At 36.9% G+C, this 1153433-nt stretch overlaps 1 protein-coding gene across 1 annotated transcript; it reads right to left on the bottom strand.

The window, feature by feature from the left end:
• Positions 1 to 213334: 213334 nt before the first annotated feature.
• PCDH15 (protocadherin related 15) lies at positions 213335 to 1111848 on the bottom strand. Its single transcript, XM_052660663.1, has 36 exons — positions 1111758 to 1111848; positions 931766 to 931780; positions 931203 to 931268; positions 777392 to 777552; positions 764908 to 765063; positions 740681 to 740800; positions 728759 to 728869; positions 698184 to 698354; positions 629444 to 629552; positions 620062 to 620174; positions 605874 to 606080; positions 598032 to 598052; positions 594244 to 594378; positions 592651 to 592800; positions 576461 to 576654; positions 563778 to 563910; positions 533695 to 533774; positions 523129 to 523222; positions 515574 to 515706; positions 469558 to 469859; positions 465789 to 466013; positions 448160 to 448276; positions 416964 to 417104; positions 414914 to 415026; positions 379043 to 379152; positions 375682 to 375822; positions 328089 to 328216; positions 291517 to 291732; positions 276541 to 276629; positions 261997 to 262173; positions 245994 to 246212; positions 243796 to 243804; positions 242305 to 242457; positions 239725 to 239730; positions 215538 to 215646; positions 213335 to 214189 (listed from the first exon to the last, which is right to left on the bottom strand). Exons 1-36 carry the CDS (start codon positions 1111846 to 1111848, stop codon positions 213335 to 213337), a joined length of 5370 nt encoding a protein of 1789 aa, XP_052516623.1.
• Positions 1111849 to 1153433: the final 41585 nt, after the last annotated feature.

Genomic DNA, 1153433 nt, shown 5'->3' with positions numbered 1-1153433 from the left:
CAACTCTTCGTATCAGGTATCCAAAATATTGGAGTTTCAGCTTTACCATCATTCCTTCCAAAGAACACCCAGGACTGATCTCCTTTAAATGGACTAGTTAGATCTCCTTGCAGTCCAAGGGACTCTCAAGAGTCTTCTCCAACACCACAGTTCAAAACCATCAATTCTTCGGTGCTCAGCTTTTTTCACAGTCCAACTCTCACATCCATACATGACCACAGGAAAAACCATAGCCTTGACTAGACGGATCTTTGTTGGCAAAGTAATGTCTCTGCTTTTGAAAATGTTACCTAAGCTGGTCATAATGTCTCTTCCAAGGAGTAAGGGTCTTTTAATTTCATGGCTGCGATCACCATCTGCAGTGATTTTGGAGTCCTACCAAAAAAAAAAAAAAAAGTCTGACACTGTTTCCATTTTTTCCTCATTTATTTCTCATGAAGTGATGGGACCAGATGCCTTATGTTAGTTTTATGAATGGTGAGCTTTAAGCCAACTTTTTCACTCTCCTCTTTCACGTTCATCAAGGGGTTTATTAGTTCCTCTTCACTTTCTCTCATAAGGGTGGTGTCATCTGCATGTCTGAGGTTATTGATATTTCTCCCAGCTATCTTGATTGCAGCTTCTGCTTCTTCCAGTCCAGCATTTCTCATGATGTACTCTGTATATAAGTTAAATAAGCAGGGTGACAATACACAGCCTTGATGTACTCCTTTTCCTATTCGGAACCAGTCTGTCGTTCCATGTCCAGTTCTAACTGTTGCTTCCTGGCCTGCATATAGGTTTCTCAAGAGGCAGGTCAGGTGGTCTGGTATTCCCATCTCTTTCAGAATTTTCCACAGTTTATTGTGATCCACACAGTCAAAGGCTTTGGCATAGTCAGTAAAGCAGAAATAGATGTTTTTCTGGAACTCTCTTGCTCTTTTGATGATCCAGCGAATGTTGGGAATTTGATCTCCGGTTCCTCTGCCTTTTCTAAAACCAGCTTGAACATCAGGAATTTCACGGTTCACGTATTGCTGAAGCCTGGCTTGGAGAATTTTGAGCATTACTTTACCAGCATGTGAGATGAATTCAATTTGTGGAAGTTTGAGCATTCTTTGTCATTGCTTTTCTTTGGGATTGGAATGAAAACTGACCTTTTCCAGTCCTGTGGCCACTGCTGAGTTTTCCAGATACGCTGGCATACTAGGTGCAGCACTTTCACAGCATCATCTTTCAGGATTTGAAATAGCTCCACTGGAATTCCACCATCTCCACTAGCTTTGTTCGTGTGATGCTTTCTAAGGCCCACTTGACTTCACATTCCAGGGTGTCTGGCTCTAGGTGAGTGATCACACCATCGTGATTATCTGGGTCATGAAGATCTTTTTTGTACAGTTCTTCTGTATATTCTTGCCACCTCTTCTTAATATCTTCTGCTTCTGTTAGGTCCATACCATTTCTGTCCTTTATGGAGCCCATCTTTACATGAAATATTCCCTTGGTATCTCTAATTTTCTTGAAGAGATCTCTAGTCTTTCCCATTCTGTTGTTTTCCTCTATTTCTTTGCATTGATCGCTGAGGAAGGCTTGCTATTCTTTGGAACTCTGCATTCAGATGCTTATATCTTTCTTTTTCTCCTTTGTTTTCTGCTCCTCTCCTTTTCACAGCTTTTTGTAAGGCTTCCCCAGACAGCCATTTTGCTTTTTTGCATTTCTTTTGCATGGGGATGGTCTTGATCCTCGTCTCCTGTACAATGTCACGAACCTCAGTCCATAGTTCTTTAGGCACTCTGTCTATCAGATGTGCTGCTGCTGCTGCTAAGTCGCTTCAATCGTGTCCGACTCTGTGCGACCCCATAGATGGCAGCCCGCCAGACTCCCCTGTCCCTGGGATTCTCCAGCAAGAACACTGAAGTGGGTTGCCATTTTCTTCTCCAATGCCTGAAAGTGAAAACTGAAAGTGAAGTTGCTCAATCATGTCCGACTTAGCGACCCCATGGACTGCAGCCTACCAGGCTCCTCTGTCCATGGGGTTTTCCAGGCAAGAGTACTGGAGTGGGTTGCCATTGCCTTCTCTGATCTATCAGATCTAGTTCCTGAAATCTATTTTTCACTTTCTCTGTATAATCATAAGGGATTTGATTTAGGTCATAACTGAATGGTCTAGCAGTTTTCCCTACTTTCTTCAATTGAGTCTGAATTTGGCAATAAGGAGTTCATGATCTGAGCCACAGTCAGCTCCCAGAATTGTTTTTGCTGACTGTATAGAGCTTCTCCATCTTTGGCTGCAAAGAATATAATTAATCTGATTTCGGTGTTGACCATCTGGTGATGTCCATGTGTAGAGTCTTCTCTTGTGTTGTTGGAAGAGGGTGTTTGCTATGACCAGTGAGTTCTCTTGGCACAACTCTAGCCTTTGCCCTGCCTCATTCTGTATTCCAAGGCCAAATTTTCCTGTTACTCGAGGTGTTTCTTGACTTCCTACTTTTGCATTCCAGTCCCCTATAATGAAAAGGACATCTTTTTTGGGTGTTAGTTCTAAAAGTTGTTGGAAGTCTTCATAGAACCATTCAATTTCCGCCTCTTTCAGCATTACTATTTGTGGCATAGACTTGGATTACTGTGATATTGAATGGTTTGCCTTGGAAACAAACAGAGACCAGTCTGTCATTTTGAGATTACATCCAAGTACTGCATTTCGGACTCTTTTGTTGACCGTGATGGCTACTCCATTTCTTATAAGTGATTCCTGCCTGCAGAAGTAGATATAATGGTCATCTGAGTTAAATTCACCCATTCCAGTCCATTTTAGTTCACTGATTCCTAGAATATTGATGTTCACTCTTGCTATCTCCTGTTTGACCACTTGCAATTTGCCTCGATTTAAGGACTTAACATTCCAGGTTTCTATGCAATATTGTTCTTTACAGCATCAGACCTTGCCTCTATCACCAGTCACATCCATAGCTGTGTATTGTTTTTGCTTTGGCTCCATCCCTTCATTCTTTCTGGACTTATTTCTCCAATGATCTCCAGTAGCATATTGGGCACCTACTGATCTGGGGAGTTCCTCTTTCAGTATCTTATCATTTTGCCTTTTCCTACTGTTCATGGGGTTCTCAAGGCAAGAATACTGAAGTGGTTTGCCATTCCCTTCTCCAGTGGACCACATTCTGTTAGACCACTCCACCATGGCCTGCCCTTATTGGGTGGCGCCACAGGGCATAGCTTAGTTTCATTGAGTTAGACAAGGCTGTGGTCTGTGTGATTAGATTGGTTAGTTTTCTGTGAGTATGGTTTCAGTGTTTCTGCCCTCTGATGCCCTCTCACAACACCTACCATCTTACTTGGGTTTCTCTTACCTTGGACGTGGGGTATCTCTTCCCGGCTGCTCTAGCAAAGTGCAGCTGCTGCTCCTTACCTTGGACAAGGGGTATCTCCTCACAGCCGCCACTCCTGACCTTGAACGTGGAGTAGCTCCTCTCAGCCCTCCTGCACCCACATAGCCACCGCTTCTTGGACATGGGGTTGCTCATCTTGGCCACTACCCCTGGCCTCAGACGTAGGGTAGCTCCTCCTGGCCACTGCTGCTGATCTCGGATGTGGGATAGCTCCTCTTGGCCGCTCATGAGCTGTTGCAGCCTGGCACTCTCATCCGCCGCCCCTGACCTCTGACGTGCGGTAGCTCGTCTTGGCCGTGCTTCTGCACTGTCTGTCGCAGCTGGCGTGCTTCTGTTATTGGGATCATATTAAAATGCAGACTTTGATTCAGTAGTTCTAGATCGACGCTTTTACAATTGAATTTATGCAAACCCTCAGGGGCAGTTACTGCTGCTGCCTCATAGACACACTTTGATATAATAGGAAGATACACCATCTCTAAGCTTGGACCATATAAATATCTTGTGCCCCAAATCTCCACACCCCCTTCTTATTTTTCTCAGCTGAAAATGACCATTGAAGCCACACGTTTTAAGATCAGTTCGGTTCAGTTGCTCAGTAGTATCTGACTCTTTCAGACCCAATGGACGGAAGCATGCCAGGCTTCCCTGCCCATCACCAATTCCTGGAGCTTGCTCAAATTCATGTCCATTGAGTCAGTGATGCCATCCAACCATCTCATCCTCTATCGTTCTCTTCTCCTCCTGCCTTTAATCTTTCCCAGCATCAGGGTCTTTTCCAATGAGTCAGTTATTTGAATCAGGTGGCCAAAGTATTGGAGCTTCAGATTCAGTATCAGTCTTTCCAATGTATATTCAGGACTGATTGACAGGTTTGGTCTCCTTGCCGCAGTATGTCAGGGCCATATGTTGTCATCATGTTTACTTAATTTATATACTGAGTATATCATGAGAAATGTCTGGCTGGATGAATTACAAACTGGAATCAAGATTGCTGGGAGAAATAACAATAACGTTGGATATTCCCCTTATAGCAGAATACAAAGAGGAACTGAAGAGACTCTTGATGAAAATGAAGGAGGAGAGTGAAAAAGCCAGCTTAGAACTCAATATTAAAAAAAATAAGATCATGGCATCTGGTCCCATCACTTCATTGCAAGTGGAAGAGGAAAAGGTGGAAGCAGTGACAAATTTCCTCTTCTTGATGTCTAAAATCACTGTGGATGGCAACTGCAGGATTGAAATTAGGAGACAATTGCTTCTTGACAGAAAAGCTTGACAAACCTAGACAGTGTGTTAAAAATCAAAGACATCACATTTCCAAACAAAGGTCCATATAATTAAGGCTATGATCTTTGCAGTAGTCATGTACAGATGTGACAGCTGGATGATAAACAAGGCAGAACTTTGAAGAATTGTTATTTTTGAACTGTAGTGTTGAAGAAGACTCTTGAGAGTCCTTTGGACTGCAAGGATATCAAACCAGTCAATCCTAAAAGAAATGAACTCTGAATACTCTTTGGAAGGACTAATGCTGGAGTTGAAGCTCCAATCCTTTGGCCACCATATGTGAAGAGCCGACTCATTAGAAAATACCCTGGTGCTGGGAAAGTTTGAAGGCTGAAGAAGAGGGCAACAGAAGTTCAGATGGTTGGATGCCATCATTGACTCAATAGACATGAACTTGGGCAAACTCCAGGAGATGGAGGGGGATGGGGAAGCCTGGCATGCTGCAGTCCATGGGGTCTTGGAGTCAGACATAACTTGGTGACTGAAGAACAACAACAATATTAATGATGCTGAACATATTTTCATGTATTTTTTGCTTTTTGTCCATCTTCTTTGGAGAAATGTCTATTTAGGTCTTAACCCATTCTTTGATTTGTTTTTTTTTTTTTTTTCTTGATATTGAGCTGCTTGAATATCTTGGAGACTAAACCTTTGTCAACAGAAAGATTGCTTTTCTGACAAAGGTTCATATAGTCAAAGATGGGTATGAGACTAGGACCGTAAAGAAGGCTGGACACTGAAGAATTGATGCTTTCAAATTGTGCTGCTGGAGAAGATCCTTGAAAGCCCCTTGAACAGCAAGGAGATCAAACCAGTCAATCCTAAAGGAAATTGACTCTGAATATTCATTGGAAGGACTGATTCTGAAGCTCCAATACTTTGGCCACCTAATGAAAAGAGTTGACTCATTCAAAAAACCCCAATATTGGTAAATATTGAAGGCAAAAGGAGTAAGTACAAAGGCAAAAGGACAGCAGAGGATCAGACAGTTATATGGCATCATGGACTCAATGGGCATGGATTTGAGCAAACTCCAGGAAATAGTAAAGGACAGATGAGCATGGTATGCTGCAGTCCATGGGGTTGCAAAGAGTCAGACATGACTTAGTGACTGAACAACAGCAATCCCTCATTGGTCACTTTGTTTGCAAATATTTTCTCCCAAGTACATTTTAATATTACCTAGAAATTTACCAATCTTTCAAGTAATTTACCTTTTTTATTGCCAATTTTTCTACTGAGTATTTTGTATTGATTATGTATTGAAACAAACTCATTGCTCATCATTGATTTTAGCCCTTTAGGTGTTATATATTTCCTTTAATCATCATTTCTGGCAATATTTTTTCATGTGGTTTCTTTTTTAGAAGACTTATTTATTTTATTATTTGACTGTAGTGGGTTTTCATTACTGCACATAGGCTTTCTCTAGTTGCAGCAAGCAGGGGCTACTTTTCATTGTGGTTTTCTTATTGTAGTGGCTTCTCTTGTAGGGCACAGGCTCTAGGTGCAGGGTTTCAGTCACTGCACCATGTGGACTCAGTAATTTCAGCTCGTGGGCTCTAGAGCTGCATCTCAGTAGTTGTGGAGTATGGACTTAGTTGGTCCACTTCCTGCTGGATCTTCCCGGACCAGGGATAGAACCGGTGTCCCTTGCATTGCAAGGTGGATTCTTAAACACTGGGCAACCAGGGAAGCCCTCTCAAACAGTTTCTAGACAATAGTCTCTTTTGCTTTATATACAGAAGGTAATTTAGGCTCCATTATTTGATTTTCAAATAAGCGCTGAAATTGAACATTACATTACATTGTCAGAGAAATCCGAAGTACTTCTATTCCTTTCCCTAGTATAAAATTGAATAAATAGTAACGCAACAAACATGATTCATTCAAATTTGAACCAATGTAATATATTATAAACAATACTTGGAAAAATTCAGTAGCCCTTTTACTCAGCAACCCACACACATTTTCCTATACACCAATTCTTTTTCATTTGTCATGCCTTGAATGTAGGATTTCATTTGAATAAGGGTTTGCAGCAAAGGATTTTTTTTTTTTTTTCTCTTTCTCTGAAGTTTCAGTGCAGTCATCTCTAAGAATAGCCTGGATGCTTAATGATTTTCTGAGTGTGATTTTTTGAATCCCTCATGTTAGGCTTTAGCTTACTTATCCTTGTTCTGTGCCTAAAGGGAAGAGGGGACATCTGGCCGTCACCTTCCACATAATTAGCCTTCACATTAGATTAGAAGATTGTGCCTTTGCCTTCTGCTTATGTTGAGTCATTAAAATCCAATTCTGTTTCTTCTTAACATGAAATTTAAAAAAATGAGCAAAAAGCCAATTCTTCTTCTTACGGCGGCTTGATATTTATAATAGTGGGAATAAGTTGTTAAGAATTAGGAAAGATCAGATCACAAGGGATTTTTTAAAGCTAAACATAAATTCAAAAGCAATAAATGAATTTTAGCCTCTGCCAAAAGGCTTAGATTTATATATAATTGAAATTACAAATAAAAAGAAATATAAACTAAATTGGATTTGTAATATCTAAATTTTCTATAGTAAATATTGTCTTTCCAAATCTCTAAATTATCAAGAAAACAATTTAGGAATAAAGATTATCTGGAATTTGCAAAAATTAGAAGCAGAAACAGCCTTCAGTGTACCAAGAAGTTAAAGGAGCATTATACTCCTTTAAGTCTAATGCTCTAAGTCATTTAAGCCAGTTTGATATATTTAAAAAAAACTGAAAATCAAAATGAAACAACAAAAATAAAGTATTTCAGTGAAGTACTGCTCCAAATCTATACCACTTAGCTCATGGCCTGTAAAATATTTGATAATAAAACTTGTTTGGTGAAAGGTTTGCTTAGAGAGAATATATACTTTACTAATAAACTTGCTCTAGTCAGCTTGGGATCCCTGGGAAATGAATTCTGAGATGAAGATTAGCGTGCCAAAGATCTATTAGCAATGTCTTATGATTAACATCTGCAGAAAGGAAATGAAGGAAAGAGTGGGAAGAGGATGAAGTAAAGCAGTGAGAAGGCACCTGTGGAAAGTCTGAACTAACGCTATGGATGGATAATTGTTAAGATGGAATAACCCTTCAAAGCTGTCTCAAATTGGGAAAAGACTCAAGAATTTGTATTCCCACATGGATCAATTACTGGATGCAAGCTGACACTCGAAGGGGGAATGAGTTCAGTAAATTCCAAAAGGGGATGACGGCCAAGTTTCTATAAATAAAAAGCAAGTGGTCTCTCTGAGAATAGTAAGTAACCACAGTAGTTCATCATTCAGATACACAACCTAATAATATTTTAATCTGAAAGTTTCTTATTGATGTGTACTTTTGTTTTTCAACAAGATTATCTGGATAATCTGACCTGCATTTTTCAACAAGATTTCCTTTTTTTTTTTAATTTCTTTCAAAATTTATTCTGCTTCTTCACCCCAAGTATTTTGAAGTGATATCACTGAAGATAAATAGAAAAAAGATTTTTTTAACCACTCTAGATTTACGTACAAAATGCAGAGATTCCAGATCAAGAGCCTGGAGGGTCCCTAGCATGAACTGGAACAGGCTTTCTCTGACTTTCCCAGCAGTTCTGGGCTAACTTTTCATTATCTTCAAGCTGAGTCTCAGGTTATCAGTAGCTGATCTTCTGGATAATCTAGACAATTTACAAATTATGCTGAGTTTGTTGAACTGTCCCTTAAAACTCATCTTTAAGGTGATTTAATTTTTTTTAAGTTTTAATGTCCTTATCTAGAAAATGGGAATAATGATTTTCTTACAAGATTGAATTTTAAAGTAAGTAACACATATAGAACATTCAATAGTGTCTACTATTAACATAAATTAAGTAATTACTAGCTATTTTGTAAGGTGAGTTGAGCGAGAAACAATGAGAGCAATAGATAATAATGGCTAGTATTTTTAAGGCCAAATATCAAATATACTTTTGACAGTCTGCATTTGATATATTTCTTTCTTAAGCTCACTTGGATGGGAACCAATCCCATGCCCTTTTTTAAGATAAAAGATGATGATAAACTGCTTTTAAAAAGTGTAAACTTTGTAACAATACCAAGAGGCAGCTATTATCATTCTCATTGAACACATATAAGACACATATAAGTAATTCCCCAACACTTCCACTACTTCCTGATGGCAGACTAAGGGTTCAACGCAAGAAGTCTGGCATCAGAGTGCAAGTGTTTAATCACAATGTCATTTTGTCTCTACAATAGTAAATTCTCATTGTTCAGGAGTTGTGATTGACACTAGTCGCTTGCTTGACACAAAAACTTAAAATTAGGCTAAAAAGTGTTCAAGTAAATGAAAAAGGTACCATTAGTTGACAATTACTTTTTAATTTAATTAATTATTTGGGTAATTTATTCATCTTGGCTGAACTGAATCTTCTTTGCTGCAGCAGGGCTTTCTCTTTTTGCAGCAAGTAGGGACTACTCTCTTGTTGTGGTGCATGAGTTTCATATTGAAGTAGCTTCTCTTGTTGCAGAGCACAGGCTCTAGGGACCTAGAATTGCAGCACACCAGGCCTCCCTGTCCATCACCAACTCCCAGAGTTCACGCAAACTCACGTCCATTGAGTCGGTGATGCCATCCAGCCATCTCATCCTCTGTTGTCCCCTTTTCCTCACATTTTTACATATGTGCATATAGGTAATAGTAGTTATATATTTCTTTATAACAAATTATCCTCCAAAACAGTGGCTTAAAATAAAATAAATGACCCATTCACAGTGAGTCATTCAGTCAGGAGTTTGGGAATGGTTTATGTGGTAGATATAAGCATCTGGAACTCTGGAATGCAGAGTTCCAAAGAATACCACGAAGAGATAAGAAAGCCTCTTCAGTGATCAATGCAAAAAAATACAGGGAAAGAACAGAATGGGAAGGACTAGAGATCTCTTCAAGAAAATTAGAGATACCAAGGGAACATTTCATGCAAAGATGGGCTCGATAAAGGACAGAAATGGTATGGACCTAACAGAAACAGAAGATATTAAGAAGAGGTGGCAAGAATACACAGAAGAACTGCACAAAAAAGATCTTCAGAACTCAGATAATCACGATGGTGTAATCACTCATCTAGAGCCAGACATCCTGGAATGTGAAGTCAAGTGGGCCTTAGAAAGCATCACTACGAACAAAGCTAGTAGAGGTGATGGAATTCCAGTTGAGCTGTTTCAAATCCTGAAAGATGATGCTGTGAAAGTGTTGCACTCAATATGCCAGCAAATTTGGAAAACTCAGCAGTGGCCACAGGATTGGAGAAGGTCAGTTTTCATTCCAATCCCAAAGAAAGGCAATGCCAAAGAATGCTCAAACTACTGCACAATTGCACTCATCTCATATGGTGGTAAAGTAATGCTAAAAATTCTCAAAGCCAGGCTTTAGCAAGACATGAACCATGAACTTCCAGATATTCAAGCTGATTTTAGAAAAGGCAGAGGAACCAGAGATCAAATTGCCAACATCCGCTGGATCATGGAAAAAGCCAGAGAGTTCCAGAAAAACATCTATTTCTGCTTTATTGACTATGCCAAAGCCTTTGACTGTGTGGATCACAATAAACTGTGGAAAATTCTGAAAGAGATGGGAATACCAGATCACCTGATCTGCCTCTTGAGAAATCTGTATGCAGGTCAGGAAGCAACAATTAGAACTGGACATGGAACAACAGACTGGTTCCAAATAGGAAAAGGAATACATCAAGGCTGTATATTGTCACCCTGCTTATTTAACTTCTATGCAGAGTACATCATGAGAAACGCTGGACTGGAAGAAACACAAGTTGGAATCAAGATTGCGGGGAGAAATATCAATAACCTCAGATATGCAGATGACACCACCCTTACGGCAGAAAGTGAAGAGGAGCTAAAAAGCCTCTTGATGAAATTAAAAGAGGATAGTGAAAAAGTTGGCTTAAAGCTCAACATTCAGAAAACGAAGATCATGGCATCTGGTCCCATCACTTCATGGGAAATAGATGGGGAAACAGTAGAAACAGTGTCTAACTTTATTTTGGGGGGCTCCAAAATCACTGAAGATGGTGACTGCAGCCATGAAATGAAAAGACGCATATTCCTTGGAAGAAAAGTTATGACCAACCTAGATAGCATATTCAAAAGCAGAGACATTATTTTGCAGACTAAGGTCCGTCTAGTCAAGGCAATGGTCTTTCCTGTGGTTATTCATGGATGTGAGAGTTGGACTGTGAAGAAGGCTGAGCGCTGAAGAATTGATTCTTTTGAACTATGGTGTTGGAGAAGACTCTTGAGAGTCCCTTGGACTGCAAGGAGTTCCAACCAGTCCATTCTGAAGGAGATCAGCCCTTCGATTTCTTTGGAGGGAATGATGCTAAAGCTGAAACTCCAGTACTTTGGCCACCTCATGCAGAGAGTTGACTCATTGGAAAAGACTCTGATGCTGGGAGGGATTGGGGGCAGGAGGAGAAGGGGACGACCGAGGATGAGATGCCTGGATGGCATCACGGACTCGATGGATGTGAGTCTGAGTGAACTCTGGGAGATGGTGATGGAAAGGGATGCCTGGCGTGCTGTGATTCATGGGGTCGCAAAGAGTCGGACACGACTGAGAGATTGAACTGAACTGAATATGGACTTAAATTAATTTGTTCCATATAGTTACTAGAATATTACCAGTACTATAAATCTTTAAGAAAAACTATCATGGGAGACATGTTGATTTCATTATAATGATGAAGAGTCAATAAAATAAATTCTAACTTTAAGGGTTGAAATGTGAAAACTAATGATGTTTTTCAAGATACATATTCCTTCTATTTTCTTTTTCATCTTACTATGCTTCTTATTGGAGAAGGAAATGGCAATCCACTCCAGTATTCTTGCCTGCAGAATCCCATGGACGGAGAAGCCAAGTAGGTTACAGTTCACAGGGTCACAGAGTCGGACACGACTGAGTGGCTTCACCTTCACCTATGCTTCTTATATTCTTTATATATCTGATTTTATGTCACAAATAAAAAAAAATCTGTTACTGAATTTGAACCTATATTTTACATAGATTCTGATTAAAACAATATCATCCATAGGTAAAGAGCTATTTACTTTTGCTCAGGCCATTGGTAAAATGGTTTGTCATCATATAAACATTTAATGCACTAAAATCTAACTATACTTTATAGTAAGAGATATTAAAATATAAAAAGAGAAAAGCAAGACAATCATAAAGAATTTATATTGTGTGCATTATTCATAATTATGTCTGCTGTTCTCATCAATGAACCAGTAATTTAGCATCTATTAAAGTCTTTATAATGCAGTTTAGATTTCCAGAGTATATAGCAAGTATATATAACTTAACCTTACTCTGTTCCTAGGAAAGATAGATCAGTCTTTAATTGGTACTTGAAATCCTCCAGGAAGAAATCCACATTACTACAGCAGCATCAAAGTGGTCTTCGATCAATAGAATATATGCCAGAAATTATTTTCGTTTGGTGAAATGAGTGATAATCAAGAAGATATGGCTATCTAGAAAGAAAGTATAATCTATAATGCCTTTGCATGGATTGCTTCTTCTTCTTGGAGTGCTCACCATGACTAAATCCATCACTTTATTCAAATCTTGATTCAAAGATTTTCTCAACATGGTCACCTTTGATCACTGTTTTAAATTCTACTACCTGGTCTCCCTGACAGTCTTGGTGCTCCTTACTCAGTTCCATTTTCTTCTCTTTCCCATTTTATTGCCTTTTTTATTATCTGAATTTTCCTGTAAGTGTCAGAAGAGCATAGTACTTTTTTCTTTTTAATGCTGAACACCACTTTCTACAACACTGCCCTCAGTGGGAGGTTAATAATATTTCTTGAATAAATGAATAAATAAGTACTACTTACTTTTGTTCTTCTCCCTTCAGTATTATATCTATTTATATCTAATACATAAGTCGTCTATAATTTGTGGAGTTTATTTTTCCATCTGAAAGTTACCTTGCATTATCATTTTTATTATGAAACCTTATTGATTTTCAAATATGCCTGAATTGATAGAAACCAAATATTCAGTCTTTTATAGAACAGTAATTCTCAACTTCAGTGTGATAAGGAAAGGCATTCTGCTGACAGTGCAGAATTTCAGTACATATCCCACCCATTCTCATTTCATAAGCCTAGGAAGGAGTCAAAAAGTCAGCACAATAATTGAGCAAAGCAGATGCTTTTTGATACAGGTGGTAATCTGACAACAGTTTGAGAAATACTTAGGTCTGCCTATAAATTGAATATGATAAATGCTGCCTTTGAATGATAAGCATCCTGTAGATCTTTAACAAATAAAGTATAATGCATTTGCAGTTTGTTTTATATAGGGTGGATCAAAATAGTAAAAGTTTAAAAAAGTCTTTGTTTTATGGTGGTTTTTTTGATGCTTCAGATTGATTTATGTTAAATGCTATGTGGTAATTAACAAAAGATTTCTAGTTCAGCTAGAAAAATTTCCCTGTCTTGGCTGTTTTTCATCTCTAAGTAAAATTTAAGATCTACTTTTATGAGTAAACCCTGTAGTTACCCCCAAATATTTTGGTTTAGATAGGGTAATTAGAATGAAGTTATTTATTTTCCAGAGAATTCCAACGATCAATACAATTTAAACATATTCCTTTTTAGACTGCTTTAGCTACATTATCAATTCAGACTTCTATCTCAATTTATGTAACTGCTTGCAACGTTATGATGTTTTATTTTAGGCTAAATTCCTCTTTATTTGCAACAATAATTATTATAACCACTCTTGACAGCAAGATACAGATGAACTTTCCTGTTGCAAAAGATAATTTGTCATTCTTAGCAAAAACCAAATCTATACACCTGCCTGAAATTCAACAACCTATACTAAAAATAAACTTCCATGAAAAGATTTAAAAAAATAGCATAACATGCCATAAAAGCAAGTTAGGGTGATAGAAGTAAGATATGAAGCAAACCACTTTCTATTTTTTATACCAAAATCACTCTTAACTTTTTGACTATTTATTGAACAAGGCTTCCCTGGTGGCTCAGACAGTAAAGAGTCTCCCTGCAGTGCAGGAGGCCCAGGTTTCACTCTTGGGTCAGGATGATCCCCTGGAGAAGGAAATGGCAAACCACTACAGTGTTATTGCCTGGAAAATTCCATGGATGGATTAGCTTGGCAGGCTACAGTCCATGGGGTTGCAGAGTAGGGCACTACTGAATGACTTCACTTCCCCTTTCTTTAATACGGCTTCTTAAAAACATGAACACTATTGAATTCAAGGATTTTAAAGTGAAAAACAAAGGATGTATTTCTCAAAATTGCATTAAAAGTGGGTATGAATTGACTCTTCTAGCTATAGGTGTGAAGATATTTTCTTCAAAGTAAAAGAAAAAGCCGAAATAAGCCCTTCTTAAATGAAAGACAGAAAAAAGTTCACTTTGACTGAGATATTGCAAATTGTTGCAAATTATGAATTATTCAGATTATCTAAGAAATATCCCATTTAACTCTGTGTTTAATCCAGCTTTGTATGAGACATTCTGAGGTTTCTGTCATCCGCAGGTTTGATTCCTTTATCTCTCAGTAGAAGGGCCACAACATTAGTGTGTAATTTAATTTTATAAATATTTATTGAGCATATACACAGAAAATATGTACTTATTAATAGCAGGAAAGAATGAAAATGTAGATAAAAGTAAACACCCTACAGTAAAAGTGGCTATCAAACTAAGTGATAGAACTAGAATCAAAAATGATATTTTAAGCTGTTGATTCCACAGTTAATTGTTATTATATAAAGTTTCAGTATACCAAAACTCTTTTATAATGAGAATTAGCTGAGCAGGCGAAAACTCCATTAAAACCCAGTTTATTTTTTTTTTCAAACCATCAGAGAACTGAGGACATAAAGTCACCAGCACACACTACTGTATTTATTCCTCACTATTTGTCAAGTTTTGTGTTGAGAATCTGACACATGTTGCCATGGATGTTCCTCACTGTTTGGTCTCCATCCCTTTCAAAATGTTTCCTGTATTGAAGGGGTTGGATGTCTGGAAACCAAATGCTCTAATGAGAAAAATACTAGTGAGACATTCGGAAGACAAAAGAGAGAAAGAAGTTATCATTCTCTTTCTACAAGCCAAGCCACGGGATATATGGAAGGGTTTGGCAGATACACAGTTTTAGAGTAGTCTCAGTGATGTTTGTGGATTACAGTCACCTCTGACCATTGATATTCCCTCATGTCTAAGGCCAGCCTGAGAGCTGGAGATGACTTTGCCTGAATTTTGTTTCTCCATCTTTTGTAAGAGTTTGTGAGCACTTCATTCTTTGTATAAAATTCCTTTGTTCATGATTCCTAGAAGATACATCTTTTCCATTCCTTACTTTGACACTGAGTCTTATAAGCTTTTTCCTCTGTACTGAGTTTAGGTGTATTTAGGTCATATTCAGATGTAATCGTATATACACAAACATATTTTTCTAGAGATCCACACAGAAGGGTTATCACTAACTCAAAGAAAACATGGTTAAATGGGAATGTTAATAGTAAACATTCAAGTGACCCTTAATTAGATAAAATACCTTCAAAAATTTAGTAAGTCAATATAGAGAATGCTATTCATATTGACATCTTTATATTTAGCAAATAATATAACAAGATTTGGTTTCATTTGCCCAATCTATGGAAAATTTTAGAAAGTAAGAAAGTATTTTTAAAGATAACAAAATAAATAGATTTATCTTTAGGTTAAATAAAAATAATTCTTCTCAATAGTAAGTGTGCAGAATTTTACTGGCCTTTAATTATTATAGTTTTTTCTTTTTTTATTGGTTCTGCCAACAAAATGCTCCAATGGTAATGCTAATTATATCTGAGTAAAGATGATAGAGGATAATTATAGACTATAGCATATGTATGTATCCTACAGCAGAATGTGATCCACTTGCTTTAGAGACCCAAGCTAAACTTAAATACCTACAATGTTCTTCAGATGGGTTTGCTTTTGTTTATTCTAACATGACTATGTACAGCAGATAATATTGTCTATATCCATAAGGAGCTCAAAGATCATTTTCAACATTGCCATTTTGTTATTCTAGGGCCTGACTCAGAAAAACTCAAAGAAGCATATTCCCTTAGATGTTGTAGCAGTTAGGACACAAATTATTTGACAACTTGGTCCTATAGCTTTAATAACATGAATAGGCTCTGTTTCAGCACATACAGGGATGTATAGCTCCATCAAACTAAGAAATTGCAGTAATATAAGAACTTGTTTTGTAAATGGGGCAGTTTAACAAAGCATTTAACAATAATTTTGTTGGAAATTGCAGTAAAAGAAACAAGAAGTCCCCACATCCGGCCTGCAATATTTTTTCTTGTAAACATTTAAAATGAAGGAACTAAAGGATCTGTTGTTCTTTATGTCTACCATTTCACCATATGAAGCTTTGTACACTAAATTTTAGCAGCAAATGATTATGCTTCAGAAGACAACTACCTTTTATTTATTGTAAAGTATTTTTAAGGGAAGAACAGAGGGTGATTTATCTACTGTAAATACAACAATTGAGAGTATTTGTTGACTGGGAAGTCAGGTTAAAGCCACTAATCTGAGGTATGCATAACAAATCAAATATGCATCTTTAATGCAAAAGACTTTTCATCAGGTGTATTGGAACCTATGAATCAGCTTTATTAAATGTTCAAAGAAACAACTTCAGTTTCTGAGTTAAGTATGTCATTCGCAATCATTTTGAAGGCAACAGTACAAAGCATATATGTATAATTATTATACTTTTTAAATAACTTTGTTTATATAAGGTACAGCATACAAATTGTAATAAGTAGCTAAATCTATAAGATTCTAAAATTTAAAGTGATCTTCATGTGTGATGAATGCTTTCTTTTTATTTACAATAATTGCAAACTTTAGAGTTGAAATTCTAAGGTATGTATTTATGTATATGCACTCAAAGATTCTAAGTCAGACCCCTTATTCGAGGTAAAATCTCATAAAGACTATGCCCAGGTGAAGGCAGGTCACTGAAATCAGAGGTGGAGGGAGGGATGGGGATCTAGATTTCCATGGTTGAGTAGAAAGTCCAAACTCATGAAGTGGGGAGTGCCATTCTGTGGACAATTAATAAAAGACATGTTTGCAAAGATCTAGGGTTTGGGCATCATTGTAACACACACTATTTTTTTTGTGTAAAGAGGATGTAATATAGCCTCCCCAATTTCCAAATCCAAGGTAGATGTTCTACTGGGCCTGACACTGACCAATGTTTTGCAACACAGACTCATGTATTTCATTAAGAAGTAAAAAGTATAGAGTAGCACATCCGTGATGGTGGGAAAAAGAACTATACAGTCCCCTTAGCTTAGAGCTCCTTTCTCTGAAAATATGTGGCAAAAATACTTTCTAGGATATTGCCTTTGAAGCAGAACCACATTCCAGTTCACTTATCTCAATATGTCTCTCCAAGTTGGCAACTGGTGTCTCTCTCCAGAAAGAGCTCTTTTAAAATATTAAGAGTAACTAAGCAACCATGGACTATCTTTTTATTTTTTTATTTTTTTTTTTAGTATTAAGTTTTTTATTTTTTTAATTTTAAAATCTTTAATTCTTACATGTGTTCCCAAACATGAACCCCCCTTCCACCTCCCTCCCCATAACATCTCTGTGGGTCATCCCCATGCACCAGCCCCAAGCATGCTGTATCCTGCGTCAGACATAGACTAGCGATTCAATTCTTACATGATAGTATACATGATAGAATGCCATTCTCCCATATCATCCCACCCTCTCCCTCTCCCTCTGAGTCCAAAAGTCCGTTATACACAGCTGCGTCTTTTTTTCCTGTCTTGCATACAGGGTCGTCATTGCCATCTTTCTAAATTCCATATATATGTGTTAGTATACTGTATTGGTGTTTTTCTTTCTGGCTTACTTCACTCTGTATAATCGGCTCCAGTTTCATCCATCTCATCAGAATTGATTCAAATGAATTCTTTTTAACAGCTGAGTAATACTCCATTGTGTATATGTACCACTGCTTTCTTATCCATTCATCTGCTGATGGACATCTAGGTTGTTTCCATGTCCTGGCTATTATAAACAGTGCTGCGATGAACATTGGGGTACATGTGTCTCTTTCAATTCTGGTTTCCTCGGTGTGTATGCCCAGCAGTGGGATTGCTGGGTCATAAGGGAGTTCTATTTGCAATTTTTTAAGGAATCTCCACACTGTTCTCCATAGTGGCTGTACTAGTTTGCATTCCCACCAACAGTGTAGGAGGGTTCCCTTTTCTCCACACCCTCTCCAGCATTTATTGCTTGCAGATTTTTGGATCGCAGCCATTCTGACTGGTGTGAAGTGGTACCTCATTGTGGTTTTGATTTGCATTTCTCTGATAATGAGTGATGTTGAGCATCTTTTCATGTGTTTGTTAGCCATCCGTATGTCTTCTTTGGAGAAATGTCTATTTAGTTCTTTGGCCCATTTTTTGATTGGGTCGTTTATTTTTCTGGAATTGAGCTGCATAAAGAAGAGTTTTATGAAACTTTAACTTTTTTTGTATTTTGTCCTCTAGTTCTTGAATTCTGTACTATATTTTAACTTCTGATATGTTCTGCTTTTTCTCCCCAAGGTATTTTCTGGAAGTTGTTTTTGTAGAACAGCTATGGTTTTCTGAAGGTGGTGGTAGTTAAGCTTCCTACTTATGTTGCAGGGTTGAACAGATGACATTCTTGAGTTTTTCTGTCCTTGGGGTAGTTTCACATAGGACTCTTTTCCCTCTGAAAGTTTAATAATACCCTACATAAAGCTTGTTCTATTCCATTAACTTCCATCTTTCAATTATTTTTACACTATTTTCTTATCCCAAATATTTTCTTTGTTCCCAAGTTGACTTGGGGGATTTGCTCTACAATTTTTTTTCTTCAAGCTCCTCTTGTTGCTGCTAGTGTTTGCTTAAGCTTAGACACTTGTGTTTCAAAAAAAAAAAAAAACAAAGATATCACTTTGCTGCCAAAGATATAGTCAAAGCTATAGTGTTTCCAATAGTCATGTACATATGTGTGAGTTGGACCATTAAGATGATTGAGCACAGAAGAACTGATGCTTTTGAAATGTGGTGCTGGAGAAGACTTGAGAGTCCCTTGGACTGCAAGGACATCAAAGCAGTCAATCCTAAAAGAAATAAATCCTAAGTTCTTTTTGGAAGGACAGACTCTAAAGCCAAAGCTCCAACACTTTGGCCACCTGATGAGAAGAGCTGACTCATTGGAAAAGACCCAGTAGCTAAGAAAGACTGAAGGCAAAAGGAGAAAGGGGTAGCAGAGGATAAGATGGTTCTATAGCATCACTAACTCAATGGACATGACTTTGAGTAAACTCTAGAAGATAGCGAAAGACAGGAACAATGGCATGCTGCAGTCGATTTAGACGCAAAGAGTAGGACCCAGTTTAGCAACTGAACAACAAGACAGCAAGACACTTCCTTAAGAGTGAATGGTTTTGATTTGGCTTCTCCAAAAGCTGCCCTTACTCTTTGATCATCTATTCATAGTCTAAAGTTATACAATAAGTTTCTCTAATTTTTGAGATGTTTTGAAAAAATTTCTCCATTTACTTTCCATGCAGGTGATAAATGCTTATTGCCAGGAGGAATTCCAACAAGAACAACAACAAAATAGTAATAATTACATCTCTGAGGAAATTCTGAAAAAACAGGTTTCTGGTGCTCAGGGTCATATTTTTACTGATCATATATTTTGTTACACATTTTATTGTATACTCTTAATTTAAAAGAATTGCATTTTATCATGTTATAAGTCTTTAATTTGTCATGGGATTGAACCTGTGCCCTATGCAGTGGAAGCACAGAGTCTTAAACACTGGGCCATCAGGGAAGTCCCCTAAAAAAGTATTTTTGAAGAACAGCTTTAATCATGAATATATTTAAGATATATTAACTCGTTTAGTTAGCATGAGATTGTAAGGTGAAATACAGGATACTCAGTTAAATGTGAATTTCTAATTATAAAGTGAACAATTTTTAGGATAAATATATCTCACTATTGACTATGCCAAAGCCTTTGACTGTGTGGATCACAATAAACTGTGGAAAATTCTGAAAGAGATGGGAATACCAGATCACCTAACCTGCCTCCTGAGAAACCTGTATGCAGCTCAGGAAGCAACAGTTAGAACTGGACATGGAACAACAGACTGGTTCCAAATAGGAAAAGGAGTATGTCAAGGCTGTATATTGTCACCCTGCTTATTTAATTTCTATGCAGAGTACATCATGAGAAATGCTGGACTGGGAGAAACACAAGCTGGAATCAAGATTGCTGGGAGAAATATCAATCACCTCAGATATGCAGATGACACCACCCTTATGGCAGAAAGTGAAGAGGAACTAAAAAGCCTCTTAATGAACGTGAAAGAGGAGAGTGAAAAAGTTGGCTTAAAGCTCAACATTCAGAAAACGAAGATCATGGCATCTGGTCCCATCACTTCATGGGAAATAGATGGGGAAACAGTAGAAACAGGGTCAGACTTTATTTTGGGGGGCTCCAAAATCACTGCAGATGGTGACGGCAGCCATGAAATTAAAAGACGCTTACTCCTTGGAAGAAAAGTTATGACCAACCTAGATAGCATATTGAAAAGCAGAGACATTACTTTGCCGACTAAGGTCCGTCTAGTCAAGGCTATGGTTTTTCCTGTGGTCATGTATGGATGTGAGAGTTGGACTGTGAAGAAGGCTGAACACCGAAGAATTGATGCTTTTGAACTGTGGTGTTGGAGAAGACTCTTGAAGGTCCCTTGGACTGCAAGGAAATGCAACCAGTCCATTCTGAAGGAGATCAACCCTGGGATTTCTTTGGAAGGAATGATGCTAAAGCTGAAACTCCAGTACTTTGGACACCTCATGCAAATAGTTGACTCATTGGAAAAGACTTTGATGCTGGGAGAGATTGTGGGAAGGAGGAGAAGGGGACGACCCTGGATGAGATGGCATCGCGGACTCGATGGACGTGAGTCTGAGTGAACTCCGGGAGATGGTGATGAACAGGGAGGCCTGGCATGCTGCGATTCATGGGGGTCATAAAGAGTTGGACACGACTGAGTGACTGAACTGAACTGAACTGGACTGAAATGTTGGAGACATGTAGAAAATAAAAACACAAACACCCACATTAAATACACTAGAGATTGAAGAAAATCCAACAAAGAACAAAGTTTTTCAGGAAATATTTCATTTAGCAATTTCAAGAAGTCCAAAATTTATATATTTCTGGAAAATGTTTTTCTTTAATAGATGAAACAAGATAGAAGAAAAAAATGTGCTTCAAAACACTTATTAGATAATCTTAACATTGATGAGATTACTACCACACATAAATCAAATAATAAAGAATAAATTGATCTCAAAATCTGGAAGAAAGCACTACTAAGTAAGAAAAATCACAAGCAGTCAAAAATTGTTATAAATCATTTTATAGTGTCTAAAAACAAATGCCAATATCTGAAACATATTGGCAGTGTCCCATAGAGCTGGAGATAATAGTCAAGGCAGTCTTTCACATATTGTAATGGATTTATAAAAAGCTCTTCCCATTACTTTTTAGTTCTCTCTATTTCCTAACATCTATGCTACTAAAATGAAAGATTCTGATTATTAATTTGTTCTGAGGAAAAACAGTAAATCCTTAATAGCTTATGTACTCTAATTCTAGTTAGGTGCTGTAGTACCTGGATTAAGTGAGTTCAAGTGTCACTGGCACACTCTATTTCTCTGTAAAACACCTGGGATCCTGTTCCTGCTGTACTCCTTAAATTGAGGCTTTAGCATTCATGGGGGTAAGAGGTAACTTTCCAAGGTATCCAAAAAGCCATAGAACAAATGTGTCGAAACTTATTAAAATACGGAATGAATAAAGGATGGTCAGTTGCACCAAATCTTGATGTGTCCATTTATATGAATATTGAAGAATCTCAGGAACACCTTATGGCAAAATTCAGACCTAAATTGAAGAAAGTAGGGAAAACCACTAGGCTATTCAGGTGTGACCTAAATCAAATCCCTTATGATTATACAATGGAAGTGACAAATATTTTCAAGGGATTAGATTTGATAGAGTGTGTAAAGAGCTATGGATGGAGTTTTGTGACATTGTACAGGAGGCAGTGATCAAGAGCATCCCCAAGGAAAAGAAATGCGAAAAAGTGAAATCGTTGTCTAAGGGCGCCTTACAAATAGCTGTGAAAAGAAGAGAAGTGAAAGGCAAAGGAGAAAAGAAAATATATACCCATTAGAATGCAGAGTTCCAAAGAATAGCAAGGAGAGATAAGAAAGCCTTCCTCAGCAATCACTGCAAAAAAATAGAGGAAAACAATAGAATGGGAAATACTAGACATCACTTCAAGAAAATGAGACACCAAGAGAACATTTCATGCAAAGATGGGCTCAATAAAAGACAGAAGTAGTATGCACATAACAGAAGCTGAAAATATTAAGAAGAGATGGCAAGAATATACAGAAGTGTGTTGTCAAATATGTCATCACTCAGTCATGTCTTACTCTTTGTGACCCCATGGACTGTGGCCTATGAGGTTCCTCCATCCATGGGATTTTCCAAGCAAGAGTACTGGAGTGGGTTGCCATTTCTACAAAAAAGGTCATAATGTCCTGGATAACCATGATGATAACCAAAATTCTTAAAGAGATGGAAATACCAGATTATCATATTTGCCTCCTGAGAAATCTACATGAAGGTCAAGAAGCAACAGTTAGGACCGGATATGGGAAAACAGAGTGATTCTAAATTGGGAAAGGAGTACATCAAGGCTGTACATTGTCACCCTACTTACTTAACCTATATACAGAGTACATCATGAAAAATGCTGAGCTGGATGAAGCACAAGCTAGAATCAAGACTGCTTGGAGAAATATCAATAACCTCAGATATGCAGATGACACCACCCTTATGGCAGAAACTAAAGAGGAACTAAAGAGCCTCTTGATGAAAGTGAAAGAGGAGAACGAAAACCTAGCTACAAACTCAAGATTCAGAAAATGAAGATCATAGCATCTGGTCCCATCAGTTCAGTTCAGTCACTCAGTGATGTCCAGTTCTTTACGATTCCATGGACTGCAACATGCCAGGCCTCCTTGTCCATCACCAACACCTGGAGTTTACTCAAATTCATGTCCATTGATTTAGTGATGCCATCCAACCATCTCATGCTCTGTCATCCCCTTCTCTTCTTGCCTTCAATATTTCCCAGCATCAGGGTCTTTTCAAATGAGTCAGTTCTTCACATCAGGTGGCTAAAGTACTGGAATACTTTAAAAAGTATTGCTTTCTAATACGCTGATCCCATAATTTCATTGCAAATAAATGGGGAAATAATGGAAATCAGTGACAGATTTTATTTTCCCAACCTCCAGAATCACTGCAGATGGTGACCGCAGCCTTGAAATTAAAAGACGCTTGCTCTTTTAATACAAGAAGAAAAGCTATGACCAACCTAGACTGCATATTAAAAAGCAGAGGCATTAGTTTGCCAACAAAGATCCACCTAGTCAAGGCTATGTTTTTTCCGGTAGTCATGTACGGATGTGACAGTTGGGCCATAAAGAAAGCTGAGTACTGAAGAACTGATGCGTTTGAACTGTGCTATTAGAGAGGACTCTTGAAAGTCCCTTGGACTGCAGGGAGATCAAACCAGTCAATCCTAAAGGCAATCAATCCTTTATGTTCACTGGAAGGACTGATGCTAAAGCTGAATCTCCCAGGACTTTGTCCACCTGATGCCAAGAACTGACTCATTGGAAAAGATCCTGATGCTGGGAAATTTTGAAGGCAGGAGGAGAAGGGGATGAGATAGGTGGATGGCATCACCAACTCGATGGACATAAGTTTGAGCAAGCTCCGGGAGTTGGGGATGAATAGGGGAGCCTGATGTGTTGCAATCCATGGGCTCACAAAGAGTCAGACAAGAATGAACGACTAAACAGCAACAAGAGTAGTCTTTATTACTCCATGAAAGTTAGAAAATAATATAATGTAATATTTCCCTTGTGACATTTACTAATAGTTGATTGTTATTGCTTTCTAAATCATATTTCTTTACCAATATCTGAGCAAGAAAACAGAGTCTATCTACCATGACTGACTTATAGTTATCATGCCTTGTTCAATAAATATTTTCTCAAAAAAAATGAACACATGAATAAACATGAAGACTACTGATAGTCTGGTAAAGCAAACAGAATGTTGTTACACTAATGAAAAACAATATCTGATTATTTAACCAATGATGCAGTTAACACACATTATAAAAACATGAACTGGAAGTCACTAGGTTTTTAGTATCATATCTATGTAACTTTAACAGGATGGCCAATAACTGAAATCTTTAATGATTGTTACAAGTCATTGCTAGTACTGTAAGGCTCTCACATACTTTGGTTTATATTTCTAAGTTTTCATCACTCTCTGGGTTTCCTCAAATCAGAAGAATCAATTCTGGAAATGCTTTTTTAAAAAGAGTTCTTATGAACTCTAACGTATTTGAAATTTTATGAACCCTTTTGAGAATTATTTCCTGGATTCTATAAAAATAGGCATTCACATGGCATTTTGCTTTCAGAATATTAATAGATCACCTTATTCTGTATCATGTAATAGACATAGATTGGTTATTTTAAAAAGTGAGATCAATCTTGAACTGTTCAGTTCAGTTCAGTTAAGTCCTTCAGGAGTGTCTGAATCTTTTCGACCCCATGAACCACAGCACGCCAGACCTCCCTGTATATCACCAACTCCTAGAGTTCATTCAGACCCATGTCAATCGAGTTGGTGATGCCATCCAACCATCTCATCCTCTGTCGTCCCCTTCTCCTCCTGCCCTCAATCTTTCCCAGCATCAGGGTCTTTTCCAATGAGTCATCTCTTCACATCAGGTGGCCAAAGTACTGGAGTTTCAGCTTCAACATCAGTCCTTCCAGTGAACACCCAGGACTAATCTCCTTGGGGATGGACTGGTTGGATCTCCTTGCAGTCCAAGGAACTCTTAAGAGTCTTCTCTGACACCACAGTTCAAAAGCATCAATTCTTCGGCACTCAGCTTTCTTTATAGTCCAACTCTCACATCCATACATGACTACTGGAAAAACCATAACCTTAACTAGACAGACATTTGTTGGCCAAGTAATGTCTCTGCTTTTTAGTATGCTGTATAGGTTGGTCATAACTTTCCTTCCAAGGAGTAAGCATCTTTTAATTTCCGGGCCACAGTCACCATCTGCAATGATTTTGGAGCCCCCAAAAATAAGCCACTGTTTCCACTGTTTCCCCATCTATTTGCCATGAAGTGATGGGACTGGATACCATGATTTTAGTTTTCTGAATGTTTGAGCTTTAAGCCAACTTTTTCACTCTCCTCTTTCACTTTCATTAAGAAGCTCTTTAGTTCCTCTTCACTTTCTGCCATAAGGATGGTGGTGTCTGCATATCTGAAGTTATTGATATTTCTCCCAGCAATCTTGATTCCAGCTTGTGCTTCTTCCAGCCCAGCATTTCTCATGATGTACTCTGCATATAAGTTAAACAAGCAGGGTGACAATATACAGCCTTGATGTACTCCTTTTCCTATTTGGAACCAGTCTGTTGTTCCATGTCCAGTTCTAACTGTTGCTTCCTGACCTGCATATAGGTTTCTCGAGAGGCGGCATGTCAGGTGGTCTGGTATTCCCATCACTTTCAGAATTTGCCACAGTTTATTGTGGTACACATGAAGACTCTACACATGGACATCACCCGATGGTGGACACCGAAATCGGATTGATTATAATCTTTGCAGCCAAAGATGGAGAAGGTCTATAGAGTCAGCAAAAACAAGACCGGGAGCTGACTGTGGCTCACATCATGAACTCCTTATTGCCAAATGCAGACTGAAATTGAAGAAAGTGGAGAAAACCACTAGACCATTCAGGTATGACCTAAATCAAATCCCTTATGACTATACAGTGGAAGTGAGAAATAGATTTAAGGGACTAGATTTGATAGACAGAGTGCCGGATGAACTATGGATGGAGGTTTGTGACATTGTACGAGACAGGAATAAAGACCATCTCCGAGAAAAAGAAAAAGGAAAAAGCAAAATGGCTGCCTGAGGAGGCCTTAAAAGTAACTGTGAAAAGAAGGGAAGTGAAAAGCAGAGGAGAAAAGAAAAGATATACCCATTTGAATGCAGAGTTCCAAAGAAAAGCAAGGAGAGATCAGAAAGCCTTCCTCAGTGATCAATGCAAAGAAATAGAGGAAAACAGTAGAATGGGAAAGACTAGAGTTCTCTTCAAGAAAATTAGAGATACCAAGGGAACATTTCATGCAAAGATGGGCTCAATCTTTGACTGAGGGCATTTTAAATAATTATGAAACCAAACACCTTAGCTTTATCCCTTGACCCTATTAGGAAAACCACTGGTCAAAGTAACTCATTTTCCCAGTAACTGACTATCAAAATTATAGAGAAAGAAGCCCTGCACTGTGTCTATAAGGGCATTCTAATAAAAATTATAAATTATGTCTGCATGATTAGAATTAAAATGGTAGTGATGATTATGGTTTAACAGCAAAAACAATCATCTGGCACCAGACAAACCACTGTACTTGATAGCTGGCCTACATTGAAATTCAGATCATAAACCATTATATCTACATTCAGGACAAGCTTTTTGAAACTCTTGAACAAGGCTTCATTTTTATATTTCCTAAAACTATTCCTCTGACTGACAGAAGAATGCTCTTGGGAGACAAATTTTCTATGATTTCAAATTCTTTAACTTATGGAATTACTAATAGATACTTTATAATTATCATATATTTATGAGTTAAACTTGTTATGCTACATTCATATACTGACATGAGACACATGATATGACATGTGAACAATGAATTCTATAAGTTTTTACCATGGTGCAGTATCATTAAACTTCTTAAATTTACTACTTCTCTTTACATTTGCTATTTTTGATTTAATGTGTCAAATAAGTATAGCATGCTGTAAATTAACAAAGCGAGTAACCTATTATAAAGTTACATAGCTGGGAGGGAACATAGTTTTTCTAACTCCTTGACTGAGTGCCTCTAAGGGCAAAAGAGAATAAATTAGTATTTATCCTGAGTTCCTGAAGACAGAGACTAAAACTGCTATGGGTGAAATCTCATTAAATACACATACTTTAACAAATTGTACATATGCAGCATTTACGATAGAATGTGTTGAAAAGCTTCAGACTGATCAAGAAAGACGAAATATCTAGTAAACTAAAAATTTATTTGAAGCACATAATTAATTTTGTATTTTTTAAAACCAACATGTAATAACAGCATTCAGCACATATTTAGAAGAGATACTGAGTTCTTCCTGGGGTAAAAGCGAAGAAGGAAAGACTCTTGTACTAGGATTCAGAATAAGGATTACTTTCTTTTATCCAGATATTTAATTCTATATCCAAAATTTAATATCTTCACTAGGCAAAGCAAAAACTGTGTAAGATCAACAAATGGAGGCTCCCTATACTGGAAGACAATTTAGTTCACATCTCTCCTTAAACAAGCAGGCGTTTAGTTCACCCAGGACTTCATATTTGTGGGTTCTGAATCCATGTATTCAATCCACTGTGAATTAAAAACATTCAGAAAAAAACACACACAAAGTTCAAAAAGATAATTTGAATTTCTGCATGCCAGCAACTATTTACATTGTAATAGGTATTGCAGGTAATCTAGAGATGACAAAATATATAGGACTTTACAGCAACGTGGATGGGCCTAGAGACTGTCATACTAGGTGAAGTGAGTCAGACAGAGAAGGACAAATATTGTATTATATTGCTTATATAGGCAATCTAAAAAATGTTACAAATGACCTTGTTTACAGAAAGAAAAAGACTTACAGATGTACAAAACAACTTTATAGTTATTAGGCAGGTAAAAGGAACAGGATAAACTGGGAGTTTGAAACTAACATATGCACAGTAATACATATAATAAGAGAGTGTTCAGTTCAATTTAGTTCATTGGTCAACCTAGAAATACTCCTTTCCCTATTTGGAACCAGTTTATTGTTCCATGTCCAGTTCTAACTTTTGTTTCCTGACCTTCATACAGATTTATCAAGAGGCAGGTCAGGTGGTTGGTATTCCCATCTCTTTCAGAATTTTCCACAGTATTTTGTGGTCCATGCAGTCAATGACTTTGGCATAGTCAATAAAGCAAAAGTAGATATTTTTTTTCTAGAACCCTCTTGCTGTTTTGATGATCCAACAGATGCTGGCAATTCGATCTCTGTATCTTCTGCCTTTTCTAAATCCTGCTTGAACATCTGGAGGTTCATGGTTCCCATACTATTGAAGCCTGGCTTTAAGAATTTTGAGCATTACTTTACTAGAGTGTGAGATGAGTGCAAACATGTGGTAGTTTGAGCATTCTTTGTCATTGCCTTTCTTTGGGACTGGAATGAAAACTGAACTTTTCCAGTCCTGTGCCCACTGCTGAGTTTTCCAAATTTGCTGACATATTGAGTGCAGCACTTTCACAGCATCATTTTTTTGAATTTTAAATAACTCCACTGAAATTCCGTTACCTCTACTAGCTTTGTTCATGGTGATGCTTCCTAAGGCCCACTCAACTTTGCATTCCAGGATGTCTGGTTCTAGGTGAGTGATCATATCATCGTGATTATCTGGGTCATGAAAATATTTTTTGTACAGTTCTGTATATTCTTGCTGCCTCTTAATATCTTCTGCTTCTGTTAAGTCAGTACCATTTCTATCCTTTATTGTGCCCATCTTTACATGAAATGTTCAGTTGTTATCTCTAATTTTCTTGAAAAGATATCTAGTCTTTCAGAATTCTGTTGTTTTCTTCTGTTTCTTTGCATTGATCACTGAGGCAGGCTTTCTGATCTCTGCTTGCTATTCTTTGGAGCTCTGCATTTAAATGAGTATATCTTTTCTTTTCTGCTTTGATTTTCACTTCTCTTCTTTTCTCAGCTATTTGTAAGGCCTCCTCAGACAACCACTTTGCCTTTATGCATTTCTTTTTCTTAGGGATTTTCTTGATCCCCGTCTCCTGTACAATGTCACAAACCTCTGACTATAGTTCTTCAGGTGCTCTATCAGATCTAATCCCTTGAACCTATTTGTCACTTCTACTGTATAATTGTAAGGGATTTGATTTAAGTCATACCTGACTGGTCTAGTGGTTTTCCCTACTTTCTTCAATTTAAGTCTGAATTTAGCAAAAAGTTGTTCATGATCTGAGCCATAGTCAGCTCCCAGTCTTATTTTTGCTGACTGTATAGAGCTTCTCCATCTTTGGCTATACAGAATAGAATCAATGTGATTTCAGTGTTGTCCACTTGGTGCTGTCCCTGTGTAGAGTCTTCTCTTTTGTTGTTGGGAAAGGGTGTTTGTTATGACCAGTGTGTTCTCTTGACAAAATTCTATTAACCTTTCCCTTGTTTCATTCTGTACTCCAAGGCCAAATTTTCCTGTTACTCCAGGTGTTTCTTGACTTCCTACTTTTGCATTCCAGTCTCCTATAATGAAAAGGACATCTTTTGGGGGTGTTAGTTCTAGAAGGTCTTGTAGGTCTTCATAGAATGGTTAAACTTCAGCTTCTTCAGCATTACTGATCAAGGCATAGACTTGAATTACTCTGGTATTTAATGGTTTGCCTTGAAAAGGAAAAGAGATCATTCTGTCATTTTTGAGATTGCATCCAAGTACTGTATTTTGGACTCTTTTGATGACTATGATGGCTACTCCATTTCTTCTAAGGGATTCTTGCCCACAGTAAGTAGATATAATTGTCATCTGAGTTAAATTCACCCATTCCAGTCCATTTTAATTCGCTGATTCCTAAAATGCCAATGTTCACTCTTGTTCCCTCTTGTTCCTGTTTGAGCACTTCCAATTTGCTTTGATTCATGGGCCTAACATTCCAGGCTCTTATGCAATATTGCTCCTACAGCATGTACTTTACTTCTATCACCAGTCCCATCCACAGCTGGGTGTTGTTTTTGCTTTGGCCTCATTTCTTCATTCTTTCTGAAGTTATTTCTCCACTGATCTCCAGCAGCATATTGGGCACCTACCAACCTGGGGAGTTCCTCTTTCAGTGTCCTATCTTTTTTCCTTTTCATACTGTTCATGGGGTTCTCAAGGCAAGAATGCTGAAGTGGTTTGCCATTCCCTTTTCCAGTGAACCACGTTTTGTCAGAACTCTCCACCATGACCCGTCCATCTTGGATGGCCCTACATGGCATGCATGGTTCATAGTTTCACTGAGTTAGACAAGGCTGTGGTCCATGTAATCACATTGGTTAGTTTTCTGTGATTGTGATTTTCAGTCTGTCTGCCCTCTGATAGAGGACGATAAGAGGCTTATGGATGCTTTCTGACTGGAGAGACTGACTGAGGGTAAAACTGGGTCTTCTTCTGATGGGAGGGGCCATGCTCAGTAAATCTTTAATCCAATTTTCTCTTGATGGGAGGGGCTGTGTTCCTTCCATGTTGTTTGCCCTGAGACCAAACTATGGTGGAGGTAATGAAAGTAATGGCAACTTCCTTCAAAAGGTCCTATGCATGCACTGCTACACTCAGTGCCCCCACCCCTGCAGCAGACTACCACTGACCATGCCTCTGCTGGACACTCCTGGACACTCATGGCCAAGGCTGGGTCAGTCTCTTGTGGTGTCACTGCTCCTTTCTTCTGGGTCCTGATGCACACAAGGTTCTGTGTGTGCCCTCCAAGAGTCTATTTCCCCAGTCCTGTGTAAGTTATGGCAGCTCTATGGTGGGATTTGTGGGAAACTCCTCCAAGAGGGCTTATGCCATACCCAGGTCTACTGCACCCAGAGCCCCTGCCTCTGCAGCAGTCCTCTGTTGACCCATTCCACTACAGGAGACACTCAAGCACAGTTCTTTCTCAGTCTCTGTGGCGTCTCTGGATCCTGGTTCACACAAGGTCTGTTTGAGCCATCTGAGCATCTCTGGAAGGTATGGAATTTGATTCTAAATGTGATTTTGCCCCCCCCCCCCCCTACAATCTTACTGGGGCTTCTGCTTTGCCCTTGGATGTGGGTTATCTCCTCAAAGTCACTCCAATGCCTACCGTCTTGCTGGAGCTTCTCTGTCCTTGGACTGGGGTATCTCCTCACAGCTGCTCCAGCACCATTCCACCGCTACTCCAGTGTTAGCCGCATGAAAGTAGTAGTCAATCCATCTCTCTGTGAGGCCATGGAGTGTACAGCTCACTAGGCCTCTCTGTCCATGAAATTCTCCATGCAAGATTATTAGAGTGGGTAGCCATCCCGTTCTTCAGGTCATCTTCCTGATCTCAGGGATCAAACCTGGGTCTCTTGCATTGTAGGCAGATTTTTCAATTGTTGTTGTTCGGTTGCTCAGTCATGTCTGACTCTTTTTGACCTCGTGGACTGCAGCATGCCAGATTTTTCTGTCTTTTACCATCTCCCAAAGCTTGCTCAAACTTATATTCATCAAGTCAGTGATGCCATCCAACCATCTCATCCTCTGTTGTCCCCTTCTCCTCCTGCCTTCAAAATTTCCCAGCATCAGGATCTTTTCCAATGAGTCAGTTCCTGGCATCAGGTGGCCAAAGTACTGGGAGATTCAGCTTCAGCATCAGTCTTTCCAGTGAAGACCCAGGACTGATCTCCTTTAGGATGGACTTGTTGGATCTCCTTGCAGTCCAAGGGACTCTCAGGAGTCTTCTCCAACACCACAGTTCAAAAGCATCAGTTCTTCAGTACTCAGCTTTCTTTATGGTCTGACTCTCACTTCCAAACATGACTACTGGAAAAACCATAGCCTTGACTAGATGGACCTTTGTTGGTAATGTCTCTGCTTTTTAATATGCTGTCTAGGTTGGTCATAGCTTTTCTTCCAAGGAGCAAGTGTCTTTTAATTTCAAGGCTTCAGTCATCATTTGGAGTGATTCTGGATCCTGGGAAAATAAAATCTGTCAGTGGTTACATGGTTTCCCCATCTATTTGCAGTGAAGTGATACGTCCAGATGCTATGATCTACATTTTTTGAATGTTGAGTTTTAAGCCATCTTTTCATTCTCCTATTTCACTAGGAATATATCAGTCTTTCCAATGAATATTCACAGTTCAAAGCATCAGTTCTTCATCGCTCAGTTTTCTTTAGAATTATGTAAGAGAAATTATATTTTATTTGATACCTAAATGGTGTTGCACCAAGGGATAGGGCTAGAAGAGGAAAATATTTCAGGTTGAGGAATAGAAATATGTCAATAACATCTATTATTTGGTAATTATTTGTTTATGCCAGTTTTATTTTGTACTCAGTAAAGTGCTGCTGCTGCTGCTAAGTCGCTTCAGTCATGTCTGACTCTGTGCGACCCCATAGATGGCAGCCCACCATGCTCCCCTGTCCCTGGGAATCTCCAGGCAAGAACACTGGAGTGAGTTGCCATTTCCTTCTTCAATGCATGAAAGTGAAAAGTGAAAGTGAAGTTGCTCAGTCGTGTCCAACTCTTAGCGACCCCATGGACTTCAGCCCACCAGGTTCCTCCATCCATGGGATTTCCCAGGCAAGAGTACTGGAGTTGGGTACCATTGCCTTCTCCCTCAGTGAAATAGGAGAGGTTTAATTATTTTTCTAATCATCCTTGCAAATATATTTAAGCAATTCCCAGATAATATCAGGACTGTGGGTTAGAAGAGAGGTACTTAATATCTAAAAGAAAACTATCTATATTTTTATCTATCATCTACTGAGAGACAGACAAAAAGAACGAGAGAGGGAAGGGTGGTAAATATTAACTCTAAAATATACAACAGAAAGCAAAATGAAAGAAATATGTCTCTTAGGTGTAAGTTTGCATTAAGGTGAATCAAGGGTGTTCTCTCTCTTATGGAATTTTGATCTGAGAATTCTGAAAAAAGACAGTTCTATAGGAGAAAACAGGACTGTTTCCTAAAAGATGTTCAAAAGTCCTTCAGTGTTTATTATTTTTGTTTGTTTTGAGTAAAGTTTTCTGGTTTATTTTTGTCTATTAATTTTAAACATATATTTAATTAGAACTTATTAAAAAACACGTCAAAATAACACCTGAAAGATGATTTTATGCACTTTTTTAAAAAGATAAAGCAGCCAACCTAGGGAACATTGAGATAAATTTTGCATTTTCTGTAAGATTAATGGAAAAGAAGGATATTACATTTAATTTAATGTGCTTACATATTTTATTCATATGGTTTCTCTGATTCTTTTTCTTCTCTCTGATTAGGGAATAACAAATTCTAAATATTAAATGTTTCTGTTCATCTTTGAATCTTTTAAATCAAATGTATTGCTCTGATTTATTTTATGTATGCAATTTTGGCTAAAGAAAACCGAGAGTCACTTTGGCTCAAATTTGCAATTTATAGATTCAGTAGATGAAATCATTGAAATCAAAATGACTTGGATAATTTTTTTTTTTATTGTAGGGAAAAAGACCACCTAAAACTTCCTTAGGATTTAATTTCCATTTTCAATGCCTCTGGAGATCATGTTCAAAGCAAAAGGAATCTCAAAGTAATTCACATTCAGCTTATTTTTCCTTCCAGCCTCAGTCTTTAGTGATGTATTATTTTCAGTATCAAAATGGCCGATTTGTCATTTATTTTTTTAGCAATTTAAAGAGTGTGGTGTGTATGTTTGCCTTTGCCCATATGTTTACCTGGAATGCAAATGCACAATCTGAATCATATTCACATAATGATAAAACATGGATAAACAGAAAGTAGCTTTGGGGTAGGATTGCATCCTGACAGCAATGAATCAAAGAATCTAAATATTGAAAGGGCCCTTCAGCTATCACCTGGGCCTGTTTCTTAACTTCAAACAGTTGAATACCCCAAACAATTAAAGTAGGTGGCTGTCGATTGCACGTATAATAATGGAGTCATCACAAAAAGTACTTGTTTCCACAACTCTAAGAAATCTGGAATTTTAATCTTCATCACGAATCCTGTTACTGAAGAGAGTAAATTTTTGTGTACCCTGATTTTCAGACAGCATCTCTGCATAATATCAAATACATTCAGCAGGATGTATTTTATTAATGTATTCATTATATTAATTCATTATATTAATATTCATTAAATTAATATTATTTATTAATAACTTTATATCATTGTGTGCTCAGTCACTCAATCATGTCTCACTTTTTGTGACCCCACAGACTGCAGCCTGACAGACTCATCTGTTCATGTAATTTTCCAGGCAAAATAGTAGAATGGGTTACCGTTTCCTCCTCCAGGGGATCTGCCTGACCCAGGGATCAAACCCGCAGTCTCTTGTACCTCCTGCATTGGCAGGATGCTTAAACAGCAGAGCAACCTGGAAAGCCTCTTTATATCATTAGTGTCTGGCAGTGGTGCTAGTGGTAAAGAGGCCGCCTGGCATGGCAACCCACTCCAGTATTCTTGCCTGAAGAATCCCATGGACAGAGGAGCCTGGGTGGACTACAGTCCATAGGATCACATAGTCAGACACGGCTGAAAGTGACTTAGCACTTGCGTGCCTGGCACATAAGCAACACACAGTTTTGTTTTTGTTTTTGTTTTTTAATGTTGACAGCATCCACTTAATTTTAAAAATAATAGCTAGTGATATCACAAATGCATGGGAACGGTGAGGGAATTATCCCTGGTTTTCTATGTGACTTAGAGGTTAACAGATTATCTAGCTCAGAAGTTCTTCTATAAATCAAGGAAAAAAAGAAAAAATCTCACCTTCTAATGGTGTAACAGAGAACAAACCTGACTCCATATTGTATTTATTCCTTTAACTCCACCCATTGTGCTCTGTGCTTAGTCATGCTGGCTCTGCACCTTTGTAAAAGAGTTTTGCTTAGAACCTGAATTATACTTAACAGCCCTTTCTGAAGGCTCGGACCTTTAAAGATATAACTCTTTCCATTCATTCAGACGTAAAAATCTCAGGACAGAGAATAATGTTTATCTTGTTGGAGGTTCCCAGAAATGTCCTGACCAGATATAGTTGGATAGGAGTAAGAACAAAGGATTATCACATCCACTCTGGGGTCTGGTCAGCACCAAGCAGTTTGCAACAGCTAGCTACAACTCCTCTCCATTGAGTATAAAAGAAGTCTGAATTCCACATAACTTGGAGAAAATGGTAGTCTGTTATCTCCATTTGCTGGCTTTCCTAATAAAGGCAGAATCTCTTATCCCAACACCTCTCGATTTATTGGCCCATCATTCAAGGAACAGTAGGAACTTGGATTCTGTAACAATGGCATTAATTTCTTTATGAAATACTTCAGAGCTTTGTTTAGTTTTCATTTTAATGACTGTTTAAAGGATGAAAAACCCACTTGAGAAACTGGCTGCTGAGAAATAAAAGCCTGAACTGCCTGTCTTTGGCCACTTATCAGTTACAATTGGCATTTTCAGTACCCTTTTCTCCTTTGTCTTTGGCTGCTGAGATACCTTGTAAAGGGAAGAATCACAAAGACAATTCAGTGAAAGCACAGAACACAGAAAAGGCCAAAGGCACACAGTTTAGTGTTATCTTTCAGAGGCCATATGAGGCCATAAAATTCTAACACCTAATTCCTGTAAGAAAGCTTGTAAAAAGAAGAGAAATAGTACATCATAAATCCAGCCCTCTGCCACTGACTGCAGCAAAAGAGAATCTGGAACAATTTAATTTGTTTTAGTTACAAGGTTAAGAATGTAATCTTGTGACAAACAGTTCTATAATCAGGATTAAGCTTCAGTGTACTTCAGATAATAAGATTTGTGATAGAAAATTACAGAGGAATTTTCTCAACTAAACTTCATTCCACTATACTTATTTCTTTTAAGCATCTGCCAAGGTTTTTAAAGAATGTCTAATATGCAATGCATTGAAATTTGGAAATTTAACATTTCTAATTATTTGAGAGGCTATTATAGATTTAATAACTATCATTTTATATATAACTATTTATTTATAATAGGGTTTTCCTAGTGGCTCAGACGGTAAAGAATCTGTCTACAATGCAGGAGACCCTGGTTTAACCCCTGGGCCAGGAAAATCCCTGGAAAAAAAATGTATGGCTATCCACTTCAGTGTTCTTGCCTGAAGAATTCCATGGACAGAAGAGCCTGGTGGGTTACAGTCCATGGGGTTGAAAAAGTTGGACATGATTGAGTGACTAACACTTTAAATATATAATATACCTATCAACTTGAAAGTTGTTTTGTTTGTTTTTTTTTTCCCCCTAATCAAGCTCACTTTTTGGGTCTTTGCAATTGCAAATGCTTTGAGAGACAATGTATCAGTATATGCAAATGTTTTGAATTATCTTTATGGTTAAATCAGAATTGGCTGAAGCATTTGCTCTTGTAAATTTGTCTGCTTTCTTATTTTTGCTGCTAGTCTGAAAAGACTTCTAGTAAAATTTTCAGAAAAGTCATTTTTTTTCCCCAGAGTTTTGAAATCCCTTGAGGTTCTTCCCATTTCAATTCATACAACTTACTTTATTTCAAAAGGGAACTTCATTGTAATTTTATCCATTTCTATAACTTTATTTGCCATCTATATCTCTCAAATATTTATCCCCAGCTTACATTACAGGCTTACATTATGAAAAACAAAACAAACCTCATTATCTTCTACCCGCATAATTCAATTTTCATGTATTCCATATCCGTGAAGGGCACTGTCCCCCACTCAGTTGAACCAGGAGGGAAACCTGGAGCCATTCTTCATACATTTCTCTTCCTAACTGATTTCTGTAGCACATACTTTGTAAACATTTGTTGATCAGTGTACTACTTTCCATCACCATCACCTCTACCATCTGTTTAGTCTGCCATTATATTCCTGCAGAAATTACTGCAATGGACTCTTAATTGATCTCCTTGTACAATTCAGTTTCCATGCTTAAATGAAGGACTATTTGTTCAAATACGAAAATGCTCAAATCATCATCATTTGCCATCTTTCAATCTCTCTCTCTTCCTCTCTCTCTTACACACACACACATCAATATTTCAAGAAACAGATCTTCCGTAGGCTTAGAATTTTTCTCCCTGTCGCTTTTATCTTCTTTGCTAATTCCATCTACTATCTCCCCCCGCCCTATGTCTTTCCCTTTTACCCCAATTCTGGGCTTACACCTCTCATTATTCATCTCCTGGCATCTTCTTGATGCTGCTGCTGCTAAGTCGCTTCAGCCGTGGCCAACTCTGTGCGACCCCATAGATGGCAGCCCACCAGGCTCCCCCGTCCCTGGGATTCTCCAGGCAAGAACACTGAAGTGGGTTGCCATTTCCTTCTCCAAAGCATGAAAGTGAAAAGTGAAAGTGAAGTCGCTCAGTCGTGTCCGATTCCTAGCGACCCCATGGACTGCAGCCTATCAGGCTCCTCCATCCACGGGATTTTCCAGGCAAGAGTACCGGAGTGGGGTGCCATTGGCATCTTCTTAGTGCCTTGCTATTTCCCTTCCATAATAGTGAAGTGAAAGTGAAAATGATAGTCGATCAGTCCTGTCCGATTCTTTTCGACCCCATGGACTTTAGCCCCCTAGGCTCTTCGGTCCATGGGATTCTCCTGGCTAGAACACTGGAGTGGGTTGCCATTTCCTTCTCCAGAGGATCTTCCCGACCTAGAGATTGAGTCCCAGTCTCCTGCATCGCAGGCATATTCTTTGCTGTTTAAGCCACCAAGAAAGATTGTGTGATTGCTTGCCTGTATTCCTTAATATAATGCATATGAGGGCAGAGATCATCTCCATCTACTTCAATATACTCAATGACTAGCACACAGTGTTTAATACCTTATCACTTATTAGGTGCTCAATTAATACCATTAGAATACATAAATGAGCAGACAAATGAAAAAGGATTACATTCAAAATGGCATTTGATTTCTGTACAGGATAAAATAGTTTTCCCCTTCACTTTTAGATGTGGGATCTCATTTAAATTAAATTTTTAAGAATATGAGTCAGTCTCTTCTTTATTTATAGAGCAGTTTAAGATTTCCAGAAAAATTGACAGAAGGTACACAGAATTTCCATATACCTTTTCTGCCTCCTCATAATTTCCCCTATTAGGAAAAATATTACATCAATGTAGTACCTTTCTTATAATTAATGAATCAATATTTATACATTATTATTAGCTAAGGTTAATAGCTTACATTAGAGTATACTCTGTGCTGTGCTGCTGCTGCTAAGTCGCTTCAGTCGTGTCCGACTCGGTGTGACCCCATAGACGGCCTCCTACCAGGCTCCTCTGTCCCTGGGATTCTCCAGGCAAGAACACTGGAGTGGGTTGCCATTTCCTTCTCCCATGCATGAAAATGAAAAGTGAAAGTGAAGTCGCTCAGTTGTGTCCAACTCTTTGCAACCCCATGGACTGCAGCCTACCAGGCTCCTTCGTCCAATGGATTTTCCAGGCAAGAGTACTGGAGTGGAATGCCATTGCCTTCTCCGCTGTGCAGTTCTATGCATTTTGACAAGTATATAATGTCAGTATCCCCTATTACATTATCAAACAGTTTCACCTCTCAAAAAAACCTCCTGTGCTTCATTTATTTAGTCTTCCTTCCCTCCCTCTCCCTGAGCCCTTTGGCACCAGTTGTCTTTTTACCATTCCCTTAGTTTTTCCATTTACATAATTTCATTCAAGTCTTTAGTTTAAAAAAACTTTTGTATGCTAAATATTATAGTTTTGAAACACAAAATGTAGCCCATTTCTTCCCTGGAACAATATACTATACAATACATAGCATTTTCAGATTGACCTTGTCCCTTTTCACTATGCATTTACGATCCCGATCCTTGAATGTCTTTTCAAGTCCTGCTAACTTATTGTTTTTAAAGGCTGAATATTATTCTATTGTATGTATGTAGTTCTGTTAGCTTATTCATTTGTATATTGAGGGGCATTTTTGTCGCTTCTAGATTTTAGCAGTAATGAATAATACTGCTATAAACTGCGTGCAGATTTTTCTGTGGACATAAGTTTGCAATCCACCTGATCCAATGCCAGGGAGTACAATTGCTGGATATAAAAGAAGTGTGTTTAATTTTGCAAGGGACTGCCAAACTCTTAAAAAGTTGTACAATTTTGCATTCCTATCTGCAATGAATTATAATTCCTGTTGCTCCACATCTTCTTCAGCATTTGGTGTTGTCAAAGTTCTGTTGTAGATATCCTGGTAGCTCAGCTGGTAAAGAATCCACCTGTGATATAGGACACCCCAGTTCTACTCCTAGGTCAGACAGATCCCCTGGAGAAGGGATAAGCTACCCACTCCACTATTCTTGGGCTTCCCTGGTGGCTCAGATGGTAAAGAATCTGCCCACAATGTAGGAGACCAAGGTTCAATCCCTGGGTTGAAAGATTCCCTGGAGGAGGGTATGGCAACCCACTCCAGCATTCTTGCCTGGAGAATCCCAATGGACAGAGGAGCCTGGTGGACTACAGTCCATGGAGTTGCAAAGAGTTGGAAAGGACTGAGTGACTTTCACTTCATTTTTCTAATAGCTGTAGTATCTTGTTTTTACTATGATTTGAAATTCCTTAATGACATATGATATTAAGCACCTCTTCATATGCTCATTTTTCATCTTCTCTCTTCTTTGGTGAGATGTCTATTAAGATCTTTTGCCAAGTTTTAAATTGAATTTTTTGTTGTTGTTGAACTGTAAGAGTCATTTGTGCACTTTGAATACAAGTCCTTTATCACATTTATGTTTTTTAAAAAAACTTTCTCCCAATATTTGGCTTGTATTATCATCCTCTAAACAGTGCATTTCACAGAACTAAAGTTTTTAATTTTACTGAAATTTGTCTTATTTATTTCTTCTTTCATGGACCATATCTTCAGTGGTATATCTAGAAAGTCATTACCAAACCTAAAGTCACCTAGATTTTTATCCCCTGTTATCTTCTAGGAATTGCAGTTTTGCATTTTACATTTAGACCCATGATCCATTTTGTTCTCATTTTGTGAAAGGTGTAAGATCTGATTCTAGATTTATTGAGTGTGGATGTCGGTTCTTTCAGCACATATTGTTAGAAAGAATATCCTTTCTCTATTGAACTGTTTTTGTTCCTTTGATAAAGATCAGTTGATTATATTTGTGTGAATTTATTTCTGGCTCTTCATTCTGTTCCATTGATATATTTTTTTCCTTTTCTTTCACCAATACCATGTTGTCTTGATTACTGAAACTGCATGGTAAATCTTGAAGTTGGATAGTGTCAGTCTTCTTCAATAATGTGTTGGCCATTCTGGGTCTTTTGCCTCTTCACATAAAGAGTAGAGTCATTTGTTAATATCCACAAAATCACATGCTTGAATTTTGATTAGAATTGTGCTGAATCTATAGATCAAGTTGGAAAGAACTGACATCTTCCCAAGAAGCTGACTGCTATCATGAATTCAATCCCTCAATAGACTCCTGCCTTGCCTTCCCTTTGAGGAATAAAGTCATGTGTGAAGGAACTATAATATCTAGACAGAAGTATTTTTAAAGATTTAATAGATTTGAATCTTTAGAACAATTTTAGGTTTGTAGAGTAATTGGGATATAATACAGAGAGTTTTGAATAGTGAAATATAGATTTTAATATAATGATAAAAGGAATATGCCATTTGCTAAATACATAACATTATTGAGATCAATTGCTCTGTGCTTGATTCAACCATTTTAAAGTGCTTTTTGACCTTTCAAATTGTAATTGTCATATCAATTATACTTAGCAGGGAACTTCATATCCTTTGCCTATATATATTTCTTTAATTAGTAATGTTATTCATTTTAACTTTTAAAAATAAAACTAAAGACAGACATCTAACCAGACTGCATACAAAATACTTTCAATGCTGGTTTGTTGTAGAGCATATGCTGTAAGAGAGAAAAGATCAAATGGGAATGATCTCCGGGGGCCTCAGCCTGTGGCAACTTAAAGTAGGGCTTCAGTCCAGAGATTGAGGTCATTTGTAGCAATGAGAGCACTGAATCCTAACCACTAGACCAGTGGTCAGTGACAAAGCCCTGACTCTTAGGCTTTGTAGAAAAAAAATTCCCACAATGATGGAAAATAGTAAAACAAGAATTTATTAGGAGGACAAATAGTGCAGTACATGTGTAAAGAAATAGTTGGACTCAGAGAGAGAAAGTGTCATGCTCTCATAGTTGTCTGAATTACTTTTATAGGGCATTTCATCTGGGTTTGCCTGGCTCTCAGTCCATATTTGGTATGTCTCAGTCCTCCCATGTGTGCATGCCCATCTTTTAGCCAAGATGGATTCTAGCAAAGAGGCCTATGGGTAGTTACATCACAACTTATAAGGTGATGCTTCATTTTTTGACCCCCTAAGGAGCCTTTCCTCTTATGTGTAGTCAGGGAGGTCTTCTTAACTTCAATAGTGAGGAATATATGGTCTTTTATCTCTTATTTGAGCAGGGCCCAGCCTCCTCCATTATCTGCTATCATGGAGTTTCTTTCCCCAGGGAAGAAACTGTTCAGCCTAGGGCTCATGTATCTCCTACTTTAGGAACATTCTCTTCTAATGAGGAATCTTTACAGTCAAATATTCTTCTTTATAAAAAAGTCTATAAAATTTACAGCCTCTTAGGCATGAAAGTTATGATTTTTCCAGTAGTCATGTGAGGATGTGAAAATTGGACCATAAAGAAGGCTGAGCAATGAAGAATTGATGCTTTCAAATCGTGGCGCTGGAGAAGATTCCTGAGAGTGCCTTCAACAGCAAGGGGTTCAAACTAGTCAATCCTAAAGGAAATCAACCCTGAATTTTCATTAGAAAGACTGATGCTGAAGCTGAAGCTCCAATACTTTGGCCATCTGATGCAAAGAGCCAACTCCTTGGAAAAGATCCTGATGCTGGGAAAGAATGAAGGCCAAAGGAGAAAGGGGCAGCAGAGGATTAGTGGGTTATATAGCATTACCGACTCATTGGGGAGGGGGGGATTTCCCTGATAGCTCAGTTGGTAAAGAATTTTCTTGCAATGCAAGAGACTCCAATTCGATTCCTGAGTCTGGAAGATCCGCTGGAGAAGGGATAGGTTACCAACTCCAATATTCTTGGGCTTCCCTTGTGGCTCAGCTGGCAAAGAATCCACCTGCAATGTGGGAGGCCTGGGTTTGATCCCAGGATTGTGAAGATCCCCTGGAGAAGAGAATGCTAGCCACACCAGTATTCTGATTTGGAGAATTCCATGAATTATATAATCCATGGGGTCACAAAAAGTTGGACATGACTGAACGACTTTCACTTGCACTGACTCAATGGACATGAATTTGAGAAAACTCTGGGAAATAGTGAAGAACAGAGGAGCCTGGTGTGCTACAGTCCATGGGGTCGCAAAAAGTCAGACATGAGCAACTGAACAACACCAACAAGATACAAAAATAATTTTTTTCTAATATAACCATATCTACTTTTTTTTTTTCCTAAAAATAATGCTGCTACTGGCTGTGGCTTACTTTTGCTATAAATCCTTTCCATGTTATATCCTGGTCTAGGATCTCATTTTACCATATTCTAGATTAATGTGACAAAAAAATATTTTAAAATATTAACTGATTTTTTCCTTGCATTGTGTGTGACTTTTGGACCCTCATGGGTTTTTTTTTTGTTTGTTTGTTTGTGTGTTTCTTTTACCCCAATGTGCAGCATGTGGGCTCTTAGAACCCTGACTAGGGCCTGAAGCCCCTGCCTTGGAAGGGTAGTGTCTTAACCACTGGGCCTCCAGGGAAGTTCCAGGACCCTTGGGTTTTGATTCAACACCTCTTCACCAATACCTAATCAGTTGCCAGCATTACCAATCTAAATATTTTACCTCTTGGGAAGGTTGTGAAAAACAGCCCTCCCCCTAAAAAAAATATTTCATGTTCTTTACAGTTTCAAAGCTAGGCTCTACTGCCAAATGTAAAGATTCAGATCAAAGACAACAGATTTGGAAATAGGGGAATGTTGACAGACCATAGTTCTTCTTATTCCTGAGGCTAGAAAAGAGAAAATAATTCCCTGAGGTGCAGGCAGACTGGGGCAGGACCATGAAAAAGAGGAATGCTGCTGGATGATGAGTTCCTTTTCCTTAGGCTAAATTCCAGAGGAAGAGAATAAAAAAATCATTCAAAGAAAGAACCAGGCAGAGTAAAGAATTTTAAGGAAAAAGGGGAGTTGTGGCTGTTTACTAGTGCTGCTTGCACTTGGGAGAGCCCAAAGAAGTGAACAACTGGGGTTTGGAAAGAGACCCTTTGTAGCTTTATTGTCCAAATCACTTATTTATTTCTGGAATAAATCATGAGCTCCTACGATTGACACAGGTTTGGGAAGAGTGGAATAGATTTAAAAGAGACTGTAGAGGGGATATGTGGTGTCAGTCTGAAAAGAACAATGCTTGGAGACTCAGTTCAGATAAGTTCAGTTCAGTTCAGTTGATCAGTCGTGTACGACTCTTTGCAACCCCATGAACCGCAGCACACCAGGCCTCCCTGCCCAACATCAACTCCCGGAGTCCACCCAAACCCATGTCCATTAAGTCGATGATGCCATCTAACCATCTCATCCTCTGTCATCCCCTTCTCCTCCTGCCCCCAATCTTTCCCAGCATCAGGGGCTTTTCCAGGGAGTCAGTTCTTCGCATCATGAGGCCAAAGTATTGGAGTCTCAGCTTCAACATCAGTCCTTCCAATGAACACTCAGGACTGATATCCTTTAGGCTGGATTGGTTGCAACTCCTCGCAGTCCAAGGCACCCTCAAGAGTCTTCTCTGACACCACAGTTCAAAAGCATCCATTCTTCTGCACTCAGCTTTCTTTATAGTCCAACTCTCACATCCTTACATGACCACTGGAAAAACCATAGGCGACTAGTCCAGATAATGTGCATGAAGGTGACAGTATGGACAGATATCATTAAAGACCCTTCAGTTCCCCTCATTCCCTCATGGCATGTATACTGTGAGCCCCCTTTGGACCTTAGTTACAAACCTTGGAAATGGATGAGAAAACAAACTTCAAGTGATGTGTTCATTCATTCATTCATTCATTCTACTTTAGTGAAATAAAAGTGTAAAATAATTACTATGGAAATAAAATGAATTAAATGATTAAACGTATAAGCAGTTACCTTCCAAACACACCCTATTACTTGATTGTATTCTTTTATCAACAGTTTGGCATGACGCTGTTCTTGACATTTTTGTAAACTGCTATGCTCTGTTTCTGTTTTCCCTTCTCAGATACACTGCAACTTGATTACCTTATTCTATGTGTGACTGCCCATGCCTTTCTTTAACCTCGTGCTCATTGACTACCCAATTGTGTAACAAATCAATTGGGCATGATCCTAACTTTTCATTTGGAACACTGATCCAGAGAAATCAACCAACCATATAAAAATAAAAACCTCAGTGAATGCAAGGGCCTAAGTGAACACAGAAAGTATTATTTCATTGCTATTTCAATTATTTCAATGCCATTAATGAGTGCTTTCAGAAACAGACACAAGCATACAAATGCATGTGGTTAAACATAAACATGGAATGCTATCTAGTAGATATAGATTTTGGAGAAGAATATATTATGTTATTATACATATAAATCTAATCATACTCAGGTTGGCATAGTCTTGCATGGTCTGGCCTAGGCTTCCTCTTTAGACCAAAGCAAATATGACTGTACTCTCTGGACCCCAGAAATATTAGCCTCTTTTTCTTTCACCTCAACCATGCAAGTTAGTTTCTGCATTATACATTTTGCACAAATATTTTTTCCTGATACTAATGTTGCTCCCCAGATCTTCAAAAAGATGTCTCCCTCCTATCTTTTGATATGAGCTGTTATGACACTTCCTTAGGGACATTTCACATTTTTTGGTATACTTCACACCAGTTGGGGCTTCCCAGGTGGCACTACTGGTAAAGTACCTGCCTGCTAATAATGCAGGAGATGTAAGAGACGCAGGTTCAATCCCTGGTTTGGGAAGATCCTCTGGAGGAGGGCATGGCAATCCACTCCAGTTTTTTTTGCCTGGAGAATCCTATGGACAGAAGAACCTGGCAGGCTTATAGTCCATGGGGTTGCAAAGAGTCAGACATGACTGAAGCAACTTAGCATGCACACATGCACAGAAATTATCTGTGTGGCCTTTATAATCCTATTTTGATCTGACATATAATCCCTTTACTCTGATCTTTTGGTTTTCATAGCACTTATAAGCTTCTGTAATTTAATCATATGTTATGTAATTATTGCTAGAATGCAAGCTATATAAAATAGAGATTTTTATCTGCTTTGTTCAGTGATCTAACAGGGATTCAAATGTTTCTTGAACTTTAATAAATGACTTGTTATGCTCTGCTATTGTTAATCTATTTATTAGTTTTTTATATGCATCCCACCATTAGAATTTATGGTCTATGAGGAGATCTATATTGCCCACCATAAACTTTAACCCTATGGGACTTTGCCTGCCTTCTTCACCACATAGATCCAATGTTTATTTCACATCTAACACGCAGAGTAAGTGTTCAATAAATATTTGTGAAATAAAGAGCTTCATTTTTGTTGTAGGGTGCAATTATTATTTCAGCTCAATTTCAGAATTTTTGATAAGGCAACCTCATAAATACTCACAATATATCTAAGAAATTAAAAATTCATTTTGTTAGCTGCTTCTCAATTTTATTTATACTTAATAACTAGAGATTTAAATACTTCAGTAGAATATATTCATTAATATAACCACATAAAAATTATCAAAGATTATCAAAATAAAACTCTAAAATAGGATTCATGAATTTTAAGAAAATGTTTTAGAATAACATTAATGCTTAGAAGAAGGATTGGCATTTAAATTGTTACAGTTATCTGTATAGTTCAAATATGTGGAAAAGTGAATTTACTAATGATCCTACTTAATTATTATATTACTGTAAATAACTTCCTGGATTTCTGTGCCCTGTCTTTAAAAAGGCATAGAATAACCTACTTTTACTAAAATTCTTCTGACATTTTAACAATTGACCTAATTTTATGTTTTTATTGAAATAATAATGTTAAAGTAGACATAACTCATATTAACTCATTCCTTTTCTATTTTGTAGTAGTTCAAGAAGTATAGCTTTGTAATGTACCCTTAAAATGTACTCCTGCTGCTTTAAGCAACAACCAATCAGAAAATAGAGAATAAGGCTAACTTCACATTGAAGGAGGATGCTGTTTTCCCAAAAGGAGCCCTGTAAACACTGCCCTCAAAGTGACAGCCGCAAGGACCACAGAATCAAGAAGAATTCTTCCTCTTGCCTCAGGGAAACTTTTCATTTATTTCTTGATATCATAAACTCTGAAAGTTCTCTACTGAGGAAAATGTCCAATTGCAATAGTAATTGAGGGACTTCCCTGCTGGTCCAGTGTTTAAGACTTCACCCTCCATTGCAGGGAGCACAGGTTTGATTCCTAGTCTGGGAACTGAGATCTCACATACCTCGCCACCAAAAAACTAAAATATAAAACATAAGCAATATTCTAAAAAATTCAATAGAAACTTTAAAAATAGTCCACACCAAAAAACTTAAAAAAAAAAAAGAAATGGTAATTGACTTTCATTTATGCTTCTTAAGGACCCATTGTGTGCGTGCCACCCCAATAATGATAAAATTACACTGTTTAATTTCAGAGCAAACTTTTGTAATTAAAGAAATCAAACTTGCCTGTTCTTTACCTTCTGAGACAATATGAACACTGCATTTCATTTTTCTAAATCTACTTACTATAAGTTTCATTGATAAAGCATTTAGCATTCAGTTTAGCAGTTTGTTTTCTGTATGCATTGCATATTACTTTGGCCACCTGATGGGAAGAACCGACTCATTCGAAAAGACCCTGATGCTGGGAAAGACTGAAGGCAAAAGGAGAAGAGGGTGGCAGAGGGTAAGATGGTTAGATAGCATCATTGACTCAATGGACATGAGTTTGAGAAAACTCTAGGAGATAGTGAAGGACAGGAAAGCCTGGCATGCTGCAGCCCACGGGGTCACAAAGAGTCAATTAGTGGCTGAACAACAATGAATGCATGTGCTCAGTGGCTCAGTTGTGTCCAACTCTTTTTGACCCCATGGGCATGGTAGCCCACTAGACTTTGTCCATGGAATTTTCCAGACATGAATACTGGAGTGGTTGCCACTTCATACTCCAGGTGATCTTGTGACCGAGGGATCAAACCTGAGTCTCTTGAGTCTCCTGCATTGGCAGATGGATTCTTCAACACTGGCACCAGCTGGGAAGTCCAATGTGTATGCATATGTACATGTAATCTATATATGTTTTGATAGATATATTCATTAAGTTTTGACTACATCTAAAGTAATTTAACATACGGTCTCTAAGCTCCAGTGATAAAATATCCCTTGCCCGCTAAGCTTATCCATTGAAGCTTTCTAAAGAGTGTATTTTGTGAGCAAGGGTACAGGCCCTGTATCTCATATAAAACCAAAGCCACTTTTTATGGCTTTGCCATGCCTGCTTATGTCCTATTTCGGTTGTTGACATAGAATGTTTTCTTCCTTTTCTCGGATGAGTGTTCATCCCATTGAGGGAGGCCCCATATCAGAGACTCTCTTTGGGAAGCATATTGTGAGTTTTACCTCAAACCTCTCTCTTTCTCTGATAGATATGCAAAACAGGGTCCAAGACACAGTGAGTTCATAAAATTATATCATACTGTCTTAGGACAATTAAATCCCTCTGGTATCTAAGCTTTCAAGCTGAGTTTATTTTGTCATAGATTTTATCAATGATAACTCAGCTGGTAATCTGCCTGCCATTCAGGAGACCTCAGTTGGATTCCTGGCTTGGAAAGATCCCCTGGAGAAGGGAACGGCTACCCACTCCAGTATTCCTGCCTGGAGAATCCCATGGGCAGAGGAGTCACGGAGGCTACAGTCCATGGTGTTGCGAAGAGTCAGACACAACTGAGCAACTTTCACTTTGACTTTCCTGTTTACTGTGGGATTTTATTTCTTTTCTTGAGGCAATATTTTTTCCTCTTCTATATTCTGGATTTCCTTCAGTTCTGATCAGTTCAGTTCAGTCACTCAGTCGTGTCCGACTCCTTCCGACCCCATGAATCACAGCACACCAGGCCTCCCTGTCCCTCACCAACTCCCGGAGTTCACTCAGACTTGTGTCCATCAGGTCAGTGATGCCATTCAGCCATCTCATCCTCTGTCGTCCTCTTCTTCTCCTGCACCCAATCCCTCCCAGCATCAGAGTCTTTTCCGATGAGTCAACTCTTCACATGAGGTGGCCAAAGTACTGGAGTTTCAGCTCTAGCATCATTCCTTCCAAAGAAATCCCAGGGCTGATCTCCTTCACAATGGACTGGTTGGATCTCCTTGCAGTCCAAGGGACTCTCAAGAGTCTTCTCCAACACCACAGTTCAAAAGCATCAATTCTTCGGCACTCAGCCTTCTTCACAGTCCAACTCTCACATCCATACATGACCACAGGGAAAACCATAGCCTTGACTAGACGGACCTTAGTCGGCAAAGTAACGTCTCTGCTTTTGAATATACTATCTAGGTTGCTCATAACTTTTCTTCCAAGGAGTAAGCATCTTTTAATTTCATGGCTGCAGTCACCATCTGCAGTGGTTTTGGATCACCATCTGCAGTGATTTTGGTGCCCCCAAAAATAAAGTCTGACACTGTTTCCACTGTTTCCCCATCTATTTCCCATGAAGTGATGGGACCAGATACCATGATCTTCGTTTTCTGAATGTTGAGCTTTAGGCCAACTTTTTTACTATCCTCTTTCACTTTCATCAAGAGGCTTTTTAGTTCCTCTTCACTTTCTGCCATAAGGGTGGTGTCATCTGCATATATCTGAGGCTATTGATATTTCTCCCAGCAATCTTGATTCCAGCTTGTGTTTCTTCCAGTCCACCGTTTCTCATGATGTACTCTGCATAGAAGTTAAATAAGCAGGGTGACAATATACAGCCTTGACATACTCCTTTCCCTATTTGGAGCTAGTCTGTTGTTCCATGTCCAGTTCTAATTGTTGCTTCCTGACCTGCATACAGATTTCTCAAGAGGCAGGTCAGGTGGTCTGATATTACCATCTCTTTCAGAATTTTCCACAGTTAGACATTGCTAGTTATCAACTGAATAACCTATTTAATACTTTAAAAGGAGATCCTGATTCAAATAGCCCTTGTTCACTCTCTCAAGAGACAGGAGAGGAACTGTTTGGTGCAAAATAAATTACGAAAACAATTTCTTACTCGCATCAAACTAGATTTACATCTAGAATAATTTATACTCCCCTCACCTCATTCTCGCACAGGACTTCTTGCCCAACAAGAACACCCAGTAGAATGGATCTATACCCAGTTTAGGGAAATAAAGTCATTTACACCCTATCTTGATTTAATTGCTCTAATCATTAACAATTTTAAAAAAAGGACTAAAACTCTAATTGGCTCCAATCCTCATAAAATTTTAATACCTATCAATAAATCTCAATTTGAGAATGCTTTACAAACTTCTACCGATTTCCAAATAGCTTTTTGGGAATATTTTGGACAATTTTCATTTCATTATCCTTCTGGTAAGCTGTGAAATTTCTTCAAAAATACTGAATTTATTATTTCTTGCAGTATCAGCTCACAGCCTATACCACAGGCTGAGGTTTTTTATATGACTTCAGTTCAGTTCAGTCGCTCAGTCGTGCCCGACTCTTTGCGACCCCATGAGTTGCAGCACTCCAGGCCTCCCTGTCCATCGTCAACTCCAGGAGTTCACTCAAACTCACGTCGGTTTTTTATATAGATGGGACTAAAAATGCCAAAGCTTCATTTTTGTCTCTTAAGGAATATAAAGTCTTTTATACTAAATTTCACTGTGCTCAACAAAATGAATTATATGCTCTTATTTAAGTTATTTGCCTACCCCCTTACCCCATTAATACAGTCTCTGTCTCTATATATTCTGTTTTTGTATTAAAAAATATAGAAACTTCCACCATAAACTCCAATCAACCTATTATTCAACAACTCTTTTTTGAACTACAATCTGTTGTTAAAAACCACAATTCTCCCATTTATATTACACATATCCGAACACAGTCTTGTCTTCCAGGCCCCATGACTTAGGATAATGAACAAGCTGATAAACTGGTTTCCTTTGCTACTGTAGAGGAACAGCATGCTCTGTTGCATAACAATGGTGGCTCCCTACACCAGCTATGGAAAATCCCATACCACCAGGCTAAAGAGATTATTAGTAATTGCTCTACTTGTAGACCCCTACATCTTTGACCCATCACACAAGGTATTAATCCTCGTGGTTTTACAACCTAATGAACTATGACAAATGGATGTAACTCATTGCCCTGAACTTCCTCCATTTTCTTTCCTACATGTCTGTATAGACAAAAATTCCTCTTTTATCTGGGTCACACGTCTTCGCAGTGAGGCTACACAACATGTTATACCCTGCCTATATTTCTAGACACTTTAAACAATTTTTACAATCTTTTCCTATTATACATATTACAGGTATTCCTTATAATCCACAGACAGAAGACATAGTCAAACAAACACATCACATACAAATAAAAAATTTAAAAAGGGGGAATACACAGGTACACTACTGTCTAAATAGACTTTACTAGATCCAACAGAAGATATTTTCTAAACCTATAACTATTGTTAATACAGCTTTATTTGTTTTAAATTTTTTAACCTCTTCTTAGGATTCAACCCAAGGGGGCCTGCGGCATTCAAAATGGAGATGAAACAACAAGAATCCCAGGAAGAAGAAATTCCGATATGGGTTACGTTGGCTCTAAAGATCTCCAGAAAGCACCTCCCTTGGTGGCATCACCCCTATGATCTACCCACTTGGGGACAAATAAAAACCCTTACTAATCAAGCTGAGAATTTGGTCTCTCAACAGGGATTGCCTCTGAGTTCTGAATACATTCTCCTGGCAATGCTCAGTCTTTTAGCCTATACCTCCCCCCGCTCGAGCTCAGACTAATACCCAACTCCTCTCTGTTACAGGTGGTAGAATGGACAGAGTGAGGACCAATCATTTCAACTAATGACTCTATACATATGCCTTCTCCCTAGTACATGTAAGGGCCCTCACACCCTGGGCAGGAAAGAAAACTAATTAACATTTCTTTAGGCTATGAAGTCCTTCCCTTGTGCATGGCCCCAGCAAAATTGTGCATAAACGTCAGCGACAAACTTGGGCTTTCATCCTGCCTCCAAAAGAAGACTTTCAGACATTGCTTGGATTATTTATTGCCCTTTCTTTGTCTGTAAACCATGTTTATACTGCTGAGACTTTAGGGAAAGAACAAAGAACATTATGCAAAGGATTTACTTATAAAAACTTTACTTATACTCCCATTCATTGGGACAAATGTCAAACCAAATCAAGAAAATAAATGTTTGTGGCTAATCATACAACTGTTGATTGGGGACCCCACGGTATGTGGTTATCTGACTACTCAGATGATATTAACACTGTGTGTGATATGGAAGGTGACTGACACTACGATGGAACATTACTATGACAAAGGACTTCTTGAGTGGCTTGACTCAAGAATGGATTAGCCCCACCTCCTCCTAGGATCATCCTCGATAAACAGAGTGGGCTTGAGCAATGGGACATTTGGAAACTTGCTGGGAGCACCAGATCACGGAATAATTTGGAACTTGGACCGGACATTTCATAGGGACCAGTCGTGGTCATAGTAACTATTTCTTTCGCTATAATCACTCATAATTTATACAGGCCTGTGTCTCACTTCTTTTTGTTATAGGCATAGAAAATTTACAATTTAATAACAATTTTACATTCTGTAACTTGTATTAATTGCAAACTATATATTTGTCTTAACTCCTCTATTTCTTTAAGCTACTCAATTTTGTGTTGCTGCTGCTGCTAAGTCCCTTCAGTCGTGTCCGACTCTGTGCGACCCCATAGGTGGCAGCCAACCAGGCTCCCCTGTCCCTGAGATTCTCCAGGCAAGAACACTGGAGTGGGTTGCCATTTCCTCCTCCAATGCATAAAAGTGAAAAGTGAAAGTGAAGTCGCTCAGTCATGTCTGACTCTTAGCGACCCCATGGACTGTAGCCTACCAGGCTCCTTCATCCATGGGATTTTCCAGGCAAGCGTACTGGAGTGGGGTGCCATCGCCTTTACTCCTGTTCCATTCAATCATAGTGCCTACAACTAAGAACAAATCAAATTTCATGTATAAAATATACATGATAATGCCTCTCTGAATGTACAATTACTGCAAAAAAAAAAAATCTTTAAAACTTTTTCTAAAAATCTGCCCTCTTCCCCTAATTTGGAAACTTTAGCTGAACAAATTATCTGGGCTAGACCGAGGAGGATGGTTTCAAAGTATTACCCACAGTATCGGGCCTGATACTGTAACTTTGGTGATTGTTTTGATAATTATATTTGTTGTTTACTGTCGCCTTTCTATAAAGTTCATTACTACTAACCAAACTCATTTGGTCAAGAGCTTTTTTTACAAATATAATAAAATAGGGGGAATTGTCAGGAAGCATTAAACAGGAGGCTTCCTGTGTGCTGTTTTGGATCTGTCAGGAATTCTCTGTTCCTTATTAATTCCTGAATACTCAGGAATTAAGAGCAGACGCAAGCCTCTCCCAGAGGCTGAGGAATCCAGGCACTTCCTTTGTTACTTTTCCTATACGGTGATAAGTACCCTCTTCCTTCTTGTGAACCATACAGTAAAAGTGATTGTTTACAACTCTCTCTTTAATATGAATCACCTATGTTTTGTAAGTCTGGAATTTTAATCTTTATCTTTGCTGAGAATAACTACCTTGTAAGACAGTATATATGCCCACACCATGTTGATTAAAACACCTTTGCTCCATCAGAGCTTTGGTCCCCGTGTCTTATATCTGGAGATATCTTATATCTTATATCTGAAGATATCTTATATCTTTTTATTAAAAGCATATATCTTATTTTTCCTTAGCAACTATGAAGTTTCTTATATATTAGTGTTTTATAGATTGGTGAATATATTTATTATATCATATTATAATATAAATTTACTATATATTTATATATATCAATATATTATACATTATATAATATATTTATTAATAGTTTAAAATCTCTTTAGTTTTTCTGTAAGAAAAACTTTTTGTAAGAGGAAGTTAATGTTTAGTAATTAATGTTTTAAAATCTTATATTATTTGGAAATGACCTAGCTATTTAATAAACTTTTATTATTTAGTTTAGTACAACTCTAGAAATTGAAGTTATCCCAATCCTAAGAGATTATTTTAGATTATAATAACAAATTATAATAATAGATTATTTTAATAAAAATATAATTATTTTTGATAGAGTTTATCTAAAAGTTTTTATCTCATTTATATATTTATATATATATATAAAGAGTTAAATGAGCAGTGTTACCTTAGCTTGTTACCTTTTTGTTGACAAATTTTATTTACCTTAAATCTAGGCATAATAAAAGTATTATATAATGTTGATGACTTAAGACATGTCTTAATTTGATTAGCGAACAATTATATTTAAATTATATTTATATTTAAATAAACATTATATATATTTAGTATTTTTCAGTTCATGTGAATTTGAATTTAAATAGAGCCCATTAACTTCATATTATCTAAAAACAAAGCTGGTATATCAATGGCAGCACTGCCAGATATTGAGGTTTTCAGGTAAAAGATGGAATTTACCCCAGGTTTTTGTTGAAGGGGACCTTGGTGGGGGTTTCTACTTGGAGTTTTCCTGAATAGGTTTTCTTTCAATGTCAGATTTAGACTTAAAATCTTTGGCCCAATGCATTCCTCTACGGTAGCAAGGGCAGATTTTTGGAGGTTTTTTATTTTTATTTTTTGCCTTTTTTTTTTTTTAAGCTTTCTTAGGGCAGTCTCTTTTTAAATGGTTCTTATTTCCACATGTAAAGTATCCTTCATTTCCCTTTCTTAAGGCAGCAACCATTGTTTCAGCTAGCATTTGCATCTTTTAAGTTTCTAATCCTAGATTGCGACAAGCTTTCAAATAATCAATAATAGTCCCTGTCTCACGAATTGGAGCTATAGCTTTTTGACATTCCTGATTTGCACTTTCAGAAGCAAGTAATTTCTCTAGTTGCCTTTTGGCTTCTTCTCCAATTACAGTATGGGAAATAGTTTCTAATCTAGCTAAAAAATCAGCCTAAGTTTCATTAGACTCCTGAACTTTAAATAAGTGATGAAGTAAAGTAGAAAAGTGATGGGGCTTTCCAGCCTTTTGACCCATGTCTTAATATTTACTGGCTTCAATAGGCCCTCGAGGTCACCCTGTCCGATCTGCCAAGTGTACCAGGCTCCTGTTCAGGCGCCACTTGTTGGGGTCCTTTAATGGACCAGAACCTGGTGATCCGGAGTTGACTGATAAGAAAGCAAAGGAGAGAGAAAGAGGCTGATATTCCTTGGTTTACACAGAAAGCCAATTAAGACCCTGCACGGGGCTTACTCTGTTCATGAAGGCCTCAGATGCTCTCTCGATGGGGTGAAGGTGCAGAATGCCTTCTCAAGAGGGTCTTAGAAGCCCTGGCAGGTAAGTGAACTCAGAGAGCCTCTGCACTCCAGGGGATCAGCCTGAAAAAGAGAGAGAGGGAGAGAGAGAGAGAGAAAGAAAGACATGGGGGCCAGAGCTCTGATGGAGCAAGGGTGTTTTAATCAACATGGTGTGGGCATATATACTGTCTTACAAGGTAGTTATTCTCAGCAAAGATAAAGATTAAAATTCCAGACTTACAAAACACAGGCAATCCATATTAAAGAGAGAGAGCTGTAAACAATCACTTTTACCATATGATTCACAAGAAGAAAGAGGGTACTTATCACCGTATGGAAAAACTAACGAAGGAAGTACCTGGATTCCTCAGCCCCTGGGAGAGGCTTGCCTCTGCTCATAATTCCTGAGTATTCAGGAATTAATAAAGAGCAGAAAATTCCTGACAGATCCAAAACAGCACATAGGAAGCCTCCTGTTAAATGCTTCCTGACATAGAATTTGCATTCAAACCTGGTCTTTGTGATTTTATAATTAACATGGTTTCTCTGAGCACACAGCACCTTCTTCTGTGACAGCATGAGCTTTGGAAGCAGAATTTGTTCCTGTACACCATATGATTTCCATCAGAGATAGGAACTTAGAACTTTGCTTCTCTCTAAGATAGTCAGCATTTACCAAGAACAAACTGTTATACCAAACAATGTAAGTGAACACACTGCATTAGCATTTCAGTTAAGTTTAACTACTTATCGCTTTGAATGCTGGTTGCGTTTATACAACTTCTGAGTGGTTGAACAAGGATTTGAATTCAGGCAGTCTCATTCTAGATTTTTCATCCTTGTCCACTCTGCTTTTGTTTAGAGTATTGTAAGTACTGCATCAAGCAATACTTAACATGTATATGCATGCCTACCTGCTAAGTCACTTCACTCATGTCTGATTCTTTGTGACCCTATGGACCATATCTCACCAGTCTTCTCTGTCCATGAATTCTACAGGCAAGAATATTGGAGTGGGTTGCCATGTCCGACTCCAGAGGCTGTTCCCAACCCAGGGATCAAAGCCATATCTCTTATGTCTCCTGCATCAGCAGGCAGGTTTTATACCACTAGCACCACCTGGCAAGCCCATAAGGAGTTCTCTACGTTAAGATAAACTCTTATCCAAAATAAGTGGCTTGTTAGAAATTCACTGGTAATTTGGCCATCAATATTTCAATATCCTTTTTCTCTTCTAATTTTCTCCCCTTTGTGATTGATAGAAGTGATATATTGACAGTGCCAAGTTTTTAGTCAATTAGACTCTCTAGTAAAAGATATTTAGTTTATCATGATCACTCTTCCTTTTAGAATCTAATTGCCCTTAACCAGATCTTGTCCTAACCCTCAACCTTAAATGATAAACTGCATCTCCCATCTGATGGCCTATCCGCACTCTTTACAGTCCTAACTGGATACTCTTGGTCTTTATAAGATGCATGTGAAAGTGAAAGTCACTCAGTCATGTCCAACTCTGTGACTCCATGGACTGCAGGCTGCCAGGCTCCTCTGTCCACGGAATTCTCCAGACCAGAATACTGGAATGGGTAGCCATTCCCTTCTCCAGGGGATCTTCTCAACCCAGGCAAGGAACCTAGGCCTCCTGCATTTCAGGCAAATTCTTTAACGTCTCAGCAAATAGGAAGTTCAAGATTGATGTGAGATATTTCAAATAGCAGATGTACAAATGTGTAGCTAATTATGTTAAGAGGGTAGAAAAGAATGTTTGTGAGCTTTGCAGAACCATGTCATAATCCGAGGTTCCTCTGTCACTGATACAGATAGATTAAAAATGCTTAAGCTGTTGATTCTGTTGTTGAGTGACTGCCTGCACAATGTTCGAGAAGAGGTCCTTAAAAAATGCATCTTTTGTAAGAAATTTGTTCTTGTTTACTTCTGTTTGTTTCCTAAAGCAGTAAGGGAAAAGCTGAAAAAAAGCCTCCCAAAACTGAAAAAGACATGTATTTATATAGGAAAGAGTGAACACATTCTTCTTATTTATCAGTTAACAGTATTTATTCAACTTCTTTTTTCCCCTTCTGCTTCATAATATGTCATTAGCTTCTTAATCAATTCAGTTAGCATTACGTTTCCCTGAATATACTGGTCATACCCTACAATGTCTAACAGTATGGTGAAAGGATTAGTAATCAGCGTTTATTATATTGCTGCTGCTTCTGCTAAGTCGCTTCAGTCATGTCCGACTCTGTGCTACCCCATAGACGGCAGTCCACCAGGCTCCCCCGTCCCTGGGATTCTCCAGGTAAGAACACTGGAGTGGGTTGCCATTTCCTTCTCCAATGCATGAAAGTGAAAAGTGAAAGTGAAGTCGCTCAGTCATGTCCGACTCTTCACAACCCCGTCGACTGCAGCCTACCAGGCTCCTCTGCCCATGGGATTTTCTAGGCAAGAGTACTGGAGTGGGGTGCCATCGCCTTCTCCAATTTATTATATTACTGAATGTAATTTGAAAGAGAGACAGAAATACACAAGAAATCATAATTTATTTATACACAGAACTTAAAAATTGCTAACTTATACTCTTACAAATGAGAGTAAGAGGCCAGGTTTTCAGTTCCTACTGGTCTCGATCAAATTAATGAGCAGCCTCTAAAAGATTGCTGTGTTTCTTGAAATGTACATGTTTCTTTTTGCTATTTGAAAATAAATTTATAATATTGTGTTATAAATTGTTATCCATCATTGATGAACCATTTAGGCACTCTGAAGTAAAATAGTATAATGTTTTATTTTACCTTGGATGGAGTTGTTTCTCCATTCAAGTAAGCAAACTTATATGCGACATTTTGCAAACTCAGTAAAGATTTAAGGGAGTATTTTGCTAAAATATTTGTTTTGTAGTTTTGATTGTAAACAGAATATTAATACACTAGAATTCACAATCCATCTTGGTAATCATATTAAACTTTTAATTATTTAATAAGTGTATTATTTAATAAGCTTATCCTTGACAGAAAAAAATGTGAAAGGCAACCAGTATTAACTCTCAAAGGCATTTATCAGGCTAAATATGTGACGTGCCTCTGAATATATATTCTTATAGCTGAGAAAGAAATTACTAAAATTTAGGAGGAAAATACTGTACATTTAATGTACACTTCTGCTCAACACAGGACACATCAAAAATTAAGTTCCTCGTGAATCTGATGCTGCAATAATGATAATTTAGATATACACAAAGCACAAAATAAAAGTGAAGTAGTACACTGTTAATACATTTCATCAGATTTTGGCACTGAGGAGCATAAAACTGATAATCAAATTACCTCATACTGGAGAGGAAAAAGACAAGAACAATGCTATCATTCTTTATGGTTGATGAAGCCTAGAGAGTTGTGTTGACATATGCAACATCATATAGCAAGTGGCAGACCCTGGAATAGACCCACACTCACAACTCTAGGTCTCTTGATGCCATTCCAGGCCAGTGGAAATTGGTCAATTAAGCTGACCTCCCTGCATTAACTTTAGGGCACAAGACAATTACAGAGCTCAGACTAGAGTATGTACTTTTTCAACACTTTCTCACAAAAGGCTTTGCTTTAAAACAGATTATTTTTTCCAGTTATAACAAGAATAAAATACTCATTTAATTTTGAACAACACTGATATTTGGCCATGTAACTTATTTGCTGTGGAATTAAAGGGGGTCAAGAAAAATAGTTTCTTGATCAAATATGAGATTATCTTACCATTCACTGATGGAGGCTTCCTTGGTGGCTCAGAGTTTGAAGCGTCTGCCTGCAATGCAGGAGACCCAGGTTCGTTCCTTGGATAGGGAAGATCCCCTGGAGAAGGAAATGGCAACCCACTCCAGTATTCTTGCCTGAAGAATCCCATGGACAGAGGAGCCTGGTAGGCTACAGTCCACGGGGTCGCAAAGAGTCAGACACAACTGACCGACTTCACTTTCACTTTACCATTCACTGATAGACTCAAGCAGAAGTGTTTTTTTTTCTTAGCATAATGTATACATGTGCTATGTTTACTATAATTACCTCTCCTGGAAAAACTATACAATCAGTTTAAAAAATCATTTGTCCATGATGTCAGTGTGGTTGCACGTGTTAAGAATACGGGCAAGGAAGTCAGGCAGACCTGAATATAACCTTAGCATCACCTCTATTTAATGTAACACTTAAAGTTAATTTTTCTCAGATTCGATTCTTCATCATTGAAGTGGGGATCACTAATTCTACTTCCTGACTTGTGAAAAATCAAATGAAAGTCTTTTATATATCACCTTCAAAACACTACCTTAGTAAATGGTAACAATTTTAGCATATTATATTGACACTGTCATTATTACTATTATTACATTTCTAAACCATAAGGTAAGACAGTATGCATGTTCATCCATGCTCCATCGCTTAGTCTTGTCTGACTTTTTGCAACCCTGTGGACTGTGGCCCGCCAACCTCCTCCGTTCATGTGATTTTCCAGTCCAAAATACTGGAGTGGGTTGCCATGTCCTATTCCAAGGGATAGTCCTAATCCAGGGAACAAACCCATGCCTTCAGCATTGCAGATGCATTCTTTATTGCTTGAGCCATTGGGGAAGCTTTTGCTTCCCATTAGGGAATCAAACCCTGGTCTCCCTTATAACAGGCAAGACATCTACCACTATACGAATGATGAATCTTTTTGAATTTATCCCCAAACTCCAGATTGACACAGAGCTGTACAGAATTTTAGGGAATATTTAGATACCTTGATTCTCACCTGATATTTGTTTCCTCTGTCTGGGAATACCACACTACCTTACCTGCATCCTGAGAAACCTGTATGCAGATCAAGAAGCAGTAGTCAGAACCAGACATGAAACAATGAACGGGTTCCAAATAGGGAAAGGAGTACATCAAGGCTGTATTGTCACCCTGCTTATTTAACCGATATGCAGAGTCAGTCAGTCAGTTCAGTTACTCAGTTGTGTTCGACTCTGTAATCCCATTGACTACAGCACACCAGGCCTCCCTGTCTATCACCAACTCCTGGAGTTTACTCAAACACATGTCCATAGAGTTGGTGATGCCATCCAACCATCTCATCCTCTGTTGTCCCCTTCTCCTCTCTCTTTCAATCTTTCCCAGCATCAGGGTCTTTTCAAATGCGTCAGCTCTTCGCATCAGGTGGCCTAAGTTTTGAAGTTTCAGCTTCAACATCAGTCCTTCAAATGAATATTCAGGACTGATTTCCCCTAGGATGGACTGGTTGGATCTCCTTGTAGTCCAAGGGACTCTCAAGAGTCTTCTCCAACACCACAGTTCAAAAGCATCAATTCTTCTGCACTCAGCTTTCTTTATAGTCAAGCTATCACATCCATACATGACCACTGGAAAAACCATAGCCTTGACTAGATGGACTTTTGTTGACAAAGTAATGTCTCTGCTTTTTAATATGCTGTCTAGGTTGGTCATAGCTTTCCTTCTAAGAAGTAAGCATCTTTTAATTTCATGGCTGCAGTCACCATCTGCAGTGATTTTGGAGCCCCAGAAAATAAAATCTGCCACTTGTTCACTGTTTCTCCATCTATTTGCCAGGAAGTGATGGACCATCACTTTGCCATGATCTTTGTTTTCTGAATGTTGAGCTTTAAGCCAACTTTTTACTCTCCTCTTTCACTTTCATCAAGAAGCTCTTTGGTTCTTCTTCACTTTCTGCCATAAGGGTGGTGTCATCTGTATATTTGAGGTTATTTATATTTCTCCTGGCAATCTGGATTCCAGCTTGTGCTTCATCCAGCCCAGTGTTTCTCATGATGTACTCTGCATATAAGTTAAATAAGCAGGGTGACAATATACAGCCTTGATGTACTCCTTTTCCTATTTGGAACCAGTCTGTTGTTCCATGTCCAGTTCTAACTGTTGCTTCCTGACTTGCATACAGGTTTCTCAAGAGGCAGGTCAGGTGGCCTGGTAGTCCCATCTCTTGAAGAATTTTCCACAGTGCAGAGTACATCATGAAAATGCCAGGCTGGATAAAGCTCAAGCTGGAATCAAGATTGCTTGGAGAAATATCAGTAACCTCAGATATGCAGATGACACCACCCTAAAGACATAAAGTGAAGAGAATCTAAAGAGACTTTTGATGAAGGCGAACGAGGAGAGTGAAAAAGCTGAGTTAAAACTCAGTGTTCAAAAAGCTAAGATCATGACATCAGGTCCAATTACTTCATGGCAAATAGATGGGGAAACAATGGAAACAGTGAGAGACTACTTTCTTGGACTCCAAAATCACCTCAGATGGTGACTGCAGCCATGAAATTAAAAGACACTTGCTCCTTGGAAGAAAAGCTATGACTAACCTAGACAGCATATTAAAAAGCAGAGACATTACTTTGCTGACAAACGTCCCTATAGTTAATGCTGTGGTTTTTCCAGTTGGTCATAAACAGTTAAAAGTTGGGACATAAAGAAGGCTGAGTCCTAAAGAAATTGATGCTTTCAAATTGTCTTGCTAGAGAAGGCTCTTGAGACTCCCTGGCCCTGTAAGGAGATCAAACCTGTCAATCCTAAAGGAAATCAACCCTGAATATTCATTGGAAAAACTGATGATGAAGCTGAAGCTCCAATACTTTGGCCATCTAGTGCAAATATCCAACTCATTAGATAAGTCCCTGATGCTGGGAAAGATTGAAGGTAGGAGGAGAAGGGGATGATAGAGGACGAGATGGTTGGATGGCATCGCTGACTCAGTGGACATGAATTTGAGCAAGCTCCAGGAGATGGTGAAGGACTGGGCAGCCTGGCGTGCTGCAGTCCATGCAGTTGCAAAGAGTCTGACATGACTGAGCGACTGAACAACAACAAAATCAAACTAAGATGTCTACTAAAAAAAAAAAAATCCATATCAAAGGCTATTATAACTTCAAAAATAACGGTTTCCTATCATCCTGATTCCAGGGAAAAAAATGTCAGTGAGAAGTGTTTTGCATATGCATTTCTGCAGTTTATTTTTCTAATGTGTACACTGTGAGTTGAAAAACAGAAATGGGGTCAAGCCATGCACATTTCAACTGCTTGCCTGGCATATGATTATTTAGTTATGTTTAAACCTTATTTATATATCTATCTCTTTTCTCATGTATGAGTGTATATATTTGTGTGGCCTTTTACTGATTGAAAGTTTTTGTTTTTTATTCATATATTCATTATTATTTATGCATTTATACTTTATTTCTGTTATGCAAGAATGCTGCACTAAAGAGCTTTATACAATTTTGAGATTTCCTATTATTCAGGGTAAATTCTTAGAACTATATTTTTTATGTCAAATAATTGGGTCCCCTAGTAAATGAAAGCATCTATCTTCCACTTATCACATACTTTCAGAATCTGTGAGAGTTATTGACCGATTTAATCACTGACATTTAGGTAAGGAGATGAAAAATGACATTTAATCATTGCTATACTCTGAATTAGCTTAATTATGAGTGAATTTTGCAAGGGAAACTACTTTTAATTCTAGTAGATTGTGTGTAAGGATCTGTATAACCTAATGCATACAATCCTACCATGATGTCAGTAGAAGAGCATTTCATGCTCATCTGGTACTGCAACTTTTAAAATTGATAATATCATATTTAACTTCCCATTTGTACAAAACTTTTGAGTGACTGGTGCATTTATCAGACTACATTAAAGAAATGCAAAAGTCAACAAATATCCATTGAAAGATCCTGTCAAAATTATTATGATGTCACCGCAACAATTTGAAATCTAATTAAAAATGTTACATCTCTTCTAAAAAAACAAAGGATACAATTGAGTGAGTTGGAAATGAATGCAATCAGTATGAAATGCTATGCTGCTGCTGCTGCTGCTGCTGCTAAGTCACTTCAGTCGTGTCCGACTCTGTGCGACCCCAGAGACGGCAGTCCACCAGGCTCCCCCGTCCCTGGAATTCTCCAGGTAAGAACACTGGAGTGGGTTGCCATTTCCTTCTCCAGTGCATGAAAGGGAAAAGTGAAAGTGAAGTCGCTCAGTCGTGTCTGACTCTTCACGACCCCGTGGACTGCAGCCCACCAGGCTCCTCCGTCCATGGGATTTTCTAGGCAAGAGTCCTGGAGTGGGGTGCCATCGCCTTCTCCGATGAAAAGGTATAAGTATATTAAAATCATAGCACTTGCAGGATGATCAAAGACAACTTGATTAGTACTTGAAGAATGAACTTAAAAATTTTCTCAAGTTCTGGCTAAAAATTCTCCCCTCTTCTGTTCCCAAGACTCATATAGGGATTATATAATTGCAATACAGGGATTATGAAAAGAAGTGTGGAAAAATCAGTTATTTTTTTCACCATATTTTCCTCCCTAAAATTGTGGATGAAAAATTTTGCCTGACTCTTATATGAGATTGTATGTAATGAATACAAATGTCTTCTGGAGAACTACTTACATTCAAAATGATGCTAATATTATAAGTACTATTATAGTCTAAACAGCAGAACTTTATTGGTATCTCTGTACAGGCACAGCAGTTTTATTAAAATGCTGCTGTATCATAACATTCTGTATCTTATCTGATTTTCTCTTTAATAACTAAATCTGGAATTTTGCCAAAGTTAACTTGATGTGAAGAATAAATAAACATATAGAATGGCATGACATGAAAAATAATTTCATTAGTCTGTATTAAAAGAAATTTTAAAGAAAGTGCATGGGTTTGACATGAAATTTTAATAATGCAATAAAAATTTCAAGCAAAAGTATATGAACCATATGACACATTTTAGATTTATCATGGCATGACTAATTATAATAAAAACCCTAGAGTTAATGAAATTTCTCTATGCTTTGCTATGATAAATATTTGTTGTAATAGTCACTAAAGCATTAACTTAAGATTATGTTTTAATTTACTTAGGAAAACATTTTGTTATGAAGAGCATTAGCTTATTGTTTATTTTTTAGATTTGTTTTTGTTTTAGTATCATCTAAATCACAATACACTCTTACAGAAACATTTTTGGTTAATAATTTTAAAACATACAACATAGGATAAACATATTAAATGAATAATGGTCTCCCCAGGAAATAATATTGACTATGTAAACAAAGGCAGCAGTACAGCTGATAAAAATACTTCAGTAAACCCAGCAGTGACTGTTGACATTATACTATAAATAGTTTATAATCTGTTGCTAGGATACTGCAGGAAAAATAATGATACACCCATGTTGACTCAATGTGTTGAAACCATAGATTTCCATCCAACAGAGCCAGAGATGAGAGTCTGAGAGTCGGAAAGAATGAATTAAATAAAATAAGGAATGTTACTCTTAGAAGTGACACAGTCCTGAGCTACCATCAACACTGACACTGACATCCTCCCTGGTAATATCAGAAGGCATCAGAAAGGGTCAGCTTCCTCGATTACAGTCTCAATAAGATGATTTAAAAAGTAAGATTGGAAGATAACAATAATTTACTTTAGAAACAGAAAAACTATATCAATTACAGTGCACAGTAATTATATTCTTTTAGAAGTGAGCCTTATAGGCTTAAAAGTAGTATATTTGAAGTTTAAACATTTTAAGATACTATTCCACAACATTACCACTGCATTTTGCCTTTGTGTACTGACTCATCTTTTCCTGTTGGATCCTTTTATGTGTGTGTGTGTGTGTGTGTGTGCGCGTGTGTGCGTGTGTGTGTGCGTGTGTGTGTGCATGTCTGTGTGTGTGTGAGTGTGTGTGTGTGTGTGCTCTATGTTAAATGCGTGTTAGGTTATAGAAGTTGCTGTTTACTAGATAAATACTTTGAGTCATGCTTTTTCATCCTATGCCATGCTCTCTGAGCGGGACATGAACAGTGAAAACTAAACTGAGGCATATTAAAAAGATTGAGTAGAGACTGATTTGAATAAGGGAAGGCCACATGGCAAGTGGTTAGGAACGCTCCACTGATAGGAGCTGGGGAGACACTTTTATAGAAAAAAGGCAAGAGGAAAGCAAGGAAAATATCAATTGTCTATAGCTTAAGCCAAAGTGGGCTCTTTGTGATTGGTGACCTTTAGGTTTCAATTTCATAAACTTAAAGCAATTACAAACCTAGATTTCGATTTGCTTGCCAAGGCTACCACAGCAACTAGAAAGGATTAGAATTCCAGGCTTTGTCTGTGGGTTCAGTGTGCAGAGACAAGAATCTGTGATCTGAAGAGGTTTGTTTTACAAAAGCTGGTTTCCACAGTGGGATAGACATAATTAGGCAGATGAGCATATCTATTCAAAAATTATCCTCACTTGTAACTTGAAACATCAATATCAAACTAAATTTTAAAAACTTTCTGTGTGTATGTGTTTACATACACACATGTACAGAGTTTTAATGGGATAGATTTTTGTTGTTGTTGTTTTAACCCAGTTTATTTATCTGTAGGGAAATCTACCTGAGGAGAATACATTTGAACTCAGTGCATGAGAAAGTTCACCAAACTGGGGGAAAAAAAACAAACAAACAATGTTTACAATGAATACCTCTAGGGCATGTCACCATTTCATATCCCACTTATTGAGGGAATAAAGATTACCACTAAACTTTACCATCCATCTGTCACTACCCCTTGGAACAGACTGATGAAAGTTTACGCACTGTCATCTATCTGTCTATGAATTTATGTGTGAAGAATTGAAAAAAAAAAAAAGAAAGCTTATTATGGACTATGATGTGGTTGACATGATTTCTAGGGCTGTTTCAGCCATAGATGTAATCATGAAAAAAAGTTAGTTTATATAGCAAGATATAAAAGTTGAAGGAAATAGGAACAAAATGTATAATTGTTTATAAGATAGTTCACAGAGTCTACTATAATATGAAATTTTGATAGGCTTAGATCTTTGAAAAGCTATTGTATTGGCTTAGATCTTTGAAAAGCTATTGTATTGGCTTAGATCTTTGAAAAGCTATTGTATTGGCTTAGATCTTTGAAAAGCTATTGTATTGGCTTAGATCTTTGAAAAGCTATTGTATTGCCTGAATAAACTAAGGTATTTCATTGCCTTTGTTCACCTGCTCAGTCATGTCCCACTCTGCCACTCCAGGGACTGAAGCACACCAGCTTTCCCTGTCCTTGACTGTCACCCAGAGTTTGCTCAAACTCATGCCAACCGAACTGATGATGGTATGCAACCATCTCATCCTCTGTCATCCCCTTCTCCTCCTGCCTTCAATCTTTCCCAGCATCAGGCTGTTTTCCCACTAAGATATATTTGTTGCTACATAGTGCACCTGAGAGGAAAGTTATCACACAGCACCAGAAAAAAATATATTAGGTTTCTCATGTTATAATCAATGTGCTAATAATGTAAAATAGATATCAGTCATTCAGTTCACTCACTCAGTCATGTCCAACTCTTTGTGACGACATGAACTGCAGTACATCAGGCCTCCCTGTTCATCACCAACTCATGGAATTCACTCAATCTCATGTGCATCAAGTCGGTGATGCCATCGAGCCATCTCATCCTCCGTCGTCCCCTTCTCCTCCTACCCCAAACCTTCCCAGCATCAAAGTCTTTTCCAATGAGTCAACTCTATGCATGAGGTGGTCAAAGTATTGAAGTTTCAGCTTTAGAATCAGTCCTTCCAAAGAACACCCAGGACTGATCTCCTTTAGAATGGACTTGTTGGATCTCCTTGCAGTCCAAGGGACTCTCAAGAGTCTTCTCCAACACCACAGTTCAAAGGCATTAATTCTTCAGCGCTCAGCTTTCTTCACAGTCCAACTTTCACATCCGTACATGACCACTGGGAAAACCATAGCCTTGACTAGATGGACCATTGTTGGCAAAGTAATGTCTCTGCTTTTGAATATGCTGTCTAGGTTGGTCATAACTTTTCTTCCAAGGAGTAAGTGTCTTTTAATTTCATGGCTGCACTCACCATCTGCAGTTATTTGGGGCCCCCCAAAATAAAGTCTGACACTGTTTCCACTGTTTCCCCATTTACTTTCCATAATGTGATGGGACTGGATGCCATGATCTTCATTTTCTGAATGTTGAGCTTTAAGCCAACTTTTTCACTCTCCTCTTTTACTTTCATCAAGAGGCTTTTTAGTTCCTCTTCACTTTCTGCCATAAGGGTGGTGTCATCTGCATATCTGAGGTTATTAATATTTCTCCCGGCAATCTTGATTCCAGCTTGTGCTTCTTCCAGCCCAGCGTTTCTCATGATGTACTCTGCATAGAAGTTAAATAAGTCGGGTGACAATATGTAGCCATGACGTGCTCCATTTCCTATTGAGAACCAGTCTGTTGTTCCATGTCCAGTTCTAACTGTTCCTTCCTGAGCTGCATACAGGTTTCTCAAGAGGCAGGTCAGGTGGTCTGGTATTTCCATCTCTTTCAGAATCTTCCACAGTTTATTGAGATCCACACTGTCAAAGGCTTTGAAATAGTCAATAAAGCAGAAGTGGATGCTTTTCTGGAACTCTCTTGCTTTTTCCATGATCCTGCGGATGTTGGCAATTTGATCTCTGGTTCCTCTGCCTTTCCTAAAACCAGCTTGAACATGTGAAATTTCATGGTTCATATATTGCTGAAGCTTGGCTTGGAGAATTTTAAGCATTACTTCACTAGCTTGTGAAATGAGTGTAATTGTGAGGTAGTTTGAGCATTCTTTGGCATTGCCTTTCTTTGGGTTTGGAATGAAAACTGACCTTCTCCAGTCCTGTGTCCACTGCTGAGTTTTCCAAATTTGCTGGCATATTGAGTGCAGCACTTTGACAGCATCATCTTCCAGGATTTAAAATAGCTCCACTGGAATTCCATCACCTCCACTAGCTTTCTAAGTGATTCTTTCTAGGCCCACTTGACTTCACATTCCAGGATGTCGGGCTCTAGGTGAGTGATCACACCGTTGTGATTATCTTGGTCGTGAAGATCATTTTTGTCCAGTTCCTCTGTGTACTCTTGCCACCTCTTCTTAATATCTTCTGCTTCTGTTAGGTCCATACCATTTCTGTCTTTTATTGAGCCCATCTTTTCATGAAATGTTCCCTTGGTATCTCTAATTTTCTTGAAGTGATCTCTAGTCTTTCTCATTCTGTTGTTTTCTTCTATTTCTTTGTATTGATCACTGAGGAAGGCTTTCTTATCTCTCCTTGCTATTCTTTGGAAGTCTGCATTCAGATGCTTATATCTTTCCTTTTCTCCTTAACTTTTTGTTTCTCTTGTTTTCACAGCTATTTGTAAGGCCTTCCCAGACAGCCATTTTGCTTTTTTGCCTTTCTTTTCCATGGGGATGGTCTTGATCCCTGTCTCCTGTACAATGTCATAACCTCATTTCATAGTTCATCAGGCACTCTATCTATCAGGTCTAGGCCCTTAAATCTATTTCTCACTTCCACTGTACAATCATAAGGAATTTGATTTTGGTCATACCTTAAGGTCTGAAGGTCTTTGTAGGTCTTCATAGAGTGGCTCAGATCGTAAAGCATCTGTCTACAATGCTGGAGACCCGGGTTCTATCCCTGGGTTGGGAAGATCCCCTGGAGAAGGAAATGGCAATCCACTCCAGGACTATTGCCTGGAAAATCCCATGGATATAGGAGCCTGGTAGGCTATAGTCCATGGGGTCGCAAAGAGTCGGACACGACTGAGTGACTTCACTTCACTTCTTCACTTAATGGTCTAGGGAGAAGGCAATGGCAACCCATTCCAGTACTCTTGCCTGGAAAATCCCATGGGCATAGTGGTTTCCCTACTTTCTTCAGTTTACATTTGAATTTGGCAATGAGGAGTTCATGATCCGAGCCACAGTCAGCTCCTGGTCTTGTTTTTGCTGACTGTATAGAGCTTCTCCATCTTTGGCTGCAAAGATTATAATCAATCTGATTTCGGTGTTGACCATCTAGTGATGTCTATGCGTAGAATCTTCTCTTGTGTTTTTGGAAGAGGATGTTTGCTATGACCAGTGAATTCTCTTGGCAAAACTCTATTAGCCTTTGCCCTGCTTCATTCCATATTCCAAGGCCAAATTAATCTGTTACCCCAGGTGTTTCTTTACTTCCTACTTTTGCAAATAGATATAGAGAGTATTGAAAGCATGCAAACAAGCAAACAAAACACTCTTAAAACACACACATACAGTTTGTGAAATCTGAATCCAGTCTGAGGCTGAGCACCTTGGATCCCCTCCCAGGTGGAGGAGTAGGACTCCATTCAGACCTCTGACACACCCTGAGAGAAATAGAAAGTTATGGTCTAACCCTCGTGTTTTAAACAAACCTGTCACTCTGGCAAACCTGCCATGCAGAAAACTCTAGGTATACTTTAACCGCCTGTCTTCATTTTCCTGTTTCATTCCTCAAAGCCCTGTTCTGTCTTCTCCTACCTTTTCTAATATCCATTGTAAGTTTCTGATCCTATTCTCTGTTTCTTTCTCTTCCTCTAGATAACTAAATCATTCACTGAAGCTCTCCCTGTTACTGGGTGAGGATTTTGCAAAACCACAAGTGGAACTTCAGGGTAGCTCACAGCCATAATAGTTCCCCTGGAAAGATATGGATGTCTTAATGGAATGACACATGAGTGTAATTTACACCATGAAATACAGTTTTCTTTAGGAAAATTTAAATATTCTTGTCTTTCTAAAACAAATATTTTATAAAATGTTATATACTTGAAATAAATGGTCAAGGTAAACGAAAAATAGATACATCTAGATGAAAATATAATATTGTTTCAAAATATATTTTAAAAAAATTTTACTGAAGTATAGTTGAATTACAATGTTGTGTTAATTTCTGCTCTAAAGCAAAGTGACTCAGTTCAACACACACACACACACACACACACACACATATATATGTATATATATTCCTTTTTATATTCTTTTCCAATATTGTTTATCAGAGGATATTGAATACAGTTCCCAGTGCTATATAGTAGGATCTTGCTGTTTATCCATTCTATCCTTACTAGGTTGCATCTGGTAATCCCAAACTCCCAGTCTTTCCCTCCTTGTCCTGCTACTTCATGGCAACCACAAGTCTCTTCTCTGACCTTGAGTCTGTTTCTGTTTTGCAGATATGTTCCTTTGTTCAAATACAATATTGTTTTTATATGACTGACATGATGAAAATTGTAAAAGGAAAACTATATTAACATAAAGTATTTGTAGGAATTATAATAGAGAAAATATCATTATCTTTTCCTTTTATCTCAAATTAAATAATCAAAATACTAACAAATTGCATAGGCATATGATATAAAATGGGCTTCCCAGGTGGCACAATGGTAAAGGGCATTGGGCATGCATGACATAAAATAATTGTTTCACAACAAAAGACACTATTATCAAATACAGTAAAATATGTTTAACTACCAGAGGTAAAATAAAGCAAAACAAGATAAAAGAAAAATAAAGTTCTGATTAAGCAAATTAAAATGTATAATAATAATAATACTATCTGCTTCCCAGTTTTCACTGAAAATTTTATACTCATATATAACTGTTGGTATATAAATAGTTATGAGTGTTTTGGGGAGTAGTCTGGAAATATGCTTTAAGAACTGGGAAGCTATTCTTTTTGATTATTTGGTTAAATATGTGAACACTTTATAAGGGGAAATCTTATAAAAATGTTTATTGCACTATTATTTAAAATTAGAAAAATGCCTTGATATCTAATAACAAAGAATAGACATTAACATGATGGGATTTCTTGCAGCCTTTCAACTGCTAAATTTGTTAGCAACATAACAAGCCAGCCTTCTCAATTATCTCCTCCTTTCTCCAGTAACTAATGAAATCTTTGAACGTCTGGGAGGCATGAATTTTAATAACAAACAAGACAGCAGAAAATTTTCAAAATGGTTTTCCATTTTATTCACACGTCTACTTTTTCAGTTTTCTCTAATATTCAAAAGGCCTACCTTATTTCACCCTGATCTTCCTTTCTTCTCACAATTTATCACTGTTCTTTTCTTCTGCTCTAGTCCACGGACTTTTTTTTGGAAGATAAATGCTTTACAATGTTAAGTTAGTTTCTGCTGCATAGCAGAGTGAATCAGCTTTATGTATACATATATCCCCCTTTTTATTTTGGAATTTCTTCCTATTTAGATTATCACAGAGCTTTAGTGAAGGTCTCTTAGTCATGTCTGACTCTTTGTGGTCCCATGGACTATACAGTCAATGAAATTTTCCAGGCCAGAATACTGAAGTGGGTAGCCTTTCCCTTCTCCAAGGGATCTTCCCAACCCAGGGATTGAACCCAGGTCTCCAGCATTGCAGACAGATTCTTCACCAGCTGAGCCACAAGGGAAGCCCTGACAGAGCATTAGGGAGATGCTTTAGAGTAGAGGTCCTCGTTAGTTATCTATTTTATACATATAATGTATATATGTCAATCTCAATCTATCCCACCCCACCTTCCCCTCTTGGCATCATATATTTGTTCTTTGTGTCTCTATTTTTTCTTTGCAAATAAGTTCATCTATACCATTTTTTCTAGATTCCCCATATGTATATTAATATAAAATATTGGTTTTTCTCTTTCTGATTACACTTCTTTAACAAATCTAATCTCCTATAAATTATTCAATCATAACCTCAGAAGCCTATCTATGCAGACACAGAAAGGAGTGGGAGTTCTCAGAATTTATCTTTTAATATTTTAATTTTCATCACATAATTGTGAATAAACTTAATTTAAACTTGAAAACCAAGGTAAGAAACTAGAAGTATGCTATAGTCTTATTTAACAAAGAAATAGGTTGAAAGTACTATTTTACATCTAATATTAAAGCTAAACACATTCTTATATGTAAAGGGAAGTAGAGGTTACATGTAACTTTTCATAGATTGCCAGGATGTTTTGGTTTTAAAACATTAACAATAATAAATTGAATATTTTGTGTATTTTACAGTAAAACATCTAAAAATCTAAGCTTATGGAATTAATTTGTTACAAATGATTTTGGAAAATTAGTAGTTTGTAAAAAATATAAATTTGTTTTCTCTTAGTAACATAGAAATAAATTTAAAATATATAAAACAAAAGAACTATTTTAAAACTGGAAGAAAAAGGAGACTTAATGGTTTAGGTAGAGTAAAACTTCCTAAACAAGAAAAGGACTATTACCATTAATGAGTATATTAGGCCAGTAAGATAACAAATATAAGGATAATTATTAAAGCTAATAGCCTGAAATTTTTCTTTGGAACAATATCACTGGTAATGCTTTAATATGCTACATATGTGAAAATTCTCATAGATTAATAAAAAAATCGTAACATCCATGTACATAAAGAGAGTTTTCAGAAAGAAATATAAATTAATTACACAGAATTGTTCATTCTCATATTAAAAAATGGTTAAAGATAATTTTCCAGTTGTCTGTTATAGTTCATGAATATAATAAATAGATGATTGTAATTCAATAATGAATAATGGATTTTTTATATGTTCTTGAGATATTAAAAGTGAGATATTATGCAACAGCTTTAATGACTTGCAGTTTAAACAGTATTCCTAAATATAAAATTTTACAGGAAGGTAGTATTTGAATATACAGTGTTAACTGTTAAGAGAAATATGGATCAAGAACAAAAATACTGTCTTTAGACACTTTTTTCCTAAAATAAGTTCTCATAGACCCACTTGTAGTTTAAATTTTAAGATTTGACTATTTTCTTCTCATATAAACACAATAAATGTTATACTTTAACTCAACTCTATCCAAAGTAAACCACCAATTACATCATATGTAATCATCTTTAACAATCTTTATAAATCCCCTCAATTTGCTGTGTGTAACGTTAGGTTTATCAAGTTATTAAAAATAATCTGCTAGTGAATTTATCTCTTTCTTACCCCATACTATTTTAATTAACACATTACTTGTTTATAATCATATTCACCCTCTAAGCCGATCTCCTCCTGCTGTTCTCTCACATGCCTGCACCTAATTCCTGAAAAAGGAGTCATTTGAAAAGTATTCACAGGGTGAACTGTATTCTGCCTGTCAAAAAAGGAGCTTAGAAATGTATAAAGAACAGCAAAGTCTAGGAAAGGGTCAAGGACTAAGATGCCTCCACAGGATTCTTAACTTATCTCTGTTTTGGTCTGATCATCCTACTCTGTTTACACAGAGATAATATCATGTATTGAAAGTTTTCCCAAATGGTCTAACCAATTTCCCATTCAAAATCAACTACTGAATCAAAAAAGTTTAATTTATATAAGGACAAGAAGGTAAAGGGGAATGAGGACACACTCAGGTGATTTAGATACTTAATAGGAAAGAATCAGAATTATATTAAAATTAATAATGCCTGATATGTAAAAAATATTAGTAGAAAAATGTGAATATCATAATTTTCTCAACACAGGAGAGAAGTAGGTAGGGTTGACTTTGAAGGTAAATAATTCAAACGTTCCTATATAAATACTAATAAGGGGCTCAGGGAGCAAAGTTGCAAGAACAATACCAAAAAGTAGTATACAGTGCACATATTCAATGAAAAACTTAATTAATAACAGATAAAAATAGAACTACTATATGATCCAGCAATTCTAATCCTGGGTATTTATCTGAAAAAAAAAAAAAAATCAAAAGGATACATGCACCCTGATGTTCATAAGAATCTTCTTTCACTTTCATCAAGAGGCTCTTAGGTTCTTCTTCACCTTCTGCCATAAGGGTGGTGACTTCTGCATATTTGAGGTTATGGATATTTCTCCCAGCAATCTTGACCCCAGCTTGTGCTTCTTCCAACCCAGCATTTCTCATGATGTACTCTGCATATAAGTTAAATAAGCACGGTGAAAGTAGAGCAGCATTATTTTATGCAAAGATGGACTCAATAAAGGACACAAATGGGAGGCCCTAACAGAAGCAGAAGACATTAAGAAGAGGTGACAAGAATGCACAGAAGAACTGCACAAAAAAGATCTTCACAACCTGGATAATCATGATGGTGTGATCACTCAACTAGCGCCAGACATCCTGGAATGTGAAGTCAAGTGGGCCTTAGAAAGCATCACTACAAAAAAGACACAGATGTATAGACTCTGTGGGAGAGGGAGAAGGTGGGATGACTTGGGAGAATGGCATTGAAACATGTACAATATCATATACAAAACAAATCACCAGTCCAGGTTCAATGCATGATACTGGATGCTTGGGGTTGGTGCACTGGGATGACCCAGAGGGATGGTACGGGGAGGGAGGAGGGAGCGGGGTTCAGGATGGGAAACACGTGTATACCTGTGGTGGATTCATGTTGATGTATGGCAAAACCAATACAATATTGTAAAGTAATTAACCTCCAATTAAAATAAATAAATTTATATTAAAAAAAAAGAAAGCATCACTACTAACAAGCTAGTGGAGGTGATGGAATTCTAGTTGAGCTTTTCAGACCCTGAAACATGATGCTGAGAAAGTGCTGCACACAATATGTCAGCTAATTTTGAAAACTCAGCAGTGTCCACAGGATTGGAAAAGGTCACTTTTCATTCCAATTCCAAAGAAAGGCAATGCCAAAGAATGCTCAAACTACTGTACAATTGCACTCATCTCACAAGCTAGTAAAGTAATGCTTCAAATTCTCAAAGCCAGGCTTTAGCAATATGTGAACTGTGAACTTGCAGATGTTCAAGCTGGTTTTTAAAAAGGCAGAGGAACCAGAGATCAAATTGCCAACAGCCACTGGATCATCAAAAAAGCAAGAGAGTTCCAGAAAAACATCTAATTCTGATTTATTGACTATACCAAAGCCTTTGACTGTGTGGATCACAATAAACTGTGGAAAATTCTGAAAGAGATGGGAATACCAGACCACCTGACCTGCCTCTTGAGAAACCTGTATGCAGGTCAGGAAGCAAAAGTTAGAACTGGACATGGAACAACAGACTATTTCCAAATAGAAAAAGGAGTACGTCAAGGCTGCATATTGTCACCCTGCTTATTTAACTTTTATGCAGAGTACACTATGAGAAATGCTGGACTGAGAAGAAGCACAAGCTGGAATCAAGATTACCAGGAGAAATATCAATAACCTCAGATATGCAGATGACACCGCCCTTATGGCAGAAAGTGAAGAAGAACTAAAGAGCCTCTTAATGAAAGTGAAAGAGGAGAGTGAAAAAGTTGGCTTAAAGCTCAACATTCAGAAAGCGAAGATCATGGCATCTGGTCCCATCACTTCATAGCAAATAGATGGGGAAACAGTGGAAACAGTGTCAGACTTTATTTTTCTGGGCTCCAAAATCACTGAAGATGGTGACTGCAGCCATGAAATTGAAAGACACTTACTCCTTGGAAAAAAAAGTTGTGACCAACCTAGAAAGCATATTCAAAAGCAGAGACATTACTTTGCCGACTAAGGTCCGTCTAGTCAAGGCTATGGTTTTTCCAGTGGTCATGTATGGATGTGAGAGTTGGACTGTGAAGAAAGCTGAGCGCTGAAGAATTGATGCTTTTGAACTGTGGTGTTGGAGAAGACTCTTGAGAGTCCCTTGGCCTACAAGGAGTTCCAACCAGTCCATTCTGAAGGAGATCAACCCTGGGATTTCTTTGGAAGGAATGATGCTAAAGCTGAAACTCCAGTACTCTGGCCACCTCGTGATAGAGTTGACTCATTGGAGAAGACTCTGATGCTGGGAGGGATTGGGGGCAAGAGGAGAAGGGGACGACAGAGGATGAGATGGCTGGATGGCATCACTGACTCAATGGACGTGAGTCTGAGTGAACTCTGGGAGTTGGTGATGGAAAGGGAGGCCTGGCGTGCTGCAGTTCATGGGGTCGCAAAAAGTCGGACACGACTGAGCAACTGAACTGAACTGAATATTAACCATCATGAGCCTTCAGTTCAGTTCAGTTCAGTCACTCAATCTTGTCTGACTCTTTGCAACCCCAATGAACCATAGCACGCCAGGCATCCCTGTTCATCACCAACTCCTGGAGTTTATGCAAACTTATGTCCATAGAGTCAGTGATGCCATCCAACCATCTCTTCTGCTGTCGTCCCCTTCTCTTCCCACTCTCAATCTTTCCCAGTATCAGGGTCTTTTTCAATGAGTCACCTCTTTGCATCAGGTAGACAAAGTATTGGAGTTTCAACTTCAACATCAGTCCTTCCAATGAACACCCAGGACTGACCTCCTTTAGGCTAAATTTATTGGATCTCCTTGCAGTCCAAGGGTACTCTCAAGAGCCTTCTCCAATACTACAGTTCAAAGCATCAGTACTTTGTTGCTCAGCTTTTTTATAATCCAACTCTCACATCCATACATGACTACTGAGAAAACTGAGGCTTTGACTAGACGGATCTTTGTTTGCAAGGTAATGTTTCTGCTTTTTAATGTGCTGTCTAGGTTGGTCATAACTTTTCTTCCAAGGAGTAAGTGTCTTTTAATTTCCTGGCTGCAGTAACCATCTGTAGTGTTTTTGGAGCCCTAAGAAGTAAAGTCTGTCACTGTTTCCACTGTTTCCCCATCTATTGGCCATGAAGTGGTGGGACTAGATGCCGTGATCTTAGTTTTTGAATGTTGAGTTTTAAGCCAATTTTTCCACTCTGCTCTTTCACTTTGATTAAGAGGCTCTTTAGTTTTTCTTTGCTTTTTGCCATAAAGATTATGTCATCTGCATATTTTAGTTTATTGATATTTCTCCCAGCAATCTTGATTCCAGCTTGTGCTTCATCCAGCCTTGCGTTTCTCATGATGTACTTTGCATATAAGTTTAATAAACAGAGGGACTTCCACAAGCTGTAATCTTTTTGCTGGCGGAATGTCTTGCCTCTATGTTGATAGCTACTAACTGACCATAGTCATGGTTGCTGAAGGCTGGGATGGCTGTAGAAATGTATTACAATAAGAAAGAAATAAAGTTTGCTGTACCAATTGACTCCTTCTTTCAGGAATGATTTTTCTGTATCAGGCAGTGCTGTTTGATAACCTTTTACCCACAGTAAAATGTCTTTGAAAATTAGAGTCAATCCTCTCAAACCCTGCCACTGCTTTATCAACTAATTTTATATAATTTTCTAAATTCTTTGTTGTCATTTCAACAGTATTCACAACATCTTTACCAGAAGTAAATTCTGTCTCAAGAGACCACTTTCTTTGTTCATTCATAATAAGGAGCTCCTCATCCCTTAAAGTTTTAGGATGAGATTTCAGCAAATAAGTCACATCTTCATGCTTCACTTCTGCTTCTGATTCTTTCATTAATTTCCACCACATCTACAGTTACTTTCTCCATTCAAGTCATCCATGAGTGTCAGATCAGGTTCTTCTAAACTTCTCTTAACATTAGTAGTTTGACTTCTTCCATAAATCATGGGTGTTCTTCATGGCATATGGAATGGGAAATTCTTTCCACAAGGTTTTCAATTTACTTTGTTCAGACCCATCAGAGAAATCACTATTGATGGCAACAATAATTTTACAATGCCCTTCTTAAATAATAGATTGAAAAATGGAAACTACTTGATCTGTGGGCTACAAAATGGATGCTGTTTTATCAGGCATGAGACAATAGTAATCTTGTTGTACACCTCCATCAGAACTTGGGTGAACAGGTGTATCGTCAGTGAACAGTAATATTTTGAAAGGGATTTCTTTTCCTTAGCAGTGATTTTAAAGGGGCTTGAAATTTTCAGTCAGTTATGTCGCCAACAGATGGGTTGTCACCAAGATTTCGCTGTTCCATTGACACCTTATAGGCAGAGTAAATTAGCATAATTATTAAGGGCCCTAGGATTTTCCAAATGACAAATGAGCATTGATTTCAATTAAATGTCACCAGCTGTATTAGTCTATAATTAGAGAATTAGCCTGTCCTTTGAAACTTTGAAGCCAGCCATTGACCTCTTTCTAGCTATGCAAGTCTTGGGTGGCATCTTCTTCCAAAATTAAGCTGTTTCATCTGAGTTGAAAATCTGTTGCTTATTGAGGCCACCTTCATTAATTTTCTTTGCTAAATCTTCTGGATAACTTTCTGCAGCTTCTATATCCACTCTTGCTGCCTCCTTTTACACATTTATGTTATGGAGACGGCTTCTTTCCTTGCACTTCATGAACCAGCCTCTGCTAGCTTTTTACCTCTTCTGTGGCTTCCTTGCCTTGCTCAGTCTTTATGGAATTGAATAGAGTGAGGGCCTTGCTCTGGATTAGGTTATGTCTTAAGGGAATATTGTGGCTGAATTGATCTATTACCAAGGTCACTAACCCTTTCTCCACATCAGCAATAAGGCTATTTTGTTTTCTTATTATTCATGTGCTCACTGGAGGAGCACTTTCCATTTCCTTCAAGAACTGTTTCTTTGCATTTGTAACTCAGTAAGCTTAATTATGTCTGGCTTTTGATTGAAATTGAGAGACAGAGACTCTTCCTTTCACTTGAACATTTAGAGATTATTGCAAAGTTATTAATTGGCCTAATTACAGTACTGTTGTGTCTCAGGGAATAGAGATGCCTTGGGGAGGAAGACAGAGACAGGGGAATGGCTGATCAGTAGAGCAGTCAGAAAACACAAATTTGTCAATTAAGTTTGCCATTTGTGTATGGGTTTCGTTTGTGGTGCCCCAAAACAATTACAATAGTAGCATCAAAGATACAGATCACAGATGTCAGTAAGTAATGATACAGTACATATAAAATTTTAAGTTTAATACTATACACTAATGTGTATAAGGAGCAAAGGAGGAAGGAGCAAAAAGGGAAGGAGCAGATTAAACAGTAAGGAACAGGGACAGCTTCAGAGAGAAAGTAATATCTGATAATTGGCATATGGCAAGTAGATGATCACAAACTATTCAGCTCATCTTATCTGTCAACATGATATGAAATTACCTCATTACGAAAATCAGCAAATCACCACTACATTAATGTGGTGCAGTGTGCTTGGTATAGTGAAGGATACACTAAAAACTGAACCAGGAGACCTTGTCTCCCAGTTATGCTTGATTACAACTGTAGAGCTTGAAAAAACTTTTGAATAAAAATGATGGTGTTATCCAGAGGAATTCTGTCTGCTTGACTATCCCTGATTATTCAAAAAGAGAAGAGCTCCTATCTTAACATATGTGAATATATTATAGGGTAAGAAACTGGGCTTACTCATGTTAGCCTTCTGCCTCTATATTTCTCAGATTATCTATTTTCCATAATTTTACCATGTAATTCAGACTTTTTATATTTTCATCTGGAGTTGTAATGGCGTTCATATGATATTAAAGACACATCAGATGCTTTCTCTCTAAAGCACATGTTTCTTGTTCAGCCCTTTTGCTGAAATTGTGAAGCTACCTCCAAGCAATCGAGAGTAATTGTGCATTTAATTTGTCATTTTCTGGAACATTCATTTCAAAACCAAGGCTTTTCCAATTAAATGCAGAGGCATTTTTATCCAAAGAATTTTTCTAAGGGATTGGTTTCCTGCCCTGGATCTGTGTTTTGAACCAGGCAGTTGAAATTTATTATAGATCCAGGACAATTACTTCACATGTAATTCAGGCCTCTCAGGTACTTTCTCCACATAGAGTTGTGATGCTATGTCATTGATCAGTTCACATCATGCCTTCTCTTATAGAGAATGGTAGTCTGAAAAGAATCTCAAAATGTCAGTGTAGTAGGAAGAAAGTACATAATTACATATACATATATAAATAAAACACAAATCAAAAGAAATGGTGACTATCTTTTTAAAAGGTCCTCTTTTAGACCTTTTCTTATCAAATATAAATATCTGTGCATTTTTAAAATTTTGATTATTGACAGGACATAAGCTTGATGATTAGGTTAAAAGCCTAAGTTCTGTTTTGGTAGAGTTTAATTCAATTTTGTATGTGTGTGCTTGGTCGCTCAGTTGTGTCTGACTCTTTGCAACCCTTTGGACTATAGCCCAACAGCCTCCTCTGTCCATGGGATTTTTAGCTTTTGTTTAAATCATTTAATAATGAAGTTCAAATTTAGGACTGCATTTTTCTGGGCATATATAGGACTATTATGGTACCCATTACAAAAGATTTAATTTTAATAAAATATATTTTAATAAATTATAAGATGTATTTATAATATATATTATATAATTATTATATAGATTATAAGGTATATTTGTTGATATGAAGATCTTTCTAGTTGCACAGGGAGTTTTTTCTAATATCCTTTTATAAATTTAAAATGCACTCAGATCTCACCATTCTACACACACATAAACCTCACAATGTCTCAACATTTCACAAGGATGAAAAAATATGTATAGAAAAGATGACAGATAAATATAAGGAGCCTAAGATATAAACTATGAAATATAAAAAAACATAAATGTAAATTGTGAAGCAGAAGTCCCTTCCTCTGTGGAATAATGGGACAAACATTGCATCATTTTTAGTTAAAGGGCATAGTTCATAGAATGGTCTCTTCTACTCTAAACTCCTCTATTACAATACCTTGCCAGCTCTGATATTAAATGAAACAATGAATTATGAAGGGTATGGTGTTATGCTCTAGTTCTCTTACTCCTTTAAACACTTACACAATGGCATTTGAAATAAAATACTTTCCAAATATTTTATGTGATTTGTTTTGTATTTGTTATGTGTTTACCACAGCATTGGTTATATCAGGCAAAGGAGTAAGATCTTAAAGGAACTGGTTGTATTTTTAACAAATGAGAGGTAAATGATTAAAGGTTCCTAAAATATTCTGTAAAGAGAAAATTTGAAAATTAATTTATGATAGAATATTGACACATAATATGAACAGATAATTCACAAGATAAAAGCTAGACACCATTCTGCATATGTACCACATCTTCCTTATCCATCTATTGATGGATGTCTAGGTTGCTTCCACATCCTGGTTATTGCAAACTGTGGAGCAATGAACATTGGGCACAGGTGTCTTTTTGAGTTATGGTTTTCTCAGGGTATATTCCTAGTAGTAGGATTGCTGAGTAAGGCAGAAAGAGAAAAACAAACATTGTTTATTAACATATATATATATATGGAATCCAGAAGAATGGTTCTGATGAACCTATTTGCAGGCCAGGAGTAGAGGCATAGATGTAGAGAATGGAGGACTTGTGGACATACAGGGGGAAGGAGAGGGGTACACATGGATAGAGTAATGCAGACACATGTACCCTACCATATGTGAAATAGCTAGCAGGAAGCTGTTGTACAGCACAGGGAACTCAGCTCACTGCCCTGTGAATAACCTAGATGGATGGGGAACAGGAGGGTGGAAAGGAGGCTCAAGAGGGAGGGGGATACATCCATATGGCTGATTCATGAGGTTGTACAACTGAAACTAATAGAGCATTTAAAGCAATTATATTCCAATAAAAGAGTTACATAAAAATGTGAAAAAATATGAAAGTTCATGAAATAATGCATACATTATGTTGCTGGTGGAATAAAAATTAAATCTTCCAATGGCAATTTTTGGTAATATTCATTGAATTTTTTAATAATAGTCACATATCTTGACCTGGCAATTCTAGTATTAGGAAATAACTTAAAATAACCAGAGAGGCACTCTGATATTTATTTACAAAACTAAACACTACCACATTATTTATAATGGAGAAAGAATTCAAAACAATATTTATACAGTTAAAATACTATTGTGCATTTATCCAGGGGAATAGTATGCTAAAACCGAGACTAATATTTTAAAATATATATCCATCTGTGTCTGTGTCTCCATCTATCTGTCTATCTATCTACATATCTATATTTACAATGGAAGTGAAAGTCACTCTGTCGTGCCTGACTCTTTGCTACCCAAAGGAACATACAGTCCACTGAAATCTCCAGGCCATAACTGGAATGGGATATTCCCGACCCAGGGATTGAACCCAGGTATCCTGAATTACAGGCGGATTTTATACCAGTTGAGCTACCAGGGAAGATATTGAATCTTATTATGTTAAATAAAATGAAAGATAAATAACTGCATATGGAGTAGGAACTCAATTGTATAAACATGGAAAAAAAGTAAATTTAATTGTGTCAGCCAAATTTTCCCAACTCCCCACATAGAAAGTAAATGCTAGAGAGATGTTATGGGGAGGGAGGTGGGAGGGGGGTTCATGTTTGGGAATGCGTGTACACCCCTGGTGGATTCATGTCAATGTATGGCAAAACCAATACAGTATTGTAAAGTAAAATAAAGTAAAAATAAAAATTAAAAAAAAAAGTAAATGCTAGAGAAGGGGCCGTAGATTTGGTTTCCTTTTGATAATTCAGTTCAGTTCAGTACTCAGTCATGTCCAGCTCTTTTCAGCCCCATGGACTGCAGCACACCAGGCTTCCTGGTCCATCATTTCCATGAGTTTACTCAAACTCATGTCCATTGAGTCAGTGATGCCATCCAACCATCTCATCGTCTGTCATCCCCTTCTTCTCCACCCTCAATCTTTCCCAGCATCAAGGTCTTTTCCAATGAGTCAGCTCTTTGCATCTGGTGGCCAAATATGGGAGTTTCAGCTTCAGCATCAGTCCTTCCCATGAATATTCAGTACTGATTTCCTTTAGGATGGAGTGGTTCGAGCTCATGGCAGTCCAAGGGACTCTCAAGAGTCTTCTCCAACACCACAGTTCAAAAGCATCAGTTCTTCAGTGCTCAGATTTCTTCATAGCCCAACTCTCACATTCATACATGACTACTGGAAAACCATAGCTTTGACTAGATGGACCTTTGTTGGCAAAGTAATGTCTCTGCTTTTTAATATGCTGTCTAGGCTGCTCATAACTTTCCTGCTTTTAATTTCCAGGCTACAGTCACCGTCTGCAGTGATTTTGGACCCTCCCAAAAATAAAGTCTGCCACTGTTTCCACTGATTCCCCATGTATTTGCTATGAAGTGATGGGGCCAGATGTCATGATCTTAGTTTCTGAATATTGAGCTTTAAGCCAAAATTTTCACTCTCTTCTTTCACTTTCATCAAGAGGCTCTTTAGTTCTTCTTCATTTCTGCCATAACGATGGTGTCATCTGCATTTCTGAAGTTATCCATATTTCTCCCAGCAACCTTGATTCCAGCTTGTGCTTCATCCAGCCCAGCATTTCTCATGATGTACTCTGTATATAAGTTAAATAAGCAGGGTGACAATATACAGGCTTGACATATTCCTTTTCCTATTTGGAACCAGACTGTTGTTCATGTCCAGTTCTAACTGTGGCTAACTGACCTGCATACAGATTTCTCAAGAGACAAGTCAAGTGGTTTGGTATTCCCATCTTTGAAGAATTTTCCACCGTTTATTGGTTGAGAGTTCTGACAAAATGTGGTCCACTAGAGAAGGGAATGACAAGCCACTTTATTATTCTTGCTTTAAGAACCCCATGAACAGTTGAAAAGGCAAAAAGATAGGACACTGAAAGATGAACTCCCCAGGTCGGGAGGTGCTCAATATGCTACTGTGGATCAGTGGAGAAATAACTCCAAAAGAACGAAGAGATGGAGACAAAGAAAAACAACCCTTGGTTGTGGATGTGACTGGTGATGGATGCAAAGGTCCGATGCTGTAAAGAGCAATATTTCATAGGAACCTGGAATGTTAGGTCCATGAATCAAGGTAAGTGGAAGTGGTCAAATAGGAGATGGCAAAAGTGAACGTCGACATTTGAGGAATCAACGAACTAAAACGGACCGGAATGGGTGAATTTAACTCAGATGACCATTATGTCTCCTATTGTGGGCAAGAATCCCTTAGAAGAAACGGAGTAGCCATCATAGTCAACAGAGTCTGAAATGCGGTACTTGGATGCAATCTCAAAAATGACAGAATGATTTCTGTTGTTTCCAAGGCAAACTATTCAATATCATGGTAATTGAAGTCCATGTCCCGACCAGTAATGGGGAAGAAGCTGAAGTTGAACGGATCTGTGAAGACCTGCAAGACCTTTTAGAACTAACATCCCCAAAAGATGTCATTTTCATTATAGGGGACTGAAATGCAAAAGTAGGAAGTCAAGAAACATCTGGAGTAACAGGCAAATTTGGCCTTGGAATACTGAAGGAAGCAGGGCAAAGGCAAATAGAGTTTTGCCAAGAGAACACACTTGTCATAGCAAACACCCTCTTCAAACAACATAAATGAAGACTCTACACATGGACATCACAAGAGGGTCAACACCAAAATCAGAATGATTCTATTCTTTGCAGCCAAAGATGGAGAAGCTCTATACAGTCAGCAAAAACAACATTGGGAGCTGACTGTGGCTTAGAACATGAGCTCCTTATTGCCAAATTCAGACTTAAATTGAAGAAAGTGGAGAAAACCACTAGACCATTCAGGTATGGCCTAAATCAAATCCCTTATGATTTTACAGTGAAAGTGAGAAATAGATTTAAAGGACTAGATCTGATAGAGTGCCTGATGAACTATAGTTGGAGGTTCATGATATTGTACAAGAGGCAGGGATCAAGATCATCCCCAAGAAAAAGAAATGCAAAAAAGCAAAATGTCTGTCTGAAGAGGCCTTACAAATAGCTGAGAAAAGAAGATAAGTGAAAGTAAAGGAAAAAGGAAAAATATACCCATTTCAATGCAGATTTCCAAAGAATAACAAGGAGAGATAAGAAAGCCTTCCGCAGAGATCAATGCAAAGAAATAGAGGAAAAAAAAATAAAATGGGAAAGATGAGAGATGTCTTCAAGAAAATTAGATATACCAAAGAAACATTTCATGCGAAATGAGCACAATAAAGGACAGAAATGGTATGGACCTAACAGAAGCAGAAGATATTAAGAGGATGTGGCAAGAATACACAGAAGAACTATATAAAAAAATATTCACGACCCAGATAACCACTATAGTATGATCACTCACCTAGAGCCAGACATCCTGGAATGTGAAGTCAAGTGGACCTTAGGAAGCATCCTTACAAACAAAGCTAATGGAGATGATTTGGATTCCAGTTAAGCTATTTCAAATCCTGAAAGATGATTCTGTGAAAGTGCTGCACTCAATATGCCAGCAAATTTGAAAAACTCAGCGGTGGCCACAGGACTGTAAAAGGTCAGTTTTCCTTCCAGTCCCAAAGAAAGGCAATGTGAAAGAATGCTCAAACTACCACAGAATTACTCTCACCTCACACACTTGTAAAGTAATATGCTGTCTAGTTTGGTCATAACTTTTTCCAAGGACCAAGAGTTTTTTAATTTCATGACTGCAGTCACCATCTACAATGATTTTGGAGTCCAAAAAATATAAAATCTGTCACTATTTGCACTGTTTTCTCATCTGTTGGCCATGAATTGCTGGGACCAGATGCCATGATCTTAGTTTTCTGAATGTTGAGGTTTAAGCCAACTTTTTCACTCTCCTGTTTCACTTTCATCAAGAAGTTCTTTAATTCTTATTCACTTTCACCGCCATAAGGGTGGTGTCATCTGCATATCTGAGGTTATTGATATTTCTCCTGGCAATCTTGATTCCAGCTTATGCTTCATCCAGCCCAGTGTTTCTCATGATATACTCTGCTTATAAGTTAAATAAGCAGGATGACAATATGCAGCCTTGATGTACTCCTTTTCCTATTTGGGACCAGTCTTTTTTTCCAGGTCCAGTCCTAACTGTTGCTTCCTTACTTACATGCAAATTTCTTAAGAGGCATGTCAGGTGATCTGATATTCCCATCTCTTTCAGAATTCTCCACAGTTTGCTTGGATCCACACTTTCAAAGGCTTTGGCATAGTCAATAAACAGAAGTAAGTGCTTTTCTGGAACTCTTGCTTTTTCGATGATCCAGTGGATGTTGGCAATTTGATCTCTGATTCCTCTGCTTTTCTAAAACCAGCTTGAACATCTGGAAGTTCACGGTTCGTGTATTGTTGAAGCCTGGCTTGGAGAATTTTGAGTACTACTCTATTGGCATGTCAGATGAGTGCAATCATGTGGCAGTTTGAGCATTCTTTTGCACTGCCTTTCTTAGGGATTGGAATGAAAACTGACCTCTTCCAGTCCTGTAGCCATTGCTGAGTTTTCCAAATTTGCTGGCATACTGAGTGCAGCACTTTCATGGCATCATATTTTAGGATTTGAAATAGCTTAGATGGAATTCCATCACCTTCACTAGCTTTGTCTGTAGTGATGCTTCCTAAAGCTTGACTCCAGAATTCAGGATATCTGGCTCTAGGTGAGTGATCATACCACTCATGAAGATCTCTTTTGTGCAGTTCTTCTGTGTATTTTTGCCTCCTCCTCTTAATATCTTCTGCTTCTGTTAAGTGCATACCATTCCTGTCCTTTATTGAGCCCATCTTTGCATGAAATATTCCCTTGATATCTCTAATTTTCTTGAAGAAATCCCGAGTCTTTCCCATTCTATTGTTTTTCTCTATTTCTTTGCACTGATCACTGAGGAAGGCTTTCTTATCGCTCCTTGTTATCCTTTGGAATTCTGTATTCAAATGGGTATATCTCTCCTTTTCTCCTTTGCTTTTTGCTTCTCTTCTTTTCACAGCTATTTGTAAGGCTTCCCCAGACAGCCATTTTGCTCTTTCGCATTTCTTTTTCTTGAGGATTGTCTTGCTCCCTGTCTCCTGTACAATGTCACGAACCTCCTTCCATAGTTCTTCAGGAACTCTATCAGATCTAATCACCTGAATCTATTTCTCACTTCCACTGTATAATCATAAGTGCTTTAATTTAGGTTATACGTAAATGGTCTAGTGGTTTTCCCTACTTTCTTCAGTTTAAGTCTGAATTTGGCAGTAAGGGGTTCATGTTCTGAGCCAGCGTCAGCTCCCAGTCTTGTTTTTGCTGACTGTGTAGACATTCTCATCTTTGGCTGCAAAAAAAATATCATCAATCTGATTTTGGTATTGACCATCTGGTGATGTCCATATGTAGAGTCTTCTCTTTTATTGTTGTAGGAAGGTGTTTTCTATGACCAGTGCATTCTCTTGGCAAAACATCTGAGCTTTTGCCCTGCTTCATTCTGTACTCCAACACCAAATTTGCCTGTTACTATGTGAAGAAGGCTGAGTGCCAAAGAATTGATGCTTTTGAACTGTGGTGCTGGAGAAGACTCTTGAGAGTCCCTTGGACTGCAAGGAGATCCAACCAGTCCATTCTGAAGGAGATCAGCCCTGGGACTTCTTTGGAAGGAAGGATGCTAAGGCTGAAACTTCAGTATTTTGGCCACCGCATCAGAAGAGTTGACTCATTGGAAAAGACTCTGATGCTGGGAGGGATTGGGGGCAGGAGGAGAAGGGGACGACAGAGGATGAGATGGCTGGATGGCATCATGGACTCGATGGACGTGAGTCTGAGTGAACTACAGGAGTTGGTGATGGACAGGCCTGATGTGCTGCGATTCATGGGTTCACAAAGTGTCGGACACGACTGAGTGACTAAACTGAACTGAACTGATGAATAATTTAAAAATAACTGTATTGGTGTTTTTCTTTTTGACATACTTATCTCACTAACACATATACATATATATAGAATTTAGAAAGATGATAATGATGACCCTATATGCGAGACAGCAAAAGAGACAGATGTATAGAACGGTCTTTTGGACTCTGTGGGAGAAGGTAAGGGTGGGATGATTTGAGAAAATAGCATTGAAACATTCATGTTGTCATATGTGAAACAGATCACCAGTCCTGGTTCGATGCATGAGATAGGGTGCTCAGGGCTGGTGCACTGGGATGACCCTGAGGGACGGGATGGGGAAGGATGTAGGAGGGGCTTCAGGATGGGGAACGCATGTACACCCATGGCTGATTCATGTCAGTGTATGGCAAATCAAACTACAATATTGTAAAGTAATTAACTTCCAATTTAAATAAATTAATTAATTTTAAAAATAAAAATAACAAATTTTCAATTACTACCTTCTCTGCCATTTTTCCTTAGATAGCTGCTTTGCTTTTCTAGCTACCTTTATATTTATTATGTGCTGGAGAGAATGACAAAATTCACAAGAATTTAGGGGACCCACTGTCTGCTAACGTTCAGTGTGTCTCTAAGTAATCTACACAGGCACTCTTTTCTTTTGTTAATAAAATGGAATCAGAACCATCTGACCCAATTCCAACTCAACAGACTTTGAGGACTGCATGAAATAATGGAACTGAAGAGAATGGCTATACAAACACTAATTTATTATTTTTTTTATTGGAGTATAATTATTTTATAATATTTACTTTATTTTTGATGTACAACAAAGTGAATCAGCTATATGGGTACATATATGCCCTCCCTTTTGAGTCCTCTCCCCATCCCAGCTCCATTCCAGTGAAGACCCCATTTATGTCTTCAGAGAGCACTGAGCTGAGCTCCCTCTGCTATCTTGCAAGTTCCCACTAACTGTCTGTCTTACCCATGGTACTGTACATGTGTCAATCATAATCTCCCAATTTGTCCACCCCCTACTTTGCTCACATGAACTTTCCAGGTGGCTCAGTGGTAAATAATCCTCTTGCTAATTCAGGAAATGTGGGTTCAATCCCTGGGCGGGGAATAGCCCCTGGAGAAGGAAATAGAAACCCACTTCAGTATTCTTGCCTGGGAAATCTGATGAATAGAAGAGCCCGGCAGGCTATAGTCCATGCAATCACTAAAGAGTCAGACACAAACTAGTGATTAAACAACACCTGTTGGGAGCTGCGTTAGGCATTACTGACAAAATGGAGGCACGGTCCCCAGCCCCCTCTCCTCATTCCGCAGGCATGGACCCTGGGATGAAGGAGTTAGGCCTTGTAATTCTGACTTGTCTTTTCCTCTCCTTGGCTGAGTTGACTGAAAAGGAATATTAAGGTGCTTATTGCTCTTGAGAGGAGCATGAGAAGGCATGAAGCCTTCTGCAGCCTTGCTCAGAAAATAATTCATAAATTTAACTATTGACATTTATTCAAGAACTTTTACAAAAGAGTGTTCCAGGATGAGAAACTAAGCCGTAGCTTGAGGCCATGGGAGAGATTGCTATCTGAAGCCTATTTGTGAGGAAAATGTTTATGGCAAAGGAGTTTACTGAATTTAGGGCTTAGAAATAATTAAAACAGTTAGAAGTTAAAGATTTAAGGAATGTTGTAAAGTTAGCATATTTTACTATAGCTTATAGAAGTTAGGAATTTTTAGAGACACTGTAGCTAGAAGCCTTTTTAAGAAATAGTGAGCTTAGAATGTTAGGGCAAACAGGATTTAGGAAGATAAGTGGTAAACTGAGGAATGTAGCATGAGTTACAATGTAATCACAAGTTAACTGTAGGACACATTAAAAGAGGTAGATAATAGATGGCAAAGCTGATTCTGAGAGAATCGTTGAAGCAGGAACTCTGAAGAGCAACAATGATTTATGGAGATAATAAATCTGGGAGAGGGGAAGCTGAAAATGTCAAACCTCTGGCCTAATGTTTTTGTAAAAGTATAAAAGAGAATGTTAAACTTGGAATAAACAGGCAGTCCATGGGAAACTGAGAGGCTGTCTCATTCGCTGACACCGCTCACCTCTTTAGGTTGAGTCCCTGGCTGCTAGAGTCAGACTGTGGCAAACACCTTCCCCCATTGTGACCATATGTCCAATCTCTATGTCTGCATCTCTGTTCTTGCTCTCGAAAGAGATTCATCTGTACCGTTTTTCTAGATTTCACATATATCTTTTAATATATGATGTTAACTTTTCTCTTTCTGACTTACTCTTTCTGTACCATAGACTCTAGATTCATTAACATCCCTGCAGATGACCAAATTTTGTTACTTTAATTTATTTTTTATATTATTCATGTCTCGCCTCTTTATATATCATCATTGTTCATTCATAATGCCAAAGTAGTAACCAAGAAAGATTAAAGAAACTAATACTTCCATTTCTCCTCTTCTGGAAAGAAGAGAAAAAATCAAAATTTTCTAACTTACAACCTGCTGGAGACAAAGAAAATCCCTCCTCTTTTCCTCCTTCAATTTCTTACCTAAACTCCAGTATTAAGGAAGTAGATTGGAAGATCATTTATTCAGAATACAACATCTGTCATTGGCCCAGGTGCAAGAGAGGGTTTGTAAACATCTACATATTGATGTGTGTTTCTAACTTTGAAGAAAGTTTATCAAGTGTCAAAACTTATTCAATAAAATAACTATGCTGTATCAAGTACAAGATACATAGCCAGCAGGTAATGGTTATTGGCAAAGTTGGGCTTTGAAGTGCTTCTTCTCTAATATAGTTTTATTTTGTGTTTTCTAAAAAACATACTGAACTGTATTTTCCTAAAACTGAATTGTTCATTCATCTTCTGAGACATGTTTCACAGATCTATAGTTTCACAAACAATTCAGATTGACTTTGCTTCTTTATTTTTTACTACTCTAAAAACTAGAATAATATTTTATCTTGTTACTCTAGAAATGGAGCAAAATAAAGCCTATAAAGATAAACCAATTTATTTATCCCCCCAAATTTGCCATTTTAAAAAGAACTTTTAGAAAAGTCTGTAGATCCCTTTATGAGAAAAATATTTTTCAACAAAAACCAGGGTAATTATTTGGAAGTGAGATAAATGTCTAATATTTATTTTCCTTACCTTCTTTGCCTTGTTATCTATTTTAATTACATTAATAGCTTCTTTCAAGAGTCAAATTTTTCTTTTTCCTTTTTAAGAAAATGTTTGCAGCTAAAATAAATACACTGACCAGGGAGTCTCAAACCAATTAACTGCCCGTCTTAAGGAAATCAGCTTAGTTTTCACAGCTGAAACAACAGTAGAAATGATATGATGATGAAATCAAAAATAAATGGATAGATAGTACTATTTTAATTTTTTTTTCATGATTTCTTGTGAGAATTAAGCACAGCAAGACTATATTTAATTAGACTAAAAGGTAGTATAACCCAGTGGGTTATATATACATTAACTGAATCAAATATTGCTCTTAGCTTTATTTAAATTTGTTTTAATTCTAAGATCTTGCATATGCATCAAACTGTATTGTGTCACAGAAAATATTGCATTCTGGACACTTTGTTATTGACAAGATAAAGCAGACTCTCAGCATATGTTGCAGCATGTCTAAAGAAAAGGCACAAATTAAGCTTAAATTTCAGTTTTAATTATAAAGGTTGGTTACCTACAGCCTGATTCACTATGTAATTGTCACATTCTCAATTCATTCCTCTTATGAGCATCCAATTCAATGTTATTTCTTCTTTCCAGAGTTCTAAAACCATATGATTTTTAACTATCCATATATCTATATTTTATCTGTGGTATATAAATGCGAAAGAACATTTCTCTTTATATTTAAGTATGTATTAAAGGTTTAGCTGAGGTTTTCACATAAACTACATGAGGCATTTGTTTGATTACCCACTGTATATCGAGTGATGAATTCATGGTTCCCATTCTCTATCTAGTAAATTCCTGGGGACATAAGTAAAGCTGGATTATCTAGCTAAGTGATAGCTTAATTCTACCTTTAATTTCCTCAAGTGAAGGCTTTTTACTAAAAGAGATGGTAAAACCTTGGATAATCCTAATCTTTGCATGCAATTCACAAATATTAAGGATCATAATTATAAACAAATGTTCTTGTTTTTTGTCCTTTATTTTTCTTCCTTATTGTTTTAAACCACTGAACCAAGATCCACATACTTTTTGAAGATCACCCTGAAACTCAGGTCTCTTGAGCCTCCTTGAGCATGCCTGCATGCTAATTTGCTGCAGTTGTGGCTGTCTCTGTAAGACCCTATGGAATGTAGCGTGCTAGGTTCCTCTGTCCATGGGATTCTCCAGGCAAAGATACTGGAGTGGGTTGTCATTTCCTCTTCCAGGGGATCTTCCTGACCCAGGGATCCAACAAATATGTCCTATATTGGAAAGTGGGCTCTTCACCACTAGCACCACCTAGGAAGTCCAAGAGCCTCCTTTGAGAACTGTGTGTTATGTCCATAAAAGGGTGGATCGTCTTATCAAATGTCTTAATCAAATTACTTACATTTACAAAGAATTTTTTTCCCCAATAAATTTAATGGAGGATATCTTACCTTGGGAGGTGGACATGGCAACCCACTCCAATATTCTTGCCTGGAGAATCCCATGGACAGAGGAACCTGACAGGGTACAGTTCATAGGGTCACAAAGAGTCAGTCATGACTGAAGTGACTGAGCATCTTACTTTGGTGTATAAACCATTCATTATTTTTATTTAAAAATGTGTCACTTAAAAACTGAGAGGATTGTTGTAAGTCAGAGGCCATACCAGGTAATTTCTTGTGTGCATTAAAGATTCATTTTCTTGAATTTAAAATCTGATGTCAGTTTGGTATATTTTTTAGGATTTTACATATTAAATATTAGATGCACTTAATCGACAAATGGATCAGTGGCAGAGTCAAAATCTACTTTATTCCATGAAAAGAAAGAATCTGTGTAATGTGTACTTTGTTTTGTTTCAATCTATTATAGTCATAATAGCTGCAGTTGTGGTAGCAATGTTTTTTTCATCTAATGGATATTTTATCTCTTTGATGTAACAGTAAATCAGTCAGTTGTCAAAGTCCCTTACAGATTTGATTTTATGCTTTTGCTTCAATTACAATTGCTTTCTGTACTGTAAATAGCAATTTTAACTTAATCATATAGAAAATGGGTGACTGTGCAACATAGGAAAGCCACTGAGAAAAACACACAGTCACAGTGGTGGTGGTTGCAAAAATCTATCCTCTTGAATTGTCTATGCTGGATAATTCTCTTTTAAAGTATTCTCTTAATTCACCTCTTGATAAAGCAAGAGTAGGTTTTTCCTTAGGAAATGGTTGTTCTATGAAAGTATATACACTACTTATTGCTATGGTCAGCAAACACATTGACATGACTTTTGAACCAATAGCTATTTTGTGGTTCTGAGGCTATGGCCTTTGAATATCTGATTTTAGCACACTACAGGACTTATATATATATATATATATATATATATATATATATATATATATATATATAAAACAGAAAGATACTGTGATCTAGCCAGCTACGACATTTTCTCTCCACAATCAGTCACACTTTGTGCCTACACATACAGTCTTGCAATGTCTTTCACAGGATTGTTTTTGTCCAAAATAAAAGGCCATATTGTCACAGACATTTTCTCCTAGTTCTGAACTGCTATATATTTCTAACATAGATGTCATAAAATTAATAGATAAAGGTATACGACATATAAGATCTTCCCATTCAATCTCCTACTTAAATTGAATTATGTATTTTCCTTTCATTTGTAATAACTACTGTGTACTTAGAATGAGTATATTAAGGCTTCTTCTGTGATTTCAGTCTTCTAACATAGAAGATAAAAATCAGAATCCCTGAGATACAGGATTTATAGAAGTCAAGTTGAGTGTATTAAAATAAGATATTATAGGCTTGTAATCCATAGACCTCTAATAAATATGTCTTTACAAGAATCCTCTCAGTGGATTTTCTGTAATGTAGCCTCTCTGAGAAACATTATACCGTTGCACCTTTTTATCAGTTCAGTTCAGTCGCTCAGTCGTGTCCGACTCTTTGTGACCCCATGAATCGCAGCACGCCAGGCCTCCCTGTTCATCACCATTCCTGGAGTTCACTCAGACTCACGTCCATCGAGTCAGTGATGCCATCCAGCCATCTCATCCTCTGTCATCCCCTTCTCCTCCCGCCTCCAATCTCTCCCAGCATCAGAGTCTTTTCCAATGAATCAACCCTTCACATGAGGTGGCCAAAGTACAGAAGTTTCAGCTTTAGCATCATTCCTTCCAAAGAATTCCCAGGGCTGATCTCCTTCAGAACGGACTGGTTGAATCTCCTTGCAGACCAAGGGACTCTCAAGAGTCTTCTCCAGCACCACAGTTCAAAAGCATCAATTCGTTGGCACTCAGCCTTCTTCACAGTCCAACTCTCACATCCATGCATGACTACTGGAAAAACCATTGCCTTGACTAAATGGACCTTTGTTGGCAAAGTAATGTCTCTGCTTTTGAATATGGTATCTAGGTTGGTCATAACTTTCCTTCCAAGGAGTAAGCGTCTTTTAATTTCATGGCTGCACTCACCATCTGCAGTGATTTTGGAGCCCAAAAAAATAAAGTCTGGCACTGTTTCCACTGTTTCCCCATCTATTTCCCATGAAGTGATGAGACCAGATGCCATGATCTTCGTTTTCTGAATGTTGAGATTTAAGCCAAGTTTTTCACTCTCCACATTCACTTTCATCAAGAGGCTTTTTAGTTCCTCTTCACTTTCTGCCATAAGGGTGGTGTCATCTGCATAGCTGATGTTATTGATATTTCTCCTGGCAAACTTGATTCCAGCTTGTGTTTCTTCCAGTCCAGTGTTTCTCATGATGTACACTGCATAGAAGTTAAATAAGCAGGGTGACAATATACAGCCTTGCTGTACTCCTTTTCCTATTTGGAACCAGTCTGTTGTTCCATGTCTGGTTCTAACTGTTGCTTCCTGACCTGCATACAGATTTCTCAAGAAGCAGGTCAGGTGGTCTGGTGTTCCTATCTTTCAGTATTTTCCACAGTTTCTTGTGATCCACACAATCAAAGGCTTTGGCATAGTCAATAAAGCAGAAATAGATGTCTTTCTGGAACTCTCTTGCTTTTTCCATGATCCAGCAGATGTTGGCAATTTGATCTCTGGTTCCTCTGCCTTGTCTAAAACCAGCTTGAACATCTGCAGTTTCATGGTTCATGTATTGCTGAAGCCTGGCTTGGAGAATTTTGAGCATTACTTTACTAGCATGTGAGACGAGTGCCATTGTGCATTAGTTTGAACAATCTTTGGCATTGCCTTTCTTTGGGATTGGATTGAAAACTGAATTTTTCCAATCCTGTGGCCACTGCTGAGTTTTCCACATTTTCTGGCATATTCAGTGCAGCACTTTCACAGCATCATCTTTCCGGATTTGAAATATCTCAACTGGAATTCCATCACCCCCACTAGCTTTGTTCGTAGTGATGCTTTCTAAGGCCCGCTTGACTTCACATTCCAGAACATCTGACTCTAGATGAGTAATCACACCATCATGATTGTCTGGGGCGTGAAGATCTTTTTTGTACAATTCTTCTGTGTGTTCTTGCCACCTCTTCTTAATATCTTCTGCTTCTGTTAGGTCCATACCATTTCTGCCTTTTATTGAGCCCATCTTTGCATGAAATGTTCCCTTGGTATTTCTAATTTTCTTGAAGAGATCTCTAGTCTCTCCCATTTTGCTGTTTTCCTCTATTTCTTTGCATTGATGGCTGAATAATGCTTTCTTATCTCTTCTTGCTATTCTTTGGAACTCTGCATTCAGATGCTTATAGCTTTCCTTTTCTCCTTTGCTTTTCACCTCTCTTCTTTTCTTAGCTATTTGTAAGGCCTCCCCAGACAGCCATTTTGCTTTTTTGCATTTCTTTTCCATGGGGATGATCTTGAACCTTGTCTTCTGTACAATGTCACGAACCTCATTCCATAGTTCATCAGGCACCTTTTTATAAAATTCCATAAACTGCCAACAGTCCAATCCTCAAACATGGAGATCAAGTTGATTCGTCCTTGTATCAAAATTTTATATGAAAAAATAAAACAGATGAATGTATGTAGCAAAAGTGTCTATAAACTTGATGAAGGCATAGAGGTGAGTGAAAAGCATGACCCTATAGTAAATATCTAAGAATATTTTTCAGAAGTATTTCCATTCTGACTCTTACCATGATGCCATAAGATCTGAATTCAATTAAGTATTAACATGATTGTTTAGTTCAAAAGGCAACATCGAATCCAGCTTCCAGCTGGGCAGGCTGAGGCACACTTTCCCAATTACTCTTCCATCCAGCACTTATAAGAGTTAACAGAAGCTAAATAATTTCCTTCAGGAAATATCCATTTGTAGATATATCAAAATATTTTTTTCTGCTGCAGATTTTAAGGCTCAGTTCTTGACAATGTTGTTCATTTGCTCATTTGTATCCGACTCTTTGCAATGCCATGGACTGCAGCATGCAAGTTTTGCACATCTTTCCCTATCTCCCAGAGTTGGTGTCAACTCATGTCCACTGAATCAGGGATGCCAATAAAAAGCCCCTGCAAAATTTATAAACTCAAAGTGAATTCTATATGTAAGGTTGTGAGCATGTTTTTTGAATCTCTAGTTGAAATATTTTATAGAAAACAAAAAATTGCCATAAGCAAGTACATATTTTGTATTCCCTTCAAAATGAAAACGTTTTAAAAGTCTTTTAAACTGTAGTCTGGAAAGAAAGGAAATTAAAAAAAACATTAAGGGCCCTTTTAAAAAAAAGTTGAGTAAACAACATACGCAATTCCTTTGCAAGGAAATATGACTAATTAAAACCCAAACCACTTTCTTAGTATACACTCCTGCAACTTCACCTAAAAGCTTAATTTTGGAAGAAAGCTGAATCCCCAGTTCTTCTCCCTAAAGAATGTCCACTTTAAACCCCTACCTCAGTTTTACAAATATTGATTTCCTGAATAATCATATGGAGCACCAAAGCAAAAAATAAAATTGTTTTAATCACAGGAGTTGTCCCTGTAGATGTTGTTGTATTGAGTGGCAGATAAATAAATGGAAGAGAAATAAAAATCATATTCAAAACTCTGTTATCCTTTATTCATTTATTGCAAAATCCAGACTTGAAGAAAGTAGGGGAAACCACTAGGTCATTCAGGTATGACCTAAATCAAATCCCTAATGATTATACAGTGGAAGTAACAAATAGATTCAAGGGATTAGATCTGCTAGAGTGCCTGAAGACCTATGGATGGAGGTTCCTGGCATTGCACAGGAGGCAGTGTTCAATCATTCCCACGAAAAAGAAATGCAAAAGTAAAAATGCTTATCTGAGGAGGTCTTACAAATAGTTAGAAAGACATGAAAGGCAGAGGAGAAAAGGAAAGATATAACTATTTGAATGAAGAGTTCCAAAGAATAGCAGAGAGATCAGAAAGCCTTCTTCAGTGATCTATGCAAAGAAATAAAGGAAAACAATAGAATGGGAAAGACTAGAGATCTTTTCAAGAAAATTAGAGATACTAAGGGAACATTTCAAGCAAAGATGAGCACAATAAAGGACAGAAATGGTATGAACCTAACAGAAGCAGAAGATTTTAAGAAGAGGTGGCAAGAATACACAGAAGAACTGTACAAAAAAGATCTTCATGACCCAGATAACCACTAAGGTATGATCACTCACCTAGAGCCAGACATCCTGGAATGTGAAATCAAGTGGGCTTTAGGAAGCATCCCTATGAACAAAGCTAGTGGAGTTTTTGGAATTCCAGCTGAGCTATTTCAAATCCTGAAAGATGATGCTATGAAAGTGCTGCACTCAATATGCCAGCAAATTTGAAAAACTCAGCAATGGCCACAGGACTGGAAAAGGTCAATTTTCATTCCTATCCCAAAGAAAGGCAATTTCAAAGAATGTTTAAACACAATTGCACACATTTCACACTCTAGCAAAATAATATTCAAAATTCGGCAAGCCAGGCTTCAACAGTACATGAACTGAGAATTTCCAGATGTTCAAGATGGATTTAGAAAAGGCAGAGGAACCAGAGATCAAATTGTCAACATTTGTTGGATCATAGGAAAAGCAAGAGAGTTCCAGAAAAACATCTATTTTTGCTGCTTTCACTATGCTAAAGCCTTTGACTGTGTGGATCACAACAAACTGGAAAATTTTTAAAGAGATAGGAATACCAGACTCCCTTACCTGTCTCTTGAGAAACATGTATGCAGGTCGAGAAGCATCAGTTAGAACTGGACATGGAACAACAGACTGGTTCCAAATTGGGAAAGGAGTAGGTCAAGGCTGTATATTGTCACTCTGCTTATTTAACTTATATGCAGAGGATATCATGACAAACACTGGGCTCGATGAAGTACAAGCTGGAATCAAGTTTGTCAAGAGAAATATCAATAACCTCAGATATGCAGATGACATCACCCTTATGGCAGAAAGTGAAGAAGAACTAAAGATACTCTTGACGAAAGTGAAAGAGGAGCGTAAAAAAGCAGGCTTAAAAACTCAGCATTCAAAAAGCAAAGATCATGGCATCTGGTCCCATCACTTCATGGCCAATAGGTGGGGAAACAATGGAAACAGTGTCAGACTTTATTTTCTTGGGCTCCAAAAGCACTGCAGTTGTGACTGCAGCCATGAAATTAAAAGGAGCTTGTTGCTTGAAAGAAAAGCTATGACCAACCTAGACAGCATATTAAAAAGCAGGGACATTACTTTGCCAACAAAGGTCCGTCTAGTCAAAGCTATGGTTTTTGCAGTAATCATGCATGGATATGAGACTTGGACTATTAAGAAAGCTGAGTGCCAAAGAATCGATTATTTTGAACTGTGGTGTTGGAGAAGACTCTTTAGAGTCCCTTGGCCTGCAAGGAGATCAAACCAGTCAATCTTAAAGAAATCAGTCCTGAATTTTCATTGGAAGGACTGATGCTGTAGCTGAAGCTTCAATACTTTGGCCACCTGATATGACGAACTGACTCATTGGAAAAGACCCTGAAGTTGGGAAAGACTGAAGGCAAGAGGAAAAGGGGATTACAGAGGATGAGATGGTCGGATAGCATCACCCGTTGGATGGAAATGAGTTTGAGCAAGCTCCAGGAGTTGGTTATGGACAGGAACGACTGGCATGCTGTAGTTAATGGGGTCACAAATAGTCGGACCTTACTGAACAACTGAACTGAACTGTTATCCCCGGTCTCAAGTTACAGAAATTTTCTTAAAGACCTCAAAGCACAGGCTTAGTATTTTAATCAATATAGGGAACAGAAGATGTTCCTACAATGTAGTAACAAAATCTCTTTCTTTTTGTTTGGAAGATTAGTCTCTTGGTATTTTTAAAAATATCTATTTTAAAGTTCACTTCTTTTTTGTAATCATCATGTTAAATGAGGTCATTATCCCACATTTGTTATTTGCTTTAACTACCGATATTAAAAAAATGGATGCTTGCTCTCACTTAGTAACAGCAGTAATAACAACAACACAAACCGCCAAAAAGGTTAAAATCCACAGAACATTTTTTCTATATCAAGCACCATTCAAAATAATTTGTTAATTGTCTGTGTGCATATTTTTTTATTTTTGTCAATATGATCACGTTTGTTTTATTTAATTCATATAAATGTCAAAAACTCACAAAGGCATTTTTCAATTTATAGCCAGTTACTGGCATCTGTGCTATTAATAATCTATTCCCTTTCATGATATATAACTAGGATGCATATTGGATTTTTTATTGTATACTAAACTGCAAATAAAATGAACGTTGCCTATAATTTCACTGTCAATATATCTCTTGTTCACTTAGCCATAATACTGTTTTATATGCTTAAGCATCTCAAACTGAATGAAAAGGTAGAAAATGAAAAGTGAGTGCCTGTCTCCCTGATTCCTTAAGGTAGATAATCAAAATTCTGTTGTTTCTTCCCATACTTAAATATATATATATAATTTTAAGTTTTTAAAATTTGATCATCTCCTTTTTAAATCAGCAAATAAAATATATATGTCATTCATTTAATAACAGAATAGTATTATGTAACTTTCATGGAATATTATTTAAGTAGTTGCCTACTGATGGGTACTTTGTCTCCAGGTTTTACTATCACAATGGTCACATACGTGAATGACCATGTAGTAGGTTCCATTGTAACGCTCAATAAACAGTGAAGGAAAAGAAGGTACAGAACATTTAGGTAGATTGCTTAGGATCACTCGTTGCCTAGTGGAGTGAAAATCCAAATTAAGACAGTCAGACTGCCGATCTGGGCTCTTCCTCCTGCATATATTTCTAATAACCAGAGGCACCTCTTCTAGTTGTTTCAGTGTCAGGTGTTTCAAGATGAGCTCTGAGTTGAAAAAGTTTCATTTTTCTCTAAATAAAAGTATATCTAATAAATGCGTGTTTATAACTCAATTAATAATATATATGTCTATCTACATAGAATGAAAAAATTGGATTTCTGTAATTTTATGCTCAAAGGTGAAATTCCAGAATCAAGGTACATTTTTCAGCAGAGATATTAGTGAGCGTTTGGAAATCCAAATGGTGGTAAAGACCTAAGAATTTACAGTTTAATGGGTCTTTAAAATTGAATAGGAACACTTGAAGGAGGAGAAATTCAAGGGAAGAGGGGGCAAGTAATGTGGAAGGAATCTGGAGTCTATTGAAAAATATAACCAGTGAGATATTCCTAATAGTGCATAGTGTGACAATAGGAAAACTTTGTAAGTGTGAGATGCCTCATGTTCATTTTACATTGTCTTGTTTGGTACTGAGCATGAGCAAGATATCCTGGGAAGGAGGCTGGATGCCATATGCTGGCAGAGTAGAAGTATAGACAGTACAAGAAAAGTAGATGGTACAAGGGAGATGAGGTTCGAAGCTGGAAACGTGCTGCCAGGAGTGGTAATGAAAGTAACTACTCCCCACTCCTACCCCTATATTCCTTTGCTAGAACCTGAAGAATTTTTATTGTCAATGTTAGATTTCCGATAGAACCTGAGAAAGGATAACTCTTGAAAATGTGTATAGTTACCTGTCAGCAAGTTGGAACCTCTTGCTGATAGTGGAATTGCAAAAATGATTTGAGTCTAAGGAAAAGAGGTCTAGAGAAGAGAGTGAGAAATGTAATTAAAAAGGAGGAGCATTTGGAGAAGACAGAACAGGAGGTCCCACTTCAATTTCCCTTATTAATATTTTCAGAACTATGAAAAATTTGTACAAAAAATTACTGGACACCCTTGATCCAGATTCATCAAATGTTAACACTGAATTAAAGCTTCAACTATAAGTGTTTTTTCATTCCACTTTCTCTATCACTCTCATGATATCTAGCTATCTATTGATATATATTTTTTATATTTGATGTTTTTTGTGGAAATATATTTTTCCTGAAGTGTTGAAGAGTAATTTGCAGATGGGATACTCCTTAATCTCCAAAAAAATTCTGTATTTCCTAATAGTAAGGAATTATTTTACATAATTGTAGCACAACTACCAAATCTTGATTCAATAACATTATCTAATTCTGGGGATAACAAATTTATTTTCTTAAAGGTCAGATAATAATTACTTTAAGCCTTGCAGACCATAAACTTTTGTCTCAACTATTCAACTCTGTTCTTGTAGATTAAAAGTAGCTGGAGAAAATAATGTAAATGAAAGGAAGGGCATGACTGTGTTCAGTATAAATTCATTTTCCAAAACTGGTGGTAGGATGTCTTTGCTCATGGGTCATGATTTTCTGATCTCTAATCTAATACACAGGCCATATTCAGGTATGTCTAATTGTCAATAGAGTGGCACTTCCAGGAAAAGAAAATTATTTTATCCTTGCAATCGCTAGAATTGAAATTGGTCATTTCTCTCAAGCATACTTTGTTCCTTTTAAGATATTGGTCTTTAGAAATCAAGATTTGTGAACAGGTTTTGCCATTGCTGCTGGGTTTTCATTGCTTCTAGTCCTTCTCAATGGGCAAATCTGGGAAATTTAACATATATGCATGCATATACTCACATGCGTATATATATATAATTCCCAAGAGTTCACACTGACGCTAATGACAATATAACTTGACAGGTTTTATTCAGTCCTTCCTTCTTCTTTCATACTATATTTCTCTACTAAGTGAAACATAGCTTTCATGATCCATGATATATTTACTTATTTGCTCAATCCCTGAAATATAAAAAACTTGTTTTAGGACTGCTAATACACACTTAATAAGAAAAAAAAAAAAAGAACTACCAGTTAAAGCTTAATATTTGAAGATTGATTTATTTATGGCATGCTGGATCTTTGTTGCTGCACACGGGCCTTCTCCAGATGTGGCAAGTGAGGGCTGCTCTTCACTGCAGCGTGTGTGTTTCACATTACAGTGATTTCTCCTGTTGCAGAGCACAGGCTCTAGGTATATGGACTTCACTCATTGAGGCTTCTGGGCTCAGTAGTTGCAGGCCTCAAACTCTTGAGCATGGGCTCAGTAATTTTGGTTCACAGTTTTGGTTGTCCAGAAGCATGTGAGATCGTCCCAGACCAGGGATCGAACCCGTATTCCCTGCATTGGCAAGCAGATTCCTTACCACTCAGCTCCCAGGGAAGACCTAAAGTTTAATATCTGATTAAAAGTATTTTTGTCTTTAGTCTGTGGGCTTAGTTAAAAAATGAACCTGAAAGTTACCTGGGTTAGATCTTCCCTCACACTGCCAATTTGGTGTATGGTTACCTGAATTTATTTCCATTAATATTCAGTTTTGAATCTCCTACTATATTTGTCAATTTTATTTACTTCTTTTAGTGTATGTGAAACATTAGCATAATTCCCCAAATCAGTACAGTACCAGAAAGTAGAGTCTTCATCTCCTCTCTTCTATCTTTGCTACCATATTCTCATCCATGCTTTGTAGCTGACCAGTCTCATTATTCACTGATTTATTCTTCTTTCATTTATTTTGTTCAAGTGAGCAAACACTCGTATATTTATTTTTATTTTTAATTTCCTTTTTTTACGATAAAGGTAGAACAATTGAGATGATTTATGGTATTTTGATTCCTTCATTTAACAGGATAGCATGGAAATTATTTCACGTAAGTTCATAGCTGTCTACATCATGCATTCTAACTGATGCTTAGGACTTTATTGTGAATGTATCAATTTATTTCCTTAGAAATGAGCACGTAGATAGTTTCTACTATTTGAAAATTACACACAGATCTCAGATGAACAGCCTTCCACACATGTATTTTCATAGTGTCACAAGTTTAGCTTTAGGGGAAATGCCTAGAAGTGGGAGAGTGGGCTCAAAAGACAAACATACATTGCACTTTATTTTTCTAGACAAAGATCTTTTTGTTTTTGTTTTCTTCCTTTTCAGTAGGTATAGTACCAAATCCCCTTCAGCTTAATCTTCAGTACTAAACACATAATAAGACCATCATGCGTATTTGCTAATAAATAAAATTCTGCCAGGTATGGCACATTTGTTGAGAAATAAAACTACTTTGCCTAAAATCTTGTGCCGGGAGCCAGTGTGAGGAATCCCGCCCGTGACAAGGTCATGAGGAAGGAAGCTGACATACGCAAGCCATGCTCAGACTTCAGGGACCCCTCTGGAAATTCCTAAGCATGTACCCCAGCAAAAATCTGCCGGCTTTTGTGCTCTGCTTTTCCACTGTTCTGACATTTTCTGGAAAAAGTCAATTCAGGGCTTTAGTCTTCTGCATTTGAAAGAGTGTTTCAATCCAAAAGCCCCTCTGACGGCTTTCTAGCCTGCCTGCAGGACTCGTACAGCTGCGCGTGTGATTGTTTGAGGCCTCCTGACCGCAGGAGGCACAGGAAGCTGAAAACATCCTGGGAATGTAGGGGCTTCCGAAGAGTCAAAATCTTTAGAATAGGACTGATTAAAAGTTTCATTTGTTGAGTCAATGCTTGCTGCTGAATTTTCATATCCTTTATTTTTAGATATAGTTGGTATATAGAAAAACAAGTAGTAGACCTGGTATTAGCAACATTAGATCTTTGAGTTAAGTACCTTCTTTGTTATAACCCTCTGCACCTTTGTTCTATAGAGATGTAACTTTAATGCTTTAAGGAGATGCAGATTAAAGAAAAACACTTCAGGGGAAACCAAATTAACATTTATTAAGGAAGAGAGCCAAAAAGTGTTAACAAGCCTCTTGGCCAGAAGATAATGCAAATCACCTGAGACCTTTTGTATACAAATTGATGTATAGAAAGAGTCTGGGCTGCTAACGTTACATAATTTTTTCTCCATGTTTTATCAAAAGTATAAAAGGCCTTCTGAACAATAAAGGATGGGACCAGTTTCTCGGACCAGTTTCTGGGACTAGTCTCTCGGCCTGGTTTCTTGGGAATCTGGCTCCCCCCGTGTCTCTGTCTCTCTTCTTCTCTCCCTTTCCCTTCCTCCGCTCTTTACTTTAATTTCAGGCTGAATCTCCACCTGGGGCGCGGAGGCTCGCCAGGTCTACTTACTTGCCCTGGCTGTTAAGACCCGCGCGAAAGGGAGCTTAAGGTGAGGCACCCTTAGATATTCAAGCGGGCGCCGGTGGCCCAACGTAGATGGTGCAAATTCCTTGTCTGGAATTTTATTGGTCTTCCGCGTAAACCCTATTCAGCCCTCTTCCTCCACTTAATCTTCTTACTACACTATAGTTTCTTAATCTAATCTTATATTAATAAATAAACAAGTCTTTCCACGCCAACGCCGTCCACCCTTCGAATTCCCTGGATCCACCGGGGCTGGACCCCGGCAATCTTGGGAAGGTGAATTTAGTTTTGAGAGAAGCTCTAAAGGAGAAATAGGGGGAAGCCATCACAGAAACCTGCCAATAGAGACAGAACTTTGAAAGTGACTGGGCTCAGCTGCCACCTGCAAGAGAGGTGATGAACAGCCTCTGAGTAGGAACTGAAAATGAGGGATGGGGAAATTGTTGCTTTCAGTCCTGTTGGCCTCCTTAGGAGCAGCATCAGCAACATAGGTTTCCAGATACAAGATACTCTACACAAAATCAGGTACTGAACTTAAATTCTCTGCAGAAATTGAACTTGGGCTTCAGAAAACACAATAGTCTGTACCCAGCTTTAAAAAAAAAAATCCATTACATGCTTCCCTCTTTCATCACTTTTCATTGCTTAATCCAGATTCAGAAAAATGTGAATAATGCATAAACTCAGACACTTCCTCCATTATGGTAACACCACAATGCTGAAGCTGCTGCTTATTTCAGCCACTACATTTTGCTAAGAAGTATCTTTCAAACTTTGCACCATTTCTCTTCAATAAGGTGTTTGCTGCCTTTTAAGTCCAAGGTATTTGTTGTGAAATCATTAGTAGTGAAATATTTTTTTTATTTTGAAATATTTAAATTTATTAAACACTCCCTATTAATTCTATGATTTTCCTTAACTTGTTTTTTTTATAAAAAATGTATCACAAGTGCTATTACTTATCCTAACTTTTCATTTATTAACGTTTGTTAGGCACTCATCCTATGCTACCTGCTTAAATTGCAGTATTTAAAATCCTCTTAAAATCCCTGACAAAGTTGTTCTTACCTTCATTTTGCACATATAGAATTTGAGGCTCAGAAATGTTTAGTAGCTACTCACAATGACAGAGCAAAAAGATGACAGGACAGGAGTTTCAATCTGACAGTAGAGCCCACATTTGATTACAGCCTGGGTTTGTCTCACACCGTTGCTTGTCACATGATGCTGTTGAACTCACAGTGAGTTCCACTAAGCCAAACTGTGACAGAATAATATTAGGTTAGAACAACTTTTAAGCGTCATCTCCCTGTGGTCTTTATGGAAATTAAATGACAATTGCATATAAGAGGTTAAAAAACCTCTGCATGCTCTTCGCTATTAGAAGGTAGATTTAGAATATTAACAAATTAATTTCTGCGTATCATTTTTCAAATATTCTCCATTTTATAAAAGCTTACATTTGTTGAGTCATAGCAGATACCAAGTACTGAGCTATGCATTGAAAGCAATTTATGTCACTTAGCCCTGATCAGTCATCAAAGTCCGCATGTATACATTTTGCTGCCTACTTGACAGTAACACTTAGATGCCACATGGTCATTTCCAGCTGTGCTTATCCCTCCTTTTGGACAACCTGCTTGTATCTACTCTTCTCCATCTCAGAACTGGAAACCAGTGTTGCTTGACATCTCAAGTCAGTATCCTAAGGGTTAGATATAAATATATCCTTTTCCCTATCTTCTACATTCAGTTTATTGTTAAGTCCTGTCAATTCAAATCTCCAGATATCTTTTAAATTCAATTACTTTTCTCCATATTCATAGCTATCACTCTAATCCATATAAAATCTCTTACCTTACATACTGCTTTTCATTACCACCAGTTTCTCTGCCTCCAATCTTGCCTCCTTCATCTCAAAGTACTGTGAGCAGTCTTGAAAACATCTATCAGATCATACCCATTTCTTGGTTGGCTGTCTTTCTATTTCTTCTAAATTTAAACCACAGTCTTTAAGAAAACCCCTGCTTAAATTTTTTAATCTTGTTTTTTCCATACTCTTTGCCCTTGCTCAGGTGCCTCTACCCATAATGTCCATCTTTCAATTCCTTAAATTTTCCAAGATTTTTCTCAGCATAAGGACTTTTAATTTGCTGCTCTTTAGACTAGGAAACACTGCCATCCCCATGCAAGTTTTTCACACAGAAGACATTTTCTTGTTCATTTAAATGTCACTTTCTCAGAGGGCCTTTAATGATGACCTTGTATAAAATGACTCCCTTCATTTATAATATGTCAAGTCATAGTACATATAATATACCTAGTACATGTCTATCTATTATTTATTAATTTGCTTATTGGCTATCACTATAAATTAGAATGCAAGCTGTAAGAGAGAGGGGTCATTTTCCTACAAGCATGCCTAATACAGTTCAGGTATTAATAGCTGTTTAGTGAGTGAATAAATGGAAACTCAGAATTATAACATGAGATGTGAGCCATTTGGAGGGGACTAAGAAAAATCAAGGCTCAGAACCTTACAGAAAATTTCTGAAGCTCATTAATCTAATGAGTGACAGTGTTTTGATTCAGACACAGGTCTGGCTGATTCCAGAGTTTCCAGAGTCTAAACTCTAATCATTTTTGTCATATGTTCTGCTTAAAATAATCCTTTCCATATAATAAAGAGAGTGGTATTTTTCATACTCCCTTAAGTTGAGCTTTCACTTGACCTATAACTCGGTTTGGGAAGGAAAGACATTATGCTGACACGGCTCAATAAGCCCTAGTGATTTGAATCTGTTACTTTGAGCAGCAGCAGAGTCTAGAGTGAGATGTGATGTCACCATCTCTCTTCCAGCTGAGTAGAAAGTTCTGGAATGGCCAATTTATTTTTCAGGTCATTACTAGTCTGAGTGTCTGGGCCTGTAGGTAACTCTGATAGATTTGCTTGTCACAATAAAGGGTCACTCTCTTACAGTAGCACATATTAGGAGAGAAATGTTTACCACTAAATCTCTAGGAAAACAATTTTTAGAGGACAACCAATCTATCATTTCAGGTTATAATAAATCTTATAACACCATAAAATATCATAGTATTTCCCTAGTTATAGGACTACATTTCTCCCTACTCCTACAAACGTAGAATTGTTTATCAACAAAGGCTCCATACAGAGTGTCTATTAAAATGGTTGCAACTTCCAGGATCATCAGGACACTTTATAACAAATCCAGAGAAATAATTTTCCTATTGAAAGACATCTGTTTGATTAATTTTTCCATATCTATCTTTAGATATTTATTGGATAGTGTTCTTGGAAATTTCCAGAAGTTTCTGCACATCTGTCTATATAAATATGCAACAAAAGAAAATAAGACATTTAGGTAAATTTTTTCCAGTTCCACTAATATTCACTAGTTCAAAAAGGAGGAATTCACAGAGGCAGCTTAGGAGTCCTGGATTTATTTTCCACTCTGTTGGTACACAGTTTTCTAATCTTGGATAAGCAATGACTAATGTAGGGATCGAATATGTGAGTTATACAGTGGTGGATGAGAACATGACTCTCTTTCATTGTAATATGCATTTAATGTTCTTTTTTTCCAGTTATGGTAATGACTCTTCTGAATTAGAAAAGTTTCCTGACTGTTGTGGTTTCTTTTGTATACATACTTTACTTAAACTTATAGTAAAACATGCTCAGCTGAATGATAATGGCCTTTTTACTGCTATGTGTCATCCAGTAGATGCTTAGTTCATTAAGGAAGAAATGTGTCTTAGTCACTATTTATTTCAGCTGGCTTCACTTGTAATATCTGGCACCAGCTCTGCAATCATTTGTAAATGAAAGGATGAACACTTTCTCACCTCTTCCAATTCTGATGAATATACATTTGGAAATCAGCAGCCATTAACAGATTCAGGTTTTAAGTAACCAAGGAAAAAGAGTTATTGTTTAAAATTAACTGGGCAGACATAATCTCATTGATACTGAATCTAAATTATAGGGATTATTTTATTAGACATATGCTAAGTAGCGGTACATGATAGCCTCCCATTGCCCACTCTCTGCACAACAAGAACAACTATGTACACTGTTGTTGTTGTTTTGTTGCTAAGTCATGTCTGAATCTTTTGTGACCCCAGGCCCCATGGTCTGTAACCTGCCAGGCTTCTCCATCCATGGGATTTCCCAGGCAAGAGTAATGGAATGGGTTGCCATTTCCTTCTCAAGGCGATCTTTCCAACCCAGAGATCAAACCGGCACCTCCTGCTTTGCAGGCTGAGTCTTTACTGCTTAGCCGCCAGGAAGCCAAATATACCATCCTTATGTTAAAGACCGAGTGTAGAATCAAAGGTAACCAATGAAGCGAAGAGATCCAGGTTCTAACTATAGTTGTAATCCTATTTTACCCAGTAAAAGAGAGTGTCAGATCAGATTTTAGTAGGGCAATGCAAGGTATTTTCTCACCATTTACAGTAGAGTTCTCTGAAATACAAATTTTTAAATGAGGAAACTGTGATTACTTCATTAAATCAGCCAGACTTAGAAAAGTATGATATGAAAATAAACATACTGTGTCTTGTGTAGTTAATGGATCTGGCTGGCATTCTGCCGGTTGCTGCCCTGACAGGAAGTTGTTGGGAGGAAGTAAGAAGGGATCTGCTGCTGCTGCTGCTCCTGCTGCTGCTAAGTCGCTTCAGTCGTGTCCGACTCTGTGCAGTCCCATAGACGGCAGCCCACCAGGCTCCCCCATCCCAGGGATTCTCCAGGCTAGAACACTGGAGGGGGCTCTGCATTACTTGCCAACTAGCCTCCTTCTCCAACAGTCATGCTAATGTTGCTGAGTTTAGTTGAATAGGACACAATTCTCCTTCCCAACTCCTTGGTTCACATTTTATGCATATTACCTCATAATAAAGGGAGGTCTTTTATCTTTTCCCATATTCGGATGAAGAAACTACAGTACTGAAATGTCAATTATCCAAAAGGCTAACCAGTGACGGGACCATTATTCCAACTCTGGCCCCAGAGTCTGTGTGTAAAAAAACACAACTCTATGCCACTAAGACTCTTTTTATGGTTATAAAACTCAGTAGAGAAAATCTATCCTGAATCCATCATTGACTTCAGGAGGTTTTTATGCTAACAAAACTCTGTAAGGACATGTAAGAAAATCCAGAGTTCTCATTTTCTATTCACTTGAGCCAAATGAAGGAGCAAAACAAATAGGTAAGCTGTAAGGCATTAGGTGAACAAAAGTGCAGCAGAATAAACACTTCATGCCTTACCTTCCCCCCCGCCCCCCACCTTTTTTTCTTTTCTTACATAAACCAGGGCCTGCCATTAGATAACATCATTTAGGTTCTGTAAGACTTTATCTATCTCTTGGGTGTAGGTTTTTAATTTGAGTAGAGCTATGAATTGAATACACATTGAAAAGAGCTGGGAAAAGTTGTTAATGAAGAAAGTGTTTCTGTCCTGCAGTGTCCAAAATGAAAGTCTTTAAGGATGTTTTAAGCAATATCCAACTCATCCTTAATAAAGACACCTTTTCAAGACTTCCTAGCTCTAAAAATAATTTCCCTTTAGTTACTTTTCTAGAACTACAAGGCACAAAGTTATTGTCACTTTAAATACAATTACATCAACTCTTCTCAGTATTTCTGTCAAGGCTTATTTAAATGCCTCTTCTCTAGTTTTTATTAAATGCCTTTGCCTATTGGTAACAGCGTCATTGTGTTGTTTATTTGAATTACTTTCATTTGAGCTGATTAACACCCCTGATACCACACCACATACACACAAAAACACATATACACACAGGCTTCCCATGTTCAATCCTTTAATTTTTCACATAAGCTTATTCCCAGCTTTTATATTTGTTGAAATTAATGGCTTTTGAGAACATTCATTATCAGTAATATCTTTTTCTGTAATTAGTTTTTTTTACTACCTTAGTTTATCCACTCATTACTCTTCTATTTTAGTGCAAATAAACTAGGCAATTAGGTGCAGAACTAAGTAGTGTACTTTACTGTAAATATTTTTTCTATTCTACATTTGCATTGATGTTTTATTCATTTCATATTTTTTATCTTTGCAGTCTGTGATCCTCTCATTAACCTATTGACTTTTAGGGCAAGGATAACACTGTCTTTCTTTCTGTATTCCATCATGGTTGGAAGCAAAAGCCCTTTCTATATTCTTTCTGAATATATATGAGGCTACGGAAAAACTCTGGCTTTTCTCAGAGCCAGACATATATGAGGCTCTGTCTGATTCTGACAGACTTTATGTTTCAAATTACCATACTCGGTAAATTCTAACTGCAGAATATCACATAATCATGTAATACCTAAATCATTCTGAACCACTCCACAGGATGGAGTCAATGCGTAACTAGTAAAGTAAGTAAATGTCGCTCAGTCGTGTCTGACTCTTTGCAACCCCATGGACTGTAGCCTACCAGGTTTCTCCATCCATGGAATTCTCCAGGCAAGAACACTGGAGTGGGTTGCCATTTCCTTCTCCAGGAGATCTTTCCAACCCAGGGATCGAACCCTGGTCTCCCACATTGTAGGTAGATGCTTTACCATCTGAGCCACCAGGAAAGTCTAGGGCTTAACTTAATTCAGTCATCAATGGATAGTGTCATCACTCTTTAGACTCTGGATTCAGCAACCTACAATTTTTCTACTCTCTCCACACACATACAAACCATAAACATAATCTTCTCAGTCCTGGTTCTATGAGCTTACCTTCACTTCTACTCAATAGTTTATATTAAAGACAAATAAGTAAGAAGGATGATTATGTAGTGTCAGTATTGTAGAATTTCATAGACAAAGGAGCTTTGTGGGGTGTACTACTAGTATCCATGGGGCCATACTACTGAGTGACTAATACTTTCACTTTTCAATATTATAAACTGTTTTAGTCCAAAGGCTTTGAAATTAAACTGCCTGCCTCTGGCGAACTTGTGACCTTAACCTACCTAGGTCTCTTCTTCAATCTGCAAAATAGGCATAATAATGTTATCTAATTAATAGTGTGTCTGTGATGACTACAATGAATACTAAATCTGAAAAATCTTAGTTCAGTGTCAGATAGGAAGTAAATCTTTGTAGATGTTATGCATGGCTTTATAGTTTTCCCTTTTAAAAATGTAATTATATAATATATGTTCTAATATAGTTTTGATTTCTTATATTCTTTCATATACTTACTTTAATAACTCATGATGGAAAAAACACAATCATGAATAGCAGTGGGAAATCTCTGGTTTAGACAGTTTTATACATTTAAAAGGTTATACCTACAGGATAGGAGGTCATTTTATTTATTTAAAGATATATCTTTAATCTTTAAAAATTTGTTAGGCTATTGGAACTGAATTGCAGAAACATTTGATTTATCTCGCTGGGTTTTTTTAAGTTATGTGATTATTTGTCTATTTAAGTATTTACCAGAATTATTTAAATGATCGAATCAATTAATTAAGTCAATCAAACAGTTCACAGTTCCTAAGAGACCTAGAGTCAAGTGTCCTATTCTCAGATTTGGCAATAACTGGCTATGTGACCTTCGGTGAATTGTTTTTTTTCAGTTAATTCTTTATTAGTAACATGAGATCATTTTGTTAGGTGTTCATTAGCTTAAATGACCTGATGGGGACCTGACAGTTTTTATTATCAATTCAGAATAAATAACTCAAAAAATTGCAGATCTGAAGGGATATTAACTTATCTAGTCCAAAGACACTAAATTGGAGTGCCTATAGAGCCATGTAGGTAATTAAGGTGAAGACAGAATAGCAACAGCTCAAACAAGATGATAAAATGTGATTAATAATCAATATTAGAAATGTAGGAGAGAAAGTTTTTATCTTTTGCTTACAAAAGATGGAAACAGAAAGTCTGGCTAAAGTGGATAGTAACTCCTTGCTTCTCAGTTCTTATTGCCACAAATGAAACAGCCCAATTTTGCCAGATTTTCTGATGTTCAAATGTCCAAAGATATTCCAAGAGGGGTCAAAGGTTAAGATTTTCACATGAAACATTCTGAATTTTATATGTAAGCAAACAATTTGTTTCTTTTTAAATAATAGTTATAGCCAAACAAATAGACCATGGGACTGCAGTTTAGCCCAAGAAACACCAAATTGCCACTTTTCCATTCACTGCTTGAATTCCTCCAGAGCATACCAAAGAAGTGATTATTAAGTTTATGTCTATACAGTCGATTTGGTATAATGGTCAAATATTCCTACATTTGGGAAGGGTTTTCTTAATGTATTAAAAAAATAATAATACTTTTTTAGCTATGTCACATGGCATGTGAGATCTTAGTTCACTGACAAGAATTTGAACCATTACTTCCTGTGCAGAGACTTAACTATTGTACTGCCAGTCCAATTTGGGCAGTTCTGAAAGAAAGTTATTTTATTGTGTTACTTTTGAAAAAAAAAAAGTAGCCTCAGTAACTGTCATATTTATCTTTTACTTCTTTTAAAACCATGATGAGAAATCTAATTCTGCTTATTCTTCTATTGAAGAAAATTATCCCATTCCTGCCCCCTGAGTAACACCTAAGTTATTCTGATTGAAACTGCAGAGTTGATAGACTTTCTCTGCCTAACCCCTCTAGTCCAGATATGGTCCATCAGCATAGTATAGGAAGGATATGTTTTTACCATACTGCAAATGAAATGCAAATGAAAATCTCTTTGTTCCTGGAATTACTTTGATATTTAAATTAATTATTACAACTATTAACATTACTCTCATTTATGTTTTCTGAATTTCCTTCTTAACTTATGCTGCATAACCCTAAAATGCGATGTTCTTAGGCGTCTACATTCAGTAAAACTTGTCAGGATTTAGTCCCAAATAATGTTTTCCCCCAAAGTTGGATAGTTGTTTAGTCATTGTTTATATTTTTATGATATCTTACATTTAATTAGTGGTTTTGGTTATAGTTTTAAAAGCTACAATGTTATTTTAAAAATTGAAAACATTTTTTATAAAATTATTTTCTGACTTTCCTTTAAAAATCAAAACCAATCATTGCAACTAGAAGAACTACACTTTTAGCTCATTAGAAGTTTGACATGGTTCCTGTTTATCTTAAGAAGTAGCAATAGAGTTTGTGAAATCCCATGTATGAAATTTAGGGTAATATTGAGTATTGTCACCCTGCTTATTTAAATTATATGCAGAGTATATCATGCAAAATGCCAGGCTGGATGAAGCACAAGTTGGAATCAAGATTGCCAGGAAAAATATAAATAACCTCAGATGTGTAGGTGACACCACCCTTATGGCAGAAAGCAAAGAAGAACTGAAGAGCCTCTTGATGAAGGTGAAAGAGGAGAGTGAAAAAGTTGGCTTGTAACTCAACAGTCAGAAAACTAAGATCATTACATCTGGGTCTATCACTTCATGGCAAATAGACAGGGCAACAATGGAAACAGTGAGAGACTTTATTTTCTTGGGCTCCAAAATCACTGCAGATGGTGACTGCCACCATGAAATTAAAAGACACTTGCCCCTTGAAGAAAATCTATGACCAACCTAGACAGCATATTAAAAAGCAGAGACATTGCTTTACTAACAAAGGATTGTCTAGTCAAAGCTATGGTTTTTCCAATAGTCATGTATGAATGTGAGAGTTGGACGATTAAGAAACCTGAGCACCAAAGAACTGATACTTTTGGACTGTAGTGTTGCAAAAGACTCTTGAGAGTCCTTTGGACTACAAAGAAATCCAACCAGTCAATCCTATAGGAAATCAGCCCTGAATATTCATTGGAAGAATAGATGCTGAAGCTGAAATTCCAATATTTTGGCTGATGTGAAGAACTGACTCCTTGGAAAAGACCCTGATTCTGGGAAAGATTGACGGCAGGAAGAGAAGTGGATGACAGAGGATGAGATGGTTGGATGGCATCAGCAACTTGATGGACATGAGTTTGGGCACGTCCTGGAAGTTGGTGAAGGACAGGGAAGCATGAGGAAGCATGAGGTCCATGGAGTCGCAAAGAGTTGGACACAACTGAGCTACTGAACTGAACTGGAGTGGCATATAGGTGTCAAGTTCTCTTCCTGCTCTAAAGTGATTCCAGTTTATGTATGAGAAAAGTGTTTGATAATTAACTTTTAACAGCTAATTACGTCATTGTCTGGGTTCATCAGTGGTCTCTTCCCAGTGGACTTTTATCTCACTCTAACAGTTTAATGTTTCCTCCTTATGTTCTGTATATTATTCCTTTGGGGGAATAATCTAGGAATCTCTAAGTTCAGTTCTAGGCTTTCATTTTCTGATTTACTAACAAATCATTATATAAGAGACTATCACCCTGCAGAGAACAAAAGGACTCATTAATTGTAGGGTGGTGAGGTAATGTTACTCTGACTGGGTCATACAATGTGGCATTTTGAGCCCATAGCAATGCATTATCTATATCTTCCCAACATTTCTTTCTAGTCTAGTCTAGTGAAAGTCGCTCAGTCGTATCCGACTCTTTGTGACCCCATGGACTATAGGGTCCATGGAATTCTCCAGGCCAGAATACTGGAGTGGGTAACCTTTCCCTTCTCCAGGGGGTCTTCCCAACCCAGGGATCAAATCCAGGTCTCCTGCATTGCAGGTGGATTCTTTACCAGCTGAGCCACAAGGGAAGCCCAAGAATACTGGAATGTGTGGTAAGTGCCTAATGAGGTCATTCAGAGACACGTAGTTTTAGCCACAACTCTGAGAGCTATTTATTACTCTCCAACCTCACATGGAAAAATTTTCCTCATGTGTTTCTGGAAGAAACATGTGGTATGCTGACTGTTATGTGAGTGATTTTTAACAGATTTACTTAAATCCTATCATGTTGGCAGGGGCAGAGGCAATGAGACAGGGACACACATTTGAGGACCCCCTCCTCAGGTTCCCAGATACCTGAGTTTGTACACTTTCCTCTACTATCCCTAAGAAGAACACATTTGTGATGGGAGTGTTCTTCAGTGAATCAGTATCTCAACTCCGTAGCTATTTACTTTTACTTTAGTAAATTTCCATTTGAACTAGTACTGAAATCCAGTTCTTCAGGATCTCTGTATTTTCCTCATCCCTCAGCACCTAAATATCTCAACTCACTGTCTTGTCTTTCTCCCAAATTCTTGCCAAATTGCAGCTTGCAATTAACTTCTTTGTTCCTTTTCTTACTCTTTCTTCTGTCCTAACAAACATTTCAGGAGAAAGTTGCATCTTTTTGCTGACTAGCTTTACTCAAATGTCTGAGGGAAATACGGAGATGTTGGTCAGAGTTGAAGATTTAGATATAAGAATAAAACCCTGGGGATGAATAAGTTCTGGGATCTAATATATAGCATGGGGACTATATCTGTGTTATTGTTGTGATGGCGGGTGTATAGTCGCTCAGTTGTGTCCGACCTTTTGCGACTCCATGGACTGTCTTGCTTTTGTCTTACTGCCTATTTCTGGTATCTGTCTCTCTGACCAGCCCATTGGATATGTGCCTTCTAATGGACTAATATATATTTGGGACATTGTTGTTTGGTAAAGTGGAATGCTAACAGAATGGATGCCAAAGGCATAGAACCTTGTCTTGCAAGCCCAGTTGAACTTGGACAAGGCAAACTCAAACAACTTTTTTGATACCCCTAAAATTAGTTTCCTTATCTGAAAAACTGAAATGCATTAAATATATTAAGGTGTTTTGTTAGTTTTCTAATTTAAGTTAGCAATTTAAAACAACACAAACCCATTATCTCAGAGTTTCTGTTTTCAGAAGTGTGGAAAAAAGTAAATTGCCCACATAATATAGGTGAGCTTATATTCAAAGGCCCACCAGACTAAAATTAAGAAGTTGACCAGGGCTACAGTTTCACCTGAAGCTTGCAGTCCTCTTCTAAGATAAATAGTTGTTAACAGAGTTCTGATTTTTTGTGGTGGTTAAGACTGAGATCCTCACTTTATTGCCTTCTTGCTATTAATCAGGAGTCTGTCTTCACTCCCAAATTCCACCCACCATGCCCTCTACAACATGGCATTTTGTTCCTTCAAGGTCAGCAGAATAATCTATCATGCTTTGAATATCTCTGATTTCATTTAATGTTTCATCTAATTGAGCCAGGTCCACTTTGAATAATCTCCCTTTTGATTAATTTAGAGTTAACTAGCTGGGAATATTAAAGTAATATAACCATGAGAGTCATATGGCATCCTATGAAAAGTCCTGCTCATACTTAAGGGAGGGAATTACTCAGAACATGGATAGACATCAGGGGATGGGGATCTTGGAAACCATCATAAAATTCTGCCTTCTAAATAGACATTTAACTCATGATATTACTGTGAGAGTTAAACTATAATGCATAGAAGTCGTTAATTTCATGCCTGAATTTAAGCTCTCATTATCAGTGTGATATCATCAGCTAATCATCATGAATCTTGATTCTTTTCCCAATATGACCTGTGGGAAATCATTATCCAACTCATTTTCCCAAATGTAGAAAACTCATTCTAGCTTCGTTTAAACATCCTGAGTTTTAGTAGTCAAAAGTATACAAAAACAAATTACTGATTTTTGAATTCTATGGTTTAGATCTTGATAGCATCTAACCTGTTTCATCAAAAACAATTGATCTATACATCTTCCTAAAATTTAAGTAAAGCCAAATTTCTATTATATATTCTATTGAAACAATAACCTGCTGCAAAAATACAGCTTCTTAATATTAATTACCATTTGAGAAACTGAAATCGATATCTGGAAAACAAATCAGAAAGTGTCTAAAAGTGTGGAACTTTAAGTGAGGAGGAGTAGGGTGGACTGGAAGATGGAAGAAGCAGGGAAGAGGCAGATAAAACTGATTTGCTAATGATTACTCTGAATTCTTCCTCTCTTTATTTGCAGAATAATGGCTCCCTTGAATTATTTTTACTTAAAAATTAATGCAAATCTTAGTGGTTTGTGTTCCTCACTTCTATTTGTAGAAATACATGAAAATATTCTGGGTTTTAAGTGAAAATCATCTTGCCTCTTGCTATTCACATCAGGGCAGTGGTAAGTCACAACTGAATGCTTGGTGGGCCAGCTTTTGGGCCCTCTAATGTTTTTTATTGATGAAATATTACTTTAAAAACAATTAATATCATGTTCACTCTTCAAACAGTAAGTCCTGGGATCCAGAGAAAGGCCTGTAGTGGCTTCATTAGTCACACTCTGTCCTTGACAGTCTTCAGAAGGAAGTTCCCAAAGAGGAAACAGGTATCTGTCATGCAATATTTATCCCATGCACCTAGTAACTTACACTTTTCATGGTTGGTGATATAAATGACATGCTGAGCTTAAGCTAATGAATTTCCATTTCAAACAGCACAGTAACATTTTTTTTATTTGTATTAAATTCTGAGCAGGTGGTGTTTTCTAATCATTTATGTTCAGTTCATCTGCTGTCATGAGCAAGAGGGATTGGAGATGTGTGCTGTAGCTTGTGTGGTAAAATAATGATAAATAGAACAAGGTTGTGGATACTTTGATCAGGTGAACATTTAATTTGGGATCCATGGAAACAGAAGTGTATGAGGTGGGGCTGGGCCCTGTCCTTGTCAAAAAGGAGTAATTCAACATCATCTAGCAATCCTCTGGCTTGGTTCCTGTCACTATTGAGAAATGATGAATTAGAGCAGAAAATCAGGAGCAGAAGTGGCAAGACATTGTCCCTGGTTAGTAGAACAAAGTGTTTTTATAGCAATTGGAAATTCAACTTTCAAAACCAGGCTAAATGTTTGTCCTTTATGCTCTCAAAGCATCACATTTCAACCATTATCATAACCTTTATTTCCCATATACTGAGGATCTCTCCAACTATTTGTCTCCCTCATAGACTAGATCATTGAAGGCCATAGTCCTTCCATTTTGTTTTTCAATTGCCTCATCCAATATTTGAGAGCAGATGGGTAGTCAACAAATATGTGTTTTTAAATAGAACACTGAGAGACTTTGAAGATATCTCTCAAATCTTATCATCCAAATCCTTTAACAGTAATATTCTCAAACATTTCAATAACTGTTAATGTCTGACTTTACATTGACCAAGTCAATAAACTTGTAACATGTTCAATTACATCAAACTCCAATTCGATGTACATTAAATTAATAATAGAGCTGAGCAACTTTTCTTGGGACAGGTTTAAAATTTTAGATCTAAATTTGAGATTTGATGTACAACGTTTTAGCAGTTGGAATGAGACATTAAGAGAATTAGGTTTCAACTGGGAAGCCATTCAGGATGCAACAAGGGGGTCATTTGTATAACAGCTGTTTCCTGTAATAAAATTATTATTTACCAGCAACCTGTGGGATGTGTAAGTCACAACAAGAAGAGTAAATTGAAACCATGAGACCATGTTTTATTCATAGTAATTTCTATCCTTTTATTTGTAAAGTGTAAATGAATGGATAGAGAGAAAAATAGACTTGGAAGGGAGAAAAATATAATCTTTTCATAGCTAGATAATAAGATTCTGGTACAAAAACCACCATATAGTTAAGATACAGGCACTCTCTGTGCCTTTTTCCCTTACCTCTCTGCAAAGTAAACATATAACAATCTTAAAGTTTAAGAACTTTAGACTTCTTAAAGTTCAATGATTTGTTCACATGGTTAATGTAAGAGGGCATTAAATGATACTAATATTAACAGGGATATTTAAGGAGGTCATTTTCTAAAAACAATTGTAACATCGAAAAAAAGCACTTTGGGTATAATTCTCTACATGTTATTTTGTAAGAGAAATCATTTAGGTACTTATGTATGTAGCATTCTCTATGTTTTTAATATTTGGAAAAGAGTTTATGGGAGGTTATGAAAGAAAAGATTACTTTTAATGACATGAAAAATTATTTTGTTAACAAAAAGAGATGAAATAAGAAATAATACATGTATACCAATAGGTATAAGTAAATACAGCTCAAAGATTGAGAGGACCTAAAGTTAAAGAACTTGTAATTCAAATGGAATCAGGAATTTCTTGAGAACCAAATTATTTTTAAGAATTTCAGAAAGGCAGAAGCACATAGGAGGGGAAGTGGGGGATCAGGAATAAAGGCATTATGAAAGACAGGGGTACCATGATAAATGGAGGTCAGTGAGACACTGGCTGGCAGAAGCCCAAGGGCCACAGGAAAGAATTACATATAGGGTGATGGTGTGATGACTCACCTAGAGCCAGACATCCTGGAATGTGAAGTCAAGTGGGCCTTAGTAAGCATTACAATGAACAAAGCTAGTGGAGGTTATGGAATTCCAGTTGAGCTCTTTCAAATTCTGAAAGATGATGCTGTGAAAGTGCTGCACTCAATATGCCAGCAAATTTGGAAAACTCAGCAAAGACCACAGGACTGGAAAAGATCATTTTCATTCCAATCCCAAAGAAAGGCAACGACAAAAAATGCTCAAACTACCGCACAATTGCACTCATCTCACACACTAGTAAAGTAATGCTCAAAATTCTCCAAGCCAGGCTTCAGCAATACGTGAACCATGAACTCCCTGATGTTCAAGCTGGTTTTAGATAAGGCAGAGGAACCAGAGATCAAATTCCCAACATCCACTGGATCATGGAAAGAGCAAGAGAGTTCCAGAAAAGCATCTACTTCTGCTTTATTGACTATGAAAAACTTTTGACGGTGTGGACACAATAAACTGTGGAAAATTCTGAAAGATGAGAATGCCAGACCACCTGACCTGCCTCTTGAGAAACTTATATGCAGGTCAGGAAGGAACAGTTAGAACTGGACATGGAACAACAGACTGTTTCCAAAAAGGAAAAGGTGTACGTCAATGCTGTATATTGTCACCCTGCTTATTTAACTTCTATGCAAAGTACATCATGAGAAACGCTTGGCTGGAAGAAGCACAACCTGGAATCAAGATTGCTGGGAGAAATATCAATAACCTCAGATATGCAGATGACACCACCATTATGGCAGAAATTGAAGAGAACTAAAAAGCCTCTTGATGAAAGTGAAAGTCGAGATTGAAAAAGTTGGCTTAAAGCTCAACATTCAGAAAATGAAGATCATGGTATCTGGTCCCATCACTTCATGGGAAATAGATGGGGAAACAGTGGAAACAGTGTCAGACTTTATTCTGGGGGGCTCCAAAATCATTGCAGATGGTGACTGCAGCCATGAAATTAAAAGGCACTTACTCCTTGGAAGAAAAGTTATGACCAACCTAGATAGCATATTGAAAAGCACAGACATTACTTTGCCAAATAGGTCCGTCTAGTCAAGGCTATGGTTTTTCAGTGGTCATGTATGGATGTGAGAGTTGGACTGTGAAGAAAGCTGAGCACTGGAGAACTGAAGCTTTTGAACTGTGTTGTTGGAGAAGACTCTTGAGAATCCCTTGGTCTGCAAGGAGATCCAACCAGTCCATTCTGAAGGAGATAGCCCTGGGATTTCTTTGGAAAGAATGATGCTAAAGCTGAAACTCTAGTACTTTGGCCACCTCATGCGAAGAGTTGACTCATTGGAAAAGACTCTGATGCTGGGAGGGACTGGGGGCAGGAGGAGAAGGGGACAACAGAGGATGAGATGGCTGGATGGCATCACTGACTAGATGGACGTTAGTCTGAGTGAACTCCGGGAGTTGGTGACGGACAGAGAGGCCTGGTGTGCTGTGATTCATGGGGTCACAAAGAGTTCAACATGACTGAGTGACTGAACTGAACTTAGTTCCTTTAGGTAAATATAGTCCTAAGTACTTTATTATTTTCGTTGCAATGGTGAAAGGGATTGTTTCAGTAATTTTTCTTTCTATTTTCTCATTGTTAGTGTATAGGAGTGCAAGGGATTTTTGTGTGTTGATTTTATATCCTGCAACTTTACTAAATTCATTGATTAGCTCTAGTAATTTTCTGGTCAAGTCTTTAGGGTTTTCTATTTAGAGGATCATGTCATCTGCAAACAGTGAGAGCTTTACTTCTTCTTTTCCAGTTTGCATTCCTTTTATTTCTTTTTCTGCTCTGATTGCTGTGGCCAAAACTTCCAAAACTATGTTGAATAATAGTGGTGAAAGTGGGCACCCTTGTCTTGTTCCTGACTTTAGGGGAGATGCTTTCAATTTTTCACCATTGAGGATAATGTTTGCTGTGGGTTTCTCATATATAGCTTGTATTATGTTGAGGTATGTTCCTTCAATTCCTGCTTTCTGGAGAGTTTTTATCATAAACGGATGTTGAATTTTGTCAAATGCTTTCTCTGCATCTACTGAGAGAATCATATGGCTTTTATTTTTTAATTTGTTAATGTGGTGAATTACATTGATTGATTGGTGGATATTGAAGAATCCTTTCATCCCTGGGATAAAGCCCAGTTAGTCATGGTGTATGATCTTTTTAATGTGTTGTTGCATTCTGATTGCTAGAATTTTGTTAAGGATTTTTGCATCTGTGTTCATCAGTGATATTAGCCTGTAGTTTTCTTTTCTTTTTTTTTTTTTTTTTTTGGCGTCTTTGTCAGGTTTTGGTATTAAGGTGATGGTGGCCTCATAGAATGAGTTTGGAAGTTTACCTTCCTCTGCAATTTTCTGGAAGAGTTTGAGTAAGCTAGGTGTTAGCTCTTCACTAAATTTTTGGTAAAATTCAGCTGTGAAGCCATCTGGACCTGGGCTTTTGTTTGCTGGAAAATTTCTGATTACAGTTTCAATTTCCATGCTTGTGATGGGTCTGTTAAGATTTTCTATTTTTTCCTGGTTCAGTTTTGGAAAGTTATACTTTTCTAAGAATTTGTCCATTTCTTCTGCAAGTGAAATGAGATTAATGAACTGTAGCTTCTGAGAAGATCTTCACAGTAGCTATGCTACTCATAGGAAAGATGCTTTCTGTTCTCAGTCAGGTGAGTAAAATACTAAAGGACCACATTTAAGATGTAATAATAATGACTGCTGCTGCTGCAGCTAAGTCGCTTCAGTCGTGTCCAACTCTGTGAGACCCCAGAGACAGCAGGCCACCAGGCTCCCCCGTCCCTGGGATTCTCCAGGCAAGAATACTGAAGTGGGTTGCCATTTCCTTCTCCAATGCATGAACGTGAAAAGTGAAAGTGAAGTTGCTCAGTCGTGTCCGACTCTAGCGACCCCATGGACTGCAGCCCACCAGGCTCCTCCGTCCATGGGATTTTCCAGGTAAGAGTACCCGAGTGGGGTGCCATTGCCTTCTCCGAATAATAACGGCTAACATTTATTAAATGTTTACCATAAAATGCATGTCTTAACTCTTCATCGCATACTTATGAGGCAAGTACTATCATTATTCCATTTTGCAGAAGAAAAAGTATATCAACAAAGAGCAATTCCATAGCTTCTCAAAAGACAGAGATAATAAATGATTCAGTGGAGATTCAAATCCAAACAGCCTCACCTGACACCCCAGAACAATCCCCATGCCACAGAGCTGCTCAAAAGTTATTCTAGAAGCCAGCATAAAATGATAAGAATGGTTCAAACCTCATTACATGAAATCAACTTAAAGTTCAAGGCAAATAATTCTCCCCCTTGAAGGAAGCAGCCTTTGGAGGGAAACAAACGTGTTTTTTGTTTTTTGTTTTTTACCCTGAATGTACCACTATCTTCTCTACTAAATTGCTGCTACTTTTTGTCATGGTGGAGAAATATCCATTCATCCTCAGGAGCTACTAAATTGAAAATAAAATACGGTTCAAGGAAAAATAAATTCAGGGTGTAAGTGCCAGTATAAATTCTTCTCAATATAGTAGCATCAATTCTTTCTTCAGACATAGACATATGTAACCAGAAAGTAGAAGTGGCAATGAAGTATCACCGAGAAACGGTAATCTCTAGAAGAAAACCTGGACATGGGTGCAGAGAGAACAAGAATTTCAATGGGGACAACTTTTCTGAGATGGAAGGTATTTCTTTTTCTTTCTTTCTTCTTTTTTTTTTTTTAAATCTCTAAAGTATAAACTAGAAAATAATAAGGGGTCTTCCCTCATCTGTATTTTTAGGAAGAAGATAAAATTATTTAATCACCAATTTCCTCCTAGGCCACACAAAACATTTAATTTCAAAGGGATAAGCATATCATTTGCCTGGTATATTTAGTCATGAGTCTCTCTTTTTATGAAAAGCAGTAAAGCTTTAAAATGCTATGTTCTTATCTTAATATTTAGAATTTTGCTTTTAGCTTTGATTTTAATGACTTTAAAAATAGTCTGTCACTTGCTGTGTTTTCTTTTGTGATATAACTCCTTGATAAAGGTTCTATTTTCTGCTGATTCTCAAACATTAATGCAATTTTCTCAATTTTTTTTTTTTTCAGAATTAGCACCATCCAACCCTATAAGTATTATTGGTCAAGGGGAATTTATTTGGCCCAGAATCATCTTTACAGTAAATCCCCTTGCCCCCTACCCTCACCAGAAATAATGTCTATCTGAAGAAGGAGCTCCAACTATAAAAGACTGTGTGCTTTATTTCTGATGGGAGCAGAGAGAGGAGAGGTGAAGAGCCAGAGCCAGACATGAATGGACATGGATCCTTATGACAGCATATTGTCCAATGTAAAAGTACCAAAGAGTTATACAAATACCCAATTTAATTACTGTTAGTCAGTTAGCTTTGTTTAACTAAGTCAGTGACAACAAAGAGAAGATTGAGATGGCAGGAAGTTACATAAGAAACTCGTCCTTCAACTGGACTTCAAATGCATTAGAAAACTCTTGAAAAACTTTGGAGAAGAGGTATTCCAGAACTACATCACCCTCCGCCTTAGACAAATATAAGCATCTTCTAAGTTGTGCGTAAGCTTTCTTAAATCTTCTCTTGAGTGAAAGAGGAAAGGAAATTATAAAAAAATCTAGTTCAAATTTCTGTTCTCTTAAAACTTACATTCTAGTACTGAGACATGTAATATAAGTACATAAAATAAGTAAAAATAAATCAATAATATAATCTCAAATAGTTAAATATACAAAGAAGATTGAAATTTACAATAGGGTAAAAACTTGTAAGTATTTAAGAAAGATCTTAATATCTTTATTAAGATCTACTCTATTAGATCTACCCTATGTTTATTAGACCTACTCTATTCTTTATTAGATCTTTTTAAGATCTTTCTTGAAAGATCTTTCTGAAAATGGAACTTTGTGAGTCTGAGTAAGAAAACAGTCATCTTTGCAGAGCCTCTAGAGATCTTCCCACCAAACAGGACTGCAAGGGCAGAAGTCCTGAGGCAGGAATGAGTTTAGCTCATTCAAAGTAGAACCAGAAAGAAGCTAGTATTCTGCTGAGTTAATCAAGGAAGAAAACAATAGGAGATTAAAATAGAAAGGTAAGTTGATGTTATTCTAAGTGCTATGGGAAGACTCTGGGAAAGAAAGAGAAGTATGACTGAGTTGGATTCTTTGGATATCCTCTAAATTCCCAACGTACTTCTGAGTGGCTTGAGTGATTTCTTTGCTCTAGGGATAAGATAGATTTCATGTCCTCTTTGCATGATTTTGTATAAAAGGGAATAGGTAGATTATAGAGAGTCTACACGTAAAAGCAGAAAGATAGGTAGTTACTCTAGGAGCTGATGGCTTGAGTTGGATTAGGATGGAAGATGTGGAGACTGAGAAGTGGGCCAGCTGATGATCTATTTTAGAAGCATTATGTTTACCATAGGGCTTCCCTCACAACTCAGTTGGTAAAGAATCTGCTTGTAATACAGTAGACATGGGTTTCATTCCTGGGTTGGGAAAATCTCCTGGAGAGGGAATGGCAACCCACTCCAGTATTCTTGTCTGGAAAAATCCCATGGGTCACAAGAGTCCGACATGTCTTAGTGACTAAACCACCACCACTACCATGTTTAATATAGATACAGAAGGCTGAAAGAAAGTGTAGAATCAAGGATAATATAATATCTCCTTTTGAGCATCAGGAAGAATGTTGATGCCCTTAAGTAGAACAACAAAGATTGGGGAAGAGAGGGGATGAATATGAGGGGGAACATGGTGGATAGGTATAGTTGGTTCAGTTTGTTATATGTTAGATTTCAGGTAAATATAATGCATTTAAGTACAACAATGCATATTATGGATCATTAAAGCATTGGGAGATCAGTTTTGGGGATGTAACTGGGATTTTTTAGATGAACAGAGTAGAAAATGCAAGATTTTATCACATGTAAGTGAGAATAATTTTGTTTTATGTTTTTGTTCCAATTATGAATTCATATATTTATGTACAACAGATCACAATGTAAAATGTGTTTCCTACCTTGGGTCACAGTCAAAGAGAGCTTGAAAACTCCTGATCTGGGAAGAATTTAAAATAGTGAAGGGAAAAAAAACCAAGCATAAAGTTCTAAGGCCCCTTGTCATGGAAAGTAGAAGTCAGCAGCAAATAAAGCAGGATGAAAACCAAGAGTCTATAGTTCAGTTTCTGACATGCTGCATGTATATGGGCTGAAGCTAAACAAAACCACCTAGTATGAGCAAAAATATCCTCACTTCACAGAGAAAGATAACTTCTCAGATCAGTGAATTTATGCTAAGTCACTTCAGTCATGTCTGAGTCTTTGCGATCCTATGGACTGTAGTCTGCTAGGTTCCTCTGTCCATGGGATTCTCCAGGCAAGAATACTGGAGTGGGTCATCATGCCCTTCTCCAGGGGATCTTCCTGACCCAAGGGTCAAACCCACATCTCTTAGGTCTACCTGTCTACCTCCATTGGCAGGTAAGTTCTTTACATCTAGTGCCACCTGGGAAATGCGTCTCAGATCAGAGTTTCACCCAAAAAAGAAGACTGAAAAAATAGACTGTAATATTAAAATCTTCATTTATGCTTCATGCTTTTCTGTACTATGGCATCACTATGTGACTTTAGACATTCTTGGGGGACACTTATTTACAGTTTAAGAAATAATCCCAAAGATAACTTTTATATAAAATGTAGTGTCAAGGACACATGCATTTATTAAGTGTAAAAATATAGGTTAATTAGTAAAGAAATGTTTATTCTTTGAGCAAATGAAATGTTCCCACAACACAAAAGCACACTGGAGAATTTAGGGGGTACCTAGAAAGTGTCAGAAGGCCGAGAACACATTATCTGCCTACCTATGGAACTTGTACTGCAGTGGTACTCCTAGTTACTGTACAGTTTTTTACAAGTTCCTCTGATTTTGATATTATTATGTGGGTGGAGGATTTGTGTTTGTTATCATATCCTAGCTAATATAGATGACAGAAATTGATCATCTCAGCTTTCACTTTTGCTTTTAAATCAGAGGCAACCATATGCTATTTTTCAATGATGAAGTTTTCCAGTTTTGTGGAAGTGATTCTCTGAACTTGTGTAAACTTCATGATATTTAAAAAGCAAAGAAATATAGTCAGTTTGAACTGTGGTCCATGTTAGAATACAACAAGTGAATAATCAATTTGATTGAAGATTGTCTCCAAACTTCTAAGACATTCCTTAATAAGCTATGGTTATTTCATGAGAACTTTCTATAGTGCTCAGTTGATGATTTAGTGCTAAATAGATAAGTCAGATTCTAAATCAAATCTCTAGAATGAGAAAGTATTCTGGCTAGTTTGCAATCCATCTGAATCATTCACCCAGTTAATGCCCAAATTATCAAATACCGTTCTTGTCGGAACAGGTTAATTCAGCTTTAGCTTCTAGTTTAAACTTAAAAATTGGAACTTTCATCCAAAGACTTCAATTCAGCCACAGTTTTAACCTAATAATTCAACGTTGCAACAGTAAGTAGTCTGAACAAAATATACAAGGAAATCATGGAAGGAATACCAGATATCATGCTATTGCCTTCCCAACCTTTACTCAATCTTTAAACACTTGAAATATGAAGTAAGTAATTCTTCAATTTAAATCTATGTGTGAATTTTTTTATATGTGGTTAGTCCTGTGCCTAGCACAGAAAAAAAAATCATTCAATAAAATATTGCTGAATATGTGAGTAAATGAACAAATGAATGACTAAAAAAGTAAATTCTATGGTATCCATATACAATGATGTACTTCATAGGATTATAAATTTTAAATGAAAACAGTTAATAATCTCTTTGATCCCACTTCTGTAGATCCCAGTTTCTTTAATCTGTAAAATGAGGATAAGACAGGGCATCCTTCACAATGCTTTTGGAATGATAACCACATTAAATGATTTTTATCTTTTATTCTGTGTATCCATATATCCATTTTTATTATTAAGCTTCTCCATGTGAGGAAACTTGCTAGTTATTTTTAAATACTTCATCATGTTCACTTCAGGGTGTCATAGCCTACAGAGACTTGTCCAAAGTCATAGAGCAGGTGAGAAGGGTAGCTGGGACTCAAACTCAGGACTTGGATTCCCATGCCTAGGATTTTCTCAGGTCTACCATGTCACCATCCCACAGAGTTCAGTTAATCATATGGCTTCTTTTATGGCTGCAAAAGGCATATTCAATAGCAATTTGAAAAGAAAGTATGGCAGATTGGGGATGCTTTCATTTATTGAACAAATATTATGTGTGTTACATAAAATGCACTATAGATGCTGAGGATAAAACAGCAAAGAAAATAATATTTCCAGTCTTAAGGATATTTCATTCAAGTAAGAGTAATGTCCCTTTATACCTGTATGCTAGTTTCATATATATTCATGCAGGCTAGTGGGCTCCAAAATCACTGCAGATGGTGACTGCAGCCATAAAATTAAAAGATGCTTACTCCTTGGAAGAAAAGTTATGACCAAACTAGATAGCATATTGAAAAACAGAGACATTACTTTTCCAACAAAGGTCCATCTAGTCAAGGCTATGGTTTTTCCAGGGGTCATGTATGGATGTGAGAGTTGGACTGTGAAGAAGGCTGAGCACCGAAGAATTGATGCTTTTGAACTGTGGTGTTGGAGAAGACTCTTGAGAGTCCCTTGGACTGCAACGAGATCCAACCAGTCCATTCTGAAGGAGATCAGCCCTGGGATTTCTTTGGAAGGAATGATGCTAAAGCTGAAATTCCAGTACTTTGGCCACGTCATGCGAAGAGTTGACTCATTGGAAAAGACTCTGATGCTGAGAGGGATTGGGGGCAGGAGGAGAAGAGGACGACAGAGGATGAGATGGCTGGATGGCATCACTGACTCGATGGACGTGAGTATGAGTGAACTCTGGGTGTTGGTGATGGACAGGGAGGCCTGGCGAGCTGTGATTCATGGGGTCACAAAGAGTCAGACATGACTGAGCGACTGAACTGAACTGAGCTGAATTTCAAAATAGCCATACTAACAATGAAAATAATACTAATTTAATTCTTACTTTTAAATGAGTAAAAACAGGAATAATTTCTCTTCCCATGTCCTTCTAGTTTATCCTATATTCACCTCTTTCTTAAATATAATCTGTGCTTATCAGCTAAATGAAGTAATATTTACAGCACTTATCAGATAATATTATTGACTCTAGGAAGTGTCACAACTTACTTCAAATTTTATCATCCCGGCACAAGTTATTCTATCAATTCCTTGATCAAAGACTTTTGACAGCTCCTCACAGGCTTCCTAGGTAGTTCAGATGGTAAAAATCTGCCTGTGATGCAGGAGACCTGGGTTTGATCCCAGGGTCAGAAAGATCCCCTGGAAAAGGGAATGGCACCCCCACTCCAATATTCTTGCCTGGAGAATCCAATGGACAGAGAAGCCTGGCAGGCTATAGTCCATAGGGTTGTGAAGAGTCAGACACGACTGAGTGACTAACGCACACACGCTACTTTTAAAGTTCAAACTTCTTATATTATATTCACAAGACTAGTTTATGACTCTCCCAAAGATAATCCAGCCTTTTTTCTTGGTGTCCAAATTTTCTACTGCCATATCTTGCAACCAGAACTCACGTTTATAGAAAGATGCTAAATTCTTTAACCAGTCTTAAACTTTGGTGATTTAGTCGCTAAGTTGTGTGCCACTCTTGCGACCCCATGGACTGTATCCTGCAAGGCTCCTCTGTCCATGGGATTTTCCAGGCAAGAATACTGGAGTGGGTTGCCATTCCCTTCTCTAGGGGACCTTCCTGACCTGGGAATTGAGCCCAGATTTCCTAAATTGGAGGCTGATTCTTTACTGACTGAGCTATGAGTAAAGCCCTAGTCTTGCACTTTACATCTAGTTATTTGATTAAGTTGAGTATTGTTTTTTGTTTTTATTTTGGTCATTTACCAAGGTGTAATATTAAAATATTACAATCAAACTGTGATTTAACCCTTTGAAAAAGAATATTATTTCTACTGCATGTGAAAATGAAATATTTCAGAGCAGTAGTCATTCTTTTATATCTATATTGATATCTCTATTTTGATAAAAATGTTGTCTGTATCATATTAAGTACTCAATAAAGATTTTGGTATTTAAAATAACTATTTCATTATTAGTGAAATTTACTTATAATCATAGAGCAAATGCTATTTAATTAATGAGTTCCTAGATCACCTCATCAAATGAGACTATAAGACTCTAGGCTAGAATTGTCTTAACATTATTTAAAAACTTTATATCACTTAATTGCTTTTTAATTTACCCTCAGTTCAGTTCAGTTCAATTGCTCAGTCATGTCCGACTCTTTGTGACCCCATGAATCACAGCATGCCAGGCCTCCCTGTCCATCACCGGAGTTTACTCAAACTCATGTCCATCGAGTTGGTGATACCATCCAGCCATCTCATCCTCTGTTGTTCCCTTCTCCTCCTGCCCCCAATCCCTCCCAGCATCAGGGTCTTTTCCAATGAGTCAACCCTTCTCCTGAGTTGGCCAAAGTAATGGAGTTTCAGCTTCAGCATTAGTCCTTCCAATGAACACCCAAGACTGATCTCCTCTAGGATGGACTGGTTGGATCTCCTTGCAGTCCAACGGACTCTCAAGAGTCTTCTCCAACACCACAGTTCAAAAGCATCAATTCTTTGGTGCTCAGCTTTCTTCACAGTCCAATTCTCACATAACTTTTAAATTTGACCTTCTCCATGATTGTCTTTGATGTATCAGTTTGAAATAATATACTTGGGAAGTCCATTGAATTTTTCTCAATTCATATGGTCAGTGAGTCTGATTCCTACATTAACTTTTTATCCTCTGAGTTTCATACATAAAATTACATATTGGCAGAAGCCATTCTTTAATGACATCTCAAAAAAAGAGAATAAGTGGTGAGAATGAGGGGTCATCAATGTTTACACTACTTCTTTCATTTATTCTTCTTACCTAGTCACAGAATCCATGTAAAATCTTATTGAATCCAGTGTAAGTAAAATGCAAAATAGGTTTTTGAATGGAAGAGTCAACCAACATTTGCGATAATATGTCAATGTCTTTTTATGGAAATAGGAAGAGGAATCTACGAGAACTGAGAAGATACATTAATGAAGTTTGGTTTTGAAATATGTTTCTCTTCTTTTCTTTCATTACATTTATAGCAAATTATAATAATCACAAAGAATGAATTAAATATTCTAATGAAACTGCAGATTCTGTTGTTTAAATAGGCTAATCATGCAGAAATTTAAGGTCATGCAAGTGTAATTATATTTAAATCATATTAGCATCATTAGTATAATTAAATTCAAATTTTTATAGATATTGTAAATACTTGATAATACAACTTCATAGCTGAAATTTTATTATTTATAAGACATATCTATAAATTTGCATTCCAGAAGAATAATTCCATGTGTATTTGAGAACAAATCCATTTTACAAAAGGTAAATAGCAAACTTCATGCTAGTGAATGATTATCTTTAATTTGTTATGATACCTCATGATTAAATCAAAAAGAGATGAGACTTTGGCTCACTTTTGCAATGTATAGGGAAAAGCATCATAGTTATTGCTAAAATATACCATCCATTGTAGTCAGGAAGAATAGCGAGGCCAAATTTTTGTTGATGAAACAAGCTGATAGCTTTTTATGTATTTATGGATACACATTTATCACTTTAGGAAATTTTGAACTTATTGGCATGGGAAAAGTGAACAATATTTATTTCAGGTACAAATAATGAAGAAGATATGCATTGAATATTTACTATCAAGTATGTATTAAAGCCAGAAGATATAACCTTAAAGGGACATTTTAGACTCAGAAGTAATTAGTTACCAGCAACAAACTAACTAAAAATTTATTGTCATGACATAAGATTTTATAGTTGAACTAGGTAGAAACATAGAAATCAGATTGAAATTAACATGATAAACTCAATCAAAGTTTAAGAAGAAAGGAAACTACAGAACAATGTAATACAGAGGAAGATGAGAACCATAAAGTGTTGCAAATACTAATGATATCACTTATTTTCTTCTTCTCAGAAACTTCTCCTTCCCTTTCTTTTTCTGTTCTTTCCTTACTCTCTTTCTCTTTGCCAATGGCAGTTTTTGTTTTTTTTTAAGAAACTTGGTGAAAATTCTCTGTTCAGTCTGAATATTTTCTTAAAATTATTCAGACTTGTGGTTAGCAAGTCAGATAGGTAGATAAATTATTCATGCTTAATTTGTCAAATGGTACACTTCTGCTTTGCGTCTCTTTATATTTACCATTTTTCACTTATTGCATTTGTGTTCTCAGAATGAAATAGTCTATGAAAGTGAAAGTTGGCTTATAATTGAACACAATATTGCTGATAATTTTTAGTTGGAAATATTACTTAAGCAGAACATCTCATGTAAAAATAAGCCTGAGAATGTTTCCTAAAACCTACAATCAATAAATGTTTATATACCCTAGTGGTTTAGAGATTATGTGCCATAATTATTATAAAGTAAATAGTCATGTGAAGTTACACAATCATAGCCATTAAGACTTCACTGTCAACGTCTCTATTGTCAAGTAGTTGCAAGATCTTTTACTAAAGTAATCAAACAGCCAATCAAGCAACCAAAGAAAGAAATTTATTTCAATAAAAACTTTAGCTAATGTACTAGGGTGCTTCAAGGAAATGAAACTAACACATCTACACCTTTTTGTGATAAATACAAAGTTGTGCTGTAACTGAGACTGAAAGAGGAGGGAAGTTTGTATTATTTCCAGATAACCCAAAAGGCAAGTTGCTAGTGGGTACGCTAAATTCCTTTCACTAGTCTCATTGAATTTGTGTTGACCCTAAAGGAAGAGGTTAGAACAAGCACTGATGGAGCCAGTCTCTTGAAAGTTTTCATAGAATTACAGTACCAACATCATTAGTTCCAGGCTCAGAGGACAAAACAGAACATAAGCTTAGGGACAGCACCCATCCCTCAGCAGCTCTGGTTTGAGGGCCTTTGGAATATCAGGAGGCTACACCACTGGCCTGGGTGGTATTGTTCAGTTCTGAAAACCGTCAAGGGCATTGGTTATAGTGAGCCTGTCTTAAGCAGCGCTCAGCCTTAGAAAAGTTACCAGATGGAAGTGAATCTAGAAGAGAAAAACAAACTAAAAATGAGGAAGATGTCTTCTTGAAAAAAAGGAAAAAAAATATGTTTTGCCACTGATTTCGCCATGTAAAACTCATCTCATCACCCTTTTCTGGGTCTGAAGCTGCTCTCTCTAAAAGTGCCATCTCATTGTGCATTGGTTAGTGCTACAGAAATCTTGAAACTTATGTACAAAATTGTTTTTAAATTTTGTGCTATTTGGGGTTGGGGCGCACTGGTTACCCCACTGGCTCTGAGAGGCCATTATGGTCTGTGGGTTGGCAGTGCGCTGATCTTATAAGGTTTCTTCCCTACTCAATTCCCACTTTTTGATGAGGTTTCAGTGAGGTCTGTTATGTCTGCAACTTATAGCTTAATTGGCTTAAAATGTATTCTCTTTGATATGGTCTTTTAGGGGGCGGATTGGGAGAAAGAAAAAGCAACAGTGTAATTGTTTTGATACTGAAAATTGATAAATGTTTTTTTTTTTTGAAATAATGAACCAGTCCCTCCAAAATAAATAAATAAATAAATAAATAAATAAAACAAGGAAGATACTGTATCTTAATAGAAAAGTGAGCATGTAAGAGGTATGCCTGGAGAACTGTGAACAATATTTGGAGTCTTTGAAGGGAAAAGACCACGTGGAAGGGCTGGAGGTCCCTCAAACTTCATTTAAATGTATAGCTCCATGAGGCTGTATACATGCTGGATAAATTTTTGATAACCATTTATGGCACAAAAGCTGTTTAAAATGTGAAAGTGAAAGTCTTTACAACATTTAGCAAAGACAGAGTGTGAATTCCCTTGCAGATGCTAGACCTATCAATTCCTATTTACTGAGTAGTGAGGTTTCAGTAATATAATATGGTTGTTTTTTTCATGTGTTGGCCATAAACTGAATTAGCAAATCCTGGTGGAAAAATCCATCATTGTGAAATTATAATTATTCTTATTAACATAAAACTTGCTTCATATTAAACAATTAAATATTGATCCAGGTTAAAAAATGGACCATATTCTTTTATTAAGAACAAGATACATTTAATATTTCTCTTTCTAAAAAAAATATGTATATAGTCATACCAATTAGTGAAAGGGTAGAAGAGTACAAATTTTTCTTTCTATGCTTTGTTTTGTCTCATTGATTGGCATGAAGCAATAAGTACATTTCTGAAAATAAATGCTCTAGAAAGGCTCTGGCATCTGTGCCAGAATGTTTATGGCAGCACTAATTTTTCTGCCTCCTCCACCTCAAATTAAAAAAGAAACAAACACAAAAAGCAAAACAAAATCACAGGATACAGTTTCAGTATCAACAAGGGAAGAAAGAAAAATTGAATTAATCTTGATACAACCATACTGTGAATCACTATACAGTTGACAAAAAAGGATGTGTAAAATATACAACTCTGAAATTTAAGGGTTTATTTGGTTCCAAAGTAAAAAATAAAATTCCAGAGATATACTAGTTGTATGATGCTTTGTAAATAAAACCCATATGTATATGTATATATAAGATTGGAGAAAGCTGTGGATTATATAGCCCAGGCTAACATTAATTACACTGGAAAGTGAAAGACATAAATGAACTTGCTGCACAAAATTTAAAGTTTAATAGCCATTTTCAAATTTTTATTTTATTAACTTTTTGTCTCTTTCTAGCCAATTTGTCAGAGAAGGCAATGGCACCCCATTCCAGTACTCTTGCCTGGAAAATCCCATGGACGGAGGAGCCTGGTAGGCTGCAGTCCATGGAGTCGCTGAGGGTCGGACATGACTGAGCGACTTCACTTTCACTTTTCTCTTTCACGCATTGGAGAAGGAAATGGCAACCCACTCCAATGTTCTTGCCTGGAGAATCCCAGGGACGGGGGAGCCTGGTGGGCTGCCATCTATGGGGTCGCACAGAGTCGGACACGACTGAAGCGACTAGCAGCAGCAGCAGCCAATTTCTATGATTCATTGCTGGCTATTTTGTTAATCAGGATTCGTAATTTTAAGCAATGTAAGCTGACTCAGGCTGAGTTGAGTAGAAATGGATTTTATAAAATACTGGATTATTCACTGGGTTATTGAGAGAGCTCAAGAATCTCATTTGGAAAAAAAAAAAAAAATGTTACCAGTAATGAAATGTAGGTGATCATAGAATAGAACTAGTTTTTCTGTTTAATTTTCAAGTGTTTGGTGACAAATTTTAATTACCAGAATGTTTAATATGTAGGTGAATCTGATTTTGCTCTTCCTTCTTACAAAGCCCTTGTTTTTTGTATTAATAAAAATGTGTCTTTTCAATTAGTTCCCCACTATCATCAAAGCCTGTTAAAATTCGATTGAAATTTCACTGTGGAAAGTTAATATCTTTATATTCTTAAGTTTTCCACATCAGCAATTTGGCATCTATCCATTTATTGTGCATATCTTCACATATTTATAGAATTTATGAACTATCCCCATAATTATATTTGTGTACTTGATTAAGTTGATTCCTGTGTTTTTGTTGTTCTTGTGAAGTTTTTGTTGCTCTTGTAAAGTGTAATCTTTTCCGTTACATTTTTTGAATTAATTTTGATGGTGTAGAGGAATTTCCTTGATTTATTGATTTTGCTTTTTACAATGTTGTGGAAATTTTCAAAAAGTTCTACTAAATTTTTGGTTTTTGAGGGTACTGTGTCATCTTGGAATAATTATTCCATTATATCCTCCTTTCCAAATGTCAAATATTACCATTTTTTTTCTTAACATTTTTGTTTTGTTTTGACCATCTCTTATATAATTATTAAACGATAGTAGAGAGGATGTGTATTCTTCGTTTGTTCTCTATCTCAAAGTGTTTCTAAATATTCTTTCCATTGAATATGATATGTACTGTTTTTTATTAGCTAATCTTCACATATTATGTAAATGCTCTTAAATTTCTGTTTCTCTAAAACTTTTTGAAAGTAAAAATGAAATTTTAGGCAGTGTCTTTCTCAATTTATTACACTGAATTCAAATTAAGTGTGAAATTTTAAGCAATGCTTTTCTGAATTTATTTCACTTATATTGTTTTACTTCTTTAGTCAAATAATTGAGTGCATCATAATAGTAAACTTTCAGATAAACGTTTTTGCCTTTGAGTGATAATAAAAGCCATATATATGTGTGTGTAAATATATGTATTTAAAATGCATATTTAGAGTTGACTAACTGTGTATAGTTTTATGAGTTTTGTCTACAAAAATAAAATTAACCTGAACAGTTATTTATCCTTCTATATTTATCTGGTTTGATATAAAGGTTATAATAACCTTGAGAAATATATTATTGGAATTTCAGTATTCTCATGTTTTTGCAGAATTTTTGTTCTCCATGATTTTCGAGTTATGGTTTTACATGTGACTGGATGCTTTATAAGTCATGCCAAGAATCTAACACTCAATAGGGAAGCTTGGTTTCTTATTTAATAGCAACAAGTACTTTTTAAAAAAGTTTTAGACCAGTTATTTATTACTGACCTTTTATTTTATTTATTTTTTGGCTGACCACACAGCATGATGGACCTTAGTTCCCCAACCAGGGTTCAAACTCAGGTCCATGGCAATGAGAGTACTGAGTCTAGGGAAGCCCCAACAACAAGTAATTTTAACTTAGGACAGAGACTGAGAATCTCTTCAAAAGTGCAACATAGACTGTAGGGAAGAGAAGCACTTGTGCTTCAAAATGTGATAGGAATTTTAGGCTGCCCAGTCCAATGATGTGTATTTGAAATTTGAAAACCAGACCAAATAAGACAAACATATTTCACTATGTGAGAAGAATTAAAGGGCTATTTTATGATAGTTAACAGTGTTTGTTCCACTTGAGGCGAAAATTTAACTTTGTCATTATCTTGCAATGTTTCTTCCATGGCAGGCAGTGTCATATATGGACAAACATAAACTTCCACATGTTGTTCAGTCAGTCATGTAAGCATCAACATGAGTTTCTGTGATATAGGGTCCTCTTATTACCCAATTGCAATGACAGAAATATCAATAACCTCAGATATGCAGATGACACCACCCTTATGGCAGAAAGTGAAGAGGAACTGAAAAGCCTCTTGATGAAAGTGAAAGAGGAGAGTGAAAAAGTTGACTTAAAGCTCAACATTCAGAAAATGAAGATCATGGCATCCGGTCCCATCGCTTCATGGGAAACAGATGGGGAAACAGTGGAAACAGTCTCAGACTTTATTTTGGGGGGGCTCCAAAATCACTGCAGATGGTATTGAAGCCATGAAATTAAAAGACACTTACTCCTTGGAAGAAAAGTTATAACCAACCTAGATAGCATATTCAAAACCAGAGACATTACTTTGCCAACTAAGGTCCATCTAGTCAAGGCTATGGTTTTTCCAGTAGTCATGTATGGATGTGAGAGTTGGACTGTGAATAAGGCTGAGCGCTGAAGAATTGCTGCTTTTGAACTGTGGTGTTGGAGAAGACTCTTGAGAGTTCCTTGGACTACAAGGAGATCCAACCAGTCCATTCTGAAGGAGATCAGCCCTGGGATTTCTTTGGAAGGAATGATGCTAAAGCTGAAGCTCTAATACTTTGGCCACCTCATGCAAAGTGTTGACTCATTGGAAAAGACTCTGATGCTGGGAGGGATTGGGGGCAGGAGAAGAAGGGGACGACAGAGGATGAGATGGCTGGATGGCATCACTGGCTCAACGTATGTGAATTTGAGTGAACTCTGGGAGTTGGTGATGGACAGGGAGGCCTGGCGTGCTGCGATTCATGGGGTCGCAAAGAGTCAGACAAGACTGAGGGACTGAACTGAACTGAACTGAAAGATGTAAGATACAAGTGAAACTACAATTTAAATACTATGTAACAGGGAAGAAGATTGTTACCTGCTTTTATCAAAATAATTGGATCACTGACAATAAGTGTTTGGAGCTGCATTTTAAGAAATAAAAGACAAAAATATAGCGTCCTTGCTTCTAATTATAGCAATTCTCTTCCTCCTCCTGTTAACATCTTGAAACTATTTTGTTTCAATTATTTTTTCCACTAATTACTAAGGAGGATTAGGTAAGTATTATAACATAAGTAATACTAGGACTTGGAAAGACAAATTTTATTAAGCAACACACCTCAATTTCAATTGAGGTTTTTGACCATTTATCTGCTATTTGAGTATGATGGGTCTCTCTCTGTCTCACAGAGAAGTATTTAATCTAGTGTTCAGAGAATTAGTTCTTTGAATCCAAGTTACATTGTTAAGATCAATGTTATAAAATGTTAAAGAAACAAATAAAAAATGGACAGTTGAAGGTTTTCAGCATCAGCAATGTTATTGAACAAAAAAAGACTCTCAAAGGTAATAATTCTCAAACTTTCATGGTCCAAACTATGTCCGTTAAGTTTTTGGCAAACTAAAATAATCTCAAAGGATTCCCTGGGTTTAAAAATTGTCAAAGTAATGAGAATTTAAATGAGACAGCCCAGTAATTTGCAATTAAACTAGACAACAGTTATAATTTTAAAACTGTAAGCTCCAAAATGCTATCAAGTAGCTTTATGAATTATAGAAAGTAAAAGAGGATAAAATACTACATAGGAGCTGAAGCTGATTATTTCTTATCTTAGTGTCTTTGTTAGACACAGACAGTGTATACTCATTATAATATTTAATGAATGATGCTGAGCTGTCATAATCTCAAATTCTATCTTTTCACAAAGCTATTCATCTTATTACAAATCTAAATTCAATAGGTGTTCAACTGTGGGACTCAAGATGAATCGGTACTGTGTATATTAATTTAAGCTTACAGTGGGAGATTTAGCCTATAGATTTACAAGGAAACTTTTAGGAAAAGAGACTTTTCACCTCTACAGCATACATTAGCACATTTAGGATGGTAACATGCCTTTGGAGGGTTATATAACATAATATTTTATAATTTTTAAAAAAATACATGTGATTGAAAATTCAAGGGTTTCCTATCCCTTACAGAGAAAATGTAAATATGCCACAAGCATGGCATAGACAAAAAAAAAATGAGTATGGACTTTTTAGTTCCTCACATGTGTGTGTGTGTGTGTGTTTAATTGCTAAATTGTGTCCAACTCTTGGGATCCCATGGGCTGTAGCCCATCAGGTTCCTCTGTCTATGGGACTTCCCAGTCAAGATTACTGGAGTGGGTTACCATTTCCTACTCCAGGGGGTCTTCATGGATCAAGGTCTGAACCCATGTCTCCTACATTGCAGGCAGATTCTTCACCACTGAGCCACAAGGGAAGCCCCAATGAGGCATAGTTTCCTTCTTTTACTTTCTTTCTCTCTCTTCTGTGCATATCCTTTCCTTAAGTTTTTTTTTTTTTTTTTTTTTAATTTTTATTTTACCTTTGGCTGTGCTGGGTCTTCGCTGATATGTGCAGGCTTTCTCTAGTTGCAGTGATCAGGGACTGCTCTCTAGTCACAGGACATGGGCTTCTCATTGCAGTGTCTTGCTGTGAAGCATGGGCTCCAGGGCTCACAAATTTCCATAGTTGTTGCATGTGGGCATAGTTGCCCTATGGCATGTGGGGGTCTTCCTGGACTGGGGATGGAACCCATGTATCCTACATTGCAAGGCCTTATTATTAAACACCAGACCAACAGGGAAGCTCTATATTTATTCTGTGGAACCCACAATTAAGTGAGTATTTCTTGAGCATGTCTGTTTGCCAAATTCTAGGTGAGGTATTTGTATTTCCATGCAATAGTTGAAGATCCATGAATAGTTAGATAATTACTCTGGGTCTCTCTTTCTTAAATTAAAAAAAAAAAAAAGAAAAATAGTTACTTAAGTCTGATATACCAAAATGCCATAGCCTGGGTGGTTTATAAATAACAGAAATTTATTTCTCAGAGTTCTGGAGCTACAAAGTCCAAGGTCAAGATGCAGACACATTCATTGCCTCAGTCAGTTCAGTCGCTCAGTCGTGTCTGACTCTTTGCAACCCCATGAATCGCAGCACGCCAGGCCTCCCTGTCCATCACCACTCCTGGAGTTCACTCAGACTCACATCCATCGAGTCTGTGATGCCATCCAGCCATCTCATCCTCTGTCGTCCCCTTCTTCTCCTGCCCCCAATCCCTCCCAGCATCAGAGTCTTTTCCAATGAGTCAACTCTTCGCATGAGGTGGCCAAAGTGCTAGAGTTTCAGCTTTAGCATCATTCCTTCCAAAGAAATCCCAGGGCTGATCTCCTTCAGAATGGACTGGTTGGATCTCCTTGTAGTCCAAGGAACTCTCAAGAGTCTTCTCCAACACCACAGTTCAAAAGCAGCAATTCTTCAGTGCTCAGCCTTCTTCACAGTCCAACTCTCACATCCATACATGACTACTGGAAAAACCAAAGGCTTGACTAGACGGACCTTAGTCGGCCAAGTGATGTCTCTGCTTTTCAACATGCTATCTAGGTTGGTCAAAACTTTTCTTCCAAGGAGTAAGTGTCTTTTAATTTCATGGCTTCAATACCATCTGCAGTGATTTTGGAGCCCCCCAAAATAAAGTCTGAGACTGTTTCCACTGTTTCCCCATCTATTTCCCATGAAATGATGGGACCAGATGCCATGATCTTCCTTTTCTGAATGTTGAGCTTTAAGTCAACTTTTTCACTCTCCTCTTTCACTTTCATCAAGAGGCTTTTCAGTTCCTCTTCACTTTCTGCCATAAGGGTGGTGTCATCTGCATATCTGAGGTTACTGATATTTCTCCCGGCTATCTTGATTCCATCTTGTGTTTCTTCCAGCCCAGCGTTTCTCACGATGTACTCTGCTGCTCCTAAGTCACTTCAGTCGTATCCGACTCTGTGTGACCCCAGAGAGGGCAGCCCACCAGGCTCCCCTGTCCCTGAGATTCTCCAGGCAAGAACACTGGAGTGGGTTGCCATTTCCTTCTCCAATGCAGGAAAGTGAAAATGAAAGTGAACTCGCTCAGTCGTGTCTGACTCTTAGCGACCCCATGGAATGCAGCCTCCCAGGCTCCTCCGTCCACGGGATTTGCCAGGCAAGAGTATTGGAGTGGGGTGCCATTGTCTTCTCCGTTGTACTCTGCATATAAGTTAAATAAGCAGGGTGACAATATACAGCCTTGATGTACTCCTTTTCCTATTTCAAACCAGTCTGTTGTTCCATGTCCAGTTCTAACTGTTGCTTCCTGACCTTCATACAGGTTTCTCAGGAGGCAGGTCAGGTGGTCTTGTATTCTCATTTACCTCCCATATATATGTGTTAATATGTGATATTTGTTTTTCTCTTTCTGACTTACTTCACTCTATGATAGTCTCTAGGTTCGCCTACATCTCTGCAAATGACACAATTTTGTTCCTTTTTATGGCTGAATAATAATTTGTTGTATTATAAGAACCACATCGTCTTTATTCATTCCTCTGTTGATGGACATTTAGGTTGCTTCAGGGTCGCAAAGAGTCGGACACAACTGAGCAACGAACACAACACAACACAATGTCGTGGATAGTGCTGCAGTGAACATTGCCGTGCATGTACCTTTTTGAATTATGGTTTTCTCGGAGTGTATGCCCAGAATTGAGATGGTGGGGTCATATGGTAGTTGATTTTTTTGTTTGTTTTTTGAGAAATTTCCATACTGTTCGCCATAGTGGCTTATCGATTTACATTCCCACCAACAGTGTAAGAGTGTTCCTTTTCTCCACACCCTCTCTAGTGTGTTTGTAGATTTTATGATGATGGCTAATCTAACTTGTGTGAGGTGATACTTCACTGTAGTTTTGATTTGCATTTCTCTAATAATTATTGATGTTGAGTCTCTTTTCATCTGTTTGTTGGCCATCTGTATGTCTTCTTTGAGAAATGTCTATTTAGGTTTCCACCCATTTTTTATTGAGTTTTTCTTTTTTAATATTGAGCTGCATGAGCTCTGTGTATATTTTGGAGATTAATTCCTTGTCAGTTGCTTCATTTGTAACTATCTCCTCCCATTTTGAGGGTTGTCTTTTTGTCTTGCTTATGGTTTCCTTTGCTGCACAAGAGTTTTTAAGTTTAATTCGGCCCGAACTGTTTATTGCTGTTTTTGTTTTCATTATTCTAGGAGGTGGTCAAAAACATCTTGCTGCAGTTTATGTCAGAGAGCGTTCTGCCTATGTTTCCCTAAGAATTACATAGAGCCTGGACTTAGGTTTAGATCATTAATCCAATTGGAGTGTATTTTTGTGTCTGTGCTCTGTGCTGTTCCTTGGTTGCTCAGTCGTGTCCAACTCTTTGCAACCCCATGGACTGTCGCCTGCCAGGTTCCTCTGTCCATGGGAATTCTCCAGGCAAGAATACTGGAGTGGGTTGCCATGCCTTCCTCCAGGGGAATTTTCCTGACCCAGGAATTGAAATGGGGTCTCCAGCATTGCAGGCAAATTCTTTACCAGCTGAACTACCAGGAAAGACTATATTTTTGTGTCTGGTGTTAGCGATTTATTCTGATTTCATTCTTTTACATGCAACTGTCCAGTTTTTCCAGCACCTCTTACTGAAGAGACTGTTTTTCTCTACTGTATATTCTTGCCTTCTTTGTCATAGATTGAGTGACCGTATCTGGGGTCTCTTTTATAGTCTAATCACCTCCTAAAAGCCCCACTAAAAGCCCCACTGCTAATTAATATCCCATAGGGATTAGGGTTACAACATATGAATTTGGTGAGGGGATACATTCAATCTAGCAGATAATATTATCAACTTCTTCAAATGTTTCAAAGAATAAGTGAAATTGTGTCTGTGTTGATATAATATGGTGGCCACTGAATAAATAGTGACCATTACTCTTGTAACTTAAAAATTATAACTTTAAATCGTTTTATTGTAGTATCTCCATTTTTTTTTGGTTCTAATAACTTTATAATTTTACTCAATTTTTTGTCGGTGTTTATGGGGAAAAAAAGTACAACCAAAAAGTTGAGAATTATGTTTTATTCAGCAGACATGCTGAGGACGTAAGCCCCAGATACAGCCTGTCACATATCTCAAAGGAACTATCCCAAAGAGATAAGGGAGGAGAAAGGATATATAGGTGGCTTCTCTGGTGGCTTATTGTTAAAGTAGTGAAAGTGTTAGTCACTCAGTCGTGTCCAGCTCTTTGTGACCCCATGGATTGTAGTCCATCAGGCTCCTCTGTCCATGGATTTCTCCAGGCAAGACTATTGGAGTGGGTTGCTATTTCCTTCTCCAGGAGATCTTCCCAACACAGGAATCAGACCTGGGTCTCCTGAACTGTAGGCAGATTCTTTACCATCTGAGTCAATAGGGAAGCCGCGTGGTAAATAATCCACTTGCCAATTAAGGAGACACAGGACACACAGACTCAATCCCTGGGTCAGGAAGATGCCCTGGAGTGGGAAATGGCAACCCACTCCAGTGTTCTTGCCTGGAAAATTCCATGGACAGAGGAGCTGGCAGGCTACAGTCCATGGGGTCACAGACTCAGACACAACTGAGTGATTACTGAGCATGCACAAGGATATATAGGATTTTTTCTGGAAAAAAAGAAAAGAAAAAATACATAACAAGTAGTAGAACATGAAAAGATTACTGTTAATTATTTGAAAAACCCAGACATCTCAAGTTAATGAATTTAATGATAGTATATTTATGGGAAGCTGCAAGAGTCTGGGCTTATTGAAATTATTCTTTTGATATGCAACATAACTATCTAGGGCCAATATTTTATTTTTCTTCAGTGTGCACATTCCTCAGGGTTAGGGACAGAACTGTAGTGGCTGATGGCTTTATGGCCACAATGTCTTTTATAATTTTTTAACTGAAATGTGACAATCTTTGTCTGCATAGGCATGATTCTTGAAAATAATTGGCTCTTGCTTTTCAAGTTTTAAAGTGCAAACCACCAGTTCCCTAAAAACTTTCTCTATTTTTTTGTTAAAATACCCTTTTTATAAAATTTAGTTATTGCTTTCTAGTCCTAATAGCTCTCTGTGGCTTTTGATATCCATCCATTAACTCAGTCCTTAAATATCCATTCAGTGTATGCTTGTTGACAATTTTTAAGCCTTGTCCTGGGAGTGCAGAGGTGATTACATTATTGTGCATGGACTTCAGAGTGTTGCACTGTTTATCACTCTCTTCTTCTTCGAACTTTTCTTCCTATGAATCTCATGAAAAGTTCTATTTCTTCCTGACTCAACTTCACCTTTCAGTATTTTTTAAACAAGTATTTTTGTTGTTGTTGTTGTACTCTGATCTATTTATTTATTTTTCTTTTTTTAATATAAATTTATTTATTTTAATTGGAGGTTAATTACAATATTGTATTGGTTTTGCCATACATCAACATGAATCCACCACAGGTATACACCTATTCCCCATCCTGAACCTCCCTCCCTCCTCCATCCCCGTACCATCCCTCTGGGTCATCTCCGTGCACCAGCCCCAAGCATCCAGTATCGTGCATCGAACCTGGACTGGTGAGTCATTTCATATACGATATTATACATGTTTCAATGCCATTCTCCCAAATCATCCCACCCTCTCCCTCTCCCACAGAGTCCAAAAGACTGTTCTATACATCTATGTCTTCTTTGCTGTCTCGCATACAGGGTTATCATTACCATCTTTCTAAATTCCATATATATGCGTTAGTATACTGTATTGGTGTTTTTCTTTCTGGCTTACTTCACTCTGTATAATCGGCTCCAGTTTCATTCACCTCATTAGAACTGATTCAAATGTATTATTTTTAATGGCTGAGTAATACTCCATTGTGTATATGTACCACAGCTTTCTCATCCATTCATCTGCTAAACAAGATTTTTAAACAACATATAATTCAGAGAAGTTGGAAATATTACCATACAGTTATATGAAGATTCAAAGTAAACATACGAACATAGCCACAACCCAGAAAAAAATCCCAGAATGTTATAATTATCTCAAAATTCATCCTATTCATACTCTCATTACTACCCTTCTTGTTCTGAAAGCTAACTACTATTATGACTTTAACACTGGATTAATTTGTCTGTTTTTAAGTTTATGTCAGTGTGATTATAGGGTACTGAATATTTTGTAAATTTGACAAAAAAGGAGAGAAGATTAATATGAATGTTTTCTCAGATACCTGATGTAAACAAATTTTAAAATGAGGAAGACTGTACATAAGAAAAGAGTTTGCTTGGCATCTGAGAATTGTAATTTGGGAGACAGAGAGTCAATATAATTGAATGAGTGATGGGGAAGAAAAAGAGTCAGGACGTTCTAAAGACAAAAGCTGTGAGGCTGCACTGTGACACAAGAAACGGAATATTGTTCCTAAGGGAGAGGTTGTCACCAGTTATTTAGAGTAAGGGTCCAATAAGTAGATAGGCTGTCATGAGTAGCTTCAGAGTAAGGGTTACGGTGAGGGTCTGATAAGTACCTTGAATTTCTGGAAGTGGGCAGATGTTATAGGTACCTACATTAATACAGTGAATGGTCAAAAATTTGGATTCTATCTAGGCTGAGATATACATAAGTCACAGTAGCTCAGTGGCCTCCCAGCTCCATTATAGATAGCTCTCTGAGCAATACCAACTCCATTTTTATTTTCCTTTTACACTGAGATGAAACTTTCATCATTTTTTTTTTCTATGTTCTTACCTTAATTCTACCCTTCAAGTTTACAAGTTAGTTATATTAGATTATCAAATTATCTTTTATTGAAATTCCTTGGGAGACCTATTCTTTTAACTTTGTCTTTTTTGTATATAATCTGTTTCTTTTATGTAAAAATGGGAATAAAACCTTAGAGACTTATGTTTTTCTTAAGAAGAGTTGAGTAAGTCAGAAAAAAAAAGTATTATTTACACATATATATCGAATCTAGAAAAATGGTACAGATGATCCTATTTGCAGGGTAGGAATAGAAACACAAATGTAGTGAATGGACTTGCGGACATAGCTGGGGAAGGAGAGGGTGGAACGAATTGAGAGAGTAACATTGACATATACATACTCAGTTCAGTTCAGTCACTCAGTCGTGTTCAACTCTTTGCAACACCTTGAACCACAGCATGCCAGGCCTCCCTGTCCATCACCAACTCCCAGAGTCCACCCAAACCCATTGAGTTGGTGATGATACCATGTATAAAATAGATAGCTAGTGGGAAGTTGCTGTATAACATAGGGAGCCCAGCCTGGTGCTTTGTGATGTCCTAGAAGGCTGGGATGGGAGGTGCATATGTATGTATGTATATATATATACATACACATACACACACACACACACACACACGTATATATCAGTTCAGTTCAATCTCTCAGTTGTGTCTGACTCTTTGTGATGCCGTGGACTACAGTATGCCAGGCTTCCCTGTCCATCACCACTCCCAGAGTTTACTCAAACTCATGTCGATTGAGTCGGTGATACCATCCAACCATCTCATTCTCTGTCCTCCCCTTCTCCTCTTGTCTTCAATCTTTCCCAGCATCAGGGACTTTTCAAATGAGTCAGTTCTTCACATCAGGTGGCCAAAGTATTGCAGTTTCAGCTTCAACATCAGTCCTTCCAATGAATATTCAGGACTGATTTCCCTTAGGATGGACTGGTTGGATCTCCTTGCAGTCCAAGGGACTCTCAAGAGTCTTCTCCAACACTACAGTTCAAAAGCATCAATTCCTCGGCACTCAGCTTTCTTAATAGTCCAAATCTCACATTCATACATGACTACTGGAAAAACCATAGCCTTGACTAGATGGACCTTTGTTAGCAAGGTAATGTCTCTGCTTTTTACTATGCTATCTAGGTTGGACATAACTTTTCATCCAAGGAGTGAGTGTCTTTTAATTTCTTGGCTGCAGTCACCATCTGCAGTGATTTTGGAGTCACCAAAAATAAAGTCTGACACTGTTTCTACTGTTTCCCTGTCTATTTGCCATGAAGTGATGGGACCAGATGCCATGATCTTAGTTTTCTGAATATTGAGCTTTAAGGCAACTTTTTCACTCTCCTCTTTCACTTTATATATGGCTGGCTAGCATTATTTTACAGAGGAAACCAATGCAATATTGTAAAGTAATTATCTTCCAGTTAAAAGTAAAAAGAGGAATTGAGAATGGGCTCAAGAAATATTTTCCATTTTATTATTTTAAGTGGGAAAGAGCTTGGTCTCAATAAATAAATTTAATTTTCTCATGTTAATATCAATATTTAGGTAAACTTAAGTATGTGTATATATTTTAATAATAAAAAACACAGCTACGTTTTATTGACTATAATGAGTAATATATTTGTATTTCTGGGTAGACGGCAGAAACAGCTATATTGACTTTAGTAATCTTGAGTAATGAAGGAGTTGATGTCTAATGTCAGTTAAAAATTTCTAATGAATATGACATGTAATTTAAAAATTTTTCTATCTATTCAAAGGACTTATATATTGTCCATGAAGGATTGAAGTAATATTCCAACTTCAAGCAATGAAATTTAACTTTTAAGAGTCTTTTTGAAGAATTTATTTAAAATACATAAAGAAGAGTTCTCAGCGAAATTTGGAGCTGAGCATCCCAGAGCTCAGCTGATTTGCATCATCACATCATTTCATTCTGGCCATTGACTTCCATTCATGACCTACAGAACAGCTTGTAAACAACTGTTTTGGATTACTAAAATGACAATAGCAATTTGGAAAGGAATCTGCACGTTTTTAGAACTTGCTCTGAAATACGTTTGCGTTGCTGAGATACAAAGCCCATTCACTTACAGCTGATTGGACTGTCAATGGATACCTGTCTCAACTGGAAGCAATCCATTTACAGGGCAATAAACAATAAATAAATGGTTTTTCATTTCATACATGAAAGGGGATTTAACACACGAAGTTCCTGTTGATAATGGGCCCTATACAAGTAAAGTCATTTAGTGTTAGTACTGGTAAAATCACTGGACCATGTCCAAACAGAGGGTGCTAAGAGGATTTAAAGAAGTGTGAAATAAAAACTCTGCCCTAAAATGAGAAAAAAGAAGACACTAGTGTGTAAAACAAAGTCATTTTTTAAATTTAATCAAAATAGTTCTGTATTTGTCTCTGGGTTTGCCTGAAAAACTGGTATTCACCCTGGACCAAAAGAAGAGCGAGAGGGGCTAAGAAGTGACTGTCTTTATTATTATACTATTTAACCTTTAGAAATCTCATGTAAGAATTAAAGATTTTAAAATTAAAAAAAATTAAAAAAAATTAAAAAAAAATGCATGTAAAAAAAAAAAAGTAAAAAAAAAATAAAATAAAATACATACTATGAAACAATAAAAAAAAAAAATCAAAAAAAAAAAAAAAAAAAAAAAAAAGAAATCTCCTAGACGTGCTCAAACTAGCTGGCTACATTACTTAGCAATGTTTAGCTCGATGGCTTTCCTTTCATTCAACTGGCTGTCAAACCTGACTTGAATATGTGACCCATGGGGTATTAAAGGTCCTGCTGGGGAACTTTCGCCTGCTCACTGAAGTCAAAATTCCTTGCACATAACTTGCTGTTTCATGATTCAGAGACAAACTGCATCCTGTGTGACCAAAACCTTAGCAAATCTCTCCTAGAAGGCCCTTGACCACCAAACCCTTGATGTTTGTCTGTCTTTTCTTTGTCCTGCCCTGTCATATAATTTATCTTTATTAAAGTCTCACATGAATATGTTCCATAAAGTCTGCAAATCTTTTTAATTATCTGAACCAAGGTATCCATTGGATTCCTCCTTGGATTACAATAGTTCCCTGGTTCTCAAGACAGCTTCGTTGCCTGTCCTTGTCTTCCATTTCCAAATAAAAAATTCACACTTAACATAATGTGAGTAGATTGCCATTGTTGAAGCCAAAAGCTTTATTAGAGCAAAAATCATAAAAAAGGTGCTATTGAACAGAACCATAATATGCATTGCTCAGTAGAGTTACAAAGATTGGACAGTTACAAATTTTGTATTTACCCTTTGGATGATTTTAAGATCTACAGACAGTACCTGTAGGAGAAATGGAGCTGTGATTATGACATTGGAATCCAACTCAGTGTGAGTTCTACTCAGGTAAAAGGATATTAAATCAGAGCTGAGGGATAGACTGCTGAGTTTTTGACTATAAAGCTAGGGGCAGAAAAAGCATTCATGCTTACCACAGTGCAGAGTCTTTTCTTTCTTTTAAATGAAACCCTGGCTTTGCTAATACTAAGCATGATACTAAAAATATCAGATCTTGTTATGCTTAAATTATCCCATTAAATGAAAGAATACTATTGTTTGTGTACAATCTTCCTGAATGATAATGAAGGTTTTAAGAAAAACCTTGAGGAAGCAAGAGGTATTTCCACAGCTGTTAAGAGACCCCCTGCTCTGACAGTGACATCAGCAGAAGCAAATACAAGAGTTATGCTGTGCTCATGTGTCTGCCTTCTGTGATCATCTTTTATTAAAATATTTTGTATTTTTGACTAATTCAGATAGATTCCTGGAATCTTTGTGAGTGACTAGAAACTGATTTAAAATTCACAAAATTGCTGCAATGGGACAAGTGCTTCAGAAAGTATTATTTGAAAACCCTGTCTCATTAGATACCCTACCTCTTATCCTTCTAGCCCTTCTCTATCCCTGCCCTTATTTCCTGCTGCTGCTGATGCGTGACTTCAGTCGTGTCCAACTCTGTGCAACCCCATAGCCGGCAGCCCATCAGGCTCCCCTGTCCCTGGGCTTCTCCAGGCAAGAACACTGGAGTGGGTTGCCATTTCCTTCTCCAAGGCATGAAAGTGAAACGTGAAAGTGAAGTCGCTCAGTTGTGTCCGACTCTTCTCGAACTCATGGACTGCAGCCTACCAGGCTCCTCCATCCCTGGGATTTTCCAGGCAAGAGTCCTGAAGTGGGTCGCCATTACCTTCTCCGCCCTTATTTCCTACACTGATGTCATTTAAACAGTGGAGGAAGAAAAGGAAACCAAAAGGAACAAGAAAGTTGTTTTAATAAAGTACACATTTGTGTGCCTGTGTGTTTTGTTGTTGTTTTGAAATACCTTTCGTTCAGTTCAGTTCAGTTCATTCGCTCAGTCATGTTCGACTCTTTGTGACCCCATGAACCGCAGCACGGCCATGCCTCCCTGTCCATCACCAACTCCTGGAGTCCACCCAAACCCATGTCCATTGAGTCGGTGATGCCATCTCATCCTCTGTCATCCCCTTCTCCTCCTGCCCTCAATCTTTCCCAGCATCAGGGTCTTTACAAATGAGTCAGCTCTTCGCATCAGGTGGCCAAAGTATTGCAGTTTCAGATTCAAAATCAGTCCTACCAATGAACACCCAGGGCTGATCTCCTTTAGGATGGACTGGTTGGATCTCCTTGTAGTCCAAGGGACTCTCAAGATATGAATACCTTTATTCATCCGTTATTTCCTTGCCTGAAAAGTTTTCTAAATCTCCATGAGGAGACATATTTTGTTTTCTTTTCAAGCTTAATGTCCATAGATTGAATTGTGATGTCTAAGAGGTAGTTTTGGCAGCCATCAAGTGCCATTTTAGGATGGACCACAATGAACCTCTGAGTGCTCTCCACTGCCATTACTGAGATTCCCACAGGTATCTTGGCAGTCAGCCCCCTTGCCTCTCTACATCAGTGCACCAGGCTCCCTCTCTAGAGTTTTTGAGGACAAAATAAACCTCATCTATGGAATCTGTCCTTTTGTGAATGTCATCCAAATGTAGTTGGATGCTCTGTGACTCTCCTGTCAAACATTAGCTGATTTTATAAGCCAATTAACCATAAAACACTCTTGGGAAAGAAAAAAAAAGTATGAGAGTTTTGTACATCCTCCCAGGTAAAATGCATTTTCATATTTGCAACTTTACATGATGTTTCCAGGGTTTAGGTTCAGTCCATTTTATGATTATTGTGGTGAACTATTCAGGGCAGTAAGAAAGAAAATGATGTAGGAATAAAGAATTACCTTTAGGTAATTTCTTTACAAGTGCCTAGATTACTACTGTTTTATAAACTTTAACATTAGAAAAGATCTAGCTTATCTGTTTCCAAAATATTAGAATTAAAAAAAAAAGGATTGTACAAGTAATTTACCCAATGAATGAAAGTGATGAGAACTGAAAAGAAAAAAATGTGTTTAATAATAGGTCTCTATTATTTCTGTTGAAATTCAGTTCTCATTTTTTTGGTTTTTACTGCTTTTCTCCATGAATACTTTTAAGATACCATCTTCGTCTTTGGATTTCAGCAATTTGATTCTGAAATGCCTAGGTTCCATTTCTTTTTGAAGTTATTATATTTAGATTCTATCGTGGTACTTGAGTTAGTAAGTTGATATTTTTAATCAAATTTGAAAAAAAATCGTGATAATTTTGGAGAAGGAGAGAGTAGGATGATTTGGCAGAATGGCATTGAAATATGTATAATATCATATAAGAAAAGAATCGTCAGTCTAGGTTAGATGCAGGATACAGGATGCTTGGGGCTGGTGCACTGGGATGACCCAGAGAGATGGTATGGGAAGGAGGTGGGAGGGGGGGGTTCAGAATTGGGAACACCTGTACACCCGTGGCAGATTCATGTTAATGTATGGCAAAACCAATACAGTATTGTAAAGTAAAATAAAGTTAAAAAAAAAAAATTCTTGGTTAAGTATTTTTTTCCTCATTTTGTGAACACTGAACTTGTATATGTTAGACCATATGATACTTTTCATTTTAAAAAATCTTTGTTGTTTGTAGGTTTCAGTGTGAATATTTTCTATTGTCATGCCTTAAAGTGGACTAATTGTTGTGTGCAGTATAATTTGTTCTTTAGATTATCACATAAGTTTTTATATCATGATTATATTTTTCAGTCTAGTTTTACCATTTCTATTTGTTTTTCTGAGTTTTGCTTTACTTGCTAATGCTTCATATATATTCATTTGTCATATTTATCTTTTCCTACATGCTCTTAAACATATTTTAAAGTTATTATATAGTTAATTTATGCTAACTTCAAAAAGTTTCTGCTTTTTTATTCTTTTATCTCAGTGGTATCACAGACTCGATGGACGTGAGTCTGGGTGAACTCCGGGAGATGGTGATGAACAGGGAGGCCTGGCGTGCTGCGATTCATGGGGTCGCAAAAAGTCGGACATGACTGAGTGACTGAACTGAACTGAACTGAACTGATGGTTCACATTCATGCATATTTAAATGTGTAGTTATTTTTACTGTGTATGTTGAACATTGTAGATGATAAACTCCATAATCTTTTCTTTTTAGGAAACACATTGTGTGTTTTAGTAGTAGGCAGTGAAATTATTGTAGGACAACCAGAAAGCTAGAGGCTTTGTTTCTGGCATTAGGGGGCTAATATTTAAACATATCATTAAATTCTTTGATACTTCTTGCATTTCTAAATGTGATTCATGACTTCTCCCTTTTTGACTTGTTTGTATTGAAAAGATATCAGACTTGATTCTGGTTCACTTCTGAGGCTTGATCAGTAAAAATGATTGAGTTTCTCACTTGTTGTTGGGACACTCTCATTTGCTTCCTCTTTGGAAAATTAGGGTTGGTAGGTCATAAAGAGAAGTCAGCTTTCATCTCTTTCATTAGAATACTTGAAATCTGCAGCCCTCATTTTAGTAATCCAAGAGTCCTGAGGCACTCTAAGCTCTTCGGAAGCCCAGGTCACATCGAAAGGTCACAGTAAATGCTCCAGCCAATGCCCCAGATTAGGTCCAAATGCTAATATCAATCACTAGACATGAGGAATTCCATGAATTCAACTACTTCCAACTCCTAGATTCCAAATCACTTTCTTGTAAATACAGGTCATATCCTATTTTTTTCTGTCAGATCACATCTCTTACTTTAGAATTTTTTTCAGAATCTATTGCTCAAAGTTACTGCTACTGAGAATATCTTTTTTTTTTTTTTTTTTAATTTTTTTACTTTACAATACTGTATTGGTTTTGCCATACATTGACATGAATCCGCCATGGGTGTACATGAGTTCCCAATCCTGAACCCCTAGAATGAAGTTTAGTAAGTCTGATTATTTTGTACCTAAGGCTAGTGTTAGGTTCAGAAAGTAAATGAGGAGGCAATAGCACCGCACTCCAGTACTCTTGCCTGGAAAATCCCATGGGTGGAGGAGCCTGGAAAGCTTCATGGGGTCGCTGAGGTTTGGACACAACTGAGCGACTTTACTTTCACTTTTCACTTTCATGCTTTGGAGAAGAAAATGGCAACCCACTCCAATGTTCTTGCCTGGAGAATCCCAGGGACCGAGGAGCCTGGTGGGCTGCCGGCTATGGGGTCACACAGAGTCGGACACGACTGAAGTGACTTAGCAGCAGCAGCAGTACACCCATGAATCACTGACTCAATGAATGTTAATATTGATAAACTATAGATTGGTTTCTATGTAGTCAGCCTCTGTGTAATGTGACTACATGCTCTCTCATTTGCTTTTCCATTCTAGTTACTGTCTGTCCTGTTACTGGATTTCCTCTAGGAGTACTATATATAAGCCAGAATTAGGAGAAGAATATAGTATCATAAGAGAATTTAAATAATTTAAAATTTAAAGAACACGTATTTAGTAAAGAGTTGCCTTTGCAATAAGAGAAAACACCTGATGGTCATGGGGGCTCATCACCTCTTTTCTGGAGCAGTCAACATGAGCTGGTTTTTCTAGACTAACCAGGTCACAGAAAACAGAAGAGGGAGAGAGGGTTTCTTCAATAACATGACTAAAATTTCTATGAAATACACCTGGTTGAGCAACGAAGCTTCTGCAGTGTTGCTTCCTGGGCTAAGAACTCCCTTTAGTTATTTAGAAAACCTGGTGCTCATATACTCAGATGGTAAATACATGGTAGTGCGGGGATGACTTTCCCTCTGTTAGGGTAAGAGCACTCCAGGCTGTATGTTCAGACTTGAAGCCAAAGGAATAACTATGGAGGCTCAAGAAAAGCTGTGCTTTTAGAAACATCTTTGCTTATACATTGTTTTAATAAATTTATCTTATATCTTAATGCATCTTGTTCCATGTACATTGCACAGCACTGTACTTGAATGATGATCATATTTTATAAAAATCTGGTTTAATGAACAGCTTTCAGACATACTCTGAGAGAAATTTTTGTATTCTTAAAAAAAAACTATAAATAAACTGTATGAAATTGGCTTATAACTGAAATACTTTGCATTTCAGATTATCTTTCCTAAACAAATGTAACTGGAAAATGCCTACAAACTGATGCTAGACTTTACATCACTGGCTCTCAAACCAATTATTGTAAGTACCACCTTGACTATTAAAGCAAATTCATTTCCTCTTATTTAGTTGTGTTATTTTTGCATCTGGGACAGCACTGTTCAGTTCAGGAAGGAAAGTCACTCAATTGAATTAAATTTGAATTAAAACTGAATTAAATTCAATTGAATTAAATTTGAAATGAAAATAATAAACAATGTCATTTTCTGAAATATTTACCATGTCTTCTGACATTTAATGAATAATATATGCTAACAAGACATTTAACTATTTGGGAATCCCTGAAAGACTTGGTTGTGAAATACGAAGCCTGGCTCTGAAACTTGATATGCTGCTTTTTATCTAGATGATTTTTGGCAGCTCACGTAGTAACTTTCAGAGCTTACAGTGTTTTGTTTTGTTTTGTTCATTCTGTTAAATGTGTGTAGGTAAACCCACCCCATGGGTGGTTCTAAGAGGTGTATGAAATTATATGTGATTTACAAGTATCATGATGGGGCTTCCCAGGTGGTGCTAGTGTTAAAGAACCCATCTGCCAAAGCAGGTTAGATGTTAGAGACTTGACTTCGATTCCTGAGTTTAGAAGATCCCCTGGAGGAGAGCATGGCAACCCACTCCAGTATTCTTACCTGGAGAGTGCAAGGGCAGAGGAGCCTGGTGGGCTACAGTCCACGAGGTTGCAAAGAGTCAGATATAACTGGCAAGCTGTAAATGCTCAAAGTTAATTTTTAAATTATCATGGATAACTGCTAGAACAAAATATGATTATGTTTGTGGTCTCAAAAACTGTCTATATAGAAGATACAAACAGTTGTATTTGATGTAAAAAGAATAGTTGGCTAGTCACCAATGAGTATTCAGCTTTCTCTTTTAACCATCTTGATGCTGGCATCTGGGAGGTACCCCACTTTACTGTATAACTCTGCATAACTTAAAAGATCAGTTAAGACTGGCACTCATTCGCTTTGCTGATAGGCTAATGAGAGGGGAAAAAAAAGAAGTAAAAGAACTTCATATGATGCAATTAAACATAATCTTTTTGGCATTCTTCTAACCAAAGCTGTCAGGAAAGAAGCCTTAAAAATAATAGAAGTCACTTGAGATAAATACTTCATAATACTTGTGAAATCCCATGTGAAGGAAACATCCCTAAGATGTAAAATTATCAAAACTTAAATGTCCTTTCACTTTTTAAAACTTTTTCAGATTGTAATTTTTTTGGTACTATTTAACCAGTGACTTATTAAAACATAAATAGAGACTCCCTTGGTGGTCCAGTGATGGGGAATCCACCTGCCAGTGCAGAGGACATGGGTTCAATCCCTGGTCTGGAAAGATCCCACATGCCGTGGGGTACCTAAGCCTGCACACCACAATTACCGAGCCCATGCTCTAGAGCCTGTGGCAAGCCACAAATACTAAAAGGAAAATTTAATGTGATATTTGAACCACAGTAAAAATCAACCCGCAGAAGGCAATGGCACCCCACTCCAGTACTCTTGCCTGGAAAATCCCATGGATGCAGGAGCCTGGTGGGCTGCAGTCCACGGGGTCGCTAAGAGTTGGCCACAACTGAGCAACTTCACTTTCACTTTTCACTTTCATGCATCAGAGAAGGAAATGGCAACCCGTTTCAGTGTTCTTGCCTGGAGAATCCCAGGGATGGTGGAGCCTGATGGGCTGCCATCTATGGGGTCGCACGGAGTCGGACACAACTGAAGCGACTTAGCAGCAGCAGCAAAAATCAAGCAAGCGCAGGGAAGAAAAAGCCTTCTATAAAAGAAAGTCAAGTTGAGCGAGAACATTGAGAAGGTTTCAGAATTCTGCCAAACCCTTGTTTCTTCCCTTTTCCCATGTCAAATCAGTGTTGACTCTAGATCATTATTACATATGCACATGGTCTTACCTGTCATGCTTCTGGGCATCATTATCTGAAACGATCATAGCCTGGGAAGAGGTAGGAGCTCTAACTAACACCCTATGAAGATTAGCCTAAATTCACATCCACCAAAATGACTGTTACTTAGATTACCCTCCTTTTTACTTCAGTTGAAAGAAAGAAGAGTAAAAACAACAAAAATTATAAAAGATGTCATGTTGTTACAGGGCCGCAATCTCTTATTTCAAATTGTTGGACAAAATGTGATTGAAGATCTAATAGTTTCAGATTTTAGAAAAAATATGTAGAATACATTGTTGTTCTTCAGTCAGTAAGTTGTGCCTGACTCTTTGCATCCTCTTGGACTGCAGAACACCGGGCTTCTCCATCTTTCGCTATCTTCTAGAGTTTGCTAAAATTCATGTCCATTGAGTCAGTGATGCTATCTAACCATTTTACAAATGTAATGCATAATACATTGCATTTATTAGATAAGTATAATATATAGCAAGTTTAATGGTGAAGCTAGGCCTGAACTCCATAACTAAATATTTCCATAGAATGTGTAGGGATATTTACAAAATAAATATATGTATATATACATATTTTTCTCAGACACCACCCTACCTAAATGTGTACATATATGTGTGTATACATATACACATAAATGTATATGTATAAATATATATATACATATACATGTATAAATGTATATATACGTATAAATATATATATCTGATTTTGATACTAAACATACCCTTCCAAACTATTAGTTTTCAAAAATTTATGAATTTCACATGTTGAAACAGATATTTTAGTTTCACCATATAATTGTATTAGTATTATAATTATCATCGAATCTTTAAATAACTTGTGAGTTAGTTATTATTATTCCCCTTTTATAGATGTGGGGATAAACCTGAGAGTTTATAAAACTTGCTTGTGGTCTATTGCTAATAAATTTTGTGGGACAAAAACTAAAAATGAGTTGGAAATCATACCAATATAAGTCAAATCTAAACATCAGCATGAAAGTAGCTATTGGCTAAACACATCATTCTGTTATAGGGACATTTCTGAAACCATTTATTGACTTGACTGGATGATTTCAGAACCACTAAGTTTCCACACTTGTTGGATTCCAACACCTTCCTTTTTTGTAAAGGTTGTATTAACTTTTCTAAGATTCACTGCTTATAAATATTATCCTTGAACAACTGCAAGATCCTTCTACCTTAAAGAAACAATGATCTTCACAGTATGTGCACTGCTCAAACCTGAGTAGATCAACAAATATCATTAAAGTGTATCAATATCTCCATTTTCTGCCTTCATATTATAGTCTTATCCTACTTGAACCATTAAACAAAACCTAACTTAACTCCCTCTCATATCACCCTCTTGAAATTGTGATGATCATCCAGGGTTCAGTATTTCAGTAAATGGTACGGCCATTCTTCCTATTTCTCAGTCTAAAAACTCAGGCATCAATCTTTAAAAGGTCATCTTCTAGTAATTTTGTTTAAGACAGTAAGAAATTTGAAGTTTACACTGATTTAAATGGGCCATTGGAGAGTTTTGAAAAAGTAGGTGTTATTACTTCTCTTTTAAACAAAATATCTTAGTGACTTAAAAAAGAGCGGCTAAAAAACAGATAGATATATATATATAAAATATTTAAAACATACGGTGGTGGTTTATATATATATATATATATATATATATTACATATGCTGCTGCTAAGTCGCTTCAGTTGTGTTGAACTCTGTGTAACCCCATAGACAGCAGCCCACCAGGCTCCCCCGTCCCTGGGATTCTCCAGACAAGAACACTGGAGTGGGTTGCCATTTCCTTCTCCAATGCATGAAAGTGAAAAGTGAAAGTGAAGTCGCTTAGTCGTGTCCAACCCTCAGCGACCCCATGGACTGCAGTTTTCCAGGCTCCTCCATCCATGGGATTTTCCAGGCAAGAGTACTGGAGTGGGGTGCCACTGCCTTCTCCATATATTACATATAGTGATGGTTTATATATATATATATATATATATATATATATATATATATATATAAAATATATAATTAATATATAGTTAATAGTATATATTTTACATATATATGGTGGTTGTTTAGTCTCTAAGTCATGTCCAACTCTTTGTGGCCCCATGAACTGTAGCCCACCAGGCTTCTCTGTCCAGTAAATTTTCCAGGCAAGAATACTGGAGTGGATTGCCATTTCCTTCTCCTGGGGATCTTCCCAACCCAAGGATCGAACCCGGGTCTCCTGCACTGCAGGAGGGTTCCTGACTGACTGATCTGCCAGGGAAGCCCAGGTTCTAGTGCTTGATTGTGTCTCAGATCATTAGCATATGGTGATGTTCTGAGACTTGGAAGTTTAGATCCTGTGACGCCTACAAGATTCTGGTGAGTCTCTTTCGATGGTCCTTCTTTGAACCAAACTTCCATATTGTGAGAAAAGACCACGAAATAGGTTATTGGAGGCCACAGTTGGTGGCCAGCCTTAATTGACAGCCATGTGGCTGAACTATCACAGAAGTCTAGCCCAGCCAATTGTTCAGATGACTTTAGCTACAGTAAAAAATCTGACAGTAATTACACTTGTGACCCAAGCAAGATCTACCAAATTAAATTCAGTTAACCCAGAGAATGAGGGGAGATAACAATAAAGTTCTGTTTTTAAATTGTTTAGTGTTTTGTTAAACAACAATAGATAATAAGAAAAATGTCCTTCACAGAGATTGAAATTGCTAGGTATTTTTCTTTCTTCATATTTATCTAGATAGTGTCATTGAATAATTATTTGTATATTTTTCCTTGTGTGCAGACTTTTATAAATTCCATTAGTCACATTGCAAGGAGGGGTGTAGTGTTCTACTGTGCAAATATAGGCTTCTTTTGAAATACCCAGGCTTGCCCTCAACCTTAGTTTTCTTGAACCATGGGCCACCTACCAAGAGAAATTCCATGAGTCAAAGTTAGAGATGACAGGACACAGCATGGCCTGAATCTGAAGATCCTCAAAGACTCTTGCTAAATATGTGGGCTTTTTCAATGTGAAAACACACTTGTTACAAGTATTATGTAACTTTATGTTAAGGTTAAGAAATATGGTCCTAGAGACTGGACCTGAGTCGGATTTCATGTCAGTAAAGTTAGAAAAAGCTAAAATATAAAAGCATTTTTCAGAGACTTGAGACTAAAAGCCATATTGGGACATCAGCAGAAATGGAGGATCAAGAATTTCCAAAATGCTGCTGCTGCATAAAAACAATGAGAACACTGGGGTGGGGGTGGGGGGAGTGTTCGAAATCAGATTTTAAAATACTCAGGAAATAACCAAAAGCTTGTAACAATCAGAGACATCCTTGTTCAAGGGGAAAAAAACCAAACAAACAAACAAACAAACCTGAATCTTGGTAAAAACATTATATTTCCATTCTCTCATCCCATCTCTGAAATAACCTTAAAAGCCAACAAACAGCTGCTCTATCAGGGTGAAAAACGGCAGCCTAGCAGCTACTGGAAATAACAAACAAGTCTGGAGATCCCTAAAAGGCATCATTTTCAGAGAACTGTCATTATTTGGCTTGTCTGGCATTTACCTGAAAATCTTCCTCATGATAGGCTGCTGTCCAAGGGGTTGCAGAGTCAGACACAACTGAAGCGACTTAGCATGCATTGGAGAAGGCAATGGCAACCCACTCCAGTATTCTTGCCTGGAGAATCCCAGGGATGGAGGAGCCTGGTGGGCTGCCATCTATGGGGTTGCACAGAGTTGGACACGACTGAAGCCACTTAGCAGCAGCAGCAGCAGCAACAGCACGCATTTACCTGAAAATCTTCCTCATAAGCCTTGTCTGTATTTGACCTAATTGAGAAATTAGTTACCGCACGCATCTTTGAGTGTATTTGTCTTAAAAGAAAAAAGAGAGAGAGAGAGAGAAGCAGCAGTCTGTTAATATTGCAACTGTCTGTAGCAAAGATAAGGATTGGAGCTAACATAAAACCGCCAGAAGATAAAAAGGAAAACTCTGGGATTCAGATGTCCATTGAGAGTTTTGAAAAGCTCTAGTACATTCCAGCGAATCTAGAAGGCCACACACAAGGATAAGATTGTGCCTGTGTCCAAAGTTGTTTATATTCGCAAGAAAGAAGACATTTCAACCTTTCACTTCTGGTTGACCTTGAGGCTCTATACACGCAGAAAGTGGTGACTGAAACAGAGTTGTAAACTACATGTCTGAACATTGTACATGCGCCAAAACACATGCCCAGCCCCACCGCAAAGAATGGGGGATTTATTGATGTCAGTTATTTAGGGCAAAAGCCTAGGAATTGGACTTTGTCAGGATTCAAATTTTCTGCCATTAGGAGTCTGGAAAATAAGTCACAGGTTAGGAGAAAATATTTGCAAATCACATATATGAGAAAGAATTTGCATCTAGAATATATAAGGAAAATTCAAAACTCAATAAGGAAAAAAAAAACAGACAAAAATTTTGAATGCTTTACCAAAGAAGATATGTGGATGGCAAGTAAGCGACTGGTGAATAAACAAACATTTGTACATTCAAGTAGTGACATACATCTAAGCAAAAAAAGAAATGAATTATCATTGTTACATGCTACAACATGAGTAAAGCTCAAACATGTTGTGCTGTGATGTAGAGTCAGAGTTTATGTATTGTAGAATTACATTTATAGGATGTTCTTGCAAAGGCAAAAAAATAAAATAAAATAAAACAATGTAACAACAGAAAACAGGTTGAGTGGTTGCTGCCCAGGATTGGACATAGAGGGAAATTGATTATAAAAGTCCATGAAGGAGTTTTGAAGGGTGTTGCAACCATTCTGTTTTTTGTTATGCATTTGTCAAAACTCTCTGACCTATAAAATAAAATGGTGTGTTTTTACTGTGTTTAAATTATGCCATAATAAAAAATGGGAGAAGAAAATCCACTGTCATCTGCATTTGAATAATTTCTATACATCTTTGGTATAGTGGAAGGCAGATGGAATATTATTGAATTCAGTGTTTATTCCATAATATTGAAAGATATTATTTTAGTATAGAATATAAATTCAAGAAATTCTTGAATTCTGTTCACTTTTCAGTGAACAGTGGGTGCATCCCACAGACATAGATAACTTTTAACAGGTGGTTTCATGCATTCCATGATGAAACATTTGTTTTTCTGAAAGGCAGTACTTTCCAAAGCCAGTCAAATTAAATAGAATATTACACATTTGAGTTATTATCAGCAGTGAATGAGAATAGCTAACCATGTTTTCCACAGCAGAGGCAATGGTTGTTTATTAGATAATTTTGAAATTTGTCTCTTCTGCTACTTTTTGGCACACTTTATAATGATTTTTTAAGTAGTTTTATATTTTCCTAAGTACTCAGAGCTTAGTGTTTAATGATATTTCAACCCACATAGATCATTCTTCAAGTTCAAGAGTCATAGACATGGATATGAATAATTTTTACACTTGCACTGTTTAGTTCAATGTAAAAACTGTTTCTACTCCTCTTATACTGGAATTACTGAAATGGAAGCCCTTTCATCTCATGATCTTAGCACTAAGGAAAGTTCTGTCCTTCAACTAGAAAGCTGTACACTGACTGCTTCTTGTCATTTGCCTGGAAATAAGACAGTATTGTTTTATGGTGCCTTTTCTTCTGTTTCACTTATCTATTCCTATTCTCCCCCAGTTTAGCTATTTAATTTGTGGCTTGACAATAGCACTAGATTCCTGGATTAGGGCATGGCAACCTACTCCAGTATTCTCACCTGGAGAATCCCATGGACAGAGGAGCCTGGCAGGCTACAGTCTGTGGGGTTGCAACGAGTCGGACGCGACTGAAGCAGCTTGGCATGCACACAATAGCGCTAGATTAAGAGATCACTTGTCTTCCCAGGTGGTGCTAGTGGTAAAAACCATGCTTGCCAATGTAGGAGATGCAAGAAATGCAGGCTTAATTCCTGGGTGAGGAAGATCCCCTGGAGAAGGGCATGGCAAACCACTCCAGTATTCTTACCTGGAGAATCCCATGGACTAAGGAACGTAGCAGCTACATCCATAAGGTCACAAAGAGTCGTACACAACTGAAGCCACTTAGCACATGCACCAGGGAGCACTTGATTGTGTTTGTGTGTGTCACTTCTTGACATTGTGGTCCAGGTCTGTTAGTTTCTTTTGTCTACCCACGGGGTCACGTAAACAAACAAACAAACAAAATCACCTATTTATAGGATTATTTTACTTAATTCTCACAAAACTTCCTTGAAAATGTACTTTTATTGTCCACAATTTAATGATATCGAAAATGAAACAGATATTGAGGACTGTCCAAATTCAGGCAGGTTGCAAATGATTATAGAGGTAAACTTTACATTTTACTTGATTTAAAAGAAATGTAAACAAAAAATTTTATTACTTTCTCTTTAATCAATGAAAATTGGAAATGTCAAGTGAATCTCATATTAAGCATTCTTATCATACAGGCACATTTGCAAGCAAATACACACGGCAGGGGCAGAAGGAGCTTTTGGGTGGGATATAGGCTTCCCTGATCGCTCAGATGGTAAGGAATCCTGCAGTCCAGGAGACCCAGATTTGATCCCTGGGTCGGGAAGATCCCCTGGAGAAGGGAATGGCAACCCACTCCAGTATTCTTACCTGGGAAATCCCATAGACAGAGGAATGTGGCAGGCTACAGTCCATGAGGTTACAAAAGAGTGGAACATGACTTGGACTAAGCAACAACAACAACATACTAACATTGTACACTGGCTGATTTCCACCCTCTGCGTCCCCTGTGTTTAACGTATGGCATTTATGAAAGAGTTGTTCCATTTTGGGGGCTTCAACTTTTCTAAGCTCGTCTAACTATTTTTTTTTTAAATCAGGTATTCTTGAACTTAATAAATATAGAGTAAAATCATAGGGTTTTCAACATGGTTGAAAGTGTCCATAGTGAATTCATATGATTCAGTGCCATGTAAACATGAAGTGCAACTTGGACTGTCAAATTAAACCAATATTTTTATATTTCAAATTCTGCTTTGCAAAACTACTTACAAGTCATCTGAAATTATTGTATCATGAGGTAAAGAAATTCTTTTAATTTCCCCAGAGGTAATTGTGAATTTGTTCCTCCATATCCATTGGTTGAACATCTGGAGATTCAACCAATCCCATGTTACAAACATTTAGAATAAAATTCGAGAAATTTCCAAAAAAGCAAAACTTGAATTTTGCACTTACGTTTTGCGTTTAAATAGATCTGGCATTACAAACATATACACAAAAAAGTTTTTCAGATAGATAATTGAACTCATTTTCTCAAAAAATTTAGAATTTATATTAGAGAATGCATGCATTTTAAGTTATTACTGTTCATTAAATTAGTTGATATTTTTAAATAAAGAGATAGCATTTTTTCAATTATTGAGGGATGGACTTAATCATTTCAAATGTTTCTTTATCTTTGTTAGTTCTTTATAACTAGGGGAATAAATATTTAAGACATGGATTAGCCATTAGAAAACTGGCCACTGGAACACTGGCATAGTATTCAGATATGTCATTATAATATTTTATAAAATTTGTAACAGATTTGATGCAATTTAACTAAATTCTCATTAACTTTTTACTAATAGTTTAATGCTGAGCACTAATACAATAGAAAAACTTATGATAAATATACTAATTAAACTGTCATTTTCAAGAGTAGGTAATTTTTTATTCCACTTAATTTTTTATGCCAGATTTACTTTTTAGTTCCCAACAGTGAAAAACCAAAGGCATAATGGTCAATATCATTGTGTTCATAATCTATTTTTTACCCACATTCCCAAGCTTAATTACTTTTGTCTCAGAATCACATTACCAAAGTACGTAGGTTATGAGAGGAAGCTCTTGGTCCCTGCATCTCGTCTCTGAATCTTCCTGCCATATAAAATTTTTTAATGAAGTGAGCTTGTGGTAAGTTCTTGTATAGGAAAACAATGAAAATATCCCCCAATACTCTGAATTCTAACAAGCCAATTCACTAACAATTATGTTGTCGCTCTAATATTTAAGTAACCAAAAAATTGGTTGTTTGCACCTTAAAAATGGCATACATCTATATTCATTATACAAAGCACATGGCATATTTTCAGGTATGTTTATGTTATAATTCTTCTCTTACTATTTAACTCATAAAAGTCTGGTTGTATGTTGCCACTGTTGACTGCATTCCCATTCACCTACCCAATCAGCCCCACAAGGACATTTTGAATTTTAAATTGCTCGAACACAGGTGGGAAATCAGTTTAAAAGAAGAGATGATATTCTGTTCCAGAAAATCCTGTTAAGCAAATGAATCTGCAGCCGGGATCTTTTTGATTTTCACATCTAAAGCCAACTGTGTGTTTTAAGCCAGTCTTTTAAAATAAGTATACTCTCTCTGCTAATTAATAACCCATTAATGTTAACTACATTTGCCAGGTTAATTTTCATTTAGAACTAAATTGCAGGAAAAGTTCAAATGTGATAAATATTCTGTCATTTGAAGAGTCACTTGTAAAACAAAGAGAGAACTGTAAGAATTTTGCAATGTTAATAACTTTTTCCAAGGCTTGGAGTCAACCTTGAGGATCTGACACTTACTCGAGAAAATTGCTTGCACAGGATTTGGTTCCAGCCTGCTCAATTTATCTTTTCTTTAAAAGGAGTGATTTTATTTACCTGATCTCTACTCCATAAATACAATTATTGGAGTTTAATTGATGTTTTAATATTTAAATTGTACAATTTGCTAAATTTTTATGCACACATGTAAAACTTTTGTAATAATCAGTATAGCTATAGCTATACACCCAAATTTTGCTCCTTTACAGTCTCTGCCTTTCACACTACCATGCTTCATTCCATCCCCGAATACTTGGAGGTTTCATTGTGTTGTTAAAAATTAGGTACTCTTTGGTCTTTTTATTCTCTTAGCATAATCATTTTGAGAACCATAGATATTATGCTGTGTATCAATATTTTATTCTTTGTATTTCTAAGTAGTATTCCATTGTATAGATATAATAATTAATTCATCTATTCACCTGATAGTGAATATTCAAGTTGTTTTTTGGTTTTGGCTACTACAGATACAATTATTATGAATACTGGTGTGAAGACTTTTATGTACACGTGCTTTCAGATATCTGGGTAAACACTTAGAAGTGAAATGGCTGAAACATATGGTAAGTGTATGTTAATTTTTTCAGACAAATGCAAAACTTTCACCCAAAGTGTTCGTGTCATTTTACATTCCCACGAGAACTTGATGACAGTTCCAGTTGCTCCACATCCCGATTAATACCATGTGTAGTAAAACTTAGCCTTTTTTAAATGTGTGGGTATTATGCATTTATGGTTTTAATATATACTTCTCTTAAGACTAGCGGTATCAAGCATCTTGTCGTGGGCTTATTTGTCATCATTATCTCTTCATTGCTAAAGTGTGCTGCTTTTGTGAATATTTTCAAATTTCTATATCTGGTTGTTTGTTGCTAGTATATACAAATAAAACTAGTTTCATAAATTCATATAATATCCCACAGCCTTGCTAAACTCATTAATTCAAGTAGTTTTTCTTTTTTAATTCTCTCCAAAACATCATATTAAGGGAACATACTTTGAATGTGATTTATTACTGTGGATATTGTCTTCATTAATCTCGCTGAAGAAGTGTTTGTCAGACTTTTTTTTTCTTTTTCCTGTAAAGTGATCTTTCTATCCCTATTTCCACTATGTACATTTTTGCTAGTGGTAAAGAGCCTGCCTGCCGATGCAGGAGACATAAGAGACACGGTGCAATCCCTGGGTGGGAAAGATCCCCTGGAGAAGGGCATGGCAACCCACTCCAGTATTCTTGCCTGGAAAATCCCATGAACAGAGAAGCCTGGCTGGCTACAGTCCATAGCGCTGCAAAGAGTCAGACATGACCGAAATGACTGACCACACGTGCCTGTACTCTTGAAAAGAAGTCACAGGCACGTCTTACACTTAAGAAATGGGGATTATGAGCAAGATGACAGAAGTTTTCCATCTCTGTCTCCCCATGCGTGCATGCTAAGTCACTTCAATCATGTTTGGCTCTTTGCGGCCTTATGGACCATAGCCTGCCAGGCTCCTCTGTCCATGGGATTCTCTAGGCAAGAATACTGCAGTGGGTTGCCATGCCCTCCTCTAGGGGATTTTCCTAACCCAGGAATCCAACCACATCTCTTATGTATCCTGCATTGGCAGGTGGGTTCTTGACCACTAGTGCCACTTGGGAAGTCCCTCATCTCCACACAGTAACATCAGTTTTGACAAACACCCACAGACTAGAACACCTTTGTGGGAGTATAGAAGTATAGCAGAGAGGTTCCAGCAAACCACTAGAGAAAAAATAATGTACATGACCTTCAAGAAGGTAAGAACAATTTCACTCTAACTACTCATGGAGAGTAACGACAGAGGCAATACTTGGACAAAGAGCTTCTGGCCTGTGCACCAGGGCTTCCTCTTGGACATTCCCAAGTGTCATTATATCTAAACAAGTACAACTGAATTTTCAGTCATTTTCAATTTCTTGAACTGCTTATTTCAATGTAGCAAAGGTTTAAATAATCAGGAAATTATATATAGTTGACCTGATGATTATATATAGTTGTACTTTCGTTACATGATTAACTTTAATGGAGACTTGTGGTAGAAGAAGGTGTTCTTATTTAGACTGGGCAATTAACTACTCCCTACTAGGAGCTATTATAACAACAACATCAACAACAACTAGCATTATGTTATTTTTATCTGCACATGCTTCATTTCTTCTGGCAAGAGCACCTCTATTTTGCTTTGAGAATCCATCCTTCTGCCCTTACATGCCTTGGCTTGTGAAAATACATAATTGAAACCCATCACTAGGAACATTAGCTAATACAGTTTGTATGGTAAATAGTACTATCATTTTCTTTCTGTTTTGCTGAAGGAAGTTTATAGAGTTGAAACACTTTGCCCTGATATCTTGCTGCTTGTAAGTGGTGGAGCAGATGTGAAACATGGGGAGTCAGAATAAAAATTGTCCCAGACAAGTAAACAGGCAAGGGAGACTTGTTTAAACCATTCCAGTATGAGAGAGAGACTGAACTTAACTTCACTGAAGCAAAAAGCAGGAGGGTTTTAAGCACTGAGTGAGCTAGTGGAAAAGTACTGAAGATGTTGGGAAGACTGGGAAGGGATTGATTTAGGGATGTATTGAGCACATTGTGAGTTTGCAAATTAGGCCATCTGTGCTTGTTAATCGTTACTTATTGATGTTAGGCTCCTACCCTTTATGGAAACTGGAAGATAGGAGTGTTTTCTCCTTCAGTGCTGACATTTCAAAGAAACAACTCCTCACGTTCTTGAGAAAGACATTTCTTAGATTGTAAAACTGAAGAAAAACTGGGAGAACATTTACATATATTCCAAAGAATCTGAGAAAGAACTTACAACTGCAAGCTTTCTAAAGTATTAATGAATGCCCTATAAAAGGGGATGTCAGGGGTCTATAGTCCAAAAAAAAAAAAAAAGTGTGTCTAAAGTGTAGGCACATTGACGAGAATATTAAGGAATGCAGGTCAAGGTTTACTGCACACTGAAACCCATTTTGTTAACCATATCAGGTTTTGGGTTTTGTTTTGTTTTGTTTTGTTTTTACCATTTTCAATGGTCCTCTGTTTGTGTTAGGAAAACAGATCTCTGCTCTGTTTGAAAGTAAGTTAGAAGAAGCTGTGTCCTCAGGACATGTGTGAAGCTGAGTCAGGTAGATTGCTTCTCAAAGGTATGGAACTTTTTTTGCCTCAGATTCAGAGGAGATGACCTCTTTTAACTGCCTTTTATAGAAGAAAGACTTGTTCACATTTATTTTTAAGTAATATATCATCCTATCTTTAAAAAATATTAAAAGTTTTGTGTTAAGTATAAGATGTAAAAATATTTTTTTAAAAAACCAGAATAAAAAAGAAATTTGCAGACAGCATTGAGATCTGTTCTAAAGGATTGTTAACTGAGGGAATCCTCATACTCTTAGAGGACTAGTTTTCAAATTTGGCTGCACATTGGACTCACTGGGGAACTTTAGAAAGTACCAATGCCTTCGTGCCATATGCAGAGATTGTTATTTAATTGATTTAGTGTGAAGCCTGGGAATGGAATTTTAAAATCTCTCTATGTGTTTCTAATGGGCAGCCAAAGTTGAGAACCATAGTCTGAGAGGGATAATATCTAGAATCCAAGAAAAATTGTATCTGGAGCATTTTCTCTTGCATAAAACCATTTGGCAAAGCCAATTTATCCCTGAAAAGTACTGTGAATTGTACTTTTTTCCTATTCCTCTGTGGTCCCAGCACTCATCTAATAAAGCGATTTAGCCAACCAGCAAGCAGTGTGTTTGGCCCAACCTTATAATAATTCAAGTGGGGCTCGTATGACCTAGTTTTAGTCATTACATAACTTTTTATAACTCACATGTAGTTGGACATTTTTCTACCATTTGATCCATCATGATTATTAAAATAAAAATATTTATTTTTCTCTACATAAACAACTGATCTATTATAGACAGAAATAAAATACCATCTGATAATTCAGAAAATTAGGTTGTAACTTTATATCTACTTTTCATGAAATAAAACTTTAGAAGATGATATTTCCCCATCTTAAATTTCTTAAAACCATAGCAAAATGAATATTCTCAAAGACCACTCTGTACTATATTACATTTTGAGAACAAACTAATTTTCAACTAGTTCATGGTTAATTAATATCATTTAATTGGAGACTTTTAAGGCATGCAAATACAGAGGAGTAGATTTCATGACATTAAGTTAAGGCATTTTCCCCAAGGACTCAATTAAATATCAGCCAGTGAAAAAAAGTTAATCGTATTTCATGTTTCTTTTTGTGATTGTATTTTATATACTCAATATTTCAAAATCAATCAACTTTTCTTTTGAAGGTGGCTAGATTTGCATTTTAAATGAGAGTCAAACCAGTTTCCCCAATGGATTGTCCTGTTTTTCAGAACACTTTTTTCAGGGCTCAGCAGAAATCAAACTTGGGTGAAAAACTCTCATTACCAGCTCATCATCAACCTGCAAGTGCTCTTGTTGTTTGCCTTGCCTTTTCAAATGGGATTATAAACTTCAGTTTCTGGATGATGTCTTGATAATTTTATTAACTACACTGCACATAGAAGTAGGCACAGAAAAAAACATTAAAAAAAATCTTTTTTGATGAATTTTGTATATCTCCTTTACCAGACTAATAAATCTACTTCTTATATCATCCTGCATTAAACATTCAGGGTCTAATTCTCACCCATCCTCCCCTTCAGAGTATTATCATTCAAAAAAACTGAAAAGGCATAGGACACATAGTTGCTCAAATCTCAACATAGATTTTTTTTTTTTTTTTTTTCTGAAAAAGAACTGACAAGTAGAACATGGCTTAGGCTTGAGGCCAAATTAAATTTTTTTTCTTCTGAACTTGATGGGAGCGCAACTTGTACACAAACTGCCTTGATTGCTTCCTTTTAGGCAGAGAAGCTGAGAGGGAGTTAGGAAAGTAGGAAGAGTAAGAGAGAGAGAAAGAGAGGGAGAGGGGGAGGCAGAGAAAAATGCCGGACCTCTAGTTGCTGACAAGAACCAGAGGAGAATCTGGACATTGGGCAGATCAAAGACCAAGCCACATTTTTCTGCCACTGAGGTGTGATATCCTAGAGGACCAGTAAAGAAAGCAGTAACAGATGGCAGAATGTTACCAGTCTAATTTGCTCTTCTTTTTGCCTCGTGCTTAAGAAGAAAACTGGAAGTGTTCAGTCGTCTGCTCTCATCCAAAGGACACATGCATGCATGCCCAGTCGTATTTGACTCTTTGGACTAGAGCTCACCAGCTTCCTCTGGCCATGCAATTTTCCCAGCAAGAGTACTGAGTGGGCTGCCGCATCCCACTGCAGGGGATCTTCGAGACCCAGGGATCAAACTGGCATCTCCTGTGTCTCCTGCATTAGCAACCGGATTCTTCTACCACTGAGCTACCTGGGAAGCCCTGAAAGGACATACAGGGGCCCATTAAATAAAACATATTTATCCCTTTGGAATGATTCTATGATAAGAAAAATACAGACGTTTCCAAAGAACCAGTTTGCTAATTGCTTAGGAAAAAGACATATTAAAATAATTATTTGAAATGCAAATAACAAATGCTTATATGTCGAGCTTACAAGGGTAAGATTATACTCAAATATTATGTAGATTGATTGAATTTTCTACAGCTAAATTTTCTACATAGTAAAAGCAAGAAGGTAATTATAAATTAGAAAATGGAAAAATGGAGAAGACTTTATAAACAAACTGATGTAGGGAAATTAAGGTTATTTTTTAAAACTTCAGATCACAGTCTAAAGTGACAGTCTGTTCTCAGTATAATCCTTGAAATAAAATGTTACAAGTTACCAAGAAAGTAATTAAGACAAAGAAAAAAATAAAGAATTAGGGAAACATCATCTCACCAAGACTTCAATATGCCAAGTCTTAAATCTGACAGTGATCTTTCTTAAACCCCCAAGAATTTTAATTCAATGCAATTAAATGCCCAGGTTAATTGTCTTATCTCTGAATATATTAAAAGTTAATAATAAGACATTTGTCATGCTGGTGGTTTTCTAAAAATATTAATTTCATTGGAAGTTTTACCTCTCAGTTTAGAGACCAAGCCTTTTGTGAAATAGTCCTTGAACCACGACCTGTTTCGTTTCTCTTCCTATGCTTCCAATCTTAGTTACTTGATTGAATGCTCCACATTACTAGGCTTCTTCAGGAGTGCCATGCTTATCATTGCATTCTTAATAGCTAGCATAATACCTGTTACAAAATATGTTTTAATCACTAAAATATAAATGGATTGCTCCACATTATAAAGCACAACAGTTGTCATGCTATACATCACATTTTTTCTTTCTTTCACCTAGAAGTAAATAAACAACTCTAAAAACAATGTATTAATCAATATCAAGTTGGATAAAGAAGAAAGTAGGGCCTTTCCCTGTGGCTCTGGGGTTAAGATTCAGTGCAGATGGTGTAGGTTCAGTCCCTGATTAAGGAACTAAGATCCCATATGCCACCACAGTGCAGCCAAAAGAAAAATAAAGCTCTGTTTCTTGATGGAACTGCAAAAAAATTAAAATTTAAAAAGAAATTAGTGAGTAAACATTTAATTAAAGATATAAAACTTTTGTTAACTTGAGTTTCCTAGAACAACTTCTGTCTGAACTAAACTAGATGTATTAATAATAACCTTTTAATTATTGTTTTATTTTTAATAATAATAGCAATTATTATCTCCAGGAACAAAATTAAGCTAGACTAAAACTTCATTATTGAAAAGGTCAGTGTACATGCATTTCAAAAAAAAAAAAACTATTTTCAAAATTTAGGCTTATTTTAATATAAAACATTTTTAAGACAATTGTAATTCATTTTATAAACCAGAGGAAAAGATAATGTTTAGCCTAGGTGTTCCTGAGAAAAAATCCAAGACAAAAGTTTATTCTTGAGAAATTATTAACAATTTGGGAATTTGAGGCTAAGAAGCAAGAGTGAAATTAGGGCAGTGAAATAGCCAATATAAGATTGTGTTTCTAAGTTACCCATAGTGATAGTTAACTTGTTGCTTGATCACCAAGAGCTTCCTAAATGGCTTACAAAATGCACCTCTGAAATAGTTGTTCAAGGAAGAAAGGACATGGGTCTATCAACTGATTCCTCTTCTCCATTGGACAAATGTTGTCCTAGGGGCATTAACTGTCTAACAATTCCAGCTTATTGATGAGTGAAGGCTAAGCACATTTCCAGGATTCAGACTGGCTAGAACATCATAAAAGCCTCTGGTCAAGAAGCAGCTGTACCTGCTCCAGACTAGCCAAGCCTAGTGAGCTAGTTGCCATAGCTACGAGTGGAATAAGAGGTAAAACCATAGGGATTTAAAGTGACACAAAAGGAATAATCAATGCTAGTAGCTAGCTTCTAATTCAAGTCTTATTTTTTACTTTCTTTGTTTTACTTCTCTACTGAATTTTCTGAACTCTGAAAACGATTTTCATTTTCTTTTCTATTTCTTGCTTGCCCCTACATCAAACTATCTTTCCTATCTTGCTTCTTCTGTGACTTTTTATATTTTGCTTTATTATTGTCACAGCTATGATTATATCATTTCCCATTCACAACCCTCTTTCCATACACACACACACACATATACACACACACACACATACACACACACACAGATAGATAGATAGTTGGTTAAAAACCTCTTGAAAGTCTTTGTTGTTTAGTTGCTAAGTCACATCTGACTCTTTTGAGAGTCCATGGACATGGACTATAGCCTGCCAGGCTCCTCCATCCATGGAATTTCCCAAGCAATAATACTGTATTGGGTTGTCATTTCCTTCTCCAAGGGAGCTTCTGCATCCAGGGATCAAACCTGCATCTCCTGCATTCCTGGCTGATATTTTATCACCGAGCCCCTTGGGAAGCCCCTCTTGAAAGTTGCCTTTGTGCAATCAGAAATATATGCATAGTAGCAGAGTTAAAGACATACATGCAAACCAAGACAACAAAATGGAATATAATGTGATCATTTCAAGAGTGTGTCCAAACAAACATGACACAATTTGGAAAGTGCTTTTATGCTAATGTATAGATCATAAATAATTCTAGCCTATTGATGAAAATGATTATTCATCCTATAACCTTCAATGGAAGAGGGTTTTTTTCCTAATCTTTTTGAACAGAAATATTGAAAGGAAATTACTTGAACGTGGTATATCTGTTATTTTAGTATTACCCACTTAATCGTAGTGCATTTAATATCAGCCCTCAAAAAGACATGTCCAAGTCCCACCCTCAGTACCTGCGAATGTAATCTCATATGGAAAGAGAGATTTCAGGTATAATCAAGTTAAGGATCTCAAGAAGAGTTCATTGTGGATTAGTCAGGTGAGTCCTGAATTCCATGTGTCCCTATAAGCAAAGAGGACATATATAGAAGGGGAGAAATACAGGGGAAGGGTATGTGAAGCTGGAGGCAGAGACTGACATGGCTATAAGCCATGGAGCATCAGAGACTGCAGGCTGTCGCCAGAGGCTAGGATGGTAGAGTATGGGGTATTGAGTAACACGGAGTATGGAGTAGGAGTACGGAGCATACACCTCAGGGCCTCTGGGAGGAATGACCTGACTGACACAGTGATTTCAGACTGCCAGTCTCCACAACTGGATGATAATAAATTTCTGTTGTTTTAAGCCACTCAGACTGTAGGGATTTGTCACAGGAATTCAATAGATTAATGGAGAGAAAATGGGTCACAATTGTTCCAAAAATAATTACAATTTGCTATGAAATACATTAACAAATCCCCTTTAAAGTGAATGACTCTAGGTGCATCTTCAAAATAAAATTTGATTTGGCTAGTATAGAAATTTATATGGACTTTAATACAGTCTGATCAATGGCAAAATTGACGCCTGAAATGGTAAAGGGACCACTCATTTATAATGAAATTATTTTAAATTGCAAATGTAGTTATCAGCATGTAATTAATAGACTTAACTGTTTTATACTTGTGTACTTATGAGAATGTGTAGGTTATGTGAGAGTTGAACGCAAGAATGAGTTTGTAGAGTCACTCTATTACCATTTCTTTATCAATGGTAATATCTTTATCTTTCTTTATCAAAGTCTTTGTTGTTTAGTTGCTAAGTCACATCTGACTCTTTTGAGAGTCCCTGGACTTGGACTACAGCCTGCCAGCCTCCTCCGTCCATGGAATTTCCCAAGCAATAATACTGTATTGGGTTGTCATTTCCTTCTCCAAGGGAGCTTCTGCATCCAGGGATCAAACCTGCATCTCCTGCATTCCTGGCTGATACTTTATCACCGAGCCCTTTGGGAAGCCCCTCTTGAAAGTTGCCTTTGTGCAATTAGGAATATATGTATACTAGCAGAGTTAAAGACATACATGCAAACCAAGACAACAAAATGGAATATAATGTGATCATTTCAAGAGTGTGTCCAAACAAACATGACACAATTTGGAAAGTGCTTTTATGCTAATGTATAGATCATAAATAATTCTAGTCTATTGATGAAAATGATTATTCATCCTATAACCTTTGGTTTGGCCTTTGGTTTTTCCAGGATTTGAAAACGTAACAGAATATCTTCATAACTTGTGTGTGTGCATGCGTGCTAGTTCAGTTGCTCAGTCGTGGCTGACTCTTTACGACCTCATGGACTGTAGCCCGCCAGGTTTCTCTATACATGGAATTTCCCAGGCAAGAACACTGGAGTGGGTTGCCATTTCCTACTCCAAGGGATCTTCCTGATCTAGGGATCGAAGACACATCTCCTACATTGACAAGTGGTTTTTATATCACTGTGCCACCTGGAAACGCACATAGAAAATTGTATTTTTCAAGATAATAGTATTATTTTACCCACCTCTCTTATTGATTCTTATTGAATGGCAATCAATAAGACTTCTAAAGTCTTCTAAAGAATGAAGATGAAATATATAGAACATGGTGACTTATGTGCACCGAGTGTGCTTTATTCCTCAGTCATATCCGACTCTTTGTGACTCCATGGACTGTTGCCCTCCAAGCTCCTCTGTCCATGGAATTTTCCAGGCAAGAACACTGGAGCTGGTTGCCATTTCTGACTCCTGGGGATCGTCCCAATCCAGGGGATTGAACTTGTGTCTCTTTCAGCTCCTGCATTGACAAGCAGATTCTTTATCACCATGCTACCTGGGAAGCCTCACTGGTCTAGAAATATGAGTATTAGTTGCTTCAAAGGCAACCAACCAATGTGAGGTGCAGTGCTTTTGGCAAAAGACAGTTCATTTAAGTTTCAATTAACATTTCTAGTTGTTATTGAAAGTCCTCAGAGCTCATGTATTCATTAAACCCATTGAATAGTTGTATAAATCTCTTATCCTAAAATGCATTAACTCTTGAAGCTGAATGATTCATACAGAGAAATTACCCATGGTCAATGTACTTTGAACAATCATATATCACAAGTTAACTTATTTTTTTCTTGGTGTTAGCATTAGGAAAGATAACCAGTATTTGATTTAAAACTTACCACTTATATCAGCTTTATGTAGTTAGCATCTTACATTCAAAAGCTCAAAATTATTTCCATGTTCTCAAATTATCAGCATTTATCTTCCATATTTGGTAGTAGGTTCATACAGAGCTTATTTATCTTCATCTTTGTGTATGTGTGCCTACATTTCTTTTATATGTTTTATTCTGAGAGCTTCTGTACTGTGGCTTGTTTTCCTAAAGGAACCCATAAGCAGACCCTCCTGTTATAAGCTCTGCTAGTTAGGCTCTGGGTGTGCAAGGATGAGATTGAATTCCACCCTCTCTCCAGGATCCATTCTACCCACAAGCAACCACACTGAGAACTCAATTTGTCTCTTGATGACTTGATACCCTCTCTGAAGAAAATGTCTGTAGTCCAGTATAGAGTAATCTAAATACAAGTTCGGGGTATTATTGAACTCAGAAAGGCCAAATTTTAACTTTGAATCTGCTGCATCTTTTCAGTGCCTTATTAAGTTATTAAAGATTTTTACAAAAGTTTGGCAAGAATGGAGATAAACAATATTCTACCTTACTGAATATATAAATTATTTCATTATGATAAATATATTTAGCTCTATTACTTTTGGTGATTAATATGTCTGAGATGAAAATGTGATATTCATCAACAGAAAAGATTTTGGTTTAGTTCTCAAAGTTTGACTTTGGAATCAGGAGTCCAGATTCAAATCTTCTCTTTACTGTTTATCACCCATGTAAGCTTGGAGGAAATTGCCTGAGTTCTTCATCCTCAGAAGGTAGACCTGCTCCCTATGTCACAAGGTATGTCATAAGGATGAATTAGATAAACATTATGCTTATGCTAAAGCCAAATGCATGACACATGCTGAATGAATAGTCAGGATGGAACTGTGGCTTTGGACTTTCTTTTTAGGTACTAGGGAACCAGAAGTAGGAGAAAAGATTATCGTTATTTTATTCAGAAAAAAATAGTTCAGTTCAATTCAGTCAATTCTGTCACTCAATTGTGTCCGAGCAACCCCACTGGACTGCAGCACGCCAGGTTTCCCTACCCATCACCAACTCACGGAGCTTACTCAAACTCATGTCCATCAAGTCGGTGATGCCCTCTAACCATCTCATCCTCTGTCATCCCCTTCTCCTCCTGCCCTCAATCTTTCCCAGGGTCTTTTCAGGGTCTTTTCAAATGAGTCAGTTCTTTGTATCAGGTGGCCAAAGTATTGGAGTTTCAGCTTCAGCATCAGTCCTTCCAATGAACACCCAGGACTAATCTCCTTTAGGACGGACCGGTTGGATCTCCTCACAGTCCAGGGGACTCTCAAGAATCTTCTCCAACACTACATTTCAAAACCATCAATTCTTCGGTGCTCAGCTCTCTTTATAGTCCAACTCTCACATCAATACATGACTACTGGAAAACTCATAGCTTTGACTAGACGGACCTTAGTTGGCAAAGTAATGTCTCCGCTTTTTAATATGCTGTATAGGTTGGACTAGAAAAAGAAAAAGAAACTCAATGTAAAAGAAAAAGAATCAATGTAAAATCAGATCATGCATTCCATCTCATTGTGGTTTTGGTCTGTATTTCTCTAGTGAATTTGAGCATCTTTTCATGTGCTTATTGGTCATTTTTATACCTTCTTTAAATGTCTTTAAATGTCTATTCAAGTCCTTTGCTCATTTTGTTTTGTTTTTGCTGCCATGGAGTTGCATCCACAGATGATTCTGATGGAAGGCAAAGTGGATTGAGAAGATGAGCCCTTCATGGAGTGTTAAGGGCCCTCTGTGAGGTGGCCTTGACCACCTTCTGTCTCAATTTCTGCTTTTCCCAGCAAGAATAATCTAGCTATGTGTTTCCAGGTTCTGGCCTTTGTTTCTACCATTCAAACAACTTGGACAGTTGAAGCAGAAATAATTTTTCATGTCTTCATAAGAACCACTCTCCTCTGTATCCTAAAGAGAGAATTCTGGTGTTTCTGTAAGTCAGAGTGTACCTTCCATTTCTGGCCACACTGGTGGCACGTGACTGATCTTAGTGCTCTTATCGCTTTGGTATCAGGGTTGGCTCATGTGATGGACATAGAATCCAAGCCATTCTGCATGCTCTTAAAGAAGTTCCTCTTTCTGTTTGGCTTGCCTGGCTTCTTTCTTGACAGTGTAGACCATTTGAAGGAAGGAAAAAAAAAAAAAAAGGTCAATACATAAATATAAGACAGGTTAAGACAAGGGAAGTAAAGAGAGAGAGCTAGGAACATAGAGGATGATATTATTGTTTGGGTCTCTGAATCCAGCCACACTTGACACTCAATTCCCCCACTGGATATTCCAGATACTTAAGCTGAAAGACTCTCTTTTGCCAAAACTGGCCAGAATTCCATTTTTATCACAGGAAACAGAGAAATTTCTCACTAATGCAAACTGCCCTTCGCAGTTCTTGTATCTGCCCCTCCATGCATCAGCCCACTCACACCTAAGCCTTTCATCCCATCCAACACAGAAACAACCTCTCTTCTTTCATGCCTGGCCCAAAGGACCCTTTCCTCTAGGGATCTCCAGGAGTCAGGGAGCAAGGAGATGGCTTGCCAAGCGTTTTGATGCCCAACCCGCTGTTTGCCCTGTCCCTTAAGACTGTATTACACTCCTTGTCTGTACCTTGTGTAACAGCATGAGTCTCTATGAGAAAATAATCCTTGTGGTGGCTGGTGTGGGCTTGACAGGGAAACACCCAGGATCTGCACCTCCCCTCCAATACCTTGGGGCAGTGTCCAGGCAGAAACTCAGCCCCAGCTAAGGAACACCAGGCCTGCAGAGACTTACAGAGGCAGGGAGTGAAAAGGTGAAGAATGGCAGAAAATATGACCTGGGGGCTCCTTGTTGTAGGTTTTGAGAGTGTGGCTTTTTCCTTTTGGAGCTGTCCTCTCCATAGAGCATTTCCTAGACCCGCCCCAGGAAATGGAAGCTGCCCACACCTCCCCACTAACCCCCGCAGTGTTAGAAAGAGCCAAGCTATTCCCATAAGGGAGCCACTGGCCTTTGTGTTTCCATCCTGCCTGGTGCCTGGTGCTGGGCTTGTATCTCAAGACGTGCTCAGGTATGACCTGCTCATGGACAATTTTTCTTTAGAAATTTTTATTTGAAAAATAAAGTATTTCTTTACCCTAGGCACAAGCTTTTCTGTGCTACAAATTAATATATCCATCAATCATATGTACCTTGCATTGCTTTTGCTGCTGCCATTTGGAAGTCTTGTTATGCGCTTGCACTGTTGATTCAGGGAAGTTCAGGTCCATTTCTCCGGTAGTGCTTCTACAGTCCTGCTTCCACCTCTTGAAGTACTCTCAGCATCTAGAGTACAGCCTGTGAGAAATGCTCGAAAGGCGTGAAACTGATAATAATGGCTAACATTTACAGAGGGCCTATAGTGTGAATCAGGTACTGGTTTAAGTACTTTACAAGTGTCATTTCATTAAGAGTTGATATTGAGACAGAACCCAATTTTGTCAGCTACAGACATGTGTGGACTGCAGTCTGCTCACCTAATGCTCAGCATTCCGTCAGAAAGTACAGTGACCTGCCTCTAGGAGCCTGTGGGTCTTTTCACAATATTGTTTATGCCAGGTTCACTTGTTATAATAAGGCTGCAATCTAATCAACTATGATACAAGCTGATGGGATATGAAGGAAATAAGAATGATTCATTGTTTCTACAATATGTGAATTGAATGCTTTAGAAACAGCTGATAAAGGTGATGGGGGCTTTCCAGTTGGCACTAGTAGTAAAGAATTCGCCTGTCAATGCATAAGACATTAGAGATGCAGGTTCTATCTCTGGGCCAGGAAGACCCCCTGGAGGAGGGCATGGCAACCCACTCCAGTATTCTTGCCTGGGAAATTCCATGGACAGAGAAGCCTGGCGTGCTACAGTCCATGGGGTCACAAAGAGTTGGAGATGACTGAAGCGACAGCACACACAATGAAGGTGAATCATTTTAATAAACACGGCTGTAGCTTTGTTACATAGTGTGAAGTCAGAGAACTTGATTCCTTCAGCTCCATTTTCTCTTTCTCAAGATCCCTTTGGCTGTATGGGGTCTTTTGTGTTTCCATATAAATTGTACAATTTTTTGTTCTAACTCTGTGAAAAATGTCATTGGTAACTTGATAGGGATTACATTCAATCTAAAAGACGCTTACTCCTTGGAAGGAAAGTTATGACCAACCTAGATAGTATATTCAAAAGCAGAGACATTACTTTGCCGACTAAGGTCCATCTAGTCAAGGCTATGGTTTTTCCTGTGGTCATGTATGCATGTGAGAGTTGGACTGTGAAGAAGGCTGAGCGCCGAACAATTGATGCGTTTGAACTGTGGTGTTGGAGAAGACTCTTGAGGGTCCCTTGGACTGCAAGGAGATCCAACCAGTCCATTCTGAAGGAGATCAACCCTGGGATTTCTTTGGAAGGAATGATGCTAAAGCTGAAGCTCCAGTACTTTGTCCACCTCATGCGAAGTGTTGACTCATTGGAAAAGACTGATGCTGAGAGGGATTGGGGGCAGGAGGAGAAGGGGACGACAGAGGATGAGATGGCTGGATGGCATCACGGACATGATGGATGTGAATCTGAGTGAACTCTGGGAGATGGTGATGGACAGGGAGGCCTGGCGTGCTGCAATTCATGGGGTCGCAAAGAGTCGGACATGACTGAGCGACTGAAATGAACTGAACTGAACTGAACTGAATAGATTGCTTTGGGTACTGGAGTAATTTTCACAATATTGATTAATCTAATCCAAGAACATGGTATATCTCTCCATTTATGTTGTCTTTGACCTCTTTCATAAGTATTTTAGAGTTTTCTGAGTACAGATCTTTTGCCTCTTTAGGTAGGTTTATCCCTAGGTTTTTTATCTTTTTGTTGCAATGGTAAATGGGATGGTTTTGCTAATCTCTCTTTCTAATCTTTAAACCTTGCTTTCAAATTAGATGTGGAGAAAGCAGCTATCAAGGTTAAGAAAAACTTTTAATGGGATTTTGCTGAAAATGTGAGGACAGTTTAGCACTTGAAATTGGCTTCTGGAGTGTTGGCTCTGTTTTGAATTCATTTTTGATTGTCTGCTGCTGCGAAGTCACTTTAGTAGTGTCCAACTCTGTGTGACCCCATAGATGGCAGCCCATCAGGCTCCCCATCCCTGGGATTCTCCAGGCAAGAATACTGAAATGGGTTGCCATTTCCTTCTCCAATGCGTGAAAGTGAAAAGTGAAAGTGAAGTCACTCAGTCTTGTCCAACTCTTAGCAACCCCATGGACTGCAGCCCACCAGGCTCCTCTGTCCCTGGGATTCTCCAGGCAAGAACACTGGAGTGGGTTGCCATTTCCTTCTCCAATGAATGAAAGAGAAAAGTGAAATTGAAGTCGCTCAGTCATGTCTGACTCTTAGCAACCCCATGGATAATTCTTGATGCCAAAGGTCATTTGCAACCCCTCTGGCTTGTGGATATTTAATATGTAGAGGAGATGGTTTTAAAGTCGTTGTTATGAGAAATGGCCACCGGACAGCAGCATTTCTTCATGCCCCACTCTGGTAACTCCCAGAACTACAGCTTTAGAGAAAACTGTGTTTTGGGGTTGTAAATTAGAGCGGAAAATAGCCTGAATAAACACCCAAGTGCTTGTATCTCATTCCCTCTTCCCCCTTACCCTGCACCCCCACCCCTAGAGATCCCAAATCCTACAAAAGTGGACGCTAAATTCAAGGTGTGCCACCATCCTAAATCACAGAGGCCTGGATGCAATAGAACGGCTATTCCTTTCTTTCTTTCCTTTTTAATGTAATTTTTCTAATATAATGTAGCTCGTACACATTGCTGTGTTTGTTTTCATTCTGTAGCAACTTGATTCACTCATACATATACCTGTACTTGTTTCTTTCTTTGGATTCTATTCCCACATAGTTACAGACATACAGTAGAGTTCTCTGTGCTGATCCAGTAGGTTCTCTTTGTCTGTCCAACGAAATTTGTGGTTCTGTGTTAATCCCAACCTTCTAATTTCTTCTCTTCCCATCCTCAACTTTCTTTTTTGGGAGCTAATTTATTTTCGAAGTCTGTGAGTCTGTTTTTGTTTGGCAATTAGTTCATTTGTATGAGTTTTCGAGTCTATGTGTGAGTGATAACACATGACATTTGTCTTTCTCTGTCACTACTTGAATTTAGTGTGGTGTCCACCCATGTTGCTGCAAATGACATCATTTCCTTCTGATTTCTGGCTAAGTCATAGTCCACTGAATATATGTAGCACATCTTTTATCTCTGCTCATCTGTGGGTGGACATTTCGGTTGTTTCCATGCTTTGGCTATTATACACACTGCCCCAGTGACTACTGGGATACAAGTGTCTTTCTGAAGGATAGTTTTTTTCAGATATATACCCAGCCAGAAGTGGGATTGCTAGATCTTGATGTGGGTCTATTTTTCCTTTTTGAAGGAACTTCCCTACTGTTGTCCAGAGTGGATGTTAGCATTCCCACCAGGGTATAGCAGGGTTCTTTTTCCTTCAAGCTCTCTTTATTATTTATTGTATGCACAGTTTTTGATAACTGGTGCCAGGGGATACTTGGTCATCATTGTCATTGTCCTTTTAATTTGCATTTCTCTAATCATTGGGCTTCCCTTGCGGTTCAGTGGTAAAGAATCCACCTGCCAATGCAGAAGATATGGGTTCAATCACTGGTCCAGGAACATCCCCTGGAAATGGAAATGGCAACCCACTCCAGTATTCTTGCCTGGGAAATCTGATGGACAGAGGATCCTGGCAGACTACAGTCCATGGGGTAGCAAAGAGTTGGACTTGACTGAGTGACTAAACAACAATAAGGAAGCTATGAAAATCAATGAAGCCCAGTTGTGGGTTTTCTTGTGGGTACCCTGCCCTTAATTTGCTTGTTTTCCAGGGTCTCCTGGTTTTAGCTTCACTCTAAGGGACACCAAGCTGAAAATCAATGATGTGCATTATGAATATGATCTATGCAGAAACGTTGATACAGAATTTCACCCAGTGGCTCATTCTCAAATGATGGCCTGAAACCTACATCAAAGTGTGTTTACTAAGGGTGCTTTCAGTTAGAAGCTCTAGGGGATTCCCTGGTAGTCCACTGGTTAGGACTCTGTGCTTCCATTTCAAGGGGCATGGGTTTGATCCATAGTTAGGCAGTAAGATCCTACAAGCTGTGAGGCACAGCCAAAAGAAAATATAAGAAGCTATAAATTGTAAGACTTCACTGTTCCCCACATTAACTGCCTCTTTCAATTAAGCTACCCATAGCCGGCCAGAGGGTTTCAGCCATAGATTTGTGTCCGGCAGCCTGTCACTTGCAGGCTCAGGTCACAGGAGAATCCCCCATTCACCTCCATCCTGTCTGCAGATGACTCCAGCTGACCCTTGCCACTCCCTTCCCATTCAGAGCCTCTGCCCACACCCATCTACCCTGCAGGCACTTATTCGAATCTCTGTGCCCTACTCTTGCACCTTATCTGAGACCTTTGTCAACCTAGAGGAGGGAGGGCTCCCAGGAAATGTGAGAAGGGAGAAAGTTCACAGAAAACACTCAGATTAAAAGCCAGGATTTGGGTGGGTGGATAAACAAATGTGGTCTATTCATTGTGAATACTGTCAGTGTGTGACTTGTGTTCATCTCTTTATTGTGACTTGATAACTGTTCATAATGCAATATGGTCTGATGAATTAGTGTTTCCTTTCTGGTTAGTGTTTATTTTATTTGTTTCCTGCTTGAGAAGCCTTCCTATACTGAGGTCTCAATCCCCAATAGACAGTGGTTCAGATACTTAGGTAAATTGGTGTCTGGTTTCCAACCCAGTCCTATCCATCCAATCCCAATGAAAGGCAATTCTAACCACACAACTGCACTCATCTCACACGCTAGGAAAGTAATGCTCAAAATTCTCCAAGCCAGGCTTCAGCAATATGTGAACCGTGAACTTCCAGATGTTCAAGCTGGTTTTAGAAAAGGTAGAGGAACCAGAGACCAAATGGCCAACATCTGCTGGATCATCGAAAAAGCAGGAGAGTTCCACAAAAACATCTATTTCTGCTTTATTGACTATGCCAAAGGAGAAGGAAATGGCAACCCATTCCAATGTTCTTGCCTGGAGAATCCCAGGGACGAGGGAGCCTGTTGGGCTGACGTCTATAGGGTCACACAGAGTCGGACACGACTGGAGCGACTTAGCAGCAGTAGCAGTAGCACCAAAGCCTTTGACTGTGTGGATCACAATAAACTGTGGAAAATTCTTCAAGAGATGGAGACCACCTGACCTGCCTCTTGAGAAACCTATATGCATGTCAGGAAGCAACAGTTAGAACTGGACATGGAACAACAGACTGGTTCCAAATAGGAAAAAGAGTATGTCAAGGCTGTATATTGTCACCCTGCTTATTTAACTTCTGTGAAGAGTACATCATGAAAAATTCTGGGCTGGAAGAAGCACAATCTGGAATCAAGATTGCTGCGAGAAATGTCAATAACCTCAGATATGCAGATGACACCACCCTTATGGCAGAAAGTGAAGAGGAACTAAAAAGCCTCTTGATGAAAGTGAAAGTGGAGAGTGAAAAAGTTGGCTTAAAGATGAAAATTGAGAAAATGAAGATCATGGCATCTGGTCCCATCACTTCATGGGAAATAGATGGGGAAACAGCGGAAACAGTGTCAGACTTTATTTGTGGGGGCTCCAAAATCACTGCAGATGGTGATTGCAGCCATCAAATTAAAAGACGCTTACTCCTTGGAAGGAAAGTTATGACCAACCTAGATAGCATATTCAAAAGCAGAGACATTACTTTGCCAACAAAGGTCCGCCTAAGTCAAGGCTATGGTTTTTCCAGTGGTCATGTATGCATGTGAGAGTTGGACTGTGAAGAAAGCTGAGTGCCAAAGAATTGATGCTTTGAACTGTGGTGTTGGAGAAGACTCTTGAAGGTCCCTTGGACTGCAAGGAGATCCAATCAGTCCATTCTGAAGGAGACCAGCCCTGGGATTTCTTTGGAAGGAATGATGCTAAAGCTGAAACTCCAGTACTTTGGCCACATCATGTGAAGAATTGACTCTTTGGAAAAGACTCTGATGCTGGGAGAGATTGGGGGCAGGAGGAGAAAGGGACGACAGAGGATGAGATGGCTGGATGGCATCACGGACTCGATGGACGTGAGTCTGAGTGAACTCCAGAAGTTGGTGATGGACAGGGAGGCCTGGCGTGCTGCTGCGATTCATGGGGTCGCAAAGAGTCGGACATGACTGAGTGACTGAACTGAACTGCACTGATGCTTCTCCTGATAATTTTTTGTTTGTTTGCTTTGGCTATGCTGCCTGTGGGTTCCTTTTAAAGACATCTTTTAAAATTTTTTCATCATTTATTTTGTTCTGTACTGGGTTTTTGTTGCTGCACAGGCTTTCTCTAGGTACAGCGAGTGGAGGGCTACACTCTAGTCATGGTACAGGCTTCTCATTGCAGTGATTTATCTTGTTGTGGAACATGGGCTCTAGAGTGCTCAGTAGTTGTGGCAATGTGTCCTCGGTAGTTGTGGCTCCTGGGCTCTAGAGCACAGGTTCAATGGTTGTAGCGAAAGAGCCTAGTTTTTCCAGTGCATGTGTGATCTTCTCAGAAGAGGGATGGAACCTGTGTCTTTCGCATCAGCAGTCAGAGTCTTTACCTCTGAGATACCAGGGAAGTCCCCACCAGAGGATTTGTCTACATAAGGCAGGCCTCTCAGGGCTAGAGTGAGCCCAGGCAATGTCGGCCCCTTCCCAATCCAGCCAGGAACAGGCTGGGCTCTGATGGTCCCCTATATCCCCCTGGGCTCTGATTGTTGTGGTTATTCTATAACTAAGTCATGTCTGACTCTTTGTAGTCCCATCAGCTGCATCACACTAGGCTTCTCTGTCCTTTACTATCTCCTGGAGTTTGCTCAAACTCATGTCCATTGAGTCAGTGATGCCATCCAGCCATCTCATCTTCTTTTGTCCCTTTCTCCCTGCCCTCAGTTTTTCCCAGCATCAGGGTTTTGTTTTTGTTTTTCCAGTGAGTCAGTTCTTCCAATCAGGTGGGCATAGTATTGGAGCTTCAGCTTCAGCATCATTCCTTCCAATGAATATTCAGAGTTGATTTCCTATAGGATTGACTGGTTTGATCTTGCAGTCCAAGGGACTCTCAAGAGTCTTCTCCAGCACCATGGTTCAAAAGCATCAATTCTTTGGCACTCAGCCTTCTTTAATGTCCAGCTCTCACGTCTGACCACTGGAAAAACCATAGCTTAGACTATACAGATCTTTGTTGGCAAAGTGATGTCTGCATTTTAACATGCTATTCCATGGTGGCTCAGAGGTTAAAGCGTCTGCCTGGAATGCAGGAGACCTGGGGTTCAATCCCTGGGTCGGGAAGATCTCCTGGAGAAGGAAATGGCAACCCACTCCAGTACTCTTGCCTGGAGAATCCCATGGAGGGAGGAGCCTGGTAGGCTACAGTCCATGGGGACACAAAGAGTTGGACACGACTGAGTGACTTCACTTTCTTTCACTTTCACTAGGTTTGTCAGAGCTTTTCTTCCAAGGAGCAAGTACCTTTTAATTTCATACCTGCAGTCATCATCTGCAGTGATTCTGCAGCCCCTAAAAATGAAGTCTGTCACTCTTTCCACTTTATACACATCTATTAGCCATGAAACGATGGGACTGGATGCCATGATCTTAGTTTTCTGAATGTTTAGCTTTAAGCCAGCTTCTTCAGTCTCCTCTTTAACCCTCATCAAGAGGCTCTTCAATTCCTCTTCCCTTTCTGCCATTAATGTGGTATCATCTGTATAGCTGAGATTGTTACTATCTCTCATGGCAATCTTGGTTCCAGCTTGTGCTTCATCTAGCCTGGCATTTCACATGATGTACTATGCATATAAGTTAAATAAACAAGGCTGACAACATACAGCCTTGACATACTCCTTTTCCAATTTTGAATCACTGTGTTGTTCCATGTCCAGTTCTAACTATTGCTTCTTGACCTATGTACAGGTTTCTCAGGAAGCAGGTGAGGGAGTCTGGTATTCCCATCCCTTGAAGAATTTTCTACAGTTCATTGTGATCCACAGAGTTCGAAGACTTTAGCATAGCCAATGAAGCAGACATAGACTTTTTCGGGGGGAATTCCCTTGCTTTTTCTATGATCCAGTGGGGGTTGGCAATTTGATCTGCAGTTCTTCTGCTTTTTCTAAATCCAGTTTGTACATCTGGAAGTTCTCGGTTCACATACTATACTTCAAATCATCACATACATCACTTCAAATACTCCAAAGCCTAGCTCAGAGAATTTTGAGCATGACCTTGTTAGTGTGTGGAATGAGTTAGTGTGTGGAAGTTCTTGGTTCACATACTATACTTCAAATCATCACATACATCACTTCAAATACTCCGAAGCCTAGCTCGGAGAATTTTGAGCATGACCTTGTTAGTGCATGGAATGAGTGCAATTGTACGGTAGTCTGAACACCCTTTGTCATTGCCCTTCTTTGAGATTGAAATGCAAACTGACTTTTCCAGTCCCATGGTCAATGCTGAATTTTTCAAATGTGCTGGCATATAGAGTGCAACACTTTAACAGCATCATCTTTTAGGATTAGAAATAGCTCAGTTGGAGTTCTATCACCTCCACTAGCTCTATTTGTAGGGATGCTTCCAAAGGTTCACTTGGCTTCACACTCTAAGATGTCTGGCTCTAGTATAGTTCTTCTGTGTCTTCTTGCCGCCTCTTCTTAATCTCTTCTGCTTGGTTTTAGGTCCTTGCCATTTCTGTCCTTCATTGTGCCCATCTTTGCATGATATGTTACCTTACCATCCTTAATTTTCTTGAAGTTATTTCTAGTCTTTCCCATTTAATACTTTCCTTTGTCTTTGCATTGTTCACTTAAGAAGGCTTTTTTATTTCTCCTTGCTATTCTCTGGAACTCTGCATTCTTTTGAGTATATCTTTCTCTCTCTCATTTGCCTTTGGATTCTCTTCTTTTCTCAGCTATTTGTAAGACCTCCTCAGATAATCACGTTGCCTTCTTGCATTTCTTTTTCTTGGGGATGGTTGATAACAACCCTCAAATACAATCATCAGTGCCTTCTTTGGCCTTGGATTTTTATTTTTCTGCCTAACATGATTCCTCATAATAAGACTAGCTGGTCTGACTTGTGCTCTGGGCATTAAGTCTCCAGGACACATCTGTGACATGATTGTTTTGTGGCACCTTCTTGGGAAGATCTTTCTGAAGCTGCAGTTGCTGGCCAGGGTCTTCTGGAAAATGTGGATTCATCAGAGAGGGTATTTAGCATGACTCTAGCTTTGATGACAATGACAATGGTGATGATGATGCTATTTAATCGCTGTTTGGATTCCACTTGGATTGAAAAGAAGAGCAAGAATGTGGATACAATGGGGAAAAATAAGCAGTTGGAGGGCACTTCCTCCTCTTTCCTGAGGTCTCTCTTTCCTGCCTCTTGAGGACAGAGAGTAAACCCAGTGGCTTTGGTTAAAGGACTTGGTTTCCATCCCTGGTTCAGGAAGATCTCCTGGAGAAGGGAATGGCTACCCAGTCCAATATTCTTGCCTGGAGAATTCCATGGACAGAGGAGCCCAGTGGGTAGCAAAAAAGTCAGATATGGCTTAGTGACTAAACAACAATAAAAACACTCAAAATGTGCAAGCCCAAGTGATATTGGCCATGCCAAAGTGTGCCCTGACATAGTGCTAGGGTAGCCCGGCCCTGCGGGATGGACCCCAGGGAAATAACAGGAGGGTTACATATGGAGGCACCTCCGCCCCCAGATATAGCTTTTTCCCCTGGTGGCTGGGCCCTCCCATTGGCAGACACAGACCCATGGCTCAGGGATGAAGGGAATGTGTCCCCACACTGGATGTACCATAGACTCACAGATGACTTCCAACAGAGATGGCTGGCATTTTCACAGGTACCAGTGGCTGAGTCCAGGCCTGTTCTTCTGGTTTCCTCTGAGGGATATCAAGGTCTCAGCAGGGACTTGCCCTGGATGTGACCGTGGGCAGGTTTACTTGCCCTGGGGAGCTAGCTGGGAGGCTCTGTAGGGAGAGAGCTTGAGAGGACCTGGACCTGAACACAAAGAACAAACCTCAGACAAAACCAAAACCACTTTTTGCAGCGGGAGCAGTGCTGGGGTCGTAGGAGTCCTGCTTTCCACCTTCGTGCTTGTCCCCTCTGAGGTAGACTTGTGGGGCTTCAAAGGTTGCCTTCTCCCTTACTGCGTCAGCCATGCAGCTTCCATAGTCTCTCCCACCCACTGTGGCATCATCACCAGCAACAATAACAATAAACGTAACAAAAGGGCTTCTCATGCGCCAGTCACTGTTCTAAGTGCTCCTCTCATTTCTAGAAACTAAATGTGGAAACTAAAGCATAGAGAGGTTAAGAAACTTGTCCTAGGTCACACACCAGCAAGCAGTGGAACTGGGGATCAGACTGAGGCTGCCTGGCTCACCACACTGTTCAGCTCTTCAGTACTATACATGACAAACCCTCACACACCTGCTCTCCTAAAGAAACTCACAAGTACCAGTAGCTGGATCTGGGGGCAGAGCTGTGGCTCCAAACATTGACCTGGGATTGGATCTCAGTACCAGGGCTTTCCAGTCAAGCAACTCTGGCTAATGACTCATTTCTCTTAGCCTCAGTTACTTTATCTGTAAAATGGGGGTATAATCCGTACTGCACAGGTGCCTGTGAAGATTAAAGGAGATCTCATCCATGAACATGCACAGCACTATAGACCTCTGGCTAAGATGGACACCTAGGAAATATGGGCTCCTGGCCCTGGTCCTCTTCCTTTTTGTGTGTCCTCTAACTATCCTGGGTGCAGGGCCAGAATCTCGAGACCAGAGTGTATGCATCCTGCCATACGAGGCTCTTAGGATGCATATAGTGTCTAAGACACTTTTGCTCAAGGCTGGCACTTCACAGATAGCCTCTAAAAGCTGTGAGACTATAGAGGAAAACCATGCTTCCCTAACACTTTCCTGACCACTGGAGCCATCTTTGGTTTAGCTGCCTGATGCCCTGCTCTCAATTCCATTGTTCCATCAGATGGCCCTTGGGGACTAGTCTGTCTGTAAACCCAGGGCACATGTCCCCATTCAGTCATTAAATTCGCCTTCCAGGTTCACCTCTGAATCCCAAAAAGGCTCATCTGGGGACTTACTTATCTTCTTGACCTCCCTATTCAATGGGAAAGTCAGCCAACTGGCCAAAGCAAGAGGGAAATATTTATTAATACTGTAAAAATTTAATGCTGATTTAGATTTCATTTTTATTTTTTGACACCACTTAAATAGATTGGGAGTTGGGAGAAATACAAGTGCATAGCTCATTGCACTGTGAATATCACTGATGGCACTGTTCCTGCTCCAGATAATGGATGGTATTAGAAAATGCTTGGCAAGGCCATTTGCTTCACTGGCTGCCCTCTTCCTTCCCCTTGTCTTCCTTTCTTCTATGTTCCCATAGTGCTGTGTGCACCTCTTCTAGCACTCCATGCCTTGATTCCTTGAGAGTGGGCTCATGGCTGACTTTCTTGCCCAGCTTATTCTGCCACCCATCACCATTTTACATTTCTCCGTTCTCTCCTAGCCTTCAACATCTCTCTGGCTCCCTCACACTAGTAAATGACATCTCTTTACACCACATAGGCACAAGATGGTTGCTGCATCTCCAGTATCACATCTTTTTTTCAGGCAAAAAGAGGGTGAAGGAGGGAGAGGCAAAGGAACACAGGAGGGCTCTCTTTGGCAAAGCTTTGACCTTTTGTTTAGAAAGGGTACCTCACTCCATAACATTTTTTTAATCAGTTCAGGTCCTTGGACTCTTTAATCCCTAGAAATTGCTAAAAGACCAAACAAGGAATTCAGGCAAGCTTTTCTTGGGACATGTGCTGTAGCACCAGGGAACAAAAGCAAGCTCTCTTGTTGTTTGATTAGGGGTGAGTGCAAACTGGTTCATTAAATCCTATGAGTGTGGGGTATATCAGTGGGTTGGGCCAGAGGGGTGGCCTAAGTGGTCTGCTCACTGCCTTGGTGGTGCAATATGTAGGGATCATGAGAGGGACCCTACTTTTGCTCTCAGCACCTCAGAAATGATAGTTGGTTTGTGGCCTATTTGTGTCTTGTTTATAATTGCTCCAGCTGCACATGTGTGGAGCTATTTTTAATCTCTTACAACGTCTTTGTATTTTGTTGTGGGAGTAAAGCCTCCCAAGTTCCAGCCTGTCTCATTTTTGCTTACATTTCATTGGCCAGACCTGGGTCATGTGTCTGAGAAGATGAGCATTTTGGAAGGGCACACATATACCCACTTCCAAACCAGGTCACCTAGACCTGACCTACCTGGAAACCACTCCCATTCCAAAGAGCCTGAGCTGGGTATTTGGGAGTTCACTCCCCACTCTGCCACAGCTGCCTGTGGGAACTGTTGAATCCCCAACCACTCTCTGCTGTCCGATCATTCTTCTGCACAATGAAATGCGCGACCTCTTGACAATACAGTGAGCACAATAGGAGCTAGATTCTGGGTTCTAAATCTTGTTCCCACACAGAGGACTGGAGGCTCTTTGGGAAACAGGTTGGTCCTAGGTCTAGGGCAGGGTCAGCATGGTATGGGTCTGTGGCATCTTGTGCCAGAAAGATGGATGTGCTCAAAGATTTCTTGAGCAATTGAAACATCAAAAACATAATGACTGTAATAGAGCACTGCTGTTGCTGAAGTCGCTTCAGTCGTGTGCAACTCTGTGCGACCCTATAGATGGGAGCTCATCAGGCTCCCCCGTCCCTGGGATTCTCCAGGCAAGAACACGGGAGTGGGTTACCATTTCCTTCTCCAATGCATGAAAGTGAAAAGTGAAAGTGAAGTCACTCAGTCGTGTCCGACTCTGTGCGACCCCATAGACGGCAGCCTACCAGGCTTCTCCGTCCATGGGATTTTCCAGGCAAGAGTACCGGAGTGGGGTGCCATTGCCTTCTCTGGTAATAGAGCACAAAAAACAGTATATGTGGCCCATTTTGATTATCAAAAAAAGAAAATAGAAAGACAAAGAATGAAAGAAAGGAAGGAAGGAAGGAAGAAAATAGACAGAAAGAAAAAAAGAAACAGAGAGAGAAGAACACTTCCCACCATTTGAGGCAAGCATGACACCTTATAGATGTATTTGTTCATTCCAGGGGCTTTCCAGGTGGCACTAGTGGTAAAGAAACAGCCTGCCAATGCAGGAGACTTGAGAGATGCAGTTCAGTCTCTGGGTTGGGAAGATCCCCTGGAAGAGGGCATGGCCACCCACTCCAGTATTTTCGCCTGGAAAATTCCATGGACAGAGGAGCCTGGCGATCTACCATTCATGTGGTCACAAAGATTTGGACATGACTGACACATTCATCCCAGGGGGTAAGGGAAGCTCTTTCTCAGAGATGAACAGCAGAGCAGAAAGAAGGCGAGAATTGGAAGGTTGATGACCTGCACTGGTCAGTGATTGATTCAGGCTAGGATCATTGGTGGAGGCTAACACCATTCAATGGGAGGCTTTTAGGGACAGGGAAGCATCACCCTGCAGATAACATGACAGCTAAAAAAGCACAAAAGCCCTTCAGGGAGAGACCTAGTTCTCTTTGCACCCCAGTCTTCCATACCCCTCCCTTGGTCCTCAGGAATGGAGGACAGTGAGTCTAGTCACCCACCATGCCCGAGGGGAAGGATCAGTCCATGCTGGTCGAGACTGGATCTCTGAGAAATGCCTTCTGACAGAGGTGTTTCCTTCGAGAGCTGTGAGCAGCACCCTAGGTGTCTGTCTCTGCATCTGAAGGGGGACCTTGGCTCAGTCTGGACCTCTTGGTCTCCTCTCCTGGAAAAACATCCCTGTCAACTCTGAACAGCATATGCATGGTTTCCCAGCCCTTCTTTTTCTTGAGTGAGGTCTGAGATAATCCAAACACTGCTCAGCTGCTGATGGTTCTGGGAAATTGGGCACTGCCCACAGAAAGTTTTCTGATCGCCGTTGGGAAAAAGAATGCCCACGTCTTGGTGCTAAGTGACAAAAACAAATTGCATCAATGCATGTACTAAAAAAACATTCACACACACAAGTGCACACACACACACACATACCACTTGGATGCTAAAGCATATGTGTATCAAGCATAGAAGAATAGGAAGGATCTAGCCCACTCTGCTACCACTCCTGGGGAGGTGGCAGGGGCAGGTGATAGTGATATTATCTTTGTGTGCCTGGCTTGGTCTGTCCTCCTATGTGACTTGTCCAGTTAGAAACATAAAAAGGGAAGTCTGGCCTTCTGGTGTGTGTGTTGGGAGGGGAGGCACGTGGAGAGGCCAGGGTGTCTGATGTCTCTGTCCTGATCAGGCCCTATCTCAAGAAGCTGTGCAGGTGTATGGGTGCCATTTCTTCCCTACCACACCAACCATTGCAAATGTAGTGACCTGGTTTATACAACACATCCTGCCCTTGGGTTCTTTGATACCTAGCAATCCTTGGCAGCAGTTGGGCTTGTGATTGTTAGCCTATTTTACAGAGGAGAAAACAGACTGACAGTATTAGGTGCTGGCAAGGACATGGAGGAACTGGAACTCCCATAGATTAGTGGAAGTATAACACAGTAAACCATTTTTGAGAAACTTGACCATTTCTTATCCACACTGCCTGGTGTCAGCCAAGGCATCTCTCTCTGCCTGGGTCCAGCACCGGTGGATCCAGGGTAATTCGAAGTGGGGACAGAGTCAGCATCCTAGGAACTAATTGCTTAATTAAAGGTATGGAGGGAGATTAGAAAGGAATAGTGTAGTAGGAAAATTAGTGGAGAAAAAGAGGCTGAATAACTTGGTTTATGTGGGATACCAATAAACCTTTGAGACAAGAAGCTTGCACCACCTACATAGGCCATGGGCACCCACTTAAATGGTGGAGAGTGCCCCTCCTTGGGCTCCCTCTCACATGGATCTTAAAAGCCAGGGCAAAATTAGCAGGCTTGGCAAGCACCCATGCTCCAGATGGGAATTCAGCCAGAAAAACAGAGAACAAGAGAGAATGACACAGGGGAAGCAGTCTTTCCAGAAACTGATCCTTTTTCTTTATTTTCAGGTTTGCTTATATACCTTTTGTTACACATAGAGACAAATGGAAATTTTAAAGTCACATGGGGGTCAGCAGTCCTGACCTTTATCAAAATCAGGTGCTTCATATAAATGTATACAAAAAGGTCTTAGGGGTTTTCCATCATCTTCTGGTTATGGGGCCTGCTTACATTTTATGATCCTTTCTCTTCTGATAACTTTCAGTCAACCAGAAACTTATTTTCCAGGGGTGATTTTTCTTAAACCAGGCTCTGAAGGTACCAGATAAAGTTGCATTCCTGTAGGGTGAGGGTGTAGTGGGTTACAATTAAAAAAGGAATTTACTTAGCCTAAGATTTAACATGACTAATCTTAAAGGTTAATTCTTATTTCTCCTATATACTAGTTATACATTCATTAACATGTATAAGGGCAGGGGATTTAGCAGTAAACACTGGCCCAATAAATGAAAAACTCTTCACCAACATGATTTTTATCTTTAGAAAAACCCAACGCTAACTAAGACTTTCAAAATACTCCAAACTCTCTGTGCTGTTTATGGTTGAGAGGTTGTAAACAATCATGTACGTGGTAGCAAGAGCGTGGATAATCCTGTCACACAAGCTAGTCTGCCAGCAGAGAGGTTTGACCTGAGACACCCTTGTCATGCCCAGGAATTTTTATTAACTGGAGCTGTAGGTTAACTCCTTCTCCAAGAGAGGTGGTGGGGGACAGCCCCCCGTAAAGTTAGAGGTGTAGGTGAGAGCATAAAGCAGTAAAGTAGGCAGACTCTGGTTTGGGGGGTAGATGCTCGGGAACAGGGGGTTTCCTGAGGCTCGATCCCTCCTTTGAGTATGCCGAAGCCTCCTTCCTCATGACCTTTGCCATGGGCAGAGTTCCTCACGCTGCCTCCTGGCATCTCTCTAAGTGCCCAGGCTTTGGTCTTTGTCCCTACAATCATTGCCCATAGGTAATGTTTGGGAGACCACGGCCCTGGGGCTCAGAAGAATGAGTGACAGTGACCTCCTCCTGAAAGATGCAGTTGGTAGTGATGAGCTGTTTCTAGTAAAGGGACCAGGTCTGCATGCTCTGTGAGTGTGTGAGATGCAGGGATGTTTGGGGCCATTGGAAGAGAAAGGGCAGGTGACAGCGTGGAAAACCTCAGAATCCTGCCAGGGCAGTGGGGACAGTGTCCCGTTGACAGTGGGAAGGAGCTGAATTCCATTTGGCAACCTGGGTGAGGGGGATTGTCTGTGAAACCCAGAAGACCTCATTCCAACCTCATGTTTATCTCTAACAATGGGGGCCTGGACATCAGGTTCCAGACTGAAAAGCATTTTTATCAAATTCTGAAAGACTAGATTATAAGATGGAGAAGGAAATGGCAACCCACTGCAGTGTTCTTGCCTGGAGAATCCCAGGAATGGGGGAGCCTGGTAGGCTGCCGTGTATGGGGTCACACAGAGTCGGACACGACTGAGGCGACTTAATAGCAGCAGCAGCAGACTATAAGAAAGATAATAGTTGATGCTGATTAAAAAAAAAACACAACATTTATTTATTTATTTTATTTGGCTGTGTTGGGTCTCAGTTGTGGCGCACAGAGTTGTGGTTGCGTTCTGTGGGATCTTTTGTTTTGACACACAGACTCTCTGGTTGCAACACAGGGGCTCCAAAATGCACGGCTCAGCAGTTGTGCCACATGAGCCCAGTTACTCCATGACATATTGGATCTTAGTTCCCTGACCAGGGTTCAAACTCATGTCTCCTACACTGCAAGGTGGATTCTCAACCACTGGACTACCAGGGAACTCCCTAATAGTTGATACTTAATGAGCACTTGCTGTTTGCTTGGCATTGACTGAAAGATTTACCTGTATTTCCCAATTCATCTTTACTATTTTACCTGTTCAAAGAATTCTGAATTCTTCCCTTTCTAGGCCCCTGTGTGGTTGCACACCAGAAAGGCAGGTTAGGGGTCATGTCTGGGCTGCAGTCCAAGGCAATCTTTATAGATTCCTTTGACCACTTTTAACCCAAATGGCAGCATAGTATATGTCACGATTTGTACTTTCCTTTATTTTTTTCACTTAACATGTTAATACCATGGAGATTATTTCTTGTGCAGATAGAGCTGCCTCTTTGATTTTCATGGCAACACTGCATTTAACTGTAGCAGTCAGCATTTCTGTTGGACAGTTCCAGGAAGTACCTTCCAGGAAGTACCACAGTATTCCATGTGGCTCTGGATAGACACTCAATAATTTATTTAATCAGTTTAATATTGATGGACGTTTAGCTTGGGTAGTCAGCTCAGGCTGCCATAACAAAATGCCAGATATGGGATGTCTTAAATAACAGGCACGTACATTCTCACAGTTCTGGATGCTAGAAGTTCAAGATCAAGGTGCCCTTGGGTTGGTTTCTTGTGAGAGCTCTCTCCTGATTGCAGACACCTGCCTTCTGGCCAGATTAGTCAAAATTGGGTTTTGGCATTCCAACAACTCTTTTCTTACTGATCAGGAGTTCTAGAGCTCCTTAATCAATAGAAATTTATAAGAGCCCAGACGAAAAGTTCAGGCAAGGCTTTATTGGAACTCATGCTGCAGTGTGAAAAAGCAAAAGCAAGTAACAGTTTCCCTGGCTTGTTCTCTAAAGGGATGATAAATGGCTCCTTATATAGGGTGAGGGTAAGGGCAGGTTCAGGGATCAGGCTGGAGGGATGGCTTAGGTGGTCTGCCCACCCCCTTGGTGGTGCTTTGTGGAGGGTGCGTGCACAGCACCCTGCTTTTGCTCCTGACTCCTCAGAAGTGGAAGTTGGGTTTTTAGTCTTTTTGTAGCTTGTTTCATTTGCCCCAACTGCCTGGGCACGTGCAGAGCTATTTTTAGTCCCTTACAGTTTCTTTGTATTTTGTTGCAGAGGGTCTCAAGTCCCAGATTCTAGCCTGTCTCACTTTCTTTATCTGTTCTTCCATTTGAGGGTGCATTTTCTCACTTTACCTGGAGGAGAGCATGGCAACCCACTCCAATATTCTTGCCTGAAGAGTCCCATGGGCAGAAGAGCCTGGTGGACTACAGTCTATAGGGTTGCAAAGAATGGGACATGGCTGAATTGACCTAGCATACACACACACACCACACACCACATTCTCTCTTTAACTCAAGTAACCATCACTTATGTGCTCAAGCCAACGTGTTTTTGCACTTAGTATTTGATCTTCTTTTACCCTTATCCAAATTCCTACCATACTGTTGGGCATCAGAAGGAAATCGGTTTGATTAAAAAATGAGTACTGAGTTACTGAAAGCTCTACCTTAATGTACTGATGTGCGATTCTAACATGAATAACAGATTACCCAAATGGGATTATATGGCCATACCTGTGAAGATCTTCAGGCATAGAAAATATTTTGAAAACTGTAATGACATTTATTTCTTCAGATCTTTAATCTTGACTGACTATAAGACTTGCTCCCTATCCCAGCTCTTTCCATGCTATTTGTCTCTGAGAACCTCTAGCTCTTCTTCCTGTGCTGAACCCTCTCCAATCCTTTTAGATGGATGGTGGGAAAAAACATGGGTTGCTAAAGTGGGCCACAAGGAAAGCATACAGAAAAAGGTAACTTTCATTTCTCTGCTTCAGATTGTTAAGTGAGTGTTCATTACTTTTTCTTGTGACATCTGAGCAGCACTTAATATTGGAGGACAGACTTTTAGTCCCATCGTACATTTAATAACTCTGCTTAGAGAGGCTTTTTCTTTAAGAATCAAAATGCAGAAATCTTATAAAAATTATTTTAGGTGAAATATATTTTAAAACAAATAGATGGAATAATAGTTAACCACAAAATCACATCTTGAAATAAAGGAGTCTATTTCACCTGTAAAATGATAAAGCTACTTTGTAAACTCATCTCAAGTGAATGAAAATGTTATCTGAAAACTGCAAAAGTCCCTGTCAAAACACTTTCCTAAATTTTGCAGATAATTTCTTATTAGTTCAGTCATTCTTTCTGCAAAATGTTTTCAGGTCTTACTCTGTATACAAGGTGAATAGATTCATTCCCTAAAAGAGCTTTCAGTCTAATAGCAGACAACAGTACATAAAAGAATAATTATAAAATAAGAATATGTAGGGTCTGAAAGGCTCCTTTTAATTTTTATTTTATGTATTTATGTAGTTGGGGCTGCACTGAGTCTTCACTGCTGGGTGCGGACTTTCTCTGGTTGTGGTAAATAGGGGCTTCTCTCTAGTTGGGTGCACGGGCTTCTCGTTGTAGCAGCTTCTCTTGTTGCAGACCTCAGGCTCTAGAGTGTGGGCTCAGAGGTTGTGGTACATGGGCCCAGTTGCCCATGGCATGTGGAGTCTTCTCAGACCAGGGATTGAGCTTGTGTCCCCTGCCTTGGCAGATGAATTCTTAACCTCTGGACCACCAGGGAAGTCCTAAAAGACTCTAAAGGGAGTACAAGTCTGTTTCTCTCAGAAAGCTTTCTATTAGACGTGATGCTGTGAAGAACCAGTAGAAAGTAGCTAAAAAGGACATTTTTGTATATGGTAGAAACAGAATCAAGCACACTCATCAAACTTCCCATACAATACAATACATTACTGAGATGATGAGACCTATATAAAAATGCAAGTAAGGAGAGCATGGTAGGAATGAGACTTGCATCAACACTTGAAACTAGTGAATATAAGAACCTTCCAGAAATTTTGTCTAACATCTTCAAGACTGAATGAGGAAATGTCTCAGGATGGCTGGCTACAGAGAGGTATCTACATAGAAACAACTGTAAACAACAAAAGCATGCTATATAGATGCCTACCAGAGCACAAATGATAAGTTTGTGTTTCCTAAATTCTTCTCTCTACACCAGGGGTTAGCGAAAGACTTTCTTGAAAGAGGGTTAAGGAGGGAACTATAATAATTGTATTGAAGAAAAACTTGTCTTTATATATTGAAAATACCTATATATAATAGAACAATGAATATTTACTGTGAGTCATCTAATTTGCTGATGATTTTAGCCTCATTATCCAATTTGAAACCAAAAAGATTCAAATCAGCTTGTTGTTCAATCCCCAGGAGATACATAAGCTCTAAGCTTGTCAGAGGGTCAGTAACTGTTTCCTTGCCTAAGTTTTGTTCCTGCCAGTTTATGTGTGAATGCGTAATCTAACACTGTGAATCCCAGTTGTCACAGAACAATTTGCGAAACTGTTACATTGAAGATTTGTACGTTGATTTCCTTAATCCTTCCTGACAGTGTGTGAAAAGATACATCTAGCAAATCTCATAATGGGATATAAATGTCTAAATGAAAAAAAGTTAACAGGCAAAAACAGTGCTTATTTACATTTCATGGGGTCAGCCTGAGCATACTTAGCCTCTTTAAAGTAGGCTTCTTTTTCACAGTCAGTCTAGGTGGAGTCAGGGAAATCTTAGGCTTCCCTGGTGGCTCAGATGGTAAACTGTCTGCCTACAATGCAGGAGACCCGGGTTCAATTCCTGGGTCGGGAAGATGCTCTGGAAAGGCAATGGCAACCCATTCCAGTACTCTTGCCTGGAAAATCCCATAGACGGAGGAGCCTGGTAGGCTACAGTCTATGGAGTCGCAAAAAGTCGGACACGACTGAGTGACTTCACTTAACTTTCACTTGACCAGGATATCCATGAGTAAGTAGAGGTACTCTGGCTGACACACATGTTAATTAAATTGCACTGATGTTACAAAGAGTAAGCTTTTATGAGATTTTAATTCCTATAACTATGACAGTGAAAAACATATTAAAGATAATATAAGGATGACGATAAACTAGTCCAAACTGGTATTCATCTAAATGTTCAATACATTGACTAATATTATTTTTACACATTATATTAAATTGTAATGACAATCTAAAATATTTTAGTCTCAAGTGATGAATCAATTAATAGAATCACATGAAGTTTTGAAGTGGGTACCATAAAAATTCTCTTTCATGTAGATTATTTTTATGTATATTCTGAATAAATCGAAAGTAGAATTTGGTATATATCAGTACACATGTCTGATGACCACAGTACTAAGACTGGTTCTATGTGATATGTGATATGGATCCCTAGCTGGAAGCCCATTTCCAGGCTGAAGCTGCATTGGTAATACAGAGTCCCTGAAACACAGCTTCCCCTATGAATTAACATCACACCCTTATAATTTCTCATTCCAAGATCTCCTTTCCTCATATCAGCCCAGGTTAGTTTTCTCTGCTGGTAAATTGGTTAAACCTCAGATTTTGGAATCAGACCACTTGCTTCCAAATGCTTGCTTCACCACTCAGTAGATGTGTACCACTGAGTAAAAACGTAACCTCTGATTCCTCTTTTAACTTACCTTTGTAAAATAGAAATAATAAAGATAGACTTTCCATAGAGTTGAAGTAAAAATTATGTATTTTAATGTGCAGTAACTGGGAGTTCATTTTATGTCCAATAAGTGATAAATATTGTTATTGGTGGTGTTTTGGTTTGCTGAACAATGACCACAACAATTCATGGAACCTAGGGGTCAGACAAAGAGAGAGGTGGGACCTGGGAAGTTCAATGAAGAGTGACCAAAAGGATCGATGAAGGGAAGTACTAATTTAGCATGCCCTGAAAGCTAGGACAGTCTGCGAATATACTTATCATAATGGAGGCAAAGTATTTCTGAGTGGAGAGGAAATGTCCATCCGATGGAGAAGTCCATCAGAAGAGGGGAATCACGGAATAAAGTACTATGAATTTGTTGGTAGGTAAATGATTTATCTAAAGAAATGGGATAATGTGTTTGCAAATGAGCTGCGATACTTCAGAAATTTCCTGGAATCTTTGCCCTTGGATTCTTTTTAAAGGCTATGGTATCAAGGAAGTCAGCTGAAGAGCCACCTCAGCATCGTAAGTGAGGCAGATACAAGTGCCAATTTCAGAGGCCACCTTCTCTCTACCAAATACTATGGGGAATATTTTCAAGGAAATCTGAAGGTTTTAAAGCTATTCTATTTGCTATTACAAGTGAGCTTATCGCCAGCTACGGATTTATGCTTGCCCTGACAATAAAATGTATGGCTCAGAGGTTAGTGTGATTCTCTAAGAGACAGATCATTCAAAAGTCAATTGCTTACTTTTAATAAAAGGTATATTCAATTGAATAGTTCTGAGCCAAGAAAGTCTGGTACTTCATCAAGCAGCCAGCATATTTTTGCCACTTTACCTATAAATCTATCTATCTGTACCACCTAAGTGATGGATCCCAGTTGATAAATAAGCACATTATGCTAGTTGAGTGGATTTTGGAATAAGATTGGGAAGGTGAAAAATACTCTGATTTGTATATATATACATATATCAAAAGGAATATAAATAGAATTAGTTCCTGAAAATGAAACAATTGGATAGAGAAAAAAACAGGACAGAATGTGTTCCCTGTAAAATAAAAAGTGATTTTTTTATTTTACAGGAAAAGCTCTTAGTCACACCAAATCAATATTAAAAAGTTCACATTTTTAAAAGTACAAATTGTAGTGTTGTTTTTTTTTTTTTTGTGGCAAGGCAATTACTGTGGTTATAGGAATATATACCTAAGAATTTTAATTGGAGGAAGTGAGTTCAGGGAGTGACTAGTTATGGGAGATGAAATAATTTATTTGGAAACACAGAGGGATGTAAAAACAAAGATACACAGCAAATCTCAGGCAGATGACCATATTAGAAGACTTCTCAAAGTTAAGCAGAAGCCTTCCTTTGAATATCAAAGTCAAGTTAGAAAAACCTCTTAACATCATCTTTCCTTTCACCTCACTTTAGTGACCATTTTCAGAAACCCTCTAAGGTGTATCAAGCAAATTCATTTTGTGAAATCATAAGCATCACCAACATTTTCTAGTGCAGATTATTCCATTTAGTCCTTTGTAATTCCCTTCTGAGTCCCTATCACAAAGTCACATGTGCCTGATTGCTCTCTAACTGGCAGCATTTTCAAATTTACCAGATCTCTAGCTATCTTGCGGCACCAGCCAGCACATCCAACTGAAAGAAGCTTTCTTCTGAAGAGCAAACCCATAAATGTTTCTTCCTACCACACCGGAAATTATACCCTGAACCCTAACCAGGGACTATGTATAACACTTCACTGTTACAACGTTCAGTTCAATTCAATTCAGTCACTCAGTCCTGTGCAAGCTTGCGACCCCATGGACTGCTGCATGCCAGGCTTCCCTGTCCATCACCAACTTCCGGAACTTGCTCAAACTCATGTCCATCGAATCGGTGATGCCATCCAAATATTTCATCCTGTTGTCCTCTTCTCCTCCTGCCTTCAATCTTTCCCAGCATCAGGTCTTTTCTAATGAGTTAGTTCTTTGCATCAGGTGGCCAAAGTATTGGAGCTTCAGCTTCAGCATCAGTCCTTCCAATGAATATTCAGGATTTATTTCATTTAGGATTGACAGATTTTATCTCCTTGCAGTCCAAGGGATTCTCAAAATTCTTCTCCAACACCACAGTTCAAAAGCATCAATTCTTCGGTCCTCAGCTTTATTTATAGTCCAACTCTCACATCTATACATGACTACTGAAAAAACAAAGCTTTGACTAGACGGACCTCTGTTGGCAAAGTAATATCTCTGCTTTTTAATATGCTGTCTAGGTTGCTCATAGCTTTTCTTCCAAGGAGCAAGTGTCTTTTCATTTCACGGTTACTGTCATCATCTGCAGTGATTCTGGAGCTGCCGGGGGCCAGTGTGAGGAACTCCACCCATGGCAAAGGTCATGAGGAAGGAGGCTTTGGCATACGCAAAGGCGTGATCAAGCCTCAGGAAACTCCCTGTTCCCGAGCATCTAACCCCAAAACCAGAGTCTGTTTTATGCTCTCACCTACACCTCTGACTTTACGGGGGCTCTCCCCCATAACCGTTTCTCTCGGAGAAGGAGTAAATGTGCAGCTCCAAGGCAATAAAAATTCTTGCGCGTGACAAGACTGTTTCAGCTTAGGGACTGCTCTGAAGGTTATCTAGCCTGCCTGTATAGGTTCATCTGGCCACATGTGATTGTTTATAGCCTCCCAATCTGAGAGGCACGAGATGTTTTAGACTTACTAAAGGCAAATTCTTTTGGGGAATTAGAAATTATTAGTATAGTGGGTTGGTTAGGAATTATATTGGTGAAGGGTTTTTCATTTGTTGTGTCAATAATTGCTGCTAATTCCCTGCTCTGGGTGGGACAAGGATGTCTCAGGTCAAACCTCTCTGCTGACAGACTAGCTTGTGTGACAGGATTATCCATACTCCTGTCACATGATTGTTTACTACCTCTCAACCATAAACAGCACAGAGAGTTTTGGAGTATTTTGAGAGTCTTAATTAGCATAGGGCTTTTTCTTCTTCTTGAGTCAATGATTGCCGCCAGGCCTCCATATCCTTAGGCACCTGGGAATATATTAATCAATGTATTTGGAATATAGCAAAGGAAATATAGTAGTTTTTGATGTTAGCAATACTAGACTTTTTGAGTTAATGGATTTTCTCTTTTGTAATAGATCACTGTACTTTGTTATAAATCACTGTGTCCTTGCTATGTAAAAATGTAACTTTATCATATCTTAAGACTAAATAGATCTTAAGGGGAGCATTGGTGAAAGGATTTTCATTTGTTGGGCTGATGTTTGCTGCTAAATCTCCATGTTCCCTACCCTTATAATGAATATAACTAACATATAGGAGAAATAAGTATTAACCTTTAAGCATATAGGAGAAATAAGTATTAACCTTTAAGACTAATCATGTTAACCTTGGGTTAAATAAATTCCTTTCTTGATTGTAACTCACTACACCCTCACCCTATAGGAATGTAACTTTATTTGGAGGGTGGTGCCTGGTTTAAGAAAAAACACCCTTCGAAGAAATAAGTTTTTTGGTTATCAGAAAGAAAGGATCGTAAAATGTCAGCAGGTCTCACTCATGGCCAGAAGATGATGTACCTTTTTTATACATTTATGTGAAGCACCTGATTTTGATAAAGGTCAGGACTGCTGACTCCCACGTGACTCTGTATTCATCCCTATGTGTAACAAAAGGTATATAAGCAAACCCCAAAATAAAGAAATCGGATCAGTTTCCGGAAAGACTGATTCCCCCATGTCGCTTCTTTCTTGCTCCCGTTTTTCTGGCTGAATTCCCATCTGGAGCATGGATGCTATTCCAAGTAATCCAAATTTTTCAGCCTCCTTTTCTCCACTAATCTTCCTACTACACTATCCATTTCTAATCTCTCTATATCTGTGATTAAATATGTATTTTTCCAAAGATGCCGACTCCGTCCCCACCTTCGAATCACCCTGGATCCACCGGGGCTGGACCCCGGCATGGAGCCCAAGAAAATAAAGTCGGTCACTGTTTCCATTGTTTCCCCATCAATTTGCCATGAAGTGATGGGACCGAATGCCATGATCTTTGTTTTCTGAATGTTGAGTTTTAAGCCCGTTTCTTCATTCTTCTCTTTCACTTTCATCAAGAGGCTCTTTAGTTCCTCTTCACTTTCTGCCATTAATGGTGGTGTCATCTGTGTATCTGAGGTTATTGATATTTTTCCTGGCAATCTTGATCCCAGCTTGCGCTTCATCCAGCCCAGCATTTCTCATGATGTACTCTGCATAGAAGTGAAATAAGCAAGGTGACAATATACAGCCTGGCATATTCCTTTCCCAATTTGGAACCAGTCCGTTGTTCCATGTTCAGTTCTAACTTTTGCTTTTTGACCTGCATGCAGGTTTCTCAAGAGGCAGATAAGATGATCTGGCATTTTCATCTCTTGAAGAATTTTCCACAGTTTGTTGTGATCCACACAGTCAAAGGCTTTAGCATAGAAGTAGATATTTTAGAAGTAAATATTTTAGAAGTAGATATTTTTCTGCAATTCTATTCCTTTTAATATGATTCAACGAATGTTGACAATTTGAGCTCTGGTTCTTTTGTCTTTTCTAAATCCAGCTTGAACATATAGAAGTTCTTGGTTTACATACTATTGAAGCCTAGGTTGGAGAATTTGGAGCTTTATTTTGCCAGCGAGTGAGATGAGCGCAATTGTGTGGTAGTTTCAGCCATACTTGCTTGTTAAACTTTTAAGAATTTGCCAAGCTGGCAATTAAGCTGGAGATGTCTGTGGTAGGAGCATTTACATCACAGAAATCTGAGAACACAACAAATCATTCTGATTTGCCTTTTTTTTTTTTTTTCCTAGAGAGCTGGTTTACCAGGACATCACTGAAAATGACATTAACTATGCTCATCTCATGAGAAGAGTTAACTCATTGGAAAAGACTGATGCTGGGAGGGATTGGGGGCAGGAGGAGAAAGGGAAGACAGAGGATGAGATGGCTGGATGGCATCACCGACTCGAGGGACATGAGTTTGGGTGAACTCCGGGAGTTGTGATGGACAGGGAGGCCTGGCGTGCTGCGATTCATGGGGTTGCAAACAGTCGGAAACGACTGAGCGACTGAACTGAACTGAACTGATGCTCATCCTTGTCCAAATATACAAGTATGAAATGCTAATATGCAGGATAATTAGGCTAAATTAGTCAAGCAATTAAGGTGATAGTATGTTCTTCATATTTTTACCTCCCCTAATACAGCTGGATTCATGTTCTAAAACAATGTTCCCTAAATTCAGGCTTAAACTCCAAGGGGCATAAAACCTATATTCTGAAGAAATAAAGAAATAGGTCTGCGTTTACATATGCCATGATCAGTGAGCAGCACAGCTATAGAGCTGTGAAAACCGCAGATCTTTACAACTACGCTTTTGATTAATGATTTAATTAAAGTGGGATTAATATACAGCTGTTTGCAAGAAAGAATGCTAGCGAAAGTAGAAAATATTCTGGCAGTTTACTCTTCCAGACTTCAACATAGCGGTCGTTGATAACCTGGTGACAGTCAGTGAACTAAACACTTTTAAAGATCTCTTAGAAGGAAGGCTGATGTTTGCAAGCTTTGTAAGAGCAAATTGAGAAGCAAAGAAATAAAATATCCTTGGCTACATCTAGGGCAATATATAATATAGTGTACTTTTTCTGAGGACCTTTAGGAAAATTTTGTCTCTGGTCTTGGTAACAGGCAAAGCTGACTTCTCTTCAATAATCGGTTTTTTAACTATATGTGTGCTATGAATCCTGTAACTACTTTCCTTTTTGATCTGACAGCTGGTGAAGATTAGGACTAACTTCGTGGCTGAAATAATTAATCTATAGAACCAAGGCATGCATAAGCCTGAGTGCTAATCTAAGCATTATATTTATTCCCCCTTATCTTGATCTCCCTTTGTCTCATTCTTTCAACCTTATTTCACCTCTTCTATTCTATGCGTTTTTGTAAATCATCACGAGATCTTTTGTTCTGAAATGGGGCATAAGTAAATAACATAGGCAGGAGATGGGCGCAGCAGCTGATTCTGTAAAGTACAGCTTACAGATTGTATGGCTTGCTTCTTTCAAAGTAATATTTTGCTGGTTATTTCAGCTTCTACTCAAAACGGCCCTAGGAATCCTATATCCAAATTCATTTTGTAGTTATGGAAACTGAACCAGAGAGTTCCGGATGTGACCAGTGTAATATAGTAACAAAAAAATGACTGCAGACAAAATGTATTTATCAAGCTCCCCCAAGGGACAAGCATTGGGAAATGACTACATAATGACATGTTGGTAGCTTAGGGCCCAAAATATTTCAGCCCTAAGGTCTTTGGATAAATTTGCCTCTCAGTAGAAAGAGCTTGATATAACTTAAAAATGCTATTTAGGTACTTATTTCAAGCCTATATTTAAATACTTATCAAGCAAGTTATGGGATGCTATCTCAATTTTATGTTAAATAAACCTTTAAAGCTTAATTTTAAAAGGTGTACAGTATAAATGTCTCCCTTTCCGAAGGCATACATTTGTTGCATAAGGAATACACATCCCGAGTTTCCACCTCTCCTCCGCTTATATGTCCCAGGTGGCTCAGTGGTAAAGAATCTGCCTGCCAGTGCAGGGGACACGGCTTTGATCCTGGGTAGAGAATATCCCCTGGAGAAGGAAATGGTAACCCACTCCAGTATTCTTGCTTGGAAAATCCCAAGAACAGAGAAGCTTGGTGGACTACAGACCATGGGGTGGCAAAAGAGCTGGACATAGTGACTAAACAATAGTCACTCTTACCTCCTCCCTGCCAAAGAATGTTTTATTTTTTGAATAGTACTTGTATCTCTGGGAAAAAAAAAACAAAACATTTAATGATTGATACTGATGGTAAATTCAGTAGCATAAATAAAGTTATATGACAAAAATCTATAAAAGCAATATTTTGATATGACTTTATATGAATTAAATGTCTATGTAACTAAAGTAAAAATTTAAATATGTGAATATTGGTTCATACCAATTGAATCAATGCCAATTGGTTCATTGGTATTCAAGCTGGCTAAAATTTCATTTTCTTTCTTCATTGTACAAAGATCAATATTTTTGTAGAGTTAGATAATTCAGTATTCTTCGTAGAAAATGGCAAAGTTAAAGAAATCTACTGAGGAATAGATAGTAAAGAGAGTAAGAACACTGAGTCACAGATACTACATTTCCAAACTATCTTCGGTCAGTACTCTCATTTATGTAATCATGCTGTTAAGATTAAGAAAAAGCCTAAATTTCCTAAGCTAACTTAAGGCTAGGTTTTGATCAACATCTCTTTCACAAGAAATTCAGAAGAGCTGCTACTAATTTAGTGTTTACCACACATGAAATGTATATTTAGGGGAAGTATTTAGAGTAAAACGGGACATCTTATAGACGAAATTGCTCACTTTCATGCACACTGCTGAAGGCTCTCAACAGTCCTCTTGCAGCTCAGGCTTTGCATGATATTCATTAACAATGCTTATTTATTTTCACTTTTTTTTTTGTTATTATACAAAAGCCCAAGTCATAGGGGAAACATTCTATAGATCTCGTTTATTTCTTTTTAAAAATACAAGTATGTTTCACTACTGCAGAGGAAAGATGTATTTTCTAATAACTTAGAATATCTACTAACTGTAATAGGTCAACAAAATTTACACTGGTATTAGCAAATAAAATATCTAGATATATTGTGAAGAGTTAAAAAAATCGTTCTAATCTGCTATTCTCTTTTCCATCTCTGTATTTTATTATAGAGATAGAAAACTATGTTCAGATCAAATATCTGATATTATCTCTTAATTGAGGTGGACGTTATTATTGCCATTTCCTAACGGGGTAAATTGTCAAATGACATGCACAAGGTCACACAGTGACAGAGGTAGGATTGACTCATTCTATTTAATGTGATATTTTTCTGGTGTGAGCATCAGAAACACAGAGATAAATAAAATTCTGTTCCATGTTATGAAGAGCAGAAGGGCAAAAGGCCAAGAATTAACTCCATGTTCAAGATAGTATTTTTAGAAAATTTATTCTTCCCAATCCTGATTGTGTGAGATAAAGACAGTTAAAGTTATTATATCATCAGCTGCATTATGAGTTAAAGTAAGCTGCATGTATATAGGGAAATATGAGCATAGCTAGATAGGTGGGTGAATAGCGAGCTAGCTAGCTAGATAGAGATAAAAATGTATATATTATGAATCTGAAACCTCCAACTCAGTCATGTTAAAGAGACATAATGTAACTTCATGTTGACTATACTTCTTGATATATTTATGTCATTTAGCATTTGTATGAACATGTTGACTGATTACATAAAAATATTAAAATCTAAGTGTTTATATGATTATACAAATTACTTTAAAAATAAATGGATAGGTGGAATGTTAGGAAACACATTCACTCTTCTTGGAACTTGATAACACATATACATGATTGAAATGCATAAGAAAGGATGATAGTTTAAAACACACATCATTTCTCTCCACTGTTCAAAGAGTTTGCAGAGCAGGACTTTGTATTATTAAACTAAAATGCTAACCATGTAAACAGGAAAATTGTTACTGATGTTTAGCCCCACCTGAAAGAATAATGAGAGGTCATTTCTTTTCAAATGGAAAAATTTATTTTTGAAACATTGTGTAGTAGGTAACAATGCATTTTTAACTTAAATTTTCTAATTCATATTCTTCATACGGTAACATAATATTTGTTAAGGAAAAAAAGTAGGCATTTGGATAAAAGAAATTGGGAAAGTAGTGAATGTGCTGATAATTTTCCAAACTATAGACAGTTTTCAAATCTTCCATATTATATCCTTAATTTACCATAAATATAAATTAGTCTGCAATGAAAAAATACCAATCTAAAAAGTAAAGATTGTTATTATAAAGAACAAGGTCAATGAATGCAAAAATAAGAGAGGAAAAAATATAGAATAAAGGAATCCATGTTATCATTTGAGAAGAGAAAGCAACTATCAATAAAAAATAGAGGTTCTCAGTATTATTTGAACTTATCTCTCAGCCTTATCGCTGTGTTATTTGCAGGCACCAGTGGGCATCTGCCCTGAGAACTGATTATTAGAAATTTCTGCCTATTTTCTATTTTACTAATTAATTGAAGTGGTATATAAGTCCCACTCGTGGCTGAAAGTGAAACAGAGCAAGAGAAAAGGCAAGGCTTATGAAGTAAAAGAAAGTAAATGTCTTCCCTCAAGAATTGATATTCAATTTTTTTCTGGCTCTATAATACATAAACTCAATTAAAATATTTTAATAGTGGCTACCATATCTGATTTGGAAGAACCACTTAGCACATATAACATGGTTTAGCATTCCTGTTAACAACATGTTTTAATAACACGAACAACATATCACACACAAAATTCAAGGCAAACATTTTTTCTGTATTTAAAAAGATGCTTTTGGCCAGCCTACAGTTATCATTCAGTGACAACTCTCACAGTTTGTAATTAAGGAAAAAGAGAAGTTGAGAGAGAGAGAGAGAGATTAGCATATGTGATTTGATGATATTCGAGTCACAAATGTCCTGTCACTGTAACTCATTTTTCATTCTTTTCATTTTTTCATTCTTCCTCACCTTGCCCTTCATGCCCACAAGACCTTCTCATGAAATCAACAGGTTTACCATAAAGTCATATTAGTCTGTTCTCATCTTAATCAGCCGTTTCTTCTGCCTGATTGAAAGCTGGTACTGATTAAGAAAAACCACAATAAATTGCTATGTCCATCAAAGAAAAATAACTACCACTTTCTTTATAAACATTTGTATAGAAACACCACTTTCATGAAATATTCTTAAGTTTAAATATGCTTGGGTATCTCCCCTGGTTTCCGCAATTTTAATCCTGAGTTTTAAAGTCCTATCAAAGTTTCTATTCAATCAGTCCAGATTTATGCTGTTAGTTGGTAATGCTTTTGCTGCAATACATACTTTACCTCAATATATACTGACCAAATATTTGATTTGGTTGCTCTATGTACATACTGCTTATTTTTATATATGTCCACTAATTTAGGGACATATTAACTTCATGATTGATTTTACTGAAATGGTCAACTTGAAATGGCTGAAATATGTCTGTTAAGTAGCTTGATTTCCTTGTAAAATCTGAACATTAAACTATAGTGATATCTCATATATCAGAGTATTAGTCTTCTGCCAATTTTAGATTTCAAGAACAATGCTCAGATCCCAACAGTGACCTTGAAAAGCTTCCTGGAATCACAAGACTTTTGCTTGAATTCACATACATTATCCCTATCTTAGGTTAAATGATTATTATTATTTTTTTTAATGACAAGCAAAACAAAGAAAGACACAAACTTTCTCACCAGGAGATTTAAAGTAAGATGGAACATGAATTCTGGAGAGAGGAACAGTGACAAAATTGGTTAAATGTCACAGCCTGAAATTGGAGAAAGAAAAAAAGTATGTATATATAAGGTATATGCAGAGAGAAAATCAGGATGCTAGTTGTGATGACTCTGGAACATCAGGAAATTATTAACTAATTTAGTGACTTCTGATTGAGAAAGCTGGAAAATATGGTATGCTTAATATATCTTCTATCTGAAATATTTTATACTAAAAACAGTCACTTTGGTGTTTTTAAAGAGTAAGCCCTAGAGTTTAGTGGTAGGTACTTACTTCTAAAATTTAATATGCATATAAGCCACCTTGCGATCTTGTGAGAACATGGATTCTTGTTTAGCAGACCTAGGGTTGTGAGCAAGATTCTATATTTTTAATAAACTCTGAGATGATGGTGATATGAGGTGTTACTATATCTGATCTCAAAAGCTTTTTGAAATTAAACCATACTACTCATGTAAGTTGGTAAGTTTATGTTACATACAATTTGCTCCCTTTGGAAATAAGGAAACTGTATTGTAATAAACAAGTTTTAAAATATGAAACATACAGGAGGGAACTAGATAGTAATGCATTATTCAATCTTTCAACCATATAATAAGCATGCATGAGAAACGTTTATTGAAATCTGAACTTGGTCAATACTGTATAAAATTTGAAGTGAACTACAGCTATAAAACACTAAATCATACTCAATAAAATTCTGAATTTTCTTATATGGTTTCATCTTTTTTACATCTAGAAAGAAGGCAGCACCCAAGGCAAGCTTCGGGGGCTTTTTCTGAAAGGATATTTTGTTTTCATTTATGTTAATGGTGAAACACTGTGCTTTGTTCAATGGTGAAAAATCAAGACTGTGTTCTTCGATTAAAAAAAAAGGACCCAGGTGGTCATTTTCTGGTCTGTAATTTATGCACATAAGTATGTGCATTAAAATATTTTTAAAATAAACTGGAGCTGGGAAAAGTGAAATACTATAATACATGTGAAGCTATGGATTTATAGCTTTTATTGACTTTTCACATATTATATAAATTCATGGCCCTGCCAAATTCCTTTACACTGAATTGATAAAACATTCATGTTCAGTAACATTAAGGCAAGACTTCTTTGTTCTTACTACAGCTTCCATACTGAAATTGTGGTTCTAAATGTATAATTGCCTGTTTGACTCTTTCTAACCTCAAGGAATTTTGCTCTGATGCTCCAAATAATTATTTAATATCTCAAAGTCCTACACTAACTTGCCTGTTATGTTTGGTATGGCTAAATGGTTTATAGAGAGTGTGTGTGCTAACCATGGAAAATTATAAATGCTATTTATAAGAAAGATATGACTTCAGGTGTTATTTAAAAGGTCAACATATACATATGTAAAAATTTGAAAACCTTTCCATTGGACAATAAGGAAAATAGATTCATGATTCTATATAATTTATAGACGATTCCCATTAAATATCACTTTGCAATTCAATCTTTCATTTAAAAAGTCAGGATGATATAGACAGCAACTGTATAAACCTGTTACCTGTAAAATCCTCTAATATAAATTTTTCCCATTTTTTTATGAAAAGTACAATTCCATGTACCAAAACAAGTGTTCCATGAAGCTAGAGATGAAAAATGATATATGTTAATCAACAAAATATAAATGATTATTTAGTAAATTATTTATTGTTTATTAAAATGAGGAAAAAAAAGACCCAACAAAACAGCAAAATGTTTAAACGATGTTATACAGTGAATTGAGAATCTATCCAAAAAGATTTTTCTGGGAAGAATAATTAATTGATACAAATGTGAGTGCAAATCTGTCTCTTTTTAAGCTTCAAAGCCTATTGTTCAAAGTTTTAGCTTGTGTGCATGATATAAACCCCATATGTTGTTTTGTCAGTGACAATAAAAAGTACAGTTTATTAAAAACTGAAGAAAAATTAAAATAACTTTTTAAAAAATCAGTCACAGTTTTGTCATTGGTATATGGAGATTGTTCCAAGGACCCATCCAAAGCTCCTCTTCATCTGACTGTGTGTGGTCACTATGGAATTCCAGAGCCTCCTTGATGTTCTTACTATCAACCATGGACTCCTGTTCAACTGTGCTTTTTAGCCTGTTCCCCAAAGACTTCACTGCCGTACTGTCAGTTCCCATGTGGCAAGGAGCAAATGTAACCAGAGTTGGCCTTGTGTTCATTTTCTCAGTAGAAAGTGGCCCCTTTGATAATGTGTTCAGGGGGACGTTCTCCTCATGTGTCACTGCCAACTTGTCTAGTTTCTTAAAGTGTCTCCCCAGTCGAACAGGGGAAGTAACTTTTAGATTATCAGTGAGGCAGGCTCGGCGGGTTCTCACCACAGAACCATTCTGTGCGATGTATATATTGCCATTGACATTACTGTGGATATTAGGATTCTGAAGACGTGTTCTCTGACATTCAGGAGCACTGTCTTCTCCAGTTGAGCTAGTTTCATACTCTCGATCAACAACTAACTTGATCATTCTTTTTCTTGCCCACTGTCAAAAAACAAACAAACAAAAAGAATCATTATCAAAGGAATTAAAAGGGTAAAGATTACAATGCCTGAGAAATTCACAACCTTTGACAGAAAGGTATCAAAGGTAATAACTCAAGAGGTAAAGGGGAGAATCTTATTATCGATTACTTTTCCACAAATTCTTCATTGGTTTGAGAGCTTAAGAATTTCTGAAGAAGATTGCTAGATTAGAAAGCAGACATTTCAGGAAGTACTTTTATCTTTTTAAGTAAAATTACTGATCTATCTTTAAAAATGTATATTGGTTATATTTAAGTATCTGATCCATTGTTTTACAGTTGCTATACTTTTCAAGAAAGTTAAGTTGAAAGCAATACCCCTCTTTATTAGTATATCCTGTTCATATTCATACTTGCATTCCTAAAATTTGAAATATATTTTTAAACTTATAATATTCTAATTCCTAATTAATCCTCCATTATTAGCCAAGCATTTTGTATAATTTAATGCATTTAATCACTTGCATCTTGTTTTTCTGGTTCATCCCATTTAAATATATGTTAAAATATCTTCCCATCCTGTACGATTTATCCTGTAATACACAAAATAGAAAATTAATGATCGTAAATTTGCCTTTAGTAAGCAGCTGGAACACAATGGAAATTTTCACAATTTTATTTTAACAATCCACATTAGAAATTACAAGGTGCAAAGGTTAAAAAGTACTTGGTTATTCTTGAAATAGTATTGCGCTTTGGGGATATGTGAACTACCAACATGTTGCACTGAGTAAGCCATAATTTTGGATTTCCAGATTTGTATTTCAAAATTATTATGTTATCTACCCCCAAAAATGTATAACTATTAAAATTCACTTTTTTCCTAAATCCACTTTAATTCCCATCCACCAGAGAAAGGAAATATTAATAACTTTCATTTTTAATTTATTTCATTTAAAATCTAATATTTGAAAATGCAAGCTACAAATCTAATTGAACATGTTTACGATGTTTTTGATAATATGTTTGCCAGTTGAAATTTACATACACGCAAAAGTAGACTTGCAGAGATCTCATTTGTTATAGCTTGTCCTAAGGATTTATGTTACAAAGATGGTATAAAGACCACTGCATATATTCATAAATTCATTCCAATAGCCAGAGCATCACTGGCAATACCTAATTCCACATTGCATTAACAGAAATCACATTATGAAATATTAAATACTGAGTAACTGATTGTACGTCTTTTGAATTACTAATAGAGAGAAGATCAACCAGATTTACCCTAATATAATATGCAAATCTATTTGGATAGCATATGTAGTTGCTTCTCTGGCATGCTTCTAATCTTAAGTCAGATAAAAATCATAATCAATTTCCTCCCTTCAAATGTCATTTCAGAAAATGCACAGAAGGCACTGCACACAAGAGCACTCATCACTGCAAAACTTCCACCTACTGTGATCTCGTTTACAGTGCTGTGTTGTAACCTTCTGAGTTTGCTCCTGGAGACTTCTTGCTTGCATACTTGCTTGGGTCATACTCTGGCACCTGAAAGCCCCAAGGACCTCCAGACTGACTTTCGCTACTACTGCTAACACTGCTTGATTCTGACTCTTCCTCACTTTCAACACCTCCTTCCACTGAAGCTGATTCTGCACTGCCCTCCTCAGTGACGTCGCGAGATTGGAGGTCTGTTGGTTCTTTCACAGGGGCCAGCTCACTTTTCGGTTCTTCTGCTGGGCATTCCTCCTCTTCTTCCACCTTCAGTTCTTCTGGCTCTTCTGCTGGCTCCTTTTTTCTACCTTTGACTTCCTTGACGTCTTCAACAACAGGCCTCCTTCTTGCAATGAAAATATTTTTCCTTGCCTTTTCCCCTTCTGACTCGGTGGATTCTGACTCTTCTGATTCAGGGGTAGAACTTTCTTCCTCCTCAGAGGGTGTCTCTGACTCAGACTCCTCTTCCGTAGTCTCAGACCCACTGAGCTCGGATTCCTCCTCGCTGTATTCAGTATAGTCACTTGAGGATTCCTCCTCTGATTCTACCGTGCTTTCTGTAGCTTCGTCTTGGTCCAGAGTTAGTTTCAAATAATCTTTATCTTCTTCCTCAAGGCGTTGCTGCCACTCTTCCTCCTCAAGGTCAATGATGCCTCTTCTATCAGCCAGTCCTCTAACTTTCTTAAAAATCATGGGGAGTACCCTGGCCCTCCTCCATGTTGTGTATGTTGGCTCAGCTGGGGCTGGCTTTTCAATAGTGACGACTACTTCTTCCTCCTCACTAGGCTCTCTAATTTCAACTTTTGGTTTGACTTTCTTTGCCTTTTCCTGAAAATCATGAAAATGCAATTGAAGTGTCAGCTGGGGAAAGGTTATGCTATGACCTTGTCCTACATAAGTTAAAGAGAAGTGAATCTACAGGGCAATAGCTTCATGCAAATTATAAAACTGTTTTTAGAGAACAATCATACCATTCCCTACTGTTTACCCAACTGCATATAGACAGAAGATGGTCAAGGACATAACCACTGTAGCTTATACATTATAATACCAAAATTTAAGGTTTTCTTACGTTTTCTTATTCAAAATTTATTTCTCACCTTAGATCAAAAGAGAAAGAAATAAATTAATCATTTCCTCTTCTCTCTCCCATTCTTAGACTTTGAATAAATAGTGTTATGCATTTGCTTTAACAAAATTTTAACCCATCTGGAAATTACGATAGCTTATCTGAATAGCTAATGAAATATTTGACTATTTTTAAAATGTTGACAGACTAAAACTACAGTGACATTAATTTTTTTGTTGTTTTGTTTTAAATATCTGAATCAGTATTCCAAATGAGGGCTTCCCAGGTGGCAGTAGTGGTAAAGAATCTGCCTGTCAATGCAGGAGATGCAAGCAACTCTGGTTTGATCCCTGGGTTGGGAAGATCTCTTGGAGTAGGAAATAGTAACCTGTTTCAGTATTCTTGTCTGGAAAATTTCATGGACAGAGGAGCTTAGCAGGCTACAGTGCATGGGACTGCAAAGAGTCACACACCACTGAGTGAGCACAGCACATTCCAAGTGAATATTTCAGGCAAAGTATATGGATTTGATATAAATGAATTTGTGGCAATTTAGACTTAAATGACATGATTCCATTAAGAATACTGGTGATACTTTATTTTTCTCTTATAATTAAAAGATGGAGATTGTACTTTTAATGATTTTTAGGTTTGCTAGAGTATGTGGGAGCATTTTATTTTGCAAAATATTTTTTACCCTATTTGATTATAATATTACCATTATGGAATAACATTTAGAATTTTTTATTTTGGTTTTACTTCAAATTAATATTTTATATAATAAATTAAGTTTATATATAAATTGATGTCCTTCTATAGACAAGATAATGGAATGGCTAGTGTTATTAAATTTCTATGGAAAACAGGTACTCAATGAATAGGATTTTTGATATCTGAAACATTTTGTAGGCTGCTATTCAAATAGGGCTAAAAATATTCTTCTTGGAAGGTTAAGGTAAAGTCACTCAGTCTTGCCTGACTCTTTGTGACCCCATGGACTATTGCCTACCAGGCTCCTCAGTCCATGGGATTGTCCAGGCAAGAATACTGGAGTGGGTTGCCATTTCCTTGGAATGTTAACATTACATAAAATGTTATAGCAGTTACCTCTTCCTCCTCATATTCCTCTTCAGCTTCACCAACCACCTCACCATATTCCTCTTGTCCAGCCGGTGGTAACAAACGACGACGACTTCCATATTGAGGCATTTCATACCTGTAACAGAAACTTACAACTTTAAACATTTCTTCGTGTGATCTGTATAACTATGATTGATCTCTGTTTCTTTCTTTTTCTTCACCAATAAATCACCAGATATTTATACAGCACCTATTTGGCTTCTGGTACACTAGTTACAAAACCATAGGGAAAGAACTACAACCTGAGGACCAGTGACTTTTGCCATAAGGTACCCTGGAATAACAAGAAAAGGAAATTAATCTTAAAATTTCAGTTTGAAGTTTTAGGAGAGATAAGCGTGAAGAGAAAGGAATATTTTTCCTTGACTAACTGAACAATTTAAGGCACCAAACAGTTTCTTTCTGAAAGGTAGCTTATTCAGAACACAAACTCTAAGTTTAAATTTCTGCTTCAAATATGATATTGGATCATATTTATTTTGCTCTACTGTAGAAAACAGTTAACTTATGTCTGTAGAAGTGACTTTTGAAATGCTCATTTCTGGATTCTAAACTGTGTTTTCTTATGAATTTCTCTTGCGCAAATCTTGAGGCTGACTGGTTAGATAAAATGTTAAATATCTCATATGAAAGAAATGGTGAATTCAGGAATTGAGCAAATATGTTTGACTTCTATTCCTCATTTAAATAATTTGAACAATTTTATTGCATTTTTCAAATTGTAGTCAATATCAATATAAACATCAAAACAGAATTCAATATAGAAAAAATGGTTAAACTTGATTGAAGCTAAAACTAGATACATAACTCATTTTCAAACATGAAATGGATGAAATGACACTCATAAAATGCTAATAATAATAATCCCTTAAAAACACCTTATTATTCATAAAATATTAAGATACTGGATAAAAAATCTGAAGATGTACCCATGCTCATAACTGTAATAATCTTGTCCATATTCCTGGCCAGGATCAATTCCAGACTCCATGGATAACTCCTATTATTCAAAGAGAGAAATCACATTTGAAAATAAATTCTTATCACATTTCAGCTCAAAGTTTGTTTTCCCAACCTAGTGTTCGATGACTCTCAAAATGCTGCTGCCAAAATAACTTTAGTTACAAATGTTAGTTAAACATACTCAAACATAAATATATAGTCTGTAGCTATTTTACACAAAATTAATTTATGTTATTAGAACTGGGGTGGGGGAAAGTAAAGTTTTTTGAATGGTAAATCTGTCAAAGATTACAGAGAAGCATATATCATTCATTTTTAGATATTTTTTAAAACTATCAATAGATAGTTAATAGTTCAACCTATTTAACATATTATTAGTAGACTTTGGCCATGAAGAAAATTATAACATTATCTGTTTCATCACTGTTTCATCATCCTAATAACATTTTTCTACTATCAAGAGCTCTTCGGTTCATCAAAAGCTATTCTTAAGAAAGACTTTGAAAATAATCATTTATATATTAATAAAAATGTGCTAATATGTGACATATCTTCAAGGATGATAATTATGAATTTAATTATTTTTCCTAAAAAAAAAAAAAAGAAAAGAAAGAAATTTGTCAGATCACAGGCCTTTTCAAGGTTTCCAATTCTAAATTCCAGACTCTACTGATTTTTGTCATTCTACTCTTAATGGAAAGATATTTTTTCCTGAGTCATACATATAAAATTAGCTTTAAATAACTATTAAATTCAGTTTCACTAAATTTCTCTTTTCATTTCTATGTTAACATTTGAATAAGTTGAACTGTCAAGGTTTTACCAAATTAATTGTCAATGAAGTAAGAAAAGGGAAGAAGAGTTTAGGTATCCACAGGAAAACCAGTGGAGTATTATTTCTAATATTATACACTATTTATAAGAACTAATTTTGTTGATCCATGTATAATACGTCAGGAAAACAAGTCCTCTGGGGATGCTAATGTATTACTTAAAAGTGTGGATATTCACAGCCTGCATGATTGAAAGGGAGCTGGCCTTCATTTGTGCTTTGTTTGGCAAACATCATTTATAAAAAGTGATTAGTTACCCAATTTATAATCAGAAAATGCTGTTAAAAATCTGGATTTTTGATTTCTTTCCAAAAATATAAAGATAGCAACAGTGGGCTCATATTTTTATATGTCATGAATTTAGTTGGTGGTATTTTTCCCTACAGCAATCATGTTCTTTCCTGGTCACTGCTGTGTTCTCAACCAGACTATTTTACAACTACACTCACAGTCGCAATAGGATGCCCCATTACTCTCTCTTTTACATTGAATAAACTCTATTTACTTACATTACCTCCCTAGATTTTTATGAGCTTGCAACTCCTCTACTAAATGTACTATCTGTTGACTTTGCAGTTAAAATGCTTTGTGAATTAATTGCAAAGGAATCCAGTTTTGATGTTAAAATGGATTCAGTTTACTCACAAGACAAGTTAAAAGTAATGTGTGTGTGTGTGTTTGTGTATATCAGCAATACCATGTTGGGTAAGGGACATGGCACAACTGGAACTCTCATATTCTGGAGATTGTGAATTAGCAAAACCATTTGGGAAAGGTTTGGGAATAATACTGAAGTAAAATATACACGTTTTTTCACAGAAATTCAATTTAACTTAGTCTATGTTCCCAATATAAATATGTAAAACTGTGCATGAAAATACATAATTTATAACAGCCCCAAACTGGAACTGATACCTAAGGCCATGAGATAAACACACGCTACAACACAGAATAGAGATGAATCTTCCTTACAGAATGATGAGCAAAAGAAGTCAGGTACAAAATGAAACATATGATTCGATATTATCCTATTTCTATACACTTCAAAAACAGACAAACCAATTTGGGTGTTGCCAGTTAGGTGAAAATTTTTCTATTAGCAATAATCACACTTTGGATAAACCTCATTTGGCTACTGACAAATGGCTATGTTTAGAAAAAGAACTCCTGCCATTTGTGATGACCACATGAAATGGATCTTGAAGGCATTATACTCAGTGAGACAAGGCAGGCATACAAAACTATGTGGCATTACTTATATTTGGAATCTGAAAACAATAGAAAACAAATTGAAAACTAAATTCACAGGAACAGTAGAAAAATGATTACTGAGTAGAGGAAATGATGAAAGGTTTGTGAAAGTGCACAACTTTTAGCTATAAGGTGTATAAGGTCAAGCATCAAATGTAAAACATGGTGACCACAGTTATAATGCTATACTGTATGACTGACATTTGCGGAGGGGATACAACTTAAATGATCTCACAAAAAAATAATGAGTAAAAATATAAGATAAATATGTGAGGACAGATATGTTAGTCCTTTTACAGTGTATGCATGCATGTGTGCGTGCTCAGTCACGTCCTACTCTTTGAGACCCCATGGACTATAGCCTGCCAGGCTCTTCTGTCCATTGGATTTTTCAGGCAAGAATACTGGAGTGGGTTACCATTTCCTCCTTCAGGGGATCTTCCCAACCCAGGGATCCAACACGCATCTCTTGCAACTCCTGCATTGGCAAGCGGATTGTCTACCACTGAGGCACCTGGGAAGCCCTTTCACAGTGTATACATATATCAAAACACTAGAATGTACACTTGAAATATTTTACAATTTAATTTGTCACTTATACCTTGATAAAGCCAAAATTATCTATACGTATTGAATCCTCCTGCCAATGCAGCAGATGCGGGTTTGGTTTCTGGGTTGCAAAGATCCCCTGGAGAAGAAAATGACATCCAATTCTAGTATTCTTGCCTGGGAAATCCTATGGAAAAAGGAGCCTGGTGGGCTATGGTTCATGGGGTCACAAAGAGTTGGGCACAATTTAGTGACTAAACAACAAAAACAGCTAAACTTGGAAACAAAAGCTAGGTGAGTGTGAGTGAAAGGAGAAACAATATCTAAGTGTTAATGTGGAGGGCTTCTGGAGAGCTACTACAGCATGAGTCCTCTGTAAAAGTTTATTTCGCAGCACAATATAATTTTATGTCTGTATTTTTATTTCAAAAATGTGTATTACAGGAAAAAGTTGTGAAATGAAGTCAATTCAGACCAATAAGAAACTGGGACAAAGTTAAAATGTAAATTTGACTTATTAAAATTAAATACTTAAAAAAAAAAACTGATTAATACTGATCGGCTTAGACTTTTGAGGCATTCAAAATCCAATGTAATTATACTAGTTTAAATGAAGCCAAAAGGTCTCAGAAGTAATACTTAACTTCTTGGCCAATGCACGTTTAATCTAATGCATGGGAAGACTGAGCAAAGACTGCCAAATGGTTCTGAAGTTGAAACCTAAACGTCTATAAATGGAAGAATGTATTGACATGAAGAAAATGTGGCAAAACCAATGCAGTATTGTAAAGTAAAATAAAGTAAAAATAAAAATTACAAAAAAGAAACAACAACAACAACAAAAATAATTTAAAAAAAAAAGAAAGAAAATGTGGTACATACATATAAAGGAGTATTATTCAGCCTTAAAAAAAAAAAAAGTCTTGTCATTTGCTACCACATTAATGAAATAAGCCAGTCACAGAAGGACACATCCAACATGATTCCACTTACACAAGGTATCTAAAATAGCCAGTCTTATAGAAACAGAAAGGAAAATGATGATTGCCAGGGGATGGCAAAAGTGTTAGTGGCTCAGCCGTGTTCTACTCTTTGCAACCCCATGGACTGTAGCCTGCCAGGCTCCTCTGTCCTAGGAATTCTCAAGGCAAGAATGCTGGAGTGGGTTGCCATTTGCCTTCTCCAGGGGATCTTCCCAACTCAGGGATCAAATCCAAGTCTCTGGTATTGCAAGCAGATTCTTTACCATCTGAGTCACCAGGGAAGCCTCAGGCAGGAGATGGGGATGGGGGCAAATGTGAAGTTGCTATTTAGCAGATATTAAGTTTCAGTTAAGCACAATGAAAAAGTTTAGAGATTGCTATACAGCATTGAACTTACGGTTGACAATACTGTATTGTGCACTTAAAAGAGGAAAGATTTCGAAGTATGTGATCTTATGACAATTAAAAACAAAAAAAAGTTTTTAAAGTTGAATTTTAATAGCTTTTCACAATAATGAAAAATATTTATGGAAATATATGCTACTGAAGGGGCTTCCCAGGTAGCACTAGTGGTAAAAGAACCTGCCTGCGAATGCAGGAGCTGCAGGAGATGAGGGTTGGATCACTGGATAAGGAAGATACCCTGGGGAAAGAAATTACAACTTCTGTATTCTTGCCTCGCTAATCTTATATACAGAGGATCCTGGCTACAGTATATGAGGTCACAAAGAGTTGGCCATGATTGAAGCAACTGAGCACAATGTGACTGAGTGGATTTCAAATTTTAAAAGAATCAATTTTTTTTACAGACATGTACTTCTCTTTTTTCTTGACTGGTAAATAAAACTAAGGTCTTGTTAGCTAAATATATATATATCTGGCATCAAATGACTTAAAAAAATAACAGAAGGATGGAAGCAACTGGGGAGGAACCCACATACTCAATCGTCAATTTAATCAATCGCTCTATAGTCTATAGGGAGAGATGGGAGTTGGTGGAAGGGAATGCTCTGAAAGGTCCCACCTGGATACTTATATCACCTATTAAAGCATCATCTCTTCAGAAAAAGAGAAAATGGAGGAAGAACTCCACCATTAAGCCTGCCAGTCTCCTCTGTTCAAGGGGATTCTCCAGGCAAGAATACTCGACTGGATTGTCATGCCTTCCTCAAGGGGATCTTCCCAACCTAGGGATTGAACCCAGGTCTCCCACATTACAGGCAGATTCTTTACCGACTGAGCCACCAGGGAAGCCCTAAGATCCTGAGTCAGACTGAAAAGAAAAGTGGAATGTTGGTCGTTTTTGCTGTTCCATACAGTCCTTCTTGCCATTCCCGTAGCAGGTGAATTATGCCAAGTATCTTACGAAAAGGTGCTTTTATGGGCAGATAAACTGCTTAATGTTATTTTCAAATTTCATTGTTGCTGACCACACAGAGAAGACATATAATCAATCTAGTATCTTATTGACCAAATTGTAAATGTTTGTAATGATGCAGGAAAGTGAGAGTAGGAGTCATTCAGTTGTGTTTGACTCTTTGAGACCCAACGGATATATATTCCATGGAATTCTCCAGGCCAGAATACTGGAGCAGGTAGCCTTTCCCTTCTCTAAAGGATCTTCCCAACACAGGGATCAAACAAAGGTCTCCCACATTACAGGCGGATTTATAACCAGGTGAGCCACCAGGGGAGCCTGCATGGGCACAGGAGGGCCAAGAGAAGCGACTCTATATTCAAGGTCAGGAGGGGTGGGTGCGCTTTGCTGGAGCAGCCATGAAGAGATACCCCACATCCAGGGTAAGAGAAACCCAAGGAAGATGGTAGGTGTTGTGAGAGGGCATCAGAGGGCAGACACACTGCAACCATAATCACAGAAAACTAGCCAATCTGATAACATGGACCACAGACTTATCTAACTCATTGAAACTAAGCCATGCCATGTGGGGCCACCCAGGACTGGTGGATCATGGTGGAGAGGTCTGACAGAATGTGGTCCACTTGAGAAGGGAATGGCAAACCACTTCAGTTTTCTTGCCTTGAGAACCCCAGGAACAGTATGAAAAGGCAAAATGATAGGATCCTGAAAGAAGAACTCCCCAGGTCAGTAGGTGCCCAATATGCTACTGGAGATCAATGGAGAAATAACTCCAGAAAGAATGAAGGGATGGAGCCAAAGCAAAAACGATACCTAGTTGTGGATGTGACTGGTGATAGAAGCAAGGTCCAGTGCTGTAAACAGCAATATTGCATAGGAACCTGGAATGTCAGGTCCATTAATCAAGGCAAATTGGAAGTGGTCAAGCAGGAGACGGCAAGATTGAACGGAAACATTCTAGGAATCAGTGAACTAAAATGGACTGGAATCGGTGAATTTAACTCAGATGACCATTATATCTACTACTGTGGGCAGGAATTCCTTAGAAGAAATGGAGTAGCCATCATGGTCAACAAAAAAGTCTGAAATGCAGTACTTGGATGCAATCTCAAAAATGACAGAATGATTTCTGTTCATTTCCAAGGAAAATCATTAAATATCACGGTAATCCAAGCCTATGCCCCAAACAGTAATGCTGAAGAAGCTGAAGTTGAATGATTCTATGAAGACCTACAAGACCTTTTAGAACTAACACACAAAAAAGATGTTCCATTCATTATAAGAGACTGGAATACAAAAATAATAAGTCAAGAAACACCTGGAGTAACAGGCAAATTTGGCCTTGGAGTACGGAGTGAAGCAGGGCAAAAGTTAATAGAGAGATACACTTTGCCAAGAGAACACACTCATCATAACAAACACCCTCTTCCAACAACACAAGAGAAGACTCTACACATGGGCATTACCAGATGGTCAATACTGAAATCAGATTGATTATATTCTTTGCAGCCAAAAATGGAGAAGCTCTATACAGTCAGCAAAAACAAGACTGAGAGCTGACTGTGGCTCAGATCATGAAGTCCTTATTACCAAATTCAAACTTAAATTGAAGAAAGTAGGGAAAACCAATAGACCATTCAGGTATGACCTAAATCAAGTCCCTTATGATTATACAGTGGAAGTGAGAAATAGATTTAAGGGACTAGATCTGATAGACAGAATGCCTGATGAACTATGGACGGAGGTTCATGACATTGTATAGGAGACAAGGATCAAGACCATCCTCATGGAAAAGAAATGCAAAAAAGCAAAATGGCTGTCTGGGGAGGCCTTACAAATAACTCTGAAAAGAAGAGAAGTGAAAAGCAAAGGAGAAAAGGAAAGATATAAGCATCTGAATGCAGAGTTCCAAAGAATAGCAAGGAGAGATAAGAAAGCCTTCCTCTGTGATAAATGCAAAGAAATAGAGGAAAACAACATAATGGGAAAGAGTAGAGATCTATTCAAGAAAATTAGAGATACCAAGGGAATATTTCATGCAAAGATGGGCTTGATAAAGGACAGAAATGGTATGGGCCTAACAGAAGCAGAAGATATTAATTGATATCTAATTGATATCTATAGGACATTTCACCCCAAAATAATGAATTTCACCTTTTTCTCAAGTGCACATGGAACCTTCTCCAGGATAGATCATATCCTGGGCCATAAATCTAGCTTTGGTAAATTCAAAAAAATTTAAATCATTCCAAGCATCTTTTCTGACCACAATGCAGTAAGATTAGATGTCAATTATAGGAGAAAAAGTATTAAAAATTCCAACATATGGAGGCTGAACAACATGCTGCTGAATAACCAACAAATCACAGAAGAAATCAAAAAGGAAATCAAAATATGCATAGAAACAAATGAAAATGAAAACACAACAACCACAAACCTGTGGGACACTGTAAAAGCAATGCTAAGGGAAAGGTTTATAGCAATACAGGCATACCTCAAGAAACAAGAAAAAAGTCAAATAAAAAGCCTAATAACTCTACACCTAAAGCAACTAGAAAAGGAAGAAATAAAGAACCCCAGGGTTAGTAGAAGGAAAGAAATCTTAAAAACTTGGGCGAAATAAATGCAAAAGAAACAAAAGATATCATAGCAAAAATCAACAAAGCCAAAAGCTGGTTCTCTGAAAGGATAAATAAAATTGGCAAACCATTAGCCAGACTCATCAAGAAACAAAGGGAGAAAAATCAAACCAATAAAATTAGAAATGAAAATGGATCGATCACAACAGACAACACAGAAATACAAAGGATCATGAGACTACTATCAGCAATTATATGCCAATAAAATGGACAACGTGGAAGAAATGGACAAATTCTTAGAAAAGTAAAACTTTCCAAAACTGAGCCAGGAACAAATAGAAAATCTTAAGACTTATCACAAGCACGGAAATTGAAACTATAATCAGAAATCTTCCAGCAAACAAAAGCCCAGGTCCAGATGGCTTCACAACTGAAATCTACCAAAAATTTAGTGAAGAGCTAACACCTATCCTACTCAAACTTTTCTAGAAAATTGCAGAGGAAGGTAAATTTCCAAGCTCATTCTACAAGGCCACCATCAGCCTAATATCAAAACCTGGCAAAGATGCCACAAAAAAAGAAAACTACAGACCAAGATAAGTGATGAACATGGATGCAAAAGTCCTTAACAAAATTCTAGCAAAGAGAATCCAACTACACATTAAAAAGATCATACACCATGACCAAGTGGGCTTTATGCCAGGGATGCAAGGATTCTTCAATATCCACAAATCAATCAATGTAAAATACCACATTAACAAACTGAAAAATAAAAGCCATATGATTATCTCAATAGATGCAGAGAAAGCCTTTGACAAAATTCAACATTCATTTATGATAAAAACTCTCCAGAAAGCAGGAATAGAAGGAACATACCTCAACATAATAAAAGCTATGTATGACAAACCGACAGCAAACATTATCCTCAATGGTGAAAAATTGAAAGCATTTCCCCTAAAGTCAGGAAGAAGACAAGGGCGCCCACTTTCACCACTACTATTCAACATAGTCTTGGAAGTTTTGGCCACAGCAATCAGAGCAGAAAAAGCAAAAAAAAAAAAAAAAAAAAAAAAGGAATCCACTTTGGAAAAGAAGAAGTAAAATGCTCACGGTTTGCAGATGACATGATCCTCTACATAGAAAACCCTAAAGACTCCACCAGAAAATTACTAGAGCTAATCAATGAATATAGTAGGGTTGCAGGATATAAAATCAACATAAAGAAATCCCTTGCATTCCTATACACTAATAATGAGAAAATAGAGAAATTAAGGAAACAATTCCATTCACCATTGCAATGAAAAGAATAAAATACATAGGAATATATCTACCTAAAGAAACTAAAGACCTATATATAGAAAACTGTAAAACACTGGTGAAGAAATCAAGGAGGACACTGATAGATGGAGAAATATACTCTGTTCATGGAAAGGAAGACTCAAAATATTGAAAATTAGTATACTACCCAAAGCAATCTATAGATTCAGTGCAATCCCTATCAAACTACCAACAGTATTTTTCACAGAGCTAGAACAAATACTTTCACAATTTGTGTGGAAATACAAAAAATCCTTGAATAGCCAAAGCAATCTTGAGAAAGAAGAATGGAACTGGAGGAATCAACCTGCCTGACTTCAGGCTCTACTACAAAGCCACAGTCATCAAGACAGTATGGTACTGGCACAAAGACAGAAATATAGATCAATGGAACAAAATAGAAAGCTCAGAGATAAATCCATACACCTATGGACATTTTATCTTTGACAAAGGAGACAAGAATATACAATGGAGAAAAGACAATCTCTTTAACAAGTGGTGCTTGGAAAACTGGTCAACCACTTGTAAAAGAATGAAACTAGATCACTCTCTAATACCACACACAAAAATAAACTCAAAGTGCATTAAAGATCTAAATGTAAGACCAGAAACTATAAAGCTCCTAGAGGAGAACATAGGCAAAATATTCTCCGACATAAACCACAGCAGGATCCTTTATGACCCACTTCCCAGAATATTGGAAATAAAAGCAAAAATAAACAAATGGGACCTAATTAAAATTAAATGCTTCTGCACAACAAAGGAAACTATAAGCAATGTGAAAAGACAGCCTTCAGAATGGGAAAAAATGATAGCAAATGAAGCAACTGACAACTAATCGCAAAAATATACAAGCAACTCCTGCAGCTCAATTCAAGAAAAATAAAAGACTCAATCAAAAAGTAGGCCAAAGAACTAAACAGACATTTCTCCAAGAAGACATACAGATGGCTAACAAACACATGAAAAAATGTTCAACGTCACTCATTATCAGAGAAATGCAAATCAAAACCACAATGAGGTACCATTTCACACCAGTCAGAATGACTGCTATCCAAAAGTCTACAAGCAATAAATGCTGGAAAGGGTATGGAGAAAAGGGAACTCTCTTACACTGTTGATGGGAATGCAAACTAGTACAGTCATTATGGAGAACAGTGTGGAGATTCCTTAAAAAACTTGAAATAAAACTGCCTTATGCAGCCATGAAATTAAAAGATGCCTATTCCTTGAAAGGAAAGTTATGACCAACCTAGAAAGCATATTCAAAAGCAGAGACATTACTTTACCAACAAAGGTCTGTCTAGTCAAGGCTATGGTTTTTCCGGTGGTTATGTATGGATGTGAGAGTTGGACTGTGAAGAAGGCTGAGCACCAAAGAATTGATGCTTTTGAACTGTGGTGTTGGAGAAGACTCTTGAAAGTCCCTTGGACTACAAGGAGATCCAACCAGTTCATTCTAAAGGAGATCGGTCCTGGGTGTTCTTTGGAAGGAATGATGCTAAAGCTGAAACTCCAGTATTTTGGCCACCTCATGCGAAGAGTTGACTCTTTGGAAAAGACCCTGATGCTGGGAGGGATTGGGGGCAGGAGGAGAAGGGGATGCCAGAGGATGAGATGGCTGGATGGCATCACCGACTCAATGGATGTGAGTTTGAGTGAACTCCAGGAGTTGGTGGTGGACAAGGAGGCCAGGCGTGCTGTGATTCATGGGGTCGCAAAGAGTTGGACATGACTGAGCGACTGAACTGATGACCCAGCAATCCCACTGCTGTGCATACACAACCAGGAAACCAGAATTGAAAGAGACATGTGTACCCCAATGTTCATCGCAGCACTGTTTATAATAGCCAGGACATGGAACCAACCTAGATATCCATCAGCACACGAATGGATAAGAAATCTGTGGTACATGTACACAATGGAGTATTATTCAGCCATTAAAAATAAGACATTTGAATCTGTTTTAATGAGGTGGATGAAACTGGAGCCTATTATACAGAGTGAAGTAAGCCAGAAAGAAAAGCACCAATACAGTATAGTAATGCATATATATGGAATTTAGAAAGATGGTAACTATAACCCTGTATGCGAGACAGCAAAAGAGACACAGATGTATAGAACAGTCTTTTGGACTCTGTGGGAGAGGGAGAGGGTGGGATGATTTGGGAGAATGTCATTGAAACATGTATAATGTATTATATGAACTGAATCGCCAGTCCAGATTTGATACACGATACAGGATGTTTGGGGCTGGTGCAATGGGATGGCCCAGAGGGATGGTACAGGGGGTTCAGGATGGGGAACATGTGTATACCCGCAGCAGATTCATGTTGATGTATGGCAAAACCAATACAATATTGTAAAGTAATTTACCTCCAATTAAATAAATTTATATATAAAAAAAGAGTTGACAAGAATACACTGGACAACTGTACAAGAAAGAATTTCATGACCCAGATAATCATGATGGTGTGATCACTCACCTAGAGCCAGACATCCTGGAATGTGAGGTTAAGTGGGCCTTAAAAAGCATCACTATGAACAAAGCTAGTGGAGGTGATGGAATTCCAGTGGAGCTATTTCAAATCCCAAAAGATGATGCTGTGAAAGTATTGCACTCAATATGCCAGGAAATTTGGAAAACGCAGCCGTGGCCACAGGACTGGAAAAGGTCAGTTTCATTCCAATCCCAAAGAAAGGCAATGCCAAAGAATGCTCAAACTACCGCACAATTGCACTCATCTCACATGCTAGTAAAGTAATGCTCAAAATTCTCCAAGCCAGGCTTCAGCAATACATGAACTGTGAACTTCCAGATGTTCAAGCTGGTTTTAGAAAAGGCAGAGAAACCAAAGATCAAATTGCCAGTATCCGCTGGATCATGGAAAAGGAAGAGAATTCCAGAAAAACATCTATTTCTGCTTTATTGACTATGTCAAAGCCTTTGACTGTGTGGAATACAATAAACTGTGGAAAATTCTGAAAGAGATGGCAATACCAGACCACCTGACCTGCCTCTTGAGAAGCCTGTATGAAGGTCAGGAAGCAACAGTTAGAACTGGACATGGAACAACAGACTGGTTCCAAATACGAAAAGGAGTATGTCAAGGCTGTATACTGTCACTCTGCTTATTTAACTTCTATGCAGAGTACATCATGAGAAACGCTGGACTGGAAGAAACACAAGCTGGAATCAAGATTGCTGGCAGAAATATCAATAACCTGAGATATGCAGATGAAACCACCCTTATGGCAGAAAGTGAAGAGGAACTAAAAAGCCTCTTGATGAAAGTGAAAGAGGAGAGTGAAAAAGTTGGCTTAAAGCTCAACATTCAGAAAACGAAGATCATGGCATCCAGTCCCATCACTTCATGAGAAATAGATGTGGAAACAGTGGAAACAGTGTCAGACTTTATTTTTTGGGGCTCCAAAATCACTGCAGATGGTGATTGCAGCCATGAAATTAAAAGACGCTTACTTCTTGAAAGGAAAGTTATGACCAACCTAGACAGTACATTAAAAAGCAGAGACATTACTTTTCCTACAAAAGTTTATGTAGTCAAAGTTATGGTTTCTTCAGTCGTCATGTATGGATGTAGACTTGGAATATAAAGAAAGCTGAGCACTGAAGATTTGATGCTTTTGAACTGTGGTGTTGGAGAAGACTCTTTAGAGTCCCTTCGACTGCAAGAAGATCCAACCAGTCTATCCTAAAGGAGACCAGTCCTGGGTGTTCATTGGAAGGAATGATGCTAAAGCTGAAACTCCAATACTTTGGCCTCCTCACACGAAGAGTTGACTCATTGGAAAAGACCCTGATGCTGGGAGGGATTGAGGGCAGGAGGAGAAGGGGACGACAGAGGATGAGATGGCTAGATGGCATCACTGATTCGATGAACATGAGTCTGAGTGAATTCTGGGAGTCAGTGATGGAAAGGGAGGCCTGTCGTGCAGCGATTCATGGAGTCACAAAGTGTTGGACACGATTGAGTGACTGAACTCTAATGATGCAAAAACAAAAAGTAAAAAACAAAAAAAAGAAAACTACCATTACTGAATTTCTTCCCACTATGCCCCAGTGGCTGAGCTAGAAGTTTATATATTTTATATAACTGCCAACACCCCATAAAAGATGAAATTAATGAGCATAACGAGGATGTGTAATTTTACTAAAGCTTTATATACAGTAACTGGTATTTGGATTTCAACTCTGAGGTATCTGATTCAACAATCTATGGAGAAGTATTCACAGAAATTTTTAATGTATTACTTTTTAAATTTTATGGCATGTGGGATTTTAGTTCCTTGACCAGTGATTTAACCCAAGTCCCCTGCACTGGAAGGTAGATTCTTAACCCCTGGACCACCAGAGAAGTTGTTCCGTGGAATTTTTTTAATAAAATTTATAACATTTGAATATTTCTGCCACCAACCTCTCAATTTGGGGAGTAAATTCTAACCACAAAATGCCTGTCTTTAGCTAAGTTAAGATTCTGTTGTTGAGAAGTAGAAATAAACAGAGTACTTTTTTTAAGTGGCTATTATAAAATTTTACATTTTCCAAAGGAAGAAGGTATTCAAAATTTGCATTACTTTATTTATTTCAATTTAGGAAGTATATAAAATAATAAATAAATAAAAAATGACACTCATTTATTCTATAACTCCAAATATATTTTCTCATTGCAGGAGAAAATGTCATAAGGCATTTTAAAATAGACTGCCTAAAGACAGTCTGCTGAATCACATTTCAAAGATTAAAGTCTGTTTATCACAACCAAGGTTCTACCTTTGTTATTTCAGCATGGATGTCACCATTATTGCTTCAGATTTTCCCTGACCTAAATCTGATCTCAAGAACAGTTCTGATGAACCCAGATTCACTAAGACAAGCAACAGATCAGGTTCATGACTTGTCTCATTTAATGCTTCTTTGCTTTTAATATAAACAAAGGTCTTATTTACCTGATTTCCAGAGAGTGAAGCTAAAAATTTGGAACTTCAGTCATCAGAAAGCAGAAGGGAGGTGAGTTGCTTGCTTATTTGCTTATTTGATCTAATTTAAAACCACCTTTTCTCTGCCTTGTAAAATTATGTCATGCTTGTAGCCACACACTCTGCCCACATGTGAAATAGGCCTCAAAGTCACATTAAGTATGTTGAAGACTCAGTGAAGGTAGAAAAGAAAAAGAAAATTGATACCTCTGGTTTAAGAAGAGAAGGCCTCAGCAGTTGTTGTTGCTGCCAAAGGAAATTAAAATAGAAAAAGGTTTAGGAAATAATTCAGGTGGAAAAAGCAGATTATGACTGAAAAGAGAGAAAAAAAGGTCACAGCTTAAAACTGGTTTCCTTGAGATACTATTTATTAGTCATGTGATAGCTATTAACCTTGATGTAACATAGCACCATAAAGCCCTTACCTCTGATGTATAGCATTAAGTGATATTTTGACTATTTATGTTGAAACATAATTAATGTGCTTTAATTTCATCATTTCAATTAACATCAAACTTAATAATCTTAATAAATAAAAATCTATAAATATTTTTTTGGCTTAAGCTACATAGCAAAAGAGTCATTTATGGTTCTGAAGAACTTTAAGCATTGCACAATTCATTTGAACAAATTTAACCTTGTTTTAAATTGTCCCTCTTTTTCTCCCCAGTCACATTTATATATAATCAGGTTCATTAGGAAGAAGTGTAGGGCACACAAAAAAATAATATGGTTCTAATGAATTTATCATTATATTCAAGACATGCTCTCATTTTTCATTTTTACAAAACTTGGATTGCTTGAAGTCAAGATTTAAGCATGTTTTCAGAAATTCTTCTGTGACTAAGGAAATTGTTCTTCTTTAGTTTTTGGAGACCACTTCTCTTTCCCTCCCCATTTTACCCATGTTTTTTAAAATACACTTTCTACTGATCTGTTTCATAATAATCTGTACTATAACTAGATGAAAACATACACAGATTCAAATTTTGGCTTCTCAATTCTTGAAGGGAATGGTTATACAACTTAAGTCCTAAAGTAAGCATTGGGAATGTAGGCAGAGAGGTTCTAGGAAATAACCCTACCGGTGAGCCAACTGCTTAAAAAGGCCAACAGAACAACTGTTTGACAGAAGCGATAGATATGCCACAGTACAGATACAGATGTTAGTGTGACAGTACAGTTAAGGTGTTCACTTAAAGGGGTAGGAGGTTGAAGTTAGAGATATTCTGATTCAGTCTGTTAGCTGTGACAATTATCCCTGGAAATCATTCTTAAATGCATTCATTTTGATTTCTAAATAATCTAGGACTTATGCATTTTAAACCATTAGCCAATTAGGGCATATGCTTATTTCATTCTCTTTACTGAAGAGCTATATGCTAATTCTTACTAAATTTTCAGTAACTCATTGATAGTACCACTTACAGTGTAGTTCACCAAATACTATTGGTCAGAATATCCAGTATCTTCTCTGCAGACCAAGAGTCAAATTAACACAAAAAGCCATACAATAGTCTGACTTGTTTTTAATTCTAAAAGCTCAAAAGTTGTAGGAGTGAGGCTTGGACTGATTTTTTAAAAGTTTATAAATTAGAAACAGTATTCTAGGTTAGATTTATAGCCTTACAAAAAGGAATTTGGGGGGATGTCACAATATGGAGTGATAATAAATCTAGAAAACAAATTTATCTTTGAAAAGTTAATCACAGCTGATCTGTGTTCACTCATTGACTTAAAACGTAGAACAAAGAAGCAACGCACATACAAGAAAATAAATAGCAAAGCATACTTAAAAGTTTTGTTAAAATAAGGGGAAATATCCTAGTCTTGAAAGAATGTAAATCAGTTCTGCCTGTATCATAAATATTTTTCCAGTAACCTTGATGTAACATAGCACCATAAAGCCCTTACCTCTGATGTATAACCTCTCCTGCAAGGCAGAAATGAAGAAATCAGTATTAAACACCCTGAATTTACAGATAAAATAGAATTATAGATGAAGGTAATTTAAGAAAATCATAGAAAAATTGAGAAGGTGATTTTTTTCTAAAAAATTGTCTCAGGAGAAATATATTTTATGGCAGTATCAAAACAGGAAGATCAAGATTTTATGCCTGCATTATTAAAAACAATTAACACTCCAGACCCTCATGCCATGTGAAAACTAAACAATGCACAATTTGTTTTATCTCAATGGTGCATAATAACACACATTGACTCTGTTATGATCAGTTAGATTAAAAATATTCTACATCATGTCTGTCCTAGACAAGTCTTGATATGTGTGATACTCATTTGGGGAAAAGATATGCTTGAAACATGAAAAACATATTGTTACAGGACAAAAAAATATTACCTCCATGACTAGAACACATTCTCCAAATGTTTGTAAAGTTTTCTGTTTGGTCAAATTATTCTAAAAATAATAAATGCAAAATATTGATGTCTTTAAATATAAATTACTAGACATGATATGAAAAAGTTTTCAGAAATATAACAGCCAAGCATTCAATATTACTTACAGATTTATATAGTTAAATGGACTATAAGTTGCTGAAACATTTGACTGTACTTGAGAGGGAAAAAAGTATGGAATGTTTTCAATGTCATTAATTATGAAGATTTTTTACTTATTATTCATTAAACATTTGAGCTAAAGTATTATACTAATGCTGTTGACCATGCTATATGAAATTAATAAACAACTGCAATGAAAATTTACTATGAACACTCTCTAAATCCAGCAAAAGAATCTGTATAAAATTTATTTAAAATATTCCAAGGACTTTACAAGATAAATCTGCTTATTTGAATGCATCTTAAGTGATTATAAGGCATTGTTGATTGAATAATGGTAATCTGGTTGGTAATAATGGTAGTCGAATGCTTATACACATATACTGCTGTCAGCAATTTATTGCAATAGTCCTGTCTTATCTGTGGTTATCTATCTGCGGTTTCAGTTACCCATGGTCAACCATGGTCCAAAAACATTAAATGGAAAATTCTAGAAAAAAAAAGTTGTGTGTTTTAGATTGCATTGTGAGTAGCATTATGAAGTCTCACTCCATTCTCCTGTATCCCTCCCAGAACATGAGTGGTCTCTTGGGCCAGTATTTGAGATTTCAGGCATCTATTAGGGGTCTTGCAGGATGCTTATGTTGTATGGTTAAATAGGGGGATGATAATCTTAAAGCATTTAAAAGTTGAGACATTTTCAACTTTTACTCAATTTGTATCTTTTAGAGATATGTAAAGTTGAGAGCTCACACTTAGGTTTTAATAATGACTCGAGTCATATCCAATAAAACCTATATTTCATTTTCTAGGATATTTAAATTGCCTCTTTTCATTGTCATTACATTCCATAAACAGAGGAAATAAAATATCAATAGATGAACTATACTATTTCCATTAACCTTTTTGTTGCCTTTTATTTGGTTATTGGCATTGTTTTGTCTTATCTCAAAGGCAAAACATAACTCAGAAAAAGTAAACAACAGAATCAATATGTATAGTTATCTGGTGTTTTCAATTAACATGACTTTCTATTAATCCTTATAAAACCATTCATATGATACTCATGCATTTTTTATGTAGTTTATATCTAATATGTATTAATTTTTCATTTTATACTCTTTGTATGTATTATCATTTATTTTTAACAATAAGGAAAATGTTAACAAGTTATAACTTTTAATAAGGCACCTAATAATTTCTTCTGTACTAATTGAATCATAATAAATGCAGAAGGAAAAATGATATTCTGTTTTTGGAGGTTTGCTGTCAGGTTGTGTGAGCTTAGGGGTTGTGTGAGAAATAATATTTTGAGTGTATACCAGAATATTTTTAGATCTCAAGTAGAAGATGCTTTAATTGACTTTATGATGAAGGAAACTTCTAAATATAATGTGTTAATGAAAGACTAGATTAAATATAAAACATGGGAATGGATGTTTCATTTGCAAAGTATGAAATATTAATAATTTAAAATTATAAAAAGGTTATGTAAAAGGACAAAGTAACAATTTAATAAGGCTATATACCTATATAAAATTGTTATTTGGACTTCTTATATTCTTTGGTAATTATTTAGAGATTTAATTATCAAATAATTCTAAGGAATTAATAAGAAATTGCTTTTACATTTCCAAGAGGCTGATACAAAATAGCATGAAGACACACACACTCACATTAAAGGTTTATGCAATTGTGAATAATACCTTGTCAGAGTCCGCCAAATAGCACAAGTTCTCATGCATATGATCAGCTGCCAACAAAAACTCCAACTGAAGTTTTTCAGTGAAAGAGAGAAAAAAATCATGTTCAAGAACCCCAGGAAAAAAATTGCTGTTGACTTGGATGAAAAGAATCTGAAGCAGAGGATCTAATGAAAATAATTAACTACATAGTCTTTTATTTGATATTGTTAACTGGGGTGCTAGATCAAATTCTTGAAGAAATTTCACATGATATGAGTTAAATAAAACCTATGAAATGATGCATTCATTGTAGGGCTCTGGATATGAATTAATATACTTAAAATGGCAATTATCAAGAGGACTTTGCCTATATTTTGGAGCTGTGTTTTGTCTGTGCAGACATATCTCCTAAAATATTAAAACTGGAGCATATAATAAACAATTACACTTGTATTCAAAGTGAGGATCTCCAGTAAGTAAAATTTATTCCCTGTGTGAGATGGAAAAAACAAAGTAATTATTTGATGATTGAGGATAGCTCTCATTAGGGTAGAAAGATGGTACTTAGCTTAGTTGATGCCTTTAAGAATTTAACAAGTTGAGCTCTAAGATATAAAAACAACTACTGAAATTTTTTAGAGTATAAATTATTTTATTTGCCTAAAATAAAGAGGAAAGACATATATAAAACTGGTGGCAGTTCACCAGATATATTTCTTTTTGATTTCTATTTAAAATTTTTATATTTCATTCATGTTTACAGGCTAAATTTGGATGATTTATCCATAGCAATTAAAAGTAATTAGGAGGGGAATATATGTATATCTACAGCTGATTCACACTGTTGTACAGCAGAAACTAACACAACACTAAAACAACTATACCTTAATAAAAACTAATTTAAAAAAAGCACCTAGGAATAAAACCAATTATGAACTTTAAAAACTTTTAGTAGACAATCATGTTTTACATTATTGATAGACAATGAAAATATAATTTTTAATGATGAAATAGTAACTAAATTCACACTAGATAAACTCTATAGGTATTTACCTAACTTTCTTTTGATGAAACTGATAAGAATTTATTAAACTAGAGATAAAGATTATTTTTGAAGGAGACTCTTATGATAAAATTATAATCAAGGAATGATATAGCAATGTGAACAAGCAAAGCTAAAGAGCAATTTATAAACATTTGTGGAAACAATGAAATGTCTTACAAAAGTCAACAATTCAAGATTTATTTCCATTATAAAGAAAGGAAGAGAAAACACAATGAGAAATAAATAGAATAAGACAGCAATTGAAAAAAGTAAAAGATTTATCAAATGTATAAGCATACTAGTAAGATAAAAGCAAGCCAGAGTAAAGGATGTTCTTATAAGAAAACAGATGTCTACATCTATAGCACCTGAGATTTATTTTGGAATACCATAATGTCTGTCATCTCCTACATTTTTAGATACATAACATTTTATTTTGGTAGTATTTCTTCTTACCAAATACATAGGCTTCAAGGACATAGCAGAACATATGATATCATTTTTTAGCTCATTTGTAACAGTCTTCTGTCTTCCTGGAACACTCATATAAACTATGATCAGAAGTAAATGTAAAACTTGACATGATAAACAAATCATTGGTTTAAACTGGATATCTAACTTTCATGCCCATATATACCAACTGAAAAATAGATTGAAATTACTTACTTTGTAAATAAATGTAGACAAATAATGCTACTTCGTAGTTAAGAAAGTTAAGGGAATTCTATAATATGAATTAGCAATGATGAGATTAATAATCTTTTAAATTAAAAATGAGGAAAAACAAGCATTGCATTGAATTTAGGGTAAAAGAATAGTATCTTCTTTAATGTCCAAATTTGCCTCCACTGGAAGGTTATGGTCAAGAAAAGAGTTGTCCATTTAAAACTGAAAAAGAAACATTACAGTGAAGTAGAATGACTGTGAGACTGGTTTTCAATTCCTTCAACAACATTGTGCAGATTCTCCTGGTTTTGTTCAGATGTCATTTCCGTATTTGTTGTCTCTGAAGGACAACTCATTTGAAGTTTTGAGAGTTGTGCTGGTGGATTATTTTTTTCTATTTGGCTGTACATCTTAGCTACTGACTTTTCCAGTTCTGCTAAGTTTTTTATATGCTTGAGAATGCCTTTTGGTTCCCTTTGAGGATTTGCATTACACAGTGTTGCTGATGTTGACAACTGTATCATAGTGGATTTCACTTCCTGGGCTGGTATCACATTGACAGTATGTTCAATAGCTGGTGTAAGCACACACTTGGTGGATGGAACTGACACTGAAGGAGGCAATAAAGAAGGAAGAGAAGGAGATGCTGGAGGAAGAGAGGGAACTGAAGGTAGAAGAGGTGGAGGAGACGTGGAGGAAGGAGGAGAGGGAAGAGAAAGTAGAAGACGTGGAGAAAGAGGAAGAGGAGGTGGATTCGAAGGAGGAGAAGGAGGAAGGCTAGACACAGAAAAGGGAGTAAGGATATGAGGCATAAGAGGAGGAGAAGGAAGAGGAGGAGGAGGAGGGGGAGGACAAGCAGGAGGAGGGGGAGGACAAGGAGGAGGAGGGGGAGGAGAGGTTTTTGGTGGATGGGGAAGATTTTCAAAAATGTCCTTGTTGGTTTCACAAGTCATCAAACAAGTAGGTGTCTCTCTGCTAAGGAACTCAGAATTTAAAATGCAAGGCATTGAAGGAGAAAGTTCCAAGGAACAGTCAGCAGGAGAAACAACAACATTAGGTTCTGATTTGAGTTCCACAGTTCTTGAAACAGTTGGCAAAGTGGAGAAAGAGCAGTGAGACCAAGGAGAGGAAAGCAAAGAGTCTGAAGATAGAGACTGCAGCTGCTCTGTTCCTGTAATAGTCAATGATCCACTTTCCCTTGTTTCCTCTTTTTCTGTTACATTTGCATCTTCAACTGTAAGCAAGGGATTATTGTTACCTCTTTTGTTTGGATTGGTTCCAGTGCTTTCATTTTCAGCTTTTTGCCTGTTGCTTTGCCACTGCTTTAGAGCTATGGTTTCTGATCTATCAGGAAGTTCCCACATTGGTCTCCTAGGTAAGCAGGTTGGGCGTTTCCATATCCTCTGAATCTTTTCTCTTGGGCCCCTCAGAAACTCATTCTTGGCTTGCGTTTTGGGTAAAAATGACTTAACAAAATCTGTTCTTAGTAAAAAGTCTGAATTTGTTGATCTTTGATCTGTGTATTCCTTGTAAATGGTACTATGGGCATTTAAGGCATCCTCACCAGACATCAGTGTGAATTCTCTTGCAGACTTGGGCCAGCTGTTCTTAAGAGATCCATCTATGTGAGTCTGCTTGTGAGCCTCAACAGTGTTGGAAGAAAAGTGCTGATGTTTCCTGTCTTCTGAGACTGATTTATTTTCCCTGCTTTGTTGGAAATGGTAGAGAAGGAAAAGACTTGAAAGAAAAGAAGATAATGAAATGTAAGGAAACAGGTTGTGAAATAGCTTTCATGAGAAAGATGTTTTTATGGTTCTCATTACTACTTCAAATATATAAAAGGCCAAATAACACTAATCTACTGAAGCAAGCCATTACTTTGATGTTTCTGTTCTCAAAAAGGCAGGCCAGGAAAAGCTAGAGAGCTGGGAGTAGCATGAAAAATTTCATTCAAAAAAGAATGTGTCAATCCATACACTGATTTTCTTTCTCTTTCTTTTTTTTAGTTAGTTTGATACAGTGAAGTTTCCATGACCACACATAAGAGTTCTCTCAAGTATAAATCACATTTCCAAGTTACAGAGCAACATGTTGGGCAGTGGTTTTATATCCTTTGCCTTGGTTAAGGATGATCAGAGTTGACTGTTTTAAGGAAAGGATCCTTAGCTGTATCTGATTCAGTACCTGCCCATTATCTCTCAGCTTAGTAATTCTGTCCTGGAGTTAAAAGTACTCTCCTATGTGAGCTAAAGCTTGCAAGAGAATACAGAAAGATTTTCTGCTCTCTAGATTAACAGAATTAGTCTCTGAGGACAGATGGGATAGTTTCTCTCACAGAGTTCTAAATCACAATCAAAAAATTGTATTTAAGAATCTTGACAGAGATTATTTTCTTCCATTTTAATTTTATGCTTAATGATTCAAAAAGCACTATAAATATTACAAATAAGAAGGGAGACTTTTGGATTTCTTTTGAACATGATACAGATCAAATTTTAGGCCACACTTTAATGAAAATATATACTATTATCGTGATAGTTTTGATATCACTGAAAGACTTGCTCAGACATCGTCACTGAATTACAGTGACTGTGAGTCATAGATAAAATGAATAAGTCAAACAGTACAAATAAGTGCCTCCAATGAAAGCACTGGGACCCTTCTCCCAGAAAGACAGGGAGACTTGGGTTTTTAAATAGTCTTTCATTTGACTTTGCTTCTCAAGCTCAGAGTAACAGATTCATTTTTATTATCATTTAATATTTATGCACAGAGTATAGATGAAATAAAAGGAAATTTTAATTAAAATTTAAAAGCTTCACTGAAAAATCAGGTTTAAAGGTGAGACAATATAATGATATATAATTATTGTGTCATTTGGCAAAAATGCAAACTGCAAGAGAGAATTCTCACAGGTGGTCAGGATCTCCTGAATAATTCAGAAAGTGGAGACAACTTGGATTAAACAAATAAACAGCAACTGCTTTTCAAAATCACAAAAAGTAGTCTTTAAAAATCTGGTTGACATATAGCAGTTGTTTCTGTGTAAATACATCCTTGGATTTATTTTTCTTGGAAAGAACTATTCAACAATATCACATCATTTTTGATGGAAAGATATTCATAAATATTTTTAACAAAAACAGAGAATGTTTAAACTTTTCTTCATAAGCAGATATACTATCACTGAGAATATATTTAAACTCATGCAATTTCAAGCTATAAAGAAGGAATGCAGTATAGAAAACATAACTTTCTTTTTAAAAGTAAATGTACAGTAAAAGATGAAGATTACTGTATATAGAGCAAAACAGCACTTAGTCTATTCTATTGCATCTTTTTTTTTTTTTCTAATGCCCTTGTATTAGAATGATATTATTTACTTACTTATGCCTATGTATCCACAGGTGAGAAAGAGAAAACATGTGATAGAAAAAAAAAGTTTTAACTATAGTTAAATTGAGATGGTTATGAAAATATTAACAAGAATATGCTTTAAATACTTAATACTCATATCAAAAGAGAAAATGTATGTGTCATATTTTTATTTATTTATATGAATAATTTTAATAATGTTTTAGATAAATCATATGACATTTATTTGGTTGTCTTATGACATAAAATTACATCTAGCTATCTATTGGGTTGCTTGAAAAGTTCATTTGTTTTTTTCCACAACATCCTGTAGAAAAATCCAAATGGATTTTTTGCCCAACCCAATATCTCCTACATATAGTTAAATTCACCTCTATTAAACATGGGTGACTTCAACTCTAAAACAGAATTTTTAAAATGAGATTCTAAGAATTGCTTCTATGTCTGAAGTGAACAATTAGTCCACATTAATTTATAAAGAAGACATAAGTCTCGTTTAGAAGGAATATGACTTTTACAGAGTTAATATTGAGTCTCCATTAAGTTGTTAATTATTTGTGAAACTTTTGTTTTCAAAGTACCGTTTGTCTTTTTAAAAAACATTTGATTATAATTCATTTGAAGATAGCTTATTTTATAGTAATTTACTTTTTTTATTTTTATTTTTACTTTATTTTACTTAACAATACTCTATTGGTTTTGCCATACATATGGTAATTTATAAATACTAGAATTTTTGCAAAAAGTTTTCAAATAGATAATTTAAACATTTGTCAAAGATCATTAAACATGTAAAACTTAAAAACTTCAACAAATACAAATAGGAATTGCAAAATCCTCTACTATCTATTACAATTTTTTCAAATAAAAATAGTGCCTAAGCATTGCTATTGAAAATTATCACCATCAAACTACAATGATTTGGGTGATGTTGTAGTATTCCTGATTTTGTTAAATAAAAATTTGTATATGACCCTCACTAATTTCAAATAAAGCACATTCAACTTTACACATAAATCTTTTTTAGTTTTGAACGTGTTTAGAATCAAATCTTATTGGCTCAATTCCAACATTCACCAATAATTGATAAAGAAACCATCATTCCAACTATTACAAAAGGAAAAATATATTTAAAACATTAATCCTATATTATTGCTCCAGAAGTAGCATGTGAGACATTAAGTTCTTTTAAATTCAACTTTAGCATTCAGTTTGAGTATTTTAAAAACTATTTTCAATATAACCTATATAATGGTATTACTACAGTTAATAATATTGATACATAGGTTTGAATACAATTTTCCCATTAAAAGATAAATTTCATAATTTTGGAGGCTTGCTTTATTCCTACTAGTAAATGCTACAAATGTAACACAGTAGAATGTGTTTTAGTCCCTCAATTCCACCATATTTCAGTTAATAATAGTTTTCCTGGATTTAATTTAGTCATATTCAAAATTTTTAATATCCTTAGTTGTTTTGCATTTCATGTTGATATATCTTGAATTTTATTTTTTAATATGGATAAGTTGCTGTTGCTGCTGCTGCTGCTGCTGGTAAGTCGCTTCAGTCATATCTGACTCTGTGCGACCCTATGGACAGCAGCCCTTCAGGCTCCACTGTCCACAGGATTCTCCAGGCAAGAATATTGGAGTAGGTTGCCATTTCCTTCTCCCAATATGGACAAGTTAAATATCTTCAAAAGAAATCAGGTTTGAGGTAGCATCATTAAAGACACTATAAAGCCATAAAATCTTTTAGGAATAATTTAAACTCTTTTTCAAAATGATAATTTAATATTGATTAGCGATTCCAAATAGTCCAGGAGAAATATTGTTATAACAGCATTCTCATTTGAGAGAAATATAATGAAAAGAATATTCCTAAGTGATTATATATGTGATATTATTTCTTTATTTTCATTCAGATTTTAATTCTATTTTATAACATCTTAAAATAGTATCTTAGAAAAGTCTATTATTTTAGACCATAGAGTGGACTTTTGATTACCAAACAGGAGTTGGCTTTTGGTGCCAAACCAGGAATTACTATTTTATGACTGTGCTTTATTTTCCTCATTTTTTATGAGAAAAATATTTTCAGAATTTTTAATTTGGGAGAAAATCCTTGATTCTGAAATTTTAGAAATTAAATATAATACTCAAGCTGCTGCTGCTGCTGCTGCTGCTGCTGCTAAGTCGCTTCAGTCATGTCCAACTCTGTGTGACCCCATAGATGGCAGCCCACCAGGCTCTGCCCTCCCTGGGATTCTCCAGGCAAAAATACTGGAGTGGGGTGCCATTTCCTTCTCAAGCTACTCATCTGCAAATGTCTCCTCAAACTGAAAACTTCTTTCCTGTTACTCAGTTATTATTATTATTATTATTATTAATGTTCCTTTGTTAGTTTTTTGGTTATTACTCTCCAATTGAACTTTCTTAGGTCTTCATCTTAACAGTTTTATGTTTAAAAAAGGTAATAATCAAAATAGGCTGTAAGCAATATTTCCACATCAAGTTGAAATTTAATACTCACCACACAGCATCCATCAAAACCCATTTATTTCTAAAAGGCCCTGAAAGGTCTACTTACATCGTGCTGTCCCCGAGTTCTTCATAGAGATGAGCTCCGGGAGGCGGCGGGGGTGGCGGGGGCATGACCACTGGTGTCGGGGCAGGTGCTGCTGGTTTAGCCGCAGGTAGGGCGGACTGGATTCGAGCTGTCTTGGTACACTCAGCTTGGCGTCTTTGGTAAAGTAAGGAGGTTTTGTAAAACTCATTTTAGAAATCGTATACTTATCAATAAGCTACCTTTCAATAATAAAGTCCAGTTATCAGAGGAACTCAAAATTTTTTACACAAATATTTGAACTTACTAACTAATAAAATTACAAAAGCATTCCCACAGAGTATCATTTACTTAAAACCCCTTCTCCTTAGTTCTTTAAAATGTTTAGTTCTTGAAAAATGGTAAATTCAGTAGAACAATTTGCAAATTAAATTAAATGGTAATATTAAATGGAGAAGGAAAAATATTTATAACGTGATTTACAATTGGTGGTTGTTTAATGGATCTCTTTCATAATAAGGCATGTAAAAGATACATATGCGTGCCAAGTTACTTCAATCGTGTCCAACTCTTTGCGACCCTATGGACAGTAGCCTGCCTGGTTCCTCTGTCCACGGGATTCTCCAGGCAAGAGTACTGGAGTGGGATGCCATGCTCTTCTCTAGGGGATTTTCCTGACCAGGGAGTGAACCCAGGTTTCTTATGTCTCCTTCATTGGCAGGTGGGTTCTTTACCACTAGCTCTACTTGGGAGCCCATAGAAGATACATAATTGGCTTTTATTATTGGTCTTCCATCTATTTAAAGAAAAGTTATTTTGTTTAAAAATGATTTTAAACCCATCTTAGATACTACAGGCACTGTGTAGAGGTGCATGTTTAGGAGATATTTAGTTAGCTTTTATTTTCTTTGGATTCCAAGGAATGCCTATGATTCTTGCACTGGAGCAAGGCTGCTCTTTTTGACTTTCCTGGATACTGATTGTTAATTCTTGCCTCAAAACCGAAATCCCAAAGGGTGGCGGATATCAGGGCAAACTGTCTTTTTCACATTTCTTCCTCTTGTATCCATTTGTCTAAAACTAGTTTAATTCTATATACATAAACCACAAAGGCTTCTTTGGTGGCTCAGACAGTAAAGAATCTGCCTAAATGTGGGAAACCTGGGTTCTACCCCTGGGTTGGGAAGATCCGCTGGAGGAGAGCATGGCAACCAACTCCAGTATTCTTGCCTGGAGAACTCCCATGGACTGAGGAACTTGGCAGGTTATAGTCCATAGGGTCACAGAGAGTCAGACACGACTGAGCAACTAAACACACACACACACACACACACACACACACACACACCCCAAAGGATGTGCAACTAAAAACTAGTTCAAATGCAAAATACAAATATAAAGTAGAGAAATAATACCTGGTTCTGGGCAGGCTGACTACTTTATTAGCATTATCTGTTTTTTTTTTCTTTTCATATCACATAAAATCATATGCAACGTATTAGTAATTATACTTACACTTTAAACCTGTTTGGGAAAGCAAATGAATAGGAACAAATGAATAACAAAAAAAGAGAAAGCTACATGAGAAATACTGCATTCATAATATTTTAACATCTGAATTAATCTACATTATGAATAATTTATGGGTTAAACTCATAATAACACAGACTTAATGACATTGTAGGAGAATTAAGTCTTTCAATTCAGAAAGTGAAAATGGTAAGCACTTTATTATTACTGTCACCGTCCTACAAGCTGTTAAAACATTTATTGCAAGAAAGCAAAGAAATTAACTAGTTAGAATAGGAAACACTGGATTAAAACATGCATATGTGAATTTTCCCTCTGATAGAGAAATGGAATATTAAAGATGCTCTGATCTTTATAACTGGCATCTTGGTTTACTGTGCTTGAAGAGTATTAAAGAAATGGAGTCAGGCAGCAAGCCCCAGTTATACTCATCCTCACTTTGAAGCTGAAGCTAGAATTAGAAGGTAACAATCTTGAATACTAAATTTACGACACTTTCACATTTGCCTCATAGTTTTCCATCCACAGCAAATTTCAAAGAAACATCTTAAAATGAAAGAATAATCATTCATTCCAATCTATTTATAAGCAGGAAATGAAGGTATAAAAGTTAGATTTTAAAATAATAGAATTTTACTTTATAACACATCTACTTTTGTTAACCTACAAAAAAAGAGTAACCAAAATTTACTCTTAGATTGTCAAGCTGATTACTGAATTAAAAAACAATAAAATATCTTTAAAATATTTAAATATTAAGGATTTTAATATTTTGTTAAAATTCAGACTATTTAGCATAACATCCAAGATGCTTCAGTTTTGATCACTGCCTTCTATGCCAAGTAAAAGAAGTTTTCTCACTTATATTAATGCTAGCAGGATATAATAAATCTTCTTTCAGAAATAGTTGGATGAAAAAATAACTGTGATACAGACATATTTAACATGAAAATTAATATTGGATTGATAGCTTAGTAATCTAAAAATGTGTCCATTATTGTTTGTGTATAGCTGTAGATTTGGCATATCAACTTATTTAAGCACACACTGAACTCCAATATGTCAACCTAAATGTTATATTTGCAACTTCTCATTGCTTTTGTGACAGAAAATATTCCTATAGTATGTTTACGCACAGCACATTCTTCAACTTTCAAGTTGGAATTACCTTGCCTTATTTAATTCAATAGAAAATCCTCATTATTAGAGAACAAAGATAGCAGTTTAAGATTATGTAAGGACTTTTTTAGTCCTTTCCCTGTAGGTATTTTAAATGATGAGTAGCCATTCTACCATTATTTGTTATGCCAAGTAATTTATATGATTTATGATTCCAGTCTGTTAATTATTTTCATTTTGTGGCACCCTCAGGGCTACCTCTCTTCTTAACTTATTCCACAGTTTTTTTTTGTTGTTGTTGTTGTTTGTTTTTTAGCACTTATCATCAATAGGGATATACTTAAAAAGCACAACCCTCTATCACAAAGTTCCCCATATCTAGTATCAAATAAAAAAAAAATGCTTGCTAGACTATTTTAAATATAGATCTTTAAATTAGCTAAAATTTACTTGACTACTATAAAGACCCTAAACAAGAAAAATATAGATATTTTAAATGAATGTATTTGCCTATAGGGACTAGAAAAATGTAAGACTTGTACAGCTACAATATCATGTTAGATGTTACAATATAGACTCTATCAAGGCTACCCAAGAAAGAAGAAATCATATGGGAAACTATATATGGTGTTTAAATGACTTTTTCAAACTGTAATATCTGCATAGGAGTAAGTTTGACAGTATGGATAAAGACCTAGCATGGCAGTGCATTGATATTTAGGTTACAGAACTTCCTTTGCAACTGTGGTATCTGTATATGACCTTCCACTACTTTTCTTCCCAAAGCTCTTAACCTGATGAAGAGCATAATTGAAACTATGTAACCTCATATTCCTGGCATATAAGAATATTTTAGCACAGGAACACTGAGAAATCTGTGAAAAATGTATTGAAAGTTTGTAGTTTTCCCTTAAAGGAAGGTTATTTGGCAAAAGAAAAATACCACACTCCCAGAATGTTTGCACCATGAATATTTTACAACTCCAATGCTATTTTACCAGAAGCAAGTTTTTGATATGCCTTCTCGAGGAGCTGTCCGTATTTCGGCAGGTAGCAATACTTACTGTCTGTAGCTGACCAAAACCACCAAGATGGCAGGAATACAGCAGAGGATGATGATGAAGGCCAGAGCCAGCAGGGCCCCTTCGGTATAGCCGAGACTTTCTCCTCGCTTTTTAATGCTGGTCACTGCCTCTGGAGTCCGGATCTCCAGAATGCGTCCTCCTTCCCCATAATATGGCTGAAAGTCTTTATTGATATCAAGCAGTTTGCCATCTAAAAATCTTTATTGTTAGATAAACAGTAAAATCAATATTAACAGAGAAGGCCTTTTAGTAAACAAAATATTTTTGGTAATCTCTTGTAATATTTTGTTTAATTATAACATAAGCTGAGTCAGAAATCTTATAAATATGAAAAGTGTATATAAAAAGCAAGAGCAATAGAGTAACAGTTCTATGTGAACATATCAAACATACTAATAACAATGACCCTTACTATGCTTATAGACGGCAAAAGTAAATAACAATATTATTGAAATTTATATCACTATGTTGAGATTATTTATGGTAAGTTATTCAGGTGGGATAAAATATAAATTCTAAATTATATAGTACAATTTAAAAATATATTCCTGCATTTTATTTCTGTGGTTCTCAAAATAATTCTGTAAAATAGAACCTTAATACTGATTTACTATAGACCACAAAGTTACTAAGTTATGGAACAAATCTGAGATACCAACCCAAGTCTTCATAGTATTTAATTAGGTTTCACCAGACCACCCTAAATGTCAACACTCTCAAATCTCAAACCAAAATATTTTTATGGGAAAGAATGAACAAATTAAAAGGTTTTCTTCTTCCTAGGAACAGAATACTAAATAAATGATGCAGGCAGTAAATCAGTACATTCAGGATGATAAGAATTGGTGGTTGATTTATCTAGTGAGTGCCTGAGAAGTCCTTTCAGTGAAGTCTGACTCTGAGACCCAGGCTCTTCCACCTGTGGGATTCTCCAGGCCAGAATACTGGTGTGGGTTGCCATGCCCTCCTCCAGGGGATCTTCCTGACCCAAGGATAGAACCCTCATCTCTATGTCTCCTACACTGGCAGGCAGGTTCTTTACCCACTAGCGCCACCTGGGGAGCCCAATTTATCTAGTAGTTCTTGTAAACCATTTCTCTAAATAATGCATTTCCAACTATGAGTATTGTGTTAGGGAGAAGAATTAAGGAATAATTGTTACTTAATTTAATTAAACTGAACAATTTTGTCACCTATTTTATGCTGTAATTAGCAGACATTTTTTTTAAAGACTCCTCAGGAACATTTAAATGATCTTTTACATATCCTATAATATTGATATAACAATTATGTTCTTAAAACCACAAAACCACAAATGTCTTAAGTTATTTGTATTTTAATTTCTTAAGACTTCTATCCATAAAAAGTGAAATGTCCTACTGTAGAAAATAGAAAAGCAAAATAGTTCAGAAAGCAAAATTACTCAAATGCCCATAATGCAAAGATAACAGCTGCTAATATTTTGGTGTACTAATCTTTTTTTTGCTATTAATAAGCAGTTTTATATATTTATAATTACATAGCACATACAAAGTGAAAATATCATTTTAGAAACATGTTTTAATATAAAATACTGATGTGAAAAATACAAAGAAATGTGAAAGAAAGATTTAAATGGCTCAAAATCTCACCATCAAACAGTAACTGAAGATTGCTATCCCTGTGCATTTTATAGGCCATTTCTTCTCTTTTGATACTTTTTACTCTAATTTTCCAAGTGACTGTGCTGTCTTTAAATCTAGTTAAACATGCTGTTCATAGCTTCTTTACAGAAAAAAAAAAATAGATGCCTGATATCAGATAGGAATCCTTAGATAGTTTATTAACCTTTCAATTTAGGAAACCTAATGGTTCAGATAACTTGTTTCAGTTTTAAAGCTACACAGGGTCAGGGGGGTTCATGTTTGGGATCGCATGTACACCCGTGCTGGATTCATGTCAATGTATGGCAAAACCAATACAGTATTGTAAAGTAAAATAAAGTAAAAATAAAAATTTACAAATTTAAAAAAATTAAAAAAAAATAAAGCTACACAGGTTTTTATTTGTTAGCATACTATAATACAAGGCAGTTAGGATGTGTGTTTGTTTTTATTTTTTACAAATATGCTTTTGTAGATGAAAAATATACTTTTCATATCAGTTTTTCCTAGGTCATTTTCAGATATGTTTGGGAATACAATAAAGGTTTTTCCATTTTTCCAAGCACTAAATTGGAATGGAATTGCACAACACTTTGTTTGAATGTTTATCAGATAAAATAAGAAATTCCAAATGAAGTACAGATTAAGAGTTACATCACAAGAACTGTATCACTAGACACTGGGAAGGATCAGAAGTAGACAATGAGCATAAATTGCAGGGAGAAATTATTCCTATCATAAGGACAACAGATCACTATTCTATTGGATTTTTACTGGATTCTCATTGATATCCAAATCACATAAAGGGAGATTTATTAGTCTTTTTACACTACAATAATTCCATTATTTAGATATTTATTTTGGTTTATTTCTCAGTTTAAAAAATCATAAGTATTTTTTTTTTTACTAGAAGAGAGCATCACATTTGAATCCAAAACTGATTTAGAACAGTTTTTTGCTCTATATATGAGAAAAAAAAATTTATCTAGGCAAAAATCCTTGAGGCATAAAATTTTCCTTAAAATATAATGAATTCGATTCCGTTGAATTTTGGCATTTTATCATACAGATGGAATTTAAGGCATCAGTTTTTGTTCCTTTATGATTAAGTCATCTTTATTTCTGTTTCAATGGTTTAAAAACATACTCAGTTGCTTTTAAAGGACATCTGACTACATTTTCATTGATTCTGCCTGTGATGTAATGAAATCTTTTAATTATACTTTCAGGTTTTGTTTCTGTGATAACTACTACAATTTTTACCTCAGTTCAGTTCAGTTCAGTTGCTCAGTTGTGTCCAACTCTTTGTGACCCTACTGACTGTAGCACTCCAGGTTTCCCAGTCCATCACCAACTTCCAGAGCTTGCTCAAACTCATGTCCATCAAGCTGGTGATGCCATCCAACCATCTCATCCCCTATCATCCCCTTCTCCTCCTGCCTTCAATCTTTCTCAGCATCAGGGGTTTTTTTCAATGAGTCAATACTCCACATCAGGTGGCCAAAGGATTGGAGTTTCAGCTTCAGCATCAGTCCTTCCAATGAATATTCAGAACTGATTTCCTTTAGGGTTGACTGGTTTGATCTCCTTGCAGTCCAAGGGACTCTCAAGAGTCTTCTCCAACACTACAGTTAAAAAGCATAAATTCTTCAGTGCTCAGCTTTCTTTATAGTCCAATTCTCATATCCTTACCTGAGTAGTGGAAAAACCATAACTTTGACTAGACAGACCTTTGTTGGCAAAATAATGTCTCTGCTTTTTAATATGCTGTCTAGGTTGGCCATAACTTTTCTTCCAAGGAGCAAGCATCTTTTAATTTCATGGCTGCTGTCACCATCTGCAGTGATATTGGAGCCCCCCAAAATAGTCTCACACTGTTTCCAGAGATATATGCAATTATCAAGTTGTATCTTGATTGTCCTCTAAGTTTGCTTTTACATCTTTTATCATTTTTTTCTTTCCCTTAATATGCTGTGAGCTTCTTATATTTATACTTCATTTTGCCAATTTGTTTTTCATATGCCTTTTCATTACAGGCAAGTCCAAATTTGGATAGTCAATGGATTTTAGATTTTCTCTCTAAAGATGGAAAAATGTACCCCAAAGAAAATTCAGGGCTTTTTTTTTTTTTTTTCATATTTTTTTCTGATTTCAGGACTAAGAGCTCTATTGTCTCCCAAGATCCATGTCAATCCTTGAAGTTGAAATCTAACTGACTTTATCTGGAATGTACACTAATCCACATGTAGTCAATATGAGAAGAGGAAAGGCATACTCCAAATGGCCTGAGGGTTCCAGCCTGCTACCATGTAGAAGAAGGTCGACCACACTATTCTTTTGTGGAACATTTTTTACCAGAAAGAGGTAAAGATTCAGGACATGTAAAACACATATACCATTTGTCTTATATGGTCTTGTTTTCTGTTGGGAACATTAAACTGTTTTCCAGTGGTTTCTATAAGAGAATTATTTCCAGAGATATAGTCTACTCTGAGTCATCAGAATGTTATTTCTTTTATTTTGTTTTTCAGCATTTATTACTGATACTGTTTTTCTCCTTGCTTACTTCTTTTAGGAAGGAAATAAAGCTGTCAGATTCAAGATCAATAAAGATGTGATATTTGTTCTTTATTCTCATCCATAGTCTACTTAGCTGCTTGTCAAAATCCTTTTTACATCTAAGGGTGAAGTGAACAGATCCCTTCCTAGCATTTCAGTTCAATTCAGTCACTTAGTTGTACCCGATTCTTTGTGACCCCATGGACTGTAGCATGCCAGGCTTCCTTTTCCATCACCAACTCCTGGAACTTGCTCAAACTCATGTCCATTAAGTCGATGATGCCACCCAACCATCTCATTCCCTATCGTCCCCTTCTCTTCCTGCCTTCAGTCTTTCCCAGCATCAGGGTCTTCCAATGAGTCAGTATTTCACATTAGGTGGCCAAAGTATTGGAGTTTCAGCCTCAGCATCAGTCCTTCCAATGAATATTCAGGACTGATTTCCTCTAGGGTTGACTGAGTTAATCTCCTTGGAATTGAAGGGACTCTCAAGTGTCTTCTCCAACAACACAGTTCAAAAGTATCCATTCTTCGGTGCTCAAGAATTGATATTCTTTATAATCTATATTCTTGATATTTCTTTATAATCCAACTCTCACATCCATATATGATTACTACAAAAACCATAGCTTTGACTAGATGGACTTTTGTTGGCAAAGTAATGTCTCTGCTTTTCAGTATGCTATCTAGGTTGCTTATAGCTTTCCTTCCAAAGAGCAAACTCCTTTTAATTTCATGGCTGCAGTTAACCATATGCAGTGATTTTGGAGCCCCAAAATATAAAGTCTGTCACTGTTTCCCCTTCTATTTGCCATGAAATGATGGGACCAGATGCCATGGCCTTAGTTTTCTGAATGTTAAGTTTTAAGCCAAATTTTTCATTCTTCTGTTTCACTTTCATCAAGAGGCTCTTTAGTTCTTCTTCACTTTCTGGCATAAGGGTGGTGTCATCTGAACATCTGAGGTTATTGATATTTCTCCCAGAAATCTTGATTCCAGCTTGTGCTGGAATACATATATGTATTCTGCCCTACATATATGTTAAATAAGCACAGTGATAGTATACAACCTTTATGTACTCCTTTCCCTATTTGGAACCAGTCTGTTGTTCCAAGTCCAGTTCTAACTGTTGCTTCTTGACCTGAATACAGATTTCTCAGGAGGCAGGTAAGGTGGTCTTGTATTCCCTTCTCTTTAAGAATTTTCCACAGTTTGTTGTGATCCACACAATCAAAGGCTTTGGCATAGTCAGTAAAGCAGAAGAAGGTGTTTTTCTGGAACTCTCTTGCTTTTCCAAGATCCAAAGGATATTGGCAATTTTATCTCTGGTTCCTCTGCCTTTTGTAAATCCAGCTTGAACATCGGGAAGTTCACGGTTCACGTACTGTTGAAGCCTGGCTTGGAGAATTTTGAGCGTTACTTTGCTAGCATGTGAGATGAGTGTAATTGTCCTAGCATTTAGAAGTTAAGTCGCTCAGTCGTGTCCGACTCTTTGTGACCCTGTGGACTGTAGCCCACCAGGCTCCTCCATCCATGGGATTCTCCAGGCAAGAATACTGGAGTGGGTTGCCATTTCCTTCTCCAGGGGATCTTCCTGACCCAGGGATCCAACCCAGGTCTCCCGCATTGCCGGCAGATGCTTTAACCTCTGATCCACCGGGAAGCCCATATACATTATCATGTGTAAAATAGATAACTAGCAGGAATCTACTGTCTAGCACAGGGAGCTAAGCTAGGCTCTCTGTGATGACCTAGAGGAGAAAGGGGATTGGGAGGGATGCTTAAGATGTCGGGGGTATATGTATACATATGGCTGATTCACAATGTTGTAAAGCAAAAAATAACATAACATTGCAAAGTAATTATATTCCAATATTTAAAAAATAATAATAATGAATAACTCAGAAAAAAGTACAGTATGTAACCACAGACCATCCTTCATTTTACCTTGATGATTCAGTGTCGCAGTGTACATAACCAATGTAGAAAAGAGGAGGGTGATCAGGAAAATGTATTTTGTACTTCAAAAGCCCACACCTAAATGGTGGAGGAATGACTGCTTGTTTCCGTGATCAGTAAGCACTGTCGGTCTCTGAAATAGTTTCATGGAGTGGGCAATGGTTAACATATCTGCCCACATCCTTAGCACTTGGATCTGCTTAATAAAGTAAACCAGAAATGAACTACTATTTTCTCTACACCAGTCCACAATTCTTTTAACTAGGTTCTAGTATTTAGTTTTCCAATTATTTGAATTTTCAGTATTTTAACTCTTTTTCCTCGATTTAAGAAGTTGAAAGAAGTTTTGTCAGACCTTGGTAGTTAGATTCATTTAAAATTATGTATTTTTAAACATTGCAATTCTAAATGCATTTTCTAAAATATATCAGCTTTTTCTACTTTCTTTTTCTCTTATTTACTATCTGAACAGGCTAATGTTAAGTAGCCTAGGCATATAAAAAATATGTACAAGCTAAAATTGTATTTGCTTATTTTCAAATTTAATTAAGTTTTGTTTTAAAATAGAATTGTCTGTTTCTGCTCAGGAGGTAGAATGCCACAGGAGAATGTGGCACCCACCCTAATGACTGGAAAGTCTATAAAGTTGAAATTATAAATTTTGCAAGCATAAAGAAAAAACCTGAATTGCAAAGGGTAACAGTTAGAAAAAGTAACCCACAAACACACATGGGGTTTGCACTTATTTGCAAACTTTTCCTTATTGACCACCATAAAGATAGATTGGGTGCAAGTCAGGGAAACAGAGAAAATCCTCTATATAGTGAAGGGATATAGGAAGTAATCAGCTAAGGCTGGGGTGCTCTGCTCTCTGCAATTCCCTGGACCTGTATCTCATACAAAGCAAGAGCTACATAGAGAGAGAGGAAAGAAAGCTTAAGTGAAGGTCCACTGCTTCTGGAAAAGAGTTATGAGCAAAGTTCACCCCATCTGGGAGAGATTAAGGAGATTTCTGTAGCCAAAGACCCTGCAAAGTAGAGGTCTCCTACCTGTGCGGGAGGGTCAGGGACTCTCTTACACACAAGAACCTCCACAATTATGAAGCAGATTATGGATGCCACAAGAAGGAGCAAAAGAAAAGATGAGAAAGCCCTGTCCTCAGTCCTAAGCACACAGACTAGACAATGAAAATAGAACCTCCCAAACCCATCATTGCCCCATCCCCACCTTAAGAGTAGAACCATGCAGCAAGCAAGGGCCATTTACTACATCAGGAGAGTAAGAGAATGGAGAGAAAGCCCTCATCACAGACATTCAGGGACTGCTAAAAGATACAGAAAGCGGGAGAACTAGACAGATAGTTCAGGTATGGGAACCGTCACATAGGGACTCTAACACAACTCTGATTAATATTTTATGAGATCTAGTGTAAGGTGGAAAACATGCCTGAAATGAGAAATTCAGTAAGGTGGTAGAAACTGAAAAGGAAATAGAAAAGGTAGAAATAGAAAAGGAAAAAACATTTTTTGAAAGACATAAAAATAAAGAATTCCTTTAATGTGCTTAATGAAAGGCTAACACAGATGAGTCAGAGAACTTGAAAAAAGGGCAACAGAAATTATCCAAACAAAAATATAAAGAGACAAGAATGTTGGGGGAAAGGAGAACAAGAATAAAACACTCAAAAGTTATGAGGACAAAACAACTTTTAATGGGAGTCTCAGCAAAGGAATAAAGACAGAATAGGGTATAAGATATATTTGAAGATATTTTGTCTGAGAATATTCCAGAAATGAAAACAATAAGAACAAAAACTCCCCAGACAAAAATGCAGATTAAAGATACTCAAAGAACCTCAAGAATAAAAGCAAGATAAAAATGATATGCATAAATTGTAAAAAAATCTAAGCAATTCAGATAACTCAAATTGAGAAAAATCAAAATACTCATAACCTCATGAAATAAAATATGCAATTAAAGAGTATCAATGTCATTCTAGTTTTCTACACATTTATATGCTTATTTGGATTTTTTGATATAGTTAAATCAGTTTTCAAAAATTGAAGTGAACACCTTAGATGAAGTACTTTTTTGTTTTTTTTCTAATGTTTTTCCAGCAAATTTTAACATTGTTAGCTTTTAGGATAAGGGAAAATTGAGAGGATAATCTTATTTCCATTGGTCTGGACACTAGGCAACAATCCTAAGTGAAGTTGCTCAGTCATGTCTGACTCTTTGCGACCCCATGGACTGTAGACTACCAGGCTTCTCTATCCATGGAATTTTCCAGGCAAGAATACTGGAGTGGGTTGCCATTTCCTTCTCCAGGAGATCTTCCCGACTCAGGGATTGAATCTGGGTCTCCCACATTGTAGGCAGACGCTTTACCATCTGAGCCAACAATCCTAATGTCCTAGTGTATTCGTTCAGTGTTAAAAGTAAATATACAAAACGTTTTATAACTTTAGAATAGATAATAATGTCTGATAATATCTTTGCATTATCAGCCTTGCATTATGTAATATACCTATGCAATTTCATTACAAAACATCTCAAGAAACAATTCTAGGGTTTAAATTAGACCAGTGTTTCACAGCTATTAGCTCAAGGTGAAGAGTACTAAGAAAAAATTTTTAGTACTTCACAGATATTCTGTCCTCTCCGCAATATAATTTTTTTTAAGTTTATAGTTACTATATATTTTTTGCTTTCTTCTTGGCTATAATAGTTATTGAATTGAATTTAGAGTTCTATTCTTCACAATATAACATAGGTTTGGGAAAAGTTGTCTAGAATGAACAATGTGTACCTTATACTTCATATTGTCAGTTGAAATCAAATTGGCTTCAGTTTCCAAATCTTTTATCTCTAAAATATTTTTAAGTACAATTCAAATTATAATCAACATTATTTTGCTCTCTAGAGATAGGGTGTCATCCTAAAGAACAGAGATATTTTTAAATTTAAGAAAACAATTTAAATTCAATCTATCATTATATTTTGAAATAAAACCAAAATGTATATAAAAGAATCCAGATGAATTTAAATAATTGTTAATAATGACAATTAATAGAAAGAACATATATAAATTACTTTTAAAATCATGCGAAGAGTTGACTCATTGGAAAAGACTTTGATGCTGGGAGGGATTGAGGGCAGGAGGAGAAGGGGACGACAGAGGATGAGATGGTTAGATGGCATCACTGACTCGATGGACATGAATGTGAGTGAACTCCGGGAGTTGGTGATGGACAGGGAGGCCTGGTGTGCTGCAATTCATGGGGTCACAAGGAGTCGGACGCCACTGAGCGACTGAACTGAACTGAACTGAAAGAACTTTTAAATTAATAAAGTAAGCAAACATTGACTTAGTAGACATGAATGCGGCTTCATTTGGATGATGATTCTAAAGCCTGAGAGGAAGCAATTGCTTCAGTCATTTGTGTTTCCTCACAGTGATTAGTATGTTATTTTGCAAATGGCCCAAATACCTATTATATATAAATTTATTTTATCTTAAATATTAATACTTGACAACTATGTCTTTTAAAAAATTAAGTTGATATTAAATCGTATTTTATTGTTGTTAAAATAAGAATAGTTGAATGTTGATGAACAGATATAAAGTAAAATTAAATTCAGGATTCATGAGTTTTAATAAATAAATGGATAAACATATGCTTACTAAATAAAAACGTGCACCCATATATGGACATACATGTAAATTTATGTATGCATATATTTATTTTTGTGCTGTTTATTATATAGAGAGATAAAGAAAAACTAAATTCTGAAATAATGGGTTTGGGAGATATATATGTAGCTTATACATATACACACACACATCTCTGAATATTTGGAATATACACATTTTATTATATAACAATATGTATTTTTACTTTATGTTTTACTTTGGATAAGAATCACATGTCAAGAATATTTTGAACACTAGGTGTCTCTAAAGTAAAGGAGAAATTAACAACGACAAAAGCTGTTCTAGAATAACTTCCGAAGGAGATTCTATAACAGCATTTTGTTTATGATTCTGGTAGTTTCCTTATTTTTAGGATTTATAACTCATATACTAAAATTCACACCAGGATGAAATGTCACATGAACTTAGGTGGAAGTGACTATATCCTCTACTCTCCACCAGCAAGTCAGGGGAAAAATCAGATACTAATTTTTGCCTATACTGGAAGACCTTGAAGAAATTAGGCTTATTCTTAAAATTCAAGCCTATTAACATCATTGTAGGCAAACTGCCACTTTAAGAATGAATCTGTGGTTTCCCCTCTAAGAGCCAGGTTTGTGGAGTAAGAGTGGAAGAAGATACAAGGTGATCTCATTGAACTGCTCCTTCCTCTTAAGCATAATGGATCTTCTGACATCTCAAGAGAAAGATCCTCCGAGTTCACTTATCTTACACTCAGACATGAAAATTCTAGGCTTGAGTGCCCTAGGCATTGCTGCTTAGATTACTATTTTTTTTTTTTCGCTCACACTTCACTTTGAAGAACAATTTGGTGGGTTTTAAACTTTTAAGTGGGGATTCCCTTGTAGCTCAGTTGGCAAAGAATCTGCCGGCAATGCAGGAGACCATTCAATTCCTAGGACGGGAAGATCCCCTGGAGAAAGAAAGAAACAGCAACCCACTCCAGTATTTTTGCTTGGAGAATCCCATGGACCGAGGAAACTGGAGAGCTACAGGCCATGGGGTCAAAAGAATAGAACGTGACTTAGTGACTAACCATCAATCACCACCAAACTTTAAGTACTTAGCCTCACTGTGGTTTTGATTTGCATTTCTCTGATAATGAGTGATGTTGAGCATCTTTTCATGTTGTTGTTAGCCATCTGTATGTCTTCTGTGGATAAATGTCTGTTTAGTTCTTAGGCCCATTTATTGATTGGGTCATTTATTTTTCTGGAATTGAGCTGCAGGAGTTGCTTGTATATTTTTTAGATTAATTCTTTGTCAGTTGCTTCCTTTGCTATTATTTTCTCCCATTCTGAAGGCTGTCTTTTTATTTTGCTTAAAGTTTCCTTTGCTGTGCTGAAGCTTTTAATTTTAATTCGGTCCCATTTGCTTATTTTTGCTTTCATTTCTAATATTCTGGGAGGTGGGTCATAGAGGATCCTGCTGTGATTTATGTCAGAGAGTGTTTCGCCTATGTTCTCCTCTAGGAGTTATATAGTTCCTGGTCTTATGTTTCAACCTTTAATCCATTTTGAGTTTATTTTTGTGTATGGTGTTAGAAAGTGTTCTAGTTTCATTCTTTTACAAGTGGTTGACCAGTTTTCCCAGTACCACCTATTAAAGAGATTGTCTCACAGGTCAGAATGGCTGCTATCCAAAAGTCTACAAACAATAAGTGCTGGAGAGGGTATGGAGAAAAGAGAACCCTCTTACACTGTTGGTGGGAATCCAAACTAGTTCAGCCATTATGGAGAACAGTGTGGAGATTCCTTAAAAAACTGGAAATACAACTGCCATATGACCCAGCAATCCCACTGCTGGGCATACACAACAAGGAAACCAGAGTTGAAAGATATATGTGTACCCAATGTTCATCACAGCACTGTTTATAATAGCCAAAACATGGAAGCAACCTAGATGTCCATCAGCAGATGAATGGATAAGAAAGCTGTGATAAATATACACAATGGAGTATTCAGTTCAGTTCAATTCACTTGCTCAGTCGTGTCCGACTCTTTGCGACTCCATGAATCGCAGCACGCTAGGCCTCCCTGTCCATCACCAGCTCCTGGAGTTTACCCAAACTCATGTCCATCGAGTCAGTGATGCCATCCAGCCATCTCATCCTGCCCCCAATGCCTCCCAGCATCAGGATCTTTTCCAATGAGTCAACTCTCCGCATGAGGTGGCCAAGGTACTGGAGTTTCAGCTTTAGCATCAGTCCTTCCAATGAACACCCAGGACTGATTTCTTTTAGAATGGACTGGTTGGATCTCCTTGTAGTCCAAGGGACTCTCAAGAGTCTTCTCCAACACCACAGTTCAAAAGCATCAATTCTTTGGCACTCAACCTTCTTCACAGTCCAACTCTCACATCCATACATGACTACTGGAAAAACCATAGCCTTGACTAGATGGACCTTTGTTGGCAAAGTAATGTCTCTACTTTTCAATATGCTATCTAGGTTGGTCATAACTTTTCTTCCAAGGAATAAGCGTCTTTTAATTTCATGGCTGCAGTCACCATCTGTGGTGATTTTGGAGCCCCCCAAAATAAAGTCTGACACTGTTTCTACTGTTTCCCCATCTATTTCCCATGAAGTGATGGGACCAGATGCCATGATCTTCGTTTTCTGAATGTTGAGCTTTAAGCCAACTTTTTCACTCTCCTCTTTCACTTTCATCAAGAGGCTTCTTAGTTCCTCTTCACTTTCTGCCATAAGGGTTGTGTCATCTTCCTATCTCAGGTTATTGATATTTCTCCCTGCAATCTTGATTCCAGCTTGTGCTTCTTCCAGCCCAACATTTCTGATGATGTACTCTGCACATAAGTTAAATAAGCAGGGTGACAATATACAGCCTTGACATACTCCTTTTCATATTTGGAACCAGTCTGTTGTTCCATGTCCAGTTCTAACTGTTTCTTCCTGACCTGCATATAGATTTCACAAGAGGCAGGTCAGGTGGTCTGGTATTACCATCTCTTTCAGAATTTTCTGCAGTTTATTGTGATCCACACAGTCAAAGGCTTTGGCATAATCAAGAAAGCAGAAATAGATGTTCTTCTGTAACTCTCTTGCTTTTTCCATGATCCAGTGGATGTTGGCAATTTGATCTCTGGTTCCTCTGCCTTTTCTAAAACCAGCTTGAACATCAGGAAGTTCATGGTTCACATATTGCTGAAACCTGGCTTGGAGAATTTTGAGCATTACTTTACTACCGTATGAGATGAATGCAATTGTGTGGTAGTTTGAACATTCTTTGGGATTGTGATTGGAATGAAAACTGACCTTTTCCAGTCCTGTGGCCACTTCTGGGTTTTCCAAATTTGCTGGTACTTTGAGTGCAGCACTTTCACACATCATCTTCCAGGATTTGAAATAGCTCAACTGGAATTCCATCACCTCCACTAGCTTTGTTTGTAGTGATGCTTTCTAAGGTCCACTTGACCTCACATCCAGGAAGTCTGGCTCTAGGTGAGTGATCACATCATTGTGATTATCTTGGTCTTGAAGATCTTTTTTGTACAGTTCTGTGTTCTTGCCACCTCTTCTTAATATCTTCTGCTTCTGATGTCCATGTGTAGAGTCTTCTCTCGTGTTGTTGGAATATGGTGTTTGCTACGACCAGTGAGTTCTCTTGGGCAAACTCTATTAGCCTTTGCCCTGCTTCATTCTGTATTCCAAGGCCAAATTTGCCTGTTACTCCAGGTGTTTCTTGACTTCCTAGTTTTGCATTCCAGCCCCCTATAATGAAAAGGACATCTTTTTTGGGTGTTAGTTCTAAAAGGTCTTGTAGGTCTTCATAGAATTGTTCAACTTCAGTTTCTTCAGTGTTACTGGTTGGGGCATAGACTTGGATGTATTACTTAACCATTAAAAAGAATACATTTGAATCAGTTCTAATGAGGTGGATGAAACTGGAGTCTATTATACAGTGTGAAGTAAGCCAGAAAGAAAAACACCAATACAGTATACTAATGTATTTATAGGGAATTTAGAAAAATCATAATGATAGCCCTGTATGTTAGACAGCAAAAGAGACACAGATGTATAGAACAGTCTTATGGACTCTGTGGGAGAGGGAGAGGGTGGGATGATTTGGGAGAATGGCATAGATACATGCATAATGTCATATGTGAAATGAAATGCCAGTCCAGTTTCGATGCATGATACAGGATGCTGGGGGCTGGTGCACTGGGATGACCCAGAGGGATGGTATGGGAAGGGAGGTGGGAGAGGGGTTCAGGATGGGGAACATGTGTACACCCATGGTGGATTCATGTTGATGTATGGCAAAACCAATACAATACTGTAATTAGCCTCCAATTAAAATAAACAAATTTATATTTAAAAAAGAAAATGTAAACCACTTGTAAAAGAATGAAACTAGATCACTTTCTAACACCACACACAAAAATAAACTCAAAATGGGTTAAAGATCTAAATGTAAGACCAGAAACTATAAAACTCCTAGAGGAGAACATAGGCAAAACACTCTCCAACATAAATCACAGCAGGATCCTCTATGATCCATAACCCCCCCCCCCCCAAGAATTCTGGAAATAAAAGCAAAAATAAACAAATGGGATCTAATTAAAATTAAAAGCTTCTGCACAACAAAGGAAACTATAAGCAAGGTGAAAAGACAGCCTTCGGAATGGGAGAAAATAATAGCAAATGAAGCAACTGACAAACAACTAATCTCAAAAATATACAAGCAACTTAGGCAGCTCAATTCCAGAAAAATAAACGACCCAATCAAAAAATGGGCCAAAGAACTAAATAGACATTTCTCCAAAGAAGACATACGGATGGCTAACAAACACATGAAAAGATGCTCAACATCACTCATTATCAGATAAATGCAAATCAAGACCACAATGAGGTACCATTTCACACCAGTCAGAATGGCTGTGATCCAAAAGTCTGCAAGCAATAAATGCTGGAGAGGGTGTGGAGAAAAGGGAACACTCCTACACTGTTGGTGGGAATGCAAACTAGTACAGCCACTATGGAGAACAGTGTGGAGATTCCTTAAAAAATTGCAAATAGAACGACCTTATGACCCAGCAATCCCACTGCTGGGCATATACACTGAGGAAACCAGAAATGAAAGAGACACATGTACCCCAGTGTTCATCGCAGCACTGTTTATAATAACCAGGGCATGGAAACAACCTAGATGTCCATCAGCAGATGAATGGATAAGAAAGCAGTGGTACATATACACAATGGAGTATTACTCAGCCATTAAAAAGAATACATTTGAATCAGTTCTAATGAGATGGATGAAACTGGAGCCGATTATACAGAGTGAAGTAAGCCAGAAAGAAAAACACCAATACAGCATACTAACACATATATATGGAATTTAGAAAGATGGCAATGATGACCCTGTATGCAAGACAGCAAAAAAGACACAGATGTGTAGAGCGGACTTTTGGACTCTGAGGGAGAGGGAGAGGGTGGGATGATTTGGGAGAATGGCACTGAAACACGTATACTATCATGTAAGAAACGAATAGCCAGTCTATGTCCAATGCAGGATACAGCATGCTTGGGGCTGGTGCACAGGGATGACCCAGAGAGATGTTATGGGGAGGGAGGTGGGAGGTGGGTTCATGTTTGGGAGCGCATGTACACCCGTGGTGGATTCATGTCAATGTATGGCAAAACCAATACAGTTTTGTAAAGTAAAATAAAGTAAAAATAAAAATTATAAAAAAAAAATAAAAAAGAAAATGTAAATAAATAAATAAATACTTATAGCATTACATTAGGATTATCTCTGGGGGTAGGCAATGGCACCCCATTCCAGTACTCTTGCCTGAAAAATCCATGGATGGAGGAGCCTGGTGGGCTGCAGTCCATGGGGTCGCTAAGAGTCAGACAGGACTGAGTGGCTTCACTTTCACTTTTCACTTTCATGCATTTTCATGGAGAAGGAAATGGCAACCCACTCCAGTGTTCTTGCCTGGAGAATCCCAGGGAAGGAGGAGTCTGGTGGGCTGCCGTCTGTAGGGTCGCACAGAGTCAGACACGACTAAAGCGGCTTACCAGCAGTAGCAGGATGGGTTATATTGCAACCATAGTGCTGTTACAAACAATAAAAGTACTCACTTAAAAAGCTCATTTCTGTCGATGGCTCTGTTGGTTTGGGGATCGATTGCATAGACAGTCAAGTCACACTTGGTATAATCTTCTAGAGAAAAGGCATCACCATGCCGGCGAGCACCAATGGACTCCACCACAACCTTTGCACCAGGAATTTGCTCCTGAACATAGCGATCCAAAATCCTATAAATCAAACAAAGCACAAACATGACATTCGGACAGATTAACAGGGGGAAAAAATCACCCTCATCTTGAAATGCCATTTAGTAAATGAAAAATGATGACAGCCTGGTTTTTGCTAATGCTTAGTGAATACTATGGAGAAGGCGATAGCAACCCACTCCAGTACTCTTGCCTGGAGAATCCCATGGGCAGAGGAGCCTGGTAGGCTTCAGTCCATGGGGTCGCGAAGAACTGGACACGACTGAGCGACTTCATTTTCACTTTCATGCATTGGAGAAGGAAATGGCAACCCACTCCAGTGTTCTTGCCTGGAGAATCCCAGGGATGAGGGAACCTGGTAGCCTTCCATCTATGGGGTCGCACAGAGTTGGACATAACTGAAGCAACTTAGCAGCAGCAGCAGCAGCAGCAGTGAAAACTAACTCTAAAAAAAAATTCTCCATGTATTTAGAACATTTAACTCCCAATGATGCTAGAAGCTGAATAAGGTAGAAAGAGGTCATCAACCATGTCCTCTTTTAAGCCTAGAATTAAAATTTATGATACCAATTGAACTTCTACATGGCTCATGAGAAATGCCAACTATGTTGTACAAATAAAGCTGTCTGTGCTTTATAGGAGCCATGGGGTCTTAGAACTCTTGAGTTCATATGGTTGGTGTTATAAATTACACCTTTCACCAGATTTTGTGATACATACCATATAGCTATATACCAAGGTGCAAGAGTCGGATACTTGTTTCCCTCAGCGTATAAAGACCCTTAGAAAACTATAGCAGTGGAAGAATGTAGATATTTTGCTTTGCCTGATTGATCAGATTATGATAAAATCCTCAGAGGCTATTTAGGGACCACAAATAACTAAAGTGAAAGTGAAATTTTTAGTTACCAAGTCCTGTCTCATTCTGTGTGACTCCATGGACTATAGCCCACCAGGCTCCTCTGTCCATGGACTTCTCCAGGCAAGAATACTGGAGTGGGTTGCCATTTCCTTCTCCAGGGCATCTTCCCCACCCAGGGATTGAACCTGGGTCTCCTGCATTGCAAGCAGACTACCAGCTGAGCCACCAAATAACTAAAAGATATATCATTTAGTACAGAATTAGCAATATTCAATAGAAAGGAAATAAACAACAGTAATCCATAGGTAATTTTCTGTTAAGTATAATTTTTTTCTAATTGGAAAATGATTTTAATTGAAAGTATAAATTATAGCCAAATAAAGGCAATTTCCTTAATGTTCTTTTTCTTATTAAAAACTTCATATTATTAATTCTTGAAGATTAGCTCTAGAATGCAGATTATTAAATATAGACATTTATATGTAAATTAATTAATTTTAATAACTAAACATGACAAATAGAGTCCAAGCTGTGAAGCATTTGAGGGGAATGAGGAATAATATATTCTAAAGAATTTTGGTGCACCAGGAAATAACTTTTACTTCAGATGCCAAAATTGACCTGCTTTGTCCTCTATTAAAAAAATATATTGCCTTCAGAGTCTGGTATGTGCTTAGTTTGTCCTGTTGAAAGAGAAGCAGGATATGAAACTTTGGAGGAAATGGCTGTACCACTGAGCACAAGTCTATGGTGTGCACACCAGAGGGCATCGCCAATGTAAATGAAGTGTCTTCTTGTTTACTTTTAAACTGGTGTAGAAGAGCACAGTTGATGTTTCTCTTATTGAAGTACTCCTCATTCTTTTCCTTTTCTCTCATCATCAAGATTTTTTTCCTTAAACATTTAGAGGTATTTTGGGATAAAGTTAAATAAGGTCAGATCTGAAGTCTTTTTTTTAAACCTTTTTCTGATAAATATATTAAAACTAAATTTAAGTATTTTAAATATGAACATATTTTTAAAAAATCAATCTTTCTGTTTATCATCTAGGTCCATATACCTAAGCATTTCTACAATATCTGCCTATGCTATATATATATATGTATTACATTAAACATATACATATATACAAATATATATGTGTGATATTCATAATAATGAATTTTTAGACCTTGATCTTCGTATGTACACAGGTAAAGCGTTGCTTCCAATTTTTTAACCTCATTTTTTTAAATATAACTCTCTAAGTACTTACTTTGAATTGGCAAATATAAGTTAAAGCTATTGTTTACATTGCCCTTATTTATTTCACTCCACTTTATTCATTTATTAAGCCAGTTCACACATACATTTTGAAATAAAATGTCATGTGGATTTACAGTTCATAATTTCATCAAGAAATTCTACCAGTATAAGTATTTGCATGCCCTAGGTCACTGTCAATTTATGATATTATGACTTTGAAGGCTTTAATTATTAGACTTATGCTTAAAATGAATGTGGAGTGAAAGTGAAAGTCGTTCAGTTGTGTCCAACTCTTTGCCACCCCATCTGGAGTGGGTAGCCTTTCGCTTCTCCAGAGGATCTTCCCAAGCTAGGGATCAAACCCAGGTCTCCCGGATTGCAGGTGGATTCTTTACCAGCTGAGCCACAAGGGGAGTCCAAGAATACTGGGCAGCCTATCCCTTCTCCAGGAGAACTTCCCAACCCAGGAATTGAACTGAGGTCCCCTTCATTGTCAGAGAAGGCAATGGCACCCTGCTCCGGTACTGTTGCCTGGAAAATCCCTTGGACGGAGGAGCCAGGTAGGCTGCAGTCCATGGGGTCACTAGGTGTCAGACACGACTGAGTGACTTCGCTTTCACTTTTCACTTTCATGCATTGGAGAAGGAAATGGCAACCCACTCCAGTGTTCTTGTCTGGAGAAACCTAGGGACAAGGGAGCCTGGTGGGCTGCCATCTATGGGGTTACACAGAGTTGGACCCTATTGAAGTGATTTAGCAGCAGCCTCTTCATTGTAGGCAGATTCTTTACCAACTGAGCTATCAGGGAAATCTAACTTTAATAAAATAAGTTATATTATATATATATATATATACATATATGTATGCATATGCACATACAGGGAGAGAGAGAGGAGGATCTATAATACTCTTTATCAATCTGTAACATCTGTGTCATACACAAACACTGTATCAAGGGAGATGCCTGTGATGATGCTTACATAATGTTAATTGTGCCCTGAATCTAAATTCTTGGAAGCAATACATCAATTGAAAATATAAGTAGTATAATTGAACATTTGGCAGTATGGTATTTAATTATGGCAACATTTTTCAAAACAACAAACTGTCTGATATGCAAAGAATTAAATACAGTGTGAATGAATTGGTATAATAATTATAATATTTAAAAAATTAAATTTACATTTAGGGTTTATTGTTCTACTTCAGTTTAAAAGATCAGTAGCATACTCACAATATTTAGTAATAGGTTATTATGTGATCTTTAGACAAAGTTTCAAAGTTTCTATAAAGAAATATGTTAATAAAGTTATATGCATTATATGTTCACATATGTTTATATCTAAATATATGTATCAGTCAGTTCAGTTCAGTTCAGTCGCTCAGTCGCGTCCGACTCTTTGTGACTCCAGTGAATCGCAGCACGCCAGGCCTCCCTGTCCATCACCAGGTCCCAAAGTTCACTCAAACTCACGTCGATCGAGTCAGTGATGCCATCCAGCCATCTCATCCTCTGTTGTCCCTTTCTCCTCCTGCGCTCAATCCCTCCCAGCATCAGGGTCTTTTTCAATGAGTCAACACTTCGCATGAGGTGGCCAAAGTACTAGAGTTTCAGCTTCAACATCATTCCTTCCAATGAGCACCCAGGACTGGTCTCCTTTAGGATGGACTGGTTGGATCTCCTTGTAGTCCAAGGGACTAACATTTTACTGTGCTACCACATGACAGCTAATTATTTAAAATTTAAACTAGTTTCTGATTTAAATTAGAAATTGCAATCTATATAGCCTTCTTATAATAAATGTTGAAAGAAAAACTTTTTTTTTATGTGAAACATCTTTTTTTAAATCACAGAGCAAGAGAACTAATAAACAACTGGCTCAGTTAACTGATTTATTATCAAAGGTAGCTATTTTTGGTTGATTCACCTAAATTTTCATTTACAGCATCACTTATCCAATTTCTTATATGTGCCTTTCACCAGAAATTGTGTTATAAAAAAATAAGGGTAGCAGCTTTATGGAAATTGTTTTATAACTAAAACAAATATTTACTTACAGCTAGCTTTTGTTTTTTTACACTAAAACTGTTACACCAATCATCTTTTCAGTTACCCATTTGTGTGAATGAGCCACAGTAAAATTGCCATTTGATAGGTTTTTCTGGGCTTGTGTTAGAGCAGCTCACTCCTCCTCCACACACGCACCCCCCAAAATAGGTTGGGTTTCTAATTAGGTCTACCTTCTAAGAAGCATTGTGCAGAAGGAGTGGTTAGGAACCCAACCTGCTGCTAGCTCATAGATGTAGATTCTAATTAAATTTCCACCACTGGCATCTGTATGTTTGTGAAAATTACTGAGCCTCTCAAAATTTTAGGAAACTCTTCTCTGCAAAGGGGAAAATAATAATTTCTACCTCAAAGGCCTCTATGAGACTTTATTTAGATAACATCCAATTAGGCGCACAAAGCCCAGCAAATAAAAAACATGCCACAAATGTTAGCTATTTGTTGTGGTGGTTGTAAAAACTCTCCAGATTTCATGATTGCAAACCCTAGTTAGCCTTTTGTTGAAGTAAATGTTTTATATTTAACTAGCAACATAGGGAGCTCCACTCCAGGTACCTGTCAATATTTTTTCAAAAGCCTGGCTAAAAGAATCAATAGGCACTGCAGATGGCCAGAGGGATACACAGCATAGCACAGGCTTTCCTAATATTCTCTCTCATACAACAAACTTGTAGAGACTTTACCCAGACCATATCCTCAGCAATATTCCAGGTTCTATAGAACATTTTGTTAATGACATTAGGAGATATCTTCTCTAAGATGTCCCACAGGATAAAATCATTCCTCCAATCCTGCATTTCACTCCGAAATAGTTCTGCATTTCGATGGAAGTGATTTGTTGTTTGTTTGTTAGTTTTTTCTTAATTTTGTAACTTATTTATATTTTTTTTTCCATTTTTTTGTTTGCTTCTTTCAACTTTGGCCTTAAAATGATGAAAACCAAGTTTGTTTCCTACTTTGTAGTGTCTCTGCGGGATGTTTTAGCCTCTTTATTATCAGTCTCATTTTCATTCTTTCCACAATGTTTTTCTATTCTGTTTGCCATATTCAGTTTCTGGCTTATATTAAATGTTTTTTACCTTGTTTCACTGTATGAATCATTATAAACTGCCTTAATTCTCCTTGTATAAAGTTAAACATTAAAAAAAAAAACCTAAATGTAACCTCTATTACAACTTAGATATAAGTGAAATTATTAATAAAATAGTTTGTGTTGCTGCTGATACCAATGGAATTTTCTTATATAAACATGTGGTTGAATTTATTCCACAAGCTAATAAAACAGCAGCACCGAAAGGTAAATTGTATAGAAGTTGGAAAAAGTTAAGAGAAGAACTATAAAAATGATTAAGAGAATAAAGGCACCAATCATTGCTGATCAAGGTATCTGAAATGAGTGGCTGCACAAGAACGCAATATATTTATCTTGTACCATGGCCTGGAAATAATTATGAGATAATAAGCTGTTCTTTTTGGCAAAACGTCTGGATCATAAAACAAAAGAATATGAGAGCTATAAGTATTTTGAAAGGAAAAAAATGCCTACTATGTATCATGGAAATCTTTATAAAGCAGCTGTGATTCATGTTTTAAATGGAATCATAATATCATGATATTATTTTCATCTTGCAACTGCTTTCTAGTTATGTTCTATTTGGTGCAAGCAAAAACTCTGAAAAATAAACTGAATGATATGATATTTGGGAAAAGTAAATAGAGATTATAACACTTTACTTTTTTTCCCCTCTATTGTTTGCTTTAAAATATTTATTCAAATTCTTCTAAAATATATAGCACAAATAATAAGTTAAATAAAAATATTATAGTCAATATTATGGTACCTTCATTAAAATTATCTTTTATGAATTAAATTTATTTTTTATTTCCTACAGTGTAGCTCTGCGTATTCTTTACGCTTGCTCTTTTCTTAAGTAGAATATTTGCTCCAGCACTGCTTTATCTTTTAATGTTTGTATTCCCCTTACAGGGAAAACAAAAACAATGTAAAACCATCTCTATCAGCCCTAAAACTAAAAAACAGGGGTTTTAAAATGAATATTTCAATTCATTTTCAGTTAAAAAGATTCTACTTATCTCTTTTTGCAAACAATAGCAGTTGCTCAAATATATCAAACATTGTTTTTAAATAAAAATGAAATTAAAATGTCCTCAGTGGAATTCTAAAAAAGCACTATGTTTATTTATTTATTTATTTATTTTTTCTTTGTTTTCATTGTTTCTGGGGGAAAAAAAGCAAAACAATACATAGGAGCAAATGTATTGAATCTGACGAAATATGCAGTCTAAATGTAGCAGCTAAGCACCATTCTTTTATATGTGTGTATGTGTCTGTTGCTAAGAAAAATGGAAGAGGGGACACAATTATGTATTTACATTTTTCTATATCATATATATCAGATGGCAAATATAAATTTAGAACATTCATTTATTATCCTTCAATACTTTTTTCTTTCTCCCAAGAGAAACTGGTAGTTTCGACTATAAGCATTCAGAAATGTGTTAATCAATCAATGGTGAGTATGGACATTAAAATATGAATAAACCTATTGAAAGCAAACACATCAACATGCATGAATCTACTGAATCAATATACAGTAGAATCTAAAGAAAAAGTAAAATCTAGTTGAAAAGACTCTTTGTGACTCCATCGACTATAGCCCACCAGGCTCCTTTGTCCATGTAATTCTCCCGTCAAGAATATTAGAGTGGGTTGCCATCCCCTTTTCCAGGGAATCTTCCCTACCCAGAGACTGAACCCTGTCTCCCACATTACAGGCAGATTCTTTACCATCTGAGCTACCAGAGAAGTCCTAAAAGTAATTTGCTTTGGTTATTTCTTCAAAGTACATAAGTAACAGCATCACATACTGTTTTGCACAAGTCAAGTTGTATTCTGGGCTATCTTAATTTTGTAAAATATTATGAGTTCTTGTAACATAATGAGTTGAAAACTGATATTTCTGCTGGAAAGACAGGAAGTTACTTCTTTCTCTGTGAAAATAAAACCCCAAGCTAAGTATTTTAGAAAAATAGTAGGTGAATCCCTTTTGTCTCATAACAATGAATCACCTAGACTGAATAAAACCAAATTACATTTATCATTTTTTAAAGGAATCATGACATATACTTTGAATATTAAAAAAATTTGGATTTCATTTTATATTGAGCTTATGTTTTATTTTTATGACTGGCTTCAATTTATTTTACAGCTATTAGCTGCCTATTACAAAAAACATTATTTTCAAAAGTTGTGCTATTGAAATATCTATGCTTAATAATCTGATAAAATTAGATCATTTATAGTCATACTCTGTTGATAACCTCTTCAACTTCATCTTTGGTTAAGAATACTTGAACAAAATTGGTATGTGATTGGAGATATTTATAGCAATTCAAGGAGATATTTATAGCAATTCAATTTAGAACATAGTAGATAAGAAAAACTATACAACTATAAACTTTCAATACAATAAAATATTTCATACATCCCAGCTGGGCCTATATTTTTTAACATATTTTCATTGGTTTAATTGGATAGCACCATACCTAATATCTATAATGTACTCAGTTCGCATGGAATAAATGAGATAAATTCAAAAAAAATCTTAATGTAGAGCTAAAAATGTGACTGCAAGGAACAGATAATAGAGCTTTAACCCATTACTAAGTTGGGAAATTAGTATCATGATGGTGAGAGAGGAGTGACATCCAGGGCCTTTATTGATATGAATCAAGTATTGCCATATAAAGTCAATCCTTTCCAAGAACACAGCACCATTACTTTTGCATGTATAATTTTTATCAAATTTTTCAGTGTTCAAGTACGGCAAATATTATTTGGCTTCGTTTGCTCAGACCCAACACCTAGGAGTCATTACTGTTTCTTGCTTTTCCTCATATGTCCAATTTATAACAAATTCTGTAGGTTGTATCTTCAAAAGCATATCCTTTATTCCTCCCTGTGTCCATACCTACCATCAGTTCCAAACCACATTGATCCCTCTCTTGGGCTATTGCTCTAGACTCTTAACTGCTCTCCTGATTTCCCACTCAACAACCTTTTAAAACTGAAAGTTACAATGTTATTTCTCTGTGCAAAATATTTAAAGCAAACTTCCCAAAAAAATACAATGCAAGTTACACATATAAATTCAAATTTTCTGTAGCCACATTAAAAAATTAAAGATAAAAATGGTGAGGTGAATTTAATATATTTATTTAGCTGTGTATATCCAAAATGGTCATTTCATATGTAATCCATACAAAAACATTAAGGAGCTATTTTACTTTTTTTGGTATTAAGTCTTTGAAATCTGGTGTGTATTTTATACTTGCAGCACCTCTCATTTGGACTTGTCGCTTTTCATGTCCTTGAAAACCACATGTAATTAGTAGCTACTATGCATGTGTGTATGCTAAGTTTGCTTCAGTTATGTCTGACTCTTGGTGACCTTATGAACCATAGCCCATTGGGTTCCTCTGTCCATAGGATTCTCCAGGCAAGAATACTGGAATGGGTTGCCATCTCCTTCTCCAGGGAATCTTCCAGACCCAGGGATCAAACTCAAATTTCTTACTTCTCCTGAATTGGCAGGCAGGTTCTTTACCACTAGCTCCATCTGGGAAGCTCAGGACTTTCTATTTTACACAAAGTAAAATGTTAAAATCATCCAGGTAGCCTATGAGATCCTTCATAACTCATTTCCTACATTGACATCTATATCTTGATATGACAAATATATTCCTAACTGTGGATTTTCATATATGCAGTGTCCTCTCTCTGGGATAACTTTCTCTATCCTGACTCCCCACATCACCACAGACAAATGACTTTCTCCCTCACTTCTCTTAGGTTTCTGCTAGATTTCTGCTCATTAGAAAGGTTTTCCTCCATCATCCTATATGAAATAATACATGTTTCATAATATATATTGTTAGTTTTACCTGTTTTTATTATAGTTATTACTGCTTGACATCAAATTATGTATTATCTATTATTCTTATCCTATTTGCTGTTTTTCCCCTACAGAATGCAAGTTTCATGGGAACAAGGACTTTGCTTAAGTTCACTGTTAAATCTTCAGCGCTTACAACTAAGAACTACTCTTTATTTAATAACTAAACTGCCAGCTTCAGGACATGGATGCATACTCAGTCACTAACTCATGCCGGACACTTTTGCAACCACATGGACTGTAGCCCTCCAGGCTCCTCTGTCCATGGAATTTCCCAGGCAAGAATACTGAAGTGGGTTGCCATTTTCTTCTCCACAGTATCTTCCCAACACAGGGACTGAACCAGCATCTCCTAAATTGGCAGGCAGATTCTCTACCACTGGGTCACCAGGGAAGCCCCAAGATATGGATACTAGGAATCAAAAAGTTTAATTTCCTGGTCCAAGACTTCCTAACCACTAGTGGAGCAGGGTTTAAGCCTAGATCCTGTGAATTCAAAAGGAAAAGCCTTCCTAGGAAAAACTGCTAATTTATCAGTTGGGAATTTCACACAAGATTTTCTTCCTATAGGAGTTAGAATAGAAAAAACAAGCATTGTAACTTTTTCTCTTTACAAAATATAAAGCTCCAAATTAGGATTCACTAATTTAGAGCCCATTAGCTAAATCAGCCTTTCCTGCTCTTGAAAATAAAGTTTTATTTACAACAGGATTTTGCTATGATGATTACTAATTATTTTTAACATTTAAATATTTTAATAACAAAATTAATTTAACGAAATAGCAAAATTTAAATAATATCACTAAAAGTACAAATATTATTTTTAATTTATTATTAGTAAACTGTTAATATATCCCTTTATAGAAATTTCCCTGAGCTTCCCAACTCTAGAGCAAAATGCAGATAAAAATGATTAACGATAATGTGTTTATTGATTTGCTTTTCAACTCCACCTTTCCTCTCAACACTAAGTCTTATGCAGATTTAAGACAATATAAGTGCTGGCTTTTATTTTTTATTGTTTCCTAGATTTTCTTCCGGAGGGATTTTATAATTCTCACCCCAGAAATACACATTTTGGCTAGATTTCTAAAGTATGTTTTGTAAGCTCTATTCCAGGAGCTATAGATTAATTACACAGACTCATTTCAGATGTTTTGTAAATTTTTCATGGAACTATTAGGCTCCTCCACACCAAAGCAATAACTACATCAATAAAGTCAATAAAGTCCTAATTTCACTGAATTTTCATATTGTATTTAGAAAATAAGAAGCATTTGACCAACTCTGAGACCTAAGTTACCAATTCTGATTTATATTCTAACACAATATTTCTAAATTATTTTATCTATATTTTTGAAAATGCCATTTCCACAGATTCTTACCATTTAAATTTTAGAATCCCAAGCATCTTTTATTTATATGAGCTTCATGGTGAAGTGAAAAGAGCAAGGAGGAAGACACAAAATGCAAACAATTCTTAGCTTCTTTAGACACTATTGCCAATCATTTATATGTTATAATAAGATCTCCTTAACCTTACCCTCACAGCTATTTCTCCTATGCCTTAATCTCAAGAATTTGTAACAGAAAAACAATGCTCATAAAGAGATAAATACTAAGATGCTTCAAAACGCAAACATGTGAGGCCACTCGTAAGGGGCACAAATTCCCATTATGGGAGAATTTGCTGAATATTTTAATATAATTAAAAAGATATGTGTTTCGTAGCAAAAGATCATTTGGTTACTTCTATAAGCATTACAAAGCAAAGTAATAAAAGAAAGAAAAAAAAAAAAGAGCTACTTAAGCCAGTTCCAAGAAAGTGGGAAGTAATTATTATCATTCCTATAGCAGCTAACATTTACTCTTTGAGCATTCTATTTTCCAGGCATCATGCTCTTAGTTATCAGACGACATTGATACCTTATGAAAAATCTTCCCAATTGTGCATGGATTTATTAGATCATTACATTTTTCTTTAATCTACTGTCCCATTTTGTGCTGATTTTGTGCTTATCAGGAACACTTTGGATTATGATCTGGCCACTTCCCTAGTGGTTCAGCAGAAAAGAATCCACCTGCAATGCAGGAGATGCAGGAGAAGTGAGTTTGATCCCTGGGTCAGTAAGATCCTTGGAGGAGGAAATGGCAACCCTCCCGTATTCTTGCCTAGAAAATCCCATGGAGAGGAGGAGCCTGACAGGCTAAAGTCTGGGGTCTCAAGAGTCAGACACAGCTGAGCGACTGAAAGCACATACAAAGGAGAAAAATAAAAGTGAGGATCATATGGAGTTTGTTTTCCCATCTTAAGATAGAGATGTCTCAGGAAATACAGAAGATGCCTTTGAAGGTGAGGCGACTTCTCTAAGAATACCTACAGGAAACATATATATTGGTTAGTCTGATCATTGAAATAATAAAGTCCTATTTTTAAGTACCACGTTGGCACCCCTCCTGTCTACTTCGTCTAGGTGTATGCTTTCATTATGCCCTCCATTCTCTCACCCCCAGCCCTGGGACATGGAGCATCTGGGGCTTCATGGTGCTGAATCAGATCTAACAGTCTTTATCGCTACTTCCATCTTCTATCTACTAACGTTGATTTTGAGAGGAATCGTAATGACTACAAACTATATGATTCCAAGGATATGATCTTCTGGAAAAGATATAACTATGGAGACAGTAAAATGATCACTGATTTCTGGGGGTTAGTGGGAAAGGTTTGAATAGTTGGAACATGGAGGATTTTTTAGAGTAGTGAATCTATTCTGTATGATATTACAATGATAGATTCATTAGTCCAAACCACAGAATATACAACAAAGAGTGAACACTATGTAGACTATGGATTTGAGATGATTACGATATGTCAACATAGGTTTATTTATTGTAACAAATGTACTATGGTGCAAGATATGGATAGTGAGGGAAGCTATGCGTGAGGGGGTGTGGAAGAAGAAGTATATGGGCATTCTCTGTATCTTCTGCTCTATTTTACAATGACATAAAACTTCATGGACAAAGTCTCTTTTTAAAAAGGGATCCAAAATTTTTGTCCTTAAAAATCTTTAAATTAACACATATTGTAGAAAACAAACAAGAAAAGACATCTTGTAAAAGGGAATCTGGCATGCACCTGCTATGCTTACTGCACTGGTAGATTTAGGTTTACTTATGTGGTTAGTCACTCAGTCATGCCTGACTCTTTGCGACCCTTTGGACTGTAGCCTGACAGGCTCCTGTGTCCACGGGATTTTTCAAGCAAGAATTCTGGAGCAGGGTTGCCATTTTCCTCCTCCAGGGTATCTTCCCAGTCCAGGGATCAAAGTGTCTGAGTCATTGTGTCTCCTGCATTGCAGGTGGGTTCTTTACCCACTGAGCCATAAGGGGAGTCCCACAAATTTATGTTTAATTCTATCTAAAGGAACACAAGATCGACACCACACTAGTTTGCTTGAATCCATAATCCATAATCTGACCTCCATTACTAAACTATATTCTTTGAATAGAACATGCCAAAACTCTGAGATCTCTCTGCCTTACCCTACTGACTTTGGGTCACTAACTTCATTTGCATAGAATATCTATTGTTCATTGAATGTTCACAATTTTCATAGTCCTAGAAGAGTCCTAGATGGCTTATATTATTTAGTTCTCACAATATTCAATGAAAGGAGTTTTATCTTGTCAACAAATGGTGAAATTGAGTCTGGGGAAGATTAAACTATTTGCCCAAGCCTTTGTTTCAAAGACAATATTATATGAAGTCAAAACTTCTTTCAAAGATGCCTGATTTTTCTTTTTAAAATCTTCATATCTATTAAGATGAATAAATCATATAATTGCTATGAAATTATACTTTTACATTGCCATTTTCATTTTTTTATAAATTTTGTCTCAGAACATCATGATTTTGCTTGCACAAAACTTTCATTCAGGAAAATGCATCAGATGCTTACTATATAACTGGAATTATAGTAGTGAAAAGTAGATTTCCTATCTTTATAAAGCATATGTTAAGTTGATATATAATATAAATATTAAATATGCTTTGAACAAAAGCAGGTGTTGAAAAGAGTGTCATCTCTTTTGGATGGTGTAATCAGAAAAAGCCTGTTCCAATAGAAGACATTAAAACAGCTAAGAAACGAGCACAATTCTAACTTTTTTCAGGTGTAATCAGCTACTATTTAATAAAAGTTAAGTGTATATAAACCACTTTTACAGAAGTAAACAAGATACTCTCTGATCGCTATTTCATGCTTAAATGTTGATAATCACCTCTTTCATAGGATGTTTTATGTGGCAAAGAAAGGATAAATTTTGTGAAGCACCAGTAAGTAATTCTTGCAAAGCACATATGCCCTTATTATAGGATAGTCACTCATGTCTTAATCCAGTGCCTATTGTATTTTATTTGACACATAGTTAGTAGCAGGTTATCTGACCATCTACAGTTTCTTCTGGCAACACAGAAATATAAAGATGTTTTACTTGAAAGAGGCAAATTGACAGTAATTGACATCAGTCAAGTTGAATTCAATAGAAGACAAGGAATAACTAATAAGTATCACTTTAAAATTATTAAATGATACAAGCTAGGTTAGGGTAGTTAAGGGTGAAATAGTAAAGACATGTTAATATTCCTTGATACTATTTAGAATATTAGGAAATTGTGAATTAATAATCACAGTTTTGAGACAACACTAACATATTCAGCCATGTAGAGTACACACTGTTAAAAGGTAGAGGGACATGACATGCATTTTAGAATGAAAACATGAAAGAATTAACATTCTTTTAAAAATTATAAAAGAATAAGTTTTAGCCATTTAGACAGATCACTCTGAGAAATAGCATTTCCTGGACTAGTTGGATTGCTGAGATAATGAGCTTTTTGAAGACTCTGGAGCCACAAAATAAAGATATGTACTTTAATAGTTATGCTTATTTCTTATGTACAGTATTTTGAGTTTATGTTGACCCATCAGTCAAAACATTCTGAATAATAAGATCTCACATCTAATTTTCATTCTTATTTGAGGAATCTTAGATCATCACAAACTTCAAATGAAGTTACATGTTTCAATAAAAGAATGACCTAAATTTAACTTTGAGAAGGTATTTTAAAAAATGTGCCTTTAGTCTGAACATTGTAATAATCAAAATGACCTAATTCAGTAAAAACCTGTAGCCATATGAAAACAAATATGTAAGTAAAGGAAAACTCTTACCCTGTAAGGTCTTCTATCTTTTTTTCCACTAGAGTAGGGGGCACATTAGAAACAATGACTTGCATATCCAGCTGATTGACCACAGAGACCTGAAAGACAAAAATATAACTCATTTGGCTTTTACTCGTTAACATTTCTATAATCAAATTAACATTTTTCTTTCCTACTATGCAAAGACATAGTGGTTTCCAATTTAAGCATAAATGGTATTTCTAACTACATCATCTCTGTTATATATGTTGGAACAGGTTGGGAATGACAGAATAGTCACTTACTTAGATGTTATAGAAGCCTAAGTGACTTCGACTATTCTTGGTTTTGCATTTGTTTTCTTGACTTTTAAAAGAGCATAAACAAACGTGGTTTTGTACATTTTTAAAAAAACTTGGTTATTTAAGAACTCTCAGGAAAATGGAAAACTAAGCTTTTAGATTTTATAAATCCTAAGAGATACTTTATTCATTGTCATTAAGAATCTGGGACATGGAGAGTTAGAATAATTCATTCCATGAGATCACCAACTAGAGAATCATGTCTGCATTAGCCAACTTGGTGTAGATAAAGAGGTATGCACATATAAACTCGGGCTTCCCTGGTGGCTCACTGGTAAAGGATACACCTGCCAATGCGGGAGACACAGATCTGATCTCTGGGTCTTGAAGATCCTCTGGAGGAGGAAATGGCAACCCACTCCAGTATTCTTGTCTGGGAAATCCCACAGACAGAGAAGCCTGGTGGACTATAGTCCACTAGATCACAAACACTAGATCACACGACTTAGTGACTAAAACAATGACAATACATAAAAACTTCAGATGGGGCTGAAATAAGCTAATTTAACACTGTTTATGAATCCATTCTTTCATGTGATATTTACAGTCCCTTCTATGTTCTTATTTAGAAAAATGGAAGAAAAATAATAGCATTTATTCTCTGCTAACAATACATGTTTTACTGTTTCACTTAAAAGTACAGGAATCAATGGGCTTCCCAGGTAAAGAACCTGCCTGCCAACACAGGAGATTGAAAAGACATGGGTTCGTTCCCTGGGTCAGGAAGATTCCCCTGGAGCAGGGCTTGGCAACTCACTCTAGTATTTTTGCAAGGAGAATCCCATGGACAGAGGAGGCCAGTGGGCTACAGTCTATAGGGTTGCAAAGAGTTGAACAGAACTGAAAGTACTTAACATATGCATACACACAGGAATTGACACTGATTTAATTCTATAAATCATTGTATCTGGTAGTCACAGTATCATTCCATTGTTTAAATATGAAAATTTTTTAAATATTCAGTTTTAAAATATGTCTCTAATAAAACAGAGACATTAATATCTTGGTCCCAATTAAACACAGGCTCCAGAACATGTGCTCTTTTATTACCCAGACATTAAAAAAATGTACCGTCCTACATGTATATTATACACAAGTGCCGTTGGTCAGTTACCCAGTTGTGTCTGACTCTTTGTGACCCCATGGACTGCAGCAGGCCAGGCCTACCTGTTCCTCACCATCTCCCAGAGTTTGCCCAAGTTCATGTTCATTGCATTGGTGATGCTGTTCAGCCATCTCATCCTCTGGTGCCCTCTTCTCCCTTTCTGCCCTCGATCTTTCCAAGCATCAGGGTCTTTCCCAATGAGTTGCCAGTTTGCATCACATGACCAAAATACTGGAGCTTCAGCTTCAGCATCAGTCCTTGCCAGTGAATATTCAGGGTTGATCTTCCTTAAGATTGACTAATTTGATCTCCTTGCTGTCCCAGGGACTTTCAGGAGTCTCTCCAGCACCACAGTTCAAAGACATCAATTATTTGGCATTCTGCCTTCTTTACAGTCCAATTCACACAACCATGCATGACCACTGGGAAGACATAGCCTTGACTATATAAACCTTTATCAGCAGAGTAATGCCTTTGCTTTTCAACATGCTGTCTAGGTTTGTCATTGTTTTCCTGCCAAGAAGCAATTGTCTTCTGATTTCTTGGCTGCAGTCACAGTCTGCAGTGATTTGGAACCCAAGAGGAGGAAATTTGTCACTACTTCCATCTTTACTCCTTCTATTTGCCATGCAGTAATGGCAGTTTGCAATATTAAATTTTAAAATTAAAAATATGTATCTAATATTATACACAATTACAATTTTGTAAATGCATATACCCCAGAACTATTAATTTAGTACTCTGGATTAGGCATATTTAGCACTATATATCTGAATATAATTTTGCTAGGGAATAACCATGTCTTGGGCTTCTCTGATAGCTCAGGTGGTAAAGAATCCACCCTCAATGCAGGAGACCCTGTTTGATTCCTGGGTTGGGAAGATCCATGGAGAAGGGATAGGCTACTCCAGTATTCTTGGGCTTCCCTGGTGGCTCAGCTGGTAAAGAATCTACTTGCAATGAGGGAGAACTGGGTTTGATCCTGGGCTTGGGAAGATCCCCTGGAGTAGGGAAAGGCTACCCACTCCAGTATTCTGGCCTGGAGAATGCCATAGACTATAGAGTCCTTGGGGTCACAAAGAGTCAGACACCACTGAGCGACTTTCACTTTCAACCTCATGTTTACATATATTTTTTATATAAGCCCCAAGTTCTCTGCATATAGTTGCCCATAGATGGCCTATCAGAAGTCATAAGCTCAAACTTCTTCAGGGACAAGGCAGATAACCTAAATGAGGAAAGCTGTCAAAAGTATGAAACAATAGGGAGAAGTGGCAGTCTCTCAAATCAGAGAGCATATTACTCTGAAGAACTCAGCTACTGCTCATCTCTACTGAATATTGTGATGTGGATAAATAGGCCCAGATCTGCTGGAGTTTTCCATCTTTCAAGGAAAGAGATAAGATGTGAAATATTTACAACTAATTTGAAATCTTTCAAGCCATAATGTGGGTCTAATAATTCATGTGTGCAGATAGACTATATTGAGCCAGGAGTCTATCTTATCATCACCTATCAATCAGCGAGTTGCTAACACTGGCAGTTCCAACCTGTATCTCTAACTCATTATAGGTATCTGGGATCAAATGTTTAAATTTTCCTTAAACACGTACATGAATCTTGACTGTGTCCTCACACACACACACACAAATCTAAGTTCATTAGAAAAAGGGGATTATCACAGTTTTTTTGTAACTCTATTTTATCTTTTTGCATCACTCCTGAATAAAAAGGACCAACATTACATATTACATATAACATTTTTTTTGTTATTTGTTTTGCTTTCTGTTTTAGTTTTGAGTAGTAAAAATAGATGATAAAAATCTCTAGAAAAATCTATATGAGTTTTGTGAAATTGTGTTTCCTTTATTCCTTCCTTCCCTCTCTTTCTTCTTTCCTTCCCTCTCTTTCTTCCTTCCTCTCTTCCTCCCTTCCTTTTTCCTCTTTCAATATGGGGTGAGAGAATGTTAAAAAAAAAAAAAAGATCCAAAACAAAAAGCCTGAAACAAATAGTAATCGTGGACTCTTTTCTAAATAAGATCAGATTTCTCAGCTTCTTTTGGAGTTTGATGGAACCATATGATGATGAAGTTCTGACCAATGGAAGTCAGTGCAAAAGAAGAAACAAATACTCTTTAATCTGTCCCATGTGTCAACCTTCCCTTTCTTTGGCAGTATCTGTTTGAATAAAGAAGCCATAAAGCAGGACACAGACACATGATGGAAGGGAACTGAGCCACTGAATCTCAATTTGCAAGAGCTGTCAAGAACATCAGCCGACCATATATGCTCTCATTGTTGGGTCATGCAAAAACAAACCTTGTTAGTTTAAACCACTGAAATTTTGGAGTTTTCTGTTACACAGTCAGCCTATCAAAACAAACACCAGGGATTAATTACACATGGTTGAGCGATTTCCACTAATTGTAGATCAATGAAACACTAGAATGTGTTATTCAGTATGGGGTAAAGGTAAAATTTCCCTTTGCATAAATAAGTTCTAAGTTTTGAAGGTTGTTTTACAAGTAAAGTATTGGAATGCAGTCAATTCATGTGCTGGGTACTCTATTTAGAAGCAATATTTGGCCTTGAAGTTATAAGTAACTCTATCATTTATGTTTAAAAGACTGTCAGTACTTTCTCTTTATTCAGAAGGATAAATTACTTCAAAGATAATTTTTAATTTGTTAAACAAACTGAATCAAGATTTAAAGTCCTCTGGAATATATACATATTAAGCTTATAATTTCTCAAAAAGATTTTTTGAAAATGATTTGAAAACATGATGTTGTACACTTAAAATAAAAAAGTAATGCATTTTTAATTCTGAAAAAATAAAAAGTCAGACTGCATTTAACTCTAGAAGTAACTATCTCAGACATATCTACAAACAGATTTAAAAATTAAAATCTCTGTAAATGTATTGACATACACATATTATTTATGTAGAACATATATACTTTGTGCATATGAAGACAACAAGCTATTATAGTTTAAATTTTGATCTTCCAAAAATTTCCATGTCCTTGAATCATTGGTTTCTTCTATCATCTATAGCAAAGATATTTATGATTATTAGATTTTGTTTATATTACTTTTTCAGTAACGCCTATATGCAAATATTCTTAAAAATGCATTTCAGTTTATTATAGTAAAATTTTTTAAATGTTGCTTTAAAATTGCTTCATTTAATTATTTATGCCTTAATTACTAATGACACTTTTTCTAAACATCTTTTTTTTGGGGGGGGGGTGATTTGAAAAAAAAAAAAAGAAAAAGCTAATATTTGTGCAACACATAATTCCAAAAACAAAGATTCTGAATCTTTTAAATTATTTCTCATAAACTTCTGATAATTCTTTTTTTTTTCTATTCACTTCTCTTTTTTTTCATTTTTTCTTCTGAGCTTTTATTTTTTAATTTTACTTTATTTTACAATACTGTATTGGTTTTGCCATACATCAACATGAATCCACCACAGGTGTACATGAGTTCCCAATCCTGAACCCTTCTCCCACCTCCCTCCCCATACCATCTCTCTGGGTCATCCCAGTGCACCAGCCCCAAGCATCCTGTATTCTGCATCAAACCTAGACTGGTGATTCATTTCTTATAATACATTATACATGTTTCAATGACATTCTCCCAAATCCTCCCACCCTCTCCCTCTCCCTCAGAGTCCAAAAGTCTGTTCTATACATCTGTGTCTCTTTTGCTGTCTCGCATACAGGGTTATCGTTATCATCTTTCTAAATTCCTTATATATGTGTTAGTATACAGTATTGGTGTTTTTCTTTCTGGCTTACTTCACTCTGTATAATAGGCTCCAGTTTCAATACAGTCCAAAATAAACATAACGTGAGACCAAAAAAAAAAAAAAAAAAGCCAGATATGTATAATTTTCAATTTTCTGGTAATCATAATAGAAAGAGAAAAAATAATAAAATTAATTCAATAATACACTTAACCTAATATAATCAATATATCATCATTAGTCTGTCTAGAAAAAGTGAAAATGTTAGTGGGTCATTCCTGACTAACTCTTGTGACCTCATGGACTGTAGCCTGCCAGGCTCGTTTGTCCATGGAATTTTTCAGGCCAGAATACTGGATTTGGTTGCCATTCCCTTTTCCATGTGATCTTTCTGACTCAGGGATTGAACCCATGTCTCCTGTATGGCAGGTAGATTCTTTACCATCTGAGCCACCAGGGAAGCAAAAAAACTTATTAAGGAGAGTTTTTATATGTTTTTCATACTAAGTCTTTGAAGTCCAGTGTGTATTCTACACAGTACGTCTAAATGCAACCTAACCACATTTCAAGTGCTCAGAAGCCACATATAGCAAAGAGTTAACACAATGGACAGCAAAATTCTAGAGATTCACATAGTTTCTTGCTTGGTCTGGTCACTGTTTCTTCCTAACTGGTTTCTGGTGCAATCTTACTTTTCTTGAAAAAGAAGAGGTATCTTAAGTACTTTTTTTTTTTTTTTTTGCTTTCAAATGATTGTGTATGTTGTTTGCAAACTCGAAACTCAAGTGATAGTTTCTTCAAGATTAGTTTCAATGTAAAATCTAAAATCATGTTCAGTTACACTAAAATAACCTTATCTGTCTTGCATTTTGAATGGACCTTTGGCCTATGAATTTTTAAAGTCATCTTGCTTTGGTCATTTGGAAAGTATTGGTTCACTGAATATTGCCAGTTTTTCAAATATTGACACATTACATTACACAATACCAAGAAAAAAATCACATTCTTTAATATTACCACTGATTTCATCAGAAAAATCTCTCAGTAAGTAATGGCAAGCTGTCAGACTCACAGTGGTGAACACATGCTTCCCAGTATACTAATTTGTACTTGAAAGCTTGAATGTCATCATTAACAACAAACACTGTCAGTTGTTTTCCTTGAATTGACAGTCTCACCTCATTTAATTTTTTGTAAATGCCCATCAAAAATTCAAGTCTGAATAACCATAGTTTATCTCTAAGTTACTTTTTTTCAAATAAAACACTATTCCTTGAAAAAAGCAGCAAATTCAACTTGCATAGAGCTTTTCTCTGAGACAGCATGAAACTTTCATACACATCAGAAGTGCTTTATACCTACTTCTTTTTTTATTATAGAAAATATTGAAAATGTTTTAGTCAAGAGTTGATATTTATTAAAAGTAATAAGTTTTACAGCCTAAATAAGGGCATTCTTAGTTGAAACAGGCTTCCTTTTTTTTTTTTTTTTTTTTTTTTTCCTGTTTATGTATGGCTATGAAGCCATAGCCATTTTTGCGGCAGGGCAAATGCAACATGGTAAAAAGGCAAATCATGTCCTAGTATCTTCATGAAAGGAGCTTTGATCTCATGGACCCTGAAATGATTTGGGGTTTCTCTGGTTCTCATGGTGGAGAAGCAAATGGCAACCCATTCTAGTATCCTTGCTTGGAGAATCCCAAGGACAGAGGAGCCTGGCAGACTACAGTCCACAGGGCTGCAAAGAGTCAGACATGACTGAAGTGACTTAGCATGACATACAGGTTTTCATAGACTACCTGTGAGAACTGCTAACTTACACTGCAAGAGACGGGCCATTCATTCACTGAACACATAGGAATTTAGTACTCAATCTATGATAGGAATTATTCTAGGTGCTTGAGATATATTAGGGATTAAATTAATTTCTTAAAATGTCCTTATAGAGCTTTTCTGAGGGAAAAAACACTAATATGATAAGCCCATTATAAAGAAAAAACAGCTAAGTATACAGAGATGCAGTATGTTGCAGTATTAACTAGGATGATGAGAGTATGCTTCATTGTGAAATACATTGTTACAAATATTTAGAAGAGATAAGGGAGCTAGTCCTGAACAATGCAAGGAAAGAATATTGTAGGTAGTGAAAGTGAAAGTCACTCAGTTGTGTCTGATTCTTTGCGACCCTATGGACTATACAGTCTATAGAATTCTCTAGATCAGAATACTGGAGTGGGTAGCTTTTTCCTTCTCCAGGGGATCTTCCCAACCCAAGGATCGAACCTAGATCTCCAGCATTGCAGGTAGATTCTTTACCAGCTGAGCCACCAGGGAAGTGCATTATAAAATTCTCTAAATTGAGAGCATTTTTGACTATTGGAGAAATAGCAAACTGGACAATATTATCAGGTTTGAAGGAGTTACAGGGAGAAGGGTAGAAAATGGATCATTGGAGGTCAGATTACCAAGGGCCTCATGGTCTTCTATAATCTAAGAATTTCTCTGAAAGAATCAGCTGATATTAGAAAGTTCTAAGCAGATAGATAACAGAACCTGAATTACATTTTAAGATATCACTTTACTTGCTATATTAAAGCCAGACTTTAGCAGGGCAAGAAAGAAAGCATACGAGCAAGTTAGTGAGTTTGTGCAATGATAAAAGTGAGTCATGATGCTTGATCAAACAAACTGTAACAGCAGAAGTATTGAAAAATGTGAAGATAACACACATATGAAGTATATGTATGTTACAGTGTATATATACATATATACAACAATATTTACTCAGGAATTAAATGTGTGGTTAAGTAGAGAAAGGAATTAAGAGACTAAGGAAAATACATGGACAGAGGAGCCTGGTGTGATACAGGTCCATAGGGTCACAAAGAGTTGGACATGACCAAGCACATTCACACACACACACACACACACACACACACACACAAGGAATTCAAAGTTCATCTGGTCATAGAGCAAAAATTGTGAAGACTATTGTGTCCTCTAACACAGGAACGCGGGCGATTGCGATGGCGCACAGAGCGTGGCCAAGAGGAGATACCCCACGTCCGAGGTCAGGGGCAGCGGCCAAGAGTGCCAGGCTGCGACGGCGCAGGAACGGCTGAGAGGATCTACCCCACATCTGAAATCAGGGGCGACGTCCCGGAGGAGTACCCCCAGGTCCAAGAAGCAGTGGCTGCTCGGGAACAGGAGGGCCTAGAGGGGCTATTCCACTTTCAAGGTCAGGAGGGGCAGCGGTGAGGAGATACTCCTCATCCGAGGTAAGGAGCAGCGGCTGCGCTTTGCTGGAGCAGCCGTGAAGAGACACCCCACGTCCAAGGTAAGAGAAACCCAAGTAAGATGGTAGATGTTGAAAAAGGACATCAGAGGGCAGAAACACTGAAACCATAATCACAGAAAACTAGTCAATCTAATCACACTAGGACCACAGCCTTTTCTAACTTGATGAAACTAAGCCATGCCCGCGGGGCAACCTAAGACGAGCGGGTCATGGTGGAGAGGTCTGATAGAATGTGGTCCACTGGAGAAGGGAATGGCAAACCACTCTAGTATTCTTGCCTTGAGAATCCCATGAATAGTATGAAAAGGCAAAATGATAGGATACTGAAAGAGGAACTCCCCAGGTCAGTAGGTGCCCAATATGCTACAGGAGATCAGTGGAGAAATAACTCTAGAAAGAATGAAGGGATGGAGCCAAAACAAAAAAAACCCAGTTGTGGATGTGACTGGTGATAGAAGCAAGGTATGACGCTGTAAAGAGCAATATTGCATAGGAACCTGGAATGTCAGGTCCATAAATCAAGGCAAATTGGAAGTGGTCAAGCAGGAGATGGCAAGAGTGAATATCAACATTCTAGGAATCAGCGAACTAAAATGGACTGGAATGGGTGAATTTAACTCAGATGACCATTATATCTACTACTGTGGACAGGAATCCCTCAGAAGAAATGGAGTAGCCATCGTGGTCAACAAAAGAGTCCGAAATGCAGTACTTGGATGCAATCTCAAAAACGACAGAATGATCTCTGTTCATTTCCAAGGCAAACCATTCCATATCACAGTATTCCAAGTCTATGCCCCACCCAGTAATGCTGAAGAAGCTGAAGTTGAATGGTTCTATGAAGACCTACAAGACATTTTAGAACTAACACCCAAAAAAGATATCCTTTTCATTATAGGGGACGGGAATGCAAAAGTAAGAAGTCAAGAAACACCTGGAGTAACAGGCAAATTTGGCCTTGGAATGCAGAATGGGGCAAAGGCTAATAGAGTTTTGCCAAGAAACTGCACTGGTCATAGCAAACAACCGCTTCCAACAACTCAAGAGAAGACTCTACACATGGACATCACCAGATGGTCAACACTGAAATCAGATTGATTGAATTCTTTGCAGCCAAAATGGAGAAGCTCTATACAGTCAACAAAAACAAGACTGGGAGCTGACTGTGGCTCAGATTATGAACTCCTTATTGCCAAATTCAGACTTAAATTGAAGAAAATAGGGAAAACCACTAGACCATTCAGGTATGACCTACATCAAATCCCTTATGATTTTACAGTGGAAATGAGAAATAGATTTAAGGGCCTAGATCTGACAGACAGAGTGCCTGATGAACTACAGAATGAGGTTCGTGACATTGTACAGGAGACAGGGATCAAGACCATCCCCATGGAAAAGAAATGAAAAAAGCAAAATGGCTGTCTGAGGAGGTCTTACAAATAGCTGTGAAAAGAAGAGAAGCAAAAAGCAAAGGTGAAAATGAAAGATAAGCTTCTGAATGCAGAGTTCCAAAGAATAGCAAGAAGAGATAAGAAAGCCTTCCTCAGCGATCAATGCAAAGAAATAGAGGGAAAAAACAGAATGGGAAATACTAGAGATCTCTTCAAGAAAATTAGAGCTATCAAGGGAACATTTCATGCAAAGATGGGCTCGATAAAGGAGAGAAATGGTATGGATGTAACAGAAACAGAAGATATTAAGAAGAGGTGGCAAGAATACACAGAAGAACTGTACAAAAAAGATCTTCATGACCAAGATAGTCACGATGGTGTGATCACTCACCTAGAGCCAGACATCCTGGAACGTGAAGTCAAGTGGGCCTTAGAAAGCATCACCATGAGCAAAGCTGGTGGAGGTGATGGAATTCCAGTTGAGTAATTTCTAATCCTGGAAGATGATGCTGTGAAAGTGCTGCACTCAATATGCCAGCAAATTTGGAAAACTCAGCAGTGGCCACAGGACTGGAAATGGTCAGTTTTCATTTCAATCCCAAAGAAAGGCAATACCAAAGAATGCCCAAACTACTGCACAATTGCACTCATCTCACATGCTAGTAAACTAATGCTCAAAATTCTCCAAGCCAGGCTTCAGCAATACGTGAACCGTGAACTTCAACATGTTCAAGCTGGTTTTAGAAAAGGCAGAGGAACCAGAGATCAAATTGCCAACATCTGCTGGATCATGGAAAAAGCAAGAGAGTTCCAGAAAAACATCTATTTCTGCTTTATTGACTATGCCAAAGCCTTTGACTGTGTGGATCACAATAAAGTGTGGAAAATTCTGAAAGAGATGGGAATACCAGACCACCTGACCTGCCTCTTGAGAAACCTATATGCAGGTCAGAAAGCAACAGTTAGAACTGGACATGGAACAATAGACTGGTTCCAAATAGGAAAAGGAGTATGTCAAGGCTGTATATTGTCACCCTGCTTATTTAACTTATATGCAAAGTACATGATGAGAAACACTGAATTGGAAGAAGCACACACTGGGATCAAGACTGCTGGGAGAAATATCAATAACCTCAGATATGCAGATGACACCATGCTTATTGCAGAAAGTGAAGAGGAACTAAAAAGCCTCTTGTTGAGAGTGAAAGAGGAGAGTGAAAAAGTTGGCTTAAAGCTCAACATGCAGAAAACGAAGATCATGGCATCTGGTCCCATCACTTCATGGAAAATAGATGTGGAAACAGTGTCAGACTTTATTTTTTGGGGCTCCAAAATCACTGCAGTTGGCGATTGCAGCCATGAAAGTAAAAGATGCTTACTCCTTGGAAGAAAAGTTATGACCAACCTCGATAGCATATTTAAAAGCAGAGACATTACTTTGCCAACAAAGGTCCATCTAGTCGAGTCTATGGTTTTCCAGTGGTCATGTATGGATGTGAGTGTTGGACTGTGAAGAAAGCTGAGCACCAAAGAATTGATGCTTTTTAACTGAGGTGTTGGAGAAGACTCTTGAGAGTCCCTTGGACTGCAAGGAGATCCCACCAGTCCATTCTGAAGGAGATCAGTCCTGGTTGTTCTTTGGAAGGAATGATGCGAAAGCTGAAACTCCAGTACTTTGGCCACCTCATGTGAAGAGTTGACTCATTGGAAAAGACTCTGATGCTGGGAGGGATTGGAGGCAGGAGTAGAAGGGGATGCCAGAGGATGAGATGGCTGGATGGTATCACTGATTCGATGGACGTGAGTCTGAGTGAACTCTGCAAGTTGATGATGGACAGGGTGGCATAACATGCTGCGTTTCATGGTGTTGCAAAGAGTTGGACACGACTGAGTGACTGAAGTGAACTGAACTGATAGGCAGAAGAGATGTGATGAGGAAGAGAAGATTAGCAAACATCAATCAGGTCTTTGGTAGACATTCAAGTATAATTCTGTATGTACATGTTGATACATGAATTTTTTATTCAAGAACGAGCTTCAGAGTGAAGATATAAATTTGATTTTTTAAATATATATAGGTAATCTTTTAATGTTGTGGGACTAAATGAGTTTATGAGTCATAGGGTGAAGATAGAAAAGAGAATTAATATCTGAGCCCTAAGAAACACTGACTAAAAGGTCAGGGGAAGAAAATGACAGCAAAAAATGACTGAGAAAGACTGAGCAGTGAAGGAAGAAATAAAGAAAAGTGAATGGCGGCCGGGAAGCCTAGCAAAGGTAATATCAACCAAAGGTAGTTAATGGTTTAAATAAGACGGAGATTCAGATTACCAGTGCTTTTAATAAGAGAAAGTCATTGATGATGTTGGCATAAGCAGTTTTGGATGAGTGTTGGGAGAGAAATTTTGATTTAAAAGGTGTTTAAGAGAGGGTTTCCCTGATGACTCAGCAGTAAAGGATCTCCTACAATGTAGGAGATTATAGATTTGATCCCTGGGTTGGGAAGATTCCCTGGAGAAGGAAATGATGGTCAAAGAGTGGGTGGTTTGGAATGGAGGCTATAAAAGGAGTGTCATAAGTGGCAATGGCAAAAAATAACTCAGGTTTTAAGCGGTTGCAACAGGATGAAAAGTAAAGCCATTGGAGGAAAGGCATTCAAGCAATTGCAAGTTCAGGATATTGGAAGAATCCTCTTTGTGTATAATGAAATTATCAAAATGTAGGAGGATTGTTGGAGAAAGTAATAGTAACTCGGGAGCCAAACTCATTGAGATATATTTGGGATTGACCAAGGCTTTGGAGTCCCAGGAATGAAGTAAGGCAGTTAGTGACAGTCAAATGATGAAAATCAAAGCTGATTCTGAGGAAGGAAGGAGGGCCTAGAGCAGTGGTGTTGCACACTGAGGATCCTAGTCTGCCAGCAGGTAGTATGAAGACTGACAAAAACAGAAAAAAATACAAACAAAATCTTCTGCTTGAGGAGGCAGTAGCAGAAGTAGTGTCCTCAGGGGAGAATCAGATCTGCACTAAACAAGAAAGTTTTATCAAAGTTAAAAACTGTATCTTCATTCACTCTTACTGAATTTTTTTCAATGATTTCCCATAAATTTTAGGTGAAAAGTTCCAATATTTTCAATATGTTCTACACCTTATAGACTTCCATCTCCAGCCCTGTCTCATTCACTTTCCCTCCCTCACTGCCAAGCTGAGTAAATATTCGTCAGTTGTTGAGAACTGTCACGATTTCCCTTCCTTCTTGGTTCTGGCACTAGTTGTTTTCTTTGCATAAGTCATTTCTCTCCATGTCTTCCTTCTCTTTTCTGAAAGGATTTCAAATTTTATCATAAATGCATTGTGACCTGATGTGAAGAGCTGACTCATTGGAAAACACTCCTGATGCTGGGAAAGACTAAGAGGAGAAGGGAGAGACAGAGGATGAGATAGTTAGATGGCATCATTTGCTCAATGGGCATGAATTTGAGCAAACTCTGGGAGACGGTGAAGGACAGGGAAGCCTGGTTCGCTGCAGTCCATGGGGTCATAAAGAGTCAGACATGACTTAGTGACTGAACAATAACATATTTTGCTAGGAAGATTTCCTTGTATAAATATTGTGATTTACAAATATATCACATTATGATTATTTTGAATTGAATCTTTCTAAATATATTTTGGATAATTTTAGAGGTATATCTTAAATTTCCATACTATAGTGTATACAGTCCAATAAGAAACCCACAAACTTAACATTGCTTATGTACATATCATATAGATAACTTATATAGTTATATTTTATTTATGTTTTTACAATATTGTAGTAGCCTTATTATTCAGCCTTAACAGGAAGATAAATGACAATATGACTTTATATAAGGTTTACAGGTCTTATTTTGATTTTAAAGAAATCTATGCCAACCTTAATACTTTGCGTATCAAAAGCTTTTTCATTTACATTGGCCTTTGTTATAAATGAGAATGTTCTGGCCTTCATATCCATCATAATCATGGTGGTTGGTCTTCACCATTATCTAAGAAGAAAAATATTTGATTTATGTTGCATCTGAGTGAGAGAAAGTTGCCCAGTTGTGTCTAACTCTTTGCGACCCCATGGATGATAGTCCATGGAATTCACCAGACCAGAATACTGGAGTGGATAGCCTTTCCTTTCTCCAGGGGATCTTCCCAACCCAGGAGTGGAACCAGGGTCTCCGGCATTGTAGGTGGATTCTTTACCAACTGAGCTATTGCATCTATTTGATGTTTAATCTTGTCCTGATAACTAAATGAGAACAGTGGAAATTGAAGATTTAATAAAGTATAAATAGCAAAAGAAAAATTATACTTTATGTGACAAATATTTCCAGTAACAATGATATTTATAACTTTTACTGGTTTTATCAGAAAAAAAAAAAGTCTAAATAATCTACCCTTCTAAAGCAGCAATTTCATAGGATAGATGCTTTGGTGTTGAGTATTTTGAATAAATGTCAATATCAGACTGTCTTTGTTAATAACCTACCACTGAGCTTATGTAAAGCCCAAGAAACAATAGAAAAGTGATTATTGACTGAAGCCAAATATATTGATAATTTAGTTAAGGGTCGCCAATGTCATTAATGAGGAGTTTGGTAAAAGAAGGAGATCACGTCTGCTGGAACATAAATTTGCTCTAATACATTTTTTGTTTCCTTAATTACAAAAGGCCTAAAAGTAATTTAAATAGTAATGAAAGTTTCATACATTTTAATTTCTACAGCAAAACTCTGTGAATCATTTTAAAATTGTAAGTAGCTCCAGCCAACTTTATATTAAAAATGAGATCTTCAGACCAAACAGAAAACCAGTGCTTAAGACAATGCTGTCACAGTCATATTCAAAAACAACATGATTAATTTCTGAAATGTCAAAAAAATAAACCACCATAAAGCTCTAATTTTTTAATACTCTAAACTATATGTAGTAACAACCTGAATGAAAGTTAATCACATTGATGTTTTAGAAAACCTATTTCCAATATTTAAAAGTTCTAGGTGTTGAAACATTAACCCCTGGCTAGTACTGCACATACCCCCTTTATCTGAAGTTTTATCTACTCACCAGAACATCTGTTTTGCCACTTAGCCCCTTCCCATAGTTGTCAGTTGCGATGACTTGAAACTTAAAGTAAGACCGTCTCATGTTATGGAAGAGCATAGCCGTTTTGATAAGCCCTGTGTATGTTTCCACCACGAATCCTTCCTTTCCCTCTTTAATTGGTGGTATTATGAGTCTGTATGCCACGGCGCTATAATTGCCAGTATCTTTATCAGTCGCCTAGGAGGGAAAAAGAACAGGTTATGAATAAGCTGGAAAGAAAGAACCTTTATGAAAGAGCTTATTTCTGGTTGCAAGACTACTGTTTCTTAGGTAACAATAACACAATAAAGTCCTCCTAAAGTTATATTTTTCTAGGTACCATTATATAGATGTATAGACTTTGTATACACAGGGTTGAACAACTGTTATGAGAAGGATAATGACTACTGAACTGTGAATACAAGGGACAGACACTAACTCAGTCCCACTGATGAACCAAGTGTTTTGATTGGCATGTTTAATGGTATCAGCACTGGGCTGAGATCCAAATTGTTTTAAGGATGGGACTGTTTACCTAACCATTGTCTTGTGTAGTAGGCATAGCATGTAATTGTGTTTTTGATCTATTTCCTAAAAGGAAAAAAAAATAAAGTTATGCACTAAAATATTTCAGATGACACCAGGACAATATTTAGAGCTTTTATAAGTCTAGAATTATATAAAGAGATCCTGATTAGTAAATGCCATATCATAAGAGAGTATTAGAATACTAATTCAGCTTCTTTTTTCATCAGCTTGTATCCTGATTAACCAGATTTGTCCCTGGTTGTAAGTACTTATGATCTACATGTTAAGGTTTCTTCACACTTAGAAATTAAAAAGAAATAGTTGCTTAGAATATATATATATATTTAAAATAAAGTTGGGAGCATAGTAATATTAGCCTGGTTCTTTTGTTTCTACTTCAGGGAAATATTTCAGACTGCCAATTTGTCACAGTGAAACATCTGAAAGAGGAATGGTGGATATGATAATTTTAGTGAATTTATACAAGGCTATATAACTTTATTTGTGATACTAGATATGTAACATTTAAATTTTAATTATATTATTATTATCTGATTATTATTTTTAAATATTATTATTAAATATCAGGTATCAAGCATTTATGATTCATCATTACAATGCTAAGAATTCCATAAAAACAATTTTGTTTAACAAAAGTAAAACTCTGCAAGCAATATATTATTCTAGTACTTATATTAGTGTTGTCCAACAGAACTTTTGACAATAATGGAAATGCTCTAAATGTCCTCTGTCCAATGCAGTAGTCACAAGCCACAGAACATCTGAGATGAGGCTAATGTGACTAAGGAAATGAAATGTGAATTTTGTATTAAATTTGAAAAGCCAAAGGCTACAGAGTAAGTGGCAAAGTTTGGCTAGAAATAGTTACAATAATAGTAAATAATAGAAAATGTGTGTTGAGATTCAGCACAAAATTCAAAAGTTTGAATCTCCAACTTTAAATTCTATATATGTGCTTAACAATTTAAAACATGTCAGGATAACTCTAACCTGAAGTAAAAAAATCCAGATACTTTCCTTTGGGACAAAATATTTCTTGAAATTTGAAAGTTAAAAATCTCAGTTTTAGAATAGGACAAGGTCTAACTATCAATTCATCTTTTTAAATGCCCTGTATGTTTTACATAATGGCAGAGCTTCACTTCTGTATTAGAGGAATAGGAATTAGATTCCAACATAGGTCACATTATCACTATACAAAGAAGAAAAAGAAAGAAAAAATAGTTACCAAAGTGTTTATTTTAAAGCTTTAAACCCAAGTTTTTATTCATTTAACAAAGTATAGAGTGAGGAAAAAAAAGAACATTCCCAATTAAAATTAAAATGAGTTTGGATTAAGTAATCAAAGACATTTCTTTCATATACTAGGAGCAATTTTAAGACATACTGAATCACTCAAAAATATGGTTGAATATTATTCTTTTACTTATGATTAACATAAGCATTCTCTTTGAAATAAACTTTTTACCATTAATGAAACTTTACTGAGGTACAAGAAACTGGCACAAAACATGTACAAATCATAAATATACAGTTCAATAAAAAATTGCAGACTATACACATCCAATGAGCCAGCACATACATCAAAAAATAAAACATTACCAGGATCCCAGAATGTTCATCATATCCTTCCAGCCATACTCTGTTCCCCAGAGAAACCACTACCCTGATTATCAACACCATTGATCAGTTATGCTTATTTTTAAATGTTATCTTAATGGGATCATAATGTATGGTCTATTTTTTGTCTAACTTCTACATAGCTTTTTATTATAAGATTCCAAACCTTAATATTTTAAAACAAACTCTGTAACACCGTAGAAAAGAATAGAAAAGGCAGTTACAGCAAAATCATTTTGATTGTTTTTATTGCTTTGTATATTAAGCTTCTTTGCACTGTTCTTACTGATTACTTCCAATTTCAATAAACATGCAATTTTGGTTTGCTGTATTGCTAATTTACTAAATTACTATAGTGGCATATTTTGCCTTAACAGATTAAGATGTTTTTAAACATAACTTTCCTGAAATAAATAATCATTTAATGCAAAAGTTTGGGTAACTCAGAAGTATCTTTTAAGCATAACTTTCCCTCATACATTAGCAGCAAATTAACGAAAGTGAGATACAGAATTAAAAAAAAAATAATCATGTTTACTGGACTACTTTTTTTAATTGAATGAAAGATTTCTTAAATTCTACAAAAGTTTCACACAGATTATTTTCTATAATCCCATCAGTTCATTTCATTTCATTTCAGTTGCTCAGTCATATCTGACTCTTTGTGACTCCATGGACTACAACACACCAGGCTTCCCTGTTCATCATCAACCTCCAGAGCTTGTTCAAACTCATGTCTGTTGAGTCAGTGATGCTATCCAACCATGTCATCCTCTGTCGTCCCCATCTCCTTCTGCCTTCAGTCTTTCCCAGCATCAGGGTCTTTTCCAATGAGCCAGTTCTTCACATCAGGTGGCCAAAGTATTGGAGTTTCAGCTTTAGCATCGGTTCTTCCAATGAATATTCAGGACTAATTTCCTTTAGGGTTGACTGGTTTGATCTCCTTGCAGTCCAAGAGATTCTCAAGAGTCTTCTCCAACACCACAGTTTAAAATCATCAATTCTTCAGTGCTCAGCTTTCTTTATAGTCCAACTCTCACATCCATACCTGCCTACTGGAAAAACCAAAGCTCTGACTAGATGGACCTTTGTTGGCAAAGTAATGTCTCTGCTTTTTAATATGCTGTCTAATCAAACTGATCACAAGGACCACAGCCTTATCTAGCTCAATGAAACTATGAGCCATGCCATATAGGGCCACCCAGATGGATAGGTCATGGTGGAGAGTTCTGACAAAACATGGTCCACTGGAGAAGGAAATGGCAAACTACTACTTCAATATTTTTGCCTTGAGAAGCTCATGAACAGTATGAAAAAGGCAAAAAAAAAAAAAAAGAGAGAGAGAGAGAGAGAGATAATTCCACAATGATCCATTTTTTTTTCCCTTCTACTCCTACATTGGCCTTCTCTCCTTCCCCCTCCCCACGGGTAACCACTGGATTCTTCTCTATATCTGTGAATCTGCTTCTTTGGTGATTTTTAGTTTTTTTTCAACTGTATAAAACCATGGTCATATGTATGCTATTTGTAATGGCTCCACTTAAAATTTCTGATTCTTTTAATAGATTTGCTCCTCTTTGGAATCTGAGAAGATCTCATTTCAGAATACAGTTATGAGGATAGTTGCCAGGATCATTAGGATTCTTTCAAATCTCTCACCTCTCTCTCACATTCAGTTGAAACTAGCAAGTTAAAATGTGAATGATAAAAATTCCATAAGTACACTACTTGTGACCATTTTAAAGGATTTTCAGTTTTAACTTTGTCTATTTAATTTTCAACAAACACATGGTTTTAGACCAAAACTTATATACAGTTGACCATTGAACAACATGGATTTGAACTACAGATGGTTCAGTTAATGCCAGTGACTGAGGCAGGGTCATACTTAAAATTAGCAACCAGTAAAGTGGCTGACTTAATTTTTCTGGGCTCCAAAATCACTGCAGATGGTGACTGCAGCCATGAAATCAAAAGACACTTACTCCTTGGAAGGAAAGTTATGACCAACCTAGACAGCATAAAAAGCAGGGATATTACTTTGTCAACAAAAGTCCGTCTAGTCAAGGGTATGGTTTTTCCAGTGGTCGTGTATGGATGTGAGAGCTGGACTATAAAGAAAGCTGAGTACCAAAGTATTGATGCTTTTGAACTGTGGTGTTGGAGAAGACTCTTGAGAGTCACTTGGACTGCAAGGAGATCCAACCAGTCCATCCTAAAGGAGATCAGTCCTGGGTGTTCATTGAAGGGACTGATGTTGAAGCTGAAATTGCAATACTTTGGCCACCTGATGCAAAGATCTGACTCATTTGAAAACACCTGATGCTGGGAAAGATTGAAGGCAGGAGGAGAAGGAGATAACAGAGGATGAGATGATTGGATGGCATCACCGACTCAATGGACATGGGTTGGGTGAACTCCGGGAGTTGGTGATGGACAGGGAGGCCGCAAAGAGTTGGACACAACAGAGTGACTGAACTGAACTGAACTGAACTGAAAATGCTCTTTAAAACACAAGGTCTATTTATCTTACTTATATAATGTTATGTTATTGCTGCTTTGGTGAGCTAACATTTATTGACCAATTATGGTTGTTCAGGGGCTATGTAAATGCTTTTCATTCATAACTTCATGTCATCTTTTCTACTGAGCAAGTTTTATTGCTGTTAATTCATAGGTGCAGAGATGGAGGCTCAGAGAGATCAGTGATTGGCTCACAACCATAAAGATGTGTGTTAGTTGCTCAGTCATCTCCAACTCTTTGAGATCCCATGGACTGTAGCCCACCAGGCTCCTCCACCCATGGGATTTTCCAGGTAAAAATACCGGAATGTGTTTCCATTTCTTTCTCCAGGGGATCTTCCTGACCCAGGGATAGAACCCAGATATCTCACATTGCAGGCAAAATGTGAGCCACCAGGGAAGCCCTCACATCATAAAGATAATTGATAGCAAAGTTGGGTATATATTACACTAAAGCCTATATTATAATCACTGCATTAAATATGTCAGACTAAGTATCAGAACTAAAATTCCAGTGAAAGCAACACTGAAAGCTAGATAATAAGGAAAGGAGTACGCCAAGGCTATCTATTGTCACCCTGCTTATTTAACTTATATTCAGAGTACATCATGAGAAACGCTGGGCTGGATGAAGCACAGGCTGAAATCAAGATTGCTGGGAGAAATATCAATAATCTCAGATATGCAGGTGACACCACCCTTATAGCAGAAAGTGAAGAACTAAAGAGCCTCTTGAAGTGAAAGAGGAGAGTGGAAAAGTTGGCTTAAAACTCAACATTCAGAAGACTAAGATCATGGCATCTGGCCCCATCACTTCATGGCAAGTAAATGAGGAAACAGTAGAAATAGTAACAGACTATTTTTTGGTGCTCCAAAATCACTGCAGATGGTGACGGCAGCCATGAAATTAAAAGACATTTGAAAGAAAAGTTATGACCAACTTTGACAGCATATTAAAAAGCAGAGAGATTACTTTGCCAACAAAGGTCCATCTAGTCAAGGTTTTTCCAGTAGTCATATATGGATGTGAGAGCTGGAATATAAAGAAAGTTGAGCACCAAAGAATTGATGCCTTTGAACTGTGGTGTTGGAGAAGACTCTTGAGAATCCCTTGGACTGCAAGGAGATCAAACCAGGCAACCCTAAAGGAAATCAGTCCTGAATATTCATTGGAAGAACTGATGCTGAAGCTAAAACTCCAATACTTTGGCCACCTGATGTGAAGAACTGACTCATGGGAAAAGACCCTGATGTTGGGAAAGACTGAAGGCAGAAGGAGAAAGGGATGACAGAGGATGAGATGGCTGGATGGCATCATTGACTCAATGAACATGAATTTGCAGAAACTCTGGGAGTTGGTGATGGACAGGGAGGCCTGGTGTGCTGCGGTCCATGGGGTTGTGAAGCGTCGAACACGACTGAAATATTGAACTGACTGACTGAACTGAAACGATCTTAATAATTTTTCCTAAACATATCAAGGAGATAAGAAAATAAGTATGAAGGTCAAAAACTAACTGAAAACAAGGATCTAGACAGTTTAGTACTGATAGTAAGTTCACTTACAGGGTTTCTGTTGATCCAAGTGAACTTAAAATTTAATTTAGGAGGTCTTGAGTGGCTCAGAGAATAGGAGGCAAGATCAAGGCCCCCTCATAGATGTACATCTAATAAGACTCCAATCTGAAGAATGCTAAAGGTGGATGAGATGGCTGGATGGCATCATTAACTCAATGAGCATGAATCTGCCTAAACTCTGGGAGTTGATGATGGACAGGGAGGCTTGGCGTGCTGCGGTCCATGGGGTTGTGAATTTTAAAGGTGAATGAGAATTTATCTCCCCTTCCCAGCCACCACTGCCACTGCCACCCAAAAGTAAAAAGAAAACTGCCTTGCTAAACCTTGATGTTGAATGCAGTGGAGAAAAAACAGAAAGCAAAGAAACCCAAACTTTATTGAGACTCAATCTATAACCAACACAAGCCTTTATCAGCATTTGCAACCTTTATTCACACATCACTGATTTCTCCAGCTCACGGATAAGTCATAATGTTATCAGTTTATAAATTCACTAGTCCTGAATTCTACCTGAATAAACAGAAGAACCACAACTGTGAATTTGATTTTTAATGATAACAGTCTAGCTTTCTCACAGGAGCAAACGCTTTTTCAAAAAAGTTATCTACAATCTATGCCTCAAATAATTCTAACAAATAAACTCCAAGAAAGATGAAAAGTTAAAGTCAGATAGTTCTCAAAATGAACAGGAAACCAAGTATCATTAAAAGAGAGTCCATTGAGATAGAAAATCAAAGTCATACCCACAAAGGCTTTAGATATCTGAATTAGGAAAACAGTATAATGTAAATGTTTAATATGTTTCATTAAATAATAGATACTTTAAAAATATAAATAAAATGAGATTAGTTGAACATAAGTAAAATGTATCTCTAGAAGTAAAAAAAAATAATAAATAAAAAAACCTCATAGATGAAGTTGTTAGAAGCTTATGCATATGGCACAAGAGTATTAGTGTACTGAATGACAGAGAGAAAATTAGGTTTCACATATTCTAGAGGAATAAGAACCAGATTGGAAGGAAATCCTTTGCCTAAGATATTGTTAGTGAACTCAAGTATAAATATAGTAAAACGGCCAGAAGGTATTTTTTTAATAAATAAATTATTAGGAATATAATCTGCATTGTATCCATAAAAACTGGAAAATATTCATAGAAATAGCCTATGAAAGGGGAAAAAAAACAAAAATTATAAATCTACTCCATCATTTTTTTACATTGTACTAAGGGGGCATATAACCAATTTGGCTAAACTAATGTCTAAAAGTTAAATCTGATCTATTGTGAAAATTCTAAACGAGTTAAATTTACTAATCAATGCCACGTTATTTATTCCATCAGCTCCTTTATAATAAAAAGTTTATATTGGATTCCTGACACAGGCATTATTATCTGGAAGAGGTGATACTGGAAGATTTGATTCACTGACTTTCGTGAGTTTCTCTTTATGAGCAAAATCAAGAAAGTTATGTCTACAGCTGTTTTTAAAAATGAAAGTCAGAAACGAATATTATAATTATATTTACTGTAGTTATATTTTTAAATGAAAACTAGGACACAGAAAACCACTTAGGCATTTCTAAGACCTCATCTGGAAAGTTTAATGCACACAGGTGGCCAACATTAAGAGAAAATCACCAAATAATTGCTTCTATCATACAGGGGAGTAGGTGAGCACATTAATTTTCTCAAAGCCTAAATAACCGTTCCCCTCTGTTGACTAAATGAATACTATAGATGCAGAAATATTAGTAGAATAATTAGTGATGTCCAGAGAACTTCCAAAGCCCATTAAAGTCCAATGATGCTAACTTTAATTTTTGCTTCTCAATTAGACCCCATTTTAACATTTAACATTGAAGGCTTACTCTCCCTGAAATTAGAGTGTAAATATTTTAGATTGTTGGGATAAAAATACTCAAATCTCACATTACCACCAATGAATGTCAGCATGTCAAGCTGTGTTTGCAAGGGACAAAAAGAACAGAGCTTTGATTTAGATTAGTTGAACTTGGCTTTTGTATTTTTAGGAACTATAAAGAAACCTTCACTTTAAAGCCCTTAAAGGCTATATGCCCAACATATACTAAATAAAAACAAGGAAAGTGTCAGATAGATTGATCTATTTAGAAGGTTATTTAAGACTTCTGTAAAAACAACAGCAAAAAAGAGATGAAAAAATTTTTAAGATTTTAAATAAGAAAGCTTATATTTGATTTTTTATAAGAATGTGAAAGAAAGGACCACAGTCCAATAGAAATAATTCTTAATTTCAATAAGGACATTGCTCCTTTAAGTATAATGTAATTCAGAGACAGTCTAATGAGTAAATCACAACTCAGTGTAGAAACAACTGTCTAAAAATGGTTTGCCATATCATGCAACACAGTATTACAGAATTTTCAGGGTTTGTTATTATTTTATTATGTCAAGAAATTGCCAAAATTTTCACCTAAGTTAAAGAGTGGTGGCAAATAACACACAATAATATCTATTTTGAAAAATTAAATAAACTGAAGATTAGCAAACTATTCCTTTTATATTTTTTAAAGTTATACACTGAAACATTCTGTATTACAGGAAGCATGAGAGCACAAAATAAAAATGTCTTACATTAACATAATAATTGAAGCTTTTTTTTTTCATTTTTAGTTCTATTCCCTTATAAAATATTTTGGAAAATAAATATTATCTCAAAAATAATTTGCTCTTTTCCTCATCATTGCTAATATAATGTGATCATATATTCTTCAATGGTGCCTTGAAATGAACTCTGAAATCATTTTTTCTAACTTCTCATTCATGTGGAAAAGAAAGAAATTGCAGTCTACTCCATAGACATCATATCAAAAGAAAATACATGCACAATTTGAGCCCTCTATTTAAGAGAGGAAACCAACTTTTCAAGTTGATTTTGAACAAAAAAAACTGTGGATTTTTACAGAAAACTAACATATTAAAGTTTTAAGAAATTTGTACTTTTGTAAGAATTCTATATTTGCAAATCCTAAATCCTTCAGTATTCAAAGGAAATTTAATGACATAACCATTACCTCAAGCTTTCTGGTTCTTCCTTAGTTACATTACATTCAATCAATTCAAACCGAATTTAGTATCTTCTCAGCTCTCACCCTCTAGTCCTTCCTCTGGCTACCATACGTGTTCCTCCTCTGTCTTCTCTTTGCATGGTAAGGGCATTAGCTCATATGGATTGACTGAGCTAAAAATCTCAGTAGGGTCTTCAGCTGTCTCATCTAATCCCTTTCCTTTCTGCTCCCAGTCCATCAGCAAGCCCAGGGAGTTCTACTCTGAAATATTTCTCACTTCAGTGACTATCCATCAAGCTGACATCGCCCAATTTCAGGCTCTCCTGTTTCATTTTTAAATTCAACAATAGCTTAAAAATGAATGATAGCTCCTGCCTCCTAGAAGATGAAATTCAAGACAAGTCCATGAAATATTCCCAGTCTAATCCCAGTTTAACATTCCATTTTCTTGCTCTATATTTACTCTGCTTATATTCTCCAAAACCAACCACATTACCTAGTTTGTTTGTTTGTTCATTTTCCTTCTGAACAATTTATGTTTTTTCATGTTTCCAGTCGTTTGCACACATAGCTTCTTATCACTTAAAATGTCTCATGTCTGCTGGGCCATATTCACTCCTGAACTACACTATTGCACATGTGTGTGGGCATGTACATACACACACATATTGAATATATGCAATGTTGAATAAGGTACTAAAACAGCGTAAAAGACTGCTTTTCTGAAGGCTGTCCCCTAGGGAGTGCTGCATGTTTTCAGTAGTATATTTTACATATTTTTAGTACACTTTTTACCTTGGCATATTCTAATATTTAATTATGTCTTCATTACACATGAAATTTTTCTCCATTTATATCTTTTATTTTGGAATAATGTCCAGTAATTGGCCTAATAATATTTGGCTGAAATATCAGTAGAATATCAGAGATTAATATTTAGAAGTGATGGATATGCTTGAGTCTACCACTTAATGGCCATATGAACCTGGGCAAACAACTCTCTAGAGCTTAGTTCCTCATTATAAATGAGTCAAATAGGACATGCTGAATAGGGTGGCTGTGAGTATTCACTGAGATATAAAATGCAGTGCCTGGTATAAACAATCGAGTTTAGTTCATTCTTGCCATCTTTGCTATGAATACTCTGGAGCTTTCCAGCTTATCTCTTCTGTTTCTTATTACCTTTTGTACATTGAAAAACACATTACTCTCTGTCTTTTGTACTTGGCTATATATTCATTGGGAGCAGGGCTATTTTCTCATTCATCTTTGTATTTCATAATCCCCATTGGCCAATGCCACTACTTTAAAAATTTAAATTTAAAGTATGTTTTTGCTCAATCCCTTTGAACATAATTTTTAAAGGTGTTTTTGTTCTCATCATTAGATGGCTTAACACAGTATATCCTTAATTTGTGAATTAATTTGGACCACTTGTTCCACAAAAAGATTTGAGTATCTGTTTGTTTAAACTTCATGACATATATTTTTACAATATTAAGGCAGAATTAACGTTAAAAGTTACACAATAGCACTTTTCATTAATGCAAAAAGGTTTAGTATATGAATAATGTACAAGAAGCCTACTTGTCCTTCAATTACTAACTCTAATATAAAGTTAGGGAATAGCCAAGCATTTGAAAATTAAATCAGAATGTTTAACTCTATTCATTCTATTTGGCAATGTTTTATTGCCTATCTAATAAGAAATTAACAAGCACAAACTAAAAGCTTTACTACGAAAAGAAAAATCTTTATTGTCACTTTACAGGAAAAAACGTATGTCAAGGGAAGATAAAATTCAATTTATAAACCTTTTACCTTGGAAAATAAATTGAGAACTTTCAAAAATATATTGATTTAAAGTGCTGTAATAAACTAATGGACACCAAAAGAAAAGCTTTTGAATTGTTAAAGTAACACTAAAGTAAAGAAGAGTGTATTTACAGATTGCAATGGTGCTATTTGCACATGGCACGACAATAAAACCTGTCTCCTTGAATATATATGTGAAATATTTTAACATGAAAAGCACATTCAACAAAAGAAGTTGGTCTCTGAAATGTTCTTCATTTAATGTTCTTGGTAGTGTTTTAGAACTATTTCTCTCCACACACACACATATATACACAGGTACATATATATGTATATTTTTCTACTTTATAAAATGATGAATTTTATGTCCATATCTCCCGTCTAACAAGTTTGCTAAGGAAAAAAACAAAAAAAACAAAAACAGCTGTAACACCAAACTAAAATTCCTATAAAATAGTCTTTGTTGAACGAAATTCTGAAGTGAATTGGCTCTAAATCAATATGTTATAAAACATAGTGGCCAACATTAAAATTTCTTCTAGAGATTATACAGCGAAAGGTTAGTATTTCCAAAGCTTGTTTCTGTAACAGCTTTATTCTTTGAGAAACATGGGTAGGATGGTGTAAATTTATCAACCTAATTTTATAAAATTATTAAAGTATCTTTATTTTCACTTCTATTTTCCTTCGTTTAATTATGATTTACAATGACCATTTCCCAGGTCTAGAATGTCTTTTGCAATCTTACCAATAATGGTTACAACAAAATACCCTTTAAGATCATTTGACCATTGTTTGACATTAAGAATCACTGGAGTTTGAACAGTCACTTTGCTGTACAGAAGAAATTAACTTAGCATTGTAAATCAAATATACCCCAATAAAGATTATTTTAAAGTAAAAAATAAAATAAAAATTCCTAAGTCATTTCTGTCTAATTATTCTTACTCTGTGTTATTTGTAAATGTAAAAAGTAATAAATGGCCAATAATAATTTTTAATGTGCCTAATATATAAAATATTTTATTACTTCTTGCTTATTAGAGAAATACCAGAAATGCAAATTAATAAAGGCATATTACAAACTACAATGTCATCATTTATTGTTATTATTAATATCTTTGTATATGTCCTTTTGGGCTTCCCTGGTGTCTCAAAAGGTAAAGAATCTGCCTGCAATGTGGGAGACCTGTGTTCGATCCCTGAGTTGGGAAGATCCCCTTGGAGCAGGCAACCCACTCCAGTGTTCTTGCCTGGAGAATCCCCAGGGACAGAGAAGTCTAGTGGGCTTCTAGACACAAGACAAGAAGTCTAGTCTTGTGTCCATGGGGTCACAAAGAGTCAGATGTGACTAAGCACAGCACATTTGTCTTTATATATTTACAATGTATATACAAAGTATGTATATATTTATATACACACATACACACATATACAGGATATATATACACACACACATATATACATGTATGTAGACTGTACATACACTGCATATAGAATGTATATACACAATGTATATAAGATGCATGTGTGTATATATATATATGCACATATATACAGAATGTATATACACCCACATATATATACTTTCTGTAACCAAGGGCATGCCATCTTTGTGACTTTTTATCCTAGTATTCTCAGTCATTAATCAGGCATTCAGAATTTTCTTTATTTCAAACAAAAGAGAGTATATCCAGATAAGCATAATATTAAGAGTAGGATAAAAATTATAATCAAGTAAAATTATTAACAAACAAAAAAAATCTATGAATTGTTTTAAAACCACCTCAGAGAGCATCAAAGTTAAAGTTTGGAAGACATTGAAAGTGAAAGTGTTATTCCCTTAGTCATGTTTAACTCTTTGTGAGCCCATGGACAGTAGCCCACAAGGCTCCTCTGTTCATGGAATTCTCCAGGCAACAATACTGGAATGCATAACCATTCCCTTCTCCAGAGGATCTTCCCTCTGGAATTGAATTCAGGTCTCCTGCATTGCAGGCAGATTCTTTACTGACTGAGCCACCAACAAAAATTAGATAGCATTTATTCGTAATAAAATTGCTAGCCTTGTTTGTGTGGTCCTATATTTGTTTTAGCAAAAAAATAGCACTGGCCAACCTGTCTTTAACCTAATTGCCTTTGACTAGCTTGCTCTAATCTAAATAGTTCTTTAGCCAATGAAGAACTGGCACTGGCAATGACTGAAGTCATTAAATGTAGGTTGATTGTCAGCACTGAAAAAGAGTAATGAATAGAAGATTATACTCAAGAAAAATCTAGGAAAACATGAAAAATAATCTGAAGGTTGCAACCAGTGTCCTTCTTTGGGCTAAGTACTTTATGAATAGAGTATCATTTAATTTTCTTAACCCTGCAAAAGAAATAAATAAATTCATTCTGTAAACGGCATTCCAAACCATGGAGGACCCAGTTGTTGCTGTTTGGTCACAAAGTCCTGTTCAACTCTTTGTGACCCCACAAACTATAGCCCTCCAGGCTCCACTGTCCATGGGATTTCCCAGGCAAGAAAAGTGGAGTGAGTTGCCATTTCCTTCTCCAAGAAATGTCCCTCACCCAGGGATTGAACCCATGTCTCCTGCATTGGCAGATGGATTCTTAACCACTGAGCCATCAGGAAAGCCAGAGGACCTGCTAAACGACCTCAAAACAAACAGATGATGAGCAAAACCTTTCATCTTTGACTCTGTCTCATGTAGGATTTGCCATCAGACTTGTACCTAGAGAAGTATGTGCTGAAGATTATTCCTAGCTGCTTGCTTCAGAGACAGATAGCCCCTGTACTAAACCAATACATTTCATTAAAAATTACACTTAACAGTTTTCATTTTTTTCCCTTCTGTGAAGATACTACCAAGGTTCAGTAGGAATTAAATTAAGACAAGTAGCTTCATCTCTACACCTCTCTTTCAGAACAAGCAGAACACAAACACTGGCAGGGAATGGAGTTGTTTATGCCCTTATCCTGGTCTTGCTGCTCCATTAAATGACAGGTTGAAAGAGAATTCAATATGTTAATTGCATTTGGTGTTAATCAGACCCTTATAAATGTAGGTGAGATTACACATTTTCATTGTGTTCTTTTCCTTTTCTCATTAGTTATCCCTAATTTCCATGATTATTAACATAACATTGATATATTCAGGAGGTGCCAGAAAAGATTATGTGTCATGCTGTAATTCATTAAAGCCAGAAAAACGACTGCTTCATTTTTCAACTTTTTAACAGATAGTTCATTTTATAATATTGAAAGATAAATTTTTGCAGTTCAGACTTTTCTATTAATAGTTTTTCTTTGAAAAATCTTTTTTTTTTTTTTTTTTTAACCACATCTATCTCTAAGGGGGGAATTTAAGGGATTTCTTTAAGACTCTGAAATTGCTAGTCTTTCCGAATTTTGGTGTTTTTTGTTTTTAATTATTTTTAAGGTGACTTTAGTGCCCTCTTACAGAAAAAAAAAAAACCTATTTTAAAAATTTTACATGTGTAGAGTCTACTCTTGTGTTGTTGGAAGAGGGTGTTTGCTATGACCAGTGCGTTTTCTTGGCAAACCTCTATCAGTCTTTGCCCTGCTTCATTCCATATTCCAAGGCCAAATTTGCCTGTTACTCCAGGTGTTTCTTGACTTCCTACTTTTGCATTCCAGTCCCCTATAATGAAAAGGACAACTTTTTTGGGTGTTAGTTCTAAAAGGTCTTGTAGGTCTTCATAGAACTGTTCAACTTCAACTTCTGCAGTGTTACTAGTTGGGGTATAGACTTGGATTACTCTGAGTTTTGCCAAGAAAATGCACTGGTCATAGCAAATACCCTCTTCCAATAACACAAGAGAAGACTCCACACATGGACATCACCAGATAGTCAACACCAAAATCAGACTGATTCTATTCTTTGCAGCCAAAGATGGAGAAGCTCTATACAGTCAGCAAAAACAAGACCAGGAGCTGACTATGGCTCAGATCATGAACTTCTTATTGCCAAATTCAGACTTAAATTGAAGAAAGCAGGGAAAAACACTAGACCATTCAGGTATGACCTACATCAAATCCCTTATGATTATACAGTGGAAGTGAGAAATAGATTTAAGGGACTAGATCTGATAGAGTGCCTGATGAACAATGGACAGAGGTTCGTGTCATCATACAGGAGACAGGGATCAAGACCATCCCCATGGAAAAGAAATGCAAATAAGCAAAATGGCTGTCTGGGGAGGCCTTACAAATAGCTATGAAAAGAAGAGAAGTGAAAAGCAAAGGAGAAAAGGAAAGATATAAGCATCTGAATGCAGAGTTCCAAAGAATAGCAAGAAGAGAGAAGAAAGCCTTCCTCAGTGATCAATGCAAAGAAATAGAGGAACTGCTTTTAACTAAGAGCAATTGTCCCTAAGAGTGGGGCTAAGAAGACCCAGCAGATGCACCTTGCAGATCGGTAAAGCCAGAGGTTCCAGGACCCCAGAGAGACTTTTGGAAGGAAATGGCATTGCTGCCTGGAGCTGAGGACTGTCACTGGGAGCCATAAAAATATGTCATTGGAAGGATGCAGACTGTTGTCATGTTATGATGATTACTCCTCTACATCCCAACACACATCTCCCCACTGCCCTCCTGCTATCATACAGCTTCACATATATGCACAAACACATGCATACACACAGAAGTGAACTCTGTGGGAGCAGGATCTTTGTTGGTCTTGGTCAACATTATCCCTAAGACTCAAAAACTGTGTCTACACAGAGGAAAAGGAGATGGTGGGACAAGTTGAGAGAGTAGGACTGACATACATACGCTGCTGCTGCTGCTGCTGCTAAGTCGCTTCAGTCTGTCCGACTCTGCACGACCCCATAGACGGCAGCCCACCAGGCTCCCCCGTCCCTGGGATTCTCCAGGCAAGAACACTGGAGTGGGTTGCCATTTCCTTCTCCATTGCATGAAAATGAAAAGTGAAAGTGAAGTCGCTCAGTCGTGTCCGACTCTTAGCGACCCCATGGACTGCAGCCTACCAGGCTCCTCCGTCAATGGGATATTCCAGGCAAGAGTACTGGAGTGGGGTGCCATTGCCTTCTCCGATACATACACTACCTACCACATGTAAAATAGATAACTAGTGGGAAGCTGCTATGTTTACAGAGAGCTCAGCTCAGTGTGTTGCAATGAACTAGAGGGGTGGGATGGGCAGTGGAGGGAAGCCCAAGTGGAAAGAATACAGCTGATTCACTTCCTTGTACAGCAGAAACTGACACAACATTGTAAAGTAATTGTGCTCCTATTAAGAAATAAATAAAAAAAACTGTGTCTAGAGCAAAAAAAAATTTTTTTACAGATTTCTTGATTATGCTTCTATTTTTTTCTATGAGAACTTCAAGACTTTTTTCCATTTCTCAGACATATATTAATTGCTGAAGATAAGCTCACCCAATTTTGTGGTTTGCTATCATATGGTATGATAAGGACAAGAACACAAAACAAAAAATAAATATGGCCTTTTAAAAAGGGTAGTTTTTTAAAGGATAATCTAGAATGTATTGAAGTTACTATATTATAACAAAGTCAGATCACTCATTAATTTAAATAAAAATACATGATCCCCATCCTACAAATTGATCATTCTAACTTGAAGGTGAATCTCAGCAACTAAACAGCAGTAGCAACAGCAGTCAATAAGTATCTACTTGGAAACTATATACCTAATATCATATTATACCAAAGGTAAGGTTGTTGACCTCGCAGAATATATGAGGCATTAGTAATCAATCAATAGCTTAGTGATTGTCATAAAATATTGAGGAATACTGGAAAACTAACAAATTTCTGTGCACATTGTTTATCTTGCCCTTCTGAGAGACTTGGAGAACTAGATGAGATTAGTTGGGAAAAGAGGTCTCATTTTGCCCAGAAAATCTTCGGAATCCAACATAGTTCTGGGCTAATCAGAGGCTAAAGGAACTGTATAAGAAGTAGGTTTGGAAATCAAGCAGTCTTATTTTAAATTAGCATATTTTAGTAAAAAGTATGGAATTCATGATTAGCAGTCAGTTAGGAATTCCTGTAATGTCTTCTGATGCCAAATGACCACTAACATCCTATTTATTACTATGATGATTCCTTAAAAAGAGGTAGAAGGCATATAGGTTTTTGAGAGCTATATTATAAATTGTAATCCAATGCCTATGATCTCTAAAAGTAAATCTTTTTTTCTTAAATATAAGAACTCACTGAACCAAATGAAGGCTAATTAAAACAAATGTGGTATACATAAACCTGAGGTAAGGTACCTCTTACAAGGGCTCCCCTTGTGCCTCAGCTGGTAAAGAACCCACCTGCAGTGCAGAAGACCTCAGTTTGATTCCTGGGTTGGGAAGATCCCCTGGAGAAGGAAATGGCAACCCACTCCAGTATTCTTGCCTGAGAAATCCCATGGGCAGAGGAGCCTGGCAGGCGATAGTCCATGGGTTTGCAAGAGCTGGACAAATGTGTTGCTCTTTTTCTCTCTGCGAGACACATGCCAGACTTGTGTCCTAAGGATGCAGATTTGGGTGTGAAATCTTCAGTTGCCTCCTGTTCTCTTACTTTGCCCCTGTATCAGGGGCTCCCAACTGAATAGGCTGAGAATCAGGGCACCCTTTCAGGAGGGATTGCCTCAGTCTCGGCAAAAATTCAAACAGTACCAATTGCAGTCGATACTATCGAGAGGATCCAAAAAGTACATAGAAGCCTTTATGGGACTAACTTTACCTTATGAGCTTACTTGGAGAGATATAATGTATGTCTTGGGACAGACACTGATTCCTGACTCAAAAACTTGAGTTTTGGGGGAGGCTACTACCTTCAGAGATGAATGGTTTGAACGGGAGTCAGGGGAAAGAGGGAACATGAAATAGCCCTTCTTCCTGCTGGGAGCCAAACGGTTCCTATAACAGAGCCACTTTGCCGGATGTATTCTTATAGGGCTCAAGTGAGCACGTGCTAAGAATTTATGTTAAGTTGGCTGGCATAGAACAGGGAGAGAAGGAAATGCCTGATAAACTCCTAGTATAGACTACAGGAGGCTCTCTACAAGTTTACTGACATTGATCTCAAAATTACAGAGTGAGAAATGATCTTAAAAGATAGGTTTCTCTCTTAGTCAACTCCAGATATCTGCCGTAAGTTACAAAAACAGGCGAATGGACCAAATCAGTCTTTAGATAATCTGCTGCAAATGGCTCAGATGGTATATTATGGTAGAGAATATGAGGAGGAAAATAAAAAGAAAAAAGAACCAGATAAAAGACTGAAGCCCCCAAAATGGCTGTTAGACCTGCTCTGAAACAGCTTGAGAAAAATGCCCAGAGGAACCCAGGTGAAAAGGGATGGACTTGTTATTACTGTGGAAACGAGGGGCATCTCAAGCGGGATTGCCCTCAGGCATCTAAGCCACCTCCAGCTCCAGGTCCAGTCTGCAAAGGATCTTACTGGAGAAGAGACTGTCCTCTGAGGTGTAGGCCCCAGGGGTCAGACTCTCAAGACAATCAGGACTGAAGGTGCCGAGGGGTCCCCACGCAAGCTCCTGTCCTAATAACACCTGAGGAACCCCAGGTATTAATAACTGTGGAGGGCTAATCAGTTGATTTCTTTTGGGCACTGGGGCAAATTTCTCCCTGTTCACTAAAGCCCCTGGTCTGCTTTCCTCCCAATCCACTACCATAATGGGACTGTCTGGATGAGCCAAAGATTATTATGTCAGCCATCATTAAGCTACAACTGGGATTCTGTGCTGTTTTCTCATGAGTTTCTAATCGTGCCAGAGTCTCCCTCACCCCTTCTGGGGAGGGATATACTGAACAATGTCCAGGCTTCTATTTTCACGAATATGGAACCCACTTTTTCATGGAACAAACTGTAAATCCTAGAATGTGGACTGATGGAAAAACTTTGGGTTGAGCACAAAATGCTGTTCTTATCTTTATCAAGCTCAATGACCCTCACCCATTTTCACGTCAAAAGCAGTATCCACTAAAGCCGGAGATTAATGAATGGGCAAAATCTTACTGTACTGACTTCTCATGATGTAAGTGAGATCTTAAACTCTATAAAGTTCAGAGCAACAATGTTCCACATTTAAAGCTGCTGTACCTCAAGGGGTGTCAAAGGCTCTAGGAATAGAATATCACTTACACTGTTCCTAGAGATCCCAATCTTCAGAAAAAGTTATTAAAAGACACCTGCTTAAGCTAACTCAGGAAACACAAGACAGTTTGTTTACATTCTACCCATAGCTTTAAAGAGGGCTCAAACTGCCCCTAAGAAGAAGGGACTGTCTCTCTGACAGACTGTTTTTGTGCACAGATATTGTCATAGGTCCTGAAGCATTAAAATTAAGAATGTAACTCAGCTTTTAGCTTTTCAGCAGACATTACCAGGAGATTAACTCCTGATCCAGCCTTTGAGTCAAACAAGCAGGTGTTTGTGCCAGGAACTGAGATGGGCCTGAGAATCTATGTAGGCTTGCTTCTGCTGACTCCATAAGTCCTGAGTCTGCCATTTGACACTCAAGACAATGCCTTCCTGTTCTGGGCTTATTCCTATGCTTCATTCCACAATTGGTCTAATTGCTGGGTCTGGGGAGCACTCCCCTCCTCATCAATTGAAGGCTTCCCATGGTGGGTTTTCCCACTTTAAGGAAAGGACGTTCTTCAACTCTGTGATGACATCTAAGAATCCTAAGATGGATTGATGTAACCATGGACATAATGTGACTTTCAGTTTTGATTTTAACTTGGTTTAATGACTATTTTGCCTTATATCTGTAACTGTTTAATGGGGTTTGTTCTAACCTTCTGAAAGCTTTAAGTTACAAATGGTTGTCCAGGCTCCTACGAGTGCCACAACCTCCTCTAACTATTACTTGGATCAAAGACCCTCTGAGGGTTAAGAGAATGTTTCCTTAACAATTTAGGGACCACACCCCTCAACAACAGGAAGTAGTTATGGAGCAAAATCGACGCCCCTTTCCCTTGGCAACACAATTCTCCTAAAAGAAAAGGAGGAAATGAGAGAGTCAATTCCTAGGCAGGTTGATAAGAAGTCCGGTATCCCTGAGGAGGAGATATGGATCTGGGGCTCTCAAAGCAGAGATATGGGTCTGGAATTCTCAAGGAGGAGGAAAGGACAAACGTCTCTTTTTTCTCTACATTCCTTAGTCTTAGTCACATAAAACGTTTTTTTTTTCTTTAAGCCTTGGACTGATGATTACACAATGAACAACTCAGTCTAAACTCTGTACTAGGGATTATATAACAACAATGTATTCTGCTTGAGGACAGTTTCTCCTTCCTGAAGGTGAAGTCACTCAGTCGTGTCCGACTCTTTGCAACACCATGGGCTGTAGCCTACCAGGCTCCTCCATCCATGGAATTTTCCAGGCGAGAATACTAGAATGTGTTGCCATTTTCTTCTCCAGGGGAATCTTACCGACCCAGGGATTGAACCCAGGTCTCCTGCATTGCAGGCAGATGCTTTACCTTCTGAACCGGCAGGGAAGCTTAGTGAAAACCTTCTGGCTAATCCTGTTATCTTAAAATGTAAACTATGGGAGTGGGTCTAGTAAGATCTTTGCTACCTTGAGACATTCTTTTGATTTATTGTAATAACTAATTAAAGTATATAACTTCCTTGCTAACACTAGCAAGGGGGGCATTCTCCATCCCCTTCTGATGTCTATATCAGAAGTTTTCTCTGTCCCATTTCTTACTTTAATAAAACTCTGCTACACAAAAGCTCTTGAGTGATCAAGCCTGGTCCCTGGTCTCAAAGCTAAATCTTCTTCAGAGATCACAAATCCAACATAGTTCACCATAAGCTATCATCAGCAAGGCTTTTGCCTGTGTTCATGTGTCTTGCAAGGGCCCAGAGTTGGCTGTAATTCCTCTTGTTCTTTTGTGATTATTATCTCTTTTATTGAACTTGTTCCTTACCTGTCTGTAGTGAAAAATATTAGACTGTAAAAAATTAAAATTAAAAAAAATTCAGCATGCGTGTTCTATCATTGGTTGATCTAGAACTAAAAGTAAACACTAAGTTGCTAAAATACACATGCCACAGATAATAATCTTTGAAATGAAAATAATCACTTTTGGATCTTATAGGCTTTAAGCCATTGACACTGCTCACCTTGGCTCACACATGGGACAATATAGCAGATATTCATCGTTGTTTATTACAATGTCATGTAGAAGTATTTTTTTATTTAGGTAGGAAATCACTCCACTAAATTTGCACAGAAAATATTGGTCTTTTGATTATAAAAATTTGTCCAAGGGATTTAAAAAATTTTTAAATGCATACAGTAACTAGTACAGCTATAGAAGGCAAACATATAGGACTATCCATTTTATGTCTAAGGAGACAGAATTTTCATTGAATAAAACATAAAATTTTGAATTTATAATAAGAATATTAGTCTATCCCATAGCTGAACATAGAATTATTTGGGCTGAACAGATACAAACTAAAAGAGGCCATTTAATGACTGAGCATAAATATAAATGTAAATATAAATATAAATCTCTTCACAATAGCAAGAGCTGACTGACCTTTGTGGACACATTAAAAATCATAAGTCCCAAAGACACAGGTCAGATTCTGGAAGAGTCAAGTCATTGTTATTCCCTTAACCCTCCAAAGTTCAGTGTTCAGCAAAAGAAGGAAATAAAAATATATACAATGAAACTTGGGTATTTTATAGGAAATCTACTTCAATATATATTTTAAATGCTATATTTGTTTCTGGCCTATAAATATGATTCACAATTTTAAGGTCCAAATTTTATCTCTCTGTCTTACAATTTTGAATTTTGAAACCAAGAACCAGATAATCTCATATTATCTTTTAAACCAACGTGCATTGTCTTCACCAGTCCCATCTGTGAGACCCAACATACCATGTTTGATTACTGGCATTCCTCAAAGCCACCAATAACATGGTGTCCCATCTTCCCAAAATAAGCTTTCCTGCTAAAAATCATAAGAAAACTACATGGCTTTGTTTCACTAAGAATTAAAGTTAGATAATTCCTTATTATTAACTATAACTACACAGAGAAAAATATGAGCTCCTCCACTTTGGCCAGAATTATTTTGTATCTTACAAGAAAAATAGCTTGAATTACCAGAAAGATGAATAACTTTCTCCTTTTTATGAATTTAGAACTTTTAAAACATTTAAAACTTTATTTTTCAAATTATATCTCTAGATAGAATCAGCATTGAGATCAAGAAATAGAGCATTATCAGCCCCGCATCCCCCTACCTCCTACCCCCCTGCTAAGAATAGTAACTGTTCTGATAAGTTTTTCCTATTTTTGGAGGTTATATAAATGGACTTAAAGAAATTGTGTTTGTTTGTTTTTTTTTGTGTGTGTGTAGGAATTCATTTGCTCACATGTATTAATGTATATACTGTTGCTGGACATAGAAACTGTTTGCAGATTTTTGATATTGCAAATAATTAACATATCTATAAATAGTGGATTTTTTTTTTTTTTTTTACATATCTCTTATGAACATCTGTATGCGGTTTTACTGGGCAAAACCTTAGGAGTAGAAATAATGAATAGAGGATATATTTATGTTCACACTTAGGGAAGTGAAGTTAAAGTCACTCAGTCTTGTCTGACTCTGTGACGCCATGGACTGTAACGTCAGGCTCTTCTATCCATGGAATTCTCCAGGCAAGAATACTGGAGTGGGTTGCCATTTACCTCTCCAGGTGGTCGTCCCAACCCAGGGTTCGAACCTGTGTCTCTTGTGGCTCCTGTATTGCCAGTGAATTCTTTACCATCCGAGCCACCAGGGTAGATGATGTCAAACCATTTCCCAAAATACTGTATTAAATTATATATCATCAGCAATATTTGATAATTCTAGATGTTTTGAAATTTGGTTTTGTCTTTTTTATTTTAGCTATCCTGATGAGCAAGTGTGATTTCATACTGTTTATTCTATAATTCCCTAGTAGTTAACAAAATCGGATGCCTCTTTATACAATTTTTGCCGATTTTTGTGTCCTTATGCAGTGTCTACTCCAGTCTGATTCCTATCTTTTTGTCTTGAGCTCTTTGTTTTGCTTTCACTCATCCATTTGAAATTGACTTGTAGCATTTCTAGCTTCCTTTGTGGTTCAGCGGTAAAGTATCTGCCTACAATGCAGGAGACCCGGGTTTTGATCCCTGGGTTGGGAAGTTCCCCTGGAGAAGGAAATGGAAACCTCCTCCAATATTCTTGCCTGGAAAATCCCAAGGACATGGACGGAGGAACCTGGTAGGCTACCGTCCATGGGGTCCCAAAGAGTTGGAGATGATTGAGCCACTTCACTTCATTTGTATCATATTTTAGGGACTATTAGCTTCTGGTGATAATATAGTCTTTCAAATTATTTTGAATATCATTGATTGGATTACTGGGATTTTAAGAGGCCATGACTGCCAAGGGATGGGGCCAGGGGGGCAGAATACAGGGAAGGAATAAAATGAGGCCACATAAAAAAGAGATATAAACTTAAAAAAATTAATGTAGTAACCACATAGATTTTCAGGGTCTATTTGATGAGAATATCTAGAGTTATATTATTCCTATTTATTAGAATATATTTTTGTTAAGTCAAACATTTTTGTATCTATTTTTGAAAAACATTTTTTGAAAGTCTCTCTGTAATTCTCAGATATACAGTGATTTATATACTAACCAATGTAAACTATATTCTCTTTTATGCACGTAGTCTTGCTCCAGCCCTGCCAGTTTACATTAATGTCAATTCGTCAGAATTATTAGGGAGAGTCATTCATTCTTTGTGACTTATTTGAAAATAAAATTTCTTCATAATGCGTTTTATGGAGATCTAGTACTTTATCAATACGAACAAAGCTAGTGAAGGTGATGGAATTCCAATTGAGCTGTTTCAAATCCTGAAACATGATGCTGTGAAAGTGCTGCACTCAATATGCCAGCAAATTTGGAAAACTCAGCAGTGGCCACAGGACTGGAAAAGGTCAGTTTTCATTTCAATTCCAAAGAAAGGCAATGCCAAAGAATGCTCAAACTACCACACAATTGCACTCATCTCACATGCTAGTAAAGTAATGCTCAAAATTCTCCAAGCCAGGCTTCAGGAATATGTGAACCCTGAACTTCCTGATATTCAAGCTGGTTTTAGAAAAGGCAGAGGAACCAGAGATTAAATTGCCAACATCCACTGGATCATGGAAAAAGCAAGAGAGTTACAGAAAAAAATCTATTTCTGCTTTATTGACTATGCCAAAGCCATTGACTATGGATCACAATAAACTGTGGAAAATTCTGAAAGAGATGGGAATACCAGACCACCTGACCTGCCTCTTGAGAAACCTGTATGCAGGTCAGGAAGCAACAGTTAGAACTGGACATGGAACAACAGACAGGTTCCAAATAGGAAAAGGAGTACGTCAAGGCTGTATATTGTCACCTTGCTTATTTAACTTATATGCAGAGTACATCATGAGAAATGCTGGACTGGAAGAAACACAAGGTGGAATCAAGATTGCTGGGAGAAATATCAATAACCTCAGATAAGCAGATGACACCACCCTTATGGCAGAAAGTGAAGAGGAACTAAAAAGCCTCTTGATGAAAGTGAAAGAGGAGAGTGAAAAAGTTGGCTTAAAGCTCAACATTTTGAAAACGAAGATCATGGCATCTGGTCCCATCACTTCATGGGAAATAGATGGGGAAACAGTGGAAATAGTGTCAGACTTTATTTTTTTGGGCTCCAAAATCACTGCAAATGGTGATTGCAGCCATGAAATTAAAAGATGCTTACTCCTTGGAAGAAAAGTTATGACGAACCTAGATAGCATATTCAAAAGCAGAGAAATTACTTTGCCGACTAAGGTCCATCTAGTCAAGGCTATGGTTTTTCCAGTAGTCATGTAAGGATGTGAGAATTGGACTGTGAAGAAGGCTGAGCACTGAAGAATTGATGCTTTTGAACTGTGGTGTTGGAGAAGACTCTTGAGAGTCCCTTGGACTGCAAGGAGATTCAACCAGTCCGTTCTGAAGGAGATCATCCCTGGGGTTTCTTTGGAAGGAATGATGGAGCTGAAGCTCCAGTACTTTGGCCACCTTATGTGAAGAGCTGACTCATTGGAAAAGACTCTGATGCTGGGAGGGATTGGGGGCAGGAGGAGAAGGGGACGACAGAGGATGAGATGGCTGGATGGCATCATGGACTCAATGGACGTGAGTCTGAGTAAACTCTGGGAGTTGGTGATGGACAGGGAGGCCTGGCGTGCTGTGATTCATGGGGTCGCAAAGAGTTGGACATGACTGAGCAACTGAACTGAACTGAACTGAGTACTTTACCCTTCCTATTGGCAGTGCTGCTGCTAAGTCACTTCAATCGTGTCCGACTCTGTGCGACCCCATAGACGGCAGCCCACCAGGCGCCCCTGTCCCTGGGATTCTCCAGGCAAGAACACTGGAGTGGGTTGACATTTCCTTCTCCACTTATTGGTAGTACTACTAGGTAATTCAAAATTGAAGTGTATTTAGAGAGGTATGAATAAAAACATTTTTTTAAGCTCATTTTTATCTTTTTTTGCTAAGATTGGTGTTACAGGTCAGCTGTATCAGGTCAGTACAACACAAAATCAAATGGAGGTTTAAAAAATTTCAGGACAATATGACAAAAGTAACAGTTACATGTCTGAATTATCACTGCAATTATATTTTCAATGCATTCCTCACTTTCAGGACAGTTGTGATAGAATGTCAGTATTCCTACCAGGTGGTAGAAGATATGGTCCTTGAAACATAATATAGGAATGTATATATAACCATCACTGCTCAACAACATATATAATTTCCTATGAAAAAATGCAAGCTTGATTCAAAAGATAATATTCCACACTCATATTTTGGATTGTTAGACATTTAGTCATCTGAAATACATTTCTAATCTCACTAAAGTGTGATCAGACTTTGAAATAGATGGGCCATCAACTAATTTAGGAAAGGCAAATGGCCTGGCAATTCACCAAATACACTATTTTTCTTCATATACATGCCTTTTACAACACATAAAAAGACCTCAAACATTTTATTTTAAGGAAATTTCCAATTATGAGTGCTATTTTATTCTACTTTAAGGACTCAAACTTTTCTCATTCTTAAAATATTTATAACCTGATAAAAATGGTCCCATTCCTATCTTAAGCAATAAAAAGTAAATTCTTAATTAAGCTAAATTTAAACCAACAAGTGTAAATTGAGTTATTATTAGGTGAATTAGATGATTTTAGATCTTTCTTCTGGACAATAAAAAGACTGATTTTTTTTAATAGAAGGGAAAGAGGAAAATAGTAAAATTTATATATAATTTTTAATACCGAATTATTTTATCTGGATAATCCGTTTGTGGCTACAAAGATCAATGTGGCCTTGTTCGGTTATATTACTAGCAGCAAAACTATAATTTTTTACTTGTTCTGACCAAAGGGCACAAATCTTATACATCAGAAACTGGTGATAGTATTTCATTCATATCTTTCAACTTGTACAGGGGGAAAAAGCAGGTTTCCAATGTGTAGACCCTTAGAAACAGAGTAGTTAGTTAGCATGTACCCCACAGAATTCCAATATAGACATAAGATCTTTCCTAATTATACATAAGATACAATAATATAAAAACAGTTAAAGGGAGAAATGACCAGAAATAAGAGTGAAATCGGAGAAGGCAATGGCAAATAGCTCAAGAAAATCACAGAAAACATTAGTATGCCACATATGTATTATATTTATCTTCTAAAATTGCTAATGATGAACCCAACATTTGACTTTGAGACTGTAGCTGATAAATCAACAGGAAAACATTATTAACTGCAGCGTAATCCATTACCATATAACAAAAATATACCAGTTAGGAAAACAGAAAAAAAATGATTGTCTTGATATTTGGTTTCTCCAAATATTAGCAGTTAAATCAATGAAAAGCTATGACAGACACATAATGTTGATACAGATATGGCTAAAGCTAAGCTCCAATTGTGGCAAGAAGGGGAATTACCAGAGAAAAGGTGTGTTATATCACTCTCAGGACTGTAATCAAGCCCAAGAGAGTTTGATTTAAAGTATATTTTTCTATCTGAAAATTAATAATGCATTCAAGTATTACACAAAAAGCCTTGACTAAACAGGTTAAAAAGCATATATACATGTAAAAATAAATACAATTTCAAACAAGAATTTAAGACGTTATGCACAATGTTCCAATAATGCCATTAAGTTTGTGAGAAAGCATGATACCTAGTTAGATAAAATTTGAATTCTAGGAGAGAAAACAAGCACATAGATATAGGATAACAATATAATGTCTAAATTATATAAATCTATAATTATGTATATTAATATACATAGAGAAATTCAGCTATAGGGTTATATACCAAGAAGGCAATGAGTTTTCAGGAATGTATGTGCATTTACTTTGTTCAAGGGTTAAATCATAGAAGGTTAGATAAAAGGTATGGTAATCATGAAAGAAACCAGTGGTTAGTAAGATCTCCTGAGAAATACCACTCTCTTGAAATAATGAATAGTGTTTGTATATTGCAGGGTTTCCCAGTGCTGACAAACGGGAATCCAAATTCTATTTCATGGGACCTTAATTTGGACTGGTACTTGTTTACATCTCTATTATAGAGAGCAACTAGGGATAAAGTTGTCATAAAACATTCGATCAGCTTCGTAAGATGTAAATGTTTCTTTGGATTTCAGAATTAAGTAATCTAGACTATTTGACATTTAAAATATAGTTCTCAAATATAACAATTATCTTAAGGTATTTGGCTATTTTTTTTTTGTTTCCCCTGTGCCATTATTTTCCTAAGGTAAATAACATACAAAGCATCGAAATCAGTTAAACACGTTTAAGGGCACTGAGCCTGGTAGGCTGCAGTCCATGGGGTCGCTCATGCAATGGAGAAGGAAATGGCAACCCACTCCAATGTTCTTGCCTGGAGGATCCCACAGACGGGGAAGCCTGGTGGGCTGCTGTCTCTGGGGTCGCACAGAGTCGGACACGACTGAAGCGACTTAGCAGCAGCAGCAGTAGCAGCAGTACTAAAGCAGAATTTGCATAAGAGAAGACAATTAAATAAATTTATATTTAAAAGATAAATGAATTAAATTTAATTTTTAAAAAAAAAAGAGAGAGAGAGAGAAGACAACCATGGCCCGCAGTGATAAAGTGCGATGTTCCATAGAGTTAAGGGCAGACCTGGGACTGAATCCAAGTGATTTGAGTCCAGTCCAAATACTTCTACCCAGAAAGTGGCAAAGTACTGTCTCTAGGCCAGACTGGCTTCACTAGCTGCACATGTTGGGCAGGTTACATATTATGTCTGTGGCTCCGTAGTCTTATCTGTGAAATGAAAAGAATAATAGTAGCTACCTCATGAGCTTTCTGAGGGGAATACCTGAATTAATTTCTGACAAGTGTCTAGAGTGCTTAGCATAGGGTAGGCATGGGGTAATGGTTTATTGTTAGTACCATTTTTGATGTAAGCCAGTAAAATATGCTACACTGGGGTAATACCCATGAAACCCTCATGGGGGTGCTGGAATTGTTTTCTGTCATATCCCTATGAGCAAGCAGAGGCCTAGGGACCAGGATCCCTCAGAGACCCTTATCTTTGTCTAGAAGCAAATTATATCGCTCTCTTCATTGCAGATCTTGCATATGTCTAAACTTGTTGCCGTTAAGGAAATGTGCATTCTCTAACCATGGCTGTGGGCTTCCCTGGTCGCTCAGTGGTAAAGAATCTGCCTACCAATGCAGGAGAGACAGGGGTTCAACCCCTGGGTTGTGAAGATCCCCTGGAGAAGGAACCGGTGGATCGGAATTTTCTGGGGCCTTTATAAACATATAAGATAAAGTAGATTCTGACATGCTCTCTTTGAAGACTGAGAAGTAATGGTATAGACCCACAGTGAGCATCCTGCCAAACGGTTGTAGCTGATACTGATGATCACTGATGATGTGTGGGGAATAAAATATTTTTAAAAACACAGTTTATAGTCAAGAAAAATGAATATACTAACACATCTCTTTTTTTCTAAATCTATATTTGAGATTTACATTTAGATCAACATAAGAGGAATGGATATCAATGAAGGGTAGTAGTTTCGAAAATATGTTTTCATATTCTGTTAATATTGGTGATGCACCCTGCCCCAGGTTTAAGAGTTTCTTTTACTGTGATAAAATATACATTACATAAAATTTATGATTTTAAGCATTTTTTAGTGTTTAGTTCAGTTCAGTCACGCAGTCATGTCCGACTCTTTGCGACCCCATGAATCGCAGCATGCCAGGCCTCCCTGTCCATCACCATCTCCCGGAGTTCAATCAGACTCACATTCATCGAGTCCATGATGCCATCCAGCCATCTCATCCTGGGTCGTCCCCTTCTCCTCCTGCCCCCAATCCCTCCCAGCATCAGAGTCTTTTCCAATGAGTTAACTCTTCACATGAGGTGGCCAAAGTACTGGAGCTTCAGCTTTAGCATCATTCCTTCCACAGAAATCCCAGGGCTGATCTCCTTCAGAATGGACTGGTTGGATCTCCTTGCAGTCCAAGGGACTCTGAAGTCTTCTCCAACACCACAGTTCAAAAGCATCAATTCTTCGGCCCTCAGCCTTCTTCACAGTCCAAATCTCACATCCATACATGACCACAGGAAAAACCATAACCTTGACAACACGGACCTTAGTCGGCAAAGTAATGTCTCTGCTTTTGAATATGCTATCAAGGTTGGTCATAACTTTTCTTCCAAGGAGTAAGCATCTTTTAATTTCATGGCTGTAGTCACCATCTTCAGTGATTTTGGAGCCCAAAAAAATAAAGTCTGACACTGTTTCCACTGTTTCCCCATCTATTTCCCATGAAGTGATGGGACCAGATGCCATGATCTTCGTTTTCTGAATGTTGAGCTTTAAGCCAACTATTTTGCTCTCCTCTTTCACTTTCATCAAGAGGCTTTTTAGTTCCTCTTCACTTTCTGCCATAAGGGTGGTGTCATCTGCATATCTGAGGTTATTGATATTTCCCCCAACAATCTTGATTCCAGCTTGTGTTTCTTCCAGTCCAGTGTTTCTCATGATGTACTCTGCATATATGTTAAATAAGCAGGGTGACAATATACAGCCTTGATGTACTCCTTTTCCTATTTGGAACCTGTCTGTTGTTCCATGTCCAGTTCTAACTTTTGCTTCCTGACCTGCATACAGATTTCTCCAGAGGCAGGTCAGGTGGTCTGGTATTCCCATCTCTTTCAGAATCTTCCACAGTTTATTGTGATCCACACAGTCAAAGGCTTGGCATAGTTAATAAAAGAGAAATAGATGTTTTTCTGGAACTCTCTTGTTTTTGCCATGATCCAGCGGATGTTGGCAATTTGATCTCTGGTTCCTCTGTCTTTTCTATAACCAGCTTGACTATCAGGAAGTTCAGGGTCCACATATTGCTGAAGCCTGGCTTGGAGAATTTTGAGCATTACTTCACTAGTGTGTGAGATGAGTGCAATTGTGCGGTAGTTTGAGCATTCTTTGGTATTGCCTTTCTTTGGGATTGGAATGAAAACTGACCTTTTCCAGTCCTGTGGCCACTGCTGAGTTTTCCAAATTTGCTGGCATATTGAGTGCAGCACTTTCATAGCATCATCTTTCAGGATTTGAAATAGCTCTACTGGAATACCATCACCTCCACTAGCTTTGTTCGTAGTGATGCTTTCTAAGGCCCACTTGACTTCACATTCCGAGATGTCTGGCTCTAGATGAGTGATCACACCATCGTGATTATCTGGGTCATGAACATCTTTTTTTGTACAGTTCTTCTGTGTATTCTTGCCACCTCTTCTTAATATCTTCTGCTTCTGCTAGGTCCATACCATTTCTGTCCTTTATCGAGCCCATCTTTGCATGAAATGTTCCTTTGGTATCTCTAATTTTCTTGAACAGATCTCTAGTCTTTCCCATTCTGTTGTTTTCTTCTATTTCTTTGCATTGATCACTGAAGAAGGCTTTCTTATCTCTTCTTGCTATTCTTTGGAACTCTCCATTCAGATGCTTAGATCTTTCCTTTTCTCCTTTGCTTTTCACCTCTCTTCTTTTCACAGCTATTTGTAAGGCCTCCCCAGACAGCCATTTTGCTTTTTTGCATTTCTTTTCCATGGGGATGGTCTTGATCCCTGTCTCCTGTACAGTGTCATGAACCTCATTCCATAGTTCATCAGGCACTCTATTTATCAGATCTAGGCCCTTAAATCTATTTCTCAGACTGTATAATCATAAGGGATTTGATCAATAACATTAAGTACTTTTACATTGTTCTGCTACCATCACCACTACTCATATCTAGAACGTTTTCATCATCCTGAATTGAAACTCTGTAATCACTAAACAATAAGTCTCTAGTATTCCCTTCTCTTAAATTCTGGCAAACACCACTCTATTTTCCTTTTTTATGAACTCCAGGAGCCTGCTGCTCCTGCTGCTAAGTCACTTCAGTCTTGTCCGGCTCTGTGCGACCCCAGAGACGGCAGCCCACCAGGCTCCCCTGTCCCTGGGATTCTCCAGGCAAGAACACTGGAGTGGGTTGCCATTTCCTTCTCCAATGCATGAAACTGAAAAGGGAAAGTGAAGTTGCTGAGTAGTGTCTGACTCCTAGTGACCCCATGGACTGCAGCCTACCAGGCTCCTCCATCCATGGGATTTGCCAGGCAAGAGTACTGGATTGGGTTGCCATTGCCTTCTCCTCCAGGAGCCTAATACAAGTGAAATTATATAGTCTCTTTTCTTCTGTGTTGGGCTTATTTCACTTAACATCTTCAAGGTGTAGCACATGTTATAATTTCCTTCTTTTTTAAGCCAGACAATTTTCCAACATAGCACATTTTGTTTATCCACTTAACCATTAATGGGTATATAGATTGTTTCCACCTTTAAGCTATTGTGAATAATACTGCTACCAACACTGATGTACAAATTCCTGTTTGAGTTTCTGCTTTCAATTCTCTTGGGTATGTGGGGTGATACATTTAATGCACATTAATTCTTATATTAAAGACTGAAGAGAAAAAAAATACAATTTGATTTCCTTCTCTTTCTCCGTCTCCTTGCAATTAAAATTGGTGTGATCAATGAAAATCAATTTGGTAGAATCAGCTGTGATAGAGATACCATCACTCAGTTCAGTTCAGTTCAGTTGCTCAGTCATGTCCTACTCTTTGCGACCTCATGAATCGCAGCATGCCAGGCCTCCCTGTCTATCACCAACTCTCAACATTAAACTACAGTAAATGTAGCAGATAGTCCATAATTGATTCTTTTGCTGTTTCCTTTGACATAATCCAAGAGTTACTTTAACATGCTGTGAACATTTGAATTATTGAGCCAGAATCCAAATGTCTACATGTGTCCATAAATAAAAGCCTTAATAATTACTTGCTTTTTTGGTCTCGTTTATTAGAATCTTAACTTTATAAGGGCAGAGGGACAGTCTGTTTTTCTTGCCTCTGTATTTCCAGCACACACCAGGTACATGATGTATATTTTCTAAAAAGAACTTTAAATAATTTGTCTGTAAGCAAATAAGATATGCCATTTCAGAGCACACATATATCTACATATACAACTTTCTTTCTTATATCACTTATATTTGATAATTAACTTCAATAATGTTCTCACTGCATTGCCTTTCTCTTAACATATTTTTAGTAATGCTTTTAATCCTTTGTCCATATATGAAATTAGTAAGTATAGTTTTAGACTTGATATTTCAGTCATATTTTTTAGTCAATCCATAATATGGTTCCTCTTTCTCTTCCTGTACATAATACAATTTTTAAAATTTATTATTTATCTTTATGCATTTCATTAGCAACTAAAACAAATTAAGTTGTATGTATGGTACATAAATCTAACATTACCGAATATTATACCATAAGTGGTAAAAAGTATTTTTCACAATCATAGGCTACTTCCCTATATCTTTAAATCATCTTTCTGCCAAGATCAGGGCTTGGCTGGCCCTGATCCAGGGTTATTTCTAATAACATTTTTCTGCTGCTCTAAGTATGAATTGAGAACTGCTTAACTTACTTTCATTCCGATTAAATTTGGAAAGGAGAAACTTCCAGTGTTCAAGGCTAAAGGCAGCATCTGTAAATGTTCACCACTGAAGATTTATTACCCTCATCACTTCCTAAGGTCCCGTCCTCCTATCACTGTTCCACTAACACACTCTGTACTTCGCTTCTTCTGGGTTTGGCTTTGTGTTTCTTCGGCTTAGACTATCCTACTCATTTGTTGCACTTTGAGAAAGTCCAATTACTCTGTATTTTGTGTGTGTTTAGTCGTGTCCAACTCTGTGCGACCCCATGGACTGTAGCCCACCGGGCTTCTCTGTCAATGGGGTTTTCCAAGCAAGAATACTGGAATGATTTCTAATTTCCTTCTCTAAAATGTACCCTTGTCCCTAGCCTGAATAATCCACTGATCATTTGAAGAAAGGAATGTCCTACAGAATTCTTGGTAGTCCTAAAGAAACAATCAATCACATCCCTGTTTACATCATCAAAAGATGTCCATGAGTTCTCTCTATTGCTTCTCTCACCACCCAGGTATTTATTCCTATGTAACTCTTCACACAGCATAATGTGACTCAGTTTCTCATTTCACCTTTTCCACCACCAACATTTTACCAGGATTCCATGGAATTGATTGTCCATCATCATCAATATTTTCTAAATATTCAACTTCCTTCTCCATATTACTATTACTTTTTGATTCCTCCCACCCTGTCCATCTCCTCTACATAAGATACTGTTTTCCAAGACTGTCTCAAAAAGTGACTCCCGTTCTGGACATAACACAATGCCTGGAGGTAGATAAGTGGCAGGTAGCCTTCTGTCTCTGAATCATTGCTTTTAGAACTTTATTTCATCTCCTTTGCCATCTTCCAACTCTTCTGAAGTAAATGCCATCATCAGATAATATCACCCACTTGATTATCTTATTGCTGACATCTACAGGTTCCTTGAATAATCCCCTTTATCAATGGACTCTTTTTGCATTTAGCTACTTTTTACTCCACTACTATATACTTCCATTAGCGTAAGTGGTCATGTAAAAATCCACAGGGGCATTCTAGTCATAGCAGCACTTGATAGTTGATCACTCCCTCTTTCATCAGCCTAGTTCTCATGAGGCTCAGGGACTCTACATTTTCCTACTATTCCTGCTACCTCACAGCAGCAATTTCTCAGCATCAGTTGCTGAATCCTCTTCCGGATCTCTAAGTGCTGACTTCCCAAGGTTTAGCCTTTGGACTTTTTTCCACCTACACCCATTTTCTTGATATCGTGATTTCAATCTGGTCTATGGTTTCTTTCCTTACTCTAAATCAATATCTGTAACTGTCCTGCAAGAATCATACTTGCATATAGAAGAAGCCTCAGAAACATACTATTTCCAAAAATGAACTCTTGATTTCTGCACCGCAATACCTGAGGGAGTAATGGGGACCTGTGTAATGGGGACCTGTTCAGAACAAAACCCTCTGAGTCATCCTTGATTTTCTCGAATGCACCACATATTAATATAATACATCAGCAAATCCTTTTGGCTTTCTTTTAATTTTCTTCTTAACATCTTCATAGTCTACCACCGTGGTTTAAGCCACTACTAACTCTTGCCTGGACTAGTGATGCATTGGGCTGTTTCTACTCTTATCTAAAACACTGTGTACCTTTTCCCACTCCTCACCCTGCACAGCATTCAAAATAATCCCTTTGTATTGGATTATGTCACACTTCTAGACAGAACCATTCAAAACCATTTTGTATTTCATTCAAAATACATCAAGGATAAAAACCATATCCTAGTCCTGGGCTGCATTTCCAGTCTCATCCCCAGCCAGGCTTTTTAGTCACATTGAATTCCAAATTTCCTCCATCTTTAGAGACTTTGTATCAGAATGCCCAGAATGCATCTTACCTAGAAATACACAAGTCTTGCTCTTAACATGACATTGGATCTATAATTTGTTTCTGCTACTAGTTTGTTTGCATTGAGGGTGAGGAATTTGGGGGTCTTTTTTTGTTTGATTATTTTTCAATTGCTCTATGTCCAGCTTCTAGAACAATGCAGACTATAAACATTCAAAAATTATTTACCAACTAAATGGATGGACTGAATCAATCCTTTATAAGACTAAACTGTAAAATAATATAAACATCATCAACAAAGGAGTGTTATTTGTTAATCATAATACAAGTTGGATATAATGTGTTGGCTTAAATTTGTAGACCAATTTTAGTTATAACTGGTGATTCAAATCAAGAGTCAGAATTGGCACTGTGAAAGAGATATTTTGCAAGTACACACACATGCTTTATTTGCTTGATTTTTCTTTCTTATTTAAGAATGTAAGATGATAAAAATCACATGTAAGAAGAACTCAATCATGATGATCCTGATAATAGGGAAAGAAAGGCAATTATTTACTCATGTGCCAAACTAGAAACAATCAACAGCTGGATTTTCTTAGAGATATTTTCTTAGCTACACTAATAGCTATTTTAAAATTTGATCATTAAAGTAGTTTCAGAAAAATAACTCTAACAAAGTCTTATAGCCTATAAATTTCCCTTAGTGTAATGAAATATTTGCAAATTTATTTCTTAGTTAAAAAATACTTCAAATTTATGTACTGCTAACTATTGAACACATATTTGGTAATTAAATAAAGAAAAATTTTAAATTAGCAACTTTAATCTTAGATGTTATATTTTTAAACTACCACAAAATGAGCAAAATATTTTTGACCTATCAAGGTTTTTAAAAATCTTCACTAAAGTACTGATGTTAGTAGCTTATTTTCACATTGATTTAACTAATATTTTGAATTTTTAAAAATAATTGATAAAAAAATTTATTTCATTACTTCTTCAATTAGAAAATAGCGATTTTATATTTGCTATAAGACTCCATTCTGGAAATCTTGGGAATTATTTTAAATCAAATCTTAATATAAAAGGCATACAAATCTATTAGGAACACATACATCTTAATATTCTATTCTATGTAAAACATCATAAGAAATTTGTTTCTATTTTTATAGTGAAAATGAAGCACAAAAGTTACTCAGCATTCACCTCATAATTAATCTATATTTAGTTTGACTAATTAAACTCATGTATCTGTAAGCTTCCGATTTTCATTTAAACAATACAAGTATGCATTCAGTTAATATAAATTATATGGCTATAGTTTATTTGCAAAATGTGAGCTATTTGTTTTCACTCTTAATTCTGTATCTTAACAAATGTTCTCATACCTTAACTCTTAACACAGAAGCAAACATCCTTGCATCTTCAGACACACCTCCAATGTAGAATTTTTTCTGAAACACTGGGGGATGATCATTTTCATCTTGAATCTCAATATACACTTTAGCTGTATTGCCTGGAAGATAACAAATAATATATATTTTATTGATGGTTACTCATTGGAAAAAGATGGAGTGGAGTAGACACTTATACTTTTTTTTTTTGAACAATGTAAATAACTTAATTCAGACAGTCATTCCTATTTGGCATACTTAATACCCTATACCCACAGAGGACACTGATAATGATGTTTCTGGAATCATAATGTTAACTTGCTGCTATTTCTTTAATTATAATGTCTTCTTAATTTATTTTACTGGATTTAATAGGCAGTAAAGTAGTATGTTTTATTAATTTTAACAAAACAACTCAACCATTCATACTCACAATTACTTCACACACATTATCGAAATACATCAAAATGACACAAATATATTAACTTATGAAATAATAAAGTCTGCTATAAATTAAAAAAATTATTCTTCAGTATGTAACTAGCAATGATATTTTCTTAGCTTAAAATGCAGCATATAAGGCAGTTCTAGTTGCAATTTTTTAGGGAGTCTCCACACTCTTCTCCATAGTGGCTGTCTAGTTTGCATTCCCACCAACAGTGTAGGAGGGTTCCCTTTTCTCCACACCCTCTCCAGCATTTATTGCTTGCAGACTTTTGGACCGCAGCCATTCTGACTGGTGTGAAGTGGTACCTCATTGTGGTCTTGATTTGCATTTCTCTGATAATGAGTGATGTTGAGCATCTTTTCATGTGTTTGTTAGCCATCTGTATGTCTTCTTTGGAGAAATGTCTATTTAGTTCTTTGGCCCATTTTTTGATTGGGTCGTTTATTTTTCTGGAATTGAGCTGCCTAAGTTGCTTGTATATTTTTGAGATTAGTTGTTTGTCAGTTGCTTCAGTTGCTATTATTTTCTCCCATTCCGAAGGCTGTCTTTTCACCTTGCTTATAGTTTCCTTTGTTGTGCAGAAGCTTTTAATTTTAATTAGATCCCCTTTGTTTATTTTTGCTTTTATTTCCAGTATTCTGGGAGGTGGATCATAGAGGATCCTGCTGTGATTTATATCTGAGAGTGTTTTGCCTATGTTCTCCTCTAGGAGTTTTATAGTTTCTGGTCTTACATTTAGATCTTTAATCCACTTTGAGTTTATTTTTGTGTGTGGTGTTAGAAAGTGATCTAGTTTCATTATTTTACAAGTGGTTAACCAGTTTTCCCAGCACCAGTTGTTAAAGAGATTGTCTTTACTCCATTGTATATTCTTGCCTCCGTTGTCAAAGATAAGGTGTCCATATGTGTGTGGATTTATCTCTGGGCTTTCTACTTTGTTCCATTGATCTATATTTCTGTTTTTGTGCCAGTATCATAATGACCCAGCAATCCCTCTGCTGGGCATACACACTGAGGAAACCAGAATAAAAAGAGACACATGTACCCCAATGTTCATCGCAGCATTGTTTATAATAGCCAGGACATGGAAACAACCTAGATGTCCATCAGCAGATGAATGGATAAGAAAGCTGTGGTACATATACACAATGGAGTATTACTCAGCCATTAAAAAGAATACATTTGAATCAGTCTAATGAGATGGATGAAACTGGGGCCGATTATACAGAGTGAAGTAAGCCGGAAAGGAAAACACCAATACAGTATACTAACACATATTTATGGAATTCAGAAAGACGGTAATGATGACCCTGTATGCAAGACAGCTAAAGAGACACAGATGTGTAGAGTGGACTTTTGGACTCTGAGGGAGAGGGAGAGGGTGGGATGATTTGGGAGAATGGCATTGAAACATGTATACTATTATGTAAGAAATGAATCTCCAGTCTATGTTCGCTGCAGGATGCAGGATGCTTGGGGCTGGTGCACGGGGATGATTCAGAGGGATGATGTGGGGTGGGAGGTGGGGGGGGGGTTCATGTTTGGGATCGCATGTACACCCGTGGTGTATTTATGTCAATGTATGCCAAAACCAATACAGTACTGTAAAGTAAAATAAAGTAAAAATAAAAATAAAAAAAATGCAGCATATATATGTAGTATGTGTGTGCCTGCTCAGCCATATTCCACTCTGCTACCCTATGAACTATAGCCCACCAGCTCCTCTGCCCATGGGATTCTCCAGGCAAGAATGCTGGAGTAGGTTGCCATGCCCTTCTCTGGGGGATCTTCCCGATCCAGGGATCAAACCCATGTCTCCTGTGTCTCCTGCATTGCAGGGTGGATTCCTTACTGCTGAGCCACCCAGGAAGTCTGTATATAGTATATGTACATATATAGTATATACATATGTAACATATATATATATATATATATATATATATATATATATGTATATATCTATCTATCTATCTACATAGTATACAATGGTTAGGTGAGGGACTTATTCCCACCAAGGGAAAACAAGCTTTACTGTGTATCAGAGACTATGCTGCATTTATTGAAAAAGATATAAGTGGAGAGATGAGTATTATATGACTTATAAATACTGGGTTTATAATTTAAACCACATTAAGCATACAGTAAGGGATACATTTCTTCACCACATGTTTAATCTCACTTCTTCAATCATCACACCTTTAAGGAAAAAACTTTTTATTAGTCCACAAATGACCATTTAACAAAAAATCTGATAAAAATAACTTAAAAATTAGTAAAATGAGGAATATATGGTAAACATTTTGTAAAATGCAGATTTAAATCATAAAAAAATATTCTGATGTACCTAAGTAAACTTTTCTCGTGCATTTCATGTAGGATCAAATATAGGGCAAATGATCTACAAACTATTAGGCACACCTGGCTTTTATTACTTTATTGTATCCTCAACCGAGTTAATGGATGTAATAACTAATTTGTGGTATGCATTTCACAGTATATATGTATGTGGTTCAGTGGTAAATAATCCACCTGCCAATGAAGGAGGCTCTGGCTCAATCCCTGGACTGGGAAGATCCCCTGGAGAAGGAGTGACAAACCACTCCAGTATTCTTGCCAGGAAATCCCATGGACAGAGGAGCCTGGTGAGGTCACAAAGAGTTGGACATAATTTGATGACAAAGCAATAGCAATGTATATCAAAACACCACATTTTACAACTTAAATATACACAGTTAAATTTGTCCGTTATATCTGAAGAAAGCAGGGGGGTGGAAATTATGATATATCTAATCAAAGAATATAAGATAATTGGTAACAAGTCCAAAAATAACGAAATGCACCCCTACAATTTAATCACTAGGATAGTATTCACTTAGATTTCCTGATTAACTAGCATGCAATATACATGACACGGTAAATTTACAAAGCTCGCACACTTTGACTGAGTGTGAGAACTAAGGACTGTATCATGATCTTTCATCTAATTTGGTTTTTGATTTATTACTAAGGGAGAAATTTGGAAGCAACTCTAATTTAAATTCATTTAAGTCTACTATTTACCTCTATGAGTATTTCCAGAATGTTTTATTTTCTCCATATTATATATTTTATTTAAGGTAGTTATGAAGCACATAACAAAAAAGAAAGATGCAGAAAGGAGTGCAGATGAAGACAGTAAAGTGGTATTGATAAAATGTATAAGAGAATATTGTGAGAACAACTCAAATGCATAATGACCTGAAACCCTCCTATAGTCTCCCTTCTGGTTGGGTGAGACAATGAGAAACTCCCAATGAGAACCACAGAGGATGAAAAATTATAAGCTGGATGAAAGATTTACTTGGCAAGAGATTTGGTTAAAAGACATTGTAGCCCTTGATGTATTTTGGTGCCCAGTGCCTCATTTCCCCTCCTTCACTTACATTCTTTTTCTCCAGTTGTATGAGAGACTATTTTCTTTAGGCAGTACCTTTGGATTCAGCAAGTCAAGAAGTTCCAGACGTGATCCTTTATGCAAGGAAACATGAGCTACCTTCATGGGACTTATTAGTTTAAAGAAAGAGAAAACAGAGCTACTAAGAAATAAAGCTAAGAAAAAGAAGTATGAGTCAGAGTAGAAAACTCCTTGAATAGATCTTCTGTTCTATTTTAGACATCCTAAATAAGCTGAAACAGGTTCAGAAGAGTAACTGATAGTAAAAATATCACTAATGCTGGGCTTCCCTCGTGGTCCAGTGGTGCAATTCAGAAGACACCCCTTCAATCCCTGGTCCAGGAAAATTCCATATGCCTGAGGGCAACTAAGCCTAAGAGCCACAAGTGCTGAGCCCACACACTATAATTATGAAGCCTCTGTGCCTACAGCCTGTGCTCTGCAACAAGAGAAAGCACTGAAACCAGAAGCCTGTGCACCACAATGAAGAGCAGTCCCCGCTTGCCACAACTAGACTATGTTTTTCAAGACCAAATTTGGTTTGGATTTCCCCCTTTCCTTTTTAATAATTAATTTTGTGCTATTAGCTTTCTCTTGTTGTTATTTAAGTGCTAAGTTGTATCAGACTCTTTTGTGGTCCCATGGGCTGTAACCCACCAGGCTCCTCTGTTTATGGGATTCTCCAGACAAGAATACTAGAGTGGGTTGTTATGTCCTCCTCTTCAGAATTTTCCCGACTCAGCGACTGAACCAAAGTATCCTGAATCTCCTTCATTGGCCAGTTTTTTTTTTTTTTTTTTTTTTTAACCATTACTGCCATCTAGGAAGCCCTTATATCCACATGAGCAACCTATTGCCTATGTTGCACTGGGTTCTCATAAAATACTTTCTAAATAATGATTCAATGAGTAAAAGCAATGGTTCTTAATTATGATTAATTTTGCCCATCCAGAGATGTTTTTGGTAGTGATATCTGCAGAGGGTGAGGCAGTGGGGAGAGTGATACTAGAATTTAGTTGATAATGGCCAAAGATGCTGAGAAATACCCTGTGATGAATAGGACATGCCTCTATGACAGAAAATTATCTAGCCCAAAATGTGAATAATGATGAGACTGAAAAAAACCTTAATTAAAATGAGAGAGTGAAAGAGATTAAAGGAATGAAAATAAAATGGAAAGTTTTCACAAATATATAACAAAATCCTCTCCTGAGGCCATGTACATGCACATGTCTTCAACAAAGGACTCAATTAAAATGGGTAAAATGAGCTGCAATTATTTGATAAAACATTGTTTATCACCATCTTCACTGAGTTCTTTAAAGTCAGAGATTCAATGTTGTTCATCTCCACTCCTATCATTGCTTATTGGTAGTGGCACCTGCTCCTGATATTCTCTCAGTGTGAATGCTCTAGACTTCAACCAAACATCTAATTATTTCTAGCATATATACATCAAAGAGGTATTGATTGTCATACTTGGGAATTAAAGAGTTTAGTTTGAAAGAAAACACGCTAGACTAGACTGAATTCAAAGATGGTACTTTTCTTATTGTTAAATAGTCTACACAATGTAACACATTAAACTGATTTTTTGAACTGTATCATAATGTGATTCTATTGCAGAGAACTTTAAACAATGCTTGGACTGCCATACTTATGTATTTTGTACTTTGTTGGTGCCAAAAGGTCAAAGTTAAATCCTTCTTAAACTGCACACACACACACACACACCCTAACTTTTATGCTATTTTTCCTGTAATGCTATTATTGTACTTTATTTACTGTCAAATAAAATTTTAGAAGCACATAGTAGGTGTTTAATAAATGTGGAATTAACTAAAATTGTTACCAAATCCCTACCTGGTATTTACTTAAATAAAATTAATCACTATATTTCATCCCCATAAATGAGATGATACATATTTAAGCCCTGAAAAATAATAGTGCCAAACAATTGCATATTGTTTTAAGAATGAGTATCTCTCTTAAAGATAACAGTTGTTTTAGGTTTAATATTAGGAAAATGCTAAATCTAAAGTTGGTGATTCGATTAAGCCATCTCTTTCTCTGTTGCCCCTTTATTCTTCGACCCTCAATTTTTCTCAGCATCAGGGTCTTTTCCAATGAATCAACTCTTTGCATCAGGTTGCCAAAGTATTGGAGCTTCAGCATTAGTCCTTCCAAAGAATATTCAGGACTGATTTCCTTTGGAATTGACTGGTTTGAACACCCTGCAGTCCAAGGGACTCTCAAGAGTCTTCTCCAACACCACAGTTCAAAAGTGTCAATCCTTCAGCGCTCAGCTTTCTTTTATGATCCGGCTCTCACATCCATACATGACTACTGGAAAAACCATAGCTTTGACTGTATGGATCTTTGCCAGCAAAGTGATGTCTTTGCTTTTAATATGCTGTCAAGGAAGCACTATTACCAAAAAACCTGCTGGAATGGTGATAGAATTTCAGCTGAGCTATTTCAAATACTAGAAAATTATGTTGTTAAAGGGATGCACTCAATACGTTAGCAAATTTGGAAAACTGAGTAGTGACCACAGGACTGGAAAAAGTCAGTTTTTGTTTCAATCCCAAAGAAAGGCAATGCCAAAGAATGTTTGAACTACAGCACATTTCAGCTTATTTCACATGCTAGCAAGGTAATGTTCAAAATCCTTCAAGGTAGGCTTTCGCAGTACATGAACCAAAAGCCTTGAGATATAGAAGCTGGGCTTTGAAAAGGCAGAGGAACAAGAGGTTAAATTGCCACTCTACATTGGATCATAAAAAAAAGCAAGAGAATTCCAGAGAAACACCTTCTTTTGCTTCATTGACTATGCTAAACCTCTGGCAGTGTGGCTCACAACAAACTATGGAAAATTCTTAGAGACAGAACCATCAGACCACCTTACCTGTCTTCTAAGAAACCTGTATACAGGTCAAGAAGCAACAGTTAGAATCAGCCATGGAAAAACAGACTGATTCCAAACTGGAAAGAGGTACAGGGCTGTATATTATCACCCTGCTTATTAGACGTCTATGGAGCAGCCCCACATCCAAGGAGCAGTGGCTGCGAGGGCACAGGAGGGCCTAGAGGGGCTATTCCACTTTCAAGGTCAGGAGAGGCAGCTGTGAGGATACACCCCTCATCCAAGGTACTGAGCAGGGGCTGCGCTTTGCTGGAGCAGACGTGAAGAGATACCCCAGACCCATGGTAAGAGAAACCCAAGTAAGATGTTAGGTGCTGCAAGAGGACATCAGAGGGCAGACACACTGAAACCATACTCACAGAAAACTCATCAATCTAATCACACTAGGACCACAGCCTTGTCTAACTCAATGAAACTAAGCCATGCCCATGGGGCCACCCAAGATCGGCAGGTCATGGTGGAGAGGTCTGACAGAATGTGGTCCACTGGAGAAGAAAATGGCAAACCACTTCAGTATTCCTGCCTTGAGAACCCCAGGAACAGTATGAAAAGACAAAATGATAGGATACTGAAAGGGGAACTCCCCAGGTCGGTAGGTGCCCAATATGCTACAGGAGATCAGTGGAGAAATAACTCCAGAAAGAATGAAGGGATGGAGCGTAAGCAAAAACAATACCCAGCTGTGGATGTGACTGGTGATAGAAGCAAGGTCCGATGCTGTAAAGAGCAATATTGCACAGGAACCTGGAATGTCAGGTCCATTAATCAAGGCAAATTGGAAGTGGTCAAACAGGAGGTGACAGGAGTGAACGTCGACAGTCTAGGAATCAGAGAACTAAAATGGACAGGAAAGGGTGAATTTAACTCAGAGGACCATTATATCTACTACTGAGGGCAGGAATCTCTCAGAAGAAATGGAGTAGCCATCATGGTCAACAAAAGAGTCCGAAATGCAGTACTTGGATGCAATCTCAAAAATGACAGAATGATCTCTGTTTATTTTCAAGGCAAACCATTCAATATCACAGTAATCAAAGGCTATGGCTCAAACAGTAATGCTGCAGAAGCTGAAGTTGAACAGTTCTATGAAGACCTACAAAACCTTTTAGAACTAACACCCAAAAAAGATGTCCTTTTCATTGTAGGGGACTGGAATGCAAAAGTAGGAAGTCAAGAAACACCTGGAGTAACAGGCAAATTTGACCTTGGAGTACGGAATGAAGCACGGCAAAGGCTAACAGAGTTTTACCAAGAGAACGCACTGGTCATAGCAAACACCTTCTTCCAACAACACAATAGAAGACTCTACACATGGACATCACCAGATGGTCAACACCAAAATCGGATTGATTCTATTCTTTGCAGTCAAAGATGGAGAAGCTCTATACAGTCAGCAAAAACTAGACCAGGAGCTGACTGTGGCTCAGATGATGAACTACTTATTCCAAAATTCAGACTTAAATTGAAGAAAGTAGGGAAAACCGCTAGATCATTAGAGTATGACCTAAATCAAATCCCTTATGATTATACAGTGGAAGTGAGAAATAGATTTAAGGGATTAGATCTGATAGAGTGCCTGATGAACTATGGACTGAGGTTCGTGACATCGTACAGGAGACAGGATCAAGACCATCCCCATGGAGAAGAAATGCAAAAAAGCAAAATGGCTGTCTGAGGAGGCCCTACAAATAGCTGTGAAAGAAGAGAAAGCAAAAAGAATAGGAGAAAAGGAAAAATATAAGCATCTGAATGCAGAGCTCCAAAGAATAGCAAGAAGAGATAAGAAAGCCTTCCTCAGTGATCAATGCAAAGAAATAGATGAAAATAACAGAATGGGAAAGACTAGAGATCTCTTCAAGAAAATTAGAGATACCAAGGGAATATTGCATGCAAAGATGGGCTCGATAAAGGATGGAAATGGTATGGACCTAACAGAAGCAGAAGATATTAAGAAGACGTGGCAAGAATACACAGGAGAACTGTACAAAAATCTTCACAATCCAGATAATCACGATGGTGTGATCACTCACCTAGAGCCAGACATCCTGGAATGTGAAGTCAAGTGCACCTTAGAAAGCATCACTACAAACGAAGCTAGTGGAGGTGATGAAATTCCAGTTGAGCTGTTTCAAATCCTGGAAGATGATGCTGTGAAAGTGCGGCACCTAGTATGCCAGTATATCTGGAAAACTCAGCAGTGGCCACAGGACAGAAAAGGTCAGATTTCATTCCAATCCCAAAGAAAGGCAATGCCAAAGAATGCTCAAACTACCACACAATTGCACTCATCTCACATGCTAGTAATGTTCAAAATTCTCCAAGCCAGGCTTCAGCATGACGTGAACCGTGAACTTCCAGATATTCCAGCTGATTTTACAAAAGGCAGAGGAACTAGAGATCAAATTGCCAGCATCCGCTGGATCATGGAAAAAGCAAGAGAGTTCCAGAAAAACATCTATTTCTGCTTTATTGACTATGTCAAAGCCTTTGACTGTGTGGATCACAATAAACTGTGGAAAATTCTGAAAGAGATGGGAATACCAGACCACCTGTCATCCCTCTTGAGAAACCTATATGCAGGTCAGGAAGCAACAGTTAGAACTGGACATGGAACAACAGACTGGTTCCAAATAGAAAAGGGAGTACGTCAAGGCTGTATATTGTCACCCTGCTTATTTAACTTCTATACAGAGTACATCATGAGAAACGCTGGGCTGAACGAAACACGAGCTGGAATCAAGATTGCTGGGAGAAATATCAATAACCTCAGATATTCAGATGACACCACCCTTATGGCAGAAGATGAAGAGGAACTAAAAAGCCTCTTGATGAAAGTGAACGAGGAGAGTGAAAAAGTTGGCTTGAAGCTCAATATTCAGAAAATGAACATCATGGCATCTGGTCCCATCACTTCATGGGAAATCGATGGGGAAACAGTGGAAACAGTGTCAGACTTTATTTTTTGGGGCTCCAAAATCATTTCAGATGGCAACTGTAGCCATGAAATTAAAAGACACTTACTCCTTGGAAGAAAAGTTATGACCAACCTTGATAGCATATTCAAAAGCATTATTTTGCCAACAAAGGTCCGTCTAGTCAAGACTGTGGTTTTTCCAGTGGTCATGTATGGATGTGAGAGTTGGACTGTGAAGAAAGCTGAGCACCAAAGAATTGATGCTTTTGAATTGTGGTCTTGGAGAAGACTCTTGAATGTCTCTTGGACTGCAGGGAGATCCAACCAGTCCATTCTGAAGGAGATCAGCCCTGGGATTTCTTTGGAAGGAATGATGCTAAGGCTTAATCTCCAGTACTTTAGCCACCTCGTGCTGTGTTGACTCATTGGAAAAGATTCTGATGCTGGGAAGGATTGGGGGCAGGAGGAGTGGTGACAACAGAGGATGAGATGGCGGGATGGCATCACTGACTCGATGGACGTGAGTCTGAGTGAACTCCAGGAGATGGTGATGGACAGGGAGGCCTGGCGTGCTGCAATTAATGGGGTCGCAAGAGTCAGACATGATTGAGTGACTGACTGAACTGAACTGATGCAGAGTACATCATGGGAAATGCTGGGTTGGATGACTCACAAGCTGGAATCAAGAATGATGGGATAAATATCAATAACCTCAGGTATGCAGATTAATACCACTCTAATGGTAGAAAGCGAAGAGGAACTAAAGAAAGTCTTGACGAATGTAATAGAGGAGAGTGAAAAAGTTGGCTGAAAACTCAATGTTCAAGAAAACTAAGATCATGGCATCTGATTCCACTATTTTATGGCATATAAAAGGGGAAAATGTGGAAGCAGTGACAGAATTTTTTCTTGGGCTCCAAAAATCACTTCAGATGTGACTGCAGCCATGAAATTAAAAGACACTTACTCCTTGGATATTCATTGGAAGGACTGAGGCTGAAGCTGAAACTCCAATACTTTGGTCACCAGATGGGAAGAACTGACTCATTGGAAAAGACCCTTCTGCTGGGAAAGATTGAAGGCAGGAGGAGAGAGGGATGACAGAGGATGAGATGGTTAGATGGCATCACTGACTCAAAGGACATGAGTTTGAGCAAGCTCTGGGAGTTGGTGATGGATAGGGAAGTCTGGAGTGCTGCAGTCCATGGGGTTGCAAAGTGTCAGACATGACTGAGTGACCGAACTGAACTGAACTCCTTGGAGGGAAAGCTATGACAAACCTAGACAGCAAATTAAAAAGACATCACTTTGTCAAGAAAGGTCTGTGTAGTCAAAGCTCTGTATTTTTTGTTTTGTTTTGTTTTGTTTTATTTTGTTTTTCAGTAGTCTGTACACATGTAAGAGTTGGAGCATAAAGAAGGCTGAGTGCTTAAGAGTTGATCCTTTTGAATTGTGGTGCTGGAGAAGATTCTTAAGAGACCCTTTGACCACAAGAATATCATACCAATCAACCCTAAAGGAAATCAACTCTGAATATTCATTGGAAATTCTGATGCTGAAACTTAAGCTCCAAAACTTTGGCCATCTGATGGGAACAGGCGACTCATTGGAATAAAAAACCTTGATGCTGGGGAATCGTGAAGGCAGGAAGAAAAGAAGGCAACAGAGGATAAGATGGATGGATGGCATCACTGACTCAATGGGCATGAGTTTGAAAAAAACTCAGGGAGATAGTGCAGGGTAACAAAGTCTGGCATGCTATAGTCCATGGGGTCACAGAGTCGGACACTACTTAGCAACTGAACAACGAACAAGTCTAAAATCACTCAGAATTCCACGGACTATAGTAACTTCCTTTTTGTTCCTCTGCCCTAATTTATATTCCAGATAAATGATTGTTTCTAGAGAAAAAGTAAGATATAAGAACAAAAGGATCATCTAAGATAAGCATTTAATCTGACCCTACTAAGGGGTTTATGGTTATTCACTAGGATAATAGAGTTTGAATAAAAAGTATATAGGAAATATGATATAGTTTGTCTATTATATGGAATTAGGAGGAATATAATATATTTACATGATTTTTTGAAAAATAAATTATTAAGTATGTTAGAATGAGAAAAGTCCCTATTTCTTATTTCTCAGCTTTTTTCTCTGCAGGAATTATTCTTAGTCATACTTATATACACTGTTTATTTTAAATAGCTAGGCAGCAAGAGAAACTGAATATTTTGAGATTCATTTGAATAATATTTTAATTTAGTTTGATGTTAATTCACTTTTGCATGATTTTAATTGCTTGTATCTAAAATATACCTTTTTGTGTATGTGTTTGTGAAAGGTTAATAGCTGAACTAAAGTAATAACAGTATGTAACTACTGGCTTCAAAACCTTGTGCTTGGATTTAACATACACTTGATTTTTAGCTAAGTCTTTTCGTGAAGAAAATGATGACATTGATAATTTCACTATAGTGATGAGATAACAGGAGAGTAATATTCTAAATATTAATTACAGTTTGGCTTTGTGTCCATATTAACATAGTTTTCTCATTAGGAAAATTTAATAAACTTAGTTTCCCTATAAACTGTAACCATCAACATAGAAGCTAAGAATGCAATATTATTTCTTTTCATTGGTTTTGCTTACAATTTTGTGATAATCTCCGAAAGCAAACTGATGCATTTTAAAGCATTTGCAAGGGAATGATGATGACTTTTAGCTCAGTGTTTTTCCATTCAAAATAAAAAAGGCACTATTTTAATTTATTTGTATCTATTAAATTCCAGCTCTCTCCACAAAAGCAGCTTAATAGAGAAGCCATAAGGACCAATAAAACTTCTGTAGTGGTGAACTGGGAAATAAACACACTTAAGCACACGTTGTGGAGCCAGAGCTTGGGTGAGACGCCAGTAATACTCCATGTATACAGTGTGACCTTACATGTGTTACTCACCCTTTATGAGCCAAGTTTCTCAACAATAACAAGGTAGTATATAAAGGCTTCCCTGGTGGCTCAGATGGTAAAGAATCTGCCTGCAATGCAAGAGACCTGAGTTTGGGTCAGGAAGATACTCTGGAGAAGGGAATGGCAATCAACTCTAGTATTCTTGCCTGGAATTCCATGGATGGAGGAAAATTCCATGGATGCAGGAGCCCCAAGGGCTTTACAGTGCATGGGGCGTAAAGAGGCAGACACAACTGACTGACTTTCACTTGCACACATACAATTATATTTAAGTAACTGAATTAAGTAAACAAATATATGTAAAGCATTAAATACATCATGGTCTCACTGTATCAAATATGTCTGAGTTCCCTGACTGTCAAGATAGGAGAGAGAAGGTATTATTATTATCGTTATTTTCTGAATGAGGAAGAATACCAATTTCGTGAAATTGAAAAATAATTCCTAGCATTGAATTACAAAATAAAATTGTTTCATGTGGGATATTATATAAGAAATATCAAATAATGTAGTGGAAAAAATACATATATTTTACTGCAAATAGAAGAAGTTAAATAGTATAAAAACTCTTGGGAGACAGTAAAAGTGCTATATTAATTATACATAGTCTTGTTTATATGGCAAGACTATAGATTTGTGAAAAATTCATTTAAAAATGTCAACAGTCTTTGAGAAAGACATACACTACAATATTTGATGTAAAAATACTCTGTGGATATACAAATTAAAAAGAATTATTTTACCCTGAAATGCAAAGTCACAGCTCAGAAAAAAATAATTGTGCTTGAATAGACCATTAAATGATATTTGTATTTTAGACACGTAGTCAAAAGTATGGTTTAAGCCCAAAGTTATTTCACTTAAATAGAAGCAATAGTTGATGAATTTGGTAAATTATATAAATAAACACAATAGATAAGAAAACATTCTTATATAAATAATATATAAATAAACATTCTTAGATGAACAATGAAAAGAAATAGAGGAAAACAATAGAATGGGAAAGACTAGAGGGCTCTTGAAGAAAATTGGAGATATCAAGGAAACATTTCATGCAAGGATGGCATTATAAAGATAGAAACTGAAGGACCTAATAGAAGCAGAAGAGATTAAGAAGTGACAAGAATATACAGACAAACTATTTAAAAAAAAATCTTAATGATCCAGATAACCATGATGGTGTGTTCATTCACCTAGAGCTAGATATCCTGGAAAATGAAGTTATGTGGGCCTTAGGAAACATTACTATGAACAAAGCTAATGGAGGTGATAGAATTTCCAGCTGAGTTATTTCAAATCCTAAAAGATGATGCTGTTAAAGTCCTGCATTCAATATGTCAACGAATTTGGAAAACTCGGCAGAGGTCACAGGACTGGAAGTCAGTTTTCATTCCAGTCCCAAAGACAAATAATGACAAAGAATGTTCAAATTACCATACAATTGCACTCATTTCACATGCTAACAAGGTAATGCTCAAAATCCTTCAAGTTAGGCTTCAGTACTACATGAACCAAGAATTCCAGATGTACAAGCTGGGTTTAGAAAAGGCAGAAAAACCAGAGATCAAATTGCCAAGGCAGAAAAACCAGAGATCAAATTGCCAATATCCGCTGGATTATAGAAAAAGCAAGGGAATTCCAGAAAAAAAAAAAAAAAAAAAGGATTTACTTCTGCTTCATTGACTACTCTAGAGACTTTGACTATGCGGATCACAAAATAACTGGAAAATTCTTAAGGAGCTGGGAATACCAGACCACCTTACCTGTCTTATGAGAAACCTGTATGCAAATCAAGAAGCAACAGCTAGAACCAGGCATGGAACACCTGACTGGTTCTGAATTTTGAAAGCATTATGATAAAGCTGTATATTGTCACCCTGCTTATTTAACTTGTAAGCAGAGTACATCATGAAAAATGTACTACAAATGACTTAATGTATTAAGTCACTAAATGGACTTAATGAATCTACAAGCTAGGATCAAGATTGCCAGGAGAAATATCAGCGATATTCAGATGTATACCACCCTAAAGGCAAAGAGGAACTAAACAGCCTCTTAATGAAGGTGAAAAAGGAGAGTGAAAAAGCTGACTTGAAACTCACCATTAAAAAAAATAAGATCATGGCATCCAGCCCCTTCATGGCAAATAGAAGAGGAAAAAGTAGAAGCAGCGACATATTTTCAATCACTTGATGATAACTACAGCCGTGAAATAAAGACACTTGCAGAGCCTGGTGGGCTGCTGTCTATGGGTTAGCACAGAGTCGGACATGACTGAGGCGACTTAGCAGCAGCAGCAGCAGCAGCTCCTTGAGAGGAAAGCGTATTAAAAAACAGTGACATCACTTTTCAAAAAATATTCGCATAGTCAAAGCTATGGTTTTTCCAGTAGTCATGTATGGATGTAGAGTTGGATCATAAAGAAGACTGAATGCTGAAAAACTGATGCTTTTGAATTGTGGTGCTGGAGAAGACTCTTGATAGTCCTTTGGACAGCAAGGAGATCAAACCAGTCAATCCTAAGGAAATAAACCCTGAAAATTCACTGGAAAATTTGTTGCTGAGGCTGAACCTCCAATATTTTGGCCACCTGATTTGAATATCCAAATCTTTGGAAAAGACCCTGATTCCAGGAAAGATTGAAGGTGAAAGGAGCAGCAGGAGATGAGAGGTTCAGATAGTGTCACTGACAAAATGGTCATGAATTTGAGCCAACTCTGAGAGATAGGGGAGGACAGAGGAGCCTTGCATGCTGCAATCCATGGATTGGCAAAGAGTCAGGCACAACTTAAAAACTGAACAGCAACAAAAACAAACAAACAAAAGAAACAAGCCAACAAACAAAAAGATTGTATCTTGAAAGTGCAATGTACTAAACACTTGAAAAAGTACATTGACTGTAATGACTAATGTTAAATAGGCGGTCTTGGATCATCGTACATGTCCCTAAATACACTCGATAGCCCCTTCCCATACCCACAAACACTCAACAGAAAGCAACATTACATTATTTTTCCTTGAGACTTTATAGGAGTTTTGTCTAAAAACATAGTATAAAATTCATTAAGAAGAAATTAATAAGTCAACTCTGGCCTACCATATTTTGACAGAAGGAAAGAGAAATGCATTTTTCTTTTTTGAATATTCTCTCTGTATTAGTCCATGTACTGGCTCTTTTGTTTACATGATCTCTTTAAAACCTTTTAAATCATCCATGAAGTAGATTATCATTTCTGCTTTTCAAATAAAGTAAAAGTTAATGGAATTGTTTCCTTAATTTCTTTTTCTACTTTCTCATATTGGTGTATAGGAATGCAAGGGATTTCTGTGTGTTGATTTTATATCCTGCAACTTTACTATATTCATTCACCATTGCAACGAAAAGAATAAAATACTTAGGAATATATCTACCCAAAGAAACTAAAGACCTATATATAGAAAACTATAAAACACTGATGAAAGAAATCAAAGAGGACACTAATAGATGGAGAAATATACCATGTTCATGGATCAGAAGAATCAATATAGTGAAAATGAGTATACTACACAAAGCAATTTACAAATTCAATGCAATCCCTATCAAGCTACCAGCCATATTTTTCACAGAACTAGAACAAATAATTTCAAGATTTGTATGGAAATACAAAAAAACCTCGAATTGCCAAAGCAATCTTGAGAAAGAAGAATGGAACTGGAGGAATCAACTTGCCTGACTTCAGGCTCTACTACAAAGCCACAGTCATCAAGACAGTATGGTACTGGCACAAAGACAGACATATAGATCAATGGAACAAAATAGAAAGCCCAGAGATAAATCCACACACATATGGACACCTTATCTTTGACAAAGGAGGCAAGAATATACAATGGAGTAAAGACAATCTCTTTAACAAGTGGTGCTGGGAAAACTGGTCAACCACTTGTAAAAGAATGAAACTAGATCACTTTCTAACACCGCACACAAAAATAAACTCAAAATGGATTAAAGATCTAAATGTAAGACCAGAAACTATAAAACTCCTAGAGGAGAACATAGGCAAAACACTCTCAGATATAAATCACAGCAGGATCCTCTATGATCCACCTCCCAGAATTCTGGAAATAAAAGCAAAAATAAACAAAGGGGATCTAATTACAATTAAAAGCTTCTGCACAACAAAGGAAAACATAAGCAAGGTGAAAAGACAGCCCTCTGAATGGGAGAAAATAATAGCAAATGAAGCAACTGACAAACAACTAATCTCAAAAATATACAAGCAACTTAGGCAGCTCAATTCCAGAAAAATAAACGACCCAATCAAAAAATGGGCCAAAGAACTAAATAGACATTTCTCCAAAGAAGACATACGGATGGCTAACAAACACATGAAAAGATGCTCAACATCACTCATTATCAGAGAAATGCAAATCAAAACCACAATGAGGTACCACTTCACACCAGTCAGAATGGCTGCGATCCAAAAATCTGCAAGCAATAAATGCTGGAGAGGGTGTGGAGAAAAGGGAACCCTCCTACACTGTTGGTGGGAATGCAAACTAGTACAGCCACTATGGAGAACAGTGTGGAGATTCCTTAAAAAAACTGCAAATAGAACTCCCTTATGACCCAGCAATCCCACTCCTGGGCATACACACCGAGGAAACAAGAATTGAAAGAGACACATGTACCCCAATGTTCATCGCAGCACTGTTTATAATAGCCAGGACATGGAAACAACCTAGATGTCCATCAGCAGATGAATGGATAAGAAAGCTGTGGTACATATACACAATGGAGTATTACTCAGCCGTTAAAAAGAATTCATTTGAATCAGTTCTGATGAGATGGACGAAACTGGAGCCGATTATACAGAGTGAAGTAAGCCAGAAAGAAAAACACCAATACAGTATACTAACACATATATATGGAATTTAGAAAGATGGCAATGACGACCCTGTATGCAAGACAGGAAAAAAGACACAGCTGTCTATAACGGACTTTTGGACTCAGAGGGAGAGGGAGAGGGTGGGATGATATGGGAGAATGGCATTCTATCATGTATACTATCATGTAAGAATTGAATCGCTAATCTATGTCTGACGCAGGATACAGCATGCTTGGGGCTGGTGCATGGGGATGACCCACAGAGATGTTATGGGGAGGGAGGTGGGAGGGGGGTTCATGTTTGGGAACACATGTAAGAATTAAAGTTTTTAAAATTAAAAAAAATAAAATTAAATTAAAAAAAAAAAGTTAATGAAATTAAGTCCCTGTAATAAGAGCCAGACTTCATACCCAGACTTGGCTAAAATTCATACTCCAGTCTCTTTTCATAATAAAAATAAGATTTTTCATAAAAACAAGACAACTGTCCATTAGAGATCAGAGATCATTTCCCACCAGTTTCCAGAATACAGGCAAGCAGATAGTAGAAATCAAATAAAATGTTTCTGAATAAACAGATAATTCTATTTCAAAGAGCAGGCTATCACAGTCAACCCTTCTATGTCAGTCTGAGTAATGAGTCATGATTTGAAGGATTTATAAATGTCTACAGCGCTGCTGAAGAAAAAGAAAAAAAAATAACATTTTGAATAATGTTAAAGCAGCACAGGGAAAAACTTCTTTTTGATGCAAAGAAAGTATGAGCAGCACATTAGTTTCCTATTTCTTCTATAAATTAGTGGCTTAAAACAATACAAATGTATTAGCTTAGAGTTCTACAGGCCAGAGTGATATCACCGGGCTAAAGTTAATATGTGAGCAGGTCTACACTGATTTCTGGAGGCTCCAGGAGTATATCTGTTTTGTTGCCTTTTCTAGCTTCTTAAATCTGCCTGACTGCACTCCTTCGTTCCTGGTCTCCTTCCATCTTCAAAGCTAGTGACGGCTAATTGAGTCCTTCTCATGCTGCATCACTCTGATCCTGACGGTCCTATCTTATGTCAATTATAAGGACTTCTGTATCACATTGGAGTCACCTAGATAACCCAAGATAACTGAACCATCTCAAATCTTTAATCACACCTAGGAAGTCCTTTGGCCTTTAAAGGTATATGATATATGACATATGACATATGGCAGAAAGTGAAGAGGAACTAAAAAGCCTCTTGATGAGAGTGAAAGAGAAGAGTGAAAAGCTGGCTTAAAGCTCAACATTCAGAAAATGAAGACCATGGCATCTGGTCGACCACTTCATGGGAAATAGATGGGGAAACAGTGGAAACAGTGTCAGACTTTACTTTTTGGGCTCCAAAATCACTGCTGATGGTGACTGCAGCCATGAAATTAAAAGATGCTTACTCCCTGGAAGAAAAATTATGACCAACCTAGATAGTATATTAAAAAGCATAGACATTACTTTGCCAACAAAGGTCCATCTAGTCAATGCTATGGATTTTCCAGTGGTCATGTATGGATGTGAGAGTTGGACTGTGCAGAGGGCTGAGCTCTGGAGCATTGATGCTTTTGAACTGTGGTGCTGGAGAAGGCTCTTGAGAGTCTCTTGGACTGCAAGGAGATCCAACCAGTCCATTCTGAAGGAGATCACTCCTGGGATTTCTTTGGAAGGAATGATGCTAAAGCTGAAACTCCAATACTTTGGCCACCTCATGCGAAGAGTTGACTCATTGGAAAAGACCCTGATGCTGGGAGGCATTGAGGGCAGGAGTAGAAGGGGACGACAGAGGATGAGATGGCTCGATGGCATCACCGACTCGATGGACATGAGTTTGAGTGAACTCTGGGAGTTGGTGATGGACAGGGAGGCCTGGCATGCTGCGATTCATGGGGCCACAAAGAGTGGGACACGACTGAGTGACTGAATTGAATTGAACTGAACTGATTCAATTAATTTCAAGGATTAAGATATGGGCATGAAGAAGGGAATGTTTTTTCTGTCTACACCAGTCATATTATTGCTTTTGTTAAAAAATATAAAATTCAGAGACTATGTTTATGAAACAGAAGCGTTTTCGGATGCTTAGAGATGACAAATTTAGGGAAAGCAAAATTCTGTGATATGGCAATAATGAGAGTTTTTTATAATTTTCTTTTATGCACAAACAACATTACTGACTCTGGTAATTAATGGTAGTTACGGACCAAATTGTGTCTTCCCCACATTCCTATGTGGGGACTTAGCTCCTAATATGATTTTGAGACAGGACCATTATGGAAGTAATTCAGGTTAAATGAGGTTGTAAGTGTGGAGCTCTGATCCAAAAGGACTAGTATCCTTTTAAGAGGAAACACCAGAAAGCTAGTGCTGTTTCTTGCTGCCTTCCCCTCTCTCTCTCTATCCCCGTCTTTGTCTCTCTATCTCTATTCAACTCTCCCTGTGAGGACACAGAGAGAAGATGGTCATCCACCATCCAGGAAGAGAGGTGACACCAGAAACCAACCCTGATACACCTTGATCTTGAACTTCCAGCCTCCAGAAATGTGAGGAAAACATTTCCTTTGCTTAAGCCATATAGTTTATGGTATCTCCTTATGGCATTCCAAGCAGACTAGCAGACAATAATAATAGTAGTTACTTAATAATTGAGAACTTCCCGAGCTAAAAGTTTTCAGTGCATCATTTCACCTTATCCCCATAATGCTCAGTTACTTCAGTTGTGTCCAGCTCTTTTCAGTCCCATGGGTTGTAGCCTGCCAGGCTCCTCTGTCCATGGGATTTTCCCTCCAATAATACTGGAATGAGCTGTCATGCCCTCCTCCAGGGGATCTTCCTAGTGCAGCAATCAAAGCCACGTCATCTGCGTTTCTTGCATTGCAGGAGGATTCTTTACTGTTGAGCCACTGGGGAAGCCCTTATCCCAATAATAATCCAGTGTTATTGATTATCCACATTTTATTGGTGAAGAAACAGGGGTTGGAAGGATTAAATGATATGTCTAAGATTATACAACTAGGAAAAGGCAGAAGACTCTCATCCAAAACTTGTCTTCTTACCAGAGACAATACATATTCTTAACTATTGCGCTTTGGGGCCTTCCTTCAGTTTGGCAAAGAGATCACAATATTGTAATTTTCCTCCAATTAAAATAAGTAAATTAATTAAAAATAATTAATTGAAAAATTATGCTGAGCATCTAAAAAATTAGGAAAGAAGCCGTTTGAAAAAAAAAATCCACCATAATCCTGTGCTGTGCTTTGCTACGCTGTCACTTGGTCATGTCCAACTCTTTGTGACCTCATCAACCGTAGCCCATCAGGCTCCTCTGCCCATCAGGATTCTCCAGGCAAGAATACTAGAGTGGGTTGCTATGCCTTCCTCCAGGGGATCTTCCCAACCCGGGAATCGAACCCAGATAACATAATCCTAAGCCTCTCTAAAGTTTGTGATTTGTGGGGAGTGGGTCAGGACAGTTTATGTCAATTAGCATAAAATTTTTCTTTAGGTATTAGGTTTTTAGAAACTTCTATGTGTAAGAACAATGAGAAACTAACATTTTACTAGGAAATTTCTACATTTTAATAAATTCCCTGGAGGCTGAGAATATAGAGTGATAAATGGGAACAGGGTAATCAATCCTACTTTTTAACTACATCAGGAAATTGTTGACAGGCTGTGTAGATAATCTGACTTAGATTAAAACTGCTCAATGAAATGCTTCTATATATATATATCCCTCCTGAAAATATCCTATCTCCTTACTTCATAAGAGCTTGAGGCAAAGTAGAAACACCATGGATTTAAAAGGAGAATTTTTTTTCCCCTATACTTTTGTACTTTTGGACTGATTTTGAACAGGGACAAAGACCTGCCTCCTTATCTATAATCTATAAAAAAATATGATTATTTTGGTGATTAAATGTTATAGTGAATAGATTATGTGCTTTTCATCACCATAAAAATGTAAAGCATTACAGTTGTAAAAATTAAAAAGTGATTTTGCATTCATGCTATTTTCAAAACATTTTCATGGTGAGCAAACTATGTCAAAGTATACACAATAGTACCCATGTATACACTATATGTACATGTTAGGATAAGTATATGTGAGATAATAAGGAAATATAGATATATTGATCAATATCTGTGACTGGTTCTTGATGCAGAGCTCCTAAAACTCCTATAAGCAGAGGTACTAGGAGAATCATTTGTTCTAACATTCGGTGTTTGATTTTGGTAAATGACATACAGTTCCTAAGACCCCTATAATTTTCTGAGTGATAAGAATCTCTGACACTGAATTCCTAAATCCCTTGGAATTTTCTAGGGGATAAGTGATAGGAATCTGCATTGGTTCTAATGAAGTGACCTTGGTGGTCTCCTGGAAGGACACTGGTCACCAGACAGACCAAGCCACGATTAGAAGCTTGGAACCTAAACCATAATGTACACAAAAATTAAAAGAAAAAATGGAAATAAACGTCATTGGTTCCTTTCATCTCTTGTAGCTAAAATGTCTGGAGAGATACCAGGTGAATCTACTTTTTCTGCATTAACAAGCCCTGGATGATGCTTATTAAGTCTATACTTTTCCCCCTAAAATAAAATGAGTTTGCTTACTTGTTTACTTGTTTTTCTATGTATTTCTCTAGATACTATGTGATTTAGTTATGAAGACTTAACCAAAAAGGAATGATCAGAAAGAAAAGTGAACTTGCAAAAGCAGAATCTAATTATTCTTAATCTGTATATCTTTGCTTAGTTTATTAGCCATTTGGTACACAATATATTTAATCATTAGATTTTTTTCAGAAATTGTAGATGAAACAATTTAGCTACAACTACTTAGTGCAATGAACAAGCTAAATTTAGCCCTTAGAAAGTATCTGATAAATATGTGTCAAACAGAGGGTCATAGTTCTTGCAGTATGTCATTAAATTCAAGAATTATAATCTTCTCCCAAACATCTGATAAGAAAAGGTAATTTTTGCTACCATATACATTCATGAACTTTCAAAGTTCAAGTAATTAAACACTTAAATTTTTAAGCAATGTTCATAGTAAAAAGTGAAAATAAATTTTTGTTATGACAGAATATGAAATCTAGCTCTATAAATTACAAATGATGTGCTATTCCTCTATACCTGTCCTCACACTGCCTACCTTAGCATTTCATTTAACCACATTTGGGCCCAAGTTGATTTTTGAAAAGCTTAGTAGAATATTCTTGATTTGTCTGCCTAACAGCCCTTCCACCATTATTTTGGACATTGAACTACTTCTTTTTCCCCTTGGATGACTGTACCTCCATTTTCTATGTGCTTTTAGTGGAGCTGTCAACTACAGTGCTCTGCACCCTAGTCTTGCCCTAGTCTCAATTCAGGCTAGTTAGATTCTCCCCTGTAGACACTCAATCTTTGAGCTTCAAAGTCCATGACCCCAGCTATCTTGATCAGTTCAGTTCAGTTCAGTCTCTCAGTCGTGTCTGACTCTTTGCGACCCCATGCATTGCAGCACGCCAGGCCTCCCTGTCCATCACTGACTCCCGGAGTTCACTGAGACTCACATCCATCGAGTCAGTGATGCCATGGAGCCATCTCATCCTCTGTCATCCCCTTCTCCTTCTGCCCCCAATCCCTCCCAGCATCAGTCTTTTCCAATGAGTCAGCTCTTCACATGAGGTGGCCAAAGTACTGGAGTTTCAGCCTTCGCATCATTTCTTCCAAAGAAATCCCAGGGCTGATCTCCTTCAGAATGGACTAGTTGGATCTCCTTGCAATCCAAGGGACTCTCAAGAGTCTACTCCAACACCACAGTTCAAAAGCATCAATTCTTCGGCTCTCAGCTTTCTTCACAGTCCAACTCTCACATCCATACATGACCACTGGAAAAACCATAGCCTCAATTAGACGGACCTTAGTCGGCAAAGTAATGTCTCTGCTTTTGAATATACTATCTAGGTTGGTCATAACTTTTCTTCCAAGGAGTAAGTGTCTTTTAATTTCATGCCTGCAGTCACCATCTGCAATGATTTTGGAGCCCCAAAAAATAAAGTCTGACACTGTTTCCACTGTTTCCCCATCGATTTCCCATGAAGTGATGGGACCAGATGCCATGATCTTCGTTTTCTGAATGTTGAGCTTTAAGCCAACTTTTTTGCTCTCCTCTTTCACTTTCATCAACAGACTTTTTAGTTCCTCTTCACTTTCTGCCATAAGGGTGGTGTTATCTGCATATCTGAGGTTATTGATATTTCTCCCGGCAATCTTGATTCCAGCTTGTGTTTCTTCCAGTCCAGCGTTTCTCATGACGTATTTTTCATAGAAGTTAAATAAGCAGGGTGACAATATACTGCCTTGACGCACTCCTTTTCCTACTTGGGACCAGTCTGTTGTTCCGTGTCCAGTTCTAGCTGTTGCTTCCTGACCTGCATACAGATTTCTCAAGAGGCAGGTCAGGTGGTCTGATGTTCCCATCTCTTTCAGAATTTTCCACAGTTTATTGTGATCCACCCAGTCAAAGGCTTTGGCATAGTCAATAAAGCAGAAATAGATGTTTTTCTGGAACTCTCTTGCTTTTTCCATGATCCAGTGGATGTTGGCAATTTGATCTCTGGTTCCTCTACCTTTTCTAAAACCAGCTTGAACATCAGGAAGTTCACAGGTCACATATTGCTGAAGCCTGGCTAGGAGAATTTTGAGCATTACTTTACTAGTGTGTGAGATGAGTGCAATTGTTTGGTAGTCTGAGCATTCTTTGGCATTGCCTTTCTTTGGGATTGGAATGCAAACTGACCTTTTCCAGTCCTGTGGCCACTGCTGAGTTTTCCAAATTTGCTGGCATATTGAGTGCAGCACTTTCACAACATCATCTTTCAGGATTTGAAAGAGCTCAACTGGAATTCCATCACCTCCACTAGCTTTGTTCATAGTGATGCTTTCTAAGGCCCACTTGACTTCACAGTCCAGGATGTCTGGCTCTAGGTGCGTGATCACACCATCGTGATTATCTGGATCGTGAAGATCTTTTTTGTACAGTTCTTCTCTGTATTCTTGCCATCTCTTCTCAATATCTTCTGCTTCTGTTAGGTCCATACCATTTCTATCCTTTATCGAGCCCATCTTTGCATGAAATGTTCCCTTGGTATCTCTAATTTTCTTGAAGAGATCTCTAGTCTTTCCCATTTTGTTGTTTTCCTCTATTTCTTTGCATTGATCGCTGAAGATCGCTGTCTTGATGATACTGCTCAAAATGCAGTGTTTTGAGTTGCTAAGACTGCTGAAGCTTTTTTTGTCCTTTCTTAGATTTCATTCAGCTTTTCCTTTGATCGGCACAAGCCATCAAGTATTCTAATGAGAAGTCCTTTTTGGTATAAGTCAGTAAGAGGTTTTTCTGTTGTTTCTAACCAAGTAACCATTCCAAGTAAAAGTGGAAAGACTAATTTAGTCCATATCAGGGGATGGGGACCATACTTCCCTACCTAGAGAAAAAGTTTGGATTTTCCTTCCCAAGGAACCAAAACACATTATAAACTGTAAATTTTCCTTGCTACCTACAGAAACACTGTCAATCAAAATACTGGTACTCAAATCTAGAGTCCAAAATAAGTCATGACTGTAATCCTAACAGTCAGGACTACAACCATTGTTTATACAAAGAGCATAGAAACATATGAACTCTGTGTATACAATAATCTATAGGAGGAAATGAAAGTACTTTTAGTATGTGATTCCTGTATTTTTAAGTGTCACTCAAATATCAGAGCTACTAACAATAAAATAATAATTATATATTTTTCATTAGGTGCTTCTAGTGTTCTCATAAGGTAAGTACTTTGCAGACATCATTTTGCTTAAAATTCTCAAAGAACCTAAGAGGCAGAGATATATTTATCTTCATATAATGTTGAAGATTCTAAAGCTTAGAAAAGTTAGTAAACGTCAAAGATATGTCTGGAACCCAGGCCTGCCTTATACCAAAGTCAGGAATCTTAAGCAATTTATTGTATTAGATTTCTCAGTATCTGCCTTTTTTTCTGCTGTTCTACTAAGGTTATTTTGAGATGTTTAATTGGTAAATATCTGATTTCTAATGTTTTTCTTAATAAATATTTTTTACAGAATTTCCATTTACCTGTCTTTTAACTTCATGTACATCTTACAGTTATGGAGTATCATCTAATAGGAATCTTCCATAAATGAAATTGAGCTGCTGGACTGGTTAGAGTCTCTGTCTTTTGCATTTTAACAGAATATAAACATAGCGATCTCTATCAGGAAATCTTGATGGCAAGCATACAATATAAATTAATAACTGGCAACAGACTTTCAAAATTAAAAGTGACAGCACTTAAAATAATGATTTCCTTTAAATTGTTTGTCTGTAATTATTTTTAAGATGTTACATAAGGGACTAATTAGGTACCATATACCAAGAGGGAGAAAAAACAGGAACCAAGATAGATTAATTGAACTTATAAACATTCCTGGGGATAAAAAATAAATTAGCTTCAGGAGAAGAGTTGACTACTAAACTTGTGTTTTGAACAATGATTAAAAAGAATGACAGGCGAAATTTATATGTCTTACATCTGAAACAAAATTCTCAGTTTCTGCTTTTAAATTTATATTCCATGTAAATTAAACTGAAATGGATACTGCATAAAATATAAATATGAATAAAATTAGGAATAGTTAAGAATTCACTAAATTTTAAAATTATGTTTACTGTGTAGATTTTACCAATAAATCCTTGATTTATTATAGTTTCATTTCATCTATATACAGGTCTCCTCTCTATATTTGACATTAGCTATAGTCACTGTGTATCCCAAGTGAGTGTCATCCAATATATTTTTATTAGTCATAAACTTCCTTTAATATCTGTAACATTCACAGCCTTTGCCATTATTTACTTTTCTTAAAATGCCTTTCACTTGAACAACCATCATTATATAAATTTTACTCCTTTTTCCACAACCTCTCCGAAGGCTCTTCCTTTGTCTCACTCACTAAATGAATGACCTCCCTGAAATTCAGGCTTTTGGTCTTTTCTCTTGCCAGTGTCTCAGAGAGACAAGGACAGATGGCCCTGGAGTATGATTAACTTTCCTTTTTTTGCCAGATTGAAAAACGATGAGGTCATTGGATCTGGATTAACTTGACCTAGGACGGACCAAGCAGGATTGAGAATCCCACAGAACTTGAGACACTGAAAACATCTGATAGTTCAATCTATTTACAATCTTCCTATGTGATACTCTCCTGCCTATTATTTTGTATTATCTAAACATAATTCTAAAATTTACTTCTGTCCAGAAATAACTCCAGAAAGAATGAAGAGATGGAGCCAAAACAAAAACAACACCCAGTTCTGAATGGGACTGGTGATAGAAGCAAGGTCCAATGGGAACCTGGAATGTTAGGTCCATGAATCAAGGCAAATTGGAAGTGATCAAACAGGAGATGGAGTGAACGTCGACCTTCTAAGAATCAGTGAACTAAGATGGACTGGAATGACCAGATGACCATCATATCTACTACTGTGGGCAAGAATCTCTTAGAAGAAATGGAGTAGCCATCACAGTCAACAAAAGAGTCCAAAATACAGTACTTGGATGCAATCTCAAAAACGACAAAATGATCTCTGTTCGTTTCCGAGGCACACCATTCAGTATCACAGTAATCCAAATCTATGCCCCAACCAGTAAATTTGAAGAAGCTGAAGTTGAACAGATCTATGAAAACCTATAAGACCTTTTAGAACTAACACCCCCCAAAAAGATGTCCTTTTCATTATAGGGTAAAGTGAAGTGAAGTCACTCAGTCATGTCTGACTCTTTGTGACCCCATGGACTGTAGCCTACCGGCTCCTCCGTCCATGGGATTTTCTGGGCAAAGGTACTGGAGTGGGTTGCCATTTCCTTCCAGAGGATCTTCCTGACCCAGGGATCAAACCTAGGTCTACCTGCATTGCAGGCAAACACTTTACCCTCTGAGCCACTAGGGAACATTACAGGGTACTAGAATGCAAAAGTAGGAAGTCAAGAAACACCTGGAGTAGCAGGCAAATTTGGCCTTGGATTACAGAATGGAACCAGACAAAGGCTAATAGAATTTTGCCAAGAGAACTCACAGGTCATAGCAAACACCCTCTTCCAACAACACAAGAGAACACTACACATGGACATCACCAGATGGCCAACACTGAAATCAGATTGACGATATTCTTTGCAGCCAAAGATGGAGAAGCTCTATACAGTCAGCAGAAACAAGACCGGGAGCAGACTGTGGCTCAGATCATGAACACCTTATTGCCAAATTCAGACTTAAATTGAAGAAAGTGGGGGAAACCACTAGACCATTCAGGTATGACTTAAATCAAATCCCTTATGATTATACAGTGGAAGTGAGAATTAGATTGAAGGAACTAGATCTGATAGACAGAGTGCCTGATGAACTATGGATGGAGGTTCGTGACATTGTACAGGAGACAGGGATCAAGACCATCCCCAAGAAAAAGAAATGCAAAAAAAGCAAAATGGCCATCTGATGCCTCACAAATAGCTGTGAAAAGAAGAGAAACAAAAAGCAAAGGAGAGAAGGGAAGATATACCCATTTAAATACTGAGTTCCAAAGAATAGTAAGGAGAGATAAGAAAGCCTTCCTCAGCAATCAGTGGAAAGAAATAGAGAAAAATAATAGAATGGGAGAGACTAGAGATCTCTTCAATATGGCATGAGATGGCATTCAAGAGGTGGGAAGAATACACAGAAGAACTGTACAAAAAAAGATCCTCATGACCCAGATAATCACAATAGTGTGATATCTCACCTAGAGTCAGACATCCTGGAATGTGAAGTCAAGTGGGCCATAGAAAGCATCACTATGAATAAAGCTAGTGGAGGTGATGGAATTCCAGTTGAGCTATTTCAAATCCTAAAAGTTGATGCTGTGAAAGTGCTGCACTCAATATGCCAGCAAATTTGGAAAACTCAGCAGTGGCCACAGGACTGGAAAAGGTCAGTTTTCATTCCAACCCCAAAGAAAGTCAATGCCAAAGAATGTTCAAACCACTGCACAATAACACTCATCTCACTAGAAATCTCATCTCATACTAGTCAGTAATGCTCAAATTTCTCCAAACCAGGCTTCGAAAATATGTGAACCATAAACTTCCAGATGTTTGAGGTGGTTTTAGAAAAGGCAGAGGAACCAGAGAACAAACTGCCAACATCCACTGGATCATCAAAAAAGCAACAGCGTTCCAGAAAAAAAATAATCTATTTCTGCTGTATTGACTATGCCAAGGCCTTTGACTGTGTAATCACAATAAACTGTGGAAAATTCTGAAAGAGAGGGGGAATACCAGACTACCTGAGCTGCCTCTTGAAAAATCTGTATGCAGGTCAGGAAACAACAGTTAGAACTGGACATGGAACAAAAGAATGGTTTCAAATAGGAAAAGGAGTATATCAAGGCTGTATATTGTCACCCTGCTTATTTAACTTATATGCAGAGTACATCATCAGAAGTGCTGGGCTGGAGGAAGCCGAAGGTGGAATCAAGATTTCCAGGAGAATTATCAATAACCTCAGATATGCAGATGACACCACCCTTATGGCAGAAAGTGAAGAACTAAAGAGCCTCTTGATGAAAGTGAAAGAGGAGAGTGAAAATGTTTGCTTAAAGTTCAGCATTAGGAAAACTAAGATCATGGCATCCAGTCCCATCACTTCATGGGAAATAGATGGGGAAACAGGGGAAACAGTGGCTGACTTTATTTTGGGGGGGCTCCAAAATCACTGCAGATGGTGACTGTAGTCATGAAATTAAAGATGCTTACTCCTTGGAAGAAAAGTTATGACCAACCTAGATAGCATATTAAAAAGTAGAGACATTACCTTGCCAACAAAGGTCCATCTAGTCAAGGCTACTGTTTTTCCAGTGGTCATGTATGGATGTGAGAGTTGGACTGTGAAGAAGGCTGAGCACTGGAGCATTGATGGTTTTGAACTGTGGCGTTGGAGAAGACGCTTGAGAGTCCCTTGGACAGCAACGAGTTCCAACCAGCCCATCCTTAAGGAGATCAGTCCTGAGTGTTCATTGGAAGGACTAATGTTGAAGCTAAAACTCCAATAATTTGGCCACCTGATGTGAAAAGCTGACTCATTTGAAAAGGCCCTGTTGCTGGGAAAGATTGAGAGCAGGAAAAGAAGGGGACGACAGAGGATGAGATGGTTGGATGGCATCACCGACTCAATGGACATGAGTTTGGGTAAACTCCGGGAGCTGGTGATGGACAGGGAAGCCTGGTGTGCTGTGGTCCACGGGGTCGCAAAAAGTCAGACACAACTAAGCGACTGAAATGAACTGAACTGAACTGAAGGACGGACCAAGCAGTATTGAGAATCCCACAGAACTTGAGACACTGAAAACTTCTGATAATTCAATCTATTTACAATCTTCCTATGTGATACTCTCCTCCCTATTTCTTTCTATTATTTAAACATAATGCTGAAATTTACTTTTGTCTAGTTAATGGATGGGAAGTTTTATTTTTTCCTCTTCAAGATAGTCAACCAATAAGTTTGTTTTTGGTTAAAGCTGCCAAAATAGAACATGTCACGAAGAGAAAAGAACATTTATATTTTATATGAGCTAGAAATAAGTAAAATCAATATAACAGCTAATTAAATCTTTAGCAAAATATTAAAAAGACTGTGCTGACTTAACCTATAGAGAAGACCTGATCTTAACTATATAACAACAGAATGTCAAGGGCCAATAACTGCACTCCAAAACAAAATGAAGACAATGTGTTTAGCTGCAAATTCTGACATTTTCCCACATTTTAAATTTTTATTAAAGTATGGTGTATTTATAATGCTGTGTTATATCTCATATTTTAATTGACTAAAACGGCCTTTATGCTTATGTTATATAGGTAGTGGCTTCTTAAGTTTCCAATTCTGAAAACATTGATATTTGTATGGTATATACACATGACTTGACAGATTTTGCTTCTGTACGTAGTTTCATTTGTATTTTTAAGGCTTAGATTGCCTCTGTTGAAATGTGGGGTGTTTTGAAGCAAAAGACATCGAGTTTCTGTTGCATAGTTTTGGAGCTTCCTTATTAATCAAATGAGAGCTGCTCCATGAAATATAATACAAAGTTGTAAATATAATATAATGTAAAGTTGTAAATATTTGTGTATGATCTCTCACTTTAAATGCAGATCAACCCCAATTAAATTTCAGACTCAAAAAGCAAAAAAAAAAAAAAAAAAAGGGAAGAACTATATTCATTAAACAGACATTCTCATGAAGAAAGGAAATTATATCTCCTGTCTTTAAGTTCTGGAACTCAATCATAGATGTAAGACTCTCAGACTATTAAATTGATAATAAAAGCATTATAAAATGTTTTCCACATGAAACATGGCTTTTTATGCATAACACGTGAATAAATGCATGTAATCTACATTTTAATTTAGAAAGCTTGACCGTCTATCTTTGGTATCATTTCAACAAGTCTCTTTCAGGATCAGTGGAAGAACGTTGCCCCAGTGCACTTAGCTTCAGAAATGTATTAAAATTCTATAACCATTTTAAAATCACATTTCCAAGCAAAGCTATTTTTACAATTCAATATTTTCTTGAACAGTTAAATTTTTGTTTCTTTAAAAATATAATTGTTTCAACTGTGTATTTATATAAAATGCTTACAGTGTTTGAGACAAAATAACATAGAGGATTTATGGCATTAATTTTCATATAGTCGTCTCTAAATTTGAAGTAAGAAAGCATGAATACAGCTTCAAAACTCTGGTAATATATTTATAGTACAGATATAAGGCTTTGAACATACCTGGGGTTTTAGGACTGGAAAAATAACGTGTGACATACTTCAGTGTTGTTACCTAAGTTATATGAGGATTGCTTTTGCAAGTCAGTCAATCATGAGTAAAGAGTCATTAGCATTATTTGTCATAGACCTTCTGTTTGGAACCAGAAAATCCAGGGAAATGAAACATATTACAAGCTTGCACCCTAAAGAAAAATCATAAAATGAAATCAAGAGCATTTGATTGTTTTAATATTAGTTTAAGGTTTATCTTAATTGTCCTGTCATTTGTTCCTGATTAAAAGGCTAGCTATTGCATCAAAACACAATGATATATTTATACAAAGCTACAGTTTTTCTTTCACATTTAAGGATAATTACAATTTTACTATAAAAGAAAAATTGCATTTCAATTGTGGCATTCCATATATCAAACTCAGTTATAATAAAATTGCATTTTATGTATTATTGCTTTCAGTTCAGTTCAGTCTCTCAGAGACGTCAGGCTATATGTGACCCCATGAATCGCAGCATGCCAGGCCTCCCTGTCCATCACCAACTCCCGGAGTTCACTCAGACTCACGTCCATTGAGTCAGTGATGCCATCCAGCCATCTCATCCTCCGTCGTCCCCTTCTCCTCCTGCCCCCAATCCCTCCCAGCATCAGAATCTTTTCCAATGAGTCAACCCTTCACATGAGGTGGCCAAAGTACTGGAGTTTCAGCCTTAGAATCCTTCCTTCCAAAGAAATCCCAGGGCTGATATCCTTCAGAATGGACTGGTTGGATGTCCTTGCAGTCCAAGGGACTCTCAAGAGTCTTCCAACACCACAGTTCAAAAGCATCAATATTTCAGCGCTCAGCCCTCTTCACAGTCCAACTCTCGCATTCATATATGACCACAGGAAAAACCATAGCCTTGACTAGACGGAACTTAGTCGGCAAAGTAATGTCTCTGCTTTTAAATATGCTATCTAGGTTGGTCATAACTTTTCTTCCAAGGTGTAAGCAGCATTTAATTTCATGGCTGCAGTCACCATCTGCAGTGATTTTGGAGCCCAAAAAAATAAAATCTGACACTGTTTCCACTGATTCCCCATCGATTTCTCATGAAGTGATGGGACCAGATGCCATGATCTTCGCTTTCTGAATGTTGAGCTTTAAGCCAACTTTTACAGTCTCTACTTTTACTTTCATCAAGAGGCTTTTTAGTTCCTCTTCACTTTCTGCCATAAGCGTGATGTCATCTGCATATCTGAGGTTATTGATATTTCTCCCAGCAATCTTGATTCCAGCTTGTGTTTCTTCTAGCCCAGCGTTTCTCATGATGTACTCTGCATATAAGTTAAACAAGCAGGGTGACAAAATACAGCCTTGACGTACTCCTTTTCCTATTTGGGACCAGTCTGTTGTTCCACGTCCAGTTCTAACTGTTGCTTCCTGACCTGCATATACATTTCTCAAGAGGCAGGTTAGGTGGTCTGGTATTCCCATCTCTTTCAGAATTTTCACAGTTTATTGTGATCCACACAGTCAAAGGCTTTGGCATAGTCAATAAAGCAGAAATAGATGTTTTTCTGGAACTCACTTGCTTTTTCCATGATCCAGTGGATGTTGGCAATTTGATTTCTGGTTCCTCTGCCTTTTCTAAAACCAGCTTGAACATCAGGAATTTCATGGTTCACGTATTGCTGAAGCCTGGCTTGGAGAATTTTGAGCATTAATTTACTAGCATGTGAGATGAGTGCAATTGTTTGGTAGTTTGAGCATTCTTTGGCATTGGCTTTTTTTGGGATTGGAATGAAAATTGACATTTTCCAGTCCTGTGGCCACTGCTGAGTTTTCAAAATTTGCTGGCATGTTGAGTGCAGCACTTTCACAGCATCATCTTATAGGATTTGAAATAGCTCCACTGGAATTCCATCATCTCACTAGCTTTGTTTGTAGTGATGCTTTCTAAGGCCCACTTGACTTCACATTCCAGGATGTCTGGCTCTAGATGGGTGATCACAGCATCGTGATTATCTGCGTCATGAAGATCTTTTTGTACAGTTCTTCTGTATATTCTTGCCACCTCTTCTTAATACCTTCTGCTTCTGTTAGGTCCATACCATTTCTGTCTTTTATTGAGCCCATCTTTGCATGAAATCTTCCCTTGGTATCTAATTTTCTTGAAGGGATCTCTAGTCTTTCCCATTCTGTTCTTTTCCTCTATTTCTTTGCATTGATCGCTGAAGAAGGCTTTTTTTTTTTTTTTTTAATCTCTTCTTGCTATTCTTTGGAACTCTGCATTCAGATCCTTATATCTTTCCTTTTCTCCTTTGCTTTTCACCTCTCTTCTCTTCACAGCTATTTGTAAGGCCTCCCCAGATAGCCATTTTGCTTTTTTGCTTTTCTTTTCCATGGGGATCGTCTTGATCCCTGGCTCCTGTACAATGTCAGGAACCTCATTCCATAGTTCATCAGGCACTCTATCTATCAGATCTAGGCCCTTAAATCTATTTCTCACTTCCACTGTATAATCATAAGGGATTCGATTTAGGTCATACCTGAATGGTTACTGGTTTTCCCTCCTTTCTTCAATTTAAGTCTGAATTTGGCAATAAGGAGTTCATGATATGAGCCACAGTCAGCTCCTGTTCTTGTTTTTGTTGCCTGTATAGAGCTGCTCCATCTTTGGCTGCAAATAATAGAATCAATCTCATTTCTGTGTTGACCATCTGGTGATGTCCACGTGTAGAGTCTTCTCTTGTGTTGTTGGAAGAGTGTGTTTGCTATAACCAGTGCATTTTCTTGGCAAAGCTCTATTAACCTTTGCCCTGATTCATTGCATTCCTTGGCCAAATTTGCCTGTTACTCCAGGTGTTTCTTGACTTCTAATTTGCATTCCAGTCCCCTATAATGAAAAGGATATCTTTTTTGGGTGTTAGTTCTAAAAGGTCTTGTAGGTCTTCACAGAACCATTCAACTTCAGCTTCTTCAGCATTACGGTTGGGGTATAGACTTGGAATACTGTGATATTGAATGGTTTGCCTTGGAAATAAACAGAGATCATTCTGTCATTCTTGAGATTGCATCCAAGTACTGCATTTCGGACTCTTTTGTTGACCATGATGGCTACTCCATTTCTTCTGAGGGATTCCTGCCCATAGTAGTAGTAGATATAATGGTCATCTGAGTTAAATTCACCCATTCCAGTCCATTATAGCTCACTGATTGCTAGAATGTCGACGTTCACTCTTCCAATCTCTTGTTTGACCACTTCCAATTTGCCTTGATTAATGGACCTGACATTCCAGGTTCCTATGCAATATTGCTCTTTACAGCATCGGACCTTGCTTCTATCACCAGTCACATCCACAGCTGGATATTATTTTTGCTTTGGCTCCATCCCTTCATTCTTTCTGGAGTTATTTCTCCACTATCTCCTGTAGCGTGTTGGGCACCTACTGACCTGGGGAGTTCCTCTTTCAGTATCCTGTCATTTTGCCTTTTCATACTGTTCATGGGGTTCTCAAGGCAAGAATACTGAAGTGGTTTGCCATTCCCTTCTCCAGTGGGCCACATTCTGTCAGACCTCTCCACCATGACCTGCCCATCTTGGGTTGCCCGGCAGGCATAGCTTAGTTTCATTGAGTTAGACAAGGCTGTGGTCCTAGCGTGATTAGATTGAATAGTTTTCTGTGAGTATGGTTTCAGTGCTTTTTTTTTTACATAAGGATAAAAATGGTTATCACTTTGTGTTAGAAATATTGACATAACGTTCTGTTGAAGTTCTCTTGGACATAGACTCCTGGAAATCTTTTTGGAACCAATAACTTTCATCCTGAAGACCCAAGAGAGATTGAGTTGGTTAAGGGAGACAGAGAATTTTTATAGTGCTATATGTCATTATGGGCTTTTCACATGGCACTAGTGGTAAAGATAATGCCTGGCTATGCAGGAGATGCAAGAGATGCAAGTTTGATTCCTGGGTTGGGAAGACCCCTTGTAGTAGGAAATGGTACCCTACTCTAATATTCTTGCCTGGAAAATTCCATGGACAGAGAAGCCTGGTGGGCTACAGTCCATGGGGCCACAAAGAGTCAGACATGACTGAGCGACTGAGCACATGTCAATTATATCTCAATAAATGTAGAAGAAAAGCATTTCTTCAGCTATATTATGCTCTCCAAACTTACCTAAATGGTGAGTTTAACAGGGACATATAGAATTTAGTTATAAAACCCTATTTTTTCTTTTTTGCTCTCCCTTTCATCCTGCTGACTTGAGGTGGTCTTTTTCCTGCTGTTATAAAACCTCAAGAGAGCATAATTTAAAAAAAAAAGACACAAAGTACTATTATCACATTGTTTTTTTTTTTTTTTTTAAAGATTCTCTATTTTAACATGTCAATCAATACTTCAAATGTCCTTTAAAGGTAAAACTTGTTCTTCCTTCCTAGCTAAGATGAGCTCCTAGAAAGTGTCCTGCCTTTGGAGAAGAGATTTATATTTTAATTACCTCTTCACCTATTCTTTTCTCCAGGGGATCTTCACAAATCAGGGATTGAACTCAAGTCTCCTGCATTGCAAGCAGATTCTTTACTATCTGAGGTACCAGGGAAACCCCACCTATTTACTAGCAGTTGTTGTTTTTTTCAACACTGTGAAACATATTGGAATAAATAATCCAAATTAACAGGAAACATTTGTTAAGGAGCAAATTCAACCAACTCTAGACTGTATAGTACTGGAGATTGAGGAGGAAAGATTGGTAAGGTAGGCAGGAAATTTTTTACTTAATTATTATTGAAAAATGGTTTGAACACTTTTGAGTCAGTCCTGTGTTTAAAACAGATTTTGTCAATGGGGCACTTTCAGCATTGGTGTGGTCTCCTGCTGTAACTTTAGTTTAAGAAGTGCTTTTCAATTACAGTTGACCTTTGAACAACATGGGCCAGAACTGCATGTGTCCACTTATTTTTCCATAGATATTTTGTAATCAGAAATATTACAGTACCATACAATCTAGAGTTGGTTGAATTTGCATTTAACAAATGCTTTCTGATAATTTGGATTATTTATTCATCTAGTATTCATTCATTTGATCATATATTTATTATATTGCCCACTGCTTTTAGAGAAGATTAATGAAATGTAAAAGATAAAATTTGGTATGTAAGAGATAGGGGAAAATGTATCTAGAAGCCCTGGATGAAAAATCTGAAATATTTGAGGGAAAATTTAGTCCTAAACTTGGTAAGAGTTATCACAGTGCAAAGACCTGAAAGGGCTGCATTGTACCAATTCTCTTACATTAATTGACTGTGAAAATGATTCCCCCGAGTCAACAAATATTTCAAATATCCCTGGATTAAGATATGCATTTACGGATTTGAGGAAGATTATTAAGGTGACAATGTAATATTTAATTATTTCTGCATCCTACTCATTAATAAAAGACAGAGATTTGCAGAGCCAAATACTGGGAGAAAGTATCCCATGAAATTGGCAATTTTAAAAAGTGACATAATGTCTTGCAGGAAGGTCTCCGTTTTGAGAAAGACTTGCTGTCACTTGTTTATAAAAGTGTCAGGCCTTCTAAGCAAATTCCCCCCTATAATCCACTCATGTGCAGGTTTTACCTGCCCCTACACAGTATAACCTTAAGGCTTGATATTTAGGGAGCTGCATTGCTTTACTGATTGCCATGCTGTTGTTTTTGTTGTTGTTGAGTTACTAAGTCACGTTCAACTATTTGGGACCTCATGAACTTTAGCATGTCAGGATGCTCTGTCCTTCACTTTGTCCTGGAGTTTGCTGAAGTTCATGTCCATTGAGTTGATGATGCTATCTAACCATCTATCCCCTGCTGCCCCCTTCTCCTTCTGTCTTCATTCTTTCCAAGCATCAGGGTCTTTTACAATGAGTTGGGTCTTTTATAATGAGTTGGCTCTTCACATCAGGTGGACAAAGTATTGGAGCTTCAGCTTCAGCATCAGTCCTTTCAGTGCACATTCAGGAAGATTTTGATTGACTGGCTTGATCTCCTTGCAATCTAAGGGACTCTAAAGAGTCTTCTCCAGCACCATAATTTGAAGGCATCAATTTTTCAGCACTCAGTCTTTTTTGTGATCCAAATCTCACAACCGTACATGACTGTTGAAAATATCATAGGTTTGACTTTACAGATTTCTATTGGCAAAGTGATGTCTCTGCTTTTGAATACACTATCTAGGTTCATCATAGCTTTTCTGGCAATGAGCAAGCCTCTTTTAATTTCATGGCTGCAGTGATTTTGGAAACCAAGAATATTAAAATCTGTCACTGCTTGCACTTCTTCCCTTTATATTTGCCTACACTGATACTCCTGCTAATACTTTTGTTGAAGGTAGCAGGGTCCTTGCCTCTGACCCAGAAGTTTGTTTATTATCTTTTATAAACATCCATAGAACTATGAAAGTGAAAGTTGTTCAGTCATATCTGACTCTTTGCAACTCCATGGACTATACAGCCCATGGAATCCTCTAGGCCAGAATACTGGAGTGGGTAGCCTTTCCCTTCTCCAGGATATTTTACCAATGAAGAGGTCAAACCCAGGTCTCTCACATTGCAGGTGTATTCTTTACCAGCTGAGCACAAAAGAAGTCCAAGAATATTGGAGTGGGTATCCTCTGTTCTTCAGGGCATCTTCCCAACCCATGAATGGAACCGGGGTCTCCTGCATTACAGGTGGATTCTTTACCAACTGAGCTATCAGGCAAACCCGATAGAACTATAATGGGCAGAATTATTAACTCCTGTAGTTATTTTTGTGAGTATTCTCCTGCTTTAATATCTTCTTTCTATTACCAAGCTTAAGTAGGGTAATAGAACATCAAATCCAAAGTCCACAGATAATATCTACAACTAAATAAGACAACAAGCTAGCCCTCAGATCACAGAATATGAGCTACTAGGAAAACAACTGACAGAAACTAGAGCTCTGTACTAAGTGTGTGATAAGTGTGCACATTAAGTGTGCAAGTGTGGTTAAAAACTATTTTTAAGGGAGTTCAAAGAAGATTAAGGGTTTCTGTTGGCCCTGAGAGCTGTTGAAACTCAAAATTACCAGTATGCACTAAGTGGAGAAGTTAGTAAGTTCTATGGACACAGTAGCAGTACAAAACTTCACACTAAGGAGAAAGGGACAAATTGGTGAAAGTAGAATAAAAATTGAACAGAACAGGCACTATAGGGGACAAGAAAAGGAAATGCCTTCAAGTTCAATGGGAGTGCAGAAGAAAGCAAACTGACTTCCAAAACTAAAGGATAATTTTTAACATTTATGAAAATGACTGAAACAGATATTTTAGATCTGGAAATTAGGAAAGTTATCCAGAAATTATTCCAAAAGATGAAAAAGATAAAAGACAGAAAGACATAAAATTCAAAAATTAGAAAAAGATCATGGTAACAAAAATAAATAAATAAATACAGAAGAATAAGCAAATTAATGTCTTAAAAGGCATTTTTTTCAGTTCAGTTCAATCTCACAGTCATGTCCAATCCTTTGCAATTCCAGGGATTGAAGATTCCCAGGCCTCCCTGTCCATCACCAACTCCCAGAGTTTACCCAAACTCAGTCCATTGAGTCAGTGATGCCATCCAACCATCTCATCCTCTGTCGTCCCCTTGTCCACCCACCTTCAGTCTTTCCCAGCACGAGGGTCTTTTCAAGAGTCAGTTCTTTTCATCAGGTGACAAAAGTAGTGGAGTTTCAGCTTCAGCATCAGTCCTTCTAGTGAATATTCAGGACTGAATTCTTTTAGAATGGACTGGTTGGATCTCCTTGCTGTCCAAGGGACTCTCAAGAGTCTTCTCCAATGTCACAGTTCAAAAGCATCAATTCTTTGGTGCTCAGCTTTCTTTGGAATCCAACTCTCACATCCATACATTACTACTGGAAAAGCCATAGCTATGACTAGATGGACCCTTGTTGGCAAAATAATGTCTATGCTTTTTAACATGCTGTCCAGGTTTTTCATAACTTTTCTTCCAAGGAGTAAGCATCTTTAAATTTCATGGCTGCAGTCACCATCTGCAGTGATTTTGGAGCCAAAAAACTAAAGTTTGTTACTGTTTCCACTGTTTCCCCATCTACCTGCCATGAAATGATAGGATCAGATGCCATGACCTTAGTTTTTGGAATGTTTAGTTTTAAGCCAACTTTTTCACTCTCCTCTTTCCTTTTCATCAGGATGCTCTTTAGTTCCTTTTCACTTTCTGCCATAAGGGTGGTGTCACCTGCATATCTGAAGTTATTGATATTTCTCCTGGCAATCGTGATTCCAGTTTGTGCTTCTTCCAGGCCAGCATTTCTCCTGATGTACTCTATATAAGTTAAATAAACAGAGTGACAATATACAGCCTTGACGTACTCCTTTTCTGATTGGAAACCAGTCTGTTTTTCATGTACAGTTCTAACTGTTGCTTCTTGACATGCATACAGATTTCTCAGGAGGCAGGTGAGGTGGTCTGGTATTCTCATCTCTTTAAGAATTTCTCACAGTTTGTTGTGATCCACCCAGCCAAAGGCTTTGGCATAATCAATAAAGCAGAGATAGATGTATTTCTCGGTCTTTCTTTTTCGATGAATCAACAGATGTTGGCAATTGGATCTCTGGTTCCTCTGCCTTTTTTAAATCCAGCTTGAACATCTGGAAGTTCATGGTTCATGTATCATTGAAGTATGGCTTGGAGAATTTTGAGTATTATTTTGCTAGCATGTGAGATGAGTGCAATTGTACGGTAGTTTGAGCATTCTTTGGCATTGCCTTTCTTTGGGACTGGAATGAAAACTGAACTTTTCCAGTCCTGTGGCCACTGCTGAGATTTTCAAATTTGCTGGCATATTGAGTGCAGCACTTTCACAGCATCATCTTCCAGGATTTGAAATAGCTCAACTGGAATTTCATGACCTCCAGTAGCTTTGTTTGTAGCAATACTTCCTAAGGCCCACTTGACTTCACATTCCAGGATGTCTGGCTCTAGGTAAGTGATTATCATGATTATTTGGGACATGAAGATCTTTTTTATATAGTTCTTCTGTGTATTCTTGCCACCTCCTCTTAATACCTTCTGCTTCTGTTAAGTCCATACTATTTCTGTCCTTTACTGTGCTCATCTTTGTATGAAATATTCCCTTGGTATCTCTAATTTTCTTGAAGAGAACTCTAGTCTTTCCCATTCTATTGTTTTCCCCTATGTCTTTGCATTGATCACTAAGGAAGTGATCAATCCTTGCTTATCTTGTCTCTCCTTGCTATTCTTTGGAACTCTGCACTCAAATGTGTATATCTTTCCTTTTCTACTTTTCCTTTGGCCTGTCTTCTTTTCACAGCTATTTGTAAGGCCTCCTCAGTCAATCATTTGGCCTTTTTGCATTTCTTTTTCTTGGTGATGGTCTTGATCACTGCCTCCTGTACAATATCAGGAACCTCCATCCATAGTTCCTCAGGAACTCTGTCTATCATATCTAATCCATTTGAATTTATTTGTCATTTCCAGTGTATACTAGTAAGGGATTTGATTTAAGTCATATCTGAATGGTCTAGTGGTTTTCCCTACTTTCTTCAATTTACGTCTGAATTTGGCAATAAGGAGTTCATGATCTGAACCACAGTCAGCTCCTGGTGTTTTTTTTGTTTTGTTTTGTTTTGTTTTGTTTTTGCTAACTGTATAGAGTTTCTCCATCTTTGGCTTCAAAGAATATAATCAGTCTGATATCATTATTGACCATCTGGTGGTGTCCATGTGGAGAGTCTTCTCTTATGTTTTTGGAAGAGGGTGTTTGCTATGACCAGTGTGTTCTCTTGGCAAAACTCTATTAGCCTTTGCCCTGCTTCAATCCATACTCCAAGGCCAAATTTGCCTGTTACTCCAGTTATCTCTGCAGAAGGCACTAGCAACCCACTCTAGTACTCTTGCCTGGAAAATCCCATGGACAAGGAGCCTGGTAGGCTGCAGTCCATGGGGTTGCTGGGAGTCAGACCCGACTGAGCGACTTTACTTTCACTTTTCACTTTCATGCATTGGAGAAGGAAATGGCAACCTATTCCAGTGTCTTGCCTAGAGAATTCCAGAGATAGAGGAGGCTGGTGGGCTGCTGTCTATTGGGTCACACAGAGTTGGACACGACTGATGCGACTTAGAAGCAGCAGTGGCAGCCAGGTATCTCTTGACTTACTATTTTTGCATTCCAGTCCCCTAGAAAGAAAAGGAAATCTATTTTGGGTGTTAGTTATAGAAGGTCTTGTGGGACTTCATAAAACTGTTAAACTTTAGCTCCTTCAGCTTTATTGGTGGGGGCATAGACTTGGATTACCATGATACTGAACGGTGTGCCTTGGAAACGAATAGAGATCATTCTGTCTTTTTTAATATCGCATCCAAGTACCGTGTTTTAGACTCTTTTATTGGCTATGATGGCTACTCCTTTTCATCTAAGGGATTCTTGCCCACAGCACTAGATATAATGTTCATCTGAGATAAATTCACCCATTCCAGTCCATTTTAGTTCGCCGATTCCTGAAATGTTGATGCTCACTCTTGCCATCTCCTGTTTGACCACTTCCTGTTTGCCTTGATTCATGGACCTAACATTCCAAGTTCCTATGCAATATTGCTCTTTACAGCATCGGACTTTACATCCATCACCAGTCACACCCACAACTGGGTGTTGTTTTTACTTTGCCTACGTCTGTTCATTCTTTCAGGAGTTATTTCTCCACTGATCTCCAGTAGCATATTGGGCACCTACCAACCTGGGGAATTCATCTTTCAATGTCCTAACTCTTTGCCTTTTCTTTCTGTTCATGGGGTTCTCAAGGCAAGAATACTGAAGGGGTTTGCCATTCCCATCTCCAGTGGACCATGTTTTGTCAGAACTCTCCACCATGACCCTTCCATCTTGGATGGCTCTATACAGCATGGTTCATACTTTCATTGATAAAGGCATTTTTTAAAAAGATGCAAAAATAGTTCATAAACAAAAAGAGGAGCTATGAAAGTAAAACATATCCAACAGCTCATAAATTAGAGTGTTTTCTTTAAAAAGCCTAAACAAAATGAAGATATTTAGATTAGAGAGAAGGGGATATAGAAATTTTTCACTTTTATAATAAGCAACTCCATATTGAAAAATAAATTATTAAAACAGAAAAAAATAATAAAATAAAGAATTCATAAAAACTTTTCTGAAGACTTGGATGGATATACTACATATATGCAGAAATAAAGTAGAATTGTCAGTATGGAATGTATTCTAATAACAGAACTGGACATTAAAAAATAATAAATTATTTGGAAATTCAGAAATAAGACCAACACCCATTGGAAAAGAAAGAGATTTTCATTATACTTTTTGACATTAGTGCTTCATGTAAGAAGCAAATGCATTGAAATATTTAAGTCAAAGAAAGAAACTGAGTCAAGGGTTTTATATCTAGCTATATTTAGGTTCAATTATTAGGGTCTGTTCTTCCCTGGCAGCTCAGAGAGTAAAGAATCTGCCTACAATGTAGGAGACTTGGGTTCAATTCCCAGGTAGGTAAGATTCCCTGGAGAAGGGAATGATTACCCATTCCAGTATTCTTGCCTACAGAATTCCATTGACAGAGGAGCCTGACAGGTTACAGTCCATGGGTTTGCAAAGAGTCAGACATGACTGAGCCACTCAAACTTTTTTTATTTAGGCCTCAGACAAACTTTGATTAATGCACAAGAACACAGGAAATGGTGTTCTTGGGAGTCTGCTAGAGAACAAGCTATAGATAACAAAATGATTATCTTATTGGTTTTAATAGGGGTAAAACACCATTACTTCAAATTAGATGCGTGGGAAAAGGAAATAAATAAAACAAGCATCGTAGTAAAAAATATTAAAAAAGTAGTATTTTTTTTTTTTAAGGAAACTAAGTATATTATGTTAAGTAGAAGCAAGCATTAGAACAAGACTTGGCTATCTCTTGATATTGAGGAATTTTTTTTTTTTCAATTTGGGGAGAGTAATAAGGGTATTCTGATTAAGTTTTAAGAGTTTTTACCTTAAAGAGATACATATTGAAATATTTACAGAGGAACTATTATGTCTTGTCCTGTTTAAAAATAATGATGTGAGACAATAAATGAAAGATTTCCTAAGACTCAGTGAAGTTGGTTATTTGATATGTTGAAGTTTATTATAATAGTTTGCAATTTTATTTAGGTTTGAAAGTTCCTTACTGAAAAATTAAAATGTTTTAAGAACTACTATCAAACTTTGTAAATGTGTTCTAAAAATGTTTGTACTTTATTAATTTGCATTTAAATACTATATTCTTTTATAGCATAGTTGTAAAGCTTACTTTTTTGGGTGTTAGTTCTAAAAGGTCTTGTAGGTCTTCATAGAACCATTCAACTTCAGCTTCTTCAGCGTTACTGGTTGGGGCACAGACTTGGATTACTGTGATACTGAATGATTTGCCTTGGAAAAAAGTTAGCTTAAAGCTCAACATTCAGAAAACGAAGATCACGGCATCTGGTCCCATCACTCCATGGGAAATAGATGGGGAAACAGTGGAAACAGTGTCAGACTTTATTTTTGGGGGCTCCAAAATCACTGCAGATGGTGATTGCTGCCATGAAATTAAAAGACGCTTGCTCCTTGGAAGAAAAGTTATGACCAACCTAGATAGCATATTCAAAAGCAGAGACGTTACTTTGCCGACTAAGGTCCGTCTAGTCAAAGCTATGGTTTTCTCAGTAGTCATGTATGGATGTGAGAGTTGGACTGTGAAGAAGGCTGGGCGGTGAAGAGTCAATGTTTTTGAAATGTGGGGTTGGAGAAGACTCTTGAGAGTCCCTTGGACTGCAAGGACATCCAACCAGTCCATTCTGAAGGAGATCAACCCTGGGATTTCCTTGGAAAGAATGATGCTAAAGCTGAAGCTCCAGTACTTTGGCCACCTCATGCGAAGAGCTGACTCATTGGAAAAGACTCTGATGCTGGGAGGGATTGGGGGCAGGAGGAGAAGCAGACGACCCAGGATGAGATGGCTGGATGGCATCACTGACTCGAAGGACACGAGTCTGAGTGAACTCCGGGAGTTGGGGATGGACAGGGAGGCCTGGCGTGCTGCGATTGATGGGGTAGTAAAGAGTCGGACATGACTGAGCGACTGAACTGAACTGAACTGAAAGCTTGCTTTGAAAAGTATTTCATTAATAAATTCTTAGTAAAGAAATTACAATAAAATACTTATTTTGAAATTTAATACTTCAAAATTAAATTTATTCTGTTTATTACCTTTATTCATTGTAGAGCTAAAGATAATAGAGCAGTTGATTCTAAAGAAGAGATGAACCTTTAAATGATGAATTAATTAACCTCAATTAACATAATGCTATTATTATTTCCATAGTTAATGAGCAGAGTTTTATTATAGGTCATTAACAGTTATTAATAAGTGAAACTGTGTTAGAAATACTACTTGGGTTTATATTTCAGACTCAAGAAACAAAGTCATGAAACGTTAATGATAATATTCAAAGCATTAGGCATTAAAGTAACATTTAGCTTTCAGGCTTCACACATTTCTGAGAGGATAATTCATGAATTTACTAATTGGTCTCACTCTGCATGAATATAGGGCACGTATATGTATACATGAGTATATAAGCTAAACTTTTATTAGTCTCAGATTTCCATTTAAATTACAGTAATGAGAACTAGTTTATTATACTCATATATAAGATATCAATATGTTTTTATTCCTAGAAATCAGACCTATTTTTTAAAATTTATTTTATTTTACTTTACAATACTGTATTGGTTTTGCCATACATCAATATGAATCCACCATGGGTGTACACGTGTTCCCAATCCTGAACACCCCCCCTCCCACCTCCCTCCCCATAACATCTCTCTGGGTCATCCCAGTACACCAGCCCCAAGCATCCTGTATCCTGCATCGAACGTTGCAAAATGCTGGATTCTACAACTTAAATTCTTTCAAAGAAAGATGATAGATGGTATTCAATTAATTTTTACATTTATTTTTATTTGCAATAGGCAGCTTATGTTATGTAATTTAGAACTGTTCTAACCTTTCAACTCTTGATTTAGTCAATTCAATTACAATTTGAGGCATTCTCTATATTTTCTAAAAATGCATTTGCCTCCAGTTAAAGATTTTAAAAACTCAAATAACTGGACTGCTATTTTTAAACAACTTAGTTATCTAGTGATGAATAATCACTGAAAACCATTTAATGCCTTTAACTTCAAAGACATACTATATATAATCTGATGTTTTCAATGATTTGGTTGTGCTTTTACAAACAACTGTGCAGCCCTCTACATTCGACCAGTGAGTGAGATTTGAGATTAAAAAAAAACAGATAAATGAATTATTTTATGATCATCTGTTCAATTACAAACTGATACAGAACATTCTATAGTACATCTTTTGCTCTTACTCCCACTTTGTTCACTTTTCTCTTACATTGCTGGGGTGCTCTCTCTCTCTCTCTCTCTGGCATTCATATGAGTACTCTTGCCCTGTCTCAGAGTCTCTTCCTCTTTCCACTTTCCTCTTTTAAGATGCTGACTGATGGAATGTTGTGAGAAGATGTCCACAAGTGGGCTCAGAGTAAGATGTGAATATTTTATTACCTGTTTTGTACTTTATACCTTCTCTGGGCATGTATCTGCTCGTGGTTAAATTAAATATGGTTTTCTTGGCTTTTCTGGGGTCTAAAAAATTTTCCCATTCTTTATAATAGTTGACATATAATAATGTTAAGTGACAAAAAGATGGATTGTTTAACTTGCAAAGATGTATAATCTCAATCAATGTAAAAGAACAGTGTTTATCCCATTATCTGGCTTCCCTGGTGGTTCGTATGATAATTGCCTGCAATGCAGGAGACCTGGATTTGATCCCTGGGTCTGGAAGATTCCCTGGAGAAAGAAATGGCAACCCATGCCAGTATTCTTGCCTGGAGAATTCCATGGACAGAGGAGCCTGGCAGGCTACAGCCCATGGGTTCAGAAAGAGTTGGGTATGACTGAGTAACTAACACTCCTTACTTACAGCTCTGGGCACATAGTGAGCACTTAACAAAGGAGTTGTTGCTATAAATAAGTTTAAAATTTGAGAAAAAAGTCCTTTGTCAATGTATTGACATTCTCTCTTCATGTATTCTCTCTTCACCATCCTATTATATTATCAGTAACATCTCTCAGAATCTATGCTGGTCCTCTTCATAAATTGGCTTTTATTCAGTTTTCTGTATACATAAGCTGTATTATACTGAAATGCTGAAGAAAGATTTTGGAGTCAAAAGATAGCTTAAATCTCCTACTTTTCATTTACTGACAGTGACATTTTTTAAAAAATCACTTAACCTTTTCTTGTCTTTGTAGAATGGGAATAATAAATCTCATTTCCTAGAAATGGATGTGAATTAAATATAATGCTATGTATAAATTATAATAAATGTTAGTCATTCTTTTTGAAATGCATTTCCCTCAGCTCTCAGAAAATACAAAGTACCAGAAGCCACGCAATTCAGGGAATGTAATAGTAATCCTGTGCCCATTAAAAATATACACTCCAAGGGGTTAGCCTTCACAGTGTGATTAAGAATAAGCTTTTTTTTTTTCTTTTAATGAAACATATACTGGCAATGATAGCATTTCAATAAAATTGTACAAAAATTTTGAAAATATTGTGTTATTACCTTGACATTTAAGGATTATGAAATCATTGTCTGCATTGCCATACTGTTGTTATTTAGTGGCTAAGTCATATTTGACTCTTTGCAATCCCATAGACTATAGCCCACCACACTCCTCTGTCCATGGGATTTTTCCAGGCAAGAATACTGAAGTGGGTTGCCATTTCCTTCTCCAGGGGATCTCCCCCAACCCAGCGATCAAATCTGTGTTCGCTGCATCAGCAGGTGGATGCTTTACTTCTGAACCAGTGGGGAAGCCTGAATGGTCATGTGTCAATTCTTAAAATGAATGAGCAATCATCTTCAAGTGTTAATGAACAGCCTGCAATCTCCACTGAGGATTTTATTTTAGATATTTGTATTTCGTTGGAAAATAAGTAAAAACACCATAAAACTCTTGTAAAATTCTTAAATAACACAACTTACTTTTTGAAGGAACTCGGAGATTGGCGAGGACCACTTCCAGGGAATCAGCTTGAACTCGAAGTACATAGCTTGTCCTTGTTTCATAATCGAGAGGGGCATTCACGTAGATTACTCCTGTGATGTTATTGATTCCAAACTTATCTAGAATCAAAATACAATTCCTTTGTCACTCTCTTCATACTATAAGGGAAAATAATTCTCTTTAAAAATCACTGTGATTTTAAAAACACATATAATAAGAGTAACACATCAAAGTGACAAAATTAAGGCTTTGGGAAACTCTGTTTCAGCTCTAGAAATTATCAACATCAGTGTTTCCCTAAATGCATGATTTGAAATTCTAGGGGTTGTTTTGTGATTGTCCTGGAAACTGATGTTTCTCTGGTCAATTAAGTCTGTGAAACAATGTATACTGAATTTTTCACCATAGATACACATTATCTTCTACCATAGCAAATGCTTCTAGAAGTCTTGTTTCCCAATGTTCATCACAGCATTGTTTATAATAGCCAGGACATGGAAGCAACCTAGATGTCCATCAGCAGATGAATGGATAAGAAAGCTGTGGTACATATACACAATGAAGTATTACTCAGCCATTAAAAAGAATACATTTGAATCAGTTCTAATGAGGTGGATGAAACTGGAGCCGATGATACAGAGTGAAGTAAGCCAGAAAGAAAAACACCAATACAGTATATAACACATATATATGGAATTTAGAAAGATGGTAACGATAACCCTGTAGCGAGACAGCAAAAGAGACACAGATGTATAGAATAGTCTTTTGAACTCTGTGGGAGAGGGAGGGAGAGGGTGGGATGATTTGCGAGAATGGCATTGAAACATGTATAATATCATGCAAGAAACAAATCGCCAGTCTAGATTCTATGCAGGATATAGGATGCTTGGGGCTGGTGCACTGGGATGACCCACAGAGATGGTATGGGAAGGGAGGTGGGAGGGGGGTTCAGGATTGGGAACACATGTACACCTGTGGTGGATTCATGTTGATGTATGACAAAACCAATACTGTATTGTAAAGTAAAATAAAGTAAAAAAAAAAAAAAAAAAGAAATCCACTAACTTTTGTTTAAATACATATTTTATGATGCTGTTGGATTATTATACTTTTCATGATTTAATATATCTTATTATCCTGCGGATTTAGTGTTCTTCTAAGAACATGAGGGAACTGGCACCCCACTCCAGTACTCTTGCCTGGAAAATCCCATGGACAGAGGAGCCTGGTGGACTGCAGTCCATGGGGTCGCTAAGAGTTGGACATGACTGAGCGACTTCACTTTCACTTTTCACTTTCATACATTGGCAAAGGAAATGGCAACCCACTCCAGTGTTCTTGCCTGGAGAATCCCAGGGTCAGGGGAGCCTGGTGGGCTGCCATCTCTGGGGTCACACAGAGTTGGACACGACTGAAGCAACTTAGCAGCAGTAGCAGCATCAATACAAATATAGTTTAATAGTTATTTTTAAATATTACTTATTATTTTAAATAGCTTAAAATATTTGGCTCTGAAGTTTATTTTTTAGAATAAATTTGATCATACAGATTTGAGTGATGAGCAGAGCACACTGGCAAACTTTATAATATCCTACCTCTTTCACTCTGTCTTTTCCTCACTTTGGTTTTCTCTACAGCATTTCTAACTGCCTAAATACTATATATTCATTAGCTTGATCGTTGTTCTTGTCCAGCACCTTTTATTGGATTGTTAAAGTCTATAATGATGATGATAATGATGTGTCCTCAGTTGTGTCCAACTCTGCAACCCCATGGACTGCAGCTCACCAGGCTCTTCTGTCCATGGAATTTTCCAGGCAAGAGTACTGGAGTGGGTTGCCATTTTCTTCTCCAGGGGATTTTCCCAACCCAGGGATCAAAACTGTGGCTCCTGCTGCATCTCCTGCATTGCAGACAGATTCATTACCACTGAGACACTATTGTGTTCAGTTCTTTCTCCTTAACTGCTGGAAGGTACTGAGTACATGATAAATGCTCAATAGGATTAGTAGACTAAATTGACAAGCAAATGAATTGAATGTAAAAATAATCATTGTGGTGGAGTGAGGATAATAATTAGAACCACCTGTCTATATTGCAGGAAGAGAACAAATTGAATCACAGAGAAAACTCATAAGAACAAATTGAGAAAACCATAAGCTTCAGTCAGATGTAACTTTATGGTAAAAGGAAAGTCAGTAATATTTAGGGAGGAGGCATAATAGCAAAGGTGAAACAAAGTAAGTCAATAAGAAAAGTACAATATTTAGCACTTGCTTTAGGGGCAATAACTTTTAGTAATGATTGAAATACTTTTATTTATAAAAGTTGAAAACAACTTTCATAATTCCTTGCCAACTGCTTTACAATATTAACATCTCCTAATTTAATATTGAAATTCATGTGTTTATGAAACATATATTAGCTTTTTCTTAACCGCCTACAACATTCCAGGCCATTTAACTCATAAAAGGGAAAACCAGAGGACAACTAACTGTGGGTAATAGGGAAAAAAAGAATCAATATGCTAATATAAAACTGAGTCACAAACTTATTCTCATAGGCTAGCAAGCCAATCTGTTCTCTGTGAAAAGTGATTGGTAGAGAAAATGAAACTATTTATTTACTTACAACTGTTGATTATATGTTTGCTTTACTGAGGAATCACACAAAATGCACATGACTTTCATCATGCATGTGGCTCTCTGGTCATCCACAGTTATTTTTGTTCCTAAAATATCTTCCAGATTAGCTATGACATTGGTTATATATGGCACAGAACAATGGTAAAAGACTACTATAGAAAATGATTATGACCAAAAGCTGAAAGTACATATGCATTAATTTTGAATAAATGTCATTAAATATCGCTAAATCAGGGGGAGGTGAAGGCTTTCAGAACTGGATATTGAGTATTCCCTAGTGGAAATTAATAGCCTTTGTAAATATAACTGGATTTTTAATCAGATTTAATGCATAATTATATTTAAGTTAGACACATCTTACTAGAAAGATAAACAGTAATGAAATCTGAGAGATTGTATGGGGACGGAGGTGGGAGGGGGGTTCAGGATTGGGAACACATGTACACCTGTGGCGGATTCATGTTGATGTATGGCAAAGCCAATACAGTATCGTAAAGTAAAATAAACTAAAATTAAAAAAATGAAATTTATTCCAAATCTAAGTATATTGTTTTATGATGAAAAGTGTTAGTCACTCAGTTGTGTCCAACTCTGTGCAACCCCATGGAGTGTAGCTTACCAGTCTTCTTTGTCCATGGAATTCTCTAGGCAAGAATGCTGGAATGGGTTGCCATTTGACTAAACATATACTCACCCTCTTCATTTCCTGCAACAATGGAGTATACAATGCTCTGATTGATGGCCGCAGCAGAAATTACACCCACCATAGTCCCTCTGGTTGCAAGTTCACTTACTGGAGGAGGTCTGCAGGGTGTAAGAGAACATAATTTATTTGTATTGTCCATTTCCTCATGATGGAGCTTTGTATTTAATAATAGAATATGTTAATTTGAGTTTGTTATTATTTGAATAGTACTATTTTTGAACTTTTCAACAAAATACTGCATTCAGACCCTAGGTCTTACAAGCTGTGTTCAAAATTATGCAAATGTTCTTCATTAAGAATGTCTTGTCATCTGTACATTACTGCTTCAGCATCTCCAAAAAACTGTACAAAATTCATTTTGCTTGTCTCTGAAAAAACTTCTGAATAGAATGCAATAGGTAGATACAATGTGCTATCTCAAGTTGCTGAAGAAAAATATTGCTTTTATGTTGGTAATATTAGCATATTTAAGCAAACGACCTTCAGATTCTTTCTAGTCTAGTCCTTATCCTTGCTCTACTATAAAACTTTAACTGTCCTAAAAGTATTTGAATGGATGAAATCATAAAATTAATATTTCTTTTGACTTATTTTACTTAGCTTTAACCATATTATGCTCCCCCATACAGTGATACTTAATTTTATTTATTTAAAACATTTCATTAAACTATAGTTGATTTACAATGTTATATTAACTTCTGCTACATGTAAAAGTAACTCATTATACATATATAGTCTTTTTCTTATTTTTTTTTCCATTACAATTTATTACAGGATATGGAATATAGTTCTCTGTGTTATATAGTAGGACCTTTTCTTTATTCATTCTGTAGTTAGTAATTTTCATGATACTTAATTTTAAAAATATATTTTCAGCAACATATCATCTCATATTCTAACATTCCATTTTATTTTACAATATTGGTCACTGTAAATAGGCTATTACAACTTTATTTTCATAAACCAATGAAAATAATCTCACTTATAATTCACTGATACTTATATCATCCAGCTTCAACATATTTAGAAAATTTTTAAACATAAAGTTCAGAATCTTGTTATAGTCCAATCAATCTAAGCCATCTGATTTCTATAAGATTTAGCCTCTTTTCTCAAACTGATAAGATAAATCCTACTGTCACTCTTTTATGTGGCCTTTTATCTTTCACTACTTACTCTTTCAATATTATCCTTCATTTTTATCACCATCTTCTGAGTTTTTCTAATCTAATCTAGATTATATTATACAATTATATATTGTACTTAATGAAGCCTTTTATAACAAATTCTGAGCTACCAATATAGTATGAAAAATTAATTACTTGCAATCCTTCATAAACATCTTGTCCAAAATATTATGTTCTTTGCCACTGTACTCCATATACTTGACAGACTAAAATTACTTAAATGTAAAATGGCCTATCTTGCAGATAACTGCTATAGCACCTAATGATGGTCCACATCTCCACTGCATCGTCAATAACTATTTCTTGATAAAGTGTAAGAACTAATCTTTATGATTTTAATACAATTAAATTTATACATTTATTTACTTGTTTAATTTTGCTTCTCTGCATATTTTCTGTCTTCTTTTTTAATAGCATCCAGGTATAGTTTTGGATAACCATACTCTTTTATTATTAGTCTAACTGTTTTGGGTAGAACTGACTGACTTGATGGACATGAATTTGAGAAAGCTCTGGGAGCTGGTGATGGACAGGGAAGCCTGGCATCCTACAGTCCATGAAGTCGCAAAGAGTTGGACAGGACTGAGTGACTGAACTAAACTGACCAAATCCCCAGTAGATATGCATAGACACATTACCCAGCTCTGGCTAATGAGGGCATTTTACGTTTATTGCTCATGTTCATCTGTGACAGATGTCTCATGCAAACCCAATGAAAGGCTTGACCAAGAATGTTACTGTAACCAATAAAACACACACAAAAAAGAGTTTTGTTGTTGTTGGCTAGAATGTTAATGTTTGTGCCTATAAGAAATTTCTTGTTAACAATACCAACACAAATGGAATAACTAAAGGTTGAAAATATACCCACTACACTTTGATTAGTATTCTAAATGCTGTTATACTTAAAGCTGGGTAAACTCATCATTTCAGTTACTATTAGTAAAACAAAATTCTCCTGCATTTCTCCTTTTATCTAGTATTTCAGTCCCTTGAAATCAAGAGTTCCAATTTAAAAAAATGTTTAGATTAAAAAAATGTTTAGTTAAAAAAAGATACATTCACCCAAGCAGGCACTTTTAAAGAAAGTTATCTGAGATAATACAATTTTATTTTATAAGCAATTCATCTAGACATTGTCACAGTGTCACTTCAGTGAAATAGGGGTGACTTTTGTATCCTTGAACTAAAATGACAGTTGTCTACCACAAAAAAGTAAGGCCCTTAGAAAAGTGACACTAAGATTATTTTGATGGACTAATTTGATTATGAATAGAAATCTTTTGTGTGATATTTTAGATTATAAGCAAACATTGAAACTAATTGCTATTTGCCACATTGGCTTGTGGTTGACCTCAGTAATTATGAACTCATTAAACCTGGAAAGGATTAAAATTAGTGAGCTATGGAAACACAGCATGATCCTCCGTAATCTTCCACCTTGGTAGCCCTACCCTTGTGTATCCCTTTCTCTTTGTTGGAGGGTCAGACTGTGACTTTTCTCTAATGAACAGAATACAGCAAAGAAGATGGGGTGTCACTTCAGTGATTATGTTACATAAGATTATGACTTTTCATTCTTGCTCGTAGACTCTGATTACCTCCCTTGCTGGATTTAATGAAGTGAGTGGCCATGTGAGATGGTGCTGCTGCTGCTAAGTCACTTCAGTCATGTCCAACTCTGTGTGACCCCATAGACAGCAGTCCACCAGGCTCCCCCATCCCTGGGATTCTCCAGGCAAGAACACTGGAGTGGGTTGCCATTTCCTTCTCCAACGCATGAAAGTCAAAACTGAAAGTAAAGTCGCTCAGTTGTGTCCAACCCTCAGCGATCCCATGGACTGCAGCCCTCCAGGCTCCTCCATCCATGGGATTTTCCAGGCAAGAGTAATGGAGTGGGGTGCCATTGCCTTCTCCGTGTGAGATGGTGAGTTCTGACCAACAATCAGCAAGCAACTGAGACCCTCACTCTAACATCCATGTGGAACTGAACCCAATCAACAAAAGCATGAGCTTGGAGGTAGACTGTTCTCTTGTTAAGCCTCAGTGAGATTCTAGCCCCAGACAACATTCTGACTAAAACCTGTGTGAGAATGTGAAACAGAGGACACAGATAACACCTTCCTAACCTACTGAAACTTAAAGATGCTAAGTGTGTTGTTTTAATTCATTGTTTTTTTTTCAAGAATTGAAAATCTTTTTTTATGTATAACAAAAGCTCCAAATGATACCAACAGTCCACTTTATGGACACACCAGATTAAGAGGAACTCCCCCATATGTGCCCAAGAAGTAAAGATAAAAATATTTGTGCAAAATTCTACTAGCAAAACATTACATAAATATTTACTATCCATCACAAGAAAAATCAATACATTGTGGCATACTCTCACTGTAGAACTTAGAGAGCAGTGGAAATTAAAATGAAGCTACGTACATTAACATGAATAAAGCAAAACAAAAAACTGTGTTGAATATAAAAAAATAAAAGTTCCAGTAGGTTATATACAGTATGGTAACATTTATATAAAAGTTAAAACATGCTAGTAATATTACATATTGCTTAAGGATTTATACATATATTGTAGAAGCATAAAACTGTGATTGAGATTATGAATACCAAATCTAGTGCAGTAATTTTAAAAGGACTAACAGATCACAATAGCAAAATGTTAACAGTCTGCATGGTAGGTAATTACATGGATATTTTTATGTTATAAATTTCAGAATAGAAAAATGTTATTCAACTTAGTGATCTAAACTACATGTGTGTTAAAATGAAGTCACACCTGCAAAAGCTCTGGATGAAAGTAGAAAGTGCTCTGAAATTAAGTTTTCATGATCAGGGGCAAGATGGAAAATTATTTTCTTAATCTACTTGATTCTCTTTGGGATGGAGGCAGGGCCAATTTGAAACTCAGTGCATCAGGGTACAGACATTCTGGATCAACATGATCAATGTCTATCCTTTACTCAACTTCAAAGGTCAGAGAGAAGGAACATAGGAGGATGTATAGAAGGGAGCATGTTCATGATGAAGTCGGGAAAGTAGAGTGAAGGGAGGGGCATCTTGAGTCATCTCTAGTCCTTATAGCTTCTTTCACTTGAGCCCCTTGCACAAGGAGGGAGGCAGTGTATCACAGGGTATATAGGACCTATTAGTTTCCACTACCTGTGGAAGTAAGTGACTATGAAACTGATCACCTATACCACTTTGAAGCCCAGGAGGAAAGCCACAAAGATATAGGCAGGCATCTCTGGACCTGTGCGCCCGGTGGGTTTGTATATGTCCTGCATTGCTGTGGACAATATGAGGCTGGCCTGGATGGGAGGCTGGGTCTCATGCTGCACCTTACAGGTAAATACACATTCAGACTCCTGCACTGCGACATTCAACAAATTCAAGCTTTCCAAGGTGTAGGTCCCCTCACTGTTCTGCTTGGACAGGGGTTACACAGCTCCCTTGAACATATGGCAGTTCTCCAATCAGCTGAGATGCACATTCTGTGGATAGAATCTCTGCACGTGGCAGGTAACTGCTACCCCATCCAAGGAATGTGAAGACGGACACAGTCACTGTAGAGGGGACTGTCACAGCCCAGAGAAAGCAGAAAATTACCATTGGAAGTTGACCATGGGAACCAGCAAGCTCCCTAAGGATAGGGGTCCTCTGCCTAGCGCCTGCCACAGAGGACTTAGGTATTGGTTAACAAATACATGCATAAGTAAGTGCATGAGTGAATGCGTGCTTGGATGGAAGCAAGGAATGATGAAGCCATCTTAATCTTTCCTTTCTTTTCTACTGTGGACATTCAATAGAAATAGATGAACATGAATTTCATGTAAGAACCTTTGAATCAGCTGACTTACTCTATAACTTGATGAAGATTCCTAATCTGTAATCATTTTCTTTTAATTTTTTTAAAATTACAGGATAATTTCTTTAGAGAATTTTGTTATTTTCTGTCAAATCTCAACGTGAATCAGCCATAGTTACCCTCCCTTTTGAACTTCCCTCCCATCTCACTCCCCATCAACCCCTCTCGGTTGATACAGAGCCCCTGTTAGAGCTTCCTGAGCCATATAGCAAATTCCCATTGGCTATCTACTTTACATATGGTAATGTTAGTTTCCATGTTACTCTTTTCATACATCTCACCCTCTCCTCCCCCCTCCCCATGTTCATAAGTCTATTTTCTATGTTTGTTTCTCCACTGATGCCCTGTGAATAAGTTCTTTAGTGCCATTTTTCTAGATTCCATATATGTGGTAAAATATGATATTTATCTTTCTCTTTCTGACTCATTTCACTCTGTATCATAGATTCTAGGTTCAGCCACCTCATTAGAACTGACTCAAATGCATTACTTTTTATGGCTGAATTATACTCCATTGTGTATATGTACCAATGGAGTTGTATGAGCATATGCACAATGAGTTGTATGAACTGCTTGTATATTTTGGAAATTAATCCTTTGTCATTGGAGAAGGCGATGGCACCCCACTCCAGCACTCTTGCCTGGAAAATCCCATGGACGGGGGAGCCTGGTGGGCTGCAGTCCATGGGGTCGCTAAGAGTCGGACACGACTAAGCGACTTCACTTTCACTTTTCACTTTCGTGCATTGGAGAAGGAAATGGCAACCCACTCCAGTGTTCTTGCCTGGAGAATCCCAGGGACAGGGGAGCCTGGTGGGCTGCAGTCTATGGGGTCGCTAAGAGTCGGACACGACTGAAGCGACTTAGCAGCAGCAGCAGCAGCACTTATTTCATACACTATTTTCTCCCATTCTGAGGGTTTTCTTTTCACCTTGCTTATAGTTTCCTTTGCTGTGCAAAAACTTTTAAGTTTAACCAGGTCCCACTTGTTTACTTTTGTTTTTATTTCCTTTACTCTAGGAGGTGGGTCATAGAGGATCTTGCTTTGATTTATGTCATCAAGTGTTCTGCCTATGATTTCCTCTAAGAATTTTATAGTTTCTGGTTTTACATTTAGTTCTTTAATTCATTTTGAGTTTATCTTTGTGTGTGGTGTTAGGAAGTGTTCTAATTTCATTTTTTTACTTGTAGCTGTCCAGTTTTCCCAGCACCATTTATTGAAGAGGCTGCCTTTGTCCCATTGTATATTCTTGCCTTCTTTGTCAACAATAAGTTACCCATAGGTATATGGGATTATTTCAGGGCTTTCTATCTTCTTGGTCTATATTTCTGTTTTTGTGCCAGTACCATACTGTCTTGATGACTGTAGCTTTGTACTATAATCTGAAGCCAGGAAGGTTGATACTTCCAGCTCCATTCTTCTTTCTCAAGACTGCTTTGGCTATTCAGGGTCTTTGTGTTTCCATATGAATTATGATTTTTTTTGTTCTAGTTCTGTGGAAAATGCCATTAGTAATTTAATAGAGATCACATTGAATCCATAGATTGCATTTGGTAGTATAGTAATTTTCACAATATTGATTCTTCCTACTCAGGAACATGGAATATCTCTCCATCTGTCTTAGTTGTCTTTGGTTTATTTCATTAGTGTCTTATAATTTTCTGTGTACAGTTCTTTTGTCTTCTTAGATAGGTTTATTCCTAGATATTTAATTCTTTTTGTTGTAATGGTGAATGGGATTGATTCCTTAATTTCTCTTTCTGATCTTTCATTGTTCATATATAAACATACAAGTGATTTCTGTGTACTGATTTTGTATCCTGCAACTTTGCTAAATTCACTGATTACCTCTAGTAATTTTCTGATACTACCTTTAGGGTTTTCTATGTAAACAGAATAATGTCATCTACAAACAGTGAGAGATTAATTTCTTCTTTTCTGAAGTGGATTCCTTTTATTTCTTTATTTTTTTCTCTGACTGCTGTAGTTAGGACATCCAGAATTATCTTGAATAATAGTGGTCAAAGTGGACACCCTTGTCTTGTTCCTGATCTCAGGGGGAATGCTTTCAGTTTTTCACCATTGAGAGTAATATTTGCTGTAGGTTTATCATATATGGCCTTTACTATGTTGAGGTAGGTCCCTTCTATGCCCATTTTTTGAAGAGTTTCAATCATAAATGGGTGTTGAATTTTGTCAAAGGCTTTTTCTGCATCTGTTGAGATTATCATATGGTTTTATCTTTCAATGTGTTAATATGATGTATCACATGGATTGATTTGAATATACTGAAGGATCCTTGCATGCCTGGAATAAATTCAACTTAATCATGGTGTATGAGCTTTTTGATGTGTTGCTGAATTCTGTTTGCTAACATTTTTTGAGGATTTTTGCATCTATGTTCTTCAGTGATATTGGCTTGTAGGTTTCTTTGCTTGTATTGTCTTTGTCTAGTTTTGGTATCAGGGTGGTGGTGGCCTGGTAGAATAAGTTTGAAAGTGTTCCTTCCTTTGCAATTTTTGGAAAGAATTTTATAAGGATAGGCATTAGCTCTTCTCTCAATGTTTAATAGAATTCTCCTGTGAAGCCACCTGGTCCTGGGGTTTTGTTTTTTGGGAGATTTTTGATCATAGCTTCAATTTCAGTGCTTGTAATTGGGTTGTTCATAATTTCTATTTCTTTCTGCTTCAATCTTGGAAGATTGAACTTTTCTAAGAATCTGTCCATTTCATTCTGGGTTATCCATTTTATTGCCATATTGTTCATAATAGTGTCTTACAATCCTTTATATTTCTGCATTGTCTGTTGCAACCTCTCCTTTTTCCATTTCTAATTTTGTTGATTTGATTCTACTCTCTCTTTTTCTTGATGAGTCTGGCTAAAGGTTCCTCAATTTTGTTTATCTTCTCTAAGAACCAGCTTTTAGTTTTATGAATCTTTACTATTTGTTCTTTCATTTCTTTTTCATTTATTTCTGCTTGGATCTTTATGACTTCTTTCCTTCTACTAATTTTGGGGATTTTGTTTGTTTGTTCTTCTTTTTCCAGTTGCTTTAGGTGTAAAGTTATTTTGTCTATTCAATGTTTTCCTTGTTTCTTGAGGTAGGATTGTATTGCTATAAACTTCCCTCTTAGAACTCCTTTTGCTGCATCCCAGAGGTTTTCAGTTGTTATGCTTTCATTGTCATTTATTTCTAGAATTTTTTTTTTAATTTTCCTTTTGATTTCTTCAGTAACCGGTTGTTTATTTAGAAATGTGTTGTTTAATCTCCAAATGTTTTTGTTTCTTACAGTTTTGTTTTTTTTTTTAATTCTTGTAATTGATATCTGGTCTCATAGCATTGTGGTTGGAAAAGATGCTTGAAATAATTTCCATCTTCTTAAATTTACTGAGGTTTGATTTGTGATCCAAGATGTGCTCTATCCTGGCGAATGTTCCATGTGCACTTGAGGAGTTCTGCATTTGAATGGACTGTCCTGAAGACATTGAGATCCATCTCATCTAATGCGTCATTTAGACTTGTGTTTCCATATTAATTTTCTGTTTTGATCTGTCCATTGGTGTGAGTGGGGTGTTAAGGTCTCCTACTATCATCGTGTTGCTGTCAATTTCTCATTTTATGTCTGTTAATGTTTGTCTTATGTATCAAGGTGCTCCTATGTTGGGTGCATAGACATTTACAACTGTTATGTCTTCCTCTGGGATTTTTCCCTTGACCATTATGTAGTGTCCTTCCTTATCTCTTGTAATCTTCTTTATTTTAAGGTCTATTTTGTCTAATATGAGGATGGCTACTCCAGCTTTCTTTTGTTTCCCATTTGCACAGAATATATTTTTCCATCCTCTCACTTTCAGCCTATATGTGTCTTTAGGTCTGAGTGGGTTTCTTGTAGACAGCATATAAATGGGTCTTGTTTTGTATCCATTCAGCCAGTCTGTGTCTTTTGGTTGGTACATTTAATGTGTTTACATTTAAATTAATTATTGATATATATGCTCCTGTTGCCATTTTCTTAATTGTTTGGGGTTGATTTTGTATATCTTTTTTTCTTCTCTTGTATTTCTTGACTATATAAGTCTGTTTAACATTTGCTGTAAAGCTGGCTTGGTGGTACTGAATTCTTTTAACTTTTGCTTGTCTGAAAAGATTTTTTATTTCTCTATCAATTTTGAATCCTTGCTGGGTACAGTAATCTTGGTTGTAGATTTTTCCCTTTCAGTATTTTAAATATATCCTCCCATTCCCTTCTGGCCTGCAGAGTTTCTGCTGAAAGATCAACTGTTAAGTGTATGGGGTTTCCCTGTATGTTACTTGTTGCTTCTCTGTTGCTGCTTTTAATATTCTTTCTTCGTGTTTAGTCTTTGTTAGTTTGATCAGTATGTGTCTTGTTGTATTTTCCTCCTTAGGTTTATTCTGTATGGTACTCTTTGTATTTCTTGGACTTGATTAATTCCTTTTCTATATTGGGGAAATTTTCAATCATAATATCTTCAAAATTTTCTCATACCCTTTCTTTTTCTCTTCTTCATCTGGTATCCATATAATTAGAATGTTGATGTGTTTTATATTGTCCCAGAGGTCTCTGAGACTATCCTCAGCTGTTTTCATCCTTTTTGCTTTATTCTACACTCAGAAGTTATTTCCACCATTTTATCTTCCAGCTCATTGATTCATTCTTCTGCTTCAGATATTCTGCTATTGATTCCTTCTAGAGTATTTTTAATTTCAGTAATTATGTTATTTGTCTCTGTATGTTTTTTCTTTAATTTTTCTAGGTCTTTGTTAATTGATTCTTGTATTTTCTCCATTTTGTTTTTAAGGTTTTTGATCATCTTTACTATCATTATTCTGAGTTCTTTTTCAGGTAGTTTGCCTATTTCTTCTTCATTTATTTGGACTTTGTTTCTTGTTTGTTTCTTCATTTGTGTAGTATTTTGCTGACTTTTCATTATTTATTTTTTTATTTTAACTTACTGTGTTTGAGGTGTCCTTTTCCCAGGCTTCAATGTTGAATTCTTTCTTTCTTTTGGTTTCTGCCCTCCTAAGGTTGGTCCAGTGGTTTTTGTAAACTTCTTATAGGGTGGGATTTGTGCTAAGTTCTTTTTTGTGGAAATAGACACAGTTTACTTATCTATCTTGTTACTACATGCTGCTAAGTCACTTCAGTCATGTCGACTCTGTGCGACCCCACAGCGGCAGCCCACCATGCTCCCCCGTCCCTGGGAGTCTCCAGGCAAGAACACTGGAGCGGGTTGCCATTTCCTTCTCCAATGCATGAAAGTGAAAAGTGAAAGTGAAGTTGCTCAGTCGTGTCTGACTCCTAGCGACCCCATGGACTGCAGCCTTCCAGGCTCCTCCATCCATGAGATTTTCCAGGTAAGAGTATTGGAGCTGGGTGCCATTGCCTTCTCCGTGTTATTACATGAGGTAAGAACTAAATCTTATACTTTCCATAATTAGTTTATAACTTGATCCTTATAAAGTACAGAAGTATAACAAGTCTACAGTTAATTTTCTCTTAGCGTTCAGTTCAGTTCAGTTGCTCAGTCGTGTCCGACTCTTGGTGACCCCATGAATTGCATCACGCCAGGCCTCCCTGTCCATCACCAACTCCCAGAGTTCATTCAGAGTCGCGTCCATTGAGTCAGTGATGCCATCCAGCCATCTCATCCTCGGTCGTCCCCTTCTCCTGCTGCCCCCAATCCCTCCCAGCATCAAAGTCTTCTCCAATGAGTCAACTCTTCGCATGAGGTGGCCAAAGTACTGGAGTTTCAGGTTTAGCATCATCTCTTAGCATTAATATTATTTAAAAAAAAAAAAAAAAAAAACACTTCTCATTACAAACTCTAAAAATAAAATATTTTATGCTTATTTTTCTACAATCAGAATGAAAATAATTAATACTAGGAAAAAGATATTGGCATAGTTTCAGAAGGAATTTAAATCTTATGTCCACCACTAAAAACATTTAAATTTCTATTTGTTAGTAAATGTTTAAAACAGATTTACTTCTAGATAAAATATCTCATTAACCTTTGTCTTAATTGTGTCAATACACTTCTTTCTATCAGAATCAAAATATACTATTAAAATGCAGTTTTCTCCTGGCTAGGATTAAAAGAACCTTTATAATAATGAGTGTTAGATCACAAAATTTCAGCTCTTCTATTTATTGCCAGACAGAGGCCATTTGTTGTTGTTGTTGTTGTTGTTTTATGCCCTAGAAAGTACCAGTTACATGATGGGGCAAATTATATGTTCCCTTTGGAGTCACATATAACTTAAACATAAAATGTAGTATGTGTGCATGCTTAGTCGCTCAGTCCTGTCTGACCTTTTGTGACCTTGTGGACTGTATCCCACCAAGTTAATACGAAATGTAGAAGTTGGTGTAGATCAGGATGCATAAAATCAGATGTCAGAAAGGAAAAGAAAATAACAATATTGAATGAAATGGACATAAATTAAGGGGAGAAAGATGGGAACCTGAAATTCAAGAATTCTACTTTTTAAAACTAGATTTACTGCCAACATAATTGAGACAGAGCCTTCTAACTATAAAAGACACTTGCAACAGCTAGGGCTCAAAAGTGAAAATATACAGTTTTACTGATGAAGCCTAAGGGTCAAAACAACAACTGGATTCCTGTTCCTCAGAAAATGGTTGCTGAGAGGATGCTAAAGGAAATGGTTATATCTTAGACAGGCATACAAGTTGACCCCGGAGAGATGAATGGTTTTACATTTTTGAAATGTCTTAAGGAAGGGCCTTCAGTAAGTTTTTTTGTTTGTTTGCTATTTCTTTTTTTTTTTTTTTTTTTGACCAAGCTTGAGCTAAATCAGGCTTCATATCCACATGTCCTGACATTTTCCTGTTGAGAACACTGGGTACTATTTTTCCCTCAAGTACAACAGTTTGGCCATAGTTTACATCAGGTTTCTTTCTTTTTTTTTTTTTTTTTCTTTTTGCCACTCTATACAACATGTGGTATCTTAGTTGCCAGACCAGAGACTGAATCCCTGCCAACCATAGTGGAAGCACAGAGTCTTAACCACTGGACCAGACCACCAGGGAAGGGTTTCATTCTTTATGTTGTACAGTTCTGTGGGTTGGACAGAGGTAAAAAGTCATATATCCACCATTATATTTTCATATAGAATAATTTCAATGGCTGAAAATCTGTTCCTCATTGTTGATGCTGATCCCCTTGTTGATGCTGTTCAGTCTGTAAGTCATGTCCTACTCTATGCAACCCCATGGACTGTAGCACATCAGGCTTCCCTGTCCTCTAATATTTCCTGAAGTTTGTTCAAATTCAGTCCATTGAATCAGTGATTCTATCTAACCATCTTATCCTCTGTCACCCTCTTCTCTTTTTGCCTTCAATCTTTCCCGGCATCAAGATCTTTTCCAATGAGCTGGTTCTTTGCATCAGGTAGCCAAAGTATTGGAGCTTCAGTATTGGAACTTCAGGTTTATTTGAGACACAGTGTTTCCAATGAATATTCAGGGTTGATTTCCTTTAGATTTGATGGTTTGATCTTCTGGCAGTTCCAGGGACTCTCACGAGTCTTCTCCAGCACCATAATTCAAAAGCATCAATTCTTAAGCACTCAGCCTTCTTTATGGTCCAACTCTCACATCTGTATAAGACTACTGGAAAAATCATAGTTTTGACTATGTGCACCTTTGTCAGAAAAGTGATTTCTCTGTTTTTTAACGCACTGTCTAATTTCCTTCCAAGGAGCAAGCATCTTTTAATTTCATGGCTGCAGCCACCGTTTGCAGTGATTTTGGAGCCCAAGAAAATAAAATATGCCACTGTTTCCCCTTTTTCCACTTCTACTTGCAGTGAAGTGATGGGACTGGAAGACATGATCTTATTTTTTTTAATGTCGAGTTTTAAGCCAGTTTTTTCACTCTCCTCCTTCATCCTCATAAAGAGGCTCTTTAGTTCCGCTTCAGTTTCTGTCATTAGTGTGGTATCATCTGTACATCTGAGGTTCTTGATATTTCTCCCAACAGTCTTCATTCCAGCTAGTGGTTCATCCAGCCCAGCATTTTACATGATGTGCTCTGCAAATAAGTTAAATAAATGGTAACAATACACATCCTTGACGGACTCCTTTCCCAATTTTAAACTGGTCCATTGTTTCATGTCCAGTTCTAACTGTTGCTTTTTGGTCCATATACAGATTCCTAAGGAGACAGGTAAGGTGATCTGGTATTCTCATCTCTTTAAGAAATTTTCCACACTTAGTTTTGATCTACACAGTCAGAGGCTTTAGTGTAGTCAATGAAGCAGAGTAGATGTTTTTTTGGAACCCCCTTGTTTTTTCCAGAATTCAACAAATGTTGGCTATTTGATCTCTGTTTCTTCTGACTCTTCAAAAACCAGCTTATACATCTGGAAAATCTTGGCTCACAGATCCCTGAAGACTCGCTTGAAAGATTTTGAGCATTACCCTGCTAGCATATGAAATGAGTGCAATCATATGGTAGTTTGAACAGTCTTTGGCATTGCCCTTCTTTGGGATTAGAATGAAAACTGATATTTTCCAGTCCTGAGACCAATGCTATGTATTCCAAACTTGCTCATAGGTTGATTGTAGCACTTTAGTAACATCATCTTTTAAGATTTGAAATAGCTCAGCTGGAATTCCATCACCTCTACTAGCTTTGTTCATAGTAATGCTTCCTAAGGCACACTAGACTTCACACTCCAGAATGCCTGGCTCTAGATGAATAACTGAACCAGGCGGGCTATTGTTCACGGGGCCTTAGAGTCAGACACAACTGAGCACACACGCATCCTTTAAGATAACTGCACCAGAAACTGGCTTAATTTGGAAAATATAGATTATAATAAATCTCTCAATTAAACATATTAAAAATCTGAATAACGACAATACTAAAATAACAGAATGTATACTTTCCAACAGTTCCAAATTTTACAGTAAAAATATAGATAAAACAATTATTCTACAATTTAAAATTTACTTTTATTGTTAGTTTCAAGAAGTGACAATAAAAGTAAATGTTATATGTGTTACATAAAGCTCCTAATTATTTTAAATGCTGTGCAGCTTAGGATATAAAAGTGTTTGTAAATAGATGCTATAAAATTTCACTGAGATTCAATCTGGCTCTATTGCTTTCTTTCTACTGAGAGACAAATTAATTTATTTTGACATGTTTGAATTCAATATATTTGCAAATCAGTACCAATTAAGGAACTGTTTTTATATCTTCTATAAGGGAATTTAATGAAAATGGGAAGGAAAAAAAAATACCCACCAGAACTCCTATTATTTGTAACCTTGGAATAATTGTATCAGGGTAATCTAATTTTACGTATTTAACCAAGAAAAACAGTTTACAAAAGACATGAATCAAGAAAGAGATGCCAGCTTTCCCAGAGTTCTTAGGATGGACTGTAGATAAGAAAATGGGTAAAAGACCAACGATTAGAAGTTATTTTTTAAATCTTTTCTGAAAGGTGCTTTCTATTGTTAGCCATTTTGCTTCTATTCAGACCCACAAAGTGTTCCCATTTGGAAGACAAGAAAACTGAGGTCCTGAATAGTAAATACTTTCATTTATAAAAGGCCCCTAGATGGGATTCAGATAAGAGTGGCTTGAATATCATGTCTTTGGGGGGGAAGGGGACTCTGTCCCTGCGACTTTCCTCTTTCTTTTTCTTCCCACACTCTACTCACCCGGCCTCAGTCTTAGTTCTATAGCAATGAATGTCATTTCATGGACTAGAATTAAGCTGAGAAAACTCTCCTTTGATTCTAATAACTCTGAGTTTAAATTCTGACTCTCATATTTACTAGTTACGTGACCCTGGAAAAACTCTTAGTTTCTCTAATCTTAGTTTTTATCTATGAAATGGGGAAATTAATTAGATCAGAAGATTATTGAGTTTACTAAAGGATATAATATGTACAAAAAGTTTTCCTTACCCTTTGCATATAATAGGTACTTCATAAATTATAGACATTGTTAGTACATTATTTTATAAGCTATGCTTCTGAAAGTTTACTTTCAATATTGTAATGATATATAGCTTTGTCTTATAGACAGTAGAAACAATAAAAATAAAACTAGAATATGTGTAGTTATTAAATCTATCTTGGCTAATATTGTTCACTTCAGTTCAGTCACTCAGTCTTGTTCAACTCTTTGTGAGCCCGTGAACCGCAGCACACCAGGCCCCACTTTCCATCACCAACTGCCAGAATTCACCCAAACCCATGTTCACTGAGTCGGTGATGCCATACAGCCATCTCATCCTCAGTCGTACCCTTCTCCTCCTGCCCTCAATCTTTCCCAGTATCAGGGTCTTTTCAAATGAGTCAGCTCTTCACATCAGGGGGCCAAAGTATTGGAGTCTCATCTTTAACATCAGTCCCTCCAATGAACACCCAGGACTGATCTCCTTTAGGATGGACTGGTTGGATCTCCTTGCAGTCCAAGGGACTCTGAAGAGTCTTCTCCAACACCACAGTTCAAAAGCATCAATTCTTCGGCGCTCAGCCTTCTTTATAGTCCAACTCTCACATCCATACATGACCACTGGAAAAACCATAATCACGACTAGACGGACCTTTGTTGGCAAAGTAATGTCTCTGCTTTTTAATATGCTGTCTAGGTTGGTCGAAACTTTCCTTCCAAGGAGTAAGAGTCTTTTAATTTCATGACTGTAATCACCATCTGCAGTGATTTTGGAGCCCAGAAAAATAAAGTCAGCCACTATTTCCACTGTTTCCCCATTTATTTCCCATGAAGTGATGGGACTGAATGCCATGATCTTAGTTTTCTGAATGTTGAGCTTTAAGCCAACTTTTTCACTCTCCTCTTTCATTTTCATCAAGAGGCTGTTTAGTTCTTCTTCACTTTCTGCCATAACGGTGGTGTCATCTGCATATCTGAGATTATTGATGTTTCTCCTGGCAATCTTGATTCCAGCTTGTGCTTCCTCTAGCCCAGAGTTTCTCATGATGTACTCTGCATATAAGTTAAATAAGTTTAATTACCCCTGGAGGTCCAGGCCCGGGTCCAGAGACACAACCCTGAGAGCGGTGAGGAGGCGGTGGCCCTGATGGAGCATTGGTACCGTAAGGCCCGGGCCATGGAGCAGCAGGTGAGGCAAAGAGCCTGTTCTCCATGGAGCAGGCCTGGGAGGTAGTGGGGCTGCTACCAGGTGGATAATTGCCAAAACCACAGTAGTAAAATTATCATTTGTCTAACTCAATGAAACTAATCCATGCCATGAGGGGCTACCCAAGATGGATGGGTCATGGTGGAGAGGTCTGATAGAATGTGGTCCACTGGAGAAGGGAATGGAAACCACTTCAGAATTCTTGCCTTGAGAACCCCATTAACAATATGAAAAGGCAAAATGCTAGGACACTGAAAGATGAACTCCCCAGGTCAGTAGGTGCCCAATATGCTACTGGAGATCAGTGGAGAAATAACTCCAGAAAGAATGAAGAGATGGATCCAAAGCAAAAACAACACCCAGGTGTGAATGGGACTGGTGATGGAAGCAGGGTTTGATGCTATAAATAGCAATATTGCATAGGAACCTGGAATGTTAGGTCCATGAATCAAGGCAAATTGGAAGTGGTCAAACAGGAGATGCCAAGAGTGAACATTGACATTCTAGGGATCAGCGAACTAAGATGGACTGGAATGGGTAAATTTAACTCAGATGACCATTACATCTACTACTGTAAGCAGGAATCCCTCAGAAGAAATGGAGTAGCCATCATAGTCAACAAACGAATCTGAAGTGCAGTAGTACTTGGATCAATCTCAAAAACGACAGAATGATCTCTGTTCGTTTCCAAGGCAAACCACTCGATATCATGGTAATTCAAGTCTATGTCCTGACTGTAACACTGAAGAAACTGAAGTTGAACAGTTCTATGAAGATCTACAAGACATTCTAGAACTAACACCCAAAAAAGATGTCCTTGTCATTATAGGGGACTGGAATGCAAAAGTAGGAAGTCAAGAAACATCTGGAGTAACAGGCAAATTTGGCCTTGGAATACGGAATGAAGCAGGGCAAAGGCTAATAGAGTTGTGCCAAGAGAATGCACTGGTCATAGCAAACACCCTCTTCCAACAACACAAGAGAAGACTCTACACATGGACATCACCAGATGGTCAACACCAAAATCGGATTGATTCTATTCTTTGCAGTCAAAGATGGAGAAGCTCTATACAGTCAGCAAAAACAACACTGGGAGCTGACTGTGGCTCATGAACTCCTTATTGCCAAATTCAGACTGAAATTGAAAAAAGTGGAGAAAACCACTAGACCATTCAGGTATGACTTAAATCAAATCCCTTATGACTATACAGTGGAAGTGAGAAATAGATTTAAGGGCTAATATTGTAGATGATGTTTTATGCCTTCTGATTTTCCCTTTTAAGTTCTCAGTCACACATCAATTTTACATCTAAAATGGGATAATATTTTTCTTTTTACTATTTTTAGAGCTTTAAATTCATAGACATTTTGGAGTCTTTCAAAACCAAGAGGGAGAGGGTGGGATGATTTGGGAGAATGGCATCAAAACATGTGTACTATCATGTAGAAACGAAGCACCAGTCTATGTTTGATACAGGATAAAAGATGCTTGGGGCTGGTACATGGGGATGATCCAGAGAGATGATATGGGGTGGGAGGTGGGAGGGGGATTCAGGATTGGGAGCTCGTATACACCCCGTGGCAGATCCATGTCAATGTATGGCAAAACCAATACAGTACTGTAAAGTAAAATAAAGTAAAAATAAAATTAAAAAAAACAACCAACTAGTATAGGGTGGGATTGGTATAGACTGTCTATGAAACTTAAAAACAATGACAACAAAATCAATTAACATGTAATGATTGTATGCACAGACGTTTATTCATTTATTCAATAAGTACTTATTGAACAGGTACTATGTGCCTGACACTCACTAGGCAATAGAAGCACAAAGGCAGGTTAGAGGAAGTGAATTGTGCAGTCACTGAGCTTAGAGCTTCACAAACAGACAATTGTTTAAACAGTTATAGCTAAATGTAGTAGACACATTAATATCAGATACCTAGTTAGAAATTTAGGAGAATGCAATGGCACCCCACTCCAGTACTCTTGCCTGGAAAATCCCATGGATGGAGGAGCCTGGTAGGCTGCGGTCCATGGGGTCGCTAAGAGTCAGACATGACTGAGTAACTTCACTTTCACTTTTCACTTCAATGCATTGGAGAAGGAAATGACAACCCACTCCAGTGTTCTTGCCTGGAGAATCCCAGGGATGGGGGAGCCTGGTGGGCTGCCGTCCATTGGGTCGCACAGAGTCGGACACGACTGAAGCGACTTAGCAGCAGCAGCAGTTAGAAATTTAGTGGAAAACAAACATGCACCACTTATATTTTATATTCTCCACATTCCTACAAAGTTACTATAAGTAGAATCAGGGGTCTGTGTGGTTTGATGAAATGGCTAGACCAGGAATATTCATTTCAGGCTAGTTGATTTACTTACTAAAAATAGGTCATAATGTATTTATATACTTAGTAATGACCTCTGAGAAAACAGTTTTGCATTTTGGCTTATTTACCTCCATAAGAATGTTTCCTTTCCCCTTTACAGAGGAAATTATACATTTGGATTTTCATAAGAGTGTGATAGTATAGTCTGAAATTTTAGAAGGGCATGACAGTAAACTTTTGAAGCATTCTCTAATGTTTTTATTTTCTATTGATTCCACTAGACTCTATGCCATTAGGTATATATGAAATTGTCATATAAAGATGAGAAATCACCATAGAATCTTGAAATATATTAGTGTAGTCATGCACATAAAATCAAAAAAGAGGAAAAGTTACTTTCATAGAATATTTAATATTTCAATTCAAATTCTTCATTTAACAGCCTGCAATGCAGAAGACCCCAACTTGATTCCTGGGTTGGAAAGATCCTCTGGAGAAGGGATATGCTACCCTCTCCAGCACCCTTGGGCTTCCCTAGTGGCTCAACAAGAAGCCACCTGCGGTGTGAGAGACCTGGGTTTGATTCCTGGATTGAAAAGATCCCCTGGAGATGGGAAAGGCTACCCACTCTAGTATTCTGGCCTGGAGAATTCCATGGGCTGTATAATCCATGGGGTCCCAAATAGACACGACTGAGTGACTTACTTCTACTTCATTTTCTATGTTTTACAGTTGAGTGAATGTACTATCTCAAGAGTAACAGTAAAAGTAGACATTCAAATTCTGCTAGAATCTCTAAGAAAGAAAGAGATAATAAGTCATTTTTCATTGTGTCAATTATACCCTAGAAAGATAGTAAACATTTATAATCATGCCGTCTAGGTAGGAAGATATATAGTCAGTATTCAGTACCATAAGATATATAAATTCATCGTTATTTTAGGAAGTCAGGATATTTCATTTCCATTTAAAACTTTTGCCAAAGAAGTTGCAATTAATGCATTAATTCTACATTTAGTTTTTAACATGATGCATTTTTATATATGTAAATATGTGTAATATTATTCAGTCATAAAAAAAAAGAGAATCCTGCCATTGTGACAATATGAACAGACCATAAGGGCCTATGTTAACTGAAATAGGTCAGTAAAGGCAAATACTGTATGATCTAACTAATATGTGAAATCTAAATAAAAAAGGAAACTCACAGAAACAGAGAACAAGCTGATGGCTGCCAGAAATAGGAGGAGGGAGTTAGGGGGTGAGGAGACCAGCTAAAGGCAGTCAAAAGGTACAAGCTTCTAGTTATAAGACAAGCAAGTTCTGGGAAAGAATGTACAGTGTGCCAACTATAGTTAAAAATACTATATTGTATGCTTGGTTGCTCAAAGAGTAGATATTAAAAGTCCTCATCATGAGAACAAAATTAACTATATGAGGTGATGAATGTTAACTAAATTTATCTTAGTAATTATTTTGTAATACATATATTTTCAAATTATTGCTTTGCACAGTTTTAAATTAATACAATGTTGCATGTCAATTATATGTCAATAAAGCTGGAAAAATAGTTATAGTTAGGTATCTCCTCGGAGAAGGCAATGGCACCCCACTCCAGCACTCTTGCCTGGAAAATCCCATGGATGGAGGAGCCTGGTGGGCCGCAGTCCACGGGGTCGCTAAGAGTCGGATAGGACTGAGCGACTTCACTTTCACTTTTCACTTTCATGCATTGGAGAAGGAAATGGCAACCCACTCCAGTGTTCTTGCCTGGAGAATCCCAGGGACGGGGGAGCCTCATGGGCTGCCGTCTCTGGGGTCACACAGAGTCGGACACGACTGAAGTGACTTAGCAGCAGCAGCAGCAGATATCTCCTACCCAGCTTTTTAAAATCTATATGGCATCCCTAGTTATTAAATTTTGAAAGAAGTTTAAAAAGGCTGAGAGGTTGTTCTGACAAACCAGACTTAGCATCAACATTTCCCCTTAAATAGGGTAATTTATTATTTAGAATCCATTAGATAAAGATTTCGGAGAAGGCGATGGCACCCCACTCCGGTACACTTGCCTGGAAAATCCCACGGACGGTGGAGGCTGGTGGGCTGCAGTCCATGGGGTCGCTCAGAGTCGGATACGACTGAGCGACTTCCCTTTCACTTTTCACTTTCATGCATTGGAGAAGGAAATGGCAACCCACTCCAGTGTTCTTGCCTGGAGAATCCCAGGGACGGGGGAACCTGGTGGGCTGCCATCTATGGGGTCGCATAGAGTCGGACACGACTGAAGCCACTTAGTAGCAGCAGATAAAGATTTAAATGTCCATTTTCTAGAAACTGATTCACCAGGCTTACTCTGTCTGATTGGCAATTTTATTTTCCTCTCTTTTTTGTATAATGCCATACATTGAGAAATGAAAATATAGAAATAAAATAATCATGTAAACACCTCTTACACCTGGAATATATATATATATATATACACATATGTATATATATATTTAGTTTGAGATGTAAATGTTATAAAATTAGAAATAATGCACAATAGCATTTTTGAAGACATTTATAAAATGTTAATTTTTTAAACTTTATTTTGATGTGGACAATTTTTAAAGTCTTTACTGACTTTGCTTCCATTTTCTATTTTTTGTTTTCTTTGGGATTCAAAGTCCAGCATACACCATAGAAATTACATGCTTACCAGGTTTTCAATGTCTTCCCAATACTCAAAGACAAAACTCAAATCTTTAATATGTCCCAAATTTCTGCCTCATTTTATAGTCGCTTATTTTCATTCTTTCTTCCTCAGCCATACAGACCTTCTTTAAATCTTGGAATGTGTTTTCTTCCTCTTCAATTTAGAAGGTTCATAGAATCAATTTCTTTTTAATTCCTGAACCCACTATATTCCTTTACCTACAAGTCTAATTATTATTTATTTATATCTCAACTCTTGTTGTTGTTTTTTTTTTAATTTGCTCTGATGTCCCCCATTGCTGCGTTGTATATTTGTTTTACGTGCTCATAAAACTATGTTCCTTTCTACAATGTTACTTAGAAATTTGTATTTATAATCTGTTTTTTATGATCATTTCATTAATTTTTGTCTACTACTCATAAAATCTCTGAGGATATGAATCATGTAGACTTTGTTTAGTGTTACTATTTCTACTGCAGTTATGTGTTCAGTCAATATCCACTGATAGAATGAGAAAAGAAAGTAATGCAACTTGAATATGGCAGTCATTTTACATCATTTTAAACATTTTCAATGTTTGTGTTTTCCTATGAATTATACACTTTAGAGAGAGCATGAGTTCCCTACTAACTGTTCTGTTTTATACTCTGTGCATAGCATTGTGCTAACATTTTAAAATATCATTAAATTAGTGGACAACTATATTGGATGAACTAACAAAATTTAAAGTAAATGAGGTTTGATTTTTCTGCTTCATCTTTTTCATCCTACTCTGAACTGAAACTCACAGCTCAAAGAACATTCTGAGAACTTCTGTAAAAAGACAAGTAAAATATACCATCAGTGAGGTAGAAATAGGCTTCACAAACAATTCTGTAAGGGACCTGGACATCTTAAACTTGACTCTAAACTGTGGGAATATATCTCTATATGACAATTGTTGAAGGAGTTATTTCATTTATAAAGATGATTAGAAGATGATAGCAAGAATAACAACTACTTTCTTAAGCGTGTTTTCTGAACCTACTAATGTATAAAGCTCTTTATCTCATATATAAAGTAATTATTGGATCCTCAGGGAGCTTAGGTAACTTGCCCAAATTCAATGAACAGATGATGAGTGTTGCAGCCAGGATTTAAACCTTAGGACCCCATTAATTATGTTATTTTTCTTCTAAAAAATTTACATTTACTATGAATAAAATAAAAGTAGAGTACCGCATTATATGTTGTACTTGAACCAAAATTTCTCATAGGCAGAAATGCAATGAAAGAAGAGAATATATAATAACTCTTTTTATAGAAGAGCTTGCTTTAAACTCTAAACAGTGTATTTAAAATGAACTGTTAGAACTTGAGTCCTTTATCGTTGGAAGACTTGCTTTACTCTGCTCTATGAGCAAATGTCAAACTACACATAACCTTGAAAATGTGAAGGAGAAATTGAATTCCATGTGGATACAGAGAAAGCCTGTGAAACCTGAAATGAAGGATTGTCAGAGTTACTCTTTCAGTAGTTAAAGAGGCAAAATATATTATCTTTGAGGCAAGATATTAGTAGTGCCATAAAAAGTCAGGAAAGGTTATCTTCAAGTAAAGTCAGCCCTTATATCGAATGATAAATCTAAATTAAAAGAGAAAACAATGTTAGTAATTAAATGATGCTCTCTGAATGTCAGTTTACTTTACATTTTTAGTTTTCATGTAGCTTTCTTTTTCATTCTTTGAAGTAAAAAATAATAGTTTTCTCTAAACTACTGTATTTATTGATTAAAAATCTTTTTTCAAAATTCCCAAGTCCGAATTTATATGGTTTATATAAGAATAATGGCAATGTTCCTCAATATATGGTAATTTTAATTTTCTTGAATAATAAAATAACTGAAACTGCTCACTCACCATTTCCTTGACCATTATGATAGCATTGTTTTCATTTTTCATAATATATAAATATGGATTTCTGGAGTTTAAATTATGCTTTTTCTCTATTTTTGTATATCAGGAAGTAGACTTATTTTTTAGAGTTCTTTGTAAAATCTACTCTGTCTTTATTCAGTATAAAACCATTTGAGGAACTTATAGTGGATAAAAATAGTGCAAAATGTTTTGTATTTTATTTACTATAAGATTAATTCACATTAATCTGCAAAGTATCAATTTTTACTTTAATAGGAAAACTAATATGATTATGTTTTTCTTTCAAGGGTATTTTAAATTTTTTAAAAAAAGATAGGATGTTTATATGTATGTTATTCTTATTTTGGATTTGATATATTACATTTGGATAATACTAAAAATTGAAAATGATTTATGATATTTTTTTAAGAGTTAGCAAAATAACAACCTGTTCAAGAGGTTAATAAAAAGACCTTAGGAATATTTGCCCCTTCTGTTTTCTATATAAACAAATATAAATTTTGAGTTTCTATTTTGTGGAAATTACATTTTAATATACATAAATCCCTAAAAATCAATATAATAAATATGACATTAAATCATGCAAAGTTTAATAGTCAATGTTGATACACTTCCATTTTAAATAAATATTAAAATATATCTATATGGGTAACATATTTTTTCAGAAAATCTGTAAACAATTGTCTTTGGTAAAATCGTGATAAGTTGTATAGGATACTGCATTTCCCATTCAAAATCAATATTCACATTTAGACTGTATGATCTATTCCAGACATGTTGACCTTTCCATGATATTTACCTCTAAAACTCATGACAAGTGAATCCCAGTGTGCTTAAGTCTTAGTTCATCATCTTGAGAAGGCCAAATGTCATTCTGCTAAATGCTAACTCACTTGACCTACAGGAGTCAATCTAGTCTCAAGTAATGCTATATGGCTGAACTACTATTGGGATTTTGATATTTCTGTTTGGATTAAATGAAAGATGTATAAAATGTGTTTTCTGACTATGACAGTAAAAGTGTTTTCCAGAAGATCCAAGTAATAATTGGCTGAAAACCTCTTATCAGTTATGGACACATGTGGTAGCAATGAGGGTGCCTCATAGAGCTCTGACGATAGGAAGCACACTTAACCAAGGTTCTAGTCACTGTGCTCTGCTGTATTTGTTGCTGTTCAGTCATTAAGTCATGTCTGACTCTTTGAGACGCCATGGACTGCAGCACATCAGGCTGCCCTGTCCTTCACTATCACCGGAGTAGCTCAAATTCATGACCACTGTGTCGAAGATGCCATCCAACCATCTCATCCTCTGTTCTCCCCTTCTCCTCTTGCCCTCAATCTTTCCCAGCATCAGGGTCTTGTCTAATGAGTCAGCTCTTCGCATCAGATGGCCAAAGTATGGAACTTCAGCAATACTCCTTCCAATTAATATTCAGAGTTGATTTCCTTTGGGATTGACTGGTTTGATCTTCCTGCCCAAGGGACTCTCAAGAGTCTTTTCCAGCACTACAATTGAAAGCATCAATTCTTCAGTGCTCAGAATTTTTTATTGGCTAACTTTCACATCTGTTAATGTTGATGGGAAAAACCAGAGCTTTGACTATGTGGACCTTTGTCAGCAAAGGGATATCTTTGCTTTTTAAATATGCAGCCTATGTTTGCAATATTTTTTATGTTTATAAAAAGATCATTTTCCTAAGATCTGCTTATAGATCTGCTTAAAGAAAAGCAGATGTTAAGGCAATTCCCTTCCTGGGAAACATAAGATATCTCTGCTATGGTTTGACTCCCCAGATATCATGCAGAAACTTGCTAAAATGATACATTAGTCACTCAAATGACACAGTAAGCTAGGATGTTATTTATGAGCTTTTCTCCCTGTTCTTCACTTGAGGTCAGAATGCATGTGCTTTATATGTTCTTCTAGCCTTACTCTGCTTCCTTCTCATTTCTCTCCCACAGATTTTTTCCTCTAATAAAATACTTGCTTGCTAAATCTCATCGTGATGTCTGATTGTTAGAAGACAAACCTGAACTAACACATGACCTTAAGGGGATCAAAATTCCAAGGGAGTATTAGTATTTTGAATATATAAATTAAATTCAAAATATTCATGACCATTTACAGAAAAAGTTCTAGAAACAAAGATGAAAAATTTTAAAGGATATTAATATAGAATTTAATATACACATTAAAGTATTCATATATTGACATATTAAAATGAAGATGAATAAATTGAATGCTTAATATATGTTAATTTATGTGGGGACAAAAAAGAAAAAAGAAAGCCCTGACTGTGATAGTTAACCATTATTAAAAATAACAATGTAGAAGAGCTTGTCATATGATTTATTTAACTAGAATGAGAAACTGGAATTTGTATTTCTTTCAGTGCAGCAACTACATGGTTACTATCATTTTTTTTCTTCCATATTAATGGCAGGCATTACCATGTATGCAGAGTTCTCTTTCCCAATAAGTACAACCCTAATCAAAATACCTGCTCATAATTAAGAGGAGAGTATTATTTGTCACACCTCCCCTTATGGAAGAAGTTTAGCTCAGTTTTATTTCAACTGTAGCAAAACATGCCACCCCAAAATAGACTGCTTTGGTATATTGATTATTTGGGGCAGTAGGTACTTAAAAAATGGCAAATGCAGTGAGAAGCTTTTTTTGAGTTCCCTTATCTATCTAAAGACAGATCTTCCAAAAGGAATTCAATCATCATGAATTCTTTTCAAGGAGTTTCACTGACCAGGAAAGATTGAATCTTTTCACAGGAGAGGAGACTAGAATTGGATAGCACATCCAGGCAAACTCTGCCTGAACTATCATACATTCCGTCTGTTCTAAGGGTCCCATTCACATTTCCTAAAATTATTTACTACCTCCCAAGAGGCCTGCACCTCCCTCCCCATTTCTTATTAAGATTGTATTTAATCCAGAATTCTAAAGCCACCTGTTTGAATTATCCATCTTCCTGTGTATATCTCATGTATGCATGAGATACATGTGTTTATAAACTTGTTCACTTTTCTCTTGTTAATTTGTCTTTTATGACAAGAATCTCAGTTAATAAATTTGAAGGATACAAGAAAATATATTTTTCTTTCCCTACATAGTCACATTATTTGAAATGAATAAACTATAGAATTGATGAAAGTTTGGGAAAAAATGCATAAAAATAATTTAAAGGAGTAAATATGCTGATAATAACCTCAGCATGAAGAATAACTTCCCAATATTCATAACTATACAAAGATTGAAGAGGCAAATTTCGCACAACTGTAAGTTTCTTAGAGGAACCCAGTCGACTTTGTGGCAAGGATATTGGAGGAATCAAAAATTAAATTATTAGCCTGAATAAATGGTCTTTATGGCCTATTTCATTCATTTCATGGTATGACTTCTAGAATAGAATTTTTATGAGTAGGATTAACCTATTTTTCTGTCTTCTAATGAAAATCAAATGGTGAAAAATGGTTTAAATTATATAAGACTGAATATGTTTTAGAGAAACTTAATTGTCTGAATGGTAATAACTCAAAATTTATTATTATTTGTGTAAAGTTATGACCAACCTAGATAGCATATTGAAAAGCAGAGACATGACTTTGCCAACAAAGATCTGTCTAGCCAAGGCTATGATTTTTCCAGTGGTCATGTGTGGATGTGAGAGTTGGACTGTGAAGAAAGCTGAGCGCTGAAGAATTGATGCTTGTTTTTTAAAAAAATGATGATGATGATTATTTTTTACTTTATAATATTGTATTGGTTTTGCCACATATCAACATGAATCTGCCATTGGTGTACACATGTTCCCAATCCTGAACCCCACTCCCACCTCCCTGCACCACACCATCTCAGCACTGTTTATAATAGCCAGGACATGGAAGCAACCTAGATGTCCATCAGCAGATGAATGGATAAGAAAGTTGTGGTACATATACACAATGGAGTATTACTCAGCCATTAAAAAGAATACATTTGAATCAGTTCTAATGAGGTGGATAAAACTGGAGCTGATTATAAAGAGTGAAGTAAGCCAGAAAGAAAAACACCAATACAGTATACTAATGAATTGATGCTTTTGAACTGTGGTGTTGGAGAAGACCCTTGGGAGTCCCTTGGACTGCAAGGACATCCAACCAGTCCATTCTGAAGGAGATCAGTCCTGGGTGTTTATTGGAAGGACTGATGTTGAAGCTGAAACTCCAGTACTTTGGCCACCTCATGCGAAGAGTTGACTCATTGGAAAAGACTCTGATGCTGAGAGGGATTGGGGGCAGGAGGAGAAGGGGATGACCGAGGATGAGATGGCTGGATGGCATCACTGACTTGATGAACCTGAGTCTGAGTGAACTCTGGGAGTTGGTGATGGACAGGGAGGCCTGGCATGCTGCGATTCATGGGGTCGCAAAGAGTGGGACACGACTGAGCGACTGAACTGAACTGAACTGAGCAGTTAATAATCAGACTTATTGGGGGGAAAAAAATTGAAGCCAGCTGCATTATTTTGAGAAGGGAGGGTTGCTTCAACAACCAAAGATAAAGAAATGTCATTAACTATAAGAAATTTATTTCAAGGGAAGGAAAGAGAGGGAGAATAAAGCAGGATGATTTGAAAATCAAATATGATCTAATAAAAAATAAAAACATATACAGGAAAAATGTAGGATGAACAAAAATAGGCAACTGTGGAAAAGTAATTAAACAATGTGATGAGGCTAAAAAGGAGATACACATTATTTTATCAGAGTCTGTTTTTATACAATTATATTAGACTTTATTTGCTATTATTTTTCCCCCCTAGTACAGGGAAGGAAACTCTCACACTCAGAGTTTTTAATTGCCTGTTTTCAGGGGGAAAAGCTGAGATTAGAATGCCCTTCTTGCATCTACTTTTTTTTTTAAGTGCTTTCACCTCCAAATAAACCTATGTCAAGTAGCATATTCTGCCATTCTTTAACTCTAACAAAAAGGATAATTAAGGATTAATCAGATTGCTTAGCATCTCTGGAATTTTTGTGCATTCCGCTGAGACAGTAATTGAACCTGAAAAAAAAAAAAAAAAAACAGAGGGAAGGGGACATATGAAGTTAACACATTTCTGCCTTTATTTCTTTCTGGTTCCCTGTATTTCTCATTCATTTCTCTTTTTCTTTGTCTCTTTGTTTCTCTCTCACTCTCTTCCCCTCTCCCTTCCTCTCCCCCTCTTTTTCTTTCATGAAGTGAAACTGTGTCAGTCTTCACAGCAATTTGAAATATTGTAGGCATTTTAACAAAGATTCTGGTTGACCATATAAAAAGAATATACCATAAATGAATAACACACTTTCTCATAAATAGTAGTTTTAAGATGACAAACTGGAAAATATTGTAACATATAATTTTTAAAAAGCTTCTAAAATGATTAATATATTATGGGATTAGTCATAACTAGCTAATATGACAACAAATCTAAATTTATTGCTCACATAACAGTTCATTGAGGGCTTCCTAAGCAAGCAGCTCTTCTCTAAGCAGAGATTCAGAGACCTAGGTCCCTTTTATCTTGTATTTCTACAACTGTCAACATATGGATCCCAAAGTTCCTCGGGTATTGTTTCCATTTCACTCACCCAAGAGAAAAAGGTTAAGTGAGGCCAAGAAATGGTGTAGACAATATTGTTCCACATTTTATTGGCCAGAACTCAGTCACAGGGATCCACTAGCAAGTGAGACTAGGATAAGTGCTCTAGCTGTATAGCCAGGAGGGAGAGGAAAGGATTTAGGAAGCATCCAGGCATTTCTGCTATTCACTATTCAAAAAATCTTTAAAAGAATGGAGAGATAATTGATGAAGAAAATAGTTTTCACTCTTAGGTTTCTTTTAAAAAATGGTTCATTCCACATTTTACATCAAATTTAAGCCTATGTAAATATTTAAGTACAAAGGAGAAGGGGACCACAGAGGATAAGATGTTTGGATGGTATCATCGACTCATGGACATGAGTCTGAGCAAACGCCAGGATATAGTGAAGGACAGGAAAGCCTGGCATACTGCAGTCTATGGGTTTGCAGAGGGTCAGACATGACTGAGGGATGGAACAACAACAACAAAATTTACATTTATTCATAATGCAGCATTTTCTATCAGTATTTGACATGACTTTTGTATTATCCAGGTTTTCTGGCTGAATGACAGGAAAAAAAAAAATCCTGTTTAGTATCTAAACACTATTAAGTCCATTATGGCAATTATACTGATTCTTGTATAGAATTTTCTTTGTAAACTGTAAGATGCAACAAGATTACGTAAATGCCTTTATGTGCCAGAATAATAAATGAACTTGATAGTCAAGGGCACTATTTGCAATTTTAGAAATGTTCTTCTGGAAGGTCAAAGAATTCTTCCACATATTCTAATGTGACTATTTTAATTTTAGCACCAAATAATTGGCTAGCTTTTCTTCTCAGTTAACAGCTTTATTAATGAAATCTACCTGCAGTTAGTAGTTTTATGCAGAGACGATAAGAAATGGTAAATTATTCATTGAACAAAACATCCGTATTTTTAAAAGTGACATTAAACAAAGACACTTAAAAAAAAGAAATTGTTCGAGCAATGCCCTAATGCAATACATGATCTTGGCCTTAATGTGCAATATTTTAGCTAAAAGCGTTAATGAGCACTATAATGGAGAGATCTGGAGGGAAATATCTATTACTAAGGAAGTGGTTCCAAGGAAAGCACAGGAAAAAAAAAAAGAAAAAAAGGACATCAATTACTGAGTTTATTTAAAGGGAAGGTGTTACACAGGACACTTTTTTCTTCTTTGGGGACTTTCAAAGAAAGATTAGATTTGAGGTGAGAAGCTTTAGAGAACAAGAGTGGGAATTACGTTGAGTTGAAGCTGAGGGATATCTGAACTGGCCTAAAATACTAGGTACAAGTTTTGTAACAATCTGATCTAGGTAAGTGGAGAAATAACTCCAGAAAGAATGAAAGGATGGAGGCAAAGCAAAAACAATACCCAGTTGTGGATGTGACTGGTGATAGAAGAAAGGCCCAATGCTGTAAAGAGCAATATTGCATAGGAACCTGGAATGTTAGGTCCATGAATCAAGGCAAATTGGAAGTGGTCAAACAGGAGATGCTAACAGTAAACTTTAACATTCTAGGAATCAGCAAACTAAGATGGTCTGGAATGGGTGAATTTAACTCAGATGACCATTATATCTACTACTGTAAGCAGGAATCCCTCAGAAGAAATGGAGTAGCAATCATAGTCAACAAAAGAGTCTGAAATGCAGTACTTGGATGCAATCTCAAATATGACAGAATGATCTCTGTTCATTTCCAAGGCAAACCATTTAGTATCACAGTAATCCAAGTCTATGCCCTGACCAGTAATGCTGAAGAAGCTGAAGTTGAACAGTTTTATGAAGACCTTCAAGACATTCTAGAACTAACACCCAAAAAAGATGTCCTTTTCATTATATGGGGCTGGAATGCAAAAGTAGGAAGTCAAGAAACATCTGGAGTAACAGGCAAACTTGGCCTTGGAGTACAGAATGAAGCAGGTCAAAGGCTAACAGAGTTGTGCCAAGAGAACACACCGGTCATAGCAAACATCCTCTTCCAACAACACAAGAGAAGATTCTACACATGGACATCACAAGATGGTTGACACTGACATCAGATTGATTATATTCTTTGCAGCCAAAGATGAAGAAACTCTATACAGTCAGCAAAAACAAGACCTGGAGCTGACTGTGGCTCAGATCATGAACTCCTTATTGCCAAATTCAGACTGAAATTGAAGAAAGTGGAGAAAACTACTAGACCATTCAGATATGACCTAAATCAAATCCCTTATGACTGGGATTTTGATATACAAGTGGAAGCAGGAAACAGATTTAAAGGACTAGGTCTGACAGACAGAGTGCCTGAAGAACTATGGACAGAGGTTTGTGACCTTGTATAGGAAACAGGAATCAAGACCATTTCCAAGAAAAGGAAATGCAAAAGTCAAAATAGTTGTCTGAGGAGGCCATACAAATAGCTGTGAAAAGAAGAGAAGCTAAAGGAAAGGAGAACAGGAAAGATATACCCATTTGAATGCAGAGTTCCAAAGAATAGCAAGAAGAGGTAACAAAGCCTTCCTCAGCAATCAATGCAAAGAAATAGAGGAAAACAATAGAATGGGAAAGACTAGAGATCTCTTCAAGTAAATTAGAGATAAAAGGGAACATTTCATGCAAAGATGGGCTCAATAAAGGACCGAAATGGTAGGTACCTAACAGAAGCAGAAGATGTTAAGAAGAGGTAGCAAGAATACACAGAAGAACTGTACAAAAAAATGTTCACAACCCAGATAATCACGATGGTGTGATCACTCACCTCAGTTCAGTTCAGTTCAGTTGCTCAGTCGTGTCTGACTCTTTGCAACCCCATGAATCGCAGGCCGCCAGGCCGCCTTGTCCATCACCAACTCCCGAAGTTCACTCACACTCAGGTTCATCGAGTCAGTGATGCCATCCAGCCATCTCATCCTCTGCTGTCCCCTTCTCGTCCTGCCCCCAATCCCTCTCAGCCTCAGAGTCTTTTCCAATGAGTCAACTCTTTGCATGAGGTGGCCAGAGAACTGGAATTTCAGCTTTAGCATCATTCCTTCCAAAGAAATCCCAGGGCTGATCTTCAGAATGGACTGGTTGGATGTCCTTGCAGTCCAAGGGACTCTCAAGAGTCTTCTCCAAGACCACAGTTCAAAAGCATCAATTCTTCGGCCCTCAGCCTTCTTCACAGTCCAACTCTCACAGCCATACATGACCACAGGAAAAACCATAGCCTTGACTAGACGGACCTTAGTCGGCAAAGTAATGTCTCTGCTTTTGAATATGCTATCTAGGTTGGTCATAACTTTTCTCCCGAAGAGTAAGTGTCTTTTAATTTCATGGCTGCAGTCACCATCTGCAGTGATTTTGGAGCCCAATAAATAAATTCTGACACTGTTTCCACTGTTTCCCCATCTATTTCCCATAAAGTGATGGGACCAGATGCCATGATCTTCGTTTTCTGAATGTTGAGCTTTAAGCCAACTTTTTCACTCTCTTCTTTGACTTTCATCATGAGGTTTTTTAGTTCCTTTTCACTTTCTGCCATAAGGATGGTGTCATCTGCATGTCTGAGGTTATTGATATTTCTCCCGGCCATCTTGATTCCAGCTTGTGTTTCTTCCACTCCAGCGTTTCTCATGATGTACTCTGCATAGAAGTTAAATAAGCAGGGTGCCAATATACAGCCTTGACGTGCCCCTTTTCCTATTTGGAACCAGTCTGTTGTTCCATGTCCAGTTCTGACTGTTGCTTCCTGGCCTGCATACAGATTTCTCAAGAGGCAGGTCAGGTGGTCGGGTATTCCCATTTCTCACAGAATTTTCCACTGTTTATTGTGACCCACACAGGCAAAGGCTTTGGCATAGTCAATAAAACAGAAATAGATGTTTTCCTGGAACTCTCTTGCTTTTTCCATGGTCCAATCACTCACCTAGAGCCAGACATTCTGGAACATGAAGTCAAGTGGTCCTTAGGAAGCATCACTATGAACAAAGCTAGTGGAGGTGATGGAATTCCAGTTAAGCTATTTCAAATCCTGAAAGATGATGCTGTGAAAGTGCTGTACTCAATTTGTCAGCAAATTTGGAATACTCAGCAGTGGCCACAGGACTGGAAAAGGTCAGTTTTCATTCCAATCTCAAAGAAAGGCAGTGACAAAGAATCCTCATACTACTGCACAATTGCACTCATCTCACCCGCTAGTATAGTAATGCTTAAAATTCTCCAAGCCAGGCTTCAGCAATACATGAACAGTGAACTTCCAGATGTTCATGCTGGTTTTAGAAAAGGCAGAGGAACGAGAAATCAAATTGCCAACATCCACTGGATCATCCAAAAAGCTAGAGAGTTCCAGAAAATATCTATTTCTGCTTTATTGACAATTCAAAGCCTTTGACTGTGTGGATCACAATAAACTGTGGAAAATTCTGAAAGACATGGGAATATCCGACCACCTGACCTGCCTCTTGAGAAACCTGTATGCAGGTCTGGAAGCAACATTTACAATTGGACATGGAACAACAGACTGGTTCCAAATAGGAAAAGGGGCACGTTAAGGCTGTATATTGTCACCCTGCTTATTTAACTTCTATGCAGAGTACCTCATGAGAAAAGCTGGGCTGGAGGAAGCACAAGGTGGAATCAAGATTGCCAGGAGAATTATCAATAACCTCAGACATGCAGATGACACCACCCTTATGGCAGAAAGTGAAGAAGAACTAAAGAGCCTCTTGATGAAAGTGAAAGAGGAGAGTGAATAACTTGGCTTAAAAAGCTCAACTTTCAGAAAACTAAGATCATGGCATCCGGTCCCATCACTTCATGGCAAATAAATGGGGAAACATTGGAAACAGTGTCAGACTTTATTTTTCTGGGCTCTGATATCACTGCTGATGGTGATTGCAGCCATGAAATTAAAAGATGCTTACTCCTTGGAAAGTGAAAGTGAAGTCGCTCAGTCATGTCCAACTCTTTGTGCCACCGTGGACTATAGACCACCAGGCTCCTCTGTCCATGGGATTCTCCAGGCAAGAACACTGGAGTGGGTTGCCATTTCCTTCTCCACTCCTTGGAAGGAAAGTTATAACCAACCTAGACAGCATATTGAAAAGCAGAGACATTACTTTGCCAACAAAGTGAAAAGTGAAAGTGAAGTCGCTCAGTCGTGTCCGACTCTTTGCGACCCCATGGACCGTAGCCCACCAGGCTCCTCTTTCCATGGGATTCTCCAGGCAAGAATATTGGAGTGGGTTGCCATTTCCTTCTCCAGGGGATCTTCCTGACCCAGGGATCGAACCCAGGTCTCCTGCATTGAGGCAGACGCTTTAACCTCTGAGCCACCAGGGAAGTCCCTAAGGTCCGTCTAATCAAGGCTATGGATTTTCCAGTGGTCATGTATGAATGTGAGAGCTGGACTGTGAAGAAAGCTGAGCACCGAAGAATTGATGTTTTTGACCTGTGGTTTTGGAGAAGACTCTTGAGAGTCCCTTGGACTGCAAGGAGATCCAACCAGTCCATCCTAAAAGAGATCAGGCCTGGGTGTTCATTGGAAGGACTGATGTTGAAGCTGAAACTCCAATACTTTGTCCATCTGATGCAAAGAACTGATTCATTGGAAAAGACCCTGATGCTGGAAAAGATTGAAGGTGGGAGAAGAAAGGGATGGCAGAGGATGAGATAGATGGTTGGATGGCATCACCGACTCAATGGACATGAGTGGGATTGCAAAAGTTGGACACAAATGAGCTACTGAACTGAACTGAAAGTCTACTCTTTCTTCAAGAAGCAGCTCAAAACTATGGTGATCATATTCAGACACCATTAAGTGTGTCTCTAACATGCTTCCTTAGTATTTTGACCTTCTATTATTGTGTTTTTACAGTGTATTATGCTTTTCATATAGTCCTTTGCTTCCAACCCATAGTTGTGAGCCTCTGGAGTGTAACGACTTTTAAGTCTTTGTCCAGAAAGAGTAAATAGAGAAATACAGTATATAGTGAGTCTCCATCCAATGTTTTTGAGAAAACTGTCTCCAACGGGTCCTAACACACTAATAAAAGTACGTTAATATTTTAACTTAATTGAATTTTGAAAAATCATGAAAGAAATTATGCTGTATTTACAGGTGAGCTTTACACAATATCCTTTCACTTACATCCAATCATGAAACAACCATGAACATATAGTGATTTTAGTGTCATTATTTTTTCAATAAATTCTCTTTCTAATACACACAGTGAACTGAACTGTGTTCCCCTAAAATTCATATTTGACATCCTATCCTTCAGTGGGATGTTATTTGGAGATGGGGTCTTGGGAGGTATCTAGGTTTAGATGAGATCATGAAGCGGGGACACTTATCTTGGGGTTAGTGCCTTTGTAGGAAAAGATACCAGAGACATGCTTTCTTTCACTTTCCTCTATGTCAGGTTATAGCGACAAGGCAACAGTCTGCAAGCCAGGAAGAGACCTTTCACCAGAACCCAATCATGCTAAATCCCTAATCTTGAACTTCCAGCCTCCACAGCTGTGTGAAAATAATGTCTGTTGTTTAAGGCACAGAATCCTTGAAATTTGTTACGATAGCCTCACCTGACTAAGAATATATATACTGATTCTATAGCTGTAATATATATTATATGTATAAATGTAAACAGACACACACTCTCTCACTCACTGATTGTATAGGTAATATCGTTTCAGATATAACTCAGAATTAAATGATGTAATGTAACTAGCAGCAACAAGAAAGTAAATATCTACTTTTTACCACTGAGATAATTAATCAGTTGCAAATTAAACCCCTAAATATAATACTGCAGTTTTCAAAGCTAACTTTAACTATTTTAAAGAATCCATTATTCATCAAGCATTTCTAAAACTGATATTTATACTAGATTATCATTTAAGTATATTAACTTTAAAAATAAATATTATGTTAATTTAGAAAAGAAACTAAAATTAGTTCTGCTTCACTGATAAATTCACATTACATCAATTTTGAGAGCAAAAAGAAAAGAAAACAAAACAGAATAAAAACATTTGTATATTACAAAACCTGAGAGTAATCAATACCTGTATTCCTCTTGTGTAAAGCGTGGGATTTCTCCTGGATGTAAGACAAGAATCTTCACAGTGGCACTGCTGGACATCACAGGCTCACCATCATCAAAAGCAACAATGACCAACTAAAAAAGTAATAAAAACTCAAGTTAAAGATGATTTAAAAGAAGAAGACAAAAGCATAATTTTTCTATGAATGTTTTAAATTATTGAACTGCCTGGTTCCAAAAGGGGGAGCAATAAACATTTTCTCATTGCCTACCAAGTAGAAGAGACATGCTAGGATATGCACAACAGTCCCACCAGGTAAATGTTATTATTTCCATTTGCCTGGTGAGAAAACTCAAAGAATTTCAGTTAATAGCTTTATGATATAATGAAACAGGGCACTCAAAGACGGTGCACTGGGACAACCCTGAGGGATGGTATGGGAAAGGAGTTGGGAGGAGGGTTCAGGATAGGGGAACACATGTACACCCATGGCTGATTCATGTCAATATATGGCAAAAAACACTACAATATTGTAAAGTAATTAGCCTCCAATTAAAATAAGTAAATATATATTTTTTAAAAAGCTAGCAGTAAAACAGGTATAAGTTACTACATCTCTCAAAACCTCTTCTCTCTTTCACAATTCCAGTGGTGCCTACAGTAAAAACATGAAACTTTTATAAGTTTGAACACATTTTAAAAGTATTAAGTTCAGTTGCATCGATAGCAAAAAGCTAATTAGCTTGCTTATAAAAAGAAATTAATTTTTCCAGTGAATCAATTGTCTGCAAAATTATACAGAAGAAATTCTTCACTTTGGAGGATAAAATTGGAAATCTTCATAGTTTAACACACTTTGATATGCACTCTCTTAAAAACAATTAATTATATAAAACCAAGTTCATACTTCAGAATAAAGAATGTTTAAATGATGTGAACTAAATAAAAAGTTTTAGTCTTAAGATTAATATTATTTATTATTACAATAGCTTTTATAATCATTTTTTTGACTTACTGTATTATGTCAAGAAGAACTTAAGTTTATTTTAAGAAATATTAAAGTTCAAAACTATGTATTTCTCTCGAACGTATATACTTTCGGATGCTGCAGGTGACTAATCTAAACTAAATCAAATTGGATCATGGAACCACAATCAAAGGTCATCCTGAGAGTCACAATTTGCCTTCAGGTTAATACTTACAAACAGAACAATTATTTCAAATGGAGATAAAATTATGTGAGACAGTGCTCATTGATATTTACAAGGTTAACTGGTCAAAGTATCACCCCAATGTATGGTCAAAGGCTTTATTCTCAGAGACAAAATTTTTCTAGTAACTACAGAGAATGGAAACAGTCAATATTTAATATAATAGATTATTTATGATAATAGTGAAGGGTAATATTATTTCAAATTTTCTAAAAGTATAATGTATCAAGAAGACATAAACTTGAACCAGCAATTGCCTCTAGGTACTGATTTGAGGAAAAGAAATATCAAGTGGCAAATTATATCTGAACAAGGAGTTTTGCAACAGTAAATATTGTTGTAACAAAAATTGGAAACAGACTAATTATCCAACAGCAAGTTATTGGACAAAAAAAAAGAAAAAAGCAATACTATATTCATACAATAGAACATTGTACAACCATTTAAATATCATTAACAGTATTTTTAAATATAAATTTACTTATTTTAATTGGAGGTTAATTACTTTATAATATTGTATTGGTTTTGCCATACTTAAATTTTAAAAAGTATTATGAATAATACAATCATACAGTCATGCTATTTTTAAAAGTTGTATATGCTTTCATTTGCAGGGAATTTTATCACAAAGATAGAGATAAAATGGTAAATTTTAACCTCAAGATGAGAAATATCAAGCATTTTTTTCCTTTTTACTTAACTGTAGTTTCTAAGCACCTATGCAGTAAAAATGTACTGTTTTGTAGCTTTAAAATATTAAAAAGGAGAAAAATGGGAAAGTGTATGGTTATTTGTTAAACCAAACTCTAAAATAAAAGTTAAATATCAAATAGACACTATAAAGAAAACACTGAACTGACCTTAAAAATTGTTGTAGGTTCTTCATTAAGATTAACTCGAGTTATTATTCTTCCAGAATCTTCTTCTACATCAAAAATACTTGCAGGATAAGGAAATTGGACATCATCTACCCTATACCTCACACGGCTTGCAGGTAATCCCTAAAATAAAATTATATGTTATTTCTCAAAATGAAAGCAAAATGTAGTGGTAATGCAAAATTGATTTGTAAAATAAATAGCCATTTAGAAATGAAAAATGATATTTTAACTTTTCATATTTTCAGGTTTAAAATGTAGCAGAACTTTTATTTCTTTAGAATAACAATCTGAATCAGAGAAGTATCTTTATTACATGTTATTTAAAATTATTTATGTAAAAGAATAAATCAAAGGTTTCCTTGGATGTCTTCCCTCCATATTTCTTTAACTATATGAATTTCACATTCTTCTTTGAACATTTTTTCTCTTTAATATTTTATCATCTAAGATCATTATAAGTTATTTTCCCTATTAGAACTCTGTGATGCTCAGAGAAGATAAAGTGTGAAGGATTAAGGTAAACTGGAGGAGTGGGTATGAAAGTAAAAGAAACATTACTTTCCATCTGTTCTATGCTGTTTACTAGGCAAGCTTATTTTCATAAGCCAATTTTTACAACAATCCTTTAGGATAATATTACTACTAATGATGATAGTAATAATAGTAAAATAATGATAGTTAATATGTTGGAAGCTTATTATGTGTGATAATCATACTAAAATTTTTATATATATAGTCTACCACACATTTTTGAACTTGAAGCTTATATGGCATTTAAAAATGTTGAAATATCCCAGACATATATTAAGATAAGTTGGAATAGCAAACAAAAAAATTATTTGTAAAGAAAAGCTAACATTTGATAATTTTGAAAAACAGTCTGTAACTATAACAGTCAAAAATACATTGAATGTCATCAGTTATATTAGAGTTAAGACTGGCTTTACTTTTAATTATAATGGGGTGGTCACTCTACTTTTTTTTAAGTGCTTACAGCCAGTAAGTCTCATCAGTCCTAGAGGTAAGATAAACACCTCAGACTCAGAGCTAATATGTGGTCAAGTTTGATTTCAAACCTTAACAAACACTATGTTATATCACAAAACTCTTTAGAGAAGAATACCTTCTATTCAGCATTATCCTGATGTGGTTTAAGGGTGTAACACCACTGTTACCTCATATGCTCACTTGATTAACGAGGCTTTGTGGGATGATGGCTCTGAGAACATTATTCTCAATATTGTTAAGCTTCTTCATGACTATCTTTGAATAGAATGTGTTGCTCATGTTTATTCCTGAGTCACATTGGGGTTACAGGACCTTTCATTCATGCCATCTTGGTTTATCGCTACCTCCTTGAACACTTGATGCAACTCTGTTCACTCTGTTTTTCCTTCTTTCTATCTGGTGACTGCATCTCAGATTCTGCTTGTTCCCACTCTTCTTAGAGTGTCCCAAGGCTCTGTGACAGACAGTTTTATCTTCTCTACCTCTGCTCAAGTACTGTAGAATTTCTTCTAGTCCATGATTTACATACCTCCTATTTGTTAATAATCCTAAATTTAAATTTTTAGCACTTTTGTTACTAGAGAAAAATTACAGCAAAAACCATTTCAAAAACAAATTTTCAGTTTCTACTAGCATCAATATCCATTCAGTCTATAGTATTGCAATTCTTAGGACTATCATGACTCAGTTATCAAGAAATGTACAATATGTCAGTTATATTTAGCATTTGTCTAATAATGCCAAGATATTAGTGATACATTTGGAATTTATAGTTTAATTGATAAAACAAATCAAAACCAAACAACATTTAGTGTTACAGAGTGTTATCCTGAAGATGCCTAAAATACTTTGCTATCCAGAATATCTTACAATCTTCCTAGAGGATAGCTACAGAGAAGGTTGTATGTAGAAGAACATATATGTTATATATTAGCCATATCAGTAGCTTTTGAATTCTGATTTGTCACAAATTACTATCACATAAAGAAAATGTGGCCCTAAGATGACATTTTAAGCCCATAAAAGACATTTTCATTGTTTCTTCAATCACCCTGTTATCAAGGCACCACATTTCCTTTCATAAAACATAATACATCTAAATGCCTAAAATGATTTAGATGTTCTTTGAATATATTCAAAAGTTTTTCTTTTTCTCTTTCTTTCATTTATTCCTTCCCTCTCTGCTCACAACCTTCTTCTCTTCTTCATTCTATTTTCTCTTTTCTTTCCTTTTCCTCTCTATTTCCTTCCCTCTCTTCCTAATTTTCCTTCTAAAATACATATATTTTTAAATAATAGCCTTGTTTCAATTTGTTAATGTGGTGTATCACATAGATTTTTGCAAATACTGAAAACTCCTTGCATGCCCACTTGGTCATGATGTATGATCTTTTCAATATACTGTTGAATTCTGTAAAAACCATATGATTATCTAAATAGATGCAGAGAAAGCCTTTGACAAAATTTATCATCCATTTATGATAAAAACTTTCCAGAAAGCAGGCATAGAAGGAACGTACCTCAACATAATAAAAGCCATATATAATAAACCCACAGCAAACATTATCCTCAATGGTGAAAAATTGAAAGCATTTCCCCTAAAGTCAAGAAGGAGACAAGGGTGCCCACTCTCACCACTACTATTCAACATAGTTTTGGAAGTTTTAGGCACAGCAATTAGAGAAGAAAAAGAAATAAAAAAGATTCCAGATTGGAAAAGAAGAAATAAAACTCTCACTGTTTGCAGATGGCATGGTCCTCTACATAGAAAACACTAAAGACACCACCAGAAAATTATGAGTTAATCAGGGAATATAGTAAAGTTGTAGGATATAAAATTAACACACACAAAAAATATAAATAAAATAAAATTAAATTAAATTAACAGAGGGAAATCCGTTGCATTCCTATACACTAACAATGAGAAAAAGGAAAGAAAAATTAAGGAAACAATTACATTCACTGTTGCAATGAAAAGAATAAAATACTTAGGAATAAAGCTACATAAAGAAACAAAAGACTTATATAGAAAACTATAAAACACTGGTGAAAGAAATCAAAGATGACACTAATAGATGGAGAAATATACCATGTTCATGGATCGGAAGAATTAATATAGTGAAAATGAGTATACTACCCAAAGCAATCTATAGATTCAATGCAATCCCTATCAAACTACCAATGGTATTTTTCACAGAGCTAAAACAAATAATTTCACAATTTGTATGGAAATACAAAAACCTCGAAAAGCCAAAGCAATCTTGAGAAAGAAAAATGGAACTGGAGGAATCAACCTGCCTGACTTCAGGCTCTACTACAAAGCCACAGTCATCAAGACAGTATGGTACTGACACAAACACAGAAATATAGATCAATGGAACAAAATAGAAAGCCCAGAGATAAATCCACACACCTATGGACACCTTATCTTTGACAAAGGAGGCAAGAATATACAATGGAGGAAATACAATCTCTTTAACAAGTGGTGCTGGGAAAACGGGTCAACCACTTGTAAAAGAATGAAACTAGAACACTTTCTAACACCATACACAAAAATAAACTCAAAATGGGTTAAAGATCTAAATGTAAGACCAGAAATGACAAAGCTCCTAGAGGAAAACATAGGCAAAGCACTCTCTGACATAAATCACTGCAGGATCCTCTATGATCCACCTCCAAGTGTAATGAAAATAATAGCAAAAATAAACAAATGGGACCTAATTAACCTTAAAAGCTTTTGCACAATAAAGAAAACTATAAGCAAGGTGAAAAGACAGCCCTCAGAATGGGAGAAAATAATAGCAAATGAAACACTGACAAACAACTAATCTCAAAAACATACAAGCAGCTCCTGCAGCTCAATTCCAGAAAAATAAATGACCCAATCAAAAACTGGGCCAAATAACTAAACAGATATTTCTCCAAAGAAGACATACAGATGGCTAACAAACACATGAAAAGATGCTTAACTATCACTCATTATCAGTTCAGTTCAGTTCAGTCGTTCAGTCGTGTCCGACTCTTTGCGACCCCATGAATCGCAGCATGCCAGGCCTCCCTGTCCATCACCAACTCCCGGAATTCACTCAGACTCAGGTCCATAGAGTCAGTGATGCCATCCAGACATCTCATCCTCTGTCGTCCCCTTCTCCTCCTTCCCCTAATCCCTCCCAGCATCAGAGTATTTTCCAATGAGTCAACTCTTCGCATGAGGTGGCCAAAGTACTGGAGTTTCAGCCTTAGCATCATTCCTTCCAAACAAATCCCAGGGCTGATCTCCTTCAGAATGGACTGGTTGGATCTCCTTGCAGTCCAAGGGACTCCCAGGAGTCTTGTCCAACACCACAATTCAAAAGCATCAATTCTTTGGTGGCCAGCCTTCTTCACAGTCCAACTCTCACATCCATACATGACCACCGGAAAAACCATAGCCTTGACTAGACAGACCTTTGTTGGCAAAGTAATGTCTCTGCTTTCGAATAAGCTATCTAGATTGGTCATAACTTTTCTTCCAAGGAGTAAGTGTCTGTTAATTTCATGGCTGCAATCACCATCTGCAGTGATTTTGGAGCTCCCCCAAAAATAAAGTCTGACACTGTTTCCACTGTTTCACCATCTATTTCTCATGAAGGGATGGAGCCAGATGCCATGATCTTTGTTTTCTGAATGTTGAGAGAAATGCAAACCAAAACCACAATGAGGTACCATCTCACATTGGTCTGAATTACTGCTATCAAAAATCTACTAACAATAAATGCTGGAGAGGGTCCGGAGAAAAGGGAACCCTCTCACACTCCTTTAAAAACTGGAAAGAGAGCTGCCTTATGACCCAGCAATTCCTCTTCTGGGCATACACGCTGAGGAAACCAGAATTGAGACACATGTACCCCAATATTCATCACAGCACTGTTTATAATAGCTAGGACATGGAAGCAACCTAGATGTCTATCAGCAGAATAATGGATAAGAAAGCTGTGGTATATATCCACAATGGAATATTACTCAGCTATTACAAAGAATGCATTTGAATCAGTTCTAATGAGGTGGATGAAACTGGAGCCAAATATACAGAGTGAAGTAAGTCAGAAAAATACCAATACAGTATATTAATGCATATATATGGAATTCAGAAAGATGATAATGATGACCCTATATGTGAGACACTAAAGAGACAGAGATAAAGAACAGACTTTTGGACTTTGTGGGGGAAGACAAGGGTGGGATGAATTGAGAGAATATCATTGAAACCTGTATAGTACCATATGTAAAACGGATCACCAATCCAGGTTCGATGCATAAGACAGGGTGCTCAGGGCAAGTGCACTGGAATGATTCTGATGGATGGGATGGGGAGGGAGGTGGGATGGGATTTCAGGATGGAGAACACATGTACACCCATGGCTGATTCATGTCAATGTATGGCAAAACCCACCACAAACTTGCAAAGTGATTACTCTCCTATTAAAATTAACTAATTAATTTAAAAAAAATTAGACAAGGGAGATAAGACAAAAGATATTCAATCTACAGTCACCCTTTTAAGGCTAAGTTTTCAATTCCAGTAATTATTAAAAGGTGTTAGAGAATTTTTTCTATTCAGTGAAGCTTTTCCCTGAACTCATCACAGAAAGAAAGGTCTTGCTGATACAGGCCAGTATTTCCTTTAGTGAATATATAACATGATTATATGGTCTTGGTGTCATATTTTTAAACTACTTATAGAATAAATCTTCACAAGTAGTTTGGTTGCAACAAACTATAATTATGAGCTAGAACTATTTCCACACAAACTTTTTAAGCAAATGAATAGCTCTCTTCTATATTTAAGAATAAAACTGAGATGAAATGTTAAAATAAAAAAGAAGCCTTGCTTTTATAGTTAAATAATTAAATTTTGTGATAGGTCAATGTAATTGGCTTGGGGAACAGCTTCAACTTACTTGTCTAGCATTGCTCCAGGAGTATTTACAACATGAATCAGGTCAAATGCATGGTTTTTAGAAATTAATAAAAATTGAAACTATTATGGCTTTAATCAGGGATTTCCTGGTAGCTCAGCTGTTAAAAAAACCTACCTGCAATACAGGAGTCCCCGTTTCGATTGCTGGGTTGGGAAGATCCCCTGAAGAAGGGATACACTACCTATTCTAGTAGTCTTGGGCTTCCCTGATGGCTCAGATCTGGGTTTGATCCCTGGGCCGGGAAGATCCCCTGGAGGATGGCATGGCAACTTACTCCAGTATTCTTTCCTGGAGAATCCCCATAGACAGAGGAGCCTGGTGGATTACAGTTGATGGGGTCACAAAGAATCAGATGTGACTGACTAAGCACAGCACATGGCATTAATCTTAATAATGTGCAATTCAGAATTACAGAACAACTAAAAAGAGATCATGATAAACTTTATCACTAAAACTTTATCACCTGGTTCAGTTCAATTCAGTCAGTGGTATCCAATAATTTACAACCCCATGGGCTGCAGCACTTCCAGGCTTCCCTGTCCATCACCAACTCCTGGAGCTTGCTCAAACTCAAGTCCATTGAGTCGGTGATGCCATCCAACTATCTCATCCTCTGTTGTCCCCTTCTCCTTCTGCCTTCAATCTTTCTCACCATCAGGATCTTTTCCAATAAGTCAGTTCTTCACAACAGGTGGCCAAAGTACTGAAACCTCAGCATTGTCCTTTCAATGAGTATTCAGGACTGATTTCCTCTAGGATTGACTGGTTTGATCTCCTTGCAGTCCAAGGGACTCTCAAGAGTCTTCACCAACACCACAGTTCAAAAGCATCTTGTGTTTTTTATGGTCCAACTATCACATCCAAACGTGACTACTGGAAAAACCATAGCTCTGACGATATGGAAATTCTTGGCAAAATAATGTCTCTGATTTTTAATATTTATCATTACAATTATTAAATATTATTTAAAACCTGATCATATTAAAATTTAATACATATTACAATATTATGTGGTACAAAATTCACTAATTACATTTTTAAAAATAGTCCATTGAGCTTAGGAGTTACATATTTTTATAACCATGAGATAATGAGATATAAATATTCAAATTACCATTTATCTAATAAAAATTTACCAAATATTTGTTCCTTTATTTTAAATTGCAGTAGAAATAGAGTGATCTTTCTTTACTCTTACACATTTTCAATAAGTTGATAATTCTTTCAGCTTAATACATTAATCATATTTATTATTTTTAAAGTAAATGAATCTATTAAAACATACTTGAATTGAAATAAATATACTTTATCATTGTTTTCTATTTTGATTTATGATAACATAGTATATAAATTATACTTTATCTTTACATATATATATTTATAACTGTAAGAGATATTTTTGGACCATCAATATTGAAGAAAGAGTTATCCTTTCACAAAAGAAACCTTAACTTTAAAATTTTTAATGCTATGCTTTTCACCTGTTTAGGAAATGTATCCAAATTGTGGGTTCAAGAGTATAAGATGAATTATCTTCTTGTTTTAGGTCACCATCAAGGGAAAAAAAAAAAAATCTTAGATAGTCACTTGAAAGTGAAAGTCACTCAGTCGTGTCTGACTCTTTGCTACCCTGTGGGCTATACAGCCCATGGAATTCTCCAGGCCAGAATACTGGAATGGATAGCCTTTCCCTTCTCCAGGGGATCTTCCCAACCCAGATATCAAACCCAAGTCTCCCACATTGTGAGTAGATTCTTTACCAGCTGAGCCACAAGGAAAGCCGAAGAATATTGGAGTGGGTAGCCTATCCCTTCTCCAGTGGATCTTCCCGACCCAGGAATAGAAACCGGGTCTCCTGCACTGCAGGCGGGTTTTTTTTTTGTTTTTTTTTTTTTTACCAACTGAGCTATGAGGGAAGCCCTCATAAGATATTCACTTAGTGGAATCTATTTAATTGTATTCTTTAATTCAATAGTTATATGTTTATGTACCATCCTTAGAGTATAGATATTTTAATCTCGTGCAGTGAAATATATTTTGCTGTTTCGAGAGGTGTTTCGTCTTTTACCAAGAAACTATAAAATGGACTTTGAAAGTGTTAGTCTTTCTGTCATGTCCAACTCTTTGCAACGCCATGGACTGTAACTCACAAGGCTCTTCTATCCATGGAATTCTCCAAGCAAGCATATTGGAGTGGGTAGTCATTCCTTTCTCCTGGGGATCTTCCCAACTCTGGGATCGAACTCAGATCCTCCCCCATTGAAACCAGAATTTTTTTTATCACCTGAGCCACTAGGGAAACTCTAAGAATACTAGAGTGGGCAGCCATTTGCTTCTCTGGGGAATCTTCCCAATCCAGGGATTGAACCCAGCTCTCTCACACTGTGGGCAAATTCTTTACCATCTGAGTCACTAAGATACAACACAATCTATGAACATTAGTACATAATCTCATAATATATGTAATAGCACATAGAAAATGAGACTATTTAAGCAATTTTGGAATTCTTCCCTATTTATCCAGCCATTTTGAAAAGACATTAAAAAGGCAAGAAATTCAGACAGAACGAACCAAGACATAAACATTAATTTAACAGTAAAGTGATGAGATTGTTAAGATTCTCAACAGGCAGTGGTGACAAAGATAGAGTTTCCTATCATTATGCCTCTTGGAGTACTCTGAAGTGTAAATACAATGAGTTTCTTTAAAAAAATAATGGAAACTGAGGACATGTAAGAAACACAGGAGAACACCTTCTTTTAAACCTTTTCATTTAGCTTGGCAGCTATTTCTATAAATCCAGCAGACCTCATTATCTGAGCAAGCATTATTTCAGATAACCATAATTTTAAAAGACTAATAAGGTGCCTCTTGAGAAATCTGTATGCAGGTAGGGAAGCAACAGTTAGAACTGGACATAGAACAACAGACTGGTTCCAAATAGGAAAAGGAGTATGTCAAGGCTGTATATTGTCACCCTGCTTATTTAACTTATATGCAGAGTACATCATGAGAAATGCTGGACTGGAAGAAACACAAGCTGGAATCAAGATTGCCAGGAGAAATATCAGTAACCTCAGATATGCAGATGACACCACTCTTATGGCATAAAGTGAAGAGGAACTAAAAAGCCTCTTGATGAAAGTGAAAGAGGAGCGTGAAAAAGTTGGCTTAAAGCTCAACATTCAGAAAACGAAGATCATGGCATCTGGTCCCATCACTTCATGGGAAATCGATGGGGAAACAGTGGAAATAGTGTCAGATTTTATATTTTGGGGCTCCAACATCACTGCAGATGTTGATTGCAGCCATGAAATTAAAAGACGCTTACTCCTTAGAAGAAAAGTTATGACCAACCTAGATACCATATTAAAAAGCAGAGATATTACTTTGCCAACAAATATTTGCCTAGTTAAAGTTATGGCTTTTCCAGTGGTCATGTACGGATGTGAGAGTTGGACTGTGAAGAAAGCTGAGCACCAAAGAATTGATGCTTTTGAACTGTGGTGTTGGAGAAGACTCTTGAGAGTCCCTTGGACTGCAAGGAGGTCCATCCAGTCCATTCTAAAGGAGATCAGTCCTAGGAAGGACTGATGCTAAAGCTGAAACTCCAATACTTTGGCCACCTCATGAGAAGAGTTGACACATTGGAAATGACCCTGATGCTGGAAGGGATTAGGGGAAGGAGAAGAAGGGAATGATAGAGGATGAGATGGCTGGATGGCATCATCGACTCGTTGGACATGAGTTTGAGTGAACTCTGGGAGCTGGTGATGGACAGGGAGGCCTGGTGTGCTGTGATTCATGGGGTCGTTATGAGTCGGACAAGACTGAGCGACTGAGCAGAACTGAACTGATCTCTCTAAACGTGAGTTTCATGCATTTGAAAATTCAATACAAGCATCAAAGGATATTTTGGTGAATGGAAGTTGGGATTAAGAAGGATTTCTGTGCTAGCACATTATTCAGTTCAGTTCAGAAGCAGGTCAGGTGGTCTGGTATTGCCATCTTTAGAGAGATACATTTCCATAAATAAAACATTGAAAATAAGGATCATGATATGACTGAGAACTTAATCATTCAAATGCTGAAAACCTTAGCTTGGCGTCAGGTAGATGACTGAAATCAACTGCAGTTTAGAACAAATCCCAGAGGACTTTTTATTTGCCCATAGATAAAAAACATTTAACACAATAAAGGCCAGAAACGGTAAAGACCTAACAGAAGCAGAAGAGACTAAGAAGAAGTCTCAATAATACACAGAAGAATTATACAAAAGGATCTTAATAACCTGTATAAACACGAAGGTGTGGTCATTCACCTAGAGCTAGATATTCTGGAGAGGGAAGTCAAGTGTGGCTTAGGAAGAATTACTATGAACAAAATTAGAGGAGGTGATAGAATTTCAGCTGAGTTATTTCAAATCCTAAAAGACGATGCTATTAAAATATTGCATGTGCCACTAAATTTGGGAAACTCAGCAGTGGCCACATGACTGAAAAAGATTGACTGTTAATTCCAATTCCAAAGAAAGGAAATGCCAAAGAATGTTCAAACTATTGCATGATTGCACTCATTTCACATGCTAGCAAGGTAATGCTTAGAATCCATCAAGCTAAACTTTAGCAGTACATGAATCAAGAAATTCCAGATGTACAAGCTGGGTTTAGAAAAGGCAGAGGAACCAGAGATAAAATTTCAGACATCTGTTGTATCGTAGAGAAAGCAAGGGAATTCCAGAAAAAAAACAACAACAACAAAAAAAAAAAACCAAAAAACAGCTATTTCTGCCTCTTTGACTATGCTGAAGCCTTTGACTGTGTGGATCATAGCAAATTGTGGAAAACTCTTAAAGAGATGGAAATACCAGACCATCTTACCTGTCTCCTGAGAAACCTGTATGCAGGTCAAGAAGCAACAGTTAGAACCACACATGCAAAAATGGACTGGCTCAAAATTGGGAAACAAGTACATCAAGACTGCATACTGTCACCCTTATTATTTAACTTCTATACAGAGTACATCATGCAAAATGCCATGCTGGATGACTCACAAGCAGGAATCAAGACTAAAATATCAACAGATGATACCACTCTAATGACAGAAAGTGAAGAGGAACTGAAGAGCCTCTTATGATGGTGAAAGAAGACAGTGAAAAAGCTGGCTTAAAACCAGCATTCAAAAAACCAAGGTCTTGGCATCTGGCCCATCACTTCATTGTAAATAGATGGAGAGAAAGTGGAAACAATGGCAGATTTTATTTTCTCGGGCTCCAGAATCACTGTGGATAGTTGATTACAGTCATGAAATTAGCATACACTTGCTCCTTGGAAGAAAATCTATGAAAAACCTAGCAGGGTATTAAAAATCAGAGCTATCACTTTGCCAACAAATATCCGTATAGTCAAAACTATATGTTTTCTAGGTGTTTTGTATGGATGTGAGAGTTGGACCGTAAAGAAGGCTGACCACCAAAGAACTGATGCTTTCAAGTTGTGGTGCAGGCAAAGACTCTTGAGAATCTCTTGGACAGCGAGGAGATCAAACCTGTCAATCCTAAAGAAAATCAACTCTGAATATTCATTGGAAGAACTGATGCTAAAGCTGAAGCTCCAATACTTTGACCTGATACAAAGAGCCAACTCATTGGAAAAGACTCTGATGCTGGGAAAGATTGAGATCAGGAGGAGGGGATGACAGAGGATGAGATGGTTGGATGACATCACCAACTCAGTGGACATGAATTTGAGCATACTCTGGGAGATAGTGATGGAGAGGGAAGCCTGATACGCTACAGTCCATGGGGTCACAAAAAGTTGGAGATGATTTAGTTACTGAACCAAGAACTTCCAGATATACAAGCTGGATTTAGACAAGAGAGAGGAACTAGAGGTTAAATTGCCACCATACATTCAGCTCAGCTCAGTTCAGTCTCTCAGTAGTGTCCGACTCTTTGCGACCATATGAATCGCAGCACGCCAGGCCTCCATGTCCATCAGCAACTCCTGGAGTTCACTCAGACTTGCATCCATCGTGTCAGTGATGCCATCCAGCCATCTCATCCTCGGTTGTCCTCTTCTCCTCCTGCCCCCAATCCCTCCCAGCATCAAAGTCATTTCCAATGAGTCAACTCTTTGCATGAGGTGGCCAAAGTCCTGGAGCTTCAGCTTTAGCATCATTCCTTCCAAAGAAATCCCAGGGTTGATCTCCTTCAGAATGGACTAGTTGGATCTCCTTGCAGTCCAAGGGACTCTCAAGAGTCTTCTCCAACACCACAGTTCAAAAGCATCAATTCTTTGGCACTCAGCCTTCTTCACAGTCCAACTCTCACATCCATACATGACTACTGGAAAAACCATAGCCTTGATCATAGAAAAAAAGCAAGAAAATTCCAGAAAAACATCAACCTTACTTCTCAGCCTCTGTCCTATTCTATGTTACTTCCTTTAATTATATCTAATACAGTCTGGTGTTATGTCAATTCTTTAAAATAAAGACACAATCCTCTGGATTTTTCTAATAAATTAATCCTCATGTGATCTATATTAATACACCAGCTACACTAAACAATGTGCTAAATCAGAGTTACACACTCAAACTAATGTTGAACAAGATTGAAATTTCTGAGTATACTATGGGCAATTGCAAGAATCATAGCTACATGGGTAATTTTCTATGTGGTTTAGAGGACCTCTAAGAATTTACTTGCCTCGGCATGTGGCTAAATTGTCAGCAATTTTTTAGTTTAAAACCCACCAGTATGTGTTATAGATACTTATCCATAACTACTCACATCCATCTGTCATGGTCATAGACCAATAATGAGAGAGACAGACAGGCTTTTGTATTTACAGGACTTAGGATCAGTAAGATGGGGGAGACAAAAGGTATGTAGATAGATATAATTTATCTACTAACATTTCTGATAAGAGCTACAAAAGAGAAACATGAGCATTACCAACTGAACGTTCTAGAACTGGAGCACAGACCTTTAGATTTATAGTCATGTGGATTTTATACTTCACTGTGTAGGTTCCTGATGTGCCTTAAAATGTATTTTGATTTATAAACTGGCAGTGATTGTGTTATATGTGGAGTCCAATCTGTCATGTAATTGAGTATTAAAATGACAGACTAGAGTTTATGTGTCAAGATTTTGGACATTTTATCTTAAACTCCAACATAAAAGTAGGACTGTATTATTCTGAAGTGATCTAAATTAGTGATGCCTATTTAAGCAAAATACCTTGCTAATTTGGGGTAAGAAACTTCTTAAAATATGTACACATTTTTGAGGGGATTGTAAAGACCCTATTAGCATGATGTTTTATGACAATTTTATGCTCAAATTTTACAGTGTCATTAGTGACACCACAATTACTTCATGAGTCCAGATACTGACATCTAAAAGTTTACACATGATGAGTATATAAGCATTGTACCAAATCAGAGACAAAGTTAGGCTTATCTGCCATCACCTTGAATGCAAGGATGAGGAGGAAGAAACATTAACTAACATCTATGTGCCTAGCATTGGCTAAGTATTTTCATTCTTCATTAAATCTGGGTACTAATCAAGTGAAATGGTTTTATTACTCTTATATGAAAATAAGGTTTAAAGAAGAAGTTGCCGTATAATGTCATTTTTCCTAGTTACACAGAGATGACAACTCTAGCGACAGTATTCCATAGCTTCGAGGGAACTCTATGGATGTCTGCCACCCCTAACTGTCCTCAGGAAGGACTTGATTTATGACATCTATGAATGAATGAATGAATGGATTTGTTAGCTCATGTATTAGGCTTCTTTCCAAATATGATTTGAGATATTATGTGACTTAGTGACTTATTTAAATGTTGTATGACTTTCTAAATATGAAAAGTATGATTTCAACTTTGTAATGCTATTTTATATGGTAAATTTGACATGTGTAAAAGTCAATAAATATTAATATGGGACTATACTACTGAAATAGTCCTTTTATTCAGTACATACATAGTTATATCGGAGAAGGCAATGGCACCCCACTCCAATACTCTTGCCTGGAAAATCCCATGGATGGAGGAGCCAGGTAGGCTGCAGCCCATGTGGTTGCTAAAAGTTGAACATGACTGAGCGACTTCACTTTCACTTTTCACTTTCATGCATTGGAGAAGGAAATGGCAACCCACTCCAGAATTCTTGCCTGGAGAATCCCAGGGAAGGCAGAGCCTGGTGAGCTGCCATCTATGGGGTTGCACAGAGTCGGACACGACTAAAGCGACTTAGCAGCAGCAGCAGCAGTATACTACAGAAATAGTCACTTTATTCAGTATATACATAGTTATATGGTGCCACAGTGATATTCTGATGTGGCAAATTTTCTAGATGATGAGAATATGACAGACAAAAATCCTGTTGTGATCATGCTTATATTATAATTTTTAAATTAAAAAGTAATGTATGTATACAAATTGACAAAATTAATATATAAAATAAATATAAATTTATGTAAATTAAACCTTAAGATCTAAATTATTTTTATCACTCAATACATTTTTACATTTTTATTTTTATTCTTTCAGTGAGTGCTAAACATAATGTCTTGACTTTATGATGGTAAGAAGGTAATTAATTATTACAGAAGGTAATTGCAGATCTGTACAAAAAATGTTCTAAACTTGAAAACATAAAGAATTTTAATGAGACTATAATGGACCAAACTAATTAAGTCCTTAATATCAGGGGATATCTTGAATTAGTCATTTTTCTTAAATATATAATTATCAAGCAATTAGTTACTCAGATCCACATAATTTTCTCATAATAATGGCAATCACATTATGTCAGGGAATACTAAACCTATTACTATCATTACACACAAATATTAAGTTATTTGTTTTCAAGTACATAAAGATTTTCCTCCCTGATGTGATTTCCAAAATTCTTTTTGCCAGTGTCTTTGAAAGCAACTAATCTGATTTATTTTGTTAAGAGTTCAATTCACAAAATCTCCCAAGTATGATTTACCATGAGGAGTTATTGTAAAATGATTTATATTGGTTTTGCAGCCATAAAATGTTAAGCTTTCGTTGTTGTTGTTGTTAAGTGAATCTTAACTGCCTGCTAATGTAGTTAGATCTTTAAAAGAGACTAACAAAAACTACAGGTCAAACTCTCCATGTAATTACTGAAAAGATCATGTCCTTTTCTTTTTCCCTCTCCCCTTCCCTGATTTTTAACACCTGGAGTGATTACTATGTTTTGACAACATAGTGAGTCAACAATCTTTTAGGCAAATTCCTTATGCCAGATGTCACTGATTTAATGTAAATGTCTATGCATAATTCAGTTCTTGTGGATATGGTATTTAACAGAGCCATTAAAGATCCCAAGAAATGTTTGCTACCAGATTATTTACCACTAACTCTTTAAGGAAACATGTTTTTCAAAGGTAAACAGAATTAAATCCCTAAAGACATCAAATAACAAATAATAATTAAAAAATCTTTGTAAAATTTCTTTATATAGGTAAGTCTTTATAATTTTTTAAAAATAGTGGGCACACATTCAACCTTCCTTATAAAAATCAACTCACAAAACCAAAGGAACATAAAAACTGGGGTAAACTCAAGATAGAGTTAGTAATTTGTGGTCCTGTTTCCTCTACTTTGAAACTGTGTCATTTTTCTAATCATGATGTAAGAAATCTTGGAACTGTTTTCATGCCTTCAGACACCATAGGATCTGACTCAGATTCACCTCTCCAGCCTCCTGACAAAATTGCTCTTTTAGTTTTTGAATCCTATTTTTTGTTTTTCTGCTTTAGGGCATAAATTTTCTTCCATGCTTCTTTGCTTTGGAAACACTTCATTATCTTTCAGACCTCAAGTCTGAACCATTTCTTCCAGAACTTTCCTTGATGATTTAGGTTTTATAGCACCCTAAAGATTTATTTCTTAGAACTTTTTTCAGTTTGTCATTTCTATTTACTTGATTGATTTTTGATTAATTGCTGTCTCTTTAAGTTTGAAATTCTAAGGCTAAAAAACATTACAATTTTAAGCCTTAATACCTAATGTGACAGCTTTAAATAATATTGGATACACACACATATTGAAGAACATGACTTTTGTTTGGACTACAGGGATAAAGATTTAAGTTTAACATAATACATAGTTTATGGAACATTTTTATCAATGGATCTGCTAGTAATATTTACATCTCATTTCTTTATCTCATTTTATATTCACATTTATATTCTACCTCCTTTTTCTGTCAAAATCAACCAGTGTAAGTGTCTTAACTAGACTGCTGTGGTATCATTGCTCAGTAATATGCACTATTTTCTGCTCCATTGACTGTAGGCTTGGCATGTGACTTGCATTGGTCAGTGGAATGTGAGCTACTGTGATACATAACAAGAAGCTTTACATGTGACCAGGAGCTTTGGTAAGTTCTCTTGTGGTCCTGTCCCTCACTGTGTGAAGAGCAGACATGCTTAGTCATGGATCCCTGAAGAAGGAGGTGTTTCATGTTGAATTGACATGAGTCCAACACAATCTTCAGCCCAAAGTCAAGGCCAGACAGCCAATCCCTAAGTGTATCAAAACCCATGAATAAAATCCTAATTTTTAATGGTGAACTAGTGATATTTTAGTATTGTTAACTGTGTATATTTTGATAGGAAAACCTAACTGATGCTACTGTGTGCATTTTTGTCTTCTTCTTTTTTTTTTTTTTTTTTTAACTGTATCACCGGCAGTGCAGGAGACACAGGAGATGAAGTTTTGATTCCTAGGTTGTAAAGATCATCTGTTAGAGGAGGAAAGGACAACTCACTCCAATATTCTTCAATATTCCTGCCTCAAAAATCCCATGAACAGAGGAGCTTGGTGGGCTCCAGTCCATGGGGTTGCAAAGAGTAGGACATGACTAATAGTATCAGCATCAGCATTATTTTCTTTGAGTATTAGGCTTTTACATTCCAATCTTGTTATATGTTCATAAAATCCTGTCATGCTAGAAGTTCACAGGATAATTCCCACTGTTATGTACAAATCTAAAAACAACTGAAATCAGAATCTTGAAAAGATATTTCCACTATCATGTTCATCGCAGCATTATTCTCAATACCTAAGAAAAGAAAATAACTTAACTGTCCATCAGTGGATGAGTGGATAAAGAAAAAGTGGCACACACATTAATGGAACATGAGTCAGCCTTAAAAAAGAATAAAGCTCTGCAATTTGTGACAACATGGGTGAACCCTCACAATATTCCTCTAAGATAAATAAACCAGTCACAGAATGATCAATACTCCATGATTCCACCTAGATGAGATATTCAAAATAGTTAAGCTGGGAAAAGCAAAAAACAGCATTATGGTTGCTTGGGGGAAGGGAGGAGTGAAGAGTTGCTGTTCAAAGTCTCAGCTACATTATTTTTTTCTCATTTTATAAATGTAAAAACTAGGGGACAGAGTGACTAAGCAAATTGTTCAGGGCCATAAGAACAGTCAGTAGCTTCAGAAGTTGAAACCAACCAAGGGTACTTCCTGCAGAATCCTTAATATTGAAGCCATATATATCTTTCTTGGACTATGTATATAAGTTTTCAGATTGAAAACAGCTATCATATATCAGAAACAATCAATATAGAGAAAGGAATATCTAAATATATACTAATAAAACATTTAAGCTCTGGAATTGAGTCTCATAAAGAGAAACAAAAATCCTTTAAAATATTTAAAAATTTAATATACCCACACACTGCTAAAATGTTAGAAACCAGAAAATATTAGAAAAGACTACATATGGTTTTTGTTGCTTCTCAGTCACTCAGTTGTGTCCAACTCTTTGTGACCCCATGGACTGCAGCATGCCAGGCTTCCCTGTCCTTCCACAATTCCCAGAGCTTGCTTAAACTCATGTCCATTGAGTTGGTGATGCAATCTAACCATCTTGTCCTCTGTCGTCCCCTTCTTCTCCTGCTTTCAATCTTTCCCAGCATCAGGGTCTTTTCCAAAGAGTCAGTTCTTTGCACCATGTGACCAAAGCATTGGCGCTTTGGCTTCAGCATCAGTCCTTCCAATGAATATTCAGGGTTGATTTCCTTTAGGATTGACAGGTTTGATCTCCTTGCAGTTCAAGGGACTCTCAAGAGTATTCTCCAACACTACAGTTGTAAAGCATTGATTTTTTTGATGTGAAGACTTCTTTATGGTCCAACTCTCACATCTATGGGGTCACAGAGTTGGACATGGCTGAGTGACTTTCACTCATTCCCTCACTCATATCCATACATGACTACAGGAAAAAAAAAAAAAACAAAAACATAACTTTGACTATACAGAACTTTGTTGGCAAAGTAATGACTCTTCTTTTTAATATGCTGCCTAGGTTTATCATAGCATTTCTTCTAAGGAGCTAGTGTCTTTTAATTTTGAGCCCCAAATTCTAATAATTTGTTAAGTCGTATGTTCTTTGAGGCACTAAGCACAGGCGGCTGCGACTGGTGCACTAAGCATGGCCAAGAGGAGCGACCCCACGTCCAAGGTCAGGGGCAGAAGCCGGGAGGACCCCATGCCCAAAGGGCGGTGGCCAAGAGGAGCTACCCAATATCTGAGGTGAGGGGTAATGGCCAAGAGTGCCAGGCTGCGATGGCGCAGGAATGGCAGAGAGGAAATACCCAAGTCCAAGGTCAGGGGCTGTGGCCGACAGGAGCCACACCATGCCCGAGGCCAGGGGCAGGAGCCAGAAGGAGTCACCCCACACCCAAAGCAAGGGGCGGTGGCCAGAAAGAACAACCCCAAGTCCAAGGAGCCATGGCTGCGCGGGCGCAAGAAGGCCTAGAGGAGCTATCCCACGTTGAAGGTCAGGAAGGGCGGTGGTGAGGAGATACCCCTCGTCCAAGGTAAGGAGCAATGGCTGTGCTTTGCTGGAGCAGCCGTGAAGAGATACACCACGCCCAAGGTAAGAGAAACCCAAGTAAGATGGTAAGTGTTGCAAGACGGCATCAGAAGGCAGACACACTGAAACCATACTCACAGAAAACTCATCAATCTAATCACACTAGAACCAGAGCCTTGTCTAACTCAATGAAACTAAGCCATGCCCGCAGGGCAACCCAAGATGGGCGGGTCATGGTGGAGAGGTCTGACAGAATGTGGTCCACTGGAGAAGAGAATGGCAAACCACTCTAGTATTCTTGCCTTGAGAACCCCATGAACAGTATGAAAAGGCAAATTGATAGGATACTGAAAGAGGAACTTCCCAGGTCAGTAGGTGCCCAACACGCTACTGAAGATCAGTGGAGAAATAACTCCAGAAAGAATGAAGGGATGGAGCCAAAGCAAAAACAATATCCAGCTGTGGATGTGACTGGTGATAGAAGAAAGGTCCGATGCTGTAGAGAGCAATATTGCATAGGAACCTGGAATGTCAGGTCCATGAATCAAGACAAATTGAAAGTAGTCAAACAAGAGATGGCAAGAGTGAATGTCTATATTCTAGGAATCAGCAAACTAAAATGGACTGGAATGGGTGAATTTAACTCAGATGACCATCATATCTACTACTGCGGGCAGGAATCCCTTAGAAGTAATGGAGTGTCCATCATGGTCAACAAAAGAGTCCGAAATGCAGTACTTGGATGCAGTCTCAAAAATGACAAAATGATCTCTGTTCGTTTCCAAGGCAAACCATTCAATATCACAGTAATCCAAGTCTATGGCCCAAACAGTAACACTGAAGAAGCTGAAGTTGAACAATTGTATGAAGACCTACAAGACCTTTTGGAACTAACACCCAAAAAAAGATGTCCTTTTCATTATGGGGGACTGGAATGCAAAAGTAGGAAGTCAAGAAACACCTGGAGTAACAGGTAAATTTGGCCTTGGAACATGGAATGAAGCAGGGCAAAGACTAATAGAGTTTTGCCAGGAAAATGCACTGGGTCATAGCAAACACCCTCTTCCAACAACACAAGAGAAGACCCTACACATGGACATCACCAGATGGTCAACACCGAAACCAGATTGATTGTATTCTTTGGAGCCCAAGATGGAGAAGCTCTATATTGTCAACAAAAACAAGACCAGGAGCAGACTGTGGCTCAGATCATGAACCCCTTATTACCAAATTCAGACTGAAATTGAAGAAAGTAGGAAAAACCGCTAGACCATTCAGGTATGACCTAAATCAAATCCCTTATTATTATATAGTGGAAGTGAAAATAGATTTAAGGGACTATCTCGGATAGATAGAGTGCCTGATGAACGATGGAATGAGGTTCGTGACATTGTACAGGAGACAGGGATCAAGACCATCCCCATGGAAAAGAAATGCAAAAAAGGCAAAATGGCTGTCTGGGGAGGCCTTACAAATAACTGTGAAAAGAAAAGAGGTGAAAAGCAAAGGAGGAAAGGAAATATATAAGCATCTGAATACAGAATTCCAAAGAATAGCAAGACGGGATAAAAAAGCCTTCTTCAGCGATCAATGCAAACAAATAGAGGAAAACAACAGAATGGGAAAGACTAGAGATCCCTTCAAGAAAATTAGAGATACCAAGGGAACATTTCATGCAAAGATGGCCTCGATAAAGGACAGAAATAGTAGGGACCTAACAGAAGCAGAAGATGTTAAGAAGAGGTGGCAAGAATACACAGAAGAACTGTACAAAACAGATCTTCACAATCCAGATAATCACGATGGTGTGATCACTCATCTAGAGCCAGACATCCTGGAATGTGAAGTCAAGTGGGCCTTAGAAAGCATCACTATGAACAAAGCTATTGGAGGTGATGGAATTCCAGTTGAGCTGTTTCAAATCCTGAAACATGATGCTGTGAGAGTGCTACACTCAATATGGCAGCAAATTTGGAAAACTTAGCAGTGTCCACAGGACTGGAAACGGTCAGTTTTCATTCCAATCCCAAGGAAAGGCAATGCCAAAGAATGCTCAAACTACCGCACAATTGCACTCATCTCACATGCTAGTAAAGTAATGCTCAAAATTCTCCAAGCCAGGCTTCAGTAATACCTGAACTGTGAACTTCCAGATGTTCAAGCTGATTTTAGAAAAGGCAGAGGAACCAGAGATCAAATTGCCAACATCCACCGGATCATGGAAAAAGCAAGAGAGTTCCAGAAAAACTTCTATTTCTGCATTATTGACTATGCCAAAGCCTTTGACTGTGTGGATCACAATAAACTGTGGAAAATTCTGAAAGAGATGGGCATACCAGACCACTTGACCTGCCTCTTGAGAAATCTGTATGCAGGTCAGGAAGCAACAGTTCGAACTGGACATGGAACAACAGACTGGTTCCAAATAGAAAAAGGAGTACGTCAAGACTGTATATTGTCACCCTGCTTATTTAACTTATATGCAGAGTGCATCATGAGAAACGCTGGACTGGAAGAAACAAAAGCTGGAATCAAGATTGCTGGGAGAAATATCAATAACCTCAGATATGCAGATGACACCACCCTTATGGCATAAAGTGAAGAGGAACTAAAAAGCCTCCTGATTAAAGTGAAAGAGGAGAGTGAAATAGTTGGCTTAAAGCTCAACATTCTTAAAACGAAGATCATGGCATCTGGTCCCATCACTTCATGGGAAATCAATGGGGAAACAGTGGAAACAATGTCAGAATTTTCTTTTTGGGCTCCAAAATCAGTGCAGATGGTAACTGCAGCCATGAAATTAAAATACGCTTACTCCTTGGAAGAAAAGTTATGACCAAACTAGATAGCATATTCAAAAGCAGAGACATTACTTTGCTGACTAAGGTCCGTCTAGTCAAGGATATGGTTTTTCCTCTGGTCATGTTTGGATGTGAGCGTTGGACTACGAAGAAGACTAAGTACCGAAGAATTGATGGTTTGGAACCGTGGTGTTCGAGAAGACTCTTGAGAGTCCCTTGGACTGCAAGGAAATCCAACCATTCCATTCCGAAGGAGATCAGCCCTGGGATTCTTTGGAAGGAATGATGCTAAAGCTGAAACTCCAGTACTTTGGCCATCTCATGAGAAGAGCTGACTCATGGGAAAAACTCTGATGCTGGGATGATTGAGGGCAGGAAGAGAAGGGGACGACCGAGGATGAGATGGCTGGATGGCATCACTGACTCGATGGACGTGAGTCTGTGAACTCGGGGGGTGGGTGATGGACAGGGAGGCCTGGCGTGCTGCAATTCATGGGGTCGCAAAGTCAGACATGACTGAGCAACTGAACTGAACTGATGTACTTTAAATTATCAAAATAATTTTATATCTAGAAAAACTCACATAACATATATCTTTCTAAAATGCTAAAGATATATATGAGTAAACCAAGAGATGCAACAAAATGAAGAACTTAAAAATGGGTAAGTCGAATATAAAAAATTAGCATATATCATATATAGGGTTAAATACATAAATATGTATAAATACTTATAAGTATGTCCAATAACCGTACCATAAATTCCATAGATTATTTCCATGGAGAGTGCACATAAGTAATTCAAAGAAAAATATAAAAATAAACTATAAAAACTATAAAACTATATAACTATAAAAATATTAGAAATAAACTATAAAAATAAACTTTTGATAGTCTCAGAAACAAATGGAAAAAATATCACACTCCAAAGTAACTCAAGCACATGAAAATTAAAATGTGAGCAAGTTGTAGGAGAGAGAGGCCAATTTACCATGAAGGTTACTCATTTGTTTCTAATCAAAAGATCTATGGTCCTTCACTTAGCTTGACTGCATTTTCTTTGCCCTGACTGAAAAATAAAAACAAAAGAACAAAACAAAAAAAAAACCTCTTTACCATTTAATTTCCTTTTCTGCATTGTAAATTTCTTCTTTTCATTGGCACTACATCACTGGCAGATTTCTCTTTTACCCTCTTATTTTTTGTGTGTTTTTTTTCCCCTCTCTGACTCCACACTTCAGCTCCTAACCCATCCTCAAAAGGGTAGGAATAAAATCTGATGATTTATTTCCAAGTTTCTCTTTCATGGGATTAAGCTTTGTCTCTTGAAACATCTTATTTACTCTCATAGCTTCTGCTTCTATTTAGGTGTCTCCTCTTCCATAATTTTTTCCTTGTGCTTGTACTTCCTTGTTTTCTATCTGTTCCATTCTGGCATCAGATCAAAGCAGCTGTAGCAACCCAGCATCTGCCTCAGGACTCTTCATGGTTTTGGTCACCTGTGCAAAGAATTCTTGGCCCTGTCCTACATCTACCTCCAGCCTCTTCTTAGCACTAGGTGCTGTGCTTTCTTTAGCTTGATGAACCTATAATTCTGGGAAAGTGAGGAGCCTCCTGTTAGCCCTGGCACTGTGATTCTTGGGTGAGTAATAGTACCCACGGCACCACTACTGGTGAGTAGGACTCCTTCACTAGCCATGTCCTGACTTAGTCCTTTCAGCTTCCTTGCTCAAGAAAGGAAATCAGACAATTTCTATCTGTAGATGACTGGATTTAGATAGCTTGAAATTATTTCAAATCACTTTAATCTGTCCTAGTTTGATCTCATTGTTTTTCACCTTAAATAGCTTTCTTTTCTATCTGCCTCATTTATATGGACTAACATAATGAATATCTTTATCACTCCAGCTAAAAACTCTTGATTCACTTTTCACTGTGTTTTTATTCTGTCTGTGATCTTCAACCTCCTGCCCAATCAGCATTAATTCTTTCATTTCAATGACTTTTAAGTATTTCTATTTTCTCAATTTCCATTGTCCACCTTGTTTTTTTAATAATGAAATGAAAGAAATAGTTGCTAATTTATCTCCTGGCTTTCATTTATTATGTTATCTAATGAATACTACATAACACAGGGAATAAATTGTTTTAATATGTAGCTTTGCTTTCTCATTACCCTGTTTGTAAGTCTTCTTAGTAAGTTTCCATTTTCTATATAACAAAATGAGTTTTGTAAAACCAAATCTATTATATTTCCCATCTACAAATGAGTCTCTAAGATGGCCCTGAAATGTTACTTTAAATAACTAATATTTATTGAATCAGACATAGTTCAAATCATGTTACACAAATTCATGAACACATGAAAAATATTTTTAACTCTAATTTTTGGATCCATTTCCTCTGCCAGTTCCTACTACCGTCACTTAAATGAATCTCCTACATATTTTAAAGTTGAGTTCCACTTCAAAGCAGGCTCAGACCATACTGGGTCACATTCACCTTCCTGTTTCTGGCATTTATTTTACATACTGTTGTTAGGGGAAGCACACTGACTGAAACCACCCATCCTGGCCAGGCACCAGTAACAGATCATTTGCATGAGCTGTTTTATGACAGGTGGTCCTGGTAAGGAACATGGAACTAATAAGCCACCACCAACAGGAAGAGTTCAGGAAAGGTCAAAAGGAGACACCACATGGCCTACCACCTCCCAGAATCATTGCTGGCATCCATCTAGGCTAAACAAGGTGTGCATCACCTGGAAGGACTCAGAGTCAGGATGATTGGTTAAAGACAACCCAGAAACTAACCCCATCACCGTAAAACCAGAGACTGCGAGCCACATGGCAAAGCTGTTCTCCTGGGCTCCCTTACCCTACTGCTCTCGACCGCGGGTGCCCTTTCCCAGTGAATATCTTGCTTTGTCAGTACATGTGTCTCCTCAGACAATTCATTTCTGAGTGTTAGACAAGAGCTCTTGTCATATTCTTATTTGTTAAGTCAACCATAAACGTTCTCTCATTGATCAGAGGATTCAGCAGCACTATGAAGTATCTGTCTTGTGCCAGGCACATGTTTGACTGCAGGCCTACTGCTCATACACTCAAGGATATGGAGGAATTGTAAAGTAGGTAATGAAGGGAAATTAAAAGCAGAATGGCTTTAAGGGTATTAAAGACAAAAATCCAGATTATAAGAAGTCAAGGTACCCTTTCAGACCATCTCTCCTCATTTCCTCTGGCAAGTACTTCAAAGTAAAACACATTATTTAAGTTATAAGGGAGACCTATGTGAGCCCCAGAGAACTTGTGTGTATGTGTGTGCACGCACACGCGTGCGCACACACACAGACACACACTTAGTCATTTCCAACTCTGTGAACCCATAGACTGTAGCCTGCCAGACTTCTCTGTCCGTGGAATTTTCCAAGCAAGAATACTGGAATGGGTTGCCATTTCCTACTCCAGGAGATCATGAGAGCTTGATATACTTCACTCACTTCCCTTGGCAACCTCCTTTGTTGCAGTGTATTGGGATCCTAATCCCAAGGTTTATTCTCACCAGGAAAAAAAAAAAAAAAGACGACACTTTTGTACAGGCTAAAAAACCCTTAATTTTACAGATATTACTACTTATAACAAAAGAAAAATGTCCTGTTAGCCCTGGTATGCATGGCAGTTTCTTAATTAGAAGAAAACTATTTGTAATCAAAGCAGTTAAATCTAATATTGACCTTAAGTAAAGTTAAGAATATAATTGTACTTGAAACTAAAATGCACAAGGCAGAAGAAAATGACAGTCTTAACACACTTAGATAAGTCTTTTCTAGACATTAATGGATATGCAGATGATACCACTATATTGAGAAATCAAGGAGGAACTAAAGAGCCTTTTGATGAGGGTGAAAAAGGAAAATGAAAATGCTGGATTAAAACACAACATTAAAAAAATAAGATCATGGTAACCCATCCCATCATTTCATGACAAATAGATGGGGGGAAAAATGGAAACAGTGGCAGATTTTATTTCCTTGGGCTCCAAAATCACTGTGGATGGTGACTACAGCCACAAAATTAAAAGATGCTTGCTCCTTGGAAGAAAAGCTATAATAGTATTAAACCTAGACAGTATTAAAAAACAGAGACATCATTTTGCTAAGTCTATGTAGTCAAAGCTATGGTTTTTCCTGTAGTCTTGTACTGATGTGAGAGTTGGACCATAAAGAAGGCTGAGTGCTGAAGAATTGATATTTTTGGACTGTGGTGCTGGAGAAGACTCTTGAGAGTCCCTTGGACTGCAAAGAGATCAAATCAATCAATCCTAAAGGAAATCAACCCTGACTATGCATTGGAAGGACTGATGCTGAAGCTCTGATAGTTTGGTTACCTGATGCAAAGAGCCAACTCATTGAAAAAGATTCTGATGCTGGAAAATATTGAAGGCAGGAGGAGAAGGGGGCAACAGAGGACGAGATGGTTGGATGACATCATTGACTCAATGGACAGGAGTTTGAGTAAGCTCCAAGAGATAGTGAAGGACAGGGAAGCCTGGCATGCTGCAGTCTATGTGGTCACAAAGCATCAGACAAAACAGTGACTGAAGAAGAGCAAGACTTTAATCATTTATAAACGGTCTCATAAACCTTTGCCTTTGTATTCATTTACAGCTTAAAATCTAATTATAAGCCATTGTCATTCTAAAGATCAAGTCCCAACTGTTTCATTGTATGAGTTTTTTTCTAAATAAGTATGTGAGACAAAAGGGACTCAGGCTAGGCTACCTCATCTCAGTTTTCCCAAGCTGACATGCATTGTGAAAATAGTTCTTGATTATGTCCCTTACAGCTTTGCTGTGAGGGAAAAAATCCCACTGAGCTGTGTACTTTCCCCTGACATGCTCCAGGGTCAGCAAGTGTGGTTAGCAAGCACTGATCTTTAAAACCAGAGTTTCCACTACATTGCTAGCAATAATCTAAATCAATAGAGCAAAACAACACAAACCAGTATGTGGTGAGTGATGACAAACAGATCTGTAGAGATATAAATGGAAAATGATACAGAATAGCCATATTATCTGGTGATAAAATACAATCTTATAACACTCCTAGCCTTGAATAGTTTTAACTATTGCACACAAAACCAGCAAGGAGCAAATCATGGATAAAGACAGTTGCTGTTTTCATTTTACTGTTTGCTCTCTGCTAATAGATTGCAACAGAATGATTATGTGGAGGGTTAAGCATTTGGAGAAGATCACCATAATTACCTGGCATTATTTGGTGACATGATGACATTCTAAGTCACACATCATAGAAAAGAAAAACTGACCTGACCATCTTTTTTACTCTCTAGAGATCAACAAAAGTGTCCACAAATGATCGAAAAGGATGTTAAAGTCACCTGTGAAATCACTTTAAAAATAATTTCTCAGGTAGTTTGTCTGAACTCTGAAAGGATAATATAGCTCTCAAAATCTCAGCAGAAGGCAAATATTTGCCTCACAGATGCAATTATTATCCCTTTATAAAAATACCTTCTGAAAAAAAAAAAAGTGAAGTGAAAACACTCACTGATTAAAGCCAGTTACTATTGAGAACTACAAGATTGCTTTTCATGAATCATGTTAACTTTATAAATTGATGTCAAACCTAAAAAAGAAGTCTTCAATATATAAATATTTTTCACATGACTATATGCAAACACGAAAGTCTGTCAAAATTGCTACTATTAAACATGATCCAAAATACTGATTTACTTTAAACAAGAATGCTATAAATTCCTCAGATTTGAAAGGAAAGAATTGGCACAACAATGAGAAGATGCTCCTCATGGGTTCCTCATAACTTCTTGGAAATGAACAAAATGTATTTATTCATATTTTTCTGTGTCCACTTGCTAATGAAGGACACTATACTGTGAGACATTTACCCTGCCCACAAAGAGAACTTCTGTATCATGTGCTTTGGTCCACAGTTTTGGAAAGGATAAAAATATGCAAATAGAAAGTACACTTGGAGTTTTGTCTTGTGACAGTTCAGAATGAGAAGTCTCTGGTGAGCAGAAAGAAAAGGTTAGCAATTTTTAATATCCAAAATGATCAGTCATCCACCATACACGTCTCTGGTGAACTACATAATGTCAATGCTGTCACAAAAGCAAGACAGAAAATAAAAGTCCTAACTATTTTAATTCAAGGGAAAAAAAAACCCTAGAAGACTTTCTTCCGCTCTAGTCACTTTAGGCTTGCACAACATGCATTTTATAATTTTTAATTTATATTCAACAGCAATGCTCTGTCTGGCTTCAAGATCTTACCCGTTTCTCCATCTGATACTTCAAAAGGTTTTACAGTTGCTGTTTTCTAGTTTAAAATGGGTGATGCTCATTTCATTCACGAGAAACATGATGCCTTGCCAACCTCTAGAGATGCGAATTATCATTGCAGAATTGTAACAATATCTACTTATATGAGAGGGCAGAAGCAGCACTAAGCGTTATATTTGCTTTTCTTCACTTAATTCTCACAGACCTCAAATGGCCATACTTGGGCCTGGAGACAATAAGAAATTTGTCCAAGTTCACAAATAACTAAATTTCTGAAGATCTGGAATATTTTGTCAATTCTGAATAGCATACAAATAACTGACTATTTATTCAACAAATGTTTCTACTAAGTACCAAACATGGTTAACTGTGGGAAAAAAACAAATTGGATTAAGTTTTGATTCTTGCCCTCAAGGACCTTACCTTCTTATTTGGAAGAGAGATCATTAAATAAACATAGTGTTACCTATAGCTACTCACAGCCCTAAGTAGTGAAACTGACTTAAGAGCCCAGATAGATATGAAACTGAAACTATCTTCTTTTAATGAATAAATATTTATAACACTAACAGAAGAGAAATGCTTGGCAAGCCCATCCAAAAAATACTTATTCTGTATTTATGGCACTGATAAATAATAAAAGTGAAAATCAATTGTAGCATTTTGAAAGTTCTGTAATTTATATTGATATTTTCTTTAAAAATTCATGGAATTAGCTTTTATTTCAGATTGTTGTAGGTACAGCCAAATTGTAACTATGCTAATTTAAGGGACACCATTTGTAGCAATGATGGAAAATTCGATGCTGAATACTAGTTATGCCAATAGCTGAAAGTGTTTCAAGGATCAAAACTCAATCTCATAATATATTTGCTAACTGAAAGACACATGCTCCGTATTCCAGTTGGACAACTGGCATCCATCTTTCATCTACTGAAAAGATAGCATTAGATATTAAAAGTTAAAAAAAAATACTATTGGGAATACAAGCCTATGAGCTTCTTTAATATGGCAATTGAGTCTGGTAAATTTCCATAAACAGGTTTTAGGAAGTGAAAAGGAGAACTTCTCTCTATGTAAATACTTTATATAAGTAATATGACTTATTTAGAAAACAGACAACAGAACAAGACAGCTTCTTTCACATCACCGCAGTGACTGAAAGTCACCGCAAGGTCACAAGTGACAGAAGTGAAGTAGGGATTTTGCCACCCACAGTAAAACTGTCCCACATAGATGAGCATCAGGCCTACTATTAGAATCTCATCATTAATGTCAGGAAACTTAACACTATCTTAAATTCTGTGCTAATGAACATTTCTTAGAAATATGAGTATTTTAAGATGCTGTATTTGCTTATGAGAGGGTTCAGGGCACTTTGCCCAAAATACGTCACTTGGGCATGTTGATTATTTTGAATTAAAGTTACTTAAGAGATAGTCAGTGTAAGAAGGACATGTCTACTGTTTTGTCTCCTGGAAAGCAGAACATAAATCTTCCGTGTGAAAGGTATCCTCTCTGTACCAAGAGAATGCGAAAACCTTACTGCCAGATACAGGGAATTCAAGGACGATAAGGCCATGTAGGCAAATCTCATTACTTCCTTACTAAATGACTACACCAAGCCCAGACCCATCATTTTGTCAGTTCTTCACAGATGTATTAGTACTTGGTCTAAAAAATAAAAGCTGTCTGCTCTAGTCACTTCTTCAAGCATTATATTTTTATGAGCTCCTATATGTACAAATTTAAATTTGTTTTCCTCTTGCTAATCTGTCTTATGCCAATTTAATTATTAGATCAGCCAGAAAACTTAGAAGGGAAGTAAGGAAAATTCTTCCTCCCCTATATTTACATAGTGCTTTATAGTTTCTGTGTGCAGTTCGGTTTTCCCTATGAGATTGTCAGTTTCTGGACAGCAAAACCTGGTTAACACAGTGATCACTATGGAGCTGGTGCTCAAAACACATATCTTGAATTGAATTGAACTGTATTCCTAATTTCAAAATATTTTGTACCTCTGACAGTTTACTTAGACAAACCACAATTTCACATTCACCATCTCTATTGTTGTGTTCAAGGCTCTGAAGTTTTGCCTATCATATTTCCCAAGATTCAATAAATCAATTCCAAGGACATTTTAATACATTTGAGAAAAGGGACTTCTGAGTGAAAGGTCATTGCTTTCATGTTAACATTATTATTTCTTAAGACCTCACAGTTACAAAAGACTATAAAGCTTGTCATAACTGAAGCTGAAAAATGTTATGACTGCTATTCATATTTTATTAAATAAATAGCATTACATAAATACGGCTTATATTAGCAACACAAAACAGAAATTTTAAGTCACTTATAAAATTGAGGTCTTCTTCTATTTTCTTACTTTTCTAAATTGGTTTTATTTTAATACTTTTAACATTTTTCTAGAATTTATCAGCTACTGACTTATACTACAAGTTCACCCAAGATAAAAAATTCAAATCTTCATCATCCAACTATTAAGAGAATAATTAATTAATATGTAAAATACTCTCAAGTTATTTCTAGAAAGTATTTTTATACAAGTACTATTAGTTTTATATGTTCTCTTCAATATATTAAGAAATGATATTAAGCAAAATTTACCTCACTTCTGCTATAATTTAATTAGAAACCCTCTATCTTGAAAGGCAATTTAGGACATCTATGAGAATCTATGAAATATGTTCTAAAAGCAAGACAATTTTAGCTTACCAAAATTAGCACACTCAATGTAATATTGTTATATGTTGATTTAGTGTTTGCTAATGAAATGTAAATAAGATGGAAAACACTTAAGGATAAAACTTATCTAGGCTAAAATAAACCTATGAAGTTCCAAATAAAGAAACTGAATTATACTTATTGCAAATGTAGATAATTCTTTATATATTACATATTTATCATTAGTATTAGATAAACTGACAAATACTAAATATTGAATCACAGTAAAACAAAAACCATATCCTTAATTATCTAAGTTCAGTAATAATCACTTGAAATATGGTCTATACCTGTGTGTACAACAGGCAAGAGTGCATCAAATGTGAGAGAGTCGATAGAGTGGAACACACAGACTCATTGTGCTGTCTTGGGAACTGGGTCATTTATAAGTGTTAAAATTTTCTCCCTTTAGTTCAGAGTATTAATCAATGTCTTCAACTTACAGGTGGGTCTGCATCTTCGGCATAAACAGTCGTTATAGGTGTACCCTTGACAGCATCGGGAGCCACCATTCCTTTGTAGATTCGTTTACTAAATACTGGAGGGTAATCATTCATATCCTATAAGACACAATGAAGAGTTTAGTGCTCTGTTTAAACCAGGTTACCTCTTTATATCACACAACCCATTTGCCACTGTCAGCCTTCCATCCTCTCAATTCCATTACCCTCACTTCAGAATGGCACCCCAGAGGAAACTACTAGAGACCCTATACAATATTAAGGAGTATGAAGCCTACCCCATTCTGTTGAAGCCCATTCCACTCAAGTAAACAGTCTGTCTCACTACCCATGTGCCTCCAGAAAAAGCTTTCAGATATTGTATGATGCTTGAAATTTTCTCTAAAGATGCTTCTAATGGTATGATGTAATTCTCAACTTTTAAGAGTAGGAACACATTTCATTAAAAATACCCTTCTATGAAACAGGTGTAGAAGATGGCATATACACACACACACACACATATATATGTATATATATTGTTTTGTTGTTGCTTTTAAAGAAAGCTCTTTAATGTTTCCATTGCAATTGCAAATTATTTATATATTTAGCATAATAGGATGATTAGAGCATTTCAAATGCAAATTGTGAGATATCCTTTGATGCCATTTTACATTTTTACAAACATAAAATGATTAAAAGATATTTTCCCTATAGCACACTACAATAATGACACAGAGGATTAGATGTTCTTAGTCAGAAATCATGTTAATTTATTTAAAGATTTTTCAAAGTGATTTATATGTATCTTTTTAATTTTCACAATTCAGTGATATGAGTTATTCATGTTTATTCACTAGATGATATTTATGAGGTTCCCCCCATTTTTGTGACCCAACGCTAGGCACTGGAGATACTGAAGTGACTCAAAAAAAAAATAAATAAAGTTCTTGAATTTGTCACTTAACTACCATTTGGCAGGTAAAGTTACTGATTCTGAAGATAGCATAGTGACATCTGCCAAACTAATCTACTGGTTTGGCAAAACCACAAATTAATCTGGTCTCTTGAGAGCCAGGTGATATTTTTTTCTCAAAAATTTAATATTTTATGGAGAATTGTAAATCCTTTTTTCTTAAAAATAATGATTATTAACCTGGAGGATTGATCTTTCTCAGATTTACTTTAAAAAAAATGATTATACCCTGCATTGTCTTGGATACTCTGACTCAAACATGATTGAGCTCAAAACTAAATGTGTTAGTTATTTTATTCCGAAGGCCACCCTTTTCTCATTTGATTATTCTACACAGTCTTTGGCATTTGTTCTGACACAAAATTTTTTTTTGCATCATGTAAGCTGGAAATATACAAATTAGCTGATTATAAACACCCTTTTTGGCAAAGAGGTCAGGACAACTGGATCATAAACAATTGCAATCAAATTGAGCTTGCTTTTCACAGTAGAGCTAACATCTGAGTTGTATATCCGAAAAACCCTGCAGACTCTTGTAAAAGTTGTAGGTGTTGAACTGTAAGCAAAACTGAGAAATTCTCAAAAAGTACATTATTTCCCTGTTTTGACATGCAGTATTCACAACCTCTATAATGAAGAAGACTTCCTTTATATATGATGAGCTTTAGAATCTGAACAAGTAAATAAACCTAGGAAGCACTTGTTCTCCATAATGAGGACTGCGGAAGGTATTGATCTTCAGGTTCCAGGCACGGGGTAAATAAAACATTTGCATGCACATTTCCTCCTACTCTTTTCAAGAGTGCTAACTGTTTTAATGAGTGAATCTTGTAACCAAAGGGGTGGAACTCCTCTTGTGCCCCCTAAATCATAGTTTCTGAAGGTTAGAAAAGGAATCCAACTTTGTGATTTTTCTGTACATGAGTTTCCCAAATCACATAAAGTCAGTACATTCCTATGAATTTTCTTCTCCTTTATTCTCCAAGGGGATATTAAAAATCTTAATGTTACAGGCATGTTTTGGATTAATTTGATTATTACAGGGGAAAAATATGCTTTTTCTTAATTATGTCAATACAGCTGCTAACAGTGCTGAATACAGTAACATCTTTTTCTTTTTTGTTGTCTTGGAAAATAGTCCCCAGGTCACTCACCTCCTAACTGAACACACAGTGGACATTTCTATAATCTGGCTTCATATACTGATTATACAGAAACCTAAGTTTGTAAATTGGTATCCCTCCTTTAGTCTGCTTGTCATTGACAGAATGGAGAATAAATCAATGCTGTCACTGTAGCTGTATATCTTTTTTCTAGAACACTGTACATATTTTGAGGTTACAATTCTTCACTATAGCTAAATTGTGTAGCCAGTGCACACAGTTCTTGCACAATCCATTATTTCAGATGAGAGAATTTATTGGAATGCACAATACCAAATAGAATAATCAATAGTTTATTATATTTATGCTCCAGGGATGTTTGAAGAAAAAGGTATATAAATCTGCCTTTGTGCAAATGCTCTGCTACTGCTGTTGCTAAGTCGCTTCAGTCGTGTCCGACTCTGTGCGACCCCATAGACGGCAGCCCACCAGGCTCCCTCGTCCCTGGGATTCTCCGGGCAAGAACACTGCAGTGGGTTGCCATTTCCTTCTCCAATGTATGAAAGTGAGAAGTGAAAGTGAAGTCTCTCAGTCGTGTCTGACAAATGCTCTACTATGCAGCAAACTAAGGATAAGCTCCGCTCTCCAAAAGCAAAGCTCTTTTCTGTTGTCAATCGTTCCACTAGAGGGCATGATTGACAAAAAGAAAATTTCCTTTTCTGTCCTCGTTAGCAATTTTATCAAGGCCTATAACAGTTTGCTTTCTGTGATTATAATTTTTGTTGTTCTGAACAAAAAATTTCTTTTCATGTTTTTAAAGAGCATTCTGAATGTTACCATGGTTCTCAGCTGGAACGAAGCCTTGATCTTCTTAGAAAAAAAAAAAAAAAAAGTCGTGTGAGTTAGCATAATTAGCTCCCATATATCAAGCAACTGAAACTGCACCTGAATGTACAGCTATCTAAGAGGAAGAAAATATGTTTATTTATTTTCCAAATTCAAGTTAAAATAATCACAGAAGCCATTTCTGCTTTGGCAGACCACAGAGTAGATTTTAAGCAATCTTTTCTAATGAGTATAACAGGAACATAGGAAATTGCTGGTGAACTTAACAAATTAATAGCAGGTTCTCTTTTTAAAGACAAGCGAGATGATATAATTTTTGATGTCTGGAATCATGGGTTAAAAATTATTCTAGAAAAGAGGCTTTGCTTTGATAGAAGAGTACTAACCAGTGATACTTCCATCATCTTTGTTAAATGTTGATAATATAGAGAATGCCAGTCCTCATCTCAAACTCTTATGCACACTCTGTAACGAGATCAGGTGGTGAGGTGGTGTGTGCCAGTGGGTGGAATGACTTCTGTTAAACTCCTCCATTACTGTCTAGCATTAGCACCAGAACCATCGGCTACCTGCCTCTGAAATCCTTTAAGGCTTATGGACCTGATGCCTCCTCTTCCTTGGCAGAGGACACAGTTGATTTTTTTCCTCTGTCTGTTACTAGTTCTCTTTCCCAGCACCAGACACACTCTCTTTGTTGTTCCTATTGCTGTTTCTTACATTATATGCCTTCTGCATTTTCCACCGCCTTGGTTTCTTTGTTTCTTTCTGACCCCTCTCCCTTCTCCTTTGAGTCTGTCACAGAAGGTCTAAAAGGCCCCATCTCCAACCAAACACATCTTTCTTTTTCTATTTTGCATGGAGTTCTCTTAAACACAAATCACAAACTTATCTCAACGATTTTTGGCGAGGTTGGGAGGGTGGGGATAAGAACCTGTACTGGAAGTTTCTTTATTAGCTGCCTAAAATTGTTTTGCTTTGTTTTTCTTTTTAAGTTTGACACTTTTCTAGAATCTTGGTTGATAGTATTATTCCCAATATAAGGTAATCATGGTACACTTGCCACAAGAAGCAAAGTGTACACTATAGTTCTCAGTATTACAAATACTGATGGAACTCCCCTGTATGGCAACCCACTCCAGTACTTTTGCCTGGAAAATTCTATGGATGGAGGAGCCTGGTAGGCTACAGTCCAGGGGGCCACAAAGAGTCAGACACGACTGAGGGACTTCACTTTCACTTTCCTCTGTATTAGGTAGTACATTAGATTCTGGAGATATGGTTACCACCAAGAAAGATAAAGTGGCTGCTGATACTGAGCTTACAATTTAGTGTGGAAAGCAAATAAATAAATATTATTAAGTGTGATGAATGCTATGAAGGAGGAAGTATAAGGATGTGATGGGAAAACATATGAAGGAGTTTAAGTTTCACATAGGATATATCTCTGTTATCTGAGCAACTGCTTCATTACTTATGCACGTTGGCAGGTAAAACAATCTTTCAACATTGATGGTTAAATTAGAAGAGACTAACACTGTGCAATGTTGACAAGCCACTAATTTAATATAAAATTCCACTCCCATCTAAATTCTCTGAACTGGAATGATAATGTAAGGGGAGGCAGTTGATAAGTTTCTTGAATTTTTTCCAAGTCATGACACTGTGGTCAATTGGGAGCTGTTGTTCAGTCGCTAAGTTGTGTCTGACTCTTTGCGACCCCATGGACTACAGCATGCCAGGTTTCCCTGTTTTTCACTATCTCCCAGAGTTAGTTCAAACTCATGTCCACTGAGTCAATGCCATCCAACCATCTCATCCTCTGTTGTCCCCTTCTCCTCCTGCCCTCAGTCTTTCCCAGCATCAGGGTCTTTTCCATCCAAGGTCTCTTTGCATATAGTGGCCTAAGTATAAGCATGTATATTCAGTATTCTTGCCTTGAGAACCCCAAGAACAGCATGAAAAGGCAAAAAGATATAACACTAAGAGATGAATTTCCTAGGTCAGTAGGTGTCCAATATGCCACTGGGGAGGACTGGAGAAATAGCTTCAGAAGGAATGAAGAGGCTGAGCCAAAGCAGAAACAACACCCAGTTGTGGATGTGTCTGGTGGTGAAAGTAAAGTTCGATGCTGTAAAGAACAATATTGCGTTGGAACCTGGAATGTTAGGTCCATGAATCAAGGTAAATTGGATGTGATCAAACAGGAGACAGTAAGACTGAACATTGACATTTTAGGAATCAGTGAACTAAAATGGTTGGGAATGGATGAATTTGATTCAGATGACCATGTGTCTACTACTGTGGGCAAGGATTCCTTAGAAGAAGTGGAGTAGCCCTCATGGCCAACAAAAAACTCCAAAATGCAGTACTTGGGTACAATCTCAAAAATGACAGAATGATCTCAGTTCAGTTCCAAGGCAAGAAAACCAGTTGGGAGAATATGTGTCTATTCTGAGCTTGAATCTATGAGAAGATTCTAATCATACCACCCTATCTCAGACTTTCTAAAAACTGCATCATAATTGTATATGTGTATGTGTGTATGTATGGTTTATTTTTCACGGTATATCAGACATTATGCTAAGTGTGTTAAATTTACCATTTCAATTATTAGTCTAAAATGTATGTTAGCTATTATTATTACTTCTAATTTATAATAAGAAGCTGAAGCTTAGAGAAATTAAGTTGTTCATAATTATCCAGCTAATAAAAGATAGACCCAATATTTAATTCTGGTATGCCAGATGCTGAGCTTTCCTGGTGGTTCAGATGGTAAAGAATTTGCCTGCAATGCAAGAGACCCAGGTTTGATCCCCTGGGTTGGGAAGATCCCTTGGAGGAGGGGATAGCAACCCACTCCAATATTCTTGCCTGGGAAATCCCATAGACAGAGGAGAACAAAGAGTCAGACACGACTGAGCGACTAACACTTCTTCACATTTTTCTTCTCACATCAGATTCTAAAGGCATCATTCTGATACTTAGAGGTGAGAAAAAGGGGAACTGGCAAAGTCATTGAAAAGTATATATAAAATAACTTGAGTAGGATTTTCATTAAAATTCCACACATAAAATTTTAAACATCTCTTTCCAAAAATATTTTACAGTTTTAAGAACTCTTCTAACTAGTTACTATACTTTTATCTTGGCAATCTGGCAAGCTTCTAAACATTGCATAATTTGAATCTATCTCCCTGAAGATAATTTAAAAAATTATTTATAGAGCCTTTAAAAAAAAATACGGTTGTAGCAGTTTTATTTGTATATTTTAAATAACAACTTTGTCAGTATTTAACCCCACAAATAGTTGTTTTCACTAAAACCTAATAAAGTTTTTCCTAAATTGCACTCTTTGGAAAATTACTTCTATCAGAAACTTTACAAATTAAAAGAAATGCCATGATAGACTGTGGGAAATTACATTTTATTTTCTTGATATTCACAACATACACTAATATATTAATATTCAAGGCTCCTATACAAAGCCCTACAGTACAGAAATCTTTATTTTTATACATACTGGGGTTTCCCAAACTAATTTGTCCATGTTAATCTTTGTATATGAGACACCCAGACACTCCTCAAGACACCATCTTGAGGGGCTAGTGCTGTATAAAATAGATCATGAAAGACCATGAAGACATCAATATATTGAAGACACAGATTATTAGTGTTTGGAGTACTATATGACTTTGGTGAATTTAAATTTTGAGTATTAATATGTATTGAGGATTTCGCATATCAAGAGTGTCCTTGCCCCCAGTATGTACCAGCCAATTCATCAGGATAGAGATAGCAGCTGATAGTCATGATGGAATTGAAAAATAGTGACATTGTTTAGCAGTAACTAGTATAGACAAGGCTTATCAGCATCTGTTACCCACATTGACACATGGCAATAGCAAGCCTGGTCTCGTTTGCCTTGGCAGCCAGGGAAGAATGTGATAAGCACTGAAGGGTAAAATTACTCAATCGTGTATATAAGTAAAGCATTTTCTCAGGAGTCCCAGAAATCAGTGGGTGACTTTTGGGAAGCCATGAGAGAGAGTCACAGATATATGAATTATTACTATTTAAGATACTATCTTTGTCTCTAGGCTTGTATAATTTTTGTTTCCTCTGGTTTTGTTTTTTAGTACAAATATACTATACCGTAGTTTTAGATGTGTACAATAGCAGAATAGGCAGACAGGTTAGGAAATTATCTGATTCAGCCCCATGACACACCCTCTTTGGTGTGTTCATATTCTTTAAACATGGAGGTGCATATATATTAGAAAGAATATACTGTTAAGAATCTGATAGTACAGAATAGAACAGAGGGTAACATTTGAAGGTCATGGTCCTTAAAAGGGTATTTTATCCAGGCTAACCAATCTCAAGAGGAACAGTACAAGGTCATAAAAAATAATGACCAATCAGGAGGCAGGAAGAAGGATAAATTAGAAGCATGCAATTAACAGATAAACACCACTGTACATAAAACAGATAAACAACAAGGATTCACTGTATAGCATAGGGACTATATTTGGTATCATAATAATCTATAATGAATTTAGAAATTATAATTTAAAAAAATTGTATATGTATATAATTGCAACCCCAAATTAACAATACTGCAAATTAACTTTGTGCTGTGCTGTGCTTAGCTGTGTCTGATTCTGACACCCTGAACTGTAGCCTGCCAGGCTTCTCTGTCCATGGAATTTTCCAGACAAGAATACTGGAGTAGGTTGCATTTCCTACTCCAGGGTAGGAAGTAAGGATTGCCCTAAGCCAGCATCTCTTGCATCTCCTTCATTGGCAGGCAGGTTCCTTGCCCCTGAGCCACCTGTCAGTCGGTTCGGTTGCTCATTCGTATCCTACTCTTTGCAACCCCATGGACTGCAGCATGCCAAGCTTCCTTGTCCACCACCATCTCCTGGAGCTTGCTCAAACTCATGTCCATTGAGTCAGTGATGCCATCCAACCATCTCATCCTCTATTGTCCCCTTCTCCTCCTGCCTTCAATCTTTCCCAGCATCAGGGTCTTTTTAAATTAGTCAGTTCTTCGCATCAGGTAGCCAAAGTACTGGAGCTTCAGCTTCAGTGTCAGTCCTTCCAATGAATATTCAGGACTGATTTCCTTTAGGGTTGACTGGTTTGATCTCCTGAAGTCCAAAGGACTCTCAAGAGTCTTCTTCAACACTACAGTTCAATGCTACAGTTCAATTCTTCAGCGCTCAGTTTTCTTTATAGTCCAATTCACACATCCATACATAACTACTGGAAAAACCATAGCTTTGACTAGACAGACCTTTGTTGGAAAAGTAATTTCTCTGCTTTTTAATATACTGTCTAGTTGGTCATAGCTTTTCTTCCAAGGAGCAAACATCCTTTAATTTCATGGCTGAAGTCAGTGTTTGCAGTGATTTTGGAGCCCAAGAAATCAAAGTCTGTCAATGTTTCCATTGTTTCTACATTTATTTGCCATGAAGTGATGGGACCAGATATCATGATGTTAGTTTTTCAAATGTTGAGTTTTAAGCCAGCTTTTTCACTCTGCTCTTTCACTTTCATCAGGAGGCTTTTCAGTTCCTCTTCACTTGCTGCCATGAAGGTGGTGTCATCTGCATATCTGAGGTTATTGATATTTCTCCTGGCAATCTTGATTTCAGACTGTGCTTCATCCAACCTGGCATTTCACATGATGAACTCTACGTGTAAATTAAATAAGCAGAGTGATATATACAACCTTGATGTACACCTCTCCCAGTTTTGAACCACTCTGTTGTTCCATGCCTGGTTCTAACTATTGCTTCTTAACAAGCATACAGATTTCTCAGGAGGCAGGTAAGGTGGTCTGGTATTCCCATCTCCTTAAGAATTTTCAACAGTTTGTTTTGATCCACACAGTCAAAGGCTTTAGTATAGTCAATGAAGCAGAAGTAGATGTTTTCCTGGAATTCTCTTGTTTTCTCTATGATCCATGGATGTTGGCAATTTGATTTCTGGTTCCTCTGCTTTTTCTAAATCCAACTTGAACATCTGGAATTTCTCAGTTCACATACTGTTGAAGCCTAGCTTGGAGGATTTTGAGCATTACTTTGCTAGTATGTGAGATGAGTGCAGTTGTGTGGTGGTTTGAACATTCTTTGGCATTGCCTTTCTTTGGGATTGGATTGAAAACTTACCTTTTCCAGTCCTGAGACCACTGCTGATTTTCCAAATTTGCTGGCATATGGAGTGCCTCACTTTCACAGCATCACATTTTAGGATTTGAAATAGCTCAGCTGGGTTTCCATCACCTCCACTAGAATCACTATGAACAAGGTTTTGGAGCCATCTGAAGATCAATCTATTAGACCACGCTGGTCCATTGAAGCTATCTTTTACTCAATCTCCTCACTCCAGAGCAACAGAAAGAAAGAAGTTGTAAACACTGAAATGTTCAGAGTTTCTGATTTGTTTGAATCCTGAACTACCTCCTGGTCCCTCATGTCACAGCTCTTTCGACCAAATCAAAACAAGGACTCTATTAATACTGTCACCATAGACTATCAGTGGCAATTCATTGCCTGTCAGGTGTCCATCTTTTAGCAAATGCCACCTTTGTACTGGGCATTGAGTTTCTATCTATCCTCTTTCCTATATTATTTTGGGATAAGAACATTTCTTTCCTTCTCAGAGGAAGAAATCACTCTGAAACATGAACATGCTAGCTTTCTATTCCAAGACTCACTGAATTTCCTAATAACTTCAGCCCTTGTAGATGGTCATTCATTTCTGGTCCTACCATCTCTCCCTGCCTACTCCCATACCTGTAACCTCTTTTATAGGTAAACACACCAGGGGTGAATACAGTCTCTTCCTTTCATAGAAGAATCTCCTTCACTCTCTCTTCTACTTGTGTGCAAGACATTCTATTTAAAACTACAATCAGAAAAAGACTTAAGACATCTGTTTATCCTGGACAGTTTCCTTAAATTACTTTTAAGGTTATCCAGAATTGTATATATATTTAAGTATTTCAACCTTTTTGGCTTGCATTCAGCTTTTTGCTTACTATAGAAAACAGATCTTTTATTTCCATGTATTTTCTATATTATATTATTATAACTCAGTTTGTAAAGGCATGTTTTTCTCTGGATTTTATGTTTAAAACTATTTAGAATTTTATTCCTATTTTTCAGAGATTTACCCATATCCCATAATTCACTATGGTGACAGATTCAATTCTTATTCAATATATATACAACCAAAAGACCTTGTTTCAGCAATATTCTGTAAAGCCTTTGTAACAAATATACATATTGTTCAAATGATCATGATTAGTTTTGTTTTGGATCCTTGAAATTTGACACTATGAAAGCTCTTTGCAGGTGACTGTGGTAAAATTCAATTTTCCTTCTATTGTGAAAATATTTTTCCTTTGAAATAAATATTTATTTTTTTCCATTATCATTCCAATCTTAAATCAATTTGATGGATTAGATATTAAATACTGAATCTTTTTTTCCCCTTTTCTTTACAAAAGAAATTATGTTTTTGCTCATTTTCAGAGATGACTTCAAAATGGTCTCCCCATGGTAACTATTTTGTGTAGAAATATCTCTTGGCAAATACCATGCAATTATGTTATCAGCTAAATAGCTTGTCAGTATTGCAAGCAAACAGACCGATAGCAGAAAATTTGCAAGCTTGGGAAAGATTTACATTTGTAGAGAAATGAGAAATATATTTCACTCTTCCCTTCAAAACAAACAAGTATGATACTTTAATGGGTCCCAGTAGTATACAATACAGGTTTAAAATTCTCTTTGTGATAATCTTATCCTGAGTGATTAGGTGAAAGGAAAGCACATGTCAGTCTGAATTTGGAGAAATGTTCAACAAACTTGATCATGCTTAAATAACCTTGGAGCCTATTATACAGAGTGAAGTAAGCCAGAAAGAAAAACACCAATACAGTATACTAACGCATATATATGGAATTTAGAAAGATGGTAACAATAACCCTGTATGCGAGATAGCAAAAGAGACACAGATGTATAGAACAGTTTTTTCGACTCTGTGGGAGAGGGTGAGGGTGGGATGATTTGGGAGAATGGCATTGAAACATGTGTAATATCATATATGAAACGAATCGCCAGTCCAGGTTTGATGCATGATACTGGATGCTTGGGGCTGGTGCACTGGGACAACCCAGAGGGATGGTACGGGAAGGGAGGAGGGAGGAGGGTTCAGGATGGGGAACAATGTATATCTGTGGTGGATTCATGTTGATGTATGGCAAAACCAATACAATATTGGAAAGTAATAAACCTCCAATTAAAATAAATAAATTTATATTAAAAAATAAATAAATAACCCTGAATAAGAAAGCAAAGTGTAACTGAAAAATGTCTAGAATTAAATATTGTTTTGTTTTCAATGTACAATTATCCAGAAGTAACTCTGTAAAAGTAAGGAAGTCTTGACCAATGAAATTGTTTGACTTCTCTAAATAAAGAGAGCAACTGAGGCAATAAAAATTAGATCAATACTCTTCCATTTCTGAAGAAAGAAGAGCCCATCAATGAGCAACAATTCCCACCTTCTGATTTTGACTCCTTGAGTGAATCCCATGTATTAAAATAAAGGGGTGGTCAGAGAATGTGGAAGACATTTTAAGAGATGTGAGTCCCAAATAGAGAATGAGGCTTATTGAGTGCACATCCTGCTTGTTCAGATGATAGTTTTGGACTCATTTTGAGACCAAAGACTTCTATAAAAAAAAAGAAAATCCAAGCAAATATATCTAACCTGAAATTACATTGAATCTATAGATTGCTTTAGGTAGTATACTCATTTTCACTATATTGATTCTTCCAAATCAATAGTGTCAGTCGCTCAGTCGTGTCCTATTCTTTGCGACCCCATGGACTGCAGCCCACCAGGCTCCTCTGTCCGTGAGATTTTCCAGGCAAGGATACTGGAGTGGGTTGCCATTTCCTTCTCCAGAGGATCTTCCCAACCCAGGGATCAAACCTGGGTCTCCTGCACTGCAGGCAGATTCTTTACTGACTGAGCTACAAGGGAAGCCCCATTTTGGTACCAAAGACTTCTATCAAAAAAAAAAAAAAAAAAAAATCCAAGCAAATATATCTAAACTGAAATTACATTGAATCTATAGATTGCTTTGGGTAATATACTCATTTTCACTCTATTGATTCTTCCAATCCATGAACACGGTATATTTCTCCATCTATTAGTGTCCTCTTTGATTTCTTTCACCAGTCTTTTATAGTTTTCTATATATATGTCTTTAGTTTCTTTAGAAGGATATATTCCTAAGTATTTTATTCTTTTCATTATAATGGTGAATGGAATTGTTTCCTTAATTTCTCTTTCTATTTTCACATTATTAGTGTATATTAATGCAAGGGATTTGTGTGTGTTGATTTTATATCCTGCAACTTTACTATACTCATTGATTAGTGCTAGTAATTTTCTGGTGGAGTCTTTAAGGTTTTCTACGTAGAGGATCATGTCATCTGCAAACAGTGAGAGTTTTACTTCTTCTTTTCCAATTTGGATTCCTTTTATTTCTTTTTCTGCTCTGATTGCTATGGCCAAAACTTCCCAAACTATGCTAAATAGTAGTGGTGAAAGTGGGCACCCTTGTCTTCTTCCTGACTTTAGGGGAAATGCTTTCAACTTTTCACCATTGAGGATGTTTGCTGTGGGTTTGTCATATATAGCTTTTATTATATTGAGGTATGTTCCTTGTATTCCTGCTTTCTGGAGAGTTTAGATCATAAATGGATGTTGAATTTTGTCAAAGGCTTTCTCTGCATCTATTGAGATAATCATATGGCTTTTATTTTTCAATTTGTTAATGTGGTGTATTACATTGATTGATTTGCAGATATTGAAGAATCCTTGTATCCCTGGGATAAAGCCCACTTGGTCATGGTGTATGATCTTTTTAATGTGTTGTTGGATTCTGATTGCTAGAATTTTGTTGAGGATTTTTGCATCTATGTTCGTCAGTGATATTGGCCTGCAGTTTTCTTTTTGTGTGGCATTTTTGTCAGGTTTTGGTATTAAGGTGATGATGGCCTCATAGAATGAGTTTGGAAGTTTACCTTCCTCTGCAATTATCTGGAAGAGTTTGAGTAGGATAGGTGTTAGCTCTTCTCTGAATTTTTGGTAGAATTCAGCTGTGAAGTTGTCTGGACCTGGGCTTTTGTTTGCTGGAAGATTTCTGATTACAGTTTCAATTTCTGTGTTTCTGATGGGTCTGTTAAGATTTTCTATTTCCTCCTGGTTCAGTTTTGGAAAGTTGTACTTTTCTAAGAATTTGTCCATTTCTTCCACGTTGTCCATTTTATTGGCATACAACTGCTGATAATAGTCTCTTATGATCCTTTGTATTTCTGTGTTGTCTGTTGTGATCTCTCCATTTTCATTTCTAATTTTATTGATTAGATTTTTCCCCCTTTGTTTCTTGATGAGTCTAGCTAGTGGTTTGTCAATTTTATTTATCCTTTCAAAGAAACAGCTTTTGGCTTTGTCGATTTTTGCTATAGTCTCTTTTGCTTCTTTTGCATTTATTTCTGCCCTCATTTTTAAAATTTCTTTCCTTCTATTAACCCTGGGGTTCTTCATTTCTTCCTTTTCTAGTTGCTTTAGGTGTGGACTTAGGTTATTTATTTGACTTTTATCTTGTTTCTTGAGGTATGTCTGTATTGCTATGAACTTTTCCCTTAGCACTGCTTTTATAGTGTCTCACAGGTTTTGGGTTGTTGTGTTTTCATTTTCATTCATTTCTATGCACATTTTGATTTATTTTTTGATTTATTCTGTAGTTTGTTGGTTATTCAGCAGCGTGTTGTTCAGCCTCCATATATTGGAATTTTTAATAGTTTTTCTCCTGTAATTGAGATCTAATCTTACTGCATTGTGGTCATAAAAGATGCTTGGAATGATTTCATTTTTTTTTTAAATTTACCAAGGCTAGATTTATGGCCCAGGATTTGACCTATCCTGGAGAAGGTTCTGTGTGTGCTTGAGAAAAAGGTGAAATTCATTGTTTTGGAGTGAAATGTTCTATAGATATCAATTAGGTCTAACTGTTCCATTGTATCATTTAAAGTTTGTGTTTCCTTGTCAATTTTCTGTTTAGTTGATCTATCCATAGGTGTGAGTTAGATATTAAAGTCTCCCACTATTATTGTGTTATTATTAACTTCCCCTTTCATACTTGTTAGCATTTGTCTTACATATTGTGGTGCTCCTATGTTGGGTGCATATATATTTATAATTGTTATATCTTCTTCTTGGATTGATCCTTTGATTATTATGTAGTGTCCTTCTTTGTCTCTTTTCGCAGTTTTTGTCTTAAAGTCTATTTTATCTGATATGAATATTGCCACTCCTGCTTTTTTTTGGTCTCTATTTGCATGATATATGTTTTTCCAGCCCTTCACTTTCAGTCTGTATGTGTCCCTTGTTTTGAGGTGGGTCTCTTGTAGACAACATATATAGGGGTCTTGTTTTTGTATCCATTCATCCGGTGTTTGTCTTTTGTTTGGGGCATTCAACCCATTTATGTTTAAGGTAATTATTGATAAGTATGATCCTGTTGCCATTTACTTTATTGTTTGGGTTCAAGTTTATACACCCTTTTTGTGTTTCCTGTCTAGAGAATATCCTTTAGAATTTGATGGAGAGCTGGTTTGGTTGTGCTGAATTCTCTCAGCTTTTGCTTGTGTGTAAAGCTTTTGATTTCTCCTTCGTATTTGAATGAGATCCTTGCTGGGTACAGTAATCTGGGCTGTAGGTTATTTTCTTTCAATGCAATCTCTATCAAGCTACCAATGGTATTTTTCACAGAACTAGAACAAATAATTTCACAGTGTGTATGGAAATGCAAAAAACCTCGAACAGCCAAAGCAATCTTGAGAAAGAAGAATGGAACTGGAGGAATCAACCTGCCTGACTTCAGGCTCTACTACAAAGCCACGGTCATCAAGACAGTATGGTACTGGCACAAAGACAGAAATATAGATCAATGGAACAAACTACAAAGCCCAGAGATGATTCCACGCACCTATGGGCACCTTATCTTTGACAAAGGAGGCAAGAATATACAATGGATTAATGACAATCTCTTTAACAAGTGGTACTGGGAAAATGGGTCAGCCACTTGTAAAAGAATGAAACTAGAACACTTTCTAACACCATACACAAAAATAAACTCAAAGTGGATTAAAGATCTAAATGTAAGACCAGAAACTATAAAACTGCTAGAGGAGAACATAGGCAAAACACTCTCTGACATAAATCACAGCAGGATCCTCTATGACCCACCTCCCAGAATATTGGAAATAAAAGCAAAAATAAACAAATGGGATCTAATTAAAATTAAAAGCTTCTGCACAACAAAGGAAACTATAAGCAAGGTGAAAAGACAGCCTTCAGAATGGAAGTAAATAATAGAAAATGAAGCAACTGACAAACAACTAATCTCAAAAATATACAAGCAACTCCTGCAGCTCAAGTCCAAAAAAAATAAATGACCCAATCAAAAAATGGGTGGAAGAACTAAATAGACATTTCTCCAAAGAAGACATACAGATGGCTAACAAACACATGAAAAGATCCTCAACATCACTCATTATCAGAGAAATGCAAATCAAAACCACAATGAGGTACCATTTCACACCAGTCAGAATGGCTGCAATCCAACAGTCTTCAAGCAATAAATGCTGGAGAGGGTGTGGAGAAAAGAGAACCCTCTTACACTGTTGGTGGGAATGCAAACTAGTACAGCCACTATGGAGGACAGTGTGGAGATTCCTTTAAAAACTGGAAATAGAACTGCCTTATAACCCAGCAATCCCACTGCTGGGCATACACACTAGAAAACCAGAATTGAAAGAGACAAGTGTACCCCAATGTTCATCTCAGCACTGTTTATAATAGCCAGGACATGGAAGCAACCTAGATGTCCATCAGCAGATGAATGGATAAGAAAGCTGTGATACATATACACAATGGAGTATTACTCAGCCATTAAAAAGAATACATTTCAATCAGTTCTAATGAGGTGGATGAAACTGGAGCCAATTATACAGAGTGAAGTAAGCCAGAAAGAAAAAACACCAATACAGTATACTAACGCATATATATGGATTTTAGAAAGAAAGTAACGATAATCCTGTATGTGAGACAGCAAAAGAGACACAGGTATATAGAACAGTCTTTTGAACTCTGTGGGAGAAGGCGAGGGTGGGATGACTTGGGAGAATGGCATTGAAACATGTATAATATTATATATGAAATGAATGGCCAGTCCAGGTTCTATGCATGATACTGGATGCTTGGGGCTGGTGCACTGAGACGACCCAGAGGGATGGTACAAGGAGGGAGGAGAGAGGGGGGTTCAGGATGGGGAACACGTGTATACCTGTGGTGGATTCATGTTGATGTATGGCAAAACCAATACAATATTGTAAAGTAATTAACCTCCAAATAAAATATATAAATTTATATTTTTAAAAATAAAAAAGAAATAAACAATGAAAAATAAATAAATAAACTGGAATTATATCAACCAAGCTAGAGTTTATGATGGATTATAACTCTCCATTATCAACCACATCTAACTTGAGAGAGAAGGTACCAGAGAAAATAAGTGCAGATCACAGTTTCAAATTTCTACATTCTTCCCCTGACCAAAAAAAGATACATAATATGTTTATAAAAGCACTTTTTTTATGTCATCAAAGATATAAAGGTAATTTGAAGCCATTTTTAAATACTAGCACCTTTAGTAAAGCCATTTGAGGATCATTTGTGTGCATATTTGTAACTGAAGTACATTTTTCAACTTCTGATACTCACACGACCTATGTAAGAATCATCTATGTACGTTTCAAATATACTGATGCCTCAGATGCTCTGCTGGGAAAGGTGTTTTCTGGGAAGCAGCAGAGGGACATGAAAGCTTACTATTTAGTTCATGTGACCGCTATATACACTAATATTTGAGAAATAATAAATCTTTCCTCATGTCTGATTTTAAACCCATACTTTAAAAATCACAAGAAACCCTAAATGTTGAGGATGATGTACCCTTCCAGGCAATCAGTTGGTACAGGGTATTTGATTAAATTTGATGGTAAACCTAAAGAGTCTAAGAGCGTTCCCAAGGTCATAGAACTTGAAAAGGGTTGAGCCATAAACTACCCCCAGTTCCATCTGAATCCAAAGCTAATTTTACTGAAGAATATTGGGTTCCAAACTAAGCTAAACAAACTAGCTCTGAGAGCCTTAGAACTCTTACTCTTTTTATTTATTATTTTAAATTGAAGGGTTTAGATGAATTTATTATCTCTGGTGCTATGGAATTTGGACTATTGTGTAATCTAGAGAAATTATGACTTGATTGAAATCACAGGGCTAATGGTGGACCTAGGGAGCAACAGTATTTGAACTCTTATTTAGTGGTTCTTTCAAATTTATCTTTTATAAATAGTCAAATAATTCAGTTATTTCTCAAGTCTTTGTTAATACTTTAATTTTAAAATTTATATTCTGGCTTTGGTACCATTTATAATTATGGATTGCTGCCCCCAAATATTATACTACAGTATAGATTAAAAAAAATACAAAACAAAACAGAAACTACAGGTAGAGAAAACAAAGTAGGCAGCCAGAAGTCATCTTCATTCCTTACCTTTACTATGACTGTGACAGTAGCAATACCAGGTGGCATTGTTCCATAAATATCAAAGGCCTCCACTAGAAAAGTGATACTTGCTTCCTGGTCTGGAAATGACTCATAGTCCAAACTCCTTAAAAGGGAGAGTTCTCCTGTAAATGGATGTAGTGCAAAAAAGTGCTTCACTTCTGGACTTCTTATCCGATAAGACACATTTGCTCCGAGGTCAACATCTTTGGCCTGTAACATGTTAAGAAAAAGAATGGTTATATCACTGCTATTTTCAAAATAAAGAAATGCAGGACTGATGGAGGTCATGTGTCAGTACCTAGAACATGAAATGAATGATGATCAAAAGTTATGTTTCAGAGATAAGTATTTTTTAAAGTAATTTATCAGATAGAGGGAGAGAGAGAGAAAGAAAGAGATTGAGTCAAATACCGAGACTCAAGAGATTTTGTCATTGTTGATCTTGTTACTATATCTATTTTATCTGAAATATCAGTGATGAATGGAATCATACCACAGTAAAGAAATATTGTCATCCCTTATATGTGAAATCTAAAAATAAATGATACAAATGAACTTACAAAACAGAAAGAGACTCACAAACTTAGAAAGTGAACTTATGGTTGCCATGGGGAAGGGGTAGTTAGGGACTTTGGGAAGGTCAAGTACACACTGTTGTATTTAATAACCAACGAAGACCTATTGTACAGCACATGGAACTCTGCTCAAAGTTATGTGCCCAGCCTTGATGGGAGGGGGTTTAGGGGAGGGTGGATACATGTATATTTATGGCTGAGTCCTTTTGCTGTTCACCTGAAACTACCACAACTTTGTTAATCAGCTATATCCCAATACAAAATAAAAAGTTTAAAGTTAAGAAAATTAAAATAAAAAAGCAAAAAGTAAATATTGTTGTAAATGATTATTATTTTCTGTTGATTGTATAACAATGAAAAATAATATCCTAAAGATTCACAAGATGAATAAAGAAAAAGTACCTACCCTCCAGATAGGAGTTTCTCAAAGAAAATGCCAAAATAAAAGAGAAATGTGTATGGACCTAGAGATTGTCATGCAGAGTGAAGTGAGTTAGAGAAAGACAAATATCATATACTTCTTACATGTGGAATTTTTTAAAGAATGGTACAAATGAACTTGTTTACAAAACAGAAATAGAATCATGGATATAGCAAACAAACTTATAGTTGTTACCAGTTGGCAAAGGATGGGAAAGGGTAAATTGGGAGATTGGGGTTGACATATATACACCATTATATATAAAATAAATAACTAATAAAGACCTATTGTATAGCACTGAGAATTCTTCTCAGTATCTATAATCACCTACATGGGAAAAGAATCAGAGAAGGAGTTGGATATATGTATGTGGATAACTGATTCACTTTACTGTATGGCAGAAACTAACACAACATTGTAAATCAACTATATTCCAATATTTTTTTTTAATTCTCATTTTCAAAAAAATAATCTCCCAGTCATTAAAAGAAAACACACGCACACACACAGAAAGAACAAACAAACAGAAACAACTGAAAAAGCAGGTTTCAATGGAAACTTTATAGATGATTATTTCACTCAGTAGTAGAGATTAGAAATTCCTACTCCGGTAGGAAATGGAATGGAGCAAAGATAGAGTGGGGAAGGTCAGGTTTTGCTAGAATGTATATGCAGTACAGCAAACACCTAAGTGAACTTCGGTCTTGGCCCCCTCTAAACAATTATCAGCATTACAATAGGAAAGATATTGTTAAAGCACAGATTTAACTCTTCTTTTCCATTTCATTTTGGATTAACTCCAATCTTCTTAACATGGTGCGGACACATATATTTTCTAGCCCTTACTCTTTCTTCTCCTCCAGGATTTTGAGCAGGTTTTTCCACTGCCTTGAAGATTCTTTTTCCCCCTTGAACAACTCTTATTTGTTCCTCAGTTCACAGCTTAGAAATAAGCTTTCCCGAGAAAACATTCTCAGAGAAGGCAATGGCAACCCACTCCAGTACTCTTGCCTGGAAAATCCCATGGATGGAGGAGCCTGGAAGGCTGCAGTCCATGGGATCGCTAAAAGTCGGGCACAACTGAGCGACTTCACTTTCACTTTTCACTTTCATGCACTGGAGAAGGAAATGGTAACCCACTGCAGTATTCTTGCCTGGAGAATCCCAGGGGCAGGGGAGCCTGGAGGGTTGCTGTCTATGGGGTCGCACAAAGTCAGACACGACTGAAGCAACTTAGCAGCAGCAGCAGTATGCTTGCTGCACGAGACTGAAAATTCGATGAAGGCAAGAAATCTTGTTGATGTTTGAATCCTTGGCCTCTAGCAGAGGACTTGGCATTTAGTAAGCTTGTTGAATGAATGAATAGAGGAATCAATGGAGAAATAACAGCCTTCTCCCTGGTCAGCATCTGCCTTTTGTAGATTTAGTAATGTTTCTTCCCAGATGACACTAGTAGAGAACCCATCTGCCAATGTGGGAGACATAAGAAACATGGGTTCAGTCCCTGCATCAGCAAGATTTCCTCTGGAGGAGGCAATGGCAACCCACTCCAGTATTCTTGCCTGGAGAATCCCATGGACTGCAGAGCCTGGCAGGCTACAGTCCATGGTGTCGCAAAGAGTCAGACACAACTGAGACTGAACTAAACTGAACTAAGTAAACATATATCAGGCTGAATCATGGAAAAACACAAGCTCTTGAAATTCATGCTAACACAATTCAAATTGTAGATTGCAGGTTGAGAAAGAGTTATATATATTTTTTCTTCCAAAATATACTTCGTAGAACACCTATGTCAGAATTAAAGGGTTCGTGCTAAACTGGAGATTTCTAGGCCAATCTAACTTACTGAATCTGAATATCCAGAGTTTCTGGTAATAATTTGAGAACAAAAAGACAGAAGCTTAGATATAAGGACACTAGTGAAAAGGAGAAACAGATTTCTGGAAGTATGCCAGTTATGTATAGAAAGTGAACAAATATTACAAAATAGTAAGTATAGCAATCTATTTCTGTAAGATACAGGGTGATTCTATACGTTTGTATCTGTGTATGCATGTATATGGGCTTCCCAGGTGGCTCAGTGGTAAAGAATATATCTGTCAATGAAGAGACAAGGGTTCAATCCCTGGGTTGGAAGGAATTCCTGGAGAAGGAAATAGCAACATACTCCAATATTCTTGTGTGAGAAATCTCATGAATAGAGGAGCCCGGCAGGCTATAGTCCATGGGGTCACAAAAAGTCAGACATGACTTAGTGACTGAACAGCAACAATACATGTGTATATATGTACATACCTGGATACATGTATATTTAGACCGTGTAAATAGTTATTTGATATTTGTGTGAGCAGAAACATAAATGTAACATAATACACATAAAAATTTAATACTGAGTAACTCTGGAGGTACAAGGTGAGGGATTATTAAGGTTTTTAAAATAGTCTAGTGTCTTGTCAGTTGTTATAATAAATATTTGACATTCATTACTTTTGTGAATTGATAATAAGTTTATTAAGAAGTGTTATTCAGTTTCTTCCAATGGTAAGTTTTCTGCCTTCTCTCTCTAAAACAGGCTTGTTAGATAAAACAGAGTATGTAATATTTGAGGAATACATATATTAAAATTTAGCTATCATTCATTTGAAATTTAACTGCATGCGTGTGTGTCTGTGTGTGCATTTTACAAAGTCTGGCAGACCCATACAAATACCAAATTTTATACAGAATTCATGAAACAACTGCTTCATCCACACACCTCTATTTGAAGGAAAGTGGTCCCAGCTGGCAGGTTCTCTTCGACAACGACAGTATATGTTGAATTGGTGAACACAGGACTATTATCATCAATATCCAAAACCTTGATGGCCAGAGTAAGAGTTGAATGACGGGGATGTACTGCTCCATCAGTTGCCACAACAACAAGTTCATAGTAGTCCCTGACTTCTCTGTTAAGCTTCACGGCTGTGTAAATACTTCCATTGGATGTGATGCGAAAAAGATTGTTGAAGTTACCCAGACTGTAGTGCACCTGGCCATTTATTCCAGCATCAGGATCTGCTGCCTAAACAAAATTGAAAACAGAGGAATTCACATAGTACTCTCTGTTATAATTTTTTAGAAGGGACAGTTAAAGAACTATGGCATATTTCTAACTAAATATTGTTTTTTCTTTAGATAGAAAAGGAAAAAGATAGTGATAAAGTAGTACAAAAGTCTAGAACATGAAAAGAAATTTATAATAGTTTAATGATACTCAATTCTAAATGAGCATAAAATTACTTTGTATCAGTAGAAATAACAATATTACATTGCGACAGAAAATTCACATTACATAAATACTGAATTTTCTTGTATTACCATTTATTTAATAGATTTTTAACTCTAAAATTTAAAAAAGTTTTAATTAAACATAATTGAGTGATAGCTTATATTGTATATTTTTAAATTCAAGCTATATATTATATATCTATAACACATATAGAAGCACCATGTATAGATAGATATAGATTACTGCATTTAATCTAATGTTCTTATAAATAAAGAACATTGGTTCCATTCTAGAAATGAGAAAACCTTGGCTTATGGATTATAATTTGCTTAGAGTTATGAAAGAAATAAAAATCTGTGCCTCAATTCTTCGTATAATACCTACATAAAATTACTTAATAAATATTTGAGGGATTAATTCATATTAGAATAGATTAATGCAAGAAACTGAGGTTTAAAACTAAGCATACTCCAAACAGAAGTGAAAGTTTAGTAACTGTAAAGCAACTGCAAAGGGCTCTTCAATATTAGAATACAATCTCTAAATGATAATAGAATTGTTGATGCAATAATAAGCCTTTTGCAATTGTAAACTTTAAGTCATATTAAATAACTTTGCATTAAATAAAGTAAGTAAATTTTGAGTGGCTATTCTTCAAAGGAGTGTTATGAGAATTAATATAATCTAAAACTCAATTAATTGAAATAGAAATTATGACATCTCATTATCAAATACTGTGCATTTTGTGCTACATAGCTCTATCTCATTGTTCTTCACACATACTGGAATAAATCTTAGAAACCATAAAATGTTACATAACTATGCACTAAATGGCTGATAAGGAAAGGAAGGAAAACAAGAGACTTGGCTGCATTATGAGCAAGAGACACAAAAGTCAATTAATATTCACAAAGCCTGAGATGGAATATGATGTATTTTGAACAGCATATAAGCAGATGTACATTCACCTTTACAAACACTGGAGAAGCAAGTGGGGTGGGTTTGCTGAACACTTTTGCCTTGTTTGAAATGATAAAGCCCAGGATGTGAAAGTCAAATTTATAACTGTGCACCCTATGAATGCCAGACTTTCCAGCAGGATTTGTCCCTCTGATTCATCAAAACACAAATGTCCCTGGGAGGGCATTACTTCTGAAGTTTGAAGCCTGAGAAAAGATGAGGAACTGCAGGAAAGTCTGAAGAGGATAAAAATACTGTAAAATAGTCAAAGAACTTACATACACATATTTTCTTCCATTTTTATATCTTTCCTAGAATTTGTCTTACAAATTACTGACAAATTAGTCAAGCTGGTCATCTTAGTGAAAACAAATAAACAATATTGTCAACTTCCTCACAAAAAAAAAACCCAACAAAAAATACTCTTTTTTGTCTTAAATCACTGCTTAATTAAATAGAAAAATAAAATCTTGTAACATCAGTAGGTCTTAGTTCATTAAATCAACAGTATTAAACATTTCAGTGACTTTTCTTCTGTGGGGGTTTTTATGTAATTTAAATGATTCTCACTCAAGGTGTGTTTTTTATCTATCCCAGTATTTGGAAGATTTTTATGATAGAATGATTCAATTTTCTTAATGTGACCATGTATGTATATGTGTGGAAGGACAGGGGATGTTAAGTATGTACTGTTCCATATATGTCCAGCTACTGAACTGATATCTCTGCTAGGACTTACACAAGTTTATTATTTTATAGCTCTATAAAACAGAAGTTCAACAAGTGTCTCATCTGGCTAAAATCAAGGTATGCATAAGGTTGTGTTCCTTTCTGGAGGTTGTAGGCAAAGATCCATTTCTTTGCTCATTCAAGTTATTGACAGAATACAGTTCCTTGAGGTTGTAGGATTGAGATCCCCACTTCCTTTTTACTTGTCATGCAAGGACTATTCCCAGTTTCTAAGACCACCCACAAACCTTGGTTCTTGGCTCATGGTACACTTTTTCCATCTTCAAAGCTAGCAACAGTGGGTTAAGTTCCCCTCACACTTTCTGAATTTCTCCTTCTATTTTATATCTCTGATCCACTCTGCTACCATCTTTGTTCACTATTCAACAGTTTTGATGACTACAGTGGGCCCACCTGGACATCTAGGAAAATCCTTGCATCTCAAGTTCCTAAACCTCATTATATCTGCAAAATTTCTTTTGCTGTGTAAGGTAACATATTCACACATGGGATGTGTTAGGAATCATAATTCTGTCTGCTCTAGAATCAAAAATTTAACATGTCCTTAACTAAACCCTTGATTATATTTGTCCAAAACTTTTTCATCTCTAATTCCCTTATTTCAGTAAATGATTCTTCCATTGACCCAATAGATTACATAAAAACAAAGAAGATATTCCTGAGATCCCCTTCTATCTTCTGTGATTCATTTATTTAATAATTTCAGAAAAGCATATTTAATATGATGTAGGAGACTCAGCTTCAAGTTACAATGGTGTATTAGGTAACAAGTCCAAGATATCATGGAATTTACAGAGAAAATTACTATTCTATTTGTAATATGCTGTTTACACCTTTATACAGTATCTCAATCCTAACTTCTTTGGCCCAAATTATCAACTGTGGCTTAGATTACTAGAGAGTGAGAGAGTGAGAGTGAATTCGCCCAGTTGTGTCCAACTCTTTGCAACCCCGTGGACTGTAGCCCACCAGGCTCCTCCATCCATGGGATTCTCCAGGCAAGAACACTGGAGTGGGTTGCCATTTCCTTCTCCAGAAGATCTTCCCGACCCAGGGATTGAAGCCACGTCTCCCGCATTGTAGGCAGACGCTTTACCGTCTGAGCCACCAGGGAAGTTACTTGTTAATTATTTTCTTTTTCCGTTATTTCATTTCAGAGAGGTCTTCTATAAAAGATAAATGACATTATTTCTCTTAATATCCTTTAATGATTTCAACTGTGTTCAGCAATATTCATACAGTTAACGTCATCAAAATATCGTCTACTGAATGCTACTTTCACTATGTTCTGGAATAATGCAAATCTCTCCAACCTCCAAATTTCTCTAAAGCCTCTGCAAAGTGGGAGCTTTTGCTATTATTTGCCAGGCTAATGCCCGCTCATCTTTCAAAAGTCAATTTATACATCACTTTCTCAAAGCAGTCTTCTCTGAATCATGAAATATAAACGAGACCCTTCTGTTATACATGTCAATAGCTCCATGTAACTGTACCTTATACCATATCTTGGCTTCCCTGGTGGCTCAGAGATTAAAGCGTCTGCCTCCAATGTGGGAGACCTGGGTTCGATTCCTGGGTCGGGAAGATCCCCTGGAGAAGGAAATGGCAACCCACCCCAGTATTTTTGCCTGAAGAATCCCATGGATGGAGGAGTCTGATAGGCTACAGTCCACAGGGTTGCAAAGACTAGGACACGAGTGAGTGACTTCACCTATATCATATTTAATACTTTTAAATTATTTATTTATTTTAGGATACACAAATGAATTGCATGTATTAAAATATATAAATAAAGATTTTACTGTTGTTGTTCATTGTTCAGTCTGTCAGTCATGTCCAATTCTTTGCAACCCCATGGACTGCAGCACACCAGGCTTCCCTGTCCTTCACTATCTCCCAGAGTTTGCTCAAAGTCATGTCCATTGAGTCAATGATACCATCCAGCCATCTCTGTTGCTCCCTTCTCCTCCTGTCTTCCATCTTTCCTAGTATCACAGTCTTTGCCAATGAGTTGGCTCTTCACATCAAGTGGCCAAAGTATTGGAACTTCAGCTTCAGCATCAGTCCTTCCAATGAATATTCATGATTGATTTCCTTTAGGATTGACTCATTTTATCTCCTTGCAATCTGAGCGATTCTCAAGAATTTTCTCCAACACCACAGTTCAAAAGCATCTATTCTTTGACTCTTAATCTTCTTTATGGTCCAACTCTCACATCCACACATGACTACTGGAAAAACCATAGCTTTGACTATACAGACTTTGGTCAGAAAAATGATTTCTCTAATTTTTAATACACTGTCTAGGTTTGTGATAGCTTTTCTTCCAAGGAGCAAGTGTTTTTTTAATTTTGTAGCTGCAGTCACCAACTGCAGTGATTTTGGAGCCCAAGAAAAAGAAGTCTGTCACTGTTTCCATTTTTTCCCCATCTATTTGCCATGAAGTGACAGGACTAGATGCCATGACCTTCAGTTTTTGAATGTTGAGTTTTAAGTCAGCTTAATGAAGATGCTACTCCTGCTACTTATTAATACACAGCTATATAATTCTTAAAATATGTATTTAATCATTTTGCATCTGTTGTTTGGTTCTATTTTGATTTATATCTCTTCCTTTATCAGCCTCTGTTCTTTTAATTAAGAATCCCAAAACAAACACTGTAGAATTATCAGAATTTCATCTGGGACTCTGATTACCTTGGTAGAACTACTGAATCCAGGTCTAAACTAGAAAATATCATTTTTAAAAATTAAAAAGTAGTATTTTGTTGTGACTTAAATGAGTATGATGATAAGTAAATGGCTTTGTATTTTTAATATTTTGTAGAATGACAAAGAGGGCCTATGTAGTTTAAGACGGAGAATGACCTTGATATATAAAACGATTGCTACACGGTAGAAGTGTTGATTAGTTTCAATAAAAGATGTGAAATCAAATAGCAATTTTGAATATCTTTTCCTACCATTATACATGTCAGAGATGAAATTCACAAACGTGGCACAGATCAATTATAATATGAATAAAATAGATGATAGTTATTGCATAATTCTCTGTAACTAGTTGCAAAGCCATTGGTCTGTTCCACTGAATAAAATATATAAAAATTTAAGTGAATTGTCATTGCCATAGATAATATAAGCCAATAATAACTAGTATTAGAATAATGCAAATGTGTACCTACATTGGTAACAAATGACTTGGAAAAGACCTTACATTTGATTATTCAACTCATGTTTGAAAACCACTGGGCTAGGGGATTGTTAAAGGAAACTTGCTCTAACAAGAGACTGAGATTTAAAAAAAAAAAAGTTAATTTCAGAATGAACCACTTACAGTGCTTGCATCATGTTGGTATTTCCCAAGCCAGTACATTAATCATATTTTCCCTTGTGAATTTTCCGATGTTCAGAGAACTGTTGCATTGAAAGATCCTTTTTTATTAAGGATCAGGGAATGGTAACTTACTTTCTCCAGGCTTCAACTTGCCAAGAGGAAAGACATTTTAGCAAGAAAATCGTCTTTTCTCTGTTCCCTTATTCACTCATGAGTGGTGAATTTGATAGAAAGAATTGGGTAAACACACTGACTTCTTTTAACATAACATCTGATGTTTATAAGGATGTCATATGAGTTGCTTGTTTTGCTATATGAGCTCTTTCCCTAAGAATAAGACCTACAATTTCAGTTCTGTCTGAGGCTGTGTAGTTAAATTTAATTGTAGGGGTAGCATTTACTAACCCATTTGGCTCTCATTACTAAAACTGCAGCCATGAAATTAAAAGATGCTCACTCCTTGGAAGAAAAGTGATGACCAACCTAGATAGCATATTCAAAAGCAGAGACATTACTTTGCCAACAAAGGTCCCTCTAGTCAAGGCTATGGTTTTTCCTGTGGTCATGTATGGATGTGAGTTGGACTGTGAAGAAAGCTGAGTGCCAAAGAATTGATGCTTTTGAACTGTGGTGTTGGAGAAGACTCCTGAGAGTCCCTTGGACTGCAAGGAGATCCAACCAGTCCATTCTGAAGGAGATCAGCCCTGGCTGTTCTTTGGAAGGAAAGATGCTAAAGCTGAAACTCCAGTACTTTGGCCACCTCATGAAAGGAGTTGACTCATTGGAAAAGAGTCTGATGCTGGGAGGGATTGGGAGCAGGAGGAGAAGGGGACGACAGAGGATGAGATGGCTGGATGGCATCACTGACTTGATGGACGTGAGTCTGAGTGAACTCTGGGTGTTGGTGATGGACAGGGAGGCCTGGCGTGCTGCGATTCATGGGGTCGCAAAGAGTTGGACACGACTGAGCTACTGAACTGAACTAAACCTCTTCCCCCTCAATATCAGAATTCTATTTTCCAGAATTTCATGTCTCTCTCTGAATTGTTTTGAACCTGGGGAAGGTATAGGATATTATCTATTGATACTTCTAAATCCCAGGAAATATCAACACCATGATTTCCAAACAATTTTAATCATAGATTTTTTTTTTTTCATTGCTATTTGGTTAGAAAAATATTTACTAATATCTTGAGGGACATATAGTTTATTAAATACTGTTGTAATTCACTGAGTAACACTGGGAATAAGATCTCTTTTTAATAATCTGCCCATGATAGTTTCACATAATATTTCCACTTTATACTGTTAGTTCCCCATGATTGATCACTAGAAAATAACCATCTTAAATTTATAGAATTAGTGGTTCCCACTTTCTACCATGTTGGGGTCCTTACCAGAGTCCACAGTAAAACAATAAATGGCAAATAAAAGATAATAAAAAATATGCTTTCAAGAGGTTCAATGAGAGATTTTTTAATGGCTTAAATTGATAGAAAAGGCCACGGAGGGAGAAGCAAATATTGACTTTTTGTTATGGCTTTGGTAAACTAACTCTAGGTGCTACATTTCATGGACTGTTAGCTTGGTGCCAGGATTTTTCTAAAGGAAAAAGTGAGGAGAGATGGAGAGAGCAAGGGAGGTCTTTGCTGAAATAAATAAATTTGGGAAATTGGGATTAAAGAAAAATTTTAAAGTTTTCATTACTTCTGAACTTTTCATGTGCCATTAATGTTTGAATGAGGAAGGCAAAGTTCTCAAGGGAGTAATGTGTGCACCAGATTTAAAAATCCCAAGTAACAGAAATCTTTTCAATATGTTGACTGATCTACAGAAAGAAGTCCAGACTCCTATGCATGAGTTAATTTCAACCTACATGTTCAGTTTTCTCTTATTATTTACTGTCCTGTAAAACTTTTTGCTCATCTAATCAATTTTCTACATTTCCTTAAGACTCAGAATACACTTTTTGACATTTCCTTCAAGACTTGCCATGATGATTCTTTATTCACTTCTGAAATTCTAATCCTTAATCCGGTCTTCAAATTCCAACCCCAGTTCAATCTCTCCTACGAAAATGTCTAGTATTTAGAGAAAGATCATGTTATACATCAGAATTCTAGGCTTGACAAATACTTCTTCACATTACTTATTATTTACACCTTTTCCACACAACTGTAAGTCCTTTTTGAGAAAAGAAGCACATCTCATAACCTTTTATTGATTTTTTCAAATTTGCAGAAATCCTTATCTTACACTGGGATAATTTGTTAAGAGAAAATATCTAAATACATATTCAATAGGGATACTAAAAATCAATATTAAATGAAGCATTTTTATTAATAGGGTTTTATAATTTCATCAGCTTATGTATAAAATGTTAATAATAACATTCAAAGTCAAGCACACACATACACACACAGTCTGATCCATATTTACTACAACTTAATTCACTGAAGAACTAGTTTCCATAAAAAGAAGTATATTTTATGCTTATGGAATAAAAGATCAACGATCAATAAGAAAATGCTGTAAAAAATTTAAAGTAACTGAGTAACACAACTAATAGAGATAAAGGAACTAGAACACTTATAAAATGCAGGAGTATTTGCTTCCTTTTCTGACTCCTAATTAATTGAGAAGCATAAATAAGGTCATGGAAGTTAAATAGTATGGGATGGCTAAGCTAAGTAGTTTCATTTATTTACTATTATAGATGAGTATGTAGATGTTAGAAAAGGTAACTAAACATAAAACTCCCTATTATCAGCAATATTGTCAAGCAGTCTGCATTAATGTTTAATATCTAACCAAGGAACTCAGTGTGTGATGCTGTAATGAAACCACTCATCTTCCTAGAAATCAATCAAAAGTTAATTAAAATTGTTAACAAGAAATATCACACATCTCTTTTCATCTTGTACTACATCAAAGCAATAAACAGTAATAGCTGCAACTTTATAATCATCTCTCCATGGTTAGCACATTTTGTAATATACACTTTACTATGGGACCTGATTTGCAGCTACTTATTTGTGAATGCATATTTCTGGGACATCGGCTGATAGTCTGTAGTCAAATAAAGATTTCACTCTACAAAACTTTGAATATATGCTAGGAAAACTTTTGAATAGCCTTAATCACTGAAGTCAAAGTTAAGAGTCAGCCAGTAAACATTGCAGTCAGCCAAATAATTACTTAATAAGGACAACACATCATGCACAAGGGCTTTTATTGACTATATCATTTTATAGATTATTTAAAAAGGAAGCTGGAAAATATATTTCTTACACATTATATCTATGCCTTTTGCTGCCTAATTATATTTTAGAGAAGTCTATTATATAGGCTTTCTCATCGATAAAGGTGGAAACCCATTACTGGGATACCTACACTGGAAATTACAAATTCTATAGAGATGTAAAAGCATGTCTTTATGAGTAGAATATACTGTGACAAGACCTTGAAGGAGAGCATGAGACCTGCCCTCCTTCCATTGAAAACACCCTGCATAGATTACGTATGCATTTTCAATGATTCAGTCTTATTTAAAATGTTTTATATTCATACCCATTTGGATTATTTAGATAAATGATTTCTGTTTATTTTCATAAAATTCAGGTCTATATAAAGAACTTTGAGGACAAACAGAAAATATAGCTATGAGAAAGGTGTGAACTCCCATGTAGCACCTAATCAGCCCAGTGCAAAACTGAGAAGGAGCTTAGCTCTAGCTTTTGCTTGTCCTTCACAGCAATTTTTGAGTCTGTGCACTCCTCTCTCACCTTGAAGCGGGAGCCATAAAAGTTGTTGAGCAGGGAGGTCAGAAGAAGCTGGGCAGTGCATCTTGAATGACATTACTAATGGAAGTACATTTTTAAAATTATCTGTTAACTTCAAAAAGACATAAAACAGTTGTTATCTTTATTTCTTTAAAGAAGCTGCGTTATTTTAAGAGATGTGATTATCAGTGTAAAAGGGGAAAAGCAATTTACTGACTCATGATACTGGCAAATGTTTCCTCTCTCCATACCTATTCATTATTGAACAATGGCAAATGGACTTACCGGCTAGAAAGTAACAAGTATACTTGAGCTCAAATCACTAAAAATATAATGAGAGTAAATAGTTGTTGTTGTTGTTGTTGTTTTAAATACTGAAACTGTCACATATTTAATCCTTAGGAGTCTAGAAAACCCGTATGTAAACTAGAGATTCCTTAAAGGCTTAAGCACTAGGTTAAAAGCTAGCTCTTTCCCATACTAATTCTATGTCCTTGGATGAGTCAGCCACTCTAAGTTTCCATACTTCATTTGTGAAAGAATGATGATAGTATTTATCTCACTACCTATGAGGATTGAACAAATTTAATAGCATACTTAGATCATATTAAGTAATCAATTAAAAATTAGGTATGTTTATTGAGGTTTTCAACATCTAATTACAAGCTATTAAAAAGCTCATTTTTGTATAAAATTCTTAAAATTAAAAAAAATTAGAATAAATTAGTAAAATAATTTTATTTGGTTTATATATACACTTCTTTTTACTTAAGATTACATTTAACCTATTAAGTAAGTCTATTGGGCTCCTTTGTGGCTCTGTAGTAAAAAATCTGCCTACAATGTGTAGTGCAGGAGACCTGGGTTCGATCCCTGGGTTGGAAAGATACCCTGGAGAAGGAAATGGCAACCTACTCCAGTATTTTTGCCTGGAGAATCCCACGGACAGAGAAGCCTGGTTGGTTACAGAAACGACTAAGCTCCAACAGCAGCAGGAGCAGTGTGTCTATTAAGTTCCATTGCTTTGTTTTTGTCAAGATCTGAGAATTTGGGTGCCTGTATTAATTATAGATATAATATGTGAAAAATCTTAAAACATGTCCATGTTGTTTTTAGTGTAACAAATAAAATTATGAGGAAAACTTGTATGATGAAATGATATGCAACAAAAAGGAAAGAGCACTTTAGTTATTACAAGAAACAATAATGAAGATTTAAGACATTTGAGGCATAAATTCAGATAGTATTAGACATGTGATAGAGAAATTTCTATGAAAAATTACACCTGATCATTTTATGGATACTGTCACATTGAGAAATGTTTGCTACATCTGGACTGAGAAAAATATTGAATTCTTGAAAAATCAAAAATGTATAACATTTGAAAGCAGAAGAGAAGGTAACAACTTCCACTTGCATTTTAAAGTAATCTCATCATAGGTTGGGAAACAAATGTATGTCAACAGGTGAGTGGTCAGGAACTGATCATAAATTGTGAGGCTCTTAAAATCATTATAGTGAGAGCTGAAAGGGATATAAGAATGATTTCACACTAAACATTTCTTAACTTGTCATAAGTACTTCAGACCATCTTTCCAAATCTGAAAGATAAATTCTACCCAGAGAACTCAGTAAACAGTATTTCCCCACATAAAAGTTTGACAGCTGCCCATATTTTTCTCCAAAGCTATGTCTTTTTTTAGTGATCTTAAATTCTTTCTATTCTACCAAGGAGCAAACCTCTACTAAACTGTCTTTCAGGGCTTGGACATTTTTCTAGGATGCCTTTCCTGGTTTCCCCTAATCAAGACATTGTCCTTCCACTAACACTCCTTGCCACTTTGTTTTCATTCAGTTCAATATAATGTAGCTGCTTGCTCACCTGCTTCTCTTCTACACTATACTTCCTGAAAATTGAGGACACGAGAAATGCATTGCTCATAGTTTAACTTCTAATGCCTTTTCTGTATTAAGGTCCAGTGAATATTTGCTGAATAAATACTTCATTGAGGACAGCTTCTTATGAAGCAATAAGTGCCTTAAACGAAAATTTTGCTGAATTCACTAATAATAGCCAAAACAATCATTTCTAGTTTACATAATAAATTACATTTTATTATAACATTGAAGGCTCTATGTGATCTTTTTCTAACCTATACTTATACACTAACATCTCACAACTAACTCTCTGACATAAACTCTATGTTTTAATCAAGTGTTAATTTATTATGTCAGACAGCTTTTAAATAACTCCAAAATCTCAGCGGTTTGCTCTCACTGATGTTTATTTCTCATTTGTGCAGTACCTCCATGGATTCCATGTAGCTCTGTTTTCTTTACTCAAGGAAGGAGTCTGAAGGAGCAGGCTTTGTTAGAACATGTCATTCATGTGACTGGGCTTCCCAGGTTGCAGCGGTAAAGAATCTGCCTGCCAATGCAGGAGATGCAGGTTTGATCCCTGGGTTAGAAAGATCCCCTAAAGAAGTAAATGGCAACCCACTCCAGCATTCTTGACTGGAAATTTCCATGGACAGGGGAGCCTGATGGGCTACAGAACATGGGGTTGCAAGAGTCAGACACGACTGAACATGCACACATACATATGTACATTGATGTGACCAAGGGGGGAAAAAAGAGAAAATAAAGCCACAGCTCTTAATGGTTCTGCTTCGATGTGGAACATAGCACCCACAAATCTTACATCATCATGGCTGATGTCATAAGATGGGGAAGTAACATCCTTTTGGAGTATGGGGCAGCAAAAACCTGGAAACAATAATAGAGTCTAGTAGTCCACTGGTTAGAAAATTACCTTTCAATGTAGGACACACAGGTTCAATTCCTGGTTGGGGAGCTAAGATCCCATGTGCTGTGGGGCAACTAGGCCCACGTGTTGTAACTAGAGAGCCCATGCACCACAGGTAGAGAGCCCATATGTTTTAGAGTCTGTGCTCCACAAGAGAACCCTGTGTGCTCCCCTGTGTGTTCTAGTTTCTCAAGCCATTCCCTCAAGCCACTAAAGAAAGCCCATGAGCCACAACAAAAAGATCCAGTAGAGCCAAAAAAAAAAAACAAAACAAAACAAAATGCAGTGTACCTGTCTAGTCCTTCAAGCAGACAATGCTCCCTCTTACTTTCACTATTAGGCATTTGTTTTTAAATCCTACCTAACTCTTCAAAATTTAGCTCGTTTCACTCAGCTTCTTTCTGGGAAACCTCTTCTTTCCATCCAGCCTTCTGAACCCTTTTGCACTCAGCACAAACTACTTTCTATATCTCTCAGTTCAGTTCAGTTCAGTTTAGTTATTCAGTCATGTCCAACTCTTTGCGACCCCATGAATTGCAGCACGCCAGGCCTCCCTGTCCATCACCAACTCCCAGAGTTCGCTCAAACTTATGTCCATCAAGTCGGTGATGCCATCCAGCCATCTCATCCTCTGTTGTCCCCTTCTCCTCCTGCCCCCAATCCCTCCCAGCATCAGACTCTTTTCCAATGAGTCAACTCTTTGCATGAGGTGGCCAAAGTACTGGAGTTTCAGCTTTAGCATCATTCCTTCCAAAGAAATCCCAGGACTGATCTCCTCTAGACTGCTTGGATCTCCTTGCAGTCCAATATAACATCATTTCATTGATGGTGCAAGGTCACATAAAATTAAAATTGTATTTTGTGTTTACTCAGCTCTTCTTAATTTACTTCTCCAACATCTTCAGTCCCATATCTTTTCTATGGACAAACATGTTCTAAACCCTAAATCTAAGTGTATTCTGCCAAACTAACTATGCTGTCTCTTCCCTGCTTTTTCTAGCTTGAATTCCTCCCCCTGCTTCACAAACTGGTTATTCTTCAGCCCACCTGTCACTATGCTGGAAAACATTTAAGTTAAAAGTCTTATCACTATGCACCTATAGCTAACTGCTCCTTTACTGAAGGCATTATTACTTTTTCTATAGCCCTCATGAAATTAAGAGTTTCTTCAGAGCAGGCTAGCTTGTTCATATATGAGCCACTCATGTTCTTTGCATTGACAGGCAGTAGATAAACATTTCTGCAAGTATTTCATCTGAAGCTATTTCCATGATGCCGCTGTTACGTATCATTCCTACCCTAAGCACTCAATCACATGAACAAAATAAAATTTCATTTAGTATGTTTAGTCTTTTTTTGAAAGAGGAAAACACAAGTATTCCTTTTGATATGTGATAGTGAGTAATCACGTCAATAATTGTTTATTCCAGAATTTTGTCCTTATGCTTTTGTTTCACTGCTTTCTTTTACTTCAAGTCAGCTAGAATCCCATAAGAAAATCTGTTTTTAGTTCAGTTTAAAAGTGTTGTAAGTATACCTTCAATCTTTTGTGGAATTAAATACAGTAGTTTTATTTTCTAATACTCTGTTCCATTGTTCCTTAAACTTTTTTCACTATAACCCACTTAAAGAGGACTTTTAGATATTTTTTTCTTCCTAGTTGTACCTCAATGAAATTTTATTACCACAGATTTATTATATATCTGTTTATGTATATGTCTATCTGTGTTTTATATATAAATAATATATTTTTGCCTCTCAAAAACTGATTTTTTTCCATTTGGGGGTAATATGCCCCAGTTAATACTGAATAGTCAAAAGAAAGTCTTCTCTAACTTCCTAATATAGCATAAATGAACACTGTAGTCTAAACATTATTCCTCAACACTCATTATAATGGCATTCCTTTCTAAAACATTTGTCCAAACTCTCACGCAGGATAACTCTTTCAGGGCATCTCTAGAGCAGTAGTCTACGGTCATCAGTATTCAAGTATGAAGTAAGAGAAAACTGTCATTGTCATAGATTGCATTTTAAATAGTTTGCTTGACTCAGGCATTCCTTATATAGTTGTGCTCACCTTGCTTGTCAAGTTTTGACACTATTGTTTTCTTTCTGTAACTTTTAAAGTTTCCTTTATGCTTATTAAAGAGGTGACAATTGTTTATCAGATCATCCTCCCTGCTAATCCCAAATCTTAATTTTATTTTTATACAATTTTTTTATATTAAACAGAAGCATTCATATATAGAAGTATTCACATATATTTCTCTAAAGAGCTAAGAATAATCTATGCCCAAAGTATTGTCCATCTATCACAGAACATTTGCTGTTATAGGTCTCACAAATGATATGCTTGTATCAATGGCAGAAGAAAATTATAACTGAAAAGTGGGAAAAAAGTGTGACAGCCAGGTTGAATTTTCTGTGAAATTCTCCATTATTGCATTTTATGGAGAATATTCAAATATTAGATTACCAGATGCATATCTAAGACAAAAGAAATGAACAAGGCCTTTGGCCAATATGATATCCATTTAATAAGAGAAAGTGTTAGTTGCACAGTCATGTCTGACTCTTTGGGATCCCATGGCCTCTAGCCTGCTAGACTCTTCTGTTCATGGAATTATCCAGGCAAGAATACTGGCTTGGGTTGCCATTTCCTTCTCCAAAATAAGAGAAAAGCTTCTCTTAGAGCTCAAATACTGTGAATAATACTTTGGGTTTGATATAAGCACATACTGCTTCCCAAATGACAACCATAAAATTAAAAGGGCTTTCTCCATTTTAAACATATTATTGCAATCTTATCATAGTCACTGACCCTGATAAAGTCACTGAGGAAGAGCAAGATGCAGATTTTGAACTTTTGGTTTTATCCTATCAGCCCTCATCCCTGAGGTGAGCTTAAAAGGTAACAGTTTTTAGTTACATTGCATTCCCCCAATCTGAGATGTCATCAAATTGGTTGACCTGGAAATACATGTTTTATATTCATTCCTGTGCCAACAATGCACTGAAGTAACAGAAGATTACATTTCCTGTTCTGTCTAACATATTCCTTTAAAATAGTGAAATAAAATTAATTGGAAGAAGTAACTTACCTTTCTTTATTTACTCCTGAGGTTTGATTCATGGGCCTGGGAGAAGAACTGAGATGTACAAAATGTAGAATTTTCTTTCAAATCAGAAATTTTGGATTTCTATTCTGCTTGCTCTTCCTTTTTTAGTTGATTTCCTTCCAATTCACTTTAAGCATACATCCCTATGTGTGTCACTGACTGTGTAAACAGGTGATCACTATTTTAGAATGATCATCACATGGCAGGCATTCTGCAAGGTGCTTTTTGTTTGTTTCCTTAAATTCTGGTGCAAAATGGCACTGCTGTTCATCTTAACGTTAGAAATATGCAAATGAAGCAACTGACAAACAACTAATCTCAAAAATATACAAGCAACTCCTGCAGCTCAAGTCCAGAAAAATAAACGACCCAATCAAAAAATGGGCCAAAGAACTAAACAGACATTTCTCCAAAGAAGACATACAGATGGCTAACAAACACATGAAAAGATCCTCAACATCACTCATTATCAGAGAAATGCAAATCAAAACCACAATGAGGTACCATTTCACTCCAGTCAGAATGGCTGTGATCCAAAAGTCTACAAGCAATAAATGCTGGAGAGGGTGTGGAGAAAAGAGAACCCTCTTACACTGTTGGTGGGAATGCAAACTAGTACAGCCACTATGGAGAACAGTGTGGAGATTCCTTTAAAAACTGGAAATAGAACTGCCTTATGACCCAGCAATCCCACGGCTGGGCATACACACCGAGGAAACCAGAATTGAAAGAGACACGTGTACCCCAATGTTCATCTCAGCACTGTTTATAATAGCCAGGACATGGAAACAACCTAGATGTCCATCAGCAGATGAATGGATAAGAAAGCTGTGATACATATACACAATGGAGTATTACTCAGCCATTAAAAAAGAATACATTTCAATCAGTTCTAATGAGATGGATGAAACTGGAGCCAATTATACAGAGTGAAGTAAGCCAGAAAGAAAAACACCAATACGGTATAGTAACACATATATATGGAATTTAGAAAGATGGTAACAATAACCCCCTATGTGAGACAGCAAAAGAGACACAGATGTATAGAACAGTGTTTTGGACTCTGTGGGAGAGGGCGAGGGTGGAATGATTTGGGAGAATGGCATTGAAACATGTATAATATCACATATGAAATGAATCACCAGTCCAGGTTCAATGCATGACACTGGATGCTTGGGGCTGGTGCACTGAGACGACCCAGAGGGATGGTACAGGGAGGGAGGAGGGAGAGGGGTTCAGGATGCGAAACACGTATATACCTGTGGCAGATTCATGTTGATGTATGGCAAAACCAATACAATATTTTAAAGTAATTAATCTCCAATTAAAATAAATAAATTTATATTTTAAAAAAGCAGAGCAAAAAAGAAATATGCATAGATTTTTTAAAGTTATAGATTTATAAAAGATCCATATATTTTATCAACATTTTTTAAGTTTTATCTGGTTAAATGAGACAAAATAAGCCCAATGGGAAATAAAAAATATATAGTAGGGAAAAAACTTCCCTTCAGTTCAGTTCAGTCACTCAGTTGTGTCCGACTCTTTGTGACCCCATAGTCTGCAGCACGCCAGGCTTCCCTGTCCAACACCAACTCACAGAGCATACTCAAAACTTATTTTAGACATAGATTTTTTTATTGTTAGCACATCCTCAAAAATAAGATTTTCATATTGCCCCATGTAGCATAAAATTTCCCTTAATACAATGGCATTTATTCTATTGAATTCTGTTGATGGTTACAAGTGGTCTAGTCAGTAAAAGAAGTGGAGTCTGATATTTAAAAAATAGATATAAATCAGGAGTTAAAATGAAGCATATTATTCTGAGAAATCGAAACTCTATATCTACCAAGAATCTTTGCAGATAATAAAGAAGAAAGTTACTGACTTATTTCAAACTTAAAATCTAAAGACTTGGAGACTGAAACTACCCTCCAACATGATAGGTGCGAACACTGTGATTGGTTTGCCCAGAGGAAGCATTACTCTTGCTACTTTCATAAAGACTGATTGATTTTGACAGAAGTCTGTCTGTGCAGACTTGGATAAGTTTGATACCAAAGAGTCATAAAACCATTAGAGAAGACTGTAGGCTCAGAAGAACTCTCCATAAAAATGTTGAGGTAAAAGGAATGACAGTGAAAAAGAGACTATATTTGCTGTCTATCCACATCATGAGTTATGATACCTATAGGGGATATTTCAAGCCCTGGGTTTCAGAATCCCAATGAACTAATCCTTCTGAGATACCATAAACTGAATAGGGAGAAAACAAGCCAAAGAAATATTGCCTGCCTTTATTTATTTATTTTGTAGACTAAATCTAGATTACAAATTACCAAAAAAAAAAAAAAAAAAAAAAGCCTCCTATCTTTGATTCCTGCATGGCTTGAGGGAAAATATTGTGTTATATAAGGGTTTTTGCTTGCAAACTGGGCTTCCTGTGAAGGAGACAGTGAGACAGGAATCAGATCAGATCCATACATGTGAAAAGCAGAGACAGAAGCAGGATTGTATTAAGACAAAAATCTAACTGCACAGGGTCAACAACAGTTTTGGCCAATTCCAGAAGGAGCTCTGGAATAAGAGCTGCATGTTAGTTATTCCAGATTGGGTCAGAATGAGAAGGTCTTTGCACCTGGCCATCAGTCAGTGGGCTACAGTGAGAAAGGTGTGACCCTTCTCTCTGCAAACTGAAATATTCTGGGAAGTTTCTGGCAGCTGAAGGACATCTTCATACATCACTCTCAGAAGTCAGAATGTCTTTTCTTGAATGGGAACCTGAGTAGTACATCCCAGTCTCCTTCACAAGCCAATATCTGTACTGTCTTCATTAGATTAAAAACCACTTGTTTATCAGAATAGAAAAAAGCATATGTGTGTGTTAGTCACTCAATCATGTCTGACTTTTTGCAACCCCACGAACTGTAGCCTGCCAGGCTCCCCTGTCCTTAGAATTCTCCGGGCAAGAGTACTGGAGTGGGTAGCCACTCTCTTCTGCAGGGGATCTTCCCAACCCAGGGATTGAACCAATTGCAGGGAGATTGTTTGCTATCTGAGCCACCAGATATATATACATATATATGCCCTTAGAATCATTCCAAAGTAAATTGTTCATTGCCTTCAAATAAAATAATTAATCAGTTCCAGAGCTATGATTGTCCTGATCCAAGCTAATAATAATCTATTTCTATCCTTATACTCAGAGATGCAGTTCATATTTTCATTTTATGTTTAATTCTCCTTTAAGAGAATTCTCCTGGATATGGTTAGCTTTACATTTTTTTCTATCTTTTAGTTCTTACAAACACCCAACAAGATAGTTATTATTGTCCTTATTATACAGGTGAGAATACTGCATAAAAGCTATGAAACTTTTTCAGGTTCTTATACTTGGCATATGAGAGAATATGGATTTGAGTTTAGGACATTAATATATTATCTGCTTGTGATCTTTGTTCAGGGAAGGAGGCTGTTATAATTGGTGCAGCATCATAAATTATTTTAATGGTATGATAGATTGGAGTCCAGAGATAAACAGTAAGATGATTGGAAACATTTTAAAATTCACTCTGAAAGAGTTTACTTATTTTAATTATGGAAATTAAGAGCCATATCACAGAAATCCATGCCTTGAAGATTATTATTACATAGTAGCTCTGAATTTAAACACATCCAATGAGAGAATAAAAAACTAGGTTATAGAAAATTGTCAGCAGTTCCCCTCACATTATTCCTTGCTCTGCCTCAATCTAATCTGGAGTGATACCAGAGGGGGGGGAAAAAATTTCATGAAGGCAATGGAATTTGCATGAACTCCTGGGAAATACAATATTCAATGTACCCATGGCTATGAATTTCACTGATTATTTTGAGACATGGAGGTAACCATTTCAGAATAAATCTCTAAACCTCCCAACATCTATCCCTGTCTTTTCCATTCTCCTGGTACTAAAACTGAGGAGAATTTCCATCAAAGTATTCAATACCCTCCTACATTCCCAGGGGCTATGCACTTGGGACTGTGTTGTTTCCTTTTTCATCATCTTCCACATTCTTCTTATTGAGCCTATTTCCTTTAGTCTCTCTTTTATCACTACCAAAAAAAGGTGAATGAAGAAGTAAAAAATAATCACGTCTTGCTGTATCTGTTCTCTTGCTACAATTCCTTCACATCCCAATCTTCTAGGGTAGAAAAGGTCAGTATACATTATCTCCATTGCTACCCTCATTTCTTAGTGAGTTATTTAGTTAGCTAGCTATTCAGTTAAGTCAAGCTAATTTTTTTCCATTTTAGATTTTGCATGTTCTTTTACTTAGAGAGTCTTCCACAGTAGTTTACTTATCTTTCAGTTCCCAGTTAACATAGCTTTCCCTCACAGGAAACTTTCCAGAGCCTCCCAGTACACAGGAAGATACACTCAGAGTACTCACTCTCCCCCTCACAGTGTGCATGACAATTTTTTACTTTCTTATCTAACGGTGTGTTTATGGATTTAATGGCTGGCACTTCACTGTGCTGTGAGATTCATGACAATGAGGATCTGTCTGTTTCTACCAGAACTGTGAGTCCAGTGCTCTGTGCCTAATAGACACTTAATAAATATTCATTCAAGGATTGGATGAATGAAAGATAAAAGCGATCATAGCCATTCAACTAAATCTGGAAGTATATCAAGGCAACATATAATTAAGTAGAAAAACATATTGATAGATTTTCCTCCTTTTCAATGTGAGAGAGAATCTTAACTCTTCAAGAAGAGACAGAAGTTATTATTTACTCTACCATCAGAAGCATTTGTAAATGTTGTCTTTGTGTCTTTACTGTCTTGAGAAACAGTATTCTGATCATAACATTCTTACAAGCTTTAAATTTTTATCTTAGTACAGTTGAAAGAATATTAAACTTGTGGGACTTCTCTACTAGTCCAGTGGCTAAGACTTCCTTCCAATGCAGGGGATATAGGTTCTCTTCCTGGTCAAGAAGCTAAGATTCCACATGCTTCAGGGCCAAAACCCCAAATCATGAAACAGAAGAAATATTGTAACAAATTCAATAAAGACTTCAAAATGGTCCACATGAAATTCTTAAAAAAAAAGAATATTAAACTTTTAGTCTAAAAAATTCCCTTTTGTATTCTGTTATTTTATTCATGAGTTATGTTACATTCATCAGCTATGTACTCATTTGCTTCTATCTGAGATGCTATGCCAGTGAAGTGGGAAAGTAATTTAGTCTTTCAAGTACTCTATAAACAGTTAGCTGCTACAAATCATTGTTGGCAATTAAACTGCAAATTTAGAAAGAGCAACCCTTAACCTAATTGATGGGGACTGAAAGTTGCTACCTGCTCCTTGTTCTTAAAATCAGAACTGTTGCTTTAACTATTCACCTAACCAGCATGTACTAAAATATGTAATATTCTCCAGGTGCTATGCTTGGTTCTAGATACACCCAAGCATTAGATATGTTCCCTAGTGCCAGTTACTTAATTGCTCTTAAAAATGAAACAATTAAATAAAAAATAAAACACAATTTAAAAAATAAATTTAAAACACAATTTTAAAAATTAAAAAAATCAAGTCTTTTCTATATTCAGTTAGTAAATGAATAAAATTGGAATAAAATTGGAGGTTGAGTGCAGTTGCTAACAAAGTACTTCATGTCACTTAGATATAATCATTTATATCCATGTATATATACATAGAAACTGATAGTTGTTTAGTACTTTCTAGTTTGAATGCTGTTTTATGTACGTTATCTCTTTTTATCATCACAATAAAACTGTAAATAAGTTATTATAGCAGAATCCCCTGGCTGTCCAGTGGTTAGGGTACTGTGCTTCTACTGTAGGGGGCACAGAATTGATCTCTGGTTGGGGAACAAGGATCCCTCAAGCTGAATGATGTGGCCAAAAAATAAAAAAAAATAAAAAAAAGTTATAATCACTTTCATTTTACTGATGAGAGAACTGATATTATATAAGCTTAAACAAATTGACCAACTTGTACAGCTAGTATGTAGCAGAATTAAAATTCCAACCCAGATTTCCACTACACATCTTTTGCTTTTCCTACTATATCAACTTTCTTCCCCCTCATTTTCTCTTTGTTCTCTCTATTCATTGCCTTAATATATGCAAATCTACATGATAATTAATGCACTAAGAAATGTAGATTACTGCATACTATATTTATACATGCCTCAAATCTTACATTTCATGTCAATCTACTTGCACTATCTAAATTTAACTTCATTAAAAAGTGATATAATCATCAAAATAATTATAAACTTTGCTCATTTATAAAGTAATGAGTATTGTGTGCATTTTGTGCTTAGTTGCATCCGATTCTCTACAGCCCAATGGACTGTAGCCCACCAAGCTCCTCTGTCCATGGAATTTTCCAAGCAAGAATACTGAAGCAGAATACTGTTATTTCCTACTCCAGAGGATCTTCCCAACCCAGAGATCAAACCCACGTCTCTTCATCTCCTGCATTGGAAGGAGGATTTTTTTTTTACCAGTAGTGCCAAATATCAAATATAAAGTAAAATTAATATTCATCTGTCTTCAAAATAATATGATTGCATCTAAAACAAAACAAGGTAATCTTATCTTTTTTGTCATAATTGGTTTTATGTATATAGCACACAAAGCATGGTCTATCAGGCTGTACCACAGGGTTAAGAGAGATGATGGAAAAATATACCACTAGACAAGCAAATCTGGATTTTGAATTCTATATAAAATTGTTAATGATCCATACACAGCATGTAGATTTGTCCAGTTATAATGACAGACTTCATAAATGCTAAGTGTGTCAACACAGGAAGATTTGGATGCAAGCCCTGAAACTTAAGCAAGGTTATGTTGTTGCAGGTTAATTTTTAACTAGACCTTCTGGGATTTCATACAAATTGAAAAAGGCAGGAAATCTATTTAAAGAAGGCTTGAAGCAAAAGCTTACACTTAGTACTAAACTATGCTTGAGTATATAGAGAGGAGAAATAAACACTGAAGGGATAAAACTCAAGAAATCCTTTTTTTCCTTGTAGGAAATCGTGTTGGAACCAAAGAATATGTTCTCAGTGGAGCAATCTCCAAAAACATGATTCTGTAGACATAGAATCAGTGTTACTTTTATCAAATAAAACCAAATGAACATAGATAAATAAAAATGTATATTTATATAATCATTTAAATGCTGAAAGCTAAATTAGTCCCCACTTTTTGATCTCAAAGCACTTTGTACATGCCTGTGTCAGCACTTTTCATATTGCATTGTATATAATTATTTGCATTTATACCTCTGCCATCTAATGTACATTCTAAAAGAGACAATGTGTTTTGTCTACGTTAAAGCTTTAGTGTAGAATTGTGGTTTATTCTCAGTATATGTTAACTGAATTATTTTTGAATCATGTAATTTTTCTTACTCTTGTATTAGAAAATATAGCAACCAATACAATATTGTCATTAACCTCCAATTAAAATAAATAAATTTATATTAAAAAAGAAAATATAGCAATTAATAAAAATATGAAATACTTATTTTAACTTTGGTTTGAAATCAGTCATTATGTTTTCATGCATTTATTTATTCATCGATCAGTCAGTCAGTTCAGTCGCTCAGTTGTGTCCAACTCTTTGCGACCCCATGAATTGCAGCACGCCAGGCCTCCCTGTCCATCACCAGCTCCTGGAGTTAACCCAAACTCATGTCCATCCAGTTGGTAATGCCATCCAGCCATCTCATCCTCTGCCGTCCCCTTGTCCTCCTGCCCCCAATCCCTCCCAGCATCAGAGTCATTTCCAATGAGTCAACTCTTCACATGAGACGGCCAAGGTACTGGAGTTTCAGCTTTAGCGTCAGTCCTTCCAATGAACACCCAGGACTGATCTCCTTTAGGATGAGCCGGTTGGATCTCCTTGCAGTCCAGGGGACTCTCAAGAGTCTTCTCCAACACCACAATTCAAAAGCATCAATTCTTTGGTGCTCAGCTTTCTTCACAGTCCAACTCTCACATCCATACATGACCACTTGAAAAACCATAGCCTTGACTAGAGGGACCTTTGTTGGCAAAGTAATGTCTCTGCTTTTTAATATGCTGTCTAGGTTGGTCATAATTTTCCTTCCAAGGAGTAAGTGTATTTTAATTTCATGGCTGCAGTCACCATCTGCAGTGATCTTGGAGCTTAAAACAAAACAAAACAAAACAAAACAAAACAAAACAAAAAACCTCTGACACTGTTTCTACTGTTTCCCCATCTATTTCCCATGACGTGATGGGACCAGATGCCATGATCTTCGTTTTCTGAATGTTGAGCTTTAAGCCAACTTTTTCACTCTCCTTTTTCACTTTCATCAAGAGGCTTTTTAGCTCCTCTTCACTTTCTGCCATAAGAGTGGTGTCATCTGCATATCTGAGGTTATTGATATTTCTCCCGGCAATCTTGATTCCAGCTTATGCTTCCTCCAGCCCAGCATTTCTCATGATGTACTCTGCATAGAAGTTAAATAAGCAGGGTGACAATATACAGCCTTGACATACTCCTTTTCCTATTTGGAACCAGTCTGTTGTTCCATGTCCAGTTCTAACTGTTGCTTCCTGACCTGCATATAGGTTTCTCTAGAGGCAGGTCAGGTGGTCCGATATTCCTATCTCTTTCTGAATTGTCCACAGTTTATTGTGATCCACACAGTCAAAGGCTTTGGCATAGTCAATAAAGCAGAAATAGATGTTTTTCTGGAATTATCTTGCTTTTTCGATGATCCAGCAGATGTTGGCAATTTGATCTCTGGTTCCTCTGCCTTTTCTAAAACCAGCTATTCATGTATATTTACTTTCAAATTTGTGCTGAACACCATTTTAGGGGCTGGGCCTGTAAATAAGGATAAGAGCAAAGTGCTCTTTGATGTTATATCACTTGAACTATACTGAAAAAAGTAGATGTTAAACAGCAATTGCCTTTAAAAATCACTAGAGCAATAACCTTCAGTAATAAAGATACACAGCACAATCGTACCATCTAGGAGAGCTTCTAGCCTGCCCTTCTGGAATTGACATTCTAATAGGGAACATACAGGTTTAAAAAAGAGACACAATGAAAAAATTTCAAATTTTACTGAGTATTGTGGAAAAAAAAATTATAGAGTATGAAAGCATATATATAGAGGTGCTTAATCCAATCTTGTGAGGCCAAGAAAGCAAATGACATTCAGTTCTCATCCATAACTCCTAAACTGTAGGTCTAATAAGGCCAGAAATCCTCATGCTGACTTTCACTTTTACTAAGTACAAGTCATGACAAAATCATTGTGCTTTTTTCCCCTTAGGAAAAATGGTAATAGATATAGTATATCTTTATTTTAGTAAACTTCTTCAGATTTCTTTTCATTCCATTTTAGTTGTTAAAATAGGGGGAGAAATGCTTCCTAGATGATGACATAATGATTTAGATTTGGAACTGACTGAAGAATCATCCCCAAGTTGGACTTCAAGCTTGACAAGATTCTGATGGCAGCCTGCAAGCTTCTAAGTAATTAATATCGGTTCCACATTGTCGGCCATTTTTTTTTGAAGGCATAAAAGACATTGAAATATATTCATGGTTAGCAAGTTTAGCAAAATGGGTCATACCATAGACCCATTTGTTGAATTAAAATTAAAATATATCTAAGTCTCAAAATTCAAGAGTATAAGATGTTACAGCTGCTGCCACTACTGTTACATTAGCAGTCAAAATTCTTTTTATGCTTGGACAATTGTGTCTTCTCTCCTCAAACCTTAATGAAGTCTATAAACTAGACTTATTCTCTCCATTTTGTAGGCAAGGAGACTGAGTTTCAAGTAGACTAGATAATTTGCCAAAGCCACAGAGTTGCTAAGTTGTAAAACTAGAATTCAAGAGACTGTCTAATGTCAAGACTAGTGTTCTTAACCAGAGTTTTAGGCTGTTTCCAATGAAAGTAATTACAGGTTCTTTAGGATTTCACAGTTTGCAACTGATTCTGCCACTTGCCACAGAGTCCTGGCGAAGTAATTCACCTTCTAGAGTCTGCAGGTGTAGAGAAAATACTAGTAAAGGGAAGTGAATTGAAAGTTTCTTAGTCATGTCCAGCTCTTTGTGACCCCATGCACTGTAGCCTGCCAGGCTTCCCTGTCCTCAGAATTCTCCAGCCCAGAATACTGGAATGGGTAGCTGTTCCCTTCTCCAGGGGATCTGCCCAACCCAGGGATTAAACCGAAGTCTCCAGCATTACAGGAGTCTTCTTTACCATCTGAGCCACCAGGGAAACCCAAGAATACTGGAGTGGGTAGCCTATTCATTCTCCAGTGGATCTTCCTGACCCAGGAATCGAACTGGGGTCTCCTGCCTTGCAGGCAGATTCTTTACCAGCTGAGCTAACATGGAAGCCTACTATGTTAGATTTTGTGGCAATTGAAAGAGCTGATACACAGAAAGCACTTGGAACTGTATCTAGCATGTAGCAAACAGTCAATATGTTAGTTAATAACACTACTATTTCTTTAATTTTATAATAAATATCTTCCTAGATTTATAACCATGGCTAAATGCCTACAGATCTGAATGGAATTGAGATAATCTCTCAAAAATTTATCTAGCACTTATTCATTGCCATTTGCTTAATTTTCAATAAATTTTCACAAGGCCCCAGACAGTCTTCTCACCTACTCTTGTTTCAAAAGCCAATAGTAAGCCAAATATAAAAAAAAAAAATAAAAAAATAAGATAGTAAGCAATACGTGGTACTACTGTCTTAGAATATTTTCTCTGATGATTTTTATCTGTACCATCTGTTTTGAAAATTTTATTTCTCTATGTCCTTGTAGTTACCTATTTTAAATATAGCAGTGTGTACATGTCAACAAGAATTGACATGCCTCATCTCTTTAAAATAAAAATTTAAAATATTAAGTGATCCACATTGAGTCTGTGGAAGATGTTATGCATTTGTGAATTATTCTTTAGCTCATGGGATTTGTGATTTCCAGTTGAGTGACAATCAAACAGAAAAATCATAAAGGCAAACTTACTTACAGAAGTCAAAAATATTTACATAACTGATGAAAATTTGTTGAGCTGTGTTAATTCATTAGATCTTCCTGTGAATGACATAATTTCAATGCACTAATATTGACATTTAGTCTCTTCAGGACCAAGACTACCTGCAATTTTTAGTGATACCAAAAGTTGAATACAAACTTTTTTAGGCATAATTAATTCTACTGAAATGTATGTCCCATTAATCAAAGGAAAGTATGTTAATAATCCAGAGTTTCAAGGTGGGAGGAGATAGCCTTTATTAATTTTTTTTGAATTAATAAAAAATCCTTATTTGAAGGGACAAAGTAGAATCTGCTCACTGACATTTTCTTACCTTTCTGTATTTCTATTTTACCTTGATTTCTCTACCACTACCTCCTCTGTTTCTCCTATCAGCATTAAAGTTTTCACTGCTCAAAAAATACCAAAGCACTGTAGCTAGAAATTGTTTTGTACCATAGAGTTTAATAAAGAGCTTATTAAAAAGTGAAGCAATTCATAAATAACCAGTTTCGTAGTAATTTTATTTTACTGGCCTATGCTTACTTTTTATCTACAATGAATGGTAAGAAGTATCTAGATTTGATACTTTCACATTTTCAATAAAGTTAACAATTACCCTCATATAGAAACTCAGACACATTCTCTGTGTACCAGGAGAAATCATATTAAAAAAAACAAATCACAGCAGGATTGATTATATTAGCCTTAAATTAGAAAACACTCAAACATTCATCAATAGTAGAATGTGAAAATGAATGTGGCGCAGACACATATAGAAAATAAAGTACATGAATAAACAGGCAGAAATGTAGTTGAATTTCTTCAAAAGGACAAAGGTGAATGGAATAAGGTAGATACTATAACATGCATTCTGTTTATACATTTTAAAAATAGACAAAAGTAAACTATATTACTTGGATGCTTATTTAGTTGCTAAACCTACAATAGAAAGTAAGAAACTGTCAGAGTGGTTCATTGCAGGTGGAGGAAAGTGATTAAGGCTAGGAAGAAGCACACAGGGGGCTTTCCTGATGATACATTATATGCTGGGGATATATTTACATTTACTCTATAATAATTTATAAAATTTTGCATTCATGTTTAATCGCTGTCTATATATTACAGATTTTTTTCTTAAAGTTTAAAGGACATAATTTGGTCTTAATAAAAGGCTTCAGAAACATTTGCAACCATTCTTGTGAAACCAAAAGCTGATTGCCAAGCTTCTTCCTCAGTGAAGCAGTAAAGTCAGTGCAAGTAATTGTAGTGAGCTATAACGTTTGTAGAGAAGGATACCTAAATCCAACTAAAGTGAATAGGCCATGAATTTTCATCAGTCTATAAAACATAAGTGCAATTTGTATAAAGTTGGATCTCATAATAAGTAATGCAGCATTAAAAGGCAAAGCAAGATGAATAGAACAAGGTTTTGTGAAGCAAAAAAATAGTTGGTATTTCTTCCTAGGTAAATATTAAATAATTTAGATAGGTATATATTTTAAATGGGTGAGTGAAAAACACAACTCCAAATATATGACCCAACAAGCTGGGTATGTGTCTGTTACAGTTTTCCTCCTTGTAATCTTATACCTGGAAATGTCCCTCATTATCATTTCCTGGTCTCACAGGTGATAAATACTTTGTCCTTTTCTAAATACAAGTTTCCTTACCTTGGAAGTTGGACGTGAGGTAGCTCCCCTTGGCCTCCGCCCCTGACCTTGGAGATGGGGTAACTCCTCTCAGCCACCACCATGTCCAAGGTAAGGAGCAGTGGCTGCGCCTTGCTGGAGCAGCCGTGAAGAGATACCCCATGTCAAGGCAAGAGAAACCCAAGTAAGATAGTAGGCGCTGAGAGAGGGCATCAGAGGACAGACAGACTGAAACCACAGTCACAGACAACCAGCTAATCTGATCACACAGACCACAGCTTGTCTAACTCAAAGAAACTAAGCCATGATGTGTGGGGCCATCCAAGACAGATGGGTCATGGTGGAGAGGTCTGACAGAATGTGGTCCACTGGAGAAGGGAATGACAAACCACTTCAGTATTCTTGACTTGAGAACCCCATGAACAGTATGAAAAGGCCAAAAGATAGGACACGGAAAGATGAACTTCCCAGGTCGGCAGGTGCCTAATATGCTACTGGAAATCAGTGGAAAAATAATTCCAGAAAGAATGAAGGGATGGAGCCAAAGCAAAAACAATATGCAGTTGTGGATGCGACGGGTGATAGAGGCAAGGTCTGATGCTGTAAAGAGCAATATTTCATAGGAACCTGGAATGTCAGGTCCTTGAATCAAGGCAAATTGGAAGTGGTCAAACAGAAGAGGGCAAGAGTGAATGACAACATTCTAGAAATCAGCGAACTAAAATGGACTGGAATGGGTGAATTTAATTCAGATGACCATAACATCTACTACTGTGGGCAGGAATTCCTTAGAAGAAGTGGAGTAGCCATCACGGTCACCAAAAGAGTTCAAAATGCAGTACTTGGATGCAATTCAAAAACAACAGAATGATCTCTGTTCCCAAGGCAAACCATTCAACATCATGGTAATCCAAGTCTATGCCCTGACCAGTAATGCTAAAGAAGCTGAAGTTGAACAATTCTATGAAGACCTACAAGACATTCTAGAACTAACACACAAAAAAGATGTTCTTTATAGGGTACTGGAATGCAAAAATGTTCTTTATAGTGTACTGGAATGCAAAAGTAGGAAGTCAAGAAACACCTGGAGTGACAGGCAAATTTGGCCTCGGAGTACAGAATGAAGCAATTTGAAGGCTAACAGAGTTTTGCCAAGAGAATGAATTGGTCATAGCAAACACCCTCTTCCAACAACACAAGAGAAGACACTACACATGGACATCACCAGATGGTCAACACCGAAAACAGACTGGTTATATTCTTTGCAGTCAAAGATGGAGAAGCTGTATACAGTCAGCAAAAACAAGACTGGGAGCTGACTGTGGCTCAGATCATGAACACCTTATTGCCAAATTCAGACTGAAATTGAAGAAAGTGGAGAAAACCACTAGACCATTCAGATATGACCTAAATCAAATCTCTTATGATTATACTGTGGAAGTGAGAAATAGATTTAAGGAGCTAGATCTGACAGAGTGCCTCATGAACTATAGACAGAGGTTCGTGACATTGTACAGGAGACAGGGATCAAGATCATCCCCATGGAAAAGAAATGCAAAAAAGCGAAATTGCTGCCTGAGGAGGCCTTACAAATAGCTGTGAAAATAAGAATAGCAAAAAGCAAAGGAGAAAAGGAATGATATATCCATTTGAATGCAGAGTTTCAAAGAATATCAAGGAGAGATAAGAAAGCCTCCCTCGGTGATCAGTGCAAAGAAATAGAGGAAATCAATAGAACGGGAAAGACTAGAGATCTCTTCAAGTAAATTAGAGATACCAAGGGAATATTTCATGCAAAGATGGGCTCGATAAAGGACAGAAATGGTATGGACATAACAGAAGCAGAAGATATTAAGAAGAGGTGGCAAAAATACACAGAACTATACAATAAAGATCTTCATGACCCAGATAATCATGATGGCGTGATCACTCACCTAGAGACAGAAATCCTGGAATGTGAAGTCAAGGGGGGCCTTTGGAAGCATCACTACGAACAAAGCTAGTGGAGGTGATGGAATTCCAGCTGAGCTATTTCAAATCCTGAAAGATGATGCTGTGAAAGTGCTGCACTCAATTTGTCAGCAAATTTGGAAAACTCAGCAGTGGCCACAGGACTGGAAAAGGTCAGTTTTCATTCCAATCACAAAGAAAGGCAATGCCAAAGAATGCTCAAACTACCACACAATTGCACTCGTCTGACATGCTAGTATGCTCAATTTCTCCAAGCCAGGCTTCAGCAATACATGAACCATGAAATTCCAGATGTTCAAGCTGGATTTAGAAAAGGCAGAGGAACCAGAGAGCAAATTGCCAACATCCACTGGATCATTGAAAAAACAAGAGAGTTCCAGAAAAAAAATCTATTTCTGCTTTTTGACTATGCCAAACCCTTTGACTGTGTGGATCACAATAAACTGTGGAAAATTCTGAAAGAGATGGAAATACCAGACCACCTGATCTGCCTCTTGAGAAACCTGTATGCAGGTCAGGAAGTAACAGTTAGAACTGGACATGGAACAACAGACTGGTTCCAAATAGGAAAAAGAGTATGTCAAGGCTGTGTATTGTCACCCTGCTTATTTGACTTACATACAGAGTACATCATGAGAAACGCTGGGCTAGAGGAAGCACAAGCTGGAATCAGGTTTACCAGGAGAAATATCAATAACCTCAGATATGCAGACACCACCCTTATGGCAGGAAGTGAAGAAGAACTAAAAAGCCTCTCGATGAAAGTGAAAGAGGAGAGTGAAAAAGTTGGCTTAAAGCTCAACATTCAGAAAACTAAGATCATGGTATCCAGTTCCATCACTTCATGGCAAATAGATGGGGAAATAGTGGAAACAATGTCTGACTTTTTTTTTTTTTAGCTCCAAAATCACTGCAATGGTGATTGTAGCCATGAAATTAAAAGACACTTACTCCTTGGAAGAAAAGTTATGACCAACATAGACAGCTTATTAAAAAGCAGAGACATTACTTTGTCAACAAATGTCAAGCTATTCAAGGCTATGGTTTTTCCAGTAGTCATGTATGAATGTGCGAGTTGGACACTAAAGAAACCTGAGTGCAGAAGAATTGATGCTTTTGAACTGTGGTGTTGGAGAAGACACTTCAGAGTCCCTTGGACTGCAAGGAGATCCAATCAGTCCAACCTAAAGGAGGTCAGTCCTGAGTGTTCATTGGAAAGACTGATGTTGAAGCTGAAACTCCAATACTTTGGCCACCTGATGCAAAGAGCTGACTCATTGGAAAATACCCTGATGCTGGGAAAGATTGAGGGCAGCAGGAGAAGGGGACGATAGAGGATGAGATGGTTGGATGGCATCACTGACTTAATGGACGTTTGGGTAGGCTCCAGGAGTTGGTGATGGACAGGGAGGCCTGGAGTGCTGTGGTTCATGGGATTGCAAATTGTTGGATGTGACTGAATGACTGAACTGACTGAATAAATATGTTTCAATTGTTCTTTGCATTAATATTGCTTTTTAAATCAGCCCTATACAAATTATTTTACTTATTGAAATTCTAAAAGTAGACATATTTCCAGGATCAATGCTTTCTCTCTATTTATCAGTACAACTTATTTAGTTGCAACCATGTGTGTGAGGTTAACCAAATAGGTATTTTAGATTGTGACCTATATCATACTTCTCTTTCTATAATATTCATGAATCCTCAGTGGAAAAATGTAATTTCAGCTCATATTATTCCATTAGGTCTAGTTTAATGTAGCACCTTCTAAGAGCCAAATATTGAGCTGGGTAGTGCGATTTCTAAGATCAATATAACACAGTCTCTGCTTTTAAGAAATTTGAATAAGGGGAAAAATTCAATATACTTTAGTAAGCACCACCAAAAAGTTCTGCACCAAATAAGATGGACCATGAAATATGAGACATTTAGGACATAGAAAATTTAGAAAAAGCTTTTTCTGGAGGAGATTATTGTTGGCTAGAATTTTCAAGGATGAACTATCTAAATCAAGAATGAAGAAAGAAAAAGCCAGGGCAAGGGGCATGAGCAGAGGCAAACAGACATGGGAGATTTCTGAGAACATACATCAGTCATCACATGGAGGACAGTATTCTTGGAGGTCAAGCTCTGTGAGCAGTAATGGGAAGTGTGCCTTCTTTGCTGCATCGATGGACAGTCACTATTGAACTATGCTTGTTACACTGAACTGAATCCTTGTTAAGAGACATCTCAGCACTTACATTGAGGATAACTATGAGGGTTTTTAAGATTACTGTTAGGATAACATACTAAGAGGTTGTAGCAATAGTTCAGATGACAAATAATGAGAGCCTGACTGTGATTGTTTTGGAGAGAGGGGAAATTTTGAGAACTGCTTGAAGCATGCAAAATTATCAAGATTGGGGATTGACTGGATATGGACAGAGAGGAAGAAAGAGAAGTCTGAGATGTCTCTCCAATTTGGCCTGGGAATAATGAACTGAAACACAGAATTCAGGAGAAGAAAACCTAACTGAGGAAGGTAAAAATAAGGTTTCAATCTTAAACATGTTGAATTTGACGTACCCACAGGTCACTCTGTGGGTTTGTTTTACAGGCAAATGCCTATTTGAGGTGGTAGGCTGAAGGAGTAGAAGAGGTTAAAGATATAACTGTGGAAGGTATCAGCATCTAAGTGTAATTAAAATTGTGTGCTTTAATGTCAGCGAGATTTCCCTTCAAAAAAAATGTGTAGGATTAAAACAAATGAGTAGACACCTCCAATACCAAAAGTTTCTTTCGGAGGTGATGGTTATGTTTATTACCTTGATTGTGGTGATGGTAACACAAAAGTACATGCAGATTTCCCAACTCAAACTCACCAAACTGTATACATTAATTATCTGTCCCTTTTTGTATACCTATTATACCTCAATAGAGATATGGGGGGGATGACTAATACAATATTTATTTTGAAAAGGTTTATGAAGAAACAGATAAAGAAAGGCAAAAAGAACCAGATATGCTTAACCATGAAAACTGGAAGCAAACAGGTAGCAGAAATCTCATGAAGGAGATTGTGAGATCCATCTCAAATGCAACAGTGAAGTTATTCAGATAAAAATGACATTTAGCTATAAGGAGGTCATTAGTTACTGTGGGGTTGAGGATGGATATCATTCATTATGCATCTGGTATTATACAACTGTGAATATTTATATGCACACACATGTATGCATGCATGAACGTATCTATTATAATAACTGACAATAAGACTAAAAACTGGTGAAACGATAGATTCCAAGTAAATATTATAAAAATATATGCATAACATTTTCTAATCTATTTATGAACTGCTAATTGAATACCTGAAAAATCACCAAGCTTCAGAAATATCCACAAGCAGTAGGTAAATCTTTACCTCAAATATTTTAGGTAGCAGCATTAAAATGGACATCATCAAGTGTTCAAATTGTGTGGGCTTCTTTTCTTTACTTGACTGAGTATAGTGTTTGCATTATATAGTTTGACTTGACAAGAGAACCCATAAAAATCCCCACTTGTGGCCCACTTAGAAAAGAAGTATTATAGTTTTAGGCACTGCTGAACATCATGCTGAGCTACAAAAAATAAATAAAACACCACAAAGCTCCCCACCTTCATTTCACTTTTAGATTACCACATAGAGATACAACAAATACATTAATCAAAGGCAGACCACTGAGATTCAGATATATTTTGTTAAATATTAAATTGCATAGTTGAAGGAAAGATCAATTTCTTTTTAAAAATTACACTATTGCCACCCTTCTAAACACTGCAGTTTACAATGATTTTAAAACTGCTTTAAGGGTTTAAAACTGAATCATCTCACTTCATCCCAGCTGAGATTTAGAATGCAAATCTCACAATAGTAATACATTTACGTTTCAGGTTAAATAAATTCAGCCTCTTTTATTTTAGAACTGGAAGAACATTTTGTTGACTCAGACCTCTATTTCTGTTACATCTGCTAAAAGATGTCAGTTCAGCATAAGAATTTCTACAAGGCATTAATTGGAAATTCTCTGGGAAGAGGCACACTCTATTGTATACAATGCTGAGAAGTTTTTAACCTTAACAGGCAATGTTGTTTCCAAGTAAGCCTTTTTTGCTGCCTCTGTGCAAGCATGCATGCCCAGGGCTACTGTGAAAATGGACATGAAGAACTGAAAAATAATTCTAGCCCCTAAGAACTCAGTGAGATGCTATCATGGAGGCCAGACATCTTTAATATGAGCTCCAAAATTTCTTTCAGGTGCCATCCCCTCAGTCTCCAATGACCCAAAATATGCACACAGAGTGATGTGTTGAAGTACCGACAGCAGTCAAGTATTTCTAAGTGAAAATACCCTCTGATTTCCCCTTGATAAGCTAAAGTTTGTTAGAAGGTATAAGTATCATGATCCCCTACTTCCTAAGGCTCAGGGTTCATAACGGGACCAAGCTCATCTGCCTCATTCTTACATGTTAGATACTTCCATTTTAAGAAAAAAATAGGATTTGGTCAATACCCCCCAAGCAGTTTACCAAACTTGTATAAAATGACATAATCCCAACCACAGATCCAGCTTTACTCTCAAGTATTTACCCTATTTGGGCTTCCCTGGTGGCTCAGAGGGTAAAGAATCCACCTGCAATGTGGGAGACCCGTGTTTGATCCCTGTGTTGGGAAGATCCCCTGGAGCAGGGCATGGCAACCCACTCCAGTACTCTTGCCTGGAGAATCCCCATGGACAGAGGCGACTGGTGGGCTACAGTCCATAGGGTCACGAAGAGTCGGACATGACTGAGAGACTAAGAACAGACACATTTACAGTATTTAACAATAAGTAAATACATGCATACATACATGTGTGTTCAGTCGCTAAGCTGTTTGCCTCTTTGAAACCCTATGGACTGAGGCCTGTTAGGCTCCTCTGGCCATGGGATTTCCCAGGCAAGAACATTGGAGTGGATTGCCATATCTTTCTCCAAAATACATACAAACATATTTTTAATATTTCTTCTCTGTTTCATAATCTCTCTCTCTCTCTTATCTTCTGCTGGCTATCTGTCCAGCCAAGGATTTGGGATCAACTGAGAATTCTTAAGGAGCTGGTGTGAGGCCTCTTCCCCACTCTGAAGACGACTTGCTGGCATGCTTGTGGTCCAGATTCAGATCGTACCTACAGATTTAGATTCTATCTCCACTGAATTATTGCAAAGGGTACTACGCAAAACATTGCACTGACAAGTAAAGTCTTTTTATCAGTGGCTGTTTAATTAGGATTCCCTGATTTTCCTCACCTGGAAAATGTTGATGTGCTAACCGATTTTCTAAAATTCCTCAAAGTAAATCTTCTGTTATTGACAGATGATTGACTTATTCTCAAATTGCCTCCTCAGCTCAATTCTGTCTTATATCACATCTACATGGTATATTCATTTCCTTTTCAGAATCTTACTAATTTGTTAAATTACTGCAGATGATACATGAATGCAGATGATTCACATGAATCCTGACAGAATCCCCTAAGTGCTTTGTGGTGTTTTTCATTTCTTTGAATATATAATCCGTATGGCACGTTTGACATTTCACATAGAGACACATAGTCTAATCTTACCGTGCAGCTTAGTTAGTAAAGAATCTGCCTGCAATGTAGGAGACCCAGGTTTGACCCCTGGGTTGAGAAGATTCTCCTTGAGAAGGGAATGGCTACCCACTCCAGTACTCTTGTCTGGAGAATTCCATGGACAGAGGAGCCTGGTAGGCTACAGTCCATGTGGCCACAAAGATTCAAACATAATTGAGTGACTAACACTTTTACTTTAGTCTATATACATTTTGACACATCTTTACTGCTACCATATGCATTTGAGAATATGGAAAAAATTCTCAAATTTAAGCATGGTGAACTCCATCTGTGTATAGTAAGTTCTACATTAAAAAAAATAATAATCTTAGCCAGACGCCAGACTATTACTAGTCATATAAAATAGTGAAATAATGCATTTGAAGCAACATGGAAGGACCTAGAGTTCATCACACTAAGTGAAGTAAGGCAGACACAGAAAGACAAATATGGTATCACTTATATGTGGGAAAAAAAAAAAAAGCACAAATGATACAAATGCACTTATTTACCAAAAAGAAATAAAAATATGGTTTCCAAAGAGGAAAGGTAAGAGGATAAATTAGGAGTATGGGATTAACATGCACATATTACTATATATAAATTAGATAACCAATAAGGAACCCTGACCTCTGACCACCTCGTAGAGACAGACAACTGATCTAAGCTGTACCAGTTTTTGAAACTTGAATGGACTGACATCGGTTGAAGCTGCTACCTTAGTGGAAGTATCCAGAATCTCCAGTTGCTGAGGCCTCCATAGACTGTGACCCATGGAGACCATTGTTAACATTAGGTCACAGAGGTGGGGATGGGAGAGAGGTCCACTGCTGCTTCAAGGCCAGAATCTGGCCAGTGGATGGCCATGGCTAGGGCTCTGGAGTTCTGCAGGACACAGCCCTCAGTCCGGTCTCATACTCCCAGGTCACCTGGCAGCCCCGTGGCCAGAGGACCCCAGGGAGAAAGCTATGACTTGCCTTTCACCACTCTCTCTGCCCCAGGAACACTGCCAGGCTGACAGAGCTGAGCAGGACCTTTAATTTGCACTAAAGATTCCATGCTAAGCATCACATGCTGATAGTCATGGACTAATGGCTGAGAACACATTCTGCACATTACAAACATAATCTGGAAAAAATGTGTATATATGTGTAACTGAATCACTTGGCTACACAATTGAAACTAGCACAGCATTGTAAATCAACTATGCTTCAATTTTTAAGTTTATTTTTAATACTCTGATGAAACTTTTGCTCTGTGTAAACCATAAATATTGCTTCAGAAGTATTACCAATTGTTTGACATTATAATACTACCTTAATAAATTAAAAGTTCTTTCATTGAATTATTCATACATACTAAAACATTAGGGCTTCTCTGATGGCACAGATGGTAAAGAATCTGTCTGCACTGCAGGGTTAGAACCTTGGATCAGGAAGATGCCCTGGAGAAGGGAATGACTAACCAATCTAGTAAGCTTGCCTGTTGAATTCCATGGAAAGAGGAGCCTGGCTAGCTACAATTCATGGAGTCAAAAAGAATAGAATTCAACTGAGCAACTCACAAAATATTAGAACAAAAACTCAAAGTTGGTAACTCAAATTGAACATAACAAAGCACACATATTTTGGGTCTTCAGTTCAGTTCAGTTCAGTTCAGTCGCTCAGTCGTGTCCGACTCTTTGCGACACCATGAATTGCAGCATACCAGGCCTCCCTGTCCATCACCATCTCCCAGAGTTCACTCAGACTCGCATCCATTGAGTCAGTGATGCCATCCAGCCATCTCATCCTCGGTCGTCCCCTTCTCTTCCTGCCCCCAATCCCTCCCAGCATCAGAGTCTTTTCCAATGAGTCAACTCTTCGCGTGAGGTGGCCAAAGTACTGGAGCTTCAGCTTTAGCATCATTCCTTCCAAAGAAATCCCAGGGCTGATCTCCTTCAGAATGGACTGGTTGTATCTCCTTTAGAATGGACTCCTTGGATCTCCTTGCAGTCCAAGGGATTCTCAAGAGTCTTCTCCAACACCACAGTTCAAAAGCATCCATTCTTCAGCACTCAGCCTTCTTCACAGTCCAACTCTCACATCCATACATGACTATTGGTAAAACCATAGCCTTGACTAGACGGACCTTAGTCGGCAAAGTAATGTCTCTGCTTTTGAATATGCTATCTAGGTTGGTCATAACTTTTCTTCCAAGGAGTAAGCGTATTTTAATTTCATGGCTGCAATCACCATCTGCAGTGATTTTGGAGCCCAGAAAAATAAAGTCTGACACTGTTTCCACTGTTTGCCCATCTATTTCCCATGAAGTGATGGGACCGGATCCCATGATCTTCGTTTTCTGAATGTTGAGCTTTAAGCCAACTTTTTCACTCTCCTCTTTCACTTTCATCAAGAGGCTTTTTAGTTCCTCTTCACTTTCTGCCATAAGGGTGGTGTCATCTGCATATCTGAGGTTATTGATATTTCTCCTGGCAATCTTGATTCCAGCTTGTGTTTCTTCCAGTCCAGCGTTTTTCACAATGTACTCTGCATATAAGTTAAATGAGCAGGGTGGCTTTATACAGCCTTGACGTAAGTGTGTCTTAATAATTTTGAATAGCAGTTAAAATTAAAATTTATACCGGAGGGATTAGATCTGAAAGAGTGCCTGAAGAACTATGGATGTAGGTTCATGATATTGTATAGGAAGCGGTGGGAGATCTCCAAGAAAAAGAAATGAAAAAAAGGCAAAATGGTTGTCTGAAAAAGTCTTACAAGTAGCTGAGAAAAGGAGAGAAGCAAAAGGCAAAGGAGAAAAGAAAAGATATACCCATCTGAATGCAAAACTCCAAAGAATAGCAAGAAGAGATAAGAAAGGTTTCCTAAATGAACAATGCAAAGTAATTTTCCCATTCTATGAAAAACTAGAGATAAGAAAGACTAGAGATCTCTTCAAGAAAATTAGATACCAAGGGAATACTTCATGCAAAGATGGGCACAATAAAGGACAGAAACAGTATGGACCTAACCAGAAATGGAAGGTATCAAGAAGAGGTGGCAAGAATACACAGAACTACAAAGAGAAGATGTTAATGACCCAGATAACCACATGGGGGCTACTCTTGCAACTCACTTGGTAAATATTCTGCCTGCAACAGAGGACACCAGGTTCTATTCCTGGGTCAGGACTATCCCCTGGAGAAGGAAATGGAAACCCACAACATTATTCTTGCCTGGAGAATCTCATGGACTGAGGAGCCTGGCAGGCTAACATCCATGGGGTTTCAAGAGTCAGACGTGAATTAGAGAGTAAACCAACACCATCAACCATGATGGTGGGACTCACTTAGAGCCAGACATCTGGAAGTATGAAATCAAGTGGGCCTTTGGAAGCATCACTACCAACAAAGCTAATGGAGGTGATGGAATTTCAGCTGAGTTATTTCAAATCCAAAAAGATGATGCTGTGAAAGTGCTGCATGCAATATGCCAGGAAATTTGGAAAACTCGGCAGTGACCACAAGACTGGAAAAGGTCAGTTTTCATTCCAATCCCAAAACAGGGCAATGCCAAAGAATGTTCAAACTATAGAAGAACTGAACCCAATTCACATGTTAGCAAAATAATACTCAAAATTTTCCCAGCCAGGCTTCAACATATAAGAACTGAGAAATTCTAGATGTTCAAGCTGGATTTAGAAAAGGCAGAGGAATCAGAGATCAAATTTCCAGCATCTGTTGGATCATAGAAAAAGCAAGAGGATTCCAGAAGAACATCTACTTCTGCTTCCTTGACTAGGCTAAAATGTTTTATTCTATGAATCACAACAAACTGTGGAAAATTCTTAAAGAGATAGGAATACCAGACCCCTTTACCTGCGTCCTGTGAAACCTGTATGCAAGTCAAGAAGCAACAGTTAGAACCCGACATGTAACAATAGACAGGTGCAAAATTGTGAAAGGAGTATTACAAGGCTGTATATTGTTACCCTGCTTATTTAAATTATATGCAGAGTACATCATGCAGAATGCTGGGCTGGTTGAAGCATAAGCTGGAAACAAGATTGCCAGAAGAAACATCAATAACCTCAGATATGCAGATAACACCACTTTTATGACAGAAAGTGAAGAGGAACTAAAGAGCCTCTTAAGGAAAGTTAAAAAGGAGAGTGAAAAAGCTGGCTTAAAACTCAACACTTAAAAAACAAAGATCATGGCAATCGGTCCCATCACTTCGTGTCAAATAGATGGGGAAACAATGCAAACAGTGACAGAGTTTATTTTCTTGGGCTCCAAAATCACAGCAGATGGTGACTGCAGCCATGGAATTCAAAGACACTTACTCCTTGAAAGAAACACTATGACAAACCCAGACAGCATATTAAAAAGCAGAGACTACCTTGCCAACAAAGGTCCATCTAGTCAAAGTTATGGTTTTTCTAATAGTCATGTATAGATGTGAGAGTTAAGCCATAAAGAAGTCTGAACACCAAAGAATTGATGCTTTTGAGCTCTGATGTTGGAGAAGACTCTTGAGAGACCCTTGGACTACAAGGAGATCAAACCAGTCAATTCTAAAGGAAATCATCCTAAATATTCATTAGAAGGACTGATGATAAAGCTGAGGCTCCAGTACTTTGATCACCTGATGCAAAGAGCTGACTCATTAGAAATGACCCTGATGCTGTGAAGATTGAAGGCCGGAGGAGGAGGGGATGACAGAGGATGAGATGTTTGCATGGCATCACTGAATCAATGGACATGAATTTGAGCAAGTTTCAGGAGTTGGTGAAGAACAGGGGAGCCTGGCATGCTACAGTCGATGGGGATGCAAAGAGTCAAACATGACAGAGCGACTGAACAACAACAAAAATAACAACTTAAGCCATTGAATGAAATTACTGTATTATATAATTATCATTAGGTAACAACAGGAGACCATTCAGTTCAGTTAAGTTCAGTCGCTCAGTCGTGTCAGACTCTTTGCAACCCCATGAATCGCAGCACGCCAGGCCTCCCTGTCCATCACCAACTCCCGGGGTTCACTCAGACTCACTTCCATCAAGTAGTGATGCCATCCAGCCATCTCATCCTCTGCTGTCCCCTTCTCCTACTGCCCCCAATCCCTCTCAGCATCAGAGTCTTTCCCAATGAGTCAACTCTTCACATGAGCTGGCCAGAGTACTGGAGTTTCAGCTTTAGCATCATTCCTTCCAAAGAAATCCCAGGACTGATCTCCTTCAGAATGGACTGGTTGGATCTCCTTGCAGTCCAAGGGACTCTCAACAGTCTTCTCCAACACCACAGTTCAAAAGCATCAATTCTTCAGCACTCAGCCTTCTTCACAGTCCAACTCTCACATCCATACATGACTACTGGAAAAACCATAGCCTTGACTAGACGGACCTTAGTCGGCAAAGTAATGTCTCTGCTTTTGAATATGCTATCTAGGTTGGTCAAAAATTTTCCTCCAAGGAGTAAGCGTATTTTAATTTCATGGCTGCAATCAGCATCTGCCATGATTTTAGAGGCCCAAAAATTAAAGTCTGACACTGTTTCCACTGTTTCCCCATCTATTTGCCATGAAGTGATGGGACCGGATCCCATGATCTTCGTTTTCTGAATGTTGAGCTTTAAGCCAACTTTTTCACTCTCCTCTCACTTTCATCAAGAGGCTTCTTAGTTCCTCTTCACTTTCTGCCATAAGAGTGGTGTCATCTGTATAGCTGAGGTTATTGATATTTATCCTGGCAATCTTGATTCCAGCTTGTGTTTCTTCCAGTCCAGCGTTTTTCATGATGTACTCTGCATATAAGTTAAATAAGCAGGGTGACAATATACAGCCTTGACGTACTCCTTTTCCTATTTGGAACCAGTCTGTTGTTCCATGTCCAGTGCTAACTTTTGCTTCCTGACCTGCATACAGATTTCTCAAGAGGCAGGTCAGGTGGTCTGGTATTCCCATCTCTTTCAGAATTTTCCACAGTTTATTGTGATCCACACAGTCAAATGTTTAGGCATAGTAAATAAAGCAGAAATAGTTGTTTTTCTGGAACTCTCTTGCTTTTTCCATGATCCAGCAGATGTTGGCAATTTGATCTCTGGTTCTTCTGCCTTTTCTAAAACCAGCTTGAATATCAGGAAGTTCACGGTTCACGTATTGCTGAAGCCTGGCTTGGAGAATTTTGATCATTACTTTACTAGCGTGTGAGATGAGTGCAATTGTGCGGCAGTTTAAGCATTCTTTGACATTGCCTTTCTTTGGGATTGGAATGAAAACTGAACTTTTCCAGTCCTGTGGCCACTGCTGTGTTTTCCAAATTTGCTGGCATACTGAGTGCAACACTTTCACAGCATCATCTTTCAGGATTTGAAATAGCTCAACTGAAATTCCATCACCTCCACTAGCTTTGTTCATAGTGATGCTTTCTAAGGCCCACTTGACTTCACATTCCAGGATGTCTGGCTCTAGATGAGTGATCACACCATCGTGATTATCTGGATTGTGAAGATCTTTTTTGTACAGTTCTTCTGTGTATTTTTGCCACCTCTTCTTAATATCTTCTGCTTCTGTTAGTTCCATAACATTTCTGTCCTTTATTGAGCCTATCTTTGCATGAAATGTTCCGTTGGTATCTCTTATTTTCTTGAAGAGATCTCTAGTCTTTCCCATTCTGTTCTTTTCCATTTCTTTGCGTTGATCGTGGAAGAAAGCTTTTTTTTAATCTCTTCTTGCTATTCTTTGGAACTCTGCCTTCAGATGCTTAGATCTTTCCTTTTCTCCTTTGGTTTTCACCTCTCTTCTTTTCACAGCTATTTGTAAGGCCTCCCCAGACAGCCATTTTGCTTTTTTGCATTTCTTTTCCATGGGGATGGTCTTGATCTCTGTCTCCTGTACAATGTCACGAACCCCATTCCATAGTTCATCAGGCACTCTATCTATCAGATCTAGGCCCTTAAATCTATTTCTCACTTCCACTGTATAATCATAAGGAGACCATTACAAGACATCAAAATTCCATTTTTTGAACATTACAACTTCTCTGGAACTGTGCTGAATCAGTTGGATGCACTTTCCTTGGTTGTTTTCCTTTTCCTTTGTGCTTTCAAACTCATTCTAATCTTTATGAAAACATTGCTATTGCCTAAAAATCAGGACAATTATTGCTTTATCTAAGTCTATTGAGTGCTGAAGTCTATATTTCAATTTTTAATGCTGAAAAGTTATAGAGATCATTTCATATCAAATTTAGGATCTAAAAAATAATAAAAATTAATGCTATAATTCTTTTAAGATAAAGAATCCTTAGGAAAAGTGGCAAGAAAAATTAGAAGCAAGAAAAAAATTAAATTAAAAATCAATCAGCATGCTAATGTCTATGTATGTGTTATGAGCTGTGGGCTCATATGTGTTATTCCCTACACGCTTTACTTAATTCTCAAATGCTAATTAAATTAAAAGAAATGGAAAAATAATTTTCCTAAATTTCCAATATCTGTTTTTTTAATCTGAATACTTGCTAGATATTATCAAAAGTCTTTTCCGTTGTCTTCAAAGTGGCATCCTGGAGTGACAACTGTCTTTTAGTTTTCATTATGATTATACTATTCTATTAGTTCAAGCTTCAATGTCTGGATTATTATTATATGCCTTCCAATTCAGCTTTCTGGATTTATCATCTCCTATTACAATCTACTCAGGAGTAATCATTATAAAATAATAATCTAGTGGTGCCCCATCTCAGACCCTCTAGAGGTACCCTCAGCACCATCTGCAATATGGCATAGAGAAACATTTATGATATGCATAATTTACTTAATATAATTATGACATTATTCATTCTGTTACCTTTCTTTTGAAAGGAAACCCCTATCCCCTCCAATTTCTTTCTCACCAGTATGCATCCTTCATGAGTCAACTTCAACACGACCTTCTTTCTCTGTTTTCAGCACATGCCGCTCGTTGATTGAGTCACTTTGATTGGTGTAACCAAAGCTGTCAATGGCCCACGCATGTTCCTCAGAGTAAGTATTCACTCTGGTCAACTACCCTCTGCTAGTAACTGCAGTCTCACTGAACGGCCTTATATCAGATTTGCAGAAAACTGGCTGCTTGAAACAGGAAGTGTGGAAAATATGCCCTCATCCACAGCATCGCTGACCAAGAACTCTCAGGTTTTAATGTGTGAAATTACCAGTCTCATCACTCTCAGGATCAGTAATTCTGGGGAATGTGTTTTGTGTCATTTCCCAGAATTTTCCCTGTGGATTAAGTTCTAGTTCTCTTAATAGTAGCTGGTTAACTGTCTAGTCAAGGCTGTGGTTTTTCCGGTGGTCATGTATGGATGTGAGAGTTGGACTGTGAAGAAAGCTGAGTGCAGAAGAATTGATGCTTTTGAACTGTGGTGTTGGAGAAGACTCTTGAGCATCCCTTGGACTGCAAGAAGATCCAACCAGCCCATCCTAAAGGAGATTATTCCTGGGTGTTCATTGGAAGGACTGGTGCTAAAGCTGAAACTCCAATACTTTGTCCACCACATGCAAAGAGTTGACTCATTGGAAAAGACTCTGATGCTGGGAGGGATTGAGGGCAGGACGAGAAGAGGACGATAGAGGATGAGATGGCTGGATGGCATCACTGACTCGATGGACATGAGTTTGGGTGAACTCTGGAAGTTGGTGATGGACAGGGAGGCCCGGCTTGCTGCAGTTCATGGGGTTGCAGAGAGTCAAACACGACTGAGTGACTGAACTGAACTGAACTGCAATTCCTTTATTGGCTTCCTTCTCTTCTCTGCATCACTTCCACTTCCTCACTTTCCTACTAGTATTACTTTAAGGTCTCAGAAAGAAACTATTTATACCTGAAACTTTGTCTCTAGGTTTGTTTTTTTTTTTTTTTTTTCCTTTTCTTTTCCTTGTAGAATCCACAGTAAAACTTTTCATACCAGAAGTATCGTGTGGGATTCTGGAATTGAATGGCTCATTGGCCGCATGACATAAAGACCACCTGGCATGTTGTAACAAAAAAAATTACAAGACTCTCTCTTGTGGTGAAGTAGAAAGGTGTAGGGGATACATGCCTCTCATCAATTTCTCCAGGATTTGAGAAATATAGTGACACTAATAATGACAATGACTATTGTGTTGACGGTTCTTGCAAGTATTGTCAGTGCTCTCAGAAAAAAAAACTGATGAGCCCAAGCCTAAATAAGAAGTTCTCCATGACAGTATTTAAAGACACTCTCCTTTTTTAAAGTTAGAGAGGAGATTAGACTGGAAAATGGGGCTTTTGTTTGACTGTAATACTAGTTAAATTATAGATATTTACTGCAAAACACCAGCAAATCTCTTTGTTATAACTCCAGGGTCTGAGAGGAAAGAGGTAGGATCCTAAAACCTGAACTTGGGAAAAAAGGTGTATTCTTTCTTTGTGCAGAGACCACATAGATGCCTTATCTGAGATCAACACTCCAAAATACATGTATGTTCCTTCAAAATTTTCCTTCATCTTATGGTTTCTAGACCACTATGTTCAAGACCAGGCATGCCCCAACTGAAAAAAGCATTGTCTCTGATTTAAGAAAAACAAGATTATTCATCAAAAGTGTAACAAAAACTGGCTAATATTTCCAGTTAAAACTTAAGAGAACATGTCTAGGAATAAGTGGTGAGTACACTGGACAGGAATGGTCTGAAATATAAGGTATACTAAGTCACTAAGTCGTGTCTGACTCTTTTGCAACCCTATGGACTGTAGCCCACCAGGCATCTCTGCCCATGAGATTTTCCAGACAAGAATACTTGAGTGGGTTGCCATTTCCTTCTCCAGATTATCTTCAAGGAGGAGGGATAAAACCTGAATCTCCTGCATTGGCAGGTGGATTCTTTACCACTGAGCTACTAGGGAAACCCATAAGGTACACAAGAGATGCTAAAAATATGTTTACACAAGCAAATGACTTTACATTTAAACATTTGTGTTTTGGGTATACAATTCCAAATTTATACTTAATGGTACTACTAGTGCCTTCTGGGAAGCCTGTGATAATTACATACTTCTCTAAAAATTCTTGTAATGTCAGGAAATAAAAATATATATTAAATAAGAAAATAATACTCTCAAATAAATCAGTTTAAATTACGCAATGGTCATAAAATATAAATCAACAAGCTTAAAAACTTAAATGGTAATGCACACAATATGATTAATAAAAAAAATCTTGAAAGTTATCCAGCACAGTGATCAAAGATGAATGCACTTTATTACCATCTTGCCTTATACCCAAGTGATTTTGCTGATTGCTTTCAAATAATTCTGATGTCCCTCATTTAACACATGGCATTAGTTGAATCTCTTTTCAAATTAAAGTGTAAAAAGTTTACTAACTTATAAATAATACATTTAAGATACATACACATACTCCACTTACCCTTACTTGACCCACAAAGGCATTGGCTTCTTCTTCTACCACTGACAGATTTCTGGGCAGATAGGGATCAAAGGCTGGTGCGTTGTCATTGACATCTGTCACCACCACGTTTACTGTGGCAGTTGAGGTCTTAAAGAAAAAAAAAAAAGTGATTAAATGTGAGAGGAGTTATTTTTATTTTGATGTCAGTTAATTGGTTATCTGGGCATTTGTCTATCTGAAAAGCATTTCATTACCATTCCTATTCCTTAGCTTTCCTAAAAAAGACAAGGAAAAAAAGGAAGCTCGCAATCTTCAAACACCTCACAAATAAATAAATAAATAAAAGTCAGGTGGGGAAAACAAATGATGACATTAAAGGGTAAGCATCTTCTTGAAAATGTCAAGTATTTCCTGGAGGCTTACTTTCAGAAAGTGCTTTTACCTTTATCTTGTTCACATTTTCTGAATGGTAAGCTTTTGTTTATATATACACGCACCTCTTTTTCTCTGAAATGTAACATTTCTGCAGTTTTTTACCATGTACATGTAGCACTGTTCAAAAATATAACTAGTACATTATAAGATAACATGGTATATCAAATGGGTATTTTCAGGTAAGAAAATATTACATTAGTAATTTTCTATATACACATCTAAACCAAAAGTTTGAGTATCATACACTGCTAAATAAAAAAAAATAATAATAATAAACCTTATGGTTATACAGCCTAAGGAAATGGTAAGTGGGCAACCCTACTAGTGGTACGTGCTTCCTGGTTAAAAGGTGAAATCCCTGGCCTGACACAACCTGAGAATATAATTTGGGTCAATGACTTTTGCATAATCAAGGAACATCTTCATATGTGATGCAAATTGGAAACTGTTCTTTCTAATCAAAGCCTGAGTATAGTTTATGAGCTACACCCATCTCTGTCACATGGTGGGGAAGATCACAGAAGGCTGAGACCAAAATTAGAGAAAGTAAGGATGCTAGTCTGGAAAATGAAAAACCCATTATGCTATAATGTTAAATATTTAATAACATGCAAATAAAAAGTAGGAGGAAAAAGAAGGATGAAACTATTATGGATGAATTATTTACATTTGTTTTTATATAAAAAAAATTATCCTAATCTGTTTAAGTGAGGTGGGGTGAAAGACTAGAGAGCTGAACATAAAGAAATGACTTAAAGGAAGTGAATCTGAAGAAATTTTGCAGTGGTCATGGGACTATGAATGTCAAAAAATTGGATTTCCTACTTACTAAGACCCAGATAATGACTATGGTGTGATAACTCACCTAAAACCAGATATCTTGGAATGCGATATCAAGTGGGCCTTGGGAAGCATCCCTACAAACCAAGTTAGTGGAAGTAATGAAATTCAAGCTGAGCAATGTCAAATCCTAAAAGATGATGCTGTTAAAGTGCTGCATTCAATATGCCAGCAAATTTGGAAAACTCAGCAGTGGCCACAAGCTAGAAAAAGTCAGTTTTCATTCAAATTTCAAAGAAAGACAATGCCAAAAAATGTGCAAACTACCTCACACTTGCACTCATTTCACACCCTAACAAAGAAATACCCAAAACTCTCCAAGATAGACTTCAACTGTTTGTAAACTGAGAACTTCCAGATGTTCAACCTGGATTTAGAAAAGGCAGAGGAACCAGAGATCAAATTGCCAACATCTGTTGGATCATAGGAAAAGCAAGAGAATTCCAGAACATCTACTTCTGCTTCATTGACTACGCTAAAGCCTGTGACTGTGTGTATCACAACAAACTGTGGAAAATTCTTGAAGAGATGGGAATACCAGACCACCTCCCATGAAACCTATATGCAGGTCAAGAAGCAACAGTTAGAACTGTCATGGAGCAATGGACTGGCTCAAAATTGGGAAAGGAGTATGTCAAGGTTGTATATTACTACCTTGCTTATTTAACTTATATGCATAGGACATCATGTGAAAAGCTGGACTGGATGAAGCACAAGCTGGAATCAAGATTGCTGGGAGAAATATCAACAAATTTAGATATGCAGATGACATCACTAATTGCAGAAAGTGAAGAGGAACCAAAGAGCCTCTTGATGAAGAGATGAGAGTGAAAAAACTGGCTTAAAACTCAGTATTCAAAAGCGAAGATTATGGCATTCGGTCCCATTATTTCACGCCAAAGTGATGGAGAAAAAATGGAAACAGTGACAGACCTCATTTTGAGGAGCCCCCAAAGCACTGCAGGTGGTGACTGCAACCATGAAATTAAAAGACACTTGCTCCTTGGAAGTAAAGCTGTGACAAACCTAGACAGCATATTAAAAACCAGAGACATTGTTTAGCTGACAAAGGTCTGTCTAGTCAAAGCTATGTTTTCTGGCAATCTTGTATGAATGTGAAATTTGGACTGTAAAGAAGGCTGAGTGTCAAAGGATTGGTGTTTTGAGCTCTGTTGTTGGAGAATACTCTTGAGAGTCCCTTGGACTGCAAGGAGATCCAAGCAGTCAATTCTAAAGGAAATCAAATGAATATTCATTGGAAGGACTTCTGCTGAAGCTGAATACTTTGGCCACCTGATGCAAGGAGCCAATTCATCAGAAAGCACCCTGATGCTTGAAAAAATTGATAGCAGTAAGAGAAGGGGAAAATAGAGGATGAGATGGTTGGATGGCATCACTGACTCAATGGATATGAATTTGAGCAGGCTCCGGGAGATGGTGAACAGGGAAGCCTGGTGTGCTACAATCTTTAGGTCCAGAAAGAACTGGGCATGACTGAGTGACTGAGCAACAACAAAGGAGGGAAGCTCCTGGCAAATACCCCATCCTTCCTGTTGGGATAACTGAAGTTCTGTCCTCTATGAATAAGCAATCAGCCTCGTGTCTCAGATAGTAAAGAATCTGCCTACATGCAGGACACCCAGGTTCGATTCCTGGGTCTGGAAGATCCCTTTAAATGAATGGCAACCCACTCCAGTATTCTTGCCTAGAGAATTCCATGGACAGAGAAGCCTGGTGATGGAGTCACAAAGAGTCGGATATGACTGGTGAGTAATACTGCATAAGTTCTAGACCAGGCCTTACTCAGATCAAAATCCAATAGTCAAATTTTGGTTGGATTTATCTGATCTGTCCTCATTTTAAGAGATGTATAGTAAATCTTCTTTTGAACAATATAATTTTATTCTCTCTATAAATTTTCATATATTATGTCCAGCAGTCATTAAAAATTTACCATTCATAGGAAGGAATTCTTGGGTATTAATAATAGTTTACTTGCGTACTAGCTACATTGATAGGTTTATTCTGTGAAAATTTATACAGTTATTCAGTATGCTTTTAATACATTTCTATATTTAAAACTCCAATAAAAATTTTCCTTAAAGAAATGTCAGAGACAAGGATAGGGCTTAGGGGAATGAAGAAGGGACTGGGGGGATGAGAAGCCAGCAAGCAAGGACATGGATGGAAGATTGACGGAGTATCATCTCATCCAGTGCCTGGGTAGAACAGGAGCACCAATAATAGAAATGTCTTTCAATAAGAAAAAAAATGAAATATCAAGGACAAGCAGAACAATATTGTAGAGCCAAAAGCCAGGAAGCAAACTAAACACCCACCAACCATTGTATAATATATTGTGTTTTTTGCTAAAATTAAATGACAAGTCATAGTAAGAATGTATAAACTACTATTATAAGTAGTTACATCAACAAATTTCATGAACATAAGATTGAGTATATGAGGTCAGACACAATACATACTACATGATTCCAAGTATATAGATTTCAAAGATTGGCACAAATTCTCCAATGTGATAGAAGTCAGGATAGGGATCATTTTTGTGAAGAAGATAGAATAGGGATAATATTACTGTAAGGCTGGGCTCCTGGGGTGTTAATTTCTATTTCTCTCTCTGAATTGTGACTATACAATGTTTTCACTATGTTAAAATTCATTAAGTTGCACAATTATGATCTGTTCACTCTCCATGAAATCATTTAATTTAAAGGATGCATACACACCAACTTACACTGGTGTGTAGATATATATGGATATGTATAAATTCAGATGTTATATGATTAGGTGAAATACAAATTATTTTCTCCTTTTGGCTTTTATCAATTTATTTATATATTCCCCAAATTTTCTCTGAGAGCTACATTGCTTTAAAAACAAAAAAAAAATAAAACAGTTTAGCAAATATTATAGTTTGTTTAAAAGTTGTGCTACTGTTAAAGCGAGTAAAAAAATGTGTCTTTATGGTAGCAGTAGCTCCCAATTTTCCTGAGAGTGAATGAGACATTAAAATGGACAGTCTGGACCTGAAATCCAAGAGTTGCCCCATTATAGTTTGCTGATCTTTCTAACTGCTTGCATAAAGTGCCAAACTCTCTGTATTTCCCTGTCAATCTACTGTACTGATGTCCATCTTATTCTTTAAACTTCTGATTATTAACACTATGGAGCAGTATGATTTTAGATTATAGTGGGTCTTGAAAGGCTGTGGTCTGTAACTTAGTGATATAGATGAGAAATGATCACTAGGTGAGCTAAGATATTAAATAACAAGTCTACCATTTCTGTGCTGATTTGGGCTGCAGTTTATGGACCACATAGATCTATTTACCCATATCTTAGAGACTGTATATGAAATAAAAAATAGCCATTTATCTGGCAGAAATGTAATCAACACATATAGAATAACTTCCAGCTTATGTATTTCTGGAAAGTGCTTTGAAGATTACTTGAATCATCATTAAAAATACAAATTTCTGGGCTACCCATGAGAATAACTGACTCTATTCTGCAATATTCAAATTATATCTTTGCAATTTATCTTACATACATTGCTGTTGATTCTGACTTAAGAAAATTCCATTTACCAGGGTTCTGTGCTCATTAAGTATCTTTCTTAAGAACAATCATTATTAAAGTTAAAATATTAATTGTACTATAAGTATACAAAGGACATGCATTTAAATACTTAAATAAGAAAAGTGCTCTCAAAAATAAGACTATTATATTTTATAATTATTTTATTCTTCAACCACCCAGTATATGTGCACAAGTATAAGTCAGTCTCTAAAGTTATATAAATGATGAAGCTAACTGAAGAAGCTTTTGTTCAAAATTTAAACGTTTCTTTCTCTACTAATACAAACTTCTATAAATAAAACAAATTTGTTTAAAAAATCAGAATTTTAAAACATATTCATTCTTATAGAAAGAAAAATTGGGGGAATTAAAAATGCTCAATGTCCTGGCCAAGGAAAATTAAAATTAACAAGCAAATAACTGAAAAAATAAAAAAAAAAGTTCCAGAAATAACTAAACCACTAAAGTTAGCCAGAACTTATTTTCAGTTTTTGATGTGGGCAAAGTCATAATTAGTAGAATGATATGATGACAGAGAGCTTAATCAGTTCAGTTCAGTCACTCAGTCGTGTCTGACTCTTTGCAACTCCATGAATCACAGCACACCAGGCCTCCCTGTCCATCACCAACTCCCTGAGTTCACTCAAACTCATGTCCATCGAGTTGATGATGCCATCCAGCCATCTCATCCTCTGTCGTCCCCTTCTCCTCCTGCCCTCAATCCCTTCCAGCATCAGAGTCTTTTCCAATGAGTCAACTCTTTGCATAAGGTGGCCAAAGCATTGGAGTTTCAGCTTTAGCATCAGTCCTTCCAAAGAACATCCAGGACTGATCTCCTTTAGCATGGACTGATTGGATCTCCTTGCAGTCCAAGGGACTCTCAAGAGTCTTCTCCAACACTGCAGTTCAAAAGCATCATTTCTTTTCCATCTTTATTCTTGTGTAGGAGATCTTTCCATTAAAGCCAGTGGTAGAAGGTCTTAGTGTTAATGGTATTATTTCCATTAATTGATGATTCATAAATGGTTGAGCTAAAACCTTCTTATTATGTTTACTTCACTTTAACTATACCCCTTAATCTATGCTGAATAATTCCTGCCTTTCCATAGAATTTTCCCCCTCAGTCATTTCCCAGCCAATTTACCCATCAATGTTTCATCATTAAGTCAAGTTTTCAATCATTTTCTTCTTAAGACTCTCACTGACTTCTTTACATATGTCTTACACAGACACACTGTATTAATTAAGGGGATTGAATACGTAAACAATAATCTTAGACTTTATTTTTACTCACTTGTCTAATCTCTAAGTGCTTACACTTGGGTTTACATTTACTAAAAGTATTTTGCGTATTTTACATTTCACATAGAACTGTTTTCTAATGTTTGAAAAATAGCTTATTATGGGCAGACTGCAATTACCAAATTTAAATAATTACCATTATCTATTTTTGTTATTTTTAATTAAGATGATTAAATTGCCTAGTATCAATTTGTATGTTCTGACCATGATAAACTTTCCACAGTGATTCTCTACAAATAACTGTGAGGAGAGTATTATATGCTCCCTCAGTCTATTTTTTGATCAAAGAATTTATGTCAAGTAAACTGGAAATATGCTGCTATTTGAGTTGGGTGAGTATTGCCTAGACATTTACACTGAATTTGAAATTATTTCCAGAGAACAGTGCTGAGCTGACCCATAAGTGAAAGTAAAAGTCACTTGGATGTGTCTCTTGGCAACTCCATGGGCTGTACCCTGCCAGGCTCCTCTGTCCATGGAATTCTCCAGGCCAAAATACTGGAGTAGGTAACTGTTCCCTTCTCCAGGGGATCTTCCCAACCCAGGGATCGAACCCAGGTCTCCCACACTGCAGGTAGATTCTTTACCACGTGAGCCACCAGGGAAGCCCATAAGCACTTGACTAAAGAAGCAAACCAGTTTGTAACATCAAAATGGTGGGAAAAAATACTAAAAAATCATTGCCAACAAATGCATTATCATATTACTTAAAAATCAGAATGGTGGTAGTTGTGGATAGGTGGATTGAATGCAACCAAATGATTTTAAAATACTCCTGCATAAGTAAACAATTTTTTAATTTTTAATATTGATTTTCAGATGCAAAGGAAATGAAATTTATCTTCTCTAGAATTATGGACCCTTTTAAACCACTTCAGTCATCAAGGATTAGTCAATATTCTGCTGCTTACAAATAACTTGTGGAAACAGTCAACTTGGTTTCCTAAGTGCTTCACCATATTTATACACAAATTACCTTCCACACACTTTCCCCTGCCCGCAAAAAAGTGACACCACAGAATCTGATTCCTACCTGGTAAAACTGCCAGACCTGCCAGGCTGAGCTGGCGGATGGATGCAATGAAATGCGTCTTATACTAAGTTAGACTTCATTTTCCTCATAATTTGGGTAAGAAAGCTAATCCCATGTGTCTATTATTCTCTCAAGTCAAAAGTTTCAGCTCCATAACAAGTTCAGAGTATAGTTTCATCAATTAAAAGAGCTCATTCAAGAAGAAAAACACTTTGAGTAATTTTAAGTAGCTTTTCCAAGTGAAAAAAAGATTAATTCATGAATTAATGGTTGTAACAAATCATTTCAGAGGGTAGGACTATAAGATTTTCTCAATTTCTTTAGCACTATTTTTAAAACCCTTTCCCCAAGAGAGTACTCACCCCATCTGGCCTGCCATCAGAAGCAGTGATGATCAGAATGTAGCGGTCAGTGCTTTCCCTGTCCAGGGCTTTCCCTAAGGTTAGAATCCCAGTACTAGTGACAGAGAAAACAAACAAACAGATGAGGCACAAAAAGATATTACATCACTGGGAGTCTTCCTACTATTGTGAACTACTCTTGATAGTTTCTTTTTTTCCCCCTTCCACAAACATAGCTTGAGTATTTAAGATGTTTGTTTCTAGGATTCATGCTGAAAATTGAAAAAGGCTTTTAAAGCTGTTGAGCTTCTTAGCAATAATGAAAAATTGCCAAACTAAATAAGGTATCTGGAAAAGAGACACAGATATATAGAAAGGACTTTTGGACTCTGAGGGAGAGGGTGGGATGACTTGGGAGAATGGCATTGAAACATGTATACTATCATGTGAGAAACGAAGTGCCAGTCTATGTTCGATACAGGATACAGGATGCTTGGGGCTGGTGTGTGGGGATGATCCAGAGAGATGATATGGGGTGGGAGGTGGGAGGGGGATTCAGGATTGGGAGCTTGTATACACCCGTGGTGGATTCATGTCAATGTATGGCAAAATCAATACAGTATTGTAAAGTAAAATAAAAAAATAAAAAATAAATTAAATAAATTAAATAAATAAATAAATAAGGTAGCTGGGTTGATTCTATAGCCTCCAAGGACTGGGGGCGGGGTGGGGGGTGGTGGGGTGGTGGATATTGCCTAATTCATCCCAGGAAGAAAGATATATATCTTGTTTGTGATTATTTCCAAGGTAAAAGAGTCCATTAATCTTTAGCAGTTCCAAAATCCTATGAGTAAAGAAGCGGTTTCTTTAATCTAGCAATGTATCACCACTCCCATTCATTGTCACATATGTGACCACTATGGAAATGCAAACATCTACACTTCATCTTTGATAAAACTTAGAGAAAAAATTCTTTTTTTTTACAAATTTCAATATGACTGAGGCTTATTGTAGAAAATTGGAAAATACACAGTGGAATTATCAAAGATTTCACAGATATTGTAGGTTATTTTTTAGTATTTCTTTTTTATTTTCTATTATAACCATATTTAAATACATTATAATTACTTGCAAAAGAGCACTTAAGCTTCATATTAACATTCTTTTCAAGATAATATAATTTTATGAGCACTCATCCTCTCATTTTATATTTTATAAAAACAAATGCTTTTGTTGATATACTAACAATTTAACCATTTTGTTATTCTCTTGAGATTTAGACATTTCTTAAGCATTATGTATAATGAAAGATGATCAGCCTTTGTGAAAATTCTCATACTTAGAGTATTTTTAAATCAACCTTTTCAGTGTTTAGAATATATACTTTGAAATATTTAAGATTTTATCCTCCCAAGTAATTAGTTTTATAACAGTTTGTCACTTATAATGTTCTTTAAATAAATTTTACATTTATGTCTTAGATATTCCAGTCTACTATTGTGTATGACATTTTAATTAAGGCCTAATAAGCATCTACTTTGAGGAGAGGTTACATTGATTTAACAAAACATTAAAATATCCAAATATAAAAGCATATTGTTTCTGATAGATAAAAAGCTTTTATTTTAATGCAAGTGGTTTTGTCCCTACAGTGGAATTTAAACAATTCACACCACATATGCTAGTTGAGTACAGAGAGTCAACGCCAAGGAATCAAGATCAGAGTTGCAGTTATTCTATTTGTTTTATTGTTGTTATTGATATGGACTAAAAAAAAGTTTTAAGCATATGGTATGACTATAAAAAATTGACTTTGTTTCTGGTGCATTTTAAAATGTTTTGTTAAATAACTGAAAACCAATTCCCAGAGTAGTTCATAAGAATCAGGTTTGGATCAACTTCTCATGCTGTAAATGGTTTGAATAATCTCATTCCAAAATGACATTCAAAGAGAAAAGTAAGGCATTTATTACTTCTGAGACTTATTCACAAGTTAATTTAAGAAATAGAAAACCTGAAAACTTATCCACAGTACAATAAAGGAAGAAAAATAATTGAGTTATTGTTTTCCATTTTCCTTCTCAGTTTAAGGTCCAAGACTATATCATTCCTTGTATATTGAATTAGAAAATCACTAGAAATTTATATTTTATAAGAGTTTAGAGCCATATTATACCTGAATAGCCTATTTTTTATGGCCTCATGACAGGAAATAGTCCTTTGCTTAAGATAATATGTGCCTTGTGTTCCAGTGGAGTAGAGACAGGATACTTGTGAGTTGGAAAAACAGAGAAAGAATAGGTAATTGTCTTGGTATTTATAGCTGAAAGACTAACTTATGAGTCCACATAAGTATCCTTTCATGAAATTCCGGAAATAACTGGAAAGGAGGATTTTGCTATCTGCAGGATGGAAGCTATAGGGCACAATACATTAGGCTGCATTTAGGAATGCAGCAAATCCTATCAGTAATATACTAAAAATATGTAAGACTCCCACCTGGTAAAACATCAATAATAGTGCTAATTGAATTTTACATAATTGAAAATCTATTGCACAGGACAAAATCAGTAAAAATGGTGACCAAGACAGCTTGAAGAGATGATCTCTCTAAAGAAGTGTCAAAAAATGAAGCATCTTTGATAGGATTCTGGAAAATAGTCAAACGTTGACAGCACCCAAATGGAGGTAGATTTTAAAAAAAGGGAACTTTAAAAATTGTTAATAGAGATTTGTTCTCTTTTCACTTGTCCTTGCCCCATCTCTTCCTGACTTAGAGTGGTCTTAAAAATGGTGATCAACATCCCCAGTGTGATACTCTAGTCCTTGTGTCTGAGGCAGCAAAACTACCCTTATTAACAAAGTATTGGGTTTGTCTATTCCAACTGGTCTTAAAGGCTGCCTGAAGGAATAACATAGCTTTAGTCTTTGTTTTGCCTAAAAACCAGAATTCACTCAAGGCGAAAAAACAGTGGGTATTCCTGGAAAACAGTGTAAGTCAGGGAGCAATCTGCATCACCTAAGGCAATAGATTGTATTTGAAGCATAAAGTGGAAAACCAAAAGCCTGGAAGGGAAAACTGAGTACAGACTTTCTTGGAAATTTAGGGCATTTAAAAATGCCTAAGTATACTGGTGAATAGAATTGAGAGTCCATAGATGAACCTATATGACTGTGACCAACTGATTTTCAAAAGAATGCCAAGATCATTCAATAGTGAAAGAAAAATCTCTTCAACAAATGATTGCTGGGGCAACAGATCTACATGCAAAAGAATGTATTAAAAAAACCACACTAAAAAAACTCAAAATGGATCAACAATCTATATGTAAGTACTGAAACCATAAAACTCTTAGATAAAAGCATAGAGATAAATCATGATTTGGAGCTTGACAATGGAATCTTAAATACGATAACAAAGGCATGAACAGCACAAGGAAAATATATATATTGGGCTTCCTCAAAGTTAATTTTTTGTGTATGAAACTACAATATCAATACAGTGAAAAAATCCTACAAAATGGGAGAAAATATTTATAAATCATATATCTGATAAGAGTCGGTTCTCCAAATACATAAAGGACTTGGTACAACTCAAAAACAAAAGAAACAAACAATTCAATTAAAAAATAGATAAAGGATTTGAATAGATATTTCTCCAAAGAAGATACACAAATGGCAGATAAGCACATGAAAACATGCTCAACATCATTAGTCATCAGGGAAATAACAAAATAAAATTACAATGAAATACTATTTCATACTCACTAGGATGGCTACAATTAACAAAACAGGTGGGAAAAATAACGTGTTGATGAAAACATGGAGGCATCAAAACACTTCTACATTGCTGGTGGAAATGTAAAAAGTTCAGTCACTATGGAAAACAGCTTGACAGTTCCTCAAAAAGTAAATAATTACAATATTATGACCCAGCAGTTAGAATTCTGGATATATATTCAAAAGAATGAAAAAAGGTGCTTAGTATTGCAAAGTACACACACACACACACACACACACACACACACACACATACAGTATCAACAATAGCCAAAACAGAAAAGCAGTCCAAATTTCCATCAATGTATGAATGGATAAACAAATTGCTGTGTATACATGTAACAGAATATTATGCACTGGTAAAAAGAAATGAAGCACAGAGATACGGTTCAACATGGAAGATCTCTGAAATCTTTAGGCCTAGTGAAAAGAGTAAGACACAAAATGTCACCTATTGTGTCATTCTGTTTATAGGAAATATCCAAAATAAATAAATCCACAGAAGTTGCACATAATTAAGTGATTGCCAGTGGCTGAGGAGAAGGGCAAGTAGGGAGTAACTGCTTAATGGGTTTGTGTTTCCTTTTGGGATGATGACCATGTTATGGAATTAGATAGAACTGATAGATGTAGAACATTGTGAGTCCATAAATGCCACTGAATTTTTGACTTTAAAATAGTTAATTTTATACTATGTGAATTTAACCTTAATTATATTAACTATATTGTACAGAATTCCCTCACCAAACACTAAGGCTATAGTCCTAAAATGTACTGTGTTTGAGAAAACCAAGCTGTGTTAGACAATGAATTGGTTTGCCAAACCATAAAAGCAGTGTTCAAATGTTGTTTATACAATGTAGATTAAAAATAGTAGAGGGTATCTACTGCTAAAGGGTATCTACTGCCAAACAAACCAACCCTCTATTTAAGTGTTCATTTTCTCCAAATGCATAATTTATTAGGAACTACTGCACCAGCATAATTATGCATTGAAAGAGATTATCTCACAGGTTTCATGCTTTGTGTTCTATTCTTCCTTTAATCTTTTTCAATACATCCTACTAGTTGTGATTAACATTATTTACATTTACAAGTGTCTGTCTCTCACAGACTTATGCTGATACAGCCATCATTTTTTCAGGCCCTAAAATGACAGACAGGTTAGAGTGTACTTCAAAATGTGTGATTGTTTCTAGTTTGATCTGGCATTCCATGTTAAGCAGTAATTAGTGATTAACAAACACAGACCAGCAGAAAGAGTTAGATACTGGTAGTGGTTTAGGGAGAAAATGATGGAGACGTGAACTAGTAGTGTGAAAAGGATGACTGAGTATGTATTTTGAGAGTAGAGCTGACAGAAAAAAAAATGCCTATCATTTTTCTAATATATTAATCTTCAGTATAGTTTACACATTATGAAAAATATAATCAAGCTTTAAATTTAGTGTCAAAATTAATTAGTCACAAAGAAAGAAATAAAAATGCCCGTGAAGATGTAACATCTTCAAAGGAAATTCTAACAAGGGGCAGAAATTACTCTGGCTTCTTCTATTTAGCACTTAGCGTGCATTACATCACATGCCTTGTGCTACAATGATGATAATCAATAAGAATTCCTCAGTCTCCTGCAATAAATAACTTATATATTGGTCATAATAGTTACAGAGGAAGTTTCTCTACATCTTGCTTAAATGTTTAAGCAATGTTTAATGAATGTTTGCTGAACAAACATTTGATGAATAATATAGAACTATTAGAACAGACATAAAGTTATTAATGCATTGTGCTACAGAACCATAAAGATCTAATCATTTAATACATGGTGCTAAATGATCTGCATAATGGATGATTGTTCTCTTTAAGGAACAAGCATGTTTCTGTAAAGAAGATTTTCCCTGGCCAAATGACTAATCCACTAATCTAATTAAAACGCATATAACAAATCAACACTTAGTCAATCCATACTAGCATTGAAATGTTTATTCATTACTACTATGAGGTGTCTAATTATTGGTCAGGGGAAAAAGTTGAGCACAATGGAGAGTAGAAAATGTATGGTCCCTACATCAGGTGTTTGATAACCGAACAAGGAATAAAAGGCATAATATTTGACATGACACATAAATTGGTTTTTGGAGGATGACTCATATTTTATTTTCTTTGAAAAAGCTGAGAAAGACAAAGGAATTTTACAGAAAAAAAGTACACAAAGGCATGAAATCATAAGACAGATTTCAGAAGACCAAATATTTCACTGTGTCTATGCACTCATCTCACATGCTAGTAAAGCAACGCTCAAAATTCTCCAAGCCAGGTTTCAGTGATACGTGAACCATGAACTTCCAGATGTTCAAGCTGGTTTCAGAAAAGGCAGAAGAACCAGAGATCAAATTGCCAACATCTGCTGGATCGTTGAAAAAGTAAGTGAGTTCCAGAAAAACATCTATTCTGCTTTATTGACTGCGCCAGTCTTTGACTCTGTGGATCACAATAAACCATGGAAAATTCTGAAAGAGATGGGAATACCAGACTATCTGACCTGCCTCTTGAGAAAGCTGTATTCAGGTCAGGAAGCAAAAGTGAGAACTGGACATGGAACAACAGACTGGTTCCAAATAGGAAAAGGAGTACGTCAAGGATGTATATTGTCACCCTGCTTATTTAACTTATATGCAGAGTACATCATGAGAAACGCGGGGCTAGAGAAAGCACAAGCTGGAATCAAGATTCCGGGGAGAAATATCAATAACTTCAGATATGCAGATGACACCATATTTATGACAGAAAGTGTAGAAGAACTAAAGAGCCTCTTGACGAAAGTGAAAGAGGAGAGTGAAAAAGTTGGCCTAAATTTCAACATTCAGAAAACAAAGATTGTGGCATCTGGTCCCATCACTTCATGGGAAATAGATGGGGAAACAGTGGAAAGAGTGGCTGACTTTATTTTTGGGGCTCCAAAATCACTGCATATGGTTATTGCAGCCATGAAATTATAAGACACTTACTCTTTGGAAGGAAAGTTATGACCAACCTAGACAGCATATTAAAAAGCAGAGACACTACTTTGCCAACAAAAGTCAAGGCTATGGTTTTTCCAGTTGTCATGTATGGATGTGAGAATTGGACGGTGAAGAAAGCTGAGTGCCAAAGAATTGATGCTCTTGAACTGTGGTACTAGAGAAGACTAGAGTCCCTTGGACTGCAAGAAGACCCAACCAATCCATCCTAAAGGAGATCAGTCCTGGGTATTCATTGGAAGGACTGATGCTGAAGCTGAAACTCCAATACTTTGGCCACCTGATGTGAAGAGCTGACTCATTTGAAAAGACCCTGATGCTGGGAAAGATTGAGAGCAGGAGGAAGAGGGGACAATAGAGGATGAGATAGTTGCATGGCGTCACCGACTCAATGGACATGAGTTTGGGTAAACTCCAGGAGTTGCTGATGGACAGAGAGGCCTGGAATGCTGCAGTTCATGGGGGTCACGAAGAATTGGATATGACTGAACAACTGAACTGAACTGAACTGAGCTGAACATTTTAAAAAAATTATAAAAATGTTTTGGTATATTTTTATTTCAGTGGAGAAGAGGTAAATTAATGGTATCATAATGATGATTATTGCTAACAATGACATTATAGAATAAAATGATATAATGTTTAATATAAACAATAAGCATGTACTTTTTTTTTTTTTTGTCTTAAGAAGGAAAATGTAACCAAGATCACTACTTAGATGAATTGAAGCATCTAATAACAGAGGACATAAACTGTTTTCTATTATTTTTGGAAAGAGCACCCAAATTACTCAAATCCTTAAAACTTACACAGAAGTGGTGATTCAAATTTGCACAAGTATCCCAGAGGTATTGAAGGAACCAACCAGGAAATAAAGTATTAATTTTCTTCCATTTCAAATGTGTTGAAATATATTGCTAAGGGTCTAGACCAGCCTATACATATCAATGGAATAAGAGCAATGTGTTGGCTGAAATAAAATCACCGTAAGATAAAAGGTAATGTGCTCAGTGTACAGACCCTGAATCAAGAATGATCACTGAAAGAGACCATGCAATCATCACAGAGACCTGACCTATTCTATCTGTCTGGAAACAGTTTGCATTCAAGGATATTTCTGTCTGATTAGCTCAATTCAAAGAGGACGCTGCATTCATATCTTTCACACCTTAAAGAACCTCTGATTCCCAGTTAGGTTTTTGTCTGTTTGGCTTCAAAATCATTAATGAGAAAGTAGAAGAGAACCACTTGCTATGGTAGCAGCATGAGTGATAAAACTGGTAGCTCATTAGATTTCACATCCAGCAGTTGTAAAATCCTTCATCGTCAAGAGAAAAACAGATAAACACAGGAATGGAAATCCTTAACAGAGAATAGCGGTGAAAGTTTCATTATTTTCTTATTTTTATCTCCTTTATTAACATATAATTCACATATCATTGAATTCACCCATTTGAAGTGTAAATTCAATAAATGTAGTAGTTTAAGTATCACCACAATCAATTTTAAAATATTTTGACCACTGTATCCATTAGTATCCACTGCCATCTCCCAGCCTCAGGAAACGTGTAGTCTACTTTTTATCTCTATAGATTTGCCTATTTTGGACATTTAATACAAATGGAATCATACAAAATGTGTTCTTTTGTGGTATCTTTCATTTAGTATCTTATTTTCAAGGTTCATGCATGTTTCAGTACTTAATTCTCTTTACTGATGAATAATATTCCACCGCATGAATACACATTTTATTAATTTATTTCATCTATAGACAAACATTTGGGTTGTTTTCCACATTTTCCCATTTAAATAATTCTGTTATAAACATTTTTGTCCAACTTTTTAAGTGGACATGTGTTTTTACTCGTCTTGAATAGACACAAGTGGAATTGCTGAGTTATATGGTAACTCTATGTTTAACTTTTAGAGAAAATGAGAAATAGTTTTACAGAATTTTTATATTTTTACATCCTCACCCCTATACGCTATTTCCTTTGTTTTTCATTATAGCCATTCTGAGTGGATGTGAAGTGGTGTTTCATGATTCTAATTTGCCTTTCCCTAGTGACTGGTGATTATGAGCATATTTCATGTGCTTATTGATCATATAAATATCTTTGGAGAAATGTCTATTTAAATTCTTATTCATTTTTACTTAGATTATTAATCTGTTCATTTTCAAGATATAGTTCTTTATATATTCCATATATGTCCCTTGTCATATACATCATCTAAAATATTTTCTTTCATTCTGAGAGGCTGTCTTTCAAATTCATGATCATGCCATTTGAATTAGTTTTTTTTTCAAATTTTTATGAAGTGTAACTTATTGTTCTTCTCATTAATCACTTTTGCTTTTTGTATCATGTCTAAGAAAGCATTGCCTAAATTATAATTTACATCTGTATTTTCTTTTACATTACATAGTTTAACCTTTTATATTTAGGTATATGATTCACTTTTAGTTTATTTCTACAAATAGTGTGAGGTAAAGGTCCAACTTCATTCCTTTGTGTGCTGTCCCAGCTTTACTTATTGAAAAGATTATTCTTTTCTAATTGGACTGTCTTGGCCCTTTCTTTTGAAAATCAATGGACTATAAATATTAGGGATTATTTTTGGACACTTAAGTTTATCCTTGTTATCCAGACATATTCTTATGCCAGTACCATGCAGTCTCAATTACTGTTAAAATGTCTTTTTTACCAAGTTTTCTTTCTTTAAGGATGATTGCAAATTATAACTAATTCATGATTTGTATGTACTTATCAGGGAAAATTCAAAATATCTGTCTTTCCATTTTCTAAATGGTAGCTTATTCATCTGTGAAGTCTAAAACTCTGGGAAATACTGTTTCCAGGCATACAAATTCATGGCTGTACCATCCTTGTCAATGCAAAATTTCAGGTGTTTCTTAAAAAAGATCAAGTGACCATCCACAGTTCTCTTGATACATCATTGTGCACCACGTGCTCCTGAGACTGAAGCAGAGTTTGACTAAGTTGCCAAAATTTTCACTTTATACTCATCAGCTACATTTAGATTTCCATCCTTTCAGGGAGTAAAACCACTCAGGACCACAGAGAAAACATCAGAGAGATAACAAGAACATCTCTTTGATAAGCAGCCACATGTGACCGCAGAACGGCCACTTTGCTATTGCAGAAGAGAAACAAAGCAAACTTCAATGCCTTCTTTAATGCCTGCTGTCAGTTTTCTCAATGGTTATGACTGAAATTACCTCTGATATGTTCAAAGAGGTGGGTAGAATGACATGAACACAGACATAAAAGAGGCTTAGAATGGACATGAAATATTTTTATCTTAGCTTTTCTAGAATATACCTGTTACTCAAAAATTGAAGGATAGACTTTGGTGACACCTTAAATGCATTTGAATTATACTTTGTCTTACAAAATTCCCTTTGAATGAACAATTTAGTGCCAAGTTACTTTTTGTAGAAATACTTTTGTTATGAATAGCTGACAACTTTAAAGGAATCTAATTAATCCCAGGTTATAACTGCAAATGAAATGTTTCCACCTCAGTGGATTTTACCTAGTAAAAATATTTAAAATAAATAAATAGTCTCTTGGGTATGATTTCTGAATTCAGAATTATCCATTCCCCACCCCTAGCTCTCACTAATATATGTAGGGAAAAAAAAGGTAAAATAAAACTACAAACAGCTGAAAGTCTTTGATTAAAAGTCTGTTCTCTTGCTACCAGTATATTGTTTAACACTTTAAAAATTAAAAAAGTAAATATTTAGAAATTATTAACTTACGTTTCTGAAAGATTGAAAACTCGCTGTGGATCTCCATTCTCAATGGCATATGTTATTGGGTCTCCCTCTCGATCAGTCGCCTTCAGAGAGAAAACATAAATTTAATTATCAAGTAACTGATATGGCTTCTATTCAGTACAGTATAATATAGATACTAGAAACTTTAAACTAATAGCACAAAAGATCCATGATACCTTATAGAATAAAGATTAAAATATGTGCTAATGATTACATGTAAATACCAGATCCCAGCATTTCTACCATTCTTTTTCATCTGAAACCTGCAACAGTGAATAAGAATAATATCTCCTGAATATATATATAATCTTATCAGGTGGGGAAATATAGTAATGATTTCCATAGAGTATATTTAATTTTATATGAATAATTCAAACAAATGTGTTAGATTCTACATAAATGTTTGCATTGTCAAAACAACTTAATACACTTTCATTTTTCTCTTTTTCTGCTCAAAATATATTGTCTATAAAACTTTATGGTTAAGATTTCTGAAACTGGAGTCAGAGAGCCTGAAATTAAAAACTGGGCTCCAGTTGCTAATTGTGTGATCATTTCTCAATTTCTTCATTTATAAAATGAAAACTATAATAATATAAAAGTTAATAGATGTTGAGAGGGTTAAGTGAAATAATCTGTGTTAAAACACATAGACTAACATCTGGCACATTGTTTCAGTAAATATTAACCTTTTTTTCCCTTCTTAAGTCATAGAAAACAAAATCTACAGCTTCTGCCTTTGAGTTCTTAGTTTCTCTTACCCAAAATAAAGATATATATTCTATATTGTGGCACTGGAATCTGGGATTTTGCCACCTAAAATATCCAATAATTTCCTTTTCAATGATCCATTACATCCCCTTATGGAAGAGGGGTGAATAAAGAAATTGGGATGATCTGCCTAAGTGTGACCTCAAGAGGAGGGGAACTACTATTTATTTATGTTAGTTGGTTGGCAGATTCCAACCTCTCTGACAGATAGGCACTGCTCTAGAGTGCAGGACCTAGAAAGTGCGGTTGTATGGGGTCCTTTCAAAGACCGGACACCAACTATCCCAGCCATGAGAGGCTGAGTATGAAATCCCATTTCTGGACCAACAGGGAGCACTGTTTCTACAGGTAGATCAGATGGCTTAGACATGGATTTCAGGGTCCTGGTCATCGGACAGACCTATCAGCTATCACAACAGATGGATGGCCAGAAACCTCTGGGACCACACAAATTCCAGAGTCCAAGGGAAACTGAATAATAATCTGTGAATGTGTGTGTGTGTCAGTAGCTCAGTTGTGTTGTACTCTTTGTGACTCCATAGACTGTAGCCTGCCAGGCTCCTCTGGTTCATAGGATTTTCCAGGCAAGAATATTGGAATGGGTTGTCATTTCCTCCTCCAGGGGATCTTCCTGACCCAGGGATAGAACCATTTCTCTAGTATTTACTGAGTGCAGGGCTTTGTGGACGAAGCTTTGTAGAAAGAAAGAAGGTGAAGCTGCTCAGTCATGTCTGACTCTTTGTGACCCCATGGCTCCTCCATAGAGCCCCATGGCTTGTCCATGGGATTTTCCAGGCAAGAGTACTGGAGTGGGCTGCCATTTCCTTCTCCAGGGGATCTTTCCAACCCAGGGATCAAACCCAGGTCTCCCACAATGCAGACAGCCACCATCTGGTGGCTCAGATGGTGGCTCAGAGCTTTGTAGCATTAGTTAAAAATATCACCTTGGTAAAACACTTCCTTTGCATGACTTTCATAACGCCATATTCTCCTGCTTTTAATTCTACCTAATCAGTTACTACCTATTTTTTCTTTCACTGGTTTTTCCTCATCTATAAGACATAATCACAGTGGATGCTCCACAGGTTTGTTCTTGGACCTCACTTACATTGTCACTTCATCCAACTGTTGAGCTTTAAAACTATCTCTATGCAGAAGACTCACATATCTATAAACCAGCCCTGTCTTCTGAATTTTAGACCTATTTCCAGTTGCCTGTTTGGATTCCAATAGATCAACTATCAGCTAAGTTCAGTCCAGTTGCTCAGTCGTGTCTGACTCTTTGCAACCCCATGCACTGCAGCACACCAGGCCTCCCTGTCCATAGCCAACTCCCAGAGTTTACTCTACCTCATGTCCATTGAGTCAGTGATGCCATCCAACCATCTCATCCTCTACCGTCCCCTTCTCCTCCCGCCTTCAATCTCTCCCAGCACCAGGGTCTTTTCAAATGAGTCAGTTCTTCGCATCAGGTAGCCAAAGTATTTGTGTTTCAGCTTCAGCATCAGTCCTTCCAATGAATATTCAGGACCGATTTCCTTTAGGATGGACTGGTTGGATCTCCTTGCAGTCCAAGGGACTCTCAAGAGTCTTCTCCAACATCACAGTTCAAAGGCATCAATTATTCAGTGCTCAGCTTTTTTAGAATCCAAATCTCACATCCATATATGACTAGTGGAAAAACCATAGGTTTGGCTAGATGGACCTTTGTTGGCAAAGGCAATGTCTCTGTTTTTTAATATGCTGTCTAGGTTGGTCATAACTTTTCTTCTAAGGAGCAAGCATCTTTTAATTTCAGGCTGTAGTCACTATCTGCAGTGATTTTGGAGTCCCCCAAAATAAAGTCTGTCACTATTTCCACTGTTTCCCCATCTATTTGCCATGATGTGGTGGGACCAGATGCCATAATCTTTCTTTTCTGAGTGTTGAGCTTTAAGTCAACTTTTTACTCTCCTCTTTCACTTTCATCCAGAGGCTTTTTAGTTTCTCTTTGCTTTCTGCCATAAGGGTGGTGTCATCTGCATATCTGAGGTTATTGATACTTCTCCCAGCAATCTTGATTCCAGCTTGTGTTCCTTCCAGTCCAGCATTTCTCATGATGTACTCTGCATATAAGTTAAATAAGCAGGGTGACAATATACAGCCTTGACGTACTCCTTTCCCAATTTGGAACCAGGCTGTTGCTCCATGTCCAGTTCTAACTGTTGCTTTCTGACCTGCATACAGATTTCTCAAGAGGCAGGTCAGGTGTTCTGGTATTCCCATCTCTTGAAGAATTTTCCTGTTTGTTGTGATCCACACAGTCAAAGAGTTTAGCATAGTCAATAAAGCAGAAGTAGACGGTAGGTGCTGAAGTGGCACTGGAAGGACTGTGAAGCGATAACCCATGTCCAGGGGCAAAGGAAAAGCTCCAGCAAGATGGTATGAGGGGCAAAATCACATTAAGAATCAAACCCAACACCCACCAGAGACATTCACACATACCTTGTGCACACCAGCACCCACAGACCCCGCAGAAACTGAGACAGAACTATGTTTGTGTATCTCCTGAGGAGGTACGGGTCAGCAATGGATTGGCGCAGGGGTAGGGGATCTGGGTGCAGCAGACCTGGGTATGGCATAAGCCCTCTTGGAGGAGGTCACCATTAACCCCACCATAGAGCTGCCAGAACTTACACAGGACTGGGGAAATAAACTCTTAGAGGGCACACAGACTCTTGGAACTTTGTGCACACCAGGACCCAGGAGAAACGAGCCATGATTCCACAAGAGACTGACCCAGACTTGCCTGTGAGTGTCTAGGAATCTCTAGCAGGGGCATGGGTTGGCAGTGGCCTGCTGCAGGGTTCAGGGGACTAAGTATAGCAGTGTGTTGCTGGGACCTTTTGAAGGAGGTCGACATTATCTTCATTACCTCCACCATAGTTGGCTCTCAGGTCAAATAACAGGGAAGGAACACAGCCCTGCCCATCAACAGAAAATTGTATTAAAGATTTACTGAGCATGGCCCTGCCCATCAGAATAAGACCCAGTTTCTCCCTCAGTCAGTCTCTCCCATCAGGAAGCTTCCATAAGCCTCTTATCCTTCTTCATCAGATGACAGACTGAAAACCAAAACCACAGAAAACTAACCAATCTGATCATACAGACCACAGCTTTGTCTAACTCAATGAAACTATGAGCCATGCTACGTAGGGCCACCCAACATGGACAGGTTATGGTGGAGAGTTCTGACAAAATGTGGTCCATTGGAGAAGGGAATGGTAAACCACTTCAGTATTCTTGCCTTGAGAACCCACTGGACATGAACTATATAAACACCCAATTTAAAGTGTTAAAATCCCCAACCCTGATCTCTCTGCTACTCTCTCACTGCTGCTTTCAATCTTCATTATCTCAGTAAATAGCAGTAACTACAACTTTCTACCACTTGACCTTAACTGAACATTCTTAATCCCTAATGTAACCCATCGGCAAATCCCACTGGGTCTGTATTTAAAATATCTGCAGTATCTGGCTGTCTCTGAACTTCAAATACCATCTCCCTCATGAATTTAAGTAATAATCATCTGACTGGTGCTCCTGTCTTCTCCCTTGTACCTTCATCATATCTCATTTTAATTAAGCAGACAATGTGACCATTTTTCCCAGGTCAAGATTCTATCTTATTTTTAATAATGTTATTGCATTATTATGCATTATTACATACACACACTCACAGACACACAGAAAATGGAATACAATAAAATAGCAAAATACAATGAAACAACAAGCTACTTATAGTATCTTTGAGATATTTCAGTTAAATTTAAATCTAAAATTTTAAAATTCATTAAATTAATTATAATGCAAGTGTAAGTATGGAGACTAAGAAAGAAAATAAACACATACACACAGTCAATGGGATTGATAGCATATGATTGATATTTCCCCTTTGTTTTTGTATTCTTTCCCAGATATATATTAGTGAGAAAGATAAAATGGAATTACAAATGACACTTAACTTCCTCAAGAAACACAGAATCAAGCTGTATCTGGAGATATATTTTACCACTAAAAAGTTCACACTAAATGTTTTCTGTTGTTTTCCTCTGTCAGTCATTTTTACCTATCATATTGTTACAGATTTATTAATGTCTCTTTGTTTTTGTTATATGGTTGTTATAGTTTTTGAGAGACAATTTATTATATTGTGTTTTCATAAAAGCCAGAATAAACAGATTCTGAAGTAAGATAACTTTGTGCAAACAATTTTAAGTCCAAATTAATGTTAAACTTTGCTTCTAATGTATCAGACTGTGAATGTTGTGTTACTTTGTTTATATAAGTCATTATTTTGTTAAGTTACTCAAGTAACAGAGGAATTCCTACAGAACTCTCAGTGGTTTTTTTTTTTTCAGCCAAATTAATGACTTTCAATCCCTGAGGTACTGTGGAATATTTCTTCAGTTATGTTTGACTATGAGCCAGTTATTTGCCTATTTCATTCATATGTGAGGCTGTGCCTTTATTGGAAACTTTGAAAACCCAGGATTTAGAAGAAAATCCTTATTTGATTGTTTTCTTCTTCTTATCCTCTTAGTCAATCCTTTGCTATTGTTTCAGGATCTGTGACAAACAGAATAGTAATTAGGGAGCATTCATAAATTCTTAGTCAGCTAAACAAGGGGGAGTGGTGCTATCTGGATTTGAATTGTGAAATATATCCATTACTTCTGTTAGCAGTTTTTAAAATACCATGTAGTTTACCATGTTACACTACCATGATGTTGGTATCTATGTACCAACATCAAAGTGGAGAAATAATGAATAATAATTCAAAAATCAGCAGAAACAATTATTCTGGGAGGATTAAGATTTGATAATGTACATATATGTGATCTAACATATATTTCTAAAAACATTTAAAAATGTATGAGTCTAACCAACCTTCTCTAGACTTCCCTAGTGGCTCAGATAGTAAAGAAATTGCCTCCAATGCAGGAGACCCAAGTTCCATCTCTGGGTCAAGAAGACCCCCTGGAGAAGGGAATGGCTACCCACTTCAACATTCTTGCCTGGAGAATTCCGTGGACAGAGGAGTCTGGTGGGCCACAGTCCATAGGGTCATAATGAGTCAGACACGAGTAAATGACTAATGCACATCACATCACACAGCTGGCCTTCTCTACATGATGAACAAAAATTTATATATGATATGGAATAGTGAATCCTGACATTAGAAGTTGCTGACTACTTATTATAATATCCAAAATTATATTTGCATGCCTTTTTTCATTTAAGCCATGCAATAATCTTATAGGCAAATGGAAAATGCCAAAGACTTCAATTATATTACTCTTTCTCTCATCATTCCAATTAGGGTTCTTTATAATTAATCAGAAGATATTTTTTATTTATTTAGAGATAATAGTGACTATTTCGTCTTTAAAAAGGAGATTCTACTATTAGTTAATATTTTCCATAATATAACAGATAGGAATTAGCCTTAGCACAAAACATTTCCTATGCCTTTATTTTTGATCAATCAATTCCAAAACGATTCCTTCATTCAAGATCTAAGAGGAGTATGATAGCAGTCATCTTCCCTGGTTTTATCATAGAGTTTTTGGGTGGGCTCTGGAGCCAGGAACCTGGGTTTCAGCACTCACTGTACTATTGTCTCTTAGGCAAGACATCTAACTTCAAAACAAAGTTAATGATAACATTAACAATACATGCTTGCTAACTTGTTTCAGTTTTGTCTGACTCTTTGTGATCCCGTGGACTGTAAGCCCACTAGGCTTCTCTGTCCATGGGAATCTCCAGGCAAGACTACTGGAGTGGGTTGCCATGCCCTCCTCCAGGGAATTGTTCTGACCCAGAGATCTAACACATGTCTCTTATGTCTCCTGCACTGCCAGGTGGGTTCTTTACCATTAGCACCACTTGGTAAGCCCCAACACTAACAATATTCACAATGTTCAGAAAATATTTATTGAACATCTACACTGTATTCAGCACTGGAACTTCAACAAGAACCACACAAAAATGCTTCCTTTATGCAGTTTACAAATAGTGAGGGAGACAGAGAAAAAAGAAAAAAAATCAATGTACAGGTATTTATATACAATATATTATATAATTACATATTTATATATGCAATATATCAGATTGTAATATATAATTTATATATATAATTAACGTACATTTATATAATACAGTTTTCAAATCCATGTGAATGCTATAAAAATATAAAATCATTCAGGAAGGACATATGGGAAGGCAGAGTGAAAATTTACACTTACATTGAGGTTTTTAGGAAAGCCATTAGAAAAAAATGTGAAAATTTGGCAACACTTGTAAAAGATGAGAGAGCTATTCATGCGGGGAAGGTCCCTCCAAGAATAGAGTAGAGCAATTTAGAAGACCTCAAGTGGATACATGCCTAATGAGTTTGTGAAAGAGCAAGCAAGTGGAAGGCTTACTCCTATTTTGTTGACCTCAGGTAAGCAACCAGAGTTATTTAACCTGGATAGCTAGCAAGTAACGGAGTTCAGTTAGAGGTTCGCTGATGTGTGTTTAACAGCATGTGAACTAAAATAAAGCTACCTTTTCTTTATTTTTCCTTGACAAAGAATATCTTTAAAGATTGAAGCAATTTTTCTTTCTAGTCTTCTCAGTAGATTACTCACTGCATATAAATTCAAGTCACCCATTTTTCAGAAGCACCAACAGAAACCCAACAAGATTTATCTCAATAAGCAATGTGCTTAGACACAGGAAGACAGGAATTTTGAAAAAGAAAGCATATCTCTAAACTTCTGTTCATATTAAGATGAACACAACCCTCAGTACCATTTGATAGAGTACACTTTATGCTCACAGAATGATTTTACACATTTCACAGAACATTAAGGCAAAGTACCTGCCCTTAGGGTTTTTAAAGTAAATAAAATCAACAGATTTAGATGGTCTTTTCTTTTCATGTTTAGTCAAACAAGTCCTGATTTATGTTATTAAATTGCTTGAGAGCAGGAACTGAAGCTTTCAGTTCAGGACAGCCGTGTTTCCAAAAATGTATGTGCAAATCTTGGGATTAAATTGTTGGTCCTTTAACAAAGTAAAGTAACATTGTTCATGAATATATTTCAGTATGACTTACACTTCACATTTTTATGTCGAGTTTTGTCATTTATGATTCTGATAAAAATTTCATTTTTGAGATAAGTTCATTTATGTAAGAAAGTCAGTTTATTTGATTTAAAATTAAATAATATTATGAATTATATGCAATATAGCATATCTGAAACTTTAAAATGCTGCTAATCTAGAATGACACTGTGAGCATGATCATACCTTAAGACTGTTCATCCTGCCCACCTACTGTACTTTATTTAGCTACTTCAATCACTTTCCCTCTTTCCTATATGACTATTAACACTTTCTCCTCAGGTCTCCAACTTATTCTACCACATCTTTATTTTCTTCTGATTACCCTAATTTTAGTTTCACTGAGAAAATTGAAGCAATTTTCTGCAAAGTCTTCTAATTTCATATATGTACATTATATATATATATATATATATATATATATATATATTTCATACATATCATCCTGTAACCACATGCTATATCTTTCCTCCTATTACTGAAAATGTTCTATCTGATCAGGTTTCCCTGGTGGCTCAGTGGTAAAGAATCTGCCTGCCAATGCAGGAGATGCAGGATCAATCCCTGAGTTGAGACGATCCCCTAGAGAAGGAAATGGCAACCCAATCCAGCATTATTGCCCAACAACAGAAGAATCCAGCATGCTACAGTCCATGGGGTCACAAAGAGTCTGATAAGTCTTAGTGATTGAGCATCCATAGTCTGATCTCCCTCTTAGGGAAAAATTTTGGGAGTTTTGCTTTCTACTTTTTCTAAATTGTTCTCATCCTCTCTAAAACAGGGGCTTCCCTGGGCTCAGATGGTAAAGAATCTGCCTGCAATGTGGGAGACCCAGGTTCAATCCCTGGGTTGGAAAGATCCCCTGGAGAAGGGAATGGCAACCCACTCCAATATTCTTGCCTGGAGAATTCCATGGACAGAGAAACCTGGCAGGCTACAGTCCATGGGGTCACAAAGATTTGGACATGATTGAGCGATTAACTCTTTCACACATTTTCCCTAAAACCTCTTCAATTATACCTTTAACCCTCCCTTAATTACTGCACTGAAAATGCTCTTTTCAACATCATCAAATAAATTCATTACTAGCAAATTCACTGATCATTTCACAATCCTTGATTTGCTTGTTTCTTAGTTTTGTTTACTTAATTTTCATTTGATCTGAGAGTAGCATTAGACACAACTGATTTCTCACTTCTTGATACACTTTTTTCCCTTAATTCCCAGACACATGTTCTTCTGGATCTCTATTCTTGATCCTCTTATGCTCAGAAACTTAAAATCAATCTTTGAATGTCTTATACATTCACTTCCTTAAGAACCTCATGTAATCTCAAAGTTTTACATGGTATTTAAAAAGCTCAAGACTTCAAATGTATTTTTGTAGTCCATACCTTTTCTCTAAAATCACACTCAACTTCTTACTCAATAGCTTTAATTAGATGCCAAAAGACATTTCAAATTTAACATGACCAAATTTCTTGGACATTCTTTTGATTCTGGTTAATGGAAAATCAACCCTTCTATTAATACTTCCTCATGCTATATATTAACATCCATTGTTAAGTCTTCTTTCTACATCCAGTCATCAATGAATCCTGTAGTTTCTACCAGGCAAAATATAACAATGTTGAAAGCTCATTTCATTATTTCCAAAAATAACACACATATGTGTATCATGGCTGTAGTTTATGTGTGAATATATAAACATATACATACACACATTTGTGCTTCAATTATATATGACCATAATATGACTTCCCTGGTGGCTCAGATGGTAAAGCATCTGCCTACAATGCAGGAGACTGAAGTTCAATCCCTGGGTCTAGAAGATCTCCTGGAGAAGGACGTGGCAACCCACTCCAGTATTCTTGCCTGGAAAATACCATGGACAGTGGAATCTGGTAGGCTACAGTCCAGGGGGTCGCAAAGAGTCAGACACGACTGAGCGACTTCACTTTCACTTTCTCTTTTCAGGATATGATGGAAAAAAATATCAAGACACAGATCAGTTAAAATGAGTTATATGATGTGGAATTGCCAAAGAGCTAATTGGGGTAAAGAAAACAGAGAATGAGAAACAGAGCCAAAATAGAAAAAAAAATTTTTAAAAGCTGCATAAAAAGAAACTAATGTAATGTGTAGATATGATTGCACTTATGAATATACACATATTAATTATACAAATCAATCAAAACAAAGAAAAAGGAAGCATAAATATCTGGGGCTTTTCCTCTTGCTGTTTTTATCACATATTTTTACTCACAAAGGTGACCTCTGATTTAAAATCACCCAGCACATACAGTTTAAGTTAGGGGAATTATAGTGGCAATCAAATTTTGCTGGTCTGTCTAACTATTTTGTTATCAAAATTAAAACTGAACTACTTTTATGTTGGGACAGGTGGTAGGAAATAAAGCTGTTTCAAAGCTAATTTTTATTGTTAAATAATTCTGCCTCTATGTTTGAAAGATGTTTGTTTTTTAATTAATTATTTTTTGACTGTGCTGGGTCTTTGTTTCTGCATAGACTTTTCTCTAGTTGCAGCAAGCAAGGGCTACTCTCTAGCCGCAGTGTGTGGGTTCCTCATTGTGGTGGCTTCTCTTGCTGTGGAGCTCAGGCTCTAGGGCTTGGACTTCAGTGGCTGTGGCATACAGGCTCAACAGTTGCAGTGGACCGTCTTCGATGCTCTGTGGCACGTGGGATCTTCCCGGATAAGGGATCGAATCTGGGCATTGTTAGGTGGATTCTTTACCACTGAGTCACCAGGGAAGCCCTAAAAGACATTTCTTAATGTGAACTTTTTTAAGCTATTTTTTTTTTCTTCTTTTGTATGTGTGAGGCAGGTGTGTGAGTTGAGAACATAGAAACATGTAAACTGTTTTTCTTTATTTTTTTTTAAACTGTTATGGGCTTTTGTGAATCCATGTGAAATAGAAAGTATTCAAAACTAGAACAAAAGATATTGCATTCTTCAGTTTTCTTAAGTAACTATTCTAATGCAAATGTTCTTTTTTTTTTAACCTAAAGTAATTATTTTTTTAGCTCCAAATCAACCAGTTCCTGGTAGTTAAGCATAGAATCATCATCAACACTTCTCAACATGAATTGGGTCTCCTGTTGTTTCTTCTAGAAAATTGACACCTATAAGCTGTTTATTGAGTATACCTCAGTAACACTGTTTTTGTTCCTATTTATCAAAACTTCAGGAAAACAATAGCATTTACAAACTTAAGCTTTAATCAACAATAGTTACCAGTATGTGAAGTAACAGCTTCAAGACATGCAATAAACTCAGGTTTATTTAAGAAACAGCACAGTGACTCATTTATTGCCAAGCTACTAAAGGTAGTACTGATTACTGCTATTAAAATACCAGCGGCTTTCAAATATTTGCCCAAACCAGTATTCCACATTCATTTCCAGATTTCAAAGTAGTCTTTTTAAATTTAACTTTTAGGAAGAGCAAATTGGTTACTTCTGGTTGATTAAAAGGAAAAATAAGAAGCCAACAAACAGACAAACAAAACCCTGCTTTATCAAGCAGGTTTAGAAATTGCAAACTTTTCTTTGGATCATACAATAGTCTCCTGGAATGAAGTAAATGAAAATCACTTTCTACTATAGTCTTAAACTATTGTTCAATAATTGTCTATAAAAACAAGTTGATGAATATAGGTCTTCACCTTTTCCACAAATTCAATTAAAAGAGACCAACTAACTATTATCTAGATAGTCCTCCATGGCTTTAAGAAGAGACATGATAGAAATAAGTGTAAAGATTAGAAATACAGTTGTAAATAGGAACTAAATGTCAACTTGAAATGTCTCTTGATCAGACCTGGCTTTATAACTACACACAATGCTTTTATGGTTGTCCATAAAATTCCATTAAAGATAAAGATCTCATATTCTACCTTATTGCTTTGGTGAACATATTCCTCTAAGTCAGTGTTTTTCAGTCTCAACACTACTAAGATTGTAGGCTGGTTAATTCTGCATTACTCTACCACTCACATCTTAGTTTAGAAAACCACAGCAGTAAACCATTTGTAAAGGCATAAAATTATTGGAACCACTCCCACAAAAAAAAAAAAATCTCTAGAGGAAATGCTAAAATGAATCTTCTTGAAATTTGTCTAAATATATACAAGCAGTTTTAAAAAACATTTTAATATTTTGGGAATTTCTAGGGGATGTATATGTACTATATTTCATCACGTCACCCTCTTTTCTTTCAGAAGGCTATCCATTTGTTTACTCCCCTTTAATTCGTCTTAAGACTGTATTAACCCAAGTCTTCGTTTCAGATTTAATCAAGAATGAAATGATTATTTTGTCACCTCTCTATCCTAATAACAAACTGTCTGAAAATAAAACCTATACAGAGCTAACCAAAATACTGATGACATTTGTCTGAAACCTTGGTTCAGGACTTCCTTGAAATCAGATCCACCTGGCACTCAACAGATGTTTATGGATAGCATAGTATATATTCCAAGCACTGTTCTAGCTACTGAGGATACAATAGTGAATAAAATAGAGTCTGTCATTGTGAACCTAATGTAACATTTGGCACAGTAACAAAATACATAAGAGGGCACCTAGGGCAAGAGCAAGCAGGGTAAAGTTGGTATGAAGTATAGTAAGATAGTTATTTTTATTTTCTATAATGAGGTCAAGGAAGACCATTTTGCTAAGGAAGAAGCAGGCAGAAACATACAGGAAGGGAAAAAAAATGTGCATGTCTGGGAAAAGAGAACTTCAGACAATAGAAATATTAAGTGAATGGACCCTGAGGCAGGAGTCAGGCAGCATGCAAGGAGGTCGATGAGGCCAGATTAGAATTGCTGAGATGATGAGAAGTAGGGGATCAGATCAGGTAGGTGACATTGTCTTTAATTCTAGGTGACCTGGGTATCCACTGGAGGATGTTCACAAAGAACTGAACCAATTTTATATAGTTTTTCAAATAATTACTCTGACTTTTGCATGAGTAATAGACAAAAGAGGAGTGAGATTAAAATCCAGTAGAAATCTGTTGCAACAATCTGGGCAAAATTTGTTGGTGACTAGTATCAGGAAGGCAATGGCACCCCACTTCATTATTCTCGCCTGGAAAATCCCATAGACAGAGGAGCCTGGTGGGCTGCAGTCCATGGGGTCTCTAAGAGTCGGGCATGGCTGAGCGACTTCCCTTTCACTTTTCACTTTCATGCACTGGAGAAGGCAATGGCAACCCACTCCAGTGTTCTTGCCTGGAGAATCCCAGGGATGGGGGAGCCTGGTGGGCTGCCGTTTATGGGGTTGCACAGAGTCGGACACGACTGAGGCAACTTAGCAGCAGCAGCAGCAGCAGCAGTATCAGAAACAAAGCAGTAAGAGTGGTAAGAAATAGTGAAACGAGATATTTTAGTATTGACTGGATAGAAGAGATGGATATGGAGAAAGAGAAAAATCAGAGATGATTTGAAGGGTTTTGGCCTGAGGTTTTGGACATCCAAGGTTTCAACTTACTAAGAAGGGAAAAAATGAAAGAGGATCAATTATTTGCTTGGAATTAGGGGGAGTAAGTACAAGGTGTTGAGTACAGAATGCATTAATTTTGAGATGCTGTGATAGCAGTGTGATATGCCTCCCAATTTCCCATTCAAAGAAATAATATTCCACTATATGTTGGAAATGTTGTCTACAGAGAGGCCTTCTATTCAGAGAAGGCCTTGTTTTACTTTTTTTTTTAAATAAAGTGAAAATGATTAACAATGCTGTGTTGATTTCTGCTGACAGCAAAATGATTGTTACACACATACATACACACAAGAAAAATATATAAATCCATACATATATCTGTATATATATATATGACTTCCCTTGAGGTTCGGTGGAAAGAAATCTTCCAGCTAATATAGGAGATGTGGGCTCGATCCCTGGGTCAGGAAGGTCCCCTGGAGAAGGGAATAGCTACCCACTCCCAGTACTTTTGCCTGGGAAATACTATGGACAAAGAAGCTTGGTGGGCTACAGTCCATGGGGTCACAAAAGAGTTGAACACAACATAGTAACTAAACAATAACAATAAAAATGTGTATGTACATATAAGTGTGCCCTTTTTTATCTTATTTTCCAAGAATGCCTTTTCTGAAGAGAGCTTCCTTGCCAAGGTCAAGTTGCTTTCTGAGGCAAACTGCATCTGACTTACTCATGCACATTTATAAAAGACCTACCTTAATGTAAATGACTGCCTTGGTTCTAGAGCTTTGCAGGGGGTCAGTTATTGTGACTGCATTGAAGTTCAAAATCTCCCTAAATTTAAGTCTGCTTTCTTTCTCCCCTTTCCAAAGGAGCTGATTACAAAACAATTACTAATAAACATCTTACAAGAGAAACTTTATCTCTAAGTCTGCTTCTCTGGAAACTCAGCCTAAGACAGATGCTTGTTTAATATCCTATATATATATAGGATATTAAATATATATATATGTATATATATATATATTGACCTCACAGTTGGACATGGGTCTAGAGTTTTAGAGCAGTGAGCTAAACTAGAGCTATGAATTATAATTTATGAGCATATAACAATTTAAACCCACTAGAACACATGAGATCATCTTAGATATGTCTGTACATAGAAAAAGAAGAGGTGAAAAGCTTGAGCCTTGACACATGCCGTATTTTAAGAGTCAGGGAAATGAAGAGGAACCATCAAAATAGACTGGGATATAGCAGCCAGGAGAGTTGGGGGAAAATCCCAGGAGACTGTTATACTGGAAATCAAAATAAGTTTTTACATAATAATGGAAATATTAATTCTATCACATTTTACTGATGGATAGAGTAAGAAGAGGAATTATTTGACTGTGAAAATGAGCACTGAGACTACAAAAAGAGCCATTATCATTGGATTGGTGTTATTAAAATTGTGATTAAAATGAGGTCAAGAGAGAATAGAAAGGAAACGACCAAGACTTTCTCCAGGCAAATACGGATAACATGTTTGAGAATTTTTTGCAGGGAAGGGAAACATAGAAATAGATAAGGGGCTAGAGTGATCTATGGAGTCAAAGACATTTTGTTCTTGCTTTGTCTTTAATTTGGTTATATAGTAACGCATTTTTATGCTGGTGGAAATGATCAGATAGAGTTAAGAGATTCTTATGATGCAGCAAGTTAAAAATACGATTCCTGAACAGTGTCCTTGAGCAGGCCAGTGTGGACATGATCTAGCAGAGTGCTTGCAGGATCAACACAAAGGATGACACTTAAAAGGTACTGTGTTTTTATTTTGCACTGGGCCTTGCAAACTGTAGCCCATCCTGAGTGATATTCAAATCATGTTCTGTTGAACTATGCCATTCTTTGAAGTAGTTATTGTGGATCGTGACAATACAAGAAATGTCGAATGAATTTCTCCACCATAAAATTTAGAGTAGTTTAGAAAAATTTAAAGGTTGTGCCTGGGTGATTTACTATGTGTTGAATCTAATAGTTCTTTTTTAAAAAGGCTGCATTCTTTGCTCTTTTACTTTTTTTTTTTTTTTTCTAATAACTTATTTAAATGTATCCTTCATTACAGAGGCTTTAGAAGCACTGATACAGTATTCAAGTTAAGGAAATGGTTTAGATAGGAAGGAGTGTTACATTTTAATTGCAAGACTAAAAACAGAACATAGGAATAAGGTGAAAAGATTGCTAGATGGTGTGATTAGAGGTTGTAAAAGTCTTCATCCAAGTGTTTGATGAAAATATGGAGTAAGAGAGTTACCAAAGTAAAGCTGTTCTCCTGGCCAGTGACTCTGTCTCCAGGCTGAATAAAAACCACAGATCATCTGTCCCACCTGTCCCACCGGCCACAGCACCTTTGCTTTATGGTCAGTGGTATCAGAAAAAGACTGTTTCATCTTATTCATTTATATTACATCATGAACTGCTTTCAAAAGAACTTGATAATATGGCCTTATTTCTTATACTGTATCAAGTTTTATAAGACACCAGTCCTCTTTGGGAGGAAAGTTAGGTAATTTTTACTCATTTCCTATGTACATTACTTTCTGTTAGAGACTGTTTAAGTCAGAAAAAAAAGTAAAGTCTAACTCTATCGAAAATATAAGTTCAAGTCATAACCTACATTATATTCTGCAGAAAATCTTATATATTTTTTATCATGTTTATTTCTTTCTTAAACGAGGAAGGCACAAAGAAAAATGATAGAAAATAACTGTTTAAATATATAAGACCTGGAGTTCTCCTTTCCCTTACCTCCTGACACTTCTCTGGCTTTACGCCTATGAGCATATTATTGTCTATGGAAGATTTACATGAAGCTAAGTGATTCTTTGGGAAGAGGAAGATACATATGTGAATGCAGAATACATTAAAAAATACATTTTCCTCACTTTTGGCAACTTCGCATGCCTAGAGATGAAAAATCATCCCTAGATAATAAACACACCATAGTTTCAAGGACAGCAAACTTTTTCTTGAAACTTAGACATATCAGAACATCTGCTTTAAAGGAGAAAAATTTGCACCACAAATCATATTTAATTTTTGTAAAAGCTGATTGCTTGGCATTGAGACATCTCTTTCTCTCTAAAATATATATCTTATAATCTCCTATCTATCTATGTATCTTCAGTATAAACTATAAATTATACTTAAAATTGGGTAATCAATATCAGTGTTCAATGTATTTAAACTTCTGTGACACTTTTCTTTTGAGATAATGTTAATGGTGAAAGAGTTATCTGAAATCTATTAATATTAGGAGGAAAGATGAAACAATGTATTTTCCACTATATGAAGTAAAAAATACAGAGGAAAATGAATGATTTTATTCCTCACACTTGGCAAAATCAGAGCAACCTACTAAATAGAATGTCTTTCAATACAATCTGCAATGTCAATCTATACACTGACATGTTAATGTTTAAAAAAAGAGCTTTTTTGATGACAGAAAAGCAAATCTCCAGATGACATATCCAAAATGATCCCCATAATATAAATGAAATTGCATAGGGTCTATGATTCACACACATTTGGCTGTAAAACATTCATGAATCATAAATTCCTACATCATCTTCAGGGGAAAATATATCCTATTTTATAAGAAATATTCATCAATAAAAGGAAAAAAAACTCTTAAAACTTCTAGAAGAGTTCAAAGATATCAGAAAAACAAATAAATATCTCTCATATGATGGATTAATTAATATGAATAACAATATGAAAATTAATATGAAAAATAATATTAATATGATGTATTAATGTAGTCATTGTGGTGTTTAGTTGCTAAATCGTGTCTGATTATTTGTGACCCCATGGACTGTAGTCCACCAGGCTCCTCTGTCCATGGAATTTCCCGGGCAAGAATACTGGAGTGGGTTTCCGTTTCCTTCTCCAGGGTGTCTTCCTGACCCAGGGACTGAACTCCGTCTCTCCTGCACTTGCAGGCCGATTCTTTACCACTGAGCCACCAGGGAAGCCCTACTGTATGATGGCTTGCATTTCACTCATTTTTTCTAGAAATGGATTAATTCTGCAGTGACATTAAGGCAGCGGGAATTTTCCTTCAGGATGAAAAATATACTAATTCTTTGAGGCACAGAGTTTAAGTTCTACAGCTTTCTGAAACTCTTTTAAAAATGAGTACATGAAAAAAAAAAAGAAAGATGGCAAGTAAATCAATGCATGCTGCAAGTTGAACAAACACCGTCTTTTGCTTAACCAAGCAATTTCATTAGTAAAATGTATATATATATATATATATTTTTTTTTTTTTTCCTCAGATGATCAGAGATGGCAGTATCTTGCTTTCTAATGTACTTCACATGACTTTCTAGGTTTTTTCCTGCTAAGTATGTCTGAGCTGTTTTACCTGCTTTACAGTCTTCGGGAAAGAGAAGCCTGGGGGGGTGGGGGGGTGGGAAATGGCTCAACATGCCAGAGGCCATCAGAGATCACTGATAAGTGGAACCAGAAGTTTAAAGCAGTGGCTAAATTAAGTTTTTCCAGTGTCAATAGACATTACATATTTTCCTTCACTTTTGTAAAGAATCAAGAAGTAACTGCAAGAAAGTAAAATTAAGGCTGACCAAGTACACCTTAGAACAGAAAGAGTGATTAGCCTTGTGAGTAGATTTACTCTGCTCTTAAGGGGATTGTTTTCAAGTCTGGGTACAACTGAGAGAAATAAATGAACTTCAGTCTCTAGGAAAGGCAGAATAGAATAATGAATAAAAGCACACAGCTTCTAGATCACAAGAGAGGGAATGCCCACTCTGCAACAGGGTTGTGTTCAACATTGGAAAAGTCATTGCTTTGCTGAGACTATAAAAGATGAGGAAGCTTTTAAGTGATTGGTGTAGTTCCTGCCTGATAATTGCATTCAATTAGAATTAAATGTTGATGCTATTACTATTAATGTTGACCTCTTAACCACATATCTCATGGGCTTTCTAAGTGTCACTGTGTTCTCTAAAACACAAATGATCATTTCTCAATGGAAGAACAAACAAAATAATAAAGTAATTGAATATATTCTTTGGATTACATCTGTTGCCAAGGCTGTTTCCCTACAACCCCCTTGAATGGAAATCAATTTCTCTTATCTAAGTTTCGGGAGGAAGCTGCAAAGAGAAAAGTCAGAACTGTTCAGAGTCAGTTAGCCCCAAAATGCAGGAAGGCTCACTTTCAGTAGACTTTGAGTCTCATTATATGCTCACTGTAATACATTAGTGTGGTAATTGACACACCCATTAGTGACAGGACAGTTTTAAATTGCCATGACAAGTGGAAAAGCCACACAAGGACTAAAAAGGATTATTGCCTCAGTTCCAGATCCAAACTACACTCCTATTCTTGGATAAATTGGAAATATTCCTCCCACTCTTTCCAGTCCCCTCCCTTTTACCTTGAGCCTTCAATATATAAGGTGGCTCTGCTCAAATTGGCTTGAGAAGTTGATTTAAAAACTGATTTCCCCTTCTCCATTCTTTGGCCATTGAAAAGCTTGTGATGTTCCAATCCCAGCTTTCTTTTCTTTATTGGTTATGTCAATTCAATTGAAAAAATAATCTCCTTGGCCAAGACAAGGGGTCTAAGCTGGACTAAGACCCCAGCATGGATCCAGAAGACAAGTTTGGTAACATATACATTCCTGTACAGTTGATATTTCACTTTTCTATCCATTATCCCAAGTGCCCAGTACCACCTTGTTCACCTTTAAAGTCTTAAATCTAGTTAACTGAAAAACAAAACAAACAAACAAAAAAAGGCAATGTTTGTTCTTCTGGAGATTAGGAATAAAAATAAAAAGAACTACTTTTTTTTTTTCATTTTAGGCACTGATCTATGCAATCAACATGCTTACATGCTGTCTCATTTAATCTCCGTTTTGCTATGCAAAAGACAGCACTTCCCTCCTGTTTCCCAAGCTCTTAAAATTCTGTCTTTTGATTATATCAAAGAATAAGTTAATCCTTAGTTTTTGTTGTCTTTGAACTGTGGTGCTGGAGAAGACTCCTGAGAGTCCCTTGGACAGCAAGGAGATCAAACCAGTCAATCTTAAGGGAAATCAACCCTGAATACTCATTGGAAAGACTGGATGCTGAAACTAAAACTCCAGTATTTTGGTCATCTGATATAAAGAGTTGACTCAACAGAAAAGTCCCTGATGCTGGGAAAGGTTGAGGGTACAATGAGGAGAGGGCATCAGAGGATGAGATGGCTGGATGGCATCACCAATACAATGAAGGTGAACTTGGGCAAACTCTGGGAGATGGTGAGGGACAGGGAGGCCTGGAGTGCTGCCATCCACGGGGTCGCAAAGAGTTGGACATGACTGGGTGACTGAACAACAACAGCAATGTATTGACTTAATACACACACACATATATATATATGAACTATACCTTAATAACTAATATCACTCCTGTTTTCAACTAGCTAATGCGAGACTCAGAACAGATAACAGAGAATTTTGACATAGCTTAATTAAATGACTCCTATTTTAATTTAATATACTTCATTTTAAGACTGCAAAATATTTTTTACTGTTTTTATTTTTTAGATATTCACATTTACTTTATTTAAACATAATGGACTTTTTGTTAATTTACTCACCTGTTTCATTTGTTTTTATTATCTTTTATTTTTTAATACAAATGTATTTATTTTAATTGGAGGTTAATTACTTTACAATATTGTATTGATTTGCTATACATCAACATGAATCCACCACAGGTATATATGTGCTCCCCGTCCATGGTACTCAATTGTATATTATAAGGGTCAGAATCCTTTTTCCCCCCCTTAAGAAGTAATTAAAATATTTATAAGGCTACATGTGACTTCTTTGTATATATTTTTTGTTTTCTAATTTCATTTTTGTTTATATTTTATGAAAAAAACTTTTAAAATATAAAAACCATCTCAGTTTACCAGCCATATAGGCTACTTTGCCCAGAGGCTGTTTTGTCAGTCTGTGCTCCACTATATCTGTTCTTTATTTTTGAAAAAATCAGCACTCGCACTGGCATCACTTCAAGTCACTTATTTTTCTACTACCATTCATTTTCAGAAGTAAGTCCATGTGTAAATAAGAGAATTAGTAGCAAAAAAAAAAAAGAGGACAGGGATAAAGATATTTTAATCAATGAACAATTGCCAGCACTTTTTTTCCTCTAATTTCAAAACTTCGCCCTTACAGCAACATATTGTGTGCAAAGAGGGATATATCTTTACTCTGTTTCCCATATATGTTTGCTATCTATTTTGCAAAGGGTAGTTGAACTTTCCTTAAGGACTTCCTTACCAACAATAGGTAAATGGATCATTTGATTCAAAACTTGTTCATAACTAACATCTGTTCTCTACTGGCAGGTGTAATCTTACTGCTGAAAATGGATATTTTGATTATTGTAGAAGCATGGAAGGAACTGGGTTTTCCCTCTTGGATAACCACATGTTAGAAACAATGTCAAGGCCTTGAGAATAATATACTTTATCACTTTACTCACCTAGTAATGCAGGAGAGTATGACTACTAGAAATCCAGGAGTAAAAGGAGGCAGATTCAGAGTTGATTGCTTTAAATGCCAAGTGCTACAGGTCTGCACCTCCATGGTATCTACTAAATATTTTCTTCTCCTGTATTTTCATTGTAGGTACAAAAATTAAGACTTCATTTTCCTTTATATTCAGAATAAGGAATCTTAATTCTTGGGTAGTAAATTAGCTGGTTTTATTTCTTACAGGCTGCTGTCAGGCTACTGCACTGATCACTTCCATTTCTGGCATGTAGCTGACTTCATCAATAATGTCTCAATTAAATATATAACTCTTACTTAGAAAAACTGCCTCATTTTTACTGTATGATGCATTTTTCTTCATTTTAAAACAAATTTTGGTTCTGGGGACTTAGAGAGTGAGGTGAATGTGATCTCTTATTCATTTATCTTCCTTTCAAATTTCCTCTAATGTGGGAATAGAAAGGACAGAGAAGCAGCTCAGTATCTCAATATTAGAAAAACAAACAACTCAGTCAACAAATGGGCAGAAGACCTAAACAGACATTCCTCCAAAGAAAACATACACATGGCCAACAAGCACAGGAAAAGATGCTCATCGTTCATTACTGCTGCTGCTAAGTCACTTCAGTCGTGTCCGACTCTGTGCGACCCCATAGACGGCAGCCCACCAGGCTCCCCCGTCCCTGGGATCCTCCAGGCAAGAACACTGGAGTGGGTTGCCATTTCCTTCTCCAATGCATGAAAGTGAGAAGTGAAAGTGAAGTTGCTCAGTCGTGTCCGACTCTTAGGGACCCCATGGACTGCAGCCCACCAGGCTCCTCCGCCCATGGGATTTTCCAGGCAAGAACACTGGAGTGGGGTGCCATTGCCTTCTCCAATCGTTCATTACTAGAGAAATGCAAATCAAAACTACCATGAAGCAATCAAAACTGACCTAATTGGCCAGACCACAGTCAGAATGGCTATCATCAAAAAAATCTACAAACAATAAATGCTGTAGAGGCTGTGGAGAAAAGGGAGCCCTCCTGCACAGTTGTGGTAATGTAAATTGATATAGCCACTATGGAGAACAATATGGAGATTCCTTTGAAAAAATAGGGAAAAAAAAAACCCCAAAAAACTACTGTATGACCCAGCAATCCCACTCCTGGACAAATATCCTGAGAAAACCAATATTCAAAAGACACATGAACCCCAATGTTCATTGCAGCCCTATATACAATAGCCCAGACGTGGGAACAACCTATATGTCCATTAAAAGATGAATGGACAAAGAAAGCAGTTCATATATACAATGGAATATTATTCAGCCACAAAAAGGAACAAATCTGAGTCAGTTGAACTGAGGCAAAAGAACTAGAGTCTGTTGCACACAGTGAAATAAGTCAGAAAGAGAAAAATAAATACTTTACATTAAACATATATATGGAATCTATAAAATAGTACTGATGAACCTGTCTGCATGGCAAGAATAGAGACACAGACATAGAGAATGTGCTCATGGACACAACAGGAGAAGGACTGGGGGTCAAATCGAGAGAGTAACTTTGACACCTATATGTCACCATATGTTAAACAGATAGTGGTAAGTTGCTGTATAACACGGGGAGTTCAATCCAGTGCTCTATGACAACCTAGAGGGGTGATGGGGGAGCAGGGTGGGAGGGTGATTAAAGAGGGAAAGAATACTTATGGTTGATTCGCAATTATGTACTGCAGAAACCAACACAACATTGTAAAGCAATTATCCTCCAATTAAAAATAAATATTTTTTAAAAAAAGAAAACATGGAGAGGGAAAATATACGGGGAGGGAGGTGGGAGGGGGGTTGAAGATGGGGAAAACGTGTACACCCGTGGTGGATTCACGTTTATGTATGGCAAAACCAATACAATATTGTAAAGTAATTAGCCTCCAATTAAAATAAATAAATTTAAATTAAAAAAAAATTACCTGTATTGAGACTGCAACAAATTAGTGTGGAAGGAATTTTAGGAATCAGTGAACTAAAATGGAGAGGAATGGGTGAATTTAATTCAAATGACCATTATACCTACTACTGTGGGCAAGAAATGGAGTAGCCATCATAGTCAACAAAAGAGTCCAAAATGCAGCACTTGGATGCAATCTCAAAAACGACAGAATGATTCCTGTTCGTTTCAAAGGCAAGCCATTCAATATCGCAGTAATCCAAATCTGTTCCAACCACTAACGCTGAAGAAGCTGAAGTCGAACATTTCTATGAAGATCTAAAAGACCTTCTAGGACCAACAGCAAAAAAAAGATCCTTTTCATCATAGGGGACTGAAATGCAGAGGTAGGAAGTCAAGAGATATTTGGAGGAACAGGCAAGTTTGGCCTTGGAGTACAAAATGAAGCAGGGTAAAGGCTAACAGATTTTTGCCAAGAGAATACATTAGTCATAGCAAACACCCTCTTCCAAGAACACAAGAGAAGACTCTACACATGGATACCATCATATGGTCAATCCTAAAATCAGACTGATTATATTGTTTGCAGCCAAAGATGGAGAAGCTGTACATAGTCAGCAAAAAAAAAAAAAAAAAAAATCAGGAGCTGACTGTGGCTTAGATCATGAACTCCTTATTGCAAAATTCAGACTTAAATTGAAGAAAGTAGGGAAAATCACTAGACCATTCAGATATGACCTAAATCAAATACCTTATGATTATACAGTGGAAGTGACAAATAGATTCAAGGGATTAGATTTGATAGACAGAGTGACTGAAGAATTATGGACGGAGGTTCATTACACTGTACAGGAGGTGGTGATCAAAACCATCCTCAAGAAAAAGAAATGAAAAAAGGGAAGGTGGTTGCTTGAGGAGGTTTTACAAATAGCTGAGAAAAGAAGAGAAGCAAAAAGCAAAGGAGAAAAGGAAAGATATATCCATCTAAATGCAGAGTTCCAAAGAATAGCAAGAAGAGATAAGAAGGCCTTCCTAAAAGACCAATGCAAAGAAATAGAGGAAATTAATAGAATGGGAAAGACTAAAAATCTCTTCAAGAGAATTAGAGATACCAAGGGAACATTTCATGTAAAGATGGGCATAATAAAGGATAGAAACAGTATGGACCTAACAGAAACAGAAATATTCAGAAGAGTTGGCAAGAATACATAGAAGAATTATACAAATAAATAAATAAATAAATAAAAACTTAATGACCCAGATAACCATGATGGTGTGATCACTCACCTAGAGCCAGGCATGCTGGGATGCAAAGTGAAGTGGTCCTTAGGAAGCATCACTATGAACAAAGCTAGTGGAGGTGCTGGAATTCCAGTTGAGCTATTTCAAATCCTAAGATGATGCTGTGAAAGTGCTGCACTCAATATGCCAGCAAATTTGGAAAACTCACAGTTTTCCTTCCAGTCCCAAAGAAGGGCAATGCCAAAGAATGTTTAAACTACTGCACAATTGCATTTATTTCACAAGCTAGCAAAGTAATGCTCAAAATTCTCTAAGCCAGGGTTCAACTGAGAACTTTCACATGTTCAAGCTGAGTTTAGAAAAGACAGAGGAAACAGAGATCAAATTGTCAACATCTGCTTGATCACAGAAAAAGCTAGAAAATTTCATAAAAAATCTACTTATGCTTCATTGACTGTGCTAAAGCCTTTGATTGTGTGGACCACCTCATACTTGGAAAATTCTTAAAGAGACCAGACCACCTAATAGACCACCTTACCTGCCTCCTGAGAAATCTATATGCAGGTCAAGAAGCAACAGTAAGATCTAGGCATTAAACAGTGGACTGATTCCAATTTGGGAAAGGAATATATCAAAGCTGTATATTGTCACCCTGCTTATTTAATTTAGCAGATTGTGTGTGTGTTAGTCACTCAGTGGTGTTTGACTCTTTCTGACCGCAGGATTGTCTCCCGCCAGGCTCCTCTGCCCATGGCATTCTCCAGGCAAGAATACTGGAGTAGGTTGTCATTTCTTTCTCCAGGGCATCTTCCCATCCCAGGGATTGAATAGATATTATGTGCATCATTCCTTTGTGGTGGTGGTTGTTCAGTTGCTCAACTGTGTCCTACTCTTTGATGGGAAATAGCAAATAACTAGGTTTTGCTTTTTGCTGTGTTGGGTTTGGTTGCGTTTTCCACTGCAAATATTGCCTTCAGTCAAGAGATCAATAAAATTCTAGACAGAGGCATGAGTTTCAGAATGAAGACTGAATATAGCAGTCACTACCAACCAGAGATTGGCATAAAATGTGAAATTTGGCAACGAAACCCTAGACATTTTAACTAATTCACAATTTAGTGCTTAAAATTGGATTGTACCATAATAAACACTCCCCAAAATAATAAATAGCAGTGACATCAAGATAAGGGTGGTAAGGAAACTGTTATTGCATGCTGCAAGGATGGGAAATTATGTTAGGCAGTTATGAATCATTTAGCAAAGCTGCTGTGTGCAGTGACTTGGAAAGCAAAGGCTGTACCAAAAGAAGTCATGGCTTTTGACATCAGACATAGACATGTAATTAGTGTCTGCCTCTAGGTAAAGTGCCTGCCTGCAATGCGGGAGACCTGGGTTCAATGCCTGGGTCAGGAAGATCCCCTGGAGAAGGAAATGGCAACCCACTCCAGTACTCTTGCCTGGAAAATTCCATGGACTTAGATGCCTGGTAGGTTACAGTCCATTGGGTCGCAAAGAGTTGGACACAACTGAGCGACTTCACTTTCTAGTGGTAAGATTATACATCCTTGCCATAATTGAATCACTAGCAGAGTTGAGACCTGGTTTGGTGAAGGAAATGTGGGTAGAAGGGTCCTGTGTTACTTCCAGAAGAAGCATTATGTGACAGCATATGGTTTATTGTGACTCTCTTTTCAGTCGGTCAGAGGAACAACACTGTCCCAGGTAGAGGCTGTTCCACTATTCTGAAATAGAGTGAAAATCATGAAGAATAGGGGTAGAATTTTTTTTTCAGAGCTAGAATTGATTTATGATGGACACACAGTGTGAGTAGGAAATAAAACTTTATATTACAAATTGTTGAAATTTTGAGTGTGAGTGCATAATATAAACCTGGCTGTCCTTACTGAGACAATTAAGAACTTCAATGGTGCTTGCCTCATTGTTGTTACTGTTGTTCAGTTGTTCAGTCACGTCCAACTCTTTGTAACCCATGGACTGCAGCGCACAAGGCTTCTCTGTCCTTCATCATCTCCCAGAGTTTGCTCAAACTCACGTCCATTGAGTCAGTGATGCCATCCAGTCATCTCAGCCTCTGTCATCCCCTTTTCTCCTGCCTGCAATCTTTCCCAGCATTAGGGTCTTTTCCAATGAGTCGGCTCTTCTCATCAGCTGGCCAAAGTACTGGAGCTTCAGCTTCAGTATCCAACGAATGTTCAGGATTGATTTCCTTTAGGATTGACTAGTTTGATCTCCTTACAGTCCAAGGGACTTTCAAGAATCTTCTCTAGCACCACAATTTAAAGGTATCAATTCTCCAGTGATCAGAATTATTTATAGTCCAACTCTCACATCTGTACATGATTATTGGAAGTAGTCATGCCTCACTAAGTTCCACATAAGTGTCATTATATAGCTATTATTATTATATGAATATGATGATGATGGTGATGGTACAAGGAGAATCCATGTGTAAGAAAGGATTATAATAGTGGTAACAGGGATGTGTCAAACAGTCGATGAGAATGTGAGCCATAAATTATAAGGGCAATATGAAATTAAAAAATGCTTTTATATGGATAAAAAAACCTGAGACCTATTGTATTTGAGTATAATATAGAGTCACATTTGGAAGCATGGCTCTCATCTTTAAAGTGATGGAAGTAGATCAAAATTTCAGAGGGACAAAGATGCAGAAAGCTGCTAGAGTCAACACATTTTAGTGATCTGAATCTTGAGAAATTTGCTCCAAATCCAATGGTGTGTAAACAAAAGTTTAACAACTGATCTGGACTGGAGGGTACCGATTCATTGCATTTGCTAGTTCTGACGGCATAAAAACACCCACCATGGGCCATTTCAAGCTAGCAATGTGACATAACCAAACACAAAATTGGGGAGAAAGGCACACAGCCTGCTTTCTGGATCCCAGTGTATGCTCTGGCATCAGCACACCAGTCTCACAGGCTTCACTGGTAGTTCAGAATTACAAAGGAGGAACATGCTTTAGAGCAAGATCTGACCAATTCTGGAAGAAAAAGTCCCACCTAATTCTAATGCTGATCAGCACGACAAGTTTGAAAAAATAAAAGCTCCTGGTAACATTTTCCTCCATGAAATGCCATCAAAAAAGCAGCTAGGCAAAATATCTTTAATAGGATATTTTGAGGAAAATCACAGCCTCCTAAACAACTTTTAGAAAGAATGAAAGGAAAATACTTACAAGAGGAAAGGAAAAGGGCTGGGGAGGGAAACAAAGATTGTTGTCTGAAAAGAAACCACTTTGACCTCAGTCAAAACAGATTATTTTGAAGTCAGTCTTCTGTTATCTTTGAAAATATATTTCTCCATAAATCCTGTCTTTCTAAATTGAGCTGTGAGTCAGCAGTGGGCAGTGCTGTGTGTGAAAATGACGAGAATGTGTCCAGAAGTACCTCTAATACATTCTGTTATTAGAAGTCTTTGTGAGAGTAATTTGACAGAGCTTTTCAACTTTTAGGTCACTAGTTTAAATTCAATCTCAGTTGATCATGAGCAAAAGTATATGGTTGGTGGCTTATAAAAAATGCCTTGATGGTGTCACCCTAGTTCTTTCTAATAGAGACTGCCACTGCAATTGGTATCTTTTCTTTCACTTGTACCAGAAGCACAAAGGGTGAATAGAAATGTCACTTCAAGTATTTTCTCAGCTTTTGTACTAGAGAAATTTGAGATATGAAAAAGGCCAACTCCTTTTCATCTTTAACTCACAGGTAGAATTATTCTCCTGTACTGTGGTTCCCAGATATTTCTGGGATTTGAAATAAAACCAGAGCCATTTTAGAAGTAAAATTATATCTGACTTACAGAAAGTTAAATTATACAAAGTCACATTCTCAAGAAATATTTAAATGTTAAACATGTACAATTTCTTGGCCTGAACTTACAAATCTAAGATTTATTTTTCTTTACTTTTTGTTTAAACAAAATAAATTCCCATCATAGGTAAACAAAAATTTTCATTATTCTATAAATGTAACTATTTAATATTTGGTTTTCCATATTTTATCATGTACATGACTCAACTAAATGTTTTATTTCTCCTAAAGAAACTACAGGAGTTTTTTTTTTTTTTTCTTTTGTCCATTGTTGTTCAGTCACTTAGTCACTTCCAACTCTTTGCAATCCCGTGGACTAAACAGCACACCAGGCTACCTTGTCCTTCACCATCTCCCAGAGTGTGCTCAAACTCATGTCCGTTGAGTCAGGGATGTCATACAACCATCTCATCCTCTGCTGTCAGCTTCTCCTGCCCTCAATCTTTCCCAGCATCAGGGTCTTTTTCAGTGACTTGGCTCTTTGTATCAGGTGGCCAAAGTATTGTAGCTTCAGCTTCACCATTAGTCCTTCCAATGAATATTCAGAGTTGATTTCCTTTAGGACTGACTGGTTTGATCTCCTTGCAGTCCAAGGGACTCAGGCAAGAATATTGGAATGGAGAGACTTTTCATTCTCCAGGGCATCTTCTAGGACCAGGGATCGAATCTGGGTCTCCTGCATTGCAGGCAGATTCTCTATTGTTTGAGCCACCAAGGAAGCCTATTTCATCTACTAAAATCCCCCAAATTTCCTTATTACTAATATATCTACTTTTATATAATTTTATTTCACTATGTCTTAATAGTAAATGAACAACAAAAGTAAATTCTCTCTAGTTACCTAGAGAAAAAGCAACAAAATAGAGACAAGAGCAGAGGTAAAAAGAAGTATCTGGTAATGCCAGCCAAAATTTTAGCAGCCTCAGAAAATGTGTGTGCTATAACAGAATGAGCTTTGTTTTGGAACTGTTGATAATTTCATCAACTGATTTAGGCCCCATTTACTTTCTATAAGATTTATTTCCCAGATTTAGAAAATGAGGTTGATATGTTTCATTATTTTTAGCATTCCTTCTAGTGTAAACATTCTATAGAACCTTTAATTTTATATCATCAGGGTTTGAGAGACAGGGTGTCTGTATTCAAATAAGATTGCAAGATGCCTCATGTCATCTCATTTGATGACAAAGATCAATGCTGGGATTTTCCTAACTCATCACATTTGAAGAAAAAAAACAAAAAACAAAAAACCTCTTCTAATCTTCAAGGCCAGCTTCCTGAATTCTCATGTCAGCAACTCCTGCTATTCCCATATAACACCAGGAGATGATAAATTCTCTGTCCTTTGAATATCTGTAGATAAAGCAATGTCTTGTACTCATGATTTTTATAGCAAGTGACAGTTATCATCACAATACAAGTAGCCCAACTTGAAACTGTAGGTTCAGTTGAAAATATAGCATTTTCTGGCCAAATATGCTTTAGCCAGGAATATATAAATTGTGAAAATCAAGCTATCATTCTGCAAGTAACTCATATGCCCAAGTATCAAGAGCTGTGAATGGAAATATCACCTAAATCTACCCCCTTCATCTAAACAAATAAACTGAAGCACAGCAATTAGAAGGTTTTCCCATGGCCAAAAAATAAAATTGCCTGCTTCTGAATTAGAATGCCTACCATCAGTTGGTGAATCTAAAGTCATTTTCTATACTGAACACTGCAGCAAAAATAAATCCTTCCGGGGCAAAGGAATCCAAGACAGAACACAAGAGTCAGCTGCAAGCTCTTTGGATGCAAAGTACAAGATATTCAAGTGCATGCTTCCAATCCTTTCATTCTCTCTTGTAATGACTGCAGCTAATCCCTGCCAGCTAACGTTAGTGCTTCAATAGTGGCAATCAATAGAATAGATTTGCTGTGGAAACCCTCCATCCATATTATCCCTACTTTCCTTTCCAGATGGAATTGTCATTCATCAGAGTGTAAGTGACATGTGAGGTTTTCTCCCTTCTTGCACAGATATTAAACGCATTAGCCTTCAAGGTTGCTGCTAGAATTTAATATGTAAACTAAGGAGCATACCTGTAGATTTAATAAAACAGCACCGATCCTCATGGCCTCGCTGATTTCAAGGCTATACATTAGCTGTGGGAAGCGAGGAGGGCTTTGATTATTTGGAGGAAGCACTTCAATGTACACAGTGCAGATGGAATGCCTGCAGAGAAAGAGAAGCAAACAAGATGGGTAAAAATCTACATCACATTTAATGACAGACTGCATTTGATATTCTGTTGTTTGGTTTACAGGAGAGAGAAATTCTGAATTTTTATGGGAAATAATAAAGCAATTCAGAATAAAAAGGTGGAAAAACAAAAGCTACCACCAAACGATGATGTTTTTATGAAATTATCTTAGCAAAATGAAAAAAAAAAGCCTCAGGAATGGATTTTTCCTACTTAGATTAATACTGTGGATTTAAAAGAAATAGCTGTGCAAATAGAGGTAATGCATTAAATTGCCTTGACTTTTGACTTTATTTTGTAATGCTTCTCTAATAGCAAAAAAATACTCTGTAAATATTTGGTAGTAAGAGATGTCCTTGGGGATTTCTTCCATTAAAACAGCAGAGGGAGTATTGATTAAAATAACACAGAAAACAAAATATGGGCTGTGATTTATTAATTTTTTTGCTGACATCAATGGCTTAATGAAATGCATGTCAAGAGTCAGGATCGTAAAGTAATAGTTGTGTAAATAGTTGCAAACAATACCAAATCTGTTTTTAAGTCTTCTTTAAAGAGTATAATATAAAATTTTGGAAGTTAGATTTAACTGAAGGCTTAGATCGATAGACATTTGTTTTTGAGGGACAAAAGTTATTCTGCTATTAGAAGGACAAAACCATTAGCATTGATATAATCACCTTTATTAATACATCAAAACTCTGAAATTTCCTTAAGTAGCAAAAGCTGCAGAAGCAACATATTCAAGATTGGTACAGAAGAAACGTTGGCTGGACTATATTAATGAGACCTGGGGTTTACAAAGTTGGTATTCATTCATAAAGAACATGCCACCACTGCCTGAGTTGTGTGCTTTAACTTATTTTAACAAAATCATGCCTTTTTATTCAAAACACATTTCTTACGATTTCTATTTGGGGGCAAAATTTTTCTTAAAGTAGCCCAAAGTTCTTTACCTTAAGTGTATCAGTTAAAGACATGTTACTGAAAACATTTTTTTGAGATTATTATACTATATTTGTTTACTTTGAAAAGCTCTTAAGAGAAATACAGATCATCAGTTCAGTTCAGTCGCTCAGTCGTGTCCGACTCTTTGCGACCCCATGAATCGCAGCACTCCAGGCCTCCCTGTCCATCACCAACTCCTGGAGTTCACCCGGACTCACACCCATCGAGTCAGTGATGCCATCTAGCCATCTCATCATCCCCTTCTCCTCCTGCCCCGATCCCTCCCAGCATCAGAATCCCAATGAGTCAACTCTTCGCATGAGGTGGCCAAAGTACTGGAGTTTCATAGCATCATTCCTTCCAAAGAACACCTAGAACTGAACTCTTTTAGAATGGACTGGTTGGATCTCCTTGCAGTCCAAGGGACTCTCAAGAGTCTTCTCCAACACCACAGTTCAAAAGCATCAATTCTTCAGCGCTCAGCTTTCTTCACAGTCCAACTCTCACATCCATACGTAACTACTGGAAAAACCATAGCTTTGACTAGACGGACCTTTGTTGGCAAAGTAATGTCTCTGCTTTTGAATATGCTATCTAGGTTGGTCATAACTTTTCTTCCAAGGACTAAGCGTCTTTTAATTTCATGGCTGCAATCATCATCTGCAGTGATTTTGGAGCCCCCCAAAATAAAGTCTGACACTGTTTCCACTGTTTCCCCATCTATTTGTCATGAAGTGATGGGACCCATATGCCATGATCTTCGTTTTCTGAATGTTGAGCTTTAGGCCAACTTTTTCACTCTCCTCTTTCAGTTTCATCAAGAGGCTTTTTAGTTCCTCTTCACGTTCTGCCATAAGGGTGGTGTCATCTGAATATCTGAAGTTATTGATATTTCTCCCGGCAATCTTGATTCCAGCTTGTGCTTCTTCCAGCCCAGCATTTTTCATGATGTACTCTTCATAGAAGTTAAATAAGCAGGGTGACAATATACAGCCTTGACATATTCCTTTTCCTATCTGGAACCAGTCTGTTGTTCCATGTCCAGTTCTAACTGTTGCTTTCTGACTTGCATATAGGTTTCTCAAGAGGCAGGTCAGGTGGTCTGGTATTCCCATCTCTTTCAGAATTTTCTACAGTTTATTGGCACTGAAAAATTTTTTTTTAGCTTATCACCTTACATATGCCTAAGTTCAAATTATTTCTGAACATATTTTCAGTAGAATAGATACCTATAGAATACTAAGCCCCTCTAAAAATTTGCAGTGACTTAAAAAAAAAACAAACTTAAATTTACCACATTATTGTTCCAAAGCAATCTCAATCTAAATTAAAATCTTTTAGACTTCATAATTAGTTAATGCATCTGCATTATTTCTTGCTCTGATATTATCTCATTATTAAAATTCACCAATATAATTGCTTTTCTTTTCAATTTTTTTTGACAACTCATGTTTTAAGGGTAAGATGTTTAAAGTAGGTTAAAATGGATGATGAAATGTTGCTTATAAACTTAGAGGTATCAAGTTTACCCTTATCAGTACTAAAACGGCGGGCTTGCCTGGTGGCTCAGTGGTATAGAACCCACCCGCCATGCAGGAAACCCAAACTCGATCCCTGAGTCAGGAAGATCCCCTGGAGAAGGAAATGGTAATCCATGCCAGTATTCTTGCCTGGGCAATTCCACGGAGAGAGGAGCCTGGCAGGTTATACACAGTCCATGGGATCGCAAAAGAGTCAGACATGGCTTAGTGACTAAACAACAACTATGATGGATAGATTAAAAAGAGAAATATCAAGAAGTTAAAAACTGTGCAAAGAGCCCTACTTTTCATATTGTGGGAATAAAGTAATTGTCAGTATGAGTGGGCATATTATTCTCCCAGGTGGTGATCTCATTCCAACAACCATCCCAAGATAACATTACTGCTAATATTACCCTTCATCATTCTGAGTTATTTTCTTAGTGTTTGTTACATATAAAGTGATTCACACATTTTACTATTTCTTCCTTTTTGCTGCCAGCACATCCTCTGTTCATAATAAGCCCAATAACATTTACCCTACACCATATTGATAATAATCCTAGCTGAGCAATGTTGAGCACTGGATTTTTAACCACACATTCCTGGGTTAAAATTTTGATGCTATCAGATGTGATCCTAGGCAACTGACTTCTTTCAGTTTCACTCTCTTCATCTGACAACTAAATATTTAATAGACAACTAAATATAATAATAAACATTAAGATTAGCATAAGGATTAAATATGTGTGTGTATGTGCACATGTGTATGTATGTATATATACATATATGAAGTCAAGTGAAAGTGTTAGTTGCTCAGGTGTGTCTGACTCCGAGACCTCATGGACTGTAGCCCATCAGGCTCTTCTGTCCATGGAATTCTCCAGGCAAGAACACTGTAGTGGGTAGCCAATCCTTTTTCCATGGGATCTCCATGACCAAGGGATCAAACCCAGGTCTCCAGAATCACAGGCAGATTCTATACCATCTGAGCCACCAGGGAAGTACATACTGAAAAACATACATATCTCAGTTATTATTGATAACTATTCAAATTAAGGTTTCTTATTCTATTCTTTGAAATGGAATTAATAAGCTTGCATTTATCTTATTCACATCTCTTTAAATATTTTACATTTAATTGCATTTTTTCACTTTTCTAAGCTAAAATCTACAGGCACTGTATCCTCTCTCCCTCCCGAGTGGATTGTGGTGGTGTTAGGGTTTAGACATACTGGATCCTAATCTTTTGGTGTGGGACTGAAAATCTACATTTTCCATGAATATACAAGGTTTTTCTCACACAAATTTGATTTAGAAGACCAGGGTCCCAGAAGTTCATGGGGAGTAAAACATGCAGATCCCCTGCTTTTTAAGTTAGGAGTCCAGGGGATTCCTCTACAAGCTGACCGAAAACTCTCCTTAATAACCCTGGAGGCAAGATAGTCCCTCACTTTTTTGACCTAAAAAATACCTGTACCCTAAATTCAAAGTTTCCTTTCAAAAATCTAGAACTTTCCTGTTTTTGATATTCTTTAGAGCTTCAACTTACTGGTGTGGAATACTTTATAAAAGTTTTATCTGAACATGGGTCCCTTTCTGCTCTTAAAAGTATAATTTATGCTAAACGTATTGTACTTTGCAGATTTCCTTATTCTTCCCCCTTTGACTAAACTGTTTACATCCACAACACTACAGTAATGACTTCTAACTCATAAGATGCCTGCGTATTTGGCAGAGAGAAGAAAAATATTAAATGCAAAACAAAAAAAGACTCTATTTCCCAAGGCAGAAGACAGGGAACACCAAGGTCCAACATGACCGTCTCCTTCATCTGCACTTACTCCTTTTCTTCTTTCCAGTAATTCAAATGCTAGAATCACTAATCATTCCCAACCCTTTCCCCTCACACACACACTTGGATTTTAGAGTTATTTGAGTACGATCATATTTCAAGCTCTTAAGTTTTTCATCTTTAACATCCTGGCACTTTGCTACAATAAGTTGAAATAAGCACCAACCTTCTTGATGGTTATGGCCTTCTAAAACTCTATCCCTTTTTTAGCCCTGATGTTAATATAATGTCAGAGTTAGCTTTCTAAAATTGAATCCCGGTAGTATTAACAGTAAAATAATATCATTAATGCTGTATAAAGATTAGTAATTCAATATCATTAATTAAGCACATAACAAAACAGGACAGTCACAAGGTAAATAATAACATTCCATGTGAACACCTTGTACTACATTTTACAGCTAGTCTTAAATGCATAAAACTGAGAATCTATATGATATAAATTTTATTTTTATACTATAGTCAGATTTATAGTAGATAAATCTATAAACACAAAAATCATAAAGTTTTTATTTCTCATTTGGTAATGAGTTCAAAGTAGAACAAGAAAGGTGATGTAACTTCTCAGATAATCATATGACTTTAAAAGACCCTAGAAACCATCTAGTTTAACTCTCATTTTATGAAAGGATATTAGAAAATCAGAAAGATTAAGTAATAGATTCAAGGTTGTGAAGATAATTAGTAACAGAAGACAAACTCAAAGGCAAAACTTACAAATTTAAAATCTGCCTGCTTTTCTCCCCACATTCTACAAGAACAAAACTGGGAAGTAAACAAGACTTTTTAATTATCTGATGTGTGTGTATGCTTCTGTGTGAGAGCATAAAACATCTGTGGTTTGCAAGGAAGGATGTTATCTCACAGAAAACCACAAATTTCAAGTATTTGGATCAGACTATAATATCACAATCAATGTTAATTGTTTCTATTATGAATAAAACTTCACCCCTAGCACTTTGTTTTTAAGAACAAAATAAAATATGAATAAAAAGAGGTTGTGAAGAGAGGCCTAAGAAGCTTTAACTTCAGAAATGGTGCAATTTTTAAGAAGATAAAAAGTCAAATTTTTTGGATATGACAGTGCTACTCAGTGGTCCTGAGATAATGTTCTTGACGTTTAGAAGCCTGCACAGTCTGTATAGTAATTCTGTTTTAGATGTGCCAACACATGCTGCGAGCTACCTATTTGTAACTCTGTATTTCTACCTTGTTTCTAAGAGGATCATCAAAATAAAAAAGCTCAACTTTTTTTCCCTTGTCTTCACCAATATCACAATAAAAAAAGCTGTATTTACATCTTAGTGTTCATAGGTTCTGTTTTATTATTTTGGAAATACATACAGGGATCCATAGGAGCAACACTCCCAGATTTAAAACTAACATAAGACTTCAGAGAAATTTCTCAGGGAAAGTTACAGGGATAAGATGCACATAGGTATAAAAACCACAGGGCATTACAGAGAAAAACGTGTGCAAACTCAGAGACCAATAAATAAAAAAAACAATACCTTTTGTACAACTAAAGAAAAAGGTATAATTAGGGCAATGGTAGGGATTAAGACTAGAGAGAAGAGCAAGAGTCACAGCCTTCACGTACTCATGTGCTCTACTTACTGATTTAAATTTCAGCTTAATAACAATGAGGATTGGTTGATAGATTTTAGCAGTTCCCACAGCAGACAATACTTTGCTGTGTCTCTGTATCGTTGCTTTTATTTTATTTTATTTTTTTCTGCTAGGATACCTCATTTTCCTTCCTGTCCAAGTTAAACTGCACTTGTAATTATATTATGCTATATCCAGATTTATCTGTGCCTCTATAGGAATGCTGTGAGGGCAAAAAGCTCATCTTGTCTTATCTTTCTAGTGCTTCTCAAGAGGAAACTCAGTAAAATTTTGCTAAAATGAATACTTGCATAAAGTTTTTATTATTAATGTTAAATATATCATGTGAAGTTATTTTAAAATATATATATTCACAATTGAAAAATAATTTTATTTGAGAATGGGTGATTTAATATTGTATTAGTTAGATATAACCTTAAATTCCATGAAAATAGATTGAGTATCAAAAAAGTATTCCTTGCCAGGCATCAGTTGTTTTATCATGATTTGTTTTATATTTGGGGGAAGGGACTCAATTTTATCTTTACATTTTGATAAATACTTAAAAGTAGGACTCTAACTCATACTAAGATTAAATATTTACTTAATTTAATGCAGTTACATACAGGAAGACTTACAGACAAAAAGTAAATACTATCTAATATATCTAACTACTTTTAAAAAACCTTTTGTTTTTGTCCTCTTTTGTTTCTCAATGACTGAAAAAAAAAAAAAACCCAAACAAAACCACTGTCGACTATGGCTCCTCTTACTCTCTAATTCTTTGGCTAGTTTAATCAATTAGAATAACAAGTATATAAACAGTTAATTCTTCTGCTAGTTAATTCATAAATCCTCATTTTGAGAGTCAGTGTTATTGACATTTCGAATTGAGGTTGTTTATTAGAAAAGAATAAGACAGAAAATCATCATCATCGCTTTTAGTGTTATCATTTAATTAGGTTTACATGTCACTGTTGTCATCTGGATCAGCTTGTAAAATATGTCACAATCTATATTTTTATGTTCATAATTTTCTAACAGCATCTTTTTCCAAAGGAAATACTGAAAGCAAAGCCTCACAATTCTTCAGTTCAATCATCAACTCAATCTGAAAGACTAATTTTCCTCCAGAAAATAGCAAGTGTCATTATTCTAGGGAAACATAACATTATTGTGGCAGGTAGGATGGAGGTACATGGATTTTACTCTCTGCAGGTCCCACTTGATATTTAATCAACCATCATAAGGTGGTCTTCTAGTGCCCAAACCATCGTCTATAAAGAAAACAGTGAGACTAAGTCAAATAAATGCCTCATATCACTGAAAAGACCTATATATTCAAATTCTGAAAATGCCACTTTGTTTCCAGGAGTAGAATACAATTTGATTTAAGTAAAAACCACTTAGACTATGAATTACTGTAAACAAAGGCTTATCAAGGCAAATCAGTGATATGACTTGCAAACCAGAACTTCAAAGCAAATTTAAAATCTCACTCATTAAATCATAAAGTTGTCTAAAAATATCAATCATAATATGCATACATAGATAGATTAGACATCTGTTTAGCACAGCACTATCTTCAATGAAAATGCTACAAAATGAATAGATGACTATTATCAGGTTTTAATAACAGTTTAAATAATAAAGATAAGATATATTTATGTTTATAATTAGCATTAATATTATTACTATCTTATCATTTTTTTCTGCAGAATAATAACTAAGAGTTTTGGATATGGAACAGAGTGAAGGGGAAGATTTTAGAATCTAAGAGTCCTGAGTTCAAGTTATGTTTCTACCTGTTATTTATTATGGTTATCAATACTTTTTTATGAAAGTGGGCAAGGGGTCATGTATCCAAGCAAGTTATCCTTTTCAGTTTTTATTTTTGGTTTATAAAAATAAATAGAGCTATGCAAGAGTTACAATTTTGTTGTTAAGATTAAAAATTATATATAAAGGTCACTAGCATGATGTCTAGCCCTGGCACATTAATTAAATAGTATCAGTCATCTTCAACTTCCCTTCAGAATAACCCAGCATGAATGACACTATTATTTTAAATTCATTCAAACTTAGACTCTCATTTTGGATTCTGTAACTATTCACTGTATAAATGAATTCTATTTTTTTTGTACACAAAATATAACCCTCGAATGTCTTCTCACATTCAGGCATGTATATCCATTTTCTTTTTGAATATGTTAATATATTTATTCCAAGTAAATACAAGTAAACGTGTATGAAATTGAGCTCTTCCCTTTCACTCAAATATGTGTGCCTTATTGACATTGCTACCAATCGGTCAGCTTAGATAAAAACCTGGGAGAGTCTTTCAATTTTTAGTAATTCCTTCTCTCCATTTTTCCTTACTCATGGCCAAGTTCAAACCATCAGCAATGTTTTTTTAGCAGAGGTGTTCTGCCTCATTTCTCTACCTACAGCTTTTGCTGTTTGTTGTTGTTCAGTTGCTAAGTCATAGCTGACTCTTTGTGACCCCATGGACTATATAGTCCACCAAGCTCCTCTTTCCATGGAATTCTCCAGGCAAGAATACTGGAGTGGGTTGCCATTCCCTTTTCCAGGGGACTTTTATGACCCAAGGATCAAACCCGAGGCTCCTATATTGGCAGGCAGATTCTTTACCATTGAGCCACTGAGGAAACCTACCTACAGCTTCATCTTCCCTCAAATCTATCTTCTGTAGGGGCACCAGAGTGATTTTCCTGAAACCAAACTATCTCAGATGAATTTCTGTTTTAAAGTCCTTCCATTGCTTCCATTGACTAGATAACTCCAAGCTTCTTAAGAAAACAAATTAAATTTTCCATGATATGACCCTTAACTCTACTGACCCTCTTTGAATCATAGTTAATATACTGATTTGCTGACTGATTTGCAATTATCCAAAATACCAAGTTATTTCACACTTCTCTAGCTGTATAAATAATGTGATGGGCTTTACTATTGTTATTGTTATTTTAATGTGGTCAACCTCTGTTCATTCTCCTAAACTCATCTTGTTTAGTAGATCTTCTAAATATTCCCCTGTTATGACAAGTGTCCTCATCAATGTCCCAGAAACGTGAGAATTTACCTCAATCTCAACTTCACCATGGTAAATTGATTTATGCATAGTTCTACTTTCTACAATTTACTGTAATTTTTCTTTTGGCCTGCAAATGACAATGACTATGTTTATCTTTGTATTCCCATAAATGGTAGTTGTGTAATAAATGGTTTGTTGGACTGGGTAGAAAATCTTACTGTCACAGACACCAATATATATATTTTTTAATTTAATAGGGACTAGGAGAGAATTGGTGTATACTTTCTGGGAAGGCAGAATTTCAAATCTAACTCTTTGTTTGGGAAACTCTAAAAAAAACTGAGTTTTGTATCATATCATCTCTTATTCCATTTCATCTATTTAAAAACCCAAAATGACATTTGTTAAAAATCTAGGAAAAGAAACAAAAAAGATGCTTGTTTAGAACTTAGGGCATTCAGAAGTTGTTTTGACTTCTGGGAAAAAGAGAAAACTGATCCACAATGATTCTTATCCTTTTGAACTAGCTCTCTGGTGGAGAAGCAAGGCAGACAATGAAATTCATTCTCTAAACAAAAATGCATATAGTACATTTCACAGTAGTACTTTCAGTGCATCAAGTAATACCAGGAAAGGGCTATAAAAGCATTAAGAGCTTGTTGTAATTGCAAACAGGTTGTTAGAAAAGGATTCACAGACGAAGTGATGATTGAATAATGACCTTGAAGGAATAAGGCCACGAAGAAATCTGAGGGTAAAACTACTGCAAGCTGAAAGGAGATGAAAGTCAAGTTCAAAGGTTTGCAAGTGGCTGCAAGCCTCAGAGACAGAGAGGAGACCAGTGTGATAACTGGGGTGGACTAAGAGAGACATCAGAGAGCAGAAGGCCAGGCAAATGTGAAGAGGTGACATGAGGAAGTATTTTGTGGCTGCTACCAGGACAAACTGGGCTGGGCTCCACTGGCCCTTTTAATGATGTTGCCTTTTACACAGAGTGAGATGTGAAGACTCTAGAAATCTATGCAAAAGGGAGAGATGCGTTCTATGTTATCAGAATCACTCAGGCTATTGTATTGAGAGGAGACCCTGAAGCGGGCTCAGGCAGAAGTCTAATTAGACTTCTCATTAGAAGTGGTTTTCAGCACTACAGACTAGAGAGGACAATGGCTTAGACTGTGATGTTATTAATAAAAGTAGTGGGATTTTTGTTTTTTGAATGTTTTCAGGTTAGAGCTTAGATTTGTTGCTCAAGATTATATTTGGAGTTTGAAAAATAAGCATTGAGGAAGGCTCCAGCGATCCTGGCCAAAACAACTGCAAGTTTGGAGATGCTTTCTACCACACTGGACAATGAAGTCACTAAGCACTTTGACAAACATACTGTGGAAGTGAATGCCAAGCAGACAAGAACTAAGCTCTTCTGGAGTGACCTACAGGCCTGTAAATAGCAGTGGGAGAAAATGGAGGGGGATCTGTCACCCGCAGGTGAGAGCAGCAAAGGTACTGGATAGTACACCCATTCTTATGCCATGAGATTAAAAGATAAAATATTGAGAAACAAGAGAAAGAACAGTCTAGACACATCAATGAGGAAACACAGCGTCCTATGAAATATCTATGATTAATGATTAGAGGGATGTGAAGAGAAAAGTCTCTCACGTGGTTATGCTTCAGGGAAAATAACGTCCTATTCTCTGCTCCGGAGGGGTTTTAATGGTCAGTGGTTTTGTTACAGTTCTATCAAACTTCCTTGCCTTGCTATAGCTAGGGGTAGTATTTTCCTCTACAGAATTGATCTCTTAAGAATTCTTAATCTTTGCAATTGATTTTGGTAAATTATGACTTCTTGAAAAATTATCCATTTTATCCATGTTTTCAAGTTTTTGCATCTATTTAAAGCAAAGTGGTCTCTTAATGATTCTTCCAATTTCTTCTGTTTCTATGTCATTTCGCTCTCAGAATTTATTAGGCAAAGTTCCACTTTCTCCCACTTTCTGACTGGGCTAGCTGATAGTTATCAGTTTATCTATGTTTTTATTTTTCAGAGAACTGAATTTGGATTTATTGACTTTAGAGATACAACTAATTCATATTGTTGTTAGACTTATTAATTCATTTTTGTGTTCCTTTGTATTTTTATTTCATCTATGTAGTATCATAAAAACTATATAAAGCTTTCACAAGTTTCTCAAAAAGAGAAGCATGGACGGATTTCACTAAGATAGCAACAAACATAATCCAGAAGTTTATCTCAAGATTAAAACACCAAAGCCTAGTGGGATTTATATCAGGAATGAAAAATAGATATATTTTAGAACCATATTAAGATCAGTCATCCTAGCATTTGCTCAAAAAGAAAAGTCATTCATAGTTGATGGATCATTTATTTGACTTGAATAAATGACCATTCTTATTTTTTAAAGTCAATAAAATAAAAATAGATGAATGCTTTATTAACATAGTAAAATATTTTTTAACCATAAACCAATATAATAGGGAAACATGGGAGGCCTTCCTACTTAAAATCAAGACAAACATTTTTATTGGAAGTACTATCAAATGAAATTAAAGGGAACAAAATAAACAAAAAGAAGGACATCAAAGTATCACTACTTATAAAATATATTATTAGCTAATATAAAAACATGAACTGGAAAAGCATAAAAATATAAGAGAATTAAGAAAGTGTCTTAAAATTAATGTAGGTTAATAACTTTTGTATGTGTAAATGTTAGCCAACTAGAAGAACAAGAAAGGAGTCCATTTAAAATAACAAAAAATGAGAAACATCCTAACAAAAAAAATGTATAGGACATTTATAAAAAAACATTTTTGAAAATAAAATCTACTAAAGGACACAAAAGAAAACATGGGCAAATGAAGAGACATAAAGTTCCTAGAAAGATTCAATAATGTATTAATATTAAATTTATATTTTCTTAAAATGCCTCCTGAAATCTGGAACAAACAGGAAATAAAAGGAATATTTCAGGTGGGGGAACAAATAAATGTAGTTGTAATAATTGAAAGTCTTTTCACTTTGCTTTCTCTTAATGTTTTTCTTATATATATATATATATGTATACATATATATGAGAGTATATTATATATAGATAATGATTTTCTAGATAAAATATATATATATATATATATAATTTTAAAATAATTATCCAGACACTGAGGGATGGCTTCAAATCCCTGAGGCATCATGGGTTGCATGTTATATGAGCTCTCAGTAGCAACCTTACTTTTCACTAATATATTGGACCCAGGCTTCTGATATTCCCTAGTTCCCACTCCCCCTCCCAACAGAAACTTGCATCCTTCACATCTTGGAATCATAGTTAATTATTTTGTGGTTTAATCTTGACTTTATCATACTTTTTCCTCAGTTTGACAAAAGGATATGCAGTTCCTGAGAAAGTAGTCTCTCTGATTTTCTGATCTAATTTAGATGTTTATAAGATAAAAGAATGCTCGCTGTGTTGAACTGGAGCGATGAAAAGATTGCATTGGTTCTTCTCTCTATAAATTACCTTCTCTCTGCTGGAGGAGCATTATCCGCTGCTTGGACAGTGAGCGCGTAAGTGCGTCCAACCATCAATTCCACCCCCGGAGCGATGGTGATAAGCCCTGTTGTTTTATTGATGATGAAGTCTCCCTGAGCCCCAACCAGGATTTCATATGTGATCTCCCCGTTTGACCCTTCATCTGCGTCGACTGCAGTGAGCTGGAATTGAAAATCACAATATAAATCCTCTGGGGACTCAACTTTTCACCATCACGTCATTTTTTTTTTTCCCCCAACAAAAGAAGCTTGTTTTCAAACACACACACAGTAAGTAAAGAAACTTCTCTCATCATATACTCTTTTTTTCTTGAATTTAGGCTACTGTATTCAAATACTGAAGCAATCGCATCAGAAAAGATTTTGTTGTTGTGGTGGTTCTTGTGAGAGTGATAAAAGGCTTTGAATCTTGAAAGCTACCTTCATTTTAGCTTACTAAACAAAAAAAGAAAGAAAACCCCAACAGCGAATCTAATGTCCCTATAGGGTTTTTTTTTCCTATCTCATCACCTGCTTTTAACACATAAATGCACATTACTAAGGACTGCTGCTGCTGCAAGTCACTTCAGTCGTGTCCGACTGACTCTCTGCGACCCCATAGACGGCAGCCCACCAGGCTCCTCTGTCCCTGAGATTCTCTAGGCAAGAATATTGTAACTTCCCTGGTGGCTCAGAGGGTAAAAGCATCTGCCTACAATGCGGGAGACCCGGGTTCGATCCCTGGGTCGTGAAGATCCCCTGGAGAAGGAAATGGCAGCCCACGCCAGTACTCTTGCCTGCAAAATCCCATGGACGGAGGAGCATGGTGGACTGCAGTCCATAGGGTCAAAGAGTCGGACACGACTGAGTGACTTCACTTCACTTTGCCATCTCCTTCTCCAATGCATGCATTCATTCTAAGTTGCTTCAGTCCTATTGGACTCTGGCGACCCTATGGACAGCAGCCCACCAGGCTCCTCTGTCCACGGGATTTCTAGGCAAGAATACTGGAGTGGGTTGCCATTTCCTTCTCCTCACTAAGGACAGAGGCCTGGAAAAAAGTGAAATGGCTGAAGTTTGCCTTTATTGCTACCATCCTTCTTTTTGCTCTGATTTTTTTCTTGTCACATTGTTTTCCTTCCCATCTTCCAGAAAGTCTCTGGTCCTGGAATTCTTTTTATTTACACATGGCTCTAAGAAAGATTCTTATGAGCTTGTTCACATTGGCTTATAAAAGACTGATAAGACTTAGAGCATTACCTTTTGAAAAGCAAACAAACACATCTCCAATTGCAGAATATCTAACTAGAAAATAAGAATATCAAACTCAATATTTTTTTTTTTCTTTTTTGAGAAAAAGGACTCAATTCAGAGTCCCTGAAATAATACCACATGAACATTTGTAAGGCTAATTTGGGCGTATTCATAATCATTTTGGAACAAATGACATCCACTAGTTAAAGACTACTTTGAATCATTACATATGAAAAGAGAAAACCATTATTTACTTTACAAAGCAAAATTAATGTAATCATGATTTAATATGTTAAAAAAGGCTCCTTCACTTTCTGATAAGTATAAATTTACTTAAGGGAACCAAATGTAAAATTCTACTGGGAAATCTTATACATTTTACAGTCACAGAATTTGTTTTCATTCTTTGACAGATGAAGAAAGAAAAACTGGCCTCAGTTTACACCTAAGAGGAAAACATGTGTTTCCTATTAATAAAGAAAACACACAGGGTTGTAATAAATATGTTGTAGAAAAAAAAAATCCTTATTTACTGACATTTTCTTATGTATCTCTAATCCATGAGTTTCATGTTTTTAAAGTAGCAGTTCTTTGTCATCCACAGACTCCTTTCAGTGGCTACTGGACATTCTGGTGCACTTTCTTAGATAAAATGTGAGTATACACATTTACCTTGAAATAAATTCAATTTCAGGAATGCTGTGTTAATGAATGGCCATTTCAAAGTATCATGTTAACCATTCTAATGAAATGTAAACAAAATTCTTTACCCACCACATCATGCTTAAAAGGGTATACTGGGCATAGTCTACTTCTATTTTTATTATCCTTCCACTACATTTAGAATGATTATATGCATGGAAATAGCAGCAACAAAAATAATTGAGAAGAAAAAAAAGAAATTTGAAACAGAGGTATAAATTCAGCTAAGTCTCAGATTGGGTATTTGGGAGTGAACAGATGTTGTTGCCAGAAGGAAAGGCACTCCATGAAATGATTCTGGGACTTATGTGAGAATGATAGACATAGTCCTAAAGGCAAAGAGAAGGAAACAATTTGTAGAAACAGTCAAAATGAATGATATATATTTATGGAGAATTATTCATGCCAGACAAGCTCATTTTCTTTTGTGTGTGGAAAAAATTAGAAACTTAGAGGACAGGGGTAGCAGAAGAGATATCAATTTTGATTATAGTAAATCACTTAACACAATGTCTCAGGAAATCTTAATTAAAATTTAGCTCAAATTGGATTCAATATTAACATTCTTCCTGGGACTTAAATTGGCTAAAGGAATTTAATGATAAATGGCAATGAATCAAGTTAAGAAGAATGTGTTGAGGAATGTGCTTTAGGGATACAGGTATTATGGTTGCTCTTATTTAACATTTTCATGAATAATATTGGAAGACAGGATAAGCTCAAAGATAATTAAATTGCAAAAGGCAGACATCTGGGAGGTGCTGTAAATACCAAACAGTACTACAAAGCACAGGTGATACAAACAATCCTCAAACTGCATAGCCAACCAATCACAGATGAGATAACATATTCAGGGACTACAACTAGCACCACAGAAACCATTAACAAGTAGGAAGTTTAATAAATAAGCTAAAAATGAATTCAACACTTGTTATCTAAGTAACTTAATACAAATTTTCAGTCTTTCAGCAGTAACTAATAAAATAGTTGGTCAAGAATTCACATACTATGTCCTTAAACATGCAAACAAAAATATTTTGAAGGAATTATTAGTGGTTCAAGATTAGAAAAGATAGCTGAGACACTGACTCTGAAAACCCTGAAAATGATAGCATCTAGTAAAAGAAAACCCCTGAAACTAAATTGTGGTGGAGATTTAATTCAATAACAAATCAATGATCTTGTGATCAGTGGTCTAGGACAGTGGTTTCCAACCTTTTTGACACCAGGGAGTAGTTTCATGAAAGACAATTTTTCCATGAACCGGAAGGAGAGAAGGGATGGTTTCAAAATGATTCAAGTGCATTCCATTTATTGTGTACTTTATTTCTATTACTATTACATCAGCTCCACCTCAGACTATCAGGCATTAGATCTTGGAGACTGGGGACCCCTGGTCTAGGATATTAAAGGTATATGAAGCCTGTTCCTAATTTAGTGGGAAAATCTGCCTCTGAAACAAAAATGGGTTAATTTACATGGGGAAAGCAAAGTGTCACTCACATGTTATCAGATGAAAGCAAACTAAAACATGTGACTTTTAATTGTTTTACCAAAATGTAATGATATCTAAATGGTAAGGAACACTAAATTGTTTAATGTATTTCTTTTCTCTAATGTATTACAGTCCTCTTCAGGAAGTTTAACCCTACCCTGACAAAATTCCTTCCTCTCAATATTCCAATATGTACATATTACAAATATCCTTGTCCTCAGACACCTTGACATCCCACAAAAAAAAAAAAAAAAAAAGGATTTGCCTATTTGAGGTGAAGTTAAGGACCCTGAGATTAAGAAAATAAATAGCGCTCTCACAGAGGCCAAACATGATGAACTAGAGAGAGGCTAACACATGATGAAAAAGGTAAAAAGAAGAAAGATGATGAAGGTTTTATGGGCGATAATAAAAAGTTTGAGAATCATTGTGTGACTCAAGTAAATAATGAAAAGATTAATATATACCTGATATTGAATATGTAGAGTAGTTCCTGAACTCTCTTTTTTCCCTTTTTTTTTCCCTTTGTTTGTTTCGAGGGCACGAAAAACCAGGGAGAATGGTGCAGTTTTAGATAAGAAGGTTTTAAGGGAATGGCATTAAATTATCTTAATGGCTCCCATTTATAATAAAAATTATAATAGAACTGTGATGGACTCTAAAACATGGACAGAAACATTCCACACCTGATTCAGAAAACAAAATAATTTTTTAATGTTTTTACTAAGAGCGTAAACAACAATCAAATAATTTGGTACATGTAGGCTACATTTATACCATAGTCTTCTGCTGTTATAAAACGGGATTTTCTAATTTACACAGACATAAATTTGGCATTATTAATAATAAAAAGTGCTCTGGAAACCACACCAGAGGTTTTGTTCAATTTTTTTTTTTTTTTTTTTGGTTTTTTGTTTGTTTGTTTTCCTATTGCTAAGGGAAATATTGTATTAGTAAGGACTTTCTCTGTATTATAACTTTATAGTTAAAACTTTCAAGTTTCATTTAGAGAATATAAAGTGTGAGAAATAGTACTGTAGTGAGGATTTTTTTAAGAAATATTCACTGATGAGAGTGTCCAGAATCTCAGTTATTATCTGAGGCTAGGTTTATTTTGATTTTTGGCTAAAGTAGAAAAAAGATTTCACTCTTTCTAGACATTCACTTCTATTTTCTAGTGTATCATCCTCATTCCTTTTATTTTGTATTTTGCATTTAAAAAGCTAGATTTGTTCCATTTCTTTCTTGGTCTGTTTGTGAAAATATAAGAAGCACATATTTCTCATTGTTCAGCTGCTAAGTTGTGTATGACTCTTGGCGACCCCATGGACTGTAGCATGCCAGGCTTCCCTGCCTTTCACTGTTTCCCAGAGTTCGCTCAAATCACATCCATTGGGTAGGTGATGCCATTTAACCATCTTATCCTTTCTTGTCCCCTTCTCTTCCAGCCCTCAATCTTTCCGAGCATGACGGTCTTTTTCAACGAGCCTGTTCTTCACGTCAGAGGTCTAAGTATCGGAGATTAGGCTTCAGCGTCAGTCCTTTCAGTGAATATTCAGGGTTGATTTCCTTTAGGATTGACTGGTTTGATCTTCTTGTAGTTCAAGGGACTCTCAAGAGTCTTCTCCACTAACACAGTTCAAAAGAATGAATTCCTCAGAGCTCAGCTTTCTTTATGATCTCACTCTCACATCCATACATGACTACTGGAAAAGCCATAGCTTTGCCTAGACAAGACATTTGTTGTCAAGGTAATGTCTGCTTTTTACTATTCAGTCTATATTGGTATTAGCTTTTCTTCCAAGGAGCAAGGGTCTCTTAATTTCATGGCTGGGGTCACACTCTGCAATGATTTTGGAGCCCAAGAAAATAAAGTCTCTCACTGTTTCCATGTTTCCCCATCTCTTTGCCATGAAGTGATGGGCCTAGATGCCATGATCTTAACTTTTTGAATGTTGAGTTTTAAGCCAGCTTTTTTGCTCTCCTTTTTCACTGTTATCAAGAGGCCCTTTAGTTCCTCTTCATCATAAGGATGGTGTCCTCTGCATATCTGAGGTTACTGATATTTCTCCTTGAAATCTTGACTCCAACTTGTGCTTCATCCAACTTGTAATTTCACATGTTGTACTCTGCATACAAGTTACATAAGCAGGGTGACAATACACAGTTTTGACATACTCCTTTTTCAATTTGGAACCAGTCCGTTGGTCCATGTCTGGTTCTAACTGTTGCATCTTGACCTGAATACAGGTTTCTCAGGAGGCAGGTAAGGTGGTCTAGGGTTCCCATCTCTTTAAGAATTTTCCAAGTTTGAGGTGGTCCGTATAGTCAAAGGCCTTAGCATAGTCAAAGAAGCAGAAGTAGATGTTTTCTGGAATTCTCTAGCTTTTTTTTTTTTTTTTTTTAATCCAGTGGATGTTGGCAATTTGATCTCTGGTTCCTCTGCCTTTTCTAAATCCAGCTTGAACATCTGGAAGTTCTTGGTTCACATGTGTTGAAGCCTAGCTTTGAGAATTTTAAGCATTACTTTTCTAGCTTGTGAAACGTGTGTAATTGTGCAGTAGTTTGAAAGTTCTTTCATATTGCCTTTCTTTGGGATTGGAAGGAAAACTGAATCTTTTCTAATCCTGTGGCCACTGCTGAGTTTTGCAAATCTGCTAGCATATTGAGTGCAGCCCACTTAACTTCAGCTTCCAGGATGTCTGGCTCTAGGTGAGTGATCACACCGTCGTGATTATCTGGATCATTAAGATCTTTTTTATATAGTTCTGTGTATTCTTGCCACCTCTTCTTAGTATCTTCTGCTTCTGTCAGGTCCATACCAATTCTGTCCTTTATTGTATCTATCTTTGCATGAAATGTTCCCTTGGTATCTCTGATTTTCTTGAAGAGATCTCTAGTCTTTCCCATCCTATATTGTTTTCCTCTATTTCTTAGCATTGATCACTTGGGAAACTTTTTTTTAATCTCTCCTTGCTATTCTTTGAAACTCTGCATTCAGATGGATATATCTTTCCTTTTCTTCTTTGCCTTTTGCTTCTCTTCTTTTCTCAGCTATTTGTAAGACCTCCTCAGGCAAACATTTTCCCTTTTTGCATTTCTTTTTCTTGGGGATGGTTTTGATCACCACCTCCTGTACGGTATTAGGAACCTCTGTCCAAAGATTTTTAGGAACTCTACCAGATCTAGTCCCTTTAATCTACTTGTCACTCAAACTGTATAATCACAAGGGATTTGATTTATCTGGTCTCATCATTACTATCTGATTGAAATTGCTTTATTAAAATGGCAAATAATTGGAGCTAGGAGGCAGGATTTCTGGTTCCAATGATGTAAGTAAATCAGATAGTTTGTTCTCCCCAAAAGGTAAGTAAATATCTAAGCAAAAATGTAAAAAAAAACATTTAGGGCTCTAAAGATTCACTAAAGCAGACAAATTGGGAATAATATTCAAGAAGAATTGCTGTGACTTTAAGTAGGTAAAGCAGGAGCTAATGACCTTGTTATTTCAGTGGCGCCTTATCCCCCTTACCACTCTTAACCCCAAGTAAAGCGGGCATATGGGTTTTATAAGGATGGGACTGGCCATGAAAAGCAGCAAATGTTCTTCAAGAGATGCCATAGTTAATTTGATGTAGAGTTAATAAAAGAACCAATTATAGTGAGAATTGAATGAGAAACAGCCTCAAGTCTGTCAGTGCAAGTTGTGATCCCAGTTGGTAAAGCTGAGAACAAGCCATAAATTTAGAAGAAAGAAACAGAAAATGAGAGTCCAATAGAAAGGCTGGATAAGCTTTCCACACATCTCTGACACTACACACGTCCATAGAGAAGGCCTCAAGAAATGCAAATGCCAAAGAAAATCCTGAGAACTACATGAATTTTCAATGTTCTCCCCAACAACCTAGACTCAGATCAACTGGCAAGGGTGAAAGCTTTACAGGACTTTTGAGAAAGGGTAACGGGAGATAACACTTTGTGTGTGGCGGAGAGAATTCTTAGGCCAAACAGTGTATCTCTAGAATGAGACTTTTTCTAAATATTCAGAGCAAATTAATTGAGGGGATAAATTCAATGAATATTTGGTAAACCTGTTCTGTGTGGAAGTCTTTGTGCCAATCACAGGTGGTTACAGATCACTAAAAGAAATTTATGGTTCAGTAGAATAGAAAGAGATGTAAAAGGTAACTTTAATGCAAGGTACAATAAAATGCATTGGAGCTACATTGGATATGTGGAAGTATGATGGAAAGAACAATGAATTTTGACTTGCTATTAAAATAAAGACTTTATCTAAAAAATAACATTTGAATTATGTGTACAAAAGTATAGAAAGGGTATAATTTGGATTAAACTTTAAAACTTGAGAGAGATGTCAATAAGCATAGACTGGGACGGGTATCCTATGCTGGAGTTAAACAAAACAAACCCTGTATATATAGTATAAAGTTGGTTACATGGAGAGATGCAGCATGTGGTGAAACAAAAGAACCTGAAGTATTTCACAGCTGTTCTTGACTGCATGTGTGGAGATTAGGCTCTTCCTTCGGTAGTATAAGCACCTGTTCTGATTCATGTCTGTGTTTTAGAATAATCATTGTATCAGTTTTGTGGGGAATCTGCAGAAATAGGGTTGTCAGTCAGAGTCTACTGTAGCAACCTAATTTATGGCAATGTACAGGCATGGAAAAGGAAATGGTGACAGATGTATACATTTTGAAATAGCAATTTTAGAAACCAGACAATCATCTGTATGTATGCCAGTGAAACAGGAAGAAGAAAACGTGACTGCAGTTGCTGATCTGAAGCCTGTGTAATCCAAGATTAATTGGGCTCTGCAAAGTATAATTGCCTCCAAAGATGACAGGTTATGTATATTTGACTTTTCTTACTGTAGGCATACAGGCATGAAACTAAAAGACACTTGCTCTTTGGAAGACAAGCTAAAACTATGGACAGCATATTACAACGCAGAGACATTACTTTGCTGACAAAGATCCATATTATTTGAATGACAAGTCCATATAGTCAAAGCTATGGCTTTTCCACAAATCATCTATGGGTGTGAAAGTTGGACCATAAAGAAGGTTGAGGCCAGAAGAACTGATGCTTTTGAACTGTGGTGCCAGAGAATATTCTTGAGAGCCCCTTGGGATTCAGGGAGAGCAAAACAATCAATCCTAAAGGAAAGCAGCCCTGAGTATTCATTGGAAGGACTGATGCTGAAGCTGAAGCTCCACTACTTTGGCCAACCAATGCCAAGAACTGACTCATTGGAAGAGACCCTGATGCTAGAAAAGATTGAGGGCAGGAAGAGAAGGGAGTGACAGAGGATGAGATAGTTGGATGGCATCACTGACTGAATGGAAATGAGTTTGAGCAAACTCAGGGAGATAGTGATGGACAAGAAACCCTGGCGTGCTGCAGTTCATCAGGTTGCAAAGAACTGTACATGACTTGAACGAAAGTGAAAGTGAAAGTCTCTCAGCCATGTCCAACTCTTTGCAACCCCAGGACCTATACAGTCCATGGAATTCTCTAGGCCAGAAAACTATAGTGACCTTTCCCTTCTCCAGGGGATTGTTCCATCCCTGGGACTGAACCCAGGTCTCCCACATTGCAGGTGGATTCTTTGCCACCTGAGCCCCAATGGAAACCCAAAAATTATGGAGTGGGTAGCCTATCCTTTCTCCAGTGGATATTCCTGACTTAGGAATCAAACCAGGGTTTCCTGCCTTGCAGGTGGATTCTTTACCAACTGAGCTATCAGGGAAGCCCATACATGACTTAGTGACTGAATAATAGCAACATGTATATTTGAGTCTGTATGTGTGTCCATGTTTCTGTATTGGAAGAAGGATAATATATTGTCAGTTTATCTTGGAATATGTTAAATTTCTGCTGCCTGTCAAAAGTCTACTTTGCCTTGTCCAAGAATTTGGGTAATTTGAGTACCTGGGCTTCTCATAGAAATAATGACTGAAAACTTGGGAATAGGTAAAAGAGAGGAAAGGTGTATATTGATTTTTGCAAGTGTTAATACTGAAAGAGTGAGGATTGAATAAGAAGCTGGAAAGGGAATCCCTCAGTTACCAGAGAACTAGGATGAGAATCAAATTTTCTATAAAGGAGTAAAGAGTTTTACATAGTTCAGTACTGAGTAACACATACTATTTTATTTATATACTATTAGAAATACATACTATTAGAGATAGATGAATTAGATTTATGATTTTGTATGATTTTAATAGTAGGATGTGAGTGAAGATCAGATTTGTAACTATGCATTAATTATTCATAAATAAATAATAAAATATCTAAAATGATCAATTAATCCAAATGTCTAAGTACATCAGAGCTGGAAATTCAGAGTCTTATAGCAGGCTTCTCTGATGGCTCAGTGGTAAAGAACTAGCCTGTCAGTGTAGGAGATACAAGTTTGATCCCTGGATCAGAAAGAATCACTTGGAGAAGAAAACGGCAACTCACTCCTATGTTCTTGCCTAGAGAATTCCAAGGACAGAGGAGCCTGGCGGTCTACAGTCCAAGGGGTCACAAAGAGTCAGACAGAACTAAGTGCCGAAACAACAAAAATAGTAGAATGAAGTCTTATCTGGGAAAACTGTTTATATACTGGGGCATGGGAGGATTATAGCCCAAAGGTAAAAATCAGTAGAGAGGAAGAGATTATTGTAGTAAAATACAATAGAAAGAAATGGAATAATTAGCTGAGCATGGTAAAGGCAAGGGGAAAGGATGGGCTTTTAAGCAGTGAAGAGTAAGAAATATGACAGAAGCAAGTAAGAACTGAAGAAAAATAAAATAAGTGGGGTGAGAATCAAAGGACTCAGCTACATACAGGATTCCATTTAAGTAAATTTAGATTCCATTTTTCAGAGGGTATAAAATATTGTTAAGTTCTGAGGCAGTTTTTCTCAAGATTGCCTGCATATTACAGCTGCTTTAGTTTATTAGATGAGATCTCTCTGAGTGACTCTGCTATGTGTTGTAATATCATTCAGATAAAAATATCTCAGGGTGTAGTCCAGGCATCAGTATTTTTAAAAGTTTCTCAGGTTAACTTCTAATAAATACTCAGATAGGATTAAAAACCATTGATTGAAGAGAACTGTAAAAGTCTAGGAATAACATCTTTGAAGTACAGACTGGATAGCTAACTACAGAAATTAAAATCTATATCTTATATATCCACATTTGTATCTCTAATACAGAGTAATTGGCTTTTCAAAAAAACTAGCAGTGTGTGAAATGAGACTTTAAGACAAGAGAGTGTGATATCCATTAGCATCAACCTGGAAGATTTCATTGATAGTTGACAAAATTGTTTTTTGTCGACATAAAATATACTCCCTGACCTAAAGAAAGAATCATACTCCCTTATGCTGGTAATTTCTCTCCAAACATAAGATGTGCTCATAATCTGATTACACTGCCAGCTGTGAAAGATGCAGCTGCTGTTTTGTGGTAGTGCTCCTGTAAGCATATTTCATGAACCATACATGTCAGAATCACCCTGTTCCTTTTTACAGTAATCAAGCATAATAGATATAAAGTCAGAAAACTAGTTTATAATTGAGAACTTGAAATAAGAAACTGGCTAATACATTTTTATGACTGATCCATGCATGTGGACAAGGATAGCTACCTTATAAGAAGACAGTGGACTCAAATAATTACGTACTTATATCAGGCCAAGATAGTCTCATGTCTATGCTGAAAATGATCTGATTATAATACTTAAAATCTATTATCCAAGGCCCTCTTTGCTGGACACTGCTCATTGTGTCTTTTATTTCTAATATTTTCCCTCTTTTGGACAACAGATTACTAACCAAGTGAAGTGAAAGTTGCTCAATCGTGTCTGACTCTTTGCGACCCCATGGACTATATAGTCCATGGAATTATCTAGGCCAGAATACTGGAGTGGGTAGCCTTTCCCTTCTCCAAGGGATCTTTCCAACCCAGGGATCAAACCAGGTCTCCCACATTGCAGGCAGATTCTTTACCAGTTGAGCCACAAGAGAAGCCCAAGAATGCTAGAGTGGGTAGCCTATCCCTTCTTTAGCAAATCTTCCCGACCCGGGATCAAACCGGGATCTCCTGCATTGCAGGTGGATTACCAAAGAGGAAACTAATCAATCTTCTGTTGAGTTACTTAGGAATGGGAGTGTTATGGGAGAGTGAATGGAGTAAAAAAAAAAAAAGAATTATGACCCTTAAAAGGTGGTTCCAAATCACAGTTCTGAATTAGTTTACTCTGCTTTAAAACTTTTCTCTCAATGGGAAATCTATTTTATTTCTAGACCCTTGGAGGATGTATTATAGCCACACCACTCTTTTTATTACACCTTGAGATATTTTTATTTAAATAATATGGCAATACACAGTAGAGTCACCCAGAGAGATCTTATTTAATAAAACAAAGCAGCTCTAATATGCATGCCAGGAATAACATTAAAAATACTAATTAAAAGGCTTCATTTTTTTGGCATTTAAACAAATTAAAAATTAAAAGCATGTAAACATAAATAACAGTCTATGTTCAAATAGATTTTCAAAGGGAAATATATAAAATATGAATTTTAAAGGCAGGGCAAGTGTATTTTTAAAAGAGAGACATAAGGGAAATTAACTTTTGTAGTCTGCAAATGCCAGAAGTAAGCTTTTGATCCTCCAGGGCAAACAATTTTGAGATACGGTTCTATCACATAATTGCTGTCGTTTTCTTAGTTACACTTTCCCGTTCCCTGCGGGCTGTTTTTCTATATAAACTTACTTTTATTTCCAATTATGTTATTATAGAGATGAGAATCAGATCTAATTAAATAAGAACATGACAGTAATTGTCATTCCTTTATCTCTACAAACCATAATTTTACTCCCTATGAAAGAATGCCTCAGTAAAGATAAATGTAGATCTCTAGGTCCATCAGCTGACTAGAAATAAAGGCCAATATCCTTTTTCCTCTCCATCGATTCAGATCTACTGGTTTACAGATTTTCCTTTCTTTCACCCTCAAATAAACATTTATTATGGATCCATTAGTTTAGGCATCTAGTACATGGATACAGAGTTTGTGGATATAGAAATAGACAAATTTCAGTTGTGCCCTCAAGAAAAATGGGTTAAAAAGACAGATTTCATCAATATGACAAGTGTCATTCCAAGATATAAATAAAATATACTGTGGCTACTTGAAACCTTTTCCCCACTACTATATACTCAGAAGAAGACATTCACATAGCATGCATTTTCAGTGCTCAGTGCATACTGTTACCCTTTTCTGTATCACTGAAGAAAGCATATCTTAACCCAATAAACACAGCAGAGATGGCATTGCATTATTTCTAAATTATGTTAACAATTAGTTCATGGTAAAGAATCTGCCTGCAATGAGGGAGACCTGGATTTGATCCCTGGGTTGGGAAGATCCCCTGGAGAAGAGAAAGGCTACCCACTCCAGGTATTCTAGCCTAGAGAATTCCATGGACTGTATAGTTCATGGGGTTGCAAAGAGTCAGACACGACTGAGAGACTTTCACTTTCACTTTAGTTCATGTAAAATGGATAATAATTTATCCTTTGAATAAATATTTACTGCAAGGCTAGGCATGTGCTGGTGTCAGAGTGGCAAACAAGACAGATGGTCACTAATAGGGTTTTTAGTGTGGAGTGGGGACAAGAAGAAAAGATAATTTTAGGTGGCCATAGTGGCTCTAAAAGTAATTAGAGAAAGCAAGTTATAGAATAAGAACTGTGATGTGGGGTGTATGTGTATAGTATATATTGGAAGGCTATCAACACTAAGCTATTAGGAAAGCTTTCTCTGAGGAGGTGATATTTTGAGCTGGGTCCTGTATGATGAGAGTGAGTTAGCCTTATAAAAGATCAGATAAGACATGTTCTTGGTTAATAGAAAATAGTGTACAAAAGCCATGAGACATACAGTTAGCTATTTCTTCCCAGACATTTCACACTAATGAAGACACGCTGTTGTAATCATAGTATATCGGCTGCAAACTGGTGTGTTTTTGGTGGGCTGCAAGAACAGGAACTATTAATGAAGAAAAAGTCAATTAGGGTGTTTTGGGCTGGGAAAAAATAATAAACTCAAAATGGCTTCACTAAATATCTCACCACATGAGAAATATTGAGATAGCTCCTGTTAAGGTTGTTTATTTCAGAACTCATCAAAACCATTAAAAGCCCAGGTTCCTTCCTTCTTTCAACTAATATATTGGCTGTGGCTTTAAACCTAATCCCTTCAAAGTGACAAGAGGGCTGTAGCAGCTCCATGCGTTACATCTGCACACAGAACAGCTCAAAGACAAGAAGAATGTCTCTTCCTTTTATCCCTTTGTAAAAACAGAGAAAAAATTTCCCAGAACCTATTAATAGATATTCCTTCAAGTCTAATGACTAAGAATTATGTTATATGATTATTATTCCTAAACCAATAGTCAAAGGGAATGGAATTAACATGATTAGCTTAAGGATCTCAGTTTTGCTAGTTAGCAAGGGATTAAAAAAAAGAAATGTTATCAGGTAGTGACCATATAGTGTTTTCCACGAGAACTTTGCATATGAGAGGCAGTATTATTTTGGTATTACATTATTGGGGTTTTCTTTGAAGACAAAATTTAACCTATGTCTGTCTTGCCTCACTTCATCTTCTTTATTACATTATCCTGTTTAATTCCTTCTATTAAATTGATCAATTTCTGAAATTAACATTTTTGTATACTTATTAGTTGTATGTTTTCTATCTCATTTCACTGTAAAAGGGTCTTGTTCTTGCTCACCACTATGTCCCAATGATTAAAAGAGTGCCTGCAATAAACATTTATTGATGAAAAAAGAATTACTAGGAATTATCTACAGAAAACTACTAAGGAATGCTTCTTCAGAAAGCAAAAAAGTCTAAAGAACAAAGAAAGTAATCAAGCTATAAATAGAAGGGAAAGAGATCAAGGTAAAGGAAAAAATTGGACAAAATGGGAATAAGCAAGACACATTCAGGTAACTGGAAGTGGTGGTTGAGTAGGACTGAAACATACATATATGAATAGAAGGCCAAGGATGAAGCTTGAAGGAAAGCATTCAGACCACAAAGACTTAGGTACATTGTTAAGGCATTTGGACTGCTTTTTTTTTTACTCCTCTGAAATATATAATACATATATAGATATATAAATTCATTTGTTAGTATTCTTTATATACTATACTATTATGTAATAGATTATATTATATATAAACATATTATGTATCATATATTGTGACATAACATATTGTATATAGATTTTAGTAATAATTTGGAGCCACTACAATACTCTAAAAAATATATAGAATCATGACCTTCCTGGCTTGAGAGCAATTTCAAATTATTAAGTCTGAGTCTCAGGTGTAGAGGAAAGTAGAAATCAGTAGTCTTTACATTACCGGGCAACTTAAATCTTTTGAGTTTTCTCTTTTTTTTTATTGATTACCTAAGTATTAGATATGGAGCTTCAGATCCATGAAAGCTAGAGTGAATCTTGCTCATCTGTATTTCTCAGTAGACACCTAGATGATTCTGATGTGAAATGGCAACCCACTCCAGTATTCTTGCCTGGAAAATCCCATGGACAAAGGATCCTGGCAGGCTACAGTCCATGGAGTCTCAAAGAGTCGGACATGACTGAGCGACTAACACACACACACACACACACACACACACAGTCACTTTGGAAACTACTAGAGTTAACTATTCTCCAGAGTTCTAAAAATCTTCAAGGAAGAATATTACTACTTCTTTACAATTTATACACAGAATATTTAAAAACAAATTTGAGATAACCTGCAATTCACTAAAATGTAATAAGTACAGCTAATGGGTACAGCTAATGATAAAAATGAGACAAATCAAGGATAAAGATTTTGCCAGATTTCTGCGTTTTCAGGATACCGTTTATTATAGAATCTTAATATTTCCTGTTGTAGTTATTCCATTTTAGGTCCAAGTAATCAATGTCTAAGAGTACTGTCCAATAATATAGTTATTTGTATTTACCACTAAGGGAAATCTGGGCTTCCCTGGTAGCTCAGCTGGTAGACCTCAGTTGGATTCTTGTGTTGGAAAGATCCCCTGGAGAAGGGATAGGCTACCCTCTGCTGTATTCATGGACTTCCCTGGTGGCTCAAATGGTAAAGAATCCGCCTGCAATGCGGGCGACATGGATTTGATCCCTGGGCTGGGAAGATCCCCTGGATGAGGGCATGGCAACCCACTCCAGTGGTCTTGCCTGGAGAATCCCCATGGACAGAGGAGCCTGGCAGGCTACAGTCCATGGGGTCACAAAGATTTAACCCATTTTCACAATAGTTTAAAATAATTTGAAGTTTTATACTACATGTTTAATGCTTGAAACTTCAGTATATTACTGTATTCATTTTATTATGTTCAACATAGAATGTTAAATTTTAAAAATCAGTCTATAAATAGGTCAAATTGCTAATTGTGTATCTAGTTAATTCTACTTGAAAGTGCATACAGGTGCACTTTCATTGAAAAAGCAAACATAAATATAAATCTTTTTAAGCTAAATTATGCCATAGGATAACCCTGAAATTCACTTTTATTTCTTAAGCAATTTTTTAACCAATGCATTGTAAAATACCTAAGGAAATAATTGTTTCAAATATATCCTCATATTATATGGGTAATTACCTGTATGACACTGTCCCCAGGATTCATATCTGTATAAACATAGACATCATAGGATATTTCAGGGAAGGTTGGAGAGTTGTCATTTGCATCCATCACCCGAATAGTGACAATAACTGGCTCACTTTCTTGAACACCATCAAATGCTGTTATCTTTGGGGGTAGAAAAATAAATTTAACAGAGAAGTCATGCAAACATAAGCAGTACAGAATTCACTCCTACAATTTGAAAAGTTTCTCATATTTTTTACAGTTTCAAAAGGACGCTAAAATGTTTGCTGATTAAAGGAAGTAATAAAGCTATAATAGTACATAAAATCAAAGTGCTTTAATGTGCTAGGAAGCAACTATGGAGGATTCCACTTGATTTTTATATATTAAATTCCAGTCATACTTTCAATAACCTGAAATATAAAATGTTCTAGAGGCTTGAAATGGGCCAACATTGCTAATTCTTAGGAATTAACTATTTAACCTTAAAAAATGAATAGGGAAATGCTCTTACATATTTTGTATACAATGCAATAGTTGCTTTTACAGCAACATGCTTATATAATCAAGAAAGTAGGTGCCCTAAACTTATAATACTATTGTCTAATAATTCACAAAAATCACAAATTTTAAAGGACCCATTGGCATTCATTAAGAGTGATATTTTAACTATATTGTTAACTTTTAAAGAAAGTCTCACAAAAAGTTAGTGCTCTAATAATACCATTGTGGTCCTGAATGACTTCTTAAAACTACTCTGTATCCAAGTTTTAACTGTAGATTTTAGGTCTTCTGGAAGCTCTAAGTCTGCTGTATAAGTTTCTCCAGAAAAAACAAATAAACAAAATTCTTACATAAATTTCATTTCCTATATTTTTGTATCAGCTCATTTTTTCCTATATTTGAATATAATCTAGCTCAGAAATTTGGATGATAAATAGAACTCCCTTTTAACCTCTATTCAGCTGTCAATCTTTCTCTCTCTGTTTCTTTCTCTTTCTCCTCTAGGTTAATCTAACCTAAGAATTCTTCTTGTGGGGGGCTGTCCTGTGTATTATGTCGCTCAGTATTGTCAGTGTCTACCCACCAGATGCCAGTAGCACATTTTCAAAAGAGTAACCAAAAATGTCTCCAGAAACTGCAAAATGGTTCTGGGCAGGGTGGTGGGAGCAGGGATCATCTCTAGTGAGAACCACTGGCCTAACCTTAAGACAAACCTAAAAATGCAATAACAATAAACATGTAAACAAATGTTAGAAAATAATTTTTACTTTGTTGATTCTACTTTATAATACCTCAATTTAAGTCACTCATGAGTGGATGGTGAAGAGTGAGACTCCCATTTTTTTTTTTTCATCTCAAAATGTATCTTTCTTCCATTGGAAGGGATAGTAATAAAGCTATATAAACTGAGAAAAAAGAAATACTTTTGAGGAAAATTTTATTATTCATATTCTCTATTATTAATTGAAAACACTGCATTTTTCTTTTCCAATTATTGACCTTTTCAGTTTTAAACAAGCATCTCTTTCTCTTGCATACATATACATTTGTGCGTATATATATATGTGTCTATCTATCTATATAAATATGAAATCCCTTTACCGAGAAGGTGTAAGTGTGCTGCTCTTCCCTATCCACCGGTTGAAGTAAGGTGAGGTAGCGAGTGATTCCAGCCTGTGTGACAGTGAAGACTGAAGTGTAATCATTCAAAAAAAGGTGAAGCTCTGGGTCTTTCGTCTTAAACAGAAAAAAAAGACATTATTTAAAATGTTAATAATCAATATAGTTATTAGTTCATTACCTGGAAATTCATTTTTCAAATTTATTACAAGTATAACTGCATTAAGAATTTTCTAAAGAAAAGACAGCTTCAACTAGAAATTGTTCAGAGTTGAGTAAAACTACCCAAAGATAATGACTCATTCGTGGAAAATACTTAAATAAGTATTGGCATAATTAAAGTGAATGAAAGCAAAAATAATAAGAATAAGACATAAAATAGTCTAACTGAATACATTCTTACTGATTATTTAATATCAATATTTTCCAGAACTTCACTGGACTTGAGAAATAAGAAATAAACATAAGAAAAGGAAGCTGAAGCCCAGAATTTTAGCTGTAGAATTTTACAACTACTTCATTTGTAGAAATAAACTGCACACATGCATATTATTGTTATGTTCTCATGTTTAATGTAAATTAGAAATAAAATTGGTTATGTATAATTCATTATAAATATTATGCTTGTTCTTTCTTATTTTAATGTAAATATTCTCCAGAGGGAAACATAATATTTATTTTGATTAAAATATTTCTGATGATTAAATTCAAATATTTGAATTGACACGTGTCTGATAAAAAGGTTTAGTAAAAAATGTTATATACATAAAATGAAAGTGATTGCAAAAGTTCAAAACACAGGTAATTAACTAGGCAGTGGAAATCCTTCTCAATCTTATTGCCATCTCTGAAAGATAACGTATTAATATCTGCAATTCAGAGAAAGAACAAAGACATAAAATGGGAAGGCTTGGATTGGTATCTGCATAGTGGAAAAGAAAGGAAGGTGCAGCAAACAAAAGGGGATTATTGAGAGAATGTGGACTATCAGGAAGGCTATAAAAAATAAGAACAAACAAGGAGGTAATGTGTTTCACAAATTATGGCAGCTTTAAAAATATTATGGTGTGAACGGTGGTTTAAAATCACAAGTTACTTTTCTATCAGATAACATCAAAGGCTGAGGGCAGAGTAGACAGTCCGGAATTGTTAAACATATTGTTGATTAAAAAAAATTAGAAACTCCCATTAAAAAAATCTCTATGTAGAAGTGAGAAAGTTGAAATGCACGCTGCTATATTAAAAGGTGTGCATAACTTGACCCACAGACACTTTATATCTACCTAAAGTTTCAATATGTGTATATTTCAAGTAACCTTGGAGTGAATAGTTTCATTTGAACCTGACATGTTATGTGTTTATAGTACCTCATTAGGAGATATTACTTAGCCATATCATGGCAGCTTTCTTGTCCACAATTTTGACATGAGGTCAGTGTGCTATATTTATCTTGGAATATTAAAAAAAAATGCTATAGAAAATAATTTTCCATTAATCCATTTATTATAAAATAATCAAAGTTGTTAACAGTTGGAAAAAGAGGCATCACACTGACATTATATTCTAGGGGACACTTCAGCTGGTTTCATTTCAGTGTCATAATCTCAGCAGCTCAGCATGGATAGGAAGCATGGCTGGAGTATTTGGTTAAATCAAATATGTTATTTAAAATTATTTTAAAAGGTAATTTGTAAAATGCACATTAAACATACGTTAAACCACATTTTGGGGATTCTTATTATATTTTAGAGCCAATTGTAATAAATTCAATTATTAATTTTAAATGATCACAAATTTTAGTTAGCATGCATTTTCAGTTAAAGGAAAACTCAATAAATACAAGTAAGTGCTCTTTTTTAGTGTTTACCTATCAAGGTAAAATCACTAGATTTTTAAATTCACATAGTTTTTTCTGTTCTCTGACTGTACTAACAATGATGCCTACAAATATAGCTTCTTTAACTCATATATTTACACTATAAATAATCTCAGTAGGGCAAGTTTTGCAAGATGATTTGCTCGCCAAATGTTTACTTCTTTTTGTTTATTCAAACCCGTCAGTCATTCTCTATTTCCTTTATAACTAACCCTCTCTCATTGTCTCTTCTTCGTTTCAACTGTAACCTCTGTTAGTAAATTTGTTAGATATATTCATTCACATACTCACCACATTTTAAGCAATTTTTATGTCAGGTGCTGTGATAATGCAATACTGTAATGAGTGCTGGGTTGTAAACTAGTGCATGTATGTGCGACTGTGGTATGATTGTGTCACAAACCACAGTATTTCATGTATTTATGAAAGCAACAAGATTTTCATCATCAAGTGCTTCCCATTTGAAGATAACATACACACCAGGACTTCATAAACAGGCTCTCTCATATTTGATAACAAGAAATACTAAAGAATTTTTGATAAGTTAATTGTCTCTATTTCAAGTGCTTTTATAATAACTAGCTAGAATACTAAAATAACATTTCCCAGAACTGCAGACTGTTTTATGTAAAAATATACATATAACATAATGCATAATGTTAACATTGTACATGGCATGTTACAGCTTATTCCAATCTGCCTTGCACAGTGAACTTTTGCTTAAAATGTAACTTTTGAAGCTAATTAATATTCAAAATAGTAACCTTTTAAAATCTATATATGTATGAAGCAGGCATAGATGCTATGGGTAAATGAGCCTTTAGCTGACAATCATCCAGTTGTCTCTCAAAGTTTAACACCTTAGATTCATTTGTAATGATAACCCTAGTTTCAGGTGTGGTATACAATGAATGTAAATGGAAGAGAATACTCTGCTTTATTATTCTGATAGGGACAGTGTAGGTTTTATGTAGTCCTTATCTCGATTAATTTATTTAAAGTAAATATTAGTTTTCTAGATCATAATATACACATAGGGCTGATTATTACAACAACTTTTTCCCAATAAACAGTAATATTATTTTACTCTAAAGTATACATTCCGTAGACACCAAAAGCACAATATATTAGTTTGTTGATTTGTGTATTATTTTCTGGGAGGGCAAAATAAACTCCAATATTTATTCACAGCACAAATAGAATTAATGCAAAAGTAAGCACATACACAAACACAAAGGTAAACTAACACATAAATGTAAAATTTAAAAATCCTACCACATAGAAGAAATATATTTAAATATGACAGTCTATTGGATTTAAAACTAATTTTTGGTTTCCAATGAGACTCAAAATATGATATAACAAATTCATGCACACACAAGATAATATGCATCCTCATATATATGCACATACCACATAGAGATACATATTTACATATATATATAATATATACATATATAAATATATATACATATATATAACTGCATGCTTATATGAATACATAATAATTATGAAGCATAGCAAGAAAATGACAAAAAAATTAATCTCATCTGTCAACTTGAATTAGTTGACAGTAGTTTTTTGTTTAAAGGGTTCAACCCTCACATTAGGATCTTTGAAAGAATATGATGAATTATTAATGGTTCATGAATTAAGACATAATAATAATTACATAATCTTTGAGTTTACATGCAGTTTGAATTCTACACAATTTCATACTACTATTACCAATAATATGTAAATAAGTTTAGATTGCATATATATCTTAATAATTTTAATCAATGATAAGTAATTGTCTAGTTTTTTTTTAGTAGAACAAAAAAGAACAAGGAAGTGAATCACAGCAATTAACAACAACAAAAAAAAACCCACAAAATTAACAACTAGTACCTACAGGAACACCACCCGGCAGAACCTATATGCAAATTAAACATTAAATGAAAAACTGTAAATGTAAATGACCACAAATATATATATATATACAAACAAGTATAACTAGTAAAAAGCCAACAAACCTCCAAACAAAAAACATTTTCCAGTTCATTTAAACTAACAGCTTTTTTGAAGGTGTATTTTTCCCTAATGTTTTGATACATCATAACATATGTATGATAGTATAGCAATATTTATAAACTATATATGCACATTATACCATTGAAAGTATAATGTGTTAAATTTCAAGGATACCTTTATTTTGAAACAGTAGCACTATATAGGGATGAAAATTGATTTGGAATTATAAATGGATCAATGCTTTTCTGAAAGCTAAAGCATAACCTCTATTGATTATTATTCTTTTTTTTTAATACCTAGAATTCAATAAGCAATTTTAGTGGTTCTGTCAAAGAAAACCTGCTGGTTCCAGACATGCCTCTTGTGCAGTACTTGCTTTATGTATATTCTGGACTATTATAAAACTATGAGGTAAGAATGGTTAAAAAAATCATAAATGTAATTCATATGTATATTACATACATACATAGATTTCATACATATATGTATATGTTGATATCTATATATCTATAAGAAGGAACATTAGCACAAATATTGTTGTCTACATTTTTTACACTTTTCATGTGACTTGAAATTCCTTCGGAGAAGGCAATGGCACCCCACTCCAGTACTCTTGCTTGGAAAATCCCATGGATGGAGACTGGTGGGCCACAGTCCATGGGGTCGCTAAGAGTCGGACACGACTCAGCGACTTCACTTCCACTTTTCACTTTCCACTTTCATGCATTGGAGAAGGAAATGGCAACTCACTCCAGTGTTCTTGCCTAGAGAATCCCAGGGATGGGGGAGCCTGGTGGGCTGCCGTCTCTGGGGTCGCACAGAGTCCAACACAACTGAAGCGACTTAGCAGCAGCAGCAAGATTCCTTCTGACTCAACATCTACATGCTAATAACACTACAAATCACCAATCTCTGCTACTAGTTCCTAAAATTTTGTCTTATTTTCTACTGAATTGAACAGATAAAACAACTTAATTTTTGGACAAACAGACCTAAGTCTGTTTCCTTCTTGGCATCTAGCCTGTGGCATAGCTGTGCTCAAGAAAACCAACTCCTGCAATGACCACTTCTCTTCATGCCTGATGCTTTATCTCCTTTCTTTTTGGTAATACCTGTATGAGGTGATGTGTCTTTGTTTTTATTCTTAAATCCTTTATCCCTATGCTGACTAAATTCACTAATATTGACATTCAAAAGCTGCTAGAATTTATCATGTAGTAAAATTCTTGCCTGCAAACTAAAAAGGCCTTTAAGTTTTCTTTTGTTAATATAGATCTTAAAATAGCCGAACAATAAATGTATTTTACTTTTGAGAAACAAAGAACACTTGGCTTGAGGGAAAACTCTGATTCAGAAGCACGTAAATTCATCTTCAAACATATCAATGACTAGTCTATAGATTTATACTGTGTATTGGCAAATGGAAGATATACAGAATAATGGCTTAGTTACAAGAATGCTGGTTTCAACTTAATGTGATAAAGAGCTTTCTAGGAATCAGTTGGCTAACCATGGAATGGGCCATGCTCTGAAACAGTTGATTCAACATCAGTAGAATTGTTGATACATATATCAAGATATTCTCATTCCTTTACTCATGCCTGGACTTACTAGTTCACTAAACAATTTCTAGAACATACTAAGTTCTGGGAACAGTGTAAGATCTTTAGGATACAAAAGTTATTAAGATTTATGATCTATCCTCAACGGATTTAAATTCAATGATGGAAAAAGACACATGCAATGATGTAAATAGAACTTCAGAGAAATTCACCAAAAAGAGATATGCAACTCAACAGAGAATCATAATCTAGAAAAGATTCTTAAGTGAGAGGATGTGTGCATGCTAAGTTGCTTCAGTCATGTCTGACTCTTGGTGACCCTATGGACTGTAGCCCACCAGGCTTTTTTCTGTCCATGGGACTCTCCAGGCAAGGATACTGGAGTGGATTGCAATGTCCTCCTCCAGGGAATCTTCCCAACCTAGGGGTCAAACCTACATCTCTTAAGTTTCCTGCACTGGCAGGCAGGGTCTTTACCACTAGTGCTACCTGGGAAGTCCCAAATGAGACAATGTCTGAGCTAAATTCCAAACACTGAGCATAAATTATCCAAACTAAGTTGTGTAATGGAAGATGAAAGATTTCAAAAAAGAAAAAGTAACAAACAAAAGGTAATTAGATACACAGCTGCTGCTGCTGCTAAGTCGCTTCAGTAGTGTCCGACTCTGTGCGACCCCATAGACGGTAGCCTACCAGGCTCCCCTGTCCCTGGGAATCTCCAGGCAAGAACACTGGAGTGGGTTGCCATTTCCTTCTCCAGTGCATGAAAGTGAAAGGGAAGTCGTTCAGTTGTGTCCGACTCTTCGCGACCCCATGGACTGCAGCCTACCAGGCTCCACCGCCCATGGGATTTTCCAGACAAGGGTACTGGAGTGGGGTGCCATTGCCTTCTCCGCAGATACACAGCAGTTTGGTGTAACTCAAGAAACTACAAGCAGTACTTCCCCGGTGGTCCAGTGGTTAAGAATCCACCTGCTAATGCAGAGGACACAGATTTGATCCCTAGTGCAGCAAGATCCCACATGTGAGGAGGCAACTAAACCGCTGTGCCACTACTAATGATCACGCCCTTCTGCCAAAATTTCTGAGCCTGCGTGTTGCAACTACTGAAGCCCACGTGCCTAAGAGCCTGTGCCCCACAACAAGATCACCCATCTTAATGAGAAGGGTTTCATGTACCACAACTAAACACTAGCCCTTGCTCGCTGCAACTAGAGAAAGCCTATGGGCAATAAGTAAGATCCAGTGCAGCCAAAAGTAAATGTAAATTTTAAAAATAAATAAATAAAAGAAACTATAAATATTTGCTAAATGTAAATAGATGGAAGCAAGACGTTTTAGAAAATGTTCAGATATCAAGTAACAGAAAGCCATGCACATGAGCTTGAAATTTCTTCTGCAAAGAATTTCATGCAGCAAAGTCATGAAAGCAGACTACACAGAGGTCTGCTATAGTCAGATTTGAACTTTGAATAAATAGCTGTAGTAGCTGAGTGAAAGATGGATCTGAGTAAGAATTAAAAAAATAGAAGATGAGGAGGCAATTTTAATAAAAGACAAATAGGCTGTAAGAGTGGAGAGAAAAGAGAGTCAGGAAATATTCAGAGGATGAAACAGGAAGATTTTAAAGACTTCTTAATTGTCTCAAAGTGAAAGTGAAAGTCGCTCAGTCGTGTCTGACTCTCCATGGAATTCTCCAGGCCAGAATACTGGAAGGGTAATTGTTCCCTTCTCCAGGGGATCTTCCCAACCTAGGGATCAAACCCCGGTCTCCTGCATTGCAGGCAGATTCTTTACCATCTGAACCACCTAGGAAGCCTAGGAATACTGAAGTGGGTAGCCTATCCCTTCTCTAGCAGATCTTCCTGACCCAGGAATCAAACCAGGGTCTTCTGCATTGCAGGCGGATTCTTCACCAGATGAGTTACCAGGGAAGCCCATAAGGTGATATATTTGCCGCTAAAAAGTAAAGGAATTCACTCTAGAAGTAAAATCTTTTCATCTAATATTTTATTCATTTAGTATTTTGTCTCAAGTAAATAGAAACCAAATACAGCTCCTATGTTTCAAGCTGGAGTGGCACAATGAAGTGGAAAATCATTCCTGAAGAAGGGACTTTAACAGGACATTTCACATAGTATAGGAAGTGGGATTAAACTATGTTTAATATTCTGTGGACTGAAGAGGATGGACCTAAATGAGAAATATGGCCAGAATTCCCAACGACTTACTTCATTCTCTGGTCTTAGTAGCCTGTTTATCATCCTCCAATTCCAGAATACTCCTTGTTTAAATTTTTCCTTTTCTCCCCACTATACACTGTTCTTCTGGAAAATTTTAGCCCACACTTATCTGTCCTACCATCTTGTTGGTTTCCAGGAGGGCAGGAAACGGAAAAGCAATTTGTGCCCAAATAGTCCAGGCAATGGCACCCCACTCCAGTACTCTTGCCTGGAAAACCCCATGGATGAAGGAGCCTGGTAGGCTGCAGTCCATGGGGTCGCTAAGAGTCGGCACGACTTGAGCGACTTCACTTTCACTTTTCACTTTCATGCATTGGAGAAGGAAATGGCAACCCACTCCAGTGTTCTTGCCTGGAGAATCCCAGGGACGGGGGAGCCTAGTGGGCTGCCATCTATGGGGTCGCACAGAGTCGGACACGACTGAAGCGACTTAGCAGTAGCAGACATTGTTTAAGTATTTGGCATGTCTATGAAACTTATTAGTTATGTTTCTCTTCATGTACGTGGCTTCATCTCAGGGAAATTTTCTCTTCCTCTCCATCATCGCCAGCTCCAAGTGAAGGAGCTGGCCAAGGCAGTAATGATTGCTATCTTTTTGGGTCATTGGTGTTTGAACAAAAGGCAGCAACTAGTGAATATAAGGCTCACATTATTATACAGCTATCACATGGAGGAACTACGAGTCAAGCCTAAGTTTATCTAACTCCAAAGCATAGACTCTAAAGAACTACAGTGTGCTGTCCCACCCCTTGGAAATGTCCGAGAGTATTTAGCAGGCTAACTGAATTGTAAGTCTCCAGAGCAGAATTCTAAGTAGTGTTTTCCAAAGGTTTCAGACCCAGGAGCCCTCTCTACCCTAACTCAGTAATAACTTGAAGTCCCACTATCCTTTCCAAAGTCCCTTTAACTCAATTTTAACATTTTCAATTTTAAAGTGAATGACAATCCAGGAAAGAATGTGTGCAAGCAAGCATAGGGCTTAGTACCCAACCACTAAATCATATAAACGCACCAAGAAACTACAAGTACGTAAATTTTGTTATTTAGGGAAAAACTAAAGCTACAATTTTTTCAGGATTTAACTTGTGTTTTTGTGTTCAAGTGTGAACACAAGTGCGACTTAAACTATTATGCTTCTAAACTGACTAGTCACTGCTTAAAATTATTATGCATTCAAAATAAAAAGAAAACAAGAAAAAAAATGCATACCAAAAGCTGTGGGGCATCACCAAGCCTAAAAATATATATTAGCTTAGCCTGGATAACACTTCTTAAGTTGGCTCTGTGAATTTTCTAGTGAGTGTTCACTAAATGACGTGAGACTCATGAAACATATTAAACTTTAGGAGAGCCCTAAACCCTCTCTGAACTGTGAGGTGAAACTGTGTATGTGTAAGCACTTTAACAGGAAGAGTTGAAAGCATTGGCAGCTGTTAACACAGTCAGACTACAGTCAGAATGTATAAAACTGAAAAGGCTATTGATTTTAATCAATAACTTCCTTTCCCATAGACCTTGGCTCAAGGTCTAACTCCACCATTTGCTAACTCTGTGATCAGAGTAAAGGCATTATTTAAGATTGTTTTAATTTCCCCTTCTGCAATATGTAAAATTGCACTATTATGTTTGCCATGAGATTTAAGGGAATTAATGCAAAATAAAGCATTTATTATATTTTCTGGCAGGTATTGCCCTTTCACGAGGCGAGGAACTAAAGAGCCTTTTGATGAGAGTGAAAGAAAAGAGTGAAAAATCTGGCTTAAAATTCAGCACTTAAAAAACTAAGATCATGGCCTCCGATCACATCACTTCATGGCAAATAGAAGGGGAAAAGGTGGAAGCAGTGACAGATTTTCTCTTCTTAGGCTCTAAAATCACTGCAGATGGTGATGGCAGGCATGAAATTAGAAGACAAGTGCTCTTGGAAGGAAAGCTATGACAAACCTAGACTATCTATTAAAAAACAAAGACATCACTTTGCAGACAGAGATCCATATAGTTAAAGCTATGGTCTTTCCAGTAGTCATGTACAGATGTGAGAGCTGAACCATAAAAAAAGGCAAAGCACAGAAGAATTGATGCTTTTGAACTGTGATATTGGAAAAGAGTCATGAGTCCCTTGGACTGCAAGAAGAGCACATCAGTCAATCCTAAAGGAAATCAACCCTGAATATTCATTGAAAGGGCTGATGCTGAAGCTCCAATACTTTGGCCACCTGATGAGAACAGCTGATACTGGAAAGGATCCTGATGCTGGGAACTATCAAAGGCAGAAGGAGAAGAGGGAGACAGAGGAGGAGATGATTGGATGACATCACTGATTCAATGGACATGAACTTGGGCAAACTCTAGATGGTGAAAGATAGAGAGCCCTGGCATGCTGCAGTTCATGGGGTGGCAAAGAGTTGTGCCTGACTTAGCACCTGAGCAACAACCACTGGCAGGTATTAAGAACTCAATGTGAGTTAGCTATTGTTAAAACAACCAATAAGGGAGATTGAGAAGGACAAGAAAGCTAGGATGAGAATAAAGAAAGCAGAGAAAGATATTAAGAATAAAATAAAACACTTAGGGAGAAGTTGAGTGCACACAAGAGATGTCACAGACTTTGCTAAGGGTTACAGTTTTGTTTTGTTTTGTTTTGTTTTCCCAGAAAGAGAAAAGAAATCTGGAAGTGCTCTTGTAATTTACTAAACTGTTGACAAAGTTCCCTGTTATGAGATTTTAGGGACATTCTAGACCTATGCTGTCCAATTAGCAACATGTAGTTATTCACATTTAAATAATTCAAATTAAACAAAATGCTAAAATTACATTTCAATCAAGTTACATTTCCAGAGCTCCATAGCAACACAGGGTTAGTGGCTACTGTGGTGGGCAGCATAGCTACAAAATATTTCCAGCATCACACAGTTTTATTAGATGCTATTGATGGGAGAAATTGCTAAGTTGGAATTTTTTAAGTTGCAAGTGACAGAAATGTATGTTAAAAAAAGATATGTTGGGTAATAATGTGGTAGGTTAGAGAATAAATGGAAAATCTTTAATAATTAGTATAAATCTGGGGACGTTGTAACCTAAAAAATGGGGACTCAGGAAGGACTCCTCTCTGTGTGTCTCTGTCAGACTTCATTCTCTCCCGTTGACAATGAGATTTCTCCATGATGTCAGCAAACTGGGCTACAAAGAGTACAGATTCCCACTTTAATACATGATGCCACAGTCTTCCAATTCCTTTTTTTTTTTTTTTTTTTTCCTTTCTACCTCTGGTTGGACTTAGATTGGACTGGTAAAGATTTTCTGTCCATTCTTTGTAGCAGTCGCTGTAGCGAAGGAGGTAAAATACTCTGATCTGTTCAGTTTGGACAATTTCCCACTGCTTTAGCAAGTGTCAGTACCAGAAAAACAGGGGACAATAATGCAGGGAGTGGAAGAGTGTTAGCATCACAACAGTCACTGGCAGCAGTGTGAGGCAGTCAGCTGCCCCAAAATGTGTTTTCTTTAGTAGCATAAATCTCAGAAAAGTCTCCCAAATTGCATCCCAGAGCTGCTTTCATGATTTTTTATTCTTATTGTATAATGCCATTATTTTTCCCCTATCAGTAATAATGTAGTTTTCAACACATGTTAATTGAAAAGATTGTTCTGGTACTTTAGCAAACTGCAAGTGAAACATTAATTTCCTTCTTTCTACTGAATATCTGTAAATTGAAAAAGAACAGTTGCTGAGTCAAACAGTATTTTCTTTTATCATAATCTTGATAGGGAATTGAGTTAAAACACTAAGATTTTCATTTATGCTGACTTTTTTATCTATTCTATAACTCATGCAATTATATCTTTATTATACATCCTACTGGCATACATATACCAAGAGATATGTTAACAAAATAAGAGCAAAAATCATATTTAACTTACATCTTCTATGTCCTTGTCCAGAGCTACAATTCTTAGAGGGGTGGTCAAATTCAGACTGTCAGAAATAGTTGCTCCCACTGGAGCAGATTCCAGAATATAGCCTTGATAACTAGGCATTGTGAAATATGGGCTCTGATTGTTTTCATCCAGTATTTCAATATGTAGACTGGCAAAAGTGGGAAGAGGATGACCATTGTCCTGTTCAGCCTAAAACAAAGTAAAAAAAAAGAAAAAAGATTAAAAGATTGAATGTTATGGACTCCTTTTAGAGTGCCATTTTTCATACTATATATATAAGGATTATGTTTTCAACTGGTATCATTACAGAAAGAACCGCTTTACAGTAAAAGAACCATTGGAAAATACGAGGAGATGGAAGTCCAGAGAGCCTTCATCAGTTTTTGCCTTCCTGTCCTCCAACCCAGTGTATATTTCAAAAAAAATAAAAAAAAGATATGACTGCAACGAACTTTCATTATCTGTCATTGTACATTACTAGGAGAAATAACAGTGCTTAAATAGTTAGAAGATCCAATCAGTCCATGCTAAAGGAGATCAGTCCTGGGTGTTCATTGGAAGGACTGATGTTGAAGCTGAAATCCAACACTTTGACCACCTCATGCAAAGAGTTGACTCATTGGGAAAAAACCCTAATGCTGGGAAGGATTGGGGGCAGGAGGGAAAGGAGACAAAAGAGGTTGAGATGGCTGGATGGCATCACCAACTCAATGGACATGGGTTTGGGTAGACTCTGGGAGTTGGTGATGGACAAGGAGGCCTGGCGTGCTGTGATTCATGGAGTCGCAAAGAGTCGGACACAACTGAGCGACTGAATTGAACTGAACTGAAATAATTAGAAAACCACGAAGTGAACACATTTGACTGAATTGCTGATAAAATATTTAAGTAAAAGACAGAGAAAAAGATTCATAACTCAGAAAACCTGTTGTTTTTATTTTTGTCTTTTTCATGTCTTATTCCTCACTAATAATTAAATCCTCAGATAATTCAAAATCTACATAAATTTAACAGATTAAGTCAACATTTGTTGCCCAAGGAAAGTCTTCAAAAAACCCTTATACAGGACATAGACAATTTAAATACAATATTTATTTTTAGTAGCAGTAGAAATTTAAATATTAGTTAACCATAAATATGCTATTCAGGTAAAATAAATGTTCCTGCATTGGGAACTTTTTTTTTTTTTTTTTTTAACTTTTTCAGCTATTAAGAAATTGACGACAATTTGTTTCCAATAAATTTTACTAGGTAATCTCCACACACATGTTATAAATGGGTGAACACCAACCTTTAACATCAGCTCTTGACATCCTGTTTTTTTTGTTTGTTTTCAAGCATCTTACTATATGTCTATCCGGATATTTTATAAGGGAAGAGTTTATCACAACTGACTTCTATAAAATCTTCTCAAAACTTTAGAAGTAATCATTGACATAGTTTAGTTGCATACATATACCAAGAGATGTGTTATATATATATATCAAAATAGATTCAAATTCTGTTATAATTTTTATTGATATGTTTCCTCCATTTTTGCAGTAGTTGTATCTTGAAACCATGTAAGAGTTGAAGTTAAATCTTTTCTTTTAAATCCTATAGTGCTTTCCTATGTAATACAGTGGCATTTGGCCATGAACGTTTATAAGCAGTTTGATACATATCTCTATTTAATATCAGGTCTCATTTTGTCTTTGTTCAGTCGCTCAGTCATGTCCTCTTTGCAACTCCATGGACTTCCGCACGCCAGGCTTCCCTGTCCTCGACATCCCCCTTATCTTCACCATTGAGCCTCTAGAAGATAATTTTCTCTTTTTTCTCTTGTAATTTACCAATTGTATTCATTGGAGGGCAGGTGACAAATCACAGGGATGCTTGGTAGTATCAGTAAGTTTGCACCAGGAAAAGTCATTTCACATTATTATTAGATATTTTAAATACATTTATGCTAATTATAACAATGAAATTATGATAATTAATAAACCCATAGTTAATCTTATATAAAGAATAGATTTAGAAGAAAAACTACTTTTCTTTGTTACCATTTTCATAACTATTTCAATATATTAGATTTCCTTTATAATGTTATGCAATTTATTTTCTGTATTTAAAGTTTCATCTGAGAGCAGATTGCCAGAATGTTTCTGGGCATAAAATGTTTATAAGCCCCTGCTCTGCATTAAAGACAATAGTACTGGAAATGTGCAACCTTTTATGTAACATTGTATCCTTCTCTCATAACCATATGTGTTCCTGACACCACCAGCCTAGATAAGTTCTTTCTGTATCCAGCTGTTGTGATTAATTTGTGCTGAGACTTGGATATTCTAGAAATTCCCCCTGTGACTTAGTGCAGGCTTTCTGGACACAGCTGACCAGGGTAAAAGGTACAGTCCCTGACTAGAAAATATCACCTTTCACTGTAGGAAACTAATTGGTCCATATGGGGTTCCAACTCAATGACCTTTATCTGATTGAAGAAGCAGGAAGTTCATACACACAAGTCATTTGGAACAAGAGGTTTTCTCTCTACTTTTATTGTGTTTCTAATTGTTCTGAAAGTCATTATGTTATATCCTGGACACACTAGTAATACTATGAAAAGTAACACATTTATAATTTGCCCCCTTTCTCTAATACAAATACACAATTTATGGATGGTGAGGGGAAAACAAAAAGCAAACTATATAATAATGAAAGATTTTATTTTATATTCAACTCAGATGCTGCTAATTTTTACTGCCAGCTGTGAAGGCAGGAAAACATCTATTATTTGCATAATGGAAACAAAATGATCCGACAAAAAGAGGAAAATTAGATCTATGGAGACAATTGATTTCCCCATATCTTTAAAAATAACGTATAAAGGCTCTTTCTGTTATTTCTCTAAGTTTAGTTTGCTGTTAATATGACTACTATTTTTGGATTTCTACTATATATTTTGCCCTCTTTGGGGTATTTCAGATGTGCCAACTAGGTTGCTGTCTCCAAAGTCCACATTCTTAATCTCTATATTATTTTGCCCCTCTAAATGTGAAAATATATACTTTCATGTTGATGAAAAAACCAAAAGGTTAGTTTTATGTTAAAGGCCACACCACATCTAAGTCCCATACAGAGTAGGGCCCAGACTCAGGTCTCCTGATTTATGAGAAGCTATAAAAGATGCTTACTCCTTGGAAGGAAAGTTATGACCAACCTAGATAGCATACTCGAAAGCAGAGACATTACTTTGCCGACAAAGGTCAAGGCTATGGTTTTTCCAGTAGTCATGTATGGATGTGAGAGTTGGATTGTGAAGAAAGCTGAGCACTGAAGAATTGATGCTTTTGAACTGTGGTGTTGGAGAAGACTCTTGAGAGTCCTTTGGACTGCAAGGAGATCCAACCAGTCCATTCTAAAGGAGATCAGTCCTGGGTGTTCTTTGGAAGGAATGATGCTAAAGCTGAAATCCAGTACTTTGGCTACCTCATGTGAAGTGTTGACTCATTGTAAAAGACTCTGATGCTGGGAGGGATTGGAGGCAGGAGGAGAAGGGGACAGCAGCGGATGAGATGGCTGGATGGCATCACCGACTCGATGGACGTGAGTCTGAGTGAACTCCGGGAGTTGGTGATGGACAGGGAGGCCTGGCGTGCTGCGATTCATGGGGTCGCAAAGAGTTGGACAAGACTGAGCGACTGAACTGAACTGAACTGAACTGGTGCATGATTATCTTAATTTGCAGAATGTAAATGAATATCCAAATGTAAGACTAATGGAAGGAGAGAAAGTTAATAGATACTCCAGATAGAATTACAGTTAAAATATGTCACTTAATTTAATACTATTATGCTTTTCTCTTTAGAGGGCTCATACATGAAACCTTTCATCCAATCATCTCTTCTTCTGTGTAATAAAAATAGGAATTCTAAAAAGTCTGACATAGTCTGCTCCTCTGTAGTTGCTAGTGAATGAGATGAGAAGCATGAAAAAGCAGGTCACGGTAGTATTTAAAAAATCACCTAATCCGATAAGATAAACTTATTTATATCTACAAAGCCTATAGTTACAAGTTAAACATTATGTTTAAAAGCTAGGTTTTACTTGGCGAATTTCTGGGCATGAGTCTCATTTTCAGGAATGAAATCAAAGTAAAACTAAAGCCAAAACAGAAGTATAAAAAATACACTATTTAGTTACTTTGAAGGGCAAACCATTAAGACATACAAACTACCTAATTTTCATTATCAAAACAAGCAAACATTGATAACCTCCTAGCTCCCTGAACCAGAGGACTGAAAATGAAGATAGCTATTTTCCCTGCTGGTTGGTGGCAAGCAAGGTAAGATTCCATGATCTCTAGTATGCATGCATGCTAAGTTGCTTTCATTCTGTCTGACTCTGCAACCCTATGGACTATAGTGTGCCAGGCTTCTCTGTTCGTGGGATTCTCCAGGTAAGAATACTGGAGTATGTTGTCATGACCTCCTCCAGGGGATCTTCCTGACCCAAGAATTGAACCCGTATCTCTTATGTCTCCTCATTGGCAGGGGGACTCTTTACCACTAGCACCACCTGAGAAGCCCTCAGATCAAAGATCATATTAATATTGCCAACTAATTAATAGTTAAAAACAAGTGTATACTATTGCTTCTTGGCCTTTCTTATAAAATTACATTGCTTTAAAACCTAAGAAATTACTTTTATTTAGACTTCACTACTCTAAAAATTACAGAATTAAAATAAAGAATACTGTATTACATAAAAACAGCCTATTTATAACAATTATTAAAAATATTTGAGTACTTAAAAAACTGTGAAATATTTTATCAGATAAAACACACAGTGTTGTTTTGTATATTATATGATTGATTTGTTTGTAATGTCACAAATATAGTAAAGGAGTGCATTCTTGTTTGGAAATAAATACATTTCCTATTTGACAAAAAAGAAAAGATCTTTACCAGGAAGACTGTGAATAACACACTCCCAAGGGGTTTATAGTATAACAACAAAATCATATTCACACATTTTCCATCTAGAAAATATTTTTAAAGTGAAGTATATTTTATCTTCCTTTGATGTGAGAATTTGCCCACTGTGTTTATAATTTATCACAATGAGAACATGAATTCTTGGAGCTTCTGTATAATTTTCAGTAATAAAAATCTTTCTATTTGCTTAGATTTTGAGATATAAACTGACACTGGAATGACTAAAGCAATTTTGAATGATTTAAAGAAGAAAATCCAGTTGCTCTTGGGAAGATCACAGATTCAGAAAACTCCCACTAAGCACAAATATATCAGACTATTTGGCTGATAGTTGAACATGAGAATCATCTTGGCCATAAATAGCAAGGCCAGGCAGTGACAAAATTATGATCATCATTGTGTAGTAACATTTTTCTGGAGTGCTTCTAACTCATGCTATCTTCCCCTTATTTTTCCCTGTATTACACTTCCCCATTCAGTGAAAGTCTAGGCTGGATTCTGATTTCATTTCCACAGACTATTCTTTCCACTTGGAGATACCTCTCCTAAGGTGTTTCTGTGATGTGGCTGACTGGAATAGACCTCTGGAAATTTTGAATTTTAAAAAATCATCAATATCACTGGGCTTTCTATTTTGTTCCATTGATCTATATGTCTGTCTTTGTGCAAATAGAAAGCCCAGAGATAAATCCACACACATATGGACACCTTATCTTTGATAAAGGAGGCAAGAATATACAATGGAGTAAAGACAATCTCTTTAACAAGTGGTGCTGGGAAAACTGGTCAACCACTTGTAAAAGAATGAAACTAGATCACTTTCTAACACCATACACAAAAATAAATTCAAAATGGATTAAAGATCTAAATGTAAGACCAGAAACTATAAAACTCCTAGAGGAGAACATAGGCAAAACACTCTCAGACATAAATCACAGCAAGATCCTCTATGATCCACCTCCCAGAATTCTGGAAATAAAAGCAAAAATAAACAAATGGGATCTAATTAAAATTAAAAGCTTCTGCACAACAAAGGAAAATATAAGCAAGGTGAAAAGACAGCCTTCTGAATGGGAGAAAATAATAGCAAATGAAGCAACTGACAAACAACTAATCTCAAAGATATTCAAGCAACTTATGCAGTTCAATTCCAGAAAAATAAACTACCCAATCAAAAAATGGGCCAAAGAACTAAATAGACATTTCTCCAAAGAAGACATACGGATGGCTAACAAACATATGAAAAGATGCTCAACATCACTCATTATCAGAGAAATGCAAATCAAAGCCACAATGAGGTACCACTTCACACCAGTCAGAATGGCTGCAATCCAAAAATCTGCAAGCAATAAATGCTGGAGAGGGTGTGGAGAAAAGGGAACCCTCCTACACTGTTGGTGGGAATGCAAACTAGTACAGCCACTATGGAGAACAGTGTGGAGATTCCTTAAAAAATTGCAAATAGAACTCCCTTATGACCCAGCAATCCCGCTGCTGGGCATACATACCAAGGAAACCAGAATTGAAAGAGACACATGTACCCCAATGTTCATCGCAGCACTGTTTATAATAGCCAGGACATGGAAACAACCTAGATGTCCATCAGCAGATGAATGGATAAGAAAGCTGTGGTACATACACACAATGGAGTATTACTCAGCCGTTAAAAAGAATTCATTTGAATCAGTTCTGATGAGATGGATGAAACTGGAGCCGATTATACAGAGTGATGTAAGCCAGAAAGAAAAACACCAATACAGTATACTAACACATATATATGGAATTTAGAAAGATGGCAATGACGACCCTGTATGCATGACAGGAAAAAAGACACAGCTGTGTATAACGGACTTTTGGACTCAGAGGGAGAGCGAGAGGGTGGGATGATTTGGGAGAATGGCATTCTATCATGTATACTATCATGTAAGAATTGAATCGCCAGTCTATGTCTGACGCAGGATACAGCATGCTTGGGGCTGGTGCATGGGGATGACCCACAGAGATGTTATGGGGAGGGAGGTGGGAGGGGGGTTCATGTTTGGGAACACATGTAAGAATTAAAGATTTTAAAATTAAAAAATTAAAAAACTATAAAAAAATAAAATAAAAAATCATCAATATCAAAAAATCTATATCTGTGTGGGTTATTTCTCAGAATCTAGAAAGTAATGTGTGAGAGTTTCTTCTATGTACTAGTCCATTCTTTAGGGGAAAAAACAAAGACAAAAAAAAAACTAGTGAGAAAAATTGTTTAGCTTTCAAGTTTTTAGATATAACTTTTTAGTTTCATTTCCTATACAGCAACCAAAAACTATGAAAAAAGTTACTTGTGGATTACCATGTAGGAGGGTTAAGGTAGTTTCTGTGTGTGAAGGGCTGTGTTGTGGGGAGATATGGCAAGGACTTCTCAGAAAGAGGCTTTCATGTGAACATTTTTACAATATTTAGACTTGCTGTTGTATTCAGTGACCTTTGCAGACAAGAAGGCCTTGCCAAATTCAAGGGACTGTGACGAGAATGGATAAATTGCTTTTCTTTTTCCGAAGAGTTGCAGGTCACCTTCTGAAGAAGAAAAAAGGCCAAGGAAAATATAACCTCTGTGTGTCTTTTTTCAGCTTGCACATTTGGACAGCCACTATCTTCAGATGCCATATTCTGTATCTGTTCTAACTAACCCAGCTGGATGAATAACAACATGAGAAAGAGGACATCATATATTCTTTACTTGTATTGATTTTCATAACTGATATAATAACTGATTTAGCTTAGTACTTAGAATTTTTAAAAATATCAACAGTCAGTAGTAAATAAAAGGATACAGTGTTCTTTATTAGGAAACAAAAATGATGTGTTATGTGATAATTACTAAATTGGAAAAAGTAGAACATAAAATTTAAAGATCAGTATCTGGCAAATGTATTAAATATGTCAGTGGACTTCTGAAAGTGTATTATTCCTAGAGACGTCCAAGGAGGGGTTGTTATTTCCTAGAGACGTCCAAGGAGGGGTTGTTATTTTATTACTGATAAGGACTAATACCTGAAATTTCTGTGGGATATGTTTCCTAAAATGTATCTAGGACTTTCACTCTTAATGTCCTTAAACTTCCTTACCTTATAGATTTTGCTATTGGGCAGAGAAAGAGAGCTTACTTTTCACTTAACTGCTAAACTAAGATGGAGGATATGTGTGTAATTTATTCATTCAACAGGAATCTGTAAGAATAGGGAGTGGCATATATAGCTAGAATATTTCCAGAATTATGAAAGCATGTTATTCATAGAATTTGTCTTTCTTCCTATGGCTAGACAACATCAGCTCTGATTTTTTTTTTTTTTCCTTGTCTTAATCCTGGCTTATTGAAAGTCCTTATTCAATCTTTCCCAAAGAGAGCATCTAAGGTTTTCTTCTCTCTTCTTAATTTCTCTCTTTCTTTTGATAAGCTGACAATACATACACCATAGTAGAAAGATAGCAACTTATACTTCACAATCTCTATAACAGATTTTATGAATTTTGATAGGTCTCTCATGTTCATGGGAGATGTCATCCTTTTTATTTTGAGAAGTGATGACTAATGATCTGTGACTTCCTGTCTGCCTCTAATACCTGATCTTTAAAATCAGCAGAGTTTTTCTGTTGGAAATTCACGTAGTAGGCAATGTTTTGATTGGCTTGAAGGCAATATGGAGCAGCCTGGGCTAATTTTTACTTTAGCTATACCTATTGGCAATATGGGGAGACAGGCGGGATGCATGAAAAAGAGACTAAAACCTTAGAGATCACTTGTGTGAGACTATGGGCCATGAGGATGAAACGTAGAGAACTGCAGGGGGCATGGAAAGTTGGGGAGACATTTAAGACAAATTCTGGATAGGACTTGAAAAGTGACTGGGTAGGTCCATATGGGATCTGGTGTCTCAGAAGTACTGGGAACTCCTAGCTTGGGTGACAGGTTGATTGTCATATTATTAATCGAAAGAGAGAAGATGAGGTTTCAAAGGATAGGCAGTTTACTACATTCTTAATTTGATTCAACTACAAAACACTAGGGGCAGTTGTCCAGCCAGTAATCGGACATATGGATGTAGAAATCAGAAGGGATATACATCTAAAAGCGTAATTTTCATACTTGTGACTTCCTTGAGGCAGCACTTTCATACATTTCTGTCTCCTCAATACCAAGCAAAATGTCAGGCCCCTAATGAGCACTCAGAAAGGATTTAGCAAACTGAAAAACTAGCAAATGTCATATGGCTTAAAGACAGTGAATCCTAGTTTCCCACTGAACTCCTGTGAAGTAAAGTATAATCAATATTATTATTCAAATAGAGGCCAAATATTTTGTAGAGTTGTACTATTAGACATTCACAAGCAGCATCAAGAGTTGTAGTGGCTGTTCTTTTAGACCTCAGTCATCTCTTGTATGCTATTTCCCTTGATTCTCAAATTACTAAAGCAATATAACTCACCAGGAGAACTGGCACATGAACTCCACTATTTAAGCTTATCAGTTTCAATTCTGTGGCTCATTTTGTGTGTAATACATACATACATATATATATATATATATATATATATATATGCATGTATGCTGCTGCTACTGCTGCTAAGTCGCTTCAGTTGTGTCCTACTCTGTGCGACCCCAGAGACGGCAGCCCACTCGGCTCCCCCGTCCCTGGGATTCTCCAGGCAAGAACACTGGAGTGGGTTGCCATTTCCTTCTCCAATGTGTGAAAGGGAAAGTGAAGTCACTCAGTCATGTCCGACCCTCAGCAACCCCATGGACTGCAGCTTTCCAGGCTCCTCTGTCCATGGGATTTTCCAGGCAAAAGTACTGGAGTGGGGTGCCATTGCCTTCTCGGTATGCATAAAATGTATATATTTGTGTTATATATATATATGTATAATATTTTTAGAAGGAGGATTGTTTGCTTATTTAAATACAGTCATAAATAGCTTTTAAGTGTTAGTCACTCAGTCACGTCTGACTCTGCAAACCCATGGAGTGTAGCCTGCCAGACTCCTCTGTGCATGAGTTTCTCCAGGCAAGAATACTAGAGTGGGTAGCCATGCCCTTTTCCAGGGGATCTTCCCAACCCAGGGATCAAACCCAAGTATCCCACATTTCAAGCAGATTCTTTGCCATCTGAGCCACCAAACTGTCTTAATACAGATATAGCTTCCCCCTGCCACCAGGGATTTAATTTATTGGAGAAGTTCATTGAATTTCTATTCTGGACAGATAAAGAATAAAATCTGTCCAATACATACACTCTCAAATGTATGTATTTAAATGCAATGAAGATGCAGTACCATATCCAGCAGCCTTAAATTATTTATGTGCCAGGGAGAAAACCATTATAAGAAACATTTATTGAGCAGTTTCTATATGCCATACATGGACAGGGGTATGGCCTTGGGCCACAATGTTGAAGAAATATATTATTTAATACAATCTGCCTGTCCTCCTATAAAGATCAAGAGAAAATAAACAGGCAAATCCTGTAGACTGATCAAAGCAACCACATGGCAGGATTTCCAATCAGAGGCCAAGCTTTCCTAGAGGAACTGACTGTCTTAGCATCTGAAGCATCAATGAGTTATCAATGTGAATTAGACTGTTGATTTTTAAAGAGAGAGAGAAATGACTTAGGAAGAAAAGCAAATTCCTGGAAGTTAGAAAGAACATGCTGGATTTAGGACAGTGCAAGTGGCTTAGTATGGTTGGCACAGAAAGTATACATGGTGACTGATGAGAGCTTAGTGTTAACTATGTCCATTATGTGGAGAGAAAGGAAGTTAAAGGTTAGCCTGCTATGCAATATAAGTTGGTCAATGAACAAAAATATGAAAATCAGAAGGGCCATGATACAATAATATTTGTGATAGCATCATGACCCTTGTTATTAGTTGTTAATTAAAGAGATTTAAATTAAAAAAAATCATGTTTCAAAAACTGAGAGACCGTGAATTATTAATAATTAATTCACTTGATTCTCAGATGCCCAGAGTATAAATATATGAAGTATAAAAATATAAATATATTTCATATTTTTTTAAAAACCACTGCACTTATAATAATGAAAGTGAGTGCTCTGGATTTTGCTAAGACACTCCATGCAAGAATTAATTCATTTTCATCTAGAATCTAAAATGTACTTTCATGTTTCTATTGCATAGTTGTTTTTTTGCTGTATAACAATGGTGATCACATAACCTTTCATCCAAACTGGGACACTTTTAAAGATGAAAGAAGTGTTATGAATAATTATATAAGAACAATAGGCATAAATGTGAACTGTCCTGGGCAAACCCAGCACTGGCTATGATTCTTGTTCAAAATGTGTATTTCATTTTAAAGTATACTTAAATTATTGGAGTTATGTAAAATTTGAAATAGGATGTTTGTTTTGAACAGAAACACCTTTGTCTCTTTGAATTAGATGTATTTTAATCTTTTAATATTCTATAGTTGGTGAACTACTCCATCTTTTCTTCCTAGCTTCACCTTTCATTGTTATTTACCGCTATACTGAATAAATCACTGGCAGAAATAGATAAAATGAAGATGACGAATCTCTTATTTGTGACAGTTACTGGCTTTTAAATGTATATACAGCTTTTTAAAGTAGAATTCTTCTTCAAAGTCTAGAAAAGGATACTTCATTTTATTTTTCTTTAGCCTCAAAAACAGAAATTGGGATCAAGTCCAATGAAAAAAAAATTATGACCAATGGAAAATGAAGCAGTATTAAAATAAGAAAAAGGGAAGAAATTGAAAGACTTACTACAGAGGAGAACTACCAAATTGTAGCATTTCAATGGATCCTTATACAAAGACACAATACTCAGCTATTATTCAAGCAGGTGGCATATTATTATTCTCACAGATTGATGCCTTTGCTTATTATCCCCTTGGATGCATACAGAACAATAATTTGAATCTAATAATGTCTATAGAAATTTCCATTAATAATATAAAGTGTTATTAAAACATAAAAAAATGATCTGTGGTCTGTTCCAATTGATTTTGTTTCTATAATTGATGGACTGAGTTTCACTATACCTGGGTACACCAGGACAACTGACTTTGATAATAAAAAAATAATTGATTTCAGGTTTCAAATGAGGCAGTTTGAAAACAGTGCTTTGTCCTTTCTTAACTCCCACAGAGTACAGCACCACAGGGCTCCAGGTAGAACCAGAGGAGACAATGGATACACATTTTGTAGTTTTATATAGTCCAATGATAATTAAAATAAAATCGTGCAAGGTGAATCTCATCCATCACTATTTCGCACAAATGGTAAAAGAAGTCTTTCTTTGTTGAATGACTCCCAAACTCCTACTGAATGAAATCTAAGGAAATTGCAATTGAACATAAGGTTCTCTCCATGGTTTTGCTCTATACCTCACTTCTCTGTTAACTACTTGTAGCCTGATATGTCATGCCTCCAAGATTTCACTTCTGTTCTTCCTTATGTTCAAACACATTTCCCAGTTTTATTCATTAGCCAAATCTGTCCAATACAGCAAAATTTAGCTTGGGGTAATCTCCAGAAAATCTTTCCTGAGTCCCCAGATTAATTTAAATGTCCTTAATCTGTGCTTTGTTAGTGAGTTTTACATTTCTTTCCTGTTAGCAGTTGATGTATTTGATTTATCAGCTTGTATGATTTATCCCCCTTCAAGATACACGTTCTTCACAGACAAAGAAACACTAAACAAATACAGAATCTGAGTGTGTAATATAATTGGGCTTAAAAAATATATCCTAATTTGAGCTAAAATCAAATGTATCTCTGTATTACTGTTTGCAGTTGCACTGACATAATTAAAACCCAGACAACCATTTCTAAGCAGCTGCATCTTAGTGAAGTAAAATAAGTATGGCTTTAGCTTAGATAAACTTAAATTTGAATTTCAATCCTGCTGCTTATTAATGATGTAATTCTGATTCAGTCACTTGCCATCTGAACTTTAGTTTTCATATTTGTACCAATAAGCAAAGTACTAATACTGTGACTGCAACTCAATGAAAAATATACATAAAACATATAAGACACACATGCTCAGTAAGCTTCCTTCCCTTACTTTCCTTTAACACTTTAAAAGCATTTTTAATGTCACAGGGCTGCATATCTATTTTTTGTATGTGTAGCCATGAAAAACTCAGACAACACACACTAGACTTACTGTGTGTCCTTGCTTATATTTGTTCTTTTATTTAGAATGCTCTTCTCCCAGCCCCTATCTCTACTTGGTAAATTCATATTCTTCCTTTGTTAGGCAGCTCAAATCTTACCTTCTCAGTAAAGTCTTTAAGAAATAACTAACACATCATGTGGGTTTCCACAGTACCATTTTAACGATTTTGTTACAATATAGTAGATATTAAACCAAAACTGTAAGCCAAATAGATTCCCTTAGCTTTGAAAATTTTTGTGGTCTAGGATCCTCTTTCAGATTAAAGAAATAATGAGACATATATTAAAATAATTTCTGGACAAACAAGATAAAGCATAACACATTGTTGCTCAGTTGTGTCTGACTGTTTGCCATCGCATAGACTGTACTGTAACAAGCTCCTCTGTTCATGGGATTCTCCAGGCAAGACTACTGGAGTGGGTTGCCATTCCCTTCTCTAGGGGATCTTCCCAACCTAGGGATTGAACCCGGGTCTCCTGTATTGAAGCCTGATTCTTTACCATCTGAGTTGCCAGGGAAGCCCCCATTAAAATAAAAAAAAAAATGTATATATAAATTCGGGTACTTTTAAAATATATTAATTGGTTGAGCTTTTGTGGTCAAAAGCTAAATCCACTTGGCGAAACAAACAGATAAAAACCAAAAACCAAAACCTAAACTAAATGTTAGAAGATGTGATACATAATAGTATGTAAATCATACAACTTTGATCAGGGTATTTTATACATACAAAAATATTCAGTATTTGAATAGCAGTTTAATATATAAAGTTATGTTAAAGAAAAGCAGCACCATGTAGTCTCAACTGTTGCACTTCACCATTTTAAAGAAAAATTGACTAATTGCAGTTCAAGTTAATTTTCATTTTTATAGTATAAAAGCTCCTACAGTAGTCTCTACAGAATTTGTTGATAAACACAAGAACATTAGAACATTAGTTATATTTATGAACACAAGAACATTAAGCAATTAGTTAAATTTACCTTAATGACCAAATCAAACTTCTGATGAAAGTCTCTATTAATAGGCTCCAGGAGACTAAGTTCTGCAGTCCTAGGATGCATATGAAAAAATTGTGGGTAATCCTCAGGAGTCCCTGAAAGACATTGACATTTAAGGAGATAATAGAGAACAATCAGTAATATGTGTATCTGCTTTATCTATTTCTTTTCATTAACTGAGGAACAAATTCACAAATTCATTAGTAAATTAAGTTTCAAAACTATGCAGTCTAAGGAAAGCAGATGAAAATGTGGTTTATCTCTAATTAGTCTATGAATAAGAAGATGGCATTACTTCTTGTTTGGATGATTTTCCAAATATCTTTTATTAATTGAAATCTTTAATTGATTTGAAGCTTCATTACATAAATGAGATACTAAGTTCATTGTTAACAAATTTTGAATTATAAAATTGTATTTTAATGGTACATACATCTTAATTATAACCTGCATGGTCTTTCAACATACAGCAAAAGATGACTAGTAATTTGTACCAAATATCAAGTTGCTTGAACATTAAAATGAGAATATTCTGTTATAGCTGGACAAACATTTTTCATAAATTAAGTATTCATCTTATTATATCAATCACTTTAAATAAAAAGCATTAAAATATAAAATAACATATTTTGATTTACTTTAGTGTCTAAGGAAGTTATTTCTAAAATTCAGCCATTTTAGTGAACTGAATTTTTCTCAAATTGTACCATTTCCTTTGTATAGTACAATATCCCTTTTCTCAAAATGAAGACAAACTGTAAGTCAAATCATATAACTGTGGACTACACGCATTTGGCTTAACGATAATGATAATAAAATATAACATGACTGCCAATTATTAATGGCACCCCACTCCAGTACTCTTGCCTGGAAAATCCCATAGATGGAGAGCCTGGTAGGCTGCACTCCATGAGGTTCCTAGGAGTCGGACACGACTGAGCGACTTCACTTTCACTTTTCATTTTCATGCATTGGAGAAGGAAAAGGCAACCCACTCCAGTGTTCTTGCCTGGAGAATCCCAGGGACAGGGGAGCCTGGTGGGCTGCCGTCTCTGGGGTCGCACAGAGATGGACACGACTGAAGCGAGTTAGCAGCAGCAGCAGCCAATTATTAAATCCTACATCCTGCTAAGAAATAGAGGAAAACAACAGAATGGGAAAGACTAGAGATCTCTTCAACAAAATTAGAGATACCAAGGGAACATTTCATGCAAAGATGGGCTCGATAAAGGACAGAAATAGTAGGGACCTAACAGAAGCAGAAGATATTAAGAAGAGGTGGCAAGAGTACACAGAAGAACTGTACAAAAAAGATCTTCATGACCAAGATAATCACGATGGTGTGATCACTCATCTAGAGCCAGACATCCTGGAATGTGAAGTCAAGTGGGCCTTAGAAAGCATCATTACGAACAAAGCTAGTGGAGGTGATGGAATTCCAGGTGAGCTATTTTAAATCCTGGAAGACGATGCTGTGAAAGTGCTGCACTCAATATGTCAACAAATTTGGAAAACTCAGCAGTGCCACAGGACTGGAAAATGTCAGTTTTCATTCCTATCCCAAAGAAAGGCAATGCCAAAGAATGCTCAAACTACCACACAATTGCACTCATCTCACACGCTAGTAAAGTAGTGCTCAAAATTCTCCAAGCCAGGCTTTAGCAATACGTGAACCGTGAACTTCCTGATGTTCAAGCTGGTTTTAGAAAAGGCAGAGGAAACACAGATCAAATTGCCAACATCCACTGGATCATTGAAAAAGCAAGAGAGTTCCAGAAAAACATCTACTTCTGCTTTACTGACTATGTCAAAGCCTTTGACTGTGTGGGTCACAATAAACTGTGGAAAATTCTTCAAGAGATGGGAATACCAGACCACCTGATCTGCCTCTTGAGAAACGTATATGTAGGTCAGGAAGCAACAGTTAGAACTGGACATGGAACAACAGACTGATTCCAAACAGGAAAAGGAGTACGTCAAGGCTGTATATTGTCACCCTGCTTATTTAACTTATATGCAGAGTACATCATGAGAAATGCTGGGCTGGAAGAAGCACAAGCTGGAATCAAGATTGCTGGGAGAAATATCAATAACCTCAGATTTGCAGATGACACCACCCTTACGGCAGAAAGTGAAGAGGAAGTAAGAAGCTTCTTGATGAAAGTGAAAGAGGAGAGTGAAAAAGTTGGCTTAAAACTCAACATTCAGAAAATGAAGATCATGGCATCTGGTCCCATCCCTTCATGGGAAATAGATGGGGAAACAGTGGAAACAACGTCAGACTTTATTTTTTGGGACTTCAAAATCACTGCAGATGGTGACTGCAGCCAAGAAATTAAAAGACACTTATTCCTTGGAAGGAAAGTTATGACCAGCCTAGACAGCATATTCAAAACCAGATACATTACTTTGCCAACAAAGGTCCGTCTAGTCAAGGCTATAGTTTTTCCAGTGGTCATGTATGGATGTGAAAGTTGGACTGTGAAGAAAGCTGAGTACCAAAGAATTGATGTTTTTGAACTGTGGTGTTGGAGAAGACTCTTGAGAGTCTCTTGGACTGCAAGGAGATCCAACCAGTCCATTCTAAAGGAGATCAGTCTTGTGTGTTCTTTGGAAGGACTGACTCTAAAGCTGAAACTTCAATATTTTGGGCATCTCATGCGAAGAGTTGACTCATCAGAAAAGACTGATGCTGGGAGTTATTGGGGGCAAGAGGAGAAGTGGGCTACAGAGGATGAGATGGCTTGATGGCATCACCCACTCGATGGACATGAATTTGAGTGAACTCTGGGAGCTGGTGATGGACAGGGAGGCCTGGCGTGCTGCAGTTCATGGGGTCACAAAGAGTTAACCACGACTGAGCAACTAAACTGAACTGAACATTGTGCTAAGTGCTTTATGTGTGTTTGTTAGTTGCTCAGTCGTGTTCCTCTTTGCAGCTCCATGGACCATAGCCCAGCAGGTTCCTCTGTCCATGGAATTTCCCAGGCAAGAATACTGGAGTGGGTAGCCATTTCCTTCTCCAAGGGATCTTCCCAAGCCAGGGATCAAACCTAGGTTTCCTGCATTACAAGCTGATTCTTTACCATCTAACCCACCAGGGAAGCCCTTAAATGCTTTATATATAAAATCATCGATACCACTGTAAATTATTCTCATTGTACCTGGGAAGACTTAGGATATTTGCAATATTAAGTAATTTGTCCAATGTCAAAGAGACAATGTCAGACAGAGCTTGTATTCAAATCCAGGTTTAAAGATGTAAATTATATTCAAAAATGTGTTAATTGCTATAGTCCTCTGCTTCAACAAGAAAGAAAAATTTCCCTGGGCTTATGTAAGGAGAGAAAAATGATGCCAGTTAAATAAGCTTAAAAATTCAGAAATAGTCAAAATTGCACATGACAATTAAGTGTATGATAAAGGAATCATCTTCAAAATTAGGGGAAAATGGATTTTTGGTTAGGAGCATTTACCTAATAGGGGAGTCATACAGAAAATTATAAAAATTTATCTATTTTTCATACAGTATACTAAAGTAAACCACAAATGGAGTAGATATTTATTTACAATAAGCAATAAAGCAATGGAAGTGCTAGATGAAAATGTGGATGGATTCTTGTAATGTGAGAGTGGGCATATCTTTTCTACCTGTGGCTCATAATAAGGTATCAGTAAGAGAACAGGAAAATGCTTTTGAACTGTGGTGTTGGAGAAGACTATTCAGAGTCCCTTGGACTGCAAGGAGATCCAACCGGTCCATTCTAAAGGAGATCAATCCTGGGTGTTCATTGGAAGGACTGATGCTAAAGCCTAAACTCCAGTAGTTTGGCTACCTCATGCGAAGAGTTGACTCATTGGAAAAGACTCTGATGCTGGGAGGGATTGGGGCCAGGAGGAGAAGGGGACGACAGAGGATGAGATGGCTGGATAGCATCACCGACTTGGTGGACATGAGTTTGAGTGAACTCCGGGAGTTGGTGATGGACAGGGAGGCCTGGCGTGCTGCGATTCATGGGGTTGCAAAGAGTCAGACGTGACTGAGTGACTGAACTGAACTGAAGGGAAAACAGCTATAAGTTTAATGGCCTTACAAAACTTCATGGCAAGACGCAATAAACAAAATAATGAAATTTATAATTATCTTTAAATTTAACACTTTGGACTTTCACTTGCTGCATTATCCAAATCATTTTTATCTCATTTTATACTTGAAAACTATAGTTTTTCTGCTAAAATAACGGTTTCTAAGCAATTTCATAGATATCTTTAGTTCTCTCCTCCCATGAGATCACATATGTTGTTCATAATTTATTTGTAGTATTTAAAACCATACTTTTTTTAAACCATGTATTTTAATGTACCTTTTGACATTTCTATCCATAGACTGTATTCCTGCCCAACCTAGACCATTTCTCCCTCATGTTCATATCTACATCATCTAGTATAGTAATTGCCATACTATCAAGCCGTTAGTTAATGAAATTAAAAAAAAAAAAAAAAGCCTATTTCCTTTTATGTATGTCAACCTGAAAGTGAAAGAGTCAGTCACTCAGTCGTGTCCAACTCTTTGAGATACCAGGGACTGTAGCCCACCAGGCTCCTCTGTCCATGGATTCTCCAGGCAACAATTTTGGAGTGGGCCTCCATTTCCTTATCCAGGGATTCTTCCCCCCCCCAGGAACTGAACTTGGGTCTCCTGCACTACAGGTAAAATTGACTTTTTACCAACTGAGCCACCATGTCAACCCCCTAAAGACTGAAAACAGACTTATGCTTGTGTTCATAAGGACTTTTAAAAAAAAATTAATAGTCTAATGTCTACAACTTACTTATAATACATGTGTAGTTCTAGACATCAAAGACTTGAAACAGAATTACTTGAATTTTCTCTATGGACAGTATTTCTAAGTATGCTGTAACATTATATTTTGAAATCTGTGTGGCATCTCTACTGCTGCTGCTAAGTCGCTTCAGTCATGTCCGACTCTGTGCGACTCCATAGACGGCAGCCCATTAGGCTCCCCTGTCCCTGGGATTCTCCAGGCAAGAACACTGGAGTGGGTTGCCATTTCCTTCTCCAATGCAAGAAAGTGAAAAGTGAAAGTGAAGTCGCTCAGTCGTGTCCGACTCTGTGCGACACCATGGACTAGGTGATTAAAATATCCATCTGTGGGGTGGGAAGGGGTTGAGGATAAAGTTAAATTCCATTCAACATTTACTTTGAAGCATGCTTCAAAAGTGTCTCTTCTTCATTATGAGATGTATTGTTTGTTTTAGATGTATGTATCTCTCTAGATACTATAAATCATGCAAAACAGCTACATCCATATTTTAGCAAAAGCAGTTTAAGAAAAGTGACATGAGATTCTTATCAGTTTTGCTTTTTGTATGACTAACAGATATGCCATCCCACGTTGAAGGTCAAGAAGGGTGGCGGCAAGGAGATACTCCTCATCCAAGGTAAGGAGCAGCGGCTGTGCTTTGCTAGCACAGCCGTGAAGAGATACCCCTCGCCCAAGGTAAGAGAAACCCAAGTAAGATGGTAGGTGTTGCAAGAGGGCATCAGAGGGCAGACACACTGAAACCGTACTCACAGAAAACTAGTCAATCTAATCACACTAGGACCACAGCCTTGTCTAACTCAATGAAACCAAGCCATTCCCACGTGGCAATCCAAGACAGGTGGGTCATGGTGGAGGGTCTGACAGAATGTGGTCCACTGGAGAAGGGAATGGCAAACCACTTCAGTATTCTTGCCTTGAGAACCCCATGAACAGTATGAAAAGGCAAAATGATAGGATACTGAAGGAGGAACTCCCCAGGTCAGTAGGTTCCCAATATGCTACTGGAGATCAATGGAGAAATAACTCCAGAAAGAATGAAGGGATGGAGCCAAAGCAAAAACAATACCCAGCTGTGGATGTGACTGGTGATAGAAGCAAGGTCAGATGCTGTAAAGAGCAATATGGCATAGGAACCAGGAATGTCAGGTCCATGAATCAAGGCAAATTGGAAGTGGCCAAACAAGAGATGGCAAGAGTAAATGTCGACATTCTAGGAATCAGCGAACTAAAATGGACTGGAATGGGTGAATTGAACTCAAATGACCATTACATTTACTACTGTGGTCAGGAATCCCTCAGAAGAAATGGAGTATCGATCATGGTCAACAAAAGAGTCTGAAATGTGGTACTTGGATGAAATCGCAAAAATGACAGAATGATCTCTGTTTGTCTCCAAGGCAAACCATTCAATATCACAGTTATCCAAGTCTATGCCCCAACCAGTAACGCTGAAGAAACTGAAGTTGAACGGTTTTATGAAGACCTACAAGACCTTTTAGAACACCCAAAAAAGATGTCCTTTTCATGATAGGGGACTGGAATGCAAAAGTAGGAAGTCAAGAAACACCTGGAGTAACAGGCAAATTTGGCCTTGGAATGTGGAATGAAGCAGGGCAAAGAATAATAGAGTTTTGACAAGAAAATGCACTGGTCATAGCAAACACCCTCTTCCAACAACACAAGAGAAGACTCTACACATGAACATCACCAAATGGTCAACACTGAAGTCAGATTAATTATATTCTTTGCAGCCAAAGAAGCAGAAGCTCTATACAGTCAACAAAAACAAGACCAGGAGCTGACTGTGGCTCAGATCATGAACTCTTTATTACCAAATTCAGACTCAAATTGAAGAAAGTAGAGGAAACTGCTAGACCATTCAGGTATGACCTAAATTAAATCCCTTATGATTATACAGTGGAAGTGAGAAATAGATTTAAGGGCCTAGATCTGACAGATAGAGTGCCTGATGAACTATGGAATGAGGTTCACGACATTGTACAGGAGACAGGGATCAAGACCATCCCCATGGAAAAGAAATGCAAAAAAGCAAAATGGCTGTCTGGGGAGGCCTTACAAATAGCTGTGAAAAGAAGAGAGGCAAAAAGCAAAGGAAAAAAGGAAAGATATAAGCATCTGAATGCAGAGTTCCAGAGAATAGCAAGAAGAGATAAGAAAGCCTTCTTCAGTGATCAATGCAAAGAAATAGAGGAAAAGAACAGAATGGGAAAGACAAGAGATTTTTTCAAGAAAATTAGAGATACCAAGGGAACATTTCATGCAAAGATGGGCTCACTAAAGGACAGAAATGGTATGGACCTAAAGAAGCAGAGGATATTAAGAAGAGGTGACAAAAATACACGGAAAAACTGTACAAAAAAGAACTTCATGACCCAGATAATCACGATGGTGTGATCAGTCATCTAGAGCCAGACACCCTGGAATGTGAAGTCAAGTGGGCCTTAGAAAGCATCACTACAAACAAAGCTAGTGGAGGTGATGGAATTCCAGGTGAGCTATTTCAAATCCTGAAAGATGATGCTGTGAATCAGCTGCACTCAATATGCCAGCAAATTTGGAAAACTCATCAGTGGCCACAGGACTGGAAAAGGTCAGTTTTCATTCCAATCCCAAAGAAAGGCAATGCCAAAGAATGCTCAAACTACCACACAATTGCACTCATCTCACACACTAGTAAAGTAATGCTCAAAATTCCCCAAGCCAGGCCTCAGCAATACGTGAACCATAAACCTCCAGATGTTCAAGCTGGTTTTAGAAAAGGCATAGGAAACACAGATCAAATTGCCAACATCCACTGTAACATGGAAAAAGCAAGAGAGTTCCAGAAAAACATCTATTCCTGCTTTATTGACTATGCCAAAGCCTTTGACTGTGTGGGTCACAATAAACTGTGGAAAATCCTTCAAGAGATGGGAATACCAGACCATCTTACCTGCCTCTTGAGAAATCTGTATGCAGGTCAGGAAGCAACAGTTAGAACTGGACATGGAACAACAGACTGATTCCAAATAGGAAAAGGAGTACATCAAGGCTGTATATTGTCACCCTGCTTATTTAACTTATATTCAGAGTACATCATGAGAAATGCTGGACTGGAAGAAGCACAAGCTGGAATCAAGATTGCCAGGAGAAATATCAATAACCTCAGATATGCAGATGACACCACCCTTATGGCAGAAAGTGAAGAAGAACTCAAAAGCCTCTTGATGAAAGTGAAAGAAGAGAGTGAAAAAGTTGGCTTAAAGCTCAACATTCAGAAAATGAAGATCATGGCATCTGGTCCCACCCCTTCATGGGAAAGAGATGGGGAAACAGTGGAAACAGTGTCAGACTTCATTTTTTGGGGCTCTAAGATCACTGCAGATGGTTATTGCCTCCATGAAATTAAAAGACACTTACTCCTTGGAAAAAAAGTTATGACCAACCTAGATAGCATATTCAAAAGCAGAGACATTACTTTGCCAACAAAGGTCCGTCTAGTCAAGGCTATGGTTTTTCCTGTGGTCATATATGGATGTGAGAGTTGGACTGTGAAGAAGGCTGAGTGCCAAAGAATTGATGCTTTTGAACTGTGGTGTTGGAGAAGACTATTGAGAGTCCCTTGGACTGCACGGAGATCCAATCAGTCCATTCTGAAGGAGATCAGCCCTGGGATTTCTTTGGAAGGAATGATGCTAAAGCTGAAACTCCAGTACTTTGGCCACCTCATGAGAAGAGCTGACTCACTGGAAAAGTCTCTGATGCTGGGAGGGATTGGTGGCAGGAGGAGAAGGGGACGACAGAGGATGAGATGGCTGGATGGCATCACTGACTCAATGGACGTGAATCTGAGTGAACTTCGGGAGTTGACGATGGACAGGGAGGCCTGGCGTGCTGAGATTCATGGGGTCGCAAAGAGTCGGACACGACTGAGGGACTGAACTGAACTGAACAGATATGCACAAGAATGGATTAAAATGACTTATCTGTAATTCTTCAAAGAAAATTTAGCCAAAGTGTATAATGTGTTATGTTTCCTCGGGATAATCATAATCTTTCTTCTTGTTGGCTCCAATAGCTCTTATTTAATTGTCACATACTTTTCAGAACTATGTAATGGAATCACTGTTTTTAGAATTATATGACGGTAATGGGACCCAACCAATGATACAATACTAGTTGATCATATACTGTAAGCTTCTAAAGTGATTTTTCAATTTTTTTTTTTTTAGAGAATTCTTTGAGCTAATACAGAGAAAACTACCAACAGAAGACTATATACTATTTTGAAGTTGTTTTGCCTCCTCAATAAAAGTGTTTCTACTTATTGTTCACATTTCACTGAGGTTGGTTTTAAGGGAAAAAATATTTTTAAATGGTTATTTTACTATTTATATGTAAAAATAATTTCAATAAATTTCTAGAAATAAAATCTTTGTTATAAAAATTTGAAACATATTTTTCCTACACAATTTTAGAGCTAAAGCTGAGAATGTAAAATGTTAGACGATACACACCAACAAGGATGGAATAGAGAATGCCTGGCCTATCAGATGGTGGCTGGATATTCCGGTCCTGATCAATGGCTTGAATGGGTGGCGTAACAATGATGGGGTTCAGTTCTTCCTGGAAAAAAAGAATCAGAGAGTTTAGTTCAGTTTTATTACCTCAGAGAGAATTGACATTCAGATATTGTTGTCTGGACAGCTCGATAACACCTGAACGAGTAAAGTCAGATTTCAAAATGTGTAATTTAACACCACAAATTAGTTTAATTTTGAATCTGAAAGGGGAGCAAGATGCCCTCAAAGTCAAATGAAAAGACTTAGTAACTTTGTACATAGGGCTTTATATCACAAATTTCTCCTATAAGTAGAGCAAGGAAAAAGTATGTTAATAAATTTTAAATCTTTCCCAATTAATTTAATCAAATATATAAGGTTATCAAGTATAGTATTTGTTTTTGGCTTTAGACAAGATTTGTAAATATATTTATATTCTTCTTCCCTAAATGATGACTTAAAGTTTCACATAAATTACATTAAAATAAATGTTTTAAAATTTGATGTTTAAGTCAATAGAAATCAATTGTATGTTTCATATAGTTAAACTTAATTATATATCATGTAGCTATATACATGTAACTTATATATAATAATACATAATATACATATTATATATAACTATATATATATGTTATATATTATTCTTATCTACAAGAATGTTCTGTTTAAAGATATAATGCATTTCTGATGTCCAGTGGCATCAAGTTTTGCTAACAGGACCAGATAATAAATATGCTTAGGCTTTGCTGGCCATGCAGTCTCTGTTATAGCTACTCAAGTCTACCATTGTAACACAAAAGCAACCAGTAGACATGACTGTGTTGCAATAATACTTTATTTACAAAAACAGATGGCAAATAGGATGTAGTTTGCTAACCTTGTGCTAGATTATAATAGGTATGCTGGAAAGACAAACATTTACTTTGCAGAGATAAGTTTGGGAAACACCATATTAAATAACATTTTAAAAATGTTAATTCATTCTACTACAGGTTGTTTCAGAGATTTAAGTGTATTAATTTGCCTAAAAGCTGTCTAAGAAAGGGGCATTGTTTGTACATTTTCTAGAATCACTTATTAACATCTTCTTGAACTAACACCCTTAAAACCCAGTTTAGAAAATACTGCTTTAAATTTGTGGAACTCTCAGGCCAAATATATAAGTGGTAATTCTGAATGGAAATAGAGTGTGTCTCAGTATCTCATACACATTCTAAGAAATCACTGCAAGGTTCTTATATATTATTCCTTCTCAACTAACATAAACTTGAAACATATCATGCACTCTTGTACAAAATCTGTAGTTTTTAATCTCAGGAGAAATGTATAGTTGTGGCATTCTAAATGAAACCAAAAAAGCAATTATATTAATTGTTATACATGAAACTTAATGTTGTTATTAAGTTACATTACATTTACAGGCATTTTAATAATTGAAGGTAACCATTAAACAATAATTTAGAGCTCACATACATCTTAGGGGCTCTGTCCAAATCATTTTCTCTAATGGGTTCTCACTGGTCTAAACGCTATCAATATTTTCCTAAAAATAAAGAGCTCTTTGTGGGGATAACTTGTGTGTGTGTGTGTGTGTGTGTGTGTGCACATGCCCAGTCATCTCCGACTCTGTTATTGCATGGACTGTAGCCCACCAGGCTCCTCTGTCCATGGGATTCTCCAGGCAAAAATACTGGAGTGGGTTGCCATTTTTTTTTCTCCAGGGAATCTTCCTGACCCAAGGATCAAACCCACCTCTCTTAAATCTCCTACATAGCCAGGTGGATTCTTTATCGCTGCGCCTCCTGGGAAACCAGGGATAACTTACACTCTATTCATGTCTTCAAATGTGGATTTAGAACCATGAAAATGTTAATATCAAAATCACTACATTAAATCCATTTGACCACTGTTGTTCTCACCCAGTGAGCCGTGTGTCATGCTGTGCTTAGTTGTTCAGTCGTATCTGACTCTTTGAGACCCCATAAACTGCAACTTAACAGGCTCCTTTGTCTTTGGAGATTCTCCAGGAAAGAATACTGGAGTGGGTTCCCATTGTCCTGCTCCAGGGTATCTACCCAACCCAGGAATTGAATCCAAGTCTCCTGCATTGCAGGCAGATTCTTTACCACCTGAGCTACCAGGAAAGCCTCACAATTTTTCTTTCACTCTCTACTTAGTAAAATCTTGAGATTTGAGATGCAAGTAACAGACCCTGTTTAAAATTTAAATATCCTTCAACTCAGCATTTGAGTGATATATTCACATGAGGAACATACATATAATATTATACTGAAACAGCTTAAGTGTTTTACATTAAATGAAGACATTGTAATATTTTCTGAGAATGATTTATAGAAAGTTTTCTCTGGTATGGTAGAAAAAATAAAAACAAATATATAGAGAGACAACGTTGGAAAGGTAAACTGAGCTCATAGAATGACTAGTATCTCTGGCTTATTATCTTTAATTATTATAATTCTTAATTTTGACTGATTCTAACATTCACCCTCCTATGTATATGATAGTGGACTCATGATTGCTTAGATTTGTGGTCTGTATTTTAAATGAATAATTTTACAGCATTTAGAAAAACAATCAGTTCAATTCAGTTCAGTCACTCAGTCGTGTCTGACTCTTTGCGACCCCGTGAATTGCAGCATGCCAGGCCTCCCGGTCCATCATCAACTCCTGGAGTTCACTCAGACTCAGGTCCATCAAATCAGTGATGCCATCCAGCCATCTCATCCTCTGCTGTCCCCTTCTCCTCCTGCCCTCAATCCCTCCCAGCATCAGAGTCTTTTCCAATGAGTCAACTCTTCACATGAGGTGGACAAAGTACTGGAGTTTCAGCTTTAGCATCATTCCCTCCAAAGAAATCCCAGGGCTGATCTCCTTCAGAATGGACTGGTTGGATCTCCTTGCAGTCCAAGGGACTCTCAAGAGTCTTCTCCAACACCACAGTTCAAAAGCATCAATTCTTCGGTGCTCAGCCTTCTTCACAGTCCAACTCTCACATCCATACATGACCACTGGAAAAACCATAGCCTTGACTAAATGGACCTTAGTCGGCAAAGTAATGTCTCTGCTTTTGAATATGCTATTTAGGTTGGAGTTTGAGTGAACTCCGGGGGTTAGTGATGGACAGGGAGGCCTCAGTTCAGTTCAGTCACTCAGTCGTGTCTGACTCTTTGTGACCCCATGAATCGTAGCACGCCAGGCCTCCCTGTTTGCTCCCTGTTTACCTCCCTAATGTCTCTGCTTTTGAATATGCTATCTAGGTTGATCATAACTTTTCTTCCAAGGAGTAAGCGTCTTTTAATTTCATGGCTCCAGTCACCATCTGCAGTGATTTTGGACCCCAAAAAAAAAAAAGTCAGGCACAGTTTCCACTGTTTCCCCATCTATTTCCCATGAAGAGATGGGACCAGATGCCATGATCTTCGTTTTCTGAGTGTTGAGCTTTAAGCCAACTTTTTCAATCTCCACTTTCACTTTCATCAAGAGGCTTTTTAGTTCCTCTTCATGTTCTGCCATAAGGGTGGTGTCATCTGCATATCTGAGATTATTGATATTTCTGCCAGCAATCTTGATTCCAGCTTGTGTTTCTTCCAGCCCAGCATTTCTCATAATGTACTCTGCATATAAGTTAAATAAGCAGGGCAACAATATACAGCCTTGACGTACTCCTTTTACTATTTGAAACCAGTCCGCTAGACCATTCAGGTATGACCTAAACTAAATCCCTTATGATTATACAGTGGAAGTGAGAAAACAGATTTAAGGGCCTAGATCTGACAGATAGAGTGCCTGATGAACTGTGGAATGAGGTTCACGACATTGTACAGGAGACAGGGATCAAGACCATCCCCATGGAAAAGAAATGCAAAAAAGCAAAATGGCTGTCTGGGGAGGCCTTACAAATAGCTGTGAAAAGAAGAGAGGCAAAAAGCAAAGGAGAAAAGGAAAGATATAAGCATCTGAATGCAGAGTTCCAAAGAATAGCAAGAAGAGAAAAGAAAGCCTTCTTCAGTGATCAATGCAAAGAAATAGAGGAAAAGAACAGAATGGGAAAGACTAGAGGTCTCTTCAAGAAAATTAGAGATACCAAGGGAACATTTCATGCAAAGATGGGCTCGATAAAGGACAGAAATAGTAGGGACCTAACAGAAGCAGAAGATATTAAGAAGAGGTGGCAAGAATACACAGAAGAACTGTACAAAAAAGATCTTCATGACCAAGATAATCACGATGGTGTGATCAGTCATCTAGAGCCAGACATCCTGGAATGTGAAGTCAAGTGGGCCTTAGAAAGCATCACTACGAACAAAGCTAGTGGAGGTGATGGAATTCCTATTGAGCTATTTCAAATCCTGAAAGATGATGTTGTGAAAGTGCTTCACTCCATATGCCAGCAAATTTGGAAAACTGAGCAGTAGCCACAGGACTGGGAAAGATTAGTTTTCATTTCAATCCCAAAGAAAGGCAATGCCAAAGAATGCTCAAACACCCACACAACTGCACTCATCTCACATGCAAGTAAAGTAGTGCTCAAAATTCTCCAAGCCAGGCTTTAGCAATACGTGAACCGTGAACTTCCTGATGTTCAAGCTGGTTTTAGAAAAGGCAGAAGAACCACAGATCAAATTGCCAACATCCGGTGGATCATGGAAAAAGCAAGAGAGTTCCAGAAAAACATCTATTTCTGCTTTATTGACTTTGTCAAAGCCTTTGACTTTGTAGATCACAATAAACCGTGGAAAATTCAGAAAGAGATGGGAATAGCAGACCACCTGATCTGCCTCTTGAGAAATCTGTATGCAGATCAGGAAGCAACAGTTAGAAATGGACATAGAACAACAGGGAGCCCTGGCGTGCTGCAATTCATGGGGTCACAAAGAGATGGACACGACTGAGCAACTGAAATAAACTGAACGGAGGGTTCTAATGCTTTATAAAGTTTTATTTTTTGGCAGATGGCTTGGTGGGCTTATGTCTGCCTCACTAAATTGTACATGACACTTGGCAATGCATGCATAGCAACAGCCTAGATCATGGTTTCCCATGCATTCTTAACCAACTCATGCAGGTAGTGCCTGATTCTCAAATAAAATGGGAGCTTCTCCACAAACTAAACCATTAGTGACATTTAAACCCACAGCATAGGAAGGACTCTGGAAGAATTTAGCTCTATTTGGGGAAGCATGAAGTGAGACATTTAGTTTTAATGCTTGAAAAAGTATGACCCGGCCTGTTTTCAGACATCTATTTTGTCCCTGCAGTAAAGACTACTACTTTAAACCACAACAGGGGAGCTGTTGATAACTCTGGATGCGGATGCCTGCAGGGCACTGATAGATGCTTCATATATCTTTTCCAAATGGTATTCTTGATATTTGCCCACAGAGTCTCTGGAAGCATTCACAAAACTTTTCAATTTTTCTTCAGAAGTTCAACATAATAGTTTTTTCTCTCTTATTCCTGCTTTAGTAGCAAGTATGTCTTCTATACAAAATGTACTTATTTTCCACAATTTTCAAAGTGTGGATACCATTACACTTGCACAAGAACTATTTGATTAAAAAAAAATAAAACAGTTGTGGTTGTTGGGTCTGTTCTCAGAAAACAAATATAATCATGATATGTGTGAGAACAGTTTTAGGTAATCTTCATTTTGAAAAAAAAAACCCTCAGAAATCATATACACACACACACACACACACACACACACACACATATATACAATAAAGATTTATGCAAAAAAAAATAATAACACTCTTCTAACCCTCTCTGGCAATTTACCCCCCTTCCTGACCTGTATTTCTTTCTCCATATTTTAATAAAGAGAGATGGGCAATGTCTCAATGGATGTAGCAATCTCATATTACTTGCTTTGTAAGTTTACTAAGACAACTCTTTGTATTGCATTTGAACCTACATTGCACTGGCCAGTTCTCATGAAATAGGGCATTCTTAGGTGTTCTTTTGATTCTTATTGTTGAAAACTATGATTGTACTTCTGTGACAAAATATTTCCAAATATCAAAACTTGAATGACTGAGCAGCTCACTTTCAGAATCCTTTATTGCTGTTTAGTCACTAAGTTGTGTCTGACTTTGTGACCCCATGCATTGTAGCCCACCAGACTCCTCTATTTATGGCATGTCCCAGGTAAGAATGCTGGTGGAAGTTGCCATTTCCTTCTCCAAGGGATCTTCCAGACCCAGGGATCAAATCTGTCTCCTGCTTGGCAGGCAGATTCATTGCCACTGAGCCACCTAGGAAGCCTTTCAGAATCCTATTGCTCTTTGTACCCCAAAATACCAGTCAAAAGTAAAGTATTCAAACTAGAAAGGAAGTGTATGACATTAACAACCATACAAATTAACCAAATATATATGTTACTTTTCTACTGAATTCAATCAACTAATGAACAGCAATAAGAAGCCTTATAGCTAAATATGGGGGAAAAGTGGAGTTTCAATTAGAAAAGCATTTGAACGCTCCAACAATGATCTAATAGAGAACCAGGAAATAAGTAATTAAGTACTTTTTTTAAGAAATGGGGAATCAGATAGTCAGCTGTTTATTTGGGAAATATTTGAACTGGTTATCTTCATCAATTAATTCACAGGTACTTACTGAAAGGAAAAAAAAAAAAAAAAGAAATGGGAAGTAGAATAATGCTCATTGATATTTTACTTGTCCCTATTCTATATATATTAATTTTCAGAACACCACTTCTATAAAACTCTGGGGACATTCCCAGTGGTCTAGAGGCTAAGACTTTGTGTTGTCAGTGCAGGGGGCCTGGGTTCAATCCCTGGATGAGCAACTAGGTCGTGCATGCCTCAAGTAACACCTGGCACAGCCAAATAGATAAATATTCAGCTGCCTCAGGTGGTGCAGTGGTAAAGAATGCTTTTGCCAATGCAGGAGATATGGGCTCCTGGGTTGAGAAGATCCCCTGGAGTAGGAAATGACAACCCACTCCAGTATTCTTACCTGGAAAATTCCATGGACAGAGGAGCTTGGAGCCCAGTGGGTTACAGTCCAAGGGGTTGCAAAGAGTCAGACATGGCTGAACATTTCCACTTCCAGCTATTATAAAATCTGTCAAAAACCTTGAGAAGCAAGTGGTACAGATTGAATAAAATCTGACTCTAACTCCTTGCCTTTGGAGTTCTTTGATTTTATATCATTATGTGGATGAGTAAGGCCACTTTTCCTCACTTACTTGTCTGACTGTTCCTTCCACCACTATTTTTCTCGTTCCCTGAACTCTAGAACATCTGGCTTTATTCTTCTGATTTTTTTTTTTACATTTTTTATTGACAAAATTCAATATATAATAATGAGTACTTTTTGGTAATATGATTCTAATGAGAAGAATGGAATGCTTTTTAGGGAGAAGATAAGATTTTACTTAATTGGGGTTTTAAATGAGTGTTCTTTATCATCAAATAGATTGCAAATGTTTATCTGTTAAATATATATATATATATATATATATATATACACACACATATACATATATGTATATATATTCTCATGAGCCTAACAAAAGCAAACATCAGTCCAGATTTGATCTGTGAGTCATGGTTTGCAACCCATGGCTTGATTCCTGAAGTCTATATTCTGAAGCTTGGAAGGCAAAGGTTTTTCAAGATTTGGCTACAGTTTACTGTCTTTCCCTCCTGTTTCCCAATACTTCCATTATATACTGCTCTAGCCAAACTAAAATGTTTATCATTCACTGTAAACCACCTATATCTCCCCAGATCTAGCCCTTTTCCATGCTGTTCCCAACATGAGCTCTCAATATCAAAATAGTTCAAGGTTCTGCTCAAATGTCACCTCCTATTTTAAGTTTATTCCTGAATCTCCAGCTGGAATTGACCCTTTATTCCTTTGAAAACCCACAGGACAGGTATTCCTATTTCAAACCACTTGTACATGTTTTATGACTCAGATTCTAGAGCATTAGTGCTATAGTTCATTCATTTTGGTCTTTCTCTCAGCATATAGCATGAACAGATGTTCAACAGATAATTGTAGAATTCAAGATTGAACACAGAGGGAGAATTATTCATGTTAGAAGCTTCCTGCTGTTTTCTCCATTCTGAGTTGCATCCCCTTCCCTTGTTTCACTTCCAATCCATTTGTGACTAGCTCCCTGTATTAAATTCCTGTAATTTAACCACAACATGAGCTCTGTTTCTCTGGTTGGACCCTGACAGATATAATTAACATGAAAGTGAAAGTGAAGTCACTCAGTCGTGTCCGGCTCTTTGCCACCCCATGGACTGTAGCCTACCAGGCTCCTCTGTCCATGGGATTTTCCAGGCAATAGTACTGGAGTGTATTGCCATTTCCTTCTCCAGGGGATCTTCCCAACCCAGGGCTCGAACCCGGGTCTCTCACATTGTAGACAGACACTTTACCATCTGAGCCACCAGGGAAGTCCAATAATTAACATAAGTGCATAAAATAAATAATCTATCTATTTATATATCTGCACCATGTGAATTGGGCTACTCTGGCATTTCATTCAGTAAAGAATCTACCTGCAATGCAGGAGACCTAGGTTTTATCCCTGAGTCAGAAATGTCCCTGGAGAAGGAAATAGCAATCCACTCCAGTATTCTTGCCTGGGAAATCTCCTGGATAGAGGAACCTGGTGGGCTACAGTCCATGGGCCTGCAAAGAGTTGGACATGTCTTAGGGACTAAACCACCACCAAACTGTGAGAATTAATGCCAAAGATCCATCAAAGTACAAGGAAGGAGAATACTGAAACTAAAATGTCCCTAAAGCAGTAAGTTAAATAGAGGTTTTCCATAGTGTTTCTCTTATAAAAATGTGCCAAACTTCTCTGTTTTCAGCTTTTTTATGTTTGCCATTTCTTTAGCCTTCCATTTCATTACTCAGGTCTCAACTTCAATGACCTTCTTCAAAGAAGCCTTTCTTTGACTACTCTAGCTAACAAAACCCTTCATTCAATTGCACTCATAGTACTCAACTGTATGCTGTGTTCAGCATGTATGTATCAGTGCTTGAAATTATCTTATTTATGGAAATTTTAATTTTCTGTCTCTCTACCCTAAAATGTATGTTCCTGGAAAATATATGATCCCAAAGTCTATATTCCTAGTACCCAAAACATTGTTGTAAAAATCTCCCCTTCAGTCTTTGTTTATTTCTCTCTCTCTCATTTTGATGACAGATAGATAGACAAAATGTACTTATCTATAATTAACTAACTGAATCTTTTTGGTGATAAAAAAATAAGACAAGATTTTCCTTATTAAGGAGCCTAAAACGCACTTGCAAGAAAAGATGAGTTACTATATGTCTCAACTATTAATTAAAAGCAGTGCATACTTTGTTGAGCTTTCCACTAAACTATTTGCAGAAAGCACAGGTTGGATGATATCTATAAACCTGAGGAATTTTAATATTACCTCTTGTTTTTTGCAGACTATTACTGACTCTGTGGATCACAATAAACTATGGAAAATTCTGAAAGAGATGGGAATACCAGGACCACCTGACCTGCCTCTAGAGAAACCTGTATACAGGTCAGGAAGCAACAGTTAGAACTGGACATGGAAGAACAGACTGGTTCCAAATAGGAAAAGGAGTATATGAAAGCTGTACATTGTCACCCTCTGCATTTATATGCAGAGTATATCATGAGAAACACTGGGCTGGGGGAAGCACAAGCTGGAATCAAGATTGCCAGGAGAAATATCAATAACCTCAGATACGCAGATGACACTATCCTTAAGGCAGAAAGTGAAGAACTAAAGCGCCTTTTGATGAAAGTAAAAAAGGAGAGTGAAAAAAGTTGGCTTAAAGCTCAACATTTAGAAAATTAAGATCATGGCATCTGAAGATCATTTCCCATCACTTCATGGGAAATAGATGGGGAAACAGTGGAACCAGTGACTGACTTTATTTTGGGGGACTCTAAAATCACTGCAGATGGTGATTTCAGTCTTGAAATTAAAAGACGCTTACTTCTTGGAAGAAAAGTTATGAGCAACCCAGACAGCATATTAAAAATAGAGACATTACTTTGCCAACAAAGGTCTGTCTAGTCAAGGCTATGGTTTTTCCAGTGGTCATGTATGGATGTGAGATTTGGACTATAAAGAAAGCTGAGTGCTGAAGTATTGATGCTTTTAAACTGGTGTTGGAGAAGACTCCTGAGACTGTAAGGAGAACCAACCAGTCCATCCCAAAGGAAATCAGTGCTGGGTGTTCTTTGGAAGGATTGATGCTGAAGCTGAAACTCCAATACTTTCCCACCTGATGCGAAGAGGTGACTCATTTGAAAAGACCCTGATGCTGGGAGGGATTGGAGGCAGGAGGAGAAGGGGACGACAGAGGATGAGATGGTTAGATGGCATCACCGACTCAATGGACATGGGTTTGGGTGGACTCCGGGAGTTGGTGAGGGAGGCCTGGCGTGCTGTGGTTCATGGGGCCACAAGTAGTCGGACACGACTAAGCAACTGAACTGAACTGACACTCTATCATATATTTTATTTTATTTAAGTTATACAGGAGCAGTGTGATGTATAGCAAATTATCCAAGTTTTTTTTTTTTTTTTCGCAAAGACATTAAAGGATATTAAAAGTACAAATTCAGTGGTAAAATAAGTCTCCCTAAAGATGATAGAAGGTCTTGTAGTTCATCATGTGTGTGTGTGAAGTCACTCAGTCGTGTCCAACTCTTTGTGACCCCATGGACTGTAGCCTACCAGGCTTCTCCATGCATGGGATTCTCCAGGCAAGAATACTGGAGTGGGTTACCATTTCTTTCTCCAGGGGATCTTCCCAACCCAGGGATCGAACCTGGGTCTCCTGCATTGGAGGCAGACGTTTAACCTCTGAGCCACATAGAACCATTCAACTTCAACTTCTTCAGCATCACTTTTTTGGGCATAGACTTGGATTACTGTGATATTGAATGGTGTGCCTTGGAAATGAACAGAGATCATTCTGTCATTTTTGAGACTGCATCCAAGTACTGCATTTTGGAGTCTTTTGGACTATGATGGCTACTCCATTTCTTCTAAGGGATTCTTGCCCATAGTAGTAGATATAATAGTCATCTGAGTTAAATACACCCACCTCAGTCCATTTTAGTTCATTGATTCCTAAAACGTCAATGTTCACACTTGCCATATCCTGTTTGACTTGTATGCAGGTCAAAAAGCAACAGTTAGAACTGGACATGGAACTACAGACTGGTTTCAAATCAGAAAAGGAGTACATCAAGGCTACATATTGCTACCCTGCTTATTTAACTTATATGCAGAGTACATCTCGCACAATGCCAGGCTGGATGAAGCCCAAGCTGGAATCAAGATTGCTGGGAGAAATATCAATAACCTCAGATATGCAGATGATACCACCCTTATAGCAGAAGGCAAAGAAGAACTAAAGAGCCTCTTGATGAAAGTGAAAGAGGAGGGTGAAAACATTGGCTTAAAGCTCAACATCAGAAAGCTAATATCATGGCAGCCAGTCCCATCATTTTCTGGCAAATAGATGGAGAAAATGGAAACAGTGACAAACTTTACTTTCTTGGGCTCCAAAATCACTGCAAATGGTGACTGCAGCCATGAAGTTAAAAGACCCTTGCTCCTTGGAAGAAAATTATGACAAACTTAGACAACATGTTAAAATGTAGAGACATTACTTTGCCAACAAAGGTCCATCTAGTCAAATATATGGTTTTTCCAATAGTCATGTATGGATGTGAGTTGGACTATAAAGAAAGCTGAGTGTCAAAGAATGGATGCTTTTGAACTATGGTGTTGGAAAAGACTCTTGAGTGTCCCTTGGACAGCAAGAGGATCCAGCCAGTCCATCCTAAAGGAAATCAGTCCTGAATATTCATTGGAAGGATTGATGCTGAAGCTGAAACTCCAATACAATGGCCACTTGATGCAAAGAAGTGACTCATTTGAAAAGACTCTGATGCTGGGAAAGATTGAAGGCAAGAGGAGAAGGGGATGACAGAGCATGAGATGGTTGGATGGCATCACTGGCTTGATGGACATGAGTTTGAGCAGGCTCTGTGAGTTGGTGATGGACAGGGAAGACTGGCGTGCTTCAGTCCTTGGGGTTGCAAAGAGTTGGACATGACTGAGTGACTGAACTGAACTTAAAGAAGATAGAACTTGTGGAAAATGATACTTTCTTTTGTTCATTTTTCAGAAATATAGAACTACTCTTAATTGGAGAAAGTCAGTCAAATGAGGAGTTAAAATAAAATACCTGTTACTATTAGAACATGTATGAAATTTTTGATATATAGTTTGCTGAAAATAATATAGCTTTATTTCCTAAAATAATAAATCTGTAGATTTATATTATTGGAGTTTATAGGCATATACTCTCAGTACATTCCAGTAAATCAATGGAATTAGAATAAGATGTCATACAAACATATTTAGCCACTGGTTTCAAATAACATCATACAGTGTAAACATTTCTTTTTAAGTAATATACTTGTGAAATTGACATTACATGAAAGGCATTCACTTTTGCTCCTTTTATATGTAAAGATAATCAGTTAAAAGGTGTTGAAGAACAAACAGCTTCTGTTAATATATGCATTGTTCTGTGCATAAGACCTGGCCCAGAACTGAATTATCAGATGACATCTGTTTAGTATTAAAAAAGCCTAGGTATAAAAAGAATCTCAGATATTTCACATGTAAAAGATATTTGGTAAATTGGTAAATTCACAACTTCTCATTTATTCTTTTCCTTTTTCGGGGACATCCTCCTGTGGTCTGATTTTTACCCAATATTCCAGAGCCATCTCTGCCAGTGATGAAAAACTAGAGATGGGGTTGCTTAGATACAGTAAACCCTGCATAGCCAAGGGGAATTTGAAGGTCAAAGTGTGGATTAGATTGATATCTTGTTCTTGTTTGAAAAATGGAATTTATTTGTTTTGCTGACAAAGTAGGAAAATATGGACTGTAAAGAAAATATGGACTGTATTTTTCTGTGGAATTAAATTCACCAAAAAATAATAGATATCAGGAAAAGACATAGTGAATATCATTGTAGTAACAATCCACTTAGAATTGAGAGTCTATGAGCCAAAACTTTCACTGTTTCTTCTGCCAAATGGGTCGAGTGATAGTTTCAACTGAGGAAAACTCCCACACTAACATTAAACATAAATAACTGCTAAAAGGAAAACAGAATGACATCCTAACACTGGCTTAGGGGCAAAGCTAGAAATGAAATGGAGCTAAACCCTGAGTTTAATAAAAACATAAAAACAACATTGGTATAAAAATGTCTCCTTAAATCTAGTTTTGAACCACCTGTTTATGTACTTAATTTTTTCTAACAAAATAAAATAATTTGATAATATGAAATAATTATAATATAATAATAACCAATCTGAATAAATTCTCATATGGAAAATATTTTTCAATGACTCTGACAGCCATATTTCTTCAAAATCTTGTCTAGAAAATACCACTATAAAGCATTAATTATAACTATAACTCACTATACAAAATCTTGATATAAAACTAAAACTTTTTAAAATTTTCTATTTAGCATTTGTCTTGTTTTGTTTTTAAATTTTTACTTGAAAGAAGAAATGTGGGAAGCCTAACAGTAGCAAATTAAAATGACACTTTTTCTTTTGCCATGCATTCTGTAAAACTTTCTTATTCACTCTCAATCTTATAAAAAGTATGTATTATACAAAAGATTCTTGAAAAAATTATACAACTCCAGCATTTGAGGAGACAGTGACCTAGAACTACTTTAAAAGTAATCTTCACCATAATGGAATGCTGCAAGAGGGCTGAAAGTTTCACTTTTAGAAAATAACAAATTGCATGGCATTTAATAGGCCTTGACTAAATAGGCCACAGCCTTGGAAAGAAAATCACTTTCAGCATTGGCCTTCTTGCCAATGTATTGAATTCTTCTATAATACTTGCCCCTGTCAGAGGTTGCCTAAGGTTTAGCTGGAGCTGTGTCCTGAGGGCCTGGAATGGGTTCAGAATCATAATGTACCTTGTTTTTGGTGGCAGCATAAGGAAATGAGAAGAAATATCATGAATGGTATAGGAGAGTCAAATCAAACTAAGGGTATAGTGAATTTAAGCAATTTGAACTAGGCTAGTTTGGAAGAATAGTAGTCAACGTCAGATGAGATAGAGACAGAGAAGAGATGAGAAGGGACATAGGAAAAAGAAAGCAGACTAGAAAAAAGTAGAAAGTTGCATAGCAGAAAGCAGCAATGTGGAGTAATCCCTGAGTAAATTTCAGGAATGTTTAATTGTAATTCTTATAACTTTCCATTACTGGGGTGGGCTATTTAAATAAGCCAAAGTGAACTGGACAAGGGCATTGCTGAAGATTGTTTCTTCTTTGGGTGTTTCTTGAACCCTAGAGAAATCTGTAGGAAATAGACTCAATTTAGTCCTGGAAACTCACTTTGTATGTTGTATTCTTAAAATCCCTGGACCACAGGGCAATGAACATAAACACACACATACAAAAAGCCTCAGCCATTCCAAAGAGAAAATAAGAAAATGGAAATGATGATTAATTTGATATAAAATATGACTTCAATCTAGATTAAAATTAAAAAAAAAAAACTTTCCCAAGAATGGATTAAGGTAGATTTTTTATGATACTATCAGGAACATGGCTGCTCATTTCATGCACTAGAAGCAAGGAAAATCATAGGAAAGAAAGAAATGAACTTGAATGCATTTTGAAGAATCATTACTATGTAGTGACAGTAATGATATTTATAAGTAACATAAAATCACAATATGCTTTTAAACAAATACTGATGATTATCAGATTATCATATATCATATTAACTTTGTTAAAATTAATTATAGTTCTCTGATTATTATGCTTTATATACATCTCCCTTCCTAGGAGAGACAGTTGCTGTTTAGCTGCTAAGTAATGTCCAGCTCTTTTTGTGACCCCATAGACTATAGCCTGCCAGGCTCCTCTCTCCATGGGACTTCCCAGGAAAAATGTTAGAGTCGGTTGTCATTTCCTTCTCCAGGGGATCTTCCCAATTCAGGAATCAAACCCACATCTCCTGCATTGACAGGCAGATTCTTTACCACTGAGCCACCAGGGAAGCCTGGGAGAGTACAAAGCATATTAATTTTTTATTATTTAATTTTTATGCAGTGAAGGGTTATGAAAATAAAGTCAATACACTCATTAATTTGGGAGTTTTTTTAATTTAATATAATCTTTTGGATATTCAAATATATCACCATAGCATTGGCAAGATTTGTTGCTCTATCCTTAATGTTTAGAAGAATTATTTTGATTTTTTTATCTAAGAAAATTCATAGGAACTTCTGAAACACTCAACAATTTTTTTAATGGACATCTTTGTGCTGATTATCATGTTCTTGCCTTTTCAAATAATCTCAGGTTTTATTGTTTACAATGATTTCTACTATTGGTTTTGACAGATAACTCTTAATAATATTTAAATTGCTACTTTCTTATGAGCATTCTTTCTACCTAAATGTTGATTGCTAATATAGTCTTAAGCTTTTAGGGACAAAATGGCTAAAAAATATTTCTGAACAATTTAGAAAAATGCAACTTTATAAGGGAATGTAGATCACTATATGTAGACTATAAAATCTATGAGTCCTTACTTATATCAGGATAACCATTAGCTATCACAAAAGTAGAGAGATTTTTAATTATATAACATTTTAAGCACCTGAATAAAAAGTATATCATTAATACAATCAGTGAATAATTTATAGATCATGGAACTATATTGCCATCTATCAAAATAAAGTCTGATAACATAAAATAATACTAATATAATCTTAATAATAATACTATTTCTTCAAATATATAAGAAAAAGAAAAGATTCAAATGGAAAAATTATCAAAATTAGGAACTGACAAATCACAGGTGAGTTAATCATATGATCTAAAACATTTGAAAATGTTTTTCAGAATTATTAGATTTTGGGATAATGAATGAAAATATTTTTAAAATTGCTTTAGATTTGCACCTGAGGATCTTTAAATATTTCCATCAAGTATTTTTTAAAATGAAAAAGCAAAGTACCTAAAAATGTGTATATAGTATTTGTATTCTGAAGAAACACATACATACACATAATAAACTTTCTAATATATGAAAGAAAGTGAATTATATGAGGGTATTGAGAACTGAATGTTAGAGTACATATCAGTCAATGTTGGATGAAGACAAGAAAAAAGGAAGAAAGAAAGCAAAGAGTGAAAATAAGCACAATGAAAGATTTCCACAAATTAAACAGCAGATGTTTGCCTTAAAACACACCGAGGAAACCAGAATTGAAAGAGACACATGTACCCCAATGTTCATCGCAGCACTGTTTATTATAGCCAGGACATGGAAACAACCGAGATGTCCATCAGCAGATGAATGGATAAGAAAGCTGTGGTACATACACACAATGGAGTATTACTCAGCCATTAAAAAGAATACATTTGAATCAGTTCTGATGAGATGGATGAAACTGGAGCTGATTATACAGAGTGAAGTAAACCAGAAAGAAAAAACACCAATACAGTATACTAACACATATATATGGAATTTAGAAAGATGGCAATGACGACCCTGTATGCAAGTCAGCAAAAAAGACACAGATGTGTATAACAGACTTTTGGACTCAGAGGGAGAGGGAGAGGGTGGGATGATTTGGGAGAATGGCATTGTAACATGTATACTATCATGTAAGAATCGAATCGCCAGTCTATGTCCGATGCAGGATACAGCATGCTTGGGGCTGGTGCACGGGGATGACCCAGAGGGATGTTGTGGGGAGGGAGGTGGGAGGGGGGTTCATGTTTGGGGATGCATGTACACCCATGGTGGATTCATGTCAATGTATGGCAAAACCAATACTGTATTGTAAAGTAAAATAAAGTAAAAAACAAAAAACAAACAAACAAAAAAAAACAAACAGCAGGTGTGAGTATGTGAGAAATCATCTAACTATATGCATAAATAAATTTAAAAACAGCTATCACTGTGTGGTATGATGTGAAGAAATTTTCATTTCCTTCCTTATAACTGAATAAGTTACATTACAGTAAGTATAATTAATAATAACAAATAACACAATATTGAAATAGTTTCCAACCAGAAGAAGGATAAATTACTTCATTGTTCTTCTAATTTAAGCTAATTTCTCAAATAAATCAAAGTTATTTACCCACTGTCTTCTTCATGGATCTTAAGAACCCATACGCCAATGATGGTAAAGAATGTCACCCCTTCTCATTACCTTGCCCTTTATCTAGCATCGTTAGATTGCGGGTGGAGTTGAACAGGTGATTCTTCTCTTATGGACAAGATAAGGCGATAAGTACTTTGCATAGTCTGGGTCTTAGAAACAGACTGAGGCCTTTCACACTGTTTATTGTTGTATTTAGTATGGTATTAAACTGATCAGAATGTTAATACTGACTAGAGAACAGTTCCTCCATTTATCCTGTCAAGCTGTTAGGTGTTGAGAATAAACCCCACTCAACTGAAGTATAAGCCAGGGAGTCCACTAACTTACATTTTTCAATGCTATCAAGCTAGTGAAAATCAAAGATGGTGGATGTGACATGGGAAAGTAGTGTCATTGATATTTTTTTTTTCTTTTCTATCAATCTAATGAATATCCCTTATTGGTTAAGTTTATGTTCACTGCTATAAAAGATTAATATCCAAATTCCTGTGGTCCAGAAAAGATAATTTCTTACTCAGAGAAAGTGTAAGCTCTCATTCACTGACTCAGGCAGATAGAGGCGCTCTCATTTTCTATTCGTGATTTCTCAGGTTATGCTAGGGAGAGAGTGGAATATTTTATAGGAGATTGTACACAAGAGAGAGAATTTATTTCCTAACACTGAGTTTCTGATTCACTCACTGAATAAACATTTTATTGGAATCCAACATACTAATTACTGACCTGGATGTTAGGCTACAAGAAAAGTCTTTAACGTATGTCCCAACTGCTCATCACTCAGTTTTATTGATGAAAGAGTTGGGAACACACTGATTTTGTCTTGTGGTCAAGGAAATCTTGACTGATTAAGCTACTGTTTGATTAATAGGATTTTCCAAAAACTAGCAGGGGTTTCTGTGGTGGCGCAAACAGTAAAAAATCCTCCTTCAATAAAGCAGATCTGTATTCAGTCCTTGGGTTGGGAAGATCCCCTGGAGAAGGGAAAGGCTACCCACTCCAGTATTCTTGCCTGGAGACTTCCCTGGACAGAGGAGCATGGCAGGCATGGGGTCCCAAAAAGTTGGACACAACTGAGCAACTTATGTTTTCACTTTCAGAAGGGGAAGAACATTTATACTTATTTTTTAAGAGTATTCCCCTACTTCTTTGGATGCAATACTTAACACTTTTTCTATTCTCAAGATCCTTAGAACATATCCTGCACTAAATTTGAGTACCTTTCAGTAATTTTTCTTGTTCTAGCAAGTTTAGCTGCATTCCCTTAATACCATAATGATGAAAAGGTGAGCAACTTTTGGAGCATATGTAAGAAGCATTCAATTAGTTCAAGTTATTGTTGCACAGCATATGTTAAGCTTTCAGTGAAGGTGAACAAATGAAGATAAATGAGAAACTGAAAGAAAACTATTCAATATGCGTTCTTAAGAAACAGTATTATTAAAGAGCATGTGTTTTCTCATGAACAAAAGCAACCAATCTTTTTCTCAAATTGATAGTTACTGAAGTGTACAAAAACAACTTTGTAAAGAACAATGAATACAGTTTAATGATTCCAAGTGAAGAGGGAATAACATACTTTATTCTGGCAATGACATTCCAAGCACTGAAAGTTGTTTAAGAAAGATGAAAAGAATTGCATATGTACCTGATCATGGTGGTTGTTAAATTGCTTTCTCTATATATGTCAAGCTTTACAGAATTGTCTCCAACAGAATAACTTTGGTGAAAGCCATATGAGATGCATTATGAAATATTATTCTTCACTTTGTATTCAAATATAATCTCATGTGCAATTCCAGCAAAAGTGAAAGTTCCATTTGTTACAATTTTATGATTGTGATTAAAGAACCATACAAATTTTCTCTTTGACATTCCATGTTTCCTTCACAAAAGCAGACAACTGCAATTTATATAATTTTCTTTCCTCTTAACTATGGGGTTACCTATCAATTCTATTTTCTTTAGGAATAAGAAACCTGCCATCAATTATTTCTGGAGAAACAATCTTATCAACAGGATCCAGCAATATATTAAAAATTCAATACATTCTATAGAGATTTTTAAATTACATGTATGTATATATATACAAAATTTGGGAATGACCATTATTATGATTATGAATATAATTCTAAAATACTTACCTAAATTGAATTACTGTACATTTTGTATTAGAAGTATTCATTCTATATTTGAATTCTTTGAACACATTGTATTATGAGATTATAAAATTACCTGGCCTATTGGATAGTCATGTACCTTTGCTCTTTTATTTACTTACAAGATTATTATTCTATTGAGAGAGGGAGGGCTTTCTCTCTATTACTGTATTCACCCAATCAGCACATTGCCCAGAGCATAATTGGTGTTTGGTTATTGTGTACTGAATAAATGAACAGATTCAAAATTTTGACAGTCATCACTTTTGGTATCCTTTTTCAAAAAGCACTTCTTGAGCATGCCAGTTATTTTCAGAGTAGCCCCAGGAATTCATTGGAAGAAGGTGAGGATTAATGAGGGTCTGAAGCTATAAAGGCACTGTTTTCTCTCTCAAAACTTTGGAATACATTCATTGTTGTTTGTTTTTAAAGGAGCCATATCTATAGTACAATAAGAAATATATCAGTTTGGTTTTCCACAATGATTCTAACTTATGTAATACATAAAATAATAATAGATTTGATTCTATCGCTTTATAAGTAAAGCAGACACTATAAAGGATATGACTTTGTTTTCTCCTTTCCTGCTAATAATTATCACTCAATAAAGAATTACCTGGTGACTACTTAGTGTCAGGAAATGTCTCAGGTACTTGGGCCATACTGGTGAACAAAGTTGGCCCTGCACTAATAAAAAGGTCATTTCAATGAATTTTATAGGTAAAGTCAGAAAATAGCAAATGAACAAACAAACAAAATAAACATATTATGCAATGTTAACGAGTGCTGTAGAAAAAAAAAAAAAAAAGAAGTTGTGAAGGGCATCCTGGAAAGTAAAGGATTATTATTTTATATAGGTTGGTCATAAAAAGACTTTTCATAAAGTTAACATTTGAGAAAGTTCTGAAGAACGTGAGAGAACCAGCCATGGGTATACCCTGGGAAAGAGAGTACCAAATATCAGGCAAAGGACCTGGAAGAAAGAAAACATACATATTATGCTGTGAGAACAGCAAGGAGTGTGGCTTGAGTAGAAAGAACAACAGGAGAATCATAGGAGATGAGGTCAGAAGTGATGAGCCAGGGGCAAACTCATGGAGGATCTGAGTCTAAGAACAGACAGCAAGACTTCTTGTGTAGAAAATGATATTTCCTGGTCAAGCAGAATTACGCTCCCTCTAGAAATGGTGTATGATTATAGTCTCCAACTGGTGGGCTCTTCAGTGACTCTTGTCTCCATGTAGATGGGCTAATACTTAAAACCTGCATATATATCACCAAGCATTAGTTAGCTAATGTTTTGACAAAAAACACAACAGCATCAACGACTTCCACAGTGTAATCACTATGTATTGACATTTACATACATCATGATATTTAATTCTCATCTAAAACCTATACGGGGATTTTCTGATTGCTCAGATGGTAAAGAACCCACCTGCAATGCAGGAGACCCGGGTTCAGTCCCTGGGTTAGGAAGATCCCCTGGAGAAGGGAATAGCAACCCACTCCACTATTCTTGCCTGGAAAAATCTATGGACAGAGAAGTCTGGCAGGTTCACTGATGGTATAATCTTAACAATACAGATGATAAATCAGTGAATTAGAATGGTTATAAAAATTGCCTAAATTTACAGCTAAAAGGTAGAATAAGGATACAAATTAAGTCTGTCTGGAAAGTGAGAGAGAGAGAGAGATGAAGAGAGGAAGGAGATATTATGAACATATCATTTACTGATGGCATCCTATATGTCAGGTACCATGCTAAAATTTTATGCATACTATCTCACCCACCTAGGCTTTAATCTTTGAGGACTGAGTTGTTCAGTTGCTCAGTCATGTCCAACTCTTTGTGACTCCATTGACTGCAGGCTGCCAGGATTCCCTGTCCATCATCATTTTGTGGGGTCTGCTCAAACTCATGTCCATTGAGTTGGTGATGCCATACAATCATCTTGTCCTCCCTTCAATCTTTCCCAGAATCAGGGTATTTTCTAATGAGTTGGCTCCTCACATCAGGTAGCCAAAGTATTGGAGCTTCATTTTAAGCATCAGAGATTCCAATGAATATTCAGGATTGATTTCCTATAGGATTGATTGGTCTGATCTCCTTGCAGTCCAAGGGACTCTCAAGAGTCTTCTCTAACACAGTTCAAAAGCATCAATTCTTCAGCATTCAGCCTTCTATATGGTTCAACTTTCACATCCATACATGACTACTGGAAAAACCTTAGCTTTGACTAAACAGATCTTTGTGGGCAAAGTAATGTCTCTGCTTTTTCATATGCTGTCTAGGTTTGTCATAGCTTTTCTTCCAAGGAGCAAGAATGTTTTAATTGCATGGTAGCAGTCACCATCTACAGTGATTTTGGAACCCAAGAAAATAAACTTTCTCACTGTGTCCATTGTTTCTGCACCTGTTTGTCATGAAGTGATGGGAACCAGATGCCACGATCTTTATTTTTTGAATGTTGAGTTTTAAGCCAGTTTTTTTCACTGTCCTCTTTCAGCTTCATCAAGAGCCTCTTTAGTTTCTTTTCACTTTCTGCCATAAGTGTGGTGTCATCAGCATATCTGAGGTTATAGATATTTTTCCCAGCAATCTTGATTCCAGTTTGTGCTTCATCCAGTCCAACATTTCACATGATGTACTCTGTATATAAGTTAAATAAGCAGAGTGACAATATACAACCTTGACATGCTGCTTTCCCAATTTGGAACCAATCTGTTTTCCATGCCTGGTTCTAACCGTTGCTTCTTGACATGCATAAAGATTGCTCAGAAGGCAGGTAAGATGGCCTGGTATCCCCATCTCTTTAAGAAATTTCCACATTTTTTTGTGATCCACACAGTCAATACCTTTAGCAAAGTCAATGAAGTTGAAGTAGATATTCTTCCATAATTCTCTTGCTTTTTCTATGATCCAACCCATGTTGGCAATTTGATCTCTGGTTCCTCTGTCTTTTTTAAATCCAGCTTGAACATCTGGAACTTCTTGGTTCACATACTGCTGAAGCTGAGCTTAGAGAATCTTAAGCTAGTGTGTGAAATGAACGCCATTGTGCAGTAGTTTGAACATTCTTTGGCATTGGCCTACTTTGGGATTGAGGACTGAGAGTGTTAGTCTAAAGAACTGATCAGAAACTACACACTGGGTTTCCTATTAGCTCTCAGCCACCTAAGATTAATGGTCTACAACAGTTGTTTTCTAACTGTTCTCTGAGACGTAATAAGATCTTTGCCGGTAGCCATAATGGTTGGGAAGAGGGGTACTCCCAATAACACAGGCCACTTCTGCTGCATCCACAGTAGTTTCATTTGAGTCTGCTTTACATCTAGGGGTGCTTCAAAAGATTTAATTAACAATATTTTAATATATCTGGCTTATAGATCTTTCAAGATCTTATAGAGTATCATGTATACCTGTATGACTAAGGTTTCTCTCTTGCGATGTACCTGGATGGAGTCCTCAATGCAAAAACTCCACTCAAAGATGTACATTTTGTCAGCACAGGCTGCCATATACAAACACCATAGATTGAGTGGTTTAAAATACAGATATTCATTTTTCACAATCTGAGAGGTCGGAAAGCCCAACCAAGATCAAGGTGCCAGACTTGGTTCCTGGTGTAGGCCTTTGTTCTGGCTTGTAGATGTCCACCTTCTCACTGTGTCCTCACATAGCAGAAGAGAGAAAGACCTTTGGTCTCTCTTTTTCCTCGTATAAAAACTCTTAGTGCAACATACACCCCCTATCCTCATGACCACATTCAAACCCAAGTACCTCTCAAAGGCCCCATCTCCAAATGCCATCACCTTGGGGGTTAGGATTTCAAGGTATGCATTTTGTGGGTGGACATGATTTGGTCCATAGTACATTTAAGCTGAGTGTATGCCCTTTAAGATTATTAACAACTTCTGTGCATATTTCTTTTTTCTAACATTTCCATTGAATAATTAAATTTTAAATTTTCTTTTTTAGCATTATATTTCATAGTCTGCAATCTTTTTGGTTCATTTGAATATTCAAGTTGAATATAAATTTATTTTCAATGATCCCTAAAAGTTAATACATGATACTAAAAGGAACACCATTTAGATGTAGTGTTTTGTGTGTGTGTGTTTAAATAAAACTACAGGCATGCTAAGTTGCTTTAGTGGTATCCAACTTTTTGCAGCCCCATGGAATGTAGCCTACCAGGTTCCTCTGTCCATGGGATTCTCCAGGCAAGAATACTGGAGTGGATTGCTATGCCCTCCTCCATGGGATCTTCCTGACCCAGGGATTGAACCCTTGACTCTTATGTCTCATGCACTGACAATGGGTTCTTTACCAATATCACCACCAGGGACACCCAAATAGAACTATAATTTGATATAATTTCTTTTATACTGATATTTTATTGATAATGCTAGTGCATATTTTTGGTTTTAATTACACTGACAATGAATATATAAATCAGTTGACATCTGTATATTTGGTTCTAGATCATTATATATGATTAAAATGCCCGCTATATTATGGAAAGAAATAAGAGTTTATGATATTTATCATTGAAGTCCATGCAAGCGGCTAAGTTTTTCCAAAAAGTGACATTTTGAGGAAAGTATAGTCAGACAATGGATTTTAATTTGGCCTTCTCTTAAAACTAGCTATTTATTAATATAGAAATTTTAATTGTTTATATTTCATTCAAATTAATATGTGATTTTTTATATACAAATATAAAATATTGATTGGATTCGCTTCTCCCTTCCATCAGCATATATATTTTCCCATGGGTACAAGTCTTTATTTTTAGTTAAGTATTAGACTTAGAAGTTTCTTGTCATTATCTACTTAACCAACAGAGGAAGTTGATCAAATATAAATAAATCAAATGTGATGCTTGTCACACTCTATTCTCACATCTCAAATCACATGCATCATGCATCTTTATTATAGAGTATTGTATATTTTAGGGGCACATGCCAACAGAAATAAAAATCCTTACCTCTGACAGATGCCCACCACACAATCTAATTATCATTCTTAGGGCCAGATTGTTGGAGAGGGCAATGGCACCCCACTCCAGTACTCTTGCCTGGAAAATCCCATGGACAGAGGAGCCTGGTGGGCTGCAGTCCATGGGATCACTAAGAGTCGGACACGACTGAGCGACTTCACTTCACTTTTCACTTTCATGCATTGGAGAAGACAATGGCAACCCATTCCAGTGTTCTTGCCTGGAGAATCCCAGGGATGGGGGAGCCTGGTGGGCTGCAATCTGTGGGGTCTCACAGAGTCGGACATGACTGAAGCGACTTAGCAGCAGCAGGGCCAGATTGTACCATTCTTACTCCAACATAAGAAAGAAAACCTGCTACCATACTTCCTACCCAGTAGCAAAGAAATGTGAATCATCATTTAAAATCATGCTTGGTGGTCATCATAGCATTTAAAGTCCATGGAGCACTGAGAATATAATTTTAAATTTGTTTATATTATAGATATATTTTCTATTTATAGTTCACTCAGATTCAATTAGGTTATCTATTATTTGATTAATTATATAGATATCAAATCACTCGGGGCTCTCACTGTTTCAACAACAGTGGGGAAGTGTCTTCTTTCGTCACTTATATACACTACTCTTTGTGGTCTAATTTAATATTCTTGCAGTTGATATTAAACTCATTGTATCAGATATGATCATTTGATAATAATAATACATTTTTAAGTAAAATCAATAGACAATTGCTACTGTAAAAATGTTTTAAAATATAATCCTTTAACCCTAAAAATATTATTTTGGATGAAAGTAGGGAGTAGGATTTTGTTGAATATTTTGAGACAACTTCCCATTTCCATGCAATTGGATTACCAATGCTTACAGAAATCAACTAAAGACATACAATATCTTTCTTGGAAGTTATTCTGGGGTATATTTCTTGGAAAATATTTTGGGGTATGCACAATGAACCTGGTATAATTTCAAGTAACTTTCACTGACAGTGACAAAGGTATGAAAGCAGAATATTTTGAGGAAAAGGAGACAGTGTTTTTTGTTAACTTAATGATTATTCAATGATGTTATCAAGTAAACACAACGTAGACCTCTACAGGAGATAGAATCTAAAATTAAGTAATGCAGTATGTAATACTGTAATAAAGTAATGCAGTACTATAAATTATATCAGTTTAGTATTAAGGACATTAACCATAGAAGAAGTGAGACATACAGATCGGAAAGAAAATATGAAACATCATTATTTATAGGCAATAATGTTGTCGACATAGACATTACAAAGAAATTATGAAGTATTGCAGTCAAGAAGAGACATCAGCAAGTTTACTGAAAACAAAATAGATGTAAAAATTGTCAGCATTTCTGACTCTGTCATAACCATCAAAAATTAACATTGATGCAGACATAAAGAGAAGATTTGTGGACACAGTAGGGGAAGGAGAAGCTGGGACAAATTGAGAAAACAGCATGGAAACATATACATCACCATATGTAAAATAGATAGCAAGTGGGAAATTGCTGTGTGACACAGGAAGCTCAATTCATTGCTCTGTGACAACCTAGAGGGGTGGGATAGGGTAGGAGATGGGAGGGAGGTTCAAGAGGGAGGTTGTATATAGATATGGTTGATTCATGTTGATATATGACAGAAACCAGTACAATACTGTAAAGTAATTATCCTCTAATAAAATATTTTTATTTTATTTTTATTTTGCAAGCAAAAAGGAATTCACTTTATTTTTTGTATGAAAGCGATCAGCAAATTTTAATTTGAGCATTTTAGAATTCAGCATAATTTTCATACTTATTATTACATTTTAGATAAATTAGGTTCCACTAATATTACTAATTTTTACAGTACTTTTTAAAAAATTTTTACTTTATTTTACTTTACAATACTGTATTGGTTTTGCCATACATTGACATGAATCCACCACGGGTGTACATGCGATCCCAAACATGAACCCCCCTCCCACCTCCCTCCCCACAACATCCCTCTGGGTCATCCCCGTGCACCAGCCCCAAGCATGCTGTATCCTGCATCGGACATAGACTGGTGATTTGATTCTTACATGATAGTATACATGTTTCAATGCCATTCTCCTAAATCATCCCACCCTCTCCCTCTGAGACCAAAAGTCCGCTATACACATCTGTGTCTTTTTTGCCATCTTGCACACAGGGTCATCATTGCCATCTTTCTAAATTCCATATATATGTGTTAGTATGCTGTATTGGTGTTTTTCTTTCTGGCTTACTTCACTCTGTATAATCGGCTCCAGTTTCATCCATCTCATCAGAACTGATTCAAATGTATTCTTTCTAATGGCTGAGTAATATTAAAAAATAAAATTGATAACTAATAAGAACTTACTGTATAGAACAGGGGACTCTACCCAATGGGAAAAGTATCTAAAAAGGAGTGGATATATGGATATGTATAACTGATTCACTTTGCTGTACAGCAGAAAGTAATGTAACAGTGTAAATCAACTATACTCCAAAAAACATTTTTAAAAAGAAAAAAAAAAATAACATTGAGAAAAAACTTTTTTTTTTTAATTGAAAACACACAAGGTAACATCAATAGGGTAAGCAGAGCAGGAGATACTAGCCCTCATCTCCCCCACAAACCTTAATAGCCATCCACAAGTGAAGACTGCTCTGGTAGAACTCACGAGAACAGTTTAGAGCCTACAGCAACACAGTGGTGCAAAACATCAAGAATGACCCGTGGAAATACGGCAGGGGAAAATGGCATGGCTGAGATGTCAGTAACAGCAAGGTCGAGTGAAGAATAGTGGGAGCTGTGACAGTCAGCCATGCAGCGGTGCCATCTCAGTTTCCAGTGGCCTATTCTGCGAAGGTAGCCTTTGCTGCTGAGGACTTCAACGGCTTACATAAAAGTTATGGATATTTAACATTCAATATATAAAGGCAGCTTTCACAGAGAAGAACTCCCTAGCATTTACCTATAATATTCATCAGCATAGACCTCTGGGTGTGCTCTCCAAAAGACACCAATAGCTTTGCCACTGAAGTAACCAAAGGCCAATGCTGCTGAAGCCCCCTGGGAAGGAGACATTGCTTCATCTCCCTCAAAGAGAGCTGCTGTTGTGGTGCATCACAGGACCCAGCATAATTTTCATTGCTGCTGAAGCAAGAAAGACAGGGCTGGCCTTGAGAACCACCACCTCAGGTACAGGCATTAGGCAGAAGGTAAAACTGCCTCCTTGTTTTGCATTTAATGAGGCCATGACATATGGAAGAACTGCACCTAAAATAGAAACTTTGTCTATGGTCATACCACCACCCTGAACCACACCGTGATCTCATCTAAAACAGAAATTTTGTAGCATCTGAACAAGTAACTGATCATGAAAACTGTGGAGGATGCACAATAAAAACAGACACAGAGACCAGTGGAACAGAATGAGAGCCTAGATACAAACCCACACATACATGTTCAATCTTTGCAAAGGAGTTAAAAATACTCATTGAGGAAATGATAGAATCTTCAATGAATGGTGTTGGGAAACGTGAATGGCCACACTCAAAAGAATGAAACTGGACCCATGTCTCACATCACTCACAAAAATTAACTCAAAATGCATATATAAACTTAAATATAAGACCTGAAATTGTAAACTCCTAAAATAAAACCTAGAAGAAGAGAACATAAGACACTCCTTCACATTGGACTTCATAGTGATTTTTTTCTTTTTTTTAGTATAAATTTATTTATTTTAATTAGAGGCTAATTACTTTACAATATTGTATTGGTTTTGCCATACGTTGACCTGATTGAATATGACACTAAAGCATAGATAACAGAAGCAAAAATAGGTAAGTGATGCCTCCTAAGTGAGGCATCAAACTAAAGTGCTTCTACAAATTAAAGGAAACAATCCACAACATGGAAAGACAGCCTATAGAATGGGAGAACATACTTGCAAACCGTATACCTTATAAGAGGTTAATATCTAAAATGGACTCCTAGAACTTAAGAGCAAAAAATTATAACCAAAAAAAAAAAATGTGTGAAAGATCTGAATAGACATTTTCTTTTCAAGTAAGAGCTACAAGTGAACATCAGCTACATTAAAAGTTGTTCATGTGAGAATATGAGCAAAAGTGAACCCTTGTGCACTGTTGGTAGGAATGTAAGTTGGTACAGTTGCTATGGAAAATACTTGGAATATATAGGAAATGCTATGCAAGGAGATCCAACCAGTCCATTCTGAAGGAGATCAGCCCTGGGATTTCTTTGGAAGGAATGATGCTAAAGCTGAAACTCCAGTACTTTTGCCACCTCGTGAGAAGAGTTGACTCACTGGAAAAGACTCTGATGCTGGGAGGGATTGGGGACAGGAGGAGAAGGGGATGACAGAGGATGAGATGGCTGGATGGCATCACTGACTTGATTGACTTGAGTCTGAGTGAACTCCGGGAGTTGGTGATGGACAGGGAGGCCTGGCGTGCTGCGATTCATGGGGTCGCAAAGTGTTGGACACAACTGAGCGACTAAACTGAACTGAACTGAACTGATGCCATACTTGGAGGTTCCTCAAATTTAAAAGTAAAACTAATGATCCACTAACCCCATTTCTGGGATTACATCCAAAGTAAAGTGAAATCAGAAACTAGAAGGGATCTGTGCATTCCCATGAAGCCATGCTCAGTCCCTCAGTCACGTGCAACTATTTGCGACCTTATGGACTGTAGCCTGCAAAGCTCTTCTCTCCATGGGGTTTTCCTAGCTAGAATACTAGAGTGGGTTGTTATTTCCTCCTCCAGGGGATCTTCCTAAACCAAAGATCGAAACTGCCTCTCTTACCTCTCCTGCACTGCAGATTCTTTACTGCTGAGCTACAAAAGATACAAACAATAAGTGCTTATTAACAGTTAGCTATTATTACTGTTATTTCCAATGGAAACTATGATCACTATTATAATTTTATAATACTACAACTACTCTGATTAGGAGGGATTACGTTCCCATTGCTTAGTTGCTCAGCCACGTTTGACTCTGCACTCCTGTGAACTATAGCCCACCAGGCTTCTCTCTCCATGGGATTTTTCAGGTGAGATAACTGGAATGTGTTGTCATTTTCTCCTCCAGGGGATCTTTCTCACCTAGGGATCAAACCTGGTCTCCTGCCTCTCCTGCATTTCAGGGAGATTCTTTACCCACTGAGCCACTGGGGAAGCCCCACTGTCGTATTATTACAGCATTATTTACATTAATCATGATATGTAAGCACCCTGTCACATCTGCTGATGGTTGCTTAGATTACAAATTTTAACTCTAATTATTAATATAGTCTATTGTATGTAATAGGATCACGTTGATGGCTGCTTGAAAATAAAGAAGTTTCTGAATTTACAGAGCTATGGAAATAACACAGATGAGGATGGTGGCTTAGCTCTAGGTTACTTTTCTCATATTATTCTATTTGCTTAGAATGCTACATGATCTCTTTTCTACTTCAAAAATTTTGCACTAAATTCTTTGTAGTTTGAGACTCATTTCAACATACTTCATTTATAGTTCTCTGCATTTACCTATTATATCTCAAGGATTGTAATACAGTAAGACACGACTTTGAATTTACTTCTAAGTCGTTCTGTTTAAATATGACCCTAGACTTTCTCTACTAATGAAAGTTACTAAATGGCAAAATAAATGTAAATAACAAATTAACACTAACATAAAATATTGATATTAGACACTAGGTTCACAATAAATATATTAGTATAAATAGTACAAAATAAATGCATGTTAAAAATAGCCAGGCATCCTAAGTTGCACAGCTTTTTCTGGACAAACTATTATGATCTCAACTTTAAATTCCATAACACATAGATGGTGGAGGAATAGGATGGCGAGACCACTTTCTTCCCCACAAATTCATCAAAAGAACATTTAAACGCTGAGTAAATTCCACAAAACAACTTCTGAATGCTGGCAGAAGACATCAGGCACCCAGAAAAGCAGTGCATTGTCTTCGAAAGGAAATATTTTATCAACGGTGCTGTACAGAAGGAGAAATCTTGAGACTACTGTAAAAATAAGAAAGACTGAAAACCAGAAGCAGGAGGCTTAAGTCCAAACCCGGAGAACACCAGAGAACTCCTGACTCCGGGGAACATTAATTGACAGGAGCTCATCAAACACCTCCATACGTACACTGAAACCAAGCACCACTCAAGGGCCAACAAGTTCCAGAGCAAGGCATACCACGCAAATTCTCCAGCAACACAGGAACACACCCCTGAGCTCCAATATACAGGCTGCCCAAAGTTACTCCAAATCCATTGACATCTCATAACTCATTACTGAAAACTTCATTGCACTCCAGACAGAAGAAATCCAGCTCCACCCACCAGAACACAGTCACAAGCTTCCCTAACCAAGAAACCTTGACAAGCCACCTGTACAACCCCACCCACAGCGAGGAAACTCCACAATAAAAACTCCACAAACTGCCAGAATACAGAGAGGACACCCCAGACTCAGCAATATAAACAAGATGAAGAGACAGAGGAATACCCAGCAGGTAAAGGAACAGGAGAAATGCCCACCAAACCAAACAAAAGAGGAAGAGATAGGGAATCTACCTGATAAAGAATTCCAAATAATGATAGTGAAAATGATCCAAAATCTTGAAATCAAAATGGAATCACACATAAATAGCCTGGAGACAAGGACTGAGAAGATGCAAGAAAGGTTTAACAAGGGCCTAGAAGAAATAAAAGAGTCAATATATAATGAATAATGCAATAAATGAGACCAAAAACACTCTGGAGGCAACAAACAGTAGAATAACAGAGGCAGAAGATAGGATTAGTGAATTAGAAGATAGAATGATAGAAATAAATGAATCAGAGAGAAAAAAGAAAAATGAATTAAAAGAAATGAGGACAATCTCAGACCTCCAGGACAATGTTAAATGCCCCAACATTCAAATCATAGGAGTCCCAGAAGAAGAAGACAAAAAGAAAGACCATGAGAAAATACTTGAGGAGAAAATAGTTGAAAACTTCCCTAAAATGGGGAAGGAAATAATCACCCAAGTCCAAGAAATCCAGAGAATCCCAAACAGGATAAACCCAAGGTAAAACACCCAAGACACATATTAATCAAATTAACAAAGATGAAACACAAAAAGCAAATATTAAAACAGCAAGGGAAAAACAACAAATAACACACAAGGGGATCCCCATAAGGATAACAGCTGATCTTTCAATAGAAACTCTTTAAGCCAGGAAAGAATGGCAAGACATACTTAAAGTGATGAAAAAAAAAATAATAATAACCTACAGCCCAGATTACTGTACCCAGCATGGATCTCATTCAAATATGAAGGAGAAATAAAAAGCTTTACAGACAAGCAAAAGCTGAGAGAATTCAGCACCACCAAACCAGCTCTGCAACAAATGCTAAAGGATCTTCTCTAGACAGGAAACACAAGAAGGGTGTATAAACTCAAACCCAAAACAATAAAGTAAATGGCAGTGGGATCATACTTATCAATAATTACCTTAAACATAAATGGGTTGAATGCCCCAACCAAAAGACAAAGATTGGCTGAATGGATACAAAAGCAAGACCCTTTTATATGTTGTCTACAGGCGACACACCTCAAAACAGGGGACACATACAGACTGAAAGTGAAGGGCTGGTAAAAGATTTTCCATGCAAATAGAGACCAAAAGAAAGCAGGAATAGCAATACTCATATCAGATAAAATAGACTTTAAAACAAAGGCTGTGAAAAGAGACAAAGAAGGACACTACATAATGATCAAAGGATCAATCCAAGAAGATATAACAATTATAAATATATATACACCCAACATAGGAGCACCGCAATATGTAAGACAAATGCTAATAAGTATGAAAGGGGAAATTAACAATAACAAAATAATAGCGGGAGACTTTAATTCCTCACTCACACCTATGGATAGATCAGCTAAACAGAAAACTAACAAGGAAACACAAACTTTAAATGATACAATAGAACAGTTAGACCTAATTGATATCTATGGGACATTTCACTCCAAAACAATGAATTTCACCTTTTTCTCAAGCGCACATGGAACCTTCTCCAGGATAGATCACATCCTGGGCCATAAATCTAGCCTCAGTAAGTTCAGAAGAATTGAAATCATTCCAAGCATCTTTTCTGACCACAATGCAGTAAGACTAGATCTCAATTATAGGAGGAAAACTATTAAAAATTCCAACATATGGAGGCTGAACAACACACTTTTGAATAACCAACAAATCACAGAAGAAATCAAAAAAAGAAATCAAAATATGCATAGAAGCGAATGAAAACACAACAACCCAAAACCTGTGAGACACTGTAAAAGCAGTGCTAAGGGGAAACTTCATAGCAATACAGGCATACCTAAAGAAACAAGAAAAAAGTCAAATAAATAACCTAACTCTACACCTAAAGCAACTAGAAAAGGAAGAAATGAAGAACCCCAGGGTTAGTAGAAGGAAAGAAATCTTAAAAATTAGGGCAGAAATAAATGCAAAAGAAACAAAAGAGACCATAGCAAAAATCAACAAAGCCAAAAGCTGGTTCTTTGAAAGGATAAATAAAATTGACAAACCATTAGCCAGACTCATCAAGAAACGAAGGCAGAAAAATCAAATCAACAAAATGAGAAATGAAAATGGAGAGATCACAACAGACAACACAGAAATACAAAGGATCATAAGAGACTACTATCAGCAATTATATGCCAATAAAATGGACAACTTGGAAGAAATGGACAAATTCTTAGAAAAGTACAACTTTCCAAAACTGAACCAGGAAGAAATAAAAAATCTTAGACCCATCACAAGCACGGAAATTGCAACTGTAATCAGAAATCTTCCAGCAAACAAAAGCCCAGGTCCAGACAGCTTCATAGCTGAATTCTACCAAAAATTTAGAGAAGAACTAACACCTATCCTACTCAAACTCTTCCAGAAAATTGCAGAGGAAGGTCAACTTCCAAACTCAATCTATGAGGCCAACATCACCCTAATACCAAAACCTGACAAAGATGCCACACAAAAAAGAAAACTACAAGCCAATATCACTGATGAACATAGATGCAAAAATCGTTAACAAAATTCTAGCAATCAGAATCCAACAACACATTAAAAAGATTATATACTATGACCAAGTGGGCTTTATCCCAGGGATGCAAGGATTCTTCAATATCTGCAATTCAATCAATGTAATACATCACATTAACAAACTGAAAAATAAAAGCCATATGATTATCTCAATAGATGCAGAGAAAGCCTTTGACAAAATTCAACATCCATTTATGATCAAAACTCTCCAGAAAGCAGGAATTGAAGGAACACACCTCAACATAATATAAGCTATATATGACAAACCCACAGCAAACATTATCCTCAATGGTGAAAAATTGAAAGCATTTCGCCTAAAGTCGGGAAGAAGACAAGGGTGCCCACTTTCACCATTACTATTCAACATAGTTTTGGAAGTTTTGGCCACAGCAATCAGAGCAGAAAAAGAAATAAAAGGAATACAAACTAGAAAAGAAGAAGTAAAACTCTCACTGTTTGCAGATAACATGATCCTCTACATAGAAAACCCTAAAGACTCCACAGAAAATTACTAGAGCTAATCAATGAATATAGTAAAGTTGCAGGATATAAAATCAACACACAGAAATCCCTTGCATTCCTATACACTAATAATGAGAAAATAGAAAGAGAAATCAAGGGAACAATTCCATTCACCATTGTAACGAAAAGAATGAAATGCTTAGGAATATATCCACCTAAAGAAACTAAAAACCTATATATAGAAAACTATAAAACACTGATGAAAGAAATCAGAGGACACTAATAGATGGAGAAATGCACCATGTTCAAGAATCAGAAGAATCAATATAGTGAAAATGAGTATACTACCCAAAGCAATCTAAAGATTCAATGTAATTTCAATTTAGATATATTTGCTTGGATTATTTTTTTTCTGATAGAAGTCTTTGGTATCAAAATGAGTCCAAAACTATCATCTGAACAAGCAGGATGTACACTCAATAAGCCTCATTCTCTATTTGGGACTCACGTCTCTTAAAATGTCTTCCACATTCTCTGACCACCCCTTTATTTTAATACATGGGATTCACTCAAGGAGTCAAAATCAGAAGGTGGGAACTGTTGCTCATTGATGGGCTCTTCTTTCTTCAGAAACAGAAGAGTATTGATCTAATTTTTATTGCCTCAGTTGCTCTCTTATTTAGAGAAGTCAAACAATTTCATTGGTCAAGACTTCCTTACTTATACAGAGTTACTTCTGGATAATTTTACATTGAAAACAAAACAATATTTAATTCTAGACATTTTTCAGTGACACTTTGTTTTCTTATTCAAGTTTATTTATTTATTAATATAAATTTATTTATTTATTTGGAGGTTAATTACTTTACAATATTGTATTGGTTTTGCCATACATCAACATGAATCTGCCACAGGTATACACGTGTTCCCCATCCTGAAACCCCCATCCTCCTCCCTCCCCACACCATCCCTCTGGGTCTTCCCACTGCACCAGCCCCAAGCATCCAGTATCATGCATCAAACCTGGACTAGCGATTCGTTTCATATATGATATTACACATGTTTCAATGCCATTCTCCCAAATCATCTCACCCTCTCCCTCTCCCACAGAGTCCTTAAGACTGTTCTATACATCTGTGTCTCTTTTGCTGTCTCACATACATGGTTATCGTTGCCATCTTTCTAAATTTCACATATATGTGTTAGTGTACTGTATTGATGTTTTTCCTTCTAGCTTACTTCACTCTGTATAATAGGCTTCAAGCTTATTTAAGCATGATCAAGTTTATTGAACATTTCTCCAAATTCAGACTGACATGTGCTTTCCTTTCACCTAATCACTCAGGATAAGGTTATCACAAAGAGAATTTTAAAACTGTATTGTAACTATTGGGACCTATAAAAGTATCATACTTGTTTGTTTTGAAGGGAAGAGTGAAGTATATTTCTCATTTCTCTACAAATGTAAATCTTTCCCAAGCTTGCAAATTTTCTGTTATCGGTCTGTTTGCTTGCAGTACTGACAAGCTATTTAGCTGATAACATAATTGCATGGTATTTGCCAAGAGATATTTCTACACAAAATAGTTACCATGGGGAAACCATCTTGAAGTCATCTCTGAAAAGGAGCAAAAACATAATTTCTTTTGTAAAGAAAAGGGGAAAAAATGAAATATTCAATATTTAATATCTAATCCATCAAATTGATTTAAGATTGGAATGATAATGGAAAAAAATCAATATTTATTTGAACGGAAAAATATTTTCACGATAGAAGGAAAATTGAATTTTACCACAGTCACCTGCAAAGAGCTTTCGTAGTGTCAAATTTCAAGGATCCAAAACAAAACTAATCATGATCATTTGAACAACATGTATATTTGTTACAAAGGCTTTGCAGAGTATTGCTGAAACAAGATCTTTTGGTTGTATATATAATTGAGTAAGAATTTAATCTGTGACCATAGTGAATTATAGGATATGGGTAAATCTCTGAAAAATAGGAATAAAATTCTAAATAGTTTTAAACATAAAATTCAGAGCAAAACATGCCCTTACAAACTGAGTTATAATAATATAATATAGAAAATACATGGAAATAAAAGATCTGTTTTCTATAGTAAGCAAAAAGCTGAATACAAGCCAGAAAGGTTGAAATACTTAAATATATATACAATTCTGAATAACATTAAAATTAAAAATTTCACAATTTGTATGGAAATACAAAAACCTCGAATAGCCAAAGCAATCTTGAGAAAGAAGAATGGAACTGGAGGAATCAACCTGCCTGACTTCAGGCTCTACTACAAAGCCATAGTCATCAAGACAGTATGGTATTGGCACAAAGACAGAAATATAGATCAATGGAACAAAATACAAAGCCCAGAGATGATTCCATGCACCTATGGACACCTTATCTTTGACAAAGGAGGCAAGAATATACAATGGATTAAAGGCAATCTCTTTAACAAGTGGTGCTGGGAAAACTGGTCAATCACTTGTAAAAGAATGAAACTAGAACACATTCTAACATCATACACAAAAATAAACTCAAGATGGATTAAAGATCTAAACGTAAGACCAGAAACTATAAAACTCCTAGAGCAGAACATAGGCAAAACACTATCTGACATAAATCACAGCAGGATCCTCTATGATCCACATCCCAGAATATTGGAAATAAAAGCAAAAATAAACAAATGGGGCCTAATTAAACTTAAAAGCTTCTGAACAACAAAGGAAACTATAAGCAAGGTGAAAAGACAGCCTTCAGAATGGGAGAAAATAATAGCAAATGAAGCAACTGACAAACAACTAATCTCAAAAATATACAAGCAACTCCTGCAGCTCAATTCTAGAAAAATAAATGACCCAATCAAAAATGGGCCAAAGAACTAAACAGACATTTCTCCAAAGAAGACATACAGATGGCTAACAAACACATGAAAAGATGCTCAACATCACTCATTATCAGAGGAATGCAAATCAAAACCACAATGAGGTACCATTTCACACCAGTCATAATGACTGCAATCCAAAAGTCTAAAAGCAATAAATGCTGGAGAGGGTGTGGAGAAAAGGGAACCCTCTTATACTGTTGGTGGGAATGCAAACTAGTACAGCCACTATGGAGAACAGTGTGGAGATTCCTTAAAAAACTGGAAATAGAACTGCCTTATGACCCAGCAATCCCACTGCTGGGCATACACATCGAGGAAACCAGAATTGAAACAGACACGTGTACCCCAGTGTTCATCGCAGCACTGTTTATAATAGCCAGGGCATGGAAACAACCTAGATGTCCATCAGCAGATCAATGGATAAGAAAGCTGTGGTACAAATACACAATTACTCAGCCATTAAAAAGAATACATTTGAATCAGTTCTAATGAGGTGGATGAAACTGTAGCCTATTATACAGAGTGAAGTAAGCCAGAAAGAAAAACACCAAAAAGTATACTAACACATATATATGGAATTTAGAAAGATGGTAACGATAACCCTGTAAGCAAGACAGCAAAAGAGACACAGGTGTAAAGAACAGTCTTTTGGACTCTGTGGGAGAGCGAGAGGGTGGGATGATTTGGGAGAATGGCATTGAAACATGTATAATATAATATGTGAAATGAATCGCCAGCCCAGGTTCGATGCATGATACTGGATGCTTGGGGCTGGTGCCTTGAGATGATCCAGAGGGATGGTATGGGGAGGGAGGAGGGAGGGGGGTTCAGGATGGGGAACACGTGTATAACTGTGGCAGATTCATGTTGACATATGGCAAAAACAATACAATATTATAAAGTAATTAATCTCCAATTAAAATAAATAAATTTATATTAAAAAAATAAATTCCATAACACAGCAGCAGGTTCCATTGGTAAAACCATTCCTTTTATTTGCATGACAAAATTAAGTATATTGGTATAAAGATGATTCTAACTTTTAAATATGTTTTTAAAGTATTTACTTTAAATTACTTCATCTCTGCCAATATAGGTATGTAGTTTTATGCTACATTAAATAACTTTGTAAACTTACAACTTCAAAAAAATGTTATAGTTGTGAGAAAATTCTGCAGTGGAGAAGGGTATTGAATACTATTTGTTTTAAATAATAAGAAAATTATTTTACTATTTTAAATCAATATTCTACTTATTTGCTATCCCAATATGGTACAGCATGAAAGACAACTTTCATTTCTATTTCCAGATAAAGCACATATTTTTCAGAGGATGTGGTACTGTCTGCCTTCTCAAATTCACTTAATTTCCCATTGTAATTACCAGTTGTTTCTTTTAATTATCACTGCCCTTCTTAGAACAGTCTCAGATATGTAAAAATTAATTACCTGGAACTCACATCTTTATAATTTTAACCTTTTTATGCTTCACTTGTTTACAGTGACATTTATTTAAAACAGTTATCAGCAACTGCATATAGTAGACATGTGATTTATCAAAAAAGGAAGGGAGAGAAAAAAGAAATATAGAACATTAAGCTTTCAATGTCATTTTGAGATTCCTCTATAAATTATTAGTTCATCAAAACTTATTTTGACATGACTGAAAGACATATGTCATTACAATGACATTAATGCAAGATCACTGTTTCATTAAGCCATCACATCACTTATCACATATTTACATTGAAAATATGTTTAACGTTCTCATTCCCCTACCTTTTAATTGTGATAAGGAACTTTGTAGATTATAGCCATTTTAAATTCAAAATAATAAAATCAAGGTCATCTACCTGGTCACAGGATTTGATACAGTCCTCAATTTGACTTCCTTCTAAATAGTTTTACAGAATGAATTAAGATTGTCTATTTACGTGGATTCTATATTTTTGTTAGAAATTAATTAGCATGCTCTTAGTTTGTTTGTTTGTTTGTTTGTTTTAACTTCTACAATAGCTTAGTGAAATAGAAGACCTTTTTTAACCTATGCCTTTAACTATAACTAGCCATCTTAAAAGACAGTTATCGGGTCTCTATTCCACAGATCCTTCTCTCCTTTATTTCTACTGTCTTTACCAAGTCCTTATTTCTGACCCATACTCTCGACCCTTGACTCTTGATTTTCAAATTTCTTTCTTTCACTGCTAAATGTTGGGATGAGTGGTCTAATATAATGCTGTTATCATTTCCACCTCTTGCTCTTTAGCATCAAACCTATTTTTGCTTTGAAGCCATACATTACCATCATATGTATGATATTTTTCTTTTCTTACACTCCTTTTCAACTTCTATAGTCATATTTTATATAGTATTCAACTCTATTGGTCATTCCCTTATCCTCAAGGAAGTGTCATTGTCTGTTTTTATAGATGCTCCTGCAGGATAGGGGTCTTGTATTTCAGCATCTTAAGCTAAGTAATTGTCCTGTTTCTCAATTTTTGCTGGTCTATAGACATAACAAATATAAAGTAATCATGGGATGTATAGTACATAGTCTGTGTATAAAAGCATAGTGTTTGCCTAACTGAATCTTAATATGACCCTCAAAGTTAAGCAAAGTATTAAAAAGTTTTAAAAATGCCTTTGCTTAAAACAAGAGTGGATGGTTTTCTAACTTTTAAAATATATGTTTACAAATTATTGAATGCTTCATGTAGATTTTTTTCCTTGCTGTTATGTCAGGTTTTCCAAAACTTAATTTACAGTTAATTACATGTAGGAACACAAACTTGTCTATAATTGGATAGAGAAATCTCACCCTACTTAAATGAATTGCTTTCAGTTTGTGAAGTAAGGCTAAATTTCTTATATTAACAACAGGTTTGTAACCTTCTTTAAAAAATTTGCTATAACATCAACTGTAATATTTCAACAGCGTGAGAAGTAAGACAACAAAAATTCCAGAAACACCCACAGTTAGAAAACACCACCTGGAATCATGACTAAAAATATATAAAATAAATGGTTTATGAGTAAGGCAGTGATTCTGTTTCCCAAACAATTTATACTCTTCATTTCAGCAAAACTTAACTAAATGAAAACATAAAAATTGATTCTATGAATATCCTTTCTGGAACATTTAACATACTATTTTAAAGTAAAATTATTATCTTTGAAATATTCTCTAGGAATGAACTCCATGTTGTCGATAACAACACTAATTCATGACTAAATGCGTTTAGGGTGCAAAATGGGAGTGGAATCTGCCTCTAGGAGAAGTTGACCTTCTGTTTTACAATTTATTTTATAATATTCTTCAATTCAGTTCACTTCATTTCAGTCGCTCAGTCGTGTCCGACTCTTTGAGACCCCATGAATGGCAGCGTGCCAGGCCTCCCTGTCCATCACCAACTCCCGGAGTTCACTCAGACTCACGACCATCGAGTCAGTGATGCCATCCAGCCACCTCATCCTCTGTCGTCCCCTTCTCCTCCTGCCCTCAATCCCTCCCAGCATCAGAGTCTTTTCCAATGAGTCAGCTCATCGCATGAGGTGGCCAAAGTACTGGAGTTTCAGCTTCAGCATCATTCCCTCCAAAGAAATCCCAGGGCTGATCTCCTTCAGAATGGACTGGTTGGATCTCCTTGCAGTCCAAGGGACTCTCAAGAGTCTTCTCCAACACCACAGTTCAAAAGCATCAATTCTTCAGCACTCAGCCTTCTTCACAGTCCAACTCTCACATCCTTACATGACCACTGGAAAAACCATAGACTTGACTAGACTATTCTTCACTGTAGTATTTTAATATTCTTCAGTGTAGTATTTTGATATTCTTCAGTGTAGTATTTTAAAATTATACTTAGCTATAATAAGTGCCAAGATAACTGTATACTGGGAAGGATAAGTTTAGTCCTATCATCTATAAAAGAGACCAGAAGGATGTTGCTCTGTAATTTAACTCTTGCCAGTGCCAACACACAACTATTATGTAATTGCAAGTAACTCTCAGTTCCTTAATCAAAAGTAATATTTCAGGTGTTAAAGAAATAAATTTCATAGTAACACACTAGAAATATTCTCTTACCAAGGTAATAAAAATAATAGCATATTCTCATGTCAGTCAAAACAGAGTATAATTCAGTTTTCAAAGGTGTTAAATTCACATTGTCTTAACCAGAAATAAATAAGCCTATGTATTTATGGCCAATTGATCTACAACAAAGGAGGCAGGGATATACAGTGAGGAAAAGACAGTCTCTTCAATAAGTGGTGCTGAGAAAACTAGAAAGTTACGTGTAAAAGTGTGAATTTAGAACATTCTCTAACACAATATTCAAAAATAAACTCAAAATTGGTTAAAGAACTAAATGTAAGACCGGATACTATAAAGCTCCTAGAAGAAAACATAGGCAGAACACTCTTTGATGTAAATTGCAGAAATATTTGGGGCAATCTATCTCCTAAAGTAAAGGAAATAAAAGACAAAATAAACAAATGGGACTGAATTAAACTTAAAATCTTTTGCACAGTGAAGGAAATTGTTGACAAAACAGAGGCAACCTATAGATGGGAGAAAATATTTGCAAATGAAGTGATTGATAAGGAATTAATATCCATATATATAAACAGCTCATATTACTCAATATAAACAAAATGTACAGAAGAACTGAGTAGACATTTTTCCAAAGAGGAAATGCATATGTGTAAAAGGCACATGAAAATATGCTCACTAATCTTTAGGGAAACGCAAATCAAAACCACACTGAGACATCATCTCACACCAGTCAGAATGACTATTATCAAGAAGAAAACAAATAAATACCAGCAAGGATGTGGAGAAAAGGCAACTCTTATATACTCTTGGTGGGAATGTAAATCCATGCAGCCACTAACAATATGAAGGTTTCTCAAAAAACTAAAAATAAAACTACTATACAAGCCAGCAATTTCACTCCTGGGTCTATATCTGAAAGAAGCAAAAATACTAATTTGAAAAATATATGTATCCTGTTGTTCATTAGCAGCATTATTTACAATTGCCAAGATATGAAAGCAACTTAAGTGTCCATCAGCAGATGAATGGATAAAGATGTGGTATATTAATACAATGGAATAATGCTCAGTGATAAAAAAGAGAATGTAATATTTCCATTTGTAGCAACATCGGTGGACTTAGTGGGTATTATGCTAAATGAAATAAGTCAGACAAAAAAAGCCAAATGCTATATGACATCACTTATATTTAGAATCAATGAAATAGTGAACAGAAAAAAAAGCAGATTCAGAGATATAGAGAACAAACTAGGGGTTACAGGGGTAGGGGGAAATACAGAGATAGGGTAGTGAATGCTATAAATTACTGGGTTTAGATTAGACTCAGGGTTGTATTGCACAAAACAGGGGACATAGACAATATTTTGTAATGACTGTAAATGGAAAATAATCCTCCAAATGACATAATTTTTTAAATACCCAACTTTAATTTCTTTTATAGTATCATTATATTGCCTATCATTTCAAGATATACATAATAATGTATTTAGATAAAATGATGTAATATCGGAGATGCACTTCAGATAATGTGAACAAACATGAGAGGAAATACAGTTAAACCAAGCATGCTCATGAATGTATAACTGAGGAATGAGTTCATGGGCATTCATGATACTCTTCTACCCTTTTTATATTTTTTAAAAATTCCTATATTAAACAAAATAAATGCAAATTGTTAGGCCTCATCCTGGACAAATGAATCAAAAACCCCTAGGGTTGAAACTTCAAGTCCCCAGTTCTCATTCAAAGTATATGGGATCAGAATTGTAGGGTCTGGAAATGCATATTAACAATCTCATTACATGAGTCATAATCTGAAAGTCTTATCACACATGCTTTATAAGAAAGATATTTTGCAGTATACACAACAAAACACAATTTATAAGGACCTAATGTGAGTTGTTAATCTGATATACACACTTTAAACACTCTGCAATGTAAAATCGTTTCTGAACACAAAAATATTTACAAATTTAGAGCATAATCCATGATGTTTCTTCTTTCTGACACATCAGATCAAAGCAAACAGACTGAGAAATAAGCATTCTGATTAGAAACCAATGTTTAAAATAATTCTTGAACACGACACATACATGCCATGCTGATAAATACAAACTCTTTTATATGATCCTCAAAACACATTAAAGAGACAATTCATGTCAGAGACATACTTAAATCATTCTGTATTTCCTCCTTTTTCTCTCATGTGAAATGTCACCTTAAGAGTAATTTTTTTAGGAGTGTTTTTTTCATCCTATACACCTTCAGATAATTTGACAGCCAAAATTTTTACTGATTGGGGATTGAGTGTTATTTGGCTGTTTAGTACAACTCTTGGACAATATAATATAGATGTTTCAAATACCTGTAATAATTTTTTATTAACTAAATATCAATAGTTTTTCCATTTCATTAAAATGAAAAGTTATTTCGTGTATTATTTACTAACCTACATTATCACCTCATCTTAAATCATCAACATTGCCATAAATTAGCTGTAAGCCCTAAGGAAATATCACTGAAAATCTAACAGAGCTATTATCAATTTTATTTGTTTTTCTATAGCAACTGAAAACAAATAAAATCCATCTATTAATCTACATGAATTTCTCATTGTTGTTTTTTGAAGATCAACCTTAGGAAGGGTTGTCAGAAAAAGTCTTTTTGAGGACATGCTATTTTTGATGAAATTTGTATTTGGTTGATAAAAACGTGCCAGACATTTGAAGAACTGAGACGAGTGTTTTTAACTGAGTAACCAGCAAAATCTTAGACTTGAGAAGAAACTCAGAAGTTCCAAGGAAGATCAAAGTCCTGACAGTATAGGAGCAAACAGGTAGGAAGAATTAAATCATGAGTGGCCTTGTAAGCTATATTCTGCTATTGGGTTTTATTCTCACCATAATCAGAAGCCACTGGAGTATTTTAAGAAAGAAACTAATTTGAACTGATTTATGCTTTTAAAAGATTATTCTGACTACTGCATGAAGAATGGACTGTAGGAAGGGAAAGCAGAAGCAGGGACAGGAGTTGACCTTGGCTTATATAAGATTTCCTTCAAAGGTCTTGAAGGTATCTTGAACTGACATCATCTGGAAAGTAAATAAATCAGCTGTTTTGTCCATGGTCTATTTCTTTCTCTACTTTGTGTATCTTTGCAAATGATATTAATAAACAAAATAAAAGTTGCAGAGATTGTAACAGACCTTCTATAAATCAAATAGGTATAAAGTTATTGTAGTAGAGAAATAATATGCTTTTAGAAGTTTCACCAAAAAGCCAACTCCACATACTTATAGTTTCTAAAGCATAAAGCTGATGCAAATAATCTTACAAGCTGTATTGATCGCTTTTCCTACTATTATTTACTCAGCCATCGGTATTTTTGTGGTAGCCTCACTGAGATGTACTACCCATTTTATTATTATCTTTAGGCTACACATAAGTCTCAACGTGTTTAAAACTTTAAAATGTGTTGTTATATACTTAATTATTCATTTCAGTCAGGAGAAACAAAACTAAGAAATATATGATATAAAGTTGATTTTGCTAATAAAACATATCAGAAGAAAACATATTTCTTGCAGAAAAATAAATTTGATGTAGTTCTTTTTTTAAACATAAAAACACTTTTCAAGTAATACTTTATACAGTATTCCCAGATATAAAGTAGATTAAAAAATTAAGTACTTTTATACAAAGACATACTATGCAGCTAATATTTCTAGGCAGCTATTTATAAAGTAAGATACATAACCATGAAAAGGAAAATTTTAAATTATTTTAAATAAGTAAATATTTACTGGGTATCCTACCTTTGAGGAACTGTTCAAGGAGTTTGAGGTAAGAAAGGAAAAAAGAGAGGCAAGGTTCCTATTCATATGGTATCTACATTTCTGAGGACAGATATTAGACAGATATCAATCAATTAAACAAACTAATGTACAATAAATTTTTAGGTAGCAAACCTGCCTGCAGAAAATAAAACAAGGTCATTTATTATCAAATTCATGAGGAAAACAGGCTATATTCTTACTGACTGTGTGATCAGGGAAGGCTTCTCTTAAAAGGTAACACTTGAACTGAAACCATATGACTAGAATAGCTAGTCAGGAAACTACCAGAAGAGAACATTGCCAAAAGAAGCAGACGAGGCATACAGCCCTGGCTGAAAGAAAGTGAAGTCACGCAGCTGAGTCCGACTCTTTGTGCGACCCCATGGACTGTAGCCAACCAGGATCCTCTGTCTGTGGGATTTACCAGGCAAGAGTACGGGAGTGGGGTGCCATTTCCTTCTCCAGGGGATCTTTCCAACCCAGGGATTGAACCCAGGTCTCCCTCATTGTAGGCAGACGCTATACTGTCTGAGCCACCAGGGAAGTCCATGCCCTTGGCTGAAAGGGCATGTCATATAAAAGACAGGAAATAGGACAGGAAAGCTTATAGATATCAGAAATTCACTTCTTACAGTTCTGGAGGCTGGAACATTGAAGAACAAGGTACTGGTCAAATTATTGTCTAGTGAGAGACTACTTCCTCATTCATAGGTGCCTCTTCCCACTGTGTTCTCACTTGTAGAAAGGAGGATGGGTCTCTCTGTGGTCTCTTTTTTTAAGTGCATTAATCCCATTCAGGTGCCTCTTCTCTCATGACCTAATCACCTCCCAAAGGCTCCACACTTCCACATACCATCACACTGGGGATTAGGTTTCCTCATATGAATAGGGGGTAGGGGAGTGTGGAACAAGCATTCAGTCTATAGCAGTGGGTAAAGAAAGAAGCATGTAAAAATGGATAAGGCATTATAGGAAGACACTTAAAATCATTAAATGAGGTGCTATCAGAGCATTGAAGCAGAGAAACTGGATGATCTGGTATCTTCTTTTCAACACTATTTTGACTCAGTTTCAGGTAGACCTGATAGACAGCTATAGTAGGTCTCTAGATAAGAATTAGTGATGGCTTGATTATATATTTGGGTCTTCATTTGCCCAGAATACATTTCCCATTCTTAACAATATATCTGCTTTCTTAGAAAAATTACTTTTGCCAGTTAAACACAGTTTCATTAGGGGCTGTGTATTAGGGTTGTCCTAAAAAAACAAAACCAATATGATATGTGTGTATATTACCACTCATACTGAGAATAAGAGAAAGACAGAGATTGGGGGATTATATAGGTTTATTTATATACCTATCTATTTATCTATCTCTCCATCTACAGTGTCACGCAAAGATTGAGAGAGAGATTTATTTTAAGGAATTGACTCAGGCTGCGATAGTGGAGGCTGGCAAATCCAAAATCCGCTGGGCAAGTCATAAAACTGGAGACCCAGGGAAGAAATGATGTTAGAGTTTGAATCCAAAGGCCGTCTGCTGGCAGGATTTCTTCTTTTTGAGAGGAAATCAGTCTTTTTTTTTCCCCACTCCAGTACTCCTGCCTGGAAAATCCCATGGACGGAGGGGCCTGGTAGGCTGCAGTCCATGGGGTCGCTGAGGGTTGGACACAACTAAGTGACTTCACTTTCAATTTTCACTTTCCACTTTCATGCATTGGAGAAGGAAATGGCAACCCACTCCAGTGTTCTTGCTTGGAGAATCCCAGGGACGAAGGAGCCTGGTGGGCTGCCGTCTATGAGGTTACACAGAGTCAGACACGACTGAAGTGACTTAGCAGCAGCAGCAGCAGTCTTTTTTCTTAAGACTTTCAACTGACACCGAGGAAACCAGAATTGAAAGAGACACATGTACCCCAATGTTCATCGCAGCACTGTTTATAATAGCCAGGACACGGAAACAACCTAGATGTCCATCAGCAGGTCAATGGATAAGAAAGCTGTGGTACATACACACAATGGAGTATTACCCAACCATTAAAAAGAATACATTTGAATCAGTTCTAATGAGATGGATAAAACTGGAGCCGATTATACAGAGTGAAGTAAGCCAGAAAGAAAAACACCAATATAGTATACTGACACATATATACGGAATTTAGAAAGATGGTTATGATGACCCTGTATGCGAGACAGCAAAAGAGACACGGATGTATAGAATGGACTTTTGGACTCTGAGGGAGAGGGAGAGGGTGGGATGAATTGGGAGAATGGCATTGAAACATGTATACTATCATGTAAGAAACAAAGTGCAAGTCTATGTTCGGTACAGGATACAGGATGCTTGGGGCTGGTGCATGGGGATGATCCAGAGAGATGATATGGAGTGGGAGGTGGGAGGGGTATTCAGGATTGGGAGCTTGTATACACCCGTAATGGATTCACGTCAATGTATGGCAAAACCAATACAGTACTGTAAAGTAAAATAAAGTAAAAAAAAAAAAAAAAAAAAAGACTTTCAACTGATAGAATTCGGACACCTCCTCCCATATTACGGAGAGTAATCTGTTTTACTCATAGTCTAATTAAAATGTATGTGTGCTCAGTCATGTCCAATTCTTTGTGACCCTGTGGACTGTAGCCCACAAGGCTCCTCTGCCCATGGAACTTTCCAGGCAAAAATACTGAAGTGAGTTGCCATTTCCTACTCCAGGGGATCTTCCCAACCCAGGGATCAAAGCTATAAAGAATGCCTGCAAATTCAGGAAAGCCAGAGATATGGGTTCAATCCCTGGGTACCATGGCCTAGACAAGGAGCCACATAAAATTAACCATCACAGGTTCTATTCAACTTAGTTAAAGTGTAAGCATGTGACTCAAGAATACATCCTATCCCTATAATCACTTCCAGACCACATTATCTGCACCTATAACCACAACATGTAGTAATTTGTGTTTCCCAATTGTGGATCCCTTTAAACAAGTCGCCAGTAGATTCTGTGAGGCCCAGTGAATAAGTAATGCTTCAGCTTTACATAGGACAGAGTAATTTGGTTTGTTTTCAATTAAAAAAAAAATGTAATTGCCTCAAACAAGATCCAGATATTTGGAAAAGCATGCATCAAATTAATAATGGTTTTCTTTTGGGACTTCCCTGGTGGTCCAGAGGTTAAGAATTCACCTTCCAATGCATGGGATCCAGGTTCCATCCCTGGTCCAAAAAGCAAGATCCCACATGATGCAGATCAACTAAACCCACACACCGCAACAACTGAGTCCCCAACAAGCAACTAAGACCCAATGCAGTCAAATAAATATTTTTAAAAAAATTAATAACTGTTTTCCTGGAAATGGGGCTTCAAAGATTGAAGGTTTCCAATTTTTAGTGTGCATAATTAAAATTTAATTCTCTGTATAATTGATGATTAGCAGCTAATCCCTTTTTTTAAATCAGAGTAAATAGCATTTTTTTTTTCTAAATTAGTAAGTGGGAAAAAAGTGCATTTTAAATATTATACAAAGCAGAAGTCCTATCTTTAACTGTAGAAGAAGTCCAAGAGATGCCTCTGTAGAACTACAGGTTTTATGGCACAATTTGAAAAACTTTATTGAAATCATTGTGTTTTGTTTAAATTAATTAGTCAATTTTAATTGGAGGCTAATTACTTTACAATGTTGTAATGGTTTTTGCCATACATTAACATGAATCAGCCATGGGTGTACATGTGTCCCCCATCCTAAACACCCCCTTCCTCCTCCCTCCCCATCCCATCCCTCAGGGTCGTTCCAGTGCACCTGCCCTGACCACCCTGTCTCATGCATCAAAACTGGACTAGCAATCTTTTTCATATATGGTACTATACATGTTTCAATGCTATTCTCTCAAATCATCCCACCCTCACCTTCTCCCACAGAGTCCAAAAGTCTGTTCTTTACAGAATTTTTTTTATCATAAGTGGATGTTGAATTTTGTTAAAGGCTTTCTCTGTATCGATTGAGATAATCATGTTTTTTTATCTTCAATTTGTTACTGTGGTGTAGCACATGGATTTATTTGTGAATATTGAAGAATCCTTGCATCCCTGGGATAAAGCCCACTTGGTCATGATGTATGATCTTTTTAATATGTTGTTAGATTCTGTTTGATAGAATTTTGTTAAGCATTTTTGCATGTATGTTCATCAGTGATGTTGACCTATAGTTTTCTTTTCTTTGTTTTTGTGTGGAATCTTTGTCAGGTTTTGGTATTAGGGTGATGGTGGCCTCATAGAATGAGTTTGGCAGTCCACCTTCCTCTGCATTTTTCTGAAGTAGGATAGGTTTTCTCTAAATTTTTGGTAGAATTCACCTGTGTAGTAATTTGGCCCTGGGCTTTTGTTTTTTGGAAGATTTTTTATTACAGTTTCGATTTCCGTTCTTCTGATACATCTGTTAATATTTTCTATTTCTTCCTGGTTCAGTTTTGGAAGGTTATATTTTTAAGAATTTATCAATTTGTCCATTTTATTGGCATATAGTTGCTGATAGTAGTCTCTTATGATCCTTTGTATTTCTGTGTTGTCATCATTTCTCCATTTTCATTCCTAGTTTTGTTGATTTGATTCTTCTCCTTTTTTTGCTTGATGAGTCTGGCTATTGGTCTGTCTATTTCATTTATCTTCTCAAGGAACCAGCTTTTAGCTTTGTTGATGTTTGCTATGGTCTCCTTTGTTTCTTTTGTCTTTATTTCTGCCCTAATTTTTTATGATTTCTTTCCTTCTACTAACCCCAGGATTCTTCATTTCTTCTTTTTCTAGTTGCTTTGGGTGTAAAGTTAGGTTATTTATTTTTCTCTTGTTTCTTGAGGTAAGCTTGTATTGCTATGAACCTTCCCCTTAGCACTGCTCTTACTGAATCCCATCGGTTTTGGGTTATTATGTTTTCATTTTCATTGATTTTATGCATATTTTGGGGGGCTTCCCTGGTAGCTGAGATGGTAAAAGCATCTGCCTACAATGCGGGAGACCTGGGTTCAATCCTTGGGTGGGGAAGATCCCCTGGAGAAGGAAATGAAAACTCACTCTAGTACTCTTGCCTAGAAAATCCCATGGACCTAGGAGCCTGGTAGGCTACAGTCCATGGGGTCGCAAAGAGTCATACACGACTAAGTGACTTCACTTCCCTTATGCATATTTTGAGTACTTTTTTTAATTTCTTCTGTGGTTTGTTGCTTATTCAGAAGCATGTTGTTTAGCCTCCGTATGCTTGCATTTTTAACAGTTTTTGTCCTGTGGTTGACGTCTAATCTTACTATATTGTGATCAGAAAAGATGCTTGAAATGATTTCAATTTTTTTGAATTTGCCAAGGCTAGATTTATGGTCCAGGATGTGATCTATCTTGGAGAATGTTCCATGTGTACTTTAGAAAAAGGTGAAATTCATTGTTTTGGGATGAAATGTCCAATAGATATCAATTAGGTCTAACTGGTCCATTGCATTATTTAAAGTTTGTGTTTCCTTGCTAATTTTCTGTTTAGTTGACCTATCCATAGGTGTGAGTGGGTATTAAAGTCTCCCACTGTTATTGTCTTACTGTTAATTTCCCCTTTCATACTTGTTAGCATTTGCCTTACATACTGCGGTGCTCCTATGTTGGGTGCATATGTATTTATAATTGTTATATCTTCTTCTTGGATTGATCCTTTGATCATTATGTAGTGTCCTTCTTTGTCTCTTTTCATGGGCTTTATTTCAGAGTCTATCTTATCTGATATGAGTATTGCTACTCCTGCTTTCTTTTGGTCTCTATTTGCATGAAATATCTTTTTCCAGCCCTTCATTTTCAGTCTGTATGTGTCCCTGTTTCGAGGTGGGTCTCTTGCAGACAGCATATATAGGGATCTTATTTTCGTATCCATTCTTCGTCTTTGTCTTTTGGTTGGGGCATTGAACCCATTTACATTTAAGGTAATTACTGATAAGTATGATCCCGTTGCCATTTACTTTGTTGTTTGGGGTTCAAGTTTATAAACCTTTTCTGTGTTTCCTGTCTAGAGAAGATCCTTTAGCATTTGTTGAAGCGCTGGTTTGGTGGTGCTGAATTCTCTCAGCTTTTGCTTGTCTGTAAAGCTTTTAATTTCTCCTTCATATTTGAATGAGATCCTTGCTGGATACAGTAATCTGGGTTATAGGTTTTTCTCTTTCATCACTTTAAATATGTCCTGCCAATCCCTTCTGGCCTGAAGAGTTTCTATTGAAAGATCAGCTGTTATCCTAATGGGAATCCCCTTGTGTGTTATTTGTTGTTTTCCCCTTGCTGTTTTAATATTTGCTCTTTGTGTTTCATCTTTGTTAATTTATTAATATGTGTATTGGGGTGTTTTACCTTGGGTTTATCCTGTTTGGAACTCTCTGGGTTTCTTGGATGTGGGTGGCTATTTCCTTCCCCATTTTAGGGAAGTTTTCAACTATTACCTCCTCAAGTATTTTCTCATGGCCTTTCTTTTTGTCTTCTTCTAGGACTCCTATGATTAGAATGTTGGAGCATTTGACATTGTCCCAGAGGTCTGTGAGGTTGTCCTCATTTTTTAAAAATTCTTTTTTCTTTTTTCCTGTCTGCTTCATTTATTTCCACCATTCTATCTTCCTCCTCACTTATTCTATCTTCTGCTTCAGTTATTCTACTGTTGGTTCTCTCCAGAGTGCTTTTGATCTCAGTTATTGCATTATTCATTATTGAATGACTCTTTTTTATTTCTTCTAAGTCCTTGTTAAACCTTTCTTGCATATTCTCAATCCTTGTCTCTAGTCTATTTATCTATAACTCCATTTTGTTTTCAAGATTTTGGATCATCTTTACTATCATTATTTTGAATTATTTTTCAGGTAAACTCCTTATCTCCTCCTCTTTTTTTGGTTTGGTGGGCATTTATCATGTTCCTTTACCTGCTGAATATTTCTCTGTCTTTTCATTTTGTTTTGATTTCTCTGTTTGGGGTATCCTTTCTGTATGCTGGAAGTTTGTGGTTCCTCTTTATTGTGGAGATTCCACCCCATAGGTGGGGTTGGATGAGTGGCTTGTCAAGGTTTCCTGGTTATGGAAGCTTATGTTAGTGTTCTGGTGGATGGAGCTGGATCTCTTCTCTCTGGAGTGCAATGAAGTGTCCAGTAGTGAGTTTTGAGGTATCTATGGCTTTGGTGTGACTTTGAGCAGCCTGTATTTTAATGCTCAGGGCTATGTTCCTGCCTTGCTGGAGAATTAGTGTGGTATGTCTTGCACTGTAACTTGTTGGCTCTTGGATGGAGCTTGGTTTCAGTGTATGGAGGTATGGAGGCTTTTGGATGAGCTCTTGTTGATTAATATTCCCTTAAGTCAAGAGTTCTCTATTGTTCTCAAGTTTTGGATTTAAGCCTCCTGCCTTTGGCTTTTAGTCTTATTCTTATAGTAGCCTCAAGACTTCTCCATCCATACAGCACAGATGATGAGACATTTATGTTAATAGTAAAAAGATTCTCCACAGTGAGGGGCACCCAGAGAGGTTCACAGAGTTACATGGAGAAGAGAAGAGAGAGACTGGAGATAGAGGTGACCAGGTGGAGAAGAGGGGAAATCTAAAGGGGAGAGAGCAATATAGCCAGTAACCAAATTCCCTATGTGGTCTCCACAGTCTGTAACACCCAGAGAGGTTCACAGAGTTACAAAGAGAAGAGAAGAGGGAGAAGGGAGATAGAGGTGACCAGGAGAAGAAGAGGTGTAGTCAAAAGGGGAGAGACCAATCTAGCCAGTAACCAGTTTCCTAAGTGTTCTCCACAGCCAGTAACACAGAGAGAGATTCACAGAGTTAAGTAGAGAAGAGAAGGGGGAGGGAGGCAGTGGAGGTGACCTGGGGGAGAAGAGGGAGAGTCAAAATGGGAGAGAATAATCAAGCTAGTAATCACACCCCTAAGTAAATTGTGTACTGAAGATTAGATTCTTAAAGGTACAAAATTGAAAACAAATACCAAAAAATAATCTTGAGTAGAGGTTAGACTCAAAAATACAATATTAAAAATACAAAACAAAATCAATCACAAAATTATTTAAAAATACACATGTGAAATTTGCTTTAAAAATAGGGTCTCTTTTTTTGCCAAGTAATAGTGTGTTATAAAAATGAAAATTAAAGGAATAATAATGAATTTAAAAATAAAAAATAAAAATTAAAAAATGATAGTAGTAAAAATATATCTAGGAATTTCTCTGGAGCTGTTGAGGGTAGTGTGAGGTCAGTTCAGTTTCAGAGAGTTCCTTGTTCCAGCTTATACTTTTTCTCAAGGTTTATAGGCCCCTTCCAATGCTTAGTCGATGCTAACTACAGAATTTAATCTGTTGCACCTGCCACTTCTAAAGCGATTCCCTCTTTGTCTATTTTGGCTTCCTCTGTTTGCAAGTCTCTTCAGTGTCTGATTTCTGCCCTGACACGAGGGAGGAAAGGTGGTCACTTATTTAGACTCATTTATTTAGTTGTGTTGTGGGAAGGGAAGAACACTGTAAACAAATATCACTGGCATGTGTGGGGAGTGCTCACAGTGTATGAACCACAGCGGGTTTGCCCCAGCATCAGCATGTGTGCTTTCCCGGTCTACAGCGCTCAGGCGCCAGGTTGCTCTGAGCGGGAACTGTCCAAATCGGGCCCTGGGTTGCGTGCATTTCCCAGGTCTAAGCTGCTCAGGTTCAGGTTCTCAGGTATGCCACAAAGGCACAGACTCAGTTGGGCCTGAGTTTTGTGCCCTTCCCAGGTCTGAGGAGCTCAGGCGACCTGGTGCTTGGTGAGCACACTGTCCCAGGTGAGCTGTGTGTTTTAATCACCTCCCTGGTCCCAGCTGCTCAGTTTCCTGGGTGTGCCATGTGTCTCCCCTGGGGAGCTGATCTCAGGCTGCGACCTTCCTGGCAGATGTCAACTGTCCAGGATCTCAGGAAGACTTTGTTAGCAACTGAAAGCCCTCTCTCAGTTTGGTGGAGGATGCCATCTCTGGGGCTGAGATTGCCTCTCCTCTTCCAGCTCTCGCTGTTGCCTGCCTACCTCTCTGTCTCTGGTGGGGGGATGGGCCAGTCCACAGCCAGCTGGCTCCCCTCTGGTATTCACTCAGCCCTTTGTTCTGTGAGCTGGCCAGGCTGTGCTTTATGTTAGAGCTTTTGCGGGAAAGTTCTCTCTCTCTCTCTCTCTCTTTTGTTTTTCTCTCTGGCTATCCCACAGTTTGGGTTGCTATCTCATGTTAGCTCCTTCAGATTGTCCTTAGGACATTCAGGCCTGATCCTTACCCTAAGCATGCAACCCACACCTCCCTGTTTAGCCCCTACTTACTGGTGGCAGATGCAAGCTTCTGGGCTATTTCTCCACTGGGAGTTAAGGTTAAGGTGCATATTCTGTGGGGTTTTGTTTTTGTTTTTTCCCTCCCAGTTATGTTGCCCTCTGAGATTCCAAAACTTCCCGCAGACCCGCTGGTGAGAGGGTTTCCTGGTGTTTGGAAAATTCTTCACAACACCCTCCCGGGACGGTCTCCATCCCTAACTCTTTTGCTTCTCTTTTCATCTTTTATATTTTGTTCTACCTCCTTTTGAAGAGAATGGGCTGCCTTTCTGGGTGCCTGGTGTCCTCCGCCAGTATTCAGAATTTGTTTTGTGGAAGTTGCTCAGCATTCAAATGATATTTTGATGAATTTGTGGGGGAGAAAGTGGTCTCCTCTTCCTATTTCTCTGCCATCTTAGGACCCACCCAGAAATCATCGTTTTTATATTTATAAAAAGAAAAAATGAAAGAGAGAGGGAAAGGGAACAGGACAGTTACCTCCCCAGCAGACATTTAAAATTTGATGCATTGATATATTCTTGGCTCATGGTATTAATTGTGGCATTTTGCATCAGTTGCTGCTTCTTCCCAAAGCAATAATATATTGCATAATTAACTCAACATAAGAAGCAAGTGTGCCAAATCTATTTTGTTTGTTTTTAACGATTCTATGTTTCTTTTTGGTAAAGGTATGACATTTTTTTATTTTGTTTTCTCAGCAGTGCCACACAGCTTGTGGGATCTTAATTCCCAACCAGAGATTAAATCCAGCACCACAGCAGTGAAAGTTGCTGTTGTTTAGTTACTCAGTTGTGTCCAACTCTTTATGACCCCATGAACTGAAGCATGTCAGTGCTTCCTTGTCCTTGACTATCTCTTGCAGTTTGCTCAAACTCATGTCCCTTCAGTAAGTGATGGCATCCAACTATCTCATCCTCTGTCATCCCTTCTCCTCCTGCCTTCACTCTTTCCCACCATCAGGGTCTTCTCCGATGAGTCAGCTCTTTGCATTAGGTGGTCAAATTATTTGAAGTTCAGCTTCAGCACCAGTCCTTCCAATGAATATTCAGGATTGATTTCCTTTAGGATTGGCTATTTTGATCTTCTTGTAGTCCAAGGGACTCTCAGGAGTCTTCTTCAGCTTCATAGTTCAAAAGTGTCAATTCTTCAGCACTCAGCCTTCTTTTTGCTCCAACTCTCACATCCATACATGACTGCTGGAAAAAGCATAGCTTTGACTAGATGGACATCTATCCGCAAAGTGATATTTCTGCTTTTAAATACACTGTCTAGGTTTGTCATAGTTTTTCTTCCAAGGAACTAACATCTTTTAATTTCATGCCTGAAATCACCACCTGTAGTGATTTTGAAGCCTAAGGAAATAAAGTCTGTCGCTGTTTCCATTTTTTCCCCATCTATTTGCCAGGAAGTGATGGGACTGGATGCCATGATCTTAGTTTTTTTAACTAAGCCAGCTTTTTCACTCTCCTCTTTCACCTTCATTAAGAAGCTCTTTAGTTCCTCTTAACTTTCTGCCATAAGGATGGTGTCATCTGCATAACTGAGGTTATTGATGTTTCTCTTGGCAATCTTGATTTCTGCTTATGCTTCATCCAGCCCAGCATTTTACAGGATGTACTCTGTATATACGTTAAATTATCAGGGTGACAAATTATAACCTTGATGTACTCCTTTTCCAACTTGGAACCAGTCCACAGTGTTGCTTCATACCCTGCATACAGGTTTCTCAGAAGGTAGGTAATGTGGTTTGGTATTCCCATCTCTTTAAGAATTTTCCTCAGTTTGTTGTGATCTGCACAGTCAAAGGCTTTGTGGTTAGTTCTAACCAGTGGACCACCAAGGAATTCCAGGTATTACATTTTTTTTAAAGAACCGAAATCATGCTGAATTAATTAGGAGTAGCGCAATCAGAATAAATTAGGACTATCAATGTACATAACAGTTTTTCAAGCTGGAATTTCAGTTAAAAAGTAATTCAATTAAAAAAAAAAATTGAAACAGCCACTTCCTCCCATGACTTTCTGAGTAAATACTCAGCCAGATGATGAAGTTCCACAGGAAATGACAATAATAATAGAAATAGCTAAATATTATTAAATCCTTAGTATTTGCTTAGAACAATTTAAGTGTGCTTCATAAATCTTCTTTAGTAGTGTTCACAAAAATCCCATATATTAGATAGTATGATCCCCACTTTATAGATGAGAAACCTAAACTGTTTTGAGACAGTAAGCAACATTTTCATCACACAGTCTTTAACCTGTACTTTGTGTTCTTATAAATTTCCTTATTTTGCTATAAGAAACAAATTTGCAAAGTGTTTCTACATAATTTAGTAAGCCATCAGATAGTTCAAAATAAATGCTTATGGAGTTATCAACATCAAGTCCAAGTCAAATGACTTTGTGTTTTTTCTCTTTTTCTGTGTTTCATAGGAAAACATATCTCCCATGCTAATTTGAAATAATATTTTAAACAAATTCTTCAACAAGAAAAGTTAGACTTCGGTCTTATTACTGGAAAGAATCATGACTTTGTCCCTTTAATTTAATAAACTCAATTCCTCTGATTATTTCTTACTTGTTAATTGCTCCACAATTAAACATATTTTCACATTGTCTATAAATGGAGTTATATATAGCTGAGTCTATTCACACATGAAGTTTGACCAAGAAATAAAAAAGTAAACGATTCCTTTTCTCTCTTATAATTGCACATAACCTTTCAGAATTCAGTTCAGTTCAGTCATTCAATCGTGTCCGACTCTTCCCGACCCCATGAATCGTAGCACTCCAGGCCTCCCTGTCCATCACCAACTCACGGAGTTCACTCAGACTCACGTCCATCGAATCAGTGATGCCATCCAGCCATCTCATCCTGTCGTCCACTTCTCCTCCTGCCCCAATCCGTCCCAGCATCAGAGTCTTTTCCAGTGAGTCAACACTTTGCCTGAAGAGGCCAAAGTACTGGAGTTTCACTTTTAGCATCATTCCTTCCAAAGAAATCCCAGGGCTGATCTCCTTCAGAATGGACTGGTTGGATCTCCTGCACTCCAAGGGACCCTCAAGAGTCTTCTCCCACACCACAGTTCAAAAGCATCAATTCTTCTGCGCTCAGCTTTCTTCACAGTTCAACTCTCATATCCATACATGACCACTGGAAAAACCATAGTCTTGACTAGATGGACCTTTGCTGGCAAAGTAATGTCTCTGCTTTTGAATATACTATCTATATTGCTCATAACTTTCCTTCCAAGGAGTAAGCGTTTTTTAATTTCATGGCTGCAGTCACCATCTGCAGTGATTTTGGAGCCCCAAAAAATAAAGTCTGACACTGTTTCCACTGTTTCCCCATCTATTTCCCATGAAACGATGGGACCAGATGCCATAATCTTCATTTTCTGAATGTTGAGCTTTAAGCCAACTTTTTCACTCTCCTCTTTCATCTAGAGGCTTTTTAATTCCTCTTCATGTTCTGCCATAAGGGTGATGTCATCTGCATATCTGAGGTTATTGATATTTCTCCTGGCAATCTTGATTCCAGCTTGTGTTTCTTCCAGTCCAGCGTTTCTCATGATGTACTCTGCATAGAAGTTAAATAAGCAGGGCGACAATATCCAGCCTTGACGTACTCCTTTTCCTCTTTGGAACCAGTCTGTTGTTCCGTGTCCAGTTCTAACTGTTGCTTCCTGACCTGCATATAGGTTTCTTAAGAGGCAGGTCAGGTGATCTGGTATTCCCATCTCTTTCAGAATTTTCCACAATTTATTGTGATCCACACAGTCAAAGGCTTTGGCATAGTCAATAAAGCAGAAATAGATGTTTTTCTGAAACTCTCTTGCTTTTTCCATGATCCAGCAGATGTTGACAATTTGATCTCTGGTTCCTCTGCCTTTTCTAAAACCAGCTTGAACATCAGGGAGTTCATGGTTCACGTATTACTGAAGCCTGGCTTGGAGAATTTTGAGCATTACTTTACTAGCGTGTGAGATGAGTGCAATTGTGCGGTAGTTTGAGCATTCTTTGGCATTGCCTTTCTTTGAAATTGGAATGAAAACTGACCTTTTCCACTCCTGTGGAAATTCTTCAGAATTACCATAATATAATAATACACTTCCACACTCTAGGATTCCAGTTTTTGTTTGTTTGGTGTTTAGCTATTGTTTCCCCAACTTAATTCTTAAGTTTCTTTGATAATTTGCTACTAGTGGCCTATAGGTGTGACTGTTGATGGGAGGAAATAAATTGGCAGAAAACGCAATGTTCTGACCAAGATATATTATTTATCATTTTCCCCTTCAATCTACTTTGACAGTCTTCTCATTAAAAGATTATAGGCAGTTTGAGAATTGACAATTGTGTCCTTCTTTTTTCATCACTTTGCTGGCACTAAAAGAGCTCTGTAGGACTCAGTTTGAGAATAATTGGCCTAAAGGCCAAGAAGGATATAATTTAATATTTGAAACATTACTGAAATGAGAAGGAAGCATTGCAAACAATGTGCTGGGACAACAAGTGTAAACAACTGCACTACCTCTCTATGGTAATCGGGACATATGCTTACTTTATCCAGACCAGCTATTAGACTCCTTCTTGACTAGATAATGGTTAAATATGATATGCTTGCCATTCTAATTGGAAAACATTAAAAGTGTATTAAAAGGTTATATATATATACATATATATATACACACACACATACACTTATACACACACACATATATATACACCATGGTTAATAAGCTATTATTTGGATAAAATGTATTTATATTAAATAATTATATATTCTTTACATATACATGCTTATGATAAACTCTCATTGTGAGTGAGAAGGCAGAAACCATACTTATTCCTATTTATATCCAGTATCTTCTTAGTGTACAATATGTTTCTTGAAATTTTAATTAAATTCAATAATTTCTGAACATTTATTATATGAAAAGAATGAGTTATGCTTAAGATATAATAATAAGTAGGAAATTGAAAAACTAGTATACTAGTGAAAGAGAAGAGGATGAATGACTGCAACACAATGGGGACCTCAGTGCTTATGGCAGAAATACATGAAGATAACAAAGAAAAACTTAATTTTAAGGACCTATTTATTATTGCATATTATTGATGAAGCTTGAATAAAAGCTATAGGCTTAATATATGAAACAAAGTGGAGAAAAGAGAGGTTAATTCTCAGAGAAATCCAGGTTATATGCAGAACTCTGTTTCTGGAGAAATTGCTTTATGAGATTTAGAAGAGAGTGAAAATGGTCAGATGTAAAGTTACTTTAAAGACTATACTCAAAGTTTTGAAACTCATTTGGCATACGATGGAAAATATTGAGACTTTATTTAAAGAGTGAAAGGACATATCAGAATGGTGTTCTAGTTTTATAGGTCCAGAGTTGAGGGTATGACTTTAAGGGGTATTTTGGCAGTAAGCAGCAGTGGAGCAGTGTTAGTTGCTCAGTCGCGTCTGACTCTTTGTAATCCTATGAACTGTAGCCAGCCAGGCTCCTCTGTCCATTGGATTCTACAGGCAAGAATACTGGAGTGGATTGTCATTCCCTTTTCCAGAGGATCTTCCTGACCCAGGAATTGAACCCAGGTCTCCTGCATTGCAGGCAGATTCTTTACCATCTGAGCTCCAGGGAAGATCCTTTTGGCAGTAAACTAGGCATCAAACATAATGAAGTAACATTTCATAAATAATACAGAGAATGTCTTTGGAGACTAAGCTTGAGATGCAGGGGTCATTTAAGTCTAGGTCCAAATCAACCAAGACCCCACAAGTAACATGAGAGTAGGTGTTGATGCATCAGAATGTACTAGAGAGGATAATGAGGCATCTGTCAGATGTACAGGAAAACTATGCAGAAAAACTAAGAAATGTAAGCTTGGAAGTCAGGAGAGATTTCAGGTAAGAAAACACGTCTACAATATACAGATCAGAGAAAAAAGAACATCCTTTGCTCAGAGAGTAAAGAGCACAATGGTGTAGGCTTAATGAATCTAGGTGAAAACTACAGTAAAAAAGGGGTGGGGGGAGCTTCGAAAGATAGAAATCTGGAATATTCTAAAGATTTAAGAATAAATAAATAAATCCAAGCACAGAGATACCTTTTAGGGGAAAAAAAAAAATCCAAAGATTTAAGAGGAGAAATCGATGGCCATCAAGAGGCGAAGAACCAGTAGTTTCATAAAAGACAAGAGAGGAGAAACTTCATAGATTGCAACACATTTAATGAGTATGAGCCAACGGGAAATTACAAATGTCATACATCACTGGAAATCACGACCACTCTTGTAATAAATGAGAAAGCTTCCCTGGAAGGGGAGAGCAGCATAAATAAAGTAGTAGAGCTCTCTTCGTTGGTTACATGAAAAGCAGAGTTCTTTATGACAGGTTATAGTGGAAGCATTTGTGGTAAGATAGTCTTGGGACATAACCCAAGATTTTAAACAAGGATGCGGAAGAATTCATTAAAGTGTGGATTCTAGCTACTAGATGACTAAATATGATAAGCAACTAATGCTAAGATGCTGAACTCTGCATGACACAATATGTAAAAGAAAATATACATGCTAAAAATAAAGTTAATATGTCAATATTATCACATTAATATTATGGTATTTCTAACCATTTGGTATTTCTAAACCATATGGTATTTCTAACCATTTCTGATAAAACATGGGCCACTGGGGAAGGGAAAGGCAAATCACTTCAGTATTCTTGCCTTGAGAATCCCATGAACAGTATGAAAAGGCAAAAAGATGGGACACTGAAAGATGAACTCTGGGTCAGTAGGTGCCCAATATGCTACTAGAAATAAGTGGAGTAATAACTCCAGAAAGAATGAAGAGACAGAGCCAAAGCAAAAACAACACACAGTTGTGGATGTGACTGGTGATGGAAGCAGGGTTCAATGCTGTAAAGAGCAATATTGCATAGGAACCTGGAAAGTTAGGTCTATGAATCAAGGCAAATTGGAAGTGGTCAAAAAGGAGATGGCAAGAGTGAACATCGACAATTTAGGGATCAGCGAACTAAAATGGACTGGAATGGGTGAATTTAACTCAGATGACCATTACGTCTATCGCAGCCGGCAAGAATCCCTTAGAAGAAATGGAGTAGCCATCATGGTCAACAAGAGTCCAAAATTCAGTAGTTGGATGCAATTTCAAAAAGGACAGAATGATCACTGTTTCCAAGGCAAATCATTCAGTATCACAGTAATTCAATCTATGCCCCAACCAGCAATGCTGAATAAGCTAAAGTTGAACAGTTCTATGAAGATCTACGAGACCTTCTAGAACTAACACTCAAAAACAGATGTTCTTTTCATTATAGGTGACTGAAATGCAAAAGCAGGAAGTCAAGAAACACCTGGACTAACAGGAAAATTTGGCCTTGGAACATGGAATGAAGCAGGGCAAAGACTAATAGAGTTTTGCCGAAAGAACACACTGGTCACAGCAAACAACCTAATCCAACAGCACAAGAGAAGACTCTACACACGGACATCACCAGATAGTCAATACTGAAATCAGATTGATTCTATTTTTTGCAGCGGAAGCTGGAGAAGGTCTATACAGTCAGCAAAAGCAAGACCAGAATAGAACTGTGGCTCAGATCATGAACTCCTTATTGCCAAATTCAGACGTAAATTGAAGAAAGTAGGGAAACCCACTAGACCATTCAGGTATGACCTAAATCCAATCCCTTATGATTATACAGTAGAAGTGACTAATAGATTCAACGGATTTTATCTGATAGAGTGCCTGAAGAACTATGGATGGAGATTCAGGACATTTCACAGGATGCAGGGATCAAGACCATCCCCAAGAAAAAGAAATGCAAAAAGGCAAAATGACTCTCTGAGGAGGCCTTACAAATAACTATTAAAAGAAGAGAAGTGAAAAGAAAAGGAGAAAAGGAAAAATATACCCATTTGAATGCAGAGTTCCAAAGAATAGCAAGGAGAGATAACAAAGCCTTCCTCAGTGATCAATGCAAAGAAATAAGGGGAAACAATAGAATGGGAAAGACTAGAGATCGCTTCAAGAAAATCAGAGATACCAAGGGAACAGTTTATGCAAAGATGGGCACAATAAAGGACAGAAATGGTATGGACCTAACAGAAGCAGAAGATATTAAGAAGAGGTAGGAAGAATACAAATAAGAGTGATGCAAAAAATATCTTCATAACCCAGATAATCATGATAGTCTTATCACTCACCTAGAGCCAGACAACCTGGAATGAGAAGTCAAGTGGACCTTAGGAAGCATCACTACAAATTAGTGGAGGTGATAGAATTCCAGTTGACCTTTTTCAAATCCTAAAAGATGATGCTATGAAATAGCTGCATTCAGTATGCCAGGAAATTTGGAAAACTCAGCAGTGGCTACAGGACTGGAAAAGGTCAATTTTCATTCCAGTCCCAAAGAAAGGGAATACAAAAAAATGCTCAACTACTGCACAATTGCACTCATCTCACACACTAGCAAAGCAATGCTCAAAATTCTTCAAGGAAGGCTTCAACAGTACATGAGCCATGAACTTCCATATGTTCAAGATGGATTTAGAAAAGGCAGAGGAACAAGAGATCAAATTGCCAACATCCATTGGATCATCGAAAAAACAAGGGAGTTCCAGAAAAACATCTACTTCTGCTTTATTGACTACACCAAAACCTTTGTGTGGATCACAAAAAAACTGCGGTAAATTCTGAAATAGATGGGAATACCAGATTACCTGACCGGCCTCCTGAGAAACCTGTATGCATGTCAGAAAGCAACAGTTAGAACTGGACATGGAACAACAGACTTGTTCCAAATCGGGAAAGGAGTATGTCAAGACTGTACATTGTCACTATGCTTATTTAACTTATATGCACAGTAGAGAAATGCTGGAATGGATGAAGCACAAGCTGGAATCAAGATTGCTGGGAGAAATATCAATAACCTCAGATATGCAGATGACATGTATGGCATAAAGCAAAGAGTAACTAAAGAGATTCCTGATGAAAGTGAAGGAGGAGAGTGAAAAAGTTGGCTTAAAACTCAACATTTAGAAAACTAAGATCTGGTCCTATCCTTTCATGGCAAGTAGATGGTGGAACAATGGAAACAGTGACAGATTTTATTTTATACTGCAAAATCACTGCAGATGGTGACTGCAGCCATGAAATTAAAAGATGCTTGCTCCTTGGAAGAAACGTTATGACCAACCTAGACAGCATATTTTGAGAAGGAAATGGCAACCCACTCCAGTGTTCTTGCCTGGAGAATCCCAGGGACCGGGGAGCCTGGTGGGCTGCCATCTATGGGGTCGCACAGAGTCGGACACTACTGAAGCGACTTAGCAGTAGCAGACAGCATATTAAAAAGCAGAGACATTACTTTGCCAACAAAGGTCCGTCTAGTCAAAGCTATGGTTTTTCCAGTAGTCATGTGTGGATGTGAGAGTTGGAGTATAAAGAAAGGTGAGTGCCGAAAAAATGATGCTTCTGAACTGTGGTATTGAAGAAGACTCTTGAGAGTCCATTGGACTGCAAGGAGATACAACCAGTCCATCCTAAAGGAAATCAGTCCTGAATATTCATTGGAAGGACTGATGCTGAAGCTGAAACTGCAATACTTTGACCACCTGATGCGAAGAACTGACTCATTTGAAAAGCCCCTGATGCTGGGGAAGATTGAAAGTGGGAGAAGAAGGGGACGACAGAGAATGAGATGGTTGGATGGCATCACCGAGTCAATAGCCATGAGTTTAATTAAACTCCAGGAGTTGGTGATGGGTAGAGAGGCCTGGAATGCTGTAGTCCATGGGGTTGCAAAGAGTCAGACATGACTGAGCGACCGAACTGAATGAATTTAACTGAACCAGGGACAATTTACTCAACAATAAATCCAACTAGTCAAAATGTATGCAACTGTTCAACATTGAAAAGAATTATGTAATGATTTACTGTCTTTGTCTTTAACAGAAAATCAAGATAATTGAACCATGATCCTACACTCTCCAAATTCTGCAGTTTTCCATAATACTAGAAATCTTCAACCACATAGGCAATAACAACTTAGAGAGAGTCAGAAAGTAAGAATAAATTTACACTATCAGAAGAATTTTACCTCATCCAAGTTTATGTCGTCTTTATTAAAATAGAGTTTAGCATATACTAGGTCACCATCGTAAAGAATCTGCCTGCCAGTGTAGGCAACATGGGTTCAATCCCTGGGTCAGGAAGATCCTCTGGAGAAGAAAATGGAAACTCACTCCAGTATTCTTACCTGGGAAGTCCCATAGACTGAGGAGCCTGGCAGGCTACAGTCCATGGAGTACCAAAAGAGTTGGGCACAACTTGGTGACTAAACAGAACAAGATTCAGTGGCTATTTACCTAATTAATAAATACATCATAACTAACTCAGGGCTACAAATTGCTTTAGTGCCCCTGAGACACCAAATTCATATTATTTTTTATTATATCTTGGTTCATGGGCTAAACACTGTACTAGACTACCTTTTAAATTTTTTCTGAGCTGATGAAATATGCATGCATGGCAGTAGAACTAAGGATGGTTTCTCAAATTAGGAATACCACTGAGGCGATTAGAAAATTTCACTCAACCCAGAAGGTGAGCAGGTGTCAAAGCTTTCAAAATCTGAAGAATTAGTTCAGGAAAGGAACAGCAAGCATGTAATTAGAGTCATAATGTCCTGTTTAGCTGACATAAATAGTTAGTTCTCTTGCTCTGTATACAAGATCTTATTTATTGAAATTCCAGAATTTTAGCACAGCATGGAAATAGCAAAGGAAAATAGAAAAAAGAAAAAGAAGAAGAAAGAAAAACAATACAGACATAAACTCAGCAATTTGAATGTGAAACTTAAAAACATTTCTTAACTCTTGGGATCCAAAGTGGATCGAAAATGGCATATAAAAGAGCACATGAAAACCTGATGCCACTGCTATAGCTGATTTTGTTTTCCTACGATGGTGACAATAAAATGTCCTTTCCCTTATGCTCTCTGTACAGGTTGACTTCTACACTCTTCCCATTAGAACACAGCATATACTTCTACTACCTGAATCTGACAGAGCTTTGGCTACAGCAGAAGTGACACTGCAAATTACAAGTCTAGTTCATAAACATTCTGTCTAATTCTTTTGGGAAGCTTCTTCTTAGAAGCCAGCACCTTGATGTGAGGAAGCTCAAATAGCCCAGGAAAAACCTACATGGAGTGGAAATGAAGTCTCCAGCTCACAGCCCTCACTGAGTGGGAGCCCATAGCCAGAATCAACTTGCCAAGTTTACTATTTGGAAAGTGGTTCCCAGCCCTTGGGCTTCCGAGATGGTGCTAGCAGTGAAAAACCCGACTACCAGTGTAGGAGATGTAAGAGATGTGGGTTCAATCCCAGGTTCAGGAAGATCCCCTGGAGGAAGACATGATAACCCACTTCAGCAAACTTGCCTGGAGAATCCCATGGGCAGATGAGCCTGGTGGCCTACAGTCCATGGTGTCGCAAAGAATCAGACACAACTAAAATAATAGAACACACACACACAGAGCCCTTAGCCAAAGAGTCCTAGCTGATACTGTGTAGAGCAGGAATGAGGTGTTCCCTCAGGTATGCCAGAATTGTGGTTTTATGAACAAATTTAAAGACTGCAATTTGAAGCCACTAAATTGTGGTGCTTTGTTATGCATTGATTGATAACCAGAATAAGTGCCTAATTTTGCAAGTAAACATATCTAATGTTTTCTACATGCCAATATAAATAAAAAGTTCAATGAATAAATATTTGCTGTAAGTATTTAACTCTGTAAAATTAAAATTCTTGTTTCACAGAATGTTCAAGAATGGATTGATCTGTTAAAAATGATGATGAAGAATAAACTTTGGTCATTCTGTGATTTATAGAATATCCTTTAATTCAAGATATATGATTTCAAAAGAAAATACTGTTCGTTTATTAACTTTATAAGGCTAAGTCACTTAAATTCTGTATTCCAGAGATCTCATTTATAAAATGACCATTACAGTGGTAACCATCTGAAAGGATTTAAGTTAATATGTTTGTAGAATTTAGCACAGTTCATGACAAACTGAGCAATCTAAATAGTCATTAGTCATTATTATCATTTACCACAAATCTGGAACATGGCTTTATCTCTAGCATGAAATGGCATAGGAATTAGAGATGCTTAATCTATAAGCTGGGGCAAAGAGGAAATTATGCTCAAAGATCCTTATAAAGTCAATATATTTTGCTTCTCAAGCAGTAACCTCTGTCTTTACTTCTCTCATTACATCAAGTACTGTTAAACATTCATCACACTGGTTTATTGATTTTAGTCTTATTAGGTCAGTATTCCCCTTCTCTTGGGATCTCATTGATATACCAGCTACTTACATTAGCTCAGAAAAATAGATTGAAACTAAAAATATTTTTGTCATGATTTCAATTAAGCCTTTCAAAGAAAAGTTCAATGTTCACATCATTAAGTCTTCTCACTAATATTCAACAAAATAATATCATGACCTACAACTTTAGGTAACCTATAAATATTTGTCTAGACAAACTCTCCATTAGCCTTTCTGTCTGCAAAATTACTCCATTTAGCTTAAAAATATTATTATTTTCTTCACTCAGTATACATCACAACATTTATCCATTTTTTAGGTGTGTGTTTTTTTTTTATGCAAACCAACTAGACCAGTAATCATTTATTCCCGCAAACACAAAAGTGATTTTCAACCATTTAAGAGCTATTGCTAGTAAAGCAAGTGGGTAAAATATTGGATAAAGTAATTGGTAAAATATTCGGTAAGAACTCTTGAAAGTGACTGGAATGCAATCTAATTTACATTTAGAAGTAATCTGTGTTCTATTCTTTAAAAAAAAAGAAAAAAAATGTTCAAATACAGAGAGGATCCTCCAAACTACATTTCTTAAATGTCAGAAATAAAATCAAATATCTTGCAACAAATTCTGACATCACTAGCCATATTACTAACCCAGAAGCCTAAATGCTTTTCATAGGAACAGCAAAAACTAATCCAATAGTTGACTCCTAGGAATTTGACTCGGAGAAGGCGATGCACCCCACTCCAGTACTCTTGCCTGGAAAATACCATGGACGAAGGAGCCTGGTAGGCTGCAGTCCATGGAGTTGCTCAGAGTCGGACACGACAGAGCGGGTTTCACTTTCACTTTTCACTTTCATGCATTGGAGAAGGAAATGGCAACGCACTCCAGTGTTCTTGCCTGGAGAATCCCAAGGACGGGGGAGCCTGGCGGGCTGCCATCTATCGGGTCGCACAGAGTCAGACACGACTGAAGTGACTTAGCGGCGGCGGCAGCAGCAGCAGCAGCAAGAAACTGACTGCTCTAAAAGAGTTTTTTCTTTCTTTCTTTCTTTTTTTTTTTTTTACATTTAAGGAAGAAACTGATATTTTAGCCTAAGCAGGATATCTATTGGGCTTACCAGGTGGCACAGTGGTAAAAAATCTGCTTGCCAAGACAGGAGACACAAGAGACAAAGGTTCAATCCCTGAGTTGGGAAGATCCTATGGAGTAGGAAATGGCAACCCACTTCAGTATTCCTGACTAGAGAATCCTATGGACAGAGGAGCCTGGCCAGGCTACAGTTCGTGGGGTCACAAAGAGTGAGACATGACTGAGCACACACGTGTACATGCACAGAATATCTATTAGCCTTATAACTTTTATTCTTAGATATGTATATTTATCACCCAGGCAGGTCTATGGTGTGAATTTTAGGCTGACACCAATGTATGGATTTATTTGAATTTTTTTTTAAATGAAGAATTGAATATAGAAAATATGTACACGACTTAATTTTTGTTTCTTTAAAATACATCTTTAATGAATAAATGTTTATATTCAGGATTCATTAGCTCCCCCTCCAAATAGCCAAGCATAATCTCCAATAATATATCAAGATTCTAAAAGACAAAAGGGCATCCTGTTAATATATGTATCCTCTGACTTAGGGCTGAATGTTGACAAGTGAATTTAGGAAAATGCTGGGGTTATTTCTTGGAGTTTCCAAGTATATGATGTCAACTGATCTTCGTTATGCTTTATACATGGGGAAAAAAAAAAAATCAGAGTCAAATAGGCTGCTGCTTCAGGTTGTTGTTGTTCACTCACTCAATTGTGTCTATTTGTGACGCCATGGACCACTAGGCTTCCGTGTCCTTCCCTATTTCCTGAAGTTTGCACAAATTCATGTCCATTAAGTTGGTGATGCTATCTAATCATTTCATCGTCTGCTACGTTACTTCATGACATTCCTTCAATGATATAATTAGACAGTATGAATAACAATTTACCCATACTGTCTCAAAATCATTTTGGACATAAGCTATTTTCCAATATCCATTTAGAAAAGCATACTATTTTCACCACATATGTGTTCAAAATATTTGAACAGGATCTCATTGGGGGTCACAGAGGTGGAAGTGAAGAGGAAAAGATGAGAGTATGCTTACTGGAGTCCTCAGCTCAGGTATGGCAGCTTGATAGGTGAGTGGGCGACAGTCACGAGTGTTTGGCACGAGGACACATGGAAGAAACATTGGACCCAGGTCATCTCCATCCAGAACATCCACTGTGAGGGTGGTGGTGGTGGTTCGCCGTTCATTTAGGTTTTGTGCACGGTCCTGTGAGAGAGGGAGAAAAGAAAAAGAACATAAGATGGACTCAATGTTCCTTCCAGTTTGATTACACCGTAGACACATTTCTTCCTAACTGTAGGCATCTGACCTCCCTTTTCTTAGAGCATTTATTTTAAAAAACTTGCATTTGTAAATATTTTCTCTGCCCCTTTGAGATGTCAACTTTCTTCTAGCTCAAACTTTTACCAGTTTTATACCCAGGACTCTTTCTGCAGGATCTAAGAATTATCCCTTTGAAATGTAATAATCAAGAAAAATAGAGTTTCTATTAATATCTCCCAGTCCCTGTAGGAGGGTAGGAGCCTAACTTCCATGAAGGTTTTCTCCAAGTCGTGACACCATCTCCCATCATGAAGGTACATAACTGTTTACTTTTCCTTTGAGAAGACAGTTAACAAACAAGTTAACAATCAAGATGACTCTCGATTCCTTCATTCCTGTCCCCACCCCAGTATTTTATTTTATTTATGATGCTTCAAGAAATTTAAGTTTATGAAATAAATGTTGCTCATTTTAAAACAGTAGGGGTCGGGTGGGGGGGTGGGGTGGGAAGAAGAAGAAGAAAAATTAAATGAAGAGGTGAATAAAAGGAAGGAAAGAAGACCTACCAGATCTGCTATACTCTCTTTGGAAAAATGTATTTGTATGTTTCACATAAGATTGCCTGTCACAAATTATAATATTTTGAGAGCCTTCCTTCTCTCCATTTAGCCTTCTGGCATCACTAAAATAACTTGTTTCCAAGTTTATAAATGACAATTGTTTCATTTCTTCATTCTTTGAGATTCTAAAATCTACAATTTCTTTCTTTTTTTTTTCTTTTGAATTGAACAGATATATTTTTTCTTTTTTTCTTTTTTACCTTACAATATTGTATTGGTTATGCCATACATCGGTGTGTACACCTGTGGCAGATTCATATTGATGTATGGTAAAATCTACAGTTTCTGAGAAGAGTATCCTTGTATCAGTAATGGGAATTACATTTCCATTTTTTCTCTTTTCCACTAATCACAATATTGCCAGAGAACATGAATTTTATTTTATTGTCCGTTTTGTTTTTCCCATTTTTATGGGTTGCAAAGTGTTCTTTGGTAAGATCTAAGGAAGCAGAAGCTCTACTGATGCAATTTTGCAAGGGCAACCTTTCTGGAATGCAATAACTTTATGACTCTGAAACCAAGTAGGACCTTGTGGGGCCCTACCAGGTACAAATCCTGTTCGTGTTCCCCATTTCTTATTTGCAGGAAATAGATTTCATTCAGCTTCTTTGACCTTCCCTGAGTTCCAAAGGGAGATTCAAACAATTGCTAATTAGAAGAGTGAGGGAATGCAGAAATAAAGAAAGAGCAACCAAGAAATAATAGTGCAGTGATAAAGTGAAACCTGGTTCCTCCTCAAGTAATATATATAACAATATCTTTGAGTTCTTCTGCAGGAAACAAGGCCCCAACAGGTGGAGAATTGTAACTTCAGGTGAGCACAAGATTCCTAGAATACCATCCTGTTACCTCAACACCAATCAATCAGAAAGAAGACTGCACAGAGTGGACAATAACAAAGACTCTGATCCCCACCTCAAATGATTATCTGTGATAAGCTTCCTTTTCTCCCTTTAAAAACTTTCACGATAGAGCAGAATCTTTAGTATTGGTTCCTGGACACAATTCTGTCTTCTTCCAGCTTTCCTGACTCCTGAATAAAGCAACCTTTCTTTTCCTACCAACAACTGTCTTTTGAGCATTATCTTTCAACTGGCAAGCAGCAGAACATGAGTTTGGTAAAAACTCTTGTATTCTTTGATGTTTAATTTATCAAATTATTATTTACAAATTATTTTAAATTAGATTAAAGACATTAGAGATTGATCATACACAGAAAGAGGCCTTTTCAGAGTTTCCCTTAACTTATTAAGAGCAGAAACATTTGCAAGTGAAGCTGCCATAAAAATGTTCTCTGGGGGAGTTTTATAGCCATGAGAAAAGAAACAAAGAGAAGATAAACACTAGAATCTACATAAACAAACATCATCACAAGCTTTCTTTACCTCCTACTTATTCCCTAGAAACCTACTCATTCTTTAGCTGCTTAGGAAGCAACTTCATTTGCTTGCTTTCTTACACATATAACAATACTTTATTCTTTTCACTTGTTAATCTGTTTGGGGTTTTTTTTATATGTATATTTATGTCTGTGATGGGTCTTCCTTGCAGATAGGGGGCTTTCTCTAGTTGTGGAGAGTGGGAGCTCCTCTCTAGCTGCAGTGTGTGGCCTTCTCGCTGTGGTGGCTGCCCTAGTTGTGGAGCATGGGCTCTAGGGCTCTCAAGCTTCAGTCGTTGCTGCATGTGGTCTCAGTTGTTGTGGTTCCCAGGCTCTAGAGTACAGACTCAATTACTGTGGTGAGGTAGATGTCTAATAGTTTGGCCACCTGATGCGAAGAACTGACTCATTGGAAAAGACCCTGATGCTGGGAAAGATTGAAGGAAGGAGAAGGGCATAATAGAGGATGAGGTGGTTGGATGGCGTCATTGACTCAATGGACACGAGTCTGAGCAAGTTCCAGGAGTTGGTGATAGACAGGGAAGGCTGGTGTGCTGCCATCCATGGGGTCGAAAAGAGTCAAACATGACTGAGCCACTGAAATAACTGTCTGAAAATTGCAAGGCTGTCATTGTAGGGATAAGACTCCAGTTCTTTTAAAATTCCAACTCTTACTCTCATACAAACATCTCACTCCATTAACCTAAAGCTATACCCTTTGTTCCAATTTCCTGACTTTTAGAGGAATGTGTCCTTGGTCTGGCAGGTCATAAAACATCCAGACGCAAGACAAGACATTCAGTAACTGTTGACCAACTTGTCAAGACGGAAAACACAAGGTGAACCATTAACTTAGCTCATACATCTGGTCCCTATTTGGTCTTTAAAAGATGGCCTGCAGTCATGAGAAAGGGTCGTGGAATGATAACTCAATGTCTATGAAAACCCAAGGACAGGGGGATTAAAAAAAAAAAAAAGCCATAAAAATAACAGATTGGAAGTAGGGACTTTCAAACTAATTGGTCAGAAATTACATACATCAGGAACGTGAGCCAGTCAAAAATGAATAGATCAGTACTGGTAAAGATATAAACTGCTATAGTTTAGTTCAGTTCAGTCACTCAGTCATGTCTGACTCATTGCGACCCCATGGATTGCAGCATGCCAGGCTTCTCAGAGCTTGCTCAAACTCATGTCCATTGAGTCAGTGATGCCATCCAACCATCTCATCCTGTGTCACCCCTTTCTCTTCTTGCCTTCAATCTTTGCAAGGATCAAAGTCTTGTCTAATGAGTTAACCCTTCACATCAGGTAGCCAAAGTATTGGAGCTTCAGCTTCAGCATCAGTCCTTCCAATGAACATTCAGAGTTGATTTCCTTTAGACTGACTGGTTTGATCTCCTTGCAGTCAAAGGGACTCTCAAGTGTCCTCTTCAACAACCACAGTTCAAAAGCATCAATTCTTCGGTACTCAGCTTTCTTTATGGTCCAACTCTCACATTCATACATGACTATTGGGAAAGCCATAGCTTTGAATATATCGACCTTTGCTGGCAAAGTAATATCTTTGCTTTTTAATATGCTCTCTAGGTTTTGAGGTAGAAATTACTAGGCAGTCAGTATAGAACTCTGAGACCTCAGTCTTCTTTTCAGTAAACATCCTGGTCCATTGTCCTAAATTCCTGGAATATGTGTTTAGTCTGATAGATTATTAGCACTCAGATCCAGGAAAGGGCAGTAATAAAATTATATTCCATATGCTTGGAGGAAAAACAACTGGTGATCATTAATCTTAAGCCAATCAATTCAATTCAGTTCAGTCATGGCAAAGTAATATCTCTGCTTTTTAATATGCTGTCTAGGTTGGTCATAGCTTTTGTTCCAAGCAGCAAACATATTTTAATTTCATAGCTGCAGTGATTTTGGAGCCCAGGAAAGTTAAGTCTGTCACTGTTTCCATTGTTTCCCCATCTTGCCATGTTATGTTAAGTTTTAAGTCAACTTTTTCACTCTGCTCTTTCACTTTCATCAAGAGGCTCTTTAGCTCTTCTTCACTTTCTGCCATAAGGTGGTGTTATCTGTATATCTGAGGTTATTGATATTTCTCCCAGCAATCTTGATTCCAGCCTGTGCTTTATCCAACCTGGCATTTCACATGGTGTACTCTGCACACAAGCTAAATAAGCAAGGTGACAATATACATCCTTGACATACTCCTTTCCATATTTGTAACCAGTCTGTTGTTCCATGTCCAGTTCTAACTGTTACTTCTTGACCTGCAGATTTCTTGACCATACAGATTTCTCAGGAGACAGGTCTTAAATTCTTTAAGAATTTTCCACAGTTTATTTCAATCCACACAGTCAAAGTCTTTGATGTAGTCAATAAAGCAGAAGTAGCTGTTTTTCTGGAACTCTCTTGCTTTTTCAATGATCCAATCAGTTCAGTTCAATTCAGTTGCTCAGTCATGTCTGACTCTTTGCAACCCCATAGACTGCAGCTCTCCAAGCTTCCCTGTCTGTCACCAATTCCCAGAGTTTACTCAGACTCATGTCCATTGAGTGGTGATTCCATCCAACCATCTCATCCTCTGTCCTCCCCTTCTCCTGCCTTCAATCTTTTCCAACATCAGGATCTTTTCAAATGAGTCAGCTCTTCACATCCAGTGGCCAGAATATTGGAGTTTCAGCTTTAGCCTGAGTCCTTCCAATGAACATTCAGGACTGATTTCCTTTAGAATGGACTGGTTGGATCTTCTTGCAGTCCAATGGTCTCTCAAGAGTCTTTTCGAACACCACAGTTCAGAAGCATCAATTCATTGGCACTCAGCTTTCTTTATAGTCCAACTCTCACTTTCATATATGACTACTGGAAAAGCCATTAGATGATCCAATGGATTTTGGCAATTTGATCTCTGGTTCATAAGCCCATACATCTGGTCTATTGTAAAATGGCCAGAGGATATGAAAAAGGGTGGTGACTTAATCCAAGGATCAAGAGAGGGCATAAAGATGTTAAGTATCTTGATCTTTAAATTAATTGGTTAGAAATGCTGTGATTTAAGGAAGGATATAAAAACTGCTGTAAGTCCCACCTTGGGGGGAACTCTATTACCCCTCTCAGCATTATACTGAGAGCTTTGTACTTTCCTCTGCTTTAATAAATCCAATTTTCTTGCTACTGTGAATGTTGCCTGTTTATGGATTCCACTCTTCAGACAAGAACTCAGATTCCCATCTTAGTTTATCATGGCTTTTCTTCCAAGGAGCAAGTGACTTTTAATTTCATGGCTGCAGTCACCATCTGCAGTTATTTTGGAGCCAAAGAAAATAAAGTCTGTCACTATTTCCATTGTTCCCCCATCTATTTGCTATGAAGTGATGGGACCGTATGCCATATTTTTTTCTGAATGTTGAGTTTTAAGCCACTTTTTTGGGGTCATTTCACCTCTTGTCAGTGTCTGTACTGGGAGTTTTATACTTCTCTCTCCTTTAATATAAACTCTACTTGAGTGAGGGTTTGCATGTTCATGAAGTTCTCCATGAACAAGAACTTGGATTCTGTTTCAGTGGTGCACAGGGTTAGTTGCTCTGAACCATATGAGATCTTCCTGGACCAGGGATTGAATCTGTGCCCCCAGCACTGCAAGGCAGTTTTTTAACCACTGGACCACCAGGAAAGCCCTTGGGTTTTGTTTTATTTTGGTTTTGGTCAGTCTAATACAAAAGTCTCTGATAAGTAAATCTAAGAGGACAGAGAAAAACATTTTTCTTTCTCAAGAACAGAATAAACATATTGAGATTGTACTGATAATCATGATTGGTTAAATTTTTATTTACTTTTAAATATTTATTATTAACTTTTGGCCTCACTGCATGTCTTGTGGGATCTTAGTTCCCTAACTAGAGGTTGATCCCAGGCCCTTGGCAGTAAGGGAGCAGATTCCTAACCACTGGCTTGCCAGGGAATTCTCCTGATTTGTTAAATATATAAGTTTATAATTTTATATAATTTTTTAAGTGCTCCATTAACTGTTTTAAATTTTCCATGTCTGTTTATTATATCTAGTACAGCTGAACATATATTAGGGGTAACGAATGACATGTGAGATAATTTTGGTCTACAAATAAGAATTTTAAATTATACTTTAAATCTGTGAACTGAGTATAAATAGAAAAGTCTTAATTTAATTTCTTTTTTTTTTAGAAAACACATCAAACCTACTATTTTAAATTATGATTATAATATAGGGGAGTAGAATTTGCCACCCCCAAATATGTCTCTTTGGCATAAAGATTATTTTAGGCTGATTATTTTTAAGAAACTGAAGGCACAAAGGAAGCTTTGAAACCTGAGAAATAGTCAGCCTTTTGTAATGGATATTTACATATACAAGGGAAATCTTTTGTAAAGGGGTCCCCTTGGCTATATACCTGGAAGAGGGAGCTGATCTTATCACTAGCAACTCAAATTTGCATATCAACTTTTGTTGTTGTTTACTCACTCAGTTCTGTCTGATTCTTTTGCAACCCTATGGAATTAGGCCTCCAGGATCCATGAAAGTTTACAGGCAAGAATGGAGTGTGTTGCCATTTCCTTCTCTGGGGGATACACCCAGGGATCAAACCCATGTCTCCTGCAATGGTAGGCAGATTCTTTACCACTCTGCCACCTGACTTCCTTTAACTAAACTTCTACCCTCAATATCTTCTGTGTTTAGCTAAAGATGATACTTAAGGTAAGGGCTTCTACCATACTGGGTGTTAGGACCAAACAGGCGCCATGACAGGCTTCAGGGGCCAAAGTAGGCCTAAGTCTCCTTTACAGAGGGGCTGAGTTATTGCCAAGGAGGAGCTGAGATCATCTTCTACTGGCGCCAGGACTCGACCAATCAGTATACTCCCTGTAGCCTGGTTCAAGCCTATCAGGACGAGGATGAAAATCCCCTAAGAAAGCCCACACACACGAAAATCTAGCCAAGATGCTAAGGAACCCTTGCAACCAATCCGCCCCTGCCAACTCCCTGTCTTTGTCCTAAACCTATAAATACAGCTGTAATTCAGGGCTCAGGGCCCTTGCTCCACTCCACTGTGCTGGATGTGACTTGGGTCCTAGCTTGAGCTAGAAATAAAGCCCCTTTATGCTTTTGCATTGCCGTGAATGTCTTGTTTTCTCAGCTGTGGGGACTCGGACTGCGGGCATAACATTTGGGGGCTCGTCCGGGATCCCTTCAACTGGGAAGAACAACACTCTCCTGGCAGAAGGGGTTTCCTCACTAGGAGGAGAGATCTCTGAACACCGGTGTTAATTCTGGTAAAGTCCAGCGTAAGGCCGAGGCCAAGCATTGTGCTGGGGAGGCGGCTGGCTCTGTTTTCTGGTTCAGTCCAGTGTAAGGCCGAAGCCCAGCATCGTGCTGGGGAGGTGGCTGGCTCTGCAGACATCCTGCTGGTAAGATACTCTCAAGGGGGGAAAAGTGTTAGAAAGGGGACCCAGGAAGACCTAGTACTGTGTTTTTGGTCAATGTACATTTGTTGTCTGTTTGTTGCATCTGTGTGAGTGCCAGCACTGTCACTGCTCTTTGTGTGCTCATTTGGTCTCCTGTGTTTTTCTCTGTAATCATGGGACAAACAACTTCTACTCCTTTGTCTCTTATGACCGACCACTTCTCTGATTTTAAGTCTAGAGCACAGAATCTGTCATTGTTGGTGAAGAAAAGCAAGTTGGTGACTTTTTGTTCTGCCGAATGGCCTGCCTTTGATGTTGGCTGGCCACGAGAGGGAACCGTCCGCCTGCCCATTATTTGAGTGGTCAGAGAGAAAGTGCTCACTCCCAGCCCTTTTGGGCACCCAGATCAAACTCCCTGTGTTTTGGTCTGGCAGGATTTGGTGGAGAATCCGCCGGCCTGGCTGAAACCTTTTGTTCCTCAGCCCTTTATTTCCCCATCCCCTACTCCGTCAATTCCACAGGTACTGGTCGTGGAAACATCTAAAGAAAAAGAAGACAAAGAACGCGGTGGCCAGGTGAAACCAGTGTTCCAGGAATCCTCACTATATCCTAATCTTATTGACCTGGAGACCGATCTCTCCCCACCCTCTTATGCAGTCCCACTTTTACCCCCTCAGGTTCCTCAGATCTCTTCCGGAGGAGCACGATGGGATGCCAAGCCTTCAGCCCCAACCCGGGAAGGGGGCCGCGCCCAAGGAACTTGGGGAAAAACTAGGGGAATCGCCCATGTAGCAGATGAAGACAACCCAGAAGCCCCCTCCTCCACGGTCCAAGCGCTTCTGGTCTGGAACGGGGAATGAACGTACCAATACTGGCCCTTCTCCACTAGTGATCTTTATAATTGGAAAACCCAAACCCCTTCATTCTCAGAAAAACCCCAGGGCCTCATTGACCTTTTAGAGTCTATTCTTTTCACCTATAACCCCACTTGGGATGACTGTCAGCAGCTGTTACAGGTGCTTTTTACCACAGAGGAGTGCAAGCGGATCTTGTCAGAAGCACGGAAAAATGTTCCAGGGGTAGATGGGAGACCTACTACGCAGTCTAACTTGATTGATGAGGGGTTCCCCCGATGCAGCCCCGATGGGACTTCGATCATGCTGAAGGTAGGGAGCATCTCCGAGTGTACCACCAGACTCTCATGGCTGGTCTCCGAGTGGCCGCCAGGAGACCGACAAATTTGGCTAAGGTAAATCTGGTTAGACAAGAGCCGAATGAAAGCCGGCAGGCTTCCTCTAGAGATTAATGGAAGCTTTTAGGCATTATACCCCCATGGACCTGCAGGCCGATGAGTCATGCACGGTGGTTATGCTAGCATTTGTAAATCAGGCAGCCCCGGATATCAGAGAAAAAAATACAAAAAATAGAGAGGTTAGGAGAGCAATCCCTGCAAGACCTGGTGAAGGCAGCAGAGAGAGTTTTTAATCATAGAGAGACCCCAGAGGAAAGGGAAGAACGTGTTAGAAGGGAAGAGAGAGAGTTCAGGGCCGAAGAAAACTGCAGGAATCAGAAAGAATTAGCTCAGATATTCCTTGCAGGGGTGGAACAGGGAGCTAGTTCTCGGAGAGTAAGAGAAGTCAGGTTGAAAGATGAAGGAAAACCAGCCAGGCAGGGACTTAAAAAGGACCAATGCGCACATTGCAAAGAGCTGGGACACTGAAAGAGCAATTGCCCCAAAAGAAATCTAGGGGTAAGATCCACTAGGAAAGAAGCGCCCTCCCTGGGGGCCCACATTTTATATGCAGGAGAAGATAGTGATTAGGGAGGTCAGAGCCCGGCACCCCTCCCTGAGTCCTAGGTAACTATACACGTGGAGGGGAAACCGGTTGGCTTCATGGTGGACACGGGAACTCAGTATTCAGTCCTTAACCGGAAGGACAGACCGATGTCCAAAAAGACCAGCTGGATGCAAGGGGCCACTGGGACTAAACGATATGGATGGACTACTAAATGTCAAATGGACTTGGGGGCCCAGCGAGTGTCCCACTCCTTTCATACCAGAATGCCCAGCTCCCTTGTTAGGGAGAGATTTATTATCTAAAGTCAACGCTCAAATTCACTTTGAGCATGGAGGGATATCAGTTTTGGATGGGACCGGACATCCCATACAAGTTTTGTCCCTGGCACTGAGGGACGAATATAGACTGTACCAGCCAAAACCTCCCATGACTATTGACCCTAAAGTGCAACCTTGGGTCCAGAAATACCCTCTGGCTTGGGCAGAAACAGTGGGGGTAGGATTAGCCAAACAGAAACCCCCCATAATTGTTCAACTGAAAGCAGATGCCACCCCTATACGGGTGAAGCAATATCCCCTGAGTCTGGAAGCCCGGCGGGGAATTGCACCACATATACAGTGGCTCCTGGAGGCCAGAATTCTTAGAAGGTGCCAGTCTCCATGGAATACCCCCCTGTTACCCGTAAGAAAGCCTGGGGGAATGGACATTAGACCGGCCCAGAATCTTCGTGAAGTCAACAAATGGGTGAATGACATTCATCCCAGTGTCCCTAACCCATACACCCTCCTGAGCAGTTTGCCACCAGACTATGTCTGGTACACAATTTTAGACTTGAAAGATGCCTTTTTCAGCTTGCCTTTGGCCCCCCAGAACCAGGAAATCTTCACATTTGAATGGGCTGACGAGTACGGTCAAACTGTGGGGCAGCTGACCTGGACTCGCCTCCCACAGGGATTCAAAAACTTGCCGATGTTGTTCAATGAGGCTCTAGGCAAAGATCTCTGTGAGTATCGAACCAGCCACCCCGATGTCGTTCTGTTGCAGTATGTAGATGACCTAATGCTGGCCGCTACTACTAAGGAGGTATGCCTAAAGGCCACAGGCGATCTCCTCCAGACTTTGGGGACATTGGGGTACTGGGCAAGTGCGAAGAAGGCCCAAATTGCTAGACAGGAAGTCATTTATTTGGGATATAAAATAAAACAGGGACAAAGATGGTTGACTCAGGCTATGAAAGAGACTATTCTACGGATCCCTGAGCCAACGACTCCCCGCCATGTGAGAGAGTTTTTAGGGACTGTTGGGTACTGCAGGCTATGGATCATGGGGTTTGCTGAAAAGGCCTGGCCTCTATATGAAAGAAGCAGAGAAAATAAGAACTGGACTTAGACTGAATCAATGAGGCAGGCATTTCAGGAACTTAGACAGAGTACTAAGGAGCAGGACGGGCCCCTCCATGACTGTGTTGAAGTGTTAGCTGAGGTAACCACCATACGAAAAGACCTCAGTGGCTTGCCATTAGAAAACAGTGAGCTGGTATGGTTCATGGATGGGAGCAGTTATATGAAGGATGGACAGAGAAAAGCAGGGGCAGCCATAGTAGATGACACTGGGAGGATCATCTGGGCTGAGGCCTTGCCCCCTGGAACATCTGCCCAAAAAGCAGAACTGATAGCTATGATACAAGCACTAGAGGGGGCAAAAGGAAAAAGAGTCACTATTTGCACTGACAGCCGATATGCATTCGGCACTGTGCACATTCAAGGCCCCATATATAAAGAGCGGGGGCTCTTGACGGCGGGTGGAAAAGAGATTGAAAACGTACCTGAGATTCACAGACTCTTGACAGTGGTCCACTTGCCCCAGGCGGTATCCATAGTACATGTCCCGGGACACCAGAAAGGAGAGGATTGCCAAGGCCCGAGGCAACCGTGCTGCTGATGCAGCAGCCCGTGAGGCAGCTGCTGGAGGCCATGAAACCCATATACTGACTGTTTGATTGCCACCGCCAGGGATGGGAACACTCCCCCCAAGCCCCATATACTCCCCCTCTGATTTGCGCTGGGTGCAAGATAATAGTACCAGTCCTGTTGGCGAAAATGGATGGTATCGGGGCCAAGATGACAACCTGTTGCTTCCTGCTGACCTGGGCAGACATCTCTGTACCCATTTACATCAAACCACCCATTTGGGAGAGAAAAACACTTTGACACTCCTACAGACAGCGCAGCTGTGGTCTCCCCAACAGAAGAAAACCATACAGGATATAGTCCGCACCTGCAGAGCCTGTCAGATGATGAGACCAGGAAAAGGACAGCACACAGGTGTAAGATATCAGGGGGGAAAGGCCAGGACATCATTGGGAGATAGATTTTACAGAGGTAAGGCCAGGCAAGTATGGGTACCGTTACCTGCTAGTTTTGGTTGATATGTTTTCCGGGTGGGTAGAAGCTTTCCCCACTAAAAAGGAGACAGTGATAGTAGTAGCTAAGAAGCTCCTAGAAGAGATTATACCCAGGTTTGGGCTGCCGGCATTTATCGGCTCTGATAATGGACCTGCATTTGTGAGTAAAATTGTTCAGGGACTGGCCTCAGCCCTGGGGACCAAATGGAAGTTACATTGCGAACACAGTCCCCAGAGCTCAGGACAGGTAGAAAGAATGAATCAGACCCTAAAAGAAACTTTAACAAAACTGGCAATAGAGACTGGCGGGGACTGGGTGACCCTCCTTCCCTTCATGCTTTTTTGGGCACGAAACACCCCCTATAACCTGGGTCTGACTCCCTTTGAAATTGTATATGGAAGTCCATCCCCCGATTTGTCCAGCATTTGAGGGAAAGACCAAGCCACCTCTCTCACTACGTGCTTTCCAACAGGAGATGCTAGCTTTGAGTAAGGTGCATAAACATATCTGGTCATTGGTACTGGAAATTTATGAGGGCCAAAATGAAGGAATGATCCCGTCTCATAATATAGGCCCGGGAGATGGGGTTTGGGTTAGAAGACACCAGTCGAGGACCTTAGAACCAAGATGGAAGGGCCCTTATATTGTTCTTCTTACCACCCCTACTGCCCTCAAGGTAGACGGAATTGGACCCTGGGTACATTGCAACCACGTGCGACAGGCCACTCCAGAAGAACAAGAGAGGGTTCAAAGAAAATGGAAGTCAACACTGCATCCCTCCAATCCCTTAAAATTGAAGCTTGTCCGACAGCAGATCTTGGATGGATCACTCTCACTCTCCTGATGATGGCTGTTCTCCTCGACCCTGGAACTGCCAGCAGTGACCCACATCAACCTGTCAAGATCACCTGGAGACTTCAAAATGGGCTGACATGAGAGGTACTCAATACGACCACCGAGATACATCCTCTGAACACTTGGTGGCCTGACTTATACTTTAACCTCAAGGACTTAGTGGACACCCCTTGGTCAGCGTCTCTGACCCAATATAGAGGTTTTGGGGCATGTCCTGGTCATAAAAATAATGGGGAAACTTGTGGGGGTATACAACATTATTTCTGTACGTCATGGAGCTGTGTGACTTCAAATGATGGGGTAAGGAAATGGAAAACTAGCAACCGAGATTTAGTCAACTTCTCCTTCACTCAGCCTTTGCCAAGAGATGAAACCGAATTCTATGATCAGGAAGATGAGATACCTAAAAATGAGATTGCTCAGGTAAAATTAACGTTTAACCAGAAGTTGGCTACACAGGAAAAGTCTTGGGTGTCTGGATTATCTTGGGGCTTCCAGCTACAGGCCAAGTGGTTCAGTGTAAAACCCTGGGGGAATCCTGATTATGAGTCAGATCATAGAGCCTATCCAAACCCAAAGTGTGGGCCCCAATCAGATCGAGAATCCAGGCCCACAAAGGGTGTCTAAGGCAGATCCGACTCAGAGGGCTACAGTTCTGAGCCCTACGCCCTCCGTTTCCCGACCAGGAGACCAGCCTAATTTAGCAGAGGCCCTCGACCCCTTGTCCCCCACCTCCAACCTGGAAACGTCGGACCCGTTATGGGATCTAGCTAAAGCAGCCTTTAAAGCCCTAAACCATTCTAACCCCAGAGCAACTCAATCCTGCTGGCTCTGCTATACTCTTCACCCTCCCTTTTATGAAGCAATAGGCTTACATGTTTCTTACAACCTGTCCAACAGCTCAGATCCACCTCAGTGTCACTGGAGAAAACATAGGGTCGGTCTCACTATGAGAGAAGTTTGGGGAAGAGGACTTTGCTTAGGTAAAGGTCCACTTGAAAAGACTCCCTTGTGCGCCCTAACAGCCAGTCTCACAGAACTGGACCAAGTAAAATGGATTGTGCCCGAGGCAGGGGATGGTGGGTCTGCTCACATACCGGGCTGACTCCATGTCTATATGCATCGGTCTTTAATCTGAATAGAGAGTTTTGTGTATTAGTGACTGTAATGCCCCAAATCTTGTATCACCCTGAAAAAGCTATGTATGACTATTGGGCCAAGGAGACTACAGACCAGCTGGGGAAAAACAGAGTTAAGAGAGAGCCTATCACAACCATCATGCTAGCGACCATGTTTGGTCTCGGGATTGCCGGGGCAGGGACAAGAATAACATCCCTGACTATGCAAAATCAGGGATTCACTTCCCTACGAGCGGCAATAGATGAAGACATTACCCATATAGAACAGTCAATCAGCCACCTTGAAGAATCCCTAACTTCACTGTCAGAAGTGGTTTTGCAAAACAGAAGGGGCCTAGACTTGATCTTCCTACACCAAGGCGGATTATGTGCAGCATTGGGAGAAGAATGTTGCTTTTATGCAGACGTCTGGGGTGGTGAGAGAGTCCATGGCAAAAGTGAGAAAAAGATTAGCACAGCAGAAGAAAGAGCGGGAAGCCCAGCAGGGGTGGTTCGAGTCCTGGTTCCATCAATCTCCTTGGCTAACAACACTAATTTCTACCCTACTCGGACTGCTCATTATACTCTTACTCATTCTAACCTTTGACCCATGTATTTTAAATAAATTAATAACCTTTGTAAGGGAGCGAATCAGTACCGTTTAGGTAATGGTACTGAGGCAACAATATCAGGCAGTGTCTCAGAATGGAGAGGAAGATTCCTCTCACGGATAAAAAGACAGGGGGGAATGTTAGGACCAAACAGGCGCCATGACAGGCTTCAGGGGCCAAGGTAGGCCTAAGTCTCCTTTACAGAGGGGCTGAGTTATTGCCAAGGAGGAGATGAGATCATCTTCTACTGGCGCCAGGACTCGACCAATCAGTATACTCCCTGTAGCCTGGTTCAAGCCTATCAGGATGAGGATGAAAAACCCCTAAGAAAGCCCGCACACGCGGAAATCTAGCCAAGATGCTAAGGAACCCTTGCAACCAATAGGCACCTGCCAACTCCCTGTCTTTGTCCTAAACCTATAAATACAGCTGTAATTCAGGGCTTAGGGCCCTTGCTCCATTCCACTGTGCTGGATGTGACTTGGGTCCTAGCTTGAGCTAGAAATAAAGCCCCTCTTTGCTTTTGCATTGCCATGGATGTCTTGTTTTCTCAGCTGTGGGGACTCGGACTGTGGGCATAACACTGGGAAGTAGTTACCCTGTTTTCCTGAGTCTTCCCCATGTATACAAAAGGTATGTGTATGTGTTAGTTGCATCTGCCTCTTTGAGGCCCCATGGACTGAAAAGCCCCCCTCCTCTGTCCATGGAATTCTCTAGGCAAGAATACTGGAATGGGCAGCCATTCCCTTCTCCAAGGTATCTTCCTAACCCAGGGATTGAAACCAGGTCTTCTGCATTATAGATTCTTTACCATCCAGGCCACCGGGAAGTCATATATGTGATACAACTTTGTCTTTTTTCCATTAATCTGTTTTATGGCAATGTGATTATTAGACCAACCAAAGAACCTAGAAAGGTAGAATGGAAAAATTTCCCACCTCTACAACTGTGTAGAATGTAGTTTTCAAAAAAGATGGTGTCAATTAAAATTTAAGAAAGATATTTAATTAATACCATTTTATGTAATATTGGATGTGCCACATTCCAATGGTGATTTCCTTGGTTCTTACCTTTCTCAAGGGTAAGAATTCACTCTAGAGGCATGGTGTTGTTCAGTTGTTACGTCATGTCCATGTTTGCAATACATGTAATGTAACAGGCCAGGCTTTCCTGACCTTCACTATCTCTTGAGTTTTCTCAAATTCATGTCCACTGAGTCAGTGATCCTATCTTATCATCTTGTTGAAGGCAGTCAGTGTAGTACTCTGAGACCTTGTTTTCAATAAATATCTCCCTCCATTAACCTAAAGCTATACCCTTTGTTCCAAATTCCTGGAACATATCCTTGGTCTGATAAACTATTAGCACTCAGATCCCAGGGAGGGCAGTAATTAACTTCTGTTCCATATGCCTGAGGGAAAAACAACTGTTGATCATTAATCTTTTAGCCCATACATCAGGTCCATTGCAAAATGGCCAGGAGGTATGAAAAAGAGTGATGACTTAATCCGAGGATCAAGAGAAGACTTTAAGCTAAGCATTTTGACCTTTAAAATGATAGGTTAGAAATTATGTATTTTAAGGACAGGAGCCAATCAAAAATGTACAGATTAATACTGGCAAGGATATAACCGTTTTAAGTCCCACTTTGGGGGACTCTTTATCCCCTCTCAATGTCTATGCTGAGAGCTTTGTACATTCCTTCTCTTTAATAAATCGTATTCACTTGTCACTGTCAGTGTTCTTTCTTTACCGTGAAGTTCTTTCTTAGGCTCTGTTAACCAAACTTCTGATTCCCATTTCATCATCCTCCACCCTCTTTTCCTTTTGCCTTCATTCTTTCCAAGCATCAGGGCCTTTTCCAAGGAGTCAGCTCTTTGCGTCAGGTTGCCAAGTATTGGAGTTTCAGCATCAGTCTTTCCAATGAATGTTCAGAGTTAATTTCCTTTAGGAATGACTGGTTTTGAAACTGTTTACCTCAGTTTGGGACTTGAACCCATGAGCCAAGACTCAAACCTAACCAAAACCCAGTTTGGTACTCAAACTCCCGTGGCTTGGACTTCAACTCAGACAAAACCCACAGTCTTCCAACTGAGATCGCAGACCTGGTTTCAGGACCTAGTGAAGCTTAGGTTCTTGATGTTTCATCATGGAAATAGAAACAAAGGGATAGGTAAGAAGCGGATTTATTCAGAGAGAAGCACACTCCATAGACAGACTGTGGGCCATCACATGGGGTGAGTGCAGCTGCTTTGAGTTATGGCATAGTCAGTTTCTATGAGTCCGGTAATTTCATAGGCTAACGAGTGGGAAGATTATTCCAACCATTTGGGGGAAAGGGTAGAGAAAATTGGGCCACCACCCACATTTTGGTCTTTTGGTACCTTGACCTGTCATGGCTCCTCTGGAAATGTCATTTAGCTTGCTGATTGAAGATCAAGGTCTAGTTGAAGGTGACTTGTATGCCATTTTGGACCCATTTGATTCTAATAGATTTCTGGTTTGTCTTGGGGTATGAAATTCTTTCAAATGTTGTACCCTGTCCTGTTCCCTCCTGTTTCAGTTTCAACTCTTTGCAGTCCATGGGACTCTTGAGAGTTTTCTCCAGAACATTTCAAAAACATCAATGTTTCAGCACTCAGCCTCTTTTATGGTCCACCTTTTACATCCATACATAACTATGGAAAAACTATAGCTTTGATTAAATGGATCTTTGTCAGCAAAATGATGTCTCTGTTCTTAATACACTATCAAGATTTAGTATATCTGTCAAGGCAAGGAGCAAGCATCTTTCAATTTCATGGCTGCAGTCACAATTCCCAGTGATTTTGGAAACTGAGAAAATAAAATATGTCACTGCTTATACTATTTCCCCTTCTATTTGCCATGAAGTTATGGAACTGGATGCCATGATCTTACTTTTTTGAATGTTGAGTTTTAAGTCAGGTTTTTCACTCTCATCTTTCACTTTCAACAGACTCTTTAGTTCCTCTTCATTTTCTGCCATTAGAGTGGTATCATCTGCCTATCTGAGGTTTTTGATATTTTTCCTAGCAATCTTGATTCCAGCTTTTGATTCATCCAGCCTGGTATTTCACATAATGTACACTACTTGTAAGTTAAATGAGCAGGGTGACAATATACAGCCTTGATATACTGCTCCCAATTTTGAATCTGTCCATTTTTCCATGTCCAGTTATAACTGTTGCTTCTTGTCAGGAGGCTGGCAAGGTGGTCTGGTATTCCCATCTCTTTAAAAATTTTCTACAGTTTGTTGTAATCCACACAGTAAAAGGCTTTAGTGTAGTCGATGAAGAATAAGTAGATATTCTTCTGGAATTTCTTTGCTTTCTTTATGATCCGGTGAATGTTGGCAATTTGATCTCTGGTTCCTCTTCTTTTTCTAAATCCAGCTTGAACTTCTGGAAGTTCTCTGTTCAAGTTAGGTTGAAGCCTAGCTTGAAGCATTAGCCTGCTAGCTTGTGAAATGAGTGCAACTGTATGATAGTTTGAACATTCTTTGGCACTGTCCTTCTTTGGGATTGAAATGAAAACTGATCTTTTCCAGTCCTGTGGTCACTGGTGAGTTTCCCAAATTTGCTGGCATATTGGGTGCAGCACTTTCATAGCATCATCTCTTAGGATTTTAAATAGCTTAGCTGGAATTCCATTACCTCCACTAGCTTTATTCAGAAAAATATTTCATAAGGTCCACTTGACTTCATACTCCAGGATGTCTGGCTCTAGGTGAGTGACCACACCATTATGATTATCCTGGGCATTAGTACCTTTTTTGTACAGTTCTGTGTATTCTTGCATCTGTTTTTAATCTCTTCTGTTTTTGTTAGATCCTTGCCGTTTATGCCCTTTATTGTGTCTAAATTTTCATGAAATGTTCCCTTGGTATCTTCAATTTTCTTGAAGAGATCGCTAGTCTTTTCAATTTTATTGTTTTCCTCTATTCTTTGCATTTTTCATTGAAAAAGGCCTTCCATATCTCTCCTTGCTATTCTTCTGAACTCTGCATTCATATGGGTGTATCTTTCTTTTTCTCCTTTGCCTTTTGCTTCCCTTCTTTTCTCAACTTTTTGTAAGGCCCCCTCAGACAACTACCTTGCCTTCTTGAATTTCCTTTTCTTTGGGATAGTTTTGGTCACTACCTCTTGTACAATGTTATGAATCTGTGTCCATAGTTCTTCAGGTACTCTGTCTATCAGATCTAATCCTTTGAATCTATTTGTCACTTCCACTGTATAATCATAAGAGATTTGATTTATCTCATACTTGAATGGCCCAGTGGTTCCCCTACTTTCTTCAATTTAAGTCTGAATTTTACAATAAAGAGTTCATGATCTGAGCCACAGTCAGCTCCTGGTCTTATTTTTGCTGACTGTATAGAGCTTCTTCATCTTTGGCTGCAAAGAATGTAATCAGTCTGATTTTGGTATTAACCATCTGATGATGTCTATGTATAGAGTTGTCCCTTGTGTTTTTGGAAGAGGGTATTTGCTATGACCAGTGTGTTCTCTTGTCAAAACTATGTTAGCCTTTGACCTGCTTCATCCTGTACCCCAAGGCCAAATTTGCGTGTCATTCCAGGTACTGCTTGATTTCCTAGTTTTGAATTCCCCTATGATGAAAAGGACATCTTTTTCTAGTGTAAGCTCTAGAAATTCTGAGAGTTTGTCACAAACTGTTTGACTTCAGCTTCTTAGACATTAGTGGTTGGCACATAGACTTGGATTCTTCTGATGTTAAAAGGTTTGCCTTGGAAAGGAATTGAGACATTTCTGAAGTTTTTCAAGATAGCACACATATACTGCATTTCAGACTCTTCTGTATGTTTGTTACACAGATTTAAATGCAAGCCTTCTCCACTGATAAGTTTCTAGAGATTTAGAAACATCCTTGCCTTCTTGGTACAGATAGAAAGATACCCTTTACAATTGGAGTTTTTACTTCTAAATGAAAATTCTTCCATTAGTTTTTAGAGCTTCTTTTCTGCCTGCTGTGTTTTTTGTTTATTACTCAGCCCCAAATACTTCTTATGCTTGCTGAAATAAAGTTAATAATTTAGGAAATGAGAAAATTTCCTCCCCTTTAGTGTGTACTATACATATAACATATTCTTTCTAATCTCAGCAAGGATCACAACTCCTTAGGAGATAACCCTCCTTCTTAATCATGCAAGGAGTCATGAGGATCAATGGCCAATTACTCTTTGTACATGGAGGTTGTGTAAATTGTCTATAATACATCATTTAATATATAGCCCTTTGTCCCAGAAACTTATATGTAACTGCGCTTTGACCTCTGATGGGCAGAATAGCTCTTCATGCTCTCTGAGAGACTGTCCCTGGGTTATAATCTTCATTTTGGTAAATAAAATTTTCCATAACTTTCTTAGATTGACCGATTAATATTTTGTATACATGCTAAAGAGATACACTTTGGGCTGACACGTTTTGCTCCTTTTCACTACTACATGTGAAACACACTAAGAAAAACTACCAAAACTACAACTTGATTAATATATACACAGACATTTTCCAGAATTTGTCACCAATTAATACAATATAAATAGAGATATGAAAATAGGCCTTGTGCACATTCCTAACTTGCAAGTCTCTGGAAGGTGCTTTTAATCCATAATTTTCTTTTCACAGTTCAGAACCAAATTTGATCTTAAAATATTGCCTAAAACAAAGCCCGCGACAATTCTAATAAAAGCTAAAAAGAAAGAAATATTTTGCTCTTCTAGTAAAATGCTTGCTTTTTGTGACTCTTCTGAATAAAGGAAATAGCATTGTAAATTGGGGGTGGTATAAAGAAAGCATAATTGTTTCCATAAATATTTTATGTGATTTTATTAAGTTTATATTTTCATTCACTGCTATGTGTAAATCCAATACATATTAAAAACTACCCCCCTCAAATCCTTCCTTCTATTCTATTTTCCTTCCTTATTTTTTTCTATCATTTTAAAAATAAGATAATACTTTAAAAGTTTAAACATTTAAAAATATCACTAGTTAAGGAAACTGTGACTATATCTGGCAAGCAAAGATGCATCTCCTTTAAGAGTTAATGAAGTTTGACTGCCTAACTTGTATTTTCTCAGTGTGCATTATTTACATATCACTTATAAAGTTGCTAACATTCAACATTTAATTATATGAAACAGTTACCAGGTCCAAGCTCGATCTGCTCACTACACTACAGGCCAGTGAATCTGAGAGACGAGGAAGAGACTTTAATCAGAGAGCCAGCAGACTGAGAAGATGGCAGGCTAGTGCCTAAAAATAACCACCTTATTGGGGTCTGGATGCCAGGTTCTTTTATAGATTAGAGATGAGGGGAGGCGAGGAAGCAAAGTAAAAAGGACATTAATCTTTCAAAACATCTCCTAGAATGACTGTGGCACAGACCATGAACTCCTTATTGCCAAATTCAGACTTAAATTGAAGAAAGTAGGGAAAACCACTAGACCATTCAGGTATGACCTAAATCAAATCCCTTACAACTGTACAGTGGACATGACTGGTAGATTCAAGGGATTAGATCTGACGGACAGAGTGCCTGAAGAACCATGTACGGAGGTTTGTGACTTTGTCCAGGAGACAGGGATCAAGACCATCCCCAAAAAAAAAGAAATGCAAAAAGGCAAAATGGTTATCTGAGGAGGTCTTACAAATAGCTGTGAAAAGAACAGAAGCAAAAGGCGAAGGGGAAAAGGAAAGATATATGCATCTGAATGCAGAGTTCCAAAGAATAGCAAGGCAAGATAAAGAAAGCCTTCCTCAGTGATCAGTGCAAAGAAATAGGGGAAAACAATAGAATGGGAAAGATTAGAGATCTGTTCAAGAAAATTAGAGATACCAAGGGAACATTTCATGCAAAGATGGGCTCACTAAAGGACAGAAATGGTATGGACCTAACAGAAGCAGAAAATATTAAGAGGTGGCAAGAATACACAGAACTATACAAAAAAGATCTTCACGACCCAGATAACGATGATGGTGTGATCACTCATCTAGAGCCAGACATCCTGGAATGTGAAGTCAAGTGGGCCTTAGAAAGCATCATTATGAATAAAGCTAGTGGAGGTGATGGAATTCTAGTTAAGCTATATACAATCCTAAAAGATGATTCTGTGAAAGTGCTACACTCAATATGCCAGCAAATTTGGAAAACTCAACAGTGGCCACAGGACTGGAAAAGGTTAGTTTTCATTCCAATCCCAAAGAAAGGCAATACCAAGGAATGCTGAGACTACTTACTGCACAATTGCACTCATCTCACACGCTAGTAAAGTAATGCTCAAAATTCTCCAAGCCAGGCTTCAATAGTATGTGAACCGTGAACTTCCAGATGTCCAAGCTGGATTTAGAAAAGGCAGTGGAACCAGAGACCAGATTGCCAACATCCATTGGATCATTGAAAAAGCAAGAGAGCTCCAGAGAAGTATCTACTTCTGCCTTATTGACTATGCCAAAGCCTTTGACTGTGTGGAGCATAACAAACTGTGGAAAATTCTTAAAGGGATAGGAATACCAGACCACCTGACCTGCCTCCTGAGAAATCTGTATGGTCAAGAAATCTGCAGGTCAAGAAGCAACAGTTAGAACTGAATGTGGAACAACAGACTCGTTCCAAATACGGAAAGACTGTATTTTGTCACGCTGCTTATTTAACTTATATGCAGAGTACATCCAAAAAAAATTAGAGTTAGGGTTAGGGCTGGATGAAGCACAAACTGGAATCAAGATTGCTGGGAGATGACACCACCTTTATGGCAGAAAGTGAAGAAGAACCAAGGAGCCTCTTGATGAAAGTGAAAGAGGAGAGTGAAAAAGTTGGCTTAAAGCTCAACATTCAGAAAACTAAGATCATGGCATATGGTCCCATCACTTCATGGCAACTAGATGGGGAAACAGTGGAAACAGTGTCAGACTTTATTTTCTTGGGCTCCAAAATCACTGCAGATGGTGACTTCAGCCATGAAACTAAAAGATGCTTGCTCCTTGGAAGAAAATTTATGACCAACCTAGACAGTATATTAAAAAGCAGAGACATTGCTTTGCCAACCAAGATTTGTCTAGTCAAAGCTATGGTTTTTCCAGTAGTAATGTATCGATGTGAGAGTCGTACTGCAGAGGAAGGTGAGCACCGAAGAATTGATGCTTTTTAACTGTGGTATTGGAGAAGACTCTTGAGAGTCCCTTGGACTACAAAGAGGTTCAACCAGTCCATCCTAGAGGAAATCAGTCCTGAATATTCATTGGAAGGACTGATGCTGAAGTGAAACTTCAATACTTTGGCCTACTGATGCAAAGAACTGACTCTTTGGAAAAGACCCTGATGCTGGGAAACATTGAAGGCAGGAGGAGAAGGGGATGGCAAGAGGATGAGATGATGGGATGGCATCACCAACTCAATGAACATGAGTTTGAGCAAGCTCTGGGAGTTAGCGATGGACAGGGAGGCCTGGTGTGCTGAAGTCCATGGGGTCGCCAGGAGTCGGACATGACTGAGCGACTGAACTGAACTGAACTGAACTATAATGACAAGCCTCAGTCAGGGCATGTGTTAATTTCTTCCTTTCTGTCATCCACAAGTGGACAGAGTTCTGAAGAAACATACTTTAACAGTCAGGCAGAGGGGCATGATCCTGTGAGGCAAACTGTTCTATATGATTATAATAACAAAAGCAATTAAAGGCAAGTCAAAGAATCAGTTCCTACTTGGAGTCTGATTTGGCTTCCTCCCTACAACAAAACCTTTAGTTAGCTTCCACAACTTTTGTGAGTGCAGTTATGCAAGGAATTGCGGGGGATACAAAGAATAATCCAACACAAAAACTGACATGGAGGAATTTAAAAGCATACAGATAACAACAACATAGAATCGAGAGAGCCACAAGTAATATTCATCAGAGTGTGATGAAAATTGACCTAGCTACAACTTTCTGTCAGTGCCTCATAGGGAAGGTGTATTGACCTTGTCACCGAATACTTAGTGACAATCTTCATTCAAAGCCTCCAGTCCTCTGCTCCCACATGATCATAACAAAATTGATTGTATCCTGATACCTGATATATCAAAGCTCCTCATTGTCTTTTAATTAATTATTTATTAAATAAGTAGAAAATTTCGTCAACGTATTGCAAGCAAGAACTGTGTTTTGTGTTTGTTTGACTCAAAAATAAGATATATATGCCTAGTAGAACTTCAAAATAAATTTTATATTATAAATAGCTCACAGACAACTAACTCAGTCATAATCCATTCTTTTTCACAAAACAATTTAATAAAACTGCAAATAGTTCAACTATGAAAATATCTAGGCAATAAACACCTCTAACCATCAAATAATAAGTAAGACTTCAATTCCTTCAACTCAATTGAAAGGCTTTCCTGCTGTGAAATAGTTTAATTGCTCACTATTCTTTGATCAAACTAGAGATAAATGCGAATTTCTAATTCATTCAGTATCTGCTCTATATTTAGAACTGTATAAAGTTAAATATTGGTTATGTGAAGTGGAGCCAGGAAAAATGTGAACGCTAACAAATACTGTGAAATCATATGAAACCTGTTTTATTAAAAATATGAGACAAAAATGCTGATGTTCAAGACAGAGGAGAAATATTGTACGACATCCCCTATATGTGAACTCAAAAGAAAAAAAAAAAAGATACAAATGGACTTATTTACATTACAAAACAGAAAGAGATTCACAGACTTAGAAAACAAACTTATGTTGCCAGAGGGAAGGGATAGTTGGGGAGCTTGAGGTGGTCATGTACACACTAATGTGTTTAAAATGGATAACCAACAAGGAGCTATTATATAGTACGATATTATGTGGTAGCCTGGACGGGGGAAGAATTTAGTGGAGAATGAGGGAACAGCTGAGTCCCTCTGCTGTTCACCTGAAACTATCACATTTAATCGGCTATGCCCCAATACAAAATAAAAAGTTCGAAAGAAAAAATAATGCTGATGTTTAGATTTATTTTTGGCAATATCATAGGAGCCTTGGAATAAAGAGACTTTTAACACTTACATATTTAGTATTCAAGTAGTTTGAAGTTAACAAAAGGATTAGAGGCATCCACCAGACTCACTCATAGATGTATATATTACATACTCTTTCATTACTTTATCAGGTATTTCCAGTAGAGAAAGAAAATTTTAAAAATAATAATAATAATAATTAGAGTTGTCCTTAGTCTTTTGACCCCAACTCAGTTATCTAAGACCTTGGAGGTGTCTGTCTTGCTTTCCTTCACTAATGAAAGATGGACTATCACCAACCGGAATTGTAAAACATATCCTAGTAACTTAACTCCTTGGATTTCTTTATTCAACAATGAAAATAGTAGCAACAAGTTTGCCTTGGTCTAAATCACTTTAGAAGTGTGTTCTTTCTTTTCTTCTTTGAAACTGTCTTTTTTTTTTTTCTTTTTTTGAGACACTTACCTAAACTTTCTTAAATTTTATGTGTACTAATAAATAGAAATAGTATCATTACATGCCTTCATTACTTGAAAATTTTGTAAATAGTTCTTAAACCTCTATCTTCCTCCACTTCAGTCCTGCTCTCCAGAATATGCCCAAGAAACTGGCAGAAATAAAAACAATGGTTGTAAAATTAGTATTTATTCCACATATCAGTGTGAGGTAGACATGAGGAAAGGTCAGGATAAGGGTTATTCTGAAAAGTAATTTTTATATCCAAATCTATATAATTGAAATGTTTGGAAGAAGAGAAGGATATGTCTCCTTATAATATGTCACATTGGCATACTGAGTATTTTATGTTAAAGTTTCTTAAGAAATAGCAGTGCAAGGAGGACATTCTGACAATATTTGTAGCCCTGAAAGCAAAGCAGGGCATGAATCTTCCATGTGAAAAGAACTCCCCCTGTCCCAGGAGGATAGAAAGCATCATTATCACCAGAAATAGAGACTTTAGGGGCCAAGAGGCTGTGTAAAACTATCACATTATTTACTCACTAATTTGATATTCTCAGCCCATGACCCCTTGCTTTGCAAATTCTTTACAGATTTGTAGTTTTCTTGTCTAAATGACAGCTCTCTTTGGTCATTTCTTTCAGCCTCATTTTTTTTTTTTTTTAATAAGACTGCTTCACATACATTATTAAATTTGTTTTTTCTCCTGTTAATCTGTGTTGTGTTTATTTAATTTTTAGGTCAGCCAAAGAACTGCAAAAAATTCACCTCAATTAAATAGTGAGGAGACCAGAAGGGGGAGTTCTCACAGTCTGCAAGCACAGCATAGCTTATCACCTCTTCTATTCTGGCAACAACTCAGCCAATGAAAAGCCATGGTCTCTTTATTTACTATAACTCTCTCAACGTTTTTTTTCCCCCTTCTCTCTTCCTTCCCTTGCTTTGTGGGGACTTGCATATGACTCATCATGGGCTGTAGACCCCAAACTTCTTATCCCAAATAAACCTATTTCTATTTAGCAGTCTATTTATTTTAATTCAACAAATATGTATAATATAGTATCTTGTTACAAAAGATAGCTAATGTCCCTTCTCAAGATTTTTTGATGTGAAAATGTGGAATAGCACTGATATTGATAGAATAATTCAAACAGTATTCTTGCTATGAGTCTTAATTAAATGTAAACCTTTTCTTTCTGACAATAATTTATGGGCTCTTGAATGGAAAAAAAAAAAAAAGAAAAGAGAAAAAGAGTTCGCTTAAAACTATCTATGTATAGAAATGAGTCTGATTTTTTTGTTTGTTTTAGGGTAACATCAAAATTCTAATACAGAGTGTATCAGAAGTTTCAACAAAAGGAAACCCCTGATTTTTGTACTTCTCTGAACTTCCTTTCCTAGATTTTTTTTTCTCCTTTTCTCTAGAATTTATCATTGCCTCATTTTCTATTTATATTTAAAATAAATGGTGTGGGTACTAATGTTGCAAAATTTCTAAATAAAGTAAGTGACAAGCTTTTTTGTAATGTGGGTCTCCCAAAACTCTTCCAATTTATTTGAGAATAATAACATGTTCATATGCATAAAAAGAAACCTCACAACTACATGAAATTTGAATGATTTGTTTTGCAAATCAATCAAATCTTTGTACTTTAAGCAAAGCAAAGCCAATGCTGAGTAATGTTTAGTAATTTATCATTAGACTTCTAGCCTCTTAGAAATCATCTACTTTGAAGTCCAAATTGATTGCTCATATTTCAACTTTCCTTATGACTTTTAGAGAATATATAGGGTTTTAATGGGCACAGTTTACATTGTACATCAGTTAACATCAATACAATAATAAAAAAGACTATAAAAGAATAATTTTAAATATATAAATATCATTATTCTGCATAAATATAAGAATATAAATTGTATACATACAGATAGATAGATCTATGATGTTGTTTTTGCTTTAGTAGCAAAGTCATGTCCAACTCTGACTCTTTTGCAACCCCATGGACTATAGCCCACCAGGCCCCTCTGTCCATGGGATTTTCCAGGCAAGAATACTGGAGTGGGTTGCCATTTCCTTCTCCAGGGGATCTTCCCAACCCAGGGATCAAATCCATGTCTCCTGCATTGGCAGGCAGATTCTTTGTACTGAATCACTAGGAAAGCAAATATATATATACATTTTATATATTTGGCAATAAATGCTTAACAACCAGCTGAAAGAAGAAGCCCTGACTGAGGCAGGAGATAGATGGACTCCAGGTTATATATTTACAAGTAGCTTCTTGCTTATACTTTGAGATAGAAATGACAACAGGAACAGGATGAAAAGCCATACTTTCTCTCCTGTAGATACTGTAAGGTATTAGTAATCTCAGGGTCAAAGAGGGGCTAAGCCTTGGTTGGGTAAAAGGTAAGGAAGTTGCATATTTCTCATCCTTGGGGTCAGGGAGATTTTCCAAATTACACCTGCACAGAAAGTTTCCTTAGGAGAGGAGAGTACTAGGCAATTAATAGTTTTGCTAACTTCGCAGAGCCCCTCACACTGAGATCCATCTTGACTAAAAGCATGCTTGCACACATAGGGAGAGCCTGGAGACAAATCAGATATGGGGTCAAAGCAGGATGACTGGCCAGAGGCAAACAAAGACCTGGAAGACTGCCCCCTTATAAATGATTTAAATTTCCCCTGGATACGACTGGCTGAGCCTACCCAGCGTGTATCCACACATCTTTCTCTTAGCAAACACTTTATCTGTTTCACTCTTTTCCATCTCTTTGTTGAAATTCCTTTCCAGAGGGGATGAGAACCAGGGTAGTGCTGCAATCCAGGTTCAATCCCTGGTTGAGGAACTGAGATCCTGCTCCACGCCAGCACAGCCACGGTCACCCCACAGGGCACCAGAGAACATGACTTGAATCGTTTGTCACTTTCTGTACTGTAAATATCTCCCACCATGGCCACGAATGAGGTCACTGAACTCGGAGTTGGAAAGAGAAGCTCAAAACTGACCCTCAGGTAAACATGAAACATCTTTCCAGCCCCAATAATCCACTGTATTAAATACGTTATACATCTAAAATGTAGAGAAAATGAGCATTCTTCTTTATAACTTGTGGGAGTGTGATGTGTTGCAACAGTTTGGAAGACAATATGACATTATTTACTAAGATGAAAAGTATACTTGCATATATATTAATATATGTATATATATGTATATATGGGCTTCCATGGTGGCTCAGACAGTAAAGAATCTGCCATTTGTACATGCATATATACAATTTTTATCATAGTAATTTTATCTAATTATCTATTCATACACAACCAAGTACTGGTACTAAAGAAGTTTATATAACACTGTAATGATATCAGAATATATTCCAAGTATTAGTTTCAGCACATTTTTGTTTGCCAACTTGCTTATCCTCACAAGAAATCTTTGTGGTATGTTTCATTAATATAGCCCTTTTACTGCTTAGGAAACTGACATACAGAGTATACACAGATTCACACAGCTAGGCAAGGGCAGAATTAGGATTTGAATTTGCACAATGTGGTTCTGAAGTTTATGGTTTTATCACTATACTACACTCCTTGCCTCTCATGAGAATCCTGAAATTAGCTATCAATTTTATGGCAAAAAACAAACAAAAAAACTTAAGTACAGTTGAATACATCGTAACATACCTAAATTTTGATATATTATATATTTTTGAAAGGATATAATCTGAAAACACAAAAAATCATATAATTTCCTGTAGTTAGTATTCACATTTTGTATTGCAGAATTTAAATTTATGTAAACATTGCTGTTACAGATGAAAGGCTTCCCTGATGGCTCAGATGGTAAAGAATTTGCCTGCAATGTGGGAGACCTGGGTTCAATCCTTGGGTCAGAGAGATCCTCTGGAGAAGGAAATGGCAACTCACACCAGTATTCTTGCCTGGAGAATTCATATGGACAGAGGAGCCTGGCAGGCTACAGTCCATATGGTTACACTGACAAGACTAAGTGACTAACACTTTCACTTTCATTACAGATAAAATCAAATTGTCACTCAACTTCTCACCAGTTCCATTCCTTCCTTTCAAAGCTCCATGTATATCCTGTTATTTCATAAGTTTATCCTCGAAATGCCAAAAATTTCTGTCTTTCCCAGTTATGAGTAGTCAAGCAAATTGGATTCAAATTGTCCCAGATGTCTTCATAAATAGTTTAAAGTAGACAACAGGTCAGACAATTTATTTTATTTTATATTTCTTTTTAAAAACTCATTTTAAATAACACATTAGCAATTAGTTTTCAAATACATTTCTTAGCAATCTGACTTTCCTTTAAATTTTAGTAAAGATTTTGAGTCAGAAAGGAAAATCGTATCTTTTCTTCACATTTTACTTTGCATAGGAAACAAAAAATGTTTCAGTGTTTTTGAAGAATTCTGAAGGGTCCTGTTTAATAGATTTTACTTTTTCCTATATCTGCAGTTTCTACTCTGTTCTCTGCTACTGAGCCCTAAGACAAACCACACTGAATTGGAAAACAAAACAAAATATTTTGAATGAAAGTCTAGCAAACTGTCATCAATAACTAGTTATCTAAGTATAACTACCACCACAAGTATACTACACACACACACACACACACACACACACACACACATTTATGTTCTTTCTACTGAAATATCTCCAAAAAAGAGAAAACATGGCCATTTAGGCACACTTGGTTGCATATAAGCTTGTTAAGGACAACTGGTGGAGGATACTTTTCTTTCTTTTCTAAAATATTGGAAAAACAACCAAGTTTCAAGAAGGATAGATTTTAAGGACAGAAGGAATCTGAGTCTTTGGTGATATACTTGAACTGTCAAATCAACCCTTGAATGACATAAATTTAACAATTCTATTAAAATAATGATGATAATAATGATAATAACATTATACAAGCAACCGCTCTTCAGGTTTTGTAATTGCTGCCCACATATAAAGATCATGTTCATAGTAACTTATACGTCTTGAGCAACTAGTAATAAAAGATAAATGATTCAGTAAGTGATTCAATAAATGATTCAACAGTTCTCTACCTTTAGTGTACTTTGAAGTTCCCTGGGGAGCTAATAAAATTGCAAGTTTTCCACTTCTACCTTCTGAAATTTGTATTCAGAGGGTCTGAGGTTGGGTCTAGGAATCTGCAGTTTTAACGCACTCCCAAGGTGATTCTGGGGAAGGAAGTGGCAACTCACACCATTATTTTTGCCTGGAGAATTCCATGGATGGAGGGCCTTGGTGGCTAAAGTCCAGAGGGCCACAAAAAAGAGCCGGACACAACTAAGTGACTAACACTAAAGGTGATTCTGCTGCAGTTGTTCAGTCAATCATGCTTTGAGAAATACTTCAGTATGAGCTAAAAACAAATCATTCAAGAGTTTGAGTGAGTCCAAGACTGGAGAATACAGTGAGTGGGAATAATCTTCCCATTCTATTCCACCCCATTCCTCATCCAGAAGAATATAATATACAAATTACACTGAGGGCAGGGCTACCTTGTTGAGGCTGTAAACTTATAGTGAGCACATGCATTCTAGGTGAGTTCTGTATTTCATAAATTCAGAGGAGAGAAATAAGAGAAATTGATAACTCACATTAGCTTGGATGATGACAAAGTAGCGAGTCTTATCTTCATAGTTGAGTCTCTTCCTTAACACTACATTTCCAGTCAACATGAGAGGAATTTCAAAAGTGTCATTGGAAGCCTGCAAATAAGATACACATCTGGGATCAGTGGAACAGAAGATAAATTAGAGAATCTGATATTTCAGCTTAGTCCCCTTGAAAGTTATAGACAACATGTTCACCATCTAAAAACAGAATGTGAATGTCAGCTTCAGCTTTAATGTTCTTATTTCCGAAAATTTGTCATTCTAATCAGTAGGTCTTACTTTGATGATGATATCTAGGAAACTTACTTCTTGTGATAGTTTTTCACATATTATTAGAGTTACACATAAACATCCCCAGAATATATCTAAATCTAAGCCCAGATGTCTGAAGATCTTCCCTATTACCATATTATCTTTTCACAATTATTTTAATCACCAAAGAGTTCAATTATTACAATTTATGATTTATCATAATATTCCTTTATGACATTGGAGTCCATTCTATATTCTCATATTTTCAAGTACTGTATTAAAGATATATAACTATTAACTTGAAACTGTGTTTTTGTGAAAAAGAATGTGGTATAGGTTGTTTTTGTTTGTTTTCCCAAGCCTCAGATCTGCTGCCCTTACCCTAACAGAGACTGTGTTTCTTCTTGGTAACATGCAGTTCATAAGGGCAACCTCCAAAATGCTGCCAACCAGTGCTCCTCTGGTGTTAGCAACTCTCAGTGTAAGACAATACAGTCATTCCTGAAGAGGATATAATTTATAAGATCTGTCTCTCATCCTTAAAAAGATTTTACATCACTTTTGTGTTTTAGTGCCATTTTGAAGACTGATAAAATAGTCTATTTTAGCACTGGAACTTTTTTGGTTGACTGTTTTGTGTAGTGGTAGGTGTGTGTGTGACTGTGGATACCACATGAAATGCTCAGATACATATTTCAGAAAAAGGAGTGGTGGGAGGAAGCAAGACAAAGCAGGAGGAAGAAGGTATAAGAAAGGAAGGAAGAAAAGAGAAAGAAAGAAAGGATACGCACGTGTGTGGGGGAAGGGAAGTGTTGGTGTGTCTGTGAGTCTTTATGTCCTCAGCTGACACAAGGGGAGTTACTTAGGAACTGAAATTTAATGTAAGAACAGTTGACTCCAATCTAATCTTCCATCTCAAGTTCATTCAGGGGAATGTAGGCAAATTAACCTTCAATATCTAGAGTCATGCTCTCGCCCTCTCCATCTTTACCTCCCTCCCACCCTGACTCCCTCTCTTTCTGGTACATACGCACATTCAGCACACAATTGAAACATATTTTTTAATGATTTACTCTTGTGCTCATGCAATTGACTTTACAAGTCTTCTTGCATACAGTCATTTAAAGAAGTAACATTTTAAAATACAAATTTTTAAAAAAATGTACCAAGTGAGATATTTACAACTAAAAACAGACGTTTGACATTTTCCCTACATTTTTACCTATTTAAACATTGTGTGTCTGTGCTTAGTTGTGTCTGACTTTTGCCACCCCTTGACTGTAGAACACCAGGCTCCCCTGTAGATGAAATTTTCTAGGCAAGAATATTGGAGTGGGTAGTCATTTCCTGCTCCAGAGGATCTTCCCAATCCAGGAATCAAACTCACATCTCTTGCATCTCTTGTATTGGCAGGTGGATTCTTTACCATTGTGCCACCTGGGGAGCCCTATAGGTCTCTAAACTAAGCCAGGGAGTGTAAAAATGGTTTAATCTAAATATCTAAGTTAGTTATAGGGGACGCTTCAGTAAATAATTGCCATATACACTAGAAAACACAACTCATTGTGTTGTTACAGGGTTATTAACTGTCTAACACAATTACTACAGAGCCATATATCAATTTTTAGTATAGTTATGAAATATATGGTGGATTTCTTACCCCAAAGTCACCTCATTCTTGGTGTCAGAACTCCGTGAGTTCAGGTAGCTGGTAGCTTTGTGCTTTAGGGGAGGCTATGCCTCTAAGCAGGGATTCCCAGGTGGTTCAGTGGTAAAGAATCCACCTGTCAATGCAGGAGACACGGGTGGGATCCCTGAGTCAGGAAGGTTGCCTGGAGAAGGAAATGGCAATCCACTCCAGTATTCTTGCCTGGGAAATCTCATGGACAGAGGTGCCTGGCGGGCTACAGTCCATGGGGTTGCAAAGAGTTGGACAGGACTGAGTAACTGACCAGGGACACATATGCCTCTAAGTAGAGTGAGTTTTGGCAAATCGACTCCAACCTTGGACATTCCACACCTTACCAGTGACTGTTGGAAATGTACATGGGATCTAATTCTAGATAATCTGAAGAACTTTTCTTAATTGTAAAGAGAGAGACACACAGGGGAATATATTTTTCCCCCTTTTCTTCTGATAGATGCTTCTATAAGGATATAAAACTTGGAAATGTCAGCAGTCATTTTGGAACTACTGGTACAGTTAATCTAGAAGTAAACAAAATGCTGAAAATGGAAGAGCAGAAAATAGAAAAAGGTCATTTCTGTGATATCTCTGAGTTGCTTAACAAATCCTGATACCACCCCTTCTCTGAACAACCTGTTATGAGAGATAATCCATGACTTTGTTGGCAAAGTCACTTTAAATTGTTTTCTATTATTTGCAGCTAAAAGCGCTTTGATACATGATTATCTCCTGTCTATGTGTCCTCATCTTGTAGTCCCCTATGTTTTCCATTTATGCCATGACTCTTTACAGGTGACATTTGCTTTTAATTTTCTCCTGCCTAAAGATCCTATCCCTCATTTCTCTGAGTTATAAATTCTATAAACCTACTCAGTAAAATCTTCTTTGTCATCCAATTTAGGATTACATCTTTGATCTTATGATATATTGTTTTTTCCAAACAACATTTGTTATTTGTGTATTTTCTGTTTTCCCTTACAGATTTCTCAAGGATCTCAGTCTATGAGCTGGAGATACTTACCTTGATGTTTCTAGTCAAGTAACGTAATGCATGTTTGTGATTCTGTTTTAGTTGACAATCGTTATTAGTAGAATTATTATTAACATTACAGTTAGTAATTAGGGATTTTATTGCTAATTAAGGATTGTCATTGTTCTTAAGAGCACTTTTTGGATGGAACATCCATCTTCACTGCAGCATGCAAAATTTTTTTAGTTGCGACACATGGACCCTAGTTCTCTGATCAGGGATCAAACTTGGGCCCCCTCCATTGGGAGTGTGAGTCTTAGTCACTGGGCCACCAGGGAAGTTCTTAAGCTCCTATAACACATTTTTGATTAAACCTGAATTTTATTTTCTAAATCACTCTTTTATAGATATCTGAGATTTTCCATGGGCTAGAAGTTCCATCAATATTTATGTTCCAAGAAACATAAGGAGACTATCAGCTTTAAGATCAATGCTCTTTATAAATTATTGTATATGAAAAGCCTTTGTGTTAAAATTAGCTAACTTATTAATAAGCAATTATTTATGAAGTGTGCATTCTGTCTTGAAAAAATAGAATAATAATCATGAGAAAAAGCAGAAGCAAAATGTAGGTAAATGCTTGGGATGCTTTTTTTTTTCCTCTAACAAAAAGAAGATTGGGGGGAAAAAAAGACAAGTATTGAATTAGATCAACTCAAATAAATGCCCTGCTCTAATGACATTTCTAGAGTTCTACCTAAGGAGGAAAAAAAAGAGCAAAATTTAGTAAGAAAATATAGTTTTATTAATTGCTATATGATAAGATGATGTGACAATGTTTATCAAAGTTTAGAGTATATAAGGATCATAGAAATGTATCACTTATATTCAGATTCCGAGTATCTATTCCTCCAAATTCCAGAATTCTCAAACATTCTGTATTTCTAACAAAACTCTTGGGTAATTCTCAAGTAGAAGGTTTAGATTTTACTTTGAGAAAAAATAAACTAGAAGATAGAAAGGATCAAGTTAAATATATAAGAGTTTTGTCATTTAATTGTGAACTCAACTCAATAGTGAGCTCCTGAAATACATTTTAAAAATATTCATGTATTTGACCACACCAGGTCTTCATTGAGGTATGTAGAACCTTTTTAGTTGTAGCACATGGGCTCCAGTTCTCTGAATCAAACTCAAGCCCCTTGCATTGGGAGCGTGAGTCTTAGGCACTGAACCACCAGGGAAGTCCCTAAGCTCCTGTAACACATTTTTAAGATGGACAATTCTTTCATTTTTCTTTATATTGGAGTTAGTTATGTTAAATTGGGATGGACTTTTAAATATAATAATAATAAATACTAATATTTATTATTACTTAAAGTCTTTCTTTGTGTTAAACTTTGAACCCAGGTCTTTTCACTGAGTCCATGACATTTTAAATTTATAACATATATGTACTTTTGAAGTCAAACAGAAACTTCTAAATACAATTTCAGAGGAAATTGGTTGGAACAAGGTTTCACAAACTACATTATAATTTTTCCTGTGTCCCTAAATATGCATATGCATATTTGTGTGTGTTTCTGTAGCAGGTAGGAATGAGTTTGTAGGAAACAGAGAAACAGTGATTAGAGTGCTGGTATTTTACTAGGAGCAAATTAGTGTTGCTGTATTTCCCAATGAAACATATCTGTGCCTTGTTCCTGTCATTAGATCACCAGGAAATAAGATCCTATAACTTTTCAATACTCTGATACAGATAAATGTGTGTGTGATCATGCATATCAACAGTATCTCAGTCTTAGACTTTGTTAAAGAACTGTTTGAGTTGGGAGGGGAAGAAAAGTCTATACCCTCCTTCCCTCTACCATTCATTTTCCTCTCCTTTTATCCTTAGAGATTTGTTTCATCAACAAAGGAGAGGAGTATAGGAGCACTGCTGCTGCTGCTGCTGCTAAGTCGCTTCAGTCGTGTCTGACTCTGTGCGACCCCATAGACGGCAGCCCACCAGCCTCCCCAGTCCCTGGGATCCTCCAGACAAGAACACTGGAGTGGGTTGCCATTTCCTTCTCCAATGCATGACAGTGAAAAGTGAAAGTGAAGTCTCTTAGTCGTGTCCGACTCCTAGCGACCCCAAGGACTGCAGCCTACCAGGCTCCTCTGTCCATGGGATTTTCCAGGCAAGAGCACTGGAGTGGGTCGCCAGTGCCTTCTCTGGTGTAGGAGCACAGTCATATCCTTTTCCTTAAGCCACCTACATTTTTTGGAAGTAAGTCCCTGACCCACTTTCTGTTAATTTTGGACACTACTCTGTAAAGCACAAATTAGCACAGGTTTCCTTGGGTGATGAGAATTTAAATGCTGACCTCTACCTGCCTAGTGCTATTAAATAGGTATTCCAATGATGACTAAGCCTCTTAATATCCACAGGGCCCAAGCATCTGGTCTCCATTAGGAAAGGTCCACTCACAACTTCCTGGCAGTTTAGTATCTCAGTAACTAAAGTGGCAAATCTCCATTGAGTAAATGGGCATATATGGCAGTTTAAATTATTTTATTACTGCTGGAAGTATGAGAAAAAGTGTAGGAGGCATATATAATGCCCACCCTCAACACACATACTCACACTGACTTAAGCAAAGAAGGAGACAGAATGTTGACTCTATCAATTCCATGTTTCTCTAGAGTGCACTCATTCCCCTATGACCCTCTTTATTAACCTGTGCAAAGCTGAATAAGTACCAATAGAGATAAAATAACACCTCTCCCCTAGCCATTTAAGGAGGTGTTGAGTTCCAGAGATGTGGATGATCTGGAAACAGAGAATGACATACTTTGAATTATCTGTTCTCAGCTGAGAACTCTGGTCATCCATCATTTTTTAATAATCAGGAAAGATCCTGTTTGGCTTCTCATATTCATGCTACATTTATAAATATTGTTTTTTATATTCTCCATTCAACTGTAAGGACTAGAAATTCAATTCAAAAGCAGAGAGATTTGGATTTGAGACCTGCATACACAGAGACACACACAAACACGTACATATATATTTCCTGGTCCTAATGACAGGACCAAGGCACAAATAAGTTTCACTGGGAAGTACAGCACCACTAATTTGCTCCTAGTAAAATTCCAGCACTCTGATGATTGTTTCTCTATTTCCTACAAACTCATTCCTCCTGCTACAGAAACACATACAAATATGCATATGCATATTTAGTAATACAGGAAAAAATACAATATACTTTATTTCCTTGTCTTAGGTAATTGTATTTAGAAGTTTCTGTTTAACTTCAGAAGCACATATATATTGTAAATTTAAAATGTCACAGACTCACAGTGAAAAGACCTGGGTTCAAAATTTAACACAAAGACTTTAAGCAAAAACCTAATGGTTATTGCAGCCATGAAATTAAAAGACGCTTACTCCTTGGAAGGAAAGTTATGACCAACCTAGATATTAAAAAGCAGAGATATTACTTTGCAAACAAAGGTCCATCTAGTCAAGGCTATGGTTTTTCCAGTGGTCATGTATGGATGTGAGAGTTGGACTGTAAAGAAAGCTGAGTGCCAAAGAATTGATGCATTTGAACTGTGGTGTTGGAGAAGACTCTTGAGAGTCCCTTGGACTGCAAGGAGGTCCAACCAGACCATCCTAAAGGAGATCAGTCCTGGGTGCTCATTGGAAGGACTGATGCTAAAGCTGAAATTCCAATACTTTGGCCACCTCATACTAAGAGTTGACTCATTGGAAAAGACCCTGATGCTGAGAGGGATTGAGGGCAGGAGAAGGGGACAACAGAGGATGAGATGGCTGAATGGCATCACCGACCTGATGGACAGGAGTTTGAGTGAACTCTGGGAATTAGTGATGGACAGGGAGGCCTGGTGTGCTGCGATTCATGAGGTCGCAAGAGTTGGACACGACTGAGCAACTGAATTGAACTGAACTGAATTAAACATGAATGTTCATTATTTTAAAAAATAATAATATGACTATGGTGCCATGAGACTATCCCATATAATATATTCTGTAAAAAAAAAAGTGTCAAAGTGTAAGGTAATATTTTTAGTAAACTATCTAAAAGTAAGCAATATTGTTTTTGCTTAGCCCGGATATTTTAGTAATATCTGAAATTTGGACTTTGACCTATATGCATCACTACTTTGAGATAATGATTTGTTAAACATCTTTTGCATTTAAAATGTGATTTTATCTTCCTGATTCATGAAATTCAAAAGAATTATACCCCTTTACATTACAGAATAAATGATGGCTCTCTTGCTCTCTCTTTTTTTTTTTTTTCTATTCAGTTTCCTTCAAAATTTAAAGAGAATCAAGCACATTACAAAAAAAAGGACAATCTGCTGAGGAGGAGATGATGAAAGACCACTCTACTACCTCCAAGAAAGAAGTAGCCCAAGCATTTTACTTAAATGTCCTAAGTGCTTTTCTGAGTGGCAGTGGGATTTAGTAAAAATGCTGTGCTGCTTTCAGTCCACTGGACACTGCTATAAGGGATATGTCGTCAGATCTTTCCTTACTACTTTTGGGAAAAGCACTTGAAATGCAGAATAAAGGTCACCTAAGTCTTGCATAAAATAATAAAAGATCAAGATAAGAAAACTGATATGATAATCTATTGTATGAACAGTCTTATCAATCTGTTAATAATAAGATTTATCAATAAACTATCAGAATGATACCTAACAGAATTGCATTTTTCTGAGTAAGATAAGTTCCCTAAAATTAAAAATTCCATAGAACATTTGAAGACAAATTCCTCTCTTTTTTTTTCTGAATTTTTCTTTTCACTTTTAAAAATACAATTAGTTCAATAAGGTATCACTTCACATCACTCAGAATAGTCATCATCAAAAAAATCTACAAACAGTAAGTGTTGGAGAGAATATGGGAAAAAAAGGAACCCTCCTACACTGTTGGTGGGGATGTAAATTGGTGCAGGCGCTATGGAGAACAGTATGGAGGTTCCTTAAAAAATAAAATAAATATGATCCAGCAATCCCACTCCTGGGCATATATATGGAGAAAACCATACTTTGTAAAGATACATGCACCCCAAAGTTCATTGAAGCACAATTTACAACAGCCAGGACATGGAAGCAACCTAAATGTCCATCAACAGAGGAATGGATAAAGAAGATATGGTACTTAGATACAGTGGAATATTATTCAGCTATTAAAAGGAACCAAGCTGTGTCATTTGCACAGACATGGATCAACCTACAGACTGTTATATAGAGTGAAGTAAGTCATAAAGAGAAAAGCAAATATAGTGTATTAATGCATATACTTAGAATCTATAAAAATGGTATGTGCTGTGCTTAGTCATGTGTGACTCTGTGCAACCCATAGACTGTAGCTTGCCCAGCTCCTATGTCCATGGAGATTTTCCAGGCAAGAATAATGGAGTGGATTGCCATGCCCTCCTCCAGGGATCTTCCCAACCTAGGGATCAAGCCCAGAGATTGAACCCAGGTCTCCCACATTGCAGGCAGATTGTTTACCATCCCTGCTACCATGGAAGCCCAAGAATACTAGAGTGGGAAGCATGTCCCTTCTCCAGAGAATCTTCCCCACCCAGCTGAGCTACCAGGGAAGCCCAGAAAATGGTATAGATGACCCTATTTACAAAACAGAAATAGAAATGTAGACGGAGAGAACAAACACATGGATACCAAGGGGAGAGGAATGAATGGAGAGATTGGGATTGACATAAATACACTACTATGTATAAAATGCATAACTAATGTGGAACCTACTGTACAGCAAAGTGAACTCCACTTGATGCTCTGTGGTGACCTAACTGGGAAGGAAATCCAAAAGAGAGGGGATGTATGTATACACCTGGCTGGTCACTTGGCTATACAGCACAAACTGACATAGCAGTGTAAAGCAACTATATGTCAATAAAAGTGCAAAAAAAAAAAAAAAACTTTGCACTACAGTAGAGCAGAAGTTACATTTGTAAATTTCTACAAGGATGACTTGGATAATGTAAATGAGTGACACGACGGAGGTAAAGTGGATATACATATATTGTCTGTATGATAGAAGTTTGTTTATGGGAAAACAATTCAACTCTAGCTGATTGTTGGCTTATTGGAAATCAGGACCAGGGTTGTCATTTTTTTTTTTATTAAGAGAGAAGAGAACACTAAATTTGAATGTGAAATTGGGCTTCCCTGGTGGCTCAGACAGTAAAGAATATGCCTGCAATGTAGGAGACCAAGGTTTGATCCCTGCATCGGGAAGATCCCCTGGAGAAGGGAATGGCAACCCACTCCAATAGTCTTGCCTAGAGAATCCCATGGACAGAGGAGCCTGGTGAGCTACAGTCCATGGGGTCACAAAGAGTCGGACACACTGAGCAACTAACATCTTCAATTTTAAATAAACTAATTTTAATTATATAAAATTTATTTTAAAAATTATATTGTGTTTGCAAAAGCCAGAATGTCCACATTTTGAGGTTACATATTTTCCCAGGTGGAACTAGTGTTAAAGAATCTGCCTGTAATGCAGGGGACATAAGAGATGTGGGTTCGATCCCTGGATTGGTAAGATCCCCTGGAGAAGAGCGCGGCAACCCATTCCCATTCTTGCCAGGAGAATCCCTTGGACAGAGGAGCCAGGAGGACCATAGTCCATTGATTTGCAGAGTCTGACATGACCAAAGTGGCTTAGCATGCACACATTTGTAATACATACAAGTTTGGTTTGACACTAAGAAATAAGCTAGATAATATAATTATGCTATTAATTATAAGCAGAATTTCTAGAGATTTAATAATTTAATAATATGAATATCATAAGATAGTGTCCAAGAGATTTTACATGAGAAGAAACTGGTGTTGATCATTAAGTCTCTATGATGATTAAAGTTGGATTCACTCTATAAGAATGTGGTTTGGTTAATGCTTACTCTTTCAACACACACACTCAGTTAAGTGCTGTCATGACGTCTTGATCTTTTGCCTCACCAATTAGTCATGACCAAATAATTTCTTTCTTTATTCTATAGTAGTGCTAGCTTGCTAAAGTACTTTTTTTTTTCTTTTTTTGCAATTTGGAAACTGCATGTGACTGACTTATTCTATCTGTAGGTAGTAAAAGTATATGATATTATATTTCATGCTGAGCCCACAAATCCTTGAAAAGAAGAAGCATTCAGAAGGAATTATTGCATAGCTAAAAAGGTATTTCAGCCTCTCAAAAATTCTAAGAGATATCTTCCAAGTAATACATTTTTTTCCCTCACAATATATCAAACCTTGGATAAGTTTCTTTCTTTTATGCAACATAATAAATATTTCCTTAAAATACATGACCTGACCATCCTCTACTTTGTGGGAGTTTCATTTTTACAAACTGAGGAGTAAAGATTAGAAAATGACCCTCATAAAATATCAGCTAAAAACATGCACATGCATACAATTGATTATTCTAAAAATCTAAATAGTAAGAAAATAAATGGTTTAGAAATATTCTGTATAGTCAGCTCCATGTTTCTATCTTTTAAAAAATGTTTCTCTTGCCCTCTTCTCTTCTGCTTCTTTTATCTTTTCCACTCTACTTCTTTGTAACACCTTACATCATTACTGTCCTTTTCTATCACATTCTCATTATCTCTCCATCTCTTGGCTTCATTGTCTGCCTATAAACATGTGGAGGCATAGGTTTTAGGGGAAAAACAAAAACAAAATCTCCCCAAATCTTCCCTTTCCCCTGCTATACTCACGGGCTTTTGGTGTTTGCTTTTGCTCTCCATTTTTTTTTTTTTTTGAAAATTTTAACACAAGTGCTGTAACTACTTTATTAGAGCACAACAGAGGAAGAGTGGAGCACAGAAAGCAAGTCCTGACTCTCCAGCTTAGAAATAGCTGTGTGTTAGATGGCATCACTGATTCAATGGACATGAACCTGGGCAGATTTCAGGAGATAGTGAGGGACAAGGGGGCCTGGGGTGCTGCAATCCATGAGGTTACAAAGAGATGGACATGCCTTAATGACTGAACAACAGCAATAACAACCAGGCAAGTCACATCACCTGTGAACCTGTGTTCTCTCCTATACAATAGAAATCCTGTTACTAACTGATTTGTGGCGATAAAATGAGAAACTGCATTCATAATTGACAATCGATTTGTGAGTCAGATCTTACTAAGAGTCTTAGTATCTGTAAGCTCAACAGATTTTTTGTTTAGAGCTTTTATAAGAGATATATAATTTAAAAACAAAGACATGTTAATGTCACCACTTTTTATATTCCTAATATTAAACTTATGTTTAATGTTAGGAGAAACATTAATTAAACATCACTTAAGTGATTGTAAAACTGCTTTGAGGAGCCCTTTGTGTTCTGAGAAGCTGCCTTGGGGAAAAGAGGAAGAGAAAGATAGCAGGCAGGAATTTCAGGTCTAGTTTCCAGAAAAAATTCTTCTTTTTGTATTATATATCCTATATCTTAGAAAGAACTTAGCCTAGAGCACAGAATAGAAGCCCCATTGCCTAAAGCAAAACACACACACACACACACACAAACAAAAAAAGCTATCATTGGAGGCTTTGTCCTCTTTTCTGTCTCAGGTTTCACTGGTGGAGAAGGGGTAGTGGTGGTATTAATTTGCAAATTCCATAAAACATATGTGTTACATTGGTAATAACACATGAAGTGATTTATTTAGAATGCTTAGGAGTCAACTAACATAACAGAGATTTAATAAAAATAACTTATTATACCTATGAAGATATTTAAAAACTTTTTCCAATAAAACCCATCCAAAACTAGCCTATAAATGTAGCAAAAATATATCATAAAATGTAATTTGGGATAGTTATTAATAATAGTACAATTACTAACATGGTTCTAGGAACTGAACAATAGAAGAATATAATAAATATCAGCTTAAATAAATATTAATTTTACTCCTTATAGTGAAGTTACATTGCAAGTAGATATTTACATACTGGATCATCTGGATTATACTGAATAACATATTCTATCTGTCCATTTGGGCCATCATCTATGTCTGTAGCTCCATTGTCTCCTGAAAATCCTGTGAAGATTGTGGTGCCAACTGGAGTGAGCTGCAAAGAATACAAAAGACAAACTGTCAATTCTCATTTGGTCGACAGCATACCGGAAATGTTCCAGCACAAAACCCACAATTGTTCATCACACAAAGGAGAAAGGTAGGCAACAGCCCACAAACACAGACTCGAAGCGTTTCAAAAGAGCACTTGGAAACCTTATGCAGGAGTCTCTACAAAGTCTGGAAATTTCCAACATCAGAGTCCTTGCTTTGCGTAAAGAAACTGAAGCCCCTGATTCAGCGTGAAGCACATTTGGACCAGTTTATAAACATTAGTGTCTTAAACTTGTGGAGAAAAGGCATCTGTTGTTCCTACTTAAAAACACTTTGATGCATCAGATTATCTATAAGCAAGGATTTATATTGTATGAAGGAATTATCAACAATCACTTTATTTTAAAATGTTTAAAAAACTCAGTGAGATCAATGAAATCCAGGGTGGTAATTACATGCAGGTTGCGAATTTGAGGAAGAAAGTTAGAGACTATGGATTCCTTATCTATCAAAGGAGAGAGAAAGCTGGAATTTTCTTTAGTGATTGTAGTACTGGTTGAGTAGAAAGCCATTGTCTGAGAGAATTGGAGAGATAGTAATATCTTTTCATTTTGAATTAAACCAACAATAAAACATAATGTGTCATATAAGACCATGATTTCACAGTTGGCCTGAATGTCTAGCTTTACCTCTTATTAATCTCCATCAGAGAATCACCACTGTTTTCTCTTACTTTTAAGTCTTTTCACAATGTATTCCTACATCCAGAGTCTCCAGTTCTCAAGTTTTAGATGGAATCCTCATTAGTTATTTTTCAACTTAATTAGGTGTCATCTTTTTCTAAACCATTCCTGACATAGCATTTCCCTACTCCGTGTCAGTACATGGCATCTTTTTCATTACTCTTACATTTTACACTTTACTTTCTCAATTATTGCACTGTCACAATGAATAAATGAACTCAGTCAATAAACACAAGACCTGTGCCTCTAAAGAAAATAGACTTTTACATTTTGTTCTGAGATATGTTTTGTTAGCTTTTAAATAGGATTCTTTCATGGAGAAATAGCTTCTCAGAGGGAGAGAAAAGAAGAGTCATCTTATTTACTTCCATTTTCAGGGATGACAAACCTAGATATCTATAGGGATCCATCAGGCAATGTAAAGGAGTGAAGCACATCTCATGGGAATGTGGCGACTAAAGAACACATCCTTCCCTAAAAGGATATCTGCTACTCAGCCTCAGGAAACTCTCATAATGGAATATGGAGACAATGCTATTGGGTTGGTCAAAAAGCTCATTCTGATTTTTCCAGTGATGTCATGGATGTTGTGGAAAAGATGTTGTAGAAAAACCCTAATGAACTTTTTGGCCAACCCAATACTACATCTTTTAATATTCTGATTTTATAAGTAATCTCTTGGTTCTAAAGTTGACAATAGCTTTTAAAGAATTATATTATGAATTTAATACCCCCTACACCCCAGTATATCCACTGGCACAGCAACCACAGTAGTTTGCGATCTCTGATTTAGAAAAAGGATACAATTGCAATTAAAAGTGAATTTAAAACTATGCTTTGGGGAGCCCATGGTTTGGGGAACTGTAAGTACAAAGTAGTGTATTTATAAAGTCAGTCCTCCTGGAAAGTAGCTTTTAAAGGTAAACTTTGACTTTCTGCAGCTCAAAGAGAACTGAGGATAAAGTGAGAGGAGATGGTTTAAATAACACATATATAAACATGGACACACCATTGGAAATAGTTAACTAAAAGGCTTTCAAGCCAACATTTTAATATTTTTAATGTAGTCCCTGTCCCCAAATATGTCACTCTTTTGTAAAAATTCACCCACTCTAATGTAGTTGTGCCTTGATTTATCTTACAAAAATTCACTCACTCTTGATATATTTAATTATGAAAATTTAAAATTGAATGGCAAAATTTTGCTTCTTGATATTTAATAAAACAGAATATTTAAAGATCTTTGTTGCCAAAATAGAAAACTGTGCCACAGAGTTGAATTACAAAATTAACCCCCGCTCCCCAAAAAAACACACATAAAAGGAAAAAGCCAGAAATCTTGAACAGTAGGTGTCTGAAATTTTTGAAAATAGACTGCAATTCCCTGGTGGCTCAGATGGTAGAGAGTCTGCCTGCAATGCGGGAGACCCAGGTTCAATCCCTGGCTTGGGAAGATCCCCTGGAGAAGGAAATGGCAACCTACTCCAGTGCTCTTGCCTAGAAAAGTCCATGGATGGAGGAGCCTGGTGGGCTACAGTCTGTGGGGTCACGAAGTGTCGGACACAACTGAGCGACTTCACGACTTCACGAGACTTGTGACCCAACTTTGAAAATGTGATGTTTAGTTGTTGACAGCAAATGGCAAGAAGTATGTCAAATTATTAGTTCAACATTTGCATAGACTAGTGAGTTTTACTTCCTTCCATAGTTGCACATTTAGACCAAACATATTAGCATAGATTGTTCATTTTCAATATTGGAATAAGTAAACATCCACACACAGACATACACATGTAAAATGTAATGTTAAAATGTATCAGTAATTGAACTACACACATTTATTCATGATCTACCACTCAGATATGGACCTGTTTAGATATAAGCTAGGGTTTGGAATGTTTACAGCTAATATAGGAGAAACAGCTAGTTAAAAAAAGAGGATAAACATTTTGTTTTAATATGGAAGGTCAGGCAAAAGTCAAAGGGCTCCAATAAAATGGCCTACACAAATACAAACAAGCAAAAGAAAGTTAGAATATGCAATATGCTTTTAAATAAATATATATATATGCATATAGAAAATGAATAAGTACATTATAGAATACATTAATATACATATCCAACAAAAATATGTACATATCTATGTGCACACACATATTCACATTATATAAATAAGACATATTTCTAAATATTATGTGGGGAGTGAAAATCTTCATATGATAAGTTGTTTGTTAAAATGTGTTTCCCTATACATCGTTAAACAGAATTTTCAGGGTACATATGCCGTACAGATGGTCGTGTTCCATGTCCTTTAACATTTCAACAAGTCTCAGAAATATAAATTTGGTTTTCTGAAGGGCATTCTATGTGTGGGCTGATTATCACCTTGGGCAGCTGCCTGAGGGTGTTACTTGTTTATTTAGTTCATGTCTTTTTCCACAAATGATTTTATACAACTATTAGGAAAATATAGAAAATGCACAAATGCACATGTAATAATTAAAGAAAATAAAGCAAGAAAATTCAATATTTCATGAAATTGTGTAACAGAAACTTGAATGTAAAATGTGAGTAGCTAACTGTTCAATTATCTTGTGAGCCATTGCTGCTTGAGCCAACCTAAAAATCAGGAACAATGCTTCAAAAGGGAAAATTTCCTTACTAATTTTTCTTGCAATATTCCTCACTGAAGCATTGTATCCACATTTTATATAAATATAGTTGATTTTTATCACCCATGGTAGTTTTATACTATAAAGTCACCATGAACACTAAATTAACAAGGACTGAACCATTGCTCTTAGGGGAAATGCAGGGTTATTACATTGCTGAGGGGAATACAGGATTAAGTTTTGCAAGCCTCTGGTTACAACATTTTTCATCAACAAATCAATACATAACCTTGTTTTATGTGTGTTTCTATTTAAAAACACTTTATTTAATATGTTTGGGCTATTCTAGAGTAGACACTTTGTATTGCACTTTCCATTTTATTCATTGAATTTTCAGCTCCAGAATTGGTTTGGTTTTTACAATTTCTCTGTTAAATGTCTCATTTTATTCATCTTTCTGATTTCAGAATTGTGTTTCTGTGTTTTCTTGTAGTTCATTTACTTTTTTCAAAACTGTTAGTTTGAATTCTTTATCAGGTAAATTACCAAATTCCATGCTTTGGGGTTTGATTACTGTGGGATAATTGTTCTTTTGGTGATTACACGTTGTTTGACTCTTCACGTTTCCTGAAGTTTCGCATTGGCTGCTTTTGCATTTAATGTAGCAGGGCGTGCATGTGTGCTAAACCACTTCAGTCATGTCTCTGATTCTCTGTAACCTTATGGACTTTAGCCCACCAGGCTCCACTGTCCATAGGATTCCCCAGGTGAGAATACTGGAGTGGGTTGCCATGCCCTACTCCAGGGGATCTTCCCAACCCAGGGACTGAACCCACGTCTCTTGTATGAATATACTTGCTCCACACTTGTTGCTCTCTGGTAGTTTAGTTACTAAGTTGTGTCCAACTCTTGGGACCCCATGGACTGTAGCCTGCTAGGCTCTTCTGTCCAGGAGGTTCTCCAGGCAAGAACACTGGAGTGGGTTCCTTCTCCAGGGAATCTTCCCAACCCAGGAATCAAACCCAGGCCTCCTGCATTGCAGGCAGATTCTTTACTGACTGAGCTATGACGGAAGCCCCTGGTGTGGCTGAATTCTTAAGGCTGTCTTTTTTTTTTTTTCCCTGGTTTTAAGAACACACTGGGTTGGCTGCTGGGAACTTCTTTCGTTTTCCAAAAGGTGGCACTGTAGTTAAATTTGTGGTGTCTCCTTTGCCCACGGTCCCTGGTCTGATTTTCTGAGCACATTCACTATTTATCCAAGTTCATTCTCAGCATCTCACTTGGAGATGCTGGAGAATGTCCATAGAGTAGGGAATTTTACAGGTTTAGCATTTGGAGTGTTGGGGATGACCACAGGCCAAATGAAGAGATCCTTGTTTGAGGTTATCCAAGTAGCCTGTGGGCTGACTTCTTACTGACGTTCTGAGCAAAGTTAGGGGGAAACTCATTCTTTTAATCTTTTGATATTCTTACCTGTATCCTTTCCAATCTCCTCCCTCCCCAGAGTCAGGGAGGTCCTGCCTCAATAACTGGGCTGCCACTGTGTATGACCCAGCTAAGGCTGTCAGGCAGTCACCAATTGCTCTCTCTCCCTTTCTTGTACCAGGAGAGGTTCCACCAGGATAGTTTAGCCTCACATTGTGTTACCTTAGAGGGAGGGGTAACACTGGAAAGGAATTTTCCAGTGCCTTCTGGAAAAGGCACTTCTCCCCTTTCTAATTCAATCAAACATATTACTTTTTGCTCCAAGAGAGGGCTGGAATGTCTCCTTGGGAGGACTGGACTTTCACAAAATCTCTCTCATCCATGGGTATCTGCTTAAATCAGCATTACCCAGGTTTCGCCCAGGCTATGGCCCTGAGAAGTTAGGGTCAGTTCCTTGCTCAGCAGGCCCAGTGGGTTCAGCTAACTTGAATTCCACACCAAGGTCTATATACCTATTACCTAATGCACAGGCCTCTACTTCCAGGTCTCTTTGCATACGGTGTTGGATCCCACAACTAATACAGAGGTATTTTTGTTCATAACTGGCTGCTAGTTTTCACTTGTTCAAAGTGAGGACTTAAAGAAGGGACATCTTATGATATCATAATTTGTTGATATCACTATAGGCCAAATTTATACTTAGCGAAGAAATATCTTGCTCATTTTGAAGTACATATTGAGAAGGATGAATCTTGGAAAGCACCTCACAAATCATAATATTGTGCTAAATGTACACAGTTAGTGTTAGAATAATGCCTCTGGCGCCAATGTCCTTGTACTGATAGGTAACAGTAATCTCCTGATACTTTTGTTGTTATAGTCGCTAAGTTGTATCTGACTCTATTGCGACCCCCATAGACTATAAACTGCCAAGCACCTCTGTCCATAGAATTCTCAGGTGAGATACTGGAGTAGGTTGCCATTTCCTTCACCAGGGGATCTTCCCAACCCAGGGACTGAACCTGTGTCTGCTGAACTGGCAGGTGGATTCTTTACCACTGAGCCACCAGGGAAGACCCCTGACATTAATACCTACTGAATATTTCTTGAAGTCTCATGTAATATATTTACATGAAAATAGACAATTTGGTAGAAACAAAATGCTAAAATAAACAATTGCTGAATATTGAATATCTAAAAATTTTATACATATTTTACAACAATACCTTATGATAGACTTTAATGGCTTTAATGATTAAAGAGACAATGTATACGGATACAGAAGAATATAGCATTTTTATAATAAGCACAACTAAAATAATACCACTTGAACTGGGAAATAATTCATATAAATGATATTATCAAGTTGGAAATATTCTCAAAAAAGTCATCAAAAAGGAATGACTTAAAATGCAATTGATGAGATATTACTTTCTTATACACTTCATCAGGAATCCAAGTGTTTAGTTTTCCCCCTGCTCTCTAAAAAAAGGATGAAATATCAGAAGCGTCATGTATATTAGATTAGCTGAACTAGAATTCTCTAGACAATGATTTACATATAATAATGATTTAATGACAGAACATTAACAATGGTAGTAGATGCTATATTTCTATTCAAAGACATTATCAAAACAGAAACATTTTCAGTGGAATAAGATTATGCATTAGTCTACATTGGACAAATGCACATTTTTTCAGTTACAAATATTGTAATCTGATTTACTGTGCACTAGACATCCAATCCAGTTCAGTTCAGTCACTGAGACGTGTCTGACTCTTTGGAACCCCATGGACTGCAGCATGCCAGACCTCCCTGTCCATCACCAACTCCTGCAGTTTACTCAAACTCATCTCCACTGAGTCGGTGATACCATCCAACCATCTCATCCTCTGTCATCCTCTTCTCCTGCCTTCAATCTCTCCCAGCATCAGGGTCTTTTCAAATGAGTCAGTTCTTCACATCTGGTGTCCAAAGTGTTGGCGTTTCAGCTTCAGTATCAATCCTTCCAATGAATATTCAGGACTGATTTCCTTTAGAATGGAATGCTTGGATCTCCTTGCAGTCCAAGGGACTCTGAACACCCCAACATCATGGTTCAAAGGCATCAATTCTTTGGTGCTCAGCTTTCTTTATAGTCTAACTTGCAAATCCATACATGACTACTGGAAAAACCATAGCTTTGACTAGTCAGACCTGTGTTGGCAAAGTAATGTCTCTGCTTTTTAATATGCTATCTAGGTTGGTCATAACTTTCCTTCCAAGGAGTAAGCATCTTTTAATTTCATGGCTGCAGTCACCATCTGCAGTGACTTTGGAGCCCCCAAAAATAAAGTCTGACACTGTTTCCACTGTTTCCCCATCTATTTCCCATGAAGTGATGGGACTGGATGCCATGATCTTCGTTTTCTGAATGTTGAACTTTAAGCCAACTTTTTCACTCTCCTCTTTCACTCTCATCAAGAGGCTTTTTAGCTCCTCTTCACTTTCTGCCATAAGAGTGGTGTCATCTGCATATCGAGATTATTGGTATTTCTCCCAGCAATCCTGATTCCAACTTGTGCTTCATCCAGTCCAGGATTTCTCATGATGTACTGTGCATATAAGTTAAATAAGCAGGGTGACAATATACAGCCTTGAGGTACTCTTTTCCTGATTTTGAACTAATCTGTTGTTCCATGTTGAGTTCTGACTGTTGCTTCCTGACCTGCATACAGATTTCTCAGGAGACAGGTCACGTTGTCTGGTATTCCCATCTCTTTAAGAATTTTCCACAGTTTGTTGTGAACTAGACTTCACACCAAATTTCTCTTAAGAACAAATGCCCAACAGAAAGTGACATCCTGTACAAATTCTCACTATTAGTGAAACTGGAGCCTCCCCCTCCATATTTAATTAACAGTAAGATATCAATTTCATGACTTTCTCTTGTATTTTTATGGCATAAATTTAGCAGTCACAGGGAGGCTGCAGTCATATGTCAACTTGACTGAGCCATGAAGTACCCATATATTTGGTTAAACTTTATTCTAGTTGAGTCTGTGAGGGTGTTTCTGAATGAGATTAACATTTGAATTGGTAGACCCAATAAAACAGATTGTTCCATCCCCTAAATGTGGGTGAAAGTGAAAGTCACTCAGTCCTGTCTGACACTTTGCAACCTCATGGACTATACAGTTCATGGAATTCTCTAGGTTAGAATACTGGAGTTGGTATCCTTTTGCTTCTCCACAGGGGATCTTCCCAAACCAAGGATCGAATCCAGGTCTCCCACACTGCAGGCAGATTCTTTACCAGCTGAGCCACCAGGAATTTCCCTAAATATGGGCAGGCCTCATCTAATCTATTGAAGACCTGAATAGGACAGAAAGCTCAGTGAGGAAGAATTCACTCTCTGTGCCTGACTGTCTTCAAGTTAGGACATCTGTCTTCTCTTTCCTCCAGACTTGGATTCAAATTGGAATTTACACAGTTTTCTTGGTTCTCAAACTTTGGTCTTTGACTAGAATTACATCGGCTGGGTTTCTAGCTTGACAACTCAAATCTTAGAACATCTTAGCCTCCATAATCTTGTGAGCCAATTCCTTTTAATAAATCTCCCTTGCTCAGTCTATTTGCCTATCTATCATGTATCCCTCAGTTCTGTTTGACTAATATGTCCCTGATGAAGTTTCTCAGTAGTGAAAAAGTAAAACTGAGTATTTGATTTTGCAGACATAAAAATTGGTCTCACATGTTCTAAGTCACAAGGTCTGTATGGCTACCATGTGAAACTCTATGGAACAATTGCTGATTTAACCGCAACAGGGGCCATGCAATCTTTTGGTATTTTGATTATACTCCATGATCCTTTGAGGGTTTTCCCAGCTGGTGCAGTGGCAAATAATCTGCCTGCCAATGCAGGAGACACAAGAGAGTTGGGTTCAATCCTTGGGTCAGGAAGATCCTCTGGAGGAGAAAATGGCAACCCACTCCAGTATTCTTGCCTGAAAAACACCATGGACAGAGAAGCCTGGTGGGCTACAGTTCATGGGGTCGCAGAGTTGGACATAACTGAGTGACTGAGCATACACATGTGATCCTTTGAAGACTGTCTGCAGTGCTTCTATAGTCATCTATGTGAAATATTGTAAACTTCTAATTTGGCAGTTCTAGAAAACAGATCCGGTTTAAAATGATTAATTACTGTCTTCTTCCCTCTTTACTTATTTTCAGGGTCTTTTTGATTGCACTGTATAGTCCAAAGATCATTTGCCATAAAAATAATTTTTCCAACCTGCAAGTCATTCATGCTTTGGCTATAATTCAGTCTTTAACCTCCTCCTCTGATAAAGTAATTTTATAAATCTCTCTTGCAAATCATCCCTACCTTACATATATGCCTCAGAAATAATGATATGTTTAAAAACCATTGCAGTCTCCACAAATGAAAAGGAGTTATACATTTGTAAGGAGGTGGGCATTAGTGAGAACTTCAGCTTTTCTCACTATGGTAACATTACATTATCTCCAAATCTGTGATTATTTATTGAAGCTTATTATGTGCCAAAACACTGTTTCTATGACCGTTACATTGGTTTTATATTAACTCATTGATATATCATTTGTTTTGCTAAGACATTCATTCAAATTAAATGTTTATTTGAGGTTTGTCTTAAAACTTTTAGAAATGTTAACAAATGGTACACATTCTTGAATTCACATTCAGCAGATGTTATCTTGCTGTGATTTATTGAAATCAAAAAGAAAAATATAAGAAAGGAATTCCATATGTTCTTTAAGTTCCCTTTAACATAATATAGCTTTTGCACCTGTGCATAAAATCTTTACTCCATTCTTTACATTGAAAGCTAGATAATTAATATTGAAAATAATTTCCTCTCAATATATGATTAAAAGCTAATTCATGTAGAAAAGTATTTTTAAAACAAGAGAAAGGATTATTATTATAGAAAGTAATAAGTAGCCTAGTAATTTTTGCTAAAATTAGCAAAAATATATACATGAAAGAGCTTATTGAAAGTTGTTGAATAGTAGCATACTTGAATATTTTAAAACAGGTGGCAGATTGATTTCCATTTATAGGCTTAAATTAGAAAATGTATTTTTATGTGCTTCTTTTCTTTCCCTTAATATCATTTTTTTTTTCTCTCTTACCTATCTCTTGTTTCCCAAAATATACTTAATTCCTTGGAGGAGGAAAATAGACAAGAAAAAGGAATGAGGGCTTAGTCTTATTTCATTTTTCAGAAGCTTTTGTGTGCTGTAGATTAAATGTTAGTACTCTCTATCCAAAGAAACTCTGTGAAAGGAAGTGGCTATATAAGTAGTGATTTTTATTCCTTGATTAAATACATCAAGTTTTCAATACCATGGAGAATATTCTTTTTCTTTCTTTCTTTTATAAAATAATTTATTTGGTTGTGCTTGGTCTTAGTTGTGGCACTTAGGATCTTCAATCTTTGTTGTGGCATAGTAACACTTAGTTGCAACATGTGGTATCTAATTCCCTGTCCAAGGATTGAACCCAAGTGCCCTGCATTGGCACCACAGACTCTTAATCACTGGACCATCAGGGATGTCCCACCATAGACCATATTTCTAAGAAAAAAAAAAAAAAAAAAGACTTTTTTACCTGTATAAAAAAAATCACCTTATTATATGGGAAATTTTTTTAAAATTAAAAATAAATGACCAAACCAAACAAAGACAAACACACAGATATAATAGAGTCATGAAAACTAAAGGAAAAAGGAGCTAGAGAGAGAAAAATTGGAAAAGGAGGTCAATGGTATGGTGATGGATAGAAACTAAACTTTAGATGGTGAGCACACTGTAGTAATTACAAAAATCAAAATATCATACACATAGAATATATAATGCTATAAACCAGAAAAAGACTGTAAACTACTAATATACTCAACTCCTTGAGGGCAAGGACAATGTCTTCACAGAATATGAATTTAATAAATGTTTATAATTAAGACATTATCTGGATAATCGATGGAACTGGAATGGTGACTATGGACTAGAAGTAGTAATGTGTCAGTGTTTTGATTTTTGATGGCTGTATTGTTATGTGGAGAATATTCTTATCTTTCAGAAATACACATTAAAGTATAGATATTTGGGGATAAGAAGGATTCTTTTCAGTAACACCACAAATGGTTTAGAGAAAAAGCTTGTATAATTTTTATATTTTTGCATTTGAAATTATTTATGTGTCAAAATAAACCTTCCCTGGTTAAAAAAAAAAAATACATAGGAAACTGTAAAGAAAACATACCAAATGTGCAGAAAATATTCTTAACTATATATGGAATCTCTCTTGTTATGCTTCATCATGGAGACCATCTGTGCCTTTAGATCTACCAAAATGATTCTGAGAAAAACAGATGTTCAAAAATGCATATATTAAATGGAAAGAGATGATATAGTCACAATGAAATGTGAAAGAATAGCACAGAGCTAAAAATTAAACCGAGAAAGCAAAAACTAAAATTGGATAGATTCAGATATTTCCCCATTGTGAGAAAAAATTCTCAACGTGTTGTCATTCCATCATGTTCGACTCTTAGGACTCCATGGACTGTAGCCCGTCAGGCTCCTGTGTCCCTGGAATTTCCCAGGCAAAAATGTCTCCTTAATTCCTACTTGTTTACTAATTTATTTTGCATTTTATCTGTTGAGTCAGAAGGAATCTTGCTGCTGCTGCTAAGTCACTTCAGTCGTGTCCGACTCTCTGCAACCCCATAGACGGCAGCCCACCAGGCTGCCCTGTCCCTGAGATTCTCCAGACAAGAACACTGGAGTGGGCTGCCATTTCCTTCTCCAATGCATGACTAATACACATTGGATTGCTAATGTAAATGTTAGCATGCTGAAATGGGAAATTTAGGAACTTATTGAATAATTTGCTTGCTTGCTGAGAACAAATTTTCTAAAATGCAGGCATGAACTAAATTGATTTTTTTGTTGTTATGTAAAATATCTCAAAATTATCTTTTCTCTGGGCTAAACATAAACTATATTTGATGGAATGAATCATCCAAATTGTATCATTTCAGTTTAATGTATATTTTGGCTCTGTTATGTGCCAAATTATATTTACTTCCTCTTTCATTGGGCTTCCCTCACAGCTCATTCGGTAAAAAATCCACCTGCAATGCAGGAGACCCTGGTTCAATTCCTGGGTCCAGAAGATACATTGGAGAAGGGATAGGCTACCCACCCCAGTATTTATGGGCTTCCCTTGTGGCTTAGCTGGTAAAGAATACACCTGCAATGCAAGAGACCTGGGTTGGATCCCTGGGTTGAGAAGATCCCCTGGAGAAGGGAATGGCTACCCACTCCAGTACTCTAGCCTGGAAAATACTGTATGGACCATGGGGTCGCAAAGAGACAGACATGACTGATTGACTTTTACTTTCCTCTTTCATTTCCCCTTTTTCTCAAAAGTTTCTTAATAGTAAATTATGAAATTTCTGAAACAATGTATTTCACAGTGCTTGAGAATTAACTCTTTGAAGCCAAGTAATCTGTGTTGTACTCTTTATATACCACCTATTAGAAATACCATAGGAGATAGAAGCTCTTTTGGCCTATTATAAAGCCTATAAAGTAAATATAAGACAAAATAATAATGTTAGAAAGTTGTGTTGAGGATTATAAGAGATAATGGTAATTTGATCACTAAAATGTTTCTAACCATACACAAAAACCTTAAGGGAAAAAATCATTTCAGAGTCTATTTTCAAAAAAAATTAGTGATTTCATTAACCTAATGGGTATTGTTGAAAGGCACAATCATGCTGTGTTAGAAAGAGATATAACAGCATTTAAAGTAAAATTTCTACCAGCTACCATGAAATACTCTTCACATGATATGTCTACTAATCTAGAAGTAGTTGGTATGTGTTCATCACTACATTATTTTTTATAATTCATCATGAATGTATAAGTGTTCCATAAAAGCTATATATATATTCCTCTTTTGACTGTTCAAATCTGATACCTCAATGCCATCCTATAATCTGTCTTATATTCTATAGTTACTATATTCTATAGTTACTATGTCACAAATAAGATATTTTACAGTACCCATCATGGTGCATTAAAGGGGGTTTTCAAGATTATTAATCTCACAAAGTTTGGAGAAAATATAAGAGAGAACTTTGGTGATGTGAAGCTGAAAAAATATACCTCAAGGAAAGTGCCCATCAGTGAACAGAATGAAGTTTAGAGCTATATTTGTTAGTCTCAGTATTTCATGGGATTCAGTCCTATTCATAATTTTTTATTTTTCTGCTACACTATTTTTTCCTTAGTTTAACAAATATTGAGTACTAGCAATATAGTTAGAATGAATATGAGATGTATAATTATTATCTCAAACAGATCACAAAAACAAAAATAAAATTTTACAAAATATTCCAACCAAAAAACATTGTATAATGAAAATATTCAAGTGTATTTTACCTTGAGAATTAAATGTGGGAAGCATGAATGGATAAAAGCAGAGATTGCTGGATATAATTAGAAAGTTCACTGCCATTGCCATTCTTACCATTCAATGAGTGCCTAGAACACACCTAGAACCATTGGTTTCACTTAACATCTTTGTATCCTTTCATCTTCAATAAGTGAGTCAATAAATGAAATTAATATTATGTTTTTCCATTGAGGAAACTAAGTGTATTAGAAATTAATCAATTTTCTGTGATTGTGCAGAGAGGAAGTGGTCACACTATTTCAGAACCTAGGTTATAGTGAATCCAAAGGCTTTGTGCCTTTCTCTTAGAACCCTACCTAGGACTTCCCTGATGGTCCAGCATTTAATAATCTGTCTGACAGTGTGGGGGGCACAGGTTCAATTCTCATCTGGGAAGATTCCACATACTGCAGGTCAGCTAGCCCCTGTGTCACAACTATGAACCTGCGTGCCCTGGGATCCATGCTCTGAAACAAGAGAAGCAACTTCAATGAGAAGTCTAAACACCACAACTAGAGAACAGCCCTAGCTTGTGGCAACTAGACAAAGCCTGTGCACAGTGGTGAAGATCCAGTGCAGCAAAAAATAAAACTAAATAATAAATTAGCAATAATACTATTCAGTTTAATGGTTGTATTTATCCCCTATTCTTTCTTCATGTCTCTGAGCACTGTCATTCTTTTGCCTGATGCATTTGTAAAATATAGTGGCCAAACACTCAGCTTTGGAATGAAGCTGCCTCTGTTTCTCACTTAGATCTGCCACTTATTAGCAGTGAAATCTTAGGCAAATTAATAAGTGCTTCTCTGTCCCAGTATTTCCTCATTTTATTGTGCAAAATGAAAAAAATAAAATAATTTGAGTTTGTGTGTAGCTTTAAGTAAGTTTTAAACAAGATGTTTCATGGAAAAACTTAGCACTCATAAATGATAATTGTTAGAATGAATCTATCATTATCATTGTAATCTGACCTAATTCCAGTCAACATCAGGATATATGAGGCCACTAAACTAGGAAGAAGGTCTATGTAGAAACCTGTGGACAAATTTTAGATAAGAACAAATTTTAATGTGTCAAGTTACTTACTAATGAGTAATAGCTAAAATTCAGAGAAGAAAAATAAATACTAACATTACTCAAAACTTAAAGCTTATAGACATTTAAACTGTTAACCAGGACATAACTTTGTGATATAATTATAATGTCAATAGTTATGAAACCACTTGATTGTTCCTGAAAAACAAGATTATTTCCACTCCTAACCTTTACTTTCCTAAATTATAAATGGCATTTTAAATTTAGATTTATGAAATATCCTTTAAAGTTTCCTGTTCTTAAGAACTTAGAGAGCTTGACCAAACAATTTATTAAATTGACTGGGATTCTCTTAGGACCCTTTACATTTGAACTTCATAACTCTGTGCAGAAAAACCTTATTGAGGAAAATGAAGACATTTGGTTAAAGGGGAGTCATATTAATATTATTTAATATAACTTAGCTTTGCTGGGACACAAAAACTAAGGTAAATGTTAAGTAGTGTAACAGTCATATACAAATTAAAACATAATTTCTCCCTAGAGTTATGAAAAAAGGGACTATAATTCACATAAATACATAACTTCCCCCTAGGGCTATGTAAAATGTACTGTAATTCACATAGCTCATATTTACCAAGATTTTTTTTTTTTTAATCTGGGCTTCTTTTTCTGTCATCACCACTTTGTTAGCCTATATAATTAATCACAATAATCTGGAAAACTTTTACTCCTTCCTTAAAACACTTTATCATGTATAAGCTTCTTCTCAAATTTAACTCAAAACACACACACACACACACACACACACACAAACACATACACACATACACATATGAGTGTCCTTGGTGACTCAGTCAGTAAAGAATCCACCCCACAATGAAGGAGATGCAGGTTTGGTCCCTGATCAAGAAGATCCCCTGTAGAAGGAAATGGCAACCCATTCTAGTATTCTTGCCTAGAAAATCCCATGGACAGAGGAGCCTGGCAGGCTATAGTCCGTGGGGTTGCAAAGAGTCAGACACAGCTTAGAGACTAAACCACCACCACCACACATAAATATGCACACTTTAAATCTTTGTATCACTTATTTAAGCCTGGTATTAAACACACAGATAAACACACGTAAATATATCGGGTTTAAATAAGTGATATAAAGATAACTCATTTCAGATTGTATTTTAAAATTATTTACAAAATATACAAGTAACAGCATGGAGAAGGAAATGGCAACCCACTTCAGTATTGGGCTATATATAGTCCACAGGGTCGCAGTGTCAGACATGTAGTGACTAAACAACAACATACAAGTAACATGTTGTACACTAAAATCTGTGGGCTTTTTTTTTTCTTTTCTACTTTAAGATTTATTACAATATTCATTAAACCACAGGAGGTAGGTGTCCTAATATTTTCATTTCTAGTTTTCACAGGAGGAAACTGAAACACAGAGAAATCTTTATTTTTTCAAGATAAATGCAATTAAAAATGGTAAGCCAGCTCTAACATAGTTGGACAGTTGAGTTGTCTCAGATTTTGACTATTATGGAACTACTGTCAGTGAATATTCTTGTACATGTTACTTGGTGAACATACATACCACAAGAGCAGAATTGCTTAGTCATAAGATATCTTTTTGTTTATCTTTTGTAGAAACTACAAACACATCTCCAAAGTAATTGTCCAAATTGACTCCTTGACCAACAATGTATGGAAGTTGCGTTTACTCTGTATCTTTACCAAGATGTGGAATTGTACTTCTTTTCAATTAAAAGTTTAATTTAATTTACAGTAAACTGGTATAATTGAAGGTGCTATGATCAGGGAACAACTTGTTACAATTTGCTTCTTGTTTGTTGCAATTTGCTTCTTTGTCACAGTTTTATTAAAAAATTAATATTGACTTTGTCTTCAAATTTGCTAAGCTCATTTATTACTTATAATAATCTACATGTTAAAACTATTGGGTTTCTACATATGCAATAATACTAGTTAGGAATAATGAGAGTTTTATATGTCACTTTCAGAATAAGTGTAAAGTTTCTAATTTAATTCTGTGTTTTTATTGATTATAAGCTCAATTGCATTGTGATTAGAAAACATATTCTGTGTAATTTCAGTCATTTGGAATATGTTGACACTTCCTTTCTAGCTTAACATTTGGTAAATTCTTGCAAACGCTTCATGTGACTGGAAAGAATTAATTCTGCAGTTGTTAGGTATAGTGTTCCTTCCATAAGAACTTACCAGGTCAGTGGTGCTAATACCATAGCTCAAGTATATTTTCTTACTGCTATTTTTCCCTTATCTATTTTGTGAATGACTGGGAGTGGTTTTACATTAAGTATCTATTGCTACCAAAATAAATTAATGCAAATTTAGAAGCTTAAATTAGTATTCATTTGTTATTTCACAGCTAAGTTAGAAGTTGAAGGCAGGTTTCACCAAGTTAAAATCAAAGTATTGGTAGGGCTGGATTCTTTTCTGGAGACTCTGGAAATAAATTCAGTTCTCAGCTCTTTCTTATGGAGGGCTTCATTAATCATTAAAACCAGCAAAGGTGGCTTAATTTCTTTTTACTCTTTGATTCTCTTTGATCTCAACTCTTCTTTCTGTTTCATATTTTTCACTACTTCCTCTTCCTTTGACACTCCAGTCACAGAAATTTCTCTCCTTTGAAGAGCTTGTGTGATTAGATTAGGCCCACCAGGATAATCCAGCATAATCTACTGATTAGCATCCATAACCTTAACCATATCTGTAAAGTTGTTTTGCCTGAGATTAGGATAAGGGCACCTTTGAGTGACTAATGTTCTACCTACCACAGGTTTTAAATGTGTTTTTAAATTCTCTCTATGATAATAGATTTTTCTTTTCTCCTTTAATTCTTTCAGTATCCACTTGGTAATTGCTGAGGCCATGTTATGAAGTGAAATTGTATTCACAATTGCTACAACTGTCTGGTAGATCGAACCCTCATCATTGTGAAAAGTTCCTTGTATTCTCTATATATTCAAATTTTTTTTATCTTTCCTTTTTAGTTCTTCAAAGTCTTTTTGTAGATATATTTATTTATTTAATGATTTATTTTCCTCTTATTTATTAATTTGTCTCTTTTATTGTTTATTTATATCTCCTTGCCTCTTCTAGTTATCTTCAAGAGAATAATTAGTCCCATATACCTAGTCTACCTCAATCAGAAACAGAGGATTTATATTTTGCATGACTGGAAATAATAGAGATTATGTGAATCTAAACCTCCTCAAACAGCCATGCACTACTGCCTCTGTATATAAGGTGACAAGAGTCAGAAAGCAATATTATAGAAACGTATTCAAGAATGTTAAGTAAGAAAAGAGAGATATGCAATTTCCTTATACATTTTATGTGTTATCTTTTAATTATATATAATAATATATGTTTAAATATCTTATAAGGAGGAAAATTTTATTTTTGCTAACTCATGGTCAATAATTCTCACAAATTAGCTATCCACATCATGTGGTTTTTTTTTCCTTTTTCATCGGAGAACTGAATAGGCATGATGGTGCCTTTCAGGATCTGACCTGAAGTGTGTTCTTCAGTTTCATGTCCTTCCTTAATTCTGTCCTTTCTTAATTTAAGCTTGTTGTGCAGAACTCCATATAGTTAATTTAGTGGCCATCCAGAAATAAGGACTACTAATTTAAGCAAAAATTGATAGAAACAGTTCACTAAATAAATTCAAAACACCATCAAGAGACAATAGTACTGATAATAGACATGAAGTGTGCGTTTTTGACTATATAAGACCACAATATAAACACTGCAATAATACAGCAGCATGGATTTTTACTTAAAACAGTTTTTTTTTTTATTTATAGAATATGAATTGCCATTTTTCTAGGTCAAAAATAGTTGAACACTGGCAAATTCCTTGAGTCCAACCTTTCAACTATATCTGAACTGTGTTTCTCTGAGTTCCTAGACACTTAAAGAAATACAGTTCAGAAGCTTTATATATACAGTTAATCCATGAACAACATGGGTTTGAATTGCATGGGTCCACTTTTATGCAGATTTTTTCAACAGGAAATACTAGAGTACTACATAACATATGCTTCTTTTCTTCCTTTCTCCTTTCCTTTCTCTTTCTTTCTTAACTGTATACCATCTACCTGTCAAGAGAAATGCAAGAAAACATTCTTCCAGAAAGTACCAACAAATTATCTGCAATAAATCACAGCATGTCACAGATGCAAAGTACATTTAGGGTGATAGTCAAGGTGATAAAAAGAACAAATTAATATTGACTAAAAATATTGCCCTGTCTGTAAAGAGGTCATTAAAGACCAGGACAAATATAACCTTTCTATTACCCTGAGATTAATTCTTCACAAGCATAAGAAAACATGTTTGCCTTGATTTGTCCTTGTTTACTTTCTATTATGTCAAAAGGAATGTTTAGAAATGGGATGCATGTGTTATCAAAGACGTCACTGCCAGAAAATATTTATCTTCCAGAAATTACTTAAGAATGATCAGCAACAATTAGACTGTACAACTTGTTCTTCAAACCAGCCAGACTAATTACTTAATGACACAATTGTCCAAAGTTAATTAAGAGTCTCCAATTACCCAGAGAGAGAGAGGAAAAAAAAAAAAAAAAACTTTCAATATCTTATGTCTCACAAAAAAAGAATTTAAAATCTTTATAAGCAATTCATGTGCTGTTCCAGGTCTCAATTTTCTCACAGTGAATAAGGAGAGTGACTAATCAGGACCTTAAGACACTTTTATAAATCTGTGATGATGAGTTTATGACTGTCATTTGGACTTTAATGAAGTGTAAAATATTTTGACACCAACAGTCTCTTAAACCTCAAATGGCTTTATTTTTATTTTTAGGAAAACATTTAGATCATTCTAGTCATAATTAACTTAATTGTATGTTTTGTACTGAAAGAAGAAACAGCATGGAAAATATCTTGCAGTCTTTCATAGAGTAAAATCAGTTCAGTTCAGTTCAGTTCAGTGCCTCAGTCGTGTCCGACTCTTTGTGACCCCATGAATCGCAGCACGCCAGGCCTCCCTGTCCATCACCAACTCCCGGAGTTCACTCAGACTCCCATCCATCGAGGCAGTAATGCTATCCAGCCATCTCATCCCCTGTCGTCCCCTTCTTCTCCTGCCCCTAATCCCTCCCAGCATCAAAGTCTTTTCCAATGAGTCAACTCTTCTCATGAGATGGACAAAGTACTGGAGTTTCAGCTTTAGCATCATTCCTTCCAAAAAAATCCCAGGGTTGATCTGCTTCAGAATGGACTGGTTGTATCTCCTTGCAGTCCAAGGGACTCTCAAGAGTCTTCTCCAACACCACAGTTCAGAAGCATCAATTCTTTGGTGCTCAGCCTTCTTCACAGTCCAACTCTCACATCCATACATGACTACTGGAAAAACCGTAGCCTTGACTAGATGGACCTTAGTTGGCAAAGTAATGTCTCTGCTTTTGAATATGCTATCTAGGTTGGTCATAACTTTTTTCCAAGGAGTAAGCGTCTTTTGATTTCAGGGCTGCAGTCACCATCTGCAGTGATTTTGGAGCCCCCAAAAATAAAGTCTGACACTGTTTCCCCATCTATATGCCATGAAGTGATGGGACAGGATTCCATGATCTTTGTTTACTGAATGTTGAGCTTTAAGCCAACTTTTTCACTCTCCTCTTTCACTTTCATCAAGAGGCTTTTTAGCTCCTCTTCAATTTCTGCCAAAAGGGTGGTGTCATCTGCATATCTGAGGTTCTTGATATTTCTCCCAGCAATCTTGATTCCAGCTTGTGTTTCTTCCAGTCCAGTGTTGCTCATGATGTACTCTGCATAGAAGTTAAATAAGCAGGGTGACAATATACAGCCCCGATATACTCCTTTTTCTATTTGGAACCAGTCTGTTGTTCCATGTCCAGTTCTAACTGTTGCTTTCTGGCCTGCATAAAGATTTCTCAAGAGGCAGATTAGATGGTCTGGTATTCCCATCACTTTCAGAATTTTCCACAGTTCATTGTGATCCACACAAAGGCTTTAGCATAGTCAATAAAGCAGAAATAGATGTTTTTCTGGAACTCTCTTGCTTTTTCCATGATCCAGCGGATTTGGCCATTTGATCTCTGGTTCCTCTGCCTTTTCTAAAACCAGCTTGAACATCAGGGAGTTCGCGGTTCACGTATTGCTGAAGCCTGGCTTGGAGAATTTTGAGCATTACTTTACTAGCATGTGAGATGAGTGCAATTGTGTGGGTGTTTGAGCATTCTTTGGCATTGCCTTTCTTTGGGATTGGAATGAAAACTGACATTTTCCAGTCCTGTGGCCACTGCTGAGTTTTCCAAATTTGTTGGCATATTAAGTGCAGCACTTTCACAGCATCATCTTTCAGGATTTGAAATAGCTCTACTGATTCCATCACCTCCACTAGCTTTGTTCATAGTGATGATTTCTAAGGCCCACTTGACTTCACATTCCAGGATGTCTGGCTCTAGATGAGTGATCATACCATCGTGATTATCCGGGTCATGAATATCTTTTTTGTACAGTTCTTCTGTGTATTCTTGCCATCACTTCTTAATATCTTCTGCTTCTGTTAGGTCCAGACCATTTCTGTCCTTTATCGAGCCCATCTTTGCATGAAATGTTCCCTTGGTATCTCTAATTTTCTTGAAGAGATCTCTAGTCCTTCCCATTCTGTTCTTTTCCTCTATTTCTTTGATCGCTGAAGAAGGCTTTCTTATCTCTTCTTGCTATTCTTTGGAACTCTGCATTCAGATGCTTATATCTTTCCTTTTCTCCTTGGCTATTCACTTCTGTTCTTTTCACAGCTATTTGTAAGGCTTCCCCAGACAGCCATTTTGCTTTTTCACATTTCTTTTCCATGCGGATGGTCTTGATCCCTGTCTCCTGTACAACGTCACAAACCTCTCCAAAATACATTTTATTTAATTTTTTTTTACAGGTAGCACTGTAGTTGCAGTATATATATACGTACACATATACACACATACATATAAATATATATTGGTATATATAAAATTGCAATATATTTGCCCTGATGAAGAGTAAATATATAGATAAAGATACATAGATAAACTCATTCAAGACAATTAAACTAAAAATTATTCAAAAATAAGATGAGAAAAATAGCTAAATTTCACTTTTTTATAATTATGCTTTGGTGTTTAAATAAACTCTATATTCTTTACAAGAAAATTGATATGAGAAAGTACAAACAAAATCAGTGAAGGAAAATGTCAATTCCACATGTTCCACAGAAACAAACCATAGAAAATCTGACCATAGTATCAGTGTGATAGGATTGTCTCAATTGGTTTTGGGAAACATATTGAGAGAAAAACATAATTAGGCTATTTTGTATAGAAATCTTACCGTTCCAAATAATATTTAAGATAAAATGTTTAATGTTTCTACAAATTGCATCATTCTAATTGCATTTAACCAGATGACATAGGAGTTTAGAATTTGGAGAAACTGAAGATCAATGACTGTGTATAGCTCGGGATGAGTATAGAAATAGGAAATGGAAATTGGTCATGAGTTAAACTTTAAAAAATGAATAAAACTTGGAGACTTGCAATGTATGGAGGATTACCTTCTAAGTAAATTGAACAGTGTGAGTAAAGCCAAAGAAATGAGTATATTTGTAAGATATGACGAAGTTAATCTGAACAGAATGTGTATTATCAGAGAGAAACTGAACTTAAGAATACATTGACAAAAGATCAGATAATAGAAGGCTTTGAAAGTTAGCTGGTGGAGACAGATGATCTTTATCTTGATAATAATGAGAAGTCATACAGTTTTTGAGTAGGAGAATGACACAATTAAAATAGTATTGGAAAAGTTAGTTTTTAGCAAGGTGCCAAAAAAAGATTGGAGTTGGGGTAGAAGTAGTCAAATCACATAGAATACTTTGAATGCAAATTGAACTTTATAAATTTTGTTTTAGAAAATAAAGACATGTATCCAAGAACAGTTAAACATGGTACAAGACCGGATTTTAAAATTAGGCCTGTTACCTAAGATAATTTATCTTTCAGTTTATATTCAAATAAAACTAGCACTCAAACAAAGTAAAAACTCATTCAAAAAGTATAGTTCAGATGCTAAAATAAAATGCTAAATAATTATTATGCAACATGATTAATTACATTAATGAGCATTTGTCTGTTTTAGCAGAAATCTGTTAAGTAAAAGGTAGCTCAAAAAGGTTGAGCATTGACTGACAGGTAGCTTTGCCTGTTAAACTTTTAAAAGCTTATTTTTTAATGCAGTAAAATCTAGAAATTCTCAGATTATGAAAAATATCATTTATTTAAATTGTAGGGAACAGAAGCGCCTTGAAGTAAACAAGACACATTTTGAATAATTTCAAAAATAATGTAGAAGTTATGGGCACAATGCTGTTTTAATGCTCAAAGTGTACTGATTTCCTCTTATAAAGTAGATACGTATTTTTAAGATTTGAAAAAAAAGACATCATGGAATATGATTTGCTAAAGTAGAGGCTATTAAAAATGTAGTTCATTTTTTGTGTCTAAATTACACATAATAGATATTAGAGATACTTTAGAAACATTTTATAATTTAATGGAATCCCCCCAAATTAATATAATAGTCACCATTTAAAAAAACAAGATTAAAAGGATTGTTGGCTTATGGATTTTGGCTCAAAAGGAAAACAAAAGTAAACAACAAACAACAAAAAAGAATGTTCTAGTGGTAAAGAACCTGCTTGCCAATGAAGGAGACATAAGAGATGTGGATCCAACCCCAGAGTTGGGAAGATACCTGGAGAAGGGCACAGCAACCCATTCCAGTATTCTTGCCTGGAGAATCCCATGGACATAGGAGGCTGGTGGGCTTCAGTATATAGGGTTGCAAAAAGTCAGACACGACTGAGATGACTTAGCACAGCACAATAAAATCAGTAATACTACTTTTTAAATATTTTTTAGATAATTTGATGAGCATTTTTATAATGTTTTTAATTATATTTATTTTTATTATTTTTAATTTTTAAAATTTTACTTTATTTTACTTTACAATACTGTATGTCTAGGTTCAATGCAGGATATATTCAATTATTTTTAATGTGCCAAAACTTGATTTCAAAATTGAGGAAATGACTTTAAATTAATGAAATCTTAAATATGTATTTTCTTCTAGTACTTAATTACAGCTACCACCTCAGAGATACAAAAGAAAAAAATTAGTCTGTCTCATTTTACAATAAGAATGCTGCTGCTGCTGCTGCTGCTGCTGCTAAGTTGCTTCAGTCATATCCGACTCTGTGTGACCCCATAGATGGCAGCCCACCAGGCTCCCCAGTCCCTGGGATTCTCCAGGCAAGAACACCGGAGTGGGTTTCCATTTCCTCCTCTAATGCATGAAAGCGAAAATTGAAAGTGAAGTCACTCAGTCATGTCTGACAATAAGAATAGCTGCTGATAAACCTTAGCAACCATGTATGTATATAGATTCAGACATTAAATTGTCCAAGATGATACAAATATCAATATTTTGGTCATTATTACAAATAATTATTTTTTTCTGTATCAAAGTGAATTCCTAAAACCATATTAGAAGTCATTTAGACCTTATTCTTCTAAAGTACTATTTTTGAAATGTTTTCTTGGTATTTCTAAACAGTTTATTATTTTATTATTACAGAGGGATGATTTCAAAATATTTATAATATGCAGTCAGTTACATATATTAATAACAAGGAAACAGAGAAAAGTGGAAAGAAACTGACCTCATTTACTGTGGCATAGTAGCTTTCATGCTTGAATGTGGGTGAGTTGTCATTTCTGTCTCTCACCACAATTCGAACTTCATGGTAGATAACAGTGCCCACTTTTTTGTTGATGCACTGAACTTGCACCACAATAGAGTGTATATTCATTGGAGGCTGCAACACAGAAATTGCATCTTTTTAAAAAAACAATTGAAACTGAAGTCTCTCATTATTGTCAAAGTACTTATTTAATAAAATCTTCTATACTTACTTACTTTTAAATTATAGTAATCTACAAAAATTGATCCATTTCATACTATGTTATGGATGAGAAGACAATCATGATTACTTCATTGTTCAATTAAAAAAAAATAGGATCTCAGGTAGCATTCTGTTTACAATTAGAGGACTAGCAATTAACACAATCACGAACATAATGGCTGAGATTTGCTGGGATGCCACAAATTTGGGCCTTTAAAAAGGTCAAAGAAGCAATGACATAAGCTTCTAATTTATAAAAGTAATGTATAAATGATAATATACATAGGGTAGAGAGATTATAAAACTTGCATTTATTTATATTTTTCTAAAATATTAAATTCATATCTGATATAAATTCATATCTGATATAAACCAAAATTAGATAACCAAAAGAAGAGAATCCATTCACTATCCAAATTTATTAAATCTATACAGTTAAAGTTTATTTTTAATCTTTTCTTCTCTCCAAAAATAATTTGTCTTATATACACACACACATATGAGATTATCATCCCATGTTCATGCTTGCAAATATAGATTTACTATAGCAGTTTGATGTATACTACTATGAATCTATAGTATGTGTTCCATTATAAATGTATAGCTCACTTGGTCTAAGTAAAAACTTAATGATATGTTTACTGTTGTTAGTTTTTGTTATTTTAAGCATTTCAATAAACATTTTAAACATAAATAGGTGCTAATTTGTCTAATTACCTTATGATACAGTTCTACAAAGAGAGTATTCTCATCAAGGAGGCACTTATTACTCAGGTGCTGACCAAGGGCTTACAGGAGTATGACACACACCTGCATCTCTGACTCTAGATATACAAAGTAATGACACAGATATTTCTTTGTCATTTTTAAAGTCTTTTTTGAGTTTATAAAATTATCTTTGCATATAATTTTATTAGTGTGATCTATTCTGACCACCTTGTTTAGAATGCCATGCCTCCAATCTGCTCTTTCCTCTCAACTTCCCCTCTATTTATTCACTGTTTTTACTGCTTTCTTCATGCACCACATGGCATACTATACATTTCATATATTTGTTGTAGTTTGTCTCTCTTTACTGTATTGGAAGTTTCAAAAAGCTGGGGGTGCTATTTTGGTCATGACTTCGTCTCTCTACACAGTAACTAACACTGTGCCTAGAACGCGTGGCTGAGTACTGGTGGAGCTGTACCACTTTGCTTGTAGTCGTAGTCCCATAACCTATGAATTATGTGATCTAGATGCAAAGTCTCTCTGTGCTCAGTCTGTTCATCTCTAAAAATGAAGATATCAATAAATGCTGATATGATAGAATTATCATAATAATTATCAATAAGTATTACACGAACTTATCCTCTGCTAGGAACATAGTAACACATAAAATGCAAACTAGCTTTTACTTAAACTCAATTTCCAAAAATGTAAAAAACAAAAGAATCTATAAAATACAAACAGATCATTCTGGATTATAAAACAAGATATTCAATATTTGGATTAAAACCAATTTAAAGATATAGCAGGCTTCCTAGGTGGCACTAGTGGTAAAGAACCATCAGCCAATGCAGGAGACTTAGAGATGTGAGTTCGACCCTGGGTTGGGAAGATCCCCTAGAAAATGGCATGGCAACCCATTCCAGTATTTTTTCCAAGAGAACAATGGAGAGAGGAGCCTGGTGGGCTACAGTCCATAGGATCGCAAAGAGCTGGACTGACTGAATCAACTTAGCATGCATTCACAGAAAGATATAGCAATAATTACCAGACGCTAGAATTGGTTCATTAAAAATGTCACATTTATAATGAGAAGAACATTGTAGAAACTATACCAAACCTGAGGAAAACATTGTTTAATATCAAGATATTTTTATGGCCAATAAAGAGAAAGGCAGTCGAATTGTATTGTACCTCATTGAATAATTGCATCTAGAAAGAGTAACTAGAAGAATCATTATCATATAGAAGAAGGTCTCTAATGAAGTGCCACACAGCTTTGAGTTCTAATCTAATGTCTTCTCTAATTCACTTTAAAAAAAAATTTTTTGGCTGTACCACACATCATATGGGATATGAATTTCCCAACCAGAGGTGGAATACATCCCCCCTGCAGTGGAAGTGCAGAGCCTAACCTCTGACCACCAGGGAAGTCCCTCCAATTCACTTTAAACCACTAACATATATAAAGGTATTAAAGTCATGTGTATAAAAATCTGTGAATACCATGAATACCACAAGCCCAGAAGGATATATAACACATTTAATGATACAAAAGAAAGTTCAAAATCATTTTAATGAGTCAATAATAAGTTTCAAAATGCTAAATTTTTATAATAATTAATTAAAATCACCCTATTTGTATTAGAAAAAAATTTAATTGCCCAAATAAAATAATAAATGGCTACAAACATTAATATGAAAATATAATTATAAAATTTAGATAAGTAAAAGAAGAGTTTACATGCCAACACTAAATAATACAATGCTGAATAATAACACACATTACTTCATATGCATTAATAATTGATGAAGGAATAGGTGGATTACAATAAGCACCACTTTAAGGTGCTTATATAGGTGCCTAAAATAGGATGTGAAGTCTAGTTACACTGAGAATGCGTGATAAAACTCAAAATGCCTAAACTAAAAATCACAAGATTAATCAGACATCTGAATGGTTGTTATGAAAAGATCAATTAGTTTATTCATTGTAGTCTCAGTGGGCAGAAATAAGAATAGTAAATTAAAACTATTACAAAGCATATGTTTTCAGTGTAAGCAGAGATTTTCTAATAATCCAAAGTGGGACAGAAAAGAATGAACTATCCAAAAAGTCAAGCCACATCACTGAAAATCAGCACACTAGAGGTTAACATAACTTAAAAGACTAGATCTGAGAAATTTTCTGGAAAGAATTTGAATTAGATGATCTCCATCTTTGCAGTGGATTATAGTTTTACAGTATTTATCTTCATAGACTTTTTAAGAAAAGTCCTGTCTAATTCAATTGTAAAGTAAATAACAGAATAAATAGTTGTACTATTAGCCTCTCTGACAAGCCTCTGGAAGACAATCAGGTGACAATTTATGCTCTAAAGTTATTTATCTTGTAAACATTGCAAATGAGACCTATAAAACTATTCCATATCCGAAAGGTCATAATCTTTGCAAAAGGAGAATCAAATGCAGTGTGCTGAGCCCCCAGTTAGTCCTGCTAAGTGCCCATAAATTAGAAATAATCAGGTCACCTGGAACTCTTGTCATTAACAACTTTAGTTCCCTATGCAACTGTTAGTAGCATAGATAGAACTTGGCTTGCAATAAATTCCAACCATAATGGATCATGATGAAGGCAAGAAATCCCTGTGGCTAATATATAACACTTGTGATCTCACATTGGAATAGATTCTATTCCGCTATATAAGATGGTCATAAAAATTCCAAGTACAGTTCCACCAAGCCTATTAGGAGAGTCAAGGGGCTCCAACAAACTTAGGAATGTTAGGGAAATTCTGGTTTATTTCTAATAACTGGTGGCAAAAATAAGTCATGGCAATTCTATCTTCTCTGATTCTCTTAATTTGCTTCATTCATGAAACAAATCAGAAAAAATAATGTATATAAATTGTTTGAGGGTAATTATTTAGAGTGATTACCATCATATTTCCCTAGACATGCAAACTATTTTCCGAATTTAAAAACAATTGTTTAGTATGGTGTGAAAGTGAAAGGCATTCAGTCACGTCCAACTCTTTGTGAACCGATGGATTACATAGTTCATGGAATTCTCCAAGCCAGAATACTGGAGTGGATAGTCATTCCCTTCTCCAGGGGAACTTTCCGACCCAGGGATCGAACCCAGGTCCACTTTAAATGTATACTTGCATATCCATATTTTAGTATACATGTGTGAATATATTTTGACATACACAAAGTTCAGGAATGATAAGTACAACAGTTGATGAAAATGATCTTTGCAAAGTAAGGTTGAGAGTAAAATGGAGGAATTTTTCAAATAAATATGTAAGATTTTTTTCAATTTGAAAAAAAGTGTTATACAGACAGTTGCAAAATGCAAAGTGAAGCATTTATAAATAATGTATTGATGTGAACAGTGTTGATTATAGCATACATATTCAGTATTTTGGCCACCTCATGTGAAGAGTTGACTCACTGGAAAAGACTCTGATGCTGGGAGGGACTGGAGGCAGGAGGAGAAGGGGACGACAGAGGATGAGATGGCTGGATGGCATCACTGACTATATGGACGTGAGTCTGAGTGAACTCCGGGAGTTGGTGATGGACAGGGAGGCCTGGCGTGCTGCGATTCATGGGGTCGCAAAAAGTCGGACATGACTGAGCAAATAAACTGAACTGAACTGATGCAGTCTAAGAAAAAATGAGATTTTTATACAAACAACAATATTTGGTATTTAATTATTTAAATGGAAAATAAGTATTTAGCCAACTTGAATAAGAATAGATTTTATTTTTCACAAAGCAAAGGCAAACGTTATTCACTCCTCATTGTAATGAAAGGATTTTACCTTGATTTTTCTTCCTACGTATATACTACTATTACAAAATTTTAAAAAATCATTACTTCAAAAATTAAACTGGAAGATAGTGAAAAGAAAAGAGATGTAATGTGCTGTAGAAATGTTTTTTAAGTGATGAAGCAAAACTTAACATAAATGGCTGGCCAGAGGTAAAAGTGTACTTTACAAATTTAACTTTCATAATTAATGGCATATTCATAGAAGTTACCTAAAATAAAAAGTACCCATTTGAAAATGTTATTCAGTTCAGTTGAGTTACTCAGTCGTGTCCAACTCTCTGGGACCCCATGAATTGCAGCATGCCAGGCCTCCCTGTCCATTACCACCTCCCGGAGTTCACTGAGACTCATGTCCATCGAGTCAGTGATGCCACTCAGCCATCTCATCTTCTGTCGTCCCTTTCTCCTCTTGCCCCTAATCCCTCCCAGCATCAGAGTCTTTTCCTGTGAGTCACTCTTCACACGAGGTGGCCAAAGTACTGGAGTTTCAGCTTTAGCATCATTCCTTTCAAAGATATCCCAGGGCTGATCTCCTTCAGAATGGACTGGTTGGATCTCCTTGCAGTCCAAGGGACTCTCAAGAGTCTTCTCCAACACCACAGTTCAAAAGCATCAGTTCTTCCACGCTCAGCCTTCTTCACAGTCCAACTCTCACATCCATACATGACTGCTGGAAAAACCACAGCCTTAACTAAATGGACCGTAGTGGCAAAGTAACGTCTCTGCTTTTGAATATGCTATCTAGGTTGGTCATAACTTTTTTCCAAGGAGTAAGCGTCTTTTAATTTCATGGCTGCAATCACCATCTGCAGTGATTTTGGAGCCCCCCCAAAAAAAGTCTGACACTGTTTCCACTGTTTCCCCATCTATTTCCCATGAAGGGATGGGACTGGATGCCACGATCTTCGTTTTCTGAATGTTGAGCTTTAAGCCAACTTTTTCACTCTCCTCTTTCACTTTCATCAAGAGGCTTTTTAGTTCCTCTTCACATTCTACCATAAGGGTGGTGTCATCTGCACATCTGAGGTTATTGATATTTCTGCTGCCAATCTTGATTCCAGCTTGTGTTTCTTCCAGTCCAGCGTTTCTCATGATGTACTCTGCATATAAGTTAAATAAGCAGGGTGACAATATACAGCCTTGACATACTCCTTTTTCTATTTGGAACCAGTCTGTTGTTCCCTGTCCAGTTCTAACTATTGGTTCCTGATCTGCATACAGATTTCTCAAGAAGCAGGTCAGGTGGTCTGGTATTCCCATCTCTCTCAGAATTTTCCACAGTTTATTGTGATCCACACAGTCAAAGGCTTTGGCATAGTCAATAAAGCAGAAATAGATGTTTTTCTGGAACTCTCTTGCTTTTTCTGTGATCCAGCGGATGTTGGCAATTTGATCTTTGTTTCCCCTGCCTTTTCTAAAACCAGCTTGAACATCAGGAAGTTCACAGTTCACATATTGCTGAAGCCTGGCTTGGAGAATTTTGAGCATTATTTAACTAGTGTGTGAGATGAGTGCCACTGTATGGTTGTTGGAGCATTCCTTGGCATTGCCTTTCTTTGGGATTGGAATTGAAAACACATTTTCCAGTCCTGTGGCCGCTGATGAGTTTTCCAAATTTGCTGGCATATTGAATACAGCACTTTCACAGCGTTATCTTTCAGGATTTGAAATAGCTCAACTGGAATTCCATCACCTCCACTAGCTTTGTTCATAGTGATGCTTTCTAAGACCCACTTGACTTCACATTCCAGGATGTCTGGCTCTAGATGAGTGATCACACCATCATGATTATCTGGGTCATGAAGATCTTTTTTGTACAGTTCTTCTATGTATTCTTAACCTCTTCTTAATATCTTCTGCTTCTGTTAGGTCCATGTCATTTTTGACCTTTATGGAGCCCATTTTTGCATGAAAAGTTCCTTTGGTATCTCTAATTTTCTTGAAGTGATCTCTAGTCTTTCCCATTCTGTTCTTTTCCTCTATTTCTTTTTATTGATCACTGAAGAAGCCTTTCTTATCTCTTCTTGCTATTGTTTGGAACTCTGCATTCAGATGTTTATATTTTTCCTTTTCCCCTTTGTTTTTTGCATCTCTTCTTTTCACAGCTATTTGTAAGGCCTCCCCAGATAGCCATTTTGCTTTTTGCATTTCTTTTCCATGACATTGGTCAACAAAAACAAGACCAGGAGCTGACTGTGGCTCAGATCATGAACTCCTTATTGCCAAATTCAGACTTAAATTGAAGAAAGTAGGGAAAACTGCTAGACCATTCAGGTATGACCTAAGTCAAATCCCTTGTGATTATACAGTGGAAGTGAGAAATAGATTTAAGGGCCTAGATCTGATAGATAGAGTGCCTGATGAACTATGGAATGAGGTTTGTGACATTGTACAGGAGACAGGGACCAAGACCATCCCCATGGAAAAGAAAATGTTATTATGCATATGTAATATATAGAAACTTGTAGGTTTTTCACAATCAACTATTAAGAATATTACCTTTATTTAATTGTACTTATTTATGCAAAGTTCAACATGCATTAAGATTAATATGACATAGTCCTTGTACATTAAGCAAATTCTATAAAACTGATACAAGATAAATATAGATAACTATAATGTGAGTTAAAAAAGAATTATGAAGGAGTTCCATGACAGTCCAGTGGTTAGGACTCAGTGCTTTTACTGCTGTGGTCCAAGTTCAATCCCTGGCCAGGGAACTAAAATCCTGAGAGCCAAATTGTGTGGCAAAAAAAAAAAAGGAAAGAAAAAGAGAGAGAGAAAGTTTCAAAGGCTCTGGAGTTTACAATAAGAAATTATATATCGGTGTTACCCTAGGAAATACTTTTATGTAGAGAGTAGCATTTTGAGAAATGTCTTAGTAGTAGGTAACATTCAACTCATGGTAATAGATAAAGGTCATTTCGAAGCATAGGCTCAAAAACAGTATCAGGGAAGGCATGATAAAAAATTAGATTATGTTGAAAGTGAAAAAATGAAAGTTTTTCAGTCATGTCCGACTATTTGTGACCCCATAGACTATACAGTCCATGGAATTTTCCAGGCCAGAATACTGGAGTGGGTAGCCTTTCCCTTCTCCAGGGGATTTTCCCAACCCCGGGGTCCAAATCAGGTCTCCCTCATTGCAGACAGATTCTTTACCAGCTAAGCCACAAGACCAAGATTATTGGAGTGGGTAACCTATCCCTTCTCCAGTGGATCTTTCTGACTCAGGAAGATTATGCTGAGAGAACAGTTGTTAGTTTAGTTTTCCTGGATTTGAGAATATATGTTTCTAAAAAAAGCATAGATTGATAAAATTGAGGAAATCTCAAGGGCCAAATAAACCAGTTTGCAATGAAAATTCATCTACTGAAAAGGCCAGAACTCTGCTTTGAGACACTAAAACTGGAACAATTTGAACTGTGAAATATAATAAGGAGAACTACTAGGATATGGTTCCAAAGTCAAATGAGAATTAAGAGGGTTTGTATTGGAGTTATGCTGTTGGCAAATGCAGAACATACTATGGAAATAAAAGTACAAAACTTAGTAGTTAAATGCATATTGGCTGGGGATAGAAGTCAAAGCTCTTTGTGTACCTACCAACTTTAAGTCTAAAAGAAGAGATGTTAAGATATTTGGACTGTGTCATGCTCTTAGATTTTAAGAATTAATATAGTTAACATGACCATAATACCTAAAGCAATCTATAGATTTAATGTGATCTCTATGAAATTACCCAAGACATTTTTCACAAAATAAATAATCCTAAAATTAATATGAAACCACTGAAAGACCCAAAGCAATTCATAGAAAAAGGAACAAAGCAGGAGTCATAACCCTCACAGACTTAGACAATACTAAAAAGCTATAGTAATCAAAAAAGCATGATATTGGCACAAAAACAGACATATGGATCAATGGAACAGAATAGAGAGAGCAGAAACAAACCCACACACCTATGGATAATTATCTTTGGAAAAGAAGGGAAGAATATACAATGAGGAAAGGCAGTCTCTTCAGCAAGTAATGTTAGGAAAGTTGAACAGGCACATATAAATCAATGAAATTAGAATACATGCTTACACCATACACAAAGATAAACTCAAAACAGCTTAGACTTAAATATTCTTAAGACACAACACTATAAAGCTCCTAGAATAGAACACAGGCAAAACATTCTCTGACATAAATCTTACCAATTTTTCTTTTTTTAGGTCAGTCTCCCAAGGCAATAGAAATAAAAGCAAAAACAAATAAATGGGACCTAGTTAAACTTGCAAGCTTCTTTACAGCAAGAAAAACCATAAACAAAAGGAAAAAGTCTAAAGACTGGGAGAAAATATTTGTGAATGACATGAGTAATAAGAATTTAATTTCTAAAATATACAAATAGTTCATACAACTCAACAACAAAATACAAGCAGCACAAACAGAAAATGGACAGATGACCTACACAGACATTTCTCCAAAAAGACATCCAGATGGTCAATAGATGACATAAAAAGATATTTATCATCACTAACTATTAGAGAAAGGCAACTCAAAACTACAATGAGGTACCACCTCACATTGGTCAGAAAGGGCATCATTAAAAGGTCTACAAACAACAAATAAAGTGATTCCAAAGAGAAAGTAATTTACCAGTAAACAAGCCAAATATGAGGAGAAGGCAATGGCAACCAAGTACAGTGTTCTTGCCTGGAGAATCCCAGGGATGGGGGAGCCTGGTGGGCCGCCGTCTATGGGGTCACACAGAGTCGGACACAACTAAAGCGTCTTAGGAGCAGTAGCAGAAGCAAGCCAAATATGATAATCATAGGTGATTTTAAAAATGGGAACAAAATGACATTAACTTAAATTAGATAAATATATTCTTTTTTTTTTTTTTTTTTTTTTTTTTTTTTGTAGCTGCTATCTGTTTTATTGTGGGTAGAGCTATGTTAAGATACCTTTAAAATTAAATTTCAGATCCAGACTGACATTAGAAACAAAGCAGTGTTTTTTTTTTTTTTTTTTTTTTTTTTTTTAATTTTAAAATCTTTAATTCTTACATGTGTTCCCAAACATGAACCCCCCTCCCACCTCCCTCCCCATAACATCTCTGTGGGTCATCCCCATGCACCAGCCCCAAGCATGCTGTATCCTGCGTCAGACATAGACTAGCGATTCAATTCTTACATGATAGTATACATGATAGAATGCCATTCTCCCATATCATCCCACCCTCTCCCTCTCCCTCTGAGTCCAAAAGTCCGTTATAGACAGCTGCGTCTTTTTCCTGTCTTGCATCCAGGGTCGTCATTGCCATCTTTCTAAATTCCGTATATATGTGTTAGTATACTGTATTGGTGTTTTTCTTTCTGGCTTACTTCGCTCTGTATAATCGGCTCCAGTTTCGTCCATCTCATCAGAACTGATTCAAATGAATTCTTTTTAACGGCTGAGTAATACTCCATTGTGTATATGTACCACAGCTTTCTTATCCATTCATCTGCTGATGGACATCTAGGTTGTTTCCATGTCCTGGCTATTATAAACAGTGCTGCGATGAACATTGGGGTACATGTGTCTCTTTCAATTCTGGTTTCCTCGGTGTGTATGCCCAGCAGTGGGATTGCTGGGTCATAAGGGAGTTCTATTTGCAATTTTTTAAGGAATCTCCACACTGTTCTCCATAGTGGCTGTACTAGTTTGCATTCCCACCAACAGTGTAGGAGGGTTCCCTTTTCTCCACACCCTCTCCAGCATTTATTGCTTGCAGATTTTTGGATCGCAGCCATTCTGACTGGTGTGAAGTGGTACCTCATTGTGGTTTTGATTTGCATTTCTCTGATAATGAGTGATGTTGAGCATCTTTTCATGTGTTTGTTAGCCATCCGTATGTCTTCTTTGGAGATGTGTCTATTTAGTTCTTTGGCCCATTTTTTGATTGGGTCATTTATTTTTCTGGAATTGAGCTGCATAAGTTGCTTGTATATTTTTGAGATTAGTTGTTTGTCAGTTGCTTCATTTGCTATTATTGGGATCTAATTAAAATTAAAAGCTTCTGCACAACAAAGGAAAATATCAGCAAGGTGAAAAGACAGCCTTCTGAATGGGAGAAGATAAATATATTCTATAATTCTACAAACATGCTACATTATAAAATTCATATGACTTGTATATGAGTATTCCTAATTAAAGCCGGTAAAAGATGCATTGTGAGAATGGGCAAACTAAGTAGAGGGAGTCAATTGTATGGTGATGGATAACAATTAGACTTGTGGTGGTGACCACCCGGTGGTGTAAACAGATGCTGAACTCTAATGCTATACACCAGATATAATATAAAAAAGAAGGGTGTCTGTAAGTAATACAGCTTGGGGAGACTCTTGCAGCTTGCCAATTTGTGCCATTATTCAAATTGTTTTCATAAAAGAAAGACTGACTATACACAAGGCAAGATAAATTCTAAGATAACAGCTCTCCTTATTCTGTTTTAGACAGTTTTAGCAACCCAGGCAAGACTCTGATTTGTGGGGTGCAAAGAATGTTGCTATGATTAAAGGACATAATGAGTGAGGGCAATTGTAGAAATGAGAACAGCATCAGAGATGACTTTTCCCCTCTAGGCTGAACACAACAGATCTATTCCTATTCTCCCCTTGTCACCTCCTTTCACATCTGCCCCAACTGCTCAGTCACTGAATTATGGGCCTCTCCCACTGTACAAGGGCAGCCCATTCTGGTGGGAGAGCTCTATTACTGCCCACCTCACCACAAAGTTCTTAAAAAGTTTGAATTTAGATGTGAAATAGATTAGGGAGTCATATACTCCACACTATATTTGAAGTGGATCATAAATCCCAAACATTGTAGGGAGATGATTCAGGTTCACTAGGTTGAGTATCTGACATTTGAATTTTATAGAATGGAAATTTGGGAGTAGGCAATGTGATGTACTTCTTGAACTTTCACAAGGTCCTGTAAAATTACTGCTTATGACACCCCCGTATGCACATATTCACACATGCTTTTCTCTGCACTCAAGACTAGAATGCAAATAAGTGAAAATAAAGTTGCATTAGAAAGCTACTGAAGTCTACTCCAGTTTTTCAACTTTTTCAGAAAGAAGACACTTAACTTTGGTTATGTGGGTATTCTTAATATCTAAATACTTAGGTCATGCCTGAGAATGACTGGGCTGGGACATTGCCAGGAAATTTCTTCTCAGCTTCTTTTAATTTTTGTCAGCTTTGTAAGCACATTGTCACTCATCTCTCAACCAACACTTACTGCTTGTAAGAGCAGCCTCTTGTTAACAATCCAAGTAAACTTTCTGACCTCAAGCCAACACCTAGTTGTACTCTCAAACTTTGCCATGAATTAGGTGGTGCTTATCCTACTTTTTCAAGGTTACCACCCATTCACTCTGAGCACTATATTCTCTCCTTATTCAGATATTTGATTAACTTCCAGGATTTCAGAAGAGACAAACAATGGTTCTCTAAGACACAGATGGTCCTTCTTCCTTTCTTATTCTTCTTTCAAGGAGTTTTTTAAAAAATGTTTTTGTTGACAAACACTGAAAATAAACTCAAATTATACAATGAAAGTTTGATATATTAACAAACACATGCAGATATTTAAATTATAATAGAGTTGTAATAGAGGGGCAAAGATTAAAAAAAAAAAATATGTACTAACGTCTCTATCCAAAACTCTGCCTGTGCTGTTCAGGAAAAGCATTTGTTTGACAGGATCCAACAATACCCAGTAATCCACGTTGTCCTTTAAAGAGAGTTCTATGGTTGGGTCTGGTCCTCCAGCAGTCCCTTTGATCAGCATGTTATCCACCAGAATTGTACCTGCAAACCAAAGAAAGTTATTTGAAAATACATTCTACATGTATGCATTCTTCAACAAGGTTCATAAACTCACACAACTGGCTGACTTGCAAATCTGTTTCAAAGCAAAAGATATTCAATTTTTTTATCTGGCATGATACAGAAAATGCTCTGTTTCAAAAAGGTCAAAAAAAATCTTTGTGATGCTATTTGTAAATGATATTTTGAAAAGATGAGGTGCAAGGCAGAGATTCAAACTCTTGGTGAGTTTCACCATCTATCTCTTGTTTCCTTTTAAGAGCATCAGTGTGTTCCTCTCCCTGTCCATCACTTCTCACAGGAGATATCACTGAATTTTATCCTGAACAAAAGAAAACTCCTATAATAACAGAGGCTGATACTTCAGCTCACTCAGTAAGACTTCTGATATGAAAAAAGATATCCTGAAAGTAAGAGAAAGGAAGAAAAAGGAAAAGATAAAGAAGTAGCAGAGATTCCCATGGTGAGAACTACTTCTTTTCTCTTTTATCTTACAGCAAATCCATGAAACATAAATCTTAATGTGAAAGACAAAACTAATGTGCAGATACACAAGAGAAGCTGTTCTTCTTTAAGGCATGTCTGGGGTACTCAGCTAGAACAACATACTATTTTAATGTCACATTTCAATGCTTGCTTTCTTATTATTCTTCCAGTGGGCTGAATTTTAGACATTTGGTGAATAAGAGAGTAGATTTCTAGTCTCTCCTACTCTTGTTAAAGAGTCCATATATTTTATAAGTTGAACACAGACAGCACTGATGCAATTCAACCCCCCCCCCCCTTTTCCCTCATACTGCAATGATTCCTTCAACAAACAATAATGCACTATAACTTACAGCAATCATTTTCAGCTGATCCATTTCATTAAACTTAACAGCATAAAGAAGAGTTGTGACTATGCAAGTAAAAATGTACCCTCTCAAGGACATTTGAATAAATGGGCTTTATTTAGAGAATTCGCTGCTTTAGGATAGTATACAAGAATCCATAGATAATCTATAAATTTTAATCTAGCTTGAATAATAATACAAAATGCATTTGCTGCATTTCCTTAAGGTACAAAATTGGCCTGAATATTATATCATTGCATAATTATAAACAAAAGGGAGAGTGTCTTGAAGATTTTTCTTAGAATGTTAATAATAGTAATAATAATAATCAATAATGTTTATCATATTATTATCAATGAGCTTTATTTCACTATAGAATGCTGAAAGGTACCATTCTTCTTTTGCAGTGATATATCTAAGTAATATTTTAATACTTCAATACTTTGGCCACCTGATGAGAAGAGCTAACTCATTGGAAAAGATCCTGATGCTGGGAAAGACTGAAGGTGGGAGGAGAAGGGGACGACAGAGGAGGAGATGGTTGGATGGCATCACCAATGCACCTGACATGAGTTTCAGTAGGCTCTAGGAGTTGGTGATGGACAGGGAAGCCTGGCGTGCTGAAGTCCATGGGGTTGCAGAGTCGAACACCACTGAGTGACTGAACTGAACTCAATTGAACTGAATATTTAAATACACACACACACTTTTCTAAATGCCATACTATTTACTTTTACTTTTGCACATAGTAGTGCACATACGTTTAAATATGAGTGAAACTGATCCTTTTTCTTAAACTGAACTGGCAAATATGTTATTTACAGATAGTCAAAGGCGCAGATCAGACAATGGTGGCATTTTCTTGTTTACAAATATGTTCTGTGTCTCAGTATATACTCTTTTACAAATGCTTCACATAACTAACCTTTAAAAAAAATAAAAATAAAAAATAAAAACCGGGAGAACTGGAAAAAAAAAAAAAGAAAAATTATTCAGCCTGTGTTTTCAATATGTAATTAACAAATTAAATGATTCTATTTTCTGACTAGAAAAATAAATGTATAATAAGTACATCAACTAACAATTAACATTTATGCCTTGATTCAATAACGCATAATAGAACATTAGCAGCTCTTTCTCTAGTATACATATATACTATGAGGGACACAAAGAGAGGGCATAATAAAGCATGGTTAAAATCATAAAAAAGGAATCAACTTAGTTTTACACTCATATCATAGAGGTGAAGAAAGCAGACCTTGGAACTGACAGAGATAAAATCCAGTCTTGGACTCACATTTACTAGCCATGTGAAGGTGGATAGATTACTTAACCCCACTCACCTTCAGTTTCCCTCCTCTACAAAACCAAAATGGGTAAAATAGAAGAGGTAATTTTTTATTATGACACCACATGCATGTACTTGGGAAAAAAAAAATGTGTTCTTGTGTTGAAAGCACTAACAAAAGCTAAAACAACCCCAGTAAAAATACTAGCATGGTTAAATATTTAATGATATTTTCTCCAAGCATCATAGTCAATCTTTTAGCCTAAAATAATGGGGTTTATGCTTCTTCCTTCAAGAAGTAGTTATTGACAGTCATTTGCTTCTAAATAGACTTCTTGGTAGCTTGGTGATAAGAGAATCTGTCTGCCAATGCAGGAGACAGGGGTTTGATCCCTGGGTCAGGAAGATTCCCTTGAGAAGGAATTAACAACCCACTCCAGTATTCTTGCCTGGGAAATCCTGTGGACAGAAAACCCTGGTAAACTGCAGTCCATGGGGTCACAAAAGAGTCAGACACATTTTAGTGACTAAACAACAACAAAATGCTTCCAAATACAGACTTTTTTCAACAAAATTGAAAAATCTGATCGAACACTTAAGCTTTCTTCGTTAATCTGTTGTTTTAAACTTGGAAAAAACAATTTCACAGCTGCTTCATCTGTACCCATAGCTGCTTCCATATTAGCATAGTATCAATCATAGCCACTAATGTAAACTCTAGTTGCATTAAATAAAGGTGCTGCAGTAGATTTTCAGCTTTTGTATTAAGATCCTCTTACATAGCTATTTATTTTTAACTATGATAAAATTGTGCTCAGAATATATCAAAACAGAAATATACTGTAAAATAACTTATGAATCAATAAAACTGCCTCCTTATACCAGGCCCATTCCCCTACTTACAAGGTGTATAAGGTAATTTGCATCAAAGAAGAGCCTGTTAGGTTGGTCTGGGGACTAAGTGAGATAATGCATGTGAAGTACTGATTGCAGTCCTTGGTACAGGAAAAAAAAACAAAAAACCTGAAAAATATGAATTACGGTTATTGCTCTTAATGTTATTAACTCCATCTTGCAAGAGAAAGCATTTGAAACTAAAGCAAAATGATTTATTTTATGTCCCAGAAGTTTTTATAAACCAAATCTACATTTCATGCTACAAAGCAAAGATAGGTGTGGCAAGCTGTCTGGAGAATTTACATGGGCTCAAAAGATTTGAAGGCAAAATATCCACTCTGGGAAGTTAGAAGGAAGGCAGAGAATGCTCACTCTAGAAGAAATTATAAAGATAACTTCTTGTCTCTGGTGAATGACAGTCCATCCAGGGATTGATAGGTGAGCCATCCAGGCCTGCTCACTTGGGAGTGACTTGCTTTTTCCACTTAGTAACATTAGACAGTTTTGATTTTTCTCAAAGAAGCTAAATTTAGATTTCATGGCAAGAAAAGGGTCTTATTCAACAAATTCATACTCATAGTGATCTTTAGATTGAATACCTTTTACTCATCCCCAGCATATGTTTGGTTCTATTAGGGACTAAACATGCATATACACATACAGATTATATGTTAGAGGAACTAAAGTCATAATTGATTATTTAATATTTTCTTGAAAACTGTATTTGCTTCTTTAACTAGACAGTTATAAAACAAGTAGGTTAGTCTCTAAAAATGCTGTGGAGGTGGCAGTGGCAAGAGGGTTTGTTGCCTTTCTAATTAACCAAATTCAAAGATGCTGAAAGAGTAAGTTCTACACGGAGAGAAAGTAATTGACTGTTTGGGCTCATTTCAAACATTAAAATAAGACAATCACTCTGTGCACAGAATACAGTACTTGCCATAAAACAATTAATTATGCAAAGGTGTATAATAATATGAACTGCAAAAAATCTCTCACAACAATCTTTCTCCAGTTAAAGTCAACTGGAAAGAAGTTCAGCTGCAACATACAGTCAGGAGCATTGGATGCTTTTTCTTGCATTTACCCCTTGTAAATGAAACCATAAACAAAGTTCCCAAATGTGCATTATTTAATTAAAACAATTTTTTAAAAAGCTGAAATTGTAGCTAGTACATAGTTTTTCAGTGAGATTAAACAGTAAGTATGGCCACTGTGTAGTTGTTTATTGAGTAAAATCTAGATTCCAAGATTACCCAGCTAAACAAAACTCTTCTCATGCTCAAATCCTCATCTTTGCCAAAAATTTCCTGGACTTTCCTAGACTATTCTCCTACTCTGATTTTTCATACTTCTTAATTTACAATTATGTAAATTATAAACAAACTTATAATGTATAAACACATTTTAGTTAAGCATATGTTCATATCATATCTGGATAACTAATTGATAAAAGGAAGGAAATATATGTGTACCCACCAACTTCATAAAGAAACTATCAACACTGATTGGACTGTGTTTCAATGTTAGGAATATATTAATTACACACAATGTTTGCTAAAAATGGAAAATGATATCAATTAAATCAACAGTGATTAAAACAGAAAAAAACATATCCTGCTTTGCAAAATTATGTTGGTTTTTAAAAATTATTTCATTTACTTCAAAAGAACAAACCATTGCAAAATGGAAAGCTTTGTTCAAGTGTACTTCATTCATATTACTTAAGTAATAATACCTTTACTTATATTTTATTTCATGATACATGATAGGTGATATATCAAGTATGACATAGGCATACAACTATAACACTTTAAGAATAAAGGGATTGTTTCCCTCCTATTCTTTATTTTTCTCTTAGAAATTGATATAAATATCTTGACATTTAAACAATTTCTAGTATTTCTATTCTGTTGTAAATAAAGTAGTAAGCAAATGCATACATGTTATGCACTTTTATGTAGAATGCATGCTTATTTATTTAACTAAAAATAGGATCATAGAATTTGAGAACTTGAAGAAAACCTACCATCTCGTATATAAATGTATATTATTTATTTATGATATATATGATGCATATGTACACACACACACACACACACACACACACTTGTACATGAAAAATGAAGCAAATCATGTGGTATCTCCAAATTTCCCCACGCACTAAAATAACCTGACCAATGTGGTGTAGATAATAAATACATTGTTGTTGTTGTTCAGTCACTAATTTGTGTGCAACTCTTTGAGATCCCATGGACTACAGCACACCAGGCTTCCCTGTCCTTCACTATCTCCCAAAGTTTGCTTAAACTCATGTCCACTGAGTCAGTGATGCCATCCAACCGTCTCATCCTCTATCACCTCCTTCTCCTCCTACCCTCAATCTTTCCTTGCATCAGGGTTTTTTCCAATGATTTGGCTCTTCACATCAGGTGATGGAAGTATTGAAGTATATCTAAGACCAAATTTCAGGTTACTAATTCATAGTTTAGATCTCCTCTCCCTATATCTTGCTATCATCTTGAAAATACACAAATGTTTTAACTTAAATGTGAAAGTATAAAAACTTTGTTAGCTTTGTTTTGAGTTCATAGGAAACACAGGCAAAAATCAGCTGAGTTATAACCTTATTATTTGGAGTTTTGTGCCCTATAATTTGTTGAAAATATTTAAAGGGGAAAAGTGGAAACAACTTTAAAGTAAGAGAATAGTATAAATTATATTATAAATAGCATAAAGTATAAGGAGAATTGTACAATATGATTATAAACTACCCAACCTTAGAACTAATTTTCCCCAAATTATATCTGTAAGGATAGATGAGCCTGGCAGGCTTCAGTCCATGGAGTGGCAAAGAGTTGGACACAACTGAGCAACTAACACTTTCACTTTCCTAGATATAGGTATAGTCTCTGACCTTATAACTAACAACTCATAAAAGAGAATAGATAGTTGATGTTAAGGATAATTCAATAAAACTTCAGGTCAGACTTGGAGTACCAGTTTAAGAAATGAACATACTAACCTAACATCCCTTGGGACAGGGACTACTATTGCACCTCTCCTTTCCACTGCGGCAGAGGAAACATTCTGAACAGACAGACAAGCTGGATTCTGAGTTTAGAGAAGCTAAAATGGCTCCATGGTGGACAGACTCTTAAGGTACCCCCATGATGCTTGCCTCCTGGTGACATGGAGAAGGACTCTATGATCCTTCCCCTCATGTCCTCTGCCTGCCTTTTGTCTGTGGAAAAACTTTAGCCAAAGAATAAGCTTAATCAGAGAAATAAGAGCACACAGAAACAAAGGAAAACAGTCAAAGGAGACCAAGTATTACTAATGTAGTTATTAAGCATAGTCAAGGACCTCTGGCTCCTTCTCACAGGCTGTGGATAATGTTTTCAGCCATATCCTGTGAGCTGTCTTCTAGATACTGAGACCCCCAGCAGGTGGAAGAAGTTAACTACATGCTGACCAGACTGTAGCCATGACATAGGTTGCCACAATTTCAAGAACTGGCATCAAGAAATGGAAACAAAATGACCCTGAAACTATACCTACAACAATCAAGATGATGCTGGCCAGACCACTGAGACCAGTTTTCAAGATGACTGTCAGAGTTGACTCTGCTGTTTCTGCTTGTAGCCCCTTCCCTTCATCCACAGAAACCTTTGCCCACTTATTGTCCATGGAGAGAGTCGCCTTTGGACAGGCATCCACCCTCCCCTGCACCACACTCCCCACCCCCAGCATCTAAAATAAAGCAAACTTTCCTCCTTTCCATCAACCTGGCCTCTTTTTTTTTTTTTTTTTTGGCTTTTCAGTAGTGAGCAGACAGATCCTACCCTCATTAACACTGAATTTATGTGATTCCCTTCTCCTGAGTGTGGGTGGGACCTGTGACTTGCTTCTAACTGAAAGAATATGGTAAAAGTTATGGGAAGTCCTATTTACATGTATAATATGTGGCTATGTTACATGAGATTCTAGTGACTATCTTGTTGAGCCTTTCTCTCTTTCCCTTGGTGGCCTTGATAAAATAGTTACCCATGTTGGAAAGCCCACATGGTAAGGAGCTATGACAGCCTTTAGGAGCTATGGGTAGTCAGCTGACAGGCAGGCAGACAGAAGACTTCAGTCTTACAACCACAGGAAGGCGATTTTGTCAAGCCTGAATTACCTTGGAAGCAAACACTTCCCTAGCTAATCAAGTCTTAGCTGAGACTACAGCCTTGGCAAAGCTTGGTTATAGTCTTGTGAGGCCATGAGTAGAGGACTGAACTATGCTATGCCTGGACTCCAGGCCTAAAGAAACTGTGAAATGATAGATGTATGCTGTTGTAAAACTCTGTTTCAATACAGCTAACATAGCCCTAAAGGCAAAAGATCTAAGTTCAAAATCTTGGGCTCACTACTTACTACATCTATGAACTTAGGTAAGTCCCTCAGATTCTTGTAATCAGTAATATACATTGCTAAGAAAAATAAAGTAATGAATGTAAGTAAAGGCACATAGTTACTCAACAAATAATACTTTTCATCTTACTCTCACTAGGATGGGCGTTTGTATAGATTGAATTATATAAAGTTATTATTCATCTTCAGTTCAGTTCAATCTCTCAGTCATGTCCGACTCTTTGCAACCCCATGAATCGCAGCACGCCAGGCCTCCCTGTCCATCACCAACTCCCGGAGTTCACCCAAACTCATCAAGTTGGTGATGCCATCCAGCCATCTCATCCTCTGTCATCCCCTTCTCCTCCTGCCCCCAATCCCTCCCAGCATGAGGGTCTTTTCTAATGAGTCAACTCTTCGCATGAGGTGGCCAAATATTGGAATTTCAGCCTCAGCATCAGTCCTTCCAATAAACACCCAGGACTGGTCTCCTTTAGGATAGACTGGTTGGATCTCCTTCCTGTCCAAGGGACTCTCAGGAGTCTTCTCCAACACCACAGTTCAAAAGCATCCATTCTTCAGCGCTCAGCTTTCTTCACAGTACAATTCTCACATCCATACATGACCATTGGAAAAACCATAGCCTTGACTAGACGGACCTTTGTTGGCAAAGTAATATCTCTGCTTTTTAATATGCTATCTAGGTTGGTCATAACTTTCCTTCCAAGGAGTAAGTGTCTTTTAATTTCATGGCTGCAATCACCATCTGCAGTGATTTTGGAGCCCAGAAAAATAGTCTGACACTGTTTCCACTGTTTCCCCATCTATTTCCCATGAAGTGATGTGACCAGATGCCATGATCTTAGTTTTCTGAATGTTTAACTTTTTCATCTTATTTCATTAAATTTGAAACACTAGCCACATATTTTATTTAATTTCACTTTTTTAAACTGAGATAGAACAAGCAGATAACATACACAAAAGCCAACAGAAAAATAAGAGAATACTGTGCATATGCAAAACAGAAAATAAAAGGGGGGACAAAAATTTATTCACACTATCACTGAGAATGTATCATAAATCAAAAGCTATTTCTTCCTGGTGTAAATAAGAGTGAAGAAGATACCACACAAGAGAGTCCACATTACTGACGTCAAAGTGTTTATCAATATGTGTTTACTCTATCAGCTGAGCTAACAGATAAAATATAAAATCTTAGTGAATTATACTATATCCAATTCACAGGCATATAAAAATAATGAAGGTTATTACTCTCAAAATACAGCAAGATTCTATTTTCAAACAATCAAAATGATACAGTTGAAATAAAGAAATAGGTCATATTGTATATATGTATATACATTAATTATGATTATAAAAAAGCAGATTAAAAAAAAGTGAAACAGACCATATATATGTCTCCACCGTTGGAAAGACTATAGACTCTAAAAGGGAAGTTGCTGTTCTCTCCACTTTAAGAAATCTTTCTCTCAGGTTTAAACCAATCCCCACACACCTTTATTGAGTGACCCCATAAAGGTTCCCTGCTCTCAAAGCTGATGAAAAATGACATTTATCTAATAAAAGCACATTCAAGACAGAATGTCTGTTATATGATATGGTTGTGTCAGTAAATGAAAAATACATGCTTCACAGAAAAATTCTCAAAAGAGTAGCTCATAATCCTTTTGCCATACCTCACCTTACATATTTTTGAAAAATATTACTCAATAGTAAATTTATCCTATTGCTAAATTCTACATTCCAATCAGAAAAAGCTATCTGTGCATATAAATATGCGAGTGAGTGTGTGCACAATCATTTTCCTCAAACCTCAGAGATATATTGATTTTCCTCCATGTTTGGCTCTCTTTGTTTTACACACACACATATACACGGATGCCCTCTGATATGCATGAGCAAGAATTTCTCCTCCATCTGAAACCTAAGAATAAAATTATTGAGTGAAAGAAAGAGATGATAAAATTTAGTAACTCTTTCTGGTACACATGGAGCCCACAGTGGGAGGATATTTCTAACAGAGACTGTTGGGTAGATACAAAGTGCTTCTTGCTGTACTAATTCTTAGAGTAGGTCTACTCTACTCATTAATGCTTGTTTCTAGAACTTTAATCTTTGCATAACCTTTTTTTTTTTTTTGATGGTCTCATCCAGTCCCATCTAGTCCTATCTAAACTCTTGACTTATGACTCCCAAATTTAAATCTCCAGTCCCAGAAAGACACAAGACCTGCTCTTTTATCAACTTCTGCTCTGTACTCTAATATCACTTTTTTAATGAAGGCGTCTTCAACCACTCTACTTAATGATCTAACACACCACATACAGTTGTATAATTTATATTTTTCCACTCCCTCCAGCACATATTACCCCCCCCAGATTAATTCCTGTGTAATCCGTTAGGAATTGTACTTCTCATAAGTAATGCATTTATTTTAAGCTGATAGACATTTGGAATGTGCTTGGTGTTTATTGCAGAAATAGTTTGTAGGCTAGTGACTAAAAAGTCAAAGCAGGCATTTTAGGGTAATATGTTTTTTATTTTCAGGGAGATTGGGAGCCACAAGAAAGTTTTAAGCTGACATATTTTAGAAGAGTAACTTTAGCCATTGTGTTGAATATGGACTGAGGCAAAGGAAGGTTTGAAACAGGAAGATTAGCAGTAATTTTATTGAAGTATTCTGTTCAAGAGATAATGGTGACATAGGGAGATCCAAGCAGTCCATTCTGAAGGAGATCAGCCCTGGGTGTTCTTTGGAAGGAATGATGCTAAAGCTGAAACCCCAGTACTTTGGCCACCTCATGCGAAGGGTTGACTCATTTGAAAAGACTCTGATGCTGGGAGGGATTGGGGGAAGGAAGAAAAGGGGACAACAGAGGATGAGATGGCTGGATAGCATCACATGACTTGATGGAGGTGAGTTTGGGTGAACTCTGGGAGTTGGTGATGGACAGGGAGGCCTGGCGTGCTGCGATTCATGGGGTCGCAAAGAGTCGGACAGGACTGAGCGACTGAACTGAACTGAACTGAGAACAAGTTGATAACAGTAAAGGTAGTAAAGCACAAAGGTCTAATGTGTGTGTGTGTGAGTGTGTGAAGTTGCTCAGTCTTGTCTGACTCTTTGCGACCGAATGGACTGTAGCCTACCAGGCTCCTCTGTCCATGGGATTTTCCAGGCAAGAGTACTGGAGTGGATTGCCATTTCCTTCTCCAGGGGATCTTCCCAACCCAGGGATCAAACCCAGGTCTCCAACATTGTAGATAGATGCTTTACCGTCTAAGCCACCAGGGAAGTATATATGTGGGTATATTCAATATACAATAGTATTTCCTCATAAACTAGATACTGACCATGAGAGACAGTGAGTCAACAATGACTAATAAAAATTTGTCCTGGAAAAATTGTGAAGATGGAGTTTCCTTTATCTTATGTGAGAAAGATACCATGAGGAACAGGTACAGAAGTGTGTGGGAAGATCCAGAACTCATTTTGATCAGATCTATTTAATTTGCTTGTTAGACATATGAGTGAAAATGTGGAAGAGGCAGTTAAGATGTATGTTTTTGGTTCAGAAAAGAGGGAAAAGTGATCTGGACTAAAGATTTAAATATGAGAGTCATGAGTCAAGAGTTTAGATGGGACTGGATGGAACAAAAAAATGAAAAGTTAAACGAAGATTAATATTTCTCCCCCATGTCTTCATAGTTGTACAGGAGCAGCTGTTTTACGTAGTCTAGTCCAATATTCATGGGCTCATCTGGGCATCTACCATAGAGTTAGCAATCAGAGACATCTATCCTAGACTTTTCATCCTAAAGGAAATCAATTTTGAATATTCATTGGAAGCACTGAGGCTGAAGCTGAAACTCCAATACTTTGGCCACCTGATGCGAAGAACTGGCTCATTTGAAAAGACCCTGATCCTGGGAAAGACTGAAGGTGGGAGGAGAAGGGGACAACAGAGGATGAGACGTTTGAATGGCATCACTGACTCAGTGGACATGAGTTTGAGTCAGCTCTGGGAGTTGGTGATGGACAGGGAAGCCTGGTTTGTTGCAGTCCATGGGGTTGCAAAGAATCGGACACGACTGAGAGACTGAACTGAACTGAACTGTCCCTGATTTGTGAATTTTAGTCCTAGAAAGAAAGGTCTGTTCCTTTTAATGTAGTTGCAGCATAAATATAAACCTAAGGTTTCCTCCTTTCAAAAAACAAAGAAACAAGCTTGTATTTTAAGGAAAGGAAACAAAAACTGATATGCACAAGAGGGTATGATGGTAAATATTTAATAGTACTAAGGGGTGCTGATGAGAAAGAAGGGCCTAAGAGTGTTTGAGACTATAGTTTGTATTATTCCTTCTCAGTGCTAGGTTGTTTCATGGATGCTTCTGCATCTTTCCACAAGACTTATTGTAACTTAGGCATGTGTGTGCTTATATTGGGCTTCCCTGATGGCTCTGTTCGGAGAAGGCCATGGCACCCCACTCCAGTACTCTTGCCTGGGAAATCCCATGGATGGAGGAGCCTGGTGGGCTTGCAGTCCATGGGGTCGCTAAGAGTCAGACACGACTGAGCGACCTCAATTTCACTCTTCACTTTCATGCATTGGAGAAGGCAATGGCAACCCACTCCAGTGTTCTTGCCTGGAGAATCCCAGGGGCGGGGGAGCTTGGTGGGCTGCCGTCTATGGGGTCGCATAGAGTTGGACACGACTGAAGCGACTTAGTAGTAGTAATAGTAGATAGCTCAGTTGGTAAAGAATCCCCTTGCAATACAGGAGTCCCCAGTTCGATTCCTGGGTCAGGAAGATGCCCTGGAGAAGGGATAGGCTACCATGATCCCTGGATTGGGAAGATCCCCTGGAGAAGGGAAAGGCTACACACTTCAGTATTCTGGCCTGAAGAATTCCATGGACTGTATAGTCCATGGGGTCCCAAGACTGTATAGTCCATGGGGTTCCAAAGAGTTAGACATGACTGAGTGACTTTAAATGTAAATGTAATGTGCTTATATACTCCTGAGGAAATATTTTAAGATTTATGAAATAATTCTTAAAATACTTTTGTTGTACACTAAGCTGGAGGCTGTCTCTATGATTATTTAAGTAATTTTATTTGAAAATTCATTTAGATACTGCTTTATGTAGGGGGTGGTCCCAAAGGGTTGGACACGACTGAGTGTGCACACACACACACACAACACACAGATACATACATAAGCCCATTACTAGTTCGGTGAGGAAAATATCAGTAAAATGAATGAAAAAAGTACATACTGAGTCACCCTGGCATTTGTTAGCTTTATTAACAGGAGGAACACACAGGAATCAAGAATAGCAAGTAAAAGATGCTACTAAACACTATTCACATTATACATAATATATGTTTCTTACCCTTAGGCTAAGCATTGTTTGCTTGAACAATAATTCCAATAGAGCAAAAAACTAGAAGTCCATTAACAGATGTTAGGAAATAATTCTCCATGGTAAGTGGGTCTCTCTCATTTGCTTTGCAGATATTCAGTGATAATCAGTCCTCTACTGCTCTTAAATTTCACACATTTTCCTCATCTCCTATCTCTGCTTAACATCTGACGTATGGATGAACATCATTGCTATCATTAGAGTTTAAAAGTCCATCACTAGAACTCTGGACCTGGTGGCTTCCATTCCACTTTAAAACCCCTTCTCTTTTAGCTTCAAGCTAAATAACTCATCCAGTAATGAAAAACTAAAAATAACAGTATAAAATTCCCTCTATCTAAGCCTTAAATCTATACCTGAACATGAAAAGTTTTAAGTATACCAGATTATGAGGATACATGTGTCACAGCTGATATGCATACAAACATACAAATGCATATGGACAGAGAGAGAGAGTGTGAGAGAGAGAATGCTGGCGAAGAAAGCTAAACTTCTTTTCATTAAAAAGAAAATGTGGTGAATGCCAACATGGATGGCAATGTGCCTAAGCATGAAAAGACATGAATGGAATTCTCACTTCCTCAACATAACAGTGAAGACTCAGGGCATGTTTCTAATCTTGCTGGTATCTTAAAAGTTTTGACTAAGCTGAAATGGTATCTTACTGTGTGAAGGAGGAAACATCAGGTGGAAATTAAGATATCTTTTCTATTTCCTATATGAACTTAACAACTTTATAAAAATATCAGTCTTCTGTAGTTCTGTAATCTCACATGTTCTCCCAACTGACTTTTTTAAAATATAAAAATAACGACAGCATACTAAGTTTTTCCTCTTGTCCCAGTGTCTTTATAAAATGTAATGAGATATCTATAAAAAAACTGTACTTTTGCAAAATGAAAAAGATTCTGATCCAGCCAGAGTACAGCTAAGACAAGTATATCATAACTTTTTATCATCAATATATGATTGAAATTCTTAACATAAGTTTTGAGTTCTGAGAATAATTTCATTAATAATTTAAGAAATATTATTCTTAAACAGAAAAAAAATGTTCTGCTTATTTCCTTTTGAATGTAGATCCAGGCACTCTGAAAGCCTGATTTATCCTGTATATTTAAAATCTATATAATATCATCCTCACTGCATGCAAATTGGGAGTCAACTCTCTTCTCTAATTACACTAGAACAATGAAGTGAGAATGAGTCAGTAAGTACTAGGTAAAAGTAGGCAACTTATACAACTATTGGATGGGGTAATAGAGCAGTCTCCTTAATTATTACACTAAAAGATTGAAATGCCTATCTTATGAACAACTGTGTTAAGTGATTAAATTTTCTTTCTCAGGAACATTTCTAGTAAAATACAGATAATATCACTAGGACATACTGTCAAGTTCTTAACATTTAATATATTATTTGCAGAATGAGAGACTCAGAAAACTGAATGAAAAGTAGTGAAACAGTAAGAACTGAACAAAATGGAGCACAGAAAAATAATATCAGATTCAGAGGTGAATTATAGGAGACAGGGATATAGGAGAAGCTATCACTCAGAACATGCACTGTCAATCTATTTTTCAAGTTTTATTTCTTTCACACAAATTCTATAAACTTTATAAAATCTTAGGTTCTTCCTTTTGTTTTAAAACATAACCTGTATTTTCTTATTTCAAGACGTTAGAACAATAGCCATCATTTGTGATCCACACATGTTCCTTTCTCCATCAAGCTTAGCATCATATTCTCAGTATAAAGAGCTCTCTTGCTTTGGAGACACAAGGAACCCATAAAAGCAGTTCTTAATGCTATATTAATTATTAATATATACAATAATACACCTATCTATATGCATGAGATTTCAGTTTCTAGGTTGCACAATTTTGATGGGAAGAACTATTCTAAAACATGTTGCATTCCTCTAGTATTACACTTGGACAGTATGGCTTAATGCATGTTCTAGAATGGGAGAAAAGTAAAGAAAATGGAAGAAAAGAAGGATGGAAAGAAGTAGGTGGAAGAAAGAAACAGGGATTTTTAAAAATAAAATAAAAATATAGGGAAGCAAGTCTAGAGCCTAGATATACTATCAGTACAAGTCAGCAATAGAAAACAGTTGCAGCAAAAAAGGATAACAAATGAACAGATTATAAAGAAAAAAATTAAAAAAATATATAATAATTTTTCCTTAATCTTCGCCTGTGTAGAAACTAAAGTCTGGTGTTAATACACAGAATTACTCCAATAAATTACATTAATCTTTACATGATTATTTCAATATATATTATAATATATATTACATTATATGAAATACATAATTCTTAGTAGATACACATAAATAGCAGAAAAAATATTGCTTTTAAATATTTTGTGACTATCACACACAGATATTCTTGAGAATCAGTCCAGTTCAGTCGCTCAGTTGTGTCCGACTATTTGTGAGCCCATGGACTGCAGCACGCCAGGCTTCCCTGTCCATCACCAACTCCTGGAACCTGCTCAAACTCACGCCCATCAAGTCAGTGATGCCATCCAACCATTTGATCCTGTCTTCCCCTTTTCCTCCTGCATTTAATCTTTCCCAGTATTAGGGTCTTTTCCAAGGAGTCAGTTCTTAGCAACAGGTGGTCAAAGTATTAGAGTTTCAGCTTCAGCATCAGTCCTTCCAATGAATATTCAGGACTGATTTCCTTTAGGATGAACTGGTTGGATCTCCTTGCAGTCCAAGGGATTCTTAAGATTTTTCTCCAACACCACAGTTCAAAAGCATCAGTTCTTTGGCACTCACCTTTCTTTACAATCCAGCTCTCACATATGTACATGACTACTAGAAAAACCATAGCTTTGACTAGATGTTCTGCTTTTTAATATGCTGTCTAGGTTGGTCACAGTTTTTCTTCCAAGAATCAAGTGTCTTAATTTCATGGCTGCAGTCACCATCTGCAGTGACTTTGGAGCCCCAACACCCCCCCAATAAAGTCTATGTTTTTATTGTTTCCTCATCTACTTTTGTCGTGAAGTGATGGGACCAGATGCCATGATCTCAGTTGTTTGAATTTTTTTTTTAATTTATATTTATTTATTTATTTTTATTTTACTTTACAATACTGTATTGGTTTCACCATACATTTACATGAATCCGCCACGGGTGTACATGAGTTCCCAATCCTGAACCCCCCTCCCACCTCTCTCCCCATATCATCTCTCTGGGTCATCCCAGTGCACCAGCCCCAAGCATCCTGTATCCTTTATCGAACCTAGACTGGCGATTCGTTTCTTACATGATAGTATATATGTTTCAATGCCATTCTCCCAAATCCTTCCACCCTCTCCCTTTCCCACAGAGTCCAAAAGTCCAAAAGTCTGTTCTATACATCTGTGTCTCTTTTGCTGTCTCGCATACAGGGTTCTCATTACCATCTTTCTAAATTCCATATATATGTGTTAGTATACTGTATTGGTGTTTTTCTTTCTGGCTTACTTCACTCTGTATAATCGGCTCCAGTTTCATCCACCTCATTAGAACTGATTCAAATGTATTCTTTTTAATGGCTGAGTGCCAGGAGCCAGCATGAGGAATCCCACCCATGACAAGGTCATGCGGAGAGGCCTGAAGGGCAAGGCGAATCGGAGAGGCCTGAAGGGCAAGGCGAATCAGGCCTCAGGGTTTCCCCCTGGTATTTCCTGAGCATGCACCCCCAAAATAAGAATCTGCCTGCCTTATTGTATTGTACTTTTCCACTCTTCTGACACACTCTGGAAAAAGTTAACTCAGGGCTTTAGTCTTCTGATCAACACAAATAAGTCTTCTGGCTGACAAACCCTTATCAGAAAAAAGGCTGTAACATGTTAATTAGCCCTTTTGGCTGGAAGATGATGTAAATCACCTAAGACCTCTGTATACAACTGGTATGTAGAGAGAAAAGCCTGGTTTTGATAAGAGTCTGGGCTGCTAACGCTGCATAATTTTGTATTACCCATTGATCTCTATGTACAGTCAAGAAGGTATAAAAGGCCTTTCTAGACAGTAGGGGCCGGGCCAGGCATTGGAAGGACTGGTTTCCTCCGTGTCTCTTCCTTACTCTATTTTCTGGCTGAATTCCCATCTGGGGCTTGGAGGTGCGCCATGTATACTTACTTGCCCCAACTTCTAAGATCCACACGAGAGGGAGCCCAAGGTGGGGCACCCCCCACTATTCAAGAGGACACCAGTGGCCTAACGTAGATGGTACAAGCTCCTTGCCTGGAACTTTATTGGCTTTCCCCATAAATCAAGTTATTCTCTTATGCCTCTTTTCTCCACTTAATTTTCCTACTACATTATTTCTTCCTAATCCAATCTTATATTGATAAACAAATAAGTTTTTTCCTCGCCTACTCCTTCTCCCCTTCGAATCATCCTGGATCTACTGGGGCTGGACCCCGGCAGCTGAGTAATACTCCATTGTGTATATGTACCACAGCTTTCTTATCCATTCATCTGCTGATAGACATCTAGGTTGCTTCCATGTCCTGGCTATTAAAAACAGTGCTGCAATGAACATTGGGTTAGGGTTAGGGTTAGGGTGTTAAGTTTTAAGTCAGCTTTTTCACTCTCCTCTCTTACCTTCAAGAGGCTCTTTAATTCTTCTTCACTTTCTGCCATAAGGGTGGTGTCATCTGCATATCTGAGGTCACTGATATTTCTCCTAGCAATCTCGATTTCAGCTTGTGCTCAATGCTTGAGAATATGGCTATATACAATCTACTGTCTTATATTTTCTCTTTCAATGATACATGAATATTCTACTTTACATCCATGTAATTATGCTTGTGATGATTTATTAAGCCCTTTAAAGGCAGATAATATGTTTTAGCATACAAATGTTCAACACATGAGTGTAGATGGATATGACATTGTGTGTGTGTGTGTATAGAGAGGAGTCATTTTTAAAATGGTTCTCACAGAACCAATGTATATATTTAGTATTTTCCTGCTGAAAGAGCAATGTTATTTACATAGACTTTACAGTTCATTCTCTTTTTAGCAATGTTCTTTTGGTGCATTTGATTATCATTCTTAAAATAAGTTTCCCTATTAGAATTTGACATGAAATATATGGAGAAAGTCACTTTTTAAATTCTTGTAATTAATGTACAAATACAAACTAGGACAAAGGAGGATTATACCTTGAAATATTTTTTATGAAAACACCAATTTATTCTAAAAAAAAAATTAAGGAATCCTTAGACTGATAAAGGTGATGTTCAGGGTTCAAAGTATAGTTTTAATTAAAAGACAATCTAAATCTAAGTATGGTTCTGTGAAGCCTCTTTTCCAATATGTTCTTTTCAGATATGCCTATAGTGGAAGAGGTTCCCACATATAAAAGAGGAAGGAGAAGAATTTATGCACTAGTTGTTTTTTTTTTTTAACCTCATATTTTTCTTAAGTATTTTTATATACTTTTATTCTGCACTATGGGCTTCCCTGGTGGCTCAGACAGTAAAAAATCTGCCTGCAATGTGGGAAACCTGGGTTTGATCCTCGGGTTGGGAAGAGCCCCTGGAGGAAGGCAGGGCAAACCACTCCAGTATTCTTCCCTGGAGAATCCCAGTGGACAGAGGAGCCTGGTGGGCTATAGCCCAAGGGGTCACAAAGAATCAGACACAACCGAGGGACTAAGCATATTCTGCAATATTATGTGTTTCTTTGCATTACTCAATAATTGCTTCTGAAATTCAAACAAAAGTCAAACTGACCAATATAACTTTCATATTCTCATTTCCCTCAGGTTGAGTAAACCACAGACAGGTTTCTTCCTAATTGCACACCCCTAGATCTCTCTTTTTTTTAACATTTACTTCAGAAAATATTCCTTCATAAATTCTTTCTCTGTCGCTTTGCCAGGTAAATTTTATCTCGAAACTCTTGACAGTTTTCTAACACAGAAAATTATTTCTCAAGGACCTAGTAGCCATTTTTGTCTTGTGGGAGAGGAACCTAACCCCCAAAGTCAAGAATTAGCTAACACAGTGACTTAATCACATGGAACACCGTCCACCTTTCTTCAGCATTTTCCCATTAATTTAATCTCAGAATGTAAAAACAAAAACAACTCTTGTCTTTTGCTTCAAAATAGTTGAATTATATGCAACTATATAAACATAATTTAATTTATAAGAAAAGTTTTTCCCTTATACATGTATATTCACTATGCAAAAATATTTCACTATTTTCACTATGTGATATGTATAAAAAAAGATGACTTTATAAGTGATCCTTGGTTTGAGTCAAAATTTCGACCATTATACCAGTTAGGTTATGGTTATACATCAGACATTAATATCTGGTAAAATTTATTCTTCCAGCTCCCTCCATAAGGCTACAGTGAGTATCTAGTATAATTTCTTATTCTTACAGAGTAAAAAATAATGATTTATTCATCATCAAAATATTGTCCCATGACAAAGTGCATGAAAACAAACAAATAAAATTGAATTTGAGTCCATGTTTTTTCTAGGTCTGCCAGCAAAAATCACCAAAATAAAATGAGAGTATGAGAGAGAGAAAACACATTCCATACAACTAAAAGTGAGTTAAATTCCTCCATCTATTCTTAACAGAGGTCATGCATTTACTTAGCATGGTTTGTAGAAAATGGGTATACATAATGAACTCTTGTTAATGAGATAATTTGGTCTTAAAAGTATTTAGTTATTTTCAGTGCAAGACATGTATATCTGAAACAATGGATAATTGAGTAGTCACCCTGCTTATTTAACTTATATGCAGAGTACATCATGAGAAACGTTGGACTGGAAGAAACACAAGCTGGAATCAAGATTGCCAGGAGAAATATCAATAACCTCAGATATGCAGATGACACCACCCTTATGGCAGAAAGTGAAGAGGAGCTAAAAAGCCTCTTGATGAAAGTGAAAGAGGAGAGTGAAAAAGTTGGCTTAAAGCTCAACATTCAGAAAACGAAGATCATGGCATCCGATCCCACCACTTCATGGCAAATAGATGGGGAAAACAGTGGAAACAGTGTCAGACTTTATTTTTGGGGGCTCCAAAATCACTGCAGATGGTGACTGCAGCCATGAAATTAAAAGACGCTTACTCCTTGGAAGGAAAGTTATGACCAACCTAGATAGCATATTCAAAAGCAGAGACATTACTTTGCCGACTAAGGTCCGTCTAGTCAAGGCTATGGTTTTTCCTGTGGTCATGTATGGATGTGAGAGTTGGACTGTGAAGAAGCCTGAGCGCCGAAGAACTGATGCTTTTGAACTGTGGTGCTGGAGAAGACTCTTGAGAGTCCCTTGGACTACAAGGAGATCTAACCAGTCCATTCTAAAGGAGATCAGCCCTGAGATTTCTTTGGAAGGAATGGTGCTAAAGCTGAAACTCCAATACTCTGGCCACCTCATGTGAAGAGTTGACTCACTGGAAAAGACTCTGATGCTGGGAGGGATTGGGGGCAGGAGGAGAAGGGGACAACCGAGGATGAGATGGCTGGATGGCATCATGGACTCGATGGACGTGAGTCTGAGTGAACTCCGGGAGATGGTGATGGACAGGGAGGCCTGGCGTGCTGCGATTCATGGGGTCGCAAAGAGTCGGACATGACTGAGCGACTGAACTGAACTGAACAACATTTAGTCATCATTGTGAAAAATAAAGTGTCTTTAGTTCTCAGAGATATTTTCTCGTTTTTATAGATTCTTTCCATCTCTGCTCTATGCTAAAGCTTTAGTTAGTTAAGTCGCTCAGTCGTATCGGACTCTTTGCGACCCCATGAATCTCAGCATGCCAGGCCTCCCTGTCCATCACCAACTCCCGGAGTTCACTCAGACTCACTCCATCAAGTCAGTGATGCCATCCAGCCATCTCATCCTCTGTCGGCCCCTTCTCCTCCTGCCCCCAATCCCTCCCAGCACCAAAGTATTTTCCAATGAGTCAACTCTTCACATGAGGTGGCCAAAGTACTGGAGTTTCAGCTTCAGCATCATTCCCTCTAAAGAAATCCCTTGGCTGATCTCCTTCAGAATCGACTGGTTGGATCTCCTTGCAGTCCAAGGTTTTACATTGTATAATAATTTGAATTCTAGATGGTTATTCTCCTTGAAGGCTTTTTTGTATCAATGGCATAGAATTACAGAATAACGGCTTGAATATCATCTTGCAAGAAAATTTTATATGAACTTTGAGGGGAAAAATGAGAGATTTGAGTCAAGAAAAATGAGAAAACTGTAAATTTGGGGAAAAAAGTCATTTTAGGCTAATAGCATTTTCAATATTTCAATAAGAATTATAAAATCATAAATATGAGTATTAAGCACCTCATAAAAAAAACTATTCTAACAGCAAAAAGAAAAACTAAATGTTAACACTGATACTACTCAAAATAGCTTCAAAAAATACTAACCTAGGATTAACTTCTTAAAATATGTTTAATGCCTCCAAACAAAATACAAATAATAATCAATAAAATGTGTACAGGAGAAATTAAAGAAATTTAAAAATTGGAGGGATATATAATATTAATGTGTTGGAAAACTGAATGTTTTAAGATGTTAAAATTGACTCAAATTAGTTAGTTATATATTAGTTAATATATTTGGTGCAGTACTAATGAATATATTAGTGTTTTTAAAGAAACTGGAGATTTCATCCTAAAATTTTTATAAAACTTCAAAATGCCAAACAGATCTAAGATGTACTTAGATGAAAGTAAAAGCTTGAAGAAAACAGACTACTTTGGAGGGCTACACTATTAGATATCAGTATTTATTCTAAAGCTACAGTAATCAAGGCAACATGGTATTGATATAATCCCAACAAATAGTTGAGGGGAACAAAATATAGTCTAGATAAAGAGATTCATTCATAAAAAATTAATGATGCTGAGAGAACTGAATATGGATATTTAAGATAAGTGAAATTTGACTGCTAACTCACAAAAGCACAAAGCACTGTTAGATTTTAGGCATATAAAATAATGACACTTCTAGGTGATAATTTAAGAGAATACTTTCAACATCTTGGAAGAGGTGAGAGTTTGCTAAGCAGAAAAGGCACTATAAAGATAGGTAAATTACACTGCATTAAAATAAAGTACTTTTCAAAAATAATAATGGTATCAAAGTTAGCACTATAAAAATTAAAAATAAATCAAGCTATAGAATATGGGATGATACATATATCTGACAAAAGTCTTATGTCCAGAGCATAGAGAGAATTAAATTCAATCAGAAAAATAAAGTAAACTAAACCCCGGCATTTTTAAAAGTGTCATTTTAATAGATACTTGTGAAAGAGAATATCTACATTGTCTATAAAAATATACAAGGAGGTTTGGCCTGTTTTTCACAGAAATGAAAATTAAATTCACAATAATATACTGACAGATACCTATCAGAATAGCTAGCCTTAAAAAGACTGATTATAACAAGTAGGGATGAGAATGGTCTGTTTATATTAAAAAGCAGAGACATTACCTTGCCAACAAAAGTCCACCTAGTCAGGGCTATGGTTTTTCCAGTGGTCATGTATAGATGTGAGAGTTGGACAATAAAGAAAGCTGAGCGCCCAAGAATTGATGCTTTTGAACTGTGGTGTTGGAGAAGACTCTTGAGAGTCCCTTGGACTGCAAGGAGATCCAACCAGTCCATCCTAAAGGAAATCAGTCCTGTGTGTTCATTGGAAGGACTGATGTTGAAGCTGAAACTCCAATACTTTGGCCACTTGATGCAAAGAGCTGACTCATCTGAGAAGACCCTGATGCTGGGAAAGATTGAGGGCAGGAGGAGAAGGGGACGACAGAGGATAACATGGTTGGATGGCATCACCGACTCCATGGACACGGGTTTGGGTGGACTCTGGGAGTTGGTGATGGACAGGGAGGCCTGGCGTGCTGTGGTTTGTGGGGTTGCAAAGAGTTGGACATGACTGAGTGACTGAACTGAAGTGAACGGAACTGAATGAGAGGGTAAATTTGGAAAACTATTCTGAGAAACAGTTTGGCTTTAAATACTAAATTTGTGCATAGACAAATCTAGTGATACATGTGTGTTATTGTCAGATATATACCCAACTGAAATAGGTGGCATGTGCAACAGGTCATGCAGAATTGGATATAACTGAACAACTGAGCATGTGCGCGTGCGCACACACAGGTCATATACAGTGTTCATTGCATGATTACTTATATTTATTCTAAACTGGGAACAACTTTAACACCAGTAGCAGAAAGAATATTTTCATTTTGAAAATCATATAGTGGGGATTTTATACAACAAAGAAATGAATGCAGTTATATACATTATCATATATAAATCTCACAACATAATTTTGAGTAAAAGAAGCCAGACATAGAGAATGTATGACTCCATTTAAGCAATATAACTGATTAGAAATCAGGACGGTTATTATTGCTGAGGCAGAAAGAGTGAACATTTTGGAAAGAACAGGAGCAGGGCTTTTATCTACTTCCTGATATGAATGAGGTTATGTACATTTTCTAAAAATTCATTGATTTTTTTGCATTTGTTCACATATAAGCTAAAATTTAGTATGTTTTAAAAACTAAAACAAGGTTTAGAAAAGATGAAAATTGCAACATTTTGTATTTGTTATAGCCAAGTTACAATAAGTTTTGTGATTTAATTCAATAAATGAATATATGGTGATATTTGAAATAACAATGACCTGAATAATAAGTCACAGATTTTTAAATCATAATTATAGGACATAAAAGCAAATTACATGGGTATACTGGTTAAAAAGCTAAGAATGGATTTGTATATGCATTGGAAAAGAAATAAGGGGAAAACAAGTAAAATACATAGGATAAAGCAAATTTATTTTATATCACTCAATTTTTATATGATAGACTATTGCCAACAATCATGTAACTATGCATTAATTTATTTCCTAATTACATCCTCTCAGAAAATCTTGCACAGGATAGGTGTTCAATAAATATTTGCTGAATGAATCTTCTAAGCAACATGTTTCAATTCAAACTAATTCCTTTCTTACAAATAACATCTGGAGGTGGAGAATATCTAAATATTTCACCTATGTCTCTAATCCTTGCCTATTTGGCATATACATATAATATGAGCAGTCTAGACAGTAGAAAAAGACAAGGTCAAAGAATGTTCAAAGTACCTTACAATTGCATTCATTTCACATGCAAGAAAGATTATGCTCAAAATCCTTTAAGCTAAGCTTCAGCAATACCTGAACCAAGAACTTCCAGATGTGCAAGCTGGATTTAGCAAAAGCAGGTGAACCAGAGATCAAATTTCCAACAGATGTTGGATCAGAGAAAAAGCAAGGGAATTCCAAAAAAAGCATCTAATTCTGCTTTATTGACTACTGTAAATCCTTTGACTATGTGGGTCACAACAAACTGTGGAAAATTTTTAAAGAGATGGGAATACTAGACCACCTTACTTGTCTCCTGAGAAACCTGTATGCAAGACAAGAAGCATCAGAACATGGAATAATGAACTGGTTCCAAATTGGAAAAGGAGTATGTTAAGGCTGTCACCCTGCTTATTTAACTTATATACAGAGTACATCATGTTAAATGCCAGGCTAGATGACTCACAAGCTGGAATCAAGATTGGTGGGAGAAATGTGAATAACCTCAGATATACAGATGATATCACTTTAATGACAGAAAGTGAAGAGGAACTAAAGAGCCTTTTGATGAGGGTGAAACAGCTGGCTTAAAACATAACATTCCATGGCGGATTCATGTTGATGTATGGCAAAACCAATACAGTATTGTAAAGTAAAATAAAAATAAATAAATAAATAAAAATAACATTCAAAAAACTAAGATGGGCATTGGGTCCCATTACTTCATGGCAAATAGATGGGAAAAAAGAGGAAACAGTAACAGATTTTATTTTCTTGGGCTCCAAAATCACTGTGAATCGTGAATGCATCCATGCAATTAAAAGATGTTTGCTTCTTGGAAGACAAGCTATGACAAACCTAGTTATTGTTCAGTTGCTCAGTCATGTCTGACTCTGTGATCCCATGGACTGCAGCATGCCAGGCTTCATGTCTTTCACTTTTTCCCGGAGTTTGCTCAGATTCATGTCCATTGAGTCGATGATGCCATCCAACCATCTCTAAAGCAGAGATATCACTCTGCTGACAAAGTCCGTATAGTCAAACCTATGGTTTTTCTAGTAGTCATGTATGGAAGTGAGAGTTGGACCATAGAGAAAGCTGAGCTCCAAAGAATTGATGCCTTCGGACTGATGCTGGAGAAGACTCTTGAGAGCCCCTTGCACAGAAAGGAGATCCAATTAATCAATTCTAAAGGAAATAAACATTGAATATTCATTGGAAGGACTGACGCTGAAGCTTCAATACTTTGGCCAGCAGATGTAAGGAGCTTACTCATTGGAAAAGACTCTGATGCTAGGAAAGACTGAGGGCAAAAGGAGGAGGTGACAGAGGATTGAGATGGTTGGATGGCATCACTGACCCAATGGACATGAGTTTGAGCAAACTCAGGGAGATAATGAAGGACAGGGAAGCCTGGTGTGCTGCAGTTCATGGGGTTACAAAGAGTCAGACATGACTTAGAGACGAACAACAACAAAGACATTGGTATATGTAAGCTGTCTTTAAAGTGAAAATTGACACTCCAGAGTTACATGTCTGAAGCATGTAACCTTACTGAATTCCATGTTTCCTGTATATTCACAAGTACCAGCCTGGGATTTTCAACTACAAGAGCCTACTTACAAGGCAAGAGGAGGTTTAAGAAACTCACTGCAGGGAGTGACAGGGTGGGGAGGAGAGAAGGGCTTCTCAAGACCATGGGAGAAGTTCAATCTTAAGTAGAAGATGAAAGTCATTGAGAAACAAAGAACAGCCAAGTGGTCCCTATTTTCTGTCTTGAGTTTATTGGTCAAGGTAAAGCCTCTGATATAATGCTACTACCAAAAAGAGATGTTTTGTAGTGCTTCTTAGAGAACAATGAACACTCAAGATCAACCCTAATAGCAGGGCTCTAATATTTTAATTTATTTCAGCTCAAAGTCTTAGCAACCAGTTCTTTTCATTCATATGCAAAGTCATTTCTCAGTGCACAAGCATGCCTATGAGTATTGATCTACAAAGATCTAAATGCTGGTATAATGAGTGCTTAGAAATATTTTTATCTAAGAACAGAAATCAATGTGATATAAAATAAACAATTATGACAAAAACACAAAAACAAAATTTTATCAGTTAAAATAATATTGATAAACCACTAGTAAGACAGATAAAAAATAAAAAATTCAAAGTACTTATATCAGGAATGAAAAATACATTACTAGAGCTCCTATAAACATTAAAAGATGAACAAGTGACTGATGTGAAAAATTTTCTACCAATATATCTGAGTCAGACAACAAAATTTACTGAAAAAGACAAATCAAAACAGGAGATCTGAATAACTCTATATCTTTCAAGGAAATTGAATTCTTTATCTGAAATTATTCCACAAAGAAAACTCCAGCCTGGATGACTTTATTAGTTAATTATATCAAACATAAGAATAGAATTCTTGACTAAGAAATAAACAAACTCTTTCTAAAAATGAAGGGAAATGAAACATATCCTTTCTTGCTTTATGATACCAACCTGATAAACATACGTCAAGAAATGATAAATATAGAGTAGCATCTTCATTACCTAGGGACAACTCTACTTAATAATAAAATTATTACAAAAACATTAGCAAATCACACCCAGCTATATATAAAATGGATAGTACCTCTTGGTGAAGTTGGTTTCATATCAGAAGTGCAAGATTAGTTTAAAATTACAATAAACTAAATCTTATTAATGGAAAAAAAAAGAACTCAAGCAACATAGAAAATATGTTTATTAAAATCAGACACTGATTCAATATTTAAAAAACCAACAAACCAGAAATAAAAGTTAACTCTCTAATCTGATAAGTAACATCTAAAACAACAACTACAACTAACACCCACAAAATGGCAAGCGTATCCAATTTTATCATTTCTGTTCAGCATGGTGGCTAGAAATCCCAGCTAGTGCAACATGAGAATAAATAAAAAACATAAGATTAAAAAGTAAGAAACAAACTATTCCTCTTTATAGACACATGGTTATTTATATACAACATCTTAAATCATCATCAGAATAACTACAGACAGGTTGGGCAGAAGAAAGATATGGATTTAAAAGCACAGACTTTCAGTTGCAAAAGAAATGAGTCACAGGTTTGAAATATACAGCATAGGAAATATATTCTATAATTACACAGTATCCTTATATAGTGATAGATGGGAATAAGACTTACCATGGTATTCAATTTGAAAAGTATAGAAATATCAAATCACTATGTTGTGTAACAGAAACTAACATAGTATTGGAAAACAATCATACACCAAAAACAAACACACTCATAGAAAAAGAGATTAGATCTGTGGTTACCAGATGCATGGGATTGGGAGAGGGAAAATGGATGAAAGCAGTTAAAAGATACAAACTTCCAGTTATAAAATAAATAAATACTAGGGATAAAAAATACACATGATAAGTATAATTAACACTGCTGTATTTTACATATGAAAGCTGTTGAGAGTAAATACTAGGAGTTCACTAAGCAAGGAAAAAATTTTTTTCTATTTCTTTTAACTTTGTATCTACATGAAATGATGGATGTTCACTAAGCTGATGTCATGATTATTTCATGGTGTATGTAAGTCATATAAGTATACTGTACACTTAAATTTATATATGTCAAGTATATTTCAATAACAATGGGAGGAAAAATAAAATTAAAAGAAAATAATTACAGATATGCCTTGTTCTACTGTGCTTTACTTTATTGAACTTCTCAGACACTATGTTTTAACAGAAGGAAGCTTCTGGCAACCCTGCATTGAACAAGTCTGTTGGTGACATTTTGACATTTTTGATAACTTTTACAATATTTCAAAGCCTCCACCAGCAAAGCAAGTTATAACATTTTACAAAGGAAAGCTCAGAAAACTGTTAGTATTTTTTAGCAATAAAATATTTTCAAGCAACACATAATGCTATTGATACTTAAAAGACTACCGTATAATGCAAACATAACTTTTAAAGGTACTGGGAAACCGAAAGATGTTAGTGACTGGCTTTATTGGGATATTCACTTTATTATGATGGTCTGGAACCAAACCCACATGATCTCTGGAGTATGTCTATACTAGAATTTATAAATAATTTTATCATGGTCTCAGGACACAAGGAAAATACTGAAATGTGAATGATAAGGAAAGGTTAAAAATAAAATGAAATGAAAATTAAAGTATAAAATATTTCATTTATAGTGGTACTAAGATCACTTAATAGTTAGAAATACATTTAATTTCAATATTGAAAATTATAAAATATTGTTGAAATAAACTAAAGATCTATATAAATAGGGAGATGTGCCAAGTTCATGGAATATTTAATATTGTTAAAATAGCAATTTATTCCATGTATTTAGAGATTCAATGCAATGTTAATTGTAATCTCAGCAATATTTTATAGAAATTAGTAAACTGACTCAAAAATTTATATGGATATGCAAATAACCTAGAATAGATAAAACAATCTTGAAAAGGAAGATTAAAGCTATAGGCTTTATGCTGTCTGACTTTAATATGTACCAAAAAGGAATAGAAATAGAGATAGGCAAAGGAGTAAATGTAAATCAGTGGGATAGACCACATCAAGGATTGGCCAAGTTAGTCTGTAAAGGAACCAAGAGTAAATATTAGGCTTTGTGGAGCACATGTGGGATATCTGTTGCTGCTTTTTTTTCATTTGACAATATTTAAAATATGCATTAACCATTATCCGTCTCTGGGTCATTCATACATAAATATGACTGTGAGTCCTAGTTTGGCAACTGCTGGAATAGAGACAAGGAATAGACCCAGAGTTGCTTTATGACAAACACTTTAAGAGAATCCAATAGAGCAAGGAAAATCTTTTAAGCAAATGGTATTGGAACAACTGGGTATCCATAGGAAAACCGAAATTTAACCTCAACCAGTGCCTCTTCCAAACACAAGAATTAATCTGAGAAGGGCCAAGGTAAAAATACAAAACATTATGAAGAAAACAGAGGAGAGTATCTTTTCATCCTGAGACAACAAATTTTAGGCAGGACATAATAGCAACAACAATAAAAGAAAACATTGATAAATTTAGACTTCCATCAACATTTAAAACTTACATTTTTAAAGACTTCTCTATATAAACCATACACTACTAGGTAAGATTTGTAAAACATATCAAACAAAGAACTTATACAATAATATGAAACTCAACTCAGTCATGCCCAGCTCTTTGCAATCCCATGGATGTAGCCCACAAGGCTCCTCTGTCCACGGAGTTCCCCAGGCAAGAAAACTGGAGTGGGTAGCCATTTCCTTCACCAGGGGATCTTCCTGACCTAAATCGAACTTGAGTCTCCCTAGTTGCAAGCAGATTCTTTACTATCTGAGCCATCAGGGAAGCCCATTAAACTCAACTCAATAGTACAAAAACTTTTTAAATGGAGTAAAGAATTGATAGAATTTCATGAATAGAGAGGTATGAATGGCTAATAACCACATGCATTGCTCAATATCCATTAATATGAAATTCTTAAAGAAGCAAAGCTAATCTGTAGTAAAAGCCAATCAGTGGTTCCTTGGGGAAGAATGTGGGAAGGAATGGCTGCGAAGGGGTACATGAGAATTCTTCATAGTAATTTAAATGTTTTGGGTCTTGATTGGGATGGTAGTTATAGATGTATATATCGGTCAAAATTGCATTAGTAATGTTTCTACATTTCAATGGAATAAATTTAACATCAAATTACCACAACAATAATCACATGATGAAGTTGAAAAAATAGCAGAATACTGATCATTGTTGAAGCCATATACTGAGTAGTTGAGGGTTCATTATGACATTCAATTTACATTATTTATATTTGAAGTTTTAAGACTCTGAATTCAGAAGTACTGGTTACATAGTTTTGCTGGAATACTAGATCCTTCTGGATTTTTACTCAAAGAAAACCCCACAAAGGTAATATATCTTTCATCCAGAAAATGGTACTACAATTATCCACTTATGTCACTAAGGAAAACAAACGATCCAAGATTTTTTTTTTTTCTTCCCTGAATATGAAATTAACTTCCAATTTATTTTACTAATGAAGACAACGAGCCAAAGAGCAAAGAAAACAGAAAACTTACTTTCTGGAAGATAACTCTAAGTAGTGCCCTTCACTGTTTAGGAACATAATTGCTGCTGCTGCTAAGCTGCTCAGTCGTGTCTGACTCTGTGCGAACCCATAGATGGCAGCCCACCAGGCTTCCCCGTCCCTGGGATTCTCCAGGCAAGAACCCTGGAGTGGGTTGCCATTTCCTTCTCCAATGCATGAAAGCGAAAAGTGAAAGTGAAGTCACTCAGTCGTGTCCGACTCTTAGCGACCCCATGGTCTGCAGCCTGCCAGGCTCCTCCGTCCATGGGATTTTCCAGGCAAGAGTCTGCAATGCGGTGCCATTGCCTTCTCCTAAGAGCATAACTAGCTGTGTTTAAAGCTAATTCATACATGCTTATTCTCTTTGTGTATGGAGATACATGATATAGAAGTTTTAATGATGTTTACAACATGATAATATTTACCCACAATAGTATAATTTCCTCTTTTAAAATTGCTATCATAAAGATGAGCATCACATAATGTCTAAATATATAGTGACAAACATATAATCTCATTACACATCATAAAAATGATTATCTCATTTCTCTAAAATATGCAACAGCATGATTTTGTGTGAAAACAGATTGTACATTTAATGTTAATAAATTATCTAATATTTTTCACAATCCAAAATGATTTTGAAAAGGAAATCGTAATTTCCATGAGTGCTAACATATTGTTTCATGTCATTTGGACTCCACTTATATCACCATGTATGAGACTGATGACAACATGCCAGCCTGTGACAGACTTGGCTAATGCACATAGCCACATCTCACAATATTTATTTTTGACCACCTTCTTTGTACATGTTTCTAAAATGCGTAATCTGGGAAGCTAAAAACTACACTTAAAATATTCAATTGCAGATAGAAATCTATGTATTATTGGATTACTCCAACATGATATATTTTCGATCAGACGCCATTTGGAATTAATAATATAGGGAAAAGTAGATGTTAGACATTTGTTTTTGTAGGTATGAACTAAGCAGAGTAAGTTAGTAACTGTGGCAGCAGCTTTCTGACTCCACTTTTCTGGACCATAGCAAAGAGAATTTTCCATAGTGGTCCAGTTTTGTTATAGTTTTGCAACGTGTTCCTAAAAGGCCAAAACAGATTCTACCTTTCCTGTCTTTTCAATGATCATATGAGAGCTATTTCCAGTATTGAAGAAATTCCTTCTGCTTAAAGAAACTAGAGTGCATTCTATTTTTGCTTTTCTCTCTCTCTCTCTTTTTTTTTTTTTGGTAACAAAGGTCCCTGACCAGTATTATAGACTTCACACAAAACCATTTCATTGAAGATTAAGTAGAGGTAGAAGATTCTTTCCCTAGGAACATATGATACGAAACAAAGCCAACAATCTTGGCAAAGTACTGTAGGGGTACTAGGAGTAGTTGGCCCCTGCTATATATATCAGCTCAGTCGCTCAGTCGTGTCCGACTCTTTGCGACCCCATGAATCGCAGCATGCCAGGCCTCCCTGTCCATCACCAACTCCCGGAGTTCACTCAGACTCACGTCCATCCAGTCAGCGATGCCATCCAGCCATCTCATCCTCTGTCATCCCCTTCTCCTCCTGCCACCAACCCCTCCCAGCATCAGAGGCTTTTCCAATGAGTCAACTCTTCACGTCAGGTGGCCTCATACTCAAAATTCTGTAGTACAATTTACTGCTACCACCACTTGTAACGGGGCTTCCCTGGTGACTCAGAGGTTAAAGCATCTGCCTCCAATGCGGGAGACCCGGGTTCGATCCCTGGGTCGGGAAGCTCCCCTGGAGAAGGAAATGGCAATCCACTCCAGTATTCTTGCCTGGAGAATCCCATGGACAGAGAAGCCTAGTAGGGTACAGTCCACGGGGTTGCAAAGAGTCGGACACAACTGAGCGACTTCACCTTACCTCACCTCACCACTTGTAATATGTTCAACTAATTTTTCAGTCATAGTGAAACCATCTTCCATTTCCTATCTCATACTCAGTTTTGTTCACACTTTGTGGGAATCCCACAACTATAATTCTCCTATGTAAAGAATTACAATAGAATTTAGACAAAATTTCAGCTATTAAACAGGAGAACAGACCTGGGTTAATAATGAGGGCATAATTTCTGCTACTCTGAGAATGTGAAAAAGAATAAGTTTGAAGAAGAGTTTTCTGCATGAATATCTAGTTCATGCTAATATACACACAAACCTGACGGGCGGAAACTGGGCATACCTTTCCTGTTTGATTGCTTAAAATTACATCACAGTTCTCTAACTTACATTTCTTAACAAAACAAGTCAGGATGCAGAATGATCATGGCTTTGAATTTGGCCATAACGTTTCATTTATTTCTTTTAGACTTTCCTTGACTGTGAAGCTCTGGCAGCTAGAGTTCAAAGGCAATTATGTGTTCAAAGAAATTACTTAGCTGGGAATATTCAAATAGAACTCGATGGGTTTAATAATTCTTGTAGATATTATAAAAGCTTTGAAATGCTAGCATTTATGTAAATAATTGCACAAAAACGTGCTTCTTTTGCAATAAATTATTCAGAGTCCTGTTTTTATCCATTTCCAAATAGTCTTGTTCAGTTTTTGATGAAACTCACAATATACAAATTTTCTAAGGAAAATGGAAACAGGAAGCCTTCTGAAGATACAATAATATGATTACCTTTACTTCCAAACCCTGAAGGTAGGCTCCTGCAAGTTAGGCTAGAATGTAAATTTCAGTGAGGATTCTATTAGAAATGCAAAGGCAACAGCCACTTTCAAAATGACAGACCCACAGTGAGTAAAAGAAGATAATGAGTCTGGCTGAGCTGGCATTGTTGAAACAGGGCTCTGATTTGCTGCTCAACAGTTGTCTCTGCAGGCTTCAATTATTGGAATAGTTGGTGTAGCGTCGCTTTACAATATAACTAGTATAACTTGAAAAGAAATTATATATAGATTGTAAGTGTGTGTATTTCTATGTGTGCAGACATGGGCATGCATGCACTATGAAAAACTCTGAAAGTTATTCAAAGGAAAAGCTCCTGGCCTCATCATGAAGTGGATGATACAGGTTGAACAAAGCTGATTGCACAGGTTGTGGGTCATTAATAATAGACTTTTTAACCATAAACATGCTTACATTCCAATTACAGATAGGGCCTACTATGCTTTGGAATTGATGTACTGGAGTCTCCCTTTTGGCAGATTTTAGACACCAGTTTCTGTTATATATTCAGATCACATTTAGTCAGAAAATCAAAATTGAAAGAAATATAAATGACTACCATAGCCTCATTCATTTTTTAAGATAAAAATAGACTAATGAAACTATAGAGCATGGTTGAGAAAATATTATTTAAGTCTATAAGATCTAGATTCAAACTGCTGGGTTTGAATCTCAACCCTATTAATCACTAGCAATGTGATCCTTGGTAGGTTATTTAATCTCTGTACCCATGGTGTCTATATTTGCGAACTGAAAATCATAACTTCATGCATAGAGGTCCTTCTCTTGGCACTGTATCTGGAACAGTACTTAATAAATGTTGGCTATTATTATAATAATAAAATATCAGTGTATTTCTGGATAACTACCAAAAGTTTTCACACAAGACTAGACTGTAAGTTTCTCAATTATAAGAACCGCTGTGATTTTTTTTTTCACTTCTGGATCCTCAGTAACCAAGGAAATGTCTGTTACATCAGTCACATAAAAAGCTTAGCTGAATTGATATGACTCATTCGAGAAACCAATACTGAGTCCGCCATGGCCATAGCTTCAGTTTACTTTGATTAGACCATTTATTTTATTTTCTTTTACTGTCTTCTGCTTCTACTTTAGCTAATGGTAACAAGAGAGTGTGCCACATTGACCTTTCTCCTCCTTGGAGCTCAATCTGTGGTTTATTTTCTGCTTCTGCTTAAGTTAGTGATAGTAGAGTTATTCCCCTGAATTGACCATTTGGTTCTTTGGGGCTAAAGCTTTCATTTATTCATTTCTAATGGTGGCCAAGGGGCATGACTGAAATGGCCAAACAAAAAAAGCTCTAAGGCAGTAAGCAGAAAAGTGTTTGCTGGTGATAGAAGGATGTGATTGGAAAAAGAAAAAAGACTGAGCAACTCAGAAGAGATAAAGGTTAGTAACTGAAGAACAAAAGTAAGTGAAAGTATTTGATAAAATTCAAGATAAATCTCTAATATATACATATATATATATATATATATATATATATATATATATATATCTTATATGGGTACTTCTCTGGTGGCTCAGCAGTAAACAATCTGCCTGCAATTCAGGAGACCGGGGTTTGATCCCTGGGTCAGGAAGATACCTTGGAGAAGGAAATGGCAACCCACTCCAGTATTCTTGCTTAGGAAATCTGATGGATAGTGAAGTCTTGTGGGCTACAGTCCGTGGGGTTACAAAGAATTAGACATGACTGAGAAGCTGAGCACAAACAAAACATACATAGGATGTATGCATCTCTTTAGTGAAATAGGAGTTACTAACCAACTTTGGGGCTTCTCTGGTAGCTCAGCTGGTAAAGAATCTGCCTGTAATGCAGGACATCCTGGTTTCATTCCTGGGTTGGGAAGATACCCTGGAGAAGGGCATGGTATTCTTGCCTGGCGAATCCCCATGGACAGAAGAACCTGGCAAGCTACAGTCCATAGGGTCACAAAGAGCTTGGACATCACTAAGTGATCAAGCACAAATGAACTTCCGCCCTTGTGGGTCTGCTTTAAAGTCATATCTTTAAAATGATCTTCACCAGAGTTGTTTCACAGAAAAATTGACCTGTGCTCTTAGAGATTTCTATAAAATTCCCGAAGATTCAGCAAAGTATTCCAGACAAATTCAACCTGGGGGAGTTGGGTTAGCAAGACACCTCAGTTCTCCCCAACTCCTCAGGGAACATATACGAAAGTCAGTTGTAATAAATGGTGCTCTGACTGTCCAGGATGAGTTCCTTTTAGTTCTCAGATTATCTATCCTCTGATACCCTTGAACGTCAATCTGTAAAACTACTATTAGTGCCTATTACTTGGAAAACTGCCTTTATCAAGCCACTTCACCTACCTCATCCAGGTTCCAGCTACAAACCTTATTGTGTTACATTGTTTGGATGAAGCACAAGTTGGAATGAAGATTGCCAGGAGAAATAATAATCTCAGATATGCAGATGACACCACACTTATGACAGAAAGTGAAGAAGAACTAAGAAGCCTCTTGATGAAAGTGAAAGAGGAGAGTGAGAAAGTTGGCTTAAAGCTCAACATTCAGAAAACTAAGATCATGGCATCTGGTCCCATAATGTCATAGGAGATAGATGGGGAAGCAATGGAAACTGAGATATTTTATTTATTTGGGCTCCAAAATCACTGCAGATGGTGATTGCAGCCATGAAATTAAAAGACACTCATTCTTTGGAAGAAAAGTTATGATCAAACTAGACAGCATATTAAAAAGCAGAGACATTACTTTGTCAGCAAAGACCTGACTAGTCAAAGCTATGGTTTTTCTAGTAGTCATGTATGGATGTGAACGTTGGACTATAAAGAAAGCTGAGTGCTGCAGAATTGATGTTTTTGAACTGTGGTGTTGGAAAAGACTCTTGAGAGTCCCTTGGACTGCAAGGAAATCCAACCAGTCCATCCTGAAGGAAATCAGTCCTGAATATTCATTAGAAGGACTGATGCTGCAGCTGAAACTCCAGTACTTTGACCACCTGATGCGAAGAACTGACTCATTTGAAAAAACCCTGATGCTGAGAAAGATTGAAAATGGGATGAGAAGGGGACAACAAAGGATGAGATGGTTGGATGGCATCACTGACACAAGGGACATGAGTTTGAGTAAACTCCGGGAGTTGGTGATGGACAGGGCAGCCTGGCATGCTGCAGTCCGTGGGGTCACAAAGAGTCAGACATGACTGAGTAGCTGAACTGAACTGTACTGTCCACAGCTTATTAAGACATTATAAAGATTAGATCATACTTATGTGCCAGCATGTTACGTACCCATAAGAATGCACAACCCATTGATATGTACCATATGTGCCAGGCCAAGGAAGAAAGAAATTCAGACATGTTCATGACCTTAAGACTTGCGTACTGACTGTGAGTTCCATGAGAGCAGGAACTTTCAGCATAAAATCACTAGCAACCTTGAAGCTTAACACACTGCCTGAAATACAAAATGTATTTTGATTACTTGCTGGATGAATGGTTTTAATATCATATAGTATAGCTTTCTAAGCCAAAAGCAAACAGCATTGTTAGTAGGGGAAGGAAAAAAAAAAAAAAACCCACCTAGGGGGAATTCCAATTCAAATGAGAAATAATACATAATGGCTAACTATTGATACTCTATATATCTATTTTTCTGCATATTTGAGGCCAGTGTTTCTCAAAGTGAAGCCCAAGAACAGTTTGGCCAAAGGCTACCCGGGTTACCACTTAAAATTTCAGATTTCTGAGACTCTGTTCACCCCTGACTTCTAGAACACACATACATATCAGTTCAGTTTAGTTGCTCAGTCGTGTCTGACTCGTTGCAACCCCATGAACTGCAGCACGCCAGGCCTCCTTATAAATCACCAACTGCCAGAGTCTACCCAAACCCATGTCCATTGAGTCGGTGATGCCATCCAACCATCTCATCCTCTGTCGTCCCCTTCTCCTCCTGCCCTCAATCTTTCCTAACATCAGGGTCTTCTCAAATGAGTCAGCTCTTCACATCAGGTGGCCAGAGTATTGGAGTTTCAGCTTCAACATCAGTCCTTCCAATGAACACCCAGGACTGATCACCTTTAGGATGGACTGGGTGGATCTCCTTGCAGTCCAAGGGATTCTCAAGTCTTCTCCAACACCACAGTTAAAAACCATCAATTCTTCAGTGCTTAGTTTTCTTTATAGTCCAACTCTCACATCCATACATGACTCCTGGAAAAACTAGAGCCTTGACTAGACAGACCTTTGCTGACAAAGTATTGTCTCTGCTTTTTAATATGCTCTCTAGGTTGGTCATAATTTTCCTTCCAAGGAGTAAGCGTCTTTTAATTTCATGATTGGAATCACCATCTGCAGTAATTTTGGAGACCCCCAAAATAAAATCAGCCACTGTTTCCACTGTTTCCCCATCTATTTCCCATGAAGTGATGGGACCGGATGCCATGATCTTTGTTTTCTGAATGTTGAGCTTTAAGCCAACTTTCTCACTCTCCTCTTTCACTTTCATCAAGAGGCTCTTTAGTTCTTTTTCACTCTCTGCTATAAGGGTGGTGTCATCTGCATATCTGAGGTTATTGATATTTCTCCCGTACACATACATATGCATAGATATGCATAGAATATGTACATATACACATATTAACAACTCACCTCCAACCCAAATCCTTTCAGAAGTCATACTGTATGCAATACACGTATTTCTCTCAGAACTTCTTGACTTTTCTCCAATATTGAGTCAACACTTGTGCATATAGCTCTACCTTTCAGTCCTTTACTTGTACTTGTTTTTGCTTTTGAACATTTAAATGGAGCAAGTAGGATCTGATGCTTTAACTATCTTGACCAGACTCATTGTTTTACTTGTTCAAACTTTGTTTAATTTGCTCAATTCAATATTGTTTCAAAAATTAAAATGTAAATTTCTGTTCCATATTATGGAAGTGTTTCCCAAAACCTTAGTAAATTCCTGAGTCATGATATTCTACTTAGTAATGAGTTTCTCTCCTTTCATACGATTGATTTGTATTCTGATAAACACTATCAACACTGCAATTATTTCTCCCCAACCATCAATTTCCCTTAAGCAGAATTTTACTAAAAACAGCTTTATCCTGCTGGGGATAATCAGAAAAAGTGGTGATAGGGGAATGAATAAAGAAAAGAATAGTAAAAGCAGATGGCAGAGCAAGAGTACAGATTTTTACCCTACATCCTCAGAGGAGAAAAAGGCATTTGAGGTACAGCCAATATGGACAGGCCTTCCTGTGGCTGTAAGGAGGAGACTAGAGGTGTGTTCACGGTGTTTAAAGAGTATCTCTCTTTGCAGCTATTTCTCTAGGACCCTATGGGAATAACAGGTGTAAATCAACCACTGTGAGATATAAAATTAAAGGTATGAACAGAATCTGACCAGGAGGAGTAAACTCAATATGCCTGTGGTTTACACGGAAATTTTGAGAAGCTTCTAGCAAATGATAAGTGATAGGTACACAGAAAATAATTACAGGAAAGGTGTAAAATTAAAACATGTATAATTTTCTTTTCATATATTAATCAGCTAGTATTTTGTCCAAAATGCTTTATTTCAGAAAATATCAATCTTAAAAAAAAAAAAAAAAAAAAGTTTCTACTTTCTGAGAGCTATCAAGAAGATTTCATTTAAGCTCAAACATCAGGGAGACTTAGCCGAAAGATTTGGAAAAACATTTCTGGCGGAGGAAAAAGCTAGTTCAATATCCTAAAGCAAGACTGAACTCAAGATGTTTGAGGAAGAATAAAAAAAGACCACTTTGCTGGAGAAAAGTAAATCAGGAGTAGAGACTGAGTGATGGTATCTGAAAAGGGTTCCTGGGGCAGATCACAATAGGGAGTTTGAGTGATAGTCTAAGTAAATGGGTAGCTTGAAATAGTTTTAAGCAGAGAGCTGGTATGATGTGACTTCTGGCTCAGCAGTAAAGAATCTGCTTGTGATGCAGGAGATAGGGGTTTGATCCCTGGGTGGGGAAGATCCCCTGGAGGAGGGCATGGCAACCCACTCCAGGCAACTTAGAATTTTTGCTGGAGAATCCCATGGACAGAGGAGCCTAGCGAGCTTTGGTCCATGGGGTCGCCAAGAGTCAGACATGACTAAAGAGACTAAGCACAACAGAACAAATGTTCTTAATAGCTGTTTTTGCTCCATGGAGAACAGAGTACAGAGGAGCAGCAACGGAAGCTAGAGATAGTAAGAGACTCTCACTCATTTATAAGCAAGAAACAATGGTGGCCTGGATTTCCATGATAATAGCACATGGAGGTAGGAGGCAGTGCTGGGAAGAGTTGACTGGATTTGCTAAGATTCTCAGTATAAGTGGAAAAGCAGCACTTTTTCCCCTAAATAAACATTACCTATATAAATATTTTAAAACAACACTGTTCATATACCCTCAGTGCGACACTAATGTACTTCAGGAAGGCTGCCAATATAAAGCTGTATGAATAGGGAATACTAAGCACTTGAATCTTGAAATAGCACAGAAAAAGGAAAAGCACATTGTTTCTCATGCTGCATTATTATTGTAGCCTTCCCAGTTACTTGATTTTATGTTTTGCCTCACTAATTGCTACTGCTGCTGCTGCTAAGTCGCTTCAGTCGTGTCCGACTATGTGCAACCCCATAGACAGCAGCCCACCAGGCTCCCCTGTCCCTGGGATTCTCCAGGCAAGAACCCTGGAGTGGGTTGCCATTTCCTTCTCCAAAGCAGGAAAGTGCAAAGTGAAAGTGAAGTTGCTCAGTCGTGTCCGACCCTTAGCGACCCCATGGACTGTAGCCTACCAGGCTCCTCTGTCCATGGGGTTTTCCAGGCAAGAGTACTGATGTGGGATGCCATTGCCTTCTCCGGCCTCACTAATTATGTATTGTCAATTGTGAAATAGTATCTGTACTAATTATTACTGAAGCTATGAACACCAATATGCCATGTAAAAGGAGGCAAAATTCTTTTTTTTTCCATTAAAAAAGTGAGATTCTTGCTAACAAAAAAAGTTAAAATGACTTAAATTGAATGAAACTATAAGTAAAGTATTTAGAAGTAATTTCTGGCTGACTATAGTTTTTAAGTACCACAACATATGAAATCAATATTTAGATGCTGGCAAGAATATGCACCTAAAAATTGCAAAACAAAATAGATTAATATCATTTAGGCATGCATTTAAATCAAAACTTTAGACTATAAAAACAAATTATATTGTTACTATTTAATTTTTATATACAAATATTATAAAGCAAATATAGTAGCAAATGCTACAATAAAATTTAAAAGAAATATTAGATTATTAGTTTAAAATGTCCACAATACACATCCTTACATTTTTGACCTGTGAAACTTAAATTGCATGAGCTAGAGGTTATATTTTCTTTTTAATCATATTATTCAAAATCTGAATTAATTTGGATTTAGGAACCAGGAAATGAATCGGTTATCCTTCAATTAAAAAAAATAATAACTTCAGAAAAAGTTTAATGCAACTATGGTGGAACACAGCATACTGCATAAAACTCTTGTTCTGAGCCCTGGAATTAGGCATTGTTTTGTAGCTTGAGATTTACAAAGGTCTTCTTCAAGCTGCAAGAGCATGGAAAGAAGTAAAGGGACATAAGAAGCAGAATGTGATGCCTTTTACTACAGTAGCTAAGAGTAGGATTCTGCCTGGTTTGAATCCCGGGTCTATCACTTACTATCTATGCAATTGTCATTGTTACATCTTTTGTGTCTGTTTTCTCATCTGTAAAATGGGGATTATAGCATGCCTTATTTTATAATGAAAAGAGGATAAACTGAGTTAACACATGTAAAGTACTTAGAATGAGATAAATGCTCAGTATTGTTTACTATTAGCTATGTGACAGACACTTCACACATAATATTGATTGAATAATGAAGTAAGACTCTTAACAAAATTTCTCAAAACTGGCACTAGTAACGTTTGGGGGCCAGATAATTCTTTACAGCAGGGAGTTGTCCAATGAATTACAGGATGTTTAGCAGCACTTTTTACCTACTAGATGTGAGTGTTGTCCCCCTGAAATGTGTGACAATCACAAATGCCTCTAAACATTGACAAATTTCCCCTGGCAATATCTCCCTTATTAAGAACTACTGAATTTAAAGTAACCATTCAGAGATCACATCCAACATTTGAGTGACTTTGCCTAGCATTATTGATAAGCAGAAGCAGAAGATTTTAGAGTTGGTTTTGCTGCTTCCAGTTAGGGAAGAATAGATTGCCAGTTTGGCAAAACCTGCACATATGTGAATAACCTACAGCATTATCAAAACACTGATATTTTGCTTTCACGATCTTAAAAACATAGGAAAAAATAGTTGAAATTATTGGTAGTGTCCTATTCACTTTGTGGTATTTGTAAATTTAGGGTCTGACTCAGGCCAGATGCAGCCTGGCCACCAGATTACTGAGACATTACATACATTTCCCTTGGTTATTAAATTAGCCAAAGATTCTCAGCTAAAAACAGAGGAAAAGAAGGACAGCATAGTAAATTCTGAACTATATCGTGCTTGTCCTTTACTATTATCCTGTTTTGAATGAATTAGGCGTCTGACATTAATATAACTTGCTAAAGTAAGGAGGTAAAAGGAGATTGAGGGCAAAAGGAAAAGAAGTAAGGAACTTTGAGAGGAAGATGGGAAAAGGCTTGGGGTTTCCCAAGTTGTGCTAGCAGTAAAGAACTCACCTGCCAGTGCAGGAGACATAAGAGATGTGAGTTTGATCCTTGGGTTGGGAAGATTCCCTAGAGGAGGGCATGGCAACCCACTCCAGCATTTTTGCCTGGAGAATATCTTGGACAGAGGAGCCTGGCAGGCTATGGTCTATAGGATCACAAAGAGCTGGACACAACTGAAACCCACAGCACACTTAGGAAAAGGCCTATAGGAAAGGGAGTGAGAAGATGAATCATTCCCAAGGACTTTGTCTCTAGTGAGGTGGTCACAGCAAGTCTGAACTTCTCAGAACCTCAGTCATAGCACAATGAATGAATCAGTTTGTACTTTGATCTCTGCCTAAGAAAGCAAACCCTCCTTATCCCTGGGGAAGGAAATAGCTACAGATCTTTGATACCAGAGGGATGATCTTTTTTGTTGTTGTTGGAAGCCACCAAAAAAAGATACCTCACATCCAAGCACAAAGGAGAAGATGGTAAGAGGCAAAAAGATGGTAGGATGGGAACAATCACTTTAAAAATCAATCCTCATACCTACCAGTGAATCTGGGAGGCACAGTGTGTGGCATAAGTCCTGTTGGAGGAGGTTGCCATTAGCCCCACCACAGAACTCCCAGGTTAGTGACCCATCAACTGGAGAACAATTATACAATAGAAGTTCTCGCACTGTTGCAAAATTTCTTGGCTCCACAACAGACCTCCCAAACTGGGGATCCGGCAAAGGGACTGGGAATCCCCAGAGATCCGACTTTGCAGGTCAGTGGGATTTGATCACAAAACTTTCACAGGTGTGGGGAAACACAGATTCTTGGAGGGTACAGATAAACCTTGTGTGCACTAGGATCCAGGGGAAAAGAGCAATGATCCCACAAGAGAATGAGCTAGACTTACCTGTGTGTGCTTAGGAGTCTCTGGTGGAGGCATGGTCAATAGTGGCCTGCCACGGGGTCAGGGGCACTGGCCAGCAGTCCTGGGAGGCGCAGTGTGCTGGCATAAGTCCTCTTGGAGGAGGTTGCCATTACCCCTACCATAGAGTCTATAACCCTGCTATAGAGATTACAGACTTTAGGGCTAGGCTGCCTCAGACCAAACTACAGGGAAGGAGCACAGCTGCACCCATCAGTAGAAAATCAGATTAAAGATTTATGCAGCATGGCCCTGCTCATCAGAACAAGAGCCAGTTTTCCCCACAGCCAGTCATTCTCATCAGGAAGCTCTCACAAGCCTCTTATCCTCATCCATCATAGGGCAGACAGAATGATAATGGCAATCACAGAAAACTAAACAAATTGATCACATGGATCACAGCCTTGTCTAATTCAATGAAATTATGAGCCATGCCAGGTAGGGCCACCAGAGATGGATGCGTCATGGTAGAGAGTTCTGACAAAACATGATCCACTGGAGAAGGGAATGGCAAACCACTTGGGCATTCTTGCCTTGAGAAGCCATGAACTGTACGAAAAGGCAAAAATATATGACACTGAAAGATGAACTCCCCACATTGGTAGGTGTCCAATAGGCTACTGGAGAAGAGCAGAGAAATAGATCCAGAAGGTGTGAAGAGGCTGAGCCAAAGCAGAAATGACGCCCGGTTGTCTATGTGTCTAGTGGTAAAAGTAAATCCAATGCTGTAAAGAACAATACTGCATATGAACCTAGAATATTAGGCGAATCAAGGTAAATTGGAAGTAGTCAAATAGGAGATGGGCAGACTCCTCTGTCCATGGAGTTCTCCAGGCAAGAATACTGGTGTAGGTAGCCATTCCCTTTTCCAGGGTATCTTCCTGACCCAGGAATAAAACCTAGATCTCCTGCACTGCAGGCAGACTCTTTATCATCTGAGCCACTAGAATTGGATATGACTGAGAAACTGATATTTTCACTTTTTTCAATAGCATAAGCTATTCTATAAATACTGATGCTCTAAGTTTAACTCATAAAATATTATTTACATTTTCTTAAAAATGGATTAGATTAATAAAGACCATGCTGAATTTGGTTGTACACATACATACATAAATCTACATCTAATGCATGTGTATCAAACCATCTTATTTATCCAAGATCAGCCTTCTGACAAATTTACCCTCTAGAACAATGTTCTATCTATTTACATAAACATTATATCACAGTTCCCTTTCATGTTTTACTCTTTTAGGTCAAATACAGAAAATATATGTCTTCTTGTTATTTATTAAAGTCAATTCATATTGCTTACAATGCTATGTGCAGAATACCTGAGAACATATCAGTTTTTATTTTTATTTTTTTAATAGTTTTTTATTTTTTTAATTTTAAAATCTTTAATTCTTACATGTGTTCCCAAACATGAACCCCCCTCCCACCTCCCTCCCCATAACATAATAGAAAGAAATCTATGCAAACAATTAAAAACATCTGCAATAGAAGTATTGCATTTAGAAAAGGGGTTTAGGAAGAGATAATACATTTATTTATTCACAGCCCCCATGCTTTTTAAAATGTATAGGCTATTCTTTCTCTTTTTAAAACTCTAAAATTTCTCAGTGATTTTAAGATTAAATGTAAATCTTTCCCACAGACTAAAAACTGAGTAACTTATAAAATTTCTCTCCTTTCTTACCTCTCCAGCTCCATCTCATATCATACATCTCTTAGCCCTCTACGTTCAGTCATACTAGCATTCTTAGAGGTTTTTTAATGCATCAGAAAGTCTTTAACCATGATTCAGTCTGAGACTTTGATCTCCTTATTGTTCTTGTGGTTAGAATTGATGCTTTTGAACTGTGGTGTTGGAGAAGACTCTTGAGAGTCCCTTGGACTGCAAGGAGATCCAACCAATCCATCCTAAAGGTGATCAGTCCTGGGTGTTCATTGGAAGGACTGATGTTGAAGCTGAAACTCCAATACTTTGGCCACCTTATGCAAAGAGTTGACTCACTGGAAAAGACTCTGATGCTAGGAGGGATTAGGGGCAGGAGGAGAAGGGGACGACAGAGGATGCGATGGCTGGATAACATCACCGACTCAATGGACATGAGTTTGGGTGAACTCCAGGAGTTGGTGATGGACAGGGAAGCCTGGTGTGCTGTGATTCATGGGGTCGCAAAGAGTTGGACACGACTGAGCGACTGAACTCAACTGAGTTAGAATTAGGAAAAGCAATGAAATATATTTCATTTCTGATGAGAAGAACTGACTATTGGATAAGACCCTGATGCTGGGAAACATTGAAACCAGGAGGAGAAGGGGATGAAGGAGGATGAGATGGTTGGATTGCATCACTGACTCAATGGACATGAGTTTGAGTAAACTCCAGGAGTTGGTGATGGACAGGGAAGCCTGTTGTGCTGCAGTCCATGGGGTCACAAAGAGTTGGACACGACTGAGCGACTAAACTGAATGAAATATAAAGTCAATCAAAAATGATTTGGAAATCAAACTCAAAAAGAACAGAAATCCTAATTTAATAAGTATTTTGTAGTTGTTGAAGCTTTTTTTGTAACTGAAGAAAGTCATCCTGATTTACAATAAAGTTAGATATTAAAATAAAGGACAAGGCAATCACCTTTATATACAATATGCTTTACTTTAGTAGTCAGATAAAACATTTTCTTAATGAACAAAATAAAAATCTATTTTAAAAAAAGAGAGAGAATGTGTAGGAAATACCTAGTAAAGCTTAACAGCATGGTTCTCTGAAATATTAATAAGTTAAGACATATATACCAATAAGAAATGTTTAGAGACACTTTAGTCCAAGGGCCATATGGCTCCATAAATTCTTAAAGGATTCATTAAAATGTCAAGCACACAAAGCAGTTCATTTAATTGATTTTTTTTTAACCATTTATGCTGGTTCTAACTTTTCTTAACCTATACACCAAATAGGCTACAATGAAAAAGGAAAAAAAAAATATATCTATATATATGTCTTCTTAATATAAAGGAAATAAATATCTTAAGACCCAAAAACCATTTTTGGTACTTACCACATCTGTATTTATTAATAAATAGATAACCTTTATGAATAATAGATTACAAACTCATAATTCAAAATCTCTTATCTGTGGAACAAAGTATGCTAGTCTAAAAATTTAAGATATTTAACAGTGCATACCTCTGTCTCTGCTGCAACTACCCCCAACCCTGGTTTGTACTAGGAGATCTGGATTACCCCTAATTAACAGGGAATAGTTATTCAAAGTGGATCAGAGAATAATGATTTAAAAACCCAGAAAGTCTTGATTTAAAACATTAGAAATGTGTAAAAGATGTCTTTTCTCCTTCCTGTCTAGATAATGGGTTCTAAACTGAGGATGGAAGCCTGAAACAGAATTTTGTTGGTTTTGTAAAAATTCAAGGCCTTTGTCAGCAATCACAAATATGTGTAATCTTCACTTGGAACAAGATTCGTTCCCTTTTACTGCGAGACTAAGTGTGGTTTCTACAAATATCCTGCAGAGTTGATAGGTAACCAAAGCAAAGGATACTGCTGCTGCTGCTACTAAGTTGCTTCAGTTGTGTCTGACCCTGTGCAACCCATAAATGGCAGCCCACCAGGCTCCCCCACCCCTGGGATTCTCAAGGCAAGAACACTGGAGTGGGTTGCCATTTCCTTCTCCAGTGCATGAAAGTGAAAAGTCAAAGTGAAGTCGCTCAGTCGTGTCCTGCTCTTAGCGACCCCATGGATTGCAGCCTACTAGGCTCCTCTGTCCATGGGATTTTCCAGGCAAGAGTACTGGAGTGGGGTGCCATTGCCTTCTCCAATAGGAATTGCTAGCTAGGAGAATAACACAAATCATTAAACATCAAACCAAGAATATTCAGCTAAGATGACAAACAAAATCATCTGTAGGTTATGTCATGAATGCACATACTATTTCTCAGGCCAGACAAAGGGGGAAATGTTATGACACTAACCACTGCTTTAATGTATAATATCCTCATCCAGTCATCCTAATACGTATCATTTTTGCTTTCAGCAAATTCCTCACTGGCCCATAAAATAAGCTTACTGTCCTTTGCCATGAACAAAAAACAATTTTCAAAATGCATGACATTGAAGACAAAAATAACAACAACAACAAAACCTCACACACACACACACACACACACACCCTCTAAAGTTTGACAATATCTCTGCTTTAACATGCCTTTTTAGTTATAATTTGCTTCTTGTTCAAGTTTCTCTGCATACCAGCTACATGGCTATGCACTCAAAAGACATACTGAAAAGTGTCTGAAGTAACGACCATGAAATAAGGGACTTGACAGAGTAAGGTTGTGGTGTGAGTAAAAAGTACATGGAAAAAATGAATATATTTGTATAACAATTTTTAATTTGCAAAATCCTATACACATATGCCAATTAAATGTTCTAGGAACTTTGCCAGCCTGGTAAGTAATATCTTCTCACTGAATAGATAAAGAAATACAGGCATGTCTAATTCCCAGGTGGCACTAGGGGTAAAGAACATGCCTCCCTGTGCAGTAGACTTAAGAAGTCACAGAGTCAGATACTGAAACAACTTAGCATGGACTCACAGGTGGTGCTAGTGGCAAAAAAAATCTGCCTGCCAATGCAGGAGAACATGAAAGACACCAGTTTGAGACCTGGGTCAGGAAGATCCCCTGGAGGGGGAAATGATACCCTACTCCAGAATTCTTGCTGGGAGAACCCTATAGATAGAAGTGCCTGGTGGGTCCTCTGCCCATGGGGGTCTCAAAGTAGTCAGACACAACTGAACATCTGAGTGCAATAGGTTAAATGAATGTAACTAGGTAAATTTATTTTCAGGTTTTCAAAGGTCTGGTTGAATGTGCATCAAAAAACTATACTCTTACAACCAAATCAAAAACCCTCCTTACTCTTCTCCCTGTAGCTCAGGACTGATATGCAGTAGGAAGAGAAGTGGTCAATTCTGCCACATTTCCTTGCTTATCCAGCACTTTTTCTTGTTATTTATGGATTCCTCAGGATTATAGCAGGAATAACAGGAAGATTAGAGCAGAAAGAACGAAAAGTTGGAAGGCTTGTTAAGTAATATGATCTTTGCTTTCTTAAGAGGCAGACTCCCAATGCTGGTTTTGTCAGAGCACATTTATGCATTCTTTGGAACTCAGTGCTTATTCATTGTCTAACCTATCAATTTGTTCTCTAGCTGACTTCTTACAACCATTTGCCACAGGACACAAGCAGAGGAAACGAGCTTCTTACATCTACAGCCTCTGCCTGACCTACACAATATTCACTCATCCAAAATGCACAAGAGCTATCTGACAGCTTTTATCTTTCCAGGCCCTGCCATCACAAACTATTTCAATAGCCTTCAGAATTTTGAAAGCAAGAATAAGTTAACAGGACTGATCTGAGAAGTGAGAAAACATTTTGCATATCTCCTATGAAAATTATAAATTATAGATAGAAATAAGCAGATCAATTATAAAAGGAGTTAATATCAATCTTCAGATGACATTAAATTATTGGGAATGATAGGCAATAGAATAAATATATATAAAAATTCAACATAATCTCAGTTTAAAACAAGAGCCTAAACAAACTTGAGGAAGTTTAACAATGATATGGGAAGGACTCAAGTGGAAAACTAGGAACAAAGGTATACATGTGTTATTAAGTTACAAATATTAATACAACTGGGGTCAACAGTTTGAAGTAACTGCTTAAAAAAAGTTTTCATATTGTGACTTTCTACTAGTATAAGGAAATAAATAGTGAGAACAATCTTATTATATCTTATAGTTGCATCCAGTCTGGTGAAACATTTTAATGAAGTACTGCTATGGATTTCATTACAAAAAGTTTTGCTGATCCCTGCTCTAGTGAATTCTCTTATAGCCACCCTGAAAGATAATTCCATAGATCTGTGGCTAGTAACTATTTATAGGCAACTGTTTTGAAGGTTTAAGCTAGGGCAGTTTGGAAGCAGTGGGGGAAAAAGCTAATGCTGGGCTTTGAATTTTATGGATGTTATATTCTTTATTTTTAAATTAAATTTACTTTTTAAATGCCATATTTTTAGCTGCTGTATTTAAACAGCCTTCTCATCCTTTTTGTCTAGTGGAAAGCCATTAAGATTTTACTCAGGTTGTTCTTAGATTCTTCATAAAATTGATAACTTTACAGTAAGTGTCTCAAAAAGAAATAGAATTTACTTTTAGATGCAAATGTTAGTTATAATACTGCAGAAATATTCTGCCTGTAGTAACTATTTTACTTTTTATGGGTAATAGGACATTGGAAAGATTTAATATATAAACTACAAATAGACTTGTTCTTACATTATCTTAAAAAAGAAAAAAAAAAAATGTTTTCCACTCTGCACCATAAAACCTGAACTGTTTTAAATTCTTGGTTGTTCTCAAAGATGAGATGCAATTATAGTAAAGGGTAATTTAGGGAGAAAAACAACTCTGAATTTTTAAAGAATGGATGCTGGCAATTGAATATCTACTGTTTATTCAAAGCTTATATATCAGCAGCCAGATGTGGCAGAAAGTTGGCTGATTCTTCTTCATTTACAACAAGAACGATACTGTAGTTCATGAACAGAGGTTTTTTATACCAGTAATAAGTAAAAGGAAGATGAACGTCTTTGCATTTTATCCTCATGCAAATAAGCTATTTGCAGGTGGCTTTCAGACAGGAGGTAAAATATCATTAAAAAAAAAACTAGGTCAAGTTTCTCTATGCTTAAAAATTCACAGTCAGGAAAATCTTAAAGTTTATTATGCTATTTACCAAGTAAATTGAACATCAAGTCACTTACCCTTGAAGACTTCAGTTGCTATGAAAATTCTTCCCTTCTTGATTTGATCAATATTTCAGGAAATTATAGGTTATTCTAGATATATTTCTCTAATGTGTCAAATTGCATCCACTCTCTTTAATTTAGAGAATCAAATTCTTAAAATGGCATTGAGCTTTTAATTTGAAATACCCTTCTTGAACCATACCTTGTCCACCTATGTTCCCATTATATGGGTTATCCATTTTTTTACAATTCCATGTTTATAAATGTTTATAAACACTGCTTATCATTTTGGCCCATATATTTGTTTATTAATCTATTCAATGAACAGAAATAGCATATTTTGAAAAATAAATACCTAGTCATAACATTGTTCTAAATCAGGAAAGAATAAATTAAGGGAAGTTTATGTTGAAAGAAAACAGAAAGACACATACCAGCATCACAAGAGCTTTGCCAAATATCCAGCTGTGACATCTACTCTCCTTGTGGCCTTAGGTATATCTCCCCTCAGTTTTTTAACCTCTCTATCATTACTTGTAAAAAGAATTTGCTAAGAGGCATTCTAGCTCTAAACACTCTCACTATAAAATTAAACATGCAACTTATGAAATGTGTTTTAATTTTATTTGAAACATTGTTTTGAAATATCAGTTAGTCATTTAACAATACACAATTGTCTAATCATATTCTGAGGCAATGTTGCATTCTAAATCTCTTTTCACTTCCCTGTCTTCCCCACGGCTCACATAAGCGTGGAGGCTGTCAAAAGATATCAGTGTGTATTAATTCGAATTTTCTCGTTCATGAATCACTTCAGCAGGGAAAAGGACATTAAAGATATTTTTTATTGCATTGCTTCTTCCACTATACCCTGATTAACAATAAATTCAACTAAATCATGACAGCGCTGCTATTTTAAAGAAACTAGACATAAAACTACTATTAAACTCAGTGTGTCTTTTATCTCCAATGAAAATGATCATGAGTCACCTCCCCCAACCCTCTGGCCAGCCTTCTACAGGCATAGATTTTTCAACCTTTTAACTGAGTTCTAGCATGATACATGAAAAATAGCTGTGGATGAGTTATTGGAGCATTCTTTAACTATTGGCATTGCAATGAACAATTCATCAAGTTACTAACACAGATTTCTGACCACAGAATTCAGTGAGATAAATTAAGTAAAAAAGGATGTGTATCAATAAACATTTGCTAAATTGAAATCTGTAATTTTATAATTCTATGTCTTTACAAATTTGAGAATCCTTCTCTACTCAGCATATATTTATTGAGTTTGCAGGATATTTTCATAATGCCAAGATAAGAAATAATAAGCAACAGTGATTGACAGACAGGGAACACTAAGACACAGAAGCAAGAGCAGATTTACTGATTAAAGAAATAAGATTGAAGTGCAAGGTGATTAAAGCTTAAAAGAGAGCAGAGAGGGGGATTCAAGAAAAAGAAATATATATTTCCATCCAACTGTTTTCACCAGCAAGGGAATTAATAGCATATTCAATGATAAATATATTAATCTATCATTGAAAATTTATTAAAACGATGACTTCTCAGGTTGCAACAAAAATATCTAAAATAAAAAACAAGAGGGGCTGCTCTAAAATGTGGTATCAGATTTCCTGCATGTTTGTCTGTCTGAACACTACATCAGATTTCATGGCAATGTATTTAGGTAAATTAATCTTCTAGCAGGAACTTCTGGGGTGTGGTATTTAGTGGAGTGTGGAAATCAAAGGGTCGGGTAAGGAAGACAACCAGGTTCTTTGATTTTAAGTTTAGACTACATTGAACTTGGGATCTTTGAAATGTGGGAAGAAATAGATCATTCAACACTTCAAAAAAGTCTTGGTTATACAAAATGTAGAAGCTTCAACTCACTTTTGAAGGGATGATATTCTTTTTAAATAGTACTTTATAGATCATTTGTTTATGAAAAGGAATAGCAAAATAACAATTCTGGGCTAGGGAATTTCTTCATAATTATGTAAATGGTTGTGTGCCTTCAGAATGGAGCTGCATCTCTGCAGATTGTTTCATTTTTAGACAAACAAGATCTTGTTTTGTTGTTGTTGTTGTTGTTGTTGTTCTATGAAGTGTTGGAGACCTAAACAATAGTGAAACATGCACAGCTTGTCTCTGTCCTTATAGAGTTTAAATGTCTAGTAAGAGATTTGGACATTAAGCAAAGAATTGCACATTTAAGTATTTAACTGTTCCTAGGGTAAATAGCAAGAGAGAAAAGCCAGTTTATTAGCTTTTGTTTTGATTTTACTTTTTAATCCAAATTTGTAGTAGGGAAACACTATTCAGTTCAGTTCAGTTTAGTTGCTCAGTCGTGTCTGACTCTGCGACCCCATGAACCGCAGCACGCCAGGCCTCCCTATCCATCACCAACTCCCGTTATCCAACTTTTATTGTACACCAGGTTGCCTGTTACCCACTCATCTCTTCTACCATTTAAAGTATTCTTGAACTGTAAGGGAGAAACTTAGCCACTCCATCTTCCTGAATTTCTTGGCAACAGTTCCAGGAGAAATGATGTTAATGAGGAGCTCTCATCTGAGATGAGTAAGGCATAGATAAGAAGGTTAAGGCATTTTTCTAGTAATTTCCTGTTTCCTGACAGGCACCTGAAATCATTGGTAGTAACTTCCCTTCAGTTCTTGCATATCTGGTTTTATGAAATAACATTTTTTTTTTCCCTTTCTTCACTCACACAGATCTTCCATTCATTAGTTAAGATTCCAAGTCCCTATATTAAACACCCTATTTACTTGAAATATTTACAGTGGGATATTTTTCTAATGTAACCTTGCCTATCTGATACACACACTTAGCTGTAAATGATATCATACTCATATCTAAAGTACCTTGGAAAAATTAGATTTTTTTTTTTTTAAGTGAAAGTGAAGTCGCTTAGTTGTGTCCAACTTTTAGCGACCCCATGGACTGCAGCCTACCAGGCTCCTTCATCCATGGCATTTTCCAGGCACGAGTACTGGAGTGGGGTGCCATTGCCGGAGAAGATTTTTTTTCTAGGTTCAATGATAGAGAAAATAGAGCACTATCATTTAAAGAACGTCTATGTGCCAGCATGAGCTTCCCAGGTGGTACAGTGTAAAGAACCTACCTGCTAATGCAGGAGATGTAAGAGACTTGGGTTCGATTCCTGGGTCGGGAAGATCCCCTGGAGGAGAGCATGGCAACCCACTCCAGGATTCTTGCCCGGAGAATGCCATGGACAGAGGAACCTGGCAGGCTATAGTCCATAGGGTTGCATAGAATCCAACATGACTGAAATGACTTAGCAGGCATGCGTGCACATGCCAGGATATTTACATATGCTATTCATGTAACTCACACAGATGCACTAACAACACAGCAATAAAGCCTACATTAAATAATTATCATTAAACTGAGGTTCAGAAAGGAAGCTAAGCTTACCAATAGAGAACTCAAGAACTAAACTTCCATCTGTTCAACCACAAAACTCTTTTTCTTTTCCATAAGAGGCTCTTTTCTCTCCTGCTTCTAATTTTCATATCAAAATTTGTCAATTTTGTTATAGGTAGTGACTTCTTAACTTCTATTTAGTAATCTCCCGGATTACAGTTTCATTTATTTCTGTTGAAGTGTTTGTTGACAGTCCAAATTTTACTGGCTAAGCTGATTTTATTTCAGTTTACCACTCTCTCTTGCCCCCAGCTAGAGATTTTCTTTTATGGAGCTCTAAGCTGTGTTACACCTTTACTGTGTGCCTCTTATTATCAGACACAAGTGGCTCACGTCTGCCAAGTATACATGCCCACTTTAAAAATCCTCTCATTGAACCTATACACAAAGTCCTCATGTGTCTTCCTCCTTGAAATAATAGCATTCTGGGAATAAAATCTTTATATGTTCTAACAACTGTTTCAGCCTGTTTAGGTAACTGATTAACACTTTGCAACAAGGATAAAGTAGGAAAATATTTGCCTGGTAATTCTCTCAAAATCATCTTCACTTATAAAAGTTTACATGAATGAAAGCATATACTATAAAAGATGCAATGAAAAAGGCTGTCCTCACATCTTAATCATTACCCAATGCACCTCCAAAAAGGCAGGTTATACATTGCATAATTCTAAGGAACACCAGTCCCATACACTAAGATATGAATAGCACAAGGAAAAATTGTGCATTCTGGCATCATATCTGCCTTGCCCTCTTTGTAGTTATACATAGAGTTGATCACTGCTCCCTTCAGTTCAGTTCAGTTCAGTTCAGTTGCTCAGTCGTGTCCGACTGTGATCCCATGAATCACAGCACGCCAGGCCTCCCTGTCCATCAACACCCGGAGTTCACTCAAACTCATGTCCTTTGAGTCGGTGATGCCATCCAGACATCTCATCCTCTGTCGTCTCCTTCTCCTCCTGCCCCCAATCCCTCCCAGCATCAGGGTCTTTTCCAATGAGTCAACTCTTCACATGAGGTAGCCAAAGTATTGGAGTTTCAGCTTCAACATCAGTCCTTCAAATGAACACCCAGGACTGATGTCCATTAGGATGGACTGGTTGAATCTCCTTGCAGTCCAAGGGACTCTCAAGAGTCTTCTCCAAAACCACAGTTCAAAAGCATCAATTCTTCAGTGCTCAGCTTTCTTCACAGTCCAATTCTCACACCCATACATGACCGCTGGGAAAGCCACAGCCTTGACTAGATGGACCTTTGCTGGCAAAGTAATATCTCTGCTTTTCGAAAAGCTATCTAGGTTGGTCATAACTTTCCTTCCAAGGAGTAAGCCCAGTAACCAAATAAAAAGTATACTATTAATTTAATATTTTTCTTTACAGCCTTATTTTCTAGGCATTTCCATTTTATATTCCTTCAGATAGAAGGATTTTATTCTATAGTATCACACTATATGTATTTCTCTGAAATTTGATTAATTTCATGCAATTTCAATTTTGGGAAGCACCTGAAAAACTGACCTAAATTTATCTCCTAAAGAGACTCTAAAATTAGGCACAGAAGCTTGTTATATCACTAAAATGTTAACCATTTATCTGTTATATATTCACCCCCTCCTAAAATGTTATGCATCTTTTATTTATTTACGATGAGCGTGAGCTTAACTTGTGCCTGTGACAGCTTGAGGGCCTTGATTTAGTGTAGTGATTGGCATTTAATAGAATCATTTGATTTCCTTTCCTAAATTTAGGAAGCAAGTTTGGCATATTTTTGATTAGCACACTTTTCCATGTTTAGCCATTTGCAAGGACCATTCTTTTTTATATTGCATTATATGTCTTCACATGGCTACAGGAATCTATATTTAATGTGCCAGTATGGATATAGCTTTCTTTTTCTTAGGTCAAGGAAAGACTCCTTCTCTGCTGTTTCCTTGGAGGTTTTTCTCATCTGGCAATTATCTACTCTGTGACCTGGATTCCATCTTTTCATATCTCATGGGGATTTTCACTTCAGTATTCATTTTCTCTGAGTCAAGGACCTTGATCTTTCACTTGTCAATTGTCTTTTGTGTTGTGTGTGTGTGTGGTGTTCTGTTTTGTTTGTTTTTATTGTCTTTTTTTAATTTTTATTTTTACTTTTTTTCCTTTACAATACTGTATTAGTTTTGCCATACATTGACATGAATCCACCATGGGTGTACATGAGTTCCCAAACCTTATACATTTACAACAGTACAACTAAAAATTTACTCGTCTTTTATCTTTTATTTGCTCTTCATATGCCAAGGGCTTCCCTGATAGCTCAGTTGGTAAAGAATCTACCTGTAATGTGGGAGACCGGGTTCGATCTCTGGGTTATGAAGATCCCCTGGAGAAGGGAAAGGGTACCCACTCCAGTATTCTGGCCTAGAAAATTGACTGTATAGTCCATGGTGTTGCAAACAGTTGGACATGACTGACCAACTTTCAGTTTCACTTCACTTTCATACAGCAAATCATGCAGGAACTGAATATAAGAAGATTTCCATTTGTAGGTGGTAGGACTAAAATTCTGTTTAGATTTCTCTTTGTAGGCAGTAGTCCTAAAATTTTGTTAACAGTAAGAAACAGGAAATCTATTCATGAGCCTCATAGCATTACTTACTCCTGAATGCCCAAAGTCTTGGGGGTAAACTATATGTTTCTATTTAATGAACTTGCACATATATACAACTAGACATTTTTTTAAGGCAGTTTAAGAGATAGTGGTAGATGAAATACTTTAAACTAGATTACTTTCCAAAAAGTATCATTATTATTTCTGTTATAAAATAGCTCTTTTGTAATCCATTGTACCATAATTATTAAAGTTGTATAAAGCTAAAGCTTCTCTTTATTTTCTGATTTTCCTTATGAACATATTCCTAACACATATCTAATACATTTCCTATGAAATTAAACCAAGAAATATTGCTGCATGTCTATATGATTCTTACTTTTATAGAATATTAATCTTGATTACTTCCCTACACTTTTCCTTCTACTTCTACTTCCCTACACTTTTCCACTTTTCACCTAAGTCTTAAAACCCATGTACTTTGTGTCACTTCCAGGATAGTTTTATCTAACCTTACTTTCTTAGCCTTTCCTTAAAATCCTTTCATGCGTTTCTTCGCTCCATCTAACAAAAGTAAATTTCATATCTCTTCATGTGCCTACTTTCATTATCAAGAAGTTGAATTCCAGCTTCTTTAGTGGTTTTTACAAAAAATTTCTTACTACTTTAAACTTTCATACCACATATAATCTGAAAACCATACATCTTCCCTGTTTTGCAAATCTGTTTCCTTGTGACCCATAATAAAAAAAGCATTTTATTACCTGGATTAAATGAGGAGCCTTCCTTTGTTTTTCTCTAATTTTTCTTAGACTCTTCCTCTACTTCCATTTAGTTTATTTATTTCCATAAATAAAGTAGAGAAAGAGTTTATTTCCATAAATAAACCAGGGCATAAAGCACTAGGTATAATGGTACAAATATCAGTTTTCAGCTCTTTTCTAGCTATATTTTTCTAGAAAAATTGCCTGTTGTAAACGGTTTGACTGTAATATGGCAGGATGTGTGTGCAGCCACTGGACTGAGACTGTTAGTGCACAACCCAGGTTTCACTGGATCATTATCATGAGACCATTAGCCACCTGGGTTAGAGGTTCCCCTGTCAGATACTTGGGCTCACAGTGGTCCTCATGGCAGAGAGTGTGGTGAAAGGTAGATCACAGGTTCTCTTTAGGGCCTTCTAGGCCCTACACATGCCGGCTGCCCAAGTGAGCTGGGGGCTCGGGGACAGACTGAGGGCTATGTCCTGAAGAGCTTCAGAGGCCTCCCCACAGCTGCCCTGTTGGCCAGTGATTGAACCCATGTGTCTCTCATCTCCTGCATGGGCAGGCAGACTCTTTACCACTGTACCACCTGTGGGTTAACTGTGCATCTATATGCTAAGTTAATTATGAGATGTGATATCTGAGAGGGAGGAAATAGAAGAGGGCAGAGAAGAAGCTGGACTCTGGAGTGTCCATTAGTCATGACTTAATGGTTAATCACTCTGTTACTTTATAAGCAACTTGTAGTACATTTTTCTCAAAAAGTCTAGCAACTTTCTTATATGTAATGATCATACTGTCAGTTAACTAAATTAACTCAGTTTCTTTCTTCCTTTTTTTTTTTTCCCCCAAAATGAATCATTTTACTTTTGTTTAAGAGACATGAAGAAGAAAAGGTATATGCATATGTTCAGGTCAAGCCCTGGTTTGATGAAAGGAAGTTGTCTGTAAAGCAAAGGGATAAGAACATCACCAGGACAAAGATAATCAACACAGAAAGGTCCACTACACCTCAACAGAAAATCCAAGCCTAGGCCAGTTATTTGGCAAACTCAATTTTTGCATCTCTTTAACTGATCATTTAATGGATGTTTAGTTTCTCTGAAACAATGCAAAATTCCTCAGCATCTGGAGACATATGTCTTATTAATATTTTTCCTCTCAGGGCTTTACTCACACTGTGAAAAGATGCTTAGTCATTTGTGAATTTGACTGATAACAACTTTGAAACCCTCCCCTCACCCTTTCCTCTCTGCTCATATATCACTCAGTTCAGTTCAGTGACTCAGTTGTGTCCCACTTTTTGCAGCCCCGTGGACTGCAGCACACCAGGCTTTCCTATCCATCACCAACTTTCAGAGCTTGCTCAAACTCATGTCTATTGAGTTGGTGATGCCATCCAACCAGCTGATCCTCTGCCATCCCCTTCTTCACCTGCCTTCAATCTTTCCCATCATCAGAGTGAGTCAGTGAGTCAGTTCTTCGCATGAGGTGACCAAAGTATTGGAGCTTCAGCTTGACCATGAGTCTTTTCAATGAAAATTCAGGACTGATTTCCTTTAGGATTGACTAGTTGGATCTCCTTGCAGTCCAAACGACTCTCAAGAATCTTCTACAACACCAATATTCAAAAGCATCAATTCTTCAGCAGTAAGCTTTCCTTATGGTCTAGCTGTCATATCCATACACAACTACTGGAAAAACCATAGCTTTAACTAGACAGACCTTAGTCGGCAAAATGACGTCTCTGCTTTTTAATATTCTGTTTAGGTTAGTCATAGTTTTTCTTCCAAGGAGCAAGTGTCTTTTAATTTCATGGCTTCACTCACCATCTGCAGTGATTTTGGAGTTCCCCAAAATAAAGTCTGTCATTGTTTCCATTGTTCCCCATCTTTTTGCCATGAAGTGATAGGCCCAGATGCCATGATATTAGTTTTTTGAAATTTGAGTTTTAAGCCAAATTTTTTGCTCTCTTCTTTCACTTTCATCAAGAGGCTCTTTAGTTCCTTTTCTCTTTCTACATAAGGATTCTCATCTGTTTATCTGATGTTACTGATATTCTTCCTGGCAATCTTGATTTCAGCTCGTGCTTCATCCAGCCCAACATTTCACACGAAATACTCTACATATAAGTTAAATAAGCAGGGTGACAATATACATCCTTGATGTATTCCTTTCCCACTTTGGAACCAGTCCATTGTTCCATGTTCCATTCTAACTATTGCTTCTTGATCTGCATACAGATTTTTCAAGGGGAAGGTACGATGGTCTCTTATTCCCATCTCTTGAAGAATTTTCCACAGTTTGTTGTGATGCCCACAGTTAGTCAATAAAGCAGAAATAGATATTTTCTGGAACTCTCTTGCTTTTTCTATGATCTAACAGATGTTGGCAATTTGATCTCTGGTTCCTCTGTCTTTTCTAAATCCAGCTTAGAAGTTCTGGAAGTTCTCAGTTCACATGCTGTTGAAGCCTCTCTTGGAAAGTTTTGAGCATTACTTTGCTAGTGTGTGAGATGAGTGCAGTTGTGTGGTAGTTTGAATGTTCTTTGAAATTGTCTTTCTTTGGGATTGGAATGAAAACTGACCTTTCCAGTCCTGTGGCCACTGCTGAGTTTTCCAAATTTGCTGGCATTTGAGTGCAGCACTTTCACAGTATCATCTTTTAGGACTTGAAATAGCTCACTAGCTTTGTTCATAGTGGTGCTTTCTAAGGCCCATTTGACTTCAGACTCCAGGATGTCTGGCTCTAGGTGACTGATCATACCATTGTGGTTATCTGGGTCATGAAGATCCTTTTGTATAGTTCTTCTGTGTGTTCTTGTCACCTCTTCTTAATATCTTCTGTTTCTGTTAGGTCCATACCATTTCTGTCCTTTATTGTGCCCATCTTTGCATGGCATATTCCCTTGGTATCTCCAATTTTCTTGAAGAGATCTCTAGTCTTTACCCATCTATTGTTTTCCTCTATTTCTTTGCACTAATCACTTAGGAAGGCTTTCTTAATTCTCCTTGCTATTCTTTGGAACTCTGCATTCAGATGGGTATGTCTTTCCTTTTCTCCTTTGCCTTTTGCTTCTCTTCTTCTCTTAGCTATTTTAAGGCCTCTTCAGAAAACCATTTTGCTGGTTTGCATTTCTTTTTCTTGGGCATGATCTTGATCACTGCATCCTGATCACTGCCTCCTTTTTACTGTAAGAAAACCCAATATTTCCCTCTCTTGGCTGTTATAGGAAGGCTCAGGTCATGCAAACCCAGCTCACTGTGGGGAAAGGTATAGGCAGAGGGAGTAACTCAGTCCATCCTTAGCTACATGAAACACCAGAACAATACAACCTGCTTTGTTTCACTCTTTGTAGAACCTGAGTCCTTTTTCATTGAAAAATCTGTAAGAATTAAAGATTTTTAAATTAAAAAAATAAAAAACTATAATAAAAAAAAAGAAAAATCCTTTTGCTGTTTACTGTGTAATACAACATGAATAATACATTCATTTCAGATCCCTTGTTTCCTTTGAGTTATTTAGTTTAACATTCATAAATTCTAAGGCATAGTTAGGAGGGTGGAGGTGCCCAACATCCAGCAAATAAAATAAATGAAACACTTAAACACCCATACACCACAGAGAAACCTAGGGAAATATTTCCATATGGTCACACAAAGAGGTCTTGCTTTTAGGGAGGAGGGACAACAATGTGTAGAGTTCACAAAATTTTATTACTTATTTGATCTATTGTTTAATAGATCTATTGTTTAATACACTTGATTAATGAAAGTGAAAGTGTTAGTCACTCAGTCATGCCCGATTCTTTGTTACCCCATGGACTGTAGACCACCAGGCACCCTGTCCTTGGAATTTTCTAAGCAAGAATACTGGAGTGGGTTACCATTTCTCTCTCCAGGGGATCTTCCCAACCCAGGGATCAAACCCACATCCCTTATAGTTCCTGCATTGGCAAGTGGGTTCTTTACCACCAGCACCACCTTGAAAGCCAATACATAGACTTCACAAAATTGTAAGGTGAATAGTCAGCTTTTGATTAGATATAATGTGATGAGGAAATTCCTACTGGTCTATTGTTAATTTAAGGAAGGTGAAGTTCTATTGCCTCCATAATCAGAGTCTTAAAATGCCTAGATTCTCCCAAGATTTGAAGAGGTGCTGGAGAAAACAAGATGCAAAGAGATCAATTGGAGAAGAGAAGAAACCTTCTAGGGACAAATATTCTCATGTTATTGAAGTTAATTTATGTAATTTAGGTCATGTGCAGAATGCGGGATCTAAATTTCCCAACCAAGGATCAAACTCATGCCCCCTGCACTAAACCACCAAGGAAGCCCCCAAATATTCTCATTTTAGAAGCAAGTTTGAAATAACAGATGACTGCTCCTTTCTCTACTGAAAAAGTTTCCTTGACATCCTGTCAAGGTAATGTATCATTGCAGGGAAGTACTATGAAATGTGCTACTTTAAAATTTATTTTTGGTTTGTTGTTTGTTTCTGTCTTGTTTTAACCTATATAAACTATATACTAAAGAAAGACACAGCTGAGTGACTAAACACAAAGGAAGTTAGTCATTCAGATAACTAGACACTTGTAGGTAACCATAGGGAAAGGGAAGTCGCTCAGTCGTGTCCGACTCTTAGCGAACCCATGGACTGCAGCCTACCAGGTTCCTTCATCCATGGGACTCTCCAGGCAAGAGCACTGGAGTGGAGTGCCATTGCCTTCTCCAAGGTAACCATAACCAATTTACAAAGTTATGAATAAAGTTAAAGAATAACTTTGTTCAGATCTATAGAGATATCCCTAACAAATAGATGTTGTTGTTGCTGCTATGGTTATTATTTAGTCATTAAGTTGTCTCCAAATCTTTGTGACCTCATGGACTTTAGCCCAGCATGCTCCTCTATCCAAAGGATTTCCCAGTCAAGAATACTGGAGTGCGTTGCCATTTGCTTCTCCAGAGGATCTTCCCAGCCCAGGGGTTGAAGCCATTTCTCCTGCATTGGCAGGTGGATGTTTTACCACTGAGTCACCAGGAAAGCCCAACAAACAGGTCTCACTGATTTCAATAAAAGAACAAATCCTGTGGAGTCTATATTTGCTTCCATCTTCTCCACATTCAAAGGAAAATAAACTCAGTTATTGATGTATTCAAACACATTTTATTTTTCTGATTCTCTGTAAACAAAATACCTTTGGGATCTCTTCAGTACAATTTAACAATCACAATACATGTCCGAAAAAATGTGCATGCCAAAGTTCTCAGTTGGATTGACTGACTAATGAAGAAACCTGAGCAATCCAATGCGATGTTTTCCTTGAGTAAATATACAAAGTCTTGTCAATAAGCTTACAATTACTCAAAAGATATCTAAATTTACCTACTACCTCAAAAACCTAGAATTTTTATACTCATGCACAATGCTCACATATACACAAATATAATTTCAATATTACTTCCAACAATGTAGAATTTATTCCTATTTATCTTTTCCATTGCCAAGATCCCACTGGCTCTGTAGAAGTGTAAAAGAAAAACAGCATTATTTCAACTGTGATAAACTCACTTTTTTCTATTTATCTTCACTATTGGCATTTATTGGCACTTAGGAACTATTTATAGCCTCATACTCTTACTGCTAACATCAATTATTATGTAAATAGTTGAAAATTTTACTGACTTTATAAATAATGCATGAAAGAATAGAATTCAACAACTAGTATGTATTATCATTTGTGGTTTATAAATACAGAATACAGAATAAGGTTTAACTTGGAAGAGTCTGAACAACAGATGTTTCGGTTTTACGAATTCTGGTCAAATGATTTGGAAAAAAAATTACTTATACAATTAAAACTTGTGTTTTACAAAGTTAAACCAGAAATTATGATATATGTATATATATGTGTGTATACATACATATGTATATATGTGTATATATATATATGTGTATATATGCATATATCATTATTTGTCCTCAAAATCTCACAGTTTGGTTTTTGGCCCCCAAATTTGAGACATATTCTAACTTGGCAGGAGCAGTCAAGTTTAACATTTCTTCTCACATTGGGAGGGGACACATGGGCATACATTGCTGGCTCTTGTTTATCTTTCAGCCAAATAAAATATTTATTAATAGGTACTTTTCAGAGATGCCCCTGTAAAATGATTCTTCTACACACTCTCTTTGAATTATCCAAATTTTGAGTTTATATGAAGAATTTTACATTTATCTTTTACCTCTTGTTAGGTTCAGCATTTTTCCCATTGAGAACTTGGTGTTCTTTCTTTCTTTTTGCTATGATTAATAGAATTTAGCTCAAATTTTATCATAATAAATGATTTAACTGGTTATATTTTAAAGAATTTATATATCCTCCTAAGTCCACATCATCAATAAACTCCTAGGAACTATGGTGGTTGCCTCAAATTCCTTTACTTCCTATTTTTCTTTTTTTATCTCCCCCTCTAGGGTTGAGGCATAGAAATTCTTTGACAGTTGAATAGATTTTCTGGGAGTCTTCCCAAAAGCTCTTGTTTATAGAAGCACTGAAGATATGAAAGGCCCAGGAATTTTCAAGGGTTCAATTCTTTTCTAGATACCCAAAGTAGAAATAAGCAGACTAGAATGAGACTGGGAGTAGATCTTTGGGTCATGAGTACATAATAACATATACCACATGTACACATATAGATGGTGTACCTGGTTGAATTTTGCTCCACCTCCCACCCCCTCTCAAACTCATGTCCATGCAGAACCTCAGAATGTGACATTGTTTGGAAATAGGAAATTGCAGATGCAGTTGGCTAAGAGGGGATTATGTTTAGCTAGTGCTGTGCTTAGTTGCTCAGTCATGTCCGACTCTTTGCAACCCCATGAACTGAACTGTAGTCTGCCAGGCTCCTCTGTCCATGGAGAGTCTCCAAGCAAGAATACTGGAGTGGGTTGCTATGCCCTCCACCAGGGGATTTTCCCAACCCAGGGATTGAACCAGATCTCCCACATTGCAGGCAGATTCTTTACCATCTGAGCCACCAAGGAAGCCTATATTTAACTGGGGTGGGTTGTAAATCCAATGACAGGTGTTTTCATAAGAGAAAGGAGAAAGAAATTCAGATATGGAGACACAGAGTTCTCCAATTCTGAAGCATAAATTGCAAAGGAGAAAATAGCACACTGTAACATTTAAAAATATAATGGTGATGAATCACATTTAAAATGATATATTTAGATTTAATTCAACCTAGATTTAAGGAATATTTTTGCATACAGTATTTCTTTGAGGTATTTTTTAAAATGTCCATGTATATATAGACATGAATGTACATATGTGGTTCAGTATGGAGCTTTATTCTTCGCCTAACATTGCAAGGTAAAAAGATAATATATTTGTGTTAAAATGAAATCCTTTTGCTTTCTGAAAAGAAAACCAAGCAAACACAATTCTAGGTGCAAAGAGAACTATAATAACATGTTTATACTCTTTTGTTGTCTGACTATTTCAAATAATATTGCAAAACCAATACAGTATTGTAAAGTAAAATAAAATGAAATATTTTAGTATGTTCTGACAATTTTTTTCCTTATCTTTCTCAGCTTTTATTTCTGAGGAATGGAAATCAAGTCATGGTAAAAATAATGAAGTATAAATCACTCTTGCAAAGATTTAAATAAATCTTGAATTCAATAGTTAATTCAGTCCACAGAATTATGCATGGTTCAAAACAATCAATTGCAGATGACTGATTTCAACACCAACTGTCAAAGTGACAAGAAAATGAGCTACCAAAGTCACCCGAATGCATGCACTATTTTACTGGCAAACAGAAACAACCAAACAATGAGCAATATTAGGAAGATTGAAACCCGTTATATAATGCAATTGGTGACAGTTAGGATTTACATCGTCTCTTTAGGTTACCTCTAGATACTTTATTCTTCAGCTAACTTGTCTGTCTTCTTTTGTTTTCAAAAGGAGATGAACTTGTGTTGAACTACTAAGCTCTCTTAGCCTTCATACCCCATTCCTATATTGCACCATTTCAGTATTTCCTATCTTACAGTTGGAATGCTATCAGATTATTCCCCAGTGTGCAAACCACCTGCTGTTGCTCCCGGCTCATGTTTTGCAAAAACTGGTTTATCTAAAATTTTATTTTTTTCTTCTGGTAACTAAAAGCTAATTTGCAATATGTTTCAATGGAAAAATTCTAAGCATAAAAATTATACAACCACATCTAAAATTGATAAACATTTTAAAAATACTTAAAGTTTAATGATAAATTATAGTTTTAAGCATATAAAATGAAATAGTATTAAAATGATAATTATGAACACAAAAGTGTGTGCTACAGGGAAAAATGTAGTATAAAAGTTCTCAAACATTCTACAAAGTCTATAAAACCTATGTATATAAATCTACTATGTATTCAGCACAGTTTTATGCATGAGCATAATGCAATATTCCTGCCTCAAAGTGAGTAGTTTGGGTGTATATGGGATAGTGTTTCCACATATCAATGGCCACAGAATAAAACTGAAACTCACATTCTGTTTTTATGAAGGCATGCTTGTAACAGGTACTGCCAATTGAGACTTTAGTTTGACAACAGTGTGTGCTTCTTATGTGTGTTTTATGTACTTCTGTTATTTAAAAGAGGTGTCTTCCCATAAGCTTGTCTCCTATTATAATTATAAATTCTGTTCTCCTTTACTTTTGGACAACCACATTTTATTTTAACCGTGTAGACTTTCTCTATCTGTTTCTTACCAGCCAATGTTGGACATTAAGGTAGGTCTAACAATAGCCCTTAATCCATGGAAAATTGTTTACTTCCACACTACCATAAAAGTTATTGTCTTGAAAAATCCCAAATATGTGAGTATAGTGGTTAGAAAACTTTAACAGTTCCAGACTATTAGACGCCTCTCACATTAAGATTAAATATCTGGTCTGATAAACAAAGCCCTTATCAGTCTCCCAAACACAAATTTTCTTCTTCCTATACTATTAACTCAATCTCAAAATGTATATTTCAATACAAACTATTATACGTATGTATAATTGAATTACCTTCTACACCAGAAACTAACACATTAATGCGAATCAACTATTCTTCAATAAAATAAACAAGCAAAAAAAACTCCTAATATTTCATATCCTTTAATGGTTTCTTGATTTCTCAAGACTTTTACTCTGTCAGGGATTTTCTAACTTGAACTTAGTATTTGATAATTGGTTCAAATGTCATCTCTTTGATAACAGTCTGATGCTTTCAGAGTGAATCTTCTCTCCTTATTAACTAGTACTTTACCATATCTTACTGTATATAATATATACTTTACATATTTTACTGTGAATTATTTATTTATGCACATTCAGAACTTGCTCTTGATGTCAGGCATCCACCATTCATGCCTCTCTTCAAGACATACCTTAGTTCCTGAACTCAACAGAGAGTGCTGCCTAGTGGTTAGAACAACACATTCTCAAGTCAGTGGAATTGGCTTTTTCAGGTTATTATGAAGAATAAATGACAATATATGTAATGATATTAGAACTGAGACTGACAGGTAGTCACTGTTTCATGAGGATTATTCCTGAGAACAAGGAGTAAGGGGCAGAATAGAAATAAGGGAAAGAAAGGCAATAAACATTATTTCTATGAGAACATAATTTGTACATAATTACAGAAATATAATATTAGAGATGTTTCATGCAAAATTTTTTTTCAATTCATTGATAAAGAAACTTAAGCACTAATATGTCCCACAAGAAGTTTAGAAGCTGATTTAGGACTAAGTCCCTATTTCAGTGGTCTCTTTACCCAGACTTGACTAAAGTTAAGGAGTAATATCCTTGATTAAAAAATGAAATACATCTTATTTATGGAAAATTTTACTATCAATATGTTTGGAATTTTATGACTTTCCTTGGCTATGTGGCTTAGCTATCTCCACTCAGCCCTTATTTTACTTATATATTACAAGCCCACACTGAAATCTCCCAAAATAAAAACATTGAGGAACAGTTCCTTTTCCATAGTTGGCTTGGGAAATAACGGAGGTAAAATAATATAATTGAATCTAAATACTGAGGGAGATATTGATTGAACTAAAACAGAGGAACAAAATTGGGGTATGAGGCAGCCTAATAAGACATTAATGAGTCCATACTGAACTGTCTGGATATTGTGACTAGTTTTGTTCTTACATTTGTTTAATAAATTTTTACTGAACACTTGGATATGCCCAGCCCTGCTATTTATTAAAACATGGTGCTTGAATCCTGGTTGTGGAAGAAGATAGAGAAAGCATTGAACAATACATAGTAGGAATAAAAGACAAGATGCCCCAATGCATTTAATGTGGAAGATGGGAGAATAGCTGGCATCAGGAATGACTTTCATCTTTCTGGCTTGAGGAACTAGATGGTGATGGCATTCATGAAATAGGGAAACTGAAGGGAATTCTCTTTTGTGTGCATGTTTCAGGGTGGGATGTTAAAGAATTATGTGACTTTTGAACAAATGAGTTTGAAGTGAACTGGAGAAATCTGAGGAGGTTGTTAAGGAGTTTTATACACATGCCTAACCAAATGTAACGGCAAAGGCAATGGCACCCCATTACAGTACTCTTGCCTGGAAAACCCCATGGACAGAAGAGCCTGGTAGGCTGCAGTCCATGGGGTCACTGAGAGTTGAACACGACTGAGTGACTTCACTTTCACTTTTATGTATTGGAGAAGGAAATGGCAACCCACTCCAGTGTTCTTGCCTGGAGAATCCCAGGGATGTGAGAGCCTGGTGGGCTGCCATCTATGGGGTCGCACAGAGTCGGACATGACTGAAGTGACTTAGCAACAGCAGCAATCAAATGTAATCAGCAACATCTACTGAAAAACATATTTCTATGAAAATGTATGAAGTTAAATCACAGAAAGAACATATTTTGAATCGATAAAAGGTATACTAGTGCCTGGTAAACAGATGTAAAGTGCCTAAATGATTCCTTTTTATAAATTAATTCATGAGTTAAATGATATCACAATGTAGAATTGCTACTTAATGTTACCTATTATAAGAATGACAAAATAATTGTCACTGGCATTTATGCTCAACTATGCATTCCAGAAGCAACACTGAAAAAAATTTTTCATTGTATTCATAAACTTTCCTAAACGACTAAATAAAAAATAAAATGTAATGTCTGGCAGTGTTTCTAGCAATTATTCTTCTACAAAGAATGAGTACACATTTGGATTATTTTAGCATGAGATGCAACATAATTAAACTCAGAAAAGTATTTATGTGCAATAGCTTGTGTTTCATGTAAAGCAAATCACATCTATTTTCTTTACCTTTTGCAGACTATTCACACTGATAAGTATTTATTTATTTATTTATTAGCACTGGTGCTAATTACAGTAATGTGAGTTTCTCCATGTATAGCTTAACTGTCAGGTCCTGCTGCTGCTGCTGCTGCTGCTGCTGCTGCTAAGTCACTTCAGTTGTGTCCGACTCTGTGTGACCCCATAGACGGTAGCCCACCAGGCTCCCCCGTCCCTGGGATTCTCCAGGCAAGAACACTGGAGTGGGTTGCCATTTCCTTCTCCAATGCATGAAAGTGAGAAGTGAAAGTGAGGTCGCTCAGTCATGTCTGACTCTTAGCGACCCTATGGACTGCAGCCCACCAAGTTCCTCCACCCATGGGATTTTCCAGGCAAGAGTACTGGAGTAGGGTGCCACTGCCTTCTCCGTGTCAGGTCCTAATACCTTGAAATTAGATAATCTCTTGAGTATATAACTCTATGCCTATAATATTCAAACTATTGGAGAGTTCTATTAGTATATATGGGAAGGCATGTTAACAACAACTCTTTACATGTCACATAGGTGTGGACTTCTAGAACTAGATTAACCTTGGGCGAATGTTAAATACTGATCAAGGTCTTGGACAAGTTTTTTCAGTTGTCTGTGCATCTGTTTCCTGCTCCGTAAATTAAATAGGTTCTCTATTTTTCATAGTCTCTCAAAGCAAATATAGCTAGTAGTTAATCTTCAGAATCTGAGAAATCTTCTCCAAATCTGTTATAATTGTTATCAATGTTGGCAAGCTTTAGGACTTTCTGTCAAGTTGGTTTAAATGAGCTTAACTACTATATTTAACAGTTATATTTCAAATTTCTGGAAAAAATATTATGAGGCCACATTTTATCCAAACTTAAACTACACATCGGATGTGTATTTGGTCTGTGTTTATTTTGCCTTGCCATTGCCACTTCTTTTCATCTAAATAATCTGTCACAAAACTCCTCATTCCTAGGTTCTTCTTTTCCCATTTGTAAACCTTGATGTTACATTTCCGCTGTTTGTGTTGACAAATTTTTCACATCCTGATCCTTCATCTTGTGTTGATTTTTTTAAATAAAACATCAAAACTTTTTAGTGCACTTTAAAACTCGTATTAAATATAATAACAATGTTCTAGGTAGCTTAACGGTAGTTTCCACACAAACTTGATATCAGAAGAAAGCAAGTTTGGACCTTCCAATGCAGCGGATACTTGCATTGTTTGAGCCCTCATTCACGAAGATTCCACATGCTGCAGAGCAACCAAGCCCGTGTGCCACAACTGCGGAGCCCAGGCGCCTGCTCACAACACCACAGCTGCTGGGGCCAGCACACCTGTGCTCCTTAACAGTGGAAGCCACCACGACGAGAAGCCTGCACACCATGAAGGAGAGCAGCTTCTGCTTGCCGCAACTAGAAGAAGCTCATGGAAAGCAACGATGACCCAATGCAGCCAAACATAAATCAATCAATAAAAAATGTTTAAAAAGAAAACAAATTTCTTAAAAGATCTGGTCATATCAGAAATCTGAAAGTAATGAGAATCAAGCCCAACTCTTCTCATGCATTAAAGAAGCTCATATATAAAATATATTCCAAGCATAAGAAGCTTTTTTTTAATAAATAAAAAGTTGTAAGCTGAATATAAATAAATCAGTAAATTTTAATGTAGAAATTTTTCAAAATGTTGCTTTGATCTATCATTCCTTTTACATGTTGAGTGAATTCAGTTTGTTCATAGGGTAAATTTTAAAATATATAATCTAACATTAAATTTTAAAATCTGAACCTAACAATTAGTAATTATTTTTTGTCAAATATAAGAATAATAAGAAAAAGAATAGCTACTGTTTATCAATGATAACACTGAAACCTAGTGAGTGTGATTAGCCAAGTCCACACAGTTAAATAAGCAGAGAGACAGGAGTTGGACTCAGATGGTCTGACTTTAAGATCTTTGCTCTATATGTCTAGAAACTATTTTCTGGCAATGTGCCAAATCCTTCAAGGAAAAATTCACTATCTTATTTCTAGTGGAATGCCAAGTAACCATAGGCTTTTAAAACTGTCTTAAGCATTGTAAGAGAGAAATAAACTCTCCAAGCAGGCAACAACCTTTTCAACATATTATAAAATCCTCAAGGGCAGGGATTATGTTTTATTTGACTTTTTATTCCCAGAGCCTCCAACAGTGCCCACCCCACAGAGGACCTCATTAAAGGTGTGTTGTTGTTTTATGGCAAAGTACTAACAAAGAATTGGTGGAGTTAGAGAAAGAAGGCTTTATATACGAAGTGACATTTGAACTCTGTCTTGAAATATAAATGCAGGTATTCAAGGAACAGATTCAGGGGCAAAGGACATTTGAGACAGTGAAAATATGTGTGGCCAGAGGCTTGAGAATGAAAAAACATTTGATAAATCTAAGAATAAGTGTTTGGATGTGGGACAAGTCTGAGAGTGTGGAAAAAGATTCTGGACCAGGAGTCCTGCTTGTTTAGGAAGGAGAGCCTTATGCCAGAAGCAGGGTTCCATTGGCAGAGCCACATACAGAACTGGTCCATTCAGATTAGTAGAGGGAACAGGTGAAGTTTCAGGAAGCTCTTCAAGAACTGGGTGCAACTCAGAGTCAGTCTTATTTGTGCCTCAGTGTTGTTGAAATTTAGTCTCTCCACAGACAAACACTACAAACTAGCTATAAAATGTAGCAAGGTGCTAATGTGGGAGGTTAAGAATGACTACATAAGAAGGAAAGACTGTAATATCAAAGAGTAGCTAATTAAGTTCAAAACAGAGTGCTATTATATATGCATATATAATGAATGAATGAATGTGTCAACAATTTACTAATTTATTAATGTTGGAACTTGTAAGATGATAAATCTGGTTATCAGAATTTAAGAGCATTCAGAACTGGGTATTTTTATTCCTTTTGAGGAAAAACACATTTGAATAAGATTTCTGTCTGAAATACAAAATTGTAATAGCTTATACAGAGTAAAATAATAAACTTTTAGGGAGAAGGCCGTGGCAACCCACTCCAGTACTCTTGCCTGGGAAATCCCACAGACGGAGGAGCCTGGTGGGCTGCAGTCCACGGGGTCGTGAAGAGTTGAACACGACTGAGTGACTTCCCTTTCACTTTTCACTTTCATGCATTGGAGAAGGAAATGGCAGCCCACTCCAGTGTTCTTGCCTGGAGAATCCCAGGGACAGGGGAGCCTGGTGGCCTGCCGTCTATGGGGTCGCACAGGGTCGGACACGACTGAAGCGACTTAGTAGTAGTAGTAGTAGTAGTAGTAGTAGTAGTAGTAGTAGTAGTAGCAGTAGTAGCAGCAGCAGCAGCAGCAGCAGCAGCAGGGTTATTGCCTCTACTGAACAGAAATCTACAGATAAACACACACTTTTACACTTTCTGGACTTATGTGTGCTTAGTTACTCAGTTGTGTCTGACTCTGTGACGCCATGGATTGTAGCTTGCAAGACTCCTCTATCCATGGGATTTTCCAGGCAAGAACATTGGAGAGGGAGGCCATTTCCTTCTTCAGGGGATCTTCCTAACCCAGGGATTGAACTCAAGTCTCTTGCATCTCCTGCATTGGCAAGCTGATGCTGGACCACTAGCGCCACCTGGGAAAACACTACATGGTAAAATAAAACACAAGTACATTTTATGTTACAATAATCCTCCCACAGTCTTCTTAAAAGTATTCCAGTATGATATGAAAAGAACATGCCATCTCTCCCCATGTGGCCTTTTTTTTTCAAGGTTGACTATCTATTCTAGAAGTGGCTTAACTCAGTTTTTTTAAGGTAAAACAGAGAGAGTGAAGAGTTAAATAGATTCTTCACTAAACTAAGTGAGGAATGAGGTCTAAGTTTAGCTTTAGGGATCAAATTATCATGCAAGGTCTGAAGACTAATATGTCCTGACTTCTACCATGAGTTCTAGTCTTATATTTTGTTTTGCTTTCTTGCTCTGACCTCTCAGATGTCAATCACACTGCTACTTTTCTCTGCAATATTCTTCTCTTACCTTTTTACTCATCAATCATATATTCCATACCTCCTAAAAACAATTTCCAGGCTTTCCAAATTTGATTTACTCTTTCTTTCAAGTGAGTGAGTGAAAGTCACTCAGTCATGTCTGACTCTTTGCAACCCCATAGACCATACAGTCCATGGAATTCTCCAGACCAGAATACTGGAGTGGGTAGTCTTTTCCTTTCTCCAGGGGATCTTCCCAACCCAGGAATCAAATCAGGGTCTCCTGCATTGCAGGCGGATTCTTTATCAGCTGAGCCCAAAGGGTAGCCCAAGAATACTGGAGTGTGTAGCCTATCGTTTCTCCAGCGGATCTTCCCAACCCAGGAATCAAATCAGGGTCTCCTGCATTGCAGCCGGATTCTTTACCAACTGAGCTATCAGGGAAGCCCTTCTTTCTATTATCAGTCACAATTATTGTCTACACAGTTATTTCGCAGTTACTCACAAGAGATCTTATAACAGTTTGTTTTTTATGTGAGCAGATTTTAATCTGCTGTTATTTAATCTTCTAAAATTATTTGATGGAAAATTTTAAAATTTTGACACATAATAAGCATTTGACAAATGGCTGATTTATTGAAACAAGAGTAGAAACTGAAGATTTAAAATTAAATTTTTTAGAACTGGATTTTTTTCTATATAGAATATGATTTCTTACATCTTGATGAGAAACATGACATATAAAAATAGAGGGCTATGTTCATAAGCAATCTTTGAAATAGTGAAGCATAGTCCAATATTCCTTTAAATCAGAAATTTAAAAGATTTAATTTTATACATGTCAAAGATATATTTTGATAAATATTATGTTATTTTGTTTTAAATTAGTAGTGTTATTTATTTTTAAACATTTCCTTTTGCTATGATGTTGCTCGATAAATAATACTCATCCATGGCACAGAAAACAAGCATGATTTTTAATAGGACTCTCTGATTTATGACAGAGCAAATGGCTTTTCAGTATTAAGCCAGTGAACTTATGCTGGTCACAAATATAAAGACAATGACAGAAAGGTTAAAAACTTGGTAGAGTCTAAAAATATGTGGCCTTATATTCATTTTACAAAAATATTACTTAAATATTTTTAAAATGATTTTACAAATATGAAATGCATTTTAATAGATTTTACATCTTCCATTGCTGTAAAATATTTCACTTATTTTCTAATGTGTTAAATTCTGAAAAGTATAAACATACTTTCCCTAAACAATAACTTCTAACAACAGAAAAAAGTATTTGGTTGCACAAATATGAAAAATACCATTTTGATGGGAAAACCAGTCAAATTGGGTTTACTAAGAGTGTTCATCTCATCTTTGTCATCTTCAATAGGTACAGTTTTAGTAAGTGTAAAGAAATTTACCAAGGTGTCATGAGTCACATGTTTTTTGAATTCATAACCTTAGCCAAAAAGCCACTGTGTTATCAAATAAATACAATGACTTGTATATGAGATACAAAAACTTTCTTTAAGAAATATTATCATCACAAATGATGTGTTAGTCAATATTCTAGGCCTCAGAATTCAAAAACCCTTCACAATCTAGAGAGATGATAAGATAGAAACAAAATCAGAAAAATAATATTTTTAAAAAATGTACAGTTCAAGAACAGCAATAGGAACAGATTGTTGTCATGAAGGACAGACAATCAAGAGGAGCTTCCAGGAGGAGGTAATGACTGACCAGGATTGGAGGATGAGGAGGAAAGTGAAAAGGAATGGACAGGCTTTCTGCAAAGGAGAACAGAGACAGAGACCTGAAGAGGGAACCATGACTGGCTGAGGAAATGTATCATATACCACATTTATATAAGATTCTACAACTTCCCTGTACTCTTTAGAAGAGAAATTTTTTTGAGATAAACTCCTGCATAACTACCCATCACCACACTTAGGGGGAAGAAAATTATTGATAAAGATATCTGGGAAATCCAGACCGCTGTGTCATTGTGTCCTGTAGTTTATTGGAATGCAGAGGACAGGTAAATCTGAATAAGATAACTTTATGTTATACAAACATTTTATGGATTAAGTAATGGCCAAAGGAATGCTTAAGAGCAGAAAATGTTAAGAAACATCAGTTTAAACTAAATGAAAGAAAAACGTATGCAAATACTGATCAGGATTTGACCAGAAAAATGTCAATGAAATTTTTTGAGGGTGGGCGGTTCTAAGAAAGTAAAATCATAGTAAGGAAAGGTTTTTTTTTTTTTTTTTTTGTAGAGGTTCTTTAGAATCATAGTTAGTAGAAGATTGTTAACTAAAACATACAAAAGCTATGTTCTTGAGAAAAGAGATACTTAAAAAACTCGTTTTAAAATGTATTATAGAAACATTAGTTTAAGAAATTAAAAAAAACAGGGTGAAAAGTTATAATGGTCATTCCATTTAAGATAAGAATAAATCCCTAACTTTTTTTTTTTTTTTGAGCATAATATTACTTGGATGCAAGTTTTACTTCTATTTCATTTTTAACCTTCAGTTCTCACTCAGATATTTGGAAAAATAGATGCTTTAATTATTTGCCTGCTTATTCAATATTCAAACAGCCTGCTCTTCTCCAGTTGGAACACTTAGAATTATCAAGACGCTTAGAAAATAACGTAACAATCCATTGAAAGGGCATTTTTCAATACCTTGTAATTACCGTGTTGTTTTATCACCTCCAAGTAAATAAGGCACCCATATATAAACCTTTGAAACATATTAAACTCTGCCTCTAAATTTATAGGAAATTTGTAAACACAGAATTCTAATTAATCATGTTTCTGTATAATGGGTATGACCGACAGAGATGTTATGGGGAGGGAGGTGGGAGGGGGGTTCATGTTTGGGAACACATGTAAGAATTAAAGATTTTAAAATTAAAAAAAATAATAATAATAATTAAATTAAAAAAAAATAAAAATAAAGAAAAAAAGAAAATAAACTCTATCACTGTTAAAAAAATAAAAATTAAATTAAATTAAATTAAAAAAAAATGGGTATGATTATTTGAAATCTTGTGTGCTTTTCTGAGGTATTGCATATTTAGTTAAGTCTCCATGTTGCTGATAAATGTACAGCACAGTGGTTACAGTTAATAATTGTTTAGTTGCTATGTTGTGTCCGGCTCTCTGTGACCCCATGGACTGTAGCCCAGCAGATTACAATGCCAATGGAATTTCCAGGCAAGAATACTGGAGTGGGTTATGTATTTGAATGTTGTTAAGACAGTCAATCTTAAAAGTTCTCATCACAAGAAAAAAAAAAATTGTAACTATGTAGTGATGGATGTTATCTAGACCAGGGGTCCCCAACCTCCAGGATCTAATGCCTAATGATCTGAGGTTGAGCTGATATAATAATGATAGAAATAAAGTGCACAATAAATGTAATGCAATTGAATCATTCAGACAGTTCATGGGAAGATTGCCTTCTGCAAAACTGGTCCCTGTTGCCAAAAAGGTTGGAGACAACTGATCTAGACTTACAGCAATCCTTTCACAATATATACACTTATCAAATCATTAGATTGTACTTCAGAAACTAACATAATGTTACATGTCAATTATCCCTCAATGATAAAAGTCTCTATAAACATAATTGTAAAGCTGACTTGATCAAATAGTCACAATAATTTGCAAGCCAGTAAGACAATACATTAAATATGTGTTTCAAATTATTAAAACCTCAAAAAAGATTCTTGCCAAAGTAAATATACTGTAAGCAGAAATACAAAGAAATGAAGCTTTCATTTCTATGTTCAAACTGTAAGGAATTTGGCAAAAGCATATAAATTATTTGTATTGCTTATGAAATATGCACAGAAAACATCTGTTGACCATCTCTCTCACAGTGGTATCCTGATTTTTCAAATAGAAGAAATCTTGGGAATAAAATTAAAGTTTAGAGAGAAATCAAAACTTAGATTCTTACAAGTGAATAGAAAGAGTAGTCTCAAATCAATGTTTTACAGATGAGGAACAAGTGGATTAAAAAGACTAAGTAATTTGCCCAAGGGTGCCTAGGAGGTAATTTCAGAATCAGAACAAGATATGGAGTTTCTTGTCTCAAAACCTGTACTAAAGCCCTAGAGTAAGCTTTACCCAGGTCACTGAGTCATGTATATGAAAATATTTACCTTAATTTTTGATACAATCACCACACCTGTTAAATCAAACAAACCTTTCAAGATAGTCCCCTTTTAAGGGCAGGGCTGAACATACAACAGCTTCTCAGGACAGGCTGCTGATGAATAGACCGAGAATTAAATGCAGGCAAGAAGGAAGAACATTTTAAGATTGAGTGATCTAATGAATCACATATTGTCCACAGGTATTTCTTTTGGAAACAAATCATTTATTGACAAAAACACAAAACAAAACATAAACATCTCTCAGGCTACAAATCGTAGATAAGTGAAATTCTGACAAACTTTATAAAATAGATTGCAGAATAGTTAACACTGATTTTTATAGTGTCCTCAGTTTTTCCATCAGTGAAATAAATTATTTCAAGTGCAATAATGAATTTAATTTCTTTTTTCAGGTATGCCAAATCTCCTTGTATGGAAGACATTATAAAATTAATCTTATTCTGGTGTTTTTTCACAACTTTTAATAACTGCTAGAATGTTTTCAGTTCAGTTCAGTTGCTCAGTCGTGTCCGACTCTTTGCGACCCCATGAATTGCAGCACGCCAGGCCTCCCTGTCCATCACCAACTCCTGGAGTTCACTCAGACTCATGTCCATTGAGTCAGTGATGCCATCCAGCCATCTCATCCTCTGTCGTCCCCTTCTCCTGCTCCCAATCCCTTCCAGCATCAGGGTCTTTTCCAATGAGTCAGCTCTTCGTATGAGGTGGCCAAAGTATTGGACTTTCAGCTTTAGCATCAGTCCTTCCAATGAACACCCAGGGCTGATCTCCTTCAGAATGGACTGGTTGGATCTCCTTGCAGTCCAAGGGACTCTCAAGAGTCTTCTCCAACACCACAGTTCAAAAGCATCAATTCTTTGGTGCTCAGCTTTCTTCACACTCCAAATCTCGCATCCATACATGACCACTGGAAAAACCATAGCCTTGACTAGATAGATCTTTGTTGGCGAAGTAATGACTCTGCTTTTTAATATGCTGTCTAGGTTGGTCATAACTTTTCTTCCAAGGAGTAAGCGTCTTTTAATTTCATGGCTGAAATCACCATCTGCAGTGATTTTAGAGCCCAAAAAAATAAAGTCTGACACTGTTTCCCCATCTAGAATGTTTTAAATATGTCATATTTACATTTTGAACTAAAATACAATGCAGAACACAATGTTTTACTTTATTTTTCAAATATTTGGTATATATATTATTTAGTTTCATCATGTAGACATAATTTATATTTTAGCAATTAAGTTAGTTTGGAACCATTGATACTATTTAGTATTTCGATAACCATTAACGCCAATGACTGAATGGAAGTTATAAAAAATAAGTTATTGTAATATGTATTATTTCTTTTCACTGAAACCTAAACTTTATCTAGAGATGTGACCAGCTATCTAAATTTACCTTCTAATTCTATAATTATTTTATTTCATATATTTAGACAATTTAATATCATTAAATTATAATATTTTTATTTTTGCAATTCTGAGAAGAATTCCTATTTGCAGCATTCTTATATCCATTACAGATAATACATGTAAACTACTTACTATGGTATTTGGTACATAATAGATACCCAGTAAATGTTAACTCACTTGCAGTTTAAATCATCATAGCAAATGCCTAATTTTTTCCTGAAATGTGTATATAAAATGGGTTTCCCTGGTGGCTCAGCTGGTAAAGAATTCACGTGCAATGCAGGAGACCTGAGTTTGATCCCTGGGTTGGGAAGATACCCTGGAGAATGGAAAGGCTACCCACTCCAGTATTCTGGCCTGGAAAATTCCATGGACTATACAGTGTATGGGGTTGCAAAGAGTCAGATACTACTGAGCAACTTTTTCACTTTCACTTCATATATAAAATATATTACTTAGATAAGCAAAAGTAAATAAATTAGCGAAAACCATGGCAATTTATAACCATTCAGCCTTGGTTCAAAGAAGAAACTATTAATAGACAACTGGTGTCTAAAATTTGTTTGCATAGTTGTAAGTAAAGTTGATTGTTATTGTCAGGGACTATCATGGGAATTATTTCAAAAGTGGTAATGAACTTTCATTGATCCATCTGTGCGTACACTTTCAACAAGTTCCCTTAAGGACAAGCTTTAACACATTGGTATACAAAAGTGATAAAATTTTTAAGGCACTTCCAAGGCCTGTGCTAAACTCTTTAACACTTTCTCTCATAATGTGTTATATGCTCTTTTTGTGACATTCTGAGGGAATTATTGTCCCTACTTAGAAAATAAAGTGGTTAAAGAATTGATCCAAGATGAGTAGCAGAACGATTTCATAAGTAGGCAGTCTGACTCCATGGTAGATGCGCAACAAACCGTATTGCACTGTGTCCCTAGTTCATGTTTACATTCTGAAGCCAACACATTGTCTAAGGGATCAAGAGGCAAATTTTTCTTTCTTGTTGTTATAGACTCAAATGTTTTTCAACAATTCAGGTTCTTTCCAAGGTCATCTCTTTTTAACAATTGGTCTGCGGCCATCTATGAATGAACAAGCCCACAGGAACATTGTGGTGCTGAGCCTGTGATCTTGGCTCCATCATCACTCTTTTCCCTCATCTGTGCTGTGCTTAGCTGCTCAGTCATGTCTTTGCAGCACACCAGACTCCTCCATCCACGGGGATTTTCTAGGCAAGAATACTGGAGTGGGTTGCCAGGCCTTCCTCCATGGGATCTTCCCAACCCAGGGACTAAACCCAGGTCTCGTGTACTGAAGGCAGGTTCTTTACTCTCTGAGCTACCAGGGAAGTCCTTTCTATTATCTTTGGCCTATAAATTCCAAAATATATGTTAAATTTGCACATTGTTATTGTTGTTTAGTCACTCAGTTGTGTCCGACTCTGCAACCCCATGGATTGCAGCATGGCAGGCTTTCCCAGTCCTTCACCGCCTCCTGGGGCTTGCTCAAACTCTTGTCCATTGAGTTGGTGATGTTATCCAAACATCTTGTCTTCTGTCATTCCCTTCTCCTCCTGCCTTCAATTTTTCCCAGCATCAGGGTCTTTTCTAATGTGTGCCTTTTCATATCAGGTGGCCAAAGTACTTCTTTTTATCTTCATACTGTCATTTATTTCAGACACTATTTCTCTGTCCCTAGTTTCCATAATAGTGTCTGACTTTTTCCTTGCCTATAGTCTATCTCATTTAATTTGTTCTCCTTAGTGCTATTTGGGGCTTCCCTGGTGACTCAGACAGCAGAGAAACTATCTGCATTGCAGGAGACCCGGGGTTAGATCCCTGGGTTGGTTAGACCCCTGAAGAGAATGGCTACCCACTCCAGTATTCCTGCCTGGAGAATCCCATGGGCAGAGAAACCTTGTGGGGTACAGCCCATGGGGTAGCAAAGAGTCTGACATGACTGAGCAACTAAGCACCTTAGTGCTATTTGAGCCTTCAAATCCACAAATAGGGTCATGCTGACACCTGCTAAACCTTTTGCCTAGTTACTTTCATAATAAAGCGGGCCCTTTCATAACTCAATTTTAACTTATTACTCTATTAATAATTACTCTTATTACTCTAATAATTCTAACTCATTACCCTATTAATGTTCTTATCTTCACAGATTATGCACTTAAATACTACATTACAGTCCACAATTTTCTCAAAGCATGTTGTTTCATTTTTATGAAAACCTTCCTCCTTTGCCCCTTCCTCACATATCCCCTCTTTGGCAAACTCCTATATGACTTGCAATTCTCCGGTGACAATTCATTTCTCTCAGGAAGCTTTCCAAGTCTGGGTCAGTTGCTTCTGTTAAGTGTCCCTTTTATTTTTATTATTACTATTCTTGTAATAGCACTTATTGCAATGTGCTATCATTGACTCTTAATACATGTGTCTATCATTAAACATAGATTTTTAAGAAGAGTGGTACAAGTTTTGCTCATAGAGTATAGCCTAGAGCCAGTTGCATGCTAGATGCTTATAAAGTACTTGCACTGAATGAATAAACAAATAAAATATAGGGAAAAAATAAATGTTCACTTAGCAAAGATCACTGATTTTATACAGTCATATCTTCCTTAAAAACTAAGACCATTTTTGGATACAGTTCATTATCATAGATTTTTGTATTTTTATTTCTGTAAGGGACCTTAGGTCCTTACAGGTCAGATTCAGAAGGCCTAAATATCTATTCACCATAAAAATATATCCAACAGGAATTCCCTCTCAGTCCAGTGGTTAAGACACCATGCTTTCACTGCTGAGGGCCAAGGTTCAATCACTGGTGCAGGTACTAAGATTCTCTCTCTGTATACACATAGTTAAAAAATATTTCCAGAATTTTATAAAATTCTAAGGATATTGACCATTTATTTATCAGCCACTCCTTGCTTACCCAAAGCTACACAGGATCTTCCCAACCTAGGGATCAAACCAGGTCTCCTGTATTGCAGGCAGATTCTTTACCATCTGAGCCACTAGGGAAGTGAAGATATTGATCATTTATTTACCAACCACTCCCCATTGCTCACCCAAAGCTACACAGACCAATAAAAATATCCAGCTTCTTTGCTTTGGTGATGCTACTGATTGTCTCATTTTGATAAATTCTGATTGACAGGCATATGTAAAATTTTAAAAGTTTCAAAAAATAGCATAAAACATTTTGTAGTAACGTTAGATCTGCGGAAAGAAAGCAAAATATGTCCTAAGGAGAAAAACATGGAAACTAGTAAGCTAGTAAATTCCAAAAGTTAAATGCCCCAAAGTTTTAAGTAATAAAAGCTACTAGCACTAAAATCATCTGCTATTTACATTTATTATTCTACAAAGGAAAACTATGTATGTATTGTCAAGTTTGAAATATAGACTGCTAACTCATTCCTTTTAGCCAAATTATCAGAAGAAAAAGAATTTCACCTTCAAAAGGAAGTGACACTGTTGTGGAATCCGGAGTCACAAAACACACCTCGGAGGACACTCAAGACAATGGACTACAGTTTATTACACCAGCGGGCCCAAGGGGAATCAGTTCCCAACAAGGCCCTTGATGTTTCTGGAAGGCCCAAGTTTTATAGCCTACCCCACCCCCCATGACTGGTTACATGTTACCAACCTCTTTGTTGTATGTGATTGAGTTTTACAACAAGTAGGTGCTAGAAGAACAAACAATTAAGTTTAAAGAAGAGGGGTCGGGGGTGGGGACACAAAGATTATACATCAAGGGGTATGTCTCCACGGTTAATCTAACAGGGGCAGCCTGACCTCAACTGTAATCTCTGTCATCTACAGGGAGGGAAGTCTCCAGGAGACCTGGTTTTTACTAATAATGGTTTCCTCACTTTTGGGCAGGGTCCAGGCCTAGTTCACAACCTACCTTTACGATGGATGACAGGCTTTAAGATGGAGTCTCTCTTGCTTTTCTCACACTTGCCTCAACAACACAAAGCCCATAGGTAACAGAAAAATGAACAGTAGTTAAATTTCAGGATTACATTAAGTGATTAGTGTAAGTGCTGTGTCACTCCACTGTCTTTCCATCATTTCATCTGTTTCTATCTAAAAGCAAACCTAATGAGCACTTTTTAAATAATTGAAAAATTAAATCCTCATTGGTGTGTCATTTTCATTTTTATGCCTCTCTTTAGACTTATTCTAGCAGCTCCATTAATATAGCTGTTGCAAAAAAAAAAAAAAGTTGTGCAAATGGCTTATTGTAAAATTAAATAGTAACATATTGTGTTGTTTGGGATCATAGTCCAGAGGCAAAATGGAAATAACAGATGTAATATAAATTCAGAGTTATCATCTGTGTCACATTGAAAACCAGCCTCAAAAAATCTGCACAATATGTTCTACCTGAATAAAAAAAAACAGAGAGAGAAAAGGAAAAATGTGCCAGCAATGTAAATGGAGAAACAGCAACATTTTAATCTTGATTTGGTAATAAATTTTGAAAAGACATTGTATACATATTGGATTTTTTATTAAAATTTCAATCAAAGAAAACTTTCTTCTATATATATATATGGGCATATAGAATTTTTTTTTTTGGTTGTTGTTGATTGTGAGATTTTTTAATGATCCATTTTAATGTAATGAATTTACTAGTTTGAATGGACCTAATTAAATTCTACCCTAAAGATATTCATAGATGAACTTCCCTATCTTATCAGTGCATTAGTATTTTTGCTGGTCTGGATTGTGGAGCAACCTAAGCCAAATGTATTATATTTGTGGTTTAAAATTATATCTGTACATATGATTTACTAAATTAATAATTCAGTGTAATGTCTCTAGTAATATATTTTATTAATCACCTAATTTGGATGTGACTAATATATAATTACATAACTCACTCAACTCCTGAGTTTGTTTTGGGTCATAATCCAGAAGAAATTCTCTCTATAATAACTCATTTTTCACATGAGAGAGTTAAAGATTCAACTCTCCCTATTTAAAAAAAGAAGAAGAAGAAGAAGTGAAAAAATACATTTAAACTATATTTTTTGGTGAAATTACTGACTATTCCTTCTCTTCTACTCATGCCCTTTGGCATGCAACTTTGCATTCTTTCACTAAAATTTCCAACTTCATGAACAAAAACAAAAAAAACCTCACCTTATCAGAAAAGAGAATTTGAATAAAAGCAAAAACAGCAACAACATAAAAATCTCCTAGCTTATTTAAACACATAGTAATAAGTATTTTCTTCCAACTATGGATATAAACAATATCACAGTATACTTTCTAACCACAATTTACTATCTCATACACTGAAACTTACAGAATCAGTATCAGTCTCCAAAAAATCTTTGAATCTCTTTCAGTGAGTTGGTTTAGGTAAACACTGTGGACTAATTATTTGCATTCCTCCAACATTTATATGTTGAGGTACCCAGTCTCCAGTATAGTGATATTTGGAAGTTGGGTATTTGTGAGGTTATTAATTTAAGGTGAAGCCCTCACTATATGCCTATTATAAGGAATGGGATCAGTGCCGTTATAAGAAGAGACATGGAGGCTTCCCTCATAGCTCAGTTGGTAAAAAATCTGCCTGCAATGCAGGAGACCCAGGTTTGATCCCTGGGCCAGGAAGATCCCCTGGAGAAGGAAATGGCAACCCACTTCAGTATTTTGGCCAGGAGAATCTCACGGAAAGAGGATCCTAGCAGGCTACAGCCCTTGGGTTGAAAGAGTCGGACACTACTTAGTGAGTAAACCACCAAGAGACTGGGTTTCCCAGGTGATTCAGTGGTAAAGAATCTGCCTGCCAATGCAAGATATATAGGAGATGTCGGTTTGATCCCTGGATTGGGAAGAACCCCTGGAAAAAGAAATGTCAACCCACTCCAGTTTTGTTGCCTGGAAAATTCAGAGCAACAGAAAACAGAAAAACCTGGCAGGCTACCATACATTGGGTCACAAAGGGTCTAACACAACCGAGCAGCTGAGCACGCACGCATGCAAGAAGAGACATAAAAGAAACAGTCTCTCTCAGCCGCGTGAGGACGCTGAAAGAAGGCGGCTGTCTGTAAGCCAGGGGCCACTCTTTGTTACAATGCGTGGGCTTCTCTTTGCAGTGCCTTCTCTTGTTACAGAGCCAGGCTCTAGGGAACATGAGCTTCAGTAGTTGTGCCACACAGGATCAATAGCTGTGATTCTTGGGTGCTAGAGTGGGTGGACTCAGTAATTGTGGCCCATGGGCTTAGTTGCTCCATGGCACGGGGAATCTTCCTGAACCAGGGGTCAAACTCATGTCCCCTGCACTGACAGGCTGATTCTTATCCATCAGGGAAGTCCAATAGTTAATAATTTTTATACAAGCTTTGTTAACTGAGTAATGGCACTTCCAAAGAGTTCTAAAGATATAAATATACAAAATGAGTTAGTCTATATTACAGATATAAAAAATTTCATCAACTGGAATTTAGTGCAGAGGCAAATAATAAGCAAAGAAAATGAAACATCTTATTTAGGACCAGAGTCCAAATCTCATATGGTATCTCCAATCTCATATGGAAAGATCACCACTGTAATGCAGAAACAAATAGCAAAATAGCTATTTTCCAGAGTAAGGCTCATTGAGAATAAACCTATTATTGGCAACATGATGGACACACATTTAAATTTTTAAAAATATGGCAATCAATTGAACTTCTAATACTTGTTAAACAAAAGAAATGCCATTTAAACGTTTTTGGAAATTTTAGTTATAAATCTAACATTATGCTTTTTTAAGGTTATGTTATTCAGAAGTCATTCCCAGAAGAGTGTCACAAAGTTGGAATTCTCTCTTCAGTAATAAAAGAATATAGAAAGAGGGGAGAATTGAAATGCTGAATACGTCCTAAGAACAAATGTTATATCCTAAACATATAAATGCAATTTTAAAAGATAAAGATTGATACCCCAATTAAATTACAAGATTGTCCTGAAAATTAGCATAATTTCCAATAAGAAAGGATATTTCCCCAAGCTTATTATAAGTAGATAAGCAGAGAGTATATTTATTCAGATGCATCCCACTGGTGTCCCTGTAGCTGTTCATGCCACTTAATATTCTCTATGACTCCAAAATTATAATAAGAATATAAACCACACACCAAGAAAGGAATTCAACATTACACAATTTTAATAACCAGTGTTGAGACTATTTTTGTGGAACACAAAGCAAATTTCAGTTTGGTAGAAATGTACACAGTGTACTTTACCTTTCATCTTCACATTTTTCTTTGTTTATATAATAGCAACAACAAAAAATTAACACAATTATGATAACTGTTTTCTCCAAAAAAGTACAAGGAGATAATAAAAGTAATCAAAAAACTGTAGCAAAACATTTTCTATTAAATTCCCAAAGCAATGACATGTTTTCAGTAGGTACGTGTTATGCTATGTAATTAATTTTGATAAATTAAACATGGATCAAGGTTCTGAAAATACAGCACCTATATTAGGGAATTCCCTGGCAGTCCAGTGCTTTTGATGCTTTCACTGCTATGGCTAGGGTTCAATCCCTGGTTGGGTAACTAAGATCCTGCAAGCCACACATCAAAAAAACTGTACTTAATAATAAAAACACAGAATGCAAATTTTATGATAGATTCAGATGCAAAATGTTGAAAGGATTATCTCCTTGGAGTTCCAGATAACATAAAATATAGATGTGAACTTAACAGAATTCCTTCCAGATGCTCTATCTAAAGAAATAAAAAGATCTAACTCATAACACAAAAGGACCAGAAAAGAGATATTCAATATTAGAAATATTGGTAGATAAAAAAGTTTAAATGATTTGCAGAGCTGAAAGAACTGAAACCAAAGTAACAACTTAGAATCAACAAGAAGAAATGCTAGTTTCATCTCAATTTATCAGAATAATCTCAAGAACAGAAGTCATTAAGTACTTCAGCAGTCACTGTAGATGAGGTTGGGATTAACAACAAAAAAAGGTGAACTGAAACACTTGCAGGAAGCTTTATAACTAAATTGTCTTCCCTAAACTCAGATTTCCTCCTGTCTGTATATCCTCCATCACACAAAAATTAGAAGCCAATCCCAAAGAAAGGCAATGCCAAAGAATGCTGAAACTAATGAACAATTGCACTCATCTCACGCTAGTAAAGTCATGCTCAAAATTCCCCAAGCCAGGCTTCAACAATATGTGAACCGTGAACTTCCTAATGTTCGAGCTGGTTTTAGAAAAGGCAGAGGAACCAGAGATCAAATTGCCAACATCTGCTGGATCGTTGAAAAAGCAAGAGAGTTCCAGAAAAACATCTATTTCTGCTTTATTGACTATGCCAAAGCCTTTGACTGTGTGGATCACAATAAACTGTGGAAAATTCTGCAATGGGAATACCAGACCACCTAACCTGCCTCTTGAGAAATCTGTATGCAGGTCAGGAAGCAACAGTTAGAACTGGACATGGAACAACAGACTGGTTCCAAATAGGAAAAGGAGTGCGTCAAGGCTGTATATTGACACCCTGCTTATTTAACTTATATGCAGAGTACATCATGAGAAACACTGGACTGGAAGAAACACAAGCTGGAATCAAGATAGCCGGGAGAAATATCAATCACCTCAGATATGCAGATGACACCACCCTTATGGCAGAAAATGAAGAGGAACTAAAAAGCCTCTTGATGAAAGTGAAAGAGGAGAGTGAAAAAGTTGGCTTAAAGCTCAACATTCAGAAAACGAAGATCATGGCATCCGGTCCCATCACTTCATGGGAAATAGACAGGGAAACAGTGGAAACAGTGCCAGACTTGTTTTGGGCTCCAAAATCACTACAGATGGTGACTGTAGCCATGAAATTAAAAGACGCTTAGTCCTTGGAAGAAAAGTTATGACCAACCTAAATAGCGTATTCAAAAGCAGAGACATTACTTTGCCGACTAAGGTCCATCTAGTCAAGGCTATGGTTTTTCCAGTGGTCATGTATGGATGTGAGAGTTGGACTATGAAGAAGGCTGAGCGCAGAATAATTGATGCTTTTGAACTGTGGTGTTGGAGACTCTTGAGAGTCCCTTGTACTGCAAGGAGATCCAACCAGTCCATTCTAAAGGAGATCAGCCTTGGGATTACTTTGGAAGGAATGATGCTAAAGCTAAACCTCCAGTACTTTGACCACCTCATGCAAAGAGATGACTCATTGGAAAAGACTCTGATGCTGGGAGGGATTGGGGGCAGGAGGAGAAGGGGACAACAGAGGATGAGATGGCTGGATGGCATCACTGACACGATGGACATGAGTTTGAGTGAACTCCAGGAGTTGGTGATGGAAAGTGAGGCCTGGCGTGCTGCAATTCATGGGGTCGCAAAGAGTCGGACACGACTGAGCAACTGAACTGAACTGATGTAAGATGGAGGGAAGAGAAATAAAATGTAGAGGTAAGGAGGGGAAGGTAGCAAAGTGTGGCAAAAGATATCAGCTGTAGACACTTAAAAATCAGCAAAGGAAGGCACAGGCTTTCCCTGAACTCCCTCATCTGCCTGAAGGAACTCTGAAAGGAGTTCTCTCTCCTTATCGTTTCCAAAGGAAACTCAATTGTCATGGATCACTTCCCAGGGAATTTCTTCCACCAGGGAAGACTGACTCATCATGTGAGAGGAGACTACAAGTCCAAACTGCACCCAGACAAAATTTATCACAAACTGCCACATCTCCCATGTATTCCTCTAGCGCCCCAGTCATCTTTCCTAAAAACCATTTACTCTCCCAAAGAAGGGCAATGGCAAACTACCATACAATTGCTCCAATTTCACATGCTAGCCAGGTAATGCTCAAAATCTTACAAACTAGGCTTCAACAGTACATGAACCGAGAACTTCCAGTTACACAATTCAGTTAGAACCAGACTTGGAAAAACAGACTGATTCAAAATTGAAAGGAATATGTCAAGGCTGTGTATGGTCATCCTGCCTATGTAACTTATATGCAGAGTATATCATGCAAAATGCCAGACTGGACGAATAACAAGCTGAATCAAGACTGCTGCGAGAAATATCAATAACCTCAAATATGCAGATGATACCACCCTAATAGCAGAAAGCAAAAAGGAATTAGAGTCTTCATGAAAGTGAAAAAGGAGAGTGAAAAAGTTGGCTTAAAACTCAACATTTAAAAAACTAAGATTACGGCATCCAGTCTCATCACTGCATGGCAAACAGCTGTGGAAAAATGGAAATAGTGACAGAATTGATTTCCTTGGGCTCCAAAATCACTGTGAAAAGTGACTCCAGCCATGAAATTAAAAGATGCTTCTCCTTGGAAGAAAAGCTATGACACACCTAGATAACATATTAAAAAGCAGAGACATTGCTTTGCCAACAAAGGTCCAACTAATCAAAATTATGGTTTTTCCAGTAGTCATGTATGGGTGTGAGTGCTGGATTATAAAGAAGTCTGAGCACTGAAGATTTGGTGCTTCAGCACTGTGGTGCTGGAGAAAACTTGCGTGAGTCCCCTGGACTGCAAGGAGTTCCAACCAGTCAATCCTAAAGGAAATCAATCCTGAATATTCATTAGAAGGACTGAGGCTGAAGCTGAAGCTCCAATACTTTGGCCACCTGATGCAAAAAGCCTACTCACTGGAAAAGACCCTGATGCTGGGAAGTTTGAAGGCAAGAGGAGAAGGGGATGACAGAGGATGATATGGTTGGACAGCATCACTGATTCAATGGACATGAGTTTGAGCAAACTCCAGGAGATGGTGAAGGACAGAAAAGCCTGGCATGCTGCAGTCCACAGGGCCACAAAGAGTTGGACATGGACATGACTTAGCAAATGAACAACAAAGAGAAGCTCATTAACATTAGGAGACTGCCTGAGATGAGATTAAAGGGGTTCAAATTTTGCCACATGCTAATCTTATCAGCAAACCTACTCTTTAACCTTTAGTATTAAATTTCTCAAATCCTCCCAGGTAGGCTACATAGTTCTTGAGAAGCATGAGCCTGCTGTGTCCTCCTCTGCCTGGCAAAGCAATGAAGCTATTGTTTTCAACTTCACCCAAAACTCTGTCTCCAAGATTTCATTTCGCATCAGTGAACAGAGACTGAGATTTCAGCATCACTATGAGGTTATAACAAGAATCTTGTATGGTTACTTATGATTCATGGATGAGAAAACAAAAGCTCAGGAAGTTTTAAAAAAACAAACCAACAAAAAAACTTACCTGAGATTACCTAGCTAGTTTGTCAGAAACCCAGACTGTGTTTCTTTTTCAAAATCATATTGTTTTGTGCTTTGCTATGTCTTTCATGCACATGGCACATATTTGGATAAAGCAGAAACAAAACGGTGGAGTTCATCAAGGCACTTAGAATATATGAACACAATGACTATCTGGAAGTAGAAAGTCTGGGCTCATTGGAACAGCAAGTGTTTGCAATAGAACTTCACATTGACTCACCTGGTTCTCCTAACATTTGTGGTCCGGAGTCAGAAATGTACGAAATGAACCAGAGAATAAAGTTTGGTTACTGGCTGACATGGGTAGTGCCCCAAATAATAAAATTTGACTTGCTAGTCAGGTTCCAGTATCAAAACAATTATAAGCTGCTGCATATTTACTAGCTCTCAGAAACATGCCTGGCAGAGATTCAAGGTGGCAAGGCAGGTGAACTAATAAAAGCACCAGCAGTCAAATACCATAAAGAGACCCCAATAATAAGAAATGGTCCTATGTCTCCCAGAATCGTTTTTCAGATCCCCACCTGTGGAAGAAAGTCTGAATAAAAAGTAATATAAAAATTATAATATGTGATTTTTGGGGAGGGAGATCAAACCATTTTAGTGAGGGGTTTTGGAAAGGTTTGAAAGGCTAGGAGGACAGATAGATTTGATATCCTTCTCCTGGCTGTCTTCCCTGCTTCTAAGCTGCTGAAAGGTACATGATTCTTTAATTTATAAAATAATCTATAGAACACAGAGGTATAAGAAAGAGCAAGCTTTCTGGCTTACTTTACTCTGTATAATAGGCTCCCGTTTCATCCACCTCATTAGAACTGATTCAAATGTACTCTTTTTAATGGATGAGTAATACTCCATTGTATATATGTACCACAGCTTTCTTATCCATTCATCTGCTGATGGACATCTAGGTTGTTTCCATGTCATGGCTATTATAAACAGTGCTGCGATGAACATTGGGGTACATGTGTCTCAATTCTGGTTTCCTCGGTGTGTATGCCCAGCAGTGGGATTGCTGGGTCATAAGGAGGTAATTAACCTCCAATTAAAATAAATAAATTTATATTAAAAAAAGAAAAAGAAAAAAAAAGAAAGAAAAAAGAAAAAGAAAGAAAGAAAGAGCAAGCTTAGAGAATGTTATCCATAGAATCTGTTTGGGGTCAGATAAATTTTTAATTGAAATGTGGAGAGTCAAATGCCTGGAGATTATGTTTGATAGACAAAGAAAAAGTTACACTGATGTAAGATTTACAGCAACACTTTTCTGAAGAGAAAGGACTTAATATTAAATTTTGGTTCAATCTTCCCATTTGTAGGAATTTATGAGTTTTACTTTTTAGGTGCTTCAGCCAGGTTTTGCCAGCTTAGAATTCCTTCCTTCCTTTTGTGACTTTGTTTCTTAACTAAATTCCAATATGGCATTGCAATTGGGAGGCCCACTAGGGTTGGACTGTAGTGAAGAAGGAACAGCTCCATAAGCAAACTGATATGTACCAGAAGAAGATGACAGGACTACAGGAAAGATGATACAAACAAACAAAACAAATGAAACAAAAGGATGCGACCATGTGGTTCTCTTGTTGTTTTTCAGTTGCCCAGTTGTGTCTGACTCTTTGTGACCCCTTGGACTGCAGTATGACAGGCATCGCTTTGCCTCAACATCTCCCGAAGTTTGCCCAAGTTCATGTCCATTGCATCGGTGATGTCATCCAACCATCTCATCCTCTGATGCCCTCTTCTCCTTCTGCCCTCAATCTTTCCCTTCGTCAGGGACTTTTCCAATGAATCAGTTGTTTGCATTAGAAGACCAACTCGTTCTCTATGGTTTTTCTATTTTTTCCACACTTTTCCTCTTGAAAGGTACCCTTCTAATTCCAAAAATGTGGGGAAGAGAATAAATATTATTTTAGTTTTTGTTTTATGCTAGGAACTTAGAAACATTTTAAATTTAATCCTAACATCCACACTATCAAATAAATTTTATGAATCTGTTTTGACAGAAAAGGAAATTACCATTCAATTGTTCAGTGATGTAGCTAGTAAGTAGCAGAGCTAGTATACAAACTTTAAGTCTGACTCATTTGTAAAACGATGCTCTTTCTGCTGTACTATGTTAGACTTTAGATAGTTCTCCTTACTGTCCAAAACTTTTTTATTTTTACTTTTTATGTTATCCACAGTCTTTAGAAATGTTCCCTCACCCCTTTAAAGGAGAAAAATAGCTCAGACAATCCAGTATTGCAACTTTGCTGTTGCAAGTGATTCTAGCCCTTAGAATTGAACAGAAAGGCAGTGATGACTTTTTTTTCTTTGTTGGAGAGAGAGAAACAAAACAAACAAGCAACAACAACAACGACTAAAATCCACAAAAACTCACACCTCTAGCAGGTGAACAGAGCATAATAAGAGACAGTTTTGCAAATTGGCTGTTTGACAGTATCTGTGTAGAGAGGCACGGAAGTATCCTTTTTTGAGAAAGAAGCAAGAAGTTTGCTTTTCCTTCTCACTCTCAGGAGACTCACTCCAAGATCTAATAGTGCTTTTCAACCTTTAATACATTCCTAATGGAATTCCCCAGTCAGAGTGTTTCCACTTGCCTGGTTAGAAGCTTTAGCAGCAGCTTCTACAAATAGATTTTTTTTTTTTTAATACTCTTCACATGAATTGGAAGAATCTTAAAAGAAAATCTGGAGTATCTTGATTGAAAAATTCACAAGTACTAGCAGTCAAGAAGGCACTGAGCAAAAGAGTTAATAGCCATAAATCTGAAAAAAGTCACATTAATAAACTGAGATAAGATGTGTGAGATAAAATCAACTTCAGCTCCTCAGGAGAAAGAGAGGGTTTCTTTGAATTTTGGGATAAATTTAAAATCTATAAAAGTAGATAGATTCATGACCAGAAATTATATGACACTGTAGGGAATTAGAAAAACAAAGATAAAATCAAAGAGAAAAATATATATCTCTATACTGCAACAGTCTCTAAGTACCAACAAGTATTCACTGATGGTACTAACTGATGATCAACACTTCAGTAAAGCTTTTACCAACATCCTGTAGAGCACTGGACTTGTGTACGGCCCCTCAAACAGTATTTGATGATAGTAAAAACGGAAGTGTATAAATAATGATTCTCAGGCCAAAGTTCTTCGATATAAAAACCAAGACCTCAGGAAAAGCAAGACTCCAACTATGAAGAGACCCTAAACTGTAATAATTATCAGCTGAAGTTAAATCAGGGCTGGAGTTGTGAGATTCCACAAGAGGAGACCTTTAATTCTTTAACAAATTTTGCTCGGAATAGCCATTTTTGGAGGGAGTAGAAGTAATTTCTGCCAAGAATGCTCATGACAGAATTTTGCAATAATAAAATTGTACATTTCTGTATGCCAGAATCTTTCATTTTCCTTGTTACCTTAGAAAGCTAAAGGACCCCATTAACGGAAAATGTGTCCCTGGAAAGGGTTTACAAAATTACTACATGGGAATCCAGTTCCTCAGTTAAGCAACTGAACCTCTTTACATTTTAAAAGCACCATATTGCAATAAGGTCAAAACTGAATATTGAAAACAGTGATGGAGTCTATATCTAATATCTGGGGGGGGAGTAAAATTTCATACCTCTTGCTATACTTCATTTTTATCTTTTTCTAGAAAAGAGAAATTTGTTCCCTGAAAAATAGAAATAACAAGCCATTTGCTTCTATTTTTTATGAAGTTAGATGTTAGCCAGTTGCTAGACTTCAGCTGTGATATATTCATGAGAAGAAATAAGCTGGAGACTTTTAGCCTGAAGTAAAAAACAGATGGAGTTGCTTTTTTACCTTTTTACAGAACATGAGTTTTTAGCCATTTATTTTTCAAAAGTCCAGTTCTCAGCAGGGACTATCCATATGTGTGACTACAATTTACACACAGTTCTGAAACAAGAATGTGTCTCCATAAATTTGGCAAAACATGTTCTTGAAGTATGCCCTAGCATCCAAGAGTTTGAAATAACTCTTAAAACTCTCTTGTAGTTCAATGACATTGAAGGTTGGAACAAAGACAAAGCTATGAGAGAAACAAATCTTTATTGGTTCTATGAGAAAGTATTTAAATATCTTATCAGTCATACCAATTATAAAGTTTAGTCATTGATTAGCACATTGGGTGGAATTAGCTGACTTTCAACTTCAATGTGTGTCCGACCAATCAGGTAGTTAGTAATTTGAATCTAAGCAACACAGAATGTGACGCCACAATAACACTGGAACTATAAATAGTGCACAGTGAATCCCACTGGTGTGGGACAAGAATCTGATCAGCAATCTGCTCAGGTTCTTGTCTGTTATTAAGATTCCATCAAGCGAGAAGACAACAGCAAACACAGCCTTGAGAGATCATTGAAAACACATGACACAAAAAGGTTCCCTTAATGAGTATGTGTTCTTTATTATAGAAAGATTTAGGGCCATGCTTGTGGATATTGAAGAGAACCATATTAGAGTATTAATGAAACAGGAGGGAAGAATGCAGGGCACAACCTTTGAAAGAATGACATAGCCCAAGGACACAACATAAATTGATTAGAATCAAAGCGGCCCAAGGTGGCAGACCAGTCAACTGCCACTAACCTTGATCCTCAGTATACATTCATTGTAACACATCAGCAAGCTAAATGACACACCCAGAGTCACCACAGTAGTTCCAAGGCCTAGCATCACAAGTGGGAGGTGACCCAATTCCTGGAAATCTCTTCCCCCTAATGATTGGAATACTCCTCCTACCCATTAATTTATAATTTACCACTCCATAAAAGCTTGGACTCCGCAGGTGGCGCTAGTGACAAAGAACCTGCCTGCCAATACAGGAGACATAAGAGACATGTGTTCCACCTCTGGGTTGGGAATGTCCTCTGGAGGAGGGCATAGCAACCCACTCCAGTATTCTTGTTTGGAGAATCCTATGGACACAACAGCCTACAGTCCATAGTGTTGCACAGAGTCTGACACAACTGAAGTAACTTAGAACAAACACATAAAAGCTAGCCATACCACATTTCAAGGCCACACTTGCCCTCAGTGACGGCCCCCACTGGGCCTGTGGAATGTGTTTCTCTATGGATAACCCACTTATTACTTATTACTTTTTCTCTCACTGATTCTTTCTTAGATGAAACATCAAGAACCTGAGCTTCATTAGGTCTGGAAACCTGGTCTGTGATCTCAGTTGAAAGACTGTGGGTCTTGGCTGGTTTCAAATACCAGGCACATGGTTTCAAGTCCTAAGCAGGATTTTGGCTGGGTTTGAGTTCTAACCACATGAGCTCAAGAACCAATCTGAGGTAAATAGTTTCACTAATATTTGGAATCTATTAATACTTTCTACTTTATGTTCTAACCATATGAGCTCAAGAACCAATCTGAGGTAAATAGTTTCATTAATATTTGGAATCTATTAATACTTTCTACTTTATGTTCGTATCACTACAAATGAAGCTAGTGAGGTGATGGAATTCCAGTTGAGCTATTTCAAATCCTGAAAGATGATGCTGTGAAAGTGCTGCACTCAATATGCCAGCAAATTTGGAAAACTCAGCAGTGGCCACAGGACTGGAAAAGGTCAGTTTTCATTCCAATCCCAAGGAAAGGCAACGTCAAAGAATGCTCAAACTACCGCACAAATGCACTCATCTCACATGCTAGTAAAGTAATGCTCAAAATTCTCCAAGCCAGGTTTCAGCAGTACGTGAACTGTGAACTCCCTGATGTTCAAGCTGGTTTTAGAGAAGGCAGAGGAACCAGAGATCAAATTGCCAACATCTGCTGGATCATCAAAAAAGCAAGAGAGTTCCAGAAAAACATCTATTTCTGATTTGTTGAGTATGCCAAAATCTTTGACTGTGTGGATCACAATAAACTGTGGAAAATTCTGAGAGAGATGGGAATACCAGACCACCTAACCTGCCTCTTGAGAAATCTGTATGCAGGTCAGGAAGCAACAGTTAGAAGTGGACATGGAACAACAGACTGGTTCCAAATAGGAAAAGGAGTACGTCAAGGCTGTATATTGTCACCCTGCTTATTTAACTTATATGCAGAGTACATCATGAGAAACGCGGGACTGGAAGAAACCCAAGCTGGAATCAAGATTACCGGGAGAAATATCAATAACCTCAGATATGCAGATGACACCACCCTTATGGCAGAAAGTGAAGAGGAGCTAAAATGCCTCTTGATGAAAGTGAAAGAGGAGAGTGAAAAAGTTGGCTTAAAGCTCAACATTCAGAAAACCAAGATCATGGCATCCAGTCCCATCACTTCATGGGAAATAGATGGGGAAACAGTGGAAACAGTGGCTGACTTTATTTTGGGGGGCGCCAAAATCACTGCAGATGGTTACTGCAGCCGTGAAATTAAAAGATGCTTACTCCTTGGAAGAAAAGTTATGAGCAACATAGATAGCATATTGAAAAGCAGAGACATTACTTTGCCGACTAAGGTCCGTCTAGTCAAGGCTATGGTTTTTCCTGCGGTCATGTATCGATGTGAGAGTTGGACTGTGAAGAAGGCTGAGCGCCGAAGAATTGATGCTTTTGAACTGTGGTGTTGGAGAAGACTCTTGAGAGTCCTTTGGACTGAAAGAAGATCCAACCAGTCCATTCTGAAGGAGATCAACCCTGGGATTTCTTTGGAGGGAATCATGCTGAAGCTGAAACTCCAGTACTTTGGCCACCTCATGCAAAGAGTTGACTCTTTGGAAAAGACTCTGATGCCGGGAGGGATTGGGGGCAGTAGGAGAAAGGGACGACCGAGGATGAGATGGCTGGATGGCATCACAGACTCGATGGACTTGAGTCTGAGTGAACTCCGGGAGATGGTGATGAACAGGGAGGCCTGGTGTGCTGCGATTCATGGGGTCGCAAAGAGTTGGACACGACTGAGCGACTGAACTGAACTGAACTTTATGTTCTAAAATTAAGAAAATTTGGCCTTTTAGAGTAACATTTCTAATTTGTAATTTTTTTATGTATAGTAAATTAACTGGCTTATATTCATGGTATTAAACTTAGATTTAGCATAGATAATATCATGTGTTAGAGGTCACTCATTGCCACCAAATGACCATTACTCCCTTTATCTTTAGCTGTAAAACCTCTTGGCTCTATACATCCCAAAGACCATATAACCCTCCAGTCCCCATTCTGTTATTGGTGACCTTGGGGCCAAGTTTTAACTATTTAGATGTGAGTGTTGTAGTATATAAAGTTTGCAGAAAGTGTGTTTGGAGACACAGGGGGTTTGTCGTTTTTCTTTCCTGCATTCTCTTTCCTGGAACTTAGGTGTGGTGACAGGTTCAAGCAGCCATTGACGATCAGAAGAATAAGGGCCAGATGCTAGCAGTGGAGGAGTGGTAAACTGGAATGAGCCTGAGTTAGTGAGGGGCTCAGAGAACTTTAGGATTACTTGCTTGCTTACCAAATCCAGATTTCCTTTATAGGAAGCAAACTGCCATACTTACTTATTATTTTGGGATTTTCTATTCCACAAAGGTAAGCTATATGATAATTGGCTCATATTACAAGTCAAAGCATTTCAAAGGTCTCAAGAAATCACTCAACATTTAGAAAACTAAGATCGTGGCATCTGGTCCCATCACTTCATGGCAAACAGATGGGGAAACAATGGAAACAGTGAGAGACTTTATTTTGGGGGCTCCAAAATCACTGCAGATGGTGACTGCAGCCATGAAATTAAAAGATGCTTGTTCCTTGGAAGAAAGGTTATGACCAACCTAGATAGCATATGATATTACTTTGCCAACAGAGGTCCATCTAGTCAAAACTATGATTTTCCCCGTAGTCATGTATGGATGTGAGAGTTGGACTGTGAAGAAGGCTGAGCGCCGAAGAATTGATGCTTTTGAACTGTGGTGTTGGAGAAGACTCTTGAGAGTCCCTTGGACAGCAAGGAGATCCAACCAGTCCATCCTAAAGGAAATCAGTCCTGAATATTCATTGGGAGGACTGATGCTGAAGCTGAAACTCCAGTGCTTTGGCCACCTGATACAAAGAACCAACTCATTGGAAAATATCTTGATGTTGAGAAAGATTGAGGGCTGGAAGAGAAGGGGACGACAGAGGATGAGATGGTTGGAATGCATCAGCGACACAATGGACATGAGTTTGAGTAAACTCCTGGAATTTGAGATGGACAGGGAGGCCTGGCGTGCTGCAGCCCATGGGGTTACAAAGAGTCGGACATAACTGAGCAACTGAACTGAGCTGAAGAAATCACTATAGTGACAACTTTTACTTTATTAGCCTTCTAAGGGTTATTTAAATACATATGAAATAGTGTCTTTTAGTAAAAATAATTACAAAAGAAAGTATTTGTATTATTATTAAAGGTAACTGACTAGTCAAATTTGTTAAAGGATCCACATATTAATTCAAAGTCTCCATCTCTTCTTAAAATCATGGTCAAAAGTTGCTAGAAGGTGTTAGGTATATAAATATATAACATGGTTTTATAGACTGAATCCAGAAGATAAAGAAACTGAACTTCTTAACCTGTTACCCTTTTGGGGAAAGAAACAACAATTAAAATGTATATACATACACACACAAAAAATCTTTTCTTACTGAAAATTTTAGCTGATAGGAATTTTCTAAAATAAACCAAGGTCTTGTTATTAAAGTTAACCCTTAGACAAACCAGGCTATTTTGATAATTTAGGTTTTTATGCAGCTATTTTGCCTGATTTTAAAGAGTACAACATAATATTGCATATTTTATTTTTAAATAAAATCTGTACTTTTATCCCTAAAATATTAGTTAATATAAAATTCTTACACTTTTTATACTGTTTCCTAATAAATTAGGCTAACATTACTTCCACAGAGAATTTTTAAAAAGTGAAAGTTTGTGTTCAATTAGATAAAATTGCATTTCTAAAAACCATTTCTATATTAATAGAATATAATTTTGAACTAATATTAAATTAAGTTAATTATGTTGGTTAGCTGGAGGAGGAAATGGCAACCCTTGCCTGGAGAAGTCCATGGAGAGAGGAGCCTGGTGGACTATAGTCCATGGGGCTGCAGACGTGGACACGACTGAGTGACTAACGCACACATCTTAGCTAATTGGATTACTTTTAACTAAGGTAGATACTAAAATATATTTATCAAACATAGCTTTAATGCATATTCCTTTGATTCTTACTTTTGTTAAGTTACAGAGTAACTAGCTATTTCTTTGGGCCCTGTTCTCAAATGTCTTCATTTTAGCCTTGAAGTTGTAAAAACAGTGTGTATGGCCATTAGGTATAGTATTATTAACTTTGCTGGTGTGTCAGGATTAAATCCCATTTCACTCTGTAAAGTAGAAGCTAGTTACCAAAACTCATGTTCATATGGCTACTTTAAAATGCATTCAAATCAGTATTGACAGAAAAGAAAATTTTTATATGCAAAGAAAAAGCATGTAGTTTTTTTTTTTAAAGAGTAAAAGAGAATCATTTTATCCTAAAGTGTCTGTTGTGTTCAAAACACAAAATTGAGTCATAAAATGATGAAATAGAAAGTTGTAGGTTTGTAAAAAGAAAGTTTAACTACCTAAAATTATAATCCCATCAAAAAAGAATCCAGGAAAAAATAAAAAACAGAGAAATTGTTAAAATGTTGCTGAGACTGGGTCAGTTTTGGTGGTTGGTCTGTTAAGATCAAAAATATTAAAGAAGTTTTGTCTTTCACTGCCAAATACTAACCACACAAAACTAGATTTTTTGTTTGTTTGTTTTTCTATTAAAACAATCAGTTATGTTTGGGCTCACCTTAACAAGAAATAAGAAGAGTTTATTCTTTACTTTCTATATCATCTACTCAAATAACAGAGATTCTACAGCTTACCAGAATAATTGTTATGTGTTGCACTGACTTTATCATCCCCTGGATTATTCCTTCGCTTCTGAAAGAGCTAAAATACTTTAAACTGCATTCCTATTTTCTATGCCTATTTATCATGTCATTGTCTCTTGATCAACAGGTTGTCAAGCTACAATCTTTCATTGTTCTCAGATAATGACATTCTTATGTTAATCAAGTGAATAAATCTCCTTCAAATAACTCTTTTGACATTGTCTTCCCAAGATTAGGTCCTAACATTTAGAAAACACAATTTTCAGTGTGTCTTTTATACCTAATACTATTTTTATGATATCTTAGATGGCCACAGAAATATCACAAATGTTTGCTCTTTTACTCTATAAAAAAGTACTGCTAAAAATAATTATCCTTGTTTGCAATGCTCCATTTTTCTTAAACAATTCAACACTATTCTGACAGAGGTCTGCCTGCAATGTGGGAGACCTGAGTTTGATCCCTGGGTTGGGAAGATCCCCTGGAGAAGGGAATGGCAACCCACTCCCGTATTCTTGCCTGGAGAATCCCATGGAGGGAGGAACCTGGTAGGCTACTGTCCACAGTGTCACAAAGAGTTGGACATGACTGAGCTGCTGATTTATCAAAGAAGCCTTTCATTATATAATTTTTTTTAAATAAAATGTACATTTATAAATTCATAGAGCATATGATTTTGATATGTATATAGCACACATACATATACACACAGGAGGGATATATAAATGTATAGAAATATGCATATTTCAGAGACTGTATACTATGGAAATGTATAAGTACCACTGCTGTATGCTTCTACCTCAGAGAAACTTTACTACAAGTTCTTATGAATAGACACAAGTTAAACTGTAATAGAAGATTTTATTATACATCATTCTGTAATATGTTTTGTCCTCTAAATAAATGTACCAACGCTGTTTAATTCTGTCCCCAACAGGTAAGTTTAACTTTCTTTTCAAGCTTGTCTACAAGTTCTGTTATAAGTAATAGGCTAGAAATTGGACCTTCAGGAAAGGAGTTTCAGGACCTTAGTGGAGAGAATAGAAAAGAAGCATGCTGGAGATTAGGCAGAACAGAGAGCCAAAAGTTCGATTTAGTTTTCACTTGACCCCTGAAGAGGATGACAAGTTCAGAAGAGGGAGATCAAGATTTGTAATTGACTGGAATCAGATAGATACTCTTTTTATGCACCTTGTTAACAAACATGAATTTGGACATTCTGTCAACAATTTTCAACTAACCCCACTAGGATCACTTTCCTTAGGAATCAGATAAGGACAATTAACATCCCAGGTAATCTATGCCAAATGTTAAGTTTGATAGCTGACATGTGTGCAGAATTAATTATAAATCTTACCCTAAAAAGGGAATTCAAAATGGGAGAGCATTAGGATTATATCTCAGCTATTCTGACACATTTAATACTATTTACATTTAATTATGGAGAAATATTGAATGGTCAAGAGCCAGGGAACAAACCTGACTTAGCATAAAGTATTAATATTTGGACATCTTTGTAGCTGTGCATCTCTGCTTTCTAGTTCCTTTAAGAAGTCAGCATATGTCTTCAGTTTCATGTTGAAGATGTAATGACAAGAGCTTTTAAATTCTGATGAATACCAAAATCAGTCATGGGATTTTAAAAGCTGATATAAGCCCTACCATCTTAGATCAGGTGAATCAGAATGTCTGAAGAAGGGTAGTTTTACAACTATCCACCACAGAATTGAAAGAGCAGGAAAAGTTGAAAGGCTGTTCACATATACTGAAGATTTTATAGAAAGAGTCTTTTTCAACTTTTTCTGGCATTACTAAACAACTGAGTTTGTGAACACATAAAATCAGGAGAAAATATTCTACCCAGATGCTCCAAAGAGCATCTTTCTCAAAGACAAAAAGTGAAATAAAGGCTCCAGAATTCAAAAATTGCTTGAGATTCCAGATGGTTCACCCAGCAGCATTGGGTGGTGGTTTCGTTTTTTAGCCCATCCCAGCCAGGATATATTTCCTTGGTGACAACAGTCTGGTCTTCATCAAAGTGGGAGCTTTAGGAAATACACATACACATAAAAGAAAACAGCTTGCAGCAGCCTCTTCTTTGGAGGTTCATATAGAAAATTCAGTTAGCCACAATCAAATTCCAAAGTGGAACACAGATGCAGAGATCAGACTTACATTACCAAGGGAGGGGGGTGGTAGAAGGAGAGGGATAGACTGGGGTTTTGAAGTTGGTAGATGCAAACTATTACATTTAGAATGGATAAATAAGTTTCTACAGTATAGCACAGGGAAATATATCTATTTTCCTGGGATAAAACATAATGGAAAATAATATATATATATTTTTTAAAAAGTATATATATATATATATACACACACACACACACACAACTGAATCACTTTGCTGTACAGCAGAGATTGGGACAACATTGTAAATGAACTACATTTGAATTAAAAGTAAATAAAATAAAATTCCAAAGGGGTAGCAGAGATCATTTCAAAGTTGTTTTTTTTTTTTTTCAAATGAGGAACATTGTAGGAAAAGTTCAAAACTTAAGATGGAATTTTAATAGTTACCAAATAACTATCAGGCTACCATGCCAGGTACTTTGTATATTTTAAAATTCTTAAAGTCCACATGGTATCTCAGAAATAAAATGAGACAAAGCAAGAATAAACAGAAATAACCTAAAAAAATTAGGCAAGTTCACATATCAACTGGTAAATTCAAGATTTAAACTTACTCTTTTTCAGGTTTTGAGCCATTTCTTCAACAATCTACATAGTTTTTTTTTAAAAGTCTAAATTATCATCTAGTAATCCTGCCCATACATTATGGTTATAGAATAGGTGCTTACTGAGTAAAATGCTCTTAAAAAGTTAAGTAAAGAAAGTTATCACATTCCTATAACATTGTGAGGGGAAAATTATGGGAAGCATTGGTGACAGTTACCTATAATTAGGATCAGGTATAACTTTCTTATTTTTACCTTTTACTACCAAGAGAAATGCAGAAAAGTTTCAACAAGTACAATCTTATTAGTGACTAGTTTTTGGTACTTTAGAACTCACCTTGATAAAACATAAACATTGGAAAAAAAATAAATAAAAAGACCCTTTCTTAAACATCCCAAGTCTCCAAATGCTTCAAAATCCAGTTCAGTGAATTTTATTTTCACCTGTAAAAATCAAAGTGACCCTGGTATAATGTTTTCTGAAAAGGCAGAACACTGGGTTTTGCTTTCACTTTTAGGGATCTATTTTTAAAGTGTACCCTTTCACTCATTACTAATTTCTCTGCAAAATGGGAATGAAAAATTTCACTGAGAATTCTCTTGTGAACACTTGAGAATCTAATTTTACATGTTTGAAAAACATTAGTTATGAAAGTACATAATATAAGCCATTCTTATATTATACATGCCTGATTGATGATATATCATTTATTATTCTCATATATAGTGTTATAGCTCTTTAAGAATAACTGTTTCTCTTTCCCATTAGGCACAGGGTAGCTACAATAACAGCAAGCTATGTCTTAAGTGTAATATAAGACTTCAGACTGAACCCTATTTCATGGACTAGTTTAAAGTGTCAGTATCACACAGAGCCCCTTTGAATAATGGAAGAGGCAAGCTGAGGCAACGTGAACAGACATTCATCTTCATGCACACTGAAAGGAGTGTGGAGGCATTCAAATATCAAAGATACTTAGCTGTTGAGGCAGATACTATATGTCTTCTGGTTTCAGTAAATCATTTCCCAGTTGTACATGATTCAAAGTAAAATTTACAAAATAATCATAAAGAAACAAACTATCATGGACTTTAGTAGCTGTTGTCTTTGGTTTCCCAGAATAATTTATTATCCTACCATCTCTAATAACTGTGTTTTCTTCCCTCGAGAAAAATGAATCCTAGAACAGATGAAGGATGAATTACGATTCCTCCTACTTCTACCCAACCACTTCTACCCAAATGCTGTGGAATAACATTTTACATCATAGCTCCTTATCATCACTGAGCACAGATATTGGCATTTGGCATCTTGGATCCCTGCCTAGAATTTTCCAAATTAGAAAAGAATGTTATATCTATTTTGCTCTTTGAAGCTAACTTTAAAAATGTGTGCCTGGGGAGAACAGCTACAAAGAGAAAACTTGTCTGGAATAGGGGACAACATTGAACTTGACCTAAGCACGGTGTTTAGAAGGTTAAGAAACCTATTCATCCCGTTTGTGTTCCCAGGGAATGACACACTGCAATGAACCACCCTTCTGCATGACTTAGGAATCCTGAGCAACCCCTTGCTTTCCTGTGCCAAGGCCAGCCCTCCATATTCATATTCTCTGCCTCTCGCATAAATTAGCTGAGCTGTTTTATCCCCACTGATCATCTGAAGCAAAGTGCTTGATAACAAAAATTTGACTAAATTTCTCTCCTTCACCCAGACCCCTCAACTCTGACCCATCTTCAGCCTGTTCCAACACACAACCCCTCCTGCAAATACTCAGGACTCAGGGCAAAACTTCCTCTGATCCGCTGTCCAATCATGCCACTCTTTCAATCCACTTCCAACACAGTTTAGGTAGAAATCCCTTTTATTTAGTGAAACTAGCAGATCTTATGGTCAGAGCATTCTCCTTATTGCAATAGTTCCATTTTTTTCTTTGCAAACTTGTTCTGAATAAAGTTTCTACTTATGAAATCCTGATTTCTCCTTTATTTGCCAGACAGAATGAAGGCCACTGAGAAGCAAAGGCAAGAAAGGATGAGAAATAAAAGAAGGGTATGTCTTGACTGTCCTAAATTCAAGATTTGATTCCTGAAGCTAATTATATAATCCACAACCTTTGACCTAAGCAATGGGTTCTACGTCCAACAGCTTTTACCTCCACCAAACACTCTCTCTCCTTTTCTCAACTCTCTGCTTTCTCCTAAAGTACTGATCATATTTTTTTTTTTTTTGAGGTTTGAAACATTCCATAATTTTAATGTCATGGATTGAAATTCCTTTTGTTCTAGCACAGAGAGCATAAGAGTGGAGAGTGAGGTTTTAGGGGGGTGGGTTAGTAGGGTAAGTGAAGATAGTAATCAAAGCTCCCTAGAAAGGAATTTCTCTTCCAATATACTTTTCACATCCATATTAAAATTTAGAGATGCTTCTATGTTTAAAAGCTCATCTATAAAAAATGCAAATACATGTGGATATGAATGATACTGTATGTGAGGCAGTATAAAAGAGAAAGGACATGTCCTTTGCAGCAATGCAAATTTGAGTTTCAATCCCAGCTGTGTGATCTTTACTAAGGTAACTTCTGCATCTATAAGAAGAAACTACACATTTTTTCTTATTAGAGTGTTCTGATGATTAAATGAGATAATGCTGCAGTGGTTTGCAAGGAACTTGGCCCATAATAATCCTGAATAAATAATATATATTATCACAAAAATCTTTTGTAAATTGAAGAATAACCTCAGAAATAGGAGAGTATATTATTGTTTCCTTGAGAAGAATGCTCATTATAATCTGTTCCTTTCTCAGAGACAATAGAAGTTATAGAGGAGAAAAATGGGGAGCTTTCTTTTACCTGTTCCTAGCATATTAAACCTAGGCATCACCTTTGATTCTCTCTTTAATTGCCTGATCTCCATCCACTCAATATTTATTAGATCTAGTGAATCTGTATCCAAAAGTTTTTTTTCACTTTCCAATTTTTTGGTTAAGTCTCACATTATCTGTCTCTCATCAGGATTTTTCAATATCTTGCTAGTTGGTTTTTAACAGATAAGATTTTTCTTTCATGCAATCCTCTGAATGTGCTCTCCCCTAAGTAATCTGTGAGCATTCCCTGTTATCTTAACTAAATTATTGCAGAAATCTTAAAACTGGATTTTGTTTCAGATAAAGGTAAAAGTCTGGACTTTCAGTTCAGTTCAGTCGCTCAGTCGTGTCTGACTCTTTGCGACCCCATGAATTGCACCATGCCAGGCCTCCCTGTCCATCACCAACTCCCAGAGTTCACTCAAACCCACATCCATCAAGTTGGTGATGCCATCCAGCCATCTCGTCCTCTGTCGTCCCCTTCTCCTCCTGCCCCCAATCCCTCCCAGCATCAGAGTCTTTTCCAATGAGTCAACTCTTCGCATGAGGTGACCAAAGTACTGGAGTTTCAGCTTTAGCATTATTCCTTCCAAAGAACACCCAGGGCTGATCTCCTTCAGAATGGACTGGTTGGATCTCCTTGCAGTCCAAGGGACTCTCAAGAGTCTTCTCCAATGCCATAGCTCAAAAGCATCAATTCTTTGGCGCTCAGCTTTGGTGAGATACAAAAACAAGATTCAAGTTCAGGCTCTTGTCTCTCATAAGAGAGGTAAGAAGGGGGAATTATGTAGTCAGTTTGGGAAGAAGTTTGCTTAAGGATGTTGTCCAGCCAGAGAGGTAGACTCTGGCAGGCATTATCCCCTGCCCACCCATTGTACATTCTCTTTAACCTCCCCACTGATATTCCTTTGGTTTAGGATGGACAGGAGTGTTTCCAGCTTAAAATTAAATTCCTTATGTTCCCTTGTAGTTTTTATATGACAAAATTCTGGAAAATGGAATGGAAATTTGCCAGGGAGAGTTTTATTTTTCATATGTGGGCAATACTCTTCTTTTTGTTATCTTCTTCCTCCTCTTGGGGTTCCCAGGTGGCACAGTGGTAAAGAATCCACCTGCCAATGTAGGACGTGCAAGAGACAGAGGTTCCATCTCTAGGTTGGGAAAATCCCTTGGAGTAGGAAATAGCAACCTACTCCAATATTCCTGCCTGAAAAATTCCGTGGACAGAGGAGCCTGGCAGGCTACAGTCCATGGGTTTGCAAAGAGTCGGACATAACTGAGCGCGCACGCATACACGCGCGCGCGCACACACACACACACACACACACACACACTTTTCATCTTAATGCCTGAAATGTGGTGCTTTGAGATATAGGAACTGACCATGAAGACAACAGACACCCATTAAGCACCACAGAGCAGAAACAGGGAAGGAGACTGAGGCACTGTGGTGTCATGGGGCCACTGCATCCGCCTTCACCTGCCCCTTTCCAGACTTTTTTCACCAGCTAAAAGATATTCCCTTTTTTGGTTCAGTCATTACTTCTGGAGGTTTCCTGTTCATTTATTTTATCAGAATACCAAGGCACACTCTGATAATTCTTTTCAGTTTTTCTCTAACATTTCTAGTAAGCTCTGCCCTGAACACCATGATAATGGAAGCTTTAAATTTTTAAGGTTTTCATCTCAGTCTTTTAATACTCAGTCTCTTTCTCTTTCTACAAAATATTGAACATATACAAAAGCAGCAAATACTGTAATGTGCTCCCTTTTATCCATTAGCTAGCTTCAAGATGATCAACTCATTTCCATTTTATCCATAACTTCACCTACTCTGTTTCCACTCTCACAACTAGCTTTATTTTCTAAGCAAATATAAAATGGTTTATTTTAAAAGTACAAAATGGAATATAGTATCATTTTACTTAGAGAAATGTATGTATTAGCAATAAACACATTAGCAAATAAATCAATTAGCCCAAAAGTCCATTACTGTCACTGAGGAGAGGACTGAGTCTAAGATAAGATGAAGCCCCTTCCCACATTTCTGCACCCAGAGAAACTTCCATATGGTACATGCAAAAATCAAAGCAAAGAGAGATATAATGGAAGAAATACACATTGGTTATCCAAGGACTTAGGGACAACCAAGACTGAAGAGTAGTGGGAAATAATGAAATAAATGATGCTCAGAATGGATTAAAAATATCTCCCTAATTTTCCTTCAGGAATCTGCAAATTAACAGTGCTTTGTTAACAATTACTACAACTAATAAAGTAAATGTCACACTATTCCATCTAAAATGATAATTACTTTGCACAATGTTTAACCTACAACCTTGAAAAGAGTCTCATCATCCAGTCTGATGCCAAAATCCTTATGCTTTTATTTTTAGATATACCATATATTTTATAAACATACCCACTGAGAAAGGTTACTTGTACTTACAGTCTCTCTTCCACTTTTTCATTTTCCTATTTTTAGTTTCTTTATCAGTATGGTGTATTTTACTGCCTTCTTCAAAGATATCCAATGTTATTAATTTTAATGTATACATATCTCCATGATTATATCTTTTCATGTATAAAATATATAAAAGCACAACTCTATATGTGATATCTATTTTTAACTAAAAAAATCATTCTATACATATTTGTCTATGACTTACTTCTTTTTTTCTTTAGGTACTTTTTATTTTTATTTTTTTTTACTTTACAATATTGTATTGGTTTTGCCATACATCAACATGAATCTGCCACGGTTGCACACTTACACTTACTTTTTAAAAATATGTTATGGTCATTTCAAGGTAAGTGAGTGTTTATATTTTCTAGTTTCTGTGTACCTACATGTCTTCAAATAATTCTGCATGAATTAGAGTATATGATACATGCTATATCATCTTTTAACTGTTTTCTTTCCCTCTCATCTCTTCCTTCTCCTCCTCTATATCCTCTTCCCCTTCCTTCTCTCTCCTCCTCCTTGTTTTCTTCACCTTAATTTTCTAAAATTGGACTACTCCTTCCTCAAGTTAACATCAAGTTTGGAACCAAAATTTTTGAATTACAATCTTGAGTCCACCAGATACGGAGGCAGTGTAGAGCAATATGCCATATCTTTACTTGTAAAATAAGAGTAATACTAATCTCAATATTTTGAAGAAGGAAATGGCAACCCACTCTGGTACTCGTGCCTGGAAAATCCATGGACGGAAGAGCCTGGCGGGCTACAGTCTATGGTGTCTCGAAGAGTCCAACAGGACTGAGAGGCTTCACTTTCACTTTCCACTTTCATGCATTGGAGAAGGAAATGGCAACCCATTCCAGTGTTCCTGCCTGGAGAACCCCAGGGAGGGGGGAGCCTGGTGGGCTGCCATCTATGGGGTCGCACAGAGTCGGACACGACTGAAGCGACTTAGCAGCAGGATCTAGAACAGCTGTGTGTGACATACAGGACCCCCATGGACATTGATAGTGACCAAAGAATCCACTTTATGGGCCATGAAGTTCAGAAATGGACTGGTAAAAAAGACATATGCTGCCATCCCCACTTGCCTTACAATGTCACTGCTGCTTGGCTATTTAAATAGCAACTGAGATGGGAAAGCTGTCCTCTCAAAATATGGACAGAGCCCAGAAGCAACTGACCCAGTGCTTATGTCATCTTAACCCACAGGCCACTAGTGAACATCATCTGAGTTCAACTGCTGACCATCAAAGGACTATTGCCCTTGCCACAGGATTCACCCCCAGGAAAAGACAGGAAAATGGGCCTGGAACTGGCAGGGAAGTCCCGTTTGGTTTGAGTATGTGGGGAATGGGATTAGAAGGGGCCTTATAGATTTCACCTATGTTCTACTAGACTCACCTAAAATTAAGTCCTCCTGGTCCCCATACTAGAGAAAGGCACCATTATATTAACTTCGTGGTTTGTTGCTACACTGCTGCTCCAGTATTTGTCACCTGCCATTGCAACTGAGGGTGGGCATACAGTATGGTACTGCAGGCAGGACAAAACCTACTGACAGGAGTAGTGTCTGCGACCCCATGAATCGCAGTACGCCAGGCTTCCCTGTCCATCACCAACTCCCAGAGTTCACTCAGACTCACATCCATCAAGTCAGGGATGCCATCCAGTGATCTCATCCTCTGTCGTCCCCTTCTCCTCCTGCCCCCAATCCCTCCCAGCATCAGAGTCTTTTCCAATGAGTCAACTCTTCACATGAGGTGGCCAAAGTACTGGAGTTTCAGCCTTAGCATCATTCCTTCCAAAGAAATCCCAGGGCTGATCTCCTTCAGAATGGACTGGTTGGATCTCCTTGCAGTCCAAGGGACTCTCAAGAGTCTTCTCCAACACCACAGTTCAAAAGCATCAATTCTTCGGCCCTCAGCCTTCTTCACAGTCCAACTCTCACATCCATACATGACCACATATTGACCTAAAAAGTGCCGGGCTCCAAAGTTTGCCTACTTCTTAGATTCTCAGTATTCATTAACTGCTGTCATCTGTATTGCATTTGTGGCACTTGGTTGTAGTCTACCTCAACATACCTGACCTTAGGGATATCAAGGAAAGGGGGAAGACTAAGATGTAAGGCTTGATCAGGGTATGTTGGGTGGAGTGTTTGGTTAGGCCCCTCACAATGGCTGTTCTCTTGCTCTTTGTATATCCCTTACTTGACCATTCCATGCTTTGCCTACATCCTGCTCACATGAATGTACTTGCCCTTTGCTGCTTATGTCAGAATGGCTTCACCTGCTAGTTTATGAAAAGAAAACATCTAAAAAAAAAAATCTACCCAACTGATGGTCATTAAACTTAGAGGCCATGAGCAACATAGCCCATAAGCTGGTTTCCCAGGTAGCTGATGAGCCAAGCTGACATCAGTTCTCCTTCTAAACCAGAGCCCACTTCTCCCCTGATCAGGGAAGACTGATGCTGTGTCCTGCTCATTGTCTATTGAACACAGTGCAGTGTAGCTCCAGGACTGCTTCACATGTAACATACCCCATCTATTGAACCACTGATGTCTGTCATTGTCATTGAGCTCTTTCTTCAGTCTCAAGGTTGGTCCACTGCTAGGCTTTTAGGCCTGCCAACAACTCTTGTCAGCCAGGAGGCTGAGAAAATGCCCGTGAGTGCCAGGATGTGGGCAAATAAGGATGGGAACAGAAAGCTGTGGGGGTAATCTCAAGGTGGCCTTCCTCCAGCCTGTGGGGACTTGTGGCAACTGTCTATTGTCAGAGATGTCTTTCTCTTTCCATGGCATTGAGGATATCCTGCTAACTTCGGAGCCTCTTTCCAATTTAAAAGTAGCGATCCTGTGCTTATGGTTCATCTGACTGCAAGAGGGTGGCTGGTGAATACAGACAAAATGCAAGGAGCTGGGTTATCCACAAAATACACACCCCAGACTCATCACCCCTAAGCAATTATAGATGCAGGCTTTAGGGATATTAACTCACTGAGAGGCTTGTGAATTGGCCAACACCATTTACCTAGAAGGGTTTGCTCAGGGACTGTGACAACAGCAAAATAACCAAAGAATATATTGGGGCTGCTGGTCCCACCTATGGAAGGAGGCAGGGTAATGATATATCGTAATGGAACAGCAGCTATTTGCAGTATACAAGGCACTACAACAGTGGAAGACATAAACGAGCTACCTAAGGCCTTGAGCCACGTAAAAAACCTCTAGGCAGGATCTAGAACAGCTGTGTGTGACGTATAGGACCCCTTTGGACATTGATAGCTACCAAGGAATCCACTTTATTGGCCACAAAGTTCCGGAATGAATCAATAAAAATGACAAATGACCAAATACTGCTTCTGTTTATGGCTGAGTAATATTCCCCTGTGTATATGGAACAATCTATCCCTTCCCCTGTTGATGGACATTTAGGCTGTTTCCATGTCCTGGCTAGTGTGAAAAGTACTGCAGTGAACATTTGGGTGCATGTGTCTTTTTGAAATATGGTTTGTTTTCATGGTATATGCCCATTAGTGGGATTGCTGGGTCATATGGCAGTTCTATTGTTAGTTTTTAAGGAACCTGAATACTGTTTTCCGTAGTGGCTATACCAATTTACGTTTTACCAACAGTGCAAAAGCGTTCTCTGTTTTCCATACCCTCTCCAGCATTTATTGTTTATAGATTTTTTTTTTTGAAGATGGCCATTCTGACTGGTGTGAGGTGATACCTCATTGTGGTTTTGATGTGCATTTCTTTAACAATTAGTGATGTTGAGCATCTTTTCATGTGTTTCTTGACCATCTGCATGTAGACAGAGTCAGTCATACAGAATGAAATTAGAAAAAAAAATTGTATATTAATGCATATGTGTGGAATCTAAAAAGATGGTACAGATGAACTGATTTGCAAGGCAGGAATAGAGACGCAGACATAAAGAATGACATGTGGACACGGAGAATGGGGGATGAATTGGGAGACTGGAATTGATGTATATGCACTGCCATGTGTAAAATGGAGAGCTAGTGGGAATCCGTTGCAGGGAGCTCAGCTGGGTGCTCTGTGATGACCTAGATGCGTTGGAGGTGGGCATAGGAGGGAGATTCAAGAGGGAAGTGATATATGTTTAAGTATAGCTAATTTACTTTGCTGGACAGCAGAAAATTGCACAACATTGTAAAGCAACTATAATTTTAAAAAAAGTGGCATACATTGCCATTTCCACCTACCTTATAATCCACTGCTGCCAGGATACTTCGACAAAAATTGAGATGGGAAACCTGTTCTCTCAAAATATGGACTCATCCTTGGAGCAATAGTCCTAGTGCATGGCAACTCGTCAACACAATCCAAGTTTAACTGGGGAAGAACCATTGCCAACTGTAGGTCAGAACAATAACTTGTGCCCTTGCCACAGGATCTACCCCCACAGGCAAATAGTAGCAAATGGCCCTGAAACTGGCAGCTGAGTCCCCAGGTGGTTTGAGTTTGCTGTCTTGTGGGTGGGGAATAGGATTAGATAGGGCCACACAGATTTCTCCTGTCTTCTACAAAATCCACTTAAAATTAATTCCTCCAGGTCTCCATACTAGAGAAAGGCACCATTATATTAACTTGTGGTTTGTTGTTTACACTGTGCTTCAGTATTTGCCACCGGTCATGGGGACTGAGGGTGAACCGGCAGTATGCTCCTGTAGGCCAGGACCCAAACCACTGGCAGAGCTGCTGTTGCTGCTTGTATTTTGCTTACTGGTCATAATTTTCCCCACATTATTTCTGATAAACAGCTCAGCAGAAGGAATATATTCATGGACCAAGCAACAACAGTAGACTCATTGTGAAATGAGTTGGATTGCTGGGTCTACAGTAAAATGCCTTTGTCATCCTCTTCTGAATTTCCATTAAAAATTAACCCCACCGTGGGCTCACCTTTTATTCTTGATCTTCTTAACCCATTGTTGTTTGTGTTGCATTTGTGATATTGGGTTGCAGTCCACCTCTACACACCTGACCCCCTTCACAGAAGAAGGGAAAAACAAAATTATAAGGGTTGTGCAGGGTACGTTGGGGTGAGTGTTAGGTCAGGTCTCTCAAAATGGCTCTTCTCTTGCTCCGTATGTCCCCTGTTAAACCAGTCCCTGCTTCACCTACACCATGCTCACATGAATGTGCTTGCCCCCTACCCCTTAAGTCAGAATGGCTCCACCTCCTGAATTACTAAAAGGAAACACCTTACCTAGTGATGGTCATTAACTTGAGGGGCTGGGAATGTGTCCCGGGAGCTGCTTTCCTTGGTAGCTGATGAGCCAAGCTAATATCAATTCCTTCAAAAAATCATAGCCTCCTTTAATAGTGAAGACAGCTATGTCCTGCTTGCTGTCTGCCAGGCATACTGGAGTATAGCTCCAGGACTTGCTCCTGATGTGTAAGATCCCCCATCTACTAAACCATGGATGTTTGTCACTGTTCCTGAGCTGTTCTTTTGTCTTGAGGCTGGGCAGCCATAAAACCTGCTGGGTTCAGCCAAACAGTAGTGGTCTTAGTAGTGAGGGTAGTGGTGGTAATAGGTTTCCATTTACTGATCTCCTACTGTGATCAGAAAGACTGCGAACACTGCAGATATATTTTGTTTTATTGCACTATACTTGATTATGCAAATAGATGGGGGAAACAGTGGAAACAGTGTCAGACTTTATTTTTATCGGCTCCAAAATCACTGCAGATGGTGATTGCGGCCATGAAATTAAAAGACACTTACTCCTTGGAAGGAAAGTTATGTCCAACCTAGACAGCATATTGGAAAGCAGAGACATTACTTTTCAACAAAGGTCCATCTAGTCAAGGCTATGGTTTTTCCAGTGGTCATGTATGGATGTGAGATTTGGACTATAAAGAAAGCTGAGCGCCTAAGAATTGATGCTTTTGAACTGTGGTGTTGGAGAAGACTCTTGAGAGTCCCTTGGACTGCAAGGAGATCCAACCAGTCCATCCTAAAGGAGATCAGTTCTGGGTATTCATTGAAAGGACTGATGTTGAAGCTGAAACTCCAATACTTTGGCCACCTGATGCAAAGGGCTGACTCATTTGAAAAGACGCTGATGCTGGGAAAGATTGAAGGCAGAAGGAGAAGGGGACAACAGAGGATGAGATGGTTAGATGGCATCACCAACTCGATGGACATGGATTTGTGTGAACTCCAGGAGTTGGTGATGGACAGGGAGGCCTGGCGTGCTGCGGTTCATGGGGTCGCAAAGAGCCAGACACGACCGAGTGACTGAACTGAACTTGATTGTGCTTCACAGAGAGTGCATTTTTACAAATGTAATACTTTTCTACCCCGCATGGTCAGATTGTTAGCATTTTAGCAATAATTTACCTAAAATGAATTTAATTTTGATACGTATGCTTTCTTTAGACAAAATGCTATTGCACACTTTAATACACTATAGTATAATGTAAACAGAGTTTTCATATGCACTGAGGAATCAAAAATTGTGTGACTTACTTTATTACAATATTCAGTTTGTGGCAGTGGTCTAGAACCAACCCTTATCTCTGAGGTATGTCTGTAGTTCCTCTAATCCTCATAATAATTCTCCAAGGCAAATATCATATTTAATTACTCAGTTGGGAAAACTGAGTATCAGAAAGATGAAGTAACTTCCCTGAAATCAAACAGCTAGGAAATAGGACATTTGGGATTAAAATCCTATTGTTGATAGAACCATTTCATTCATAATGACTGTATTATATATTAGGTCTGAAGGACTTATTTACCTGCAAGTTATATGATATATCCTTAAATATTTTTTCCCTTTTCCCATTCTCCCACCCCCAGCTCCTAGTAACCACCATTCCACTTTTTTGGGCTGAGTTTTTTTGTTTTTTTGTTTTTTGTTTTTTAGATTCTACATATGAAATACGTTATAGTATTTGTCTTCTCTGTTGGATTTATCTCACTTATCATGTCATATTATCAATGTCCTTAGGGTCCACCCATGTTGTGGCAAATAGTATGTTGTCCTTTATTGTTATGGATGACTAGTGTTCATTAGTGTATACAGAGCATGTTTTTATCCCGTTACATACTGATAGACAATTAGGTTGTTTCCACGTCTAACTATTGTGAATAATGCTGCAATAAACATAGGAATATACATGTATCTTGATCTATTTTATTTTCCTTAGGGTACATATATTTAGAAGTAAGATTGCTGGGTAGTATAGTAGTCCTGTTTTTTGTTGTTGTTGCTGCTTTCAATTCTTTTGAGTAACCTTCTTACTGTTCTTCCCTAGTGGCTAAACCAGTTTACAGTCCCACCAAGAGTGTACAAATATACCCTTTTCTCACATCCTTGCCTAACTTGTTATCTCTTGCCTTTCTGTTAGCAATTACTAAAAGTTTGAGATAACTGATATTTGTGTTTCCTTGATTAGTGATATTGAGTAACATTTTACATACCTGTTGGCTGTTTAGATCTTTTTTGGAAAATGTCCAGTTCCTTTGCCCACTTTTTAATTTATTTTTTAAATTAAGTTGTATGAGTTCTTCAAAAATTTTGTAAATTACCTTATCCGATAGGTTGTTTGCAGCTGTCTTCTCCCATTTAGAAGGATGCCTTTTCATTTTCTTGATTGCTTCTTGTGGTTTCTGTAGGTTTGGGAATTTCTCAGCTAAATGGCACCCCACTCCAGTACTCTTGCCTGGAAAATCCCATGGACAGAAGAGCCTGGAAGGCTGCAGTTCATGGAGTGGCTGAGGGTTGGACACGACTGAGTGACTTCACTTTCACTTTCAGCTATTTCTTTAAGTAAACTGCCCCACCCTTTTTGCTTTTAACACATCAATTCAACGCTTGTTTCTTCTGGTGGATTTCAATAGCTCTCATGGGCTTTATTAGTTCTTTTAAAGTCTTAATTCCCTTTTACCTTCTGTGTTCAGAATTCCTATCCTCCAAATCATTTATCCTTTCTTCCACCTGGTCTGTTCTACTGAAATCTTATTGCATTCTTGACCATATTGACTTAATTTTTCAGCTTCAGAATTTGCTTCTTTAAAAAATTTTTAATCTCTGTGGTAAAGAACTCAGTTTGTTCAGTATAGTTTTGGTGCTTATTTCATACGTAGTAATTTTTGCCTCAATCTCATATTCTGACCTCCCCTCTCCCCCTCTTCCCTCCCCTCATTGGTTAGTAACCACTAGTTTTTTTTCTCTACAACTATGAGTCTGTGTTATATGCATTCATGTTTTATTTATTTATTTATTTTTAGATTCCACATATAAGTGATTGATAGTGTACCTTTCTCTCTGTCAGACATTTCACTGAACACAACATTCTGTTCATCCACACTGTTGCAAATGGAAAACTATTCTTTATGGCTGAGTAAAATTCCATTGTACATATATCACATCTTTATTCATTCATCTGTTGATCAGTTAGGCTGTTTCCATATCTTGGCTAATATAAATAAACTATGAACATTAAGGTGAATGTATATTGGGGTGCATGTATCTTTTCATTTAGTGTTTTTGGATATATACACAGGAGTGAAAGTGATGGATCCTATGGTAGCTTTATTTTTAGTTTTTGTCAGGAAATCCCATACTATTTTCTATGGTGGCTATACTAAATCTTGGTTGTGATTTGCTCTGGTTTTGATATCAAAGTATTAATGGGCCTTATAGGATAAATTTGAGAGTGTTCTATCTTCTTCAATTTTTTAGATTGGTATAAAAAGGATAGGTGTCAGCTTTTTCATGTTTGGTAGAATTCTCTTGTGAAGTCATGTGGTCTCGAATTTTTGTTGGGGGTTTTAATTATAAAATCAATTCCACTACTATTGATCAGTCTATTCAGATAGTCCATTTTCTTCCTGATTCAGTTTTGTAAGGTTATACGTTTTTAGAAATTTGTCCATTTTCTTCTAGGTATTCCAATTTTTTGCATGTAACTGTTCACAGAATTCTCTTACGATTTTTTTTCCCTGTATCTTTGAGTTATCAGTGGTGGTTTCTCCCCTTTAATTTCCTATTCTGTTTATTTCTGTCCTCTCTCTTCTTGATGAACTTGACTAAAGGTTTATCAATTCTATTTATCTTTTAAAAAATATCTTGGTTTTATCTGTATTTATTTTGGGGTATATCTATCTCTAGTCTTTATTTCCCTTATTTTGTTGACTTTTGGTTTCTTGCTATTTCCTTTAGTTGGACCATTAGGATACTTTGAGATTTTTCTTGTTTGCTTGGTACCGTTTTTGCTATATTACAGTCCGCTTCCATTTTTTCTCCAGGTATTTTCTGATTTCCTCATTTTATCCATTACTTGTTTGTTTCTAATTTTATTTGAGTATAGTTGATTTACAATGTTGTGTCACTTTCTGCTGTACAGCAGAGTGAATCAGTTTTACATATACACATACCCACCCTCTCTCTTTTATTTTATTTTTTTAAAATTCTCTCCCCTGGAAGTCATTAGAGTATTGAGTAGAGTTTCCTGTGCTATACACAGCACAGGTCCCTATTAGTTATCTTTTTTATATATAATAGTGTATATATGTCAATCCCAATTTCCCAATTTATCCCTCTCCTTCTTCTTCCCTTGTGCAGAAAGTGAGAAGAACTAAAGAGCCTCTTGATGAAGGTGAAAGAGAAGAGTGAAAAAGTTGGCTTAAACCTCAATATTCAGAAAACTAAGATCATGGTATACGGTCCCATCACTTCATGGCAAATAGATGGGGAAACAGTGGAAACAGTGAGGGACTTTATTTGAGGGGCTCCCAAATCACTGCAGATGGTAACTGCAGCCATGCACTTAAAAGATGCTTACTCCTTGGGAGAAACCAACCTAGACAGCATACTAAAAAGCAGAGACATTACTTTACCAACAACAGGTCTATCTAGTCAAAGCCATGGTTTTTCCAGCAGTCATGCATGGATGTGAGAATTGGACTATAAAGAAAGCTGAGCACCAAAGAATTGATGCTTTTGAACTGTGGTGTTGGAGAATACTCTTGAGAGTCCCTTGGACTGGAAGGAGATCCAACTCGTCAGTCCTCAAGGAAATCAGCCCTGGATATTCACTGGAAGGACTGAAGCTGAAACTCCAATACTTTGGCCACCTGATGGGAAGAACCTACTTATTGGAAAAGACCCTGATGCTAGGAAAGATTGAAAGTGGGAGGAGAAGGGGACAACAGAGGAAGAGATGGTTGGATGGCATCACTGACGCAATGGACATGAGTCTGAGTAAGCTCCAGGAGTTGGTGATAGATAGTGAAGCCTGGTGTGCTGAAGTCAATGGGGTCTCAAAGAGTCAGACATGATTGAGCAACTGAACTGAACTTCTTACCTTGGATTTTTGTTTTATAACTAAGTTCATTTGTACCATTTTTTTTTTTTTAGATTACACATATATATGATAGCATATAATATTTGTCCTCTGTCTAATTTACTAGATCTATCCATGTTTTTGCAAATGGCATTATTTCATTCTGTTAATAGCTGAGTAATAATTCATTATATATATGCACCAGAGTTTCTTTATCCAACATTCTGTCAATGGACATTAATGTTGCTTCCATGTTAGGCTATTGTAAATAGTGCTGCAATGAACATTGGAGTACGTGTATATTTTTGAATTATGGTTTTCTCTTGATATATGTCCAGGAATGGAATTGCTAGATCATATGATAGCTCTACTTTCATTTTTTTAAGGAACCTCCACACTGTTCTCTATAGTGGCTGCACCAATTTACATTCCCTCCAACAGAATAGAAAGGTTCCCTTTTCTCCACATCTTCTCTAACAGTTATTGTTTATAGCTTTTTTTTTTTTTGATGGCCATTCTGATCAATGTGAAGTGATACTTCATTGTAATCTTGATTTACATTTCTCTGATAATTACTGATGTTGAGAAGCTTTTCATGCATTTTTTAGCCATCTTTAGCCAGCCATCTACACATTTTCAATCCACTCCTTTTTGTCCTGCCTCAAAAGCAAGCAAGCATTTGTGTTCCTTATGAGCAGAGTCCAGCCTTTCCATGGCCTTCTTATTATTCCTACTGCCTCTCCAACTAGCTAAAGGCAGAGGGATCATCTTCCCTTTGTCAAACTCCAAGATGAGGTTTGACAATACAATACCCTATGTGTATCTTGAACTACTCACCCCCCAGGGAAGATCTCCACCCATGTAATCTCCCTTTTTCTCTGAGTCCCCTCCTGGGGGCACAGGTTCATACCTGACCACTTTTACTATTTGCTTCCTACTTGATTCCATGTGGATTTTTGTTACAACTTGGTGGTAGACGAGTCTTTCTATACATCTCTAGTTAGTTTTCAGTGAGAATTGTTCCACAGATAGATGTATTTCTAATAGCTTTAGGTGAGAGGTGAGCTTTGTGTCCTTTTCCTTCCTCATTCCAACTGGAATCTCTCATTCTCTGCCCTGCCCCTCTTTTTTTTTTTTTTTGGCTGTACTGTATAGCTTGTAGGATCCTAGTTCCCTGACCAGGGATTGAACCCAGGCTACCTCAGTGAAAGTACTGAGGCTTAATCACTGGACAACCAGGGAGTTCCCCAGAGTCTCATTCTCAGTTTCATAGAATCATCTTTCTGAGTTGTAACTCGCGGAGTTTCTTTATAACAATTATTTAGAAAATTCCTTACTGTGATGCCATACTACCTCATTAATTCTTTTCCCATTGCCTTCAGCAGATAAAATGTTATATTCCATACAGTGATAAATTATCTGAGGCCTCTTTTTAAAAAACACATCTCCTCATTTATTGAACAGTCCATATCCATTCTCCACTTTTTTTTTTTTTTAGTCTTGTAAAAGTACAAAAGTTTATCTGTCCCAACCTTCTTGTTATCTCTTTAGCTTTTATATTTACACTTTTCAACTGGCTGGCTATTGAAATCTTTTATTTTGTTTTCCAGAAGGTGGAGCTGTAGCTAAAGTTTTTGTTTATCACTTGCCTACCCAGGAACCCCACAAGGCTGAGACAGAACTGTGTTTGAGCATCTCCTGTGGAGGTATGGGTCAGCAATGAACTGCAACAGGGACAAGGGCTCTGGGTGCAGCAAACTTGGGTATGGCATAAGCCCTCTTGGAGGAGGTCACCATCAACTCCACCATAGAGCTGCCAGAAATTACACAGGACTGGGAAATAGACTCTTAGAGGGCACAAACAGAATCCTGTGCATCAGGGCCCAGGAGAAGGTACACTGACCCCACAGAAACTGACCCAGACTTGCCTGCGAGTGTCCAGGAGTCTCCAGTACAGGTGTGAGTTGGAGGTGGCCTGCTGCAGGGTTGGGGGCACTGAGTGTAGCAGTACATGCTTGGGATCTTGAAGGAGGTCACCTTTATCTTCATTACCTCCACCATAGTTTGAAAGTGAAAGCGAAGTCGCTCAGTCGTGTCCGACTCTCTGAGACCCCACGGACTGTAGCCTACCAGGCTCCTCCCTTCCATGGGATTCTCCAGGCAAGAATACTGGAGTGGGTTGCCAATTTCCTTCTCTAGGGGATTCTCCTGGCCCAGGGATTGAACTCAGGTCTCCAGCATTCCAGGCAGATGCTTTAACCTCTGAGTCATGACTCCAGGTAAATAGCAGGGAGGGAATACAGCTCCACCCATCAACAGAAAGTTGGATTAAAGATTTACTGAGCATGGCTTGACCCATCAGAACAAGCTGATGTATGGCAAAACCAATACAATACTGTAAAGTAATTAGCATCCAATTAAAATAAATAAATTCATATTTTTTAAAAAAAGACTGAATCTCCCTCTCAACCAGTCTCCCACATCAGGAAGCTTCCATAAGCCTCTTATCCTTCTCCATCAGAGGGCAGACAGACTGAAAACCACAATCACAGAAAACTAGCCAATCTAACTACATGGGCCACAGCGTTGTCTAACTCAAACTATGAGCCATGCCATGTAGAGTCACCCAAGATGGAGTGGCCCTGGACAGGCCATGGTGGAGGGTTCTGAAAAAATGTGGTCCACTGGAGAAGGGAATGGCAAACCACTTCAGTATTCTTGCCTTGAGAACCCCATGAACAGTATGAAAAGGCAAAATATAGGACACTGAAAGATGAACTCCCCCGGTCAGTAGGTGCCCAAAATGCTACTGGAGATCAGTGGAGTAATGACTCCAGAAATAACGAAGAGACAGAGCCAAAGCAAAAACAACACCCAGTAGTGGATATGACTGGTGATGGAAGAAAGGTCCGATGCTGTAAAGAGCAATATTGCATAGGAACCTGGAATGTTAGGTCCATGAATCAAGGCAAATTGGAAGTGGTCAAACAGGAGATGGCAAAAGTGAATGTGGACATTTTAGGAATCAGTGAACTAAAATGGATTGGGATGGGTGAATATAACTCAGATGATCATTATATCTGCTACTGTGGGCAAGAATCCCTTAGAAGAAATGGAGTTGCCATCATAGTAAACAAGAAAGTCTGAAATGCAGTACTTAGATGCAGTCTCAAAAATGACAGAATGATCTCTGTTCATTTTCAAGGCAAACCATTCAGTATCATGGTAATCCAAGTCTATGACCCAACCGGTAACACTGAAGAACCTGAAGTTGAATGGTTCTACGACAAACTACAAGATCTTCTAGAACTAGCACGCCCCAAAAATGTCCTTTTCATTATAGGGGACTGGAATGAAAAAGTAGGAAGGCAAGAAACACCTGGAATAATAGGCAGATTTGGCCTTGGAGTACAGAATGAAGCAGGGCCAAGACTAATAGAGTTTTGCTAAGAGAATGCACTGGTCATTGGAAAGCCCTCTTGCAAAAAAACAAGAGAAGACTCTACACATGGACATCACCAGATGGTCAAAATCGAAGTCAGAGTGATTATATTCTTTGCAGCCAAAGATGAAGGAACTCTATACAGTAAGAAAAAAGAAGACTAGGATCTGACTGTAGCTCAGATCATGAACTCCTTCTTGCCAAATCAGAGTTAAATTGAAGAAAGTATGGAAAATCACTAGACCATTCAGGTATAACCTAAATCAAATCCCTTACATGTATACAGTGGAAGTGAGAAATAGATTTAAGGGACTAGATCTGGTAGAACGCCTGATGAACTATGAATGGAAGTTCGTGACGTTGTACAGAAGATGGGAATCAAGGCCATCCCCAAGAAAAGAAATGCAAAAAAGCAAAATGTCTGTCTGAGGAGGCTTTACAAATGGCTGTAAAAAGCAGAGATGTGAACAGCAAAGCAGAAAAGGAAAGATACCAAGCAAAGCAGAAAATGAGAGATACCAAGGGAATATTTCATGCAAAGATGGGCTCAATAAAGGACAATAATGGTATGGACCTAATAGAAGCAGAAGATATTAAGAAGAGGTGGCAAGAATACACAGAAGAACTGTACAAAAGAAATCCTCATGACCCAGATAATCACGATGGTGTGATCTGTCACTTAGAGCCAGACATTTGGGAATGTGAAGTCAGGTGAGCCTTAGGAATCATCACTATGAAAAAAGCTAGTGGAGGTGGTGGAATTCCAATTGAGTTATTTCAAATCGTAAAAGATGATGCTGTGAAAGTGCTGCACTCAATATGCCAGCAAATTTGGAAAACTCAGCAGTTGCCACAGGAATGAAAAATTTCAGTTTTTATTCCAGTCCCCCCAAAAAAGGCAATGCCAAAAAATGTTCAAACTACCACACACTTGCACTCATGTCACACGCTAGTACAGTAATGCTCACAATTCTGCAAGCCAGTCTTCAACAATACATGAACTGTGAACTTCCAGATGTTCAAGCTGGTTTTAGAAAAGGCAGAGGAATCAGAGAGCAAATTTCTAACATCCACTGGATCATCAAAAAAGCAGAAGAGTTCCAGAAAAACATCTATTTCTGCTTTATTGACTATGCCAAAGCCTTTGACTGTGTGGATCACAATAAACTGGAAAATTCTGAAAGAGATGGGAATACCAGACCACCTGACCTACCTCTTGAGAAACCTGTATGCAGACCACCTGACCTACCTCTTGAGAAACCTGTAAGCAACAGTTAGAACTGGACATGGAACAACAGACTGGTTCCAAATAGGAAAAGGAGTATGTTAAGGCTGTATATTGTCACCTAGCTTATTTAACTTATATGCAGAGTACATCATGAGAAACGCTGGGATGGATGAAGCACAAGCTGGAATTAACATGGCCAGGAGAAATATCAATAACCTTAGATATGCAGATGACAACACCCTTATGGCAGAAAGTGAAGAAGAACTTAAGAGCCTCTTGATGAAGGTGGAAAAAGAGTGAAAAGTTGGTTTAAAGCTCAACATTCAGAAAACTGAGATCATGGCATCTGGCATGGAAAATAGATGGGGAAAAAGTGGCAGACTTTCCTTTTTGGGGCTCCAAAATCATTGCAGATGGTGACTGCAGCCATGAAATTAAAAGCCACTTACTCCTTGGAAGGATAGTTATGAGCAACTTAGCCAGCATATTAAGAAACTGAGACTTTGCCAACAAAGGTCTGTCTAGTCAAGGCTATGGTTTTTCCAGTGGTCATGTATGGATGTGAGAGTTGCACTATAGAGAAAGCTGAGCACTGAAGAATTGATGCTTTTGAACTGTCATGTTGGAGAAGACTCTTTAGAGTCCCTTGAACTGCAAGGAGATCCAACCAGTCCATGCTGAAGGAAATCAGCCCTGAATATTCATTAAAAGCACTGATGTTGAAGCTGAAACTCCAATACTTTGGCCACCTCATGCAAAGAGCTGACTCATTTGAAAAGACCCTGATGCTGGGAAAGATTGAAGGTGGGAGGAGAAGGGGTTGACAGAGGATGAGATGGTTGGATGTCATCACTGACTCAATGGACATAAGTTTGAGTAAGCTCTGGGAGTTGGTGATGGATAGGGTGGCTTGGTGTGCTGCGGTCCATGGGGTTGCAAAGAGTCAGACACGACTGAGCGACTGAACTGAACTGAACTGAACTGAACACCAACTATGACCTGTCTATTTAGCACTTCAGGCTTCCACAGGTGGTACCAGGGCTAAAGAACCTGCCTGCCAATGCAAGAGACACAAGAGATAGGAGTTCAATCCCTGGGTCTAGAAGAATCCCTGGAGGAGGGTGTGGCAACCCACTTTGGTACTCTTGCCTGGAGAATCCCATAGACAGAGTAGCCTGATGCTCTACAGTCCATGGTGTTGCAAAGGGCCAGATACGACTAGGCTAAAGCAACTTAGCATTCACTCACTTAGGTGTCAATGGGTGGGTGGGGGGGAGCACGGCATGGGGGTACTGAGTAGGTAGGTATAGGTTTAGTATTCAGTGCATTGTGGTTCCATGGACCAGACGGGAGATCTCTGGGTATGTTTTCCACACAGGCATGTGGGTGGACTTCTCTGCTGAGCTAGCCTCTCTAATATTTGAAATTTCTCATCTGTCTGATTCCCAATATCTCTCTCCCTCCAGATATAGAGCTCCCACCTTAATACTATGGGTGTTGCTGGGGAAAATTTGATTTCTCCAATCCTCACATCCAACTGGGGGAGCTGGATTATCACTCACTACTTCCTTTTCCTTCAGCTGACTATGCTGGATAAATCATTTTCATTCAGTGCTTCCTCAAGGGAAAGACAGTGCTGGGAATGTTTCTCTTAGTGCCTCTGTTGTGACCAATTTCACACTTTTCTGTTCTTTAAATGGTGTATTGGAGTCTTCCTTTGGGAAGGCTGGATTTCTGCAGCTTCTCACTCATGGAAGTGTGCCTGCAAGGAACAGCACTGCCCAAGTTTTGCCTGATAGTGGCAAGAGGAGTCTAGGAGTAACACTGGCTCCACCCTTTCTGCAGATCTTACAGACACTTGTTTGTATCCTATTGGCTGCACAAGGTTAGTGAGATTCTTCTTTGGTTTCTTGGTAAAGACCTAAGTCTAAAAACATCCACAAGGTGCCTTTGTTTATATATGGATATCTAATTCATTGATTAAAAAGCAAGATAGAAAGGAAGACCATCTTAAATCACCATGTTGCTGACAGCATTCCAGCCTTCATATTTCAGATAGCAATAGGCACCTCAGTGGATCTCTCCTGGAAGTCTCGTATAACTGGTGATGTCTTCCAAGTGTTTACAGGCAGATTTTTTTTTTTTAATTCTTTTTGTTTCCATAACGCTTTGTCCATATCTGCTATTTTTAATGCCACATTGTAAATTGCTCTCTGATTCTTCTATCCATCTGAGGGAACCATTTCTTAAATGATTTTGTTCATTGTTCCTAATATAGTACTTGAGTCAAACAGATTAAATATTTATTGAAGAATTAATAAAGAATTCTAAGAGACATTAGGAACATCCTATGACGTATGCTAGAGGGTAAAGCGTCTGCCTGCAATGTGGGAGACATGGGTTCAACCCCTGGGTTGGGAAGATCCCCTGGAGAAGGAAATGGCAACCCACTCCAGTATTCTTGCCTGGAGAATCCCATGGACGGAGACGCTTGGTGGGCTACAGTCCACGGGTTGCAAAGAGTTGGACACGACTGAGCAACTTCGCTTTCACTTTCATGGAAATACATATTACATTTCAAGGAAGAAAAACTATCTGTGACTAAAGATATCCATAGACGACCAGAACTCAACCAAAAGTGTTCAAGTATGTTTTTGAGGAGTATTGCTCTTCTAAGGACCCAGGATATTACACTCATCAGAGAACAGAGGGGAATATATTTTCCAAATTTGTCTGTGACAATTAAATGAGTGGAACTTTTCTTAGGAAACAGCAAAAATTAACAATAAGGCACAGTATAGGGGGATAATTTTACAAATGGGCTTCCCAGATGGCATTATGGATGAAGAACCTGCCTGCCAATGCAGCAGATGCAAGAGATGTGGGTTTGATCCCTGGGTCAGGAAGATCCCCTGGAGGATGGTATGGCAACCCACTCCAGTATTCTTGCCTGGAGAATCCCATGAAGAGAGGAGCCTGGTGAGCTACAATGCATAGGGTTGCACAGAGTTGGACACAATTGAAGTGACTTAGCATGCACTCAACTTAATAGCCTCTAAAATGAGTAGGATTATTCAGCCACCCAGTTTGAAAACAGATTAGCACTTAAACTGTTGGTCTGCAAATTTGTAAGTATAACTGCAGGTGGAAACTTAAACACAGCTACCCTATACATATAGTGCATGTGAACTGCTAATTTTTAGATTACTTTTTGTTCACTGTTATTGCCTTTCTATAAGTGAAAGTGAAGTTGCTCTGTCATGTCCGACTCTTTGCGGCCCCGTGGACTGTAGCCCGCCAGGCTCCTCTGTCCATGGGATTTTCCAGCTAAGAATACTGGAGTGGGTTGCCATTTTCTTGCCTTTCTATAGATCCCTCATAACCATAAAATCTATAGAAATATATATTATGTACTTTACTATGACTTTCAATTAATTTTACAAAATATAGTTATGAGTGTTGGAAAATTATATTACCGGATGGATGCTAAAGGAAGAGTGATATCATCAGATAGGCAAGATGATCATTTCTGGGGATACGAGTCAACCCATTTCCCTAGCTACTCTTTGCCTGAATAGTAGGACATCCCTGCGGGGGGGGGGGGTCCTCTTAGTACTCTCTTATCCTGTGATCAAAACTGTTAGAAAGCTACAACTATCTACATATGGGCAGAATTTCTAACAGCTCCAATTCTACAGGAATGAAGTTTTGGGTTATTCTACAAGGCAAGGAACCGTGACCAACTATGCTTCTTGTTGCAAGAGAAGGAGACAATAAAAGGGGTAGAATAATGAGGAAGTTATAAATCAGCTATGACCATGTGACTGGCTGTAGAAACAAGGGTTGTAATAGCTATGAGTATTTCTTCTTTATTTTGATATGAATATATTTGAAAAAGATTACTTTAATTTTTTTATTTTCCCATTTCTCTACTGACATGGGATGTGTTAACAGTAATTAAACTTTATGTCTCTGTAATTAAGTTACATGATACTTAAGCGGCTAGGAATGTCTCAGAAGAGGAATGAACACCTCTCAAAGGTAAATAAAGTGACCTAGGTGAGTTTGTCTACTCTGGATAAAGGGTTCATGTATTTTGCTAGAGATAAATATGTGTTGTTATGCTTTTATTTGGGATATAAACATAAAAAGGAATGTACTGATGTCGATTTGAAGGGTATACTGTACTTGATCTGAATGTCAAAAGAATACTGTTCATATTAAGGTTGGCAGTAAGAAAAACTTGGAAGCTAAAAATGAAACAGCAGCTAGCCTACCTGAACGTTGGTGTAGGCTACCATTCCTGCTGCCCCTTCTGTGTGCTGTTCACAATATGTTGACTTGCCTTGGTAGGTTGAGGGAGTTGTTAGACATGCCGCCCCTCTGCTGATGCTGCTGCTACGTCGCTTCAGTCGTGTACAACTCTGTGTGACCCCATAGATGGCAGCACACCAGGCTCCTCTGTCCCTGAGATTCTTCAGGCAAGAATACTGGAGTGGGTTGCCATTTCCTTCTCCATGCAGTCCCCCTAGGTCCCACTGTATCTCACATTCTTTCAGCTTGAGTCCTGAGCCAAATGTATGTGGAACACTGTGGCAAAGCACATCAGTTTCTTCTATAGGTCAATTCAATTGTTAACTGTTGTGACGGATTGGGTTTCCACTTTTGTTCTCATTGAATTTCACTTATCCGCCAGTTTCTCCAAGCTCTTCTCTGCTTCATTCCAGTTATTGATCTTTTTCACAGAGTGAGTCTAGATACCTGCAGATTCTTCATGCCTAACAGTAGATGCAGAGGCAACATACTTTCACAGATTTCCACATCAGATCCTACAGTTTTATTGTGTATTTCCTGTAAGAAATCTTATTCCATATGGACTATTATGGTTTGGCTTCCCATATCAAACTCCAATTGATGCTTTCAGTTTTTATATTAAAAGTCACTTAATATATAATCTGTGTCAGAGGACCGCAAGAAATTAGAAAAGGACTTTATATTCCTTGGTTTGTGGCTAAGAGTTAAATATCCAAGTACATGTTTTACCTCACTTTTTGAGATATGATTGAAATAAATGTATTATCTCATGTGCAAATTACCTTTTTTTTTTTTTTACATTTTCATCAAAGTGATTTACTTTCTAGGAAAAAGAATACTTATAAATAATTTGCATCAGACACCTTTTTCAAAAAAATGAACTGAACAATGCAGGGTAGCTAGAACTATCCTCTGTGCTGGGACTTAGGGATCTGAGAGCACCTTTCACTATCTTAGTACCCAGGACTGATGCAGTTAATCCCTTTAACTGAGTTGTGCTTCTCTTCCTCCCTCACCACACTACCGAACCATAGGTATGACCATCAGTAATTTTTTATAGTATAATTGATTTTTGAAAAATTGCCAGAAATAATAATTTTAATTATTTAATCAATAATTGTTATTAATAATAATTATTAACAATAATTATTATTAATACCAGACCATGAACTAGGTGCTAGAATCTCCATGGCTTGTCATCACTACATTGAACAAGGTAAGGTCAGATGCCCATCTTGCTATTCCATTACTCTCCACAAAACAGATAATGTGGAGAATTCTGCTTAAAAAGCCTTCTTTTTCAAAAGGAATTCCTGATTAAAGAATATCCATGAAATACATGAGACTATTGACCTTAACAAAAAGATCTATGTTGACAGGCTACCTCTAAGCAGCTAAGCTTAATGGTCTCTGTCTACAAAGTCCTGTAATATAGCTTTCATTTTCATATCTACATAAGCTGTGCAGTTTAAAATCTGCTAAGAATGCTCAGACTACCACACAATTTCACTCATGTCACACGCTAGTAAAGTAATGCTCAAAATTCTCCAAGCCAAGCTTCAGCAATACATGAACTGTGAACTTCCGGATGTTCAAGCTGGTTTCAGAAAAGGCAGAGGGACCAGACAGCAAATTGCCAACATCTGCTGGATCATCGAAAAAGCAAGAGAGTTCCAGAAAAAACATCTACTTCTGCTTTATTGACTATGCCAAAGCCTTTGACTGTGTGGATCACAATAAACTGTGGAAAATTCTGAAAGAGATGGGAATACCAAACCACCTGACCTGCCTCTTGAGAAATCTATATGCAGGTCAGGAAGCAACAGTTAGAACTGGACATGGAACAACAGACTGGTTCCAAATAGGAAAAGGAGTATGTCAAGGTTGTATATTGTCACCCTGCTCATTTAATTTTTAGGCAGAGTACATCATGAGAAATGCTGGGCTGGAAGAGGCACAAGCTGGAATCAAGATTGCTGGGAGAAATATCAATAACTCAGATATGCAGATGACACCACCCTTATGGCAGAAAGTGAAGAGGAACTAAAAAGCCTCTTGATGAAAGTGAAAGAGGAGAGTGAAAAAGTTGGCTTAAAGCTCAACATTCAGAAAACGAAGATCATGGCATCTGGTCCCATCACTTCATGGAAAATAGATGGGGAAACAGTGGAAACAGTGTCAGACTTTATTTTCTGGGGCTCCAAAATCACGGCAGATGGTGATTGCAGCCATGAAATTAAAAGACACTTACTCCTTGGAAGGAAAGTTATGACCAACCAAGATAGCATATTGAAAAGCAGAGACATTACTTTGCCAACAAAGGTCTGTTTGGCAAGGCTATGGTTTTTCCTGTGGTCACGTATGGATGTGAGAGTTGGACTGTGAAGAAAGCTGAGCGCCGAAGAATTGATGTGTTTGAACTGTGGTGTTGGAGAGGACTCTTGAGAGTCCCTTGGATTGCAAGGAGATCTAACCAGTCCATTCTAAAGGAGATCAGCCCTGGGATTTCTTTGGAAGGAATGATGCTAAAGCTGAAACTCCAATACTTGGCCACCTCATGGGAAGAGTTGACTCATTGGAAAAGACTCTGATGCTGGGAGGGATTGGGGGCAGGAGGAGAAGGGGATGCCAGAGGATGAGATGGCTGGATGGCATCACTGACACGATGGACATGAGTCTGAGTGAACTCCAGGTGTTGGTGATGCACAGGCAACCTGGTGTGCTGCAATTCATGGGGTCACAAAGAGTCAGACACGACTGAGTGACTGAACTGAACTGAAAGTATCCTGACTACCATTAGTTGTTTTTTGGATACATTTAGCAATATTTTAATTTATTTTTTAAATTAATTTATTGGGGTATAAGTTGCTTTTCAATGTTATGTTAGTTTCTACTGTACAGCAAAGTGAATAAGCTATACACACATAAATCCCTTCCTTTTTGGATTTCCTTCCCATTTAGGTTACCACAGAGCACTGAATTCCCTGAGCAATACAGTAGGTTCTCATTAGTTGCTTATTTTATACACAGTAGTGTATATATGTCAATCCCAACCTCCCAGTTCATCCCACACACCCCCTCCCTACCCTGGTGTCTACATTTTATTTTATACATCTGTCTCTATTTCTGCTTTGCAAATAAGATCTATACCATTTTTCTAGATTCCACATATATGCATTAATGTATGATATTTGTTTTTCTCTTTCTGACTTATTTCACTTTGTAGACACATGGATGGACCTAGAGACTGTCAAACTAATGACCTAATACTGTTTCCTTTCTTTGCTGAGTAATATTCTATTGTATATATGTACCATAACTTTTTAAATCATTCTTCTGTTGATAGACAGTTAAGTTGCTTGCATTTCCTGGCTATTATGAATAGGGCTGCAATGAATATTCCAGTACATGTGTCTTTTTGAATTATGTTTTTCTTTGGGTTTATGCCCAGGAGTGGGATTGCTGGGTCATATGGTAGTTCTATTTTCAGTTTTCTAAGAAACCTCCATATTGGTGTGTGTGCTTAGTCACTCAGTCATGTCTGACTTTGTGACCCCATGGACTGTAGCCCACCAAGCACTGCTGTCCATGGGGATTCTCCAGGCAAGAATACTGGAGGGGGTTGCCATGCCCTCCTCCAGGGGATCTTCCCAACCCAGGGATCAAATTCAGGTCCCCTGCATCGGAGGCAGATTCTCTGCACTCTAAGCCACCTAGGACGCCCAAGCATACTAGAGTGGGTAGCCTATCCCTTCTCCAGGGTATCTTCCTGACCCAGGAATCAAACCTGCATTGTAAGTAGATTCTTTACCAGCTGAGCTACCTGGGAAGCCCATTGGTCTCCACAATGATTGTATTAATTTACAATCTTACAAACATTGGAGGAGGGTTCACTTTCTCCAAGCCCTCTCTAGCATTTATTGTTTGTAGATTTTTATAACAGTGGCCATTCTCCTGTGTGTGAGGTGATACCTCATTGTAGTTTTGATTTGCATTTCTTTAGTAATTAATGATGTCGAAGACCTTTTTATGTATTTGTTGGCCATCTATACGTCTTCTTTGGAGAAATGTCTATTTAGGTCTTCCACCCATTTTTTTTTTTATTGTGGGTGTTTTTTTTTTTTTAGATTGAGCTCCATAAGATGATTGTATATTTTGAGGATAAATCATTTGTCACTTGCTTTGTTTGCAAATACTTCCTCTCATTCTGAGGATTGTCTTTACATCTTATATATGTTCTCCTTCACTATGTAAAAGGTTTCAAGTTTAATTCATTTTAATTTGTTAATTGTCTCACAAATGATCTTTTTAATAGCAATATTTAATACAAGCATATATATTTATTTACTATGATCCCAAATATTATAAAATTATGAAGCATGGGAAGGTTTTACTTTTTTTCCTTTTGGAGAATGTTACTAAATGGATTTATTATTTTGTTGTATTTTTGTCAGATTTTACATATAAATGATATTATAGAGTATTTGTCTTTCTCTGACTTATTTCACTTAACATAATACCCTCTAAGTCCATTCATATTGCTGAAAATGGGAAAATATTCTTTTTATGACTTAGTGTATCATTGTGTATATGTATACACATCTTTATTATCCGTTTGTCTGTTGATGGGCACTCAGGTTGCTTCCATATCTTGACAACTGTAAGCAATGTTGCGATGAACATCAGTGTGCATGTACTTTTTTGAACTAGTACATCTGTTAAGGGTTTATCCCCAGGAATGAAATTTATCGGTCATATAGTAGTTCTATTTTTAGCTTTTTGAGAAACCTCCCTACTGTTTTCCACAGTGACAACACCAATTTACATTCCCATCAACAGTGCAAGAGGATTCCCTTTTCCTCACATTCTCACCAACACTTGTTATATGTATTTTTTGGTGATGACCATTCTGATAGGTATGATGTGATTGTCTCATTGTGGTTTTGATTTTCATTTCCCTCTTGATTGGTGATGTTTAGCATCTTTTTGTGTGCCTGTTGACAATCTGTCTAGCTTCTTTAGAGAAAAATCAGTTCAGGTCTTCTGCCCATTTTTAATTTTTTTGATGAATTATATGAGCTGTTTATATACTTTTGGTAATAACTCTTTATTGGTCATATAATTTGCATATATTTTCTTATTCAGTAGGTTGTCTTTGTGTTGATGATTTTCCCTCATTATGCAAAAGATATAAATTTAATTATGTCCCATTTGTTTGCTATTGCTTTTGCTTCCTTTGTTCTAGGAAAAGTTTCCCCCAAAATTCTCCTGTGATTTATGAGAAAGATTGTGCTGCCTTGTCTTCCTCTAGGAGTTTTATAATATCTGGCCTGGCATTTAGGTCTTTAATCCATTTGGAGTTTATTTTTGTATGTGATGTTAGAGACTGTTCTAATTTCATTATGTGTAGCTGTCCAGCTTTCCCAGCACCACTTAGTGAAGAGACTGTTTTGCTTCCATTGTACATTCTTGACTCCTTTGTCATAGATAACTTGACAGTAAGTGTGTTGGTGTATTTCTGGGGAGTCTACTCTGTTTCATTGTTCTATGTGTCTCTGTGCCAGTATTGTACTGCTTTGATTACTGTAGCTTTACAGTATATTCTGAAGTCACAGTGTGATTCCTGCAGCTCTGTCCTTTCTCAAGATTGTTTTGGATAGTGGACATCTTTTGGTTTACCTACAAGTCTTAAAATTATTCTAGTTCTGTGAAAAATGTCATTGGTATTTTGATAGGGATTGCATTGAATCTGTAGTCTTGGGTTGTTGGCTTGGGTCACACAATGATTTTTTTCCCTGTACCAAAAGTCTTTATTCATTGTATTTTCCCAGGGAAAAACAGGGAGAGGAAAAAGGGTCAGTATGTGTGTTACAAAATGATACTAAATGGGAAAGGATGCACCTTGGTACAGTAAAACCAACCCTCAAATTAACTTTCCCCCGAAGGGGTCGCCAAGCCCAAGGGTGCTCAGTCTCCAGCAGTTCAGGAATGAAGGTATAGAACAAATAGACACAATCTTGCTTACCTTCTCTCTCATCACATAAATTCAAAATTTCACACAAAGCTTTGGTTCCTAGCAGTAAACACAGAGTTATATTTTTTCAGTCTCCTGTTTAAACAGTCTTGTGGCCACTTTGACATGTTTCTTGCACACCCATTAAAGTTCTTGAGTGACTTGGAAACACATTCATCCTTCCTTGATTGGTCTCCCAACCCTACTTTTCTACATGGAAGGCCCCTCATTGCTTCTCTCTACCCTAGGGTTAAAGTAGGTTTTAATCTATCCAAAGACAAAAGTCTGTCTGACATGAATCATAGCAAGGAAAGGTCTTGACTCAGGAGATTGGGAACAAGAAATGGAGAGTTTATAGTTTTTCAGGACTTTGATGCAAATCATTTTAAGAATTGCGGACAACTTGCAAATTAAATGTATAAGTATATGGGCCATATTTTAGGACTGTAGAGAAGGGGGAACTAGAAGAGGGGATAGGAATCTAGTTTTTAAGATGGAAGATCTTGTTCAAAATTAGAAATAAAACAAGGGGAGTAAAACAGAAAGTGTGGTTCAAGACTCCTCATTTCAAGAAGAGTGACCCCCATGCTTGTCTTTCAGATCTCTTTGCCTGGAGCAGAAAGTTTTGTCAAAGATGCTTTGGCTACTTTTATCAACATAAAAAAAGTTTATTAAAAAAAAAAAAAACCTAAAGAATATGGAGAAGAGAAACACATTATATTTACACAAACTAGGCTACCCAGGAATTACCAGATCAATTACTTGTGAAATCCTACAAAGCCCAGATAAATACAGTAACTGGAGGCAGGTAGCAATGGGAGACAAGAACCTAAGATCAGACACACATCACCCAATGGATGTGTTCTATTGCATTTGCCCCATTAAAACACAGTGAGGTAGGTTTGCAGTGACCTCACAGTATCTTAAAACAAACCAACAAAACTACACTTTTCTCCTTTAGCCACCAAGACACTAATGACTGCTGTAACAGGGCAGGACACTAGCTCTGGAAACCACAAAGAAGCCACTACTAATGGACTCTCTGAAAGCCAAGGAGGAAAAGCCCATAATTGGTAAAGGTTAACTATTTTGTTCTTAATTTATATATCCATCCTTGGATAGCTCAAGATAGGTACAGAGGCATCATTCTTAAAACCTATATTTACCAACACACTTTTTTTAAAAAAATAAAAACACACATACACATTGTTGTATATGGCAGGCCTAGCCCAATCCAGTGAAGGACAGATCTGGTATATAAAATGAATCCTGTCCCCTGGAATTGGAGGTCTGGTACAGGAATACGCTATCACACATACAGGTGACCTTTGCCTAATCTTGGCTTCACCTCTCTGCACATTTTACCTGGTCCAGCCTCTCCTAACCTCTTTGCACCTCCTTTACCTGTTAAGAACAATTTCCAGTCTTTCAGTAGGAGACGAAGTCATGGGGAAACCCAGTTAAATTCTAGTCTCTCATAAAACATTGAATATAAAGGGGTTTCGAGAGGACACTATGACAGGAAAGCCAACTCTTATTGACAAAAATGAGGTAGCTCAACTCCAGAGAGTTGTTTTCTCTGGTGATACAGTAATAGATAAAGAGAATTCCTACTATAACCTGAACCCGCTGCTGATTTATACATATACATACAATTGTTTAGTGTTCCTTTACTACTGATTGTGGATATATATTTTAGTTTATTCTTTTAACCTTCCTACTAGCTTTGTGCGTGGATGGCTTCTTATCTTTATGTTTACCTCTATCGGTGAGCTTTTGCACTTCATAATACTTACTTGCATTATGCATTTGGATTGTATAATACTTACTAGTTTTTTCTCTTTTGCCTAGATAAGTTCCTTTAATTTGTTGTAAAGCTGGTTTCAGTCAGTTCAGTCACTCAGTTGTGTTCAACTATTTGCGACCCCATGGACTGCAGGAGGCCAGGCTTCCCTGTCCATCACCAACTCCCAGAGTTTGCTCAAACCTCAATGAGTGAAACTTCAGAGGTCTATGTCATTTTTCTAATTACAGGTGGACCTCTGATATTGTTTTTAAATCTTCAAATGTTTTATTTTTATTTATTTATTTATTTATCTAGTTTTTTAAATGAGAAATTTCTTTTTAGTCTTTTTGCTCTCTGAATTTCTCTTCACCAGTAAGGCAGAGTTTCCATAATATGCTTTTAAGGAAGATTGCTAATACTTTAAGTGATCTATTAGAATTTAGGGTACTTTTCTTTCACTGGTAGATATGCAGGGATTCAGGAGCTTTGTTGTTGTGTTTAGTTGCTAAGTCATGTCCAACTCTTTGCAACCCCATGGATTGCAGCACACCAGGCTTCCCTATCCTTCACTATCTCCTGGAGTTTGCTCAAATTCATGTCCATTGTGTCAGTGATGCCATTCAACCCTTCTCCTGCCCTCAATTTTCCCAGCATCAGGTTTTTTCCAATGAGTTGACTCTTCACATCAGGTGGCCAAAGTACTGGAGCTTCAGTATCAGTCCTTCGAATGAATATTCAGAGTTGATTTACTTTAGGATTGACTGGTTTGATCTTGCTGTTCAAGGGACTTTCAAGAGTTTTCTCCAGCACCACAGTTTGAAAGCATCAGTTCTTCAATGCTCAACCTTCTTTATGGTCCAAGTCATATCCATACATGACTACTGGAAAAACAATAGTTTTGACAATATGGACCTTTGTCAGCAAAGAGATGTCTCCCCTTGTATACACTGCTTTCAATACACTGTTTAACACCCTCTTCCAACAACACAGAAGAAGACTCTACACATGGACATCACCAGACGGTCAACACTGAAATCAGATTGATTATATTCTTTGCAGCCAAAGATGGAGAAGCTCTATACAGTCAACAAAAACAAGACTGGGAGCTGACTGTGGCTCAGATCATTAACTCCTTATTGCCAAATTCAGACTTAAATTGAAGAAAGTAGGGAAAACCGCTAGACCAGTCAGGTATGACCTAAATCAAATCCTTTATGATTATACAATGAAAGTGAGAAATAGATTTAAGGGTCTAGATCTCATAGATAGAGTGCCTGATGAACTATGGAATGAAGTTCGTGACATTGTAGAGGAGACAGGGATCAAGAAAATCCCCATGGAAAAGAAATGTGAAAAAGCAAAATGGCTGTCTGGGGAGGCCTTACAAATAGCTGTGAAAAGAAGAGAGGCGAAAAGCAAAGGAAAAAAGGAAAGATGTAAGCATCTGAATGCAGAGTTCCAAAGAATAGCAAGAAGAGATAAGAAAGCCTTCTTTAGTGATCAATGCAAAGAAATAGAGGAAAACAACAGAATGGGAAAGACTAGAGATCTCTTCAAGAAAATTAGAGATACCAAGGGAACATTTCATGCAAAGATGGGCTCGATAAAGGACGGAAATGGTATGGACCTAACAGAAGCAGAAGATATTAAGAAGAGGGGGCAAGAATACACGGAAGGACTACACAAAAAAGATCTTCACGACCCAGATAATCATGACGATGTGATCACTAATCTAGAGCCAGACATCTTGGAATGTGAAGTCAAGCGGGCCTTAGAAAGCATCACTATGAACAAAGCTAGTGGAGGTGATGGAATTCCAGTGGAGCTGTTTCAAATCCTGAAAGATGATGCTGTGAAAGTGCTGCACTCACTATGCCAGCAAATTTGGAAAACTCAGCAGTGGCCACAGGACTGGAAAAGGTCAGTTTTCATTCCAATTCCAAAGAAAGGCAATGCCAAAGAAATGCTCAAACTACCGCACAATTGCACTCATCTCACATGCTAGCAAAGTAATGCTCAAAATTCTCCAAGCCAGACTTCAGCAATACGTGGAATGTGAATTCCCTGATGTTCAAGCTGGTTTTAGAAAAGGCAGAGGAACCAGAGATGAAATTGCCAAATCTGCTGGATCATGGAAAAAGCAAGAGAGTTCCAGAAAAACATCTATTTCTGTTTTATTGACTATGCCAAAGCCTTTGACTGTGTGGATCACAATAAACTGTGGAAAATTCTGAAAGAGATGGGAATACCAGACCACCTAATCTGCCTCTTGAGAAATCTGTATGCAGGTCAGGAAGCAGCAGTTAGAACTGGACATGGAACAACAGACTGGTTCCAAATAGGAAAGGAGTACGTCAAGGCTGTATATTGTCACCCTGCTTATTTAACTTCTGTGCAGAGTACATCATGAGAAACGCTGGACTGGAAGAAGCACAAGCTGGAATCAAGATTGCCGGGAAAAATATCAATAACCTCAGATTTACAGATGACACCACCCTTATGGCAGAAAGTGAAGAGGAGCTAAAAAGCCTCTTGATGAAAGTGAAAGAGGAGAGTGAAAAAGTTGGCTTAAAGCTCAACATTCAGAAAATGAAGATCATGGCATCTGGTCCCATCACTTCATGGAAAATAGATGGGGAAACAGTAGAAACAGTGTCAGACTTTATTTTGGGGGGCTCCAAATCACTGCAGATAGTGACTGCAGCCATGAAATTAAAAGACGCTTACTCCTTGGAAGAAAAGTTATGACCAACCTAGATAGTATATTCAAAAGCAGAGACGTTACTTTGCCGACTAAGGTCCATCTAGTCAAGGCTATGGTTTTTCCTGTGGTCATGTATGGATGTGAGAGTTGGACTGTGAAGAAGGCTGAGGGCCGAAGAATTGATGTGTTTGAACTGTGGTGTTGGAGAAGACTCTTGAGGGTCCCTGGACTACAAGGAGATCCAACCTGTCCATTCTGAAGGAGATCAACCCTGGGATTTCTTTGGAAGGAATGAAGCTAAAGCTGAAGCTCCAGTACTTTGGACACCTCGTGCAAAGAGTTGACTCATTGGAAAAGACTCTGATGCTGGGAGGGATTGGGGGCAGGAGGAGAAGGGGACGACCGAGGATGAGATGGCTGGATGGCATCACTGACTCGATGGACATGAGTCTGAGTGAACTCCGGGAGCTGGTGATGGACAGGGAGGCCTGGCGTGCTGCGATTCATGGGGTCGCAAAGAGTCAGACACGACTGAGCGACTGAACTGAACTGAACTGAACTGAACTTAGGTTTGTCATAGTTTTTCCTCCAAAGAGCAAACATCTAATTTCATGGTTGCAATCACCATCTGCAGTGATTTCAGAACCCAAGAAAATAAAGTCTGTCACTGTTTCCATTTTGTCCCTATCTATTTGCCATGAAGTAATTGGACTGGATACCATGATCTTAGTTTCTTAAATGTTGAGTTTTAAACCAGCTTTTTCACTCTCCTCTTTCAACTTCATGAAGAGGTTCTATATTTTCTCTTTGCTTTCTGTCATAAGGGTGATGCTCTGCATGCCTGAGGTCATTGATATTTCTCCCAACAGTCTTGATTCCAGCTTAAGCTTCATCCAGTCCAGCAGTTCACGTGAGGTACTCTGCATGTAAGTTAAATAAGCAAGTATAACAATATAGAGCCTTGATGTACTCCTTTCTCAATTTTGAACTAGTTTGTTGTTCCATGACTGGTTCTGTTATTTCTTGACCTGCGTACATATACTTCTTGACTTGTTTCACATGAGGCAGGTAAGGAGGTTTGGTATTTCCATCTCATTAAGAATTTTCCACAGTGTATTGTGGTCCACACAGTCAAAGGCTTTAGCATAGTCAATGAAGCTGAAGTAGATGTTTTTCTGGAATTCCCTTGCTCTTTCTATGATCTAGCAGATGTTGGTAATTTGATCTCTTGTTCCTCTGCCTTTTCTAAATCTAGCATGTACATCTGGAAATTCTGAGTTTATGTATTTTTGAAGCCTAGCTTGAAGGATTTTGAGCATTTCACTTTGCTAGCATGTGAAACAAGTGCAATTGTATGGTAGTTTTAAATTATTTGGCATTGACCTTCTTTGAGATTGAAATGACAACTGACCTTTTCCAGTCCTGTAGCTACTGCAGGAGTTTCCTAAAGTTGCTGCCATATTGAGTGCAACACTTTAATAGCATCCTCTTTAAGATTTGAAATAACTCAGCTGGAATTCCATCACTTCCACTAGTTTTTTTCATAGTAATGCTTCGTAAGGCCCACTTGACTTCACATTCCAGGATGCCTGTCTCTAGGTGAGTGATCACACCATTGTGGTTACCTGGTCATTAAGACATTTTTTGTACAGTTCTGTGTATTCTTGCCAACTTTTCTTAATATCTTCTGCTTCTGTTAGGTCCATACTGTTTCTGTCCTTTATTGAGCCTATCTTTGAATGAAATATTCCCTTCATAACTCTAATTTTCTTGAAGAGCTCTTACCTCCTACTTCTGGGTTCTGAATACATGAAATGTATTTCTACTTTAAGATGCCATTATATGGCCTTTTAAAATGTTTAAAATTATATTTATTTTTTCTTAGATTTAAAGTAATAACATGGTTATATTTATGGCACATGTATTAATTCCCTATTTTAATATTATCATAAATATTACCATTTTAAAAAGTCTTCTAGAACAAAAATTACCCAATCATTGCAGACAATGTCATGCAGGCAGAAAACATTTGAAATCTATAAGTTATTCTATGTGCACAGTGAATGTGGTCTAAAGGTTCATTATATTGAAAAATATCAATAATCCCACTTCAAACTATTTTAAACAGACAGGTATGTACCATTTAACTCTGATTTTAGATGTGTTTGTGGAATTTGTCTTTATTATTTACTTGAATCAACCATCAACCAGGTTTTTTGAATGTGTACAATACACATGGTATTTAACTTCCTTCTGGGATTACAGCAATGACTTGAAGCTGATAGCCTTTGCTCTTATGAACCTTGCAACTTAATATAATAATTCCACTTTGAGAAAAAAGGTACCATCAGTTGTTGGCAGAAAAAATACTAGCCCACAGACTTACATGTTTGCCTTCCATCTTTCCTTTTCCCTAAAGCATGTGTCTATATTTATAGGCCAACTGAACTCTGTATATTACAATGAATTCTCCTTTTCTCAACTACTATTAATATAAATACAGCCATATGTCTCATACATGTAATATGACTTACAGAAGATATTTGTCACATATCAGGAATATTTGTGCCATTTCTAAGTAACTGTGTCATAGAATGAAGGTCCATCTTCCTAAAGGCTTAATTTTAACTAATAGTCAAAGTTTAAAAATTTATAGTTGGAGAAGCATATTGAATTCACAGTGATATTTAAAATATACTTAAAAGATATAAATTTAAGTAACATGCTTTTATAAAACCAAAGCACAAAAGATAATTCTCTGAAGCTTTCTAAAATATAAAATTATAGTGTTTATGTAGTGTCCTATCAATGTTTACAATGATAAAAGTGCTTATATACAAAATAGGAATTTCCAACAAAATATTCACAAAGTTAGCCTTTTAATCAGGATTATATGAGAAGATAATTTATTCAATTTCAATTACTATTAGTCTACTCAAAGTTAAATGTCAGTTTTTAGTTACTTTGTTTCAGCTGAATGAATTAAGCAAGATATAGCCTATGGTGGAGAATGAGAAAGTAAAGAGAAATATTTTGTGAGACTTAGCTGACATTTTGAAACAAACTAAAATTTATTTAACTTATATGCAGAGTACGTCATGAGAAACACTGGACTGGAAGAAACACAAGCTGGAATCAAGATTACCGGAAGAAATATCAATAACCTCAGATATGCAGATGACACCACCCTTATGGCAGAAAATGAAGAGGAACTAAAAAGCTTCTTGATGAAAGTGAAAGAGGAGAGTGAAAAATTTGGCTTAAAGCTCAACATTCAGAAAACGAAGATCATGGCATCTGGTCCCATCACTTCATGAGAAATAGATGGGGAAACAGTGGAAACAGTGTCAGACTTTATTCTGCGGGCTCCAGAATCACTGCAGATGGTGAATGCAGCCATGAAATTAAAAGACACTTACTCCTTGGAAGAAAAGTTATGACCAACCTAGATAGAATATTCAAAATCAGGGACATTACTTTGCAGACAAAGGTCCGTCTAGTCAAGGCTCTGGTTTTTCCTGTGGTCATGTATGGATGTGAGAGTTGGACTGTGAAGAAGGCTGAAGAATTGTTGCTTTTGAATTGTGGTGTTGGAGAAGACTCTTGAAAGTCCCTTGGACTGCAAGGAGATCCAACCAGTCCATTCTGAAGGTGATCAGCCCTGGGATTTCTTTGGAAGGAATGATGCTAGAGCTGAAGCTCCAGTACTTTGGCCACCTCATGCGAAGAGTTGACTCATTGGAAAAGACTCTGATGCTGGGAGGGATTGGGTGCAGGAGGAGAAGGGGACGACCGAGGATGAGATGGCTGGATGGCATCACTGACTCGATGGACATGAGTCTGAGTGAACTCTGGGAGTTGGTGATGGACAGGGAGGCCTGGCATGCTGCAATTCATGGGGTCGCAAAGAGTCAGACACAACTCAGCGACTGAATTGAACTGAACTGAAAATCAAACTAACTAATTTTATTTAAGGACATATAATAGGTTTAAGGAAATGTCAAACCACTCCAATGTTCTTGCCTGGAGAATCCCAGGGATGGGGGACCCTGGTGGGCTGCCGTCTATGGGGTCGCACAGAGTCGGACATGACTGAAGCGATGTAGCAGTAATAGGTTTGCAAAAAGCAAACAGTATTAACTGACAAAAATCTATTTATTGTAGAACATTTGAGAGACTTCAAGATTTAGAGCGTTGAAGGAATATGCAAATAATATAAATAAAATGTTCACTTTCATACTTGCTAGTTATTGTGTGATGGAAATGTGGAGATATTAATTGGTCATTAGTGATGCAAAATTAGAAGGAAAAGCTTTGCTTTGAACAATGTTCTCAAAGGTTATTCACTGCAAAGGGATATTAAACACTTGGGACAAATTTTCTTGGGACTTGGGACAAATTTCCAAATTATTAACTCTGTTAATTTATTCACTCTGTTAATACATGTATAATCTTTTCTGACTCTTTCTCAAGTCCTTACATCACCTCCCCGCCAAAAAAAAAAAAAACAAAAAACAACTTTTAAAAATAGTAAATTAACCCTGTATTGATTGATGGGATGCTAGTCCCTTACTAACAATGTTCATATCCTGCCTGTCCTAAATTATTAAGATAAAGTACAGTTAATCAACATTTTCACTAAAGCGTGCTTCTATAAAGATGATCATGTTATCAAGTGAAGTGAAACATTTACAAATATTACAAGTTACAAATATTTTTTTCCGAAATGTGGACTAGCACTGCATTTTCCCTTTTTTAAAAAAATTAATGGTGATTTGAAAACAATGTAATACAACAAAGATCATTGGTTATAATTTTGATGGTGTCACACTATTAAACTTTCAGATTTTCAGTATTTACAGGAACTATCATGTTCACACGGACCTTTGGAATGGTTGCAGTAATCCTTTACTATGTGTTAAATGAGGCAGTGATACCACCAAGCCAAATTGAGTGAATCACTATTTTCTAGTATTTTAACAGATCTTTTAAAGGGTAATGTTTTCTGAAATTGTACATGTATACAGATACAACTGCCTATTTAAATTATGAAATGTGCAAACTAGAATATTGAGTGAGATACAGGAAGAAGAATTATCCTTAGTGGTTTCAGCTAGCCACCTGTATTTCACAATCAAGTGGTTTTGATTGAAGAGTGTCCTTATATCAATCAGCATCCATTGCCTCTACTTCAACCACATTTGTTATCATTTTCTCCAGGCTTTTTTTTTTTTTTAACCCTCCCTTAAACTGACCAGACCATTTCCATCTGGAGAAGGAAATGGCAACCCACTCCAGTATTCTTGCCTGGAGAATTCCATGGACACACCATGGGGTTTCAAAGAGTTAGAAGAATTGATGCTTTTGAACTGTGGTGTTGGAGTAGACTCCTGAGAGTCCCTTGGATTGCAAGAAGATATAACCACTCCATTCTGTAGGAGATCAGCCCTGGGTGTTCTTTGGAGGGAATGATGCTAAAGCTGAAGCTCCAGTACTTTGGACACCTCATGCGAAGAGTTGACTCATTGGAAAAGACTCTGATTCTGGGAGGGATTGGGGGCAGGAGGAGAAGAGGATGACAGAGGATGAGATGGCTGGATGGCATCACCGACTCAATGGATGTGAGTTTGCATGAACTCCAGGAGTTGGTGATGGACAGGGAGGCCTGGCGTGCTGCGATTCATGGGGTCGCAAAGAGTCAGACACGACTGAGCGACTGAACTGAACTGACTGAAGTGACAAATACACAAACTGACCAGCAATATTCATCCTCGTAGTCTTTGGATTTGAATTTTCCATCTGAAATGTAAATTTCCTAGCTAAGTGCATGGCTCACATCTTTAGTCAGTTTTGCTCAGGGATCTTTGCTCAAATGTGATCTTTTTAAATAAACACCTGCAATAGCAACACTGCCTGTCCACTTGACTAACACTCTTTGTTTTCTTGCTCTGCTCTGCTTTTTTTGTTGTTATTTTTTCCCCCTAGAGGTCTTGCCTCTGCCACCTGGAGGGGATTGGTTTTGCTTGTTTTCTAGTTTTCTAATGTACCCAGATAAGTAGCTATTCCTTTTCTACGCAAAACCATTTTAAGAAGAAACCTCAATCAAACACAGCTCTGACAATTCAAATTCCAAGTTTGTAGGCTTGTAAATTTTCAGAAGCAAGCAAGCAAGGAGAAAAATACCAGCAGAAGTAAGAATAGGCAAAAGGAGATTGTTTAATGTTCTTATAATGAAAATAAAAACTTTTATTTCTGAGGTACCCTGAGTGAATAGAGAGTTCTGTGCTAAGCAGCCAGTACTTGAGACTTGAACTAACAATTACTGTCAAACAAAACTCAGAATCTAGAAAACAAAAATGAGGAATGATTTAAAAAACAAAACAAAATAAGAAACACCTTGCCTTTGGTAACCAGTGGCAAGTGGTTTGGATAGGCTAAAAGAAATGCTTTAATATACTATATCTCCACATTCTATTTAAGTAAACCCATTTGTATTTTAACCAAGCTGAATTTACTTCAATGTGCATAGCTTTGATTCCCCAAACCTTTTATTACTGAGTACAATTAGGAGATTAATTTTTATTCTAAAGAATAAGTATTAATATATTGGATTAATAAGTATTACTATATTGGATTAATAAGTATTAACATATTGTATTAATATATATTGTATATTTGCTTAAATTGTACCATCTGATATGAATATAGAATCTAGCTTTAGTGCATCCTTCAGTGTCATGAAATAGCAATAGACGAAGAGATACTAAATACTTTTATATTCATTAATCCACACGGCACTCTTCAGCATATTTAATTGAAATTTGTTACATTTCTGGGTGTAAATATGTGGTGTTTGAACATTTGTTTTGAAAATTGCTGTAGGAGGTATTTTAACTCCAAGGATGTTTCAAATCATCTAGGAGTGACTGTTCTCATCCAGCAATTGCTAAGAACCTTTATATTGTTGATTACTATAGTCAAAAGTAACAGAAGTGATCCTTTTCATATTTCCAGTGTCCTAACAGAAGAGTCATACCCCACTGACCCACATCAAAGATAAATAATCTAGTGGCCAACATTTGATCATGAGAAACAGAAGTGAAAGAACCATGCATGACGAACAGGAATTTGAAAAATTCTTTGGGAGCAGGGTAATGGTGGAATCTGGAAGCCTGCATGAGGTAGAGCAGTTGTAGACAGAACCTCCAGGAGCTGGATGCTAAAACCAGTAACTGAACTTAGGTGCTTCTCCCATCCCCAAGTTCCTAAATCTCCATCAGAGACTCACTCCCCAGCTAAATTCAAATCACATAACCTAAGTGCTAACAGCACTAGTTATGCAAAGAAAGCTCACAACCAAGTCCCTTCGCTCCCTTCCAAAGAAAAAAAATGTCATCTCATTGATGTCCCTTCCCGCATGCACCTCTGTCATCTTTGTTGCCTAATTTAGGAATCAAAATACTGGTGGCTTACACGTGATATGAACCACACAGATGTGTTTTGTTTGGCTAATAAAAAATAAAAATTTAAATTAGAATGACTTATCTTTAATACACATGACTCCTATTCTGAAAAAACTGAAGTTTTTCTACAATATATCAATATATATTAATATATTAATTTTTATTCCTTAGAATAAAAATTAATCTCCTAATTGTACTCAGTAATAAAATGTTTGGGGAATCAAAGCTATGCACCATTAAAGTAAATTCAGCTTGGTTAAAATACAAATGGGTTTACTTAAATAGAATGTGGAGATATAATATATTAAAGCATTCCTTTTAGCCTATCCAAACCACTTGCCACTGGTTACCAAAGGCAAAGTTTTTCTTTTTTTTTTAATCATTCCTCATTTTTGTTTTCTAGATTCTGAGTTTTGTTTGACAGTAATTGTTAGTTCAAGTCTCAAGTATTGGCTGCTTAGCACAGAACTCTCTATTCACTCAGGGTACCTCAGAAACAAAGTTTTTCTTTTCATTTTAAGAACATTAAACAATCTCCTTTTGCCTATTCTTACTTCTGCTGGTATTTTTCTCCTTGTACCACACAGTCCCATTCTTGTTGCCACCAAGACCCATGGCCCATCTTCCAACAGTCTAAGCAAATGAAATATATGCTAGCTTCAATTGTTTGCCCTAGTGACTTAGGATTTAGATATTCTCTCTATAGAAAAGTGGCCCATTATAACAGCATCATTTGGGACTGTGTATGTATGATGTCATTTAATTCTATATAATTCAAATTTACTTCTGTTAGACATGAGATTAAAATAAAGGATTCAAAGAAAATGCAAAATATTAGAATGCTTTTTTTCTAAAATGTTTACCTTAGAAACCAAGGGTTACCTCACATAACTTATACTTTTCATCATCATTACATTAGCATTCTGAAACTTAAACATAAATGAGGGTCACTAACTTGAATAGAATTGTTTTCCTTGTATAAAACACCCTAGCTTGCCAGCCTTTTTGGCTTCTGTCTGTTGTGTGTCCTTCCCATGTCCTTTCTTTTAGTATCATTTCACTAGGTCCAGCAATAGCATTGTATATTGGGTGCTATAGAGTCAACAAATGAGAAAAGACATATCATAAAAGAAATATGATTAAATGCTAATGTGTGTTAGGTTTTTACTTATCTCAAGTTATCTATTTCCTTAATGCTTAGAAAGATTTCAATTTATTTCACAGTTATATATTCAGAAGTCTGCAGCTGCTGACCTTTTAGAAAATAATACTTTAGCACAAATGAACAAAAGCAGAATGCACTGTCGTATGTGTAGCTCCAGCAGGAATGAACAGAGCCAAATTGTTTTCTACTAGAACAACTGTCTTAGTCACTATAACATGAGGATTAAAATAAGTGAGGAACTGGACATGATTTTTTACATCATTTTTCTCTAATAGTTACAAATGTGTTGAGGATAGTTTCATTTAACTCTTTCATAATTTACAAAAAATTCACTTCCTCATCATTGTGTATTCATTTCACTAGAAAGAACTCAGAATGACTTGATGATGACTGGGAGAAATAAATAATAGAATAACAAAGAAATTTGTAATCATGATTTTGAGGCTATACAACATCCACAGCAATCTAGCCAGAAGAACATTAATATCTTATAAAAACACTTAATATTTTGGCAGTTGAGGGTCAAGTTTCAATGTTATAGGATTACAGAACAACAGGAAAATATTTTTCTCTATTTCTCCAGAAAAACAAAGCTGTCATGTTGTGCTAAAGATCATTTGCCTGATGTCAACACTGATGATCCTATATAATCCCGTATACAATATTAGTCTTAATACTTCAAAAGTTTTTACAGTCACCTATTAATTTACCTTCATATAATGTATATAATTTCTATTTTTAGAGTTGCTATGTTTCATAAAAATTTATGAAGCAGAATACATATTTATTTTTAACTTTTCCATACTTCAAATAGAATTCTAGGAAACCATCAAGGAGACTAATGCTGTTTACTGTAGCCATAAGGCAACAACACAGAATAGAAGCAGGGTAAAGGGGATTAGATCTGACAGATAGAGTGCATGATGAACTATGGATGGAGGTTCCTGACACTGTACAGGAGATACGGATCAAGACCATCCCCATGGAAAAGAAATGCAAAAAAGCAAAATGGCTGCCTGGGGAGGCCTTACAAATAGCTGTGAAAAAAAGAGAAGTGAAAAGCAAAGGAGAAAAGGAAAGATATAAGCATCTGAATGTATTCCAAAGAATAGCAAGGAAAGATAAGAAAGCCTTCCTCAGTGATCAATGGAAAGAAATAGAGGAAAACAACAGAATGGGAAGGACTAGAGATCTCTTCAAGAAAATTAGAGATACCAAGGGAACATTTCATGCAAAGATGGGCTCCATAAAGGACAGAAATGGTATGGACCCAACAGAAGCAGAAGATATTAAGAGGTGACAAGAACACACAGAAGAACTGTACAAAAAAGATCTTCACGACCCAGATAATCATGATGGTGTGATCACTCACACTCACCTAGAGCCAGACATCCTGGAAAGTGAAGTCAAGTGGGCCTTAGAAAGCATCACTACGAACAAAGCTAGTGGAGGTGATGGAATTCCAGTTGAGCTATTTCAAATCCTGAAAAATGATGCTGTGAAAGTGCTGCACTCAATATGCCAGCAAATTTGGAAAACTCAGCAGTGGCCACAGGACTGGAAAAGGTCAGTTCCAATCTCAAAGAAAGGCAATGCCAAAGAATGCTCAAACTACCACACAACTGCACTCATCTCACACACTAGAAAAGTAACGCTCAAAATTCCTCAAGCCAGTCTTCAGCAATACATGAACTGTGAACTTCCAGATGTTCAAGCTAGTTTTAGAAAAGGCAGAGGAACCAAAGATCAAATTACCAACATCTGCTGGATCATGGAAAAAGCAAGAGAGTTCCAGAAAAACATCTATTTCTGCTTTATTGACTATGCCAAAGCCTTTGACTGTGTGGATCACAATAAACTGTGGAAAATTCTGAAAGAGATGGGAATACCAGACAACCTAACCTGCCTCTTGAGAAACCTGTATGCAGGCCACGAAGGAACAGTTAGAACTGGACATGGAACAACAGACTGGTTCCATTAGGAAAAGGAGTACGTCAAGGCTATATTGTCACCCTGCTTATTTAACTTCTATGCAAAGTACATCATGAGAAACGCTGGGCTGGAAGACGCACAAGCTGGAATCAAGACTGCTGGGAGAAATATCAATAACCTCATATATGCAGATGACACCACCCTTATGGCAGAAAGGAACTAAAAAGCCTCTTGATGAAAGTGAAAGAGGAGAGTTGAAAAAGTTGGCCTAAAGCTCAACATTCAGAAAATGAAGATCATGGCATCTGGTCCCATCACCTCATGGCAAATAGATGGGGAAACAGTGGAAACAGTGTCAGACTTTATTTTGGGGGGCTCCAAAATCACTGCAGATGGTGAATGCAGCCATGAAATTAAAAGACGCTTACTACTTGGAAGGAAAGTTATGACCAACCTAGACAGTATATTCAAAAGCAGAGACATTACTTTGCCAACAAAGGTGCATCCTGTCAAGGTTATGATTTTTCCAGTGGTCATGTATGGATGTGAAAGTTGGATTGTGAAGAAAGCTGAGTGCCGAAGAATTAATGCTTTTGAACTGTGGTGTTAGAGAAGACTCTTGAGAGTCCCTTGGACTGCAAGGAGATCCAACCAGTCCATCCTAAAGGAGATCAGCCCTGGGTGTTCTTTGGAAGGACAGATGCTAAAGCTGAAACTCCAGTAATTTGGCCACCTCATGCGAAGAGTTGACTCATTGGAAAAGATTCTGATGCTGGGAGGGATTGGGGGCAGGAGGAGAAGGGGACAATAGAGGGTGAGATGCCTGGATGGCATCACCGACTCGATGGGCATGAGTTTGAGTGAACTCTTATTAGAGTTAGCGATGGACAGGGAGGCCTGGCATGTTGCAATTCATGGGGTCGCAAATAGTCAGACACAACTGAGCGACTGAACTGAACTGAAAGCTGTCTTTACAAGCTAACTGTTTAAAATCAAACCCTTAGAACAATTACTCCCATAGAACATATATACTAGATTCCTCTCTCCCTTTTATTTTCATGAGTAAAATGCTATACAATTTTTCAAAAGTTTAATATGTAAGAAAGTATCCTATACTTCAGGTTTTATTTAATATATAAATTATGTTGGCTACTCTTCGTTATATTTCTTATTTAAAATAATTAAAATAGTTATAGAACAGAGAAGAAATTAAATCCAGAAACATCTTCAGTTGTATCCTTGTCTCAACACTTTGAAAGAAACATGAACTAAGGACAGACCCAGAGAAATATTTCCATCTTAGTAACAGTTCTTCAAAACATTTCTATGAGCCAAGGATTCTCTCTGTGGCAATGATATTGAAACATTTTTTCACTGACTATATAATTTCTAGCACCTTTAACCTCTTGGTGGCATCTTCAACCTCTTTCACTTTATTCCAATTGAACACTGTCATCCAGATTGCCTGATAACTTGCTATGTTGGTTCCTTAGTTTCCTCTCTTCCCAACATCTTGTGCCATCTCTCATCTGAGGTTCTCATCATTTTCTACTCTGAGTTACTTCATACAGTTTAGTATTTTCCACTTTAGTTGTTGTTGCAAATTTTTTTCTGCCAGTTTAGACCTTGCTCTCTTTAGAGAATAAAAGAGAAGAGTGAAGATAACATTGGCAAAAAGAGAGGGTTCTGAGCACACACACACGTGTGTGTGTATATATATATATATATATATGACATCACACTTTGTTTAAACCTTGGGAATATTCATTAAAAAAAAAAAAAAAAAACATTGGTTCTTTAAGACTTATCTTTCCATGAGTGCAAGATCTATTTTACTAGGAATATGTGAAACTCTACTTGCAACCCTTTGGCGGTACGTAAGACAGAGTATAGCATACTCTTTTGCTATAACTCTAAGATATGAAATTGGTAACTATAAGGAAAAAAGAACATCGGCATAAACATTTAATCTTCTGCTTTTCCAAGCTTAGTGATTTTTGACAATGGAAAGAAAAGGATGACAACCAAACAACTTGCAAATGCCCCTCAATAACATAATTGTTTCTAATGAAGAATCAATCTCCCTTCCCTCCCCAAGCTACATGCATGGGCCAGAGAATCTCCACAGAAGGAGTGAGCAACTGAATTCATAGTTCCTTTTTATAACCTCCCCTACCTCCCTAGAAGCACAGGAGGGTCTGTAATACTCAACCCAGCTGATACTTGGTTCTGAAACGTACCCTGACAAGGACCAGGAAACACTCTCATTAAACCAGCGGTGGCATCCTCTGTTGATGGCTCCTTTCGTAATGTGAAGACACTCCATTATCTTTCATTTCCCAAATTAGCTGTGAGTCCACAATGTCTTAACTGCAGATCCACAAAGGACACTCATGGATTTGCCTCCTAAATCTCTCACTTACCTAGTGGCATTCTTTTGCTTCTGAACCTGTCTACTTTTGTACAGTCATAGTGTTATATTCAAACCATGGCCTCAAATCGTTTTCTTATCCCCTTGACTCAGCACTGCTTATGTATATTTATCCAGTTTCTGAGAGTTAGCCTGAGCCATTTGTTCCAAAGTCTGTTTGAATGTCATTCCATAGTTGTTGTAAAGCAGCTAAGACTCTGACTCGGCTGGCACACAGAGGCAAGTTTAAATTGTTCTAGTGTAACTGTTCCTGGCCTTTCTCCTTCCAGTAAGGACTCAATGCCTTTAGCCAACTCAAAGTCCAGTGAACCTAAGAATGTATTTCTAGAAATATTTTTTAACAGTTTCTTTTTTAGAGCAGTGTTTTAAGTTCACAATGGAAAGTACAGGGAGGGAGTGTTTTTCCATATATCCTTTACCCTGCACATGTGTAGCATTCTGCTTTATCAATATCACTCACTAGAATGGTACAATATTTTTTAACCAAGGATGAACCTATATTAGCACATCATAATCACCCAAAGTCCACAGTTTACCTTCGATTTCCTTTTTGTGTTGTGTGTTCTATTGGTTTAGACAAATATATAATGACATATATCCACCATTAAAATATAATGCAGTGTTTTCACTGCCTTAAAATTCCTCTTCGCTCTGCCTATCTTTCTCCTACTTACTCTTAGAAAGTACTAATCTTTTTATTTTCTTTACCTTTTCCAAAATGCCATATTTGAGGTCATACAACCTCTGCTTTTTTTTGTTGTTGTTGTTGGATTGGCTCCTCTCAGTTAGTAAGATGCAGTTAATACTCTTCCATGTCTTTTCATGGCTTGATAGCTCGTTTCGTTTTAGTCTGAATTTGTCTGGATGCACCATAGTTTACTTGCTGGGACATCATGCTTGCTTCCAAGTTTGGGCAATTATGAATTAAACTTCTGTACATGTGCATGTGCAGGTTTTTCTGTATATATAAGCTTTTCTGGAAAAATATTTTTTAGATATTTTCAAATAATATATTCTAAGTCTGTTTCTCACTATACATTCTCCCTTCTAAATGCAATTACTCCTAAATATATCCTATATACTAGTTCTAGAGGTTTCTGGGGGTGATTATGGGCCAATGTGATTTTCTTAATGGGCTGACTTTGGGTCCTTATCACATAAGCTTGATTTTCTGGTAGCTGTGATGAAAATGAACTTTTCAGATTGAGGGTGATATAATGAATCTGTTATCAATATATAGCTGAGGACAAGGACCAAGGAAGGGAATAATCTAACAGGTTCCAGAGTGAGAAAGAGGTTTATGAATCTCTATCTATTAAAATTTTAATTATTTCAAACATATACACATGCAAACAAATTTAGCATACCTATTCATAAAAGAAGAAATATTTCCATTCCACAGAAAATAAAAATTTTGAAATATGCAGATGTATGTAACAAATAATGGATAGTCTTTACATGTATCTTAGTGACTTATATCAGAGAAGGCAATGGCAACCCACTCCAGTACTCTTGCCTGGAAAATCCCATGGATGGAGGAGCCTGGTAGACTGCAGTCCATAGGGTTGGACAGGACTGAGCGACTTCACTTTCATGCATTGGAGAAGGAAATAGCAACCCATTCCAGTATTCTTGCCTGGAGAATCCCAGGGACGGGGGAGTCTGGTCGGCTGCCATCTATAGGGTCGCACAAAGTCGGAGATGACTGAAGCGACTTAGCAGCAGCAGCAGTGACTTATATAAGAAAATTAAGTATATATTTTAAAAGGCCTGAGTTGTTTAAAAGCTATACTCAAGGATGTATTTAATAATGGAGATTGTTTAGCAGTAGACATCAATAAAGTAAGCCAAAAACAAAACAAATTGACACACATACTTACTAGTTTGGCTTAATAAAGGATTTGCTATGCATTACTTTTAAGAGGCCCAGAACCTTTAAAAATAGGTGCTTATTACACCAGTAAAATAGAATACCTGCATGTTTTGTTGCTGCCAATTAAAATGTTTCATGAAAAAAAGAAAAAACTAAGGGTTTAAAAGCAGGACTAGAATTAACTGTCCTTTTGGGAAATTTCTCAGAATTGTCTAAAGAAAAATATGAAAACACTTTAATGCATTGTTTCCTTTAGACTTTAAAGCAAGTATGATTATGCATTACATTATAATATCTGGCAGAGTTTCATTTGATTACCATATTTTTAGAAATTTAATGTGAAAGAAAAATGTAAAACATTTAATCTCTAGATTGGTACTTATACTCCTTGTGATGACACTCAAAAAACTTTGGCAGCACTCTGAGTAGTTGGCAGGTTCTACAAAATATGCCAATTAAAGAGCAAAACATTACTCCACTACATCATGTCACATTCTTCCAAAACATAAATATTGAACTTCCACCACATGCCACCATGCAGCACTGCTATGACATCTTTGTAGGGTTCCTAAGCTCCTTCAAAAAGTGGCATCTCATCAGCACAAGGGGAGGTAAAATATTACTGTGGCTATAATTATCTAGTTGGCAAAATAAGCTCTGTGTAGAATTATGTTGAAACAGCCATTTATGAAATTAATGCTTTAGTTCAACTCAGCTTATATGTTTAAGGGAACTGGTGACAATGAGAATATATAGATTAGTTTACTATCATGTTAATTTTTTGTCTCTGTTTAAAAAGCAAACTTTTTTTCTTAGTATAGTACATTTAGAAAGCAGATTTGTTCACAGAAAAACAGTTAAGGATAAACCATAATTCTACATGTGAAATGTACATTTTCTGGTATAGTAATAATATATATACATTTTCTTTTCTGAGGACACATATAGAACTCATTCCTAATTTATTTAAATGTATCTTAGTAATACATTAACTTCACATGTTTTCAAGGTCAATAAGTATTGAATTAAAAAAAAAAATAAACTATCAAACCTGTGTAATTTTAAAAGCATTTCTAAAATTTAGAAGAAACACTTAAATTTGTTTAAACAGAGGCCAGGAGTATTGTGGACATTTTTTGGCTGATTGCAAAGGGTGTGAAAGATGTTTAAGAATTTAAGAAGTTTATACAGATTCTTCTAAGAAAGAAAAATATTTCTAATACAGAATAATAAATCTATGATTAAATATATCAATACAGGTATTATGCATACTATAGAAATTTTCAAGATACATATAGGTTGAAATGCAGTGAAAAGTCATTTTCTAATAAGCCACTTGGCATTGTTTTTTTTGAAAGACATCAATCTGATAAAATAAGAGTACAAATTAAACCCAGTGGAAGATCTGTTGCAGAATCAATAGACAAAATGAGCTACAGAACATTCTCATATTTAGAAGAGCTTGCAATAGAAACCAAGACTCAAGAGATTACCATTTTACTTTTACTTAATAGAGGAGTGAGGTGAAGTGAAGTGAAGTTGCTCAGTCGTGCCTGACTCTTTGCGACCCCATGGACAGTAGCCTGCACCAAGCTCCTCCGTCCATGCGATTTTTTAGGCAAGAGTACCGGAGTGGGTTGCCGTTTCCTTCTCCAATAGAGGGGTAGCATCTTTAAATATTCGTAAAGTTTAGAGAGACTAAGAGAGTGTTGGGGAACAAAAGCGCTAATTTTTTGTTTTGATAAAGAAAATTATATTGCTGAAGGGCTTAATATAAATTAAGAATTAGATGTTACTTATGGCAGACAGCAGAGAAGGCAATGGCACCCCACTCCAGTACTCTTGCCTGGAAAATCCCATGGATGGAGGAGCCTGGTAGGCTGCAGTCCATGGGGTCGCCAAGAGTCGGACACAACTGAAGTGACTTAGCAGCAGCATGGCAGACAGACTGAGTGAAAAGTCAGACTTTCTCCTCTGTTCTACACCTTTTGTTGGGGGGTTCTCGGTCATCAAGAACTTTTTCAGTTTTCCCAGTAACTTCTTAAATCACCATGCCTAATGATAGGCTATGGATCTTAATCCTAACCAGATTGTAGCATATTGAAATTAACAGTGCAGAGTTTACCCTGTGGTTCACTTCTTTTGGAGGAATACTCTAGGTAACAGTATATGTAATAGCTGAATCTACCTATTGACAAAGAAAAGCTCTATCCAGTATCTAAATGTATTCTTGGACTGATCCTGAATCAAGTGACTTCTCTGCAATCAAAACTAAACATTTCATGTTGATGTATGGCAAAACCAATACAATATTATAAAGTAATTAACCTCCAATTAAAATAAATAAATTTATATTTAAAAAAACAAGCAAAAAAATAAACATTTCTATTCACTGAGTCTCTCGTAATATAATCCAAGTATTTCCAGGGAATGGTATAAATTAAAGTCATACAGTGAAGAAATTAAAAGAAAACTGTTACTGAATTTGCTTTGAGGCTTTCATTTAGTACTTCCACATATATAAAAACTAGGTTTGAAATGAGAAATCCGTGTTAGATTAGGTCACTTTTAAAAGGGAAATCTCACTCACCATTCCTACTCTCTTCATCAATGGCGACTATGGTGGCTGGTGGTCCTCCCCTAGCTAGTTTGCAATCTAAAGAGAAAACAAGACAAATTAAGAAGTAGCTATTGCAGGGACATTCACCCTGAGATTAAATTCACACTATGTATTAACATTTAAAAAGAAATATCCTATAATCAAATTAATATGCATCATTTAACCATTTTTTATTTTAAAAAAAGTGTTCACACAGATTCCTTACCACATTGCAACAAAGACACTTTATACACCATGAAATGGTTCAAATCATACTGAGAAAACATAAGCAGAGACCACTGGAGAGTAGAAGTCCTTCAGGACAGAGATAATGTGATGGTAATTTAACCCAAAGAAATAACATAAAGGGATGATTAACAAGGATAAATTGTAATTAAAGCTTCACAACAGAAACAAACATAATTGGACTTTAATTGTGATAAAGGGTCTAATTAAAAAGGGTGAGTAGAATTTCAATAGTATTCTAAAGAGAATGAAACAGAGACAGACAAGCAATGTTTGTGGGTTTTGAGATTTTATTTTTGTCATCTTACCCTCATATTGCCAGTCTGGAGACAAAGGAATAGAGTCATCAATGGAAGCAGATCAGAAGAATAAAAGAAAGAAAGGAAGAAAGAATATATGTGTATATTTAGTGAGGATTGAAAGATATAAATAGCATTGTACAATAACAGATATATCACACCTAATGATTTCTGGAAATGAAATATGTAAAATCCTTATTTTTATAATTCAAATACAGTATGAACAAGTTAACTTTATAATGTATGTCACTCACATCTTAAAAATTACAGATCAATTTGAATATACCATACAATACACCTATGTGTCCTATGAAAAGGTAAATAAAATTACATATCAATTGTCTATTGTCTCTGTGTTGAATGAACCTTAAGAATACTGCCTGTCAATCAGTAGTGATTAATTTTTTGTCTCAAGAACTGCTAATGTGTGGATAATGAACATATAAATAGTATTATGAAAGTATTATGAACTATAATATCCAAGATAATGAAAATGTGAAGGCTTTGCCTGCGAGATGTCAAAAGTATACTTCTGAGACATAAAGTGCTCTCTCAGGAGATACTTGGCCAGCCTGATAGGGTTGTGTCATGCAGTTAAATGCACATGGCATGTTCCTGTGGCTGAAACATAAATTGGCTTAAGCCATCCAAGTAGGTGTGCTATTTGAAAGATGATTTCAAGGTTTACTATTTATCTATTCAAATTCTGCCATTATGTACATGGGCATGAATAATAAGGGCTTTGGCAAGCACTGTTGTATATTGTAAGATGTGTGCTCTGTCATGTAAAGCTTAAAATATCTGAAATCTCCAGTTTTTCTCTCTTTGTCCTTGTCAATGTTCAAGAGTTTCAGGTCACAGCAGTTTTAGGTCTAAAATCTCTCATTACACTCCATCCTTTCCTTCCTATACCCCTGACATAGCACAGCTCCTCGCTGCTTGCAGCCTCTACTCTTGCAGTGGTTTCCTCATTAATCTCCTGGAAGCTGTTCTCATCCTGCATTCGTTTATTCATTTCATGAGAATAATTTTTGTGCACCCCAATCCAAGGGAAATTAATGGCACTTCTCTGTACAAAAACACTTATGTTTCTTTTGGAATGAAAAAAAATGTTTTAGGATATCATTCAGAGGGTGTCACAGTCTCAACATTGTTTACTTATTAAGCACTATGCCCTTTAGTCGCCTTACAGACCTTACTCTTGCTGGATTACATCTTGTATTATTAAGGCAGCTTTGTTACCTAAAGTCATTTCCGCCTCTACTGCCTGGCAAGTCTGTTATTCTTGATAAAGTTAGATTTCACCTGTTCCACCAAAACTTTCTTATACCCCAGTGAAAATTTAAATTTTCTTCCTGAGTTCTCATATCTGTTCATCTAGCTTTTTATTCATCTATGCATACAAACATTATTCAGTCAAATTGGTAGATAGCTTACTATGTGCTGAAGATAGGGATTAAAAATCAACAACTCCTTTCTTCACAGATCTCAGGTTGGGGAGATAAGTGGTCAGATAAAGGAAAGACTCATAAGCAACCACAAAAGTATGGCACAATGTGGTCTATGTGAGTCAGTTGTTTAATATGTTCATCAATGACACAAATGATTAAAATAGAGACATTGCCTGCTGTGAGTAGAAATGGGATATACAAGAAGGCAGAGGCAATTTGTGGAAATAATAAATGAAACATGACCAGTTCTTACAAGAAGCAATTGTTGGATTATGAAGCATGCCTTCCATTTGTATTTCAAAGAGTAGCTACTTTTCAATACTATTTTATTTCTTCCCACTCTCCTTTTTCCCTCTCTCTTTCTTCCTCTCCCTCCCTCCCTCCCTTACACACACATACACACACACACACACACACACACACACACACACACACACACACAAACACCACATGGTAGATCAGTGGTAAAGAATCTGCCTGCCAATGTAGGAGACACAGGTTCAATCCTTGGGGCAGGAAGACCCATGGAGAAGAAAATGGCAACCCACTCCAGTATTCTTGCCTGGAGAATCCTATGGGTGGAGGAGCATGGTGAGCCCAGTGTCACAAAAGAGTTGGATATGACTTAGCAACTAAACAACAATCTAAATGTACATATGATATTTATATATAGGGTTACTGCCTCAGTTAAAATCCTCACAGCTGCAAAGTAGAGAAAAAGTGTGGTGAATTTTCACAGAAGTATTAGCAGGGGAATAGATATTTAATCAACAACTTTATAGGTAGGCAAGATAAAGGGAAATGAATGATGGAGAAACTTGAGTATACATATACAACAACTGCTCATCATTTGGTTGCTATTATATTTACAAATAGACTTTTTCTGCTCAACTAAGTCAAGTATGATTCTCCATATTCCAGCTCTACCTACCTCCCTTACCCTTTTCCCTCTTCTTGGTTCATTTGGTAGCCATAGCAAGCCAAATTTATGTTTGCTGTGACATCTGCTGAAATTCCCTTCCTCCTCTTCTTCCCCTGGTTAAATTTTATTTCTCTTCCAAGAACCTGGCAAGGCATCACCTCTTCTAGAAAATCTTCCTTGTTGGTCTAAACTGAATGCCTATTCTCTGCATTCCTTCAATCTACACTGTGTAAGGATGTCAAGTCATGCCAAGTGGTGTGCGACTCTTTGTGAACCCATGGACTGTAGCCCTCCAAGCTTCTCTGTCCATGGGATTCTCTAGGTAAGAATACTGGAGTAGGTCACCATGCCCTCCTCCAGGGGATCTTCCCAAACCAGGGATCGAACCCACATGTCTTACATCTCTCCCATTAGCAGGTGGGTTCTTTTCCACTAATGCTACCTGGGAAGCCCTCAGTATATGCTATGCTGTGCTTAGTTACTCAGTTGTGTTCAACTCTTCGTGACCCCATGGACTATAGCCCAATAGGCTCCTCTGTCCATGGGGATTCTCCAGGCAAGAATACTGGAATGGGCTCCCATGCCCTCCTCCAAGGGATCTTCCCAACCCAGGGGTAAAATCCAGGTCTCCCACATTGCAGGCGGATTCTTTACTGTTTGAGCCACCAGGGATGCTCAAGAATATTGGGGTGAGTAGCCTATCCCTTCTCCAGGGGATCCTCCCAACTGAGGAATCGAACTGGGGTCTCCTGCACTGCAGGTAGATTCTTTACTAGCTGAGCTACCAATATACACCATAGTCCACTGGAAAAATTGCTTCAAAACATATATTAATGATTTTTTTTCTAATGAGAGCTCCTTCAGATGAAGGTTGTGTCATATTTATCTTAGTGACCTCAAAATTCAACCAGAGTGGATCCTGAAAGAATGTTTGTTGAATTTTTCTGAACTACAATCAGCCCAGCTGCAATTTCCCATTAACCATCTCTCCAGGAGTGCACTCAGAAGTCTCTGGTCTCATCAAGTCCTTAGCAACAGAAACAGCCCAGGAGTAAAGGTGCGGGTACAATTCCTCCCAGCCAGACCCCTTTAAAGGATGACTTTCACTCAGCTTTATTCTTTAAGCAAGTTCCAAAACTCCACAATAAGATATTTTCATGCCCAAATAAATAAATTTTATTTATTCTAAATCAAAACAAAAGTGGTTAAAAAATTTTTGACTTACAACACTAATGTAGAGAGGTTAGTCAGATACATAAAAATAATCTATTAATAACATTATTCACAATAGTTTTCTTTGAAGTGATGTGCTCATGAAACTATAGTTTTGAAATGCACAAAGTATTTTTAATTGTAAGTATATTCAGAAAAAAAAAGTAAATTTGGATGAAACAGCCAGAGTGTATTAGGTATGCAAATATCCACGTGGAGATCAAAGTGAAAACTAGAAAGCAATTTGGGGGCTAGGTGATCCTGTTCTCTACGGTCTGTGAATAATCTGTCTGCCACAGGAAAGACAGGTTAGCCGATGATGACTGTACCTTGGAAATGCACTTCTGTAATCTATTTAATTTCACCCTTGACTGTCCAGGTTAAATCACAAATTCATTGTTTTTCGTGCCTCAAATTTCTAACCTCTTGGGCCCCTACCTGATTCCCATACCCAATTTGTTGTAAAGTGCAGGATATGAATACAAATACCTGAATGCCCAGTGTGATTTATTTCTGCAAATTTGTCATCAAGCTAAAAATAAGCCATATTTTTTCTGTATGTTTTTAAATAATTTTATGCAACAGGTAGGATTTCAAACTTAAAAACTATTAGCAGATACGTAATGACTGGTTTCAAAGGTAGCAAACCTGTGATATGCTATTCTTACTGCATCCAGAAGCTTAAGAGCATGTTACTCTGCAAAGAGAATATCCAGAATTGTCCAAAGAAATTCATTTATTACTAGAAAGTGTGACTAGCCAGGAAAACCCTATTTCCATCTTAGCCTATTCTCAAAACGTCTATTTAAGGTCAAACAATGCCTTTCAAAAAATTGCAGTATAATTGCTTTACAATGTTGTGTTAGATTCTACTGTACAACAAAGGGAATCAGCTATAATTATACATATATCCCCTCCATCTTGGACCTCCCTTCCCCACCCTAATCCTACCCTACCAGGTCATCACAGAGCCCTGAGTTGAGCTCTGTGTCGTACAGAAGTTTCCCACTATCTGTCTATTTTATGCATAGTGGTGAACATATATCAATCCTAATCTCTAATTCATCCCACCCTTCCTTTCCCCCACTGCATCCACGTGACCATTCTCTATGTTCATGCTTCTGATTCCTGCCCTGCAAATAGGCTCCTCAGTACCTCATTTTTAGATGCTACGTATATGTGTTAATATACAATGTTTTTCTCTTTCTGACTCACTTCACTCTGAATGGCAGTGTCTAATTCCATCCACGTCTCTATAGATGATCCAGTTTTTTTCCTTTTACTGGCTGTGTAATACTCCATTGCATACATGTGCCACATCATCTCTATTCTCCTTTGAAGTATATTTAGGTTGTTTACATATCCTGCCTATTGTAAATAGTGTTGCAGTGAACATTGGGGTACATGTGTCTTTTTGAATTATGGTTTCCTTAGGGTATATATATACCCAATAGTCGAATTGACGAGTCGATTGTAGTTCTATTTTTTAAGAAAACTCCATACTGTTTTCCATAGTGGCTGTATCAGTTTACTTTTCCATAAACAGTGGAAGAGGGTTCCCATTTCTCCACGCCATCTCCAGTATTTATTGTTTTTTTTTGATGATGGCTACTCTGGCCAGTGTGAAATGATACCTCATTTATTTTGATTTGTATTTCTCTAATAGATAGTGATGTTGAGCAGTTTTTCATTATACGGGACTGGAATGCAGAAGTAGGAAGTCAAGAGATACCTGGAGTAACAGGCAAATTTGGCCTTGGAGTACAAAGCAAAGCAAGGCAAAGGCTAACAGACTTTTGCCAAGAGAATGCACTGGTCATAGCAAACTATCTCTTCCAACAACAAGAGAAGACTCTACATATGGACATCACCAGATGGTCAATACCAATATCAGACTGATTATATTCTTTGCAGCTGAAGATGGAGAAGCTCTATACACTCAGCAAAACAAAGATTAGGAGCTGACTGTGACTCAGATCATGAACTCCTATTGACAAATTCAGATTTAAATTGAAGAAAGTAGGGAAAACCACTACAAAATTCACGTATGACCTAAATCAAATCCCTTACAGTGGAAAAATGAAGTTACAATAAAGTCTCTCAGTCGTGTCTGACTCTTTGTGACCCCATAGTCTGTAGTCTACCAGGCTCCTCCATCCATGGAATTTTCCAGACAAGAGCACTGGAGTGGGTTGCCATTACCTTGTCCAGGGGATCTTCCCGACCTGGGGATGGAACCTGGGTCTCTCGCACTGCAGGCAGGTGTTTTACCATCTGAGCCCCCATGACAAATAAATTCAAGGGATTAGATCTGATAGACAGAGTGCCTGAACAACTATGGACAGAGGTCCGTGACACTCTACAGGAGGCAAGGATCAAGACCATCCCCAAGAAAAAGAAATGCAAAAAGGCAAAATGGTTGTCTGAGGAGGCCTTAAAAATAGCTAAGAAAAGAAGAGAAGTGAAAGGCAAATTAGAAATGGAAAGATATACCCATTTGAATCCAGAGTTCCAAAAAATAGCAAGGAGAGATAAGAAAGCCTTTCTCAGTGATCAATACAAACAAATAGAGAAAAACAATAGAATGGGAAAGATGAGATTTCTTCAAGAAAATTAGCGATACCAAGGGAATATTTCATGCAAAGATGGGCTCAATAAAGGACAGAAATGGTATGGACCTTACAGAAACAGAAGATATTAAGAAGAGGTGGCAAGAATGCACAGAATAATTATACAAAAAATATCTTCATGACCCAGATAACCATGATGGTGTAATCTCTCACCTAGAGCCAGACATCTTGGAATGTGAAGTCAAGAATGTGGGCCTTAGAAAACATCACTATGAACAAAGCTAGTGCAGGTGATGGAATTCCAGTTGAGTTATTTCAAATCCTAAAAGATGATGCTGTGAAAGTGCTGTACTCAATATGCCAGCAAATTTGGAAAACTCAGCAGTGGCCACAGGACAGAAAAAATGTCAGTTTTCATTCCAGTCCCCAAAATAGGAAATGCCAACGAATGCTCAAACTACCACACAGTTGCACTCATCTCATAAGCTGGCATAGTAATGCTCAAAATTCTCCAAGCCAGGCTTCAACAGTATGTGAACTATGAACTTCCAGATGTCCAAACTGTATTTAGAAAAGGCAGAGGAACCAGAGATCAAATTGCCAATATCTGTTGGCAAAAAGCAAAAATTCGAGAAAAACATCTACTTCTGCTGTATTGACTATGCCAAATACTTTGACTGTGTGGATCACAATAAACTGTGGAAAATTCTTTGAAAAATGGGAATACCAGTCCACCTGACCTGCCGCCTGAAAAATCTGTTTACACGGAAAGAAACAACAGTTAGAACAGGACATGGGATAGCAGACTGTTTCCAAATCAGGAAAGAAGTATGTCAAGACAGCATATTGTCACTCTGCTTATTTAAATTACATGCAGAGTACATCGTGAGAAATGCTGGACTGGTTGAAGCCCAAGCTGGAATCATGATTGCCAGAAGAAATATCAATAACATCATATATGCAGATGACACCACCTTTACGGGAGAAAGAGAAGAAGAACTAAAGAGCCTCTTGATGAAAATGAAAGAGGAGAGTGAAAAAGTTGGCTTAAAGCTCAACATTCAGAAAACTAAGGTCATGGCATCCGGTCCCATCACTTCATGGCAAGCAGATGGGGAAACAGTGGAAACAGTGGCAGACTTTATTTTGGGGGCTCCAAAATCACTGCAGATAGTAACTGCAGCCATGAAATTAAAAGACACTTGTTCCTTGGAAGGAAACTTATGACCAACCTTGACAATATATTAAAAAAAACAGAGAAATTACTTTGCCAACAAAGGTCTGTCTAGTCAAGGCTATGTTTTTTACAGTAGTCATGTATTGATGTGAGAGTTGGACTATAAAGAAAACTGATCACCGAAGAATTGATGCTTTGAACTGTGGTGTTGGAGAAGACTCTTGAGAGTCTCTTGGACTGCAGGAGATCCAACCAGTCCATCCTAAAGGAGACCAGTCCTGAATATTCATTGGAAGGACTGACATTGAAGGTGAAACTGCAATACTTTGGCCACCAAATGCAAAGAACTAACTCATTGGAAAAGACCCTGATGCTGGAAAGATTGAAGGCGGGAGGAGAAGCGAATGACAGAGGATGAGATGGTTGGATGGCATCACCAACTCAATGGCCACGAGTTTGAGTAAACTCCGGGAGTTGGTGATGGACAGGGAGACCTGGTGTGCTGCAGCCCACTGGGTCTCAAAGACTTGGACACGACTGAGCGACTGAACCAAACAGTTTTGATATTGAGCTGAGGTTTGTATTTTCATCTTATTTACAGTTTCCTTTTCTCTGTAGACACTTTTAAGTTGTATTAGTCCCCACTTGTTTATTTTTATTTTCATTGCTGTAGGAGGTAGGTTAGAAAACATTTTGCTGTGATTTATATTAAAAAGTGTTTTTCCTATGTTTTTCTCTAAGAATTCCACTGTGTCCATGCTAACATTTTGTTTTTAATCCATTTTCAGTTTATTTTTGTTTATGGTGTTATGTAGTCTTCCAAATTCCTTCTTTTACAGGTAGGTGTCCAGTTTTCCCAGCACCACTTATTGGGAGAAATATTTGAAAATGAAGCAACTGAGAAACAATGTCTTTTTAATATAATTTCAAATATATTGGCTATTGTCATATATTAATATGTCAGTTGCCATCAATATGTCCAATGGCTAGTATATCGTATTTCCTGCCCAGATCTCTCTCCTGAGTCTGTGTCCTACTGCTCAGACAACATCTGTACTTGCAATTTCAAAAGTGCCCTAAATATAACATTCCAAAATGGAATTCTAGTTGTGACCCCCTAGCCCATACCTGGCCTTTTCTAGTATGTATAATTCCAGTGAATAGCACAATTTTGCACCAAGTTTCATAACACAGAAACTAGGGGCTCACCTTAGAGCCTGCCCATCTTCCTTGCCTTTCTGTGTAGAATCCCTCAAAAAACCTTGAATTTAATTCCTACAGAAAACTTCTCATATCCACCTAAATTTTTCAGTCTCTGATGTCAATGTGCTATTGCAGTCTCCTACCTAATGTAATAGGTTTCCCAAGGTTCACCCTACAGGCAATCTTGGCTCACTCTTTAATTTTCTATCTTTAACCACAGTGATCTTTTAACAGATTAAAATGTGCTTACCTGTTAATAATGTGCCATTGCTTTTATTTTACAACAGAATTTTCATGGCCTACAACCCCCTGTATGGTATGATTTTATATTGAAAACCAAAATGTATGGCCTAAAAGATCCTGCTTGATACAGCCTTCTCCTTCCTCTCCAATCTCATCTACTTCCATGTTTTTGCATGCCCTCTACATTCCAGACAAAATTTTCTTTTCTTTAATCATGCTATGGTTTACCTTGAGCTACCTCAAGACCTTTCCAGATGACATTATTTCTTATTTCTAACCTTCACACTTAACCCATCCTTCACTTATATTTTCTTTACATCTTAACTTAATGCTTCACTTTTCAAAGAAATAATTTCTAATGCCCATGTTCCCTGATATATACTGAGTTAACTCTGCCTTCTAATATCAATTTATCAATATTATATGAGTTAATACTCAGTTAATTCTGCCTTCTAATATCTACTGACTCCTCACTGACAGAAGACTCAGAAATACCTAGATCTTGTTTCTGTTTCTGAGTTAGTGTTCCCAGGGCAAAGTTCTTGCCACATAATTGACTCTAAGCAACTATTTCTTGAATGCATAAATGAAAAGTTTCGATCAAATTTGCAACAGCAAATTTTAAAAAGCCTCCTATAAGTTAATACTTTTACTTTTTAATATTTGAAATATCATTCCCATATAAAAAATAATTGGGAAAGAATGAGTAGCAAATTAGTTATTAAAAAACAGGACTGTTGATAATACCTCAGCAGAAATGTGAAGATTGCAGAATGTGTCACCTGAAAATATGTCACTTTGGCATGTGGAACTGAGGGCGATGAAGACCCAGAAAACTCAGGAAAAGCTTTTTTTTTTTTTTTTTTTTTTTCACTTTTCCATTAAGAGCTTAAAAGGGGTGCATGTACAAGGAAGAGAGCTGTTACCAGAGATAAAATTTTCATCTCAGGAGGTATGTACATGGCAGGACAAGCATTTGTCAACCAAATTTTTTTTTTTTTTCTCATCTTCCTGTGAGCTTCCTTCTTTCCCTTTGAAGCATCAGACCCTTATCCTTTTCTGAGCTCAAGATGATATTTAAGACTTAACTGCCTGGTTGTGTTTGAGTCTCATACTTGGGTATACGTGTGTATATAATTAAATTTGTTCTACTCCTGTTAATTGTTCTATTATGGGGAGTTCTCAGCCAAGAACCTAGAAATCCCTATAATTTTTACTAAGGTGATTGCTTACCAATTCCCTATGATTATCAGTGAATTATTCTAGCACCTAGCATAGTATTTGATATAATCATTCAATACATTTTTTGAATTATAGAATATCTTCTTCCAAGGTAAAAGAATAAAACAAATAACTAAATCATTACTATTCATCATTTCAAATATTTTGGGGAGTATTTAAATTGTTAAAGGAATTGATTCCTAGTTTAATATAGAGGTTAAGAACTCTTGAGAGTCCCTTAGACAGAAAGGAGATCAAACCAGTCAATCCTAAAGGAAATCAGTCCTGAATATTCATTGGAAGGACAGATGCTGAAGCTCCAAAACTTTGGCCAGCTGATGAGAAGAACTGACTGATTGGAAAAGACCTTGATGCTGGGGAAGATTGAAGGCAAATGAAGAAGGGGATGACAGAGGATGAAATGGTTGGATGGCATTCCTGCCTCAATGGACATGAGTTTGAGCCAGCTCTGGGAGTTAGTGATGGACAGGGAAGCCTGGAGTGCTGCAATCCATGGAGTCACAAAGAGGTGGACATGACTGAGTGACTGAACTGACTGATTACAAGTATAAATGGGATTTTCCAAGCAATAGTACTGGAGTGGATTGCCATTTCCTTCTCCAGGGGATCTTTCCAACCCAGGGATCGAACCTAGGTCTCCTGCATTGTAGACAGACGCTTTACCGTCTGAGCCACCAGGGAAGTCCCATAAACGAGATAATCTATGATAAGTTTATTTTGTCTGGCAAGATGTACAGGCAAAATAAAAGCACCTAATTTTTACAGTATTTACTGGGGAATGTATTTGGAGAGTCATTGCTACTGGTCCCTTTAATCAAAAGATAGTAGAGAATCCCTTGGATATCTCCGAATTTTCAGTGAGAGCTGGTATCCTTACATTTGTGGTTGTAAAGTGCATCCTCATTAAGAATAAAAGCACTCACATGACTTGCCATTGAATGTCTGTTGGAATGTTGAAACTCTTATTCCAGATGACAATCTAAACACACTATACTGAACTGAATTTACTAGAGGCAAGTAGATTCCTTGAACTCTAGGTTTAAGAAAATAAAGTGCTTAGAGTCATAATAGTCTCAGGGTTTTCACAATAGTCTGGAAATGCACTGGTGTAAAAATGATCAAGCAGAAAAATCAAGAAAGAGTTTCAGATTTTCTGAAACTTCTACTCTTCTCTATATTCCTGTGAATATCACTTTGCATATTCAAAGTCACCTGGTCTTTCTTATTTAGAAGCTTTTGTTTTTATGCACACGCGCGTGTGCCTACACACACACACACAAACACACACACACACACACTTTCTCTCTGTCTGAATCAGTTCCTTATTTCAGAGCAATTTGACCTCTCAATCAAAGGAGCACTGTGCTCTCTTGAAATTTCATGCTGTACAAACATTTTACTTTCAATTTGCTTGTCACAAGCAGCAGAAGAAGGACTATTCTAATTTTTTTATGTTGATCCTCAGAATATTCATTTTCAGGAAAACACACATAGTGAAACTTTAACACAAAAACTTCTTCTTTTACATTTTGACTCTCACCCGAAAGAAAAAGAATTTGACCATGACATTTGTAATATCAGTAGAACCATACACTAATTTGTATTGTCTAAAATTGTAGTCACTAAAGACATGAAGTTGGACCATGACTGAAAAAGCAAAATAAATTTAGTAAACCACAAGACATTGCAAGTGAGTAAGTCTGATTCAAGAATGAGACATTAGCATTAATATATTTCAGATATTATCATAAAGGGAGGAAGGTATATTTTATGATCCGTTAGTGCCATCATTAATTGGATTATATAATTTATCATGTTCCAACAATACGGTCTAGTAAAGCTCACTAAAGTCATTAATAACTATTGCTCTGCATCACTTGCTTTCATTAACACGATTTATCACATAAGTCATGGCACCCTCAGTCTCTACATTATTTTTCAATTATTACTATTTATTTCATATTATTCTATTTGATAAATCAACAACAGGAGATTTGTACATGACATTTCATGAGAGAAACCCATCTCCATTCTTAAGAAGTTAATAGATCTAAGCAATAAAAGGAAAGATTAATCAAGAACTGCAGGAAGAAGGCAGAACAGGAACTGAATTGCTAGTCAAAGTTTGATCAGAAAACCAAGTAATATTTTAATATTTTTGTTACTGGGAATATTACTATAATTCATTATTTTATAATTTCATGTAAATTCAAGGTCAAATATGTTAGTATTTGTACCCAGATGTAATTTTCTTACTTAATTCACAATGCATGAGTTAGAAGCATTTTGAGTTTCTTTTTTGTTTCCGTTGATAGTGATAGTTTTCTCTTACTTGTCTAAACTTCCATCTCAGGACTATAACTACAGTTGAGGAATTTGAGATGGATAAAATAGTTCTTGGTCCAAGTTAAACTGACAAACTCTCTGTAGCTCAGTTGCATTAGCTGTAAAACTGAAATTATTGTATGAAATAATAATTGGCATATGGAAGTGCCTTATAGGTTATTGTTAGGTAAATTATATTCTAACCAAATGAGCTAATCACATATAAAGCTTGTATTCCTCTACATTTTAAATGCAGTGACTTTTACATATTTTTAATTAATTAAATAGTAGTTTCTTACCTTTTACAACATTCAAAGGAAAGCTATATTTATTAGCAGATCAAAATAGGCTTCAGATATGTTACTGTTTTTGGAAGGCATTTAATATACTGAAATAATGACAGTTCACTTCATTATATGACCACAGATTGGTAAGGTTACATAGTTATAACTGAATCATGCAAAAGATCTCATTTCTAAAATTTTCAGAGGAATGCCTATAACTAAAATAAAAAATAAGTCTTTTGAAAATATAAAGTAGATTGTGTCCCTCCTCTAAAAGCTGTTTGCAAGACCTTGCTTTCTATTACTTTAAAATCTTCCTAAAAGGCTTTTTCCATTGGTTAGCTTGTTTTACCATATTATCCAATTTGTCCTTATGATTTGTAATTAGCATACAAAGAAGAAAGGGAGGGATAAGAGTTTGTGTCAGTAAGAATAGCTAAATTATACAAAAAAAACTTTATGAAAAGCAGTTAAAGAATTTAAATTCATATTTCTGAAAGCTAATTTATTTTCTAATTACTCTTAATGGGGTAACTCAGAGGAAATTCTCAATCACAATTTTTATTAAGAAGCTCAATGAGGTCAAAAGCTAAAAGCTGCAGAATTATCACTGTTTAAAACTACATTCTTCAGAGTTTTTAAATAATTCTTTGCATACAGTCTGCTTTGCCTATTTAAACAAATTATTTGCTGTAATCCAAATATGAGTATCTTAGCTGTCAGTTTTAAAAAAGCAAACTGTATGGATTAAATCATAAGGAAAAATGTTAAGCATTTTGTTACTCATAATCTTAAAAACCATATCTGTGTAAACATCACATCTGTTTTCTTAAATCTTTTTCCAATTCATCTAAGATTTTATTAATATATATGTAAGTTTAAGGCATGCAATGTAAATACTTTATACACACACACACACACACACATAAGTAATTACCACCATAAGGTTAGTTAACACTGCCATACTCTTGTATAATTACTTTCTTGTGTATGGTGATAACATTTAAGATCTACTCTTTAAGCAATTTTCAAGTATATAACAAAATGTTAATTATAGTCACTGTTCATGTCACCCAGTCCTGTCCGACTCTTAAAGACCCCATGGGCTACAGCACTCCAGGCTTCTCTGTATCTCACCAACTCCTGAAATCCAAGTTCATGTCCATTGCATCCGTAAAACCATCCAGAAGTCTCATCATCTGATGCCCTCTTTTTCATCTGCCCTCAATCTTTTTGGGTATCAAGGGTATCCAATGAGTCAGCTGTTCACATCAGACGACCAACATACTGGAGTTTCAGCTTTAGCATCAGTCCTTCCAATGAGTATTCAGGGTTAATTTCTCTTAAGATTGATTGGTTTGATCTTGCTATCCAAGGGACTCTCAGGAGTCTTCTCCAGCACCAGTTTGAAGGCATCAGTTCTTTGGTGATCTGCCTTCTTTACGGTATAGTTCCCGCTACCACATGTAACCACTGGGAAGACCATAGCGGTGATTATACAGACCTTTCTTTGTTGGCAGAGTAATGTCTCTGCTTTTCAACACACTAGGTTTGTCATAGCTTTCCTGCCAAGAAGCAACTGTCTTCTGATTTTATGGCTGCAGTCACAATCCTCAGTGATTTTAGAGCCCAAGAAGAGGAAATTTGTCACTACTTCCACTTTTTCCCCCTCTATCTGCCATGAAGTAATGGGGCCAGGTGGTATGATCTTAGTTTTTTTTGTTTGTTTGTTTTTAATATTTAGTTTTAAGGTGTCTCTTTCATTCTCCTCCTTCAACTTCATCAAGAGGCTTTTTAGTTCCTCTTCACTTTTTGCCATTAGAGTGGTATCATTTGCATATCTGAGGCTGTTGATGTTTCTCCCACCTGTGTTGATTCCAGCTTGTAACTTATCTAGCCCAGAATTTCTCATGATGTGCTCAGCACATAGATTAAACAAACAAGGTGAGAGCAGACAGCCCTTTGTACTACTTTCTCAATCTTGAACCAATCAGTCGTTCCATACACAGTTCTAACAGTTGCTTCTTCATGTATAGCTGTTTCTCAGAAGATAGGTAAGATGGTCTGGTATTCCCATCTCGTTAAGAGCTTTCCATAGTTCATTATGATCCACACAGTCATAGACTTTGGTATAGTCAATGAAACAGAGGTAGATGTTTTTCTGGATCTCCCTAGCTTTCGATATGATCCAGAGAATGTTGGCAATTTGATCTCTGGCTCCTCTTCCATTTCTAAGCCCAGCTTGAACATCCAGAAGTTCTTGATTCTTATAATGCTGAAGCCTAGCATGCACGATTTTAAGCATGATCTTACTAGCATGGAAAATAAGTGCAATTGTCCAGTGGTAAGCATATTCTTTAGTACTATCCTTCTTGAGAAGTGGGATGAGGATTGACCTTTTCCAGTCCCCTGGCCACTGCTGGGTCTTCCAGATCTGCTGATATATTGAATGCAACACCTTGATGGTGTCATCCTTTAGGGTTTTGAACAGTCCTACTGGAATTCTATCACATCTACTGGCTTTATTAATAGCAGTGCTTCCTAAGATCCACATGACTTCACTCTCCAGAAAGCCTGGCTCTGGGTAGCTGACTGCACCATCACAGTAATCTGGTTCAACTGGATGTTTTTTTATACAGTCACTGTGATGTACCCTAAATCCTTAGAATTTACTTATCTTAGAGATGGAATATTGTGCCCTTTGGCTAACATCTTTCCATTTTCCCCATCATCTAGCCACTGTCAACCACAAATTTCTATAAGTTCAGCATTTTTTTTTTTTTTTTTTTTAGAGAAGTGTATGACAATCCACTCCAGTATTCTTGCATGGAGTATCCCTTGGACACAGGAACCTGGTGGCTACAGTTCCTGGGCTCGCAAAGAGTCAGACATGACTGAATGACTAACATTTTCATTTTCAGCTTTTTTAGATTCCACCTTTAAGTAAAAACATACAGTATTTAACTCAGACTTATTTCACTTATCATAAGGCTCTCAAAAACTAAAATGTTGCAAAAAGCAAGATTTCCTTCATTTTCATATTTTCTTGGGCTCCAAAATCATTGCATATGCTGACCGCAGCCATGGAATTAAAAGATGTTTACTCCTTGGAAGAAAAGCTATGAGAGACATGGAGAGCATATTAAAAAGCAGAGACATTATTTTACCGACAAAGGTCCAGATAGTCAAAGCTATGGATTTTCCAGTAGTCATGAATGAATGTGAGAGTTAGACCGTGAAGAAGGCTAAACGCCAAAGAATTGATGCTTTTGAACTGTGGTGTTGGAGAAGACTCTTGAGAGTCCCTTGGACTGCAAGGAGATCCAACCAATCAATCTTAAAGGAAATCAATCATGAATATTCATTAGAAGGACTCACGCTGAAGCTCCAGTACTTTGGCCACCTGATGTGGACAGCCAACTCATTAGAAAAGATCCTGGTGCTGGGAAAGATTGAAGACAGGAGGAGAAAGTGATGACAAAGGACAAAATGATGGGATGATATCACTGACTCATTGGAAATGAGTTTGAGCAAGCTCTGGGAGATGGTGAAGGACAGGGAAGCCTGGCATTCTGAAATCTATGGGGTCACAAACAGTTGGACACAACTGAACAGCAACAATATTCCATAGTGTACAGATACTACATTGTCTTCATTTATCTCTCATTGGACACATAGGTCATCTCCATGTCTTAAGTATTATGAATAATGCTGCAGTGACCTTGAGGGTACATATATCTCTTCAACATTGATATAATTCCTTCAAGAAATATATACCCAGAAGTGGGATGGCTTAATCATATAGTAGTTGATTTTTAATATCTTTGAAACTTTATGCTGTTTCCCATTCTCACCAATGAGATATGTGTTCACTTTCTTCACATCCTCACCAATACTTATCACTTGTCTTTTTGATAAATCACTCTACCAACTGTGAGGTGATATCTCATTGTGGTTTTGATCTGCATTTCCCTGATGTTTGGTGATGTTGAACATCTTTCCATGTACTTATTGGTCATTTGTATGTTGTATGTCCTTTGAAAGCTGAGCACCGGAGAATTGATGCTTTTGAACTGCGGTGTTGGAGAAGACTCTTGAGAGTCCCTTGGACTGCAAGGAGATCCAACTAGTCCATTCTGAAGGAGATCAGTCCTGAGTGTTCATTGGAAGGACTGATGCTAAAGCTGAAACTCCAATACTTTGGCCATCTCATGTGAAAAATTGACTCATTGGAAAAGACTCTGATGCTGAGAGGGATTGGGGGCAGGAGGAGAAGGGGACGACAGAGAATGAGATGGCTGGATGGCATCACCAACTCGATGGACATGAGTTTGAGCGAACTCTGGGAGTTGGTGATGGACAGGGAGGCCTGGTGTGCTGCTATTCATGGGTCGCAAAGAGTCAGACATGACTGAGAAACTGAATTGAACTGAACTGAACTGTCCTTTGAAAAAATGTCTCATGTCCTTTGCCCTTTTAGAACATGTTTGTTTCATGTTCATGAAATAGCTCGTTTATTAATCCTTTCATGGGGGAATCAATATCTACTCTTAAAATTTTTTTCTTTATACAATTTTTAAGTTAATTTCCACTTAAAGTTTGTATAAAATATTGGCTATATTCCCTATGCTGTACGATACATCCTTGAACATATCTTACACCCAGTGCTTTGCATCCCCCATGCCCCCATTCATATATTATCCCTCCCTTCTCAACCCCACACTGGTAACCACTAGTTTGTCTTCTGTCTGTAAGTCTGCTCACGGATATAGTCTTTTTTTTCTCGTATTTTTTCAGATTCCACATCATAAAGTATTTGTCTTTCATATATAATAATACAATATAGTGTGTGTCTTTCTCTCTCTGGCTTATTTCACTTAGCTTAATTATAAGTCCATCCATTTTGTTGCAAATGGCAAATTTTTGTTCTTTTTGCTTCTGAGTATTATGTCATGGTGTATATCACATCTTCAATATCCATTCATTTGCTGATGGGCACTTAGGTTGCTTCCATACCTTAGCAACTGTAAATAATACTGCTATGAACATTGGGATGCAGTATTTTTTTGAATTAGTGTTTCTGTTGTTCGGTTCTATGTCTAGGAGTGGCATCACTAGATCATAAGGTGGTCCAGGGGCCTTCCCTGACGGTTCTGCCTACAATGTAGGAGACTTAGAAAATGCAGTTTGTATCTCTAGGTTCGGAAGATCCCCTGGAGGAGGAAACGGAGACCCACTGCAGGATTCTTGCCTGAGAAATCCCATGGAGAGAGGAAACTTTGCATCCAAAGGATCACAAAGAGTTGGACATGACTGAGAGACTAAGCACAGCACAGAGCATATGGTAGTTCCATTTGTAGTTTTTTGGAGAAACAGTATAACCATACTGTTTTCCACAGATGTTGCACAAATTTACATTCACATCAACAGCTGTATAAAGGTTCCCTTTTCCCCACATCTTCACCAACATGTGCCATTTGTGGTTTTTTGTTTTTTTTTTTGGATGATAGCCATGAGAGGTGTGAGGTAACGGTTCATTGTGGTTTTGATTTGCATTTCCCTTATTATTAGCAATGTTAAGCATCATTTCATATTCTTATGGGCTATCTACATTTCCTCTTGGGAAAAATATTTATTCAGTTCTTCTGCTCATTTTAATTTTTTTGGATATTAAGATGTATGAGCTGTTTCTCTATGTTAGGTTTCAATCCCTTATCAGTCATATAATATGTTAATGCATTTTTCCGTTCAGTACATTGTCTTTTCATTCTGTCAGTGTCTTTATTTAGGACTTTCATGTAAAAAATGTGTAAATGTCTTACTCCTGATCTGAGAGAAAAATGCTTTTAGTTTTTCACCATTGAGTGTGATGTTAGTTGTGGGCTTATTGTATATGGATTTTTTTTTTTACTATGTTAGGATACATTCCTTCTATGCTCATTTTATTGAGATTTTTGGGCATGGATGAATGCTGATTTCTAATACATGCTTTTTCTGCATCTTTTGAGATGATATATTTTTATCTTTTCATTAATGTTGCATGTCACATTTTAATTTGCATTAATGTTGAACCGTGCTGCATCCCAGGAATAAATGCCACTTGATGATGGTGCATGATCTTTTCAATTTGCTGCTGCTTTTAATTTGCTAGTATTTTCTTGAGAAGTTTTGCATCTATACTCATCAGGGATATTGGTCTGTAACTTTCTCCTATGTAGCGTCCTGTTTGGAGAAGGCAATGGCACCTCACTCCAGTACTCTTGCCTGGAAAATCCCATGGACAGAGGAGCCTGCAAGGCTGCAGTCCATGGGGTCGCAAAGAGTCAGACACAACTGAGTGACTTCACTTTCACTTTTTACTTTCATGCATTGGAGAAGGAAATGGCAACCCACTCCAGTGTTCTTGCCTGGAGAATCCCAGGGATGGGGGAGTCCAGTATGCTGCCGTCTATGAGGTCCCACAGAGTTGGACACGACTGAAGTGACTTAGCAGCAGCAGCAGCATTATCTTGTTCTGACTTTGGTAACAGAATAATGATGCCCTCACATAATGAATTGGGAATATTCCTCCTCTTCAACTTTTTTTGGACAAGTTTGAGAAGGACTGACTTTAATTCTTCTTCAATATTTGATAGAATTCAGTGAAACTATCTGGTTGGTGCTGGGCTTTTCTTTATTAGGAGGGTGTGGTGACTGATTTAGTTACCTTACTCATTATTGATATGTTCACATTTCCTATTTCTTCTTGATTCAGTCTTAGCAGACTGTATCACTAGGATGTATTTACTTCTTCCAGGTTATCCACTTTCTCAGTGTATAATTGTTCAGAGTGATCTCCTGTGCTCTTTTTTACCTCTATGGTGGCAGCAATAATGTGTCCCCTTTCATTTGTGATTTAATTTATTTGAAATTGTCTCTCTTCCTTCTTAGTCTAGTAAAATGTGTTTCAGTTTTATTTATCTTGAAAAAATAGCTGTTAGTTGCATTGATCCTTTCTACCGTTTTTCCTGTTCTCTGTATCATCTACTTATTTTTTAAATTTTAGTCATATATCTATTATTTTCATTTTTGGCTATATTGGGTCTTTGTTGCTTCATGTGTGCTTTCTCTATTTGCAGTGAGCAGGGCTACTGTTCTACTTGTCTCACAGACATCTCACTGCGATGGCTTCTCTTGTTGCAGAGTACCAGCGCTAGGGCATGCAGGCTCAGGAGTTGTGGCTCATGGGCTCTACAGCACCGTCTCAATAGTTATGGAGCTCAGGCTTAGTTTCCCTGCTGCATGTGGGATTTTCCAGGACCAGAAATTGAACCTGTGTCTCCTGTATCAGTAGGTGAAATTTTCACCACTGGACCAAGAGGGAAGTCCATGTATTTATGCTCTGCTCTTTGTTGTTTCCCTCCTTCTGCTAACTTTGGGCTTCATTTAGTCCTTTGAAATGTACCATTATGTTGTATATTTGTGATTTATAACCTTTCTTTTTATTAATGTAATCTTTTTTTTTTTTTTTTTGCTATTACCTAGTTTCCTGTTGCACTGTTTTACTGCATTCCATAAACTCTGGTATATTGTGTTCTCATTTATTTCAATATATTTTTTAAAAAATCTCCTTTGACTTGATCTTTGAGCCACTGAATTTCTGGCAATTAATTTCCACACATCTGTGATTTTTCCAGCTTATTCTTGTTACTGATTTCTTATAACACTGTAGTCAGGAAAGAGACTTGGTATGATTCTGCTTCTTACAATTGTCAACATTTGTTTTGTAACTTAATGAATAATCTACCCTGGGGAATGTTCTGTGTGCACTTGAAAAAATGTATATTCTGCTTCTGTTAAGTGGAATGTACTGTCTGTATATTAGGACCATTTTGTGTAAGGTATATTCAAATTCAGTGTTACCTTATTAATATTTTGGTTGGATGAGATATCTGTTGTTGCAAGTAAAATACTGAAATCCCCTATTATTGTGTGTTGTCTATTTCTCCCTACCAGACCTGGTACTATTTTCTTAATATATTTACTGCTCCAATGTTGGGTACACACACACACACACACACATATATATATATAATTGTTATATCTTCTTGTTGAATTCCCCCCCATTTTAATTATGTAGTAATCTCTTTTGTCTCTTGTTAAAGTTTCCTACTTCAATTTAATTTTGTTTAACATAAGTATAGCTACACATGCTCTCAAGCTACTTGCGCTACCCATGCTCCCTTTTGGTTCCCATTTAGATGGAAACCCCTTATTTTTGAGCTTCTATATGTCCTTAAGGCTGAACTGAGTCTGTTGTAGATAACATATAGTTGGGTCTTGTTTTCTAAATCATTTAGCTACTCTGTGCTTTATGATTTGATAATTTAGTTCATTTAGATTTACAGTAACTATTGATGGGTATGGACTTGCTTATTCTATCATTGTTTTTGGCTCTTCTGTAGTTCTCTTGCTCCCTTTTTAAACCTCTTTGTTGCCTTTCTTATGAACCGTTGATTTTCTGTAATGATGACTTTGGTTCCCTTCTCTTTGCCTTTTGTTTGTCTACTGAAAGTTTTTACTTTTCAGTTATCACGGGGCTTACAGAATGCAATGTATAAAGCAGTAGCTGATAACAATTGATCTTCAACTGCATACAAACACTCTACAAGCTTACTCTCCTACTCTCCCAGTTTTACATGTTTGTGTCAGAATTTACCCGATTTTCATTGTGTACCTATTAACTAACATTGTGTACCTGTTGTATCTCGAGTTATGTTCAATACTTTTGTCCTTTAACATTTATACTAGAGGAAAGTGGTTGTGATACCACCATATTACAACATTAAAATAATCTGAATTGGACTATATATTTACGTTTACCAGGGTGTTTTAAAATAATTGTTTTATTATTATTAAATATCATCCTTTTAGTTCAATTCAAATAATTCCTTTTAGTATTTCTTGTAAAGTAGGTATAGTAGTTACTCCTTCTTTCCTGAAAGACAGTTTGCTATGTCAAGTATCCTTAGTTGGCACAGTTTTTCTTCAAGCACTTTGAATATATCATCCCACTCCCTCCTGCTCTATAAATTTTCTGCTGAGGAAACTATAGTTTTCTATAGTCTTAAGGGATTTCCCTTATATGTGAGAATTGTTGGGGGGTTTTCGCTTCTTTTAAAAAAGATTCTCTTGGTCTTTGATTTTAGATAGTTTTATTATAATGTGTCTTTTGAAGATTGTTTTGGGTTGAAATTTTGGGAGTGATCTATTAAATTCTTGAACATCAATATATAAATATCCCCACAGATTTGGAATATTCTTAGCCCTTATTCTTAAAATAGCTTTGTGCCACCTTCTCCTTCTTCTGGGGACTCCAATAATGTATATATTTTTAAAAATGGTATTCCATAATTCATTTAGGCTCTCCTCACTCTATTTAATACTTTTTTGTTTTTGCTTTGTTTTTGTTTTTATTTTTATTGTTGTTGTTCTCCTCTGACTGAATAACTTCAAATAATCTATTTTCCAGTTCACAAATTCTCTCACCTGCTTGGCTGAATATACTTTTCAAGATCTCTATTGAATGTTTTCCATTTGATCATTACATTCTTCAACTCTAGGATTTCCTCTTCTTTTTAAAAATGACATATTTCTTAAATTTCTCATTTTTCTAATTTACTTGTCTGTGTGTGTTTCCTTATAGTTCATTGACTTTCTTTAAGACAGTTATTCCAAATTCTTTGTCAGATAATTCATAGACTTCCATTTATTTAGGGTCAGCCAAAGCTCAACATTTAGAAAATTAAGATCATGACATCTCATCCCATCCATCACTTCATGGCAAATAGATGGGGAAACAGTGGAAACAGTGTCAGACTTTATTTTGGGGGGCTCCAAAATCATGGCAGATGGTGATTGTAGCCATGAAATTTAAAAATGCTTACTCCTTGGAAGGAAAGTTATGACCAACCTAGATAGCATATTCAAAAGCAGAGACATTACTTTGCCAACAAAGGTCCATCTAGTCAAGGCTATGGTTTTTCCAGTAGTCATGTATGGATGTGAGAGTTGGACTGTGAAGAAAGCTGAGCACCAAAGAATTGATGCTTTTGAACTGTGGTGTTGGAGAAGACCCTTAAGAGTCCCTTGGACTGCAAGGAGATCCAACCAGTCCATTCTAAAGGAGATCAGCTCTGGGTGTTCTTTGGAAGGAATGAAGCTATAGCTAAAACTCTAGTACTTTGGCCACCTCATGCGAAGAGTTGACTCATTGGAAAAGACTCTGATGCTGGGAGGGATTGGGAGCAGGAGGAAAAGGGGATGCCAGAGGATGAGATGGCTGGATGGCATCACTGACTTGATGGACATGACTTTGAGTGAACTCCGGGTGTTGGTGATAGACAGGGAGGCTTGGCGTGCTGCAATTTCATGGGGTCCCAAAGAGTCGAACACGACTGAGTGACTGAACTTAACTGAACTGAAATAAATAGAGTTTTATTACTTTCCTTTGGTAGGGTCATGTTTTCTTGATATTCATGATCCCATTGACCTTAGTTTGGTGTCTGTGCATTTGGGAAGTAAGCACTATTTGTTGCATATTGGCTTTGGCAGACAAAGCCCTGTGCTAATCAGCCCATCCAGAGATTCTGACTGGTGTCTCTTGGTGGTGTCTATTTGAAAAGTTAGTGTTAGAATCCCTAAGAAGGCAGGACTGGTACTTTGGTCAGTAGGTGGGAAGGCCTGGCATTTGGGTTCATGGGGACCAGTCTGGTGCTTCTTCCTGTGGGAGCAATCTGGAGCTTAGGTCTCCTGGGGTAGGCCTGATACCTGAGTCTTCAGTAATAGCCTGGGACTTGGGTCTATGTGGATGGCCCTGGATTCTGGGTTCACAGGGGTCTCAAGTGCTAGTTATCACTGGTGTGGACACATTATTTGAATTAACAGGGTCCAGTGGCTCAGAGGTTAAAGCGTCTGCCTGGAATGCGGGAGACGCAGGTTCGATCCCTGGGTTGGGAAGATCGCCTGGAGAAGGAAATGGCAACCCAATCCAGTACTCTTGCCTGGAGAATCCCATGGAGAGAGAAGCCTGGTAGGCTACAGTCCATGGGGTCGCAAAGAGTCAGACAGGACTTCACTTTCACTTTCAGTTCTGTATTGGAACGGGCTAGAAACCTAGTTTTATGGGAGCTAACCTAGAGGCTGAGGCAGTGGGAGATCAGTGTTAGGGTGGGCTAGGAGCCTGGGTTTGCTGAATTTGATCTGTATTCTAGATCCTTGGAGGCTGTTCTGGCACTGGGCTGAAATAAATATATGGATCTGTAATAGTTGGCCTGGTGCTGGGCCTGAGCAGGAGCCATGGTGTGTGGGTTACCACCCAGTGCCCAGGTTTGTAGAAGCTAGGATTGAAGTTTTGACCATGTCCATACCAAAAAAAAAAAAAAAAAAAAAACCAATTATTGAAAACCTGATTTTTTTTTAATCGTTGTTCCAGAAGTTTTCTTAGTATTCTCGAAAATGGAAAATAATATAGTACTGAAGCCAAGTGTTTTACCACCCTTGGCATTTAGAGATGATGTTGTTTTTGACAGCTTGCTATCCATATGTATAACATAGGATGATGAAAGCTTTATGCCTGCAGAGTTAACTCCCCATAGGTTCATTTTTAGATAATCCTCTATAAGATGTCTGCAATTTCAAAGATCTGCTGTCATTGAAAAGAACTCCTCAAGGGTAGGATTCCATATTTTATTTATTTGTGTTTGCTCGTATAACACAGTTTGCCAACAGTGAGTCCAAAGAATACTTTATTGTTATAAGTTCTTTGCTGTTACTTTCCAAGCTACATGGTTTCTTATTTTACAATCATTCTTGCATTATCAGTGCCTAATGGTACACACAGAACAGTTTTCTATATGATATTCAAAAAAAAAAAAGGTGATGCTGAAAATAGTAGAAAGCAATCTTAGAATTTCTGTTACATTAAGAGCATCTTATTATACTTTTCCTCAATATGATAATGAATATGATAATACACTTCTTAATTCTGCTGTTAGATTTTTACTCCCATAAACTTTGGTAATATTCCTATTATCATGAGATCATTTTTAAAAATTCCAGTTATCATAGTCAAGAACCAGAGAAAGAGATAAGCATAGTCCATTATATCCTAAACTGTCTATACACTAATGCTCATAAACTTGACACTTAAAGAAAGCTCTAGACAGTCACTCAGAATCAAAACTACTTTGCTTTTCTACACTATTATTATAAAATTTGTTTTCCTTTTTGCTAATCCAAAATGGATTATAAAATATTAATAGAGTAGAGAATGTATAGGGGAAAAGAGACATGTCTAAAGAAATGCACAAGTTCAGTTGGAGAAGAAGAGCAGTGTGAGTAAAAATTATTGAAAGTAAGTTCAAGAGCCTACAAAACATAGTTGTTTAGAGCGAATGATGTCCTTCTTTACCAAAATAGCTCCATCATGGCTTTTATAAAACATTGTGCTAATTAATAATGTTAATAATCTTAACTCAGCATCATACTATTTTATTTCTGCAAAATCTTTAAATAATAGAAAAAACATAAAATATATAATTTGGAAAGATTTGCATCCATGTGACTTGTCATAAAAACAAACACTAATTAAAATGAAGAGATATTTTTGTTCTGTCAAATTGTCAAGAATTTTATTAAATGGATAATAACAGGATTCAGTTAGAAAGTCAGAAAACATAAATTAATAGGTGATTTTGGTGGGGCTATAAATTGTGTGTGTGTGTGTTTAGGAAAGGCAAAAATGAAAGGTAATTTGGCAAGAATTATAAGAAAGTTCCTTTTGACAGAAATACTTTACTTTGGGGATACACTAATACAGAAATAATCAGACAAGTACACATTACCACTAAGACATTATGTAATTTTGTTAAACTATTATTACTTGAGCATACTCCACAAATGTGGCAGGTATTGTAGACTGGTCCACCCACTCCAAGTCCTTTTTTAGCAATTTTTTTTTTTTTTTTTTTTTTTTTTTTTATGCCACAGAGGCTGTGAAACTTAAAACTGCCTTCTCAGACTCATTTGCAGGATGGCTTTTCTCATAACCTGCTAAACAGTGCACATTCTCATGACATTTGAAAATAAGAAAGGACTGAGAGAGTCAAAGGGAACAAGGGACCGAGTGAGCCAAAGCACAGTACAAGAAGTTTGTAATCCTTTGGGGTCAATTGTGGTACATAAATCAGTGGCAGGGTCAGGTTATCCTAGGTGCTATATGGGTAGTATGCCACTGAGGTTTCACTAGAAAGTTCAGTAATAGTTGAGTGTTTCTCTTGCTTTCTTGATCTTGCATTCGAGTATAGGTCTCTGATCATTCTAAGTCACTTGATTGTTGCTGTTCAGTCAGTAAGTTGTGTCCAGCTCTTTGTGACACTATGGACTATAGCCCGCCAGGCTCTTCTGTCCTCCGCTATCTCCTGGAGTTTGCTGAAATTCATGTCTATTGGGTCAGTGATTCAGTCAAACCATCTCATTCTCTACTGCCTTCTTCTCCTCTTGCCTTTGGTCTTTCCCAGTATCAGGGTCTTTTCCAATGAGTTGGCTCTTTGCATCAAGTGCCCAAAATACTGGAGCTTCAACATCAGTCTTTCCAATAAAATCCATGGTTGATTTCCTTTAGGATTGACTGATTTGATATCCTTGCAATCTAGAGGATTTTCAAATGTCTTCTCCAGCACCACAATTCAGAAGCAACAATTTGTCAGTGCTCAGCTTTCATTATGATCCAACTCTCACATCCATAAATGATTGCTGGAAAAACCATCACTTTGACTTTTGTCCAAGCAAAGTAATGTCTCTGCTTTTTAATATACTGTCTAGGTTTGTCATAGCTTTCCTTTCAAGGAGCAAGCGTCTTGTAATTTTATGATTACAGTCATCATCTGCAGTGGTTTTGGAGACCAGGAAAATAAAATTTGCAACTGCTTTCACATTTTATCCTTCTATTTGCCATGAATTGATAGGACTAGATCACCCTGCTTATTTAACTCATATGCAGAGTACATCATGCAAAATGCTGGGTTGGATGAAGCACAAGCTGGAATTAAGATTGCCAGGAGAAAGATCAATAATCTCAGATATGCAGATGGCACCATCCTTATGGCAGAAAGTGAAGAAGAACTAAAAAGCCTCTTGATAAGAGTGAAAGAGGAGAGGGAAAAAGCTGATTTAAAACTCAACATTCAAAAAACTAAGATCATGGCATCCAGTCCCAACATTCCATGGCAAACAGATGGAGAAACAATGGAAACAGTGACATACTTTATTTTCTTGGGCTCCAAAATCACTGCAGATGGTGACTGCAGCCATGAAATTAAAAGATGCTTGCTCCTTGGAAGAAGAGCTATGAACAACCTAGACAGTATATTAAAAAGCAGAGACTCCCTAGGTCAATAGGAGCACAATATGCTACTAGAGGAAAGCAGAGAAATAGCTCCAGAAGGAGTGAAGAGGCTGAGCCAAAGTAGAAACAACACCCAGTTTTGAATGTGTCTGGTGGTGAAAGTAAGATCTGATGTTATAAAGAACAATATTTCATAGGAACCTGGAATGCCAGGTCCATTAATCAAGGTAAATTGGAAGTGGCCAAACAGGAGATGGCAAGAGCGAATATCAACATTTTAGGAATCAGTGAAATAAAATGGACTGGAATGGGTGAATTTAATTCAGATGACCATTATATCTACTACTGCAGGCAAGAATCCTTTAGAAGAAAAGTGTTAATGGTCAACAAAAGAGTATGAAATGCAGCACTTGGGTGCAATCTTAAAGATGACAGAAAGATCTCTGTTCATTTCCAAGGCAAACCATTCATGAGTATATCATGCGAAATGCCAAAATACCGGGTTGGATGAAGCACAACCTGAAATCAAGATTGCCAGGAGAAATAACAATAACCTCAGATATGCAGATGACACCACTCTTATGGCAGAAAGCAAAGAGGAACTATAGAGCTTCTTGATGAAGGTGAAAGAGGAGAGTGAAAAGGCTGGCTTAAAACTCAACATTCAAAAAACTAAGATTATGGCATCTGGTCCCATCACTCCATGGCAAATAGGTGGAGAAACAATGGAAACAGTGATAGACTTTATTTTCTTGGGCTCCAAAATCACTGCAGATGGTGACTGCAGCCATGAAAGTAAAAGACGCCTGTTCCTTGAAAGAAAAGCTATGACCAAACTAGGAGCATATTAACAAGCAGAGACATTATTTTGCCAACAACGGTCCATCTAGTCAAAGCTATGGTTTTTCCAGTAGTTATGTATGGATGTGAGCCTTGGATCATAAAGAAGGCTGAGCACAGAAGAACTGATGTCATGTTGGAGAAGACTCTTGAGAGTCCCTTGGACTGCCAGGAAATCAAACCAATCAATCCCAAAGGAAATCAATCATTAATTTTCACTGGAAGGGTTGATGCTGAAGCTTCAATACTTTGGCCAGCTGATGCGTAGAGCTGATTCATTAGAAAAGTCCCTGATGCTGGGAAAGATTGAAGGCAGGCAGAGAAGGGGATGGCAGAGAAGGGGATGGCAGAGTACAAGATGGTTGGATGGCATAACTTACTCAATGGACATGAATTTGAGCAAGCTCCAGGAGACAGTGAAGAATAGGGAAGCCTGTCCTGCTGCAGTTCATGGGGTCACAAAGAGTTGGACATGACTGAGTAACTGAATAACAACTCTGCATAGAAGTTAAATAAACAGGGTGACAATATACAGACTTGCTGTACTCCTCTCTTAATTTTGAACATGCCAGTTGTTTCATATAAAGTTCTATTTATTGCTTCTGGTCCTGCAAACAGGTTTCTCAGGAGACAGATAAGATCTCTTTAAGAATTTTCTACAGTTTGTTGTGATCTACACAGTTAAAGGCTTTACTGCAGTCAATGGAGCAGAAGTAGATGTTTTTCTAGAATTTCCTTGCCTTCTGCATAATCCACTGAATGGCAATTGATTTCTGACTACTCTGCCTCTTCAAAGCCCAGCTTGTATGTCTGGAAGTTCTCGTTTCACATATTGTTGAAATCACTTAATACATGTCAGTAAATCAAGTCCAAATGAAAGTGGGTGTGTAGATTCTACCAATAAAATCTATCAATTTGAAATTAGCCATCAAATATACACACACACACACACACACACACACACACATATTGTTTGATATCCTGAGCAATGATCATAAGAAGTTAAAGTAAAAAACAGGTTTTAGAACTGTATGTAATTTTTTGTGTGTATAGTCAATATGATAAGCTAATATATGACCATTTTAATTATTGTTAATAGTGCTTTCTCATTCTTAAAATTTCTAAATTTGTTCACATGGTGCTTTTCTCATAAGAAAACATTCATAAATACAATTTGGAAAGTAAGATAAGGAACTTCACTTATCTAGAAAAACAGAATATATCACAAAAATTCTAAATAGAATAAATAATTTAATAAATATTATAAAATGAAGAATAGTTTAATGTGGTAAAATCTGTTATATTAGAACAAATTTAAATTTAAAATTGATTAAGGCATAAAAGATGCCTTCTTGTCACTTTGCCACTCTGAAGTACTCTGGAAGCTGCCATTTCACCTGCTACAAGAGAGTGATAGTCTTTCGTTAATGCTTCCTTTAACTCAGAATCATCTTCATCAGGTCAAGTTTTGAAATTTGGCACATGGCATTGATGGAAACATGACAGATAGTATCTCAAAGAGTCAACAATTTGCAATCAGTTAGGGAACCAAGCTAGTATCCCCCACTCCAAGAAGGTTGTCATGATGTAGTAAGAATGCCACTTAAGTAAGGGCTTCCCAGGTGGCGCTCTGGTAAAGAATTCACCTGCCAATGCAGGAAAACACTGGTTCAATCCCTGGGTAGGAAGATCCCTTGGAATAGGAAATGGCAACCCACTCCAGTATTCTTGCCTGGGAAGTTCCATGGACAGAGTAGCCCAACAGGCTACAGTGCATGGGGTCACAAAGAGTCAAACATGACTGAGAACACACCCAGACACAATAAGACATTCATAGGCAGGAGATTTATATTCACACCAAAGGCAAGTACAAGGCAGGGAAGAGCCATCCATTCAGTGCATGCTGGTATCCACTCTGTTCAAAACACTTCAACCCTCCTTCCTTTGCTCCTACTCTATTTCCTTCTATTTATTGTGTAGTGAGATGTGCACATTGTGAACAGTGAGCTAGTAATATTTTAGAAAGAGAAAATAAAATTGTTGAGCATGCAGTTTAACATGACATTTAACACTACCTAAGGTTTCTCAAGCAAAATGTTTTATTTACACAGGAAACGATCTTGCCATCCATCTTCTGTCTCTATTCTTTTTGTTTACTATTTGGGTTTTCCTTTTTAAAAAATGTATCATAAACCAGACACACAATAAAGGGTATGTAATATATTTTTTGGAAATTAAAAATCAATAGTATTATAATAAAATGAATATTTATGTCCCCACCACCTACAATAAGAAATAAAACATTACTCAGTTCAGTTCAGTTCAGTTCAGTCACTCAGTCATGTGCGACTCTTTGTGATCCCATGAATGGCAGCATTCCAGGCCTCCCTGTCCATCACCAACACCCGGAGTTCACTCAAAGTCATGTCCATCAAGTTGGTGATGCCATCCAGCCATCTCATCCTCTGGCATCCCTTCTCCTCCTGCCCCCAATCCCTCCCAGCATCAAAGTCTTTTCCAATGAGTCAACTTTTCGCATGAAGTGGCAAAAGTATTGGAGTTGCAGCTTTAGCATCAGACCTTCCAATGAACACCCAGGACTGATATCTGTTAGGATGGATTGGTTGGAACTCCTTGCAGTCCAAGGGACTCTCAAGAGTCTTCTCCAACACCACAGTTCAAAAGCATCAATTCTTTGGCACTCAGCTTTCTTCACAGTCCAACTCTCACATACATACATGACCACTGGAAAAACCATAGCCTTGACTAGACGGACTTTTGTTGACAAAGTAATATCTCTGCTTTTGAATATGCTATCTAGGTTGGTCATAACTTTCCTTCCAAGGAGGAAGCGTCTTTTAATTTCATGGCTGCAATCACCATCTGCCGTGATTTTGGAGCCCCAGAAATAAAGTCTGACACTGTTTCCACTGTTTCCCCATCTATTTCCCATGAAGTGATGGGACCAGATGCTATGATCTTAGTTTTCTGAATGTTGAGCTTTAGGCCAATTTTTTCAACTCTCCTCTTTCACTTTCACCAAGAAGTTTTTTAGTTCCCCTTCACTTTCTGCCATAAGGGTGGTGTCATCTGCATAGCTGAGGTTATGGATATTTATCCTGGCAATCTTGATTTCAGCCTGTGCTTCTTCCAGCCCAGTGTTTCTCATGATGTACTCTGCATAGAAGTTAAATAAGAAGGGTGACAATATACAGCCTTGACGTACTCCTTTTCCTATTTGGATCCAGTCTGTTGTTCCATGTCCAGTTCTAACTGTTGCCTCCTGACCTGCATATAGGTTTCTCAAGAGGCAGGTCAGGTGGTCTAGTATTCCCATCTCTTTCAGAATTTTCCACAGTTTATTGTGATCCACACAGTCAAAAGCTTTAGCATAGTCAATAAAGCAGAAATAGATGTTTTTCTGGAACTCTCTTGGTCTTTTAATGATCCAGTGGATGTTGGCAATTTGATCTCTGGTTCCTCTGCCATTTCTAAAACCAGCTTGAATGTCTGGAAGTTCACAGTAATTTAATATTGCATTCCTTACCTTGCTTTTTTAATTTGTATATTCCAGTAACTTGTTAATTAAGTTACCTGTATTGAAAATATCTTTTATTCACTATGTAATATAATACCATACTCTTTTGTGTCTTTTGACAAGGAGGACTCTTTAATTTTCTTTATTTTTAAATTTCATATTTATATTTAAATTGGAGTATACTTGATTTACAATGCTGTTAGTTTCAGGTGTACAGGAAAGTGATTCAGTTCTTTATACACATATATAATAGCTATTATTTTTTTCCAATTACTTTCCCATTTAGGTTACTATAGAATGTGAGTAGAGTTCCTTGTGCTATATAGTAGGTCATTGTTGATTATCTGTTTTATAAAGAGTAGTATGTATGTGTTAATCCCAAACTTCTAATTTATCCCCCTGACTTGTCCTCTTGGTAAACATAAGTTTGTTTTCTAATGCTGTGAGTCTGCTTCTGTTTTATAAATAAGTTCATTGTATCATCTTTTTTAAAAAATGATTTCACATATAAATGACATTATATGATATTTGTCTTTCTCTGTTTGACTTAATTCACTTAGTATGATAATCACCAAATCCATCCATGCTGCTGAAAATGGCATCATTTCATTCTTTTTTATGGCTGAGTAATATTCCATCGGATACATATACCACATCTTTATCCATTCATCTGTCATTGGACATGTAGGCTGCTTCCAAGTCTTGGCTATTGTTAATGGTGCTGAAATGAACACTGGGGTGCATGTATCTTTCCAAAGGGTTTTCTTTGGACATATGCCCAGGAGTGGGATTGCTGATACATATGACACCTCTATTTTCAGTTTTTTTTAAGGAAACTCCATACGTTCTCTATAGTGACTATATCAATTTGCATTCCCCTCAACAGTGTAAAAGGGTTCCCTTTTCGCCAAACCCTCTCCAGCTTTTAATGTTTGTATATTTTCGATGATGGACATTCTGACTGGTGAGAGGTGATACCTCACTGGAGTTTTCATTTGCATTTCTCTAATAATTAGCAATGTTGAGCATCTTTTCACATATTTGTTGGCCATCTGTATCTCTCTATGGAGAAATGTCTGCTTAGATCTGTCAGTTTTTTGAGGGGTCATTTGTTTTCTTGTTATTGAGCTGCATGACCTGCTTGCATATTTTAGAGATTAATCCTTTGTCAGTCATTTCATTTGCAAATATCTTCTCCCATTCTCTGTGTTGTCTTTTCATTTTGTTTAAGATTTCCTTTGCTATGCAAAACTTTTGAGTTTGATTAAGTTCTTTTTAAATTTATTTTATTTTATTTATTTTCATGACTCTAGGAGGTGGATGGATCAAATAAGATATTGCTGCAATTTATGTCAGAGAGTATTCTGCCTATCTTTTCCTCTAAGGGATTTGTAGTATCCCATTTTACATTTAGGTATGTAATCCATTTAGAATTAATTTTTGTATATAGTTTTAGAGAATGTTATAATTTCATTATTTTACATATAGCTGTCCACTTTTCCCAGCACCATTGTTTGAAAAGATTATCTATTTTCATTATATATTCTTTCCTCATTTGTCATGGATTAATTGACAATAGGTGTATGGATTTATTTTGGGGCTTTCTATCCTGTCCCATTGATCTAGATTTCTGTTTCTGTGCTTATACCATACTATTTTGATTACTGTAGCTTTCTAGTATGCTCCAAAGTCAGGGCACCTGATTCCTCCAGCTCCATTTTTCTTTCAAGATTGCTTGACTCTTTCGGGTCTTTTGGGTTTCCATACAAACTAAACTTTTTTTTTTCTTTACTAGTTTTTTAAAAAATGCCATTGGTCATTTAAAAGGTAATATATTGAATCTGTAGATTGATTTGTGTAGTATATTCTCATTAAAATAATATCAATTCTTCTAATCTAAGAATATGCTATATCTTTCCATATGCCATATGTCAACTTTGGTTTCTTTCATCAAATATTATAGCTTTCTGAGTACAGTTCTTTTGCTTCATTTAGGAAGATTATACCTATGCATTTTATTTTTTGATGCAATGGTAAATGGAATTTTTTTTCTTCACTTCTCTTTCAGATTTTTAGTTAGTGTATAGAAATGCAACAATACACGGGATGCAAGAATACACAGAACTATACAAAAAAGATCTTCATGACCAGATAATCATGATGGTATGATCACTCACCTAGAGCCAGATATCCTGGAATGCGAAGTTAAGTGGGCCTTAGGAAGCATCATTAGAAGCAAAGCTAGTGGAGGTGATGGAATTCCAGTTAAGCTATTTCAAATCTTAAAAGATGATGCTGTGAAAGTGCTGCATTCATATGCCAGCAAACGTGGAAAACTCTGCAGTGGCCACAGGACTGGAAAAGGTCAGTTTTCATTCCAACTCTAAAGAAAGACAATGCCAAAGGTTGCTCAAACTACTGCACAATTGCACTCATCTCACACACTAGCAAAGTAATGCTCAAAATTTTCCAAGTCAAACTTTAACAGTATGTGAACCATGAACTTCCAGATGTTAAAGATGGAGTTAGAAAAGGCAGAGCAACCAGATATCAAATTACCAACATCTGTTGGATCATCAAAAAAGGAAGAGAGTTCCAGAACATCAACTGCTATTTTACTGACTATGCCAAAGCCTTTGACTGTTGGATCACAACAAACTGTGGAAAATTCTGAAAGACATGGGAATACCAGGCCACATAACCTGCCTCCTGAGAAATCTGTATACTGTTGAAGAAGCAACAGTTAGAACTGGACATGGAACAACAGACTGGTTCCAAATTGGGAAAGGAATATTTTAAGGCTGTATATTGTCACCATGCTTATTTAACTTACATGCAGAGCACATTGTGAGAAATGCTGGACTGGATGAAGCACAGGATGGAATCAAGATTGCCAGGAGAAATATCAATAACCTCAGATATGCAGATGGCACCACCCTTATGGCAGAAAGCAAAGAAGAATTAAAGAGCCTCTTGATGAAAGTGAAAGAGGAGAGTGAAGAAGTTGGCTTAAAGCTCAACATTCAGAAAACGAAGATCATGGCATCTGGTCCCATTACTTCATGGCAAATAGATGGGGAAACAGTGGAAACAGTTTCAGACTTTATTTTTGGGGGTTCCAAAATCACTGTAGATGGTGACTCCAGCCATCAAATTAAAAGATGCTTACTCCTTGGAAGGAAAATTATGACCAACCTAGATAGCATATTGAAAGGCAGAGATATTACTTTGCCAACAAAGGTCAGTCTAGTCAAGGCTATGGTTTTTCCAGTGGTCATGTATGGATGTGAGAGTTGGACTGTGAAGAAAGGTAAGCGCCAAAGAATTGATGCATTTGAACTGTGGTGTTGGAGAAGACTCTTGAGAGTCCCTTAGGCAGCAGAGAGATCCAACCAGTCCATCCTAAATGAAATCTGTCCAAATATTCATTGTAAGGACTGACACTGAAGTTGAAGCTCCAATACTTTGGCCACCTGATTGAAAGTACTGACTCATTTGAAAAGACCCTGATGCTGGGAAAGATTGAAGGAGGAAGGAGAAGGGGACGACAGAGGATGAGATTTTTGGAATGCATCACTGACACAATGGACATGAGTTTGAGTATACTCTGGGATGGTGATGCACAGGGAAGCCTGGGGTGCTTCAGTCCATGGGGTCACAAAGAGTCGGACACAACTGAGCAACTGAACTGAACTGAGAAATGCAATGCATTTCTGTTTGTTAATTTTGTATCCTGCAATTTTACTGAATTCATTAGTAAGCTCTAATAGTTTTCTGGTAGCATGTTTAGGATTTTTCATGTACACTTTCTGTCACTTGCAGTGACAATCTTACTCCTTCCTCTCTGATTTGAATTCCTTTTACTTCTTTTCGATCTCTGATTGCTGTAGCTAAGACTTCCAAAACTAAATATTGAGTACAAGTGGTGAGAGTGCTTTTTCTTGTTCCTGATCTTAGATGAAATGCTTTACGCTTTTCACTGTTGAATATGATGTTAGCTATGAGTTTGTCATATATGGCCTTTATTATGTAACAGTAGGTTCCCTTTGTGACTACTTTCTGGGAAACTTTTGATTATTTATTTTTTAAATCATAAATGGGTGTTGAATTTTGATGCATCTAAAAAAGGTATTTTTGTGTCTATTAAGATGATCACATGCCTTTTACTCTCATTTCTAATTTATCATATCATACTTATACACTTTTCCTTTACATAGCTAAGAAAACCTGCCTGATCATAAGAAGACAATTGTATTTTTCTTAAAATTTTTGACTGTTTTAGATGTTTATCTTTCACATATAAATAGCTGATATATTTGGAAAACTGTCTGCTATTATTGCTTAGCAAAAGTTGAGCAATTTTCATTTTCCCTGTGAGAAATCAATTAATAGGAACAATTTAGGAAAGAGTCAATTACATCCCCATTGATATGCAAATACTACCTCTATTTATGCATTCATTTATTCATGGTGTATGTGTGATTTAGTTTTTACACTTTTTATTTGGTTTCCTTGATCTGTTTTGTCTTAGCCTGCACTAAGATCACATTGATTTACTATAGCTTTAAAAATAAATCTCCATGAATAGTAAGTAAAATGTACCCATCTTATTCTTCTTCCTTAGGAATTTCTTGATGGACCTTGATTGCTTTCCCCCTCTATCCAATATATTTAAGAATCAGATTGTCTAGTTCCAGAGAGAATAGCAAATGGAATTTCAATTGTAATTTATTTATAGTTTAGTTTCAACACTGATAGCTATTGATTTTTGTTAAACAGTGTACATGATGTTTGTCTCTTCATTCTAGGTCTAAGTCCTCCTTAATGTCTTTCAGTGAATGTAATAAATTTCCAAATAATGATGTTGCTTATATATTTCTTAGATTATACTTTGGTAAGTCATACCAAAATACCTTGGTATTGTAAGTTAAATTCTTATTATTACATTTTATGTTAGTTGCTGTTGCAAAAAGAAACACACATGATTGAATTTATCATACTGATTTCCCAAGCAACCTTGCTTCACACCCTTGTTAATTTTTATAGTGTATAAATTACTGATGTTTGTTTTTTAATTATAGAGATTGATACCTGTAAAGGTCAGTAGCTACTCTTCCTTTCTAAACCAAATTATTGTATTTATCTTGCTTTAATGTTTTAGCTTAGCTGGTAATAAAATGTTGAGTGAAAGCAGTGAGTTGCCATCATAGTCATCCTGATTTTGAAGAAAATTCTTATGTTGATTTAGATTATTTTGTTATTAAGAAAGTTCCTTTCTTAAGAGTTTTTGTTTGTTTGTTTGTCTGCTTGTTTTTTTTTTTTTCTACTGTATTTTTGAATAGTGGTTAAATTATTTCAAGTACATTCACTATAGCTTTTGACCAAGTCACGGCACATTCAGGGTGGTATATCCATAGACGACACTATAGATTTTGAGATCTTATAAATAGTGCAAGTATGAACATCAGTGTGCATGTATCTTTTTAGTTGTGGTTTCCTCTAAATATACACCCAGAGATGGGATTGCTGGATCATATGGTATTTTTATTTTTAGTTTTCTTTGCTTTTGTTTTAAAGGAACTCCTATACTGTTTTCCATATTAGCTCTACCAATTTACATTCCCACCAACAGTGCAAGAAGTTTCTCTTTTCTCCACACTCCCTCAGGCATTCACTATTTGTAGACTGTTCAATGATACTATCCATCTTGCCTGGTGTGAGGTGATACCTAATTGTGGTTTTGATTTGCATTTCTCTAATGATTAGTGATGTTGAGTGTGTTTTTCATGTGCCTGTTTGCCATCCATATATCTTCTTTGGAGAGATGTCTATTTAAGTCTTATTGAGTTGTATGAGCTCTTTGTATATTTTGACTATTAACCCCCTGTTGGTTGCATAGTTGGCAAATACTTTCTCCTATTCCATAAATTGACTTTGGTCAGTGATTCCCTTTGTTATGTCAAGACTTAAGTTTTATTAGGTCCCACTTGTTTATTTTTCCTTTTGTTTCTTTTGCCTTGGGAGACTGATCTGAGAAAATATTACTACAATTTATGTCAGTGAATATTTTGCTCATACTCTCTTTTAAAACTTTTATAATGTCTTGTCTTATATTTAGGCCTGTAAACCATTTTGAGTTTATTTTTGTATATAGTATATGGAAGAATTCTAATTTCAGTGATTTTCATGAAGTCGTCCAGCTTTCCCATACCACTTGATGAAGAGATTATCTCTTGTTCACTGTATTTTCTTGCCTCCTTTGTCAACGATTAATTGACTGTAGGTATGTGGGTTTATTTCTGAGCTCTCTATTCTGTTCCACTAATCTGCATATCTGTTTTTGGGCCAATGTCATGCAATTTTGATTACCATAGCTCTGTAATATTTTCTGAAGTCTGAAAGAGATATGCCTCCTGGTTTGTTCTTTTTCCTCAGGAATGACTTGGCAATTCTAGAATTTTTGTGGTTTCATTTAAATTTTAGGACTCTGTTCTAGTACTGTGAAAAATGTCATGGATATCTTGACAGGGCTTGTGTTAAATCTGTAGGTTGCTTTGAGTAGTATGGCTATTTTTAACAATAGTATTCCCACACAAAAGCATGGGATATCTTTTTACTTCTTTGAATAATCTTTAGTTTCCTTTATCAACGTTTTATAGCTCTATGTGGATAAGTATTTTACCACCTAGGTTAAGTTTCTTCCTAAGTATTAATATTTTATATTAGGGGTTGCAATTTTAAAAAGACTTTTTGTTGATTTTTAAATGCCCTTTCTCTTATTTCACTGTTAGTATATAAGAAATGAAACACATTTCTGTATAGTAATCTTATATCTGGCTACCTTGTTGAATTGATTTATTCGAATGGTTTTTATATGGAGACTTTAGGGCTCTCTACAGAGAGTATTATGCCATCTGCATATTTCAGATTCTGAAAGCTGATGCTGTGAAAGTGCTGCACTCAATATGCCAACAAATTTGGAAAACTCAGCAGTGGCCACAGGACTGGAAAAGGTCAGTTTTCATTACAATCCCAAAGAAAAGCAATGCTAAAAAATGTTCAAACTACCACACAATTGCACTCATGTCATACACTAGTAAAGTAATGCTCAAAATTCTTCAAGCCAGGCTTCAGCAATACATGAACTGTGAACTTCCAGATGTTCAAGCTGGTTTTAGAAAAGGCAGAGGAACCAGAGATCAAATTGCCACCATCTGCTGGATCATGGAAAAAGCAAGAGAGTTCCAGAAAAACATCTATTTCTGCTTTATTGACTATGCCAAAGCCTTTGACTGTGTGGATCACAATAAACTGTGGAAAATTCTGAGAGAGATGGGAATACCAGACCACCTGACCTGCCTCTTGAGAAACCTATATGCAGGTCAGTAAGAAACAGTTAGAAGTGCACATCGAACAACAGACTGGTTCCAAATAGGAAGAGGAGTACGTCAAGGCTGTATATTGTCACCCTGCTTATTTAAGTACATCATGAGAAACGCTGGGCTGGAAGAAGCACAAGTTGGAATCAAGATTGTCAGGAGAAATATCCATAACCTCAGATATGCAGATGACACTACCCTTATGGCAGAAAGTGAAGAGGAACTAAAAAGTATCTTGATGAAAGTGAAAGAGGAGAGTGAAAAAGTTGGCCTAAATCTCAACATTCAGAAAATGAAGATCATGGCATCTGGTCCCATCACTTCATGGGAAATAGATGGGGAAACAGTGGAAACTGTGTCAGACTTTATTTTTGGGGGCTCCAAAATCACTGTAGATGGTGACTGCAGCTATGAAATTAAAAGACGCTTACTCCTTGGAAGAAAGTTATGACCAACCTAGATAGCATATTCAAAAGCAGAGACATTACTTTGCCAACAAAATCTGTCTAGTCAAGGCTGTTTTTCTAGTAGTCATGTATGGATGTGAGAGTTGGACTGTGAAGAAAGCTGAGTGCTGAAGAATTGATGCTTTTGAACTGTGGTGTTGGAGAAGACTCTTGAGAGTCCCTTGGACTGCAAGGAGATCCAACCAGTCCATTCTGAAGGAGATCAGTCCTGGGTGTTCTTTGGAAGGAATGATGCTAAAGCTGAAACTCCAGTACTTTGACCACCTCATGTGAAGAATTGCCTCATTGGAAAAGATTCTGATGCTGGGAGGGATTGGGGACAGGAGGAGAAGGGGATGACAGAGGATGAGATGGCTGGATGGCATCACTGACTCAATGCACGTGAGTTTGAGTGAACTCCGGGAGTTGGTGATGGACAGCGAGGCCTGGCGTGCTGCGATTCATGGGTTGCAAAGAGTCGGACAGGACTGAGACACTGAACTGACTGATAGTTGACTTACAGTGTTTCAGGTGCACAAAAAGATGACTCAGTTATACATATACACACATATGTATTTTGAAATCATTTTCCATTATAGGTTATTACAAGATATTTACTGTATTTCCCTGTGCTATACAGTAAACCAGTTTCTTGTTGCATATCTTTTTTTAAAAATAAATTTATTTTAATTGGAGGTTAATTACTTTGCAATATTGTATTGGTTTTGCCATACATCAGCATGAATCTGCCACAGGTATACACGTGTTCCCCATCCTGAACCCCCTCTCCCTCCTCTCTCCCCGCACCAACCCTCCGGATCGTCCCAGTGCACCAGCCCCAAGCATCCAGTATCATGCATCGAACCTGGACTGGCGATTCATTTCATATATGATATTATACATGTTTCAATGCTATTCTCCCAAATCATCCCACCCTCTCCCTCTCCCACAGAGTCCAAAAGACTGTTCTATACATCTGTGTCTCTTTTGCTGTCTTGCATACAGGGTTATCATTACCATCTTTCTAAATTCCATATATATGCGTTAGTATACTGTATTGGTGTTTTTTTTTTTTTTTCCTGGCTTACTTCACTCTGTATAATAGGCTCCAGTTTCATCCACCTCATTAGAACTGATTCAAATGTATTCGTTTTAATAGCTGAGTAATACTCCATTGTGTATATGTACCACAGCTTTCTTATCCATTCTTCTGCTGATAATGGAAGAAAATAATAGCAAATGAAGCAACTGACAAACAACTAATCTCAAAAATATACAAGCAACTCCTGCAGCTCAATTCCAGAAAAATAAACGACCCAATCAAAAAATGGGCCAAAGAACTAAATAGACATTTCTCCAAAGAAGACATACGGATGGCTAACAAACACATGAAAAGATGCTCAACATCACTCATTATCAGAGAAATGCAAATCAAAACCACAATGAGGTACCATTTCATGCCAGTCAGAATGGCTGCGATCCAAATGTCTACAAGCAATAAATGCTGGAGAGGGTGTGGAGAAAAGGGAATTCTCTTACACTGTTTGTGGGAATGTAAACTAATACAGCCACTATGGAGAACAGTGTGGAGATTCCTTAAAAAACTGGAAATAGAACTGCATATCTTTTTTAAAACAATTAGTAATCTAGCATTATATTCATACTAAGTCAAACAAGTGGAGTCAAAATGTCAATTTTTTTAGTTCAGTAAAAGTTCATAAATTATCTAAAATACATATATTATACATATTATTTATATTTGTATAAGAAACCTTTTCTACTATGCTTGATAAAGGCATGAGAAAGAGCATTTTTTAAAAAAGAAGAGATGGAGAAATTGGAAAACATGAACTAAATGAAATGAAATGGGAGGAATGAAAATAAAATAGAAAAAGAGAAACAAACTAGATAAAAGTAAAACATCATCATATACTCCAGTTCTTTTTAAAACATGGCTGCTCTTTAGAAACATATCAAGCTCTGGAGAAAAGAAAGCAATAGCTGGGCAAATGTAATTTTCAAAGAAATTCCAAGGTAATTCTGAAATTCTGATATTATTCAGGATTTTAAAAAATGATTACAGGTTTTCCTATTAAATGATAATTTTGATGATATAGAATTCTATTATTTTTTGTTGACCAATCATGATACAATGGTATTAAGTGAGGAATAGGTACATAATAATACTAGTAAAATATATTTACCAGTTTTCACAATCAATAGCCAGACCCCCCCCCCACCACAAGAAAAATTTACATTTACAAGCTACAAAGAGAACATAGTTAATATAACAATATAAAATAAGATAAAATTTGGGGGGTCAAGCAGAGTGATGTGGTAAGTCGAAGTGCATACAAGCACGCATTTTCATCAGATCAGACAGTCTCTTTTGATTGGTGCATTTAATCCATTTATATTTAAGGCAGTTATTGATATGTATAATCCTATTTGTTGCTGTTTAGTTGCTCAATTGTGTCTGCCTCTGCAACCCCATGGACTGCACCATGCCAGGCTTCCCTGTCCTTCACCATCTCCTGGAGTTTGCTCAAACAGATGTCCATTGAGTGATGATGCCATCCAACCATCTCATCCTCTCTCACCCGCTTCTCCTCCTGCCCTCAGTCTTCCCAGCATCAAGATCTTTTCCATTGAGTTGGCACTTTGCATCAGGCGGCCAAAGTATTGGAGCTTCAGCTTCAGCATCAGTTCTTCCAAAAGATATTCCCTTAGGGTTGACTGGTTTGATCTCCTTGCTGTCCAAGACTCCCAAGAGTCTTCTCCAGCACCATAGTTTGGAGTCATCAGATCTTCATTGCTCAGCCTTCTTTATGGTCCAACTTTCACATCTGTACATTACTACTGTACATGACTATTGGAAAAACCACAGCTTTGACTATATGGACCTTTGTTGGCAAAGTGATGTCTCTACTTTTAATACACTGTCTAGGTTTGTCATAGCTTTTCATCCAAGGAGTAAGCATCTTTTAATTTCATGGCTGCAGTCACCATCTGCAGTGATTTTGGAGTCCAAAAAAATAAAATCTGTCACTGTTTCCATTTTTCCCCCAAATATTTTTTATGAGGTGATGGAACAAGATGCCATGATCTTAAGTTTTTTGAATGTTAAGTTTTAAGCCAGCTTTTTCACTCTCCTTTTTCACCTTCATCAAGAGGCTCTTTAGTTCCTCTTCATTTTGTGCCATTATGGTGGTTATCACCTGCATATCTGAAGTTATTGATATTTCTCCCAGCACTCTCGATTCCAGCTAGAGTTTCATCCAGTCTAGCATTTCACATGATCTCCTCTGCATACGCTAATAAGCAAGGTGAGAGTATACAGCCTTGACACACTCCTTTCCCAATTTTGAACCAGTTCATTGTTCAATGTAAGATATTATTGACTCCTGACCCGCATACAGGTCCTTCAGAATGCAGGTAACGTGGTCTGGTATTCCAATGTCTTTAAGAATCTGTCCGACTCTTTGTAACCCAATGGATGGCAGGACACCAGGCTTCCCTGTCCATCACTAAATCCCGGGGTCTGCTCAAACTCATGTCCTTTAGTTGGTGATGCCATCCAACCATCTCATCCTCTGTTGCCTCTCCTCCTGCCTCCAATCTTTCCCAGCATCAGGGTTCTTTCCAATGACTGAGTTCTTCACATCAGGTGGCCAAAATATTGGAGTTTCAGCTTCAGCATCAATCCTTCCAATGAATCAGTTCATTGATTTCCTTCAGGGATTGAGTGATTGGATCTCCTGGCAGTCCAAGGGACTCTTAAGAGTCTTCTCCAGCACCATAGTTCAAAGGCATCAATTCTTCCGTGCTCAGCCTTCTTTATGGTCCAACTCTCACATACATTACATGACTATTGGAAAAACCATAGCTTTGACTATATGGACCTTTGTTGGCAAAGTAATGTCTCTACTTTTTAATATGCTGTCTAGGTTGATCATAGCTCTTCTTCCAAGGAACAGGTGTCTTTTAATTTCATGACCTCAGTCACCATCTGCAGTGATTTTGGAGCCCAAGAAAATAAAGTCTGTCATTTTTTCCATTGTGTCTCCATCTGTTTGCCATGAAGTGATAGGACCAGATGCCATGATCTTATTTTTTTTGAATATTGAGTTTTAAGCCAGCTTTTTCACTCTCCCCTTTCACTTCCATCAAAAGGCTCCCCAGTTCCTCTTTGCTTTATGCCATAAAGGTGGTGTCATCTACATATCTTAGGTTATTTACATATCTCTTGGCAATCTTAATTCCAGCTTGTGCTTCATCCAGCCTAGCATTTTGCATGATGTATTCTGCATATAAGTTAAATAAGCAGGGTAAAAATATGCAGCCTTGACATACTCGTTTCCCAATTTGGAACCAGTCTATTGTTCTATGTCTAATTTTAATTGTTGCTTTTTGACCTGCATACAGTTTTTTTCAGGATCCAGGTCAGATAGTCTGTTATTCCCATCTATTGAAGAATTTTCCACAGCTTGTTGTGAACTACATAATGAAAGGCTTTGACATAGTCAATAATGCAGAAGTAGATGTTTTCTGGAACACTCTTGCTTTTTCTATGATCCAATGGATGTTGGCAATTTGGTCTCTGGTTCCTCTCTCTTTTCTAAATCTAGCATAAACATCTGGAAGTTCTCGGTTCACATACTACTGAAGCTTCGCTTGGAGAAATTTGAGCATTACTTTGCTAAAGTGTTAGATGAGGGCAATTGTGGGGTAGTTTGAACATTCTTTGGCATTCCCTTTCTTTGGGATTGGAATGAAAACTGACCTTTTCCAGTTCTGTGGCCACTGCTGAGTTTTCCAAATTTGCTGGCATATTGAGTGCAGCACTTTCACAGCATCATCTTTTAGGACTTGAAATAGCTCAGCTGGAATTCCATCACCTCTACTTACTTTGTTTGTAGTGGTATGTTCTAAGGCCCACTTGACTTCGGACTCCAGGATATCTGGCTCTAGGTGAGTGATCACACCACTGTGGCTATCTGGGTCATTAAGACCTTTTTTATATAGTTCTTCTGTGTATTCTTGCCACCTCTTCTTAATCTCTTCTGCTTCTGTTAGGTTCATAACATATCTTTCCTTTATTGTGCCCATCTTGGCATGAAATATTCCCTTGGTATCTCTAAGTTTCTTGAAGAGATCTCTGGTCTTTCCCATTCTGTTCTTTTCCTCTATTTCTTTTCATTGATCACTGAGGAAGGCTTTCTTATCTCTCCTTGCTATCCTTTGCATCTCTTGATTCAGATGGGTATGTCTTTCCATTTCTCTTTTTCCTTTAGTTTCTCTCCTTTTCTCAGATATTTGTAAGACCTCCTCAGACAACTATTTTGCCTTCTTGCCTTTATTTTTCTTGAAGATGGTTTTGATAACCATTGCCTGTACAATGTTACAAACCTCTGTTCATAGTTCTTCAGGCACTCTGTTTATCAGATCTAATGCCTTGAATCTATTTGTCACTTCCACTGTACAATCATAAGGGACTTGATTTAGGTCATACCTGAATGGCCTGGTGGTTTTCCCTACTTAATTCAATTTAAGTCTGAATTTTACAATAAGGAGTTAGTGATCCGAACCACAGTCAGCTCCTGGTCTTGTTTTTGCTCACTGTATAGAGCTTTTCTATTTGGACTGCAAAAAATATAATCAATCTGATTTTGGTGTTCACCAACCTGTGATGTCCATGTGTAGAGTTGTCTCTTGTGTTTTAGGAAGAAGGTATTTGCTATAACCAGTGCATTCTTTTGGCAAAAGTCAGTTAGCCTTGTGCCCTGCTTCTTTTGTACTATAAGGTCAAACCTGCCTGTTATTCCAGGTATCTCTTGACTTCCAACTTTTGGATTCCAGTCCCCTAAGATAAAAATGATATTTTCTTGATAATTATGTTACCATTTTCTTAATTGTTTTAGGTTCAGGAGGAGAAGGGGATGACAGAGGATGAGATGGTTGGATGCCTTCACTGACTTGATGGATATGAATCTGGGCAAGCTCCAGGAATTTGAGATAGACAAGGAATCCTGGCATGCTGAAGTCCATGGAGTTGCAAAGAGACACCTGTGAGTGAGTGAACTGAACTATTTTCTGTAGGCCTTTTCCTTCTTTTGTGTTCTTTGCATAGAAAAGTTCCTTTGACATTTGTAAAGCTGGTTGGGTGGTGCTGAATTCTCTTTACTTTTGCTTGTCTGGAAAGTTTTTGATTTCTTCATCAAATCTGAAAGAGTCTTGCTGGGTAGAGTATTCTTGGTTGTAGGTCCGTCCCTTTCATCACTTTAAATATATTGTGCCATTCCCTTCTTGCTTGTAAAATTTCTGTTGAGAAACCAGCTAATAGCCTGATGGGAGTTCACGTGTATGTTGTCATTTTCCCTGTTGATTTTAATATTTTATATTTGTCTTTAATTTTGTCACTTTGACTACTCTGCATCTTGGTGTATTTCTTCTTGGGTTCATCCTACATGGAACTATCTGTGCTTCCTGGACTTGGCCAACTATTTCCTTTCCCATGGTAAGGAAGTTTTCAGCTATTATTTCTTCAAATATATTCTCAGGTCCTTTCTCTCTTTTCTCTTTCTGGGACCCAATAATGCAAATGTTGGTGCATTTAATATTGTCCCTGAGGCCTCTAGGCTGTCTTCATTTTTTCTTTTTTTCATTCTTTTGTCTATATTCTGTTATATGGCTGTGATTTCCACCATTCTGTCCTCCAAGTCATTTATTCATTATTCTGCCTCATTTATTCTGCTGTTGATTCCTTCTAGTGTATTATTCATCTGTTTTTTCTTTAGTTCTTATGGGTCTTTGCTAGACATTTCTGGCATCTTCTCCGTTGTTTTCTTGAAATCCTGGATCATCTTCAGTATCATTATTCTGAATTCTTTTTCTGGAAGGTTGCCTACTTCCACTTCTTTAGTTGCTTTTCTGGGGTTTTATCTTGTCCCTTCATCTAGGACATAACTTTCTGTAATGTGGTTTTTGTTTTAGCCATTGCTGTACTGTGCTTTTTCTCGCTGCGTCTCTCTTTCCTCTGAAGGAGGAGGCTAAGAGGCTTGTGTAAGGTGGCTGATGGAAGGGACTGGTGGTGAGAAAAACTGGGTCTTGCTCTGGTGGGCAGGGCCTTGCTCAGTAACGCTTTAATCCAATTGTCTGCTGATGACTGGGTTCCCTCCCTGGTAGTTTTTTGACCTGAAGCAATCCAGCCCTAGGGCCTAAGGGCTCTATGGTACCATTAATGGTGAATTCCAAGACAGCTTATGTCAATTGGGTTCTTTCTGGACTGCTTCTTCCAGTGCCATTTTGGTTGTGCCCTCCAAGACTGAAGTCTCTGTTTTTCCCAGTTCTTTGAAAGTCCTGTAATTAAATCCCATGGGCCTTCAAGATCAGATTCATTTGGGATTCCTAGTCCCTTTGTTGGATTCCCAGGCTAGGAAGCCTAACAATGGGGTTCAGAATGTTCACAATAGTGGGAGAATTCTTTGGTATTTTCCAGTTTGTGTGTCACTCACCCGCAGGATTTGGGAGTTGATTTTATCTTGATTCTACCCCTCATACCATCTTGTTGCAGCTTCTTCTTCTTTTTCTTTTTTTGGATGTGGAGTATCTTCTTTGGGGGAATTCCAGCATTCACTTTTCAATGGTTGTTCAACATCTAGTTGTGATTTTGGTGCTCTTGTATGAGATGAGTGTGCCTCCTTCTACTCCACCATCTTGAAGTAGAAGCTCTAGGACTTCTAATACTGTATTAAATATAAGCTTTGAGAGTAAACATCTTGTTCCTCTTCCTGAATTTATTGGGAAGGGATGTCCTGACTCTTGTGAATAGTGCTACAATGAATTTGGGTTGCATATATCTTCTGTAATTATGTCTTTCTCCAGGTTTATGCTCCAGAGTGGGATTGCTGGGTCATGTAGTAATTTTAGTTTTTTTTAAGAAAGCTCTGTACTGTTCTCTGTAGTGCATGTATCAATTTACATTCCCACCAACAGCATAAATGGATTCTGTTTTCTCCACAGCCTCTCCAGTATTTATCGTTCATAGATTGTTTTATGATGACCATTCTGACCATGTGACATGATACCTCATTGTAGTTTTGATTTGCATTTCTCTAATAATTAGTGATGCTGAGCACATTTTCACATGTCTCTTTATCATTCATAAGTATTCTTTGGAGAAATGTCCTTTTAAATTTTCTGCCCATTTTTTAAATTGGGTTATTTGCTTGTTTAATATTGAGCTTCATGAGCTGCTTGTATAATTTGGGGATTAATACCTTGTCTGCTTTGTTTGCAAATGTTTTCTTCCATTTGAGGGTTGTCTTTTCATCTTTTTTTTATTGTTTCCTTTGCTGTGAAAAAGCTTTTAAGTTTAATTAGTCCCCATTTGTTATTTTTTTTTTTTAATTTTCATTACTACAGGAGGTGGATCAAAGAAGATCTTGCTGCAATTTATGTCAGATAGTGTTCTGCCTATATTTTCCACTAAGTTTTATAGCATCCAGCCTTGCATTTAGGTATTTAATCTATTTTGAGTTTATTTTTGTGTATGTTATAAGGGAGTGTTCTAAGGCCACGTAAGGATTCAGCAAGAGGTAAATCATCTGTAACCCAAGAAACACCACTTCTGGGAGAGTTGGTGGTTTAAACAACTGAATTTAATGTTTCAAACTGCTGGAGACTGTAAGTGCAAGACCAAGGTGCCTGCAGGGTCAGTGTTTGATGAGTGCTCTTCTTAGGTTGCAGATGGCTTTCCTTCTTGCTGCATCTTCACGTAGATTGTCCTCTGTGTTCTCACAGTGAGAGTGAGGGAGGGAAATGAAACAAACTTCTTAGTGTTTATTATAAGAGATGCTAATCCTATCACTGGGGACTGACTCTCTTCTTTGTGGCCCGACTGACCTCATGGGAATCTATTTCCTCCCAAGGACCCTGTTTCCAAATACCATCATGTCAAGAGTGATAGCCTCAACATATGAATGTAGACATAACAAAATTCAGTTCATGGCTCATAATAACTGAAATTTGCTTTTATAGGAACTGTGTGAAGGAAAGACTGCCTATAGTTAGGAGGTGATGCTAGAGTTGAATCTGGTTCAAATGTTTAGCATTTATCACTTATAAGACATTAGAAAGGAACTTAGTCTTTGTGTGCCTTAGTTTACACAACTGCAACATATGAAAAATATGATCTTTATTATAAGACTGTTGGAAGATTATATAAGGTGTTGCATATAGGGCAAGCTCTTAATAGGCACAGAGTAAGTATCTAACATATGTCAATTCTTTGGTCTACTATATACTCATTATCTAGCACAAGGCTTAAAACATACTTGGTATTCAATCAAGCTATTTAAATGAACAAAACTTAGTTTCTTCACTCTTGGAACAATACTATCAATAAATGAAACTATGCGACACTTTCTTTTCTCATCATGTCAAAATTTATTTTTGGGAAAATTTCAAAACATATTGCAGTTTCTTTCTTCCTCCATATTCAATATGTAATGGAACAGCAGTAAGTATTCTTTTTAAAATGAAAATTATATGGCATGTGTGAGCATAATAAATACCAGAAAACTGGGTCAATTTTCCTGAAAATTAGCTTTAAAGGAAAAACTGAGAGTAATTTTGTTTATGACTGAATTTAGCAGTTTTATTAATCCTGTTCTCCCTTCTTGGTACAGGGCTATCTTTGCACAAATCTACTGGGCTTTTCCATATACCATAGATTAACTCATTTGCGCCTTAGAGGCAGAGATAAAGTAACAATTTTTCATGTCTCAAGTGTTCTACCTTACAGCAAAGAAATACTATTTTTCATTTAATGAACATTAGCACATGAACAATTAAGACATAATTGAATGAAGCTAGTCAGCAAAAGGCAAGAGCTTGCCTCTGAGAAGCTGCTGAAGTTGACTGTGCTCATATCTGTGGTATTATCTATTAAGCTGACAGTACCACAAAGGGTAGAAATGTCCTGACAGTAATTGTACGGTTTTGGTATCCTCATGTTTTAAAATTGCTTTCTAATAGTAAGCGTTGTTAGGAGAAATGATGGTGCTGATAAAAAGAGAATGAAACTACTGATTGACCTATAACTGTCAAATTGCTATTAAAAAAGGCAAGTTAAAAATAAAATCTTTATCTGGTTATTAACAACTGCTCTGAGGGTTAGCTCTAATTACTGTAAGAAGACTTTACTTATTCTAAGGTAGGGGTAAGTCATTTAATATAGGTTGATTAGAACTTTTATTAAAAACATTCAATAAAGACTGAGTTTTAAAACACTAGCTCCCTAAAGTGAAGGTGAAAGTGTTAGTCACTCAGTCATGTTCAACTCTTTTGTCTCTGTGACCCCATGGACTGTAGCCTACCAGAATCTTCTGTCCATGGAATTCTCCAGGCAAGAATACTAGAGTGGGTAGCCATTCCCTTCTCCAGGGGGTCTTCCCGACCTGGGGATTGAACCAGGTCTCCTGCATTGCAGGTGGATTCTTTACCATCTGAGCCACCAGGGAAGCCCTTAGCTCCCTAAACAAACTAAGAATTTCTATGAAGTACATGGTATTTATATATAATTGCTATATTGGGAGTACAAAAATTAAAAAAATGAGAAACCTTACAGAATATGTTGAGCTCCCAGTTGGGGTGTACACTGGGAGGTTTATGTAAAGGAAATCTTTACGGCAGCCAATTTCTTTGGGTCATTTATATTCTTTAAGAGACTTAGAGAAAGGATGTATTTAGAGCTCCTGAAGATTGTCTTTCTTCAGCCAGGTCTTAGATTAAAATATGTACATGTTCTCTTTGAGATATTTTTTCAGCTTGTTATATTCTGATGCTATAAAAAAATGCTCATTAGATTTTCATATAAAGGAGGCAAAACTGCTACTTTATCAATTCATTCTTCTATTTGTAACTGCTCCTGACACTTCCCTTTTGGTATTCTTTTCTTTTTGTTTTGCTTTGTTGTTTGAAAATAAAATGGTTAATTGATAAAAGAGATAAAAGGTTACAAAATTATATTATTGAGATTATATATATATATATATATATATATATATATATATATATATATATCATGATAATAGTTTAGGGATAATTTTATCAATATTGTAGAATTTTTAATACTTGTTCTACATATCCCAATTTGAGAAAACACTATTAAGGTGTTTGCAACCTTTTTAACAGGAACACTTCTGCTTTTAAAGTCATTTCTAATGTTATAACAATAAGGTGATATGTTATACAATTAAAAGTAGAAGCCTTTTTTCTATTCTAAAAGTTGTGCATCTTTGTGTCTATTAGTCTATCTTTACATCGTAAATAAAAGCACATGTCACACACACACACACACACACAAACATCTTAAGATCACATAGGTCCCTATTGACAGTTTAGTTGTCTTAATATAAAATAATAAAATTGGTACTTATATTTAGGTACTCTTTTTTGTCTTCCATTTTAATTTCAAATAAATAGTTGTAGTTAAGTAGATCTACCTTTGAATGGTTATTGTGCAGGTGCTGAATATACTTTGAGTATCTGTTTTTGCACATCCGTTATGATATCAGAAATAAAATAAATTTATTTTTCTTCCAGGCTTGGATATGAGGTTTGCAATATAAATAATTGATATGTTTAATTAGCATACAGAATTATTTCTTTAGATAGCATTTAAAAGTTGACAATCTGTCCTAACATACATGTGGAAATTTCTGTTTGGATACTATTACATCTATAGTTTTGCAGTCCCTTTCTCATTTATAGGTCAGAGGATTAAAGCATTTGCCAACTGTAATAACCCTTGTTAGTAAAACTCTCCCTGTGTTCATTTTAGTGTTACCTACATTCTCACACCCACACTGTAACTGTGAAATATCTTTAATTTTGATCTGACTGTGAAAAGGTAACCTAAAACAGTATTCTAATTAATAAAGTAAAATGGAGGAAAATATCAATTAGCCGCATAACATAGTAATAATAAAAATTCTAGAAAATATTTTAGTTATTCAATTGTTTGATGTAATATCTTCCATATCAACCATTGGGTCAAATTTGTTAATTGGGAAGATTAGATATTTCATATTAGAGTGTTTGGTCTGCTCAGTCTACCAAAAACATGATTTATTTTATATAAAGTCCAAAAAAGCAATAGCACACATATTGTTTGGGGATGTGTACCTTATAGTATATCTGCTGCTGCTGCTAAGTCGCTTCAGTCGTGTCCTACTCTGTGCGACCCCACAGATGGCAGCCCACCAGGCTCCCCCGTCCCTGGGATCCTCCAGGCAAGAACACTAGAGTGGGTTGCCATTTCCTTCTGATATAATCTAAGTAACAAGTTTGTTAATATTATTACATATTTTAGTGGTTTGTAGTTCATCAAATACTTTGCATGTGTTTATATTATTAATGCTGAGATAAATACAGTTTATTTTGTATAGACAAATCTTTTAATTCCCATTGCACAGATTACAAAACTGAGGTAGACACCCTGAAATACATTGAAGGTAAATGGCATAATGTGAATGTAAAAAGGAATTTCTGACTTCAAATATGTCAGTCTTTAGAATACAATGATAAAATATAATTATCAAGTCATCTTTGAGTAACAGAATAAATGTTTACTAGACTTATCTCCTTATATCTAAAATGAAGATCCCATACTTTAAAAGAATACAGAAATAAAATTTGAAATTGCATGTTTTCATCTCACAAACCAAATCCCATTTATTTAATTTCACCTATCCCAAAACACAGACACTAGATTTCATAATGTTGTCTTAGATTCCAGTTGTTGTTATTTATAATTGGAGTATAATTGTGTTACAATGTTTTGTTAGTTTCTGTTGTGTAACAAAGTGAATAAGCTATTTGTATACATATATCCCCTCCCTCTAGAGCCTCCCTCCCACTCCAACCCCTCTAGGTCATCACAGAGCACCGAACTTAACTTCCCATGTTATACAGAAACTCCCCACTAACTATTTTATTTTATACATGATAGTGTATTCACATCAATGCTACCTTCTCAATTCATCCAATCCTCTGCTTTCCCTCTCCCGTGTCCACAAATCCATTCTCTGCCTCTAATTCTCTATGTCTGCCTTGCAAATAGGTTCACCAGTACATTTTTCTATATTCCATGCATTAATATACAATATTTGTTTTTCTCTTTCTAACTTTGCTCTGTATGACAGACTCTAGATTCTTCCACATTACTCAATAAATACTCAATTTCATCCCTTTTATGGCTGAGCAATATTCCTTTGTATATATGTACCACATCTTCTTTATCAGTTCATCTATCGATGAACAGTTAAGTTGTCTCTGTGTCCTGGCTTGTAAAGAGTGCTACCAAGAACATTGGAGTACATGTGTCCTTTTGAATTATAGTTTTCTCAGGGTATATGCTGGGCCATAGGTCAGTCTAGTCAAGGCTAAGGTTTTTCCAGTAATCATGTATGGATGTGAGAGTTGGACTGTGAAGGAAGCTGAGCACTGAAAAATTGATGCTTTTGAACTGTGGTGTTGGAGAAGACTTCAGAGTCCCTTGGACTGCAAGGAGATTCAACCAGTCCATTCTAAAGGAGATCAGTCCTGGGATTTCTTTGGAAGGAATGATGCTAAAGCTGAAACTCCAATACTTTGGCCATCTCATGTGAAGAGTTGACTCACTGGAAAAGATTCTGATGCTGGGAGGGATTGGGAGTGGGAGGAAAAGGGGATGACAGAGGATGAGATGGCTGGATGGCATCACCAACTCAATGGACGTGAGTCTGAGTGAACTCCAGGAGTTGGTGATGGAAAGGGAGGCCTGGCGTGCTGCAATTCATGGGATTACAAAGAGTCAGACACGACTGAGGGACTTAACTGAACTGAACTGATAGTAGTTCTATTTTTATTTTTTTAAGGAACCTCTACACTGTTCTTCATAGTGGCTGTATCAATTTACATTCCTACCAACAGTGCAAGAGGGTTCTCTTTTCTCCACACTCTCGCCAGCATTTACTTTTGTAGTTTTTGTGTTGTTTTTGTGTGTGTGTGTGTGTGTGTGTGTGTGTGTGTGTGTGTGATGATGGCCATTCTGACTGATATGAGGGGATATCTCAATGTAGTTTTAATTTGCTTTTCTCTAAATGAAAGTGAAGTCACTCAGTCGTGTCCGACTCTTTGTGACCCGTGGACTCTAGCCCACCAAGCTCCTCCATCCATGGGATTCTCCAGGCAAGAATACTGGAGTGGGTCACCATTTCCTCCCCCAGGGGATCGTCCCAATCCAGGGATTGTACCCAGGTCTCCCACATTGCAGGCAGACGCTTTAACTGCTGTACCACCAGGGAAGCCCAATAATTAGTGATGTTGTGCATCTTTTCATGTATCTCTTGGCCTTCTTTATAACATCCTTGGAGAAATGTCTATTTACATCTTCTGCCCACATTTTGATTGGGTTGTTTATTTTGATATTGAGCTGTATGAGTTGCTTGTATATTTTGGAGATTATTCTTTTGCCAGTTGTTTCATTTGCAAACATTTTCTCCCATTCTGAGAGTTGTCTTTTTGCCATTCTGAGAGTTGCCTTTTTGTCTTTTTAGGGTTTCCTTTGCTGTGCAAAAGCTTTTAAGTTTAATCAGGGTCCTATTTGTGTATTTCTGTTTTTGTTATCATTAGTCTAGGAAGTGGGTCAAAAAAAGACCTTGTGCAATTTATGTCAAAGAGTGTTCTACCTATGTTTTCCTCTAAGACTTTTATAGTGTCTGGCCTTACTTTTAAGCCTTTAATCCATTTTGAGCTTATTTTTGTGTATGGTGTTATGAAGTGTTCTAATTTCATTCTTTTACATGTAGCTGTCCAGTTTTCCCAGCATCATTTATTGAGAGGGTTTCTTCTCTCCATTGAGTATTCTTTAATACTTTGTCAAAGATAAGTTGACTATGGGTGTGTGATTTTATCTCTGGGCTTTCTATCCTATTCCATTGGTCTGATTTTTTTGTTTTTGTGCCAGTACTATCCTGTCTTGATAGTTATAGCTTTGTATTATAATCTAAAGTCAGGGAGCTGCTACCTCCAGCTCTGACTTCTTTCTCAAAGTTGTTTTGGCTCTTCAGGGTCTTTTTGTTTCCATATAAATTATAAAATTTTTGTTTTAGTTCTGTGAAAAATTTCAGTGATAATTTGAAAAAGATTACATTGAATCTGTAGATTGCTTTGGGTAGTATAGTCATTTTATTACTCAAAGCAATCTATAAATTCCAGTTGTTATAAAGACACATATTTTCCCTTGCAAACCCCTTAACTTTCATAGATGTAAATTGACCTTGCTATGTTTTTTGGAGATATTTCCATTATGGTTTCAGTCATGGTTGTTTTATTCTGACAACTCTAGATAGAAAACTTTTTGATACTGAATTATGGGTCTTTTGTTACCACCTTTTCAAAGATTAATTTATTCCTTTCTAAGATGACTTATGTGCACTGCCTAAGGATATTGTGGTCTTTTGGAGTTTGCTTTAGTTACTTGTTTATTTTATTAATTCATTTTCAAAACTATGGATAGAATGGGAAAATATAAAAAGATTAAATTGTGGCAATAGAGATGACCTCTAAACAGTTTCAGTCTCAAGATAAAGCAAGATGTCAATTCTGTAAAGGCAAGGATTATTCCTTCACCAACTTTACCCATAAGGGCTAGAATAGCAGGCATGCAATAAAGGTGTACTGATGAATGAATGAATGTAAATTAAATTATTTATGAAAATACAGTTAACTTTTAGGATTTCAAGAATTCATAAAAATTGATGAATTCATAAAGGCATCTTGTTTAAAAGGGTGATTTTTTTTTTTTTTTTGTACTCATTCACCGAGGTTAGACATGAAAAAAATGAATTAAAGTTGTACAGAAAGACAAGGCCTGTTGAGAACAAGAACTTGGGAATTGGAAGAAACCAGTTTATCTCTCACATTTCACAATGTATCTTCAATTATTAGACCTATGTTTTTTTTTGTCTTCAAAGGCCCAAACAAAAATGAGAAACATCTACTCAGTTTCTTTTAAATAGAAAGTTCAGAAATTGCTTTTCAGCAACTCTCTTTGTGAGAAGACAGTAGCTAAAAATAATAATATTGCATCTGTTTTTCAAATATGTTGTTTTCTGTATCATAACCAGTGTTCTATAAATGCCACTTTCCTCAAGTTTTTTTCCATTTTAGTTCTTCATAATTCACTTAGAAGAAAGAATAGTAAGATATATCTGTGCATTGTTCACAACTGAGATCTTGGGTTATTACACTTTGGTATTGTTTAAAAAATAAGTATAGAGTGGCTAAGAAAACTCTAAGTGCATTTCCTCCATAAATATTACTTAGCATTTTCATACTAACAAAACAAGCTTGTGGAAAAGTGTGGCTATGATACAGGCTGAAAGGTCCTGAGTACTTATGCTAAAATGGGTTGAGTAGGCACTTAGGGATTTTTGTTTCTGTCCTATAATTTTCAAGTAGATCAGCAATCTTACCCTTATGTTTTTATGAGTATCCTATCAGAGTAGTCAACATTTATTAAGCTGTAGAATAGCAGTCAGTTCCTTTGTAAAATTCAATGAAGCAGCAGCAGGCTAGCCTTAGAAGTAGACAGAGGCAATATGATGAAATGTGACGGTACATGAGCAGCCTCCCAGTTTCTGAATTCTCTCTTTGGTGTGTTGTCTATTGTTCAACATTATCCTTTTATTTCTTAAGATCTCATTTTTTTCTGCAGAGTTCCCTGATAATATTCAGATTTCCCTATACCTTGTTGCTGAATTTTTAAATTGAGTTTACTTTGTCATTCAGCTATTTCTTAATTTGTTCATCAATCCATTCATATTTGAAGAGTATTGATCTACTAATAAGTGGTGTATATGATCCATAATCAAGTCTTAGTTGAGTCATCTCTTATGAAACCTTCTACAGCTACCACTTTCATTCTCAATGCCTCTTGAATAGTCATTACCATTATTATTTACAATGAGTGAGTCTATATTCAAATTTTCCTACTATTCACACTGTATTATTTAGTCACTTGTCTCTCTCCTTTAATAAAATTTAAGCCCTTCAAGGATTATGCTACTGTCTGCCTAGGTCATCTATAATCTAACCAATGTAGTGTCTAACACATAGTGTCAGTTGTTAAATGTGTGTGTGTTTTCTATTCGAGTGTGTGTTATGCCATTTTTTAGGTTTATTTTTAAATTTTATTTATATATTTTGTGGCATGTGGGATTTTTTTCCCCCTGACCAGGGATAAAACTCATGCTCCCTGCATTGGAAGTGCAGAGTCTTAACCACTAGACCATCAGAAAAGTCATTTGTTAAATGTTTGCTGATTGACAAAATTAATGTATGAACAATTAATAAATATTAGTGATGAGGTATCTGCTTTAAAGGCACTGCTTTCAAGACAAAGACTTATTTCATCTTTGATTAGGACTCTGATCAACAGAAGGTGACTCACAGTATCAGAAATATTTTCTAAAATAGGAATGGAATTTACTACAATAATGGATTTATTATCCATTATTATCCAACTTTTAATCAGCACTTACATTTCTCACTTTGGTATCTTCAAGCCAATTATGCCATTCTAACCTTCTATATGGGAGGGAAGAATAAATAGAATTTTTTAATGGTTTAGGTGAAGTTATGGAAGAATTTAACTGCTTCTCATTAATATTCAACAGTTGAAGAAGCTACATATTCATATTTCTTACCAGAAAACCAAAACCAACTAACTGGTTTGGAAGAACAAAATAAAATTGTGCCTTGGTTTATTATTAATATTTTTAACCATGCAAGTTATCTCTTAAAACTCAGGTGACTATCCAATTTTTCAAATATCAGACAGTCATAAAGAACAGTGCTTTTGTTTTTTTACTAATCAAGAGTTTGATATTCACATTTATGATTGATGGCACCATGTTAATCAAAGTAAAGAGTGATCCGTATGCCCATTGCAAGTGGCTCTCAGTCTTTGGTGGGAAGATAAGAACTGCCTGTAGAGTATTTTTATGAAACAATGCTCAATGTTACTTCAAAGATTCAGAAATTATAGGAAATATAGGAATCAGTAGTTTAAAAGTTTCCTCAGATACTTCTAATAGGCACTACAGTTGAGAATCATTGTGACCAAGTATAACACTTTTCAAAGTGTCTATAAATCAGCTAAGGTAATAGATGAATCATTTTTATACAACTTTAGTTTCTATTTAATTTGGTAAATTTAGTTTAATTATGAGATGCTCTTCATAAGAACTCATTAGGATTATGGGTAAACTAGAGCATTCTTGAAAGAGGAATTGTTCTTAAACCAGAGCTAAAGAATCGTTTTACCCACTGGAACTGTTCTGAATGAGAAGCAGTACCTAAAGAAGAGGGCTTTATGCAAAAACTATGTCAGGATGCTTACAGGTTGTGTAATCTAATCTGCTCATTGGTTCTGATAAGGTTATAACCAATACTTGATTATTATTAGAAAGCATTACAGGAATGACTTGCCTTGAACTTCATCTCTATTGAAAGTATTATTATTCCATTACATACAGAATAATGATTGAGCTCTTGCCTTTCATGGAATGATGATATATGATGGATTCATATTAACATTATTTCTGTATTCTCTCCAGCATAGCATATTATGATAAGAAGACATCTCAAAGCACTTTTTGAGCACTGAGTTTTAAACAGGAGAACTCTTGACATTGCATATTACCTTAAGTTCAGTTCAGTCACTCAGTAGTGTCTGACTCTTTGTGACCCCATGGACTGCAGCATGCCAGGCTTCCCTGTTTATCACCAACTCGGGAAGCTTGCTCAAACTCATGTCCGTCAAGACAGGGATGCCATCAACCATCTGATCCTCTGTCGTCCCCTTCTTGCTGCTGCTGCTGCTAAGTCGCTTCAGTCGTGTCTGACTCTGTGCAACCCCATGGACTGCAGCCTACCAGGCTCCTCCGTCCATGGCATTTTCCAGGCAAGAGTACTTTCCTAGCATCAGGGTCTTTTCCAATGAGTTAGTTCTTCACATCAGGTGGCAATGTATTGGAGTTTCAGCTTCAGCATCCGACCTTCCAATGAATATTCAAGACTGATTTCCTTTAGGATGGACTGATTCGATCTCCTAGCAGTCCAAGGGACTCTCAAGAGTCTTCCTCAACACCACAGTGCAAAAGCATCAATTCTTTGGTGCTCAGTTTTCTTTATGGTCCAACGCCCACATCCATACATGACTACTGGAAAAACCACACACTAGTTGGACATTTGTTGGCAAAGTAATATTTCTTCTTTTTAATATGCTGTCTAGGTTGATCATAAATTTTCCTCCAAGCAGCAGTGTCTTTTTTTTTCATGGCTTCAGTCACCATCTGCAGTGATTTTGGAGCTCAAGAAAATAAAGTCTGTCACTCTTTCCATTGTTTCCCCATCTATTTACCATGAAATGATGGGATCGGGTGCCATGATCTTAGTTTTCTTAATGTTGAGTTTTAAGCCAACTTTTACACTCTCCTCTTTTACTTTAATCAGTTCAGTTCAGTTCAGTTCAGTTCAGTCACTCAGTCGTGTCAAACTCTTTGCAACCCCACGAATCGCAGCACACCAGGCCTCCCTGTCCATCACCGACTCCCGGAGTTCACTCAGACTCACGTCCATTGAGTCAGTGATGTCATCCAGCCAGCTCATCCTCAGTCGTCCCCTTCTCCTCCTGCCCCCAAACCCTCCCAGCATCAGAGTCTTTTCCAATGAGTCAACTTCACACGAGGTGGCCAAAGTACTGGAGCTTCAGCTTTAGCATCATTCCTTCCAAAGAAATCCCAGGGTTGATCTCCTTCAGAATGGACAGGTTGGATCTCCTTGCAGTCCAGGGACCCTCAAGAGTCTTCTCCAATACCACAGTTCAAACACATCAATTCTTTGGCCCTCAGCCTTCTTCACAGTCCAACTCTCACATCCATACATAACCGCAGGAAAAACCATAGCCTTGACTAGACGGACCTTAGTCGGCAATGTAATGTCTCTGCTTTTGAATACACTATCTAGGTTGGTCATTACTTTTCTTCCAAGGAGTAAGTGTGTTTTAATTTCATGGCTGCAGTCACTATCTGCAGTGATTTTGGAGCCCAAAAAAATAAAGTCTGATACTGTTTCTACTGTTTCCCCATCTATTTCCCATGAAGTGATGGGACTGGATGCCATGATCTTCATTTTCTGAATGTTGAGCTTTAAGCCAACTTTTTCGCTCTCCTCTTTCATCAAGAGGCTTTTTAGCTCCTCTTCACTTTCTGCCATAAGGGTGGTGTCATCTGTAAATCTGAGGTTATTGATATTTCTCCTGGCAATCTTGATTCCAGCTTGTGTTTCTTCCAGTCCAGAGTTTCTCATCAAGTACTCTGCATATAAGTTAAATAAGCAAGGTGACAATATACAGCCTTGATGTACTCCTTTTCCTATTTGGAACCAGTGTGTTGCTCCATGTCCAGTTCTAGCTGTTGCTTCCTGACCTGCATACAGATTTCTCAGGAGGCAGGTCAGGTGGTCTGTTATTCCCATCTCTTTCAGAATTTTCCACAGTTTATTGTGATCCACACAGTCAAAGGCTTTGGCATAGTCAACAGAGTAGAAATAGATTTTTTTCTGGAACTCTCTTGCTTTTTCCATGATCCAGTGGATGTTGGCAATTTGATCTCTCATTCCTTTGCCTTTTCTAAAACCAGCTTGAAGATCAGGGAGTTCATGGTTCGCGTATTGCTGAAGTCTGGCTTGGAGAATTTTGAGCATCACTTTTCTAGCGTGTGAGATGAGTGCAATTGTGCGGTAGTTTGAGCATTCTTTGGCATTGTCTTTCTTTGGAACTGGAATGAAAACTGACCTTTTCCAGTCCTGTGGCCACTGCTGAGTTTTCCAAATTTGCTGGCATATTGAGTGCAGCACTTTCACAGCATCATCTTTCAGGATTTGAAACAGCTCAACTGGAATTCCATCACCTCCACTAGCTTTGTTTGTAGTGATGCTTTCTGAGGCCCACTTTACTTCACATTCCAAGATGTCTGGTTCTAGATTAGTGATCACATCATCATGATTATCTGGGTCGTGAAGATCTTTTTTATACAGTTCTTCTGTATATTCTTGCCCCTCTTCTTAATATTTTCTGCTTCTTTTAGTTCCATACCATTTCTGTCCTTTATGGAGCCCATCTTTGCATGAAATGTTCCCTTGGTATCTCTAATTTTCTTGAAGAGATTTCTAGTCTTTCCCATTCTGTTGTTTTCCTCTATTTCTTTGAATTGATCGCTGAAGAAGGCTTTCTTATCTCTTCTTGCTATTCTTGGGAACTCTGCATTCAGACACTTATATCTTTCCTTTTCTCCTTTGCTTTTCACCCCTCTTCTTTACTGTAATCAAGGGGTTCTTTAGTTCTTCTTCACTTTTTGGCATAAGGGTGGTGTCTTCTGCATATCTGAGATTATTGTTATTTCTCCTGGCAATCTTGATTCCAGCTTATGCTTCATCAACCCCAGCATTTCGCATGATGTACTCTGCATTAAGGCAAATAAGCATGGTGACAATATATAGCCTTGGTATACTCCTTTCTCAATTTGGAACCAGTCTATTGTTCTAAGTCCAGTTCTAACTGTTGCTTCTTGACTTGCATACAGATTTCTCAGGAGGCAGGGAAGGGGGTCTGGTATTCCCATCTCTTTAAGAATGTTCCACAGTTTGTTGTGATCTACATAGTCTAAGGTTGTGGCATAGTCAATAAAGCAGAAATAGCTGTTTTTCTGGAACTCTCTTGCTTTTTGTATGACTCAGTGGATGTTGGAAACATGATCTCTTGTACCTCTCCCTTTTATAAATCCAGCTTCACTATCTGGAAGTTCTTATTTCACATACTTCTGAAGCCTCACTGGGAGAATTTTGAGCATTACTTTGCTACTATGTGAAATGAGTGCAATTGTGTGGTAGTTTGAACATTCTTTGGCATTACCTTTGTTTGGGACTGGAATGAAAACTGACCGTTTGCCATTCTGTGGCCACTCGAGTTTTCCAAATTTGCTGGCATATTGAGTGCAGCACTTTAACATCATCATCTTTTAGGACTTGAAATAGCACAGCTGGAATTCCATTACCTCCACAAGCTTTGTTCATAGTGATGCTTCTTAAGGCCCACTTGACTTCCCATTCCAGGATGTCTGGCTCTAGATTCATATTATCATACTTACTCTAGAAACATATTACCTTACTTACACATTTCTTGAAATGATTTAGACCAAGGAACAAGGGTCAGGAAAATTAAAATTTGTCTTCAGATCTTCTAGGTTTTCTTTCTTTGTTCCCCCTGTCTTAGCTGCATCTCAGTCCCCCAGGTTTTTAAGCATCTGTCCAGGTAAAATGTTTGCTTGCAACCTGGAAATTAGCCATTGACCTGGAAAATGAATTGACTCTTTGGCTCCTCTTTTGTCCAGCAGGAATTCTGTTTGACTTTGAATACCACTAAAATACCACTAAAATCAATGCTATATAAATTTGTCATAGAAACATGAGTCATTGCTCCAGGGCCAAACTCATGCTAAAATAAGCAAGTCTCATTTTGATGTGTCTGAGAATTACTTTAGAATTCTCATTATAAGCAAGAAGCTGATATCTTTTGCTCTATATTTCTTTTTTTTTCTTTTTCTCCTACTTAGAGATTATCAATAGACCTAAAGACATTTGGGAATAAATACAACAAAGCAAAGTATTTAAAGTGAAACTTCAAGGATTAGAGGAAATGGAAGCATCAGTACATTGTTCAGAAATAGATGAAAAACATTTCACTATCCAAGATACATTACTAAATCCCATCACCACAAGCATGTATATAATACAGTTTCTTTACATTTCCTATTTTGAAATTATGGCCAAATATTGAAGCTAATATTTTTGGCTATATTTATTTTCAAAAACATAAATTAACTTGCTTAATATATAGCAATTTGTTATAATGAGATTTGATGTAGGCTATTATATCAGACAAAAATTTAACAAAAGATATGAAATAAAGCAGGGCAAATTGTCCAGCATATTTAAAGGAGGATTATTTACCTATTTATTTATAAGTAATGCTCAAAAATTCTCCAAGCCAGGCTTCAGCAATACGTGAACCATGAACTTCCAGATGTTCAAGCTGGTTTTAGAAAAGGTAGAGGAACCAGAGATCAAATTGCCAACATCCGCTGGATCATGGAAAAAGCAGGAGAGTTCCAGAAAAAACATCTATTTCTGCTTTATTGACTATGCCAAAGCCTTTGACAGTGTGGTTCACAATAAACTGTGGAAAATTCTGAGAGAGATGGGAATACCAGACCACCTGACCTGCCTCTTGAGAAACCTATATGCAGGTCAGGAAGCAACAGTTAGAACTGGACGTGGAACAACAGACTGGTTCCAATAGGAAAAGGAGTACGTCAAGGCTGTATATTGTCACCCTCCTTATTTAACTTATATGCAGAGTACATCATGAGAAACGCTGGACTGGAGGAAGCACAAGCTGGAATCAAGTTTGCCAGGAGAAATCTCAATAACCTCAGATATGCAGATGACAGCACCCTTTTGGCAGAAAGCAAAGAGGAACTAAAGAGCCTCTTGATGAAAGTGAAAGAGGAGAGTGAAAAAGTTGGCTTAAAGCTCAACATTCAGAAAATGAAGATCATGGCATCTAGTCCTATAACTTCATGGGAAATAGATGGGCAAACAGTGGAAACAGTGTCAGACTTTAGTTTTGGGGGCTCCAAAATCACTGCAGATGGTGATTGCAGCCATTAAAATAAAAGATACTTACTCCTTGGAAGGAAAGTTATACCAACCTAAACAGTATATTAAAAAGCAGAGGCATTATTTGCCAACAAAGGTCCAGCTAGTCAAGGCTATAGTTTTTCCAGTTGTTATGAGAGCTGGACTGTGAATTAAGCTGAGCGCCGAAGAATTGATGCTTTTGAACTGTGGTGTTGGATAAGACTCCTGAGAGTCCCTTGGACTGCAAGGAGATCCAACCAGTCCATTTCAAAGGAGATCAATCCTGGGTGTACTTTGGAAGGACTGATGCTAAAGCTGAAACTCCAATATTTTGGCCACCTCATGAGAAGAGTTGACTCATTGGAAAAGACTCTGGGGCTGGGAAGGATTAGGAGCAGGAGGAGAAGGGACGACAGAGGATGAGATGGCTGGATGGCATCACCAACTCAATGGGCATGAGTTTGGGTGAACTCTGGGAGTTGGTGATGGACAGGGAGGCCTGGCTTGCTGCGATTCATGGGGTCAAAAAGAGTCGGACACGACTGAGTGACTGAACTGAACTTAATGCTACAATTTCTTAAATTTGGACTTTCTGGGGAAGTACTTCCTTAGGGAGTAAGATTTAGCAAGAATATGGATCAGGGTCTTCATTTATCCTCTCTTCCTAAAATCGTGGGAAAATTATGTATCTCTTGATAGATAGATATAAAATTATAACCTACACACATACATGTGTGTATACAAATATATAAATAATTCCAGCAGAATCAAAGCATGGTGTAATTTGAAGAAAATTTGAATAACTAAAATATTGATATATAAATATCAATATACATAAATATAGGCAAGCAGAATGTAAGATTGTAATTACAGTTTTTTATTTTTAGACAAATAATATAAATGAAGAAGAAAACTTGAAAGTGTGTGTAATTTCCTCAAGGATACAAAATTAGTATGGGTTTAGCCTTTATTTGCTTTCCTAACTTTGTTGGGTTTTATCCCATGTGCAGGAAACACAGAAAGTAGACAGACAATAAAGCTTATTAAATTATTAAATAGTAAAGAAACTAGAACTCATCATAATGATATTTGAATCAGTAGTATAATGGATTCCATTATGAAGTGTCTGCTAGGATCACTGTCATTACCATCAAAGCATATTTAATATGCTTCCTTAGGCAGTGTTGACCTCCATGAGCCTACCTCTACTCATCTTTAAAGAGAACTTGACGAGATTTATTAAATATTTGCACAGGAAAGGACCTGTCTTTTTGCTTCCCTCTTTTTCTTCCCTTTCATATGAGTTGTCAAACACAGCAATTCTCTCAACTGAGAATGAGAAGAGTAAAAGAGTAGATTTTAAATATTATTGATGAGGTGTTTTTTTTTTTTTTCATGATAGTCAAAAAGTAAGATCATAATATATCCTGGCTTTGGTATAAGTACAACGTTTAAACTTAAAAATAATATTGTATATTCTACTTTCAATTTTTCACTAGTTTTTCAACTATTTTAATGTTTTAAAGCAACATTAAAAATACTTATGGCACTTGTATTACAATACTTATAGAAAACATATATAAGGCAGCACTTTTCTTCTTCCTCTGGCTCTGATATGATTGTAAATGGTACCACCAATTACCAGTTTTAGTTGCTCCATAATGTCTATGGATTTCTACCTAGTGGAAATCCATTGCCCACTCATGAGATAGTGAGATACATATAAACACAAGAAGCCCTGTTGGATGGCAAAGAGATTCTATTGTCTATGAAAGATTAGCTAAGCCTCAGCTTTCATCTTCATGTAGTAGTCTGGATTAGCATTCTTGAATTCTAGATCTGATCTAAAAACCCTGATGTCAGAACCAACATAATTTCCAACTCCTAGTATGTATTGAGGTCACAAACTACAAGAAATATTATAAAAACTTTTTATGTGTCTTCTTGGGCAAAAAAATCTGAAAGAACCTTTTGCGTGACAAAGTATTCCATGGCATAACTCTCATTTCCTCTGATGGGTTCTTTATTTCAGTGTTTCCAGCATATTAGAGTTCCCAGAAAGTGGAAATTATTCCAGTCTGAACTACTGCCCATGCTTTTGGCTTCTAACATGGTCTGGAAATCCCAAAAATCTAACTCTGAGCTAGAACATGTACTCTATTTCCTTTAAAGAAAACTTCATTAAGAGTTTATTTGGGTCATAAGGCAGTTCTATTTGCAATTTTTTAAGGAATCTCCACACTGTTCTCCATAGTGGCTGTACTAGTTTGCATTCCCACCAACAGTGTAGGAGGGTTCCCTTTTCTCCACACCCTCTCCAGCATTTGTTGTTTGCAGGTTTTTGGATCGCAGACATTCTGACTGGTGTCAAGTGGTACCTCATTGTGGTTTTGATTTGCATTTCTCTAATAATGAGTGATGTTGAGGATCTTTTCATGTGTTGTCCGACGCAGGATGCAGCATGCTTGGGGCTGGTGCAGGGTGATGACCCAGAGAGATGTTATGGGGAGGGAGGTGGGAGGGCGGTTCATGTTTGGGAACACATGTACACCCGTGGTGGATTCATGTCAATGTATGGCAAAACCAATACAGTATTGTAAAGTAAAAAAAAGTAAAAATTAAAATTTAAAAAAAAAAGAGTTTATTTGGCACAATTATCTATCTCATTTTTAACTTTCTCAACATCTCCTTACTGGAATGGAACACTTTTTAAACTTTATTTATTTTTTTAATTTTTAAATGTTTATTGGGATATTGCTTTACAATGTTGTGGTAGTTTCTCCTGTACAATGAACTGAATCATCTATATGCATACATTTATCCCCTCCCTCCAGCCTCCCTCCCATCTCACACCTCCCCATCCCACCCATTTGGTCATCACAGAGCACCTGTGCTTCCTGTGCTTCACAGCAGGCTCCCACTAGCTATCTATTTTACACATGATAGCTTATATATGTTAGTCCTAATCTCACAATTCATCTCATTCTCCCCTTTCTCCTGTGTCCACATGACCATTCTCTATATCTTGTCTCCCTTCCAGTTCTGCAAATAGGTTCATCTGTACCATTTTTATAGATTCCACATATAGGCATTAATTAAGGGTATTTTTTTTTTCTCTTCCAACTTACTTCATTTTATATAGCAGACTCTAGGCATATCTATGTTTCTACAAAAGACTGTATTTTGTTCTTTTAGTGGCTGAGTAATAGTCCCTTGTATATATGTACCACATCCTTTTTATCCATTAATCTGTCAGATATTTAGGTTGCTTTCAGGTCCTGGTTGTCATAGGTAGTGCTCCAATGAACACTGGGGTACAAATCTCCTTTTGAATTATGGTTTTCTAAGGGCATATGACCAGTAGTGGAATTGCTGGGTCCTATGGTAGTTCTGTGTAGACCTACAAGACCTTTTAGAATTAACACCAAAAAAAAGATGTCCTTTTCATTATAGGGGACTGGAATGCAAAAGTAGGAAGTCAAGAAACATCTGGAGTAACAGGCAAATTTGGCCTTGGAATACAGAATGAAGCAGGGCAGAGGCTAGTAGAGTTGTGCCAAGAGAACGCGCTGGTCATAGCAAACGCCCTCTACCAACAATACAGGAGAAGACTACACATGGACATCACCAGATGGTCAACACCAAAATCAGATTGATTATATTCTTTGCAGACAAAGATGGAGAAACTTTATACAATCAGCAAAAACAAGACCAGGAGTTGACTGTGGCTCAGATCATGAACTCCTTATTGCCAAATTCAGATTTAAATTGAAGAAAGTGGAGAAAACCACTAGACCATTTTGAATGGCAAGGAGAGAAAAGAAAGAATTCCTCAGCAATCAATGCAAAGAAGTAGAGGAAAACAACAGAATGGGAAGGACTAGAGATCTCTTCAAGAAAATTAGAGATACCAAGGGCACATTTCATGCAAAGATAGGCACAATAAAGGACAAAAATGGTATGGACCTAACAGAAGCAGAAGATATTAAGAAGAGGTGGAAAGAATACACAGAAGAACTGTACAAAAAAAAGAGCTTCATGACCCAGATAATCACGATGGTGTGATCACTCACCTAGAGCCAGACATCCTAGAATGTGAAGTCAACTGGGCCTTAGGAAGTATCACTATGAACAAAGTTAGTGGAGGTGATGGAATTCCAGTTGAGCTATTTCAAATCCTGAAAAATGATGCTGTGAAAGTGCTGCGCTCAATATGCCAGCACATTTGGAAAACTCAGCAGTGACCACAGGACTGGAAAAGGTCAGTTTTCATTCCAATCCCAAAGAAATGCAGTGCCAAAGAATTCTTAAACTACTGCACAATTGCACTCATCTCACACGCTAGTAAAGTAATGCTCAAAATTCTCCAAGCCAAGCTTCAGCAATACGTGAACCGTGAACTTCCAGATGTTCAAGCTGATTTTAGAAGAGGCAGAGGAACCAGAGATCAAATTGCCAACATACACTGGATCATTGGAAAAGCAAGAGAGTTTCAGAAAAAGAACATCTATTTCTTCTTTATCGACTATGCCAAAGCTTTTGACTGTGTGGATCACAATAAACTATGGAAGATTCTGAAAGAAATGGGAATACCAGGCCACCTGACCTGCCTCTTGAGAAATCTGTATGCAGGTCAGGAAGCAACAGTTAGAATTGGACATGGAACAACGACTGGTTTCAAATAGGAAAAGGAGTACGTCAAGGCTGTATATTGTCACCTTGCTTATTTAACTTATACACAGAGTACATCATGAGAAACGCTGGGCTGGAAGAAGCATAAGCTGAAATCAAGATTGCTGGGTGAAATATCAGTAACCTCAGATATGCCGATGACACCACTCTTATGGTGGAAAGTGAAGAGGCACTAAAAAGCCTCTTGTTGAAAGTGAAATAGGAGGGAAAAAAAGTTGGCTTAAAGCTCAACATTCAGAAAACAAAGATCATGGCATCTGGTCCCATCACTTCATGGGAAATAGGTGGGGAAACAGTAGAAACAGTAGCTGACTTTATTTTGGGGGGCTCCAAAATCACTGCAAATGGTGATTGCAGCCATAAAATTAAAAGACACTTACTCCTTGGAAGGAAAGTTGTGACCAATCTAGACAGCATATTAAAAAGCAGAGACGTGATTTTATCAACAAAGGTCTGTTTGGTCAAGGCTACGGTTTTTCCTGTGGTCATGTATGGATGTGAGAGTTGGACTGTGAAGAAAGCTGAGCACTGAAACTCCAATACTTTGGCCACTTGATGCGAAGAGTTGACTAATTGGAAAAGACCCCGATGCTGGGAGGGATTGAGGGCAGGAGGAGAAGGGGCCGGCAGAGGATGAGATGGCTGGATGGCATCACCGACTCGATGGACATGAGTTTGAGTCAACTCCGGGAGTTGGTGATGGACCAGGAGGCCTGGCGTGCTGCAGTTCTTGGTGTTGCAAATAGTGGACACTACAGAGTGACTGAACTGAACTGATGGTAGTTCTATTTTTAGTCTTTTAAGGAACCTCTATTGTTCTCTACAGTGGTTGTATTAATTTACATTTCCATCAACAGTGCAAGAGAGTTTCCTTTCCTTCACACCCTCTTCAGCATTTATCATTTATACACATTTTGATAATGACTATTCTAATAGGTATGAGGTGATAACTCATTGAAGTTTTGATTTGCATTTCTCTGATAATCAGTGTTGTTGTATATCTTTCCATGTGCCTCTTGGCCATCCATGTGTCTTCTGTGGAGAGATGTCTATTTAGGTCTTCTGCCCTTTTTTTGATTGGATTGTTTTTTATTTTATGATATTGAGCTGCATGAGCTGCTTGTATATTTCAATGATTAATCCTTTGTCAGTTGCTTTATTTGCAAATATTTTCTCCCATTCTGAGGCTTTTTGTCTTGTACAAATTTGCTTTGCTGTGCAAAAGCATTTATGTTTAATTAGTTTTTGTTTATAATTTGTTTATTTTTGCTTTTATTTTCATTACTCCAGGAGGTGAATCAAATAAGGTCCTGCTGTGGTTTATGTCAAAGAGCGTTTTTCCTATGTTTTCTTCTACTAGTTTTATAGTGTCTGGCCTTATATTTTGGTCTTTAATTCATTTTGAGGTTTTTTTTTTTTTTTAGGTAGTATTCTAATTTCATTTTTTTCTTTTTTCTAATATTTGTTTGGCTGTATAAGGTCTTAGTTGCTGCACATGAGCTCTCTAGTTGTGCTATGCAGGCTTAATTGCTCTGCAGTGTGTAGGGCTTAATTCACCCACCGAGAATTGAACCCATGTTCCCTGCCTTGCAAGGCATATTCTTAACCACTGAGCAACCAAGGAACTCCCCTAATTTCATTATTTTACATGCAGCTGTCCTGTTTCCTTCCCCAGAATCATTTATTGAAGAGGCTGTCTTTTCTCCATAGTATATTCTTGCTTCCTAAGTCACAGATTAGATGACTAGAAGCCTGTGGCTTTATCTCTGGGCTTTCTATTCTGTACCATGGGTCTATATTTCTTTTTCTTTTCTTTTCTTTTTCTTTTTGTTCTTGTACCAAACTGTATTAATTACTGTGTCTTTGTAGCATAGTTTGAAGTCAGTGAGCCTGATTGCTCCAGGTGTTTTTCTTTTCAAGATTGCCTTGGCTATTCGAGGTCTTTTGTGTTTCCATACAAATTGTAAATATTTATGTTCTAATTCTGTAAAGAATGCCATTGGTAATTTGATAGAAATTTCATTGAATCTGTAAATTGTTTTGGGTAATATATTCATTTTTATAATATTTTTCCAATCCAAGAACATGGTGTATTTCTCCATCTGTTTGTGTAATCTTTGATTTCCTTCATCAGTGTTTCATAGTTTTCTGAGTATAGAAACTTTGTTTCCTTAGGTAGCTTTATTCCTAGGTACTTTACTCTTTTAATAATAAGCATTCTTGTGGGCTATCAGTATTAATGTCTTAAAACAATAGATCTTTTTTTTCTTAACAAATATGCAAGAAATGCAGGTTTTAGGGAGTTTTGTGGCCACAAAATTTTCCTATGAATTTGATAGATGAAAATTTCTATGACAATCAAGATCAAATAAAACTGATATTATAAATCACAGATAATTGAATGGATTATTGTGCATCATATTACTGGCTAGGGGAGTGAAGGTTTTCAGGGTCCATAGGCTTCCCTTGTCTGCATTCTTTGGCCTGTGATAGCATGAGGTCTTAGGGGAGAGCAGATCAAGGCACCCAGGGGCAGAGGGGCCCTGAAACAGACTAAGCACAGCAGGCCCCTCTAACATGCCACCTTTCCATAGTGGAAGCCTCCAGGGGAATTTATATCAAGTCAGATCCAGTTAGGAGGTAATAGGAATGCAATTGTGACTGAGAGGAGAGTCAACTATCTTTCCTCAGTATATATGTATAGTTTTTTTTTCACAATGCAATTTTTAGTGTATTTACTGGTATTACAAATTGTGCACTGGTTTGAGCATTCTTTGGCATTGCCTTTCTTTGGAATTGGAATGAAAACTGACCTTTTTCAGTCCTGTGGCCACTGTTGAGTTTTCCAAATTTGCTGGCATATTGAATGTGACACTTTCAGAGTGTCATCTTTCAGGATTTAAAATAGCTCAACTTGTACTCCATCACCTCCACTAGGTTTGTTCGTAGTGATGCTTCCTAAGGCCCACTTGACTTCACATTCCAGGATGCCTGGGTCCAGGTGAGTGATCACACCATCGTGATTATCTGTGTCCTGAAGATCTTTGATGTACAGTTCTTCTGTGTGTTCTTACCACCTCTTCTTAATATCTTTTGCTTCAGTTAGGTCCATACCATTTCTGTCCTACATTGAGCCCATATTTGAATGAAATATTCCCTTGGTATCTCTAATTTTCTTGAAGAGATCCCTAGTCTTTCCCATTCTATTGTTTTCTTCTATTTCTTTGCATTGATCTCTGAGGAAGGCTTTCTTATCTCTCCTTGCTATTCTTTGGAAATCTGCATTAAAATGGGTATATCTTTCCTTTCCTCCTTTGCTTTTTGCTTCCCTTGTTTTCACAGCTATTTGTAAGGCCTCCTCAGACAGCCATTTTGTGTTTTCGCATTTCTTTTTCTTGGGGATGCTCTTGATTCCTGTCTCCTGGAAGAAAGTTCCAGAAAAATATCTATTTCTGCTTTATTGACTATGCCAAATCCTTTGACTGTGTGGATCTCAATAAACTATGAGATCACGACTGAGTTCTTGAACTGAACTGAACTGATATTACACAAATGCACACATAAATTGAATGTAATTTTTCCAATAGTATACCAAATTATTCAACTCTACCACAGCACATATAGTTTCTTCCTGTTTTTAATTTTAGGATAAAAGATGCTAAAATTCCATATTTTTAAAGAAACATCATGATTGTTCCAATACAAAAATCAATTTAGAACTGTTATAGGGCAAAATGTTTACAGAGATCATTCTTTGAAACCTGAATTTAAAATCTGAGCCCTGTATGAAGAAAATATATATATATATATATATATATATATATATATGCACTAAGAAATTTAAAATTTCTACAGACACATTTTAAATGATTTATGAAGTCTATGAAAATTTTAACTTGCATTTGATGGCTGAGTTCCATAGGTTAATATAATATGATGCCTTTAAAACATTCTAGTTGCCTTTTAGATCGCTTTTATTAAAGTAGAAAATAGTATTAAAATAGAAAATAGAGGATATACATGTAGCAGAAAGAGAATGCACTGAACAAACTGTAAAATTCCATTTATTTGAAGATATACATAGACAAAAATATGCCACGGTGGAACAAATCAGACTAATTGTATGATTCTATGAGTAGAGAGGATATTGACTGGGGAGGAGCAAGAGTGACACTTTTGGGATGAGGGATGTGCTCTGTGTCATCCTAGTGGAGTGAGTTACTCAGCTGTACTCATTTGTCAAAACTGCTGAACTGTAATATTTAAAATCAGTACACTTTATTGTGTATTATCTAATGTACAATGAAAAGTAAGTAAATAAGACAAACTCTTAATTGAAGACTTTTACTGATAATTTTAGGTCTAAAAGTCCAAATTTGCCTAAGCAAACTAACAGAAAATTCAGGAAGTTATATATAGTATTAAAGCAGGAGGAGGATATACCCTGAAAGAATGGGTAATGGGCTATTTTAGACAGGGTGGTGAAACAAGCTTCTTTGAGGAAGTGACACTTCAGTAGAGACAGGAAGTAAATGAGGCCCTGAGGCAGGCAAGCACCTGGAAGAAAAGCATTTCAGGCAAAGATCATAATTAAAAGATAGCAAAATAGCTGATGCCAGGGGAGGGAGAGGGAAAAAAATAAATAAATAAGAGCTAAATTTTGAAAATATGTTTTTAAATGTAAATAGTATCTTATGAACCAAGCTCTACAGATTAGCTATTAGATTTAAGTTAGCTTTCTAAATGGACAGAAGACTCCATTTCTTATAAGTATGGTTATGAATTCAGCTACATAACTGTTAACTCTGTGTAACAGTGATAGCATTAATAACAGAATCACTGCAAGTAGCTATAACAATGCTAGAAACTGCAGGATGAATGTTTCTCTCTCTCTTTCTCTCTTTTTTTTTTTTTTACAACTTTCATTTATTTTTGTTATTTCTTTCTTTCTTTCTTTTTTAATTGTCAGATAATCGCTTTACAGAATTTTGTTGTTTTCTGTCAAACTTCAACATGAATCAGCCATAGGTATAAACATATTCTCTCCTTTCTGAACCTCCTTCCCATCTCCCTTCCCATCCCACCCCTTTAAGTTGATACAGAGCCCCTGTTTGAGTTTCCTAAGCCATACAGCAAATTCCCCTTGGCTATCTATTTTACATATAGTAATGTAAGTTTCTATGTTATTGTTTCCACGCATCTCACCCTCTCCTCCCCTCTCCCCATGTCCAGACGTCTCTTCTCTATGTCTGTTTCTCCATTGCTGCCCTATAAATAAATTCATCAGTACCATGTTTCTAGATTCTGTATGTGTGTATTAGAATAAAGCATATCTCTTTCTCTTTCTGACTTACTACATACTGTATAATAGGTTCTAACCAAGATAATCACGATGGTATGATCAATCACCTAGAGCCAGACATCCTGGAATGTGAAGTCAAGTGGGCCTTAGAAAGCATCACTACAAACAAAGCTAGTGGAGGTGATGGAATTCCAGTTGAGCTATTTCAAATCCTGAAAGATGATGTTGTGAAAGTGCTTCACTCAATATGCCAGCACATTTGAAATACTCAGCAGTGGCCACAGGACTGGAAAAGGTCAGTTTTCATTCTAATCCCAAAGAAAGGCAATGCCAAAGAATGCTCAAACTACCACACAACTGCACTCATCTCACACACTAGGAAAGTAATGCTCAAAATTTTCCAAGCCAGGCTTCAGCAGTACATGAATCGTGAACGTCCAGATATTCAAGCTGGTTTTAGAAAAGGCAGAGGAACCAGAGATCAAATTGCCAACATCCGCTGGATCATCGAAAAAGCAAGAGAGTTCCAGAAAAACATCTATTTCTGCTTTATTGATTTTGCCAAAGCCTTTGACTGTGTGGATCACAATAAATTGTGGAAAATTCTGAAAGAGATGGGAATACCAGACCACCTGACCTGCCTCTTGAGAAACCTATATGCAGGTCAGGAAACAACAGTTAGAACTGGACATGGAACAACAGAATGGTTCCAAATAGGAACGTCAAGGAGTACGTCAAGGCTGTATATTGTCACCCTACTTATTTAACTTATATGCAGAGTACATCATGAGAGATGCTGGGCTGGAAGAAGCACAAGATGGAATCAAGATTTCCGGGAGAAATATCAATAACTTCAGATATGCAGATGACACCACCCTTATGGCAGAAAGTGAAGAGGAGCTAAAAAGCCTCTTGATGAAAGTGAAAGAGGAGAGCGAAAAAGTTGGCTTAAAGCTCAACATTAAGAAAATGAAGATCATGGCATCTGGTCCCATCACTTCATGGGAAATAGATGGGGAAACAGTGGAAACAGTGGCTGACTTTATTTTGGGGGGCTCCAAAATCACTGCAGATGGTGACTACAGCCATGAAATTAAAAGACACTTACTCCTTGGAAGGAAAGTTATGACCAACCTAGATAGCATATTAAAAAGCAGAGACGTGATTTTATCAACAAAAGTCTGTCTGGTCAAGGCTATGGTTTTTCCAGTGGTCATGTATGGATATGAGGGTTGAACTATAAAGAAAGCTGAGCATGGAAGAATTGATGCTTTTGAACTGTGGTGTTGGAGAAGACTCTTGAGAGTCCCTTGGACTGCAAGGAAATCCAATCAGTCCATCCTAAAGGAGATCAGTCCTGGGTGTTCATTGGAAGGACTGATGTTGAAGCTGAAACTCCAGTACTTTAGCACCTGATGTGAAGAGCTGACTCATTGGAAAAGACCCTGATCCTGGGAAAGATTGAGAGCAGGAAAGAAGGGGATGACAGAAGAAGAGATGGTTGGATGGCATCGCCGACTTGATGGACATGGGTTTGTGTGAACTCTGGGAGTTGGTGATGGACAGGGAGGCCTGGCGTGCTGTGGTTCATGGGGTCACGAAGAGTCAGACATGACTGAGTGCTTGAACTGAACTGAACTGAACTGTACTGAGGTTCATCCACCTCATCAGAACTGACTCAAATGCATTTCTCTGTATGGCTGAGTAGTATTCCATTGTGTATATGTACCACAACTTCTTTATGCATTCATCTGTCGATGGACATCTAGGTTGCTTCCGTGTTCTAGATATTTTAAATAGTGCTGCAATGAACAATAGGATACATGTGTTTTTTCAATTTTGTTTTCCTCAGGGTATATGCCTAGGAGTGGGATCACAGGATCATATGGTGATTTTATTCCTAGTTTATTAAGGAATCTCCATACCATCTTCCATAGTGGCTCTATCAATTTACATTCCCACCAATAGTGCAAGAATGTTCCCTTTTCTCCGCACCCTCTCCAGCATTTATTGTTTGTAGACTTTTTGACGATGGCCATTCTGACTGGCATAACGTGATATCTCATTGTTGTTTTGATTTGCATTTCTCTAATAATGAGCGATGTTGAACATCTTGTCATATGTTAGCCATCTGTATATCTTCTTTGGAGAAATCTCTGTTTAGGTCTTTTCCCCATTTTTTGATTGTGTTTGTTTTTCTGGCATTGAGTTGTATGAGCTGCTTGTATGTTTTTGGAAATTAATCCTTTGTCAGTTGTTTCATTTGGTATTATTTTCTCTTCTGATTGCACAATAGCATAGCCGGACTAGCTTTCATGATGTAACCACAACTTCACCTTATATGGGTTGTCTCTTGATGTCTTATTAAAATTACTTCTATATCTTTTTCTATGTTATCTTCCTTATCATTGCCTTTAGAAATATATATAAGTAAACTATAAAAAATCTTCTTGGAATAATTAGAAAATTCTGTAGACAATAACATAGCAGTTTCGATGTGACAATGTTTAATTATAGTGCACAAAGTCCTTGAACTATTAAAATAGATACAAAAGGTTAGGCTACTTCACTGTAGGATTTTTTTTTAAGCCTTGCGATTTGAAGATGTCATCATTTGATTTTATTAACACAATAGACATATGACCACTTCAAAATGATTTGGAAGAATTAAAAGCATTGACAGAAAATGAGAAATTATACAGTAGATTTAATTATATTTCTCTGTCAAAACTTATTTTTATTAAAGATAATTATGCAAAAAATTGCATAGTTTTTACCCTAGATCTTCACAAACCATTTTAGTTATGCATGAGAAATACTTTAGATTTCTCTGCTGAATGAAGCTATTGAAAGTGAAAGTGAAAGTGAAGTCGTGCCCGACTCTTCACGACCCCATGGATAGTAGCCTGCACCAAGCTCCTCTGTCCATGGGATTTTCAAAGCAAGAGTACTGGAGTGGGTTGCCATTTCCTTCTCCAGGGAATCTTCCCAACCCAGGGATCGGACCCAGGTCCCTCACACTGTAGACAGATGTTTTATGGTCTGTGCCACCAGGGCAGTCCTCAGAAACTATTGAGGTATAATTTAAATAAAACGTAAGATTTTTTTTTTATGTGTTTTGATAGCTGCATACACCTGTGTAAATACTATGCCAAAGAAGGATTAAATATTTTCACATTCCAGAAAGTGGCATCATGCCTCTGCCCAACGAATTTTCACTTCTATTGTTATCATTACTATCCCGATCATCCTAATCATTGAGAACTCTGTTACACAGCCATACTGATATTCAGTTTCTGTTTCAGAAACTTTTCAAATTATAGACATAGAGTTTCAATTAGAAAGACTGGCCACAGATGCTCTCCCAAGAGGCTAGATGACTGTTCAGGCCAGATCTTAATGAATGGAGGCCCCTAGATGGGGAAATTAAGAGCTGAACCACATATCTAGAAATACAGTTTTGGTCTGTATACATAGTCATGTTTGTACTCAGAGGAAAGGATTACGTTAGCCAAAACCATTCCAGACTTATCCATGTGATAAGCTGACAATTCGTTGATGACAATGAGATACAACTGATAGAGACTTTCTTGGTGATCCACTGGAAAAGACTGTGCATTTCCTATGCCAGGGGTATGGGTTTGATCCCTGATCAGGGAAGTAAGATCCCACATGCTGCACAGCATGAGCAAAAAAAAAACAAAACAAAAAAATTAATTTTAAAAATAAAGATATAACTGACAAAGGGGCTGGGATGTTTGAATCTATTAGATAGTACACTTTCTCCCTGTAGAAATTTAGAAATGGGAGGCACAATTTCAACCCCCAAAGCTATTAGAATAAGAGTAACTGATATGAGTTTAATGCTGATGATGGTTTGGGTTCATCAAAATTTGCTAACTCAATGATTGTATCGATTTCTGTGATAAAGAAAGTTGTTATTCACAAAAACATGATTATAAAAAGATCAAATAACCTAGAAGTAAATGGAGTAAATAATATAAAGCCCGATTCATGGGGCTGCAAAGAGTCAGACATGACTGAGTGACTGAACCGAACTGAACTTCCAATCCTAGTGCCTTGGGCAAGGAAACCATCAACAGTCTGATATGCATTATTACAAACATTTTTCTAGGCACGTACAGAAACACATATGCCATATATATGTAAACAGGTTCCTAACCGTATGTATGTAAACAGTCAGTCTGTCAGTTCAGTCGCTCAGTCGTGTCTGACTATTTGCGACCCCATGAATCACAGCACACCAGGCCTCCCGGTCTATCACCAACTCCAGGAGTTCACTCAGACTCACGTCCATTTAGTCAGTGATGCCATCCAGCCATCTCATCCTCTGTCATCCCCTTCTCCTCCTGCCCCCAACCCCTCCCAGCATTAGAGTCTTTTCCAATGAGTCAACCCTTCACATGAGATGGCCAAAGTACTGGAGTTTCAGCTTCAGCATCATTCCCTCCAAAGAAATCCCAGGGTGTTGTATCATTATAATTTTTTTTTAATACATGCCATTTCCATTAATATAAATAACCACATTTAAAAAATGTATAGTAATGACAATTTGTATAATATATAAACCTTGATGTGTAGCATGTTTTTTTTTTTTGTACTTGGATCTAAAAACTTTCCCTACACTGTTTTAACTTAGTGTTCATAACAACCCAAAGAGATAGAAATATATTCCCATGTGATGCATAAGGTAACTAATGCAGTATTTGCCATTCTTGCCCTGAGACACTAAATATTCAGTTTTCTAGGTTTTATTGTCATCTACCTTTAATGCTAAAAGATAAAAATGTAAATATTAGCTCTGTAAATCCATATTGGGAGTCAAAACCTCAATATGCAAGTGAGACTGGGAAATACAGTTGGCAAGCTGGACAATAGCTTCTATAAAAATATTATAAAGTTTGCTATCATTTTAGAACATTTTTTAAAAAACAGACTATTATACTGAAGGTAAATTTGGAAACAGCTTTCAAAGATCATCTTCTGCTCTTTTTAACATGGCATAATTTTAATACAATTGTGTTAATATAAAGATAATGCCAAGTGTACCTTCATTCTTATTTAGCCATACTCTTGTGTCCTCCTGAGGTGATGCAAAACTCTACTTTTGCCTTAAATATACTATTATAGTTCCTTCAGATATCAATGTTAACTCAATTTGTTAGAAATTTATATTTGGCATAAATAGATAAAAATAGTCAGCTTTAAGATTTTGGTGATAATTTTGGTGGATTTAAGAGCCTGGAGGTAAGTATTAACTCTATACAAGTTACCGTTAGTGATTCTGTTCTTGAAAACAAGTCAATTAGCCTCTTGGGGTTTTCATTTGTTTTGTTTTGTTTTTATGTATTTATTTTTCTCATAAAGTAACCAGCTGATATTTGTTTCTCTCAACAGTGACCAGAGGAACAAGGTCTGTTACACATGTAATTTCTTAGTGTGACAGTCGCATCTTTAAGGCATTTTGCTTTGGCAGAACTGTGTTGCTTTCGTTGCTGCAGTACATACAACCAGAACAGGAGGTGGATCTTACAGCCGCCACATTACCAACTCTCAAGCTGGAGCCCCAGTTGGACAAATAGTTCTCTTGCTGCAGCAAGGTGATGCCCTATCTCTTCGAAGGTATTGCTAATTGAGATGCATCCCACTGATGTAAAAACACCATCCTACAATTATGTTAGAGAACATTTGTCTGAGATTTTTATCTACACTTATTCAGTTAATCAGTTACTCTGGCCAACTGAGCAGAAAATTTGGAATCTAGCAGGCAGTCTAGTATCTCATTGACCCAAGTATTATCTTTTGCTTAAAACAGTAGTACTATGCTTTGAGTAGATTTTCATTTGAATTTGTTGTTACTGACACTTGGCAACTTCGGATCTTAATAAAATTACAAAAAGAAATCCATGGTTTTATTCTATTGCAAGCAGAAACACATCAGAACAAATTGCTACATAACTAAAATTATGCCAGGCCAAAGAATTGGAGGTCTGTGGCCTTATGTTCACAGTAGGCCCAGGCTTAAGCTGGTGACACTAATGGTGCCTAGGCTTACTTCAAATATGGGCAACAACATGTGTTAAAAAATAATTTTTAAAGGAAATGTACAGATGATAGGAAAGGGGTAACAATGGTGACCAATATGTAAGCTGTTATAAAATCCATTTTAGTAGCACTTTTTTGGGATTCATATCATTTTTCAATTTTAATAGATACCTTTAAGCTTTAAAGTGAGCTTCTAAACCCACTGAGACCTAACTCATTAATCCTTTCTCTTGGACAAGAGTTTCCCTGGTGGCTCAGATGGTAAAGAATCCACCTGCATGTAGGAGACCTAGATTTGCTCTCTGGGTTGGGAAGATCTGGGTTAGAAGGAACAGCTACCAACTCCAGTATTCTGGCCTGGAGAATTCCACGGACTGTACAGTCCATGGGATCACAAAGAGTTGGACACGACTGAGTGACTTTCACTCACTTGGACACAGGAGTAAATAACACTTATTAAGAAAGACGCTGGTCAATATTGCATGACCTTGCACACCATGAGAAACTTCTTGTAAAAGTAATCATTGTCTTCAATGCATGGTATTGCATTTTTCTTTCTCACTTTTTGACATAAAATAAAGAATCCCTGGGTTCCATTCTAATGTATCTCATTGAATATTTACAAATTTACAAGATTAGATGAGAAGATACAATCTTTATATGATTCAATAAAAAATTTTCATTACTATCAAATAGATTTTTTTAAATCAAAGTATTTATTTGGAAAATGGATCAATGACTAAAAATTGACAAATATTTGTTAAAAAATACCAAACAATTTATTCATGTATTTGTTTTACTATTTAAAACGAGAATAACATTTTAATTTAATATGTCTTTATAGAGATGACAAAACCTAGGAAGTGAAATAATACTCATTTTGAGAAACTTTTCTTCCACCCATTCTTTTTATCAAAGTTATCACCACAACCACTGTTTATTGGTGCATATATCTGGGAATATAAAGGAAAACAACAACAAAAAAACACTATTAGATTCCCATGGATCTGATTTAATCTGACCATTTTTAGGCCAGATGTGCTTGCTTAACTAAAGTAGTCTTTCCCACCAGATCATTTTGTTTCATTGATAAAAATAACATATTCTGTTTGTTTCAGGCCTTAATTTTTTTTTTGTCTTTATTTGATTGCATTTCTACAATTAACATTTTATAATATATAAATATTTTCAAGTTGCAAGCCGTCATATGGAAAATATTTTTTTTTTAATGATGGCATGAAAATTGCATTAGTAATTAGGACAGTAAACTTCCTGGTGACTTGATGTTATGAGTGGCCTCACTGATTATTCTCTGGATTGTTTCTGTAATGACACATTTATGCGTGTGTGCTCAGTTGCCCAAGCATGTCCAACTCTTTGAGACCCCATGGACTATAGCCTACCAGGCTCCTCTGTCCATGGAATTCTCCAGGCAAGAATACTGGAGTGAGTTGCCATTTCCCTCTCCAGGGGATCTTCCCAATCCAGGGATTGAACCTAAGTCTCTTGTGTCTCCTGCATTGGCGGGTGATTTCTTTACCACTGCATCACCTGGGAAGCCCCCATAAAGAAACATGATGAGCAGCTAAAAGAGGACTGTTGGAATTTTAGTTAAGGTTTTTGAACATCTTTTAATTTTCTTCACAAAACTTGGCCTGTTAGTTTATTTTCATCAGTTCAGTTCAGTCACTCAGTCATGTCCGACTTTTTGTGACACCATGGAATGCAGCATGCCAGGCCTCCCTGTTCATCACCCACTCCCAGAGTTTACTCAAACTTATGTCCATTGAGTCAGTGATGCCATCCAACCATCTCATCCTCTATTGTCCCCTTCTCCCCCAGCATTCAATCTTGCCCAGCATCAGGGTCTTTTCAAATGAGTCAGCTCTTTGCATCAGGTGACCAAGGTTGTTTAATATGTTTATCTTACATTTTACTATTTATCTAGTTTCTGTTACTGGCTCACATTGTTAGTTTCTAAACCAGTGAGGAAGAAAATGATTCCAATGGCAGCTTATTCAAAAGCATTTTGTGGAAGGTAATGGGTTTAAAAATTTCTAATACATTTAGTAGTTGGCAGGGACAGATAGTAAGCTATCCAATGTCTAATGCACACTCATGTGAATCAGTTTTAAAAGTACAACATCCCTTACTAATTTGGGAAATAAAAAAAAAGAGGAGTGATTTTTTTACAAGTATCCTAACATTTAAATTTTAATCTAATATTCAAAGCATATTCTTTCTAGCAATAAGTTAATTTTTTTTATAGCATGAAAGAGTGAAAACTATTTCCAAAAGACTGAAAACAAGTGACTTTTCATTTACATGGTTATAAAAATATAGGTAGCTCTTTCATACATGTTTTCTGAAAAATTAAATATGTCCATCATTTTGGGAGGGCAATTTGTAAGATTTTAATAGCTTCAATTCTAGGAATCTTTGAGAGAGTCAGTTCCTAGGCAGGTTGATAAGAAGTCCAGGGGTTCCCAAGGAGAGAGGAGTCTGGAATTCTCAAGGAGGAGGAAAGGACAAACTTTTTTTTTCCCCCTTTTCATTCCTTAGTCTTACTCACATAAAACATTTTTATCTTTAAGCCTAAAACTGATGCTTACACAACAAACTCAGTTTAAACTCTGTACTAAGGATTATATAACAACAATGTTATATAATGTTATAACATTATAATAACAATGTTATCCTGCTTGAGGACAATTTCTCCTTCCTGAAAACATACTGACTAATCCTGTTATTTTTAAGTGTAAATTATGGACTTCTACTCCAGTTTGCAATGTTGAATTACAAATATGGTCAAGAGACAGTGGGAAACTCTCATGATTTCTAGTTTTCCTCTATTTGACTTGCTTTGATATGAGTGGAAACATCTATCGTGTTTTCCACTTACTTTGAGGCTTTGGAATATCATATCTTCAATTTATACTGATGGCTTGGCTTTTGTATAGTGGAGGAATAGGATGGGGAGGCCACTTTCTCCCCCACAAAACTAACAGGCCAAGTTTTGTGAAGAAAATTAAAAGATGTTCAAAAACCTTAACTAAAATTCCAACAGTCCTATTTTAGCTGCTCATCATGTTTCTTTATGGGGGCTTCCCAGGTGATACAGTGGTAAAGAAATCACCCGCCAATGCAGGAACCCAATCTTCAGTGCCCATTTTTACTTGGGAGCGAGATTACTGGCTTGACTGCTCTCTCCCCCTTGGACTCTCCTTTTTCTCCACCAGGTCGCCTCTATCTCCTCCCTCCCCCTTCTCTTCTCTACCCAACTCTGTGAATCTCTTTGTGTGTTCCAAACTGTGGAGGACACTTAAGGAACTGATTACTGGCTGGATCTGTCTCACTTCTTTTGATTTCCCCCTTTATCCTCCTGGCCATTTCTGTCTCCTTCCTCCCTCTTCTCTTCTCTGTATAACTCCGTGAACATCTCTGGGTGGTCCAGACTGTGGAGCGCACATAAGGAAGTGATTACTGGCCAGCTTGCTCTTTCCTCTTTCCTCTTTTGATTCCACCTCATCTCATCCTGGTCACCTCTATCTCCCTCCTCCCTCTTCTCTTCTCCATGTAACTCTGTGAACCTCTGGGTGTCCCTCACTGTAGAGAAACTTTTCATCTTTAACCTAGATGTTTTATCATTGGTGCTGTATAGATGGAGAAGTCTTGAGGCTACTGTAAGAAAAAGACTGAAAACCAGGAACAGGAGGCTTCAGTCCAAATCCTGAGAACACCAGTGAATTCTTGACACCAGGGAACATTAATCAATAGGAGCTCATCAAATGCCTCTGTACCTACACTGAAACCAAGCACCACCCAAGGGCCAACAAGTTCCAGAGCAAGACATACCATGCAAATTCTCCAGCTACACAGGAACATAGCCCTGAGCTTCAATATACAGGCTGCCCAAAGTCACTCCAAACCCACTGACATCTCATAACTCATTACTGGACCCTTCATTGCACTCCAGAGAGAAGAAATCCAGCTCCACCCACCAGAACACTTACACAAGCTTCTGTAACAAGGAAACCTTGATTAGCCACCTGTTCAACCCCATGCACAGCGAGGAAACTCCATGATAAAGAGAACCCCATAAACCGCCAGAATACAGAAAGGTCGCCCCAAACACAGCAATATAAGAAAGATGAAGGGGCAGAAGAATACCCAGCAGGTAAAGGAACAGGATAAATGCCCACCAAACCAAACAAAAGAGGAAGAGATAGGGAATCTACCTGATATAGAATTCCAAATAATGATAGTGAAAATGATCCAAAATCTTGAAAACAAAGTGGAGTTACAGATAAATAGCCTGGAGACAAGGACTGAGAAGATGCAGGAAAGGTTTAACAAGGACCTAGAAGAAATAAAAAAGAGTCAATATATAATGAATAATGCAATACCGTTACTGCTGCTAAGTCACTTCACTCGCGTCTGACTCTGTGCAACCTCAGAGACGGCAGCCCACCAGGCTCTCCCGTCCCTGGGATTCTCCAGGCAAGAACACTGGATTGGGTTGCCATTTCCTTCTCCAATGCATGAAAGTGAAAAGTGAAAGTGAAGTCGCTCAGGCGTGTCTGACCCTCAGCGACCCCATGGACTGCAGCTCACCAGGTTCCTCCATCCATGGGATTTTCCAGGCAGGAGTACTGGAGTGGGGTGCCATTGCCTTTTCAGGAATAATGCAATAAATGAGATCAAAAACACTCTGGAGGAAACTGACAGTAGAATAACGGAAGCAGAAGATAGGATAAGTAAGGTAGAAGATAGAATAGTAGAAATAAATGAAACAGAGAGGAAAAAAGAAAAACGAGTTAAAAGAAATGAAGACAATCTCAGAGACATCGGGGACAATGTTAAACACCCCAACATTCAAGTCATAGAAGTCCCAGAAGAAGACAAAAAGAAAGACCATGAGAAAATACTTGAGGAGATAATAGTTGAAAACTTCCCTAAAATGGGGAAGGAAATAATCACCCAAGTCCAAGAAACCCAGAGAGTCCCAAACAGAATAAACCCAAGGTAAAACACCCCAAGACACATATTAATCAAATTAACAAAGACCAAACACAAAGAAGAAATATTAAAAGCACCAAGGGAAAAACAACAAATAACACACAAGGGGATTCCCATACAGATAACAGCTGATCTTTCAATAGAAACTTTTCAGTCCAGGAGGGAATGGCAGGACATACTTAAAGTGACGAAAGAAAATAACCTAGAGCCCACATTACTGTACCCAGCAAGGATCTCATTCAAATATAAAGGAGAAATCAAAAACTTTACAGACAAGCAAAAGCTGAGAGAATTCAGCACCACCAAACCAGCTCTCCAAACAAATGCTAAAGGATCTTCTCTAGACAGGAAACACAGAAAGGGTGTATAAACTTGAACCCAAAACAATAAAGTAAATGGCAATGGGATCATACTTACCAATAATTACCTTAAATGTAAATAGGTTGAATGCCCCAAACAAAAGACAAAGACTGGCTGAATGGATACATAAACAAGACCCCTATATATGTTGTCTACAAGACACCCACCTTGAAACAAGGGACACATACAGACTGAAAGTGAAGAGCTGGAAAAAGGTTTTCCATGGAAATAGAGACCAAAAGAAAGCAGGAATAGCAATACTCATATCAGATAAAAATAGACTTTAAAACAAAGGCTGTGAAAAGAGACAAAAATGGACACTACATAATGATCAAAGGATCAATCCAACAAGAAGATATAACAATTGTAAATATATATGCACCCAACATAGGAACACTGCAATATGTAAGACAAATGCTAACAAGTATGAAAGGGGAATTTAACAATAACACAATAATAGTGGGAGACTTTAATACCCCACTCACACCTATGGACAGATCAACTAAACAGAAAATTAACCAAGAAACGCAAACTTTAAATCATACAATAGACCAGTTAGACCTAATTGGTATCTATAGGACATTTCACCACAAAACAATGAATTTCACCATTTTCTCAAGCACACATGAAACCTTCTCCAGGATAGACCACATTCTAAGCCATAAATCTAGCCTTGGTAAATTCAAAAAAAATTGAAATCATTCCAAGCATCTTTTCTGACCACAATGCAGTAAGATTAGATTTCAATTGCAGGAGAAAAACTATTAAAAATTCCAACACATGGAGGCTGAAAAACACGCTGCTGAATAACCAACAAATCACAGAAGAAATCAAAAAAGAAATCAAAATATGCATAGAAATGAACAAAAATGATAACACAACAACCCAAAACCTGTGGGACACTGTAAAAGCAGTGCTAAGCGGAAGGTTCATAGCAATACAGTCATACCTCAATAAACAAGAAAAAAGTCAAACAAATAACCTAACTCTACACCTAAAGCAACTAGAAAGGGAAGAAATGAAGAACCCCAGGGTTAGTAGAGGAAGGAAATCTTAAAAATTAGAGCAGAAATAAGTGCAAAAGAAACAAAAGAGACCATAGCAAAAATCAAGAAAGCCAAAAGCTAGTTCATTCAGAGGATAAATAAAATTGACAAACCATTAGCCAGACTCATCAAGAAACAAAGGGAGAAAAATCAAATCAATAAAATTAGAAATGAAAATGGAGAGATCGCAACAGACCACACACAAATACAAAGGATCATAAGAGACTACTATCAGCAATTATATGCCAACAAAATGGACAACTTGGAAGAAATGGACAACTTGGAAGAAATGGACAAATTCTTAGAAAAGTACAACTTTCCAAAACTGAACCAGGAATTTCTGTGCTTGTGAAGAATCTTAGCAGACTCATCACAAGCCTAGAAATTGAAACTGTAGTCAGAAATCTTCCAGCAAACAAAAGCCCAGGTCCAGACGGCTTCACAGCTGAATTCTACCAAAAATTTAGAGAAGAGCTAACGCCTACCTACTCAAACTCTTCCAGAAAATTGCAGAGGAAGGTAAACTTCCAAACTAATTCTATGAGGCCACCATCCCCCTAATACCAAAACCTGACAAAGATGCCACGAAAAAAGAAAACTACAGGCCGATATCACTGATGAACATAGATGCAAAAATCCTTAACAAAATTCTAGCAATGAAAATCCAACAACACATTAAAAAGATCATACATCATGACCAAGTGGGCTTTATCCCAGGGATGAAAGGATTCTTCAATATCCACAAATCAACAAATGTAATACACCACATTAACAAATTGAAACAGAATAGCCATATGATTATCTCAATAGATGCAGATAAAGCCTTTGACAAAATTCAACATCCATTTCTGATAAAAAAAAAACCTTCCAGAAAGCAGGAATAGAAGAAACATACCTCAACATAATAAAAACTATATATGACAAACCCACAGCAAACATTATCCTCAATGGTGAAAAATTGAAAGCACTTTCCCTAAAATCAGGAACAAGACAAGGGTGCCCACTCTCACCACTACTATTCAACATAGTTTGGGAAGTTTTGGCCACAGCAATCAGAGCAGAAAAAGAAAGAAAGGAAATCTAAATTGGAAAAGAAGATGTAAAATTCTCACTGTTTGCAGATGACATGATCCTCTACATAGAAATCCCTAAAGACTCCACCAGAAAATTACTAGAGCTAATCAATGAATATAATAAAGTTGCAGGATATAAAGTCAACAGACAGAAATCCCTTGCATTCTTATACACTAATAATGAGAAAATAGAAAGAGAAATTAAGGAAATAATTCCATTCACCATTGCATTGAAATGAATAAAATACTTAGGAATATATATACCTAAAGAAACAAAAGACCTATATATATAGATATGTAAAACTGTAAAAAACTGATGAAGGAAATCAAAGAGGACACTAATGGAGAAATATACCATGTTCATGGACTGGAAGAATGAATATAGTGAAAATGAGTATACTACCCAAAGCAATCTATAGATTCAATGCAATCCCTATCAAGCTACCAATGGTATTTTTACAGAGCTAGAACATATTTGTATTTCACCATTTGTATGGAAATACAAAAAACCTTGAATAGCCAAAGCAATCTTGAGAAAGAAGAATGGAACTGGAGGAATCAACCTGCCTGACTTCAGGCTCTAATACAAAGCCACAGTCATCAAGACACTATGGTACTGGCACAAAGACAGAAATATAGATCAATGGAACAAAATAGAAAGCCCAGAGATAAATCCACACACCTATGGACACCTTATCTTTGACAAAGGAGGCAAGAATATAGAATGGAGAAAAGACAATCTCTTTAACAAGTGATGCTGGGAAAATTGGTCAACCACTTGTAAAAGAATGAAACTAGAACACTTTCTAACACCACACACAAAAACAAACTCAAAATGGATTAAAGATCTAAATGTAAGACCAGAAACTATAAAACTCCTAGAGGAGAACATTGGCAAAACACTCTCTGACATAAATCACAGCAGGATCCTCTAAGACCCACCTCCTAGAATATTGGAAATAAAAGCAAAAATAAATAAGTGAGGCCAAATTAAAATTAAAGCTTCTTCACAACAAAGGAAACTATAAGCAAGGTGAACAGACAGTCTTCAGAATGGGAGAAAATAATAGCAAATGAAGCAACTGACAGAGAACTAATCTCAAAAATATACAAGCAACTCCTTCAGCTCAATTCCAGAAAAATTAATGACCCAATCAAAAAGTGGGCCAAAGAACTAAACAGACATTTCTCCAAAGAAGACATACAGATAGCTAACAAACACATGAAAAGATGCTCAATATCACTCATTATCAGAGAAATGCAACCAAAACCACAGTGAGGTACCATTTCACACCAGTCAGAATGGCTGCGATCCAAAAGTCTACATGCAAGCAATAAATGCTGGAGAGGGTGTGGAGAAAAGGAAACCCTCTTACACTGTTGGTGGGAATGTAAACTAGTGCAGCCACTATGGAGAACAGTGTGGAGATTCCTTAAAAAATTGAAAATAGGACAGCCATACAACCCAGCAATCCCACTGCTGGGCATACACATCAAGGAAACCAGAATTGAAAGAGATACATGTACCCCAATGTTCATCGCATCACTGTTTATAATAGCCAGGACATGGAAGCAACCTAGATGTTCATCAGCAGATGAATGGATAAGAAAACTGTGGTACATATACACAATGGAGTATTACTCAGCCATTAAAAAGAATAAATTTGAATCAGTTCTAATGAGGTGGCTGAAACTAGAGCCTATTATACAGAGTGAAGAAAGCTAGAAATAAAAACACCAGTACAGTATACTAATGCATATATATGGAATTTAGAAAGATGGTAATGATAATCCTGTATGCGAGACAGCAAAAGAGACACAGATGTATAGAACAGTCTTTTGGACTCTGTGGGAGGGGGTGAGTGTGGGATGATTTGGGAGAATGTCATTGAAACAAGTATATTATCATATGTGAAATGAATCACCAGTCTAGGTTCGATGCATGATACAGGATGCTTGGGGCTGGTGCACTGTGATGACCAACAAGGATGTTATGGAGAGGGAGGTGGAAGGGGGGCTCAGGATGGGGAATATGTGTACACCTGTGGTGGATTCATGTTTATATGTGGTAAAACCAGTACAATAATATAAAGTAATTAGCCTCCAATTAAAATAAATAAATTTATATTAAAAATAAATAAACTCTAAATTATGGGAGTGGGTTTAGTAAGATCTTTACAACCTCCAGACATTGTTTTGATTCACTGTAGTAACTAATTAAAAAGTATATAACTCCCTTGCTAACACTAGTGAGGATGCACTCTTTCTGCCCCTTTCTGATATCTATGTCAGAAGCTTTCTCTATTTCTTTTATACTTTAGTAACTATTACACAAAAGCTCTGAGTGATTAAGCCTTGTCTCTGGCCCTGGATTGAATTCCTCTCCTCCGGAGGCCAAGAATTTCAGCATCTTTCATGGTTCATCTTTATTATAGAAAGGTTTTCATATGATCATAAAATATTATACACAATAGATACTCCTTACAACATTGCTTTAGTGAATAATTAGAAATAAATATCTATCAATAGGAAAATAGTTCAACATTATGCAATGATTTTATAGAGCTAGGTTTATACCTATGTACTTTTCAAAGTATCATCCTGAACACTCAAGAACACTCACTTTTAGAAATCTGCATCTAAGCCAAGAAATGGAAGTAACATCAATTAGACTTCAGACTTTGGAGAGAAAATTGTGAGAGCAACTGTTTTCTTATGTAGGTTAATCCTCAGGTCATCTTGTGCAAAAAATACTTCATGAGCAGAAATCAGGACTATTTGCAGGGAAACTAGAGAAGAAGCTCAAAGATCACAATAAGTTACATGGTAGTGAAGTGAAGTCGCTCAGTCATGTCTGACTCTTTACGACCACGTGAGGTGTACCCTATCAGGCTCCTCCGTCCATGGGATTTTCCAGCCAAGAGTGCTGGAGTGGATTGCCCTTTCCTTCTCCAGGGAACCTTCCTGACCCAGGAATTGAACACAGGTCTCCTGCATTGCAGGCAGATTCTTTACCATCTGAGCCACCAGGGAAGCCCATAAGTTACATGATAAGTCAGCTCAAATTCTAAAAGCTCAAGGTCACCAATTTCTAGCTTGAATGCCATAATACGCTCAATTAAAAGTGACAAATTATGTCATCTAAGTAGGTTTCTTCAATGGACGTTATGCTATAAATAATAACTTATATGCCATATTGTGTAAAGGGACAAAACATTATTTATGGAACTAATTTAACTTGCCTTAACACCGTGGTATGTTATACTCTAAGACCAAAAAAAGTTGACTAATTACTACAGCGGGGACATAATCCTCATTTAAGCTGCTCCTGCTGCTGCTAAGTCACTTCAGTCGTGTCTAACTCTGTGTGACCCCATAGACGGCAACCCACCAGGCTCCCCCGTCCCTGGGATTCTCCAGGCAAGAACACTGGAGTGGGTTGCCATTTCCTTCTCCAATGCATGAAAGTGAAAAGTGAAAGTGAAGTCGCTCAGTCGTGTCCAACCCTCAGTGACCCCATGGACTGCAGCCTTCCAGGCTCCTCCATCCATGGGATTTTCCAGGCAGGAGTACTGGAGTGGGGTGCCATTGCCTTCTCTGCATTTAAGCTGATCAGCTCTAATTCTGTCATTTGGCATTAGGACACACATTCTTTTTATATTATTTTCCTTAATAGTTTAATAAGCATTTTTCATACTTATTTTCAGGAAGAGATCATTGTTAAAGTATGCAGTATAAAGTGGTACTTCTCTTTGGTGGTCCTGAAGGACATTCACTGTTGGGCCAAATCCACATTATTTTAGCCACTGAGGGCTTTTGGTGGAAAAGAAGAATTTTCCAATCTTATATTTCATTCTCTGAAAGGGATTCAGAAAATACAAGCTCTATAATTTATCTTCAGAGTATAATCAGAGCACATATACAAACACATAAGCAATGCCTTTCACTTGGCATTTTAAAAGCTAGGACTTATTGTATAATTTAATTAATGTGAAATGTTTTAAATTCTGACCTCTGTAGGTGGTTTTACTTCTGTAGAGACTATTTATCCACATGGGTACACAGGTGTATTGATATCAATAACAAGATAAATAGCTATGTTTAAGAGAATACCTATTAGGAGCTGTAAGTACATTGTTCTTTGGCATTAGAGGAGTATTATGAAGTATCATGAAAAGGAAATAGCAACCCACTCCAGTTTTCTTGCTTGGCCTATCCCATGGAAGTAGGAGCCTGATGTCCATGAGATTGCATAGACGTGGGCATGACTTAGTGTCAAAACAATACCAATGAAATAATGAAGATTATTCTTAAGCTTATAAGATGTGTCAGGTCCTGTGCTAAACTCTATCCCTGTAACATTTTACATTTCACATATAATCTGTAACCTGCTAAGTCACTTCAGTCATGTCCAACTCTGTGCGACCCCATAGACCGCAGCCCACCAGGCACCCCCGTCCCTGGGATTCTCCAGGCAAGAATACTGGAGTGGGTTGCCATTTCCTTCTCCAATGCATGAAAGGGAAAAGTGAAAGTGAAGTTGCTCAGTCGTGTCCGACCCTCAGCGACCCTGTGGACTGCAGCCTTCCAGGCTCCTTCGTCCATGGGATTTTCCAAGCAAGAGTACTGGAGTGGGGTGCCACTGCTTTCTCCGATAATCTGTATAGTAGATAGTAAAAATTTAAAGAACAAGTGTACTAAATAGGCAGGTAAAAAAATATATATATATCTAAAATATCATATAAAAATACAACCAAATAGGAAATTCAAAAATATAATGTCTTTAGATGTGTATGTAAATGAGACAAACACTAGGTTTAGTGAATGAGTTTCTTTTTTTTTTTTTTTTTTCACATTTTTCCAAAATAGTAAATTATGGAGAAATATCCTAGTGCTAGTAATAAAAATAATAGAAATAATAACAACTATCTATATTTAGTCTGAGACAGATACTATGCTAAGAAAATCTAAATTTATTGGAACTTTGTAAACACTACAAAAACTTCCCAATGTCTTAGAAATTCAGAAGTGAGATACTTGTGAGCTTTGAGGCTTGGGCTAAAGTCAGTCAATTGAGTCGGGGAGCTAATTGGGATTGGACTAAATTCATGATGTAATACTGTAAGATTTATGGGTATTTGATGGATAAGCTTAGTATTTATATTTGCAGACTGTTGTTTACAGAGAAAGAATCTCTGAGAATATCTTAAAGCAAATAGTAAAGCAAAAAGTAAAATAATAGCAAAGTAGACTAGACTCCTATCTTTCTATGGAATAGTATTTTGATGAATCAAAACAAAGTTAATATAGATGATCTCTTGTTTTTCAGACTTTTACTGTGGTCCTGTCTAAGCTGAAGGATAAATAATTTATCATCTAAACAATCCATCAAGATCCACACTACTCTTTGAAGGATTATGATTGCATATCAGGTTTTGGACAGGGAATATTTCAACTTTCATATACATCTGATATTTCTGTTGTTTTGTTTGATGATCATTTGCTGGAACATATATGGCTGTGGTTACACAGGAACATTAACACCATGACACACATGTGAATGCTGAATTATATTCAGGTCAGGTCAGGTCAGTTCAGTTCAGTCGCTCAGTCATGTCCGACTCTTCGTGACCCCATGAATCACAGCACACCAGGCCTCCCAGTCCATCACCAACACCCGGAGTTTACTCAAGCTCATGTCCATCAAGTCGGTGATGTCATTCAGCCATCTTATCCTCTATCATCCCCTTCTCCTCCTGCCTCCAATCCCTCCCAGCATCAGGGTCTTTTCCAATGAGTCATCTCTTCGCATAAGGTGGCCAAAGTATTGGAGGTACAGCTTTAGCATGAGTCCTTCCAATGAACACCCAGGACTGATCTCCTTTAGGATGGACTGGTTGGACCTCCTTGCAGTCCAAGGGAATCTCAAGAGTCTTCTCCAACACCACAGTTCAAAAGCATCAATTCTTCAGAGATCAGCTTTCTTCACAGCCCAACTCTCATCCATACATGACCACTGGAAAAACCACAGCCTTGACTAGATGGACCTTTGTTAGCAGAGTAATGTCTCTGCTTTTGAATATGCTATCTAGGTTGGTCATAACTTTCCTTCTGAGGAGTAAGTGTCTTTTAATTTCATGGCTGAAATCATCATCTGCAGTGATTTTGGAGCCCCCCAAAATAAAATCCGACACTGTTTCCACTGTTTCCCCTGCTATTTCCCATGAAGTGATGGGACCAGATGCCATGATCTTCGTTTTCTGAATGTTGAGCTTTAAGCCAACTTTTTCACTCTCCTCTTTCACTGTCATCAAGAGGCTTTTTAGTTCCTCCTCACTTTCTGCCGTAAGAGTGGTGTCATCTGCATATCTGAGGTTATTGATATTTCTCCCAGCAATCTTGATTCCAGCTTGCGCTTCTTCCAGCCCAGCGTTTCTCATGATGTACTCTGCATAGAAGTTACATAAGCAGGGTGTACTCCTTTTCCTATTTGGAATCAGTCTGTTGTTCTATGTCCAGTTCTAACTGTTGCTTCCTGACCTGCATATAAGTTTCTCAACAGGCAGGTCAGGCAGTCTGGTTTTCCCATCTCTTTCAGAATTTTCCAGTTTATTGTGATCCACACTGTCAAGGCTTTAGCATAGTCAGTAAAGCAGAAACAGATGTTTTTCCAGAACTTTCTTCCTTTTCCCATGATCCAGTGGATGTTGGCAATTTGATCTCTGGTTCCTCTGCCTTTTCTAAAACCAGATTGAACATCCAAAGTTCATGGTTCATGTTTTGCTGAAGCCTGGCTTGAAGAATTTTGAGCATTACTTTACTAGAGTGTGAGATGAGTGCAATTGTGTGCTAGTTTGAGCATTCTTTAATAGATATCAACAGAAGGGTTTTCAACAGAGTGTTTTATACTTCTTGACCTAGAGTGTTCAACTTAAAATAAGAGATATGGGGATACTAGCCAAATTATCCAATTGTATTGTTTCACTTTTTTATTGTAGTTGATTTATAATGTGTTTACATACACATATTCTTTTTCATGTTCTTTTTTATTATGGTTTATCACACAATATTGAACATGGTTCCCTGTGCTATACAGTAGGACCCTGTTGCTTATTTCACTTTTTATTCCTCATATGTTAGTAACATAAAAAATGACAGAAAGATATTTGTCATATGAGTACAATATTGTTCCCTGAAATGCCTCACATTTCATACTGACAGGCTGATGTTTCTGAGACTGCTCTGCTTTGAAGCGTCACCTGCCCAAAATTATGAAATTCTTACATTACATGTTCTATATTCTTAATAATATTGTCCAGTGCCTCTGAAAAAAATATGAGCCATAACATGGTTTAAAGACAGAAGGAAAGTATTCAGAATTACATTTGAACTTTTAAATGAATTTCTACCTTTATGGTACTCATCTTAAGATATTTATTAAGTTGTTGTTTACTTTTAGTTTTTCTGTTAAAGTCAAAAGCTTGGCTTTTTCCATAGCATTTCAATATCATGGACTATTCCCAAAATAACACTGTATACTCTCTTTGCAGTTGTTAATTGACAAGCTGAGGTTAGTAGAATAAGTGGTGCACCCGACGTGATTTTTTTGTTTGTTTATTTGTTTCTAATTATTTAAGGCAAAGTTAACTTTTAGACAGATGCAGACAACCATGGAATTCCCCTTCTTAAAAGTGAAGAGAGGAAGTATCAGGATGCTCAATATAAGTGATGACTAGAAAAATTCCTAAAAGTTCATAGACAGTAAACCTGCATGGTGAAAATTTACAGTTGCAGAAAAAAGAAAAAAAAGAAAAGAACTGCAGAGAAAGAGAAATCAGGTCACTGGATGTTTCTGCTGGATGGTTGCCAGTACTGCTACTCTTAAACAAGGTGAGCAGATTTTTGCCACTTAGTTTAGGGAAGTGAATGTGAAGTCACTCAGTCATGTCCGACTCTTTGTGACCCCATGGACTGTAGCCTACAAATCTCCTCTGTCCACGGGATTCTCCAGGCAAGAATACTGGGGTGGGTTGCCATTTCCTTCTCCAGGGGATCTTCCCGACCCAGGGATCAAACCCGGGTTTCCTGCATTGGAGGCAGACACTTTAATCTCTGAGCCACCAGGGAAGCCCTAGTCTAGGGAAAGGCTGTGGTAAATAATTGGTCTTTAAAGATCCTAATAAGAGTAAATCAGAATAACAACGGCTTGTCCAGAGAGCCCAAGTACAAACTGGTTAAAAAAAAAAAAAAAGAAAAGAAAGAAAGAAAATCAAGATAATTAGGAAGGCCAAAGAGCTCATTTTAAATTTGATTTACACATATGTGCACATGCACAGATGCATAGATTATGTGAGAAGTCTAGGGAAGAAAGTTACCAAAGACTAAGTTAAATTTTATAGGTGTGGCAATTCTAGAAATGTTGAGAATCTATTGCATGCAACCTATGAGATTAAAAAACAAAAACAAAAAACCTCTTAGAAAACATTTTCTTAATAGTCCTAGGGATAAATTATTTCTTACACATTCCATTTTCTTCTGAAAAAAATGTACTTTGGAAACTTTATATGCTTTCTGGGCTATACAAAGTGGTTGGAATTGGCCTCAAAACTCAAGTCATCCTTAGAACACAGCAAAAGTTTACCTGCATATAACATAAGAGTAGAATTATAGACAGAGTCAGAGTCCTTTAGATTTTGGCTGAGGACTTGTGAAAAATAGAAGTGTGCCCCAGTATATCCCCAGACAAAAACTGTCCAGGTATATTATTTATTTTCCCAGGAAAAGACAAATTACATAACCTCGGGAGGCATGGAAATCAAAATAAGAATAGTGATTTGTTGTCAGCAGAGAAATAGGAACAAATATTTTATTCATAATCCCAAGGTCCTAAATGAATGGGTACCCCAGTCCGTTAGGTTTCTTGAATGGGAAAAAAGAACTGCTACAAAGTATGCTTAATTCTTTCTCGATTAGATTTTTAATTGCTGCGTTTTGTCTTCCTTTTGCTTTTCATTTTAGGGAGCAAATGTATATGAATGGGTCATTTAGGACGTGATGGGCTTTTCCTCAATTATTCTCCCAATGTGAGTAGATTTTTCTTTGCCCACAAACAATTGAAACCTCCTGGAAAAATTCAGTTTGGGCTTGATTTACATACAAGGCTACTGGTAAGCCATTGTTGAAATTAGGTATATTCTATGACTAGGTGATTATCTGGGTTCTAAAGAGCAAAGTCTCCTGAAAAGCATTAAAATTGATAATTCTGTTTAAATAGTGCATTCCTACATACTAAAAACTAGCTGTGCTGCCTAAGAGGAGGAAATAGTGTTAAAGGAATGAGGGTAAAGGGTATAGGTTGACAAGCGGAAGTGGTTGTGGATATTTGGAGATGCCTTTCTATGCAATTTACTGACTAAGGGAAAGATTGTGAGACTGTAGCAGTTTGTAAATTCTGTTTCTGAGCCTAAATTGGTCGAGAATCTAAAGAAATTTGTCCTTTTGACTAAGAACAAGATGGGAAATCAGGCACATGATTTCCCCTCACATCAGCATCAATTTCCTTGAAAACAACTTTTTTGTTTATTTTATTTTCATAGTTAGTACAAAATAACTTTTTTTACAATGTTCTTCCTGTGTACACAATTTACAAATATCTTTATTCAAGAGGCTTCCCCCTCTGGTGCTTGATGAATTGGGTGGAAATGTCTAGATGTTTTATCTGTAAAAGTATTAATTCATTCTGCGTCAAATTCTGCTTTTGCTCCAGTGCATTTTCAAAACATCATTGAGGAACTGGAGTTCTGTCATTGGGACCACTTCCCATTCCAGTTTTTCTTATTACATATCCTAATTTCAGCTTAGGTCTCTACAAAATTTAAGGAGAGAAATGAGTTCTCATCTCTCTCAAGAAACATTCCTATTTTCTAGTGATATGAAAGAAAGAACCTATTCCTAAAATTTCAAATGGACTTGTCCTTTCTTTCTTAGGACTAAATTAGACTGCAATCTATTTTTCACAGGCAGTCTTAGAAAAGAAAACATTTTGGAGTTTTCCTCCATTTACACAAGTCCTGATACTCCTAGTTTTTTCTATAAAATTTAGGGTCTTTTATCACCTTGGAATCATCCTAACTCCATTTTTTTCATCCAATATTTTTAACATCTAATTTCCTTACTAGCATAGTAAACATTTATATAGAAATGGGAGTTGTAGAGTATATCTTGTTAGAACTATTCTAAATTCCTTTGAAATTTTTATGAATCTTGTCTAGTCTTTTACAATGGTTCTTAGTTAAGACTGACATGAAAGCTAAAAATAAATCATCATAGGTTTGCTCATTTCTGAAGATAATTCAACTTTCAGACACAATTAATATTTATGAACTTCAGCCTGACCAGAATGTAAGGGAGTGGGTTAGAAAAGGGGGTAAAAGCAGAGGATGAGGAGGAACAAAAAATAGAAAAGATAGGTAGCTCAGAAGGTAAAGAATCTGCCTGCACTGCAGGAGACTTGGGTTTGATCCCTAGGTCGGGAATATCCCCTGGAGGAGGGAATGACAACTCATTCCAGTATTCTTGCCTGGAAAATATCATGGGCAGAGGAGCCTGTTGGGCTACAGTCCATAGCGTCACAAAGAGTTGGACACTACTGAGCAACTAGCATACACACAAAGACCACTGAGTTCAAGTTGTGATCAGAATTTTCACTCCTGTCTCTTTTAAGACAATTCTCAAATGAACAGTCTTGTTATATCAATTTGCAGAGTGGCTTCTATAATTTCAAACTGTCCTTGGTGAAATTATGCCTTTTAAAATATAGTTTTGGGAGACTTCCCTGGAAGTCCATGCTTCCACTTCAGGGGGTGCATGTTTGATCACTGGTCAATGAACTAAGACCCCCTATGCTATGTGGTGCAGTAAAAGTCTTGGAGATTAGATTTACCATATGAATAATACAAGAAGGGTCCAGCCTGAAGTAGGCAAAGTGTTTAGATTTAGAAAGAGACAAAGCCATGAGAAGTTGGCAACCATTTGTTTAAAAGTCTATTTTGCACATTATTTCAAAGATGCCCAAGTTAATGGGTGACTTTTTAAAAATCCCAGACCCAATGATTTGAATTATTGATGAACAGAAACTTTTTACAAGAGAGTTCACATAGAACAAGACTCTCATGGAGTAAATGAGATTTAGGAATGTTCACATAGGTTTTGAAAAGTGACCTCAGGCAAAGTGTGTCCAAAAGATATCAGTCTAAGAAAGAATCTTCTGAATTTCCCTGCTGTGGGGATAGCTCTAGGAATCAATTTATCAGGGTAAATGTCTAGCTGAAACTTCCTCTTTTAAAAGTGATGAGGACAGAAAACAATGAGTAATGTTGGTAATAAGGCAGATTTCCATCAAGCATGAACATTTTTAAACCTGATCAGATTAGATGAAATGTCCTAAAATAGATACTATTTTCTAACAGCCAAAATAAATTTATCATTAAGAAACTTGATGAAAACAAATCAAACTTCAGACAATATTAGCATTTATACTCCACTGTCACAACTGAAGAGACTTCTCCAAGGATTCCCCCGGTCAGGGGGCACAATAAAGGGGAGATCTCAACTAGATCACAGTCTCACAGTCATGCATCCAGGTTATTGATTTCAAAACATCAGCAGATAATCTGTTTGTTGGTAAAGGCAAATATAAATTTATTATAATTTAGAGTAATTAGAGAGAATATCACCTTGAAGGAATCTTAGTAATGTCTCAGAAGGGTAACACGTAGTAGAATATTAATAGAAGCTTTGGGGTAAGGGCTGAAATGATTTAACCGAAGTCTTTCAAGGTAAGGAGCTCCAATTGCTATTGCAAAAAGTGGATATAATAGTCTAAGATTATTTATTGGGTTGGCCAAAACGTTCATTTGGGTTTTTCTGTACAATATTATAGAAAAACTTGAATGAACTTTTGGGCCAACCCAATACAATAAACTGATCTGTTGGAAAAGTCGTGGAAAAATAACCAATGAAGTCATTTATTGGTTTATAATAAGTTTGTGGAAAATGGTTTCCTAACTACAACTAAATCACTGTCACCCACACCTAAGTAAAGTTGACATAACTGATCAGATGACCTCAATCTTTATAGTCTAAAAAATAGATATGAATACTTAATCTTTAGGCTTCCCAGGTGGCTCATTGATCAAGAATCTGCCTGCCAAGCAGCAGATGCAAGCTTGATCCCTGGGTTGGGAAAAATCCCCTAGAGAAGGAAATGGCAACCTACTCTAGTATTCTTGCTTGGAAAATCCCATGGACAGAGGAGCCTGGCAGGCTGCAGTCCATTGGGCCGCAAAGAATCAGACATGACTTAGTGAGTAAATGGCAGCAGCAGTTAATCTTAAATGGCAACTACTTTGTACCAGGTATAATTCTTCTGCTTCACAGTTACATGCTTAACACTTGAAGCAATGTTATGAGGTAGTTACATATTTTTTTTTTAATTGGAGTATAGTTGATTTACAATGCTGTGTTAATTTCTGCTGTTCAACAAAGTAATTCAGTTATATATGTATATAAACTTAATATTTTTAATATTCTTTTCCATTACAGTTTATCACAGAATTTAAATATAGTTCACTGTGCTATGTATAGAAAGACTTTTTATTTTATGTATGATATCTTACCTCTGCTAACCCCAATGTCACTTTCCATCACTCCTTCTGATCCTTGGCAACCAGAAGTCTTTTCTTTATGTTTATGAGCCTGATTCTGTATTGCAGAGAGCTTCATTTCTTTATTTTATATTCCACAGATAAGTGATATCAAATAGTATTTGTCTTTCTCTTTCTGACTTATTTCACTTAGTATGATAATCTCTAATTCATCAGTGTCGCTACAAATGGCATTATTTCATTCTTTCTTATGACTAAGTAATATTCCTCTCTCTCTCTCTCTATATATATATAGTATTTTCCTAGTGGCTTAGGCGATAAAGAATCTACCTGCAATGCAGGAGACCTGGGTTGGGAAGATCCACTGGAGAAAGAAATGGCAACCCACTTCAGTATTCTTGCCTGGAAAAGTCCATAGACAGAGGAACCTAGTGGGCTACAGTCGATAGGGCTGCAAAGAGTCAGACATGACTGAGTGACTAACACATTCATTTTCATATATATATATTACATACCCCATCTTGTTAATCCATTCATCTCCTGATGGACAATTAGGTCGTTACCAAGTCTTCAGTTCAGTTCAGTTCAGTTCATTTGCTCAGTTGTGTCCAAATTTGAGACCCCATGAACCGCAGCACACCAGGCCTCCCTGTCCATCACCAACTTCCAGAGTTTACCCAAACTCGTGTCCATTGAGTTGGTGATGCCATCCAATCATCTTATCCTCTGTTGTCCCCTTATCCTCCTGCCCTCAATCTTTTCCAGCATCAGGGTCTAAAATATGTCAGCTCTTCACATCAGGTGGCCAAAGTATTTGAGTTTCAGCTTCAACATCAGTCCTTCCAATAAACACCCAGAACAGATCTCTTTTAGGATGGACTGGTTAGATCTCCTTTAGGATGGACTGGTTGGATCTCCTTGTAGTCCAAGGGACTCTCAAGAGTCTTCTCCAACACCATAGTTCAAAAGCATCAATTCTTCAGCACTCAGCTTTCTTTCTAGTGCAACTCTCACATCCATACATGACTACTGGAAAAACCATAGCCTTGACTAGGCAGACCTTTGTTGACAAAGTAAGTCTTGGTTATTGTAAATAGTGCTACTATAAACAAATGGTTGCATGTATTTTTTAAATTATAGTTTTGTCCACATATATGCTCTGGAGTGCTGGATCACATGGCAATTCTATTTTTAGATTTTTAAAGCACTTCCATACTGTTTTCCATAGTGGTTGCACCAACCTACATTCCTGCCAAGAGTGTAAGAGGGTTCTTTTTTCTCCACACCCTTTCCACCATTTGTTTTTGTGTACTTTTTAATTATGACTATTCATACTACCTCATTATATCAATAGTTTGATTTGCATTTCTCTAATAATTAGCAATATTGAGATAGTCTGTGAACTTAGGAGAGACAACAATCCTCTGTGGTCTTGGAGGGCTATTTATTTGTGGGAGTATCCCTGTGTAGTTTATGTGAGGGATGTCTGCAGTATGAGTACCCACTGCAGCTATCCTTAGCATGTGTTCATTATTCCCTTGATGAGGCTAGGGCAGATACACCCTCTCTGGTGCTTGCTCTCAGCAATGGCAGCTTACGACTCTTCCCAGAGCTTGTGTAGGTGGTGTTGTGTCCCCTGAAAATGCATACAGCTAAAGAGATTGCTACCATGGGTCCCAACCCTCCTCATGTGTTATCTCCAATGATATCACTCCACCTTTCAGTCAGTCCTGGGATTCATCCACAGAAACCATCAGTTGTAGTCAAGCAATACTCCAGCCCCTTAGGCTGTATCCCTGTAGCTAACCCCTAGATCTGATCTCCAAAGTCTGAGCTTCAGCCATCAGCCCTGGCCCACACTGACAGATACATGTCTCAGGCTGGGGAGCTACCATGTGCGCAGGTCTATCTCCATTCTGTCTGCTGCAAACCTGTTGTATTCTCTTCTGTGGCTCCACATCACCACCTGTCCCAGCTGATGTCCTCAAGGGCAAGGGAACTTCCCAGGGTGCGGGAACTTTTCTTTGTTTTAGAGGTCCTTCACCAGGGTTGGTCCCCAGTCCCAATTTCTTTCTTTCCTTTTTCTTTTATCCTACCTAGTTACATGGATATTTACTTGCTCTTTCAGAAACCTGAGGTCTTCTTCCAGCATTCAGTATGTATTCTGTGAGAATCATCCCAAATGTTAACATATTTTTGATGTATTTGTGGGAGGAGGCTCCACATCCTACTACTCTGCTATCTTGATTGCTCCCCTTGAGGTAGATACTCATATTATCCCCTTTTTAAAATATGGAGGCTGAGACCCATACTACATAATTATCTTGCCCAAAGCAAAGCAAGGAGTAAGTCATCAGCTGGACTTCAAGTCCAAGCAAAATAGTACAGATCCTGCATTCTTTATTAATATGTTTAATGCCTCTAATATATTACTAATTAGAGAAAAGTTTTAGAAATAGAAAATTGATAATGTCATTAAAGGGTTTCCTGTAAGAGAGAACATAGACATATGTCAGATAGAGGCTTGACTTCTCATTCCGTCATGTACAATTGGTGTAGCGATGGAAACCTTGCTTCTTGAGTATGAGCTGTCTTTTCTTGAACTATAAGTTAATTATGACACTGTTTACTTTTCTTCAATTGTGCAAAGATTTCAAATGGAGCTAGAGCATGAGGAACAGGTAAAGTGTAGTCTTATAGAGAATAGAAAACATTCTAGAAGGAGAGAGTTTAATCAAATGCCAAGAACCGTATACAAGGTATGATCTTCAGAAGATTCTAAAATATATATAACTTGAATAAAATATTTATTCTGGGGAATATGGGAGAATAGTAGTTAGTGTCAAACTAGTCAAGTTACATGAGTCTGGAAATGTTTTATTGGAAGCTCTAATTGATGTGGCGGAAAGGGAAAGTACAAATGACATTTTGTAACATTTTCTTCTTTCAAATCATATTATCATACTCTGTCTTTTCTTTAATAATATACTGTGTAGGATTTGACAGATATTTACAAGCATTAAAATAAGTGAGTTTCTAATTTCTGTTTGTGGGTGGTAGGTCAGCTCAGACTATTCTGAGGTACAAAATACATTTGTATTATGTTCTTCTAGGAAACATACCATTTTTGAAGTGCCTGTGAGGAAAATTGAAAGAAAAGATTTTCCTAACAATAGGGATGAAATATTTTTAAAAATCTGATTGATGTACACACAGTAGTGAAAATGATAGCCCGCTGTGCTTTAAAGTCAATCAGCGTGTGCACATTTTCTAAGCAAAAGAAATGGATTTGTGTTACTCAAGACGTTGCAGCACTACAGTAAACCAAAATAGAAATTCAGGCTTCTGAGGTAGTGCTAGCAGTAAACAACCCATTTGCTAATGCAGGAGACATAAGAGATGCAGATTTGATCCCTGGGTTGGGAAGATCCCCTGGAGGAGGGCATAGCAACCCACTCCAGTATTCTTGCCCGGAGAATCCCACGGACAGAGGAGCCTGGTGGGATACAGTCCATAAGGTCACAAAGAATCAGATATGACTAAAGCAACTTAGTATACATATAAAGTAAAAATTGAATTTTGGTGACAAGATTTTCTAATATCTAGGCTTTTACTTTGCCCCAAATTATTCTTTTAAATCATTCTCTAATTGTTATAATTAATTTTTATGTGCTTCTTTATGATTATAATTCATAAACATCAGCTTTCTGTAATCATGTACAAAGCATCAATATATTAAAAGTAGCTGTTATGATATTCTATTTCTAGAATAATGTCCTATTTGTTTGATTTAATACATCTTTTTTTTTTCTTGCAAAATGCAAATGTCTTGATTTAACATGGATTCAAATGTATTCCTGCACTTCCTGCTTATATTTTTGTGTGCATATGGTTGCTTTTTTTCTTTATTATTTAGAGGCTTTTGATGTTTACAATCTCTGTGATACTAGGAACATTTTTGAGGACTAATATTAACTTGTTCTAAACAGAGAAACTGAATTTTCTCTTAAAATGTGTGTTTAGTTGTACCATCCAACACAAATTAGAAGCCTCGGGTTTGCATTGTATTTAAAGAGCATAAATGGCATTACACTTATTAAAAAATCATATGCTTGGGAAATGCTATTTTTTCCTCCTTAAACTTTTCATGGATAACTCAGTTATTCTGTATTTTTAGATGCAATCCTTAGAAAATTGATGTACTGAGCAATCTTTGCATTGTAACATTAATTTCAAGTTTACAGCTCAACAGAATACAGCACTGAGTACTGGCACCCCTCTACACACACAAGTTAGGCTGAGATGGGGCCAAGAGCAGTGCCAACTGCTCTTGGTACAACAGTGTACTTTAGGAGCCCACAAAATGGGTATAAGGTGACACGGCAGAGCACATACACAGGTGAACAGCTCCAGTGGAGGAGTACTTGGTGGCTCCTCTCCTAGGGAGAGTGCTCCAACCCCAGCGACCTCACAACCCCAGGACATACATGTAGTTCAGAAGTGGAGCAGGGGGTGGCTTCTACTCCAACAACTAAGGAGCAGACCCTGCCCTGGAGGGGCACAGTGACAACCATAGAGCAAAGAGGGGGCCCTACTCAATATCCAGTGCAGGCTTTGGTCACCACAACATCAGCCATACCTCCTGTCAAGGGGATAATAGCCAGCATATACAGAGAAAAGAGGTGCTAGAGTAAATGTAAATTTTTTCTAGAATGTGTTTGTGCCTCTATGACTACCAGTCCAAAGCAAGTAGTCATAGGAAGGGGTTAACATACTTGAAAAATAAGGCAACTACAAACCAAAAACATACAATACTTTCACAGAAATCAAAAAGAAGAAGATATACACATAATATAATTGAAAATCATCATGCCACAAAAAAGAAAAACAAAAATGAAAGATAAGCACAAAGAAAAACGTATGCACCCCAATGTTCATTACAGCAACCTAAATGTCCACTGACTAGAATAGATGACGAAGATGTGGCACCAGTGTCTTATAGTTTTTCTGCATAAAGGTCTTTTGTATTCTTAGGCAGGTTTATCCCTAGGTATTTTATTCTTTTTGCAGTAGTGAATGAGATTGTTTCCTTAATAACTCATTCTGATTTTTAGTGTATAGAATATAAGAGATTTATTTCTTTGTATTAATTTTGTATCCTACAACTTTACTAAATTCATTGATTAGCTCTAGTTTTCTGCTGGTGCCTTTAATATTATCTATGTATAGTATCATGCTATCTGGAAACAGTGACAGCTTTACTTATTTTCCAACTTGGGTTCCTTTTATTTCTCTTTCTTCTCTAAGTGTCATGGCTAGGACTTCCAAAACTATGTTGAAAAACAGTGGTGAGAGTGGGCAGCATTGTCTGATTCCTGACCTTAGAGGCAATGCTTTCTGTTTTCCACCACTGAGAATAAAGTTGTTGTGGTTTTGTCACATGTTGCCTTTATTATGTGGAGGTAGGTTATATATATATATATATATAACCGAACCGCTTAGCTGTATAATAGGAATTAATAACACTGTAAATCAACTTTACTTCAATGAAAATAAAAACAAATATATCAAATCAAAAAAAGAAAAAAGAACGAAGTAGAAAAATCAAAGAAAATAATAAGCAAACAAACTTTTACTTAAAAGCATAATAGATAAAAGTAAAAAAAAATGTAAGTTGGTATATATCTATACACACAACTATATACCAATTAATTTAAAGATTTACATGAACTGGAAAATATTCTAGAGAAACAATTTATCAAAAAAAGACAGAAAATATAAGTTAAAAAAAATGTGTCACATATATACAACAGGATATTGCTCATCCATAAAGGGCTTAAATTTTGCCATTTGCAGAGACATGGATGGACCTACAGACTGTCATACAGAGTGAAGCAAGTCATAAAGAGAAATATAAATATTGCATGTTAATGTACATAAAGTCTCAAAAATGGTACAGATGAACCTATTTGCAAAGCAGAAATAGAGACGCAGATATAGAGAACAAATATACGGACACCAAGGAGGGAAAAGGGCTGGGAAGAATTGGGGGATTTGGATTGACACATATACACTACTATAAACCCAGGTCTCCCACATTGCAGGAGGATTCTTTACCAGCTGAGCCACATGAGAAGCCCTAGAATACTGGAGTGGGTAGCCTATCCCTTCTCCAGCAGATCTTCCCAACCCAGAAATCAAACTGGGGTCTCCTGCATTGCAGGTGGATTCTTTACTGACTGAGCTATGAGGGAAGCCCTTTATATATAAGAAATAAATAACTAAAGAGAACCTACTGTATATAGCACAGGGAACGTGACCTGATGCTTTGGGGTGACAAAGAGGGGATAGATGTACTCATGTGACTGATTCACTTTGCTATATAATAAACTAACATTGTAAAGCAACTAAACTCCATATACAAAAAAATGAACCACCAAATTTATGATATTCTGATAAGGCAGCTCAGGCTGAATAATGCATTATGATTTAGTGTGATTACACTAGTTCTCCAGGAACAAAGTTCAAATTTCAGTTATTACAGTATATTAACTGTGATTTATTACAGAAAGTGCAGTGTTTGCTCTTTGGTCTTCAGCCCAAACTCACCATGAAAACAAGAGAAGTGCCTCACAATCAGTGACTAATCGTGTCATTTCTTTCAAAATCAGACTGTGATTGATCATTGTACATTTATTATTCAGTTCATGCACATGTAGAAAAATGTGCAGTTATGTTGTCTTATTGTCTTCCACTGATAAACCAAATTAACACTGTTCAAAAATTAATAAGTAAGACAGTTAGCTAGAGATGATGAAAGTACATAAAAAACAAAAAATGATAATGTAGCAGATAGAAGGTGACTAAATGAACACAGAATTATAGGAGAATAGGTTGACATGGAATTGCTGACACTGCTGCCAATCTAGAAACCCTAGATTTGCAGGAGGAGAAACTTAGCAAAGACAAACTTATCAGCATAAATGAAAAATGAAGTAGTGATAAAAGGATGATGATATACCAGACAACGGATGCCAGTTAGCAAAAAATAAATAAATAGATAAAGACAAAATAAATACATAAAGACAAAAACCAAACAAAAATCAATAACTTTACATGAAATCACAGAGATACTTCATAACACTGAAAGAACAAAAGATAAGCTTAGAAAGCTGATCCAAACTCATTTTTGTGGTCTTGAACTACTACCCAAAATGAAAACTGCCAAAATTAATTTCTATCTATTTACAGTGAAAGACACACTGTTTAGTATCAATAGGAAAATATCACTTAAGACTAATAATTCAAAGTTAATTTTAAGATTTTTTGATGTTTTTCTATCATTTTGCTATAAATATTCACAGGCATCTCAGCAGGTGGTACAATTACTGTCAGTAAAATTGATAACTCCGTGTAATTATTTGTAGATTTAAATGATACTAAAATGTGTTAGGTAGGGCTACATTGTTCACATACATGAGTAAAGTAACCTTACCAGTGTTTTTGTTGTAATCATGCTCTAAGATATATATTTCATATTAATTTGCACATTATGTAAGATTTTCTATAACATACAAATTTAAAATTGTACAGGAACTTTGAAGGCCATATGTGACTAGGTCTTTAAGAATCAGCAATTTCTTAAAACTGTGAAGGCTGCTTGCTTATGGGAGAAAATGGTGATATTTAAACCTGGGACTATTTTCAGATACATTTCAGAGTTTGAGAAAGTAGTAGAATCTTGATCTGTTTTGTTCACTAGTTTATGTTTTTAATACATACTTTTGAACCAACAATTTGAAGGAAACTGGGATATGATATATCCCATTTATCTCAAAAGACCCTACTTCTGATTTCTCTCTGATCTCATCTCCTAGCGGTATACCTTTCACTCCCTCTGCTTTAGTCATCTTTATTTCTTTGCTCTTCATCAAACACATCAAACACTGTAAAACCTTTACATTGCTGTTCCCTCTGCCTGGAACAACTTTACTCAAGAAATCAAATTGGTTAATTTCTCCAGTTCCTCCAAACCAATACTTAAACATCTCATTCTCAGAGGTTATCTAATAATCCTTACTTAAAGTTTCAGTTTGTCCTACCCCCTCTCAATTCCTATTGTTCATTCCTTTTTGTTTCATCTATAGCATTTATCACCTCTTATTCTTTGGAAGGAATGATGCTAAAACTGAAACTCCAGTACTTTGGCCACCTCATGTGAAGAGTTGACTCATTGGAAAAGACTCTGATGCTGCGAGGGACTGGGGGCAGAAGGAGAAGGGGACGACCGAGGATGAGATGGCTGGGTGGCATCACTGACTCTATGGACGTGAGTCTGAGTGAACTCTGGGAGATGGTGATGGACAGGGAGGCCTGGCGTGCTGCGATTCATGGGGTCGCAAGGGGTCGGATACAACTGAGCGACTGAACTGAACTGATCATAACATATAAGCTTTTTGTTTTTTATTATCTCACCTATTATCCTTACTGTTTATAATTGAGGTTTCTTAATAGAATGCAGACTCTAAGATGACAGATTATTTCTGTGTTTCGCATGGACATTCCAAGATTACAGAAAAGTGTCCCACAAATAGCAAATAGTCAGTAGGATAAATAAAGGAATAAAGGAGAATGCCTTTGAGGTGAAATTCTGCATATTAGAATATGATACATATCAAAGCAATGACCATTTTTTTTTAATATCAGTTGCCAGCAGATATGGATTCTTAGATAATGAGAAGAGTCCTAAAACAGCAATGACTGCTTTTCACTTTCCATATTTGGTTTGATTATTATTCATTTTTAGATTAAAAACATCGTTAAGTATCGAATTCCCTATTGGCTCAGATGGTAAAGGATCCGCCTGCAATACAGGAGATGCTGGTTGGATCGCTGGGTCAGGAAGATCCCCTGGCGCAGGGAAAGGCTATTCACTCCAGTAATCCTGCTTAGAGAATTCCACGGACAGAAGAGCCTGTCAGGCTACAGTTCATGGGGCTGCAAAGAGTCAGACATGACTGAGTGCCTAACACTCTTTTTTTTTTCCCACCCCAAGCAATATGTAAATGATTTTTGGTTTTAGAGTACACGTTTTAAATAATTTTCTTTATTTCTTTTTTGCTGTACCGAATCTTTGTTTCTGCACAAGGCTTTCTCTAGTTGTGGCACAAGAGCAACCAAGTGTGGAGCAGGGGCTCTAGGGCATGCAGATTTTGATAGTTGCAGCTCCCAGGCTCTTGAGCACAGGCTCAATAATTGTGACACATTGGCTTAGCTACTCCGTGGCATGTAGCATCTTCCTCGATCAGGGATTAAACCCGTGTCTCTTGCATTGACAGGCAGATTCTTCACCACTAAGCCACCAGGAAAGCCCAAGGATATATTTTCTTAAATCAAATGTCTTTGTTTATGATATTTTGTACACTTCAGTTCAGTCGATCAGTCATGTCTGACTCTTTGCATCGACTGAACCATGCCAGCCTCCTTGTCAATCACCAACTCCGGGAACGTACTCAAACTCATGTCCATGGCATCAGATAATGCCATCCAACCATCTCATCCTCTGTGATCCCCTTCTCTGCTTTCAATCTTTCCCAGCATCAGCCTTTTCAAATGATTCAGTTCTTCGCATCAGGTGGCCAAAGTATTGGAGTTTCAGGTCCAGCATCAGTCTTTCCGATGAATATTCAGGACTGATTTCCTTTAGGATGACCTGGTTGGATCTCCTTGTAGTCCAAGGGACTCTCAAGAGTCTTCTCCAACACCACAGTTCAAAAGCATCAATTCTTTGGTTCTCAGCTTTCTTTATGGTCCAACTCTCACATCCATACATGACTACTAGAAAAACCACAGCTTTGCATAGATGGACCTTTGTTGGCAAAGTAATGTCTCTGCTTTTTAATATGCTGCCTAGGTTGGTCATAACTTTTCTTCCAAAGAGCAAGCAACTTTTCCTGGCTGCAGTCACAATCTGCAGTGATTTTGGAGCCCCCACCCCAAAAAAAGTCTCTCACTGTTTCCCCATCTATTTGCCATGAAGTGATGGGATCAGATGCCATCATCTTAGTTTTCTGAATGTTGACTTTTAAGCCAACTTTTCTCTTCTCCTTCACTTTCAATAAGAGGCTCTTTAATTCTTCCTCACTTTCTGCCCATAACGGTGGTGTCATCTGCATTTATGAGGTTATTGATATTTTTCTCAGCAATCTTGATTCCAGCTTGTTCTTCATCCAGCCCAGTGTTTCTCATGATGTACTCTGCATATAAGTTAAATACACAGGGGGACAATATATAGCTTTGACATAATTCTTTCCTGATTTGGAACCAGTCTGTTGTTCCATGTCCAGTTCTAACTGTTGCTTCCTGACCTGCATACAGATTTCTCAGGAGGCAGGTCAGGTGGTCTGGTATTCCCATCTCTTTCAGAATTTTCCACAGTTTGGTGTGATCTACATAGTCAAAGGTTTTGATGTAGTCAATAAAGCAGAAGTAGTTGTTTTTGTACCCTTATCCAAGTATTATAATTTCCTACTTATTAATAAGAAATTCTGTTAGAATATAGCTGACTTAGACAAATTCACATAAGTAAGAAGTTATAGAATCACAGTAGAAATACATATGTCTGACTCAAATTTGGACTGATTTCAATGTCTCAATATCAGTTAAATCTGCTATATTGATCCAAAAGTTACCTTCTGCTTAAATTAAGTATTTTGGGTGACTTTGGTAATTTTCTATCTTCCATCATTATTAGCTTTGATACAAAAAGAATTACTTATAGAGACAAGTATTCAGAGTGAACGTTATAAAAATGACTTAAATATTTCTGGCGGCCAAATACCTTTGGAAAATTTTCTTTCCAAGAAAACTATTTAGATATGTTATAATGATAACAGTGGAAAGTCCCAGAACATTAGATGCTATGTGACTCTAAGTTATATTTCCCAATCTGTTGCAGATCCATTGAGGATCCTGACTGGATAAAGACAGAGAGAGGAACACAAAATTGTAAATTTAATTTGCTTACCCAAGGTCTCACTGTAAGAATATGATGGGTTGATTTATATGAAAGCACTTTGCATACTGTACAACCATATATTTCCGTGTGACTACACAGTGGGTGCATGCTCAGTTGCTTCAGTTGTGTTTGACTCTTTGCAACCCCATGGACTGTAGCCCACCAGGTTCCTCTGTCCATAGGATTCTCCACCAAGAATACTATGGTGGGGTGCCGTTTCCTTCTCTAAGGGATCCTCCAGATCCAGGGACTGAACTCACTTCTCTTACATCTCCTGCATTGGCCAGCAGGTCCTTTACCACCAGTCACCTGGGAAGCCCCTACAATGCTTTGGAAGATAGGTAACAACTCAGAAATAATAATATTTATAAACATACACAGTTGGCAAATATTCAACGGCATAACCAATGGATATTTTAAAATCTCTCTATATATATGTTTATACATACATGTTTACAAATTATATTTGTCTCTATTTCAGCCCTTGGAGCCAGCCACTAGGAGTAGCCTAAATGCTCAGGACTCCATAGGTCTAATGTGGTAGGCAGAATAATAGTCCTCAGGTGTCTATGCCTTAATCCCTGTAACCTATGAATATTTTACCTTATATGGAGAAAGAGGGGCTGGGCCAAGAAATGTGGGAAGCATCCTGAAGCTGGAAAAGCCAAAAATACAGATTACTTTTAGAGGATCCAGAAAGGAATGCATCCTGGCTAACACCTGGATGTTAGCCCCCTGAAACCTGTGAGGGACAGAAGACCTAACAGAGATTTGTGAATTTCAAATCACTAAATTTGTGGTAATTTATCAAAGCAAAAATAGATAATTAAAATAGAGAATAGTTTTAAAATAAATTTTAAAAAGCACACAACATGCTGAATATGATGTATTTAAACAAAAAAAATTAAAAAATGAATTTTAGATTTTTCCTATTAAAAATTTTGGAAATTTGAATTATTTTTAAAATGCAGTGAAGATAATATTCTACCCAAATGTGAAGAAATAAACAGCTTGTCAAGTCATCATTCACCTGAAAGTAACATTTTAAACCTACCATTATATTCTTATAAAAAGTAATATCAGTATGTCTCAGTCCCAGCTATGTTCAACAGAACCCAGGCTCATCAGAACCCAGTTTAAATCTAACAACATATGCTTCACAGAATGCATGAAGACAATTTATGTTCAAATGAGAGATATAACCTGAACTTATGCCTACAGAAAAGAGAATAAAACCCTCAAGCCAGCATCTTAATATTTGTAAATATAATAGGAAATATATAATATATAATATCATGCATAGAATGCATAGATATTATCTTCTATTGTTGATAAGATGGAATGATGAATATATATCAAAAAATATATTTAAGATGGTAGTTAAATACATAAAAGCATTGAAAAAAGTATATACATTTCATTTTACAGATCTTGTTTCTTTGAGGATTTATTCCCAAGGTGGTTGTTGTTATTCAGTTGCTAAGTCATGTTCAGCTCCTTAGACCTCATAAACTGTAGCATGCTAGGCTTCTTTGTCCTTCACTATCTCCCAGCATTTGCTCAAGTTCTTGCCCATTGAGTTAGTGAGGCCATCCAACCATCTCATCCTCTGTCACCTCCTTCTCCTCTTGCCCTCAGTCTTTCCCAACCTCAGGGTCTTTTCCGATGAGTCGGCTTTTCACATAAAGTGGCCAAAGTAGTGGAGCTTCAGCTTTAGCGTCACTCCTTCTAATGAATATTCAGGATTGATTCCCTTTAAGATTTACTGGTTTGACCTCTTCGCTGTTCAAGGGATTCTCAAGAGTCTTATCCAGCACTGCAGTTCCAAAGCATCAATTCTTTGATGCACAGCCTTCTTTATGGTCCAGCTCTCACATCAGTCATGACTACAGGAAAAGCCATAAGTTTGACTATACAGATCTTTGACAGCAAGGTGATATCTCTGCTTTTCAATATACTGTCTAGGTTTGTCATAGGTCTTCTTCCAAGGAACAAGCATATTTTAATTTTGTAGCCGCAGTCACTGCCCACAGTGATTTTAGAGCCCAAGAAAATAACATCTGTCACCTTTCCCACTTTTGCCCCATCTATTTGCCATGAAGTGATGGAACCACTCAAAGGCTTTGGTGTAGTCAATAAAGCAAAAGTACGTTTTTTTCTGGAACTTTCTTGCTTTTTCAAAGATCCAGCGGATGTTGACAATTTGATCTCCGATTCCTCTGCCTCTTCTAAACCTAGCTTGAACATCTGGAAGTTCACGGTTCACATACAGTTGAAGCCTGGTTTGGAGAATTTTGAGCATTACTTTGCTAGAGTGTGAGATGAGTGCAGCTGTGCAGTAGTTGAACATTCTTTGGCATTAACTTTATTTGGGACTGGAATGAAAACTGACCTTTTCCAGTCCTGCGGCCACTCTTGAGTTTTGCAAATTTACTGGCATATTGAGTGCAGCACTTTCACAGCATCATCTTTCAGGATTTGAAATAGCTCAACGGGAATTCCATGGCCTGCACTAGCTTTGTTCATAGTGATGTTTCCTAAGGCCCACTTGACTTCACATTTCAGGATGTCTGGCTCTAGGTGAGTGATCACACCATCATGGTTATCTGTGGTCTAGTATTTGTGTTTTCCACAAACTATGGAAAATTCTGAAAGAGATAGGAATACCAGACCACCTGACCTGCCTCCTGAGAGATCTGTATCCAGGTCAGGAAGCAACAGTTAGAACTGAACATTTATTTTTAATTTAAATTTACTTATTTTAATTAAAGGCTAATTACTTTACAATATTGTATTGGTTTTGCCATACATCAACATGAATCCACCACGTGTGTACACGTGTTCCCAATCCTGAACACCCCTCCCACCTCCCTTCCCATACTATCCCTTTGGGTCATTCCAGTGCACCAGCCCCAACAACAGACTGGATCCAAATAGGGAAAGGAGTATGTCAAAGCTGTATATTGTCCACCTGCTTATTTAACTTATATGCAGAGTACATCACGAGAAACACTGGGCTGGATGAAGCACAAGATGGAATCAAGATTGCTGGGAGAAATATCAATAACCTCAGAAATGCAGATGACACCACCCTTATGGCAGAAAGTGAAGAACTAAAGAATCTCTTGATGAAAGTGAAGGAGAAAAGAAAAAGTTGGCTTAAAACTCAACATTCAGAAAACTAAAATGATGGCATCCGATCCCATCACTTCATAGCAAACAGATGGAAACAGTGAGAGACTATTTTTGGGGGGGGGAGGTGAGCTCCAAAATCACTGCAAATGGTGACTGCAGCCATGAAATTAAAAGATGCTTGCCCCTTGGAAGAAAACTTATGATCAACCTAGACAGCATATTAAAAAGCAGAGACATTACTTTGCCGACAAAGGTCCATCTACTCAAAGCTGTCGTTTTTCCAGTGGTCATGCATGGATCTGAGAGTCAGACTATAAAGAAAGCTGAGCACCAAAGAATTGCTGCTTTTGAACTGTGGTGCTGGAGAAGACTCTTGAGAGTCCCTTGGACTGCAAGGGAATCCAACCAGTCCATCCTAAAGGAAATCAGTCCTGAATAATCACTGGAAAGACTGATGCTGAAGCTGAAACTCCAATACTTTGGTCACCTGATGTGAAGAACTGAATCATTTGAAAAGATCCTAATGCTGGGAAAGATTGAAGGCAGAGGAGAAGGGGATGACAGAGGATGAGATGTTTGGATGGCATCACCTGATGTGACGAACATGAGTTTGATTAAGTTCCAGGAGCTGGTGATGGACAGGGACCCTGGCGTGCTGCAGTTCATGGGGTTGCAAAGAATCAGACATGATTGAATGAATGAACTGAACTGAACTGATGGAACCAGATAACATGATCTTTGTTTTTTGAACGTTGAGTTTTAAGCCAGCTTTTTTAAGGTATACCAGCTTATTTGTACAGGGGCTGATCATATCTGTGATTTTTTAAAATTCCTGATAGACAGAAACTGCTGGCAGAGAATAGATGCTGTGGATTGAGCAGTGAAGACAAATAGAACTCTAGAAGCCACTATAAGAAAACCTTCACAGAGGACAGGAATCAGCTTCAATTTTGAGATGCGTGAGAATATGTGTAATTAGAGAATACAAGTAATTACAACTCTCTTGGACAACATTCATATACTGCCTGGAGATGCTTCTTTCGTTGGTGTTGATATCAGGAAAACCCAAGAAACTGAAGAAACAAGAAAAAAAAAAAAAAAAGAAATTTCATTACACCTCTATGCTGCTTTAAACATACAAGCAATGTGTCAAGATCAAGATTATGAGTAAACCAGATTCAGACCTCAGAGGGGAAAATCAGAAAGGACCTCAAGGAGAATCAGCAACTAAGAGTCTAATATGAGGAAAAAGGATCCAAAATCAAGCAAATAGAGAAGTCAGGTTAGACTTCTTCCTGCTCAGAAAGTATGGAGTGGGGAATAAAAATAGATTGGGAAAGAATGTTCAAAACTCGAGGAAAAATAACATCACAGTCATATAAAAAACAAGAGTACAGAAGGAATCTTAAGGAAAGGATGAGAGAGGAACAGCACTATGTGAGAAAAGCCTTTAAAAGTTCTGTCTTCTGTTACAGTCTACTAGTCTAAAACTTTAATTCACAGTTCTCAGGGGTCATCATACCAAGGCCAAATGGTAAGTAGTTGCAAATCTATAAAAAACAGTATATTAAAATAGAGAGAGATGATACCAATCATCTCTGTTAGGAGTGAGTTGATATTAATAAGTTTTTCTATCTGTTAGAATGGCTATTGTCAAAAAGAACAAACACTGGAGAGGATGTGGAGAAAAGGGAACACTTCTACACTGTTGGTGGGAATATAAATTTTTATAGCCACTATGGAGAACAGTTTGGAGGTTCCTTAAAAAACTAGCGTTACCATGATCCAGCCATCCCACTCTTGGGTAATATCCAAAAGAAGCCAATACCCAAAAGATGCAAAAAGACTAATTTGAAAAGATACATGCACTCCAATATTCACAGTAGCATTACTGACAATTGCTAAGATATGGAAGCAATCTAAATTGCCCATCAACATATGAATGGATAAAGAAGACACAGTGTGTATGTATATAGATAGATAGATAGATAGATAGATAGCATAATATGTATGTGTGTGTGTGTATATATATATATATATATATATAATATATATACAACAGAGCACCACTCAGCCATAAAATAAGAGCAGAATTTTGCTATTTGCCACAACATGTGTTGACTTGGTATTATACTAAGTGAAATGAATCAGAGAAAGACAAATACTGTATGCTATCACTTGTACATGGAATCTGAAAAGATGCAACAAACTAGTGAATAAAAAAAAAAAAAGCAGCAGAGTCTGAGAGAGAACAAACTAGGGGTTACCAGCTGGGAGAAGGAAGAGTAGAAGGGGTGATGTAAGAGTGAAGGGAGTGACATAGGGTAGGGGATTAAGATGTATAAACTGTTAGGTATAAAATAAGCTCCCTTATAAAATAAGGGATATATTGTGCAGCACAGAGAATATTGACAATATTTTATAAGCATAAATGGAGTATAACCTTTAAAAATTGTGATTCATTATATTGTATGCCTATAATTTATATAATGTTATAGGTCAAATATATGACAAAAAAGAAAAATCAATAATCTTGTATTTCATCTGTGGGGTTATTTACATTTTTAAGACTCAGTAAAATTTTTAAAAAAGAAAATTTTGCTGAAAATATTTGTGAAAATATTATGTGTATGACATATGATATACTAATGATAAGGGGATATAACTATATAATTTATCTACACTTATTAATGTTTTTCCATTGAGGATCCATGGGCAAATTTTCTGACCCTCCCTGCCCCACACCTAATATGGAATAGTGTGTGGAATTATTAAATATGGAAAATGTGTGGGAACATGGCGCAAGTGACAGGGGGAGAAAAAAAAAAACTGGAAAACATAGATAAAATGCAGGCTCCTATCTTCATCGACCTCTCAATTCCTAGCATATGCTTATTTTTTGTGCATCTTGCCGATTTGTCTGGGTTCCTAATTTATTCTACTTTCAGGTTTAGAATAAAGACAAGGCAAAACAAAGCTCCGACCCTAGCATTAGAGCTACCTTAGCGTGCAGACACTTCATTTAGTAAGGAGGTGCAGTAGACTAGAGGGTAATGGAGACCACCCCTCCATCACAGTCTGAACATACACATTTTCAACTTTTTATTAATATATGCTAGAATTAATACTGATTGCGTCAATAAATCAATAGTTACCTTAAAAGTCTTTTCCCATCTAGGCTTAAGAATCCTTTCAGATACTTAGGAGTGATGGTGGAGAAAAAAATGCATTGCCATAGGAAGTAAGTGAGGCAAGACACTGTGAACCATTATTACTTCGGCATTCCATATATCTCTTTGGAAAGGCTTTGCCTATATTCTATTTGTTTTCTGTGAGGAGACTGCAAAACCATTGCCATTTTCAAAATAATATCATTAAGTTGAAATATTTTTCTTTGACAAATAGCGCAAAAATGATAGGGTGAACAAAAGGAATAAGCAGAGCTCCACTCTATGAGGAACTCTATGCAAAATGTCATTCAAAATAAAAGGGGGAAGTCATCAAGCAAAATGTCATCTAGTCAAATGACATGCTTTAGAAGCCAGGCATTCAAATTCTCTTAAAAACCAAACTGCTACGTTGAATAATTTAGTGTAGTTCAGTCAAATACAACTATTTTTTTCTACAGGTATTGTTTCAATAAAGAAAAAAACCCAACAACAACAACAACAAATGAACAAAAGCACACTAAATCCCCAGATAGAGGTTTCTTGGCAAATAAAAATATATTCTAAAGTAGCATAATCATACAGAAACTTTAGACTCTGCACTCAATCCATAAGACTTATGTGAGCAAAATATTATTAGAACCAAGATGAACAATAATCGTGTATTACAAGTATGTGAATAATGCCACCCTCAAAGGTACAATAAACAGTTATTCTCTGTGAAACAAAACATTTTGACAATTATTAAAACTCTTACCACTGCACTCAATATATCTGGTATTATTAAAACATTGGGGAAATATAAATGGGCACTTCAGTTTTTGTTCATTTTTAAAAAATGAAAATTGTTAGTAATGTCTGACCTGAAGGCAGATATTCATTATAATAGTCAAACATCATAAAGTAAACTTCAAATATTATGTATTCTACATAAATTACTCTGGAGCAACAACAAGTAGCCTCATAAACTTGCACACAAGCAGATAAATATTTCTTAAGGAAAAATTGTATATTTCAGACATTCCACACTAACATCTCAGGAAAAGGCATTTTTAGCATAGTGCTCCATTACCTATGCTTCATACAGAATGCAGCTATCTAATTTAATTTAGCAGTAAACAAATTTCTCAGCAGTGTAATTTGTATTTTGAGAACATCTCTTAAGAATCATAGCTTGCAATATATGGTGGTTCAATGAAGAATAATCCATAAACAATATCTCCATTTATCAACAAAGGCCATTAAAGACCATAAAATAACCCATCCTTGACTGATTAATGCTGCCACTGAAAGGAATTTCAAGCTATTAACATCCAGAAAATATACTGCCACTGTGCTTGTGTTTATTATATAAATCACATAGTTATATGTGCTGGTATAAAGCAGTGTGTTTTCTTAACCACCTCTCCCTCACCCTCACATAATTAATTTAACATTTTTATAAGAAAGACACTTTGAAGAACCCTGAATATCTATAGAATGTAAATAACTCTCTCGCTCCCTAGGGAAAATGTGTGTTAAGGAAAATCTATTTTATATTAGATGGCTAAATATTGGTTTAAATCTTATATAGTTTGATAATTTCCATAAACTTATGTCATGAAAATAATTTCATTAAATATTGCTTTACAAACTTTATTTTCATTTGTATTTATTGGTAATTTCATCAGTGAAACTAATGGCCTGTTGTGGATAAAACTGCCACAGGAAATGGTTAATTACCATCTTCATGTTTATCTTATTCTATCAATTTTGTTATCAACATAACCATCACTGTCACTGCTCCTCCTTCCAGAGAATGTACACATAACCTGGTGAGATCATAGCCTAGAAGCTGACAGGGCTGTGTCCTCTAGGACAGATCCTAGTTCTTCCAAAGCATCTCTTTAGAAATGCTATGCAGTAGTCTTTATGCCTTAAAAACTATGGGCTTGGTGTTTTGCCAAGGCTTTAATTTTTTAGCTTTCTTTTTAAAACCTTGGTATCTCAAAAATATTTTCTTATGCTAAGTGTTTCATACAAGGCACTGTCAACATTTTACTCACACGGTCTCCTTCCATCTCTATACCAACCCCATGAAATAGGTACATTTTAGCCATTTTGCAATTTTAAAGAATTCAGAGATTAATCTCTCCAAGTTGAATAGCTAGTATGTTGCAAGATATGATTCAAATTCAGGTCTGTGATGATTAAGAAATTTATATTATTACCTGTATACTTACTTGTCTTAATTCTTTAGCCAAGATCACCCCCAGGTTTTCCTCCCCCTCTTTCTGTAAATATTCTTAGCTTAGCCTCCTTAATCTTTCCATTTTTTGCCCTCTAAGTAGTTATGCTTTATTACACTGGTTCCTTTGGCTTTTGTAATAATATATATATGATATGAAAAGGAGAGTACAAGAAAAGTGAGAGGCAGTTAAGATTTGGCATCTAGGAGACCTTCTGAAAGTAAATTGGATTGAAGAAAATGGGTTAAAAGAGCAGCCAGTAAATGAAAAATAAATGAAAAAGCATATTCTAAGACCTGGTATCCTACTGGTAATAATACATGCAAAATACATAATGTTATTTGCTTTTTGTTTTGTTTCTGCTTTTTTATGGTAGCTATTTGCTTCACCCATGCAACATGGGTGCATGACTTCTGTAGATCTTTGCTAATATTTCAATAAAATATCTAAATGGGTTAAACAACCACAGATATAAGACACAGAGGATGACCATAGTTAAGGACAGTGCACAAAATTTAAAGGAAAACAAACACAATATAGCATTCTTTCCTGACAGTTAAGGGGTGAAAATTTGATTTTGAATATTTGTGATTCTCACTTTAAATGTTTTGTAATTCTCTGCGCTATTCTCATTTTATCCTCAAGTCACATGTCTTTAGACAGTAGGGGGGACCATTTGCAAATATTAAGAAGGAAGTTGTGGTGTTACAGGAATATTGATGTTTTCATGTTTTTTTTTTTTTTAATGTTCTAGATAATTTAAGTGGAAGAAATGAGAGTGATTGAAATAGGAACAAAGGATGTGCGTGCTTGCTCAGTCACGTCCGACTCTTTGTGACCACATGGACTGTAGACTGCTAGGCTCCTTTGTCCCTGGAATTTCCCAGGCAAGAATACTGGAGTGGGTTGCCATTTCCTCCTCCAGGAGGAACAAAGGATACAGCAGTACTTATCCTCAACATTATCTTCTCTGACTCCTTTAGAATTCTGTTAGCACGTACTTTAAAGTCTTCTTTAAAATAAACGCTCCCATTATACATTTAAGCTTATTCATAGCTTGGGACAATTATTTTGCCCAATAATTAGGTTAACAGTTGACTCCGTAAGCTGAGATGATGATTTGCTAGCTAATGAAGAAGGTGTATGGTAATGAGAAGACAGTTTAAGGGGTCTAGATTTTTTGCGCAGTAATAGAATACATGAGGAGCTGCATATCTGAATCTGAAGAGACTGTAGGAGAGCAACCATATAGCTTTAATTACTCTTCATTTAATCCAAGCACTTCAGCAGCAATCCAGACTATGCTCAAAGCAGATTTGTGAATAGTCTACAGCATTTTAGCCTTGCATATTTTCCATCAGTCCCCCTAAGTAGCCACATTCTTACTCCTCTTGTGCTTAAACTTTCTGCAACTAGAAAGAAGAGGATAAGAAGAAAAATGACAAAAAAGGTACAATATGAATAGTAATCCTTAACGTCATTTTAATGTCCCTCTTCTACAGTATTTTACTCTTCTTAAAGGGATAAACAACCACAAAGACTAAAATAAAAATAAACTTCTTTTTCCTTTATTAAATTTATTTTCTTAATGTATTCAGGTCTTAAAATCCTTTGGCTGTTTCTATTCAGTGGCTCTCATAGCTCAGTCAGTAAAGAATCTGCCTGCAATAAACGAGACTCAGGTTCGATTCCTGGGTCAGAAAGAGCCCCTGGAGAGGGAAATGGCAACCCACTCGGGTGTTATTGCCCAGAGAATCCCATGGACAGAGGAGCCTGGCAGACTACAGTCCATGGGGTCTCAAGAGTCGGACACGACTTAGCGACTAAAGAGAGAGAGAGAGAGAGAGAGAGATTCAGTGACTCACTACTAGTGGTTTTAGAAGAGTAGGAACCTCATCTTGTTTTAAAACAATCACTTTTTAAACAGAGATGAAGAACTACATGATCCCTAAAGCAGAAGAGACCAAAAAATGCAATAAAATGAACAAATGAAATAAAGTAAAAAAATTCTCAGTGTAACAACAAAAAGTCTGTATTGTGAAGGCCTTTTGTGTATAACAAAATGAGATAAATTTCTAAAGCTCCATTAAAATACATTGATTGAAAAAGTATTACAGAGAGTAGCATGGGAAAATGAAGTACTTAAACTCAGCTATTCACTAACAAAACAAATGCAACTCTTCTTTTTGCATTATTACACTTCTTCCTTCAAATAAAATAATTAATTTTATTTACCTAGAATGATTTTAGAATAAGTTGGGTTGGGAGGATATAGGATACTCTCTGATAGCAACCTGCAGAGAAAATAATAATATAAAATTTTGGAAAGCAAACAGCAGGATATATACTTATGGGTTTTTTTTATGTTCTAAACTATTAGATTTTTTTTTGCCTTTGACTTAAATTCTGTGAAGTAAATAAAACTGGTTTTAGAAAAACACTTTAATGTTGTGTATGTATGACTTAACAGTTGGGCAAAAGTCATACTGAGATGAACTATAAAGTATTAATTTATACAGCATAAAAACCTATTTTGAACTCCAGGCAAGCTTCTTATCAATTTGCAATGTCCATCTTGATATGTGTGTTTCAATATTTCTATTTAGCAATAATATCCTGTTCCTCAAAGTCAATTACATGAATGGACCAACACATTATAGGATAATAAATGAAACTTTCTTTCTTTGCTCCCAAAAGGGAGATTTTGTCAGATTTTATCCCTAAAACCTAGACAATACTAGTCACACAAATTATTAAGTCAATGAGAAAAATATATTTATTTATTCTTTAACTAGAGTATCTGTTCTATGCAAAATGATCAGATTTCAACATTAAGGATTTAATCCCCTCTGAATATAATATGCATTTACTTACTCTTAGTTGCTTTCTTTAAAATGGCAAAAAAAAAAACCCTTAAAATAAAATTAATTGTTTAAATATGTTTTAGCTTCTTATATGTTTCTAAGTTGCATAAAAATACCACTTTTAGACAAAATGTGTATGTTTTCATTTAATTACATTTTTAACATATAAGAGGTGTGGTATTACTTTACATTTTCATTTGAAGCAGTCAAAAATATTTCAAATAGCAAAAGAAATACAGATGATCAGACAAAAATACTGATTTAAGGCTAGAAATGATACTTATATTCTGTATTGCTTATTTTAGGCAAACATGGAATTGCTATGCACTTAAAGCACATTCAGTTCGAGAACAAGAAAATTTACCACCTCCTAAAGGTAAGGTTTAAAATCTGTCGATTGTGTGAAGAAGAAAACAGAAAGACTGTTTTTGAAAGAGTCGATTTTTTGTGGTATAACGATTTCAAGCAAATGCGTTTCACTCTGTGGCATGTACCATCATGCCACATGCACCATCACAGTTTCAAGAGGAAATATGAAGTTCTAGTCAGTCTCTGTCTGTCTATCTCTTAGTCTATGTCTCTCATGCACACACAGATAAGGTAATTGCGGTTGGAAGAAATGGGTCATACTATAGATGGGGATCTCTGTATGATGCTTTCTGGAGAAATCTGAGAAAATACCTAATTAGGCAAGTTGCGGTGATTTTAAAATAGATTTCTGCTGATTAACAGTTAAACTAGGATTAAAAGGAAAGAAGACCCACAGAGGAGTTTTAGTCTGATCATGCATCCTTCCCACCCCTCCCCCCTCCAAAAAAAAATAACAGGAGAGGAAACTGGTTTGATTGATTACTGGGAACTGTCCTGCAGAAATATGTCAACAATCCAGATCAACAAGTGCGTTTGTGAGTCTCTCAACCTCGGATGATTTCCATGAATATTGCATAAATTAGTCCTGCTTTGGGGAAGATAAGTAATTCCAAGACCACTCCCAACTTTAAAGTTATATGACTTTTCAACAGAGTTATCAGGTTATTATTTTTTTTTAATAAGTACAACTTTTTCTTGATAAAGATAACTACTCTACTGATATAGAAGACAAAGTGAATAATAAGATATGGGCATGAGAATTAGTAAGTAATACATAGCAACATCTTTGCACATGTGTACACATACATATAACAACTATATGTACATTTTTAAAATTCTATGTTAGTATAACAGAAAACAATTCTTGAAGTATCTCAAATGTCACACAAACAAGAAATAATGAGCCATTATTAGCCTGTGGGGCTGAAGATTTTGAGTTTTACCATCTGTTGGGTCATTCAAGCATTTCACAACTACCTGCCAGTAGCAAATCTATGCTACTTTGCTGCTTTTCAGAATTTTTAAAATATATGTAAAGGCTGTTGAAGATATAGAAAGTTTCATTCATCTTTAAGGAATTTTTATTAAGGCACTGTGGTGCTTTTAAGAAATTTTAATAGCTTAAATTTAAAGGCTTTTCAAAGTCAAAATTTTATATTTTTGGAAATTTTAAGCAATTTAAACTACAATACTTTTCATAAACAACCACAAAACAATGATTTTACATTATGGTTTTACTTGGTGCACCTGATCTAAGTCTCAGAACTTTAAACAGAATGACCACTGATGAAGTGCTTCTTCTACAAATGAATATCCTCTTAAGGGCTTTTCTCATCCCTCCATTTTCTCCTGGTGTTTCCTAACCTCCTCCATACTTCCCCACATACATTGCCACCAGGAGGCCAAGTCACAATGCAGAGCAATGTGGCTTGAACAACTGTTCAGGATCTAAGAGTCTGCCATTCCATTCTGGACCCTGACAGTCATTACCTCTTCCTTGAGTCTGCTTCTTTTTTTATTTTTTTTTTAATCCTCAGTAAAGGAGGAAAAAACGTGTCAAGAGTTGAAGTGAGGATCAAATGAAATGAAGATCAAATATTTTGCAAAATAATTCTCATGCCTAACATATAATAAGTACTCAGAAAATGGTGATCATTTTTCTATTGCTCATTTGGGCTTGGATTTTAATAAATTTATTTTTATTGGGTGCTGGAAATGTATTTATCCACAATGTTTTCTAAATGCTTACTATGCTTGCTAAAGGTATGGATAAAAGTACATGGGAAGGTGGCCATTACTTAAAAATATAGACCATGCATTCAGTGAGTAATTAGATAATATGAATGAAGTTAAAATGAATCTGTTAAAATAGGTTAAAATGTGTTAAAATAGTTAAAAATAGGTAAGTGGTAAAAGAGATCGAATTGCCAACATCTTCCGGATCATCGAAAAAGCAAGAGAGTTCCAGAAAAACATCTATTTCTGCTTTATTGACTATGCCAAAGCCTTTGACTGTGTGGATCTCAATAAACTGTGGAAAATTCTGAAAGAGATGGGAATGGCAGACCACCTGACCTGCCTCCTGAGAAACCTGTATGCAGGTCAGGAAGCAACAGTTAGAACTAGACATGGAACAACAGACTGGTTCCAAATAGGAAAAGGAGTACGTCAAGGCTGTATATTGTCACCCTGCTTATTTAACTTCTATGCAGAGTACATCATGAGAAACGCTGGGCTGGAAGGAGCACAAGCTGGAATCAAGATTGCCAGGAGAAATCTCAATGACCTCAGATATGCAGATGACACCACTCTTATGGCAGAAAGTGAAGAGGAACTAAAAAGCCTCTTGATGAAAGTGAAAGAGGAGAGTGAAAAAGTTGGCTTAAAGCTCAACATTCAGAAAATGAAGATCATGGCATCTAGTCCCATCACTTCATGGGAAATAGTTGGGAAAACAGTGGAAACAGTGTCAGACTCTATAGTTTTGGGCTCCAAAATCACTGCAGATGGTGACTGGAGCCATGAAATTAAAAGACAATTAGTCCTTGGAAGGAAAGCTATGACCAACCTAGATAGCATATTCAAAAGTAGAGACATTACTTTGCCAACAAAGGCCCATCTAGTCAAGGCTATGGTTTTTCCAGTAGTCATGTATGGATGTGAGAGTTGGACTGAAGAAAGCTGATCGCTGAAGAATTGAGGCTGTTGAACTGTGGTGCTGCAGAAGACTCTTGAGAGTCCCTTGGACTGCAAAGAGATCCAACCAGTCCATTCTAAAGGAGATCAGTCCTGGGTGTTCTTTGGAAGGAATGATTCTAAAGCTGAAACTCCAGTACTTTGGCTACCTCATGTGAAGAGTTGACTCATTGGAAAAGACTCTGATGCTGGGAGGGATTGGGGGCAGGAGGAGAAGGGAACGACAGAGGATGAGATGGCTGGATGGCATCACGGATTTGATGGACGTGAGTTTGAGTGAACTCCGGGAGTTGCTGATGGACAGGGAGGCCTGACGTGCTGCAATTCATGGGGTTGCAAAGAGTTGGACACGATTGAGGGACTAAAGTGAACCTAACTGAACTGAAGTGGTAAAATACTATGGATTGAGTACATAAATTTAAAAATGGGAGGAAGGTGATTTCTATTTGTGGCCATAAGGCTAACATATGTGAAACATGAGAAAAACTATCAGGAGTGGTAGAGATCATGGTAAACTAGATATATCACACTGTATTAAAAGCTAGTGAGTTCTGCTCACAAATTATTACCATTTATAACCCTCAGGCTCAACATTATCAAATTATCTCAAATTAATTTTTAACAAGGAAAATCAAACTAGAATTCTTGTGTATATGCAAAGGTTTTAATGGTTGGTTCAATTCAAACACAAACACAGAAATGACAGACAGTTTAAAAATAAAATTTTTAAATTTCCAAAATTATGTCTATGGGTGGAATTAACTTTCAGGCTTCCAGTATTTATTTGATCCTGAGTTAAAGGAATTATAATATAAAAGGGAAATGTGAAAGAGAGCTCTTCAGAAACTAGAGAAAATTTGAAAGGACAGACAGAACACTAAGAAAGAGTAACTCTCCTTAAATTTTCTCTGCAAAATTAGATCAGTAACAAAAGAAATATTGGAGATAGACAAGTAACTTTTAAATATGTGAAATCACAGATGCTTCTTCTTGGAGAGGCTTTAAATTTTACTCTGTTTCAGGTTATTTGAGTAAAGTCTCAATGGGAAGCTTGGCCCCTATGCAAAGCATTATGAAGACCTGATGGTTACAGAAATTATGAAAATACACACAGTTTAGGGAAGAGGAATAGCTCTCTATCCTTCTTTCTCTTAGCACTAATGTGCCTGTGTGCTAAGTCACTTCAGTCATGTCTGAGTCTCTGTGACCCCATGGACTGTAGCCCGCCAGGCTTCTCTGTCCATGGGATTCTTCAGGCAGGAATACTGAAGTGGGTTGCCATTTCCTTCTCGGTGGGATCTTCTGATCAGGGATCAAACCCTAGTCTTTTATGTCTACTGCATTGGCAGATTGGTTCTTTACCACTAATGCCACCTGGGAAGCCCTTAATTTTACTCTGTTTAAGGTTATTTGAGTAAAGTCTGTCCAAGTGTGTCCCGATGAATAAACCAGGTTTCCAGAGTATGTCTATGTATTCCCAATACTGGAATTTCCTGGTGCATTTGTTAAAATGTATGTTCCTATATACCATTCCAGCTTTACAGAATTGAATCATTTTGCTTGGGCACAGAAATATGGATTTTTAAAAAATTACTGTGAATTAACTCTAAAACAGAGTAAGAGTTTGGAATTACACAGCTGGACTTAGCCTTTCCAACACTGATCCACAGACTGGCCACCGAAGACACTTGTTCAATCACAGATTCCAAGTCCCATGCAAACTCACTGGAACCTCCAAGGGACTGAGACCTAAGAGATTTATATTTATGGCAAGCTTAACTAGATGACCTTGCTGTGTGTTCAGAGGCATGAAGACTACATTTTATTGCATTATAGTCATTATTCTTATTTTTAATGTTTCTTGGATTCTCCTTTTCATGAATAAAGTTGGTAATTTGAAAGTATATAACTTACATGTAAAATTACATTCTAGACCTATAGTTTGTTTAAATTCAGTATAAAAAGAAAACCTAGTTCTTAAGAATGCTGCATTATTCCGAGTTCAATTTCACTGTAACTTTAAAATCATGATAGTGACAGTGAAACTTGCTCAGTTGTATCTGACTCTTCGTGACCCCATGAATTATACAGCCCATGGAATTCTCCAGGCAAGAATACTGGAATGGGTAGCCATGCCCTTCTCCAGGGGATCTTCCCAACCCAAGGACTGAACCCAGATCTCCCACATTGCAGGCGGATTTTTTTACCTGTTGAGCCACCAGGGAAGCCCAAGAATACTGGAGTGGGTAGCCTATCCCTTCTCCAGCAAACATGAACACTTGATAAAAGTTATGAATGGTCTAAGAGTATTACCAAGACTATTTCTAGTGGCATACGTAGCCACTGAGCATATCATAGACAAAATTCTTTATCCTCAAAGTGTCATATTTAGCAGTTTCTCAGTTATCTAACCTACCTGTGAACCTATTTTTGAATAATGGTGAATTTGTGCTTTAGTCAATCTTACTCAGAAACTAATCAAATTAATATAAGATTTAAAAAAATCTCGACTATATACATGGAAAATGACTACATTATGGGTTCATATGGCTAAAATTTTGTGATCCAGTATCTGGGCTTTCACTGGTACATTTCCAAGAGCAAAACAGGATTATAAACCTATACCATTGATAAGAAATACACTATACAGTGTATCTTACATGATTATTTATAATAAAGCAAAATGGAAGTAAAGGAGAAGAAAAAGAAGATGAGAAAGAAAAGAAAAGGGGCTAAAATAAAAGGTTATAGACCATCTAAAAAAGCATCTGAAATGAGAGTTTTCACTGCCAACTCTTTCAGTTTTCAGGACATATTGAGAGATGAAGGGTTCATCTATATAAGCTATTTCCCAGTATAAATATATTCTAAAGTCCTGTCATTTTAGTATAATATGAGGAGAAGTAATATACACCTTGATATCTCTGATTTAGCTGTAGGCAGATGATGTATATTAGCAAAATACATGAGTCTTTGAGGTTGAAATATTTATCAAAATAAGAGTATTTGTTTGGCTGGGGCAATGAACATAACCACCCATCATAAAGTGATATTTAGGCTATAAAAATAGCCTACTGAGTTCAGGTTTTTCTTCATTTAGTACATTTTCCATATGCAGATATTCATGGCTAACGAGGCGCATGCTAGAACATATATCGTGAGGCAGAAGCAGGGAAATATTTCAGGTAAAGTCATTCTTAATTGCATTGATAGTGATTATAAATTATGTTTCATCACCAAGATTATTGGGAGTTTCAAAGAAGAAAATGCAAGTAGGACGCATAATATAATGTCTGGCACAGAGAAAGAATTCAACAAACATATTACTATAATTATGATTATTATTGTTATTACTATTTCACTGGCTATCCCTCTTTGTAAATAAACATATACATTCTAATAACATAAATTATCCACTTGAGCATAAGTGTGTACATACACATGGATGTGGGCAGGGCAAAATTGTGAGTTGCTGAATGTTGTCTATTTCTACATTTACAATACATAGTTATGCTGAATTATTGTTATAAAAGTATGTGTCTTAACAAAATTTAAAAAATATCCTAAGCTACTACATGCAAGAAAAACCTCATTATAAAGGAATTGTACATGAAGATACACCAAGGTGCTTTATATAGAGATAACAATAGCATCTTAGTCTGAATGAAAAAAATAAAATCTGTAGGAAAAAAGGCACTCCAGGAATATATCTAAGTATCAAATGGATATGTTCATTAAAAGGATATATTTCATATGATATTTTAAAAGTTTATTTTTTGTCTATGCTATTAATTACTACTATTTTTTAAAAATTTCTTACTGAATTATTTATTATTATTATTACTTTGCCCATGCCATGTGGATTGTGGGATCTTAGTTCTCTGACCAGGGATTGAACCCCAGACCTTTGGCAGTGTATGCCCAAAGTCCTTATCACTAGACTGCCAGGAAATTATTTATTACTACTATTTTTAAAGAAATGTTCCCTTTTGCATAGCAAAAATAAATTCAAGCACTGATGGTCAATAGTTAGGAGGCTGAAAAAATTTTACATTTCATCTTACAGGTTTAATTCAATTAAAAAATAAAATAATTCAGTAACAGAATGAAAAGTGACACCCTCTCCTGGAGAAACTAGAAAGGATATTAGAAGGGTCCTATCTCCTCAGAACCTATAGCTTCAAAGAGATTTAAAATAAGAAATCCTCAGACTACCGATGAGCATCTGTTAATAAGGACTAAAAACTTTTATTAAATATTTAAAGGAAGGAGAGTTGATAATTTATGGATTGGGTTAAAAGAAGAAATGAAAGAGAAACAGAGATGACTTCATGTTGGCACTAAAATTAACATGATAATTACACATAATGAAACCGATGAAAAATACAGTTTTTCCCTTAGTTTTTGTTATGTACTCTTGTAACAGATTGATCATGTTTAAGTAAGTACTTGGAGTTGGGAATGATGGGGGCCATGGCCGGTGAGGAAGAGGGACTGGCTCCCACCAAAAACACCTTAAACAAACATAGGATGTAAATAAATAAGAATGCTTATTTTAAAAGTGGCTCAAAAAAAGTACCTAGCTGCAATAATTACCATTATACTCCTTTTTTAAGTAGATTCCCATTTTTAATTTTCTATACTACACAATTAAGGCTCTCCCTTTCATGGAAATTCTAGAATCATTGCTGTGTGGAACATGATTACAGTATTCTTCAACTTCATCTTTGTATTCTTTTACATTTCTAAATCTCTATCCTTCTAATCTTGTGACTATACTTCTAAGAGTAGGTTTGCCAATTGTGCCATCTATGACAGGAGTGAACAACCTAATACGCAGTGGACAAATCTAGATTACTACCTGATATTTGCAAAAACAATAGGATAAGAATGATTTTTACAATTTTAAAATGGGAAAAAGTCAAAGAATAGTATTTATTGACATGTAAAAAATATATAAACTTCAAATTTCAATGTTCATAGTCTTGCCCATTTCTTTTGATGTTTTTCATGCTACCATGGCGAGTGGAGTAGTTGCAACAGAGACAACCTAAGCCACAAAACAAATTATTTACTCTCTGGTGTTTATGGAAAATGTTTTCTGACACTTGATCTAGGACATGATTTTAGATATGCATAGATTTGTAAATATTGAGGGGAAAGTCATATTGTGAACTTAGTATAAGGTAAGACCAGAAACTATAAAACTCCTAGAGGAGAACATAGGCAAAACACTCTCCAACATAAATCACAGCAGGATCCTCTATGATCCACCTCCCAGAATATTGGAAATTAAAGCAAAAATAAACAAATGGGGCCTAATTAAAATTAAAAGCTTCTGCACAACAAAGGAAAATATAAGCAAGGTGAAAAGACAGCCTTAAGAATGTTAGAAAATAATAGCAAATGAAGCAACTGACAAACAACTAATCTCAAAAATATACAAACAACTTATGCAGCTCAATTCCAGAAAAATAAATGACCCTATCAAAAAATGGGCCAAAGAACTAAACAGACATTTCTCCAAAGAAGACATACAGATGGCTAACAAACACATGAAAAGATGCTCAACATCATTATCAGAGAAATGCAAATAAAAACCACAGTGAGGTACAATTTCATGCCAGTCAGAATGGCTGCGATCCAAAAGTCAACAAGCAATAAATGCTGGAGAGGGTGTGGAGAAGAGGGAACCCTCCTACACTGTTGGTGGGAATGCAAGCTAGTGCAGCCACTATGGAGAACAGTGTGGAGATTTCTTAAAAAACTGGAAATAGAACTGCCTTATGACCCAGCAATCCCACTGCTGGGCATACACACCAAGGAAACCAGAATTGAAAGAGACACATGTACCCCAATGTTCATCGCATCACTGTTTATAATAGCCAGGACATGGAAGTAACCTAGATGTCCATCAGCAGATGAATGGATAAGAAAACTATGGTACATATGCACAATGGAGTATTACTCAGCCATTAAAAAGAATACATTTGAATCAGTTCTAATGAGGTGGATGAAACTGGAGCCGATTATACAGAGTGAAGTAAGCCAGAAAGGAAAACACCAATACTGTATACTAACACATATATATAGAATTTAGAAAGATGGTAACGATAACCCTGTATGCGAGATAGCCAAAGAAACACAGATGCATAGAACAGTCTTTTGGACTCTGTGGGAGAGGGAGAGGGTGGGATGATTTGGGAGAATGGCACTGAAACATGTATAATACCATACATGAAATGAATCACCAGTCCAGGTTCGATGCATGATACAGGATGCTTGGGGCTGGTGCACTGGGATGACCCAGAGGGATGGTACAGGGAGGGAGGTGGGAGGGGGATTCAGGATGGGGAACACGTGTATACCTGTGGTGGATTCATGTTGATGTATGGCGAAACCAATACAATATTGTGAAGTAATTAGCCTGCAATTAAAATAAATAAATTTATATTTAAAGAAAAAGAATAATAGAAAAGTTATAGAGGAGAGATGGACTTCCCTGATGGCTCAGATGGTAAAGCGTCTGCCCGCAATATAGGAGACCCAGGTTTGATCCCTGGGTTGGGAAGATTTCCTGGAGAAGGAAATGGCAACTCACTCCAGTATTCTTGCCTGGAGAATCCCAGGGACAGAGGAGCCTGGTAGGCTACACTCCAAGGGGTCTCAAAGAGTCGGACATGACTGAGCGACTTCACTTCATAGAGGAGAAGGTTGATCAAATATCCATCTTGTTACATTAAAATGGCATATCATGTAGGAAAAATCTGATATAATGGATTTATTCTATTAGATGGGAATTAGTAATAAAAAGGATTCTGATATTTCGAGTCTTATGTATTTATTTATTTTATTTTTTTACTTTACAATACTTATAAATGAAACTGAACCAAAATAAAGCTTTTGAAGAAAATGACAATGCAATACAAATAATAATGCCCCAGGTGGTGCTAGTGGTATAGAACCTTCTTGCCAATGCAGGCGACTCAAGAGATGAGGGTTTGACCCCTGGGTTGGGAAGATCACCTGGAGAAGGAATGGCAACCCACTCCAGTATTCTTGCCTGGAAAGTCCCATGGGCAGAGGAGCCTGATGGGCTACATACAAATAATACAACTAATATGGGCTGCATTCTAAAATTGATTCTTTAGCTCATCTGTGAAAATCAAGGACAATGAATATGTTAAAAAAAAAAAAAAACAACTTCATAAAGAGGCCTGCATCACTACATTTAAGTCCCTGAATGTCATCACTGTCTGCTTTCTTGGGAAAGCCGAAAACCACATTTCATGATAGATACAACTGAGAAATTAAAGCAGAAACTGATCTTAATGCAGAATTAGATTAACCATAAAAGAGTAGCTTTATTATAAAATTATATGTATAATTTTATATTATAATTTCAATTTTACACAAATCCATATGTACATATTGCATTTAGAAAAGGCAAAGGAATCATAGATCAAATTGCAAACATCCATTGGATCATAGAAAAACAAGATAATTCCAGAAAAAAAAAAAAATCTACTTCTAGTTGATTAACTATGCCAAAGCATTTGACTGTGTGGATCACACAAACTGGAAAATTCTTAAAGAGATGGGAACACCAGACCACCTTACCTGCCTCCTGAGAATCCTGCATGCAGGTCAATAAGCAACAGACATGTTGTTCCATGAACCAGACATGGAACAATGAACTGATTCAAAAATGGGAAAGGAATATGTCAAGCCTGCATATTACCACCCTGCTTATTTAACTTGTATGTAGAGTATGTCATGTGAAATGCTAGATTGGATGAAGCACAAGCTGGAATCAAGATTGCCAGGAGAAATATCAACAACCTCAGAGATGCAGATGATACCACCCTTACAGTAGAAAGCAAAGAGGAACTAAACAGCCTCTTGATGAAGGTGAAGAGGAGAGTGAAAAAGCTGGCTTAAAACTCAACATTCAAAAAATTAAGATCATGGCATCCAGTCCCATCACTTCATGGCAAATAGATGGGAAAACAATGGAAATAATGAGAGACTTTATTTTCTCGGGCTCCAGAATCACTGGAGCCACGAAATTAAAAGATGCTTGATCCTTGGAAGAAAAGCTATGGCAAACTGAGACAGTGTATTTAAAACCAGAAACATTACTTTGCCGACAAAGTTCTGTTTGGTCAAAACTATGGTTTTCCCAGTAGTCATATATGGATGTGAGAATTGAACTATAAAGAAGGCTTAGCACCAAAGAATTGATTTTTTTGAACTGTGGTGCTGGAGAAGACTCTTGAGAGTCCCTTGGACTGCAAGAAGATCCAACTAGTCAATCCTAAAGGAAATAAATGAACAGAACTGATTCATTGGAAGGACTGATGCTGAAGCTGAAGCGACAATACTTTGGCTACCTGATGAGAAGAGCTGGCTCACTGGAAAAGACCCTGATGATGGGAAAGATTGAAGGCAGGAGAAGGGGACAACAGAGGATGAGATGGTTGGATGGCATCACCGACTCAATGGACATGAGTTTGAACAAGCTCTCAGAGATGATGTAAGACAGGGAAGCCTGATGTCCTGCTGGGGGTCACAAAGAGCTGGACAAGACTGAGCGACTGAACAACCTATAAAATTTATAAATGTATATGTTTACATAATCTGTGGAATTGCCTGTATTTAAAATAAAATTCTGTTTGCAAAAGAAGAAACAGCAGTCTACACTAATAACTAGCATTGCCATTCCAAGGGAAATACTATCCACATGATGCTTCTATTATTCCCTGCTATTGGAAGACTGTTCATAAAATACACTACTATGATTTCCTTAAAAAAATACAATAATATAAAAGAACAAATACTAATTTTTTTGAACATGTAAGAAAAAAAATCCAATATTTTAAATTTTAATAGAAAATACATTTCTCTTGGGGAACAACACGATGGCAGATTTAAGCATAACCTGTTCCCTGTGTACTGTATAGGTAGAGAAAACTATTATTTAAGTAGTAGAATTGCTGTTCATTTTAAATAAACCTTGTGGACATAAATCTGATTCACTCATAAAAGCTAAATTTAGCTGTAATTATTTTCGTAACAAGAGCAACATTCATCTTAAAATGGATTAAGTCTAAGATTCTTTTATTTCAAGTAAATGAACATCTATTGATTAGAGGCCTTTGAAATCTGTACTAGCAGCAACAATTACTATTATTAATAAAATATTCTCTTGAGCACATATTAAATGTTTCAATTTATTAAATATGCTGAGCTCTGCATCTCTAAGATAATTTTATAAGGAAAGTTTACTTTGTATGAGAATATTAATATAATATATACAAACAATGTTTACTTGAACTTTACAAAATATGAGGTTCATAGAAGCTCATTTCTTTGATTACTTCATCTACCTAAAGTCAGAATTTTAACTGGGTAAACCCATCTACTTTTTTCATAAATGAAAAAAAAAAAAAAAAAACACACTATTTTCTATTTTTCACTGTCTGTGAAAACTCAGTCCTCATTTTTCTTATTTTAACCTAAGAAGAAAATTATTTTTCTTTCTTTTTAAGAGTACAATTTTCAGCATTGTTTTTATTTAAAACTCCTTATATTTTCTCCTCAGATTCTGATCTTCTCTGAGCAATCTCATCCTTACTTATCTGGAATCACCTACCCTACAAAAAGACTGGTCTTTCAATAAATAAAGAGACATGTAGAAAACTTAATGAAAGCTAAAATGTAGGTGGAAGAAGAAGAAGGGAAGGAATATTCTTCAGGAAAGGAAAGAGAGGGTATTTAACATGGGTGCAACCAAGAAGTGAAACTGAAGAAAGGGATTGCTTGATGGCATCAAATGCTGTAAGAGAAAGAGAAAGGAGGTGGAGTTTTTCATTTGCATAAGGGGAATCCATTTTAATAACTCTGAAAGTTAGATTTATTAGCAAGGAATGAGGATTTAAATTTTCTATGTGAGCATTTGTTTACAAATCACCAGTCCTTCCTATAAGGCAGATGATTTGGATTAAGTAAGGATAAGATTTTGTGCAGAGGCATGTGCAACATATATAGATGAAAAAGGAGAATATAATGAAATAAACTTGCTGTTGAAAAGTGACAGATTATTCTTTATGTTTGTAAGGGTGTATATGGGGGTAAGGGTCAATGCTGTGTATTTCTACTAAAGGAAGTACATTGTATGCTGTGATTAGTCTCTTGGCTGTGCCCTGCAACCCCATGGACTGTAGCCCAACAATCTCCTCTGTCCATGAGGACTATCCAGGCAAGAATACTGGAGCAGGTTGCCATGCCCTCCTCCAGGGGATCTTCCCAACACAGGGATTGAACCCACGTATCCCACATTGCAGGCTGATTCTTTACTGTTTGAGTCACCAGGGAAGCCCAAGAATACTGGAGTAGGTACCCTATCCCTTCTCTAGGGGAAATTCTCTACCCAAAATTGAACTGGGGTCTCATGCATTGCAGGTGGATTCTTTACCAGCTGAGCTACCAGGGAAGCCCAAATGAAGTATATATGTTTATAAGCACATGTGTGTTTGTGCGTGTATGTGAGTATACGGTCAAGTGTGTGTAGCAGGCAAGCTAGGCAAAAGATGTCCCTGGCTTTCCCTGTCTCTGAAGAGAAGCATTGTAGCTCCAGGGAAAGTGAGTGTTAGAATTTGTTAATACCCTTAACACTGAAAACTACAATAATCAATGACAAGACTTTAATCCTCATATTCTAAAGGTCTTAAATAATGAGACACTCTGGCTACTTTGGTATCATCTGTTCTAATGCTTTAACCTAGTCTGAAAAACTGCTTTAAATGTTTCCTTTCATTATTATACATCCTATTGTTAAACATCACTGTAATCTTTATTTATTTATTTTTTGAAAATCCATGCGTTAACCCAGTGGCTACATCCTCTATGTCTCACATGTCTGTAATTTCTTTCCATTCCTTTTCCATCAGTGTTTTCCATAATCTCTTTCATTGTATTTTTTTTCAAAGTAGCTTGTTTATGTTAAGTCTCCAAAGACCGGATGAACCTTATTACTTTAAGATGCAATTTTCTTCAAACACCACATTTCTCTTTTGGTTAGTTATTTGGTTCAATGCCTATTTGATTGCCATTCAGTTCAGTTCAGTTCATTTCAGTCACTCAGTCGTATCTGACTCTTTGCAATCCCATGAATCGCAGCATGCCAGGCCTCCCTGTCCATCACCAACTCCTGGAGTTCACTCAGACTCACTTCCATCGAGTCAGTGATGCCATACAGCCATCTCATCCTCTGTTTTCCCCTTCTCCTCCTGTCCCCAATCCCTCACAGCATCAGAATCTTTTCCAATGAGTCAACTCTTCACATGAGGAGGCCAAATTACTGGAGTTTCAGCTTTAGCGTCATTCCCTCCAAAGAAATCCCAGGGCTGATCTCCTTCAGATGGACTGGTTGGATCTCCTTGCAGTCCAAGGGACTCTCAAGAGTCTTCTCCAACACCACAATTCAAAAGCATCAATTCCTCGGCACTCAGCTTTCTTCACAGTCCAACTCTCACATCCATACATGACCACTGGAAAAACCATAGCCTTGATTAGATGGACCTTTGTAGGCAAAGTAATGTCTCTGCTTTTCAATATGCTACCTAGATTGGTCATGACTTCTTCCAAGGAGTAAGCGTCTTTTAATTTCATGGCTGCAGTCAACATCTGCAGTGATTTTGAAGCCCCCCAAAAGTAAGGTCTGACACTGTTTCCACTGTTTCCCCATCTATTTGCCATGAAGTGATGGGACCAGATGCCATGATCTTCGTTTTCTGAATGTTGAGCTTTAAGCCAATTTTTTCACTCTCTACTTTCACTTTCATCAAGAGGCTTTTTAGTTCCTCTTCACTTTCTGCCATAAGGGTGGTGTCATCTGCATATCTGAGGTTATTGATATTTCTCCTGGCAATCTTGATTCCAGCTTGTGCTTCTTCCAGGCCAGTGTTTCTCATGATGTACTCTGCATAGAAGTTAAATAAGCAGGGTGACAATATGGAGCCTTGATGTACTCCTTTTCCTATTTGGAACCAGTCTACCTCAAAACAAAATGCAATCTTACCAGTCTAATTATTCACAGCTTGGTTCAACTGATTTTATTTTCCCTGCTTGCCGTTCCTTGAATCTATTCTAAGTGTACTAGTTTCCACTTTGTGTTGACTTCTTTCCTAGTTGTTATTTCCAGTCTTATCCATTTAAGCAAATAACACCAACTACTAAAGTGAAACATGGAACACAGCCTTGTCTAACTCAATGAAACTATGAGCTATGCTGTATAGGGCCACCAAAGATAGTTGGGTCATGGAGGCGAGTTCTGACAAAACGTGATGCAGACCACTTTTTATTCTTGCCTTGAGAACCCCATGAACAGTATGAAAAGGCAAAAAGATATACATTAAAACAGGAACTTCCCAGGTTGTTAGGTGCCCAATATGATACTAGAGAAAAGGAGGGAAATAGCTCCAGAAAGAATGAAGAGGCTGAGCCAAAGTGGAAACAATACCCAGTTGTGGATATGTCTGTTAGTGAAAGTAAAGTCTGATGCTGTAAAGAACAACACTGCATAGGAAACTGGAATGTTAGGTCTGTGATTCAAGGTTAATTGGAAGTGGTCAAAGAGGAGATGGTGAGTGAACATCCACATTTCATGAGTCAGTCAACTAAAATGAACTCGAATGGGTGAATTTAATTCAGATGACCACTATATCTATGACTATGGGCAAGAATCTCTTCCAAGAAATGGAGTAGCCCTCATAGTCAACAAAAGATGGAGAAGAATATACAGTCAGCAAACACAGGACCGGGAGATGACTGAGGCTCAGATCATGACCTACGCATTGCAAAATTCAGAATTATATTGAGAAAATAGAGAAAACCTCTAGGCCATTCAGAGGTGACCTAAATCAAATCCCTTACAATTATACAATGTAAGCGACAAATAGATTCAAGAGATTAGGTCTGATAGACAAAGTACCTGAAGAACTATAGACAGAGGTACATAACATTGTACAAGAGTTGGTGATCAAAACCATCCTCAAGAAAAAGAAATTCAAAAAGGCAAAATGGTTGCCTGAAGAGGCCTTACAAATGGCTGAAAAAAAAAGAAGTGAAAGGCAAAGGAGAAAAGGAAAGATATACCCATCTGAATGTAGAGTTCCAAAGATTAGCAAGGAGAGATAGAAAGCCTTCCTAAGTGAACAATGCAAAAAAATAGAGAAAAAAATAATATAATGGGAAATACTAGAGATATCGTCAAGAAAATTAGAGATACTAAGGGGACATTTCCGGAGAAGGCAATGGCACCCCACTCCAGTACTTTGCCTGGAAAATCCCATCAACGGAGGAGCCTGGTGGGCTGCAGTCCATGGGGTTGCTAGAGTCAGACACACACGACTGAGTTACTTCACTTTCACTTTTCACTTTCATGCATTGGAGAAGGAAATGGCAACCCACTCCAGTGTTCTTGCCTAGAGAATTCCAGGGACGGGAAAGCCTGGTGGGCTGCCGTCTATGGGGTCTCACAGAGTCAGACACAAATGAAGCAACTTAACAGCAACAACAACAGCAAGGGGACATTTCATCCAAAGATGGGCACAATAAAGGACAGAAATGGTATGAACCTAACAGAAGCAGAGATATTAAAAAGAGGTATCAAGAATAAACAGAAGAGCTATACAAATAAGATTTTCATGACCCAGATAACCATGATGGTGTGATCACTCACCTAGAGCCAGATATCCTAGAATGCAAAGTCAAGCGGGCCTTAGGAAGCCTCACTACAAACAAAGCTAGTGGAGGTGATGAAATTCCAGCTGAGCTATTTCAAGTCCTTAAAGATGATGCTATGAAAGTGCTGCACTCAATATGCCAGCAAATTTGAAAAACTCAGCAGTGGCCATAGGACTAGAAGAGGTCAGTTATCATTCTCACCTCAAAGAAAGGCAATGCCAAAGAATGTTCAAACTACCACACAATTGCACTCATTTCACATCATAGCAAAGTGATTCTCAAAATTCTCCAAGCTAGGCTTCAACAGTACATTTACTGAGAACTTGCAGATGTTCGCTGGATTTAGAAAAGTCAGAGGAACCAGAGATCAAATTGTGAATATCCACTGGATCATTGTAAAAGAAAGAGAGTTCCAGAAAAATATCTATTTTTGCTTCATTGACTTTGCTAAAGCCTTTGACTCTGTGGATCACACAAACTGTGGAAAATTCTTAAATAGAATGGAATACTGGACCACTTTACCTTTCTTCTGAGAAATCTGTATGCAGGTCAAGAAACAACAGCTAGAACTGGACATGGAACAACTATCTGGTTCAAAATTTGGAAAAGATGACGTCAAGGCTATATATTGTTACCCCAGTTATTTAACTTATATTCAGAGAACATCATGTGAAATGCCAGGCTGGATGAAGCACAAGCTGGAGTCAAGATTGCTGGGAGAAATATAAATAACCTCAGATACGCAGATGATACCACTCTAACAGCAAAAAGTAAAGAGGAACTAAAGAGTCTCTTGATGAAGATGAAAGAGGAGAGTGAAAAAGCTGGCTTAAAACTCAACATTCAAAAAACTAACATTGTGGCATCCAGTTTCATCACTTTAATGCAAATAGATGGGGAAACAACGGAAACAGTAACAGACTTTACTTTTTTGGGCTCCAAAATCAATGCAGATGGTGATTGCAGCCATGAAATTAAAAGACACTTGGAACTGGAGGAATCAACCTGCCTGACTTCAGACTCTACTACAAAGCCACAGTCATCAAGACAATATGGTACTGGCACAAAGACAGAAATATAGATCAATGGAACAAAATGAAAAGCCCAGAAATAAATCCATGCACCTACGGATACCTTATCTTTGACAAAGGAGGCAAGAATATACAACGGAGAAAAGACAATCTCTTTAACAAGCAGTGCTGGGAAAACTGGTCAACCACTTGTAAAAGAATGAAACTAGAACACTTTCTAACACCATACACAAAAACAAACTCAAAATGGACTAAAGATCTAAACGTAAGACCAGAAACTATAAAACTCCTAGAGGAGAACATAGGCAAAACACTCTCTGACATAAATCAGAGCAGGATCCTCTATGACCCACCTCCCAGAATATTGGAAATAAAAGCAAAAATAAACAAATGGGGCCTAAGTAAAATTAAAAGCTTCTGCACAACAAAGGAAACTCTAAGTAAGGTGAAAAGACAGCCTTCAGAATGGGATAAAATAATAGCAAATGAAGCAACTGACAAACAACTAATATCGAAAATATACAAGCAACTCCAGTAGCTTAATTCCACAAAAATAAATGACCCAATGAAAAAAATGGGCCAAAGAACTAAACAGACATTTCTCCAAAGAAGACATACAGATGACTAACAAACACATGAAAAGATGTTCAACATCACTCATTATCAGAGAAATGCACGTCAAAACAATAATGAGGTACCATTTCACGCCAATCAGAATGGCTGCGATCCGAAAGTCAACAAGCAATAAATGCTGGTGAGGGTGTAGAGAAAAGGGAACTCTCTTACACTGTTGGTGGGAATGCAAACTAGTACAGCCACTATAGAGAATAGTGTGGAGATTCCTTAAAAAACTGGAAATAGAATTGCCTTATGACCCAGCAATCCCACTGTTGGGCATACACACTGAAGAAACCAGAATTGAAAGACACGTGTACTCCAGTGTTCATCGCAGCACTGTTTATAATAGCCAGGACATGGAAGTAACCTAGATGTCCATCAGCAGATGAATGGATAAGAAAACTATGGTACATATACACAATGGAGTATTACTCAGCCATTAAAAAGAATACATTTGAATCAGTTCTAATGAGGTGGATGAAACTGGAGCCTATCATACAGAGTGAAGTAAGGTAGGAAAAAAAAAAAACAAAAAACTCCAATACAGTATACTAACGCATATTAGCCACACAAGCACGGGAGGCTGTGACAGCTTGCAAGTGTGGCTGAGAGAAGCTACCCTATGCCTGAGGTCAGGGGCAGAAGCCAGGAGGACCCCATGCCCGAGGTGCAGTGGCCAAGAGGAGCTACCCCATGTCAGAGGTCAGGGGTGGTGGCCAGGAAGAGCTTCCCCATGCCTGAGGTCAGGGGTGGTGGCCAAGGAGTGGTAGCCACCAAGGAGTGGTGGCTGTGTGGGCACAGGAAGGCCTAGAGGAGCTACTCCACGTTCAAGGTCAGGAGGGGCAGCGATGAGGAGATATCCCTCCTTCAAGATAAGGAGCAGCAGCTGTGCTTTGCTGGAACAGCTGTGAAGAGATAACCCACATCCAAGGTAAGAGAAATCCAAGTAAGATGGTAGGTGTTTCAAGAGGGAATCAGAGGGCAGACACATTGAAACCATAATCACAGAAAATTAGTCAGTCTAATCAAACTAGAACCACAGCCTTCTCTAACTCAGTGAAACTAAGCCATGCCCTGTGGGGCCACTCAAGACGGGTGGGTCATGGTGGAGAGGTCTGACAGAATGTGGTCTACTGCACAAGGGAATGGCAAACCACTTCAGTATTCTTGCCTTGAGAACCCCATGAACAGTATGAAAAGGCAAAATGATAGGATACTGAAAGAGGAACTCCCCAGGTAGGTAGGTGCCCAATATGCTACTGGATATCAGTAGAAAAATAACTCCAGAAAGAATGAAAGGATGGAGCCAAAGTAAAAACAATAAATACCCAGTTGTGGATGTGGCTGGTGTTAGAAGCAAAGTCTGATGCTGTAAAGAACAACATTGCATAGGAACCTGGAATATTAGGTCCATGAATCAAGGCAAATTGGAAGTAGTCAAACAGGAAATGGCAAGAGTGAGCATCGACATTCTAGGAATCAGCAAACTAAAATGGACTGGAATGGGTGAATTTAACTCAGATGACCATTATATTTACTACTGTGGGCAGGAATCCCTTAGAAGAAATGGAGTAGCCATCATGGTCAACAAAAGAGTCCAAAATGCAGTACTTGGATGCAATCTCAAAAACGATAGAATGATCTCTGTTCATCTCCAAGGCAAACCACTCAATATCACAGTAATCCAAGTCTATGACCCAACCAGTAATTCTGAAGAAGCTGAAGCTGAACGGTTCTATGAAGACTTACAAGACCTTTTAGAACTAACACCAAAAAAAGATGTCCTTTTCATTATAGGAGACTGGAATGCAAAAGTAGGAATTCAAGAAACACCTGGAGTAACAGGCAAATTTGGCCTTATAATACGGAATGAAGCAGGGCAAAGGCTAATAGAGTTTTGCCAAGAGAACGCACTGGTCATAGCAAACACCCTCTACCAACAACAGAAGAGAAGACTACACATGGACATCACCAGACGGTCAACACCGAAATCAGATTGATTATATTCTTTGCAGCCAAAGGTGGAGAAGCTCTATACAGTCAGCAAAGAAAGACCAGAAGCTGACTGTGGCTCAGATCATGAACTCCTTATTGCCAAATTTAGACTTAAATTGAAAAAAGTAGGGAAAACCACTAGAACATTCAGGTATGATTTAAATCAATTCCCTTATGATTATACAGTGTAAGTGAGGAATAGATTTAAGGGACTAGAACTGATAGACTGTCTGACGAACTATGGACGGAGGTTTGTGACATTGTACAGGAGACAGGGATCAAGACCATCCCCATGGAAAAGAAATGCAACAAAGCAAAATGGCTGTCTGAGGAGGCCTTACAAATAGCTGTGAAAAGAAGAGAAGAGAAAAGCAAAGGAGAAAAGGAAAGATATAAGCATCTGAATGCAGAGTTCCAAAGAATAGCAAGGAGAGATAAGAAAGTCTTCTTCAGCTATCAATGCAAATAAATAGAGGAAAACAACAGAATGGGAAAGACTAGAGATCTCTTCAAGAAAATTAGAGGTACAAGGGAATATTTCATGCAAAGATGGGCTCAATAAAGGACAGAAATGATATGGACCTAACAGAAGCAGAAGATATTAAGAAGAGGTGGAAAGAATACACAGAAGAACTGTGCAAAAAAGATCTTCATGACCAAGATAATCACGATGGTGTGATCACTCACCTAGAGCCAGACATCCTGGAATGTTAAGTCAAGTGGGCCTTAGAAAGCATCACTATGAACAAAGCTAATGCAGATCATGGAATTCCAGTTGAGCTATTTCAAATCCTAAAAGATGATGCTGTAAAAGTGCTGCACTCAATACGCCAACAAATTTGGAAAACTCAGCAGTGGCCACAGGACTGGAAAGGGTCAGTTTTCATTCCAATCCCAAAGAAAGGCAATGCTAAAGAATGCTTAAACTACTGCACAATTGCACTCACCTCACACTCTAGTAAAGTAATGCTCAAAATTCTCCTAGCCAGGCTTCAGCAATACCTGAACCATGAACTTCCAGATGTTCAAGCTGGTTTTAGAAAAGGCAGAGGAACCAGAGATCAAATTGCCAACATCCGCTGGATCATGGAAAAAGCAAGAGAGTTCCAGAAAAACATCTATTTCTGCTTTATTGACTATGCCAAAGCCTTTGACTGTGTGGATCTCAATAAACTGTGCAAGATCTTGAAAGAGATGGGAATACCAGACCACCTGATCTGCCTCTTGAGAAACCTATATGCAGGTCAGAAAGCAACAGTTAGAACTAGACATTGAACAATAGAATGGGTCCAAATAGGAAAAGGAGTGTGTCAAGGCTGTATATTGTGACCCTGCTTACTTAACTTCTATGAAGAGTACATCATGAGAAACGCTGGGCTGGAAGAAGCACAAGCTGAAATCAAGATTGCTGGGAGAAATCTCAATAACCTCAGATATGCAGATGACACCACCCTTATGGCAGAAAGTGAAGAGGAACTAAAAAGCCTCTTGGTGAAAGTGAAAGAGGAGAGTGAAAAAGTTGGCTTAAAGCTCAACATTCAGACAACAAAGATCATGGCATCTGGTCCCATCACTTCATGGGAAATAGATGGTGAAACAGTGGAAACAGTGTCAGAATTTATTTTGGGGGGGTCCAAAATCACTGCAGATAGTGACTGCAGCCATGAAATTAAACGACGCTTACTCCTTGGAAGAAAAGTTATGACCACCCTCAACAGCATATTAAAAAGCAGAGATATTACTTTGCCAGCCAACGTCCATCTAGCCAGGGCTATTGTTTTTCCAGTGGTCATGTATGAATGTGAGAGTTGGACTGTGAAGAAAGCTGAGCACCAAAGGACTGTTGTTTTTGAACTGTGGTGTTGGAGAAGACCCTTGAGAGTCCCTTGGACTGCAAGGAGATCTAATCAGTCCATGCTAAAGGAGATCAACCCTGGGTGTTCTTTGGAAGGAATGATGCTAAAGCTGAAACTTCAGTACTTTGGACACCTCATGCAAAGAGTTGACTCATTGGAAAATACTCTGATGCTGGGAGGGATTGGGGGCAGGAGGAGAAGGGGATGACAGAGGATGAGATGGCTGGATGGCGTCACTGACTCGATGGGCATGAGTTTGAACTCCAGGAGTTGGTGATGGACAGGGAGGCCTGGTGTGCTGTGATTCATGGGGTTGCAAAGAGTCTTACACAACTGAGCAACCGAACTGAACTGATCTGAACGCATATATATGGAATTTAGAAAGAGGTAACGATAACCCTGTATGTGAGTCAGCAAAAGAGACACAGATGTATAGAACAGTCTTTAGACTCTGTGGGAGGGGGCGAGGGTGAAATAATTTGGAGAATGGCATTGAAACCTGCATAATTTCATATGTGAAACAAGTCGCCAGACCAGAATCGAGGCATGATGCAGGATGCTCGGGGCTGGTGCACTGTGATGACCCAGAGGGTGGTATGGGAGGAAGGTGGGAGAGGGGTTCAGGATGGGGAACAGGTGTACACCCATGGCAGATTCATGTTGATGTATGGGAAAACCAATACAATATTGTAAAGTAATTAGCCTCCAATTAAAATAAATAAATTTATATTAAAAATTGATAAATAAAAGACACTTGCTCTTTGGAAGAAAAGCTATAACCAACTTAGACAGCATATTAAAAAGCAGAGGCATTACTTTGTCAACAAAGGTTCATCTAGTCAAGGCTATGGTTTTTCCAGTCGTCATGTATGAATGTGATAGTTGGACCACAGAACACTAAAGAATTGATGCTTTTGAACTGCGGTATTGGAGAAGACTCTTGAGAGTCTCTTGGGCTGCCATTAGATCAAACCAGTCAATCCTGAAGGAAATCAATCCTGAATATACATTGGAAGGACTGATGCTAAAGCTGAAGCTCCAAAACTTTAGCCACCTGATGCAAAAAGCTGACTCCTTGGAAAAGAACCTGATGCTAGGAAAGATAGAAGACAGAAGGAGAAGGGTGTGACAGAGGAAGAGGTGGTTGGATGGAATCACTAACTCATTGGATATGAGTTTAAGCATACTCCAGGACGTGGTTAAGGATAGGGAAGCCTTGGTGCCTCAGTAATGGGGTAGCAAAGAGTCAGACATGACTGAACGAACAAGCAACAATAGCAGCAACAACAAAAGTGAAACTCAAGTTGTAAGTTGTCCATTGTATTTGACCCTTCAGATGTGTTTGTATACTTCCATCATGCCTCTGGTTTCATATGTTGTCTTATATATAATTTTTGGTAGTATTTGTACGTTTATTTTTAAACTATATATTGTATTATCTTCGGAGATGATTTACTTCAACTATATTTTAGTGGGAAGCAAATGAAATCTAAATTAGCACAATGAAAATTGTCCCTTTAATTGATTATTATTGAATATATTTATGAATGCAGAGAAAAATCTGAATATTAGAAAATTTGTTACAAACTGAAAAAAATATTTTACCGAAAAAAGATATTTAGAAATCATAATAAAATGTTAAAAATAAAACATTGAAAATTCAATATTGAATTTTAGTTGTAAAACTCAAATAGACTCCAAATTATAATTCAATAGATATACAAGATTTTTTTTTAGAGCTAAAATAGAAATTTAAAAATCTTCTATTACATTGGTCAGAATGGCCATCATCAAATGTCTACAAATAATAAATCCTGGAAATGATATAGAGAAAAAAGAACCCTCATGTTGGTGTGAATGTAAATTGGTACAGACACAATGTAGAACAGGTAGAATATTCCTTAAATAAGTAAAAATAGAGCTACCATATAAGCCAGCATATACACTCCTGGGTATATATAGGGAAAAGACAAAAACTCTAATTTTAAAATAGGCATGCATCTCAATGTTCATAGCAGCACTATTTGCAATAGCCGAGGCATGAAAGCTACCTAAATGATATAATGATCATATTTGGAAAGCAGAATTAAGGACACAGATGTAGAAACAAATTTATAGACACCAAGAGGGGAAAAGGCAGGGGTAGGATGAATTGGGAAATTGGGAATGCCGTATATATACTACAGATACTATGTATAATCCCTGGAGAAGGAAAAGGCAACCCACGCTAGTATTCTTGCCTGGAGAATCCCATGGACAGAGCAGCCTGGTGGGCTATAGTTCATGGGGTTGCAAAGAGTTAGACACAACTGAGCAACTTCGCTTTCACTTTCACTATGTATAAAATGGTTAACTAATGAGAACCTACGGTATAGCTCAGGGAACTCTACTCAGTGCTCTGTGGTGACCTAAATAGGAAGGAAATCCAAAAAGGAGAGGATATATGTTTACATATAGCTGATTCACTTTCTGTACAGTAGGAACTAACACAGCATTGTAATTATACTCCAAATAAATTAACTTAAAAAACAGAAGGAATAAAAAGTTGAATGGAAATATTAAAAAAAAAACAAAGAGTTGTTTAAAAGTCAACAGAGATTTTTTAGGGAAAACCTGTCAGAACTTGGCGAATAAGCTAACTGATATAAAGATCAAAACATGTGATAGGAAACTTTCTCACATATCTGTTGTTTTATTATTTTATTTATTTCAGTGGCTTATAGAAACACATTTTTATGAGAACATTTGCTGTTCCATTTTCCTTAGAGATAACGTTTCAGGCAACTAAAATCAACTTTGATTAATTATTATTGCTTGTTATCTGTACTTGATGTTTGAATGTCATAAGACATGTCTAAAAAATAGAACCAGGGATTTGATATCTGTGAAGTTTTCTCCTCACGGAATGAGTGAAAATGTAAATGCAGTGTTTACATGATTTGTACTTCTTGTCTTTCGTGTATTGGAATAGGAAGAGTTTTTAAATGATGAAAAATAACATTTTTTTTCTAGAATTAAGGAAAATATCAGGTAACACGATATTTTTAAATGCACATGTTTTCCTCTAACCATTTATTTAACACATATTTACTCATATACCTATGGATGTACCATATATTCACCTAGTGATGTGATGGAACTGAAACTGTATTTTATTTAGGAGCAAAAGTGAATGTAGGTGGCCATATTTGCAAGAATCAACACTGGAAGACTCAAGAAAAAGGGACTGTCTAAATAGCCATGTTCAAGAGGGCATACCAGGACCAAGAGTTGAATTCAAGTTGAAGGATCTGATATAGAGGAAGGTACAAAACATAAGCCATTCATGATTCCAATCATGGAGATATTGGGCAAAATAGATGAAAGGAATCTTTAATTGAGGGCCAACAGCTAAGTCCACATGCAAAACAAAGTAATCCTTAAAAGCAATCTACCACTTGGAAGGTAAATTTCATCTAAAATATCCATATCAGTGTATTAGTCGCTCAGTCATGTCCGACTCTTTGTGACTCCACAGACTGTTACTCCCTAGGCTTCTCTATCTATGGGATTCTCCAGGCAAGAATACTGGAGTGGATTGCCACTCCTTTCTCCAGAGGATCTTCCCAACCCAGGGATCGAACCCTGGTCTCCTGCACTGCAGGCAGATTCATTACTGTTTGAACTACTGGGAAGTCATACATAAAGATAAATATTACCAGGTTATTACCTTTAAGATTTTGATAATCTTGTTGGGAAGAAAGTGAAAGTGAAGTCGCTCAGTCATGTCCGACTCTTTGCAACCCCATGGACTGTAGCCTACCAGGCTCTTTGCTGCTGCTAAGTCACTTCAGTCGTGTCTGACTCTGTGCGACCCCAGAGACCGCAGCCCACCAGGCTCCCTCATCCCTGGGATTCTCCAGGCAAGAACACTGGAGTGGGTTGCCATTTCCTTCTCCAATGCATGAAAGTGAAAAGTGAAAGTGAAGTCGCTCAGTCGTGTCTGACTCTTAGCGACCCCATGGACTGCAGCCTACTAGGCTCCTCCGTCCATGGGATTTTCCAGGCAAGAGTACTGGAGTGAGTTGCCATTTCCTTCTCCAGGGGATCTTCCCGACCCAGGGATCAAACCCGGGTCTCCCGCATTGCAGGCAGATGCTCTACCATCTGAGCCACCAGTGTTATGCTGTGTGCAAGACCTGTTGACCTGAGAGCTGTACTCAGACAATAAGGGCTCTTTATCCCCTCCTCTGTCCTTGGAATGTATGTTCTGCCACCAGTCTCCTAGTGGGAGCTGTTCCAAGTGAATAATCTCTAGAGAGTAAGGTTGTTCAGACCACCTGGACAGTATACTTGATTGAGCCGTGTTAAGGTTGTACCTAAACATTAAGATTTGTATGGACAGATGTGGAGATCTACTTATCTTACAGACACCCAAGATAGGCGTCATATATAAACTCCCTTGTTTATTAAACCTATCACCTACCAATCTGGAGTGGCCTCTCACTTTCTCTGGTCTCTCTCTGCCCTGCATTTATGGAGGCCAGTTTGTGAACTAGAAGCACATATAGCAGAGTGTGAATGACTCTACAAGGGATGAAGTTGGAAGGAAGCTTATAGAGAAAAATGTCCCAGCTTGTTCTTCAAGGAAAAGAAGAAGCTTTCCAGGTAAGATGTTGAACAAACTCTGTGAAAGATACTGAGACATAAGATGTATGATTTGCTTGAGCAAATCTAAGATAAGAGTTGAGTAGATGAGCTTGAATAGGAATGCAGGATGAATTATAGGGCATTTTGTAGACTGGGATGAAAGATTTAATCCTTTTAAAATTAGAACATTAGCTAAAACCATACACAAAAATAAACTCAAATGGATTAGAAAGCTAAATGCAAGGTCAGATACTATAAAACTCTTAGAGGCAGAACACTCTGATGTAAATCATAGCAACATCTTTTTTGATTTACCTCATAGAGTAATGAAAACAAAAACAAAAATGAATAAATGGGACTGAATTAAACTTAAAAGCTTTTGCACAGCAAAGGAAAACACAAAACAGACTATTCTCAAAAGGAGAAAATATATGCAAATAAAGTGACTGACAGGGATTAACCTCAAAATTATAAAAACACCTCATGCAACTCAATATAAACAACCCATCAAAAATGAGCAGAAAATCTAAATAGATATTTCTGCAAAGAAGACATACAGGTGACAAAGAAGCACATGAAAGATGCTCAACATCACTAATCATTCATTTCAATTCAGTTCAGTTCAGTCACTCAGTCATGTCCGACTCTTTGTGACCCCATGAATCACAGCACACCAGGCTACCCTATCTATCACCAACTCGCGGAGTTTATTCAAACTCACGTCCATCGAGTCGGTGATGCCATTCAGCCATCTCATCCTCTTTCATGCCCTTTTCCTCCTGCCCCCAATCCCTCACAGCATCAGAGTCTTTTCCAATGAGTCAACTTTTTGCATGAGGTGGCCAAAGTATTGGAGTTTCAGCTTCATCATCAGTCCTTCCAATAAACACCCAGGACTGATCTCCTTTAGGATGGATTGGTTGGACCTCCTTGCAGTCCAAGGAACTCTCAAGAGTCTTCTTCAACACCACAGTTCAAAAGCATCAATTCTTCGGCACCTAGGTTTCTTCACAGTCCAACTCTCACATCCATACATGACCACTGGAAAAACCACAGCCTTGACTAGATGGACCTTTGCTGGCAAAGTAAATGCTCTGCTTTTCAATATGCTTTCTAGGTTGATCATAACTTTCCTTCCAAGGAGTAAGCATCTTTTAATATCATGGCTGCAGTCACCATCTGCAGTGATTTTGGACACCCAAAAAACTAAGTCTGACAGTGTTCCCACTGTTTCCCCATCTATTTGCCATGAAGTGATGGGACCAGATGCCATGATCTTCGTTTTCTGAATGTTGAGCTTTAAGCCAACTTTTTCACTCTCTTCTTTCACTGTCATCAAGAGGTTTTTAGTTCCTCTTCAATTTCTGCCATATGGGTGGTATCATCTGCATATCTGAGGTTATTGAGATTTCTCCCAGCAATCTTGATTCCAGCTTGTGCTTCTTCCAGCCCAGCGTGTCTCATGATGTACTCTGCATAGAAGTTAAATAAGCAGGGTGACAATATACAGCCTTGATATACCCCTTTTCCTATTTGGACCCAGTCTATTGTTCCATGTCCAGTTCTAACAGTTGCTTCCTGACCTGCATATAGGTTTCTCAAGAGGCAGATCAGGTGGTCTGGTATTCCCATCTCTTTCAGAATTTTCCACAGTTTATTGAGATCCACACAGTCAAAGGCTTTGGCATAGTGAATAAAGCAGAAATGGATGTTTTTCTGGAACTCTCTTGCTTTTTCCATGATCCAGCGGATGTTGGCAATTTGATCTCTGGTTCCTCTCTCTTTTCTAAAATCAGCTTGAACATCTGGAAGTTCACAGTTCACATGTTGCTGAAGTCTGGCTAGGAGAATTTTGAGCATTACTTTACTAGTGTGTGAGATGAGTGCAATTGTGCGGTAGTTTGAGCATTCTTTAGCATTGCCTTTCTTTGGGATTGGAATGAAAACTGACCTTTTCCAGTCCTGTGGCCACTGCTGAATTTTCCAAATTTGCTGGCATATTGAGTGCAGTACTTTTACAGCATCATCTTTCAGGATTTGAAATAGCTCAATGGGAATTCCATCACCTCCACTAGCTTTGTTTGTAGTGATGCTTTAAAAAATGCAAATCAAAACTGCAATGAGGTATCATCTCACACTGGTCAGAAAAGCCATTATCAAAAAATCTATTAAACAATAAATGCTGGGGCAGATGTGGAGACAAGGGAACCCTCCTATGCTATTGATGGAAATGTAAATTTGTACAGCCACTATTGAGAACAGTATGGACATTACTTGCATGGGCACTAAGTCACTTCAGTCATGTCCAACACTTTGCAACCCTATGGACTGTAGCCCACCAGGCTCCTCTCTTCATTCTCCAGGCAAGAATACTGGAGTGGGTGGCCATGGCCTCCTGCAGGGGATCTTCCCAACCCAGGGTTTAAACCCAGATCTTTTATGTCTCCTGCATTGCCAGGTGGGTTCTTTACAACTAGCACCACCTGGGAAGCCCACAGAGGTTCCTTATAAAACTAAAAATAGAACTACTACATGATATGATCCAGCAATCCCACTCTTGGGCATATATCCAGAGAAAGCCATGATTCAAAAAGATACATGGACTCCATTGTTCATTTCAGCACTATTTACAATAGCCAGGACATGGAAACAACCTAAATGTCCATCAACAGAAGAATGTTAAAGACGGTGTGGTACATGTATACAATGGAATACTACTCAGCCATAAAAAGAAGTGTAGTTGGGTCATTTGTAGTGATGCAGATGGACCTAGAGACTGTCTTACACAGTGAAGTAAGCCAGATACAGAAAATTATATCACCTCATATGGCTTCCCTGGTGGCTCAGTGGTGAATAATCCTACCAAAACAGGAGACCTGCGTTTGATCCCTGGGTTGGGAAGATCCTTTGGAGAAGGAAATGGCAACCCACTTCAGTATTCTTGCCTGGGAAATCCCATGGACAGAGAAGCCTGCAGTTCATAGGGTCACAAGATTTGGATATGACTAAACAACAGCAACATATTTTATATGTGGAATCTAAAAAAAAAAAAAAAGGGCACAAATGAACCTATTTACAAAACAGAAATAGAGTAACAGATATAAAAAACAAACACAGTGGGGAGAAAGAGGTAAGGGATAAATTGTGAGATTGGGATCGACACATAGACACTACTAGATATAAAATAGTTTAACTAAAAATAATCTATTGTATAGCACAGGGACCTCTACTCAGTAATGTATAAAAACCTGTATGCATTTAAAAAACAGTAGGTGTGTGTATAGGTATAACTGATTCATTTTGCTGTTCAGTGGAAACTAAACAATATGAAAATTAACTTAAGAAGAGAAGGCCTTTGACGAAATTCAACATCCATTTATGATAAAAACTCTCCAGAAAGCAGGAATAGAAGGAACATACCTCAACATAATAAAAGTATATAACAAGCCCACAGCAAACATTATCCTCAATGGTGAAAAACTGAAAGCATTTCCCCTAAAGTCAGGAGCAACACAAGGCTACCCAGTTTCACTGCTACTACTCAACATAGTTCTGGAAGTTTTGGCCACAGCAATCAGAGCAGAGAAAGAAATAAAAAGAATCCAAATTGGAAAAGAAGAAGTAAAACTCTCACTGTTTGCAGATGACATGATCCTCTACATAGAAATCCCTAAAGACTCCACCAGAAAATTACTAGAGCTAATCAATGAATACAGTAAAGTTGCAGGATATAAAATCAACACTCAGAAATCCCTTGCATTCCTATACACTAATAATGAGAAAGTACAAAAAGAAATTAAGGAAGCAATTTCATTCACCATTGCAATGAAAAGAATAAAATACTTAGAAATATATCTACCTAAAGAAACTAAAGACCTATATATAGAAAACTATAAAACACTGATGAAAGAAATCAAAGAGGACACTAATAGATGGAGAAATATACCATGTTCATGGATCGGAAGAATCAATATAGTGAAAATGAGTATACTACCCAAAGCAATCGACAGATTCAATGCAACCCCTATCAAGCTACCAGCAGTATTTTTCACAGAACTAGAACAAATAATTTCAAGATTTGTATGGAAATACAAAAAACCTTGAATAGCCAAAGCAATCTTGAGAAAGAAGAATGGAACTGGAGGAATCAACTTGCCTGACTTCAGGCTCTACTACAAAGCCACAGTCATCAAGACAGTATGGTACTGGCACAAAGACAGAAATATAAATCAATGGAACAAAATAGAAAGCCCAGAGAAAATCCACACACCTATGGCCACCTTATCTTCGACAAAGGAGGCAAGAATATACAACGGAGTAAAGACAATCTCTTTAACAAGTGGTGCTGGGAAAACTGGTCAACCACTTGTAAAAGAATGAAACTAGATCACTTTCTAACTCCGCACATGAAAATAAACTCAAAATGGATTAAAGATCTAACCGTAAGACCAGAAACTATAAAACTCCTAGAGGAGAACATAGGCAAAACACTCTCCGACATAAATCACAGCAGGATCCTCTATGATCCACCTCCCAGAATTCTGGAAAGAAAAGCAAAAATAAACAAATGGGATCTAATTAAAAGTAAAACCTTCTGCACAACAAAGGAAAATATAAGCAAGGTGAAAAGACAGCCTTTGGAATGGGAGAAAATAATAGCAAATGAAGCAACTGACACACAACTAATCTCAAAAATATACAAACAACTTATGCAGCTCAATTCCAGAAAAATAAACGACCCTATCAAAAAATGGGCCAAAGAACTAAACAGACATTTCTCCAAAGAAGACATACAGATGGCTAACAAACACATGAAAAGATGCTCAACATCACTCATTATTAGAGAAATGCAAATCAAAACCACAGTGAGGTACCACTTCACACCAGTCAGAATGTCTGCAGTCCAAAAGTCTGCAAGCAATAAATGCTGGAGAGGGTGTGGAGAAAAGGGAACCCTTCTACACTGTTGGTGGGAATGCAAACTAGTACAGCCACTATGGAGAACAGTGTGGAGATTCCGTAAAAAATTGCAAATAGAACTGCCTTATGACCCAGCATTCCCACTGCTGGGCATACACACTGAGGAAACCAGACTAGAAAGAGACACCTGTACCCCAATGTTCATCACAGCACTGTTTATTATAGCCAGAACATGGAAGTAACCTAGATGTCCATCAGCAGATGAATGGATAAGAAAGCTGTGGTACATATACACAATGGAGTCTTATTCAGCCATTAAAAAGAATACATTTGAATCAATTCTAATGAGGTGGATGAAACTGGAGCCGATTATACAGAGTGAAGTAAGCCAGAAAGAAAAACACCGATACAGTATACTAACTCATATATATGGAATTTAGAAAGATGGTAATGATAACCCTGTATGCGAGACAGCAAAAGAGACACAGATGTGTAGAGCAGACTTCTGGACTCTGAGGGAGAGGGAGAGGGTGGGATGATTTGGGAGAATGGCATTGAAACATGTATACTATCACGTAAGAAACGAATCGCCAGTCTATGTTTGATGCAGGATACAGGATGCTTGGGGCTGGTGCACGGGGATGATCCAGAGGGATGATGTGGGGTGGGATGTGGGAGGGGGGTTCATGTTTGGGAACTCATGTACACCCGTGGTGGATTCATGTCAATGTATGGCAAAACCAATACAGTATTGTAAAGTAAAATAAAGTAAAAATAAAAATTAAAAAAAAGAAATGAAATTATTTTTGTAGGGTTTCCTTGTTTTTCATAAATAATTCTCTAAGAAAAAAGGTAGAAGTTTAGCGAGGCAGTGAGATCATTTAGGGGACCACTGTAAGGCTGAAACTTGAACAACATGTGTTTAAACTACATGGGTCAACTTCTATGCTGATTTTTTTCAAGAAATACTTTTAGTGCTACATTATCCAAGGTTGACCCTTGGCTGTGGAACTGTGAAGGGTCAAATATTGGTCTTGAGTAACTGTGGATTTTAGTATACGTGGGAGCTCCTTCAACCAATTTCCTCATGGATACTGAGAGATTATTGTAGTTGTCATATTAACAGAAAACAAGAATATTGACTGATACAATATCAAGGGGTATGGAGAAAGGAATTAATGAGTAGACTCAATAGAACTAATATTCACAATGGGTATAAATATATGAGAGTTAGTAAAGACAGGAAATGTAGGCAGCTTATCAAAATTTGCCTTGAAAAATTAGATATAAGGTGGATAGATAAGGGCATTTGGGGAATATTGATTATTTAATTCTATAGATTAGATTGAAAATCATAGGATAAACAATTTCAAATAGTAAAAAATAAGCATAAATAATTTTACATTAAAGATGTCTAATCCACTCAACTCACAAAACTTTTCAATGGATTGTCTATTAATATTGGTTGTAATCTTCAATTTTCACTATATTTCATCAATTTTCTTTCATATTCTATAATTTACATTAACTTCAGTTTTCATTATAATCCCAAAGAAAGGCAATGCCAAAGAATGTGCAAACTACAACACAACTGCACTCATCTCACACGCTAGGAAAGTAATGCTCAAAATTCTTCAAGCCAGGCTTCAGCAACACGTGAACCGTGAACTTCCAGATGTTCAAGCTGGTTTTAGAAAAAGCAGGGGAAGCAAAGTTCAAATTGCCAACATCCGCTGGATCATGGAAAAAGCAAGAGAGTTCCAGAAAAACATCCATTTCTGCTTTATTGACTATGCCAAAGCCCTTGACTGTGTGGATCTCTATAAACTGTGGAAGGTCATGAAAGAGATGGAATACTAGACCACCTGACCTGCCTCTTGAGAAACCTATATGCAGGTCAGGAAGCAACAGTTAGAACTGGACATGGAACAACAGACTGGTTCCAAATAGGAAAAGGAGTACTCAAGGCTGTATATTGTCACCCTGCTTATTTAACTTATATGCAGAGTACATCATGAGAAACGTGGGGCTGGAAGAAGCACAAGCTGGAATCAAGATTGCTGGGAGAAATCTAAATAACCTCAGATATGCCAATGATACCACCCTTATGGCAGAAAGTGTAGAAGAATTAAAGAGCCTCTTAATGAAAGTGACAGAGGAGAGTGAAAAATTTGGCCTAAAGCTCAACATTCAGAAAACTAAGATCATGGCATCTGGTCCCATCACTTCATGGCAAATTTTATTGGCTCCAAAATCACTGCAGATGGTTATTGCAGCCATGATATTAAAAGAAAGTTACTTCTTGGAAGGAAAGTTATGACCAAACTAGATAGCATATTAAAAAGCAGAGACATTACTTTGTCGAAAAAGGTCCATCTAGTCAAGGCTATGGTGTTTCCAGTGGTCATGTATGGATGTGAGAGTTGGACTATAAAGAAAGCTAAGCGCCAAAGAATGGATGCTTTTGAACTGTGGTGTTGGAGAAGACTCTTGAGAGTCCCTTGGACTGCAAGGGAATCCAACCAGTCCATTCTAAAGGAGATCAGTCCTGGGTGTTTGTTGAAAGTTCTGATGTTGAAGCTGAAACTCCAATACTTTGGCCACCTATGGGACGAGCTGACTTATTGGAAAGACCCTGATGCTGGGAAAGATTGAGGTCAGGAGGAGAAGGGGACTACCGATGATGAGATGGTTGGATACGAGTTTGGGCAGGCTCTGGGAGTTGATGTAGGACAGGGAGGCCTGGTATGCTGCAGTTCATGGGGTCGCAAAGAGTTGGACACAACTGAGCAACTGACCTGAACTGAACTAAAGGACTTGGCTTCTCATATGGCTCAGTGATGTAGAATCTACTTACCAATGCAGGAGACACAAGAGATGCAGCTTTGATCCCTGAGTAAGGAGGATCCCCTGGAGGAGGAAAAGACAGCCCACTCTAGTATTCTTGCCTGGAAAATCCCACTGACAGAGGAGCAAGACAGGCTATAGTCTATGGGGTTGTAGAGTCAAATATGACTTAGCGACTGAGCAGGCACTCCAGGGAATGAAACTATCACTAGAGTGGACATGTACTGCCAAATTACCAGTTCTAAGAAAACAACTAAAAATATAACATTTCATATTACTTTATCAGTTGTTTATGTGTGCATTCAATCAAATAAAAATTATATGGTCAGTCAACAGTTATTCACACAACATTCAGTATAACTAAATTTTAACAACTTTAAATAATTAGAAAAGGTGCACCCGTGATATTACTGTAGGAAATTCAAGCTAAAATAGCCATGAAATTATATAAATTTTTGCTAATGGCTGTCATACAATTATTACTGGGTTGTCCCATCTATCACAGCGTTATGTATGAGCTATGAACAATAGGGAATGAATACTGCTGAACTCAATAACTGAGCACCAGCACACCAACCTTTAAAAGTCAGGCTTTAAATCTGTATTTTTATAAGTGATAAAGAGGAAATACTAAGTGGAAGTTCCTTTTGAGGATTCACATATATTTTCTTCTTACACACCTATAAATTCATGACATGAATTCTTCCATTATTCATTTCTTCAATTATTAATTTATTATCTACCTAAAAGAAGCAGGTTAAAAGTAAAATCAAAATTTTACTGTGCATTAATTGAGACTATATCTAATTGGGTATGCAATACAGTCTTAGATAATAGTGTATAATTTATTATAATTAAATTTTGTTTAACATCAGTCCTAATGTTGACTCACCTATTTTTTAGTTAGAAACAAACTGTGCCACACGTTGTGCTTTTAAAACTAAGCTTCTATTCTCTAAAACACTAAAATGCAAGAGTTGACCCTCATTAGTTAAAATGTGAACTACATTAAAAATCCATTTTCTTAATCAGGAGGCAGTTGATTTTAGATTCTAAACCATTAAAATTATCATGAACAATTTTCTGTGAAAGCATTTATTGTTGGTATAGGTTATTCATAGTTATACATTAGGCTCCACTAGCCACCCATTCTGATATTCACTGTCATAAACACAAGAAAATTTAGAAATGATCATTCCTTTATACACTAATTGTACAAAGTAGCATCTTGTGAAATAAAGTAATTTTATAAATAATTTGCTAGAATCTATTACACTGATTGCAAAGCCAAAAAGGTGAGTGCATGTTTAGAACATTTTAAAATCTTTGTAAAAGCTTAATTAAAAAGAAAATATTCAGTATATACAGAGGCATAAAGTAATAAAGCTTTTTTTTTTTTTCCTTTGCTGGAAATATGTTAGTTTTATAATACTGTTTTTCTGCAAAGATATTTGTATAGATGTTTGGCCACATCAAACAGAGAAGATTAATTATAATTCTCTAAAAGTAATTTGGCATAAGCAAACTTGCAGTTTACTGTGGAGGAAAAGAAGCGAAGAGAAATATGGTCAAAAGATTTAGAAAAATCATCTAGAGTTTACTTGATATTTTAAAATTAGAAGTATTAAAAATATTACAAAATGTAAAACTGCTGGAAATCTTGAGTTTGTTGTTCAAAGACACCTTGCAGACATTAAACTGTCAAAGGAAACAAAGCTGGATAGGTTAAAAAGCAACAGACAAATTTTATTCAGACTACTGCAATATGGGAGAAAGACTTCAGAAATTGGACTCAACTCTGATGAAAGAAGTACTGAATTTTGGACTCTTTTGTTAACCATGAGGGCTATTCCATTTCTTCTAAGGGATTCCTGCCCACAGTAGTAGATACAATGGTCATCTGAGTTAAATTCACCCATTCCAGTCCATCTTAGTTTGCTGATTCCTAGAATGTTGACGTTCACTCTTGCCATCTCCTGTTTGACCACATCCAATTTGCCTTGATTCATGGACCTAACATTCCATGTTCCTATACAACATGGCTGTTTAAAGCACTGGACCTTGCTTCTATCACCAGGCACATCCACAACTGGGTATTGTTTTTGCTTTGGCTCCATTCCTTCATTCTTTCTAGAGTTATTTCTCCACTGATCTCCAGTAGTATATTGGGCACTTACTGACCTGGGGAGTTCCTCTTTCAGTATCCTATCATTTTGCCTTTTCATACTGTTAATGGGGTTCTCAAGGCAAGAACAACCATTCTATGAAGACCTACAAGACCTTTTAGAACTAACTAACACACACAAAAAAATATCGTTTTCATTATAGGGGACTGGAATACAAAAGTAGGAAGTCAAGAAACATCTGGAGTAACAGGCAAATTTGGCCTTGGAGTACGGAAGGAAGCAGGGTAAAGGCTAATAGAGTTTTGCCAAGAGAACGCACTGCTCATAGCAAACATCCTCTACCACAACACAAGAGAAGACTCTACACATGGACATCACCAGGTGGTAAACACTAAAATCAGATTGATTATATTCTTTTCAGCCAAAGATGGAGAAGCTCTATACAGTCAGCAAAGAAAGACCAGGTGATGACTGTGGCTCAGAACATGAACTCGTTATTGTCAAATTTAGACTTAATTTGAACGAAGTAGGGAAAACCACTAGACCATTCAGGTATGACCTAAGTCAAATCCCTTATGATTATACAGTGGAAGTGAGGAATAGATTTAAGGGACTAGATCTTATAGATAGAGTGTCTGACAAACTATGGATGGAGGTTCGTGACATTGTACAGGAGACAGGGATCAAGACCCTCCCCCTAGGAAAAAAAAAATGCAACAAAGAAAAATGGCTGTCTGAGGAGGTCTTACAAAAAGCTGTGAAAAGAAGAGAAGTGAAAAGCAGAGGAGAGAAGGAAAGATATAAGCATCTGAATGCAGAGTTCCAAAGAATAGCAAGGAGAGATAAGAGAGCCTTCCTCAGTGATCAGTGCAAAGAAATAGAAGAAAACAACAGAATGGGAAAGACTAGAGATCTCTTCAAGAAAATTAGAGATACCAAGGGAACATTTCATGCAAAGATGGGCTCGATAAAGGACAGAAATGGTATGGACCTAACAGAAGCAGAAGATATTAAGAAGAGGTGGAAAGAATACACAGAAGAACTGTACAAAAAAGATCTTCAAGACCCAGATAATCACGATGGTGTGATCACTCACCTAGAGCCAGACATCCTGGAATGTGAAGTGAAGTGGGCCATAGAAAGCATCACTAGAAACAAAGGTAATGGAGGTGATGGAATTCTAGAGGAGCTATTTCAAATCCTGAAAGATGATGCTGTGAAAGCGCTGCACTCAATAAGCCAACAAATTTGGAAAACTCAGCAGTGACCACAGGACTGGAAAAGTCAGTTTTCATTCCAATCCCAAGGAAAGGCAATGCCAAAGAATGCTCAAATTACTCCACAACTGCACTCATCTAACACGCTGGTAAAGTAATGCTCAAAATTCTCCAAGCCAGGCTTCAACAGTACATGAACCATGAACTTCGAGATGCTCAAGCTGGTTTTAGAAAAGGCAGAGAAACCAGAGATCAAATTGCCAACATGCACTGGTTCAACGAAAAAGCAAGAGAATTCCAGAAAAAACATCTATTTCTGCTTTATTGACTATGCCAAAGCCTTTGACTGTGTGGATCTCAATAAACTGTGGAAGATCCTGAAAGAAATGGGAATACCAGATATCTGACCTCCTCTTGAGAAACCTGTATGCAGGTCAGGAAGCTACAGTTAGAATTGGACATGGAATAACAGACTGGTTCCAAATAGGAAAAGGAGTACGTCAAGGCTGTATATTGTCACCCTGCTTATTTAACTTCTATGCAGAGTACATCATGAGAAACGCTGGGCTGGAAGAAGCACAAACTGAAATCAATACTGCCAGGAGAAATCTCAATAACCTCAGATATGCAGATGACACCACCCTTATGGCAGAAAGTGAAGAGGAACTAAAAAGCCTCTTTATGAAAGTGAAAGAGGAGAGTGAAAAAGTTGGCTTAAAGCTCTGGTTCCATCACTTCATGGGAAATAGATGGGGAAAAAGTGGAAACAGTGTCGGATTTTTTTTTTTTTTTTTTTGCTCCAAAATCACTGCAGATGGTGACAGCAGCCATGAAATTAAAAGACACTTACTCCTTGGAAGAAAATACGACCAACCTAGATAGCATATTGAAAAGTAGAGACATTATTTTGCCAACAAAGGTCCGTCTAGTCAAGGCTATGGTTTTTCCAGTGGTCATGTATGGATGTGAGAGTTGGACTGTGAAGAAAGCTGAGCGCCAAAGAATTGATGCTTTTGAACTGTGGTGTTAGAGAAGACTCTTGAGAGTCCCTTGGACTGCAAGGAGGTCCAACCAGTCCATCCTAAAGGAGATCAGTCTTGGGTGTTCTTTGGAAGGACTGATGATGAAGCTGAAACTCCAGTACTTTGGCCAACTCATGGGAAGAGCTGACTCATTGGAAAAGACTCTGATGCTGGGAGAGATTGGGGGCAGGTGGGGAAGGGGACGACAGAGGTTGAGATGGCTGGATGGCATCACCGTCTCAAGGAGCATGAGTTTGATGGGAGTTAGTGATGAACATGGAAGCCTGACATGCTTCAGTCCATGGGGTCGCAAAGAGTGGGACATGACTGATCGAATGAACTGAACTGAAAATGAAATGAAACTCTCTGAATTACATGCAACATTAAGTAACATATCCAGAGAATAATGATATTTTTACCTTATTACTATTATTATCAGAAAATTAGAGCAAAACATCGATTCCTTAATGTCATTATTGCAAAAATTTCACATCATTCTGAACAAACTACTTACTATTTCAAACTCAATCTGTCTACATCTAAATTCATGTTCTCCCCTAAAATTGTGCTCTTTTCTATCTCAGCTAAGCTCTAAGGTCTTACTCTGTAACCATTTAGCTCCACCTTTGCCTAATTTTACTGCATTCCCTGCTGATTTCCAAATAAATCATGCATTATACATATTGAAGGAGGAAACAGACAGAGCTGGACTCCATCTTAGGCCTGTTCATGCTGATCATGCTCAGCCACCTCCCGAACTCTGTGCTTAGTGCCTATGAAACTACAATAGAAGGATAAGACCCCCCTCTGGACAGGGGAATCTTGAAGATCACATCCAGGTTACTCATGGCCTAAGAAAAAATATACTCTAATCACCCCTGCCTCCGGACAGGTCATAAATTCTTTCTGTATCTATTGGAATGTAACCACAGGCTTATTGATTATTAACTGTTTGAACACATAACACATGAATGATGGGGTTATTGTGATTGTATTTACCCTTCCTTTATTTTATGTAAGTCTCAAGGAAATTGGGGTGGTGGGTTCGGACACATACTCATGGGGTATAAAAGATTTTCACAAATGCTGGTTGGGGTCCTTGGCTAAGAAGAAACTCTGCCTTTGGCCCGCTGGTGTAATAAACTGCGCTCCACTATCTGCATTGTCCTTCTGAGTGAGTTTGTTTCCCGGAACATGTGGCTATAACAATATATGTATGTGTACATGTGGGTTACCTAGGTGGCACTAGTGGCAAAAAACCCACCTGCCAATGCAAAAGAAACAAAAGACATGAGTTCAACCCCTGGGTTGGGAAGATCCCCTGGAGGAGGAAATGTGTACATGTACATAAAATTTTCTTTAAAGAAAAATCTTTCCACTAGTCTCTAGATCCAATTTCATTTTCTAACCACCCCTCACTTAAAGTACCATTGTACTATGCCTTAGGTATTTCTTGTCTTGTCTTGTCTATAATGTTATCTTTCTCCATCAGTCTTTACACAAATCCATTCTCCTCACTATAGCTAATATCTGTTCTGGAATAAACGGGATCGTATCATCACAACTTTCTCCTTCTCTTGTGTCTACTTTTAGAACTCCAATGGATTCACTTATAATTATAAGTAAAATTATTATCCATTCCAGTAAACCTTGTTCCCTACACACCTTCTCAGTTTCATTAGCATTTGATTTACACTGGCCTTCATGCAGACTCTTGGTCATGTTTGATATATACTTCTCATCATGGAGACTTCATCTGCTCCCTCCATTTGGAATAATCCCCTTGCCTCAACATTGCTCATAGTCCTTGGCTTAGAGTAGAGACCCTATAAAAGTGTACTGAGTAAATAAATGGATGAATGAATAATGATTAAAGCAATTAGTACCTCAGACATATTACATATGCATTACAGATATCCGTCATAGAATTATAGAAAAATTAATTCATTAGCAGAGGTACAGTAATTTATAGAAGAATCAATGTCTCTGACTGATTAAAGCAATTACAATTAAATTATAAACCAGAATAACCATAATGGGTTAGTTTAGAGGTGGCAGTTCATTTTACATTGCTCTTATTGCCTTACATTTTACAGCAAAATCCAAAGAAAATAAATGTCCCTAATGCATTTTATATAAAAATATTAGTCTTTACTGGTGCTTCTCCCATGGCTCATCACGTAAAGAATTTGCCTGAAATACAGGAAACACAAGAGACACGAGTTTGATCCCTGAGTCAGGAAGATTGCCTGGAGAAAGGAATGGCAACCCACTCTAGCATCCTTGCTTGAAAAAATCCTGTGGATAGAGGAGCCTGGTGGACTCCGGTCCAAAGGGTTACAAAAAGTTGGACAGAACTGAGAGACTGAGCACATATTAGTCTTTACTAAAGTGACTTTGACCCAAGTTTTTTTTTTTTTTTTTCTTTTTAAATAAGTGTCTGTTGTAACTTTCCAATGTGGAGAATAAGAATGAGGTGATAAAATTTGATAAACCTATTCTGACATACAATTTTTCATTTATTTTAGAAGCATCTCTTCAAATAACTCTTTATATTAAACCTGTTCCAAGTGATTTTGAATCTCAAATCTGAAAGAATGTTCACAAAATACTTAAGAAATGCATTTTAGAAGTCCCAGTGAGGATATTTTATTTTTTCTAGTGCAGTTTTACAATATAATTCAATGGATTAATATACTTAGTATAATTAATTGATTAGTATAATATATTCAAGTACATATGCTACCAAATTTAGCATGCATAAGTGTTTTGAGAAGAGAGTCTATTCTGAGATTCTCTGAGGTTAGAATATCATTTTGCCTTTGTACATACTTTTGAAATCTACTTGCTCTTATACATCTTTAAAGAAAGTGTGTCACACTTTTTAAAATACATACTTTTGTTCTTTGCTAGAGCAATATATATTTGCAAGTTAGTATAGATCCAAAAAAGAAATCCCATTTGAAATATGGGTATAATAATCATAAAACCATATAATTCTGAATGAGATTATATTCTAAGTCATTGATTTAAAAAAATATCTATTATTTGTTTACTCTAGAAAGACACATCAGCAATCTTAAATTGCAGCATTTCATATCACAATGTGTTTGTTCAGGGTCAAGAAGGAGTACCACTAGCTGACATATCTCTGGGGGAATGTGATTGAATCTTATCTGTTTTCAAAGGGCTTTCTCATAGGTTTCTAGTTATTCATTATTAGCAATTCAATTATTGAGCAGTTGTTACTATAATTAATCTTCTCCAGTAATGAGAAAGGGTTAGTAGAAAATCTAAAATTACAGAGTTCCTTTGTAAGGATGCTGGCATTATCTAACTTTTAACTTTATCATGGGCATTGCATTGAATTTTTTTCCCTAATAAATAGAAGCTGATTTTCTTACTGTTTTTAGAATGTATTGGGTTGCCCAAAAAGTTCATTCAGATTTCTTTAAGATGTTACAAAAAACCCAAATGTACTTTTTAGCCAACCCAATAAATTAGCATCTGTAATTTTGGTTCATGCTATGGAATGAAGCAGTTAGCTTTATGTATCAAACGAAGACTCCTGAAAGTCCCTTGGACAGCAAGGAGATCAAACATAGCAATCTTAAAGGAAATCAATCCTGAATAGTCACTGGACAGACTGATGCTGAAACTCCAGTATTTTGGTCATCTGACTCAAACAGATGACTTATTGGAAAAGTCCCTGCTGCTGGGAAAGATCGAGGACAGAAGGAGAAGAGGGTGTCAGAGGATGAGATGGATGGACAGTGTCACTGATGCAATGAACGTGAACTTGGGCAAACTGGGAGATGCTGAAGGACAGGGAAGCCTGACGTGCTACAGTCCACGGGGTTGCAAAGAGCCGAACACAACTGAGTGGCTGAACAACAAAAAACTAAAACACATTACAAATGCTTTCAAATGTCACACTTTTGGGGACCTGCTTTCAAAAAAACACATTTAAATGGGCTGGATAAAAGGATTATTGGGTTTAATGGATCCAGGGAGCTCTCAGTGATAAACACACATTGCTTACACTGGCTTGGGTCCAGTGTCAGTAATTCATTGGACAATATTCCTTTTAGTTTTCTTTCTCTGGGAATATATCTCACTTTGTATTATCAAATGAATGCCCATGAAATTAGTATTTAATAAATTATATTTGACAAAGATCTTAGTTTGAATTTAAATCTTGGAAAGTTAGAGCATAAATTGAATTTTTTCCCAAGTTCAGTATCACTGGGAAGGAAATTGGATGGCATCTCCTTTAAAGTGTTCCTCATCTGATAATAGACAGAAGCTTTAGAGGTTTTAAAATATGTGTGTGCATTCTGGTAATTTTTATATTATGAGAATGAAAATACATGCTGGATTTTTTTTTCCTTTGGTCTAAAATACTATCCAATTCTTTATATAACCAAAGAGGCTAAAAGTCCAGTTAAGATTATTTTCTAAAAGTAGACCTAGCAGTTAGAAATATGAAGTACCTATAGCCAAGGAAATGCTTACTGTGCTTTCTAGAACTTAAATTAGCTAAAGTGAGGCAGAAAGATAACAAAATTTGAGACAGAGAGAATACTAGACAAAGAAACAGGAGAGAGGTGAAATCAGAATATAAGACAGAGTTCAGTGAAACATATTTTAAAAATGAGAAGAATAAAGTAATTGAAAAGTATTCAGATATGAGTGAAGAAAGATAAATAAGAAGGAGCTAAAGGAAGCTTCTTTTTTAAAAAATGAAACTAATAAAAATTAAGAAAAATTTGAAGGAGGTAAATAAAAGATAGGAAAAAAAAAGAAAGAAAAGGTGAGGCTTCCCTGGCTGCTCAGTGGTAAAGAATCCACCTACCAATGCAGAGTCATGCATTAGGATCCCTGATCCTGAAGATTCTACATGCTGTGAAGCAACTAAGCCCATGTACTGAGCCTGTGCTCTAGATCCCAGGAGCCACAACTACTGAGCCCACGAGTTGCAGTTACTGAAACCTCACCCCCCAGAGCCCTTCTCTACAACAGGAGAGGCCACTTCAATGAGAATCCTGTGTACTTCAATGAAGATTAGTCCTTGCCCGCAACTAGAGAAAGCCCTTGTGCAGCAACAAAGACCCAGCAAGCCAAAAATTAATGAAAAAATAAATAAATAAAATTATTAAAAAACTGAAATGGTATAAATTCTATGCTTGACACTTTAATAAATGCAGCTGAAAAGTTCACAGGATAGATGGGCTGAAAATCATTCAAAGAATTGTAGTATGCAGAAATATGTGTGTAGAAAGTATAGTGATTGTTCAAAGAAATTGTCAATTTAATATAGTGTGTGATTATATGTGTGGCCTGTGTGTTTGTGTAAATGTTTTCAGATAAAAGAAACCAAAGGAAATATTGATTAATGACAATGTAACATTGTTTATCTTGTCTATTTTATTTGAAAATAGTAGTACTTATTATAATATACCCCAAATATATTTTAATCATTTCCTATATGCTAGAAAGCATGGTAAACAATTTATATAGATGCCATCAGTTAATCCTAACAGCAATCAAATCAGAGTTGCTGTATCCTGTTTAATAGATGGAAATCTAAGTCAGAGAGATCATATAATTTATCAAAAATCACATATTGATCTTGCCAGGATTTGCACAGTCTATTTGATTCCAAAGCTCAAGCTTTAACTACTGTGCCAGAGATGATCTTTCATATCCCACATACCAATGCTTCATCATTAATCCTCTCATGTTTCCCTTTGCTTTGACTGCACATAGGAATTTATATGTACCAGATTTAAATCTAAAGTAACTCCTTATCCTTTTTCCATGTAGCTCTAAAGTGTCTCATCCTATGTCTTTCTTCCACTAACTACATCTGATACAGTCTGTAGCACACCTCTAGGAAGGCAACATAAATGTCATCTCTTTAACTTCAGCCTCTCACAATCTATATACAGTATATACGTGTTAGCCCTTTTGCTGATGTTTCATATAATGTAGGCATTAATATACATGAGGTCAAGAAATATATCTTATTCGTATTTTGAACCCCAAATGTAGCACAGAACTGGTATATGCTAATAAATATATGTAAAATAAAAGAACATATAGTAGAAATTGATAATAATTTCCATCATTCTCTTAAGGTTCCATGGATTGATGTTCATATCATTATACTTTCATGACTACTGTAGCACTTTATACTCAGGTTGCAAAAGCCAGGCTGCCCAAGCTAGGATTAAGATTCTTAGATGTAAGGGCTGTATGACTTTACGTGAGATAGCTTTATATCTTTAAAGCTTCAGTTTCCTCAACTGGAAAATGGGAACAACAATAGAATTTATCTTATGGTGTTTTACTGAACATGAGATAGATTAAATAATATATATTTTACTGAACATTCCTTTCTTCTTGCTCTACTAGAAATATGGCTATTCCCAGAAGATGCTACTTTTCTGTAGCTCTCTCAGTGCCTCACCGGGATGGCGGTTGCTTTATTATATCCTTACATTACTAGGACTTAAGGTGGGGTGTGTATTCTTAAGCTTACTCTTCTTTACCTATTAGTACTGCCACCATATTAAAAAGAAAAGAAAGATTTAAAACAAGAAAGGAAAAAGTTAAAAAAAAAAAACCTTTTTATATCTTCAAATACCCTGCATTTCCTCTTCCTCCACTCTCGAAACTTCTGCAAATTTTCATTCTCAACATTACCTCAAATCATCCCTATCAATGCCACAAGTGAATGCCATGTTGTTAATTCAATATTCCATTCTCACATTTCATCTTACTTGATTAGACTTGACACAGCTGATCACTTTCTCCTTTAGATGTCTTCTTCCTATGACTTTTAGTAAACCACTCTCATCTAGTTTTCCTCTCATTAATTATCTTCACATATTAATGTTCTTTTTTATTCTTTCTTATCTTCCTAGACTATATGATCACTGTGTTTATGGTTCATTTCTAGCCACATTTGTTCCTTTGATGATTGTTGACCACGTTGATCATTCAGACTCTCCTGATGCTTAAAACAAATATACTAGTATCAAATATACTTAAATGCTATATTTTTTGTTTTCTCTTTATCCAACACACCAGCAAACTCTATTGATGTACCTCAAAAATGCATTGACAGCCAACCATATTTACCACCTCTGTCATTAAAACCTGGTCTAAGCTATCTTTATTTTCTGCCTGGAATATCGTTAATACATTTCTCACTGGTCACCTTGATCTTAACTGATGATTCTCAATACAAGTGTCAAGGCAATTTTTTTAAAACTTGTGTGAAATCATTTCACTCCTCTACTTGAAACATTCCGGTAGTTTTTCATCTCACTGAGAGAAAAAGACAATGTCCTCCACTGCCTGCAAGGCCTGGGCAATTTGCCTTCACCCATGTCAACTTTCTGATCTTATCTCTTTCCCCTTTACCTCACTCTGCCCCACATTTCACCCACCACAGTTTGCTTGCAATTGTGTTTTACAAACAGAATAGGCATGTCTCCATCTCAATTCCCTTTCACTTACTGTGATCACTGTCTTCAATGCTCTTCTAGGAATCTCCATAATTTTCCCATAATCTTCTCTGAAATTTACACCAAGGGTACTTCTTTTTTTTTTGTTTGTTTTTGTTTTTGTTTTTGTTTTTTTAGTCTGGATTTTTTATTTATTTTTTTTTTAATTTTAAAATCTTTAATTCTTACATGTGTTCCCAAACATGAACCCCCCTCCCACCTCCCTCCCCATAACATCTCTGTGGGTCATCCCCATGCACCAGCCCCAAGCACGCTGTATCCTGCGTCAGACATAGACTAGCGATTCAATTCTTACATGATAGTATACATGATAGAATGCCATTCTCCCATATCATCCCACCCTCTCCCTCTCCCTCTGAGTCCAAAAGTCCATTATAGACAGCTGCGTCTTTTTTCCTGTCTTGCATACAGGGTCGTCATTGCCATCTTTCTAAATTCCATATATATGTGTTAGTATACTGTATTGGTGTTTTTCTTTCTGGCTTACTTCACTCTGTATAATCGGCTCCAGTTTCGTCCATCTCATCAGAACTGATTCAAATGAATTCTTTTTAACAGCTGAGTAATACTCCATTGTGTATATGTACCACAGCTTTCTTATCCATTCATCTGCTGATGGACATCTAGGTTGTTTCCATGTCCTGGCTATTATAATCAGCGCTGCGATGAACATTGGGGTACATGTGTCTCTTTCAATTCTGGTTTCCTCGGTGTGTATGCCCAGCAGTGGGATTGCTGGGTCATAAGGGAGTTCTATTTGCAATTTTTTAAGGAATCTCCACACTGTTCTCCATAGTGGCTGTACTAGTTTGCATTCCCACCAACAGTGTAGGAGGGTTCCCTTTTCTCCACACCCTCTCCAGCATTTATTGCTTGCAGATTTTTGGATCGCAGCCATTCTGACTGGTGTGAAGTGGTACCTCATTGCGGTTTTGATTTGCATTTCTCTGATAATGAGTGATGTTGAGCATCTTTTCATGTGTTTGTTAGCCATCCATATGTCTTCTTTGGAGAAATGTCTATTTGGTTCTTTGGCCCATTTTTTGATTGGGCCGTTTATTTTTCTGGAATTGAGCTGCATAAGTTGCTTGTATATTTTTGAGATTAGCTGTTTGTCAGTTGCTTCATTTGCTATTATTTTCTCCCATTCAGAAGGCTGTCTTTTCACCTTGCTGATATTTTCCTTTGTTGTGCAGAAGCTTTTAATTTTAATTAGATCCCATTTGTTTATTTTTGCTTTTTAGTAAGTTCTTCCCACACTTTCCTATTTAAAATTATGTTCCCCAAAATATCCCTTTCCCTGCTTATTTTTTTTTGACATAACCTTTTTCATATACTAATATACTACATAATTTTCTTAGTGGTTGGATTATTTTCTGTATCCTTCAAATATCAAGCAAACCTCAGAAAAATAAGGATTTTTTTTTTTTTTTTTGGTCTATTTTGCTGTTTGCTGTATCGGGACTTCCTTGGGGGCTCAGTGGTAAAGAATTTCCTGCAAAGCAGAAGACACAGGAGATGGAGGTTTGATCCTTGGATTGGGAAAATCCCTTTGAGAAGGTCATGACAACCCACTCCAGTATTCTTGCTTGGAAAATCCCACAGGCAGAGGAGCCTGACTGGCTCCAGTTCATGGGGTCACAAAGAGTTGGACATCTAAACCACTAAGCATGCACATATCTGCAGTTTGTAGAACAAGGCTTGGCATCTAGTAGCCGTTTAAAAGCATTTGTATAAAACTATATAAGCTTCTATAACTGGAATGTAATGATATAGGATGTGTATTACTCATGAACATACATCATATGTATCAAATATAAGTATATTAATAAAACATGACTAGAGTGTGTATTATCTGTAAGCTGTCACATAGAAATCATCCAATAAATATTAGCTATAATTGTTAGAAAGTTTATATGTGCACAGTAGACATTACATATGCTTGCTATACCTGAAGAATGAATGAATTAAAAATTAGCATAATGTATTATTCATGTTACGTTAAAATGCTGTAGCTTTTCCTCTATGAGGATACCAGCAGAATTGCATTCTATGCATTCAACGGACCAACTGTGGCCAAATTCTAGATATAACAATACAAAATATTGATGATTGAGTTAGTATTGCCCTTTTCATACATGATCTAAGAAGCCTGAACAACTGTCATCAGTATTCCAACTATTCAATAAAGCCACTTAATAAACTCAGAGTGGCTGAACAGTCATCACTGAGCAGGCTGATTGAGCAGCCCTGAGGGGCAGTATAGTATCTTATAAGAGCAGGTAAAGATTGGTATCTGGAACTAAGAGGCTGATGTCAGAAACAACTGGTGCAGTGTGATCCACCAACATTATGAACAAAATGCCCAGAACAACTGCTAATAATCAGAAAAAGAAACGCACTGAAGAAAGGATAGATTCACTTTGAGTTTTATACAAAGACTTTTCTAAATGATGCACCCTCAAGGGATAAAAACCGAGTCTCTAAAAAATTATATAATTTACCTAAACTCTGTTTTCCTATCGAATCCTAAAAAGGTTGCTATGTGCAATATCTCCATAGCAGAGATAATTATTGACTGCTTTGGTTCCTATGTCAATATTGAGCAGTGTCATAGAAATCAAACCCTCACTAAAGGTGTCTTTGAATTACTGTTTGAACTCCAAGTACTATCATAAAGGTTACCTACTTGCTCCTATATTATTAAATGACACTTCATCTCTCAGTTCTATTTTTCTTTATGGAAGGCATACTAATTTAAATAATCACTAACTGGGTCATTCTGCCAGGTACTGAGGGAAACAAAACGTAAACGATATTTTCTGTGTTCAGAAATTTACAATCTAAACATAGAAACAAACATTATTTGACTTAATATAAAGGGGAAGATGGACATTAATTATACCAGTTCCCTTAAGGTGTAATTGACAAACATAATTGTATATTTTTAAAGTGCACAATATATGACTTGGCACTGATAGACTGTAAAATGAATGATTACCAGAACCAAGTTAATTAACATAACCTAACACAACCATCACCTCAATAGTTCTTTTTTTTTTTTTTTAGTGTGGTAAGAGTACTTAAAATCTATTCTATTAGCAAGTTTCCAGCATATAATACTACAATATTATTAACTATAGTCACCATGTTGTACATTAGATTTACCAAACTTATCCATCTTATAACTAAATGTTTGCACCCTTTAACCAACCTTTCCTCACTTAACATGATTAGTAACAACATCAAGGAGTAATGAGCAATTTGGTTTCAAGGTATAATTAGAGTTGAGCAAAATCTTCTCTGAACAGGTCATAAAACAGCATATATAATCCTCAATTCTAAGATATATACATCTTAAATTAGAGCACCAGTATTCAGGATTGTTCAGGTTTTCCAAAATTTCCAGTTCTTTACCTTGAAAAATAAAAATTTATCCTGCAAACATTTTCTGACTACTTCACTCCAAAATCTTCAGCAGATTTTGCATTTGTATTCTCCCAAAACACACGCACTATATATGCACCTATGATTATATAAATCATCGTATTGACTATATACCTCATTATTATACTTGAATGAAATAACTGCCTCATTTCTGTTTCCCTAATATTTTTCATGGAGTTGATATTCACTAAAATGCAAACTAAATAAATGTTCTATAGAGAAGTGAAAATGTGGTCTAGAGAAAAAGAATATGTACAGTGGACATGTAATAATTTGAAAGTACTGTGAAAGGGAAGCTAGAGAAAGCAGAACATGACCAAGGAGAGGACCTTTATAATTACTCAAACTGGCTCATTATAAAATATGACTCTTTATGGAAATACAAACAAAAGTGGGGCAATTTCAAAATCACGAACCAGAGAAAGGTAGAATATTCACCAGGAAGATCATGTCTGATATATAGACAATCAGGAAAGTCAGTTCTAAGAATCACTGAGGAAAGGAAAGTTGCAAGAAAAGTAGATCAATAATGTTGTTTGCTGAAATGCTACAAAATTATAGGATTTGTCCAAGAAAGTAGTCATTGGAGACTTTAGAGAGTGCACTTTCAGTAGAGATGTGAGAAAACCCAAATTGCAGAGCTTAAGGGATATGGTGCAGAAGTCATGGTAACAAGTACGGAGATTTGATGGGAAAAGACCCAACTAAGATAAGCCACTCTATTGTGAGTTGTATCCGAGCCAAGCAAGATTATAATTACACTTTTGCTCAATTTCAATTTTTATTAAGAACAGTTAAAACGGATTCTACCTTCTCACACAATTTGGATGTGAGTATTTTATGTTTCAATGGGTTCATTTTTTTAAGGTTGTTAGAACCAAAGAGGGAACCATCTACCCTACTGGTGATCGTTAATTGTATTATATTACTTATATAGTGAATTAGACCTACTTCTTTCCCTTTCTCAACAGGACAAATGAAAGTATCTGAAATATCAGTACTTAGCTATTCTATGGAGAAGGCAATGGCACCTCACTCCAGTCCTCTTGCCTGGAAAATCCCATGGACAGAGGAGCCTGGTAGGTTGCAGTCCATGGGGTCGCACAGATTTGGACACGACTGAAGTGACTTAGCAGCAGCAACAGGTATTCTAAGTTACCTTGGAAATAACATTTTTGGGATGTGGGTGTGTGTATGTATTGGCACAGAGAAAAAAGTACACTAATTGTTCTTACGTTTCTCAGAGTTTATTTATGTATTTGCTTTTTTCACTCTTTATCTCTCTGGCTCCCAGGATGTACAGATGGCCTTTAATCAAGCCTATTGCTAGTGTTCAGAGAAACTACTGAAGCAATCCTTCTAGGCAAAGGGTCAGAGTATAGAGAAGCTGCAAAGTTAACATTTTTGAACTTGCTTACTGAGAAATCGTTGCTGAAACAAGAAAAGATATGCCTTTTCAAACCTCTGCCCTAAAACAAAATCCAATTTGGAGGTACAGGATCTACAAGATTGCTCACCTTCAAAAAAGAGGAAATAAGAGGAAATAAGGTTGTACCCAAGTGTGGGTACAAACTAAAGCAGAAGACACGCCAAGCTTTTATCTGGAAATGAAATTTAGACATTTAGAAATGAAATTTAGAAAATTTTACTGGAGTAAGTACAGGTGTGAGAGTTGTACCATAAAGAAGGCTGAGTGTCAAAGAATTGATGCTTTTGAACTGTGGTGTTGGAGAAGACTCTTCAGAATCCTTGGACTGCAAGGAGATCAAACCAGTCCATTCTAAAGGAAATCAGTCCTGAATATTCATTGGAAAGACTGATGCTGAAGCTCCAATACTTTGGCCAATTGATGCGAAGAGGCGACTCATTGGAAAAGACCTTGATGCTGGGAAACATTGAAGGCAGGAGGAGAAGGGAACGACAAAGGTTGAAATGGTTGCATGGCATCACTGACTCGATGGACATGAGTTTGAACAGGTTCCAGGAGATGGTGAAGGACAAGGAAGTCTGGTGCACTGCATTCCATAGGGTTGAAAAGAGTCGGAGATGACTCAGTGGCTGAACAACAACAGCAAAGCACTGAAAGTGCTGTTTCTTGGCATATTAATCTAAATATCCCATAACAACATAATCTAGATGGCATATATATATATATATGCCATATATATATGCATATATATATGGCATATATATATATATCTCCAAAAGTTTATAAAGCTTCAAGAAAAAATGACAAACAGAATTTAAAAACTCAGCCTGTAGAAAAAACAACAAAATTACTCTGAAAACTTGAATTTAACATCTCTGAATAAAAATACACTCTCTAAGATGGAAAAAGTGAAAGGGGTAGATAAGAAAATATGCCTTTATTATATTAAGATTAAAATTTGCATAAAATATATGCTATGTGTGGTTTCAAAATGTGTTATCTATTATGTATGACTGTGTGCATATATATTGTTCAATTTCCCTTGATTTGTGTGCTGCCTTAAGAAATATTATTTAAATGAAAAATGTTTCAGAGACAAGTTCATTGAAAATTACTTAGATAGGGTTTCCAATAATCATCTTTAATTATAATTGAAACAGACTCAAAAGAAACTATTGCACTGTACTATATTCAGAGAAATAAAATCAGTCCTTGGAAGTGGAAACTCAACACTTTGGGCGCCTGATGCAAAGAGCCAACTCATTGGAAAAGACCCTGCTGCTGGGAAAGATTGAAGGTGAGAGGAGAAGAGGATGAGAGAGGATGAGCTGGTTGGATGGCATCACTGATGTGAAAGACGTGAGTTTGAGTAGGCTCTGGGAGTTGGTGATGGACAGGGAAGCCTGGAGTGCTGCAGTCCATGGGGTTACAGAGTCAGACATGACTGAGCAACTAACTGAACTGATGTTCAGAGAAATATAATGTTAACAAGAGGAAGATGACCTGAACTAAACTTCGAAATAGCAAACTGAAAAAAAAGAAAGTTTGCAAACATTTCCAGAATAATACTATGGGGACCATATGTATCCCACAAATAGACCAGTACAGTCCATGAGCAAGGATATTGCTTTAACAGTGCCCTATGTGACAGTCTGTAATAATGTGGAAACATGAACAATTAAGATTTTTTAATTCTTCTTGCAGAAGAGTTAAGTTTATGTAGCCAATTCTTCTTAAGGTATCTAAAGAGGGGAAACATCATTCTAAGAAACATAAAAGTTTCAGCTCTTTGGGTGTTTTTATTTTCCTTATAATGCTATTATTAGTATTATAATTTGTATGTCATTCTCTTTTAAGTTTATTAGTATAAACCATTGTCACTCTACTGTTTGACCTCCAGACATACTTGATAAAAATGAAGTTTCCAGGCTTAAATGTCAGATCTTAGAAAATTTTAGTCTCAGACGTTAAAACATGGCTATACCTTTAATCAGAGAAGGCAATGGAACCCCACTCCAGTACTCTTGCCTGGAGAATCCCATGGACAGAGGAGCCTAGTGGGCTGAAGTCCATGGGGTCGCTAAGAGTCGAACACAACTGAGCGACTTCACTTTCACTTTCCATTTTCATGCACTGGAGAAGGAAATGGCAATCCACTCCAGTGTTCTTGCCTGGAGAATCCCAGGGATGGGGGAGCCTGGTGGGCTGCCATCTATGGGGTCACATAGAATAGGACACTACTGAAGCGATTTGGTGGCAGTAGCAGCAGCATACCTTTAATGATGACATATCTATCTCATCACTGACTTTCTATGAATTAATGGATTACCTAACAAGCCTAACAATACACCTGGAAATGTTCCTCAATTTTCATTTCAGGCTTCATTTGAATTAGTAAGCCCTTCAAAGAAAAAATATAGTCGTTAATACTTTGAAAAATAAAGTGGGGACTTTCCAGTTGGTCCAGTGGTTAAGGATCCACCTTTCAATGCAGGTAAAGTGAATTTTATGCCTGGTTAGAAATCTAAGATCCCACATACCATGGGGCAACTAAACCCGTGTGCTACAGCTACTGAGCCTGCATGCTCTAGAGTCAGTGCTGTGCAACCAGAATGAGTCCATGAGCCACAGTGAAGAGTGCTCATGCCACAGTGAAGACCCAATACAGCCAAAATAATAACAATAAAATAAAATGCAATTTAACAAAGTTAAGTCTTCAAAGAAGTGAAAGTGTTAGTTGCTCAATCATGACCAACTCTTTAAAATTCCATGGGCTATAGCCTGCCAGGCTCCTCTGTCCATGGAATTTTCCAGGCAAGAATACTGGAGTTAACATTCCCTTTGCCAAGGGATCTTTCCAACCCATGGATTGAACTCATGTCTCCTGCATTGCAGGCAGGTTCTTTACCATCTGAGCCACCAAGGGAGTCTTCAAGGTGTTCAGTAAATATGAGCAGATATAAGGAAAGTATACATAAATTGTGCACAGGAGCACAAAATACTCATTTAAAAAAAATATATATATATATATAAACATATAAAAAGAAACAATTATTTATACATAATTAGAAGTAAGAATAGAAATAAATGTAAAAAATATTTTAGTGAACACTGGTGATATGTCAGATAGTGTATTAAACTACATGAAACTGAGTTTCAGAGAGTTATTCTTAATAAGGAAATAGCCTTAGGAAGTATTAATATATGACTTTTTGAGATTGTAAACAGCATCTCTTCAGACAGTTGCTCTGGTTGTGCAGTATATAAGGATTTCATTCATCTCATAGATATATGCTAAGTTACATAATAGTTCAAGGGCAGGATGGAAGATTTTTGGCTTCTAGGCTGAAAGCCTGAGCAGTCAGGGAGAACCCTTTCCTTACAAACAACAACAACAAAAAAAGAAACCTTATGTTGACTTTCATGGTCTGCACACACTTAGGTAATCTCTTTCTAACTCTCTCTCTCTCACACACACACACACTCACACACACACTCACACACTCATTGGCACATATATTCTTTTAAAGCTCTTCTAACACTCTCTTTGATTCAAAGTTAGTTATAATGTTATGATATATGGTTGCTTTTAAAGAAATACTTTTCCTATCTGATCATGGTAGTATTATCTAGTCAATATGGACAAACTGAAAATGCAAAGAAAGTAATAAAAAGTGAAAATAAAACTTACCCCTTATATGCCATTTTCCTTCCTTCCTTCCCTTCTTTCCCCCCGCTTTCATAATTAACTAATTTATTCAAAATCAAAACAAAATAAAAAACACAAACTCCATGGGCAACTTGGTTTTTTACCTCACTGTGAATAATATGGTAGAATAAGGAAAATGGTCTTAATATCTTTTATCCCACATGATACATAATTTAACAGATAGCCCTGCCTCCTCTGCTTCCAATGGCATCTCCTGTGCAGGCTCCCCACATTCGATTTGGGATCACAGCACTTGTTCCCATTTCAATAAAACTGGCAGGACTGATAATGAATTAAACTGTATGCTAAAATAGCAATCCTAATACTTTCATATTGGGCTAAAGTGGCTACTAAAACTATAAATCAACCATGTTTTCCAATATTCTACTGGCTAGCTAAATTCTGACTTTTAAAATTTAATTTAATACTATCAATCTCAATTATATATTTATTCTTTCTTAAATCTGCAGTTATTAAACAAATGGAATCTTCATTACAAATAGGTCATCTGCAAATTTTATTATTGAATCCAAAAACTTACCCTAACAATTTAAGAAATATTGAAAGACTCAAAATTTTGCCCAATTTCTTAAGCAAAAAAAATTTGAAAACAACGATTATGCGGTAAACTTTTCTTAGAAGCTGATTCACACATGTGGATAATACTAGAATATTCCATTTAATGATAAAATATTTCTCGAATAAACAGTATTTTTTTAATTTTTAACAGTATTTTTCCTTCCAACTTCCATATGCCTAAGTAAGGAAATACACAGAATGAACACAGGAAACCTTTCATTTGGAAGTCCAGGAGAATTCTATTCTTTAACATAAGAAAAATATAAACTGCTATACTATTATAGCCTTAGAGTATTTAAAATTCTTCCACCTTCATATTTCTCTATCTTAGATCCTAACTATGTATAGAAGTAAGGTGTCAACTATCAGACAGGCTACTCCAACCAGTAAATCCAACCAGTAAACCTCTTAAACTTTTTTTCACACATTTCTGTCATGATTAGGATTATCACTACATTTTCCTTTAGTCTAACCCACGCCTGCATTCTCAAGCATTTGGATAGGAAAAATTGGCTCAAGAAACCCACATCACATATTTCAGTTGTGTTATTTTGTGCGTTAGCCATGCTTTGTTTACTCCCGATTTCATTCCTGCATAATATGGTCTCAGACTTTCATGGGGATTTTAAAAAACAGTAGCTGTGAAAACCATTTTCATGAACAATAAAATAAAAGTGATGTCACAGTCCCTTACTGAGGGAGACCGGAGAGAAGTAGGTGACCTACAGGAATGTGTTATTACTTCTAGAGGGGCATCAGAGGATGCAAGTATAGAAGGAATGCTGAAAAGCACATAAAGTTGAGAAACCTCTATAAAAAACCTGTACAAAATTTTTGTTTCTTTGCCACAGTTCTGGTCCTTTCAGTCTTCCTAGGTGTTGAGCAACTTACCTCCAGGAGGAAAGAACTAAAAAGGCTTTCTAACTGTGGCTGGAAGGTTTTCCATGAGTGCAGTGAGGGGGCAGCCTTACTGTGAAATCTAACTTGGCAGGTAAAGCTATACTCTTCTTCAGAAAGTTACTTCATGGTCAGTGGTGACCTGACGATCTTATTTTGGAAGCTATCAATACAAGCACATTTAGAGAGACCAAGAGCTGAAATGAACTTATTAAAGAAGCTAATTTATACCATTACAGGTTAAACCAGGGATGATTTCCTCCGATAACATAATCACATTGCTAAAAAGTACAGGGTTTGTGAAAGTCTAATATGAGCAATGACAGTCCTTCCATCTCAGGGTAAACACTATGAATAAAAATAGAATGCCTTATGGCATGAAGAAATATTAACACACTCATTTGCCATCTATTCTTGAGGCATAAATTAAAATGTATTATTTTACTTTAAAGTCATGCATTTTTAAGTTCCATTGATTTTTATTTTTGCTTTAAAGTAGCAATTACATTATTTATTTCTTACTAAACTTTTGACTTTGTTGTTAAACTGGAGACTCACAATCCTTATAAATGGCAATGACAGGGACGTTAAATTCAGATGTACTTGGAGTAAACACTGTGCTAATTAGCTGAACTTTCCAAGGGATTAGACTGTTGACTTTATGAAAATAGTTGAAATTGTGAATCATTCTGCAAATCCCTAATGAGGCATGATTTTCTAACTATGGAGGACAGAGAATGTTTTAATATGTATACAATTTGAACACTGTATGGGGGATAAAGTCATTCATCTATCATCAGATTATTTAATTTAGCCAAGCAAAGATCACAAAAAAACATACAAAATTCATAATCTTTGATGTCTCTAGGAGCAAATAGGTAACATGACAACAACAAATGACTAGTAAAAGTAATAAGCATAATAATAATAACAGAACAAAATAGTATTCTTCAATAGCGAACTTCTAGGATGGGAAAATTTATCCATTTTTCTTCTGTTAGATAGAGAGATCCACATTCCCATTAAGTAGTATTCAAAGACAGATGCTGTCAATATTGAAATATCTAAGATAGGTACATTTGGGTCATTGCAGATATTACATGTTAAATGGTTCCATAGAGCTTGATGGCTAATGTATCTTTACCAAATGACTGAGTTATTATTAAGGAATGACTCAAAGTCTAATGCCAAATCTTTTACACTTTTTCACTCTTTCCAAATAAAATAGTGAGGGCATTAAACCCCCCAATTTAAGTGCAAAAATCACTTATGACATCCACCTTTGATCCCTTCCAATATCTCTTCTCATAGGGAATTTTCATATTTTTCATATTCCTAATTTTATCCAAGGCTACTGTTTGTTTTTGTCTAATGGTTAGCAAATAGAATTTCATGTTGTTTATAACAGTTAGGCATTATTTTAGTGAGAATATGTAAGTGTTCAAACAGAGGCTGAACACTGGATTTTCCACCATATTGCAATCCTTATTAAGAAAGTGCATCAGATGTTACATTTGTAAGATTATTTTAATTAAAGTATATTATTGCAAGGAGTGGCCAACTTTTAAAAATGAACTACAAATTAGCATTATTCATTTCTATGATGTGCTGCATTTTCCATAGAAATCCTGGCTAACGCTAAAGATCAGAGTAAAAACACACTTACCGTCATCATATTGGCCCAAGCAGACTGTGAAGAGACAACCAAGGATAATCCCTGAAGCGAACCATTTCCAGAGAGAAAAATGTTGGAACATCTTCTGTCGGATTCCACTCGAGGTTGATCTGAAATAGAAAGAGGGAAAAAGAAATATTTGACAAGTTCATTAATCTGTTATAGGTAAACACACCTGTTACAGCACAGAAAAGCCTTAATGACTTCATAGTTAATTACCTGTGCCACACTATCCATTATCAAAGTAGCAAAATTGTTTAATGTACCAGAACTCATCTACATGAGTTTGCAGATGAGCAATCTCTAAGAAAAGACATCCATTCTATTACTTACTTTGTAAGCAAGTAAGTTGAGATGTTAACATCCTGATGACATTAGAACACCTTTAAAATTGAGACCCAGTGAGTGAATCAAATGCCAATCAGTTTAAGTCACAGAATTTATCTTCGGTATCAGTTCAGTTCAGTTCATTCGCTCAGTCGTGTCTGACTCTTTGCAACCCCATGAATCGCAGCACACCAGGCCTCCCTGTCCATCACCAACTCCCGGAGTTGACTCAGACTCACGTCCATCGAGTCAGTGATGTCATCCAGCCATCTCATCCTTTACCGTCCCGTTCTTCTCCTGCCCCCAATCCCTCCCAGCATCAAAGTCTTTTCCAATGAATCAACCCTTCACATGAGGTGGCCAAAGTACTGGAGTTTCAGCTTTAGCGTCATTTCTTCGAAAGAAATCCCAGGGCTGAACTCCTTCAGAATGGACTGGTTGGATCTCCTTGCAGCCCAAGGGACTCTCAAGAGTCTTCTCCAACACCACAGTTCAAAAGCATCAATTCTCTGTTGCTCAGCTTTCTTCACAGTCCAACTTTCACATCCATACCTGACCGCAGGAAAAACCATAGACTTGACTAGATGAACCTTTGTTGGCAAAGTAATATCTCTGTTTTTCAACATGCTATCTAGGTTGGTCATAACTTTTTTTCCAAGGAGTAAGCATCTTTTAATTTCATGGCTGCAGTCACCATCTGCAGTGAAGTTGGAGCCCCCAAAAATAAAGTCTGACATTGTTTCCACTGTTTCCCCATCTATTTCCCATGAAGTGATGGGACCAGATGCCATGATCTTCATTTTCTGAATGTTGAGCTTTAAGCCAAATTTTTCACTCTGCACTTTCACTTTCATCAAGAGGCTTCGTAGTTCCTCTTCACTTTCTGCCATAAGGGTGGTGTCATCTGCATATCTGAGGTTATTGATATTTCTCCCGGCAATCTTGATTCCAGCTTGTGCTTCTTCCAGCCCAGCGTTTCTCATGATGTACACTGCATAGAAGTTAAATAAGCAGGGTGACAATATGGAGCCTTGATGTACTCCTTTTCCTATTTGGAACCAGTCTATTGTTCCATGTCCAGTTCTAACTGTTGCTTCCTGACCTGCATATATGTTTCTCAAGAGGCAGGTCAGGTGGTCTGGTATTCCCATCTCTTTCAGAATATTCCACAGTTTATTGTGATCCACACAGACATAGGCTTTGGCATAGTCAATAAAGCAGAAATAGATGTTTTTCTGGAATTCTCTTGCTTGTTCCATGATCCAGCAGATGTTGGCAATTTGATCTCTGGTTCCTCTGCCTTCTCTAAAACCAGTTTGAACATCTGGAAGTTCATGGTTCACGTATTGCTGAAATCTGACTTGGAGAATTTTGAGCATTGCTTTACTAGCATGTGAGATGAGTGCAGTTGTGTGGTAGTTTGAACATTCTTTGGCATCGCCTTTCTTTGGGATTGGAATGAAAACTGACCTTTTCCAGTCCTGTGGCCACTGCAGAGGTATATCTTAGGTATAGAACAGTTCAACTATACATATAAGTTTTTGCAATTATTTAAGATGTTAAGCTGTTGGTGTCCTACATAAAATTTCAATAGCCATTTGTCTTATGGAATTAAGTAGAAAAACCCAACATCAAAACAGAAATTCATTTTTAGTAGAGTGACAAGTGATTGACTTAACTATGTCATAAAGACTAAGAATAAGCCATCAGTTTTTACCACATTTGTCTTTGGAAGCATTTGCATTAATTTCATTTAAATTCTTTTGTTTTTCTTTGCAATCTGCCAGTAAATAAATAAATTGAATGAGGTGTTAGTGGCCTGTGAGCAGATGGGCCAGTTTTCTATCTCCATCGGAAAAGAAAAAATGAACTAGCCTAAAGGGGCAAGAGAGGCCATGAAGGCTGTGATAAATTGAAAAGTGCAGGGTGTTTCTGGAGAAACCTGGGATTGTAAACCAGCGTTACTGAGTCTTCTGATTTTCCAGAACATGATAAATTTCTGTTTTCCATGGTAAATTTCAAATTTCCACGTGAGGCTCCTGAGTGTTTAGATGGTTGCCCAAAACTTTGTAATGACTAAAAGCGTCTGGCAGGTTATACTGTCTTCTAAGGTCCTTCAGTTTACAACTCCTGACAGGGATTCTCTCTACTAAACTACTCATGGGTAAGGTCCTTCAGAATGCACAAAGGAAATAATTTGAAGTTTACTTTTGCATATATTTTGCTAAATTTGTATTTCTGGTTTATTTTTGTGTATTTTGTAAGGTTTATTTGCACAATAGCCTGCAAAATATGTAATTTATTTTAAGTTATATTAAAATTACAAGCTCAAACAATTTTTATTCATGGAATGAAAGTGAAAGCGAAGTTACTTAGTCATGTCTGACTCTTTGCGACCCCATAGACTGCAGCCTGCCAGGCTCCTGCATCCATGGGATTCTCCAGGCAAGAGTACTGGAGTGGGTTGCAATTTCCTTCCCCAGGGGATCTTCCCAACTCAGGGACCAAACCCCAGTCTCCCACATTGTGGACAGATGCTTTACCATCTGAGCCACCAGGGAGGCCCATAGTCATGAAATCCGTGGTCCATAAATTTAAAGTCACAGAACTAGACCTTCTAAAATGGAATCTATTCTTCTTGTGTTTCTTTATCTTAATAAAAAGAGTGTTCTTTTTATATAACCCTTACATATTTTCCCCCTCTAACTGGTAAAGAACTCAGCTTCTACTTTTATAACTTCTAGGCAAAGATAGAGCCCATCATTAAATATCAAGCAACCATAATGATACATGTTTATTGCAGGGAAAGAAAAAAATAAAATTGACAAATGCTAGTCATTTAAAGAGCAGTTTATTAGAGTGGGGCTTCTTTTTAAATTCAAGTTTTACAACTTCCCAGTTATGATGGAGCAAACAAAATAGCATCTCTGTCTCACTTATCTCATTATTAACATGGAGATACAATAGTGCCTACCTCAAATTTATTTGGAGGATTAGGTAAATGGCTATAAATACATGCTTAGAAGAATACCTCAGAGTGAGCACTCCACAAAGCTTAACATGAGTGTTTTTGATTCAGCATCTATGAAGTCTTCAAAGTGGTTAAACATACATTTTCTCAACTCATCTTGAGTGAAACCTCTAAGGTAGGTATTATTGTCTCTACTCTGTGGAGGAAAGGATATCCTCACAGGCTCAAGATTAAAAACTCATGAGTGGCTGAAGTGGTGGTGAAGTTTGTAAGCTTGAAATTTCTGCTCATTCCATAACAATAAAGGACAAAAAAATCTCAAGAAAGCACATGGTTCTAGTTTCAAACTACATGGAGGCCCAGAATAGCTTGCTGCATTTTTTCCTGTATACTAAGGAGAAATATTGCATGCTTCTTCCCAAACCTGAAGTATACATAAGATTTGTGAAAATAATGGCTTAAATTCCTCTTTTCTTTTTCTAAAGAAATGTTACAACATTAAGAAACAGAAAATAGTGTTTAAATTTTAAAAATAAAGGGAAAACACCTAAATGATATTAGAAAAAAACAACAACAAAAAAGCAGTATCTATTTTGTTTACTAGTTTTACACTCTCTAGAATTGCAGGCAAAGTTCTTACAGGTGCCTGCAAACAACACTCTAACATGGTATTGTACTTTTATTATAAATTCCATATTGAACACTGCCTTGTTCCTTGAGTGGAAAATTTCCCTCGGATCTCCTTGGTCAGTAATACTATGCTCAATAAACCTAGACCATGCTCAATGCTAAAAAGAAATGTAGCTGACCTATAAATAATGTCATTGTACTTGTTTTTTTGGAGATGATTGACTACCATATTCAACACTGTTATAGTTAATAAAGACATGGTTTTGCAATAGTGATTTGAAAACGCAGTTGATCCTTGAACAACTCAGGGGTTAGGAGCACCGATTATCCCCCTTCTTCCAACCAAATATCCAAATATCTCTGCATCAAATGACTTATCCAAAAGCAGGAAGCTAAAACAGTTTGGATAGAATCAAGACTCGAGGTTGCTCTCAGTCCATGTATTGTGATTCCTGGGTTTCCCAGCTGGTGCTGGTGGTAAAGAACCTGCTTGCCAATGCAGGAGACATAAAAGACATGGGTTCAATCCCTGGATTGGGAAGATACCCTTGAGGAGGGCATGGCAAAGCACTCTAGTCTACTTGCCTAGAGAATCCCATAGACAGACGAGCCTGGTGGGCTACAGTCCACAGGATCACAAACAGTCAGACACGGGTGAAGCAACTTAGCACACATACACAGCGTGATTCCCTAATCAAACACAAATTTTTCCCCGCACTTAAAGATTTGTAAAATAGGATTATAGATGCTAATTCTACTGAAAAAAACCACACACACACACATAAAAGTGAACTTATGCTGTACAAACACATGTTGTTCAAGGGTTATCTGTAGTATTCTACTGTCAATAATATTGGGGGGAAAAGCATGTTTTCCAATTATGTTGTAATCTTACGCATAAATGGTTTCAGTTTCATGATATTTACTATATATTTTCTGTAGTCTTTGGAATATTTTACTATTATTACTAAAGATACAATATATTGATTTTAAGTTTCAATCATTTGTATGATAAAGCTACCAGATACAATTCATATTTATTTCTCTGGCATTGAATATTCTCAGAAATTCAATTATTCAACAAGCATTTATGGAGGGTCTGTGAGGTACCGCTCACTCTTATAGACAGATGGAACTTCTCAGTTTTAAAAAATGCATATCCCTGCTTCTATGAGTCTTACGTTCAGAAAATGGAGTAAGGTTATATGAAACTAATAATTGCATTCCATTAACACACCTGCAGAAAACTTGACAAGGAAAACATAACTATTTCAATAATCCTTGATGAAAGCACCCTTGATGGTATCTAGTACCTTGAGGGTAGATTGCTGTTCATCTCTTGGAGGGAGACCACATAAAAGGCCTTTCACTTTAAAGTATAAATGCAAAGTCTGTCGGTACACAATGCTCTACTCTTTACCTGCTGATCCCTGCCTTCTGGAGTCTGGGTTGGTTGTGGTGACACATGGCAAATGCAGCGAAGGTTAACAGCAGTTTTCCCTCTGGTACATTTTTGAAAATGCTAACTCCTTTTTTTAAGGCTCTGCCCTGACTGCTACATGAAAAACCACTAATTTCTTTGATGTATCAAAGTGTGGATACCAATGCCATGATGAGAAATCCCATATCAGCATTTTGTCAGGAAGCAAGCTGGAATCTCCCAGGGAGCTGAGAGAGGAACATGAGCACTTTGCCCTTCAACAGTCTGTTCCGTCAAACTCTGGTACTTTGCTATCACTGACATCTAGATAGAGTTATAATAACAAAACTTGTCACTTTTATACTGCTTATAGGAAATTTATACTATTACTTCCTAGAATATGCAAATACTCTTTCAAAGCAGCCTTAACTATGAAATTTAAAATACAAGCCTTTCCAAAGTCACCACATCTCACCACAACATATATGAATTTCCTTAACTAATTGGTGGAAAATCTTTCTTCTACTTTACTGTTATGGGAATAAACAGGAAGGTTTTCATTGCTAGAGAAAACAGTTATCGCTCATAAGCATGACCTGATGAATCAACCTTTATCTTTTTTCTTTGTAATATGCATTTTCAAAAAATAAAATTTCAGAGTCTTTATGATCTATTCTCTTTTTCTATTTATCTCTTCCTATAATTTTAACATATTTTATTAAATATATATTGCTATGTTTATGTTTAGGACTACCCTGGTGGCTCAGACAGTAAAGAATCTGCCTGCAATGCAAGAGACCTGGGTTTAATCTCTGAGTTGGGAAGAGCCCCTGAGAAAGGGAATGTCTAACTACTCTTGCATTTTTGCCTGGAGAATCCAATGGACAGAGGAGTCTGGTGCACTATATAGTCCATGGGGTAAAAAAGAGTCAGACACAACTGAGCAACTAAGCATGCACATAGGCATGTCACATTTATAAAATATACTATCCTTATAAAAGTATATATGCAAAGTAGAAAATATATTTTATTTTTTGAAGAATAAAATATATTGAAGTATTTATATTCATATTACACCTTTGTTCATAAAAACTATGTAAATAAATATTTATTTTATTTAACTTTATACTATATTTATATGTGTACTATATATAGGTAAATATTGATCCTATATATATATCTTGTTATTCATTAGCTTAATTCTGTTGCAAGGACAGAAATGGCCAGATTGCCCCCGACAGCAAGGTTACCTGTGTTTTCATCAGGCAGTGTGAGAGTTAACATACACTGTGAGGCTCTGGGAGACCTAGGCACCTCTCCAACCTGGCCCAAACTAACCAGACTTACTTAATCTGTGATGGAGCTTACAGTCTGATGTGCCATAGTGTCTGAGTTTACCTTTACTGCTGTTCACTTTAAAATGTATATTTGTTTATGTTCACTCTCTATGTGTGCATTCATAGTATATAAATATATATGTGCATATATCTACACATATGTGGATTCATAATACATGTGTGTGTGTGCACGCGTGAGCATGTGCACGTATGCTATCACTTCAGTCTGACTCTTCGCGACTCCATGGACTGTAGCCCATCAGGCTCCTCTGTCTGTGGGACTTTCCATGCAAAAATACTGGAGTGGGTTGCCATTTCCTACTCCAGGGGATCTTCCTGACCCAGGGATCAAATCTGCATCTCCTTTGTCTCCTGTATTGCATTGGGGTTCTTTTTTCTATTTTATATATATATGTAAACGCTATCTTCCTGTTTTCACTTTTAAATGTATATTTGTGTGTACTCTTTCTGTGTGCATTCATAATATAGATATATGTGCATTGATTTCATATATATATATATATATATATATATATACTCCTTCCCTACCTCCCTTCCTCCCCTCCTCACCCCATCTGACACAATTCAATATGGATACACACACTCTCAATCTAATGGAATCAAAGTTGATAAAAAATAGTTTAAAAAGTGAGGAGAAGAAATCCATAAGAACTTATTTCACTAACAGTGTAACTGTTCACAGGACATGTGTTGCATTAGAGTTTTAACATTTTAAATATAACTCAACATTTATAAATTTTAAATGAGAATAGTTTCACTCAAAATACATTTCCTAGAACCATATGATACAAGCAAGAAAAATCTAAGTTTAGATAATCTTCTTCTACAAACTTTGATGGATCTTAACAATAAAGAGGGCTTCTCCCATAGCTCAGCTGGTAAAGAATGGGCCTGAAGTGCAGGAGACCTGAGTTGTTCTTGGGTTGGGAAGATGACATGGAGTAAGGACCTAAATCAAATCCCTTGTAATTACACAGTGGAAGTGATAGATCTAGAAAATCGATCTGATAGACAGAGTGCCTGAAGGACTATGGACAAATATTTACAACATTGTATAGGAGGTGGTAATCGAAATCTTCCCCCCAAAAAAGAAATTCAAAAAGGCAAAATGGTTGTCTGAGGAGGTCTTACAAATAGCAGAGAAAAAAAGAAAAGTGAAAGGCATAGGAAAAAAGGAAAAATACACCCATCAGAATGCAAGATTCCAAAGACTACCAAGGAGAGATAAGAAAGGCTTCCTCAGTGATCAGTGCAAAGAAATAGAGGAAGACCATAGAATGGGAAAGACTCAAGATCTCTTCAAGAAAATTAGAGATACCAGAGAATATTTCATGCAAATATGGGCACAATAAAGGACAGAAATGTATGGACCTAACAGATGCAGAAGATATTAATAAGAGGTGGCAAGAATACACAGAAGAGATATACAAATAAGCTCTTCATGACCCAGATAAACACAATAGTGTGATCACTCACCTAGAGCCAGACATTTTAGAGTATGAAGTCAAGTGGGCCTTAGAAAGCATCCCTATGAAAAAAGCTAGTGGAGGTGATGGAATTCCAGTTGAGCTATTTTAAATCCTAAAAGTTGATGCTGTGAAAGTGCTGCACTCAATATGCCAGCAAATTTGGAAAACTCAGCAATGGCCACAGGACTGGAAAAGGTCAGTTTTCATTCCAATCCCCAAAAAGGCAACACCAAAGGATGTTCAAACTACCACACAATTGCACTCATTTCACATGCTTAGCAAAGTAATGCTCACAATTCTCTAAGTGAGGCTTCAACAGTATGTGAACCCTGAACTTCCAGATGTTCACGCTGGATTTAAAAAAGGCAGAGAAACCAGAGATTAAATTGCCAACATCCATTGTATCATAGAAAAAATAAGAAATTCCAGAAAACAACATATACTTCTGCTTCATTGACTACACTAAAGCCTTTGATGTGTGAATCAAAACAAACCGTGGAAAATTCTGAAAGAGATGGGAATTCCAAACCATCTGACCTGCCTTCTGAGAAATCTGGTCGCTGGTCAAGAAGTAACAGTTAGAACCGGACATGGAACAATGGACTGGTTCCAAATTGGGAAAAAAGTAAGTCAATGTTATATATTATCACCCTGATTATTTAACATATATTCAGAGTACATCATGTGAAGTGCACTTGTATATGACCCCCCAGCTCACCCCATTGAGCACAGATGAAGTCTGTGACTTTGCTTTTAGCTCATAGAATATTGCAAAGATAATGTAAAACTATTCCCTTGTTTCAGTTAAGTTATATAATACTCACAATTAGGACAGTGGAGAGAGAATTTTCCATCTGAGATTTAAGAAGCAACTATTAACATTGTAAACTGCCTATGAAGAGGAACATATGCCAGGGATCTTGTACCTGAGGGTGGCCTCCATACAGCAGACTTTAGTTATACAACCAAAAGGAAAAGAATTCTGCCAATAAACTAAATGAGTCTAGGATCCTTTCCTAATCAGTCCTATAGATGAAAATGCAGTTAGCAGGCAATTGACTGAAGCCTTGTAAGACACTGAGCAGAGGACCCAGCTAACTGGTAGTGGGACTCCTGCCCCAGGGAAACTGTGAGATAATCATTGTGGATTGTCTTAAGCCATCAAGTTTGTGGTAATTTGTATGTAACAGTAGAAAATTAATGCATAGGAGGATCTGAGGTAAACATGATATATGTAAAACATTGATCAGTTTAGTGTTTGTTCTGAATTTTAGATAAGAGCTGCTTATGGCATTGAGGATGGAATTGTACATATTAAACAAAACTAAAGGGGGAAACACATATTCAACAAAGAAGAGAGTTGTCTTGCACAAACTAATGGCTACAGTTTCAGTGAAATGAAGTGTATGGGGAGCACAATTTTCAGTGTTGTGGTGCAACACTTGAACATTTCTATAAGAGTTGCCTACCTTTTATTCATGGAAGGCTTCTGTACAAACATTATTTTCCTGGAGTTGCATACTATATTAGTGCATATGCAAAAACTAAACACAAACTACTTTGTATTGTCTTTGCAGGAATTTTCAAATAAAGTACTTAACAAACTGAACTAAAAATATGTCATCTTTTATAATTAAAAAAAATTGAATATCTTGTTAAGGACTAAATCTGTAAGTTTAATGTTAATGAAAATGTTGGTAAAGATAATTATTTTGAGTATGATAGATATTACTGCTATTAAAACATTAAAATATTATATTAATTTAGGTAAATATAGGTAAACAAATAATAGACTGTTCTGTTTAATTTCACTTTGTGCTTTTCTTATTTGTCCTAAAAAAGTATAAGCAAAATTTGTAGTTTGGGGTATTTTCAGAAATATCATCTCAAATATAATAAGTCAATTAATTGTTTAAATAGAAGAAATACAGCTAAGAAAGTATTTTTAAAATCTCTGTTTTGATATAATTATTTTAAGCTTTTACTATTTCTGTTATAAATTTATATGATTAAAGAAGTGCTTGATGTTCTCAACTGGCATAAGTACCAAGATGAATGATTTGACTTAGAAAATTAACTGAATATACAAGAGTCACGAAAGCCCTTTATTTATGCTACAGATTCATCAAGGTCAATATGATCTTCCCTAAAGAGACAATATTTCAATGTAATGAAATCTGAATTTCAAATTGAATTTTATTTGATCCTACAGAACCTCTGGCAAATAGCAATTTCTCTAGAGACTAGAAAAGTAGTCATGTTACAATTTTATATCAAAATATAGTGAAATTCTATTCAGCTGAAATGATTGAAAAAGATACAAGATTTAAAATAGTTTGCACCTTTGGATGCTTGGAAATCACAGATTTGAATTGAGATTATTAAGTTTTGAATATTTAACTATTTTGTTGAAAAAAAAGCATAAAATTAAGTTATGGGTATGAAAAGACTTTGCAAAGAGGAAATATTATTGTATTTCCAATCAATCAATACATTGTAAAATCTAATGCTCATTAAGGCACTGTAGCATTATTATTTTTTTTAATGATGGCCATTTAATAATGACTAGGTTGGAGAATAAAGTATATACAAGACAAAACATAAAGAATATTATGTAGCAGAGAAGAGGAGTAAAGATGGTTGTTCAACAGGAGTATGGGTGGAAATGTCACAGCTAAATTGTCAAATACTATTTCATGAATATCATGGAATGTCCATAGGGCGCTGAAGTCTGAATAAGAACTTGATGAGAAAAAGGAAGAGGAAAAAAATCACTCAGGAGAAATAAGATTCAAAATTAGAGGAAAAAATAAGATTGAAATTAGAGGATTAAATGTAAATATTAACTAAAGATAAAATCTACATATGGAGTTTCAGGTGATATATTGAAAGTTCAGCTCAGTTCAGTTCAGTCGCTCAGTCGTGTCCGACTCTTTGCGACCCCATAAATCACAGCACGCCAGGCCTCCCTGTCCATCACCATCTCCCGGAGGTCACTCAGACTAATGTCCATCGTGTCCGTGATGCCTTCCAGCCATCTCATCCTCGGTCGTCCCCTTCTCCTCCTGCCCCCAATCCCTCCCAGCATCAGAGTCTTTTCCAATGAGTCAACTCTTCGCATGAGGTGGCCAAAGTACCAAATCACATGATACTGAAAACCTAGCTAAATTTTTTTTTTAATAGTACTAGTGATGTACTGATATGTTTAAAAAGAAGGTGCATGAAGAGGATAAGTAGATTCACCTGGTAGAAGTATGTAGCATGGATTTGAGGGGAGTAATGAATGACAGATTAAGTGCTTTTCAATACTTTACTTCAGTCTTTTTCTGTTTAAATATACCTAGCAAGTTGCTCAATATTTGCAGGACAGCTAAAATAAGAACATTAGCTGGTTTTAGAGCATTTTTTATAAAAGATAGTATTATAATTGTAAAATTCTGTCCTATTTACCAAAGGCAACTCAATACAAGTATTATTCTTTATGTTTGAGAGGAAAACACAATTTAAATAATTTTATTTTACTCATAGAGATTGTACTTTATGAGTAATGAAATGTCAATATACCCGATGTATAAGTGCACTGATATGAGCAAAGCATTCAATAACCCATCACAATGTCTATTTTTAATGAGTTTTCATGGAAAAATCTCTAAAAGGGTGTGAACATAAGCCATATAACACTATTTCTTTTGAAATGGCAAAAGCAATGAAAAGTGATAAAGATTCCTTTAAGAGGAATTTTCAGAAAATAAAAACAAAGAACAAACCATGCATAAACTATAGTTTTTTTCTACTTAATTAGCATTCTTGTCCAATTAAACAATAATCATAAAGTAACATTTTTTGCCTTTAGAATTATTGCTGAAGTTCAAAGGTTCAAGTTTTTAATTGCTACTCATAAAGGATGCAGTGTAACTTTCAAAACTATGAAAAGTTTCTTATTTTACATGATTCAGCAAGATGTTTCTCTTAGAAAAGATATCATTAAAGAGCACTGATTTTTATGTAAATTAATGGCTAAAACCTTTTTTTGTTTCTACTTTCCAGTTTCAGACCTGGGTGAATAAATCAGAATCAGGCATCTTTTGTGGATAAAGGGAAGTAGAAATCTTAAGATTAGAAACTTATTAGAGTGATGCCAATGGGCAAAGATGAAATGAGATATTATGGATGATTTTGGAGCTGCAATTTTAATAATGATAAGGGTAGAGTGAAATGAATAGCTGAAGAAGAAATAAATTTCATCCCTCTGTCCAAACCCATTAATCTGTCAGCATGTCAAAAGTATAATTTACTAATAGTTCACAATAGTGGGTACATGAAGACTAAAAGATAATCAGATATAACAGTGGTGGGAGGAAAATTAGTGTTAAGTTGTAGAAAAGAGAAATTGGAGACAGATGATGTGTCTAGTGAGCTTTAGGCTGCACACATTAAGTGTAAGTAGCCACAGTTCTTTAGAGAAAAGATTGCAAATGAGTAAGATTCAGCAGTACAGTTCAGTTCAGTTCAGTCGCTCAGTCGTGTCCGACTCTGCGACCCCATGGACTGCAGCATGATAGGCCTTCCCTGTCCATCACCAATAAATAAGCAGGATGACAATATACAGCCTTGATGTAATCCTTTCCCGATTTGGAATCAGTCTGTTACTCCATGTCCAGTTCTAACTCTTGCTTCCTGACCTGCATACAGATTTCTAAGGAGGCAGGTCAGGTGATCTGGTATTTCCATCTCTTGAATAATTTTCCACAGATTTTTGTGATCCACACATCAAAGGCTTTGATGTAGTCAGTAAAGTAGAAGTAGATGATTTTCTGGAGCTCTATTGCTTTTTTAATGATCCAACAGATGTTGGCAATTTGATCTCTGGTTCCTCTGCCTGTTTTAAATCCAGATTGAATATCTGGAAATTCAAGTTTCATGTACTGTTGAAGCCTGTCTTGGAGAAGTTTGAGCATCATTTTGCTAGCATCTGAGATGAGTGCAATTGTGTGGTAGCTAAAGGATTCTTTGGCATTGTCTTTCTTTGGGATTGGAGTGATAACTGACCTTTTCCTGTCCTGTGGCCACTGCTGAGTTTTCCAAATTTGCTGGCATATTGAGTGCAGCACTTTTGTAGCATCATCTTTTAGGACTTAAAATAGCTCAGCTGGAATTCCATCACCTCCGCTAGCTTTGTTGGCAGTGATGATTCCTAAGGCCCACTTGACTTCACAATCCAAGATGTACGGCTCTATGTGAGTGATCACACCATCATGATTATCTGGGTCATGAAGATCTTTTTTATATAGTTCTTCTGTGTATTCTTGCCACTTCTTAATATCTTCTGCTTCTGTTAGTTCCATACCCTTTCTGTCCTTTATTGTGCCCATCCTATTCAGGTATGACCTAAATCAAATCCCTTATGATTATTCAGTGGAAGTGAGAAATAGATTCAAGGGGTTAGATCTGATAGATAGAGTGCCTGAAGAACTATGGATGGAGGTTTATGAGATTGTACAGGAGGCAGTGATCAAGACCACCCCCAAGAAAAAGAAATGCAAAAAGGCAAAATAGTTATCTGAGGAGGCCTTACAGATAGATGTGAAAAGGAGAGAAGTGAAAGGCAAAGGAGAAAAGGAAAGATAAGCCTATTTGAGTGAAGAGTTACAAAGAATAGCAAGGGGAGATAAGACAGCCTTCATCAGTGATCAATGCAAAGAAATAGAGGAAAACAATAGAGTGGGAAATGCTAGAGATCTCTTCAAGAAAATTAGAGATAACAAGGGAATATTTCCTGCAAAGATGGGCACCACAAAGGAGAGAAATTGTATGGATTTGGAGATTATTTGGTAACATTTCCCTTAGCTCAGGTATGCGTATGTGTGCAATGTATATATATACATACAAGAACACACATGATATATATGTTATATTATTATATGTATCTAGATAGATATAGTGGATGAATATATATGTATATGTATGAGAAAATTGAGAAAAACATGTAATAATATCAGAAGATATCTTTTGTCAGGAATCAGATTGCCACAGACAAAACTGGGTAATTTATGTTGGAGAAATTGTAAAGAAACTGGCACTTTCTCAAACATTTCTGTGAATGTAAGTGCTACAAAGTCTATTGGAAATAATCTGGAAATTATTTTTTGGAATTTATTATTTGGAAACTATCATATAATAAAATATATATGTTTGATAGTAATTCTATATTAAAAATTATTCTACAGATACATTCACATATATTTCCAGATAACTTTGTTTGAGGTATATGGATATTTACTGAAGTATCATTTATAATACTAAGAGACTGGGAATAATTAAAATGCACAATGATAATAGCTAGATAAATGGTAAATAAATGAAATTCTATAGTATGGATCAAGATTATGATATATACCTATTTTTTACAAGAATCATATTTATACTCCAAATTAGAAAGATTTTCATACACATATTGTTAGAGAGGTAAAGAATTTGCTTAGCTTAATAAAGCCTGGATGTTTATATTGAATTGACCAAGTTTTATCCTTTCTTAATAGAAAGTCTAATAACAGTCATATGTTCCACTTGACAAAATATATAAAAATATATCTGTTCATAATTATTTTATATAAGCTCATGAGATATTCTACTTAAAATCACAAAAAAAATGTATTTTTTCTTACTGGCTTTGATTAGTTAAAACAAAAATGCTTTTATACACCACTGGCTGAAATATGTATATTCTCAGAAGACAAGCCATTTAATATCTCAACATAAAGGAAATTAGTTTTGTTTCTTCCTTTAATCTGTGCAACATAGAATATATAAGAAGAAAAAGTAGCTTCTGAACATTTTAAACTTTTTAAAATGAATTTGTAATAAAGATGCTTCAAGTTTCATTTTCTACACTTAAGAAATACTCAGGAGGTAAGGAAATTATTTAGGTCAATACCACCTGGATATTGAAATTAAATTTTCAAAATTTGCATTTTCTTTATAGAAAATCTAATAGTAACAATAATATGCACCTTATCCTCAAGTCAAATATTTATCACACTGCACTCCCTCAGAGAACAGAAGTTTGTATGGGGCTTCCTAGATGGCGCTAGTAGCAAAGAACCCACTTGCCAATGCAGGAGACCTAAGAGACAAAAGTTTGATCCTTGGATCTGGAAGATTCCCTGGAAGAGAGCATGGCAACCCACCTCAGCATTCTTGCCTGGAGAATTCCATGGACTGAGAAGCCTGGTGGATTACAGTCCATAGAGTCGCAAAGAGTTGGACAAGACTGAAGCAATTTTGTAGGAGCATGAGCATGAGAATAATATCTCAAGATACGTTTACAGAGAAATAGAAAAAAAAAATCTATCTCTATAAGAAGTGGCAGCATAAATAATTCAGCAATTCCCTTATTGTGTTCTTATGCTTAAAATCATATAGCACTTTTTAATTGAAAAATGTTTATGTTAATTGTGCAACTTGAAACAATAGAACTGACAGGAAAATTAATTAAATTTCTGTTATTCAAAATGTGGTTGCATTGATACAGTGCCAGGATATAAATCCATGTCTCACTATTTGGTGCTCTTTTCTCCCTATTTCCTTGCATCCATCTTTCCATCTTTTCACTCTATTAATGTAATCCTGTGGTTTCTACATCAGAAGTATATCTTGGCCTCTTCTATTTCAATCTTCTTTACTCCATTTCCAAACAAGTCACCATGAATAAGTGTGTGTGTATGTGTACATATATTTCATATACAAAAGCTATATTGTCCCTCCTTATTAGATTCTTGTATGAAAATCCAAATCTGAGAGGTGTAACCTGATCTTAATAATACCCAGATTGATGTATTTTAGAAAATTAAAATTATCTACTACTATTAGTAATTGGACTATTATACAACATTATTTATTGTTGTTATAAACCTCTGCCTCTATGTTGGGCTTCTGCAGTTCTGTGGAGTTTTCCATTTTTGTTGTTGTTCTCTTTTTTTAATTTTAATTTTTAATTTTCTAAACCTATTATTATTTTTTCTACATGTATGCTTTGTTTGCTTATCCTACTGTTCTTTTCCCCTTGCAGTTAATCTTTAATATATATAAATCTTCTTTATCTACCTCCATTTAATTTTGCATGTCTATTGTTTCTTTTCTTTCACTTCTTTCCTCTCAACATATTTGTTAGTTTTATTTTCATTGCTTTATTACCCAATTGGCATCTTGCTTTAGTTTTGTTGTCCTGTTTGTGCTTTAGTTAGTTCTGTTCTTAACTGGTAGATATAATTTTGGTTTCCTTTGTTCACCTGGTCAATCTATTGTACTTTATTTTTGTTGGACTGTTTTCATTTTGCTTATAGGTGTATATGTATATGTGTATATTCATTCACACTTTTTATTGTTGTTCTAAACCTCTGCCTCTATGTTGGGCTTTTGCCATTCTGTGGAGCTTTCCTTTTTTCTTTCTCTGTCCACTTTTTCTTCTTTTTTTTTTTTTTTTCATTTCTCTATTTTATAATTTTAATTTTTAAACCTATTATATTTTTTCTACACTTTTTCCTCGGTTTGACCCTTGCTTCTCTGCAGAAAAGCTATGACAAACCTAAACAGTATATTAAAAATCAAAGTCTTCACTTTGCTGACAGAGGTCCATATAGTTAAGGCTATGGTCTCTCCAGTATTTACATATGGTTGTGAGAGTTGAACTATCAAGAAGGCTGGCTGCCAAAGAATTGATGCCTTCAACCTGGGGTGCTGGAGAAGACCTTTGAGAGTCCCTTGTACAGCAAAGGAGATCAAACCAATCAATCCTAAAGGAAATCAACCTTGAATATTCATTGGGAGGACTGTTGCTAAAGTTGAAGCTCCAATACTTTGGTCACCTGATGCGAACAGCTGACTCATTGGAAAAGACCTGGATCCTGGGAAAGACTGTAGGTGGGAGGACAAGGGAACGACAGAGGATGAGATGGTTGGATGGCATCACTGACTTAATGGACATGAGTTTGAGTAAACTGGGAGTTGGTGATGGACAGGGAGGCCTGGCATGCTGTCGTTCATGGGGACTTGAAGAGCCAGACACCACAAGGCAACTAAACAGCAACAACAATCAAATCTCTATGATGTGCACATGAGATAAAAATGATACTGTATGTCAATTATATTTCAATAAAATAACACTTTAACAGGCTTTCTGAATGAATACTTTAATGTAATATTTTGCTTTAGATTGTTATTTTTAAAAATAATAGGGACTGGATTACTGAGTTACTTTAAATCTTTTTTTTTTTTTTTTTTTTTTAGCAAAAAACTCTTCATGAATTAAAAATAACTAATTTGAACCATTTCTGAGGTGTCTAATTAAACCAAAAAGGAAAATTGTCAGTGCAGTGAAAACCTAGCTTAAAAAATAAGGATAAGTGTGGAAGAGTGAAATAATGGAAGTGTTAGAACTTAAAATTATAAAACATATGTTTGAGGATCACAACTGCATTTTTCACTTAGGTAGCCTTTCCCTTCTCCAGGGGATCTTCCCAACCCAGGGATCAAACCCAGGTCTTCTGCATTGCAGGCAGATTCTTTACCAGGAGAACATAAGGGAAGCCCTTCAGTTCAGTTCAGTTCAGTCACTGGGTCATGTCCGACTCTTTGCGACTCCATGAATTGCAGCACGCCAGGCCTCCCTGTCCATCACCAACTCCTGGAGTTCACTCAGACTCACATCCATCGAGTCAGTAATGCTATCCAGCCATCTCATCCTCTGTCGTCCCCTTCTCCTCCTGCCCCCAATCCCTTCCAGCATCAGAGTCTTTTCCAATGAGTCAACTCTTCACATGAGGTGGCCAAAGTACTGGAGTTTCAGCTTTAGCGTCATTCCTTCCAAAGAAATCCCAGGGCTGATCTTCAGAATGGACTGGTTGGATCTCCTTGCAGTCCAAGGGACTCTCAAGAGTCTTCTCCAACACCACAGTTCAAAAGCATCAATTCTTCGGCCCTCAGCCTTCTTCACAGTCCAACTCTTGCATCCATACATGACCACTGGAAAGACCATAGCCTTGACTAGACGGACCTTATTAGGCAAAGTAATGTCTCTGCTTTTGAATATGCTATCTAGGTTGGTCATAACTTTTCTTCCAAGGAGAAAGCGTCTTTTAATTTCATGGCTACAGTCACCATCTGCAGTGATTTTGGAGCCCCCAAAAATAAAGTCTGACACTGTTTCCACTGTTTCCCCATCTATTTCCCATGAAGTGATGGGACCAGATGCCATGATCTTTGTTTTCTGAATGTTGACCTTTAAGCCAACTCTTTCACTCTCCTCTTTTACTTTCATCAAGAGGCATTTGAGTTCCTCTTCACTTTTTGCCATAAGGGTGGTGTCATCTGCATATCTGAGGTTATTGAAATTTCCCCCGGCAATCTTGATTCCAGCTTGTGTTTCTTCCAGTCCAGTGTTTCTTATGATGTACTCTGCATAGAAGTTAAATAAGCAGGGTGACAATATACACCCTTGACACACTCCTTTTCCTATTTGGAACCAGTCTGTTGTTCCATGTCTAGTTCTAACTGTTGCTTCCGGGCCTGCATACCGATTTCTCAAGAGACAGGTCAGGTGGTCTGGTATTCCCATTTCTCTCAGAATTTTCCACAGTTTCTTGTGATCCACACAGTCAAAGACTTTGGCATAGTCAATAAAGCAGAAATAGATGTTTTTCTGGAACTCTCTTGCTTTTTTCATGATCCAGCGGATGTTGGCAATTTGATCTCTGGTTCCTCTGCCTTTTCTAAAACTAGCTTGAACATCAGGAAGTTCACGGTTCACATATTGTTGAAGCCTGGCTTGGAGAATTTTGAGCATTACTTTACTAGCATGTGAGATGAGTGCAATTGTTCGGTAGTTTGAGCATTCTTTGGCATTGCTTTCTTTGGGATTGGAATGAAAACTGACCTTTTCCAGTCCTGTGGCCGCTGCTGAGTTTTCCAAATTTGCTGGCATATTGAGTGCAGCACTTTCACAGCATCATCTTTCAGGATTTGAAATAGTTCCACTGGAACTATTTCATCAACTATTCCATCAGCTCCACTAGCTTTGTTCGTAGTGATGCTTTCTAAGGCCCACTTGACTTCACATTCCTGGATGTCTGGCTCTAGATGAGTGATCACACCTTTGTGATTATCCAGGTCATGAAGATCTTTTTTGTACAGTTCTTCTGTGTATTCTTGCCACCTCTTCTTAATATCTTCTGCTTCTGTTAGGTCCTTCAGTTAGGTAGGATTAAATAAACTGCTTACTCCTTTAAGCCTCAATTTTATTCCTTCCGAGTTGGACTAATTATATTAAACCAAGGTGACTGTGACTATGTTAAAGCATAGTTACTAACAAGTAGCAGTTCAAAGTAATTCTGGCTAAATATTGAATAAATATTTAATACAATTTCATCATTTTCACACAAGTGAAATTATACCACAAACTTAACATTTCAGAATCCAAAGCTTGATAAATCCAGATGTTAAAGATATAATATTGTAAGAAGAATATATGCTTATGAAAAGCACACAGAGATCCCATTAAATGTGTCAGAATGTCCTTAGATAAGCATGCTTACATTGTTTTCTCCTTCCACCTTAATTTTGAAAAGTTAGCTAAGCCTGTGAAATTAGAGTTGCTATTTAGTAGTAATGCAGAGATAAACTAACTCTTATTAAAATTAAAATGCTCAAGAACTTCACAGAAGTTAACTCCAAAAGCAATATCTGTAAGTCAACTATGAAAAGCAATTACTTTTTTGATAAGAAAAATTCATGAGAAAATTTCAACAAAGCAGTAGCAAGTTGTCTTTCTATAGAAAAAAGAACCAAGACTTGCATTTATATTTAGCCATTGTGAATGAGAAAATATACACCAATTCTTTCAATACTTATACAAAGAATATTTCTAAAGTCACAGTAAAGTTAATGATTTTTTAAAAGTTTAGATGATTTGATAAAGAGATCTTAGACTGCTTAAAAATTCCACTGCTCAAAAAGTAATTTAATATTTTTTATATTTACTATCTTGAGTTCCTTCTTTCTCAAATAATATTTTCAAAATATTTTTCTAAAAACATTTAATATTTTTAAATACAACTGTGTAGTCAGTTACCAAAACCTTAATAGAAGAATTTCTGCTAAGACTAGTGTTTATATTCCTTTACTTACATAAATAACAGATTTGCATAGGTATGAAATAGGTCATGTTTAAGTAGGAGCAAAATGATGGTAATAGAAGCAATTCTACAAATACATATGGGAAATGCATTATTCATTTAAAACATTCAAATACAAAACACTCTCTTTTGGAAATTGTAATTACAAAATTCTCAGAAGCAAGGGGTTTATGTATTATGTAATACGTTCATAGAAATTGTTGGTCTCCCAACCAATAATTCATCATCAATTCATGAGTGTTCATATACAATAGGAAAAAAATTCTATTCAAACTTACTTGTTGCTGTTAACCCCTTTTCCTGTTAACTTATCAGATATAGAAAATACTTTACATAGGCTAGCAATTAGGGAATGAAGAGTGCATTGGGGAAATAAATATATTTGTGATATCTTTGATATTTTCATCATCATTCACCCATTCACTAAATAATGATGTCTATCCTAAAAAGCAAATATCATATACTAGTTGCATGACTATGGTAGGTACCAAGCAGAGAGAGTGAAGATATATTTCTGGCTTTGAGCTGTTCTTCACTTCTATAGAGACAAACAAACACATGAATAGTAATATATAGATGGGCCTTAAACAACATGGGTTTGAATGGCACAAGTTCACTTATATGTGGATTTTTTTTGAATAAATATGGCATACCTATATTTTCATTTTACAGATCTTTATGTGTGGTGAACAGTTTGTGTTTGTTAAAAATCACAATATGTGGAAAGAAAAGAACTAGAATCTGAACCTGATTCTATCTATCCAAACTATTTCAGCTTCTTATATTTAGGTTTGTTAATCATCAATTCCTTTCTTTTTTGAGGTACAGACAGCAGTATGCAGATTTTAACTGCATGCAGGTAGGAACCTTAAACCCCATAATGTTCAAGGGTCAACTGTGATGGAGTGCCTATAACAATACAAACAAAATCTCTTGGGTACTACTAATAGAAAAAAAAAAGCAAACAATCATTCTGGATGGGGGAAGGCAGTAGGTGATATTGGAGCATATTTTTGAAGGGTGATTGAGAGGTTATCATATAAAGAACATTCCTAGCACAGGTCGAAGTCATGCAGAAACACAGAAATATGAACACAGTATGATCACAAAATAATAAGTTTCAATGGACTTTAGTGTATTTGGGTGTGACAAGTTTGGAGGAACAGGCTGAGGCCAGATCATAATATGTGGAAATGAGAATATAGTTACTAAGAAATTTCTCAAAACACAAAATTCACTTTTAAAACTATGTTCTAGCCAGCTGCCACATCACAGGCAGCTTGTGGAAAGGCCCACATAGCAATGAACTCAGGCATTCTATAAACTCGTGAAGGTGCCCAGAAGCAGATTTCTGAGGCAGCCCAACCGTCACCTGAGTGAACTTGGAAGCAGATTTTATCCCAATGAGACAATTAAGAGATTAATTGCAACATTATCAGAAACCTTGAGCCTGAACTAGCTAGTTAGGACACTCCCAGAATTCCTGCCCATGGCATGTTTGAGGGAATATGGGTTTGCTTTTTAGGCTGCTATTTTGGTGTAACTTACAATAGCCAATATACAGTTAAAGTGAAATGAACTGTTAAAACCAGTCATAAAAGAGCTTGTTCATCCAAGGCACAGAAAGCTCTGTGTGTTTGTGTGTATGTGTATGTGCATGGCTGGAGCTGTGGGGGGATGATTTGGGGAGACAGTGGTAGAGTCTAATATCCAGGGTCAGGTCCTAAGCCAGAGTATCAGAATTTTGTATTTTAAGCTATGAGAAGTTTCTAAACCACTAATAATAATAATAGAATAATACTTACAATGATAGAAAAACTGCAATTCTTCAGGTCTGTTAACATCATTCACTAACTTTTAAAATCACCTATTAATTTTGAAACTCTGCTCAATACCTCAGTTTCCCTAGAAAAGCAAATTCTATAAGAGGTATATAAGATGTTGCTCTTTATAGAATCTTCTAATAGCTTTAAGAGAGGAAGGTCAGTGAGAAAATGGCATGGTTTGACTTCAAGATCCTATCTTGAGACAAAGTTCTGCTAAGGTGGAGTGGAGTCTCTACTCATGGCTTTCAGTGGTACCAACAGAAATGGTATATAGAATGGTGAAAATGAAAGAACAAAATAATTCATGACTGTGTCCAACAGATTCAACAAAGTGCATAGAAGAGAAGGAAGTCTGTTTTTCTAATCATTTTTACTAACAACATAATCCTAGTAGAAATTTCAGACATAAGAATGCACAAAGAAATTACCTCTTTGTTGAAAAGTCAGTCACTTCAGGGTTTAGATTTTTAGATATGTCTCTGAAAACACTAAATTTCATGTTTTTATGTTTCATTCTACCTGTATTTAGGAGCATCCTACAGGAGATTTGGAGAAGGAAATGGCAACCCACTCCAGTATTCTTGCCTGAAGAATCCCATGGACGGAGGAGCCTGGTGGGCTACAGTCCACGGGGTCGCAAAGAGTTGGACACAACTGAACGACTTCACTTTCTTTCACTTACAGGAAATTATGTTCACTAAAAAGAGTTACTTAAAATAGTTACCCAGGTAACTAAGAATAGTTACCTGAGTGGTGATCTGCTATACAATCCCTTGCTGTATGATGCTTTAGATGGGGTTGGTTTAGCCACAGGCACTAGAAGCTTTCAGACCACGAAATTCTCCTGGTGTAACTTTTTCCACCATAACTTCCCTTAACTGGGAACCCATTGTGTTCCTACAATTCTCTTCAGTACACAGCCTCAGTTTAAATTATTATGAACTCCATGACTGACAAATTTTGAGTTAAGAATGATCTTTTGAAACAGTCTCTTGATTGTGATAGCTCTTTGTTGCAGGAGCTGGGAAAGTACTCTTTTGGGCTCGGTGGTGACAAGCACTGAAATAACAACACTAATGACAACACAAAGCTTTTCAACCACACTGTCTTCTAAATTTTAGTATTTTGCAACCAATGTAGCTATAATAGTCATTTTTCAAGGAAACTGGATTCCTGAATAAGAACTGTCTTTACACCTTGTCTGCGATTCTTACATATGACTTAGAGAAATATTTGACAGCTTTGGAGAGAACATCTTATGCCTTCTAAGAGGAAGTTTTTCTACTTCCTCTACTTTTCTACTTAGGTTTTCTACTTAAGTCATACAGAATTTAGCCGTGACTTTATAATCTCTCTCTCTCCCTCTTTTTTGGGGGGCAGGGGTTGGAAGGTGTGGAGAGAGGGTGGGGAACAAAGATACCACCAAATTTTAGAAATAGACATCACAGGTTCTTTCACATAATTAGAGCACAATAGCAATGCTTCAGCCATTTTACAGAAAAAAGAGGGATCTATTTTAAAATTCTTGACAGTCAAAGCAATATTTAATTATAACTATATTTCAGATCTGATCATTTAAAATGTATCCAATAATTTTCATTTGTTCTCAAATTATCTGCTTCTGTGAGAAAAATAATCTATATTTTAAAACATGGTTCATAGTATGATTTAGGTTTATTTGTTATATTTATTTGCTTACACTGGACAGAACTTACAGAATAATTTTTTCATTTAGATAAAGCTCATACAATATGCCACTTTTAAATAGATATATTTTCAATTCTTACCGGTACATCCTCTTATAAAGCTAAATACATTCACTTTATATTTACCATTCAAACATTTCAAAGGCAAGATAATGTCTATGCTGATATCTTCTCTGTGTCTATATAGTCATATCACATAGTATTATATATGGTAAAAAGTAATCATACATTCAATCAATCTATAGAACTTGTAAATGCTTTTTAACTCTTAAACTAGCATTTATTTGATACCAGCAGGGTTTTAATTCAGAGATTTCAATGATCTCTTCTTGTTTAAACTCTCAAAACAAAATAATTTCTCATGCATTTACATTTTTATTTCCTCTCAAGTCAGATGCTTTGTAGATGAAACCTAATTGGGTTAAACATTCTTCTTCTCTGATTTAACCTCCCCTAAACCAGCCCATGCATAGAAAATGGCCCATAAATGTTAAAAAATGTTTAAAGCTTTTCATTTCATATATGTAAGATTTAGAAATGTTAATTTCAAAGTTTTCTGAACTAATTCATATGCTCTTAAACCTAAAACAAAATAATTCCAAACATCTCTGATGAAGAACTCAGAATCATAAGCTTATCAGTCAGCTGAGAACTCCAATCTTCAGGTACTGCACCACCAAAAAGAAAATGGTTATGGTAGAGATAACATGAGATAATTGAGCCACATTCTCACCACAAATACAGGCATGGACTAAGTAACCAGATAAATGACAGTCATTTTAATCATGACATTTCTTCTTATCTTTGCACTTGGGAGAATGATAATGAGACTCTTTTTATATACTTTTTCCTTACAGGTAGCAAGCAAACAGTCAGACATGACCAAGTAACTTTACACACGAACACAGTTACAGTTTACTTTATATAAGTAAATAATCTTTTCATATGAAGCATGCAATTGAAATTCTAAAAGATTACTGGTATGTAATACCACTGTATGTTAGTTAATTCTATTTTAAGAAGCAATGATCACATCCTAAATTGGCAGCATTTTCTGAGATCTGGATTTCTTAATCTTTTGAGTAAAACAAGTAAATACTTTTTTCCTGCCCCTATCATAATAAAAGAGTAGTGAAAACTTCAGAGCTGTTTTGGGTTGCATGCTTGTGTGCCTACTCAGTCGTGTCATACTCTTTGTGACCTCTGTCCATGGAATTTTCCTGGCAAGCATATTGAAGTGTGTTGCCATTTCCTTCTCCAGGGATCTTCCCAACTCAGGGATTGAGCCCGCAGTTCCAGAGACTCCTGCATGGGCAGATGGGTCTTTATCACTGCCCTATCTGGGAAGCCCCTCTGTTGGGTTACTAGGTCTCTAATTTGATTTCTGAAGGAAAAATTGATTCCAAAAGTGGATTGCTTTTCCAGTAACTTAACTCTTGGTGAAATACATGATTTTATATCACTCACCATTTCCTAAAGAAGTATTTTCAAATGGATAGAGAAAGACTGTGCACATTTTAAATCTAGAATTGACCAGATTAGAGAGTCTTGGATTGAAGAGGGGCCATGTTCATGAGAACAGAAGTTAATGCTAAAATAATTACAAGGGGTGAAGATCTAACACTTCAATGATTATCAGTCAGCTTATACCATTTATGTAATGAAATATCTATGATTATCAGAGATTGACAAGAGAGACAAGAAAGAAAAAGAGTTTGTTTTTTTCTCCTTCTTCAAGAAACAAGTTTAAGAGCTTCAGGCTAGGACTTTCCATTGTGAATAACATAATCACTCCTATTCCCAGCTGTTTCACCTATAAAATCATGAATAACTCTAATAATTAAAAGATTTAAACAAAATGAGGCACGTAAATCCTTTAGCACATACGTTTTCAATAAGTGTTAACTTTTGTGTTATTGTCATTATTATGATAGGCTTTAAGACTACAACTAAAAATGATTTGAATAGAAATAAATATAGTGTGGTCGATTTTGGAAGGAATTAGTCTGTTTCGAATAAGGTATAGACACAGTCAAATGTCAAGATGCTTTATAAGGATGTCAAATAATAACTTCAAATTATAAAATGTAACATGATTAATGTCAAGAGTGAATGGGACAAGATAGTACTCAACATTTCACTCAAGTTCTAAAAACAATTCTTTCATTTATAAAATCTGAGATATCAACAAGCCAACACTTTAAATCAATTGTCAAAATAAATTAGTATTCTGTTGTGTTATATGTGGTAAACATTAAAAGATGACATGATTTCTGTCCCAAAGTGAGGAAAATGAACTAAAGAGAAATGTGTCAAAATCTAGCTAACTAGAAATAAGTGAATAAAACAGTTCAAAATAATAAACCATCAGTAAGAAAACCATGTTAATATTAACAAATACTATAAATTATTTTTAAGATTAAGTTACAGGAACAAATTATTTTTATTAATTAGCTACAAAATATTCCATATTTGCAATAATTTTATTTTAAATCTGGTATGGGTATCATGGAAAAAAAAAAAGAGAGAGAGAAATAACATTGGCAGCTGAAAGCAAAAACCTTCCCATTACTCATTTATAACATATTATTTCTCATAAATAACTACTAAGGTATTTTAATTTCAACAGTAAGTTTCTACTTATTTTTTAAATATAAATTTATTTATTTTAATTGGAGGTTAATTACTTTACAATATTGTATTGGTTTTGCCATATATCAACATGAATCCGCCACAAGTGTACACGTGTTCCCCATTCTGAACCCCCCCTCCCACCTCCCTCCTCCCTCCCTGTACCATCCCTCTATTTCAGCACAATCACTCCTTTTATTTTTATTTTGTTTAGATTTTTCCTTCTATAACTATTCCATAATTGCAATTTTCAACCCTTTTAGAAATGTTTCTGTTTAACTTTGTTCATTCCTTTTCTAACCTCCAAGATATATCAAAAAAGGGAAGACGGGAGGCAGAGAGAGAGAAAAGTTTTTTTACATAAAATTCTCTTTAACTTATTGGTGATTTTTTACTCTGTAAGACCTTGAGATATAATTTAGTCACTTGCCCATTTCTCTATTGAGTGGCATTCTGCACCTCTCATTACAATTGGCAGAGAGACTCTTAAATCAATACTTACCTGGAGAGAAAGCCTTAATATATGGGATGGGTGATGCTTATAAGTGATGAAGCAATCAGGAGGACAAACAGGTCCATGTTTATATGAAACAATCATCCTATAATTCAACCTAGTCATAGTCATCTAAAGAAAGGGTAAGTCATCCAAACAGAACTGTAAGAAAACCAAGTTTGCATTCTTTTGGCTAGAAATCACTCCCAGATAGATTGACTTCATGGGCTAGAAGAAAATTTAACAAATTTGGAAACTAGGAAGGGATAGGAAAAATAATATGTAAATGAGTTTCTTGAAACAGTTACAAGATCACTCATAGATACAGTAACATGGGGCCACCCAAGGAAAATCAGAAAAGACTACTTGGTACATTTTTAACAGAATGTTTCCTTTGGCTTTATTTTGGTGTCAAATCTCAATAGGTAAGTGCTAAATAGATTCTGTGTTTAGAAGGATTTTAAGGTTGTTCATTGTTGAGAAGAAATAAAAGCTATGAATCAGTTGCTACATCTGCCAGGGAAAAGTGAGGGAAATGAGATATTTCTCATCCAAGCCATTTTTGTCATCGAAAGGTCCTCAACTGTGATGCCTTCCAGAAACTGGTTCAAATGCCTCTAAGCCATTTAAACATAGCAGACACCCTCTGGTCATAACAAACACCCTCTTCCAACACCACAAGAGAATACTCTACACAAGGACATCACTATATGGTCAATACTGAAATCAGTTTGATTATATTCTTTGTATAGGGGAGAAGCTCTATACAGTCAGCAAAACAAGACTGGGAGCTGACTGTGGCTCAGATCATGAACTCCTTATTGCCAAATTCAGACTCAAATTGAAGAAAGTAGGGAAAACCACTAGACCATTCAGGTATGACCTAAGACAATTCACTTATAATTATACAGTGGAAGTGAGAAATAGATTTAAGGGACTAGATCTGATAGACAGAGTGCCTGATGAACTATGGCCAGAGGTTCATGACATTGTGCAGAAGACAGGGATCAAGACCATCCCCAAGAGAAAGAAAAGTGAAAAACCAAAATGGCTGTCTTGGGAGGCCTTACAAATACCTGTGAAAAGAAGAGAAGCAAAAAGGAAAGGAGAAAAGGAAAAATATATACTCAGTTGAATATAGAGTTCCAAAGAAAACAAGGAGAGACAAGAAAGCCTTTCTCAGTGATCAGTACAAAGAAATAGAGGAAAGCAGTAAAATAGGAAAGACTAGAGATTTCTTCAGAAAATTAGAGATGCTAAGGGAACGTTTCATGCAAAGATGGGCTCAATAAAGGGCACAAGTGGTATGGACCCAACAGAAGCAGAAGATACTAAGAAGAGGTGGCAAGAATATACAGAAGAACTGTACAAAAGAGATCTTCACAACCCAGGTAATCATGATGATGTGATCACTCACCTAGAGCCAGGTACATTGGAACGTGAAGTCAAGTGGGCCTTAGAAAGCATCACTATGAACAAAGCTAGTGGGGGTGAATGAATTCCCGTTGAGCTATTTCAAATCGTAAAAGATGATGCTGTGAAAGTGCTGCACTCAATATGCCAGCAAATTTGGAACATGCAGCAGTCCCAAAGAAAGACAATGCCAAAGAGTGTTCAAGCTACCACACAATTGCACTCATCTCACACGCTAGTAAAGTAATGTTAACAATTCTCCAAGCCAGGCTTCAACAATATGTGAATAGTGAATTTCCATATGTTCAAGATGGCTTTAGAAAAGGCAGAGGAACCGAAGATCAAATTGCCCACATTGTTGGATTATCAAAAAAGCAAGAGAGTTCCAGAAAAATATCTATTTCTGGTTTATTGACTATGCCAAAGCCTTAACTGTGTGAATCACCACTAACTGGAAAACTCTGAAATAGATGGGAATACCAGACCACCTGACCTGCCTCTTGAGAAATCTGTATGCAGGTCAGGAAGCAACAGTTAGAACTGGACATGGAAAAACAGACGGTTTCCAAATAGGGAAAGCAGTATGTCAAGGCTGCATACTGTCACCTTGCTTATTTAGCTTATATGCAGAGTACATCATGATAAATGCTGGACCAGTGAAGCACAAGCTGTTATCAAGATTACTGGGAGAATTATCAATAACCTCGGATATGCAGATGACACTACCCTTATGGCAGAAAGCAAAGAACTAAAGAGCCTCTTGATGAAAGTGAAAGAAGAGAGTGAAAAAGTTGGCTTAAAGCTCAACATTCAGAAAACTAACATCATGGCATCTGGTCCCATCATTTCATGGCAAATAAATGGGGAAACAGTGGAAACAGAGACAGACTTTATTTTCTTTTGCTACAAAATCACTGCAGATGGTTACTGCAGCCGTGAAATTAAACGACACTTGCTCCTTGGAAGAAAAGTTATGACCAGCCTAGACAGCATATTAAAAAGCAGAGACATTACTTTGCCAACAAAGGTCTGTATAGTTAAGGATATGATTTTTCCAATAGTCATATATGGATGTGAAAGTTTGACTATAAAGAAAGCTGAGCGCTGAAGAATTGATGCTTTTGAACTGTGGTGTTGGAGAAGACTCTTGAGAGTCCCTTGGACTGCAAGGAGATCCAACCACTACATCCTAAAGGATATCAGTCCTGAGTGCCCATTGGAAGGACTGATGTTGAAGCTAAAACTCCAATACTTTGGCCACCTGATGCAAAGAACTGAATAATTTGAAAAGACCCTGATGCTAGGAAAAATTGAATGCGGGAGGAGAAAGGAACGACAGAGGTAGAGATGGTTGGATGGCATCACTGACTCAATGAGCATGAGTTTGAGTAGACTCTGGGAGTTGGTGATGGACAGGAAGGCCAGTCATGATGCAGTCCATGGGGTCACAAAAATCAGACACAGCTGATCAAGTGAACTGACTGACAAGTCATTTATAAGTTTTATGACTCTGTGATCAATTACCTAACCTCTGTAATTCTTTACTTTCAATTTTATCACTTGAAAAATGAAGATAAAATAACTTCTCTCATTAGATACAGTGAATTCAGAACTCACAGATAAACAAATATGCTAACATGATGCCTGACACATCATGGCCAACATTTACAGAGTATCTTCTCTTATTTTTTCCACAACATTTGAGTCATCTTATCTTTTGTTTACAGAGAGCAGTCATTCTTTAACTGTTGCTACTGTCATTTATGTGCAGGTTTTTTATTGAAGCCACCTTTGGTAATTATGGTGATTTGTCCATATTCTCAAGAAAAGACTATTAAATGTTCCTTGACTAAAGAACTAAACAGAAAAATCCCTCTCCTTCTTTCATATTTAAAAGGGAAATTCAATGTTAATCAAGTGACTATGTTTATGAAAGTCATATCTTCCTCCTCAGAAAGGAAAAAAAAAAAAAAAAAAGTGCCTAAGCTTGCCCAACATTGGTTTCTCTTCAGAGGATAAAGATCTGATACCTGAAGTGGTAACTGCATCTTGACAAATGATTTACAAAATATGTTTCAGACAATATATAACATGGATATGATATTTCAAAGTCTTTATCCATGATGCTGCCATCTTTAAAAAGTAAGGGTTTTGTAACAGATTTGAAAATTCTGAAATATAAAATATAACTGTAAAAGAAAATCAGTACAATGTATCTCCATCAAATTATGTCACCAAAGAAAACATTTGTCACGTTCTGAAATAAAAATCGGTATGTTGTAAACATAATGACATGTAAACATCTTTATTAAGGCCCTATCAAGTGAATATAGATAGCAGTAACAAAGAGTTCTGAGGAAAAGGATTTCTACATGATTTCCATGTCGTTAGCAAAAAATTTTACTGAGTTAGGATGATAATGAAACTTTGCAATCCTATCTCACCTTTGAAGTTACAAGCCCAGAGTTCTCTGCAACCTCTAAAGCGTAACCAACAGCAAGAATGTTAGTCTTAGAAATAAAAGCAGTAGGCTTTAATTCTCAGTATACCATAATTTTATCTGGCAGTTCATGTATTAAATATTAGGGGGAAAATACATATATATGTATATTTTAGTACAGTCTAATAATATACTTGGAATGTTACACAATTTAACATCTTCATGGAGATAAATGTGCCTTAATTTCTTTTTTTTCAATATATCATAAAAGTATTTTACTGGTAAATTAGTCATATAGCTAAAAACAAATGGATATCATAAATGTATAAAAATCCTCTCTGCCTTAATAATTATTTTGTATATACTTTTACTTTTAAGGTACTTCTACAAACATTCTTTCAACTGATGCTCAGTAAATGCCTTAAATAATTAAATGTTCATCTTGTTTTACAGATGAAAATAAGACTTTGAATCATTTTCTAGGAAGAAATGTTCATCTTTAATATTTCAATGGTTATATAATACTTTAAACACACTGTACTTGGAAATTCAGATTTGTTCAATAGTCATTATAATCTTTTCCCTTTATTACACTGGTATTATTCTCTCATGGAGCCTCTGTTCTCTCACAGAAATAGAAAATAAAAATCTATATAGCAATAATTCCTATATAAGAAATAAGGACATTATGATTAAGAGTGTCTAGAAGATTATTTTATATTGTTGCCCCTCCTTTTGCTCCAAGGAATATATGCAGAAAAGTGATATAAACTAATGAATCTTTTTGAAGACCATTCTTTTGAAGAGTAGATGTTAAGTTGAGTGGAAGCAGAGAAGTTTGATTAAGAGACTGGAGTAGCAAACTAGTAGTTGTAGTAGTACAATAAAAAAATGATTAACTCTTAGATTGAATCAAATATGAGATTAACAGAAGGAAGGAGGTATAGAAAAAGTCATATAGAGAGAGCTTGAATGGTTTCCCAGGTAAACTTAGTAGCAAAGAAAGCCTTCCAACATAAGAGATGGAGGAGAGCCAGGTTCAATCCCAGGGTCAGAAAGATCCCCTGGAGGAGGAAATGACAATCCACTCCAGTGTTCTTTGTCTAAAACATCCTATGGACTGAGGAAACTAGTAAGTTACCGTCCATGAGATTGTAAAGAGTTAGACATGACTGAGTGACTGAACATAAGCTCACAGAGCTTGAAATTCAGGTGGACAATGGTGTCATTTTTAAAGATGGGAATGATGATCTCTAACAATTAATACTCTGATGTACATTCTTAGTCATTAATTAGTGTAGCCATAATCATTTACTTAGAACTAGAATCCATTTACTATTTAGATACTCACTATACATAGTTTCCTTTCATAAATATTTGTACCAATCTAAATTCATAATAACCACATGCATTAATATTGGTTTTACTAGACCCTAACATGTTTGAAATATTTTATATTTGAAGTATGGTACATGCGATGGTTAATTTTATGATAACTTGAATGGAGTAAAGGATGCTCATAAAGTTAGTTGGTAAAACATTTTTTCTGGGTATGTCCGTGAGAGTGTTTCTAGAAGAGATTAGTATTTGAATCAGTAGACTAAGTAAAGTCTGTGATGGAAATGTAGTGAGTATCATCCAACCATTTGAAGGCCCAAATAAAAGACAAAGAAGGAGTAAGGGGCAGTCATTTCATTTCACATGCTAGCAAAGTAATGCTCAAAATTCTCCAAGCCAGGCTTCAACAGTACCTGAACCTTGAATTTCCAGATGTTCAAGATGGATTTAGAAAAGGCAGAGGAACCAGAGATCAAGTTGCCAACATCCACTGGATCATCAAAAAAGCAAGAGAATGCCAGAAAAACACCTACTTCTGCTTTATTGACTACACCAAAGCCTTTGACTGCATAGGTTACAACAAACCGTGGAAAATTCTTTAAGAGACTGGAATACCAAACCACCTTACCTGCCTCCTAAGGAATCTGTACGCAGAAGAAGCAACAGTTACAACTCAATATTTAACAACTGGTCCCAAGTTGGGAAAGGAGTATGTCAAGGCTGTATATTATCACCCTGCTTATTTAACTTATATGCAGAGTACATTATAAGAAATGCTGGGCTGGATGGAGCACAAGCTGGAATCAAGATTGCTGGGAGAAATAAAAATAACCTCAGATATGCAGATGACACCACCCTTATGGTAGAAAGTGAAGAAGAATTAAAGAGAGTCGATGCAAGTGAAAGAGGAGAGTGAAAAAGTTGGCTTAAAGCTCAACATTCAGAAAACTGAATAAGATCATAGCATACAGTCCCATCACTTCATGGCAAATAGATGGGGAAACAGTGGAAACAATGACAGACTTTATTTTTCTTTTTTAAAAATTTACTATTAGTTTTTTTTTTTTTTTTTTTTTTTTGCTTTACAATATTGAATTGGTTTTGCCATACATCAACATGAATCCGCCACGGGTGTACACGTGTTCCCTGGGCTCCAAAATCACTGCAGATGGTGACTGCAGCCATGAAATCAAAAGAAGCTTGCTTCTTGGAAGAAAAACTATGACCAACCTAGAAAGCATATTAAAAGTCAGGGAGACACTACTTTGCTAACAACTGTCTGTCTCGTCAAAACTATGGTTTTTGCATTAGTCACGTATGGATGTGAGAGCAGGACTATAAAGAAAGCTGAGCGCAGAAGAACTGATGCTTGTCCACTGTGGTGTTGGAGAACTCTTGAGAGTCCCTTGGACTGCAAGGAGATCCAATGAGTTCATCCTACAGGAGATCAGTCATGAATGTTCAGTGGAAGGACTGATGTTGAAGCTGAAACTCCAATACTTTGGCCACCTGATTCAAAGAACTGACTCATTAGAAAAGACCCTGATGCTGGGAAAGATTGAAGATGGGAGGAGAAGGGGACGAAAGAAAATGAGATTGTTGGATGGCATCACTGACTGCAGGGACATGAGTTTGAGTATGCTCCAGGAGTTGGTGATGGACCAGGAAGTTGGTGATGGGCTGGTGTGTTGCAGTCCATGGGATCACAAAGAGTCAGACACGGCTGAGCAACTGAACTGAACTGAAGGGCCAGTTTACTTTTTGCTCAGACTAGGACACCCAACTTCTCCTGCCTTTGGTCACTGTCACTCCTGGTTCTTGGGCCTTTAGATTCAGACTGGAACTTATGCCATTGGCTCATCAATTCTTAGATCTCTGGATACTTACTGAATTATACCACTGACTTTCCTGTTCGCCAGTTTGCAGACAGTAGATTATTGGATTTCTTGACCTCCATATCCTTAAGAGTAAATCCCTATAACACATCTCTTATATCATTACAGAGAGAGAAAATTTTTATTAAATCTAAAAATCAGATTGATTTTGTGTGTGTGTGTAAAGTGTGAGGAAGCCACTGAAGTCAAGAAATACTCCACACTTGTATGTGACAAAATTCTGATTCTGTTTCGTTAAAAATGTTGACTATTTCATTTCAATGGGCTTTCCTAGTGGCTCAAACAGTAGGAAATCTGGCTTCAATGAAGAAGACTCGGATTCAACCCCTAGGTCTGGAAAATTCACTGGAGAAGGGAATGGCCACCCACTCTAGTATTCTTGCCTGGAGATTTCCATGGACAGAGGAGCCTGACGTGCTAAAGTCCATGGAGTCACAAAGTCGGACAGGACTTTCCACTTTCACTTTTCATTTCAGTAACTATGCTGTACCCCCAAGTCTGCCAGAAACAATGCTCAGTAACGAGCATGCAAAGATGAAAAACAATGTGCTCTACCATCAGGGAATTTACTATCTAATTGAATAAAGAAACACATAAACAAATAATTTTGAGAAAAGCAAGGACTAACAGTGGAGAAGGAAATGGCAACCCACTCCAGTATTCTTGCCTGGAGAATCCCATGGACAGAGAAGCCTGGTGGGCTACAGTTTCAGGGAGTTGTAAAGAGTCAGAAATGACTGAGGAACAAAACACACACACCAAGCACTAATAAGACACAAGCTCAGAGCAAGGGCACTTATCCTAGTCCAGCAGACCAAGAATATCTTTATGGAGAACACACTGTCTAATATAAATCTTAAATGTAGGTAATGAGTTAGATAGGTAAATATTAGGAGCTATCATGTTTTACGCAAGAGAAAAATATGAGCAAATGTAGGTAATTGTAAAAGACATAGGTGTGTTTGAGGAACCAATGACATATCTATAGTACTGTAACTTGAATATCAAATTGGAACAGGCTGGATTATAAGGCCAGGGAAGCAAGCCAGGACTGTGATTTAAGTGACAGGTTGTATGCCATGTAGATGATCACAATAGAGCCATAGCCATGCTAAAATAGAAAGGTCAGTTTCATGCTGTAGATAAATCACTATGGCAACAATGCAGACTGGATTTTAGGTATGCAAGTCAAGGGACATGGCTTTTCTTTGCATCCATTAAAGGAAATAAGCCCAGGTTAAAATGTGACAAATATGCTGAATCGTATATAGTTGAATAGTTTTCATTGAGATTCTATGATATAGAACCTATTACATATCATAAATATCTATATAAATATATACAAATGCAGAAACATTTCAGATGTGATGGTATAAAAAAACTTGCAAGGAGTTTACACAGAAAAAAAGGATTGCTGAAATCATGACTGTTTTCCACTCTCAGACATAAATCACAGCAGGATCCTCTATGATCCACCTCCCAGAATTCTGGAAAGAAAAGCAAAAATAAACAAATGGGATCTAATTAAAATTAAAAGCTTCTGCACAACAAAGGAAAACATAAGCAAGGTGAAAAGACAGCCTTCTGAATGGGAGAAAATAATAGCAAATGAAGCAACTGACACACAACTAATCTCAAAAATATACAAGCAACTTATGCAGCTCAATTCCAGAAAAATAAACGACCCAATCAAAAAATGGGCCAAAGAACTAAATAGACATTTCTCCAAAGAAGACATACGGATGGCTAACAAACACATGAAAAGATGCTCAACATCACTCATTATCAGAGAAATGCAAATCAAAACCACAATGAGGTACCACTTCACACCAGTCAGAATGGCTGCGATCCAAAAATCTACAAGCAATAAATGCTGGAGAGGGTGTGGAGAAAAGGGAACCCTCCTACACTGTTGGTGGGAATGCAAACTAGTACAGCCACTATGGAGAACAGTGTGGAGATTCCTTAAAAAATTGCAAATAGAACTGCCTTATGACCCAGCAATCCCACTGCTGGGCATACACACCGAGGAAACCAGAATTGAAAGAGACACATGTACCCCAATGTTCATCGCAGCACTGTTTATAATAGCCAGGACATGGAAACAACCTAGATTCCATCAGCAGATGAATGGATAAGAAAGCTGTGGTACATATACACAATGGAGTATTACTCAGCCGTTAAAAAGAATTCATTTGAATCAGTTCTGATGAGATGGATGAAACTGGAGCCGATTATACAGAGTGAAGTAAGCCAGAAAGAAAAACACCAATACAGTATACTAACACATATATATGGAATTTAGAAAGATGGCAATGACGACCCTGTATGCAAGACAGGAAAAAAGACACAGATGTGTATAACGGACTTTTGGACTCAGAGGGAGAGGGAGAGGGTGGGATGATTTGGGAGAATGGCATTCTAACATGTATACTATCATGTAAGAATTGAATCGCCAGTCTATGTCTGACGCAGTATACAGCATGCTTGGGGCTGGTGCATGGGGATGACCCACAGAGATGTTATGGGGAGGGAGGTGGGAGGGGGGTTCATGTTTGGGAATGCATGTAAGAATTGAAGATTTTAAAATTTAAAAAAAAAAAAAAAAACGACTAATCATGACTGTTTTCAACCAAATTTCTAGTTGTCTCTTTTGCACTTAATTTCTTAGGATAGAGGACATGTGTGTGTGTGTTTCTTTGATGTGTTACCTTCATTCTCAGAGCAGAATTTCCCTGGACAAGGAAAGAATTTTGTATGCATCTAGAAGAAGTACTAAACACCTAAAAATCTCAGTGAGAATTAATCAAACCTGTAAAAATTAACTTTTCTCTGCAAGTAAATTAAAACATGATAAACCAAGGTAATAAGATATGAATGTAGAAATGTCAGTAGCTTTGGAATAAAGTAGTTTGGTAATATTTCTGAGAAATGACTGTCTACTTAATTAATTTTATTAGTATAATAAAGTAATGGTGATCATATATCGTTTTCATTTAACTAGATTTGGGGGCATCCGCATTTAAAACATTCAGATGTAAAATATTTTGAAAGAGGTTTCAGATGTAAAACTAAGTTTCCTTCTCACAATTAACCCATTTGCTGCTGTTTCTTACTGCCTCTGCTTCCTGATATTCTGCCAAGCCTGTGAATTTTGCTGCAACTGATTTAGTCTTCTTTTTCTTGTTTCATCATCAATATTTTACTACAGTATCTAGATTGTGTCTCAGCTCTAATTTTGCTAATTGTTACAGTTTTGGCTTCCTCTTGGATTCTAAACTGGACTACTTCAAATATTTAACCCCTGATTTCCCTTTTCAAGATAGCCAGGATCACCCGTATAGAGGCAAGAATAAGGCATTAGTATGAGAGTTTGTGTTTGTGTGTGAGTGTGTGTGAAGTTACCATCATTCTTAGAGTGCTTGAATGGAAATTCATAAGTGTTCTCTCAGATATGAACTATAATAACTCAAAAGATCACTGAAAAAATAACATAATCTCTGAAACAAACACCTGCTTTTACGATTTTCTGAGTTTTAAAATTTCCCCTCTTGAGCTAGACATCCTGGTGTGAAGTGCCCTAGTTTTGGGGAAAAATAACTCAGCATTGACTGTGGAGACATGCTGTAGATTTTTGTCTTAAATCTTCACAGTCACTGAGTATTCTTTTTTTTACTCCAGAGAAGAAAGACAGACAATTCACTAAGTGGAAGTTATCTTTTTCTCCAGTTAGAAACCAATGCTTAACCAGTGAAACAAAAGCTTTGCAAATATACTCCTCATAGTGCTAGAAATTTAATAACATACTATAGAAACAGCTTATTTTTTTTATTTAGAGTAAGTAATGTTATGTTTTATTCTAATATTTTGTGCTTATCCTTGAATGGATTGAGGAGAGCTGGAAATAAGCCTACTCCACACACTATTATTAACTAGGAAATAAATATTTATTTCCTTTAAAAGGTTAATCTCTTTCAGTCTCAATTTTATTTTCTATAAAATGTATATAGGGATAATTATAATAATTATAATAAAAATAATAGTATCTACCTTCTATTGTTGGAGAAGGAAATACGGAGGAGCCTGGTAGGCTACAGTCCATGGGGTCGCAAAGAGTCGGACACGACTGACCGACTTCACTTTACTTCACTTCACTTCACTTCTATTGTTATGAAGAATAAGCAAGAAAGAACTGTTAGTGATATGTTTTTCATAAGGAAACATTTAAGAAGTTTTAGAAGTTACTAACTGGAGAAGGCAATGGCGCCCCACTCCAGTACTCTTGCCTGGAAAATCCCATGGATGGGGGAGCCTGGTAGGCTGCAGTCCATGGGGTCACTAAGAGTTGGACATGACTGGGCGACTTCACTTTCACTTCTCACTTTCATACATTGGAGAAGGAAATGGCAGCCCACTCCAGTGTTCTTGCCTGGAGAATCCCAGGGATGGGCGAGCCTCATGGGCTACTGTCTATGGGGTCGCACAGAATCGGACACGACTGAAGTGACTTAGCAGCAGCAGCAACAACCTTAATTGAATACTACATCTTGCGGAGGGAAGGGGGGTTCAGGATGGGGAACACGTGTATACCTCTGGCAGATTCATGTTGATGTATGGCAAAACCAAAACAATATTGTAAAGTAATTAACCTCCAATTAAAATAAATAAATTTATATTTTAAAAAAGATAGCAGTTCAGAATGACATTAATGTGATCCCACCAGCAAAAGTCTGAGTAATCCTTCCTCTAACTGCACTAATTTCAATCAATGTTGTCAGTCCCTCCTCAGGAGAAGGATCAAGAGATGATTCTTTCTAAAACCAGTAAGCCAAACATCAGTTATCTAGTGACAGGAGCTTGCCTCTGAGGGTTACAAATACTGAGAAATCAATAAATAGCACTGGAAAAGTATTGTGATGGATACTGCTAGTTTCAAATTTAATCATGTTTAATGTTATTTAATAACACTGGTGATTTGATTCTCACTGTGGGTTAAATTTCTGAGTGAAACATTCCTCTTGCAAGACTATATTACCTACCATTCAAAGATTTGAAATAGCAATATACTATGTTATTATTAAATCTTCCTTGGTGGCTCAGATGGTAAAGCGTCTGCCTGCAATATGGGAGACTAGGGTTCGATCCCTGGGTTGGGAAGATCTCTTGAAGAAGAAAATGGCAACTCACTCCAGTATTCTTGCCTGGAGAATCAGATGGACAGAGGAGCATGGTAGGCTATAGTCCAAGGGGTCAGAAAGAGTTGGACTTGACTGAGCGACTTCAGTTCAGTTCAGTTCAGTTCAGTTCAGTCACTCAGTCGTGTCCAACTCTTTGCGACCCCATGAACCACAGCACGCCAGGCCTCCTTGTCCATCACCCACTCCCGGAGTCCACCCAAACCTATATCCATTGAGTCGGTGATGCCATCTTATTCTCTGTCATCCCCTTCTCCTCCTGCCCTCAGTCTTTCCCAGTATCAGGGTCTTTTCAAATGAGTCAGCTCTTCACATCAGGTGGCCAAAGTATTGGAGTTTCAGCTTCAACATCAGTCCTTCCAATGAACACCCAGGACTGATCTCCTTTAGGAAGGACTGGTTGGATCTCCTTGCAGTCCAAGGGACTCTCAAGAGTCTTCTCCAACACCACAGTTCAAAAACATCAATTCTTTGGCACTCACCTTTCTTTATAGTCCAACTCTCACATTCATACACTACCACTGGAAAAACCATAGCCTTGACTAGACGGACTTTGTGACAAAGTAATGTCTCTGCTTTTTAATATGCTGTCTAGGTTGGTCATGGAGTAAGCATTTTTTAATTTCATGGCGGCATTCACCATCTGCAGTGATTTTGGAGCCCAGAAAAATAAAGTCAGCCACTGTTTCCACTGTTTCCCCACCTATTTGCCATGAAGTGACGGGACCGAATGCCATGATCTTGGTTTTCTGAATGTTGAGCTTTAAGCCAACTTTTTCACTCTCCTCTTTAACTTTCATCAAGAGTCTCTTTAGTTCTTCTTCACTCTCTCCCATAATGGTGATGCCATCTGCATATCTAAGGTTACTGATATTTCTCCCAGCAATCTTGATTTCAGCTTGTGCTTCCTCCAGCCCACCGATTCTCATGATGTACTCTGCATGTTATTATTAGCCTATTCATTATCTATTGGCTGCTATAGAAAATAACAACCTCCATAATGGCCACAGACTAAGTTCAGCATGTTTGTGTCAAAAGAGTCTTGAATTACACCTCACCTCTAGCTTTTGTTCCCACCCTGTCATAAATTGCTGCCACAGAGTGGAAGAAGCAGAGAAGTATTTTTTCTAACTGGTGTTGAAAGATATACTTAGTCTAGAACAAAATGAAATTTTGATAATGTGAGCAAAAAAAAAAAGCAATAAAAAACACAAAGCAAAAATGTTTCAATCTTTTTTCTTTCACTTCTTTACTTAATGAGCTGATTTTTCATTTTTCTTTTCATCAACCACCTAATTATTTTCATTTCAGATTTTATGGTTAGTAGGAGGAGGAAAGTGGAAGTATTAGCGTAGTCATGTCCTACTTTTGCCAACTCCATGACGCCATGGACTGTAGCCCATCAGGCTCCTCTGTCCATAGAATTCTCCAGGCAGAAATACTGGAGTTGGTAGCCATTTCCTTTTCCAGGGGATCTTCCTCACTCAGGGACTGAACCCAGATCTTCTGCATTGCAGGCAGATTTTTTACTGCCTGAGCCACCAGAACTGTTCAATTTTGTTTTTTCCAAATGAGAATACTTTTGAGAGTGAAATGAGGTGCTGTCAGTAAGTGTAGAACAGGTATAACTATGCCTGATATGGGGAAACCAGGACATTGGACCATCTGTACCTAAGGAGCTATATTCCAGTGTTTGACATGGTGCACCTACTATATTCAGAAGAGCCTCTGGATTACTTTGAAGTCCGCTTTCTTGACTCATCTATTTATTATATCTGTTAAACAGGTAAGAGTCTGCCTGTTATTACAACTCAGGCTAAAACTGAAAAACTAGTCAAGAGGTGTTCAGTATCATTGATTAACCTACTCATTACTCAAAGGAAAAAAGCACTTTTCCTTTGATAATTCATTGCAATATATTATCATAGCAACATTAAGAGCAACCTACTACCATTTCTTTCCAATAATGACAGTAAGACCAGATCTTTCAGACATTTAATCTGATAAATATACACCTTTAAAACTTGAAAATAAGTTACATTCATTACTGAAATAGAATAAACTATCATTGTGAATTACTTGAACTCACGTAGCCTTCTACAAGCCAAAGATACCTATTTCCAGGGCAATACAATAAAGAAAACACAAAACCAACACTTCTCAGCTATTATATGTATGAAAACTAAAGGACCAAATAATGGTGGGTAGGTATAAACCTAAGCATCTATTATACAGTCAACATTACCATAAAGAAAAAAATCACCTCTACAATATCAATGATTTCTAGCAATCTTCTCTCTACTTACAAATGTCCATAAATATTAGATCATTTCCACAAAAACACCAATTAGAATATACACATTTATT

The sequence above is a fragment of the Budorcas taxicolor genome, chromosome 23 (assembly GCF_023091745.1).
Source record: "Budorcas taxicolor isolate Tak-1 chromosome 23, Takin1.1, whole genome shotgun sequence".
Classification (NCBI taxonomy): Eukaryota; Metazoa; Chordata; class Mammalia; order Artiodactyla; family Bovidae; genus Budorcas; species Budorcas taxicolor.
This window is presented reverse-complemented; position numbering and strand designations above follow the sequence as displayed.

Excerpts from the sequence above, each read along its gene's own strand:
- PCDH15 (XM_052660663.1), bottom strand. The coding sequence starts at position 1,111,848 with ATGTTCCAACATTTTTCTCTCTGGAAATGGTTCGCTTCAGGGATTATC. Across the intron at positions 698,355-728,758 it reads TTGTCATCATCCAAGCTAAT|GACCGTGCACAAAACCTAAA; the intron begins GTGAGTTATCAA and ends CCTCTCTCACAG. Across the intron at positions 523,223-533,694 it reads GTTTTCAATCTTTCAGAAAC|TACTGGGATTCTAACCTTAG; the intron begins GTAAGTTAATAA and ends CTCTGTCACTAG.